This window comes from Anas platyrhynchos, chromosome 15 (genome assembly GCF_047663525.1).
Source record: "Anas platyrhynchos isolate ZD024472 breed Pekin duck chromosome 15, IASCAAS_PekinDuck_T2T, whole genome shotgun sequence".
NCBI classification, from domain to species: Eukaryota; Metazoa; Chordata; class Aves; order Anseriformes; family Anatidae; genus Anas; species Anas platyrhynchos.
The window spans coordinates 9118144-10077163 of NC_092601.1; the positions used below are offsets into that span (position 1 = coordinate 9118144).

The 959020-nt window shown below is 40.9% G+C and overlaps 20 protein-coding genes and 4 long non-coding RNA genes across 62 annotated transcripts; 8 read left to right on the forward strand and 16 right to left on the reverse strand.

The window, feature by feature from the left end:
* Positions 1–25994: 25994 nt before the first annotated feature.
* On the reverse strand, positions 25995–28260 carry MRPL28 (mitochondrial ribosomal protein L28). Its single transcript, XM_027468996.3, has 5 exons — positions 27914–28260; positions 27681–27833; positions 27376–27510; positions 26666–26752; positions 25995–26376 (listed from the first exon to the last, which is right to left on the reverse strand). The coding sequence occupies exons 1-5, from the start codon at positions 28202–28204 to the stop codon at positions 26299–26301; spliced, it is 744 nt and encodes a 247-aa protein (XP_027324797.1). The 5' UTR covers positions 28205–28260; the 3' UTR covers positions 25995–26298.
* An 81-nt stretch (positions 28261–28341) lies between these two features.
* Positions 28342–47881, reverse strand: PGAP6 (post-GPI attachment to proteins 6). Of its 2 annotated transcripts, none has more exons than XM_027468993.3 (13): positions 47666–47881; positions 43160–43337; positions 41289–41496; positions 41065–41198; positions 40399–40664; positions 38849–39174; positions 37961–38054; positions 37404–37527; positions 36482–36618; positions 34208–34386; positions 33554–33679; positions 32959–33075; positions 28342–32109 (listed from the first exon to the last, which is right to left on the reverse strand). In XM_027468993.3, the coding sequence occupies exons 1-13, from the start codon at positions 47775–47777 to the stop codon at positions 31813–31815; spliced, it is 2298 nt and encodes a 765-aa protein (XP_027324794.2). In that variant the 5' UTR covers positions 47778–47881; the 3' UTR covers positions 28342–31812. The 2 variants fall into 2 exon arrangements, with proteins under 2 accessions (XP_027324794.2, XP_012963140.4); XM_013107686.5 differs by having other exon boundaries at positions 33533–33679.
* Positions 47882–57198: 9317 nt separating this feature from the next.
* LOC101792412 (hemoglobin subunit alpha-A) lies at positions 57199–58046 on the reverse strand. The gene is made up of 3 exons (XM_027469127.3): positions 57884–58046; positions 57529–57733; positions 57199–57424 (listed from the first exon to the last, which is right to left on the reverse strand). Exons 1-3 carry the CDS (start codon positions 57976–57978, stop codon positions 57296–57298), a joined length of 429 nt encoding a protein of 142 aa, XP_027324928.1. The 5' UTR covers positions 57979–58046; the 3' UTR covers positions 57199–57295.
* Positions 58047–60048: 2002 nt separating this feature from the next.
* Positions 60049–61070, reverse strand: LOC101800520 (hemoglobin subunit alpha-D). Its single transcript, NM_001310790.1, is given in 3 exon segments — positions 60049–60223; positions 60583–60787; positions 60940–61070. Coding segments are annotated over 3 exon segments (426 nt in total). The 5' UTR covers positions 61032–61070; the 3' UTR covers positions 60049–60094.
* Positions 61071–63837: 2767 nt separating this feature from the next.
* LOC101800713 (hemoglobin subunit pi) lies at positions 63838–67673 on the reverse strand. The gene is made up of 3 exons (XM_005028505.6): positions 65825–67673; positions 64685–64889; positions 63838–64115 (listed from the first exon to the last, which is right to left on the reverse strand). The coding sequence occupies exons 1-3, from the start codon at positions 65917–65919 to the stop codon at positions 63987–63989; spliced, it is 429 nt and encodes a 142-aa protein (XP_005028562.1). The 5' UTR covers positions 65920–67673; the 3' UTR covers positions 63838–63986.
* A 2943-nt stretch (positions 67674–70616) lies between these two features.
* NPRL3 (NPR3 like, GATOR1 complex subunit) lies at positions 70617–119823 on the forward strand. Of its 3 annotated transcripts, XM_027468771.3 has the most exons (14): positions 70617–70815; positions 73308–73377; positions 78640–78678; positions 82358–82487; positions 86162–86236; positions 89349–89502; positions 90314–90395; positions 99032–99169; positions 99928–100084; positions 100541–100647; positions 101910–102039; positions 111287–111476; positions 112605–112797; positions 119053–119823. In XM_027468771.3, exons 1-14 carry the CDS (start codon positions 70698–70700, stop codon positions 119216–119218), a joined length of 1749 nt encoding a protein of 582 aa, XP_027324572.1. In that variant the 5' UTR covers positions 70617–70697; the 3' UTR covers positions 119219–119823. The 3 variants fall into 3 exon arrangements, with proteins under 3 accessions (XP_027324572.1, XP_027324573.1, XP_027324574.1); XM_027468772.3 differs by lacking the exon at positions 78640–78678 and having other exon boundaries at positions 70619–70815; XM_027468773.3 differs by lacking the exon at positions 78640–78678 and having other exon boundaries at positions 70675–70733.
* A 2432-nt stretch (positions 119824–122255) lies between these two features.
* Positions 122256–136297, reverse strand: MPG (N-methylpurine DNA glycosylase). 3 transcript variants are annotated; one of them, XM_027468775.3, is made up of 6 exons: positions 136141–136273; positions 133617–133725; positions 132975–133119; positions 132137–132362; positions 128784–128988; positions 122256–122778 (listed from the first exon to the last, which is right to left on the reverse strand). In XM_027468775.3, exons 4-6 carry the CDS (start codon positions 132356–132358, stop codon positions 122384–122386), a joined length of 822 nt encoding a protein of 273 aa, XP_027324576.1. In that variant the 5' UTR covers positions 132359–132362; positions 132975–133119; positions 133617–133725; positions 136141–136273; the 3' UTR covers positions 122256–122383. The 3 variants fall into 3 exon arrangements, with proteins under 3 accessions (XP_027324576.1, XP_027324575.1, XP_071880082.1); XM_027468774.3 differs by lacking the exon at positions 133617–133725 and having other exon boundaries at positions 136141–136297; XM_072023981.1 differs by lacking the exons at positions 133617–133725; positions 136141–136273 and adding an exon at positions 134248–135987.
* A 23162-nt stretch (positions 136298–159459) lies between these two features.
* Positions 159460–194087, forward strand: RHBDF1 (rhomboid 5 homolog 1). Of its 4 annotated transcripts, none has more exons than XM_027468769.3 (19): positions 159460–159755; positions 174084–174225; positions 176396–176526; positions 178207–178311; positions 181126–181339; positions 182769–182975; positions 183711–183833; positions 183997–184157; positions 186476–186727; positions 187328–187439; positions 188317–188391; positions 188665–188826; positions 188940–189040; positions 189800–189863; positions 190325–190419; positions 191391–191466; positions 191988–192088; positions 192356–192509; positions 193325–194087. In XM_027468769.3, exons 2-19 carry the CDS (start codon positions 174106–174108, stop codon positions 193742–193744), a joined length of 2673 nt encoding a protein of 890 aa, XP_027324570.1. In that variant the 5' UTR covers positions 159460–159755; positions 174084–174105; the 3' UTR covers positions 193745–194087. The 4 variants fall into 4 exon arrangements, with proteins under 4 accessions (XP_027324570.1, XP_071880079.1, XP_012963154.1 ...); XM_013107700.5 differs by lacking the exon at positions 159460–159755 and adding an exon at positions 169712–169950; XM_072023978.1 differs by lacking the exons at positions 159460–159755; positions 178207–178311 and adding an exon at positions 164076–164254.
* A 468-nt stretch (positions 194088–194555) lies between these two features.
* SNRNP25 (small nuclear ribonucleoprotein U11/U12 subunit 25) lies at positions 194556–197856 on the reverse strand. Of its 8 annotated transcripts, none has more exons than XR_005269532.2 (8): positions 197725–197856; positions 197533–197623; positions 197333–197438; positions 197177–197251; positions 196073–196135; positions 195768–195873; positions 195577–195657; positions 194556–194750 (listed from the first exon to the last, which is right to left on the reverse strand). XR_005269532.2 is itself a non-coding variant. In XM_027468776.3 (6 exons), exons 1-5 carry the CDS (start codon positions 197830–197832, stop codon positions 196081–196083), a joined length of 435 nt encoding a protein of 144 aa, XP_027324577.1. In that variant the 5' UTR covers positions 197833–197856; the 3' UTR covers positions 194556–194750; positions 196073–196080. The 8 variants fall into 8 exon arrangements, 2 of the variants coding, with proteins under 2 accessions (XP_027324577.1, XP_027324578.1); XR_003500625.3 differs by having other exon boundaries at positions 194556–194741; positions 195490–195657; XR_003500622.3 differs by lacking the exons at positions 195577–195657; positions 195768–195873 and adding an exon at positions 195490–195576 and having other exon boundaries at positions 194556–194741.
* A 16-nt stretch (positions 197857–197872) lies between these two features.
* On the forward strand, positions 197873–198520 carry POLR3K (RNA polymerase III subunit K). Its single transcript, XM_027468779.3, has 3 exons — positions 197873–197983; positions 198091–198178; positions 198261–198520. The coding sequence occupies exons 1-3, from the start codon at positions 197873–197875 to the stop codon at positions 198386–198388; spliced, it is 327 nt and encodes a 108-aa protein (XP_027324580.2). The 3' UTR covers positions 198389–198520.
* A 406-nt stretch (positions 198521–198926) lies between these two features.
* On the reverse strand, positions 198927–241228 carry GTF3C1 (general transcription factor IIIC subunit 1). Of its 3 annotated transcripts, none has more exons than XM_027468760.3 (37): positions 241008–241228; positions 240611–240820; positions 240264–240440; positions 239147–239290; positions 238508–238604; positions 237720–237843; positions 233788–233946; positions 232198–232313; positions 230293–230617; positions 229079–229290; positions 228328–228464; positions 226495–226648; positions 225419–225522; positions 223981–224165; positions 223332–223607; positions 222189–222334; positions 221670–221767; positions 220397–220493; positions 219476–219653; positions 218577–218712; positions 217134–217269; positions 216836–216917; positions 215447–215632; positions 213720–213877; positions 213445–213587; positions 212060–212141; positions 211216–211328; positions 210588–210650; positions 209360–209453; positions 208355–208527; positions 207432–207716; positions 206086–206339; positions 204511–204797; positions 203347–204007; positions 201186–201225; positions 199998–200190; positions 198927–199319 (listed from the first exon to the last, which is right to left on the reverse strand). In XM_027468760.3, exons 1-37 carry the CDS (start codon positions 241226–241228, stop codon positions 199098–199100), a joined length of 6468 nt encoding a protein of 2155 aa, XP_027324561.3. In that variant the 3' UTR covers positions 198927–199097. The 3 variants fall into 3 exon arrangements, with proteins under 3 accessions (XP_027324561.3, XP_021133755.4, XP_071880068.1); XM_021278080.4 differs by having other exon boundaries at positions 228328–228467; XM_072023967.1 differs by lacking the exons at positions 237720–237843; positions 238508–238604; positions 239147–239290; ... (1 more) ...; positions 240611–240820; positions 241008–241228 and adding an exon at positions 236612–236732 and having other exon boundaries at positions 228328–228467.
* Positions 225414–334397, forward strand: KATNIP (katanin interacting protein). Of its 14 annotated transcripts, none has more exons than XR_011803642.1 (36): positions 241300–241685; positions 242103–242179; positions 244703–244872; positions 249233–249315; positions 250228–250362; positions 253665–253926; positions 257921–258070; positions 260060–260223; positions 261854–261963; positions 262411–262525; positions 264409–264612; positions 268474–268611; positions 274077–274965; positions 281969–282700; positions 283974–284182; positions 288231–288306; positions 289932–290109; positions 292209–292374; positions 296877–297031; positions 297290–297354; positions 299145–299255; positions 301977–302116; positions 304603–304704; positions 305359–305516; positions 307918–308006; positions 309922–309973; positions 310814–310910; positions 311623–311814; positions 314316–314425; positions 316598–316779; positions 323368–323525; positions 323864–324003; positions 324543–324651; positions 331813–331940; positions 333766–333888; positions 334125–334397. XR_011803642.1 is itself a non-coding variant. In XM_072023969.1 (28 exons), the coding sequence occupies exons 2-27, from the start codon at positions 242118–242120 to the stop codon at positions 310902–310904; spliced, it is 4806 nt and encodes a 1601-aa protein (XP_071880070.1). In that variant the 5' UTR covers positions 241300–241685; positions 242103–242117; the 3' UTR covers positions 310905–310910; positions 311623–311880. The 14 variants fall into 14 exon arrangements, 10 of the variants coding, with proteins under 10 accessions (XP_071880074.1, XP_071880071.1, XP_071880070.1 ...); XR_011803643.1 differs by having other exon boundaries at positions 334135–334397; XR_011803644.1 differs by lacking the exon at positions 323864–324003.
* Positions 324334–388017, reverse strand: GSG1L (GSG1 like). 4 transcript variants are annotated; one of them, XM_005028479.6, is made up of 7 exons: positions 387561–388017; positions 367182–367229; positions 351053–351205; positions 347708–347819; positions 343201–343368; positions 326331–326936; positions 324336–325155 (listed from the first exon to the last, which is right to left on the reverse strand). In XM_005028479.6, exons 1-7 carry the CDS (start codon positions 387859–387861, stop codon positions 324729–324731), a joined length of 1815 nt encoding a protein of 604 aa, XP_005028536.2. In that variant the 5' UTR covers positions 387862–388017; the 3' UTR covers positions 324336–324728. The 4 variants fall into 4 exon arrangements, with proteins under 4 accessions (XP_012963146.2, XP_005028536.2, XP_005028537.2 ...); XM_027468770.3 differs by lacking the exon at positions 324336–325155 and adding an exon at positions 335141–335208 and having other exon boundaries at positions 326767–326936; XM_013107692.5 differs by lacking the exon at positions 367182–367229 and having other exon boundaries at positions 324334–325155.
* Positions 343856–349643, forward strand: LOC106019790 (uncharacterized). Of its 2 annotated transcripts, none has more exons than XR_011803646.1 (5): positions 343856–344071; positions 346163–346322; positions 347586–347826; positions 347908–348144; positions 349461–349643. It is a non-coding gene; the product is annotated as an uncharacterized lncRNA (long non-coding RNA). The 2 variants fall into 2 exon arrangements; XR_011803647.1 differs by having other exon boundaries at positions 347948–348144.
* LOC113845224 (uncharacterized) lies at positions 351104–458840 on the forward strand. The gene is made up of 17 exons (XR_011803645.1): positions 351104–351242; positions 353717–353831; positions 360389–360489; positions 367628–367798; positions 373921–374080; positions 387734–387862; positions 388014–388581; positions 402203–402303; positions 402710–406225; positions 421077–421239; positions 424135–424191; positions 424778–424849; positions 427908–428351; positions 440693–440806; positions 444998–445149; positions 446027–446104; positions 458556–458840. It is a non-coding gene; the product is annotated as an uncharacterized lncRNA (long non-coding RNA).
* IL20RB (interleukin 20 receptor subunit beta) lies at positions 403209–413994 on the reverse strand. Its single transcript, XM_072023980.1, has 7 exons — positions 413764–413994; positions 409656–409782; positions 408773–408963; positions 405841–405965; positions 404491–404641; positions 404026–404171; positions 403209–403347 (listed from the first exon to the last, which is right to left on the reverse strand). Exons 1-7 carry the CDS (start codon positions 413834–413836, stop codon positions 403222–403224), a joined length of 939 nt encoding a protein of 312 aa, XP_071880081.1. The 5' UTR covers positions 413837–413994; the 3' UTR covers positions 403209–403221.
* On the reverse strand, positions 416603–419858 carry LOC139998761 (DNA repair endonuclease XPF-like). The gene is given in 4 exon segments (XM_072023993.1): positions 416603–419388; positions 419391–419674; positions 419676–419742; positions 419840–419858. Coding segments are annotated over 4 exon segments (543 nt in total). The 3' UTR covers positions 416603–419215.
* LOC101797192 (DNA repair endonuclease XPF-like) lies at positions 419536–423908 on the reverse strand. Its single transcript, XM_038186906.2, has 6 exons — positions 423874–423908; positions 423405–423533; positions 422697–422827; positions 421032–421634; positions 420250–420342; positions 419536–419742 (listed from the first exon to the last, which is right to left on the reverse strand). Exons 2-4 carry the CDS (start codon positions 423502–423504, stop codon positions 421551–421553), a joined length of 315 nt encoding a protein of 104 aa, XP_038042834.2. The 5' UTR covers positions 423505–423533; positions 423874–423908; the 3' UTR covers positions 419536–419742; positions 420250–420342; positions 421032–421550.
* Positions 424187–428221, reverse strand: LOC113845222 (DNA repair endonuclease XPF-like). The gene is given in 4 exon segments (XM_038186905.2): positions 424187–424857; positions 427405–427585; positions 428055–428188; positions 428191–428221. Coding segments are annotated over 4 exon segments (360 nt in total). The 3' UTR covers positions 424187–424843.
* Positions 458841–468732: 9892 nt separating the features above from the next.
* Positions 468733–890197, forward strand: LOC101800169 (uncharacterized). Of its 3 annotated transcripts, XM_072023988.1 has the most exons (21): positions 468733–468947; positions 478562–478657; positions 550890–551096; positions 587063–587181; positions 616404–616522; positions 616909–617031; positions 618200–618304; positions 619569–622472; positions 622821–622891; positions 623804–623969; positions 627510–627629; positions 628793–628919; positions 632057–632211; positions 645506–645612; positions 815493–815649; positions 819336–819743; positions 823992–824042; positions 825916–825987; positions 834829–834913; positions 880919–881010; positions 886336–890197. In XM_072023988.1, the coding sequence occupies exons 15-19, from the start codon at positions 815639–815641 to the stop codon at positions 834854–834856; spliced, it is 570 nt and encodes a 189-aa protein (XP_071880089.1). In that variant the 5' UTR covers positions 468733–468947; positions 478562–478657; positions 550890–551096; positions 587063–587181; positions 616404–616522; positions 616909–617031; positions 618200–618304; positions 619569–622472; positions 622821–622891; positions 623804–623969; positions 627510–627629; positions 628793–628919; positions 632057–632211; positions 645506–645612; positions 815493–815638; the 3' UTR covers positions 834857–834913; positions 880919–881010; positions 886336–890197. The 3 variants fall into 3 exon arrangements, with proteins under 3 accessions (XP_071880089.1, XP_071880090.1, XP_071880091.1); XM_072023989.1 differs by lacking the exons at positions 468733–468947; positions 478562–478657; positions 550890–551096; ... (8 more) ...; positions 628793–628919; positions 632057–632211 and adding an exon at positions 642291–642754; XM_072023990.1 differs by lacking the exons at positions 468733–468947; positions 478562–478657; positions 550890–551096; ... (8 more) ...; positions 628793–628919; positions 632057–632211 and adding an exon at positions 642986–643305.
* On the reverse strand, positions 662845–678292 carry LOC139998758 (uncharacterized). The gene is made up of 4 exons (XR_011803655.1): positions 678191–678292; positions 667519–667815; positions 664308–664373; positions 662845–663345 (listed from the first exon to the last, which is right to left on the reverse strand). It is a non-coding gene; the product is annotated as an uncharacterized lncRNA (long non-coding RNA).
* SHISA9 (shisa family member 9) lies at positions 697954–879380 on the reverse strand. 2 transcript variants are annotated; one of them, XM_072023984.1, is made up of 5 exons: positions 879036–879380; positions 877634–878239; positions 870040–870167; positions 719056–719211; positions 697954–700672 (listed from the first exon to the last, which is right to left on the reverse strand). In XM_072023984.1, the coding sequence occupies exons 2-5, from the start codon at positions 878155–878157 to the stop codon at positions 700302–700304; spliced, it is 1179 nt and encodes a 392-aa protein (XP_071880085.1). In that variant the 5' UTR covers positions 878158–878239; positions 879036–879380; the 3' UTR covers positions 697954–700301. The 2 variants fall into 2 exon arrangements, with proteins under 2 accessions (XP_071880085.1, XP_005018603.6); XM_005018546.6 differs by lacking the exon at positions 879036–879380 and having other exon boundaries at positions 877634–878400.
* LOC139998759 (uncharacterized) lies at positions 880934–885383 on the reverse strand. The gene is made up of 3 exons (XR_011803656.1): positions 883856–885383; positions 881665–881790; positions 880934–881068 (listed from the first exon to the last, which is right to left on the reverse strand). It is a non-coding gene; the product is annotated as an uncharacterized lncRNA (long non-coding RNA).
* An 8636-nt stretch (positions 890198–898833) lies between the features above and the next one.
* On the forward strand, positions 898834–947954 carry CPPED1 (calcineurin like phosphoesterase domain containing 1). 2 transcript variants are annotated; one of them, XM_027469475.3, is made up of 4 exons: positions 898834–898994; positions 909322–909540; positions 928884–929306; positions 947346–947954. In XM_027469475.3, exons 1-4 carry the CDS (start codon positions 898931–898933, stop codon positions 947576–947578), a joined length of 939 nt encoding a protein of 312 aa, XP_027325276.1. In that variant the 5' UTR covers positions 898834–898930; the 3' UTR covers positions 947579–947954. The 2 variants fall into 2 exon arrangements, with proteins under 2 accessions (XP_027325276.1, XP_038042838.1); XM_038186910.2 differs by lacking the exon at positions 928884–929306.
* The last annotated feature ends 11066 nt before the right edge of the window (positions 947955–959020 follow it).

The following is a 959020-nucleotide window of genomic DNA, read 5'->3' on the forward strand; positions in this document are numbered from 1 at the left end:
ACAGGCCTCCTCTGCTCGCACAGGGACCGATTGGCACGCATTTATCTGAGCACCTCCTCAAAAAGACCGCACGGCTGTGGGGTGAGGGATGGAGCAGTGTGGATGCTCCATGAGCGGCTCTTGCCTTAACAAACAGCTCGAGCAGTTGTCCAAACTGCAGCTGTGTCCTTCTCTGTGTAGCCGAGCAATTCTGCAGCAAAGAGGAAAAAGGCAACTCGCCAAGAGGTGGCACTGCGCGGACTGAAATGGGTGAAACAACATGGAGCCTCTTGAGAAAGGCCTGAGGGGATCGTGCCTTACCCAGGGGTGGCTGGTGATAGGAAGCTTCTGGCCAGAAATGCCCCAGCATGTGGGATGTAATGGGGTCTGGGAGTGCTGGGTGACAGTGCAAAAAGAAGGGGGTTAGCATATGCAGAGACTGAACAAGAATAGTCCTGCAGGTAAATGCAAAGCCTGTTTCTTCCCTGGAAGGTGAGGATAGCCAGAGCCCTGGACCCAAGCATGGCAGATCCCTAGGTATGATCCCAGAAAATAAACAAGCAACACGAGCCACGAGGCAGTCCTCTCAAAATCAAAAATGACAAAAATTTTCTGGTAGGGATTGGTTTCTGATTTTTCACTCAATTAGCATTCTCCTATCACACATACCGGTGTGTTCAACATTTTTTTTTTTTTTGCGTTTGTGTTTTGTTGTGCACTCTCAGAAACTGACATGTTTTTCAGCTTCCTAAAACGCACAAAAGTTCACCCCCAGTGCAGCAGCACTCCCCTTCCCTGGCGGAGAGCCTGGCAGAATGGTGCAGGTCCTTGTGCTTTCATGTGGATGATGCTCAGAGCATGTAACAGTGCAACACTGATCTCAGGCATAATAATAGAAAAGCTGATGTGGGATTCAGCTGGTAAAGAATTAAAGGATGGGAATATAATTAATGCAATCAGCCTGGTTTCTGGAAAATAGCTCTTGTCAAACTCTGATGTCATCCTTTGAAGAGATTACAAGTTTGGCTGATAAAGGTTACGGCATAGAAATAATAGACCTGGACCCTGTTCAGGCATGTGACTTAATCCATATAGTATTCTGATTAAAAATTAGCACAATACAACATCAAGAGGGACACCTTAAAGGGACTGGGAGCTGGCAAACCGACAGCCATCAATGGGGAATCCTCGCAGAATGGGAGCACTCTCAGTGGGTGTCCGCAGGGTTTGATGTGAAGCCCAATGCTATTCAGCATTTTCATCAATGGTCTAGAAATAGATTAAAAAGCCCTGCTGAGAAAAATGCAGGGGCCAGGGAAACGGGGGGGGGCAGGAGACACGGACGAGGTCAAGACAGCTGTAGAAAGCTTCATAAGCTGAGTCTGGGCAAATAAAACGTGGCTGAATGTAGGCAGCTGCAGAACGGTGCCTCCGAGGGGCACAGGGTGCAGGGCACCGCTTCTCATGGAAACCTGTGCTCTGCAGAGGGCTGCCTCGGAAAAGAGCTGAGGAGGAAGGAAGAGCAATATAGGAGCAGCAGGGCCCTGGAAAGTCCTGGCTGGGACCGGTGTGGAAGCTACAGCAGGAGGAGACAGGCCAGCCTTGGCTGGAGGACAGGGGAATGGCAAGGAGGTGCATGGGTTTAGGTGTGTAGGGACAAGTGAGAGCAGATGTGTAGGGCACCTAGGTCATGCATCTGCATTTGAAAAGGATGCTGAAAAATTAGAAGGTGGAGAGTTATAACTGACCCCAGCTCTAGAGAAGTCACTTTGCAGGGGGATGCCCGAGATATGCAGCCTGTTCAGCTATTTCAAAGGAGCCCAAAAGATGCCTTGATTATAGCACTTAAAATTCATGGGTGAGAGACTATCAGGTATTAGAGAGCTTTCAGTCTCTCAGAGAAAGGCCCAGCAAGAATTCATGGCCTGAACAGAGTTCACATGAGAAACTGAAGCCAGATTTCTCCGTGAGAGTTGTCAGAAGGGACACCCAGAGGCAAGGGGGTGGGATGAGGAGTTTGGGTGCAATGAGGTGCGTGCAGCTGAACCACCGGAGCTGCCACGGAGCTGCTGCTACCCTTCCCTGTAGCTGCTGCTGCTTACGGCTCCTCAGGGCCCAGGGCAGCAGGAGGAGTGCCGGGAGGCTTCTCCTGCACCAGCTGGCTCCCAGCAGCGTTGCCTCCAGCTCAGGGGACTCAGGCTGAGGCGAGGAGCCAGCAGCCATCTCACCCCGTGGCTCCTGCAGCGAGACCATGCAGGGAAGGCGTGGAGGGCACAGTCCCAGGTACAGGTGGCTCCCTGACTCCTGCTGCAGCTCTCCGAGGCCCTGGCAGCAGCCACAGGGGAGGCAGGAGGTTTGATGTGCAGCTCAGAGAAGCAGGGCCTTGGAGGCTGTGGCCACATGGAAATTGGGCCAGCTTTTTGCTGGGTAAGAATGACTTTCCCACTCACTACCAAATGTTTTGCCACAGGGCTCCTTCCACAGGGGCAGGATTGCTGTGCAAACCGAGTCTCCATGGGCCTGGAAGCAGCAGCCAGTTCTGCCCTGCTCCAGCAGAGGCGCACAGTCCCAGATGCTGTCGGCAAGCACTGTGTTTTCCTCTGCATTGTGTGCATTCAATGCTGCACACTCAAATGCTCTCTCCTGCTGCACCTCAACTCTTGCTATGGCCTTTGCAGCTGCTGCTTGGAGAAGAAAGTCTGTGTCCTGCTTTCTACGTGCACTACAGTGTGCTGAGGAGACTTGATGGCACTCAACAGGCAGCAATTTCCCATCGCTGCAGGGCACCCTGTAAGCAGGGGCTGACTTGTTGGGGGGTGTGCAGACTGCCCAGCACAGCTGCAGTGGCTCAGCACCTCTGGTCACGATACTCTGCTCTGGTGCAATCACCGTTAAGTCCCAATTTAGCAGTTCCTTTCCCTAGGTGCTTCCCTCCCCAGTGATCTCAAGCTAGGTGGCTTGTGCTGGTGCAGTGCAGAGGTGGGCTCATCCTGGGGGGACACTGCTGAATGAATGGCTCTGCTACTTGTCAGAATGTGGCTTTTCTGAGAAATTCAGGGGAGAAATCTCTGCCCCCAGCTGTTCAGTGCTCCTTGTCCACATCAGGATCAGGCTCTCTGCATCTGCCCACAGAGCAGGTAAGATTTATCCAGGCAGCCACCTCTTCACAAGCTGCAGAGGTGAATACCCTCCAGGCCCACGCCAAGCTCCCCCTGCCTCTCTTTCATTTTCTGTTTCTGACAGGGTTCAGTGAAAATGGTGAGAGCCATGGGCTCCCTCTGGAGTCACCTTGCTGCTTTTCACACATCAGTTCACCCACACCAAGGAGCCCAGTCCCTACATTTTCCAGCTCCAGGGATGGCAGAGCATGAATCCACCACTCAGTCTCCTTCTCGGACTCCCTGATGCTCCTCCCCTACCCACCACCTCCCAAAACTCTGCCGCTAGGCTGAGCACTTCTCATACCTGGGTGCACCTCCCACAGGTGTACTCACTGCCACCATCAGATACTGACAGAAAGCTTGGGCACACGCTGCAGCCTGAGACCTTGCTGTAGTCTAAAGGGTTTGGGGCTGTATCCCAGCATCCTGACACCGTGCACACAAAGCTTGCATGGTGTGATTCACGGAGCCTCGCTGCAAAACATTTACTCCGATCTGTCAGAGCTGCAAAGTGACATTTTCTGGTAGCATCGTTATTTCCCCTCCAGGTTGGCTTTGGAGCCTCAAGGCTTCCTGTGTCACTTCTGCAAAGGTTGAGAGCATTCAATTCACCTCCAGGAGTTACAATATTCATCTCAAATTAATTCTGCTCTCCACAGTGACTCTAACACAGCGTTTCCCACTGTACAGGGGCAGCTGCACAAATCCTCCTGTCAGAAGCAGCACGGATCAGGCTGGATACAAGGACCAAATCCCGTGCCGTGTCTGTGGAGCCTGGTTTTAATCCTGCCTGCTGCCTGGCTCCCCCAAAGCATGGTGGTGCCGACATGGCACTGACGTTTGCCAGCTGATAGCGGGATAACATCCAGCACATGCGTCCAACAGCAGGGATGTGCCATGGGTGGTGCATGCATGAGAGCCCATTTTCCTCCGGCACGGGCATTTTTGGGATGAAGCGCACTAGATGGTGCTGTTCAACCTTTGGCTGTGATTTAAAAGGACCCTACAAGGTTGTAACTGGTGCCAAATTTAGGTTTTATAAAAACAAAACAAGACAAAAACAACCCCTTTTTAAAACCAGAAATACCCTGAAGCTGCTTGACAGCCATCTAAGCCCAGCAGCTCTCTCCGAACAGCCATCCCCCACGCTGTCTGCAGCCCTGTCTGGGTCTGCCTCCCACTGACAGGCGAGCTGTGCAAATCGCAGTGAGAAGCTGCCCAGAAACGTGCTGAAACTGGGAAACAGACTCAGCCATTGCTGCTGTGCAAAGAGCCAGCAACCTTTTGGGGATTTTCAGCCCCGTTTTTGTCTCTACTGATCTGAAGTAGGGACAGAAGTGCCAGGCTGTGTTGGTGACTGGTGCCTGCGGTGTGCAGTGGCTCGTGTTAGGATCTTCTGATGGACAAGGGCTGGGGGAAGGCTCTAGCAAAGAGTGTTATGGAGGGCTGAAAACCCTGTGAGCATAAATCAGGCCACTTGGTGGCTGGAAAGCTAGAGAGACAGGGACACAGAGATCTTACACTGATCCCCGGTGAAGGTAGAGAGCAGCTTGCCCTCAGAGGTGCCCTCTGCTAACCACGTTCCCTCATGCATGAAGTATGCTCATTTATGAGGCAGTCAGGGGTCGGCTACACAAATAGTGATGGGAAAGATCTCTGCCAACAAAACACATGGGATGGAAGAGGAGGCTCACAGCTCGCTCTTGGGGCGCTAGCAAAATGACCCACGCAGAGCAAGAGGAAGAAAATGAAGTAGCAGTCAAGGAAAAAGTATCAACATCATGGCACAGGGCCTGGGATGAAGCTGCCGTGCATTGTGGTGTGGCCAGCTCATCTCCGAGCTGAGGCCGGGCACCTCAAAGACCTCAGCTGGGAGAGAGGTGTCTGCAACCTGGTGGCACTGTCGTGGCAGTGAAGAGCAACAGGAGCAATTTTGCAGAGGGGAGTGAGGTATTTGAAGCAGGTGATGCTGCTTTGAACCCTCACAGCACCCCTTCTTGCAGGAGGCACAGGTCTAAAGAGATCTCCCTGACCCTGACAACATCAGTCCCCCCAAAGCACCCACCGTGCAGCAGGAGCTGCTTTCCAAGTCCCCACACACAGGTTTTCCTGGTTTGCAGCACAGGTCCCTCAGGGAGCCTAAGCAAACCACCGCATTTGGATTCACTGCCTTGGAAGAGACAAACGCACCCAAATTTCTCAGCTTGCCTTGAATTTGCCTCCAGCACTGGGCAGAAAGGATGAAGTAGCAAAAGGGTTGTTCCAGCTGAGTGCAGAGTCTGGCTCCCAGTTACAAAACTTGAGACACAGTAAAAAGTAAATCAAACCATTGATCAAATGCAATTCAAAGCTGTATGGAGCAGCCATGCCTTTCTCAGACAGGGCATCACTCCCAACACCAAACTACTTGTGAGCTCTGCCTCCTCGTGCTGTGCGGGCTGAGTGTTAGGGCCACCTCTGAGCAGTCCTTAGCTGATGGCCTCCCCTCCACCTGCCTGCCCAGTTGACTCCAAACAAATTTTGCCTTTTTGGTCAGATACTTTTTTTTTTTTTTTTTTTTAAATAAAGACCACGTGTGAGTCCGCAGTTCCAGGCACATGGGAAGGCTGGGGGACTTGTTCTCCCCAGTCCTTCTCCAGCAAACCGACCCCAGTGTCCCAGTTCCTTGTCACCCCCAGGCAGCCGACAGGCGAAGCGTGCCCTGCTGCCAGCTCTGCCCACCAGCACTCGCTTGGGGGCTGCTGACTTGCACAGCACTTCTATGAACACTGTTCTCTCTGCAATCTCCAGCTTTGGCTGAGTAGGTTGCACAGAGAAACGGGGATTCAAAGCTTTCATATGCAGACAGTCTATGTAATTTGTCTTATTTTCGCCTTGCCTGCCTTGGTTTTAGATCGGCATGCATGGAGTTGTTAGGGCAGCCCTGAGCTGGCAGGAATCTGGACTCAGTGCTCAGGGGATCCCACCATGCAAATTCCCTTCAGGTGCAGTCCCAGGTTAAATCACTCCCATTCCCACGTGGGTGATCGCTAGCAAGTCCTTGGGGTCCCCAGGGATCCCTGGGGCATCCCTCTCCCAGTCACAGGGATGGACCAGGTGGATGGGGCAAAGATTCTGCTGCATGCAGCAAAAACAGGAAAAAACTCCAGCTGTCTGTCCAGGGTGAGCTCCTTCCAGGAACTTAAAGGCAGGAGGGGCTGTGCCACCTCACACAGCCGCCTGAAATGTTTTTTGCAGCTTCTAGGGTTTGCCCACAGTGATGCAGATGCCCATATCATAGGGGGAAGCCCCTGCATGTTACCCAGAGCCCCATACCATCCTTGCACACTCGCCTGCTCTTCCTGGGGGACTTATTTTACCTTCTGCCTTGAGAGCCGTCTCAAGCTTGATATTTCTACTTATTGCCTCTAATTCTGCTTTGCCTCCCCATGCTGGATTAAGGAACCAGCAAACCTGGTGTTTCCCCCCAGAAAGATTACAAAGATTTCCCCCACAAGAAGATCACTTTGGAGGCTGCTTCAAATGAGCTGCCCAACCACTCCTGTCTCCAGACTCTGCCACAGCCTTCCTGCCAACCCCAGGCTCCTCTCTCTGGCTGTCGGTCTCCTCTAAAAATGCCAAGATGCGTTGGGGCTCAGGACTGTAGCTTTGGTCAAAACTTTCCCAGTTCTCCCATCTGACCAGCCAGGGAGAGTCACAGCACTTCACTGGCAGCTCTGGCCTGCTTGCTTCTGCACCTTTGTAGTAACAGCAATAGCTGCTAACAGTAACGACTAGTTCACTATTTATGACCAACAGCAATGACTATATTCATCCATTTAGTGCGCCCTGTCTGCCTCTTGTTCCTTTGCCCTTGGCTGCATTAAAACCCCGTTTGTTTGAACACCTCTTTTGGATCAGCTGCTTCAGGTAACTCCTGGGCTCCCTTCCCATCTTTCTGCCTAAAGATTTTCCTCTCCCAGTTTTTGCTTAGGTTTGGAAATCTCATCCATGTGAAGTGGATGTAGTATGTATTATCAAGCATTTGTGTAATGACCAGTAATACATACCCTCAGTCTCCACCAAAAGGAGGTTGAGGGAGCCATCAATAGATAACCTGTCAGCTATTGCTTGCGGTATTGATGCTGTGGGGTAGGTGCAATCACCTTCTTTTAGAAAATCATCTGTGATTGATGAATAAAACTGCATAAAACCTGCACCAAACGCTGTGGAACTGAAGCTACAAGTGAGATTTAGGGCTGAAATTCAAGTCCTTAAATGCTAAACCTGGAATTTCAGCTGGGAACAGGCCTGGCTTCTTCTGCGACTTGTTCAGTGCAGGAACTGGAGGTGGGCAGGGCCTCACCAGCTTGCAAGGATGCGGCAGGCATGCAGCTCTGCCCGGGGAAGGAGCTGTGCAGAGCCTGTGTGCCATCGTGCTGGGGAGGACTGCATGGCACAGGCAGTGCCGGGGCCCTGCACACTCTTGTGCCGTTCCCAGCACTGCACCTGGCCCTCGGTGCCGCTTTTTGGGAAGTTTTCCAATATGACAAAGAAAATAGAGCCTGCCTGCAAGACACCTGGCAGATAGGAATTCCTCCAGTTTCGATCCACCTGCTCTGCCTCCTCACCTCTGAACGTTTTGGTTGCAGCCGCATGCTCAAAGACATTGGAGATACCTGCATGGAGGGGCTGGCAGGAACAGGGGGAACCCAGCACCTCCAGATCTGCTGGGGACACTGCCACAGAACCCCCACAGGCACTGGGGCCCCCAGGGCACTGAACATTTTGGTGCCAGGACAAGAAGCCCCCTGCCTGCATGGGGTCCTGCCAGGCCAGCTTGAGCCCTGAGCACACCAAGGGGACCGGCTGGGCAATACAGTCAGGACAAAGAAGGAAATAACCACCAGGCCCTTCCCTGGATCTCGCAGCAGTGGGGCTGCTCCTGAGGGCCCGTGGTTTATGGGGTGTGGGTGAGCCCCTTCCCCAGGAGCCTGCCATGCTGCTGGGAAGCCCACCACAGGCACACTCAGCCAGTGTCCCCATTGTCCCCTGCTTTTCATCATCAGCTAGTAAAGGTGGGCAACCCTGGGTGACGGCCCGGCCCGACGCGCCTTCCTGCACCCACCTTTGGGGTCCCATGGCCTGTGCCCCCCACGCCTGCCTCTCTGCGCTCCGTGCTGCCAGGCTCGTTGCTCCTCGCGGCTGGCCGAGAGTGGGACGCCATCCACGCGTGTCCCTGCAGCACCACTCTGCAAAGAGAAGAGATGTCAGCTTGTCCCCAGCAAGCCCTGGGGGTGACACGTGGCGATGGTCAATGGGAGAGGACGTGCTCTGGTCTCTCTGTGAGCACAGCTGCCTGGATGTGGCCCCCGGACACACAGGGAGATGCCTCTGGGACCACCCTGTCCAGGAGATGCTGCAAGGCAGCCGGTGACACCCTCCGGTCCCTGCTGGCAGGAGGGTGCCACAATCCCATGGCCCAAAGGATGGGTTTCGTGTCTCGGCCCTCCAAGAGATGGAGGTGACTGGAGTGGGTTCTGCTCTTCCTCCCACCTCAAAATGGGAGCCAGGTGATTTGGGTACCCTGCTGCCCCCCAAAAAGTGTGTCCTACAAAGATGGTAGCCAAGGCATAGAGCCTATTTGCTCACAATTTTGAGGCCAAGGATACCGGGGAGCCAAATAAGCCTACCTTCCCCAAACCCTGCCCCAGGGCTGGCTGAGGAGGTTGGGCATCCCAGGAATCCCTGGGTATCCCATGGCATCTGTCCCAGCTCTGGAATGGATACTGGTACAGCAGTTATTGGTCCCACATCGCAGAGACCAGGCAAGAGGGAGCACTGGTGGTGGTGGGGCCGTTCCTGTCCCTGGTCCCCAGGCCCCACTGTGGCCCTGGGGCTCACCCACCTGCTCCAGGGCATCGCTTGCTTTCCCTCTGTGTCTGCTGCTCCCGGTCTGCGGCTGCTGTCTGCCTCCACAAGGGGTGGGATGAGGTGGGGGCACAGTGGTCACCATCCACAGGGGGGAAAGCAGGGACCATCTGGCAGCTGGGTTGTGGCACTCACATCGTTGATGGCTACGGTGAGAGATGAAGCCTGCTGCCAGGGCTGCCCCAGAGCAACCTGTGTTAAGCCAACATGTTTGATCCTGGCAGGAGAGGCATATCTCCTTCATCCAGCCGTTAATGATCCCAACCAGCTGGCCTACTTGGAGGTAAGGAAAGGCTGATGTCAAAAGCACTGCTGGAAATATTGGTTGCTCCACTGCTGCAGATCTGTTTTGCAATACTGGACAAGATCTTCTGGCTTAGATGTGGTCACTAACCTCACTGAAAAAGCAAGCTCAGCACTCTGTGATGCCTTGATGTCTGTCATACAGCCTTTACAGATGTTCAACCTGACTATTTTGATATGATCCCTATCAGCAGTCCATCCTGGAGAGCAAGTGCTGGTCCCCATACTCCTGGCTCACCCATCCTGGAGGGTCAGCTCTCCTGCTCTTCCCAGCAAGTTAGCAAAAAGTTTTTCAATAAGTAACATCTGCTGGCCGTGTTTTAACCCACATCTGGCCTGTAGTTGTTGACCAAGCTATTGCAAGTTGGTCGCATGCTGCAGGTTTCCCAGTTCTTGCCTGTCTCTGAGATGAGGCCTGCTGATAGTGCATCTGCTTTGATGAGGTTCTCCTCAGAGATGTAGAAGACAGTCAATGGACTTATCATGCAGTTTGGATTTATTGTGAGTCCAGCTAGTGGCCCGTGGGTTTATGGTCAGCTTTGATGGATTTGGGAGGCTTGTGAGGAAATCTGAGAAACACTTGTGCACCCAGAACAAGCTCTGGGAATCGTTTTGCCTGTGCACACTGTCAGTGTTCATGACACATGCAGTTCAAGTCTCAATGTGGCCTTGTCTTCTTCCAGGAGAGCTTCCAGCCCGTGAAATTACCATGACGGCTGAGATTGTAGATGGTTTGCTCAGGTCTAACACAGCCAGACCTGGGCTGAGGCAAGGGATCCTTGTGGTCACGTTGGGTGCTGCTGATGGAAACCCCATGGCATTTTCTCCAGAGGTGAGTGCTCAAAGTGGAGCCCAAGCCCTGCTCCCTCCCAGCAGGGCCAGTAGGCTCAGCCCGTTCTGTGGTTGCCCTCTGTTATCTTCTTCTCAGATGTTTAACGATGTTGGCAGTGGTGCAGTCCAGGAGCACCTGCTCACTCACATCCAAGTAAGTGCATCTTCTGGGAGCACCACATCAGCAGCCAGTTTGAGGCCCAGGGTGCACTGAGCTAAGTCATCTCTCACAAAGCACTCTTTGGTGGAAAGGAAACCCAGAGAGCATTGACCTGGGACCCCTGAGCAGAGGAACTGCGTGGTGGAAGAGAACGGCTCCTGCTGGAGGGGTGCCTGCCCAAAGCCACAGCTGACTGTGTTTTTCCATGCTGGGTGGCATGGGGCCACTGGTTCCCTGCAGAATTGCTGAAGTCCCTTAGAAATCCTTCAACTGGATGCCAAAATAAGTCAACTATTTTGCATGTTTCCATTTCTCTGCTCCTCAATCCATTGGCAATGACTATCCAGGGCCGAGCAGTGCCACTTGCGCCCCTGCTGATGCCATCAGCCCACCAGGCGATGGTGGCGAGGTCACCGTGGGGCATCAGGGTGCAAGGGCAGTGGCAAGATGCCAGCGAACTCGTCCTGTTCTTGAAAGAAGGCAGGAAAATTTAAACCTCTCATCCTCACCATGCATGAGGGGAGCACTCAGAAGTTTGTCACAAGCATGTTTTGGCTTCCTCAGCCCCCAAGCAGCACCCCAGGTGGTGTCTCCAGCACAGCAGCTTGGCAGGGGTTGATCTGTGCTGCCTCTTGCAGGTCTGACACTTCCCTGTGCTACTTGGCTCAGCTGTGCAGCCACAGCACATCACCTGCCTCAAGAGATGCCCTGGCAGGGGTAAAGCACCACAGTCCCTACATGACTGCTGATATGAATGCCTGTGGAGAGGTCCATCACCCCGCTCCTAGAGCACAATCTCCTAATCTAGCTTCCTGGAGCAAGCACTGGTGGGTGCACCAGAGCTCAGGTCCTGGTTCCCTTTCAAGCAGCTCCTGTCTGTCTGCAGCTCCATTTCCCCAGAGCCACATCTACACGGCCCCTTCCTGCATGCAGTGCTGAGTTTTCAGCTGAGCTCCCAGGTGGTTTATCTGCCCTCTAATGAGCTCTGCTCATTAGGCTGCCCTGCCCCAGAGGGTCAGCTGGGAAGATCCCAAACCTGGGCAGCATTAAGACCTCCCAGACCTGCAGCCTGGAAAGCCTTTGCCAAGGGGCTACCCTCTGTGGGAGCAGGATGAGTTTGGATTTGCATGGGATGTTGCTGCAGCTCTAGCTGGGTGGCAGGGCCTGATGGAGGAGGTGCCATTTGCTCTGGCCCCCAGGGAGGCCAGGCAGAGTTGTGCAGCAGGAGCAGGGAGCACAGTGAACCTGAGGACCTTCATTAGATGACACAGATGCTCCTGAGAGCCGCTGTGCCCTGGAGAAGTGTCAGCTCTGAGTGCTCGGGCAAGCCAGCAGCTGGGCTGGGGAGCCATTTGCAGCTAATTGCTGGTAACGGGCACCCCAGGGGCTGCCTGCTGACAGGCAGGATGTGCCACACCGAGGGGAGCAGGTTGGCTCTGGCCAGGGGGACAAGCTGGCTCTGGACAGTAGATCCCTAGTCCTGGGAGGGCACTTCTGTGAGCTCCTTGCTCTTACAGCCCCCAGTACCACAGCCCTGTAGACCCTCCTGGGGTCTCTCCTTTTCCTTAGCACATCCAGTGCTTGGAGCCCTCCGAGGATGGAGCTCTTCCATCTCTGGTCACCTTCCAAGGGCTGTATCGCTTTTGGGAAGGAATATTTCCCTGCAGGGTTCCTCTTTGGTGGTCAGAATGGGGTTCTAGCAGGTCCCAGCACATCAGGGCTGTGTGATCAGGAGCCCTTCCACCCTGCCCACCTTTTGTTAGGTACCGCTTAGCTCCACCTACTCACGCCAGGGGCTGGTGATTATGATAAAGTACTTGATCCCTCCTCCCACTCTGTTTCAGCTGATTTTAGGACTTCGCATCAGCATGGGGCCTCTGAGCTTCAAAATCCTCACTAGATGGTCTGTGGAGATTCCCTGCCACTGAGCTGGGACAGGTGCTACGTACCACCATCCCTGGGCTGCTCAGAAGTCCCTGGGACCAGTACCAGGAAAGGCTTTGAGCTGATGGACATGGGCTGAGGTCCTAACCAGATGAGCTGAGAGGCTGAACGCAGCCCAGCCGTGACACTGGGTTCATCTGCCTCTGTGCTGAGCTGCGGCTGACGAGCTGGGCTGCTTAACAAGTGTCACCTCTTCATTTACGGGAGCAGGCAAAGGTCTGCAGGCGGCTGCTTGATGGGTTGAGGCATGGTGTGTGGCCGGGTGTTTCTGGCATCGAGCAATAAAAGTGGAGGGTATCAGAGCCGTTGTGATGCAGAACAGGAAAAAAACACTCGGAGAATAGTTCACTGTATAGTTCACTGAGAGGAAACACAGAGAAGTGGGGGATTTCTGTCTTAGGAGGGGTCCAAGACTTGCTCCAAGGCACAGGCAAAACTGCCCTAGCACTGGATATCGGATATGAGGCTCCCCTGGCCTGCTTCTGCCAGCATTTCCGTGGCCCCTTTCCACTTGTGCTCACCATTTAGTGTCCTTTATCCTGCGTGAAATACCACGCTGCTCCACTCCTAAAATCCTCTCCCCTTCCCATGCCGTGGCAGGCAGGTGAACCACAGCGGTCTGAACGCTGCTGGGAAACTGCCACCCAACAAATCATGCCGGCTTCATTACAAAGCAGACCTGGAAAAGGGAACCTGGGGCTCAGGAGCTGCCGAGGGAACAGCAGCCTGAGTCCCAAGGCCTCCCTAGGATGTGAAGGCTGGGAGCAGGGAGAGACAGGCGTTAGTGGCCGTGAGCTTCCCACAGCCTGCTCTGTCCCTGGGGAGGAGAAAGCAGGAACCGCTTGGCAGAGGTGCTGGGCTGGGCAGGGGCCTCGTGGCTTTCTGTGTCCACTTTCCTGCAGGCGCCAGGCCTTGGACTGTTCACAACGCAGTGCTGCCTCCCAGCCTTTGGCTCCTGCCCCCATCAGGACACAGAGGCTACTCCGGTCCCTCCTGCTCTTCAGGGCCAGGGCTACATTCCAGTTTCCAGCCTATCTGCAGACATTTTACACTCTTTGTGCTTGAGCCAGCCATGTCCTTCAGCTGATCCAGCTCTTCTCCCATGGTGGGAGCAGACAGCAGTCTGATGCCCCACATCTTCACTTTTTTGACTAGACGGAGTGGTGGCAGTGACCAGCCTCAGGTGCTGCAGAAGACAGGAGAGCCCAGGGCAGGCAAACATGAGCGAATCGGGCCTCATATTGTATTTCAGCCTCATCCTTTGTAGTCACAATTGGCAGAAGCATGAGAAAACGTGATGGTGGATACGCAGTACCAAATCTTGCAGACTTTGGGCTCAGCATCTTCCTGTGGCAGTGTGCCAAGGATGACGATGTCTGTTCATGCACCTCACATCCTCGGAGGCTCTGCACAACCTCCGCAGTGCTGGGCATTTCTTTTCCCACATCGTTTATATCCATTCCATGCCCTTGCAGGAAGGTGATTCCTCCCACCCCAGAGCAATGACGTCTTCCAAGCAAAACCTGTACAAATCCTAGGGGCCCGGAATGGCTGTTTGGGGGGGGAGCCACCCTGTGCACAGCCACCTCCTCCTGGTGGCCGCTCTGCTCCTGGAGCCTTCCCCATGGGAGCAGTCACTCCAACACCAGGCCTGGGGCAAATTGACCTTTGCAGCCCTTCCTGCTGTCAGCACAAGGCAGTTTGCAGCCAAAAAAGGCTGGGTGGGAGCCTGAAAACCTGCCCGTGCCTCCTCCCGGCAGGCATGGTGCTCGCTCTCCCACACACCCCTGCCCCAGTCCCGAGTGCTGACGGCGCTGGGAGCTCTCAGCCCCACGTTCCCTGCCCGGTGCCCGGTGGATTTCCCAACGCCCAGGGTCTGAGGCCCTCCCATGTCCTCACGCTGCCTCAGACCCGGAGGGAGGCAAGGGGCACGGGTCCCAGCAGGGTCCCAGCTGCATCCCAGTGAGTCCGGGGGCTGTGGGGCCAGCCGGAGCTGGGAACATCCCTGCCCTCTTTGTGCATTGCCTGGTAAACTGCACAGTGCAAATATCAGTCGGGTTCTTTGAAATGAAAATAAAACTGATAGAAGTCGGGCAAATCCTCTGCTCCGGCCCCTGCTGCTGGCCCAAGAAGTGTCTCTTTCTGGGAGCTGCCGAGCCAGCTCCCAGAGTTATAAATACATTATGTATGCCGGTGTCCGTCGGCCAGAGCCTTTTGTTGATGCTGAATATGTCCTGGCCAACAAAAGTGGACTGGATTAGCCACAGTGGATTAAAAGATTTTCTTCTTAGAGTTTACCTAATAATATAACAATTGACATAGAAGGTCTCTTTGAAACCTACACGACTCTGTTATTTTACCATCTGTGAGTTTGCTTTCCATGAATATGATGGGGCGCCTGTTTGCTGGTGGTGGGAATACTGCCTAGAGCTGAATTTGTTACCAACAACAGAAATAAGCCCGTATTTGAAGGGAGGCAGCAGGAAGGGAAAGTAGTGCAACTTCTGTCCACCTCCCTTTGTTCTCGGCCCTTCTGCTCATGGCCAGCAAGGCTTTGAGATGCCGCAACTTCGGGAGGAAAAAGAGACCCAACCAAGTGGACTCAACCGCTAGGAAAGCCTTGCTCAGCCCGCTGACCAGTGCCGTGAGCTGATCTGCAATTCAAGGTGTCCTGAGAGGTCCTGCCTGGAATAAGCTCGTTTTTTAATAATGAATTTTGGAAGGGAGCTGCTTGAGTTTCCGAACTCTCTCTCTGTGTCCCCAGCTTGGTGCCGCGAGCCGGCGGAGTTCGCTCATCTCCGTTTCAGCCGTTCGGAGCCGGGGCGGCGTTCGGCTCTCCCCGCCGTCCCTGCCTGACATCACGTTTGCAGTATCCATTGCAAGATGGGTCACGCAGCGGCAGCAGCGACACTGGAAACATGGAGGGCAGCAGCAGCAGGGGAGGAACACTCCCCCCACCATCCTGCGGCTCTCCACCACTCGCCCCCTCCGCTAGCCACCACAGCAGCAACCGCACACCCCTGTGTCCCGGCCCTTGGGCTTTGATCTCATAAAGGGGCTCCATTTACAAGTCTTTAATAGCAGCCTTTGGAAATATCCGTCCTCAGAAGTCTCGAGTAATGAGATTTGGAGACTATGATCAATTTAGGCACCGCTCTTTCTCGCTTGCTTTTTTCTTTTTTTTTTTCCACCCCCCCTTTTTTTTTTTTTTTTTTTTGCAAACACACTTCTCAAGCCGCGCTGACTTTGTGTGCGATTGTCGCACCATCCAAGACCTGGGGGGGCCGTGTGGGCGGCAGGAATATGGGGCTTGCGTCTCCCAGCTGGGGGCCTTTGATGAAGCTGCTTTGCGAAATTTGATTTGAAAGGCCTACGATAACAATTTGGGGAGAATGGTGGAGCGTTTTTCCGCACGGATCTCTTTGTCTCTTGCCCGAAGGGGGTTTCATTGTGGGTTTTGGGGCTGGGGCGAGGGGGTCGGTGGTGGCCGCGGGTGGGGTGGGGTGGCGGAGGGGGCCGTGGCGAAGGAGAACAATGACCGGAGAGATGGGGAGAGTTGGGATTTCTCACCTGCCTGCCCCGCTGCGTCGCGCGCCGGCTGGGTTTTCGCAGTCCGCCATGACGGGAGCAGCCGCCCTGCTTGCTGTCCGGAGCACTTTCCAAGACTCTTGAACCTATTTCTCTTTCTTGGCAACTGTGTGGCTGGAAGATGGGAATCTTTACTTTATATTGCAGCTTTGGCTTCTCAGCCTGATTGGCTGCGGCCAGGACCAAATGATGGTCCTTCCAATCCTATTGTAACTATGGCAACCAGCCCCTTTAGGCACCACCGATTTACTTATAATTGCTGGGTAAATAGTCAAGACAGGCCGCTTTCATCCTGCATGGAAAGATTTATCTTCCTTTTCTCCTTTTATTTTTTATTTTTTTTTTTGGGGGGGTGTGGGGGGAGGAAGCCCTAAAGAGCAGCAACACTTAAGCAAAACTCTTTGAACGTTGTTGTAGAAAGCGGCTGCCGCCCCCCCGGGCAGCCTTTCCCTGCTGGCTGCTCCCACCACAGCTGTTTGGTTGCACAATGCCTCAATGCCAGGGCTTCCCGGCACCATCACCCAGCCCTGGCCACCAAGGAGCTGCTCTGGGGGGGACACATGGCACCCTAGGGCCACGAGGGGCCGGGAGGAGGGTTTGGCCACCACAGGGTCTTGCCATGAGGCTGCCAGCGACTGCTTTTGCCTTTCGTGTGGGTTTCACATCAGTTCCTCTGGAAAGAGAAGGTAGGGCCAAATGCTTTCCCGGCAGCTCCCGCCTCCTTCCCCATGGCTGCTGCCGCTGTATTAGCAATTCATGTCCACACCGTGCTGGGTTTCTGCCCAGACACCAGCCAACCCTCCGCACGGCTCCCAGCTGGGTGGGGAAGCTGCAGGGAGCCCTGGGGAGCAGGAACAAGGCTGGATTTGGGGCTGTGGGAGTGGTCGGGGTGCCGACACCATTCCCTGGCCCAGTGGCGGTGCTGCCAGCTCCGCAGGACCTGAGGTCGGCACTGGCCGAAGTGGAGCAGCTCCTACCTCTGCTCCTGGCCCGGCTCCGCCATCTCACTGCCAGGGTGCCTGCCTGGGCCCCGCTGTCTTCACACCGAGCACCATTCGGGCCTTGTGTAGGGCACAGAGGTCCTCATTACTCCTGGAGGGTGGTTAATGATGATGGACAGAGCAATTCATGAGGCAATTAGCTGCAGAGGAGCCTTATTGCCAGACCGGTGAATGCGGACCACATGGCCTGTAGGGCAGGGGAGCAGGATTTTATGCTTGTGGCTGGGCAAGTCCCACAGGTGATGTCCTAAGAGGTACCTGTGGGTGGGATGCAAGCAAGGGCATGGCTCTGGGCCCGTCCCTGTGGTCAGGGACAGATGCTTCAGCCAAAGAACAGTAAACCAGCACCTGGTTCAGCCTTAGCTGGGACACCTGCCTGGGACTTGCAACATCCTTCTGTCTGCATCAGTGATTGCTGGTGGCTGACCAGCAGCTCCAGGAAAACAGAATTAAAGGGTCTTAGGGAGGATCTAAGAGTGGGAGAGACCTTGTGAACAAGGGGACCTCCAGTGAGAGCCCACCCAGCCCCGCGGCACCCTCCATGGTGAGGAGCCATGCAGCGGGACTGCAGCTGGGGCAGCTGTGCAGAGATCATCATGTGTTGCACAGCAGGGATGGTAAAAAAATGAAGCATAACTGCCTGTGCTGTCCAAACTGCAACCAAAAGCATAACCAGAGCATGGCTGCTGTGTAAGGACAAGGAATCGTCCTGCTCAGCCTCCCGCACATTGCCGGGATTTCCCTGTTCCTGGCTGTGCACAGGCACAACACACTTAGAGCTGGCTTCTCTGCGTGTGGAGGTGAGATCCAGGCAGGAGGGAGCTCCCTGCATTTCCCTCTGAGCAGGCAGCCCCTGCCATGGGGTGGGCTCAGCTTGGGCACCAGGCAGGCCCCAGTGGGCAGAGCCGGTTCGTACCGTGCTGCCCCGCAGTCGGTCCCGCTCCCTCCCCAGAGCCCATGCCCATCGCATGTTGGGAACAGCCTGCCCATGATGGTGGTGAGCATAGACCTTGCATAGAGCTGCCCAAAAAGCAAGACTTTGTGGCTCCCAGCGTGTGCTAGAGAGCTTCATCTGGGTTCCTCTGGTGCACTGTGTGTTTATTAAATGAGGATCCAGGAGAGATTAAATTTAAACACATGAAACAGCAGGGGGGAAAAGGGAACTCAGAAAAGTATCTTGAGAGAAAGGAAAAAGAACCAAGCTCATCTGGCAATTCTCTCTTTGAAGGAGTCCATCAGGGATGTTGCAGGAGGAGGACTGGGGTTTTGCTGCCTGAAGTCCTCACTTCGGTGCTTGCAGCAGAAGGAGCCGGGGGGTTCCCAACTTCGTGGTGGGGAGTGCAGCAGAGACAGAAAACCCACCAAAATGTGCAGAGCCAGCTGAGAGGAGAGCAGCAAGGAGTCATGGTGCCAGGGCATCTCCCCTGCTTCTGCAGGGAGTGGAGGATGAAACAGGTGATCCTCAGGCAGCCCGATGTACCTGCTGCCTAGAACCACCTGGTGGACGTGACACCAGTTTTCCCTTTAACCTGTTGCAGGGAGATCCAGGAAACTGCAGGCCACCAAGTCGGACATCTGTACCTGCAGGTTAGCAGAAGTGCAACTGGAAATAGAATTTGCGGGCACCTGAGTAAATATTCCCTAAATACTATCCACCTGGGGAAAAAAGCAGATTACTCATAAAGGGAAGTCCTGTCTCTTAAGAGCAGCCAACTTCGAAGGTGCCAGCAGCAACATAGGAAAGGGTGGTACATATGGTACAGCTGTGCTGGGCTTGCAAAAGGCTGGTGACAGGGCTGTCACCACAGGCCTCCAGGGAATGGAGCAGCTTAGGGGTGGAGGGGCAGTGGCAAGTGGCAGGGCTCGGTGCAGGAGGGGAGCATTTCTTGTGGTGGGGAGATGGCTGGGGAGTGCACGGCACCTGGGGTGCGATTTGGGTCTTCTACAACTTTGTGGAAGCTGTACAGAGCCCTGGAGCTCGCTGTAAATGTAAGAGACTCAGGGCTGGGGCTGGGTCCAGCTGCAAGGAACCGCAGAGAGACCATTCGAGGCCCTAGGCAATAAGGTGGCTGATGAAATTCCTTCCTGAGTGGAGTGTTTCCATCCAGCTGTGAGCCACTGCTGGTGTTACAACAAGCAGCCCAGTGAAAATGTCTGCCTTGTGCTCAGGAGTGGTCAAAAAAGCAAACAGAAGGGAAGGCCAGAAGACCACAACAGATATGAGGGAAGGGTGTAAGTGTGGTTGAAGCCACCAAACATGATCTCATCTAGGGGTAGTCCACACCAGAGCATGGAGCAGGGCAGCTGCCCAGTGTGGGAAGGCAGGATTGCGGCTGTACCTGCAAACACAAATACACCAGACCCATCAGCAACCTCAGGACAGAGACACTGCTGTGTCTCCAGCTGCCCCAGGCAGCATCTCCTGGGCTCAGACAGAGGGGCCATGGCTGGCAGCCGAGGCTGGCACGCAGTGAGTGCCACTGGGACATCCCCAGCTCCCAGACCTGTCCCTGTGCCACCTCTTGCCCCCCAGCACTGTCATGCTGCCACCACAACTAGCTGAGTGGAGTGGGTTCAGGACGGCACGTGCAGAACAGACTGTGGCCCCAAGCCAAGGAGCTTGCTGGTGCCTGGGTATTGTGGGGTACCCAACAAGAGTGCAAGGAGTCCTCAGCAAAGTGGGCTCAAGCGGTAGTGCCAACCTGGAGATGGCCTTTCCTGGCCTCCTCCTCAGCCAAACTCAGAGAGCTTTTCCAGTTTTGCTACAGACACGCAGAACTGAGCAGGAGGTGCTTCCTAGGAGCACGGCAAAAAGGATGAACAATGCTAATGAGCAATGTGTACTACTTCTAAACAGTCCCCAGGCTGTTGGCAGCCCCCCTGAGAACAACTCCCTGGAGAAGCACCCCAAAAGAGGCCAACCAGGTCAAGAAGACCTGCTGCAGTGGCACAGGAGCAGGGCAAAAGTCAGCGAGGAGGGCAGGGCGGGGAGCGCTGCCCTGCAGAGCAGGCACCGCGTGCAGCCATGCCGCCGCTGCTCCCAGCAGCTCATCCCGGTGCCTGGCGAGCCAGGGAAACGGTCCTCCTCCTCCTGGGGAGCTCAGCTGGCTGCGGGGGAGATAAAAGGGAGGCATTGACGTCAGGGCTCTCGCCACCCACGTGCGGATAAACAGGCGGCTGTTGGTACAGCCGGGAAGGCTTGGCTTAAACAAACACGCCAGGCAGCTGCCCGCAGAACGTGGCTGGCCCTGGTTCAGCCAGCACTTAAGCAGGCGGCTCGGCCCCAGAAAAGCCAAGGGGAAGCAAGCAGCGAGCCAAGCGGCGCGCAGCCACCCCACAGACAGCGTTACAGCCCCCGCTGGACACCCACTCGCTGCGTGGCCTTGGGAAATGAGCTGGCCTCCTCTGGCTCTGGGCGGTTTTGGGAGCCCTGCAGGATCCCTTTGCCCAGCCCTTGCACCCACTGAAGGGAACCCTCCAGCTGTGCTTGATGCCGGGGCGCACGCGCCAGGGCCAGCAAGCGAGGCCGGCAGAGCTGCTGCTGCCCTCTGAGCATCCTCTGTCGGTTCCCATGGAAACTCCCCGGATCCCAGCCGCAGGAGCTGCTCGGGTTTTGTCTTCACTCACCCATCCGCCGGCCCTGCTCACTGCCCTCCTCCCATCACATGCCCAGGTCTGCCCCTGCGGGAGGGAACCCCAACCCCTCTGCCAGCCCCGTCCTTCTTCCCTCATACACCACTGCAGAGAGCTGCCCCTCCAAAAATGCAAGATACCTTCCCCGTAGGCCCTAATTCTCTGTTTGCTGCAGCAGATCACGTAGAAAACAATATCCTGTGGTGGGAGACAGGACCACATCTTTATAGCACCTCAGTAGGAAGCTCAGGAGCTGCTGGCAATGCCACACCAGGTCCCATCGTGGTGCTGAACTCAGGCAGCCAGAGGCAGCAGGGGTCTAGGCACAGCTGGGGGGGCCCAGGACTTACAGGGAGACCCCAGGCCATGTGCCAAGGGGGGTGCGTCCGGGCACCCGGGCTCAGGTGGCTGGTGCAAAGGTGCTGCTGTGCTAGCCAGCTTCCTTTGCTGCTCTTAAAACCAGGCAGACTTGAAAGGCAACCTTTGAAAATCTGTTTTAAAATTGCTTGTGCATCAAAATGTGACTAATTAAAGGCAGGAGGCAGAGGCTCCACCTGCCAGTCCTTCCTGCATTTATCTGCTCTCAGGGCTTGTATCCAGTGGCTCAGGCTGTGGCCCAGCAACGAGACCTGGCTTTGGAAGCTCCCATAGAGCCACAAAATGCTGACTTCTTTCAAGAGCTGAGACTGGGGAGCCTGGCTTTCCCCATGCACAACAGCAAGCCTGCCTCACCCCAGCAGGAAGGCCTCCCGGCTCCGCAGAGCTCTGCGTGGCCGCGCTCCACTGCTCCAGACAGCCGGCAAGCTCTTGTGCAGGAAAACACGAGGTAACCTCGCTCTTTCTGTAGCACAGCTCAGCAGAGGAAGGGGCAAGCAGGGCCAGAGCTGCAGGGAGAGCCTGTACCAGGAGCTGGATAAGGTCGTCAGTGTCCATCCTGGCGGGGATTGTGCCTGGGTCCATGGTTCTGGGTGCAGGCTGATGGCACGGCCAGCACTGCGGTCACTCCGTGAGGAGAATCAGGCCGCTGGTGGGAGGAATCTGAAGGGCTGCAAGCAGACATGAGGAAAATAAAGACACCTTGGGAAATCCAGCCAAGAAAAAGAGAAGTTCTTCACCATAAAAATAAAAGAAATGCATGTGGTAGCTTTGTTCTGTTCCTGGATAAAGAGGGATAAAAGACATTAATAAAGCCACAAAAAATAAAAATAAAAATAAAAATAAAAATAAAAATAAAAATAAAAATAAAAATAAAAATAAAAGAGATAATCAGTATGTCTTTTCCAAATCTTCAGGACAGAGTACTTAAATCGCAGGGGGCTGAAGAAGTGCACTTCCATTCACTAGCAACAGAGAAAAATCTACCAAGGAGGAAAACCTGTAAATCTGCTGTGGGGCAGGGCTGAGTGGTTGGTACAGGAAGGACACATGGCTCCGCTCCTCTGCTCCCTGCTAGGCCGGGGAGTCCCAGATGGGAAGGGCTGCCCAGGGCCCAGCACACATTTGGGAGGGAGGGCGCCATGACAAAGGTCCTCAAAGAAATCCAGCTGCCTTGGAAATCCAGCTCTGTACAGCAGAGCGCTGTCCTCACAGTGAGGAAGGAACCATCCAAACCATCCGGCGATGGCCGTGAAGCAGCGCGGTGCTGGGCGGCCCCGAGTCGTGGGGTGAGGGCGCAGCACCACGAAATGGACTCCCGTTTCCTGCCCTTGTCAGAGCGTTCTAGCTGGACCAAAACAGCACCATTTTAAGCGTTACCATGGCGACAGCCGCCCAGTAAATGGATGCAAGGACTGCAGGCAGAATGGCGCTCGCAGGGAAAAGAGCCCACGGTCAGTCCCCGGCAGGCACGGGCTGCACCTCACGTCCCCACAGCCCCTCTATGCGGGCCCACTGCGTGCAGGGGGAGATGTGGATGGAGGCACCCCACGTACACACCCTGCACCCCCCACCCAGCTCAGCCCACGGAGGTCAGAGAGGTCGTGGTGGGAAACAGGGAGCAGAAGAGCCTGTGGTAGGAACGTGGGGAGGAGTGGATGCTTTCAGCAGTTAATGCGCTCTGCATATGTAGATGCGACAGCTTTTTGTTTATTGCAGCCCCTTACTGTAAAAACTGAGCTTACCCACAGGATCTGAGTGCTCCCCTCTGCACCCAGGATCCTGAGTCTGCCTCTCCAGACACACATCTTGGCTGTGGAGCACGGCCCTGTCAGAGCCACCAGCTCTGCTGCGAGGTGACGAGCCACATTCCCTCCTGGGCTGGGGCTGCTGGCCAGGACAAGCAGCGAGTCAGAAACCATCAGGACGGGGAAAACAGCGACAGGGGGAGAGCTGCCAGGGCCTTCTGCCGGGCATGGGCTCCAGGCTGGCAGCCCAAAGGCATCCCCAGGGCTTGGGCTCTGCTCGCACAGATCCAGCCCGTCCACCAGCCACCGCCCAGGGCTCCAGCAAACCTGTGTGTGGCCGACGGCTCCATCCTGCCCAGCACGCCTGCAGCCACTCCTGGAGGCGGTGGCTCTGCCCAGGAGCTTCTTCCTTGCGTGGATGAGGGGAAGAGGGAGCGCAGCCTGTGACTGCAGGAATTTCAGGCAGTCTGGTGGCTGCTCATATGCCAGATAATGAGCCGGGCTATTTGACTTGCTCTCCTGCTGCCCAAACCGGGCTCCTCCTCCCCAAACAGTAGGTGCTGGGTGGTTTTCTTCAGTTTGTTACTGATCCCCCCTCTTCAAGCCGGTGATTGTTTTACAGGGAGCTTCACAAGGTGGATTAGCTCCTAGGAACTGAATCACAGAAAAAATTAGGTTGGAAGGACCTCTGGAGGTCTCCAGCCCAACCTCCTGCTCTGAGCCGGGCTGTCTGCAAAGCCAGAGCACGTTGCTCAGGGCCTTGTGCTGCTCTGAGAATCTCCAGTGATGGAGATGCTGCCAGCTCTCCAGACTGTCTCAGAGCTGCACCACTGCTCTACTCCTCTTGGGGAAGAATTTTTCCTTCTGCCCCACCGGAGTTTCCCTTGCTGCTGCCCATGGGGCCCTTTTCCTATGTCCTGCTGGCACCAGCCCAGCTCCAGGGTCCCTGCAACCCTTGTGGGCAGCGCAAGGTGTGATCTGATCCCTCCAGGCCATCTTGACCCCTACGTTCAGCTTTCTGGTGGGAAGTCAGTTCTGTTGATTTCTAAGCAAACACAACAGCAATATTTGAAAGGTATTTTCTGGAATTGCCTAGAGAGTTTCTAAATCTCTCCTTTTCTTGATAAATGCCATAGGATGGGGGATGACTTTTGGGCTGAATTCTCACGTTCGCTGATGCCAGGTTTATGATGATTCACAGCACCGCTAGAAGTCATACCCTCTGCAGTACCACCACGCGGCTTTAAGGCTCTCATTTTGGAGTAAATGAAAATGCAGGCTCACCTTTTCACCCATGTGAAAAGCAGGGGTATGGTGTTTTTGTTAATGCTCCCAAAATATTACTTGTTTGAGTTCAGATGGGTCTGCTGGGAATTTACAAGTGAAATACTGTTTAATTCATGAATTTAAGTGGCCAAGTTGGTTAAGGAACACGGCATTAACTTCCAGCAAGTTTTTGGACCTGTGGTCAGGCTCTGAGCTGTTCCTCCACCTCAAGGTGACCTGACTGGGAGTGTCGCTGCTCAGACTACCCCAAAAGATGGACATGGGCTCCCTGCCTTGCCTAGCAGAAGGGCGAGCCAGCCCTGCACGACTGGCTGTGTAAGCACTCACCTTGTTTTCTGTGAAACTGCAGCACCATCCCTGCTCCACAAGCAATGAGTTTCCAGCCTCCCTCACGTCAGGAGTGTTATCTCCAAAGCAAAGCTGATTTGCAGTAACCCTCTAACCCTCAGTCCTGGCTGAACACACGGGCATGGTGGCCCCAGCCTCCCCCACCAGGATCAGCTTTGCTGTTGCTGGTGCAGCTCTGCTGTTCCCTCCAGAAGTCAAACCAGAGTAAGCAGACATGGAATATGTTCCCATAATGGGCCCAGCCACAGGAGAAGGACACACAAGTTCTTTGGGAGAAGCTCCAGGTGACATCAAGCATGGGTATAGGGAAAGGAGCAAGGAGAGGGTTTCACAGCAAAGAAAGGAAGAGAGAATGGAAGGATCCGAATCAGAAGTCAGGGAGAGAAGGCAGGATTAGCCATGTCCTCTGCAGAGAAGCTCCTGAAGCTCCTACTGCGCTTTTGCAGAGCCTGTTAGCCCTGCCCTAATGGGACAGGAACTCTCCCCCACATTTGGCCAAAATCTCCCACCACCCCTGTGCTTCCTCATCGCCTACCAAGCCTTCCTAAAACTGCAAATCCCGCATAACGGGCAGACATGATAAGCACTGAGGAGCAAAGGTAGCTCAAGGACAGGCAATACCAGCACTGCAGCTGGGGAGGACATATGGCCAAAGCTCTCCCCTGAGGGGTATGGGCACCACAGAACTGAAAAATAATTTTACATAACTAAAATCCAGCCCCCAAAAAGGAGGGGCTGATCATCATCTCTCCAGCCACCCCAGACAGCCCCCTCACTGAGGAGCTGTGAGGCACTGAGGGCATCAACAGGGCACCAGGATCCAGGCATGGGCCAACTGCAGCACTGCAGGCACAGAACTGTCACGTTCCAGCACAGCTATGGAGGGGGAGCTGGGACAGAGCCACTGTCTGGAGCTTTGCTCAGAGCTGCATTAAAATGCATGAGCTGTGCTAGCCCTAATGATGAGCAGAGCTGTCAATGAAGAACTCGTCCCAGCTAATTATCTCTAATGAGGGCAGAGTGTCAGGGTCCCTGAGGAGCTGGGCAGCAGCTTCCCACTCGGCTCAGTTGCAGAAGAGCGAGAAGATAAGTAAATGTCATTGTGGTGGCCTAGCCAAGAAATCATTAATTAGGCAAATGTGACCTTCTGTGCAAGTTTCCTCTTAGGAACCTTGACTCCCCAGAGCTGGGACATGCAACCAGGCTGGCAACACCCATTTTTACCACCCAATTTGTCCCCTACTCCCATTTAGAGTCAGCACAGCCCCAGTGTGGCAGCCCCTGACCAGCTGCACAGCTGTGGCACACTCAGCTGCTGGCTCAGATACCCCTTGTGAGGGCTCCAACCCATTCCCAGTCTCCAAAAGCAGCAAAGAAGTCTTCACAAAACACTTCAGTCACATTCACCCAAACAATCTCCCTCACTCCCAGCCCTACGAAGGCTTTATGCCTACCCAGCAATGCCCTCTGCAGCACTCTCCTAATTTTCAAGACAGAATAAATATTGGGAATTTCTGCTCCCCTGTAGTTTTACATTTCAGTGGAAAATAAGCCAGACAAGCACTGCTCGTTTCTCTCATTGTGGTTTGGGGTCACGCTTTTGGGGCACCATCATCTCTTCTCCGCACAAGAGAGCTGTGGACTGATCTAAGAAAAACCACCACTACATCTCGTGGTCTCTGCAACACACAAAGACCAGTGAGGATCAGAGTAAAGTCCACCGATATTCCTTAAAATGCATATTTAATTTTAGCTCAGGATCACACGCAGTCAAGTACTGCATGGGCAGAACCACCACATCAGGTCAGTCTCACAAGAATGCTTTCAGAGGCCACAGGACAGAAATAATTTCCTCAGCCAACAGGCACAATTCCTCACTGACACTAGGCTGCTTGTTAGATGTTGGTAACTGCAACACGCTCCTGGGTGTGCTCATTGTGGGGCCTCTTCTACACAAGCGTGGCTCAGGCAGAAGGCTCACTGAACCCCACAGCTCCATCTGTAGCTGGGAGTTTGTGCTGAAGATTTCTTCATTGCTTCTGAAGTGCCTTTTCTTTCAGTTGGTTGACAAGTTCTTCAGCGTACACCTTGAAGAGTGGGACAGGGTCCTGAAAGAAAATGGAGGTTAAACTATTTAGACTGAACCTAGGCAGCAGCAAGCCTCACACTAAGCGACAGAAATGCCTAGACGGGGGAGGATCTGATATTACAAAGCACTTTAACCCAGCACTGTTTTGGGCACCCAAATTTAACGGGGCTCAAGTGGCTTCTCAGGGGTTTTGGAGCACTACTTCCATCGGTGATGAGTGCTCAGGATACTGAGATCAGCTGGATGCACAGCATGATGCAGCTAAGACACCTCTGTGCTCACAGGACAGCACTGCCTCAGAAACTCACCTTTTTTTCTAGGAGCCTCTGTTTTTCTATTGCTTCTTCTAAACTCAAGCCAACCCATTCAGCCTCCTCTTCTGGAATCACGAATTCCTGTGACAAAAGGAGAAACAGGTGCTGTAGTCTCTCCAGGTGAGGAACATGCAAGTCCCCTCTTCACCCCACTCCCACAAACACCTTTCCTCCAGCAGGAACACTACTGCAGACAAGCCTCAAGCACTGTCCCCTTGCTCATCTCATTTCTGGCAAAGCTCCCTTCACCTTTCTCCTTTTCCCTTTTTCAAAGCGTACAGCACTGTGTGTGCTGCTCTGCCTCTCCTTCCAACACTTCTGTGGCTGATCACAGGCCACGGATGGCAATTACCATCAGCTACATAAAATTAAACAATCACACTCAGGCAGTAAGGGCTCCTCACTGCAGCATCAATAAAAATTCTCCCTGCTGTTGGTAGTGTCAGCTCTTATAGTGCTTGTTGTAGATTCACTACAGAAACACAGATCTTTGTCTGCCTCACTGATGAACAGAGAAAGCAGCAGCCACAGAGAGATAGGAAAAACCTAGCAAATGATGCTTAGGTCTTCTATACCCATACCCTGGATACAGGAGAACGAACTGTAGCTTGTGCTGCAAGGGAGTGAACAAGACGTTATCAGTCGAGAGCACCAGTGAACACTGCTGCGGACCCCAGAGCAGAAGCAGCAGGTCGGGCACCCACCTTGTACTTATCATAAATGGCCTCTCTTCTGGCTGGGTCATCGGGATGCAGGTTGGGATCTCTCCGTGCAAGCCGCAGCAGCATCGTTCGCTTCAAATCCATCCCCAGCTTCGAGCCCAGATCTGCTTTGGGGGTCTGGCGAGAGAGAACTGACAACATGAACACACACCCACGGGCAAAGCCGAGAAGCCAGGAGCCCACCAGCATGCGGATAACCCCATCAGATCACCCAGACACTGCACGGGACACCCGTAACGGGGGACGACGCTCCCCGGGCGTCCCCTGACGCCGAGCCAGGCCCTTGCCTTGAGGATGTAGAAGTCGAAGCCGTAGGCCTGGTCGATGAGGTCGAGCGTGCGCATGGTGACGGTGACGGTGAGGGTGGCGTCCAGGATCTCGCTGTAGAGGCGCCGCTCGAACAGCTGCGGCTTCCACACCTTGGGCAGCCGCGTGGAGAGCTGCAAAAGGCCGGGGCCGGTCAGCGCCGGGGGCACCGGGCACAGAGGGGGGGGTACGGGGAGGGGGGAACCGGCCTCACCTTGTCGTTGCGGGCATAGCGGAAGCCTCGGATCCACCCCTCGCCGCCCCACAGCCCCCGGTGCGCGGCGGGCGGCAGGAAGGGCAGCACGGGCACGTCCTGCAGGCGCTGCCTCTCGCCGCTGCGCGGGTCGCGGCGGTAGCGAGCCCCCTGCGGCCGCCAGTGCACGGGGGCGGCGGGCGCCTCGTCCTCCTGCAGCGCCCGCAGGCAGTGCGCCGGCAGCCGCGAGCACAGCCCCTGGCGGAGCCGCAGCGCCGGCCACAGCCGCGGGGGGAAGCGGTGCAGCGGCATGGCCGCCCCCGGCACACACGGCACCGCCACGGGCCGCCCCCCGGAGGTCGGAGCCGAGCTGCAGATGGCGGCCGGGAAGGGACACGCAGCGGCCCGCTTCGCTGTCTCCTCCCCCACACACTGCACAAAGCCGCTGCTTAGCCGTTTATTAAACACCTCTCCCTTTATTCAGTTATAAAATCGGAAGCTTTAAAATCGGCCGTACAAAATAATCCCGGGTGTTAACAGCGAACACGTAACCGTTCCGTTCAGACGCAGGGGTTTCCTCGGATTTTAACCCGAAATAATTAACACAAATTAACAATAACCGTAACACAAATTAATAATTAACAACCGACAGGAAGCCCTTCCCCCAGGCCCACAGCACGGTTCTGCATCACGACCCAAAGCGACACAGGGGAGCGAGGGCAGAACTTCAGCGACCGGACAACGACGACGACGGAGGTCCAGGCGTTTCTTCACCTGAAGCTTCACAGCATTGAAAGCCATAAAGGAAAAGGCCTGATGAGGAATTATTGCTTTAACGAGTTGAGGCAGCACCCCGGCTAACACGGCAGCAAGGCACTGAGGCCGCAGTTGTGAAGGTGCGGCTGCTGCCCACCCACGTGCTCAGCCCACAACACGCTGAGAGGGCAAAAAGTGCCTAAAAGCAGTAAAATTGGGACTAAGGAGGGAGTGCTAAGTCCTCCACCCCCAGGGGATAAAACCAAGGGTGAGAGCCATGCTGCTGGCATCCCGGCCCCTGTCCGAAAGCTGTGAAACAAAATGCAGGGACAGGGCGAGCGGCTGAGACCTCACCACGGAGAGCTCATCCTTGTGCCCTGAGGGACAGCAGGGACGGGTCTGGGCCATCCAACAGCCCCGGGTGATGGGCAGGAACACACTGGAGAATGAGCCTGCGGCTGGGTGTGGGCCACTGCTGCCTGCTCACCTTTTTTGTATATGAGTGGCAGACGGTGAAGGAGATGGGCAAGATGTGGCCTTGAGACCCTGCAGGCTGGCACTGAAGAAAAACTTCACTTTCACAGCATGGCGGAGGCTGAAGGCCACCCTGAGCCCATCTGCGCTACCACCTTCCCCCCCGTGCCCTCACAGGGCCATCCCGAGTAGGGGACCCTGGTCCATGTCTAGGCAGCTTTGGGAGATCTCTAGGCCTGGCCCTGGGCACCGCTGAGCAGGGCCTGGCTCCATGCTCTGTGCACCCTGCCTTCAGGGATGTGCAGGCATCGGTGAGATCCCCCTGAGCCTCTTCTCCAGGCTGAGCAGTCCCAGCTCTCGCAGCCTCTCCTCACAGGAGAGGTGCTCCAGTCCCTTCATCATCCCTGTGGCCCTACATTTGATTTTCCCAGTATGTCCAGGTCTCTCTTGTACTGGTGGGCCCAGGACTGGACACAGCACTCCAGGTGTGGCCAGGTGCAGGCCCTTGACGTGCTGGCAGTACTTTCCCTGATGCAGCCAAGGGTACCATTAGTGTTCTTTGCAGCAAGGGCACATTGCTGACTCTTGTTCTACTTGGTGTCTACCAGCACTCTTAGTACCTTTTCTGCCAAGCTGCTTTCCAGCTGGGTGGCCTCTAGTATGTCATGCTGCCCGGGGTTATCCCTCCTCCAGTGCAAAGGCAGAGGTTGGATTAACAGGCAGATTAATTAGGCAGAGGCTAGGTTAGCTATGAAAAGAGGTTAAAGTACAGAGCTGAGGAGAATGCTGGACATTTTTCAAGGCAAAGAAATAACCCTGATTCCTATAAACTAGGAAGCATCATCCTTCATTAATAGCTCTTTCCTTCCAAAAGGAAGAGGTCTGACTGCAGACCAGCTCTGAGCAGCATGCACACTAGAAAGGAGCACCAAAATGCTTATGTCAGCTGTCACCTTAATGCCACATACATAGTGTTTGCCATCATTTTGATCCCAGAGGAGGAGGATGTGCACCAATTACTGGGATCACAATTTTGTGGAAATTAGCCAGCTTGCACATAGAATTGAACCAAAGGCTGTACCAAAAGCACATGGCTGGATGTGGAACATTAGCATCTCTAGCATAGGAAGGAGAGCTCTGTACTGGCCAAAGCTGTTCTTCCTTAGCCATCTGCCACAATTGGAATAAACAGGCAGGGAACCATGTATTTGAGCCCTTAACTACATAATAAGGATGGGCAAAGACTATTTCCTGGTTGCCAATTCTGTGTTTCTGTCCTTGCTTTCCGATGTCCAAGTGCCCTCCAGTAAGGCTAAAGCAAGACAGATGCTCCCAAGGAGACTACAACCATCTTGGGAGCCCAGGGAGATGCTCCTGGCTGGACTGGGACAGTCCCAACAGCCTCAGACCAGCTGTGGCTCCACAGCACATCCAGCCTCAGAGCCACAACCGGTTGAGCACAGGGTTTGCACAGCTCCGATGTGATGCTGTACGCAAAGCACAGGAAAGGTGCTGAGTAGGTTTGAAGCACACGTTAACAAACTTGCCGTAAGGCCATACTGTGCTCAGACTATTGCAAGACTGGGGCATGCCTTCAGGCTGGAGCTGCGCTAGGGCCCTGGATTCCAGCTCTGCCCAGGTTGATCCCAACCAAACACAGCCATAGAGTGAACTGTTGCTGCCCAAAGGTGCCGGAGGTGGGGGCAGTGTTACTAACTTAACTTGCAAGTGAAATGCCACAGCACATCACCAACCTTGATGGAGTCCTGAGAGATTCTGCCACTTATGTTGGCTGGGCAGAGCTGCTGAACCCACAAAAGGAAGTCAGACAGCGAATACCTGAACACAAAGAGAGGAAGGGGAACATTACAGCAGCCTAGTTCCTTCTGGATGAACCAAGAGGGACAAAGAAAAATTTAGACTAAACCCTGCACAGCTGTGAGTTTCACAGTTATCAGGTAGACGCTACTGATGCCTCTTGCACATGTTTTTTTCCACATTCCTGACAAGTCTGATCCTGAATCCAGGGCCCAAATTCAGGTCTCATTCATCATTTCCAGAAACCAGCCTACATAAGAGCAGCACCACCTGTTTCACAAAGAGAGGGCTCCAGACCCACATGGGAGACAGCAATCAAGGCCCCTGTGTGTGCTGAATTCAGCTACCTCCCTCCCCCCCTTCAGCACCAAGGGCACTCAAATGCATTTGCCTCCAGGTCAGGTGCAGAAGAAATCTGTTCTTCTCTTGACAAAGCAAATTTTGATTGCAAGATGACATGGGAAATCCCTGTCCCACAGCCCTCTGCTAAGAGAGTGAGTCCAGGGAAAAGCACAGCAGCCCGTGGCTCCAGTGCAGTGTGGGCTGAGCCCAGTCCTCATGGATCGGGTAGGAGGGGAATAAGAGTTGACAATTTCCTCCAAGGCCACGGAGGAGGTGGTGGGGAGACTATTCCTCAATTTAGAACCACAAAGAGCCTGCCCCATCCCAGCAGAAAAGTGTAGGGGATCTCAAACTTGCCTTCAAAAGACAAGCTCGCTGTCTTCATGTTTAAACCCAGTCCAGCTACTGCGCTGTCCCAGCCGGTGAATGAGCACATAACAAGATTGCCAACGTGCTACAGAGGGGCAGCCCTGGCCTGGCAAAGAGCAACCTTACCAGCCCTTCACCTCTGTGACCTGGCAACAAGCAGTTCAGGTGACAGCATAGAGCTCCTCACGGTCATTCTGGCAGATCTGATAGCGACAAGTGAGTTTCTGCGACCAAGCCCAGGGCTTCTTATGCTTGTCCCGAGGCGGAAGCAGGAAAGCTACACTGCCAGCCACCAGCACGTGCCAGATGCTGTGGGTGTAGTAATAGTTCTCATTGGTTTCCATGAATGCATATACTGAGATGGCGATGAAAGCCAAGGTGATCCCTGGTAGGAGGTAGAAAACCCAGCGCTTCCATGAGGAGGGGTAGCAGTGTCTGCGCTTTACTCCCTGGTAAACCTAGAGGTGTGAGAGCACAAAAGGGTTAAAGCAACTAGAAGCTTATGCAGAAGAAACACACAGCACTGCCTGACCCAGGAACATCTGTTAAACAGTCCTCACAGCTGCCTCTGTAAAACTTCTGCCTCCCCTTATCTTGGGCCCATCCCTTGTGTGCCAGACCCCCCATACCCAGCTATGGCATCAAAGCCCCGCATGCAGAGGGCAATGCTGATGCCACCGTTCCAGGGCACAGGCAACAGCCAGCCACTCTGGCAGGACTCTCCAGCTGCTGGTGTGCACTGAAATGAGGGGAGACCTCATTAATGTACACAAATATCTGAGGGAAGGTGTTGAGAGGATGGAGCCAGTCTCTTTTCAGTTGTGCCCAGTGACAGGACAAGAGGCAATGGGCACAAACTGAAGCACAGGAGGTTCTGGCTCAATATGAGGGGGCATTTCTTTACTGGGAGGGTGACAGAGCACAGGGACACATTGCCCAGAGAGGATGTACAGTCTCCTTCTCCAGAGATATTCATAACCCACCTGGGTGCCATCCTGCACAAGGTGCTCTAGGTGACCCTGCTCTGTGGGGGGGTTGGACTAGATGATCTTCAGAGGTCCCTTCCACCCCCACCCATTCTGTGAACTGGAGCTGCAGCAGCCAGACTATGCTGAGACCCATAAGCAGGGGATTTCTCAGTTATTGGAGGGACCAAAGGCACCTTGCCCTGTGCTCTGTCCACCAGGGTGCTTCAAGGAGATCAGCTCCCATGTGTCAGTGTTCTGGTAAGTGGGGCCTGCTCTGTCACCATCATTCTCTGGAAAGGAGCAGAGGGCAGCCGGTTCTGTCTGGCTGCCCTTACTTACCCATGCTGCAATCATGATGACGAGGGCAAAGAGGCAGGGACCCATCATGTTCCACACCCCTCTGCGGTCCAGCTGCAGGGACATGGCAATTAACAGGGTCCCCAAGACGAAAAGGACCTGGGAATGAGACACCACATCAGCAGCTCATCTGCTGCTAGAGCACAGATGGCTATGCCAAAGGCCTAAGGCAAGGAGAACTTCATCTCCTGCCTGTCCAGCCCTGCACACATGCATGACTTAGGAGCAGTACCTTTAGAAGGATAAACCAGAGGACCCACAAATACTTCCCCTCAGTCCTTTCAGGCACAGTCCCTACAAGCATGCAGGTTCATGATCCAAGATCCTAGGATAAAACCACCCTCTGGTTTAAAAATTAGGGTGGATGACAAACAGCCTTTGTTACCAAGGTGGGCTATCCAGAGAGCAAGGCTATCTTGCAGGCTGCAGAGGAGGATCTGCTGTATGCACTGTCTTATTAAAGTGCTGCCACAAGAGGGTGCAGCACGGCCACCTGTGTCTCGGCTGGCTCATGCCTGGCCCTGCAGTGCAGGAGCAATAAAGGTCTGACACTCACGTATTTCAGAATCTTCTTTACCCGAGACATGCACAGGATTGTCACCCAGATGGACACCACAGAGCCCAAGAAGTCACAGTACTGCAGGGTGTCGTAGTCCATGATGCACATCACAGCAACACCTGGCTGGTCACATGCGTGGTAGAACTAGAACCAGGAACAAAACCAAAGGCTAACATGAACTCAGCAGCACCACTCAGCTTTCTGGAAAGGAGAAGCAGGAGTAATCTCAGCCCATGGTAGCCAAGATCCCTCCTGACAGCATCTCCAGGAAGCTTCACCAAACCAGCACAGTGTTACAGAAAAAGACAGCACAGTCCAGAAAAAAGCTGGAGGGTGCAGACTGATAGCAGCTCTCCTAGCAGCAGCTGAGGTCTCTTGGGACAGTAACCTTCAGCAGAATGCTCCAACCCCATCTCAGCTCCCAGGGGTCCCACCCCCAAATACGAGCACCTGCAGCGTGGGTAGGAAAACTCAATGAAAATAACACTCCTGTCAAACTCTGAAGGGGCAGGACATGTCCATGGAAGTGCTTGTTTGATAATTCTAGAAGCTCCTTGTGGAGCTTGAGCATGGACAGCTCCACCAGTGATTTTAGCCCAAAGCATCGGGAAGGGGATCCTGCCTGCTGCAAACAGGGAGCTGGCAGGGGACCTGACAAAAGACGATCCCTACCGTGGAGAAGAACATGGTGTAGGTGTAGACAGAGGCCTCCACCAGGTAGTAGCGATAGACAGCAACTGCTATTGCTGGCAGGAACATGAGGTTACTCAGCGTGAGCAGGAGGGTGGCCAGGTTCTGCGCACCAACTGACTGGGCCTTGGTGTCATCCGTGCAGCTCCACCCGCTCCAACCTGCAGAGCAGAGAGGCCTGTGTGGATCTCATGTGGCCTGCCTGCAGCATCCAGCAGGAGCCTGGGACCCCTCAGAAGCAGCAGTAGCTCCCCAGGACTATCCCTGGGCCTCCTCTCCTTTGCTCTAGGAGGCAGCATGTTAGGAGGAGGAAGGACAAACCCACCCGCCCCCACTGGGAGCCCATCACAAGCCCAGCATCTCTGGCAGCTTACCCATTGACCTCCATTTCACCCAGGACTCACGCAGTGTTTATACTGAGCAGCTGGCTTTAATAGCTCTGCTGTTTGCAGTTGCTGGCTAATGAGCCCTGCTGCCATAGCCCTTCTTACTGATCTGCTCCATCAGCCACGCACGCTCCTGTTCTCAGGATGCTCGCTACTCACTGCACGCTCTGCTTTGGAAAGTGGTTGGCCCATGCTACTAAGTCTTGGGGAAACCCCAGCAGAGCCCAGCAGCTGTTCCAAGGACATTCCCCAGGTTATTCCCATGTGGCAGGGGCTGTTCTACACAGGTCTGTCTAGACTGGTACTTTTCTTCTCTATAGTAACTCAACACACATGCTACTTTCTGGTGATAAATCAAGCATTTGAGGCTCAAATGCTTAGGATGCTCTCTGCTGCAAGCTGGGTACAAGATACTGCAGGGGAAGAACCCTACAGATCCCAGGAACCAGGGAGGAAAGTGTTCCACAACATTAAGGAAGCCATCCTGTCCTGCCTCCTGCTCCCAGGGCAGACTGCAAAGCCAGATCAGGTTGCTGTGGGCCTTGTCCACCCGAGTTTTGAAAATTCCCCAAGACAGAGACATGGATATTGTGCAAAGGTGAACAACTCTGATGGGAGAAAAATTGTTTTCTTACCTTTAGCTGGAAGTTTCCTGGCTGCAAGCTGTGTTTATGGCCTAAAGAATTTCCCAGAGAACAATGCAAAGCTCTGGGCTTGATACTGGGGTCAATTCTTAGCCTGCTGTCCAAGGACTGAGCTGACAGTCTTCTATAAACTAAGCTTTATTTATTTATTTATTATTTTTATTCAGAGTTAGAATGCCCATGCCCTGCTTTTGGGGAGAAGAGGTCAGTCACAGGGCAGCCCGGGTACATGCAGGCTCCGCAGTCAGAGCGGAGTTAAGAGTTGCACCCATCCCATTACGGTGCCGCTAGAAACAAGCCCAGCAGCTCTGTCCCTTTCTCCCTGCTCTCACTGCAGAGCCCACAGGAGGCTGTTCTCTTCAGTTTATTTCTGGGTCATGAATATGCAGCTGGGGCATTTTGCTCCAAGTGATTCAGCAGAAAGCTGTCCTCAGCCTGATTCCTCATTTCCCCTGGGGTGCTGTGTGCTTCCCAGGACCTGGCACCCCTTGAGGAAATTAGGATGTTGCTCTCCATTGCAGTCCTAGCCTAGTAGCAGAACTGCAGCAGACAGCAAGGACATGCTGGATCAGGTCCAAAGCAGCAGTGAACCATATTTTGCCTTGTCCTTCTGCTAAAAACAGATGCAAGTATCCATCCAAGCACAGCACAGCTATCATCTTCCCTACACTAGTGACTCCTGCCCAGTCTTCTTATCTCATTATTATATTAGCATCTGACACCAATGTTCCTCCTCCAGTGGCACTTCCAAGTCTAAGGGTTGTCTTGCGTGCTTGCTCTTGAGATAGCATGAGACAAAGCATGGACAGCGACTGCCAGCCCAGCCTCATCACGTCCTGTATCAGGGCACTACATAATAAGCTGCCCTGCAAGGCACATGCTCTGATGCAGGTGCTTTCAGGCAGCCCTGCAGGTATTCAGATCTCACTGGGGATGCTCAGAAGCACCTCCCCAAGCCCTGGGGGACTCAAAGCTGGAAGTGACCTTTCAGCAGAAAGCTGTCCTCAGCCTGATTCACCATTTCCCCTGGGGTGCTCTGTGCTTCCCAGAACTCCTCAGGGGAATCAGGATGCTGCCCAAAGAGGGCACTGTGGGCAAGCGCTGTGACTCCAGGACATTCCTAACAGCTGTGGCAGACCCTCTTCCCTCTTGTCTAAACAGCAGCATGGAAAAACGTGGCCTCCCCTTGGGGAGGATGGCAAAGCCTCCTAGGAAAATGCACTCACCAGCTTTACAGCTGCAGCCTGCATAGAGGTAGCCGTGTCTTCTCAGTAGACTGCACTGTCCGTATGGCCCACAGTCATTGAAGCAGGGGGTGAGGTATGCTATGATGGTCACTTTGGCTTCTGCGGTGTTACATTCACTGCAATGAAAGCAGACTGTCTTGGTACCCTGGTCCTTCTGGGCAGCCGTGTGCCAAGGGAGCGCTCTGCTCCAGGGGTCTGAAAGAGCCTGGCCTCACAGTGCCCTACCCCCAGCCACTCTCACACACACAAATTCTCTGCTATTTTGGCACAGGGATCCCTCACACCACAGCCCACAGTGGATCTGCTTCATTGCTCCCAAGAGATAAGAGCAGAGTCGACTCCCTCTCCACTCTGCCAAAGCGACGTGCAGACAGGCCTCAGCTCTTCCCCAGACTCCCGTAAGAGGCTCAGATACCCATGACTAGTAGTCAGGCCCAGCAGTTGCCAGCACCACTTCCTAGAGCATGCTGAGCCCCTTACAGAGATGAATCACCTGGAAGGCGAACCGCTGGACTACGAGTAGAACTGAACACATTTCAAAGCCTCCTTGAAGAAGTAACAGCAGCATTTCCATTTATAGCACAGCTCTTTCCAATTTATCACCTCAAAATACATCTGGGTAAGCTCACCCAGGCAGGCTCCACCACCCACGTGCAGTCAGTGTGAGACACGCCAGCTCAGCACCAGACAAGCTGCTTGAGGTCCCACAAGAGAGCAAGACAGTACTGCCACCCACCTCCTCCCCCTCTGTAGCCATGGCTTCACTGCTACCACGTGAGATGAGCCCACGACAGAAGGCAAGACAGTGACAACAGGCGTTTGCTTTTGCTTATGTTAGTCAAAGGCAGCAAGGTAGAGTGCTCCAAACCAGCCTCAAAGCCATGCAACACAGCAGACTCACCCCTGGCCCTTTGTGCAGATGAGCTGCAAGGAAAGGAACCAGTCGTCTGTCTGGGGGTACAGGACAATCACCATCGCTTCTGCAGAGGACGTGCTCACACTCAGAGGGTAGCCCTGGAAAAAAGCTTAAAGACAAGAAGTTGCTGTGATACACCAGGACTTGGGGAGAAGGGCCTGCAGCAATTCCAAGCTGAGATCAGCTACACAAGGCAGCTGGGCCAGCCTGTTTGCTTATTTAGTCCTCCAGTGCAGAGTTCGGCTTCTCTGCACACCAGCAAAGCCTTGACCATCCCCAAACCTGCCAACAAGGCTGGAAGAGAGCTAGGTGCTAACCAGGCCTTCCTTTGATGGAGGCTAACTCCTAGTTCCAGACTAGCACCTGCACCCCAGGGCACGTACTGGAACTGAGTAATGAAGGCCTCAGGAGGGCTTGTGCCAAAATCAGCTTCCCAAAGACAATCTAGAAAGGACCCGAGTCAATTTGAGGTCATGAGGTCTAAAATCAAAGTCCCAAGGCAGCGTAGCTGAGCTGGCAGCAGGTGTCAGTGGCTCTCATACCTGTACTGCACTTCTGCGTGGTATTGAGGGACAGCACCGGCGAAGCAGCACTCAGACACGCTACCACAGTGGCATTGGCCTGGCTCAGAGATGTCTGTGCAAGAAAAAATAAGATATGCCATGTGAGAGCACCTCGATGCCTTCCCCCTGCACAATTTATCTCCCACACTGCCTGTGTCCTACGGGAGCAGCAGGTGATATTAACTGCTGCAGACCAAGGTCATCCACCAATTCACCAACTCTTTCTGGGCAGACCTGCATTCACCTCGCTCTGCACCATCACTGCATTGTGCCTTTGCTGAAAGGCACAGGAAGAGAGTCTCTCAGGGAGACTGCATGGGTGGAAATGCCGCCCAGCCAGGACATTTACACTAGGGCATCGCTTCAGTATGAGCACATGGTGACAGCAAACAGAGGCAGCAGGACATCAGCCCTTGGGAAGGCACTAACTAGCCCTTGTGACAAACATCACAGTCACACTTTCAGGTAAAATGATTCTTTGGTGCCACCAAAGTGATGGGAATCAGTGAATCAGACAGAAACATCCCTGGGTTTCCCTGAAGAGCCTCCTCTCTTGGTGGCAAGGCTCTAGGTTCCCACAGAAGAGATGGAAATGCAGTTATTTTCTGTTTCCTCTCCTTTTCAGTGCTGCCACCACATGCCAGCAAGCTGTGGCATTTCATTTGGAACTGACAAACAGGAAGAACATCATGGAAGTGGCTAGAACAGGTTCAGAGGGCTTTGTGAAGAGACAACAACAACAGAAGAAAGGAAAATAGTACTGCTGGTACCTACAACCCCTGGAATTTGTTGACAAACCCGCCCAGGAACAGGGGCAGAGACAAGCACTGCAAAGAGAAGACCATCACACCAATAAAGCTACTGCACCTTGTTAAGCAGGAGATTCACCACAAGGGAACCCCCGCTGTCCATGCCAGTTTTCAAGTTGAGGAGAAGCAGGGTTGGGGAGATGAAGTACACGGGCACAGCGGGACCATTCAGGAGCCTGTACCGCACAGACACCACATCCAGGTCCTCCCGAACAACGGGCTGATTCTGCAGACAGAAGCTCCTCTGCTCAGATGTGTTGCGTAAAGCCATTCCTGTAGACTGAGTGGGGCTCCCTGCTGTTCCTGTGCTACCTGGTCCAGAACCAGCTTGGCTCTGGTTTAGGCTGAAGTTAAGAAATGAACTGGTACTTCCCGGCCTACAGTCTGTAAAGGAAAAAAAAAAAGGAGAGGAGTCAGAAGAACCAGGATCAGCACCTCAACCAGGCAGGGCCCCAGGAACTTCAGACCTGCAAGCGACAGCACAAACTGTGGGGGTATTTCAGCTGCTTCAGACACTTCAGTATTTGTTATCATCTTTACAGGGGAAACTCTAACATCAGCATTCACAACGTGGGGCTCTGACAAAAGCCAGGCGAATGGTACAGTGGGTGGCAACACCCTGGAGCTGCAGAGAAGCAGCTGGCAAGCAGAGGAACAGAAGAAGGGATTACGCACAGCATCACAACAACGTGCCCAGCAGCCAGGGAGTATTCACTAACCAACAACTGAGCACAGCACTTAACTGTCCCATAACCACTGGCTGCATGAAAGGCTGTAGTAGTTTCCCAGACCTGGGCATACAAGGCTAGGCAAAAGAGATAAATTAACCCAATAACAGCTAAAGGCACAAACCATGAAATCATAGTAACTGGAGCCAAATGTGACATTTGAGACTTGCTGGAGCCTGTCTGTAGCTCCCAGAGACTCTAATGCCTCTGGTGCTGCTGTGTGTCCCCCCTCACACTTCAGATGCCAGTGCCAGGCCCTCGAGCATAACAGATGAGGCTCTGCTTTGAGGAAATGATAGCAGAAGCCCTAGCAGAATATTTTCAAAACTATGCCTAGTTGGTGAACTTGCAAGACTCCCAACAGCCAGGCAGGGATGACTGTCATGTTACAAGTGCCTATCACAGCCACAAGGACCCCGTGACCTCCTGAGGTGTGCAAAATTGAGACATCTCCTTACAACCCAAGATCTTGCCCCAAGGAAACCTCTGTGAGATGACTTCCTGTCTGTAGTCTGCTTATGGCCAATCGTCAGTGTATCAATACAGTCTAGTGCATCTACCCAAAACTATTCTCCTCACCAGAGTTTAAGCTGGTCACAGCCTTTGGAAAATGCCATTGCTTCAGAGATCCTGGCACAGGCATTTCCAGAATAGGAAGGTCCAGGGAGTACTCTTCTTGGATGAGTATTAGAGCCTACACTTTTGATACTAAAGCAACAACTAGATCTCAGCCCTCAAGGTTATGCCCAGGCAACCAGCACGCTGGGAAAACCTAAAACATAGGACATCACAGCCAGCCAACCAAAGGCCTGAGAGAGACATAGCAGACACAAAGTTCTTGCTGCTCCCTCCCATAGGGGTAGAGAAAATGGAAACCCACCTGTGAAAGAAGTCAGCATCTCCATGGACACACTGGCATTGGCAGTGCCAAGACTCTCCACCATGATCTGCAACCACTTTTCCCAGGGGAGTGAATCCAGGCCCAGGCTGCAGTTCACATTCCCTGTGCAGGTGATGATCTTCTGGAAGGACTGTGGCAGCGTGATTGAGCCCAGCACTACCCGCACAGAGCATGCCTTCTGCTCACTTGTCACGCAGCTTCGCAGCTCAAACCACATCCTGGCAGTGTACTTGGGAACAAAGACCCTGCAGGAGAAGCAACCAGCAACTTGCACAGCTTGTACTCTGAACACAGACCAGCCACAACCCACCACAGATTCCCACGGGCATTGTGGTAAGAACTAGATTGCCCTGATTTGTGTTGTGAAAATCTTTCCCAGGGGAAGGGTCTCTAAGAACTACCAGATTTCTGCCTTAGCCCTCTACGTCTGCCTGCAAAGAGTCAGAGAAGGGCCCTCTTGTGTGCTGCCCACAAACCTACCACCCTGATGCAGGGAGCTTGTTAAACAGACTCAGAGACCCCCAAACTCCAGGGCATAGTCCAGCCCAGCATGGAAACAACAGTGGCTTACCCTAAACAGCATCAGTGGGAAATCTGACCCCATACCTACGGCCCCAAGTGCTTCCAGCCGCTGCTCTCACTCACTTGACATGCAGAGGCTTAGCAGGTGAGATGATAGTTTGTGGCATGGCAGCACCAGGCTCCAGAACAGGCATATCAGCGAGTCTAAGCACAAACATATCTGCCTGAAACATATAGGTGCAGGGAGTGGAGAAGCCCTGCAGGAGGGGAGAACAGACTGGTCAGCTGTGGCAAGAGACACCGGACAGAGTATGCTGGCTGTCCGAGATGCTCACCAGAGCCCTTACCTTCACTTCAATTCTGCCAGCAGCCTCAGGGAGATGTGCAGCAATGAACCAGTCTCCTGCAGCAGGGCTTGTAACGTTCACAAAAGTGGTGTTTTGCACTGCACTGCTCAGAGTGATGCTTATGTTGTAGGAAGGATGGACAGTCGCATTTGCAGGAAATTGAGTGCCCAGTGGATTTATTACAGGAGGGGCTCCATAGCGAAAGTGCCTGCAAGAGAAACCAGAATGCAAGTAAATCGAGGGAGGTATATACACCTGCAAGGTAAACTGGGATACAAATTCGTCAGCGGCCACCCAGGTTGGCCTGAGATCAGAGAGGCTGCAGGCTGGAAAGAAGCCACATATTCAAGTGGAGCACAGAGCTATCATTTTCATCTGGTGAGGACTGGCTGGTATTACCTTATCTTGGATTTATTTAGAGATTAGTTTAACTTGACTGCTTATTAAGACAAGGATTTACATCGTTCCATCAAGCCTGAAAGAACATTTCCATAACACACGCTTAGGTTAAGCCCCAGTCACAAAACTACTACTTTTTTCCTTTTATAACCATCAGCAAATTCCCCCTATAGCCAGCTAGGCTAAATCGTCAATTAAGAGCTTTCTTTTTATAGAAGAGATCTGCATCTTTCCTATTTCCTCCATTAAGGAGGGCAGACAGTCTAAAAAGATACCAAGCAATGCCTATATGACTGACTTTAGAACACAAGCACCTCTGCTTTAAGATGAGTAGCTCAGAGTTTGAAATATGAGAAAAGCCGGGAGCTAAGTAAAGCATGGGATATTTAGACAGCCAGTTTGGCATTCAATTTGCTCCTTTTTGGGACTACTAGAGCACTACAACAGAACAATGAACAACAACAGGTCCAGCAAGCAAGCATGACAGGTTATTTGTCATTAATCTGTTTGAGCTTAGCTAAACTGACCTTCACAGTCATTTCTCAGGTTATTGTTTCACTGTTGTCTTGTCCCTCACACCCCGAAACTACTAGAAAGCTTTCTGGGATGCAGAAAACACACAGATCACCTGTTTCAGGCTGCTCAGGAGCAACAGAGCACTTATCTGTGCCCAGAACAGACTAGGTAATGTGCAAGCCAGTTGGTGCAGCAAACTTCAGTTGCTTTTGGAGCGGATGAAACTTCAACAAGCTGCAGCAACCCCCTGTGGAGTAGGTCCTAGCCATGTAAGGTCTCTGAGAGTCCAAAGCACCTCTCAGGGAACCACCTGCCCAGGAAGCTTAGTACCCTCATGAAATACAGCTCAAAGTCTCAACCTGTTTGATCTCAAATCCTCCGACAATTCAGGAACTGTTTTAAGCAAAATTTATTTTGATGTCACTGAAAGCTCCATCTTCATGTCTTCAAATCTTGTTTTGTCGTGTCAGCAGGATTAGGCATTCCTCTCTTATCTGTGCTCCATACACAGGCTGCATCCTTCAATATACTATTTCTAGTCTCTCCAGCTCCTTTGTACTGGGGAATTTGTCCACCTTCAAACGTTTTGCATCCTCTCAGGCCCTTTGCAGTTCTGCCACATCTATGCACAGCACCACGCACAGGATCAACAGACACAGAAAGGTCCAGGAACACCTTTGGTTATGAACAGCAACAACAGCCTCACTGTGAAGCTCTCTCCAGCATTTTTAGACATGTTTCTTAGACATAATATTTGATAGCACTTTGATCCACTGGTAACATGAAATGCTTCTACACATTTAAAAAACACAGATTTGGTGTTAGTGCAACACTAAGGAATTGTCTGCTGCAACAAATTCACAGCCTCCTACAGAGAAACAACTGCATGAGCAACAAGGACAAGGGAAAGACAAGAAATCCCACATGTGCAAGCAGTGGCACAGGGACATACATACACTGTGACCTCCATGCTGGTACACTCCGGTTCTTTCCCCCTGGACGCTTGCAGAAGCCAGCGAAGCAGCACAGTATCTTCTGGCACGTGGAAGTGGAAGACCTTGGCATTCCCATACCAGCTGTAGAAGGACAACTTCTGCGCACTCTGAGAGAAGTACTCGGAGACGTACAGGGAGTCTGAAAGGGAGAGAGCAAAGCAGCTGCTGGGGTGGCTGCTGGGAGCAGGTTGCAGAGCTACAGCCACCCACAGACGCACACAGGAGTTTTAAGGTAACTGGAGAGAAGCCCTTTGTGTCCTTAATCTCTCAGCCCAATTCCTCTAGATACTCAGTGATCCACTGCACTCCTCCTGAGGAGGAATGAGATGAGATTGAGCAGCCAGAACTGCACAGATCCCTACCACAAAACTGTCCCCTACAGCCAGACAGCACTGGAGGAACCTTAACCATGCTCCACAAAACATGCTCTGAAGATGACAGAACACCTGAGACACTGAGGAGGAGGAAAAGGTCAGGAGGAAAAGCTGGTGGCAAGGAAAGCATGGCAGAGCAGGCAGCAGCCCAGTCCCAGCACCTTAGGCAAACCACACACAGCAGGTGGACAGGGTAGGACGAGGCGGGTGCAGGTAGCACAGGGTGCTCTGTGCTCCACACAGGGAATTTGGCTGCAGTTTCTAGGCAAGAGCTGTCTTCATAGGTTTCTGTTGAGCACGTGGGCTGATGTTATCAGTCCTCACAGGCTCAGGACACATGCACTGTGCCACATGCTGTCCTCCTGCAACATGCAATGTGACAAAAACTTACATGCTGCAAACTGCACTTGGCTTTCAGAGATGTACCTTACAAACCCTAAAGATCTTCCTACCTGGAAGAAAGGCTGCCTGAATAGTGTTACCAGCCCTAGGGTAGGCTTGGTCATGCAACAGGACAACAGTTTTTTAGTGAACGCGTCAGAGGACTACCTAGGTCTTCAATCATCCCTCTGCCCAGCTATGCTTACAGATCACCCCTAGCCTGCAGATAATTTCACCTGCAAAACTGTATTGGTGTCACTGTTAGCAAGAAAACAACCAGATTACAACTCAGGGACAGAAGAAAAACATCACACAAGGGTTGGGAAAAGGGCAAAACTGTGGTGAGAGGGCAGAGCCAGAGCTATTCTGCCCACCAGAAAACAAGGTTCTTCACACTCGGCAAGAGGAGTAGAAGAACGTGCCCACACATCTCTACCAAGACCTCCCAGCTGCTCCTTTTCTATGCTAGAATTCTCTGGAGTGGGGAGAAGCTTGTAGCTTTCAGATTCACATCCACCGCTTTGATCAGAAAATAAAGCAGCAAGAATTGTTCAGCCCGTCTTCATCTAATGCTGCTCGGGGTCATGTGGAAACACACAGGACCCAACCGAGTTTAAGTAAGGTGCCAGAAAAAGAGGAAGAACACTCCCCAGGCAGGAGCAGAGCCTTGGGACATACTTTGTGCCAAGAGGAAACTAATCCTAGCAGGAAATACAATTCATGCCCCAAAGCAGGACGCAAGCTAGCCTGAACACAAGGCACTGCAAAGAGACAGGAACAGTAATGATGGGTTTAATTTCCTGGCAAATTACCAAGCTAAAGCCTCGAGGCAGATTGCAAACCCAACAGAAAGGAGGAAACAGGAAAGCAAGAAATACCAGCCACGCAGCTTTCACTGCTGTCAAAGCACAAGCCGATGGGAGAATTTACTCCACAAGGGAAAGGGCACGCTGGCAGAACACCACAGGTACCTTCCTGCCCCAGCCTCACGCCACGGGGTCCTGCAGGCAGAGCCCACACAGGGCTCCAGGCACAGAGGGAAAGGTGAGCCAGGATGGGACAGCACAAAGCCCACTTGCAGATGACAAGACAGGAATTGGCTGAGATCTGCTGTAAACCCAGCTGTATTTAAGGAACTACAGAAGAGAGAGGTCTTTAATCAGTGTGGCTTCTCTGCACCTAGTTGCTCTCTGCATGCACACAGCGCGTTCATTTCAGTGGTGCTTGGGATAAGGGGAGACACAGATAGGAGTGATAAGGCAGGGGTTGCCGTGGCCCTGCTCAAAGGAACAGGTGGAGTAGGACAACCTGAGCAGGGATACGCCGTCCTGCTGGTGCCTGACCTTGACAGAAGCTGTTCCACCCCTGCTGGTGGCCAGGCTCTGCATGGCCAACAAGCTGCAGCCAGCACCCACCAGCAGGTCCTCGCCCTCAAAAGGCCACAGCAGCTGAAGAATTATGTGCGAGGTTTTGGGGGAGGAGAGGGCTGGCAGGCTGTAAAACTAAGAAGTCAAGCAATCAGCAGTGCTTTTTATTAAGGAGCAGTCAATTACAATGAGCGAGGTCAAGCACAGCACCCAGGGAAGGTCTGCAGACCTGCTCCGCCTCAGCACAGCCTGTGACAGCTCCCAGGTTAGCACAAGAGCCAGGGCTGAGCCAGCGTGACAGCAGCATGCACAAAGTCCAACCACACGTGGTTTCTCTTGGAGACAATCTATCCATGCTCCTGCTCTCAGGCTTGCTATGCTGGGCACACAAGAGCTGCACCCAGGAAATGAGATGAATTGATTCCCACTTCACCCTCAGCCTTGGGTTGACAAGGAAATGCTACACGTGGATAAAACCAAATATTAGTAGACAGAAAGACAGGTCTCCACAAGACATGGCCTCCTAAAAGCAAGTTTCAAATGTATTAAGCAAAAAAACAAAAGCGGTTTTAAGAAAACAAACAAAACATAGCAGAACCACAGATGCAGAGAGGAGATGCGTTCTTTGAATTTCAAAATAAAGAACCACTTGCAACAGCTTGGATTTGCTCATCCAAAGATTATCTCATTCTACTTTTAGCCATAATATGTTGACCGTTGGTTTCAGAGCTTCCCACAAACAACGTGAGGTCCCAAGTTTCAAAGCAAGTGTCTCTGGAGTTTCAGAAGAGCCACTGCTTCCAAAGGCAGCTGGCTCAACCCTGTGCAGAGCTCAGGCCAAGGAGCAGCTCTAAAGGTTCATAAAGGGTCTATGAAAATGCCTGTGTAAAGCTACACCAACAGTGGCCAGTCAAGACAAGAAATGGCTATGTGGCAGGGTTTTTTTTTTTTGTTTTGCCATGTATAATGTAACAGAAACCCTATTTCTTTAGTCCATGTCAAAATCCCATATTTACATGTTCCAAAAGAAGGTCACCTCACTCCTCTGGGGCAGACCTCATCTTTACCAGCTCTCAGATCTAATCCTAACGTGGCATTTCTCCCAGCCGACAGGATGACGCCAAGAAAAACCTAACAACACGCCTCAAATACAGGGTAGCTTTCCTCTGGGCTGGAAACCCAGCTAGCAGGATGCCAGAAGAGGGTGGGCCGAGGGTAAAAGGACATCTCACCTTGGCCTCATAGGCTTCCCGGAGCAGCCCACATGCTTCACAGACTATGAGGAAGTACAACATGATAATCACCACCAGCAGCTGATAACCGCAGTCAGCACCAACTTGCCTCCACAGCACGCCGAAGCATCTGAACAACCTCCCAACATTTTCCCAACACTGCAATGCCTGGTGGCATCTCCAGAGGATGGGGTACGGCCCCCAGCCAGCACAGCCTCTGCCATACACATGATGGGAGCCCCGGGCACGCCACCACAAAGAGCTGCCCACTGCTCTGCTCACTGCCAAACCCTCTTCCAGCCCACCTGGGTGCCTGCTCCTGCCCATCTGCCTCGACACAGTGGAATTAAACTCACCTGAGAAGCAACACCACAGCTACCACCGCACACGGTGGCAAGTTTACCTGGGTTCAGGCCCTGATCTCCCCAGGAAAGAGATCGATCTCTTGCTGCTCCGCAGCACCTGGTACAGCCGGAACGAAGCACTGCTCTGCTAGAGCATAGAGGACAATTCATAGAGCTCCCGAGCAACAAATTACTCCACAGATCGCAGCGCTAAACAGCTCAAAGCAACCTCTGGTACCGAGCTGAGGGACTTCCCTCAGGTCTGTGCTGCGGACAGAAGCTTCTGCCCACTGCAAAACAACATTTGGCTGATTTTCCTCAGGACCCTCGACCTCCCGGCACCCTTCCCCTGTCCAGGGAAGGCAGCCCTGGGGCTTCCATGGGCCAGGTGCCATCTCCATCAGTCACGTCCCTGTCCCTGTCCCCATCCCTGTCCCCACACCGCACACCCCAAGCCTCCTCCTGGCCAAAGGGCCAACGCAGACACGAGGGCCACCTCGGTGAGCACCGGGGACACGGCAGCATTTCTCGCCTTGGTGCCTCCGGACAAACTTTGCTTTCTCCCCACAGACACGGTGACATCCGCGGGGCTGGGGACACCCCCGGTGGTCCCGGGGGGACAGAGCAGAGCAGAAGGACACACGACAACCGCAGGGTCCCCGGGGAGGGGAGGCCTCCCCCCTCTCCTCCTCCTCCTCCTTCCCACCCGGGGACACGGGAGCGGACAGCGCACGGCCGAGCAATCAATCCCCCAGCCACCCGGACTCACCGGAGCCGGTGCTGTTGCCGTGAGCGGCGGGGAGCCCCAGGAGCTGCAGGAGCCCCGGGAGCTGCAGGAGCACCGGGAGCAGCCGCAGCCCCGGGCCGGCTCCCTGCGCCATGGCCGCCCGCCTTATCCCGGCATCGCCGCCCGCCGCCGCCCGGGGCTCCGCAGCGCCATCGCCGCCGCCGCCGCCCGCTTCCGCCGCCGCCTCCCCGCCCCGCTCCGCCCCCGCCACAACCGGGGCCGCCGGGGGCCGGCCCGGCGCTGCGGGGCTCCGGGAGGGGCTCGGGGGGAGCCTTTGGGACCCCCGGCTCAATAGAGAGCTTCTGGGGAGCCCGGGATGCGCGTGGGGCTCGTGGGGGCCCCCCCAAGGCCTGGCAGGGTCCTGAGGCATCCCCGGGGTGGAAGCCGGGACCTGGGGACAGCACTCATCCTGGGGACGTCGCAGAGCCCTGTCAGCACCCCGAGACCTTGGGATAACCCCAGGGAGCCCTGAGACTTCACAAGGCCCTGAGGTCCCCCTGGCACCCCGATAGCCCGAGAGGTCCCTGAGAGCCCTGAGAGAGTGACCTGGGATGGGCTCAGAGCCCTGTGGCCGTGTGCCGCTCCCAAAATCCCAGAGGAGTCCCAGCACATCCAGGCTTGCCAGGGGCATGCCCCGTGGCCACCAGGAGGTCTCTGGGACAGTCCCTGTGTGGGCTGGGGTCTGGTTCATCCTCACACTGTGACCTCCCTTCTCGTGCCCCTGTGAGGGCAGCAGCTCTCCAGCCAGGCTCGGCACATGCTGTGGGGCAGTGCAGCCACCTGCCACAGGAACAGCAGCGCTGGGAAAACAAAGGGCTTAAGCTCGCCATCATCCTCGTCTGCGAGTGCCGGCGTGGCATGGCAAGCCCTGTGACGATGCTTGGCTTGGTGCAGCTGGTCTTTGGTTCCCCTTCCTCCTCCCTGTGCTGCATGGTGGTGGCCTTGCAGTGGGAAGCAGCACGCTTCCTTCTCTGCCACCCTGGGCAAGCTGCATCTGATCCATCACGGCTTGGTGCGGGAGACCCACTCCTCACCACGGCTGGTCCTCCCCAGCCAGGCGGCACCAGTGGGCTCTGCGCTGCCCCATCTGCTGGGGCTGAGCCCCTGGAGTAGCACGGGGCACTGCCAGATGCATCATGTCATGTTAATTCTTGCTTTAGCTGCTATGTACACAGGGAACAGGTTATTCGTCTCTTGTCAGTAACTTCCCATGTGTACCGTGGCTGAAATATTCCCCTTCCCCTACTGACCCACCCCAGCGCAGTCATACCTCAGAGGCTGAGTTCTCCGTGCCTGAGATCAGTGACCACAGCTTTTTTAGCACGGAAGTACTGCTGTTCTGTTGTCACAAGTGGGGTTGGCCTCGAAAGAGAGGATATAACCTCACACTCATTCTTCCCGAGAGAGAATGTCAAGAATTTCCAAGAAAATTCCTTGTTTAATGAACTAGCAGAAATTCCTTCTCTTCTTTGTGTACCATTAAAATTCCTGGAAATCCCATGTGTGGGCTACATCTGAAATTTGCTTGTGTGTGTGGTTAAGGGTTTATTTGAGGGTTCTCTGGAGTTCGTGATGATTTTTGCCACATTTTTCCCAGGCAGCAAATCCAGCTGTAGTGATACCTGTTTCTTTTGTGGTGCCAACAAAAATCTCAGTGTTTGGAAACCCCCAGGTGAGCTTCTGTCTTCACTGAAATCTAAGGGAGCACGGTCCTGTCAGGACCAGAGGTTCTGTCTAACTTCAGCATTTGACTCTGAATACAGTGCAGGTGCCTGTGCCAACAGGCCAGCCTGTGTCACGGCTAGGGCTAACAGCAGCTGCTTACTGCTCTTAGGTCCACGAGTGAGCCCCTCCTCAGGAAGTCACAGGAGGAACAACCTGCTCTTGATCATGTCTTTTCATGTCTTTCTTACAAGGTTTCAAACAGGCCTGGGGAGAAATTGTGACTATGTACTGAAACAACCTCATCTGAAGCTGTGATCTGGAAAAATAACTAATGGCGACTTGTCCAAATTCTGTGGAGCATGAATTTTGATAAATACACTTCTACTGTTAAAAAGAGGCACTCAGCTGCTCAACCATTGAAGAAGGTATAAAAGCTTCCTGAACAAGCAGCCACACATTTTGTTGCATTGCTTTCCATAAATCCATAGCTGGAATCTTCCTGGCCATACACAAAGGTCTCTAAATTGCACAGAGCTGGCATAGTCTGCTCCCATATCTATTTGTCTGATTTTGGTACAAGGAAAGTAAAAAAAAAAAAAAGAAAAAAAAAGGTAGATCAGGGTGGAAAACACTGTGTTCTAAATGGGTCCTGCACCTGGGACAGGGCAACCCTGGCTGTACGTACAGACTGGGCGATGAGACGCTGGACAGCAGCCCCGCAGAGAGGGATCTGGGGGCTGTGGTTGACACCAAGCTGAATATGAGCCAGCAGTGTGCCCTGGCAGCCAGGAGGGCCGACCGTGTCCTGGGGTGCATCAAGCATGGCATCGCCAGTCAGTTGAGGGAGGTGGTTGTCCTGCTCTGCTCTGTGCTGGTGCGGCCTCACCTCGAGCACTGTGTGTAGTTCTGGGCACCACAGTACAAAAAGGATGTGAAACTGTTGGAGAGCGTCTAGAGGAGGGCTACAAAGACGGTGAAAGGCCCAGAGGGGAAGACATAAGAGGAACAGCTGAGGTCACTTGGCCTGTTCAGCCTGGAAAAGAGGAGGCTGAGGGGAAACCTCATCGCAGTCTACAGCTTCCTCACAAAGGGGAACAGGAGGGGCAGGCGTTGATCTATTCTCTTTTGTGAGCAGTGATAGGACCCGAGGGAATTGTCTCAAGTTGCAATAGTGGAGGTTCAGGCTGGGTATCAGAAAGAGGTTCTTCGCTGAGAGGGTGGTTGCGCATTGAAACAGGCTCCCCAGGGCATAGTCACGGCACCGAGTCTGTTGGAGTCTAAGAAGTGTTTGGACTGTGCTCTTAGTCACATGGTCTGAGTTTTTGGGTAGACCTGTGTGGTGCCAGGATTTGGACTCGATGATCCTTATGGGTCCCTTCCAACCTGGGATATTCTATGATTCTATGATTTTAACCATCTCCGGTTAAAGCCTGGGATTGTGTCTACTTTGCAGCTGATTGCCTAACTGAATTCACTGTGGCAGGGGATGTGGAAAGGAAGAGTACTGCGTCCCATGAGCATGGATCAAAACTCTGCTTTGAGTTGTATGCTCTGACTTCAGATGGAATACTAGACATTTCTCTACCATTGCAGGAGACTGGTAAGAGGCTTTCTGTTGTAGTCCATGGAGTAACATAATCCAGCAATGCTTTGAGTGGCTCGGGTCCTTTCCCATCCATCAACTTCATCACAGGATTTCCTTTCTTGCCATGCCTCAGGAGCCCCATATGTGGCAGGCCAGGCACCAGTTGGGTCCTTGGCATGGATGTGCTCTTCTGTACAGTCCCTCCAGGCAGCCCAGCAAAGGGAAAGGTAAAAAGCAGAGAATCAGCAGCAAAATAAATGCATCTCTCTAATTCTTAGTCCCAGCTTTGCTACACGCAGCTTCCAATGATATTCCAGAATGGAAAAAATAAGAAGTCAATTGTTTCAGTGTAAGGTGACACAGATACAGAACTACGATCTAAACCAGGAGATATTGAACTTGGACTGACTATTAGAGCTCAGGAAAAATATCCTGGAGTCTTTTTTGATGGTTCAACAAAATTGTAGTCTTGGTGTGCAGAGCAGTCCAAGAAGCCAGCAAAATGTGGTGATGTCATCAGGAAGGGCTCTGAAGGCAATAGAGAGGACATCATTTGGCTGCTAAAAGCTTGGTGCACTCACATCTATGCAGTTGTGGCCTCTGGACACAGTGGACATATTGTCCTGAGGAGGGCAACTGAGATGGTCGTGGGCATGGGGCAGCTGCAACATGAGGAGGGCCAGGGAAGGCTGGGATTTTTCAACCTGGAGGAGGGGGCACAGAAACTTTGCAAGATCACAAGGTGAATGTGCACCTCGTGCTCATTGGGTTTTGTAACACTAGAACTAGGGACCATTGATGAGTCTAGTAAATTGGTTTAAAATGGATGAAAGGGACTTCATGTGAGGCAGGGAGGGAGAATAAACTTCTGGAACCTGCTGCCATGGGAGGTTGTAGAAACAAATGGGATCAGCAGGTTTATAAAGAGATTAGCAAATTCAAGAACAACAGGTCAATAAACAGGTGCCGAAGGCAACATGCAGGAATGTACGCTCTGAAATCATAACTACTGATGCTGCGGATGTTGAAAGAGCAAAACCAAAAAAGGTTAGGCTCATGTGATCACCGTAAATGCCATCTCCTGTTGCTGAAAACAACACTGGGTAAGATGAACCAGTGATCTGATCCAGCACAGCATTTCTTATATTCTCAGTTTCATAATTCCTAGGCACATTCAGATCTTCTCAGGTGGTTGGTGCATGGTAGGAAGACAGACAATTAGCAGGAAAAAAAATTTTGCATTTCCATTCCAAGTTGAAAATCTGATCAATGTCCAGTGGATAACATCCAGCAGACCCAACATGAAAATGCTGTAATTTCATTGAAAAAGGTTGCTAGAGGTACAGTCTAGTCACAATGGAAATCTGGCTAGATCTAATTGTCAGAAAAGACATGGTTAGCCACAAGAAGAAAGTGGGAAAACAGTGCAAAGGAGTTGTGCTAAGTTTCTGCTGTTTAGTTGATGAATGACTCCAATACTGCAGTGACAGCCCTGAGAAGGAATCTGTGGTCAACATCAAGTTACCACAGACCCGCTCCTTCTCCTCCCAGATATAAAATCCAAGACATGGAATCTGCCACGAATATCTCCAATGGCAAGGGATTCATCATGTTTGACCGTTTTTGGTCATGGGGAATTCACAGAATGACACCTCATAGGTCAACTTGGAGGGGGATCAGCAGACAGTTTTTCTAAGATGTTAAAATTTTTGTGATGTCAAAGAAGAGCAGCCAATGTTTAAAGTTCTGATAATGCTTGTTTTTGTCAGCCCCTTTCTCTCCAGAAGGACCAGCTGTGCAGTAGCTGGTGCTTCATATGGCTGCTCCACTGGGAGCAATCTCTGCTTTTAGGAAAGTAAGGAGGGAAAGTATTTTAAGTCCTTCATCAAAACCGACATTATAGAGAAGGTTGACTCTGTCTTTTTTGACTATTTTATTTTTCCCACTGAATCAACACCTTCCTTATGAGGCTTTAAAGAAGAAGACTCCAGCAAGCTCAGTAGCCTGATGTCTGAGATCTGACAAGGAAACCTCTCACGAAAGGGGTCTTGAGAGCTGGAAACACTTACAGAAAACAGAGATGCAAGGGCACAAATCGAACCTGTACCAGTGCAGAGGAAGGGCAGGAAGAAAACAGCCTGGCTAAACCAGTGCTCTCAGTTGCCAGAAGGAACCACTGACTGGATATGAGGCAAACTCATTAACAACACATATTAGGAAAGAGCTGCTAGCCTGTAGGGACATGATCAAAGGACCAAGACACAAAGGAAGATATAGCTCACAAGAGTCTTAAAGGCCAAAAATAAAACATCCCATGAGGAAGGTGTTGATTCAGCAGAGACAGGAAAAGTAGTCATAGAAGAAAGAAAATAGAGTCAGTCTTCACAAAAATGTCATTTTTGATGAAGGACTTACAACTGGCAAAAGAGCAGTTAGAGAAGGTGGGCAGATGCTGAAAAGAGTGCATATAATATGTTTCAATGATTCCAATGTTTTTAGACTGTTTGCCTGAAAAAAAAATTTAAAAATCCCTTTTACCTCAGTAGCTGATTGAAGCCATCCCACACCATCCAAATCTTTGAGTGATGGGGTTGCTGAAGTAAGACAATAGGTTCTATTATCATTAGCAGGGGAGTTTCCTCCTTATCAAAGGAGGAAACTAAGGAACTATAAATAGAAAACTTCAATTCACAAAACAAACACAAACAACAACAACAACAAAAACAAACAGTGGGATATTTAATCGAATAAAGTGATGAGTAATAACCATTGCTATTGCCAAGAATGAATCATTTCAGATGAGTCTGTTTTCCTTCTGTGACATATTCCAGTCCTTGGTTCAACATCATTATTCACTGTTCCCTCATCAATAACTTATGTGTTGTAATGGAGAATACACTTATTAAAATCTCGGATGTGCTTGAGCTGGAAGGGTTGTGAGCACCCCAAAGCACTGGGTTAAAATTCAAAATTATCTAATTTATCAGAGAGACCAATTCAGTATGGGAAGTCTGACATTTAGGAAAGAAAAGTTGTCCAAACACAAGGCAAACAAACTGCCTAAGCAGCAATTTTTTGGCAAAGGACCTACAGGTTACACTAATTGCAAGTTATGCTGTTGGCATATTGAATGACAATATGGGATATAAACACAGAAGAACCAGTTGTAAACACGTTTTCCCTTATCTCTCCAGAAAGAGGATCTCTCAGCTAAGATCAGCTATCCTAAGATCAGCTTTCAAAAAGAAAAGAATTCTGAATCCTCCCATTGCTCCTCTGCTAAATAGGAAAGTACGTTTTAAATGGGAAATTCTTGGTAAAATCCTCTAGGAAGCTTGCCTTCTTCCAGAAGTATGTGGTTCCTTGTCCCTTTCCACGAGGCACTCTCCAGGGCCATGAATTTTTATCAGATGCTAATAAGAGAAATATCCAAGCTACCTGGATAAAGCTGTTTGCAGTCTCTTGAGAGGCTGGCAAAACTGTCGCAATCAGGTAAGCCATAGCTGTCAAGTTCATTTCCTGGTGTTTCAGTAAAAATGAGCTCTCAGATGCCACTTGCCTTGGTGACAACTACATAACAAAACACTTTGTTGTTCCTACAGTCAAGTTAAAAAACGTCATGCCCAACACAGTTGCTCCCAACCGCTTGACCTCTGAGCAGCGGCAGCCCCCACTCAGCTGCCCCAGTGCCATGGCTGAGCACGGCACCCCAAGGTCTGGCACGTCCCTGAGGCCAGCAGGGCTCCGCTGTCCTGGCTGTGTCCCCCCATCTCCTCGGGCACCCCCGTCCTGTTCACTGGCTGGGCAGCATCAGGAGCAGAGAAGGCCTTGGTTCAGCAACAGCTGGAACACCGGGGTGTGACGCATGTTTTTACCAGCCTGCACCCAGAACAGCACCACATGAGCTACCATGAAGAAAATTAACTCTATCCCAACTAATCCAGCATCCTTACTAATCTTCTGATGCTATTAACTACCTTATCCTGATACACGTTCTTTGTGGAACATTCCGAACATGAGCCAGCAGTGTGCCCAGGTGGCCAGGAAGGCCAACAGCATCCTGGCTTGTGTCAGGAATAATGCAGCCAGTAGGGTCAGGGAGCAGATTGTCCCCCTGTGCTCTGCTTTGGTGAGGCCGCACCTCAAGTGCTGTGTTCAGCTTTGGGCCCCGCACTACAAGAAGGACATCGAGGCCCTGGAGTGTGTCCAGAGCAGGACTACGAAGCTGGTGAAGCACAAGTCCTGTGAGGAGTGGCTGAAGGAGCTGGGGGTGTTTATTCTGGAGAAGAGGAGGCCCTGGGGAGACCTCATTGCTCTCTGCAGCTACCTGAAAGGAAGGCATGGGGAGCTGGGGGTTGGCTCCTTCCTACAGGTAACTAGTGATAGGACCATAAGGAGCAGCCTCAAGTTGCACCAGGGGAGGTTCAGGCTGGAAATGAGGAGACATTTCTGCTCAGAAAGAGCAGTCAGGCACTGGGACGGGTTGCCCAGGGAGGTGGTGGAGTCACCGTCCCTGAGGGTGTTAAGGAAAGGTTGGACTTGGTGCTTGGGGACGTGGGTTAGTGGGTGATAGTGGTGGTACGGGGATGGTTGGACCAGATGATCTTGGAGATCTTTCTTTCCCAACTTTAATGATTCTGTGATTCTTTGTTTCTGGTGCAAAGCAGTATTTCAGGATAATTCCTAAGGAAGGCAGCCTTCTGGAAACCCCCTGAGAACATGGACAAACTTATGTAAGGACCTGCACGCTGTTGGACAGCCTGGCAACTGCTGGAGGCTCCAGCTCGGGCTGCAGCCAGGAGCAAGGCTGCACTGCCTGGCTGGCTCTGATAAAGGGACCACGGCTTGAGGCCCCCATCTTGTGGCAGTGGGGGTGAGTGACGGCGACAAAACATTTGGCTGTTTGGAGCACAGTGCTTCGGTGGCCAGGCAGAGATGGGGCACTGCCTGCTGGGACAGGTTGCCTCCTCTGAAACTCCTGCCCTGCTGTGTCCTACCTAAGGACACAAGGAAGTGAAAGCCTGGCAGAGGCAGCAGCCAAATCCTGACCCACACACGTACTATTCCCCTGCATTGCTCCTTACACTTCACTCTTCATGCACAGGGGCAAGTGTCTGTCCTTCCACCCAGACCTACCGGTGTGGCACATAGGCCAGGGAGCGAGGGGGCCCATGACACCTTCAAGCTGGCTCCGTGCCATGGCTTTGCTGTGCTGGCTGCCCCAGGTGTACTGGGTCTGGCTGCCCAGCACGGTAAAACCACCACACCAGGGCGTTCTTGAACCTTCATCCCTGCACCAAGCACCTCTGAGCCCTGGCAGGGACAGGACACAGTTACTCAGCACCTGGCAGGTTTTGGGTTGCTTTCCCTACCCCCCACCCCCCCAACTATCTGCTGCCCTGGTCCTTTACCACACCCGCAGGCTGGAAAAGAGCCCATGAGACTCTTATCAGCCACTTGCAGCCCCCCACCTGCCACGGCCACCCCACAGCCTCACTGCTGGCCACGATAAGGGCTGGAAGATACACAGAGCCCCCAGCACTGCTTCACAGCCTGCTCTCCTTTTCCTGCCCCTACATTATACTGCTGAGGCTCTGTCCCAAAGAGCAGGATCTGGGGCTGAGCCCTAGGAGTCCCTTATGCCTGCTGTCCCCCCTCAGTGTGCCCCCAGCACCCCTACTAAGCAGCACACTAGCAATGCATCGTTAGATAGGAAAAGAGAAGTCCTACAAGCATTGTACAGCCAGTTGTGGGGCTGCACGGAAAGCTGTCCCTGCGCAGGGGGCCCTCACCATGCCATCACACAGCTGGTGGCAGGTGCCCATCCTCCAGTCTCCTGCAAGCGCTTCCAGGATGAGGTGGTCTCTTCCCATGCAACTTTGTCCTCAGTGTGGTAAGGGGTGCACAGGACTCTCCACCCCAACTGGAAGGATCCCAGCGTGACTATGGTGCTCTGGTGGGAAGGTCAGGACGGGCCGGGGTTGCAGGGATCTCCCAAGGACCAGCTTCTGGCTGCTCTCTGGCCTTTCCTCTCCACCAGTGCCTAGAAATGCTCTGCTCATACCCACAGCTGGCAGAGCACTGTCTGCCTCTTGGGCACCACCACCCAACCACCTTCTCTCCAAGCAGGAGAAGAAAACAGAGCCCCTTTCCCCGTACGTGCCCACCTGGTTCAGGGGATCTCCAGTTCGGGTGCACAGAGCCCCAGATCCGCTCCCTCCCTCTCCCTCCCCATGGAGGAACAACCAGAGCAGGACACCAGGGCTGGAGCACAAATGCAACAGATTTTATTTCAGATCATTTGGCTGCTCGCAGTTGGAAGGCTGGCAACAGGGTGGGTCCAGCTCTAGCCACGGTGCCGTCTAACGGTACTTGGCAGTCAGCACAGCACCCACGGCGCACATGAACTTGTCCAGGGAAGCGTGGACCTCTGGGGTCAGGGCAGCAGGGTGGTGGATGGCAACCACCACCAGGAAGCAGTGGCCCAGGAACTGAAAGGCAAAAGGAGACGGTGAGCGAGTGGGGGAGGTAAAGGGGTGGCCAGATGGCCCAGGAGGGGTGCTGAAGAGGAGCTGGGGGGAGTCCCCAGACTCACTTTGAAGTTGACAGGGTCCACACGGAGCTTTTGGGCGTGGAGGTCACTGAGCTTGGAGAGAGCACCCGCGATGTCATCGATGTGGTTGACAGCCTCAACTAGGGCAGCCGCCACCTTCTTGCCATGGGCCTTGATCTGAGCAGAGCCGTGGGACAGGTCAAAGTGGGGGAAGTAGGTCTTGGTCTGGGGGTAGGCGATGAACATCCTGTGGAGCAGAGCGAGTCAGGGCCAGCAGGATCAACGGACAGGGGGGACAGATGGGGTGGGGTAGGACACGGACAGTCACGGTGGGGGAAAGCATGGGGTTAGAGAGGAGAGGATCGGGGACGGACAAAGGACGGGGACAGACACCTACCTCTCCAGGGTCTCGGCGCCATACTCTTCAGCATGGCCACCGATTTTGGAGAAGACACCCTTGACGTTGGTCTTGTCAGCCGCGGACAGCACCATGGTTGCAGCTCAGTGTTGGCAGCCCCCAGCACGGGTGCCCCCACTGGTGCCGCCGGCCTTATATCCCCGTGCCGGCCCGGGCGCCGCCCGCCCCCGCCCGCCCCGCCGCGGCTGGACCTCGGCCAGGCGGGGCCGCCGCCCTGCCCCGCCTGCGGCACCGGCACCACCGGGGGGGGGCGACCCCGGCATGAACTGGGGTCGGGGTTAGGGTTAGGGGGGGTCTGACCCCGGCACGAGGTGGGTTTAGGGTTAGGGTTTGGGGGGGCTGATCCCGGCATGAACTGGGTTAGGGTTAGGGTTAGGGTTGGGGTTAGGGGAGTCTGATGGGGTTAGGATTAGGGGGGTCTGACTCCAGCACAAGATGGGATTAAGGTTAGGGTTTGAGGGGGGAAGGTGACCCCGGCATGAGCTGGGATTGTGGTTGGGGTTGGGATTAAGGTTAGGTTTGGAGGGGACTGACCCCAGTACAATCTGGGGTTAGTGTTGGGGTTGGTGGGTTCCAACCCTGACAAGAGCTGGGTTGGGGTTACGGCTAGGGTCTGTGCTGGCACAGGTTAAGGTTAGGGTCTGTGGTGACACAACTGGAGGATTCCCTGTCTCCTGGGAACAGGGTACACACAGCAGGGACAAGGGGTCAGCACCAGGCACAGATGCAAGCACCAGCCTGCAGGAGCTGACAGCTGGGGAAGGAAGGAAGGCACGCAGGGCCACAGTGGCCCATGGTGAGCCCTGTGCACCCTGAATGATGAAGGTGAGGAGGGCAAGGAGGATGAGGAGGGCGAGGAAGATGAGGACGGCTGGCAAGGTGAGGGCAGCAGTGCTTCCAGTAGGTTCGAGAGCAGGCGGGTGGAGGACAGTTCACACCCCTGTTTCCTCCATGGCCAGCGGTTCTTATCATTTGTGTTTGGGGGAGATTAGCTTGACCTGGCACCATGTCAGAGCATGGGAGGAGGGGGGAGCAGAGCCCAGGGAAAGAGTAGCAGGGCAGAGTGTTTTCATCCTGTGCACACATCAGTGGGGCAAACCGCAAAAGCAGACGAGCCCTTCAAACTGAAGGCACAGGAATATTTGGGGGTAAAAGAACATGGAGACAGATTTAGATAATGCTTCAGAGCATGGAGGAAGAGCACTGTGTGTTCATGAGTGCACTCACAAAAGCAGGAGCCAGCATGGCACAAGGACTCCCCAGAGCTGTTTCTGTGCATGCAGGGTCCCAGTATGCCCAGTGGCCTGCACTCTGCCACTGCTTTCCTGATTGCACTTTCTCTCATCCCTCACAATCTCTTGTTACCTCCCTCTGGTGCCACAATGCAGAATAAACCCTGGGCTAGTTTAATATCTTATAACCTATCATCTCCTTCAGATCTAAAGCCAGTTATTTTGTTTTGTTTTATTTTGTTTTGCTTTGTTTTTGATTCAGGCTCCAAGAATGTGAAACCAGTGGCATTGGAGTACAGCTCTGCAGGGAGCAGCTCACACCTCCCCGGATGCCATGGGAGGAGCAGACACACAGGGCAGGGGCACTTCTCAGGCACTTGCTAGGTATTTGTGGCTCAGGGGCTTGAGACCAAGAGCAGTGTTTGTACTTCATGGTTCACAGTGGATTTTTTTTCACTCTGTGAACTTGTCTGATTGCCTGTGGAGCTCATGCAGGCACTTAGCTCCCACAGCATCCCAAATCAAATCCTAAACAGTCATGGTGACAGAGCCAGGAAGAGTTAATCCTTCCCCAGAAAAAATCCTTCAAGGAGATCCAGGAACCGTGGTTGGCCTCACATACCCTTACCCCCGACCCAAGGTTTGCAGGCATGGGCAGGTGGCAGGCTGAGCTCTGTCCCCGAGGTCCTGCTACCAGCTTCAGGATTGTGTTTAACTCGGCAGGTCCCAAGTTGGGATGGGAGAGTGAGCAGGGCCCTGGAGAGTAGCCATGGACCCCAGAGCCAGTGCCCCCTCCCCACCTCCACAGCCAGCCCCACCAGCAGGTCTCTCCATTCTGAAGGATGTGGGGAAGCAACCCAGCCCTCCCTGGGACCCCCGATGCCCAGTCCCAGCACACACAGACACAGAGCTGTGGTAATGGTGTCTTTATTGAAGGTGCAAGGGTGCAGGCAGTGGCTCATCTGTACTTTTCAGCCAGCACGGCAGCCACGGCGGACATGAACTTGTCAAAGGCAGCATGCATCTCGGGGCTGTAGTCTTTGCCCAGGTGTGCGGCCAGCACCACCTGGAAGCACTGCGCCAGCAGCTGCAAGGCAAACCAGGGCTTAGTACCCCTGCTCTGGACAGACAGCCCTGAGTCTCCCTCACTCCCCCCCCCTGAATCCCCCTGAGGCCCTGAGTCCCCCTGAGTCCCCCACCCTGGCCCTAGCCCCTGCCCAGCTCCCATTCCAGACACAATCCCAGCCTCTGGCCCACATCCCAGATGCAATCCCAGCCCCTGCTGTCTGGCTGCTGGCCCCCAGGACCCTGGTACCCAGGACCGCAGGACCCTGGCCCTCAGCCCCCAGGACTGCCAGACCCCAGGAACCTCAGACCCCTGGACCCCCAGACCCTGCACCCCAGACCCTCAGACCCCCAGACCCAAGGACCCTAGTCCCCGCTTGCCTTGAAATTGACGGGGTCAACACGCAGGTTGTAGGCGTGCAGGTTGCTGAGCTCAGACAGGGCCTGGCTGAGGTTGTCCAGGCTCTTCACGGCATTGCCCAGGGCAGCTGCCACTTTCTTGCCATGGCCACGGACCTGTTCAGAGCCGGGATGCAGGTCGAAGTGGGGGAAGTAGGTCTTGGTCTGGGGGTAGGCGAGGAACATCCTGCCGGAGCGAGGACAGTCAGTTTTGGTGCCCTGCTGCTTTGCCCATCTCAGCCCACACCCCGTGGCTCTCTGGGTCCCAGCCCGCACCCTCTGCAGGGCTCCTGCTCCCTGCTGCCCACCCCGTGAGTGCCCCCTGGGCCCAGCCCACACCTCTGCAGAGCTTCACTTCCGAATTCCTCCTGGTGGCCAGCCACCTTCTCCCACAACTGCGTGATGAGCTTCTTGTCCTCGGCGGTCAGCATGGCGGCAGCTGGTGTGGCAGGCTGGCAACTGACGGGTTTCTGTGGTGGAGACACCCGTGGGGCCGAGCTCTTATAGCACCCTGCGCTCCCGCCCTGGCCTTATCTTATCAGCGTGGAGGGGTGGAGGGGCTGAGGCCACGCAGTGCCGGGACCAGGGAGAGGCTGCAGCAGTTCCTTGGGGGGCCCCAGCTTCCCCCGAGGGGGCCCTGGGGGCCCGGCCCCAAGGGGGGCCCAGATGGGGCTCCACTGCTCTGCTCTGCCCTGCTCTGCCCTTCCAGCTGAGCTGGCCCCCACAGGTGGCATTGCCACAGCAGGCAGAAGGGATCCTAGGCAGCCCCTCACCAGGCCTGGGGCCGGGGAGAGCACCCAGCAGGGCTGTGCCTTGCAGTCAGCAGCAGCCATCAGCACATCCCATGGGTGCCACAGGCCAGCCACAGCCTTGGTCTTCCTTGCTGGTGCTCCTGTCCAGATATGCCATTCTCCCCTTGCCAAGGCCCTGCTTGGTTCTTTGTCACTTGTGTCAGGGCAGATCCCACACCTGCCCGTGGCCCTCCTGTCCTCCAGCCTCTGGCACATGCAGCCCACTCTGAGCAAAGATCGCTCGGGCCACCTCTGCTCCCCGTGCTGCCTTTGCTTTCTGCATGCTCCCAATGCCTCTGAGCTAGAGCCATGGACAACCTTTGGGGCAAGCCCTAGCAGGTCATGCCATGGACCTGCTGTGGGAAAGGCATCTCTCCATCAGTCCAGAAAAATCTGGGTGGGGGAAGAACCTCTTTCATTGGTACATTGTCTTTCCAAAGTCATGGAATCATAGAATCCTAGAATCATAAAGGTTGGAAAAGATCTCCAAGATCATCTGGTCCAACCATCACCCTACCACCACTATCACCCACTAAACCATGTCCCTAAGCACCACGTTCAAACTTTCCTTAAACACCCCCAGGGATGGTGACTTCACCTCCTCCCTGGGTGACCTGTTCCAAGGCCTGACTACACTTTCTGAGAAGAAATTCTCCAAAATTCTCCAACCTGAACCTCCCCTGGTACAACTTGAGGCCATTCCCTCTAGTCCTATCACTATAGGTCCATACCTTCATGATTTTCAGGCCTGCACTTGTTGCCTCATTCCCATCCCAGTATGTGCTCGTGCCTCTCCACAAATGCTAGGACACTCCATAGGGGCTATGGTGCTTGAGGACTGTCATATCTTTCATTTATCTCTGTATGAAGTCATTGATACAAGTTTGGGTTTAGGCATGTACCAGGTGCTGACCTACCAGATCCCCCTGACTTGAGCACGTTCAGGCTGGATATCAGGAAGAGGTTCTTCACTGAGAGGGTGGTCGCGAACTGGAACAGGCTCCCCAGGGCATAGTCATGGCACCGAGTCTGTTGGAGTTTAAGAAGCGTTTGGATTGTGCTCTTAGTCACATGGTCTGAGTTTTTGGGCAGACCTGTGTGGTGCCAGGATTTGGACTCAAAGATCCTTATGGGTCCCTTCCAAACTGGAATATTCTATGATTCTATGATACTACCTTCTAAGTTGTTGATTTAAACTTCTTAGCTACCCAAAAACCCACCAACATAGTGTGCTTAAAAATCTTACTAGTCACAGAAAATGCTGTGGTACACTTTAACAGGTTTAGAGCAGTTTGATGGTTTCAGACCTTCTGCATCTTCTCTCTCACAATTACCCAAATTCAGAGCCTAAATTTTGTAAATTAGATGAACAGTGCAGCTCACTGCACCAATTCAGGCTTGTTGATCAGAGTTTGCTTAAGACTTTGTACCCATCTTTTCATGTCAAAACTCCTCTGAGACACACATGGACAGTGAATGTAATTTGATAAATATCTCACTGAAAGAACAGGGATATAGCTCAGCAAAAGAAACAGGGGTCACCCAGTCCTTAGACACAGGTCCTTTCTAAGATGCACTATATGTTGTTTGTTCCACGTGTGGGGAGCTTATCTAGTCTTTGGCCTGTTCACAGCATGTGGCTTACTTAGGTAGAGAATACAACAACAAATGAAGGGACTTCTGATTTTCAAACCTCTCTAAACATTCCTGTATTTTCATGAAGAAGTGATGCATCACTGTAAGTCTTGGGAAGACTTTGGAAGAAGAAGTAAGGATGTAAACAAAACAGCTCACACATCTTTTAGCATCTGGGAGCTGGGAAGGAGTCAGTGGGAGTCAGGAGGGCCTTGGCCAGTGAGGCGTGAGTAGATATGTATGGAAGATTCATGCCTCCCCCCAGGGTGACTGTTGATACAGGCCAGCAATACAGGTGACCTGTATTCTTCCATCACCTTTTTCCAGACAAACACTCATAATTTCTGATCCCCCAGATGTCATCAACACTCCAGTGTTAAGTGTTCATTCCAGTGACCACTAGTTTTCCCAAATTTCAAATGCATGCAAAGTTCCCAGTATATAAACAGGAAACGTCAAGCTGAGGGGACGGTCCCTTTACCAAACAGATGTGACTAGCAGGTGTGATAGCCCAAGGTGTTCAAGAAACACCAAATACCTTGACCAGACCCTGTGAAGAAGAGCATGCAAATACAATGCTCAGCATCACCTTGTGCACATCCCACCATATGAAATGCAGCTATTGTTCAGAACAGGCTGTGCTGGATTTTGGAGAGGCCAAATGAAAAGCCTGGGTCCATTCAATATCCTAGAAGGGTAAAAGAATGCTTCCTAATCAGCTTTCCATATTATGTAGAGATTTCAGGACACCCCTACCTGAACACTACAGTGTAAGTGGAACATATGAAGATGAAAGCACAGAGACCATAGCTCACAGTTTAATTATTTATTGTGGTTTGCAGATGACCAAGCCCCTGCATAGGGGATTTGAGAGGACTGCATAGGAAGGAGTGAATACCCCAAAGCTTGGCAGCTGTGATGTGCCATGGATGTGCGTCCCTCATCCTCTGTGGAGGCCGTTTATCTGTACTTCTCAGTCAGAACAGAAGAAACACTGGACAGGAACTTGTCCCATGCAGCATGGACTTCTGGGGTGAAATCACTGGGATAGCGGGCAGCCACAGAGCACAGGATACAGTGGGAAAGCAGCTGTAAGGGAAAACAAGATAAATTCAATTGTAATCAGTAACAGATGCCAGTCTGAGGGTCTGCAATTGACCTTGGTTTGTCCCAGAATGTCTGGGATGACAAATACATGTCCCAAACAGGTGATGCTAGTGCCTGAAGAAGGAGTGTGTGAAGAAGCAGACTGGCCTCTTGTATTATATGGGCAAAAGGCACTGCTTGATATAAATCCCTTTTTCCTATTGTCTCTTTCTTCTTCACCAAAGGGAATTCAGATTTTATTAAGACTATTCAGGGAAGGTGATACCACCTGACATGTAGGGAAGATTGATAAATTACAACAAAGGCAGCAAGGACTCAGGTCTGTCTAACACAAACCACAGAAGCACCTTGAATAGTTCTTTGCTTGACCTGAACCAGATGTTTTATTAGAAGATCCAGTCTCAGGTTAAAAATCAGATTGGGAACCAGCAGCAACATGAGTTGACAAGGCTGTACCATACAGTCAGGGATCAAACAACCATTAGCAAAATGATCTGTGGTCTGTAGTTATGTGACTGTTTTCATTCTTTAAAATGTCTGTGTTCACTTACCTTGAAGTTCACTGGGTCCACCCTAAGGATGTAAGCATGCAGCTCACTGAGTTTGGCCAAAGCGCCTCTAATGTCATCAATGTTCTTCACAGCTTCCCCAATGGCATTCATGACCTTGGAACCATGACCACGAAGCTGAGTTGAGCCTTGGCTGAGATCAAAATGAGGGAAGTAGGTTTTCGTCTGGGGATAGCTGGAGAAAAGCCTGGAGGAGAACATGATAATGAAGTTTGGCAGTGGAAAAGGCATGCATGATCTGACAAAATCTCTGGGCAAGTACACTGAAAAACCCACCAGCTTCAGAAGTACACTTCTTGAGCAGTTAACAGAGCTTGGAAACTTGAAGCTGGCATCAGAAGGTCTTTCTGCTCTTAAACCTCTTTTGTAGTATGTACAGATTAAACAATGGGCTAATCTATACATACTAGAGAAGAATGAAATGTTATTTTTTTAAAAACATAATGTATTTTTTTTAATAAATATTAGCCCCAAATTGTCACTACATTTCCTGTATTACACTGTAAGCTAGTTTCCAGGACTTCTGAAAAAAATCTGAAAAAAAATATTAACCTTTTTGTGACAGCTTGCTTAATTTGAATGACTGGTTTGCTGGGCTGTACTTCCTGCAGGGTCCAGTTTTGTTATTTCCTAACAGTTTTTTATGTATCAACTGGAGCCATGAAACATGAGTACCCAGTGAATCTCATGGACAGCTATTCCCTTTATGCCCATCATATGACAACTTACATGATAAATGACTGAAAGTTCATTTCCTAATAGTAATAACTCTGTTTTAGGTCATCAAGTATGAATGACTTCGAATTTCTCTTCAGGGTTCCTACCTATCAGTTCTTCTGAATTTCTATAATCAAAGTAAACCCATAAAATTGTTTAGGAAAGTATCTTTGCTGTAAGATTTTGAAGCCATCTATTAGAATTTAGTAACACAGACGTAATTCCAGGGGAAAAAAAAAAAAAAAAAAAAAAAAGTCATATTAGACACCATGGAGATAATCAAGCAATTCTCATCAGTCTCAGTGTGACTGTATGAATCTTACCCATATGACATTTACACAAGAAGCATCCTAATAGCAAACTCAGAGGTGGCACCCTCTGGAGAGGGTGTTCAGGGTGACTTACCTCTCCAGTGATTCTGCCCCAATGGCATCAGCTTGGGTAGCCACCTTGGCCCAGATGGTGATCACGGCAGCCTTCTCAGCTTGAGTCAGCGTCATTGTGTGGGAGAGTGCGGGCTCAGGCTCCTTGCAGTGAACGCTCAGAGCAGGTTTGTACTAGTTGCCCTCACAGCCCTGGTTATAAAGAGGCAGAGGAGAGTGGACCTTGGGGTCTGTCCACGTTCATTGGTCACTCCAGAGGCCCACCCATAGAGGTGGGAGACTCTTATCTCCCCGTGAAACAAAGCCTTTTTCGGAAAGGGTCAGTGCACTGGCCTTCTGTTTTGCTGGTGTTATCAGCTTCTTGCTTCTTAACATAATGGCTATGTGGCCTGAAAAAAAATGTCTGGACACATATTGATACATGAACAGAGAGAGAGTGCTGGAAAATTCCAGTGATGGCAGATTAAGACACGTCTTTAAGCTGAGGAGCAGGTGGATTTCAAACATACTAAGAAGCTTGGAGAAAAATCTTTACGTTACCTTGCTTCACAGATGTCAACACCAGACCATGTCTTTCATGCATATCATACACTTCCAATTCAAGTGGCCATCACATGTCCTAATATTATGTTAAATACTTCCTGGGTAGGGCTGGGAACAGGCTGGGAGATGCACAGCATAGTTCAGAGTGGGAGTGAGACCCTGCTTTTGTGGAAAACTGTGCAGATTTTGCCACCTGTTTGAGCACTTCCAGGCATTTGCCAGCCTATTGCAAAGAATTAGGGACCCACTCCACTATTGATATTGCTTATTACGGCAACAGTAGTAATGATTCATATGGATACAGGGAGAGAGCTTATGAATTTGAGACCTCATGAAATGGAGAATATTTATTCTAGAAAGAGGCACGTAGAAAGAGAAAACCCAGTTGGATGCACATGCTTTCTTACTGTCCGTGGATCTCAAAGTGCTGAGACCAGAGGGCTTCCTAAGACAGTTAACATAGATGTTTCCCAGCAGTTTATTTCCTTAACCTACAATTCCCTCCTATAGAGATCTGAGTTACATCACTAAGTGCCTCATACCGCATCTCTCTGATTTCTAGCTGTATGGTTCCTACCGTTAATTATCCCTGGTGCTGTAAAATAGCCCTCAGCACCTCAGACAGTGCTGGTATAAACTGTGCTACATGCTGGACATGCACAGGAAAGCCTGGTCCCATGCTAGAAAGCTTATAGCTACAGGGCTTGGACACACTTGATGGGTGAAGGACCAAATGAGTAAAGGAAAGACCAGCACAGGTCTGTAATCACAGATATGTGGGCAAAATGTCAAAGAAATACCCTTCTGGAGATGGTCGCTTCTGATCCTCAGAGAGTAGTATCCTGCCAGCACATGAAGCAGAGGTAAATCTCTCTGCCACCCTGATAAACCACAAGAGCAATACATACCACTGTGCATTGGCAGCAATGCACAGCAAGCTGGCTGGTACAGGCAGAGGCATCAGTGCTCTCTGCCCAAATAGCCTTGCACACTTGTGCTGAGGAGTTGATATGTCAAAACCAGATTCCTTGCCAAGACATTTCACAACGCTACCAACAGCTACAGACGATGCTCCCCAAACATGGTTGTCCTGCTAAGATGAAAGCCCTTCTAAGGATCTAATGATACTTGGGTCATGTATGCGTTGGAGTATGTCCAGCCAACAGTTATCTGAATGAAAGTAGCAGTGCCAGTGCAATCATACCACCCAGCTCCCCTAAATGTCACACAGGCGCATGCACCAAATGTGGAGCTTCTCCTGAGAGCTACGGTGTGGCTGTCCTGTGCTGCTGGGCACTGGAACCTGACTGCCAGCATGTGTTGGGTTTGGGGTGTGATGTTCTTATAGTTTTTTTTTGTGTGTGTGTGTGCGGGGGGGGGGGGGGGGGAGGTTTGGCCTTCACATGAAGATAGGTCTCTTCTATAAAATGAAAATATTATATGCAGTTTATATAGTATAAACGGAGGGAGGTATCAAGGGAGGCTGTATTCATCACCTCTTACTATATGAATTAAAAAAGAAGAAGAAAAAAAAAACTTTGCAGATTTCCCACAGGAAAATTACTATGATAATAATGCTGCTGTTGTTTGTCTCCTCCCAAAAGTGTTGCCTCTTACATTGCCCACTGCATGGCAATGCTCCAAGTTCTGCTCTGTGAGAGTGCTTGCGAGAAGCCACTGTGACTCAGATATAGCCAGGCAGAGGCCAACAATACTCCTTCCTATTTTGTTGCCAACTGTTTAACCTGAATATCAGTCCTCCATGACTGGAGGATTAAGGCCTGTGTAGGTACAAGGATCAAAGCAATGCCTGCACTGGAGGCTTGTTGGTTTATATGTATAAATTTTCACAGAATTTGAATTCATTTTCCAAGAGTTGCTCTTGCATTATCATAAAAGCCAGAGCAGCCAACAGGTGACAGTGGTTTGCCAGAAGGACCTAACCACTTGCCTACAATCAGGGTTGTGCTGGGGACAGCTTCAGGAACTCTTTAGAAACATGTTTGGTGGGAGAAGTATGATTTACAGCCATATGTGGCAATGTGACAGGAAGAGCGATGGGCTCTGCCCTTGCATGGGCTTCTCAGCCAAGTTCTTCCATTCCACTGTTTCAGCTACCCACAGGACACAGAGGCGTGGAGGTCCTGGCCTACGCGATGCAATGAGCTGGACAACACAGCTGCTGTTATTCCTCCGGTCACAGGGTTCATAATGAAGCCATGTCCTCTGGCAATGTGCATCAGACATGCCGTCCTCTCTTTCTGCTGCTTCTCATAATTATGTTTCTTAAATCTGTAGCAGAATGTGCGCCCTGGTGCAGATGATGAATCTTTGTCATGAATCTGTGAAATGTCACCAAAGCCCTGGAAAAGAGCAGCGAGGCTGGGCTGGCACACACTGTCATCCTTCACAGCAGCTTGGCCTCAGGGCTGCCTGCCCTCCCACATCCTGCTCCCACAAGAACAAACAGAACAGGCAGCAAGCAGGAAAAGTGTTTTTTAATATTAACATAAGTCTTTTTTAATCCTTCTTGAAAAGCAGGCTGTCAGATTTTCTCATTATAAAAGCTGTAAGTCAGCAATAGACCTGTTTGCTCATTATAAATAAAGTGGGATTATAATTTCCATGAGCCCTGACTGTAAATCCAGTGACTAATTGAATTTGTGCACCTCTGTGAGATCATGGATAACTGTCCCCATGAGCCCATATTCTGCACAGGGCCTGCCTCCCTCTCAGGGGGAATTTCAGTGCATAACGAACGGTGGCACATATAGCTGCTCTGACAAATGTGGAGTGTATTAAGTTTTGGGAATCTTAAAAGTAGAATCTAAATCTTGCCTTTATTCTTTAATTTCCTTCTAGCACTCAAAGAGCATGCAATATTCTAAAGCTTTGCTTTAACTAAGCTCACCTACAAGAGCTGGAAATGACAAATATGTCTGTAATTTATAATATAAGAAAGTAAAATTATGCCTTGAAGCAGGGAAATTTTAACATAGCTGCCCAGCCCTGGTGCATGAGGAATGCTCTGCTGTGATAATGTGACTGCTCTTTAATCACTCTTAAACAACTCTCTCGCCTCAATGACACCTTCTCTTGCTTCAGTTGTTATCACCTGCCTTGCAGAGAATGACAGTGCTGATTAAGCCCTTTGCTGCATGTGCTCATCTCCCTTTCACTCTTTCAACCACCCATCTTTCTGCCTGATGTCCCAGGGAAGAATCTTGCAGAGAAAACTCCAGAGTTTTCCTCAGATTATTCAAATATCTAAATATTGCAATCCAATACAGAAGAATTTACATGCAAAACCCAGGACATCCTCTGTCATAATTGTTGATAGTTTTCTGATCTGATTAGAACACAAAATAAGACAAATGCACCAAAACAGCTGCTGGGCAAATAACGTTACAATTAGTAAACTAGAGGCATTAAATCTATAAATTTACAGGAATGAGAAGACAAATTGCATCAGCAGTGCACACTGTGCTGCAAAGTGCCCTGAAATCATACAAAGAGCATAGAAAATGTGTATTTCCATGAGCACAGAGGAGAGAGGACTGATTTCCAATGCGTGCCTCCTGTGGAGACCCTTCAGTGTGTGAGCTGTGAGCAGGGACAGGTTCTTCAGTTACAGGCACTTGCTGATGGCAGTGCCACTGACCACCAGCTTTTAGTGAAGTTCTAGAGCTGTAATAACAAAATGACTAAAAATGACTGAAAGAGATCATGGGGCATGAAAGTAGTGAACGGGTCTGCAGGCATATGGGAAGAGGTGGGAATAAACCTTCCCACAGATAGCCAGATGCAGTGTAGGGTTTTGCAAATAATGGCAATCACTGGGCCGAGATTCCCACAGCCGGTGTGAGGCTGCCAGGACAGGTGCCCCAGCCAGGAGCTGGTGTCAGGGTGGGCTGGGTGCTGTCACTGCCCTGCGGCACCACAGCCACCGGCTGGGGCCCAAAGCGCTGGGGGAAGAGCGCTGAGCTGGAACAAAGCCGTGGTGCCAGGCTGAACTAGGGGCACCGTCCCTAGGGATGTGAGAGACTGAAACGGAATGGATACAGCCAGAGCTGGCTGAAGGATTGAAACGGAACGGGTACACCGGGTGCTGGCTGCACTGAGGGCACTGCCTCAAGCGTGAGGTGCTGGGCTGTGCTGGGGGCACGGCTGTGACCGGTGGCGGTGCCGACTCGCGCCGTGCCGGGCTGCCGAGCTCCGCCGGCCCCGCACCGGGGCAGCTCCGCCCCAGCGAGGGCTCCAAGGGCCGGGGAAAGCAGCGGCGGCCTCGGAAGCGGAAACCAGCCGAGCCGTGCCGCCTTCCTGCGGGCCTGGCCGTGCCGAGCCGTGCCGGCATGGGCGAGAGCACCAGCCCCATCAGCGTCATCCTGGTGAGCTCGGGCAGCCGCGGCAACAAGCTGCTGTTCCGCTTCCCCTTCCAGCGCGGCGCCGAGCACCCCGCTGCCCAGGCCAGTAAGTGTGTGCAGCCGCTGGGGTCCGCCCCGAGCCGTGCCGAGCTGTCCGCCGGTGCTCCTGCACCTGAGCCCCTCGCCCAGCTCACAGCCCTCTGCGTGTCCTGGTGTGCCCCCCCCGCACGCCCCTGTGGTGTCACCGTGCCCTCATCCCCACAGTGGTTGGTGTGTGGCACCCCGGAGGCAGCCTCCCCCTTCTGAGGCTCATTTCGTGGTTGGTGTCCCCTTCACACACACACAGCTCCCCGTGCCTTGCCCTGCCTGGCACGGCGCGCACATCTTCGTGGCTCAGAGCAGGGCTACAAAGTTGGTGGAGGGCCTGGGACACAAGTCCTGTGAGGAGCCGCTGAGGGAGCTGGGGGTGTTTAGTCTGGAGATGAGGCACAGGGGACACCTTATTGCTCCCTGGAAAGAAGTTCTGTGATTCTATTCTGTTCTTTGTGGGGCAGCCATCTGTAGGCGTGCACACCTTGGCATGGGGTGCTCACACCTCAGTGGCCGGGCTGTCCCCAGGCTGCTGCCACAGGGCACGGTGCCGAGCAGGGGCTGCCTGCAGGTGCCCAGGCTGACATCTCTGAGGAAGGTGAATTTGAACCATGGTAGGGACTGGCATTACTCGTGAGGCAGTGTTGTGTTGGTGTTTTGTTGGTGTTGGATCAGCTGGAGCACTGGGGGTTTTTGGAACTGTGGAGGATGGAGGAGACAGAGGAAGGAAGTGGAAGGGGGAAAGATACTGATCTAGGAGAAGGAATTCAGAAGAGACAAAGTGAGCTTTAACCAATAATGGGTAGAAACTAAGGAGCTTCAGAGAATCATAGAATCATTAAGGTTGGAAAAGGCCTCCAAGGTCATCTGGTCCAACTGTTCCCCTGCCACCACTGTCACCCACTAACCCACGTCCCCAAGCACCACATCCAACCTTTCCTTGAACACCCCCAGGGACGGTGACACCACCACCTCCCTGGGCCACCCATCCCACTGTCTGACTGCTCTTCTGAGAAGAAATGTCTCCTCATTTCCAACCTGAACCTCCCCTGACACAACTTGAGGCCGTTTCCTCTTGTCCCTTCAGTCCATTGTGTTGAATAATCAGGTGGAGGAGGTTTCATTTATACAGGAAAACAGGACCTTTCGGGTCTCAGCTGGTTGCTGTGGAGGCAGTTTCACTTGTACCTCTTTCTCCATCGTTTCCAGCCCCAGCAGGTATCTGGGATGCACTCAGACCTGCCTTCAGCAGGAGTCAGCCTGGAGCCTGGAGTAGGATAACTGTGCGTGTGCCTCTAAATGAGAATCATTGTGGCCATTGGTACTTGCCAGCGGGAAGAGGTGGAGGCTCTGCAGGGTGACAGGCTCCCCAGGGCAGTGCTCATGGCACTGAGCCTGTTGGAGTTCGGGAAGCGTTTGGAAAATGCCCAGACACGTGGTTTGTTTTTTTGGTTGTCCTGTGAGAAGCCATGAGTTGGATTTGATCTTTGTGGGTCCCTTCCAACTTGGTATATTCTGTAAATTCTATAAATTCTGTGTAGTCTTCTCTTGTGTCTGCAATGGCTGATGTGAAGCCATGCTTGTGCTGGCCCTGTGCAGCCAGCATGGCTGGTTCTGGCCTGCACTTTGAGGTGCAGCTTTGAGAGGCCTTAGCATGGCTAATGCCTCAAGATCACAGCGTCATTACTTGCAGATCTAAGCCATTTCCAGGCAATGTAATTGCAGGTAAGTTTGAAATGATTTTTGATTTCAGTGTGAGTTTGGTGCCTAAGAACATTTGATGATTTGGGCCTCATTAAGAACATACCAAACTGAACATGAGGGTCACCTGGTAGGTGAGTATTTTGGTACACAACCTGAAGTTGTTCTACATGAATCTTTGCCAGCTGCCATATATCTTGGGAGATTTGACACCCCTTTTTAGGTTGTGAGTAATTTTTTACTAGGCAAAAGTAATTTTTGAATCCCTCTCTGTTTTTTATAAGAAAAATCAGAATATATGTATATACATATGTATATATATATTTGCTGTCAGTTTCCCTCCTGTTTCTCTCCTGCTTTTTGTTTGCAAATGCTTTTGATATCTGTCATTGCAGAGGGGGCTTCTGGAGCATTATCATTCTGCTGAAACCTGAGTAATAATAAGGGAAATTAATTGGCCAGATTTTTATTTTTCACTCTCTTGAATTGCAAACTGTTACCTGGTACTTAAGAGAAGAGTTATTTCTCTGTATGTTTTGCTTTCTTCTCTGTATTCCCTGAAAATTTAAGCTTCTCCTATTTTTTAATGTGTTTATGAGTAAAAATAGAAAAATAATAATAATAAAAAAAACCCTAACATACCAAGATCTGGTATTTCCACTTAAAAAGGAAAGGATTCTTACTTTTAATGTTACTTTTTTGGAGCTTGATTATAGATGATTTTTAAAAGGGCACGGACAAGTATTCTTTAATGCACACTTTAAGGAGGTTGTTCCTTGAAAAAAATGTCTTTATTCTTTGCTTTAGATAAACCAAGGAGTCGATATGCTGTGAATAGCTCTGGTGACACCTCAGAGGATCAAGATGGGGACTCCAGGTAGGGAGAAAACATTTCAATTTGTCTGAGCTTGAAACAGGAGGAGATGGCCTCTCTTTCTCTTGCCTGCTAGTTCAGCAGGCAAATTCTCTTACAGTGTATAGAAGACCTGCAAAGAGATGCTTCAATGCCAGGTTATGAGCAAATCAGTGCTTGGTAATGAGGAATGTCTCATGAGTGAATGCTAGTGAGTCTGTTGTTTTCTGGGCAGGGTATTGGTGAGATGTTTTGTGCTTGTTAGAAAGGCAGTGTTACTCTTTCAAAGCTAGGAGTATTAATCCTTTGGCAAAATTCCACTTTACCTGCATATGTCTAACTGGATATATTATATAGTTGCCTCAGATTCTTCCTTAGCTCATATAATTGTCATACAGAATTGCTCTACACTAATGAGTAACTAATATTGTTTCTCCAGACATAGCTGCTTGTGTATCCATGGAGTGAAATAGTAGCTCAAAAGGATACTGAGACTTAGAGATAGTTTTTCAATTAAAGGAAATCAGTGGGTCATTGCACTGAAAAAACGCACTGAAAATAATGTATGTTGTTCAGCATGCATATACGTAGAAATGGACCCTCTAATTAGTTTTTGGAGAAAATCTGTAATTAGCCGCATTGTTCTAAATTTATCTCTATCAGGTATGAGACAAATTTGGGCCATCGTTCAGTTCCAGATCTTTTTTGAGATGTGTCTTTTAATTTCAGATATTAACAATGGTATAGTTGGTGCTGTTCTCTAATACAAGAATGAAAAAAAAGTTGTCATCACTTGTCCTCAAAAAAAGAAATGAATATCCCAAACTTGCAAAGTTTAATCTTGTTCTTACATTTGACTCAGAATAGTTTCACTGAAATTAAAACCACCCATGACAGGAAACTTCATCAAGTTTGTATGTTTTTCCAGGACTGGGACCTTATGAAAACAGATGTAACACATCTTGTTTAGGGTCATTTGTATGTATTGCATCTTTTCGAAACCTTTAAATAGTTCTACCATGTCTCCATGGGACGCAGTGTGCTATGAGCCACAACTCCAGTGGGACCACACCATGTCTTTAAGTCTGATATTTGTTGAATGACATTTCAGACTGTCCTGTGGACAGCATGTCCTAACATGCATGTTAGGAGGGCTCTGTGCATGTTTGTTGGTTATCTCAGGGATTTTGTTGGTAGCTGTTCAAAAACCCTGTCTCCAGTATTTCCCTAGATAGATTTAAGGCAATATTGGAAGTGAGCCAGCTTCTTTTTGATACCTCTTCTTGTTGCCTCTTCCACTTTGGCAGGTTGGATAAAACATAATGCAGAGCTGTGCTCGCTGGATGTTGTCTGTGGTGCTGAATTAGAGTGATGCAATATTGGCTACTACTGTGGTAGAAGAAGAGCTTTTATCACTTCAAATTACAGTCAGATGAGAAAAGTGCTCTTAATTTAGTATTCTGAAACTGTTTATAAGTGGATTGAATGTGCTGGCATGTAACCTAAATTAAACAAAGAGTTAAATGATTTTATTATAGTGGAGTCCAGAAATTAGTGGTTGAAGGCTAATGCTCAAGTCTGTTGGGTCAAGTATTTGTTATTAAGCTTTTAGTGTTTAAAAGAATTTAGGGAACTGACTTCCCTAAGCTCAAAGTATCAGCCTATTGGCAGTCCATCAAGTGGGTCTGGACAGTTCTGAAGTGCTGAGTGAGAGAATATTAAGACAGAAATCCCACTCTGTAGTGATGGTCTTCAGAGAAAAATTTCTATTTGTACAGCCTTACATAGCAGTACATAGAAATCCATGCTGTACTGTCTGTAGCTGATGGTTGTCAAGTTTACTGGAGTTCATAGCCTTATAGTTACATCCATGTAGTTGAGGTGCCAGCCAACACAGGTCTATTAGCAGGAGGGCCCTTATTACTATCCCCTATGGATCTGCCAATCGCTGCTATTCAGGTAAAAGGGGAGTGGGGGAAGTGGAGCACCCGTATTGCTCTGCCAGATCTTGAGGCCCAGCACACTGCTTGTGCTGCTTCCACAGGTATACATCGACATTCAGAAATGCAGTGTTTTTCAAAATTGGGTTTCTTTCAGTTTGGTTTACGGAAAAGCCTTTCCTGAATACCAGTGTAATTAGTGTTGTAAATCCATTGAAAAAGCTGCCTTTCACACTAAGACAGAAGAGAAGCTTTCAGATTCATTTAATGCAGCCATACAACTGATGCAGCAGCTAAATATCCTTCTCTTCAGCGATAGCAACTAGTAAAAGAAATCACTAAAGCTCTCATATGTAGGTAGAAACCATATGCAAGTCTTGGGTACACAAGCCCATCTTCCAGCACAAAGCAAAAAGCGATTTTCAAAGCTGTGTACAACAGGTGGCTCAGAGTTTTGATCTTTATCCGTATTAGGAGTAACAAGAGTTGGTGCCTGTGGAGCATAAGAGATTATCAGGGGAGAGTGGTGGCTGAGAAGTGCAAAAGGTCTTGGACAGAGCGAGGTGCGTATGATTTATGACCTGTGTAGACTAGGGAAGGAAAGAGCTTAAATATCGTTTACTGTAAAACCAGTATTGTTGCTGAGCCCGTGGGATTATTCCTCAGCAGTGTTCTGATTCTTGCTCCTGAGCTCCAGTTTGGAATGCTTTTTATGTTTCTACTGAGGGCTGGAGAGACCAGGAGTGGAGTGACTGGATTTGTGAGAGCCATCCCTGTTTCTCGAGTGGCAGCTTTGTCCCTGTAGGTTTGTTCTTGGGTGGTGCAGTGGTGTAGCAATTCTCTTCCCGCAATGCTCGGTTTAGTAGTCCACGGAGTGAGAGGGTTTGTCAGCATGAAGTCCTGTCCGTGTTTTGGTGGTGTTTTCTTATTGGAGTTGTCCCAGATGAAAGTAATTTATGAAGTGGCTTTGTGTTATTTTTGGAAGGCTTCCTCAAGGAAGTGTTGGCAAAAAGATTCCTTTAAATCACCACATATCAGTAATCTCTCCAGATGTTTTTGGCAGCACAAACTGGGGCTTTGGAGAGGGCAGCCTGCTAGGTTGAGTGGTTTGATAACATTTTATGTTCGTTAACAAAGGTTATTTCAGATCTCTCTTGCTGCTACAATAGTTCTCATGAGGGTTGGATGCATCTTCTTTTATAGTGGATGACTGTCCATGATAGTAATTACTGATAATCTAGGATGAAATGTATCCTAGATAAGGTTCAGTATTACTTTTTTGCTAAGCTGTTGGAACCCAGATTGATTACTTTTGAGTGTACCTCTCATGGAGCAGTTAAGGTATATGTATTTCTTTATGGCTTCAGAAAATTAGATCAGTTCAGGTGCCTTAACTCTCCATTTCCATATTTGTATGCATAATTTGTTTTCTTGTGACCTTCAGACATGAGTTTCCTGGTCTTCATTATACTTTGTTTTTTTAAAGAAAAGTGCAGCCTATTCATGACAGTCCTGCCTCCGGGTTACTGGTGTGTATCAGCTGTGTTGATTTCTCTTCAGTGGAGCTGTGTGTTTGGATCTTTAGAATACAGATCTTTTCTTATCCTAAAGGCAAGTCAAGCATCAAAAGTGTTCAAGGTGTGTTGATGATGGCCAGGCAACAGAGAGGTATTGTTAAGATTCTGTCACTGTCAAAGCAAATCACCTGTCAAGTGTCTCTCTTTACTGGCTTCTTCTCAGTCTTACATCATCTGCTCTCATAAAAAACATGCTTCATTTTTTGAGTGCTATATCAATAATATATACCCTTCACAACTTATGGAGATGCCCACCATCCTGGAAAAAGGTAAGGCAGTAAAGACATGTAGCAACTCTTGAAGTCTGAAGATGATGCTTTGTTAAATTTCTTTGAAGTGCATTTTGTAGTTTTCTTTGGAGGGGAGATACTCAGCAAAAATTCTAATGAAGATGCACACAGAGGAACATATGTTACACCAGACTTTATATTTTTTAGTAGTGTAACCAACTAACTGAGGGAGATGTAGTAAGCTTGACAGCATTGATGTCATTAATTGGCTACATGCTTTTTGCTAAAAAACAAAACAAAAAAACAACCATCAAGTTACTGAAAAACAAGGACTCAAATGCCCCTTTCTATCAAACAGTAATTCTCCTGTGGTAATGTTTCTGTCTCCTCTGTCCCTCTTTCACTGGACCTCAGTATTCTCCCTTGTTATTTGTTCTGAAAGGCTTCCTTTCTGTAAGCCTGTGCTTTTCTGTTCACCCATCCATCCGTTTAAACATCCTTTCTGTAATATCACCCCTGTTGTATATTGTTTGTCCTTTGGGTTTGTTCTACCTTTTCAACATGACTTGTGGAAATCTGCAGTCTTTGGGATTAAATAATTGTTGGAGGTTTTCATTTTGTCTCATTTCTACAGTGGACAGTATGAAGCTTTTATCAGATTAATTTTTCATTACAGATTCATTTTTCCAAAGTCCTTTCTCCCTTGTTATTTGGAAAAAACAAAAACAAAACAAAACCCAACCACCAAGCAGTTGATAGAATTAAAATAGGTATTTATTTCCCTGATACAAAAGTGAGTGCAGCTGCTAATAGAGCCTTGCTCTGCACACCGTTCAGGTTCTTTGCCTTGAAAACTTTTTCTGCCTACTCTTCCTAAGTTACCTTCATGCTTGTGCTGTGATTCTGGACAGACCTATTGTTTAGATCCCTGTGGGAGAGCAGCAGCAGCTGTTTGTGCAAAGCCCTTTAAAAATAATGCTGGCTGTGTGTGGAACAGTGTTTGCCATCCTCTTTTTCTAAGTCTTGTGGGTATGGAAGCACTAACACCAGTGGTGAAGAGCTCTGAGTCAGCTGGGGCTGCGTGGGATGTTCCTTTGGCGAAACCTCTACTGACAGTCTAGAAAACAAAGTGACGTTTATAATCTGCTCTAAATCAGACTACAACATCTTCTGTGTTTTTGTTTGTTTGTTTTTGTTGGTTTGTTTCTTGTAAGGTAAGCGTCAATTTAAAAATGCAGTGTAAATGCAATTCCATAAATGCAGCACATTGTGGGAGGACGTTACAACAGACAGTGTTAGTGAGCGGACTAAAATGCCTTCAATTTCAGTCTGCAGTATGTCCCAGGAATTCACCTACCATTAATTTTGAGTCTTCTCAATACTTGTCATTCCTGTACAGAAGTTTAACTCTTAATAGATCATCGTAGTATTTAATGTTATCTTATCTCTTTTTTTTTTTTTTTTTTGGTGTGTACTTGCCTCGTTTATTTTCTTTTGTTATGTTTTTGTCTTGTGTTTATGGCCATGTTCCCATTTCAGAGACCAATGTCCTCTAACTGATGAGCAATTGGTTTCAGGGTAAGACCAAATGTTCTTAATAATCACCTCTGTCTAGAATGGCTTTCTTTTCTCACTATCCTTTTAATTGTGCTTTGTTCTTGGTTTCTACTTCACACCGAATGATGACATAATTATACGCTAAATCACAATGTCTGTAGGAAATGTATCGCTAAGGTTTTATGCTAGGATAATTACAAAGGTCCTACTAACATCGCTGTGCTTTCTGTAGGGTACCCAGAATGGGTGTCATACTGTCCCTCTGTGAATTGAGGAAAGTTGTGACCCTCCAAGAATAAAACAAAGTATAGCCTTAACATTGTAGTTATTCTGACAAGGAGCCCTAAAACAAATTGCTTTCTGACAAGCAATGAGTTAAAAGTACCGACCAGTAAGTAAGCTTTTCAATCTCACAGTAATTACAGAGAGCTCTTTAGAGACCAGGTTTTGAGCGGATGCTCCGGTTGCTTGCTCTTGTTGCCCCACAAAGCTAAGCTGGGTGACTGCATTATACCCCTTCTTGAATGTGTGGAGGGAAAAGTGCTTATCTCTGCCAGGAGCCCCAGAAGTATTAAGCCTCACCTCTAGTACCCATATAACAAAGATGATCACCCAGATAGTCATCTCCCTTTCTAAACCACTTCAAAGACAAATTCCTTAGAAATAACTTACTTTGACTTCCTGTGAACCTTAAAGTTATTTTCCATCCTTGGGAAAAAAATATGGTTTTGTTTGATATTCTTGATATCCCTCCTCTTCTGTATGCTAAAGCAAAAGCAATTGTATTTTCAGCTATGTCAGTTCCAGAGGAGGTGCTGGTGACAGCAGTCAGTCTGCACTAGTGTGTTTTGTATCATACTGCTGGATTGTCTGCTGCTGCCACAATGTCAAGCTCACCATAGGATATTTTGGGCAAATCAAAGCTTTTGTTTTTTTTTTTGTATTTAGTTTCCAGCTGCTGAATTCTTTAGTAAAGGGAAAGTTTGCTTCCCTCTGTAAATCACAGAGCTCGGACTAATCCCATGAAATAAAAAGGAACTGTTACTGCCCAATTGTGAAACCTAATCTGCTTCTAACAAACTCTTGGGCTCTGATAAGTCAGTGTTTTTAAGTCATCTTAGTATGCTACAGAGATTAGAAAACCAGTTTTAAAATATCTAAACTAAAATGTTGCTGTTTAAGATGAAATGATGAACTGAAATGAAGGGAATGACATATCAGTTGTCCCTCAGTTTCCCTCTTGTCCAGAGGCCTAAGAAATGTATAAAAAATGTGGAATGTTTTCGGGGGGATTTGGAACAAACAACCAAACCAATGCTTCTAGGCTGTCAGACCAGGAGATGAGTCTGGAGTCCAGGTCTCTCTGGAGAGCCTGTGGTGATACCAGGTGCCTGTACCCGTCAGGTAGACCCCCTGCAACACACCAGAGGGTTATATATCCTGAGCATGTCAGCTGGCTGCAGTTGCAGTGCTCTCTCAGAAAGAGAGGTCTCGGCTAGCAAGAAGGTGGGGAGATGTTACAAAATTAACCTTTTAATCTTCTGCTCCCCACAGAGCCAAATACGAGGTAATGCAGAGATGGGTGTCAGTGTTGTGAGCTATCCTGGGGCACTGCTGAACTGTTACATTCAGCACCACAGCTGTGTGTGAAAAGATCTTGTGGTGGAATTCCGTGTAAAAGTGAAATCTTAACAGAGGTGTAAGTCGTCATTAATGAAGTTTGGTTTTCCAGCTCTCAAGGCATCCTTTGCCAAGGCTGGGGGAGGGAAGAACTCATTTTTTACAAGCAAGCAGGCACTTCCTAGTTTACCCTGTTTCTACCTCTGCTTACCAGAGCATGTGCTCATTTTTGATTCATTGTTCTTAGAGTTTTCCTGGCTCTGTGACCAGGCTAGTATCTAACACAGCTGGGCATGGCAGAAACAGGAGGGAAAGCTCACTGCTATCGCGGTGACTTTTTCCTATTTTGGATGTGATCTTCAGGAGCTGTCACGTGAAGTCCAGCTGGAGGAAGCTTTACCTTTTCCTTATGAAATCCATGTGTTGTGCAGCCCAGTCCAGCACAGTGGCTGGGGAGCACGGGTTCAGTGGCCCCAGGAGTCTCTGGCTAGTCTGCCCATCTCTCTGCTAGCCCTCAGCTGTGTTCAGCATCCTGTGTGAGCAGAGCAGCCAGGGATTTGGAAGTTTGTACAGAGCTGCTCCTTCCATCAGCCAAACATAAGCAGGATGGTGAGGATGACCTTTTTGTACAAGCATCAGAGGCTTTGGCAGTTTGGAAAGCCCCTGTATCATCCTGCATCTTCAGTATACATAGGTCTAATAACAGAAATAGCCCCTGGGTCATATGCAGATAGATATAGATGAAAAACCTGGCTGTGTGTTTGTCTTAGTTTCTGTGGTACTCCATAACTCACTCAGAGTGAACCAGGAGCGTGGTACATTAAGTCCTTCCCTGGGCACTGAGGGCTCGCTTGTGGCCAAGAGATAAGGTGAGTGCAGAACACACCCATGTCTGCCCTTTTCTCTGAGTGATACTGTGTTATCCGGGAAACCTGCGTGGTGGAGGGGGATGGTCTGACAGGGACACACATCCATGAATGCAAATAAAGAAATTGGATTAAACATTGCCATTATTTAAAAAACAGTCTCATCGAAAGCTGGCTTGAAATCCATTTGGTTAAATGAGGGTCTTAGAGAAATCAGATCAGGAAAGAACATTGCTAATATCAAACCTTGTACTACTGCTGTCATGAAACAACAAGAAGTTCCCTCCAGCAGCTAACTGAGGTCCCCTTTGCTATGGATTTGAGCTTCACTGTCTCAGGGGACACCCTGAGGAACATGAGTATTTTTAAAGAGAAGGCCAATGTTGTAAGGTCATCAGAAGTGGTTGCAGAATTCTTCCCTTGTCACACTGGAATTCTTACCCAATTTGGAGCTGTGGCTGTATTTTACTTGGCAGACTCCTTGTAGGTACTTGCTGTCCTGTCTCGTGCTTGCAGTCTTCCCACCACAAATCCAGAGCAGTCCCCAGTACCAATAAAATGTGGTCAGCACTGAGGAGAGCCCATTGTCATGAATTTCTCTTGGTTTAGTTTATCAGATGAGACCAGGTGATGCCAAGCAATTTTCAGCAGGGTGCTGCTGGTCCTTTGACCGCAGGTTGAGAGCTGTTAAGTGAGTAACTTTGAGTCTCACTGACTAGATTTGGAAAAGGAGGGACAAATGTAGAATATATTTTTCTTTTAATTGACTCAAGCTCTGTCTTGCCTTCCCCTTTGCCGCAATGGGTGGCTTAAAGATCTTTGTTGTGCTTGAGTGACAGGCTGTCTTGATATGTAGTTGCTTAGTAAGTTCATTAATCTGCAGCTAAATCCAGGCAATGGCTAACTCAGGCTGTTTTTGTATTTAAACAAACTGCATCTAATATTACCAATTTATTTTGCTGTGCATGTACTGAAATAAGCATGACACCACAGTCTTTGTCTTGAACGCTTCCTGTTTTATAATTGTGATGATCTGACAGATGTAATTAAGGGATTCTTAATTTTCTATAATTGGGGGTATTCCAGGTACAGCAATTTATACACAATTTACAACTTAAAAAAATTTTCACAAGTTAAATACATCTGTATTTGGAGGAACATTCTGGGGGTATGCTTTTTGAAAATTGTAATAACTTTTGTTTCTGCTCTTCAAGGTTTTCAGATGTCATCCTGGCAACGATTTTGGCTACAAAGTCAGATATGTGTGGCAAAAAATTTGAACTGAAGATTGATAATGTTCGCTTTGTTGGCCACCCTACATTGCTTCAGCATGCCCTTGGGCAGGTATGGTAAGAGGTCTGCTTGGGGGGCATGCTTTCTTTTCAAACTCCATGGCTTAGTTAGGAAACTTAGAATTTAGAATGGATAGGTTTGCTTTTGATCCTATTTCTTCCTGATTTCTGATTCTTGTGGATGCTCAAAGCTGCCTTTCTGTATTTCCAGATAACTACAGTGAGTAGCAAACTAAGGGATCTCTGTCAGTGACTCACAGAAACCCCAGTCTGGTCACATTAGAAAAGGAGCTTGGGTAAACAGAAGTTTGCTAAGTGGTCCAGCTCAAAAGCTGTTTCTCACCATGTTAGTTGTTGCAACTTAGCTTTTCATCACCTCCAATTAGTATGGCAGTAAAAAACAAAACAAAAACCAAACAACCAAAAAAAAACAAACAAACCCAAACCCTAACAAATGTTAAAAAGAGGTCTAAAATTTTCTTATGGAGAAAGTTGGACTGCTGTTTGTATTCAGACCTTGGTTTATGGTCTGTGTTTTAGCTGATTGGAGTAAAAGCAGTTGTCACCCAGGTATGGAAAAGGCCCTGCTTAAATCTAAGAAAGAATTTGCATGGTTCTGCATGCAAAATATTCCCTTTCCCATTCCTTTTCCTGACAGACTGTAAAAATGAACCAGGCTTTGGTAATTTCTAAATCCAACACTAATCTGTATCACTGAACTGCTTTCATCTCCTTTTTTGTCAAATTTGCTAAGTCGTTCATTTTTCCAGGCAAAAATCTGCTTGCCAATTCTGTCATCCTTTCTATCTATAATTAGAGGTGCAAACAGATTGTTGGCAACTGCTGCTTGGTATTTAGAAGACCAGACTGCTTTAGGACTGCTTTTATCCAAGTAAGAAGCTGGCTTCAAGCATCAGAAGGTGCCAGTGTTCCACTTCTGAAACTCACATAAGAGTACAAGAAATGTGACTGAGCATCACCAAGACTCAGTTCTCAAATGTTTGAGCTGTTTTGGAAAACAGAATACAAGTTCCCCCAGGCTGTGCAAGTACTTCAGCAAATGCAGCCTGCTGTGTTCAGAACAGCTGTTGCCCACTACCCTAGAACACTAAAAGTTCCTGGTGCTGGTGGGAGTGAGGTCAGGCGCCAGGAAGCTTAAGCAGTGTTTTGCAAGGTGGTTCTTGTTTTGCCGTTCATGTTTCTAGCTCTGACACTTAGAGCAAATAGAACGGTGGCCACGAGACAAGAAGGTGTTGCCTTGTTTTGTTTTTATAGAGACTGTTACAGCCCACCTCAGTAATGTGTGGCAGTTGACTCTGAAATGATGGAGGAAAGGGCTAAGGAAGGGAGAGAATGAGGGGATGCTCCGGACCAGCTGCTCCTGACAAATGGGCAAGCTGGGGTGCTGCTAGCAGGGTCTGTCACCAGTCTCACAGAAGACAAGCAATGAACTGGGCCCAGGGTCTACCCGGGGAGCTCAGCCAGGAGCAAAAGGTGATGGAGCCACAGGTAGGGCTAGAGGACAAGGCTGCTGTGTACATAGTGCAGTCCATCCAGGAGACACACTACCTACAGTGTAAGTCTGAGGCCAATCCAGGAGACAGGGCTGGAGACCCCCAGAGTCAGGGACCAAAGGCCCCATACTGAGCTTAAATGGGGCTCCTGGGTCATGCACGGGCAGGTGTGGGGACCAAGTGGTGCCAGCCAAGGCCATTAAGAGTGTTTGGTGCCCTTAGGGCCCTGACAACAGAGGTCTGTTCTCCCACAGTACCAGCTTCATTTATTTTGCCAATCTTGTCCAAAAGGCATAACTTCGTAATTGTGGTGTAGTGAGTCTAAACTAAGTTGCAAAATTGTATTTGCATTTGTTTACCACACATTATACATTTTCTCTGCTTGTAGTCACTTTTATCCTAATTGCATGAAAAACCTCTTCATTTTCAATTTGTCTAAATAAAATTACATCTGTGTAAATAAACAACATTATAGAGTGCTGTAAATGCCTTTTTGTTACTTCTAGTAGAATCTTTTTCTTGGCTGTGTCTTATCACCCCAGGAGGCACCCAGAACTTTCTAGTTTTCAGAATCTTCTGGATGTGGCAGCCCTTTCTACTAGTTCGTTTGGGTCTAAATCTGGGACCCTTAGGCAGTTAGTAAGAAGCTAGATTATTTCATGCCTGTCCCATGGAGCAAAAGCAATGACTGAAGTAACCTGACAGTCTCTGGTTTGGATTTCTTTGGAGTTCATGCTGCAATAAGTTACTTCACAGGACAACTCAGCAAATTCTTCTTCAAATGAGATTGAAGAATTACAAGAGCACCAACATTTAATCGTGTGCCAGACTGTCTTTTATGTAATGATATTCCGAATTCTTAAATTCTTTCATCATTTTCTTTTCCGGCTTAGGTCTTTTTTTCCACTCAAGAGGGGATATGAAAACTAGCTGTATTCCAGCTGATGTTAGTGGTTGATTTTAAGGGAAGAATAGGATCAGTCCCTGCACTTAATGCTTTTAAGTCTTTATTGAAGTTCACAGGACATCTTGGAACCCGTATCTCCAAAAGAACAAATAAGCACAGTAAATTGTTTTTGCCATACCCCTTGTCACTGCCTTTTTGATAGAACTTCACTTAACAATTTAGAAAAATAAAGGTATGTGTTACTACTTCTAGTTTTTCTGATTTTTAAGTGAAAGCATTCAGGAGTTCACCAGTGAGCAGTTTGTTGCTGATGCTTAGTACTTGTCAGAAAGGCTGGAAGCAGCTTTGCTGTTGCTAGCTTCTTTGTGTTTGCCCTGCCTCTGATACTGCATTAACTTTATGCCCCTTCATTGTGTAGAGGCAGAATATTAGGCTAGATGATTGTTCAGGTGGTTTATCCTTCAGGTTGGACTGAGTGTTCAGCAGGGAGCTTCGGGGAAGGCAGGGGTGTCCTCTGGATTGTGTGCTCCATCTTGTGGTGATGCATAGTTGATTCAGAGATGTTAGTACTGGATTTGCAAATACAACTTGCTTGTCTTCGCTTCCTCTGTGCCTCCCCACAAGAAAGCCTGTACATGTGCTAAAGATTATGACACTAGGAAGCCTTCTGTTGCAGAAAGAACATTTTTTGGGGGGAGGGGGGGGAAGGGAAGGCGTGCGTGATGGAGAATGCATTTGAAGTCCTGCAGGAATGTAAACCAAACCTTTTATCTTAGTATTGTGCAAGTGCGTGAGATTGAATATGGGCACTTCTCAAGCACAGTTTTTCTGATAAAAACAACAGCTTGCAACATGATGCAGTCCAAATGGGGATTTTAGGAAAAAGGAGAATATGTGTGGCATGGGGTGAGAAATCTGTAGTGTTTTCTATGGTTAACAATACATAACAATTGTGCTAAGAAAAAATTATATCTAGGGCCCCTAATGGTGCTAGAATGCATTAGTAAAGACATCTACTAATGCCGCTGTCTTAACCAATACACATTTCTATGATCCTTACCAAAATGTTTTGGTTTATGTTTTACCGGCTTCTCAGAAAGTGTAAAATAACTGTAATACTTTAATAAGAAAATAATCATACAATTTTATTTTTTACAAGTCAAATTTTGATGGTAGAATTTGATTTGTCTGCTCTCATCTCTCAGCAAACTGTTATTTGACTGAGTTTTCTTTTTTTTTTTTCCTCCCTTGATTACTTGTTCCAGAGGACAGTAGCATATGGGATTTCTTTTAAATATTTTTTAGGTATCCAAAACTGATCCCTCGCCAAAGAGAGAGATGCCCACTATGATTCTCTTCAATGTGGTGTTTGCCCTAAGGGTAAGTAAGGACTGCCTTCTAGTCATCTGGTAATGGAATGTCCTTCAGATGTGTAACAGAATGCAGTAGGTTCATCTTGCCATAATCTCTTGTAAAACATTCAGTGCCCAATTTCACTGGGAGATTTTCATTTGAAACAACAAAACAAAGTAGAACATGACACTGAGAAGTTAGTAAGATTTCCAGCCCAGCATTACGTAGCCTCAAGCACAGTTGTTCTGTTCAGGATACATCTTAGAGCTTTTTTGTTCTGTTTTTTAAAAACCCAGACTATAAAGGCACGCAAGAAATCTCTTTGAAAAATAGATATGAACCCTGTTACAAATCTTGCATGCGTCTTGTCTGTTGTTAATGACGAGCTGCTGACCTGCTGTGATGTTTCTAATCATGCAATTGAAGCTTGTCCAAGTTAGCTATGTGGAAAAGCAGCCTGTGTCTTACTGTCCTGTATGCCAGATGCCATCCTCTGCTCTACTTCTGCCTGGGGTAGGTCCAAATCCATACAGCACATTGCTGAGCCCTTGTAGCTCCATGCAACTCTGTTCTGCGCCAGAGGCAGAGGCAGCAGCAAGCATGGACAGTGACGTGTTTGGACAGACTTACAAGTTAGGGCCCTGCCATGACTTTGGTTAACCCAAGCTCGTTCAGTGCAAAGCCATGAAGAAATCTGCTCTGTGCTCTCTAGAGCCATTACATTTTCCAGTAAGGTTTGCAAGCTTGGATCCAGACCTGGATGGGTGCCGGGTCTGTGTGTTAGCACAGTGCTGTAGTTTCTTGGAAGACATATCAGAACCAAAGGATAGAGTTTAGGCTCATGTTTAGAAAGGAATGGCATTTGTGTGATTTTTCCTCTCATCTCATAGCATTTTTCTGAGTGGGAACCATGTTCCTGGTATCATGGGCTTGCAGTTTCATCCAAGATTGGTCTGTGGATGAAGGTGCTCTCAATTTAATGTCTGAAGAGTTTTTTTGGCTGTCCTTCTGTATTTGGACAAAACCTATCATTTTTTCACTTTTTTTTTTTTTTTTTTGAACCCTGATGCTCTTTTTGAAATGATACTTCAGAACAGCACTATTTAGAGCCCTTAATCATGCTTCGTGATACAGAGCCATGTGCTTCTGCTCATTACCTGCAGGCCTCTTTACAATTAGTTGGATAGTGTTTGAAAGCTGCCTCTTTTTAGCCATGAGGCTGTTGTAAAAGAAGGAGCATGCCAGGGAGCAACTGGCTGTATGTAGCATTCTGAATGAGAAGCAGGAACATGTGAGGAATAAATACACTTTGATGTTAAACAAAAATCTGGAGCAAATATGTATGTTTTCCTTGGAGTTTCTTTTTAAGTCTACTCTGTTGATGAGATGTTGGTATCAGTGTTAAGGGATCCTGGTTTCGCTAATTTCATAGTATAAAACCCTAGAAATTTCATTATGTTCAAGCATTATTTGATTTCTGAGCTCTGGCTTTCTCTTCACAGCCCACAGGTTACGTCTGTGGAGCTATCATATTATTTTTGTGGCACATATGCATGTGAAGCAACATGCTGAAAATGAAGGATGGCATTGGAATAGCTGTCCTGCTGGAGATGGCTGATTTTTGCTTGACTAGGACTTTGGATAACATGTCATGATTTTAAAGCCTCCAGTTCCTTGACTGTGAAGTGACTTTTTTTTTCCCTTTTAGCACCGGTACTTTATACATGGCCATAGTCCAAGTGGCTTTTCTTCAGTGGAAATGCAAGGTTTCACAAGAGACAATTATCCCAATCTGAATCAAGCAAGATATCGTTCATTGAGTTCTGCTGGGAAGCCAGTGTTGCTGTGCTTTGGGACATTCTTAGGTTAGGAAGTGCCAAATTTGCAATACAGAAGTTGATTTTAAATTTCATGCATTAAGAGCTGTTAGCTTCAAAAGTTTTGATCTTTTAGTAACACATACATTCCTCTTGTCTGCATTTCTTTAGAATCTGTTTTCTAGTGGTTCTCCTAGGAAAACTCACTTTTTTGCATTTTGGCACTGTGAGGATACTGATGTACTATGTGCTTAATATAGCATTTAATTGTATTTGCCAAATGAGACACTCTTACTTCATAGAGAGCTGTCAAGTTTTTGGAAAGTGCTATGTGTAAAGCAAGTGAATTTTTTTTTCCTAGCAGAGTCTAGTGCACTGCAAAGTGTGGGTGGAGGTATTCTGTGATAAAGATGAGCCCATCTGCAGCGGGCAGACAGAGCAGGCAGTCCCAAACACTGTAATCAGCACTGATCCTGCTGTGTTTAAGCTCAGGGTTACCAACGTGTCGTGACTCAGCAAGAAGAGTGGAATTTGAAAATGTTGACTCATGGTTTGCTAGTTTACATGCCAAGTTATCACTTGCTAGAACTGTAAATTCCTTTAAAAGTCTTAACAAACATGAAGCAGCTGCTTACTGTGCACTTTCTGACTAGAGCTGCTGAGTCCCCCCTTATCAGCTGTACTTACGTGATAGATTTTTCTAGCACTTTCGCTCCGGGACTTGCACAAATGCAAGTGTTTGTAATAAGCCATATTTGTGAAATGCTTTGGAATGTATGTCCAGATTCATTTTGCTTTTGTATCAACGTGTTGATCATTTGTTGGTACTATTTACATACTGACAAGACAAATGCTAGTTGTATAGGACAAACTTCAGTACAACCAACATGGTGAGAGTGGGCTATGTTAAAGGCACTGCAGTCCTTATACTCCCAGTGAATTTAACCTGAACATTGTGATGCACTTCCTTTTCAGATAACTTGATATCTTCTTTTCTGGCTATGTGAAATTGAGTTCTTTGGTCTCTTTGCTAGCAAAAGGCCTAGTAAGAGCTGGAAAAAAAAAACAGATACGAGTATCATACTCCAGGTGCTGTGTTAATTTGATGTTCATGAACAAGTCTATAAGTCCTTCACTTTCCTCTTCCTTAACTTTCTCTGGGAGCTTTGTTACTGTCAGAGAAAACTCCATTCTTCAGCCAGTTGCCAGAGAGACCGGTATCTGCTGAAAATAATTGCTTTGATTACTTATCCATCACTCTAGTTCCAAAAATGTGACTGTGGCTGAATGACCAGACAGTTTCCCTTCTGTCTTGCCTGTAGGCCAATGCAGATCCATCAGTGATAAACTGCTTACACAACCTTTCCCGTCGAATCGCCATCGTCTTGCAGCATGAGGAGCGCCGCTGCCAGTACCTGACCAGGGAGGCCAAGCTGATCTTAGCTATTCAGGATGAAGTGTCTGCCATGTCAGAAAGTAAGTGTTGAGCTTAGCTTTGTGTACAACTGTATTTGTGCAGGAGCACTTTTTCAGAGAAGTTTTAATTGTGCCTTTTTCTTTTGTGGCTGGGATCAGTATGAACAAGTTTTGGTGCTCTTCAGCATTCTTACAGCTTTTGACTGCATTTTTCCTCATCCAAGAAAACTATCCCTGTGCAGAGATGTCAGCTTTAGAAGTGAAGTAATTTGGTTGCTTTCCTTGCTAGCTTGGTTCAGAACAATCATTGGAGAGGGTGTACTAAACCATCATGTTTGGATCTGCCTGTCAGGATGATATGGAAGAACTCATATGTAGCTACTTAACGTAGAGCAAGTTTCCTATGCTCTAACACTATGTTTAGTTACTAGACTTCTTGTGTGGAAATTTTACTTTTACATGTAGTTTTCATGGCCAACAGATTTTTATGCACAGCATTTTTGTAGACCATGCTTTATAGCAACTTATTAAAATAATATGCACCATCTAAGGTGAACTCTTGCTGACACATCATCTTGCTTCAAGTATTGAAAATAAAACCTAGTATGTATAAAAACAAAAACACTTAAAATGATCACGTCAAGTTCACAGGTAATGTGTTTAACTAAGCTGAGGATCAGAAGTTGGCATTAATTCATTGTTATTATCTTAATGGTTGACTTGGATTATCATAAAAGCTTTGAAATATAAATGTAGATTAAAAAGATATGGATTCTGTGCCTAAGGTACTGCCTTTGCCTAGAGGGGGAAAAGGAAATTCTCTCTGCTTTGAAATTATTTGTTTGCTTCCTTGTTTTGAAATTTTCCATAGCCACAGAAGGGCCACAGTCACCTTTTCATCATATCCTGCCCAAGTGCAAATTGGCCAGAGATCTCAAAGAGACTTATGACAGGTAAGCAGGATTTCCTTCATAGCTTATAGTATGTTGCTTGTCACTGAAACCTCTTGGCCCTGTTCCTTAGGAGGTTATCTATGTCTTTATGCTGCTGACTCATTGAGATTTGGGTTTAGACGAGGTGGAGGCTAGGTGTCAGGTAAAATGTTTGCAGAATTGCTATCCTAATCATCACCTTGGTCTCCCTTTGGATATATTATGTTTCTTAAAAGTCGGTGATCTGTTGCAGCTTCAATAATTATTTTCCTCTTTGGCACAAAGGCACATAAGGATAAACGAATTGTAAAACTGAAAAATCTGAATATAAAAATATGAATATTTTGTCTCTGTAGTAGTGCTATAAACCTGCAGGTAAGAGAAAAATGCTGCATATAGCACTGATGGCCACGTTAGATACTGCCTTGGCTTCATTTGGTTACACTGTGCATGTCTAGACAGTGAATTTGGATTAGGTGGTGAGACTTTCAGCAGAATGGAAAGTGTAACATGCTGTTTCTTGACTGGATTAAAGGTTCTGGTGAGGATTTCAAAGAAGCATTGAGCTAGTGTTGAATTTCAGCAGGAGTTGGGCACGCAGCTTCTCCAGCATACTGCTTCAACCGTATGTCGGTGCTGACTCGTCATGCAGAGCAGACACCTTCATTCAGGATATACACTTGGCAGGAGAAAGACAGAAGACAGAAAGGTTTGGTGGGGTGAAAGATGAGCCCCTTGATTAGTGTGTTTGTCTGGACTTAGGAAAACTACTGTTGAGTTCCTTCGTTGACTGTCAGGCACAGTGTATGATCTTAGACCAACTCTTTAGTTTCCCTAGGTCACAATTTCCCTTGTTCAAAGGGAACAATCACAAAGACCTGGAAGGCAAGGCACTGAAAACCTAAATAAATTAATGATTGCAGACAAGTTATAAAACTTCTAATAAGCTGTTTTTACTGCGTTCAAGAGGTGTGAATTTCAGCCTGTTCGGAACAAGTGTTGCATATTGTTCAATAAGATTCTCATGAATTGTATGCTAAATTTTAAAATAAGGCTTTTTTTTTTTATTCATAGCCTGTAATTCTCATATCAAATTTTTCACTTGCTTTTTACGTTTCTCTGTTCCTCTCAGGGTATGAATTCATGACAGGGCAGATACTGATCTTGTTTCCAAACATTTTAGTGACACAGTGACATCTTGTGGCATTTAACTGTGACTGGAGGAACATATAGCCCAAGCTCATGGAGTGGTACTAGTGTCCTTCCATGAAATAAGGAGTAGACTGGCCATGGAGAAACACACATTGGTGCTGGCTCCCAGATATAAAACAAAGCAGTCTCCCTCATTTCCCTCATTTAGGCATTGTGGGTGGGGTAGAGGACGTGCATGTCAAATTTTGACACTATTTTGCATGGCATTGTCACAAGCAAGTTAAGAATTAAACTGTTGATAAAAGGATAAATGACTTTGCATTTGATTGGAAAGCTCTCTTTGAAGAGTCATTAACAGTGTTAGCTGGATAGGTAATAAGGTGGTGTTCTGCATTTTCCATTAATACTTTATATGAGAAAATAGGAAATATGCTTATTACACCTGCAGGCAGATAAGGTGAGAGGTGCAGCAGCACCTTGCAGGGCAAGCATATAACTAAAATAATTTTTTGGTCAAGTAGAAGAAACTGTCCAGCACTGGAGGGATGGGGATCTGCTGGAGCAGGTCCAGAGGAGGCCATGAGGATGGTCAGGGGGCTGGAGCTCCTCTGCTGTGAAGAAAGGCTGAGGGAGCTGGGGGTGTTCAGCCTGGAGAAGAGTCTTTTAATACCTAAAGGGGGCTTGTAAGAAAGATGGAGAGACTTATAACAAGGTCATGTAGTGATAGGACAAGGGCTAATGATTTTAAACTAAAAGAGGGTGGACTTAGATTATGTATAAGGAAGAAATTATTTATTGTAAGGGTGGTGAGGCCCTGGCCCAGGCTGCCCAGAGGAGCTGTGGGTGCCCCATCCCTGGCAGTGGTCAGGGCTGGGCTGGGTGGGGATTTGGGCAGCCTGGCCTAGTAGGAGAAGTGCCTGCCCATGGGACTAGGTGATTTTTAAAGGTCACTTCCAACCCAAACCATTCTATGATTCTGCGATAAGTACATGCAGTGACAATGTACTGGTTTAAATATATGGGCATTTCTGGCATAGCCTTTGGCATAGGGAAGCATAGTTAGGTGGAGAGGGCACTTTGAATTGCAGATGGGATCCCGTCTCCCCATTTGAGATTTGCTCAAGCCAACATTTCCTAGTGCCTGCTTGTTTTGGAATTTCAGTCAAGTGCTTCTTGAATTATTGCAGTTGCTTCAGAATTGCTGTCTAGCCTTTGGTTTCCTGTAGATGGTGCTGAGGTATTTCAGGCAAGACCCAACATGTCCCTTAGTAAGCTGGTTTGTAGTAAACCATGAGTGTACAAATCTTTTTATAGCTCAATGTCCGTTGCATTTTGAATGAAATGTCCTTGTTTTATAAGGTAGTAATCAGTAGCCAGGTCATTTTGACTGTAGTGCTACTGCTGCTGTTGTAACTGAGTATTATTAAACTGACAGTTTGGAGGTAAGCAACATCTATTTCCTGGGACCTTTTTGGCTAATACCTAAAACCAGATGTTTCTCTTCCATTAGTTGAGAAAACAAGTTTGAAAATCTTTTTCACCTTCCCCTCAGAGGAAGGGGAACCTTTCCTGCTTTTACAATGGGGGCCTCCTGTAAGCCAGCCTTCAATTTAAGGAATTAAGACTACTTTCACCAATTGTTAGAGCAGATAATTTGTTAGCGTGATGATAGCTAAGTGCCCATCTGTTTTTAGCAAATTTTTATTAGCTTTATATTAGAAGAAAAGTGAAAATACGATTTTTTGAGGGGGAGGAGAGGATTGGTTTTTGTTTATTTGTTTTTAATACACAAAGAGCCTTTATACATTTTAGCCTAGTGGGATTTGAACTGACTGGTGGATCTAGCCTCTCATCACCTTAAGGGGAAGAGGAATAATTATATGAAAATTAATGAATTATTATATGTTATTTATATGACTGTACTATGACATATAAGCCAACTACAGTTAGTTGACCAAAGGACAGTGATGTCTTTTACAGGGAAGAGTAAAACTATTTGAAAGCTCCAAATAGTCACAACCTCTAGCAAAAATAATCTCAAAAGCTACAAGCTCACCCCTACAAAACTAGCAAGCATGTTATTAATGTATGGTGTAAACGGGATAAACATAAGATGTGTTGTGTGTATAGGAATTTATAACCAGTTTATAAAATGTGAGGTGGGATTGGCTGTGTTTTGCTGATAGTTGTGAAAAAGAAGGCTGGGATTCTGTAGGATCTGGCCAACTTTAAGATTCCCATTTTGGGGGGATTAAATCACAGTTGCTATTCAGGGCAAAGCATAAGAACAGAGCAAAAGAGCATTGATATTCCCTAAAATATTCCACAGCTTCCTGCAGCTTGCAGCTCTGGAGGTGCTTTCTGTATATTCAACAGCCTTAAGCTGATCTCATTTCCCGAAATTAGTTCACTCTCCTGCAAGCCAAAGTAAATATTTAACAACCACAGCATCCTCTGATAAGGAGCTCCATGGCTTAACTGGTTGCTCTGTTTCTTTCTGTTTCTTTTTGAACTTTGTTCCTCCTCCCAGTCTCATTAGATGTATTTTAGGTCTTACACTGGAGAGACAGCGAACAGCTTTTTACTGGTTACTCTTCCCTGATTCATTTTCAGATTACTACAAAATCCCCTGTCAGTATCCTAATCCCTTGCTATGTATCCCTCAGCATCACTCATCATGTAGCATCTAAGCAGAGATTTCCAACGAAAAGTGTTGAAATTAAGTTTTCATGAGAGAAATGGAACATCAATGAGGATTTAATGGAGGATTAGAATATGGAGAATGAAGCCATTTTTACCCAGTTTGTCTGTGGCAATCTGCATTCATACCTGTGCTGTTCAATGTGTTCATATTGATAACTGGCCTGGAAAAAGGGGCAATGTGTGAAGTGACAAAGTTTATAGATAATAGTGAAGGGAATAAAAACACAAATAGATGAGGAAGATTTGAAGAAAGGTTACTGGAGACCAACTCATCAGCAGATGATATTCACTATGGTTGCATGTAAAGTAGTGCACATGAGACAAAACAAACCTTGTATAATATATAACTGTTCTGAAAAGGGCGTTTGGAATTAGAGCAGATGGTTCAGTGAAAAACCTCGGCGTGCAGTAGCACTGAAAAAATCCCCATAAAACGTGAAGAGAAGTTGGGAAAGGAGCAAAGAAGAAAAGAGGTAATCCTGTACATTTCTTGTAAATCTACCACAGCTTTGAAATCTTTATGTAATTCTATGTTTCCTGTCAGGGGCTATGTAAATGCGTCCCCGAGCCAGAGGCTCACGGTACAGTGCTGGCCAACACAGTGTTCTCACCTTCTGTGGTCCTGTGTCTTCCTGGTGCTGGACTGGGGGTGGGATAGCGAGGTCTGTGCTCTAAGTTTTCCTTCGGATTTGACCTGTTCACTGCTGCTAGGTACAGATGATTCCGCTTTGGTTTCTAACTGTGTTTCAGCCTCTTTAGGATAGGATCAGCACAGTGGAGCTAGCACCACATCTTTTACATACGGACATCATGTTATAGAGTTACATGTGCTCAGTGAGCATGGATATCACCACTTACACAGGACTGTTTGCTCCACAATTTTAGTTGTTTGAGAAGAGCAAAGTCGAAGTGCAGCTAGGTGACTCTGTAATGCAACTTTGATAACTTACAACTTGTTTGCTTGGTTCTTTCTTCTGTTGCCAGTTTTTGGTGTTGTGCTTCTGTCCCTAAAGAAGGAAGCTTCTGGGTGTGCATGGTCCCCAGCCAAACAGCTGGCAGCCAGCTCATGGGGATTCATGAGGCTTACAGTAAAAAGCTTGCTAAATAGATGACTTTGTGGGAAACAAATAAAAATGAAAGCAAATGCGGATCCAAACTTCAATTTCACACAACAACAGCATGGCTGAGGCCTGAGGCCCCTCTGGGCCCATGTGCTCCCCCCGTACTCCCACAGGGCCACCCCGAGTAGGACAGCCCAGGCCCATGTCCAGGTGGCTTTGGGAGATCTCCAAGGAGGAGACTCCACAGCCTCTGTGGGCAACCTGTGCCAGGTCTCCGACACCCGCACAGCACAGAAGTGCCTCCTGGTGCTCAGAGGGAGCCTCCTGTGCTCCAGTTTGTGCCCACTGCCTCTGCGCCTGGCCCTTGGCACCGCTGAGCAGGGCCTGGCTCCATGCTCTGTGCACCCTGCCTTCAGGGATGTGCAGGCATCGGTGAGATCCCCCTGAGCCTCTTCTTCTCCAGGCTGAGCAGTCCCAGCTCTCGCAGCCTCTCCTCACAGGAGAGGTGCTGCAGTCCCTTCATCATCCCTGTGGCCCTACATTTGATTTTCCCAGTATGTCCAGGTCTCTCTTGTACTGGTGGGCCCAGGACTGGACACAGCACTCCAGGTGTGGCCTCACCAAATCTAGGTAAAGGGGAAGGATCTCCTCCTTTACCCTGCTGGCAGTACCTTCCCTGATGCAGCCAAGGGCGCCGTTAGTCTTCTTTGTAGCAAGGGCACATTGCTGACTCTTGTTCTTCTTGGTGTCTACCAGGACTCTTAGTACCTTTTCTGCCAAGCTGCTTTCCAGCTGGGTGCCCCCAGCATTTGCTGGTGCTTGGGGTTGTTACTCCCCAGGTGCAGGACTTTGCACTTCTCCTTGCTGACTGTCATGAGGTTCTTGACAGTGCATTGCTCCAGCGTGACAGGGTTCCTCTGGATATCTGCATGGCCCTCTGGTAAATCACACTCCTCACAGTTTTATGCCATCTGTGAATTCAACGAGGGTGCACTCCATCCCATTGTCCATTTCACTTTCTTGGACTTTACTGTATTTCATGAATCCTTGCATATATTTTGGTAAAACTAATTGATTTTGACTGGCTAAGTGCAGTCACATACATTGTTGCTGGTGGATGTATTTTGTTCCCAGCCAGATTATTAGAGACTTAAATTATTTTCCATCCACAAGGGGAGGAGTGAAAGAGAAATTGTTACATAAAGCTAGCTATAGTGAAGGTTTGAAATTGAATGCAAATGTGGAAAAATGAAATTAAAATTGAAATCAGAGCTCAAAATCTGTTTTTCTTGTTGTCTTTAATTTTAGGCTATTGTTGTATAATGGAATGTAGACAAAATTATGCTGTGGAGAATGTAATTATATAATTAAAGCTTTTGCCTTAATGCACTTGGACCAAAGAATGAAAGGAACCAAGCATATATTTTTCCTGAGTGTTAGAGTACACAGGGAGAATATCCCTGCAAATGTTTCATGTTTTCATGTTTCTTTGCTTCATTTTGGTAACGCATTTTGACAACCACACTAACTTTCACATAGTATCTTAACTCATTTGTGCAATTGATTTTTTTTGTCATGTTTTCTCTTGTGGGTGTTTGGGCCCCTACACAGTGTGGATAACTACTGCTTCAAGGTGCCCTTTACCTTGATGTATTTTAAGATAATTCAGCTTTCTCTGTCAGTTAGTGTATGTCTGGTGGGTTAAGCAGTGTTACCGGAGTTGCAGCAAGACAAACTGAGGTGTTTGCCATGCTTTGCATGTTCCTTCAGGGTTTGTAGCCTCTAAATGGGTGTGAGATGGTAGCACCGGAGAGTGGATTTAGCTTTTCAGGGAATTTTTTTTTAAAGGAAAACACGTATAGTGTTTGTTCCATTAACATTTTGGAAAATAAATACTTCTCAGTGTTCAGTGCAGGATTTGAGAACAAAACCATGGCCCCTGCTTTACAAAAGCTTTGTCTACAGTGAGATTTGACTTTATGAGTCTGATCATGCAAAAGGCAGGACAGGATCTTGTTTGTGCTCTCACCACTCTGTTGTGGTTTGGTGAATAGTTACACTGGCAGCCAAAGCTACCAATGCCTTTGTTTTAAAGCTGAATTTTCTGATCTCTCTAAACTCCTTATACAACCAGATGAACTTGAAAAAGAGCATGTTAGTTTGTGGCCTAAAATTAAGCGCTCAGAATAAATGTTTAAATCACCACATAAAGAATGTTCAAGACATGTATTCAATTTCTGTCTGCTCCTGGCTTGTTTTTAAATGTGTTTTGAGCAGAGGGGAAATTCTTGGGTTTTATCTACACAAAAGTCATATTACAAGTCTCAACACACTCAAATTTAAAATTTAGACTGGAATGTTTGCAAACTGAAGTTTGTAAAAAGAATCACAGAATCAGAATCACAGAATTGTCTAGGTTGGAAGAGACCTCCAGGATCACCTAGTCCAACCTCTGACCTAACACTAACAAGTCCTTCACTAAACCATATCCCTAAGCTCTACATCTAAACATTTCCCTGGGCAGTCCATTCCAATGCCTAACAACCCTTTCTGTAAAGAAGTTCTCCCTAATATCCAACCTAAACCTTCAAAATATTGTTTTGTTTAGAAAAAAATATTTTAGAACAAACTTCAAAAGCAGAGGGCATCTTAAGGGAGCTAGAGGTTTGTTTTTTTTGTCTGAAACCTGGCCTGTAAAGGTCTACCTGTGATTCTGTGATCTACAGTTACAGTTACCTGCGTGCGTACTCCTGATGGATTCCAGCCAGCTCATCTTTAGGAGTTGGTGCCATGGAGTGATTAACATTTTGAGGACTGGGTTTTGTTCTCGGGATGAAACATTCTGAGGACTGTTTTTTTTTTTCTTTTTCTGAGGATGAGGTTTGAATTCAGGCAATATTCATTTAGCCTCTGATGCACTTTGTTAATCTTGGAGGACAACAGCCTGTAGGCATCTTGAGAAGTTCAGCTCTCCAGTATAGACAAAGTTGGCTTTGGCTTAAGAATGATTAGGGAGTTTGGTTTTGTTTCTAACTCCCTATACATGGAAAGATGTTCTGGGCCTATAGGTGCCAAGAGCACCTATATCTGTGATATAGGTGCTCTTGTCTGCTTTGTGGAACTGAGATTTTGGCAGAAACTACTTTTTGTGGTTCAACATGCTTTTGAAATGCAGGAGTGAGGGCAAATAAGGCAAATACTTATCCCAAAGGGAAACTTTGCAATTCTGCTTTTCAGCTTGAGACACTTTTCTTGGATGCATATGTTTAAGTCTCAAGTCTCTGAACTGTTTATGGATTCTGAACAAACAGAGCTTTTTCCAGAAAGATGGAAAATGGTGGTGAAAACATTGTGCCTTATTTATCTTTGCCCTTTCCATCTCTGGTCTAGGGAATTTTCTAGTGTAGTGACCTTGCTGGAGACCTTCAAGAAACTGTTCTCTCTTGAGATACTGCTGCAATGTTAAGAGCAGAGGGAAGTGGCAGTCAGTGGGATATAGTCTTGCAAATTTCCCCAAAGCCTCATAATACATAATGCTCTGTAAGTACACATTAAGGAATCCCTTGCAGCCAGGAATCATCCATCTTGTCCTCATCCAGTCTGGCAGTAGACATGGTGCACTCACCCTTCTCACCCTTTTCTTGCCCTGCTCTGATTCCCGTGCAGAAATCAATCTGGTCCACTATTTTTACTTGGTATATACTATAAATGCTGTATGTATTTATTTTCTTCCCATTATAGTCTCTGTACAACAGGAGTGGTCCGATTACATATCAACAACTGGCTGGAAGTGAGTTTCTGCCTGCCTCATAAAATCCATTATGTTGCAACAAACTTTATTCCTCCAGAAGCAATTGAGAGAAGCCTGAAATCGATCAGGTAAGAGCAAGTCCTTCAGGCTGCGGTTTGTCCTTTCACCAGGCCCAAGTATTATGCTGCAAATGATTGTACTGGAACAGCTGGGGGGATGAAAGGACGCTGAGTGGTGGGTGGCTGGGGCGTGACCTGAGACAGGACTCCCTGAATCTTATGCTGAGGTACTGTGCTGCTGCTGTATACGTGGTGGTGCAAAGCCACAGCTTTCATGTTACCATAAGGTGGTTTGGTTAACATAATTGAGTTTGGTAGGCAGTGCTGCAGGAGAGGTCTGCACTATTTGCATTCAGAGAAATTGTGTGTTCATTTGAATCTGTTGACACAGGACTAATTTTTCTTAAAGAGGAAAGAGAGCCTGGGCTCTTTGATGTCTTATTTCTTGCTCTTTATGGTTACAGCTTTTTACCTGCAAAACTAACTCAGTCCTGCCTTCTTCCTCTCTTCTACTTCATTCTGTATTTCAGTGATGCAAATGTGCAGTTTTCAGTCGAATTCTTTAGGGTTAACTGTATGCCAGCACTGTGTCATTTCTTCTCTAGTCACTAGGGTATCCAGTTATCATATAACCCTTTATCCCCATTTTGTGGGGAACATCTTATCTTGTAACATAAAAATAAGCTTACTCTGAATCCACTTACAACAAAAGGATGATAATATTAGAGTGTCACTTTTACCAGATGAGGTATCATGGCCTGGGAATAACTAAACCTTTAGGAAAAGTTGCAGTTTACTGGGCAAATATATTCCTTCTTTTTCTGCAGGCCTTACCATGCCTTATTACTTCTAAATGATGAGAAGTCGTTGCTTAATGAGCTCCCATTGGACTGCTCTCCTGCCCTGGTGAGAGTAATTAAAACTACCTCTGCTGTGAAGAATTTGCAGCAACTGGCTCAAGATGCTGACTTGGCATTGCTGCAGGTACGGGGAACTGTAAGCTGAAATTCTTTTAATTCACAAGACATTTTCGTTCTTCATGCCAGTGGGTTTCGGTGGTATATGAGCATGTTAGTTTTTTTTCAGCGTGAGCAGAGTGCACAGAGAAAGCTTGAGCCTTAGAGTGTGGGGGAAAGATGGGCGAAATGAAGATCAGTGGTGCAGTGATGGTGCACATCAGTCCTGCATCCAAAGCTGAATCATGGGTTGCTGTGGAAATTCTTAACCTTGTCAAATGTTTTTTGATGTGCCACATGTTATTTAAACCCTGAACTTACTCTGAAGGCAGAGTTAAAAGATAGAATATTTTGCTTTCATTTCAGCTCAAACAAGACTTTTTGGTCATCTGATATGACTTTTCTGTCATTGTATGGAAGTCCTGCTGAGATTTTGAATTTTGCTTTTTTGCTGTCCTAACTTTTCCCTGTTTCCTTAATGCAGGTTTTTCAGCTTGCTGCACATCTTGTTTACTGGGGAAAAGCAATTATTATTTATCCGCTGTGTGAAAACAATGTCTACATGCTTTCTCCAAATGCCAGTGTCTGTCTGTAAGTAGAAGGAAGATCAATGATTGTATTAAGAAATTGGTGAGAAGTGCAGATTTTCTTTCCTTTCCTATCTGACTGGATACAGGGTAGATCTTTTGTTGTGTATGAATTTGTTGCAATTGTGCAGAACACTAATCATTACATGTGCTGGAAATTGCAAAGCCACATATGAGTTTGTCTGGGGTAGGGAGCGGTATCAAAGCAGTTCAATATGTTTCTGCAGTGACGTGGGACTTGGAAACAATATTTACATTGTGATGCTACTCTTAGTATGTCCCATACTTTAGTACATCACTGTGTCCATATCAGAAAAGGTTGTATGATCCTTAAGCAATGTGGAAAGACTTAGAAAACTTGATTAAGTTAAATCACTGAATATTTCACGGGACTGTCTGGGTATCTGGCACACAGCATCACCTGAAGAGAATCAAATTAGCAAGTCAGGGTAGTGTTGCCATCAATATTGTGTTGTTTCATATGATGGCATTTCCACTTACATGCCTTTCAGTAGACTGAAGGTAATGCAGATAGTCTGAGGGAAGGTAGTGGCAATCAAGGAAGATATGGAGGCAGCAGTGGATATTTTTGCTCTGCTGAAGATTGGCAACTTTTTCTGGGTTGTATTTTGAGATGTTTTTAGAATCCATGTTGGAACTCAGTTATAGGAAAATACTTCTAGGTCAAAACTAATGGGATGGAAGTATAAAAATAGTCCTGAAAGGGACCTTGAGGTCATGCACGAACAGCTGTGCCTGTGTCATACATGGCAGTGCTGTTCTTGAAGACAAACAGTTTTCTTAATATTTAACTTGACTCTCCTGTACTTCTAATCAGTCATATTGCTTTCCTTGTTCAGCACAGGCAGGGAGAGCAGTCACATCTGCAGCTGCATTTAGCTTGTTTGAAGATTGTGCTTACATACTGCCCATCCCCAGTCCTGTCATCTCGTGACTGACCAGTCCCTGTTCCTTTGATCAGAGACTGCACAGGTCTAGACTTTTTATCATTTTTATTTTTCTTCTCTGGATTCTTTCCACACCCTCAGTAATACAGTGAAGTTGAATGTAATGCCAAGATGAAAATACATATTCTACATGGTTACTTAAAGCAAGATGAAACATGCCGTTAAGTACCCTTACTGTGTTTTTAGATGATAGAGAATATTTCATTTGAAATTGACACTTAATGTAATGCTTAAGTGGATAAATATTACACTGACCGGCACTATAAAACTGACTTCTGCTTTTTTCTCTTTTCTGTAGTTATTCTCCATTAGCAGATGCATTTTCTTGTCAGTTTCGGGGCCACAATCTGCCATCGATGCTTTCCAAGTTCTCCCTCCCAGTGTCACTCTCAGAGTTCAAGAATCCACTTGCACCGCCTGTTCAGGAGGTGAGATGGGGGAGCATGCAAGAGCTGTTTGGACAGTGTATGGTTGCCCTGCTAAGGAGAAAAAGGACTGGTAATATTCCTGGAGTACCTGGTTAGGAACTTGCTACTGTAGGCTTAGAAGTTGCCACTTACTACATTTCCAAACGTGATTTGTTGTTTCATATCCATGTGCCAAAAAGCTGTGGGGATTTTCAAGATGAAGCTGTGTGGATGCTCTGTGGTAGCAAAGCACATTCCTAAAAGAAAAATCATAATGCTGCTTTTCCTTGAGTGATGTAGTATGGAAGAAGAGTGAAGGCCTGTCATAAACTGTAGGGATAATGCAAGTTTGTGGATTCCTCACAATCACATTTACTTTTATTATATCCCATCTGTTTTTAAAAGCAAACTGTCTATTCACTTAGCTTTTGGTACAAAACTGGAATTGTTTGAAGGCTATTGCAGGAAGTAGATTCAGCAGGTAGTCAACAGAAGCCCACGTGTTACAACATCAGCATTTTGATGTTCAGATTTGGAATAATAGCATATTGATTTTCAATTTGTGTGCTGTTATTTTGCTTGATCATGGTTTGCAGCATTTCTGGGAACTGGCAAAATGCAAGAAAGATCTCAGTAATGTAAGACCTCCAGGCTGATGCTATTACATTTCCAAATGAAATAACCTCTGAACAATCATTGTGGCAAAGTGAGCACAGGCAAATTTTTTAACTGGTATCTGGTAGTGCTGTTTGCTAGTCTTTGTACTTTGATGACTTTCTGTTTATATGAAATTAGTCACTGTTCAAATACCTAGAAGATTAACATCAATCGAGCACACAAACAATTGCGAGAGAAGAATTTGTCGTAATTACAGGTTGGCAGAGATAATGATCAGAGATAGAGGTAACTAATGTAGCTTCTAATCCCCATAGTATATACTGGTCAGCTGCCATCTTTAGAAACGGGGGAAGAGCAGTGACTACTGTTTTGTCAGTACTTTGCTGTAGTTGCAGACAAATCTATGTCCTGAAAATTGAAGCTGAATCAATAGAGTTAATTTTATTTTAGCTGCAGTAGCTTTAGGAGGCATTTTTACTCTCAGTACTTTTTAAAAAATTAATTACCTGCTTTAGGACTTTTCCTTCAATACTTCTGGCTGTTTTCAGACATCTTTCTTACTTTTGTTTAAAATATGTAAGTAAAATCTGCCACTCACTACTGCAGTTATGAGGAAAGCCTTGAAACAACCGTGTGAGTCAATGTTTGCCAGAGCTGTTGGAATGCTATAATAGCTCTTTTAGGCTGTGCATCTTCGCTCTGATGCTCTCATCTCTGTGATGGAGCTCTGAAGGTCAACAGCATGGGTGGTTTTCCTCATCCTTTTGGCATGTGTTCATGCACTGAGGATGAGGATGATGCTGTGAAAAGCTATGGAACTGCCTCCCGCAGTCTGAAAAGGGGAGGTGAGTTTCTGTGGTTGTGGAAGACTTGGGACTCCTTTGGCAAGACATGCATGAGGATGAGCAAGACAAACCATAAACCAGCGGGCTGCTGTGAGAGATGGCTAGCTTCTTTTGCGTAAAGATAAGCATGGCAGTTCTTGAAGAAGTTTGAAATGGAGAGATGTTTTTGTATTATTATGTTCCTGTAGAAAAGGTACATTCCTCTGCTTTAATGTAGCTTTATAGAATTCCTGTAGTATTGTTTTGTTAGGGACTAGCCTTCTAAGAGAGATGAATCCCTATCCTGGGGTGGCCAGGCTCCAATTGTAATTAACAGAAATTTAGTCGACAGAGCAAGTAATCTGATGAAACGTGGGTGTTCTTTCTTTCTGCTGTGCAGCAGTAAAAGATGCTGCACTCTGAACTGTAAATATTGTCTAATTGTGTTTGCTTTGCCTTTGAAAAAAAAATAACAAAGTTTGGACTTTTCATTGTAATTTTGTACATTGGAGTGGATGTTTTTTAATTTGTGGTGCTTTTTTTTTTAACTTTGAAGAAATTCACCCATGGTCATATCTTGTGCTTTTCGTCATGCTGACTGTACTGTCTCTGTATTTCTGAAGGTAGTCTGTACTGGAAGGTCAGTACTGTGGGAAGTCTAATTGCTAGTTACCTGTGAGAAGAGACCAACCCCCAGCTCCCCACACCTTCCTTTCAGGTAGTTGCAGAGAGCAATAAGGGCTCCCTTGGGCTCTTCTCCAGACTAAACACCCCCAGCTCCCTCAGCCACTCCTCACAGGACTTGTGTTCCAGGCCCTTCACCAGCTCTGTAGCCCTTCTCTGGACATGCTCCAGGGCCTCGATGTCCTTGTAGTGAGGGGCCCAAAACTGAACCCAGCACTCAAGGTGTGACCTCACCAGAGCAGCATACATGGGGATGATCACCTCCCTGGTCCTGCTCGCTGCACTGCTCCTGAGACAAGCCAGGATGTCATTGGCCTTCTTGGGCACCTGGGCTCATATTCAGGCGAGCATTGACCTGTCCAAGCCATGGGCTGCCAGCTTCTTCAGGAGAATTCTTTGGGAGACCATTTCAAAGGCCTAGCTGAAGTCTAGGTAGATGACATCAGCAGCCTTTCCCTCATCCACCAGGCGGGTCACCCGGTCATAGAAGGAGATGAGGTTGGTCAGGCAGGACTTGCCTTTCGTGAACACATGCTGACTGGGCCTGATCCCCTGTCTCCAGTGCTCCATTCCTCTGAGTAGATGAAAAAATGGGACACTGGCATTTCTGTACTTGGAGTACTGTGGTATTTTTTGGCTGGCAGACGGTACAAACAACCTGCAATACCCTCAGTAAGGACAAGACTGCCTTGAGAGCTTCAGTGCATGTCTACTTTCTGCTTTGATGTCTGTCTGTCGGGTAGGTAGGAGGTGGCCAGGCAATGGCATCTGTTGAGACTGCTTGTGCAGTACGTTGCAGTTGAATTCTTCAGTGGTTGAATATTCATCCTATGTCAGTGGTCTTGTGCTTATATTTGCCGAGTCTTTGGGTAGGGAATCTCCATGCTAGCTTCCCTTTTTCTCTGTTTAATCTGCCTTGCTTGGATAGCAGTGCTGCAGTAGCATGAGGATGAGCCTATGCCTACAGCTCAGCTGATATAATGGCATCTTGGTGCTGCCAAGAGGAGGCGGCCCTGGTTTTCCTTTCCATTCTCAAGTGTGTGTACACATGCCTTCCTCCTTTCCCCCTTTCCTTTGTGCTGGTGCTCTGGCTCCTGTCCAGCTTGACTCTATTCACTTAACTTGTTTCAGTCTGGCTGGTTTTCTGCCAGGTTAGCAGGTGGAATTCGCTCAGGGGATCAGCAAGTTCCAGGACTGGCACAGAGCAAGGGAGGCACTTTTGCAGCTGGGTATGTGAGTGAGGAAAACAGAAGCAACTTGTAGCTAGAACAGCATTGATATCACATATTGTTACTGGGAAGAACTTAGCTGCATGTGTATGTAGCTTGTGGGCAGTATTAGCTGCTTGGACCTGCAACTGTGTGTTGATCAAGAAGGTCTGAGGTTACATACAGAAGCTGAGGGTCTCAGTAAGCACATTAAAATTTCATCTCAAAGCCACGTCTGACACTCACCTTCCTGCTTAGTGTCGTTCTGTTTTCCCTTACCTGAGAACAATGTGATTTCTAAAGAATACAGCAAGCTTTTCTGCTGATAAGAGAATCTGCCCCTCTGATTTGCACAGGATTGTTTGTAGAGTTACCAGCTTTTTGCTCCCAATCTTGTTGATAAACTAAGATGCCTTTTATCATTGTGGTGGCGTTAGCTAAACGAAGTGAAGAGCTGTGAGCTTTGAGTCTAAGTCCATATTCAGTTTATCTAAGATTACAGTCTTAACTGAAGGTGTAATTCAAATTCCTTTTTTAAAAAAAGGATCTGAATATCACCTAAATCAGGTTGTACGTTTGTTGATAGATGCTCTTTCTCAAAAGTTGTAGGAGATAAGGAGACACAGCCTAAATTCATTGCATACAAAGCAACTGGTTCAGTCTTGACAAAGAATATAAGTGTCTGTGTGCAGAGAACACCCATTTAGGGCAGCCTGACTCTAGGGTGGCCTTACGGCCTTTTGGAAGAATATTCTTGCAGAATGTTGTAGAGCAGTAACACCAGTCCTCTGGTCATGTCCCTCTGTGCTGATGCAGGAGTATCAGGAGCAGATCAAAACTTCAGAGTGCAGTAATCACTGCTTAAGTGGCAGGGTGTCATCTGAGGAGCATTGCTCAGTTGAATTGTGAAGGGGGGTGTGCGTGCATGTGTGTGTGTGTGTGCACCTGTACAAGCACTAAGAAGAAGCGGCAGTTACAGCAGCTGGTTCTTTGAAGTGCTGTACACTCAGATCTGTGATGACCCATTGCCATTTTTCCAATCTCTCACTGGGATCTGGGATGAGTGGCAAGGTGTTCATTGGTGCGCACCCCTTCATGCCCTCATGTGAAAGCACTGAAACACTTGGAGCCCTAAAACCATTAGCTCAACATCTTCCATTGAGAGAGTGAGTGTACCAGGCATGTGCTTGACAATTGCAATTGCTGCATAGGAATGTTTTAATTCTGCTTCTCAGTGCAAGGTTTTCTTTGTACAATATCAGAGTTTCTTCATCCAGATACTCTGTGCTAAGTTTCTTGGCAAACCAAGGATAAGTCATAATACTTGTGGCTTCCCTCCTCCATGCCTTGTAGCCTCAGCTAGTTCATCTGTTTGAGACAAAGATTTAACATCTCTGTGCTGCCCTGAGGAACAAAGATATCTTTCCACCCATGAGGTAGAAGGGATGCACCTATGTGAATTAGACATCCCATTTTGCCCCTGCATCCCCTTCACTACAATAGTTAATTACCATAATACACAGTTATTATTGCAGTTAACTACTTCTTCCTTGATGGGGCTAGGATAACTGTGGAAAAAAAACAGAGAAGTATGAGAGCTGCCAGTGAACAGAACATGCATGATTAGTTTTTCACCTTTGCTTGAATAAAGTCAATCCATACTGCTGGGACAAATGAATAAAGTCAATCCATACTGCTGGGACAAAGGCACCAGCAGATGAGGCCTCTGCCTTACACATCCGGAAGACGTGCCATGCTTTGTGTAACGGCACAGTGGAAAATGAGTGTGTGTGTCAGAGGATGGGAGTGGGAGGAGAACTGCATGCTGAAAAGGCAGTTGTCTTCTGAGAAATGGACTGCAAATGGCACTGTTCTGCTGGGCATCTGGAAGGCATTAAGAGGCACAAAAGCTTTTGTTGGCAGAGGTATGGAAACAGTAGGGTTTTTCAGTGTAGCAGGTTAAAAAACATGGCTTTCTAGGCCTGAAGGGAGGGAATGGTTAAGCTCTCTTGGTAAAGTGAGAACTCAGAGCTGTCACATAATGATCAAAATGGCAATATTAAACAATAATGTTTTATCCTTCATTAATAGGGGTATTCTGAGTTTGTTTTATTCAAAACAGGAAAAAATGTAATAGGTTTGTTATTTGTAAAGCAGGATGGTTTGAGTGATAAAAGAGCTTAATGCATTTCAGCAAACATCCATTTCGTGCAGTGACTATGCAGGTGCTGTTTTACTGCCACAGAGTGATGCTTAGTTCTCCAGGCAGACCATGAAGAGCGTGTGTCAGATTAACTAGATAATCCAGACTGGAGAAGGGGGGTTTACATATTTCAGCAGGCAAAATGTGCTGGTTCTTAACTAAGAGGATATCCTTGAGTAGTGAGAAACACTGAGCTGGGATTTGGGTGCTTCTGTGGTGCTGTTTTCCCTTTCCTGAACATGTTGCTAGTCCCTGTTACCTTTGTGTTTTCTTTAGCTTTTTAGGCCTGGGAAAGAAACAACCTTAAAGAATCTGTGCAGGAAATGCATTTTATTTAACATACTACTGAACAGCTTTAGGAATGCTCCCTTTGATTCACAGAGGGAATGAATGCTAAATCCTGTTCCTCCAGGATCTGGATCTGAGCTTTCCTGAGTGTCTCAAACTGCCCAGATGGGTTGCTGTACAGTGCCCACCTTCTTTGATTTTGTCAGTAAACACAAAGCAATGTATTGTTACCAATGCCTTCCATGCTGTGGTGCATACTCTAATTTGCCCAGGGTCTGCTGTGCCACGACGGGGGTGAGGAAAGGGATGGCCACGGGCTGATCTGTGCCAGTGGGAACCATGCAGATGCTACAGCTGACAGAACCCCTCAGGCTGGGGAGAGGGGAACTATGAAAGAAATAGAGATGAAATTCAGAGTTGATTGTTGAATTAAACAATGAAGAATATTTCCTTTTATATTTCTATCATGGTATTGGTGTTTCAGCCAAAAAAAGGCTGGCTATGGCTTCCTACAGTCATTCTGTGACTGAGTGGAGTCAGTCCTGGGACTGAAGCTTACCCTTTCCTGGGAAGCTTCTCTCAGCCTTTTTTGCTTCAGGAAGAACCCAGCTAATCCAGCAGACTGAGACCAAGCATGGAGATAAGCTTGTGTCCCTGAGGGATGAAGAGCATTTCCAACAGACAGAGCAGCCCAGATGGTGTGGGGAAGCCCTCTCTCCTACAGACCTTTCTGGAAACTCCATCATAGCTCAGGACGAACAGATGGAGAAAGGATATAAATTTTGTGTTCATGTCTAGAAGTGCAGGCAGCAGAGTATTAGCAAAGCCTCTGCCTTATCTTATCTGTGAAAATGCTTGCTGCTTTTGGTAAGAAATAAGTTTAAACCTGGAAGAAGTATTTTTGTGTACATAAGACAAAGTGGAAAAGGTGTTGGGGGTGTATTAGCAACGATGGCACAATACACACAGCTTAGGGCGTAGTGCCTGCTGTACGTGCTTCACTGCCTGGTCTTTTTTTTAGGACTGGATTTTAAGAGACTAAATTCCCACTGAAGTCAGGCTTATTAGAGATATCTTCAATGATCAATTTCTTTTACCTAGAGGTGGTTGTTCAGGCTCACTTCAATACAGAAGAACAATTCTCTCTGGTTTTAAAGTTACTCACTATCTCCAAGTCTCCCAGTCATGGCACAAAGACATTAGGCAGTCATTGTTTCAGGGAAGTGTCTTATAGTTGTAAATCTTTACCAACACTTTTGCCTGGCTTATTGTTCCACTGAGCCAAGGCTGTTGTCTCAGGGGTGACTTTCTCTAGATATTTGCATAAGAGGATTGGAGTGAAGGTGTGTATGCAGAATGGGAGAGTTCCCAAGCACACAGGGCTGCAGCAAAAACAACTGGCTATTGTTGTAATTTACAAAATCACCAAAGTGGCCAGTGGAGGTTGGTCTAGGTCAGGCCCTACACAGCAGATTCTGCAGGTCTGGCAGAGCCTGTCTTTGTGCCTTGAGTTTTCTTGGATTTTTCTGAAGTTATTTTGGTCTATGAAATCTGCAGACCTCTTTAATTTGACATGAAACTAGGTAATTAGGTGCCACTGCATGCCAGCAGGTAGGAAATTTAAGTAAAACATAAAAGAGATCTTTCCATTCAGGCCTGCATCTGGAAGGAAGGTTTTTAGCAATGTAATCCCTGGAATAAGCCTCTTCTATTTACAGGCTGATCTGAGATGTTAGCAAAATAATATGCAAATGTACTTGCTATCTTCTGCTAACTTCCCCTTCTCTAGGTTTTCTTTTAAACATATAAAATTAATTACACCTTTTATGGAAAAGATGTGTAGAAGGCAATCCCAGATAAGATGTTTTAAAATTAAAATCCATTCAGCCTCAAAAAGTGGTAATCCCTGAAAAGACAGGGTGTGTGTTTATCTGCAAGCAGAAGATGTTTCTTTTGTGATTTGATAGCAGAGAAGGAACTGAAAATTAAATGAATTATGGAAAAAGGAAGATTATGTGGGCTGATGAACTTCATCTTGGGGGCTTGTATTTGAGATTTGGCCTGTTATCCTGATGATTAATACAGCAGAGCTAGCTTCCTTCTCAGTCTGAGCTCATTCTGTGTGTGTTTCTCTCACCAAAACAATGTTGGTTGCTATGAAATCCCCGAATAGCTTTTGTCAGTGAATCAGTGTTTTCAGAGCTGTTAGCTATGGGAAGGGTTGTCTATAGTGAAATGAAAAGGCTTTTTGTGTAGAAATTCAGACATGATGATGGGTTTTGAATGCTCCTCTAAAACTCCCAAAAGTAGGCCATGCCAGAAACCTACCAATGTTCCTCCCTCATTCTGCCTGCTGCTTTCAGCATCACCTTTGGGACATTGTGCTGCTTTGGCTGCTGCAACACAAAGGTGTTTTGCTTGTTTGTTTAAGTTGAGCGTCATCTCTTGGCAGATTTTAAACTCTTGCCTGTCTGTACTATAGAAAGCTAGGTGCCTTCACAAGCATGGCCTGTCCTCTTATTGTGGAGAGATGGTGAGTAAATGGGCGATATTAACCCTGCATATTGAGAGGGGACTCCCTGGCAGCCGTAGGCTGCTGTTGCTTGTCCAGTTTTCTGCTGCCGTTAGCATTATTTCTGCAGCAGGAAGGGATTCCTGGCGTGGCTCTGACACCTGGAGCCTCTCATGGTTCTGCATTTCTCACCTGACGACAAAATTCTCCTACCCGTGGGCACCTGTCTTGGTTGCTTCAGCTGTGTCCTGTCACCCTGCCCTCTCCCTGGCTTTCCAGGAGAAGATGAACTTTGGTCTGACCACTCTGGGATTAACCCTTTGGTGATTACTGGTTTTAGTGGGCGCTGTGTAGAAGCCAGCATGCTGATCCCGGGGCTCACACTGCTGGGCCTAGGCCGTCAGGGGCGCATCTGCCTCATTTGTTTCCCACACCCTGTGTCTCTCAGAAGGATGATCATTCTTTCTTTTAGCATCTACTATCATTTTTGTTAAAAGAGGACTGAACAGCTCTATGTGGGGTTGTATGGCTAAAGTATTAGGTGTGGCTATATTTGTATGACTAAATCTTCGTGTGGTGAGGGCATTCAGCTGCTCTGCTAGAACATAGCAGCTGCTGAAACTCTGGCAAGGGGGCAAGGTTGGTTTGTTTGGGTACACTGGCTGTGCTGGCCAGTGTTGCATAAAGACATGTTGGTCATTAGCAGTTTGATAACAGCCTAAACATACACAAATGCTTTGGGTATAATGAGCACACACGTGCCTGATCACCTTTTTGTGATGGAAAGTGTAGGCTGATGTTTCAGAGAAAATATAAAACTGTTCTCTGGCATGGAAAGCATTTCTGGTTGTGATTTCTTAGGCTTTGTGCGTTGTTTTTTTTTTCCTGTTTTATTTCACAGGTGTATAATGTCTCTCTTCTCACTCTGCAGACTCAGCTCATTCAAATGGTGATATGGATGCTCCAACACCGGCTTCTTATTCAGCTTCACACTTACGTCTGTCTGATGGTGCCACCAAATGAGGAGGATTTCCGGGCCCAGGATGAAGACATGCCCTTTACTGCCAGAGTTGGAGGCCGAAGTTTAAGCACCCCCAATGCTCTCAGCTTTGGCTCTCCGAGTATGAGCAAGCTTTTCTCTGTTCAGATTACAGCCAACTTCTAGACCTTCTGTTAGCGATGCCTTAGTATCAAGAAAACTTGTCTTTGCTGGAGTGCTTGCAAATTATGACTAGCCCCTCTTAAATTTAGAGCTGGGCATTAATGAAAGTCTTAAGGGCTTAAACCCTTGTTTTTATAAACAAGTAGTTCTTTGTAATTTGCCAAGTTCTCATTTGGTTATGTCAAATATTTTAATATTTATCAGAGGTACTTCAGTATATTTTTCCCAAGTAAATTTCTACTTCCTTGCTGTGCTAAAGAGTAACCATGAAGGACTTTTGGTTGCACTGCTGTTACTGCATGAGCTCTGGTTATCAGGAGAGGAAGAAAATTGTGAAAAATTGTTTTAAACAGCATTAATTTCTGTGGGCTGTAGAGCAGCATGCAGAAAATACCAAGCTGACTGTCAGTCTCACAAATGGTTGATTTCTCTTTCCTGGCATATTTAATTTCCTTAGTGCCATTCTTCAGAGTGATTCTAGGAAAGCATTTTCTCAAAGAGTAAATCAGATACAATGCAGAAATCCCTAAGTGTGCCTGCCTGTGCTGTCATGAGCAGCATTCTCAGAACGCTGAACAGCACTGCGGCTAGAAATCAGGATTGATACTCTGTGCAACCTTCAGCTTTACAGAACTCACGAATTAGGGCAGAAATCTTGGAACGTGAGTTTGATAAGTTTGTGCTCTGCTTATTTTGTCTCACTCACAAGAGGATATTGCTTCTTGGCTTTTCTGCTTGCTCCCACCTTCTGTGTTGTTAGGCTTTTAATGTTACCACTTCATGGTATTCCAGCAGAGCTGGCTGGGAATTTTCTTTTCAAGTGTTTTTATGGACTGTTTATGGTCTCCAGAAGTAGTTTCCCACATAAATTGATGACGCTGTTGAAATATTTGACTTTCCAACTGAGAAAATTCCTGTGCTGTCATATCACTAGTTGCAGATACATGTAGCATTTCCAGAACCACTTTCTACAGATCTGAGGGGATTGTTTGGAAAGACCGCACAGAAATGACCTGAATTGATAATCTTTATGTTGTTATGCTGAGGAATGTAAACATTCTGTCTCTTTTCTCTCATCCCCTGATAGCTAGTAGTGATGACATGACTCTGACAAGTCCTAGCATGGACAATTCCAGTGCTGAGTTGATACCTGGTGGGGACTCACCCCTAAATAAAAGGATGACAGAGAATCTCCTAGCAAGCTTGTTGGAACACGAGCGGGAAGCTATCCTCAATGTCCCTGCTGCCCAAAATCCAGAAGATCTTCGCATGTTTGCAAGGTAGGAAATGAGTGCAGAGTATAATTTTTTTTTTCTTATCCTTACTGTTTTATTGAAGGATAGGCATGGACTCGAAGCAAATACCATTAGCTTGGCATTTTGGAAGATAAATTGTTTTGGTTTTGTTTCCTTTATAACTATTTCATACAGTTTTTGACAAAAACTAATATATATGTCACAAGAACACCTGTTAACAAAATTCTTCATGTATGAAGGAGCATCAGGACATAAGACCCTGTTGTCCAACCATCACTGTTTACCTACCAGTTTTCCTGTGTCCACACATGGTAGATATAATAGCATAGCCTAAAAAAAAATATCTGGGTATGCAAAGCAAAGACTTATTCATACTGATACATTTTGTGTTAGTATTTTCCAGCCAGATAGTCTTTATTTTAAGATTTCTAAACTACATGTAAATATGAGACAAAGAAAAAAGCATCAGAGACAAAGTCAGCCTGAATACTTCTACAGAACAGCTTACAAAGGTTTCAAGGACAGTTTTGCTGAGATAAGCTGCTTATTTGAGTAGGTTAGTTAGCACTATGTTGTGTGATTAGTAGCACCCAGTTTTGTTACAAATTTCAACACAACAAAAATACACAAGGTGTGGTTCAGCATATGGTCAAAAGCAGAATGACTTCCTAACCAGCTATCTGTGAAAATGTTAAGGGGGAAATTTTTCCTTTCCTGAGCATTTCAAAACACAGTGGCATCACTGGAATGCAGCTTTCACTGTTTTTCATACTTGCAGAGCAGAAAACCACCTGGGGCAAGTTCTGTAACATTTTCCATACTTCACAAATTCGAGTGGTCATCCCTGAAAACATGGTTTTCACCCTAGGATGGATACAGTCGAGTAGCCTACAGAAACTGTATTGGCAAGAAGTTGCTTTTCTTATATGTGATGAAATTTGCAGCTTCGTTACCAGATAAGTGGTTATATAACCTGTGAGAAAGAAAAGTAAAAATCATAATTGGTAGTATCTTAAGAAAGAATTTGTGGGGGACACTTCGGGTGAGTTTAGTGGCAATGCAGATTCTTAATTATCCTGGAGAGAGGAAAGGCTCTCATTATTGCTTCTCTGTCACTTCTTTCATCTGGATAAAGCAACAATTTGAAAGCTTTTGAATTGCAGATGCCAAAAATGACTTCAGTTTCATCAGAAAATCAGCTGCCGTAATCAGGCAGCTGTCTTAATGATGTGTATTTTGCACTTTGTCCATGCACTAGGTTCTTTAGCAAAGCCATGCTGAGCATCTGCAAAATGTTAATTTCCATTCCACTGTAGATTGAATTGACAACCATAACTCACTCTTAAGTCAGCAGCAAGAAAGAGAGGAGGTAGAGTAAATAGATTGGTCCTGTGGGTAAGATGCTAGAGTGTAAAAATAGCAATGTTTATACAAGATGCTCTTGGTTACTTGTGATTTTATGAGACACCGCAACTTGGAGGTCGTGCATGTATTTTCTCTCATTTTGTCCTGTAAACCATTAGAGATGAGTGTCTGGGTGAGCATGTGGCTCTTAGTGAAAGTATAAATAATTGTGGAGAATCCACTGCAGTGAATGAGCTGATCCTCCTCATTACCCCAGCAGAGGTTACTGCGTCAGGTCTGCTTTTTGCTTCATCTGGAAGAATAACAGCCTAATGAGAGCTGTGCTACAGCAAATAGCTGTGCTGTATCAGCTGCCTACCAGAACAAATTCCTACTATAAATGCATAGTTAGTGCACTAAATATACTGTAACTGACCTTCTAAGTATAGTTTTGTGTGTGCACGAAGGGATGGTCTATTTTCAGTATAGCAGTAAAGTTCAGCCTGATATATTTTCATGTGTCTATGCCTCCGAACTCCTGTTATTCATTAAACAGATGCCAGAAAGAACTTGTGCCTGTCCATTACTATGCAAAGCCAGTATTTGCAAGGCAGAAACCTTAAGGGGGAAATAAGGGATATGGGAGCTTGGCTTTAGCATTGGCTGCATTAATCCTCATAGCATGGAATCGGAATTCAAATCCAAGTTGTTTCCATAGGTGTTGCTGGAGGAGGGATGGCATTGTCCTTCCAGAACTACACTTGAGAAGGAAAAAAGCTCTTTTTGTGCTAGATCTTCAGTAATGTATATAAAGTGTTCCTCAATGCACATCAAGCAGTGCTTTTAAAGATAGTTTGAGGCTTCTCTCCCAAGCCATGGGTGTAGAGTCACTTTTGGGATTTTTTCTTACTTTTAGATTGAGAAATATAGGTCCTTTACTCCATAGAGGAATATTCGTAGGTGTTATTAAGCTGTGGACAGTTCTGCTCCATCTTCAAGAAGTGTTGGAAAGGTTATCTCTTTGGCTAGATATAAGCTAATTTTATTTGAATGACTAACCTGAGATATCTTTTTTTTTTTGTCTGAAGCAGTTTAGGGAACTGCTATACCACCACAGTGCTGATAGCAGGGCAGCTCTGGTAATTTGAACGGGGAGGCAGGGAGGACAGTGATGAGCAATGGAAAGAAATAATCTTCCATCACTGCATCTGGACCTGGAAGCACACATCTGTCAACAGACACAGTTGTGCAGCTTCAGAGGGACCCAAATGCAGCATTATTGCCCTGAAAATTGCCATCTGATGTCCTGTTTGGGTCCCATAAATGTTCACTGCCTGACCACGTGAAGATAATGCCTGCTTTCACTGGAGCTGTAAATGAGGGTGCTTGCTGTAACCCTTCTGTGGGGCAGTGTTTAATGACATGCCATCGTACTGGGCACTTCCCTCCACCCTGCCTGTGCTAGTGGTTTATCCCTGTGTAACAGCAAAATGAGCTTTCTGTTCACTCCTCCTTTAATTGCTGCATTTTCCAGGTAGGAGTTGCCTGGGACAGATGAAGTGAGGCATTTCCCAGAGCTCTGGCTTGCAGGCATGCACATGGACACGGGTGCATGCACGCGTGAAGGAGCCCAGCGCAGTTACTGGGCTCAGGTCAGTCAGGACAGACGGGAACCAGGAGCAAAGCGTGGGGCTCACCAAGCCTGACCACTGACTTCTGTGGTGCACACGCCTGAGCTTGTTGTCCATGAATATGTCCTTATTATTTTGTTAGAGGCAAATGATACATTAGTGGGGGAGAGCAGCCATCAGACTGAAAGAAATTATTCCTTTCTATCTGGTGCTGCACCTGGAAAACTGTCTCATTCCCCTCTCTCTCCTTCCCCCAGGTCATGAAGAGCTTGGTGAAGGTGGAGAAGGGACCGTGCTGGCTGCGGGGCTGGGGTCTGGGGCAGGGGGCAGGTGGGGAGGCTCATTCAGATGGGGATTATTCAGGCCAGCAGAGTGGAGGCTGAGGGGGATCCAATGCCTGCCTGCAGCACTTTGGAGGGCAGCTACAGGTGATGGAGCCAAACTCTCCTCATTACTGGCAGACAGTTAAACGAGGGGCAGCAGCATCAAGCTTGGTAGATTCTACTTGGACATTAGGGAAAACTTCTCCAGGAGGGTGATGCTGCCCAGGACAGATTACCCAGGTATGTGGGAGGATCACTGCCCTTGGAGAGTTCCAGAGCTTGGGCAGAAAAATCTGCAGCGTTGGCAGTAGTCCAGCTGGGACAGGAGGCTGGACTAAGCCTTGGAGGTGACTTCCAGCCAGCGTTTTTGCGATATTCTTTAATATCCTCTCTAGCTTTTATTGGAATGGAAACTATTTCATCTTGACCAGTTACAAATCCAGGCTCTTTTTGAATATAGGACGGATGTATTTATTGGAAAACTCCTACTTAGGTTGCGTAGCTGTTGAAAACCAGGTTGCAGTCATTCACACAGAAGTCAGTTGTGCCGGGGGATGAGAGTTTGGACAGTCACCGTGAGCAGCTTTGTAGGAGGGAGGGAATATGGAGCTTTTAAAATCTTTCAAGTGATTTTTTGAGCAGTGACACAGGTCAGGGGAGGAGGAGCTTTGGCCAGGGACAGATAGCAACACAGTGCCCAGACAAGGCTAGACAGCATTTGATTCAGCTTGGAAAATCACAGCAAGTAAATCTGGGCCAAAATGAAATGGAGAATTCTAGAAAGCAGTCCTTCTGGGGGAAGAGTCTGGTAGAAGTGATAGGTAGTCATTTTTAAAAAGAAAGGATGCTAATCCCCCAGCTAGCTAAAATGTGAGCATGAAAAGAAAGAAAATCCAAGATCAGTGTTTTCAAAAATTACCATTAATACTTCAGGCAATGGTGTGTTTTTGAGGCACACAACCCCCCGCTTTGCCTGCTAATGGCCACTTCTCAGCGTGCTGGTTACCATCGACTGGGGGAAGGAAGCTGATCAGCCTAATTTAAATGCCCGGTGGGAGATACTGCAGGAGGCCAATGCACTCCACTGATAGGGGAAATGTAAATATGACTGGAGCCCGTTGTTTGTTTGCATTTCAGACTTAGCAATTATGTTCTGCATAACGGTGCCAACGTGAGAGCTGGCAGATGTACATCAAAGCAGAAGGGAGCGTGCAGCGTGTTGTGCTTGCCCTGCGTGCTCGTTTTGCTGGGGAACTGCACACCCCCAGGCTGCCTGCAGGGACGAGGCAGCCGTGGTTCCCTGAAATGAGCTTACCCGTGGCCGGGGAGCGTGAGGAGGGTGATAGGAGCAACAGGGCAAGATGGGGAGATGACAGGAGAGTGCAGGTGACCGATAGCTTAAAACCACGTGTGTGTGGTGTATAGGGAGGGTGTGCTGAAGGGAGGCTCGTTGCGTACAGACTCCTTTCCAGGTGCCCATGAAGGGTGGTGAGGTGACTGGAGTGCCTAGCCTGAAGAGCAGAAGACAACCAGGCAAGCTTCAGTCCTTCAGTGAAAGCAGGAGAGGCCCCATCCTGCCATCACCTGAATACAGGCAGGAATGCTCTAAGGGATATTTGGCATCTTTCAGGGGCTGTTCCTGCATGAGGACGGTATGAATGAACTGGAAAACAGATCTTGTCATCTCCACTCATTTTTACCGTCAGTTGGCATAAAGCAGCAGCCCAGTATGTTCCTAAACTGCAGATGGGTATGGAAACATGAGCAAAAGCTGATGAATTCCAGAGCAGAGCATGTGATGTATAACACATGGAGATGCACATCTTTATGTTTAACTGGAGAAATGACTCTGGCATATGTGTTTGGGCCTTGGCTAGTGGGAGTACTTTGAGTGACGTGCAGCATGGTTCCTTCATTTGGGAGGTTGTTAAGACAATTAAGAGGCTGTGCAGCAAACCTGAGCTCTATCTGAAGGGCTGGCTTGGTGGTTCTGCTCTGAGGGGTCTTGGGGGAGCAGCAGCTCCTCCGCCACCAGGGACTTGCTGCAGCGCAGAGCCTGCAGTTTGTCTTTGACCCTGCTGTGACTGCGCAGGGCCGAGGTGAGCTGGTGTCTGTGCAGCATGGTGGTGCCCAGCAAAGGGATATCTGTACTGACTAACGAGAACTGGCCGTGTAAGTAGTCACTGTGGCTTTAGCTTAGAGCCAGGGTTTAGGGGCTCTTTCAGGACTTTGTAATTCCCAGGCCTTCTTTGTGGTGATTCTGGCCAAAATTGCCATCTCCCTATTGCAACCACTCCACCCACCCCAAGCTAACCAAACCTCAAGAGTGCGTGACCTGTAGTTACCAAGCCACTTGGACTGCTCTGGGGGAAAATAGCCTCTTAAGTCTAAAAGCAAGTGTAGTTACCTAGACTGCTGCTGCAGAGCTGTGACAAGCACATTGTAGATCCAGCTAAGAGACTGCAGAAGTAAATCTGTCACTTCTTGCTTTCAGGGCTTGTTGGCACTTGTGCTTCTGTGTTTTCTGGAGTTAAAACTACTGACAGTCTCAGGAAATGCCCTAGGCCAGGAAACTTTTCGATACAAGGAGGGCCTCTGCAAAACCCCCAGGCTGCATTTCCTCATTACAGACTAGCTGCCGTGTGATGTAGGGATGGGGCAGCACGGGAGCAGGGCAGCCGTTAGAACAGCTGGGCACTGCTGAAGCAAAGTAAGTGTGATGGAAATTGCACACGTAAATGAGAATTTAGTGGGTGATGTCCCCTGTACTGCTCTCCCGGGGGACTTCTGTGCTAGGCATGTCTAAGATAGGCACAGATTTCACTCAACTCAATTTTCATGTAAATGAGGGACACAAGCCAGGCATCTTCTGATTTGCATTCCATTGGAGGGGAGACCTTGAGGGTGGCAGTATCGAGTCGAGTCTTGCTGCATCCACTTGCTTTTGGTCCACATGCCTCCCTTGTTCTCTTTCCCTGCAGGCTGCTGCACTATTTCCGAGGACGACACCATTTGGAGGAGATCATGTACAACGAGAACATGCGTCGCTCCCAGCTGCTGATGCTGTTTGACAAATTCCGCAGTGTCCTGGTAGTGACCAGCCACGAGGACCCGGTGATTTCAGTTTTCCAGTCAGTCTTAAAATGACTCTACTGGCAAAAACCTGCCACACGCTTGGTGTTCTAGGAGATGCTTAAAACATAAGAGATTAATTCAATTCCTTCTTGCCACGTGACACAGAGCAGGTTCTCTCCCTTCGTGCCTCCATTTCCCATCTTCATCCTGCGGTTACAGCTGAGGCTAGTCTATGTGAGGGGCTCTGGGGCCTGCTGCAGGACAGCGTGTGCTTGCTCAGCTTGGATTCCTGCCGTGCCACCTGCACAGCAGGGGAGCTGCTGTGTCACTGTTTTCCTACTCGTTTACCAGGGCTTGTAAGTATGGTCCAAGAAGATTTTTAACAGCAGTGTTACTGACAGTACATTTGGGTGGATGTTTTGCAGGAGAAATGCTTTTTCTGCTCTCCGGCAGTGTGACCGCTGGGTCATTTAGCCGTGGGCACCGTTCGTGGGCAGCCTCTCCCCACGGCAGACCGTGCTTGGCTTTGCTCAAGGGCAGAGCAGAGTTGGCCTGGCTTTTAGGGACATGTCCCTGGGTGCTGAGGAATTCTGTCTGATCATTGTTATCTGGCAGCAGTGGGGACATAACTAAGAATGCAAAGTATCACAAGTAAACAGTTTCATGAATGAAAATGACTTGCTTTGTTATGGCTTGCTGCTTCCTCTCCCCAGTATCCTTATTACTAAGTGTCTGTGGGGACCCTGTTGTCACAAGGCAGCCTGTTTGCAGATTTGCAGGTGTGTTTTTGACTGGGGCAGGAGGAGCTTGGTTACAGAGCAGGACTGAAATTGTCTGGCCATACTGCAGGTGCTTGGCTGTATTTGTTCCACAAAGCTGCAGGCTGCTGCTTGCCCCTCTGGGGCCTAGTTTGTGGCTCCGTTCCCCTCCCTGCAAGCACCGCTGCAGCTGCAGGGCAGCAGACAAGGGAGCTGGCCTGGGTTAAAGCCACCCAGCTGAAAACCAACACACAGGGCTGGACGTGGGTGTGCTTCCTTACCCAGTTCAGCAACACTTGAGCAGCTCACCACAGCTGCTCACCATGGAGGGGTCCAAGGTGGCAGCAAGGCAGGGACGTTCTGCCATCAGCTGCAGCAAAGTGCCTGTTTCACCTCTTCCCCTAAGGGCAACGCTGAGCTCCAGCTGCTGCATGGGTGAAGGCAGAGAAGGCCCTGGACCCCAGGCTAGGAGATGCTGAGCTCCTGGGCACCCATACAGCTCTGCTGTGCATCCAGGGAAGGGGGCAGGGGGAACTTTTGCTTCTGTGGTGGTGGCTTCCAGGGACATGTGGTGTGTACAGACCACCAGGCTCCTCTTGAAGACCTTCCTGTATACTGCACAGACCACACACACAAGCTTGAACTTTTCCCCAGAGCTGCAGGACTGTGAGAGCAGCTTCACTTGCCCACACGGCAGGGGTGAAAAATGCGTTGCCCAACATACCCACCACCAGCAGGGCGCAGCTGCACCGAGGGAGCCCAGGGCCCACAGCGTGCTGGATACCTGATGACAGCTACTTCATGCCAGTCCCTTTTGTGTGTTTCCCTCTGCGGCTGCAAGCAAGGATGTTACAGAAGGACAAAAGTGATGCCTGAGCTAGAATCAGCACGACGTTGCTGCAGGGCCCCTTGGGCCATCCAATCTCCAGCAAATGCATCTTGGGTCATTAATGAGCTGGACATAACTAAGCCCCTTTGGAGGAGCAGGGCAAGAGTCTTCTCATGTGATGGGGGGGTTTGGAAACTTGAACTTTTTCTTGCATGTGAATCCTGAAGGTGGAGAGGAATCCCCGTCATCTCCATTTGTGGTCACAGGGATGATGCTGACACAGACTGCTAGCTGAAGCCAAGTGCCACACGGCACTGATGGGATGTGGTCACCTGAGCCCAAGCCCGGGGACACAGGTGAGCAACGCACCTAAAGGGGAAGGGACCAGCCCACCAGCTGCTGGCCAGCACCCAGCTGTGCCCGGCTGGCAGGTGAAAAGACAAATCCTGCCCAAGGTCAGCAGGGCACATTGGCTCTAGTACCACCAGCCCGGCAGCAGCATTTGTGCAAGCTGTGGCTGAGTGCAGCGCAGCGCTCCCTTGCCCTCGTGGCACGGGAAGGCAGGGTGCAGCTCTCCGCGGGGGAAATTGCAGCAAAGCTGTGGCACAGAGGTTCCTAACACTGGCTGGTGGCCACTAAATTCTGAGACCCAGACAATTGTTTGGCCTGGCTGCATGGCTCGGTGCCGTATCTCCAAGGCAAACTGCCAGCAGGGCTGCAGTTCTGTGGGTTTTGCCCTGAATCCTAAGTGCAAACACACACACACCCCATACCTCATGGCAGGTTGCAGTGCTGCGAAGCAGAAGCCTCAGCATTGGTGCTTTCTCTGTGTTCAGGCTCACACACTCGTAAGTTTTGAACTGGTCTCAAAAGCAGCAGGAAAAATAAACAAAAAAAAGATGGACTTTATAGACTGGGGTTATAGATTGAACAGGGGCTCTTGTCCAAATCTCTGCTCAAAGAGAATGCGTCTGGTCGGGTCACGCAGGAGCTTGTCTAGAGGAGGTTTGAATGCCTCCCAGGACAGATTGCTCACAGCTTCTCTGGGCTCCTGTTCCAGTGTTTGACCACCCTCATGGCAAAAAAGTTTTCCATGTAGCTAATGAGAATTTCCTGTTTTCTAGCTTGTGCTCATTACCTCTCATCCTGCCCCTGTGTACCTCTGACAGAACTCTGGCTCTGCCCTCTCTACAGCCTCCCACTAGGTAGTTGTAGGCGACAGGAGGATTCTTCTTTTACCTCCGCTCCTCCAGGCTGATCACCCACAGCTCTCTCCTCCCTTCTGTCAGCCCTGCTGCCATCCAGTCTGTTGGCTATTCCCCAGAAGATGCCAAGTGGGAAGCTTCTTCTGGGCAGCAGCACAGCAGGCCAGCATCATGAGCCTTCACCAGTCAGCCACCTTACCAGAACCTGGAGCTGTTCACAATGCCTCCAGTGCCCTTCAGTGCTCAAAACCAACCTCTGTTTTGGCTGGGAGAGCCATGCCCATATGACTCCCCAAACAAAATTCCACCTTGCTGTCTTCATTGTGATACAGTACGTTTATTGTTAAAAACCTACAAGCTTTCCTTGCTGCTGCCACAGCGGAGCTTGAGGCTCTCATACAGAGCACCGATCAAATCCTGGTTGGTGGCACACCCACAAGACTCATCAGCTGCAAGGGGAGGGTCCCCTTACTGCCATCTCTCTCTCTATTTTCTTGTCTACAACACTTACAAATTTATTTCCTCGTAAATAAAACCTGAGAGGTTTGTGTGACCATTCTCCCCTGTTGCCAACACCAATCCTGGTTGTGGCTACCACGTCCTGCTCCCCTGGTAGTTCATGTCCAGGTACCATCCAGATGGCTGCATCTTGGGTCAGGTCCCTTTGGTCAAAAGCCTTATCAATCCCAAACGCTTGGCAGAGCTTGGAGGGCCCGTTACACAGCTGCCAGTCCTTCAGTGGCTTTGCAGGTCCTTTCCTGGCAGCACTGCGCAGCTCTCTCATCGCATCTAAACCCCGAAGAGGCTCCAAAGAACGAAGTAAGACGGCAGCACCTTCCCCTGTGCGGAACAAGAACCACATGTTAGTACAGGCTTGTTTGTTGACAGCATCTCTGTGCTCAGCCCCAAGGCCAGCGGAAGCTCCTCAGTTCTAAGCCTGAGGGTGCAGGGAATTGCCTGCAGCACCAGCCACAGGGCCTCTACTTCTCCCAGGCTGTCACAGCCCCAAATCAGCTGCTAACCCGTGGTCAGTGCATTCCCTTGCCTATCCTGAATATCTGGAGTCCCACAACTCTGTGTCCTTGATTCACCAGAGCTGATTTGCTCTTCCTTTACCCCACTTCTTGATGTTCCCAGGTCTCGCTGCTGCTCCAAGGCTTGCCAGAGGACAAGAGGTTTTTCTTCTGTCAGCACAATGTTCAGGAATAAATACACATATGGTTCAGTTTTGGCATAACTATCTGAAGCTGCTCCCAAACCCAGTGGATTTATAATAAACTCTGATTATAAGATCTCCAGCTAACAAAGGAGAGTAGGAATGAGTGTGGATGCTGCCAACAGAAAGAGACAGCTTGTGGAGTGAGGCTGGACAAAGCCTCCTGGCAGGCAGCAGCAGGCACTGGGAGCAGCCTGGGCTACCGCTGAGGGAGCTTGGGATGGAGGCGTTCCCAACGCCAGCGCCCCGTCTGAGGTGTGGGTGGGACAAACGTGGCTTTGGGGAACTGCAGAGGAGTGCGATCCGAATCCTTGTGCCAGGGAAGCTCTCACAGGATGGGGTAGGCAGGGGCTGCACGGCCCTGGGAGCATCCCTTCTGCAGCTATGGTCCATCTGCAACGAGGAGGGCAGAAAGCTGCCATTCTCTTCTCAAATGTGATTTGTCACCCTGTCGGGAGCCTTTGGAGCTCCCCCTCATTTTGGGGACGGTGAAGCAAAGCTACAGCTCTGAGCAGAGATACTCCCCTGCAAGGAGGCTATCCAGCCAAAGTGGGACATAAATACTTCCTTGATATTTTCCACTGGGGAGCAGGGAAGGTCTTCTCATGACCTTGAGTGGGCGAGCTGAGAGCCTGGCAATGCGATCTGTGTGCTGCCCCACACAGCACCCGTTGTGCTGGGGCCGCCCACGACATTCCTCCTCTCCAGCATCTGCGCTCTGGTGATGCTGCTCCACAAGAATCTCCTCTCCCTCTCCAGCCTCAAACATCTGGAGCCACGCTCAAGCCTGGCAAAGGCTCTTCCGTAGCCCACCAGATCCCTAGGGACCTGCAGTTTCCAAAAATAGAAGCCCTCTCACATTTTGTACAAGGCCCATAACAAACTACTCTCCTGGGTTCCCAATGAACCTATAAACTGAAGGCCTGATTCTTGCTTTTGCAAGGTGTGCCTCTTGCCTTGAACCTGCCCAGAACCCCCACCGCCCCCAGTGCAGCTCAGTGAAATAAACAGACTTAATTCCAACAGCTGTCTGCAATCTGTTTCCAAACACTCCCTTCTCTAAGGAAGGGGACTGATGCTAATCTAGCAGCCAAAAGCTGTTTCCCTCTATGACAGTGATTTAGAGCTCAAAGCTCATTTTAGATTTTTAAGAACATGCTCCATGTCCTAATTCCGCTTTTCATCCGTGCAAACAGAAACATCCTTCATGTTGGGATGCTGCCTCACTCACCAGGAACAACTGTGGGATTCCGAGGAGCTGCTAATTACACTACTTGCCTTCATCCATCACAAATGCAAGTGGAAACTGTGGTTACATGTGAATTAAAGCAAGTCCTTGGGAGCTCATGTGAAGAAAGACAAGCCCTCAGAGAAACTCCAGGTGCTCCAAAGCATCCGCACAGCAGTGGCAGGGTGTACCTGGCACTTGTCTCCGGCTGCTCTTTGTGCGTTTCCACTAGGAAGTTTTCCAGCTCTTTCTAGCTGTGTGCAACACAGACCCTGCTCTGCTCCAAGCCAGCAGCCCCTGAGCGTGAGAGCAACGCCACAAGAGCTTTGGGAACAGCCAGCAGGCAGGATATGAGTGCAGGGATGCCTTGATGAGCTACTGCTTTCTCTGCCCTCCCAGCCCGCAGGCTGGCGCTCAGGACCCTCTGAGTGTATTTGCGTATCAGAAGTTTTACTTTAACTACCAAATAGTACCTGAATCCTGGCTCACCTCCTGCCTGCTGGAGTGCTTGAGCCTTCCTTCTTCCCTTTCTGCAGCCTGCCACTGCGAGCTCGTGTGGTCACCTGGCTTCAGCAGCAGCCTGACACAGACACTGCCACCGCCACACCATCAGCGCAGCTCGGGTCCTCTGCTCCAGTCCAGAGACAGTGTATTTACCTCCCATGCCTCACAGAGTGACTCCATGTACTGAGCAGAGTTTAGAACTAAAAGCTGGGGTCTGGCAGCAATGCAGAGGCCAATTCTCTCCCTGGGCAGCTAGAAATCATGAAATGATAATGAAGTCCCACACCCGCGCTGTGCAGCTTGCTTCTCCCTCCCTGGATCAACTCCAGCTCTCATTCTTGGAAACAGCTCCTGGCTGCTGTAGAGACGTTTTCTCCTCTCTCCACCCATCTGACTCACTGCTCTCAAAGCACTTCCTTCAAAGTCCTGATCTAGGATCCAAAAGTTAGGGAGAAGTCCACCCTGTGTGACCCTGAGCCTGGGTAGAGAAATCACCAGGATCCTGATTTTACACGAGATTATTTCAGATCTGGCAGCAAAATGCTCACATTGGCAAATGCCTGAGGAAAAAAAAAAAAAAATCACAGCAAAGTCAAAGAGAAGCTTGACTGGCATTTATTATCTTCCTGAAGCAAGGGAAGCCCAGCATCCCTCTTAGCCCTTGGGAAGGCTCTTTGTGCTAAGATTATTCTGCTGTTGCCAAGATTCGCGGTAGGATTCATGCACGCTGAAGGACATCGCTTATATTTTTCTATAAACTTTTCTTCCTCTATCTTTTATGATTCCTCCAAAAACACAATGCAGTGACACACTCCATGGCTTCAGGCAGTACCAGTCTTGACAGTAATGGGAAAGGCCCCTTCCAGTATAGTCCCACGATTCAGCTTTCTCTTGGTGATGTACACAAAGATTTACCCTTCCTCTGTGACAGAAAATACGAGACCACCCTTCAGCTCGTTACGGTTTTATGAACACAAAACCACAACCAAGTGGACTCGGCTGAATACACAAACAGCCTCAACTTCTCGCCTCAATGTGGCGAGGCAACGTGCTACAGCTGAAATGCTTTTGCCATCTGTTGGCAGCATCACATTGGGCTGAGGACTTACTGTTGAGGACACTGCAGTGGTGGTGGGTCGTGCAGTAAAACTTGCTTTTGTAGCTGCTCTGCCACACATCTCTGGCAGCACAGCTCTACTGGTGACACGCCTCTTCCTATCCCTGAGCTTAAAGTCTCGCATAAACCAAATACAAAAACCAGAAGATGTTTATCCCAAGTGGTAGGAAAACAGACAATGCTACGAGGCTACATATGAAAAAAAAAGGGAGCTTTAAAGAGCGAGAGGCTCAAGAGCCAAATACCTCATTCCTGAGAAGGTACGCAGAGGGCAGCAAGGAAGAGAGGCATATAAAAGCTTGCACACATGTTACTGTCTTAGATCCTGAGCTGTTTAAGAAGCAAAAAGCTGCCTGCACAATTCAAGTCAGAGTTTAGCTGTTGTCTGCTGCAACAGTCTGACCTGTGCTGCTTGCCTGGTCCCAACAGCGCATGTTTCCGGGACAGCCCTGTGTAGCAGCTATGCCAAGAAGGTAGCAAAACACAGGCAACACAGGGAGCACGGCGCTTTGATCTTCCTCCAGGGCAAGTACAGCTGCTTTCATTAAGTTAACAGCTCCACATCAGTGCTCAGTTCAGGAAGCTGAGCCGCAGCAGGACAGCAGCCAGTGGCTATCTTGAAATGCGCCCCTTCCTCATCAGGACCCTGCTGTGGAAGCAGCACGAGGGCTTGCCAGCAATGCAGAACTGGTCAGTTTGACCTGAGCCAGCACAGTTACAGCAAGACAAGGTCTCAGCAGGGGCACAGAAACGCTGAGGAAAAGCAGTGGTTGAGACAACAGAAATTTGGATACAGAACAGGCGTTTCCAGCATGAGGGCCAGATCACGCTACTCCAGCTGGTAAACGTGGCCACCCGATCGGAAAGACCAAAGCAGGGCACTGCTGGGGCAGCAAACCTAAGGCTGCAAAGCAAAATCTGCTGGGCATTTCCTCCTGCACCCCAATCCTGCAGCGTACAGAAAACTCACGTAAAGGCCTTGGTCACCATCAAAAGCTTTCCTTCTGACCTCACAGTCAACTTGCCATAGCAAAACAGGCCTAAATGAATAATTGATTATGCAAAAGTCATCGTGCAGTACCTGCTGACATTCAAAGAGAGAAAAATAATTTCTAGAGCAAGGGGTCTGACAGCTGTGGTGCCCAAGAACAGACAGGGAACACAAATACTTCCAGGGTCTGTTCTTACACTTACATCATCTCAGACTCTGTGTCCCCACAACACCATATCAAGGTTGCAGAGCAGACAGAGGCTGAGTTCATTTCTTTTTAAAGCACAGGAAGATCCTGGCAAAGACAGGTAATAACTTACTAACAGATCTTTTTGTTTCCTACAAATTCTCTCTTTGCTTTAGTGCAGAGACTCACTGTCTTGGGCATTGCTTAGGGAACAAAACGTCTGGTCAGACACATGGGGGAATGTACTAATGCAACACAAATAACATAAGAAACTAAAAATAAAGCTAAGAGCTCAGCTAAATCTTCAGATTTCCAAACAGCCTAACTTTTAAAGGTGTGGCTTGGAGCTATTTAGGAAGAGGGATATAAATTCTTTGTTAGCCATAATCACAGAAAAAGCAGAGACCCCAATCTCCAAATTCCATCAAAACAGCGAGCTCATTGACTGTTTTGCTACAAAACTAAACATAGGTATATAAGGGAAAATTTCCAAAAGCAAAGATTTCAAAGAAATCTTTTAGAATTCAAAGGCTAAGCTTTTTTTTTTAAAAAAGTAAAAATTATTATTCCTAATATTTCATACACTAAGAATCCCATCCTGAACAACAACAACAACAACAAAACATTCTTCTTTCATTATCTGAACAGATTTGGCAGAGACATCATAATGAAATTCACGTGTTCATCCATCAGACTCCAGACTTCCATTTAGGAACTCAGGCTCTTCCCCCACAGTATTACCTGGCACTGTTTTTCTGCTTGGCTCCTGTCCAAAGGCCAAAACCTGAGGATTAATGGTCACTGTGACAGCACTTGCTTTCCAATTAGGAATATACAAGCCAGGTTTTTTTGTTTGTCTTTGTTTTTAAGATCTATCTTTGCAATGGTGAAAAAGAAAAAAGCTTTTGAGAGTTTTCAAACAAAGTAAGTGTTTACTCTAAGAAATACATGCTGCCATTTCAAGGTGTCTAATTAACCAATAGCTTTATTGCAAGGCAAACACTGTCATCTGTAAGTAAAGCAAAAAACAGGTCTACAAGCAACACCTGCTTGTTAAAAGGAGAATCATATGATTAGGGCTTTTATTATCTTGAGAATAACAGAAGATTAAAGATCCTGTAACAGCCTGTTTTTTTTTTTTCCTTTTTTTTCCTTAAGATACAGCAAAGCAGCTAAAATGATCCTATAGTGGCTACTTACTTATACCACCTTCAAGGAACAAAGTTCACCAACTCACATGAATAAGGCAGCAGCTCTGGTCATCAAAACTGAAAGCTCCATCCTGTCCAGATTCCCTTCTAGTCCTTGACCTTTATTTCTGCATCTGAACAGCCACAGAGCTTGCAGCTGGGACAAAGACTCCATCTGGCTGGTCACTGCATAGCCAGAGATGGGCCCTGCTTGTAACGTCTGAAGCTAACACACTGGCCACAGCTACAAACCATTTACAATGGCAAAACTAAGGTCCGAAGGAGAGATTATGACAAGTCATTGACTTCACAGAGTCCACAGGGAACTCACGAGTGGCTGCACCACAGCAAATGTAGATTGAAATATCAGACCCGTGCTGTAGGCATTAAATCTCTTTCAGCCTCAGCTTACCTTGGCTGGAAACATTCACGCAGAAGTAAATCCCGTAGATCTGATACACGTACAGGGTGCCTGGTTTCATGAACATCGCTGCGTTTCGTTGAGTTTGCTTCCCACCTTTCGAGTGGGAAGCTTCATCTTCCCCACCCAGATAGGCTTCTGTTTCAACAATCCTCCCCCAGAGCTCCCTGCCGTCAGGAAGTCGGCGAACTAAAATCTGAAACAGAGGTCAGAGGGCATTGGTTAGCAACCCCCTGTACAAATCAGCCACAGCACAAGGGTTGTGGAAGCAAGTCAGAAAAAAGGGCACGATGGTTCATGGCCATGAGTTCAGTCTGTAAGCTAGTAAGAACTCTTTCAGTTTCTACTGTCTGGGCCACATCCCAGTACAAGAAATTCCTGTCGTTCACTCAGCAAAATGCTTGGAGGGTCTAGATGTTACAGTATCATACAGAGCAAATTGATGACCATATCTACAACAAAGCAGCAATCTCCACAGCCCACAGAGCTTCTTTTGTGGTTATTTTCTGTATTCTCCACCTCAACCCAGCAGGAGAGCTAGAGCTTTAAGGCAAAAAAGCATCACTAATATCAACTCTGAAGCACCACAAATACGTTTTCCTTTGATCAGAAGAAATATGACAGCAGCATAATTAAATAACTACTGTGACTCGATAGTCTCTCCTAGAGGTGTTTCAAAAAAGTCCTATAGAGACAGAAGTACTACTGATACTTTGGTTATTTTCTACACCATGGAGAGGGCAATTGCAGAAGAGCTAGAAAGTGGCTTCAGGCAGACAACAAAGGATCTTTGTTACTGCAGTGTGTTCCTCACTGCTGCTACCTCCTTAAATAAAACACAGTAGATGGGGAAAAGCACAACCACAACAGTGAAAAGATTCTCTAGAAAATAAACACTAAACTCTGTACAGCTTTTTTTTTTATACCTGATTTCTAAGCTTTTTTTTTTTTTTTTTTTACTTAATGCGTGTTTATAAAATACTGCACTATGGTCTCATCGGTCTAATTACACCATGTTCTGTGCTTCCATACTTAAAAACCAGCAATTCAAGAATGACTTGCAAGAAACAAAGCATACCTCCTAATAAATCTTTTTCCTGGATTGTTAATGCAGTCATTGACCTGATCCAGTACAGATGCTCCAGAAGTCTGTCTTAAATGTTGCAACTCCTATATATCACATTTTCCCTACAGCAGTTCCCAAATCATTGAAAACAATATTTTATTGGTTTTGTGAACAACAGTGACTTCAGAAAAGCACCGGTGTCTGTGAACACCTCAAAAGCACATCCAGATGGCCAAATTTCTCTTTCAATATGATGAAATGCAATGGTAAAGTTACAATTTTAAGAGCAGGCAGGCATTTCCCTCAGTCTTCAGACAAACTATTTACAGGTATAACAGTTTAAAATAATAAGCAATACTAATAAAGCAGGCACCTCCAAAATCTGGTAGAGCAAAGACAATGGAAGTAAACAGTGAACTACCAATGCAGTTATAATTATAACAAAATGAAACCATAGATTACATCATGGGAAACTGGGAGTTATACTTTAAAGAAAATCTAAAATTAACACAGAATTTGCCTGGTTTGTAATTGTAGGCCTAAACAGGAAAAGTATGGAACTGGGACTAAAACGTCATCTGCGTGGGGCAACAGAATGCATGAGGATGTTGGAATCATCAAGACAACAAAAAATGCACTAGTACAAGAAAACTTCAGGTATCTTCATATAGACTAAGAAAATACCACAGTAGGATTGGCCACAGACCATATTTTTTAGATACCACCAAATGTCACTATATAAACTCTCAAAGTGATCCAGAACAAAATGCGAAGTGTCCTCCAAAGGCTCATCTCTGAAAAACAACTTTCACAAAGTTGTTCAATTTGTTGAGCTTTCAGCCATGAAGTATAAAGTTCAGTGTCCTTCCACAAGCTTTCAGGTCTAAAAATAATCTATTACAGTATTGCTTAGCAGCAAAAAGGGGAAACTACATAAAATGAGGAAGCTTGTTAGGAAGAACTTAAAAGAGGCAGCCAAAGGCCAAAGCAGGAAAGGCAAGCCTCTAGCAGGAAGTCTATAAAGAGCAAATACACATCATGACGTCAGAGAGAAAAGCTGAGAAAGAACAAAAAAAAAACAGCAGGGTTAAAAAACAGAGCAAAGGCGTCAATTACAAGCAAGACAGTATCCTTCAAAAGTAAAACCAAAGCTAGACACGGCAATACATGCCAAAAACAACAGTTAGTGGAACAAATTCCTGAAGTTATCTAAACCAATGAGAACCCAGAGAGTTCACCCTACAGATAATAAAGGTATTAAAAAAAAAGCCTCAGATAAGATTGTAGCAGTAAAACTAAAAATACATTTTGCAGTTGTGTTTAGGAGGTCCCAGACTGGAACTTTTTACAGGGAGAACACTGGAGGAACTCCCTCCCATAAAGAGAGCCAGAGGGTTTTCTGAAGGACTTGCTGAGCAGAAGAGACACACGTGATCTCCCGTACTCTGGTTTCCAAAGGCTTTCAGCAAGGTTCACCAATTCCTCAAAATTTCTGCAGTGGGATAAGGTAGAAGGTACTTTCATGAACAAGTAATTACTTGTAGGTAGGAATAACAGGTCAGAGTTTAACTGTGGGACTGTGGCATCCCAGAGGCCTCCATGCTAGGGCTTATCTTGCCTCACGTATTTGTGTTAGTAAGCTGGGAAAGGCGATTATTAGCAAGCTCCCCATCTCCACTGACAATACTGAGTTATGCAGAACAGCAAAAATAAAAGCAGATCGTGAAAGACACAACTTTCATAGTGTACTTCCAGGGGAGAATGGAATATTCCAGTACCCTATGACAGTGGATATTGGTCAAGAAAGGCCAAAGACCTGGCATGCTATTAGCATCTTAAGATACGGAATGGAGGTAGAGGAGAAAATGATGTTCACTGCACAGCATTACTTTCCAGTGGGCAAAGCAGGAGTGGGCAAAAACAAATAAAGGAATACCTGAAAAGAAAAAATTGGCCTCAAGCAACCTTTAAAACACAAACAATAAGGTGTGTTTCAGTAAATCAGAAAATAAGTGAGAAAAATGCCACAAAAATAAACTAATTCTGAAATGTGACAATAAATTAAACCTAAAAAAATTACCTTTATGTCTTCATTCAAAATAGATTTAGCTACTAGTCTTTAATTTCCTAAACTTTACATGAGAAAAAGTCAGGAGAACAGTATTCCTAAAATAGAAAAGCCCTAGGGTCAAATTGCAGAAAAAGAATTTCATCCTTTTACACTAAATTATTAGCTAGCACATGCTCCAGCACAGTAATCTCAGTCTTCATGTCTTACCTGTCCTAGAAAGGATTTGGCCAGACTAATACAGGGCTGGCTGAAAAAATCTGCTTCTAGCTGGAAAGACTTTTTTTTCTCTGTTGCAAAATATTTGCTGCTTTTTGGAGAAGAGTCCCCATCAGGAGTGGTGTTCAGGTTCTCCAAGGCATCAGAGGGAGGAATGCTGGAGCTCCTTTGGAGAGCACTTAATTCAGCCAACAGCTTTCTTTTTCTTGGCATAGTTCTAGAAAATAGATATAAACATAATTAGAGGATGTAAAGCTTATTTAAAAGTAACTCATGTCCACACAGACGGATTTTTACACATCTCTCCACAAAATGAATCTGAAAGGTTAGACAACTTAGGCAAACTACAGAAGCAGGTGACATATTTAGCCGGGTCTACATCAGGTTAAGCAAATACTGGGCTCTGCTGATACACAAATAGAAAATTGCAGTTTGAGTTTTCATCTTGTAAAGACTCCAGACAGAAAATAACTCTGTTCCACGTAGCAGTAAAAATATGTTTGCTTTTAGTTTAGGAAATTCAGAATTTGAAAATAAATACGAAGCAGTACTATGTTAGTTCTCCAAAAAAGGAGATGATCTGTTAAGCAGACAAAAAAGAATACAAAACAAACACCCTGAAATTTGTGCCAAGTTAGAAGGTTCAGAGAAGTGATGTATCAATCATTTCATACAGTAATGTAGCTGGACAACAATCTAAGTCTCCACAGGGCACAGAACAGTTGAGATGGGAGATGCCCTATTTACAGTCGTAGTGTCAGACTTGCTTATCATGCTGTAAAAATGTTTGTATTAAGACCCTCACAAAACAAGCTTTAAATTCACCTACCAAAGGGATGAAGAGCAGTCTGTTCCAGCCTACAGAATGTATTTGTGACAACTACAGAATACAAAATTGTTCTTCCAGATTTGTCACCAATTTACTGTGCAAGATTCAGAAGTTCGTTTCTTTTTCTGTGCTGCAGTCCTTACACCTGTCAAAGAGGAACAAAGTTATTAATTCACTCTGTGAAGCTCTTTGAAATCTATGCTGGCTAACAGCGTGACGTGGGAGCTGGGGGCGATGGATTAGCACTGTGACTCCAACTAGCTTTGGTGGGAGATATTTCACTGCAGGAACATCTGCAGAGCACAACACAGAAGTGAGCTGTCCTTTTGTTGTGTATGCTGCTCCTGGTGCTTATTGGACTCTCAGAACCTCCCAGGTAGCCTAAGAGATTTTGGTGCTGTAGGTCATAATACCAACAAAGCATCATTTACTCAGGAACAGCTTACAGTTTTCTGTTTCTTCTCAGGGTCTAGCAAAAGCCAGTCTCCCAGCTGGGACATTGTCGTTTTTGGAAATGCTCTTTATTTAGCCTTTTTTATACAAAAAGGCTAAAAAAAACAGTGGGGAAAAATGCACTGTTCCTGTACTCCAACAAGACCGGATACACAAAAAGCTGAAACCAAACTCTAAAAAAAATCTCACCCTCTCATTAAATTCGGAAAGTGTCAGCCTCAAAAAGGAAGTCTTATAAGAGACTGCAATGACATCAGGTTTTAAAAGATGCTTCACCAATGCTAAAATTCAACCACATCTAGACACAAGAGAAAAAAGCAAGAGTTCAACATCCTACATAAATGGAAATCGAAAGAGACCTACACACAGCTGAATCTGCAAGGGAAGCATGTACATAGTGAAACTGCTGCCACTCATTCTCTACTAGATCAGGAGCTTTTAAAAATGCCTGCAAAACCTTTTGCCATCAAAAATGATCTGTAGCTTGCTTGGATATGTTTCACAAAGACATCAGCAACAGTTTCCTTTACCTGCACTGAAACAAAAATGAATCACAAGTGCAGGTTCCCCGGTACTGTTACGTTCTACTTCAGAAGCAGAGACACATGCATATAAAGGTATGCAGCAAGAAAATCACAGTGCCATGACTTGCAAAAGGATGTTATGTTTGTTTCTTCCTGAACAACTAATTCTTTATTGCAATAATTCAGTGATGGTAGAGACTTGGCATAGAATGGCCAACTCCATGCCAAGCATTCTGCTCGGGACCATTGCTTTCACTTTGTATCAACTCTTTAAATTGTTATTAGAAGTCACCTACCTCCCTCAGACAAAATTGCTTGTTGGCCTTTGCAAATGTGAGTCCTGCCTAGAAAGGAGGATGTGGATAGGAAAAGGGGTTGTGTGAAGGAAGGGACAGAAGAGGAATACTTCTGAAGAGTCAATCAAAGGAATGCTTCATGCTGGAGACTACCCCCAGACTCTTCTGACGGCATTAACTGGAACTTCCAGATCACCAGCAATACATGAAGACGTGCTGAAAACACGGCCAGTTTGTGTGGAGCACTAACTCAGTTGGTGAGTTGTGCTTTTATGGAATACAACATCAGAAACAGGATCCGAGTTGCCTGGCACCTGTTGCCTCTCCAGTTAAGCAATTCTTAAAAACTGCAAGTGCTCTCACAGACATGCTACATGGGCAGCCCAAGGGCACCGGTAATTTCATTGCTACAGGCTGATCCTACACAGACCTCAGCATCTTCAGCTCTCATTAGAAACAGCAATAGGATTCCAAGGTTCCTTTCCTCAATTTTCAACCAAAGGAAAGACTTTTCTTACATTTAGTGATTGAGGGTTAATCTTTACAGTTAGAGAGAGAATATTTGTCTGTACTCTGCATTGCATTACCAGGCATTGTTAAATAATTCAAGTCAGAAAACAGAACACTTGATCAAAGCCTTAATGGATGATGATCTGTTGAGATACAATTGTAAATGCAGGTTAAGATACATAGCTGACGTGATGTCCACCACAATAATGAACATTTTCAAAACCCCCAAAGTCTTCAGGCTCTACGTAAACAATGAAGGATCTGAGGAGAGAGGTCAATTTCCCGCACAGCTTGGGATCATATGCTGTATGGGACAAAACCAGTCTGCTAGTGGCAATGAGACAAAAAACATCTGATGATGTAATACAGGAACAAAAGCTAAAGTTTCTCCTATAAAAAGACACTTCCAGTAATCGAGCAAATCCCCACTTATTGTAGAGGCCGTGAAAATATGAGTCAGACATAGACATGAACGAGTAAAGCATGAACACGGTCCCTTTCACGCCACAGTAGCCTTGATTCTAACACAGCATTCTTATTTAGAAAAGCCTCCATTTTCCAAAACAGATTAGCAGCACATTTCCTGTAGACTGGGTATTTCCCCTCCTTATAGGGCCTAATTCATACCACTTTTTTTTTTTTTTCTTTTTGGCACGCACACATCTGTAGAGCAGTTGGCCTTCCAGCGTTTAGCTGTGAAATCTTCCAAGATCTTCCAAGATCTCTGGAGCATCGCTGACTGATTTGATTATCTGTGCATTTTGTTACGTATAAAAAGGCCCCAGGAGGCTCTGCAGAAGAGAAGTGGCAGGACAGGAGATGGGGATCACTGCGCACCCATCTTCAGAAGGCAGCCGTCCATTTACGCTTTGTTCCATCAGCTATCACGCCTCTTTCGCCCCAGCTGCATTCACAGCACGGGGATGCTGTTTTCCCCTCAATTCATTATATGGCCTTTGCAACACCTTAGAGCCAAGAAGCGTAGAAAATAGCTTTTATAGCATCAGAAAGGGATGTTTCGACACGGTAGCCTGAAATAAACACCATTGGTAACCGTGAAGACAGCTCCAAGAGCTCCTTTTCCTAGGAGCTCGGTGGCCAGACACACCGGGAAGCATTCGTCCCCTGTGCTGCGGGACCCCTGAGGCGCAGGAGCCGTTCCCGCAGCAGCACCGGGGGCTGCCCGCACCCCGCTCCCCGCCCAGCCGCCGCGGCCGGGCCTCACGGGGCAGCCCCGTCCTCCCGACGCCTCCAGGCCGCGCACGCTGGCGCCGGGCCCTGGCTGAGGCGGAGGCGGCCCCAGGGGGCAGCCCCGGCCCCGGAGCCCGCCCGGGGTGGGCCCGGCGGCGGCCTCCAGCCCGCCCGGCCCCGCCGCACACGCACCTGGCCGGGGCCGCGCCGTGCCGCCCCCATGTCCCGCGGTGCCACCGGGCTGGGCCGGGCCGGGCTGAACCGGGCTGGGCTGGGCCGGGCCGCTGCCGGGCACCGCCTCCCGGTGAGGCCGCCGCCCGCCCGCCCGCCATAAGCGGCCGTGAGGGGCCGGGCTGCTGAGGGGGAGAAGGGCTGAGGGGACGGCGGTGGGCGCCGGAGCCCAGGCACCAGGCTCTGTTAAAAAGGCCTCTATTGTATTTATTTATTTATTGCCGTCTTCTCGGTGATGTTCTATTTATTTATTTATTTATTTATTTATTTATTTATTGCTGTCTTCTCAGTGATGGTCCACAATCAAGCTTGCTTGATCTTTTGTTGTCATTCTTTTATGGGCCGCAGGTGGCTTTGTAGCACATCTTTGAACTCTTCCTGGTTTTCAACATCGACTTTCTGACGTGTTGCTGCTTCATGTTAATAACACCCAGAAAAATGAAATAGAGGGGTGAATATATGTTCCAGAGAATGTGAATGGTCACAAGCTGACTTCATAGAAAGCTGCATTAATTACTCCCTCAGTTCTCTGAATGACAAGCGTCTGGCCTGCAGAAGAAGATTCTTGGCTTTGGCTTTTACCCAGATGGAGCGTATGGTCAAAATGGGGTCAAAATAAGATTTTCCTCACCGCTCTCTGGAGATACACAGGCCTATGGATTCATAAACAAGTGTTTGCATAAAAGGTACTAGGAAAGGTCCGATTGATCAAAATGTATTTATTTCCTGTTTATACAGTATAGATCTATGACTTTGTTTAATTAAAATGGACAAATGGACAAAAATAAGCTCACAATAGTTAGGAGAAATACTGTTGTCCAGCTGCATAAATGCATTTAGCTTCAGCAGAAAATCAGTCACTTATTAGCAAAGAAATCAGGATATATATGTATATACATATATACAATCATAATCAGCATGGATTGACTGAATGCCTCCAGAAGAGCTTAGCATCTTGGACTTCCTCACTTGCATGGTTAACATCCCAGCTTTAATATGGTGTCAATATAAGAAAGGAAGGCCAAGAATGTGTATAAAAAGGAAGATAACCAAGCATCAAACTGGCCTTTCATCAAATTCCAAAAACTAAATGTGAAACTAAGAAGGAATGAGAGATGTAGAAAGGATTTCCTGGTGTCAGACTAGTTCAGCTCTGCAGACTTTCCCCTATGGGAGTCTGTGGGACAGGCACTTTCACGAATGCTGACTTTGATGATGGATCTATTTCATGCCCAAAGGAAGTATTTCAAGCTTTTAACACCTGAAGAATGCAACTTGCTCCAAGCCACAGCATATGCCATGTTCTTCATTTGTCCAATAACTTCAGTGTAACAGAATTAAAACCTAAAATAGCCTCCTGTAAAAGCTGATCTATTTGGGAAGATTAAAGTTTCCCTGTCTACTGGGCAAAAGCACTTTTTTTTTTTTTTTTTTTTTTTTTTTTCCCCTTGAAAGGAACGACTTGGAAACTGCTGTTAGAAAATCTGGCCTTCTGAGACCTGGGATCTGCAGCATGTTGGATGCATACAGAGGGCTGGGCTTTTCTTGGAGCAAAAACTGTGTTTGCGAAGTGTTCTCCACAGCTTCCAGGATGTGATGACTGTTGACTTACCTTCCTTCTGCAGTGAGTACAGCAGATCAGCATGGAAGCAGAAAAAAGCACAAAGGACAGATTTCCAAGTTTTCCCTGTATAAGATACTAAATCAAGTTTTTGTGATACTTGCTGAAACTGGATTTCGTGTCCAGTTTGAAAGTGACATGGAGTCTGCTCCCTACCAGTGGCTGTTGACTGGCCACTTTGCATGGCCACACGACTCTCACCAGGACTTGCAAGACAGCTGCAAAGTTTCATGAGCCAACTACTGAAGAATTCCTGCAGATGAAAATGCTACAAACAGCACAGGGTTTTTATGACACCCACTCCTGGCCTCTCCTGACATCCAGTCTTGGCTGCTGCTTCCTGCTTAGTTTCAGTTGCCAGCGTCTTGTTCAGAGCTATTTCCAGGCAGTGTCTGTTAGAGGTATGTACACACAACCCTCAGATTAGTACCAGAACTAACCAGCTACTAGAAGGCAGCAGGGCTCATAGCTACTTTGGTATCTCCCACACCCAAGCTGAGCCGTGGATCAAATATCTAGTTCTGCGAACCAAGACCATTCAGCTTGTTATGTAAGCAGATGTGTATGTTGTATTCTAAATTTGGTGACATCCATGATGAATACCATTCCACCTACTTTGTACTCAGGGTGCAAAGAATCACAGCAAGTGCATTGCATGTAATGGGAAAACACAGTAAATTAACAGACCCTCCAGGGAGCCTTAGCTCTGGACCTGAGAGGGCAGGCAAGTCCTATTTAGTAACATATTAATGGACTCTACTGGGTCTCATTTTTGTTTTGGATGCAGGATATTTCATTCTCTGACGAGGCAGAAATGCTTTGCTTTATGGGATTGCTCAGTGCAGATAAATAAATAGAAAAAACAAGTGAGCAGGGCAGTCTGCTGGGCTGGTGGGCTCTGCTCGGTGTATTTGTAGTACTAAGAGCTTACGTGATATCCCCACTGACACAGATTTTGGCAGTTCCATAAGGACAGACATGCCTGGGGTCTCTCCCAGCTGCATGGGGCAGGAACAACAGTGGGAAGCTGGAGGCTGAAGCCAAAGGCCCAGCTAAACTGGTAGGATGTTGGGAGGCATGAGATGGAGCTGACACACGCTATTGGCCAGCACTGCCCCTCTGCTGGGAGTGCTCAGAATGTGCTGGATGCAGGGAAAATGCCAGTGTGAGACATTTCAGTGCTCTTTGCTTCCAGGCACTTGTTCTGTACCAGTGCATTAACTTGCAGGCCTGTGTTTAAACGAGCTCCTTGAACTGAGGAGGGGAAGTAAGAGAGTGGCGTGGTGGTGCTGAGCTACCTACTGGTGTGAAACCACCACGAGCATGTCCACACCCCCTAGGCAGAGCAACAGATCACCTTTGACATGGATAACCTAGAGCAGTCTGAGCAGAAGCGGGCACAAAGAGGTGCATCAGCAAAGCTAAGGTCAGGGTAACACTGAGGAATGACAGTTGTTCTGCAGCCTGTGCAATGTCAGCAAACTGCTAGTAGCTCAGGTACACTCTACCACTGTCTCTTAAGAGATGAAAAAGATCCAAATTCAAATGCAGCTGAGTTGTGCTGATCATTTGTACCCCTTGTAAATACAGAAACACTAAAGGGAGTCATTTCATTACGTACTGTTAACCACCAAAGGGAACTTTGCAAAGGTGATGCTTGTATTGTATGAGTGTACTGGGATAAAGACTGGTCACCTACTTGCTAGCTTTGCTGGGAAAAGAACAGAGCAGTTTCCAAATGAGATCAGAAGCTTATGTCCTGACTGGGACTCAGTCGCTCACTGTCCTAGGGGCTGGTCACAAAAATTGTCATGGAGAGGGGGAGCAAAGACTGAAAAGAAAAGAAAAGAAAGAGGCTTAGAAAGAAGCAAAAAGTGGCAATTTTTATCACAAAGAAAGATAATTACACCAACTGAGAGTATTTGTATAGGACATTGTGGATACAACAAAGTTGTAGGAATTCAATATTTGTTTGAATAAATACTTGGTAGGAAAGTCTGTCCAGGGCTGTTAAATGCAGACACCATCTCTAACTCGGGAAGTCTCTGAGCCACAAACCGCTGGGTCTGGTGGAGTATTTAGGAGAAGTATGACTGTACGTTTGACCTGGTTTTATACTGTCTGTAAGCTTTTGCAATTCGCGCTGTTGGAGGTACATATCTTCTGCTCGATGGATCTGTTATCTGACTCATCTGCCCTTAGAGATTCTGTAGGAGTCACAATTGTTTTGCTTATCCTGCCTAGCTGACCCCTTCTAATACGTCTAAATCCATCCAGGCAATGCACAGAAGGTGAAAGAAAATGTTTGAAGAGCAAAAATGCCCCAAATCTTCTTTAGTGAAACAGAACTGCCTATCCAGACCCTGTTGTTTGCCATCACAGACGTCTAGATTTAGGATACACATGGGCGTGGGCATATTTAGAGTCATTGACCACAGGCATGACATAGCACTGGTTGCTAAAACTGACCTGAAGTTGTTTGCCTTGCAGGAACTGGTAAGGAGGCTTGGATTGAATATCATTGACTAAGGTCACAAGAGTTAAGCTTGAAATAGCAGAATATGAGAACATTTGGGATGTAAACAGGTGACTGGAGGGACTATGTCAGAGGCTTTTTGCAAGGGATAATCATTGACCAGAACTGTTGGCATGTAGGCAATGATCTAAGAAAGGGTTTACTGCCTGTATAAGACTGCTGGCAACAAAAAGGTTAGTTCTGACTGAAGTGTAAGTTAATTATATTCCTGGTGTTTTTTAACTCTAGTTTTCATGTCCTGATAGACTAAAAAGATGATTATAAATGCTGCATGAGAGATGTTCATCTTAAGGCTCACAAGGCAGAACAAGAACTGGAGAACCCCTGCTCTTAGGGTCTGTGTTTCAAATTTAGTTGTTGTAACTAAAATTACTGATCCATTCCCTTTTAACATCCTTTCCCAGGGTAAGAAAAGCTATGCACTCCCCTTGTCTCCTTCCCTTTTGAATCTGCAGGCTGAGGTTCCTTAGATTTTATGAAACCCAGTTTCTATGTAGGGGATAAAGATTTGGAATCATGTTTTCACCCCTTAGAAAAAGAAAAAATGCTCTCAGCGATTCCCTACACTGTTTCAAGTGCTCTGGGTGGTCAGCACAGAGCTACTGGCCACCCTCCCAGTCCTGTGCTGCTTATGGGACATGGGAGGTAAATGATGTATAGAACCATATGTGGTGGGGAGGGGGAGATAGAGGAGCTGGCAGCATGGTGAGGTCCTCGGGAGGACGGGAGGAGATGGAGGTTTTTGTGGAAAGAAAGGGAAATTGGACACAGGAGCCTAGGAGCCTAACGTTTTGTTCCACTGCTCAAAGACCCACTTAAACATGAAGGATCTCCAGTTTCTGTCTGAGTCCCATTTTAAAAAAAGGGGGGTTCTTGAACCCTCAAATCTGTCTTCAGACAAATTCATTGGGTTTAATGTGGTTATTTCCTGCTGCAGGGTTTCCCAGAAGAATGCAGACTTTGGGGTGAGAATTCAAGTAGCTGGAAAGCAGCAGGATGCACCCTCTGCATATCAATTTTTCAGTTGGCATTGGACGTAGTGTTCCAGTTCCAAGTACTGCCACTGAAAACAAATGTCTTTTTTTTTTCTTTTTCTTTTTGAAGAGATGGGAACTTCGATATTCCCAGGGAAAAAAAAAAAAAAAAGAGAGAGAGAGAGAAAGAGAAAAAAAGAAAAGAAAAAAAGCAGTCTGGGGCCATAACTACAGTATAGGTAAAGTTTGCTTTTGAACGTAAATCACTAAAGCTTTCTGCAGCATACACCCACTTTTAACATCTGCTTCAGCCAAGACAGGCCTATGCTGCAGCTTTGCTGTGGCTTTTACTTTAGGAATGTAACAAGAAAAAAAAAACAACACCCTGACCAGTACAATTATATTGGGAAAATCCCAGTGTAGTTTGATTAATAATGGAAAAACAAAACCCTTTGCTAAGGGATTGTAGCCTGTTTGAGGTGGTAACTCCTCTGTACTAACAAGGAAAACTTTTGGGCAATATAAGCCAAGATCCCTGTGTAAGAGCTTTTAACGGGCATTGAAGGTAAATCGTATAGTTAAGGAATCAGCTTTGCTGAGCAATGGCTCCTGAACTTCTGCAAAGAGGGGACTGGGCTCCCCCTCTTCCTGGGCCTCCTGTACATTTTGGGGGTGATTACACTGAAATCAGTAAACCTCTAGAGCATGGCTAACCTAACGAAAGGCCTTGACACTCACAAAGCAGCAGGGTTAACTAGCACTGCTGAAGCTGTTTCTGCCCCATCTGCTTGCCCTTCTGCCGTCATGGGTGGCCGAAGATGACACACAAGTACTGAAATCAGGAGCATTATGTGTCCTCTTATAGGAATATGTGTATTCCCACGGTGTGCTGTAAGCTGTGCCATGTAGTCATGTCTGCTCTGGAGGCAGTAGCCTCCTGCCAGGTGAGAGCAGACAGCTAGACGTGACAACCCTTCAACAATCCCAAAACAGCGGGACACTGAATCCAGCCAGCAAGCTGAGGGACTTGACTTGATGCTGGCACTAAAGACAGTAGGCAAAGATTTTCTGATCCCCATGGCTTTAATACTCAAAACAGAATCCTCTGGTGACACAAATATTCGCCACAGACTTACGAGGTCTTTGAAAAGAAGCTGATATGGCCTAGCTCCAAGACTCCCTCTTTTCCATGTAGGAACCTCTTTTCCCTACCACGGATTGCTGCCTGTCAGAGGCTCATTTCACGTTTTAGTCTAGGAGTTGGTTAAGATAGCAACCACATCTGGTTGCAATGATCCGGAACTTTTTTTGCCCTTCTCTGGGCTGCCTTACCAAAGAGTTCGTGTACATCACAATGTTGCTTTAGTTGGGATATGCATTGCTTTTGGCTGATTGTTAAAATATGTTGTCACATGGCAAGAAAGACTTCTGACTGGAAAGTTAGGAATGCAGAGCCAATATAAATATTCACTGAAAAAATAGGAATTATTTTCAAAATAGCTAAGCTCCCAATTTATTTGTTCCTACTTCCTGAAAATTTATCACACTTGCTTGGCTCATGGCTTTTCCCCACTTATCTGTTTTCTGCCTGCTGACATATTTCTGAGAGTGCAGCACAAGCTGTGTCTTGCTCCATTTTGTGGGCTGTGGTATTTAAAACTTCAAATGAAAGTTGCAGTTGTGTCTTCAATGGGACTGTGGGTTAGCCAGTTCTAGTCTTAACAAATTTGTAGTGATATAGGATACCCAAAGATATTTGGAGTAAGTCAGAATTCCTCCTCATGCAAAGAAAGTGACCAGAATGGGGGTTTGGGGTTTCTTTTTTTGGTCTGAGCATCAGGAGAATTCCTCGTCATGTCGAATTGCACCTTATGCTGTTGCTGGGGGTTACAAAGATCCTGGGAGGACAGGAGACCACAGGCAGTGACAAGGGAAGCTCTGGGTCCCATCTGATAACTGATAATGGTGCAGTCCCAGAACAGTACTGAAAGAGGTGATGGGACCTTCATCTTTGGAGACTTGCAGAATTCAGCTGGACAAGGCTCTGATGAACTTGCAGCCAGCTCTGCTCAGAGCAGGAGGTCAGACCAGCTGACCTCCAGGTCCTTTCCAACCTCAGCCATTCTGTGACTGCATAAGACCCCCGCAGATGAAAACCCCATCTGCCATGCCCCTCAGTGCTCCTCTCTGCCTACAGCATTGTCTCTGAGCAGTGGCTCTCAAACAGTGGCCGTGAGTGGCCTTGGTGTAAGCAGAAGGCCAGAAACTTGCACTCTCATCACTTGCAGCAGGTTGCTCTGCAGCTAACCACTGATCAAAGATACAGCCTTTGGCACAGTAATTAAACATTTAAAAGGATAGCATCTGCCTAACAGCATCTGGTTTGGGTTGGACAAGTGAATAAGCTTTTTTCCCACCCTTGGAAGGTTTCAAGACTTCACTGGGCAAAACCGCAGGTGCCTTGATCTAATGTTGGTGACTGTACTGCTCTTGTAGAAGACTGGGCTGGACACCTCCAAGGTCACTTCTAATCAATACTTCTGTGCTTTACAAGTCTAAATCCAGACAGGATGAGGAAATTTAGATTCACAAAACAGACTTATGTATTGTAATATCTTCTTGAAGGCCTCTTGCCCCCTGTTAGGTCTTCCTTAAGCATCAGGTGTCAAGGAACCCATCCCTGGTTCTGTGCATAGTATTACACAAGTGTTCAAATAGTGGTATTGAGGGGATGTAGCACACCTGCATAGACCAGGTGAATATACTTTGGGGAAACGTGATTTGTGTCTCTCCTTTCAGAAAAAGGGGCACACATCCTTTGCTGACACAGCGTTCATAACTTGAGTTCACTGTTACTATAGAACTTTACCTGGGACGTAGAGGCCAAGGCCTTTCCCTCACTGAGCACAAGGAGCAAGAAAAGTAACCACCATGTCCCGTGTTCTACGCTGTGCTGCTGCTGTGCAAACCAAGAGGTCAAATCCCAGGCTCTGGACAGACATTACTCTGCCTGATTCTCCACTGACTGTAACCTGGCTCAGAGTTGTTCTGTTTTTGGAAACCCTCTGACAAGTTGACACATCTTGCTGGGATATAGCAAGGTTGCTTCTCTGTTTTTTCGCTAAGAAACCATTGAGAGGAGCTATATCGCCTATGGACTTGTACCTGAAAGTGCCTTAATTTTGTTCTGCTACTACATTTTAATTTCCATAGAGCATCTGATACGTGGCCTTTCGATGTATAGCATTTCTACAGCATTGCTTCTCCATATGTTGGGTTCAAACTGGAGAAAAAGAGAGACTGAGGACTAGTCAGCTGGAATGGTGGGTGTGATGACAAGTGTGTAGGAGAAGCAGAACAGCTTGCTGTGTGCGCTACAGTGACCTCCAGCCAAATAGCCAAGGTGTTATTTACACGTGCTGTTTACACATCTCACATAAGCATCACTAAATTCACCACAGTTCAATTACTGTTGGAATGGGTTTTTATTTTATTTTTATTTTTTCAACTAAGAGGGTTGGAAATTAAATGTTGTAGAATCCATTTTTGGTGTCAGGGCTGTCTCAGGAACAATTTCTGTGGGCTAGACGAACCCTCAAAACGCTTTTAATGAAGCAGTTAGCAGGACAGTTAGAAGCACTGCCAAACTGTTTTCTCAGTCTGACTAGTTAAAGTTTAAAATAAATAAATAAATAAAGCAACAACAAAAAAACCCTCTTCAAATCAAAGATAAACTAAGTGATCATGAGAAAGGAAATGCTTCTGTGAGTAACTCTTCTGTCCTGCCCTGTCACCCTGCAGCATGCTGTATGTCTGCCCTTTCCCAGGAGAAGGCCGTGCACATGGCTGGTCCTACTATTTTGGGATAATACATGTACCCGGGACTTGGTGCACTCAGGAACAAGAGAAGCTGAACTCCCATGTCTGCGCACTCCCATGGTTCAAGGGGGATCATCTCCCATGGCACGGCGAGGTGCTCCCAGGGGCTAGCTTCAGCTTCTGATTTTGGCACCTGGGTCTCTGCTGCCAGGAGGCACCGTACTCACAGCAGCTGGCCTCTAGAAATGGAAAGAATGCAAACTGCTTTGGGACTGCTGGAAGGAAGGTCAAGGTGGTTTCAGGGCTACTGACATTGGCGTGGTGGGTTACAGTAGCCAAAAACCTGGGGGATTAGAGAAACTGGCTGCTGAGCAGCATTGTGCACAGTTGCCCCTGGGGTGGAGCCCCCTGGATCCATGTTTCCAATGCTCGGGACAGATACTGGAGTGGCACTGCATTCGCAGACCACAGCAAGCTAAGCAAATCAATCAATCAATCAAACAAACAACAAAAAACCTCCAAATTTTGTCTTTAATCATCCCAGTGCTGTTGAAATTTCTTGATCCTCATTGTGGTATGTGTGGGAAAATTCCCTCATGTCAGAGACCCCTACGAGCCATGCACACAGCAGGCCAGGGATGGGGATGGGGCCACTCCAGGTGTGTTTCTTGGATTAGCTCACAGATGTTTTCTAAGAGGGTTATGGAAAACGTGTGCACCCCAGGCCAAACGGCTGTGCAGTCACCTCTCACAGCCCTGAGATCAAAGCCTGTCACGCTCCTTGAAAGAGAGTGTTACCCTACATAAACGAGGGTAACTTGTCTGGACAACAACAACAAAAAATAACACAAAGTTTTCTGCTGACGGCTGTGCTCTAGGTGAAGTAAATTTATTTTGGCCTGGACAATCTCACAGAATTTATCAGAATGATGCCACAGTGGCAGCTGAGATTGGAAGCTAAGTCTCCAGCTGGTGGCTTGGACTAGGTCTGGTTGTTGCCCTGCAGAAAGGCAGCTAAAGGATTGCTGAGCAAGACACACATGGATAAGGGCTGACAAAGCCAGGATGTCTGAGGGTGACATTTCTGTGCAGACCTGCAGGGACACCAGCCCCACAGGGAGCCGGGCCCTGAACCATCTCCTGCTGTGGGAGGCGCGGGCCAGAGAGGAGCCACCCCAGCAGCCTCTGCCTGCACCCTGCCTGGAAAGAAGCCTCCCTTCCCAGGCTGTGCTGGCAAACCCGAGTGCCCTGTGGGAGCAGAACGGGCACGTTCCTGCAGCCTTCTCCAGGACATCCATCTGCTGGCACAGGCTGGGCACGGGTCTTTAGCTGCTGTGGCTTCGTCACTCAGCTGACTGCAGTGGACGAGCATCTCTATACCACTGGACGGACCAGACCCCCGTGTGAAAAGGGGCTGGGTGGGGTGCAGCGTAAGGCCCCTGGGCACAGTGTGAAGGTTTTAAAACAAGCAGGAATTCTACAGCTGTAAAAAAAGCTCAAATTCCACAAATATTTGGAGTTAAATTTAACCCTGATCCTTCCAAATCTGTGCTCATGTAACTGAAAGTCTGCCAGGTTAAGCTGCTATACAAGAGGTGTGCTATTTTAGGAACAAGAAGGGATTTTTTTCTCCCAGAGCTTTTGCCAGACCTCAGCTTCAGAGTGTACATAGCTCAGGCAGCAGGGTCCTGCTACAGGGTCCTGCTACATAGTGCAGGAAAAATAAACTTGGATCAAGCCCACCAGTGTGCTATGGCTGCAGGCCCATGAGGAGTGGGCTCGCTGAGCTGCTCAGCATCACGGCACAGAGGGATGGTGGTCAGCGAGGACTCATCGCTGCTCCTCCCTGGTCCCAGAGCAAGTTGAGAAGGAGCCCAGGATTCCCGTGCTGCTCTGGGCACTGAGCCACTGGCCTCCTTCCCATTAGCCATAATCACTGGTTTGCTGGCTAATTTATGAGACACGCTGTAGGGATATTCATGAATATAGAAGCTGCTGGAAACGTAATTTGTTTCTAGGATTTGACCGTGTGTGTCTGAGCAACTTCATTCACCCATCATTCGCAGTGGCCTGTGACAGTGCTTCTGCTAAAGAGGCTGAGATAGTCACGAGTTTCTGTCAGGTGCTGCAGATTCTTTCCTGGATCGTCTGGTTTCCAGCTTGTGCCAAGAAGCAAGGCAGTTAGTCCCTCTGGTTTAGCATTATGGCTAGAAATGTTATTGTTAGCCATTAAATTCACTAAACCTATTTTCAAGGTTATTACAGTATTTAACTTGGCTGCTCCAGTGTGGTTTTAAAGCTGTATTTCAAACATATGATATGGGTTAAAAATAGCCAGTGTCTAATTAGAATAATCCCTGGAGAAAGTCAGATTCCTCACTTTCCCAACGAGCTGTCCTCCTCTCACCAGGGCAGACACATTTCAGCTCGGTGACCAGAGCCTTCCCTACCAACGTGTGCCAAACTGGACCTCCAGCATCTGGGCAGAAGCTTCCATCAGAGAGGCAGGAGCAAACTCCTTAGGAAAAAAAAAGTGAGAGAATTTCATGTCTTAGGACAAAGGAGCTTCTCCAAGTGTCCAGGCTTAAGTAACCCCTACCAACAGCTTCTACATTTGCATTTAGCTTTTCACTTCCTAAGTTCCTGTGTGGGTGTGTGAGAAAAATCCCATCTCATCAGTCGCTGGAATTTCTGGGAACTGGGCATACTCCAGCATTATGGTTTGGGTTTTAGGATGGCAGTGGTGCCAGAAATAGTGTTTTGCAAGTAGCAGCATGCAGCAATCTGGTGGGCCGTGAGATTCTGTAGGGCTATCATTAGCCCAGGAAGCATTCCTGGGGGTTACAGCGGGGCACAGGGCCTGGCAGTGGCCTGTAAGCTGCCCAGCATCCCCACTTGAAGCTGCAGAGGGAGATGAGTCAGGCCCCATCTCCGCTGCTCTGGCAGGTGGAGAGCAGCCCAGGCCCTCCCACACAGCAGCCAGGGGCTGTGCTCCTCCTCAGGACGCTGGGCTTGCTGCAGATGATGAGCCTGGAAGGGCTGCTGGCACCACTGGGCACCCCTCTGCTCCCCACTTGGCTCCCAAAGCCCTGCTGAATCCTGACAAGTTGTCCCAAGGGGCTCTGGAACATTTTGTTGGAGAGGATGGAGGGGCTGAGGAGTAACTTTTCCACTTGAAGCCTGCCAAGAGCCAGGCTTACCATGGCTTTGCCCAGACACACTGTGCAAGTGCTCTCCAGAGCTGGGTCTCGTTATATCCTTTCACTCATGACTGTGAAATGAGATAGACAAACAAAAATGTGAGGCGGATGCTACCAAGTCCTGGGGCTGATGACCCATCTCCTCCATGTCCTCCCCAAACCGGGAGGTTTCCTCAGCTGGCCAGGACCCCTCATCCCCCAGGTACATTGTGAAGCCCCTGGTGCTCAAAGCCACGTTGGGGCTAATGGTCTGTTTGGGACATATATTCCTCCCTCCTGCAAACGGATGGAAATATTTCTGTTTTCCAAAATTAGTTTCTAAATGTGTAGAAATTTCCTTTCAGTGGGAATTCTTGAAAATCTGGTCCTCATTGTGAAACTGAGCGGCAACTTTTTCCAGATCCCCATCTTTGGAGTTCCTCACCCAAAGCAGATTTCAAGTCCTTCTGCTTACAGGGCAGCTCCAAGCAGTACCCTGCTGAGGGACTGAGGCAGGGACTCAGAGGGATTCTCCAAAGGCTCACCCTCTGCTCTGTGGCTGCTTGGATTTTCTTTATAACAGTGCTGTAGCTGTTACAGCTGAAGAAAATAATGGTGATGGTTTGGATGATGCTTTTCACCTGCAGTGGGACTGGACTGCCTGGGTACCCAACTCACTGGGCTGTGTTCAGTCTCCTGGACATGTGCAACCCCACACGAATCCCTCCTGCTTAGCACGACACCCTCTGTTTGCAAAGGCCTAGAAGTCTAAGGGTCATGTACTCAAAATAAACTAGTACAATGACAGTATTTTACAGCAAGGCTTACTTAAGAATGACATATTTTGTTTTCCATGTCTTCTGGTACCATCTGGACCTCTGGGGAAATATCTGGAGTGGCCTGGCAAATTCCCAATCACACATCTGAAAAGAGTTGTTTTCAAAAGGCCAGCAACACAACTGTTTGTGAGGGCTGATTTCAGGCTCTGACTTCACTTTGAGCAGTGGCTTCACATCAGTTTGGTTACCAGGGTTATTATTAAAAAAAAAAAAAAAAAGACAAAACAAGCTCTGGAGAGAAAACACAACTGCCTTTCAATATTAAGATGGACTCGTTAACCCCAAACAACAAGGCAGATAATTTTATTTGAAGCTCCATTTACAGAAACTCTTCCTTGGAAATTCTTCCACGGAAGCATTTTCTCACTGCAAACAACCAGCTTCAGTGGGCACCAAGGAAGCATCAATGTCCAGGCCTATTTTGGGAGCCTGATTCCAATTGCTCTTTTGCTTAAAAGTAGGTCAGATTGTATTCCTTTTCCAGCAGGACAATTAAGAACAAGCTCAAATGCAAGATTTCCAGGAAACTGGAAATTGCTGCTTCTATTTCTAGAAGCCCTGCCAGAGACAAGCGCCTTTGTACTAGGGCTAACTCCTCTCCTAACTTTGCCGTATGACTGATGACTCAAATTATGAGGTTTTGTTTCCCACTTCTACCTGAGATTTCCTGTTCGGGCTCTTCCCAGATGCAATGAAAAAAGGTTACCACAGAGACACTTACGGACCTATAACTCTAGCTGCTAAATTTGTAATTGCCCGGCCCCAGGGCAGAACATCCTTTTAGCTGAATCAGTGGCTGTAAGAATATAAAACATGCCATGGAAAACTGGCCTCATTTCCAACAGCACTCACCTGCTGTGTACCAAAGGAGCTGGCTCTATTGGAGCCCCGCAGAGAGGGATCTGGGTTTGTGGCTGACACCAAGCTGAATATGACCAGCAGTGTGCCCTGGCAGCCAGGAGGGCCAACCGTGTCCTGGGGTGCACCAAGCACGGCATCACCAGTCGGTTGAGGGAGGTGGTTGTCCTGCTCTGCTCGGTGCTGGTGTGGCCTCAGCTTGAGCACTGTGTGTAGTTCTGGGCACCACAGTATAAAAAGGATGTGAAACTGTTGGAGAGTGTCCAGAGAAGGGCTACAAGGATGGTGAAGGGCCCAGAATGGAAGACATAGGAGGAGCGTCAGAGGTCACTTGGCCTGTTCAGCCTGGAAAAGAGTTCCCAGGGTGGAAGCTCTGTAAGGAAAGGTGCGAGCAGGGGCCACAGGGGGACAGAGAGCACCATCCACGTCCTGCAGAAATGCCCCTTGAGGGTCCTCCTTGTGTTTCATGGAACTGTTTCCCCAGACCCTGCTCTCCAGGCATAACTCTCAGCTAATTCTGCACAACTAGGGGCTGCCCTAGCATGTGTGTGATACAATCACAAGTTTTAAATCTAGAAGAGATGGTTTGGCTCACCAGTCTGACTTACCCTGTGAAGATCTCACGATCCCTCCAGCTTTTAGATCAAGGACTGACTTTTCTGTTCACTGCTCTGCTGCTGGCTCTCTGACCATGTGTAATTGCATACATATGCATATGCAGGACATACTGACAAAAGCTAAAAATTCATTGCAGACTCTTGTTTAATTCATGGCCAAACTCCCTGAGACCTTCCCATGGCCATCAGGAAGCTCAGCAATCCTCCACGTCACCTCTTTCTTATGGTGCCACAGTAACCATACAACCCAATTACGTGGGGAAATCGTTCATGTCTTTACCCTAAATGCAGGAAGGTGCCAAACACTTGGCTCCCTGTGCTTGACATTTAGAGGCCTCTAATTTATATATCTTGAGGGCGATAGGGCAATGCATACGGCCCACAGCCAAGGTCAGATGTGACCACTTTTCTTCATTTACTAATGACCACAGCTGAAAGAGCAAACACGTAGTGAGCAGGAGGGGTTCCCTGAGTGCCAGGGAACCACAGAGGAGTTCATTTACCATGGGCCTGCAACAAACAATCATCTGTGTGATCATTATACCAGCTTTTGTAGTCAGCATAGCAGCATGCTGCTGATTTAGTGATTTAGTGTCCCATTTGGGGACAGCCCGAGCCTCCAGTATGGTGTGTGCAACCATGAAAGAGTGTGGCCCCACTGGCATGAAATCTTGCTGTTCCATGCCATCCTCCTGGCGGCCGTGAGCTTGCTCAGTTACAAGATGTGAGGTGAAACGATGGTGGTGGTGTAGAAGAAATATCTGGCAGCAAAAGGATCCTTTTCCATAGGCTGTGGCATGCTCTTGGGAAGGTTGTTTATCGTGTGAGGTGAGTCACTTAACCAGGGACATCTGTGGACGTGAAGATGCTCTCGGTTCCCTCTTGTAGCCCGAGCAGCAAGTGTGGCTGCAGGGATTGCAGACACCACGCAGGCGTTTTCCAGCAAAAGGCCGTGTAGGAGGCTGAGAGGAGAAACCATGCTCATGCTGCTGGCAGTCATGCTAAAGCCACAGATGGTGAAGAAACCACATAACCCAAGGCTGCCCTTGGGAAAACATTCTTATTACCTGCCCCTGCAAACGGGAGCTGCCACTGACCCACTCACAGCAGATGTGGGTTTCCTGTGAGCTGCTCACCTCCCTTGTACGGACCTGGGGGTTTCTCCTCCTTGGTAAACCAACGATGTCCCCATCAGTCACCCCACCATCCCAACCCACTCATGGGAGCTCAGCTCATAGCTGAAAAGCACCTGGACTTACGGCCTGGTGTTTCCTACACTTCCCCGAAGTGTTATGGAGCTGAGAGTGTACCAGGAGGGAGACAGTGCAAAGGTGGCATTGTGTCAGGTGGAGGCTTTTCATTCCGAGTTATTCATTTTGAGGAGTTCATTTTGCCAGACCTCCCTGCTATAAATGAAGCTAAGAGCTAAGGGACAGCTTTGTCGCTGTTCCTCCAATGTCTTCCTGTAGTTTTTTAGACAAGACATTCAGTCTCTTGATCCCGGGGAGGATAATCACTTCCATGGCTGTTGGCAAGGGTAGGAGCTGGCTGCCCTCAATGCTCAGTAGCTTGAGGCTGAGTATTTGCTCCATTCCCTTGGAGACAGCAGGAATTATTTACTGCTGAAAAGATCCTCATTACAGCTGGAACGTGGCCCAGGGAGCAGCAACCTCAGGAAAGAGCAAATTTGGTGATGAAACCAAAAGCAGAGGTGAAGAGGCCGGCCTGGTGATGGGGCTTTTGCCCAAACCAAGCCCCAGCAGTGCTGGCTGGTAGGATCCCTGCCCTGCGGACTGCCAGCGGAGCGGGGTCTCCCCTGGCAGCGTGCACAGTGCATGGGCTCGTGCCCTGGCTCCAGCTCTGCCGCTCTGCAAACAGGAAGCTGGCGAGCAGCTGCTGAATAAGTCATTTTGGAGGGCCTGTACCAAACTGGCTTTCAACTCCTGAATGTGTAGGACGGAAAAAGCTGTGAATACGCCTTTGTGACCACGTTTGGCACCGGCCACACTCTGCAAGCAGGACAAGAATGTGGCCATTTAGAGGGGATTCAGCTGCCCTTTAAGAAATGAAATGATCCCTTCCCTTTCCTGCAAGGCTTTATTCAGGGGAGAATAGGAATGAGACAGTGAGCAGCTTCTTTCTCCTGCTGGCACCAAGGGCTGCCATCCCAATAGTGGACAGCAGAGCCCAGGAAAGGCCCCAGTGTCAGGACAATGCACAGCCCAGCAATGGGCCCATCCAGGAGGTCCCTCTTGCTGCAGCCCGTCTGCTCCTGAAGAGTCAGGCTGGGGCAGTGAAGCTCCAGATCTTCCTTTTCCCAGATGATCTAGCATGCCCTGTGGTGATTTTGTGGGGAGCCCAGTAAAACGCCTGTCCATCTCATCCCCAGGGCTCTGAGACAGTTTGGAAGCGAGCAGTTTGGAAGGTTTTTCCTTTTTCTGATACAGTTCTCTACCCAGTCTTTGAGATGTTTCTGTGTGTTACATTAAAAATGGGTTCTGTTGAAACATTTATGTTTTGGGGTGTGTTTTTTGAAAGACTGAGATATTTTGTGCAGTCCTTTCCTTTTTGGACAACTTTACATCCAGGGGCTTTGTAGCAACCTGGAATGAAGAAATGTTTTCTTTTTCCAAATCCTGCAGGAGGTTGGCCTAATTTTTTGGTTTTCTGCCTAATTGAAGCTTTGACCATATTTACTGGTGCAATTGTCATGTCCAGTTAAAGAGGGAAAGATGCCTCTGGGCCAGACAATCTGCTTTAGCTGGTCTCTGAGAAGACAGTTTGATTGCTCATATACGCCCAAAGTTTTCCAAATGGTGACTTGGGAATTTTCTGAATGACTTGATTTGGGACTTCACAAGTCCTGAAGCAGTAGAAAGCTCCATCTGATTTCAAAATGCTTCATGTGCTAGTATTTTTGGAAGGGAAAAACAAGCTGGCTTGTGCTAAACTACTGGGATCATTTGCTCCAAGTCAAGACTTTTTGTAATAAATGCTTATAATAAAATGTAATACATGCAAAGGTCTTGGGTGAGAGTCAAGACTTATGCTCAGCTCAGTTGCTTTCTTTTACAGTTTATGTATTTTTATTCTTTACTTGCCTTCTCCTGGTTTGGCATCTTAAAACAAACAGAAAATTGGTTATAAACTTAGATGGCAACTTCCTCTTTTTACCATGTCGTGTGAAAGGTCTGGAAAGACAGAGACAGCTCCACCACCTCCTTGTCATTTAAGGTTGGCAACACCTTCTTTAACTCCTCCACCAAAAAGTCTGCTGGAAAACGAGGCTCTATTTATAGCTCAGCGTGTTGTGTAGGCTCACCATTGATAGGGGTTAATTCCAAATAATGTTCTCTTCCTGTTTGCATAGCTCGTGTTTTGGTGTACATGAATCACGGTGTCCAGTTTGGATCCTTTGGATTTGTGGAGAAATGGCAGCTTTGGAGGCTGGTAACCCCCTCCTTCTCATTAGCTCCTGCTGCAACCAAATAATGAGGATTAGCACAGAAGGACCAAAGCAATAAAGCAGTGACAGACCAGGAAAGGGAGCTACCTTTTCAGTTGTACCTTTTCTCACTGGCTGGGAAGCACAGGGGCAATAGTTTAGACCAAAACCCATGAAATTAGATGGTTTGAAACAGTATTTATTTTAAATATTATTGGTCCTTAAATATAACTACAGCATTTCTTGATAAACATTGACATGGTTTATTTATTTGTTGATGGAGGGTGGATCCAAACTATGTTAATGAAACAGGGAGACCAGATTTTACTTTGAAATTCCAGCCTTTTATTTTGTCTCCAAGTTGGCTATGCCAAAACTATTTGTCAAGATTTCTTTAAAGATTTATTGGGTTTACACAGAGCCCTGTCATTTTAGGTGAGCAAGTTCTTTACGATACTGTTGTCAGTAAACAAATTAATTTATTCTCCAATTACTGAGTTCATATTTTTACAGGAAGATAGCATATCATCATTCTTTCTTCAAAAAAAAATGTAGTTTATTTCTGACAGACCGAACAAAATTCCTCATCTCATTTATGATTTCTTTCAGTTTATTTAGAAGTAACTGAATTGGAAATCTCTCTCTCTCTTTAAATTAATTTCCCTTTTTTTATTTTGGAAAGTTGTGAGATGTGGTGATTGCTGTGTTTGAGTCCCTTTTCATGATGCTCAGGAGCTGCTGCCCATGGGGGCCCTGTGCTGGAGCAGTTTGCTCCTGTTGGATGGACCCTGTGGTACAGGACCCTTATCTGGAGCAGTTCTTGAAGAGCTGCTGCCTGTGGGCAGCCCCCACAGGATCAGTTCGGGAAGGACGGCATCCCACGGGAGGGACCCACACAGGAGCAGGGGCAGAGAGTGGCCGTGAGGGAGCAGCAGGGACGAAGCTTTAGGGACTGACTGAAGCCCCCATTCCCCATTTCTCTGCACTGCTCGGTGGGAGGAGGTAGAAGAGGATGGGAGGAAAGTGGTCTTAGTTTGCTTTTAGTTCTCACTGCTCTAGTGTGTTATCAATAGGCAATTAATTATATTAATCTACAAATCTAAGTCTGTTTTGTCCGTGGTGGTAATTAGTGAGTGATCTCCCTGTCGTTATCTCAACCCATGAGTGTTTTTTCATCATATTTTCTCCTCAGATTTGCATTATTGCAAATCTGCAAGGAGTCCCTGACATTTGTTCCTGGATAGAAAGCTGTTAATGTGCACGGCAGGAGCTGTTCTCCAAAGCAATCCTTTGAATACCTTTTAGATGTATCTCCACCTTTTGGCCCTTGCCAGACTACTGATGTCAGTGCTCAAGCCAGTGATGATCCAGCTCTCAAAAAATACTCTCTGTAGGAACACTTTCTGCATTCAGATCGTGCCTTTTCCCCTTGCCTGCTTTCCACCGGACTGAGCTTCCTGCTCTTGTCCTTCAGAAACAGGACACCAATTGCTCTCCCCTCAACATTATATTGCCTTCATACATGAAAGTCACCATTTAAAATCTAGGGCACTCCAGAATTACAAATCACCAGCCAAAAGGTAATTTGTGCAATTTGAATTTGGACTCTTATGTTCCTGCACTCTGATAGCAAGGTTTGATCACAGGCTCAAGAATGCTCCATATTTGACTGCTTTATGAGAGCCCTTGTGTGCCCCTTGGAGATAAATCTCTCTAGTTTTGAAATTCTGAAGCAATATTATTTAGTCTCTTGCCAACAGTGGATTTGGAAATTGTAAGAGTCTTTCATGCTATATAATAGATATTTTGAGGGGTTCATCTTACTTCTCCCATGACGTTTTTATTCCTTTCATATGAAACATATATCTGTGTGTATCATATCTGTACATATAGATTTTAAAACTTTTTGTTGCAAAGCCAGTCCATTGCCAGGAGGCCAGGGAGCTCTGTTTTCCCTGTGAAGGCTGCAATCCGATGCTCTCAGCTGTGCTTGCTGTATACTAGGACACTTTTTTGGCCTAAACCATGAACAAAGCAGGTCAAAAACAAACCATCTGTCTAGATTACAAGCAACACAGATAAAAATAGATCTCTGTGCTCCTGGTGTGTCCCAGCTGTCCTCACATAACTGTTAGGCAATGCATGCTAGCTGAAAGAAGGTAAAGGAAAAGGGGCTGTGCTGGCTCAGAGCATTGTGCTGTGCCAAACAAAAGAGGGGCCGTGACTTTTGTGTTGGGACTAGACAATGTGGCACGTCCAACCAGCCCATGCACCCACCTGAAACTTATATTGGACAACATAAAAACTGTTTTACAGCTGCATCAAAAAGCTGGTAAAAATCAGCACCCAGGTTCTCGGCGTGACTGGAGTGAGCAGGTGGGACAGGCCAGGACTGCGGGACCAGTGCTGGGAGGCAGGGAAGGAAAGGACCACTTTGTTGGCACAGAATCGAAGGAAACTTGGCTTTTGTGTTTTGCATTCCTGAGGCAGGCTGCGCTAATGCCTCCTAGCTGGACAGCTAAGGCTCTTAAGACTGTCACTGCTGGCAGATTCGATGCCTGATTACACAGGATAAGTGTTCCAATGAGCACTGCATACAAACGTGCACAGGAGGGAGAAGCGTGGGGTGCTGATGAAGATGAGGCACTGAAGGAGCACTGAACTACCCACAGGCCATTCTGTGCTGCCCACACTTCTGGCTGGTGCAGACCCGCAAGCGTGCAGCTCGCCCAGCTCAGAGGGAGCAGTGAGAGTGAGCTGTGGCAGTAAAACTTCTGTACTTCACCGCGGTGGGCATCTATTGTACTGGGTCTTGACCGCATCTTGTGGTAGGATCACAGTTTCTCGTGGATTTCAAGCAGAAGGGAGGAAACTCCAGCTTCCAGCAGAGAAGAATGAGGCAATTTGATGTAATCGCGTGTTCCTGTTAAACGTAACAAGCACCAGAAGATAACTGGCCTTCAGCTGCTTCTCAGAGGCCATATTTTGAACAGAAGTGCTCCCTGCAATTCCCGCCCGTAACATTCCTCCCCTTTGGACACTGAGTGAGGCAAATATTCTTCAGTTTTCCCCCTTTGCTAGGTGAGACCTGGGCTGAGTATTTCCTTTTTCAGAAAAAAAGATCAGAGGCTCCTCTTTATTTTCAGAACTCATTTTCTTCCAAACAATGAAACCAAAGACCCAGATGGAGGTTTTTGTCCTCTGAGAAGTGTGTTTGCATCTGGGAAGCTCTTCTGGTCGAGGTGGCTATGACCAGCATTAGGCTCACATTGACCCTGAGTGATGACACCCGTGTGAGACAGCACTGGAGGCAAACACCTGGTATCCCAGTCTAAACAAAGAGGAACCCACCCTAGCAGTGGCTGGCTGGTCACCAGCTGGAGAGGGATGGAGAACAGGACTGCAGCTCGGGGCCAACCCCTGCTGAGAACAGATCCCAGGTTTGGAGGGGAATTTCCTAAGGCCTTCCTGGGGAGCAACATTCAGTGAGCAGAGATGAAAATACCTCCTTCTCCATCTGAGTCCTCTGCCTGGTGTCTCTCAAGGACTTCTCTCTCTTAGAGCAATGTGCTCTCCAGACCTTCAGGATGACTGGCTCGGGACCAGGACTGGTGGCTGGTGCTTGGCTCTACTCCCCCCTTTCACAGTCTACGTAAGTCCCATCATTTCCAAAAGGCAGCAGTACACCAGCTTGGGCTCAAGAGCATCTTGGTGGAGACTCTGCCCCGCACCGTGGCCAGTGAGCTACCTGGGGATTCCCATTTGGCAATGCTGCAGACGGAGACGGAGGTTGTTTGGCAGCTGGCACCTGACCGAGTCACTTTCTACATTTCTGTGGGATGAAATCTTTGAGAGCTTGCAAAAAAAAGAGGTCATGAGCCACATTGCTGGCCTTCTGACCCATATCTACTACCCCCCTCCAGCAGGGCTCCTATCATAGAATCATGGAATATCCCACAAGGACCCACAAGGATCGAGTCCAACCCTAGGATCCACACAGGACCACCCAAAAAACAAACCATGTGTCTGAGAGCGTTGTCCAAAACGCTTCTCAAACTCCAGCAGGCTCGGTGCCGTGACCGCTGCCCTGGGGAGCCTGTGCCAGTGCCTGCACATCCTATGGACATCTCATGTCACGATCACAGGCTGGACGTTGCTGTCAGAAGCTGGCATTAAGTCACCTTTTTCAATGTATTTTAGGCTGATACGACTCAGTGCACTGAAAGAAGAACACCCTGGTTGGCAGTGGGAGCAAGGAGAGCGTATTCTTGACCAAGAGGGTAGAGTTTACCCAAATAAGTACAGATGCCTGCAGTTTCCTAAGGGAATCCCACCCTGAAGGCCTTGAGGGATTCTCTGAGCATGTGGGATGGAGTGAGGAGCGCTGTCTGTGGGAGCAATAAATCACGTTTCAGTGTAAGAACTTTATTTTTCTTGCAAAACGCACATAACTGTTGGAAGGAGGCTGAGAACGAGCAGGGGTGGGTCAAAATCATGCTGGCTCCAGTGCATTCCTTCTGGGAGGTACTGAAGGGCCTGCAAGTTCATCCCTTCTCTCTCATGTTACTGGACTCTTCTTTTCCTTGTTTATGCGGTAGGAACATCTGAAAATAATTTGTGTCTGTTAAGCTTCATGGAGCTTTGTGGACGGAGCAGGGTTATGCGTGCCATTTGGTCTCCACCTTGCCGAGGACAAGCTGGGACCGACCTGGATGTGCTCACCAGCTGAGCCGCACGCAGCACCCGCAGCCACCCCACTCCTCTCCAACCCCATCACGTGCAGGTCGGCCTGGAAGGCGCAGCAAGATGGCAAGGAGCACGGCTCCGTCCCCTGGTTATTGCTAACATTTAAGGAGTACGCAGCTGCAGGTTTGGGTGCAGCTGAAGGTGGATGTGCACAATGCGGGCCCTACTGCATGGAGCATCCACTGGGGCTGTAGCGAACCTGAGCACGAGCAGGACATCAGTACAGGCTGACCGCAGGGCCAGAGGGAGAAAGTTTGGGCAGCGCTCCCAGGACAAAGGCGAGGAGTGCTGAGCCACGGGGATGGCCGTACGCCATCCAGACGGGGGAAACGCTGAGGCTGGGAGGAAAGCAGCAGCGGAGGGAAGGGCTGATGCCCTCCCCACGTGCCTGGAGGAGAAGCTGTGAGGAACTGGATGGGAAACACGGGAATACTGGGGGGGTTTGGGGCACACGACTCCCAGCTTCGAGGCTCCCCAAGCACCCCGGGGGTCGCGACCCAGCAGCTCGGCGCTGACGGGACCCCCACTCCCCAGGCAACCCGGGGCAGAGCAGGGCACGGCGGGCGAAGGGGGAGGCCTCCACCGGCGAAGGGGGCGGCCTGGGGCGGGGGCCCGGGGCCGGCCGCTTCCGCCCGGCGCGGCGCATTCCTGGGCCGTGACTCAGGCGGCGGCGGCGGCGGCGCTGCGGGATGAGCCCCGCGGCCCCGGGCGCTCGCAGCTCCCCGGCGGGGCGGTCGCCGCCGGAGCCGGCACGGAGCCCAGCGGCCATTTGCATGGCGCGGCTGTGAATGGCGTGCCCGGCCGGCCGGCCCCTGGCACGGGGGAGGAGTCTCCGAGCCCTGCCCGGGCCGAGCTCGGTGGCGGCGGCGGCGGTCCCTGAAGCCCGGAGTCCGGCGGCTCGGTGCTGAGCGCCCCGCCGCTGCGCTCGTCGCCGCCTGCCCGGTGAGTGCGGGTGCGGGTGCGGGTGGGCAGAGCAGAGCAGAGCAGAGCAGAGCGAAGGGTTTTGGTTTTTGTGGTTTTTTTTTGGGGGGGGGACGCCGCTGCCCCGGCGCGCACGTGAGGTGCGGGCTCCGTCCCGCAGCGCGGCCCCGCCGCGGCTCGGCAGCCCCCTGCTGGCGGCCCCGGGCTGCGAGGGGTGGGTGGGTGTCCCGGGGCCGCAGGTGGGTGACAGGTCCTAGCCCCCGGGTGCGGCGTGGGGCAGAGCCGGTGTCCCGCAGCGGGGAAGCCGGGAGCGGGTCCTGCCTCGGAGGGGTGGCGGTGGGACCCCCGCTGACCCCGGAGCTGGGGGCTGGAGGGATGGGGGCGAGTTCGTGGCCGGCTTGAAGCTGAACTCGGGGCCACGCTGGAGCCCCAGGCCCTTCCAGCTGCCCCTCGCCACACGTTGCCACCCGGTTGTCCGCTTATGCTGGCGGTTTGGCAGCCACCTTGTAGGGAATCATAATCCTTACAGGTAAAGGTGAGCTTTCCTCTGGATCCAGCCCTTGAGCTGACTTTTCACACTGTGCACTGCTGGCCTGAAGTGGGGGAACTGCAGCAGCCCAAGGCGATTCTGGCTCAAACTCGGATATTCCATAATTCTGTGAAAACTTCTGCAGGATTGCACCCTCAGTGCTGCATCCTGTTGGGCTGCTAAGAAAGTGACCGGTCCTTTCCCTCCTCATAGCACACACACACACACATAGCTGCTGCTGTTGGAGGGGTCCTTGTGTGTATTTTGACTTGTGCTTTTCTTTCACACAATGTGAGAGGTGAGTGAGTGGCGGCACAGATGACTTCTGCGTGGCCTTGGATTGTTCCTTGTGCAGCACTTGGTTGTGGCTGCGGTTCTCTTGCAGGTTGGCCTCGTGGTGCAGCGTGCGGCGTTGGTCAGGGATGCCTGGGTCTGGGAACAAGCAGGAAGCTGTTTCTTTTCTTCCTGTTTTTGTCCCTATGGCTGCTGGTTTCCTTTGGGAAGAAAGCTGTGCGTTTTGCAGTGAAGGAAAAAGGCTATACTTAACGGGAAGGGACAAGGCAGCAAACGCTGAAGGAAGGGAACTGAAGGCGCTTCTGGATGAAGCATGGGATGAAGAAGGCGCACAATGATTTAATGGCAGTGATGCTGATACAAAGACAAGTAGCTCCCCTTGTGCTATAAACAGGGTAAAAAGGGCCCACTTGGGACAAGCTGGGGAGCAGAGCCTTGGGAGAATTGGGTCTGCACTCCAGTGTGTGGAATTAGGTTGTTTTCCAGCTCTTCTATCTCAGCCATGCCGTGTTTGCAAGAGGTGATATGTAGTGCTAGATCCATTGAGATAGTTGGAAGAACCAAATGGGCTCTTAGGTGCCTCCTTCACATTTTAATGTTTTAATTGTTAAAAGGACTTTCAGAATGGCCTTGTATGCTTGAAACCCTGTCTGCTCTTTTTTTTTTTTTCTTTCCCCTCTCCAGCCTGTCAGCCTAGTGACAGCCATCGCCTCTCCCTCCTGCTGCTCCATCTGTAGGTCCTCATGGCTACGGCAGTGCTTCCGCTGTTAACCTAGGTCTCCGCTGTCCTTGAGCTGGGGCCTGGCCGTCCTCCCGAGGGGGATTTTGGGCTTGGAATGGAGCAGCAAGCTTGGCCACCAGCTCTGTGCTCCTTGGTCCTGAGTCCCCGGGGCGGCAGCAACTCTCCTGTGTGGTCGTGTGTCAGCAGCGCTGTGCCCGCTTCAGCGGGTTCCCATGAAAGGAGGTTAAGGCTGTGTGGTGTAAAAGCAACTCCCACAAAACTAGTTCTGCTCTGGGACTTCCCATGACAGGCCTTTTTTTTTTTTTTTTTAAGCAATACATTTGCAAGAGACCTGCCTACAGACTGGCTTTTCAGGTTCTGGGGAAAGCCGTGGGCTGGCCCAGGGCTGAGGAACGTCTTGCTCTGGCTCTGTGCAGGGTAGGCCCCAGCCTGGCCCTCACCGAGAGCTCCTGGCCTCGGCACCTGGCCATGGCAAGAGGGGCTGGTGCCTTGCCTTAGGATTTGGGGACGGCGGGTTTGGTTTAATGGGGGTCTTCAGCAGTCCTGCAGCAGAGTGGGGCTGCACGGCAGGAGTAGGAATTCCTTTTGGGATCATTGGTCTTGTTCCTCTGGAATCCAGCCCCGGAGAGTAGCCAGCAAGTCCCAGCATGTTGCCTTGAAAGAGGCAGGGTCTGCTGAGTGTAGCATGACAGGACAGTTTATTTTGGGCACAGGGCCCACATGCTCAGATATAATTAGTAAAGGTTTGATTCCATTCAGTGTATCAGATCTTTCTGCAGTGTGAACGCGCAGCCTGGTTAGTGCTGAAGGTCTGAGATGGGCAACGTGAACACGAGTCCCGAGTTGTTTTCCATTCAGTGCATCCAGGGAGGAGGTTGGCAGAACACCCACTGTGCAGCTGGGGATGTTGCCTGCCGAGTGGGATTGGCCGTGAGCTGAACATCTGACATTTCTCTATCTGCATCTCAAGAGCTGTTATCTGGCAGAGCAGTCTCTGATAATATCCTTCCCTTGTGGCTTCTGCCTTTCTTCCTTAGTTATCTCTGGAGGCTTTGGCATCCCATGGACACCATGCACCCTTCTCAGAGCTTCCAGCATTAAATGTGACCCAATGCAACGCTTCTGTTAATTCCTGTTCCTGCAGCCACCTGCCTGTCACCAGTGGATGACCCATTCCAGTAAATATTTAAAACCTGAGGATGGGTTCCTTCGTGTTTTTTTTTTGTTTGTTTGTTTTGTTTTTTTCTGAGCTCAGATGTGGATTAGTTTCCTTTCATTTCAGCTGAAGAGATGCTGTGCGGGGCCCTGTGTCTAACTCCGTCATCACTAGCTGGAATGAAGCAGACAGGAACTGTGCAGATCTGGCACTGTTATTGTAAGGTTGCCTCCCTGCTACTGGATATGTACTTGTTGTAGGTTTAGGAAACCCATGGAATGTACGCAGTGCCTGCCAGCACACAGAGCTGTGTTGCATCCTCTGCTGAGAGCGTGACAGCCTCTCTAGCTACAGACTGCACTGTGGGGCTGTAACCTGAGTTTAGTGGGAACCTTTGTGTCTGGGTGGTAGGTAAAATGTCCCCGTTCTCCTGGAAGGTAAAATGAAGATGGTTGCTTTTTTCACAGGAGGAGAAAATGTCCACTGTCAGGTGGGTTATCATCTCCCCAGCTCTGGCTATATATATTTTTTTTATTTGATTGTTTGTTTGTTGCCTTGTTCAGAGCTAGCAGATGAACCAGTTGAACTGAATGGAGATCGTGACCTGCTCGCTCTGTTCGTGTCCGGTAACTCCCCTCTGAGGTCAGCACCCACCATGCAAACAAATATTTAGGAAGGGATGATCCTCGTGTGAGCACACAAGGGGAGGGCAAGGCTTGACTGCCAAACCTCTCCTTCCAGGCAGGCTGCGCGGTGCCATTGGTAGGTCTGGGGCAGCTCTCAGAGAGAGAGGCTGGATTGTGGCATTGATGTGGAGCAGTGGTAGTCGTGTTCGTGCCGAGGCTGTGCATGGTTGTGTCTGTGGTAGCTGAGCTTCCAACCGCCTGCTCTGGTTTTGGTCCTACTCCTTTAACAGTTCTCCAGGACTAGCTGAAGCCCACTTGAGATCACAGTCTCGGATACTTGCTGTTTCAGTCAGTGCTGCTGTAGGAATGAGGAAGTGGGTTTTTTCTTTTTTTTTTTTTTAATGAGTGTTGGGATGATGCCACAAGGAGCAAATCAGTAGCCGAGTTTTCAAGCACATCATCCAAACTCTGGTCAAATCCTTCTGAATAACAAACAGTGGCTCTTTGCTGCCTGATGAAGGCGGAGAGTTTGTTTCATGTTAACCTTAACTGTTGAGTCTCCAAGCTGCATAGGGCAAGTTCATTGGTTGTATGCTCTGCTGCAGAGACAGTAAACGCCAGCTTGACGTGAGGCTTGTGCATGCTGAAATTTCCTTTGGGCTTGCTTTTCAATGATGTGGGTGCGCCATTTGTTTGGAGCACAATGGAAGATATCTTGTGCACGCTGTCAAATCGTTAGAACTATTGCAATACAAACCCGAGCAGCGGGTACGTTCCCAAAGGGACTGGAGCCTTCAGCAACGAGCAGACTGAGCTTGAGTAATCAGAGCATCTCTAAAACACAGTGATTGTTACCGGAAATTTAATTTCTTCTCAATGATCTAAGAAGTGTGTTGCAAAAGGCTTCCCAGGGGAGAAGACATACGAAGACATGTCTGATCTTGCCTTTTCTGGATAATATACCTTTGCTGCCTCCTCCCCTTCCTGTTTCCACTCTGCTGAGAGAGGGACAGCCGCTTGCTCTGCTGGTCAGTAGCAATCCCTGGTTTGAAGGCTTTTCTTTTAAAAGGAACAATCTGTATGAGATCATCCTGAAGCTGTGCAGGATGCTGCTTTTACAGTTCTGCAGGTCTGGCGCTTTGCTGGGCTTTGACTTCATGAAAGTTGTAACAGGTTGGTTTGTAAGATCTGGAGGACTCAGATGTCTGGGGTGCATGAATACAGCTTCCATGGTTCAGGTGTTACTGCCCTGTAGCAATCGGCAGATGGCAGGTACATTTCTCTGTCGCTTGAATTCAGAGATCACTACTTTAAAGTCAACCACAGGAGCCAGCTGTCTAGGATTTGCGTTGCCAAAAGGTGTGAGCGTGCCTGCCCTTTCTCCGTCTGCTGTGGGACTGTAAATTCAGAGGGAGCAGTGAGAGAGAACATACCATTTGCTTAGTTCATAAATTGGATTAAAAAATACTTTTCACTCCCCCCCCCAAAAAAAAAACAAAGTTAGAGTTTTGATTATTTGTATTATAAATGACTTCGCGCATTGGGCACACATGACTGTATACGTGAGCTCACACCTGCGGAGCAGGGCGAGCTCTGCCTGCAACTGCTTCCCCATGAGGCAAGGCAAGAGGAGGTGGTGGCCAGCTATCGAGCACCAGCCAGAGCAGAAACTGGAGCAGCGGAGGGGCAGGCTAGCTCGCCTGTGTCAAAGGCTACCCACAGGTTTGTCCCTGGCTAAATCAGCTAATGCTTAACAAGAGCAGGTCTGGCTGAACCAGCTCTGCTCTGCATCCTTAGCTGTTCAAACGTGTGTGTGTTTATATATATATATATGTATATATTTTGAATTATCTCCATTGGGCTTCACTGCTTTTGGCATTGCTGGTGCATGCAGGGTTACTCTGACTTGTATTTGGGGGAACAGGACCATGGTCACCTTGGAGAAAGCAGGTGTGTGAAGCTGTGTGAAGATGCTGTGAATTTCAAAGGGGCGTGCAAAGAAAGCTGGCCTGCATGGCTCAGATGCTGCTGCTTCCATCCCTTCTGAATATAGAATGTCTTCTGGTGGCTTTAGTGTTTGTTATTTCCTTTAAGATTTTTTTTTTTTAGATTGCTATTCAGTGTGCTTTTATGTAACTTTCCATAGGAAATGTTGTCATCTGTGGCAGTTTTGATCTCATTTGCCAGTGAGGCATTCTTCTTTAGCACAACAAATAGTGATACTTAGCTGCTTTTAATACTAAGGTGAATGCATGGGCAGCAGCTATTCCAGAAGTAACTGGAGCCAGCATTCTCTGCTGCTTGGAGAGTCAAACTAGTGCCTTTTTCTTAGCTTCCTGTGTCCTGAATTGCAGTACGTGTGACAAATATGCGAGCTGATAGGAAAAAACAGTTACAAATGCAGAATTTCAACAAAAAAAAACCCTCCTTTGTTAAAATACAGTGTTAGGATTTTGTTTTCTTCTGTGTTCTAATGTGGGATCGTGCCTGTGCTATCAAAACCTTTCCTGAATCTTACCTTACTGCATACTTGAGGTGATGGCCGTGTCCGTGCTACTCGTGGATCAGGCAGTATTTACAGTGCGCCCATTTTACTGGTAACGAAAACCAGTACAATCCCTTCTGGAGTCCTGCTGAATTTTTGCAGTGGGTTGAACGTGTACTAAAATAGTTGCTGTGATCACTCTTTCCTGCTTCTTTGTTAGCGAGGAGCTCCAGCGGCGTGGAAAAATGTAGACCCCGGCGACTGCCTTGATGCTGCTGGGGACCCCAGACCACAGAGTGCTGCTGTCTCGGCTCTGGCACTTTTGAAAAGGGTGCAAGAACTAGGCTTGTGCAGATGAGCCTTCTTCTGGATACACTTCCACTGTTGGCAGTCTGCTGTTTATAACTGGATTTGTTAATATTTGAGTTGTTAATGTGATTATAGTTGTTATCCAGTCTGGCTACATTCACTGCGGCACTGGACCAGCAGCAGTATCCCAGCTGCCAGTATCCTGCGTGAGCGTGCTGAGATGCATCAGCTGGCTGGTGGCTGCTGCTGGTTCGAGGGAAAAGCCAGCTCCTTCTGAGGATGACTCTCCCAGCTTCCCTAAGGAATGGAAGCATTGCTTGGTGCCGGCTTCTCATCCTCTGTGTTTGATGCACTGTCGCTGGAGCTACGAGCAGGTACCATCATCAGTCCGAGCCCTGACGCAGCCTACAAGTGGTGTGCTGCGACCAGAGCCCTGGGGTGCAGCAGCTGTAAATGTGGCTGTCGCACAGGGCACCAGGCTGGCGCTCTGCATGGTGCTGCAGGGTGTGTGCACAGGGAAACACAAACAGGATGAAGACACCAAAGTACTCCAGAAAGCTTCCTGCTGCTCCCCCCTTTTTGCTGATGATGTTTTATGCTCAGGCCGTTCCCCTTGCTGGTTTCTACGTAGGTTGTCGATAGCTCTGTAGATTTACTCTAGGAGCTGGAGCTGGATGCTCATTGCTTCTGGTCTGGGCCCTGTCTGGGCTCTGGGTGGTGCTGCGAACACCCTTCTGTCAGCTGGGAGCTCTAGGAGATGGAAAAGGCAGCGCCTCTGCCCAGTCTGCGGGGCTGGGTTCCCTTTGTTAGGGCTGCAGGCCTTAGGCTAGCAGGGGAAGCCGGCCCCTTGGAAACCTTTTTGCAGAACCTACCCGTGTGTGAGGCTTGGCTGTCAGCTCCCTGCAGCTTCACACTTCTGTGGAGTTGGTTTCCCATTCAACGGCTCCAGCAAAAATTCACTCTGCCTCTGATGAAGGAGCGGTACTTCATTCCTGCTGCACTCAACACCTGCACTCAGGGCAGGGTTCAGGAAATAATTTAAGCTTCAAGAGATGCAGAACGCACCACCGGCCTTGTGATAATTGTAAGCTGCCCACAGTGCTACAAATGTGAGGTTTTGGCCATGTTTTCATAATCGCGTGAAACTGTACTGCCTCGAGAAGCATTTCTGTCATCTGGCTCCAGCTGCTCTTGTTGTTCCTGCCTCTTCCTCTCTCCCCGTGCTGGCACAAGTGTTTGTGGAGCCATGTGGTGATTTTGGGCTGGGGAAGGAGCTGGGGCTGGAACAAACCGTTTACATTGCTGAGCTAACGCGGGTTGGATCTCAGTGCAGGTCACCCCACAGCTGCAGGGATGGTTGTGCCAGCACGAGAAGGGGGCAGCGTGGCAGCTGGGGGCACTGCTGCTTCTCCTGCCTTGCATCTCTTTCAAGTGGCTGTGACGTCTTTGCAGCTCGAATTGTAAGCGGTAACTTCTGTGTGCTGACTCCTGCTCTGCCTTTCGTCTTCTGGAACAAAAGGACCTGGAAGATTGGAGTCTGTTGCCCGTGAGTGTTTGCAGGTTGCAGTTGGGGTCATCTTTAAACCGGTTCTTGGAGGAGTTTAGCTGCAGATCCAGGGACAAACAGGAATCAGAAGTTTTTTGAGCTCTGTTTTTCTTCTTTCTTCAATATGAGTCCACCAGACCTGGATGCCCTGCATATCCCATGCAGGGCTGCTTTGAAAGCTGGTCAAGCTCCTGTTCCCACGGGAACTTGTTTTTAGGTGGTTTCCATCATGACCCACATTTTTTTTTTCCCTAAAAATTAGGGAAATCAGTTGCACAAAAGGACCTCTGATCTGCTTTCCTGATCATGTGATGGGATCACATAGGTTCAGACATCACTGTCAGGCATTTTTATTACCTGCACTTAAACCCCTCTGTCTCTGTGTGGAGCTGAACCTTCTCCAAGATCAGCGGGTGCCAGGTGAGGCTTTGCACTGTGTGCCTCTCACATGCCAGTTTCTTTCCTCAGGGCCTTGTGTGATGTCCAAAACTCCTGTTTATTTATTTGTTTTCCCTAATGTAGCTTCCTATTTCCTGCCATAGGTGTCTGCTTGACCTCTTCCAAGACAGGAAGTTTCCACTGGTATTTCTCAGCAAATTAAGTAAATAATTAAGTGGCTCACGATGAAGCCCCTCAATGCTGGCTTGGTTCCTTGGGTGGCCACAGAAGTCAAAAACCTTCCGTGTAGCTTCTGTGCTCACCCTGCCGTGGCTGGTTCTTGCCTCAGAGACCCTGCGGTAGTCCTCATGTTCTGCTTTTCTGTGATCTGCTTGCAGGTGGTTTTGGAGCCACCTGCTCAAGCACGTAGCTTCTGCTGTAGATCTTCTCCGAGCACTGGTTGAAAAGAGCTCTTTTGCTGTTGCCTCTGGATAACGCCCTGACCTGGCTGGGGTGGGACGGGTTGGCCTCTCCCTGCCTCTCTAGGTTTAACATCTGCGTGCATTGTCCTTTGCTCCTCATCCCGTGACTACAGCTGCTCCCTGGTCTCCAGTTGTTTCTCGGGTTGTATTAGGTTGTCCCCACAACATCTCAGGATGAACTTGAGTGTTTTCTGACCCCAAAGGCAGAGAGCTGCCGTTCTTCAGAGTTGTGAGGGTGCCAGTACGTAGGGATGGCATTACGCTCCCTGGAGGGAGGGAGATCCCGTGCCTTTTAATGCACTTCCCCAAGGTGAATGCAGCCCTTCAGCCATTCCGGCAGAGCCTGCACAAAGGCTTCTCATACCCCAGAACCATTTTTTCCATGCTTTGCTTGGACATAAAAAAAGCTCCCCAGCGCTGACCTGCGAGGCTGGGGTGGAGGAGAGATGTTTCACCCAGGCGGAGGACCCTGGTTTGCTGTTCCAGCTCAGCTGATATAAGGGTGAGCTATCACCGAACAGGCAGGTCCTACCCTTCCTGTCTCAGGTTGCACACAGCTTATCCAGCATTGTCTGAGCCTCTCGGGGCTGTCAGATCAACGAGAAGTCATTCGCTTCTGGGTAGGGCCAGCTCTGTGCTGCTGAAACACCTTGAGGCGGCTCGCTGCAGTGAGCCTGCTCTTTGGGCAGCTGGCAGGTGGGTTTGCTTGCCAGCAGAAGGGAGGCTGCTGGTCACCTCCTGCCACTTGCTGTGGCAGCACCAGCCTGTGCCGGCACCCACGTGGAGCTGGTGCATGGCCCTGCATGGCGGAGGGCAGCAGGCAGTGGGTGGGTGCCGTGTGGGCACAGCAGTCCTGCTGCCCGCCAGCTCCCTGTGGGGCAGGGCGAGCAGGACAGCGTGTTTTCCTGGCTTGCTGCCAGCCCATGCCCAGAGGTTCCCGGCTTGCCCTGATCCCAGCTTCTGCTGGGCTGTCGGCAGCTCTGCAAAGCCTCGTGGCATCTCCCTTGAGCTCAGCAAGCAAGGGCTGGGAAAGCAGGGGAGATTCCCATGCAGGAGTGCAGCCAGGGCAGTGCTGATGTCCTTGTTCCGTTTTGGAGGTGGTTCCTTAGGGCGGGATGTGGTGGATGGAGGTCGTGGCAGAAGCCTGAGTATTGCTGCACCCTTGGCAGCTTTCCCTGAGAGCGCAGGGACACAGGCCTGGTCCGCCTTCCCCGTCCCTGCCTGCCCTCAGCCCCTCCGTCTGGCTTGTGTTAAAGGTCTGGCTTGTGCCCAGTATTTGGGATATTACTTGTAACTCATTGGGTCTGATCCATGCTAGATGGTGCTGTTGGCAGTCATGAGGCTGAAACCCCGCTGCTCCTCTTCTCCTTGGATTTCCTGCCTTCTCCCGGCCAGCCGGGCCAGCAGAAATCCTCCTGCAGACAGAGACACAGACAGCAGCCTGCTGGCTGCCCTGGCTCCTGCTGGCTGCAGAACACATTTAGGATCCTGTTCTCTTTGCTGTGTTTCCACTCAGAAGCCCACCAGCATGCCTCGGCCAGGATTGTTGCCGGAAAAAAACCCCTTGCCGGGGGCTGTGCGCAGCAGGCACGGCAAATGCAGCTGTTGCAGTGACGGCGATTTGAAAACTGGAGGCAAGCAGCTGGAGGATCATTGTGGACTGAACACGGTGAGGAGACGGCGGCGGAATAGCTCCAGTGGCTGCTACCTCCTGGGGGTGTCTGTACGAACATGCACACGCTGGGCTGTCCAGGAGCACAGTGGTGGTGGGGGAAAAAGCACACAGGGCTTGTTTGTGTGGTAGGGTTGGATGAAGCGTTTTTTTTCCCTTTTTTTTTTTTGCATTTGGAATGCAAATTTTTGGGGAAAACAACAGCTTTATTACAAAAGGAAATGCTGGTAATGGTGGAAATTTCAGAAGAAAATCAACAAGCTTATAGGGGAGTGGCTTTGGTTGCGTGTTGAAATGGAAGGATGCTCTGCCTTGGAAACGATTGTGCAGACCTAAGAATGTGTTTGAGATGCCCCTCAGTTTTAGGAGCATACTCAGACTTTCCACACAAGGCTTCCCGTTCTCTGTTTGGGTCAGAGGAATTTGCTAAGCAGCTTTTCTTGATCATGTGCCAAGTTCAGAATTTAAGGTGCTCTCCCTCTTTCTTAGCCTGAGCCACAGCGCGGTGGATTTAGCTTTCATTCTGGTGCTGTGACCTTGCTTTGTCAAGGTGCTTCTGAAGGTAACTTTACTGGAGTATCTGCGCCATGAAGGGTTTTGTTTGTTTGCTTTTTAATTGAAATGGCCTTTATTAATCATCTCTATGCTGCCACCACAGTTGTAACATGCAGCTGGGCTTGCAAATGTCGTGTGCTCAACGTGTGTGCTGGGGCAGAGTTTGTGCTGCCCAGTTCCTTGGTCCTGTGATGCTGAGGGAGCAGAGCTGGCCGAGCAGTGCAGATGGTGGCACCAGGCCTGGGTGTGTGCTGGTGCTGCAGGGAGCACCCCAGGCAGGTATGGGATCCTTCTGCCTCTTCCTAGCCTCTTCAGACAACGCCCGTGCTTCTCTCCTGGACAGGGATCCCGCTGTGTATGGGGGAAGAGAAGATGCTAGGGAGAGCATGGAGGAGATCTGTACAGCCAGGATGGGCATGGAGAAGAGGGACAGGGAAAAGCTGCTCACTCATCCAAACCAGGAACTGTAAGGCACTGAGCGAACACAGGAAGCATCAGGTTTAAAGACAAACTGGAGGATGGCTCGGCACACAGCACGGCTTCTAGCTCCTTGCCACAGGCAGTTAGCAATACTGACAGACTGCACGGATTCAGAAGGGGGTTGGATAAATTCTGGAAGAAAAAATCATTGGATGGATATGGGGATGGATGCAAAGAACCATTAAATGCAAAGACAGCTCTGGCACAAGATGTTCCTGAGTTATTCATAGCACATGCAATGACTCTGTCCTGGGAGATACGACTGTCAAGTGATCCTCTACTGATTGCCAGGCATCCTCTGCTGGTAACGAGATACCGGATTTAGGCAGATGCTTGGCCTGACATTGCGTGGCTGTGCTGTGTACGTTCCTGTCCTGCTGCTGCCAGTGGCCTCTTGAAAACACTGATTAGGACAGTACTGAGAAACTGGGATTGTTCGAGGGTATGTGACCATGCAAATTCATGTGACCATGAATTATGTGTCAGTGCAGTCAACTTGGAGATGAAGCCTCTTGGCCAGAACGAGTACGTGGATGTGGTATCCTGAAACACTAACCCCTTAAAAATAATCAAGGGGGTAGCGTGAAACTCCGGAAGTGCTTTTAGTGCAGTGCTGAGCCCCAGGTTAGTAACTGCAGCACTTTGAGTGAAGGCCGAGTGTAATAATGGGTGTTACATGTGCTGCAAAGATGTCCAGCCATCCAGCAGTGCTGTGCATACAGCTGGATCCACGGTCAGTCTTGCCTTGAACCTCCTGGAGACCCTGTGTGGCCATACCCCCATCTCTTTCCTGCCGGTGTCAGAGGTATTTGGCTGCCCTGTGCTGTGGCCATGTAACCACAGTGCGCAGACACCTTGTGTGTATGTAAGATTAATTCTTGGCCAGTCCAAATGTGCACATGCAATTGGGAACTCTGAACAGCCACAGGCTTGACCACATACGTGTGCGTGCTCTGGCCTCTTCTTTGTGTGTGGCATGTGGAGATGCCAGTGCTTGTGGGTTGCAGTGGAGCTGGTGAAGGATGCTGGCACGTCCCTGCTGTGGCAATTTAGGAAGGGGGACTGAACACCAATTCCATCAGAACATTGTTCGCCGTATTTGACTTAAGGTGCCTGTTGTGTGCCGGTGCCGTGCCTGGGATGGGGTCGCAGTTGGAACAGGTGCGTTTAGGCACCCCTGCAGCTACGGATGGAGGACAGGAAGGAATTGGGACCTTTTATTGCATGGCACTGCATCTGTGCACATGGGGTGCTGGTGCATGTGCAGCGGGTATGTCTGTACAGGCTAGATTGTGAATTCCCAGACTTTTGGGGGCCTGTGGTATTTGCTGAAACCTAACCTTCATCCACCTACAGCTGAGTCCTTGCTTTCCATTGTTCCAGCTCAGCTGAGCATGGTGCTCCTGGCAGCCAGCCCAGCTTGTGTGACCGAGCTAGCAGCTGGTCTTCACCTCCTTTTAGACAAGATTCTCTTCTCCTAACCCGATCCAGGTCCCCCTCTGCTCCCTTCTGCTGACCTGCTCCCCCCTCTGCCATGTACCTTCTGCAATGGTAAGCCTCACTGTTTGTGTGGCTCCCTTTTCAGAGCACTTGTGGTGAGCTGTGGGAGCATGGTGAAAATGCTGGGAAAAGATGTCTGTTTCTGAGAACCAGAGCCTAATTTAGCTTGGAGGGGACCTTTGCAGGCTGTGTGGTTCATTTGCTGCACAGCACAAGGCTAATTCAGGCTGCTTGGGGCATCGTTTGGTTGAGTGCTGGATGTCTCCAAGGATGGAGGTCTCGCTGTCTCTCTGGTCCTGTCCCAGGACTTGGCCACTCAGAATTCCTGCCTTGCATCTTGGATTCATGGTGCATTCAGAACAAATTTTCTGTTTTAACACTGTAAAAGTGCTGAGCTCTAATCCAAAGAGAGCATTCTGCTCCCTTTCATAACGTGTGTGCCTGGACCGGTACTGTCCAGTTAACTGGACTCTGGTTCCCTCTGTTCTTTATGGGAGGGGAAGAGGCTGGCACTCTGATTTTTGTCTCCTGTGGGATCTGTGCTCTAGGATGACACAAGGAGGGATCCTCTTGGATCTGTTGTCCTGCTCGAGACATGTGCTTCCCACTGCTAGCTTGTGATTGCGTATGTGCTACGAAGGAATCGGGGCTTGCAGAATAGCTCTGATGGGCAAGCACTTGTGGAGATCTGTGATTGAATCCTCATCAATTTTCCTATTTTTTATTTTTTTTTAGCATGTGCAGCAAAGGAGGCACTCTCACAGCCTGAAGAAATCACATAGTCCTTGTCTCACTGCATGCAACCTATAAGGCCAGAGAAATTTGAGATACAGTATAGTGGACAAGATGACAATGAGTCACTCTTGTTACTTTAGTGTTTCTGTAACACAGTTGTTTTTACTTAAATACTATACCATTATTTTTTATGTATGAAAACCACTCTTAGTTCAGAATTAATGCCAGTTCTGTAATGTTCATGCTGTACTTGCCATGGGCACTATGTACTTGCATAGTGCATTCCGTGCCGTGATGTGTTTCTGGAAAATGATTACATGTAAAGGAGATTAGAAACAGTTACATATGGGCACATGCTAATTGCTAAATAGCAGGTAGTAAGGAAATTGTGGTGCTTGCTTTTGGGTGGGCAAGGGAGCCTGTGTGAGTCACAGGCTGGTTTTGGAGGGGGCGTCGGTGGCTTTTCGGGCTGCAGTTACTTAGCTGGTTGGAATGGATCCAGAGCTAATTAAGATTTAATTCCTGACTGTTTCTTGTGGAATCTGGATTCCACGGTAGTCCCAGGAAATTTTAATGGGAAGTGAGTCTAAAATTCGTGACTGATCTCCAGCACCTGGCTTGAGGTCCTGTGGGCCTCAGAAACGTGGTCTGAGTGTCTGGCCCTGGCTGACCAGGGCTGATGGCAGCTGGGACTTCTGAACCCTTGCCAGGCGCTTGGCAAGTGCGCTTGGCAAGTTGTGTGCTGTGGGGCTTGGGGCCTGTAAATCAGCCCGCAGGAGGGTAGTCTGCTTGGCCCCACACGCACTGTGTCAGGGATGTGTCTGGCCCCTTCCCAAATATGATTTCTTTCCCTCTCCTAGGCTTGAAGACAAACGTGGGACAATGTCGGAGGTGCGGCATGACAGCACAAGCAGCTTGCAGCGGAAGAAGCCACCATGGTTGAAACTGGACATCCCGGTGCCGGTGCCCATGGCGGTGCCAGAAGAGCCTCTGCCAGTGCAGGTACAGAGGCCAGGGCCAGGAGTGAAGATCTGTGGGGTTGTGGTGGGGTGTGCAGAGCCCTGCTGCAGTCCTGGCTGAGAGAAAGGCGGTGCTGTGTGATGACAGGTTGTTGGGTAAATTTATGACCAGTAGTAAGCTCCCCCTTGAAGGTGATAGGAATGGAGGGGATGAGAGTGTATTGCTGATGTGCTGAGATCAGTGGATGTGACTGTTCGGATGTGGGGATTGTGAAAAGTGTCCTGGCTTGGGGGGGTGGATATGGGATTGAGGTGGCCAAACAAACATTTCTTAAAGGAACCGGAGAAGTGAAGGGCTCCTAGAGAAATATGAGGGCCTGGAAGTGCTGGAGTTCTGCTGGAATGAGCAGGGAACAAATCTGATTTATGAATAGCCAAGATAATAGCAGGCTCTCGTCAGTAACAGCAGATTAAGAACAGTTACTGGCAACACAAAGCTGTTACCAGCATGAGCATAAGAAAATCACATAGGAAGAGAAGTAGAAATCATTGAAGAGTGGTGGAGTAGAGACAGGATGATAGGTTAGTTGGAACTCTACGAAGTAGGAGAGTAAAACATACATATTTCTGCTGGGAAGAGGAAGAATTACCAAGAATCTGCTTCAGAGTGGCAAAAGCTCTTACATACGGGTGAGACCAGGGTAGGATGGCGCTGGCTGCTCATGACCTTGCTGCAGAACAGAGACTGCCTGCTAAAAAGGCAGAGCCAGAGAGGTCTTGCACAGAGCCCAGATCCATGGGTGGAGTGTGGTGTCTGGGCTCAGATGGTAATACACAAGAACAGTTTAGCCAGCAGAGAAATTGAAGGTTCTGTAGCTTCTTTGGAGAGGAGTTGAGGGCGTGCTGATCTAAAGAGGGAATTTATGCTGTTACTGGAAGAGCAAGGACTGGCCTCTGCCATTCTCTGATCCAAGGACAAAAATGGACTTCAGCTATGTGTTGGATTCTGGTGGATGCATCTTGGTCCTGATCTCATGGAAGGAAGGAGATTGGGATTCAGTTTGCAAGGATTAGAAGTGAATACAGGGATTTAACTGTACAGGTTGAAGCTGTCAGAGTCATTTAAGGCTTTGATGGATATTTTCTTACCTGAAATCTCTAAATCCAGCTGGGCATCTTCTACAGAGGGTCTCTGCACTTACACTGAAAGCTGGTGTAGATGATGTTCTCTAAAAGTCCAGCATGTGCAGTACAGGCTGTTAGGATAAGACTGCATAACAGGCTCCTGCGGCTTATAACCTGAGTGTATGTGCATTTTTTTTTAACATAAAACATAACAAAAGTGGTAAGATTAGTGGAAATTATTAGTTCTCTGGCCAGAAGAAGTTGCAAGCACTCTTGAGACAGTGTCTGACCAGAGAAACAGTTGGTCGGAGCTTCACTGGCAATTGAAGCAGAGGGCTTGTCTGCTCAGCCTGCATTTTAGAAATGGTGTCTCTGCCAAGCTAATGAATATTTCATCTGGAGCAGCCTTGGGGAGGTTAGCTGAGAACAGTCTGGTGATTTGTGTCCTATTTGGTAGGTGACATTCAGCCAGGAGATGCTGAGAGCTTCCAGACCTGAGTGCATCCAGACAGTTAGGTTATGAACAAAGCTGATGTGGCTTTCCCAGCTCGCTTATCCCGTGCCCGGCAGCAACTACAGCACAGACTCACCCACAGCTTTCGTAGGCTTTTAGTGCAGATCCAGAGTTGCTTATGAAGCAAATCTCACTTGGCCCAGCTTACTGTGCTTTGCTTCACCTTGTGGAGTTGGTGGTCTAGGAACCTGTGATCTCAGTTCCTTCTGGCTAGAGAAAAGCCAGAGGGATGTGTTGCAGGATCTCACGTAACACACCCCATCTACAAATGGACATCAATCCATGGGACAGGCTAGAGCCAGTCTGAACTGAAACCTACTGCAACATGCAGATGTCAAGTCCTTGGTGCAGACTGCTCTGTTCTGCAGGTCCACTCCTGTTTCTTCACCTTAGCCAGTCATGAACTCAGTCTTTGTTAGCCTGATTTTGCTGCTCAACTGCATGCAACCAGCTTGTGACTTGGGCTGGGGGGAGAGGGAGGCTGTTGAGTTGCTGACTAAATGGTTCACATCTTGGCTGGCCTTGTAGATTATCTCTCTGAGAATGCTGACTCCCCTTCTGCTTTTCTTCACAGCCAACAAGACGTCAGGCCTTTCTGCGAAGTGTCAGCATGCCTGCTGACAACAGCCGCGTGCCCTCCTTGCCTAATGAAGTGAGGAGACCGGTGCTACAACGACAGACCTCAATCACCCAGACCATCAAGAGGTGAGATACCGAGTTCACGCAGCCTGCTTTAGTGGATTCTGCCGTCCGTTGCCATTCTTTATTCACGGGCCTCTGATTGTCCCATTGCCTGGCACTTATATGGCATGTTGTCAAAGCAGGATTAAGTTGTCTCCCTTGTTGTCTATCGTTAAGTTGTTAAGAAGTTAAACAGGACCGGACCCTTGGGATCCACCGCTGGTTGCTGGCCTCCAGCCAGACTTAGTGCCCGGCTCACCACCCTCTGGGCCTGCTCATTCGGCCATCTTTTACCCACACCTCAGTGTCTGCCCATACATCAACATGGCCTGAGAGCAGGCCTCTACGGCTGTTTGTGCCAGGACAATTAGGCAAGAGCACGTCAAGGATGAGAGGACACCCTGTGACAGTGCTGCAGAGGCCCTGACAAGAAGCTCTGTGCAGAGGGGCCAGGGCAGCCTCCTTCCCCAGAGGTGCCTCTGACACGTGCTGTGTGTGTGTAGAGCTGCGTAGGGCTGAGAGGTGTGGGAGACGGGAATCACTTCAGTGCTGGGGGAACAGATTTGCCTCCAGCACTACTACACTGTAAGACAAGGCACACGGAGCTACAGTGAGCAAGGAGGGAGTGCTGGGCAGGGGTGGTGAAGCTCCTGCCTAGCAGCAGGGCTATGGACAGGCATGTGCGGGTGGTGCACTGACAGACCTGTGCCATGTCTTCTCTTGCCTGCGCAGGCTGGAATGGCAATGCCAGGGCCCAGGTGGTGGCTGCATCCTGTGCTTGGTGGTCTGGGTAGTAATTCTGTAACCCTGAAAGTACCTGTGGTCCCACAGGGAGTGGCCTAGGAGTGCACAAATGGTTTTGGAAGGCCGGTGAGTCTCCTGCTCACAGTATGAGTGTAGGGGGTTGATGCCATTTAGCAGTGCAGAGTTGTCTCAGGCTGTTGTGCAGTGTGAGGGGTGGCCAAGTCTATCTTCCTCCTGGAGGAATCAGCTACACGTGATTTTTGTAGACTGATGTGGGTAGGGGGGCAGGTGCAGCAGTGGGAAGGACTTTCCAAGGGGCAGAACTGCAGGAAATGCACAAGACCTAGCAATAAAAGGATGAAGTAATGGACCAGAAACAAAGGCAGGGAAGTGCAAAGTACCAAGGAACGACCTAAAAACCAGTGAGGTATGTGATGAAGAATTGCAGACCACATATCCATAAAAGTGTCTCTGGGATTTTTTTTTTTTGTGAGTCCAGAGAGGGTGACTTCTGTGTTTGCTACTTAATGCAGCCCCAGTTATGCACAGAATGAGAAACTGTTCTGACAACAGCACTCTGTACCTTCCTGTTCACATCTTCTTGGAGGACACAGATACGGTGTGAGCCTAAATTCAAGAGTGTATGGTCCAGAATACAGCATGGTAGTAATTTAAGTGCAGGAATGGAGCATCTAATACTCCTTCCAGTCTCCTACAGCATCCAAGATATCCAAGCAAGGCAGTAGGTGTGGTACAGATAGACTTGTGCCCCAGGTAAGACCCTGCCAGGGTCAACGAGAACAACCCCAGAACATTTCCAGTGGCATCAGATACCTGTATCCAAGCAGAGCATATCTCATTCTGCTGACATCTGCATGGTTTCACACTCTGATGTCTGAAGCCAGACAGTGGCTTCACAGCCTGGTGGGCTCTTTCCCTTCAGCTCTCTTTTCTTTGCAGCAGGCAGGTACGGTTTCAAAGGAGTCAGACCCTGCCCGTTCATGGGCACCGGGTGGGCAGGAGTTCCCTGAGAAAGCGGCAGTCCCTGCCCCGATCGTTCTTCAGGTACTGGTAGAACCGAGTGTGCAACCTACCCCTGCATGTGTGTGCAAGGGCTGCTGTGAAGTGCACAGACTCTGGCTGTTGCTGAAACCACTTTGCCTTCCAAGGCCTGGCCAGGAGGCCTGCAAATGGGTGGCAGGGAGAAAGCTCACATGTGTGTCTAACAGAAAACGATGGTCACTCCTACTAAATGTGTAGGCAGCTGTCAATATATGGCATGGGACTAACAAACCGTCCACTCGCCAGCCTCACTCCTTCCTGCCTCTCCTAACAAGCTGTCAACCTCCCGGTGTTCACCATAACTGTAATATCTCCCCAGAGCAGCCACAGTGCAGCCTGTCTTTGCCAACGTTACTGCAACACGTTGAATATGCGTATATTGGCCCCAAAGCCTCTTGGGAGCAGAAGAGGAAAGAGATAAAGCTGCACCAAATGGATGCTGGTTACATCGGTCTGAATGTAGCTCAGAGCTGGTTGACATCGTGACTTTTTCTAATCCAAATGTGACTGTCTTCTTTTTGAGGTGGAGACCTTCATTTACTTAGCACCAAAGAGATGAGCCACTCCAGGAGTCCGGGGCACAGTGGCCATCGATCACCAACCCCAGACTGGAGCTCAGTAAACCGTGACTGTGCATGGCAGGGACTGGACCTGATGCCCAGGTGTCCCTTCTCATCCTACCTTCCTCACTGCTACCCTTGGCCAGGTGGCAGTCTGACACTGTGTTTGCCTTCGCAACTGCTTGTGGTTGGGCTCCGACTGTTGGAGCTGATTAGCTCAAAGCAACAAAAGAACACGAGCCAGCCCCTGATGTCAATTCATTGCTGGTTACAGTGCCCCAGGGTGTCTGTAGGAGGTGATGGGGCTCCCCAGCTGGACAGAGCATTCGTTGTTTTTCCAGGGTGCTCCAGATACCATAAACTCTGTTCTAAGGCTCTCATGGACTGTCTAGGCTATGATCAGTAGGACAGACCTCTGTGCTGGCACTGCACCAGCAGTGGTCCCTGGCAGTTCAGGAGCGGTACTTGCTGTGCAAAGGGGCTGTTATAGTGCTTGTCCTTCCGTGCTAACAGGAACAGAGTTTGAGAGCTCTGAGGCACTGCTCTTTCCACAGTGAGCTAGTAGGGGCACAAACAACTCTTTCCTTTCTCCCTTTGAGGAGTGGCCCCTTGTCACCCAAGGCCACCTTGGTGTCGAAATGTTGGTTATGGAGGTCTGAGATGTGTTGTAAGAACATTTTGTGGTGTGTTGTGCCTGTGCATCCGCACAGCCTGTGTGTTACCTCTGTGCTGTGGACTTGGTTCAGGTGTTTCAGGCCAGGCACTTACCCTGAGCCCTTCCACTTGGAACAGGGACAAAGATTGCTCTGACAAGCTGTGTGTCTGTGGGAGCAGAGCAGTGGTCTGAGCTGGGCATAGCCCCTTCTCTGAGGTCTGTCCCCTGTTGACTAGGTGGAGGCATTTGGAGAAATCTGGCTCAATGAGGTTGGGTAAGATCTAGCAATGGCCCACTCGACTTTGTGCCCACTGAGGGGCCTGTTCTGGGTCACTGGGAAGTTGGAGAAGGCTGCAGGCAATGTGTGGTCGTTTGCATCTGGAGGCTTTAGCTGGAGAGACTGTGTTTTGAATTTGTGTCTTTTTACGTAGTGTCAGGACACCTTCACCTGCTTGCTGATGGTATCTTTGTTCTGTAGGGTGGAATAAGGAAAACACAGTGCTAATTTCCTGCCTCCAGTGCACTGACTCAGTTCCCCTGCGTGATGTAATTCTAGATTTAACCTACCCTTTACTCCAATGTATGTTTTGATACTCCCTTTGTGATTTGTGAGGTCTTGCTTCTCAGCAGCTGGAAATCCTACACCTGAGCAGGGGGCCCGAGGCGAGGGTTTCGGGTTTGGCTTGGAAGGACTTTCAAGTTACAACACCTGGGCCAGACAGCTGTAGGCTGACACAGCTTGCCATCTTCTGAAGCAGGATTAACCACCGTGGGAAAGGCCTGGCAGGGCTGCGATGATCTCTGTGTGTTTAGGATACCAGCTTCTCCCGCAGTATTTGAAGTAGATTGTTGGTCTAATTCACACTTATCCCTCTCTACCTTCCTTGGGATTTTGCTTCTGATGCAGTGGGCTTCCATGACAGTAGCCCCTTGGCAGCATACCTACTTTGTGGCTGCAGCATTGTGCTCCTGTTTCTGCCACCAGCAGCATGGGGCTACATGCACCCGCCTTAGCGGCGAGCAGGACCACAGCAAGCGTTTGCTGTTAATGTTAATTTTGAGCAGGATGGAAATCCTGCAGCATGAGAAGGAGAATTTGGGAGTATTCTGGGGGTGTGGCGGGCAGCTGGGAGAGACCAGTGAATTCTGGTGGCCACTGGGACATGACACAGAGCCATGGAAAACTGTAGTCCCACAATGGGGGACCTAGAGCTGGCCTGAAGATGGTAAGTGTTTTCTGTGGATGGCTTTTAAAGAAAAATCCATTTTACCAACTTCTTATGTGAATTTCTGTTCCATCTCTTCTTCTTTCTTTCTAGGAAAACTCAGAACTAACTGTTCATTACACACATTGAATCTCTTGTTGTTTTTCTTTTGTCTCAAGAGAGAAAATAATGCTGTTGATGGTTGAACACTTCTGGCCAGCATATATCAGATTGCTAAAACTGGCTGAGGACAGGCTGTGGGATGCTCGTGGGGAAGAGTTCTGCCTACATTCTGATTGGGGTTGGCTGGAAGTGACCACCAGGGGTTTTGTCTTTTCAATTGCATTGTCCAAGCAAACATAATGCTCCTGTGTACTTGTATGCTGACATCTTTCAGAGGCACAGCTGACTGGTTTGGAGTAAGCAAAGACAGTGATGCTACACAGAAATGGCAGAGAAAGAGCCTTCGCCACTGCAGCCTGCGGTATGGGAAGCTGAAACCTCAGGTCATCCGGGAAATGGACTTGCCCAGTCAGGACAATATTTCTCTAACAAGCACAGAAACCCCCCCTCCACTCTATGTTGGGCCCTGCCAGCTGGGCATGCAAAAGGTGAGTAACCTGGGGTAGTCTCAAGGCCATCATGAGCTTCCTGCACAGTGTCTCTGCCACTTTTAACCCATCTGTTGGCACAGTTCTGCCTGAACATGTCTTCTCCAAAGAGCTACAGTCAGTGGCTCAATGTCCAGATGGAAACCAGTAATAAGTGGTGGCCATCAAGCATCTGTGCTGGAACCAGTACTATGTAGTATCTTCAGGAGCCAGTCAAACATGCTCATTTACCAGCATTTGAGAACTAACCCATAATATTCTAGCTCTTTCCTTTGCTCCATTCACTACCTTAATCAATATGGTATCAGGGCATCAGTGAGCACTGCTGCAACTTGGACAAGTGGGAAATTAATTTCTTCCCAAGCAAGTTAGTCTGTGACCTGAAGCCTGCCTGCATCACTGAAACAGAGGAGAATATTGTGCATCTTTCAATGCAGTCTCACCTTGCTGAGGGCTTTGGTCCCAGTAAACTCAGAAATACTGTTGTGCTCTATGTAGGCTACCTTAAATCAGAACGTGGTTTCAGTAGGTGAAACCCTATACAGCTTCCTGTTGAGTGTGCAACTGTGGATTGAAAAAGGGTCATAAAACATTAGGATAAAGCATAGAAGTCACATGGAAACCGCAGCTGTGGTGATGTAAGGATAGAGGTAAGTATTGTAGCTGAAGGCAATATTTTCAGTAGGTTGGTTCATGTGTTTGGAAGAAGTGGCAGCTTTGGTCTGAAGAATGCCAGAGAAGGGCTTGTAGCTCCTGGAAGCTTGCCTGCTCTTTTCCAGCTACTATGATAAATGGAATCAGATGTAAATGTACAGTAAAGTTTCACCAGGATACTGTTTAAGTCCAGTGCTGTCCACCATCAGAAAGGAAACAAGCTCTATAAAGGACATGGTTGCACTCAGGGATTTCTTAAAGTCCTGCTCATATATCATACTATCTGACTGCGGAGTTCCGTGGCACAGAAGATGAGTGAAAGCAAGAGCTTAGGAAGGGCTGAAGGAGATTTGGAGTCTTGTGTAGACGTCAGGAACATTCTGGGCAAAAACGATCAATACCACTACCACCAAACAAAAAACCCTGCTACCACCATCACCAAAAAAAAAAAAAAAAAGGAAAAAAAAAGAAAAACAAACCAAAAAACCACACACACACACACACAAAAAAAAAAAAAAAGAACAAAAACAAGTTGGGAGAGGTTTGAGGAGGATGTGGGTTTGGGACTGAGAATTAGGGCTTAGCTTGCAACAGGTTATGATTTATCTCCCTAATGTAGAATTGCTTGCTGTTTCTTCCAGCCTGGTTCTTGGCTGATCCCAGGAGTCAGGCCACTGTATGGTTTCAAGAGGTGAGACCATGGAGAGCTGGAGGGAGAAAGGTTTGGTAGACAACAGCTGGGGGTAGGTGACTAATGGGCTTCCTCTCTGGGCAGATCATAGACCCTTTGGCCCGGGGCCGAGCTTTCCGTATGGCTGATGACAACGATGGCTGCAGCATCCCCCACACGCCGATCACGCCAGGTGCCACGTCGCTCTGCTCCTTCACCAGCTCCCGCTCGGGCTTCAACCGTCTCCCACGACGGCGGAAACGGGAGTCTGTTGCCAAAATGAGCTTCCGAGCAGCTGCAGCTTTGGTGAAGGTACTGTCTGGGGGAGGGCAGGATCAGCCTGGCAGCAAGATGGGGCCCTGCGGTGCGAGAGGAGTGGGAGGGAAGGAGCTGTGTGTGCAGGCCATTGGTCCTGGAAAAAGTACGTTCTGTGAGTAGAGAGGATGTAGGAGGGCAGTGATGGAGGGGGAGACACCAGGACATGTCCTGTTTTGTTTCAGCCATCTGTCTGGCGGGCAGGAGTAAAAACCAGGATGCTGGCTGGGCTTTGGTATATGTCTTGCCCACCTTTTATCAGCCTTGGGGCTTTGATTCCCACAATCAGCAGCCTTAGAGGGTTCCAGCAGGTCCAGTTCAGCCTGCCTGGACCTCTGGGTGTCTGTCTGCACCTGCTCGTGGCACAGTAGAAGCACCTGAGCCTCTTGCAACGCAAGGCTCTTCGTCCTGCCACGTCTGCTTTTCTGGGCGTCCCTTAGGGGGGCCTGGTAGCCCTTTTGCTGTGGTTGGTACCACTGCTGTTTGGTCAGATGTTGTTGTAGAAGCCTGTGCTACCAGCCTGCATGGGATGTGGGCAGTGTGGCTTGAGAGGTGGGTTAGCACTTGGAGGTGTCACCTGGAAGGTGTTGCACACCAGCAGGTCTGCTGTGCTCCACAGGCAAGCGTGACGGGGTCAGTGCTTGGACTCCCCGCGTCCTGTCTGGGTGACACTGCATGTGCCTGGGGCTCAGGTTTCTGGCAGTGATCTGATGCCACTCTCGCTGGCTACAGGGGCGCTCTGTGAAGGACAGCACACTGAGGAGGGCTCAGCGGCGCAGCTTCACCCCAGCAAGTTTCCTGGAGGAGGACACGGTGGATTTCCCAGATGAGCTCGACACTTCTTTCTTTGCTCGGGTGAGAGGCAGGATGCTGATGTGGCTCTGGCTCCAGAGACAGCACGAGGCTGTAGCTCTGGCAGGGCTGTATGTTGCAGGGGGTGGTGCTGCTTTCTCCGGGGGCTGGTGTCTCAAATGTGATACTCACCCCCTTCTGATGGGACTTCTGTGTCTTTGCCCAGGAAGGAGTCCTTCATGAGGAGCTCTCTACGTATCCAGATGAGGTGTTTGAGTCGCCATCAGAAGCCGCAGTCAAAGATGTTGAGGTGAAACCTCTGGATCAGACAGATCTCACAGGAGGTGCCTTGGACAAAAATGAGCTTGAACGAAGCCACTTGCTACTGTGAGTATTTTCTTGGAAGCCGAAAATGCCTAATGTGGGGTGGTGGCCAACCCATTCAGAGTGGGACCTTCGGTGCTAGGCAGCTGGTGGGGCAAGACCATTGCTTCCTGCGCGAGGGAAGGCACGATCTGAGTGCTACAGGTGTTTGGAGCAGAGCTCAAAGAACAGAACAGTGGTGGGTTTTCTTTAAGCCCAGCTTGCTTCTCTTGATATTTTGGGTGAGAGACCACCTACCCCAGCTACCCATGAAAAGTGACTCTGAAGCCACCTGTCCAGTAACTTCCCACACTGGTGTGATGTGTTCTGGAGGCTGTGTCATGCCGTGGGCAAACAAAAGACGTCAAATCAGCTGAGGATGCTGGGGGCCCAGCCTTCAGCTATGGAGAATACAGCAAAGATGAGAAAGCTGTTGCTACAGACACCAGGAACTGTCGTCTAACTCCAAGGAGTGGTGTGAAGCATTGCTGAGTGTCAAGCTGGGCTGCATTCCTCACTTGAAACCAGAGAAAGGTGTGGCACTGATGCCGAGAGCCTTACAAATATGTGGGTGGTACTGTACTGTACGCCGAGATTTTTTCCACCTGAGTAACTGGTACTGAGTAATTGCTCTGTGTCGTTTCCGAGTCAGCTCTGGCTTAGCTGGCAGCTCACCCCAGCAGAGAGCTCTGCTGGGTGTGAACGTGTAGCAGACAGGGAGGTCCTTGTGGTTCTGCTGCTCGCAGCCCATCTTGCTCTGTTGGTGCTTTCCTTCAAGTGTTTCCAAGTACTTGACTCACTCTTAATGTAAGCAGAAGCAACGAATGGTGTGAGCTTATTGTCTTTCCTTTGGGATGGCCTCAGTCTTTTTGGCTCCATTCATATCTCCTCAAATAGTTGTATTTATTGAAGAAAATAACGCTTCTTCCACACTTCAGAAAACAGCATCAGAATTGCAGTGTGGTGTCCTTTTAGGCGATCAGGTGTTTATTCTGGCATAGGCTGATAGCCCAGCACTGGAAATACTGGGAAAAAGCATGTCAGTAATGCAGAAACTACTCTAACCTCATCCTAGTGCTTGTCCGTACTTCAAAGCTGTCCTGACCTCTCCAAGATGCTCTGGTGATCTTTCAGATAAAAAGATGGTCAATTGGTTTCTCTGGTCACTTTTGACAACCATTGTCTCTGTGCAGACAGGAACATTTAGGATACCAGGGAAATTATCTGTAGAGACTAGAGCATATGTAGGGGATGTGCTTATTGTGGCAGTGAGCAAGAGTGAAATGGTAGGTAGTGTGTGTGTGTGCCTGGTTCTCAGTGCTGCATACCTGAACTCCAGACTGCTCTTTAAGAGCCATGAAATACAAAAAGCATCTGAAGATTGTGCAGAGTTCCAGAGCAGGTGCTATTCATCAGTAGCTTGTGCAACCTTCATTCATTGCATACTTTATTTTGGTAAGAAAACATTCCTTTAGACAGGGATGCCTGGGATTTTTATTGTGTTGTTGAAGCCTGGTTTTGTTTTTCTCCCAAGAAATGCATGCATCAGTGCAAATAGAGGGAAGAATGGAGGACAGGTCTTGAGAGGTAACTGTCTTGGTCTTGGATTCCTGCTCTTCTCCTCTGTCTGGTTTAATGGGCATGGGATTTTTGACTTGCCAGTCTGATCACAGCAAAGTGCTTCAAGGGTGGGGATTTCCACTGCTGGGCTAAACTGCACTTCCATTTTGTAGCAGAGAGCAGAATGAGAGGAATGAAGCAGAAGAAGAAGTGTATGAGGGTTAAAGCAGGGTCTTTGGGCTGCTGGCCCTGGAGATGCTGAGGGTGTAGTTGTGGATACAGCACGTGGCTTCCATTCCTCTCTATCTGTTTGCAGAAAAGATACTTCTTAGTCAAAGATCAAGCTGAGATTGCAAGAGGTGGTCAAAATCATCACAGAATGCCCTTCTTGCTCCCTGATGCAGTATCAATACTAGGAGGTTGGAAACCTTGTCTCTCCAAAATGAAAAGCTCAGTAATGCCTGGCCAGAGCCTCCCTCATTTAACTGGTTGCTGAGACAGTTCTTTCAAGCTGTGAGAGCTCCTCACTGGTGGGGCTGAGTTTGGCACAGCTACCTTGTGCCACCTTCTGTGCATCATCCCGTGCTTTTGTCAGCTGGGGCGTTGTAACACTTGGAAATACAACTTCCACTGCAGAGCACCTTGCCTGCCATCAGCTGCTGTTCAGCCCGGCTGTGGTGGGACAGACACAAGGTGTGCTGCCACCAGAGACCAGAGAAGCGCTGGTCCCCATTACTGTGCCATAGAGAAGGAAACCATTGTTGTCCCACTTTTTATTCCAGCCCACTGGAGCGAGGCTGGAGGAAGCAAAAGGACGGGGGCCTGGCACAGCCCAAGGTCCGCTTGCGGCAGGAGGTGGTGAGTGTCAGCCCACAGAAGCGTGGCCAGCGCATCGCTGTCCCTGTCAGGAAGCTTTTTGCCAAGGAGAAGCGGCCGTATGGCCTGGGGATGGTGGGGAAGCTGACAAACCGGACGTATCGCAAGCGCATTGACAGCTACGTGAAACGGCAGATTGAGGACATGGATGATCACAGGTGAGAGTTGCAGTTGTAGAAGGGTTCCCAATACAGCTAGCAAGAGAGTGAGAGTGCCATTGCCTCTGGGTGACTCAGAACTGCCTGGGAGTGATGGGGTGAAACCTGTGGCTTGAGACCTCCCCCTAGTCTGTAGCCCTGAAGCACAGCACTAAACTGCAGCTGACAGCAGCATGTTGGCATCACCGTGCACTGGGAGTGTACCCTACTCCTCCTGTTGCTTTGGGCATCTGTGTCTCTTCCCCACCACTACTGTCCTGTTATGAGCAAGAAGGCTCAGGTATTCCTGCCTCTCATCATTTCCCTAAAGTCATTATTTCAGCACATGGCACATTTTGGCATGAGGCTTGTGTGTTCATGGATGGTTTTCTTGGCAAAGAGTGGCTTGCTCAGTGTTGTGGGGTAGTCAGAGTAAACAGGGGCTGGCTGCCAGCAAGATCGTTGCCCCCAGTCTTGTGCATCCCTAGATGATCTTGGTCCTGTTCCCCGGAGTCTGCCAAGGTACCTAGGAGAAATCAGCAGCTTTTCTCCTGTGCTCTGTGAGTAGATGTAACGTGCCTGGATTTCTGCCTCTGATATTGTCCCTTTACCTCCATCCAGGCCTTTCTTCACATACTGGGTCACCTTTGTGCATTCACTCATCACCATCCTTGCTGTGTGCATCTATGGTATTGCCCCTGTGGGGTTCTCACAACACGAAACTGTTGATTCAGTAAGTAACTCACCCTGACGTGCCTGGAGTGTGATTGTGTCTCAGCCTTCTGCTGCTGGTTCTGTGTCAGTCCTCAGCATAATGGCTACTTGCCTGAGGCTTGCCTCTGGGCCTGCATGCAGCATCTCTGTGAGCCCTCGTGCTGCCTGCTTTCCCTCCTGCAGCCACATTGCTCCTGACATTGAGCTCTTTCAGGTGGGCTTTTGACACAAAGCATGGTGGGCTCTTCCCAGGTTCTGGCTGTGTCTGTGCTGAGAGCCCTTTTGAGCAATGTACTCCCCTCCTGGTGGAGACCAGAAGGATGCTCATGGTAGGGAAGTATTTCAAACCTGAATTAGGTTTTTGCAACAGCTTCAGGATTTTGCTTCTGTCAGGAGCAAAACCGACCTGTCTGACTTTGCGAGCTTTGAAGCTGTTTGTAGACTTTCCACATGTTGTCAAAGGTCTCTCTCTGAGGTACACATCTCTGTAGCGCCATATCCTTGCTCTGTGCAGGGGATGTCCTGGATTTCTTCTCACCTACAAGTCTGACAGCTTTCAGAGCACTGTCACCAGCATCTGGACGTGCATTGCTGGCAGCTGCTGCTTGTGTTTCTGAGCTGTGTGAAGCTTTCTGCAAGACCTCGGCCATCCTTGGGAGAGCATGGATTTTCCTGAAAGTTGAAGTAGCCAGTAGCAGACGATTTCAGTTAAATCTTTAGAAAAAAGTGCCCAGACCTGCTATCCTGCAAAAGACCAGTTTGAGAGAGCTGTATACCCAGTCATCTGCTGTGGGGATTCCTGCTCTTCCTGGGAGCTGTTTTCACCAGTCCTTGCTGCTTGCCCTGCTGCCCCTGCAGGCAAGAGCTCATGGGGCTCTCACTTTCTCTCCTTGCAGGTCTTGCGGAACAGAGGAGTTTATGAAAATGTCAAATACGTTCAGCAGGAAAACTTCTGGATTGGCCCCAGCTCAGTGAGTGTCACCGGCTGGGACATTTGGTGGGCTGTCAGGGGGATACATGCTACACTGACCTTTCTGGGGCCATGGGCAAGGAAGTCCCTGGATTCTTGTTCTGGGCTCACTTCTTTGTGGCAAATATTGAGAAAAAGCCTGATGTGTGTTGAACATCATTATGCAGGTCTTGTCCCTGGCCCTGATGGGAGTTCCCCCCACCCCAGCCTGCTCTGTCCTGATCAGTCCTTACCTGCACCTCATTTGAGCTGAACTTTTCCATCTCTCTGCCAGGAGGCCCTGATCCACCTGGGGGCCAAGTTCTCACCATGCATGAGGCAGGACCAGCAAGTGCACAGCTTCATCAAGGCAAAGCGGGAGAAGGAGAAGCACTCTGCTTGCTGTGTGCGAAACGACAAGTCGGGCTGCGTGCAGACCTCAGAGGAGGAGTGCTCAGTGAGTGTGGTGGTCCCTTCCCTGCTGTTCCTGCAGGCTCAGGGCCATTTCTGCTGATGCTTTCTCCTGCCCTGGGCTTCACAGTGACACCTCTCCTCTCCCCTCTCCTGCAGTCCACCCTGGCTGTCTGGGTGAAGTGGCCCCACCACCCCAGCACACCGATGCTGGCAGGAAGCAAGAGGCAGTTTGGGTCAGTTTGTCATCAGGACCCCAGGTAGGTCATGTTGAGCCCAGCTGCCGACCTGGGCACACCAGGGCTGCTGTGACAGTAGAGGCAAAGGTCCCAGACTAGTGCTGTGATGGACAGGGCAGCAGCTAGTCTGGATACCATGAGATGTGTGAGCTGTGATGTCCTTGCCTGCCCTGATGGCTGCAAGGGAGGCTGAGGCAGCTCCCTCCTCTGGAGCCTCCCAGGGTATGCTCATATTTGTGTTCCCCCCATCCCCATTGTTGGCTGCCCGTCTACACCGTGGTTCGTTCTGAGCTGTGGGCTCTTTTCCTGTCCCTCTCCTCCTCACCTGCTCCCCCAGCTCCCTGCACAGGCTCCCACCCTGGGGGACAGCAGCGCCGTTCCCAGCACAACTCTCCCGCAAAGCCCTGGCGGCCACCAGGTGCTGCAGCATACACTTGCCCTTGGTCACCATGGGCTGGTGCAGGCCTGAGACCAACTCAGTGCCCATCTCTGGGGTTGTGTCCACCTGGAAAGGAGCCAGGCAACCTCCAGTTTGCTGCTGGGCAGTTTCCTGCTCTCTGACGGCTGCCTTTGTGCTGGAGCCATGACCTCTGCCTGCTGGAAGCGAGCTGTGGCTTTAATCAGCACAGCCTTGGCTGACCTGATATAGTGCGTTACCACCCCTGCCAGGGACAGAGGGGACCTGTGGGAGCGTAGCCTGGGGTGCAGGGACAGCGTGGTGGGGAATGCATACCGGGGAATGTCATTTCTGTGGGTGATCTTTGCTTCCTGTCGCTGCAGAGTGTGCGAGCAGCCAGCCTCAATGGAGCCGCACGAGTGGCCGGACGACATCACCAAATGGCCGGTGAGCATCGCTGGTGGCACAGGGCCTGTGCTGGTATCTGGCATTTCCACCCCACTGTTCAGAGCCACAGCACTGCTGTTGGAAGCAGTATCTGCTGCAGCCTCCTGCTCCTTGTCACAACCACCAGGTCAGGGCGGCAGTTGCTTTGTCAAGCCAAGGCTTGAAGCCCTCCAACTCCAAAGGTTTCCCCCGTACCAGCTAAAGTCCTGCCAGGGTAATAGGATGATGGAGACTGACTCGGTCTCAGAGCTGTCTTGGTTGCTTGGCAGGGAGGGGAGAAGGTGTTGATTTAGGCTCCAACAGCTCAGGCAGATGGGGTGTCAGGCACCATCTTGCTGTCAGAGGAAGGCCTCAGGAGGCTGTGTCTGTGGGACTGGCTTCTTCCCAAGTGGCTGTTTGACCTTCCCCAGGCAGCAAGGAAAATCACGACTGTCTAACTGAAGCCTGTTGTCATTTTCCAGATATGCACAAAAAACAGTGCTGGAAATTATACAAACCACCTTCACATGGACTGTGTGATTACAGGCCGGCCCTGCTGCATTGGGACCAAAGGAAGGTAACGAGTTTTGCCTGTATGGAGAGGGGCTGGGTAGCAGGGTGAGAAACAGAGGTCCCTTTTGGGGTTGTAGACGAAGCCATTTGTCCTCCTTGGGCTTCCTACATGCAGCCCAGAGCCCTGCTGGGAAGGGGAGCCCAACAGGGTCTTGAAGACAGAGCAGGACTCAGACAAGCGCAGGATAACAGCCAGCCTGATTCTTTGGTGTGGCAGGGTATCTCATTCAATTGATCCTGCAGTTTGGAGGGACTCAAAACCCTGGGAATTAAATATTTCTTTTGGGGAGTTCAGTGCTTTTCCTCAGGAATGGCCAGCGTGTTCCTAACAGGCTACATTGGCCCAGCGTGGTGCCTCTGAGCACTCAAGGAGCTGTCAGGAAATGACTAACTCTGGGATTTGCCAAGAAGGAAGATGTTCTTCCTCACGTTGCTTCTCAGCTTAAGTAGTTGCCTAGTGCTTGGACATGGCTTTCCCTGCTGGGAAGAAAAATCAGTGCTGCCCCAAGGGGTTTCTCTGTCCCAGAAGTCACAGCAGGACACTCCTGGCTTAGCCCCTGCCTTTCTGCGCTGTCGGTGACTGGGGCACAGGGCTTGTAAGCCCAAGAGACACAAATTCCACAACCTCCAGTGTTTCTTTCTCAGCTGTAAATAGCTCAGCTTTGGCACTTATTTTGGAACCCTTGTATGCAGGGCATTAAACTAGGGGGGGAGGAAGCAGGGGGTGACTCAGACTTGTGTTTGGGAGAGGCACAGGGTATGAAGTGGCAGGTATGAAGAGTGGCACCTGACTGGAATGGAGGTGCATTAGTGCACCTGTTGCAGCAATGCTACAGCATGTCGAGGGCTGCATCAGTTCTCATAGACAGATTTGGGATGAGATGAGGAGGAGTGGGTGTCCAGGGACGACACTGTGTCTTCCACACACGACTGTGACCGGTCATTTCTGATTTTGATTACCTGTCCTTCTTCCAGGTGTGAAATAACTTCCCGGGAGTATTGTGAATTTATGCGGGGCTATTTCCATGAGGAGGCAACGCTTTGCTCTCAGGTAAGTGCAGACTGGGGTTTCGTATGGCCACTCCTGTTCCCCTTAGCAGCTTGGCAAGATTTGGGAGTGACTGTGGCAGTATGGGTGGGAATCTTGTGTTCTGCCCTTAGGCTGAGTCCCACTCTGAGCGCAGGGGAAGTTGCTGATCCAGAATGTAGTGGCAGAGCTAGCTGCATCTGTCCTTTTTGGGAGACCAGTTTAGAACTTGGGGCTGGTAGCCACAAAAGCCCAGCACAGGACCACTGTAAAAGCAGCAGGTGAATGCAACCTTCCTGCTCCATGGGTGAGCAAATGGGGATGCATATTGTGCATGTGTCAAGGTGATAGATTAGGGCCTAATTCTGCAATAAATTATGAGTGGGATCATGTGAATTGGTGTCGGAGATGAGAGTTGGGACTTGATATAGCAGGGAAGGGAAAGGCAAACCCCTTTTTCAGAGCTAGCTGCAGTCTCTGACTTCGGTAACTGGCTGTGCCAGGTGGTGCTGGCACACCTCATGACCCCTCTTTTGCTGCCCTAGGTTCACTGCATGGATGATGTCTGTGGACTCCTCCCTTTCCTAAATCCAGAAGTCCCTGACCAGTTCTACCGCCTCTGGCTCTCGCTTTTCCTGCATGCTGGGTAAACACAGGTGCAAAACTTCCAGTGCCTGGGTGGGGGAACCATGGGATTGCCATGAGAGTTGTTCTAATGCTTTCTTCCTTGGGGGACAGTAGGGGGCTGAGTTTTTGTGCCTGCTGAGGTTTGCCAGGCTGTGTTTGTTGGGAGGGATATTACAAGGTGTGGGCCAGATCAGGTGCTTTCAACAAGACTCGGAAGAGAAGACAAATGAGCACATTGGGGAATTCAGTGGCTGCTGCTTCAGCTCCTGTACTCTGATTTTGGCAGGATCCTGCACTGCCTGGTTTCAGTCTGTTTTCAAATGACGATCCTGCGGGACCTAGAGAAGCTGGCAGGGTGGCATCGCATCTCTATCATCTACCTGCTCAGTGGCATCACGGGGAACCTTGCCAGTGCTATATTTCTACCCTACAGAGCAGAGGTGGGTCTCCTACAGGCTAGGGTCCTGGCAACTTGCCCTGAATACAAGTCTCTTCATACCTGTGCCTCTCCGGCAGAGAAACCAGAGCTGCACTTATCTCTGCAGCATGTGGATTGTGCAGATTTGTAGCTAGAAGTCAGCACCACACTGTCACCTAGCTGCCAAGCAGTAACACCCCCCAGAGTACCCTGGGCTTTCCAAGTGACTGACCCGTTCTGGCTGTGGGGAGATGGCTGCCTCTTGCAGTGAATTGGGGGTGTCGACCAGATGATGAGGCCTGTGGTAGGCTGGGAATTAAGATCTGTAGCTGGTGCCAGAGACCCTCCACATGCAAGTGGCAGGTAGGAGAGGGTGTGGGCTAAGACCACAGCTTGCCTTTCCCACAGATGGTCCAGGGCTGTCCCTGATCACATTCCACAGCCGGAGAACTCTGATGTGACCATCGGCTTCACGGGTTGGACCTGGAGGACCATCTTCCAGGTCCTTCTGTAAGGAAGAGTGCATGGTGGGTGAGGGAACCAAGGAGATGGCCTGTAAAGACCTCTCCACTCTGGTGACTCAAACCAGATTCACCCTCCTTAAAATGAAAATCTGTTCTGGCCATTGATGGCCTCACACCTACCTTGGTCCTCGTGTCAAACCAGGCCTTGAACCCCAGTGTCAGGATGAAGTCTCACGCTGCGGCATCTCTTTCCAAAGTAACACTGAACAAGGAGTTGGTTGAATGCTAAGTAACTGTAATGGCTGGAGCTGGCTGCAGAAGCCAGGCAAATGGCATGTACCTGATGTTACTTCTTAATGCTCTTCTTCTGCAGGTTGGCCCTGCAGGATCCCAGTTTGGGATTCTGGCCTGTCTCTTTGTGGAGCTCTTCCAGAGCTGGCAAATCCTGGCACGCCCATGGAGGGCCTTCTTCAAGCTGCTGGCTGTGGTGCTCTTTCTTTTTGCCTTTGGCCTCCTGCCTTGGATCGATAATTTTGCTCACATTTCAGGATTCATCAGTGGTTTCTTCCTCTCCTTTGCCTTCCTGCCCTACATTAGCTTTGGGAAGTTTGATTTATATAGGAAGCGATGCCAAATTATAGTTTTCCAGCTCATCTTCATTGCACTCTTCTCAGGACTTGTGATTCTATTCTACTTCTACCCCATCAAGTGTGAGTGGTGTGAGTTCCTTACTTGTATACCATTCACAGACAAATTCTGCGAGAAATACGACCTGGATGCACAGCTCCACTGAAAGGCAAAGACGGGCTTCTCGAGCAGGCACTGGAGATGGACTGTCTTTGCATTTGCTGTGCTAGTTCCATATGGACAAAGCTTCTAATCCAATGACACTTCTAACCCTGCCCGTGGTTAATTTAAACTGTCTCTTTAGCACTCGGCAGGCATGTTTTGCCTTATCTCAGAAGACTCTGAACAGAACGTTTGTGCCTTGTTCAATTGTATTGAACCTTTTCTGCTGCCATTATTTTTATTACACTAGTTTCAATACTACATTTTTAACCAGAATTATTTACTACTGCTGAGGTGGTGATTAAATGGAAAGGTAGCGTTTTAGCTACTGTTAATTGTTTTGCATAGTCTGTGGCTATGTTTGTTGCTTTATTTCACCAGTGTTGTTTCATACACCAGTAGGACGCATGCTTTTCTGGCACCCAAAATACAAGGACAGATTTGCTAATGGAAATCACAGAATCAGAAAGGTTGGAAAAGACCTTCACCATCATCTGGTCCAACCATCCCCTAATAATAGTGTCACCTACTTAACCATGTCCCTAAGCACCATGTCCAACCTTTCCTTAGACCCCCTCAGGGACAGTGACTCCACCATACCCTCTGGGGGCAACTCCTTCCAATGTCTGACTGTTCTTTCTGAGAAGAAAAGAAGAAAAGGCCTCATTTCCAACCTAAACTGCCCCTGGTGCAACTTGAGGCTGTTCCCCCTAGCTCTATTGCTAGTCATCTGCGAGAAGACTCCAACCCCCAGTTCCCTACTACCTTTCAGGTAGTTGTAGAAAGCATTAAGGAGAGAAATAAGGGCTTTAAACGCTTTAGAAAACTAGAGTCTCTTTAATCACAGTGCATACAACTCAGAGGAAAACATTTTGAACAGTGACTGCAAAAACATGTAGGAATTTATATTCAGCTGGAGTTTACTTCTCTGGGAAATGGTACAATATTTTCCTCTAGGAGAGTGCTGGATCTAGTGCCTGGTCGTGGTAGAGCTGGATTCTCTGCTCTCTCTGTTAAAGAAAGAACGTATTTGAAAGTGGTGGTAATAACTACATGATGGGCTCTCTTAAATGCACAGTACTAGAAGAATCAAGTGCTGTTATAGGTAACTGCTAGGTGTGCGCACCATGGGGTAGACAGATCTCTTCTGTCATGGCACACGCTTCACTACACTGGATGCCACAGATGCGGCAGCACTGAAGGACGGAAAAAGCTACTGTGGTCACAAAGTGACAGTTTCCAACCCAGCCAGCTGGAGCCACAAATCAAAGAAGTGTTTCAAAAAACTGCACTTACCACTGCTTTTTGGTGACTGTTTTTAGGTGATAAGGAGAGACAGACAATTTTAAACATGCTAGGTTTGGGAGTGTTGACCACCCCTTGTGTTTGTGTGCATCACTGCAGCACGGTACCACAACTCTGCTGTATACTTGGGCTACATACAGGTAAATATACATGCTTTCTGTAGTCTTAAGTGCATCAGTTGCACAAAAATACTACAGCCAAAAGTTGCCTAGTGCCTTCTGAGAAGAACTCAGCTCAACTCAAGGTTTCCATAAACTGAGAAAATTGAGAAACAAAAGCTACATAGCACATAAGCAGAGGTGCCTTTTGATAACTCCTAACTCACAGTAATTGAGGAAAATGGCTCAAAATACACCCAATGTGGAACAACAGCAACATTTACTTGTGTTTGTGTATATGCACCCATGGGACACTTCTGTTAACTGCAGGTGCTCTGAAGGATACAGGAGCATTAGGAGCAGGTGGAAGAAGAGTCACTTGGGTGTAATGAGACTCACAGGAGGATCAAATGAACTGGATGGTGGCAGTCACCTGTAACACAGAGACCTCTTCCTAGGCATTAGTTAACAACCTGCCACATCTGTGACAGTGATTTCCAGAGATTGATCAAGTCTAAAAAAAAAAAAAAAAAAAAAAGGCAAGGTCCCAGAAGCAGTCATGAGAGCAAACAAAGGACTACTGTATTTAAGGATTCTCAAGACACTGGGGGAGCAGAGACTAACATGTAATGTAGGGGTTAGAGATGCACCATTGCTAGCACTTAGGTATTGCTTCTGCTGGTCCTGATGTGGTTTGTTAACCAAAGTAGCTGAATCATCATTCTCTGCCCTAAAAGAAGCACAAGCAACACAATGAGAATGTGGAAATGGACCAGAGCCAGGGTGTGAGCCTAACGTAGCCATGGACATTTGGGAATGCTCTGCTGTACACTGGAGAGCAGCACCACAAGCTGCTGTAAGTGAATGCTAAGGCCCTGGGAAGACAAAGCTGAAGAACTGGTAGCTTGTAATGGATATTCAGGACTTACCTGACAGGTTACTTTCGAAGTTTCTTAATGAAGCTGACCTCATCCCGGTTTCTGATGCCATACCTGAACAGAGAGGTGTGCTGTTACATGCCAGTTCTCTGGAAACCACAAACTTTGAAATCCTATAGCCTCCTTTTCCCAGGGGAAGATGGACTCCTAATGTGCTCTACTGCAGGACAGTTGAAAATTCTCACCTGCATAGACTGAACAGGATCTGATCATCTGCCTTTTTTACTGCAACACCTCAACACAATGTCTGTCACCGATGGCTCAGTCTTTCAAGGACACCTTTGATTAGGTAGGGCTGTCTTTCTAGGGACTCTCATTCCTGCTGAGTTTGTAACACTTCAGACAAGCTTTTCTTGCTGGTGCGCATGAGGGCTGATATAACCAGCACTTGCTCTATGCAGCAGCTGAAGTACACAGAAGTACCTCCTGCCTCCTTGCCCTGAGAACAGGCACAGAGGCGTAGCAGTGGTTTGTCAGTGTTGTTACAAGGATTGTCTCTGATGTGTGGCTGAGCGGGCTTGCCATTCTTTCAACCCTTCCCCATGCCCTTCTACCTTAGCAGCTCTGCCACGCTCTGTGAGGGGGTCTGAGCACTGGCACAGGTTGCCCGGAGAGGTTGTGGAGCCTCTGCCCTTGGAGGTACTCAGAACCCAGCTGGATGCAGCACTGAGCCACCTGCTCTAGGTTACCATGCTTAAGCAGAGGGTTGGACTGGATGACCTCTAGAGGTCCCTCACCCCATTCTGTGCCTTCAGAAGCTCCATCTGATTTCCTTTAGTGTTTAGCTGTTCTGCAGAGTTTAGCGTGCCTGGGCCAGGGACAATGTTTGCCTGCCTTGCTGTCATCCAAATTGGACAAACACCCTCATCACAGAAAAATCATGGCTGAAGAATTACCCAAGGCTTTCCTGCCATGCAGTTGTCCTCTGCTGGGGCTGTGTCCCCCCTGCATGAAGCTCTGCTCCCACATTTTGGAGAACCTGGCCGAGCTGTGGCACAGAGGTGCACGCCAATCCCCCCCTGTGCTCACACCTCGAGTACAGCCCGACTATCTGGGCCCACCCAGCCCTACAGATGCCAGAAGCGCCTCACTCACTCTCTCAGCTTCTTTCTGTCATCCGCCAGTTTCTCTCCGGCGTAGGTGAGGTGGTACGTCCTCCATATGTACTTCCTGGGGAGAAAAAAACAAAAAAGGTTCAGCGGGAGCCCCGCGGGCGATCGGGGCAGGGCTGAGGCGCGGGGCGCCGCTCACCAGCTGAGGTGCTGGGCGCCGCCCTGCCGCGCCTGCCGCAGCTGGACGTGTCTCCGCAGCGCCTTCTTCAGCTCCAGCACGGTCGCGTTCTGCACCACCACCACGGCTGCGGAGGGGACAGCCCCGTCAGCGCCCCTTCGGCCCGCAGACACCCCCCAACACCCCCCACACACAGACACAGAGCCCGGCCCCTGACGCACGCATGGTCTCGCCGTCCGCCTTGCAGACCCGCACGGTCATGGCCTGCCCGTACTCCAGCGCCACCTGCGAGCCGATCTCCTCCGGCGTCACCTGCGGGGGGACGAGCGGGCGGCGGGGGGGCCTCAGGTCAACCGCGCCGCTCCCTCGTCCCGTCCCGTTTCCCCCTCAGCCCTCCCCAGCTCCGGCCCCACCTGCGGGGGGAGGTCGCAGAGCAGCGGGTCCTGCACCAGCCGCGCCAGCGCCGCCTGGAAGAGCTCCAGCACCTCGGCGTGCGCCAGCTCCTCCTCGGCCTCCGCCATCGCTGAGGCGGAAGGGGCGGCGCGAGGCGCGGGGCCCGCGATGTTGCTGTTCTGCCCGGCCTGCGGCAACGTGCTGGTGGCCGAGGAGGGGCCGCGCTGCCACCGCTTCGCCTGCACCACCTGCCCCTACGTGCGCAATGTGACGCGGAAGGTGCCGGGGGACGAGGGGGGACCGGGGGGATAAGGGGAAAGGTGAGGGGGGGGGGGGGGGGGCGGCCGCGGTCGGCCCGGACCCCGCTGACCAGCGGCGGCCCGCAGGTGACGAGCAGGAAATACCCGCAGCTGAAGGAGGTGGACGATGTCCTGGGCGGCGCCGCGGCCTGGGAGAACGTGGATTCCACCGCAGGTAGGGGCCGTGATGGGGGGAGCGGGGCTGGGCCTCGCCTCGCCTCGCCTCCCCTCACGGCCCCGCGCCCCCCGCCCCGCAGAGCCGTGCCCCAAGTGCGAGCACCCCCGCGCCTACTTCATGCAGATGCAGACGCGCTCGGCCGACGAGCCCATGACCACCTTCTACAAGTGCTGCAGCCCCCAGTGCGGCCACCGCTGGAGGGACTGAGCCCCCCCCGCCCCCCGGGGCCGGCCCGAGCTGAGGGGGCCCCGGCCTGGGCCTGCCCCGGGGCCCCCTGCTCGTGGTGCCGGGGCCGGGCTGGCGGCGGCCGCCCTCGCAATAAAGCTGGTGGTGAGTGGAGATCTCGGCGTCGTGTGGTGCTTTGAAAGCCACTGAGGGTGAGGCTGCCGTGGAGGACTAAAAGAGAAGAGGCTGAGCCAGTGCCACGATGAGAAATCGGTGTTTAAGAGGTAACTGTAGTTAGCTGAAGCTCTCTGAGAATACTCAGCAAAGGTTAGGCCAGGTTCAGCTGCTGTGGAACTGACCCCCACACACAAAGCAAAGGTAAAATGTTAGCCCTGGAGCCTTAAGGGGAGAAAAAAAGAAGAGAGGCCTTTTTCCCCCCATGGGCAAACCAGAGAAGTTCTGTTTGAAATCTTGCAAAAGCTAGGAAGGATGCGTGGAGCCCTTTGGACAGTTAGAGGCCTGGCTTGGCTTTTACAGGAATTTCTTTCAGAGCAAGAAAGAAACACAGTAGGATCAAGTATTGCCTTCAGCTTAAGGTTTATTCTCAGCTTAAATGTATTCAAAAGTAAAAATAATTTAAAAAAAATTGCTTTCTTAAAACATGATGGAGTGGAAATTATATAGCGTTTAATCTGCATTAACACCTGTTCTTAAGTTTAGATCTTTTGTATGTTTTACTATCTTTTATCTATTATACGTGGATAATCTGCACCCATTTATTCCAGTTAACTTCATAGGGGAACACTCTTCCCAGCCTGAGAGTACAGTCTATGGTAGGCTCAAAGTATGTTGTCGGGGTTTCACTCAGTTTGGGATTGTTTATTTGTTCTTCTATGACTGGCTTAGAGAAGAGAGACACCATGGATGGCTTTTTCAGGTGGAATCGTCTGATGCAACCAAGAGCTTCAAGACCCTGCAGAAAAGTTCACACATTTTAGCTTAAGCAGTTGCAAAAACAAACTGAACAACCCACCCACCCCCTCAAATCCTATTCTACATTTAGTGTTCCCAGAAACATTAGGCAATTTATACCGAGTGGTTTCACTTCCAGCCCACAGGAGGACACAGCAATGGCAAAGGGCATGGCAAAGATTACTGCACACCAAAGAAAGTTCAAATAGCTGGATATACCCTCATTTGTCATTTTGCTCATCAGCTACTGTATCTCTTGAGGGTAAAAGCCTTTCAGCATAGCAGTTGATGTCTGAATACTAAGAACACACTTTCAGTTACAGCTCTGAGTTGGAGCTGGTATAAATGTACCAGGATTCTGAGTCAGCACCTGTTAATGGGTAGGCATCTGCTCCCACAGCAACACCCAACAAGGCAGTCTGTGTGCTGTATGTGCTGAAAATACCTGCTGCATATTCAGGGATCTTACGCAGGGAAGCATTCGGATCTACTGGCACTTGGTATAATACTACAGATAGAATATATATCGCTCTGTATAGGATTTCAAAACCAGTTCTCACCAGATTTATTAATAATCAAGTTGTCACCCATTTTGCTGGGACTTCAAGTGAAGTAGGTGCTGACTCTTACTGCAGAAGCTTAACCTAACTGAGGTTCACACAGCTGATGGTTCACATACCTGCAGTATCTCCAAGACAGCAACAGGCTGCAGGACCCCCATATAATGCTGCAGCAGCAGGTCTTCTGTTATGCCTGGTTTTGTCATGATGTGATAGAGCACAGCTTCCATCATTCCCTTACATACAGGTTTATTTAGATTCCCATCCACAATCCTCCATGGTCTCCCGATGAAGCAGACATTCTCACAGGCCCTGAAAAAGAAAGTTCAAGTTCAGCTCTGCCAGCTGCTACTTTGAATGCGAACTGCTGGCTGCATCACGATGCCTCTTCAACCCCTCTATACTGGCAGCCAAGGCAAAATGCTTGCAGGTTTATCTTTGTCTCATGATTGTGTGCAATTGTAACCAACCCTGTCCTTAGTTCTTATTAGGTTTTCCCAAAAAGAATTATTCTAGCTAGATTTCCCATCATCATAACTTCTATGTAACAGTGACTGGCCCCAAAGTGAACACAGTGTTCAAGGTGTGGTCTCACCAGCACTGCTTGCAAGGGGACAGTCACTTCCCTGGCCCTGTTAGGTAACAGTCTGTGCTATTTCTAATAGAAGCCAGGATGCTGTTGGGCTCCTGGGCACACTGCTGGCTCACATTCGGCTAGCTGGAGGTCTAACAGCAGCCCCCAGGTCCTTTTCTGCTGGGCATCTTTCCAGCCACTCTTTCCCCCCGCCTGTACCCACTGCATGGGGTTGTTGTGACCCAAGTGCAGGACCCAGTACATCACTGATGATCAGCAAAGTTTTGTTTCACTTGTTTGTTTGCATTATTTCTATTATCCTCCAAAAGTTGCCAAAGACTTGCTTTGATCTGCAACATACAGCAATGGTACTCAGCCAGGAAACTGAATTGCTCATTTTTAGCATTTTGGATGCAAAGGCTGGACCCTGCGTTGTAATTCACACTTTCCATATTGCAGAGTTTCTCTATGCCTTTCCTGGCCACGTAGAAACTGAGAGTCACTGACACTGGACTTGTGAATTAAAATTGCTGTTGTTCCTCTGATATTGGGGGGGCACATGTATGAACACATCAACAACATTAACAAGAACAATGGAGGAAAACATGGGGCTCATCTTCAGTCCTCTCAACCCACCAGAACATAAAACTAAGGTCTCCAAAGCATTTGCTTTCAGAAGTTATTTTGGTAATGATAACTGTTCAGCTGTTCTGCAGACATCTCTGTTACTCACCTGTCCTTTGCTGCCTGGGATAAGTCTGTCATAGAACAGTCTGAAAAGAAAACAAACACGTAGTTTTTAAGTTAATTAGCCCAAACTTTATCTGGTAGAAGGAAAGTAAAAGGCAGCTAAGCTGCAAAAGGCAATGGCTTATGCTAGAAAATAACAGAATCAAACTAAGTGGTGTATTGTTCTTTGTTGCGTGGGGAGTACCACGATTCCACTCTGCCTTTATCTGCCTGCAGCACAGCCCTTGTTCCACACTTGTTCTCACAACCACATCTGTCTGCTCCAGCCACACTTCTTGTGGTTTTATTCCAAAATCATAGCAAGAAGTTTTATCACTAAAAGTCTTGTTACATGGCTGAACAACAGACAATTCTATGTGCTGAAAGAACCAAGTTTCACCCTATGCAGGGTCTCAGCTTGCAAGTGCTCACATGGGTTTGGGTTTGTTTAATTTTATGCTGCTGGTAGTCATACTGAAGTTGATCAGCTGTCTGAGTAACTGTACACTTAGGATTTGAGAATGCAAACTCAAGATTTCAGCGTGGTTTACCTACAAAATGAAGGTTGTCACTGCAACTTCCATGAGCCGTTATAGCATGGGTTTTAATTACACAATTACTTAGTGTACATACCTCTACCGCACCCAGAGGCTAACAGCTTTGGCATAAGCACATGTAAACCCTTCAGCTGTGCTTCATCAGTAAGGCTGGTAAGAACTCTGCACTTGGTAGCAGCTACAATTTTACTGTTCCTATGTTAAAAGCGGTAGAAGTTAAATTGAAAATATCATTTTAGCAGTTCTTAACATGAAACTATTGAAGTCTTACGCTACTTAGACAGCCCCGAGTCTATTTCTTGCAAGAAAGCTCCAATTAAACAATAGTCAACTCCCAGACCCTATGGATCAATCTGCACTGATTCATATGGCAGGCTGCAACTGTAAATGCAGGGTAAGGGCAGATTTTGGCAAAATGCCACAAAGACTGTTAGCTTGTGATTCAATCTGAAATGAGAGCTGGTAGAAACAAAAACAAAAGAACCTCTGCCATCAACCTACTCAATGTAAATCCTGGCAAGGACTACTAGCTATTAAAAAAGGAAAACTGGAAATAAAAAGGACAGGAAAATGGAGTCAGATTGGGTCACTAAAGAGGCTATTAATCTTCACTGGCATGTCCTGCATTCTGGTGAATGGTTTAATGACTACACAGCTTTCAGTCACAGGCATTTTAGTTAAAGGTACACCTTAGTGCTGTGTTTTCTAGATTTAAAAATGTCTCGTCTTTGGAGTGAAGCCAGAGATGAGAAACTTCAGATCTAAATATGTTGTTGGAGAACATTAAGACACTGGTTGTCCTGCACTGGTGTAGCCTCACCTTGACTATTGTGTGGAGTTCTGGGCACCACAGTACAAAAAGGATGTGAAACTGTTGGAGAGTGTCCAGAGGAGGGTGATGAAGATGGTGAAGGCACTAGAGGGGAAGATGTATGAGGAGCAGCTGAGGGCACTGGGCCTGTACAGCCTGAAAAAGAGGAGGCTGAGTGGAGACCTCATTGTGGTCTACAGCTTCCTCATGAGGGGGGGTAGAGGGGCAAGCACCGATCTATTCTCTTTATAATCACCAGTGATAGGACCCATGGGAATGGCATCAAGCTGAGGCAGGAGAGGTTTAGGCTAGACACCAGGAAGAGGTTCTTCACTGAGAGGGTGGTTGCACACTGGAACAGGCTCCCCAGGGAAGTGGTCACTGCACCAAGCCTGCTGGAGTTTGAGAAGCATTTGGAATGTGCTCTTAGTCACATGGTCTAAAATTTTGGGTGGACTTTTGGGTGCCAGGAGTTGGACTTGATGATCCTTACAGGTTCCTTCCAACTCGGGATATTCTATGATTCTAAGGAAATGGGTTTCTAAGGAAAGCACATTTCTGGACTAGGCATGAGCATTCCAGGCACAGGCACAGAAAGTAATCTGTCACGTATCTGAAACCTCCAATACCTTCCAGATCAACTAGCACAGTGCCACTTTGTGAGAAACGAAAACTTCTCTTAGTGGGTATGGCTTCATAAAGGATTAAGTGTTTGCTTATAAAATGGAGCTACCTGTTTGGGATCAGATGACAACAAGCTAGCCTCTATTTCGTGGATGTAGAGCACTCCTACATACCTTTAGAGACCTCCGGGTTCTCCTGTAAATGAGAAACATCATCACACTGCTCTTTGTCTGAGTGTTCAAGGCTAGGGGTAAGCTTGTTGTGGTCAGTGCTGAAATCATCATTTTCTACTTCCAGTTCTTTGTCTGCAGAACAAGGTTTGTCTTGATCTTTGTATGCATCCACATTCACAGTGTCTGGAGCACACAGTGGCTGTTCAGCTGTATGTTCTGATTGTCCCCCCAGAGAGTCTGATTCCCCATCCGTGATCAAAGGGTTCTTCATGGTAATAGGATCAGTAACATCTGCATCAAAGTTACTTGCATTTGCACTTTTCAAACCACTCTGTGAATCCTGGCAGAGTTGGTTACTGTCTTGAAGGACATCACTTTGAGTCTTGCATCTCTTTCTTGGGGGTTCTTCATCACAGAGATTTTCTGTGTCTGTTTCCAGCCGTTCCTCCTCTCGTGAACATTCCTCTCCCTTCTTTGGTCCTGACAGCAGGCAATCCTGTTGTACATCTGAGAGAGCAGTGTCTGCACCTTGCTGACCAGAATCATCTGGTTTATTTATCAGACATACTGAATGTAATAGCCATGGCTTGGCAAATATAATTGCAACCAGTCGTACAGTATAGCCTCCTACTTCTAAAACCTGCTGCATTTCAATGAGGTCCTATGAAAAAAAAAAAAAAAAGATCTCAGGACCTTACCATGGAAAAAAGGCATTATAACTAAGTATCATGGAATCGTCATATTTAAGTAGCAGCAAAGAGGGAGAGCTTAGTAGGTTATTCAATTTCCTGTCCTGTTGCACTTAAGTTTAAAAGATGTTCTGTACCTTAAACTTCTCTGAAATTGCAACCCAAGACATTTTTGTTCAGCTTAAATTAAGTTAAACTGTAACTGGGAAAGAGTACTTTGCTTCCAGAGGTGAATGTTGATACCTCTAAGTATCTGAAAATGTTAATTCCTATCTTTGATTAGATGCTGCTTTAGATTTTGGCTTTACTATGAGACAAGATTTCTATCATGCTATTGGTATGTTATCCCTTGCCTAATACAAATAGCTTTGTTCAATTTATATTGCTTCATACCATCTGTAAGATTGTTCTATTCAAGGGGAATTCTAGGAATGCAGACATTAATGTATGGAAAAACAGCTGGCTGTTAAACCACCTGAATGTACTGCTGCAAGTTCCTGGTGCGAGCAGGTTCCACCTCTTCATAGCTGCAGAAACGTTTGCCCAGGTCAGCTGTGCAAATCCCAAAGTGGGAAGTGGCTTCTATTGCATTACGGATCTCCAAAACAGCAGCTGTGTCTCCGGGAGTATAGCCATAGCATTCTGTACACTCACGAAGAAAGTGGTCAACATCATACTTTTCGTCTTGGACTTTTATCAGTCTAGTAAAAGTTTCAGGAAGGCAGGAGACTCCCACAGCTGTGTTATCAAGCACAGAAGAAACTGCAAAGCAAATAAAAAACAAGTGTATAAGCTGTGATGTATTGTTATTACACAGTGCACTATGGAAAGATAAATATTCTGAGACAGACAGATTAGAGGTGTTCTAGACAATTCCAATTAAAAACAGAGCTCAGCTTTCCATGTTCATTACTGCAGCTTCCTTTTTCCTTTCTGCCTTACATGTTTGTGTCTGAAAAGGCCTGTAGATGTACAGCAAGCTGGTTGGAAAGGGCCTATTCTCTTAGCAAAGAGAAGTATCACTGGAAGACAGTGTAGACTTTCTGGAATTCTCTTACACTGGGCCACCTAAACTTAATTAACTAGTTAATTAACTCAGTTAATTAGTTAATTAAGTTAACCTCATTAATTAGTTAGCCCAGCTCTCCAGCCTGTCCAGGTCTCTCTCACACTGAAAAATCTGTGGCAGCAAGCTATTAGCCAAACATGGCATAAACTGAGAGTTCCCAGTGTTTTAGTACAATCAGTATAACAAGCATCTCTGTTTGGGGACAGGTCTGTCACTGCACCAAAACTCACCCCCCACTGTGCTAAGTATTCAGAAGCTGAAGCAGCACAAAACCTTTTTTCAGTCTTGGATGGTTAGGTGGCAGTTTTGGCAGTCCTCTTATCTGCTCCCTGCCCTTTTATCTGCAGGTTTCCTTTACATCATGCACTGACAGACACTTACATGACAGCTGCACTTCATTGACAGCCAAGGAAAAATAAGAACTGTAATGAGCTGTTAGCTGAGCAGAGCTGCAGGGCATGTGTGGTAGCAGAGATACGAGAAATAATTTATATTTTACCTCTATCACAATAACAATAGGAATGGGCAGGGACAGCACTAGCCCTTCCCACTAAGAGCTAAACAGCTACAGGCTTTCCTGGATACATTTGCATTACAGCAGAAAGGAAGATCTTCAGGAATGAAAAGTGCCGATAAATTGCAAATATTCAAGCTCTAAATCTTATCAACAAGTTTAATTACTGTAGCTAAAAGGCCTGGGGGGAAAGACAAACTTCAGGAAAAATGGAGAAGAGAACAAACCTCCTATTTTGATAAACAATTTCATGCAACATGAAGTGCAGCCAAGGACTTGTCACCAACCACCAAAAGGTGCCTTTAGAAGTCAACTACTTGTTTGTATTCAGTCAGGAGAGAAAGCATTACAAGGCAAACTGCATGTCTAATGAAAAAAGAACATTCCTATTAGGAGGCTTTGTTCAACTCAGAAAACTCATAAGCTGAGGATTTATCTATCCTGCTCTAGCCCATCTGTGAACCAACCTGGAGAGCTGAGTCTTCCTGGAACTGGTGTACACCGCAGCTTAACCTTCACCTGGCAGGAATTGACCACGATATTGTCACTGGGACTCAGATTGCGCATACTGACGATTCCAGGGGCATAGTAGCCTCTCATCAGTAAGTAATTGGTATGAGATGCTTGACGAGCTTTTACTTCTATTCTCCGTTTGCCTCCAGAGCTGTCATCTAAGTCGTCATCCTCCTCTTCCTCATCCTCAAGTCCTTCTTTTCCCAAGCTACAGCAAACAGAGACTGTTTGTTTGTTGCCTTTCCCCCTCCCAAAATAAGAAATTGACTCATTACAAGGAGTACTGCAGGAACACATGCTATTCTGCATTCCAGTGGTTAGTCATGAACAGCTGTGGGTATGTCCATAACAGGCTTATTTGAAGTGCTGAGAACAAACAACCGTAAAAAAACAAAATCCAGTGAAGGTCCATAGTGAAGTATAGACTGTCTTTTTGTGAACATCTGAAATGAACCCCAAATATCTCAGCTTACAGTGCTGAACCTCTGAACTTCTGTTCTTGGCTGAACAGCAGCTTCATCATGAGAGAATACCTCTCAGAGCACAAAGGCTGAAACCATAAGTGTCTCAGACAGGACAGACACGAGGCATGTCTGTCTCATAGCGTAGGGTTTATTTTTAAAAGGAGAAAAGCATTACAGACCAAACACTTCAGTTATTTAAAAAAAAAAGAAAAAAAAGAAAAAACAAACAAGAAAACTGTAGACAACCTCAAAGTAGAGAAAGAATAGTTGTAACAGCAGCCATGATAGATTTCCCAGTAACAAATTTAGTCAAGTCAACACTGTTACTTTCCGGGACAAGAAAGAGCCATTCTGGATAAACGCAAAGCAAACAAGGCTCTGAACAACTGATCTAACCCTAAAGTTGTCTCTTGTTTTAAGCAGATTATGCTAGACAACCTAACCTAGGTTCCTTCTAATATTTTCTGAGATGGCTTAGACCTGAAGTGCCATCTCTTAAAACATACTAAAACCAAAAAAGAAAACATCATTTTGAAAAAAATCTACTGTGAGCATGTCAAAACTGGTTGGAAAACTGAACTCAGGTGCCTCTACTCACAACTAGGAGTGCCAAGAGAGTTTCAATTTCAATGGTATTCAATTGCTGCAGGTTTAAAAAATAAAAATTAAAGAACAGACAACACACAGAACAAATACTGTGGAGCCAGGTGTCACTGATAAAGAAATCCTAGTAAATCTTTCTTAGTCCTTGAAATGGGAAGGTACAGTGTTGAGGTAGCCAACTTCATTCAAGTTACCCCCAAACCTTATTTACTAATAAAAATAACAGTGCTTACCTTTTTATCACTTCATTTTCTACCATAGTGCTGTCCACCACAACTATCTGTTCTGGGATTCTCACATTCACAGATACAAGTCCCAGGGAGAATAGGGAAAGCATTGTCACACAGTGACCACCTGGTCCATCCATAGGAAATGTAATCATGTCTTCTGATGCTTTGCTTTCTTGATCTTTAAATGAGAAGTTATCTGGCTGGTCTGATTTTTCTGTGTCCCTGAGCTTCTCGAAGAACTGAAAGGACTCTGTACAGATTGTACTAGGAAACCGCCATGTAAAAACTCTGGACAAAAGAAAAAACAAACAAACAAACAAGAAAACCAATTGGCAAACCATAAATCTTCCGTATTCTGTTCTTACAGTGTATAGATTTCAAATCAATAGTACACAGAGCAGCCAAATAGTTAAAGTTCCATGCTAGAGCTGATGACCAAGTATCCTCTACATCTGCTTTCACAGTCCCTTTACTAGGTCCAGAAGAGCAGGCATTTGTACACCATGTAAAGGTCAGGTACTATATAGCAAATGTAAAGCAACGATCTCATCTCCTGCTTGAGTACTGACTGCATGTATAGCTAACTGCTCTTCCCTGCCCCCCGACATCCAGGGTACAATACAGCACAAAATAATTAGAGACGAAAAATCTTTTCATCACATCTAGAACTTTGGTGCTACCTCCCCTCTCCTCTGCACATGTCTTTCTGTAAAGGCTCTTCAGCAAACTTGTCTCTATTCCCTCTATGGTCCCAATTGCTAACTGAATGAAGGACTAACATACACAGATGGTATCTTCATCTTTTGAGCTTCAGCTGTTACGGCTGTTTGTTTTTTTAAACTCTAGATACTTCATGTGTATTCTCCATGCCAAGCATACCAGACTTGATTCTTCTTATTTGCTCATGCATATACAGTGACACCCACCTGTAATAACTCTGAGAGAGCTGATACGACATAGGTACAAAAGGCAAAGCCCGGCTTTTCTTTGGACCCAGCGTATGGTTTACTCGACGGCGATTGACCAAGCTTCTCTTCTGACACTCTAGGAAAGCCTTCACAAGAATGTCATCCCGGTACTCCCGGTACAAACGAAACGTCTGCAAAAAACACCAATGTAAAAGACAGTTTTAGCTCAGAATCCCCTGTTAGGCTCACCTACTTGAGGTTTATATTAACTAAATGAACATTGAGCTACAAGCCAGAATGTAAATGATATATATGAATTCACTTAACTACACTATTTGTTTCTTTTATTGGCTTCCAGGCTTTCCAAAGTAAATGCCAATTAAATTAACTAAATTCTGTAGGACATTTAAAAGTGAAAACGGGATCAGTCTCCTACTAGAATTTACTATGTAAAGCACATTCATTTGCACTGTATCTGGATAGATTCTTTCCATCATTTTACCAGGCAGACGTACTTCCACGAACTTGACTTTTTAGGCTCCATCTTGCCTGTTGATATTAAACTCCTTTGGAACTTCTAACTTTATTTTTGAAGTGTTTCACTGATAGATGATACATTTTTGTAATCTCCAACACTGAGGGAGAGGTTGAACAATGCCAGTGTCAACTGGATACTAGGACTGCCTTTGTGGCATCTCCTCCAGAGCATAATTTCAACTGCTCAAATAGGCACTAAATCATGATACAGTTTGACCCACTGGAATTGACATAGAGTTCATTTCCTATGATTTTCAGGGATTGCTGCAACCTTACATCTTGCAATCTCATCCTCAGCAGAAAAGCACCATATAGAAGAGCTGCCTGGAAAACATAATTTCTCAAAAGCAGAACAGAATAATCCCCACAGAATGGATACAAATCTGAGTTTTGGGGTTTCTTGTTTCCCATTTGAAAAGATGTGACAAGGTAAGGAAAAGCTCTTTAGGACTGTATGACCAGTAAGGATTGGTTTAGATTTTGTACCTGAAACGACTGGCAAGATTTCATCTGGTTATCCGAGAGTGCCAAAGTGCTCTGAATAAGATTCTGTAGCACTAAAAAATGAATATCGTAGACACTGAAAAAAAGAAAAAAGTGTTTATTTATGATGATGATTTTTGAGCAGGAGATACCAAACTACTGAATTAGCACAAAAATAGGCCAACTCAATCACTTGCTTCTTTGGATATAGATTTCTAAAGATGTGAGATCAGCTGAGGATCATTAACGTAAAGGAGCCTGTTACATTTCCTTGACCCTCCACCCTGAATTTTTGGATCAGTCCAGATAACCTGACATAAAACAAAGTTCTTTTTGATAACATCTCCTCCTCTTAAGGTACAGCACCCATATGGAAAACATCAATGTTATTATAATGGTAAGAGACCACCAGAATGACAGATTATTGTCTTAGCTGAGAATATTCATACGGGAAAGACTGTCTTATTTCAGATTCCAGAGAACTCCTTGCCAGGAAATAAAACTTCTGCTTCCACCTCTACCCATTCCATAAGACTCCTCATAAGACTCCTCTGGATGTTTATAGGCTAAAACAGAGAAGGTGCTTCCCAAGTACAAAAGTCTTCTGCCAAAAGCCACTTTCCAAAATATATCTGCATTTTCTGCCAACGTGAGACCTGGGCTCATCTGACAGTCTTGCCCTATCTTTTATCTGCACATGAGCCATAATAAAGTAGATTTTCATAGAGCAACCGAGGATTCCCAACACAGTCTTCAAGTCAAGCACTTCCTTAGTGTTCTGCAATTTCCAGACACCTCTTTTGCATTTCTTTACAAGTTGAGAGGTTAGATTTGTAGAACATTGCAAAGCATTTCAGGAATGATCTTACTACTTCCTAAATTCTGCTGAGGACAGTAAGTGGTAAAAATTTCTTTTGAGTGTCAAAGGAGATTTAAAAACTTGGAGATAAAAATAATCACAAAAATACTGAAAATTCAAGTTTTCCCAACAAAGAAATTTTGAGAAGGTCATTGCTGCTGTCATTTTATTTATCAAATCCACGATCCATGTCAGAGATACCTGCAGGCTTTTAAGCGTATTCTTATCCTTAGCTTTATATTGAAAAAAAAAAACAAACAAACACATGAAAAACATACTGAATTAGATGACTATATACACAACTTTCACAGATGTGAGGGCTGACATGACCTTGGAGTCCCAATGGAAAAAAATAGTGCTGATGTTACTCACCTACTGAGACTATCCTCTTTTGTGTTTTGGTTTGTATCTTCTCCAATTGCCAAAACTCGAAATCTAAATAAGTGAAGGGAAAACACCGTGACAAAAGTAACATGTTTTATGCTGAATCTGTGCCATACCGAGATCTTGATTTCGTATCAACTGTGAAATGCAGAGGTTGACCACAGCAATTGCTAATAACCTAAGTACTAAAACAGTGCAGGGGTGCTCTCTGCTCCAGCAGCCCTCAGCATAACTGTCAGATAAAACACATGCATGGGAGCCAGTACAGAATTGTACAGATTTGGTATTTTACTGAGTTCTCAGAATTTCAGTTGCCATCCACAGCATTTCAGTAACATACAGCTTTTCCCAAAGTAAAAAAAAATAAATAAAAGTTACAAAGGTGCTAAATTTGTTATCATAAAATTGTTGAGACCCAAATTTTCAAACTCATCTCCAAGTAATATTCATCAACAGAGAGCCTGGAGAATGCTACACAATGCTAAGCGCTCTTTGGTATCACAGTTTTAGACAGCAGCACTGAAATGATTTAGCTGAGTAACCAGCAACAAATTATGATACAAAATGAAGCCAGTTGATCTGGAAAATGGTAAAGGAAAGTCAAAATCACCATTACCTGGAAAAGAGTTCCTGCAAAGTATCAGGAATCTCAAGGTTGGGATTCCCCAGTGTCGAACTGAATTTCACTTTCAGTCTTTCCACAAACTGCTTAAACTCTGTTGCACAAACCTTTAAAAAACAAAGAGAAAGAAATTGAGGTTGGTAACATTTCTGAAGAGTCAGAAAAGACCATTTACTTTCAAAGTGTTGATGGAAGATTCTAGTAGAGAGAGCTTAATATTGAATTATCAAGTCAGAGAAATAGTCCAACAGATGACAGAATTCATTAAAAGCTCTGTAAAGACTGCTGATTTTCTCAAAAGTTGCAGGTTCTGTTTGTAATCAGGCTCACAGCTACAAGCAACCCACCATAAAGACAGTTAAAAAAAATTAGACACAACAGCATAAGATCTCTTGCTGGAGCTTTGTTTAGGCTTCTGCTTAAGTATTTTTTTCTCCTTATACCCTTCACAGTCTCTATCATGTTCTACCTCAAATCAGTTTGCACAATCACTTTTTGAAGGACACCTGTTAGACAAGGGGCTAAGAGGATTAAAAAAAAAAAAAAAGTCAGGGTGCATGAGTACACATGAAGGATTTTTACAAACACATTGAAAAAAAAAATTAATTTTGTTGTGCTGTTTACATGCCTTTGTAAGGCTGCCTGTGTCCATCTCATTCTCAAATAGCAATGATGCTACATTTTTACAACAATGCTATTTTTAACGTAGCAAAGAGCACAAGAGAGGTAAGAAATTCAGTCATAGTGCAAGTACTCAAGAAACGAAATCACAGCGCAAGCACTCAGTAACCCAAGCAATGCAGGCACTCTGTGACCTTTCAGATTATTTCACTCCTACCTGTGGATCTTCATAGTTATTTTCTCTATTCATGAAATCATCAATGAGGGCTTTATCTTGGTAAACCTCAGCAAGGCAAACTCTGCAACAGATACAATTGAAGACATCGTAACTGGTTGAAATTCTCTCACTCTAATGCTGCTCAGAGAAATTAAACTATACATGTCATTTACAAAATAGGAATAAAGGAAGAATTCTGCCTAAGTTACCACATACCTAGATTATCAGTGCAATCAAACCACCTCATCTTCATTTCACTACTTCACATGGGCTGTGATAGAAATGAGAACTGAATAATAAACCTAAATTTCCTTTAGGAAAAACTTCTATGCCACAGCCCATACACAGTGCAAGAATAGCACCCATGCAAGTAATTTTTTTTTTTTTGAATATTTTGTAAGGAATGCAAGAAAGTGGAGCAGAATAGGAAGCAGAGGTGTTCTGTGAGGGACAAAGGGCTGAAAAACTTAAGTGAGGCAGCTTGGTTCATCTGAAAGAAGATACCGAAGTATAAGAGCTACTTGTCACTGTTACTTTTAAATCCCTGTATCTTTACTTAAGAACTGACAATCAAATTGAGACATTAATAACCCAAACCAGATTCAACTTGTTCTTCTAAGCATGTTTGTCTCCTCTGTCTAGCTGAAGACGAGCAAACAGTAGAGCTAGTTACTTTCAGTACGTTAACCCTTTTTTCCTAGTTTGAAAAAAAACAATTATAAAGTTTTCTAAGGATCGAACAAGATATATTTAAGTGACAACTGATCTTTCCTTTTACAGAACTTTTGTCTTCACAAAGGTGTAATAATGGATCAAAAAAAAATTCCATTTCAATCAGAATCCTCTTATAACAGATACCAACAGGATACAGATTGGAAAGATGGAAGAAGTGGCTGTGCAGAGTGATACCTTTTTTGTGTAATTTCCCAGCTTCTGAGAATTTGCTTAAATAGCAAAAACATGTCAGAGAACCAAAAAATCATTTGACATCTCCCCTCAGTTCTCTTTTCCAGGCACACAAATCCTTTTACAGTATCTGTTTCCATCCCTAATTATACTTTGCACTTACCTCTAACTTCTCAAATGTACCATATCTTCTTTTGAAGTTATGGGGAAAAGAAGAATAAGTGGATACAATACCAGCTAACATCAGAAGTGTACAGTACTTTTAAGATGCAAGTGCACTACTGATTTACATACCAACATGTTTCTTGTGCTATTCTTTATGCCATTGATATGTCTTTCCCCCTGAAGAGACAGATTTGGTAGCACTAGGGTGCAGAAAATTGGAAATTTATATTCCCATGAAACAGGATAAACATGGGAGGAGCATATCCCTTAGTTTCAGAATTCAGCTTATACCTAGAACACAGAAACCTTCTTACTTGTAATTAAGGTAAGTCTGGGGATTTCTGACAATGTAACGAGCTCTTCGTCCAACAGAATGGGAAGTTTTATCAAGGGACTCCTCAAAACTGGCATGCATGATATCCCGAACTACTTGCCATGGAACAAAGGGTCCTTTTACCTAAGAAGAACAGAAACATTCAGAGTTAAACTTCATATTTTATGTACACAAATGATGGTTAGAACCAGGAAGAACTCCTAGGATCAATGAAATGTGTGTTTAATACACAGACCCATTAAATAGAGGCCATACCTTGGCATTTAGCACATGGCTAGCAATTCGGCACAGCATGAGCAAGCTGTCTTCTTGCACTGTCCAGGTGACACGCAGACGTGTCATTCTCTGCAGAGCACTCTGGTCAGCTTCGTCATGGTAGCGGAGCCTTTTGCTTTTTTCTACAGAAGTTTCCTCTAAAATCCAGAAAAAGACAATTATCTCAGCACTACATATTATGATGAATTCAAACTCTTATCACAAACATTATAAATGCTAATGTGCAACTTCAAGGAGCAAAAGCCCAAATTAGAGACTCAGTGGGCTAAATACGCTATCCTTGCTTTGGAAAACATGGCTTAAATCAATGAAGAAATGGGTTAAAAAATCCACAAACAGAATTTGACTGGATATAACTCAAGTTCTTTCCAGTATTATGTTTCCATAAGATGTAGTACAGCCAGGCTATTCACTATGACACACTGCAAGAGAAGTGCAATGTAACCAACAGTGAAGCATCAGATGTGTCATATGTATTTTAATCATTCTTTAATCTGTAGAAAAACCAAAAACACTAGAGACCAGGTGTATGCATGGTAAATGGTTAAAATGTATAACTTGAAGAAATGCTGTAACACCAAGCAGGTGCTTTAAACAGAAGAATGGTTATATATTTTCCTCAAATGTCATTGTTTTAATTTACATTGAATTTTTCTTGGGACTAAGGCCTGCATGAGAATAGGAAACAAAGCAGCTTGCCTTTGAAAGATATCCAAGGAGCAAGCCTGAAACATTACAACTATTTAAGAAGTTCAGACCAATGTTTGTTGTGAATAAAAGCACAATGCAGCAAAAATTTTCAAGAAGGAAAAGGTGCTCACTGTGGCTAGTATGAAAAGCAAGCAATTAGGCTTTTAGTTCCCATCAATAGCTTCTCAGCCAATTCAGAAGACAACAGATGTTTCTCTACTGTTGCTGTTTGATTTATTACCTTATCCTTGTGAAGATTAAAGTAAGAGATAAAGTCTGACAGGAAGAAATTTTTTTAACTATACTCTTAATGCTTTGTTTCTTTCCTTTTGTGCTGCTTTGTCAGCTCTGTTTCTGTCATTCAAAAGCAGAAGACTGACTGTATCAGGGGAACTTGTTGTTACATACTACCACAGACACAAAAAGCAGCAGTCTAGATATGCACAGACATGCAGTGAATTACAGAAAGTTTATCTGTCTGGATGTGAATCCATCAGGGGATGAGGAGGATTATGGAGCCAGGAACAACTTCCAAAGCCTAGTTTGTAAGAATGAAAGCACAAAAACAGAGAAGGAGCTAGGTGACAGCAGTTGAGGAAGTTAAATGCATTAATAATTTGCTCAGGAATGAGCAAACAAGCACTTTAGATAGAAAACTGACTACCTACAGATTCTTCACGGTCTGATGCTCTAAGCCTGCTATCAAAAAGGTAACTGGTGAATTGCAATGAGTTGATCTGGCCCAGACACAATTTGAATTTCTTTCGTTTATACAGTAGTACAACCATGATCAACACACAGGTAACAGCTGCAGCGTGCTCCTGTTTTCCACCAGAGCTACAATACAGTCCCAGAACATCTGAACCTTTTCACCAAAAGAGACAACCCAACAAGATGACTAGTAACAGTCCATTTCCCGCACTGTGCCAGTCACATCAGCTTCTCTAAAGCAAGCTACAGTAGGTAGATGCATTAAAAAGAATACTTCTTTTTCCTGATGTGTGCTAGTTACTTACCTTTCTTTTTCTTCTTTATTGCCTTCCCAGTATCCTTCTTAAGCCTCTTCCTCTTTTGGCTTTTTCCACCTCTCACTCGTTTGTTTCGATCCTGGGTTGCTTCTTTACTTATTTCAATACATTCCTCCTTCTGGACAAGAGACTTAGATCCCGCCTTTGCTTCTCCCAAAATATTAATTTTGTTACCTACGATGACATATATTTACAGAAGTGGATCTTTATAGCAATTTCATTCTACAATAATAAGATATAAAAAGCAAGTGCCAGTTTCAGTGTATTAAGAAAGAAGGTCTCTCCAACTTGCCTTTTGTTAGTCAGTGTGGCATTTCATGCCACTTCTCTGTAGCTTACACAGAATAAAATCCTACCTAAATTTGGAATTATCAAGTAATTATTAAGTCTAGAATACAGTACAAAAACACAAGGAAACTGAACTGAGGTTTTATATTCAACATGAAGCACTTCCTCTGCCTTAACTTAGATGCTAGGCTATGCAATTTTAGCAGCGCCTTAATGAAGATTCATTACAGTGAGCTTTTTGTAACTTAGGAATTTAAATCAAGCTAGACTTGGCAAAAATGGTTTAACAGTTTCAGCATTACAAGTGTTTAATGTCGCACATTCTTCTCAATTTAATAGTTATGTAAAAGGGAAGCTCCTTTTAATATATCAAATTGAGCTTATAAAGATGTTGAATGAATTATTTGTAACAAGGACTTTAACCTTAAAGTCGTCTAGATGCTACAAAACAGGCTAGGGATGAAGAACACCAGAAGTCTGAAGGTGCAATAAGACCGTTTGCAAACAGACACCTTTATGTAGCTGTATCTACATATAAAGTATACAGAACAACTTGACTGCAGAGCAACTACAGCCTAACATACAGTTAAAGTACAAGAGTATGAACACCCTTAACAACAACAACAACAAAATTGAAGCAGCAAGAAGTTTCCCACTTTTAGGAAAGATCAAAAGGCAAAAAGTTTGGATCCAATTAAACCAGTGGCAAACCACTGAAAGACGGAAAAAACATCAATCACAAATTGCTTTAGAAAATAAGGTTAGTATTCTATACTACATCGGTATAAACCAGACCTCTGATACTACTACAGCCTTATTAGAAAGATTCAGGACCTAACATCCTAGTCATAAGAGACACTGGGTCCTTCTGGACTTTTTGCAAACTACACATCAGAAATTAAAAAGGATAAAAAAATACTGTTCCAGATATCCAACAAATAGGAAAGGAAATTATTTACTTTTCAATTACAATGCCTCAGAAGCATTCTAGGTCAGATACAGGAATAACCCATGTAATCAATATGGGATTTAACAAAGACATTATCAGTCATAAAACAGTCACAGCCCCCACCAGCACCATCACCTTACCTCCAGTACTAAGTGGAAGAGGGTGTTTTGTTAAGAAGGTTTGGAGCCTCATTGTCAGTCCGTTTTCAGAAGCTGTGTTTTCCTAAAAGAACAGCATTTTCAAACAAGTGATACGCAAAAGGAGTGCATCACTTTTAACATTACAATAATGATATCCTTTGAGTAGTGTCTGAAATAAGCTTTCAGTATGAACAACAGAAAGATCCCTAGCTACAATGAAGAATTCATTTCTCTCGTTACTACTATGTATTTGAATGGCTGTAGAGCTTTTCTTAAATTATACTGTCAAGATACTAACCTTGCTAGTCTTATTGATGATGTAGCTTGTCCAGATCCAATTGCGTTTTAAATGGCCATAAAAGCTGGAATCCAGACCTGCAGCACCTAACCCATCCCCAGGGATTGTTCCATTGTCAACCACTTCTCGGCTGCCTCTAAGAGAAAGAGTAAAAAAATGTACATTTATTATTTTATAAAAGCAGCTGAGAAAGCAATTCCTAAGTTACATGTGTGCAACATGCAGAACTCTCCCCTTACTCTGCAGATGCAGAGTAACAACAAGGCTCTTCCATTAAGTTGTAGTGCCAGGTATTTAATGACCAAGCTTTCAGTTTTAAGATTATACCCAAAGCAACTAAGCAACTTCATTATTGTTAATTAAGTGGTCATGTTAAACACTGGTCTCATTATTATTCCTACAACAGAACTAGAGAAAACACTTGCTCAGATGAGAAACTTTCTCACGGCAACTGTGGGGAAAGTTTTCCATGGGAACTAAAGGCCACCATAAACCCAATATTTTTCACACTGACTGTCAAGCACTGATCTCTCCAGCTAACAAAACACATTAAAACCTTGTTTAAATACACATACAAACAGGAAAATGAATAAATAAATAACAAAAAACAAAACAGCAAAACAAACAAACAAAAAAAAAGCAATGCATGTGAAATTCTCTGCCTGGAAGGAAAAACAAAACCAGAAACTGGAATTTGGTTTCCTCAGATATATACTCCATTATTTATTTATTTTTAGATAACTTCATGTATCTATCAGTAATACTGAAAATACCTTTAAACACTGTTTAATAAAACAGAATAGAGTATTGACAACAAAACTAAACCACAGTGCACAGCAGTATTAAAAGTATAATTGCTATTCTGCAAGGCTGTCACAGTATCCTGTCAGTGATGTATCCTGGCAGAAGATGTATTTCAGGCTTCTGTATTTCACCAGTGTGAAATACCATACTGGGAATTGATCTGCAAGCAATATGTAAGAAATTGCAACACAGAAAGGACAGAATTCAGAATGTGATACTTGAGAGCTTCTGAAGCTCTGTGGTACTTGAGGTGCCATGCTATAAAGCACAGGAGAGTCCTTAATTTTTTCCCTTGCATTAACTGTACTTATGAAGCATTCCTTCCTTCCCAGTTTCACTTTCCCCAAGACTCTTTCACCACACATCTGTACTACTTTGGAAGGAAATCTGAACCTGTTTTTCCCATTCTGCTAGCATAAATACCCACTTGATAGGCACGGTGCTTGTAGAATTGATACATAACTATGCTTCTTCTGAATCAGAAAAGTTCTGAATTAAAAACAAAATCAAACCAAAACAAAAACCAACCATGAAATGCTCATCTTCACTGCATTTGCTGTTGAGTGACATTCTCAAAACCAGAACAGTTCTTTTTACCCACTCAATTCATTCCACAAAACAAGCAAGAAGCAGACATACGTGGTATATTCCAACATTGCACACTTCCGTTCCAGATTGTGTTTATCCACTGCTGATTCTTGTTCCATTTCTACATCTAGTGCAGTCTCCTCCCCTTGAAGATTACTTCTTTTTGAACGAGGATAGCGGACAACTCCTAGACATACAAATGATTTTGACCATCATGTTGAGAAGTTAGACTTCAACCCATTTCAATCTACCCTGCTATGGGAAACTACTGCTTTCACTGACTTACCAAACAGTACTAAATAGATTCTTTCACCTGACTAATTACAGAAATACAGAATAGTTTTGTCTGGCCTTTCAGTAGCAAACTTTTTTATCATTTATTTTTCTTAAATGTATACTTGTTGCAGCTGTATATCCTATTTAAAAATACAAAAGGACAAAACAAAAAAATAAACTCAAAAAAATTGGGTGCAAAAATCCTTTAAATTCCACTTCTCAGCTAACGGGGGCTATCTGTTGGAAAGTTTAGCAACATGTTTTTAAGGAAGAGAGATCTGTTTGAATTGATTGAGGACTATGACAAAAATATACTACTAACTATTCTCAAAGTATTCTCAAATAAGCTTTTTTCATAGCTGAATTGAAATCTACCAGGGCTATTACACATATTGATACTTCTAATGGGACAGAAAGGATTTTCCCTTTAATACAGTTCTGAAAATGTCAAATATATAGTTCTGTTTCTTAGATCTCAACTTCACAGAATTACAAGGACAAAACTCCAAGTCCTAGTTTTTTTTTTTTTTTCATGCATAAGGAGATCAGCCAACAGAACTAAAGGCAAGCAATTACATACATAGAGCCTGCCTCAAGCTTTAGGAAAGAGGGAGGAATTATGGCTTTAACAGAATGAACATTAAAGGTGATAAGAACGTACAATTATACCATACCCAATGGTGTATTAAGGCAGACACACTGCAAGTCAAACCAGAAGTTTTCCACATCCTGCATGGTATTCAGAACATATAAGCGCCTCTCAAATGGGCGGCTACTTTGTGCCAAGTTATAGTGGGGGTCACAGATAGTGGTATCTACAATCACAGCATTTCTCTTCATATACACAAACACCTGTCAAATACAGTATGTTTCAAGGCTGGTAGAAAGAAAGCATTGAAATCGCATAATTTACAAGACACAAAATCTAATCTGATTAGCAATGATTAGCATTTTCTCTGTCTTTGATGTTTTGAGCCAGTATATAAGCCAAATATTGCTCAGAGATGCCAACATCCACCATATTGCATTGTATTCCCAAACTTCCTTTGCCAGTGAAGCAAAAACTTAATTTTGAGGTTTAGAACAGCTTCTTTCCCCAACTTGTACACAGGACTATTCCAAGTTTCCACAGAGTGCCTACTTCCTACAAACTCTCATTCAAGATTAGGCCCCTCTTTAGGGGCCTAATTATCTATCTTTTACTTGTAAAGTATATGTGCTCCTTTGCATGTGCTCTCAATTTACAAAAAGTTGTGTAACAATGTCTCTATTTTATTATGATTAGTGACTTAATTCTGTCTGTTAGACATCCAAGGCCTAACACCTTAATAAATGAGTATATGGCATACCAATTTTTCACAAAGTCTGCAAACTCATAGGTCATTATTTGTGCAACTTCCAGAATTATACACTTGAGTACTCTCTTTCCAGAGAAAAATAACTTACAATATGACAGCTGGAACAGGAGGTTTGCATATGTCTGCAACATCAGTATTTAATTAAACTGCTTAAGGCAATTACAACCCCCCAAATTTGCATTTGTATCACTGGAACAAATAACACGAAGGACAATGATTAAGTTTTCAAAGAATTACCTGGTCTTTGTCTTGAAATTTCTCTGTTGGACCAAATTGTATCAGTCCCATATAACACAATCTTTGAAGGTTTTCCACGACTGAAAAGATGTACCTCCTGCAGTAATGTTAGAAACAATAAAATTAGCATTCATGAAAGCACTAACAGAAAACATGCCATTTTCATACAGCAACCTGAAGTTTCAGAAAACCAGCTGCTTTTTTGAAATACTGGGTTTTAGAATTTCTCAAGTGTCTGACTTGTTAGTCCACAGAAAATAACTAAAATCGCAAAGCTGTAAGTTTTCTTTCCTCAAACAAAAAACATAGTATTTTAGCTAATTATTAACAAAATTTTGTTAGCAAAGAACATAATTAGCTAAAAATACTTTATGTACAAAAGAGCTGAACAAGGTTAGAACACCAGCAGATCTGCAGACAATTTCTTATTATGAGAAGACACACATAACAAAACATGACTACTAAATATGTGCTGATAAACCTTCACATGTCCATACAACTATAAGAATCCTTGTCCAGTTCTTTAAAGTTGTAAGGTTCAGAACTACTTGCTCCAAGAAACTGTTTTCAGAGCTTGGCATAGCAAAAAGTGCATAATTTCCCATGATATTTATCCACTTCAGTGGCAAAACTCTGGAAGTTTCAGGAAGCTTTTGAGATCACACTTCTGAGACAGAGAGAGAGTTAGTGAAAAATTCAGCTTTGCTCACATTTAACTTCATTAAGATCTAAGTTTTTCTGTGCAATTACATGGGAATTTATACCACTTTTTTTTTTTTTTTCACTTTATACCTTCAGTCCAATCTCGATTTCTAAACCTTATAGATGAGGAATGGCAAACAATGGCAGACATGCCTGCGTGAGCACATACACAGAAACTGAATGTTATGTATGAGAGGCATGAGTTAGGTAATGTGTCACCTCCTGAAAGATTTATGAAGGACAGCATCATTTAGACTCTATTAAATTTTGAATTTAGCAGCAGTTGGGAGTGTGTTTTGAACAGAAGTAACATCCTGCTGATGAGTTATGAAGGACAGAGCCTCCCAGTTCTCAAACACTGCCCAACAGCATGCATGAATATCATTTATTAGTTTCTTATTACCTTCTATTTGGGAGAGAAAAATACAGTTTGGCACACTATCCTTACAAGATTGATGATCCTTGTCTTCAGTAACAAAGTTCTCTTCGACATAAACAGAAAATAACTGAGAAAACAGTCAGCCACTGTTGTTTCCTCCCTAGAGCCATTTACTTTGACTCATCTACTTACCTTTTGTAGAGAAGCTGCTGTCGCACTGACCTTGGAAGAAATCTGATCAGTGTGTGCCTTTGTAGTGGATCATTTAAAAATTCTTCCAGACCATCCACCTAGAATTATTTATAAGTTAATCAAAACGTGAAATATAACTATCCATTAAAGTACCGAGCTTTGGTATTATTACTGTCTACTAAAATATTTTTAAGCAAAAGTTATTGCTTTTGTAAAATGGTTAAACATTAATCGTGTTAATCAGGCAGGAGATTCACTGAGATTATAAAAAGCTTTTTTCAAAATATAAGCTTTAGAATTTGCAGGATTATAGGGCTATACATTTTTCTCAGCGTGGCTGTACATGCAACTAGCATTTCTGTACAAGAAACTATAATGAAATGAAGTTTCTACTCTCTAATGGCTAGTTTCATTAAAAAGACTAAGGTGGTATTTGTTACTGCTTATAAATCCAGTTGAATTATCAGACTTTAAATTAAACCAAATATGAAGTAATAATAATAAAAAGAAGCACTATACCTTGTAGCTCACTTGTACTATTTGAACAAAGAGTGAGAGAGGCAAACAGAGAAGAATGTCACTAACAAGAGCCCATCCAAATCCAAACTCTCTGTGAACTGGCAGAGGAGGGACATAGCGCATCCACGACATATCATCCACATACACTAGGAACAAAATAACTGGCTTAGGTTCAGATTAAGACAGGACAAACTCAACACTTACACTAGTCATTTTACTGTGAGTGTTCAAGCAGAACATATCTGGCAGTTCATTGTTTGGATGCCTGAAAATCTAACATGACCTAAAAATTACTTATCTCGCTGACTTTCAGTCTTTTTTGAAGCAGATTTTTCAATGTTGGTGAGGACTCTTGAAAAGCATATTTAAGCCTGTAACAATAAGTTTGTTCTTCTTTCTTTGCTTACACAGACATTTTAGAGGATGTCTGAAAACTACAAATATAACAAATTCCCATGTTCTGAAGTGTGAAGACGGTACTTAGACTACCCCCATAAGACCTTTATTTTTTTAACGAAGATAATCCGCTCAAAGACTTAACTATCCTTAAACTATATTTAAAAAATAAATAAATATGGATATCCAATCCATTTCTTTTTCTACATCCAGTAGCATGGAGAACAGTTGATCAATTAACTAGAACATTGTCTTCACTTTGGAAGATATGCATTCTGTCCCCCTTACTACAACAATTTTATATAAAAAATAGAAGGTGGCAACATTACGTAATTTAGTTTAAGCACTAGTTATGCAACTGTGGATTTGGTACAGACCTATCCCTAATAAGAATAAATCTAAACCATTTCTTCCAATTTACTCAAGACGATTTGGAATTCAAATCCTGCCCTCCAAATTACGATCAAACCTTCCACTTATCATCATCCCCAGTTTGAGCATATTTTGGTTAATTATCTAAATCATTAAGAAAAAATATTAATTATGATTGGACCCAGAATAAAGGTCCTATATGATATCCTTTTCAATTTGAGAACAAGCCATTAATAATCTATCAGTACTTTTTGCAAGCATTTGTGTTCCTACCTTTGTGTGTTTTCATTGAAATCATATTATCAAACAGCTATGGAAATATTACACTGAAGCACAGCAAAGCCTCTAGTAAAGCCAGGATGTGTCAATTCTTACCTGTTTGATTAGATAACTCCACTTCAGTGTCACGTGCAGAGTTTTCAGGATTTGTTTCAGCTTCAATAATGTGCACACTCCCATCTGTCTGGGCCTCGAAGATAGCAGCGTTCACATTTGGCCCTTGCTTGCTGCCTTTTTTCTCACCATCACTACCTCCTTTTCGGTCTGCTCCATTTAAAGGGTGTCCATAAATTAAATACCAAAGGAACATATGGACCATTCTTAAACGGGGCATTTTGGGAAGAAAGCCAAGAGAACGCCCAAGTCCTGGAACTGGGAGGAAAGATAAAGTATCAAACAGAAATAAAAAGTGGTTTAAAACAGGAAAAAAAGAAAAAAAAGCTACCTCTGCAAAGCTGATGTGAAAAAAAATGGAAGAAAAGGTGGGCCATTGGAAGTAAATATAAGTTACACATTTGTGAAGAAGTAGAGAATGGAAGTACCCCAGCTTGCAATTAAAAAAAAAAATAAATCTAAGAAAACATTGGATAGTAGTCCCTAGCTGAGATTGCTTCTAATGTAAGGCATTTCTAGAAAATAAGAAAAAAACAACCACTTATATCTTATGAGAACCCAACATCTGAAAGTGATCATTAATAATAAATGGAAATGTGAAAGATGACAGAAAAAAAAAAGTTGGATATACCTGTAACAGGGTGATAGTTTTTTAGCTCTGTTATGCCCATTTTTTCATCACTTTTTCCTGTTCGACTATTATTTTCAGCTTTACATGAACTTTCTTGTGTTTCTCCTGATTCAGGAACTGCATCTTGCCCCAGGTTTTCCTCTTCAGCATGGTCCTGCAATGTTGGTGTCTGCGGAATTTTAACCCTGTATTGAAACCATACAAGACTTTGGTAAAAACAGGTAAGGTTATGATTGCTTGTAAGTTGAACAGAGATGGCATCACTGGGGCTGGTAATTAAAAGAAACACAAGTCTCTTTGCAAAAGAAGGATGGCCTTGAACACTTGTTCCCATGAAATGATACTGAATATTTTGATGGAAAAAGGTACTTTTATGAGCTTTTTTTGAAAAGATAAGCTGGGTATTGAAATTTAATATGCGCAAACCTATTCTCTCTTGATATAGGATTTCTTTCTTATATTAATCTTTTCAGACACAAGGTGCAGGTGGAAGCTTGTGCTTTGCATTTGAGAATGCATGCACGGTTCCTAAAGAAGGGAACAGAACCCCATCTCTGGGAATTGATCATGTAGCCTCATTATGAGGCTACATGATCATGTTTTTTTTCTGCTTCACCTCCAAAGTCCTGAATCCTATGCTCTCTGTTGCCCAGTGGTCTTGCACGTAGGTGACCATCACAGACTACATTTACAGTTTAAAAAAAATCTTCATTTGCAGAAGTTTTTAAGGCAAAGGGTGAACCAGTCTTCTATAAAAGCTATATAAGGCATGTAAGTGTTCCAAAAGTTGAACTTCAAATCTTTAGCAAATTAAAAAGTTAATGCCAACAGTCTAAAGTCCCACTATGATGATTTGTTTATCTGCCCACACTTCACAGGCAGTAAAATGCTTAAATCCCGAAAGAAACAGTTGGAATTTCTTCCTCATTCATCTCAACAATTCCTGTATTTCTCTGTCTGCAGCTAAAGAGAACCCTACGTTTTCTCTACATATTGCTCCAAGATTACAGGGTTAACTTGGCCTCGAATCCACTACTAACCAAAAGATAGAAAATTAAGAAGCTTAGTGCTGCCATTCTCATTCATTTGGCATTCGCATTCTCTGCGAATTGGCAAAGCTCTTTAATTACTGCTGTTCTAAACTAGCTGGGTGTGATACCATGTGAAGACAGTGACTGAAATGCAAAACAAAATGAGCATGGAGAAGTCAAGACCTTGAAGCTAATACTTAAAGTTCAAGGGATCAGAGTTCAATTCCTCTTCTTTCTTGTCTTTGGCAGATATTAAGCACCTCACTTCATCTTTGAACTTTGATCTCTCTTGTTAGAGAGGAGGCTAATTTTTCTTTTGCTTAATTTGCATTTATTTCCTCTGCATACTTTTGCAGGTGCTAGATGTAATAAGCCAGATTCCCCACCAGATCATCATTGTAACTTGCCTGCTTGCTGTGCTTGAATTGGAGATTCGGAAACGCACCTGCTCGATGGCACTTTTTACAAGTGGATCATTAGGACTCACGGAAGGATGAACAACAAACTCTACCTGTTAAAAGCAGAAGAAAAGGAACAAGAGGTATTTATGGAGATATCAACTCTTAATCAGCCGCATAAATTATCAGAGATTTAGTTAGTAGCCACAATGGATGAACACTATAAAGTTTTATTAATTCACAGAATATTAACACCTTTGGACTGAAAGACCAATTAGCTTATACTAAGCAAGACACCAGGCTGTTTGGTCTCTATACCAATAAAAACTCAGTGTCGTTTGCACAAACCTTTTTTTTTTTTAAAAAAAAAATCTGAAATATGTGGAGAACACAAACTTGCAAATATTAAACTGAAAGGGATAAATGAAAAGCAGTACCTCATAAATCCAAACTAATAGATATTATTGCTAAAAGTACGCACACAATTCAGATTAGCAAGATTTCATGTGTAATCTACAGTAATTGTGCAGAAGGTGATTTTCAATGAACTGTTTTCTCTCCCTGCTTCTGATATTTCACACTAGTTACAATGACAAGTGTGAGCTTTACAACTACAGACTACAAACATTTAAACTACAGACATTTTACTTTCATAAAACTCAGTAACAGTGCATTTTTGTTAAAAATACAAGGTAGATCACATTCTATAAGTCTCGATTCAGAAGCTAACTTATCATTTCTCATACACTCTCTGCTTTCAAAACGAGATTGAATAGAACTGTGCCGTAGCCTGACAGTGCAAGGAGAGACAAACAACAAAACCTCTCGGGCGGGATATTCAGAGACTGACCTAGGGACTATTCCTTGGTTTCATGATTATCTGCAGTACAATAATTGAAAGTAACCAGAAACACGGTTTTCACAGTAGCTCAGTTTGGGATGTGTAACTTATAGGCAGCTTGACTGAGGGTTCTGCTACAAAAAGTAAAGTCCTCCCTATATTTCAGTACAAAGGCACAAAATACTTTGAGAAACCAGAAGGCTGTGAGAAAAGCCATTTCTGTTGCCAGGGTTTGAGCACGCACCTTTTTACTAATGCCATCTTGGATGACCGTAGTACGATAGAGTCTGAGGAGTCCTTCTCGTGAAAGCTTCTGGACCAGTCGGATGATAGACTTTTTGCAACATTTAGTGGAGACACCTTCTTGCTTCTCTTGATCCATGACCATTTTCTGAAGCCTACAAGATGAAAAAACCCCTGCATTTTAGCCCAGAAATGCTCCAAACTGCCTAAGCAGTTTGCTTGAGTTTGTTTGAATGAGGCAAATGGATTTTTCCCTACTTCCAGCAATTGCTGCTCATTTTTCCCTTTTGCTGTAGATAACTAGGAACTTAGCCTTAAATTTCAGCTGTATTTTCTCTGTTATTAAATGTACCATTTTCAGGTGAACACCACTGCTCTTATGTCAGCCTCTCTAAGGTGAAGAAAACCTACAGCTTTTCATGACAGATGCAGTTTGTATTTCCATTTGTGAGTTCAATTAAGATTGAGGCAGAAAGAGGTTACTTTGCAGTGTTCAGAGCTCAGAAACTACACATGCATTCACAATACAGATACACATATCCTGTTACTTGAAGCAAGCTCATTTCTTCCCTTGTAGTAGTCTGCAGGAGCACGTTCACACCCTACTCTCTTTATGCCCATTTTCATACACTTCTTCACAAATGCTCCAGGCCCTATTTCTGGATAGTGAATTTTGAAGAGAATAATGAAGGGTATTAAGGAAATGAGACAATAAAGTGAATGTACACATGGACTTCAACTTCCAAAAGAATACCACATAATGGCAACTAACAACTACAGTGACAACCATCAAATTTCCCTGGCAGACACCGGAGAGGGGCAGAACTTTCACTAGGAAGGGAGGAACCTATGAATAGCACTAAAGGGGACAGAGCATAGGGGATAGAAGTATCTTGTAAGTCTGCTCTTGGACAAGGCTAGATGAATCAGCAACGAGGCTGGTGCCACAAGATGAAGCTCTAGTTTCACAACACTCTGCAGTTGAACTAGGAGACAGAAAGTTTCAAAATTCTCAAACCAGAGGAGAATAAAGTCATTATTTCTTACTAAATTCCTAGAACATGCAGCCCTATGTATTTTTACAAGCCAGGATGTTACGTGCTGACATAGAAGATGGATGCTGTAATCCAATCTGCCACAACAGAATCTTGCCAATTTGGAAGCTGCGACTCAAGGAGAATGCCAGAATTGCCATTTCTCTTTGCAAGTGGATCTTAGAAGTCTGAAAGATTGCTGTATCATTCAGGGAAATATTTTTAGTCCCGACAGGAAAAATCATGAGAACACATAAAACCATTCCACATAAAACAGCTAAGAAAAGCAAACTTTCCAGATCCCACTAAAATCCTAGTGACAAATGATGGCTGAGTGACATGAAGAATCTCTACAATCAATGACAGAATAACACAGGAACAATTTTTGAAAACAAGTAGATACAAAACTTAGGCAGATGAAAGAATCCTCAAGCAGGGAAGTGTTGTACCTTACTATGTGGCTCCGGGCACTGGCATACTGAGAGGAGAAAATAGGTAGATCTCTTAGAGTTGATCTCTGGTCAGCTCTGATCAATATTAATAGAGATCTCTGAATATACTGTTTAAAATTCCACTTGTTTAATTATCTGAGAAGAGCTATAATTGCTTCTGAACACCTGACTAAGTTTTAAGATTCAGTATAACTTTAATCCCTCCCCCTTCCTTGCTGCATTCTCTCCATCATTACAGCACTACTATTAGGGATACAAAAAGCCAACAGCACACAGGGTTCCTGAAGCAGGGCCTGTGCTACCACAGCGCATCGGGCCCCCATAACACTGTTTTTCAGACAGACTCACGTGAACAAGCTTTCAATTAGCCGGAGGTTTCGGACAGCTTCCACAATGAGATTTCGGCGCTTTAGCAGTCTGTAAGTTTCATGAGATCGCTCCACTGCTGTAGCTTTGGAACGCTTTTCCTTCTTTTGGTCACATATCTTCTAGTGCAAAACATAGACAAAAAGATATTTAATATGAACTATTCAGGGTCTTCAGCCTAACAGTTGTTTTTCACACAGTTGCACTCTGCCCATTCCACATTCTGACCCTGGCTGACTTGAGAGTTTTGGCCTAGAGAGCTGGTAGTGGCATTACCATAGTGCTGAGCCCAAGCCAACATGTCCTGTCTCTCAGAAACACTTCATCTCACACTTGTTCTTGCAACAGTGAAGCTACACAATTTTCATGTCAAAGCCCATCAATTCTTCTGGTTTAGGGCAGACAAACCAGATAATACACACCACTTGTATGCACAGATGGACATTAGGTGATGACACATATTAAGTAAATATGGGGAAATTGTAAAACACTAGAGAACTAACCCAGAATGATATAGTGGGTCTACTTTCCTGTCTGCTGGAATAATTTTCACTTGCCTACAACATTGACAGAATATGAATGTGTCTTGAAATAAAATTAAGTTAAAAAACAAACAAAAAAACCCAATCCCATAAACAAATACAAAAGCTATAGCTGGAATCTTGTTGCAAATATACACAACTTAGCTCAGATAGCCATACCCAAAAGAAAATACTAAGTCCCATGGTCTTACCTTAGGGTCTTCAAGTCTGACCTCCTCAACCACAGCCACATCTCCATCTTCATCAATGGAATGAGCACAGGTAGAAAAACTGGACTCCTGCTTTAGAGTTTCCAAAGTAGAATTCTCCCCCAATGAGGTGTCTGCTTGTTCATCAGATTCTTCAACAATTTGAGGGGAAGGCAGCTTCTTCCCCACAGACTTCACAGCTGTTGGCTTTAAGCCTGGTTTAAGAACAAAGGGCCTTGTAATTGTTCTGCTCTCACAGTTTCTGCAAATGTACAGCTCTCTATAAAAGGCCTTCCCCCACTCTCACAGGTAACTGTATACTTTATAGCATTTTCACATATTCTTCTACCATGCTGGAAGCAGCGGTTTGATTGTGAGTGACTGAATTGTCAAAAAGTAAAGCTTTTAAAAAAGCTAACTCTGGAAATGTGGTTTTCAAAAATGTGCTCTCTGCATGCAGAAGCCTCTTCAGAGGCAGACTTACATTACCAAGAGGGGACAGATTAGCTTATTCAGAAACTGCTGTCTGAAGAAAGAAGGGTTTCTGTCAAAAAGACTTTCAAATTATGCCAGAAACCTGAGGGGAACTCTTCTGGCTCAGAGCAGAACTGAGAACTGATATAATATTACTCCCAAGACAATATACTTAAGGTATGGAGATTTGTTCCCTCTTCCCCTGGAGTGCACCAAAGAAGTGGTAGGAACATGCAAATAGCTAAACTAAACCATGATATCCTCCTTGAAATACATTCCCAAAAGGCTGTCAGCTTTTACATTGTGACATTCCAAATAACTCAAGAGAGAGATGAAGCAATTAGCTTCAGGAGACAAGACATTTTTGTTACAATATGCTTAGGTGAGTAAGGTTGTAGATCAAGTCATCCCAAGGCTACTGCTGCTTCAAAAGTAGTTTGTTACCATCTTAGCTAATATCAGACAAGAAGTCAGTATGAATTCATGTATAGTCATCTCACTTGAAGGTTTGTATCAAATACATTTGTCCATGTACTGATGCAAACTATAGAGCTCAATTCCATACATATCCAACTGAAAAACAAAACCAAAACAAAACAAAACAAAAAACCACACTACTAAATGAGGAAGATTTTTTATATTTGAATAAAAAATGTTAGTTTGCTTGTCTGTCAGCTCCCATTCTATTTCCTGCACCAAAGATGACAGTTACATTCTCTCCAAACCTTAAAATCATGATCTACCTTTAACTGGTGTTGACTGTTGGGTACCATCTTGGAGATTTGATTTCATCAGAGAACCTGAAGTGGCCTTTTGACCTTTTCCTCTCTTCTTGCCATATTTCACTTCTTCTTCATTGTCAGACTCTGAAACCAAAGCGTCATCTTCTCCAGGAAATGCATCTTCTACAGGGGTAGAATCTTCTGGCACTAGAGACAAAGTAACTGTAGCTAACTGCTCACTTCTAGCCTTCTCTCTCTCAAACTGACGATTTAAATCACTCTCATCTGCAAAACTATATGAAACATACTTTGTTGTCCTTTGCCGTCCTTCATCCTCCATAAAACCCTAAGAAAAGAATTGGAACATTACTTTATTACCTTACTTTTCCATTCTTGCAGTCTGGTCTCCAGCATCAACAGTGAGAAAATTTTCTTACTGCTCTCTGCTCATATATAAAGACATTATTATCTTTTTTTTTTCTAAATAACTAAATTGTTGGCTAACCTTAGCATACAGAAATCAAAAGAAATACTCTGCATGAAAAATAAGTAAGTCTGTATTACCTGCATATTAGAATGAAATGCCTATAATATAGTGGATGTATAAAAGTCTAAGGAAGAATAAACTACATGCATTTAGCACTGAAATCAAATATTTCAGAACTTTTTTCTGTGGTGTAGAGATTACTAAAGTGAATTAGACTTAAGTAGAACTGCTGCTACACTGAATAGTATAAAACATCTAGAAACTTAAAGACTTAGCTATCAATGAGGGAAGACAACTTCTTCACAGTTTATTTAGAAAAAATGCGTTTAGACATTCCTGTGGCCTATATAGTTCATTTGTTTTTAATTCTACTGAACTTTTTACCAAACAAGATCTTAGTAAACAATTCTCTATTGAAGTAAGATGGCAATTATCCTGCCCTTGTGGAAAGGGGTGGGCGGGTGCATATGAAAGAAGACAGTTAAATTTGTTTATCTCTAAGTCATAAGCCTATTGAAAAAATACTGAAATATTTGGAAATAAAGATATTAACCACCATAACCTCTACAAAAGAATGGTTTGTTTTTTTTGTTTTTTTTTTTGTTTTTTTTTTTCAGCATGTAATGCTGCTTTTAAAATGCAAGTAGGTTTGTTTTAAGTTACGGAACATCTCTGATATGATCATTCAGAAAAGGCTACAAGAGAAGACAATTTTGCAAAACATCAGTTGTCTTATAAAGATGAACTAAAAGGGCTATTTTGAGTTGAGAAACATTTATGTTCATCTCCATAAAATACCAGAACATGCAGATTCCCAAATGCCAGTAGGTCACCTGTGTTACCACCAATTACAATGAGTGTGCTTTAGTGGTTGAGGTGTGTTTCTCTGCCTTGGCTCTTTTTGGAGTGTAGACCTGCTTCATACTGCTCGGAACAGTGTTGATCTGGAATGCTGTGAATCTGCATCTGGTACCATCCCATTATCTAGTGTGGATCACCGGAATGTGCATTAAATACGGACAGCAAATCTGGGGCAAGGTGCATTTTTTCCCCAGTCTTGATTACATCCAGTCACAAACCAGTATAAAATACTTGTACATCTAGGTCAGCGAACTATTAAGTGTTAGGGCAGCTAACCAGAAAGCACTAAAGAAAAGATTCTAGAAGAGCAGTTATGATACATTCTAACAACTAGGCCTAGATATAAGACTATAGTAGGTTAAAATTTTAACTGAACACTTTTTGAACACTTCTCTTATATATCTTTTCCTCAACTGAAGTCATTTTTTTCAACTTTATCATAATTCTTTCACTGTCAACTCTCAAATCCCTACAGTTTCTATTGTTTGAGGTTAACAATATTATAACATATTACCACAGTAACCAGAATCGCATTTTCAGTTTCAGTAAGTATCAGTATTATTTTATTTTAACCTTACCTTGACAACTTTGTACCTTTCCAGGAGACGACAGAGCATCCTTGCTTCTAGCTTCCCCACATTCATAGCCATCCGAATTTCGGCCTGAGAAATACCTTTTGTTCCTCTACTTTCAACTGTTTCAGAAAGAAAAAACAAAAAATATCTCAGGAAAACAATCTGAATGAATTGTATGCACATATATCTGTATATATATGCTTGTATTGGTTCTAAATAACTGTTACAAAGTCAAACTTGTCTCAAAAGCTATGTGATTTTGAGCCATATGCCAGAACATAAACCTTAATATTCACCACTGACAATTAAATAAATTTTCAAAGACATACATAAGATAGCCAAATGCTGTCATAAAACAGGATTTGATGGAAAGCAGCAGCCCAGTAGAATTAGGTTTAACACTTATAGTTTTATATTAAAATGAAGTGAATCCTGCACCTGATGGCTTTCTACAGTCAGATATTCATTCTCCATTATGAAAGGCAAAGGAGTAGGAGAAGGAGAAAGAACATCATTTTCTTCATCACCTTTTCTTATCCCACAGCATTTCCCATGGTGTTTTATTTTGGTGATACTGAATAGTTGATAAGCTTACAGGAATGGCAGCAATGGATAGGAAGCCCAGTCAAAAGACAGCAATGACTGCTGTTATGAAGGAGGAAAAAAGGCCACTAGTCTTCCCTGAAACATGATTATGGAAAAATAGATTCTGTTGTTTAAATTATGAAAAAGGCCAAAATGAAAAGCACATCAGTTTAAATTTAAAAACAACAATGAAAACAACAACAAAAACACGTGAAATGCATTTAACTCTCCTTAAAGGCAAAATGGCTTGTAAAGTATTTAAAACGTATTAGCTCCTTCCAGCACATATATAAGCAAGACAAGAAAAGATGAACTAGTAGGGAAAACACATTAAGCTATAAGTTTTTAACATGTTAATATTTTCTTAATTTTAATAACTAACTGACATTTTGAATCAAGGGAGTCTTGTTAAATATTCAGCACTATGTTCTTGTCAGAGATGAAGCCTGACCTGCAAGACTCAAGAGTCGTTTTGCACAAGACAGTCTCAAGCCAAAACAGTGACAAGGAAGTCCCAGCTCTGATCAACCCCAGCGTGCTTTACCTCAAAGACTCTTGACTGTCCAAATGGTTGACACAACAGGTAAGAGAACAGTATTTTCTTATCCATAGAAAACTGAGATAAAGAGATTAAATGACTGCCCAGCCACCCACAGGAAGCTTACAGCTCCAGTCTAATCTGAACAAGAAGCCCATCTTTTCCTGGAAAATTAACACTTGGATGCATAGAATGCAATCAGAACTTAGAAAAAATAATAAAAAAATACCACAATACCTCTCTCTCATACATATAAAGAGTAAGAGGGCAATCTGAAAAATCTTTAGCATATTATATTCATGATACATTAATACCATTCACACATAGCACTGTAACTTAGCTAACTTAGCTTACTATGAAGTTAAGAATCCTTATGCATTCCAGAATTAAGCAAGTCAAAGAAACATTTTGTTAATCTTTGTAACAGATAAGCCATCCCCCACACACAAATATCTCAATACATCACCTACTTATCTCATAAGCCTGGGTGAGCATATCCCTTTCACAAACAATATCCACAGGCTGGACGACTTTTGTGATGATCTCTTCTTCATCATCATCATGATAATCTTCCATTTTCTTCCGAAATTCTTTTAGTAATTTAAGGCAACGAACCATGACATCAGTACCTATGAACATGAATGTTGTAACAACCTAAACAAAATGCAAGTTGCATGTGTGTGTGTACAGGTTTAAACTATGTTGTTTCCCCAGGCAGCATGGTAAAAGTAGTACAATGGGGAAGAAAAGACTTAAGACAATTGCTTATTTCTAGGAAAGATTTTCATTAGCTCTTCCCTATATATATATATGAATCTGTCAAAATAATGACTAGCAGAATTTTTGAGATGTTCCAAACATTCATGTCTATGTCAACATTAGGTCTGCTCAATGCAGTGACTTAAGAATGGAATGGACAACACTGCAATAATAGTAAAAATTCCAATAGTACAAATAAATCTGTGAAATGTGTTTCCTGATATGCTGATCCACAGAATTACAACTTCAGAAGACAAATCTGACTGTGAGATCACTCACTGGGTATAAGAAATCTCCTTACTTTTCCGTCCCTACAGACTCAGAACTTTTTTTTTTTTTTTTTACTTTCTACAAATGCAAATTACATGATTAACATTCATGTATACAAATACAGAAGGAAGCATACACCAACTACCTAGCATCCTAGAAAATGATCACACAGAACAGTCCTACCCCACCCAGTAGTCTCTTAGAACCTAACTAAAACGTAGTTATTTTCTACAGTTCCATTATGACTGAGAAGAACGGATTCTTCTCCATCCATGTCTGCAGATCCTATAGATGATGTCAGTCATATTAAGGAAGCTCTACGTGCAACTATTTGTGAGAAACTAAGCTTCTAGATTTCTTGTCCGAAGACATCTTCTAACCTACTCTGCACCTAGGGAATGGGTAAGTTTGTGAACACATATGGTGTATTATAACGAAATGCAATGAAAATTGAGACACAAAATCTAAGGTTGTATATGAGGACAGAACACACTGCTATCCAGAAGACACTTGGCATACAATTCAGTCCCACATCTTAACATGTTACTGTGTACTAGCTGTGCTGTAGTAACCCTCTACCTGCTTTAGCCTTCTGGGATTTCATAGAAGAGTGGGGACAAATGACTTTAGGACAGCTTTAACAGCTCTGCTCTTTGATATAATGATGATCCACTATTACCAAAGCCATTCAGCTACTGCTGAACCATTTAAGAGACCGGTGTTTAAGATAAACTAGAAATAGATTACTGTACAACACCAGCTTATCAAGTGCAGCAATTCAGTAGCTACTGCACAAGTAGCCAATTAACCCTGCAGCAGTGAGTGGGAACATCTACAGCCAATACTACTCCTCTGGCAGAGCCCTGCTGTCATAAATGCCAGGTGAAATCATTAAGGTTTCAGTTAATGAATTTTATCTTATGTTTATATATGATGACTTACTGAAGCCTAGCTGATATGAAGTTAATCCACTGTAGCTTACTCATGTGACTGAGCTCCAGGCCAGATGATCCCGTATTTCCTCATCTGAATTCTTTCCCTGTCAGATTCTGCTTTGGATAAAGTTCTGACATTCTGGTAGGGCTGTATGCACTGTTATCACAACCTCTGTGTTTTTACAGCCCATTAATTTTCACTTGAAGCCATATTTGAAAACAAACAAACAAAATCAAAATATTTTTTACTTTAGCTCTTGCTGCCCAGTAATGTGCTTCCCATAGCAGATGCTGTGGCTTTGTCCTGAACATGTCCTGCATATTTCTATCTGCTTTCCTTTGTAACTCTGGAGATTAAAGTATCTTGAACTCTTATGAAAATCAGCTATTATTAAATCATCCTAGTTTAATACCTTGTGTCTTTAAGGCATTTTTGTGGACTTTCAGCTTTTATGCCGATAACTTGAATGATAATTTCATCTTAAAGATCCACCAGCTGGCATTTTTCATAGCAAAATATTAAATAGTAAATGCAGCTGCTGCTGTCTCAATTTGTGACAACAGATAAATCACCTACTGCCTTGTGTGCTGCCACCACATTTATAAATAGATATGAACTCTTTTCTTCTAAGCAAATACTTTGGAAGTTAGATATTTTATTACCAATAACAAACTCTATTGTCCAATACTATTTAGTCTCTCCACTCTTGTTTGCAAATATCTTGAGCTTACTAGAACATCTCTGACACAATTCATTATGAGAAAAGCACAACAAACAAACATGGTGCAATACTGCCCAAAGACAGCATAAGAGGCAATCAATTTTTTTGACCATTACAATGCTAAAACATGTGACCAAAGGTATCACGCCATACAAAGTGTGTTGAGACACTTGCTGAAACCAGAAATATAATAACTACATACAACATAAACTTTTATAAAGTTCAATGGGAGTTTTTCCACATACATTTAATTACAGACGCCCATGTTGGAGCATCTTTGAGGATCTTCAATGTCATCTTGAAACTACACTTAAGTGAATTCTGGTGTATAAAACTCCCTGATATTCTTACGGGATGAAGGTGGACCTGCATATTCCACAACAAATGATCTTCTCAGACCAAAGCTGCTCTTACCAGAACTCCTTCAACCTTTTCCTTATTTATTCAGTGCAATGGAGGAGATTTCTCTTTGACCCTTGCTAAATGCTGTATCTACCTTTGGCCACTGCTCTTCTTCACCCATAATTGTTTCTCTACAAATTTATTTCCTTCCCCCAGACTTTAAAGATTTTAAGGAATTTATTATCTTATCAAGAGCCTTAACCCACCTCTATGTGACTGTCACTCACTTTTGTTCTCTCAAAGTTCTCACGTCTTTATTGGTTCTTTCACTTCTTCCTTCATGACCACTCCTTAATCAGAAGGACTATTTCATTTGTGATGTTTAGATCATATTAAAACTATTACGTTTCCCCCCCCACAAGCAGTTCAGTGCATCTCTGAAAAAAAAACCAACAAACCACAACACTGTTCATCTTTTAGAAGTATTTTCTTATCTACCCTGGCAAATTTGATTCTTAGGATTTTCTGTGAGTAAAGATTTGATCTTTACTTCCTTCAACAATTGCATTAATTCTAATGGTGATACTAGTCTTCCTCATGCTTTCTGTTATTGCTTCTTGTAATTATTGTCCCACTAAGTTTTATACAAGAGCAACTGCTCCTGTTTGTTCCCTTTCTTTGTGCAGTCCTACTCTTTTGTCTTTCCATTCATGTTTGGAACTTATCAACAGTTTTTGCAAACGTATTAACTTTGGATTCAAAGGAGACTATGCATTAAACCCTCCCTCAGTAAAATATTTTTTTCTGTATAGCAGTTGTAGGCTATCTTCTTTGTTTAAAGAATTCCAAGGTAGTGCTGCAGAAGCCTACTTTTAAAATTTGATATTGTACTCCCAAGCTACAGGATGACAATATGACACCTTCCAGAGAAACTTTGCATTCTGATGACTTCCAGCAAAAATCATAACTTCCAGCAGAAGTCATAACTAAAACGGCCTGTTTCTGTAGCATGGTAGTTAATCATGGCGTCATTTGCTTTATATATTTAACTGCCAATCTGAAAAGGCAGCAGACTGCTCATCATCCCTATACTCTGTATTGACTTCAACAGTTTGAACAGGAGTCATGATTCACTTGAACTGCTTATATTGAACCTGCCTTCACCCAAGATGTGTACGGTACCTATTTCTTACAAAGCTGGAACAAATGCTTAACTCAAACATCTGCAGTGTTCTAACTCTATTAACACACTTCTCTGAAAATATGTCTTTGTAATTATGTACTTAAGCAACTTTTAATTTAAGATTTGAATCTTATAAAAAGATTGGCATCAGTGTAATTACACAGAAAGAAAGCAAAAATAGTTCTATTTACCTTTCTTTGTCTTGTAGGGCCCTCCATTGGGTTGTATCTCTTGTAACGGGATGGATATTACCTTGGCTAGGCCAGCATTCATCATATATTGGTAAAGACGTTTGAAAGTTCTCTCACAAAGACCCTAACACAAAGAGAAACGGTAAAAGGCATTGTGAGCCAAAACTCTGTCTTTCAGGAAGTCCACAGAATTACCTATTCATCTTCAAAAAGAAAAAACATAAACATCATTGGAAGACCAAGGAGTTCTCTAATTCAATGACCTTTGCTATCACAAGTCTCTATCCTCTAGGTGATTAGCAAAGACATTCACACTGCCTGTTTTTAAAACACAGTATTTTGGGGTAGGATATCAAGGAAGAATCTTAAAAGCCCATCAGTGAAGACACAGGCAGAGCTTCAGGGGCTTCTGCAGTATGTTCCATCCCTCCAGCTCTAACCTCCAAATAAGCAGCAGCAACCTACAAGTATTACACAACAGAATCTATTGACTGTATGTGGAAAAAAAGTCTGGTGCTGTGACAAATTTTTTCTAAAGCTGTGGGCGGAATAGAACTCCTTGATTAAAGCAAGCAATGACATTAACTTGATCTAGAGTAATATGACAATGGTATTTTCTTCCCTTTTTTCTAATTCAATAAACTAGCAGGTTTTTAAGATCCTTCTTTTGATATCCTACCCCAAAATGTGGTAGCAACTTTAAAAATGGAAGTATGAAGAAGTGCCTTTGATACTAATCAATTATATTCTATGTAAGAAAGGATTTGAAAAAGAATAATGGATCTCACCAATTCTTCCCTCAAGTTTCCTAATGTTTCCATATGGTTTGAACGAGCACTTAGCATGCTTGAGAGCTTCTCCATCAGGATATCGTATTTACTCCTCCTAATCGAGAAAAGAGAATATTTGACATTTCAGCATGCATGTAACTTTGTAAGCACAAATTATACCTTTCTAAAATGTTAATTATTAGAGAAGGTACTCTGAAGTGTTCTTAGATTGTTTTAGAACTTAGAGCTTTCTTTTCCTTTTGTGAATAGCAGGTGAGAGAATTTGTCACTAAGAGACCCCAAGTGAGGGAACATAAGTAAGTCCATGCTGTTGCTTCATTGGAAATTCACAGGCATGAGTTCTGACTGTAAACAAAATGGGAAAAGAAAAATGTATTAAAAGTCTGTTTGAAGCAAGAACACTAAAAATTAACAGAATGATGTGAGCTACAGTGAGAAGAGAGAGGCTCATAGCAGGCAGGTGATAGGCACTAGAATACCCTCTTGTTCGCACTTCCAAGAGCAGTCCAGCATCTGGAAGATGAGTTAATAAGTAAATTGTGATTTTCTTTAAAGAGATTGAGACTACAAACTTTCAGAATTGTAAACGGCCACAGCCTACCCAGGAGATCTTTTGAACACTCCAGCGGCACATACCTATCAACATGAAAGCGAGTCAGAAGTAAAAGAATGGAGTGTTGCTGTGCTCCACTTGGTAGTCTTATCACATGAGACTGCATTGTTATGAGACCATTTCTGTCCAATACTCTTCGGTGATAATGAATTTTTCCAGCATCCACTCTGAAGAAAAGATAACAAGATATGTATAAGCATAGGAGCTTCTGCAAACAAATACTAAGTGTCCAGTATTCAAACAGCCTTCACCTAAATTACCCACAGTCTTGGTCATACATGATGCTACTTTACAAAGTGATGATCTCAAAATTAAGAAGTACCAAAATTTAGATACCCTGTGAAATTGATTGTACAAAGTATTTTATATCACTCTGAACAAGGCAAAAGCTTTACAGAGAATAAGCAGAAAACAAATGAGAGAAGCTATACAATATGAGACTGTTTGGGAGTTCAGTTTCAAGTGTTTCAGATCCCTGGAAGAGATGCAGCATTTTGCAAAATACCATAGAGATACAATTTTTATAACCTTCCTCTGAATTATGTGCTAAAAAACAAGCTTTAGGATTAAATGCATGAAAAATAATTTATTACTGGTATCACACGGAAGCATGATGAGACTTGGCAGTGATGTGATCGTGCTTCTAGATACCTAATGCAAGCAGGGAATGTTCTCTCAATAATGATTTTCCTAGAATGTTAACTGTCCATTACTACAGAGAACTTACAGTATGGTCTAGGTATTCTATCACTTCTTCCTTGAAACAGAGCACTCTGGTCACTGACTGATCATTTTAGCATTTTTCCTTAATCTCCCTCAAACATCAAGCTCTAGCAAATGCTTAACCTTTCCAGTTCTCTACAGTGTGTTCAGTCCTCTGAGAACTTTAAAGCCTGTGTACTGACCCAACAGACAATCTCTGGTCCCATGAGAAAATAGCAGGAAGTATAATGAGCTCTAGGAAGAGACCAGTACCTTCTGTAATAGAGACTCCATGAGACAAATGCTCTTGTTAGCAAGTATGAGACACTACCAATCAAGATATGAGTTTAATTGACACATAGGAATACAGAAACATGTAAGTAGTCAGTAGAAACTTACTCACTTCAATTTAATTGATATATCAAAATATAAACTTACTTAAAAGCTCCACTGTGCAGATCCCTCTGAAGCTCTCCTTGCCACCTAGCACGACCTAAACGCTCCAAAATGCAGTAGGAGAAGTCCGGGAGCTTTAGGTCAGGATCCCCCTCCCAGCCTATCAAAGCTCTGTAACGCTGGTCCTGGGAGGCAACGATGACCAGTTTCTCTCCCCATCTAAAAGAAAGGAAAAGAGCAAAAGTTCATTAGAGCCATAAAAAGAGAGCTGAATCACTTTTCCCCACAAACATCCCATTTCCATAGATTTGCACAAACTTGGTTACAGGAGTAGAGTTTTAAAATCAAGTTTAAACCCTTTTAGTGCCAGGTCGCAGGATCTCACTCACTTTTCAACAGCTTCTGTGTAAGTATAACAGGGCTGCAGATCCTTCCTCCTCACTTGATCAGTGATATCCACTCTCTCCTTAAAATACCGGCAGGAACCCTGTATGCCATCCTTATTATCCAAAACCATGTGGACAGGGTAAATGTCATCCAGCGGCACCGGATCCCTTTTGGTTTCGAGTATTCCCGTCTCCAGGTCTATTTCTTCATACCTGTCAAAAAGCAGCCGGCGTTTACCCAAGCCGGGGGGGAACCGAGGGCTCCTGCGGCAGCTCTGGGGGACGGTGCCCGGAGGGAAGGGGACAGCGGGGCGGGACGGGGGGGTGACAGCGGGGCTGGAGGAAGCCAGGGGGGGACAGAGGAGGCCAGGAGGGGTGGAGGAGGCCGGGGTCTCCTCACCGGTCGTGCAGGCGGAGCGGCGGCCGCGCCCTCGGCAGGAGGTAGAAGCTGACGGCGGGCTGGGCGCAGAGCGCGGCCCACAGCAGCTGCTGCGTGGCGGGCTCCAGCGGCAGCGGGAACGGGGGCGAGCGGGTCCCCAGGCGGTGCCACAGCGCGCTCAGGGTGACGCCGTCCAGGCCCTCCAGGGCCACCTCGTCCAGCAGCGCCCACAGCGCCTCCATGCTCCGCTCCGCGCCTCTTCCGGCACCCGGCGGCGCCACAGAAATGACGCCGCCGCCCTGCGCCGGTAACCGGGGAAACGGAGAAACAGGGAAACGGGGCAACAACAGGGCTGCGGCCTAGCGCGGCGCGCCTCGGCCCCGGCTCGCCCAGGCTGCCTCAGGCGCTGGCACCGCGGGGCTGAGGGGGCGCGGGGCGGCCGCGCCTGGCTCCCGGCTCCCTGCTCGGAGAGGGGACGGAGGGAGCCGGTGGCGTTTGGGGGGCAACTAGGGGCGAGCGCAGGGGGCCGGGGGCGAGCTGAGGGGCCGGGGGGACGCGGCGGGGATGTTGGGCACGGAGCTGGCTGGAGGTGACGAGCTTCAGCTTGTCGCCGTGTAGGAGGACGCCCTGCCGCAGCCTGTGGCAGCAATTCTGGGCCGCCCAGTGGGAAAAGTTTGCGTTTCCTGAAAGGCAGGCAAGGTAAAACCTTTGATTAAACGCTTTAAATGTATCCAGGCTCCCAAGTTTTAGATCTAATAGCCGGCACGAGTGGTGCCCCTTCAGGAAAACTCCCATCGCTGGGCCTCGGGTGTGGCCTTCGCAATTGTGCCTCAGCATCGCCCTGCTTGGCAGCTCTCAGATTAAACACTGGTTGTACCCTCTGCCTTCCCCTTTTAGTGTTCTGAGGCTCTTCAGTAGATTGTGAAGGGCTCTGAAAAAGTAATGAAAATTCTGTTCTTCAGGAAACTTACGTGTTACACTGACTGCATTGTGCGCTGTTGAATGAGGAGCTACTTTCAGTTTATAGCGTTCATGGTTACCGAGGGTGCAAAACCAGTAACAGTCTACAGTAAATTACTTCTCTTCTTAAGTGTGGCAATTCTATATTAATTTCAGCTTAACACTAAGGATATGGTGACTGACTTTGATGAAAAACATGATGAATATTTAGTATCCCTTCAGCAGAGAAACCGGTAAGAGACAAAATTGATATCACTATTGAGTATGTAATATCTGTTGTGTGCTATGTAATATTGTGTCTAAAATCAGTAGTGGTGAATATTAGTTTAAAAACTTGTTTGTGTTGTGAGGCCTGGTTTTCTGTGTCTTAAAGCATTCCAGTAGTTCTCTTCCCTTTGTTTTCCAAGTCCTTATTTTTGGAGGAGACTGTGGTGATATTTCTCCAGCATACCTTAAAATAAGATACAGCTTGGAGCTGACAGTCTTTGCCAGAGTAATGGCTTGCTGCAAGTGGACTTAATAAGTGCTTGGCACAAAGGAGAGACTCCTGTTGGCAGCCAGTAGCACTGAGTTGACCAAATTGAAGGTTGTGTGCTCTAAGAGCAGCCAGGGATTTATCTGGGGGTTACTGACCTAGGGCAACCCTAACACCTTCGGTTGGGGAACAGGACTTGAGCAAAGTAAAAACTTTGAGGCAGACCCTGTTACACAGGGAAAGCAGACTTGTGAAGCACTGCTCACCAGGGTGGGATTGGTTGCCCATTACTGAGTAAAATTTCAAAGCATGCAGAATGCTTGAAGCTGCAGTGCAAGTGGGATGTAGTTTTTGACCTGGATGAGCAGATCTCTGGGTGGTTTAGGGCTTGGGCTGCTTGTGAATGTTACCCTGCGGGACGGAGAAGTGCTTTTGGAGCAGCCGATGGAGAGGCGATGGCCTATAATGGCCTGAACCTGCCAATTTCACAAATGAAAACCTTCATGAAGGGACAAAATTTGGCATTTGTTAGAGATATAAGCAAATTGCTGAATTGTTTGTGTAGGCACAAAGCCTGATGTTTGTAGTAAGTCCTCAGATTGTTAGGATACTAGCTGCAATAATATAGCCTGCTGGACACAGGATAGTGTGTGTATTAGATACATGTTCAGACTCTGCTCATGTTAACCCCTCTGGCCTCATCTGCTGTGACAATGCAGGAAACCCGGTTCTTGCATATCTGGAACTCAGTTTTATTTTTAGCATTTGTAAACACATGTTGGAATGTGCAACTTTTAATGAGAATGGTGAATGGCCGAGAATTCTTAACGTGAGTTAGGAATACTTAGTCAGAAGGTTATGTTTTTTGGTTAGGATGTTGTGTTAGGCCAAGGGTTATGTCAGCCTTGTTTTTTTTTTTTTTTTTTTCCACAGAGAGAACCTGAAAAAAACAACAACAACAACACACACACACACACACACAAAAACAGTTCCAACAGCTGACTTTGAATAAATGTCTTTACAGGCAGGTGTCATCTCTGGCCATGGAGATGACTGGATTCTCAGTCAGTGACTGAGAATAGTGAAGACTGAGAATGAAAGTGATAGTTACATCTTATGATGAATGCATGTTTATTATAACAGAAGAGAATATGTTCTTGGCCCAGAGTGATGCTCTGCTGACAGTGTCTCTGACTTTATCCGAAAGGACAGGAGGGATCTTTTCCTGTAGAGACCCTAACTCCAGGGCTTGATTCCATCTCCTCTGACCTGATCGTAGCGAAATGTATGGTATCTTTCTCTACTGGAGTGGTATTAGTTAGAATCTTCAGAGCTATGAAATTTCAATCGCACATGCATTTTACAGATTCCTCTGAACTCCTATGTTATAAGCCAGTTTCATTGCAACTGTTGATTTACTCTGGCAGAAAACAAAACCAACAAAAAAAAATCCACCCTCCACAACAAATAGTACGGTTTGCACACAGCAGATTTAGAGAACTTAGTAAATTTTCAGTACTACTGACATACTCATTGCAGTGTCTACTTATTAATGCAGAATTATTTCACCAAATTGTTAATTCTTAAAATATAGTATCTTTTTGGTAGCAGGAAGTAGTTTAAAAATTCAAAACTTCTAATTAGCAGTGTCAGTCTATGCATAGTTATGAATATTTGTAACTCTTGTTATTTAAAAACTTGTGTGGATTTCTATCATAATATGCTTATAGACATTTAACTTACTATAAGTTCATCTTCTCTACACTTCTTAAAAAAATCAAAGCCAAACAAATGAACACTAGATTTTACTCTTTTGAAGTTTTAATGAGTTTAAAGTTCTAGCATCTCTAACTACACTATTGACTTGGGGCTTTCCCCCTCAAGTTTTGAAACAAAAATAGTACTTTCTTTTTTTCTTGAAAAGAGCTCAACCATTTTAAGATTTCCAGAATTCTAAACAAAACTTTCTCAAGTTCTCAAGAAGAAAATTTCAGTAGAAAAAATGCCAAATGGAAGAAAAAAATGATGTGGAATGATAAACAGCATAGAAAAATCTAAGAAGTGAAACACTTGTTTGAACTTTGTGTCACAGGGTGTCAGTACTCATACAAGCATTAAAGAACAGGAATCGGTGCTGGAAGCTGTATTCTGAAATTGTTACTTGAGCTACAAACTTTTCTTTTTAAATTATTTTTGTGACACTGTGCCTTTGTATTTATTGCCAATATGATCATCTGTATATGTACTGTATAGGGATGAGTTATTATCCTTTCTACTTCAGGCTACTGAGGCATTTAAAAAGAAAGGATCCTACACAAATCAAACTGGAACAGTTAGAGCAAGGATTTTCTCTGTATATAAATGGAGCTAATTCAGAGCTGAGAAATTACCACAAAAAATTTAACTCACATGGCTACCTCAAAAATGAGACACAGACCGCCAGGACAAATGGTAAGTTACCTCAGAGTTTTATGGAGGTTGCAGCCTCAGAAATTTTAAATATTTGCTCATCAGAGCTGTAATTCAGCCAATGCAGTGACCTGTCAGGCTGTGTGAGTGAGGCAGCAGTGTTCAAGAACAGTGGAATGAAATTCCGTACTGCTTTCATCAGAGTACTTATTAAGCCAGTTGAATGTTACAAGGAGTCTCTGCAACACCCTATCAATTGCTCGGTTGATCCCTAATTAATTCCCATGTTTAATTTCCCCATCTGTCCACTTTTCAAAGTTATAACTAAAACTAGAAGATTAGAAATATATATAAATTGCAGTGTAAAATAATTATATACCTTTGTCTGATACATAACACTCTTTGTAAGTTTTAAGATATGATAGGCTTCAGTATTGTCTGGTTTCCTGCAGACAAATGGCATTTGATTAGAGAGACTATAATCAAATTATAGACTTAAATTTTGTTAAGTTATCATAGTCCTCTTAATAAGACAGCTAATCTTTACTTAAATATTTGAAGTAAAGAAAATTTGCCGTTTTCTTCCTGTGGTTAGCTGGCTTTATTTGAAAAGTGAAATTTTATTTCTCGTTTAAATCAGTCTGTCATAGAGAGCAATGTAGTAGTAGGAATAATTTTGCATGCATGAAGTTATAAAGAGGGAGCTTAGTGGCTTTCTAATCCATTTAGCTTAATGAAAATAAATGATTTCCCTAAATCCCAATGTAAAGCATTTTACCAGTCTTAGTCTGTTATCCTCATACTTGTAACCTGTCTCATAGAGTGTATCTTCTTAATCTGTTGCTGTATGGATAGTGTCTGCTAAGCTTTTTTTTCCTAAAAAATTAAGACAAATATTTAAAAACAATGCTTAATATGAAAATTTATGATTTAAAGTTTATTAATCTCAACAGTACCCAAAGCTAATTTTTTTTTGTTCTAGCCATAACTCCAACCTCCATCTCTTTCTTTTTTTTTTTTTTTCCCTTCCTTCTACACTGGGTACATGTTACTTGTTTTTCAAATTTAAGTAAGTTCAGGCTTGTTCTATCAGTCTGTTCTATTGTTTCTTGCAAGTCATAAAGCATGGGGGTGGGGAATGAGATTGTTACCTGTCTTTTCCCTTAGTTTCGCTGTTTTCTGTAAGAAAGTAAGAGATTGCGTGTAAAGTTGCAAAAAGCTTCATGTTCTTGAATATTGGAAAAGAGGAAATTCTGTGCTTTTGTCATACTGGGGTGATATACTTTTAAGTAGCTGAAGGTGTGTAAACCAACATCTTTGACTTTTTGGTCAAAAAGCTGTGTAGAGCTGTTAGGCAGTAGCTGTAACAGAACTTTGTCAAGAGAAGTTTTCTCTTCAAGTTCTGCTGTGCAGTTGTTATCTCTAAGCCTAACCACGGTGTGTGTGTGTGTTTTGTTTCATTGTGGTTGCTTATTGCCCCTTGATTCAGTTCAGGTAGAACATTTAGCTTGTCTTTGGGATTTAAGGTACTTTTAAGGACTTAAGTGGCAGCCTGTGTTCCCTTCCTCAAATCCATCAACTTTGAGACAGTGGCATTATCTCTGTAGGAGAGAACTCAGTATTTTGCTGTTTCCTAGCTATCCAATATTCTTTTTTTAAACATATGCAGCTGCAGTGAAAAATACCAACTAAATCATCCTGTCATTTTTCTTCTACCATTTGATTTTACCAGTAGAGTCCAATGTGGGCGTTATTGGTGATCTATATAAAATTCTTGCCTGGAGGTAGTATCTTAGCAATTCTGTAGTCTGTTTCATTTTTAGGCATTTCTTCTCAATGACTGAACATTATTTTACTCTCAGAAATGATTTCTGGCTAAGATACAGTGCTGAATTTTCTTCCCTATCTATACCCAGTAAGAATTATTGCATCATTTATTACTTCTAGAACATCCATCTATCAGATTAGTCTTTTCTAAAAAATTAAGAATGTGTGATGCTTAATAGTACAGAAAGGACTCCACACTTCCTGAAAGCGTCGTCATAAATCTCTCTGGGCTATTTTCTTTGTCTGTGTTTCCTAGAAATAATTAATGATAATACTGATTGACACACTTATGCTTAGGCTTGATAAATGAATTAAAGTAGATGATGGGCTTATAATATGTACAGTCGGGAAGCTGGTCTCCACGTACACTGTCATTTATATGGGTGTGTAATCCAGACAGTTTTACAACCAAGTCCGTACTTTCAGTGAATGTTGATGTAGTCTAAGAGATTTCTTAAGGGCAGCGTGGGGTCTCCTTGTATTATGACTAATATTTTAGTGGTGTCCTACTCAGTCCTTGGCTACTATAATAGTAGGCACTGTCAGCTTGAGTCTCCAAAGATACTCCTACTAGGGAATGACAACAGTGGACCTATTTTGTGTGCTGAAACAGGTAATAGTTTGTATTCATATTCTATCCATCCCATGGGAAGAATGTTTTTGCCTCCATTGCAAACATCTCTTTAGTGTATGTGACTCAGTTGCATCATCTTCTACTTGGGTTTTGAACTACTGTACTTTAGTGGCTTGGATTTGGTCACAGGAATCCATCACAAAATACTCAATTCTGAGAACCAGCACTGGTGGCATGAGTTCTACCCTGTCCCCTTTTCTTATTTATGCTTGTACCATACATGATGACCTTCTGGGCACTTGCTTAGAAAATAAGGATTGCTTAAGAACTGAATGGTAAAAGTGTTTCCACTTTTGTCCAAAGCAGTGACCAAATCAGACCATGCTTCTAGCATTGTAATCTCAGGACAGATCACCCTTGGTGCCTGAGGAGCCCCAAAGCAGTCAGCCCCAATGCTGATGACTGCGAGGTATAGTTGGAGTTATCTAGGATTAGCCTAACAGTGTAACAGGAGCTATAGTTGGAAGGGATGTTTTACAAGACAAGATGTCAGGAATCTTATTTCCTCCCTGGAACAATCCATTCCCTTTCTTCTCTGCCCTGTTTCAGGCCTCTGGGAGTGAATAAGTACTTTGTGTAGAGGCAACAGAACAAGCCTTTGATCATCTTGCTCTGTAGTTTTATGATCACTCGAAATTGACCTAAGCCTGCATTGTTGTACTACCTCTTGCTGTTCCCTCCTACATGCTTGTGCTAGCGTTTGTACAATTGTGGACAACCAGAAAGTACAAGTGACTAAATTAAAAGTAATCTTTGTTTTCTATTCTTCCTCAGTTAAATCTTGCTGATAAATTTTCTGAACGGTTCACTGCACAGGTGCAATGTAGGGTTGTCCAACCCAAAAAAGAAAATGCAGCGTTGAGAGTTGGGAATGAAGAACCTAATCTAATTTTGAAGTAAATCCTGCTTTGAATGAAAGGTTGGACTAGGTGACCTCTAGAGGTCCCTTCCAATGTAAATCTTGTGATTCTATCACCTTGGTAGGAATGCTGCTTCTTTTATTGGTTGTGCCAGTTTCTGCTGGCTTAAGATGACCACTCAATTATGGCTTAAAGAAGACGGGTTTTGCATCAGCTATTTTTCTCCACTGAAAAGAAATGGAAGCTGTAAATCTGTCTTGGACATAGGAAATGAGATGCCTTTATTTAGGATTGTACTGAGAGTGTTGATGATGTCCTTGTTCTGTTGAGGATGCTGATGTGACCTGCAAGATGTGCATCTTTGTGTCTCAGTAAAAGCATCTTTTCAAAAATCCATTGCTGTGCTGTAAGTTGGGACTATTTCCAGTACAGGGACCTTTTGTTCTGCTTGACCATACAAAGAATTTTCACCAAAGTTTTGATACCAACTCTCCCTCACCTTAGAAATGAAGGAAGATGATTGTTTTTCCTTTGTGTCTGACTTGTCCATGAAGAATGCTTCTTTGCACAGTATGTTAAATGTCCAATACATTGTGTTTAATCTGCCAGTACCTCAGTACGTTGTCTTAGTTTGAGAATAAATGTACGTACAAAATCCCTTTGTAAACCCAGCACAACATCTGTTCTTCATCAGGGCCCTGTCTATCAAAGTCTGCCTTCAGCTTCACTTTACCATATACCCAGCTAAGAGCAGGAATGGTGTGCACACCTATGCTAGAACAAATTTCTGTACTTCATATCAGTGAATGTGGGGCTGTGCATGCTGTTGTGCTAACATAGTTTTAGGCAATTTATTCTCTTGAATATGTGTGAGGGTGATTTATCCCCAAAGAGATTCAAAACTCTTGCTACTAGTACATAACTAGCCAGTATTTGAAGTGGAATGCCTTTTCAGTTGTTAATGTTACTCTCATATCAAAGATATATTCTTCACTCTTCATCTGGGGGGAAAAATAATGTGAAATAAAGTATGTATCCTCAAATATTGTATTTCTGCTTCCCATCTTCTAATTCTTCTTAGCAGCCCAGCTAAAAGCGAGTGAGTTGCAAGAACGCAGCACACAGACTGCACCAAGCAAAATACAACGCAAAGGATGGCTTCAGGTAAGAAGCAGTTTGAAGTAATGCATCTTTGAACTAATTCTTACATCACAAATAATTTTGTGGGAAATTGATTGCAATTAGTGGAGGGTTGGCAGTTTATATGCTTTGAGATTCTCATAGAATCAGAAACTTGGTTTAGTCTGGATACTGGGTGACAACATGAAATGATACTCTGACCAGTTTTGTGTCTTCTTTGAAGCCTAAAGTGACAAATCTCATTGGTTTGGGTTCAGTGACATCCTTTACAAGACACTTTAGTATCTCACTTAAAGGATGACTACTCCTCACCTACTCAGCCTGTCCTTCTCAAAGAGCCTCTCTCCATGACAGTACTCCAGCTGTGGTGGGATATGGTTCATACATCTCTGACCCTGGTGACGCTGTAGCCTGTAACTGGACACACACCTGTAATTCTTTCTGTTTGTTCTCCATTAGCACAGTGACATTTCAGAGAGGCACTTATGTGTGCAAATTCACCAGAGCAGGCTTGAGGGCTTTCCCCAGGAGGTTATTCTGCCAGCACTTCTGTACGTGCCTGTGCTTTAAGCGATTCCACTTCAGCTGTTCTGTTGATTGCTATATCTCTACTCTTATCATTTTTTCACTTGTTGAGGTGAGAAAGTGAACCCCAATGGGAATTGGGTTTGGTTCCAAACAAATGATGTGTGCTGGGCATGACCATGATGTGTACTCCAGGGACTGCAGCAGGTATGGAGTTCAACTGGGGCACTGTACACATCAAACAATAATGCAAGGGCCCAAAGGTGAGCTGAGAGAGGACAGAAACCTTCCATGGAACAGAGGGGAAAAGGATTGCTCAATCTTAATATCATTATGTAAAAGATTATTACTCGTTTTGTACTGCTGATGGCACTAAAGATGTCTAATTTCTTTGCATGTTTCTTTTAACAGAAAACTGTGGAGATTAAAACAGAAAGGGGGACTAAACTCTGCATTAAACCTCCTCTGGAATACTCTGAGGATTTTGAACCTTATGAAAGCTTGAGCCTGGAGAGAAATAGTGATGATCCTCTCCATTACTCTCAGGTACAATTAGCAGTTGCCTTCTATAGTTTATGGAAGTGTCAATTGAAATGCGAGTGGGGCCAAGTATTAGTATTGACTAGAGCATGCAAACCCAGTATATAGTATTGACAGTAGGTACTGTAGGATATAATATTGGATAAGGATTCAGGGATGTACTACATATAATGTGGTATCTTAAGTTTGAAAGTCTGAATCCTCCTCTGTCCCTTCTGCAGGCTGGTAACGGCTGAAACTAGCTATAGCTGATTTCTGTCCCCAAGATGTTTGATCTCTGCTACCAGGCTACAACCAACAGATTGGCAGCCTGCAGATTTTGGGGAATCCATGTTAGAAGAAGCCTAATGTAATCCAGACTTGCTCTATCAAACTGAATTTAGTCTTAACACTGAACACTATTTAAAGAGCCTTAAACTAAGCTTACATTTATAGAATGTTCCTTTAGGGAACTAAATTACTTGATTTTTGAAACAATAGTAAGAAATGAAATAATGACCTGCTCTTAACCACGTGGCACTTTAGCTCACCTTAAGGATCTGCTTAGTGTTTACTCACCAGGAGCTGCAAGGATTATGTTGCAACTATCAGAGCAAAGCAACTGAATCTTCAGATAGGCTACCCTTATAAGGGTTGCCTTTCCAAATAAGATCATCCCTACTCCCATTTTCTACTCAGGAACATTTAATTAAAAGTTTACTTAATAAGTAGTGTGGGTATAATATGTAGACAGTGATTTCTATTTTAAGATTTTTCTTTTATGACACTCCGCACACTTGATGCTCATATCAGTCAAGGCCTAACCCTCTCTGGACCAGTTCAGACTGGCACCGTGAACTCATGAATACATCATTCACTCTGATCATATGGCAGCTCAGGTTCTGGGTGGTAGGCACTTGAAATGTAGCTGTTCGACCTTTTTGCAGTGTGTGAGGTCCATGCCTGCATCAGCTGGTGACAACTGCTAATTGACTGTAGATATGGAGTAAGCTGAGTAAGCCCCAGGCCAATCTCTTTGACTGTGTGACTAGTAAGGCCGTTCATTGGTGGCTTTTACCCACAGTCTGATCTAAAAAAGCAGTAAACAGCAATAAGCTCTGTATGCTTGTGTATGCTCAGTTCTGTCTCTGATTTTGTCTCTGATCTTGATGAAGCTCTAGAGGTAAAAGTCCATGTGACTATATTGTTATTTATAATGTTCCTTTGGGGAAACATAGTTAACTTGCAGATTTGCTAATTTCTCTCACAGTTTGCCTTGTTGTTGAATCTCGTGACTCATGATGTCTTTGGTCATGAGTCTCTTTATCTTTCATTATTAATTTTTATTTCTTTGTTTTGTGATTCCTGCTCAGCTGTTTGTGGATGACTGCATTGTAAATCGTGAAACATTTTTCACAAGTCAGGATTCTGTGAGTCTGAAGAAATGTTTTTTGAGGTTTGGCATATCCAGAAAACGCTTGGACTAGCTGCTAAATCAACAATGATCTTAATTAGCAAACAAGTAGATGGAATTTCACTGCCTTCTCCCTTCTCTGCTCCTTTGCCTTCCCCCGTCATGCCCTAGTCCAGCACATACCATCATTAAAAGATGAGAAGCTCTTTCCAAAACAGAAATTGCTAAGCTAATATATTCAGAAGAGGAGGTGACACAGTATTTAAGATGTTTAACAGTATTAATTTGAGTTTCAAAACTGCTGTAACAGAAGACTTGAGTCTAGCAGGTCACATTATGAAGGCTGATGAATATCTCACTACATGTCTTAAGGTTTTTCTCTGTTTTTTTTACACCTGTAGCTTCCAGTTCCACACATGTATACAATCTTAGCGTATGTACACTTCATGTCTTTAACAATGGAATGTTAGAAAACCAGACTACCTTTTTCTGCTTCTTTCTACCTTTCCTGTACTGCTTTTGAGCTTATGATGTATTTTTTGCTCTACAAAACACAAAATTGCTTACAGTAATGTATTTTTATAATCGTTAAAGTGTAAGTAGTAATCTTTTAATTTTAACCCAAAACTCCACTTACTGTTTGTATCCCAGGAGGAAATAATTCTGGTTTTCCTGAAGTTGTAGTGTGTTCTCTTGAATATCTTAAAACCTCATTAAATTTGCTTATAAGTTAAAAGAAAGCCCCCACAATTCCCTGTCAAACAGCTGGAAATATGCTTAATATCAAACTCTAGGTTGCTTATAGACCCTCTTTTTGAACCTAGGTTTGTCTGTTCTTTGTAATATGTTTCTGTCAATGCGGCTTTTCTAACAAATGTAATTTGTAACAGGAGAGCAGCTTGAAGCTTTCATTACAAGCTGAACATACATTATCATGGTTCATTTGTACCTCACATAGCTTCCAGTTTTCATTCTACTCATACTGTTTGCTTACCTATACTTCTATTGAAACAATAACAACAAAGGTAGGAAAAGTAGATTTAAGATAGGCAAGATCTTTGCCTTTTACATTCGTAAGAATAAAAGGCTCCCCAGCATTATTTATGCTGTTTGTGGCACATGCTGTGAGAAGATGGGCAGTTTTTCCACAGTAAATTATTTTTTGCATAAAATCCTCTTGCTGTGGGTCCAATTCAAAATCTCTTTGCAAATTGGAAGCTTAGTTCATCAGACTATGTCTTTTCTACTGCTTTTTCAAGTACAGATATGTACATGCATATTATCACATATTAAATTACTTAAGAGATCTTGCTGTTGCGGACTCACAGCATGGCTGAGGCTGGAGGTCCCCCTGGGCCCATCTGCGCACCCCCCACCCCTAGCCTGAGCAGGCGGCCCAGGCCCATGTGGCTTTGGGAGATCTCCAAGGAGTAAACTCCACAGCCTCTGTGGGCAACCTGTGCCAGGGCTCTGGGCTCCGACACCTGCACAGCACAAAGTGCCTCCTGGTGCTCAGAGGGAACCTCTTGTGCTCCAGTTTGTGCCTACTGCCTCCGGGTCTGACATGGTGTAAAGCTGGAAAAATGTGTGTCCTTGCCTTCTCCATTACTTACCTCCTGTTTTTAACTTACTCCTAAAAATTGGTTTTGCACAAAAATTCCTTAGCCTACAGAATTTCCCTGCAAGGACTCTGACAAGAAAGTACATTGGAGATGTAGGATGATTTTTCTTTACATGTCTTCACCAGGGAAATGAAGACATGACATAGGAATATGAATATCTTTAACTACATCATGGCTCTGAGTTCATGAGAAGATTTTTCTTTCTCCTAGGGGAGGAAGAGTCAGCCACATTGGTTTATGTTAAAATAAATGTTTGAGCTTTCCTGACAACTTGTTTGTCTGAATTGTATCAGAAACTGAAAAACAGCTTGCAAGTCAGTGTAGAAGAGAAAAAGATGGAAGAAGAAGACTCTGTTAGTGAGGATTATGACTCTGTTGAAGAAGTGATTTCAGAACCATCTTCTACTGAGGAAACATCCACAAGCTTAGAAGGCCTTCAGTTGCATAGCAGTAGATCATTGCAGAAAGAAGCTTCTGAAGATCAGGATGCTGGGAGATGCTCTGGCCTTGATTCTGGTGCTGTTACTGTGCTGGAGTACAAGCAGGATCAAAGTAGTAAGTCTCTGTGTGTTATACTACTACAGTATTGTAAGAATTCTTTGACAGCGTTGTTTTTAAGGGAATCACTACAGGTTTGTGCTGTAATTCAAAATACCAATGTCCACAATCACGTGCTGGAAAGGTGTCATACCAGTGTAGTGTCCTTGCTTTCTTTAAGCAAGTGTGCACCCCTACTTGCCTCTATTCCTTCCTGGGTAGCGTACAGAACCAGCCAGGTTTGTGTTATGTCTCTGGGTAGACTTTTGATAGAGGCTCTTCTCTTACTATATGTCCTTATTGAAATGTGTTTTTTTTTTTTTTTGTTTTTTTTTAAGTATAAATTAATAGATTATAAAGATACAAAGATTAAAACCTGTTTCTCATAGTCCCAGAGCCCACATTGAGTCTGTGTATAGTTAAATTCAGAGGTACAACATTCAATTTGTATGTATATATGGATAGACATCCTATAATAGTGGTGGGTAAATAAATATGACAATCATTGCCATAGGGTATTTAGAAGGTAAAATGTATTGATGGCTTCAGGAGCAGTTTTAACAAATTAATGGGTAGCAAATTCATTGTACTTTATGAGCTAGCTGCAAGCTTCAGCATGGTGAAGAATTGCACCATATATTCTATATTCCTCCCTGTTCTATATTCCTTGCTGCTGTCAGGGATGAGATCATAACATAGCTGGTTATTTGTTCTCATCTGGTAGGGATCTGTTATGCCCAAGGGAGCTGTACGCTGGGATTTGCTGTGCTGTTTGCTAGAGGAAAGACAACTGAGGCTGTAGGCGTACATGGCTTCTCAGTGTTGACAGCAGTACTTCCAGCTGTAGCTTCAGCCTTCTAGACCAGCTTTTCTTTCAAGGTTGCACTAATGAGTTTAAAGTCCTCAGGGATGCAGGTTTCAGGACCAACATGGGGAGGAAAAAATAACAACAACAACAACACAAAAAAAAAAACACAAAAAACCATAAAATTAGTTTCTGTATTATGTTACAGTGAAAGTAATATGCAGAAAAGCTTAACTGTTTTTGACAAATAAATACTTGCTTCTGAATACAGAAGGCATACAGTAGACACTCTCTCTGGTTCCTGGGCTATAGGTCCAGCTTTTACATAATGATATAAATCAGAGCGAATGACTGCATCACCCAGTCTGAACCTGTACAGTACGCGACCTTGCATTTCTGTGAATGAATTCCAGGTGTTCAGGAAAATTTGTTTGATATACTGTTAACACTTAAAAACAAACAAAATGGTAATGTTGTTGCAGACTAATACTCCAATGGCAGAGTATTTCTGTATTAGTAGTATCTGACAACTTCCTGTTTTGTTTCTTAATGTGCTTTTTGCAGGACTGTGTATGAATAAGTGTATACCAGGGAAGCTCAGTTCTTCTCAGCTGCCTTTTCCACTGATTCAGAATCATGGTTTTCCACTCAGAAATTTCTCTTATTGCTTCCTCAGTAGCTCACTTTGTTTCACATGATAGGTCTTTACTGTTTATTTTTATTAGCACAAATGTTTGCCATGGTTGAAAAAATAGCTCTTTAAAAATGCTATCTAAAACTTGTGCCGACATTTTAACTCCTCATTCTTCACCCATTTTATTTGTAAAGTCTCTTTGTTTCTGCTATCCAACATCCCTTCATCAGATTGGCTTTCTTTCTGAAATTCCTTGGGATTGTCTCAGAGAATCCACATCACATAAAGCTTCAAGGCTTTTCTGGAGGTGTTGTATCATGATGGGGTTAGGGGTACCAAAACTGCTTGTCTCTTCATCCATCCTGTTTGTAATATGCACTTATCAGGTGTGCATACATGTATTTGATGCAAGTGCATCATCTTAAGATGATTCTCATGTTCCAGGTAAGTTTAATATTTCTAAGGCACTGAACTATGATCTCCTCCACCCCCCAGAATACCTCATCTGCTTTTTTTTTTTCCTTTTTTTCTTCCTAATGGGAAGTTGCAGAAGTTTCATTGGTTCTGCTTTTACTTGAAGATCTATTTCACTGCTGTGATGACCCTGGGCTCCGTCTGTCCTCCAACCAAGCCCATGTGTTGTGCTTTACTGAGCACTAAGGTTGGAGAACATACCAGGTCTCCAGCTTAATTAGCATTCGAGTGGACTTGATTGAAAGGAATCAAGGCTTTTCTAAATGTAAAAGGTACAGTGGAGTGTAACAATTGTAAACTGGAATACAACAGAAATTTTTATGCAAGGAGTAACAAAGGAAGCAATAATTTTTCATTGTGAAAAGAGATGTTTGATTGTAGAAATGCAGAAGGGATTGGACTGAGCTCTATAAAATAGCATATGGTGCTAGGATATTAATCACTTTCACTTGTAATGCAAGGACTGAGAGCAGCAATGATGTTTTCAGGCAGCAGGTCTAAAGCAAATACAAATAAATTGTAGATCCCAGTGCCAAATGATGTGACGGCCAAATTTTAAGTGCATTCAAGAAAGATTTACACAACTTCATGGAAGATGATAGGGACACTGTTGTTTGTTAAAAATGTTTTACATGCATCTTCCTGTCCAAGAAGTCCTTAAAGGGCTGGTCAGTGTTTGTTGAGGAGAGTGTTACCCTGAGTGTGCTCAGAGTGTGCCCTCGTCTGGCCACTGTCAGGCAGGTTCTTGTGCTGCTCCTTTGATGTGACTTCCTTATGTTTTGCTTTCCCGTTACTTTATTGTTGAAGATTCTCATGCAGACTTATTCACTGTCAGAGCAGCTCTGCTGGCTCTGGCATGTGTGGGGAGATGTAAACAGAAATTTATTGTCCTTCTTTGATTTCTTCCATTTTCTGGGGCTCTATGTTTAATTTTTTTTTTTTTTTTCTTCAGGGATAACCAAGATATAGCCCTGGTAAACCCACTTGCATCACCAGGTCTAGACACCTGAACAACAATTGTCTCAGACTGAGATTTCTCAAGAGACTTTTGAAAGTATATTTTGGAACTGTTTTTGCAGTAATCAGAGCAGCCAAATTTTCCTAGTCTCAGCTTCCTCCATTTCACATTTTTGGGTGCTGGATGCCCGTTATCATAGCATGTGCTATTTAAGCTTGGTTGTAGATCTGTCAATTTGCCAGATGGATTTTTAGCTACTCCCCTCCCTACCCCCCAACCCCATCAGGTCTTATTTGGAGACCTCAGTGTCTAAGCCCAGAACCAGTCACTAGATCTCACAGACAATTAGCTTGTTAAAAGTAGAAAGTTCAGGCAGAAACCAGACTTAGTTTCCCAACCTATTTCAGGTACATTCATTGTTCCATTGTTCTTTTTTTTTTTTTTTTTTTCTTCATCCATAGTTAATTGGTCAACTAGAGAGGAAAAATCTTTGCATGAATTGAGTAAAGGAGTGTTCTTTTGCTCTTCTTAATATCATGGAAATGAGTAAAGTGTGTGGAAAGGCAGCAGCAGAAGACAGGAGAGGAACAAGGGGCGCAGTGACAGCGTGAACAAGATATGTGATTTTATTTTTTCTAGTGAGAAGTTTCAAAGCTGTGATGCAAGCAAAGGAATTGTTAATAATTCTCAAATGAAAGAGTAGATAACTGTTCTTATGAAATGCACTAGGTAACCCTCTCCCACTTTGGAACTTCTTAATAAGACAGTTTAAAGATATTTTTTGGTACAACTATATTAATGAATGACTTGGTTTCTTGTGCTTTTTTTTTTTTTTTTTTTTTTTTTTCAGTAATGCTGAAAAATACCTGCTGCAGTCAGGATATACTGGTCTAACATACTTCACAGTGAAATATTTTATTTTGTTTCACTAGGTCAGTGCAAGCCATGCATATGTATTAATACATCAATAGAATCGTGTCAGTAAAAGGAAGGAAGGATATGGGTTATCACTTTACCTATGCCAGCATAATTAAAGTGGCAAAACTTTAGTATTTAAGGTCCAATAAATTTTTCCTGTCTGACTGTTCCTAAATATCTCTGAAGTTGATTTTTTTTTTCCTGTTTCCTTATTATCTTGCAGAAATGAAGCCAGTACGAGTTCTCTCAGCAAAAAGAAAAGATAATGCTGAAATGTACATTCCTGTCAGACCAGTTGTGGTAAAAAATAAAATCAGTCGGCCACTCTCTGCTGAGTCCTTGCAGCTGGAAAGACATGAAAGAATTTGCTATAGTAAGAAATAAGAATATATAATGTCAATAAGGAGAGTTTTCATGCTTTTTTCCCCATTGGTTTGGGTGTAATTTCAGCGCACATCTGTCATAATGAAATTTTTCTTAGCTGTTGTCTTTTTGTGTTGTTTTTAGTACCTCGGGAATTTTAACTTTTGTAAAACTGTGAGAAAGTCTAGAGCTTGTACGCTTTGGTCTTCTGACGTATCTTTATTACCTTCCTTCTCTTTTTGCTTCCGCACCATAAGACTTTGTTTTCCTTTTGTTCCTTGTACTTGCTCTGTGTTTCTTATTTTCCTGATGGAGATCTATTCCTTATGGTATTAACAGAAGTGTGTCCTAAAATCAGGAATTTACCCCTTGTTGAAAGACTAACACAATGCATTTACAGCAGGAAATGAACATGGTTTTCCCACAGCAGAAAAAAACAGCTTTCTTGCTGCTTTGGGTAGACAAATGATAGATGGGTGCAAGGACAGCACTTAAGCACAGTAGAGCATAACAGTAAATGGTGCTAATATCATCTTCAGCAAATATTGCAGGAGTAGTGGAATGGAATCAAAATTTAGTAATGCGCATGTCTAAAACGGTACTGTGCTGTGATACTGGTGTCCTGTCCCATTCTTTGTGCCCACCTGTGTAACTGCATGTGGAAGGAGAGAGTCACTGCTTCTGTAAGGGTGTCTGGTTAGGGACCTTTTACAATATCATCTTTTCTCTTTTTTTCCTCATTTTCCTTCTAGTAAGCAGATGAGGGATACATAAACAACATACGGAGACACAAACCAGACTGGCAAATAAGGGAGGCAGAAAGAACCAAACCTAGTCAGTCACACTAACTGATAAGGGCATGTGGAATGGGGGAATGTTTAATTCAGTAAGGGATCTGATCGAGGATCTTGTCAAATGGGATCCTAAGGAAAAGGGGAAAGTCATAAACAAAATATACAGCTGCAAACCTGACAGATAAACATAACAGATTCTAAACAAGAAACAATCCTCATCAGTCACGCTAGTTGATGGACTGCAGGCAGAATAAAAAGGACTTGGTTCTACACCTGAAGATGGTGTAAGGTATTAATGTATCCAAATCTCACTTCTCTTTTTTTTTTTTTTCCTTAAAAAAAGCAAGTGTAAATAACAAACTTTATTTTCTTCTCCTCTAAACCCATAAATCTGTTTCCAGGCTGTGATATTTCTATTTTTCTGTCGTGTGTTTGGGAAGATGGGTGTGTGTTTGGGCATTTTTGACTACTTAGTTGGTAAGGTCATACTCGGTTTTGTGTCCTGGTTTCGGCTAGGATAGAGTTAATTTTCCTCTTAGTAGCTGGAATGGTGCTGTGTTTGGGATTTAGGATGAGAATAATGTTGATACCACACTGATATTTTAGTTATTGCAAAACAGTGCTTACACTAAGCCAAGGACATTTCAGCTTCTCACATTGTCCTGCCAGTGGGCAGGCTGGGGGTGCAGCAGGAGCTGGGTGGGGACAGACTCAGGACAGCTGACCCCAGCTGGCCAAAGGGGTATTCCATGCCATATAATGTCATGCTGAACAATTAATATGGGGGGGCTGGCCAGGGTGGGGGAAAACTGCTGTACAGGGATAGGCTGGGCATCGGTCAGCAGGTGGTGAGCAATTGCATTGTGCATCACTTGTTTTTGTACATGTTAGTAGTAGTAGTACTCTTATCATTATTATTTTCCTTTCTTTTCTGTCCCAATAAACTGTCTTTATCTCAAAGCTTTCACTTTTTTTTGATTCCCTCTCCTCATCCTGGGTGGGAGGGAGGGTGAGTGAACTGCTTTGTGGTGCTTTTTTTTTTTTTTTTAGAAGAGTCTTTGGATTCCTCCAAAACAGCTGAATTACCCAGGAAATACCCCAACTATTAACATAGCTCTGTTTCAGTAACTGAAGTGGATGTTTCAAATGTATGCTGTTGTAATGTTCCATATCTGTATGGCTGGACCCATTCCTTCTTTTGGCAGGACCATTAAGTCGACCAGAAAGACCACTTTCATCAGCTCGAAAGAATGTGTGTGAGAAGGATTCTGATCTCTCTGTTTCAGCTGTGGTTAAGGCTATGCAAATTGAAAATGAAGTCTTGCAGAGAGATTTGCAAAGACAGTCTGTTTCCACAAATCCTCAAAAGGTATGGCAAAATTGATGTTTGATCAAGTACAAAAAAAAAGACATTCTTTCCTTAAACATGAATTATAATCCTAAAATGCGTACATAATTATAAGGTTGTGTAAGGATGAATGGCGATGTCTCTCAACTCTAGTTGGATTTGTATTGTTATTCCATACGGGGTCTTTGTTTTGTTTTGTTTTTTAAATCTGCTTCCTTGGGATACCATCCCGTAATGCACTCTTAATTTTATGGATCACCACACAAGTGATAGACCAGTCACATGATATGTCTATACAGTCAAATACACAGCTACAGACCCATTTGAACAGTTCTCTTTCTGGAAGCTTCTTAAGCAACATAATACGTTACTTCCATGCCAATAAATCCTACCTTCCTACTGAACTCATTCATATGGGCACAGTTTCCTATTAATACATATGCAGATTATAAGGTATGCAATTTGTGTATATCTCTTACCAAAGGCAATTAAAAAATTCTTAAATAAACAAGGAAATAAGTGAAAATCTACTCCTTTCAGATTCAGATCTGACTATTATTCCTTGTTTAGACAAAGAATTGGGAAGTTTGTCCTGATTGTCCTAGCTGATCATTAGGTGTAATAATACCTCGATTCTCTTAACAAAAAGAAAGTAGATAAAGAAATTTGGGCATAAACTGAAATTTACAGAACTGCCTGTTTTGGACAGTGTTCATGGATTTAAAGTCTGCTTCTAGTTTGGTGTTTGGGACCCCCACATATACAGGAAGGAAAAGAGATGTGCGTATTGCCTTTTGGATTTACTCATTTGAATTCTGAGACAGCACTGCTTTAACCTAAAATGTTGTCCCTGAATTTGTGAGATAATGCTATGGTGAATCTGTATCCACTGTCATCTCTGAGTCAACAATAAGTTTCTGGGGAGTTTTGGTCAGGAGCCAAGGATAAAATGTTCTTTTATTTTAGGTGAATACTTTAAACATGGTGTTGTTGCAATCTAGGTCAATTCTTCAATCTTAGTTCTCCTGTTTTTGAGATACATTATGTGAGAACATTCATTGGAAAGAAATCACAAAACTATAAGTATCTGCGTGCTGGCGTTCTGACTAATACTGTTATTCTTAAAAAATAATGAAGTAATATTTAAAACAGATGTAACGTTACCTTGACACTTGAGAAGGAGTTTCAAAAGCCCCCTGTTCTGAAGCTGACCTAAATGATCTTCCAGAAGTAGTTTAATTCTACTACACAATTAAGGAATTGTAAAAACTTGGCCTTTGATATTTAGGTGTATAACAATGCATAATATTGAAGAAGTAATTCACTTCTAAGCATTTTAAAGTTCTCTTAGTCTTCGAAAATCATAGAGATAGAAATGACCTAAGAACAGAAGGACTGCCATTCCTCATCTGACTAGTTGTTCACCATGCTGTGTATTCTGTCTCTAACAGAAGCTACCAGCAAATGTTTAGGAAAAATAACAAAGGGATCAGCGTATACTTAAGCAGTGGTGTGCAGGTAGAGAAAGAACCTATAGCATTGTAAAAACTGATGGGCTTTTTCTCTGTTTTAACTACGTGTTTAGAGTTACGGATTAGCTAAGATTAGCTGAGAACAATGTGAATGAAATGTTTATTTTTTTCTTACATAGGAGTTTTCTGTTTCATCTGTTCTCTCTGCAATGGATGAACCTTCAGAAAAAAGTCAGGCAAGGGCTGCACTCACAGAAGCTGTTCAGAGAATTTGTCCTTTTGGAAGCAGGTATGTATACTTCCTTTAAAGCTAGCTTCCTTTTCTGATGGGATATTTTTCAGTACTGGGCACCACCACACCCAATAATCTGTAGATGCCCAAGATTTTGGGCAAGTATTGACAAAAAGATAGAGAAGGTTTTAGCCTTGGGCTAATGGCTGTGAATCAGAGAACTGAACTGCCAGCAGCCTGTATTAACCATGTACTTCTGTTTGTATTTCCTGTGTATTACTTTCTCAGACTGCTTCAGAGAACTGGAGCCCAGTCTTCTAACTAGACTGTGTGTATCTAAGGTGGGATGCTGCAACAGTTGTCATTCAGCATGGGTATATGTGAGATTGTTCTGTGGGCTGTGTGGGTTCATCCTATCATCTCTTCACCTTCACACAAATGAAACTATTTCTTAAAAATGCAAGAATTATAAGGAAATAACATATAAAAGAATGTGTGTTTCAGACAACAACAGAAACTTCTGAAAATCCTTCAGGAGACTGAGAGCCATTCTGCTTGTGACAATGAAATATTCCTTTCTGATGAAAAATCTGAAGCAGATTCCATTTTAAGAGAGAAGGTCTGTGTATATGTGCACCATAACTGATCCTTGCCAGTACTACTGAAATACAAGTGCATTGAATGATCTGCATTCCACCAATTCTGCCTTACATCAACTAATAAAGCTATGGAAAGGTAATAGTAGAGAATTTATCATCCTCTTAAATTGCAGTCCACTCCAAAGCCTTAGAAAGCAGCTCTCTGTCTCGTCTTATTAGTAGGTACCTCTTTGGATTACTTAATTCTTGTAGTCTGTAGGGTAGAAGGGAACATAAAGGACCTCTTTAGTTCACATTTACTACAACTGTTTATGTGTAGCACTTTCTGCTATGGAAGTGATAGTTGTTTTCTTCTCTGCTGTGGTAGGGCTTTTTGAAGACCCCACTGATGTTCTCATCTTACTTAGGGTGCCTTTTCTCCTCTTGAGAGTTGCGTTCTAGTGTTGGATACATCCTTGACTCCTCCTTGTGATGATTTTGCAACATAATTTGTGTTTCTCTGGTGAAAATTATGAAATATTCAGATCCCTAAAGAGGGTCCCAACTTCTTGGTATTTTTAAGAGGCTGTCAGGCTTCATTCCATAGAGCCATTGCAAGAAATCCATGTAACCAGATTATTTTGTTTATCTAAATCATTTAATTTCTTTCATTCCTAACAGTTACTTTCATTCCTAATAATCAATAAATCTGTTTCTTCAGTATATTTGTTGTAGTAGAAAAGCATTGCTTCCGTAATGATAATGTAAAACTACACAGCAATAAACCTAAACTATTTACCTTCTTAGTCAAGAGTGTCAAAGCAGCTGGTACTCTGAGAAATTTCTCAGTTTTTCCTGAGAACATGCTGATGTTTACCAGCTTACATGAGCTCTAACACATTTTGGATGACTTAGCCATAGTGATCTGATGCATCTCTTTCTAAAATATGTCAGCACATTTAATGGGTGCTATCTTGGGTGCAGGCCTGTTGTAGTGTGGTGGTCTCTGCTTATTCATGCTTTTAATAGACCTTATAATTTGTGTAGTAAAACAGATTACTGCTTGTTAGTCAGTAAGAATAAGGTCCTTTGTTAATCATCAAGGTGATCTAAAGCAAAGGATAGCAGAGGTTCTTCAACAGAAGTTGCTCTTTTAGAGATCTTATCTATATAAATTCCTTCTTTCACTTGTCTCCTGGTAGTCTGGTTCTATTGGACTGCATATTGGCAAGAGATATGGAAGTTGTTTAGCTGTCTCTATGCTTCATGCTCTCACATCGTGTGGGAGGCAAAACATCAAATATCAGTGAGCTTGTGCTGGCTTGTACAAACCTGCACATTGTGTGTTGTTTTTTTTTTTTTTTTTTTTTTAAAATTTAAGATGGAAACAGTTCTGCTAGTAGAATGTATCTTAGAAACCTGCAGTCTCTGCGATAGTGATATTTGTAACTCTTTCCAAATATGTGAATTGACAAAAATGTTTAATAAACAATATTTGAAAAATTCAAACGCCATAAAATATAATTCATGTTGCTCATGCCTCCTGTTTTTGACTCTTACCCTGAAGTTTTACAGTATAGTTTGTAATCGCAGCTCACGTGTTATTCTGTGAGCAGAAAACTGGTTTCTCTTTTCATCAGAATGACAAATGAAGAAGACAAAACAGAGAGCTGTTTTCTCCTTAGGTTTGGAGTGGATGAAATCTAAGAGGGTGATAAGTTCTGTTCTCTTATCCTGCTATAGGTTTATTAGTTGGTGTGGGACACAATTATTAGAGTCCAGAATAATTGATTAAATATCATCCAGATAGCTTTGTGTTTAAAGACATTTTGCTTCTGAATTGTCAGCATTGTAGTATTAACAGTCTTCATGTTGCTGCAGACTTTGTTGTTTTATCAAATTGTTCTATTTCATTTGGGTCCAGATGACAAGTGTGGAAGTACGAGATGCCATTTATGTGACTATGGAACTTCTTTCGAACTGGGGAAATCCAGTAAATGTTGGCTTGAGAGAAGTGGAATTCTTTGATTTATGCCATGAAAAGATATTTGTGTCTCCTCATGATGTGGACATTCGAAATGCTGACTACCCAGGAGATTTGTGCTGCTTGGTCAATCAGAACTTAAATGTAAGACAGCTTAGTCCTGAATGTAACAACTTCTTATTTTACTATTTCTGTAATATTCCATTGCTAAGGTTTTTTGTTTGATTGCATGATTTCATTTTGAACCTGACTTGCAGAACAGCTATCTGAAAATTAAAAACATAAAAATTGCAATTTATTATTAACAAATCCAGCTTTCCTGTACAAGATGTTGGTATTCAGATATAATGTTTTTGAACAGAATTTGATTAATTTGTTTGATTTCGTTAATTTAGCAATTGGAGGGAGACACATTTATCTGTGCCTCTTTATATATAAACACTGTGATATTATCTTGGGTGAAAGAACACATTCAGTTTTTAAACTATTGTAATATAATTATAGTATCCGTAGAACAAGATCACAAAACTTTAAAGACAAGAAATTTTGCATTTTTTACATTACATCTGCTGTTAAACCAAGTACTACTTGTGATCTGAAGGTATAGGAGCTTCACTGCTTTTTCTTCCAGTTATTAAATGTGAATTTCAGTAAACTTAAGACTGCAAACTTAAGACTGAAATGTACTTCTTTTCTCCTGTCCCCTTGTTATGCTTTTACCTAGGGAAGGACCGTGGAAGAATAAGGACGGTTAGGTAGGTGCTTTTGAACAAGAGATTAAGAAAAATGTATGGTGTGGTAAAGAAAACTACTTCATAGTTCTCCTGTTAGATAGTAAATGAGGTGCTTTTACGTACTGAAGACAATGCACTCTCAATAACTGAAATGAAATACAGTACAAAAAAGGCAGGGATCTCCTGGAAAGAGACCAGCGGAGGGCCACAAAGATGACACAGGTCCTGGACTGTCTCCCCTGTGAGGAAAGGCTGAGAGACCTGGCTGTGTTCAGCTTTGAGAAAAGACTGAGAGGGGATTTTATCAATGTCTATAAATCCCTTAAGTGTGGGAGACAGAGGGATTTGGCCAACTTCTTTTCAGTGGTTTGTGGGGACAGGACAAGGGGCAATGGCAACAAAATAGAGCACAGAAAGTTCCACACCAACATGTGAAAGAACTAATTCACGGTGAGGGTGATGGAGCACTGGGACTGGCTGCCCAGGGAGGTTTTGGGGTCTCCTTCTCTGGAGATATTAAAGGTCCATCTGGACACCTACCTGGGCAACCTGCTCTAGGGAAACTGCTTTAGCAAGGGGGTTGGACCCGATGATCTCTTGAGGTCCCTTCAACTCCTACAGTTCTGTGATTCTGTGAAATTCTGGTGCTACTGCAGAGATCAGAAAACTTCATAGCTCTTCATAGTGCCATATTTTCAGTTGTTCTTGGGATTCGCTGTATGTATTTTGACATACTGATGATATAAAGTGTTCAAAACTCACCGTGGGACTTCAGAGCTAGGATTCTAATAAAAATGAGTATGAGTGGTTGAATTTACTAAATGACTTAGTCTTTTAAAAGTACAAATTTTAGTGCATTTTGTGCTAGTGATACTCTTCGACTTGCAGGGTGAATGAAAATAGAAAGAGGGCAAATGTGTAATACTCTAAAAGTTAATTGAAACTCAGTATGGAATGTTACTTCCAGACAAATATTTCTACTTGTAACATCTTTCTTGCTGTCTCCTGGAAGTTGTAGTTTGTGTGTCATAAATGCCTTGTCTCGTTTATAGGCCATGCTCTGTGCTGGTTTCCAGTCAGTAGTAGTAGTTGTGATTCTCAGTCTTTCTGGATAGTTATATACTGTGTAGTAATGTAATTATTAATCCATCACACAGCATTTTTCATATATTCACATATCCCATTATTCTTAAGCCATGATGTTTTATTTTTAACTGATAACAGTGTAACATAGTCCTTTAAATTGTTAATTTCCTCAAGGCTCAAGCCTTCCTTTCCTTTGCATCGGGCATACCTTCAGTGCCCCCATAAAGCAATGTATCAGAGGCCAATCTCTCAGAAAATCTAAAGACAAAGGTTCCTGCTCTCACTTTTTGCTTTGATTCTGCTCAAATATAACGAGTACTCCTGGCATATCAGGTTCACCCTGACAGTTCAAAGAACTTTGGGGCTAGATTTCTTCAGCGTTAATGCCAAAGATGGTAACTCTAGACTCCAGAGCAGAGTACCTAATGTGTAATGTTATAAAGCATGAGTGTCCCCCACAGACTGAGTTTTGGCATGGATTCATTAATGTATCTTGAAGTTCTGATGTCAGTTCTTTGAAATGAGTATGCTCATTCTACTGACAAACAATACTATGTCCACAGTTGCGTCTCACTCAAGACAACATATCGGAGCCAGGCTGATTATTTCTCCTGTTGTTTGGAAGATCTGCAGCCTTTACAGAGCTTCTGGATAGAAGTACAAATGGGTCTCTCCAGAGTCTGTTTTGGCTCTGAGTCTGCTGTCTGCCTGTTAAAGTAACTCTGGCTCTATATCAGTACACCCAGAGAACCTACTGATTTCTAGGCCATCAGGTTCTCACTTAAGAGGTCTGAGGTCTGGAGAAGACCTTCATCACATGTTGTCAGCTGTTGGAGAATCATTATTCTTTTTTTGATCATGCTTGTTCACAATATGACTCAAATAATATGATGTAGCCTTGAAATTGATCCTGGAATTGGCTTTTCACTGGTTTGAGGGATATTGTTCAATGTCAATAGACTTTCTTTCCTTTTTAATGTAAAAAGGAATAAGCCCTTCTGGTGTTTGTATAGTTGTTATGCCCCAAATGCATTCAAAGTAACAATGATGTCCCAAAGCTTGTTGAGAGGTCTCTGGGGCAGAGATGACATAAACCATCAGAACTTTGAACAGGTAGATGACCACTCTGAGAACTGGTTCTGTTTGTTCAGCAGGCAGGCAGAGATCTGTCCTTAGCATCATCAGACATATTTAAATTACTCAAGAGGAAGGTTTTATTTACCATCTATAGGGAAAACTGAAAGGCTCAGTTCTTAGTGAAAGGATGTGGAAAAATATTGGCTTTGTGTACCTGCTGTGTGACTGTATGCACTATGGATTATTGAAACTAGGAAGGGAGGTAATTTACCGGCTCATCTCAGGTCACTGAAATGTTGTTTACATGTATGTTTACATGTTGCCCTTATTCTTCTCTGTTTTGGGGTAACATTTGATGTCCTGTATATTAACATTTAAAGTTTTGATTTTGAAACTCTTTATTCCTTGCTTCTTTCTGAACTGCCACACATCCTTTTTCTGTTTCTAAACATGTACAAATAGCACTCTTGAACAGTGCCCAGAATTAGGCATACTTTGGTATTTAAACTATCTTTATTGTCAGTTGTCTGTAAAATCGATGTTGGAGATTTCTATTTTATCTTAAAAAAAAAAAAAAAAAAAATCAAATATAGCTCTAAGAAATATATCTGCAAGTGAAATTAATTATCTGCAAATCCTGATTAAAATAAAGGGAGTGAAATAAATTCGATGTTTCCCCTCCTTAGATGGTAAACAGGAGCACAAGCACTTTAAGAAATTGTGAAATGATTATGCAGTGTCCATTGTGCTCAGTGATCCTCTCTAGTGCCAGCAAAGCTGATTAATTTGATTAAAATAAACTGGACTTGCTTTGACCCTGCAGTTCCAAAGCATGGCAGACTGCCTGTCATTCATGAGCATGCAGATGTCTCACTTGGGAAGGCAAGCAGATGACCTTTATCTAATAGTCAGGTTGAGAGCTGTCTTACAGGGAGGAGAGTTGGATTTACTGTTTGAAAATAAGGTTAAGGTTTTGCTCTTAACGTAACAGGTCTTATTAAACGGTTACTTTTCCAATTGATTTTTTTCCTGTGGGGTGGTGAGTTAATTAAATATCCTGCTTTGGAAGAAGGTGTACTGGTGACAGTCTGATTGTATATGTTTTTAGACGACAAAGGAATGCTTCCTTTGGATGTGCCCTTTCCATCCTCCCATCCAACTTTACTTTGTTATCCGCAACCCCACCCGGTCACGTGACTTTGGTATATCCAAGATCAAGATTTGGAATTACAACAGCACAATTAGTGTAAGTAGTCTTTTCTCAACTCCTCTATGCATGCTCTACTTTTCCTATAGAAACTCAGTTTAATTTTCTTTCCAAAAGTATGAAATAAAAATAGATAACGTTTTCTCTAGTGAAATGCAGAGCGAGGAGAGGCCCATGTTTACTGCAGATTTTTTCTTCTGTTGTTGATTGTAAGTTGTAGCAATGTAAACATGAACATTTTCATAGGCACAGTTAGCATTTGCTATGAAAGCTGTTACAAATCTCAAAAGACCTAGCAAAAGGCTTGCACATTCTGTCAGGTGATCTTTTACCGTGGTGAGAAATAAATATACAAAGGTAAGTGCATCTTAATATTCAGGGCTCTGGGTTGCTTTATTACAATATGTAAATAAATGTTGGATTTCTCATGTGTGTAGGTATAAACAAGGTGACTGGTGTTCAATTTTTGTTTTGTTACTTTAATTAAAAATATACTAACTGCATGTACGTAATATAATTTGTAATCTAGTGTTACAAGAGAGACATCTGATGACAGATGGTCTCTTGTTTGTGTGTTTGAATGTCACCATGGAAATTATTCTTGTTTGTACACTGAAGTGTTGAGGAAAAAAAAATCCCAGGTACTGGATGAAAGAGGATTTGCTGTTCTATTTTATAAATAAGAGACTTTATCCCTGTGATCTTCCTCTCATCCATGTTCTTATATAAGCACACGTGGTAACTTATATGTATGGAAGTGGCTGTGGAGTGAACAGCTTAAACAAGTTTGTTATCATGTGATTTATACGTATTTTCTGGAATCTTAATAGCTTTTTTCTATTAAAATGTAGGCTATAGAATGTTCCGTCATAGTTAGGGTGTGAAAGGGATTGCTGCTTTTGGAGGTAATACTATGGTTTGTTACCAAACCTATAGAATATATGGGAAATACACATAAACATATTTGTGTGTTGCAAGACTTTTTTTTAATAAACTGCTATGAGGCGAACTGTAAAATCCATTAGGATTGTAATTCCATGGATTTCAGATTTCAGTTGCAGTCCAGCAGTATACACGAGCTCATTATTCTTAATGTGAAGGAATAATCAAAGCAGTTCTACCTAACTATGTCATGAGGACATTTTGTCTGAGAAGGATCAGAAACAAAAATACAATTAGCTAACAATTTTCTTCCTGTTAACATAAATCCAGAGCTGTATTTATTTGTTTTAACTGTTCTAACCTTCTTTCCCTCAGAAAACACATAAGCGAGAGGCACCCATGTACTTCTTCAAATAGATAAAAGACTAATTCAGACCAGTACTTATGGATTTTTGAAAATATTTGAGTTTTAGCTTTTGATTCTGAAAGTAGGAAAAAACTGTCTGAAGGAAGCTCTAAAAACCAGGTCAGATTATTGTCATGTATTCATTGGTTTAGTGCATTACAAAGAAAGTCTCAGAGAATGCTTCACTTTGCCTTCTTTATTTACTTCAGATGAGGTCTGTGAAAAATGTGTTCATGTTGAATCTGTGAAAACAGATCAAGAGTAAGGATGCCCATTTTTTTTCTCAAGTTTGTCAAACACGTAAATACTTTCTCTGGCCTTGAATTTGAATTGTTACTTGATACTTTTAAAGCCCTTTTCATAGAATTCTATGTAGTGACTGTGGTATGGCTTCACAAATCTGTGAATGGAATTAATACTTAAATGCATGGATGTTTTAGATGCTTTCCAACTGGATAATCTTTCAAGTGATTATTCATCCTTGTGTATATTTAATGTCCATTCTCTTGAGTTGGAGATTTTTTTTCACCCAATTCGCTGGACTGGGGTGCATTGTCTGTACAGTTGCGGTTTTGCAGTTCCTGGCTAATCTGGAGTTTTGTTCCCACAGAGTTAGGTTAATAGAAATACTTTTTCCTTCTTGTTTTTGACTTATTGCTCCTCCTTTTTCACTTTTATTTGAGAAGTCAGGCAGAGGCAATGTTGTTTTCTGTACAGCTATAATTCTCAGAAAAGTGTCTCCAGTTCAAAGCTTTGTCCTTCCTGACAGATACCATTGAAATGTCCAGAAATATACTCTCTGTTGCTTTATTGGAAAGCACTATGCCAGCAGGTGCTCTGTTGGGGCTGAAGTTGAAAGCCAAGAAAGAATATTGAGGAACCATAAAACTGTTTTCACAAAATGGGGGGGACTCATTCCAATATGTTCTGTTCTTAAGCTGTTGCAGATTTTAATTTAAAAGCTGAATTTGACAAATTCTTTCCAAAATGCACATGTATATTTCTGTGGTTCCATGCAGGTTATATCTGTTCTCAAGTAAAAACACAGGACTAATGTTTGAATATTCAAAACTGTAATAAAAGCTAACATATTCTGTAGAAGTGTTAGAGTTATCCCAAATTCAACTGTGTATATCCAATATCTGTACCATTTAAAGGGGAAATTACTTGTCCAGACATACAAACATTTGGAAAATAACGTTACCGGAGCATCTTGATGGTCTTTCCCATCATAATTTCAGGCAAAGCCATGTAGTTAGTTTTTTATACATATAATTACAATGATTTGATCCCCAGTTAGATTAATCTAGCGGTGTCCCCTATGGCTCAAGGGGAAAAAAAGAAATCATTTTATGACCAAATGCATCATTACAGACATCCAGAGCTTTATGATACTTTAAGAGTAATGCAGGCAGCCATGACTTTATGACTAGTTAAACTGGGTTTACAGCTATTCTCTGAGAAGTTAACGAAGGCTCTCTCTCTCCTTTTTTTTTTTCTTTTTTGAATTCCTTCCTGACCCATCTTGCTTCCCCCTCCTCTTCCCCCACTGTAGTTTTCTTGTTTGCCTGCATCTTCAATTTTTCTCTCTGTAGGTGCATATTACAATATCCTAACTCCAGTTGCCTCTGCACAAACTCTCCTTGGTTGACTGCAAGTTGACTCACAAGATGCTCTGCCCTGTATCTTTGGTTGATGAAACAAGCAAACAGTCTGTTTTGTGACAGATTGAGAAAAATTTGCTGACAAAATAGTTGATCAGCCACTGTTGTCCCAAATTCCTGAAACTGTGTTATTCTCACCTTCTTTTCAGTATAGGTTCTCATTTTTTTTTCCTGTCTCCTTTAGACAGTTACCTCTCGCAAACTGCGGGGTTCCGTCATGTTTGAGAACATCTGTTCTATCAAATCTGTTGGATGTTGGTTATATCAGTGACTTAGAAGGTATTAGGGGTAGACAGACAGCTTGTATGTGGGTGAATGTGAAAACATAGAAACACCATAATAAACATGCTGTGTTAGCAACTGAGACTAGAAAAATCATAATAATTAAAAAAATAGTATTCCAAATTACAATCACTATACAGGTTGTCATTTCTGTATTTGATCTGAAGAGTTCAGTCTGCAATCCTGCTATGTCTCTATCACAAAAGTATATTACAAACTGTAAACCCTGCTGTATTGCATCAGATCAAAGGTCCATCTAGCCAGTAGCCTGTCTTCAGCAGTAGGCAAGAAAATATAGTAAGCATAACTTGAGTAAGATTAAAGGCAAAAGTACAGGATAATTCTTCCTGATACTGTCTCAGCTTAGAAGCAATTTTCATCTTGGAGACTTACTAGGGCAAATGTGATTTTTTTTTTTTTTGTTATTGTTGTCTTCAGTAACCTGCAATGGATTTCTCTGCCATTAATTCAGTTGGTCTTCCTTGATCCTCTGCAAACTTATAGTATCCACAGTATCGCTTGACAACGAGTTGCCAACTCAGCTACTATTTGTGTAATTAATTTTAGTTTATTTAGCCTGGACTCCACCAATATAATGTGAAGCTCTGTAGTCATCTGTCAGATGGGACAAGGGTCTATAAATCTTAATTCAAAATAGTTGTGCTGATTTTTTTCGTTTTTCATTATCTTTTCCTCTGTGTGGAAGGCTCCTAGCTTGTTGAATTAGTTTTTATCAGGGAGCTGTTCTTCCTGTGTGCATGTTGAATTTTATCTTATTATATTAAGAGAGTTTATATTTTGAAATCCAATAGGCAAATTATGTAAAACTTTGTATGTTAAAACCAGCATCAGTCCTGTTTTTAAAATGGATTGCAAACTGAACAGGATCAGTCTTTTGGATTCATGGGGAAATGTCCATCTTTCAACAGACAGTGATGTGCTGTGCTAGCATGCCTGTTGCAGTTCTGGTGCTGAATGGCTGTAGGGCCTGAGGGAACCTTTCCATGCTTCCACATGGATTTACAAAAAGACTTAGGCTGAATGAGAGTGGGTCTGTAAGCCCTGTATCCTGCTCAGAGCAGGGCTGACTATGAAGCCAAATCTGGTTGCTCTAGGCTTTGTCAAGCTGAGTTTTGAAAGTCTCCAAGATAGAGGTTATACCACCTCTCTGTGTAACGTGCAAAGATAAATCACTCTTTTGAGAAGAATCTGTTTTGTTATATTTAAGACTGAAACCCTTCTCGATACAGTCTGCATCTCTGGCTTCATGTCTTTCTCTGGTCATCCTCTGAGATAAGAAGCCTTGTGGGCAGGAGAAGCTATGATATGATCCCCATTCTACCTTCTTTCCTCTGTACTGGCCAAACTCACTCCCTCAGCCTCTGAAGCCGTGTGATCAAGTCCCAGCCGTGGTAGTGGGCCTTTGCTCAGCTCTCCCCAGTTTGCCAGCACTTCTCTTGGAGAGGGATAGGATGAAAGGGGATGACAATATTCTGTTTTTCAGATGGAGTATCACGAGTTAGGAGTTACCACTTCCTGCAGAGCTGGCAGTGCAGAGTGCAGTTGGCCTTTGTGGTCACAGAGGCACACTGCTGACTGTGCCTGACTTGCTGTTGATCCCACAGGTGCTTCTCTGCAGAGCTGCTTCCAGAGCTGCCTATGCTGTAAATTATTGCCGGCAATCCAAAGAACCTGTGTACCTGTCACTGTAATAAATTGCACTTAATTGCGTTGTTCCTAGTTGTGATAGTTCTCATTGAACGTGACTAGAGCAAGGGCATGTTACATTATTGGTGTATCTGTGACTGTGATAGTTCAGGACCCTGAATCCAACCAGACCCCTAACAGTTAATCAGTAACACCCCTTAATGTGACAGGCTGTTTGCTGTGTAACATACATGTCAAGTAAGCCATGAATCTTAAAGGTGCTGAAGCCAAATCTGCCTCTGGAATTTACATCCTGATAAAATATAAATATACTTAATTTAGGTGTCTTAGCTCAAGGTTTTCTAAATATATAAGCATTTATTTCCTAGGTTTCAGCCAAAAAGGTTCATAGTAATGTCTAGAAGATCTGTTGGTCCTTTTAAATAAAATCTTAAATATTCCACTGTAGTTTTCACTTATGTGATGTTTTCATTTAAAAAGTACTTAAAAGCATGTTGCTGATATGGGGTTTTCATTGTTTTCATCTGTTGTCAGAGTTCCAGAAGAGTGGTACCTAATGTTTGAACACCTTGATGGAAATCTCCATGCTTTTATTTTTCCAGGACCTTGATGTTGGAGCAAAGAAGGTGAAATTATATGTTGATGAGAACCTTGTATTTGATGGTGAATTAGAGAGAGCCTCTGGAGATCTCATCGCTGACCATAGCACTACAATTGACCTTACAGATTGCAAGCAAGATATTGCTACCTATCCTTCAAGTGAAAGGAAAGAAATAAATGCAGCTGCAGCCACAGACAAGAAACTCGACCTGCAATTCACATGCTTACAGTCAAACTGTACTTCAGTAAACAGGAAATCTCCACCAGAAGAAAATCACATTGAGGATAAGGTGAACTCAATTAGCTTTACTAAGGAAAATTTGACTGAGTTAGAGAATGATCTAAACGTGTTCCCATCTCACATTTGCATAAAAGATACCAAAGAAAATGCACCAGCACGAGAAGTTATTGAGCACATTCAATCTGATGATGAACTTTCTTTGAGTGAGCAAATGGAAAAGCTAACAGGAAGAAAATTGTCTGATTCTACAGGTGGACTTCCTTCTTGGTTACGGCCATCTTCCCAAGTAGCAGAGAATAATCAAGATGTTTCCAGTAAGCAGAAGCCTTCCTGGCTTGCTACAGAACATGATTTAGGCACGAGGTTTCAAACAAAGTCAGATGTAATCATGACAAACTTTTCAGATAGGACTAATGACGATGTCAAATGTCAGAGAAATGGGCTGGGAAGATCCAGAAGCAGAAATACAAATGGAGATGAAAGAGTAGAAGTGCTAGCCAGAAAGGATGATGGTGTTGGCTTAGACATTTCAGAGGAGTTTTCTAACAAACATTGCAGCAGCTTAGAGTACCCTACAAGTGGAAGGAGAAGTGTAAGAAAGCAGGGATTAAACACTGTAAACATTAAAGAAGATGATTCGGCACCCAAAGGTAAGATCTCACAATAATAACTTCAGTGCAAGGGCTGATATTTTCTTCATTTCACAGAAGCACAGAATCACTGGTTGGAAGGGATCTCTTGGCATTACATAGTCAGCCTCCCTGCTCAAGCAGAGTCAGCTAAACCAGCTTGTCCAGAACGGTGCCTGGCTGGGTGGTTTAGTATTGAACCATCCTCACTGCAAAAGCATTTTCTTGTGCTCAGATTGAGTTTCATAGATTACAACTTGTGCTCATTGCCTGCTATTCTTTCACTGGTCACCACTGAAAAGAATCTGGCTCTTTTGTCTTTATTCACTCCCATCAGGTATTTATACATATTGATAAGATCGCCTTGAGCCTTATTGGGAGGCAGCTGTTACCTGTTTGATTTGGCAGTGAGGCCTGACCTACCTGAAATTGTCTTGCCCATGGAGTCTGAGCACAGTGTTTTTTAAAGCTGCATTAGAAGATTGCCTTTCCTAGCAATCCTTATGAGTGTTTATTTATCTCAGGTAATGATATAAACCCAGTAAGTGCCTTAAAATAGACTAACAAGGTGCCTGTTTATCCTTACTTAAATGAGCGCGTGTTAGGCCAGACATCCTTGCAGAACCAATAGAATTAAGTGCCCACAGATATGGATTTTTTTGGGGTTTAATACTATTTAAAGACTAAAAAGGCAATTCTGAGAGAGGATTTGTATAATTGTAACTCCAGATCAAGCTTTGCAAAGAAAAACGTTTTTTTTTCCACTCAAAAGGCAGTTTATAATGTGGTTGTCACTTTATCCACACTGTAAAATTCGCTCTCCTCCTCCCCGCCCCCCCCCCCCCCCCCCCCCAGAAAAAAAAGAATATTATAAGCACTTAGTCTATACTTTCAAATCTAACTTTCAAAACTGCCTTTTCAATTTTTTCTTTTACTGTGTAAGCAGAAAACAGGTAGATTTTTTTTAAATGACTTTCAAAAGAAAGAGCTGTATTTTCCTGTTTGCAGTTTGGCTCAGTTTTGTATTTAAAGAAGGGGATTAAAAAAGGAAAAATGATCTGTTTGTTTATTTATGTTCTTGATCTCAGTGTTTTAACTAAGCTTATGTTCCTAAATTCTCAGATTTCTCTCTGTGACAAAAGTGTCATGTGGAAGTCTGAGTAAGTATATTATATGCAGGCCAATCCACAAGCCGTATAATGCACTCTATATTTGGTAGGCCTAAATCTCTCTTCTTTGTTGCAGTGCTATTCATCTAATTCTGGAATATATTTTATCTTATATAAATCCTCTAAATCAGATTTTGCATTAAGTTAAGAAGTTAAAACCTACTTGTAATGGAAGCACATAAAATATATCATTTAACAGAGGTTTCGTAACAATACAGAATAAGCGATTTCTCTATATTAAAAGCAAGAGATTTGACCAGATCACAATATGGCGTTTGAAGCTTCTTCCTGCATTGTGTTCTCTTTGAACCTTTGTTTTGATGCATGCATAAAATAAATAGAAAACCAATGCTGAGAAGCAAACCAGGGATCTTACAGCACCATTAACTTGGCTACATATAGTTTGTATTTTATGGTATGCATATGAATAGCCCTCTTGTGAGACTTGTGAGTTTTAAAACTTGTCAACATTACTGAAATTGTAAACAAATCCCACCTTAATGCTTTCTTTTCAGTTACAAGAATGGCCAGAATTTAGAGATGAGGGTTATCATGATTCTTGTAGGATGTCCTCTAACCTTGCTCAGAGCAGGTTGTTACCCGGAGCTTAAAACTGAAAAATTGACAATATAACTCCCAATACATGGTTGTCCCAGAGAAAAACACATTTTACAATTTTCATTCTCTCTATACTGTGCAAGGTGAAGTCATTTTCAAAGTGTAACTGAGTGAGCATTAACAATAGGGAAACAGTTTTACGTCTTTCCCTAACAGTGGAGAATTTAAATTTTTACAGAGCTGGGACAACTGCTGTTTCCAATAGAATTATGTGACAAAGGGGACTCTGCAGAAGCCCATATGCAGCGTCACAGCTCATCTTTGGTCTTTAAATGAAGAATAATGAGAACAACAGAAATTAGAAATAGCACATACATGCATACTTGGCTTGAGTTACTGTTGCTATTAAAGCATACAGTTTTATCTTTGGTAACTGCTTCAGTGTTCATAGCAAATGATGAAAGTATGCTGACAAAACTTGCATATAACGTATAATTTGGGGTATTAAAAGTTAAGAGGATTGAAGAACAGAAAGATGAACTTGAGGACTGGAGCGACAGCAGTAGAATGCAATTCAGTAGTACAAACTGCTTGCAAGGTCATTTGGGGACTAATAAGAGAAACTTAAGTTGCAAGCTGAGTAATCATCAGTTGCAAATGACTGAGGAAGAGGAGGATCTTGGCTGAGTAGTTGATCACACACTGACTATGAAATGCTAGTGCGATGCAGGCATGATTACAGCAATGCACTCTGAGGATGTATCAGCAGAGGCATTTCTGTTAGTTAGGGAAACGTTACTATCTCAGTGCAGGCACTTGTGAGACTTCAATTGGAAAACTGTGGTTCTGATCATCCATTTTCAGGAAAGCTGATTATGAAGTGGAACAGAAGAGAGCATTTAGAATGATTTGGGAAACGAAGCGTGTGATTGCAGCATGGAAATATGATTGCTATTTATAGCTGCTGGGAATAGAAATGAGATTAATACAACAGAGAAGAGAAGAGGAAAGATGTTTTTTTCCAAGCTAATGTCCCAAAATGTATTTTACTGAAGTTACTAGAGGAATTGCATGGTGTGCATTGCTGGCAGAAGCAGGACACAAGGCTTGGTGATTCAAGACATTCCTCTTAAACCCACAGGGGAGATGAATGCTGAATGTGTTGTTATTTCTGGGCTCTGGGATAGCATCCGTCATACAATCCTCTCAGGCATGCAGGAGGCTGGGAATGTGTCTGTAACACCTGCAAGTGTTCTTTAGCTACATGCAGAGTTGATGACAGAAGTACCACGATAGTTGCACAAGGCTCCAATAAAAATAATAAATTTTAGATGCTAAAAGGAATACCAGATCCTGTAAGTCTTCAGCCATTGACCTGTGCTTTCGAGTTATCCTCTGCTTTCTTTCCAGAGCTCCACTTCTCCTGCTGTCACTCTTTAATGTAGCTAAAAAACCTGTTAACCTCCCATTGAAAATCACTCCTATTGCACTCTTCTAGAAGTGCTTTGGAGTTGTAATCTCTGTATTGCTTAGAGTACTTACCATTTAAAAAAAAAAAAAAAGGGAGGGTGGGGAAGAAAACAAAAGGGAAAAAAATCAAAAACAGGGAAGGCCAACTGATATCAAATACTCTTCTGTACATGCCTATCTTGAAAATTTCAAGCTTTGGCATTTTCAAGTGTTAAATAAATATGCGGTATCTTATTCAGGTAAATTGTAAGAATCTGGGAAGTACTCTTTGGGATCACCCATCCCACGAGTATACACAGGGACAATGATTTGAACAAGGAAGTGATTTGTAAATAACTTATGTTCTCTGAAATACTACTCTGAAATTTGTTTCCTATTTGTATTTCCCATGCGGGATGGAGAAGAGCAGACAGGTTGGTCTCCAGGCTTTTATGCCTATGTATATGGAACACAACCCTCTTTCAGGTAGTTTCCCATCTGCTTTCAAGTTCTTATTTTTATCTCAGTTGTCCCTGGTGTAAAAGATTATTGGCTATAGATAGGCTAGGAACATTACTTATTTCCCAGTGATTCCAAAACCAAAATTAAAAATTAGTCTTAAGTAGTCTTTTGGGAAAACATTATTTTGCATTTTATTGCAATTGGCATTTATTCTTGATAACCATTTGTTTTAGTATCCACTCAAGGACATTGTACAGAACTAAAATCTAGCCCATGGGCCTGTAATTGTTTGGTACTACGTTTGCTTTTCTCCATTTATTTGAAGAAAATATAGAAGTGACAGCTTTTTTGAAAATCTTTGTTATCATCTGCTCTTAATCATGTTGAGCTGGAAATTAAGCCGCTCCCCAGCATGACCACAAGGAGAGCTTGCTTCACTCCCACACAGCTCCTCTTGCATGCTGCCCCCATTGTATTCCCATGCAATGCTTCATCGTTATCCCCCTCTGGCTGGCCAGGGAGAGGAGTGTTTGGGTCTCATCTGCATAGAAAGCAACATTCACCTCATCCTCTTTGTACACGGAATCTACTTCTTTTCTCATCACTGTTCTTTAAATGCATGTGACTGAAGACTCTTTCCCTCTTTGCTGTTTAATTATTTGTAGTTGCTTTGGGCACTGTAAGTTTAATGGTTTAATTTACACCCCCCTTAGACATGGCACCCTGTCAGTTCCTTTTGCCAGTCCTGGTGGGTTCTGCATTTACTTTGGATAACCTTGCAAAGACTTTTCATCCAGAGAAGCCTGTATCCTTCACTCCATTGCTTATTCTTTGTCAATATGTAAGGTCCAGGTATTATTTCTGTTTGCCCATTTGGAAAATGACCTGGGCCAATCTGTAGGATTACTGTTGTTCTTATGCCACCTGTGCTGCTCGAGGTGCAAGCTTTGCTAGCAGGGATACTCAATTCCCAGCCATGACTTCCCTTTTCCAGGGGTACTGGTTTAGGTCTCATTTGTCCTGACCCGTCAAGACTGACAGGTGGCAGAGTCAAAAATCCTCATTTTACTGGGAAAGAAAGGTTCAACATGGCTAAGTGCTGGGTCCTGCACTTTAGCCACAACAACCCCATGCAGCGCTACAGGCTTGGGGCAGAGTGGATGCAAAGCTGTGCAGAAGAAAAGGAGCTGGGGGTGTTGGTCAGTGCGCACCTGAACATGAGCCAGCAGAGTGCCTAGGTGGCCAAGAAGGCCAGCAGCATCAGGAATGGCTTGTATCAGGAACAGTGTAGTCAGCAGGAGCAGGGAGGTCCCCCTGTGCTCTGCTCTGGTGAGGCCCCACCAGTACCTCAAGTGCTGTGTTCAGCTTTCAGCCCCTCACTACAAGGACATCGAGGCCCTGGTTGCTGATACCATGCAGTGACTTGGGCAGTTAGGAATTGAGGAAACCTGCATGAAAGACAGATCCTATGCAAGAGGATGGTGGCAACAGAAGTTGTAGTTAAAGGTAGAATATAGAAGACAGTGGCAAAAGCAGAAAGGAAGAGGAGGATCTGTAGTTACGTAGATCTGATGCTAAATTTAAAAGAATTACCTTGCCAAATCCAAGCAGCAGTTTTAATTTTTTTCTCCCTTCAGGGCCCACTAAAGAGTATGCTTTAGGTTAGTATCTTTCCAGCCATCATTCTGATGGTTTCTCAGAAGTATTTTTAGCTTCATATGTCAAGGTTGTTACAGACTTCTTTTCTGTCTAAGTGGAGGAAAAATGTAAGTTTCTGGTAAACTGTTAAATCTTGTGTTGAAGATTTTCACTAAGAGCATAGCATTTCTTTGGTGCTGTATAAATATACAAGGGGTTATAAATGTGTAAGAAACCATCCACCTGCTCTGAACTATATTTACGATTTACAGAAAAACTATGCATTCAGAGGAGGTAGAAGGAAACCATGTGAAGTCCTTTTAATTACGTTTTGTTTTTGCTGTGCCAGTTACACTTGCTGCATAGTCTAGCCTCCCAGCCCTGACCATTTCACTAGTGATGGTGAAAGGCAGCAGCCAGTTTAGAGGCGTAGGCAGACAAGGTAGACACTGGGTAGAATGCAGAAATGAACAGTCAAGTGATCTCTTCAGGTTAATCCACATTATTCGATGCACTCACGTGCAATAACTTATCATTTTGGCAGTATGTTTTCAGCAGGAGTTAGCTTTTGGATTTGTTACCTTGTGATACAAAGCTTAAGAAATCCTTGAGTAAGAAGTCAGTTCTTTCCATTTAGGAAGTGCACATTAATTACAGCTTAAGTTTCTAATATTTTAAACTCAAAGTTTAGCATGTTTGAAATTTACAGGCAGTAATAACAGAACGGAGGTTAACCCACTACACAAAAAATGCTGGATTGATGCTTCATGAGTTTATCTTAAAATGCTATATTTGTAGAATTTTAATTTCCATCCACAGATAAGTATGCATCTGCAGTAGAGAAGCTATGTCATCTTCCAGTAGCTGTACAAATAATTCTGCTTCTGTTTTTATCATGCCTGCCCTACCCATTCCATTGGAATTTCTCACCAACTTATTTCAGCCTGTTTTGCTGAAATAGGAAGCACTTTTTTTTTTTTCCCCTGTAATGCTTTGGAAACTCAACTCTGTCCAACAGTATGAAAGGTCTTCCGCAGAAATGCAGAGGATGATACCTTGTGATGGCCACCCATTAAGTATCACTGAGTAAAGTCCTTGAATCAACTAGTAGGTCACTGCTTAATGCAAGTACAGCCTGTCCATTGCAGCCTGAGGTTCAATAGCTCTCAAAAAGTAAAAGTTAGGCACTTGGACACTGCCACCAGCAAAGATTGAATGGACTTTGTGCTTGCAGAAATACTATGAAGAGAAGCTGTCTAAAAGCCTCTGTCTTATTGATTAATTTTGCCTTCTGTCAGTCTGCACATTTTGTGTTTACTTGTATCATGTTGTCTATCTGCATTTTCCAAATCTAATATGAAATGTGGAGTGTGGTAATGGCAGGTAGGGTATAGTTAACACTGTGCACTTTCTGCATGTTTTTTTTTCCAAAGGGTTTTGGCCAAGATCTTAAATTAAAGAAATTCATCATTATGCAAATTTTGTGTGTTGAGTCAAGAATTTAAGTCTAAAACTTATATTTTGGTATGTTGGCATGCGCTCTGCTCTTCAATTGTTTTCATTATGTCTAAGTGGAAAGGGAAATTGTGACATAGCCTTTTAAACAGGGAAGCAATATGAAAGTGCTAATATACCAGAATTTCACTTGGGGAATGTGAATATAACCAGCATAATTCTAGAAAGTGTGCTGTAGTCATTTGCTTCTAGTCTTGTCAATACATTAAATTCATACATAATGTTATTTTCAGATGAAGACTTTTCTATCAAGGACATAGCCACCTCTAGAGCAAAGTGGCACAATGAACAAGAAAATACCCTGCAGGAGTCCTGGAACTCCTTGGTAAAGTTTAATTATTCCCATCGTGGCCGCATCTCTAACATGGATTTTCAAGGGGATATCTTTGATGAATTTCTCCATCAGCAGAAGATCAACCGGACTGGAGAATATCATCTAATGAAAAAAGAGGGAGTACAAACACTATCAAAAAGGCAAGAAGAAAATTCAGTGGAGGCACATGATGGAAGTGATTTTAAAATCCCTGTTTTACCTTATGGGCAGCACTTAGTAATAGACATTCGAACAACATGGGGAGACAGACATTATGTTGGTCTTAATGGAATTGAAGTTTTCAGTTCTAAAGGAGAGCCTGTTCAGATTGCAAAAATAACAGCTGAACCACCTGATATAAATATATTACCAGCTTATGGCAAAGATCCCAGAGTAATAACCAATCTAATTGATGGGGTAAATCTGACGCAGGATGATATGCATCTTTGGCTAGCACCATTTACTCCTGGAAAACCTCACTTTATCTTTATTGACTTTGTGAATCCCTGTCAAGTAGCTATGATTAGGATTTGGAATTATAATAAATCTCGCATACACTCTTTCAGAGGTGTGAAAGACATTATAATGATGTTAAATGAACAATGCATCTTTAAAGGAGAAATTGCAAAAGCTTCAGGAACCTTGTCTGGAGGTATGCTATCATTTCTTACTTTCTGTGTGGAAACAGCAACATAATATAAACAAATACATATGTCTTGTTTTTTATCACTTTCCACTTCAAGTCAAATTGGCACTTTGTTAATATTTAGTCCTTTTAATTTAAAAATATAATGCAAAACTAATGCATTCTTCAATGATACTGTGAATTTAAGTAACATATGGAGCTAATTTTTATTCTTAGCAAAGTCTTAACAACTAGACCTTATTTCAGTAACAGTCTTCAATATTTACAGGTTGCTGGTTTTTAGTCTTCACAGGTAGTCTTCACAGTTTGGAAAAGTTTTTTGGAGATTTTTTTTCATTTTCTTTTTATAACTACTTGAAATTTGACTGGGTTTTCTAGGTTTGTCTGCTGTGCAGTGTAAGGTAGAAATTATAGAATCATAGAATATCCCAAGTTGGAAGGGACCCATAAGGATCGTTGAGTCCAACTCCTGGCACCACACAGGTCTGCCCAAAAAATCAGACCATATGACAGAGAGCACAGTCCAAACACTTCTTAAACTCTGACAGGCTTGGTGCAGTGACTACATCCCTGAGGAGTCCCTGTGAAGAGCCTCTTCCTGATATCCAGCCTGAACCTCCCCTGTTGCAGCTTGACTCTGTTCCCTCGGGTCCTATCACTGGTGACTAAAGAGAATAGTGGAGGGACAGATCGGTGCCTGTCCCTCCACTCCCCCTTGTGAGGAAGCTGTAGACTGCGATGAGGTCTCCCCTCAGCCTCCTCTTTTCCAGGCTGAACAGACCAAGTGACCTCAGCCGCTCCTCTTATATCTTCCTCTCTGGGCCCTTCACTATTTTTGTAGCCCTCCTCTGGACACTCTCCAACAGTTTCACATCCTTTTTGTACTGTGGTGCCCAGAGCTGCACACAGTACTCGAGGTGAGGCTGCACCAGCGCAGAGTAGAGCAGGACAATCACTTCCCCAGACTGACTAGCAGTGCTGTGTTTGATGCGCCCCAGGATACTGTTGACCCTCCTGGCTGCCAGGGCACACTGCTGGCTCATATTCAGCCTGTTACCAACCAAAACCCCCAGAACCCTCTCTGCAGGGCTGCTGTCCAGTGTTGTGTTGCCCAGAAATTGAATATAGTTATTATATCAGTAGTCAGTACCTATTCCCAGTATATTATCTTTAAACACTACTGCAAACTTAAATGTAAAAGAAAGACCGAAGACAGTTTTTATCACTCTGTATATTCTTTTGTATGGTTTCTGTATTTAATTCTATATATTGCCTTCAGCTCCGGAGCACTTTGGGGATACTATATTGTTCACTACTGATGATGATATTCTTGAAGCTGTATTCTGCTATGATGAGATGTATGATGGAGAAACAGAAAATGACAGCTCCCTGAGATATGAAGAAGAACTAAAGAGGCCAGCAACTGCTGATGGGGATGGAGATGAAAGACCTTTCACACAAGCAGGATTAAGAACAGAGAATCAACAGGTAGGGGCCTCTTCATTCAGAATTCTATAGACACGTCTTTCTGAAACATGACATGAAAGTAGGAGGCACTGATTTCCCTTACGGCATAAATCTCCACAGAAAAACTAATACAGCTATCTGCCTGTTTTGAAGTGTAGTTGTTTGTGTTTTTTTGTGTTTTTTTTTTTTTTTTTTTCCACCAGCTCAATAACAATAATAATAATTTCATTTTTTTTTCAAGCACGGGAGATCCTCCAATTTTTGCTTTCTCTGGTTAGGAAGACTACAAGGAAGGATATACTAGATTGTGTGTGTGTGTATTCATTTTCTTATTTTGTATTACTTTACTTATTTGGGCAGAGATTAGAGGCGTTTCTTTTTGATTTAGTTACTCCCGAAGGTTTATGCCATTGACAATGACTTTGACCATACACTTAGTCTTGTAATGATTTACTCTGTTCCGTGTCACTCCAAACCAAAGATTTTTCCATGTTTTCCATACAGAGTGTACTCTTCTTTATTTCTTCCTCTACAAATAAAGTAACTGAGGTGGGAAGGATCTCCCATAATAGCATTTTTTACCTTTCCCCTCTCTCACTTTATTTTTAACTCTTTTCTATTCTGACTAGCATCTTCATGGGTCTATGTCCATTTTACAGCATAAAAATTTCCCCTACTATTCCATACAGTAGGTATTTTACTAATTAGAGGAAAACTGTGTTTTCAGGCACTGCAGTCTTGCCTCATATCAGTCCAGCCCAACAGTCCAGTGTCTGAGCAAAGATCCTGCAAGATTTTCTGCTTAAGATAGTATTATTCAGTCTCTGACCCGCTTTCCATCAGATCTTACACCTTCTTAGAATATTCATGAGCACCTGCTATTTCTCCAATGAGGACATCGTTGGCTAGGGGAAACTCTTGTATATTTAAAAGGAGATCCAAAACTGAATCAAACAAAATTCCAGCTGGTTCAACTGAAGTGCCCCCAGCAATATATGGTTCCTAATGAGCCTCGTGCTGTGTTGAGACCTGCCTGTTCTACCTTGACCTCTTCTCCTGGGGGCTTATAGGACATAAAATGTTATGACACTGGCAGCAACTCTAACCCTTTGAATCCTCCAGTGCCACCAGAGGCATAACTTAACATAACTTAACTTAACAAATAGGCCTTAACACTGCCACTGGTAATTCTGGTTCCATCTTTGCTTTCAGTATCTTAAACTGTTCTGATACCTTATGCAGTGTAGGATTTCTTGAACACAAATTGAAATTCGCCTGACTTTTATTGATCCACTTGTTCATTGTTAGCATTCACTCAGGACCTCTTCCATTGCAAAAGCTTAGGAGGCCTGGACTGCGTGGTCATTACTCAGAGCCTCTGCTTTTTATTTTGCTGTTCATCTGTGATGTTTTTCTTATTTCTTTTCTAACCCCGAAACATGCTGTATCAGCAATAGAATAACAAAAGCTATTGCGACTGAACCATTGATCTCCCTGTCATTCAGAATTTGCTAGTACCATGAAGATTTTCAAGCTGGATGCTTATGCTGTCAGAATGATACGAATCTACTAGATGATTTGTCTTCCCCAGCATAGAGTTGTCGTTCAGACCAATATTGGGTTTGAACAGTCTCTGCCTGTTGACCCTTTCTTGCTGTGACTGAGATAGTGTTTTACTGTGCTGATTACAGAATTTTTAAAAGCTCTTAATGGAACCATCCTATATGCTCGTCAAATATTATCTATGGTCATTTGTCTTCCATCTCTTTCTCCATGATTTCAGTTAACATGTCAACTTTTATAGCAGGTCAGACCTGTGACTAGTGCACTTGAGCCAACTCTGACAGTCACTAGTAGTGGATATCAAGGCAGAATGTAAGAACAGAGCAAAAATGCAGTGATTGTTTTTCTGGAGCACTCATCCAACCCTTAGGAGTTTGTGTCACAAGAACTTTTATTGACTTTTGTGTTTAGTGTCCCTCCATGAATTTTTATTGCGTTGATTTGTCCACCGGCTATTCTAAATATCTTACTTTCCAGAATGATGTCATACTTTAGTTTTTCCTCACATGGAAGATGCTGTAGAACACGGTCAGGTGTAGGTGCATTGTAATACTTACTGCTTTTTATTTATTTTCCAGCAACTCTTATGTGGGGTAATATTTTGTTCTAGCCATGAGGTATCACAATGTTCGTAGGCAGTGTTGAAATAGAACGTTAGACTAAGGCTGAAAAAAAAGATAGAGGCACCAGTGGAATGGAGGGATCTGAGTGGCCAAGAAGTGGGGAAGGAGGAGAAAAGAGGTGGTAAAAGGTGTCTTTAAAAATATTTTTAGGCACTATTCTGCATTCTATAAAGGCACTAGCTTTATTGAGTCTGTGGAGTTTTAATATTCAGCAGAGTTCCAAATTTTGATTCCCAGGCTGGTCTTTGAAAGTTGTTCTGTGGAAAAGGCATGAGACATCAAAGATGGAGTCACTGTTTTGTGAGAAAATACCCTCCAACAGCAGAGGTTTTTTTCATACTCTGTAGGTTCTGTGTGAGTGTATTATAGTGTGCAGTTCTGATTCAGCTTCACCTACGTAATTACCACAAGGACATCAGCTGCTACATGAAGTATGTTGCTGTCTGAGAACACATGTAGATGATCAGGGATGTCAGTGGTTGTACTATGGAAATTGACTATAATAGTAGGAGACAAGTGTTGATTTTTTTATTTTGTTTTATTTTATTTTTTAGCCATAATGTAAGCCCTGTTGGTGTATTCTGAATGACAGGAAGTCTACTTCTAATGATGAATGAAACTATGGAGAATGAGTCTAGACGCCTAATTTCCTATTTGGCTTTTTGACTACTAATGAGTTTTGAGATGATGTTTTTGTAGAACTACTTACAACAATGACAAGATTTCATTCAGATCTCCTATTACTTTGTAGCCCAATATTTCATATGTAAAGTCAGGATTGTTTCTCTTCTGCATAGCATTTTTACATTTATCTACAATTAAGTTAATGTTATTTTATCACCCTCACTCAGTGAAAGGAAGTCTATCTGCAAACCTTTGCAGTTGTCCTTTGTCTTTACTACCATAATTGCCTCAGTAGGATCAGCAAATTTTGTCATTTGTGGGTTTTTTTTGTTTGTTTTTCCTGGATTTTCACTTTCCTGAATTGTCAAAACCAACAGTTAATTCCTGTTTGCAGACCAGGTGTTTAATTAGTTAGGATTTCCTCCACGGCAGCTTAGCTTACTCAGAGATTTTGAGGAGGTGTTTTTGTGAAATGCTCTCTGGAAATGCACCTTGTTGCATTGCCTATTGACCAATTAAAATAATGTTACTAGATCATTGAGCCATTAGTTTGGATCCAGCTTCTGTTTAAAAAATAAAATAAATAGATATGGATTGATTTCTGGGGTTGAAAAAGATTTATTTTTTCATCCCTTGCTGTCAGCCATGATTGTACTTATGAAAAATATCTTCATTTCAAGGTAGGTGATCAATAGAATAAAGACCATAAATTTTTAATCCATGAGGAAAAAGCATATTCCTTGGCAGCCTCGATAATTTGTGTTGTTAACTATTAATTAGTATTGTCAAGGAACAAACACCTGCTTTTGGTAAGGTTGCTCATTTCTTCTGCCCTCTGATTCTAGGGAAAAAACGCAATGGCACTTTGAGGTCTTACATTGCATCCAAACATTTTATCTCTGTGACACACATGCTACGTGTTGCAAATGCAGTATGTCATCATTTGCTAATGGCAGCCTGCATGAAAGTAAGAGTGACTTATCAATTCCAACCTCTCCAAGAAAAGTCATCCCACGCTAGGAAATCTCATAAATGCACTAACAACATCAACAAACATATTGTCTTGACTTAGTAAGGATGCATGTGGTCTTTCATGTTTAGGGGCATGTTTTCCATTGTTTGCAGAACAGCCTGAGTGGTGAGGCAAAGGGAGACTGAAACACAAAAAGCTGTACATAAAACAAACAAATATGTTATGAACTGTCTTAAAAGTGTATATTTAAATGCATGTTTATTGCACCTGTTGGCTTACTTTTTAGGTACAAAAGCAAGTAATTCTGCCAGACTCTTCCTCTGAATGTATACCCAAGGAGCCAGGAATATTTACTGGAAAGTGTAAGTTCTTTCTTTTACTGCTTGCATACGCCACTCCACACCTACCCCCTCACTCTCCTGACATGTTATCAAGGAGAATCTGAATTGTCAGAGTCACACGGTGACAGATGTCTGGTCTGGAATAAAGAAGAGTAATTGAATATTTAAGACAGAAGCTTTCTTTTACTGTGGATTTTAGAACATTATATTGTGACAGCTGGCATTTAATCTCAAAAATAACACTAGCCATTTGCGTAGTCCTTGAATGGGATTTGTGATAGCTGTGTCCATTACCAAGTAATTCTATTCCAATCCCGCATATTTATTTAGACTGACTGAATTTCTCAGATCAGATTCACAATAGAAAGCCTACAGTTAAAACTAGACCAGAATGTTACATCCCTACTGAAAGTACCTGATCTGTTTATCCTGCACAAAAGCAAATCTTTCTGGCCTTTAAATTATTTTCTAGTGAACCTCTGAATGGCCCAGAAGTATAATTTCCTGGTCCTTTGACCAGCAGAGGAGAAATTGGGTTCTTGTGCCTGGCATAATGCCTTTAGCAAACTGTGATATGCTCTCTGAAAATAACCACAATACTGTTATTCAGCTATGTATCTATTGTCTATATGTATAATCTAGATCTATAAACTTTGTATATGAACATCTATGATCGGCTCATATCTGTGAACTTTAGATGCCTTTCTCTTGTTCCATTTCTCAAAGTCAATGAAAAAGATAGTGAGGTTATAATTCAGAGATTAGTAGATGGAGTCTCTCATTTGGACAAGATCTTGTTAAGAAGTTGATTGGAGTAGCTTGTCTCTACCCAAGAAAGAGGTTGGATAATACATGGTAGGATTCATGGCTTGGATTCAAGCTGTTGGCAAGTGGACAGGCATCAATGTGGCATTGATGGTGTCGCAGTAATATCTGCCACACTGTCCTAAATAAAGAAAACTGTGAGGTTATGTGACTAGCTGATGGTAATTGAGCCTGATCCTTGAATGAAATGTGCTCAGATGCAGACTATCAGCAGTCATTTATGCCAGGCTGTGAGCAGGTGAATTTAGAATGCATTAGTGGGTTACAATGTGGAGAGTGAGTGGATCCCCTAGTGCCACTAGTGGCAGTGGCAAACCCAGCCCAGAGCAAATTGCTGGGTTGCTGGCTAGCTGGAGAGAGACCAGAGAAAGAAGCCTTCCTCCTCCTGACAGCCTACATAAACACTGCAGTGCTCTTACCTGTATTATCTTGAATTACTCTGTATTAACCCACGGTATGAATCACAGAATCATTAAGGTTGGAAAAGACATTCAAGATCATCTGATCCAATAGTGTTTTAAGTGTGGGGGTGTTCTTTTCTTTTATGAGGATCAGGGCTTGTAAGTAGCAATTTTGCATTGGTGCTCTGTTTTGGAAAACGTTTGTACTTTCAAGTCTTTGTGCAGTCCAGCTTTCCTGTTATCTTTGCTTTTAAGAAATCTATCAGATCTTTCATGTTTATGTTTTTGGTGTCTTTGACTGCTCTGTACTAGTGAAAGTGTCTTCCAGTTCACACTGATTATTCAGTTTTGGAGTCTTTGTGCCTTACTTCATACTAGTAATTATGTATGTGTGTATATTGTATGTATATTTTTATATAGGCCTGCAACTGAATTTTACCATGAACTGGGGAGATTCTCATTACCTTGGGCTGACTGGACTTGAAGTGATAGGAAAGAATGGTCAAGCATTAAAAATAAGTACAGAACAGATTTCTGCTTCACCCCAAGACTTGAATGATCTTCCAGAGTATACAGGAGATTCCAGAACATTAGAAAAGTAAGTAGTGAAAGAGGTGGAGTCTGCTCAATATTCTTATCAATCAACAGTTTTAGAGTTTATCAATTTTAAATGCACTTTACATCAAATTGGATAAAATGACAGAATTATATGAACTTTTGTTAGGTTAACACATGTAAATACCAACACGATTTTCATACCCTCATTACTGATTCTTGGATTTCATGAGCTTCCCAGGAACGGTTTGTTGCAGAAAAATTAATGAGGTGTTTCCAAAAGACAATATTTGAGTTGGGAAAAGGTAATGTGCCTGATTGGTATCACTGCTAAGGACATTCCAGGCAGAAATATGTGCCTTCTATTAGCATTTGTCTATGCATATGCAGTAATATTTTTGCAGGATTACTGAATAATTACAAGGAAAAACGTCAAGTTAGTGAAGAGTGACGTTGTATTAGGGAATTGCAGGAGTAGATACTAATCTTTAATACTGCAGCTTTTGTTTAACTCCAATGAAGTTTTATTCATTGGCAAATAAACTTTCTCAAATTATGAAATGTACAAAAATCTTTTCCATAGGTTTAAAGATCTAAGAAATCTTCCTGTGAGATCCCTTATGATGAAGAGGTTCTGGAGGTACTATCCAGACTCCTCTATGATGGACCCAGATACAAAGAGTTAATTTAGCTTTTCCTTAGGTATCTTATCACCTCTGGATGCATTTTTTTACAGCCTGGTCATCTGTTGATCCTAGAGTTTCTGGCAGGCTTTCTGCCTCTGATGTATTTGAGGAATTTTATTTATGGTACCTTTTGCGTGCTAGCCTTCATAACCTTTCTTAGCCTGTGAATATACATTTACCCTTCCAGAGTTTATGATCCTGTTGATTTAGTTTGTTTGATCATGACTTTTGTTGAAAGATGGCTTGTAATACTTTCTTTATCTGCCACTAAGCCAGGCTGGCTTCCATTTTTTCAAGTCCTCCCCCTTTCTAATGTCTTGCTTAGTGAGACAGATTTGTTCTATGCTTCCAGTATGATATCCCTTAATATTCTGTCTGCTGTGTATAAGGATTTCATTTTTTCTTTCTTTTCTTTTTTCTTTTTTTTGTCAGACTCCATTTTTACTTAAGAGGCTTCTTTAGCACAAGAAATAGGGGCTTTATTTTTTCCTTTTGATATTTCTGCAAAGTATGTTGAGTTTGAGTAGGCTTCAGTGCTCTTCAACTACAAAATTTCAAGTCCTGTGTACTATTTAGGACCAAGCCAAGTTTTACACCTTTTTCATCGGTTCAGTTTCTCTGTGAAAAGAGTCCTTACACATACCTGTTTCTGTGAGGAACTGCCAAGTCTGGTACCCACTTATTTATTACACTTTTAAGTAGAGTAGGTACTTAGGGCAGTGTACAAAAGTAATTACACTGGGTCAATTAATTCATGTTCTCCTTTGCACTCTTTGTATGCCATAGTTTGTGGTGGAAGTTGGAATTCCAAGATGAGGAAATAATGTAATGAAATTTACCTAGTCAGCCTAACACCTGTGCTATTATGAGACAACACTATCACTTTGGTAGAATTATTTATTTATTTATTAAAAACGAAGTAGGAATATGCTTAACTGTGAGCATGATGAAAGATGTGAACAGACTGCTGCTTCTCTGAGCTATATCCATCAGCCATTCAGCTCAGATTCAGTATAGTTGCATTATATAGTTGCACACAGTAACACACTGCAGACTGCCAGGTATGCTAAGCTAGGCACAGTTCTGTGTTAGTAAGTTATATAACGTCTGGGCCTTAGGGCTTTGCCTTCAGTCATTTCGGTACAGAGATACCAAATTAGCTTTTCTCTACCTGTTCACACAGGGAAAAATAAGGATTTGTCTGTTATTCCTCAACAGACTCAACTAAACGAAATGTTTTTATTTTTTCTTCTGCCTCCCTATCACCCCGGCCTTCAATTCAATGATTATGTATTACTTTTTTTTTATTATTATGCTTCTTTAATTTAATAGACATAGGCATAATAAAGCCCTGGAATCTGTAAGTGGAAATCAGAAAAAGACCTAGTAAAGCACTTGTTTTCATGAGTAAAGCAGGCTTTTCCTTTCTGCAGCTAATGGATTTTTCTCTTTGTAGGTTAATAGATGGGACTAATATCACAGCTGAGGATGACCATATGTGGCTCATTCCCTTCTCTTTTGGAGAAAATCATCTGCTCACAATCCATTTTTATAAAATTGAAAATATTGCAGGGCTTCGCTTTTGGAACTATAATAAATCTCCAGAGGATACCTATAGAGGGGTAAGTAAAAGAAAAGGAGCACTGCCAGCAAAAATATACAGCAGTGCGTTGGAAAATTGGTACTGTGATGAATGAATATAGCTGCCTTAATGGAATGCCATAAATCTTTCTAGATTGTCTGAGTCTGAGTTTTGTGGCAGGTATAATGCATTTCTGTCTCCACAAACAGCAAATACTGGAGAAAAAAAAGAGAGAGACAGTTTAAAGAAAACTTCACAGATGATTTTTCTAAGAGACGCATAGTAGCACATATTATTTTCAAGATACATGATCTTGAAGTGATATCCTCTCACTAGCCAGTATTTAGGCCTACCATATGATTCTTCATTTCCTGCAATAAAAGGGTTGGTAGAACAGTGAGCACTTCAACAGAAATCCTGTTTGGATAAGTTAAAGAAAGCAGTATCTGCATATAAACTTTTTGTTGTCTCTGGCAGTGGTGTCATTTAAAGTGTTTTCATGCTCTCTGCTGTTTTTAAGTCTGTCATTTTAAAAGTTATCATTTAGTACATCAATTATAAAAGCTGTATAGCTATTTAGTTAACTAGTAATGTTTAGTAAAATGTTAAATAGAGAATTTGGTGTGCCTTTTTAAAACAAGGAATATAATGAAACTTCATTATACTTGCATCACGAAACCCAAGGCTCTGTCTCTGTGGCCATGCCATGCAGTTTTCAAATTTGCTTTCAGTTTTTAAGTGTATACTACCATAGAGTTTATGGTTCATTAAACCTATGTAGTTACCAGGCAGTTGAATGGAAAACAGCTGGGGATAGCAGAGTTGTACTTGGCTGTCATACGTGGATTGTTTTAAGCCCAATTAATCAACGCTACTTTTTTCAATAAGCGAGTCTCTAGAACTCTTAACATTTGTTTGGGAAAGCTGCCATTTTCAAGCAGTTTGGCTAATGTAGTTTAGCTAAAATTGTATAACATACCTCCTCACTTCTTTTTCTGAATTACTTGCTTTAGTTTTGTTTTTATCCTGAACTCTTGGAGCTGACTATCAAATAACATCTGTTGGAGTTGGTGTTATATCTAGCTCTCATTCTGAGTTTGGCTGTAACTCATTTCCCTGCTTTTTCTCATATGATGTTGCAATGAAAGTGAAGAATTTGTTGCTGTTCACTGCACAGTTTGTGAATCCGTGTCTCCAGATCTTCCCATTCACATTTAACTGGTGTGTTCTTGACTTCCAAATTCAGTCACATAAGGAGAAAAATGTTGGTGTGTATAAAAGTAGAGAGAAGATGACAAAACAAAAACAAAAAAAAATCAGCAGAGCTCTGGAAAAATTTTTAGAATTGAAGTTGGAGGCATGGGTCCTTCATAAGATTGGACAAGATAGTAGCAAATATTGGAGAACTACTTTTCTACATAAATTTACCTTCCAGGAATTTCTTTCATATGGACAATCACATAAGGAGGAGGTGTTCCCTCTCTGTAACTGAGCCCTGGCATCTTTTAACATAAGCATGAGGTGTTGTAGAGTGCCAAAGACTGTCCAAAGACTCACAGGGTCCAGAGTGTGACATCTTTCATTCTAGCCACAACTGATACAGAAATTTTAACATTTGATAAGTTATTTTTTTCAATTCATTGCATTATCCCAAAATGACACATGGTAGGGTTCAGGAGCATGCTGAGCTTACCACGTAAACATACACCTGTGTAACATATAGTTCTTTTAGTAAAATCCATGACTTAACTGGTATGATTGAGCATAAAGAAAGGACTCTGCCCCATGGGAATGGTACAGCACTGGGACAGTATGCAGTGATAGGGTGAGACCTTGTTGGTGGAGGCTTTCAAAACTCTAACAAAAGGCAGAATAACCCAATTTAGTTTTGCTGGCCGCTCTGCTCTGAGCAAGAGTTGTGACTGGAGACAACACAGAACTCTATCTGAATTAAAATTTTTCTGTGATTCTTTATATGTATTGCAATCTGAAGAACTGTCTGTAAATGGTGTTGTGGAATGTTTTTCTCTACTATTATGAGCCCAAGTTTCTCCAAGGCAGAGCAGGGAAGAAAAGTTTGAACATGAATTTTCCAATCAAATCTACTTTCTGTGTGTGTCTCAGTTATTAAAGGAGGAAAAACAAACAAACAAACAAAAACCAACAACAAAAAACAGATCCCTAAGATCTAATGGGGAATTTGTTTTTTGGAGACCAAACCAAGACAGGAAGGAAGGAAGGTGTTGTGTGTGTTTGTTTGTCTGTTTGTTTTTACAGTTTATTTGCTAGATTGACAAAAGAGGTGGATCCAATAAAGCATGCTTGTGAGTGGCACACCTGTAAGTCCCATAGCAGTTACCGGGTACAATTTAAATGAGGCGTTTTTACCTCCAGTTCTGCAAAAGGATGAATGAGACAAGTTATTTGGAAAACTGAAGGTGCAGGATATCTGCTGGGCCCTGCAGCAAAGAGGCTTTGAACTGCAAACCTAGGGCAAAGTGACATTTGTTTTCTGAAGTATTGCTGTTCTTCTAGGAAACAGGATGTGAAATATAATGATTTTCTAGGCAGCTGTAGACTGGTGGATTCTATTCACAGCTTTAGTATGAGAGGGTAATGGCAGTGAACTGTCAAAATGAAGGCTTGCATGCTATTTCCAGCTCTATGAAAAATTACCTTGTGAAAGCTTTGTTATGCGATTTGTAAAATGCTGTGTGTGATGGTTGAGAGCCTTCTCAGATGATGAAAATTACTTAGAAATGAGGGCTCTAAAGGGCACATAAATATAAGCAGCTGTGGTGTAATAGGTAAGATTTCATCTCTGAGTCTCTAGACTTCCCATTCAATATATGTTTCTTAAACTAAAGTGTATTTCAGTGGATTTTTTGCTTCTTCCTAGCCTGGCATCCTGATTCATCTGGAAAGTAGCATGCAGTATCATGTCATATACAAAAAGTGTATCTCCTTTTTTTGCTCCCAAGCTTATTAAAGATGAAGCCAGAAATAGTTATTTCCCCCCTACTTGGTACTTGTACAAACTTTCCCTCTTAATTTATCTTTGTGCTCTTTGAAAGTGAAATGAGTACCTCATTTAGTCCAGTACAGTATGTTAAGTTTTCAAATCAATAAATATTTATATATAAAAAAATATCTTAAGCTTTACTTTTGGGTTATTACATGTACAACTTAATGAAATCACAATTGAATAAAAACAGTTTAGAAATGGCAAAGATATGAAAATCATTATGAATATCAGGAAACTGATAGTATATGGGCTTTGCAGAAAATCCTTAATGTTAAGCTCTTCTCAGAAAGCTAAAATTCCCATTTTAAGTGTCTATAAATACTACATATGTATTTTAATATAAGTCCTAATAACAGGTGATGAAAATTAAATATTTCCATACAAAATTAAATTAGCCTCAAATTATCATATAGACATCAGTCAGTGTAAAATCTAGATATAGACTAAATTGTCTTTTGCTAACTAAATGAATCCATTTTCATTCAGTCCATTAATCAGCAAGCTGTAATCATAGTGACAGTTATAAGGCCATCTTGTTATGTTTTTCCAGGTATTATTCCTTCCTTAAGCAGTAATTAGTGACAGACTAAGTGCAATGAATGCTGCTTGAGATTAACATTAGGTTACATTTAACATACTGCAAGGCAAGATGCAGTGATAATTGTTGCTGCATGACCGAATTGTTATGTGACTGGGATGGTGCATACAGCACCAGATGGTGCTGTTGGGGGAGGGTGAAGGGGCCAGGACTCCCTCATCTTCTGATTAAGTATGCCTGAATTATTTAGTTTAATCTTCAGAGATTGTATCAGGCACGCATACATCTGTGATGTGGACATGGCTTAATCTGTTTTGCCTGATACAGGTACTTCTTCATTCATATGTTGTTGGGTTACATACAGCATGGCTTGGTACATCAGTTTGCATGATCCTGGAGAAGTCCAAATCCCACCTGTCACACAGATAAATAGAACTGGTGAAATACAGCTTTTCTGTAAACAGAATCAAGACATGAATGTGTGTCTGCTCCCAAGAGATCACCAGGTTACATGATTTCTTAAAGGCTAGCTTCAGCCAGGGTTGAGCAGTCAGGCCTGCGCTAGCATTGCATTCAGCTGCACAACAAATAACTAACCATCTCCCTAGATGACACGTGCTGTCTTGAAAGCTGAGTCTGCCCAGTCTGATGGGTGTACTGCTGCAGCTCACAAAGCTTCAGTTTGCTGAGCTCTAGGGGGGGTGCAGTAATTGAGGAGCTCTTCCAATCTTTTTCTTCTTCCCTCATCCCCAACCTCTGTCATTCCCATCAATCTCAACAGTTCAGTCAGTGTCACCTGTGATGCTTTGGATTGCACGCTATAGGTTGCAACTGGTGTCTTCTGGTTTAGGCCAAAGGATGTGATACTACATAGGAATGGAATAAATACATCAAAATTACTGAAACTATTATTTCAGACTCAGAAGTGAGTGCTAGTGCATTGGATTTAAGTTATGTTTTTTATGTTTTTTTAAACAAGGCTAAGGTAGTCCATGTAACACTGGATGGTCACAGCATCTCCCCACCAGAGGGCTTTCTTATCCGCAAGGGACCAGGCAACTGCCACTTTGACTTCGCCCAAGAAATTCTCTTCCTTGACTATCTGCAGCCCCAGCTTAATAGGGTACAAAAGAGGTAAAGTAGGATATTTTTATCTGCACCACGTAGTTTCTCTTAACTGTTCAATATTTATATGTATTTTTATTTTGAAGCAAATCTGTAGCATCTAGATGAAAATATAATGTTCTCTGATCTCAGTAAAATACATTATATTACATAATCTGGGGGGCAGAGGGGTGTGTGTTTTGACTTAATTTCTTGGGTTTGTTCTGTTCTTTTCCAAATAACCCAAGAATGTATATACAAACTATTTTGCCTTGGTCATTTTGGCAGGACTGGTTCAAAGAGAATGGAACAAGCTAGTATGGACTATGAAGCACCATTAATGCCATGTGGTTGTATCCTTCTCTGTCATTTTCTCATTTGGTATATAACTCCGAAGTGTTCTGTATAACGTTGTAATGAATCCTGACAGTTTTGAATCCAACAGTTTCTGGTGCTTTAAGAAATGACTGAGATACCAAGAATATGATGAAAAAGGTATGAATTAAGAGTAAATAAATGAAACAGAATATAAGAATGTGTCACCTGTAGTAAAATGCTCCAGTAGCTTTTTTTCCTGCCTTTTGGAATCCACCCAAGCTAGAGCTAGAGGTTCATAAGCACAGTATCCTGCCAGCCTGTCAACACTAGAAGTAGTCTGTATTTTTTGCATATCTTTGAATGTTCTCATTGCTGTTTCTTGGAATTTGTCTTATTTTACATCTTTGTTAAGGCTGTGTTGATCAGAACTGTGTAATATTTTTGCCATTTTTGTTAAGTTTAAAAAGCCAGAAACATTGAGCTTTCTTAAATAAGTACAGACTTTTGTGATACTACTTCCTGTCATGCCATCCATCTACTTGACAGGCCTTTTAAATCCATTAGGCTATTCTAACCATGTTTAGAGACACTGAGGTCTCAGCAAGACTAAGTTCCTGACGGTTTCATGAAAATCAGTGGCTGGGTAGAGGAAAGAGAAAAATAGGTGCTCCACTAGAGAAATGGACAGCACATACCTATTACATTTTCTGCCATTCAATGAAGGGGCATATTTGCTGGCCAGTTACCACTCATGCAATTCAAAACCAAGCAAAGGTGTATTCAGAAAATGTAGAAAGGCAATCAAGCCTCTAGATAAGAGCTATGGTGTTAATAAGTTGCAATATGTAATAAGGAAGGTCACACACTTAAAAATAATGATAAAATAAAAATAACAATAATAAAAAATCATTAGTTCTTCATCTACAAGAATAACATACATGAGCATATGTGAATGTAAGTAGACAGACTTTTATGTAGTTGTTCCAACTGCAGATTTTCATTTTTGTGTATTACCAGTATTAGAAATGACAGACTTTTTCTCTGAAAATAATATAGTTTATTCACAGGGGTTTAAGACAAAGTCTGGAGTGAACAATACATTTTTTCACCCATATTATAACTAGATATAATGGAACTTGTTGCTATAAGATGTCACTTCAAAGAGGAAGGATCATGAATGATTGGACTTCTATAGACATTAAGAAGAGTAAGGATTGTTGTAATGTGTATTGAGAGTATTAAAAAAAAACCTCTTCCCTCTTTATGGACTAAAAAGAAATTCTTGATGCCTGTATACTCTACAATATCTGTCTAATAATGTTTCTTATGAAAGCATTAGGTATTGGCCACAGCAGGAAACAAGGATGAATTGTGATTTTTTTCCTAAAAGCTTTTCTTCATTTCAAACAGAAATTTTTGGATTTGAATAGGAAATGCGAATTCTGTGGTGTCAAAGAGACCTGACTAATCTGTCAGACTGTATCTCCAGTTGTAAAGAGAATTGGCAAGCAGCTGCCATCCAAACTTGGTGCCAAAAAGCATGGTAAAACTTGCATCTGTTCAACTCCTTTACACTGAGATAAGGTGACAGCATCCAAAGTATTCAGGTTTCCAGAGCTGTGAATCTGTGATACAAATATGTAGCCTACTTTGGTATTTGGCTAAACAGTCCTTGTAGTATCAGAAGCATCTCATACACTGCAGGTGAGAATGTCTAACATTGGAGATGTGTGTTGCACAGTCATGTTTGAAAGTGCAAGATAGATGTTCCATTAGGAAAAAGTATCAGCATCAAAATTTTCCTTAATAGCTCTTTGCTTTTCAGTTGTTTTTCAGTTTCAGCTTCTGACAACTTGGGGTGATCCATACTACATCGGTTTGAATGGACTGGAGCTGTTCAATGAACATGGAGACCAAATCTTACTGACTGAAAACAGTATCCTTTCAATTTGATTCAGTGTTCCATGGGTAACCAATAGATGGAATGAAGGACACATCTGAAAGATTCATAGCAATCAGGGCCACTGAAGAGTTGCACTTCAGCACTCTATATCAACTAAATTTGGCCTCACCTCTGTAGCTGGTAAGCTTATGGAGCAGGTAGACCTAGAAACCATGTTACGGTATATGGAAGAAAGGGAGGTGATTGGAGACAGCTGGCATGGCTTTACAAAGGGCAAATCATGCCTGACTAACTTGGTGGCCTTCTACAACAGAGTGACACCATTGGTGGACAAGGGGAGAGCAATTGATGTTATCTACCTGGACTTGTACAAAGCCTTTGATACGGTCCTACACAACATCCTTGTCTCTAAATTGTAGAGCTATGGATTTGATGGATGGACTGTTTGGTGGATACAGAATTGACTGGATGGCCACATCCAAAGAGTAGTGGTCAACATGTCATTGTCCAGGTGGAGTGGTGTCCCTAAGCATTCCGTACTGGGACTGGGACTGTTTAATGTCTTCAGCATGGATAGTGGGATTGAGTGCACCCTTGTCAAGTTTGTGGATGACATGAAGTTGAGTGTTGCAGCTGACCACTAGAGGGACCCTGACAGGCTTGAGAGGTGGGCCTGTACAAACCTTGTGAAGTTCAACAAGGCCAAGTGCAAGGTCCTGCACCTGGGTCAAGGCAATCCCAAACATCAGTACAGACTGGGTGATGAATGGGTAGAAAGCTGCCCTGCAGAGAAAGGTGTGGGGGTACTGGTAGATGAAAAAACTTGATATGAGCTGGCAACGTGCACTTGCAACCCAGAAAGCCACCCATATCCTGGGCCACATCAAAAGTACGGTGGCCAGCAGGGCAAGGGAGAGGATTCTACCCATCCACTGTCCTTTCATGAGACCCCACCTGGAGCCCTACATTCAGCTCTGGGGCCCCAGCACAAGATACAGGGAGCTGATAGAGCAGGTTCTGCAGAGGCCACAAGGATGATCGGAGGGCTGGAGCTCCTCTCCTGTAAAGATAAAGAGACTGAGAGAGATGGGGTTGTTCAGCCTGGAGAAGAGAATGCTCCAGGGAGACCTTACAGCAGCCTTCCAATACTTAGATGAGGCGTATAAGGAAGATGAGGAGAGACCAGGGTGTGTAGTGATAGGACAGGAAGTAATAGTTTTGAACTAAAAGGGGTAAGATTTAGAATAGATATTGGGGGAAAAAATCCTTTACCGTGAGGGTGGCTAGATAGTGGCTGGTCCAGAGAAGCTCTATCCCTGGCAGTGCCCAAGGGCAGGCTGGATGGGATTTGTGCAGCCTGGACTTGGGAGGAGGTGTTCCTGCCTATGGCAGTGTGGTTGTATCTAGATGATCATTAAAGGTCCCTTCCAACCCAAACCATTCTCTGGTTCTATGAATCTTAAAGTGCTGGAAGTGTATACCTCCATATAGAACTGATGTTGTTCAATCACATTGTAAAAGCAGTGTTTCTTAACCAACTAAAACTGATAAAAATGTGGATGCTGTGTGTATTGTATGTCTCAACAGATCCTCATTTTCTTATAAATAGAGATTACACTGAAAAAAAGTCAAGGTTCTTTTCTGAGCAACATTTTTATTTATGTATTGTATGGTGCATGATGAACTTGAAATCTCCAAATCTGTGATGGAGAAGAAACATTTGAAATTGAAGTGTTAATAGTTTGTTTTTAAGATCGGCGGATTTTTGACTTAAATTGTATGCCTTTACAGTATGTCCTTATTGTATGTTTTTACAATGCCATGTAAAGATAGCACAGCTAGTTTGGAATAATCACCTGTTTCTGCTTGTACAGCAGTGTTTCTTGGGTATCTTAGGATCCCAGAAAAAGCACATCTGTCTCAGTACAGTACATGTGATAATTCAGCTACCAAGTCTGAAGCAAGCTTTTCTTAAATAGCTGAGTCATTTCTGTGCTATTTCTTAAATTCCTTATAAATATTGAGAGACTCCAACCTTCTAGAAAGCAAAGCAAGGGGAAACTATTGTCCATCAAACTAGCTTGCTAGGGTCCTATAATTCTGAAGACAATGCCGTCCATCCACATTTCTTTGCATGTCTTTAGCATACATATGTTTTTAACTGAAACATTCCCTTACAGAGGAAGTCTAGTTATACAGAAAGCCTATAGAAGGTTTAATCTTTCCCTCTGAAAGAAATGAAAGAAGGTCTTATTAGACAGTTAATGATTTTTATTAGAAGTATTATGGAACTTCAGGAAAATGCAGTCAGACTGACTATCTCCTACAAGGATACTTTTCTTAAGGTATCTTTCATATGCGTTTCTACATGTTTGTGCTAAAAAAAAGTGTAGCTTTGTCACAAAATAAATAAAACAACACTTGGGAAGTGACTAATTCTGATAAGGGAACTTTATTGATGAAGTCATGAAGATGTACTTTAAAAGAAATGAAATGCAGCTAATTAATTTCTTCCTATTTTAAATATAATTTCGAATGCCAGAATCTGTAAGAGTTTTACTGCTTTTAAAAATGTGTTCTCAAGTTCCTCAGCTAGCTAAGTAAAATACTTGGAGTATTTTATAATTTTTACTGCTCTATTCTATCTATAGAATACTTGCTCACGGAGTCTGGAAGAGCAAGCATGAACTTTTAAAATATGTTATTTCTGAAATGTCCTTTACAGTTATTTAAACTTAAAGCTTTTTCTTCCAGATATTGCTGCTTTTCCAGATAGTGTCAATGTTTTGGACGATGTATCTGGAGATATCCGAACTCCAGACAAACTCATTGACAGAGTAAATAACACAACTGATGGCAGACATATGTGGCTTGCACCCGTTCTTCCTGGTTTGGTACATTTTCCCTTTTCATTCCATTCTAGTGATGTGCATACATGTGGCCAGAAGCATAAAAGAAAGGGAAAACATGCATAATCTTTAGGTAAATTTGATATTAGTAAGCTAGGCTACCTTTCAGAAGACGTTCTCTTTATTCCAATTTCTCTTCACTGAAAAGGTAGCAGCGGTATATATCTCCCAGCTTTGTAACCTGCTTGTTATTTCCATGATGCAACAGGAAAATAATTTCCAGAGGTAGCATGGATGTTTTATCAGCTACTCTGATAATGTTACTGGTAAAACAGCTTAATATATGTGTTTTGTGCAGTGAACACCTTTCAAATGGGAATGTACTAAAATTGTAAACCATTTTTTGCAAAAGACAATAAATTTTGTTACAGTAATTAGAATTTCTTTAAACCTCATTAACTGTCTTGAATTCAAATTCATAAATTAGACATGACAGGCATAGTATTTCATGTCCTAAAACTCCAAGCAATTGAGCCCTTTTAGAAGCAGCATGTTTAAAATATGGGGTACCAAATATCTAAACAGGAAAAGCTGATAAACTTAGATGAGTTCTTACTTTGTTTTGGGAGAGAACATTTTTGCATGGGGCTGTTTTTGGACATTGTTAAGATGTATTTCTTAGAGGATAGATTTCAAAAGTAATAAAATGTAAACCTAAAGTGTGATGTGCTATAGCTTACTGTGTTGGAAAAATCCTTACTGCATATATTACAGTTATTTATTTAGACTACTATAAGCAAAGAATTAAGTCAGTTTTGAAAATAATTTGTATATTATTTGGTGATGTAATGCAGTGAGTATAGTTAAGATAAAACTTTAATTATACTTGGGAATACTGACTGCTTGTGTTTCTTAGGAAAATGGAAGTTCTGTGTAATGCCTGAGGTTCCTAGGGTCTAGATCCCACATCTTGAACCTGGTAATTAACTCGGGATGCACAGATACCCATTGTAGCATCGTGAATGGTTGATTTGACAACCATCTGAGTTTGCATGTCTGACATGTGTTAATGTTATAAAAACATTATTTTAGAGATTATTTCATTTTGGCAAAAGGAAAATAATGCCTGAGGTTCTAGCACAGATCCATACAATGTTTTTTGTGTCATCACGTCTGGCACCAAAGTAGTAGATAAGATATTATCCATTTTACCCTTTTTAACACTAATATGTGATTTGCAGGAGGGACAAGTAAGCAAAGTAATGGCCCTTTCTGTACTTAAGCTGTAGCAAGTGATACCTTCTGAAGATCCATATAGTTCTTTCCTCTCTGCCATCTTCCATGGTTTGGTTGCAAAGCCAGCAAGTACAAATGGATTAAGCAAGCAGCCTATTAATGATCATTGTCTACAGTTCGGATGCTGAACCAAGTCTTCTGTATCCTCATTGTTAGCTTGCTATGAAACATTCCAGTTGTCTCGAAAGCTGAATTAACTTTTTACTATATTGGAAAATTTGAAAGCTTTAGGAAAAAAAGTATACAATGGGACTTTCTTTTCCTTTCTAAATTTGTCTTTCTTTCTACCTCTAAAATTTTAGAAACTTATTACTAATATAAGTTTGGTTTGAATTCTTTGTTACCCTTTTACTGATATTTTATTTGTTTGTTTGAATGCATTTTCCATCAAATTTTTCATTTTCTATCACACTAACAATTGTATTTGGACATTTTAGCCCAAATTTTCTCCCAGAAAAGCATACATAAGAGCAGCTTTATTGACCACATCTACTTCTCTTTCTTCAGTACAAAAAATACATAGTGATTTAATACAAATAACAGTATCTTCTACAAAACATTGAAGGATTAAGACTACAGAGGATGCTAGAGGGGGAACATAGGATACATTGGCCTAAAGTTGATATAGTAACTCATAAAAGGAATAGCATAGAATTAGCTGTAATAGGCAAGATTTGTTTCCCGTGACTTAATCTGTGTTCTTAACATCTTGACATTGATGTCACTTGAAGATAAAATGAACGATATCTCAAGCAATAATTATTTGGCAAGCATTAGGAGAGTTGTCTGTGTACCTGTTTTTGCAACTTGTGTGGGGTACACAACTTCTGTTAGAGTTTTGTTGGGATATATGAGAAATTTTAGTGTTGCTAGTAGGAAGATGGATTCCGCTCGTAGTCAGCTTGTCTCATGCTGAAGCCCATGTCTGTGTTTTTGTTGATGTAATACTCATTAAAAGTGTCTTTCTAGCCCTCTCCCAAATGATTAGCAGTCCTGAATGACAAGCTCAGATGGAGATGTCATCTTCTGAGTTAATGTACATTTGAGAGGGCAGCTCTGGAGAAGAGGCAACATCTGTGAATTATCAACAGAGATGATAGCTGAACTTAAGTCCTTATCAGTTTTCTGCCCTCTAGCTATATCTCTTTAAATGCAGACCAATTTTGATGAAACTTGTATGAAACTTTTCTTTGGGGGATTTGTGCTCTAAAATGTAAATGAATTCTCTTTTGCAGGTGAATAGGGTGTATGTTATTTTTGATGTACCTACTACTGTTTCAATGATCAAGTTATGGAATTATGCCAAAACACCTCAGAGAGGTGTGAAGGAATTTGGTGTAAGTAATTTTGTATGCCTTGTTACTCTTTTGGTGAATCACCTTGCCATGATTTCTGCACTTTTTTCAGTTTACTTCAGTGTGATTCTATATAATCTGAAAGAAAGGGATTTATATCATTTATCACTGTATTTAGTATTAAAATGATTAACCTCTGCAAGTCATGTGTCCTGTTTATCAGGTGTTTTTAATAATTAGATAGTTAGATAATTGTTTTAAGATAGAATAATGCTTTTCTTTCTCTAGTAACTATAGAACAGGTCTGTAATACTGGTTAATACTGGTCTGTAATAACCACAGACACAGGTTTTGGACAGCTGAAGTGAGTTAAGATTCATTAATTCCTAGGTTTAAGAGTGATTTGCTCCAGTTAATAGAAGTGCAATTACATAGAGCATGAAATACATTTTGAGTACCTTTTTGAAAGCTTCATTAGAAATATAAGTAAGAAGACACAAACTGGAGTGGGGGGGGGACCCACCAGCAAATGGAACAGAATGGAAATTTAGGCAGACAAAAACTAAAGTAATGACTGGACTTCTGAAACAAATAGTGCAAAATGTTTTTTAGTTATTTCATTGAGAGGACTACTGAAAGTGATTCCTAGGATTTTTTTTAATCTTTTTTTTTTTTTTTTTTTTTTAATATCTTTAGCTTCTGGTGGATGACTTGCTTGTGTACAACGGGATTCTGGATATGGTGAACCATGTTGTGTCAGGCATCCTACCAACCTGTGACCCAGTGGTCCCATACCATACCATTCTCTTTACAGACGATGAAAAGATTTGCCATCAGAAGAGAAGTGTTATTAGGTATGTGGGTGGATCTTGAATGGAAGAGTGTTGTTTTCAAAAACTGTTTTTGTGACTAATGTTAGGAGTACACAAATATGTATAAAAGTTCCCTATAAAGCATACTCAACCCCATTTAATGGTTAAAAAATAATCTTTTTCTTTTAAATAAAAGGACCAAAACACTAGCTTTAGCTTTATTTCTAAGCATTTTTTAGCACTTATTTAGATTATTGATTCATATTTAAATGTATTTTCATGGCAGTCTATAATAATAAAGACAAAGCAAAAGAACTAGGTCTCCTTAGAGAAGAAATAATAAATCCCAATGATACTATGTTGGGGGGGGAGGGCGATAACGATCAAATGTAAAAAGTAAAGAAAAAGTCCTCTGATTTTTTCACAAATAATAATTCCAAAACCAGAAATCTATTATTTTATGAATGTTCTAGTGAACTATTAAATGAGAATGAATTGGGTTCTGAGGACTAACACTTTGAAACCACCAAGCTGGCAATCTCACAGCAAATGTGATGAAAAATACACTAATGTTCTGAAGATCAGGACTAACAGGGCCTAAAAAACAGTCCCTAGCAAGGAAAATGAAGACTGAAAGAAAAGCGTATATTCAATGAGATTGAAAAGGTGAAAAATTTAAAGCTTATACAAATAAACACTTGCTTATACATTGGACCGTTAAAAAGCAGAATGTCTTGCACGTACATAACTTGAAAAAAGACAACAGTTCGCATTTAGAAGTGACATATTCATTCAGAAGAATACTAAAATATTTAAAAATAAGTGGAAGGAATGTAAGCTATCTTGACTCACTGTAGAAGTTCACATTTGCTTACAGGGATTTCCTTTGCTTCTCTAAAGCACAGGAAAATGCACAGGTGGTGTGGGCCACAAGCAATGCCAGATGTTAAAGTAGATTATTGTGTTTTGGAAGTATTATGTTAGACTTGTGTTTTTGGACAAGTGGCTGTGTTGTCATGGTAAAATTTGGTGGTAAACAGTTTTTCAAGTGAAAAAGTTACTGAAATGAAAAATGTCTTGAGGAATTATGAGTTTTGAAGAATTTTTCAGTGGGATACAGGAAGAAGGAGAAATGAACTTTTAGTTTCTTCAGTTTAACATCTTCATTTTAACATCTTTGAGTATTATTTTATTGAAAGCAGGGAAGTTCCACGTATAGTTGTAGATCTTCTTCACATAACTTCCTTTACACATGCTTAAAAGACATATATATGTTGATTAAGTTTTAAGAGGGAAATCCTTTTATGGTCAATTCATGATCTGTTTTCCAGTCAAAAATATGCAGAGTCTTTTCTCATAGAATTCCTGTGCAGGAATGTTCTTGGTCTTCCTTCTTAGCTTGTTTTGCAGTCTTCTATTCCTTCTTTTTCCTTATGCTACCCCACTAAAATATAGGGTACTCTGGCAATAAAACATAGATATCTACTATATCTATCTATATATTTTTTAAAATGTGTATATTCTCGAGCTTTTATATGTTGGTACTTCTGACTTTGGTCTATTCTCTTTCACATGTCAATGGTAACATTTTATGAACCCTGAACTGAAGTCTCATGTTATCATCAGCGATGTAAATTCTGATTTGCTCCAGTATTGTTTCTCCTGTTGCACTCTGTTGGTTTGAGAGGTATTACATTTTTTCTGCAAGAATAGAAGCCTATTGCGTGTAGTATTTGTAAAGAAAAAAAAAAAATCAAAGGCATGGATTTTCCTCTGTGTGAAAGGGAGATGTTAGTGTTGTTTTCTTTACATATTTTTTTCTGTAATTTAATTAAACTTTGAATTTGTTTCTTTCACACACACAAAAAAATCTTAAAATTCTATGTCAGCCTGTAAACAAAACTTATCACAATAAATTAATATTGCAGGATTTTTTCAAGTAATACTATATAAACATAACAAAATAATGTTAAGTTCCATATAGGGATTTTATACCCTCTTTGTACAGCACTTATGTAAAATCTCTCTTTTGTTGTTATGGTTCAAGCTGTGCAGGCAGGCAAGAAAATTGTAGCATGAATTTGATGTTTATATTTGAATGTGTGCCTATTGCTACATAGTTACTAGCCACTAGTTAAAATTGGCAAAAACAAAAACAAAAAAACAACAAACCAAAACGAACAGACAAAACCAAAACAAAACCAAAAACAAACAAACAAACGAAAAAAAAACACTTCAGATAGATGCAGACAGAATGCCTCGTCTTTCTACATAGTCTCATGATGTGTTTGTGCTTCAGTGTTTTTTGTTTGTTTCAGTTTTTGTATTATTTCTTTTAAGCCTCCTGAACCTAAGTAACTCATTTGGTAACATTTTCCATGCCAATCATAGCCTTACAAAACGTTGATTATTTCGGTTATTTTACTGACTTTAATCTTTTCAGCAATCATATGGGAGATCAGGATGTACGAATGATGAATGAAAATCAGATTATCACAAACAGCAAAATGAAGCAAGTTGTGGCTGATCCAGGTTAGTTCTGTCTTTACAATTTTCTGCTTATTTTCTAGAAAGACAGTATGGATAATAAACATTGTTAAAGACCTAAGCTGGGAAAAATGGGAGGACTTACACCTCTTATTTATTTAGCTCTACCTTTTCTTAGGAAAAAGCAAACATGAATGTCATACTCTGATGGATTTTTATTCTGTATCTAACTCTGAAAGTGGATGAAATAAATCAATGGCCTATGTGGCATGTAGTTGTAGCTTATACCAACACATGAACAGAAGTCCTCAGGAAAGAAACTGACTTAAGGTAAACTGAAAAGTAGTGTTACAGTACAGGTCCAAAGATAGCTTTTGGAGTAATAGGCTTGTTGCATCCCCACTGGCCTTTTAAGCAGCTTCAGAGATGATGCATATGTGTCCTAGAACTACTTGCTTGTTGTTCCTCAAGCAAATCCAAAATCACAATAAATGGAACAGGGATGAAAAAGAGTTGACCTTATTCCTCCCACTGTCTGTCTTGTTGGTCTTTTGTCTTACAAAGTGATAACTAAAGAGCCTATTTTTTTTGTTTTGTTTTGCTTTTTTTCCTTCCCCAAGGAGGAATAGTAGGTTGTGTTTATAGTCTGAAGAGTCCCTGTTGTAAATTATACAGGATAGCACCCTGAATATATTACAAATTCTCAACCAAGCTGGTATTTTCATGATTGTTTTTCTCCCCCAACCAAGACAGTTTCTCCAGTTAGTTTCTCTAAAAAGTGTTTCATTATTATTTGATGGCTTTTAGTAACAATTCTGTAAAGGAATTTGAAAATATTAATTTCAAAATATTAATACATTAGCACTAGCTGTGTCAGAAGTATCTTGCACATATCTGTGTCTGTAGTAATGACATCCTGGGTTGCAGTGCAGACATAGCTATACTTTACTAGCTATAGGGTATCATTGTCATTGCTGTCACATCTGTTGTCCAGATATTAAGGAGGGAGAAGGCCTTTTTTTGCCACCTAAAGATGGACCAGTCCTCATCTCTTATTGTGAGGTTATCTGTTGAGGATTGCCTATTGACTTCTGTCCACTGTCACCTCTATAGTACTTACTGGTATCAGACACGGGGGCTAATAATACTAACTCATCAATTAGTGATAGAATAATTTGGGTTGGAGGGGACCTCAGGGAGGGCTCTTGTCCAACCTCCTAATTAGAATGGGGCCAACATTGAGTTCAGACCAGGTTCCCCAGGAAAGTGATTACATAAGACTTTTTTTTTGGGGGGTGGGGGGGAAGATTTTCCTGATGTCTCTGGAGTCAGACTATCCTCTTTGTTGAAAGATGGAAGTAATTTTGCCAGCATTGCTTTCAGATGTTGCTTTTCTACCTCACCTTATTGCACCACCCCTTATGTTCCTTTATTTCTTCTATATCCATCCTATTCCCTCAACATAATCCCAAACCTGTGATAATCCCATCTAGTCTCTGAAGCCAGATCACTCATGTAAAATTGTAAATCAGAACGTTGGTGAGGGGATGATGCACAAGAAAGAGCTAGCGTTAGTGCTCTGTGCTCTGAAATGGAACCACAGTTAGTGCTGTTCTGCCACTACTTCCCATAGGACCTGATTTGACTTCTGCCTTCTTTTCGGAGTCCCTGTGCTGTCACTTCTGGGACCAAAATTTGTGTGTGTATCTATAAATGCTCTTCAGCCTCCATTGAGAAACAGAGTAACAAATTAAATTACTTCCTCACCCCGATTCAGATGGATACTGTTCCATAGTCTGTCACTCTGAGATCTTCTTTTCTACAAGGCCTCACTCACTGTCCATGTAAGATGTATTACTGAAAAGAGTAGCGTAACTTTTATTCTGGGGTGGATATAGAAATGGGACTTCATTATTAATACAGGAGCATTGTTTAAACAGCATTTAATTTCCCTTAACAGCTTTGCGTCCCAAAACCTGCATATGTGAAAAAGGACTGCAGAGGAGGAAGAGGTAACATGGGATGGTGGCTGGAAAGTCCTGAATACATCCAGCCCTAGATACGTGTCATCTAGCTCTCCAAGATACACATCATCTAAACGGAAGTTGTTCTGTGTTTTCTGAACTGCTTCATATCTTATGAGAGGAAGCTTTATTGGCTAAAGGAGAATTTTCTTCAGTAATGAAATTTAAAGCATGAATTTAGTTTTCTGGTTCTTTTATTGTTGTTATCTACGCTGTCTGAATTTTCTTCCCGCTCTTAATTGAAAATCCATAGAAGAAGAAACATAGAAATGAGTGAGAACCTCACTGCTAACTGACAACTGTTTCTGCAAAGTACCAAGAACTTGGGTGAAATGTGATGGTCATAATGAGGTCTTTTAGAGCATTTCTTAAGCTTTAACTTTGAAATCCTAGGTGGTTGGTTGCGAAGCTTCCCACTAGAAGGAAGTGTGTGCTTTGTTACTGATGAAGAAGCTTGTAAATAGTTCTTTGGGAAATGCACATATAAGACATATTCATTACCTCTCTGTGTCTAGGCTGCCAACTCTGTTTTCATGTATTGTCTCTCTAGTTGCTGACACTGTTTATGATATCCGAAGAGGTTCCACTGGGCGCACAGACGTGTGATGATTGTTTTTAGAAAATGGAGGTTTAATAAGGAAGTTTCAGCTGTGTCATGCCTAGTTTTTTTTGTTTGTTTGTTTTTTTCTCCGGTGAAATAACCATTTCTTTTATTATTTAACCAGCATAAAAAAGCAAAAAAAAAATATTTTTTTTCTGAAGGACTATCCATTAATATGCTACATATTCTCCTGCTACAGAACAATGCTCTAATGCTCTTTTCTCCAGTTTTGCCTGCATTTGGTTATGTGAACAAGGAGGCTGTACCCCTGGATTGCACCAACCAGACCAGCTGCCAGCAGTGTATCAACCCTTTTGAGAAATGGTAAATGCATTTTAACTAACAGATGGTAAGGAGTGAACTGCATTTTTAAAATACAGAATACTCTAACCAAATTGTCATGCTGCAGGATTTCTAGCTATGCAAATGTGCTTTTCACTGAAAATTTGTCAGTGGTGACAACCTGTAAATCTATTATAAGATCTCGTAGAACATTCTACCTTTCTCATTTAGAACTCGTTTGTTGTTTCCAGATAGAACTGAAAGCTCTGAAATGCTTTTATACATCACAGATACACTATTGCAGCTCCTGATAAAGAATCAAAATGTGCTGCTTCCCTTTCTGTTTTAAGTCAGGAGAGCAGTAGTCTGTATATTTGCTTATAAAATACTTAGCTGTTGTTGGCTAAGCTGTAAAGACTGAAGATAGCAATGCAGTTCCTGGATTTTTGTGTATTGATTAAGCAACAAAATGTCTCTTGTATTAAATTCAAAGAACTTCTAAATGTAAAACAGATGTCTATTTCTTTATAATACCAATAGAATTTGTTATGGAATTTAATTATTGGTATTGTTATTAGTGTGACAAGTGTTCCTGCTTAAAAAATAAAAGATATGAATAAAATACATTTTCACAAAGCTTGATTAAGAGCTTTGTTTTCTGTAAATTAAAGTGCTTCTTGTCCACAAAAGCATTTGTATTAATTACTAAACTTGTGGGACATCTTCTAACACTAGTGCTTCCTTTCTTTGCCAGGATACCTAGAACAGGAAGTGCAGCTCATCACAGTAGGGTGAAATTGGGATAATGCATGTGGCAAGACTTCTCTTGGGAGCATTAGCAGAGCTTGAATGAATCAGAATAAGCATTGTTGTATTCCCAAATGATAAACTGTTTTTCTGAGTTTTATCCAGTCATCACTAAAGTTAAGCCAACGAAAAAACTGAAGTACGTGAGTATATTGTAGTTTGATTAAAGGCTGTTTCCAAACTGCATTGACAAAAGAATCCTTCTGTTGTTCTTCAAGCTGTCGCCCACAGTGCACTTACCAGTGTTGCTCTGCCAAGAACCAAGTTCTGATTTTTTCTCCAAATCAGATAGCTGTTAAATGAAACTCCAAAACAAATTGAGGAGGAGCCGAAAGAAGCATTATTGATACAGTTAAGAACAGATTAAAAAAAAAAAAAAAGTGCTTGGAAGAGGAGAGGCTATTGCAATATTATTTTTTTTATAAGACTTAAGGCATGATCAGAGATCTGTCATACAAGTGGTCTACAGATGAGATGAGACCTGTCATAGCCTGTTCTTCTAAGAAAATTGCACTGAATAGGCAGAGAATTGGGTCTGAGAGGGAGAGGATTTTCTGTGCTGACCCCTCTTCTCTGTGTCTGATTACAGAGCATCTCAAATCCTATGGGACAGGCAGTGGTTTTCCAACCCTAATGATGTGACCTGTCTCCAGGATTTTTAATTGTTTGCAAAATACTTGGCCAATCTCAAATGGGTCCTGAACAATGCTGTGATCTCCAAATGAGAAGTATTTTAAGGCTGCTCTCTTCCACTTGCTGCCTCTGCTACATCACCATCAAGCCTTGTATTCAATAGAGAATAATGGGATAGTTTTTGGAAACTGAATGAACAGGTGGCCTTGTCGGGACATGTTCATGGGCCAGTCCTCATGATCTGTAACTGCAAGAATGGGTAAAAGTAGAAGCATGTACTTTGAGAGAGGTGGCTGATCACTTCCTTCCTCTTGTGCAGCACATCATCCAGGCATCCACAGGGTCACAATTCCTCCTTCCCTGCTTCTCTGCCACCGCTTCCTCTCCATCCAGCTGGTAACTGCAGCCTGCTTTCATACCTTTTGCCTCTGGAGATTCATATACGGTGCAGCAGGCCTGGCACACAGATTGTCAGCCTCTCCTAGCAGCAACTTCTGCCCATTCAAGAGATTCCCCAGAACTGCCACACTGTGTCTTTTTGAAATATTTCCAAAAATGTGTTAAGTTATGGAAAATCCTCCTCTGCATTGTCTCTGGCTGAGAGGATTTTCCAGCCTACTGTCTACTCTGGCATGGCATATGTCACCAAGGCAAGGCATAATGACGCCCTTGATACTGGTCAGTCACATACAGAAAGTATCATAATGTTTAGAAAATACTTCATTAATCTCTGTAGTGTAGGAGATGTCAATATGTGCCTTTCTAATTGGAGCCAAGATGTGATGACCCTTTATGTAACCAAAGATAATCGTGTCCTAGTCAGTCCTATGTACTCAAATTATTGGGCTCATTTCCATAGTGAATCAGAGGAAGAATTAAGTTCATTTTTTTTCACTTTTTAAAAGCAACTAGTCACAAGTACGTTCATGTCAGAGAAGCATTTAGGAGAGGAAAAAGAAGATGACCAAACATGCAATCAAGAAAATCCCCACAGAGTGCTTTGGTCAATGTCAAGTAATGTCAGAATTTCAGCACAAATAATTCTCAAGCAGCAATAACACATCATTTGACATTGTCAAAAGCATGACAAAGGAAAAAGGAGGATTAATGTGAACTCTGGCTGAATACGTTAATATCAATTATTAAATTTAAGCCCAGTTCAATTTTTGGACTATTCAAAAACTTTTGAGGCATATTTGTTCACCTTTACCCATAGCAACTTACTTCAAAGGGGTTAAGTCAAAATAACAAATGAGTTTGTCCCACAAGGGCAGAGGAAAAAGAAATAATCTGTAAGGAAATGCATGTTGTGCTGCATAATTTTTGATCTTTAAAAAGATAGTTTTATTAGTCTTCACAGTGGAATCTGAAAACCAGGATGCCCAGGAAGGCCTACAACTTCAGTTCTACAATTTCTTCCTTTTTGTGGTTTAATACAGTAGAATTTAAATTCTGCCTGTGAGAAGCACCCACCTGTGGGCAAGGGAGCAAGCTGGGGTGTGGACAGTATAAGAGACAGCATATAAGACATGGAAGCTCTTCTGCAGACTCAGGAGTCATCCTCATTTTGGAGGATGAAACCAGAAGAGCTTTAAGAGATGCTGCATACAGCAGCTAAGTTAAACCGAGCTCTTCTGGTAGCTTAGGCTGTCAGAACCTGGACATAAAATTACACCACAACATTAGTGGTGATATTTTCTGTGAGGTTTCCTGGTCCTGCTGAGCTTTTGCTGGGTCCAAGTGATATGCTGTTCCCTGTAGCAATGTTTAATCCTGTCAGTTCCAGGATGCACGCCAGACTTGCAACATCTACCAGAGCCTGACAGTGCTGGCAAGTGACTGGGTGTTGTGAGGTTGGGCAGAGTTCTGGTGCTCCTGGCAACACAAGGCATTTTGTCTACTCTGGACTGGCCAGAGATAGGGCTCACTGCCAGTGATGATATGAGAATGGGAGCCATGGGTCAGAGAGGTCAAATGCTGAGTTTTTAAATCCCCTTACATTTCCAGGAAAAGCTCACTGCACAGCCGAAGTCAGGTAAAAGCAAATACAAAGTGCTGTATTGACATCCCAGTTCTGACTTAGGAAGCAGATGGACTCCGTTTTACCCATGATTCAGGTAAGGGCTTTTTCTCTGCAAGATAGAAGCATTTCAGGGAATTCAGAAGCATTTGTGCTCCTGCTCTGGAGTATAGACTGAGAAAGAAGAAAAACGGTTATGAAAACTCCATAAAGATTTTTATGCTGTGTGGAAGATTTGTGGTTTTGTAACAGCCTGTATTTTATCTTGCTTTCAGCTTCTTGTTGTCTGATCTCCTCCAAGTAGCAGGAATGGGTGGTGAGAGGAGCATCTGCTCCATTTACGTTGTTGATTTCTCTACTCCTGCAGTTCAGTTCTGGGAATATGGAGAAGCTTAAGCTCTTGCGATAACATTTGTAACTTTAGAGGCTTTGTGGGACAGTTGTACTCCATCAGTGTAAGGAGACCAGCAATGGAGTAGTCTTGACACTCTCTCAGTGTCTCCTTGGTTGGTTCAGCACCCAAGTGGTCTCCTCACTTCTTTGTGGCACACTGTTAGCCAGACAGCTGCAAGCACTGTCCAAAACACCTCTGCTGTTCAGGGCCAACAGCTGCTCACCAGTCAGTGGATGTCTGGAATACCTGGAGAGGCTGACAGCATCATGAGCTGCTTGCTCAAGAGGTCAACCCTGACCTCTTGCTATCTGCTTTGCCAGTCCTTGCTGTTGGGTGCAGCTCTTGACTGGCCCAGGGAATGCAGCAAGTGGCTTGAATCCAAACCAGCACTGGTGTGAACAGATGCTGTACGTGGATACTGTAGGCTGGTCTTAATGGTCTGGGGCTGCTGATACAGGAGGCTGAGTTCTAACAGGAGCAGATCTCCTGTTAAGATGCAGTGAAGCTGCTGAAACTCTTCCAATATTTTTCAAAAAATGTGGACTCCAGACCTTAATATGCTGCTTGGTAATGGCTTCGCCAGTGCTATAGGTACTGCACGTATGTACACTACAGGATTTGATGCACCTTTCCTTATGCACTTTCAGTTTATTTTGTTGTGTATTTTTAGCTACATCATTATGCTTAGAAAGCCACTCCTCATTTCCAAAATAGTCCTGAAAGTCCTGCTTAAACATTCTTTTTCAGGTGTAACCAACATGTTTTGCTCTTCAGTTGTATGTGCTTAGATGTATTTAAGCATTCATTTCATTTCATCTGGTTTCCTGTATGTAGGCCACTTGCTGTGACCTGTGCTGTCACTGTTCACTAGCCCCTCAGCTGTGATCGAAGCACAGTGGATCTCCATCATATTGGAGATTTGCACTGATGTGTCTCCTGCAAAGAGAATAGAGGGAAGCAGGGGGCATGTAAGATATTGGAAGAATGTTTACTTCCTTTTGAATGCTGAAGTCCCAATATTCAGCGCAAAAGGAGGACGGCTCCTGGCTCAGTGTTCTCTTTGCCCACTTCTGTGACTGTTTGCTTGTTTGGTAAGAAATGACTTACAGCCCATGTGAGACACAAACATCCCTTTATCACACAGCTTGTATCACCCTAATGGAATTCTGTCAGCTGAGGATAAAATGTGGACTAAAAAAGCAATTATAGAGTGAATCTCCTAGCTGTAGGAAGAGCTGAGAGATGGGGACAGAGTGCCCATCTGGAGTAATTTCCTGTCTGACTGGCCTCTAAATCTTTCTGGGAAGAGATCAATTTTCCACCCTTGTCTAACAGCATCAGCTCCACTCACCCTGGCTCAGGACCCTATTCAGTGCTGCAGTGGTGAGATACAGGCGTAAAAGGCAACACTTGCAAACTGTGACTTCTTTCTTACTGATCTAGAAATTACTGGAAAAGAGGGAAAAAAAAGGCTACAGACCTTTTGTGTGATGGCACTCTGGTGATCCCTTGCTTAGGTCCTAGATGAAGGAGAGGACTGACCGTTCCAATGATCTGCAGGGTAGGAGCTTCCCACTCCAGACTATTGCTTCCATCAGTGCTCCTTCCTCCACCTACAGCTCATTGGTTTGGCTCAGCTCAGGCATATAGGCTGAACTGATCTCCAAATTGTAGAGAATATTTGCATGGAAAGCAAGTGCAATAGGCATAAGGATAGGACAATACAGAATAAGCTCCTCTGGCTGGGAAGATTTCTCAGGGAAATGACTTTGCCCAAGAGGAGCATTGTATCTGGGAGAAGAGATGGTAAAGACAGTGAACTAATAGCGGTTGAGCCCTTTTATCTTTTACACTGATTTCTTTTCCACCTGATAGCACCACAAGGTAGCAGCCAGTACAGACTTTTCTGTCTGTTAACAAGCTGAGGAAAGAACTTTCATCTTGAGCAAGAAGTGTGTTCAGCGAGGATGAGGACTGAGGCAGCACTAGCACAGCAGGTTTACAGAGCACACAGAGTGGTTGGCAGGAAAATGAGTCAGCCAGCACACTGAACTGAGGTGAGACATTGGTGATTTTCATCCCTGCTTGCTTATGAGTGTGGCTTAGCAAGTGTAAAGCACTGGTGCTGTTACTCTGTTACTGCTTGTTATTCATGGCTCTATGCTCCTATTCATTGAGTTTTCCAGGCCTCTTTCTGCAAGTAAGCATTTAATTAAAAAAAAAAAAAAAAAAGAAAAAAAAGAAAAAAAAAAAGAGGCAATTAGTTTCCCTTTCTTGAAATCCTTAACACTAGATGATTATATTCTGCCATGATGGACCTTTGGATTGTCTCAGACATAAATTTTAAGATGTAGATTGCCAGCAGCTCATGGGAAGGAGGGGTTATATGGCCATCTGCAAATAACTGGCCTGGGGATGGGGCAGAGGGATTGGTTCCTCATTAGCTCTTTCAACACAGAGTAGGAATCAGGTCTGAAACATGAAAGAGTTGGCTCTTTATGTTGCAGGTGGTTGGGGATGCCTTTGCCAAAAGATGCTGACTGTTACTAGAAGCTAACTCAGCTTCATGGGGAGACTTAGCAAAAATCTAGAATCACTAAATGCATAAAAGCTTCTGGCTTAGGTAGTCCTTGAGCCTGAATGAAGGCAGGAAGAGCCTTAGTAGGAAATTTCTTATATGTTTCTTAATTGTTGTGTTTTCTTCTAAACATCTGGCTTAGAGGCATGATACTGGGTAAGGTGGAGTCTGTCTGACCCAGTGTAACATTCTTGCCATTAGGGCATTGAGTTCCCCTGCATGTGTATCTGGTGTTTCAGACAGAAAGCACTCAACAAAGGTGCACCTAGCCATGTAGAGCATGCTTAGGGTGACAGAGGGGAGTTTCATGGTAAGATTTTTTAGTTGTAAGGGAAGGGGTTGGAGGAATGAAGTAGTTTCTAATGCTCCTTTGCTTTAGGGACATTTCTGCTTGGTGGGAGGAAGGCGCATCACCTGCTAGTACCTGAGCATCCTTAACTTAGTGTGCTGTTAGAAAAGTCAGTCCTGTGATGCTGCTCCAGGTTTGACCAGTGTTCAGGGATGAGGACACACCACAAAGCATCCCTGTCTGAAAGTGCACAATCAGCTGTAGCGCGTTCTTGCCAATGCTGTAGTGATTTGCATGCTTCTTCTTTGAATCTTCTGTTCTTGATTTGTTGAATTTAAAACTGAACATGATCTTTTGTGGACACTACTGCCGTGTAATAAATGGTGTAACTGTTCTCTTAGCTGTGTTTCCCCATTTATGCACTGAAGGCTAAACTGAGACAGTGATTAACAGGGGTCTCATGTTCAGCCATCTGCCCACTGTTGCACCATTAAAACTTTCACAGAGCCACTCCAGTTTCAAGATGTAGTCCCTTGCTTCTATCCCACATCTTCAACTGTTACAAATCTTTTCCTATATGTAGTCATACTGACATTCTCTGCTTGTTGGTGCAAAGCTCTCTGTCCAAACAGTGTGAATCTTGGGATTCACAAATAAACATACGTTATGAAATTTGCCAGGTATTCAGTTTTAATCCATTTAATACGGGCTGTGTTGAATGCAAGTCCTTTTATCTGCTTGCATAGTAACATAGAATATTTTTAATCCAAAATATTTCAGAGATATTTTTAAGAATTTAAGGAATTTGTACAAAAAATAATGCAAAATATATGAAATACTTCAACATGTGCACTCCTGAAAATCTACACATGGTCTTGGAATTGGCACAAAACCAAAGCTTTTGGAAAAGCGAAGCAAAGCTGAAGTCAGATATAATAGAATCACAAAATCAGGTAATTCAGGAGGGACCTCAGGAAGCACCCAGTCCAATCCACTGCTCAAACCAGGGACAGTGAGGAGACCAGACGAACTTGCACTGGTCTGCATTCAGTTTGGACTGGAAAACCTGTAGGGATGGAGACTGCACAACCTCTCTGGGCAGCCTGCTTTAACACTTTACTGTGATTTTTTTACTGTGATTTTTTTTTTCTCTTGACACATGATAATCCATACTTTCTCCTGCTGATTAAAAGCCTAGGTAGGCATGGATAAGATGTCTGGTATTGCAGAAAGGTCATCTCTTCTGTCATCATCTAACTCTGTAATGATAAATTGGTCTCCCAACTATAATTTTAGATTTGCAGATTAGCAGAAGTCTTATGAACTACCTCCCTCCAGTTTGCTGGAGTCACTGCTAAAAATAAAGTAAGTAGCAAAGCTCCCTGAAGTGGTGTAAGCCTAAACAGTGGAAAAAACTAATCTACGATGAATACCAGTTCTGGCTTATTTCCAAAATAATGTTTTGGGATGGCTTGCTGTATACTGGAAATTATTTGGTAGGGATTAGTTGGCAAATAGATGAATCAAATTGACATTTCCATTACCAACAGGAGATCTATCTGTGGTCAGAATTCATGGAGAAGGATGCAGGATGGTAGTAAGACTATTCATTATATTTAATATTGTCAGAAAAATGAAATAGCTCCTATTATTCATCTCTCTGGGATGGTAATGTATCTGAATATTAATACAAAATGGGAATCTGATCAAAATCCACTGACCCAGCAAGACATTGATGTGTATTTTAATCACTCTCTTTGGGACATTGAGAAAATGTACTCTTCACAATAAATCTAAGATTTACTAAGGAACTTTACTAAGATCTGCAATTTCTCAGTGTAGTTCTTTGGTGAATCAGTGCATCTCCTGTCCTTGTATCTAAAGTCCTTCAGGATCTCGCAGTGTAGCATTAAGGCCCTAGGAGGATCTGCATCTTGGTAATCTGTTCAGGGTGAAAGATAAAGGTGGCTTTCTTTTTTTTTTCTTTTTTTTTTTTCCTTTCTACTTTTTCTTCTCCTCATGTGCCATGCTCAGATTAAGCCTAACAAGAGTAATTCAAGTGGATGCAGGGTGTAGTTCCAGCCTTTTCCACTTGTTGACAGGTCAGAGTGGAGGCAGAAGCTGGCATTGGTGACTTGCTAGCAGAGCAGGCTATGTGAAGCATGTAATATCTGCTTGGGTCTTCCTTTTGTAGAAATTTGAGGTTTATACTACAGAGACAAAACAGCTTTTCTAATTGAGCTGGAAATTCAACTGCAACACGCAGCCATTCTCTCCAGCGTCCTGACTGGAGTCCACTTGCTTTCCACATTGTCTATTTCTCATCTGTAGCCTTTCTACTAGCTGGGTGCACGTCTGCCTGTCAGACTGCAAAGGGAGAAAAGCCAACTCATAGTGAAAAACCACATACAGAAATGTGATTATAAGAAATGGAAAAGTCTCCAGAGGCAGTTTCACCTTGGGAAACAATGATTGTAGGTTTAATATGAACATTACCAAAGTCAGTTGGACTGGAGTGTCCAAAAGGAATTAGGTATATAAATATGTAAAGGCATATAAATGAGTAGAGTACACATCAGGAGAAGCAGCCTTCCATGTAGGAAGAATGGAGGAGGGATTAATGATAATTAATGGTGCTGCCCAAGAACTGTGACTCATATTTCAATGAAAGTGATGCTGAAAATGAATATAAAAACTTGACATTTCCTAAAACTATTTCTGCTATATAGTAAGTCACAGACCAGAAGGGCTGCTGGACTTATTTTGCAGAAAGCATTCACATTATGCAGGGGTATTATTATTAAAAGAATGAAGGGGTAAGCATGAGGTTATAAAGTGTATGATTTAATGACTGAATTTGACTGTAATTATGCATTAGAAATATTCATGAGAAGCCTGAAAAATGAATTGGCAATGCATGATATAACCATAGTAAAGGGCCCTGCAAAACAGTACCACAGAAACTTTGCCATTTATCTTTTTTACTCACTGAAGCAGATGTAAATTAAAGTTCTACAGCCTGATTAGCCTTAGGAAAGCTCCTATCTTGATGATCTCCCAGTATAGTTCTTCTGGGAGAACAGAACTCCTCAGGTTTTCATGTAGTGGATCTGGCCTGCAAGTGATTCCAACACAGGTTGTTTTTATAGCTATTTTTGTTTGTTTGTTTATTAGTGATGTTTATTGTATTGCAACAGTTTAGATTTTGCAGCACAACTTCTATTATTTGGTTTCTTTTACTAGAATTCTGTCTGATCAGAGGAGTTGGACCAGTTGACCTCTAGGGGTCAACAGGAGGCCAAAATTATTCTGTAATTCTGTGAGCAGCGTGGATCAGAACCCTCTGTTTAGCATAACTCACCTGCTGTAGGATCTGTTCTGCCAGCTGAACCCTACTGAGCCATAGTATGGTGAATTTTAATAGCTTGCTTAATTATCTCAATCAATCAGTGCAAGCTACAGATCGCCTGAGGCTGTGAAAAGTATTCATGTCCTCACTCTTCTGACTGGGCATCAGCTCCCAGAGATGGAGTGGGGGAAGACAGACTTGGTCTACCCTGTGTGACAGCTTAGGTCCACAGGTTACATGCAGGCTTGAATACATAGCAGTCGGTGCACGTTACTTGAATAGGTGCAATACTAATGAATCTGGATCTGGGAGTGACTGGAGAGTAGCAAATGTAATTCCTGTAGTTAGGAAAGAAAAATTATTTGGTCCAGTATTGGCTCTTTAGACTTGAAAGTATGTATTAAAGGAAAAAAATAGCTTAAAGAAAAAGGATGGAATGCAACACGGATTTATGGACTGATTTTTTTCTGTATGTCTGGTTGCCTTCTCTGTCTGTCTGTACAGGTGAAGGTGATAATGTTTCAGAGAGAAGGCTTTTTTAGGCCTAGGAGTAATGTAGACACAGTGCAAATCAGTATGAATTGTCCAAGAACAACGGATGAATCTTTAACTGTCAGAGTAATGGGACTGTGTAATTTCTTTTCTGACCGAGTACTAGGCAGCAAAACCTAAAGTCTTTAGACAGAACATGCTTGTAACCAGACACATTTCTGGCAAGAGCAGCATGCTAAAAGTGAAAGCCAAAAGCTACTTTCAGGCCCATGTATTTAAGATATTGCTATTTTATTTTCCTTATGCTGACTCAATTTTGTTACCCTCCAAAGATAAGGGCTCTTTCTGCAGGTGTAGGCATTCAGCCCTCACCCTTCTGTTCTGTTAGCAGTGGCTGGCTAGAGAGAAAATGAACTGGGCACTGAAAATCTCTTCTAAAGTGCGGGGAGAGTGCTGCAGTTCTCTCCCCAGCAACCCTGGATAAGCAAATCTAGCAAGTGTGTCTCTCTCCAGTCAAACTTAGGTAAGCATGCCTAGCAAGGAAAGCTAATGTTTATGCAAGAACAAGAAGAGGTGGTAAGGCACAGGAGTACAAACACCAGGAAACACTCAGGAAAATGAGCTCCCTGTAGAAAAAGCAGGGGAGGTGGCTCAAGTACCGGTGTCCCCTCTGAGGGGATCCAATTAACCCAAACTTCCACTGGAATAGCTGAAAGCTATCAAGGTAAAAGACCTAATGCATGTCTCTAAAATGGGCAGAAGTGATAGGATACTATGAGAAACTGTATCGAAACCTTTACTGAAATCCGAAAAGATTACATCAACAGGCTTCCCTTGATCGACTAGATGGGTGATTTTATCATAAAAGGAAATGGACATAAAAGGAATGGGGGTACAGTGGGCAACAAGTTGTGCTGGGTCTGTACATCAGATTGCAAGTAAAATAAATTGCTAATAAGCAGAGAACAGTATAGATACACCATGCTGGCAGACAGGTACTGTCATACAAAGGTCAGAGCAACCCCAGAGCCCTTACCTAGAAGAGCCAAGAAAGTGCAGAGCATGTCCTCAACATGTCCCATCCGAAGACATCCGGAGCTGGGTGACACTAAGAATGATCTTTTCTTTTTAAACAAAACAAAACAAAAAGCTTAGCAAACTTCTAAGCATGTAGGATGTGGCTCCTAAACAAGTATGTCATTTTTATTTTAAGGAATTCATGGTTTTGGCTGGGATAGAGTTAATTTTCTTCATGGTATGTTGCTGTGTTTCAGATGCAGGTTGGTGAAAACTTGGGCCACATCCCGGTGTTCCAGCTGTTGCTGAGCAGGGCCTGTACAGAGCCAAGGCCTTCTCTGCTCCTGATGCTGCCCAGCCAGTGAGCAGGCCAGGGGTGCTCAAGGAGGTGGGGAGAAACAGCCAGGCCAGACCTCAGGGCACCATGCTCAGCCATGGCACTGGGGGAACGAAAGAGAAGGGGGCCAGCTCAGGGTGACAGAATTTGTCCTCCCAGGACACCATCAGCATGACAAGCCCCACTATCCTGGAAGGGGCTGCATACCCACTTGCCACTAGGCAGGAGTGACTGCATTCCTCACTTTGCTTTGCTTGCACAGACAGCTTTTGCCTTACCACATCAGCTGTCTTTATCCCAAGCCATGAGTTCTCACACTTTTACCTTTCTGATTCTCTTCCCCATCCCACCTGGGGAGAGAGGGTGAGTGGAGTTTTTGAGGTTCTGAATGGGAGGATTTGAAGAGCAAAGGCTGGTGTGACAGGAGAGGTGCATCTCGGTGAATGAATGTCATTCCATTCTGTGTGCATTAGGAGGAAAACTTTAATTTCACAGACACGCAAACACACAGGACTGTTTCCCATGTATCATCAGCCAGGTGTGTGCATGCTCTTAACCCTCTGGTCATTTCCCTGTGTCACAGAGCCTGAGCATGGCTGCGGGGCCAAACATGGAAAGCTTGCCAGAAGAGCAGGCAGGCTGCTAGCAGCAGCTGCATGGATCTGCTCTATCAAGAGGCTGTGGAATTGCTTAGTTGAGAGATGGGACTCTAAAGCATCCTGTGAAGCCGCAGCTTGGAAGGTAGGCAAGAATGCAAAAATATTAAAAGTAAGGGGAAAGAGCAAAGCTTTTTGTCCCTTATTTGTTATAACAGGGACTCCTGGAATATGTGTTCTCTCTCCCAGTCAAGGCTGTGTTAATCAGATCTGAGACAGCTTTTCCAGCACACAAATTGCTGTTCGTATACCGTGATGAATATTAGTGCTATTATACCGCACATTTGGAATTATGGAAGCAGGAGAACTTGACTGCAATCAAGCAGCACTTGTCCCTAAATGTCATTGCTCACCAAAAGTACACGAGCTCACGCAGATGTGTACTATCATACATAAAACACAAGGTCTTGGTCTGTGTCACAGGTGCAACACTGTTATGTGGCGAGATGGCATGGTAAACAGCACAGAGTGGCTAAGACAGGCACCAGAGAAGCGTCTTTGCCATGTAAAGACAAAGCATAGTTCAAATACTTGAACTATTCTGTCAGCTCAGTTATCACAAGGTGAGAAAGTCAGAGGTCAGACTCCTACCTTTACCTGTTTCACTGGTGGATTGTTAACTCCATGATGCCTGAAGTGACCTGGGGACTTCAGCACACTTTTATGTCCTGGCTCTTAGATATCTCCAGTGGACATCTCTTTGGGTGCACTGTAGCTGACGACTGGATTTTTTCCCATATAACCCAGAATGTGGATGGGCAGAAGAGGGTGGTTTGCTGCACGCCCAGGTTCTGCCCCACTGTGTATTCAAGCTATAATTGTTGATTGATGTGTAAAGTATTTAGACAAAAAAAAAAAAAAAAAAAAAAAGACAGGCACAAATTTCTAACAAGTAATGTAATTTAATGAATGATATACTCTAGAAAATAGAAACTACCCAGATGCTGGTTGACAGGTCTGTTTGGGGTGGGGGAAGGCCCTTGCTTGAACACACAATGCCTTGTTTCAATTCTTTTGGCAGTATTCATAGTAGCTGGAAACAATGAAACATCCACATATTGAAAGAGACACTAAGGGGAAAATTTTGTCTTAATTGTGGTAGGTATGCAGAACGTCTTCTCACCCTGTCTCATCAGGTGACATGAAGGGCTCAGAGCTCACCAAGATGTTTACAGATGATTCATACCTAGAAGGGATAGACTCAACCAACTGTAAGTACCGTAGTTCAGTGCTTAAAAATCATCAGAGACGTCTGTCTCACTTTGCAGAAGATTTTATGAACTCGGTGTTATTGCACTTCTTTCTGTGTGCTTTTCTGTATATGTTGTGTCTCTTCCCTCAAGGTCTGGCTGCTAATTCCAGGGAATATGCTTTTCAGAATGTCACAATACACTGTGTACAACTCTGGGTCTATTTTGGGCTTGGGCAGAGATCTTGTGTTGCTTGCCTGTTCAGTGACTGAGTGCTGTAGCAAGTACACATCGCTGAAAAGTGCAGTTAGGATTTTGTGTGCAGCCTTGTAAGGATCATCTTCAGACTGCACCATTGCCTTGAGCTCCGTCAGGGTGTAGCCATTGTAACGCTTGCTGTCTTCTGCCAGGGGCTGCACTGTCTCACCAATGTGTCTCACTTTCCACTTCAAGCATTTCAATTCTTCTTTTACATCTTCTAGTTCTTTCTCCATGGCTTGGAATTCCTCTGTGGTTACAAATCTCCTGCCAAGAAAAGAAGCGGCAGACACAGTGTGGAATTCAGTGTCTCAGTGGGGTAAAATCAGGCCAACTTGCATGGGGTCAGGCTACAGAAACTGGGGTTTGGAAGGGAGATACCTGAAATGTCACTGAATACACCCTCCAGCTCTTATTTGTCAGACTTCACAGTAACAGCCTATTTTTTTCTGCTGCTGTGAGTGGGAAGTTTTTTCAGAGCCTGATCATGCTATTGCTCCCTATAGCTACCTGAAAGGAGGTTGCAGGAGGTGGGTGTCAGTCTCTTTTCTCAGGTGACAAGTGATAGGAAATGGCCTCAAGGTGCACCAGGGGAGGTTTTGACTGGGTGTCAGGAAGAATCTCTTCATAGAAAGGGTGGTTGTGGTTAGGCTTCAGAATGGTCTGCCCAGGGAAGTGGTGGAGTCCCCTCCTCTGGAGGTAATTAGGAAGACTGGGGATGTGGAGCTTAGGGACATGGTGGTGGTTTAGTGGTAGGTTTCTAGTGCTAGGTGGGTGGTTGGACTTGGTGATCTTGAGGGTCTTTTCCAACCTAAATGATTCCATGAATCTGTTGTCGAGGCTTTTTCCAAAGTCCAGATGGACTGAGTCTTTATGCCAGTACTGGCACTTAGTTTAAACTCTCTTGCCTCCCAAGGGCTTAGTACTTCTATACTAATCCAAATGTGATGGTGATTGAATGTGGGGCACTTGTGCCACTTGAAATGGGAACATAATTCAGTAAGATTCACCTTGAAGACCAAAACTAAATGGTAACTGTATTAGCCCACTAGAGGATAAAGGAGGAATGATGGTGGGGGTTGAGCTATATCATGGCGGTTTTGCTTCCCAGGTGGCTGACTAGTAATGGGAGAGAGATGGATTCTCATTTGAAAGGAAATGAGACACATTTATACTGTTTTGTTCAAGGAGCTGAGGTTGACAACCTGGCCCAGGCATGGTCCATACTCAGGTCTGGTTAGCTAAAAAAAAAGTGAAGGAAAATATAATGGTTTTGCAGGGTTGTGTGAGGGCACAGGGTAATTACAGGAAAACAAATGTCGGAAACATTTAAATTGTAAAAGATTTAAATTGTTTGATAAGAGGTTGTTAATGATTGTGTTTCATCTGTACTAAGTTGAGTCATTTGAGGACTTAAACATTTGTGTGATCTGGTTACATACCTTTCATGATCAGGATCTTCCAGATCTGATTCAAACCCCTTTCCTGTAGTTTTTAATCCAGTTTTAGAAGAGCCAGGAGATTGGGAACTATCTTCAGGAGTCATTGTTGCTGAAGGCCTTGTGCTTTTCCTGGTTGGGGTCAGTGTGTAATCTGATGCTGAAGCTTCTAAGCTGTGTGCTGTGTGAGGACAAAAGGTATAGAAGGAAGTAGCATTGATCCCTGGACTGACTGGAGAGGAGTCAGAGTATTGCTGAGGCTTGGCTGAGCTGGGTGTTAGACTGAGCCTGGGGCTGGATGGGCAAGATGCTGCAATAGTCCTTGCACCAAGTGGGCTGGAACACGAAATTGCTAAATTTTTATTTCTTTGCTCAAATGTCTTGGGGCTTGGTGATTCTCCTGGGGCCAATCTAGTGATGGAGACGATGTCCAGCTGGGTTTGATCCTGAACCATGGAGATCTGTCTGGTTGGTTCTGATGAAAGTGAAGAGCTGCTTGATATGTTGCTGGAAGAGCTTGACGTAGCAAATGGGGGTGTTTTCTGAGCATTATGGTCACTCCTGTTCTTCTGAACGCTAGTGACATTTAGAGCTGGGTGTTGTGAAGCCCTGAGGAAAGACAAACACACAGTTTTTCCTCTGGACTGGCCTAATTGCTTATAGAGCAATTTTAGTTCTATTCTGGGACAATTTTAGGTGTATATCCCATAGCTGCATTTGCCTATGGCCTGATTTGGTTCTCATGTCTGTATAAAATCCTCTGCTTCTGATGACCAAGAGCAAAGTATTTGAGAATAAGGCACACAAATTCATGACCAGTTTCTCCCTGGTGCCAGCTAAGCTATCATCAGCGTAATCACTGGCATGTCAGTGTTCTCTTTCTCAAAGTCATAGTGCTCTGTGAGAAATAAGGATTTGGTATTGGGCAAGGACAGGGAAATACAGCAAAGGGAGAAAGTTTCTGGCGTATTGATTGTGACAAATTCCTGTAAGAATGCAAGAGGATAAAACCTGACTTGCAGGTTGTCTCAGCACCTGCTTTTGATCATCCCTGCAAAGCATGAAGACCAGCCCTCACCTTGGACCCATATGCTTTGGTTTCCTGGTAGCCCTGCATGGTTGCCCAGTGAATCATGGGATGAATAAACAGGCAAGGTAAAAATAGAAGAACTGCACAGAATGATATCATTGTTCCTGTAGTGACATTATAGGACATTTCCTTTATACAGCTCAGAGTGCTATGGACTTTTCCTTCCACCCTAAGTCGTAAACTGTGCAAAAGGCTGACCAGCTTTTAGGTGACTGTGAATGCCAATTGCATGGCATTCCAGACTGCCTCACCTGAATACTGTTTTCTGTACTTCTCTCCTGGCTGCTGCTGGGAAGGAGAAATCCCAATGCTTTTTGCTATATAGCTAAATCTGACTTAGTTTGGCAAGACTGATGGCAAGAGAGGAAGATGTACCAGTGTAAACTGTAATTGTTCTCATGGATAGTGACTACAGCTAGAAATGCTTTGACCTTGATAGGGAACATGATCACATTCACTGGGCATCTCACAACTCATAATTTCTGAGAAACAAAAGGCATGACAGACTTCTGTAGTAATACCAGCTGCCAGCTGAGTCTTCCTGTGCATTTGGTATGTTCATGTTCCTTTTGTGGTAGAAGATAGCAGAAAATCCTGGTCTGGATATGTTATATATGAGATCTAGTGTTGTTCTGTTAGTAACAGAATTAACTGCATGTTCACTTCACCTTTCTCACTGTCAGATGCAATTAAACCCCATTTTTAAGGCCCTAAAGGGCAAGCCTCACACCTATTGGCTTCAGTAGGGCTGCTGAAACAATTTAGACCTTTGCTAGATCACAGAATAATTATCAAGTTTAAATCAAATTTAGAGTTTTTATAATTCGAAGAGCAGACAGTAGCAGAGCTACTGAATATAAACAGAGCCAAAAGGCAGTGTAATATGAGTTAGCAGGAGAGTAAACAAGGCCAAAGTTGGGGGAACACCCTTCCTCACAAGTCCTTGCTTTCAAAAACTGACTGAACAGGGGATGTGAAGACATTTCCAATGGCATAATTAAAGATGCTACAGAGCTGGATCTAAGATGCAAAACAGACTCCCTACCTACAAGGTCACAGCCCTCATCCAGTGCAGCAGAGTTGAGGAGAGAGGGGTTTGAACTCCTGCTGCACTTCATTACCAATTCAGATGTCAAAGGAGAACATGACATGTTCAAAGCCAAGGCACTAGGGATGAGGCGGTCTTTGCTTGTGGCACGCCTGGAAAGCTCTAACTGAATCACAGAGTTAGGAAAGGCAAAGCCTTGGTGTTGCTGGAGGAAAGGTAAATTCTGGATGCTTCTGCATGTTCCTTGCTCCCCATCCCATCTCTTGACAAAAGGCTTCTCTTTGCTCATAAAATAAATGTTTTGGGATTTTCTAATGCAGCATTTTTTTCTTGGGTTAAGTCCTGCCCGCACACTACGTGTAGCTTAAATGGGCTGGAACCCTTATCAGAGATATCTCAGCCAATGGCCTAGGACTGTGACCATCCTGGGATCTTGCCATTACTTAGGCATCATCAACAATGCTGTTTTTCCTTTTTACAAAAAAATTGCATCTTTAGTAAAATGGAGAAATTGTCATCTTTTCCTGTTCTTGGAAGTGTTATGCCATCATAAATAGAAACTTCAAGCAGCTTCACAATGCTGTCTTCTCTAAACCAAATTTGAACAGTTTCCAGCTTCAGAAGTGAATCCCAACATTTAGTCCTCTTTACTACTTTTAATAAGTGTCTTTTTTTTTTTTTCCTGAGGCATCCCAGCCTATCACTACGTATTCCTTACTAATATGTGAACACATTTTACAAGCTCTCTCTGATAAGCATAATTTGTAAAATTGGCCACCTTTTACCAGTTTCTAAAGTTAGGGTTTATTTGCTATTTAAATTAAAGCATTATTAGTAGAAAGACTTCCCTGAACTAATTCTCTTAAGGGCAGTGTTACAGAGAATATTTTAATTTTGGCCTTCAGTATTCCGGTGTTCTGACAGAATGTATGGCTCAGTCCTTAAACAGCTATCCAGGGATCTGAAAAGCTTTAGAAAAGCTTTTATACAAAAGCTCAAAAAATAAGGCTCTATCAGGTGCTTTTGCAGAAGACTGGATTTTTCTATACTAGTCTACTGTTCGTTTTTCTGAAGGGGTTTAGAAAGACACTTCTTACGATCTTATAACTCTGCAGTTAATACTTTCATGCTTTATTCAACTCAGAACATATCTGCAGCTGAAATGCAGTATGATGCCTGGCAACTCTCAATGATATAGGTTCAAAGGATAATTCCAACCATTTTGCAGAATAAGCTCCAAGACAGATTTTTTGAATTTGTCGACTCATGGTTTTGATTCAGGTCACTGAAGATGCGTTCCTTTCTTCACTACAAAACCCCATGTTCAGAAAATACTTTTTGCTGTGGAGAAGTGGAGGAAACTTGTTCTGACGATAGCAAAACTCATTTTAAGAGAACTGAAATGAAGATACATTCTTCAATTTTATATATATATATATATATATATATATATATATATATATATATATATATATATATATTTGTCCTGAAATATCTTGTACTGTAAAACTAATTGAACATTAAATGAACAATAATCCTTGCTTACATTCTAGAAGAAATATAACATGCACAGTACATGTAGCTAAAATGCTATTTGGGTGCATATGCAATCTGCAATACTTCTCACATCTTTAGCAGTGTTGGACAGGGCTGGTTTTTGTTTTATTTTGTTTTGTTCTTCATAGTTCCTGGATTAGCTGTAGAAAATGGTACATTTACGGGAAGACAATACTTAAAAGAGTGTGACAAAAATCAGTTTCATAACTCATTGAAATTTCTATATGAAACTTCCCAATTCACTAGTGCACTGGAAGAAAAAGCAAGTATTATAAACTATCACTTTCTTTTACTTTTGTATCCTTCAATTTTCACTCTTCCCAGTGCTTAACATGGGACTGAATTTACATTTATCATTATGTTTCTCACAGGAACAGAGAGACTAGGTTGCTTAAGGAGAAATCTGGAGTTTGTTAAAGCAAAATGTCAAGTCTGGATTTTAGCAGAGGTAAATGAGGACAGAACTGAGACTTATAACTTTGGAGTTTTCTTGTGGGCAAGGGTTTAGACAGGACTAAAGACAGGACTGAAATTCCATTGCTTTCAGTATAGCAAGACTGGTTCTTAGGTCTGTAACCATAGTGCTTTATCAGAGGGGATTTTTTTTTTCACTTGTTTTTATGCAGTGAATCACTGTGAACTGAATAAATTACAGGAACAATCTCAGGACTTGGAGTTGAAATCAATGCTGACATGAAACAGGAAGGTGATTGCAGCTGTCATGTGCCTCCACAAGGAGAATCCTTGACTCAGCTTTGAGCCACATTTCAAATGCATCAAGCCCTTGTTGTCTGCCTTTTTCCAGCCCTGTGCTGCTCAGCATATAAAGCATGTTCCCTGTTGTTAGAGTGACCTTGTCTACCGTCTGTGCCTTGCCCTCTCCAGCTGAGCTTGTGCAATATACTTTCTGTAGCACTGAATTCGAAGATAGATGAAAGTTTCTTGCAAACCCAGCACTACCTTGCTTCTGTGGCTCCTGGAACCAAGAAAAAGCAGTAGATTTTCATTTTTATGAATCATTCTCATCATATTTTAAATCTAGATTGCTTCTGATGATCTTGTTTGAATAGAAAAAGATGACAATATGCTTTAAATTGAAGCACTGAGAGGCTGTTTGCATAAATCTTACTGTAGACAACCAGGGGTAGGAGGATGGTGGAAGAACTGTGGGATGGACCCTGGGGAAATGACTGCAGGTGATGATATGAGAACAAAATGGATTTTTTTCAAGGCCTCCTCTCATTCAGGCGACCCTCTAAAACGCCCACACTGAAAAAACAATGACTATCTTATTTTAATGATGAATGCATTTTGAATGGTCTTTCATTTTTCTGCAAGAAAAGGTGGTGTCCTGGACTCTGGGTTAATCTGCCTCAAATAGCAGCCAAGGCTTTTTGACACGGGCAACAAGCAAAAAAATGGAGAATATGCTATTTCCTGCTATTGGCCCTTCTGAGCTACCTGTCACCTCTTTAGCTTTGCCACCATATCCATTCCTCCTTGTTCGTTGTGTCTCCTGCCTCTTTCTTACCCCTTGTTCTACATCTGTTCTCTGTACCTCTCCCATCTGCCCTGTGGACCCCAAGCACATTGATCAAAGCAGCAGGCTCATATTAATGCCTAGTGATGGGAGAGGATTGGAGGAGGAGAGAGTGGAAGTGGTATGAACATACAGATGTCTGAAATCAGGTATAAGTAATAACAGTAAGCATTTCTTACTCACAAATAACTGCAAAACAATAACAACAAAGATATCCTGATGTGAAACTTCTTCTATCATTTTTGTATAGCAACTGCCCAACCAGTGCATCGAGATCTCCGAGCCCTGCACATCTGATAGAAAAAGTTGAGACCTGCAAGGTCAAAAAAAGACAACAAAAAGGCTACTGAGAGTGTTTAGACATTTGCAGTGGAAATGGTAAGTTTGGTACAAAAAAAATAGGGCTGGAGTTATTAGGTGTATAAGTGCCAGTGCCATACATTTGCAGAGGAATCCAGCTCTGGGAGAGCAGAGGATGTCAATTTATAGCTAGAACTCCATGATGTTGTTCTTAGCCCAGCTCAGGCAAGTTTCCCTGTTAAAGGAAAATTATGGTTTAGTGATGGACATTACATGGTTTAATGTATAATTATCAAGACTGGCTGTTGCATTACTGTGATCAAGACTCCCAGAATCAAGCTTCTGATAGATTTATAATTAAAGGCCATTTTTCAAAATGGATGCTTAGTCTCCTAGCAGAGGAACCTGAGATCTTTGAGACCTGTCCTGTCCTGAGGCCGTGTTACCTGCAATCTCACATTTCTCCTGATCTGTTCTCAAACCTTTACTATCCTCTCCTCTAAAGTCACCTGTAGAGTGGGTGTTTGTCTTCTATGATTGCTCAGCCTTGTCCTTTTAATCTTTTATGTAAATGTTTTAGCATTTTGCTCTACAGTGGCACTCAGTGAAAACCCTCTCTCTATACAAGATCCAGATATTCAGTTTTGTCATTGTGTAAGGACAGGAAAAAGGATGGTATCTGAATATGAGTGAATATTCTTGATATACTGTCTGGTTCAAATTAGAACAACCTTGGAGCATTTCTAAGTGAGATCAGCTGGCAAGTCCTCCAGGGAACGAAATGCCAGTTGAAGTGGGCCGCAGGAAATAGGTTCTGGTTATACCTCCATGTGTCCTACTGGTACGGGACAACCTCTGCGTGAAGACTTCAAATATGAGTCATATAAATATAGATGGACTGGCCAGATCTGAAAAGCTGTTAAAGGTTTAGCTTGTGGTCTGTGAAGCTCTGGCATGGTGTCTTGTATTTGTCTATAAGGCTTTTCCTTAAATAAATGGTCTTCAGTCTTTTGAAAAGTCACCACAGTTTGTTACCGAGTGTGTGGATGATCAGTCAGTACCCTGCTTTCTCACCCGGATCAACTAGTGGGGGTGAAAATCTAATATCATTACAAGGTCTCAGATTTATTTGTGATATTTTCACTCTCAGCTTCAGTTTGACCTAGATACGTTAGCTGTCTTGCTGGTTGTGAGTCTTGTTACAGAGCTAAGTAATAATCAGCTACTGGTAGTCACATTTTCCAATTAATTCAATTCCTAAGTTGATTTATCAAGAGATTTATGAACTGGTCCAGGGAAATAGCTCTGTATAGTGAGTCTTTCACTCTGGGAAGTTCCAGGATTAAGATAAATCTTACTTCTGCCATTGGATTTAACATAAATATGGATGGACTCCTGTGTAGGTTTTGTGATGAATTTTGGCCATTTTATCATGAAAAGAAGGGGTGACAGTTCTGTAGCTATTGTATATCATAAGATAAACCCGCTGCCAGTCAAATGAAGAAATGAGAGAAGTTTATGCTAAAGTATCACTCAGAAAAAGGGAACCAGAATGTTCTGGGAAAACACTTGAGGACAAGATAGCAGGAGGAACTAAAATGAACTTATATTGACTTGGAAATTGTGTTGGATTCACATCTGCTCCTGGAATGGCAAGGTGTGGTGATGTGCAGAAATTCTCTTTTTCAGATGTATTTCACATCTACTGACTTTTCTCTCCCATCCAGAACTTGCCCAGTTCTGTGTCTCTTTTAACTGAAACACTGTAATGGTCTTTACAAATAAAAACACAGCATTGTCTTGAAGACTGGTTAGCTGAAATGATGCCCTTTGTATAATGCTCGTATTGCTACTATTGCTTATTAGCTTAATGGTATATGTAGTTTTTCCTGTTTGCTTCCAGAAGCAATTGCCTGTATTTGAAGACACGGAGATGAACACATTGAATGAAGCACACCAGATGATTTGGATACCTGACTTCTCATTTGCAGTTTGCTTTTACAGATCTGTCATCACAGCTGTTGAGGTAAGCTTCGTGTCTTTCAAAGGGAAGTACTGGGCAGGGCTGAGAAAAGGACCAACAGAGCCTTGGTTCTATTCTTTGGAACACTTCATGATGTCAAGAATTATTATTTGTTCTTTGAAACAAAAACCTTTGGACAGTCATCATAATAAAATAAGCACATTTGAGCACTAGCCATTAGCTTGATAGGGAGGGAATTTTCTCGGGAAATATGACCCAGAACAATTTCATACTAATAGATTTCTTCAGGCCTGCGAAAACGAAGGATGTGGATCTGCCTGGGGAAAGTTCTACAACTGCCATGACATTTTCAAGGAGCAAGAGTTACCAACTGAGCTGATGACAGAACAAGTCTGTGAGCTGTACTACCACTAGCACGTCTCTGTGGAGACCACCTGGAGAGATGTTCCAGCTGGTCTGATGAGGAAGTAGAACCATTAATCATTAGGCTTGTGGACACCAAGCTTCCATGAGTATGTGGCTGAGATGTGCATCTCAACAAGACAGAAACAGCAAAATGCTACTTTTATTAGCACAGACTTAATCCTAGAGCTCTGTCAAGCGAGTCACTTTCCCCATCCTCCCTCCTCCTGAATGAAGAATCATTTGCTTTCTTTGCAAGGAAATTGATGGAGACACAATGCCTCTTTCCTGAAGTGAGTAAAAAAAAAAAAAAAAAAAAAAAAAGTATAGTATTAAGAGCAGGACAGGAGCCATCCTCCAATATTGCTCCATACATTGAACCATTGTTTCCTATAGCTTAAAGCAAGATTTTTTTTTCTTTTTCAAATGATGAATAAAAGCATAACAAATTTCTGAGTAAAGATTAATAGAAGTGCAAACAAAAGGCATTAATTATATAAATGTTATTGTCTATCAAAGCTGCTTTCAATCATTTTTATATTCAATAGCATGCATCATCATAAAGTGGTGATAAATATAGATGAAAAATGGTAGTGATAATGAAAGTTATACAGGTGTAAATTATAGCATATCTTTAAACTACTATGAAATCACAGCTTTTTGAGATAGCATAAAATTATAGGATATATGTGCAGCCTAAATTGAATCCTGGAGAATTTTGTACTCTTCATATGCTAGTTGATTACTGTTTGGGCAACATTGTCTGGGAAACTTACAAACCTCTGTTTACAGTGCTTCCTACTCCAAACCGTATTCTTAACTCCAAGAAACCAGTTGTGGGGACAGTACAAGCCATTGTGTGCCAGACATATTCAGAGCCATAATCACTTACTATTTGGGGAGCAGCTATGGAGGCACTGTAACCTCAGGTCCCCAGCCTCAGCCCTCTCCTCCTCAGTCCTGGAAAAGAGAATATAGAAGTAGCACCTTTAACAGAAACCAAGGCTGCTCCCAAATGTACAGAAATGGAAGGATCAAAAAAAAATAAGAGAACATCATACCTGGGCTCCTCCATCTATAGCCAGCCAGGCCCATTATGGTCATTGTAACAGTCTCAGGAAGGACTCAGTTCCATTGGTCTTGTCCCTCTCAGGGGAAAACTTATGTAAAGAGGCCATGGGGAATAGAAATGAGGGGCTCAGGGCTGCATCTCTCCCATTCTTTCACTTCTTAGGATGCATTTAAGCATCAGGGACTAACAGCATTGTATAGTACGTGTGTGCTGGGAGTAGCTATGTTGATAGTGTTACACCATTTAAATGCCAGTTTGTAATTTTCCAGAAGGAATAGCTCTGCAGATAGACCCTCCTGTGTTGCAGAATAGTGTGCAGGATAAAGTACAGAATAAATTCAAGGCAGAATGTTACACTCATCCTTGTGTGCTAATCAAAGGTGAATAGTCAGATGTGAAATTCTTATTGTTGCCCATGACAAGATATTGACCCTGTAAAACGGAAGTACTGCAGGTCAGTAGCTTAAAACCTGTTCAAATACCAAGGTGACCAAAGAAGAAATCAAAGCAAGAGTCTGACATATCTTTTGACAATATGATCTGCACAACATTTTTATGTGAGTACAATGAAGTTAGAGAAAGAAAGGTCTGATTAAGGTACATTAAATAAATGCACAAAAACTAAAAAATTGTGCTTAAAAATAATGACTTAAAAGTAAATTTGGATTCTCAACGGGTCAGGAACAGTCCTCATTTATTACTTCTGCAATAATAGTTTTAGTCCTGACATCTGTTTCAAACTTCTCCCAGCATTTGAAAACTACATTTTCTAGCCCTCCGAGACAGTCTGTCTGCATTGGTATCCATGTCAGTTTATACTCACTTCTAGTTAGAATTTCACCAGTAACATCTGCCTGATGTTTCATCAGTTTGCAGATCAGACTAAGGGCTCAGTCAGCAAGAAAAATGCTGTGAAAATAGCTCAGTACCACAGTGGGTTTTGATGGACAGTTGAAAGTTGGCAAAAACTGGATGGATGAATTGACTGTGGAAGGTTGAACTTCCCAGATTTGCTTGATAAATTTTTATGCTGGCTTGACAATTGCTGTGAAGTGAGATTTGCTTCACAGGGAGTAAAAGGATGGGTATCAGACTGGTGGCAGGGCCATGCTGATCTCTTTAACCTCTCTCTGAGAGGTTCCCTCTCCCACCGGTGCCAGGGTGGGCTGACCTCCTTACCCCATCTGCAGTGGCAACAGGTCCAATGGGATGCAACACTTCTGGCCTCACATGGCCTGACCATGCCTGGATGAGTTTTCAAAAGCTGCTGATCTTCCTCCTCTTGCCAACAGTAAAAGAGGTCACTGGCTAGTTCAAGTTTACTCATATCATTTCAATAGCTTTTTATTCCTTGATTAGGTACTGACTAGTCCCTCTCCATGAAAAGCTTCCCTGAATTTGATTTCTGCCCTTTCAGCCCCCCTATCTGAACCCTAAGCTTCAGTTCTCCATACTCTTATCCAAAGCTTCCATATTCCCTCACCCTAGATCCTCCTCTCTGCAGCTCTGAAGGTCCTTCCCATGTGCAGCACAGCTGACGTAGTTCTTGTGGTGTGGAGACCGGTGTTCACAAGCAGCAGTAATGCAGACAGGGTAAGGCTCACATGCTATGAGGAGGGGATGGAGTGAGCTGGTGGGGAGGAATGGGCTGGGGACTATGTAGCTCATCCCCTGCACAGGTTGTGAACACAGTGCACGCTTCTTGAAACAGGAGCCATCAAGGGAACATCATCTAATACGTTGCTAGTTAATCTTCAGTTGGGGTCTTAGGGAGTCCTCAAGAAAAGCTGGTGCAGATGCATATGGTTAAAATTAAATGAAATACAGTGAGGTTATGTTTGGAAAAGTACTTTCAGGAGGAGTGTTCTGTTGTCTTTTTATATTTTTTTTTATTCATAAAACAGAATCACAGAATCACAGAATTTCTAGGTTGGAAGAGACCTCAAGATCATCGAGTCCAACCTCTAACCTAACACTAACAGTCCCCACTAAACCATATCCCTAAGTTCTACATCTAAACGTCTTTTGAAGACTTCCGGGGATGGTGACTCCACCACCTCCCTGGGCAGCCCGTTCCAGTGCCTAACAACCCTTTCAGTAAAGAAATTCTTCCTAACATCTAACCTAAAACTCCCCTGGCATAACTTTAGCCCATTCCCCCTCGTCCTGTCACCAGGCACATGGGAGAACAGGCCAACCCCCACCTCACTACAGCCTCCTTTAATGTACTTATACAGAGCAATAAGGTCACCCCTGAGCCTCCTCTTCTCTAGGCTGAACAAGCCCAGCTCCTTCAGCCGCTCCTCATAGGACTTGTTCTCCAGGCCCCTCACCAGCTTCGTCGCCCTTCTTTGGACCCGCTCAAGCACCTCGATGTCCTTCTTGTAGCGAGGGGCCCAAAACTGAACACAGTACTCGAGGTGCGGCCTCACCAGAGCCGAGTACAGGGGGACGATCACCTCCCTAGCCCTGCCGGTCACAGTGTTTCTGATACAAGCCAGGATGCCGTTGGCCTTCTTGGCCACCTGAGCACACTGCTGGCTCATATTCAGCCGACTGTCCACCATCACTCCCAGGTCCTTCTCTGCCTGGCAGCTCTCCAACCATTCCTCTCCCAGCCTGTAGTTCTGCTTGGGGTTATTGCGCCCCAGGTGCAGGACCTGGCACTTGGCCTTGTTGAACTTCATACAGTTGACCTCAGCCCATCGGTGCAGCCTATCCAGATCCTCCTGCAGAGCCTTCCTACCCTCGAGCAGATCGACACACGCACCTAGCTTGGTGTCATCTGCAAACTTACTGAGGGTGCACTCAGTGCCGTCATCCAGATCATTGATGAAGATGTTAAAGAGGACCGGCCCCAGCACCGAGCCCTGGGGGACGCCACTAGTGACTGGCCTCCAACTGGACTTGGCTCCATTTACCACAACTCTTTGGGCCCGGCTATCCAGCCAGTTTCTAACCCAACGAAGCGTGCGCCAGTCCAAGCCAAGAGCAGCCAGTTTCTTGAGGAGAATGCTGTGGGAGACGGTGTCAAAAGCCTTGCTGAAGTCAAGGTAGACCACATCCACAGCCTTTCCCTCATCCACCCAGCGCGTCACTTTGTCGTAGAAGGAGATCAGGTTCGTCAAGCAGGACCTGCCTTCCATAAACCCATGCTGGCTGGGCCTGATCGACTGCTTGCCCTTCAAGTGCCGCATGATGACTCCCAAGAGGATCTGCTCCATGAGCTTCCCTGGTACTGAGGTCAAACTGACCGGCCTGTAGTTCCCCGGGTCTGCCCTCCGGCCCTTCTTGTAGATGGGCATCACATTTGCTAGTCGCCAGTCAGCTGGGACCTCCCCCAATAGCCAGGACTGCTGATAAATGATGGATAGGGGCTTGGCCAGCTCCTCTGCCAGTTCTCTCAGTACCCTTGGGTGGATCCCATCCGGCCCCATCGATTTGTGGACATCCAAGTGCCGTAGCAGGTCACCAACCAGTTCTTCGTGGATGGTGAGGGCCACATCCTGCTCCCCGTCCCCTTCCACCAGTTCTGGGTACTGGGTATCCAGAGAGCAACCGGTTTTGCCGCTAAAGACTGAGGCAAAGAAGGCATTAAGCACCTCCGCCTTTTCCTCATCTCTTGTAACTAAGTTTCCCCCCGCATCCAGTAAAGGATGGAGATTCTCCCTAGTCCTCCTTTTTGTGTTGATGTATTTATAACAAATGTCTTCTCTGGGAACAAGGGCTTATAGATATATATTCCAACAAAAAAATTACTTCAGACAAAATGGGGCCAACTCTTCTTCTTCCCTGTCTCCCAGATGATGAACTGCAGCTGTGGAGACTGCTGTTGAAGCTTTAACTTCCTCCAAAATATATATATTCCTCTTAGAAAACTGCCCGTTGAACTAAGTCTTTTCAACACAGAGGCTGTTTGCATGTATACAGTGGATGCTGAATGCGTACTGAGGTAGAGAAACATGCAAAGAAGAGGGTAGTAATATATACAAAGCAAGTGGAAGGAAGAGAGGCTGGATGGTTTTATTTAAATGTTTTGAAAAGGAACATGGAGGTGTAGGAGTAGGAGGGAAGGTGAAGTATCCCTGGATATATGCACAGGAAGGAAGGGGAGTGTAAGTTATTTTCTATTTGTGCAAAAGAACATCAGATTAGAGGAAGTCATGTGCTTGCTGAAACTGTTGGCACTTCCTTGGTGATGCAAGGAATCTGGAAATATGGTGCTACTAATCAGTGTTTCCAGCACCCCTGCATTCACAGAGCATACCCAGGTGATGCTGACCACGAGCATGTTAACTTAAAAAAAGAAAAGCCTGCAATGCCACATGGCTTTAGATCTCTAGAATGATCCCATGGTAATCCTGCCTTAGGACTTGTTATTACACACTCATATATGACAATTAAAATAATACAAAATAAAAATAAGAAGATCGTAAACATGAAGTACATTAGTTGACAGTGAATATACAATCAAGCATCAACAACATAGTAAGAATGCTTTAATTATCAGTCCAGAAATGTAAGACATTGGTAGCCTAAATGTGTTTGCTGGGAGGTCTGTGTAGTGTCATGCTGCAGGATGAACAGGGATGTGGCAGAGATGTGCTCTGCATGAGAGGCCTGAGAGGTGCTAGGTCTGTGATAGTCACTCTGAGGGGTACATGTGCGGTTTGGGGGTACATGCCTCTATCCCATGGATGGGAAGAGGATAAGTGCCATGCAAATGTGTATTTTTGGCTACCTTTATGAACAGGAATAGTTTCATTTTAGGGGCCCGTTGTGGGACCTCTCATTGTCTGCTGCGGCAGCACATGGTCTGGGGATGCCACATGCTAGGGCTGTGTTTACCAGGTGTGTGTGAAAGAAAGTGGAGGATATGGCCAACTAGTGAACTGTTCACAAACTCAAAAAGAGCAAGGAAGCTGGAAGGACAGAATAAAATATACAGCCTTGTCATAGAGCAAGTGGTAGAGACAAGAATATTAAACACAGGTCACCTCTCACCAGTATGAAGGCTGTTCCATACATATGTTGCCCAGTATGGCACTTGTTTTGAGACATATATATATAATGAGAATTAAAAAAGACAAGGATTTATGCTGGCCAAAGTGTCTTTTTGTCTTGGGCATACATGTGCTAAATACCCTGTTAGTTGCATGGCTAAGGTGAAGCCCTCCTCCCAAGAGACATGAACAAGCCTTTGGGGCTGGATTCAGCTCGTCATGCTTGGTGGGCCAAGCTAAGTCATTGACCTGTTTATCTAGTGTGTTGGTGTGAAGGTCTCTGAGATTACAGCTCCAACATGAATTTGATTGGCAAGTGTTATGTGATATTGTTTTACTTGTACCTAAAAATGGCAAGTCTGTGTAGTATGGAGCATGCAAGAATCAAAATCAAGCCACACAACACAGATGTGGGATAAAGAGGGTTACAGTCCCCTATGCAGTTTTTTTTTTTTTCCTATTTACTGTTCCAGAAAGGGCAGCAGTGGTATCTTATAAAGTTTCCTTAGCATTTCCCAATATGAAGCAACATATTCTGTTGCTTACAGTTCTGCTGGTCTCACATCTGCCATTCTCAGTTCAATAATTCAGCTATTTCCCCCTCACTTTGTGTTTCTCCTGAGACACACAGGGACCACTTCCCCTTCACTGTCTGTACTTTTTTTTACACACAAAATATTTTTAAAAACTCGCTGTTGTCTTTAAAAGCAAAATTAGGAAAGTCATGGTTGGTTGAATCATTTCTTTGATCCTTCCAGATTGTATGAAATGTAGAGAGAAAATCTGGAATTTGGCAGAGAAGCAATTGTAACAGCAGAGCCTATTAGTTAAGGTTGGCTAACCAAAGGAAAGTTATAAGCAGTAAGGTCTCTAGTTTTTCTGCTCAGGAGGACTCCTCAATTTGCTACCGAAATGTCTGATCATGCTAAATTTCCTGTCTCCTCAAAGCTCCCCAGCCACTCTTCCACCACTGAGAAACTGCTACATCAGTCAGAAGAATGAGAATGAATCCTCCCTATGTTTTCTGCAGCCAAAATCTCTTTACATTGCTTCTAACAATCGGCTTTTGGTGAGGATTCTCTGCACTTATTAGCTCCTTGTTGCATGAAGGCACACCTAAAGAGCCGATCAGACATTCCCTGTTGTCTGAGGTCAATGTTTTTGTGTTCTTTACATTCTGCAATGTTAAGCAAAGCTTCACGTGAAAGAAGGAGGGCAGCAAGTGCAGAAGTACAGCCTCATGGGCTAACAAAGAGTACAGAGCCATAACTAGTAGAACTCAGAATAAATTAGCATACTTTCTGACAAGGCATGCCTGTATCCTAGTCATTAACCCATACTGCCCTTCAGAAGGACCTTGCAAAGTCCAAGGCCTTTTCTGTGCTTTTTATTGAATAATTATTCCATATGCAATAAACTAATTTATATTATATGATGTCAGCACCTTCCAGAGTGGCTGATCTGCATCCCATCTCTGCTGCCAGCAAGCGTAATTGCTCCAGTAGCTCATGTGGGCTGTCTCCTCAGGCACATTGTAAACCCCACTGGTGACAAGCACAAGGTGTGTGTTCTAGAGAAAGGAGAATAACTGGTATAACTGATACATTGCAGATGGTTATGATGAGTGAGTAGCAAGGTGGAGACTGCTGATAAGTGTTTAAGTTTATGGGCAATGATTTTTGAGTGTAAGTGCAGGGGAAGGGAATGGGAAGGCAGGATTAGTGTGTCACAGACCAAATATAGAACTACACAGGAGGCCGAAGAATATGTGGGAGGTGAGCAACATATGTGAGGGGGAAGACCAGTGTATATACGATAACTGTGTGTTGACAATGTTTGTACCTCTGCCCCTGTACCCCTATCCATACAGAGGAGGAGGTAGTACTATAGGGGGTGCTGGGCATGCAGCAAGAATATGTAGGGTCTGAGTGGCAGAAGAGAGTGATAGCTTTTCTCTGGAGGTCAGGAAATATTTTGTAAGAAATGGAAAATGCCTGTTAGAGGTTTTCCTAGTGATCCTGTTCTTGTCATACTGGTAAGCATGCTGCCAGGCCAAGGAAGGAGCAGAATATGGACCTTGTATCTCGTGATGAGGGCCAACTGGCCACCGAGCAGTTGGCTGTGCAGAGCCACAGCCACAGGCCTGTGCCTTGCGTGGTGGGCCCTGCCTGGTGATGGTCACACAGCGTAGGGCCAGCAGTGGGATGGGTGGGCCATGGCACCTGCAGGCTGTGTTCGTAGACAGTGTAAAAGAGTGTTACTGGGCCTTCAGAGCTCAAATGGAATTTGAAGTGAACCTAAGACCCCTGGAGCAGCATGTGTGGCAGTGTGGGTGTTTTTGCAAAGGAGCATGGCACCGCAATATGATATGTGCACTATTTTTGTGTGGAGGAGCTCAGGAGGAGCCCAGGATGGGTTGTAGCATGTGAATATGGAAGATGGCAACTCAGATGTAGCCTGGTGGTGGCTGGAAAATGTCTCAGCAACTACTAGATCTTTAGGGAGGTGCCTGTGACATGCTCTGAGAAAGGATGGCTGTAACAGTTATACCCCCACAACTTTACCTTTTCTCAGGGAGGGAAAATCTGATTGCATTTGTAACATAGCTTCTTACGTATTCCTATGAATCAAATGCACTCTGTAAGGACTTATCAGTCTTGTGTTTTAATGAGCACATACGAAAAGGCAGGCACTGGGACATCACAAAATTTAAGTAAAAACAGATCAATCAGGATCTTTTGCGTCTCTCTTTAACACACATCTCTGTGTATCTCAGAGACTTTGCCCACATGTGCTGAAATGGGCGAGAGCCTAGGTTTTCTGAGACTTGCAGAGTCCATGAAAACCTCCACTGACCGAGAGACTGTCTGCACTGACCTTTCTCTGAAGTACTTGATGGCTTCCTGGTCTAGGAAGTTCTGTTCTTCTCGAAAGCCCTGCTCAAAGATTTTGCGCTTGTGTCTGAACTCAATGACAGTCTTAGTGTAAGAGTTCAAGGTAGTAACGGAGGCCGCCATGCAGCAGGTGAAAGAACCCCATGCCAGACTGTGGAGAGAGAAACCAGCAAACAGAGCTGGGTTAAGACAGCAGCTCATGTCATATTTCTGAAGCCAAGAGACACACATACACAGGATGTGACTAGGCAGGTAAGTCAGCAGTGACAAACCCGTCCTCCTCATCTTACCTCCAATGACTTGTGGCACATGCTCAGGCATGCAGGCAGATGCTGTGCTGGGCACAGCTTTAATCCCATGGACAAGTGCTAACGTTAGCACTTGGGGCACTGACAGAAGAGTCTGACATGTCTAGCTTTCCTTTTGAAATGTTTGAGAGCCTAGTAGACAAGTGCTAAAATGTATAGAGCAGAAATGAACACCTGGAAGGAGTTGTGCAGAGAATTGTAATACCCCAGGGAGCATGTCTTTTGGGCCCCTGGAAGGTCTCCAGCATCCATGGGAGACTGGCTCCAGAGCTACTTAGTGAATAGTTTCTATTTCATTTTGCCTTCCTCAGACTACTGTATTTCCATTTTTCCTGGTTCATGGACATTTCTAGCATGCCTGGCTTATATCCAGTCTCTGAAAGCCTGACCAGATTAGAAGACAGCACTTCCATTCTGTGGAGACATCCAACCTGAGGGCAGTGCTCCAAGCAAGCAAGTGGTGCTAGCCAACCTCAGTCAGCCAGTGGCAGGACATCTACAAGTGACAACCAGGAGCATGGGGAGACGGGGAGAAGGAAGATGGAGGTAAAAAAGTGACTGTCCCAGTGCCAGGCTGGAACAGCAGTGTTAACCTGGGTCTCCTGGCAAGCAGAATCCAGCTGGGAGCTGTTCCGCTCACTGCTCATGGGTTAGGTTTCCCTCCTGTGTGCCTTCTGCCTCCAGCCTTTGCCTGATCTTATGTTCAGATGTAGCTGGGGGGACTCCCAGGCCCAAGGAATTCAGGTTTTTTTTCAACACGAAATTGGAGCACAAACAAGGCACTGTTTTCCCCCCTATTGTTTGAAGGACTTATCCTTGTTCAGGCTCCCCTCCCATCACATTCAGCCCATCAGCTCCAGCTATTTCATATTGGCTTAATCACCTGTCAGCTATACACTTTACCTGCTCCTTTCTTTCATCCTTTCTATAGCCAATTTTAATGTTGATATAAATTATGCAGAACAGAAAAAATACAACCACAGTAGCATTATCTCATAAATAAGCATTATAAACTGAGCTCTCAGCATGAACTGTTTTCCCCTGAACTGTTTCCCAAACTGCAAATGTTCTGCAGACAGGGAAACAGTCCTTCATTTCAAATTAGACAGCACATATTCATGAACTGAAAAACCTGGGAAAAAATGGTTCAAGTAAACAGAAATGGCTTATTTCAATGATTTCAAAATTCAGTGCATAACAACAGTCCTTTTATAGACTCCCATGGTAATGAAGTGTGTGGAAGCAGCCCTTTCCTAATCAGTTGTGAACCTGTTTGCCAGATGCAATCAAATGAGAAGGAAGTTTAGTGAACCCCTGGGGGGATGAAGTTCCCTTAGGCTTCCCATGGTTGGGTGAAGACGTGGAAAGGAAACTTGTGCTATGTGTAAGTGTCCAGGCACAGGGAAGCCTGGCATGTGACTTCATGCACAGAGTGCATGGAAAAGCTCCAACAGCCCCAAACATTTCCAGCTGGTCTCCAGATCTATATCAAAGAAGAAGCCAGCTGAAACCACATGCTTCACTGTGCCCACTTAGTGCCTGGGGAATAACACACAGAGAACATTTTCTCTTGAATGCTTTTGATCATTTCTAATCATTAACTCAGAAATGCTGAAAGGTTCAGAGAAGGAAATGCAGAAAGACTCTCGGTGCGACCTCAGGTCTGGCATTTGGCAAATCATAATAATGAGGCAATTATGATTGATATGGTTTAGTTTTTATGGACCCTGGTTAAATGTCATTCTTTTTTTTTAAGTGTAAAGAGCACTGAGTTACATCATACCCTCATGAAGATGTCTTTAAAAATAATGCCCCTCCATGCCAGCTGTGCTGAGGTGTGGTAGGACTGTATTTGCACTGCCTCTGGTAACTCAGCTCAGGTCTGTGGCTCAAACAGCTCAGACTTGTGCATTCGTTTTCTTTCTGGAGTGGCCAAGCCTGAACTCCCCATTGATCCTTGGAAACGCTGAAATTCTCTGCCTAGAGAATCCATCATCCCATTCCTGATGTGCGCCAGAGCATGGACCAACCTCCAGGCTTTGCCAGAGGCCTAGAAAGGGGGTCAGATAGCATTGACTGAGGGGTGCATTTTGAACCCTGGGACTTCTGAGCAGATCACAAGCAGCTATTGCTTATTTTGAGGAGAGGTATAATTATCATTCCTATCCAATACAGAGGAATTGTAGTCACAGAAAACCATTTTTCCCATTGTCACATTTGAAATGAATGACAGTCTCTAGCTCTATTCATGACCTTTGGCTCTTGGGGAGGCTGTTCCCTGGCACCCTTCAGCAGTGTTGCAATTCTCTGTGCTCTGGTAGGTGGTCTAAAGGGATGCTGCTATGATACTTTTTACAAGAGGCTGTAAATGATTCACTACTATTCAAGGGTATTTAAATCTCATGCTTCTGGCCCATCAACTGGAGCCAGGCAGAGCAGAAGGAAATTCCTACACATGCATTTTCTAAACCCACCGGGTTGTGTGGGCACTTGTTTTTAACACTTCTACAAGTGGGTGTTCAAGGCTGGGCAGTGCCAGAGGTAGCTGTGATGCACTGGTCTGCACAGCTGTAATGGTTTGGGTGTTGCTGAAGCCTTGCTTTGGCTGTGTTTGAGTTTCAAACCTTCCTTTGCCAGGTCTGCGCCCTGTCACTGGCACAGTATGAGGAATCCTCTGTCCTGTCTCAGGCTGTTGATCCACACTGCAGGCTGAAAATGCTGCTGCTGTTCACATCTCCCTCAGGGAAGCTGTGACTGAGTTCATGTTTGTGCCTTGTCCAGCATCCTGCATTGACAAGTATGTTGCCTTGTAAGGTGTACTGGGAGGGAGAGACTTCCAGTACTTGTACTTCTACAAACAGCATGAGGTGCTGGCACCTCAGGATGGGACTCTGGGCTCTTAGCACTTATACAACGTGCTTGGGTCTGGGATGGGCTCATGTGCCAAATGGGCCTCCAAGCCTGTTCAGAGACAGGCATCTCTTGTCTTGCAGAAGATGAAGGGTGAATAATCTAATGACTGATTTACCATGCAAGACATTTAACACCATTATGAATTTTGAGTTTTGCAGTAAATTATAAAATAGATTACTAAAGACAAATAGATAGCAAGCATTACTATTTAATTATATTAATATACAATTATTATTATGTAAGTTATAAATATTTCTATAAATAAGTATATAAATATATTTAAAAGCTCGTCCTTGTATGCAAGAATAAATATTTATTAGTAATCCACGCAATAAGGTGTATTTTAAAAATAATGTTATTTATATATTGCATTATGTTACTAGAATGTTAATAACTCTTCCCATGAAACACAGGATAGGGAAGAGAAAAGGAGAGACTAACAACTCCCTGCAGTGTTGTGCATAAAAAGTACTTGTATTCATTTTCTGGTGTTTGCCAAGATTGCTGTCTTTGCTTTGAGATGGAATTAAAATAATACAATACATTCATAAATGAAAAAAAAGAAGTGTTTTCCAGAGCCATACAAAGAGGCTGATGCTTCTAGAGGAATAAGAATGTTGTTTGCAATGCTTTTATTTCTATTCTCCTCATTCTGATATTCTTGTCAAGCTTATAAACTTGCAAACAATATAACACAGCTGATGAATCTTGACCAAATTATTTTTATTCTATTTTCAAAGATAACTGGGCAAGTTAAAAAAGAAAAATTAAAATTCGCTAGAATGTCTTTTCTGTTCTCCCAAGCCTTCTCACCGTGATTCACAGGGGAGGATCATAGTGCCAGGAGCACTACGAATTTCTCTGCAGTTGTGTTAAAAATTACAAAGTAAGGTTCATCTGAGACATTAATTAAAAACAAAACCAAAAATAACAACAAAAAATCCTAAAGCTCCCTGAAATGCCATGGCAATTATGTACCTAAATTGAACTTTAATGAGAGTGCTCAATTTGTGTTGGTAATTGTGGTATCTGTCTATTTACAAATGCTATGTACCTGCTGATACGCACAGCTGCTGCTGTACAATTATTGATAACTGTCCTCTAACACTTCAGTGATTGTGTGGCTATGTTGTTTTTTTGCTCCTAGCATTTTGGCAGCTGGAAATTCACATGCATGTTACTGGAAGTTTGAGATGCTTCTTACAATCTCCCAACAGACTGATGGAACAACTCAAAAATTAAAAGATATTAACTAGCAGTGACGCTTACCAGAAGGACCATCCATAATCCCATGAATGAGGTCTCCAGTCCTCTGGCCCAAGGCTGACTGTCACTTGGAAAACTTGAGTGTACATCATGTGTGCCACCATCCCCAAGAGACCTGAGAAGTAAGGATTGTACCATGAAACTTTGTGCTATTTAAGAAAATCTTTTAATAACACTAGGCAGCTCTGAAAGCTCCACTAAAGTCTTTATGTTTTTTTTAATGCCTCCTATTCTAACATGGAGGTGTTTGCAGAGGAAAGGTGTGACTGAGAGCTCATTATTTTACATCATACTGAATTCTCAATTAAGAGAAGAGTTAAAGAAAGAAAACCGTTGAAGAAAATTTTGCACAATTAGCATTGCCTCTAACCATGCTGCTGCGAAACAAGGGTATACCACCCACAAGATATGTCACTTAGCCCACCTCACACAGGCCTCAGGTAAGAGAATAAGGAGAGACATTTCAGTAGGCAAAGCTAGGCTGAAAATGTCACTCCAAATAGAATGTTATTTTAGCTGAATGATTGTTAAGATTTAAAAATCTGTACTCTCAGAAAACAGTTGGATGTTACACAAAGAATTTAAGTTAATAGCTTGATATTGATATTCCTGGTAATGGGTGGTGAGATTCTGTCACAGGAATACTTTTAATGGTACAATGTTGATAATGCTTGCTTTATGACGCCTCTGTATTTTTTTCTGAGATAAGTACAATTGAATGAATATTAGGCCATGTGTTAGCAGCAGTTAGATGACATGGTAACCTGAGTTGGCTCTGCCACTTTGCTGACCATCACAGTTCTTCAGCTTAAGCAGAAAAAAATGCCTGTGTTTTTACACTTAGACATCCCTCTGAAGAAAAGCAAAACTCTGGTTTCAAGAAGTGGGAGCAAGTGGCAGCTCTGATTCTTGGGGAATTTTCTAGATACAATAGGCAGGGATATGTCTGCTTTAGTAACTACACGGTGCAGCTGAGCTCACAAAAAGCATGGGTCTAGGCAGTTAGCTAAAGGTAGAGCAGGGTCATCCATTTCCCAAACAGACCTTGGGCCTACAGATGTTAAACCCCACTCTGTGCTGCAACAACAGTTGAAGGCACTTCAAAATACCAGTGTTCTGCCACAACAGGGCACATTACACTTTGTCCTGAACTGAAGTCACCATTTACCCATGTCTCTGACCATCCTTTTTTTTTTTTCTTTCTTTTTTTTTTTTTTTTTTGGCTCTTCTCAACTTGACTCCTGTTTTCTTCCAGAATCTAAAGAACTTCATTAATCTCACTACACGTGTGGGTGATTCAGGGCTGTTTGGGGGGAGGGAAGATGGGGGAATGCCGTGTTTGTGCTGAAGGTATATTAAGCAGGACATTGTTGTAGGTACGTTAAGCAAGACAAATGTCATATTTAATGCAAACAACTGCAGGGGCTGAAAGAAGATATTTTATTACAAGAAGCCACAGAAAATTGCTCAGCTGCTCCGTGTCAGTGTGACACAGTGGAAAGTCAGGAGGTGGAAGGAGCAGCTCACATCAGCAGAACTGAGATTTCAGCAGGGTGGGTGGCCTGGTGGGAGCTCAGCAAGCTGGCATGCACCTGGCTTGTTTCTGGCTGTATTTCATTTCCAGAATTTGTTGGGAGCTGGTTATACTTCTTAAGTCAGAGAATTTTTCTCCAGCTGATGGTTATGCATTGATGTTAAAATTTGTGTCTTGCTGGTCATATACCTTCTGTCAGTAACTTTCCGACCTTGATAAAAGTATTACAGACTACCCCAAGGCTTGTCATAGTCACTTGGAGCCATCAGGAGGTTTGACAAGGCCAGAACTAACTTCAGCAAGGCTGTTCTGTTCTGTTCCATCGTACAAAGATTTAATGGGGGTTTCAATAATGTTCAGACCTCCACTGTATGGGAGACTGGGATGCCAGTCCAGTGACACAGGTGAGTGGGAGGTCTTAGACAGAGACTGCTGAAATTCAGGCACCAAAGTGAAACTGAGTCATTTATTGCTTTTTCTGCCTAACTGGGGTGGGGATGTTGGTGGACACTTGTCTCTTCTGTCAATGGCATTATGTAATATATAAGATATAGATAATAGTTTTTTTATTAAGGGAAGCCAAAATCATATAAATGGGATCTTGGTTTTTCATTGATTAATTATCATAGACTCGTACAACGACAGTCACCTCCTTTGACCTGCTGGCCACTCCTCTGCTGATGCAGATGAATGTTGTATTTTTATTTTTGCTTTTTCCTCCTTTTCTATCCTTTTCCTCCCAAAATTTTAAAATTTATATTTGGAACATAATGGCATTCTACTTATAAATAAAAATAGAAAGACATGTAGGAAAGAAAGCTTTGTAATTCTCACAAAACTTTAAAAGTTCAATTAATGGCAAAGTGAAAAAGAAACTCCTGTAAATATTGTTTCTGATAATTCCACATTGTTTGAAAACTGAACCTTTTTTTTTTTTTTTTTTTTTTTTTTTTTAATCCAAATGCCATCCAAATCTGAAAATTATGCTTTGGTGGTTTTTACCAGATTTTATTTTATCTTTTTTGGTCCCTTCAGGTCTACTTCTGAGCTAAGTTTTATATCATTAACTGTAATTCACAATTTGAGGCAATCTCTGAAGTCTGAGGCTCCTTCACAGAAATGTGCACTGCATGTTATAATGTCTTTCAGCTTGAAATACAGCAGAATAAAATCCTCTTGTGTTGCAGAAGTTCTTTTTGCCAACGAAGTCCATCCAGGAGTGATCACAAAAGCCATCTGTGGATGGTTGCTTCTATAAATCCTGGGAAGTGGAGTTTTTAGACAGCGCAGAGTGAATTGGTCCTCAATTACATGGCTAGATTTGATAACTCTTTTTAGAGAAGTGAATTCCTCAAGTTCATATGCTAAAAGGCTCCAGGTACAGACAGCATGAAAATAGCCTGAACAGTTGCTCTGGAAGTTGCACATGTCCCCACATTATTCTTGGGTTTGCTCCTAAGTGTGATTACTACAACCCTTTCTTGGGGAAAAATAATTTTCAACACTATATATTTTTCATTTCCCATTACCTGAGGGTATAGTAATGGCTGTGTGGGCTGTGGGAGATGCTAATAACTGCATTGCCATTGTGAAATTAGGACTATGTTTTTTTACTTCTCTTTGGCAAGAGACAACATTATAATGCTGTCCTTGCTCCCAGCTTGCAGTGGAAATGTGATAGCTAACCAAGGATAAAAGAGTCTTGTAGCTCCCAGTTTTTATTCTTTCAAAGTTTTAGAATTTTTATTTGTCCATGTTCCCAGGGAAAAAAAAAAAAAAAAGGAAAAAGAAAAAGAAAAAAGGAACATTCATACCTGAAAGCACAGTGAAGACAGCAGCAAAGGCATTTAACTTGAGCCCATCTATTACACTGCTTGAATGAAAGAGCTCGAGGCACATAAGGCTGAATCCAACGATTAACAGCATGATGTACAACACTTCAGATACTACTGACAGCCACAGGACACCTGTAAAGTACAAGAGGAGCAACCAGTCACTTATTTGGTAAATAGTTTCATGAGGTTAAAGTTGATAAAAATTAATTACAAAATCAAGAATATTTATCAGTAATTGGGTATTCCAGTAGATTAAATTTAGTAAACAACTACACAAGCTTTGAGAAGTAGAACAGGTGGTGAATAAAAATCTGAAGTACAGAAGGGTGGTGAAGATGCTAGAGAAAGACAAAGCTGTTGCTTAGGATCCCAGCTTGGCCAGAGAACCTCTTTGGGTATACCTAAAACATCTTGTCTCCTGTGACCCAAAATACAGGACAGAGTCCATTTTTCCCCCACTATGTCATGCTTCAGATGGGCATGCATTGTGGTGATAGCACATATTCTCCTAGAGTATATTGAGTTAGTGGGAGATGAACAGTCTTGGATACCTCCTTTTTGCAAGACTGTTCAAAGAAAATGTTTCCAGTCTGGACTTTAAAATATGTATTAGAGCATAGTCTTGGGCCCCATTCTTGGAAGCTCTCTTTCACAGAAGTGAATGTCCTGCTGAATGAATGCTCTGACTTGGGGTGTTTGGATCCACTGCATAGATCTCTGCTGCTCCAGCTAATACGAGAAATGCCAGAATGTGAGCAGCATGGAGCCAGGTCTTTATATTACACCCAGTTGAGCAGCTGCAGATAAAAAATAAAAATAAAATTGTGCTGCCTTCTGTGTTTTCAAACCCCAGATGGGTTTGAAAGGGAGAAGGGAAGAGTTGATGTGCCCTGTATGAACCTCAACGTTTGTAGCTCTTTGGGTCTGTGCACAGGTAAGTGGTTCATTTTGGTAGTGGCTGTGTGAGACTGATTCATTCATGGTGGATATTACATCTGGATCTTTCAGCACAAAGCCTCTAGCAGGAGTCCTTGAAAGTCAGCAAGCCATGGGGTAAATTTGAGTGGATGGTAACAGATGATAATAGTAAGTCTCTGCCAGATTTCTAATAGCTGTTTCTGCATGAGAATCTGCTAGAATTCCTCAGTACATTTGTTAACCTGATAGCTAGAGAACTCACCTGGAAACAATGAGCAGGGATGGAAAATCACAGCCTAAGCTGTTGAAACATGGAGAATTAAGCATCTGAAGACAATGACTTATGTTAGAAAATGCTATTTGTAACCATAGAGACTACTACAGAATTCACTTATATTAATATGTTCTCTCCTCCTTGGAAGAACATGTGTGGTAATGCATGTAGTTGAGCTTAGCAAATCGGATACACAGTCTCACTTCTATCAAATATTTGAGTGTCCTGTCAATGACAAGGATGATACCAACTCACATTTTGTCTGGGAAGTTACCATTATAATTGCATCTAATTAATATGTGCTTTTAGCTGTTGCCGCCATATACGACCTTTTGAGTTCTTAAACAATGGTACAGGGATAGCCATAAATAAACCTTTTAATTTTTCACAGTGACTTTTTGTGTAATATTGCATCCATCAGCAGTAAATACCTGTTTTTCTCACACCTGTTAGTCAGTTTGCTATCAGGGCAACTGGTAACACTTTTCTGAAAAGAAACAGGAATGAGAGACAGCAAGGGTCTACAGGAGGATTAAAGAGGGATTTTACCTCATTTTGTCAAAACCAGAAGTTTCTGTGACAAGAAAATGATGAAATGCCTTGAGTCACAAAGAATCAGATTATGTAAACCTGACCTATAACCTGAGGCAACATAAAGCCCTAACTAGTTCTAATTCATATATGTCTCAATCCAGCCTTGAAAGAGTAATACACAACAAATCTGCCTGGATGGTTATTTATTCCCTGTATCAGCTCTCACAGATACTCATTACTGGTATCTGCAGACCAGGGTAGTGCTGTGTTAGTGACTGCAGTTCAAGGCTGTGGTGTGGCTTTCCTGGCAAGAAATCCATCCCCTTGTATCAACCCCTTTCCTTGCAAGATTTCTTTCTTGTCCATTTATGCCATGCACCTGATCCCTACTCTCACCCCCCTTAGTCTCATGTCTCTGCAACGATCATTTGCTCTGATCACCTCCAGCATCTTTCCAGGGCATTAAAGGCAAAATAGGCTTGGGTTGTGCAGAATGGTGCTGGGCATAATATTGCAGTGTACAGCATCTCCCAGTACCCCTGTAATATTAGTGCTCACTAACACTGGTAAACTGGGCATTTCTAAGAAAAGTGCATCAGCCTCCTCACACATACTATAACAGTCTCTGGCTTGCTTCCAAATTAAATGCAGATTTGAGATTTGGTGCTGTGGGAATAATAGAAGAGGCCTTAATACTAGGTTCTGATGCTTAGCATTGTTTGATGCAGGCTTATAAAGTAATTACGATTTATTTTCTGAGCAGATAAAAATGTTATTTTCACCTGTGAGCCAGACCTAGATTTATTTGGTAAATAAAACGTGCCACCCATTGTCTGTTTTGTTCAGAATTGTAAACAACCAGCCATACTAACTTAACTTCCAAAATTCTGGTGATTCTTTTTGCTGTTTCTCTCCAGCCTGATTGCTAGTGCTTCCTCCCCATCTTCCAGTGCAGAGGCTTCAAAAAGCTTCAAAACCCATTTTATACAAAGGATGAACTGCAGTTGTCATTCACTCACCTTACAGTGGCTTGTAAGTATTTCAGACTGACTGAAGAAACCAAGAGCTTGGAGGTTTTCTAAGATTTGAGAATGCCTGCCAGAAGCATAGGCATATTTGCATACCACCACCAAAATTCCAATAGCACACTATTCAATAAGCAAGCTAATGCAGTTTACCAGGAGTAGCAGAGAAAAGTAAGCTTCAATGTAAATGTCTTCAAAAAGCCCTCAGAGCCAGTTGCTTCAAGAAGTTGGGAAAGTCAGTGTGGTCTCACTGACCATATTAGAATTTCTTTATTTTGGTTTGTGAGGTTTAGTGGATGTACATCACCTGTATATAAGCTTTACTTATTGCCCAACTAGGCAATAAGGGTGTTTGAAGGTGGGTGCAGTTGACACAAGTGTAGTGTGCTTGAGAAATGCCAAGAAACTGAAGAGGTGCACAGTATGTTTGTGTGGGAGAGGCCAGGTTAACATGTCCACAAGAGCAGTGAGTAAAAGAGCTCAGCAGTGCAGTTTCTGCTGTGTTGTAACTGCTTCATCTCCTCCCATACGCTTTGCTGGGGAAGGAGAAAGTCAGAGGAGGAAGGTACGCCTGACTGCATGGCTGCTGTCACAGGAAATGATTTGGCTTCTCCAAGCAAAGGAGTCTGAGGAACAAGTGCTGCTGAGAGAAATAGGATCCCTCTGGTCAAACAGGGCAAGAGGAGGGGAAGAGCATCTTCGGCTACAGGCTTGCCAAGCTGGTGAAGAGGTCTTTAAGCTAAAGTTGCTGGAGGAGGGGAATGTCAATCTTACCAGTTTAATGTCAATGTCAGCAATGGATGCCCAGATCCAGGAAAGGGATTAGAGGTCAGCGGGAAAGCACCCCGGAAGAGTAGCACAAAGGAATTCCAGCCACTTCATCCAATAATAGTTTCATTAGGGGCCCGACCTAAGTGCTGCTACATGAATGCATACAGCAGGAGAAATAAACATGGGGAACTGGAAATGTTAGTTAAGTCTCAATGAGAGATGAGTTTTGCTGTCCTGTGAAACTGTTTTCCAATGAGACACATAGACTGGGTAAGTTTCCTGTGGAAAGCGTAGCCAATTATTTCTTCTTCTTTGGGTCCTGATCCTACCTATAAAGGAACTTGATGTCTGACCTTCATGTCTTATTTCATGGTGTACACTGAACATCTACTTTGTGCTTTTTAAAAATCTATTTAATATAGGGGAAGGTAAGTCACACGTAGAATGTTTATACAGGTCTGAATACATTCTGCCCTGCCTGCTTTGATTTTGAATTTAATCTGAAATAATAACATCCTGCAAATGTAAGATGTATCTGGATTTTACATCTTCATGTACAAGATGAATAGAAGCAGAACAGTTGATTTGGGTTATTAATTCAGGAGAGAGTGACTCTTTGATCTGTGCTGATGCTGATGTCCCACTGCTCTTCTCTCAACTGGAGGTTCATCAGGCAGTCACTTGACATGACTTACCTCCACTTACAACCTCAAATGCCTCCTTCAAGCAAAGTAGATAGCACCCTCTCTTGAAGAAACCTCAGTTGTTCAAGGTGACAGGGAAGAAGCTCTTCTGAGTATTTTTCTCTTCTTTTCCTGTCTTCTCTGCTGTCACCTTTTGTGTCTGTCTTAGTACCTATCAGCCTCTGTCCTCTGCTCCAGTGGTTTGTCTGACTTAACTCAGCCTTTGCGAAAATATTTCCTTCAGAAAAGTTAGTGCTTGATTCATTAGGAGTCTCCTACCTCAATGGCCTGTATCTGAGGGTCTGTATTCTTTCTCTCATGTTTTGGTCTTCATCCTTCTTCATCAGTCTGATGGTTATGTGTGCAAAGAATGCTGCTGTGAGCTCATGTACAGAGCTCACCTAAGATGTGTGTGCTATGCCAAGGACATCCCTTGTTAATGCAGAAAGATTTTAGGTTCTGACTGCCTCTTCTTCATAATGTGCAGCATTAGTCAGGCAGTGTGTCATCCCTTCTCACCTTGCAGGAAATAATAGTGCAACATTGCAGCAGCAATGTGAGACCTCTGAGGAAAGGAAGGTCTTCTACTTTAAAAAGAAATAAATAGATAAATAAATAAAATGATTTCACTTACACCCTTGTACACACATATTCTCATAAGCACAAGTGTGTTCCAGGATTCTCTGAAATGATACAGAGAATAAGGGATGCTGTCTCTCAAGTCCTCCTCATGTCTTCTGTGTTTTCTGTAGGTTAGCAACAATGTGCTGTTTGCATGTGCCTTTTTGTCCCAACTAGGAGCTGACAATCATCTGTTTTGCTGTTATATCATGTCTCTGTTACATACACAATTTATTTGCTTTCCTATGTCTTCCAGCCTAGTGGCCTGGGAAGCTGCAGATGGATGAACAGTAGGATTTTGATGACCTACTAATCTCAGTACGATCAACACCTGCTATTCTGATACACCTTATCTTGCCATTTCTTCCTCAGGTGCTTCCACACTAACCAGACCATCACCTCCTTGACAGGGTTGCTGACAATGATAGAGTTCCATTAGTGTACTGTGGGCCACTTTGGTTCTTTTGCTCCTGCTTCATAATTTTTACGTGGGGTATGCTGCACGTGGGATTGTTCTGAAGCTCACTATCAGACTGTAGAGCTATTCCTGGAGGCAAGAGGGAATAGCTATCTTCAGGACAACCTTCTTGAGAAACTAAAGCACTGTAAGAACATGACCTGGGATGAGCTGCTCAACTGGAACTTTAGAGGGCAGAGCTGGAAAAAGCTGCTGTTGTCTTTGTAGGTTATCCTGTGGTATGCATCTGGCTTTTTTTTTTTTTTTTTTTTTTTTAAGTAAGAAAAACTAGGGGCCGTTCACAGTAGCCTGAGCAAAAATACATATTGAAGCATCAAGTACTATTTTTTAAAATCCACCGCAATTTCCTATCAAAAGTAAGCAACAGTTGCTGACTCCAACTTTTATATCAGAAAGTTCTGGTTACATTTACCTCAAGAATGTGAAGAAATTACTGACATGCACTTCTGTGCTTTTTCCCCCACAGCATGCAAAGATGATTCTTCATTGTTTTGTGTTATGTTAGTAAAGCCATTCTCAGGCTTGATAGCAATTGGGACTGAAATACCAAGAATTTGATACCATCTGAATTATATTGTGTGTGGGCTGATAAAGAAGACTTTCCCAGTGTTCATGGAACCACAAAGTTCCATAATTTCATCTACTGTTGTGCTCTTGAGAATAATACAGCTGACAAACCAGTTCTAGAGAATATAAATACACATCTACACTTCTTATCACCCACATTCACATACAAGCAGGGAGTTTTATGCCATATGCTTATGATTATATATTTATTCGTAAATCAGAAAAGTAGATTTCTGTTGCCAGCTCATTATGACAACAGTTTCTCATGCCAGATTGTGAAGTCCTGTCTCCAGATGAAATAATAATATTTAAATCCCCTCCTGGCCTGCTTCTTCATTCTGGCCAGGTCATGAAAGTGACTATCAAAAATCCAATATTAGTGCTCGTTCTCAAGGCAATACAGAGGAGGTGGCTGAGAGAGAAATTGCTGTTAAGAGTTCAAAGCAGTTTTAATCCATAAACATGAGCTGTTTGCTTGTAAAAAATCTCTTCTGGGAAGATCATACTGCTATTCCTGAAGGAGTTTGCTGAGTCATGTTAACTATGTTATATGCAGTACAGGCAGGAACTGTGTGCATGAAAATGTTAGTCTTGCATTTTGACTAGTGGCTTGGAAATGTGTTACCTGCCAAGCTATGTGACACTGCCTCCTGATCACCCTGGCATTCCTTGAGCAATGCCCAAGGACCGATAGTCCAGAGTCATTCCTGTGGGCCCTTTCCAACAGAAAATCATCTTCCTAATTGTGGTAAACAATATCTCAATGGGATTTTATCCTCCTTGGAAACACCTACTACTTCAGCCTGTGCTCCCTGCTGAAGATGAGATGTAGTTACTGCTTACCAGCCATTCTAATAACAGAACTGCCCTTCTTTTTGTTGTATTCAAGGGTCTGACTAGAACAGCCTCATTTGAACTGTCACACTGTGCCATGCTGTCCCTGGGCGAGTTATAAGACTGGACCATGGTACAGAGAGCCAAAGAGATCTTGAAAAGGTTTACACTTGCCAGGTTCCTCATAATTCAGTGTTAAACATCTGCTCTGATAGTCAGGAGTCCAGCTGAGCTACGATGAGACATAGTCACTCCTCCATCAACTCAGCCTTGATCTGTCTGAGAAAATCTGATATGACCTGGTGGAGGCTTTGAGTTTTTTCCTTCTTCACACTTCATACAACAAACAACTATGTGCTAGAAACAGTGGAACAGAGTGATGTGTTCTTTGAGATTATCAGACCTGACTGAGATGGCACCCTGGTTCATGGCACCCACCGTGGTCTGCCACAACAGGGGAAATCTAGTTATCTCTTTAATATTCAATTCCAGAACTAATAGCATAATGCTACTGGTACAGTGACAGCTGTTTCAGTGTTCATGTAATAGGTGTTGCTTTTATGGTGAGTGTTCCGTCGACTTAATGGGTTTGGGTTTCTTACACTAGTGATTTTTAAGATAGGCTGTTTATATATGTAGAGAGTTAATTTCTCTGCATTTTTGATCCTGTTTGCTTCATTTCTCCCACTCTGTACTAGCTTCCCCCTATGTTTCTAGACCCTGTCTTTGTTCTGTTTTTCCAGACATGCCCATTATGTTAGAACCAACACCCAGATCTCAAATTAATCTCTCCTCCCCACATTCACTGTGAGAGAGAAGAGAGGAAAAAATATACAAACAGGTACATTTTGTGAAATGCTATGCATCTAATTTGTGAAAGGAATTAAAATAAGCGTAAAATGGTCACATAAATCTCATGCTTTCTCTTCAGTTGCGTTTTGATGGTTTTAGTCATTGGCTCACGTCTGCTGCTCCAAGAGTGGAATTATAAACCAGAAATGTTGGAATGATCAATAAAAAATGGTGGAAGGAATAAACATTGAGCATGCTGTTGTGGCTGGCACAGGGACTCAGCTCTGAGCAGTCAGTCCATCTGTTGGTTAATGCAGTCTCATAATATCAGACCATCTGTCTGCTCCTCTTGTGCGGCAGTGTAAAAGATGTGGGATGAGAGAAACAGACCACAAAACTAAGAGAGTTCCCTCCAAAACAAAGAAAGCTTCATAATCCTGAAAGACATTGGGCATACCTAAAACTATCTGGTATTGTAAAACTAAGGCAGTCAAAAAATACAAAGGAGCAGCACACAGACAAGACTATAGTTTGCAGAACAGGAAAGACCATATGACAAATAAAATCAGCAGAAACTGCTTCAGGAGATAGAAGAAGTGCCAGCTGTTTTGGTTTTGTTTAGCTATAGTTCTTTGCTGGTTTCTTTAATTTCAAAGGTGAGTTTGAGCTGTGAGCTAAATAAACTAATTTTCTTTAGTGTGATGGCATGACTTTGGGCTTGATTCTAAATTTAATCCTGCATAGGACATTGAACAACCTGTGGAATATCTTTTTGCATACATTCTCTGTATCCTAGTGTGAATACAGTAGAGTAATATAATGGGAAAGCTCATGACAAACACCCTAAATCAGGATTATCCCATGTGCATTAATTAATATTTTTGGGTTAAATATTTCCTTTGAAGAACTAGAGTTAGCACTGCTAATGTACTTGCTCAGCACTGGGCTGAGAAATGAGTTATACTCAGAACTTGTGGCTACCATTCCCCACAGCAGAGAAACAATGTTCTCCGTGCCTTTTGAATTACCAGCATGAAAAGCAAGCTTATTTCTTCGTAATGCAAATTTACCTAAATTCTGATCCTAAGCATGGTTTCTTCTTTGTATATTTAATTGGCTCTTAAAAACAACTTACAATTCACAACAGATGTGTCAGAAAACATAAATAAAAGGTTAGCAAGATCTTTTTTTCTACATAACTTTCCTTATACAAGTGCACAGGTACTTGATTGTGTGGGTATATGTGTGTATATATATATATATATATAAAACATATATAAAACCCTATTAAAATTATATTAAAATTAATGTAAGCAGGATATGAAATATTTAAGAAGACAATAGGGACTGTTTTGGGAAGTGTGCAATTCTTACAGGAGAACCAGTTACATTTCTTTTCACTAGATGTAGGTCTCTAGGTGGTCGAAGCAGTTATAGAAAAGCTATCCTCTTTTCTTCTTCTTCATTTACACAGTACACATGCACACAAAGAAAAAGAAAAAAAAAGAAAAAAGAAAAAAAAAATTTTTAATTGGCTGGTTTGAGTTTCATTTTTGTGTTTTCCATCCTGAAATCTGTTCTGTGTTTTCCTTCTCATACAAAAAAGTGTTTCCTATTTTTGACTGTCATTCTCCTCTCTTCTTAAATTTTATCATATCTTTTTTGAGGTGGCACTGGAAAGGGAGGGATAAGGAGTGCACTCAGAGTGCCGTGGGTGGGTACATCATGAATACATGTGGTGGCATGGTGATATTTTTTTGTTATGTTCTTTATTTTCTACAATGATCCTAATATTTCTTTTCATCTTAATCTCTGCAGAGCACTAAATTGATGTTTTCACAGAACTGTCTGTCACCACTCCAAGAACTCTATCCTGAGGGGTAAAAGCTAATTCAGAAGCCATCACTATATTTGTAAAGGTAGGATTATTCTTTGTGTTCACCACTTTGCATTTATCAACATCAAATATTATCTGCCATTTCCCCTCTCACTCACTGCAATTGCATTTTTTTTCTACTCATTTTCCTTTAGTGCCATGAATGGCCCATTATCAGCAATAAGCTGTTCAACCATTTTCTCAAGCACTTTTGGAAGAGCACCGGCCCCTGTACAGTTCCCCATGGAGAGATTTTAACTGAACCTTTCATTTCTTTTAATTAGTGCTTGTTTCTCTTACATTTCCTAATTCACAAGGGTTTTTTTTGTTGTTGCTGTTTGTTTTTTGACTTATTCACTCTGCAAAGATGCTGAATCTGTGTATGTTAGTCACAGATACAAAGTATCTCCTAGAACCATTGTGAATCAACATTCCCACACCCCTCAGGAATAAGTAAAGAGTTAAAAGTTTCTTGACTAATTTTTCCATGTCCGTTACATTTCTTCAAATTTTAGGCATCACATCATATCTAGTGTGACATTTTCTCAGTCTACGTATGGAGTTTTAAAATTGTCTCCTACTATTTTCTTTCTTGTCCTTATACCATCCCTAATACAAAGTTTGATCCTGCTACTGTTGGCCACCCCAATGGGTGATCACTAGCATAGTTCTGTACCTTTTCTCTGAGAATGGAATGGAATCCAATTATAGAGATTGTGTTGCTTGTTACTGACATTACCTTGTCATTCTAATTCAACTTTAGTGCACAATACCTGCTTTGGGTTTGAGTGTAATCATTGCCGTTACATTATTGTCCCACTAGTTATCTTTCTCCCATCAAATTTCTGATACACTAATTATGTCAGTATCCATTAAAATCAGGCATCTAGTTTTCTTTCTTGTTACCCGCTATTGTAGTGCTGGTTTAAAAACATGTATGGATTTAGCTCAGATTTCTCTTCTTCTTTGTTTAGGTGAGACTTTATTTGTTTATTTGTTTGCCATCCTACTTTTGCTAACTACTTTTTAGTCAATACAGAACTTTTATTTTTTCATCTCTACAGAATGCATTATCATGATCTGTATAGAGGACATACAGAAGGCACCTTCTATCTATGTACCTTGACAGTGCACTCTATAATTTAAAAAGTCTTCTGTAACAATTCTGAGTGTTAAATACTCACTAGCAATGAACATTTTCTGTCTGTCAGATTTCACCTTGCCTCAATTTTCATGGTGTCTGAAAAGTATTGTTTATTTTATGCATGTGAATTACCCTGTGAATAAGTAGAAAGCAATGCTGTATGGGCAGTTGCTCATGACCTCTTACTTTGTTATTTTTTGGGTGGTATTACTCCATAGATATGACAATTGAAGCAGGTGAGGAATTACGGAGTACTAGCTGAGATTGTACCATACCTGTAGAGATCTTGTCCTGTGAATCCTATGCGAATCCTGTCCTGTGTTGGTGCAACCATCTCTAAACTTTGAGCCAACAACAACCTTTTAGCCTGTTCCTGAAGCAGCTTCCCAGTGAGTCTGTACTCCTCAGGCCAGACACCACATTTCATCACACAGTGCAGGCACTCCAGGTGTTTGGAATACACATGAGTCATGGTCACACTGAGCACCATCCCGAAAACCCTCAGAGGCACCATATTCCCTGCAAGCCCTCCCTCTTCCCCAGCAAAGTTATTTCAGCACAGATGCCGTCTCCAAGTAACTTCCTCTGTATATATCCCAGTCCTCACTTGGATAGGGAGTCTAGCCAGTTATGACTCTTCGTTCTCCTGATCTCACAGCTGACATTTATACATTTAGGGAAGAATGAGGGAATTCAAATCTCCACACAGTTCTGTGCAAGGGGAGGAACAGGCCTTTACATGTGGTGTCATTTGTCAGATCATTTGGTGGGACATATTGCTACCTTTTGCTTTATACTGTGGAGCTGCTGTTCCCAGGCATAGTATTTGGCCTTGCTTTCTTCCTTTTTATTGTATCTTCCATGCCCTCTTGGAATTTCTCTCAGGCACAGATTTGAAGTGATGGGAGCTAGAAGGTGCACCCAAAAGGGCTGATTAGAGAAGGAAAATTGTGATGGAATGTGTAGCAGCCACAGTGTTCTGGATGGGCACTACATCAGGGAGCTTGACAGAAAGCTGTGTTAGCAAGCTTTGTTTTGAACAGCCCAAAGGGAGAAGAAAGGTTGGAAGGTATATTTAAAAATGGACCAAGGAGCTAAAAACTGCATGCATTTTCCATTCTAACACATAAATGTCCTTCACTAAACAGGTTACTTTTCTTCTTTGGACATAAAAATACTCAGCAGGAGCAAAACTTTGATCACATTTTGTGGAGCAATTCAGGAGCAATTCAGAACTTAAAGATCAGGTAGCAGTTTCCTTCCAACTCCTTTTGGAAATACGTGCTCCCTTGCTACTCACATCTGTAATGAAAATTAGAAAATAGCACAGAGCATGGGACCCAACAATAACTGTTCAGTGATTGCCCGTTAAGAATCCTGGCCAAAGTAACCATCCTTGGTTACCACCCTACCATCCTTTATCATTACTGAATGGAAACTGTCATAAAAAATATTTGTGAACACAGAAAATGTTTTTTCTATTTATTACCTACCATCACCAAGCTGATTTTATTAAGCAGATTTGGCATTAACAAACAGCAATAGGTAATAAATTCAATGTTAGCCTTAGAAGGTTCTGACAGATTGTTGGCAGCTGACTTAAGTGTAGGGGAGAGCTCTCCTAGCGTGGGTTGCAAATGATTATTTATACCATTCCGTGGGTCTGTTTGCCCCAAATTTTGCTGCTCAGATTTGCCTCTTTTTAGTAGATGGCACTGGTGCAATATATGCAAAGGCTATAATAGCTGTTCAGAAATATGGTATCCAGCTACACTAGAGATAGATTAAGTTTCCTCTGCTAAGAAGGTTTTAAATATTATGAAGCGGTTTTATACTGACTTGCTGTTAATTGGTGATGGACTCTAGAAGAGACTGGTTACAAAACCAGGCTAAGTTTTTTCATAGACTTCTTTCCAGCATGCCTTAAAAGTGGAAGATGATGTGCTTGGAAGTATTTTGACAGGCTTCAACAACCTGCATTTAGCATAAAAGTTGGTTAGATAGAGGTCTTATTTGGATCAGGGAAAACCAACTGAAAAGAAAACTTTGGGAAGCTAAGTGCCCAGTTGCAGTAATAGCGCATGCATGAATAGAGACATTTTAGACAATTAAAACCTTGAACATCCACTTTTAAGTGGTAAGTTATACCAAGAATGTGTTTACAGGAATAAGCTGAAGTCTTATTGTAAAGATAAGTTTAGTCTAAAAAATTCCAGTTACGCAATGGTCTGTGGAAACCAAAATATGTGAGTATAACTTACCTCAGAAAAAGGCCCTCAGTTTTTACGTATTTGCTGTACGTTATCAATATCTCATTTACTTGGAAGAGGAATCAAGTATCTGTCCCAGCATCGGGTGTTAGTGAATAGCTAACAAGCTTCTGACCAGTCTGCATGCCCTATCAACGTCACAAGAATGTGGAGGTGTTCACTGGTTTCTCATTGCTCCAAAAGTGGGGGAAATCTGTCTCCTGCCCCTTGCCAGCTGCTGAGCACACAGTTTGCCAGCTACATAGTGCTACCACCTTTTCTAAATAGGATTCACTTTGGAGTGGAGAAGTCAGCCCTCTGGAATCATCTGGTCTCAATATATTCATTGATTTATTTGAGAAATACAGGTTCAAGTGTTGATTTCTTTGATCTCTTTTAAAAGGGTATTACAGCATAGGAGATGCTTAGTAACATCAATGCTGAGTGAGAGGATGAAGAAATTAAAGAATTAGGAAGTTGTTTCTAATTAGAAAAGAACAGAGTAAGTCAGGAAGTTAAAGAATACTGCAGCGATGTTTCTGCTGGAGAGCAGGAAGGCCCTGCAGAGGGACCCGGACAGGTTAGATGAATGGTGGATGTGGCCAATGGGATGATGCTCAACATGGTTAAGTGCTGGGTCCTGCACTTTTGTCACAAAAAAAACATACAACGCTACAGGCTTGGGGGAGAGTGGCTAGAAAGCTGTGCAGAGGAAAAGGAACTGGGGGTGTTGGTCAGTGCTCAGCTGAACATAAATGTAAGCCAGCAGTGTGCCCAGGTGGCCAAGGCCAATGGCATCCTGGCTTGTATCAGGAATAGTGTAGCCAGCAGGACCAGGGAGGTGATCATCCCCCTGTACTCTGCTCTGGTGAGGCTGTATCTCAAGTGCTGTGTTCAGTTTTGGGCCCTTCAGTACAAGAAGGACATCGAGGCCCTGCAGCCATATACAGAGAAGGGCTACGAAGCTGCTGAAGGCCCTGGAACACAAATCCTGTCAGGAGCAGCTAAGGGAACTGGGACTGTTTAGTCTGGAGAAGAGGAGGCTCAGGGGACACCTTATTGCTCTCTCCAACTACCTGGAAGGTGTTGGCCTCTTCTCACACATAACTAGAGATAGGACAAGACAGAATGCGCCAGGGGAGGTTTAGGTTGGAAATTAGGAGAAATTTCTTCTCAGAAAGAGTGGTTAGGCATTGGAAACGGGTTGTCCAGGAAGGTTCAGGAGTCACGGTCCCTGGGGGTGTTTAAGGAAAAGTTGGATGTGGTGCTTAGGGACATGGTTTAGTGGGTGGCATTGGTGGTAGGGGGATGGTTGGACCAGATGATCTTGGAGGTCTTTTCTAGCCTTAATGATTCAATGATTCTATGATTCTATGATAAGTTGGGCATCATTGACACAATTTTCATGTTATGAAAGGATCTCTGGACAGTACAAGACTGATGGTGAAGAATTCAGATTGACTATGTTTCAGAGTCGATTTGGTCTACAATTGCAGAATTTATCCTGTTTCTGCTTGTAAGTCAGGTAGTCAGTATTTTGTATCTCCAGCTGAGCATTCCCCTCTTTCTGTGAATATGCCATACAACTGCATGGATAGACTTCAAAAATAGAAATAATTTTCTTCACTAGAACTATACCAAATGAACTTAACTTCTTCAAAAAGGAAAAATAGAATAGTCTAGAAATATACACTGACACCATGCAGCAACTCTAAAAGCGCTACTGAAAAAAAAATGCTGACAGTGTTTAGCAACACCAAAAAATACTTACAGTACTAAGTGCTGTTTTGGAAAGTGTGTGGGTGACGCAACCCAGCATTATGAACCATAATGAACTTGCACAGAAAAATGGATAAAGCACAAAACCATCCCACTGCCTTTATAACAGACACATCGTGCATGTTTTGAGTCTGTCTCCTGACAGTGTCATGCAATGTACACTAGGTCTTGTTGCCTTTTCCGTTCCTCTTATGTCTTTATAAATGCTCATTCTGTCTCCTTTTACATTTCTCTCCTTCAGGATGAAGACTCTTAGTTTCCTTCTTGTACAGAACCTTCTAGAACTCTGAGTATTCTTGCTGCCATTCTGTGAACTGGACTAAAAAGGACAAAATACTACACTATATTTTATATAGAGAGCAATTCTTGAATGTGTACAGTAATCAGGTGATGGGATATTCTCTGCTCTGTTCTCAGCCCTTTCTTAATGATTCCTAAAAGACAGTTGCTTTCTGACCAATACTTAACATTGAGCTAGTGGTTTCATGTGACTTGTTATGCCCAAGGTCCCATTGCTGTGTGTAAGATTTAGCTCACAGTCCATTAATGGTAGTAAACCCAGAATTGGGTTTCCATTATCTGTATAATATATTCAAGTATACTTACAAGAAACTTCACAGAGACTGTTACTATTTCTCTCACTGAAATACCCCGCTATTAATAGTAATTACCCTTCTCTTTCAAGTTGTCCAGCTGATCAGTAATTTAGACTAAGAATAATTTTTCTTTACGCCGCTTTCTGCCTCTGTCAAACCTGATGAACATACCATATACACAAAAGGTTTTCTGATCGTCTCAAGTGATCTAACAAGTTGTGTCATTTCTTCATACAGACATGAGTTTTCACCTGCCCCTTGGATTCTCCAGAATCTCATTATCAGTGTGAAGGACAGTACAGGGCTTGTGCACCTGTTCAATTATGGGCAGAGTGCTCTGTCTTGACTGGGTGCTCAGCTGCCCAATTTGTTGGTTAATTGAACTCTACTCATTTGTTATTATTATTATTTTGCTGATAAACACTTTTAGGAAATATGGCTTAAATTGCTGTAGAGAATTTTCACCTCTATTATGAGGTAAAGAAAAGCTTTGCAGCCTGTCCTTTCTGTACAGTTGCCTTTTTTTTTTTCTTTTTTTGAGGGTAGGTCAAATAAACAAGCAGATACATGATCTCCTCTCGCAAAGTGCCATTTGGTATCTGAAAATAAATGTGACTGCAGTTTTCTGACTATAAATGTCTTCATGGCCTAAGGAAACTATGTATTGTGACCTTCATTGGTACAAGAAGTAGGTAGATGTCTTTATTACAATATAAATCTTCATTTGTTTGAAAAAAAAGAAAAAAAAAAACAAGCAGCTAAATGAAGAAAAAATGCGTCAGAGAAACGACAGGTCTGCATAAACTAAGTAAATATCTGTCTTAAACCCTTGACTGCATCTAATCTGGATGACATGTAAGTTCCTGTGTACTTAGGAAGTAATGTTTCCCCTGGCACTGAAGTATGACAAGAAACAGTACTGATGCAATTTGTAAAATGGGAAGAAGCCTTGACCATATTGTCTTACCTTTTTCAGAAGCCGGAGCAAGGTCAATAAAACTTCGACATTTTTCACCTTTAAAAGAAAAGGATTATTTTAGGAGACATAATTTGATTGTTTCTGCTCTGCTTCCTCTTTCTGACTGCTGTTTCTGCCATCACTCCCACCTGAGACTCTACAGGACCACTACATTGTCTCACACACAGAGCAGACATTCACTGGGCCTCCATCCTGGACAAAACACATTATCCTCACAAGGCCATATTCACAGTTCCTTGGTCAGGAGTACAAAATAAAATTAGCAAAGAAAAAATTCCTCTCACATGATTAGGTCCTTGTTGGGTCTGTGATGCTCTTTGCTAAGGGCTAAAACAGTTCTGAACTCTAGATGGAGAGGCACTGTGGTGGGGTAGCACTGGGAGGACAAAGGCCTAATTCACCAATATGTTTGCTCCCTTTCTTTTCATCTTCAGTGCAATGTCTGTACCTCACCAGAGGATGGCCAAAACTCCTGGAGACAGGAAGCACTGCCACGCGCACAGATGTCTCAGTTCTCAGCGTCCCTCTCGAGCTACTCTGACAGATTTGCTCACAGCATGTTTATATGCCAGTGTGACGAAAATACTTCTGACTGCAGAATTCTGGTAAGTGCTGGCAAGCTGCCCCCACAACCCTAAAGTACAGTTGTAATACTGATAGGAAATACATAGAAAAAGGGAAAAAGTAAACACCTGCTATGAAAACAATACACAGAAGAAAATAAATCCAATCCAAACCAAACCAAACCAAAAAAAAACAAAGCATTTCCCTTTCTTGCCACTCCTTGAAAGTACTTATCATGTACAAGGGAACTAAAAAACTCATGCAAAACAGGGAAAAGGAGTAGCGCAGTGAGGACTTGCCAGGTCTGCCCTAGAATATTGGCTGCCTTACCTCAATATACTGCCAAAGTGCGCGAGGAGACCAACGTGTGCTACAGAAGCATGTGTCCACCTTCCCCAGCACGTCCTGCTTGGCAAGCCCCTGGCAGCGAATGGCAGCCCTGTCTAGGAGCAAACTGGTCAGGATGCTCATTCCAGTGATCCCACCAAAGCTCATTCAGCAGCACACTACTACACTTGTTCATGCAACATGTATGGTAATTACAGAATTTGGATTTGCCTAAATTGCAGGAAATTTGCCTGAAGAGTAAGAAAAAGTAGCTGAAGGACTTGAAGATAGGAGAGAGAATGCTAATTACTCTAAATTTTTCCTCCATCTTGTCAGAGACAGGCATAGACATGCAATAACTGCACCAGCGATCAGGGCCCTTTTGTGCTTGCAACTGTCCTTAATAACATTAATAGTGGTGGTGTACTGTGCAGCCACCCTGTCAATCCCACAGTGCACAAGGAATAAAAGGCATAAAACAAGAGGATATTGGGGACAGAATGAGTGCACAGCAAGATGACTGAGCACAAGGGTAACAGCTTATGTAACAACTCAGGTAGGCTGCTGTTGATTAGATCTTGGTAGGCACTTTAGCAGAGAAAAATAAAGAAAGGATAAGAGGACAGAAGAATAATGAGAAGTAGCAGGTAAGTGACATGTTAGGGGTTGCAAACTCAGAAAGTGATTTTCCCATCTTTTTCTTGTAATTCTGATGGCTACAGAGCAGGGACAATTACCCTAAAGAAATAAATCTGCAGGAAGTGCAGGAATTAGGGACATTGAGTAATGAGAACAGCCAAAAATCAACTTCCTGCCTATGCCATAGGGGTGAGTGAAAAGAATGGTAAGTTTTTCTCAGTGACTAGAAAAAGAGATCTCTGACAGTTTAGAGCTACCTCGTTCTTCCTTCTGTTCACTGCATGGCCACAAGGAGATGACAGGGAGCTGCAGATTGGGTGGGAGAAGGGTTCAGAGTATGGATGGGTGTCTGAGTCATCAGTACAGAGAGGAAAGAAGGAGCTTTGTTTCTTAAGCTGGGATAAGGATGCAGTTGATCCTCAAAAGACTCAGTGCAAGGAAAATTGAGAGAAGGGGAAGGAAGACTAGGGTAGATCCAAAGGTGAGAATGGATAAACCTCCTCGGAAAGCAAAATTTAAAAAATGAAATCATGACAAACCAGTTCAGTGGTGTCATGAGAATAAGGTTACTAAAGATTTCAGTAAGTTATTTGAAACAGAAGAATGAACCTTTCTCACTTTGTCCTTTCATTAATTACCTAAACCTCAGAGTTCTTCCAACCTGCATAGTTAAAAAACAGAAAATGGGAAACACGAGCTCCTTTTTCTTGTCACTCATCCCAAGTGTCTGATTGTTATCCACTCTGCTACATTTTGTAGAAGACAAACATTGATATTTATGGGAATTACTTAGTTTCCCTTCAACAGGTTTTATCTAAGAAAGGAAAATGTGATGAAAACCATCATTTGCAAAGAACAGCAGCTCTCAAGGCTAGACTAAAACATCTTTGTAATGCAGAGGTCCCAAATTGTCATGTCCTAGGTAGCATGAGGGAATTTTCAGTACCTTAAATGGAGGTTTGACTCTCCATTATCCAGTGCAGAACATTTCCTGCAACACCCAAATGTCTCAGGCCAGCAGCTGCATCAGAGCTCCCCAGCTTGGGTGAAGCTACTTCTGTTTCAAGAAGCTATTCTCAGACTTAAACGCTGATCGCTCCTGATAATACTCAACTCCAGTATCTCACAACAACAACAAAATGCAATGGACCACTTTAAAACAGGGAGCATAATGGTCCATGCAAAAGTGTACCTGGTTGGCAGCACCACCTGCAAGTAGCAATAACAGGCAGCTGGCACCAACACTCCTCTGGGTAATAATGATGGGGTGGCAGCAGAGCCAACGAAGTCTTACTGAAGGTCAATTAGCCCAGATGTATTCCAGCGTACATTGAGTTACATCTAGCATGCATCTATTCTTCTGAGTACATTGCTATCCTTGCCTTAGATAGGATGACTCTTAATAGTCCAAATGTAATCTAAGTCCTTGGCTCAGGAAACCTTAACTGTGTGTCTTGAAAACTTCATGTTCCAGGTGACTTGGTGTCTTCTTGTTGGACCAGTTTGCCTATGCCAGCCGTGTCTTGAGTTAAAAAAAAAAAAAAAATCTAAATTTTCTGACAGGTTTTAATGTGTTGGTAGTTTCTTAGGAAAAAAATTAAATGTGACAGTCTTTGGAAAAAAAAATGAAGATGCAAGAAACTTTAGGGAGTGAATTCTATAGATGATGGAAGATGAGGCATGTTTTTGGCTAGTACAGCGTATCTTCTGAGACACCAGCGGCAAGTATTTTAGAGATTGCAAAAGACTTTTGCTGTCCACTAGCCTTCACCAGAATGAAGAACTCCTCTATATCATAATAAATGACTCTTGACTGTGGATTACAGAGAAATTTTCCTTGGAAGGACTTGGCTTAACAGGAGGTCTTGGACTACATTCTCTGGAGTCTCGAGGAGACTTTCCTGATTTGTTTCTATAAAAGATTTGCAAATTATTTTTATGAACCTATCTTAAGTTTAGAGTAGAAGGAAATCTAAATAGACAAATCATTGAATTGTTACCATCTATGGTTTTCATAGTGCCTGCAGAATGGAAAACATTTATTTTTTTAATGCAGAAGGAGCCTGGGGCAGCTTGCAAGCCAGAGGACAAAAGAGAGAAGGAGGTGAAAGGTATTCAGCTATATGTGAAGCTTTCAGGAAGGAATTTAGTTTAATCCTCTGTAGTGCATGTGAAAGATAGACAGAGAGAAACTGGAAAGTGAATAACAAGTTGTTTTTCTGCCCTCAGAATTTTGCTATAAGCATCCTGGTTGTTGAGAAAATGGTCAAGGTAAACATGGAAAGGGACTAATCTGCAGAGGAGCAGTGGGTAAATCACGCATTGAGGATGAAATTTTTCATGGAATCAATGAAGCAAAAGGTAGACACAGATGTGGAATTGAAAGGGAGCTGACAACAAACAAAACTGAGAAGCTTCTGCTAATTGGTATGAGCTGAGAGGGACATGCAGTGGAGTTTGTGGGTGGGGAGGATGTCGCAGCAACATGTGCACGAGCTACAGAAGAATATGAAAACTTACAATTACAGCAATCCTGGATAGTTCCAACCAAGACACAGCTGAAAGTTAGGGATGGCTGACTGGCTGACATCTGTACATGTTTTAGAGAGGACGGTGGCGTTACTTGAACACGACCTGAGCATACAAGGCAAGAGAGACTCCAAAGGCAAAGACAGTGTATTAATTATATTCCTGGTGGGGATGTCATTGGGACAGAGGTAACTTCTGTGGTTTGAGAGTGAAAAATGAGGAATGAGGTCTTGTCTAATCTAACTCTTGCCGAAATCCTATGTAATGGCTCAAGGATAGAGAAAGTTCTTCAAAATTTTAGTTCATTTGGACAACTTTTCTGTACTTCACTTCAAAGAATGTTAATGGATTTGATTGCAACAAACCTGAGGGACCAACTTGAGGGCCCTTAAGGAGGCATTCAGTTGGCTTTCTTGTACAAGGCATAACATTCAAATTCTGGCTGTACTTTCTCAGTGCCCCAAACACTGTACTCCTTATGCAAGGAAGAATGTGAATGAGCAGAGAATGGTTGACTTTATTTTATAAGCCAACCCATGGAAGCATGTTCTCAGGGAACAAGCTAAGCAGAACAAAAGTCATTCTGGTCCCGCTTGTAGAGAATACTGGATTCATGCTGTCAGATGATTATTTTGGAAAGGTTATCATTAAAGACTTTGAGAATCAGCTTGGAACACCAGCTGGGCACTTGATGCTACAGCAGAAAGCAAAGAAGTCATTTTCCACAAGAACCTGACATTTAGTACTAGTTCACTGGAGAGACAGACATCATCTTTCTGGGGGGGACCAAACAAAGGCATTTGTCTAACTCTGACTACTTTGCTCCAGATGTCTAAGCCTCACTCACCCCAGTTTTCCAGAAGGCATGAATCAGGCCCTAATTTAGATATGACACCGTGACTATGACAGACAAAACATGAAGCACAAAGCAAGCTAAAAAACTGCATAGTATTTTCAGACCTTTTAAAACCCATTGTTAAAAAAGCAGACAAATTCATTGCCATGACCACCACACAGCCCCACGTCACTCCCTCTGCCTTGTGGCTGTTCTATCCGTTTATCATTGTAAATTACAGTTTCTCTGTGTAGGACTCTACCTCAGTTTCTGCAGGAACTCTTGAGAAGCATATTGCTTCTGAGAAGGTAATGTATCTTAAAGATGGATATTTTGACCTTTCTTTTTCTTCTTCAGGCAATCACAGAAATTATAAAATAAATCCTCTGCTTAGATGCATCCATCCAATGAATGTTTTTCTTTCAATATATTACAAGTTGCCCCATACCCTGTCTGCCCTGCCTCATGGAATCAAAGCAGGGCATGCCTGCTGGAGGTAATGGAGAAGAATCCATTCTGCCATTTAAGACTTCAATTGATGCAAAGACAGCTAAAGTTTTTATTGCTTTTCGACACTTTTAGTTGCACAGACAAATGACTAATTTAGGAAATGTGAGCCATTAAAAAAGAATAAGAAGTGAAATGCTGAAGTGATGTTGAAGTTAGTGTGCAATTTTTTTTTTTTCTGAGTAGCAACTATACAAATAAACCACTATAAAATGTTAATTCTTCTGATGTCTTTGTCAGCGGGACTGACATATAAGAAATTATTCAAATGATAACTGTGATGAAATAGTTATCTGTTATTATAATGCTAATACTGCTACTTTTATTTACTTTTTGCTGCTGTAAACCTGTGCTAAATATGCTAAAATGTGCTGTGTACATAATCTGTAGTCTTTGTCTATGTGTAAATTACTATAAAATAAAAGGTTCACGTGACCCTGAAAGAAACATTTCAATATCACCAGGGCAGAGGGAAGGACTCTGTCAATCCAGGTGTTAAGAGAACAGTCAAGAAAAGGAAACACAGCTTATCAAAGTGAAATCTCTATTTCCCAGGAGACTGGGCTGTCCACACCTGAGCAGAAGGAATGTCAGAAGAGTAAGTTTTGGAACAGACAGACTAAAAGATACTTGGTGGATCACAGAAATCCTAACAGCCCAGTAGCACCGTGTTGACAGGACCCTGCAGGTCTCTCGTCCAGCTTTGTGTTCAGAGTAGGAGTGTTGTGAACACCTGATCAGGTTGCCTGTGACTTTGCCCAGCCAAATGTTGAAATAGCTCAGCAATGAAGATACCTCATCTCTAGTGGCTCCAAGGATGGAGGTTCTCCTAGGCTGTGGTCCCAGGGCTGCACCATCCTTCTAGAGAAGTGCTCCTTAATGTCCAACCTGAACTTCTCTAGCTGCTCTGGCATCTTTGTAGCAATACTTCCTATACTTGTAGGGACATGAATAAGCCCAGCTCCCTCAATTTCTTTTCACACCTAGTGAGCTTTAGGCCCCTGACCAAGAAGTCCAGACAAGTAGGTGGACTATAAAAGATACTGTGCTGTAAGTAGGAATCATTTTCATCCAGAGACTACATCATAGGACACAATGTCTGTCAGAAATGTATTGACATCAAAGCAAAGTAATATAAGGAGAATGACCTTTAAATTTGAACATGATATAAGCAGATTAAGCAGGATTTTTCATGCTATACATATGGACCTGCATTTTTTTGTTGTTGTTTTTGTTTGTTTGTTTGTTTATTTCTTTTCAGATGTAAGCTATTATTTTAATCTCAATTTTATCTGAACCTGACTTTACTGAGTCATGTCTCCCCAGCTGCAGTGAATCTGAAGCCCTATTACTGGAAACCTTTAACAGCTACCCAACTCTCCAGCAACTTTGCCCAAGACAGCCAAAGGGGAATGGCATTTCCTACTACAGAAAGAAAACAGAACACTCTGAGAGCTGGAGACACATGACGCCTTTTAGATACATGGTAAGATAATGGCAAAGCCTTTTTGGTATCTCTGGGTACTGAGGAAGCTAGTGGTACAATTGTGTTTTCCTCTAAATGTAGTCTGCAGGACAAGGAGAGCAAGGTTGCCTCATGCTCAACTGCTGTCTTCCAGATTGTGCTGGGCTTAGTGCTAAAACTTGTGCTGAGAACTACACAAACAGCTCCCGATGAAGAACACTTCCTTTTGTTCCACCTGTCACTGGAGCACAGGAACCCCTCCTCCATTTTCACTGGTGTTGTTCTCAGAGCTCATTTGTACTTGAGTGTGCAGACATGCATCTCACTGAGAACTGAAGTTATCAGTAGTGCTTTCACTGTTCCTCTTAGGATTTATTCTAAGTTATTTTTGGATATCTTGTATAACTGATCTCTTAAGCCCTCTTTAGCTTAATTTTAGACTTGGCAGAGTTTATCCTGCTGTGCTGCCCTTTTCCAGATGCATCTTCACATAACCAGGCTCTGGGAGAGTCTTTAGAGAATACAGAAAAGGGAGCATTTAGGGATGCAACAAGAACAGTGTCTAAGATTCCTCCTCTTGATAGACCTGCCTTCACCCAGTTGTCTCAGTGACTCTGACAGAGGAGAGAGCCAAGGAGTGATCTCTCCTGTACATAACTAACTTATGTAGAAAGAAGAGGTGTGACCTGGCTTGAACACTGTCTGCCGTGCCATGTATATGAAGCTCTCTGGAGCTCAACAGCATCAGGGAGCTGTTGGAAGCTGAGGAGAGAGGACTGAACAGCTGAACTGAAGCACACCTGTGGTACCAGCTTCTTCCATGGCTTCCCAAGGGTGAGGTAGAAATATCACCTATGATGTCATCTGTGCAAGCCCTGGCAAATGCATTCCTTCCTAAGCATGCTGGCTCTGCACAAGTTCAGTTGCATCACTGCTGGGCTTCCTGAGAATGGGGCATAGGTCATAGTGGCCTACAGGTACCAGCAACTGGAAATACTGACTTTTGTCTGTGTTTTTCCCTAGTTGATTAATGTAACTTAATCCTGCATACATGCATGTGTGTGCATTTGTAATTTACTAGGGATTTTCAAACTGAACTAGACAGAGAGGAGGAGGAGACATATCTGGAAAGACCCACACTCCCAGCTGGTGGCTGGGTTAACAGCCCTGAGTTCTTGGTACAGATCATAGCCCTACAGCCCATGATAATATTTGAGGGACCGTGAGTGTGATGTGCTTGTGCATCTACAGAGGAAAGGAGTGGGTACTGCTTCACTAGTGATCTTGGAACCTGCTCAGTCAGGGAGGAGGAAGAGGTGAGAGCTATCTGATGGGAGTGCTGTTGATGTTCCTGTGGGTGCTGTAAAGGCACATCTCTGTGTGGCCAGCCATGTAAGAGTCACACACGTCTCTCTGTATGCACATGTCCACCTGCATCTTGAGTACCTACACAGCCTGAACTACAAAGGAAAGGAGCAGCAAACAGGCAAGAAAGGAGAAATTCCCTGGGTCTGGAAGTCCCCCGGGTTCAGTTTCCATTACCAGGAACACACATAACGTTTCCTCAGACAGGCTCGCTGAAACTCATCCCATTTCATGGCTCTACAGCTGTGCAAGCACCTGCAGCACAAAAGTCAAATGTTTTCCAGCTCTTCTGTGGTTTTGTCTGAAGAAAGCTTGGCTTTGGGTTTCTGTGCATTCCTAGGAAGCAGTGTATGGGAAGAAGTATATCTCTCAGAGTGAGTGTCAGGCCATGGGAATGATGATCCCACTATCTCACTTGCAGTGTCACTGAGGCCCATGCTTCTTACATAGTACTTCTTCTCCTGCACATAACATGGTCAGAAGCCCAGGGCTTCCCACCCCCCCAAGCTTATGGCACATGCTTGTCATTAAAATGGTCTCATGTCTGAAAAATCAAATCATTTCAGGAAAAAAGAAGTATGAGGCATTTTTTGGCAGTGTTGCATTTTGGAGAGGGTAAATGAACTGGTAAAGAGTGAGAATGCTGCAGGGATGGGAAATAGGCACTGCAGGACGCTGCCAAGAAGTGATGAAGGGGTCACCTGCCTGTCCTGGCACCTCAAATAAGTCACTAAAAGCACCACTAAACCCTCCTGTGCAGACACAGGGTCATACAGTGGCACTGGCAGGCCAGTCTCCCAGGCAGCTCCCTGTCCACAGTACTTGGACCTAGCAGAGCTGCTCCCTTACCTTCTCCACTGAAGACTCTTCAGTGTGTCACACACACTTCAGATTGCTGAGCTGCTTTGGACTGTATTGGAAGCAAATGCTGCCTCCTCATACCTTCCTCGGGCATCTGCACATCCCTAGCCTGAACAATAATTTGAAAGCAAAAGCTAAGAAAGAGAAGTGGCTATTGCAAATCCCCAGAATTCAAACCTGCCAGAAAATTAAGACAGAGCCCCATGGAGCTGTCAGGACTGCACAGGATATCAGTTTCAGGGCCATGAGCTACTTTTCCCTTTATGCTATGCACATCTTGTCATTGACAATGAAACTGCATTGCAACAGGTCAGATGCACCTAGCTGCAACTTCCTAAGTGGGTGCAGGCTGACATCCTTTTATGGGGAAGTGGTAGTCACTAGAGAGTAATTGCAGAGCTATATAGGACAGCTGGAAAGGCAGGTTGAGGTGCACATAGATTGGGTCTAAACTATAGCACACAGATGTACTTCCAAGACCAATGTTAATGCTAACTTTGAGTCTTCCTGAGACCAAGGTGAATTCTACTGTTTCTTCCACCCGTTGCCTAAAATGTATGGCTTGTTCACTCCTTTCCCGCTCTGTAGCTGGAGAATTCAGATTTCTCACCCTCACCTGGAACAGTTTCTCTGTCTTCAGGACACCACACTGCATCACAATGGCTGGATTTGTACAGACAAAGCTGGTGGTTTGGGCTGGAAATCAGGAGGAGGGCAGAAAACACATGGAAGCATAGGCTTTAAGACAATATTCTAAGTTCATAACAACTGTTGCAATAGCAAGGTCCAGAAGTTGATGTCCTGTATCATATTTATTGATCCTATGTTCCTGAATTCTTTCCTGTCTGAGCCAGTGATAAATGCCTCATTAATATCCAGGGCAGAAAAATAAAAACTAACTCTGAAAAATCCTAGCTGGTATGTCTTCCAACTGCACTGCTTTAAAATATCCTAGGTAAGCAATGTAACTTAGAAGAAATGTGGTAGTTCTGACTGAAAAGAGGATCTCTATTATAACTCTGCTTTTCATCTTGGAAAAAAAGAAAAGAAAAAGCTGTCTGTATTCACTTACTCTGCGTAAAATTTCATGAGTTCAAAAGTACAGTTCCGTTAAATGATTAAATTTAATTTAAACAGCATTCCCTTTTAGAAATATTGGCTCCCAGCCTATGAATGACAAGGTCCCCTTTTTTTCCCCAATAGGCCCTTACAATTCTTTATCTCTCCAACTATATCTGGAATCATGTGATTCTAATGAGATTCCACATCATCTACTGAGAGCAAAATCATTGTATTTGTCTAAAACATGATAAAACCCTCCAGGGGCCCCAACCTAGAAGAGGATGAGGATTGAAACACAACTTCATTGAAATCAAATACTACATTAGAGAAAATACAGGTTATTGAGCTCATTCAAACTAAGCTGTATCAGGTTAATTAACAAGTGAAATGTTCCAGTTTTGATTAAACTGATACCAGACAAAGCACATAATTGATTTATTTTTTTTTCCTAATGAAGAATCAAGTCTTAATCTGCAAAATCAACGTTTTACAGTTGACTCTGTTGATCTTGCTGGAACAGTATCTTCTTCTGGGAAATAAATCAATTGTCACAGTTACAGTTAAATATGTATTGAACTACGAAAATAATTGTTTTCTGTCACTCTGAAGGCTGTCATTCATAGCTGCTGCCCATCAACATTTCTCTCGCTTCCAACTTCCAAGTTCTTGTTTCTCTCCAATTCTTTTAGCAAACTTGAACTCTTAGAAGTTTCTATCTTTTACAGTGGAAGACTACTTCTTTAAGCTTTCCACTTTTTCATTTTGGTCATGCATTTTTCCTCAATTCACATAGTCACAAAGAAATGTTAATAATCTTATTAGAGAGGCAAAATCCTCATTCCAGAGTTTCCCTTTTGCTTCCCTGGAGCAGTAGGTAACTGTGGTGCAGGCAGAGCAGGGAATGAACCAGTGTGGCTTTGCTAAGTCAGACTATGTGCCATGGCAACTGTGTTTTCTGCACTGGAACTCTAAGTAGTGTGAAAATCTTTCACAGTATCTGAAAGCAAACATATCCACAGGCTACTCTCAAATCATGTCTAACTGAAACACATCCAAGTCACAAGACACATCTGATAACCTTAGTGAGACCTGATGGATTGGGTGGCCCTTCATATACATACATATAGATGTGTGTACCTTTGGGGAGCTGGAAAACAGTTTAGATTTCTAAGTGACTGGGAGAACCAAGAAACCAATGGTGCTGAGAGGCTTTCAATGATTCTGATGTCAAATTAGACCTGACTTTATACTAGAAAATATTAAATCAGGCAGAGTACTGACTTACGTTAAGCATTTCAAACCTCACAATGGTAAAAAGAGAGTTTTTGCTGTTCATCCCACAGGTTGCAATCTGTCACACTGTGCTTATTCTGTGTTCAGCTTTGTGGTCAGAAACTCTGCACCTTGCTTTGAGTCTCAATAGCTGTAAGAAACTCATCTCTTTCAAGGTGTCATTCCAGTTAATGCAGAAGTGGAGATGGGTCTCCTACTCACTGGCTCTGCTAGGGCCTCAGGCCAAAGAACTACCGTTTGTACAGTTCCCATCTGCTGTTATTTGTGACACAGTACTCTAAAAACAAGAGTGACCTTACTAATGTAAATCTGCCAAAACATACTAGATATCAGAGGGTCTGTTGTCTGTAGGATTATAAGGTGTCCCCAGGAAACTGAAAGACCAAAAATTATGCTTTTGGCAGAACGTATCAGTAATATATCCTTCACTGTATATATGCATGACATGTCTTCTACAATTTCTCATGTGAGTGTATTAGCAGTTCCCTTCAGGCTTGTGATTAGCAAAGATCAAAGGAGTATCTCCCACTCTTTCCAATTAGTGGTGGTTCAGTGTGAAGTCTCTTTTAACCATACCAGAACTTCTCTCCAGATAACGCCCAACCAGAGTATTTGTATTGGATCCATGCCCTAGCTGCAGAAATACGTAAGCGGGGCTGGCAGAGATGAAAGTCTTTAAGAGCAAAGAAGGAAACTCCATTTCACGGATAGGATTACTCCAAAAAAATGAAAACATCAAAAGCTAATGTGTGCTAAAAATGGAAGAAAAGACAAAATCAGAACAGAGTATTACTATCATGGCATGGCATGTTGCTTTGAACATGAGTCTTATGGTTGTAGCTTGAAACACATGCAAATGACTGTAGGTAAGAGGCAAAGTGATTGCTGGAGGAGAAGGGACCTTGAATGGCAGAACCCATACTGACATATGTCTCTCCAAATCTAGTGAGTCTGAACATGGTGGAGTGACCTTGATTCCCAATCATTCTCCCACCTTGTAAGCGTGGTTTATGCCCTTCCCTCCAGCCATGCCCTGTAATGTAGCCAATGCAAGGTGGAACACCTGAAAGTGTATTTTGTTTGTGACTATTCTACAGGCCATGTCATTCCATAGTAATAACATCTGCTTCTCATTATTTATTGTCTTCTGTAGTCTTTAAATCATTGGCAAGCTAGATCAGCAAAGATTTATATAACCATTTAGATTACCAACAAGAATACTGAATAACATTACACCAAAACTTGATTAACAGAGGATCCTTATAGAAGTGTCCCTATTCCCTGGTAAGTCCCTATTGTGAGATGTCAGTAAGCCTAATTTTACCTATTTTTAGCTCTGTTAATTCCACATAAGGAGAACTTTAAAATCAGGATTTAGTCTGGTGTAATTTGAAAACCATGAGGATTCCATGATGATTGATATTCCATTCCTTTTTATTTCTGTAGTCCTGAATGCATCTGTTCATATTTTGCAGTAACTAGCACTAAATTAAGTGTCTGTTATTTAGATGGTCATATTTGACCATCCTTTGACCGTTCCTTTGAAATACAGTACCCACGTGTTGGTCTTCCAGTTCTTTTAAGTTTATTCCATTTATGGGGAACCAGGAGAGCCCCTCAGATACCTCCTTCCAGACTGGTTAAATGGTTGAGTATTGACACATCTGAAGAGGAAGCAACATAGTTTTGCTCATAAAACACAGAATAACATACCAGAGAAGGAATGATGCATTGTCCTTACTTTACTCTGTTACCAGTCTCAGCATGAAGGGATTTTATTTCCACATTAATTGTATGATAGATGTTCATACAGCTAGTCTGTCTAGCAGGACTGGGAGGACTTCATATCCAAAATTCCCAGTACACCAATGACACAAAACATCCCCATCATCCTATAAAAATCTGAAGGTCTGTTGCAAAGCAATGACCACAACAGAAACCACAGCTATTATGTACTACAGGAAGAGAAACAAGAGGAAGACAAGCAGATGTGAGGACTCTTTTCATATAGCTTAAATTCCTATGGCCAGAACGATCTTATTCTATAAGCAAAAACCCAGGATTTGTTAAGAGGGACTCACTAGTGCTTTTCTGAAACAGATCCTTCTCCCTCTGTTATAAAGGAAGGCAAAAATCCAGTACCATCCCTGTTACCTAACCTGGAGGAGATTTCTCTTCTGATCCCAAATTAGATCATCAGTTTATGTTCAGTGCATGAACAGCCATAACAATTAGATTCTGAGAAGCTGAAATGTGAACAGCAGCAAAGCATCCTCTTTGCATAGTCTCCAGCTGTAGCCAATTTCTGATGCTTCTGAGGAGGCATAAAACCCTCCAGAAAACATGGCAAGCCAGCAACTATTTTTTTCTTGACTCCCATCAGTGACCAGTGGAAACCCCAAAATATGGATGCAATATAATTTAATATAATATAAACATGGTGTGCCAAAAGGCAGTCAAACCAAGATGCCTTCTTTCAGACCTCCTTAAGATACCAACAAATCAGTTAAGCAGTACTCATGCCAACCTTCCTCATGACAGAAATAGTCCTCTTTTGTCATGCAGGTCTTTCTGTGAATTTAAAAGGTATGGATTTCTGCCCATTGGTTTCCTTTGCTCACACTGCCCCCTGTGGAGGTGAATTCCAGAGACTCACTTTTTGGGAACCACTTGCTGGATTTTCATTTTGTTTCTCAATGACTAATTACTTAACTCATATTCTTTTCTTGATAATTAAATATGTGCATGCGCGTATGTGTGTGTGTATACATCTGTGGTATCATCCTATCCCCTCTTGATCTTTAATTTGTTATACTAAAGAGGACCATTCTTTCTTTTCTTCTCTTGAAGGATATTCTCTTTTCCTTAACTACATTAGAAATCCCACTGTGCATCTATTTCACACTCTCCCTTTTTCTTACCCTACCTACGGTGTTAACAAAATGCACACTGGTGCTGATTCTTCCATAAGATAACACTTTTCCTTCATATTGCAGCACTTTGCAGCTTGCAGTCACCTCATTGTCAAATGCTGCCCCACAGCTTGTTTCTTATCTTTTGCCTACCACTGATAAGTACCCCCAACCTCACAGAATTTTACTCCTTAGAGGTTGGTGCTTTTAAATTTCTTTTCATTTTAATTAGTTCAATACTATTCTTACTACCCTGCTGACATAGAGCAGGATACTGATAGAATATTATTCTCACTCCCTCTAGCTCACACTTTTAGTTAGGGAGATAAATCTCTCTGTAATGCCAATATTTCCAGACTTTGTGTCACAGTATATGTAAGGAATACATTTAAAGTAGGATTGTTCTCTTCAAATTAAGATTCCTGTAAGTACTGAGATGCCCTGAGAAACACTCATTACTCTCTACTGACTGTAACAATGCTGTTGATCAGTTTAGGTACAGACATCTGAATTTGCTAATGTCCACTCATTTGCTGTGGGATCCACGTTGCCTTTTTTTTTTTTTTAAGAGATTATATGACATGAATTGTGTTCCTACTTCTTTTCCCTAGATATCGATAATCACTGCAATAACAGAATCTTCCCAAGACCAAATTTGAGGACCACTAGATATATCTCATCTCCACTGTGATCACTTCTCTTTTTATATTACTTGACACAACCTCCTTGTAAGACTGCTCATTAATGATTTTACAGCCTCTCTATTTATCCCCATCAAAATAAATATTACATGATAAAATCTTCACCACAGTTTCAAGCAACATTTCTACCTGCTCTACTATCTTTGTATCATCATTATGTAGCAGATATTTAGGGAAGAGCAAAAGAGCAGGTTTAGAGTGATTCCACCCATGTACTCCCATTCTGGTGTCAGTACCGCATCACTAGTCTGGGGGCTTCCTGGTTGGAAGCTGCTCTCAAATAATCTTGTTAGTAACACATTCCATGGCTGGCAGCTCTTCAGGAAGGAATATTTGTCTGTTATACCTTCAAGATCACAAATAGTGGAAACAGATTTAACTCTGTCCTTCCCTGTTGATCCCCATCGTAGCTCTCTTCTTTGTGGCTTCTTTCCAGTCTGAAGATGCTTTGGATATTTGGCATTTTCCACTGGAAGTATATGTATGTCTATATCTATCACCACACTGTTACGATTCTCTCTGCTGTCTGTAGTTCTGTAAAGAATTTTCAGTGGGACATCCTATCAAACAGTTTATGTAAATCCATGCAGACTGGGTGTAATGCATCACTCTTGTCTAAGAAGGTATTAATCTTGTTAAAAGTTCTACCTTTGATAAAAGCCCACCTTTGATAAAAGCACAGCTTTGATAAAGCCAGTTTGTTGCCTACTGAGTACTTCCTCAAAACCTGTCCTAATGTGGTTGGGTCAAGTGGCCTGTATAATTTTTTCCAGTCTTCTTTGAATACAAAAATACGCAGATTTAATAAGGATTCTTGCTACTAAAGCTGCATTTTCATGTGCCAATTATTTCAACAGTCTCAGATGAAAATTATCCAGGCCCTCCATCACTTGAAATTGTATCTTCAATATAGAGTGCTACCTCCTTTATTTCTTTTACCTACTCTTTCCTTCCTAAACAATTTGTAACCTGCAATTTTTACATTCCAGTCATGTGAATAAAACCACCAGGTTTCAGTAATGACAATTATATTACATTTCTCGTAATCCAATAATAATTCCCAATTCCTCTTGCTTTTTAATTATAAATTCACAAGGTGTTTCCCTCTCCCTGGACAGCTGCCTACAGTGAGTCACGTATGCTTATTATCACATCATGGGGGAGAGAAGGATGAAACAGTACTGCTATGGATCTGTGAAAATGTATGGCGAGTTCTTGTCTTTTCATGTTAGAGATTTATTCAAAACTGCAGGATACACCTCTCTAGCTCTCTGGGTCTTGCAAATGTGCACTTATTGTCCTCATTTGTGGCCCAATCCACGCTTACATATTGTGTTCCACTATACCATTTAATCCTTAAAGAGTGCTAATGAATATGTGGTAGTACAGAGAATGCAAAATGTTACAGACACCTTGTGCTCAAAATTTAATTCCAAGAATAAGACCAAGCCTATGTATACTCATGGAGGGAGCATGACAAGCAACATGGAAAGGATCATTTTTATTTGATGGGACAGTACTCTTAAAGGGCACCTAGACAGCTGTAATTATGCTGCTTTTCACCCTGAAATGTGGATGTTATTACTGAGATTGCCTGCTTATTAGCCACTTAAACAAGATCTGAGTTATGTTTTATTTCTGTTAAAATCAAATACATTCTCTAATGAGCAAAAATGTTATTGCTTCCCAGTTCTCAATAAGATAAGGTATGCCACCTTGGCTACTTCATGTGTTAATTATTTTATGTTATTTACATTCTTTAGTCAGAAAATCTACCAGTTAGTTTACCATTGAATCTTTCCTATCCCTGCTGCTACTAGCACATCACTAGCCTGTGAAGTGTCCAGTACTGACACAAGCACAGACCCAAACAGCAGGTGTGAAATAAGATATGCACTCGAGGTCATACTAATAAAAAAATAAAATAGGGAGCTCAGCTCTGAGTCACCAGGCCGTAGTAAGGAATTCATAACCTGGAAGGAGGTACCAAGCACTCTGTGGATCGTCTAAGTGCAGAATGGGACTCGTTACAAGCATGAGCTATACAGCTGATAGGGTATGCTTTAGCTTGATCTCCTTCTGGAAATTAGACGTATCGCTCTTATGGAAGGTACATCCACCTGCCTGGGATCCAAAGCATTGAACCCACTCTGAAAGGGAGAACCTCCATCCTCTTTTAACTAGACTGGGATTCAGCATACTTTTCAGTCAGAAATTGTGCTAAATAGTTATAGGACGTACACGCAAATGGAATATATATGTCTGAGTCCCTTTTTTTTTCCCAGAATTCACAATTTCATTTTTCATTTGCAAAATGTTTTTCAGAAACTTCAGCAGTCCTAAGCATGCTGGATAAAAAGCAAACTTTAGGTTCACAAAATATTTCAGAAATAATCACAACATTCCATCTCTGTGAGAGATGTTAGTGAAACCAACAAACCTGCACCATGATGAAAGCATGCTTTGCTAGCCTCTGTACAGACAGCGTATGGCATGGTTTTGCACCTCTACACCTGTAATCTTAATGGACTTCTCAGATAAGCAGTGGGAAGGAAAGACACTCAAAATTTTTTTTTGTTTTGTTTTTTCTTTTGATAACATCACAACAACACAGAGCATTATTGGAATTGCAGGTGGGATTCATGTTGCTTTGTTTCAGACATCTGCAGCAAGGAATCAGGGATATGTGAAGAACTATAGGAATGGCACTGACCATTGTCTGTGCCCATGTGTACTGCTGACAGAGCTGAGAAGCTGAAAGGACAGAGCTGGTTGCTGAAAGACTGAGTCTAGATGAAGGTTGTTGTTGACATCAGGTGGGGCTAAAAGAAGAGTGTTCAGCAAACAGTATGTTCATGGGAATGTCATGTGTGAATCCTTCAGAGCCGTGCTTTGTGTATGGAACGTGTGGTATTGATACCCAGAGTGAAGGGTCTCCAAGACACAGAATAACAGTGGTAGCAGTGTGGTAAATTTACAAGACCTGTTAGGAACAGCACGTGGCTAAATACAATGTGTTGGTGATGGTACATTCAGTGTGTGGATTGAGTGAGAATTGGATGTATTACTGCGAACTGAACAAAGGGTGTTCTGAAGATGCTGACATTTTACGGAGTCAGTAACTTATAGCAATGGAGGACTAAGGAGCATCTAATGACAGTACTGAGGCTAACTTTCTTATGCAGTCATTTTCAGTATGCTATTGGTAAAACTTTAAGAAAAGTGTTATTGAAAGTATGAAGTCCATTTAAGCTAGTGATTTTGACTGATGTAATACACTGCTGTCTGTGTGCTAAGTGGTATTTTCTTGACATTCTCTTGGCATCCTTACGCATTTAATAACAACACAGTGACCATATGACTTGTGATACAAGTGTGGTCTGTAAGCATGTTGTGGGCAGCATGACCAGCCTATGGAACTGATTACACATAGGTGTATAGAACAGAGGAATTGTATGTATAAGCAATGACCACAGTGCTGTTGGACTGGGGCTGGCTGGTGGCCTTACTGCCCTGGAGCTTAGAAGAAATGACTGCCAATCAGGCTGCAAAAGGCCATGACAATGTACTAGAGTACATAGTCAGGTACTAGAAACCTGAAAGTTTGGACTAAGACTGGTTGGTTTATGTTGACATTCTGGGGATCAAATTTAAATCTGTGTCCATTATACTGTTCCTGTCCTTACCAGAAAGCAAACAAACAAACCAACAAAACTCCACTATTATAAATCCTGAACAAAGCGATTGTCTGTCTAAGCCAATATATCCCTATATCTGATTGGGTTCTGAAGTTTAGTCATTCTTGGTCTTCTAATTGAAATGTTCTTTTTCAGCAAGTTAGTGTTTTAAATAAGATGAAACATACATGTGGCTGGCTGTAGTGGTGTGCTAGAGCAGAGAAACAACCTTCTTTCTCCCGGTTTCACCACAACTTTCTAAAGCTGGCTTTCAGCTACCTCCTAAAATCACTCACTACAGCACAGCTTTGTGTACTCAGTACAGAATAGAGCACTGTATTTCTCTTCACACAAAGATAATTCAGTTTTCTGAATGGGCTAGAGTCACAGAATTACAAGTTATCCTCACCATAAAGCTTGGCTTGGAAAGCTTGTAACATCTGCCAGAAACAGGCATGTTTGATAGTGCCAATCCCAGCTAAGACGCTCAAAATGTTGGAGGGTTGTAAGCTGCTCACTTAAGTCTGCTATGGCCTGAGAATATTTCCAAAAGTAATCTTTTTTCTAACGTCCAGAGTGTTACTTTGAAATGGACTGTGAGATGCTCACAAAGTTTGTCCCACTTCATAGTACACACTTATACAGGGTTTTACCAGATCCCATAAACTTCCCAGTATCAGGGAGGTTTGTGTCTCTTAGGAGACACATAGGATGATTAGCTGTTCTTCTCTCCAAATAGTGGTGAACGACCAACCTCCCAATCTACTCCTTAGACAATGGCAGCAAAGCTCTTCCAAACCAGAGCTTGGATGCTAGCTCTACCAGACAGCTCTGGGAGTAGGGTCTGCCTTCCACCCATCCTCCAGTGGTTCATTTGTTGGTGAATTCCAGGGTACAGAAACAGATTTCTTTCTAATGATTTTACTGAATAGCTGAAGAGATGTCTCCTCTTGTGGTTCTGAGTAAGTGAACGGTTGAGCAGGGAACAGGAATAAGCTTTCTTGTGCTCAGTTCTGTCCTTTAACTACCTTTACTCTACTTCTATATATATATATATATATATATATATATATATATATATATATATAATATATATAACATAAAATTCAGCCACCAGGAAGGATTTGTGAGTACTCATTTACTTATGGATGCTAGAAAAGAGGAAGTCTGGGCAACAGCCTGATAAAAACAGTAAGCTTTGTGCTTTCACTGTCATTCAGACCACTGGCCTTTGGGTTATTTAGGGGACAACTGCAATTAGATGGGGGAAATGTCAGAATCTCCATAACAACTAAGAGCCGCTGCCTTTTGTGCGCTCCATGGAGCCGCTCTCAGAAGAGAAACACTGGCCAGTCTCTGGCTGCAGTGCCCAATGAGGGGGAACACATATTGCTTATCAGAGGTTCAGCCGGCTTTAGAGCACAGACCCCACATCAGCCAGCAGGTAAACAAGCAAATCTTTTCTCACTGGAAACAGGTTGTGTTTTAACAACAAAAACAAAAAAATGTTAAATTTCTGCCTCTGTCTGCATGGCAAATCTGCATTAAGATACAGCATAGAACAGCTTGTCTACTACGCCGAGCCAAACACAAAGCAACACAAGCTGGAAGGAAGTTGTTTTACACTTACCAGAAGCATTGATATTTTCCTCACAGGAGTACCAGATCCCAGTGTGGAAATACCTGAAAAGGAAGCGGTCATCTCCTGTCTCCCAGCTGTAGTGAACCACATTCTGGTTTGTCTCATTGGCAGTCTCATTCCCACTGTAGTTGAGGCAGTTTGTCTTCTTCTCCTTCCCACAGCTCGGCTTGGGGACCCTCTGCGTGCCCTCACACCAGTGGGTTGTGATAAAAGCTGTTGTGGAGAAGAGGAGAGCCATCAGATTCAGACTCACTGCTAGCAGGGCTCTGCATCTTCGATTTGTCTTCATGGTAAATCCGCCCTCCCTCCCCCTCCTGCTGAGAGAAGTCAAAGGTTTTTGTTTTATTTGGGGGGCGGGGTGGTGTTTCAAAGCCTCTCACGATTTAGAATCCAGTTTTCCAGGCACCAAAACTCTCAGCTTCCTCCAATCTGTTGTTATAGCTGTGAAGGAAACGCTGCAGCCAGACTCCCATTCTTCTCTTCACTTGAAATCCTGCCTTTGTACGTTAAAGGAGCAGCTGCAGGCGCGGGAGTGCGGCCGTCCTCTGGTAGTCGGTGTTCTTCAGCACGCTGACAGGATCAGAGAGGGTCTGCCTCACGAAGAGCACCAAGAGCAAGTCAACATCTGCTCGGGGACCACACATGATCCCCAGGGGCTCTGCAGCTTCCTCTGCTGGGAGACACCTGCAGGCTGCAGGACTCGCTGTACTCTGCTTGTAGTATGATGAGGCAGGAAAAAACTCGTCAGAAGCCAGTCAGCAGGGACGGCTGTGGAGCTGCCGCGCTCCTCGGCAGAGCTCGGGGACAACTGCATCATGCTGACAGCCGAGCTAGATGAGGGGGAGCATCACGTCTTAATTCCAAAAAGGATCATCATCTGTAGCTGAGAAATGCATTGTCTACATACCATAGGGTAGGGATTTGACCAGAGGAGGAGGGATGGAGCAGCACTTCAGCTTTTCTTCTCTGGGCTAATGAGCAGCAAACTGAAGGGTTGATTCTGCTGTGAGTATCCTTGTATAATTCTCTGTCTTCAGGGGTTTGCAGTGCAAGTCAGCAAAGCCTCAGAGTTCAGGTTTGAATGTCTGCAGCGAGCAGAACTTGTGTCCTTCACAATAGCGGGTGGAGCCCCTTTCACAGGCTATTATCTCCACACAGAGCACTCACAGTTGTTTGCAGTGGGTCCGCAGGACATTTCTGGTTTGTGCAGGCAGCAAGAACTAATTTGAGCAAACACAGGCCTTACTTGCCAGGTGGTGGGGAGCACTGTGTCATATCCCCTTTCCAAAGAGAAGTATGTTGTCCTGTCCTGTTGGCTGCCTGACTCTCAGAGCAGACGACCTCATTTCCCATTTGCTCAGAGCTACCGGGTGAATGCTGGGTGCTGTGAGGAGACCAGGGCACCCAGTGATGGTGGTGGTGCCATCTGTACACAGGCCTGTTGTGGACACAAGGTACAGCCCTTGTATCCAAGAGCTGAGGTTGGCCACATTTGTCCCATAATGGCTCTGCAGCCCTTGCTGATGAGTGTAATTTTATGCAGGGAGGAAACTGCATATACCAGCTAGGCCTTGGACTGAGTGACACTTCCTGCCAGCCTTGTTTGGACACCCTGTAAGGCCCGTGGAGCTGTTTGTAGACTCTCAGAGCAGTTGTAGCAGATGGACTAAAGCAAGCCCTGGAAGTACCTGTGCTGCCACACAGGCTTACACTAAGAGAGGTGCCAAACTCTCATTGCACCATGTATGTCTCAGTTAGCACACTGACTGAACATTCAAAGCTTGTCCTGTGCCTTAACACCCTCAGAATGGAATATGGTGGTAGCTGCTCCAGCTCCTTGAAGAAAGACAGGAAGGACCAGGTTAAGTTTCTCCTTTCACACTTTTTCTTTTAAAAGTAAGCTAGGAAGTTCTTAGAAAATGCAGCTTCATGAGAATACTTGCAAGGTTAATAGAATGGCTTGGCAGAGCAGGGGTGGGCCTTCATTTTGCCCTCTCTTGCCTGTACACGATGTCATCTACTACTACCTCAACACCAGATTTTTTCCAGTGGCCTGTGCTAGAGGAGTGCTCCTGTATGCAGGCCTCCTTCTGCAGTAGGAATTGCACCATACAACTCCATGTTCCAGTCCTTTCATCATTTCATCTTGCAGCCAGGTGATCAACATTACTTAGCTGGTTTTAATGGCATGCAAGAAATACAGATGATAGCTATTTAGATGACCACAGGATTATTATTTCAATTCCTTTTATATTGAAGGACATTTCATTTAGAAATGCATATAGATGTTTCCGTGTTCAAAGGCTCATCTACCTGCTGAGAGAAATAAACAGTGCACTTTAAACTTTGACAGCATGTCTTCACAAGATAGCTAGTGCTATTCAGGATTATCTTTCAAGTGGTCGCCAGCACCTAACTCATCACACTTTTCCAAATGTGAATACAGGTTATTTTTACAGGTCTTTTCTCACCAATCCCCTCTGTTTACTGCTCTATAACTTGTGTTTTCTGGTCCTGGCATCAACTTCTGGATACTCTTTGGTGCCCATCCCCCAGGGAGATGAGCATCCAATTTTTTGGCTGTGATTATTTTGTTTTAAATACTTTTGAGATTTTGTTTTTACTCCTAATCCTAACAGAGATTTCTATTTCAGTTCTTTGTTACTTTCTTTATTGTTGTTCTTTGGGAAGACAGGTCTGTCAAGAACAAATATAGTGTCAGTATAGAAAAAAAAGCAAAATAAAGCAGAGATCCCTTTCCCTTTCCCACTTTCCCTTTCCCTTTCCCTTCCATTTGTGATATAGAGCTTTTAAAATCTTAAGCATTTAAAGATATTTAGCACAAAGTAAAGTTAAAGTCAAAGAATCTTTTAACATGTTTTTTTTCTCTTTACTAACAAAAGTCAGAAGTCAGCTTTTTTTTTTTTTTTTTTTTTTAATTAGACCAGACTGTATGTATGTGTTGGGATTACTTTTTTCTTTTTCTTTTTTTTTTTTTTTTTTTAAAGAGGAAACTAGTCTGCTATACTGATGCTATAAAGCTCCAAAGATTTCTCTTTATATAATCTCTGTTTATCAGATTTGGTGTGTATAAAAATGGAAAGGGTAATGGAAATGTTACAGAAAGCAGTTCAGATGCCTGGATTAACTTGTATTTGTGTGGTATTATCTTTCATAGTAAAGCAGAAGGGTTTGAACATTATAGAGAAGTAGTTTTCGTATTGTAGCTATAAGAACTTTAAAAATATTTTTGCAGCAATAGCTCTTCTCTGATTTTGTGAGAAAAAATACCTTCCTGAGTTACAGCTATCCCACTTTTCCTTTACTATTTCTTATGAAATCAGTGCAAATTGTTATTATTCAGTATTTACTTGAGCATAAAAAGAATTTCCCAGAGGACTTAAAATAATGATAGTATTTGCAAAGGAACTCTTTCAATCAGGCTCTGTTTTTCACTAGTAGGAAACAGAAGCAGCATTCAGTAAAATGAGAGGACTTGGGTTCCCTAGTGATGATGGGGGGTTTGTTGTGCATAGTTTGTTTACTTTATACCAGTAGTGTCAACTGCATGGGATAATATGCTGTTTTTAAATCAACAGTTTTTTTTTTTTAAATGTAGTTTGTCTTCATATTGTCATTTCTTACAGGTCTGTCCTTCTGGGCATTCTCTTTTATTTGTAATGTTTTTTTAAGCATCCACTGGACTGGGCTTCCCAGTTCTTCTTTCCACCTTGGAATGGACCCCTCCTAGTAGTTCATCTTTTCTCCTCTGGTTCAGAATCTCCTTTTCTAGTCTATATTTTCTTTCTTTAGCCTATTTATCAGCATAACTCATCCTTTCCTCGTTCTCTTACTGTGGCTGAAATGAATTGTTGGTCCTCTCCAGTATTCTACCCTTGTCCACACTTTGTCCAGCAAAATGGCATTTTTTTCTTCACCGTAGTCGATCAACAGAATTGACTTATATAATATATAATAATATATTTATATATATGTATATTATATATATATATATATAAATTAAATATATTTATATAAATATAAATTTGGAGAAGAATGTTGGGATGAAAGTACTCTACATTCTTCCCCCAGATCACTACTATGTATGCCATCAACTATGCATATTTTTCCTTATTCTTCCATTTCATATCTAGGCTACCTTTTGCTCCTTTTACCTCGTTTTTGTCTTTTTGTTCAGTACCCACCTGACCCAAAATAGTCTGTGTTCAGCAATGATGTGCTTAGCTCTCAAAACCTATAGGCTGAGCTATATAATTCCGTCGATCTAAGAGATGATGCTAAGAGAAAATACTGCCTTTTTTTTTTTTTTTTTTTAACACAAATTTAGCAGTCAGTAAATGGAAAGTCCCACATCCCACAATGGTATACGTGCAGGTGGGCTGAATATTGATACCATGTGAAATCTTGTTCTTCAGTTTGACTTCTTACTTTACTAAGGATGCATCTCATGTACATGGGGGTATTGAGTTGAGCACAACAAGGTTTCTAAAGAAAATTTTCCAGTTCCTAAGCTGAGCAGGTAAAAAAATCATTTCTGATAGCATGTAGCAAAGACCTTAGCAGTCCTGACAGAAAGGTCTCATAAAAAACATACATCAGAATCAACAGTTTGTTGTACTGTTTTCCAGTTACAATTTCCTTGATCCAGTGTCACTGGTCTGACAACACATTCCTAAGTGTCACTTTCAGAGTGGCTTGGTTTGATATTTTAAAAAGCTTTCAGTGTTGCTCATTCTTTCTTAAACACCAGGTCTGTGCCACTCAAAGACTAGATCTATAGGCACTCTTTTTTCTGAAAAAAATGTGGTCTCATGTGAGAAGAGGACCATCATCATATGGGATATTTTGACAGTTTTCTCTCCAGAGATATCTTAGAGGTCAGAGATTAGACAATACTTCCCATCCTCTTTCTTTGGTGGATGATGTGTTCACTCAGAAGGTGTGATTGTATGGTGCTATGGACTGCAAAATGTTATTTTTGTTTAGGAACTCTTGCCAAGTATGAGGCCTAACTCAGGAGCAATCTCTTTCCTTCATGCCTCTCCATCCTTCACTGGCCAAACAATTCTCATCTTGATTATACTATAGTGACCCATAATGCCACCGTAACCCAGATTCTGTGTCCAGGTAATTTTTACTTCAGATGACTCATTAGATTAGTGGTTTTTATAAAGATGCTTCTCCTGTGGGAAGCTTATTGTCTTTCCACCTGAAAAGAGTACATATGATGTCTCCCATATCCGTGCTGTTCGCTGCATTTGACTGCTCAATTGACTGCTCAAAGGTGGTATCACATCCTGCTTGCCCTTTCATATGTACCTCTGCTTGTGACTCAGGTTTTGAATAGGTTGGTTATGCACAAAGAAAGCACACATAAAGACGCAGCAATGCATATTAGGCTGTATTTGGTGAAAACAGGACACATTTATCAGCATCTGTCCACAGATCAGGGTATCTAGGTGCCATGTAGGAGCATGCTGGAGAGTAAGAGGGCTGTGGCTTCTGTATTCCCTGTATAAAGGGGTCTGCTTTCGGATTACTGAACAGTTTGGCAGAAAACAGGCTGTGAAAACCCAGGTTGTGGTTTTGTGGATGGTACAAGTGGAATTTCAACACAGCAGTGCCAGTGCAGCTGTAGTGATTCTCTCTTACAAGTGCTTTTGTTATAGCACTGAGTAGAGTTGAAAGCTGATCCCAAAAGTTGCCTCCCAGAAAGGGATTGGATGTGGTTGCACTTGGCAGTCCAAGCTGCTGACCAGGGTTGACTCCTCCAGAACAAATCAGTGCAAAGATGCACACCTGCATCACACCAAGTAGTTTTATATCCCTCCCTTTCTTGTGATGTTGTTAAAAATTAATGTTGTTAAATTTTGTTAAATTGCTTTGCTCTATACAGTTATTTTGATATCGTATTTGATGGGTAAATAGGAAACTTTTCCCCATTCACAGAAGGAATATTTCTAATATAAAGGATGCTTGCTACCTAGATAAAACTTTCATTCTTGCTACAAGGAACCTTGGTATCCATTTCTGACCCTGAATTAGAAATTTTTCAGTCAGTAAATTACAATTGTGAATTTCCTCACAAGCAAGATGCTGACTGTTGGGTTGGTTTAAGGTGAAAGTTTAATGAATATTTGTTACTTTTTCCAATACTAACTTTGCTCAGACGTTTAAATTCTTACAAGAAGTTACAGATTCACTTAAGTGGAACTCTAGAAGCAGAATTTATGTTCTTTATTGCTAAAATTAAAGAAGCATTTTTGCACATCAAAGTCTTACTGGCAGATTGTAAGTTTTTCAATATTCATAGATTCCTTGGCCTGGCAAAATGGTTGCCCCAAAACAAAAGTACCTACAATAAATGTAGCAGTGCTGAGAAAAGTTAAACATGCTCTTTTATAGCCAAGACATCTGGCTTATACATTCATAGAAAGTTTACATCTCACTATGCCTTTGGAGGTGCCTAAAACACTAATTATAGATTAATTCATTTGCATCTCTTCCATTTTTCTGGCAACATTACTAGGGTTACAGTCACCCTACAATAGTTCTGCAAAGTCCTTTGAAATCATATAGACCTTATGAGCATTGCATCCCAGCCCTTGTAGCTGAACAACCAAATCTGAGCTGGGTTTAATGAAAATTTGACTTCCTCCTCAAAACAAATAGCTTGGCTCAGGCTCTGAAAATAACATTTTAACTCCTGACAGGTATCATCTTGCCCTTCCATTTTCTCATTTGAATATATTTTTCCTTTTATTATCAATATGGACAGAATTTAAATGACTGTAGTTTTCAGTTTCTGTCAGGCAGAGGAGTAAACCAGGTACATTTGGTGATGTTTGTGTGAAGAAGTTGCTTATTCATTCATATGTCCACGTATTTTATTGTCATAAATAGGATTCATCCATATGCCCATGCATTGTAAGAGGTAGAATATGATTTGGCAGTGTGATTTTTAGCTCAGAAAGGGGTGGCCAGGCAAATTTGCTTGAAAAAGTTCTGTATCCTGGTTTTCATGTTTCTTTATATTCTCTCTGCAGAAATTGTGCTCTATTGGGAAAATAGACTTTACCAGAGAGGAATAGGAAAGGCTACTTATATTGGCTATACAGGGATGGCTTTTTGCTGGGGCCAGTATATCTGTCAGAGACAACGTCAACAAACCAGAACCAGTTCTTTGTATTATTTTGGTGCTTTCATTTTTTATTTTTACTGAAGAGAAAATAAATTTGAGCATCACAAATGCACTTTCCAATAAGGATAAGGTCACTAGTAAGGGGAAAAAAAAAAAAAAAGACTGTCAAGCATTCAATTTCATTCAGCTTTGAGTAACCCAGGTCAAAAAGCTTGTCAGCAGGAGGGGCTGGCTATATAAGTTTTCATAAAGAAGCACTGTAGCACCCCTATTTTAATGCTGGTAATGTTAAAGACTGTAATTTAAAACAAGATTGTTGTTGGGACGTACATAATATTCTAAGGGAAAACATTTAAAAATATGGTTTATCTTCTGAGGGATCAGAGACAGCCATTTCTCCATGCCTACAGAGCTGTGGTAGTTGTGTGTGCCCTCAGACCATGGTAAGTGCAAGAGAATGCAGCTTCAATAGAATCCAAGCTGACCTGACTCATGCCCTGTCTGTGGTAGTCTGTAAGCTCAGTACTGACCAGCTGCTATGGTTTGGCTCATGTGTGGGCAGGGGTTCACGTGTCTATGGCAGTCACGTATCTTGCAGATTTTAAAATATAAGTAGGTTTTCTAGAGTCAGTCAAGAGAAATTCACTCTTCCAGGCCAAATGTAAGCACCTGAAATTTATAATGTATGCTGGTCTGCCATTTGTCACTGTGCACTGTAAAGACGGGAATGTACTATCATATATACATCTTCTTGACTACTTCACTGTACTACTGTGCTTCTGCTGAGGAGGGAAATGGGTCTGAGAACGTGCGGTTTTAACAAAGCCATGGAGATGTAAAAGTCAACTCCATTCTACCAGCTCTCCTGGTGGAACAAAATGGATGGCAAAAATGTTTTTGATGAAAATCAGGCACTTATTTTGATTTTAAAATGATTTAGGCATATCCTTTATATGACAGAGGACAAAGTCACTGCTGGCTCATGATTCAGATAGAAAATGAAGGAGAATTCCAAGCCAATGGATCAACAGCCCTGGGGCTGCTGGCTCAGAGACAAATGGAAGTGGGGTAGTCTTCCTGAACATTAATGCAAAGTTTGGCAGCCACAGGAAGGCAGGACAGTCAGGCTAGCTCTAGAAACTGAAGCTGAATTTTGCAAAATACTGCTTGCAGTTTATATTGAGGTAGAAGCTATAGAACATGGCAAATTTATTCATACAGCAAGAAGATTTAAAACATTTCAAATCTCAATCTTTGCAGAAGTCTTTCCCTCTGGGAAGATGGGAGAAGGTATAGCAACACAGGATAAAAACAAGAGATTGATAGCAGATGCAAAACAGAGTGGAAAAGATATGTCTTCATGGCAAAGATAGGTTCTTAACTGTTTCAAGTGGAAGAGAACAGGTCAATAGAGGGACAACAGGCTGGTGACCAGAAGGCTTGTGCCTGGCAGGCGACAATATATCACAGTGCAGTGGAAGAAAAATGAACAACTGTGCAGTAGTGGCTATGAAAATGCCAAATTGCACAAATAATGTGAGAAGCTGAGAAGGCTTGCATGAGACTATCCCAGCAAGACACGCAGTGATGGTGAGAGGCATCTGCTAAACCGGTTTAGTTTGGTGCTACATTTAAAGTACCAAATTTAGCTGTATGATAACAATATCAAAATTAACAATGAAGTTGCACCAGATGGCAGAAGAGGGAGTCAGGGCCAGGACTTGGCAAAGAGGGGGAAAAATATTAGCCATCAGTCTGTCTGGATAGTGGCAGGAGGGATGAGATGTATGAGCAACCTGAAGGACAAACAGGATGCTATTTAACAGAATGAAAGCACAGCAGATAAGGGCTATACATATAAAAAGTGGGAGGTAGGTTTGAACACCACAATATGTAGTAATAAAACCTATAGAACTTAAATAGAACCTATAGAATTTAAATGGAATGAACTTGCAGGAGAGAAAAAGCTCAGCAGTAGCTTAAGGACTGTCTGCTTAGGTTGGGAGCCTGAGGTAGTATTTGCAGGCTCACAGTTGATCATGAGTAAGTTCTTTCCAACCCTTTCCTTGACTGAGTTTTAGATGAGGAAAAGTCCTTTTAGTTCTGTTTCCTGAAACGTCTCAAGCAGGCTACAGGTCACCTCTTCACTCGGCCTCTAATGGTGTGTGCATCTTTGAAGAGATCCCCATTTCCTCCACGATGTGCTCTACTTGGAGGCTCCATGCTGTTCAGGTTTCACATAGGTCTATTATTCTGCATATGTTAATATTAACTCCATTAAACTAAATGGACTGCATAATTTAATATAGATACAGAGCACTCAATTAAAATAGTTCTGCCAAATGTGAATTGTTGAATATTTTTAATTGGAGGGGATCTCTGGAAGTCATTTAAACCAACCCCACACTTCCAACCTATATCAAAACTACTGGGCCTTGACAAGTTCAGTGTTATGCCCAAAATAATACAAGAGAGCTTCTGTCACAATTTAAGGGGCCATTTGTTTTCACTAGTCAGGATGGTGCACAGGTTGCTGAGTGAGGTTGTGTAGTCTCTATTTTTGAAGATTTCCAAGCCCAGAATTGGAGCAACTTGGTCTGACACAAGAGCTGGCCCTGCCATGAGCAGGAGATTGGACTAGAGCCCTCCTGAGGTCTCTCACAGCTTAAATTATCCTGGGATTGTATGAAGAGCAATGCACCACAGCTAGTGCTCAAATCTCCCATCCACATGCAGGAACTCCAGGCTGAATAATATCCGGATTGTGTAATTTGCTAATTTTCTTCCTAATGAACAAATACTCCAAGCACACCCACTTGTGAAAGGTAATCTTACGCTTTCAGATATAAGGACTTTGCTTGGGAGCTTAAATAAAATCCTTCACAGTAAACAAAGTTGTTACAAGTTCAGTTCATTCTTTTGCCATTGCTCTATCTTCCCTGAGATCTGCTTTGAAACATCCTCATCTGTTGGCCCTGTAGACTCCCTGGCAAACATCCCATTTCTAATGTAATTGGAAAAGGATTTATTATCAGTTTAGATGTTTTTAGGAAGTTGTATCTCAAATTCTTTTTGTCCTGATTTATTGTGTATTTACTTTTAATCAGACAGAAATTGTGACCCCTCCTTTTTTTTTTTTCTCATTTAACTTCAGGTTTTTGAAGGGTGCCCTGTTGCTTGTACTATCTTCCCTCACCTTGTTATTTCAGCATACCAAGTTTTCTCTGTTCTTAATTAACGTCCTTCTTGACAGTAGAATGCATTTTCTTTAAGCCCCTGGGTCTTTAAAAAGGCCTTAAAGGGTCTTTAAAAAGGCCTTAAGCCACTTGCTAAGATTTTCTGTTTGTATGCCCCTTACCTCTTCTCTTTAATAAGCTGCCTAATTTTCCCATACTACAATTGCTAGAAATTAGCACAACAATATTTGATGTTTTGTCCTTATTGCTAACACAGATGTTGATACTAAGTGTACTGTGATCATCTCTTGGATATGAACATCTCCTGAACTCATCAATCATAACGTTAAGAATGTTTTCTGGTGCAATGTTCAAGAAAGCCAAGTTGTTTCTCTTCTTATTGAGTCTTGGGCTAGCTACTTTAAGAAATCATCAATGAGGGTGTCAAGTGACTAGACTCAGCACACTGACCTGAGAAATTTGCCCAGTCCCCGTGAGGCAACTGCAGCATCCTATAAAAGCTGGTTTGGGCCTCAGCATCTCTCCTTATTCAGCAGGGACATTGTCAATCCCTTTGGAATAGTTTATAGCCACCCTTGCAGCACACGAGCTGTGTGGGCCATCCTGCAGCATGTCCTGCAGTGCCCTTGCTCATCGCGGTTGACTGTTATCATAGAATCATAGAATATTCAGAGTTGGAAGTGATGCTCACTATGACCGAGATGGCTGCTAATTGCCACATCCCCCACAAGACCGTCTCTGTTCTCCAGCAACAGATCTAGGAGGGCACCTTTCTTAGTTGGCTCCCTGAGCACCTGCACCAAGAAGTTATCATACAGGTGCTTTAGGAACGTCCTGGACTTGCTCGTGTCAGCCGTGTGGTAATCCCAGTTGACATCTGGCAACGTCTGGCAACGTGAAGTCCCCCATAAGGACAAGGGGAGTTGATCTCGAGGCATCTCTTAGTTCTGCAAAGAATAATTCATTGGCATTGTCATCCTGGCCTGGTGGTCTGTAATAGACTCCCACAACAACGTCCCCTTTATTTGTTCATCCCTTAAGCCTTACCCAGAGGCTCTCAACTTTGCCATCGCCAACTTGAAGTTCCACACAGTCCAGCCCCTGCTTCACGTACATCGCCACTCTCCACCTCAGTCCTCCCCCCCTTACTACCCTGCCTGTCCCTCCTGAAGAGCCTGTAACCATCTGTTGCAGCACACCAGCCACAGGAGTCATCCCACCAGGTTTTGCTTATGCTGATGATGTCGTAGCTGTGGGACTGGGCCAAGACTTCTAGCTCATCCATTTTATTGCATGCGTTTGTGTAGAAGCACTTCAAATGCACCTCACTGCACGCAGCACCTTGTGGAGCAGACCAAAGGACTTCACTAGCACACAGCCCCTCTGATTCTAGCACGCCATCCCTTATCACCGGTGGGCCTGGTTTCATCCCTTTCTCCCTGGGAAAAAGGGGGGTTTTATCCCTTTCTGGGGTCTGGCCCCAGTCATTGTGTCTGGCCCCGCTCTGCTGTTCTCCTGCAGGGTCCCAGGTGGGGTCAGGGACTTTAACTCCTCAGAAGCAGCTATTTCTGTGTCAAGAGCTAAATTATAGCCCATACAATAAATGAAACCAAAGTAGGGCTCCATGTGTGGTATTTATGTGGGCAATTTCACTTAACCTTGCCATCTTCTAAGTCCTTTTATACTTTGATTTAGTAATTTATTTATTTTTAATAGTTCAGTTTATAGAGAAGACCATAATAGATCTGAACTGAGTAATTTTATGTTTCTGCAGTTTGTTATTCTGATAGCAACAGAATTTCTTCTACATGAGCTCTTTAAAGAGTAAACATCTTTATCTGCAGTGCTTTAGATATTTATTATCTTTGTAGCACTTAGGATACATAACACATTCACAGAAAATTGAGAACAATTTGTAGTCAAAGTAGTGCTTTTGGATAGTTTTTGATTTTTTAAGAAAAAAAATATAACTTTTAAAGAGAAAAAATCATACTTTAGTTATACAGAAAATACTTGAAATGGTAATTTATCAAGTTATAGATCTCAATTCAATTGGAGAGTGAAATGCTGGACAGCATATTAACATCAGCAGCCCTTAAAAACTGCCAACAGTAATATACTTCCAAGGAAATATACTTCACAGGAAAAATTAAGTTATATTCCAGCCAGTTAGTGTTATGGAACAGATAATCAAGTTTCTTGCTTTCTTGTCAGTTGAATTATAACATGTAACCCCTTTTTTAAAAGTTCATGTATTCAACAGTCTCTATGCTGGTCTGCATTCAACAGACTAAATATTTTTTCTTTGAAAACAGGTCTTATCAACATTCCTTATGTTCTGCTTTTTCAAAGTCCGCAGGAAAACATTGTGTTTAGGAATTGCATCCCACCGGTTATAAGCAGCATAGAAAAAACAAAAACAAACACACAAACAAACAAAAAACAGACTAAAAAGGTGATGCAGGTTTGTACTTTATTTTCATGCAACATCTTTTGATGAAAGTAACAAAGAAGTGAATTTAGAAAGAAATGGAGCCACTTACCACCACACCAAGGGAAAGAAACAGAGCAAAGTTCATTAGAACACATTGCTCTTTCCTGCAATTAGTTTTCTGATCCTGCCTTTGCAATGCATGGTCGTGGGAGCAAGATCAGTTATCAAAGGCAGCCGTTGCCATGACTGCTACGGCACGATTAACTCTTTCAATGCACGGGAATGAACTAAAAGGATTGACTGATGGCAGCTCCCTTCAGCAATGTCACCATGTTGCTGGGTGTACGGATGGCAAAATAATTGCTCTTGTTCTATTCCTTAATTTTCAGGCTTGGCAAAATGCAGCACATACTTCAAAGTTGGAAACTTTCCAGGTACTTTCAATCAGCATCTCAAATTTTGTTTCAAGTCTCCACAGACACAAACAGGAATATCCTGATGTAAATGTTGTCTTGCTAAGATAGCAGCAGCACTTAAACATTTCCTTTCTGTCTCCCTGTTGTAATAGTATTCCGTGTCTCTTTTGTTTAATATTGTCTAGGCATTTTGGTGCAACTGTTTAACCACTTTATTGGCAGTGAGGAAGGTCATAAAATCTGTTATTGCAAGTGGGAAAGAAACATATGCACTATGTTTAATATGCTGAAAATATCTATTACAATAATGTTTAAAAGCCATTCACATTCAAATTAACAAGCCTTTTCTTTCCCTGCTTTCCTGTTTCCTTAAATAATTGCCAATACTGCAGTAATGCAACAAAGTCAGGGGGAAAAGCGATAGGAGAGGTGCAAAGGCTGCTCATGGATTGGACAAGCAACAGATCTGTTTCCTATATGGAAACACCCTTTTGGGGCACACTAGAAACCAAGACACTGAACTCATCCCAGCCAGTGGGGAATAAAATAAGGACAGATGGAAAGCACAGGAGCTCACTAACCCAGCTTTATCACCGAGACTTCGGTAAGGGGGAGCTATTTCAAAAATCTGAGCACTGGGCAAAGCCATCTGGATATGTGTTTGGCAGAGAGCCAGTAGGCATGCTCGGGAGAGCACTTCGGTACTGACTCTCCTGCTCACCTGGCCATTGCGCCCTGCCACCCGCTGCCAGCTCAGTCAGTCACTGCTTGCCTTCCCCTGCAGCCTCCCAGCTCAGCCTGGCAGCAGAACTGGCTGGGGCTTCCAGCACTCATCGGGTTAGGCCATGCATGCCACCTCCTCCTCTTTGCTCCCCAATCCTCTTGCCTGGGACTCGTTGTATGAAGTATTTACAACTAGGCTTTTCCCCATCCATTAGCCACAACCTGACTATCAACCATGAGCCAGCGCACAGAACTTCATACCCTACAATCTGCTACTAATTCAGCCCTACCAACCTGATCATTATTAACAATAATCACTAGGTCCTAATATTGCTAGGAATTAAACAAGTAACCCCGCTGCAGCACAAAAGTGGGGATCCGGCCATGAAGCAGGTGCGGAGGCAGGGAGGCTGCGGAGGCAAAACTGCCTGGACTGGAGCAGTGGGAGCTGGGGCCATCACTTTCACTGTTTTCGCGGTGCTTTGTTGCTACCTGGTGGTCTGATGCAGCCTTGCAAGGATGCAATGCCTTCCCCTGCCCTGCTACCTACCACAGGTCTGCTACCCAGGTGTTAAATGACTTGTCTTGGCAGTGAGAGCCATAACTGCAGTATATGTAAAACAGCTAGAGCTGTTATCTGTATTTAGGAGGAATTTTTCTTCATCTTTTGAGATTTCTTTCCTTAACATGATGACGAGATATCCGGAAGAAAACGGTGTCATCAGGCCTGAAATAGCCACAGACATGGTAATGCTGGGCTGCTTGATAAATCCTTCCTGATATTCTCCTGCTAGCCAAGGTAAGCACTCCAGTTGCCCCCACCCTGGCCTTCGTGGCCACAGAGACAGGTTTGCCCTGTGTGACATAGTCAGCATCTTGCTTCAGCTGTGGGGATGAACCACGAGACTGGCAACAGGCCAGCCCCGGCCTGAACAGCCCTGGCCACATGATTTGCACATCTTTTTGTCCTTCTTTCTGTTTCTTTTCCCATTTCTTGAGCCTACCTTTCGCTACCTTTGCTCCCTGCTAGGCACTCACAAAACCCTGCCATCCCTCATGGTGCTGTAAGTTTTATTCTCACCATATATTGCTATCTGTCACATACAGCAAATTCTCATGTCACAACCACTCATTTTCAACATTATTTCCAATAATCATAACCTCAGCTCAGGGTCTGATACCATTTTTTCCCCTGTTTGTTCCAGCTGTTTGGCCATCTAAGAAGCTCTTGCTGCTTATTTCATCACAGGGTAATTTCTTTGAAAAATACTGAGGCAAAAATGCTGACACCGAAGTGGTTTGGGCTTAAGGGATTAAGGGGCTTAAGGGACCCCTAGGACCCCTACACTTACTGCTCTGGTGAACTGGTGCCTGAAGAGTGGGCTCTACCTTGGGGCCATCCATGTGGCTGAGAAAGGTGAAGGGAAGATGAGTTAACTTTTGTCTGGTCATAGGTATGGATATAAAGGGAAAGTACAGAAACTGGCAGTTGTCACCTGTGGCCTTTACTGGCTTTTCTGTAGGTGGATGAAGGTGTAATGAAGAGGATGAGAGCAGGCCGCATGTTTATACACAACGCTTTTTTCACAGCAGTTTTTATACACAAAGATAACATTGCTACTTGTTGGTACTCTGAGGACTCCTGCTGAAGCATGATCTGCCAGGTCTGTTTAGAAGATGTTTCCACAGGATCAGGGATTTTTTTTTGGGGTGTGTGCTAAAGTGTTTCTTGAATCCAAAGTCGGAGAACCTCTTCTGAAGGCATCACACACACCATCAGATCACATTGCTCAGCTTCTTCATTCCCACACAGTATCAGCTGGGCGGGGGGCTCTGCTGCTTTCTGTAAAACGAATATACTCATTCAAACACCCTCAGACTGATGAGCTAGTCTGTCTATCACCTCTCCACACAAACCCCCTCTCATCCTGCCTGCCACAACTGTGCAGAGACCCAGTGGTCAGATCACAACCACAAAAGCTCCTGCCTGCATTCTCACTGGACCTGTACAGTACATTTAAGCTACTGATTTTGATATACTCCTCCTGGGTGAGCAAGACAAGAGGCTGCTCTTGATAACTGTTTTATCCTCACCAAGGAGTTAAGAAGCTCAATGTTGGTGCCAGAGGACATGGAGCTGTATTGCCAGTGACACAGCTGTTTTGTTCAGGGAGCAGCTGGTCAGGCAGGGTCAGGCCATGCTTCCCAAGCTGCTTCCTGCAAGCACCAGGAGCATTGTCCCTACTCAGGGCTCTAGGCCAAAGGCAGTGACAGCCATGCAACCACCTCATGTGGGCTGCTTCACCCCTACAGCCCAGCTGACTGCTTATATGGACTTTCTGCTGTCCTGTTTCTGAAGTTATGATAAATGGTGCACTTCTCTTTCCCCTGGACATCGGCTCTGCCATCACACTGGAACAAACAAGTCTTCATATGCATATGTCTGCTTTTTTTTTGCCTGCCCCATGCTGCTGTGAATATACATCACCATAAAAACAATAAAGCAAAACAAAAAAGTTACCAGTGTGTCTGGCAGGACAGCAATGGGGCAGCAGGAATACTGAAAGATTTTACTTGTTTTCCAGGCAAGGAAAAGCAGGGTCAAAGCTGCCAGGGCAAAGCCAGCAGAGGATATCATGGCAGTAACGAGCCACAAGGATCTGCCACCTAGAAAAAACAGAAGCAGCAAAATTTCTCAGACTGTGAGGACAAACCACTCAATGCAATCATACTCTGCCCTCTGCAGCTGCCCTTCTCACCCCCTCTGGTGAAATTTTTTGTCAGCCCACTCCACATAAGGATACCCATGCCACTGTAGGAGCCTGCACTCCCAAGTCTTCCTTTTTCACTTCCCCCAAGGAAAAAATGGGTAGTAAATTTATAAAGAAGACAGGAGATAATGGCTGTAAACAAAAATAAGAGATGCTGGGATATCTTCCTGGGGCATGACTACACAAAGGGAAGAGGCAGGAAGGCTGGCTGTTACCTTGTGCCCTCACGCACTGTGTCTGGCTGAAGCTACTGCTTCTGTTGATCGTCTCGACGTATGTCTGAGCTTTTACACAATAATCATGTCCTGCCTCCATGGTGTCCAGGTGAACTGTGGAGCTGACATCTTTCACCATCTTCCAGTGCATCTGCCATAGGCCCAGGAAAGAGAATATCAGAATGTAGGGCAAGGACCTAAATAAGAGCAGGGTTCCTAATATAATGCTAGCCCAGACTTTACTGGGAGAAAAGGAAGGAAAATAACAGGAGCAGGAGGTGTCACAGAGGATTGTGTGAATAAGAGGAGATAGAAAAACAGCAGACTAAAAAGCACAGCTGAGTGCAGAATGAGACCACACATGCCTGGAAGACTAGGAGGGAATGCAAAGAGAGAGTCATGAGCCAAAGACTGGTGTTCAGCCAGAACACTAGACCATGACTTACTCCTCAGGCTTGATGACTGATCTGGGACCAGGGTTTTTGTTGGGATGCCAATATCATGCCTGTTCTAGCATGATATGAGAAGGCTGCCAGAGATATGCTGTGATAGGGGTGCAAGAGCTGCACCATGATTGGAGCACAGAGAGGGGATGGACTGGGCTAGTGAGGAGTGAGTGCATTTGGTGTGCACAACTGTAACACGTTCCAGTACAGTTTAAACAGCAGATGAACCTGACCTGAATTTCTTGTAACCTGATTTTCTTGTAGCAAATACAACTCTATGAACTGCTAGCAAGATGAAGTTGCTATTCCCAGCCTGCCCAGTCATGGGAGAACAGGTGAAAATTAGTTGCTCCTAAATCTTGCTGTGTTGTAGAGGCAAAGCCTGTGATCACAGAAGGCTTGATAAGCCTCCACCACCACATACACATTATATCTACAAGCCAGTAGGGCTCTTCTAGCAGGGCAAAGTCTGTCTCTTCATCAAAATATCTTTCTCCACAGAAACATGACCTTGACAGCCGTTAGTTTGAAAAGATCAGATATGTCCAATGTGACAATTATTAAAACATTAGAAGATTAAAAGATCTGGACATGCATTAACCAGTAAACCTCATGTTTGTGACAGTTCAGTTTGTAGAATCTATTATGAAGTTTGGAATTAATATTTAGGTGATTAATATTATATATAGAAGAAAAGTAGTGTTTCATTTGTAAAAGGAAAGTAGACACAAGCCTACAGGATGCTTTCTAATGTTAATATGGCACACATGGCCTCTGGGCAGGTCCTTCAGCTTCACAGCAGCACCTTGGACTTGAAAAACAGACCCTGGGAAATGTTTGTATGCTTCCACTCTAAATCACACAGGCTTTCCGTTTGTGCCCAAAATCCAAGGATAAAACTCACCCTACTCTCCTGGCCTTTCTTCCAATAGAGGACACAGAACTGAAAGGCAGGCCCCATGTCTTTCAGCTCCACTAGTAAATGATACCCATCTGCTATGACCTTCATTGGAGGTGGGGTCAGGGAAGCTGCCAACAGAGAGAGAGCACTGTTATCACACCTGAGGTAAATCTTCAAATAAGTCTTTCTTTTCCCAGCTAGGAGAGGAGGATAGGGTCCCCACCATGACTGTCCTTCAGCTCCACCATGAGCATGGTAATATTAATCTGGTTGCCTCAACGGGGCAGAAACATCTCTCTACGCTACTCCGCATTTGTCTAGATACTGCAGGAGATTTGGAGCAGGAGGAAGACAGTGACTGTCATTGTGAAGAGGAGTTTGGCAATAGGTGAGTTGTACAGACTTGAAAGGTTTTAAATTTTATCTGGTGGAGGAGGTGTCTGGCCTGAGGGTCCCATGTGATTAACAGCAGCAGAACCAGCTGGGCAACCAGAAACTGAGACACTAGATCGGGCCTGTTCTTCTGCTTTTGGGCATTATCTTTGCTCTACTATACAGAACAGGAACTGTGAAACTGCTGCTCCTTCATGGGAATTTTGGCAGTTATTCAAAGGTGAAAGGGAAAGTAACATAGGCCTCGGGTTAATTCAGTCAGCTCACATGAATCCAGATTTTGTTTCAGTATCTACATGTTTTTAGAAATACTTGGCTGGGCTGACTACCTGCTGCGACGTGTTTTTATAACTAGTATGCAAGTATATCTGTTGGTGATTTGCTTAATGCTTACTCTGATATTTGAAGTTTGGTTTGGTCTGGGATTCTGCTGTGAGGAATATTAACTAGTGAAACAATCAGAATAAGTCAAGCATGGATGATACTACACACTGCACCTTTGTGATTCAAGGCAGTACAGAGATCATATTTGCACCACTTACCTATGTGATTCTTTACAACTCTGTTATAGCTGAAATTGGTTTCAACCTCTTTGCTTTCAAGAAAGGAAAGAGAACATACAAAACATACAGAAGAGATGTTCTTAATAGAGTTTGTTCTTACACACAGTGAATTGCAAGTAATGCTGAAGAGTAAGAACATGTGAAATTAAAGTATGCTCATGATGACTGTGGTGCAAATGGGAGGCCTGGAAAACTGCTTTGTGTTTTTAAATCAAAAGCTGATAAGCTGCTTAGCATGATCATGTCTCAAGCAAAAAAAAAAAAAAGTGAAAACACCGTTTGAAGGTTAAAAATAACATTTACTTAATGTATTATCAAATGAACACTGCAAGACACAAATACTAACCGAACAGGAGCATTTAATACTTATCTCTTGTGCTGGCACAATGGATGCCAACCAACTGAACTTTGACAAATGAAGAACTAAAATCAACTAAACTGCTTGTTTTAAGGAAGGTCTGTTAAAACTGTTTTCCATGTACTGCCATTCTTTATGTATATCTACACCCAAGGCTTTGAGGCTAGAGCTTTTTTAGTCCAGAAGTACTGTGGTTTGTGCTGGTGCCCTGTCTGTCCATAAATCACAACTTGCAGGCTGTGCTTTGAATTCCTTAGTGCCTACTAGTCCCAATGCCAGTTTTACTAAGAGACACCAAAGTAAAGGCAGCAAAAACGTATAGGCACAACAACTTTATAATGCCTTTTCTGTCTCCTTTGTTCACATATTCACATTACAGCCCATTGCAAGCTGTATCTTCGTAGATTTCACAGCTTAGCAAGAGAACTGTACTGGGGTCTCTAAGATGCTGGACCAAACTGTCAAACACTTCATTGTACTGGGAAGCCTCTGTGATGTCTTAGTAGAGGAAAAGGGTATAAAGGTAGTTCCAGGTGGCCACTCCGGAGAACTCACAAATAGGCCTTGACACAATGTGCACAAACCATGAGGCATTTTTACCATTTACCACAAAGATGAAAGGACAAGCAGGTCCCCTCAAAAGACTCATTTAAACATAAAGTGTACTTGTTATGTAAAGTGGCCACTGAATGTGTAATACCGCTGAGGATAGCTATCACGCTTCTGGATGTGGCCAGACAAGTCCACAGCAGTGTGGTGGGTTCTTCCCTTCTGTGGCTCCCCCTGAGCTCAGAAACAGCTCTGGCCACTGATAACGGCTTTGATTGAAAACAAGTCTGAACATTACCTACAGACTGTACCTGCCTGAGATCCTACCTAGGACCTATGTCTCAAAGTTGTCTAAGTCCTAGGCCTAATAGACTCTGGGTAGCCTGCTCTCAAAGTGAGGGGAGGACCAAAACCATAGGAAAGAAAAAACATTGTGCCACATCTTCCTCAGTGATGATTAAAGGTGGGGTTTGGGTGTAGACTTGGGATCAGACTACAACAGTGTTTATGAAGGTGCCAGCTGAAGGAAACAGGTTGAGGACCTAAGATGCTGGGGAGCTGGAGGGAGGAGTTGCTTGGATGCTGATAAATGGATGTGCAGCATACCAACCTCCTTGTGGAGACCAGGATGAGAACTGCCCAAAGCCACTGTTTAAGTCCTAAAAGATGCTGATGGCTCCAGCACTTTGGGGAATGAAAAATTCTAGTCTTCTATATGAGGGTCCTCCACTGTCTGCAGCAAGTCCTTCCACAATGCTGTAGCTGGCAGGAGCTGATCAGGTAGAGCTGCTTACAGAAAGGTGAGGTGCTCCAGTCAGTGGCAGAACTATGGGGCTAAGCTGAAACCCTCAACTGTTTGAAAAAAGTGCTGTCTAATAATTTGCTGTGGAAAACTGTAAGGTCCCTGAATGGTGGGGTCTGTTGCATTGCAATCTATACTGTAGGAACGCTACATTATCATCCTTCATGACCACTTGTCAGATAAACCACTCTACCAGTCAGGGCATGGCTGAAGGACAGAACTCAGGAATGAACATAACTGATGTAGTTTAACTCAAATAGCAGGACTTACTTGTGATGCGATTGAAGAAACCCTTCAGGGTGCCCCATTGTGATCTTCGAGCACCAGTGTCTGCCCTTACACGCAGGTTATAGGCCACAGTGGCTGAGATATCCTCTGTGATGTTACACACTGTAGCTGTGATGAGTGAACACTCACAGATGGGGATCCAGCTCTCATTAGCATACTCACGTTCATACTCCCTGGGGAAAAGAAAGGGAAGGGAAAGGAAGGGGAGCTGGTCTCTTTTCAGTTGTGCCCAGCAATAGGGTGAGAGGCAACGGGCACAAACTGAAGCACAGGAGGTTCCAGCTCAATATGAGGGTGCACTTCTTTACTGGGAGGGTGAAAGAGCACTACAACAGGTTTCCCAGAGAGGATGTGCAGTCTCCTTCTCCACAGATATTCATAACCCGCCTGGGTGCCATCCTGCGCAAGGTGCTCTAGGTGACCCTGCTCTGCGAGGGGGTCAGACTAGATGATCTTCAGAGGTCCCTTCCAACCCCACCCATTCTGTGATTCTGTAATATGTTTAAAAGACTAACACTGAATGCATCTCTTCTAAACGAACTGTCACTTAACTTCCTAATTTTTGAATTCTTTGGTCAGAGGTACTTTTCGTATGTAGGGTTAATGAATACCATGGATTACTCAGGTATCTATTAACAATCATCTCAAGCATAGCCTGTAAGCAGCCTCAGCATTAGAACATAAATTAGTTTTTTTCCACTCATAATCAACAGTGCTGGAGTATCAAGCTTCACAGAACTTCTCTTACACTTATGAATTGAACAGTGTGCAAGACATCTGAACTGTGCAGGACTGTAAGTCTGAGTAAATAGTGCTGAAAGAGCAAAGAAGAAAAAACAACATCAAAACAGAAGCCAGAAGTTACCCCTGAAATTCAACAGAGTATCTCACAGTTTCACCCTGGATGGTCACAGGACTCCATGTTAAGAAGTGTCTCATGTTGGTAGAAAGAATAGAGATATTCTGAGGTGAGGGCAGCAGAGCATCTTCACCTAAAATTCCAAGAAAATAAATAAATAAAGATTAAAAAGGTACATGAATGTAGGGGGGGGGGGGGAAGGAAGAATTGTGCAAAACTGTGTTTGCATCAGAAATTCTGTTTCACCACTGCCACTTCAGTGTTTGAAAGTATTTTACAAAGAAATGAGAACCAAAGAGCAGGTGACAGAGCAGTTAGGCTGGTACTGCTTACAGTAAGGCAAAGCATGCCTTTTCATTAATTCAGAGGTTTTAATTATATCAATAAAACAGTGAGAAAAGGTCAAGCTTTTAGAAAGCTGTCCTATTTGATTTAGTGAAGACTGCTTCAATGGACAATTCCCATCAGGGTTATAAATGTACAGTTTCTTTCAAGGCTTGACTGGTCTGGACACTTGTAGAAGATTTTGGCTCTGGTACAGAGCCTTTTTTCACGTTGCAGGATTTTAATAGTGTAAGTGCTTGTAGGCTGTAATCAAATTATCTCATTAATTTCTTGGATAAACTTATTCAATGAACTAATGAAGTTATAATGTTTCTCTCAAAGATCAGCAAAGCAGAAGTTTGGGATGGTGCCTACATTAAAGTTTATGGATTTAATCCTATGACATCTTAATGTAAAATTCTTAGCAGTGTTTGGACCAGAGTACCGAGGGCAGTATTCCCCACAGGCACATCCTGCACTACACTAGGGGAACTGTCTTACCTCTGTTCTGCCACTTTCCAGTCCCAAGAAAATTATGTTCTCTCTGCTCAGTGGGGAATGGTTCCCAGGGAACCACTGAAAGGGAAGAATGGATGGAGTGGTTTTAACCAATCCAGTGTAGCAGTGATTTCAACACTCTTCTAGAAACAAGGTAATTACTCTGGCACAATATATCTATGTTATGTAAAGATTGTTTCCTTTATAAGTCTTTTTTATCTATTTATTTAATTAGATCTGTTTCTCTTAGTGAGGTCTGTCTTATATTAATCTTTCACTGTCATTAAAAGAGGGTGCCTTCTTCTAAGCTGAGATTATAAAGTTAACCGGTTAATGTCAATTCTATTCAGGATCAAAACCAGGTTGACGAGTCCATGAGCAACATTTTCATGGTGATTATTACTCTACAGCACTGGAACAACAACTCTTCTTTCTGCCATTAGAATATTCCTCATATTCATATCTTTATAAAAGCATTAATAATATGGGGAGAAGATGCCAAATCAATTGTGATTCTTTGGCAAAGGTTATTTGAATCTGTTTACATAATGCTCGGCCATTCTTTAAACTAAATGCCAGAGATCTCTGGGATCTTCTTGCCACTTAGATAATGGAAGACTCAGTCTGCTACATCAGTATTTCTACCACTTCTGGCTGGGGGTCCCTGCTACTGTCAAGACACTCGTTGTCTCAATCACCGATTTAGTTTCTTGGTCCATTCTCTATACTTCTTGACGTTTTGGTTGTATACTACTATTTTTCCTTGTACTCTTGTTTCCATGTGAATTTCTGGAGTTGGCATACTGAAGTGTGTGAATTACCTAACAGACTTTAATTACATGATTGGGTACCAGTTTGTCCACATGACTCACATACACAATGATGTTCCAGGTCTGAACAGAGGTAGCTTGCACTGGGTTGCTTGCTAATTTTTAAACCCTTGACTTTAAGACTTTTTGGGATATATAGTTTGTTGTATTCAGTAGTACAGAATCTTATCTTACTATATTTTCTACATACCATTTTTAAAAGAAGAGGATATTTCTGAATTGGGATATTTACCTTTTAATAGCTGCCAAACTATTTTTTTTTTTTATCTGGTTGAGATCAATCTTCATTTCATGGCTACACTTACCTTACTACACTGCATTCCTAGTTTGCTGACAAAATCTGTGACAGTTTTATGTACAGTGAAGCCTGTTCCCTCACTTCATCTGAACCACAAAAGTTCATATACAGACACTAAGGTTTCTTTTTTCCTTTCATTAGGAAAAGCTCTGGGCCAAGTAACAGTTTGTGTTTCTATAAAAACTTCACTGTTTTGTTTCTCTTTGGTATTAATAGTTTTAGGGATGGGCCCAAAGGCTTCTGCTGGGAAGAACTCTTCTCCAAGAAAGGAAAGATATATGAAAATCTAATACTCATTTGTGTTTTCTACAGAATACACTTCCTGATTTTTAGAGGGCCACATACTTGTGAACTTTTCTGTGGAAACCCATAGAACATAGCAGTTGTTTACTCAGTGCCATTGAGATTTTGTGCTACAGTGTCAGAAAACTAAGCTTCTAGCACCATAGGTAAGACAATAGTTGTGGGGAATAGTGTTACGGACATACAATTCAAACGAATGGTGCACTTGCTGGGACATCTGCCTTCAGATGGAGAATTGTATCCCTAGGGTAAGATTTCATAAGCAACACAAAAAAGATATGTGCAGACATAACTATACATACCTTTTGTGTGTGTGCATATAGTTGTTACATGTAAAAATGATAAAATTTCATGCTTGTAAGGTTAAGGAATTAAATAACAAATACACTACAGTGAACCTTAGCATTCCTGTTTAGTATACGATTGTATATACAGACATGTTTGTAACTGCACTACCATGCCCTACTGCAACTACAGTGGATGTCCCTCAGGAACTGAATCAAAAAGGTGTAATACTGAAACATGAGATCTTTTCATTTTGTACACAAATTAAAAGGGGGGTCTTGAGCAATAAATGCAATGATGCACTTCCCTCCTTTCTGCCTGAGACCCAGAGCACCCTGAATACAAAGCCTAAACCAAAGGGCTGGATGGGAACTATGCTGTTTTCTAACCTGGTGTCAGCTCTGGGCAGCCACAGGAGTGCTTTTAGATTTTCAATCACAAATGTTCTTTGCTGAGAAAGGCCACTAGGAGGTATAAGTCTTCATGTGAAGGCCAACGGAATGGGGGACACTCAGTGGAAAGTTCTCCCACCTTTCTCTCCCACTGCCTGTCACAACATGGAAGGCAAAACTGGATGAGTATCAGTTTGGAGAAGGCTGGTGGACTCTGCAGACACAAACAGCATGGCTTCTAGGCAGAAACATCACACAGCCTTAGTAATAAAAAACATAGTAAAAATAAAAATGGATTCTCTGAGAATAATAGATGGTTCTGCCATCTATTCAAAAAAAAAAAAAAAATATATATATATATATATCTGCCACAATTGCCCCTATTCCACAGAATAAACTTTCAGAGAACATGAAAGTTAGAGCTGAGGCAATGTTTTTCCATATCAAACAACTAAGTTATAAATAAGATTCAAAGTGTTTTGCTGTCCAAGCAAGCTGTACAATTACTTCTTCTGAGGCTGAGAACAAAATGTGTCAAAACACAACTTGAATTCAGAGGCTGAGATGCCACCCTTAGAAGACAACCCTGAGCATAACCTGAGTACACTTGCAAGCCATGTCTCCAGAGGACTGACCACTGCAAAAGCATGGCAGTGTACTCAGGAGAACCTGCAGCAACACAGCTTCTGGATGTATTTGGAGACCAGCTTTCGCTTGGAGAATCAGATTGCAAAAAGTACAGCCTCCTTCTAGGGCACACAAGCCCTTCAGTGAAGATCTTTGAGCCTGTAATTAACACTTTATAAACCTCTCCTGCACCCACTCCACCAGTAGGGCACACCCCTGTACCCGAGGACACCAGCATTGAAAGGTGACTTGAAAGTTCAGCTTCTCACAGAACAGCAGAAGAGTGGAGGCAAATACAGCATTGGGATGTTATTTCCTTCAAACTGAAATTTCCTCTTAGATTTCAGAAATTACTTGTAGAACATAGAATTTATCGGTTGTCTTTTTTACTTACTTATTCTAGTATTAATTTTAGACAAAGAATTAAAATTCAGGATCACGTGACAATGTGTTATTTAGCTTAAGTTTTATAGAGGCAGGTTTAATGAAAAGACAAAAGAGTTTTTGTTTCTCACCCCTTGGATTTTGGCTTTGACTGAAGTTATTTTAGTTATTACCTGTGAGATTAGGTGCAATCAGAGCGCAGAGGAAGAAGCAGGCGAGATTTGGGAATGTTTTGCTCCTGCTCATCACCTTTTCCTGTGTTCATCCCCTGCTGCGCAGCTCAAAACATTCCCTTCCAAGGCAGGGAGCCCTGTCTGAGCCGGCTGTGCTGCGAGCGAAGCAGAGACTCTGGGAACCGTCTCAGCTACAGCTTCTGTGCTGCCTGAGCCAACACTGAAGATGTGTGTACACTGTTGGTGTGGGTGAAGTTACAGGGAGTGGCAGGGGAATTCGATGCCAGCATTTCTTTGCAGGTCTGTACAAATGCTTACCTAGGTGGCATGATGCCGTTTCATTTAGCAATTACATATGTTAAACAAAACAAGGAGGAAATGGGATTAATTGGATATCTTCATGTAGTTTATACGTGTATAGCTGTAAATGTCTGTTTTTCTGCTCAGCCCCCAAAGTGGGTAAATCCTGATGCTTCCTAGCACCACAACAGCTCCCCAGTAAATAGTAAGGCATGCCTGTAGCCTCACACCTTGCACAAACAACTGGTGAAGGACTGCGCACCTCTGGGCTGGCAGAAAGGAGGTTTGTTGTCTAATTTATCTTTGAATATTTTTAAAGCTGCTATGCTGGGATGTGCTGAAGAGGATGTTTTGTTTTCAGATCTGATTTGGTGTGGGCACGTGAATCTCAAGGTTTTCCTGTCTTCCAAGACCCATTGTTCTCTATCTTGCCGGGAGCAAAGGCAGGCTCCTTTGCAGAGCTGCATAGAAACCTAAACAGCCTGCTGGCTCCAAGACTGCTGCAGCAGCTACCTTTGTTCTTGCAAGTCTGGTTTCTTCAGAGACCAAGGGAAAGACAATGTTCAAATGGAAGATTTTTATGTTCTGCAAAAGACCATGTAAATTAAATAAAACCCTGACTGTAGAGATGATTGGGGGGAGGGAAACTCTATCAAAAGTTCTTAGCTCTGGTGAAAGTGAGTATTAGAAAACTTTCCCATAAAACCCCTTCCTCCCTCCTACTGTTTGCATTCCAAAAGTTTTTTTTTTTTCCTTTAAAAAATGATCTCCTTTTTGATACCTTGTTACTACAGGTGTTGGTCAAAACATGTTTAGTCCACATTTTCTTAGAAAATAAATCATCTTTATTTATTTAGTAAAGAATGAAATTAGTATTCCTTTAATCACAGGTTTTCCTATTCTCTTGCATGGAGGAAAAGCACAATTCATTAACGCATGCATCCAATGTAAATTAGTAAACTTCCTCATCTTTCATGTGTTCTGACATCTTTGAAAACGATTGCTTTGTTTCATCTTAGTGCATCATAAATCTCTTCACTGCAAGAGCACAAGACCCATTTTTCTCTGTGTCCTCACAATGGTTGGCTGTACCCGCCAGGCCCCCAGACTGTGGCAGCCTGGCAGAGCTGCTCACTGTCCTGAAACTCAGTGGGTGCCTCTGGCTGAAATCAGATGCCAAAATCCATCGGTGCTTCTGTTTGTATGAAGAAAAAACAATGCAGCCCACTTCTTCTGATTTATTTCTAGCACAGTTGTAATTTAACATGTTTTTAATTTTGGTATGATCTTTTATTTGACTTGGACTGACAGATGGGCTGCATTGTTTTTTCTTTTTCTTTTCTTTTTTTTTTCCTGTCTTTTTTAGTATTACTGTTCTTCATTTGAGTAACAGCATGAAAGTATTCAGCCTGTTAAAATTTAAGTATTTGCAGCAGGTTGTAGAGGTCTTTGAGATGTCCAACCATAAGGCTATTTGTTAGTTTCCTGTGAAGCAAAGCCACATGTAATATGCACAGTCATAGTCTTAATTTATGAAGGTAGCAATCTGGTGAATGCTCTATAAAGGCATTTCTTTAAAGACAACAACAAAAAAGTTCTTTAATCAAGTTCATCTAAAAGTGTCTGTTTGAGTAAAAAGTTGGATAAAGCATTATTCCTGTTCTATAAACAGGAATTGAAATGAATGAACTAACTTAGCTACCATTATGTGGGTATCTTTGACAGAGTAACTAACTTCAGACTAAGTCCCAGAGAAGCACCTCCTCCACCATAAGATCTTTCTCATCATCTCATTTATTTGAACTTTTTCAGGCATCTTTCCAAGAAATAGGATTGTTTTAGCTCTTTGAATAGAAATAATCAACTTATGTCATTAATTTTGTGGTTTGACGTACATGTGAATGCGTTAGTACTTTGTAACTTTTGAGTGTGCCATAAATTTATGATGGCTGCTTTAATTACAACAAACCCAATCTGCAAAAAAACTATATTCTTTTTTATTTTTTTTCTGCAGTAAAAAGATTGTGGACCATAGATTTTTTAATTTCCTACATTTGATTGTCTATTAGCAGTTACTGCCTTTGATATATGATACTCTGTGAATGAAGTGTCATTTGTGTCTACAGTTATGTGCAATAGTATCACATTTTCTTTAAAAACTCTTACTAAAATTGCAAGTAATTGCATTTTTTGTTCGTGATGCTTTCCTGGTTAATATTTAGTAATTGCTTTTTCTTATTGGTAAATAGTTTACCAACCATAGTGCTGAAAGTTTATAGAAAGGCAATTTGACTGAAGTTTTGCTTATCCTTTGAACTGGAAATATACTCACTGGTTTTCTAAAAGGATTCATATTTATTTTCAAGTATGATTTGGTGAAACTCCTATACCTCTGTTTCCATCCATAGACTGACATATAATAGATACAGTACAGTAGCAGTATTTTTTATTTAGATCTGAAGTGATTTTCCATCATTCATATAAGATTTTAATGATGGGATTCTTAAATTAATAGATAAATAAACTTGGTCCTAAAATATACTGAGCCAAAAATTCAGAGATAAAAATACAAATAATTCTGGTATATCTGCTCCATTTTTTTAGCTTACATATATCACCTCTATTAATAAAACATCACTGCATTTTTTATTTATTTTTAAACTAGCTCAACTGTAAGAAGCTTATTTCAGGAAACTTTTTCTAGTTTACAGAGTTTCATGTCTAAACAGTAGCAAGCTGTTAGAAGAACAATTCATTGGCTTATGAGCAATCCATATCCTCATGGATGATGTCCGCATAGCAAATAGGGAAAAGGCACTTTAGGGTCAACTTTGAGATTTAATTTCCAGCAGCGGTGCAAAGAGTTTGAAGTTTATATTTTATGCAAACATATTCAGCATGATCATTAATCATGCAGGAATTAATTTTATGGTGTTTTGTGAGATCCACCTTTCTGATCACCAGAAAAGGTCTTTTATGAGAATATTACAGATGATTGAGGCTCTTCTTAAGTCTAGTCTTCTTATTGGCTTTATATTTACATAGAAGAGAAACATTTTAAGGATTATTTTGTTGTATCAGTAATAGCTTTACTGACTGGCATACAGAGGGTTTTGTTTGTTAGCTGTTGGAGGTTATTTGGTGATCACTGGAAGGAGGGAAAGTAAGAAGTGAACTCTTCTCAAATATTTCTGAGCTTTAGCACTGGTGTGAAAACTTTCTGACTCAGTGAATTAGCACTGTATGCTAGTCAAGTACATTTGGTTTGTAAAAATGACGTGCTTTTTGTTCTCTGAAGTATGATAGAACAGGCTGCTGTTGACTAATGCAGATATCTCGTCTTTTTTAAGTCACAGGGAGCTCGTATCTTAAAAGTTGCCACAGTCCAAAAAGAATGCTGCTTGCATCTTGTTTACATCATAAACCGACAAGAGAATAGTTTAAAGTATTTTCATATTCGTTTCTTTTTAGTGCATATATTTTCATATTGTTTTATGTAGCATACACAATATATGTCTTTATCCATATGTAGATATATATCAAGATCCATATGTGGCCTGCATGTAGGTTACTAAGAAAATTTCTGTTGAGGCAAAAATGACTAGGAAACACAAGCTAAATCAGATGCATATTAAGGTAAATGTTATCGTTCCATTCAGTCCTTTGTTTCATGTAGACTGAAAACCTGAGTGAGTTTTCTAACATCTGGGGCAGATTGTCAATCAAGTAGAAATCTATAGAAATAGAAATCTAACACAGGAAGTAGTAGAATCAGTTGTTTGGAGCAGTAGAAATTTCCCAAAGTGAAAGATGTAAATCAAAGATGAAAAAAATAAAACTAAAAAATAAAATAGATTTGACTTAAAAGACGTTTAGATGTAGAGCTTAGTGATGTGGTTTAGTGGAGGACTTGTTAGTGTTAGGTCAGAGGTTGGACTCGATGATCTTGAGGTCTCTTCCAACCTAGAAATTCTGTGATTCTGTGACTTGATATACTGAGTGGAGTTCAGGGTTCATGCTGTTTCAGATTCTAATACAGTGCTGACAAGTGAGACTGTTGAGAAGAGTGGAAGAAGTAGAAGTCAGCATTTGCTGGTGTGAACATAAACTATCATTTCTAAGGATTTGTTTGCAAGGTAATTTTACCATTAAAACATATACTACATTTTTGTTTGTTTTTTACTGTTTCATTCTGAAAAAGTGACCAGTATGCCTTGGACAGATTACTTTCTACCACAAGCAGGTTTTATTAGACATACAGGTTTGGGAAGAAATGCGGCATTACTTGGTGTTATCAGAAATGTAAAAATTTCTACTGAGATAGCTAGTGAAAAATATTTAATTACACAAGGCTCTTCAGGAGAAGATTAAAAATAAATTCCACATGGTGTTCATCATGAAATGACCACATAGAAAAATTAGAAACTGAATCAAACTGTTTGGTACCCATGTACAAACCTTCTAAAGAGAAATAATACCAATCACTTACAAAGAGAACTTAAAACTTTTATCAGTTCATAGGCAGCTCCACTGCTGTATTGATTCACACAGACTGATGAAGTTTGTGCTTTTATCTATGCACTATGTGGATGAGTTAACTCATTTACAGAGCAGAGAAGTAGGTGTGAATGAATTTTTAGTCTCTTACTGAGAGAGAGATGCTGTCTACAAAGAGATTCATTAAGTCTTACAGTAACTGTTACAGTACCATGCCTTTCTAGCCCAGCATGTTCTTGTGCTGAAGGTTTATTTTGTTCTTCTTACTGCTGTACCTGCTCTTTGTGTAGATTGGTGATGGCTACTGTAGATGGCAGCAGAAGCTAAATAAAATACAGAAATTTTAATAATTAATAAACCCCCTCTCTGCTGCTGTCTTAAGTATGTTCTTTTCTCTTGGCGTCTGCCAGCTGTTCTTGAGGATTCAAGCAATTCTAGGCAACAGAAGCCAAGTTAAATAAATTATATATGGAATTAAGGTTTTACTTACAGACTGTAAGGTAAGCTAAGTTACCCAAGCCCTGCTTGTCTAGTTAAACTTCTGTATCAGTAAGGGTTTGCTTTTGCAGTCAAGATGTTAGGTTGGTTGGCCTGGCCTTTTGTTTATAACCAGGTTTACCTGACACTGCTAGGGTTACATCATCTTTCTGTGTTGTCATATGCAGACTAATCTGCAAAGAGTTATATGTGTCAGACTCAGAGTTTCAGAATCTGCTGTTATAGCCACTGCTGTTTCTGCCTCAGGTTGTGGATGGTTTTGTTTTAACTCTTCAGACAGTTCAGCAGTAGCGTGGGGAGGACACCACAGGATACGTAACTTTGGGAAACAGCATTAAGAAGAGTTAGTTTAGAAGTAACATCACTACTAGAAATCTCCTGATGTAGAGAACCTTGTGGAATCAAGGAGAAAGGCTTGTTAGGATCAAATTCAATCAGAAGAATTGGTAGCTTATAGTAATGAGACATCAAAATGCATTGTGTGTACAGTCTTCCACTGTTTAATGAACCAATAAGATCACTGATACTCTTCCGCTCTATACAGACATCAGGAGTTAAGATATAATCTCCAACTTCCAAAGTAACAGGCTCAATGTCAATACCATGACGATGATAGAAGCTCACTAAGAAATTCCTGCATGTCCACTATTGTAGTTTGTTGAGTACTCTTCTGTTCCTGTCCACCTGAAGAGCAAAATAGAGAGTTAACCAAATTAACACATGACCTCCAACTCTATCTATCCTGTGTGATGCCAACACTTCCATAATGGATGAACTTCACCTTTCACATTATACCTCATATTTAGCAGTACAATAAATCAAGACTTTATTTAATTTTAAACTTCAAAGACATTATATACACTATAGTTTATGGAGTATGCTCTGCAGTTTAATAGAACTATCATGTTACCTTCTATACGCTGTGTAGTGACAACGAGATATATTAAACTGTAGAGGAAAATTACTTAAACTCATGAAGAAAGTGTCTAAAATGTTTCCTGCAAAGTCAGATAATGAAGCTACTGCTTTTTATTTCCAGCTGTTTCCCACAGAAATACGGCATTTCATTGTAGAAGATATATTTTAACTTCTATAGATCTATCCTTCACACAGTTAAGAACTTCACCATTTGAAATGTGATCACTTAAGGGAATTATGTAAGAAATTAATAACAAAGGTTAATTTTGTTACCGAATGAGTTTTTCAAAGGCTTCCTTCTCTTTTCTCAGAGCTGTCAGGTATTGCTGTTCTTCTGTTGAGATTCCATATATGAGGAAATACACCCTGTAGGTTTAGAAGGAAAAAAAAACATAACACAAAACTATTTAGTAAATTAAAAAAATACCAAAAAACGGTATTTAAGATTAGTAGCAGTAACTGCCTGAAAAGTGATATTTGCCTTAAAAAGGTAAGCTGAAAACATAATCTTTTTTCTGCAAAGATACTCCAGAATCAGCAACAAAAAAAAAAATCTTATATCTTTATATATAGACATAGGATATATATATATATATATATATATATATATATAATGTCAGACACAAAGCAAATATAATGGAGAAGTTACTTTCTTATTATTTTAAAAAAATTCCCAGAAGACTATGTATAACAAACTATATACAATCTGCAATTGTCTTGATTTAGGGAAAAAAAAATACAAAAACATATAAGACTTCAAATCATATATTTGCATGGGGATATCTTATCTTCATGAAACTGCCTTTTATAGAATGGACATTTTATTACATGTGTGTTTCTGTTATTAAGGGACTAAATACCTAGTGGGAAGTAAAAATTATCTTGCAATTACATTCGACATAGTTGTGTTTAAAATTAAAAAGAAGGCTAAACAGGAATTAAAAGGTAGCTTAAGAAAATCACTAGATGTATTTTGTGCCTTGATTGCCAGAAGTGCACAATAGATTTTCTTTTAAGATTAATATTAGACCAAGAACAGTCTTGATTATCATCACCAAGTTCACTTGTCTCAGAGGCTTTCCATGTCTGCTTCCTTGTAGATTTCCAGCTGCTGAACAAAAGATAGCTCTGCATCATACAACACAATGTATCTTGGTTCTACTTCATGCCATACCCTGGTCAGAGCATAGGGATCATTGCAACCCTGCAACAGATGAATAATTGTGAATGAGTTTTTGAAAATATCATAGTAAGAATCTGAAGGTAAGTCCATAGGTGAAATCTTCAGGAATGGTCTCATCAATACTGCCTTCTTGGCTGCTGTTTAACTCTGTTATCTTCCACATCCAACTCCTCTTTGTTTTCCTCCTCAGTTTTCCCTATCATTTAGATTATAGTCCAGTCTTGCTGCTTCTTCTATTTGTTTTGTTTTGAAGAAGTTCCAAGTTTGGCTTTTTTGGCTTGAGGCCCTGTGTCTGGTCTGGCATTTCCTTTGGACTTGACAGTTTTTCTGTCCTTAATCCACACTTCTCCAGCTTTCTCATCCTTTCCAAAAGTTTTATTATATAGTCTCGTTAAAAAGGCTTCTTCTCCATCAGTAAAATACTCCCTGAGCTGTGCACAAGCTCAGTCATCACTGGCACAAGTAAGCACTTCTCCTGCAGTCAAGAAACAATATAATGTTTATAATCTGTTATGATGTACTTCTTTTAATCCAGTTACAAGACATCTTGAGCAAATTGTTTTTAATGATCCTAGAAGTGTGCCTGCCAAATGCCTTTTACACTTGGTGGTCACAGTTGTTCTGGACCTCCAGGGAGTCTAAATTGCATCATATTTTGTATCAAACCAAGATTAGAGAAGGTTAACAAAAGTTCAGCATTCCTTATTCTTATACCATCTAAAACAGTAAGGTTTTTCTTTTGACCATTCAAAATGAATGGTTTGTGGGCCTTGAATAACAGCTCTCTGCAAGCTGATTCAGATAAACTCCTACAACACTAGGTTAGAGAGCCAGTTCTTATCCATAGTCAGAACACTGTGGGTGGGAGAAAAGAGCACTTTTTTACCCTTACTATTTCCTAAAATAAAACTCGGTGAAATTTAAGGGGATGAAAAGTCCTAAAATAGGAGAGGCAGCAACGCAGTTAGTTAGAAACACACTCACCTTCTACTCTCTACCCAAGAAGCTGCACCTCCAGGAAAGGCGATTTTTAGATGCCCAAGAAAATGTATGAGATGGAATGGGCAAAAGATGAAACCTCTGTTTTTTTGAACCTGAACCAAGCAGTACCTTAACTAATATAGTTCTAGCCCCCTGCAGCTCCATGCCCCTCCGCACTCTAAGCAAGAGGACTATGGTTGTCTTAACAGCTCAGGGAAGACTGCATAACAGACCGATACAGCCTGTAAAGCTATGAAGCAGTTCTATTTCTGCATTACTTTAATTGCTGTAGAAGGCTGGAACATGTACAAGTTGCCTCATTATTTAGAACAAAGACCACAGCAGATGAGATCTTTTGATTTACACTGGGATAAACTGAATAGATAATTGTCTTATAACTATCTATCCTACCGGCGAGAACACATGAAACGCTTTGTCTTAAGTCCATAAATTATTGTTTAAAACCAGCTCTTCAGTATAATCACAGTAAAGAATTAGAGCTACTTCTCTCAAAAGTCAAATAGAAGAGAAAATCAGATGTACTGTGAAAACTTACGTTATTTAGTATTTTCTCACCCGGACCACCGAAGTCTTCACTGTTCTTATTCTCGTTTTCAATCTCATTCCATACTTCTATCAAAGCTTCCCATTTTGGGTTACTTTCTAGAACCAATTCCTTTTTCAGTTCTGAAACAAAGTAAGATTAAACATAGCGGCTTTTACAGCCAAAATACCCTTCAGAACTTTAAATTAGTGGTTCAATGTCAATAGTGTGATGGTTGTAGGCAAGTACAATTCAACAGCCTAAATACACAACTTGTTTTGCTGATGGAGTAGGAGAGCACTCTTACAGAATCATTTAAAATGGGGAAAAACACTCTAATGAAGCAAAAAGTATTGACTTGTTCTTCCATTCTGAAACTCTTGAATAAAATACATATATATATTTAAAGTAATGGCAGCTTCTTATCCCTTCATATAAAATGCAAAAGATCAAGCTGAAATCTATGCAATTCAGGAACAATCCATAAAAGTTCTCCTAATGATCAGCTGAGTAAGCTGAGAAGAATGCCTTACTTGTGACTGTTTTATGTTGTTTATTATATGCTTTTTGAACAAAGATTATGTCTCAATATATCCCAGCTACCAGATTGAGGTCTGCAGATGTATAAGATCCTGTAACAAACCACAGCACAAGTAATAACATACAGAATATTTGAAATCACATTACACTCTCAAACTTAAAATTAGGAGAGATCAGTACCATTTTCCTTCTTTACATACATGTTTCCAGAGACTTTGCCTTTCTCATTCAGTTTCTCATCTGCAACGTGATAAACTCTCACAGGAGCATTTACAAACATCAATGTACTGGAGTCAAGAAACAGCCAACCTAAAGAGAAAAAGAAAATGTTAATTGTTCGATATTTGAAGTGTTCAGACTTCAGACATTTCCAATAATAGCCTCAAATCTCTCATCTAGATTACCTGTGCTACCTGCTTACTATGTAATTACTAGCTTAATAAGAGACAAATGTGATGCAAATCTCACACTGTTAAGTAACAGCAGTTAAGTGGGAAGATGAAAGCATTATCTGTCAATAAAAACCTACGTCCGTATGGCTAGTTATATAAAACCTAATTAGATACCTTCATATGTTTAGGAATGTTAATTAAAAATATCATAATTCCTCTGTTTCATGCATTAACTTGTATGGTTATTCAGTGTTTACCTGAATTCTCAGCAAAAGCTTTTTCACTTGCTTTCAGTGACTGCAGAAGATTGAGGAAAGTGACACAATCATACTGACTTAAATACTGTTGTAGTACGCAGCATTTTCAAATCCTGGACCAAAGATTTTGTCTTAGCTCCAAGCTGATGCCAGAGAGGATCTAAGTAGTGATGTATTGTCTAGAAATATAAAGTGGAAAATTCAGGATGTTAGATTTCTACTATATCAATCAAGATATAAATGCCCTTTTTTTACTTACAGGAGATGCCACTTGCCACTTTTTATCCCGATAAAAAATAGCGAAGTGAAGACATGATGGTGAGACATTTATTTTGATGAGTAACCATTTTTTGCAAAGTTACAATATAGATGCCGTTATATAAATTCATAAATTCAATGATTAGCAGCTATATGTAATTTAATGCTTTCAGTACATATTTTCCTTTCTATATTAAGAAAAAAAAAGGTATTATAAATATCAGTTAAAAAATAGGAAAAATCTGATTTTACAGGTACTGGCCTGTGCCTCTAGTGTTTAGCATTCTTTCTTTAGCTAAAGTTGAAAACATTAAAATGTCATTTAATTTTCAAATTAAGATGAGTATGATGCAGATACACAATGTAGAAAGCCAGAGGAATAAAAGCCTAAAATTTTTTTAAAGCACAGAAGGCTTCACATCAACAGTAAATATCAGTTAATAAGTGTTTTGCTATGACGGCTGAAATATGGCGATACTGTAATTATCAAGGAGTTCATATAAACTAAAGTTATAAACGACGATTTAAATGTAAAGTAAGCTAAATGCAAGATGAATCCACTTCTACAGATGCAAAGACTGCAGTCTTATGAATGGTCTCATAAAGCCATCTGATGATTTCATGATTATGACTGTTCTCATTCTAGGCATGTGAGCCTGTAGCTCTGGTGACTGATCCATGGAGAAATACTGCACTGGATTTCACATCAGCATTACAGGTAACAAACTGCAAAGGAAAAACAACAACAAAAATCTCATAAGGAAGAAACTGTAATAGGCTCACAAATCCCTTGAAGTCACGTGGATCTGCTGTCAGATAATTTAACATCTCCAGCTTTCGGTAAGCAGTAGAGTAGGTCATTGTTCCAACACAGCCACAATAAGCTAATCTGACCACATGGTTACAAAGGTGCCAGCTGATTTTACAAACAGAATGAGGCACAGAGAACAGTCTGAAGAACTCTGCAACTCAATGAGCATTTTCCTTACTTTGTGCTGCACCCCAAGTCTTTTCATGGTTCAGAAGGCAAGCAGCAAAATTCAGAGAGCTTTGTGTTGTTCACTTCTACATCTTTGTAATACCAAAAGGTAGAGTTTGTAACGCAGAGTGTTGAGTACACAAGATGTAAATTCTAGACTGGACAGGAAAAAAAAAAAAGGCAGACCTCCTGCCCAAGACAAGAGCACTGAATGGCTTATCTGCTGAATTGCCCACACAGTTAGTACGTTTCCAATATAAATGCGTGTTACCAAAGCTTTAAATGAAGCACCAGGTCTGTAAAAACTGCTGTCACACTGACCTCCAGTGGCATTACAATGAGTATAACAACTGTGTCATTTCAGGTCAGTAATTAAAAATAAATAAATAAATAATATCTTTAGTGCATTTACTCCTTTCACCCACACAAAACCCAAAGATTTGTTTTATTTTGTTTTGCATTTTTCCTCAGGATAGGGGGGAAAGGCAAACAGGAAGGAGACAAAGGGAAGAACAGAAATTAAAAGGAGGTGCCCAGAAACTGTTTACTTATTTTGTTTTTGAAGTTGGAAAAAACAGAATTGACAAGTCTAGTGTCCTTTTGCCTTAGCATGAAGCTGTTCAATATGTTTTACAGATTTGACGTTTTAAAGGTTGACTAAAAGGAAGGAAATACAGCGTATGAAGCAAAAGCATACATTCTTCTACATATTTAGTATTCTGTTGCATTTAAACATTATAAAGATGTTAATATTTATATACCAGTAAAATATTCCTATACTCTCATGCATCTGTTTTACTAGCTCTCCAGGCTGTAAGAGGGTTTCCAGCTTAGACAAGAACATAAAAATAACTGAGGTCAGGAGAAGAGGGGGACCAGAACATTAGAGAACAAGACAGTTGGAACATCTTTCATGTGTAACTTCTATACAACAACAAATGAAGTCACGAGCTATGTCCAAAAATCTTTGCGAAGTTTTAACAACATTATCTCATAATATTGCTATTTAGATAGCATCCGAGATGTTACAAGATGTGAACTGCCATTAAAAAGGGTGAGCAAGGGTGCATCGTCTGACAGGCAGAAGGCGATAGTTCGGGTGCAGGGAGCCTAAGGGGAATGGAGTGTAGAGAGGGGTCAGTTTTGCATGTTTTTGCACAGCATTTCTTTTTGCTATTATTGGAGATAAAGCAACAGTCCATCTAGCCAGTGTTCTGACAGAGCGTGGCATTCCTTACATTCATAATCAATGGGACAGAAATTGTGAAGAAACAAGTCAGTGTTCTCAGGACTTCTACCAGAATATCCCCAAGGTGAGCTTGATGACTTGTCTACTTTATTTTAAACAGTGATGGAAAAATCTACTTTTTTGAAAGATGCTGCCTTGCCAAATTTTATACTTTAATTCCTTGACACTAGATAGGGGATCGTGTCTTAGAATTGAGTTCATAATGCATTCCTGTATTCATGAGTCCATACAACTTGTTAGATCAGGAGTTCAGTTAGCTGCAGTTCAGGCACAGTACATACAAGAATCTCATCAAAGGGTTCTCTGTTATCTTTTTCTCTCTAACTTTATTTTACATCTTCAGAGCTTTCCCCCAAACATTTTCTTCCTCTGAAAGAGTCTTCCTCTATGTACCACATACTATTCTATAAGTTTTTCAGGTCTTTTCCTTTCAGACTCTTTTCAAATTATCAGCCCTTTCAAAAATAGGTTAGGGATATGGTTTAGTGGGGACTGTTAGTGTTAGGTCAGAGGTTGGACTCGATGATCTTGAGGTCTCTTCCAACCTAGAAATTCTGTGATTCTGTGTGATTAATGCAAAAACCAGCAAGTGTGCACGGTTGATAAATACACAATCTAAAATCAGCTTCAATCACAGGCCATTTACCGAGAGTACTCTGAATAGTATTTTCTCAAGAACAATCAGTTATTTTCCTTGGAAAGTAATGCAGCCACTCTGAATTTCCGTGTTTCTTACGTCATGGCATGGTTTAACTGCTGATTGTTTTCCAGTTTATTATTGATATCAGAAAGCCATACAGGAACATTATCCACTACCTAAAAAGAATGTGGATTTTTTCAAATTGTGTGATTAAATAAAGCAAACAAGTTTAGAGCAAAGATGACCATTTAAAAAAAAAAGTTAAGAACTACATATTTGTTCCTTTTACCTCAGTTTTTCTTTTTTTGAATAATTCTTCAACCTTAATATCAGTCATTTGAACTCTTTCAACAGAATTAAGCTTTATGTATTTTCAGTCACAGCTTGACTTCATTAAGGTCTTACCAGTAATGAGGTTCGCAGGAATTGTGTCAGTAAGGAAACCTACCACGAGGATTCGACTTTTTGCAGAGATAACTCCTCCTTGCATGTAAAATTCATAGTGAGTGTTACTTGCAACCTCGTTGGTAACGCGCTGAGGAAGACGAACAACTCCATCTGACCTCAGTTGATCAATAAAATACTCCTAAAAAAAATACAGTAAAAACACAACAGACTTCATTCTAACAACCAATGAAATGTATACAGAAAGAATTGCAATTAGGCCTATTTCATTAGCTTTGCAGAGCTGTCCACAACCACATACAAACATGACAGTGTAAGATACTAGATAAGGAAGTCAGAATCCTTCATTAAATTTCAAACCCTTTCAGGTAACTTAGAAGTATTTTCAATAGCAGTTAGACAATATTTAAGAAAGTACAAGCCACTGCCACTCGATAGATCTTAGCTACGCTGAAAATTTTATCTTGCGTTTTTCACAGTATTTTAACGGCTCTTTTTTTCAGGGAGCAGGCAATACTAACTTACGGCCCGAGAAGTGACAAGGGCCCCTCGCTGCCCGCCAACCGACCCTGGAAGAGCCCCAGCCGCCAAACCCCATCTCGAAGGCGGCAGCAGCCGGCGGGCAGCCGCCTCCTTCCTCCTCCCCTCACGTTCTCGGCGGAGCTCACGTTCAGCACCAAGCTAGCGGGCTCGCTGTAGGGGCGGAGGAAGCGCAGCAGCAGGGGGTCGATGCCGAGTCCCCGGGCGCACACCACCAGCCCGTCCCGGTGGAAGAAGTCCTTCAAACCCGCCTCCTGTGGTCCAGCAGCGCCGCCATCGCCGCCGGCCCCAGCCCGCCACAGCAGCGCCTGCGCCCGGCCTCGCCGCGGCTGAGGGAGCGGCGCCCTCAGGCGGCTGGAGGCGGTGTCTCATCTTCTAGTTGAGGGTCTTCTGAGGGCAGGGGTCAGGTACGGAGGTCATTTTTTTTATTCCAAATGCTTCATTTTTAGTCACTGACTAACGGCATTTCTTAACAAAAGAAGCTGGCTGAACCGAGCTTGCTCTCCGCCATGAGGCAGCAGCACCTCAGCTTGGCAGTGTCCCGCAGAGAGGAGCCCCAGGCCTGCTACCCAAAATGGCTGTCAGGGCATAAATATAAAATAAAGCTATAAATCTGGACGTTTTCTGGGCCGGCCACAGGGCAGATGGGTGCTGCTTTGGTTGGGCCACATGGTAGCAAATTTAGCTGTTGAATGTGGTCATTTAATATATGACGCTTTCAAATTATTTTAGAAGTCATCTGCATTTTAACAGGCAAACATTCAGAAAAAATGTTTAAAAATGGACATAAATTAATAAAATATTGGGACTATTCTTGATTTTTTTTTTTTTTTCCACACACATGTACCATTTCAGGTTTGTTGATACCTGAACAATTTTTTCTTTATAAATTGGGTCGCATTGTGAACTCTTTACCGTAATTTGGTTCACATTTTTATCTGGCTGGTACTCAGCTCTCTGATGTTCACATTTAAACTTATTTTAGACTGTAAAAAAGTTATAAAAATAGTATTTTTACTTGTGCAATATTTCATTTTTGTGGTTTCCATGCCTTCAGTCAGGAGGTCCACTTGGTAATCCTCATGGGCTCCTCATGGGCCCCTTCCACTCAGAATGTTCTATGATTCTACTGACCAAAACATTTACACAAAAACATGATGATTATTATTAAAATTTATTACTATTTTTGGATATTGTATGAAAAGCTGTAGTCCAATAAGGCTGCTACTTCGAAGAATTACAATACTCTGTAGAGATGTCCATAGAATTTAGGAGCCAACCATTTCCTTAACCTAATGTTTCTTATCTGAAATAGAAATAGTGATTTTTAAGCAGTCCAAATAAAATGGAATTATTCAGGCAATTTAGTAGCCCTTTCCCTCCCCCCCCCCCCCACTATGTGTATATATATACATATATATATATATATATATACACACACACACACATATATATATATATACGTATGTATGTATTTACTTTGGCTAAATATAGTACTAATGTAAACTCGTTGTGAAATGTACTTCTGCTTATGTATTCATTAACCAGTAGAGGGCTGTCATTTGTAAGGGTTATATCGAGAGAGCAGAACTTAGACTTAAAAAGTATTGTGGTCCTTCGTCCTTTCCTCTCTTCCTCCCTCCCTTTGTGAAACAGAGTAATATTTAAAAAAGTCTCCATAAAAATACCAGAAATGAGTTGTACAGGATAAATAAAAATTAGGAGTGATGTATAACTTTTAAGTTAGCAATAACAGGATAGGAGAGCATATATATTTCTCTTATATTATAGTGTATTTTTGTCTTCCACAATGATGGCTTAATTTTAATTTTAAACTAAACATATATATGCAGTAAACATTATGAATAACTGTAGGAGGTCCATGACATATAAAATGGTTTGTATTTTGTTTATACAAATAAAAACAAACTATAGGTTACTTTTAAGCTTATAAATGGTTGGTAAAGCCTGTTACCAGCCTCATAAGAATGAAATGTACTTGCACATTTTAACAATGCATCAAATGACCTATTTACTTCATAATATTAATGCTATATGAGAGGCAGATTAATTGTATGGTAGAGCAATAGAACAAATCATTGGACGTAGGCTTATTACTTGTTTCAGTTATTAATATAATCAAAAATATTAATATGAATCTTCTTTGTATGATATGCTTTTGACAACCAATTGTTTTAAAAATTTTAATTTTGACAAGTTATTATTAATCATTGCTAGAGAAGAAAACGATGCAAGAAGCCATGACTAAGCCATTGATCTATTCATCTGTGTAATGGCAACAGCCTTGTCTGAAAACTACTGACAGTTCTTGTGCATTATGTTAACAAACCTTTGTTACTTGTAATGTAAAAAGTTGAGAACTCCCTATGAGAAGAAAACCAGAATTTAGATAACTTCTGCAAAGCTTACTTTATGTTCTTTTTAAAGCATTGACATTTTGTCTTCCATCCTGTTGTCATATTTAAGAAAAGTTCAGTATTTTCAGCCATGAAAACATGGTGAAATTTCCCATTTTGTGGATTTTTCAGTGTATATTTGGCGTGGTCTGTAGTTTAGATTTCAGCCTTATCGACCCCTTTATCTTCTGAGGTATATCTTTAACTGGTTAAGGGGGTGTTTTAAGCCTCAGTTGTGCTATCCAACTAACAGGACTATAGCCGGTTTATTTGAAATGGCCTGAAAATTCTTGCATTTCACAATTTCCCAGAACCAACTTAATCATAAGTAAAATCTACTATATTTATTTATCTAAAATCCTACATACAGTTTGATGCATTATCTCTGCTTAGGTTTATCAACTATCCCCTAAGCTCACTAACTGATGAATTTTAAGAGATTAACAGCCCTAGTCCTGGTGTTTGTTACCTTGCATCATTACCTCATGGAGTATATCTTTGTTCTTCTTCATGTTTTAGTAAAAACAATGATCTGCTGGAGCTTATAATGATAAAGATAAGACTGTGAAGCAAAATTCTCTAAATCAATGCATGGTTTTATTATCCAGGTTACCAAAGAAATATATTTAGTTCTTTAAAAATATGAACAAATTTATTTTCTGAGGAAAAGCATAAAAATAAAGGTACTGATGTTTATCTGTACATATAAAATTACATTCAAAATTGAAAAAAAAAATCAGTATTTTGGAGATTTATTATAAGCCATTTTATAGCCACATCTCTTCATGTTCTTACAACATTTACTTCTAAGGTGGGCACTTTCTATAATTTGTGATGGACTGAAATAGAATTTTCTCCATCAGTCTACATGCAGAACATTCTTTACAGATAAAAAAAAAAAAAAAAAGAACAAAACAAAACAAAAACTTTACCCCATAAAAGAAAAAAAAAAAAAAATATATATATATATATATATATTAAATGAAGCTATTGCAAAAACTAAATGTGACATGCTGCTTTTGCTGGCTTAAAAATGACCAGCAGTTAAAGAATTGATCTGTGTGTGGTCTGATGGTTAGGGAACATTAGTAAGGAAAGTTAGGTTGGTTAGGGAACATTAGTAAGGAAAGTTAGGTTGTAATCCCAGATTGGATTTGCACTGACCAAGACCCTGGAATTACCAACTCCTTTCCCTTAATTCCCCTCTTAAGTATAATTGCCATTATACACAGCAACTGTGTTCACTTTACTGTGTCTTAAGTAAACTCAGAATTAAACTTAAGCAGTTGTTAATGATTTCCAGTGTTTTTTTTTTTTTTTTTAATCCATGATTGCAAAGCTAAATTAAAAGCTTTAAAGATATATGCAGTTTATAATAAGCACTCTGAACTGTCTTAATTTTGATTTTTTTCTCCACATGTGCATCTTAGATAAATAGTGACCATGTAGAATATTCCACTTAAATAGTTTCCGTATATAAAAGTCGTGAAATATGTTGCAGTTTCCTTATTGTAGCAATATATATCAGTGACAGATAGATCTAGTGTATTAATGTGTTATATGCATGTCTGTCATATGTTTCTAAGGGAGGTGATCGTATTCACTTAGAAGTGTTTAGCTGTTCATCTCATAGAAGTACTTTCACTGATTAACTACTTTGGTACTAGCAAAAGAAACAGTTGGTGATTCAATGGGGAGCATTTCATTGTGGCTGGATGTAGATGGTATCACAGGTGCAGAATTGTTTGCACAGCTGTGGCCAGTGTAGATTTGTGGTACAGCAGTGGCAATACGAATCTGTTTTTGCCATTTTAGTTGAAGATTTTATGTTTCCTGAGAAAAAATGTTGGAAAAACATTATGTGAGTGCTACAGGAAGTTGTTATTTGTGAAAAGAAATGATCTTGTAATGTTTTTACTTAAAAAATGTTTGTCTGAATTGCAGTTATGTATCACAAATAGTTGGAACGTGCAGTTCAATGAGTATTCACCCTTCTGATTCCAACGGAATAGCTATAAAATGCAGGGATTAGAACGTAAAAATTGCTCTCACTCACAAACCAAATATTTTATTAGATTGCTATTTTGCTAAAGAGCTGTCAAAATACCTTACAGAGGAACAAAGCTAAGGTCCTGCTGACGTGGAGCCCTGACAGGCATGTGTTTAGGCACCAGGAAGCAGCTCCTGAGCCACACAGTGCCTCAGCCCATCGTACCCCATGGGGAAAGGAGTCGCGTGCGTTCCTTCCTAAGCACAGCCGCTTTGTGGGTAGAGCAGGTTGAGTAACTGCTTTAAAAGCTGCATTCCCCAAACCTTGCTATGTAACTAAAGATACCTTTGCATAGACCAGCACTATTGCTGTGGTAGCATCCTGCAGGCAAAGCACAAGAAAAGACAAAATTATAACTGCACCTAAGTTTTTCTGTTAAAATACCATTACCTTAGAAGTTAATATGAAGTTATCAGTTTTATACAGACCTTTTTCCTGAGGCCTATTATCAGATTTACTGTTTCTCCCATACAGAAGTAGTTGAGCAAGGAAACATACTAACATGGCAATAAGAAACCTTTTCATATTAATTTGAATATTGTAAGTGTGGAAATAATATTGTTTTACATTTCTAATTAGAATGCTTGTATCCTGTTGCTGAAATGGGATATTGCTGCTGATGTAGGATCCCATCTGAAATAATTTCCTTAACCCTTGAGTAGCTGCATACAACTGCAGGCTCTTCCCTGAAGAAACATTATGATTCTCTCCATGGGGCAGATTCACACCTCTGTAACTTCTTGTCTTTTAAAGAGAACCTAAAGTTAACGTGATGAAAACTTTCCTGATATATGGAATTTTCAATTTCTCTGAGCATTTGGTTGTAGAAGACACATGGCAAAGGCAGCAACTGCAGCTTTTATAGTGTTGTACAAACATAGGCAGCTCTAGCCTGAAGCCTTCCCATATGATTTCATTTTGGGGAGATTTGTTAGGGGTTGTTCTAGGACAAAGGGAAAGCATATTTTTTTCCTCTTGGAACTATGAACTAAACTCTGTATTAATTGTATTAAGCCTTTTTAAATTATAGACTGGTCTAAATAGATAACGGAGCATGCTTTTTCACCTCCTTTTTAAAAGCCATATCAAGCACCAAAACTGAGAAGTCAGAATCACCAACAGCCTTTACTGATGTCTCAAAATCAAACAGAGTGAATTTCACCATTGCAGAGAGGGCTTCTTACCATTTCACTGCTGAGCTGCTGCTCATATAGACTTTTTGCAAACATTTCTGTCTGATTTGGGGCCCTTATCGCTGTCAGAGTCTAGCAGAAGATGTGTTTCAATGAGGCAGTGATGGTTGTATTGCGGAGCTGTTTGTGTTCAGAGCGCAGCCAGCTGCAGAGCTCTGGTGGTGAAGCTGTCAGTTCTTTTATGGATCTCTCTTGCCCACGGTGCAAGACATACCAGCATTAGGATTAGAAGATAGGAGTTTGGAGTATGTTGTTGTATAGGTTAAAACTATAGGAGAGGTTTCATTTTAAAACAGATGAACTCTGGTAGTTGTGGCTGTTCTATTGCTATCTGCGAGATAAAAACTGAATTTACTATCCGAGGGTGCATATCTCTTTTCAGGGTTCTTTAGTACAGCAGAAGCACTAAGTCACCTTCATTTGGATTACTGTTTTCTAGGAAGAGAGATTTAGACTTCTGAACAGAGAAAAAGGCTCATCCCTGCATCAACTGTGCCACGTAAAACAGGTCTTGTAAATAAATTGAATGGCCATCTGCCCAGCTGACCTATGCCAGTGAAATAAGGAGGGTGGGTAACAGCTTAAGGAAAGAAAAACTAAACGTCCAATTCAAAACATGGGGTATAGATGCTTAACAGTACAGCATCACTGTTTTCTTAGAATGTTTTTATTTGGGGCAGTTGAAAGTGAGAAACAATGCTACCTCCTGTCAGTGTTATATTGAAAAGGTAGGAGTTCAGGGACTGCATTACTGTCTCTTCCCTTTATTTCAGTGATTGTTGGCTCTTATATCCTAGTCTGGATGAATTGTATTTCCGAGAAACACATCAAGTAAAGGAACCTTCTCATTAGTAAAAAGTACCTGGAACATCTCCTGAGCATTTATGAGCTTGAATGAATTTCCTGGGATTCATCATGCAGTACAAAAGTCAAAACTGGGAGCTACATCTTTACTTGCATTTCAGATCAATAAGTCTTTTTCACTCTTTGCTTTCAGTTACTCTATGCAAAAAGTTAGGTATGTACCAAATTATTATACCTCTCAGAATTCTTAGTAAGATCGTATTATGAATGTGTGATCTGTTCTATTTTTAATGACAGTTTGAATTCAATTTTGAATTCAAGTAGAGAGGAAACTGTTGGCTTACGTTCTTGGGAGCCTGTAGGAAACCTTTAATTATGAAGCAGCAGTAATCAGTTCATAGTTAAGACTGAAGCTGGGTGCTTCGTTTAGACCTGAATAGGCAATTGTCTCTCCTGAGCTCCAAGAGTTCTCTGAATCACTTTTAAACTTCATGTTAGTCAGATAAAATATTTTACAAATACAATGCTCAAAATCTCATCTGACTTTTGAACATTTTGCAACTTCTTTGAAAGTGTAGGACCTGCCCCCATCATTTCATTCTTTTGCTAAGAAAACAAGTACATTGCTTTAGAGCTACAATCTTTGTATGCTAATGAGGAATTATGCAATAACAAACTTTGTGGTATGTGAGATTCAAACCATGCTTCAGGAAAGTGAACAGATTTCTAAATACTTAAGTCCACGTAAGTAAAGATACTGTTAAAGAGGTATGGATTAATTGATTCTTGATAAAACTGCAGTTTAAACCAGCAACATAAACATAACATAAAAGACAGAACTAGAGTTACACAGGGCTTTGTTAAAGAAGTCTGCAGAGATCTCAGAGATCTGAGGCAGCCTCCTGAGAAAGAAAAAAAAAAAAACGAAAATTTTCAGATCCAGACAAAATAGCAGATAAAGTAGGAAGCTACCCCTAATACTGGTACAAGATCAGCCTAACAACTGCATTTTTTTTCTTTGATGTATTTGATGGAGGTACACACGCATTTCTTGCTTTTTTCTTTCTTTTTTTTTTCTTCCCCTCCCCCCCCCCCAAAAAAAAAAAAAAAAGGCTTCAGTGTAGAAAGCAGTAGAAAGAGTTCTTGAATCCTGGGTTTGAACAGAAAGATATGTGCTTCTAGAAATCTCATGATATTTTGATTCATTCTTTCAGATTTTCCATGTCTGCCTTTCACTTTCCAACTTTCAGGCTTTTTGGGGGTGCCAGGGGTATTCCCCTCTGGCATCCCACAACTGCATGCTGTAATCCCAGTCTGTCTTTCCTATGCATTTCCTATGATTGCTTTGCTCTTACCTTTTTATTTTTTCTTCTTCTTTTACTTTTCCATTTTGTAGGAGCCTTGCTTAAATGTATTTATTTGTTTGGACAGTAAAGGTATATTTATTAATCTAATTGGCTCTGTGGTAGACCCAAAAGTTTACTTTTCTTTTTTATTCTATTATTCTATCAAGAATAAACACTACATGTTTCTTTTCTTTTGGACATTTTGAGCAATACTGATATTTGTTCAGATTAGTCAACAAAATTTGATGATGATATCCCAGGGAAGGGTTTTAGAAAAGCAAAATCAATATCCTTGCTATACTGGTGTTACAATTTTTGTACTTTAGAAACAAATACATTTTTTTTCCAAAGTAATTTTAAGAAGCAACCATTATTTTGGTTTATACAGAAGTGTGATTAATTGTAACTTGCTTTATGTTTTGGTCAGTTTTTATTCTGAAAGCCCAGGATGTGGTTTGACAGTATGAGAAATCTGGCTTTACGTTGGACAATCGCTATCCAAAATGCTGTGATGATGTGACACGATCATCTGTAATGTTCTGCCACTTCACATTCATGAAAAAAATTGGTGGATTAATACTAAACCAAGTGACATTATGTGAGAATAATTATTGTTTGTCTTCTGATTACCAGAATAACACTAGCATCAAATTTGCATTGTGCTTTGCTTGACAAACTGTGCTTGTTTGCTCACCTCTTGCTGGATGTGTGACTGACAGCGGTGTGGAAATCAGGCATTTCCTAGGTGTTCTTTGGTTGCTAGCACTTAGAACACTCCAACTAAATAAAGGTAGGAAAGGCAAAACTAAAGTGTGCTGAAAAAGTGAATGTGACATGGCATCAGATACAAGTTAACTGAAGATGTAACTTTGTTCCTCCTGGAGTGACCTTCTATCCCAACCTGAAAAAACATCTGGTAGGCAAATTAATTTATACTGCCATGGATCTAAACTAGAGCTGTGGGCCTTAAATAAGTAAGGATGTACGTCATTAAAAAAATCATAATTGCACAAATATGGGTGTGCAGAATTTACTACTAAAGTCCCTTCTTTAAAAGCATAAGTTTGTGCATCAACAAGAATGCGAACAGCATATTACTGTAAACCTTCAATAAATCCCACTGTTTGTGGGATTGTTCAGCTTTATAAGACTGTAATAAGACACACCTTAATAAAGAAAAGTGAGTAGTTAGTGTTTGAAATGCAGCAGACTTCTGCAATAACACTTGGGAAGATATTCTTTCTTTACATAAATTTTAGGTACATAATTTCTCTACCTAAAAAGAATAAATGCTAGTTCATCAGAAATAACATCTTTTCACCATTGTTCAGAGTAATATTTATATGCATATTGCATTTGCTAGTTTTATTCAATGAATCAATATCAAAAGAGTTGCAGTGACGCTCAGAAATAGGGGCTGAGGCAGACCGTAACTGTTGTGGGATCACCTCCAGTTTGTCAGCAGGCAGGATACTGCAAGAAAGCAAGACGAAATGATCAAAACATTGTGGGCTACTCATTAATACCTTCATGTGGTACAAATACAGTAGAATAAGCTGAGAAATTTCGTATAAAATAAATGAAATCAAGGCCATCACTGATGATCTCTGACACCTTGTCCTTGCTACCTAACCCTGTTATCAGCCTGCTGGAAGCTTGAACATGAACAGCAGGGCTTGAATAGAGTTACACCAGGTTTTTCAGTTCTACTGGGAAAGGTGGGTTACAATTATGATTTGACTAAGGAAGAAGAAGCATCCTTTTTGGCAGTACTGGTAGGGGCAGTTTGGCGAGCCCAGGCAGAAAGGGATACTGCATGGCTCACCCACCTTAACATCCACCCTAAAAAGCTGGGAAGATGGGAGAAGGCGAAGGCTTTTCCTACACGGTGCTTTGATTTTCTCTTACATTTTGAACTTTGAAGTCTTAGGCAGTATTATATTTTCTTTTCCTGTCATTGTATCATGATGTGCCTCTGATACTTAAAGGTTGAATTCCTGGAGATGGTTTCCATAGCAATTACAACTTTGAATATTCATGGCACTGCTTGCTCATTGTCTCAGTTTTTCCAAGGACTGTTGTTTACCAGATAGATGGTGGATGTTAAAACTTTATTAAGGAGCTCCAAGGGGAATTTGCTGGGATTATTATTTTTTTTTAAACAAGAGTGGCTGTTTTAATCATGGCTTTGCTATGTTTGCCCAAAACATAGTGAATAATTTGGCAATTTTAAAAACACTATTGTTGCCTCCCCCACCTGTGTACCCCAGTGCAGCATGTAGGTGTGCTGCAGCCATTTCAGTTCAAAAGGTGTTGTCTGCATGCAAATCTATCACAAATGAGGTCGAGGGTGGTTGAGATGTGTGGACATGCTTCATTTTGCTGTTCTACAGAACAAGCCCAATGGAGTGAGAAGTGCCGTAGCTTGCAGGTGGCAGCTGTAAAGCTCGGCTCTGTATTTGTGCACTGACTTACAGCACAGGATCAAGGGCAGTATGATCTTTGAACTCTACTGCATTATAAAATAGTGTATAGTAATATAGAAATTAAAAAGCAAGTACTGATGAGTAGATTTGATCCAATTCTCTGCTGCATTTTGCCTTTGAATGATCTACTGACGGGATTTCTGGGTTGTGACAAAAAATTCTCCTTTATGTCTGTTGTATATGTATACATGATATATAAGCATCATCTTCTACATGATACTGTAGTGATACAGTAACAGTGAATTGTGGGCAGTGAATTTTACTAAGAAGAAAAGCACACGTAAGTTGGCAGTTCAATTAATTCAGCACTGTGGTTCACTGGGAAGTTAGGGAAACAAGAACAGAAGAGCATGTATCATGCATGGAAGCTATTCGAATTCTTCATCACAAATAAATGTCTCTCTTGACATTTTTCACACTTCGTCAAATTTAGTTCAGTGGATCAGTTGTTGTATTGCTTCCTGCCTCCTGGCAGATCTGCTGCTGCAGAATCTTGCCCCATTCGTTTATTAAGAAATGAACTCAAAAGAACACTTTTTCAAACATTTCTGGGACAGGTATACTAAACTTTCTGTGGATTTTCTTAAAGTTTTCTTCCTGGAAGTTTGAGAAGCTAATATTGTCTTAGATCTCTGTAGAATCCCTGCTGCAGGTTGTCAGCACTTTTGGATGTGAGCACCTGCTTTCAGCAGACGTTTTAGACAAGAACTAAGAGATGAATTCTAGATTCTGCTACCAGATACGCATAGTGGCAGCTTCTTCTTTATAGCGTAGCAGCCACATTAGCTTAAAGAAAGATGTTGGAACCCTCCGGTTGTACGTAGATTTCTGTGTATTTTCTTACTGGGAAGTGATAAACAATGAGAGGGAGTTTATCTGTTGGAATGTGTGCAGTTAAAGGACTGAAAAATTACATTTGGAAACTTTTCTTCATATCGGTCTCTGAAGAGAAGGCTTATATCAGTGTTTAGAGAACTGGATCTGGGACATTGCTGCAATATTGTGTTGCCACCTACTCCTATCCTTTCTCTTAGAGAATACTGAAAATTGTATCTTTAAAATTGCTTTGTAGATTTTATTTTTATTTGTTTAGGTATAGCAGTTTGCTTTTTTTTTTTTTTTTCCTTTTTTTTTTTTAACAGTAGTTGACTAGGATTTATTTGATGTAAATAAAAAACATCTATGATAACACATATATTGTCACAGAGACTTTTATTTTGATACATAATACAAGGAAATGCATATTGTTGTAAATTTTAATAGTGACCCTGGGGCATATGAAGCCAAGAACATATATAAATATTGTAAAAGCATGGTTTACTGTAAAGAAGCTTCGCATACAATCTTTTTTTTTTCTTGCATCATTTTTTGAAGTGATAGTTCTTGCAATCCTCTTTCTATAGCATCATGAACTCAAGGTTGTTTATGACACTAAAACACCTTGAAGTTTTTACACACTTATTCTCTTCATAGTTAAGCAAATATATTTTTAATTATTTTTAATGTTGCTGAACAATAGTATAATGGCTGAAATGTGGATTATATTGAAGGTTACCTAGGCTAATGTTAAGAGAACCCAACTTCCTTCAGTCTTTCCCACAAAGAGTTCCAGAATGTAGAAGAAGAAGTCTGGTCTTGATGATTCTGACTTCTAAAAAGTCTTTTCCTTTTTTTTCAGTATTTAATAGGGTGCATAAATACTCTTTGTTCAACAGGACAGTTTCGTTTTAAATCAAGCAAACATTTTACTTCTGGATTTAGGAGTTGTGTTCATGTGTTACTAATTTCCTAATGAAAGGAAAGCTTCTCAGAATGGGTAATTACAAAACTGCCAGAGAAAGGCCCAGTCTCAAGCTATGATTTTTTATCCTTGTCCGTCTGTTGCTTGCTAAGTCAAATCAGACCAACCAGTTCAGTCTTTAATATATGTAGAGGCTTTGGTGTTTGTTGTTTTACTTTTGTTTCTTTAGCTTTATTTTAGTTTAATTTAATTGAAAGTCTTACTTCTTTTTTTTGGATAAAGTTTGGAGATGTAGCCACCCCAGGAAGAGGGGGGAGAAGAGTAAGATCTGTAAGAAAGAAAAGATACAGCTAAAATTCACAGGGAATGCTAACACTTTGGATGTGGCAATGTACATTGGGCAGAGCCTGTGATTTAAAATGTTTTGAAAGAGGTTTGGAAAATATTCTTGATCTAACTTTTTAGCCTTTGAAGCGTTACTTTGTGACCCCATTTGCAAATGTTCATAATCCTATAAAAGAGATATATAATGAGGTTCTTAAAAACCCTTGAACATTGATTAAAGTACTTTAGGATCCAAAAAATCATATTCATATTCATGCATAATAAAACAAGAGCCTTTATATTAAAACTGGTAACCTGCCATGGCTTCTGGGCATTTTGCTTTTTAATTCTCTCAGTCTTAAATCTGATGTTTGATTCCTTTTGCAGCCAAATCTCCCAGCTAGATTACCAGGGAGTTCAGGATTACACTTTCAATGCCAAATGCACATGTATTGGAAAAGAAATAGATAAATGGATGACTAGGAAACACAGCAGATTCAGGTATGTTTTTTCTATATTTTGTCCCTTTCTTTCTTTCTTTCTTTTTTTTTTTTTTTTTTTTTAACTAGAATGACCTGCCTTATTGTTAACATTTAGTCATATCTTTTTCAGTCTAAAATAGGAAATAGTAAATTGTTTCTGATGTCATGTTTTGATAACATTTGAATTTTAATGGTATGCAGTAAAATAATTAAAAAAACAAAATACATAGGGTTACAACTGATTAAATGTGCCAGACTGAAACCGCAGTCGGTGCATAATTACCTTCTAAACACCATACACAACACAGAGTATAATTAAAAAGTATTATTTGTAGCAGCTGTAATATTTATCACCTCTTTTGTTGTTTGATTTGTCTGGTAATACTGCTTTAATACTTTCTTAATATTTATCCAAATTAACATAATATTTAATCACCTGCTTTGGGGGAATTAAATAATTGTAGCCCTATTGAACAATTCCTTTCTCTTTCTAGGGGACTTTTCTCTTGGCACTTTCTTGCAAAGCCTAAGAGTGCTTCCAACTATAAACTCCACCATATAGCTTGTTTTAGGGTGGAAGTGTGTATTATCCCTATCTATGGATTTATATTTCAACCTGGCTAATCTAGGTAGTAAGTGCAAGCTACAAAGTCCTGTAAAAGTTCTTTAGAGGCAGATATAAAGCAGCTTGATAGTATTGGTCCGATTGCTCTTGAATAGATGTCCACATCACAGAAGAGCCTATCGTGACTGGCACTAATTGGCAGCCTTGTTGGCAGATTCTGGAATACGGTCCAAGGACTGATTGGATAGAGAGGATGAACTAATGCATCCACCCATGTTCAGGGGTAGCTGGTTCTTGTCAGCATTGACAGATTGGGGTGGGGTATGAACCTTGGCAAATCCTTTCCTTTTTTTTTTTTCCTTCATCCTTTCCGTAGTTTTTGATTTCTAGAGTTTCAGAGTGCTACTTCTCAGGGAAACAAAAACTACTTCAAAATTGAATAAAGAGAAATCAAGTTGATACTATTCCTGAAATTTCACACAATAAAAGTGTTAGTGGAAGAGATAAGGCATTTTTTTCTCAGTCATATCTAGAGAGTTGCTATTTTGACTTCTACCACAAGAGAGGACTGCCCAAATGTTTCTCAGCAGGGAAGGCGAATTTAGTGGTGATGAATCGTCTTACAAGGGGTGTGGAATATACTTTGCAGGGGAAGAACCATTTGGAAGAACCAAAGCCATTCTGCTTTTCTTTTTCTCATGTCTTGGCATGTTCTCTAAAAACAGAGACTGCCTGATTTTTAGAAGATTTTTGGCTATTGCATTTCTTTGCCTGTATGTGTAGATTCAGACAGCCTCAGGCTATTGTAGTCCAAAACCATATTTTAATAAGCAGCTGGTTTTGGTTATTGTATTTGTATTTGAAGCAGTGTTTTTGTGTGTGCATTTGTGTGTGTGTTATACATCTTTTGCTTTGTTGTGGGGGTAACAAAATGTGAATGAAAAATAGTCACTTTTGTTCAAATGGAGCATGTTACAATCTTATGAATCTGCTCATGGATGTTCATCTTGCAGATCTGGCACATCGGTAGAAGCTCCTGTACACAATTCCTTACTTTTACTCTTAGGAATTCTGGCTCTCACACTGAACATTAATTTAAAACTAATTAAAAAAGATGAAAATACTTGTGATCATTTATCCTTTTAATTAAATTAGAAGACTTGAGGGAATGTTTGTGGTCATTCCTGACCACTCACGCATTTCAATTGTAAATTAATGGGAAAAATGTTCCCAGAGTCATTTGCAACTAGTCCCGTGAGTCATGTTACTCACTGCTTTTTCAGAAAACTTCAGTGAATAGGGGCTGGGTTAATCTGATAGACAAATATTACATTAGACTGCAATTTTTATGGAAAATACATTCCTCTCCAAACACCAAATATTGCTTCGAACATCAAAACATGTAGCAGTCTTTACACTGATTTATGTGCTAAAGACCAAGGCACTTCTTCATCATGAATCTTGGTGTGTAGACCTCTGTTCACAAAGACGTTAGTAAACTTTCCCTATGTATATTATAAAGCCAGAAGTAAAAAAAAAAAAAAAAAAAAAAAAAAGAAAGAATTTTTTCCTGATAGCATGGCACAGAAGTTGACAGAAGTGGCACAGTAGACTTTATAGTTGAATGATTTAAGATTTTTCATTTCCAATTTGGTCAACCTCTATTTAGCAAGTTAGTAGTAAATTTGTAGTTCATCTTGATATTGACTGGCTGATATTAAGTAGAGAGTTTCACAACATTTGGATTATGCCTGTTAAAATTGCTTTTTTGCTGTTACTTGAAAATGTGATGGTTGTGAGCTGGTCACTGCACATACTGTATGGTGAACAAATTTAAAAGAAAAACTTGGTGAATAGTTGTCCTGAATGTGGACTCTGCAGAAAATAGTGAATATATGGGGCAGAGTAAGTGTTTGTTTGAATGTGGGAATTTTTGTTTGATGCTTACTTTTCTCTAATTTCCCATAAAACACTCCCTCAATGACAGAAGAGTAGATTGGTAAATATTATAACACATCAGGCAAAAGAATCACCACTGTAAAGAGAGGGATAACTATGAACTTGTGTTTGCTGAAGACTTAAAGCTCTCTCTCCCTGCAATGCCAATCTTATCACAGGAGGGTGGAGGAAGTAGGAAGATACAGGCTACACTTGGGAACACAACAGTAATAGAATCAGCATCTGTGGAGTGCACATGATAACGTGCTTATTTCTGATGTGCAGTCCTTTCCCAAGTTCTCAGAGGGACAATGAGACTGCAACAAAGGAATAAGGATCACTGCCAAAGTTGTCTCCAGAATCTTTAATCATGTCCAGGAAGGCATTTTTCTTGATCTTGTGAAAAGTTACCTTGTTCATTTGAGGTTAAAGTTGTTATGAGTTGGTTCACTTTAATAATATTAGATTATAAAAACATTACACATTTACATGGAGTGAGACAAACTCTGCTGTCCTGTGCTTTCTTGCCATCTAAACTGAGTTGCTAATGCTCCCTGCTAAGGAGTACAACTAGACTGAAAATCAAATATTTTTAGTGGTAATTTAAGTTTGCAGAAGACACTTCTGTAAGGAGTTTGACATTTTATGGGACAAAGAAAGAGGACAGAAAGAAAAAGTAGCCAATTCTTCACCTGTTTGTGCAGAATGTGCACCTGACACTTGATTCTGTTGGTAACACTTGGTACAAATGTGAGTTGTTAAAGTATGAACCTGTTTAGGAGAATCTTACTAACAAATAAAAACAAACAAAATAATGTAAATAAAAATATTAGACAGATTGCTCCTGCTCTTGATTATGATGTTTAATTTACACGTTAAAGAAAAATATCCGTATTAGGCAAAAACTTGTAGGAAAAAACATCTAAAGCTAAAGCAATAACAAAGGTACAAGTCATATGTAGGATGTGAACACAGGGAACCGTATCTTCCACAAGATGGAGCTGTGTGATTTCTGCTTTTGGGAGCAAGTCAGTCTATTAGTAAACGATTCTTTGATTACTGTACAAGGACAGAAGAATCACAGTTATCTATCATTGCTTTCTTACTCTGATGCTAATAAACTTCTGCAATTTAACTCAAGATGGTCATTTGGGAGCTAAAAATACAGAATTTAACATGAAGGCCTCTGAATCTCAAAGAAAAACTATGTTTAGAAAAAGAAATCCATTACCTTTCTCTTTGAAGATCACAGTGATTTGCCTAGTGTGTGGTGTCCTATCAGCTCTCCTTTATTTACTCACTTTGATGATGACTGCAGTGCAGGTTTCTTTGGAATGATTTCTTATCCTTTATGCTCTGTAACATCTGGATGAGGGAGGGGTATGATTGCTTAAATGATAATTCAAACAAGTATTCTCAGTAGCAGTGATGGACCTCCAGTTCTGGAGTGTTCATTAGATCTGAGCAGATGTAAGTATGGTAATTCATCAGCAGAATGGAATACTGACTTTGAAAGCAGGAACTGGAAAAGATTAAGGAGTCTTAATAGAAAAATAATAGAACTTGAGTGCTTGGTGCAATCAATGCCTTTGCATAAGAAAGTAATACGATGTTTTCCTAAATAAGCAAGGAAAGCAACAGAAGTAAGGAGAAGGGATTGTTTTATCTGTTTTGTTTTGTTTTTCTTCTTTACATGGCATTGGTCAGCCTGCCTGTGGAGAATAGAAAGAAATGGTGAATTGAAAACTTTCAGAGCCAGGGTTTGACATCAGTAGAACAGAACAGAAGCAAAGATCAGGGAACACTAGGATTCTCTCAGCTCAATGTGGACCAAAGATCTTGCAGACAATGGCCTGAAGGTAAGAGCACTTCCACAGCATACCAAGAATCTCTTCTTTAAAAGTTCAGTTATTGAGGTGTTAATAACCTGGGCTATGCCAACTGTGTAATTACTGATCCAGCAGGTGTAGACCCAGCTAAAAAGGGCATGATTAGACCAGGCCTCCTGGGTCAAGTGGTGGTTGTGCTGAGAGATTGAAGAGCACTCAGGGATACTGGCCCACTTGAATTAACACTGGCACTGCTGTTTTGTTTGCAACATTGTTAAATCACAGCAAATCTGACATTTGTTGAGTTTTCCTGGTTTTTATTGTTTTGGATTATAGTGGATTAATGATTACAGACTCTTTACAAACTTTATAAAATGATCCTATTACAGCTGATAAAGGTAAGCCTGGTTTCCAATATGTGCACTCAAGCTGCAGCTCCCTTTTTCATTCACCTTTCATTGCTAAAATCTAGCTTCTCCACTGATTCCCAAATGCATGTCCAAACTACTCATCTGATACCTTGCTTGTGGCTGGGTGAGAGGCAGAAGACCTGTGACTGCTTCTGAATTACATGTAAGCAGATTGTGTGGCTGATACATACACAGTGATCAGCTTGCTGGTATGTCAAGCATAATAGATAATTGCTGAGCTTACACAGCAATATTTTCCTCACTGGGAAGACTCATGTCAGTCTTTGTCTCCTACTCAGCTGTCAGTTCTCATGGAAACTTGTTGGAACTTGATATCTTTGAGACCAGGTCCTTTTGTCAGATTTGATCAAAATTAGCCAATTCATTCAAAAGTTAGGAGGGAGGAGATGAGAAATGACAGGTTGGTGGTACATCTGTGTAATTTATTTCCTTACAAAACTGGCACGGAAATCAAAGTATTCTAATTTTCAAAACAGGCAATCAGAATTCAGTAGCATGCATACAACTGAAGCTTCTAGAAATTCGGATAATTTATGAGCACAATGTACTATGTGGTAAGTCACCATGTTGAGTGTCATCGTTTTGGGTTTATGTACATATCTTTGAGTTTATGGATATGTAAGTCCTGTCACCTTATCACATTCAGTACAGAGAATCTACCAGAGGATAAAAAGTAGATTGTCTAACAGTCTCCCTTTCAGGCTGTTTATCTAACACAGGCCAATTTGGGAAAAAAAAAACAAAAACAAAACCAAAAACAACACAAACACAATTCCAGTGATCATAATGCCAATAACAACAGTGGAGTGTTGATTGTCCACTTACTCTTTTGCGGTGAAAAATATTTTAGCCAAAGAGGAAAGCTGAAGGAAATAGTTGATAGTAGATGAGAACTATGTTGCCACATCTTCTTAAACTCTAATAAGCTTTTTGTTGTAGTGAACTGATCCGCTTCATACTTTTAAAATATAATTAAAGAAAGATGCTGCTTTTATAAACATTAGGTGGACAAAGGAGATCACATAGTTACTGAATTGGCAGCCCATGGATTATAATTTTCTTGCAGAGTTTCTCTTCTTTGATTATGTGTTTCTGAAGGCAGGGAAGGTAAATGACTATTAAAGAAGTTAAAATATTGCCGGCACTATGTACATGTAAGTAATAGTGAAACAATGTATCCCAAATCCATGCATTTTTTATTTTATGTGAGATAAAATGAACCACACAGGTGTTCTGTTTCCTCTACTTTACTTTTTTACACATTTGCCATAAGACTTTTGAGCTGTGCCAGTCTTCAGTTTGTAAGAATATTCTTACATTTGAAAAAGGCAAGAGAAATGATGCTGTGGTACAAAAAAGAGATTTTGACTCTGCACAATATTCCAGCTAGATAGATTTTTTTACCTTCACACTATCTGTTGAGAAAGATAAGATTATGTATATTCTGTTACTAAATCATATTTATGAAAGAATGGGAACTCTATAATATGATTCTCCCCCTCCCTCTACAGGTAGGAAATGTAAGAATCTGCTTGGTTGAGACATACTTAAAAGATTTTCAGAAATGAATAATCCACATCCATAATGTCACTTGAATTGCATCCCATGAGGGAAAGCATGAAAAGAAAAAGGCAGGCATTACTAGTCAAGCTTTACTTTTGCACCACCAATAAACAACATTTTAAGTGAAACACAAAAGCAGTTAAGTGTGTGAAATTCATAATATGAAAAGGAGGCACGTAATAACAGGGAGAGTTTCTGAAGTAACTTAAAGAGCCAAATGAAGGTGCTTTCTTTGCAGGTAAGTATAGTGCAGCCTACACACTTCAATCAAGCCAGCAGTAGGCTTTAATAAGTGATAATAAAGTGTGAAAGGTGGTTTTCTGAGAAGCATGGAAAGATGCATGTACTTATTGCATGTAATTATGTATCCAGTAAACAGACACCAAAATAGCTGTTCCATGTTGCCTTGCACTGTGGCACCCAAACAGCAGAGTAAGTAAGTATCCATGGCCTTAACTGAAGCTGAGTTTGCAGTTTTGATCTGATGAGTTTAAAGTTCATACGGTGGGAAAGGTCAAAAATGATAATCAGGCTTGAAAAACATACATGTAACTGCTTTACAGGTATCCTGCCAATTAGCAGGCTGTATAATTAAAAGACGATGAAATACTTGTGTAATTTTAACACTGTGAAACAGTGTGTATTGGAACATAACAGTTTATTTAACTAGAATGATATAGCTATCTTGTTCACTTGTAGATACAATTTGAAGTCCATTTTATCTTGGCACTCAGATACGGAATGTCTATACTTGTGGGGTTTGTTATCTGGAAAATGGAGTACTTTCTGATAAAATTAATAATTAAGAAAATACCAACTGCTTTTTCCCATAATGAAATCATTTTGCAACTTGTTTCAGCAGCAACAGAATTTCAATCTGCTGTTAGCCATCCAGCAAGCTCACTATATGTACTTATATGGGATTAAATTTCAATTTCCCTGGCCTATTTCAACTTGTTCACATATTGATTATTCTTGAAAAACATTGGAATAAAAACAAGTAAAGAACTCTTCTTGTGAATGCAGTTAAAGTGCAATTTTTCTATATAAAGACAAGCCAAGATGAAAAGTACACCCAATCAATTTAAGACAAGCCTGATAAGTATTGGAGCAAATTTGTGCATATAGCCTCCACTTAAAATAAAAAGGTAACTGAGTAATTCCCGCTGTGCTCTTTGTAGGCTGCCCATGGATGCCTATGGTCATTGGGTAACACACTCTGTATGAAGAAAGGTGCCTCAAACACTTCTATTCCAAAAGTAGCGTTACTTTAGAATAAATACTGTGACACAAAGAAAGTGGTGATTTTTAAAGTCACCTCTAGCAGAACTTTTAGAAAGCTTTTGTCTGAAGTATGCATCTACTTATTTTATTCAATGCCTTTTTTGATTTGGAGAACACACTTGATTGACAACATTCTGCCCAGTGGGTATTGAGGTCTAATAACTACTTGTATGACTTGTAATGAGAACTTCTGGGCTGGTTTAAATACTAAAGGGAGAATGAAGAATAGAGAAAGAATAAAACAGCACAATTTTCATTGATAAATGTATGTTGAAGCCCTTGATTTTTCTGTTGTCCTTCAGCAGGAGGAATTTTGCTAAGAAATACTTTTTTCCTTATACTGACCCCACAGGAATGGACTTTCCAGGCTAATGGATGAGAAGACTTTTTAGGATCTCTCCTTTCTCTCCCTCTCTCTCTCTCTTATTAAATTTAATTTTGTTGTTGTTGTTGTTGTTATGTTATTATTATTATTATTAATTATTATTATTATTTTATGTTTACCAATGTGAACTCAGAGTTCCTCTTCTGCTGCTGAGGTTTAGAAGTTAGCCTTGTCGCCTTGTCCCCCTGGCATACTCTTTTGTTTTCTAGAATTTACTCTCCTTATACACTTAATAGGAACTGTTTAGAAGCCATGTAGTGTACAAAATCCATCTTCTTCCCCAAAACATAGCTGTAAAATACATATTACCATACAATGGATACTCGATCAACTCAGTAGTTGAGCCGTGATGTGCCCCAAATGATGTGCAAATACAATGAAGGTGTAATGAGATGTCAGCTGGAAATGGAGCGTCCTGGCTGAGCACCAGGGCCCTGTCTCTGGGAATCAGTGTGGCATTCTGTTAATATTGCAGGCTCATGAATGTTTTAGCTTGAGTAAATGCAAAAATCCTTCAAACTCTGTCTTTTATGTATCCGGCTGGCTAGAAGAATCTGCTGCAGGGTTAGTTAGCTTTCTACTATGATTCATAGATGTGCTTTCTCTCAAGTGTATTCTCTTATACAGGAAATGTTGCTGTGTTCTCCTTTCTTTGAAATGAAATGTTCTTGCCTGTTGTTTCGAGTGCTGGAACTTATATTTTAAAAAGTATAATTAATTGTCATCAAAAGAATATATGCCTTTTTTTGAGGGGTGATTCCTGCCTAACAGTACCTGTTTGCCTGTTCACTCAGCATGAATTAATTGGATCTTTATCTTCTCTCCTTCCTTTCTGTATTTTGCCTTCCTTTCTGTGGAAAGGCAAAAGCTCAGCCTCAGAAATCCATCTGAAAACTCTCCCTTCATGTAGAAAAATGAGAGTGCTATGGTGTAGAATGGGAGGGCCAGTATAAGGGAAATCTAAGATAAAAAGTACTTTACTCAGATACATTTTTACCGAATAACAGAACAGGTGTAGAAAAGTAAAGAAAAAAAAAAAAAAGAAAAAAGGACATTTGCAGGCTGTATCTTGTATATTTTCATAAACTCTTTTGTGACCTATTAGTTTTTTTTTTTTTTTTTTTTTTTTTAATAGTGACAATAGCGCAAGAAACATATGATGATGTTTTGGACAAGAAACATTATTTCAATCCAGATTATTACTATTTCTGGATCCAAATTACTTCAAACCCATCGTGTTGATTAAATAATTGCTTACATTACTAGGTAGCAGACTAGCTGCCACCCGTATGAAGTTTAGGCTTAGCTCATGGGCAAAAGGGAACGAAATTACCAGTTTAAGGAGATTCTCCTTGCCTTCGGGCCATAGCAATGCAGGGATACCAGCTTTTCAGGAAAGAAGAACAAGAAGGTGATAGCAGAGCTAGGAGAGGGTTTATTAGGAAAAAGTAGAATCCTGAGCTCTCTGAACATGCTGAAACTGCTTTTATGAGACGGGGGAAAATAAGACAGTTAATGAAATAGTAATTTGGGAGATCTGAGTATACTCCATTGAAGAATGATGGCACCCTGATAAGTGGATGGTCTTCCTGTGTTTATGAAGTTTAGTGTAGATGAAAAAATACATTAAAGAGGTGCCTTTTTACTCAAGTTAGAGAATCCCCTGGGATGTAAAAATACCTGTGTAGTGTACCAGTGGTATTGAAGTGATGCTGCGCAGTCACAAGATCAACATTTCATTGTTTCCATGTTTCTTGATAAGAATATTAGTTGAATAACAGAGCTCTTTTTTTTCTTTTTTTCTTTTTTTTTTTAGAAAATGTTTCCAAGCCATTCTCAATTTTTACATATGAAATCATAAATGTCTTAAATACAGACCTGAGGGAAAATTTTAGGAAACTAATATAACCTCTGAGTTTGAGTTTAGTACGCAGAAGGAAGAAAGTACAGGTGAACAAGTATATGGCAGATGGTCAGCAGAAATATGTACAAAGACAAAATAAACATTAACACTATGCTGGTCGGTATTCAAATACATGAGCAGAACGACTGCCTCCTCACCTGCTAAGTAATCTTGTATGGCAAGTAAGGAATAACACAAACACCGGAGATGTGAGCAGTAGAACCGAAGAGTTTAACAACTAGTGTGCAGCACATTAAAAAAATAAAAATCTTAGAGGGATAACATTAAAATTAATGATGCCATGGACTGTAAAGAAAAATTTATGGGTATTATAGATAAAAGAGAAGCCTTTGGGGGAAGGACATAAAAGACATTACACTAAATAATGTTGGAAGCAATTGTAGCATAATTAAATAACATTTGGGTATTTCCAATGTATAGTTTAAAGGAGAAATGATACAGACATAGAAGGAGAAAAATACAGACAGCCCGGATATCCCTGGTAAGATTAGTTGTCTCATTCCTTCCCTGAATAGAGATAATCCTTTGACCATAAAATATTGGGATTAAGTGAAAATATTAAGCAAAACCAAGTTGGTAAGTTTGTGGGTTTGGCATTCCCACATACATTTCTTTTTGCCGTAGTCAAGTTTACTTTCCAGTTCATTTGCTGTTTTGACTGCTGTAACTGTACAGCTCTTTATACAAAATTTTTTGGGCAGCTGCTCTGAACAATCTAACTCAGGTGTAATATCCACTTACTTGGAGTAATAATGACTTTTGAGCCAATAATAAGAAAAAACTAGTCTAGGAGAACTCCCCTTTCTTGTACATTATTGAGAGATTTCTGTTACACTCACGTTCTGGATATATCACAGATATCAGCTATAGATGGGGGACCTCCCTTTTTCCTGCAGGCATATACACACCTTCCTGTTCTGCATTAGATTAATCTTTCAAGGACACCAACAAACTTCTCTTTATGAAATTTGCAGAATAAATGCACTGTATGTTTCACTACTAAATGTAAAATATTTCACTGGAGACTTCCACAGCTTCTTGAGACTGGAAGCTTCATGGTTCTACTTAGTACAGCAAAAGTTTGCTAGATTACAGATATTATGTGCCTTCAGATAGGGGTTATTGCTTGAGTCACAAATGAGATGAATGTAGTTTTGTGTTTTTCATTAAATTTCACCCTTTTTTTTGTTTTGTTTTTGTTTACAGCATAAGACTTGCTTTTTCAGTTTAACATTTCTTTTGTATATGTGCAAACAATTGTAAGGCCTGTATTTCTGAAAATAGTAGGTCTCTTTAAAAAACCTTTATTTAAGCTGCTGGTGATATGAGAAAATATAATTATAGCAGCAGTTTCTAATTCTGCTACACATAAAATAAAAGTTTGATCTGTGATAAACTCTAGAAAAAGCATGTAGTGCTATAAATGAAACAGTTTTAAGAACTAGGTATAAAAAAAGTTGTGTTTAGAATGAAAAAGAGGGTTTCATAGTATGTTCTGTTATTCTGGTATAACTTGAAGAGATAAAAATGACTTAAAAGTTCTGTGTTGTTTGTCTGCAGTTTGTGTTGTCTCCTTTTCTAATCCTTTCAAAGGAAGAAAATGAAGAAGACAAGTAAAGGAATCCAAAAGGCATGCATCTACAATTCCTGTTTGTGTGCTTGCATGTATGATACATATACATGTTTTAAATTTCTCCATGTTCTTGTCCTTCCATATAGAAATGATGAATATGCACTTAAGTATTGTTCTCCTTCTCCGTTAAATGGTGATGACATGCTGGTGATGACATGCTGGTGTTCTTCCTGATATTTTTCTCAGGCAGATACAATAGTCAGTGATGTATTTCAGCTGTAATCTAACAAGCTTAATTAAAGTTGCTGACTTCTTTAATTTGATAATGTAACACAGTTTTTATAGGAGTCCTTTGTTGTTTCAATGCGTGAACCAAAAACCAAACAGTTTGCACTAAGGAACGGGCTTTATGCTGTGTGAATATGGTGTGGCTCTCCTTGTATGGCTTAACACTGGCGTTGTCAGTGGTCTTGGTGTATAAACGTGTAACTGATGCACTTAAAGAAAACTTGAAATAAGATGAGTGGAATGATTTCCATATTTTTCACTACCTAGTTTTCTAAAAAAGATCTTTTGTCAATGTATCTACACATGTAAACCAGCTGAAATGTTACATGTGCACATATATAGACACTAATGAGAACAGGTATGTGCAAAAGAAATATGTATGTATGTGTTTTAAGATTACTTCCACTTCTGTAGAAGCAGAAATTTTCTGCAAAGGGTGATTAGCTTCTAGCTTGTAGGATCTGTTGTCTTTTTTTCCTCCTTTTTCCTTTTTTAAAGTCTTTATGTCAGTTTTACAAGCTTAGATACCAACCTTTTCTGAGCTTTATTGGCAAGTGGTGAACAATGGTCTCCGGTGTATAAGGAAGTTCTGCAGTGAGTAAATTTAAATTTAAATTCCAGCACATTTTCCGTGACAAACTGTAATGTCTGCACATCAGCCACTTTTGTTAATAACTTTGTGATGCCCTTAGAAAGAAGAGAGATCACAGTATATTACAGAAATATATTTTTTTTTCATTTTGTTTTCAGTATTTCATAAGCCTGAACCCAAAACAAGTTCAGAGATTATGATGCCTACATCTTCCATCTACAGCTTACTACAAACTGGTATGGAGTTATGCATCTACACTCAGACTTGGCCAGATACAAGTCTGCTGCAGCCAAAAAGCAGGCCTGGGTAACTGGCCTGTCCTGCTCTTCTGGGAGCTTTTGGGGCTGCTGTGGTCCCTTTTAGCTGCTGGCTTGCCTCTGGGTGGAGCGTCTTGCTCTTGCTGCTCCCTTGCACTGCAGTCACAACAGCTTCTGATTTGAACAGCACTTGGACTGATGGAGTCGGTGCCTGGCAGACTGCATCTGGAGATACATAAGCATGCCATTTCTATGCAGGTTTTTTCTTGGATCTGAACATATGCAGGGATTTGTGAGTGTTAAATACTTTTACGATGGAAACTGCGGGAAAAGCAGATAATAAGTAGCTTAGAGTGTATAAACAATTAGGTCTATGTAAATTAAAAAAGTTGTTCTGAGTACCAGTACAGCAGTGGGTTTCCCTGGTCAATTTAAGAAAAATCTGTCCTGTCATCCAACCTGACTCAAACATCTTTTGTAATCAGGTTGTGTGTGTGGACCTGCATGTCAACATCTGCCTCTCACAGGCAACCTTTCTTTTCTTGAATATATACCTCTTCTTGTCCACCCCTAGTCCACTGGACTAAATGAGCTTAAAAAGAACGAACAACCCTAAGAAGTTAATAGAAACTGCAAAAGCATGACATACCAGGTAGGAGATGGAATAGGAGCTGAGGAATGTTACAAGCCAGTTTGCAGCATCCAGAGATTCTGAAATGGATAAGCAGGAATGTCCTTTGGTAAAATGTACATAACAATATTCATGTGAAAAAGAAGGCAATGAACTCATTCCATATCCTCTGGGAACAGGACTAGAAATCTCTCAGGAAGAGTTTAGGTAGTGTTATCTTGTAGGTGTGGCTGGTGCCATGCAGGACTGGGGGACGGACTCTTTGTAGTGGTATAGTTAAAAAAAAAAAAAAAAAAAAAAAAGAACTATATAAACATTAAATCTGAGAGAGTATGTAATAAGTAGAAATGAAGTAAAAGAATAATAATATGAATCTCCATGTTTTTATTGCATGAAAGGATTTTCTTGTTATTAGTGCTGCATAAGCTTTTTTCTTATTTTTTTTTTTTTCTGAAATGAGTACAATGAATTTATGTGGACAGACTGTTTCAGAGATTGAGTGGCTTGTGTGTGTGAACCAAGCACAAGTATCTATAATAATGAAAAAAAAATCACACAAAGAAACTATTTAAAGACTGGTTAAAAAGAAGGTGCTTTTGCAGCTGAATGCATTTTCTGATGTCTTCAACTGATGTAAGGAGGAAGGTGCCATCCATATTTATGCTTCATTAAATAAGCATAAGTAGACCTGAAAAATAAAGGAAAACTGCAACTTTCTTCCTTGTCAGCGTGAAGGAACTTGTCAGTGAGAGATGCACTATTTAAACTTTGCCAGCCCAAAATATGGAACAGAAACAAAACAGAAAAGCTTTTATAAAACATATAAAAATAAAGTCTATTTCCCAAATTCCAAAAGAAAGAAATTGCAATTATTCAAAGTCAACAAACACCAAAAGCTTTTCTATGTGGTTCAAAATTCTGACATGAAGAATAAAATCAACAGCTACTAGACTGATTTGATATCTTCAGTATTTTAGAAAATGGAATAATTAATTGTTTTTTCTTTTCTGAAAGTGGGAAGCTTTTATTTTTTTTTTTATAATGACGGTTCTGGAAGTTCTGCTTTTGTCGGCTTTGCAAATATTGTTGCTAAAAATGTTTGCAACTGCCCCTGAACATGATTATGATATATCATAAATATATATATATATATATATATAAAAATATAAATATATATGATATATATATATATCATAAATATATATATATATTTATGATTCATATTTATGATATCATAAATATATATATATTTATGATTCCATCATGCATATTTTGTTGTGATTTTATCATCAATTCCATAACTGTGGTGAAACTTCATGGTTTCCTTGATCTCCTAAGGTTTTAGGTGGTAGAGGCATTTTATATTTGTGTTGAAAAATAGCATTTTCTTGGTAGATATGGACAAACTTCAATGATGGTCAATATTAATATTAAAATATCACAGAAGAGGTTTAGCTTTAGTATTCATGAATGATTTTTTTCAAACTTCGGCAGCATTATACCTTTCTCTATAGTGCTAGAGTTCTGCTGCACATTAACAGGGTTTGACCAGAGTTCTATAAAACAATTTTTCTGCAGAGGCAGTGGTATGTATGCTTAGTGAATATCAATAGAATTGTAATACATAGGAGCAACTGATGATGCTAACCCCTTAGCTCTTTCAACACAGGCTTTGTATTTTGTTCCTGCTGTCAGTATTGTAAGTCTCCTAAATTTCCTTTAGTGTAATTTTTCTACAAAAGTTCTATTGGCAGAGTTTATCTTTTAATTTTTCAGCTGAATGAATGTCAAGCTATCTTCTTTCATATCCGTGTGCCCTCTGGTTTGGAAAGTCCATCTCTCAAGCACCTAGATTGGTTATAGGTTCTCTGTTAACAGAAGTTTGCAGTTAGCTGTTTCTCAGCTTACCCTTTCCTTACTATGATTTAGAACTTCTCACTCAGGTCTCTGCAGATTATCAAAATGGCAACTAATGGAAGAGGCAAACCTAATAAGCAGGATTTTCAACCCTTGAGTGTTATAATACCTTGTTGTATTGTGGGGTAGTAGCTGCTTTAAGATATGTAACATTCAGAACAAAAGATGAATTTGCTCAAGAACTGAAATATATATGAACGTTTTTGAACTTTGGGGTCAACTGTGGTGTGGTTTGGTGTGGAAATTCCTTTTGTATTCAGTATTCTGGTGATGGTTACTTGGAAATTCAGAAAATGCTTATAGTTACAGGTTTTAAAATAGAATTGTGGGTTACTGCAACATGCTGATGTTGTTCAGCCTATTTAAGAAGAGAGAAAGGCAGGACAATATATCAGGAAGGAGTCTCCTCTGGTTTAATCAAATAAGCTATTGTCATATAATCCATTATTGGTTGTTGCAGTTCAGGTATCACCACTTCCTTTTGTCTTAGCCTGGAGCTGCATTGAATTAAACCGCTACTAAACATACCTCAATTCCAGTTATATAAAATGGCTTCAACCATTCTTTCTTATATGTGTTGCTATATTAAGTGTCTCAAAGCTTCCTACCTATAGGGTTGCATTAACTATTGAGAGAAAATTAATGTAAGTACATGCAGAAAATAGCTCTGTAAGTAATGTTGAAAAGCATTCTTTAAAAATTACTGTATAGGCTTTTTTTTTTTTCTCTGTTTGGACATATTCTTTCTGTTGCACTTGTTAGAAGTCCCTCTTGTAGACTGTCACCACCATCATGTTATCCTGCTGTTGGGAAAAACTATAACAAGAGGTAACATCACCTGTTGTTTTCTTTGCTGGTTATATATACTTTTAGTTGATACAGTCTAAGGCGTGTATTTGTGTGTGCTTGCATATCAGTTACTCTACTTTTTACATAATTCACCTAAGGTGTCTTACTCATTGCAAAGTAATCCGTTACCCCAATGGTTCTTAGCTTCTTCTAGTATCTACATTCTGTATGTATCCTTGACAACTGATTTTAGGACAAGCTAACTTTTTTAAAAAACTGCCTATTAATTTTCTTTTTTTTTTTTTTTTAAGAACAGTATGAATGCCTTTTGAACATTCGAATGGAAATACATTAATAGCTCCAGTGCTATGACATATATACAGGAAGAGAAGGTTTAAAGTAATGCATCTATTAAGAGCTGTTGGAAATAGCTCTTATCTGGAGCAGTCTGATCAGCATCCACCAGAGCTTTTGAGCATGGTTGGTCTACAGACAGTTAAACATCCCTTCTCTGATTTTCCCAACTTCCTTGCAGTTCATTCAAAAGCACTGAGATTTCTTCTCCTGCGATGTGCTGTTAAACCTCTCCTTTGTCAGTTTTGCTCCTTTGTCCAATTTGGTGACTGTGCTCTTCTACTCCCTCTGCAGAGAATTTGGAGGAATTTGAAATGATTTCAGTTTTAGCCAACTAATTGTCCTGATATGTTCCTGATTAAACCAGTCTGAGCTAGATAATGAAAACATCTGCTTCATTTGTTGTCAGGTTCTAGCTCCTTATACAAGCTTGTTTAAAGTACATTTATCCACACAACCAAAATTGGTTTCAACTTAGCAGTAAAGGCAGCCATTGTCAGTTTTACTGTTTTGCAACAGATTTGCTACATATTGTGAACCTTCAGCACATTTCAGCACATAATTTTAACCAGAAGTTGTAGAATACATGTAACAAGAATATAGGCTTGAAATAAAAAACAGTTTTGAGATGAGTTTGGTTGGCGTTTTACACTAATTGAAATTCCTTTGTATGTTATTCAGAGCAGATAACCTAACTTTCCCAGATATTCATGTCAATTTAATTTCAAAATTTCCAACAAACTTTTTGTGTTGTTCTTATTACCCTCAAAGACAGATATTAAGCTTTTTGTTTAAAAAAGAAAAAAGGAAATACTCCAGGGAAACACCTTCTCTCTGCAGTTTCCCATGCAGAAATGATGATGATCTGAAAGACAGAAGTTTGGGTTATTATGATGCCTGAGTTGTAAATAGCCCTGTGTATTAAGTATTGTGTATTTAGCTCTAAATTGCTCAGATGCTCAGATGTCATTATTTCTTCAGTCATAATAATGCCTCTTTATTCTCTTCGGAGAAAAAAAAAAACAACAAAACACACAACAACATTTTCATAACAAAAAAAAAGGAAAGAGGCAGTTATTGCAAATATGCATTACCCATGTCATGTGTGATTAAGTGTTTTGCAACAACTTAACAGTGTATAGTGGGAAATTAGGTTTCAGTAGTAAACTGGCTAAGCAATGAGAAACAATACATCAGAAGCTTAAGATCAACTCCTTTGTTCCACTGCTAATATTGTTTGAAAGGAGTAAATTCTTGTACTGTATTCTGTGATAAAGGAGAACACTTTATGCCATGGTAAAGATTATTTTTTTAAGAAATAAGAAATGGTTTGTATACTACTTTTTTTATTTTTTTCCCTCTCATTAGCAGGACCAGTTCCAGGAATCTAAACCAACAGTATTTTTAACATAATTGAATGTGACCTCTTTCCTCTCTTCCTTTGACAGCGCCCCATATCTTGCTGTATACTGAGCTACTCCAGAAAATCACAGCAGTGAAAAGCACGGACGCGGTACACCATACTGGGAGAAAAGTTCAGTTGCCAGCTTGTAGTAGGAGGGATGCATATTCAAAAAGGCAGACTGTAGCTAGTTGCTATTCTTTATAACTTTCTTTAACTTTGCCTTTTATTGTAGTATGCTTTCCTCAATACAGTTTCACAGAAAACTCAATTCTGTCATCTGGTGTGATCTAACATTGCACGCGTTTTTACCTTTCTACTAATGTGCTGTGGGTACATCAATGGTATCCAACCTTGTCCTCAATTGGCCACCTAAGGTCTGTTCCCCGTTACCATGTGAGTGTATATGCTTATCTAATGGAGCCACTGTGCTCACTTGCCCTCATCTGATGCAAAGTATGTACATCACTATGTAACCCAGTAACTGCAAAAAGACACTACACTATGTGGCATAGTTCAAGCACCCACTTCATGGAAAACAGGTACTTGGGATAAAGATACCCCAGAAAAGTTTATGGCAAGAAACAAAAGTTCATAAAAGTCCATATGAGTTGTCCTGATGAGTTCTTCCTGGGCAGGAGACTGGCAAATCTTATATGTTTTACAGAAAGACCCTTATAATATCTACTACCATATTACACATACCATTTATTGGAGAGTTTATCTATTTATTTATTTATTTCTTATTTTTAAACAAAGTTCGCTATCCCTTTTATGTGATGATTTTACATTTACATGCCACAATACTTGTTTTACTGCTACAGTTAATGTCCAACTGAAAAATAAGGACTCTAACCAGTTTGGGAGGTCCACTGTCATTATGGAAACTTGTGATGACTCCAATTTTGGTAGACAAAACAGTCTGTGAAAGGAAATGGAGTAGCGACTTACCTGAGGTCTCACTGTATTTCAGTGGAATCCAGGCATTCTGATTCCCAGTGCAGTGGGTCTTTTGATGGACTGCTGCATGACCTCAAAATTGTGTTCAAATAGTCTACTGAAAAACTGCAGTTTAAGGATTTTTGTGAAATACTCCTCTGCAGAAGTCTCTGGTGTTTTTGAAATGAGGCAAAACTTTTCATTAAAGTTCAAGAATCTGAATGTTTGTATCTGGGAAGCGTTTACATCTTTGAATATTGTTCTGCTTAACTAAGAAATGTTGAGTTACATTATCAATCGTACTATAGGCTTTTTTTTTTTTTTGTTACCAATTTTAGGACACAATTTTATCTGATGTTCTGACATTTAATTTCCATAAGTCTAGGCTGAAATTAGGAGGAGTTGCAGGTAGGCAAAAGAACAGATTTTTATTTGATAGATGTATGACAGTGAGACCAGGAAAATAAGCAGGTGGCCAGACAAATCAAGAAGGTCTTGACTGACAGTAACATGGAACTCAGTTCAATTCTTCTTACTTATTATTAAAATATTTGATATTTATGAAATATTTAATAGCATTTTGAACCCTTGCCCAGAAACCTAGGGGATTTTCCTTTTTCTTGCAGCTCAGAAATAAGCACTTTTTGCCGTAACAAGCAAGAGAAAGGAACTACAGTAAAATACCAGTTTAGAAATATAGAAAAGGCCAAAAAAGCCAGGTTTCCTGGTAAATGTCCTTGCAAGCCATGCTCCCTGGTAGTTATTCTCACTTGCTTTTACTGGATTCCCCTAGTGCGGTTAATCGCTCCATCTGTTAGACAGCTAGCAGATTTTCCTTTGCTCTTTTGTGACTCTGATCTGGTTGGCTGTAGTTCACAGCAGCCTCTACGCTTCTCCAGTACATTCAGGACAAGATAAATGACAACTGAATACTTGGCTGAAGATTGGAGCCTTTCCTTTAACTGTCTTTGAAGAAATCGTTGAGCTTGTTTTGCTTATTGCTTCTCTTGTTAAATTTGCAGGATCTACATTTAGTCAGAACAACATCTTCCTGGTAACACTTTATTGCTGGAAAAATGGATTCAGTTTGGTTCCCCTTGCTAGAATGATCCTGCATTGTGTCTCCATCTGCTTTGCTTTTTAGCTGCTATTTTAAGGAGAGGTTCTGAAATACCATGAGTATCAATTAGGCCTGCTCTGACCCAGTCCTTTGTCCTACTCTAGTCAACGCCGAGTGCTTTCATGGCTTTTCAGATTTGCATGGAGTGCTCCTACCCTTCGGAGCTCCTCCCTGGTTTTCAGCAGTGAGTGTTATTAACCGAATGGTTTGCGGTAGGCAATGGTGGCATGTGGAGAACACTTCAGAGCTCACTGTCTGCAAAAAAAGGACTTTCTCTGCTCCAGAGAATTCATGGCACCTTAATACGGGAACTCTGCTTCTGATCTGAGATATGCATTTTGATGAATCAGTCTTTTATGTTGTGTCCCAAATTATATATAGTGCAAAGGGAATCAGTAGGCATTTGCAAAATGGCACAAGATGGTATTGTAAATCGTGATCATTAGACCATGTAGATTTTTAAAAAATGTTTGAAGCAGTTAAGTGTTTTTTTTTTGTTTTTTTTTTTTTTGGTTCAACATTCCAAGCCTGTACAGAAATGAATTAAACCACTGAGGATTTGGATTTTAGTTTGGATCCTTACCACAGTTTTTGCTTTTAAACTGTAATGGTAAAAACCCCCCTTCCCCAACAAAAAACCCTCTCTCAAGGCTGTGGCTATTAAAGGTTTGCCATATGAAAATTTGTCTAACTACCATGCTGTAGCAGAGGAAAATTTATTTGCCTTAATTTATGCACCTGGTTATCTCTTAGAGTATGCAGAGGATTCACTGAAGTTGGTGAGCAGCTGTGAGAGGAGCAGGGAGAATGGTCGGGCTAGGCTGGAACGTGCTGTTAGGGGTAAGGGAGCAGAGGCAGAGCCAGCAGTGACAGCGAGATGGGAGCGTAATTGGAGAGAGGCTTGAAACAGCAGTGCTTCATGGCTGCCATAGAGCACGGTGAGTGGGCTTGCAGGCCAGGGCTGAGCAGGTAAATTTCCTGTGCTTGTTACAGAGCAGTGCTTCTCCTCTCCTTGCCTTGAGCCTGAGGGATTTTCATGACCAAATTTGAATCAAACTTCTTTATCTGTTGGCCTCATGCTGAAGTCCTTTTCTTTAATCATATTCAAACAAGTTCTCCTTCGAATTATTAATGTCTTTATGCGCATTGGAAATGATGCTGTCAGGAGGGAAAAAAAAAACTTACATGAAAAATCTTTCCAGGTAACTTTCATGTGTATCCCCTTCTGACTGCTCTTCTGAAACTGCTCTTATTCCAAAGGTTTTTTTTTTTTTCTTTTTTCCTGTTCAGTTGGTAGAAGCTGTATTTCTACCTCTTTCCTCTGTAGTGTTTTTGGTAGACTTCAAATTCTTATCCTTGAATTCTGGCACAACCCACAAGGAGAAGGTTGTGCAGTTCAGATGGGAAGGCCATTTGAGATATTGTTTTCACTGGGAAAACTGGGAGGGATTTTGCAGCTTGCAAGGAAAGAATACTTTCAGCCAGTCAACAGCCTGTGGCACCTCCATCAGTAGAACACGGCAGCCCTTGCTTATAGGCTCTTAGTGGGAGCAGCAGTAAGAGAGAAGCATCCTCACAATAAGTAGTGGATTTTTGACATATGGGAAATAATGACGTTGCTGACAACAGTTAGGAAATGGAGCAATTCCTGTGGTCCTAACTGCTTGAGGACAGGCTCATAACAAAAGTAGTTGGTACTTTGGTATAAAATAAAATCTGAGTTTTTAAATTGTTAACTATGGTTTTTAAGGGTCTAGAATTCAAACCAGTAACCCCAAATTGAACGCACACAGAGAGATGAAATAAAGAGGTGTCAGGCTGGGGAAGTTCATTTAAATTTACACTTGAGCAGGGAAATGCTGATGCTCTTTACTTGAACATGCATAAGCCACTTGAATAACTGCATTATAATCGCCTAATGGAGTGCACTGTAGATTTTATTTATTGCTCAGTAAAAAAAAAAAAAAAAAAGACAAATCCAAATCGTTAAATACTTGATGTCTCATCTCATTGTTTCATTGGGAGCTCTTATGTATCACTGAGCAGCAAGAACATACCATGGTTGCTTACATTAGGGGGCTATTGTAAAGCTTAAGAGTGTCACCAGCCAGGATAAATTATTTTGATTCTACACATTCCCAACTATTATGTTTTTTAATCAAGAGAGGGAAAAAGAGAAAATTGAGTCCTTACAATGTGTTGCATCAAAACCTGCATTAAAGTTCCAATTACATGTTCATAAAAAAGGCATAACAGAAAATTAGATTTTTGAAATAACATGATCTTGCCATTTTCCCTTTCCTCCCCGTCTTCCCCCAAGTCTGGTAGAAGAGCTGATATATTTCTGTTGGTTTCTTCTGATTTTGCATGGTTTTTTCTTTTTACCCATGACGTAGTTTTCAGAATTGATATCACTTCTCTTTTTCAGCTGCACATCTGGTGACTGCAGGACTTAATTAGAACATTTCTAATAATCATCTCTGTCATTTCTTCTTACAATATATAAAAAATGGGACATGGATGCCAAAGAGTCCTTTTGTCATTTCCTGTTTGATCATTCAATAGCACTGAAGCAGAACATTGCAGAAGAGAAATATTGAATCAGAGAGCATCATAAGGAGCTACAGTTTTTCTTTAGTTTGAGATCAGCGCTAAAGACTTATGCTCATTTCAGTTTGACTTTTTAATCTTCTGCAATTTAGTCTCAAGAGTTTCTTTGCTGTGGATATTCAAAAATGAAAAGAATTCACATCCCATGCCCTGCAATGTGAGATCACAAGGATAAGATTCCTTTTAGTTTTCTTCCTTCCCTACTGTTTAAATATTTCCTTCTGTAAAATGAAGTTCTGACACATCGATTATGTGCAGATTTTTAAGTGTTGTATGAGGTTTTTTGTAAATTGTTGGACGGTTCTGTCTGCTTTCATGCCATGTAGAAATATTTCACTATCTATTGTCTATACAACTGCAGCTGAGAAAGTATTTGAAATGCAATGATCACAGGCAGTTATGGCATAGACAATGGGGCTTCAGAATCAAATTCTGTTGCGTGGGTATTTGCAGTTACCCCACCCGTGAGGACAGAACCATTGCAAAGTTGCTCTGCTTCAGGAGCTAACAAAGCAGTGGAAGTGACGGTTTAGTGTGCAACCAGGATGAGATGAGACTTGCATTTTGTTGCTGTTTTCATTTGCTACTGTTGATACTAAAAGAATGTTAAATGGGGGACTCTGTACTTTACCAAAGACTCCTAGCATGTACCCATAATGAGACTTTTCTGACATACTCTGTAAGTGTGTCTCTCCTTGACATTTCTCTTTAGCCCTCATGGCAGTTTCCCCCACTTTCTGTGATTCTGTACGTTCTCCCTTTTGCTGAACCCTCAAAGCTCTTTCCAAGACTGTAAGCAACATTGGCATAAGTGAGAGCAAAGTAATTAAACTCATTGCAAGAGTAAACATTAGTAGAATGCCCTAAGTTGTGCTGTCTGCAGCTCTCATCAAATTATGCCTCTTTCCAAATGTCATTACAACTAGATGGGGTTTCTGCATGCTCTAAAGGTCAACTCACTGGCTGCTTTGGACGAAGACTAAGTAATAACAGATTAAGTTTTCTTCTTTCTCAGATTTCTTCCTTTCCTTTTTCTTTTTTGTTAATACGTTTGTTATCTCAGGTGCAGAACATTTCATTTCTTCTCCGGTGACTCATTGCTCAATGAATACAATAGTGGACTACAAAATAACCAGAAGACAAAAACATTAAAACTCCTTACTGTGCACTTGATGTGTATACTTGATGACTCTTTCAGTGTTATTTACTAAAAAACAAACCAACAATTTATACTATAGCTTCTCAGTCTGCCTTTTGTAGCAAAATATTAAATGGCAGAGAACAGCAGATAGTTTTTTTGTGTGAAGTAAGGAGTGTTACTTATTGATTTCAGTAGCTGCCAATATGTCCTGGAGCTCTTTATAGCACTGTTAACTGGCATTTTCTCCTATGTGTATGTTTCAGTCGTATTAAAAAATAAACAACTTTTCCTATTAAATGTAGTATTTAACATTAAAATCACAATTCACACAAATGTGGACTGTTTTTTTTTTTATTATTATTTTTTTCAGAAGTCCTGAGTTCTGTTGTTGAGGGAAATGTTATGTGCTCATCAGACTGCATTTGTTTCTCTCTGTGCTTATAATCTACAAAAATCACTGTCTATTGCTATTGCTCAGATAGAGAATTAAAAGAAAATGAGAATTAGTTTTCCCAGTTACTGAAAGATTCCTAAAGAACATGAAATAGAATATTCTGAGTTAAAAATTTATTGTATTACAAGTAGTAAATCCATATTTATATTCCTGGGACTTGTTTTCTTGAACATAGTGGTGTTTCCAAGGTGATAGAAATGAAGAGAGCTACTGATACTGTGTAACTTGTGGACTAATACAAGAAAATCTTTGAAGACAAATATTACACATTAACTAAAGCGTTATAAGGGCACAATTTTTTGTGATTTGGTGCACATGTTGGACTTCAATTTCTGCTGTTAGTTTGTTGTGTTATAACGTGAAGGCAACTTAATATTTAAAAGCATTTGACATACATTCAGAAAAAGTGGATAGTGAGAAATATTTAAGTCTGTTTCCCTCGGTGGAAAGCCTTGTCTTCTGCTTAGACACAGAAATACAAGACGTAGTGCTAGCCAGCATCATCCTGTATAATTAATCTTCCTGGCATCAGGAAGTTTAATCCATAATATTGGGCTCTTGCAGGGCTTCTTGTAGTCTATTTGTAGGCTGTATTGAAGTCTTTGTTTGGGAGATGCTGGGAAATATAAATCTGTATTATAATCAATTTGGAACAGCAGTTCTCTGCTGCTTGCCTTCGCGAGGTACATTCTGACAATAATACAGATGCACTTCTAAAATAACGTAGGTGGCTGTTTACAAGTCTGCAAGCAACCTTCACTCCCTGCAACTGTTTTCAGGGAACAGAGTCAGTGACAGATGCCCTAGAAATAACTAAGCAGAGAGAGTGTGTGTTGCTATGGAAGCTATTTTACTGCTTTATGCACACTGTGTCATCCAATTTAGAAGAACTTTGGAGCCAGTCAAATTGCTTACTTTTCCTTTTTTTTTTTTTTTTTTTTTCTTTCCCCTTTTTTCTCCTCCTCCCCCTTCCTCTTTTTTTTTTTTTTTTTTTTTTTCAAATAAAATTTGCCTTTGGGGGCAAATCCTGCAAATCAGAACATAGCCTAGGTAAGCTGAGAACCCTAGGAGCAAAAAAGAAGTAATGTAAGCCTTGGTGTAGCTACTCAGATGTTTTGCAGCTGTGTGACTTTCCGAGGCTGTGTTAGTGTTTGCTGTGCGCCTGTATTCTGGGGGGAAAACTGCAGTTTTCTGGTAGTCAGGTTTCTAGTTCTGGTACAGACTTAAGGCGAAGCCTTGTACTACCAAGGGTAATTTCTGTGTGTTGCCTTCCCAGGTATAAATAAATGGTTTATTTCTCCCACTCTTTGTCTAATTTTTCTAGGCTGTAAGTGCTGCTAAGCAAAACTTTTATAAAAGTCTTTGTACGACTAGTGTGCTGGGACTCTGTTCTCAAAGCTGCTGGAATACAAACAGCAAAGGCTGAGCCGGAGCCATTGCTCCTCCCTAGATCCTCTCCCCTGCCCCAAGGCTAGTGCGAGACAGGGAAGAGTTCCTCCTTTAGACAAGATGTGGTTTTCTGTATTCTACTCTTATTTTTGATGCAGTAAAACTGCTGGGTTCCAGCGTACTCTGGGGCAGAGAAAAGAAAGAATTGATTGCTGCATTGGAGCTAAGGGAGAGAAAACAACATCACTGGGTTGTTAAACACCTATGGGTTTTTGAAGAGTTGTGTAATCTTTACCACTCACTCCTTTTCTCTCCATTTTTCTTTGTGCTGGTGCAGCGCTGAATGCAATAAATTTACACGACAGGCTTTACATTTTGTGGTGCTAAGTACCTGCTGGCTTTCCTGAGCAGGGAATATTTGTAACTTCCCAGCAGGCACCAGTTTCTACTGGAACTTTCAAACAGCTGACGCAGTTTTAAGTATTGGGGAGGATATTTACAGTATCTAAATAATTACTTGTGCCATATATGACATCTTGTTGTGATGTATGTTGAGGAGACCTTATAATTAGTTCCCTAGGGAACTGAATGAAAATGTGACTCCCTTCTGCCCTTTCAAATAAAATGTGGCCTTGCTAATTAATCAATTTTAAGAATTCCAGGTACAGTCACATAAAAGTCACCATTAATATGGGTGCAAAGGTTGATAACTTTTGCTAAGAACACAAATGAAGGGGAGAAGAGCAATGATTAATCATTCCCCTACTCAAAAGTAATTTTTATTTAAACCCGTCCTCCTTTTATATGTAACTGCAAGCTTGTTAATGGCTTAAAACTTATTGCTGCGTGTTAAGTAGTTTGGGCAGATCACATATGTTGCTCCAAATGAGCACTTAATAACACTGAGCTGGTGACTTTTCAATGTAGCTAGCAAAGTACTAATTCTTCCAGTGTGAAGTGATGTCGTGTGAGACTGTGGTACGTAAAAATGAGATGTATTTTCCTCAGAGCAGAACTCCAAAGAGTGTGGCCCAGTGTTCCCTCTCTGCCATTATTCCAAATGCAGCTGCTGTGAGGAGACAACACGTGTACCTCACATCTTCAAAATGCGTGAAATACCATTTCAACATCCTCTTGCTCACACTTAAACTACTTGGGTGAGTTGTTTGTTTTGCAGGGTAAGGAGAGGAGAGGGGAGGGGAATAATTGTAACTGCAACTTCAGTTCTTCACTGGGCCAGAGCAGATTTAGTACTCCATGGCAATAACTTTGCACATTGGATACTAAGGCTTTAGCTCAGTAATAAATATCCTCTGTAATTCAGGATGGTGCTTTGGTATGTAAGTGGAGCACTAGTGGCAGAACAAACATGCCGGTCAGTGTTGTCTATATTCCTCACACCTTTTCTATGGGAGGCTAATGTTTAATATTCAAGATAGCAAAAAGGATACCAAATTGATGTCCTGTGTCAGCAAAATGTTTTGCCGCGTCCATAGCTGAGTAATACGAGCTACAAGACATAAATAATGTCAATATTAAAAACTTAAAGCTAGAGCAAAAAATGAAAAATATGGGCGATACAACCTATATACGTAGTGTGTGTGTATATATGTGTGTATCTTCCTCCATTATGAATGGATGTCCTAGATGCACCATGTCAGCCCAGATGGAAGTCAGGAAATCCTGACATCTTCATTTGTATAGCTGAAATCAGTTTCATCATCTCTAGAGCATGTAGCTTCATGGCTCTTGCAGCATCCTATAAGTCACTCTGGCATTCTGAGTGCTGTAAAAGCATTTCAAAGTTTGTCAGTGTCCAGAAGCTCAAGGTAATTAATAATTAATTACTGTTGTTGTTTAACCCAACAGGCAGCCAAGCACCACACAGCTGCTCACTCGTTCCCCTGCCCCCAGTGGGAAAGGGGAGAGAATCAGGGGAGAAAAAAAAGAAAAAAGAAAAAAGTAAAACTCATGAGTTCAGACAAAGGCTGTTTAATAGGACAGAAAATAAAGGGAAAATATTAATAGAAAAAGAATACACAGAACCAGTAATGCACAATGCAATTGCTCACCACCAGCCAAGCAATGCCCAGCCCATCTGCGAGCAGCAGCAGCCCCCTGGCCAACTCCCCCTGTTACTGCTGAGCATGAGGCCACATGGTGTGGGACATCCCTTGGCCAGTTTGGGTCACCCGTCCCAGCTGGGTCCCCTGCCAGCTCCTGGTGCACCCCCAGCCTCCTCACTGGCAGGCAGCACGAGAAGCAGAGAAATCCTTGGCTCTGTGTAAGCACTGCTCAGCAACAGCTAAACCATCACTGTGCTCTCAGCATTGGTCTCACCCTAAATCCACAGCACAGCACCTCACCAGCTGCTAGGGGGAAACTTAACTCTAGGCCAGCTGAAACCAGACATATGTGGATGTACTGGTCAGTGCTTTGGCTATGACCTGGTGCTGCCGACTTCAGGTGGATTTTGTTACACATTTACTTTCCATTGGTAGGTGTCGGGCCCTAGGTGCAGCCCCCTCCCCTATCCTAAGGGTTTGGCTGCCTGTACTCCAAGCCAGCTTTCATGGGTTGCAGCTGTGTAACATTGGTTCAGAGTGCTGTGAGAAGAGAACGCTGAAGCCTTTGGGGACCTCCCCCTTTTCCTTGGGAGCTGCTTTTAAGCTCCATCTTGGTGTACTTGCTTGAGTTTTGTTGCCTGTGTTGGCCCACTTATCTTGCTGGTCCTGATCTTGACTCTATTTTGAAACTTGCATGCAGACCTGTGGCATTGCTACAGGTATGGGTGGCAGTCACTGGAGCGTGCTTCACCTTGGCTGCTGTTTCTGACCAGCTCTGCTCTTTTTGCTCAGGTACTGTGGGGTTGTGCCCTGTGGCAGTGAGGAGCTGCCTGTGCCTACCTTGTCACGCTCAGCTCCGGGCTGTCTGCCTGTCCTGCTGCTCCCTGACGCTGTCTTTAAACAGTCTGCAGTTGTGGCAGCCATGGGGGCAGTTCTGTGATGCAGATTAACAAGTATTTATTTAATTTTTATTTGTGATCTTAAAAATGATTTGGAGATGAGCCATTTTATATTTCCCAGGAATGAATTTTATAATATTTATTTCATATCCCTCAGCTTTTGGAACACTTCTGTGTTTATAATCTTAATAATTGGAAAAATCCAATAAGCCATGTAAAGGCCCCCTTTTTTTCTTCCTCTCTTTGTTATATAAAAATGGTTTGCTCTTCAACATAGAAACTCTCTCTTATGGTGAGATTTTGAAAACAAAATGGCATCTATTTGGAGACGTGGATGACTTAAAAAAAAAAAATAAGACTGTGGAGTAAGTCACTGGGGAACACTATCCAGTGTGGCCTTGTACGTGCAAACTAGCATTACAACATACCTGTATGTGTAGGTTCTGCTAGTTTCCCACTACTTTGTTGTATATACAGCATGTACATCAAACATCAGTTTTGATTTTGTTTTGTTTTGTTTTTTCCCTACGGTTTGGTAATGAGAACTTAGGGCACATAAATTGTTACTGTATTTCTAAATACTACCAGTGCAATGAGTTCCAAAGGCTGGTGGCTCTAAGTAGGGTTCCTGTAAGAGGAACAAGGACTCAGATTCCAATGTGTACCAGTAGTGTCTGGATGTTGTGTCATAGCCCAGTGGGACGACAATTTGAAAACTCATCTGCATATTACAAACGACATCCTTCTGATTATAGGATTTGCTGTTGCAGTGGAGTATGGTGCAGAAGAAATTCTTGTTTAATGTGGGATTGAATCACTATAGTTACTGAAGATTAAAAGAAAATCTCAAATTAGAATCATTTGTCATTTTATTCTCTCCAGTAAGAAGTGTTTATTTTTCCTATGCAAATTTAATTTGGTAGCGCTTGTCAGTTAAATGGAGGAAAAAACTTTCTGACAGCCAAGTGAGAATTGTTGTGCATTCTAGTACTTTACTTGAATAGGTGATTTTTAATATATATAGATTTTAATTTTAAGCTGTAAATAATGAAGAGTGTGTACACACACCTTTTTAAATGTGCAAGACTACAGTACAACAAGCTGTTTCTGAGAAGCTGAGCCAAGCTTGACTGAGCAGACTCTCGCTGGACTAAACTTAATTCAGCATAGGGAGCAGATGCTGTATAACAAAAGGATCTGAAATGGGAAGGAGACCTACCAGGCAGGCAAACAAGGATGAGGAGAGACAGTGTGAGACATTTCATTCGAACAAACCCTTGCACGCATGTCCTAACTGTAAAGGTTGAATGCCTTTTGAGGTGGAAGGGGTTTACGGATTCTGACATGCCATCCTGAAGCAAAAATAATGCGCTTCTCTCGATAGCACTGTCTGCTTCGTCTGAGTCTTTTTCCACTTCATAAAGAGCATTAATCTCCTATGTGGTGTGGCATGGCTCCAGTTGTTTGCTTGGGAGCACGGGCACTGTCTGCCTCTGTAAAATCACTTCCACATGAAGCATTACTCAGGTAGGGATTGCTGCTCAGTAGTCCCTCTATAACATTTATTCTTATTTCTCAAATGTGCTCTTACAGCAAGGAAATAAAGAGGTAGAGAAGAAAAATGTTGAAAGGCCAGTGCTTTACCTAATTATACAAGGAAACCTTTCAGGGAGGAATTTTTCCCAAGGAGAAAGGGATGTACAAAGCCTTTACCAAAACCATTCTAAGGGCTGTAACCACAGAAGTCTGTGCTCCAATAGTCCTGATACTGACGTTTAGGAGTGCCTGGATCTGCTCTAGCCCTGCTGACTACTTTCAGCTCTGTCTTGTCTGTTTAAAAACTAGTGGTTTTCAGGGCCATGGACTCTTGACTTCTGAGTAGCATCAGGTTTTGGAAATCATTATGCAAACTGATCCTGAAGCAACATTTAGTAGAGACAATGGCTTTGGTGATCTGGACTTGAAGTTCTTTAAAAAGGCCTGCCTTTATTAAAATAGAACCCCCGTGTTTCCAATCTGTTGTTCATTCATCTATTCGTGTTGACTTACTGACCCATGGATTTTGTTTTGTTTTACTCCTCTTGGCACACACAAGGCATGCAGCTCCAGAAGAGCTAACTAAAGGTAGTGGGCTGGGTTTTTTGTTCGTTAACTACCAAAGTATTGGTATTCTGTGCCAGTATCTTTCATCCTGTGTTTCAGTGCAGTGATATACCAGCTTTCTATCTCTGAACTGCTTGGAATGTTTGAACTGCACAGGCGTCCATAAGGACCTCAATGAGCCTCCAACCTTTGTTGGTGATAGGGCCTGTGACAGAGAAGCCAACTTGGCTGTTAAATCAACTATGAGAGTGTAGGGCTGTGATACTAAAGAAAACAGAAAATCCAGCCAAATCTGAGATCATTAATAGAGAGTTTGAATGATGCTTTGAATCCTGCTTCAGACAAAATGTTGATGAGAGGCTTGTATGGGATCTGATTCAATAGTACTGTTTGAACATTGGTCAAATACCCGAAGATTTGACAAATTATTTAAATAATAAATACTGCTCTTCTGACCATCTCCTGAAGTTCCACGTGTAACGTTTCCATGAAATACAGAAAAAACAACCTTCAGATAACTTGGTGATGTATTATTAGGTGTTTCATTGTCTGGTCTTTGACTGAGGTTCTTCGCCCTTATATTAAATTTAGTTTGCTTTATGTATTAGAGGAGGAGTTTGTGTGATGAGACAGCAGTCTTAACCCAGAATAAATGTTTTAGTGCTTGCTCTGTACTTGGGATTGTTGACCAGCCTTTTAGTGGTGTGTGGTTTTGCCTACATGGTTGCAGCAGGGAGCTTGCCACTGGGAGGCAGGCCACTGCTTTAGGCCATCCCAGATCCCCTGGGATGCTGCAGTTAGCGTTAGTGCCTCTCCATACTTCCCACTATTTTGGCAGCTCTTTCCTGACTTTGTGCTTTTGCTTGCTGCCTCACAACAATTTTTAATAAGCTTCTAATTAGTGTAGATCTCTAAGTATAATTAGAACAATTGAGAAATAAATGCATACCACAAGAGTTGTTTTTTATTTAAAAAGAATAAAAATGTATTAGGTAATTCATAGGCAATTTAGTCTTTTGTGTAACCACAGGTATGTTTTGGACCTGTTTATAGCACTAGTCTTGGATATCCAGTAAAAAATCATTACATATGCCATATAAAAATTCATACTCTGGGAAGGTCACTTGCATAGGGGTTTTTTTCTTTCCTCCTAAATTGAAATAAAGGTACATCAGCAATGTATGTTTCTCTACATGTTTTAAATTTAGAATATACATGGTGCTGGTAAAATTAGCAGCAGAAAGTTATGGATCCCAAACTAACCATCTTTTTTTCTTTCCTTCCATTAAGCCAAGTTGAATTTCTTCTTCAGAGTCTCTAAAGATAAATGCAGTCTTCAATGCCAGGTTTCAGCCCTTGAAAAACTTTTTATTTAGTAATAAATCCACTGGAAAAGAGGTTTACAAGAAAAGTGCTGACACAACCTTAACCATCATAGCACAATTAGTTTAGCTGCAGGTTTGTTGTAATCCCAGAACAATAAGAGAAAATTGTCATGTCAAACAAATTCCATCTGTCCTTTGTATCATTCGGTCCCTGGATTATAACTCTTTACATATGATTATGTCCTCTTCAATCAAGCTTTTTAATATCAAAATTGCATCCAGCTTTTTAATTACTTCAGTAAAGAAATACTGAGTAGAGAAGAAGTTAGCCAAAGACAAAGGACAGAATAAATGCATCTTAAAGGCAATAGAAGTACTGTGCTCAGGGTTGTGTAGTTTTTTTTTTTCTAACTTTTCTGTTATGAGAAAACAGTTCTGAGTTTAAGACAAACATGTTGACAACCCTAAGTCCTCTTGTATCCTTGTTACAAAAACATGAACTATTAAGTGGGCAACAATAACTTACTTGTCTTCCTGACCCACACTAAGAACAGACAGAAGAATGCCCGTAACTGTGGTATGATTCTGTAAGCTATTTGTCACCACCATAACAAAATGCCAGAAGGGAATACTAAAATCTTTGCACTGGAAAAGTGGGAGGCAGAGAACCAAAAACCCACTAAGTGCATATATGATTCCTTCGCTTCTTCACTCTCAGATGTTACCTTTTAATATATCTTGAGACAGTGAGAGCTGTATTTCTTAAAGGCTTGCAGAGGCAGTGTTTTCTCAACAGAGCCACATACCAAGATTGAACTTAATTGAAAGGGATATTTCTTACACGGGCTTAGTAGTGGCAGCAGAAAAAAAATCTTTGACGAGGAAAAGGAAGAATTTTCTGTGTGTGTGTATGTGTATATATTTGCTGTAGAAAATTGAATCCTGTTCCAAGAAGAGAAGTGGAAACAGCATTTCTGCCTCCTATCTCTGCAAAATTTCTTGGACAAAATCCAGGATTAAAAATCTAGGAAATAGTTCTCTTCCCAGGAGAGAAGAGGTAAAGAAATGAATTGGTGCTTTGCTTAGTTAAAGTTTTTATGAAGAAGTCAGGTGTTACTCAAAACACTGGAAGCAAGCTAAATAGCTTACTGAGGACAAATGAGCACTGAGAAGTTTGTGTTTTCATTGTCACTCCCAGTGGTGAAACCCTCCTAGCTGTGGTGTGTGCATGGCAGTGACGATCACAGCTTTGCAGTGGTGAGTCTCTTTCTTTTGGTTTAGACCAGGACTGTTTCTGTCCCTGCTGGGACAAAGGATTTGTGACAGGTTGTCACTTAAAAGATGGAAACTTGAATTCTAGCAGTGACCTTAGTTCTTGTGTAAGGTTAGTGCCCAGGAGCACTTTCTAGAATATCTGACATAAGGAGTGTTTTTTTTCCTCCCTAAAATTTTGGAGTTTTATGCCATTGTCAACCTGAGGGAACTAGAAACAGATGCACGCTTCAAATACTCAGACTGTCTCTTGTCTGCCTAGTTAATGGTCTGTTCACCACCCTACGTGTAAAGGAATTTAAGCCAAGTGATAGGTATTAGCAGGAATCTTCACACTGATGTCAATGGCAGTAGGCTTTTATAAAGGTACTCGCTGGAGCAACATTTTTCTAGGGATTTCAGGCATTCCTCTTTATCAAAGGCATGCTCTAGCAGTGGCTAGTTCAATGGATGCTGGGATCTCCTGTAAAGGCGCAGGGTGTATCCTGGCTCTGCCCTAGGAGTGTTCATGTTTCTTATGCTCCCATACAAATGCTTCCTTACACAGAGCACATACTGCTGGATTTGTCTTCCTATCTTTGCAGCCCTCAGGTGGTGGTGGTATGCTTTAAGAGTTTATTCTCTATCTGAGCTTTCCATATGGGGTCAGTTGCCTTGCCACCTGCCCATAGTTCCTGATGATACACAGTGGTTGTACAGCACACTGTTCCTCACAGGATGTCCTATTGTTTTCACTCTAATGTGTTTCAGTTTTGCTCTGTCCCATCTTCAGTTTCAAGTTAAGTTGGGAAAAAAAGTCAGTAAGGATGTAGCCATTGAACAACTTCATCACAAGGCATCTGAGAATCTCTTTGGCTCCTTTGTTGCAGGCTAATGGTCTTAATATTCTGTGAGCGAGCTCTCTCCTTCCTGCGAGAGCACAGATAAATGGCTCCAGCAGTACCAGATGAGGCGGCGGCACTTACAGCTGTTTCCAAAAAGCGCTTTTTGTGCTCAGAGAATGGGGACGGATACTTTGCCGAATGTGCATGCGTGGAGAGCGCTAGTTAAAACTTTCCCCAGTGAGTTTTTGTTTGAGTGTTTGGCAGGAACAAAAGAGCAGTTTCCACAACTGAATCTGTGCTTGTTGAGAATGAACTATGTTTATATGGGGGCGAGAATCCAAGCTCAAATAATGTTTTTTCCTCGATTATGATGCATTTCTCTTGTGAGGTTCCTTCACTTACATTTTCTGTAAACTGCCCCCATTCTTGCAGCCCATATGGAGGGAAAAACTGAGTCATAAACTGGAGTATTTTGGTGAAAGATGAAAAGCTCAGGCTGTTTTAGTGTAATAGGCAGAATGTGTGTCTTACAAACACCTCAAGCGTGCTACTGCCCCCCTCCCCAGCATGTCATTGCTGTTATTTAGATTGGTTTACAAGTGGACAATTCTGACTGTATCCTCTTTATGTAAATTGCTGCTCATGTGAAATGAGGCAGAGAATCAACTTGCTGTGCATCTCTGCCTGAATCAGAGAGTTTGTGTGTGACTTCTGCAGAGGTACGCACTAGGCACCAGTGCCACAGCTTCGCAGCAAATCCCCGGTTTCAGCAGCCACCAGCTATAAACACAAGCTCTCAGGGCTTGCATACGGAATTGATGAGTTTATGAAATGAAGTGTTTGCTGACACCATTATGTGGTCACTCTTCTCACTTTTTCTCATAAAATTAACAGGGAGATGGATGGGCAGCTGTCCCCAAGTGTTCCTGCAGAAGGACACCGAGAGGAGGGGGTCACTGGTAAATCCACCAGCGGCACCTGCTGAAAACAGCATCTTTAATCTTTCTGTTGCAACTGAGGAAGTTTTACTCCACAAATGGAAAAGTGGCAGTGGCTTATTTGATGCCAAATGTAGGGGGCAGTTCTGGTGCATGTTTCAGGCTATGGGATGTCTGTGCAGTCAGTACAGGGGCACTTGTAACTGCAGAGGAGCTGGGAGCTGTCACGGCCTTACTGAATGGGAATTGCCTCACACTTTCTTGCTGTTGAACTGTACTGTCTGTGCTTTTCTTTCTTCCTTCCGACCCAGTGCTGTAGAGACAGAAAGTCATGTTACCCCCTGTGCAAAGAGCTTGGTCTTCATACAGTGTGTCACCACTACCAGGTCTGCTGTGCGACAGGTCCTCCTCAACTAATCTGTAGCCCACAAAGTAGTGCAGCAGCAAACAAATTGTTCAAAAGCATCATTTGTATCGGCTGCCTCTCCTCACCTGGGGGCACGATTCATCAGTCACTTGCCAGGAGCCTCTGTCAGGCTTGGCCTGTCCACCATCACTTATTTATATTGCTGGTAAATTGTTTGCAGGCAGGCTGAGTGTGCTGGAACTCTGAAAGCCCAGAAGTTAAGCCCAGCCTGCTGCTGCGGCAGGTAGCTTGTCTGCAACAGAGAAGTGAAGACCTTTATTATGCAGCTGAGCAGTGAATGATTGCTGAGGGCTTTGGGTATGAGTCCTTCGAGATCAATTGTTCTGTTTTGCTGAGTAAAGCAGCAGGGTTGAGCTCAGGGTTTAGGGATGGTTGTTTGGAAGGAAAAAAAATAAAAGGCTAAGGTATTTGGGCAGGCAATTATCTTTAGCTTCAGTGGCTGTTAGGTGGCTAAATTCCCTGGTGGGGCTTGAAAACCTCAATGCTTCCCTACACTCTTAAAATATCGACTTTTACCAAACGCAGAGATTTATGAGCTTCTTCAGATTGAGGACTGTTGCTGTTTCTCAGTTTAGTTTGTCTGAAATACCATGGGAAAGCCTCAAACTGCTGTATTGTTATTATTTATTTATATATTCTTGTGTTAAGTGCAGATATCAGACTTCTTCAGTGACTGATAAATACTATTGAGGAATTAGGTGAAAAATCACAGGCTTGTATATTTGATAAGAAACACAGTAACCATGCTGAGTTTATGCAGGCTCCACAGAAAGGCTAAGAGCTGAGGAGTGTCTGAAAGAGGCTGAGAAAACACCCAAGTGAAGAAAAATATGCAGCAGAATGGCAGTGCATAAAAATTTGGTTACAGGAATAAGCACTTAAGTGGGGGGCAGAGGGGAACAAAAAAACCAAAACAAAACAGTTCTTGTAGATGGCTGTCTGTCAGCAGCTTCTGGATCTTCCATAGGGTGCTCAGATGGCTCTTCTTGTGCTCCCTCCAAAGATATCCTAAGACAGCTTGGGATACCTGACACAGCTTGAGCTGCACAGGAAAGTAAATCAGGCATTTTAAAAGGCATTCACCTGCTGCGTGCAACACATCTTAAAGCTCTAAATCTTGAATTACTTGAATTTGAGGTGGCAATGAAGTTCCAAATCCTGTATCTATTCCTAATGCAACTTCTGACAGTAAGGGAGTGGGTGAGAGCCTACAGCCATTTGCTGTCATTAATATGGGGGACAGGCTGCTTGGAGTGCACCCCCTGAGGACAATGTTCCACCATTATGTGTACACAGATATGACCACAGTTCCAGTCTGGCTTTGGACTGCACATACAGTTTTATTACTCGCATTCTTCTTTGCTCACTTCTTGATGTTGAAGTGTTTAAAATTATTCCCAACCAGTGAGTCTGCCTTGCTTTTTTTTTTTTTTTGTGAACTATTTTAGGCCATTTAATTTCAACGGATGCTGAGAATAGCCTTCACTTTTTTTTTTTTTTTTTTTTTTTTTTTTTTTTTTTTTTTTTAAGAATTAGACTGGAATGTTTATATTGGTTGGCACAAGATCACAATCAGAAATACAGAGAGCAAATGAAGGTGTAGAGTTTGTTACTGAAAAAGAAACTACATATGTGATTGTGATAACTTTCTGATTGATATTTGGCATACCATGGCCCAAGACTCTTGTCTCAAATGAGAAAGTCAGTGTGAAGTCTTAATATTTAAATTAGTGATTTCTTAATCAGTGACATACTTCAGAGTGTTTTCAATATAAGGCAGATATTGAGCAGTCAACTCCTTGTGTATGCGAAATTTTTGTATACAGCATAAAATAACAGATCTTGATTAGCTAGTAGTAAAAACCACTCCATATGTGAGCTGGATAATAACATTTTCTCCTTATAGTGCACTATCATCTTTTCTGGAATTTCTCCAGCGTGTGCTGAATGTTGGCTTCATCTGCAGAGCAGTTCTGGTGTGCTTGTACTAGATTCATGTTTCATTTATTTCAAAAATAAATACTGTTCCAGGTGCGCAGCAGCTCAGCTTTGACATCTGATGGAGACGTAAGAGTCCAAACCAAGGACTAGCTGCTGGAACAGCTTTGAATGTCCCCATCACAAATATGATTCAGTCCAAGGGATGAGATTAAACTGAGTTTGAAGTAATCTAAATCTAAACACATAAATCTAAATAGATACATGGAATTCTTGACTAGCTGCTTTGTCTTCCTAGTTAGGTACTGTTGTATCAAATGATTTGCTAAAGCATACATAGCTTATCAGTGTGCTTCCCCACAGTTAAACTACTTCCAGAAGGCAAATAATGACAATTTCTTTAACAAGATCTGAAACTACAAGGCACAAGAGCAACAGTATCATTTTGAGAACTTTTTAGATGTGGTATTGCTAACTTTCTTTTTCTTAATCCTCTTAGGTTTTGTACATTGATGCGTATGTTTTGTTGATGAAATGTTATTTAAAACTAAGACTTTATACACTTGCCTCTGTCAGTGAGCAGTATCTTTTTTTTTTTTTTTTTTAGCCAAAATCCTTTCTCATTGCTGTGAATCCTAGTGCTACAGAAAGAGGTCACTCACTGAACTTCACTGCCTTCTCTGTGAGTGAGCACTGCACCCAAGTGAGTCATCTGTAACTCAGATTTTTCTTGTCAATGTGTGTTTGGCAGTGTAACTTTTTCAATATTTTAGTATTTTAGAAATGTTATTAACATTTAGATGTTAATCATTTTTATTAACATCACTTTGTGATGTTAATGAATAGACTTGTAGACCTCATAATGGACAGAATACATAACCTAGCAGGTGTTTTCTTTCCTCTTCTGTGTGTGGATGACTGTTCCGGCACATGGATACTTGACAATATATGATACAGGATGTGGACGATAAATTGCCTGGAGAATTGGGAATAGGAGCAAGCAGAGTGAGTTCCACACAGTGACACTGATTTTAAACTACCTGTGATTCATAGAACATGCACATGGACATTGATAATGCAGCAACTTGTCTTCTAATTTGACTAGATCTGGCTGAAGGTTTTCCTGTATGCATGACCTGCTACCAGTGTGAGCCATCCTTGTTCTGCCATACTATTGTTTTGCTGTAGATTCTGTTCTTTTGGGCAACTTCAATGGGCAAGGTTTTTCTTACATTTTGACTAGTACAGTAAGTAGCAATGTTGACAAAATTTATAAAATTTTATTATGACTGGAGAAGATGCATCTTTCAAAAAATAACTGGATTTTTCTGGCAGCCGTAGGAAGAGGGATAAAGGAAGTGCACATGAATGTTTTCTGAGCCTTTTGGAAGGCAGTAGGGTGGGAGGACATTTTAGCACACAGCACACTTGCTGTCCAGGTAAATCAGTCTGTTTCACTTTCTTATGTGAAGCTGTTTCTGTTGTGATGTAGGGTCCCCTACCTAGCCCTGCTAGCTCATTTGAAAGTGTTACGAAGGGTGGTGTGTATGTGAATGAAATAACCTAGATGAAAACGTGGTTTTGGATGGCTGACATACTGCTTGATCTTTGAAACCGTCACTACTTCATCAGTATGCTATAAGAGACACAAGGTGAGCTTGAATTCAGAATGTGTCTTTTTTAAATTACTCTTTTGCTTTTATATTCAGTCATGCTGCCTTGTTGGGCAGTAGGGAGAGAAAACTATGATTGTGTCTGCAGAGAAAATCTTCTGAGTAATTGCACTAGATGTGTGGTACTGGGCATGATGCATTTGCATCCCAACTTGTGTATTTGACTGCCCCCATAAGGGGACACTTCTGAGCTGACGGTTCCTTTTCACTTTCAATTCCTTTCCCTTCCACAACATCACAACTCTGCGTGATGATCTTCTATTAAAGAAAGAGAGATTGAGTAACTACAAACCATTTTAATGTAATAAGACTGAACTCAGCAGCAGCACTGCAGAACATGTATTCAGTGCAGATGAAATCAAATTATTTGCAAGTGTTTGTACTCACTGGCTCGACTGTGGTGGAAAGGAAGGAGAATGTTGCTTGCAAACACTACAACTTGCTGCCTCTGAGGATTGTCAGAATGGCAGCTGTGGTTTGCCTGCTAGACTCTTGTTAAAAATAAAGTGAAATCAGAAAATGTGTGTACTTGTATTTTATGACTTTCCGTTTCCTTGTCCCATCTCCCCCTCCATCTGCATCTTTGTGATATTACGTGGGGTGTCAGAAATTCTGGTCTCATGGTTCAGGCTTCCTGGAGAGACAGAGCCAAAGTACTGGATTCTCGTTCTGAGAATTTTGCATGTGCATACAATACCCCTGGGAATTTGAGACTAGCCTAAACAGTCATGTGAACCTAACTTGAGATTGTTTGTTATTAGCAATGTATTTTCTTAGGAGTTTTGACTGGGTGCTTGGACTCTATTCCTTGGTTTGATCACTTAAGAGTAGCTTACCTGCTTATATATGTATGTATTTATAAAGCAGATCTTATTTTGTGAGGCCATCAAAAATATGGTTTTGTTGGAATGGGAATGTAGCCAGCAATTGACATAATAGTTCACTTCATAAATCATTGCTGAAAGTTTAATCCGAGTTCCTACTATGGGAATTCATCTATTCCCACTTGTCTGTAGCCTGGCCTGAATGCAGATTATTGCAGTTGCAGTTTTGTTTAGGATTAACATTTGTTGGTGCAAAGAGAAATGTGGGGTCCAGAGCAGTGAATGAGAAAACTGGCAATGTGCTTCCCCCAAGTGATAATCTGTGACCCCCAACAGGACTGTCAGAAACCAGCATGTGTGTACCCCACAGTGCAGTGCACTGCATCCATTGTATCCAGTGCCTTTAGGGAGATTACCACAAACCAGTTTCACAGAGACAGTGTTAACTGGGATGTGCAGTCACTACAGAATAGAATCCTACTACTAGTGGGAAAAAATTTTCCTTAAAAAACAAAAACCCTCAAAGCCCTGCTTGATCTTCCCAAGTGTCCTGTACCCAGAGGCAGAGTCCCACTGAATGCTTTTTGAGTGGTAGGTGTTTGACACAAACTACAAATAAGATTTTCTTTGCTGTTGGAAAATGCATTTACTGCTGAGCTGCTATGTTGTTTTCAGTTATAATTGTAGGCTAAAACATGCCTCATCAGATCGCAGATATAAATCTCACAGCAGGATTACTAATACCAACATACAAAGATGTAAAAACAACAAAGAAACACCATGTTCTCTTCCCTTTGAATATACCTCACTCTCTGCAGTCAAGTTAATTTGAAATGTGACTCCACTGAACAAAATACACTGCAAACTCAGGAACATTTGTTTAGCGTCAGTGATACTCATATATATTAGCAAGAATCTTTTTCTTTATACCTCTGGCTGACAGCAGGTCTGCCTTTGACATCTGCTTTTGGTAGCTTGGGTTGTGCCCAACTTATGGAGAATCCTAGATCTCCCTCTGTTACTTTACATCTCCTCTCTGCCCCTCTGTCTCTCCATAAAATGAACAACTTTTTCTGGTGTTCTGAACAGAGCAGCAGTAGAAGAGGCTTCTGAAACAGAAGTGTCTTCCTGCTCTCAGCTCGGTAGCTTGTTTCCTGGAGCCCAGACTGAGTGAGAGTCATGCTCAGTACTAGGCTGATCCTTATAGCTGACTTTTGGTGGAGGCATCCTGAGGGATTTCTGCAAACTTGTGTTAAGTGGATGAAGTAATACTTTGATTTTACTTTAAAATGATGAATACACTAGATGACTGTGGATAACTTACTAAATGCAGCAGGTATGACTATGAGGGCTTCCTGCCAAACTCTAGCGTGGCATGTCAAAGCACGTGAAAAGAGGATTGTCTTAACAAAGGAAAACAAACGTAGATTTTCCCCTTTTTAATGTTTCTTGGAAAGAAGGCATGGTGGGTGAAATAGAGAGGAGGAGACTGAAGAAGATGAAAAGGAAACCTTGGGTTTGTCAAAGCTGTAACTGAGAAGGGTCATATGGTTGTGTTTCTCATTTAAAATACTAAGAATAAAATTGGTCTATATGGCATGCCATGTGCCCTGCAAAACTGCTGCAGTGTTTTGGTTATAATGTACCATATCACCTCTTGCTATTGATGTTTGCTTTAAAATCTTCACTGTATGCTCGTGTTTTCTGGCTGGAGCCTACTCTTTTCTATGTGGAAAAAATCAGTTTGCTTTGCCACTGTTTTCTTCTTGTCTTTGAAGACCTGCTTGTTCTGCTTGCAAGACTGTAGGCAAAATCAGAAGAGCTCTGAGTTTCTGTGCAAAAGTGGTGGGCTGGTGACCTGACAGTTCCTATGCAAAAACTTGGGCTGGTGACCTGACAGCCTCTGAGCTGTACTGCTTTGATATTTGGCTACAACTTAGTGAAATAGAAGTTAAATAATGCAAGTTGAAAACATGTCATAAGTGGTACACAGATTGAAAAGATGCTCTGCATCTTAAAGCAGAGGTCACAAACCTGTTCTGTGTTGTCTGTCTAATGAAAGTCTAATGAAAGAGTCACTGGCAGAAGTAGTAATAGCTGCTACTTCTGCTCTGAGCCTTCAGCTGGTTTAGAGCCCAGTGTCTATTTTTTTTTCCCACAACATGGAAAACATCAGGCATGGATCTGACTCCAACTTCCCTTTGGAAGTTTCTGGTTTTGCTGTCCTGTTCTTTCATCTTAGTTTTCTGTGCAGTTCACATTTCCCAGGCATGACAAGAGTAAAAATATTTGTATTTTACCGGTCCTATTAATAATGGGGGGCCACTCCTCAGCTGGTAACTACCTGGCTCCAGTTGCATTCTGACTTCCATAGTCTTCAGCTGCTGGATGTGTAGCTGAGTCTTTAAAGGTCTGCAAGTGTAAATTAAGAAAATGCCAATATCTTGTTTGCTGTACTCCTTGTGTATACTGATGAATAATCTTTTAAATTTTGGTAAAGCATTTAGGTGATGCCCTTTGTGGACAATGACAAAAAAGACCCTAAAAGTTACAATTTTGCTGTTTCTGTAAATACCTCTATATCCCTTTCCATATAGATTTTGGGATGTGAAGAAGGAAGAGAGAATTAATGCCTATTCTACTTACATCCTTATACAAAATAGATGATGTTGAGTTTCCCTTCTTTGTTCCTTCATCTCTGTGCTGCTGACTGCTGAGAGTGGAAATCTTTATTCTAAAATATTACTGTAAGCATTAATACCAAACAGGAAGAAAAAAGCTCTAGTTCATTTAAATAAAACGACTCTGTATGTAAACCTTAGTTTATATACTAGTACACTTTAACTCACTCAAGTAAAGGATCCTGAAACAGTTTGAGAGAGAGGTTAATCTGTGCCTGAAGAAAGGTCTTGTATGACTTATTTATATGTGATTTTCAGAGACTTGTTAGGAGCCTGGGGTATTACAATAATGCTAAAATTAATTATAACTATTGGCATCCAAACTCGGTAGAATCTGAATTCTGCATGGATGTATGATGCGCAGCTTGAAGGAACTCAATCATGTGAGTGTTCATTTCATATGTGAAGAAGCATCCTTCAGTGCTTTTCTTTGTATGCTTCCTAAAAGATAATTTGTAATACGTCAGTGATGGTGAACTGCTATATAATGTGGCAACATTAAATAGAAGTGCTGAGGGAACTGGAAATTTGAACTGGAATAGGTATTCAAATAGAAAGACAAACAAATGTAGCAGTATTAAAAGACAACTAACTTACCTGAGACCAGCTGCCTTTGGATAAGATCAGCTCTAGGGTAAGTGTCCTTGACTGGAGTCTGTTCAGGGAAGAAGTTTTTTAGGGAGATCTTTTAAGGATTTTATCAACATATTGTGACGCAAATAATGCTGTTCATAGTGTTACTTTATAGGACTTCATTTGGAAAGAATTTCCTTGCCATCTCTCTTATTTGATGTCGTTCTCCAAGTTGGTAGTGAATTTGAAACTAATGTAGTACAAGGAGGTATGTTACCTTGAGCTACATTGCTGTAAGATTTTAAGTTAAGCAAGCCAGAACAATCCAGTTCAATAGAGTGGAAGTAGCTAAATTGCACTAGAAGTCATCGATTTGGTGAAATTTTTTCTTTAATGTTGTCAAAGTTATGGCCTAGCAGAGTACAAATGTGTGGGGAAATGCTTGCTGAAATTGCTGTTTTCCAGGTAAAAAAATGTGTGTGGGGGGGGAACCATCCACATAATGTCTAGGTTTTTCTGCCCTAATGCAACTATTAGGGCAAGTGTCTTGACCAAACCTCCAATAATTCCTTGACTATTTACATTGTTCTTAAAAAGAAGAAAAATTTGAAAATTGCTGCTTTTTTTTCCCTTCCCCCAGGCTTGCTCCTGAAGTAAAATTGTGTTATGTTGTATTGCTGTGCTTCATTAAACAGCTGCTCTGTTTTACCCTAGAGAGCTGTTTGTCTGTGCTGTGTGAAATGATCTCTGGTTAGTAGCAGTCTTTATAGAACAATTTAAAAAAGGTTAGTAAATGTTATCTCTACTTCACATCTTAGTTAGATGAACTGTAGAGTGTTTTTTGACCAATAGCAGCACTTACGGGGTGATTGCTTTTTTCTTCATTTTCCCTTCTCTGCTTTCTGCATGTGGAGGAGATAATTCATTTGATTACTTAAACAAACAAAAAACCACCACCACAACAAAAACTCTAGAAAAAGCATGAAGAGCTCACCTCTAACTGCAAATTACATAAGTTACATATGCCAAATATGCAGTTCAGAATTTGTCCAGGAAGATTTATTTCATGTATGTAATATTTTTACTATTTTCTGCTATTCTGCAAATCTAGCATTCCTAAACTAATTTGTAGTGTTTACTAGAAGTTTTATAAAAATTACGTGGAGATTCCTTTCATATTTTGGAGTCACCTGTGCCTAATTTTCTATGTACCCTGGTTTAAAAAATGCTAGTATTATATTGTTAAACAGATTATAAGTAAAGGCAAAAATTGAAGATAGTGGTAAGATTAATTAGGAAGTAAAAGCAGTGACTCTGTGCATGCACCTTCTCCTTTTGTTGCTTATGAAGCAGGTGGCGAAGTTACCAGTCATTTCTCATTCCAGAAAAATAGTTACTTATTAATTAATATAATCACCCTGCACAAATTCCTGAGTGCTTTTAGCAACAGCTATGTCCAATAGTCTGAAATTACAGGCTGATGAAGAAAAAAATAATCTAACTTCAAATTACTTACTTTAAAATAACTGAATGCATTTTATGTAGATTTTAAGATCGTTAATGTTTTAAGAGTTTATTCAGATTTCTGTTGATTTTTGTCTCTTTTGCCCTAGAAAGGATGCACTGACTTTCTGAAGATAATATTCTAGAATAGCATAATTTTCCCAATTATTAAACAATTCTACACCTACTGACTATTTTTTGTTCTTTTCACAATTGATAACAGAATGTTATGACTTTAAGAAAAAAATACAGTGGTTCATCAGAAATTCATGTGAAGGTCACCCAGAGTTCTCTCTTGCATTTGATTAACCACATGGAACCACAAAATAACTTGGGGACCTCAGCATTTAAAATAAAATTGTTTGGACAAGAAAAATGTGTTTTGGAGCTAACTTGATGGGCTGCTTCAGTTCTCAGTTATTTTCCTAGTTCTCATTCTATTTAACAAACCCTTAGTTCTAATCGAAGGATTTTAACATATAGCTATTTAAAACAAAGCTTGCATTTTAATTGCACAAAGGAACTCAAAGAAACAGGTGGGAAGGCAGGTATTTCCCTGCTATAAATTTTTCTGGTGGTTGGTGATTCACTTGTACTTCTCTCCGTGGCAGTAGTGGATGTTATATATAATTCCACGTTGTTAGAGGGCCACCTGCCTCTCTGAGCTGGTCTCACTCTTATGTCATGTACAAATGTATTCACCTTTTGCAGCAGCATTTCAATTCACTTGCTGTAAGCTTTATAATTTAAAATAAAAATGTTGAGTTTAGCATGTGTGTAACGTTATATGTGACTCTAAGTGCCACTTTTTCAAGTCAGTGATCTAAATTCAGATCAGATTTTGCTGTATAATTTCATAGCTCCTAATTTCATTAGATTTAATAGGAAAAATCTAAGGTAATATGAAGATATCAATTATAAACAACAGTAGTTGTATCATGTATATGGTACTTGGAAATGTATTTTCTATATCAAAAATGTAATTGTGGCTTCAATTACAGTTGGATGGGATGCTATTAAAGTTGACTCCCAGCCACAGCTATGGAGTGGCTTCTGCCAGCACCAACTGAAGGATTGGGGCTTTTAGGCTTGTCCAGACCCTTCCCACTTAAACTGCAGAGTTGTGACTGTTAACGGGCAGCATGAGCCAGCAGGAGCCCCTCAGCAGATCTGCCACAGATGGGGGAAGATATATTCAAAAACCAAAACCAGAAAGCAGCCTCTTAAAGGTCACCTGAACACTGACACATTTCTTCTTTAGAGTAGTGAAATTTGAATTCAGATCTGCCACGGTAGACCTGTGGGTCTGGGTGAGGTGTGGGAAGGCGTCCTGCAGACACCTGTAGGAGGTGAGGCTCCCTCCTTCCCACTGGCTCTGCGCTTGATCAGTTCATTAATTCATTACTTAATGGATTGCTCTGGGAACTACTGGGGAACTAACTGGCTCCTCCCTTTATGAACACGCTTTGGTGATCACGTAAGGAACAAAATGCAGGATTACTGGCTTACCTTCAAAGCTTGCTGACTTGGCTTAGCCCTTCATGCTGAGCTCATCATTGCTGTGTTTACCGTTTTCACGGAGCTTCTGAACTTAGTAAATACCATGTGGATGCACACAACTGCTTAAAGGCAAATCTGTCTGCTTTATATAAAGTACACAGCAGAGCAGAGGGGCCAGAATAGATGTGATATACACTGCTTGCTGTTTGCTTGTGCCCATGGGTTTTGTACAGTGCCCTTCTGCATTGAACACTGCTTGTTTGGGTTCTTACCTGCTGATGCATTCATTCTTTCTTTCCTGGTATATGCATAGTTGAACTGTAGTCCACAAATGGATGACTTAAAAAAAAATATGATCCACTTGATACAGATTTTCTTAGGCTGCACTAACGTAATCTTTTTGGTTTCCCTTTGTCACCTCTTTTCTAACATTAAGCTCTAGCAATTGGAGGGCTGCAATGTGTTATGGATTGTGAAGCACATGGCACTTTAGCTCCTCATCTCTGTATTTAGTATTAGGTCCAGGAACACGTGAAGTTGAATATAGGCGCTACAATGTAAGGGTATAGAAAACATTAGAGAGTGCCCAAAGGATGGCAGCAAAGCTGTTAAAGGGCCTGGAGGGTGTGTGAGGAGGGGCTGAGGTCTCTGGGTTTGTTCAGCCCAGAGCAGAGCAGGCTGAGGGGAGGCCTCATGGCAGCCTGCAGCTCCCTCACGAGGGGACAGCAACAGAACCAGGAGGGAACGGCATGGAGCTGGGACAGGGGAGGATCAGGCTGCGCGTTAGGGAAAGGTTCTGCACCCAGAGGGTGGTTGGGCACTTGGACGGGCTGCCCAGGACAGTGGGCATGGCACTGAGCCTCCCAGAGGTCAAGGAGTGTTTGGACACCACTTTCAGACAGGTGGTCTGATTTTTGGGGTGGTCCTGTGTGGAGGCAGAGGTTGTGCTCAATGATCTTTGTGGGTTTCGACCAACTTGAGATATGCTGTGGTTCCTGTGCTCACTGTACAATGAGCAACAGAAGAATGGAAATGTCCCTGCCCCGGTGGCACTGAGCAGTGAGACGTACTCTTGCAGAATTATTGTTCTTCGCTGTTGCTACCAGCTAGTGGTAAATGTTCTCTTTATCCCCAAGCCTGAGCACAGGGAATGCAGTTTTGTAGTTCGCCTCTCTGTGGAAGACTGGAAAATGAGTCTGTGTTATGCCCAGGACCCCATGTGAGCCTTATTGTGTATTCAGAGGCTAAGTCTGGCATCACTATGCATTTGGAAAGTAGTCGTCAATCATAGCTTAAGGTCTTGCCTTGCTTCTCCTCAGAAAATCATTACATCAAAATATGCTGTATATGGTTAAGATCTAAAAGTTATTCTGAACCCATCATTATTATCTTCTGAATTAGATTTTTTTTTTTTCCTACCCCCCTTTTTTAATATCATTTTAGTTTTCCTCTCAAGTGGAAGCATTATGTTGTAGTACGCAGGCTTGAAGTCTGGTTCTAGACTCGACTTGTCTGTGCACAATCCAGTGATGTCTTTATGGATCCAGGTCTCTCACTGAATGTTAGGACTGTGTGTGATTTAAAAAAAAAAAAAAAAAAATCTTGTCTTTCAAACTTACAGAAAAAGTGTGAAAGTAAGAAGGGGAACTGAAGAGCAAACAGATGAAATGAAACACATTGTTGGTGTTCTTATATGTTAGGAATTACTTGGTTATTTTCCCCCTAACTTTTTATGATGTGTACTTCAGACTTCTAATTGCCATTCATGCATTTGGTGACTTGCTTTTACTGTGGCAATTAGTCATGCTTGCATGATTAGTCTGTGTCGTCTGAGGTTGTTCTGATTCCTGACATGTGACAAATGCATACGTGGTCTCGCGTAATTTGGGGAATTATTGTTCTGTTTTTAAGACCCTTAAGATAGAAAGTTATTTGAAATCTGGGTTTGGTTTGGGTAAGGCTTAAACTCACTGTAGATGAAAGCAATCTGAGGCATTACTAGATCAGCTTATTAATGATTTAATATTCCTAAAGAAAAGCAGGATTGCACATAAAATAGATAAATCATATTGCTCTGGGATCACTTTTCTGATGCATAAGATTCAAGGATAGATGAGTAAGTTGTTCTTAAATATTTGATAGCGTTACTGGAAATCATTAAAAATCATTAACCAAGACAGTAAAATAATACAATCAAACAATTCTGGGTTATAATTTACAATTAATTTCTTCTTTCATTGCTTTATTGTCTCTCTTTTCTGGCTTTATTGTCTCTTTTTCACAGCATTATTGTCTTAGTCAGCTGGAAGGCTGGTTACTTACTGTCACTGATTCATTCCCCATGTCCTCCCCCTTCCTCAGTGACACCCAGCCTGGCTGCTGCTGTACTCCCTGGCCCATGCTTCCCTGTTAGAGTTAGGTCACAGGCTTTGCACATTGCTCAGGTTTGCTTGGAAACCAGCGAGATAATGTGAGACCAATCTTTGTTGTCAGCTGAATAACAGCACCTTTTGTGATGAGCAGCAAAAGGAGTGTTAAACTGATTTATGACTCAGAAAACATGCCTTCTCATCAGAGAGATGATACTGTTTCTTTATTTCCAAAGGGGTTCTGAGGCCTAAATCACTGATGTTGGTGAAGTGCTTTTTGATTCTCCTTTGACAGAATTATACTGTTCTATTTGGTAAGAGCAAAGTTTTGAGAAATTACTTCTGACAAGTGCCCTCCTACCAAGGACTAAGCCAAGCCTAATGCAGAGCAATACTTCTTAAATTGTTAAAATGCTGTTCATTGTTACACTTAGTAAATCACAATTCTGTTTTATGCTCCTTTCTCCAGGATCACTGGCACAATTTGAAGCAGTAGCTACTTTAATGGGATGTAATGAGCAATTAATGAGCAAAATAATATCTGTGGTTTTCATGGTAACAGTCTGTCATTGTGCTTTTGTTCATGTTCTCATCATCTTCTTCAGAATCTGACCTATAACCAGTTTTCTTTTCATACTTATCTATAGAATTATTACTTTAGGCAAGGCCTCATCCTCCCTTTCAGCACAGAGAAAATCAGTAGCATCAGGAATGCTTTTCCTCATGTAACTAGTTGCCCTCACTCTCCACCTTTGTTGATAGCTATGATATCCCTAACCAACTTCTTGCTGTCTCTTTTTCTTCAAAGCACTGGTGTTTATAAAATAAATGTCACTTTACAAGCTTCAGCATTTCCATAATTCTGCAATAGTTTTTGCAAATGCAGAGATCTGAACATTTTTTCAAGTCCTGATTTACATCTAATGTACTCCACTGGGCACCACGTCCCAGTGCAGTTTTGAGAATCCCTTTCCTAGAGGGATTCTGGTGGTGACAGCCTGTTCTGGCTCTGCCAGGACACAATCTGTGGGGGGGAGGCGATGTGTCCAGTGCAACTCCTTGTCTTTGTGTAGCAGCTCCTGTCTCCATGGTGGGTTGGGCAAAAGAAAAGGCATTTACCTGTTTTTGTGGAGTAAGAGTGAATAGGGTCTTTTCCAAGCAGAAAACTCAGAAGAAAAACAGAAACTGGGAAGAAATCTGTTTCAGATGCAACTTTCTTTCAATAATTCAAGATTCTCAGAGCTATTTATTCTCATTCCCCAACTGGTGTTTGTCTTGAGAACTCAGGGGAATCAGCCGACTCCACTTCTGCCTTAAGGTGTATTAAGGATGGTATTCAAGAGCAGTAACTACACTGGAAGCCAGGAAGTAATAAAGCACAACTTGTTCCAGAATATATATATATATTTTAATTTACATTTCTACAACATCAGGAGTTGATTTTTAATAGGGAGAAAACTATATTCTTCTATGAACTTTAATACTCCTGAGAATTCTAGTTTACTTTAGTAAAAGAAGTAAAAGTTAGATAGTATGTAATCAAAATGAACTATTCCTGTACTCCAGGACAAAATATAATGTGGTATCTTTTTAATTTCATAGATTACCTGGGGAGAAAATAATACTGTGAAACTTAAGTATGCATTTTCTATGGTGATGACCGATGCTACAGTGCTCAGGCATTAGTGTCACATTGTCCACCAGGACAGTATTTTGCTAGCCCTTGCAGGATTAGCATTGTAATTTGCCTGTAACAACCTAGAAAAAAATCTTTAAAGAACAAACCTAGGCAGATGAACTTTTTTTCCCCCTCCGAGATGTAGCATAGATGTGATGAAAACCAATGCCAAAGCCTTCGCAGCATAACATGGCTGTCCTTTTCTAGTGAAACTTCATGAGATTACTTAAGTGTAAAGGTAAGCAGATGTATAATTTTTTGATCAGGTGAATGGAGAGGTGAAGGTTCAGTCAAACATGGAGCCAGCTGTGTAGTGGCAGCTGTGTGTAAAAGGTCAGGCTGTGGTTTGGAAAGCATGAGAAGCTTTGGGGCTGTGCTTTGGAAGGCAGGGACTTGCAACTAGGAGGAAAACTGCATGTCATTTATCCAGGAGAAAGCTTGCTGCAGTTTGCCTAGGTTGATGTTTTTACTGTTCTCATTGTAACTGTACAGCTTTAGTTACTGTTGTTTAAGTGAGTGAGTGTGTGTCGGGAGAGCTGGAAACTTGTGAGCCTAAGAAACAAATGTTCTCTGGGAAAGGACTCGGTCAAGCCTGTGTTTGCTTGTTTGTTATGTTAGGAGAACACCGAGAGAGGTGAGGATGGAGCAGCAGGCTTTGCAGGTTTACCAAACTGATTTTACATTGGAGGATCCAGATTAAGGGTTGCTATGGCAGAAAGTGTGAGCAATTGGGACTAATGATATATCTGCATCTTAGCGTCCCAATACACACAAATTCTGAGTTTTAAAAATTTTGCTTGTGTAGCTCTCTTACAAACACACCAAGGTTCATTTGGGAGCACCCTGAAAAACTCTGGTGTTCTTCTGTGCAGAAGCAGGTGTAGCATAATGTGTGCTGATCTGTTTTCACTAAAATCCTCCTTATGTCCTGATAAAATTTTCCCACTGTGATCTATGGAGCTGAATTGCTGATTTGATAAACTGTGATGAAAAAGTAATTTGTCTCCCTGAAATAAAGGTTAGCTGTCTGCCAGATTTCACTGTTCGAAACAACTGTTCTTTGCCTAGAGAAAAATGAGTTAGGGGAAAATATAAACCTAGGAAAAACGTCTTCTCCTGACCGTAATTATAAGGCTTAGCTGGTTTTGCTAGATGCAAGTTGCTTCTTTTTAAAGTGAGGTGAAGTTTGTATGCGTAGATTCAAATCAAGAGTGGTCTTCTCTTTGTAACCATGCCGAAGAGAAGAAAGAGTGTGGAGTTAATGTTGCCTCCTAAAGCACACCCAGATTCAGAGCACTTCCATGTTGTCTCGCTGCTGCTTTGCACATGGAAGTTGGAAAGTGTGTTGTGAAATCCCTCTCTGCTCTGAGCAGTCTGCTCTGTCTGCCAGACACCAGACGGCTCATGCAGGCACCCCAGCTCTGTTTCCTGAAGCCATCCAGCAACATCAGCATGTTCCCGTGCTCAGGTCAGTCACCCTGTCGCTGAGTGACTTGCCTAGGGTCACACAAGAAAGCCAACTGTAGTCCTCAAGTTGCAATCTATTGACTTAGTTTCAAGCAATACATTTAGAAAATACTGCAATACCTGAAGCTAAGAGCACTGAGGAATTATTCTGAGCTTGATGTACTACCTGGTTGTTTCCACACAGATGAAATGTTCTTATCATTTAGTTAGGGGAACAGTTTGTAGGCATTGTTTATTTTTCTGATAAATACAAGAAAATAACTATTTACAGTAAAGATTCCCTTGCAAAGGGAATAAGCAGAGTTGTGCTGACAGGGAGGAAGTTATAGCATCTTGCACGTTTGTATACAGAATATAAATTTGGCTACCTGCTTTAATATGTATTTCTTGATACATATTTTTTTTAACTTCAGTCACAATTTGAATACTCTATAGCTGTCATTCTACAGTAATAGCATCTATATATTAGGCATAAGGGTGTGTTTCATTTAGAAACATAATTTCTAGAGTAATTTGATCTCTTTTGTTTTTAAGCAGGATTAAGTGCTGATATTTAAAAACCTGTTTCAGCACTGATCACATGAGTATGGTGTAAAGGTCATACCGGTCAACATAGGCAACTTTAGATTCATTAAAAATTTGAAGGTGGAATAACAGCCACTGGTATTTGTCAAGCAATTGATTGGTTTCTCAGTGATAAACATGAAGGAAAATCTTTATGCCACAAGCAGTTTTGTCAAGTAGCTTGGAGAGGCTGCATTTGATAGATAGAGCCTTCAGGGAAGAACCAAAAAGGAATCAATTGCTGTCCTGAATATAAGTTAGCATGAGTTCATCATTAAGCAGCTCTACTCATCATTAATTCTCTGCAGTCCATCTACCATAGTTTTATGTTCATATACTACCTAATTCTCATGCTAATCACCTACAAAAAATTGAGCTGATTACTTAACATCCAGAATATCTGTCCAATAGCAATAGCTTGAAGTTTTTGTTCCAGAAGCATACAATCACTTGCATTTGTTGGTTAGAACGAAACAGATTTGGGACTGGGAAGGGAAAGGAATAGTTTACAACTAGACAAGGCAGTAATTTTTCTTCTTGTGTACTTGTAGGCTGCTGCTCTTACCTTCTGTCATACCTGCCCTCAGGTTAACAGTAAGCATTTCACAGCTAATTGAAGGTGGGCAAGGCTGTGTTTTGTGTGTTCAAACAAGGACTGCATCATTTGCTGCATTTTCCTGTGATTAATTTCCTTTTTTTCTTTTAATTTTTTGAATAACCTTAGGAGTTACATCCACTTTTCTGACCCTCTTCTGTTCAGATGCTTGTTCAGTAAAACTTTGGGGATTATAAAGAGAAAAGTGACTTCATTATTCGGATTAAGGGATGATACTTGGTGATCAACATTGAAAATCAAAGGCAAATAAAGAATGAGAACAGGTTGCCATTAAAGGTTATGCAAATCTCTAGTAGTCTTAATTATGTGCAAGATGAGTAATAACTGTGAGATCGGGGTCCTTAAATCCTCTCTTTGTTTTGAGCTTGGATTTGAGACTTTATCTAATCTTCATATTTCACATTATCATCTGTGCATTAGCAACCACTGACTTTAAGAATAAAATCTTTCTATTGATAATAACATGCCAAACATCAAAATGTTAAATAGCTTTCTTTATTCATCAGTGACTCTAATGCAACTATCACAATTGATGAATTTGATTTACTTGGAATTACTGACAGCAATGAGGGGGGGATGCTTTTCAGCTTTTGTACTAAATGTTCTGTGTCAGTTTAGAAAGCAGGGGGACAATGTGCATAGCTTGCTTGTGGTGGTGGCAGAACTGGTGCCTGTACAGCACTCCTGCATGGCAGGAGGCAGGCACTGGGGTGCAGTGGCTCACTCTGCAGCTCCAGACCTTGCAAATTTGGCTTTTAAATTCTAATGCAACTGCCCCGTTCTTTGTACGTGATGCTAGAAATGCCTGATATTCTCACTGTAGAGCAGCCAGGGTAAGCATCCATAATATATTGTTTTATTCTGTGCTAGCTGCAGAGAAATGGCAGAAGGAGTGTTAATTTCCTAAACAAAAGGTTAGCTCAAGTTCAGGTAGTCTTGTCACACTGAAATCTAAAACATTCCAGAGTAAATTAAGTTTAGAGTTCTGTGAACTCTCAACTGGATATAATTGACTTAAAATAAACTTCAAGTACAACTTTAGCAGTTGAGAACAAGGTCCCAGGATAGCTTTGTGTGAAGAGAAATATTGGAAGGGAAATGTAGGATGTGTCATGGAAGGGGTAGGTGGGGCAGGGATGGAGCTGTGGAGCTTTGTGGAGCAGAGGAGGTTGGTGGCTGCTGGGAGCCTCACTTGCTTTTTGCAGCAGGTTTGTGATTTACAGTAAATTCAGCCAGCTGGAGCCTTCTGGTCTGTGCAGCTTTCCTACATGGGAACGAGGAAACTCAATAAGCAGATTTGAATTGCAATTTACCTGACTTGGCTCCAGGACTATCACAGTAATGATTCCAGACCTGGAGAGGCAGAAGCTGGAGGGAATGTGTCAGTGGGGAGAACATGAAGAAAAACTTGTATTAAAGCTGCAGATCTACAGTAATAATTAGAACCTCCAACTTTCTATGCTCTGCATTATGCTGCTAACAGCAATGGAAAGAATCAATAATTATGTATTTGGGGGGAGGTAAAAAACAAAACAAAACAAAACCAAAACAAAACCAAACAAACAAAAAACAAACCACAAGAGCAGACAATCTCCCACTGATGTTTTAATGAGGAATCCACTTAAGAAGAGTTCATTTTAAATTGTCTGTCTTGGTGTGCATAGTCTGTATTAATAAAAATTCACCATATGTGGAAGCTTAAAATTTCTGTTTAGAAATTATTTCAGGAAGCAGTTACTGGGGAGGAAAAAAGGAGGTATGGCATCCTTATCTGACCTCTGGTGTTGCAGTGTAACCAGCGAGTCATTTTGGTTCTGGCTATAACGTGGCTGGGCAGTCTCTGGAAATCTAGTCTAATGTCTTTAAATTTGTGTGTGCTAAATGTCTATGGAAATTCAGTGAAATGTTAGCCCTGCTTCTGGATTTTCTTAATTTTTTTTTTTCCAGGCACTTCCTATCTTTTGCTTTTTTTGGTTGTCACAGGTTTCTGTAACTGTGTGCACAACTTGAGCTGTAGGTCAAACATCACCAAACTCAAGTAGAACAAGTCTCAAAATTACCCTATCTGTTTGACAACGCTGTTAAAGGGATAGATCATAAAACACCCCTTATAAAGGCCAAAAAAGAATCAGTAAATGGTTTGAGAATGAAGATGATGCTTCAGTTGCAGTTACATGTTTTGTACACTGAGCACAAACTTTGGAGAGACTTATCTTATAGTCAGTGTCCAGACCATTTGAGAAAAGTACATTTAAGTAAGGCCCACAGTTGGCCTCTGTAGCTTAACTTATTTTATTTTTTCTTTTAAATAAAGAATTGAAAACACCTTCTGGCCTCAAGTGAGAAGTGACCTACATTGCCACTCTTAGCTAAGTGGTCACTGAAGAAAAATCTCTGGAAGGTGGGCTGGTCATTCAGCACCTGGAAAAACTTTGTGAAGAACTTAGATGCTTTATATAGGTCCCAAATGCACAGGGATGCTGACAAAACTACCAAGGCTCATATTATGTGCTGCAAATCCAGGCCAAGTTGACCAAAAATGCCCTGTGTTGGGAGCTGAAATAAAAAGAACATCAAAACAGGTAAATGTTTGTTTATCTAGACTGTAGCCATAATACAGTCTTTGTAGACTAATACCAAATGCTTACCAAGAGGTTCCCCAATTCCCTGTATGTTTATGGGAATAATTTGTTGAGCGTTGACATTGGGAATAGCAGCTCTAAATGAGCCATGGCATCTGCTCTTGCATGATTAACACTGCAGCATTTACAGGTTTGTGGGTTTGCCTCTGCTAAAGTAGTATAAGGAAGCAGGACTGGAGCCTAGCCCATGGACAACCCATATAATCTGATGTCAGAGGGTCCAGGGCTGTAAAGGCCACAGATCTTGGCCTGTTTGCCGATGTATATTTAACAGCTAAATAAGATGGAAATGGGATGGCAGTTTGGGCCTGAGTAAAAAGAGATGACCACGAGCTGGGGGCCCTCCATGGAGGGGAGGGCTTGGCAGTGAAGGTCCTGAGGCTCAGTCCTTCCTGCTGCCCAGACAATCTTGTATTTTGCAAATGCTTTGCTCCTATATTTGTCTTATTGACTGCTTCAGAACTCTTGGACTCTTCCAGCCTGCTCAGGAGCCTTGGGCACACTGTCTCCCAGTCTGCCAACAGCCCATCCCAAACAACAGAGGTCACCAGTTTAGGGTCCCCCACCAGATTCTCTTTTCCAGGTTCCCTGGTCTCCTTCTCTTCCAGTTCTCCCTAGCACTAGGACTCTCAGTTCAACTCCTTCATTTTTTCCCTGAAGGTTTTTAGTTTTCTCACACCCCTTCTGTTCCTATAAATCCACAGTTTGTATTCTCTAGTTTTCAGTCTAATTAATGGTTTTGCATTTGATACATTTTGCTTTTGCGTTCTTGCTGGTTTCTGGCACCACTACCCTCCTGCATTCTGTATTGAAGCAAGGTGTAAGCTTCTGTGCCTTCTGGTAGATTTTTTTTTCCTATTTTTTTTTGTTTTGTTTTGCTTGTTGAAAGAAGATCATAGGTATGAGAATGGTTATGGGAACCTGTGGGTGATGAGAGCAGAAATGTAAGATGCTTATAGCAATGAAGCTGAATAACGGCATATGTTGGTCAAAGTTTCTTTTTAAAAGCACAAGTGGAGAGACAAGGTTCTGGTGCTGTTTGTGTGGAACATCTTTTTGCTTTTGAAATATCCAGGGGAGCTCAGCTGGGGTTGGTTGTACTGCTGGTCAAGTGTTTCAGCAAGCAAGAAGAGCAGCAGCTCTTGACACTTCTCCTTCCTGTAGGGCCAGAAGTTTAGTGCACATGGATGGGAAATTCAAGGTTTATAATAATTTGCAAGCTGCAGTGACACCTACCTATCCATTTCCCTCCCTCCCTCTAATTTATGCAGAGATATAAATTCTGCTTCTGCAATATCCCTTGCTCTGGGCTTGTGTGCTTACTTTTGTACTTCTAGCAATGATGTCATCAAAATACTCTTTAATTACATCTGATTATCCAAAATAGTGTAGAAAATGGAACAAATGCTTTAGTGTAAATGATTACAAACACAAATGTAGTGTAAATAGAAGTGTAAAATTTTATTTAATGACAGCATGGTAACTGCTTTGATCAAGATTTGGAAGTACTTTTTGAAATAAATGTTTTGTTTCTCAGCAGAAGCTGACAGTATCCAATCCAGAAAGCTGTAATTGGACTTCAGACATGAAATGCCAATTTCCTTTGCTCTCCTCTCCCCTCAATATAGCACAAGATTATATGTTTTTCTAAGCCTGCCAAGCTGAAATCTCAAGGAATAGATTTACATGGAGCATTAACTGCAATATGTGGCTAGGAAGTTGTGCAATAAAAGAAAGATATGCTGAAACTCCTGCAAATTACAAACCTAATCCACTTCCTGGCTGGCAACAGAGAGCTCCATTGTAAAGGATACCCTAATCTGAGCAAAGAAAAGATGAGCCTGGATATATTGCATGTAATTAATGAGGAGAAAAACCCTGAAGGCTCATCTGAAAGAAGGCAAAATTGCAGAGAGCAGTGTGTATAAAGAAGGGTTTTATATGAAGACTGGGACAATTAATTAGCTTTTTATAATAAGAAATAGGGCTGTTCAATCATGTAGGAAGGTTTCGCAGTGGCAGTTGGCCACAGATGTAAGAAAGGAACTGGACTGTTAATACTGAGTCCAAGTGTTTTATTACTGATATGGAAATGATCATTATGTTTAAGCATTAAAATTATGGATTAGTTGTGTTGTGAAGTGAGTCCAGGTAAGAGTGGATGACATAGATGAAGGTACAGGGGAACACTGAGATGCGTGTCTTGAAGATATCTTAAGTTACCAAAATCTGATTGGGTTGTTTTCAGTCTCAAAACCCCAGTGCACATACCTCAGCATCTTAAAGGAGAAGTTTGGGTTTGCCTGCGTTTCCTTTTGGGAAGCACTGCCAAACTACATCGGACAACGAGAAAGGAGATAGTTGCATTGGTACTTAGGGGCACAAATGGATGTAATTATAAGTCTTATATTAATGAGCAGGATGGGATAAAGCATTAGTAGTAGATTCCGCATGTATATGCGGAGATTAGTACAACTTTCATGTGTTAGGTTTTGTGGCAGGATGTTTGTGAAGAGACGCATATTTAGACATAATTTTATTTAGTTGCAGTGGTCTGTTGTGATGTGCGGATTACTAACCTTTGCTAAGAAGTCACACAGATATGAAGAGAAGTACCAATGAATGTCCCTTCAGCAAAGTTTCACTACATCCTCTTCAAGTGTTGCTGGAGAGTCCGCTTACATTGGTGTGAAATACTTGCATCAAGAGGAGCTTTGGGTTTTGTGGCATAGAGATGGAGAGACTGGTGTCTTTATTTGACTGGTGCACTTTAAATTTGTCAAGAATTCTTCAGATTCTTGAAATAGCAAGACGTTAGCAGGGTATCTATCCATCAATCTGTATGGCGTATTTTCCCAGAATGATGTTTCTCATTGAACTTGATTACTTGAGCACAGTGGATATTGCCACAGTTGGACAGTTTACATAAGCAGTTGCCAGCCAGACCAGTGGTATTTCGTGTTTTGCTTTGAAACAATGTCATTAGTCTAATCTTGGGGTCAGAGGCCATTTGAAAGCGTATTTAGGCTGAGATCCTCAAAGATTTAAGTGTTGATTTTTTTTTTTTACAGGCAACTTTCAAATTAGATTTACGTTTGACATGTTATTGTTTCTTTAAAGCTTTAAACTTAAACTTATTCTTATATTAAAGGAAAATAAATTCAGGAAAATATGACTTAAATGTGTGCTACATAAAGATGTCAAAAGTGCTATAATTATATTTTATCAAGTGTAACTTAACGTTTTAATAGGTAGTGTCTAGGACTGATCTGACAAGGCATTTTTAAAGTTTTGAAATGAATGCTCAAAATAAGAAAACATGCCACTTAAATTTAATGAATCACTTCTGTAAGGCAGGGGCTTGCTAGGGATGCCGTAGAGGTGTTCCAGTTGGAAAGGGCTATGTTGTGGCCTGAAGGGCTTTCGGGTAGGAGGTGTTTGTTCTTTTGTTTTTTGAAATTTAAAAACAAAAAACAGTACAGTACCTTCTTTTTACCTACTGTTAGGGTAGGAAAAGGCCAATGTTTTGCTAAAAGTCTCTAGCATAATTTTAGACTGAATCACTGAAAATTCTCCGAAATATAATTAATTGCATTACATTAAAGTTATAGAACCAGTCCTTCAAGTGTATAATCAACAGCCGTAAGTTGACAAGTTTATCAATCACTTTACAAGACAAATCCTGATTAAATAAGAAAGGGACTAAATCTTTATATTACAACATAAATCATGTGTACTGCTCACTAAGAGATGGGATTAATTTAATTTTCGACAGCTGTGCCACTGACAGCTATTGTTTATAAAGCAACATAGAATTACTTGCATTAAATCAAGAACTTGGCTGGAAGCATAACTTGTGTATCAGCTTGCCTGAACCAGGAGACCAAGAGCAGACATTTGTCTCTGACTTCATTTAGTGTAGCTTCTCCTTTTGCTGTGCGGTGTGACTGCTACTTCCATGTTGGAGGAGATGCAGAGGAGCTTGGGGGTGGCGTGGGACAGAGCCTATCTGTGGTCAGAGCTGGAGACTGGGAGATGTTCCAGTGTTCCACCCTGCATGTGGCCATGTCATTAGATGTTTCCCTGACTCATTTTATACCATTATGCATGGCATGTATATGTGTGTACATTTATATGGTTACATAATGTATGATGTATCTACACTAGGTATGAAGTTATTCTAAAATATGGCTCTAGTAAACTTTAATACAATAATTCAGTACCTTTGAAATAAGAGTCTATAATGACTGTAACTTCTTACTTATGCTTCCTCCTCTTTTTCTTAGTTGTTATAATTGCTTTTATTTCTAATTTGGTTACTGAATCCTCACAGTGTATCTAATACTGGTGTACAGGACTGGAACTTAATGACTTCATTTATATGGGATTAAATGTAGAGACTTTGAAGTCCCTGACATGCAACTGGTAAATCCTCATATACTTAGTAGCGCATTTGCAAAAGATATTCAGATGATGCTTAGCATCTGTCTGAATCTACAAAACCAAGATGGATACATAAAGCTGAGAGCCAAAGTCTCTGCTTGAGTACACACGCATGATGGTTCCACCAAAGCCAATAATGGTTAAGCAAAGAGAAGCTGCACACATTTAATAGAGGGAAGGACTCCAAATGCTGGAATCTGGCTTGTTTTTAATGAGGCGGAGGCCCAGAATTTTGTGTTGTTCACTGCCAACAGGGAGCATGAGGCATGTAATTTTTTCAATGCTAAACCTTTCTTTTAATTATATTCCTTTTCGGTTGTAGCTGTAATTTACTGAATATGCTTTGAAAACATACATTCATTCCTTTTAGTAAAGGATAGAAAAAAGTTTATTTCCTGCTGTTTGTGCGTTACTTTTGGTTCTTTAATTAATCGTCTGGACTAACAGTACAATATAGTTCTTGGTTCAGATGTCTCCTGCAGCTAAAGCAATGCATTTCCTTAAGGTATTAAGCAGCTATGAAGGCTAGGGAATGAATAGTCTTTGGAAGTCTCCCAAACATTTCTTGTGTAATGATATTTGTCGTGGTGAAAGCTACAGTTGCAGGTTCCAGGCAGGAAAATTAATCTCTGTTCCAGCACACAGAAACAATTCCTAAATAAATCTATTGATGTTCCTCTTTTGCAGCAATTTGCTTATAAATATTTGTTCCTTCTGCAGGGAGTGAGAGTGACATGTTCTGCACCAGTGAGTAGTAGTGAGCTAATGAAATTCACTTACTTTCTAAGTCTTTCAAGTGTTGTTTTCTGGTACAAAGATGGTACTGACAGGCCCATGCAATCACGAGACTGAATCTCTCAACATTCTGCAGGTGATAGGCTTGGGCTGAGTAGAAGGCTGCTGTTCTCGTTGGGATTTGTCTTTCCTTTCCCAAAGTTTAGAGCATATTCAAGTGGGCAGAGTCACAGCCCCTCTGTCACTACAGGAGGGAACATCACATCGTGAGTGCGGTGAAACAATTTCATGACAAAAGCAAGTTTTGTGATGAATTAAGTTTGATGCATCCAGGCAGTATTCATATAAGTTGATTTCAGTGATGACAAAATTGTTAAAGCATTCATAGAAAAGTGAAAATTTGCAAGCAACTGTCAATATTCTGGAATTTGTTCACTGATGTTGACTTGGAAAAAATAAAGATAGAAAAAAAATCTGAGCAAGATAAGCCACGCTTAGGGAATATCTATAACAGGAAACTTAATTTTCTAGTCCATGGTTGTTCGCTTCACGTTTCACCAAGGACATTAATGGGATTTTTGGCTGATTGTAAGCATTGCATGTGTTACTGTGTCACCACAGTCAAGGCTAGACCTTGCTGTAAGATTTATTTAGTACATCTGTACAATAGAAGGGTCCCTGTGCCGACAAGATTATCATCAAGTAAATGTGATACACTGGTAAACTAAACAGTGATAAAATACCAAAATACTATTAATAAAACTTTATACAGATAAGCAAGCAGATCGAATCAAAACCAGTCCTTTCATGTTCATTGAATGTTTCCAAACACATTTTGTATGTTTTGAGCTGTGCAATGAAGGAACTGCATGCTGAGTTGTATTTACAGGTAGGGCCTATTCTAAACTTCCAGCACTGCTGTTGAAACATAGTCTGTTTTGATTCTTACATGAGAAAATAAAAATTTCAGTCTGAGAAATGCCAAGTCTCAGAATTCAAATTTAAACTAATAGGGCTTTTTTTTTTTTTTTCCCTTTTTAAAGCATGTGTTCCTTAGCAATGACATGTGCTCCACTCTGTAATGTCATTGGTGCCCCGTCCATTATGGATACTGCTTTCCCAGAACTGATAAAAGGTTATGCTTCTGCGGTCTCCGAAACGCTTGGTAGAATATTCAAATGTCTTTTGATTGCCAAATTGTGAAATTCACTCTAAATCCTGATGATGATTCATTACACTGTTGCTCAGAGGTGACAGTGACTATTTAATGCATACTGAGTGAAAATTGGGTGTGAGAAACGGCACTGGCAACAGTAGTTGTTGCAGTCATTAGTGCTGATCTGATTGTGGACTTTTTTATTCAACATGAGCTTCGTATGCTTTTGCAAAGCCACCTTAGAAATGTGAACTGTTATAAAGAGAAATGCACAACCTGAGTAGCATCCATACAAAAACTTAATGTTGTTACTGACACTTTACTGACAACTTTCTCCTGCCTTAGAGTTAATAGAAGTTAGCACAGAACTTAAATTACTGAAATTCACTATAGCATATTTTTTCCCTGAGATGTCAGCAGAACACCTGATAATTGTACAAGGAGCTGTTTTGCACTGAGAACTGCCGTCACATTTTTTGGTTACTTCGAAGTCAGGCTCAGTAGTTGGTGTAATACTCTGTGATCAGGTTCTTTTAGGTATTCCACGTGAGGAGGTTTTGATTTACTTACTCGCTCCTATTTGCCATTATGTGGGATTCTGCTGTAGCAGAATGATACAGCAGCAAACTGCAATGACAACACAACAGAACACATGGGCTGGACCCCACCCTAGCCCCTTGCTCTCCCCAAAGTTCATTTTGCTGGTTGTTCAGTTTTTATGTTGGGCTGAGCAATGTATGCCCTTCTGCCATGCTGCTCTGGCTGGCTCAGCGAGATAATACTCTATTGATTATCGTAAGGAAGGTCATTTATATGTAAAGCATAACATACATGTTTTATTTGTTCAATTCTTGCATTACTTAGAGTAGAGAGAGAGTTCACAGAGCTTAGGGAACTGTTTTCAAGAGATGTAGGTCGTGGCCTGGACCACAAATTGTTATTGATATATTTTTTTTTTTTTTCAGAAGACTCTTCTGGAACCATTTGAGTATAGCGTATTTTTTTTAGAGGGAATATTTCGTATTGACTTTAGAATTGCTTCCAGGTGTTTATGCATGCAAATCATTTCTGTAACAAGTTGCAGTCTTAAAGCTACATTCATGCTGCTCATCCAGTTTTGATGTTTTTCATTTGACAGTGGCAGCATGTATCTAAGACTTCAAGCTGCCTTCAGTGAACAGATACCTTAAAAGAGCTGTCAGTGTAATGAGAAATGCTACTGGTGAATACAGTCTCAGGGTTTTAATTTTGATGTTCTTGAAGGAGTTTTCCAATCTAGGTGATTCTATGATCATTTTTCTTTGTTCATGCAATTACTTTTCAAGCAATGTCTTTGACAAAATGACAGACATGAAACCCTAGCCCACTGATGACCAGTAGAACTTAATTTGTACTTCTGTTTGAAAAGAAATATTTTCATTGCACATTACTTTGTGTAAACACACACATTTTATTTGTGTATGTATATTGTCACTTCTAGGTGTCACTTTTCAGAAAAAAAAAAGATGCCTTAAAAATACCTGATATCAACGTTGTAGAAAAATAAAAAGCATTAAAGCAGTCTGACCATGTTGCCTCTGATATGGATCAAAGATAGTTGTATCTTTTTGAGGGTAGATACTGAAGTAAAGGAAAACTTGCAAGATCTTTAATCGGGTTCTTTGTGTATCTTGAGAAAGATGACAAAGTAGCATGATTTTGGGAGTAGCAACTCTGGGGCTGTCAGGAAGATGTCAGAATTAATCTTTAAAAATAGATCTGTTACTACATTTAGATATACAAAAAAAAAATCTGAGTGTAATTAAGTTGTGTGTCAAAACTAGTCAGATTTTTTATAGTACTTCTTTAAGTCTTGACACAGCTATTTTTATTTCATCTGACAAATTAAATCTTTTATTGCTACTTCCTTTATGTTACTGAATCTCTGCTAATCTCTGAAGTGTATGTGAGAATATTTTATCTATTCATTGTGTATTCTTTTCCTGGCCAGAAAAAAGCCCTTTCCTTAGCTGAACATTACCAGCATCACAAGCATCTACGAACTTTTTCATTTTTCTGTAGAGTTCATTTCAGAAAGTCAAAAAACTTCAAATGTGTTATATTCTCAAATAGAACTGAAGAATTTGGATTGTCCTTGAAAAGGAAGTTATGAAAAATTCTGAGAAGACAAAATGCATGCTAAATCCTCAAACAGATCACTCCGATAAAGTTGACATTTTTATTTGCCTTTATTGTTCATATTTTCATGAATATACACTTACTCTAAAATAATTTGGGGAATCAGTAATGTGATAACTATCAATTATCTATCAACAGAAAACTGATAATTTAACTAACTACATTATTATTGCACTTGCTGGAGTGAAAAACTTCCACTGGCCTGTCTGTGCGGCCGGTGTCTTCTCCTACTGTCCTTCCTTCTCTGCCTGTACTGGAAACAGACTCAGCATTTGTACAGATGTACTCTACGCCTGTTATTTATTTGCTTGCTTTAAGATACAAAAATACACACACACACACACACATTATATAAATAAAATATGAGCCACGGTATGGATATTTTCTCAGATTATAGAAACTAGAAGGCTTTTCCAGGATCAGTATCAGTATTTTCTCCTAGTCAAAAAAAAAAGCTTCAGATTTCTTATCCTTATGATTTTTGGTGGTAGCTGGGAAAATATGATGAAAAGAGTAAAGACAACCTGCTTAAAAATGCAGTATAAAGATGCTTCATCAGGATCCTGTGAAACAGTCAAAAGTCCAGCATTCACACTGGGGCAATGAAACTTTTCAGTTACACCAGAGGGAGGTTGTGACATCTCTTCTGGTGCCAAGCCGAATCCTCTGATCTGTTTATTTTAGAAAAATATAGCAGAAAAGGGGGAAAAATCTTCCCACAGGAAGAAATATGAGGGATGATGACACAAATGTGTTTTGGTGTGGCTTAGCATGTGGTTGAATCATCTTGTACTTGGAGTGGATAGCTGGTGCCTCTTAGTTTGTGCTAGTTTGATTTAGTATTGCTTAATTGTGAATCTCAGCTTTTTGGGTAGAGATATGGGGTGGCTTTCAGACACTTCAGGCTTGTACATCACTTTGCTTATGGAGCACTTAACAAGTGGGATTTGCTTCCTCCTTCTCTGTCCTGGTGTCTCCCAGTTACCTAGATCAAAACTCTGCAACAAGTCCTGACAGTATTGATGGAAGCCCATCAGACAAGCTTAGTAACTGTTAATTACTGATTATTAATGTCACAATTTTAGGTGAATACAGGAGGTACTGCCTTTTTTTTGGTCAGTAATGGTATTGGATCATCAGTAATGATGATGAAAGTTGAAATCCATGGTAGAATAAAACCAAAGCATTTTATGGATGAGAGACTTTGTAGTTCTGACGTCAGCTTTCATAGACGTACGTGTGCTTGACAGCTACCAGACAGAGCAAAGCACCCAGATGTGGCATAGACTTACTATAAAAAAAAAAAAAGGAATTTTGGTTCTTAAGCTATGCGGGCATCCTACAAATTATATTCAGTCTCTAAACAATCTTTCAGCAGCTCAATGCAAATGAGAGCTGTGTTATTTCAGCTAGGCTCTATTCTACCTTTGACAGTCAGATTGCATATATACATTTAGCTTATTATCTCTGAACTAGTTTTGGTTACATTGCAGCTAAAATGTTTCTTATTAGTGGTGAAAGAGGTTCTAGGAGAATAGTAAAGAATGAAAATGTGTTTGTAGCTACGTTGTCCTTAATTGAAATAAAAACTGTCCTTGATTGAAATAAAAATAAACGTTTTAGATGAACTGCCTACTCTATTAATTTTTTTCCCTATTGATAGAGGAAAATACTAAGTCTAGATGATGAATTTTCCATCTTTTAGGCCCAGATCTGAAAGCTGCTGGAACGTAGTTGCTGCAAGTGCTTGAGGTTGAGTGCCCAAAGTTATAAAGCTATTTTTAGAAGACTTTTCAGAAGAGTTTTCTGAATTACTATTTATAAGCTGCACCAGTTTAAGAACTTCACAGAAGTACATGATAAACGTATAGAATGTGGCATAACTGCAGTCAGTGTGAGATCCATAAATAAGTTGATTTTATCCACTCACTAATTCTTTCATAGATTTCCTTTAATCACGCTCTGGGTACAGCTCGAGTGCAACATGACAATCATTTTGTCATGTTTATCTCTATATGCTGCTGCCTATCAGACAGAAAGGACTTTTTCCTTAATAAAATCTTCAGCATGGAGTTTAGCACTTGATCTAAAGTGAGAAGTCATTTTTGGTGTAACTCATCATTTTGAGACTACTCAAAACTATAAGGAGCTTATGTATGCCAAGAAACATGCTCAAACCCAAAGTTACTGCAAACATTTCTGGAGGCAGGTTTCATGGTGTAAATGTTGTATGTTGACCTTTACAATGCAATGAATATCTTCCAAACGCAATGCTTCCAGCTTTTCCTTAGGAAAATTTTTGGAAACTGAAAGAAAATCGATGATGGTGAGAAGAAAAATGCTTTTTTCCTAAACTTAATGCTGGCTAGTTTACTCATTTGCTTTGTTCATGCTTCAGTCTGTGTCTGGTCAAGTTATAGGTTTGTATCCGAATGGCAGAACTACTGCAAAAAACATGTAATGAATTGTTGACTTCTAAGCATTTAGGTAGTGCTTCTCCCTTTATTTAGGAGAATTTCTCACTTCTTAGAGTTCATGCGCTGAATAGTGTCAGAGGATGCTTGTCAAACTGAATCATTTCTGGGCCTGCACAAAGGTTTCAGGATATTTGCCTGTCAGTAGAGAAAAAGTTTGGGTCTAGTGGCTGCCTTGATAGAAAGGGAATCCATACATTTTAATCTGGATTAGAATCCAATTTTGTCCTGAAGTAGAATGTCCGTTTTCCTCATTCAGAGTTGAAATCAGAAATATGAGAGATCACAGCAAATCTAGGACTAGTAAAGACTATGAAATTAAATGAAGAGTTTCCATAAATATATAAGAAATTAATAATAAAGCAGTAAGGGAAATAACCTCAGTGAAGGGAAAGCAGGAATTGGTCTCGGTAAGGAAAAAAAGGGTGGGGAAGAAGGGGAGAACCAGCCCAACCCAAATGTATCCAAATGAGCCATGTCCTCTGTCAGACAGGACACTTCAAGCAGATATTGAAATAGTTTGTCCTGGGTTTGTTCAGAGCCCTGGTGTGAAGGATATATTTGTTAGCAGCAGTAGACTTAAAATAGTAGAGTTGAAAGTGAGTTCTTACACAAACTCTGAAGTAAATGATTGCAATTCCAATTCATCTTGAAGACACTGGAAGCATGATCCCCTATTAAAAAGGCAGAATTTCATAAAGACAGGCACAGTATAATGTGTGAAGGAAGCAAAAATCCTCAGCACAAACAGATTAGGGCATTTGTTGTCTTCACAGCACGCTGCGGCATTGGTCCCGAAACGCAGTGGATCAGGAGCAGGCTGTGTGCCAGTTTGTCGGGACTGTGGCTGCTTACTTCAGAAAGCTGCAGCTCGCTTGGGGATTTGTGAGAATGTCTCCTATGTGAGAAATGGAGGTCATTAATCAGTGCTATTTGGTGCTAACGAGGCAGAAATAATATTCAGCTCTGGATGTCATGCTGATGTCCGACATGATGGTCTCAAAGATGCTGACAAATCTCAAAGGGGAGCAAAAAGAATGGAAGCATTTTGGAAATCGTGGCCTGCAAAGAAAGATTCAGTGAAGGTTTCTTTAGTCTAGAGGAGAGGGGAAGGCAAGACAACATGACTCTCCATTGCTTGATGCCTTGGTCAGGAGGCAGAATAAAGGGGGCTGCTGTTGTTGCTGCCACTGCTGAAATGAAGAAATAAATCCCAGGAGTGCTGCAACGTAGCTGCTGGGTTGGGGGTTATGCCAGAATGCTTGTGTCTAATGTGAGTGGTGAATTTTACCCAGTTTTACATTGTCTGCAGCCATCACAATGTTAACCCAAAGCTACAAGTACCAAAGGTTACCTGTTGGAGTGTGAGGAGCCAGCATGAAACCCCCTGGGTCTGAGCCAGAGAAAATGGCAATTTCTCTCCATGAGAGCAGCGCCCACCAACAGGTATTTACAATGGGCAGGCAGTGCTGTGTCACTCCATTGCCTGTGCAGATATTCTTGTCCTACAGAAAGTAATCTGAGTTAGTTTATCCCCAGTGGGTTAGAAATACATCTTCAAAAACTTAATACTATTTAGAAAAATGAAACCAATTAAAAAAAAAAAAAGAAACCACAACCAAACAAAACCACCAACAAAACTAGCAAACTTCTCTATGGGACTGCATGTGATTAATTTATAGAGTCAAGGTTACTCTAGATTCAGGTGAGTATGTTACCTTGTATGTCTTTAGGAAAGTTTAATGATCATGAGTAAGAAAGCACTATAGCAGGCTATCTACAGAGTTTGTAGAATATCCTTTGTTAAGAAGAGGCTTGATAAATAGCTGTCTAAGATTATGTCAATATTCTGTAATCCTTAATGCAACACTTGTGTTTCATACTCCAACTGTTCCAGACCTATATTTCACTGATGCTATGAAAAATATACAAAGTACTACCTTTTTTTTCAGACTAAAGTTTTTTATTCTTCCATCAACTTTTATTTCACTTTTTTTTTTTTATCTTGTATGATTAGTTTTCTGATCACATCTATTTGTCTCAACAAAAGAAATGCAACGAATATTTAAAAGAGAGAAGTACTAAGCAGTAGAGAGGTAACAGGAAGATTGGAGACAGGAAGGAGAAATAATAGTCTAATTACAATAGCGTGTGTGCAGAATCCAAAGGGAATGCTCTTGTTGCAGTAGAGCGAAATGCTGCAGAAAGAAGTAGGTGTAATAAAGAGGAAATCCATGAATAAAGCAGGATAACAGAGCAGGTAAGGGGAAATTCAGGAAGCTTGTGGGAGTTGAAAGAAGAATGAAAACAGCCAAGGGAGCTGGGAGACAGAGGCTGACAAACGAGGACAGGAGCTAAAGGGGACTGGATTGGAACAGACTTTTTGGAGTGGGGGGGGAAAACAGTGGCATAACTGAAAAGCTACTTCAGAGGAGGTAGTAGAAATGGAAAAGGCAAAACAGCACTGTCTAGGGAGAGCTCAGTAAGAGGACTGGTGCTGGAGAGAATAGCTGAAGATGCTGATGAGGAACTGTGTAATCAGAGCCAGCAAAGAATTAACGTTTGAGACCAGCAGACAGGGTAATGAGCAGAGGAGCTCTGCAGAAGGCTTTTGCAGACCCTCCAGCCAGCTCCTATTTTAGAGCTACTCTTGCCACCAGCCCTGCAGAGTCCTTTATCAGGTTCTGGTTATTTATCCCTAAGTGTTAATACAGCTTCTGCAGCTTTACCTGAAAATCCTGGTTTGATCTGTTCACGAGATGTCAGTCTTCACAAATTTAATAAACATTACCCATTGCAAACACCTAGGAGAGAGCTTGTTTACCCTTCCTTTCCTGGAACAAGAAATTCCGAACTGTTAGCTGTGATTTCATCTATTTTACTGTGGTCATGTGGGACTTGGCTTCCTAGAAATTTTATGTTCATCTGGTTTACGTTTATCTAAATGGGTTAATAACATTTTAATACCACTTACAGTTTCAACTTGAATAGATTTTTTTCATTGTTTTCCTGCTGTTTAAGTAGTTAATTGGGTTCAGTGAGTGTTCCCTGCACTGACTTTCTTTGCAGTAGGAGAGCCGTGAACATATTAGCGAAAAATGAGGCAGGCTTTGATGTGTCAGTGGGTTTGGGAATCACATTACAGGAAGTGAATTACAGTCTTGACTGACGAAATCATTCCTATGAGTAAACGCATGCTAATATTGCTAGAAGGAAGTGAGCACTGGACTACTTTTATTGTGCCACTTCAAATTGCTCCACTGGTTTCACAAGGATTCATTAACCCAGTTGCTTACTAAGGCACCAGATACCCCTGTATGTTTGCCTGGTGTCTGTGGCATCAATCTGCAACACATCATGCCTCTACATCACGCCTGTCTCACAAACTCATTGCTTTTCACTGTTTGTAGGACTGTTGCGATAGTGCGAAATACAAACCCGAACACGTGTGGCTCGTGCTTGTGTTATGGTGTGAACTGTGCCTCTCTCAAGAATGTGAAAGTGAGCTGGCAGTCTGTCTCAGATGCAAGCTGAGAGCAATGGCTTTTCTCTACCGCCCAGAAATAGGCTCTCAGAAAACTCACAGAAATCACGGGGGGGGGGGGGGAGAAACTTGATAAAGGAAGCATACACCAAGATTGAAGGCCAAACAGATAGGAGGAATGAGAATACACATCTGCTATATGATGCAAGTGTAAGAAAAGTAAGCCTAGGCTAGCTAGAATTAGTTTGGGCATGATTGCCAGAGGACAGCAGAGTTAACATTGGGATTAGAAGATAGCTGGAACTGCGAAGGATGGATTGAGTAATGTAACAAATACAATACATCACCAGAAAACTGGTTAAGTGCAAGTTTGTCTCGATATGAGTTTTCTGCTACTGAATATTCATCAAGCTGATAAGTGTTAGGCTTCCTTGGCAAACATTTTTCTATTCTATTGCATATTTCAGCAGAGGCTTTGGAACTTCCACCTTAATCTTATGGGGCTCAGCTTGCAAACACTTCTTGTTTCTTCTGCTTTTGAGATCAGCTCTGAATGACTCTTTCCAGGGATGCTGCATGACTGCCCACAGTTTTTCTATATCTAATAATCCATCCAGCCAATGTATCATACACTTCCTATCTACATCATGGATTTTCCCAACCCTTGTCGTTTTAAATGAATATTTATTTGTGTGTGGTAATTCTGAATCATTGGGGAACCTTCATGAGGGAAAGGCATATTGTAAGGGAAGAATGCAAGCAACTGTTAGTAGATGATCAAAGCCATGAATGTGCCTTTATGTATTCATCTGTAAGTAATGTAATTTTCTGGAGTAATACACAAATTTTGCCCCAAGAAATTCTCTTTCCTATGAAAAGGAATGCTATCTGAGCAACATAAACAAAGTCAGCTGGAGAATTTAATAATCTGAGCTGAATTTCTTCAGTTTTCACTTTTTAATAATTCTTTTATTACTTCTTAACAAAAAGAAGAGAGAGGGTAACAATAGTTCTTCCAATTACTTTGGTCAGGAATTGAAATTCAGCATTCACAAGAAAGGAAAAGTATGCTGAAAAACCGTAGGTGAGATCGTACCAGTTACAGATGTTGAAGGTTCATGATTTGCTACTGTATAAATTCCTTACATTGCTTATATTCCTTGTATTGCTTTAAAATGTAAATAATAACTGGTTTGAGGATTTAAAATGGTTTTTGGATTATTGGCTTATGCTCTGAGGCACTTGTTTTTGCTCGTGGTAGTGGTTCTCAGAGTTATGAGAAAAACAAGACAATAAGTAAAAATATAATTGTAGGGTAATAGACGAACCAGGGAAAAAATGAGACAAAGGAAGGATTACAATCATATCCGTCGTCTTTCAAGGTTCGTCGTGTCAGCAGAAAATCCAAAGTCTGCCAGTTGAATGTTTCCATTCTGCTCTTCTCAGAAAAGGAGAGTTCTAGCAGGTTCTGTGTAAACACCTTGAAAATCTCTCATGAGCCGTAGCTTGTAACTAAGGTGCACTGTTTTGCTGGAGTAGGACTTGGACTCCATTTGAACACACAATAGCATTGCCTTAGCTACATGAAAATCAGCAGTCCTGCAGATACCAGTTCTTCCACTGCTACAGATTATAATTCATATCTTGTGTCTGATATGAGTGAAGAGCGATAAGGAAAAGGTTGATGGAGAGGACAGTGGATACTCTTCTAGCCTCTGCCCCAAATCACCTCAAATACCATGTCCTGCACGTAGTGGGAGAGTGAAGTGATAACACCATGCACTCACTGTGGACTCTTTTGATGCAAATCCATGGTAGAGAAATGCAAATATTCTTGCACTGTCTTGTAGACTCTATTTCTTTGTGTCCTGTCCTAAATTCAGCAGCTATTTCAGGGAGTGCCCAAATGCCCTACTAAGCTATGCAGGCTTTACAACATTTTGATTAAGGTAAGAATGGGATAGTATTTCCCTTTTCCCCAGATTTTCCTCATATTATTATTTAATCTCCTTGTTTGTGTTTTGTTGCAGGGGGACACAGCAATTTTGATATTTAAAGTATTACTGTAGGTTGCATTTCGTATTGTACAAGGTCCAACAGATATAGGCAGCTGTCATGATACTCAGATCACTTACACTCCGTTCACGTTTCAAGGTTATCTCAGTAACTACAGCAGGCAAACACTTGTACCGAAATCTGCTAAGACAGATGGGTTCCCAGGATCAACTGAAAGGGCTGTTACCAGCCTTACTGCACACCACAATGAAAACCTTGAAAATAAAAAGGAAACAGGAAAGGGTGCCTGACAACCAAGCAATGTGTCCTGCTTCCACCCTGACTTTCTTCTGTAGTAGTATCCAATATTTAGTTTACATATTATGCACTCTGAACAGGCAAGTTTGTTCTTGTTTGTATAACAAACATAAAGTAAAATAGTTTTATCAGACATGAGAGAGTATATAGGAAATAAGGCACTGGACATCAGCCCGTATTACATCACTGCTCATAGACTTATTTTCTACTACCTTCTGTTGTATTAGGGACTGCTGAATTTCTGGGGCAGTAGAAATCCATGACTTTTCATATAAGCCTTGCATTCATTTAATTATCTTTTTTTTTTTTTTTTTTTAAATCAGACCCATGACTCTGGATCTCAGTGGTCAAATGGGTAATTGCATGTATGCTTAGGCACTCCTGGATTTATTATTTGGCTGTGCAATGGAAAGAATTAGGGAATGCATGCTCAGAATCTTTGATATCAAATTTAATAGCTTTGATATACTATTGCTATAAAATTAGATTAGGAATCAAGTTTTCAGTGTTTCTATTTCTAAAGTTAGAGGTAGAAATTGTAAGATAAATCTCTCAATCTCTGTAAGAAGTCTTAATGAGATGAAATATACCCTGAGAGAGACCTGTTTGTATCCTCTCTCTGGGCATGGAAGCTGTATGAAAACATAGCAGAGTGTTTCTCTTTTATCAAACACTTCAGCAGCATAGTTAAAACAGCTCGGTCTGCCATAGCTTCTGTTCTGCTAGCAGTCCTGTGTGCCAACTGGCCGATGTAACCATCTGTGTGGTGTGTTGTTTTTTTTTTTTTTTTTTTTAAAAAGCATTTACCATTTTGAACTAGGATATAAATGATCCAAGTCCTTGTAAATGTTTGGTGCATATGTATTAGGGTACCTTACGCATTATTCAGACAAGATATTTTATAAAATTCTAGTAAAATATTTCATTTAAGAAATACTTCATTTAAGTTTTTGTCAAAGAAAACAATTCCTGGTTAGAAATCGTAAAACACTTGCATGTTTGTATACAACAATTTATTTGTCTTTCAGTGTATTATCTCTGTAGAGTGAATGAGAAACGAGCTTTTTATTGAATTTACTGGAACCATCTTGAAAAGCAGAAGCCAAAGATTCTGTCACGTTCTTGAGCAGTTTGGGTATTCTGCCACGAGTACTGAAGGTCGTTTTTACATCTTGCCACGGCTCTGATGTTATTTCCAGTTTGGCTGTAAAATCATGGAAATGTTGTGAAATAGAGCTTGTTGTTGTTGGGGATGCATCTCGAATCATCCAATGACTTGAAATACTCTAAAAGGTATTTGTTCCTAAAAAAAAAAAAAAAAAATATTTTCCTAAAAGTAATTAGTAATAGTGATTATTCTGGAGAGAGAATCCCAAGTTCTTTAACATTGCTGGGGAAAAATTCAAAAACTAGGAAAAAAATAAAGCGGGAAGTGCAGGCACTTACCCAGCAGGTGGGATATTTATCCTGCACCACTGAGCTGAAGTGTGAGGCCAGGGTTATTTACAACTGCAGAATCCCATTGCAAGCATAGTGCTTTACACGGAATGTAAGGGAACTTTTTAGGGCTGGTGATCAAGTGGAAAAACCATGTTCCTGCTTAGATCAGCAAAATTTAAACCTGCTGTTGCTCTCGCTAAAATGCTTTTCTTTTAATATCAAACGTTGATTTGACCCAAAATGTTCAGATTCTCAGCAGGGAAACACGCAACCAGAGTTACAAGATTCTTTCAATCAAAATGAGCATTTATGGGGCTTCTGGGTGAGCCGCCAGAGAGGGGTTCCCAAAGCTGCCCTTCCCACACCCTGGCATGGAGCGACATCCAGCTGGCAGAGGAAGCTGGTGGGCCATTAAATAATTGTCTTGTTTCTTCCATTTAAAAAATAAATCAGAGAACAAACTTCAAAATCAATTAAATAAATGTAGTGAATACATAGTCTTCTAACTATGCCTTTATTTAGACAGCATAATATATTGCAGAGAAAATGCTACTTTGGAGGGAGGCTGATGTTGCAAAATGGAGGTTCCAGAATGAAGGGCTGCTCTGTCGAAACATCGCTGTTCTGAAAGCTGGACCAGGAGTAACTGGGGTAGAGTCTAGCCCTGTGAACACTTTGCTATGAATAGGATACTGTAGCTGATGCTGGTGAGTGAGGTTACATCCCTTTTCCCTTTTTGAAAAATCCAGGAGGGGCATTTAGTTCAACTGCAGTCCCACCACACGATTTTAATTAGTATATATTTTGCCCCCCGTCAGGAAGGAAGGGAGGAGTGATTTAGGTGTGTGTATCTGTGCTGCTGGCACTTCAGGCAGATGCTTGTCCCTGTGAAGTGCAGGTGTAAGTCTGTTCTGATCTGTGAATAGTGTAAAGTGATGTTCTTGCCAGCTAGTTTGCAGACGAATGATTTGTTGTAAACATTTCAGGGTCTGTAGCAGTAATTTGTTAGTGAAATAAAAATACTGTTAAACCAACCCTGATCTAGCTCCGTTGTTCACCTGTGCAAGTCTGCATTGATTTAGAGGTACCAATAGCAGCAGCATCCTGATTTCCATCACTGAGCAGAAGCTTGGGCTGCAAGTGAGGAACCGGCTTCGCAGCTCTAATTTGATTAGTGGCTGACCTAAAGGTTCATTCAGGCTTGCTTTCCATCAGGAGAATAGATTGCTCAACATGTGTGCTATTGTATAATAATTTAGGCACTTAGCCTCAACAGGTAAATGGGCTGCATGGAAGACTAGAAGAATACATATTTCTGAACCTAGGCAACTTTATAAAATGAGAGAGGAAAAGGTATCATTTCTTTGCACCCAAGTGATTTGAAGGGGAAAAAAAGTTGTAGTCATAAAGCTGTACTTAATAGTATTCAGTGGGAAATCAATCCTCCGTAGTGCTCTAAGTATTCAGTTTAGATTCTGTGTTCAGATAGCACAGGCTGGAAAATTAAACACTCACATCAAGTAATTGAACAAGGGCAAAATCTGACTTATGGTTATTAGTAGCATAACTGTGCTTTCTAATTTCCTTAGGTTGTAGGACACACAAATTTGGGTAGGAATCTGCTCAAATCTGTCTTACTTTCCTGATGCTCTTTGCATAAAGCAGAGCTCAGTACCAGCACATCTGCTGTTGGGGTAACTGTGCCACAGCTGCTCAGGTAGGGCTTTTCCAAGCAGTCCTGGGGGCAAAGTGGGCTGCATGCAACTGCTTCAGCTTCAGGACCTGCTCATCCTCACACTGATCACATGAAGGGATAATATGCTTTCCATCCCCCATGCTGCTACCCAAGCGAATGAAATCCTTCCTGCTGTCAATTTCTGTGGGGGAGAAAAATTAGGTTTTATGTTTAAATAGCTTTCTCTTGGTCCATACTCAGCTCATGAGTTCTCTGTTGCATTCTGCCCTGTTGGGATCCTCCTATCATATTTATGAGCTTTCTTTACTGCTGTGAGGATGGAAATGGTATTTTGAAATAAAAGGCAGATATATATGCAGGTATGCTGTATTTTGATGGGAATAAAACGCCGGATGTTATAAGGTGATAGCATTCTTTCCTCTTCCCATTACTACCAGACACATTCTGGGGGCTGCCTGAATGATGGAGATGCAGCATGTAAAAATCTCTCCAGAGGAGAGAAGCTGAAAATGCAGGATATGTGGCATTTGTTTTATTGGACAGAAGTAAGTACAACGTGCTTTTAGTCAGGGATCTGTAGTTTTGGGCTGGCTTGGGAGTTCCTGTCATTTGTGGAGCTGCCAGCAGAAAGGGGCTGGAGAGGGTGGTTTGAGAAAGCTGGGCTTTGTCGTTGTGCTGAGGGTACTGACGGGCCAGATCCTGACCAGTTTGCAGTGTATTGGAGGTACAGATATGGCCAAGTAATGAATAAAACTCTCAAATCTTCAGTTCAGGGTTGATACCTGTGATTCATGTGTTAGTTAAGGACTGAGGTACAAAAAACAAACCTTCCTCCCCTAAGCTTCACGTGAATCTATGGTTTGAATCTAGAGTGAGAGTCACTTATTGCACTAATAGTTTTTAATTTGTCTAACCACTACTGTTGAAACACTTTCTATTTGACAAAAAAAAATCAAACTGGCACAATGGTGTAATTATTGATGCATCCAAACTAATTATCTGTGTGGAGTTTTGATCCAAGGACACTACTGCAGTGCTTGTTGCCAAAATGTTTGTTAAAATCAGTATTGATGAAATTCTGCTCAAGTGTTCACAGTTTGAGCGCTGTGCTTCCCCTCGCACACGATGCGATGCAGTGTGCGTGCCTAACAAACCCCCAGCTGCTGGTGGTCCTGCACACTCTTTTTTAAAGGTTTAGCTGAGGTTTGCAAAGGAACCTCATCACAGGAAAACTTTTGTTTAAGGGGTGGCACAGTGCTGGGTTTCTTTTGCAGCTTTTTGAGTGAGGAAGTTTGTTTTCTTAGGAGTGGATTTAAAAAAAAACAAACAACTCATTCTGTAACTCCTTGGTGCTTTGAACTTGCCATACTGTGCTGAGTGCAGCACTGCAAAGCACGGAAAAGAGGAGACCAAAATCAAGAGAGCAGCCGCTGGGCAATAAGGTGTGCTGAAATCATCTTCAGGCCTAAGCAAAGGCAATTGATATTCCATGCACAAAACAGATTTTGAGGTGGACAATGTTAAGTTGGAAAAAGAAGTTCCTATTTCAGAATAAAAATAGCTGTATGGTAAAGGGAGCTGTATGGAAGAGCGGTTTGTCAAATTTCCAGGAGCAGCTCTTTCAACTGAGGAGCTTCTCAGAGAAATACAGGCCACAAATCCAACACCGAACATTTTACTCTTCAGTTCACATTGCCATAACTTAGACTTTCACCTTTGATTTCTTTCTCTGCATTAGAAGAAAATACATATTCAGAGCGCTGCAGCCCTGTGTGTGGGCAGGTGGGGTCAGCCTGGGGCATGGCGCTGCCTCCTGCTTGAGGTGCCTCTGCAGCTGATTTTTGTGCCTCTCCAATTCCCATCAGCCTTAGCACAGTAGGGCTGTTAATGAAACTTGAGGGGTTGTGCTGTCTTTCATATAGGGAAGGAGAGGTCTGAATTTAAACAAGACTTAGCTGTGAAAGCAGGCAGCTCTATGCTACCGTTGTATTTAACAATATTGCTTTTCCAAGTAACAGACAAGTAATCTAGAAAGGCAGTGCTGCGTCCCCCAGAAAGCGTTCCAAAGAAGAAGTCAGGCAGCATGACCTGCACAAGCCTGTCAGGTCTCAATGGATGCCTCACCCCTGTTCTCTTACTCTCCTGATTCCTCTTACCCTTCTGTCCCTAGCTGATACCTGACCATGCTTTCCAATCCACAGTGCATGAATCGCGCTTCTCTTTGCAGCAAGGTTGGCCAGTCAGTCTCAAACAAGGGTTAATCAAGTTTACAGCCAGGAGTTGCATGACCTCGGTGTGGATGAAGGGGCTCCTGGCAGGGTCCGATGGCGAGCCTTGCCTGCGATGCACCATTTGCTGCGATGGAAACGATTAACAGTGCTCATGACCTGTCTCAGGCAAGGGTTGCTTGTGTTGGTGTTATGCTGTATGCACAAAAGAAGTTGTTTTTCTTTTTTTTTTTTTTTCTTTTCTCCACTCATCCTTCTACCACCAGTAAAACATTTATTTAGCTGTAGTGTAGTAGCTCTTCCATTTTAGGGTGATGCATTAATAGTAAGTGTATGAATGTATGTTGTGTACTGAGAACTGGGGAGTAGTGTTTGAATTAATGTGCAATTGCTGTGTGGTGGTTAATGGAATTTACATATTAAACATCAAAAAGTGGTTTTTGCCAGTAGTGAGTGGAATTAATCTTACTAAATCACTTTAGGCGTGCACTTTCAGAGCAGTGACCTTGCTTCATTGCTGTGCTGATGCTATTAACAAGAAGATCTGAGTCTGGGAAGTTGGTAAAATACATAAAGCATTATTGCTTTCCCCTTTGGACTTTATTATTAGTAGGAAATTTATAACGAGCAAATCTTACATTGTTTTCTGGGTAGTCCTGGGGGTTGTGCTTGGAGCACCTGCTACAGGAGCGCTGTGTGCTTTGCTGCCTCGTGTTGTACCAGGGAACTCCAGTTGGGGTGCCCTGCCAACGTCGCATTGGACCAAACTCATGTCGCATCATGCTTCCCAAAACGCTCACATACAGCAAGGCATGAAATGACTGCGATACATTTGGGAGCGCAAAGATGCGATCACTGTCGTGGCTGGCTCAAGTGTTGCTATCTTTTTCTGAAGCCAATACTGATGGTATAGAAGGAAATCAGCAGTGTTGAGCTGCCAGGGATATTCCATGCTTTCTGCCTGGCTGTGCTTATTACTGGGCACAGATCCAGGTCTCAGGGGCTACTTGCTAGTGAGTTGGTGTGTTTCAGTCAGAAGTGGCTGTGTTTGCCTGTTCTGAATGCCACTCAATTCCCCCCCAAGGCCCATCAAGTGTTATGAGCCTCATTCGAACACTGATAATTAACTGCCTGAAACTTGAAATACCCTTGAATTCTAAAACAGATTTTATAACATTTGTAAACAACAGTTAGCAGGAAAAAAGGTAAAATTGTATGTGTCATTCTGTTTTCTACCATACACAATTTGCAGTTCAAAGTGAATATATTTAAATGAACTCCCCTGCAGCTACTGTTTACAGTAGCCTTCAAAGAATGATGAAAGCTTTTAAATAATGTAGAATATTACATGACTTATTTTTCAAAACACATGCACTGAATGTTTTGGAGTGAAATGTCTGTGTTTCAGATTAGACGGATTGCAGACAGCTGCTGCATTTACTGAATGTTACAGATGGGAGAGAAAATAAATGTAGGGAGAAGATGTAGAAAATGAAGGATTCTTAAGAGTGCCGTATGCCCGAACAGCAGCAACTTAAATGCGAACCAGAACATCTCAGGCATCATCTTGCTAGACAAGAGAATTTCTCTCATTAAAAAAGAAGAAAAAAGGCAAAACAAAATATGGGGTCTCTGGTTTCTTATATGCACATTTTCTCCCAATTTCTCTGGGAGAAGGATGTGCTGCTTCTCACATTGATTCCTCACTTCGCTTCTAGTTGTACTGGGTGTTACCTAGTGGCAGCATTTAGCGTCTGCACTGTTTTTATCAGGGAAGCCTTTAAGTGTGAACATAACAAAGGTATGAGAGAGATTAGGTAGGCCAGATAGACCTTTCTGTCCTCAAATCTGTTATGGTTTAACCCGGCTGGCAGCTAAGTACCACACAGACATTCACTCACCCACCCACCTCTCTCTCTGGGACTTGGGAGAGCATTAGAAAGAAATGAAAACCTGTGGGATGAGATAAAGACAGTTCATTAGGACAGAAAAGAAAGGAAAATACCAATACTACTACTACTACCAGGAGGAAAATTAACTCTATCCTAGCTGAAACCGGGGCAATGTCTAACATTTTTAGCCAGCAATTTTCTCTCGATACTTTTATATTGCATCTCTTGATATATATTGATATATAAATGTCTTTTGATACATTTATATTGCTGGTTATGTACATATATCTGGGCTAGCTGCAGGGAGAAATAGTGAGAACACTGACCCAACTTCATGCTGGAGGCTGACCAGTCAGGTCTCTGCCCACCTCTATTGAGATGTTTTGCATTTTCACTAAGCTTTAGGCTATCAAAATTATAGTGCCTACACTATTAAAGACAGACTAAAGTTGATTTAAAGTTTGTCTATGTATTCCACAGGTGTTCCAGCCTTGTGAAAATATGATAGAAGATGCAAACAGAAAAATACCATCACACATACTTATGGAATAAGTAGGAAAAAATATTTCAGCTTAGCTATTGAATGAGTTATGCCTTGAGCACAAAGCTATACACTTTGCTTCGTTTGAAGTTCTCATTTCCTTTTAATGCACCCAAGGAGCTTTATGTTTTCTACCATACTTTCGTCTGCACTTTTATATGGAGGCAGCGTATCACTGCTTAATTATGTAAGACATAAAGTCATTTACCAGGTTTCCACTTGCTTTGCTCCTGATGCTTTGTTAAGGAGAGAATGTATTTGAATGGAACGCTCAGGCCTCTCCTCTCTGAGTAGCTGTTCCTCTTAAGTTTCTTTTCTTAATAACCGTTCTTTTTTGCTGGTTGCTGTAATATGCATCTATTACTTAGCAAGGGCTAGATGTAATTCTAAGCATCTTAAATAGAAACAAAATCAAATTCCTTTGTGGTTTTGTAAACCACTTGGAGGACAAAGTGCTTATGTAGTTTTGTTGTGTGTGTCCTGGAAGAAGCAGGGCTTCTAAGAGGCAGTGTTCTCTGAAAACTTGTGCAGGAACAAGAATTTCAGTGGATAATTTTTTTTCCTTCTTTTTGTCCGGAGATCTCCGAGGCTTAATATTTAGGGGCTTTTTTTCCTTAGAAATGAGCACATGTTGGATGTCTTACTCCTATTACCACATCTTATGTTGTGTCTTTGTCCTCTCTCTTTTTTTTAAAAAGGGTACTTGCAAATGAACCACTTTTATACATAATACCATGCGCCAACACAGAGCTGGCAGATGGTAACACACACCAGTTAACGGCTTGGCTGGCAGGTGAAGAACCCAGACTGAGATCAGGTAGGTGCAAAGAGCAAATTATTCTGTCGCCATTACAAATGGCTCCACTAGCTTAGGAGGAGTCTTATTAGACAAGGCAGTTTGCGAAAGCTTGCATCACAACAGGGTATGCACTTAGTATAGAATCATAGAATCATAGAATATCCTGAGTTGGAAGGGACCCTTAAGGATCATCAAGTCCAACTCTTGACACCGCACAGGTCTACCCAAGTTCAGACCATGTGACTAAGTGCACAGTCCAATCTCTTCTTAAATTCAGTCAGGCTTGGTGCAGTGACCACTTCCCTGGGGAGCCTGTTCCAGTGTGCAACCACTCTCTCTGTGAAGAACCCCTTTCTGATGTCCAGCCTAAACTTCCCCTGCCTCAGCTTAACTCCGTTCCCGCGGGTCCTGTCGCTGGTGTTAATGGAGAAAAGGTCTCCTGCCTCTTGACACCCCCTTACGAGGAAGTTGTAGACTGCGATGAGGTCTCCCCTCAGCCTCCTCTTCTCCAGGCTGAACAGGCCCAGTGCCCTCAGCCGTTCCTCGTACGTCTTCCCCTCCAGGCCTTTCACCATCTTCGTAGCCCTCCTCTGGACACTCTCCAACAGTTTCATGTCCTTTTTATACTGTGGTGCCCAGAACTGCACACAGTACTCGAGGTGAGGCCGCACCAGCGCAGAGTAGAGCGGGACAATCACCTCCCTCGACCTGCTAGCGATGCCGTGCTTGATGCACCCCAGGACACGGTTGGCCCTCCTGGCTGCCAGGGCACACTGCTGGCTCATATTCAACTTGCTGTCTACCACGACCCCCAGATCCCTCTCTTCTAGGCTGCTCTCCAGCGTCTCATCGCCCAGTCTGTACGTGCAGCCAGGGTTTCCCCGTCCCAGGTGCAGGACCCGGCACTTGCTCTTATTGAACTTCATGCGGTTGGCGATCGCCCAGCTCTCCAACCTATCCAGATCCCTCTGCAAGGCCTTTCCACCCTCATTCGAGTCCACAACTCCTCCAAGTTTGGTGTCATCAGCAAACTTGCTCAAAATGCCTTCTATTCCTACATCCAGATCGTTTATAAAAATATTGAAAAGTACCGGCCCTAAAATGGAGCCTTGAGGGACCCCACTGGTGACCGCCCGCCAGCCTGACGCAGCCCCATTTACCATAACCCTTTGGGCCCTGCCCGTTAGCCAATTGCTCACCCATCGTATGATGTTTTTATTTAGCTGTATACTTGTAGAATTGTAGACACGGCACTTAGATTGTAGGATTAATCAATCCTTACATCTATTTTCCAGCATAAATTTAAATGCTTTTTAATAAAAAGCAGGTGTTCAAAACCAGTTAGTAGCTATTATTCTCTGAAATCAGAATTGAAACTGGGCTGATAATACTTTCCTCTTTGAAAAGTGAAATTAAATACAAGTTATTCCATCACTGTATGCATCCATTTGTGATGCCTTTATAAATGTGGTGTTTTGCAGAAGTAGAGTAGAATAAACTAATATTTGTATCATGATGAGAGTTAATGAGAAGAAAAGAAACATAGTTTCTTTTCATAGCTTTCATAGGAAGCAATCTTCCCAAAATCTCATTTCCCTAAAGAGGGAAGTGAGGGGGGTGTGATGGAGGAAAGTCTTCTGGTGAATATGCAGGAAGGCCTCCATACATCATAACACCTTCAGCATAAGCTGCTTCTGTGCCGTTCTTGTAAAAACCATGTTGGAGTTTGGAAATGTTCTTAGCAGCAGGGTAAAATAGCCTGTATGGAATGCTGTTCTGCAGTGTTCTGGTACTTTCCTTATTTCCTGATGTCCATAGTAGTGCAGAAGAGAGGAAAATATTCAAAAATAAAATGAAAAAGTCTTGGTTTTTAATACAACTGATAGGTCAAATGAAGGTGAGGGAATTTCTTTGAACTATGATTTATTTTTGTTCTGTTCCTGGAAGACTGATATTTAAAACTAAGACCTTATGCCCAGATCAGTGTAGATTTATTATGCCTAACTGTTTTTCCTGAGCATATTTATAAATCTTTAGCACCCATGTCAGTTAATGTGAGCTATCTGTATAGCTGTAGTTCAACAGTCATGGTTCTCCATCAGCTTGGGTTTCCCTGCAGAATATCCCTCCAGCCTCTCAGGATGCCCTGCAGCTCAGGCTGCCCTGGGGGCACGCTCACTGCCACATCGCTGCCAGCATCTTTCCCAGCACAAACTGCAGTTAGGGCTTTGACCTGCTGTTTGGATGCATGCTGAGTCTCAAGTTAGTTCTTTGACAATGGGTATGCTCATGTACTCAGGGTATTAGAATATAACGTTGCCATACATCACCTTCCATGGACTTTTCTTTCTCTCTTGTGCCTTTCTAGACTGAGGATAGCAGTATTGCACTGCATATAGAGATGTTCTGCAGAAACAAACACTAAAGATGTTAAAACACATGGAAACAATATTAATGAGATCCTTCAATATTCCACCTTGGGCTATAGATTTTATGTTATCATAAGACAAGGAGATGTGCCATCATCTTTTGTCTCAGAAGTATTAAAACAGTTTTCACAAAACTCATATAGAGAAAAGGCATTCATTTGTTGGCTTCTCCTCTACAGTCACCTTTAAAAATAAGCATAGTGCTTCTTAGGCAAGATTCCAAAAGTAGCGGTTCTTATTATGGTATTTTTATTAATATATATTATCATACATGCTCTTTATATTCAAATTTTGTTAATCTATACAAATACATTGAAGATTGTCCATGCTGCTGTGTTTATTTTTTTGTATTTTCTATTAATTGAGGACGTCATATGAAAGGACTGTGCTCTAGTCTGAAGCTGCATGTCCCTGTTCACTTTTTGGGGAGAAAAAAAAACAACAAATATTGAAAGACCTTTATTCTGTTATATGGTATGTAGTGGTCACAATCTGAGAATTGTAATCCATCAGCTTCACCTATTCTATTGGCATATGTAAGTAGTGAGGAAAACAGATCGTTGAGTTGAAAAATTGAATCATAAGAAATAGATTTTTTTTTTTATGTGAGCAGAGAAGTAATACCCATTAAAAAGGAACCATTTCTGTTTAATCTCAATAAAATATTTTTCATCCAAAGGATAAGTTGCAGCCAAGAAAACATGAATATAAGAAGTCTATTTAATGTTGTAATACTTATTGATTTGTGTAGTTCAAGTATGATAAAGCTTTAAGCTGAACAATTACGCTATATTTCATGTGGTTCTGAGTCTAATGGAGTTATTTTATAGATAACTATATCAACAGTACAAAAGCCTTTTATTTATTAGCATAATTATTCCAGTCCTCTACTTTGAGTATTCTTTACATGTGTGTCTTAGTTACACAAAGCTTTATGGTTATAAAGTGTATTTCTCTGGCAGTGCTGTGGAACCTGCTCTAGGAAAGGCTGACAGCTAGAATGCATTTTGTCCTGTAAGAAGATTTGTTTTTTGAGCTGGATGATAAAGGAGCAGAACAAGGAAATATGCTCTGGACTGAAAGATGTAGCAGTAGAAAATTAATGCTACTAAAATAATCAGAAGGGAATATCATAATATTTTCATCTCTGACAGCACAGGTTTGTAGAAGAGCTTCCTTTATTGGCTTCTGAATAATTTTGCATTTGGTAAAAAATGATAATGGCTATAGCCATATACATATAGGCTGTGTGCTTCCTCCTGTTGAAATCAGCATCCATGCTACAGGCAAGAAACTTCTGGTAGTTATTCTCAGAAGAACTTACTAAGAGTACAGATTTTCATCTGGGAATGGGAAAAACTTGTTTTGTGTTCTTCAGTACAAGCCCATGATAATTTCTTTTTAAGCCCCTTTTTACAGAAGTAAGAGAAAGTTTTTGGTAGTTCATCTGCAGGCAACTTCTTGACTGAATCAGGCTATCCTAATTCTTTCATATTTTAGTGAGTACCTCTTCTATGCTACCTGTATGAAAATAATTATTATCAGGAAAAAAAAGAAAAAACAAACACCACCACACAACAAAACCAAAAAAAAAAAAAACACACCATGATTAAAATAGGAAATATGTATGAGTTTATATGAGGTTTTGTTTTGCAAAAAGATGAAGAAACTCATGAAAAATACATGACAAAGGAAAAAACAACAAAACCTGTCCTAAATACTTATGTAGTGTCTGTGCTGTCTTCTCTGATATCAATTACACTACCTGAGGGATGACTATAAGATGTTTCCACCTTGTCAGATAGTCTTCCTTTATTCATTTTTCTCTGTAAAATAAAAATAGAAATGAACTCTTTTGAACATAAATGGGTATTATTAATAAACAGACCCACGTCATTGAAATAACGTTTGATTTATCTATAAATACAAGGCAAAACATAAACTATATCATAAAAATGGTACAAGACTGAGAATAACAGTGTGGTTTTATAGCAAGAGAATTGCCATAAAAGCATATTATTAAGTGAAATCATTAAGCCTAAAGATCTGTCTTTGCTGAGCAGCTGATTTGGGCTTCTTGCCAGGTTTCCAACCCCTTGTACATATATGCATACATTTGCATGTGTGCACACCCACACGCTTTCCTTTACTGAAAGGTTCCTAAATTAAACCCAGGCAAAGTGGACCCTAGAGGAGATGCTCTTAATGTATTTAACACCTCATTCTCATCTTTTCCCACTATCCTTCTGTCCAGGATGAGACTGTTTCAGACTTTTTCTTAAAAAAAAATAAAAAATAATAATAATCTTGAACTGGAGAACAGAATTGATTGTGGGACTTGCAGAGCAGGAGACCAGCTAGGAGCTACATGGAGAAGGGAGGGAGCAGAGTAGAGCAGAAGCACTTCAAGAAGTGTCAGGGAATGCAGAAAGCGGGAGAGCCTGCAAGAAGCCTCACCGCTGCTGCTTACTGTGCCTTCTGGGCTTGAGGCTAACACAAAGAAAAGAGAGAAAAGAGACCTTTTGGTGATCATGAGTTATGTCTGCTGCCCCTCTCCATATAATCAATCAGTCTGAAGTCTTGTCTTTAGCGTTTAGTCCTGTTCTGAAACATCTCCTTATCTTATATGTTGTTTTTTTTATTTCAGATAAAGGAGGAAAAAAAAAAAAAGAGGCATTATCTCTGTACTTGTCTGCAGTTCTCTGCAAGATAAATTCTTCTGGGTGTGATATGGTGGTCCAGAAAACAATTGAGAAATTCTCAGTGTACAAACCTCTGGCACGTGCCTACAGTGTCTTGCGGAAGCAGTGGGAAGACATCACAATGCGTTTAACTCTGCTGTTGGAGTAATCACTGCTTCGTTAGGCTAAACCAGATCCCAGAGTGGTCAGGAAAGAATAGTTTGGTACTCTGCTGATGTTTTATGGGCTGAATGAGGCATGCTGTCAAGAAGTGTTTCATGCCTCATCTACCAGTGAGTGTACTACAAAGTACTTTTAAAGGATTGAGTCTCACATTTGTCCAACAGAATGACCTTAACAATTGATTTCATTATCTAGGGAAGTTATTACAGCCACTTGCTCTGGATTAACTGCAACTCTGTGTTCTTAATTCGAAGTAGTGTCTTAGCCTTGTGGTTGCTGTGGCCAACCAAGTAAGAAACAGGAAAACAGCAGAAAACACCAGTGGGAAATTTAGGAACTCATTTGTTCATTAGCATTGTAAAGCTCCATTGAAATGCATAGCAATGACTTTAAAGATTTATTAATTTGACTTCATATAAGCATCCAGTTCTCAGGGTAAACCAACACATTGAATTAAAGTCAGCTGAAGTCAGTGGACTGGGCTGTGAAAGCGCTATTTTAAAACATTTTATCGAATCAGAAAGGAAAAACAGACTATAAAAATCCAGACACCTATGTATTTTTCTACTGAAAGCATCTGCGAGAGATTTATATTAAAATATATATTTTTAGCATCTCTAACTCTTTTACACAGCATATGATCCTTAGAAACTCAAAGTCAGTTTTGATCTTCATCCATATAATGAAGCTTGAGTACTATGTTATTTCTTGTTCATTGGAACCAGGTCATTTCAGAATTCTCTTTCCCCAGAAGTGCTCGGTTACCTCTGATGAGAGTTCTCTCTCTTCTGGAGCTTCTGTTACCCTGTCACACCTGACATACACTTAACAAGGTGAGCAGACAGTGCTGTAATTTGCTATCATATATGGGATGTCTTCCTGTGAATTACTGAACAGCTGGACATATCATGGAGTTTCTTGAAATCTGATCTTGTTATAATCTTGGACTTCATCCCTGGTTAATTGCTCTGTTAGTGGTATGTTGTGGGGATATTCAGAAGTTCTCACCGTGGTCCTATAACTGATCCCAAAGAAAGTTCTTGAATGCTGATCAGGATCCACTGTATGGTTTTATGAAATACTGCATGAGAGCTTTGAGACTAACAAATCCTGGTCAGAGGTAAACTCTTTAGATCCAGGAAAATTTAGGTGGAGGTACATTATGTATTAAGGCTTCAAAAAAACAAACTGAAAAATTATAATTAGAAATTCTGAAACACAAAGAAACTCCTAGTTTAGTCTTAGATGCCCTACTGTCAATATTTTGATCATCATCAAAGGAAGAGGAAGGGAATCTAGCAAGCAGTTGAGGTTATGCCATTAGGAAAGGACTGGCTGTTGCTGATCTAAGCTTTGCTGCAATAAATCTATCACAGATCACATAAGAGTGATGCGAGGTTTTTTTAATCACTAATATCTGAGGAATAATTAAGTTGAATAAGAAAGGAAAGAGGGAAGCAATTGCCTACCATGACTTTTCAGCATACATTGCTCTTTCTTAATTCTTGAAGTTTGAGCTAAAGGGGTAACTTTTTTCCCCCCGAGAGTTTCTTGCCATTATACCACTATGTCACAATTTCTCTTTTTAGTGAAAAGCATAAAAAAAAAAAGAAAAGAAAAATCATCTTGATGCTTACATCAGAACTTTCCTTAACAGATTTTATTTATAACCTCAGTGTGCTTGTGGAAACGAGCTCTTTGGTCTTTCAAGTGCAAAGATAAATCCATATTTGTATTTCTTTTGCAGAGGCCCTCCACTGGAGATCTGTCCTGTGGAGAATACTTATAATGGAAGAAAGATTTCTGTGTCTTTCTTATCCATAGCTTAAGGAAAGTTAGTCTTATGTATAAGAAAATATAAGCCAAATATATTCATTGTATGCCTCAATCACCTGTTAAAACTATTATTTGAGCAGAGTTTTTCACCCTGAGAAAGTCAGTGTTGAAATGGGATTCAGCTGATTTTTGAAAAATGTTTGAAGGTGTCCAGAATTTTTGAGACTTTGATTATGTATCAGAGGAAAGGGGAAATATTTAATTAGGAAAGTGCTTTCAGACTTCAGTCAGAATGGTCAAGTATCATCCTTTAAATATTTTTACAGCTCATGTGTAGTTGAATGAGACTGATGCATTAATCAGTGCTTTTTTTTTTTTTTTTTTTTTTTTTTTTGTCTAGTGTGGTTCTGCATTCTTGCTACAAACTTCTGTTAAGGAACTCTCTTACAAGACTTTTAAAGTCTTGAAGTATAAAGATTAGCAACGATAGTCCTAGCTCTACAGTGCTTGTTCTTTTCTTGGTATGTTTTTTCTGTTATTTAATAAATTTCTACTTTTGACCTTCATTAATCTTACAGGGAAATTCTTCAGCTTGAAGCATTGTTGGGAAGTCTAAAACCAGCACTAAGGTACTTGCATTTACCTAATAAATCTGTGAAATACTGAAAAAGCAAACACTATACACATCTTCTATAACCTTTTACTGTCAGTGCCAGCCAAACCTTCTTGAGTTTCATGTTAATTGCTTCTTGCTTTTTACAGCAATTAATAAGCTGCCATATCAAGGGGAGAAAGTGGGAGGGAAAACGGCCACTTTTCTGTGACACCAACAAAGGGGCAGCATTCTTAGTTCTGCATCAAACGTGATATATTTTAAATAGTGCTAATTAAATTATGAGCAGGTTGAAATAGGAGCACAGCTCCTCAGTGTTACCAGGGTCATCCCTGTGTGTACCAGGTAGATAAGTACATTTCAATAATGGATGAACAAAGCTCATTTCCTTAGGATGAAAAGGAAACATTGGCTTTTGTTTCAGAGCATTAGGGCAATGTAAGATGGATATGATGATTAAATACCTATATGGAAACGTATTTTCATTATTTCAATTTTCCAGAATCTCTCTTATCAATAATGCCTTCTTCTGTAGTTTTGTTATAAATACAAACCCAGATTTGTAAAAAAATCTGAACGTCAGGAATGTTATCTTGCATATCCTCAAAGGAGATGTATATTTTTGAGGTGTATTGTTCCATCCTCTTTATTAGAACCTAAGTTTTCAAAATATTTACAACTTAGTAAAGTTACAGTCTGTGGCAGATTGGGGAAGGGGAGAAAATTTTCATGGTTCTGCATCAAAATTCCTGTTCAGTCACTGGGCATTTAAAGATGTTCAGATGTTGCTTATTTAGCAAATTGTCTCTTCCATTTTAGAACTAAAGCTAGGGTTTAGAACATCTCTCCTATTGTGAGTGATGAATCTTTCTGAACTACAATCCTGAAAATAGCAAAGCAACTCTTAAGTTCATTACTAATTGTGATAAAAGGTTTTCCAAACAGGAATACAGATTTTCCTTTCTTCATGGAGAGTTTAAAAATATAAGTTAGTTCACGGTGTCATACATTTTGAAACAATAAAATTTTACATGAATAGGTAATATACTTTAAAAAAAGTTTAATTACATTATCTGAGCTAGCATTGCTAGGAAATTATACAGGGACGCACCTTGCTGGTCCTGTTCATCGGACTCAGAAAAATGCAATATTTTGGACTGTTTACTAAGCTTCCTAAACAGATTTGGATAGTGGTTTACATTAGAGAATGCCTGAAACCACTACTCATTTATGGATTTGTCTGTAGGCACTGCCTGCTTACAGCTGCATTGTATCTCTTCCTATTTCTTCACTGGAGAGGTACTAGAAAATGTATACGATGATTCTGTTTAATTGCTATTTAACATAAGAACACTTTAAAATGCTGGTGGAAAAACTGAAGATTTCAGGGAACTAATTCTAACGCTTCATTTAATGCAAAAGAAAGAAATACTGGAAAAGTACTACAGAAAGATCAGAAAAAAAGAGCAAATTCTATAGCCTTTACCTAGTTAAGTAGTCATGAGAGAAGTGTATGGGCAGCTAAATGCTGCAGTCAGGCTGCCCAGGTCGATTATGGAAGTCCTGCAGGTTCTCAGAGCAGGAATGAGCAACCAGACTGAACTTTGCAGTTAGCTTGGCTGTGATCAAGGGGTCAGGTTAGGCGATTTCCAGAGGTTTTTCAGCACAAATGGCACTGTGATTCTGTGAGAGTAAATGCTAATACTGCTGAAAAGCTTCCATGCAGTTTGATTTTGGGTTCCCTGGTACCAGTACTGTCACACAAAGCTATTAGTTGTCAATCACCAGTATGCAGAATTATTGTGTGAAATGAGGAGTGGAGTGCTCGCAGCATTGACCTGCATGTACGATAATCAGGTTGGTTATAAACCAGCGTATCAGTACTATGAAGATCGGTTGCAGTGAAGTGTCAATGCAATTACCTGGTTGTGACCCACTTGAGCACCCTGCAAGAAGTACATTAAATACTCCTCATTAACTAGAATGCATATCATGATCCAATTCACTTTTTTCTTAGAGAGTTAGGCTTGTAATTGGCTTGTTTCAGGAACTGCAGCAGCCATTTAATATAGGTAGAGGTTCATTAGTACTTTGCTAATTGGCATCAGTAAGTTTAAGGATCAAGAAAAAGAGACTGGAAAGTAATGTATCTGAACTAGTTTTCTGACCTCGTTCCTCTTTACTAGAAAACATTAGACTCTGAAAACGTTGGCACCAAACTAAATAGTATATAACCACTAGCTGTTAATTGCCAATGGAGGAATGAGAAAGGTAGCAAACTTTGAATATCTTCAATTTTACTCTTTAAAGTCAAATTCTCTTACTAGGAAATGCAACCTGATGAGTCTCTGTGCTGCTATCAAGTAAAAAGAAATGATCAAAGGTTTTAAACAAGGTTTCTTAGGGATTTTCTGGGCCATCAGCAACCACAGCTGGCTAATATCTCTTCCTGTCTAGCCTTGAAGGCTGTCTGAATTCATGAAGACATCCATTAAAATAAAACAAACAAACAAACAAAAAAGTTGAATAATTAAGGTAGTTACTTTCTCTAGTGATGCTTGCATTTACAATTTTTTAAGTTTCTTAACTGAATCAGGAAAATAAACAAACAAACAAAAACAACACTAAAAAACAGTATGCTTTCAATGTGTTATCTTAGGAGTTCCATGAAAATCTGGCTGGCCTGTCTGGCTGGGGAGGACATGCAGTTCCTCCCACAGCAACAGCTCCTGTCTCCCTTCTTGGAAGGGGTGGTCCTCGACCATCCCATGGGCTGTAAACTGCAGTGCAGTCATTCCTCTCTCTCGGCAGCACAGTGTTGGCTCTCATCTTTTCAAGTGGATTGTTCTCTCTACTCTACCATACAAAGAAGATGTGTTTTTGTTATATAGAATAACATGGGCTCATCAAGGCCATGCCCTGCTTAAAGCAAAGCAGGGGTAACTTTGAAACTAGAAGGCCTTGACCACGTGAAGAAACTGAAAGTTTTCAAATGGTGGAGATTTCATGGCTTCTTTGGGCTTGATGGAGGCTCGTGGTGAAAAATAAGTTCTTCTATAGAGATGGAGGGTTAATGTAAGCTGCCTTGGCCAAAAAAACCCCTCATCCTTCTAGCTGAAATGCCAGGGAAAGAGCTGCTGGAAATGAGCTGTGATGGTCTGCAGTGGTCCCAAACAGGTAGGGCAGTGGTCTACAGCGCACAGTTGTTGGAATTGACTTTGGACGTCTTTGGATAATGAAGATAAAAAAGGACTGAGATGAATTCACTGAGAGTGATGCTGAAGTTTAACTATCTGTTGACCCAGTGCATTCTGAATGGCAACTTGGAATTCACTGGAAAAATATTCCTCAAGGAGGGAAGCAAAACATAGATGGCTTTGGTTAAAGGGTTATGGCAGGTTGGACAAAATTGAATTCATCCTCATTCAGTATAAAATTACTCTAGTTTTTCTGAAACTGTCAGTGCAAAGCAGAAAATATTCACCCACAAATTTTTAACTGGTGCTTCCAGGCCATGTGATTTTACAAGATAAACGTTCCTGTGAAAAATAACAGAAGAGAAAAAATACAGACTTGAACATCAGTATCGGTTGATTTTGGTTGGATTCTGTCTCTGCAAGTAGATGTTTACTGTGATGTTGCCTGTTAGAGGCAGTGACTCATTTCACTCTTGCTGCTGCCGTATGAACAGCTCTCTAGACAGAAATAGCTTTTTCTTTTGATGGCTGGCTGAAAGATAACTCTCAGTTGATGCAAATCAGTGCAACAGTATTGTGATATGCACCATCTTTGAAGAAGCGGTAAGGTAAAGGACAGCCAATTACGCTGAATAATTGATATGTTAAATGGAAAGCAAATGGAGGATAATGAGAAAGAAGGAAGATCGTTGCCAACTGTTGCCTCTTTTGTTCCTCCTCCTGCCTCTCCATGATTTCTATTTTCCCAAACATCTGGTATCCTGTTTGATGACAGTTTGCTTTGCTCTTACCCCAGTCTCACACAGGATCTGATATTTGAACATGTAAGGAAAAAGATACCACTGTATAAAATTAAATAGAATCTAAAGTAGTTTGAATATGTGTTTTTAAAAACATAAGCAACTGAATCGTGCATCAGAGCAAGTTGTCCTTAAAGCATGTTTATTCTTGTGATCCCATTCTGATGGATAATGTTGGAGGTATTTACTGTGACCTGGAATAATGAGCATGTTTTCTTAACAAATAAAACAAGACAAAAGGTAGTAAGCACAAAATAAATGTGGTTTATTATTTAGACTTTTTTTTTCAGAAGCTTCTGCAGTTGCATATTCATGTCCTCTCGTGAAAATATGCAAATGAGATGACAATACTTGATTAGGGTTGTCAAGTTTCTATTCTCATGTTTTACTTTTTTTAAAAAAGAAAAATCTTTTAGAGCCTTCTTTTTCTTCTCTGAAGCTTTTTGTCTTGATAACAGTGAATTAAGAAAGAATATTTCTCCGCAGTTTAAGCAGATGGCAACTTTCTGATTTTGGTGGTTTCTTGGTTCATGTGTACATTTTTACTACTGCCAAACTGGCTCCATGAATCTGAGTATCTTAACGCTTCTGGGTATCTACCCATATCTGTTCTCTGAATTGCAAAGAGAATTTGCAGTTGTAAGAAGGTATATTATGTTTGGCTCTTGGAAACAAAACAACGTAAGAGATAAAAGCATACTTATTTGATTAGAGATGTATACATCTAAAACGCCAAAAAGTATATATACAAACATTAAATGATTCCGAGTAGTGTATATGAATATGGTTTTGTCAGATTTTGCTTTCTGTTTTCTCGGGAAAATGCTTTGATAGAAAATCTCCTAGCAGGACTGGCTGAAGTAGAGTTGGAGCCAAGTGACAGAGAAATTTCCTAACACCTTTCATTTGTAAGGGCCTCTAGCAACAAATTCTGTTTCATCATGTAAGATAACTGCATAAAGTGTATAAATTAGTTGGTAGGCAGAGAAACAGGAATGAGGCAGGTTTAAATAACACGATTGATATGCTTGGTTGTGTTGCTACCAAGCACTTGGACGTGAAGGTCTGTATGTCTGCATGCTTTAGCAGAGGTTCCTTAGAAATTAAGGTGCTGCACAAGGTTATGCCATAATAAAAATATCTTAGCAAGTTTAAGTCAAAGAAAAAAATATTTTCTCTAGTATTTCATGTAATATTAAGCATTGGTGTGAAGAAAAACAGCACTTTCTCGTGTAAAAGGAGCTGAGCTACTTTTCTTCTGCCTTCAGCAGCCAGGACTGTTCTGCTGTAGCTGTTAACCTTATGCTGTCCAATGCCCTCAACAACAGTGGAAAAACATCCAGTCACTCTCTGTCTCAGAACTGTAGCCTGCAGTTCTTAGGATAACATTAACAGCTTTTTTTTAACAGTCTTTCTAACAGTGTTGGACATTTAAGACTATTCCTGTAAACTCAGCAATGGCTTGCTCTCTTCTGGCTAATTATTCCTGTTAACTTCCTGGTAGTTATCTCCTCCCTGGCATACCAGTGCACACGGGAACCTCTTGAACTTTCTTTATTCTGGATCTTTGGGATGAATGGAGTATTAATGGTTCTTAGTCAGGGCCACAGGGAGAAGGTTTATCAAGCAGCACTGTGCACCATCTGTGCTTATATGTAGAAATGCATTAAGGTTTAAAATGTCAACAATAAATTAAGCCAGGTGCTCCAACATAAAAGGTTTACTGCTGTTCTCTGGTGAGAGATCTAATTAGGATGTCTTAGTTGGTAAAACAGTAGTTCCTCATGTACAGTGTGCTTTCAGCTTCCTTTCATAGTAATTTCTTCCTTTTTCCACAGTTTGTCATGGAAAGCTAATTTCCCTCTATTTGTCTTAGAAGTACAACAGATACCCATCTTAATATTTGTGCTGCCTTGTCCCTGTGGTATGAGATTTCCATGACTCTGATGTTAAGCTTGCTGCAGTAATAATATCTCTTGTGACAGATAAATCAGCTTCACGTGCACAATTCCCAAGCAACCCACCTCCTCTGAGGCTGGGTTTCCCCATATCCCTGGGGAGTAGGTGTTCCCAAAGCCCCAGGTATGAGTCAGTTTCTCTCTTTCTAGGTCATGCTAATGAGAAGGAAACTTGGCCATCATTTGAAGACAGTCTGTTTTATAGCAATGTGTGGTGTCACAAAAGATAAATGGATCATCTGAAACTGTGGAATACTTTAAATACTAATTTCAAAGGGATATGGATTCATGTATCGGTGAGGTGTTAGAAACTGGTGTTAGAAAGAAAGGCCATGAGGAAGATCTAGCTAAAGAGATGGAACTAGAGCTTCTGGATGTGACTTTATATTCACTAAGAGGAATGTAAAAGAAGTTACTGACTAGCAAATATGAAAGGTATAATAAGGGCAGAAAAAGGCAGTTAATTTTGATTTAATTCTGTGTCTTGGTGTGACATCATCCCAGTGGTATTCTTGGTTGAGGGCAAGAAACTAAAGTTGAGAAGTTTGAGGGCATCCTTTAATTGCCTTAGGGATTTCAACAAAATGCCAAGTAATGATGAAGGAATGAGACTGCTCTGTGATTCTGACTGTAAAGTCAGGAGCCGAAAGAGAATATGGTTGGGATTGCTGACCTGATAGCCAGATTGATTAGAAGGTATATATTCTTGTTGATTCTAGGAGTCATACTTGGCTAATGGTTTGACGTCATAAGTGCATGCCTGTAGTATGGAGGAATGCAACACAAAATGCATACCTACTCAAAGCTATGTGATGTTGATGAAGTTTTAGTTCCAGGCAACAGAAAGTTAAGGAAAGTGGCCTTTTAATATCATTCAACTAACCTGATGAGTTAGTTCAAAATGTTGGGGTAAAGGAGTGTGAGATGTCTGCAGCTGTTGTTAATGTAAGGTAACAGCTGGGTGCTTACACATGGAGACAGCAGTAGTCTCATGCTGTGATTAATTGATGTGCTGTTTGGAAACTGTACATTGCAGGATGGAGCTGAAGATGAGGTGTCCATCTGAACACTGGACTTCCTAGTTGTGAGGTCAGGCAAGCCTTGTGTCTTGCTCAGTGTGCTGAAGACTTCTTTAGATCAGTACTCTGTAATAGGAAACAATTATGAGATCCATCCAGTCTTGCTGATTCAGTCCATGCTGGACAGTTTACAAACAGAAAGCAAGACAAGAAATCCTTATAGCTCTACCTTTTTTTTTCTAATCTAGTCACAAGGCAAGTTTCTGAGCTGCTCTGTCACACTGTCCTTTAAAATCAGGCATGGAAGAGAGAAAGCACTGGGGAAAATCAGTGGATTGAGTCAAAGGCAGTGAAAACTGAGCTGGGAAGAAGCCAGAGAATTTTCAGCAATATTCCTTAGTGAAAAATTTTTCTATAGAAAATAGCAAAAGTAAAAAGGGGCCTCCAGATGGGTGGCTGACAGCAAAATATATTTTATTGTGTTAGTGTAATTTAATATAACTTAATGTGATTTTTATATTGCTGGCTGTAATGCAGAGCTAGCGAAGTATTTGTTTTAAAAGCATTGGGGAAAAAAAAAAAAGAAAAAAAAAGGCAAAAAAAAAAAAGCACTAACAATTAATGCCATCAAATACGTTAGAGCCATAGTGAAACAATGAGTAAATGGTGATTGGTAAGGATTGCTGTGTTTATTTATAGAATTAAATGTGAAGTCTTTCCACTGGGATTTCCCTGATCTCCTTTTACTGGTTGCCCAAATATAAATCCAGTGAGAATAATTGTGCTTAGAGAAATTCTGGAATCAGACAACTGTGCTTTAGAAAAGCCTGGGACCAAAACCTGCTGCATTCTTCACTCTAAGAGGATCCAGGCATTTTATAGGTTGAATTAAACACCGTGACATTCTTGGTATGTGAATAATACTTTTTTTTTTTTTTTTTTTTTTTAATGAAAAATGGATCTAAATGAGAGTGTTTACATGTTATTATCCATAAATGGAGTGTTAATCTGAATGTATTCAGATTCAGTGTGATGTTTGGAGGAGCTGAGGTGAAACTGAATGAACCTTTCACTCCAGACCTAGACAGAAATGTGAAGCAATTGCTTTCTAATAGATTACTTTTTCTCGTAGAAACATATAAGCACTAGCTGTTAAACATATGATATTGCCTGCCATTCACAGAAGGATCTGAAAGTAGGACAATCTAGTGGCACTATTTTTTGGGACAAATACTTCCTGAGTGACCATCTGCATATAATCATCCATGCAAATTTTCTGAGTCATGTGGCCTTTGAACATAGCTCTTCGCAAATACTTGCTAAAATATACCACATAAGATATTCTTTTATCTAGAGCCTATGGTGAATGTAGTTGTGACAAAGTGACATTGTTGACTGCAGAACAAATATAAATGTGTTTAGTTGGAGTGTTGGTCTGATAGTCTTAAATTTCACTGAGTCACTCATGAAAGTTTTCTTAGCTGAGTCTTTGCAATGAAAAAACAGTCAACCGAGCCTGTCTTGTTCCCTTTATAGTAAGCAAATATACATTTTTTGCGGGTTACAAGATGAATTTGTTAGAAAGAAGACTGAAATGAAAATGGTCCAAAGGATCGTTTTTAATTAAAAAATCATCCAAGAAGTAATTTCTGTTGCTGTAGAATTCAGCAGAGAATGAGGAAAAAAATGTATTTTGATTTGTCTGGTGGGGTTGTTATATAAGGGCATGGTTCCTTGTAAGATTTTGTCAAAGACATGCTAAAATCAATAAAAAGTCTCTCTGAATGTGACTGGTGCCCTAGGTAACTGTTGCCACCTTGTCACATCATGACATGCAGAACAACAAATTACCACTGCTAACCAGCAGTTAGAAAGAGAGCAACCTCTGCAGATCACGAGAAGTAGAACATTTCTTTGCTGAGATTTAGCAGGGTCACAACTGGTCCACTGAAGATCAGATAATCTCTAACTAAGCATGGAATTGTGCAACAAAACCCAAACCTGTCGTGCATGAACTGTACGTGAAGCTCCTTACGGCATTTAGGAGAAAATCAGCTCTTTTATCCATTCTGGCAGCTGTCACACCAACATGCATTCGGTGTGGGTTGCTTTTTCATTTTGAAATTGTTAATATTTTATATTTGAGAGGTTTCTTGACACTAGCATAAGAGGAAGAAAGTCTCTTTAATTTTTCTGTAAAATATAAATTATGCTTAGCCAAGATGTACTTTCTGAGGAGCCTTCTGATTTCTTATGTGTGTCTGAAATGTGCTGGATGATTAATAGAAAGCTGTAGTCCTGGAATTTCTGAGTCGGACTGGTACACAAAGTGTTTCACTCTGATATGGTTTTAAGTTTTCCACTGATCACCAATTTAGTTTACTCTATGGAAATACAGTCACTTCTATGAGCAGAAGAGATTGTATAAAACAAAGAAGCAACAATAATATTACAGTAAAATGTTTTCTTCATTTAAAAGAACCCAAACTCCTGCCAAGGCTTTGCCATTTCAAATAAAATGTGCTTATATTCTTGTCCTGTTTTCCCATCCATCATTTGTCTGGAATACCTAGATGGAATAACAGTTGTACGTAGGTTTATGTACATAAGTAGAAATGTGTCCCTGCATCACTCCAAATGTTTCTTATCACTTAGCTCATCATAAAAATGTAATTCCTGTGCCTATAAAAGAGGTGCATGATGTAGCTGTGCTTCAGGCGTAGGGTCTAAAAATGATAACATCATGAAGGTGAAATTTATGTAATAAAATTTAGCAAGTACTGGATTCTGCACCTGGGGTGTGGCAGACATATGTACAGGGGATGAGATGCTGGGGAGCAGCCCCATAGAAAGGGATCTGGGGGTTCTGGTCAGTGGCAAGTTGAATCTGAGCCAACAGCATGCCCTGGCAGCCAAAAGGGCCAACTGTGTCCTGGGGTGCTTCAGGCATGGCACTGCTAGCATGTTAAGGGAAGCTTTCTCCTGATGTATGAGCGGCTGAGGTCCTTTTGTTTGCTCCGCCCTGAGCAGAGCAGGCCGAGGGGAGGCCTCATGGCGGCCTGCAGCTCCTTCACGAGGGGAGCGGAGGGGCAGGCGCTGAGCTCTGCTCTCTGGGGACAGCGACAGGACCTGAGGAAACGGCATGGAGCTGGGACAGGGGAGGGTCAGGCTGGGGGTTAGGGAAAGGTTCCGCACCCAGGGGGTGGTCAGGCCCTGGCACAGCTCCCCAGGGCTGTGGGCATGGCACCGAGCCTGTCAGAGGTCAAGGAACGTTTGGACACTGCCCTCAGACATCGGGTCTGATTTTGGGGTGGTCCTGTGTGGAGCCAGGGGTTGTACTCGATGACCCTTGTGGGTCCCTTCCAACTCGGGATATTCTGTGATTTTGTGAGTCAAATCAAACAGATCTCGGCATGTGTCTGATACTGAAGTGTCCCTAGGCGTTCGGTTGAGGCGTGCTGTGAGAGTGGTGTGTATCACAAGAAGGGCGATTCTGCTTTTTCACTTAGCAGCTTTTTCAGACTGTGCTTATAAAGAGATGTGAGATGATAACATCCCACCCCCTATGTGGGGTCAATCATTAGGATTGTTTTAGGTAGTGTCATGCCAAGGGTAGCAGATTTGAGCTACTGTCAAAAGTCTAATCTTTCAGTTTAGAAACTAGTCTTTATGAAATAGAAAAAGTCCATTTGAAAGGCAGATGTCACATTCTGTATGGGCATTGTTTCACATTAAACATCTACAGCCACCTACATTCTTCTGCCAAATATATAGATGAAAAAAAATGATTAGGTGCTTTTCTGGGCACAGGTCTAGCAGGAGAGTTTCATGCTACCTCTGTAAGTTCTGCTGCAACGTGACCTCAGAAAGAGAAATCTTAGAATATATTGTTAAATTGTTAGTAAATGTTCACTATGTAAAAACGTTTGCTATGTAAATTCCAGTTAATTTGACATTCCCTCCTTGGTAGTTGACTGACAATAAATCTTAGTGCTTTTGATTGCTTCTGACATGGGCATTAGATGATCGATGTAGAGATTTTTTTGAATCCCTTGGTCAAAATATTCCCATTATGACTATCAGAGACAACTTTTGTCATTCTAAACTAAAGAAAGGTAAGATTTGTTATGGGAATGCCTAATTCTTCTCTCACTTTGGTTTTTCAGTTTTTAACCTCCAATTACGTAAAGAAACACTGCATTCTGGTGAAACAATATTTCACCAGGAATTTAATGTGGAAAGATAGGGCTACAAAATTGCTATCTAAATGTCAGAGATAGATACCAACTGGAGGTGGTCAACTGCTGATTTTTACTTTTATTTTTTCCAGAGTTTTCAGCAGTACTTAAATCTACTCAAGTTTACCTGGTTTCTTTTCCATACTTGCACAGAACTATTAATATTAAGTATAGTTAACATCAATGGGAATTTAGATACCAAGCAGAAAATACATCCCACTGGACTCTGTATCCAAATTTTTAACCAGTATCTAATGGATTTTATTTCTATTTATTTTTTATGATACTTTTTTATTATTAATAGTGTTCTCAAAATAAGCTAATGAGCTGTAAAAGATTTGCATAGTTATGAAGCCTATTAATTTATTCATGGCGATGGCACACAGAATGAAGAATTGGCATTAATTCTGCTAGAAGTTAGCTGAGAATGCATTCTGCTCCTCGCTGTGTCTGTTGTAGGGCTTTATTCCCCATCAGTTTCAATGAAACAAAAGGAGGAAAATTCCACTTGACAAAAGTTTCCTTTGTTAATTGTAATGTTTTAAAATTGTTAAACTGTAATATTTTTGTAAAGTAATTATCAAATACTTTTGGCATTGAAATAATCTGGCATTTGAGATTTGATTTTAAAATTGTTGAGATATAAGCAGGATTTCCTATTTCTTGTAATAGCTGCCAGCAGGTATGTTCTGGATACAGGTGAGTAGGGCAGATTTTTTTTTCCTATATTGATGTTAATCAAACACTTATTTTTCCTCTTCAGAATAGACATGTAAGTCTATAGCTCTGCATATATGAAGGCAAATGAATCACTCGTTATGCAATCTGCAATATGTTACCTGACGCTCTGTTACCTTTCAAGTTCTTGCAGCAGTGAGAATGAATCCTACAGAGGGCACTGTGACATACTGGGCGCACTTAGGGTGTTTCAGTGGCCCCGAATAAAGGTGTGGATTTGCTGGGAGTGAGCTGAAAATAATATATTGCTCCCCTCCAACACACACACATTTTCATTCTAAGCATTGCATAGAGTTAAATCCTCACCTCCTCCCCTGGAAGCAGTGGAAGATGAAGGTAAACAGCTTAAAGCAATCAATGCTCTTAGCAAGTGCAGCCCTCACTGCTGAGTACAGGTCCATTGACCACAGTTTGGACAACTTTGATCATGATTTAAAATTCGAAACTGTCATTTTCTGAAGAAAAGATATTAGGCTGTGGATTGTCTGAAAACTTGCGCTCTTATAAATGTATGGAATATTTATTGTCCTGGGGTTTGATACCAGAAACATGTAAGCAGTGCTGGGAGCTTATCGTTCAGCTCATGTTTTGGGTGGAAACCCTTTACCCGTTGATTAAATTCACTTACTTGGTCATCTTAGCAGAGGAGTGTTCAGTGACTTGAATGAATCAGAGTTTTGCCCTGAATTTTACATTGTGTGAATGCTTTTTTGTTTATTTGTTTGTGTTTTTTGTTTGTTTGTTTGTTTTTTACAAATAATAAAGCAATAAATAGAAAAAGGATAAGAACTGATGATAATGGAAGCATTGTATTTCAGATTTACATGCAGTGCTGGGATTTACTCAGCAATAGATGATTGGGCAAATTGAAACATATGTTAGGTCTACTACAAAAATACCTTGATAAAAAGGGTTGAGGCGTAGGCAACTTGGTTCTCATTGAGACCTAGAAATGTGCAGGAGAAAGCAATAAAACTTTGTAACTTCCATTCATTATTAGAGGAAATGAAGCTGTGCATTTCAGATCTAAATCTGAAATGGATTCAGACCTGGAATTATGGTTTAGGTTGCAAAAGAAATAAAACAGGGCAGCAATGACAACCATATTTTGTTTATTTTTGTGGTTGCTCTTGATAATAAGTTCTAAAATGTTACTAGAAGCGTTTCTTAGTTTACTATACAGTAGGTAATGCCAGATAGTAATTAATATTCCGTAATGTTTGGAACAGAAATCTGGATTTAATTTTTAACATGACACTGGAAACTGGCCGCTGGAAATTCCTAATTTTCATTCTAATCTATCCCCACATACTTGGGCATTCATTCCTAAATTCACAAGCAGCATAAGCTACAGCTTTGCTTGAAAGTCAGATGAAATCATCCCTTCTCAATTTTTTGACATGAATATCTACCTGAAAAGGATTCCTTCAGTTACAAAGGAAAATGTTTTGACCTCTTTCTCCTTCCCCTTCGATTGCCAGCATCTGTGGGTACCCAGCTATGTGCTATAGAGGTTTTCATAACTAAAATAGCTATTGAAACAGAAATAGGCTACGAAGACTAAAGCAGAGCTGGGAATGTTTGTGCTTTTTTCTTCTCCCTATAACAGACATTGTGAATCCTTCTCAATTCCGTAGCTTATAGTCTGAGGCTGTTAGAGGACCTTGAAATGGCCAGATTTAAGTGGTTGTTTTGTTTAATAATACGGTGCTGCACCAGTTCATTTCTCATCTCTCATAAAAATATGAAGGTGATTAAAATTATATTAAATTGCAAGGCCTTCTGGGCTGTCACAACTGATTGCCTGTCCTCGTGCTGTTAGTGCAGGACGTAGACTTCATTTTGAATGCTTTCACTGGAGATAAACATGTTCCTGATAACTGGCAATTTACACTTTGGCTAGCAGAAACACTAATATCTCTTTAACAATAAGCTGCAAATACTGGTATGTTTCTGTATTATTTTTATTGCAGCAGAGAGGGGAAAAAGACTCTTAAACGGAAGTGTTATTGCATTATTAATTGTCTCTGGAACCTTACTTTTAATTCAAAGTATGGATGCTATCATTTGATGTAGACACAGATAATTTCCTTACGGTCCATGTTTTCATTCAGAAAGACTTTATACGATAGATATCACAAATCAGAGAACAGTGGGGTACAAGAGATGTGACATGCATGTTAGTTTACACAGTTCATATTATGAAAGAACAAAGCACTTACAGTGAAAGATCTTTTTTTTCCCTTCTGAAATGATCCAGTGTCAGTTATCCAATAGCTGAGAGCTCACAACCACCAGTGAAACAGAAGTCTCAAACTTTTGCAAATATTCTGTTTAGAATAAATGCAGTATCATTCTTTGCCTCTGATATTAGAACTACTGGGTTATCCTGACTGCACTCATGATAATGATGTCTCTTCTTATTGAGAAGAATTCAACCACATGCATCCTGTGATCCTGATACTTGGTTATCCAACTAGAGTAAACAGGAAGGAACTTTGTATTAGAGGCAGAAGCTCTGTGCTGAAATGAAGAGAGTTTAAATTTGGAAAGGCTTAGATAGTTTTTGTCATTAAAAGGAGCATTTCACTGTCACTATTTATGGAGAGGGTCATCTTCTTTGAGTTCTTTTTATGCTGTAAAAGGTTACTGGATCCAAATGGACTACGGAGGAGACCACAGAGTATCACATAATGCTACACAGGGTAGAACATGTCCCGTGTGCTAGGAAGGAAAAGTACGGTGTGAGAGAATTTGGACCACATCTGGAATTTCAATAGGTACCAGTATGAGACTGAAAGAGTAAGTTGCAGGATATTTACCCTTTTTAGGAAATCCGCCTTTCTGCCTTTGGATTGATTTTTTATTTCTCTTCTCTTTGGGTAACTAGTGGATTTACTCATCCCTTCCATTTCAGTTGCTCTTCTGTTCCTGAAGTCTTTTTGAAGACCAAGTTAACGAAAGAATTCAAAACAAGTCTTCAAATTAGATCATAGAATCACAGAATCATTTGGGTTGGAAAAGACCCTTAAGATCATCGAGACCAACTGTGCTTGTAGGCAAGCAGCAGTTATGTAGTCCATCATGATGCTGATTTTTGTTTGTAGATTAACTCTCAAACCAACTGTCAAACCAGCCATCTGCTTGGTCTAAACTTTCTTCCTGTTCCATCCAGGGGGAAGCAATTTAGCAGCACAAAAGCCTTATATAAAGAAAATTAGAACAGTTTTCAGAAAAGCTGAAGCTGCTGTGTTTTTAGTTAAAATCCCCTTGTGTTTCCACATATAATAATTTGAGGTTTAGGAAAACAAGCATTTGAAATTTGAAACTCCTGAAAGCATAAAAACGACCCAAGTATGGTTAGATATTCTCAGGGATTCTCAATAAATGGTAGATACTATTTTTTCATTCTGTTATGAATTTGAGGAATAAGCAAATGAACTATCAAAAGAAAGTTGTTGGTTTATTTAATGATTGGTTGAGCCTAACTGCTAAGGGTAGCAATATGCATAAATTGCTTTGTACTATTAGTACTTGCTTAATCATATTAATTAGTCACATTGGTGCTTTAATGCCCTTTGTTTATTGTGATAAGAAGACTAGCATATAATGGACATACACAGGGCCTTTTATATAGTTGTGATCCAAACAGGAGAGTTCAGAACACTCACATGTCTAATATTGTCTTTCAGCTTTAGTATATGACATCTTTTGACTTGCAAAAACAGTGCTATGGATGTTGTTGAAGTAGAAAATATTTTCATGAGGTTTTCTCTTCAGATACCAGTTTAATCTTCTAAAGCTATTTAGAGTACGTATCCTGTGATAACTCAGTTTCCTGTATTAATTATATATTGTTACTTCCCAAGCTGAAATGGGCATGCTGAAAATACTAATTCTCCGATTCACTATGGAGAGGAAGACAGTGCTGAGAAGCATGGACGTGGAAGAGTTCTAAGTGAACAACAAAGATGTGTGGGAGAGGCAGAGCAAATGTAGTCCTAGTACTTCACCTTGCCCTTTCAAAAATGAGTTGTTTAAGACTATATTTTAAAATAATTCTAAATTCGAGAAAGATGTCAGTTTGACAATGCGTAAATAAGAGAGCTCTTTTTTTTTTTGGCACAGTATTTGTTTTGTGCCTAACCTCTGTCAATCATCTTTAACACTACAAGGAAGTATCCAATAGGCCAAGAATCTGCTGACACAAAGATGAAGACTACTATTGCAGGGCTATTGAGTTCAAGTTAATTTCACGGGAGCCCTCAAATTTCATTGACATGCATCACAGATACAGTCGAGCTGCACTGATGTTTTAGTGGTGAAAAGGCTCGGTGCAACGTGCTGATTCACCTGTTCTCTCCCCACTTAGTGCTGATTTTTTCTTCTTACTGAAAATGGTCATAATAGGCCATTGAATTTTGGTGGTTATTTGAAACTTTATAATCATCTTAATAACAAAAGAACTAAAATTATTCGTTAGTTTTTTTATTTCCTGCTTCTCCTTCCTTCCTAGATGAAGGTGGTATTCTCGCTTTGTTTTCTTGGTGCAGTTTTTCAACGCTAGTTTTCTGTGTTGCCCATTGTCTGTTGAATTTAGTTCTTCCCTTTATTGTCCTACATTTGGAGTGCAGGCTTCAGTGAGGCAGGAATCACAGGAATCATAAGTTTTTTTCTGTATATTTGTACACAGTAACCCAGCTGTGGGTCATACTCTTGTTTTTTTGTATGTATTGTCTCAGCAAAATGACTGAAAGGCAGAAAATGGAGGTGTCTCAACAAAAAAAAAAAAAAAAAAAAGTGATTTTCAGTAGTGCCTAACTTCTATTCAGAAGCTTAACTCCTGCTGGGTGCCTCATTCTGTACAAAAAATATCTGTTATGCAGGGTTGTTTTCAGACGTTACCCTAAATTGTGTTTGGTCCTATATTGCACGCAGAATGAAGATCCAATGTCTGTTAAAAGGCTCCTGGAAATGTCATTGTGAAGAGAAATTGTGTATTCCCTTTGTGTCATCTCTGAGCTTGTTTCTTCTCATTATTGCTGTTCTAAAAATATTCATAAGGACCACACAGACAAGGGGGTAAATAGATACAATTAAGTGGATCAAATCTTAACTGTGATCAGGTGCATATCGCAGTATTTGGATAATATGCTCTGCTGAAGGAAATTAATTTTATTGATATTTACCCATGGTCTCAGCGTAGAAGCTTTTGCCATCACTTCAGGTGCCTGTTGTGAACTGGTGGTAGATCAAAACCAGAAAATATTTTGAAGAAAATAGATTTGATAAAAGCCCAGAACAAACATTTGGTAAAATGAAACAATTTGCTAGTTGAGCTCTGAGACATAAAAGCTGAATGTATGAGTTTGGCTGGCCTGGTGGCAGCAGTCTGCAGCCAGCTCCAAGCCTCAGAACTTGAGCACAAAAGTGTACTGGGGAAGTTCGTGCTCTAATGGTGTGGGAGGGTGAGCATTTCCTATGGATTTTTCATCTTTTAGAGGGAGAAAAAAAAGAGATTTGGGTGAGACTCAGCTATCCTTAGGTGTAGGTATGTATATGTAAGCCAGGCATCTCAATTCCCCTCATAATTAATGGACAGACTTTCTTTCATCTCATCTGAAGGCTGATATCTAAACCAACTTGAACAATGAACACTGCGTTTCTCTTCATGGGCTTCAAAAGGAATCAAGATGACGAGCTTTCCTGAAGGTATCCAGGCACAGGGCAAAACTCATGCCAAGCATCTAAAACCAAAAAAGACTCAACAAGTTGAAATTAACTTTTCAAGTTTAGTGACATAAGATGAGAGAATGTAGGTCTGTTACTAAACAAAATTCATCGTGGCACTAAATGCAATTATCTTGTGGGTGGAGAGACGAAGGGAAAGGTATTGAAGTCCATGCAAACAGAAAGCAGGGGTACCTTCAGGTTCCTTTCCTGCATCTGTTTCTATTTGTACTGTGTTCACAAAGTAAAACATTAAGTAAACTGACCAAAATGTTCTGTCTTTCACTGCCAGATATTCTGTTTACGCCTAAGGAGATAATAGCAAGTTTAAAATGCCTTGGAAGGAAGCAAGAAAGCAAAATACATAGGATATTTGCTGATTTACCATGAGTTCATGTTTTTAAAACACCTCCCCAGTAAAGCCTTGTTTCAGATGATGAAGTTACAGCTTAGGGCAATGTTTGCTTTGAAATCATCTGTGCAATAACTTATTCCAGCAGTTATTGGAAAAAAGCAGAAAGTCCCCATAATTTTAGCATAAGCTAGCAGAATAGGATATCTTCATTATAGAGAGTTTGGGTTATTTAAATTTATGCCTCCTCTGAATGAAACACAGTGCTATTAAATAACCGTAGATTAAGTCAATGGGCAAAACTCCCACTGACTCGAGGTTCACTGCATTTGTATCATTCCAGACGAGCAAGGAGGAGAGACGCACAGTGCATTCCCATCCAGAATTGCTTCACCTTATGACTTGGATAATGAGATATTGATTTTCACAGGGCAGGATGTAGTAGAGGAAAAATGAGAGACTCCGTTGCAATTATGAAAGTCATTTACAATTGAAAGTGAGGAAGGTTTTCTTTCTGTGCAGCAAACAGTATTCTTTAGCTAAGCCTTTTCCACAGTTGCCAGGATTTGATACAAAGGGATATAAAACTGAAAAATAAGAATGTCCATAAAAATATATATGCCTTTATTTTCCTAAGTCGGAAATATTTGTGATAAAGTGCTACTTAAAAGATGTCTTCAATCTGTTTTGCAGGAATGATGGATGAAGTCTGTTAAATACTTAATGTCTCAAAGTTACAGCCCTAAGTCACCAGGACTTTGCACAAAAACCTAGCAAGGCTCTCTGGTTTCAGCTGCTCTTAGCAATCTTTTCAGCTGACCTACAACTGCTGAAACAGCAGAAAACATAACCTTGAAGGTACTCTTTTCTTTTTACAAGCACAACATTACTCATTCCAGAACTCAGTTGTCTACTCTCAGTAAAATCAAGCTCTCCATCCCCAAACAGAGCTCTCCGGTTCAGCCTTTCTCGTGCTGGAAGGCAGTGGGAGTGCAGGGCCCTGCAAGGCTGGTGGGGCTGAAGCACTGAGGGATGCTACTGTGCTGGGTCTGGCCAGGGGCAAGTAAAGTCCTTCATAGCTACCTGTATGGTGCTATGCTCTGGATTTGTGACTGAAACAGTGTTGGTAACACGCTGGTTTTAGCTATTGCCAAACACTGTTTCTCATCCTACCCATGCAGAGTAAATGAGGAGGTGGCAAGAGGTGCGGAGGGAACACACGCAGGACAGCTGATCTGAATTGGCCAAAAGGATAGTCAGTGCTGTGTAACTCGGCAGTAAGTGTGGAGGGTTTGGTCTTTCCAAGGTAGTCATTGCTTAGAGACTGGTCTGGCATCAGTCTGCTGGTGGGAGGTGGTGATTGCCTTTCTTCTTTTTTTTTTTCTTTTTTTTTTTTTTTTTTTCCCTTCACTTATTCATCTGGCTTTATGTCAACCCACAAGTTTTCTTGCTTTAACACTTTTGATTCTCTCCCCAGGCCCACTGCAGGAGGGGTGAGCAAATGACTGTGTGGCTGCTTTGCTGCTGGCGAGGCTCAACCCATTGCACCTAGCAGCTTTTTTCACAGGGCCCCTTGGAGGTATCACTTCTCCCCTTTGAAACAGTGGTGGCTTTTTTTTTCCCCCCTTACAGAAGTAAGAGACTAGTCTCCTATTTTCTCGTTTCTTCCTTTTGCATACGCCACTGCTTTTCCATCCCAGTAGCCCCCACCCCTTGCTCCACATCATGCTGTTTTCTGGGGTTGTGCTTGCCCAGCTTGCTGTAGGTGCTCTGGCAGGGGGAGTGCAATGCTTTGTGCACTCAGGCAGGCAGTCGTCGCTGCAAGTAGTCCTTAAAAGATTGATCACATTCTGCTTGTTGAGAACTTGCATCAATTTCTGTGTGTGATTTTTATACCTTAATAAATTTACTTTTAAATTTGAGTTTTTCTACCAGGAGTCTGATTAGCAGCCTAATCTCTAGTCTTCCTCTCCATCCCTGTTTGGAGAAACTACATTATAAGGTCTTTGATACCTACCTAAATTGTTTGCTCAGGAAAAGTGTTTGTATGACTAACAGAGGTGATGTGCTTTCTGTCTAGGAAAAAAAATTGAATGGCTCCTTCAGGATTTCCTTTACAGCTTTTCCCTGAAGATATTTTGTGTCTTTTTACTGTCCCTCTAGGAATACTTGTTGAAGGGTAGGAGTGCTCACTGAGGTCACTAACATGTTCTTAACAGCTGAATGACTACATAAAGAAGAGGGATGTTAGAGAAAATTATGTTTAGTTATGGGCTGCTTTACTGGAAGTGGGTGATGGAATTTTTGGAGAGGTAAAAAGTAAAGCACCTACTTGTCAGTGCCTTGCAACATCCTCTCCTCTTGTTTTACCCCCACTTTATACTGTGCTTGTCTGTTTGAATGCATACAAGTTGCATTGCAACTTTCAGTATCTCCAGACCAATAAAATGAATTTAAAATGTGACCATGAAAACATTGTACTGAAGGAAAGTAATGCAATGAAGATGGAAAAATGCCATAATAAATAATATATTTTAATAAATGACTGTACACTGTAGAATTTCAATTACAGAAACACATACTTTACACAAGTAATTGCTAAAGAAATTACTGGAGAAGCACATCCATTCATTGAATTACAGGACATAAATTCTTCCTCTGATTGCATCTTCCGTTGTGAGGAGAGCAATCACAGCAAACGCCAAGCTCTAATAACACAATCTTTTTTGGATTAGAGCTTACTGCTAGATGGGGAATGTGGAAGGACTAATAAAAGGTTGTTGCTTCATGTGCACAAAGGGAGTGAGTGACACTAGCTAAAAGAAAAGCAGCAACCTTTACAAACTAGTTTAAGAGTAATGCGAATTTTAGGATACGTACAGGCATGGCTTTGCAGTTGGAATTGGTTCCCATGAAATAAAAAGTTTATTTCTTGTGATGTGGAACGAACTGTTATCCCTGCTCGTGTACACTCAGAGTAGGTGTTTGCTGTTCAGTCCGATGTGCAGGATGCCTGTGGGGTTACCTGGTGTGCTGACTCCCAAGTGCAAGCCTATTCTGGCAAAAAGTAGCCAAAATGAGGCACGTTGCTGTACTGTTAACTGCAGGTGAAATGACAGTTCCAGCCCATGAAACGTCCCTGATTTGGAGGGAATGAGAACTGTTGGCCTTTACAGCCACATTAGCTGGGTGCCAAAGTGATGTTTGTGTAGACCTGACCACAGGAACACTCTGAATTTAATGAACCCTAAGAATAGAAGAGATGATTCTTGTTTTCACTATGCTGGTCATCAAAGCACAGCAACAGGCCACCCCTCCAAATACTGCTGAGATTGAGCAGTACACGTGCATATGAGTATCAAGAAGTGTGTAGACATGTGCCTTTTTCTCACAGATGTGATGCTACCAGACTTTCCTGTTTGGAGGCAAGAATCATTATTTACTCCTTTGACAGGAATTCAAAATTTCACATGCTGCCAATGACTTTTGTTTGTGAATTTGAGCAAATGAGTTATTTCTGTTTCTGTGTAATCTCTGAGTCAAATTAGAAATGCTTGACTCATAGGACAACAGCAACAATTATTCAAAAGGACATCAATTTAGTAAGTTCAAAACAAAACAGAGACGTGAAGCTGGGTAGTAGCAGATGTAGGCTAAATATTTCTCAGTTCCTAGCCTTCTTGCTATGGTTTTTCTTCTAGCTTCTGTCTTTTCTGTTTAGACCATGATATATATATATATTTTTTTTTCAGATAAGGGATTTCAAGACTCTCTGTCCTGTAGAGTGCTTGTATATTGAAGCCCTGCTTGTCTGATTGTGGTTTGCTAGAGAAAAGAGCTGTAAAACAACCAAAAAAGCCCAACAACCCACAACCCAGCAACTATTACAGTGAAAATTACCAGACCAGACTACATGGGAAAAATATGCAGTATAAGCTAAGTAATATTACACGGACAAGGTAAGCAAAAGAAAGCTAGAAAAGCACTCTCATTCACTTAGCATACCCTTTTCTTGAGGTGACGTGTATACCTGCATCCTGTTTCAGTTCAGATCTGAGACAAGTCTATTGATTTTTATGTGTTTGTTTACATCTTAGGTGATAAAGCCTGTTTGATGAACTTTTTTTAAAAAATTGATTCTGTCTTCACAAGTCTGTTCTAAAAAGTATTTTGTTTGTACCCCAATAAATGGCCTTTCCTTCTATTGTGCTATTAGACAGCTGTGTCTGCACCGATATTTCTGTTGACTGAGTTTAGAAGTATTGATATATTTCTAACTGCTATCAAAACAAGGCATCTTGTTGATTTGTTTTCTCTAGGTTTCCTATTAAGGTCATATTTCCCTCCTCCCCCTGCCCTGTTAACACTTTGTGCTTCTTTAGCATATTCCTCTTGTATTGTCAGTACAAGAATATTCTTCTAGAAACTGGTTATATTTTCATCCTAAGGACACCAGGGTGTCAGCTTAGCATACATTCATGTTACAGTATTACTCTAGATGTTTGCTTTTTTATTTAGTAGAAGATCTGAGTTCTTTGAATTTTAGCTACAAAAATAATTGATAAAGGTCTTCAATGGCCTCTGCACTTCAAAAAAAAAAAAAAAAAAAAAAAAAAGACATATCTATGGGAATACAGTTTATTCCTATTCCTTCCCGTTATTGCTATAGTTTTTTGACTGACCTTTACTGGAGGAAATGAGAGGTTTTTTTTTTTTTTTTTTTTTTTTTTTTTGCTTAATTTCCCTTTTATTTACTCTTGGTAATGGTGTAAACATTCATCAGCTTCTATTCCTGAAATAATACATATGGTATGAGTAAAAATATCTATAAGATATTTAGTATATTATTTCAGAATAAGTGTTAAAGGAACAAAGCCTGTTCTGTTATGGTCTGACTGGCTTTTTCTAAAGTAATTTCAGAACTCATGAAATGTTTGAACATGAACATTGCACAAATATTTGTGCTTCTTAAATCACAGTTACATAGGTATTTGTTTTGTTATTATTTTTCCATAATAATATCATAAGGTGCTAATTTAAAAATCCACTAACAGATAACACAAGATGTTTAAACATCTTAAAAAGCCAGAGAAACTGGGAGCAAGTTTGTAGATCTTGCATATAATTCTGTTTTAGACCACAATTTTAAGGAAGGGCACTGATCTGCCATTCCAAACCACTGTTAGTTATATGTTCTGCACAAATAGTCTCAGAGACATGCTTAGAGAGGGAATAGAGACCGATAAATTGGCAAACACTGACAGCTTGGCATCACTTGCACAAATTTGCAAAACAATTGCTAATATTGTGAGTTCTACATGGAGAAGTTAGTGCACCACCGTAAGTTCTGTTATAATCTGCATCAGCTATTTTGCACTAACTCCATGTGGGCACACTTGGATTTGCATAGATACATAACATGAAGTAAAGCAGGTGTGTATTTGCATCATATCCTTTTAAAGTGACTCTCCTAGCAATATTTAATGAGAATACTCGACAGTTGTTGCCTGATTGCCTGTTGTGGATTCAGCCCAAAGAGGCTACCAGATCCAGCTGCTTGAAACTGCTGCTTTTCGAACTGACCACATCCACCAGTAGTTTACTCTGGGAATTATCATCAGACTATTCAGAGCAAAGTCCCCACCATTAGCTTAGACAGTTTAAATTGGTAGGTGGTGACCACGCTTGTTGTGTGTGCAATGGCAGCAACCACTCCACCCACAGGAGGGGAGCTGCTGGGAGCTGTGCCCAGTGACCTTTTCTGTCAGCGCAGCAAGACCAGGCTGTTCATGGTCTTAATTACTTATAAGAGACAACTCTATTTCTAAAACAATAAATTAACCCCCCAGTTTATTAGACACAAACTTCCACACAAATCTGAATCCTCAGTCTGTTAGCATGGTTAGGTTGAAATTTTTAAGGAAAACAGTTTTCAGTGCAGATGGTTTTTATTAAATTCCATATCCATTAAGACTGTCAACATTTGGTTTAGAAAATATTGAGAAATTGTATCAAAATACACTGTTTCTACACTTTCTGAGAAGAACATTTTGATTTTTGTATTGAACTGAATGTAGAAAAACAAACCCAAGTCTCCAGTTCTTATATAAGAAGATTTAAAATGTCAGGACCTGAATGGTATGTTTCAAGGGAACACAGAATGCCTCTATCATGTTCTCTACATGTCATCTTTCTGTGCTATGTACGTGAGGGAACTTCTCATTAATGACATCCAGCCCTACAGAGAAGGACTTGAGGGTACAGGTGGAGAAAGACTTGAATGTGACCCAGAAATGTGCGCTGGCAGCCCCAAAAGCCACCCATACCCTGGGCTGCACCAACAGCAGCATGGCCAGCAGGGCGAGGGAGGGAATTCTCCTCCTCTGCTTTCACAAGACCTACTAAAGACCTGGAGCCCTACCAAATACTAATATACAAATGCATTGTTGATGAGCATACTTTACTTTTACCACCAGTGAATCAAGACATTCAGGAAGGAAATTCTCCCATACTTGCTTTGACCGGAAACTTTTTTTTTTTTTTTTTTTTTATTATCAGTATCTGCGTCTATCAAATCCATCATCTACCTTGTGTCCAGAAAGACTCATGTTGCCTGTTTTGGACAAATGGGAATGATCTTGAAAAGTATTTGGATATGTTCTGCAGTTGTTATGCTCATTCAATTTGATATTAATGGGATAGGAGGTACCAGTGGTGTTAATGGTACCAGGAGGTACCCGTGGTACTTACTTATTTATTCCTGATTTAAATACTAACTGGCTGACAGTAGATCCTGCAAAGGGTGTTCATGCTTGTTTTTCCTTCTCCAATCCTTTCTAGCATCGTCTAGAATATGGACTAATTCTCTGTAATCAATTACACCAGTTACACTGTCATGCAGACATAGCTTTAGTTACCGTTTCGTAACCAAGGGTTGAAATGGACAATTTCAAGTCCGGTTTTCCTTGTTTTGAAGGGTTTAAACATAGAGGAAAATAAGAGAGAACTGCATCTATTTTATTTGCAGAAAGGAAAACACTCTTCTTGGCAGAGTTTCCAACTTCCAGAAGTATGCATCAATTAGAGAACTGAGGGTGATTCTTGCCATGCATGCTGGTAGGTTGCACAGTTTAGTTTCTGTTAAGCTATCTTGGGCCATAGAGGTGGTAGCAAGCATGTTGAAGCCTGTATTAATAGAACAAGCCAACAAACTGTTGATGACGCCTTTCAGTTCTAAGAAAAAAATTGAAGATAAAAAGAAAATCTCAAAGAAAACTGTTTTTCTAAATGGCACATTATAGCAGAAAACTGAAATGTAATATTAATAATTGAAAACCAAGCACGTGTTTGCTGGCATACTCTCTCATTTAAAGCTTTAAATTTTGGGAACAGTGTTTCCTTTTATGATTTTGGCCCTTCCACATTTGATTGCTCCAACTTCAAATTGGCACCAGCTACTAAAATTGATCTAGCTTTATGGAGCAAAACTAATTCCAAACCTTAATCTCTACGGCAGAGGTTGAACCATTTTGAATAAATATGTGCTTTGGTTTACTCCATCAAAGTGAAGCATTGTCATTGAGAAGGTCTGGCTTTCTCCAAATGCCTCCAAGCGGCCTGCCAGGCTGCTTGAAAAGCTATACCAAGGAGTTAATGCCTTCCCAGTCCTTCTGTTTCGTGACAGTAGCCTGACCCCTAAATGCTCTGGCTCCATCTGCAGTGTACAGCTGGGAGCTGGCAGAGGCTGGCTAAGTGGGGAGGAGGAGAACTGGAACAGTTGAAGCATATAAAATTCCTTTTGAAATACCAGTTCTTGGGCATCCAGTTCAGCCGGTTTCATGTATCAGGCATCCTTTTAAAGTTTTTTATTTTTTTATTGTTTTGCTTTGCTTTTAAAAGTAAACGGAAGGCTTGTAAACCGTTTCAGATTTTTTTTCCTGTATCTGTAAAAGTCCAATTTCAGAATGCCAAAGGCTGCAGAGTGCTGAAGGACATGGGAGTCAAACAGACAGGTAAATAACAATGGGACCTAGAAGAAAAAAAACCTCTCTCTTTAGTTGCATATCTCTACTGCCCCTTGAATTTCATTCCAGTGGTATCTGAGAGTTTGCTGTGCTGAATTTGCAGCATACCAGTGTCTTAGGACAACTGTTATACTTGGTTAGGGTTGCTAGCTTATGGATTCTTCCTTGTAGCTCTGAGAGTTGTGCCAGTGTGACTCAACCACAACAGCAATACCTTACAAAATTAAAGTCATTTAAGTTAGTAGGAATATGCACATAACTTTATCTGTAAAAGACTGCTAGAAAGGGAGGTGTCCTGCAGTTCAATTCCTCTTTTGGGGAGAGTACAGAGTACAGTGAGTGGGAAAAAGTAAAGGAAATTCATAGAAAAATATTATACTTTGAGAGCATTTTGTAAGAGGGAAGAATCCAGGGAAATGAGCCTGGAGAGGAAGAGGCTGTGTGTTTACAGGCCTGTAAACTTTGGATGATGCTTCTGGTTTAATATTAAATAAGCTTTTGCTTTCTATTCAGTCTGCATACTCTGAAAAGCCCTCCGTGTTTATTAATATCTACTCGGTAGTTCAGGAATTTATATCTTTCTGACTGCTTCATGCTCTGCTTATGTCCTACAAGATACTGAACATCTGTAAGTTACTGATGGCATCACATTTTTACTAACATGAAAAGGAATTGAGAACTAAAGACCTAGTTCCTCCGTCACTAACCAAGTGCTGCTTGACATGTCAGTGGGATTTTTATTTTTGCCAATCCAACTGATCGTTAAACACAGTTTCTCTCATTTTGAAATCCAGATGATCTGATTTCGTTAATATTTTTTAAAAAGTGATTCAATCTTGTTAGAGTGAAGCACACAATGATATATTTCTGTTTTTTCTCTAAATAATCGAGAGTAATAGAAGAAACAGGAAAAAAAAGAATAAAACCATGTAATTGGAAGCTTGCAATTGTTCTTTGTTAATTGAAGAAATAAGGTACTTACTACCTTGAAGTACTACATGGGATCAAAATGCACATAATGTTAATGGATACATTTTTAAAAGGATTTTAAATGTGTGTTTTTTTTTTTTTCCTGTTAATTTTCAAGGTAAAAAGTGTTCTTTGGTTACAGCTGTTTTTCCCCCTAATATCAACACTCCCATTGTGTTATGGGACAGAAACATTGGTGTACATGTAGCATTATTAAACTCTGAGTCCAGCAGAACAAAGCCAGCTAGTCACAATATAATATCCTTATTTGTAGGTTTTCCTATTTGTGTGTGTGTATATATATATATATATATATATATATATATATTTCCCATTGTGGAAAGTCACAAGGTCTGTAAAGATTTGCTTGAAAATCCAATTGGTTGTTGTGGGGGAAGAAAAATAAGGGTTAAAATAAAATCAGAGCTCACTGAAGATGAAGTTTTTGATCATCAGGCACAGCAAAAGCTTTTTGCCATGGGCTCGAATGCCTTTGTGGGAGCAGCAAGTGGGCTCTAATGAAGTCCGTGGTTTGACAATTCATAAAGAACCTCATTGCTGACTTTTTTCTTTTACTTGATTTCTAAAATGGAAGATAACGATGGCTGATTTCAAGTCTCCTGATGCTGATGGGGAGATAATGAATCAAATTGGGTCTATTATGAAATAAGTCCCTTAAAGAAAATTATATTCAAACCCCTAAGTGGTTATAATTACTGAGGAATGGTGTAAAAGGCTATTCAAATAACATCCCAGCTGTAGGCATTATGAACTATCTAACCAAATCTGAGGTTGGTTATTCTCAATTTTCTCACGTTTTCTCCTTATGCCTAGATCTGCAGTTTTCCTTTAGGGTAAAGGTGTGCTAAACAACTCATGCTAATTTAAGACATTTTTGAAGTAAAACATCTCAGATTTTCAATATATGCAATTACATATATAACCTCAGATGAAGGGGCTCAAAGGTAGAAAATTGAGAGGTAGAAGAAGAAAGTTAGAGCAATATCCATTATCAAAGAAATCAGACCCTGACAAAACCTTTGTTAGATGTGTGGCCCCGATGACATCAGAGAACCTACTGCTGCTTCAGGGTGGGAATGGCCTTAAAGGATGGGCTGTACTGAGGTGGTGGAAGTTGAAATGAGACCTGTGTGTGACAGCCTAGCACTGCAGGACAAGGTATGACAAAAACAGGTTGAACATCACATGTGGATGTTTTCTACCTCTCTGTTTCAGTTAAATACCTGAGCAAGGTGAGAGCTATTGTAAACAGATGCGAAACTGCTGCTGATATATCTAATCTGTAAAAATTTGGAGTCCTTCATATATATTACAAGGATTAAACCCGTTATTGATTTCTTTACATGCAAAACTCCTGTGGAAGACCATAAGAATTGCTAGTTGAATTCCCAGCGAACCCAGGGAGCTTCTGCTGGGATAGTGCTCAAGTTGGACTGTAATCATGCCAAGGGCCGTGAGGAAGCAGATGTCAAGTGGTGCCAGGGTGTGATATATCACAACCATCAAACTGTATTTTCTGAGTTTCAGGTGATCTTGCAGTGACCTGTAGATACTGAGCTGTGTTACAGTTTTGTTCAGGTAATTTATTACAGGAGATAACATTTGTTGATCAAAGCAAATGATCTAGTTGAAGTTAAAGGAACTAACATTTAAAAATAAATAAGTGCAATTAGACCCATGTTCTGCATGCAAGGCTTTCCCCAAGGAAGATGATTATTTCTAATGTGGAATGCCTGCTTCTCATGAACTTAAAATTTCAGTTGAAATGCATCAAAAATTTATTGAATGAGATTATGGTGAGAAGCTGCAATGTAGAGCCCACTGGCCAGAGGAAAAAGGAAAGAGAACAGTATTAAACAGAAAAAATGAGTAGTCTTAAAAGGACTGTGTGATATAAAGGGAAAGGAAAATGAACAACCTTAACGTAAGAATGGGAAGTAATCTGTATTTATTCCCAGAACTGAATTTATTCTTAAGTAAATTGTATGGAATGGTTTGTCAAACAAATTATTTGGTAACAACACCCATTATGAAAGCACCATAACTCTTTTCAGAAGCAATAGCTTTTATCATTATCATTTATCCAGGAAATTGAAATAAATATCTTTGTATATTAGCACATTATGCAGATGACTTTGGAAAAGGATCAAAGCTATTTACTATTTCATGCCCAAAATGAAGTTGTTCTGTCGCCTCAAAAAAGAAATTTAATTAATCTGTGATGGCTGAGAAGCAGGCAATAAGTACTGTGTTACTTTCAGAGCTCAGAACAAATCACCTAAAGTTGTGAGGCTGAATGAATAAAGATGGATATTTTACCTTTGAGTGTGAACTATAGCACATGGCTGTGGTAGATTTATGCCCTTAACGTACAGTAGGCATACATGTATACATAAATTCAGAAGGTTCAGGACATCCCTGTGGAAAGGGATCTGGGGGTTCTGGTCACCAGCAATGTGCCTATGAACCTGCAGCGTGTCTGGCAGCCAGGAGGGCCAGCTGTACCCCGGGGTGCCTCGGGCCCAGCACTGCCAGCTGCTGAGGGGAAGGGATTGTCCCGCTCTGCTCTGCCTGGTGAGGCCTCACCCTGAGCACTGTGTGCGGGGTTGGGCACACGATATGGGAAGGACATAAAAGTATCGGAGAGTGCCCAAAGGAGGGCAACACAGCTGTTGAAGGGCCTGGAGGAGAAGGTGTCTGAGGAGGGGCTGAGGTCCCTGGGTGTGCTCAGCCCAGAGCAGAACAGGCTCAGGGGAGGCCTGATGGCGGCCTGCAGCTCTCTCATGAGGGTAAGAAATGATGCTTATCCATCAAATGTCTTGGGCCTGATTTTTATATACTTCTTTAAAAAAGGCCTATTAAATAGGGTGTCCTAGCTGTCATCTTTATAAATAAGAAAAATGTGCACTTTTGTAAAATCTAGTTTATGCTTTTTTCTTTTCTTTCCTTTTTTTTTTGGGGGGGTGGGGTGGGAGGGTGGGGGGAGGGGGGCAATAGACTGTCTTTAAATGATGTACAACTGCACTTTTTTTTGGTAGACTGAATTACCATGCACTCTCACATCTGTTGTTCAAACGAGCAATTCAGTACTCTACATTCTATGTTAAAAATGTTTACCACTGCTGTAAAATATATACATATATTTTTTATGGTAGGATATGGGATTCTTCAGAGTGATTTCAAAGACTAGAAGTCAAACTAAAATACTCCTGTGATTCCATCCCAGGTATTCATTAATTTTACCAAGCTAATTTTGAGATGAAAAGTGAGATGAAAGACCAAGTGCAGAAGATGAGATAATTTAAGTATGAACAGAATGAGACCATGATTTTGGAATCACCCAGTCAGGTAGATAAAGTACCTCTTTCTGTGATGTGCTTATGGCTTATGAACAAAACTAAGCAATCACTAAAATGCCATTATTCAGTGGGACTACTATCTGTGTAGTGACAGACAGATGATGTAGAATTGGAATAATTCATGGTTGCTACACTTCTTAGAATGATGAAAGTCACTTTGCCGGATAGAAGCAGGTACAGAATAAAATTTGGAGTTGTAGAGGCAGAAGACAATATGACCCTGCACTTTATTACAGAAGATGGTTGAATCGAGCTGCTGGTAGCTGTGATAGTTGAGGGGCTGGGGAATAGTTATCAGTTATCAGTTTGATATTTGTTTGTTAGAGCTTTTGTCACAAAATTTGACCAAACTGAAAAAGCTGCTGCTATTCTCTTTTGTAAACCTTAGCAATGCCATGAAGGTGTGTTCAGATGTGGTTTCTGTATCATACAATGGCTGAAGAAGAGGCATAGCTGTCTCAAAACTTCATAAAGAGGAAAAGTGTATTTCTAAAAGGAGCTGCAACACTTGGGCAGTTTATTATTTAAGATGCACCAATATTATAACATCAAAGAGTCTGCAGAGTTTATAATTCATATCACTTTCTAAGTCAGACCTGTGTGTTAGTATGAACAAGTTAACATTTGCTACTTGTTCGCTGTAATTAATGGGGTATAATTACTGTGATCACCTTGTTTCATTTAGCCTATGCTGTGTTGGCTATTAAGACAACTCACTGGACCTTTGGACAACAGAGAAGTATACATTTTTTGTTGTACTAGCTTACATTGTTGGAAACAGCAGTTTAAATATACTGGCAAAGTAATTCTGATAAAAACCTGTAGAGGAGGTCCTCTACTGATATGGATATTAACAACAGCACCTCTAAGATAGATTAGCCCTTTGTTTCCCACATTTGGAGACCCAGTGTCATCTGCATTAACAGCTGATGAAACTGCTACAGGCATTCATCAATTAAAGTGATTTGTCATTTTAAAGTACCCAGCTGGCCTGTAGCCTTTTCTCTGCCACCATCCAGCATGATCCAGCACGCTGTGTTAAACAAGTGGTGACAGAAGGATGAGGCAGGTTCCTGCTGGTATCAAGAAGTAAAGAATCTTTGCAGCTCTTCAATGAATTGCTTTCCATAGCAAACATGGGATTTCTTTTAGGACCTGATTTTTGTAACCCTTGTGACAAAAGGAATACACTTCCCTGAACTTTAGTAATATGACAGGTTTATGTGGAGCAGACCTAGTTGGTAAGGGTGAAGGTAAAATACTTTCATAGAGGGTATTCTCATAGCCTGTACTGAATATATGAAATAGCCAATGCATGCACCTGCCTGGAATGCTACACTAATAAATGAGGGTCCTCTCACTGCCAGGTCAGGGAGGAAAACAAAGAAGCAAGCAAGCCCACATCTATTAGAAGAAGGCCTTGTTTCAGGGGCTTTTTGCTAAAGTGAAGGTGTGATATAATGAAATAAAGTAGCCAAAACTGGGTACCGCTTTACTGCTTCCATAGTAAAAGTAAACGGAAAGCTAATGTGAAAACTTCAAACTATAGATCTGTTACCTTGAGGGAGCCTATCCCTGCCCACTGCATTTATTTATTTTTTTGTTAGATTTGTGCATGTAGTTATTTTGTGTAGAATTGTGGAAAAGAGATGTCTGTTTCCCTTATTTATCATAAGAACACAACTTGTAAGTAGGAAACTTGCTTGCAGGAGTTTTTCCTTGATCTTTTCCATATTGTCTCAAAAATAAATTATGAACTTAGTAAAAGGAGAGAGACATTCCCTTACAAAACTAGAATTAGCTATTATCTTAATCTACAATGAAATAAAAAAGCTACTTAGAGCCAAAAACTTTAACTGGGAGGAAAACAATGAGGTGCATCTCTTTGAATTATGTACTTGGCAGATTGTGGCAAGACTGGGCAAGGTTTAGAGCCAAACACTCTGGAGCATACTTTTGTTGGCCTTTTGTCAAGAATCTGGTTCTCTCTGCTTATTGTCATAGCAGAAATTTATCTGTATGTTATTAGAAATCAAGAAAGGTTCTGCAGCTGGAATGCCATGTTAAAATAGTAGGGGAAAGCTAGATATCTGTTGACAGGAATCCTTACTAAAATTGCCAAAAGCAGGCACTAAAGGTTCCGCACATCTTCATGGTTAGGACTGGATTGGTGTGTTTTTCTACAAACATCAGTGCTTAAATTTGAACTGACATTCTGGAAAAGAAATGATTCATGCCGTATTTGTTACTAGTCATCTATATTATGTAAATATGATTTGGAGGGTTGAAGATGCATCTTTTTGAAATAGAAGCAAATATAATAACTTGGTATTATTCATTTTTACAGCTCAGCTAAAGCTCAAGATCTACTATAAATTTTATCTTCTGTCTCCTGTTTATTACCCTCAATTTTTAGAAGAGTCCTATGCAGGAAAGAAGGTTTCCTGCTGTGACCTTCAACTGGGGAATTTACATTATTCTTCAAATTCCTATTTAGGATTTTTCCTATCAACTTACTCAAAATATTTTTGCACAGATATTCTCTTTATTCTTTAGTATATTTTTTGGCCATTAAAGATAACTGCTAATGACACCGTATCAGTCAGAAAACATATTGGGAGATTTGCCTGAACAAAGAATTCAGAACTGGATCCAGTATAGTCTTTTTTTGAGCAACATAATACAGCATACTCAGATAAGCTGATAGAAAAACTAATTTGACCAAATAATAAAAAGTACCCCCAGTCTTGATTCACTGCTATAGGATTGGAGCTTTTCTGAGATTTTGTGAGATAATAGCATCATTTCTACAGAGAAGCACTGTCCTTCTGGTACTCTTTGTGCTATTTCTCTGTATTCTAATCCTAAGGCAGTGTCCTTGAAAATAGACTTTCCTGGCATTAGGGCTTGCTGATTCTTCCCACTATCCATCTAATGTACATTTTTCTGTTTTGGCATTCAAGATGTTACATACATTTCTCTCTAAATGATTATCTATTGGCCTGAGCTTAAGACTGAAAATCTACTTTTTCATGATGTAAACATTTCAAAAATAAGGGCACCCATCAGTTTCAGGTTTCCTCTCTCTTTTTCTGTTGTGCTTGTATATATGCCAGCTTCATAAGCCTTATTTCCGTGGCAAACTATTACTGTCACATAGAGTTAAAATATGCAATTAATGAGGCTGGACAATACATTTTATTCACACAAAGTATTGCCTGGCAAAGTCATCACCGGCTCCTCGGTGTCTGCTCCGTGCTGGCAGTGTGACACTGTTGTCTTTAGCACCAGCTGGTAGGTCTGCTGTCATCCATAGTCACCAAGCATATACTGTGCAGTGATTTCCATGCGCCGATTAGCTTATGCTACAGGATGTGTTAGAGCTTGGGTCCTCTTGGTAGTGTTGTGCTCTACTGGTTACTTTTGCAATCCCAAAATAGTTATTAAAAGACAAGCAATTCAAAGGGCAGAACCTTGTTCACACCTTATATCTACACCTGCCAATAGCTTTTTTATTACAGCACAGTGAAAACTGGACAGCAAGTAGTCTATGAATTTATCAGCTATTGCAGGCACTCACTACAGGCAGCCGCATGTCTTTATTAGAGCAGTTCCATAGCTCTATGAACATTTCAGGATGTCTTGCCTTAGCGATCTGCCTGTGGTATGACTGACAGCGTTATACAAGGCCAATGAGCCATTTGGGGGGGGACATTCTGACATGGCTTATAGAAAATGTAATGAGAACCATTGTTTTCCTGTAGCAAATAAAATTCACAGAACCAAAAGTAATGAAGCTCAAAGACAACATTGTGAATTCCTTATACTAGAAAAATTGTAATGCTTGCTTCAAAGTGGTTGAAAACCTAGCACCAGCCATGGGTTAGCTAAGGTTTTCTCTCTGTTCTTGCCACTTCTTCACAAGAAGAAAGCAGATTCATCATCTAGGGAAGATAATAACTATGCTGTCTCAAGAAAGATTATACCTTCTTTGTCAGGGTAAATTTATTAAGCACCAGAATATGTAACAGGCACAAAACCATACCAACCACTAAGGAACAGACACCCTTCCAGCTCTCTGCAATTGAGCAAAGGGAGGACATGAATTATGGTTTATTCTTTCTTTTTTTTTTTTTTTCTGATCTCCTGGTACTTACAAAAGCAAAGGTTTTCTGCACTGAGTAAACACCCCAGAGTCTGCAGTTACTTGATCACTGCAACCAAATGTTAGACGTTTACATTCTTTTTTCTTTGTTTTTAAAGCCTTTTTTTTAGAACAAAGTACTGCTGAATTCATACCCCCCTCTGGTGGGGCTACAAGTTGCCTAAGTATCCTGAAGCCTGCTGAAGGCAGTGAGAAGATCCCTTTTGACTTCTTGGCTTTTGAATGGGACTTTGACCACACATATTTTTAATGATATTTACAGTTAGGAAGAAGCACCATGCACTAGGTCAGCTAAGATAACTGTTAATACAAACACTGATTTTGCTTGCTGATACTTTTAGAGAGTTTTCAGTTAATTATTATTTATTATTTAATACTTCAGCCTATAACACGAACAGGGAGAAGTTAGAAAAATGGAAGGAGGAGAGGGAATGAACAGTAACAGAGCCTGCAAGCAGGCAAGGGTAGTGATCTGTAGTACGTGTACACATTTGGCACAGGGCTGTGCCCAAGCTTCTCTTGGAGCAACTGTATGAACGCTGCAACAGAGCTGTTTTGCTCGCTGCTTGGGACGACAGGCAGAGCCTGCCTGCAGTATGCCTGCCCCCTGTGCAGGCATACCATGAATTGGTTTCAAAGCAATTAAAAAAAATAAATTTTCTTTTTCCACTGAAGAACCCAAGAGTAAGAGAAGGAAGCACTTATATTCTGTCTGTTCTGTTGATCTCCCAGGAACCCATCATTGGTCCCTTCTTTTCTCTTCTCTGTACTTCTTTCTGCTTCTACAGGGTGACTCTATAAAATTAGATAGTAACAGCCTAGGACAAAAATAGATTTTTGTGGGTTTAGAGCCACATAAAAGAATCCTGTACAACTACTAGTAGTAAGTTTTACAATACTAAAAGATCTCGTATTATTATTTTTGTAAGCCAATTGATATTTAAAACATATGGCCTATGCTTGGTTACATTCCTATTGCATCCTATGGGACTTTTCCATCAGAAATTCCATCAAACCCAAGAGCTTTTGATGTGCTATGGGTAAGCTGTCACTAGATCCAAAGACACTGCAGGTGATCTGAATTGAAAGCCTGAATCATGATCAGCTCTGTGCTTCATGGGATTTTCAGGCAGGTGTGGGTCCTGTTGCAGTGCTGGCAGTATACTTATTAGCAGTAGCAATGATGTCTAAGGCTCGCATACAAATTAACATGGGTGCTAGGATTTCCAGGTAGACAGGGACAGTTGGCTCCACACACAGATTTCACATACAAATGCAAGCCAGAAAGTCATGAGCATTTGTAGTTCATCGTACTTCATGGCACATCCCTGCCAACTATGCAGTAGTTCAATATTTGAAAAATGATTGAATCTCTAGGAATGATTTATAATCATTTTTTTCTGCTTTTATTTGAAATAGCATATATTTTTCTCTGCTTGAGTTAAATGAATAGAGAATCTACCTGTGGCTTAATCAGCAAAGTAAGAAAAGGTGAAAAGGATGATCTAATATCATCTGGTGAAACCCTTTGGGGAAAAAAAGAAAAAGAAAAACAAACAAAAAAACAAACAAACACAAAAACAAAACAAAACAAAAAAGGAAATTAAATAGTTTCAGCCTTCTTTTGGAAAGGTGATGTTACTATTCCATCATTCTGATCTTCAATACCTGTACCCAATATTAGGCTATAAAGGAAAGGCCAATGTGTTTCACTAGATGAAGTACAAGGGGGAAAACAATCATTATCTTATCTTACTTTTTCATTCATAAGGGATATCAACATCAGGTAGGATGTCGATACCAACTTTTGTTTCATCAAGATTATCATCTCCAGAATGTTGTTAGTCTCCTGACTTGTAAACACAAAACCTTGTGTTTGTTTTCAATCGATAACTGACTTGCACACAGTAATGCCCTAAGCTCCAGCTAATGTAATTCCAGGTAAACAGTTGGAACCACAAACAAAACATCATCCTTTTAACATCTAAGTGAATTATGCCCCTTTTTAATCACCTAATTTAAAATTAAGTGAAAAAAAATTAATCACCTAATTTAAAATTAATTTAAATATGATTCATAGAAATAATAATGCTCAACAGATGGATTGTTACTGCTGGTAAATGGTTGGATACATAACATTCCTTCAACTTGATACGAGGTTTATAATTAGCCATTAGATGTTTGTCAAAGAATTGACAACACATGCGATACAGTTCCAGTAATAATGACAAAGTACATTATTCCGTGTTACAAGAAAAGTGGAGGGGTTTGAACCTTCTGAGAGGGCAAATATATAAACTCATAGACACAATGGAACTTTAGATTTCATGGGATTTTGTATGCAATTTAAGATCCCTTTTTGCAGGTTTGGCACCATCAGATTAAACTTTACGTATATTTGGGGGACGAATACCATTGCATTCACTGGAAATAGATGAAAGAGATGACGCTCATGTTTTTCATTTCCTGAAAAAAGACAGAAAGGGGAGATGGAAAAATAACTTAAAATCAAGAAAAACAAAAAATCTGCAACTTTACAAATGTGATAGTTTCAAGATAATCTTCTAGGTAAAGGATTCAAGAGAATGTATGAATTTTTAAGTATTTGCTCAGTTGGAGAACTGAGGAATGTTCTCCACTTTGTGTCGTACCTGAGAACTTCTAAAAGCTGCCAGTTGGTCAATATTTTATAGATACTTTATACAGCTGGGCCAAGGATCATTTGAGAAGCTTTCGTAGAAAGAGCGGGCTATGGATTTAAAAGTAAAACTGTCTGTAATATTTATAAGGATCACTGTAAAAAACACTGAGGATCTTTACACTGAATCTAGTGGTTTTCAACCTTCTTCCTATATTGTTTCAGCCCACTTTGGAGGTATGTTCAATGTAATGGAATTTACTGTGGTGTTTTTTTGTTGTTTTGTTTTGTTTTTCCAGTTCTCTGACAGTTTTGCTATACCAGGAATTTACAAAGAAGGAGCACTGACTTTTTTTTTTAATTTAACAGTTCTTAAGCTTATACAAACTTCAAGAGGACTTAAAAAAGAGTTTAAAAAAAAAAAAAAGAGCAATAATATCTCTTCCTCTAAAGAAATAGCTGTTTTGGTGAAAGGTTGGTACTGAAAATGGCCAACTTTTGTTAAAGCAGTTTTGAACAATAAATCTTGGCTAACTGTAGATGCTTCTACAGGAACTTGTCATTCACATTCTTGAAATTCACAATATCACACCATTTTCCTTAGAGAAAACTAAAAAAAAAATAAATAAAAATTAGCTCCTTGGGAAGGGATGATGCAAAATGTTAGTCATTTCCGTTAGGAGCTTATCCTCTCTACCAGTTTTGCCCTTTCATTTTAGCATCCTCATTTTGTATTTTTTTTTCAAACCAGATGAAATGTGAAAAGCAGATCTGCCAGATCAGACCATAGTTATACAAAAAGAAACAGCACAGGGCTGCAGACTTCCAAGTCGTGTTGTTGGCAATTTGAATCTTTCTTTCTTTCTGCCTGTGAATTCTGCTTTATTGGAATTCAGGGTGCTGCCTTTTCTTTTCTTTCTTTCTTTCTTTCTTTCTTTCTTTCTTTCTTTTTTTTTTTCCAATACTTTATTTCTTTGCTCAAAATTGCCTGAGAAATTGTTGGTTAAGATCTATGTTAGACTAAGAATTGATCATTGCTTCTGCACTTAGTATCTACAATTTTAATTCGCTAGTGAAAAAAATCATTTCTGGACTCGAGACTAGAATAAGAACATATGTACTGTGTAAATCCACTTTCTATTTTGTTGATTTCAGTATGGTCATTGATAGTAAGGAAAAAATTCACCCTATTAGTATTGTGCAATGAATTTCCCAAGTCAAACTGTATATTTTCTAATCTAAAGAGATTTCAGCATTGCTTCCAGGTGTAGAAAATAACTGCACCTGGAAATTCTCCAGGTGCACGTGCTGTTTTTTCTATTGCATATACACCCTTGAAGTATAGTTATTGTCACTTATTTGTTTCATCTGGATTGCAAAGCCCCAGAGGAGAATTTTAAACTTCAGTTCAAACAAAGGCTTGCAAACATTTATCAGTATCATTTACTGTTTTTAGATTAATATGAATTAAAAATACCATTGCTTGAGTAAAGTTCCATCCAGAATAAATAGGTATTAAATATATTAATATTGCTTTTTTAAGCAATAGCTTTTTATTCAATTTCTAAGTTGAATAAATGGTAACTCTGTAAGATGGTGTACTTGATAATAAAATTAAATAAATAATATTTATAAATAAATATATAATATCCAGTAGTTGATCACTATAAAACATTGGGAGCGAATCTGTTTTGTGGTCTAAATGCCACACAAAGAACAATGTTTTCAGAAATGCTCTTAGTCCTAAGTTGAGTAGCAGTTCATCCTCGCTTGCCAGGGGACGTCTTGTTCATTAGCTGGATACAGAAATGATAACTCAGGCTGAGAAGCAGGTCACACATCCCCAGAACACTGTGGCAGGTCCTGCCAGGTGCTCTTACTTCTGGCTCTAGCAATGTTATAGGGCAATGGGTACATCCCCAGTTCCAGAGGCATTGACTGTGTTATGAAATGCACCTCCTCATCCCTGGTTATATCAGCAAGGTGTATATTTGGAGCACACAGTGACGCCATCTAAATCTGTGTACTCAATTTTCTTCCAAGGAAAACCAGGAACCATGAGGAGATGTTGTGTTGCAAGATCTTAAAACAATTTGTAGCTGAGATATGAAGGAGGTGCAGGGCTGGAAGCCAGGACTGCAAAAATTTGGAGACAGACTCCATTAGGTGCCTGGTGAGGCTTGGACACCACTTTGCTTCATCCTTTCTGGCAAGAACGGATTTCTGTACATTGGCATTCTCTCTTCCCTGTTCTCCTTTTTGGTACTAGACAAGTATGCTCACTGTATGATGTGGACCAGTATCACATAAATAAAACTTTATGTGCATTCTAATCATAGGAGATACCTTCACGATGCCCAGACATTTGACACTGATAGTGTTTTTCATTGCAGAAGTTGATTTTAATGACAGCAGCTTATAGCATAATGTAGCAAATCATGAAGATGATCTGTTGCAGATTATAAACAGGTTCCTAGCCCTTCACTCGAAAAGACATGGCTAGAAGTTCTCTGATGCGAAAAGATAAAATGTTGAAAGCTTTGCAGTACGCTTTGGCAGTGTTATTGCAGGAGACATGTTTTAAACCCAATAGTTTTATGGGTATCTGAAACTACAAATGCCATTTTCTTATTACAGTTCAGAAGGCAGGGTAGACTATATTTAGTAGTGTTATTGAAAAAAGATATATACCTGCCTTACAGCAGTTAAACATTCCAATCTTTCTGTCGATGGATCTTTCTATTGCTTTTATTTTTGTGTTTTTGCAGTTAAAACTGGAAGGGTATGTGTTGGACTGTGTTGCTGAGAGCAGAATTAACCCTTGCCCAATAGGAAATACCAAGTCTGTGAATTATGTGATATTCATTTAAATTCTGGAGGTTGATAGAACTTGTGATAGTCGTGTGCAATTTGCCTATCCTTTTACATGATTCAGTTTTATTCTAAAGGTCTGGTCTGAATACTGGTATAGCCTAAAGGGAAGGTAAGGGATCAAGCCTGACAACTACATGTTGTTGCCCTATTTAGTTCTTCCTGCTTTAGCTCCTTTCCAGTTTCTCAAGTGCTACATGATAGCAAGTCAGTAATTTGCAGGAACAAATTCTATTCTATCCATGTCCCTTAAATCTTCATTATCGTTGTATCTTAGCATCTTCTGGTAGCACATTAAACATTGCCATTTGTCATATATGCTTACATCTCTTAATCTCTCCGGAGGGAGAATTGTATGCAGAGTTGCATTTGGGATAATAAAGATAGTCAGCTCTCCGTAATTCCCCTGGGACAAGAAGAATTTGCTTTCCCATCAAATGTTACAGGTCATATACTTTGTACTTTGATCAAAACTTCAGCTGAAAGAGCTGAGGAAGAGATTTCTCTCGCTTTAAAGGAAAACACTCACTTTTGTGAGTGCAGTTGCTTTGCAGTATAGGAGACTCTCCTGTTCAAAACCATGTGGCCTTTGTGCTCTTGCTCTAATGCCATAAATTCTTTTGATTGCTTTGATTTATTGTCTGTCTTCTGTTACTTTGTGTCCTATTCAGGACCTAATATGCATTTTCTGACATAGAGCAGAGTTTAAAGGACATAGGAGAGTGAGACAAGTGGTGCTGTAAATCCTTCTGCTGAAGTTTTCCAATGAGGAATCTATTATTGCTCTTAAACTCATCAATAGAAAAAAAAAAAAGATGATATTTTCTTGTATATAGCCAAATTTCTCACTGTGCCTTGAGATTACGTGAGTGGTAGAAGGAAAATAAACCCCAAAAGCTGAAACAAACTGATGCATTCATCTAAGAACAATGTAGGGTAGGTTGATAAAGATTAACTTCAACCATAATTCTCAGTCAAATTCAAGCAGTTAGGACTTGTTTTTTTGAAATAGGTTGTGCTTAGTGCTATCAAAAATAGCAGCAATTGAGAATGGATTCACAGCTTTCTGCATGCAGCAGCTGTGTACTGCCAGCAAAACTTGAGGAAGACTGATCATGTTTCAAGGGCCACTGCTGAGATCATAGAATCACAGAATAGTTTGGGTTGGAAGGGACCTTAAAGCCCAGCCAGTTCCAACCCTTGCCATGGGCAGGGACACATCCCACTACTTCAGGGTGCACAAAGCCCCATCCAGCCTGGCCTTGAATGCCTCCAGGGAGGGGGCATCCACAATCTCTCTGGACAACCTGTGCCAGTGCCTCACCACCCTCTGAGTAAAGAATTTCTTTCTACTATTTAATCTAACTCTTTTGTCTTTTATTTTAAAACCATTCTACCTTGCTGACTGAACAAAAAAGTTGCTCTCTGTCTTTCTTTTAAGCCCCCTTTAGGTATTGAAAAGCTGCATTCAGGTCTCCCTGGAGCCTTCTCTTCTTCAGTCTGAAACAGATCTCAAGGTGAGCTTATTCTAAAATAATGCCCGAATTCCTGTCCAGTCTTTTTCACATAAATCTTTCTGGAGTAGTTTATTTTGAAGAACTTGAAGGAAAGAGTCTGGCCGGGCCTGTTAAAACCTATAAGAAATTAGAATATGTTTAGCAAAATGCCTACCAGTAAGAGTGTTTTCTAAAGACTGATATGTTTTCAGCAGTCTCTACAACATTTGTAAATCTTGATATTTATCTTGGTAAATCAATATTTACATTTGAAATTGCTAGTTTTTAATATCAGTATTCCCATAAACCAGTGAACCACAGCTGAGGAGGTTCAGTTTATCACTGCATCAACTCAAGAAATGTTTCAAGACAGTTCAACAAAATTAAGTACTTAAATTTGATTTAAAACATATTAGAAATATATTTTAGTTGTATAGAAAAGTTGAATAATTTGCAGTTTACAAAAAATCCAAAAATGTTTTGAAGAAAATTTCTGGAAGGGAAACACCTGATTACATTCAGTATAGTCTCCTGTGGTAGGGAGAATAAGTGTTTAACTTGCAGGTCTCACTTAGAAACACCATTTTTTCTTTTCAATTTAAATGATAGATTAATACTTAGTGAGATCTAGTTGCTTAAAAATTCAGGTTTCTGAAAATGAATTTCTGTTTATGGAAAAAAAAAAATATTCTCATAACAGAAAAACCAAATCCTTCTACATTCATAGCTCAAAGGTAAGAATGAATATGGCTACAGTCATAAGTCACTACAATTTTGCCCTTAATTAAAAAAAAAAAAAAAAAGGAAAAGAAACAATGCCACAGAGTAATGATGCAATGAATGCTTTGGGCTTATTTATGCATTTTAGGTTTGCAAACTGTTTGCTTTACATGCTGCTGCATTTGAGCACCTATATGTTAATGAATATGTTATAGTTAAGGGACAGGTCACTCTGCTGTTTGTTTGTTGTTATAATGCTTTGCTATTTTAATGTCAAATTCTAAAATCAGAATATGTTTCAATTAGCTTCATCATTGGATATCAGAATCTCCAGATACTCCTGGAAGCAAAACAGAATGTACTGAGTTTCCAAAGAAGTATAGTTTCTTTGAAATACAGCAAGGAAGAGCAAAAAAGGCAACAGAACACTACTTAAATACGTAGGTCCAATTAGTTAAATAATTTCTAGCCTTCTTAGCACTCCAGGCCTGCAGTATATGGGGAAAAAGTAACTGCTGGACAGTTGTTAGAATAGCATGTGGTTTGTGCAGTTCCTCTGTTATTTAAAATTTGATTTCATTGTTAATTTGTAAAATGTGGGAAACTAGGCTGATTTAGGGGCATTCTGACAGGAGTTATACAGCATCTGTAGTAACTGTGATCTTGGATCAATTGTATTTACTCAGTCAAAATAGGATGGCTTCCTAAAGATAAATAAATTGTTCTAAATAGTTAAAAGCCTACTCGGGTTAATTAAATGAATTCCACAGATGATGTTGCATGAAGTAACATGAATTATACAGCTGGTTTATGGGGGAGGCAGGAACAGACAAAAAGGAACATAGCATTCAACCTCATTATATATTTGCGTCATTCTTTGTAAATTCCTAAAAATCATTTAAGTTCGTTAAGGAAAAAAAAAAAAAAAAGAAGTGGATTTCAGGGGCAGTTTTATTTGCAAGCAGCACTCACTTTTTATTGTCGTGTGTTTATCAGATTTGTTCTCTGCAGCCATATAAGCAACCAGCCCCCATTTAATAATGACAAGAAATAGCTACAGCTTTCTAGAATTCACTGCAGCTTTGCACACTGTATTAGAGTGTTTTCTGAACTACCAGCACTACTGTGCTGTGCCCATCAAGGATTCAAAGGGAAGTCATGCAGGAAAGGAGGGGGAAACATGTCCAGTGTGTTGAGAAATGATGCCAAGTACTTAAACAATGCCAGGCAAGCAATATCATTGCATGGCTGGAATAAAAATCGTGTATTTCTTGAGTCTCTCTCTCCCATTCTTGGGTAGTTGGATATGGTAAAACGTACACAAGCACTCTGAATACTAGGAATGAAAAGCAAAACACCTATATTCATAACCAGGATCTTCTGCTCTTGAAATCATGATTTATAGTGCTACTAAGAAGTTCCCATCATATTACACAGCCTAAAAGAGCTAGTGAAGGAGATTAGTTTGTTCGCTCATGGTAAGAATAAGCCATGAGCAAAATATCGTTTCTGTAAAAGTATTCTAGGATGTTTCTTCCTGAATTTGATCATTTTCTTTTCAGAGATGTGATGTCTTAATAGCATTAATTCTTTTGTATTTTAGTACGTTATAATGTGGTAGGGCGAAAGAGAAAAAAATGATATATACTACTGGGATTTGTGTCCTTTATGGAAAGCTCTAATTTCTGAAATGCAGACTGAATTCAATTGAAGAACACATTTTGCTAACAATAGCAGTATCTAGATTCTCTGGAGTGGGATAGGTGACACATTTCTTCACAAAACAATCACTGAATCTGTGAGAATCTTTCTTTTTTAAAATGTGCTTTCGGTTAGTAATGAATATATTGTAGAAAATACAATAGAGCAGGAAATCACTAGTTAAAATCTGCTTATATTAAATTGAAATATTAAAAGCGTAGATTTCATAGATTATAAAAGATGAAGCTCTGAAAAATTTAAGAGCGTAGGAAAGAAAGCCAGGCATTGCTAGCTCTTGACTCTGCTCTCAATAAGGTATAAGCCTTTAGAATTTGTTTTATTGAACAAAATAATAAATAAATAAAAATGTTAATAGAAAGTGGAATATGAGATACTGTTTTTTTTTTTTTTTTTTTTTTTTTTTTTACTGCTGATAAGTCCTTCATTATTATTTTTGAAAAGATAACTGAGAAAGAATTTAATCAATCTGGATTTCAGAAACATAATGCCAAATAGTAAATTAACTCAGGTGCAGAACTAATGTGCACATCTGTGCACATCTATATGCAAAAATTTTAAGGTCAGTACTGATGGTTTGCAGTGAAAGAAGAAAGTACCAAGCTAATGCATTTAGAATTCCCAAGAAACTTTTCTTGTGATCTTGGCATAGCAAGTACAGATGTGCTAATTAATTTGCCTGTAACTCAGATTTGAAGCTGACATCAATTTGGAGAATAGAATATTAAGAAAAAAATGGATGATATTGAGTGTTATAGTGATAGAAATAGGATGAAAGTGGAAGAATACAGCATGCAAGATGAGGAAAATCTGCTAAAGTTGGAGACTCAGCAATTATAATCAAGAGTCAAAAACCCACCACTGTGCAAAGTTTTCTTGGTGATCAGAAGGGAACTATTAGCTGCTGTGTGATATAAAAGTTAAAATTGCACATGCAATTGGAGAAGTCCTTGCATAGGTGTTTACAACAGAAGCTAAAGGCTTTTAAAAAGTCACTAGTGGACCAAATCCAGGACACTTTAAACCATTCTGGTAATCAGTTGCAAAACAAACAAACAAACAAACAAACAACAAAAACAAAAACAAAAAAAAAAACAACACCCCATCACCTACTAGGATAATTGTGAATGAAAAGCCAATTTTATAAGAAACTACACAATTATGGCTTGTGGTTGTGGTGCATTTCTCTCTCTAAATAGATCAATAAATTAAATATCAGTGAAAAAAGGTGGATTTGTCCTAACACAAATCCAAATTGCAATAAAATGGTTATGAATAAGTTTTATGTAGAAATTATCATCTAATTCTAGCTGTAGTGTTGCTTTGGAATAGACAGACAGGAAAATGGGAAACAAAATTTAATGAATGCTAAGGTTGCTCACATTTGTTTACGCAGGAGAGTACATCGCACTGTTGGTGGCAATAAAAGGGGAACAGGGCTATATAAAGAAGGAGGTCTTTTCCAGTCCTATCTCCAGAGAAAGACTAAAAATCTTATAGAGTAAGCAGATCAATATCCATTTCTTTTTTTGTTCTTGAGAATTGACTTTTGCACTCATTTTAACTTCAGAACTCTGGAGTTCAACCTTAGATCTCCCTGCCTTTGGTTTTATATTAGGGGAATAAGTGCAGTGAGACACAGAAAGATGATGAATGTAGTCTTCTAAGTGACTGGTGTCCCTGAATTCAGTGTGGGTTCTTGCTTTCCCTCTCATTGGAGTTAGCAGTCTGAAAAATGGTGCAGGAAGGAAATGAACATGTTTGCATGTGAGTGTTGTGTACGAGAAGCCTCTCATTACATTTGTCAATGGTAGCATTTAGGAAAATAATGTGACCTCAGCTAGAAAGTAGTATGTTTGCTGAAACTGATAATTGGATTTAGCCACCCCTTCATAAAATGCCTTCATGAAAACATGAGAGACCAAGAACTTTATTCATTAACATGGCACATGTTTTTTCAAGTTGAGACGATATGTTGCATTGGCAATCAATTCTTCCCTGTCTTCTCTGTCCAATGTGATAATTTACTAATTTGACTTACTGTTGAAAGGAAAAAGTGAATCTACAACTTGTACTGAGAAGCAAACCATATATTCTTTAAGGAGGTTGAAAGTGAAATGCTGAATGGATTTGTTTGGTTGAACCTAAATCTCAATCCAAATCTGAACTGTGCACTTTAATTTTAATTTTAATTTTTTAATTCATATTTTCTTGCTTGTCATTTAAAATATGTGTGAGGAGGTATAGAATATGAATGAAAGAAAAGCAAAATCTACAGAATGAAATGAAGGCACTTTTTCTTTCATTTCACATTCATCCCCAATAGTAAGTACATAGAGGCAAACACTGACACTTGTATTGTTGGTATAAGTTGTGCTCATCTTGCATTTAATTAAATGCAGGACAGCTACTGAGTTTTAAATTGGATTATCACTAAAATGCAGTTTTTTGTTGTTTTTTTTTTGTCTTTTCTTAATGATCTTGCTGGGTATTTGCTTATTGTTGCTATTGGCAAATTGAAGGATACCTTGTTGTGAAAAAAGGAAGAAAGGAGGAATAAAAAAAAAAAAGGAAAAAGCATTTGCCATCAGTTCTAGCATAATTGAATAGTGAAGAATACATCTTTACCATGTATAAAATTTATGGGATCATATGATTTTGCGTGGTACAAGTAAGTGCATAAAAAACAACAAATGTTTCAGAAATTGTAATTCAAAGGGATTTTCTGCTTGTTTCAAGTACATGCATTTGCATCTTTGCAAATAGAAGTACCCTACGGATGAGGTTGTGAATTTTATGTGGATGATAGTAATACATATGTCCTAATGTAGCAAGAATTTTATTCATGATACTACTTAAAAGTTTGAAATGATTTCTCTTATATCTGAAAGATTTCTCATATCATCCCCATGTTAATACACCAGGGAGATAAACATGATGTAAGGAACTCCCATATGCATGCAGCTGACAACGTTCATTCAGATATTGAGCTTGGATTTCTATTCTGTCATGAATTACAGACACTATGCAGAATAGACTTTGCTGAATCCTGTATTATTCATTAAAAATATCTCTGTATGCATATAAATTTACCTTTATATGTGGATATTATTATTATTGTATTTCCTTAGTATGTGGATATTATATACCACAACTATGTAGGTAACCTGAAGGACTTAGTGCTACTTTGTGCTCATCTTTTACTTCTAACAGGAAAAAAAAGCAATTTCAGTGCAAAAACATTCCTGTATTCTGGGCATGACCTGAGCTTGCATCATCTTAGTTGATGCAGAGAGCTCTGCTTGGCCCTCTCATGGCTTTTCTGCAGTCAGTGGAAAGAGGAGCAGCTCTGCTCCAGGCAGCTCTGTATGAGGTGCCTTGTTACTGTGGTGTCAGAGTAGGCTTTGAAAGGCAGCCCGTGGCACTGCGGCACAACTGGAAGGAGACGATTACTGTAGCTGACAGAATGGAGGAAAATGACTTTTGCATCAGCTTCTTGCATTGCTGTGCACTGCCAGTGACTAAGGCTGTTCTACAGCCTGTCAAGTGTGTTTAACCACAGCTAAATAGCAAGTGCCCTGGATGTGAAATATGTGCTGTTATAAGTCATACTGAACACCGCGAATTTTAATTGTATGGCTGCTCCTCAAAGTCCATGTGAATACAGGCTAATGGGCAGTGTGGCTCTCAGTGAGGAGCTGTCATGCAGAAAGTTGCAAGAAAGCAGGTCTGAGAAAGTGGAAAAGAGAGTGTTTGTGTGGATAAGATCCTGTAGTGCTACTACTGGACAACTCTGAATTTGGCAAGCTGAAATATGAACCCAAATATGCTGTGATGGAACTAGCAGACACTCAGTACTTCTGTAGTTCTTTAGAATACCAGCCATGAGCGACAAGCATCAGTCAATATTTGCACGCTTTTCTGATATTCTGGGCCTGGGCCTGGCCCAGAGGCAGTGGGCACAAACTGGAGCACAGGAGGCTCCCACTGAGCACCTGGAAGCACTTATGTGCTGTGCGGGTGCTGGAGCCCTGGCACAGGTTGCCCACAGAGATCTTCAAAAGTTGCCTGAACATGGGCCTGGGCAAGCAACTCTGGGCAGCCTTGCTAGAGGCTGAACCAGACGGCCTTGTGAGGTCCCTTCCAACCTCAGCCATCCTGAGATTCTGTAGTTCTTTACCACAGAAAACACATTTATGCCTGGTTTAGACAAGCTAAACTACTTGGTGCTAAAGGCATGACAATGCAAATTATAGCAAGCTGCTTTATTAAATCCAGTGACAATAATAGCTGGGTGTGTTGGTGACTGATTTACTTATAAAGCAGTGAATTTTTCTGAATTGTTGCATCCCTGCTGCGTAGCCTCCCTGCTCAGCTGTACAGAAACATATATTGTTTGTTCCAGTGAAAGCAAGCCTTTGTCTCTGGTGGAAAAAGCTAGGGAATCATTCTGCAAGTTAGCGTGCCAGGTAAAGAAAATACAGGATTCTAAGTGCTAACCAGCAGAGAGAAGGAAATAATAACAAAACAACAAAAACACACTTCATGGCTCTGACATCAAAGTGGAGAAATAGGAAGTGTGAGGAAGAACACAGTACAAATTTTATAGCATGTGAATAACTGAAGCCTGCTAGACACAGTGATGGAAGTGGATCAAAATTACTAACAGTTCTTAACCATCTGTTGAGGGGTGGGAGTTGGGTCTCTGCTAGGCCTCCTTCCCATCTCATATTCCTCCAGCCTATTTGCAACTGCCTGAGACAATTGCTGCTCATGAGCTGTCTGTGATTGTTAAATCACAAGTCTACATATATGTTTCAAGTAACTTTTCTCTTTACGTACTGGTGGTCTTCTCTAAATAGCTGTTTAACTGGTACCCATTATATTAGCATTAGATCTATGCAGCTACTTCTGCCATTGTAGATGTCCAAGAAGTATCAGAGCCTAAAATTCCAGATGGAAAAACTCCTCTTTCTGAACAAATGCACATGAGATTTGTATATTTTTAGAATTGATTAAATTATTATGAATGCAATTTTGTTCTTGCTATGATTGTTCAGGGGCCTGAAGTTCGTCAGTGGGATTGTAACATCTGTCCTGAGAGTGGCAAGATTTCTTATGGGGGTCTGCCTCTGTTGTTAACTAGGGAAATTGTGTCCCATCAACCCCACTATCATTAACAGGACTGAAGGATCCAGACTGCTACGAAGCACAGGGCTGTGAAGGGAACATATTGTTCACAAATACTGGAGCTTAGTCTTCTGCCAGTAGGGGGTGAATGACGGAAAAGAGCCCAATCTGGGATCTCCAGAGAGCGGGGCTACTGTCTGAAGCTTTCATGAGGAATTATTTTATTCTTTATGTGTTTACACAAACCTTTTCTGCTTTAAGTAGAAACCAAATTCTAATTTTGAAAGTAGTGTTACTACTATGTTATTGCAGTTAAAATGGTGTTTCTTTCAGTATTTAATGAGGATTGATTGATGGAAACAGGGAATGGCAGAAATATGAACCTTATATGAATATAAAGTGCTCTGATAGACTCATAGTTGGTTAGCTGTGCAAATGGGAAGAAGGAATGTTTATCAAACATCCAGTTCTTAAGCTTTGTGCAAAATTTATAGTGAATTACATGTATTTTTTTTTTTATTTTTTATTTTTCCCAGCACCGGAAAAGATGCTACTATATAAATATAATCCAGGGCAGTTTTGGAGTATAGTTTAATTTTTTTACTTCCTTTTTCTACCATGAAATTCCTCAGTGGTTGTTAGATCATTACTGCTGTAAACACTGGCCTTTATGACTGGACAGTACAAATAGAGAAAAAGGAAAAGGCTTGGAAATATGACATTGAAATGCAAAGTGTATGAATGCTGAAGATGCCCCAGAACTTATACAGCAAAAAGGCTTCTGTAGGTACAAAAATGTACCACTAAATTTAATAGAATTACATGTGAAATTCAGCTGGATTGTGAGTATTGACTGCTGTAAATGATTACTAGTACTGTTTATCATGCTAGCACTAGAGCTGTGTGCTACCATCACCACTGCAATGAGAAATGAATGGGGCATAAAATACCCAATTCAATACCCTGCTCTATATACCATGCAATGGTTCGATAAAACATTATATATAAAAAAAAAAAAAAAGTTAATGAGACAAAATCATAATATATTCTTATAAAGCCAAACATTCAGCAAGCTATTCTTAAATTTACAGCAAGCTGTTTAGGAAAAAAAAAAAAGTTCCATATTCCCCCCCCCCCCCCATATGAAATTAGAAAGCAATACTGAGGGAATTTAGTGAGAGAAGTTAACTAAGAGCCAGGATATAATATAAAGCATTAATTTATCTTTGATCAAAGTATCTGAGCCACTTTAATTAGCCCAAGTGTTCTAGCTTTTGAAAATGGAATTGCTTTTCTAGCTGCAATGTGATATTTCCTCTAATACTCTGGTGCCTAATCAGCAGAGCAAAACAGAAAGGTGAACTGTTCACTGAGAAATTAAAGTAAAATTCATATGAACAGCACAATTCTGCTATTACCATGACACTGCCTAATCTTAGCAGATCACATTTTCAACCTAAAACTCTTTTTGTGGACCAGCTAAAGTAGCAGCATGTACAAGGCATAAATAGTTGCGTTCATTTTAAAGAAGCTTTGAGAAAAATAATTATATATTTTGAAAATAGTGCTGATTGTCTCTCTTCTGCACCAAAACTCACTGTGGGACAAGTTGGGGCCAAGAAAGCAGCTCTTGGACTGTGAAACAGGAAGCCCCCAAAGGTTGCCACCTTTGTAGTTAATAGGAGTAGTTGTGAGAACTCCGTATCTGACCTCTTGTGTTTTCTTGGGAATTGTAGGAGAGTCTTTCCAGTGGAAGCCAAAGGCTGTGTGTGGCTCATGCTTGACTGACAGCAGTGAATTAGTTGGACATCTAGCTCTGGATGAACCTGAAGGCATACACATCTCAGCCTTAGGAAAGTAGCTAGTGCTTGACTTCAGAAAGCTAATACTCTGAAGGTTAGCACATTAGCCTAGAGAAATGTCTTCTTCTGATTTAAGCTCTTCTGAGGGTCTAAAGTAATGCAGCTCCATTTAACATGAAAAATGCTGCAGTGTTGAGAGCTGAACAGCTCATGGCAACACACGACAAGAGAAGCCTCCCCCACCCCACACTTGTCACCCTTTCATTTAGCATAATACTCAGAAAGTCAAACAGAGACTTCCAACATAGAATAACTAAATAAACTATATGCAAGGAGCTAAGCAGGTGTTTGAAAGCATGCAAACCTCCCAGCACTGGGACGGACAGCCCTTAGAATACTTCTGCAAGTCATGTAACAGAAAGCCTTCACTCCCCAAGGCAGGGGAGGCACTTTTGGAAACTTTAGCTGTGCACCTGAAAAAAAAACAACAACAGCATCTTTCCTGGACAAGAATATATCTGAATGTTGTTATAAAGGTACTATTTACTTATCCATAGAATTTAGATTTAGAGAAAGGTTAATAGCATTCTGAATAGTTACATTACAGTGAGGGCTGGTGGTGCATCTAGTATTAATGCAACGGCTGTTGCCTGTTGAGCCCCTGGACATTAGAGTGTAAGGGACATTGTATTTTTAAGTTTTTTTATGATTCTGATAATTTAGATCAAACTGTTTGTTTATTTACTCAGGATGTTGCAAAGGTTAGGAAACCAGGTTTAAGGAGAACACTTCCACATTTTGATAAACTTCTGAAATGTTTCATCATTTTCTTATTACAGTGATGTGTTTTGTGCTGCTGATACCTTCTCCCCACTCAGAACAGCTGGGTTTTCAGTTTGAGGAAGGTCCTCACAGTCCATCTGCTATCTGGCAGTCAGCATCACATCACTGCAGTCATTTGATTTTCTTTCACCTGAAGGCTCTGCAGCTGTTGTGTGCTTCTTGACAAAATAATTGTATTTGAGTTTTTGACCAAATGTCTTTGCTGTTTGTCTCCAGGACAGGACAATGGCCTGGCCTGGGAACAGGACAAGGCATCAGCAAGCATATGAACAGGATTATTTTGCCTGGCAGGGCTGAAAGTGTTATGTCAGATAGTTCTATTGAGCAACAGTTTCTGTACTTTCCAATAGTAAATCCAGTCCTGGTGTCTCATTTAAGTTTTTCCTTTGTTGTTTATTCCAGTGGCATGGAACCTAATTTTCATTATGTAAAAGTTCATGCCCAATAAATTTAAAGCGCTTTTAAAAATAGCAAAAAAAGGCGAAACTCTCTTTGACTAATAACCCTGTGATGAAAAGGACTGCAGCAGTATGAATACAAAGACCTTATAAAGTTAGCTAGTGGACTTGAAAGCACCTGAAATCTATCTTTTCCTCTGTGATCTGGACACTTAATGGAGTAAGGCAAGTTGGGATTTCTTGGCTATGACTGCAGGCAGCTTCTGTGGAAACACAATCTTCAATCCAGTTTGTAGTTGATGAGCATCCTGTTTGCTGGCATTGTCAACAGAGAACAAAGGACTTAATTAGAGTGTGTTTTAAGTGAAAATCCCATAGTTATTCTTTGCAGATAAGAGACAAAGAACAGTGTTAGGAATAGGCCATCATCACTGCCCACGCTGAGAACAAACAAAATATTCCACTTGGGTTTCTAGTAGTGCAGCTTTCACCTGATTGAAATTCATTACAACATTTTCTTGAAAATATTTTATATGTAATCATTAAAAAAACATCTTGCATTGTTGTCATGACATACATAAATGTTCTTTTCTTCCTGAGATTGCAGCCAGCATAGGTTCATGAAGGGAAAGTCCTGCCTAACTAACTTAATTTCTTTTTATGACAAGATTACCCACCTAGATGACCAAGGGAAGGCAGTAGATGTGATTTTAAAAAATTATTTTATTTTAGCAAAGCTTTCAATACTGTCTCTCACAGTATCCTTCTGGACAAAATGTTCAGTATACAAGTACAAAGTACCATGACCCACAATTGGATGTGGGTCAGGCTCAATGGTGTGTAAGAGGAGCTAAGTCAGGCTGGTGGCCAGTCACTAGTGGGGCTCCATTTTAGGGCCAGTTCTATTTATTTATTTATTTTTTTTTTATAAATGACCTGGATGCTGGAGTTGAAAGCATACTAAGTCTGCAGACAACACTAAAGTAGGAGGAGCTGTTGAGTCCCTTAATTGCAGAGAGTCCTTTCAGACAGATCTTGACAAATTAGAGGGCTGGGCAGTCACCAACTGTATGAAATTTAACAAAAGTGAGTTCCTGGAATGGGGCAGATACTTGTATGTATGTGGGATGTGAGGATGGAGAGCAGCTCCACAGAATTGGATCGGCGGTTCTGGTCACCAGCAATGTGCCTATGAACCTGCAGCGTGTCTGGCAGCCAGGAGGGCCAGCTGTACCCCGGGGTGCCTCGGGCCCAGCACTGCCAGCTGCTGAGGGGAAGGGATTGTCCCGCTCTGCTCTGCCTGGTGAGGCCTCACCCTGAGCACTGTGTGCGGGGTTGGGCACACGATATGGGAAGGACATAAAAGTATCGGAGAGTGCCCAAAGGAGGGCAACACAGCTGTTGAAGGGCCTGGAGGAGAAGGTGTCTGAGGAGGGGCTGAGGTCCCTGGGTTTGTTCAGCCCAGAGCAGAACAGGCTCAGGGGAGGCCTCATGGCGGCCTGCAGCTCCCTCACGAGGAGAGCAGAGGGTCAGGCGCTGAGCTCTGCTCTCTGGGGACAGTGACAGGACCTGAGGGAATGGCATGGAGCTGGGACAGGGGAGGGTCAGGCTGGGTGATAGGAAAAAGTTCTTCAATGAGAGGTTATCAGGCACTGGCACAGCTCTTCAGGACAGTGGTTGTGGCACCAAGCCAGCCAGAGATCAAGGAATGTTTGAACAGTGCTGTCAGACACCTAGGCTTATTTTGGGGTGGTCCTGTGTGGAGCCAGGGGTTGTGCTTGATGATCCTTGTGGGTTCCTTCCAACTTGGGATATTCAGTGAAAACAGTAAAAGGACTAAGTTGGAGTCTCAGATGTTGTAGTTCCTGAAGCTTTCCTGATGTATCATTGAGGATAACCTAAGACATGACTCTGTCAATAACAATTTCTAAATGCATCCATTAACTCCTTATCTGGAGTTTTTAAAATACTTTGTCATTGACTTGACAGAACAACTGGGACATTGTCACTATACTGAATTACAAATTACTGGCACAGCTCTTTTGTCATTAACTAGTCAAACTTCAATACCTTTCAGTATTGTAGTCTCAGCACAGAACTGGGCATATCACAGTGTGCTGTGATATGCCCATTCCTGATTCCTTCCATTCCTGATTCCCCTCTGTCCTTTGTCAAGAAGGCAAGAGACAAGCAAACAAGACTCTGAAATACTCTTACTTATTTGCTATTGTATATTAGCCTCTTGAAGTCTCAATCATTTTATCTCACCTGTGCATCCAGGAACATCTCCCTCCTTTGGGTAATCAGAAGATTAGATTAATTATGCTAATCAGCTACTCCAGGCTGACACAATTAGACAGAACATGCAGTATCTCTGGAAATCTGTACAGGATCTTTCTTGCTTGATGACTTTAATTTCATGATCCAGTGCAATAATTATGGAAAAAGAGAGTGCCCTCCATTTGTGTTTCATCTCTACAGTTCCACATTTGAGGTAATTTTCATAAGAACTCCCCCCAGATTCTGAGTGCAGAAGCATCTTTCATCAGGCTGCCTTAGCATTTGCTGATCTGCAGGACTTTTTGTTTTCTCTTATCTCCCAACTTGGAAGATGCATTTATACACAGATACTGAACATTTAACCAAAGTACATTTCTGTTAGACTCAACACAGAAGGGTGCCAAGAAGCTCTCCTGCAGATCTGGCTATTGGAGTGATGGATCTGTGTGTGACAGTGTAGATAGAACTTGATAGAGCTTATAGAGGGAATTAAATCCTAACTTGCTGCACTATGAGAATGCAAAGAAATATTTCTGTGGCTGTTTTTAAACAGGTATATATATTTGTATTTAATGTAATGGTGTCTCTTAGCACCTTCAAAACAAAAAAGAAAAAAGATTTATCCATTTCATTTCACATTGGGTAAAGTTAAAAATCAGATTAGGTAGCGTGGTTTACAAGTTAGGTTTGAAATGCCAGGATGAGCACACGTAGAGAGTGGCGTTGTTTTCATTCACATTGTAGAAAAAATATATAGAAAATTATTAAAGAGACAAGTTAATCCATCTATTGTTTAACATCACTGTGGTAAAGATTATAAAGATTTTATGTTAAACAGGAATAGAGGGCCAAGAAGTCTTGAAATGATATTAGCTTGGTTGAGTTAATGGAGTTGGCTGCTGACTTAAGTTGGTTTTCACCAGGACTTACAAAGTTTGTTGGCTGTCCAATTCTGTGGACTCACTAAAGTTGGGGTACCTGACTTAATTTTGGACTTTGATTTCCAAACTGGGATTTAGATGGATTTTAAGAAGTAGATCCATTACATTCTCTGTTTCCAACTTTCCACTGAAGCACCAACCCCCTGCCAGATCTAGAAGCACAGACCTGTGAAGAAGAGTCAGACTCAGCTGTCCCTGCAGTTCAGTCATTTTCTGACAGCCTCAAGCTGCTCCCAATGTGTGCATTTATGGATCTGTGGTTATGAACTCTTCTTGTGTGCAGCTTTAGTCTCTGTTTCTAGAGACACCTTGGGAGCAGCTGCCCAAAATTTTGGTATAACATTGTCCAACTTGGAGATACCAGATTAATCCTCTATTTGAATTGAGCCATTACCTGTTTCTATATCTTTAAACTGAAAATGCCATTCCTAAACTGAATTACAAGGTTGCACAGAGAATTATTAGCACTCGTAATGTTCTCCAGCATGGCAGAATCCTGAACACAAATGCTATTCTGCTGCTGTGTGCTGAACAGTGGCTCTTCAAGAGACGTGACAAATACACACTCATCTTGATAGATTTTTGATGTTTTGAGTGAAAATATTACAAATTAGCTGAGCTGCATTGAATTGTTGAAGTGGATGTAATTTTTTTGTGAAGATAGATAACCAAGTAGCTATATCGCTTTCCTGTAGTGAGCGTTGCTTGTTATCCTACCCTGTGCCTGAAACAGTTTGGTTATCTGTTACCTGTATCTTTTCCCTATCCAGGCAACTGTATAGCTTCTTAATATTGGAATTGTGAAAGTAGAATTTCTGCTTCATTGTGTTTAAAAAAACAAAAAACAAAAAAACTCAGTGAATTTAGAATTATTTTATTCATTTTTAATAATGATTGTATTAAATGAGGATTTTTCTAATGTTGTTGTTAGTTTTAATAAGCAGAATTGTTTCCATAGGGATATAAATTACCATAGGAATATTATCTCTTTAATTATTAACATAATTAAGAATATTTTAATGTATTTTATTGATATAAATTAAAAACTTAAAATATCTAGAAGAAATAGTGTACCAAATATTATTTAACCAATCTTTTGATTATAAAGTAATTAGTAATGCCTGATATTAGATATTCTTCTGCAAAAATTATAATACTTTTCTGTCAAAATTTCTGTGCAGTCATATGAGAAACCGTATTTTTAAGAAATTGTTCCTTTTATCGAGGAAACTTTGATAAGTGTAGTTCCAAGTTATGTTTTTCTCTTGACCATGAGTATAAGTACCATTGATACTACCACAAGCATTCTGTGTAGAAGATGTGCAGACCTGTGACATCTACATTATTAATAAGAAATCTAGAAGATTAGAATAAATCAGAAAAGAATCTTTTGCCAAGCATTTGAATGAGTGGAGCTAGTATATTATAGACATAAGAAGCTTAACTATTTCCAAGTTATTTCCAAGTGCCATGGGGAAGAAAGAAGAGTTTTGAGAAGTTTGAGGGAATATCATGACTAGAGGTGTTTGTGAAGAGATTTTGGTAAGTGTGAAGACAACTTAAGAGAAAACAAAAGACACTTATTTGGAAATTTGAAAACATAGTCAGTGAGATTTGGAGGTGAGCATCATGGCTGCTTGATCTGTCACTACAGAATGAAACTGATAAGAGGCTGTGAATGACCTTTAACAGTGCAGGAAATAAAAAAAGAAATCTAAAGGAAAGATGGAGAAAGAATGTTGTTTGTTTGTTAGTTTTCCTGGAGTCCGTCATTTTAGTTTCTTTTCTTACTGTTGTATTTATTACAGGTCAGCACTGAGGCTGCAGGTGCTTAGTCTCTCTTCTTTATTTTCTCTTTGATAGTATTTTGTTTTTTTCACTTTCTATCACTTGTCTTAAAAGCCATAGTTTCAGAAGAGGATAGTGACTTCTCTGAAAGCTATACATTTTAAGTTATGCCTTTCTTAGTCTGAGCTCATCCCTGTAAATAGTGCTCACATTTTTTCTGCCTGGGAAAATCACAATTTCCTCTGCAGACATAAAAATCTCTGCATTCACTTTTGGAGTGACTGATGATTACCTTGCTATCTAAACCTGTAAAAAAAGTCTAATTCAGAATTATTTTCTCCTCTAAGTTAATACCTCTGCATCCTCCAGTCTACTGAAAACATCAGTTGGACTACAGGAAACAGGTGAAACACAGAATCAGCAGGCTGTCCCAGGGTACTCAGCCTTGCTTTCTCTTCCACCAGTGTCTCTCTAGAGATATTCTGGCCTCATGAGGACCTGAGCCTTACGTGGCCCTGTATCATACTTTCAGCCTGCTGTGGTTTGGTCTGTAGTGAAGAAGAAATCTGAACACTAAATCCTTTCTTCTATGACATTCTGCAGCCATTTGATGATAGTATCTGCCATCATCTTCTTTGTTAGGAAGCTCTGAAATTGATGTTCAACTTTTTGTATATTCACCTGTCATCTGTCTCCTTGTATCCGAAGGATGATAAAGGATTAGCTCACTTTTTTTTTTTTTTTTTTTTTTTTTCTCCCAGATTAGCTGAGGCAGATATGGGATTGCATTGTCAGACTAATCTTCCAAGAATACAGTTTTACTTGCTCCAACTAGAAATGCCATTCCTGAGCCATTATGGATCTTCTCGTCCTGGTACTGGTAAGTGACCTGTTTTTGCAGCAGTGATCTGAATGGCTATAAGCAGGCTAGAGAATGAGCTATTGCAATATTTGAGACATGAGATAATGAGATTCTTGACAAGAATCTGGCATGTGGATATTTAAAGTGATTAAAGTTTAATGTAGTGGTATTACGACTTGAAATAGGGAAAAGAGGTAGTAAGGAAAACCAATCAAATTTCTCTATATAGTGCCACTGATCTAGCTTTGAAATTCCTTAAAAGGATTACACTCTAGTTTAATTAAATCCTTTGCTCTCCCAACATTGCTTAACAATTTTTAGTATCTCTCTAGATTTCTAACATTACAGAGCAGAGTTATGAGTCAGATTACTTTGTGTGTTGAGTTTTAAACATGAGCCATGAATCCCTGAAATCCTTTGTTGTTTAAGCAGAATACATTTAACTCTCTCCATTTAGGGTTTAGTCATCCTTTTCATAAGTCTTTTGATGAATAAGGTCATTAAAATTAACACAATATTAAAATAGCTGGTCTCAGTAATTATAATGTTTAACCATGGTTTCTCCTGAGATTAAACTCTGTTCATTTTATCTTCCAATCCAAGAACTTTAACAAAGCTTATTTATAGCAGCCTGAAGACTTGTAGTTGGGTATAGCTTAAGGCTACCACAATATTCTTGTGTAAAACCTCTGTAAATGAGACATCAGTTACATCATATGTTTCTGTGGTAAATTTTAGTGTTCTCTTTTTCAGTCTTCATCTCACATTTAAATATGTTTCTTGGTTTTTTAGTAATCATTTAAAAAATATTTCAGTCCTTCCTAATGCTAATAGGTATTTTGTTTGATACTCTCATTAAGTTTTCCATTAACAAATTTTACCTGTCACATATTCCCACCTACCCATTAACTGAGTCACTGTATGTTGACATGTATTGTGTGATGGGTTTTATGTAAGAAGAACCAAAAGTTTTGTGCATAATAAAATAGGGATTGAGATTAAATTTGTGGGGAAAAAAAAAGTTTTCTCTAAAAACGTGTCACCAGGTTTCCACACTAGTTGAATGTGATGACGCCAACATGGTGTAACGAGACATCCATAGCTAAAACTTCATCCTCTTAACAGAACTGAATATGTTTAATTTTTTGTATATAAATTGACCTCTTTTGTAAGCTGTAGTTGTAAATATTTGCTGAACACTGACTGCAAGTAGTAGCTCTAGGGAAAAAGTATATGAACTGGCTGAAGATGGGAATTACTTAACTGTAGTTGAATTAAAGCCAGTAATTCACAAATCCCTTAAAGTCAGAGTTTCCGTCTTTCTGCAACTGAACACTAGCTAATTGGAAAGCACAGCAATGCAAAATGCTTGGCACAGCCTCTTGTGCACTTGCTTGTATCCATGTATATCGTTCATCGTCTGGATGAATAACAGGGTGAACTTAATGGAAAACACTTCTTTGCAAACCTGCATTAACCATTCCTATTCAATGAGTACCCTAAAAGTGTTTGGGTACCTTGGGTTTTCATAACACTTACAACACTGTAAGAATCCAAGTTTTAAGGACAAAAAAACCCAACACCTTACTTGGGAGATTTATTGAAAATGTTTTGTTTGAAATAATAAAAAATAAAATGGAAATCACACTGTTAACAACATGTTTACCATAACTGGCTTGAGGATAGTTAGCTGATCTTTATGATGGGTGCTCAGTTTTTTAACTTCTTCTGTAGTCACCTACCTTGAAGAATTTATAGGCGATTTTCACTGCTCCTATTATTGTAAGTGGTGGTTGGAGCCATTTAAAGGAGCTGATACTTGAAATCTGCCCTTTATTTAGCCTCAGATGATAAGTCTTGCCATTCCTTTTGGCTCCTGTTTACTTGTCCCTTATATTCTGAAACTAGGATATCACATAGTTCTGTGGAAAATCATAATCCCTTCCACTTGTCTTTATTATGCTTTATGATTAGAATTTCTGTTGAATGCCCTTGTTAGCATATTTCTGGCTCCAGGCTGTTTTTTCTTGTGACTGCTTTCTGAAGAAACTTTTATAAATCATATTGTAAGATCTCCTCAAAGTGCAGTTTCCTTATTGGATACATCACTGTTCTTTCTCTGTGAGCATCATAAAAAGATGAAACATTATACACAGAGACTGAAAATTGTGAGAAATGCCAAACTATTTTTATGTAAATCCTCCTGGAATCCCTTTGTGCTTCCTTTTAAAGTATTTTCTGGTGTAGAACAGGTCATCCCAATCTTCTTCATATTCTATTTATAAAGTATTTTTTGAAAAAAGGCTGAATCAATTTTTGGAGGAACCTTTTTGGAGTCTTTCTAACTTTCTGCTTTTTTTCTGTAATATCTTTTGTAAACCTTCTCTCAGTTTAGACTAGTAAACTCTTCTGGGCAGTGCAAACTGCAGCATGCTGTGAGCTAATTACCTTACATTAGCCATTTCAGAAATTACTGGCAGCTAATCTTCATAAAGCTAATCAGTCAGAAAAGAAGGCACCTAGCAAATAAATACCAGGCATCTTTATGCTTGAAACAATCAGAAATGACCCTAATCTGATTTAAAAAATTGGAGTGCTTACAAAAAGGGAACAGTGTGTGGCTGCCATCACTAATTCGATAAAGCTCTTGTGTTTTTTTAATTGACCCATCTTCTTGATGCACTTTGTTTTTTCCTTTCTGATCCCTCCAAGCTTGAATTTTCAAAAGCAATTATACATCTAAAAAGGTAATGTCAGCTTACCCCCTTCATCACTTAGTGCTAGCTTTTAAGTCTGCTGTTCCAAATACATTATAAATTTCAAAAAGTTAATTTAAATATTTGTCTTCTTTCATTTCACTCATGCTTGAGGTTTGGAGAGAGTGAGAATATTTTCTCTTTCATATAGGATCTCTCCTCCTCCCACTCCCTTAAAAATGTCCTGAATCTGCTATGCTGCTGGAGTGGTTTTAAAAATGATACCACTTCAAACAACACTTCCCTGGTTTTGCTGGATACGGCTTATGGCGCTTAAGAAAGTAAATATCCTGAATTCAAAATAACTCAGCACCTTTCTCCCTCATGGTACCTGGCCGTGTTAATTAACATCCTGCAGGACACAGCTGTGCATGTTGTTCAAAGGTCAATTCCACAGAAATAGGTGTGTGTTTAATACAGATTACCTAAATCCTGGTATTCAGCAGAATAGGCTAATACTGCCTTAAGAGATAAAACAGAAGTTAGCGTTCTGTCCTGTACAGGTGTGTCTACTGCATTTAGGTATAGAACAAGCTATGCAGTTTCCCTTACAACAATGGTCAATGTATTTTACAGCATGCTTTGAGATCTTAAATGGAAGAAAAGTGGTGGTTCCACAGCTGATTTCCAAATAGGAAGGTTGCTGGGGGTTCAAAGTGGCAAACTTTCAGCTGTAGGTGAAATCAATTATGTAGAAATTTATAAATGGTAGCTTCAGAAATCTGTGTCCCTTTTGGAGCCCTGAAAGCACCCTAAACCACTTGGCAGTTACGACAATTAAAAAGCAAGGAAAAAAAATGAAATATAGGTAAACAGTCTAAAGATATGAAACTTAAAAAAAAAAAAAAAAAAAAAAAAAAAAGTAGATTTAGATTACATATTAGCAGGAAATTCTTTGCTACGAGGATGGTGAGGTACTGGACCAGGCAGCCCAGAGAAGCTGTGGATGCCCCATCCCTGGAGGTGTTCAGGGTCAAGCAGGATGGGGCTTTGGGCAGCCTGCTGTAGTGTGGGGTGTCCCTGCCCGTGGCAGGGGCGTTGGAATTGGATGCTCTTTAAAGGCCCCTTCCAATCCAAACTGTTCTTTGATTCTATGGTTACCAAATAATAATCAAACCAAGAAAAGTACATTCATATTTCAGAGAGAAATATTCCAGATATGAATAATGCGCAGTGACAAGATTGATGTAAGGTGTCAAATGATTGCTGGACTCCTAGCTTTCATTAAAGCAGTAGAATAAAAGAGCTTCCAGCTCATCTCCTTGATGGTACAAGAATGTCGCATGTAAAATGATCACTAACGAAGCTTTTCAGTGAAAGAGACTTGTGTATGCTAATTAGTTAGATTAATCATTTGTATGCTGGCATATTATAATAAGCAGTGCATATTAAAACTGGAAGAAATTTCTGTTGCCCATTTCATTTTATTTTATTTTTTGCTAGATTCTCTCATGATCTACTACATCTCTATCTTCCTGGGCAGCAAATGCCAGCGCATTAAAACTCTGGTTGTAGTCCAGCATGATAGCCTTGTGTTTGATGAATTAAACTTTCAAAATTCTGTGTTTTTTAGCAAATGATGTCTGTGACTTGATCTGCTGGGTGTTGGTCTTTGTGGTAGCTTGTTACATAAATTTAAGCACTGGGAGTTTTAAGGTATCTGGATTTAACAGTTATAATCTACTCTGTGGACAAAGGCCCCTTCCAAAGGCTGTCCCAGTTTCTGCTCTTACACAGCAAGTAAATGCATCCTGTTCTGAGAGCCCTGAACAAAATAGCCAGGAGTGAAAAGTGGAAAATATGTGAAACTGGAGGAATATGAAACAACACACTCTCTTCCAGCATGTATGCTATGAGTCTAAACACACATATTGTTGTGTCAAATTGAAACTTGTTCTTCCTGACAGTAACAGATTAAAGAAAATTAATGTCACTGTCTCCCAGATCCTTGCAACCGTCATTGCTTCCTTGGGATATAACTTCATGGGAGTGAATATAAAGATGGGATGAATTTTAGGAATAGCTTTTGAGCGCTGTAACACTGTAGCTGTAAAAGCTAGGAGGTTTTAGAGACAGTAATTAAATGTGATTAGCTGAACATGAACACAATTATCCAAATATCTGAAAATGTTAATGAAAATCTATTACAGTAATAAGTATTCCTCAAGAAAATCCACCATTATATCTCTAGTGATATCCTGAATTTTTATTTAGAATCTATATTTTACTTCTAAAGTTCTTGTGCAGATTTTGCAATCCAAAGTTCATGCACAAAACATGCGAAAGAAAAATGAATCATCTTTTTAAAGAGCAGCCAAAAGCAGTCCTAAATGACCTCATATTTCAAAAGTAATCTGTAAATATTCATCGTAAGTAACTCAGTTTACAGAACGATTGTATCCTTCTGTCTGTCTTTGAATGGTATTTCTGACTGCCTCATTTTTTACAGCTGCAAATGGTCATAGATATGGAACCTTAAATGAGAAATCACTCTCTTGGAATTGTCAGAGAATGTATGGAGGTGTCCCTTTTATTTCTTTGTGGTTTTTGACCTTGAATTGCATTTATCAGGTCACGACTGAAATTCATTGAATTTCATTGAAACAGAATTCTCATTTTCATTGAAAATTAGAGCTTTCCTAAAAATTACATTTATTTATTGAAAGGTGAAAATAGACACCACCACACTTTTCAGTATGCTACAAACCACAATGAACATGAAAGATCATGACAAATGCAAGAGGCAGATCCCAATATCCTGTGAAAGAAGGTAAATTAAGTTCTTGAAACTACAGCCGTTCATAACCGAGCAGTTGAACAACCATACAGTTGTTCATAACGCTTAAAATAATTTACTACTGTGCTCCATAGCTGTAATTACACTTGCTAGCATGTGCCACAAAACTCTGGCAAGAATTAGAAGAGAAAATAAGTTCAAATGGCTAGTGACAGTTAACTCTTGCATTTCAGTTCTCATCTGTAGATTCTTAAGTGTTTTACAAAGGAAGAAATGAAGGTGCTCTTTAGATCGTTGAATTTGTGCAGAGTTCAAATAGAGATAGAGACATGGCTATGTTGCATGGATACCCTCATCACCTTGTCAGTGGGTATCCTAGGTGGGATATCTGGATCCTGCATGGAGACTAGTTCCTCTTTGACTTAACGGCAATCAGCCTGTGCTGTGATCAAAGCAGGAAACCAAGAATCAGGGGTGTGTGTTCTGCTGTGGCCTGGCTTTGCATAAACACAGAGAAATTCAACAAGGACAAGAGCAAAGTCCCACAGCTGGGTCAGACAAACACCCTGCAGAGGTACCAGCTGGAGAGTGGCTGTGGTGCAGCTCTACTGGAAAGGACCTGGGGAATCATGGAGAGCAGGCTGCCGAGCGTGAGCCAGCAGTGTGCCTTGGCAGTGATAGGAGCTAACACAGCTCAACAGGAACGTAGCCACAGGGCTGAGGGAAGTGATTGTTCTCCTTCAACAGCAGAATGATACATCCTGGTTTGGGCCCTCAGAACAAAGAAGGTATTGATAAAGGAGTTCACTAAGAGGATATGCCGAAGGGATCTGGGCTTGTTTAACTTGACACAGAAAAGGCTTTGGGGGACCTAGAAGTAGCCTTCTAGTTACCAGTAGAGGTTACTGAAAAGACAGCCAGGCTCATTATTGACATGCTCAGAGAGAGAATGAGAGACAATGGTCATAAATTGTAACAGGAAAATTACAACTGAATATAAAAACAAACAAACAAAAAACATCTACCTGAGCACAGGTAGATGTTGAAACAGAAATATTTTCAGTCTCCATCCATAGAGATTTTCAAGGCTTAGCTGGAAAAAGCCTTGAACAATCTGGTCTGAATTTCAAGTTGTCCCATCTTGTAGCAAGAAGTTGACCTAGATGACCTCCTGAGGTCCCTTTCAACTTCAGTGATTTTACGATTCAATGTGAAGTAACTGTACTTAGTGGAAAAACAGCCTAAGTCACTGAGCTGACGGGAGCTGCTGTAATCTGGGGAAGAATTGCTGTATGCTTGCATTCAGCTGGTCTGGCATTTGGTTGAAGATAGTCTCTGTCCCACAGAAACCCAGATGGGTCTGAAACATCCTAGTGCCTTCCAGGTGGGGATTTGCAGCAGAACTTCAGAGTAACAAACCTGTGTGAGTATCCTTTAATCCAGTCTTCAAGTTTGGAGTGAATATCAATACAGACAAAGAAAGGTTCTGTTCCAGGAACAATGTTTTTGCTAAATGCTGAAGCCAGAAAATGTCAAGTACCTTTTCCCTATCCTGAATTGGACAGGCAATGAATATACTTTCTTCTTTTTCCACTTTAATATCCATGCCTTGTTTTATCTACTGGACTCTATACATTTGATTTAATTTTAGTTGGGAAAATTAGACATATAGTAAAAATTCACTAAAACTAGCCGTAGCTTGTATTCAGTTTGTTCTTATAGAAGGAATCCAGTGGCAGCCTCTGGCTGCATTCTGATTTGTTTCTTGTTTTTCCCTCAGTCTTTATTATCATGCCTTACACGTTTCAAATGCACCCAAGTGATTCGGAACCTACATGCTATATTTTCAAAGAACTGTAGTGTCCCTGCAGTGTTGGAAATGTTCTATGGAAGGTCTAGTTATTTCCAGAGAAACCCAGGATAGCTATTTGTGGTGCACGCTTCAGGTTGCTAATACTGCAGGCCTTAGAGAATCCTTTCCCAAAGAAAACTTTTTTTTTCTACCCTCAGTGCCTTAATTTGGCTACAGTACCTGGCTCATGATACTAATAAATGCATTTTCTCAAGAGGATGAATAGCACTGCAAAATTCCTTCTGAAATAGTGTGTTTTCTGTTTTTAATAGCCAATCTCTCTATCTTTTTTTTTTTTTTTAATTTTTCCCTGAATCTCTGCAGTTCTGGAAGCAGAATAACGTAGTACCTCCAAATGAAAAGATTTTGAGGCAGCTGCATAGTTGTCTCCTACAGTAAGTTTTCTGTATGCATTGGAACAGCTTTCAAACAGTTCCCCAAAGCTTTCCCAAAGCAGGCAGGTCAGCGTTTTGAGATTTTGGTTAAGCTGACTCTTATATTATTGGTGTATTGCTATAAATTTGCTCTCGTCTAATTTGAGTACACTGTAATTGCTACTTTGCACTGCAAGTAGATTTTCAGTGTCAGAATAAGCAGATAAAATTTACAGGGATGAGTCTTCATCCTTTCATTAAAGCTTCTACTGTGTTTTCTAAGGCCTCATTTATGATTTAGCTTATATATGTCAAATTGTTGTTGTTGCTGTTTGTTAGGCCAAAACGTCTGGGTGTGTATTGAGTTATAGAAAACTGCATCCCAAACATCTCAAAGTTTCATTTAGGCAATAATAATGGGGAAAAAACGGAAAGGAAGTGCTGTAATAGAAGAATGTGAATCATTTTATAACAACAGATCTATATTCTGGGGAAACCATTTTTTCACTGTATAAATAATTATTGTCTAATCTTTTGTGTGAGGGTAGTAGTGACTATGCAGAAGGAGATCCAGCAGGTGAGTAAGGCTTATGCTATAGTTTTTGAAGCTTGCAAGGGAAGCAAGTACCAGTGCCTGGGAGGGCAGCAGAAGTATACAGCAAGATTTAGTCACCTGCTTGCCTGGTGCACAGACACTCAGCCTCCTTATACAATACAGTAATAAAGTGTACATGTAAAGACTTTATGAGTAGGGGTGATCTGGAGCCTGGTACAAGTCACAGCTGATGTGACACTAGGCAGAGTAAGTGCAAAATCATTCCTAGTTTATTAGCTAGCATGATAGGTGGTGGTGGTTCCTGGCAGTAGGATTGAACAGGGAATAAGTTATGGATAATGCTTTCTGGGAAAAACGAAGAACATCTATGTGGTTTAAAGAAAAGAAGAAAAGTCTATGACCAGAGAGACAAAGATGCAGAAATAGCTGTGCTTACTGTGTTTAGCCTGGACTGTGTCAGTATAGCTAGGTACTTGATTCGTTTTTTTTTGTTGTTGTTGGTGGTGGTTTTTTATTTATCATTTATAAATGAGTAAGTGTAGGTAAGAAGCACTGAAACTGCTGAATTTGGGATAATTTAAGTTATTTAGCTTTATCTTCGCCATATTACTGTTACATCTCCTCAAAAAAGTTTTCACTTGAAAACTTACTTTCTTTTCCCTTCCAAAAACCTCCTACAAATGTGGACTAGATACTACTACTAATATTCATATTTTTTCTGGCTGCAATAGCTGCTGTAAGCAATTGGGCTACACTGGGGCTTGGTATAACTCTTGAAATGAATGACATTAAATTACCATACAGCCATAAAAGACAAAATAAACCAATCAGTATTCTGCTATAATTTTTAAATTTGGGATGTAGTCCTGTTGCACAAATCGAACTGAAATGGCTGAATGAGGCCTTGTGCTTAACTTAATTTTCTTGAGAAAAATAAAAATGTCACTTTTCTTAAAAATAAGAACAACAAAAAAAAGAAGAGTGCCACTATTAAATGAAATTATTTCTGCATGCTTATATTTTTTGTATGGCCTTTTCTATTAAGATATTTTGGAAAGTAATAATATTAATAATAAAAAGTTGGAGGATAAAAAGGTATTGTTTTTTTTTTTTTTAAACTTGAACATGTGACAGTAATAAATGTTAGACTACTTTAGAGAGTTTTATTTTGTGGATTGCATTTGTTTTTGCTGAATAGTGTTTGTCACACTGGTATTTACTGCTTTGATATTTAATTAAAGAAAACTAATTCTGTGATAAAAGAAAAAAATAGAAATCAGGATGTTATTCTTATCAGGTAGGTCTCTTATTAACACTTAAGCATACTGTTCCATTTTCATCCATTTTCTGTTGTCTAAATTCAATGTGCATGGTTCCTCAATTTGCTATCAGGGAAATGAAGGCCTTACAAATACATAGCTTAAGATTTCAAATAGAATCCATAAATTGTACCAATAAATTGCCCAAGTAATAGCAGCAACTAGTTCTTGTGCATTTATTTAAAGATGAGAATGTTATTCCAATCCCTGTATAGATTCATGGAATGGTACTCTGCCCGTGGGCAAACAGTTTTGGTATGCACAAGAGTTGCATATATTTTTGTGGGGTAGAAAAAAAACTTGTCTTTGCCTTTACTTAGAATAATATGCTGTGGTCTCAGAGGCTGTTCTGGCAACAGTTAGGTTTTTCTGACAGTTGCTCAGTAGTCATGAGGGTATGGCTTCAAGGGAAAAGCATTCATTTCCAATTGGCATATTACTAATTAATGCTTTTAGCCTATTAAAAACAAACAAACAATAAAAAAACAAAAAACAAAACAATAACAACAAAAGCACACAACAACAACACATAAAACAAGACAAAACAAACAAAAAAGACTCCTCACCCTCGAACCCTCTTTTACTTCACTGCTTCTTGTTGATAAAATCCAATCAGCCCAGAGGGAATTTATAATTCTGGCAATTGCACCACATGATTACTACCTACAGGAGCAATCACTTACAGTACATCACCTGCGGACTGATGAATCATTTATTATCAAGATTTAATTGCTTGTAATACATCCTTGTGGCAAGATACACACACATGTACCTAATTTATACATATGTAGAAATATATGCCACTTATGTTAGGGATGGAAAAGGCTCAGTTCATGTTATGTTTCACAAAATTAAAAATGCACAGGTTCTATTAAAAATACTTAAATCTAGATTCACCAAATGTGTTCACCCATTTCTGGATCTAGTTAAGACAAGAATTAAAGAAGGTTAAGCAAATGTGTATGTGCGGGATATAATTTATTTATTTGCATATTGAAGAGAGTTGTCTGGTAATAGCAGGAGTTTAAGATGAAGGTTTTGGGGTTCTTGTTTAACCTTACAATTTTGTATTGCTATTTATTGTATAAGTGGTGGAGGGTTATTGCTGTTTAAAAGGGAGCTGGTGTCATGGATTTAAGAGGCACATGAGAGGACCACCAGCAAGAGATGCCTTCTTGCATGTTCTGCATATAGGGGAAGCAAAAGGGCCCTGGGGCTCAATTAAATGCTGGTTAGCCCTGGGATGTGCTTTATCTGAAGACATTTGCCATTCTCTCCTTCATATTACTTGATTACTTCTTCAAAACAGTGCCAGATCTATTTAGCAAAACATATTCAGGATCACAGTTGTTAATGTTGAAGCTGGGAGCCAGCTGCAAGGTATGCCAAAGCATTACTTGCTAGAGGACTGAGGCAAGAGAGATAAGTGAAGTTGAAATACTTCTCTCCAGATCCTGAAGCCACGTGAAAAATGAAATAAATGCTGGCACCATGCAGACAATCTGAAGGTTTATTTAAATTACTTCACCTGGAGCAGTCTCTACTGCATCAGCTGAGGAAAGCCCAAGTGTTGCTTTCCTTTTGAGTACTGCTTCTCTCAACAAAATGTAAGAAGGAAAGGGGAGTAGGCTTAAGTAGAAGTTTAAATACAAAAAGGTTGCATGAAGCCATCATTAAGAGAATCACAATTATAAGTGAACTTAATTCCCTTGTTATTGATTAATCTGCTAATATAACTCTGTGTGGGGAAGTGCTATTTAAAGCACTTTATTTAAGCTCAAATTATTTTAAATTCTTAAATTATTACATTATTTATTTAAGTTTATTTTCCAGGAATTTAAGCCTGGAAGCCTGTACAGCTTGCTCACCAGCAGCATCTGCGGACTTGATCTGGCCAGGTGCTCAGCCAATGGCTTGATCTGTCCTTCCTTCCTATAATCTTCTGCATGGCATCCTTTCCTGGGCTGGGGCCACAGAATTTGTGTCTCTGCAGTCTACTTGCAGTGGAGTTACTGTTGTGCTTTTGGATATCTGGAAGCCTGGGTACTATCTGAAATTGAAATGCAGGTTCCATGGTTAAAGGGATTAATGAGGCAGCCCAAATGAGAACATTTCCAAAAAGTGATTTTTGCAACTCTTCTGGATTCCATTAGAAATTTCTAACATTATTCCTTTGATATTGAGTTAATCTTCTCTATAATGAGAATATTGGAAAATGTGCTACAGGCAGGAGTATCTAAGTATTTTTGATTAGAGATAATATATGTGGGATCAAATCCTGCTTGCCTCATTCATACAGCTAGTCCCATTGAATCTAAACAGGAATGCCAGAGTGAATAAAGGAAGCAGGATTGGTCCTGTATGTGCTATTTCTATATTTCATTTTCCTCTTGATTTCTGTTTCATTTGTAATTAACAGAGTGTACTGATTAAATCATTAACTGTATAGTTCATCTTTCATTAGTGGATTGTAGATTGAGATCCTAATGTACTGTAACCCATTGCTAGGATAGCTATAAAAGTTTTGATTTATGAAAGCAAATATTTTCCGTTCTTATATCATTTGTGATCAAGAAATGATACAAACAAATTTGTCTAACATAATCACATCCTCATGTCTGCCAGTCCTAGAAAACTCATCATAAGGCTATTTGGGATAAAGGGAAGAGCAGAATTTTTAATTCTATATTAAACTCTGAGCTTCTTTGAGATGTCAAGTGTAGAGACTGGAGATTTACTGCAACAAAATAGGAAGTAGCCTTGCTTTCCTATAGCTCCTGTCAAGATGGTGACAGTGCAGAGTCAGCCTCACTGGAAATGGCTATATGGATTTTTTGTTGTTCTTCTACCCTAGTTGTTGAAATCTGAAGTTTTAAATGTTTTATCCATTAGGTCCACCTAATTTCTTAATTGTCCCAGCAACTTTACCTTATAGTAATCAAATGAAAAGCAGCTAACTTACCTTTTGAAGTGTTGTAAAGCTGGCAGAAAGCAATGTTGCTTTTGCAAATTTTATTTACCTAGCAATGTCTTATGGCAGTATTTTGGGTATATTATAAAACTCTCATAATCTTCACAGGTTGGTATAGAATGGCTATTTGGGTATCTTGGAAAGACACCTGCTCTCTCCCTCTTAGAGGCACATGTCCCTGGAACAGATGCTACAGTAGCATCTCCCAACCATTCAGCAATTTATAGGGCTCATCAGTGGTGCGGTATTAAGTCTTTAGTTATCCAGTAGAAGTCAATGTCACACTTAACACACAAGCCATTAATTGCAATAATGAAGGTTTAAAAATATCTCCAGCAAAACACAGAAAATTTTGAATGCTACCATAGGAAAAATCATCTCACAAAAATACCTCTGGGCATTCAAATATAGTTTTCATTTACAAATATAGCTCATGATTCTGCTCCTATCATTACAAACTAGGACTAAACCTGGAAAGAAGACGTGCATGTGGCACAATAGGTGATTTTAAGACTCCTGATGTTCCAGTTACTTGTCTGCAGCCAAGTTCTATGTGATGGCTTATTGCCAATAATGTGAAATATTAGCCACAAGATGTCCTCACAAGAAAAAGGTTTGTTACCAACTCTTTAAATATAGGCAATTCCTTTTTGAACCCAAGCAAAGTCAGATCTTCTTTTTAGGCATCCAGCGGTTTTGGACAACTAAAATTAGTCTTGTGGAAGTACTTCAGATTTCCTAAAATATTTGAAATGTCATGTGGCTGCTTTAACTGACCTGTTCCATGAATAATGCTCTGAAGCTATTTGAGTTTTAGGATTATTTGACCAATAATGAGTAAAGGTTAGCTGGCAAACTATATGAACACCATAAAAGCAGATAGTTTTATTTTTGTTTGGAAAATAGTTATTGAAACAAAGTGGAAAATTTCCTCTTTCACAGCAAAATGGACTTGCTCAATCACTGTTACATCCAGCTGTAGCTTTCCTGTTGCCCAGCAATATTAAGACATGGTAAGAAAATTGGTTATCCCTGCATTGAAACGGTCTGCTGTAGAATATTACAATGTGAAGTTGCTTCAGAAACCAAATGTGAGAGTAACATTTGGGAGTTTCACAGCAAGAGCAGTCCTGAGAGCTGTCAGCAATAACCTGCCCAGGGTTTGGCTCTCACAAACTCAGCAAAAATCAAAAGCAATTATTTACACTAGCATAGAGGTTCTGAGAGTGCCCATTACCCCAGGGACCTGAACCTGTGATTTGACCCTATTTCTATCCAAAACCTGCAGGAGAATGACAGACCACAAGTCATGCCTACGTCTAGCATATGGGCTGAAGGTCCAATTCCCTCTTCTCTTATTTGGAGGAGATGTAGAGAAATTCATATACATCTTCTTTAAACATGGCTGCATTAGAGACTGGTAGAGAAAAACAGAAGCAGATAGGGTATCCAAAAGCACTAAGGCTGGGATTTTTTATTCTCTTTCTCCCTCCCTCCCCCCCCCCCCCTTTTTTTTTTTTTTTCATCTCTCACCACACTCCTTTCCATCGGGTTTTGATCACAGATTCTCATTTGGCTGCAGTTTCTTTTCTATCTTTGATCAATGTTTGTCTTTAATCTCTGCGTCTGTCTCTTCTATTCTTTTCTCTCCAGTCCATGACTATTACATTTTTCCATTTGTATTCTGTGCTATTATTTGCCTTCCAGTAAGCCTTTCTTCTTGTTTCATTGTGCTCTATCTCAGTCCAAAATGTTGTACCCAGTGTGAACAATAAATGGATTGATTTCAAATGAGTTGACAACCGTGCCTGCCAATCCATATCATATGAAGTAGCCCACCAAGTGAGTACAATAAGGGTCTCCTTTCAAAATGAATTCACACAAACTCTTGGAAAATCCATATGGAAGACTGGGGGCTGTGGTTTAGAACAGGTTTGCATAGCTAAGTTTCAAGAAGATATTTTTGAAGCAGTAAAGAGAAATCAATGTCTGCCTTTTCCTTCTACTTTATCTTTGGATAGAACAGATTAGAAAGTGTGTAATTGATTAGTTAATGAGTGAGAGTGGGCCCTGAAGATTGGGTACAAAGTCATGAGAAAAGGTTGGAGATTGAAAAAATGTAACAATAACGCAAAATCTGAAAAATACACTCATCTGCCATAGAAAATTTTAAAACCTTAAAAATGAAAACAAGCTTGCTAGCAGAGGGGCACAGTTGCTAGACTGTTCCTCAGAGATGATGTTACTGTATTACTGCTGTATGACTTATACATGGGAGTTGAAAGGAAATATAAATAACCAGGAAGAGAAGACTAATAATTGAAAAAGCCTGACAGAAACTCCTTTGTGTCATGTTCCAAATCTAGAGTTTGTCACAAGCTCGCTCCTAATAATTTTTACTGTTGAGCTAAAAGTGTTATCCAAAGGATCATGTCTGAATTTAAATTAGTTTTTCAGTTATTATTTTTTGAGTGGCTCAATCAAATATGTATAAAACTAAGCGGAAAGGCCTTGTTGTTTTTAAACACAAGTGCTCTTTCCACAGCATGCCAGAACCTGACATTTCTTTGAAGCTTTTCTAAATTTCAAAGGAGGTAATATATTTAAAACATTGGAAAGTTTTTACATCTCTGTTTAATTATTTTTGATGTGATACTTCTCAGGACACGTTAAATGAAAGCATTTTCCACCTGATCTTAATTGAGAAAGACTCTTATCTCCTTCTGTAATTTCTGATTAACAAGACTTCTGCCTGGACTAAATTACATATTCTGACAAACTGGAACAGGCTTATTTTCTTGTCTTTCAACACATTTTTCTAAAGCTCTGCAATGCCCCATCCCCACGTAAACACTTTATTTACAGCTGCCCACAGCTGTATTATAGTGACTGGTATATAATTACTTATATTTCTATAGATCATAACTACCTTAGATATTTAAAGAGGATATATATATAAGCATAATTACTGCAAGAGGAGAACATTACCATGGTGATTCCACTAGACTTATAGGAAAGATCCTTGGGAATGTACCAAGTCCTGGAGAATGTACCTCAGCCAGGGTGAATCAACGTGACTCAAGCAAATCCATTTATGATCCCAGCAATGGCTTGGCAAAGATGGGCTTCGTTTTACTTCACTCAGAGGAGGGCAAAAAACAATTGTAACGCTCAGCTAGGATTTGAAGGGAACTCATCCATTACAAACGATGAGGGGATTGCCAGTGAAGAGCTATGTGACAGGAAAGGAAAAAGCATTGCTTTGTCATTGAATCATTTAGGTTGGAAAAGACATGCAGTAACATGGAGTCCAACCAGCAATGTAACCTACCAAGTCCCAATATTTTCATTTGGAGACTGATAACATTTTCTGCAAAACTGAAGGCAAACTACTATATACATGATTCATTTTAGTCTATCTCTATGTGCAGGCATACAGCCTATTTTACATCCAGTGTGTTAATAACAGTGCTGGGAAATAGACCCCCAAAATTATAGCTAAATAAAGTAGGGATTTAAAAGAGCATGGCAGTTAAAGCTGAAACATAACAAAGATACCTGAGAATAACAGACTTTCTAATAGTACCTGGAATCTAACTAACAAATTCAGTTGTTTGTCATTCCAGTGCAGTATCTGCAGCATCACAGAGCCTTCAAGTGTTGTGTGGATGGTGGTGGTACATTTTCAGAGGGAGTTGTGACATCCAGTTGTCTTTGTTGACCACTGATGATAATTAAGGGGAAACAAAAACCTGGAAAATGAGTTCTGTTTGCTTTATGGGTTCATTGCTGTCTTTTATACCTTTGAATAGTAAGATGTAACTGAGTTTGTAGTTCTTGCTGCTTTTCTGGGTGCTGCAGAAATTCATGAAGGAAATTACAAATTTTGTGCCTCTTACTGACTACTGGTAGATTCATGTTCATCATAGTATTATCTAATGCTTGTTTGTCATCTTGCAAAGTAGAAGTATGCATGTTTCACAGTGTCTCTCACCTGGTCTTTGTTTACTGGTAGCTGGCAGGAATCCTTGGCAGATAAAATAAGAAAAACATGAAGCAACACCTTATTTGTATTTGGATTGAAAGGAAAGGCATGAATCCTGAGATTCCTGAAATCAGCTAAGCAGACTAAAGGTCTCTAAAGGTTTAGTGTGGCTCTCAGTCTAAATAACAAAGCATCTTGGTGTCCTTCAGTCCCCGTTCTGACTTACCACAAAATATATTCTTATTTTCATAAGCAAGCAGACTATAAATTAAATCTAAATTACAGCATCAGCAAGTACCTTCACAGTTGTGTACAGTCCTGATACTTATTTATTTATTTATTTATTTAGGTTTTGCTGCATGGACTATTCAAAGTTTGACTTGGAAAGACTTGAGAAAGCTGTCCTGATCAATGCAAAGATATGTCAGTTACAGGTGAATAAATTACAGGATCTTCTCTAGCCAGACTTGTAGTAAGGGTTGCAAGCTCATGTGGTTGAGGTTCACTAATTTTTGCCACTAAGACTGTCCGATTTGGTAATACTAAACAATGTTTTATATTCTGCAGACATAAAAAGCTGCAGGGTTGATTTAGAATAATAGTGTATTCACAAATAGTACTCAAATTGCTCTGAAACATCACAGTTAGCTGCATCTTCATTCTGGTATCTCACTGCTTTATACTTCTGAGGCCTTTCCCTAGCAGACTATAAAATCATTCCAAATGTGAGATGATAAATTAATAGAACAAAACAAATTGGAGTCAGTAGGAGTGCACTTAGCACTAACAAGACCCGTCTGAGTTTCACATTTTCTCTTGCAATTATTAAAAATAAGACTAGTGTCAGAACTCATCTTTTCTTTAATTGCTGTTGCACAAAGCTCTGGATGTTTTTTTTAAGGGCTGATGCAAAGGAGCAATCTATTCAATTGTTTATAAATATAATTTCTTCTGAATCAAGGGAGAAAATGTGAGATATAACCAGAGACAAATTTCAGATTACTTATGGCAGAAGGAATGAATATTTGGTTATTTACATTGAATCACCACATACAACGATGGCTTTAGGGTAAATAATGTTAAATATTTGCAGTAAGTGAAAAGTCAAACAAGACACATTAAGAGGTGAATAGTTTGATGTGATATTTGAGGAGGCTGTGTCTCCTATGCTCTGGCTGAAAATATTATTATTTTTTTTTTTTTTTCCTTGATGTGGAAGGAAAACTGCTGAAACATCCATATTTTGCTATACTTATTTCTTCTGTTCCAGTGAGCCCTGGCAACTTAGAGATTAAGGAAGGAAGATTCTGTTCTTCTAGAGAATGAAAGACCATTAAGCTTTCTTTTTCATCTGTTGCCTATAATGAAACCTTCAGTTAGCAAGCAGCAAAGATGTTGCTTTGCTGATTTTATTCGCTTTGATTTGATTTCTTATGATTAAGCAGGTTTTACAAAGCTGTTTTATTTAAATAGCACTATTTTTGTCCTTTTTATCATAGTTCATTGTAGTTCCTTTGCTTTAGTCAATTCTAATAGCATACCTGTGAGAAATGGGTAAGTCAACATGATAGGAAGGTGACTCAATTGAAAGTACAAGAATGTCTAGCATTCAGAACAAGACTTATTTTATGTTCCAGTGTTGTCTTCTCCACACGCAAAGATGCCTTCCTATGGTCGAACGCCATGGTAACATTCTGCAGAATTTTAGATTCATCCACAGAGAGCTGACAGTTATGACACGACCCTGATTTCATCACTGTATCTGTCACAGCAACTTCTCCATACTTGGTTGGTCTTATGTGCCTTTTCAGACACCATTAGTAGGTTTGGAGGAACCAGAGGTAAAGTTTTGAAAAACCTGTAAGCTTTAAAAAGCTCAGATAAGAATCTTGTGGATTTAAAACCGTGTCTATGTTCTGTTACAAGCCTTTTAAAATCATTGGCTTCATGTGCACTGGAACCATTGAGCTGGTTGGAAAGGGATTTCATAGTATTAAAGAAAAAAACACTATTAAGGAGTGGGAATTTGAAGCAATTCAGCTTGTGAGTGATGCATTTTCTTTCCCTTAACTAGTTACCCTTTGTCGTAACAGATTAAACATTGACATGTTTTACAGGGAGGAGGCAAGGCACAGTGTAGTGGAATTTAAAAAAGCTGATCGGCTCCACACTGAAGTGCTGAAGTGGTGCCATTTACTAGAAAATGTTTTCAATGACTTTTCTGTTTCCTTTTGAAAGAGGGAGGTGATGAAGGAGCCTACTTCTGTCCAAGGGACATTTTACATTCAGTAATTTGGCCAAATTATAAGCAATTTTCTGCTGAATGAAGGATTTCTACTGTTTGTTAGGAATAGAAAAGATAAATGATTACAGGACTCATTATCTTTAAGAATAAGAATAAATTACTTGGTCCTAAATATATAGTTAGAGATATTAATGGCACTTGAGATTTAGTTGTGCAACTATATTTGTAAAAATTTTATTAATGGTATTATCTTTCTCTACTGGTGAGTACTGAAATCAAAACACAGCTTGCTATTCCTGTTCCTTTGCCGTTGCGTGTGCCTTCTACATATATTATAACATAAGAAGCATAGCTAAGATTTTAGCAACCTATCTAGTTTAAACTAATTCAGATGTGTTAACAGCATCGTATGGACATATTTCTAATGATCAGAAAAGTAAGAATGAGAGTATGGCTAGAATCAACTACATGTCTTCTATGGCACCCTTTTTGCAAAGACTGATGAAGTGGCAGCTGCTGGCCAAGTATCAGATGGTCTTCACACATGAGAATATGTTAAGAGCATGGGAAGTTGTGGCTGGAGCTCTGTTTTTGTACCGTCCTATACAACAGGCACGCAGATGTATCTTGGTCAAGCAGGTTGTAGTGCTATAAACTTCTAAGATGTCTACATTTGCCAAATGATTCAATTCTGTTTGCTAAGTGATTCTATTTGGTTTGTATTGAATTATTTTGCAGTAATTCAGAGTGTCTTTTCATTCCTTGAGAACTTGATGATGAGGTAAGGTTTAATTTAGGGGCTTCTTTCACTTCCTCAAAGTGGAATGAAATTAGACCTTCGCAGTATCTAAGCATCATCTGTAAATTAAGCAAAACAACAGAGTACCCATGCTCTTTATGTTTAGTTTCTTTCCTTGGATAATAGGTTATATAAAACTACAGTTATCTTGACTAAAGTATCCCAAAAGCATTTGTGAAGAGGAGGAAAGAATAATATACTAGCATGAGTGTGTTGATATTTTCAAAATACCAGCAGATATTTGTCTTGGTTATTAGGCTGAAAGTGTGAAGATTTTAGAAGTCAAAAGCACTCCTCCCCTCCCCCCTCCAGTTCAGAACATGAATATAAAAAAACGATTTATGATTCTGTAAAACCTTGTAAATTGTGAATTTTATATCTAGTAGGTGCACTAAGCTTAGTTTCAGAGGCAAGTGATTACAGGTTTATATTCTATGATGAGTGAATGCTTGTTAGTTGTGGTCTATTTTAGAAAACCAGAAAATAATACATTCAAGATTCTAACCTTTTACTACATGTCTCTTCTGAATTTTAAAAAGTGTTATATATGGATGCTGGTTTCAGAAGTATGAGAAATACTGATTTGATTTTACCAATTAGTTTCAAAAGTGCTCAGAAAACAGGTTCTGCATTGCTGCATTATATTTAAACAATATCTTCATATCAGGTGGCTCTGGAAATGTTTATTTAATATTCAGATTTGGTTTTAGCTTTACTTAAATTATGAGTTGGCAGTCTCCAAATTGAGCTTTCCTCCTACTTTGCTTTAAGAATTGTCCAACAAACCACATTTCTTAATGATTTTATAGCTAAGAGTTCCTGGGTTTTGATTCTGACTCTGACAATGATTTGCTGTTATTGATCAGATGAGCTGTTTTACGGACCCCGTTTCTGCAGGGTAATGAGGTAGACAGTGTTTTCATACCCTAAGAATTTATGATAATTATTAGCTAGTTCTTATGCAGGAGTTTAAAATGGGGAGGAGTGTCGAGTACAAAATCTGTATTGAGTAGCTTAATTACTGTATAAAATCCATCATCATTAAGGATACTTTGTGCTGAATTTTATGCGTTCATTGAACGCATCTGAAGTTCAGAGGTCTTGGGTACAATTGTCTTACTATTTTAAGTCATATTGCTATGGCCTACAGATCTTAGGGGTTGTTTTAAAGTCAGAACACAGATAAACCTAGTTAGAAAGGAAAACTTAATCTTAGACTGGAGAGCAATCCCATCATGGTAAATGCTTGATCACATCTTCATGTAAAAGTAAGTATTCAAATCACTGTAATTAAATGAGAGCTGAATATAATTTCTATCAAGATGATGCCTAAGTAGTTCTCATTTACAGTGGCAGCAGACATTGCTTGCTGTACAAGAGACTGGCAATTTTGGCTTGTAGCATCTCCTCCAGCTAGCAGATATCGGTCCTACTGGAAAAGGCAAAGAAGTTACTGTAGACTTATGATCTGATCAGGGCTGGCTCTATTCAAGAAGATGTTTAAGCACGTTTTACATGTTTGTCTTCATATGATGTTTGATTGCATTTATATATCATAGAAAAATGTTATATCTGTTTTGTGTGTTTACAGCTATAGTGTATACATGTAATAGAGTTTCTGGAGGGATCAGAGAAAGACTGACTTGTCCTGCCTGGCTCGGGGGAACTGGCCAGCAGTGGGAAATGGACCTTCCTGCAGAGCAGCTGCATGTTCTCAGCTCAAAAAGCTCCCTGCAGTACCCTGGAGCAGAAAGTACAGGAGAGAACTAGAAAGAGTGTGGAAGATTAGGAATACCCCTTAGAAAAGCTGAGTGCAGGTCATAGGCAAGCCTTACGCAGCAGATTGGTGACGACAGATAGCGTTTTCCTTGTGTATTAATTGAGAAGGACTGATAAGAGTTCATTGGAAATCGAGAGGCCATGGAGATGTGCTGGACTAAAAAGGAAAGGTTTCAGCTAGCGAGGATGTAATTGGAGCAGAGTAGATTTGATAACAAATCCTTTTATTGTAATCTGTTTTGCTCACTAACTCAAAAATTTTCTACTCAAGAATTCTAGCTTACTTTCAAATAAAATTAAATACTGTAGTTTACAATATAGTGTGTTTATTTTAAAGCACAAGCAGATTCATCTCATAGCTTTGGCTAACTTGGGATCCAATGAAAAGTGCCTTCTGGACTGAGGTCTATTTGTGGAAGGATTTGAGTAATGGTTTTCCATGATATGAATCAAAGTAACTCTAAAGTCTGAGCAGCCCAAAGTGGATATGAAAAGCCCTAGGGTGAAGGCTGTAGATCAGCTTTGTGATTTTTGTTAACTTCTGTGCTAATAAATTGAAAACTGAAAACAGATGTGACAGAGCAAGAGTGGAGACTTTCCTTTTCACAGGAAGTTTTAAAGAGTTCATGATTAAAGACTAACTTCTAGGCTCTTGTCAATAGTTCCAAAATTAAATTTGTCATAGCACTTTATATAATACTCATGATAAGCTATTTATTGTGTGGAAAATGTCAGTTTATTCCTTACGTTCTTCTTTTGATCTAATATTTCCTGACAGGCTGAAGTCTCAGTATTTAGTTGTGTGTACCAAGTGGGCCGTGGGAAGCACCGGCAGGATTTTGCTCTGGGCAGCAGTAGGAGGTGTGCAGAGGCAGGGTAAGGTGCGGCACCTGTGTAACTGGCTGAAGGTTAGCATGGTCCCCAACATTAAGCAGCTCTTTCTAACTTTGGCATGGCATCACAGCTGAATGGTTGCTGCCAACTGATGTATTGGTTGTTTAGCACAGCTCTAGCTTTGTGTGAGGCCAAGAGCAGAAGAGATTAAATGAGGTGGTGGGGAGAGAGGCTCAAAATAAAGGAATAGCTTCAGGGCAAGAGGAGCTGGCTTTCCCTTAGAGAGGATGTGGTTGTTTGTGCCATTTGTTCAAGTAAAACTAGCATCTGCACGAAAAATAGGGCAGGGCTGAACAACAGCCCCAGAGCAGCTAAGAATGGGGTCATTGCCTTTGTGCAGCAGAGTGGGATCTGCTGTTTTGGAAAAGGTGTGTTCTGCCTTACCTGACTGGGCATTTAGAAAGGATGAAGACAAGGGGATGTGGACACTGACACGCGACACCTGAGCTCCATTTCTGGTTTCAGCAATCACTTCACCATTAATTCAAAGAGGATCAATGTTGGTAAGAAGGACTGAGAACTCATTATGCCTCAGCATAACCGGTGGGCTTGTGATCGGAAGAAACCCCCTTACAAAAGTAGATTAAGTCCCCACAGGTAGTAGAAACATCTGAGCTCAGCTCACCTGCACAGCTGTTGGAGATAAGATTGCTCCTCTCACAAGGCTGAAAATACCTCTCTCCAACATGCTTTTCAAGCTAAAGCTACTCAGCTTAGTATTGATTCAAAAATAATGTTAGGACAAATGAAAATTTTACAGTGAACTTACTGTTATGCATCACATTCTGCACAGGATTTTGTTTGGTGTGAGAGAACACAGGCAGGTAGGAGACTGTTATGGAATGGATCTTCGTTCTGTGAAGAACTCCACCGAGATCCTTATAAACTTCTCAAATACCATGTAGGTACCAGGTGGTAACACATATTGCTTAATAAATAAATAAATAAATAAATCATTTTTAGAAGTAGTCCCAAATGGAACAAGAAAATATTGTGCAAGACTTTTTTTTTTTTTTCTTTTTTTTTTTAATAAACTCAATTAAGAGATTTCTAAATGCCCAAGTGATAAAATCGTCATCATATTTGAAATACACAAAAGTTACCTTTGGGCATAAACCATCTCTTAGCATATCGTTATGAATAGTTGTGTTAATAATGCTCTCTAAACCTAAACTACTGGCAGGAAGGTAATGTATCATCATCCTATTTATTATCCAGTTGCCAGAGTGTGGATAGGGGTAAAATGTTTAAATAAATTCTGAAATAAATTATTGTAGATAGAACAATCTTTGCCTGAATTCATGTTCAGCACATGTATACATATCCCTGTTGCATTTCTATCAGTATCACAAATATCAGTATCAGAATCAAACTTATTTTCTGCTCCTTTACTTAAAATTAAATTCTTATTCTCTAAGGAATTTGAAGCAATTAATTAAAATTATTTTTGTTTAAAGAGTAAGCATAAGTTAAAACTGAAGAGCCGTGTATCTCTTACACAGAGCTGAATTTTATTTAACGGAATTACATCTTAAGGCTCAACAGCTGCCCCCAAACCACAGGTTATTGATTTGTCAGAAAGAGTAACCCCCTCATTAACTCTGCTCTGCTGGGATCTTCAGTGCAGGCAGCTGACCCCTCCTCTGCTGTAATTCCATGTTAAAACCAGACAAAAAGGTGTCATGGAAGGATAATATCCTCATAAATATTTTATTTCCCAAGCTTCTCTCTATTTCTCCAGTTACTGCTGTGCTAAATGGAGTGCTGGAGCCTGAGAAGACACAACTCCCTTCTGCTGGCATGGCGGCTTCACCAGGAGTTGAGGCCACCCAGCGCGTTTGTGGCCATGACCCAGGTCCCACGGCTGGCAGCCGGGGTCTGGATCGGGCCCACTGAGGGCAGCCAGGGTCAGGCAGTGTGGTGGTGCAGGCAGGTGTCAGGGATGTCTGCCTGTGGGCCTTGAGCTGTGGGTCCCTGCCAGGCATGGGCGTGATGTGGTGTGAGCTAAAGCCCAGGTGAGGACACACTCAGGGCCTTGGCACAACCTGATGTAGTCCCAGATGTCTGCTCGGCTTTCTTGCAGGCTTCTCAAATCCAATGAAGGTAGTAGACGGCCTTCTCGTGATCTGAATGAGCATTGGTTTAGGCTAACAAGGTAACCTTGATTACTTAGATTTAGCTAAATTCCTCTCACCTCCAGCTGTAAGAGCAGTGGTAGGAAAATAATATAAAAGTTGTCAGTCGTATAGATCTGATTAGTGTTTGCTGATCCCTGCAAAGTCAAAAGGTGAGTCCTACTGGAATGTGATCAGAGCAAAATGCGGGTTTGCCTACTTCTGACTTGCTTACTTGTATACAGTATTTATGAAGCCTCCTATGTGATTTCATTTTAAATTATTTTATTCATGAATAAGCAAATAACTCCTCACAGCAAAGAAAGTATTCCAGGTTCTGTTAGGAGCATTCTTGACTTCTAAAAATCCATGGTTCAGACACGTTGTGCTGCGTTTCCAATGCATTCTCAGGCTACATGTATGCCTAACATTCTTGTTGATTCCTAGGTAGTTGTACAAGGTCACACAGATTGAGACTGTTCAGTGCAAGGAGACTTCCAGACATTCAGAAGAACTTAAGTCTGTGCTGCTTTTGCTTAGCAGAGAGTGTGCTAACGTATCAGCCTGCTGCTCCTTTCCTTGCTAAATTATTTCATCTGCTTATTTACTTTCTGGGAGTGAACAGTAATATTCACTCAAGGAGCTTTTCCTGTCCTGAGGACATGACAGTGCACTGGGTGATAGTGCTATCTCAGCAGGATTTTCACTCTAAGAAGCTTTTGTGCTCACACATTCAGCAGCTGAACTGGCACACCTCTGCGTTTCCAAGCTGTGAGAATATTTTTAAAAAGTTAAATTACGTTTGGTATATTTTCTCCAAGAAAAGTAATTCTGCCCATTGTAATGACTCAGACTTAAGGTTGCTGATGTGTTGAATCCTTTAGTTTACAGTATGCAATATGTCAACAAAACAGAAATAAAGCCAAAACATAACAAGCAGAAGGTAGCTCCGGAACCCTCATCCAGTTTCCACTGGTTTCTCAGGGAGCTGGATTATTTATGGGCTTTCTAGTTGTGATCTCCGCATTGCTTCTCACCTGCCCCTTTACTACAAAAAGGAATCTCGTGGATTCCCATCTCTTCTTGCCATGATCTTAAGACATGCTGACTGAAAGCAGATGTACTACAGCAAGGATGTCAAGGAGCAATCAAGCTCAGTAAACCAGAGCTTGACTGTTCTCCTGTAGATTGGTTTAAATTGCTATTTGCATACACATTAAACTCTGAGATAGCTCCTTCAGATAGATCTTTTGGGATCACTGCAAAATGGTGACTTTAGAAAGCATCTCTTTCTACCTTCATAGTGCCTAGTATAAAGGAATTGTTGAAGAACTACTACCACACATAGTGGAGATAAGTTTTATTATTGTACAGGAAAGTCACAGACATAAATTGGACAATGATGAGAGTACATTCTTGCTACCGTGTTTGTTTTGTTTTATAAGCAGGTAAGGGAATACTGTCTTATATATGGTGTTGTTGAAACACTATGTTTATGTCTAAACTAGAAATATATAATAATTTAGATTGACAGGGACTTCTGAAGGTTATCTGCTTAAAGCAGGGCTTACTTCAAAGCTTGATCAGGTTGCTTTGGGGTCTAGTTCTGACAAGCTTTAAATACCTTCAAGGTATGTGCCAATGGTTGACAGCCCCTCACTGTGAAAAATATTTTTCAATATATCTGGTTGTAGTTGTCATTGCTGTGTCTTGTCACTATTGATCTTAGTCCCTTTGCTAGTCTCTGAGAAGACCCTGATTCTGCCTTCCCTGTCTCCAGGTACATTATGTGCTCCAGCTTCCTAGCATGTCAGTCTTTATTTTATTTTATTTTTTGTACTGGGGGACACAAAACTGGAGGCAGTACTCCAGCTGAGGTCTCACAAGTGCTTAATAAAAGGGAATTCTCAGTTCCCTTGACCTGCTGCCTGTGCTGCTGCTAAATGTGCAGTGAGCTGTCCTTGCCCCAAGGGTGCACTGCGGATTCATGTTCATCTGCTGCTCGCTCCCTCTTCCTTTGTAAGGAAGAATAACCTAAGAGTGACCAGACTCATTATGCTTATAATGGGTCTGTCCATTGTCAGGATGGCTGTCATTTCTGCAGAACTCATTCCCAGAGAGAGAAATCTGACTATATATTATATACAGAAGAGAAGAGAAAGGTTGAAATAAAATAGTGCCTTTCATCCAATGTACACAATGCTTCTGAATTTGCACACTCAAATAATGTATAAACAGAAGTGACCACTTATTGTGATTAGGGAAGTGTTTAAAAAATTGAAACTGCTTGTGTGAGCTATCCATCATCCTTATTTCCACTATGCTATAAAGCTATTTTATGATATCTAGTAATTAAAACAAACAAACAAACAAAAACCTTTATACTTTTCCCATCATGCAGGTACTTTTACAACAGGTGATTAACAGCTAACTAGGATGCTGTTAAGTTGCCTACAGCTGACTTTCTTTACTACAAGTTTTCATTAAAGGCGGGTGGTGGTTAAACTCCCAGGAAGGTGTTTGTTTTCAGGCCCCACTACCTTTTTTCCTACTCTGTGGGTTATATCTTACCAGATGTGATATTTTAAGATAGAAGAACGTTTAACTAGCAATATTCCTGTAGTTAAACAAAAGTGAAGTTATAGCCAGGCATATTCTGTACTCCCACAGAGTCTATATTTTTCATTAGGTTTATTCATAATTTTACCACTGACAGAGAAATAACTTTAAACATTCCTCATTGTAGGAGATAAATGGTCTAATTCTGGCTTCCTAAGCAGACAGGCTTTGTTTATTGAGTTCTAACTGCATTATGTAACTCGTCTTATCACACATTTAGGAACTCAAAGGCAGGTTTCTAGCCTGCAGGTTTCTGGTAACATCCTATTTTCTCTTGTGTTTTTTCAGCCCACAATTTCCCACTTTGTGATGCTATTAACTCTCTGTCAATAAGTTTAGCCGGTATCTTCGGATAGCAACAAAACCTAACTTTTGTGATGGATCATGTTTTCAGTGTATGAAACCTCCATGTTGTATAACCAATTGATTATTAAAATCTTATTTCCCCAGGGTTGGTATGCTAAAAACTTATCCAGTGACAACAGAGGGCAATTAATATTTGGGGCTTTCCTTGCAAAATTTTAAATAAGTGTATCAAAGCCAAGAGCCACGGAAATTCAAGTTCTGTATTTTCAGAGAAGATTTGAAGGTTTATATGAGCTCTTACAGCAAAGCGCACTTTTATGACTTGAATTTGAGGCAAAAAGTTTTGAATTCTTTGAATTTTGCTCTAATCAATTGTACACATACATCTCTGCTGAGAAAGTCTTTAATTTCATTTTCTGAGACCTGGCAGAAATGTCTTTTTTATTTTATTACCACAATCTCTTTATATGGGGGAATTTCTGCTGTAACCTGTAGGTAGATGACATGTCCCGTAACCTTCTGTGTCTTCCCACTGCCTGAAGTGGATGTTTTTGGTCTGCTTCTGCAGCTCAGGCTTCATTTTAAAACCCCTGCAATACCTGCTAAATATCTTTATGCAACTAAAATCAGGTTTTTAACTTTAAGTCAATCAAATCAGTTAAAAGAAAAAGCAAGTGGTGCTTTTTCATTTTATTGCTAGTGTAATAAAAAAGAGAAAAGGCTAAAGCAGGGTTGCCAAAGCCACGAAGCTTGCTTCATTCTTTGTGCAGACTGAGAGAGACTTGTCGAAGATGTTTTGACTGATGGAGAATGCAGTCCTCATCACCAGGCTGCCAGGCCTCTTCTGGAACTCCTGAAATTCAAGGGCCTATGGAAAATACTGAATTTTCCCTTGATTTAGTAAAGTGTTGGAAAGTAAATAAAATGTGGTTTGCTATATAAATTGTAGGGTTTGACCAGGGTCTGATTTGTTTGACAGCAAGGTGTTTTGTGTATCCCTGGCCACCACTGTGTTTCAAGGAGGATGTTAAAATGGACAGGAGCATCAGGAAGGGATGTTTAATGTCACAATTGATAAAGCTAAGTATTCATATAAAAACGTGGTTACAGTCATTGGTAGTTGTGTCAATTACTCATTGGAAATGTGGCCCTATTACACTTTTGATAGACTAAAACTGGGTTTTGTGTTATTTCTGTTATGTGCAAGTTTTTTGTCATGTAATTTGGATTCACAAATTTAAGCATATGGGCTTTCTGATTTATTTATGTTGATGATGGTGTGTGATTGGTTAACTTCTTTATCTTACTTTTTTTTATTCTTTCACTTCATGCCTGGAATTCTGACAAAAATTTAAATAGTGAATAATGAATTAAGCAAGATGTTTGGCTGTACCAAATGTTGCAGCATCTTTTGGGACTCAGAAATATTATACACACATACTGAAATCAGACTTTGGTTAGAAACTTGTGTGGGTAGCAGAACACACCTATCTGAAATGCAAAGGCCAAAGACTGAAATAGAGGTGAAACATTTTCCAGAATAAAAGAGAGATGTATCTATACCACTGCCTGACTACTGCAAAAGTTAATAAACTTCTTGGGTTTATTTCATGTTTTATAACTTACAGGTTTTTGTCCTAGAAAAGATAATGGAACCTCTTGATTCAATAATAATACCTTATTTGTAATACACGTGTTAAAGCAGGCTAGGTTGCCTCTTGCAAACATAACGAATGCAGTGCTTTCAGCATAACAAAGGGTGTAAAAATAATTTATAATGTAAGTAATAGATATGAAACATAAGAAAATATAATAAAACCACAAACTAGGAATCCGTCTTGCTACAATCTGCTTAAGCTGATGGGAATTTTTCAATTAAGCTCACTGTGAAGAGGTTTGGATCATGGATAAATTGCTCTCTGCTCTCATTCTAGCACCACATCTGGATTCCTTCCACTTTTGGATTGGATGAGGTCTCTGACTTGGGAATTCAGCAGCAGCCACTTTATTTTTCTTCTAAACTTTATTGAATATGCTGTCAATTTGTTTGCAGGTAGGTTATATATTACATGCTGAGTTTAGAGTACACCCCTGTTTGCAGTGGGATCTATCCATACCAAAGTGTAGATGTGTTATACTATGCTCTACCTCCATCTAGAACTTAGCTACAGTAGAGTTATGTGGTGTTTTCATTTGTCACCTTTCATCCTGATTATGTGTGTGTGGTTGCGGGTGCATGTGGTGGAATTCACCTGTATAGTATCCACTTATGATTAATTGCTGCTTTGAATTGTGGCATCCAGATGTGGGATTAAGATATTACTACTGTTCCTAGCAGATGAAATAAATGTTCTTTCTATGGTAGTGCACTGCGGGTGATAGCAAGTTCTTCCTGGTACAGAAGGCTCACAAAATATTCTGTGCATGTATATGATATAGGAGATTGCAGAACTGTGGAGAAACCTTGCTGCGGGTTGTTTTGAGAGCAGCCCCCTCCAGTTCATATCAGAAATGCAGCACTCCTACATGGTGTCCTCTCCCTACAGCAGCAGAAGGAAGCAGGTGGGTAAGGACCTTGCACTATGGACCAAAATTGGGCGTCAGGAGCTGTGTATCCAACTTAATCACTTTTTGTCACTGCAGCTCTCCAACAGGAAATAGGGAGTAGTATTTTGCTAAATGGGAGGAACCGTGAGAGAGAGAAATCCATGAATGGCTGAGAAGCTGCCTGATGCTGTGGTAAGGACGACCAGGTGCTTAGTGATGTCAGATGCTAACATGCAGCTGAACAGACAGCAGATCTGATCTATCATTAGGTCATTTATTTATTGAAATAGGAGAAATTTCAATCTGTGATATTACCTCTGCAGTTTATCCAGAGCTGTCTGCATTGCTTTGTGAGGTAGTTTGTGTGTGTGGAACACCCCCAAGGAAGATCCGTAGCTTCCTTCGCGTTCTAGCTAGTACTGAGCACACTCTGGCACATCATTAATGGCCTTCCTTCTCTACATCCTAGCAATTAAAATCTCTTTAGTTATATGAGGCCTCTTGAGAAATCTTATCTAAAAATTTAGCAATGAACATTAAAAATGTGTTACCTAGGCAGCTGAAAGATTTTTTATTTTTTGATCAATCTAAGTGAGCAGTTAGAGATCTGTCACAAATTGTAAATAATCTTTTGTTGTCATATGTGATACTTCTAATATTTCAGATTACTAACAAATTATCACTAATTAAGCAGTGAACAGAGCATCTGGATGCTTATTTGTGTGCCTGGACATGCCAAAAGATGGGGCTGATGTGTATTTCTTGTGTTGGCTTTCATTTCTATTTTGTCTCTAATATGACAATTAACATATCTAAAAAGCGCTGGTCCCAGGAGTGAGGGCACCTCCGACTTAGAGTTTTTGCTCTGTGATAGTGATTATGAAAATTCTTCTACTGCTGTGTTTCTTTTTTCATCTTTTACTGGACCTTTCCTTTTCAGGTGTGGGTAAAGTATCATGAAGTATATGTGTGTTGTTTTTTTTTCAAGGTCCAGCATTATCTTCTTACTTGTAGGCATCCATGGTAACCCACGATAATGCCATTTAGAAATGCTACTGATTCCTGTGTACAATAAATATGACATGTAGAAGAGCTGATCTGAATAATTTGAAGGGTCTTGTGTGTAGCTACATTGATATTTATAATTGTAACTAAAAGAGCTTCCTCGTTGTGTGTTTTATAGGAGCAAATGTTATTAAGATTAGTGGGAAACAGCCAGACCACAAGGCTTATAAGCCACTTTACTTCATCCACAAGATAATACATGAAAAACACCATCACCTCTAAGGTAAATGCTATTACTCAGTGTCCTTAACTGTATTAAGAACATAAAGAGTGTGTTCATTAAAACTTAATTGCTTTTTATTGCAAGACTCGTCCTGAGACAGATTTGTAGTATGCTCCTGCAAGTAACGGGGATTACTCAACACCAAGCCTTCTGTCTGATTCTTGGGTTAGACTGTTAGACCTGAAAGAAGTTTTAGCCATAGAGATGATAGGGCTAAAGAGACTTTGTATGTTAGGTTTAGAAATTCCTTGTTTATTCTTTCATACTTGCAATATATATTTTTAGCATTCACACTTTGTGTTCTGCAAGTTACACAGCAGTGTCTTTTGTGTAATGTTCAAGGGCAGCAGTTTAGTGTACACACTCTCCCAGCACCTAATTCCTGATGTGTAATTTTGGAGATTATAAGAAAGGGAATATACCAATTATAGCAGGTGCGATTGACCAGAGTGTAGACTGGCAAACACACAGTACATAACAAAGATTAAAAAATTCTTTAAAAGGCACTGCCAAAGTGACACTGCGTTGGCAGCATTACTACACAACCTAAGAGCTTTATTTCATGGTAAGAAGTTTTTGTCCTGTCTTTCTGGCCTTGTGATAAACTCAGAGAAACCTAAGGAACAAACATTCCTGGAGCTATAAAAGCATCTGTATCATCTCTGACCTAAGAGTCCACCAGCTTTCTGGAGATGTTGATATAAATGCATGGACCAAGCCACTTGTCAAGCTTATGAAATCATAAGTCAACCTCAGTAATACGTTTCCTCAGTACTATCCTTATATATGTTCTGAAAACTCATTATTAATATTGTGGGTCAGCAAAAAGAGCTTCTGCTCTTGTACATGATGAATTCTACAAGGAAGGAGGAAAGATGTGATGGACAAGTAGGTCAAAAGTGCTCAGTGGTAGTTATTAGAACAAATTGTTGTTTGTGGGATGGGAATGTACACATAGGAAAAAATGTGTAAGAGCAGCATATACCACTAGTAGCTTGAGACGAAGATGTTAAAAATAAAGTGGCAATTTGAAAGGGCACGTCTGCTTTCTGCTGAAGCTACAACCAAAGTTCTGTCAGAAAGCCATTAAGGGCTGCGTCTGAACCTGGCACAGTGATTCTGCACTATAGAGTGTAGCTGTCTAACAGCATATTTGTCTAGGAGCCTACATATATACTTGTCACTGGCTGCAGCAGTATTGCTGAGAGAGTATCTTGTTTTCCTGTAGCAATGTGCTGTTAATATTCTCTTACATGTTTACTAGATATACTCCTGTAATGGTCCCCTTCCCCATAAGGACCAGAGCCTGCTGAAGTTCAGAGTAGACCCCTTCCAGTGAAGGACCTGGCCCCTGCCTCTTACATTCTTCACATTACCCAGGACTGGGTCTGACTTCATGCCCCATGGCAAGCTTGCGTCCTTTGTGCCAACTTGTTTACTGGTAATGACCATACCTGAGATCATAAAAAAGGTTTCCTGACATTCGTATGGAAGGTATTAGTTTGATAGCACAAACACTTGCAGTCGTTTATATTTTATTTCTAGAATTTTATGGTTCATCTTTTCAGCTGTTTTTTTCTTCCTTGCAGATTTCAAATTAAGAGAGACCCCAATTAAGACTACAGGTTTTGAGATTGTTTTTTCTTTACTTTTTTTTTTTTTCTTTTTAGAGGCCTAACCCAGTCCTATATATGCAGTAAAAAACTTGATCTCTTTCCAAGGAGCAGGTCTCTATATTAAAAAAAGTAAAAGTTTGCGCTTGCTTAGCTCCTTTGATACTAACTTTGCAGTACTTTAGAGGTACCAGTTAATTAAGTTCTGTGGAATTGCTGTTACAGCATAGACAAGGATGGGTAAAATGATAAATAGAGGGGAAGCATGATTTCCCTAAATTCATAATAGGATGAAGTCAGTGCTGCGATGTTTTGTTTAGCCCCTTTATAGAGGTTTATGCAATGTAAAATTCTCTTGTTCAGTGCTCCATTTTTCTAGCACGTATAAGACTGCATTGCTATGCCCATTATAAAGGTGATCATTGCCTTTGTGAGAGACCTAGTAATAACCACAATATTTTCATTACTTACCTTTAATCGGTCCCTTTGACTTTCTAAGTTTAGCTTCATATTTGCCCTATTCTTCCAGTGCTATAAATATCCTTACTGACAAACTGCTCTGTTCTTCTAAAGCACATCTAGATCTGTTTTTTGGCATTATCAATGTGACCCATATCTCATATCCTCCTTACAAAATTTCAGCGCTATAGTTGCTTATAAGGAATGATTAAAGCTAAAGCTCATCATCGTTTGTCTGTGGTGCAAAAGTTCCATACGAAAATATGGAGGGTATTGCATGCGTACAGATGAAATCATACATTTACAAATTTTCAATGTGTAAGATGACTTAAAAAAATTTGCTGACTTCTGAGTCCTTAGAATAATGCATCATTTCTCAGTATCATGAATTTAGCTGAAGGAAAATACAATGAAGGTAAGGATACACTGACTTTTTTCCTCAGAGTTCTTCTTTAAGGTATTAATTTAAAATGATACCTCAGCAATGTGAAAAACAAAACATTTGTACCAAACAGAAAACTGACAAAAAAAAAAGTTTACTTCTATTTTATGAAACAGGCTTCAGTAGAACAGTAATTTTCAGATTAATGTCTGTGATCTTGATCTATTCTTGACCTATTAATAAAATGCAAAAATACTCCCACATTGTTTGGGTGTGCTAAAAATACTGTGTCATTTTCACTAAAAATTAAAATCATATACATGTTTTAGGTCAGTGAATTAAGGTTAATCTGTGCTTTGCATTGGGTGTATATCTATATATTTTTTAAGGTGTCAGAAGGGAAAGGTTCATATTCACTGAGTGATCAGATATGAACCACAATTACCATCTCCATTCTCATTGCTAGGTTTACAATTCATGTTCAATTTAAACTACAGTTTGCTTTAAAACATTTTAAAAATCTTATTTTGTTATATCCTTTAAGATGTCACTTAAAAAAACTGCCTGCCTGATTTTCCGCGTTAGACATTGTATGCATCATTTTAATCTCCAAAATGGGAATGGATTTGAAGATAATATTGTCAGCAGTTATAGGCTTGTGCTAGGACAAGAACATACCCTGGAACTTCCCAGTCAGAGTTCAATTTTGGATTCAATTTCCATTTTAGAAACTAGAATTAATCCATTCTACTATCTTAAAATTCAGGCTGATCAGAAGAAGAAAAAAAAAAAAGTGAATAATCAGAAAACAAAAGTAGCCATTTGTAGCAGTTCCTGAAACTAGCTTACCTACCAAGTTAATCCTGATCTTTGAGATGTATTTGTTCCCAACGTATTTCTAATCCTTTAGAAAAGGAAAATCAGGAAAATGTGGAGGTAGTTTCAAAGTCTGCTTGCTTAGAAGCTCTATAACAAGCAGGACTGACACTGAACTAATTTAGGTGGTCTTGAAGGTTTTAGTAAAACTGAATGCGATGAACAGTGTTTGGCTGAGCGTGTTACACATTTTACTTTTCAAATTCCAGGCAGGCTTTCTGAAGCCAAATCCTTCAGAAACCAGTAATATCACTGCAGCTAATGAATGAGGAGAATAAGTGAACTGTGCAGGCAGCAGATTTAACTGCTACCGGCACATACGTAATAGAAGTTTGTTTATATAGTAAGTAAAACATCAGCATAATACAGTTTTAAACAACAGTGAAATAATTGACCTTTTAAAAAAAAATGTATCTGGTTTGTTTGGATATGTAAAACAAAGTTTTGCTCCAGTGGAATTGGATGCAAAATTGCTAAAAAAATATATTTGAATAAATATCCTTATATTAGATGTATGCAATTTGGTTAATCTAACCACATGTCTCATTAATAAAAGCTGGAATTTTCAGTCTGATTATTGTCAAATATCTGGTAATTCCAGGGTCAATCTTGTCTATAAACCAGAATGGAAAAGTAATCTTGGGATATTTCAAGTTGCATATTTGATTTATACTGGATCTAAAACTGAACGAGTTTATATTTTTTAATTAAATGAAAGTAATTTCAGTCCTTTCAGACCACCATGACTGAATTTTAAGCTTGCTTTGGGACAGAATTATTTTCCTTTTTCTCTTCATAGCAGCGTTCACTTCAGAGATACTTTTCTTCAGCCTAAAAGGTACAGTCATGATAAAAATTTCTGTGATCTTTTTGAAGATTATTCATAACGCATGTGTTCCAGAACTCTTAAGCATTTAAATAACTAAATAATTAATAACAGTCTTTTACCCCCTACAGGACATGCCAAAAAATCCCAAGTACTATTTTGCATTAATCTTTCCTGATTAAACAAGGGCAGATAGTCTTGTGATTAATTCATATTGAACAAATCAGCTGACTGTATATTTAAAAGCAGAGATCACAGAGATACGTAGGAATACAACTACTTTTTACTTCCTAAATACGGCTTCCTGTTATTTGCTAAGCTATATGCTCTTTTTCTTTTTTATTTCTTTGTAACTTTTAGCAGCACTCTGGCCACATCAGTGACAAAACAGACATCAGGCAACTAGCAGGTATCCATTAGAGTCACATCTGGTAGGTTTGACTGACATTCAGTAGAGCTGATTAACCACAGAATAACATGCCAGAAATGTAACAAGAGAAGTCACTTCTGCCTGATACCAATCAATCACTCACTCTCTGCAAGTATAAATGCACATTCACAGTGGAATGAGTTTGACCCACACTGTTATCAGAATAATAGTGAGAAACTACTACCAGACTTTTAGATGGGAAAAATAAAGTACAAGCCAAATGCCAGAAAGAGAATTCACAGATGGGAATACATGTTGTTAAATGGCACCATGGCATATGACCGCAACAATCAGTCAGTTCTCCATATTGTAGAAGATGTGTTCAATATGATGATTGCCAGTACTTGAAATACGGAGCTGAAGTATGGAAAAGAATATAGTAAAATCCCAATGCAGTATTTTGACAGCACAGTGCTTTAAAGATCACTTTTTCCATCAACGCAAGAGATAAAATAATCTGATGCTTAATGCAAAAAGCAAGGGTCTTGGAAAGAAAGCACTGGTTTTTGGCCCAGATAAAGTAAGGCGGTTAAGCTTGTTGTAGAGTTTTCTACTAACATTTTTGCTGACTAAGAAAATATTTGAGTTCCATTACATGAAACATGCTTATGTGTTCTGAATCAGTGTCTTTATCCTCATGATTTCAGTATTTCAGCTCTCAAACTATATGAATGTAATGCAGGTCTGATTCCACCTTGCTACCCAGACACACATGAGGGAATAGAGATGCAACTTGAGGCAGCACTCAGTCTGGTTGTAGTTTCTTTGTCTTCAGCATATTGACGGGTCCTAGACACTGTGGTGTGATATTGGGATAATCTGAATATGTCATATGGAGTTGCAAGTACATGGGCAGTTTCACAGCCGTCTTACAAGATGTAACAGTAAATCTAAAGTCATCTTCTGTCTCTAGGTGATGTAGTCTCTTCCATACCAACTCCAGTGCAGGCCACGGCAGGACAGAGTCCAGATTCTGAGAACCATCTGAACAGCATTTTTAAGTGAGAACCTGCAAAGAAAATCACACCCTTGAGCAGCTTCTGGATTCCTTAGAATCATCATCTCTGCTATCCTCAACTGTGTGTTGTTTTTTGTTTGTTTGTTTGTTTTTTAGACTTCTGTATACTAGAAAGATTTCCTGGTTTTTAGTTTTAGTGACAGTTATGTACCCCAGCTGCATTTTAACACCATACAGTAGTTTTGTATATAACTTTATATTGTACAGTTACTCTTACTAACTTTTCTATTGTAGGCTGTTAAATCTATTGCAGAAAAAAAAGTATGCCACAGCCATCACGTCTGGCTATATATTTGTTATTCCAGTGTAAATTGGGACCAACTCAAAGCAAGGACCTAAATTCCTATTATTTCAATAGGAATAATAATTGAGAACAGAACAGGTTTTATATTCAAAAGAATCTACAAAAGAAAATATCCATTACATATAATTATTTCCAGAAACAAAAAATTGATTTAGTATGTAAGTTTAGAGCTTGCATAGTATTTCACAAGAAATGACTGTGCAATAATCTTTTTTTAAAGAAGATAGCTTGCTGAAAGTAAGCCATATGCATAATGCCCCCTAATAAGAGATGAATCTGATTGAAAATAACTGTGCAGATAATCTCATTCCATTTTTAAAAGCACTAAGCTCTGTGTGATTGGCACAATTGCATTAATAATTTATAGCCATTGGGAATTGTTGGTTTCTGCCTTTTTTGGGATTCTGAATCACAAATGATTGCTCATTTTAACAATATTGAAAAAGATTGGAGGAGTAAAGCTGAAGGGAGGAAATGTGCTGACAGAATGTGCAGTAATTGTGTTGGCCAGCCTGGCTGCTGGAGCTGGCTATCAAGTGTGTTTTTTCTACTCAACTAGTGAGAATACTTACACGAAGGAAACATCATCTCTGAAAACAGTTCCCAGTGACTGCTATTGTTTGAGAATGCTGAAAACTCCCAGTTTCATTTATCATATAGATGTGGTATAAAATGAATTCCAAAATGTGAAACTAGGCTTTGTTTGGTTTGTTGCAATGTCAAAAAGCTTTAACGCTTAAGCTGTCACTGCTGTTCCTGACACAGCAAAGTAGGACAATCAAAAATAATGCATGAAAGGAGGCTCTCTGTGCTTGACTTCCTTGTTCTAAGCATGCCATGGGATATATTTGTTTATTGAAATTGTTTCTTTAGGGATCAAGTGCTTTGGAGAAGAATCAAAATTTTAATGTACGAGCAATTACTTTTCTTACTCTAAGACATATGCTTAATGTACTTTTGCAATTTTTAAGGTCTGTATAGTTCCTGTATTATATACCTCTTAGGTATTTTTTCTGAGGCTAAAATACAAAACATATATTGGAAAATTCATCTTTCCATGCATACACACACAAAACAAAGATACACAGACTTTGAGAGCAACAGTTGGTAGCTTCCAAGCTATATAAACAAATTCAATCAGTGTTCATAAACCTTTACAAACACATAGCATTGTCAGCACAAGAATCAATTTGAATTGCTCAGAGCTGTCACACATCTCCATTTGTTCAACAAAACTGTATGAGTAGTATTGAGTGTGCCTATTCCAAGCTACAGTTTTTGAAAGGCTTACTCTGAGTCCATTCGCTAACAATGATATTGTCTTAGTAAGAAGTTGTGTTTAATATATTTGGTTGTAATTTTCAAGGAAAGAAACCACACCATTTTCTTCCAAGTTCTGACACAGTGGGAATGCTGTCAGGAAAGATCTACGTTAACCATATCACCAGAAATAAGATTTAGATAGTAGAGTCCCTCACAAACCACCATATATGATTTTCATCTTGCTTGTATCCACTTTTTTATGTCAGTTTTCCAGCTTTCAATTGATGTGGACTAACTGATTTTTGGGACAGTTTTTCCCAGCAATACAAAACCATGGGTATAGTAGCCTCAACTCTATTTTCAATGAATATAACATTAACATTGAAAGGTACACATTAAAGCTGTCTTATCCTCCAGTTCCCTCAGGCCTGCTGCAGTTCCTCCCAGTGCCATCGGCTTTTCATAGTTGCCACTTACACATTTCCCAGAGGGTCTGAGAGTGCCCAGGGGTGCCCAGGCTGGAGTGGCTTGAGAGGCAAGTCCATCATTGGTAGCATCTGGCTTCTGGTCACAGGGTTAACCCTCATTGTGAATCTTCTCAGCTCAACAGAATTGAGAACAACCCTTTTCATTGGATTTTTGATTTGATGCCTTTTAGGACATGCTAGGGGACACTTGACATTTTTGCAGCAAAAATGAAGCCCACATGACTTCAAAGCTCCAGCAAATCAAGAGGGTGGTACAATTTACATGACTTCGGGGTTGCAAAACCCTGATGGGATCCTTTCAGCCAGACTCGCTCCAGCTAGCTGTAAGCACTGCTGAAGATAAATGCTACAATTTTCAAAGGAGCTTAAGGGAATAGGTGCCTGATCTCCTTGGATTCCTTAGAAAATCCCATCTGAAAGCTTTTATAGCATTAAAATATGTTCTCCTTTTTTTTTTTTTTTTTTTCCAGAAAAAGAGAAGGCTTTGTTTACTGAAAATAAACTTCAAAAGGTCGTAGTGTTTTACATTTTTATCTTGTTCTTAACAGTCATGCATTGTGCAGCTCTTTATTAAGTATAACTATTGACTTTAAGGAGCATTTGTGGAGGCACAGGGTGAATAGATTGAGCAGATAATCCTATTATATTCAATCAGATTGCAGGAGTTACTGTAATTTTGTCCTCCATGAGGGAAGGTGTAAGTCTTTTGTATACATGCATGTATATCTTAGTGTAAAGCAACATGCAGTAATTAGATAAAGTCAACAATAATAAAAAAAAAAAATGGAGCTTTTTACTAATCATTTCTTGAGCTATCTCCAAGGCTTTTGGTGTTTTGGCAATCACTTGTGAGGAAATTGAAAAGATTTGAATCTTTAAAACTTTGAAAAACACAGACCTATGTACTATCAAAAGTAAATAAAACAATAAATAAATACAAAACTTACAATTCTAAGGAAATTATTATGCAGATCTATCATTCTTGCCACAGGGTAACTAATTATAATGTGATAAAGCTTAATTCATACTAGATCTTTTATACTTACTCTGTGCTTCCTGGGATCAAGGAATTCTTGCAGCAATGAATATTTCTGGCCTTGACTTATTTTTTTTCAAGGATGCCTTGTTTTTAGTCTGCTGTATAGACTCAGTTCACTATTGTATGCTTATTTGTACGTTTTACTAGTACGTTTTATATTTTTTATATAAGAGCCAAAAATTACTGCAGCAAGCCCCAGAAGTGTCTGAGGAAAATGAGAGAGCGTGCTTAAATTACTGATGTTGAATGTTACCTCGTTTTCAGATTAGTTCTGTTGAATAAATCTCAACAGGAAGGGAAAAGATACTAAGCGTTCTGAAGTCAGGATCTTATCTGTAATGATAAATTATAGACTAGTAACCATTTGCTTTTTTTTTTTTTTTCATGACTAACACATCAGGAAAAAAAACTAAAGTGTGAAAAATAAGAAATATCGTATGTCTATGAAAATTCTATCATAACTTTCAAATTCATCAACTATTCTCCCATTTTCTTCCCTATATCCAGTGATTTAATTTGGATCCAGCAGAGCATGATGGATTTTGCTACTGGCACCTTGGATGCAGTGTAAATTATTTAGAGACAAATCTTGAATTCTCCTGTAGATTAAGATGAGACACAGTTTAGGTAAATGACAAAAATCTGTCAAAATGTAATCTGAAAACAACATTTATAAATTGAAGTATATTTTGTAGTGTTTTAATTTGTTTCAGGTTAGTTTCCTTTTATTTGCCCATGGTACATATTTCAGATTTCACCAAATTATTTAGTGTAGCTAGCGATGTACGTTTTATTAATCAGAAGTGAAAACCTGAAAGACAAGAACAATCAAAGAACAGAAAAACATACTTGTTTCAAGTGATAGACCAGAGGAATGATGATTCATAACAGGAACTCTAAGTGTTGATTTTCCAAATCAGATGGCAACAATTGATTATGTTACTGTGCTTTTGAAACAAAAAGATGTAATGAGCATAAGCAAGTGTCTAATTCTTCTTGATGTTGGCTCAGAATAATTTCTCTACTTTAAACTGAAAAAGAGATCATATATCGCACACAGAGTTGTCAAGCCTTTACTGTAGGTGTTTTTGTTATTACTATTACTTTATAGGGAGGCAGTTACAGTGAGTATAAAACCGTTTTTTACATTTCACTGATTACATTTTCAGTAACAGGTCATGACCAAATTAATGACTTCTTTAGCGAGTGTTCATTAAAAATGGTCTTCGTTACTCTCTCTACGGCTTTCCAAGTTTGTGTAAATAATGATTACAGCTCACAACCTGATACTCTGCACACATTGAGTAACACCTTCCCACAGTGATGCAGTGGGATTGCTTATGTTATATAGTGGGAGTTAGAATATACACTATGGGCTCCATATGAGCCTGAAATGCTTCAATGATGTGAAAAATCAGCAAAAAGTACTTACAGTCTTTAAAGTAATTATTCTATCAACGCATCCTCATACTTCTAGAAAATGAATACTTTAGATTACTTGTGACTGTAATGTTGTGTCCAGACCTGTATGTTGAAGGTGTGCTGGCGCTATACCCCACGCTTTTCTTTTCTGCCCACATTTTTTGAACTTACTTTTTGCTTTCTAAATTTATTGCTGTCATGAGATTATGGTTTGTTTGAAGAATTATTATATATATATATATATATATATTTTTTTTTTTTTTTTTTTTTTTTTTTTTTTGGGGGGGGGGGGGGAAGGTAATATTCTGCTTCTTAACTTCAATGAATGTCTCATATTTCATGACATGGAATATCCTTGCTTTTCACAGTGTTAGAAGAGGCATTAGATCAGACATTTGAGGAGCTTCAAGGGCTTCAAACAGGCTTCTTGAGTTCAAGCAAATCCCCAGTCTGGAGCTCCAGGCATCTGCAGCGGTCCTGCTGCATATTAGCAAGGTATTACTGCAAGTTCATCAAAACTTTTTTTAAAAAAGTGTGTTACAAAATGGTATCTAGATGAGATTATTTAGCATTACAAGTCCTTATGCAGCTTTTAGGAGAATCACTTATTTGCTAAATAGAGTGCAACAGCTCCTTGGGAGCCATTCCAGTCTATCAGGTAAATCTGTAATTAGTATCCAGTTGATCTGAAGCATGGTGCTGTCATTATACTGATACAGACATACACATTAGAAAACATTACTGCCTGGGCACAGTAGGCAATTCAGAGACACTAATAACTCAGGCATTTTATTTTTTTTTTTTAAAGCCTAGTGATTTTTGTTTCAGAGATTTTTGTTTTGATTAAAAAAAAACCCTCATAATTGCTACATCATTTTTAATTTTTAGTTAAGCATAAAACAGATGAGAAATAATTTTTGCTGTGATTTCTACATTTTGAAAATAGTCTGATAGATTTTTTTTTTAAAAGAACCAAGAGGCTGGGCTGTTTGTTTGTTTTTTAAGGAAATAGGTTGTGTGGTTACATTAAAATGCTAGCAGCAGAAAAAAGGAAGACCGACAGTTGCTTTTGTGAAAAAAAGTCTGGATTTAGTGTAGCTGAGTGGAATTCCACTTGATTTTGTTTGAATTTCATAATTTAGTTCTTGATATGGGAGAGGCTCATGCCCTTTTACAGTAAATGGAGGTCCCATATTTTGGCGTAAAGGTTTAAAACATGTGGCAATGACTAAAACAGAAGGAAATAAAATATTGTGTCAACTTGTATTAACTATACTTCCATCATATGCAATAAAATTTAGTAATTAAAATAGAGGTGGATTTGACTGTAAAAATGAAATTCAGGCACAAGAATGCTATGGCATTTCTATAGAAAAGAACAGATGCATGAATTTTGGGGAACCTCCCCAGCCCATTACCGATTTATTATATTTGCAAGTCATTCAATCTTCTTTGGAATAGTTTCATTATTAACTAAGCATCTCTTTTTCTTTTTCATACATTGATTAGAAGTTTGGGATATGAAAAGCAAAGCTCAGAGAACCAATATGTGTTGTCTGATGCTTAGAAAATGGATACTGTCTACAGACTCAAATACAGGAAAATGGGTCTCTTTTGTCAACTTTTCCATGGCCTTGATAAAACACACTGCAAGCATAAGACAGATTTCTTAACGGGCCAACATCAATAATAAACTATTCTCATTTGTGTGTCATGTTTGAAAGGAACAATGTGAACAGAGTTGAATACTACGTTGAGCATTTCAATCTGATACATTTTCAAACACAAGTAGAAAAGCTGTGAACCATTACATACATACAAGGTTGATTGATTTTGGTTTATAGTCACCGTTAATGGGAAAATTTGTCTTAAAACTAAGCCAAATCCGGTATGCTAGTATACCCAGTATAAGTAAAGTCAAAAATGTGAGTTCTTATTGAACAAGACATCAAGACCTGTCTTGTGACTAATGCAACAGACTAGAACTGAGAAAAAAAAAAAAAAAAAAAAAAAAAAAAAAAAAAAAAAAAAAAAAAGATAAATGCTCATTTTTCATTTTATCTTCAGGATAGAGAATAATAGGGGCAAGAGAATAACTCTAAATGCCAGTTATGAAATATTTTGAAACAAATTGAAACAAATTTGGGTAAGCCAAGCTTTGGTCCTTTCAGTAAAAAAAGAAAATTCAGACTGAAGCAATAGAGGATGTCTTCTACATTTACCCTCTGGCTTTTTCACCAGTCCTTTATATGGCTGGGGGAAAATTGTATAACCTCATTTTGTTGTTTACTAGCTAATCCTTTGGATTAATTCTTCACCCACATCTTTTCCAGGTGGGTGTTTGTTCAGAAACTTTAATTTCCATCATAGACTTAACTTTGGCCTAAAGGAAACTTGGACAGTTTACTAAACTCTGTTCTGCACAAATATCCAGTGTAATGACAGTGAGCAAATGATGGAGGAGACCAGAAACTGGTGATCAGAATATTCAAAACATTCACAGAGAATAAAAATTACATTTGATGTTGTAAATACGTTGCCTGGTAACACTGGAATTAAGACCTTATCCAATAGTTTAGTAGCACGTTTAAGATAGGAACTTCTTATTATTTGAATGTCACAGACTCTATTGACAGGCTGTCTGTTGAACAGTGCCTGTTTTAATTTTAGAATACTGCAAATGATAAAAATAACATTCCAAATCTAGTAAGGACTTAAAATTCATATCAGTGATATTAACAATTTAGTAAACAAGCCTAGGCTACAGTACCATCCTTTAAGAAGCACAGACTGATGATCTAATTCACAAAAGTGTTTTGCCACTATAAAAAATAAAAAGTATGACAATCAACAAGTGTAGTAAAAGCCAAAAAAATATTTTGTATATATATATAATTTGATGTAGATAACGATGCTTTTACTCAGTTTAAGGAAGGACATATCCTGAATTAATCTGGGACTGTTTGTTGTGATGCATACAAAAAGTATGTATTGGAAAATGGTTAGTTTAGTGAGAGGCTGATTTGTAATTATTGCTCCAACTGCACTAAGATTTCCAAGCGTTCTGTTGTTTCTCATAACCTGCCTCCTTCTGCCTGCCTCCAGATAGAATGATGGAATCATAGAATGGCTTAGGTTAGAAGGGACCTTAAAGGCCATCCAGTTTCAATCCCCCTGCCATGTGGAGGGATACCACTCATTAGATCAGGGTGCCCAGGGCCCCATCCAACCTGGCCTTAAACACTTCCAGGGATAGGGAATCCACAATCCCTCTGGACAGCCTGTTCCAGTGCCTCACCAACCTCTGTGTGAAGAATTTTTTTCCTAACATATATTTAAATTTCATCTTGTTTAGTTTTAAACCATTCCCCCTTGTTCTATCAAAAGGTCAGGTCATCCACCTCATATTCTTACACCAGAAAGCAAACTGAAGATGAGTTTGCATGTTCATGTGGTGATACTTTTTCTAGAATTTAAGGTAATTTTATTGATTTAATTGTGTTGATATTATCTAAGTGATGTATTTTTTGCTATCTTCTAAAAAACGTCCAAGACTTTTTTTCACAGGCACAATAACAGAAGCATATATCAGCATATCATTAAGCTGTTAACTAAAATAGTATATTTTATAGCTTAGCTCAGGTCATCCGAGTAACATGAGAGTGTATAAGGGCCAGGAAAGTAGAAAAGCTCTACAGAATGCCCAGGGAAATGGAATAGTGCAACATGAACTCACTGAAGCTGAATTACAGTTGATTCAAGAAAGCTCCAGATGTCAGAAAAACATGTAAGTATCACCCTTCATATATATATTCATTTCTCAAAGATGTCTCATATGTTGTAGTTTAATTTTTTTGCATTTGCCATCACTCATTTTGTTGACTTCATTGTTCATTGTGTGAAAAAAGTTTTGTACTTTTATTTTTTCTCATGAAGTAGAGATTTTTAAGATAACTGTCACTGTACTGCTTCAGCAATAAGTAAAGCCTCGAGTCAGGATAAAAAGGAAGTATTACCACATGATTTCAGCTGTCTATTATATTAAAAGGATATATGTGTTTTTCCGTTTCACTTTTAACACTTGCATATTTGAGGACTAGGCAAGAGATCTAAGTGTAATATAACGAATCTGTTAATCAGAAAGCAAATTTGCTCATATTAAAATTTCTCCAAGATACAGAGCAATTTTGAAATACTGTGATTTTCTTTTAGCTAATTTTTCACATCACTGTTTTTGCTTTTCTTTTCCTTCTGCCTAGCTATTGTTCAGGGGGGAGTTGGTCAATTTTCTGTTGAAGGAGAAACTAATGACATCAAGTCAGTGAATTTTCTCAGTTTAAACTGTTTCAGTTTTTACAGGGCACAAGCAGAAGTACTTATAAATAGCCTGCAGTCAATCTTGTTTTTAAATATACCATCCCAGACATCAGCACTACGTTTCTAGAAGGCACTGTGCTGTAAGAGCCCACTGGAGTTAGAGAGCATACTGTTAACTTACCTATTGCAAGGGCATCAAAATTGTCAATACATCTTTCTTCATAGCTAGGCTACAGCTTTATCAGATGATAGCAAACACCTTTTCTCAGTGCTGTACATTCACCTAGATGAAGAATAATGGTCCAGATCAGATGTACAAATCAGCTACAATATGTGGTATGAACTTTACACTTGCTTTATTTCACCCTTAGGACAGATGATACTCGCCTGTTAGTGTTCCACAAGATAACGTATTATTTGAGTTGAAGGGTTATGTTTTGATTATATAAATGGTTGATGCCGTGATTGCACTGTGAAAGCCCCAGCAGCTGGGTAAAATATGCCCCGGAGTAAGCGGGTCACCTTGCCCTTATACCTGTGTCTTTTGGAAAAGCATATATGTTCTGTCAGGAGAACTTTTGTAGCCTGCAATTCTGGAAGTTGCTTTTCCTCCTCCATCAGAATTACTGTTTTCTGAAGTGAAGACTATGGTGGTTTGGACTCTCTCTTGGGGAAGGCTAGAGGAGTGTCTGGATAAGACCAAAATGATGGTAGTCTTCAGCAAAGACTGGCCATATGGGAGTAACAGAGGTGCAATCACAGAGCTAGATGATGTGAGTCAGGCAGTGATGGATATCATTAGGGTAATCAGCAAGGACTTTCAGGCTCATGGGAATTGCTTGTGAATGTATGCTGGAGAACAGAACATTGAACAATTAGTGTTTGAGGCTGAAGGCACTACAAAACTCCAGATTAACTGATCAGGCTATGTTCATGTAATTGTTTTGTGTGTTGTTTTCTAAAGGTACAGATGATTCCAAGCTACAAAGACTCCTGAGACTTTGCAAGCGAGAAAAGCTATTTAGTAAGCTAATGAGAGGTTAGATTTTCATTTCCCAGAGCTAGATATGGGAGTATAGTTCTGATCAGGTCTTATTTATTTTGGAAAAGATCCTTTGAGGCAGTTTGAACCTTGTTGTTATCATTTGCGTGTGATTTTTATTGAATAATTATTCTTTCATAAAATCTTTATTTTTTCTGCTTAATTAGTACAGAAATTCTGTTCAAGTTTGTATTATGTGGATCTAATTCAAGATTATAGGTTGTGGTAGAATTATAACAGGGATATACTTGTGCCACTATGACCAATGTTTCTGTCTCTCTTTCTAGTTCTCATGCTAGGAACCCTGAATCTATAATTAAATGTTATTTATCTAGCCCTTTCCTTTGAGAGCTGTTTCAGAGAACAAATATGTGAACAGACTGGTAAAAGGAATTTTCAATCTTTACTTTCAATTGATCAGACTTGAAATTGTTGCAACTTTTCATTTAGTCTTTTTCTCATTTCTTTACAATCAATCTGTACTCAAAGAACAGTTTATAAACTGAATACAAAGTAGCGACGTCCTATCAGCTCTGAACCAGAATTGTATTTGGTGAGCCTCACAAACACTTTCATGTGCAACATCGAAGCTTTATAGAATGCCTTCTTTGAAAATAGATCAGATACCTTGCTGATAGATTCCTTTAAAATAAGTCAGACAAATGGAGAGGATAGATAGCTAACATACCCATCTTAGAGAGAGAGATATTTTCTTTTATTAACTACATTTTGCCTAAAAATATATAGTTCTTCAAATGTATTACATTTGTTAGATTTAGACTGATTACTTTTAGAAGTTAAAGCAGGATGCATGGGATATATATGCATCCTAGAAGGGAAAACATGATTATTTGATTTTTGAGATAGTTGTGGAATACTACTGTTACTGTTACTCTAAACCAATAGAAACTCCTCTTGTTTGAGGCCTTTCCCCAAAAGACCAACTAGCTGCAGAATTGGCAAGAATTCCTTGTGGCCTGCAGATACTTAGAAAAAATGTAGAAGTTAAATACCTGGCTTCCTCTAAATACATCCAAATAATAAGAAACTAAGAACAACATGTAACTTTCACTCTCCTCTGGATTACTGTACAATATTGTACAGTATATACAATATGTCCCTATATTACAATATAGGGACTTACTAGAGCCTGTTTGGCTGAGAACCATGAAGATAGCAAAGAAGCTGGAGCACTGTGGAGCAGGAGAGATGGAGACCTACATTTCTCCAGTCTTAGAAGTCCAGTGCTGGGAGGATCTAATTGCTGACTTCAGTTACCTAATGGGAGGGTATAGAGTAGGCAGAGCCAATCTTCTCAGAGATGTCTAGCAAAGGGATTAGGGCCAAAAGACACAAGATGCAAAAGACAAAAGGAAGGACAATTCCAACTGGATATACTAAAAAAGATTTTTCATGGTGAGGACAGTTGAACACTGGCACAGGTTGATCCAAGATATTGTGAAATGTCCATCTATTGAGATAATCAAACCAGATCCTGAACAATTTGATCCAACTCTAAAGTTGACCTTGCTGTGAGCAGGGGTTGGACAGGATAAAGTCCAGAGATTCCTTCCAGTCTAAATTATTTTATTGGTTTCATTTGTGGGTTTCTTAGTACATAGATAGGGGATGTAAGACAGAGCTTTGGAGGCTACCCAAGTGAAAAGGACAAAATATACTAAGAGAAAACAGAATGCCAAAACAAAAGAAAGAAATCTGTGTACCCTTCGGAAAAAAAATCACACACAGTAATTCTGTCTTGAGTTGTGAGTTATTGTTTTCAGATAATAAATGTTCTTTAATAGCTTCATACAAAGCAGGACAGCTGAAAGTATATTAATTTTGCCTCGATATGAGATACCAACTGTTCTGAAAGTTGTAATGTTTCTTAAATATTACAGCATGAAAAAAAAAACAAGCTAACAAACAAAAACCCCTTGTGTTTCTCAAAACAAATTAACATTTTCAAATGCCTTACAGTAGTGATTCCTATAGAGGCATGGATAATGACAAGATGTTGGCAAAAATTTTGTCTCTAGCTGTTTTTGTAACTGCATAAGCTGTTTCATGAAGAAATCCTGCGGATTCATGAAAACATTTAAAACAGGGAGGGTATTGTACAGCTACACAGGTTGCTAGGGCTATTTGTGACAAGAAGAGGATGCAAGAACTCCCCAAAGACACAGGAGATCTCAGGCACCATGAGGAGCGGGGAGTGCAGAATATAACAGCAGGTATCAGAGAATGGTCTATAGGCTGGAGGGAAAAGCACTTCTAGACATTGGAATTTTTATGGATTTGTTTCATGGCTTCCTCATGTACCAGTGTATTGGGACACGAACATTGAAATTATGTAGTTTCAGGTTTTTTAATGCTATTATTTTTGAGTAAGCTGTTCACAAACAGTTGTAGAAATTGAAAGATTTATAACCATATGTCATCTAGCTAGATGTAATGCACCAACATGATGTTGAACCTCCTTTGCCCACCTTATTCCTGCTATCTCAGGTTACACGCCCAGAAATTAATGTAATCCAGATAACAGAAGCCTAATTACTCAGTATATCCCTACTTTTAGCATACTATTTACATGGTAAGTGCATATCCTGAATATGTATGTTTTGCAATATTCTGCCCATAAAATTGTTCCTGCTTATAACAATAGAAGGCTCCAAAACTTTTTCAGGAAAACAAAAACAAAAACATTTTCATCTGCCTTGTATTCACTTGTTGGAGACTTATGTAAATACTGCGAATGATGTGCATTTGGAAGGCTTTGTTGTCCGAGTTTTTACTGAAGTTCTGTAACGTGAAACTGCCAGGTTACATAGCTTTATGTGATAAATATAATTTAAATGTAAGGATGAAAATGTTATGTTGTTTTTGTTTTATATCTGGTGAGTATGCATTCCAAGTATAAATATCGAAAGGAGGACTTCCAACTAGTCTTATATTAAAGGTAGCAAATAAAAAAGCTACTCAAACCAGTAGAATGATTTATTAATTCTAACAGAGTTAAAAATGAAATAGTCTGTAGTAATGACTTGTATTGGAATTTGGAATTAAATATTGAAACTTACTTTTTTTAATGGTGAATTATAAAAAGTAAGATGTAAATAGGTGATCTGAATTTTCTGTCTTTGTTTCTCAATGCACAGAAAGAAGGTGAAATAGTTTTTTCAAGGAATGTTATAAGCAAACGCACCATAGGAGGAAAAAAAGAATCAGATAAAAAATGTATCAAATTTTCTTCTCTAGAGTAAAACTCTTTGAAGTATCCTTCAAATACTTGTCCAATTTTATTGCTCCCCCTGTTGCTGCCTATGGCTTCTTCAATATATTCATATTTTTATGCAGATTTTGTTTCACTGCTAATCTATGAAAGCTGGGGGGGGACAGAGGTGATAGGAATAATGGTGTAAGTTGCACATCACATACTGCAGCTCTTTCATCTTGCATCTTCTTTCATCTTTCCTCAGTTTCAAACCTCTTGTCATGTAGGTTACATCATCCCACACTAATAGGCTACACTTACCAAAGCTATAGGAATGTATGAATTATGTTAACTTATACCTACCTGTCAAAATACTTTTCTACTGTGGCCCTCCTTTCTCTCCATCTGCTAGAAAAGATTTATTTATTTTTTTTTTAATATCCTGTGAGAAAAGGCTACTGACAGAATGTACAGTACAATCTCATTACCTACTTCTTGGATCCCTGATCATTTTCTGAGTTGTTGAGACTTTTTTGTACATTGCTTAAATCTGAGCAGTTTACCTATTTTTGGAACTCAAACCCACTTTTGTTAAGCCACGTGTATGTATTGACCAGGGTCTTTCTCCTGTTTGCTGTGTTTCTGATCTCTGTCTGTTGTGTAGCAACTGTAGGAGCAAGGGATAGAAGAAAGTTTAAACTGTAGCTTTCTTAAATGACTTCATGCCCTAATGTTTATATTATCTTGGTTTTGCCCTTACTCTGTAAAGACTACAAGACATTTTAGGGAATTCTTTGTGTTTTCCTCTTTTAGTTCTTAAGAGGATGGAAATGGAAGACAAAATTACAACAATGTAAGACGCTTAAATACATGTGAGTAATGGCACAAGCACTTAACACTTATTAAATCAGATTTTTCTTTGAAGCATCAAAAACTACTAAATTTTCATGGGAAGCTTGTGTGCTTCACCATTTTATTGGCAGCCCTTGACTTCCATTCCTAAGACCATGCCAAAACCACATACCAATGTAGAATAATGCTTCGTTAAAATGATACTATATAAAAACAATGCTGTGGTTTAACCCACTAATATTTGCTATTGTTTGGATGTCAAAACAATGAATAATTTCTACAAGGCATAGAAATTTCTACTTGTATGGCAGCCTTAACTTCTCACAAGCCTTCATGAAACTAAGGGTTTGGGAGTGTATTTTGAATACATGGTCAAAAAGTGTGCCTTCTGACCAATGAATTTTGGTCCAGTAACTTATAAAGCTATACTGAACCTACCCTTTGTGCATCTTGTAGAAATCCACACTTGGGTTATATTCCTAAATACGAGGCAAGGCCAGCAGTTCTTAATGGTGTACACAGCTGTGACAGAATGCCATGTCAAACATCACTAGGATTTTCTAGGTCAGACTGTTTTGTTGTGTAATAACATCTTGTAGTATAATAGTGCCAAGTTTGCATAAAACTTCTTCCACAGTCCTTCCACAGAAGCATTATGAGAACTTTCTATTATATGAGCACACATCAATTCCAATATTAGCTTGAATTCAGCAGCAATGAAATGTTCTAAACTTAATAGATGCAAACGTGTAGGATCTCATAGCATTTTGTTCAGAGCGTATGTGCTGGATGAACAGTAGAATTTATTTTGATTACATTGTTAATACTTTGTAACATGTAAATTTTTGTGTGGATTTTCAAAAATTTTATTTTCCAAATTTTTGTTTAAATTTAAATATATCATTAAATATATAAAGATCACTACTTCTAACTGTTTGGTAATAGTGGCTTGCTGGTGCAGTTGCATTTCCATTTATGTAAATTAGTGGCACTGACAGGTAATGACAATGAAGAAAAACTGAAGATGTCAAATTCCAGCACCCTTGTGGCCAGTATTTTTCAGTTCCTTGGTACAATACTATGCAGCACAAGTAAATTTTTCAAAATCTGTTCCATTTTATAATGCTATTGTTACTGTTGAGTAGTCTACACAGTGTCATGAAGTTCAGATGAAAGCAAATATCATAAATGAATATGCATTATATTCCCAAACATTGTTTTCATCTGTACAAGAGTCAGAAGGGGTTGACAATACCTTACTCTGGGAGTTTTACTTTCATTCAATGGACATTTGTAGATTGTTTTATTGGAATCAAGACCTTGGAGAAATTGCCATGCACAGTCGCGGCTTGAAGTTAGAAATCTGTTGTTAATTGTTGTAATAATACATTTGCACATGAAAAAATAAAATACACAATTAAAGCTCTTACAGTTCTTAAAAGAAAAGCTTAATCAGTACTTACCATGACTAGCATTTATATTCTTTTTAGAAGCTGGGCTGAATACTTATTTGAACTATAAAATTCTAGGTTACTGTATAGAAGAAATAGGTTCCCCCTGTGAAGTTTCCTCCTCTCCTCTAGCTATGCTAGATAAGATCAATACATACACCACTGAGAAGTGAGGGAGTGCATCTCCAGTGGCAGTTTCTCTGATCTCAGTGCAGGTTCTTGTATTATGAGTAATAAACAGAAGACAAGTTGGCTCCTTAAACACCTGTGTAAGACTGCAGCAAAGGCATCATTCATCTGTAAGAGATTAATGAGAGGCCTTCATTTGCCAGCCCTCCTACGAGCACCTTATGTTTGCTGACATCTGATATTTCCAGTAGTAGCTGGAGTTAACACATTTCCAAGGCAGTGCCACATTGGAGCCTTTATCACCTCATCAGCAAGCTCCGCTTGTGTTGGCTCTACACAAGGGACAGGTCATAGGCCACTCCTTGGTGGTCAGTGCTAGCCCAGTCCCCACATGGTGCAAATAAGCTGCCAGCTTGCGCTGATTTTTTTATTTTTGTTTTTTCTGTGCATGCGACCAGAATGCCTGAAGGTAATTCCTGTTGTTCAGTCAGTCTGTTAGACAGGTGCATTATTTTCCAATCTGTGACTTCACAGGTCTGCAAAACGCATTGGACATGTATGTCATTGCATAAAAATTATTTTATTTAGTACAGACATAAAACATGAGAATATTGCCTAGAGAATAAATGTCCTGCTAAGGGAAAGAAAAAGAGAAAACCTTTCATCTTGTAAAACTTACCAAAATCTTGTTTGTAGCAAACGGAGAAACAAATACTTCTTCCACACAGGCAAGGCTGTTCCTTGTTCTTTATATTATCTAAAACTGAAATAAATAATAATAATAATAAAAAAGTCATCAGAGAAACCTATTATCAAAATCATTGCTATAAGATAGGTTAAGGTGGTACTTAGAACAGATGATACATAGCACATTGCATGGTGTGATACATAAGATCCTTTTTAGATATCGATAATAGATTAGAGTGGCAAGTTGAATCTTACCAATTAAAGTTTTATATACTTGTTGTTCAGGTTTTGTTATTCCAACAACTTTGATATTTGTTAGTCTGTGCTAAGGCAAAGAAACACTTTATGAATTCATGAGGGGCTTTGTTGAATTTTTTTCAGATAAAGTATATTGTTTTTCATCCGGACTAGAATTCTGATATAAAGTCTGTATCATAATAGCTTTGCCTAATAGGTGTGTATCTGTTAATTACTTTAATTTGGGTCTATACATCAGAATGAATGCTTTGTCAGTGATTAAGATTTTATACCCATACATTTATACTCCCAAACACTCCCCACCATGCCATCCCATTTGTCCTTAAGTACCTTTTAACTAACACTTCTGGATGAGCTTATAGATTATGACCTTAAACCCCGTCCTCCTAAATATATCTGCATATTCAGGGGACTGGAGCACCTCTCCTATAAAGACAGGCTGAGAGACTTGGGGCTGTTACGCCTGGAAAAGGATCTGGGGAGACCTTATAGCTGCCTTCCAGTACCTAAAGGGGGATACAGGAAAGATGGGGAAAGACTTTCAGAGTGTGTAGCAATAGGACAAGGGTAAATGCCTTTAGGCTAAATGAGGGTAGATTTAGATGAGACATTAGGAAGAAATTTTACTGAGGGTGGTGAGGCACTAGAACGGGCTACCCAGAGAAGCTGTGGGTGCCCCTTCCTTGGCAGCATTCAAGGCCTAGTTGGATGGGGCTTTTGGCAACCTGGTATAGTGGAAGGTATCCCTGCCCATGGCAGCAGGTTGGACAAGATGATCTTTAAAGTTCCTTCCAGCTCACACCAATCTATGATTCTATGAAATATTCAGAAAGTTAGCATTGCATCTAAGGGGCCTAAATTCACCTTCTCTGTTCATTACAGCGGGAAATTCTTTATTTAAAACAGCAAACTTCCTGTTAAGTGTATGTAAGTGGCTGAATTACTAGCAGGTCAGGTAGAACAAAAAAAAATCCTCACAAATATTTTCTCCCTGACAAGTCTTATTTCATACACACTTTACTTTTGGACTCCCTCCTAAAGGAAATGTATGGTACTGAAACTTTCTTTTGTTTCATGCTTGGTATTACTGTGGGATAGAAACAACTGGCCCAAAGCTAGTTTTAAGGAAGCATAAGCATATGCTGTTGTTCATTTTCAAATATATCTTCTTTTCTTTGGAGTTGTAATGATTCACATTGTGCTTTCCCCACCACCATGAAACAGCTTGGTAATGCCAGTCCCTTAACTCCTTCAATGCCAATGTTTATAAGGCCGAACAGGCAAAAATTCCCTTTTAGTCTCTTCTTCTAAAGGATTTCCTCCTTCCTTTCCCTTCATGTTAAGATAGAGGAAAACATCAGAGGATTAGACAAGATATTTTCTTCAGCAGAAAATGTTAAATTTGTGTTAAATTTCTTAGCTAGTTCTAATAGCCCTGCAATTGAGTAGAAAAGAAACCATCAGCAAAATAAAGTTTCTGAAAAGTAGTAAAGAACTAACCCAATTTCTGTTGCAACTCAGTGACATCTCTGGGAAATCTGCAAATGGGACATGAGCTTCCTACAAGTTAGTTTGCCATATGTATCAGCACAAAGTACCAGATATTTTTATTAAAATACTTAGAGGTACTTGCTCTAAAGCATTATCTGCTGCATTATCATCTGGCTTAGATTCTGGCCTGGTAGAGAACAAAGCCAAAATGAAGGAATACAGAAGTTTGTGCTGTGCCTGAAGTTCAGCCTTGTAACTCCAGGTGGGAGCAGATAGAGCCTCTCAGGAGCACACAAACTACTGATTCCCATGAAAGGTGAGGTTTTCAGGAGCTTATCCTGAATGTTTCTGTAAACGTCATCATTAGGCAGCTCTTTAGTCATTGTATTAATGGTTGAGGGTCTTATTGTGAAGCCTGGGACCTCTTATGCTTTTCTGTGCATCTCACTATGATTTTCAAAGCAATATATTCAAAAACTGTGTTACTACACCCACATCCCTCTCCCTCCTCCCCCCATCAAGCTTTTTGTGAAAACGACAAGGCCTCAATCTAATTTGAGTCTTCCAAAGAAAATGCTAGAAGTCCCAGCTGAAGGGGATGAGACACAGAGGGCTGCAGGTGGGGGAGGCCGGACCTGGGCCCTGTCAGGGGGCTCCGGGGGCAGCTGTGGGCAGTTCAGGTGAAGAAGCTCTGCAGGAGGCTGGGCTTGAGGGCACAGAAATAGTCAGCCCAGAGAAGCTGGAGCCTGTTTTTCAGCAGCCATGGAAAAGATGTAAAAGAAGGTGCCTGTACCCTGCTGCCTAACTTGCTGTGGTTTTGGAGGGGTTGGTCTACTGCTGAGCTATGGGAGCTGCAATGCACACGTATTGAGCAGTGGGAGCTTTATCTGTAAGTGATTCTAGAAGCATTTGAAAGGGCTGAGGATTTAATAGAGAGCCACAGTGAGACTAAAATTAATAGGGAGCTATAACAGAATGATAATGTGATTGTTTTTTTTTTTTTTTTTTTTTTTTCTGGGCCTGAGGGGAGGGAAAAAAACATTCCTCAGGAAAATGGGTGGAGTTTGAATACAGTAGGGTCTTGTGAGCTAAGATGGCGGCTTAGGCCGTGTGAGGAGGGGGTACTAGGGCAAACGGAGGTTAGTTTTGTGTTCAAAAGTACATAACTTAGAACGTAGACCTAGGATTTTAGGGCATTTAACACTATTTTACAAAGGAGAACTACTACTCCTGGTCATGGGTTGGATGTTAGATTGCATGTGAAGCTGAATTTTATACCATTCTTCATAAGGCTCCAGTAGCTTATTCTGAGTAGCCTTCTGCTCTTTTCTCTAGGAAAGCAGAAGCTTTTTTTTTTTTTTTTTTCTTCTCTCCCTGAAGGACTGTATTATTTGTGTGTTGTAATTTGACTTACTGAAAGCAAGGGTGGAAAACTCCATGGTAAGTAGAGGAAAACCTGAAGTTAATAGGAATGAAGTGGAATAAGATGGCCTTGTGTGCTGCGGCCTGTGTGGAGACGGACATGCTTCATTTCAGAGTGTTACTGCAACAGCCAAAAGGTTTTTATGCATGGTTAAACTTCCAGATCTCATGGTGTGGATAAAGTATGAGACGCTAAGATGTTTGTAACAACATGAGTGGAAATAAGGCTCCAGTTATGAGGACTGTGCTAAATCTCACAGTTAAGTGGTGCAGTATTACAGCTAGAGGAAAAAATGCTGTATTAGACCAGCTCCTTAATGGAATAAGGATCGTAGCCCAGATAAAATATGTGAGTGTGTTTCAATCATGCTCAGATTGAGAACTATGTTACTCAGTGGACAGTCATAGTGCTAGATCATGGTCACACATATTTGAAGTCGCATAAGTAAAAAAAATTGTTTTCTTTCAGTTTCTTGTTTGTTTGTTTTTTTTGTTTGTTTGTTTTTCCTCCCGCACTTGGGCTGTAGAGGAAAGTAATGGGAGCAGCTGGAGCTCTTGCTCACGAGCTGCTGAAAGCACCTTCCCTGATCCTCCAGGCAGCCTCCTTTCTTGGAAGCACTAGCTCCTGAGACAACAGCAAAGTGAAGTTGCTATCTTAAATAAACTAAATGGATCAGGTGCATTTGCCATTTCCATCAGCTATTTCAACCTCTATCTCACTGCTTGTATAGATGTCAGACAACTGTTCACAATACAACTGTTTGCAATCTGTGAGGTGGATATTCAGGTATGTCTAGGGAAGGTACAGGGACTAATCTTGTGTGTAACAATGATGATAGGTGCTCAGTTTAACTATGGACGGAATGTGAGACTTTACCAGGACTGAAGGAAAAAAGCTTTTTAAAAAAAAAAAAAAAGAAGTTTTTATACATGCTGACTTGTATGGTAACCAGAAATTTGCTGGTTCATGTGTGTTAAGAGCAGCCAAAGATGCTGTTATGTGTCTTAAACTCCCCCTGGAGATGGGATGATATTCAGTGTACTTGTTCTGCCTAACTTAGCATAGTCAGTAGACAGGGAAAAAAGAGGCTACCCTGGAGGTCATGAGCATGGCGTGTGTGCTCTGGGCTTCAAGAAAAAGCCTGTTTGTCCCAGTTGACTACTCCTGCAGTTTCCTTCATATCAGCTACCTTTATGTGCTGAAGTTAATTTCTACCTTGATGACAAAAAGGCTAATGTAATCCATGTATAAATGCTATGAAATGCTAAGCAGGCATGAAAAGACAGTTCAGCCTCTGCAGTTGGCACAGCTATAATTGCTATTGGAATATTATGTAGTGTTTGTGGTTCTAGAGGGAGGCCAAAAGCTGCAGGGTTCAGAGGAGCTTATTTTTCCCCACCCTTAATGTAAAGTATAGAAAACATTTCCCAAGGTCAAGAAGCCTACTTTATTAGCGTATCAAACCAAAGCTCTGAAGAAGAATATGATTGGTTTATAAATACATGCATCCCATTCTGTAATTTGATAGAGGATTAATCAGTCAATCCAGCAGACAAAATACAACAAAAATTAATCTTGTAGTGGAAGAAGAACCAACTTGCCCAAAGTTAAGAATACATACTTAATCATTTACGTAAATTAATTGCTCTTGGAGCAACTTACCTTGGATGATAATTATGTAATTGAAATATCTTTTAATCTACTTGGGATGTTTTTCAGGAGTGTATTCTGTATTTCAAGTAATGATATTATACATAGGTAAGGAATTTACATAAGGAGATCTCATTGCCTCTGATATGAGGGACATTAGGCTAAAGGATTATAAAGGTTTTTCTGGCCTATTTAAAAAAAAGCAACAAATTTCTTCTAATAGGGCTACAAAAATGACTGTGTATTACACAAAGTAGGAAAATTCTCCCTTCTTAAAGGTGAAGCAAAGCTCCTAATGCTTTGCTTGATTGATTAGCCAGCACCAAAGGACTGCCTGAATGAGGGAGGAGAGGAAGTATATTTTTGAACTAACAAATCTCTACTTTTAAATCCCTTAGTTCAGAAATTTATCTATAATTAGAAAAAAGACATCCATATGGTGACTTTTCTAGTCCCAGATGGGTAGCTGTCATTTTGCACATGATCTTTGCTTCTCTTTTGAAGTAGAAATGAGTAATCTTGGAAATATTAATCTGACTTCAACTATATTTATCCTTCTATCAACAGTGATGACACACTTCGATTTCTTTCTTGGCGTTTGCAGTATGTGCTGTGGTGCAGAGGATTCCAGTTGCCATAATATTCAGTGGAAAGAATAATTATCACAGGGAACTGTAAGTAAGTTATTATGGACTATTTGTATTTTTAATTAGCAAAACCAAAATTTTCAAGAGTGGCGACACAAAAATATGCCAAATTTGAATCTCTGCTAAAGGGGTGGTAGAAAGTGTTTCGTAAGTGCTCAAGCTTGGCTCCCCTCTCTGGCAATGTATTACCTGGCACAGGAACAGCTGTACACCTGCTCCTGCCTGGCAGGCTGCCACTGGGAATAGTTACGTTGGAGCAAACAAAAAGTAAAAATGATTCACCATGCCAGGAAAGATGTTTTGGTATTGGACTTTTTTTTGATCTTAACTACTAGAGTATTAAGCTTTAGCACAGTTCTTTCTGCCCTTGTCAATATAGTTTTTGTGATGACATAACTACAGGTGTCTTATGTGGTTAGGCTTCTTTTTTTTGCTGTTGTTATATGTGGTGATGGGAGTTATTGTGTGTATACAGGGCAGGTATTCTCTAGTGGGCATTATGACTCTGTGTAACTTTCCCTCTCTCCTTTGTGAAAAATAATTTTGGTTGCTTCTGCTTAAATATCCACATAGGCTAGCAATCTCTAAATGGTACAAAAACTTGACATTCCTCTTTGTAAACATTCTTCTTAAAATGCAATCTTATTTTGGAGGGGGAAAAAAAATGTTACACTACAGTTGTTACCACAGGCAGTGTCAGAGGCAAGAGGCCAGATCCAATCAAATGAAGTAAATGGAATTACCCTGAATTTACTCCTGTATAAGTGGGAGCTTGTTTCAAGCCCCAAGCTACATGAAAATGATTGCTGTTCTTTTCGCTAGCATTGCCCATATGAAAACTGACATAAATACAACCTAGAGTGAACTTATTTAGCAAGTCATAGGGTACACTTTTTCACCATGATTGAACGGCCTTAAGAATGCAAGTTTCAGATTCATGAAGGAGCAGAGGTGCCTGAATTCTATTAAGATCAATACGAATTAAATGCCTAAGTGATGTAGGCCTATGTCTTGGAAAACCCTCAAGCATTTTTTTTTTATCAACGCAGTGATCTTTCATCACTCTCCTTGTGATTAAATTTGACTTTTTTTCTTTAACAACTATGAAACACCTGAGGAGAATAAATTTTCTAAGTTTACTTCTTTAGGTTGGCTTATGGTAAGAAATCAAGGTTTTAGCATTGCTGGCTTCATAGTAGGGGAATTTTAGCATAACTGTAAAGTTTGCAAGCAAATGAAGAGGTAATATTGAATATTGACTTTGCCATGACAAAGGCTGGGGAGGACTGCAATCCACAGTGAGGAGAGACCCTTCGTGGACACTCGCATGGAGTTGGAGAATACAGTTGCATATGTGGCTGTATTATGACTTCAGAAGGAACTTAATACTTCATATCTTGGTGTCAAGTCCCCTCCCCACACACACACCCGCAGCTGTAGCAGATACCAAAAGAAGAGGTTCTAGTCCTCTATCGATCTAATTCTTAAAACTTTTTCTGGGATTTAAACTGACAAAATCGGTTTACTCTTTTACTTTAGTTGTTCTTTTAACAACATTGCTGTACAAAAAGATAGAAGGTTCAGAGAATGTCCTTGGAAATAAGCACACGTGGGTTAGAGCAGTAAGAAAACAGTAGGAAGGCACCACTGCTGTGATTTACTGGCTTGTTCTAAAGGAAGATGGAAAATGTGTGCATTCCATGATTAAGTAGCTTGCTTATTTTGCTGCGTGTCTCTTTAAAGCTGTGAATATTAGTTATCAAAAACAAGCTGCACGTTTTACAGATATGAGATTTAATAATCACCTAGCACTTACTCTGGTAATTCTAAGCTTGAATTTTACCTTTAAATGCTTGACTAAGTATGTAAGTTTAATAAAAACCTGTATATATGCTTCGGGTATGCATTGAAGATTTAAATATTGTGGCAGAAACAAGCTCTGATGGCTATAGGAATATTTGCTGTGTACCTCTCATCCTAATGGTACCCTGATACTTCATCAGTAAACCAAGCCACTGTAACTAAGGTGGCAACAGCACTGTTCAAATCTTGAGTTCTCAGAAGACTATGGGAAACATTGTAAATTCAACTGAACTAGAAAATTGTGATTAATTGGAGGGAACGATAATTACTCAAATGATGGGTGCACAATAAAAATATTGGATTTAGGCAGGCTCTAAAAAGATATGCAAGTGGGGCAGATTTCTGCCCTTGTACAGGGGGACATTTTTAACTTAAAACAGGCAAAGTGAATCTCGGCAAGTTAAGACTTGGTAACTGCAAAAGTTTCATGTTTGACTTGAATTTGAGAGTTGTGGGTTCTTTCAACTGACTCCTCTTCACTCAGAGCCTAAGAAATGCCAACGTAGAAAAGTTTCCTAGGTTACAGCTCTCTTTCCATTTGCAGTTTCTGCTGGAGACTTGCTACCACACTAAATTGGCAGGCATCTTGCAAAAAGATACACAAGGTAACAAAGAACACCAAATCACACATGGTATGCTGTAAAACAATATTTTCCTCCTTGTAGAACAAACATACAGACCATGTCCAAATCTTTCTGTTGGTCAAAATGGTTCAAAACAAGGACATTCTGCTGCTGTACTTCAAAGTTCTCCTCGTAACTGATCAATGCTCAATAAGGGTATTAAACCACCCATCACCCCATGTTCTTTTCATTAAATATAACTGCTTAGCATCTTGATCTAAGGCTCCTAACACACAGTTTCCAGATCAGAAGTCTAGCAGAAAAAACTATTTAAAAAACAAAACAAAAAACAACACACAAACAAAATCTGCATACACACATGGATTGTGTTTTATATTGTTGGTTTTATTCATGTTGAAATATTTAGTCCTTAAAAATTACTTATTGTCACCTAATTATATTTATCTTGACTTCTCTTGGAATGTAAATACAATTGAAGAAGCAAAAGGCAGGAGTTGTAAGAGTGGGAATGATTGTCAGTCTACAGAGTTTTGGGACAACCACAGCTGAATTTTGCTGTTACCCACAATAAAATATGACGTATTGCTAACTGGTAAAACCTGGTCTTCTGCCATGTGTAATGTGTTTGGTGCAATTTTGCCAGATGTAATAAAAAAAAAAAAATTACTGTGATTAATTTTAAGCAAAGGATCAAACAGACCAATGGAAATAGTTAGGAATCTCTTATGAACGGAAGAGTTTGTGCAAAAACAAGTGGTAGGCTCTCAGTGAATGAAGCTCTATTCCAGTGCGTTTGTTTTTTTTATTAGTCTAGGAAAGAGTTGTAAACAGTTTGCAATATAATCACCATAGTAAAGGGAACTGTCCTATCAATATGTGTGCAGGTATGGCACTTTCTAGAGAGGTTTAGGGATCTGATCCCTATTCTGTTCCTGTTCTGACCTAGTTCACTTAATTGCGTGCTGTTTGTCAGTTCCGTGAAAATTTTAGAACTGTATGATCAGAGAGGAGACTGAACCTTCTATTCTTTTTTGCTACTGTTAATGGGAGTATGCATGGATAATCTAATGTATAGCAACAACTAGAATGCCTTCTCCAACCTTTGAATTCTTATCCTTCCTTGACACTAGCTTTAACATGTGATCATATGTTATGCTATGTAAATACCAAATCTTTAGTACATATAAAGTCTCTACTTCTCATATACACGTATAGAAAAGAGGGATGAAATCTGTGCAAAGAAGAGTTGTTTAGAATGGAACAGAAGGGAGCTATGGGAAGCATTGCCCTGTGGTACTGCACAGGCTGCTGCTTCACAAGGCTTTGAGCAAATTAGAAACTATGTGATTGAGAATAACTTCAGAAATTTGAGAGAAAAGGTGCAATTAATGTCAGTTAGTAACAAAGTAATTATTCAAAGACTAAAGTTCAATTATTTTATTGTGCCTAATATGTTTCTAACGCATTTGTCGCCCATCTGCGTTCTGAGGCTATGTCGTTACTGAATTTATTATTGGCCCAGTGTCCATCCACGTGTTTCTCTGTGCTTCAGAATCACTTAAACACAATGAAGGCAAATGCTGAGAGACAAGTTTTAATAGTATTGAAGTAACATTTCCTTCTGGGCCTTGGCCATACTGTTTTAGCTAGATTCATGTCCCTTTAGGTGGGTTCTGGAGCCCTTATTTGACCAAACATATAGGTGGGAGACTGGTTATATGTAAATCTGTTTGAGACTTGCCTGCTCTTTAGGAAGGATGCAAGTTAAAATGCTCAAATACCTCTGAAAAATCCTTTGAATTTTGTGTATCCTTAGGTAGCTGTGAGAGACTTCTTTCTTACAATGTGTCTGGTTGTTCTTCTGTTATGTTACATCCCCTCTTCACGTTTAGGTGAGGTGGAACCATGAGAGACTACCAGTGAGGGATTAAACAATAGAAGTGATGCTGCTTCTGGGCACCAGGAGGACTGTAATAATGTTGATGTCCCATGTTGTTGGAGTCTCTCCATATGGGAATTTTTCTATCCAAACTGCGTTGTAATTCTATTTCCACTGTCCATTTCTCAGTTACTTGAAAACTATCTTCATTCCTAAGGGAAACATCTTATTTGAGCACTTCAAAGTTATGCACAGAATTTACTGCTCTATGAAAATGATGAGTTATTTGCTCCTCTCAAAAAAAGGGAGTCCTGGGACTGCAGGTGATTAGAATGTTGCAGGGCTGCTTTATCAGCTATGTTATAGCCTGAGTTACTGCCTTCAGCTGTTCTTTATCTGGTGTTTACAAATACTTCTTTGCATCAGTGTCTTCTGCTGCCTTTTTATCTTCCTTTTATCACTATGTCAGTAAAAGCCGATTTTGTCACTCTCCTCTGGTTACCTATTTTCTGCCTCTGTTGACTGGCTAGTTGTTACACTATTTCTGTGTTATTGGAAAGCAGCTTTCTTTTTATTCTCTTCCAGCTCCTGAAAGCTGTGATTGCAAAATCACACCAAGCAATTCTATTGGGTTTTATTTATCTCCCTCTGCTACTATTTGCATTTTACTGAAAGTCATTTCTGATTTTTTTCCTTTTTTTTTTTTTTTTTGTAAACGCAATTAGCTCCTGTGAATAGGAAACTGTTTTTCTTGATTGCTTTTTAGTGAAGTACCTTTTTTTTTTTTTTCCTCCCTTGAGACAAAATTGTAAACAGGACTGTTTTGGAAGGTATTTTTCCTTGCCTTTGGATTTTGAGAGAGGAGACTAACATCTGTTAACAAGTAATGTTTAACTGAAGACTTGAAACAATTGTCCAGATCCTAGGTACTATAAACTGTTAGCCTTTGAAATCTGTAAATCTCTGCACTGATTGAAAATCTTCCCTATTTAAAAAAATATAAAAAAAAAATTTAAAAGCGATGTGCCAGATTCAATCATTGACTTATCCTGACAGGAGTTTCTGAATGTCTTTCTGCTCAGTTAATTAGCTCATTCTCTGATAAGAATTATTTGGAAGGTACCTCATGGGCATAGTGTGATGAAACAGTATTGAACGGTGAAGGAGTGTATTCAGTGATCCTATCATATCTAGATGTTAATCTGACACTGATTGTCTATATGTTCCTTTTCAGAGAAAACCCCAAAGATACTCCATCATCTAAATTACATTTCCCAATCTTGCCTAATTTGTAAGTCTTTAATTCGCTATTCTCTCTATCCATTAGTAACTTAGGACTCTTGTGTCAGGTGTGTCCTTTGAAGGAATGTACACATCTGGCACGGACTCATTCTGCACTTAGAAAGCAGAAGGGAAGTTCTTTGCATTTCCATGTTGAGTATCCTCTGGGATACTTTTCTATTGATTTTTGTAAATTATGTTACGGTAATATAACCTGTTCAATCTATTTACTCTTCTGTTATCACTAGGACGTTGTACTTCCTGACTGGAAGGTTCTGACAAAAAGAAGCCCATAGGAGGCAGTGGCATTGGAAACAATGAATAATAACCCCAAATGAATTCTCAAGTAAATGAATTTTAATTTCTTTTAAACTGAGTTCAGAGGATGATTTATTATTTATCTTTAAAGCCTCTAACTAGAAGAATCTGCATGTTTAACTTGTTATTTTGCAGGGACTTTATTTGTTTTAAATTTGAAAACAGCTTGTGAATTTTTATGCAGTCTGGTTTTTATAACCATCCAAAGGTAACTTGTGATGATTCAACTGTTAATAATATCTGTAGATTGGAGCTGCTAAGGTGTTTTTTGTGTTTTGTGTGTTTGTTTTGTACTGAATATTCAATATCTCAGCACAGGAAATGGCCAAATCTCATGTTTCAAGCTAGCTGGCTGATACATGTTTTTAAAGTCAGTCTTCACTGAAAGCTTGAGCAAGCTTTCCTGTCCTCTCATGTCAGGAGACTAAATGTATTAAATATCTCTTAAAGTTGTGCACTTATATTAAGATATGATAAACTTGTTTATTTAAGAAACTTAAAATATTTTCTGAGTGAAGTGTTTCGCTTCAGTGATTCAGAGTCTTGAAGAATTTAAAAATGTTTTCAGGTGTTCAGACTATTAAGGTATTCAAAGCAACTGTTATTAGTACATAGTTTCTGGCATGTGTTAGGGGCAAGTATGCTTAAAACACTTTTTTCCACTTTATTTTGTGTATAGGAATTAATTGAGGTGAATTATTCTGAATATGTTTATCTACCTTAATCCTAGTGATCAGGCATAGCTGCAGTATTAAAAAAAAAAAAGTTAAGAACATTGCAAGGACCTCTTCGAAAATATATGGAAATGACAAACTGCATTAGGATTGCGTGTGTGTTCTTTAAAGCTTCACTGAAATTCTAATCCTTGTCACTTCGAGTCTAAACAATGAAAGTAGTAGTATGGGTCTTGTTTGTAAATGTTATTTATTTCTGTAGCATTTGCCATTGTTATTCTATCCAAAGTATTTGTTATGGGTTTCTTTAAAGAAGTTTAGAAGACATCATTGGACGCAGCTATATAACTGACCATAGTGCGCTATTTTAAAGTAGCTGAGGTGACTACATTAACTAAGAATACCACAGTCTTAGTCTCCTCATTTGCAAGCAGTGATGCTTCATTGCTGTGCCCTTGGAAATGTCATCAAATTAAAATTCATAAGTAGCCTAATGTTTGTCACTGTATGAATTTACATCAACTCTAACTTGGTTAAATTTGTTACTGAAGAAAAATTAGTGAATTATTCTGTGTTTACTAGTCTCAGGCATCCTGAGGTACAGCACAGTGCTACACAGAACACTTCGTGCTGACTCCCTGCCATATCTCCTTCTGGTGGGGCAGAACAAATACCTGCAGAGGTGGGCTTAATTTAGCATGTGCTAGGGCATCAATATTTTTGCAGCAAAGGTAGAGATTTTCCTATTTGTCAGCCTTGACTCTTTTTGTCATCACAAGTCCCATGAAATGATAGAGTTTGCCAATGAACCGATATCAAAACAATTTTGATTCTGTCCTCCAGAGTGTCTGCGAACTCTTTTAGATTATTGATATTAATTATTAACAGTTTTATAAATTCATCATGACTAGAAATATCCAGGCCCTTAACATTAGATTAACTGTCTGTTAAGGACAGACTTGTGCAAAAACTTCTTTGAAATGACATCATAGTCTGACAGCAAAATATTGGTAACAATTCTGAATGTTTTGTATCCTTGGCTTTGCAGCTGAAGCGCGGTAGGTTTGCAGGTCTCATATGTTAAATCCTGGTGGGTAAGCCAAAAGGCCGGTGTTTCACAGATGAATATGTGGTACTCCTGGAGTTTCATGACTGACTAGCATAAAAATCTGAAGAGCTGCTCTTTGGATTTGTATTCAAATAGTGCAATATACAGCACTATAGTTAGAAACTACATGTGCAGTTCTTGCTTGTACTTCATCTCTTCAGCATGATTGTCAGATTGTGCATGACAACTGACAAACCACTTAAAGGTAACATCTGTGACTCAGTGAGCCTAAGTAATTATGCCCAGCCTCTAGCATGTGTCTGTATGCTTTGAGATAAACCCTTTTGAAATGGCATCTCAGAATATCAGTAGGAGAAAAGGCACAAACTCTTGCGTTGTTGTTTTTGTTTTTTTTTCCTATTGCCTTCATCTTCCACTTACAATGAGCAGATTTTGATATTTACTACTGGTACCTAGTAAATATAATTTGTGTTACATTTTCCTGCAGTTCTTCCAAAATGAACAGTTTGGAAATAACCATAGTGATGCAGCTACAGGTAAGTCAGCTGCACAATTAGGCCATATGATTGGCGTGTGGTCTGAACAGATTCCGTCCTGTGTTGCTGTACCGTTACTCGCTCTATTTTCACCTGTGTCTGTGCAGATATATTGCAACTTTCTGTGTACCAAATGTCCAAGGATTATTTTCCAACAGAGGAAACTGTGGGAGAATGTTCCTTCTAAATACAGAAAGACATTTAGCAACAACTGCAACTTAAATGACAGCAAGCAAGCACCAGAAGAATAAATATGTGCATCGTATATAATTTGGGCAAAAACACTTGCAATGACATGGGGAAACTTGTGGTGTAGTCATAGCTGTAGTGCAACAGGTCTTAATGGAATATTCAGCAATAACTTGGATTTAAAGAAGGTACGAAAGGAACCTCTAGAGTATTTCTTTGCTGCTAATTCTGGAAGAGTCTTCTATTTCATTATTCTCTCTTTTTTTGTCTCCTTTCTTTTTGCTATGACTTTCTTGCTGTATCTTCCCCTGTATATTTCTCTTCTCTTCCTGTATTTTATATTCAAGCTGAGATATGTTTCAGATGCTTCAAATCACTCCTCCACTACTTCCTGTGTACATCCCAACCCCACTGCAGCAGAAGATTCACCTGTTCATCCCACATAGGTGGAAATTGCCATACTAATACCTCATGAAGGCTTTGTCAGTATGTCACTTATGCACCCTTAGGCCAGTGCTATTTATGTTGCTTTCTTCACTTGGGGCATAACTATGTCTCACAGTAAGTTAATCTCAGCCTTCTGAGTGCTGGAATCTAATTACCCTGCTTTATTCAAGCAGCTGCTACAAAGAGTTGAAAAGCAGAAGTCCCTTTGGTGCCCATTATGAGCAGGTTTTGCTGCGTTTGTTTTGCAGAAGCATTCATATTTTCCAAAAATGAGAGCACTGACTATCTGCAAAGAAGCTCATGCACAAACTTGCTGTTACATGTCGAAAAATAACACAAAGTTTCATATGACTGTGTGACAGTTTATATGAATAAGCCAGCTCTTGTTTTACTCAGACTGAAGGGATCACTACTGGTGGGCTTTGGCCTGAAGCGCTCCCCAGACTGCCCTGAACAGTCGAGCAGTACCCTGTTAGTCCCAGCGGGGTTTTTTTGGTTGTATGTGTACTTCATCCTCTCTTCCTCACTTTAACAGTGATTCACTTACCAATATGGAATTCTCTTTTACTGTGGTCATGTGGATTTATCAGCCACTGCAGTTAATTTACTGGGAGGCTACAATTTGGTCACATATCTCACTGTTAAGTGTTTGGTTAAGGAAGAAAATAAATCTGTAGCATGGTTGAAATCAGTGGGCTAACTTTTTACAGTTTTTACAGTTATGATTAGAGCAGTTCAATCCAGTGTTTTAAGTACTCTAATGTAGAGAAATACTTAAATATTTGAAAGGGGAAAAAAAAGATCACAGGAACACAAACACTTAAGTCTGTCTGATCAGTGCTTAAGAATAGTATTACACAGCTGGAGAAGGAGCTCTCCTTGCTGTGTATGAATAGCCCTTCTTAGATAATGCTGCCAGGTATAAAAGTTTTGGAAGTCAGGAGTGTGTATTCTGTTAATATTCTTGTCTCTTCTATTTTGATGAAATGTTCAGCTGCTGGTCACTGGCATCGCTCTCAGTGACAAAATCATTATTTTTTTTCTAACTCCTAAAAGGACTGCTTAAAAAGTGCTTTGCACAGTCCCAGGTGGGAAATGAGGAATCGGAATGGGGATGGAGATCAGTTGTTCTAAATAACTGCTGCTTACACAGATATACAGGGGTTTGTGCGGTTCATTTATATCGACTTGCTCTACGTGAGTGATCAGAAACTGTACTGCACCATGTTAGGAAAATCTACTGCTGTGGACTGTGAATCAGAATTCCTAGCATCGGCTTTTTCCCAAAATTAAATGGATCTATAATAAATCAATTTTCTTGGGAATAAAAATGTCAAACATTGGCATTTCTAATTAAAAAGGTGTGTCAGTTTCTTAAAATTTAATGTCTCATGTCTCTACTGGTCTGCTACAGCAGTAATACTGTTCACTTTACACCTCATAAATAATTTTCACTTGAAGACTTCTATATGGAAGACACTTTAGATCATCTGAATGAATTAATACATAAGAATTTCATGCATTGCAAGGAAATGGGTGAAATTAATACGAAGTGCTAAAAGTCATCAACAGGAACTATGTAACTTTGGATGTAACTCTTCATGTTGCTGTGAATTAATAACCTTCACTACTACTATTAATACTTTATGTAATCAGGTCAACAGAGAAAAAACAATATTGTATTCTATGAACTCCCTATGTGAAAGCCATTCCCTAATTCCTTTTAGGATACAGAGAAGTAATTCGTAATAGCTGTAAGGTGACTTTGCTGAGATCTTGTATGTGCATGCAAGCTCCATGTTTTTTTGGTATGTTTTTTTTTTTTTTTTTTTGTGGTGGTTTTTGGTTTTCCGTGTTTTTGTTGTTGTTTTGCCAGAAGTCTTATGCTATGATGTTTTAGTGCATTTCTGAAGGTAAAAAGATGAAGAAATTGTTTAAAAACAAAAACCCAAACAAAGCTTTTTTTCGTTTTCAGTGCATTTTATAAAAATTCTGTAAATAGTTCTGTGATACAAGGAGGGCTTACGGTTAATCACTATTGTTATTGGCCCTTGAGAAAGCCCCTTCCCCCCCCCCCCCCCCCCCCCCCCAAAAAAAAAGAAAAAGACACAAAATAGTATCAAGTATATTGCACTTTTTTTTTTTTTTTTACCTGCATGTGCGCTATTTCCTTTGTGCACATGTTTAGCTAGTTCTGTTCCAGGTAGTTTTGTTTTAATTGGGTTTTGTGGTCTATAACCTTTGTAACCCAGCAAATTATCTTGTTGCTTAAGGCTGTCTATTACAATGTACACACCAGCTAATTTTATGCAATTTTCCTTATTCTAAAGACCCAAGCTTGAGGTACCAGGCATTCTTCTGTTTACTTGACATATGTGATGTGGGTACATTTTTATTGCCCACATTCCACCTCTTCATTAGTCTCATTCTCTGTTTTCATCTCAATTAAAATGTCAGGATCTGCCACTTCTTTGCCAACTTCATGATGGCCTACACTGGCAAACACCCGGAGCTGTGCTATAGTCACTTCTGCAGGTGGAGAGGGCAGTGTCTCTTGAGGTTTGATTTTTGAACACTGTGTATTGAAGCTGCCTTTTCTAGCTGTCTTGATCTCTGAATCTGATTGTTTGGGGTGGAAGCAGAAACTTAAGACTGAAAGGGACCTGTTTTTACTATTTTATTTTTACTATTTTTATTATGAAGTTCAAACAGTAACTTGCTGTTTCAGTAGCTCTTTCATATCATATGCAATTATTTTGTCTGGTTTTATCTTCTGGTCCACTTAAAAAGTAAGGAATTTTGTTTTGGGACATAACCTGAAGTGACCAACTGAAACTATGGTTCACATGAATCTGTATATTCCCCCCGAACTTGTGACTTGCTGTGCGCAGGACAGAGAGGTCAGCATATCTAAATGAGAAACTTTCACTGCATGGCATGTGGTATTTGCCACTTCTGCTTTCCAACAAGTTGGTTTTTTAATTGAATATTTATATTTTAACTTCAACAGTGAACGGAGGGAGACAAACTGTCGCACCTTTCTGTCCCCGGCCTCTTATATAGCCATATGCAAAAGCACAGAGGACACACAACAGCCCAAATACCTTCATAGTATTTTTTACTCACTTCGTACTGCACTGAAATTATTCTAGATGCACAGTAGTAGTAATTGGAGAACAGCAACCTGAAATATATTGCAGCTGCACAGGAAATCTCATACTTTTAGAATGCAACATTTTTTATGAGGAAAACCCATTGCCCTTGAGGGGTTACAGTCCAAGGAAGGCAGCAAAATTTCCTGTTATTTGCTGAACCTTGATGTTAATGAAATGGGTGCTCTTAGAAAATAAGATAGTGTTCAGGTTTGCAGTTAGCCAGCTCTCAGCCAAAATAAAATTTTATCCTGGTCTCCAATGGCAGGCTTTGCAGCAGAGATCGGCTGTGGAGCCCTGCTATCAACACTGCACGCTGAGATCCTTCTTTCATGCAAATTATGACTTTTTCTGTGAGCAGGTGATAAGCTTTTTCAAATGGCTTGATAACCTAAGAAATAAAAGCTTCCAAATTCGCATAAGGGAGTGGCATCCATTGTATGCCTCTTAGTGACCTTAATTTCCATGTGATTAAATTTTGATCTTTTAATGACTTTTGCTATGATGGGTGACAGAGAAATGAGGGACAAGCAGGAGAAACTGACACATTACTGCTTGCAAATGAGCTCATTTGAAAATACATAAAATAGATTTCAATGTTCAACTGAACTTACTTGCTCTTCAAATTAAATTAGCTTGTATGCTCCTTGCTTTTTATTTTGTCATAGGGATGGTTGGATTTCTGATTAGGAGACATTGTCAAATGAAACTTAACTGAAGTACATAATAAATAATTGAAATCCTAGAAAACTTGAGCCACCTCATGTTTCCTATACTGTGTATTTCATACAAAATACTTAGAACCATTAGTGAATTTAGTTGTATAGTAATAAAATGTTTGATTAGTAATGCTTATTGCTTCCAGCAATATCAAAGACTGTCTCAGGTGGAGCAATAGGAAAAGTGAGCCACTAATTCAACCTAATGCTTCAGATTCCGAATGCCCTTGAGTGAGTAGGCAGAGAATTATTTCAATGGATTCAAGTAGTATTAATTTTAATGAAGTTATGTCTCTGAAAATAACAATAGGATCAGATCCACTTACCACAAACAAAGGTGGGGATGTGGGGCTTGGAGGGGAATGTGACTTGTTTTAGAAGGGCAGCTAGTAATAAAAGGATGACATTATCTAGGATATTGATTCTTGTAAAAATGTCACGATGGTGATATAGTAAATGATAGACTTTGATTATTGCACCCTATTATGAGTTGTGCAGACTGTTTGAATCTGACCCCACTTGTTTACAAAAGTATTAATGGCGTTGATTTTTTTTCTGTAAAACAAATGCGTTCGAATTAGTCATGTTTTTTCAATGGAGGAAGACTCCATTAATGTCATGTAAGATTATAGTTACCTGTCAGCTTAAGACCCGGTTTTGAACAGAACCACTGTAAACTTCACAGCTATTTTCACACGAAAAGGAAGGCGTCTCATAGTAGGCTTCAAATCATGATTCTCCAGCAGCAAGGGAATACTCTACCTGAAATTGCTTCAGACTAGACCATAGGAAGGAGTGAGAGATATTAGAAGCCTCTGGAAAACCTAGCTTAGTTAAAATCAGTGGCAGCTGGACTTGTAACTTGAGCGTTGCTGAGTACAGTATTTTATAAAGTACTAGTGTTGACAGAGGTGTCCAGATCTGGAAATTTCCTTTGTCCGTTATTCCTCAGGTGTGTTTTCCCATAAAATTAAAATTTTGATGACAACTGAAACACTTATCTGAAAAATGGAAACTTTATATGCATATATGGCAATGCCTGCAAAAGCAAAAAAAAAAAAAAACAAAAAAAACAAAAAAAAACACAAACAATCCTTCAACATATCCGTCTACATCTAAACTCGGACTAGACATGTTTGTTTTTTGCATTACTCTGAGTATAGCTTTTAATATAGGACTTCTCTCTTTACATCTTTCCTAGGGACTAAATCCCCTTACCTAGGGACGCTCGATTAAGAATTCCTTCTGCCTTACCAGCAACTGTGGTGGTTAATTTAATAACCACTTTGTTGTAAAAGCTACAAGTAAAAGAATAGACGTGCAGCATTGAGGTGATTTTGATACAGAAAACACCAAGATAATTTTCTGTTGTGCTGGTGTTCTGTGCATGCAGTTTCCTTTGATGTTAAGTATGCACAAGAAGGAACTTAAAATAATAATGCGTTTTCTTTTCCATGAGTAAACACTTGTAACTGTGGCCCTTGTATCTGGCAGTTTTAACTGTGCCAAGTTGCGAGGTTCCCTTTGCACAGGAAAGCCAGCAGCCCTCTCGAGTCGCTAGACAATCCCTGGTGTCTTAGCTGACTGTGGCAGAATTGATGGGGGTGGAGGGGAGCAGACAGGGTGGTGGTGTTTTACCCGAAGTTTGGAACTAATGTTAATAGAACGGTCACCATGTTAGAATAGTTCCTATCTGAAGGAAGTTGCTTCTGATTTGTAATTACATGCTGCCATCACTTGTGGTTATTTGTAGAATTGCAGAGGGGTGTAGGTTGCAAAGGGCCTCTGGAGGTCATTTCAACTCCCTGTTTAAAGCAGGACCTCTCAGATTCAGTCTGTAAACAATTCATATGCCTCTGCATAACGAGGGCATGGTTTGATGCACAGCCTTGATACTTATTCAAACCTAAATAAACCACTTGGTGTTGATGAGAACTTGTGGATTCTTACATTGTCTCTCATATTCTAAAATTGTGTGGAATAAACTTCAAGCATTATGGAGTTTTGTATGTTGCTAGAGTTGCCTGTGCCTGCAAGTTTTTTGTTGTTGTTGTTGTTTTTTATGAAATACATAATTTCAGCCTGGATGTGAAGGCATCTATAGCAATATATACTTGCATTAATGCCTGAAGTTTATCCTGCACAGACCAGACCTATGAGCTTGTAACATTACCTGCATCATCTCAGCGCTGTGAATCAGCTTTCATATACTGAAAACACTTCTAGGCAGACCAGAGAGTCCTGCTTGTTAGACTCTACTGGGAGGTGATACTGAAGAGGTTACTGTGAATGTAGATATGTTTGTGTACTTATTCCAACAGAAATCAAAGCTTAGCTTTTGTGTTTCCCATCTGTATTTGAGTCAGCTAGTCAGGAACCCTTAATCTGGCAAGCATGATGTCTTTTACATATTTTCTTCTCTCTGTGAGAAGCTGTGAGCCAAAATCAAATACAACTTCAATGAAATTTGCATCTACTTTAGCAGGCACTGCAGTTCAAAGAAAAATGGTCTGTAACAGACCTTTGAAACATCTTTTGGTAGTTTTGTGCTATAACATAGTGACTGCTTTGTATGTAAAATGGTCCTTGGCTGTATGGATTTGAAAGCACCAAGAAATTGTAATGCTAACAGCAGCCACAGGTGATTTCATCTGGACACTAATATCTTTCAAGAGCATCATAATGTGGATTTTCTTTCCTGATGCACTAAAACTGGCATAAACAGCACAGTGGAGTGCCATGCAGTTGTGGTTAAACATGGGTGAGCCGCATGGGGTGGCGTTTATGCTGCTCCCAGGCATATTGGATAGGTAATGGATTGTGTGAAGTGAGAAAGAGGTGTTACGATCAAGTCACAAGTCTGAGAAAGTTGTTTAAGACTTTGCTTGTTTTTACTGTTTTAAATAATTTAACTTGCACAAGTATTAAGAAAAGTGCTCTGCAGTAATTAAAGCAAGTGGCAGGGTGCACAGCAGGGGTGGGAGAAATCAAACGTAACCAGACTTGGTCAATACAGACACCGAGAGGTAACGACTGGTCATCCCAGCTTTTCTTCTCCATACTGTGTAAACTGCCAAGTGTGGGATGGTGCCACACACTGCTCTTGGCAGCAACTTTACTTGGGAAGTTTGTTTTCACTTTGGATCGTTTCAGAGCTGTGGGTGACAAACCGCAGTGTGGGGAACAGGTGCAGCTGGTATGAGCAGACGATGTCAGAGGGACATGGCCATTTCTTAATGGTTTTGCTGCTTAAGATAATGTAATGTGTAATTACATCCTGCAAGGGTGTCTGTGTGGGGACTGAATTATTTTTAGCAACTTAAGCAATGCTAAATCTCTGTATAGGCAATGTTATTCAAAATTAAATTGATCTTAATTTAGTTTGATCTAAATTACGGTGAAGGTGAATTAAGACAGATGAAATAAAAGCCATTTAAATTCTGAATGAAACCATCTGCATAGTTTTATGCAATTTAACCAATGTCCTTCAAATCTGTAGACTTAGTTAAAGGACTTAGCTTTTCTAAGATCCTCAAATGCGGTGATGGCAATTTGAGTCTGAAAACTCCTGTGAGGTGAAATATTTGGGAAAGTACAGAGGCAGTATCCTTTCTAAAACCCCACCAGGTTAATTTAGATAGTTCACGTTTTATCGTTACAGACAAAGGTCAAATTGAACAAAGTGTAAACGAACTTTCTCTGAAATGACTAAAAGCATTCTTACTCAGCTGGAGAGAATGACCAGTAGAAGGTTGTGTTTTCCTAAATGCAGAGTTCGCTAACAAACTTCATCACCGCTTAAAGGCACCATAGAATTCTGTTCTGAAAGTCCAATAATTTTTGGCAACTTTTCAGACCAAAGCTAAAAGATGAAGTTAATGGAAAAAAACAAAAACAAAACACACACACAAAAAACCAAAAAAATACTTTTTGGTTCCTTCACTGGAACTGAATTTACACTTGTTTAAGACAAAATAAAAAATAAACATAAAAAATGAATAAATAAAAAGTGAATTAGAGTTCATGGCATTTCTTTAGAATATAGTTTTCAGAGGTATGAGGATTATTATGATAAAATATTTATTGTTGGTTTATAATGTATAGATTTCTCTTTGATATAGGGCTTTGTTTTCATCAAATAGGCTTTCAATTTTTATATCACATAGTAAATTTTTAATTGCTTTGAGCAATGCGTACAAGACCCCACTGCTGCCTCTTACCTGTTTTGTATGATAGTCAGAGACTAAATGTCTCCCTATTATCATCCCTGTAGTCATTTTTTCTTTTTTATTCTTTCACCCTTCTCTCCACCAAATGTGTTCTGGCATTATAGGGCATTTATTTAACAAGGTGAAGGGGAAAAATGGAATTAGGTCTATGATGCAAGCTTCCAGAGGGACTCTAGGAATTTGTCTATGCGCTAAACTGATCTCTCTGCTCATGTCCCTCTTGCTGGAGGGAACTTTGGTAAGGTCTAGGCAATGTAACTACAACGTCTATCTTCATTAGAAAACACCAAGAGAAAAAGAAATAAGTGAGAAACATGACAAATTATTGTAAAGATAACTTTAATGCTTTTACAAGTGTTATTTTAAGGTACTCGAAAAACAAGTTATTACTGAATTCTTCAGGTATGACGTCTTGTTCCATGTTGGGGCTAATGCGGGTATTAAGAGTTAGCACTGAAATTCTTTGTATGGAACTGAATTCTCACTTAGAATGAGCTGTAAATTGCCAGTATGTCAGTGAGCATCTGTCCATTCTTACAAAGCTGTTCTTCACTCTGACTTGATGTCAGACGTGCATGAACAGGAAGTTACATGTAACATGTAACTCGGTTGTCTGCCAGCTGATCCTTAATCCTTTTGAAGGAAGAAGAAGGAAAGGAAAGGAAAAAGCAATTACTTGTGCTTTTTCACATGGGGTCGTGTGCAGTGTCATCAGAGCTGCTAAGAGCCGAAGTCTTCTGGAAGATGTTGGTCTGGCTTGTATTTGCGTATCATTTTGGACTGCTCTGTCCATCTGTGTATGGCAGTAAATATACTGGCACTGAAATGAAATTAAACCAAACATTTATTTTTTAAGGTATGGGTATAATTGTAAAGAATTAAGAAACTTTTTGCAATTAAGATTTTCAGTTGATCATTTTGCTGTAAGAAGTACTGGTGTCTGGTAAGAAAATTATGTTCAGTGTCAATAAATGAAGACAGTGTGAATGGTACTTGATGCTGCACTTTTCATGTAAAAACCTTGGGACATTTTATATACTCAGTGTCCTAGTGATGTTCCTGAGAATAAAGGAATGTACAAGGGCATTGGTCTTGAGCAAGGATTTGTTCAAGCCAGTGGTTAATAAGTCTTCAAAAACTCAGTTCTAACAATGATCCCAGTAACTTTTATTTTGCAAAAACATTTGTATTTTTCCTAAGTGAGAAAGTCCTTATGAGAACATATTTTCTAAAACTTTGTGAATTGTTTGTAATAACTAACTGTTAGTATAAGCATTACAAGGAAATATCTTACAGCTTTTTACCTCTGCAGAAAGATTAGATTTCTCTTTCACAGGTGTATATACTAGAGTTCAGTAGATACAGTCAGTTTACAAGTACAGAACGGAGAATTCTTCAACGGTGATGTGATTTTGATTAGAGCTACTTCATGAATTAAACAGCAAAGCCACTCTGATCTGTATTATCTCTTCCTGTTGTTGGCTTGTTTCACCCTTCTTATGTTGGAAATAAATTCAAAGCTGTCTTGAGAGCTCCATATCAAAGCTCATCTAAACATCACCAGAGCCTTAATGGGTCCCGTACTGTACTGCTGTATGTCTATTTTATAAAAGTCACTAGATCTCATCTTATGTTAAGAGACGTCCTTACATTACTTCCTAAGTGTTCAGATTTTTGCTTACAGTTTTCTTACCTTAGCAAACCATTTATAGTGATGGAGTTAAACTACTGTTTTATGTAGCTTTTCCATCTGCCTCATCCCTTCCATGAACACATACTCACCTTTCATTACACCATTGTTGCTAAAACTCATTTCAGTAAGTGGAAGGACATAGAAGAGAAATTAAGCTAGAAAGAAGAAAGATAGAGGTTTGACTACACAGTGGAAATCATAGAAAAAGAATGATTAATTCCTAGCTTTTTACATACTTCTGATTCCCATTAGTTTAGTTAAGATTTCCCACTGCATACGTTACCTCGAAGTGCTGACGTTCATATGATGGCTATGGTATTCCTACTGGTGATATTTTCTTTTGACATATGCAGCATTCACAAGCACACAGTGACTAAGATGTCCCAAGCACATGATAGTTGTGTTTTAGGGAAACAAACACCAAACTCAAAAGAGGAGGTTGCAATTACAGTTCTTACACACCAGACAGCTCTCCCTCTAACCAGGCAGTGGGTGATTTAAGAGATACGAGTTAAAATTTTGATTTCACTCCTTTCCTTGATACTTTCTTTTTTTTTTAATATTCTATTTTCTTTTTACTGTTTTCTCTATCAGCGAGTTTAGCTTTTTATCCATCAAATATCATTAAATATAGTTGACTTGACCAATCTGAAATCATTTTAAAATGTTTATGACTCCTTTAGTCATTATATCAAAATATTTAAACTTACTCCTAGGTTTTCTCTTAGGAACCATTTTCTTCCTATGGTAGTGAAGCCCAGGACTCGTCTCACTCACTTCTCTTTATATCATTTTGAACAACTGAGAGAAGAGGAAACTGTCCCTAGGTGATAGACTTCTGCCAGCCTTGACTACCGCTTGGGTCTGCAATGTGTTTCTATGCATATTTCCTGTGTTTTCACCTAAAATTTCGTAAGTGTTTTGTTGATGGAGTAAACTTTAGTGTTGAATGTATAGCTATGATACCAGGTTACATATGTGATCTCTAAGGCAGTACCTTTTAAACAAAAATGCTTCTCACAGCAGTCCAATCTGCACTGAATTATTTGCAAGTTTCCTGAGAACTGTTCAAGGATCATTGTTTGCTGTATCAGCCTGACTGATCCCTGCCCTTCTATTCTTCCCCACCAAGACTTTATAAAATAATTCACTAGAGATGAACTTGGATGCTCACCAGGGAGAGGTGGTATTTTTCATCCTTTTAAATGATTAGTGAAGAGGGTCTAATAATTATTTTTGCACAGCAGCCCTAACATGAGACAACAAATTCCTATTTCTGCAACATGGCAATCAAAATATGTGCTTGGCTGACCAGCTGTGGATCACTAAAGTCAATTGGATGTTGATGAAGAAATCCACCTAAAATATGTTAGTCATTTTATTCTCAGATCTTTAAGTGAAAATGCCAGAGCATTGAGGAAGTCATGCTCATTAAATATTCAGTATCTGTGAAATGATATCCTGAATACCTGAACATTTTCCTGGATCAGAGCTTAGAATGCCTGTCTGCATGGTTTTATATGAATCATGAAAGTCTCTGCTGACATCTATAGTTAAACAATTGTTTCGAAGCTGTACTCTACCCATGCTACAATTTTCCCACTGATTTATGCTGCTTTTCAGGTATGGGGGGAGAATTAGTGGATGATTTCTAAAGCTGTGTAATGAAAAAATGTTTCTTGACTCACAGTTACATGTCTAATTCTCTCTTAATTTTTTCTGATCTAGAACTTTCAAAATACATCTTATAGTTCATCTACAGCATCACAATTTCATTTTCACTTTTGAATATCTCATTTTAAACAATTTCCTCATGACTAACTTGCTGATAGCTTCCCTCAGTGTTAATGTATGTTTGCATGTAGGATGCGTGAGACACATTTGCTAAGTCTATGATTTGAAATGAGTTTGTGAACCAGGTTCCCTATTGCATCCAAGATCTTCACTGCTGAAAAAGATTTTAGAAATTAATTTCCATTTTGTTGTGCAGAAGTAGAGAGAAAGCAACATCTGGACTGCAATTCCACCCGCATCTCAGAAGGCTCATCAAATTACTGATACTGAGGAAATTCAGCATCATTCCTTAACTCCTGTGCACTGGTTTTAGAAGGTAGTGATCATAGTGTCGTGCAGTTCTGATTTACTTCAGTGACAAAGACCTGAGTGTTTTGGATCCTCTGCCTAGAGGCAACCTGGAAAAGAAAGGGTGACTATACTTGTAATCATGTGGCCTTTTTCTTCCTGTTAATCTGGATTATTTTAATATGGCGAACATGAACCAATGCAATATGGATTTAAATTTGTTTTTTGTCCAGGGGAAGCACTGCTTAGAATTCCTTATGTTGTAAGGAACTTTCTGGATTTTGGGTACAGTTAGATGCTAAATGACTATGGGCAAAAAACATAAATAATTTACTAAGATTCCTGGAGATAATTTGTTAAATAATTACTAGTACAGCTTTTATCTTACAGCCAACATACACTTTTTTTTTTTTAATTCATACTATTTGCATTTTCATTAGATGTTTAGAGATTAGAAGAACTATGGTGTTTGCAGAACTATTTGAATTATCAAAGAGATTTGGATATTAATAGCTAAGATTGTGTAAATTATGTGTGGATTATAGAAGTTTACACAAAATAAATGAGCGAGTGCTTTACTGTCTATACCAGTGGGACCAGGACTTGGTATGTGACAGATAAGGGACAAATATTTTAACTAGAAATATATATCTTGTATTACCTGCAAACTGAATTGTCATGAAGAGTGGGGGAGGCAGAAAAGCTAGAGTATAAAGAATATGTGAAAGCATTTAGAAATTGTTTGTCTAGTAGAATTAGGAATGTAGTTGTATGTAAGAGTATAAACAACTCATAGGGTATTTAATGACACATTAATGTGACTGATAGGAGGAACAAAGGAGGTGTTCTGTTTGTGTATTTTACATGCTACTGGACTGTCAAGCCAGCTTGAAGTAAAAGAGAGGAAAAGGTGTTGGACTTAATTACTATGAGCGAGATCTAGGAGAAGTATTAGGAGAAAATTAGTCAAATAAATTTTTTAACCATTTTATATAGTAATAAATAAGAAAAAATAATGCAGTGTGATAAAGTACATGGTGAAGGACCTTTCCTCTGGAATTAATGGATTCTGTCCATCTCTGGGATGTCACTGGCTGGTGCATTTTTCCATTACCTGTCATGCTGTTGAAAGAAAACTGTTGTTTGTTCATTCTTTTACAAGTTATTGAAGCATAAAGATCAAGCAGTTTTGTGAATGGATACTTGAAAGAGGATTACCTGATGCCTGTTGGCCTTCATTAGTCTGATGCACTTAATGCAGTGTTCTTCACTCCTCAGCCACTGGAAGATCTTGTCAAACATCTGTTTCTTATACAGAGCTTTGCATTTGGTCGGTGTGATCTGCAACATGTTGCATCCAAAGCTCTTAGAAAGAAGCTTGAAGGCAGAGATAATAGACCTATCTTCTTCTCTGATGTTCCCAGTTGATCCTGTTCTGGGGATGTCATGAGCTTGGATGTCATGACTTCTTTTCTGCAGTCAAGTTGAACTCGAGAAGAGTATTCCCCAGGATTTCTGAAAAGATATGCGTAAATACTCCATGCCATTCTTGGTCTAAGGATTTACTGTTCTCTGTATTACAATTCTGCCTTTTCCATATCCTCAGCATTCCCAAATGTACTGATACTTATCACAAAATGCATCTCTAATCTGTACTGATTACAGATTAGGCTCTTATACATCCTTTAATGAGACCATTCAAGAAGTTGTAGGATTGGGCTCACAACATGTAAAATTAAAAAAAAAATTTCTCTGTGAATTATTATTAATACATTCTAGTGTCACATCAGAAGTATTTAGTAATTATAAGCATTAAGAAGAAAGCACCTTTTCAGATTAAAGGAGTTTCCACACCTGAAGGTATATGTGCAGATTAGAAGATGTAAAGGAAAGCATGTAATTTAGCAATGTCAGCATATTTGAAATAATTTGGGTATTTTTTCATAGGTATGCTTCTATTGAAAAAAATTCTATTCCATGTTACAAAAAACGTAATTGACTACTAAATCCCCTGAAGGAACTGAGCTAAAGTATACCATAATAGCAGTGACTGGGAACTTGCAGGCATTTTTAGTATTGATTTGAAATGACTTGTCAGAAAAGCAGTGGAGTTTGAAGCTCCCAAGAAGTGAGAATGTGGTTGAAAAGTGGCAATCGCCTATCCCAGATAATATTCAGAGCTGGTGTGAGAAACTTCATAAATAGTAATTTTAATACCCATGACCTCTCTGTCCCCTTGCCACCAAAGAGCTGTTTGTTGCTTATGTTATGGTCTTGACAGTTACAGTTCAGTTCTTGACTTCCCCTAGCAAGCAAAAAACGTTCTACATTGATGCTGAGACACCTCAATGTGAAAGTGGGATTCTGCCCATGGGATATTCAGTACAGAGTTGAGAGTTTTGGTCCTTTTTTGCATTCAGCACTCAGGCAGTAAGCACAACATATTACTGCCCTGTAGAAAGGCCATCAGGATGACTTTTGAGGAAAAGGAAATGCCAGTGCCCCCAGACTGGGTAACACTGGGAGTAACATTTCCTTTTACTGGAAATTATCATCATTCACCTCTTCCGGAATGCAAAAGTGTTCCTTTTGTACCACAAAATGAAGGTGCAATAGATCATTGAGTATTTTCAGTAACATCTTCCTCCACCAGTAGGACATTCTGCAGAGAGAGCTTCAAGAAGAGCTGGGGGTTGCCTATGAGATCCTATAAAGTAAGTTTATTTTTCACAACAGCATCCATCCATCTGTCCTTATTATTCTCAGTGCTTTAGTCTCCAAACAACTTTATATTCCAATTCTCAAGTAAAATCCTGTGTTTATAAAGTTCCCTATTCTCCTGCACAATAGGGGTGTTTATTTAAATGTGATTTTCACTGATTTTGTTGCTTATAAAAACTATATATCGTGGATTATTTACCGTATGTTGTTACCACAGATTGATCCTAGATATTTGTTCAGAGGCAATAACATGCAAAGCAATTTTTAATACCCATAAAGCAGTACTGCAGTAATAAGTAAATGTAATATTATGGTAGATTATTCCCATGAGTTATGTTTTCCTGCCTATCCAAAGTCAGATGAAAATGTTTTTTTTTTTTTTTTAAAAAAAAAGTCTCACAGGCTAAAGCAGCTCAGATACTTAGTATGAAAACATCTTAAACCAAAACAAATTACTCCACATTAGCAATCTTATGAGACGTGATTTATCTTGAAAGAATGTAAACAAGTGGGATAGAAATCATCTTTTTATTGGCTTTTAGGTTTTGTGTTTCCATTATTTAGCAACTTTGTGTTTTGTGGACTGAATGGGAATTAAAAGTACATTTTGCTTAATAAGAACAATTGAACTTTACAAACAAAAAGAAAGATTTGGTCTAGTTTCTTGTTAAATGTTTAATCTAGTTGTAATAAGCTTTCAACATTCGCTATCCATTACAGCAAATAATTATCTGCGAACAGTTTACAGAGTTACAGAAGGAAGAGGGCATTAGATCCATTTGCAGCTCCTTTCCAGGGAGCTTTCAGGTTATGGGCTTCACATTTTTTGCTGTAAAAACAGGCTTTGGCATGGGATCTCTCTGCTTACTAAAGTGGGCTCTACTAAATCCATCAAAATTCATCAATCCCAAGACTTTGGATAAAGGAACAGGTGATGTTTGTAGAAAAGTAAGGAACGTTCCCCATCTCTGTATGAGCAGATCTGAACTGGCTGGGAAAAAGCTGGGATTTTTCTGTTAGGATTATCTGGCAAGGGGAGAGAACCACAAAGAAAGCAGCAGAGTCACATTATCTCCCAGGGTTAATCCTGCCATAGTGCAGTTTACTAATCACTCCATACTTAGAATTTTGTTTAGAAATAGAAAGTAGGTCAGAACTTCTTCAAAAATGTCCTTTTTTGTTCCCAGTTCGCTTCAATTAAGTGCTTTTCTGTAGTACCCAACCAACAACCATTCTCAGAAGGGCTGTCGCTCTGCTAGAAGAAAATTCTGCCTTTCTCCTTTTTTTCTGCCACTCTCAGGCCTGCTATTACCCTGCCATGCCATACTTAAAATCTTCCATTTTCTGCTGGGTGAATAAAGCACATTCTCCAACTTCCATCAGAACATGTGCATGAATGCTGGCATATCTAATGTTTGACACATTTGTTATAAACAAAGTAGCAGATGTTACCTTACCCACGTATATTAGTTCATTAGAGAGCATATTTATTTCATTTTAATTTTTATGTTAACTCTTATGTGCACTTTTGCAGCTAACAGAAAAGCCAATATAGCCTTAAAGCTAATGTTTCACCTTCCATGTTATTTTGCATGCTGAATTACATGTTTTTTCTTGCTTTCAAGAAAGCAGCACTGCTTTTTCCTTAACTCAAGGCAGGATGTGCCTGAATGTAAGCAAATCCAATTTAAGAAGGATACAACATATATTAATGAAACAGTTTTGTGTGTTGTTTTTTTTTTTTTGTTTTTTGTTTTTTTTTTTTTAACATATATAACAAAGTTAAGAAAGAGGAGCCAGATGGCAGGTTTGAGCGGGAAGCTGGCCTGGATCACCGCCTGAGGCCCCTTCCAGCCTCAGTTACCCTCTGAGCGATTTGAGGTGGCTCCCAAATCCTAGTGCCGCCAGTAGACAATGAGTTAATGATTCACTTCTGGATCAAAGTTGGATTCAAGTCATCCATTAAATGAGTTCATTGGTCTTAGCCTGAAGGCACAGCTTTGATCCTGCAGGCTTCTGTAGTGAGGTACTCATCTGTAGATGTTCACCAAATGTGACTCGGCACCCCTCTGCACCTACGGCAAGCTAGGCATTAAACTCTGAGCTGACACGCTCATTCCGCTTACAGCATCTCTCTGACTTTAAGCCAGTTCTCGAGGAATTAACTGTTAGCATGTTTTTAAGACACCTGCCCCAAAGCAGTCTTAGGCCTACAATTACTCAGTTTCTCGGCCTCTAAATCCAACGATGTCCACATGCTGGTGGAAGAAGTTCTGCTGATGCGATCAGTGTTTAAATTGGCTCCTTTTGGAGAGCAGAGCATGTAATATAAAAGAAACCTGGTTGTAGTTGATTTAAATTATGAGGTCTAGTTGTTTTGTATCTTTAACACATCTTTATGAGTCTGATGTACTATTTTATTGCTAGAAAAATCTACTAGGAACAAATTAGAAAATTATAACAATTAGTGTCTCCGGGAGTTACTTCTTCAGTGGGTTAAAAAGGAAACAAACACTGTGTGTGTACAGCAAAGTAGTCATTTTTCTCTCTAAAGTCGATAGTTTTTCCAAACATAACATAGATAATCCTTTGTGATCATGGCAAATGAACAGCGGTCTGGCTGCCATGGTTGAAATCTTAGCTTGTTACATACCCTTAATGTGGATTGTGCATGTGTGTGTAAGCATACACCTTTGGTGTTTTTATATTTGCTAATATTTTTTAAAAGAGATTATGAAATTGAGGTTGTTAACATAGGTGTGACTATGTCTTTCTATACTGGCAGTATGCCTTTTTAGTTAGAGTTAAATGGAATTAACTGGAGTTAACTAGATAATGCTCTGAATCTGTTTTCTCTGTCAAAAGACTGACATATTACAAAAAGGGAAATTTGGTACTGCAGAGAGGTCAATTACTATGGGAATTACTGACTACATGTCTGTGTTTTAGTTGATCTTGATTAAAAGCAATTGGCAAAGAAACAAAACTGAAGTAAACAGAGGATTGCAAAGTGGAGAAGAGGTATATAAAAAAAACCACCCTTCTGATACCTCTTGCACCTGTAAATACACTAAATACAACAGACGCTCTTGCAACTCATTGTATAGATAATGACTTCAGAGGCAAGATGACGTTGTATAGGTGGGAAATATGGGGCTAGAACTTTGTGAAATGAAAAGCAAAGTTACCATGCAAGTGAGTGTATACATCACTTCTGAAAATAAAAAGGTTTTATTATTTCAGGACTGTAGCTGATGATTTTTCCTCAGGAGGTGCATCTTCTCCATTAGTGTCAGGGACAAAATGTTAACACTGCTATTTTTTTATTTCATTTCTGATTGATTTAGACAGCTCTTGACCGATCTATTCTGTAACATGAAAATATTTTAATATCCTGTAAACTGAAATGAAAATTCAACCTTTCTGTGTGAAGAAATGGGAGAATATCTGTACTTCAGCGTTCAAACTGAAAACTGTTTTCTCTAATAGAAATGGAAATTGTTGAGATGCTTTAATTAGAAAGGGAAAAATGGGTAGTATGAGGCTACAGTTTTAATCTGTAGCCAGAGGAGTAAGAAAACCATCACAGCTAATCTATTTGGCAGTATTTGCAACAAAGAATTCTATTTCCTTTCCCTTTTTTTGTAATGTGTGGAAGGAAAAACCTTCTTCTATGTACTTGCCAATAATGAAAGGTACCTAACAGGTTTTAGAAACTATCAACAGCTTTTTTGTATGATAACTATAACTGCTTATTACCAATCTTTTCCCATGAACAGACTGTATATTTTTTTTTCTCATTTAGTAATTTTGAAAACAGGCCCACAGTTTTACATACCATTCTGCATTAGAGTGTATGGTTCATCATATTAATATTCCCCCTTAATTCTTTTAAATACAGTTTTACATTTTAATAAATATTCTAATTTTCATAGAATTAGACATGCTAATCTGCCCTTTAATAATATGTTTACATTTTACTTCTCTAGGGTTGGGAGTAAATTAAAACACATTTTAACTTATCTTTCTGCATCCTCTAAAGTTTACATTGCAGATTGATATATTTAGAATATATGCATATATCTGTACATATGTAGATACATATCATAACATGCATACTGAAGATTAGTGAAACCTCAGTTTAGTTTTACAGATCCTCAGGCGCTATTTCCTTCAGAGTTAATTATTGCTGCAGGTAATAAAAAACATTAAATGAATGTTTTAGGAACACTTGGTACTGTAGCCACTACGGGAGTGTATTCCCTTGCAGAAGGGAATGGAGTATGGGATAGCTTCATGTGCCAGTGCCACAGTAACCTGCTCAATTTTTGCTGATATTGCAGGAGCATCTTTCTTCCGCTCCTTAGCTCTGTTCTTGTATACATTTCTGTCCCAGGGAGAAGTGTACTAAGTTAATGAAGGGTGATATTAATATTTGCATGCAGGCAAACCTTCTGTCTTCCAGCCATCTGAACCCCCCCAAGCATTAATCACTTTAATATGAGTTATGAATCCAAAAGAGAAGACACATGGACTTGTATTAAATACGCTTCTTAAAGAAACAGACTGCAGGAGCTTCACAGGAGGTCAGACCTGTTGTCTGTGTCACTACCCATTGTGGCCATAGTCACTGCAAAGTGCTAGAAACCTGCTGTGAGCCATTGGATAGTCAGCTCTCGGGAGAACAGTGCTTTCTGTTCTGAGACTAATTTTGGTGTATATGGAATTATGGGGGCTTGCACCCCTTTATTTTCTATTTAGTTAATATGCCTTGTTAGAAACAGAGCCCAGCTCAACTACATGATTGTTTCAGTTAATGCGGTCTCCCAGAGGGGCTTTGTGCTGGTATATTCTAACATTGTTTTCCATGAATTACTTTAAAAATACAGAAATATAAGGGATTAAAACCTAATCCAGCAAGGAGCTTAAGCAAGTACTATCTTAGTGTATGTATAGTCACAGTAGTTCAATCATTGTGCTCATAGGTCTAATATTTTGCTGTACCGAAACTAAAACGCATAAATCCCTCTTGTGATAAGGTTCATGTTTAGGATGCAGAAACCTTCTGATCAATGTTGCTGCAGCAGTTCATGGTGTCACATCACCATCCTTCGCGCCATAGGTTAACATGCCCACAAGAGTTGACAGGGCAGGATGTGTGCGCGCATCTCACCTCTCTCAGCTGACAGGTTGGCATCTTCTCTTAAACTGCTGTTGAGAGTGACCTCTATGGAAAGGCTGAGGTTGACAGCTTGGGGCAGTAATGTCTTAAGCTGCAAAATTCCTGAGGATATGTCAATCCTCAGAGAGCTACCAGGGTGTTGAGGCTTAACCCAGCAGGCAGCTAAGTACCACACAGCCACTCCCTCTCCCCCACCAGCCCCAGTGGGATGGGGGAGAGAATTAGGAAAGTAAAACTGGTGGGCTGTGATAAAGACAGTTTAATAGGACAGAAAAGAAAAGGAAAATAATATGAGAATACACAAAACAAGTGATGCACAATGTAATTGCTCACCACCAGCCAGCCCCTCCACGAGCAGCAGCAGCCCCCTGGCCAACTTCCCCTGTTACTGCTGAGCATGAGGCCACACGGTGTGGGACATCCCTTGGCCAGTTTGGGTCACCCGTCCCAGCTGGGTCCCCTGCCAGCTGCAGGTGCACCCCCAGCCTCCTCACTGGCAGGCAGCACGAGAAGCAGAGAAATCCTTGGCTCTGTGTAAGCACTGCTCAGCAACAGCTAAAAACTATCAAGGTGTTCTCGGCATTGGTCTCATCCTAAATCCAAAGCACAGCACCTCACCAGCTGCTAGGGGGAAAATTAACTCTAGCCCAGCCAAAGCCAGAACACAGGGAAACATGTAAGTGAAAAAAGAGGTGCAGATTAGAGGACTGTTGTGCACGGAAAACCTTTTCATATCTTTCAGAGCTTGCTTTCAGACACCCATCACAACAACAGGCATTTGCAATTTGAATGTGCCTTATACCCATTGCTTAGGCAATAAAATTTTAACAAAATCCATTAATCTTATTTTGAAACAAACTGTACTGCAACCTGTAAGAACCTGCAGATATACATTACTGATAAAGGCACTGTCCATCAATTTTTCCAATTTGTATGCGCAGTCTGCAATTTCCTAGCAATTTTAGGAGTTATTAAAGGCATGAAGTCTTAATCACAACATTGTGGTCATAGACATATCACCTCATACACAGTTGCACCTCTCTTTTTGGCAGAAGCAGGCTTTGTTTTGCAAGGGATTACATTAATATCTCAGGCTACCTCACTTCACTTTTAAAATTATTACCTAAATCTAGCTTCCAGTTCTTTACTTATATTGTTATGTCTTTGATCACATCTATATCTGGGGGAAAAAAATGGAATAGGAAAGATAGGGATTTAATTAGCAGTGACAGCCAGAGGGTATAACTGTCAGCACCAGAATGAATGGCCGCTTTGCAGTTGTAGCAGCAGAACAAGCAAAATTGTATCACCTTATTTATCTACCTGTTATTACACTCAGGGAATTCCCAGGTGTGTTCATCACATACTTAGCAAGTGATTGATTAGTGTGCAGTAAAACTACTAAATCTTTTCACAAATATTTTCAGTTTCTCTATCTGCAGCTCTTCCATTTTGCCACATACTGTTTCCTCTAACTCAGACTCTAGAGGGATCTGTACGACACTCCTGTGCAGATGAGTTCTGCTGTTAATGCACAAGTTTCCTGTACCTGATGTGTCCTTCCTCCATTCTGCATAAACTGACAAATTGTTTTCAGTGAGTTAAAAATGAGCCACGTTGTTATTTTCTTTTCAACAGAGATGTACATTTCTAATTTCCTGTTGGAGAAGTTGTTTATTAAAAAATCCATCCGTTCATTATTTGTGCTTATGAAGGTGGAGCAACTTCATATGCAGAACATAATTAGCACTTGGAATTGTTTTGATCTAGTTTTCTCTAGGTAAACTCTTCACTAATAGAATATTTGTACTGATGAGAAAACTTCTCTTTTAAACTCTCTGCATCAAAGCCAAACTACGTGAATTTCTTGATTCAGATAGGTTTTCAGTGCAATACAAATTGAAGTCTCTTTCTCTAACACCTCTCTTTATGCTAATTTTGCCTTGGGTTATTTGTTGGGGGGTGGGTAGCATGAAGTGCAAATAGTTAAAAATTAAGTTAAATAACTGGTGCATAGAACTTCTTCAGTCTGAGGTCTGCATGGAAAAGTAACGCTCTAGAAAAGAAAAAAAAAATCCTCTCCTGGCTGCACATTAAGATATGGAGAAGGGAATGGAAAATACCTTGTCATTAGAACTGCTGTAAGCACCTGAAGAAAGGTTTCTTATGGAAATTGATTATCTGCCTGTGGTGTTTTGAGGCAATTAAATTAGTCATTCTGCAGTAGCTTTTTTCATTAGGTCTTGGTGGTCAGCTTGAATGAGATCCATGAGAAAGATGAGCATGCAGAACATGTTTTAAAGTGACTTGTACCCTTGTAAACCCCCGTTTTTAAAAGTGGAGTGCGATACATGTGCTGGCCTTCCAGGAGCGGCAGACCAGGAGATGCTGTAGTATTGGTGCCTCCTGTACTCATCTGGCTGTTAGGAGTAGACAGAAGAAGCCAGCAGTTTACCAGGAGCTGAACAGGGTACTTCAGTTCTGCCAGTACATCACCAGCTGGCACGTTGTGCCTTATTCTACCTCTTCAAAAAGTAAGGAAATGAGAACACTTTCCAGCTGCTAGGTTAGCTTCAGTTTCACTAAGACTTCAGATTAGGATGTAGTCCACATAGTAGTCATGAGAGGCTGTCCTGCTACCACAACAGAGGTAGCATGTTTCTTTGAAGACTGGATGCATATTTAGTGCATTACCCGTAATACATCTGAGGTAATAATGCTTTGAAAACCCAATTGCATTCTCAGCTGCTGTGTTATAATGGTATATTTACTTTTCCTCTAATGTTAAATATCCTTCTCATTTATATGCATGTGTAAATTAAGAACAGCAGAGGTAATGAGTGTAATGCAAAGGTTTTTGAGAAATTGTACTGATCAGTCAGGTTCTGAACATGCAAAATCTGAAGGATTTTCTATTTTACAGGACAAATATTTCACTACTGAAGTACTCCATCCCCTGTGCTCTTTGTTCCATGTCATTCCTAAAGAATGGAGCAATCTCTGTGTTGCACTTGCTCTGCTGAAACTTGATAGGAAGCCCTATCCTTTGAAGAATGTTACATTCATATAATTAAAGTACACAGAAAGAGAAACACAAACTCCTGCTCCAAGCTAATATTTTTGGCTCTGCAGGACACACCTGAACATGAATGACCGGGTATCTTTTTCATTTAACCTTCACTTTAATTTAATTTCACTTAAGGAGCTGACAGCATTAGGGTACTGTATTGATTAATCAGCTAGAAAACACTTCTACAGATGATAGTAAGGTGACAGATTTATATCTAGAGAACAGGTATTGATGTGCTTAATTTGTTTGCAAATTGAACTGATAAGGTACAGATTATTTAGACCAACTTGAACGTTAATTCTTATTTAGTAGTCATTCTTGCTCAGACTATTAGGAAAGATGCTAAAATCGATAATGTGGTAATTTTTTGTTTGTATAGGTAAAATAAGTAGTTTCCACACAAAGTACATGTGTACTTAATATATATATGTACACATACACTGTGTATACTTTCTAGATTTAAGATTTAACTTGGATTTGTATTTACTGACAATAAATGAGACAATTACCAGATCTCTTACTAATCTAGTTTATTCCTCTCTTTCTGTACCACTTCTTACTCAGAGAATCCAGCATCTCCAGTGCTAAGTACGTACCCCTGTCTGGCTATGTAACTTGCAAAACCATGGATTAAGAATTAAACAGAATACCACCTGATCTAGCTTCAATTAATGATTTGTCTTCCTACTCCCCATAATGCAGTCTCCCATAACATGAAAATTAGTGAATGCAATTGAAAGAAAAAAAGACTTCCAAATGAAAAGAGAGTAAGAATTATAATCCTTAACTTATCCATTATCACTCTCTCCTTCTGTTTAAGCCTCTTTGCTGCAATAATCAAAACTGCAGTTGCTTAGTCACTGATAATCCTACATCATATATTCATTCCATTATTTTCCTGCAGGCCTTAGAAGTACCTTTTGACCATGATACAACTTGTCCGGTGATTGACAAGTGTTCTGATAGCTTGTTTCACAGCTTTCTTGCATCTTAGGGGCTGAATTGCTGGAGGCACAGGCTGTGGAGAGAGAAAATCAAGCCTTATCAGTGCTTCCCAAATTCTCGTTCAGGTTTTTCCTCTTGAGCTTCTGCCTGCCTTTACTGATTTAATTAATGCTTCTATGTCCCTAGGTTACATACCTGCTGACTTTAAATCTGTTGTCATTTATCCATTATTAAAGTAACATTCTATGCCCGATGACTTGGCTGACAGCTATAGAATGACTGCCAAACTCCCGTTCCCATCAGAGATCCTTGGAAACAAGTACGTTATAGATTTTTTTGTAATGAAAAGAGGTAAAATTTATCTTAATAGTTTTCAAGTCTGACATCCTGAAGCTCTTCAGATGCCAATTAACTTGCATTGTATTGACTTGGATATTGTTATTTCTTCTTTCACTGATGTCAGTGCTGCTTTAGAAAATAGATTCTTCTAAGAGCCACTTGACTATGCCTTTAAGGGTGAAGTTAAGGGAGGTAACCAGTGTTACTGTAATATCTCTAGCTTCAAGCTTGTTTCCCTTGCTCTGGCCACTATGCTCTGAAATTCATGCTCCTATCTGCTCTCAAATAGCATCCTGTTCAGGGGATGACTGTACGTAAAAGGGGACTTAGTGCAACAGCATCAAATCAGAGGAAATCATGGCCATCTCTCTGAGCTTCCTGCCATTGAGGGAGATCTGTTGTACAGCCTCATCTGTGAGAGAGAAAGGATTATGTCACTTTCCTAGTAAAAATTCTTTAGTTCTTTTGTATTGTGTTAAAACAATGATGTACAGTAGCTCTCATTAGCCTCTCTGTAACTCATCAATTTTAATGACTATTTCCTCTGTGCAGTTGTCCACTATATTTTGACTAAATGTTTCTTGGGTGTTTTTTTTTTTTTCCCCTAATTGTAGGCTAGATTTTCTAAATGCACCTGTGCATAATAGATTTAAAACTATTGATAAGAGACCTTTACTTCTCTGAATTAACGTTTACTGAGGCTGTCAAGGCAGTCCATAGGACCTTAGATGCCTGTGGGTTATGACTGGGATCTACAGGAACTGGTAGTTTTGATTTAGGGGTCAGTATGTCCCTGGGTGTTTCTGTATAGATTTCTTCAGTATTTCAGTACCAGCATTTCTGTACTTTTTTATCTTCCTGTGACCTTGGACTTTAATTAAATTAACTTTTAAAATGCACAGGTTTTCATTTACTAAGCACCAAATATAAAAGGATAACAAATGAAATAAATGGATATAAAATTCCAAATAGAATAGTTAATCCTGTGTTCACAATTCCATCCCAGCCTACATCCAGATGATCTTTCAAAATGCTCAGAGGGCATCAGATTAAACTAGCAGGAGGTAGATGGAAAACAAACAAAAATGTCTTATTCTTTGTGCCATACAAATAGTTATGGAATGCTTTTCTGTGGGTTGTTGAGGAACCTGAAAGTTGTAAGTGTAAGATTTGTAAGGGAAACATGTAAGATCTGACTAGGAATCATAGTGACAGAAAAAGAATACATTGAGAATTATTAAATAGAAAGCTGCCATCTCTACCTCTGGAGATTCTGATCTTCAAACTGCTGGAAGCCAAGGGAGTACAGGGTAAGTATGCTTCACCTGTTCTGGCACTATTTCCAAAACCACTCCTACTTCTGAGCTTCTCTGTTCACTGTGAGAGATACAATTCAGTGTCATGCTATACTGTTCTTATTTTATTATTAAGGTATTTTTCCCCCTTGGCCATGTCTTTGTGGGACTGTTTCAGGATTATCTCCTTGGTTAAACTTTTGCTATCTTGAATGCTTTAATAATAGATAGCATTCATGCAAACATTTCTACTCTATAGAAATAGAGTAGAAACAGGTGTCTCTGTTGAAATTGTTATGCCTGATTTGATTTAATCTTTTTAACAACGTTTGTCCAGGATATAACATTTGAATTAATACAATTAGAAGGAACCTCAGCGTTTGAAGACTAAGTTTGGGATTCCCAATCTGCAATAAAATCTTGTGTTTTAAACACGACGAGTTTTGAAAGCATTGAAATTCCCAAATTATGAATTTACTCAGTAAGATTGGCTTTGGTTAATTTTTTTTTTTTTCTTTTGACCATCTTAGGTAGTTTTAACCTCCTATTATAGTAATACTTGTAAGTAGCTTTTATATTTTTGGAATATGACACTTTGCTATGATCAAAATTATAGCATGTCGAGTCTGAGTTATGCTGAATAATTCCTGCAAGTATTGATATAAAAGTGTATTTGGCTTCCTTTTTTCTAGACCACTATATTTGAACAAGTTGTGTAACAGCATCTCAAACTTCTAAATAAGTGTGCATTGTCATTACAGAAGGCCATGTCTACGTATTAGTAATATGAAATGTCACTTCAGTTGACAGCTAACATTGTACAGTGAATGTTTGTGCTCAATTTCATACAAATAAACAGGGAAACAAGTACGACTGGAATTAAAAAAGTAGAAAAATAAAATTCCGAAGTATAGCCTAAAACATATTCTACTGTAAATGAAAACTATTTTAGAATCCTTAGATTCTTTCCAATAGTTTGCTTTTATTTCAAAAAGGTTGAATGAGGACTAGGTGTGTATGGGCTGTTTCACTCTTTTATGAAATGCTTACCTTGGTTAGCTACTAATTGTGCACATAGAGATAGTTACAGGTATTAGCACTGTTTTGTCAGACGTGCATTTATCAAGAAAAAAGCTACAGCCAGATGTCACCTAGATGTCAAAACAAGAACATCAAAAAGAAATGCCATTTAAGAATCGCTTTTTCAGTTCACATTTTTGGAAATTTTCAGATTAATTGATCTCAGAAAAAGAAATGAACATTTAAATTTTCCAGTTGAAAGTAATTTTAAATCTTTACATTTAGAAAAATAAAAATACCTTTACAATTGTAAATACTTGCAGCAGAAATGTTTCAAAAGGATTAAAAAACTCTGAATCAGAAGTGATTATATTATAAAAAGCAAATGTTCAAGATTTTAAATTTGGATTCAGCCCTTTCTCTGGAGGAGGAGGTGGGAGAGTAGTGGGAAAACTGTGCCCAGCCCAACTAATCTTTGTAGAAGAGTAGCTGAGGTGTGGATTGACAAGGTAGGTTATATATTTGTGTACATGTATACATGGTCTGTGTCTGCCACTGTAATCTCCAGTATGGTTTACCTGGGGTGGGATAAAATTTCTTTCCTGCTCCTTCAGCTTAGTTTTAGCAGGCATCTTTTATTGTTAGCGTAGTCTTTATGTTCGTATTTCAGGAAGGCATCCTTGACTTGTGTAGAGGAATCCAGACTCCAGTTGCTTGCTCCGTACAGAAATGCTCCTTGTGGAAGAAGACAGACAGTCTTTTTCCTGTTTGTTTTCATTGCTGGTAGCTTACTGCATCTCTCCTGGGATGCTCTTTTGTTTTGCCACACCATCTCTCTCCTGGCTATCAGAGAGGAGGTTGCTTTCTCCATTCAAGCCACCTCTGGGCAGATTTTCTGTGGCTGGGGCTTCATGATAGTTTCTTTGTTGGTTTCTGCCTGTCTTGAGAGTGTAGTGGATCAGGTCCTCCTATGATAAGGGAATGCAGTTCAGGTGTATCATTTCTGCTTGCGTTTTAAAAGCTAATTTTTGAGAAGGTTTAGGCATTATCCCACTGCTCTGGTTTCAGAATGAGGGAATTACACGTTGAACATTGCTACTCACTTGGGTTTGCTCCAAAACACAGCAACTGACAATGGCAGATTAAATTCCTTTTTATTCCTTGTTACAAGTTTCAGTAATCAACACACTGAAGATGTGACAGGCCTTGTTGCTTCCTTTTAGCACAAGTGACCCAGGTTTTAGCTTTCCCTTATCAGAAAGGGGTATGGATGTGTGAGGATTCTGCAATCGTCTATCTTCCTAAAAAATCACCAGTTCTTCTGATACAGTTTGAAGCAATTTCAAGACTGTATTTAAAAGAGGCTTAGGGTTACATTGGCAGTAATGCTATGTGTCAAGGCTGAGGTGCATTGGCAGAACATAATTGGAAATCTTGCATAGTTTCTGCCTCGTACCTGTTTTACTTATTTATATTTCTGCCCTGTACATTCTAGCTATTGTTTTAAATCTGTTGGTTTAACAGTCATTGACATTGTAAAAGGAGGTGTATCTGACTTAATATTTGTTTAAGTTTTCTGGTTTCTCTCTTCAGCTACTTTTTTTATCTTAGTCGTATGTCTCTTCATTTGTATTCAGGGGAGCCTCATTCAAATCCAGTGAGCAATTACGTTGTGGTGTAACCATGAATAATATTGCTGTTTACACATGCTTAAGACAGTCCATTTCTTGACAGGGGATGATGTTATGTAGATTGATACCATCTATATTTTTAAAAAATTCTGTCTGACTTGCTATCCATCTTTCTAGACATTTATGAAATATCTGTCTTTGTAGAAACCTTCCATTAAAACTGGAGATGATGTTGTATCCAATGATGTATATTCTGCTAGTGCTTACAAAGCTGTGGAGTGCATGCAAGCTGCACAAAGTCACTTACAGAAAGATAAAGTACGGTGAGAGAAAATCGTGAAGACTTCAGCAAGGGATAACGTGTGGAGGTTAAAACATTTCATTAAAAGCAGCCTTTTATCCTTTAAAACAGAACGAATAGTGAAATCAAGAGGAATCTCATGTATAAAAGCTCACAGGCAGGTTAGATGGCTATGAGTCATTCTTAGGGGACTGTTAGAACAGGCTGCTTGCTTGTATTTTTATTACTTATGGAAGATGAACAAAAAAACATATATTTGAAGCTTTATCTGAACATAATTTCATGAATTACTGTTCCTTACACTTTTTTTTTTTTTTTTTTAAGCAATATACCCCTTAGCTTGCAGCAGTTTTGCAGAGAATGAAGAGACTGATCATTTTGAATGTATTTATGTACGGTGCAGTTCCTTCTTGTGATGAATGCTATAGTAATAATTTCCCCAAGGTAAAAAGGTCTCCTTAAGGCCTTCTAAGTGATCCCAGGACATGACCTTAATTTGCATGGGCCTTTCAAACCTTACTATATAGTGCTCCTTGTTACCAGTGACCAGTTTTATTCAGAAAACTAGGATTGCATACAGCTATAAAAATGTACAGAGCTTGAAAAAAGGCTCTTTACTGTACTCCCCTTTTCTTTTTTGTAGCTGGATTCTTGGTCTCCCCCCCCCCCCTTTTTTTTTTTTTTTGCCTTTTTTCTTTTCAGAATGTTAATTGAATGGCATCTTTATTCAGAGAGAGAGAGAAAAAGAATCTAGTAATATTGATATCCACAATTCTCTTACCACTGTTGTTTCATTTGCTTTGAAGAGAGTGCCCACTAAAGGGAAATTATAAATGTAGAAATGGAAATAACTAAATAGGAAAGAAATTTGCTACTATACATTACTTCCATATTTTATGTAAATAATAAGTTAATGATACATCAGATAGTATGGTAAACTACAGAGTAAAAGATCTTAGGTAATTGTTATTTTTGTTGAGGTTAGATCAGTTGCTCCAACACAAGCACTGTGTTACAAAAGTCTATATTGGGCAAATCAATTTTACCAGAAACTGAGCTCAGCATGCAGACAGCAGATTGCTGTACTGGGTTAAGTAATCCCACATATGCAGAAGGTATCCTTTTGATTTAAATAACTCCATATATTTCAAAAAAGTAGTTTCTCAGCTGAAGCTCAGTGCTGTAAGATGCATAAGAACACATTTAGCTTTAAGTCGAGAGCCTCTGCCATTAACTCTCAGATAACTGTCAGATATAAGGTGTGTGCTTAAATACCTTGCTGAGTAAACATTGTCAGGTGTGAGCTAATTCTTGTGGCGGTCAGTAGGAAAGTATCTATAAGGATTAGGCTTGGGCATGATGCTGCCTCTTCTTGAAATAAATACCTCTAAACTGATTTTGCTGGCATCAACAGTCCAGCATTTTGCTAATTTTGTTTACAACTTTCAATGGTTTTTAAATTTTTAATCCAATTTATACTTTCATCTGTTTCTCTTCAAAAGTCAAGCTCATGCATATAAACTCTAAATTAGGATTGCCAGTGTTATTCAGCAAATATCGCCAATTTCACTGTGAAATAGCTGAATAATTGTTTTACATTTACATTTGTAAATATTAAGTGACCAATTCTGTAATGTAATGAGTACAAGGAACTATCTCTAAGTTGCAGAGTAACTTGTAGGTATTTTAAACATTTTATGTATAATTGTATTCATCCAGCTCTGGAATGTGGGTAGAGTATGATCATCTGTGGATCATAATAAATATACAAAATAAAAAGAAATATGCATACATTTCTTTGGCATATATAGGAGTTTCTCTCACGGTCTGTCCTGGAGATGGGTTCTCACCAGTACAAATGAGAAGTCCTATTTAATGATGCTCTTTCAACACCCGTTATGACACACTTGCTAGTAGAGCCTGATACCATTTTACTAAACCAAAGACAATGATTCTCCTACAAACAGCAACTGTAAAGCAAAACAACATCAAAGAATCACAGCAGATAGAAAGTTAATGGCCGAAGCTCATGTGAAGTTCTAGACTAAGTAATGATTACTTTTCTTCAGATACATGTTTTCAGTCACATCTGTAGTTTCTATTATTTAAGCCAAAGTGTTTTGCATTTAAAAGATAAAGTGCCTGGGAGGGAACAGTTCATCCTAGAGGATTTGGTATCTTTTGTTGTAACTTTTTAGAAAAGGCTTTGAGGGATCAAACAAAAATAATCACAGCTACTGCTAATTTGAGTTTCTTAATGTAGTCCTCATTTCTTAATGGAGAACTGACCAAAAAGAATTAACAGGTTTGGGGTTTTTCTCTATTGCAAATGTGGCATACTTGAAATTATTTTTTTTTAATTAAATGTAAGTAGTTTTTCTACTTTATCAATAAAAAAGTACACAGACATGCAATGTAAGTGTGACTGTGGGCTATACTTTTTACATGCACATCTGCACTGTTGATATAAATTCAACTTACATTTATTTTTTTACGGCTTTTCTCTGTAGTGGGTAATAGCAGTAGCCTGGATTGATGGTGTTTCTCAAAAGAGTAAGGAGGTCTCCCCTGCCAGTCTCCCACTGGCTTTTACAAACTCTTATGCTGCAGCCAAGGCAGCGGCCAGCAGCTCAGCACCAGCTGCAAAAGCAGCCCAGGAAAGCAGGTAAATGCATGCAGGATTAATTCTCATTGCAGACTGCGTGATTGCATGTGGACATCTAACAAAACCCAAGGTAGTTGTTTTAAACACATTACAGGCAGGTGATGTAACAGTGTTTTTTTGCAGTAGTTATTAAGATTGTGCATTGTGATCGAGGACACAATTAGGAGGTTAGAACAGGGAAGGAACTCTAGGCCACATGTTTCTTCATCCCGCCCATTATAGAGAGGTGGCAACATATCCTCTAACGTAATTTAGTTTTTAAATTACAGTGTGGCAGTGCATAAGGTTTCCTTATTTGTTCTCTGGATCCCCTGTAATTCCTCTTAGAGGAGTCTTTGACGCTCTAGATGAGTCCATCCTCATGCTCTGAAAGGAATGGGGCTTACCCTTTAAGACTTTTGGTTATGTTTGAAATTTATCTTTTGTTTGTAGCACTTGGTTTTATGTAATTTCTACATGCCAGAGCAGTAGGGTTTTGTGTTTTGGACATTGTTACAGTTTGGCTAATTTATTCTCAAGTACTCCTCTTTCCATAATTTCTTTTTTGTCTGGGAAATCCCCCTGATTTAACTAATGAATCTAGTACTGATTTCTGAACAGCTGCTAATAATAAGAAAATTGTCTTGATGGTTATTCTCGAGTCTGGAGAATGAGCATGCAGGCAAGTTATTGGGTCTTTTTTTTACTTTCCAGGATGTTTGGCTTGTTTGGAGAGCTCTTATGTCAAATCCCTTTTATCTGTAATTACAAAGCATTATGATTTCATCTTGGTGCCAAGGGACAGCGAATGACTGCAGGGAATATGAAAGCCCATTTGCTTATCGTAAGGCCAACTTTTGGTCATAGTGACATCATTGTCTAAATCCTCAGTGAATTTGTCTGCCTGTAGCTTTAACCCTGTGCATGCTTCCAGGGCTGACCAGAGTTTGTATATGAACTCTGCTGGGAGCAATGGGAAATATATTCTCTTCCCTTCTCTCTTAAAATAGGACAGGCTAGACTGCTTGTCCCAGGGAACTTTATAGGCAAATCATAGACAAATATTTTTATCCCCCCTTTGAAATAATATCACAAATAATCAACTAATACCACAAAAAGGATTAATTCATCCTAAGTGATGTAGAAAGTCCGTTATGGATGTGGGAATGAAACGATGCTTTTGAAAACCTAGTCTTGCATCCTCATTCAAAAGCTTTCTACCTCCTTCAGTGCTCTTCTACCCTTTCAGATGCTTTCTGGGAAGCCAGCAGTATTATTTATTCATTCTGTAGCTGGGAGCTGACTGTCTCTGAGACCACGTAATCTGTAAAGGGTCATGGCATTGGAGCTGGGGATTTTGGATTTTTAGAGACTGACTGTCAGGTAGGGACATGAAACAAAGGAACTACTGTCAAATGTTTATATCAGTAATATGTAACAACACAGTTAAAACAGTCTGTGCCTCAGTAGTCTCTCTTTGCAGACATTGTAGTGTGTCAGAATACACGCACTTGTAGATACTGAATCAGTCTGTCATGGGGACATTATGCAACAGTGTGCAATGGCAGTGTAACAACTCTAAATTTGGGGGAAACCTGTGATACCCATATATTACTAATTACAGCTTTCATTTGCTGCTTACTGACAACAGAAACATGAGAGAGGACTCATTCCTAGGGGAACAGACTTTGTCTCACCTTTGCTGTGGGCATTGAAGGAAAGATAATACAAGAGTCGTAATGGACTTTCAAAGATCATCTAGTCCATCTTTCTTCTTCAAGAAGGGTTCAATGATATCTAAATCATTCTTGACAGAATCAGTTCAATGTTTCTTTAAAATCATTCAGCACTGGAAACTCCACAGCCTCTGTATATAATCCATTTCACTGCTTGTCATTCCATGCCATTCAGAAGTTTTTTCTTCTAATACTTAACTAAATCATCCTTATGCCAACTAGATTTTTTCCTGTCTCCAGTGGGGCATATTATTTTCCTCTTTTCAGCATCTCTTTACACAGATGTAATCATATCTCTCTGTAGCTGTCATTTCCCTAGAATAAACAGAAGAAATACTCTCTAAACTAACAACGTTTTATTTTATCTCAGTTTTTGCTGTGTTTATCTTCATAATTTCTAATCTTCTGACCATTACTTTTTCTCATTTCTGGAGTTCATTTATAAATATATGGATGCGACTTCAGCTAAAGCATTGCCCACAGGAGTCAGAAGAATTACATTGTTTACCTTCTCTGTGACATGCTAACCCCAAAATCTTTTTACAGAAAAGCTTCTTAGCTCAGCATATCCTACCTTGTCTGTTTTTCATGTCCTCGTACTAGTAGCACTTTGCCAGTGCTGTTACTGATCTGCAGTGGTGTGAAATAGTTTGGTTCATCGAGACCATTTGAATTCCAGTCATGGTGTATAAGCACTTCCAGTCCCGAATTGTTCTGTTCTGCAAGTGTACGCCGTTGCCTGTCCTCTAAGTCATGAGTGAAAATACTCATTGGTACTGAACCTCTAGAAAATCTTACTCAGTGCATTTGCCTTTCCTGATCCCTGTTACTTGAGTTGGAGTATATTGGTGTTGGTGCCCACTTTGCAGTAGTTCCATCTAGACAAGTTGAGATGGGAGAAGTGCTTTGGGAAGGACTACAGAGATACCGGAGAGTTAAACACAGGATCTCCCTGTTACGTGATGAAGTCTGCTTCTGTTCCTACTCAGTCTTTCCTGCTCTTTTCCCCTTACTTCTGAGCTGAGGTTTGATTTTTTTTTTTTTATTTTTTTTTCCTTTCCTAGCATTATTTATGTACCCTGTGAAATGAGCTGTAAACAATATAGCAATTAGCTCCCTCTCTGTACTTCTGAGAGCAGTTTTCTTGCCCATGTTTTCACCCCCCTAGCTTCATACGTGCACTGTTCTCACAAGCGCTGTGGTCCAAGCAGCAGAACTACTGTATTGCTATTAGAGCCCCTGCCTTCTGCTAGGATACTGCTGAAGTCCATTGAGAGAAATGATCAAAACCCAATACTGTAAGGAGTGGCAGGCAGGAGGAGGTCAGCCTTTTAAAACATTGCAGTGCCAGGGGAGGAGAGGCCTAGCTGAACAACACTAGTGTCCAGGGTGCAATTGTTGACATTGCTGTAGTGTAAAATGAAGTAAGTCCTTAAATCTCATTCAGCGTTAGTTCCTTCCTGTTAGGTAATTCTGTTTCCAATGTAAGATCTTTGGAGAAGGGGTCTGTGTTTCTAAAGGATACATGCAAGCAACTTCATGATGCCGTCTAAATGGTGTGATTTATTGTTAGTTACTGACTATATGATGTCTTTAAAAAAAATAAAACCCTTTGCATTTGTTAAATAGCAATGGACCAACGTCAACACTGACGTCTGTGTATGCCACTGGTTACTTGCAGTACTGGTGCTATAAGCAAAGAAGCTAAAGACTCAAATGGTTTCACAGTAAGTTATGGCTACACCGCTCTTTGCATTTGACACACTCCTGTCAGATGAAGTCATACCATGAGAAGTTCATATACTTGAATGCTTATCTATGGCATTTTGCTGTTTCCTAAATCTGACATAAACCTTGAGGCTCTCCACCCCATTTATGCAACACAGGAGCTTGACTGAAATTTGTTAGTGGGTTGAAATGTCCAGTGGTGGAGCTTACACAACTTGAAGTAGTCTGTCCACCACTGAATCTTATCTCTAGGAAGATTTTCTGAAGATTTAAGGTTCATCATATATACTGTACTTGGAAAATCTTGTTTTGACTCCACTATACATGAAGAGTTTTACCCTCTTTTCAGTGGCTCTTTGTTATAAATTATATAGTCTGTACATAATATCTCTCTTCAGTTGTCTTTTCTGTAGTATAAAAAATACTTTTTCATGGTTCTCCTGTGTTTTCTGCACCTCTGCTTATTCATACTGACTATTTAAGTGATAACTGATTACAGTAATCTTAAATGTTTTTTCCCTTTCTGGTACTTTCCAGCTGACCTGTATATTTCTGGAAGTTTGATGGCTAAAGCTTGGCACAGTATTCAGCTGAGGCTTTCTTACAGCTGAGCAGAGTGGGAAGATTACTCGATGTGATTTTTCTATTTGTCCTGTCTGATTTTCTTGACTCATATTCAGTTTGTATCATGCAGTAATTCCCCGACCCCTGTTTTGCAGATCTGCTGCCTGAGTTGTTCTTCCCAAACTTGTACGTCTGTGCTCTTAATTCCTGCTTGGAATATGTGATAAGTATGCATATATAGTGGTATGCAGTAATCCTTGGTGCTGCATCCTGTTTATTTTACTCCACTGCTCTTAATTGGTAAACACTTATTGATTCTTATTTTGCCTTTCCATTTTAATTTGGTGGGAGTAATACTTTTCCTTACTGAGTTAGACAATGAAATACAAATATAGTTTGATAGTTAGAAGTAAACTTCAGAAGAAAGCTTCTTGATTCCTCTTTCTGGTTCATTTTAGAGGATTGCTGGTAACAATGTTGTTCCATTATGGCCATACTTTCCAGCAGGCTAATTTAACCCCCATTTCCCAAATTTCTTATGAAAATGTGAGATAAGACAGAATCAGAAGTCTTGGTAAAGTGCATGATATCTACTGCTACTTGCCATCTTCTTGGTTGGACATGTTGCCATTAGGAATGAACAGCTGACTTTTGAGATGTCATTGATTGAACACAGGACAGAAATCTGCACCTCTGATTGGGATGCTCCAGGAGATATTTTCTCTGCTCACCGACAGAGAGCCAAAAGTGCTTTTCCTGCTAGCACCTCCATCAGTCTGAAGTTTTGGATGGGAAACCTATAAAACAGCTTTCTGGCATATCTCCTTCTCTTGCTGAGAGCAGGAGATGAAAACAGATGAGAGCAGAGGGCTCCTTACTCTACCACATCTTCAAGCTTTATATGCAGGAGTATGCACAGGGGGTATTAGGATTCTGTGTGTATGCAAAATAGTCTCCCAAGGGAAACAGGCATGTCATACAGCTTGAGAGATTGTACAGCTTGAAAATAGTAGAAAACATGATATGGAATAGTATGCTTGGAGATAAGATGCTTTTTATTCCCATCTGTGCTTCAGGGGTTGAATTGGCAGCAAATTCAAAAACCTTTACTAGGCAACAGAAAAGATCAAAGATATAGTATATGCATGGCAAGGCCTGGGATACAGCTTTGGCAGGAGGTAGTGTACATCCCAACTGGATAATAAAAGCAGGTCTGGGGATTAATGTAGAGTGTGAACTTTCCAAATGTTTTTTTCTAATGCTATGTCAGTTTTTGAAGAACCTTTATGGACAATGTTTTTTGACCTCTAGTTAAAATCCCTTTGAATAGAATTATTGAAGAGAAGCCCCTACACTCTTATTATTTTTCTGGCATTCATTATTGTGCAACATATGGATGTGTCCCTCTGCGGAGGTTGTGTTGTCTGTCTCAGCTGCTATTCCACATTGATAAAAATACTGGTTCTCTTCTCACTCATATGTATTAACAGCTTGAGTGTAAGTGAACATATATGCCACAGGTTCTGGAGACTTATGATCTCCAAGAGGGAAAAAAAAATCTCTGTTTATTATGGTATATCTCATGTGGTTCCCTTTTGCAGCTGACAAAGGGGAAATTAGCAGATGGTGTAAAACCTCTGTAGTTATTAACAGGCAGCACTATCAATTCTATATAGCTTTTCTTGCTGCAGTCGTAGCCACCTCTTAATTTTTGTAACCTTTCTCTTGATCTAGTAGGCATTTTTGATAATCTGTCTTTTCTGTATTTTTCTGTTTGTTGATGGGAATGTGGCCATCCTGATATTTACAAAGCCTACCAGCCAAATGGAAACAACCAATCAAAACCAAAGCCAATGCAGAGAAGAGAGGGAAAAATTACATAACCTCTTTATAAAGTTAATACCCTTTGCCTAAGGTTCTGACAAGGTGGGTGTCATTGTCTTTTCTCAGGTGACCGGTGATAGGATGTGGGGCAACAACCTCAAGTTGCACCAGGGGAGGTTTAGGTAGGATACTGTAAAGAATTTCTTTATGGAGAGGGTGGTTGGGCATTGGAAAGGCTGCCCTGGGAGGTGGTGGGGAGGTGGTGGAGCCCCCATCCCCAGAGGTATTTAAGAGACCTGGTGCTAAGGGACATGGTTTAGCAGTGGACATGTGTTAGGTGATGGTTGGACCTGATGATCTTAAGGGCTTTTTTTTCCAACCTAAAATGTTCTGTTTCTGTATTAATGCAAGCTGGCTGCAGTTAATGTCGGTAATACACCCTTTGGCTAATGTTCTGTAATATTGACAGCATACGTGGAAGGTGTAGTGCACCTTACTATCTGCTCTGTGTCTCTTTTTTGCTGCTTCTTTTCACATATATATATGTATGTATGTGTAAGAGGTGCAACAAATATTCCTCCCATTTTCAGATAAGATAATAGAAAAGAGTATTCAAGGTTAACGATTACTGTAGTGTTTTACAAAGAATAGCCGTACAGTTTTGTCTCTTGTATTTTTCTGAAACTGTGACCCATCCTAAAAGATCATCATTGAAAGTGAACAGATATAATAGAACTTGCTGAAAAGCCGTTAATAGAAAGTCAGCTTCATCTTTCCCTGGAGCTGATTAAACGTTTCACTTCAGTCTCTGTAGTACTTTTGTATGAGAAAGTATTGTTACACAATGCTTGTGGCTGTAATACAGATACGGGGAATGGGACTTGGGCTCTTAAAGACTTGACAATATCCCTTTACTTAAGAGTAGCATCTCCTCTCTTCCACCTCTTCACTCTCACTCCACACAGACATGATCTTCTTGAAAATTTTCCTATTATGAAAAAAAATCTTTAAAATGACAGAATAGATTTTGTAGTGTATATAGGGATTTTAAACACAGTAATTTTTCTGTTACCAACCTGTCAAGGAAGTGCAACCCCCAAAATAACAGAACTGTGCTTATGAGTAAAGCTAGGTGTCGTAAAAGGGGTTTCCTGATGAATATTTAATCTAACACTGTTGTCTGTGGACAATGCAATCTCAACTAATAATAATAAAATAAATTTTACGCAGTAAACTAACAGCATGTGGGATACTTGCATTTAGTGTGGCATTCTAATTTTGTGTAGAAGCTTGAAAAGTATTGTAACAGGTAAGCAGACAAATATTAATTAAAAGTCAAAGAAGCTTTTAAGGCAGGAGTTTCTAAGGAGCCATGTAGCAAATGGAAATTAATTTTGAACTGAGCCTCAAGCTTCAATATATATTGCGATGCTATTTGTAGAAAGTGTTAAGTTTTGTACCTGCGCTTTGATTATTTTATGCAGACCTTATTTTCCTAATGGCCACAGTGGCTGTCATTCACATGGGGTTTTGGACGCTCACGTTGGAGCCAAGCAGCATCCTGAGGATGGAGTCTCCCCTGCTCATTATGTGCTGTGTCAAAGTTACAAGACAACCAGGCAGATGAGATCCTGGCAGGATAATTGCATTTTGCTACCAGGCAATATTGCAGCTATTATTCTGTTGAAATGCAGTCTCAGCAGTGACTGAGTCCAGGAGATGTGCACGCTCCTGTCATGTACCTGTCGCATCCCCTTTCATATACCATTTAGTTGGCTGATTAAAAAAAAATCACTTATAATGGAGCTTAAAAAGTTTTGCATGTTGAAGAGGTGAGTGAATTTATGTTTCTGTGGGTTTTGGATTTAACATCTGCACACTGGCAAGCCTGCTACTAATTCAGCAGTGCAGGGTCAGGGCCTTTGCTGTCAGAGCCATGCCGTACAGTGTTGTACCTCCTGCTCTGTTTAACAGGGCGCCTCTGTTATGAGTACTCTTAGCGTTACACCTTTTAGACGCATTTCTTAGAACAGAAAGAAACAACCTTACAAATCACTGTTAGTAGAAACCAGAACAGTTTGCTCTACATAGGCAGGCTTGTACAGAGCCTTGCACATAATAGCATACACAAGCTGTCTCTGCCTTAATGGATCCTGTCAAGTTGCTCGCTATCACTCTTAGTATTATCATTCCCCAAGCAGTAATGGTAAAATACATTACAGCATTGAAGGACACTTTTCATCCCTGAAGTTTAGACTATGTCTTCTTTAGAATGTCACATCCTTTAGTATTTCATTTTCAAAAGCATGGAAGTAAATCAGATATATAGATCCTATCTTCAAAGTGATTTAAGGCCCCTGAAACGTATCCAGGCAGTTGGGTGGATTTGCCAAAGCAGTGTTAATCTTTGATGGTTGCAAACACAAATGCTTTAGGGAGGCAGGCTCCAAAATTCACAAAACTGATTTGGAAAAGGTTGTAATATGTGTGTGTGTGCAGGCACATACAGGTGTACATGGAGAGGGATTTTATTTTTTTCTGAGACTACTACGTAGTTACGGAAGTTGGGAGCCTAAGAGAGGTGCAAAGTGTGGTGGGATGTTGAAGAAGACTGTAGGAGTTCTCCAGAGAGCATCAGTTTTGAAAATACTGCACTGTTCTTCTGACGTGAGCTGTGGGAAGTAGCCACTGAAATCACTTTATAAGACACATCATCAGTGACCCCAGCCATGTGGGCCAGTTTGGTGAGAGCTCTGAGAGGGCCGAGTGGACAGCTTTGGAGGGAACTGTTTCATTTTGGGGACATAGTGGATGTGTTTGAAGCCTTCTTATTATTTTCCTGAGTTGCATTTAATTTTGTAACCACCACCAACAAGCATAGTACATTCCCGTGAAATACATGTGGCATATGGTAAAGGCAGTACTAATGCAACAGCAGTCCAGTCTGTGTCTTTCAATTGCACGATTGTTTTCATTCACAGTGTGTGAGGGAGTCAACAGGAAGTCTCTGCGCTCAGCAGTCAGTGCTATCCCCTGCAGAGCGCCTAGAAAAAATCCCTACTGAAGTATAACAGTGCCTTGAAAATTTGAGATTCTTGACAGAAGAGTTAGTCATCCTTCAGCTTTCTCCTCACCCCTGTAAGGAACTGTTAAGGACAAAGCAAAACCCAGTTTCTCTTCACCTGCAGTGGAGAAAAAGAGCACAATTACAGTATTTTATGATTTTGTTGCTTAACGAAATAGTAAGTAACAGGTAAAATGCTCTTTCCCTTGGGGACCAATTACTTTGGGGAATTATATGCATTCATATTGGCAAAGGTCTCTCAAATAATAACTGCTGTGATCAAAATGTTGGTGTGAGCCCAAATACTGGAGAGTGAAAATGAGGCCAACAACTGCATGCTGTAAAGATAAGAATGTGCTGCTGCTTGAGCGGCATTAGTGACTTCACTGACACACCTGCTGCTTGGTAAGACTCATTTCCTTGACAAAATAATCCTGCCAATGACCACTCAAAAGCCTGGTGATTATTCCCATTTTTCAGTGCTGGTTAGTAGCTGAACCTCAGGCTGAGCAGCTGCACTGCCTGACATATTCTCTTGACTGGAAATCATCACTGCTGATAGCCTGTTGTGCTTCCAGCCTTATTTATTGCTAGGGATGCACACAACACTCGATGGGCAAGTTCAGATAGTGAACTCTGCCAGCGAAACATCAGCCCCTATTAACAGGCAGTGATGCCTTGTAATTTAAATGCAGGAGAAGCTGCTAAGCAAAGCAAGGTAGTGTTGACTTAACAGACAAGGTACAGCTCTGTGTGTAACAGCAGAAAGCTGAAGCCCTGAATAGACCAAAAAAAAAAATCCTCTACCTTTAGTAAGGAAAAAAAAAAATGTAAAATTTTAACAGTTTTGGGATGCAAAAATATCCTCAAGTTATCTGCAGAGAAAGATAGACACAAAGACCCTCTTCATGCACCAGTGAAGGTCCAGATCTCCGTAACATTGCCTCATGCACCTGGGTACAGGTAGAGGCTCACTCTTTTCACGTATGTTAAGGAGAGCAGCAGTGACAGATTAGGATTCTAGAGCTGTCTCAGCCTCAAGTAAGCAGGCATTCATTGCTTCTGCTTCCCAGAAAGGGAGCCTAACCTCTGAGGGTGGAAGATGAAGTGAAAATGAAGGGGGAATGTTGCTCTTGAAGTAATACTGTTATCTTGACAGAAGAGTGGGGTCCTAGAATGGAGAACACCTATCCAGGGAGCCCTGGACTGTTCAGGCATTTTTTATTTGGCAGATAATGATGTAGAAAGAAGCCTGAGAACTAGGGATTGATGTCCTTCCAACGTCAAGAAGTGTAACTTGTTGACACTGGTGATAAATATGTCCATCTCATATGTTGGTAACCTGGTAGAGCCGGCACAGCTGAGTGAGGTGTGTCGAATTCTTCTTGGTGCACGTTCTGCAGAAGCATTTACTATGTCCAGTCAGCTGCATTGGTCTGCCTGCAGCTTTTGCAGATACGCAGAATACAAACAAAATCCTAATTTGGCCTCAACTTTCATTAGTGCAGCTGGATGGGGAGGAAAGTCCTGGTTTAATGCTAATGTTCCAGATCAGGTTGGTGGGGAGGAGGACACAGCTTACTTGCAGACTGAGCAAATTCAAGTCTGGGAATTTCTAAAGCACAAAGTGTGAATTCCAAGAATTGTTTTTTACAGCCGCTTTTCAAATTAGAGCTGTATGTTGGTGTTTACATTGAAAGTTTTCCCCTGGGGTTTTAGCTGTAATAGCATTTGCTGGCTCTTTTCTTTTTTTCCCATCTGTAGGCTGAGATTAATGTGCTATTATGTCACATTTTTCAAATGAATTGATTTAGTGTTTTAGCATAAAACATGGAAGTTTATCTTCCCTCATTAGTCACACTCATCTGCCATTACCCTCCTAAACATGGTCCTAGACAATGTATAGCAGGAGAGCCAGCTGGGCTGATTGTGCAGTTTGCTAGAGCAGCGTGCGAGTGCTGCAAGAGCCGCGCTTGGAGAGTAATAATCCAGGGTCCAGTGGTAAACTGATACTGCCCAGCCTCTTTCCTCATTTGAGTTATCCACACCTCGACATTAAGCCTGCTCCTAACTGACAAAAGTTATCTGAAGCCATATATAAACGATAGACTTAGTCATATGGCTTTCCCACCAAAAACTGTTATACGGTCGGTATAACAATTAATAGGTGCAGGCTGCCCAAGGAAACTTACAACATGAATTGCATCAGCTTTAAATTTGCAACGGTAAGAACATGTCCTGGAAAATAGGTGAGAAGATGGTAGAGCAAATAAGATTTAATTATTAAATTAAATCAAATGCCCACAAATGAACATGGAGAAAAGAAAAGGATGTAACACAAGTCAGTGGAGGGGAGCTAGGAGCAACCTTTCAGAGGGCAGATCCAGAGAAGATGCTTTTTTTTTTTTGTCCAGGGAGAGACTACTAATGGTTTAGTGGGAAGGGCACTTGAAAGAATATGGTGCATAGGAGAGAAACAGTGCAGCTGGGTGAGTATGACAAACAGAGCAAAGAAGTAGACAGTTACATCTGAGAAGGAGCATGTTTGAAAATTCCAGAGGTCATGAGGAGGGAAACTGAAAGGTGAATGCAATCAGTCAGTGTAGCAGAAGTTAAGGTGTGCATCCCACAACTCGCAGATGGGATGAGGCTGAGGTATGTGGTGATTTTGTGCCTTCCCGATTCTGAGTTATTTAGGGGTCTGGAAAGAGGTTGATGGATGTGAGATAACTCATGGGGACCTGTGTAAGGACTAGCGTCTGCTTTATGTCTTTTCTGGTATTTTGATGTTAGGTTGTAAAGGCAGGAACTGGGCTTCTTTATTTTTGGCATTTGTTTGACACTTTGATAAGTGTTATGGCTTCTTAGGAATGATAAATGAATTATTTAAAGAATTTGCAGTAAACCATGCACCGAGCTGATTCTGAAGCTAGCTAGGTATCCTGATTCCTTGTTTCTTCAGAAATTCGCCCAATATCACTGCAGCAAAGCAAAGAGAAGAAGCTACCAAAACACTCCCCTCTTCAGAGGGTTCTGTTCACGGTCAGGTTTACGAGCCATTAGCAGTAATGAGAACCTATAAAGGACATTTCTGTTCCAGCTGGCTTGGTGAACAGATGTTGTGTACAGGTTTTTCTGTAGTGAAAGTATAAAAAACCTGAAGCAATGTATACCAGTGTTTCATCTGTGCTTGCTGGGTAGCTCCAGTCCCAGGAAGCAGTTGAAGCTTACTGCAAAACTCCTGTGCAGTCATGAGGAACAAGATCTGGACCTATGCATTCTTACCTTATTTTTCTGTCCTCAAAACCGTAATTTAACTGATCAAGTGACACAAGCTGTGTCACATGGAACTTTGCAAGGCATGCATACCTGGTATGTATTGTTACGTTGTATGTAACATACATTGCACGTATGTAATATGTATGACGTGTCTGCTTTTCAAAGAACCGCCTGTTCACAAGACTACCAGCAGAATCAAGCCATCATACGTGCTGAGATGAACACTGCTGGCTTCAGTGAAAGGTTCCAGAAGCTCAGTTAATTCTCAAAGCTTGACTCAACAATAAAAACTTAGGAATGAGCCAGCAAGTTGGATTCACATAGAATCAGTTTTTATTGCCAGGTAAGAAATTCATATTAATATAGTGAATACATATGTTTACAAATAAACATTCTTAAAAAACAAACAAACATTTTTTATTGTAGGAAGTATTATTGGTATCATAAACTCTGTAGTTAACAAGTATTAACACAGTTTTACTTACAGAACATACAGTTACTAAAATATTTCCACATAAAATATGCTCAAGTTACACGAAACCTGTGTGAATTAGAGTGCAGCTGTAATGTGTATCTAAAGCATATGGATTAACAGCAACATTCCATAAAAGGTCAAATTAAGTCAGCCAGTTGTGAAGGCAATAAAAATTAAAGGAATAAAAGTAAGATAATGGAGAGTCTGGGTTGTGTGCAAAGTATTTCTCCCGTGGGCTTTGTCCACGTCTGATAGTCTTAAAACATATGATCATACAATTTAGCAGCACACTTATGGAGGGGTGCCGGTGCTCTCAGGATGCAAATCAATCTCGAGATAGCTTAAAAAAAATGGTCTTTCCACTTAACCATATTTGAAATTCTTAGCCCTTGCATCCTTCAGACTAAGAAGAAACACTGCCAGTCAGTTGAGTACAGTAAGAAATGCCACTTCCAATTCTTGTTACAACATAACAGCTCTCACTCCTCCCTGCATACTCTTCCAAAACTAATCTCAAGAAGAACTGACAGCTGGTGAGAATTCAGCTGTAGTAAGATAGCTAGTTAGGATTCAGCCAAATGACTTGTTCTGGGGGAAGGGCAGGAATTTAAGTGTAAGACTGAGTGCGTTGCCTGCCTTCGGGCTGGTGCAGCACTGCCTGCCCATCCCAATTGTGTTTACCTCACTGTGGATGTGCAGAGACGTTACAGGCCCGAGACCACAAGGCTGCTACCAGGGCCCAATTCAAGAGTGGTTTTACTCACAAACAAGGCATCCAGCTCATCAGAGCCGCAGCCAAAACCACGAGTCCAGTTGTTTGTTTAGTTTAAACCCAGACCTCTTTGACGTCTGAGGCTAGTCCAGTAGACTCTTCCATCAAATAGTCTGCCAAGAGGGAATGCCACCATACAAAGCCAAACAATAGAGACAATATACCATATAACATTTAATTGAACTACAAAGAAGAACTACTGTGGCTAAAAGCAAATACAAAATGAGAGACTAGAGGGAAAAAGGTTAAGTTGGGAAAATTGAGGGGCTAACTCAGTAGTCTTGACTGTGCAACCACCGCATGAAGATGTAGTCCAGTTCCCCTTCAGGACAAACAGAGGAGGCCGAGCAGGACAGAACCCTTGTCATCCTTACCAAAACATGAGGAAATAGCGTAAAGGAACAGAGGGGCCACTTTGAGAAACAAGACTGTCATTGAACAATAGTAATACAGTAAAGGCACCACCCACGCTTATTTTCAGTCTGAAGCAGTTGAAGATAGGCAAAACATTTAGGTGAAGTAAAAGTCCTGACAGTCTGCAAAGTGAGAATTGTCACCATCTGCCTGAAAACAGGAGGACTGAGAGGAAATTTTTGATGCCCTTATTCCTCCAGCAGCTTTCTGTGTCACATAATCTCTCTCTTCTTGTTTTGGAGGTTCCCAAAAATTTCAAATCAAACAAAGTAAACTGAAATAAAATCTTCTGATTTTTTTTATCATCCCTCAAAACTCTCTACCAGCCAGAAGTGTCCCACATGCTCTTAATCATAACAGTCTTCTTGAATTCCAGGTGAAAGGAGTTTTTGTCCCTTATTGTATATATATTTTTTGCGCTTTCTATAGGATGGTATACAATAATAGATGTTAGGGGTTGTACCAAGATGCTTGCTCTTGGCTTTTCACAGGTCTAGTGATTGTTAATAGGTTTTATACAAAATTCCTCACTGAAATAATAATATATTACAGTGTATTGTTCTCTCTTTCTTCCTCTGTCTCAAGGCAGGAGCATAGAGTAAATGTTTTAAGCAGACATAAAGTTTCTCTAGATTGTGCTACTTCTCATCATGGATTTTAGTTTCAAGTAAAAAAATTTAGTCACAAGGGTTTGTGTTCCATTGTGAAATACAAATGGAGTTTGTAATTCAACCTTCAGTGTGTATTGCTGAATGGTATTAACCCACTCTTCAGTCTGCAGTTAGCTGGCTACCAAGTGTGTCCAGGTGGAAGTTCGTTCCTTCCTTCTTTCCTTCCTTCCTTCTTTCCACTCCCATATTTTTGTTTTTTTTTTTTTCATTTTTTTATATTTAAATTTATTTTTTGCCTTTCAGTTGAGTGTGTGTTGTGTGTGTATGTGTGTGTGGTTTTTAAAGGATTTCTTTAAAATAAAAAAAAAAAAAAGGGAAAGAAAAACTCAAACAGTTACTTCTGTCTTGCTGTTGGTTATGAAGTATGGCTGTGGGCCCAAATAATGCTGGCTCCGGGTTGTCAGTGGGTCGCTTAACGTGGGGTCACCCATGCCGTGCTTTCCCTTGTTCATGTACGCTTGCCGTCTAAGAGACTGGTCGTTGGGATCCCAGGTCTTGTAGTGGGAATTGTAGCCTAATGGGTGCGTGTGGATCTTTGCCATTTTGGACTTCTGCCCGTTCTGTTTGGTTAGGCCACTGTCGATTGTGTATGCTCTGTCGTCTTCTATGCGCACTGGGTGGAGCGGCAGGCTCCCCTTGGCAGCCAGCTCTGCAAGGTGGCGGCGTTTGGTATAGAAGTCATCGTTGACTTTGTCTGCTGTTCGGATTAAAAACGGGGAAGGAACAAAAAGTTAGTTGGACACAAGAAACTGTTGTGCAGTTTGTAATAGGTCATGCACAAATCATCTGTGGAGCCAATACGATTACAGGTATGTCAGCAGAAGAAATCCATACCACCCCCTCCACCTGATTTTCTCTCTGTAGTATGTCAGTGGATGGCATTATGCTAGGCATTATATGGATGTATATGCAGGCAAAAACGTTCTGTCCTTTAGCAAAAGACTGTCCTTGGCCAAATAACTCGGTTTACGCTGATATTTATTACTATGGGGACATGTCCTGTGGATCTTACTTCACTTGCACTGCTTTAGCGTGAAAGGTACTTTTAGAAGGTCTTCTATAATTCATTTTGGATAACCAAGGAATAAAGGCAGTTCTGCCATTCTGCTGATCATACTACTGCTCCTCTCACATAGCATAGGAAGTTTAGGAACAGTTCAGAATTGTATAGGCTTTCTCTGAAATGCAGAGACATCTTGGGATGCCCTGTTGCATCAGAAGACATCTTTTAAGTGCAAGGGGTGGTTGGATATTTAACTGAGCCAGTTGTAAGGTCCAGCTGTGTGAGGAGGACCACCTTATGCTGAGTAATGCCTCAGGGCAGAATAAAGAATGGGATCACTTCTGAACGGTTGGAAGTTCGCTTCTGCTTTATGGGGCTGCAAATACTTTGGGCTGCTGAAGGTTAGGTATTTACACTATGATTTTACAGACAATGAAAATCTTAAATTCCCGGTCCTGACATCATTTTCCAGGGCCAGTGCTGCTACGATATACAGCAACAGCCCAGCCAACAAATACAGCATTGCAGTTCTCAAATTAGGATTTTGCCCTCTGCGATTTTCTGGACAAGAGTATGCTTTTGCTCAACTTTGATTGTTGTCATGGCTGGCATTTATTTGGCCTTGCTTAAAAAGATGAACCTTACTCAGGAAGCTGAAGGCATTCTGCAGCAGCCCAGGAATTCATTTAAATTTTGAGACTGAGCATCAGGGGCTTAGGGGAAGCTTAACCGAATTTCATTTTGTACGAGCTTACTTATACATAAAGAGGGTTTATTTACCCCCTTCAAAAATCCAGATGTGGATTTCAGATAGGGCCAAGTATACAAATTAACTAACACAGTGGTACATCAGTCATCTGTGGTGTGCCTTGAGTATGTGACAGTGTCAGTTGGGATTTGGCTTTTGCTGCACCCCAGCTATTTTCTGTGAAGCTACAAAAGATAAGGCTTCTCTGCTGAAGTTTTGTACATCTTTCTGTATAGCTCAGCACCACTTGCCTTCAGGACAAGTAGGATTTTAATTCCCTGCACCGTTTTGTTTATTGTCCCTCTTTTTCTCTCTTTCTAGTATTGCTAGGAGGCTTTTGTGGCACTCTAAATTGTCTCCTTCTCTCTAGTTCTGGACTGGATCCTTATGCAAGGTAGTGAAATTTCCATGAGCGCCACATTAATCTTCAAGATCAGGCTTCAGTTCTGTATCCCCCTTGTTTTGGCACCTCAAGGGGAAGGAATATTACGAACAGCAGTTGCAGTTTATCATCTGGTGACATTTTTTGTGTAATGACTGTATGACTGGGCTTTGATCTTAAATCTTTAATTTTGTCATTAAAGAGGTGTTTCCTCTTAGATGAACTGAAATTGCTTGTCTGCGCTGTATAATTAGGTTTTACATGCTTTACCCATCTCCATCTGTCTCTTTTTTAATTGGTGAGTGAATGCTTTTCTATAGGATACAGGTGTCTTCAGTTTTAAACAAATCACAGAAGATAGATAATGGCCCAGTGTAATTTCAGTACAGGATGGGAAATTGCAAAGAACCTTTGCTAATTCTGACTGTAGATTGTTTGTTTTCATTTGATAAAAGTCATTGAATACTACACACACGCACACAAAAGTTTTATATACAAACTGAATAAAACTAGGAAGGAAATGCAATCTGTATTGCTAATTTCTCATGAATGTTTCTGCTACCAAAAAAAATAGTTGCAAAAAATACATTGTGAGTATACACGAGTATTTATTTGTGTAAATTTTTACATCAAAGACACTGCAAGTTAGCAGGTTAGAGGTGCAAGCTTCTATATCCTTGTCAATATATGAAAAGTCACACTAGCTTATGTAATTTAAATTCAGTCCAGTTAATTATGTCCAACTCTTAATATAGATACATTTGTCTGCCTGTTTCATGTTTAAATTGGTTTAATTTGCATAGAAAAATTAAAAATTAATCTAATATAAGTGGAGAGTAAAATTTTACATTTGTACTTTTAATTTGATCTTAGTTAAGCTGCAGCAATTTGTCTGGCATAACCAAGGTCTTTGATGATAAATTGCAAGGTAAATAACATTTTCTGTTTAGAGAAATAACAATTATGATGCAGTTAGATAATGATCTAAAACACTGCAGATAGTTGCATTGCCCGTTTTTTGTAGAATCATAGAATCATAGAATATCCTGAGTTGGAAGGGACCCTTAAGGATCATCAAGTCCAACTCTTGACACTGCACAGGTCTACCCAAAAGTTCAGACCATGTGACTAAGTGCACAGTCCAATCTCTTCTTAAATTCAGACGGGCTCGGTGCAGTGACCACTTCCCTGGGGAGCCTGTTCCAGTGTGCAACCACCCTCTCTGTGAAGAACCCCCTCCTGATGTCAAGCCTAAATTTCCCCTGCCTCAGCTTAACCCCGTTCCCGTGGGTCCTGTCGCTGGTGTTAATGGAGAAAAGGTCTCCTGCCTCTCGACACCCCCTTACGAGGAAGTTGTAGACTGCGATGAGGTCTCCCCTCAGCCTCCTCTTCTCCAGGCTGAACAGGCCCAGTGCCCTCAGCCGTTCCTCGTACGTCTTCCCCTCCAGGCCTTTCACCATCTTCGTAGCCCTCCTCTGGACACTCTCCAACAGTTTCATGTCCTTTTTATACTGTGGTGCCCAGAACTGCACCCAGTACTCGAGGTGAGGCCGCACCAGCGCAGAGTAGAGCGGGACAATCACCTCCCTTGACCTACTAGCGATGCCGTGCTTGATGCACCCCAGGACACGGTTGGCCCTCCTGGCTGCCAGGGCACACTGCTGGCTCATATTCAACTTGCTGTCTACCACGACCCCCAGATCCCTCTCTTCTAGGCTGCTCTCCAGCGTCTCATCACCCAGTCTGTACGTGCAGCCAGGGTTTCCCCGTCCCAGGTGCAGGACCTGGCACTTGCTCTTATTGTACCATTTTTATCTATTGCAAGGTTAAGTGCGAAAGTCCCCAACAAGCTCAAGCTACTTCCTTAATTTCTGTAAAAACCAAGCAAGGAAGAGAACAGCCTCACAAGGACTGTGCCTGCCAGTCAGCTGTGAGTTCACTTTTGCTCTTGTTTATGCCACCTTCTGTGTAAGATTTTCAACTCTGTTTCTTATGGAAGGCCATACAGAAAGTGAAATGGTTAATTCTGTGAATGTGCTTGTATTAAAGTTATTCTAACTAATTTAGCCCATAGGTGCTTTATAGGGCTCTCGTCTGGAAACTGAGATTGAGGGGGAACAAACTAGGCTTTGGTCTGTAAATCCTTGCCGGGGAAATAAAGTAGAAAGCTGGCAAACATAGGACATATGGCTGAGAGCATGCATTTATGGCAGTGATAGTATGGTGGAGCTGCTGTTTATGCCTGTCCTGGTCAAATAATGCTTTCCAGGCTTTTGCCTGAAAATTTCTTTTGTTTGTCTGGGAGTTAAATGCTAGTAGTGAAAGCCAACCCTTCTATCTCATGTTTTAACTTCTTTAAAATTGGCTTCTTTCACCATGCTTTTCACACTTACAGGTAGGCACATGTAGCAAAATTCGGTGTGTTGGGGGGAAATACCAGTGTAGAAAATACTGTTTTGGCAAATAGGTGGCACAAAAGGAGCACTGCTAACACCAAATCGTTAATTGTTCAAAAGGACTTTGGCAAGACTTGGAGTCCTCATTTTTGCACAATGACTAGATTATAGGTTTTACAATACCGTTGTAAGTAACCTGATGCTAGTATGTATAGACACATTCTTATAATTTCTAATTTTCAAAGCAGGGAAAATTCAGAAGTGTGACATTGAGCATCGTTTTGTAACAAATATTTTATCAAGAAAAACATTTATACTATCCTGACACCAACTACTTTAAAAATCAACTGTGAATCTCAGGAAGTTCTTTTTTTTTCTCTCTTTTTTTTTTTTTTTCCTCTTAACCATCTCCTATAAATATTTTGTGGATTTCAAACATGCAAAGAGATGTTTTGGAGTTACAGGATGGATTTGTTACATGACCTTGAGTACATGACTCAACATTCCTCTGCCTTGGTTTCACCAGCTGTAAAATGAGTTGTTAACACATTGGAGGAGGTAGTTCAGTGCTATGCAGATTAATTGCTATTTGCAGAGTATACTGAGTTTTCAGACGAAAGGTGCTATAGGAATGCGTCTTGCATTGAGTGCTGTATGTAAATCAGTAAAATAGGATTTAAAGATATCACTGTCACGTTTGCAAAAGCAGTAAAGAATTAGAATTGCAAAACTGCCAAATGAACAATGGTAAAATAAGGGCTTTAATTCTGAATGTTATCCTTTGTGTTCCCTCCCTCCAGTCTTAGCAGCTAATTATACAAATGATCTCAATTTCAATATATTTTTTAAGGTTTTTACTTCCTCAAGGTAATGCACCCACAAATTTAGTTACTGTTGTAGCTGTTCATCCAAAAAAAAATGTTGAAATATGAAGGTTTTCCAACCCAAAATGTGATTTAAAGCATATACTTGGGAGGGGGGAGAACTTGGACTTTTGTTTCTGCTGTGCCTGAAATGGATAACTAATAAAATATAGAAACAGCATAAAGATCAGAAGCAGGACTCCTCCCTCCCAGTTGAGTGCCCTAACTGTTAAACTGAAGAGATGCTTTCTCTTCCTTTGTCTTTCTAGACTAAGAAATCTTGAATTTTCTTCTGCTGCATGGCACAAGTTCATTGGGAAGTGAATCTGGGTGGGGACTGTCCTAGCAGAAGCTGGGCTGATCCTTGCTGGATAGGAAATGGAGTCTGAAATCTCTCAGCTGTAACAGTCATACAGCCAGGAGACCAACATCTACACGGTGGATCCCACCGCGCCTCACTCTGATCTGAATGCAGCGATGTCTTAAAGGAAGTCACTACAGCTGTGTGTTTTATCATCTTATCATCTTGACTGTGCCAGTAGCAGAGTTCATTGTATCTGGTTGGGACCCTTCAGATGCAGACCTCTGCCTTATTCCTAGCTTTCCGTTTTGGTTTTGAAAGGAGATGGCTACCAAGCTGCTTGGGATGGGGAAGTCTTGGAAAGGCCTGGAAAAATTACACACGTGCATTATCAGTGTGTGGTGCTTTCTCTTTCTTGTAAAATACTGCACTTGCAAGCATTTCTCTGTGGACAGTAAAGCAAAATAAGGAGATCTTAGGTAATTCTGAAGCAGTTTCTTGCCTTTTTTTTTTTCTTTTTTTTTTTTTTTTTAATTCTTTTCCTCATTGACAATACTATCATCTTTGTTGGTCCTTATGGCTCTAAATCCTTAGACTTTTTACGTCGAGGTGTAGAATCCTGAAAGATAGTCAAGTCCTATGGCTGTTCTGAAAGCAGGCACCTAGGAGTGGGGAGAAAGCTCTGGAGTAAGAGAGGAGAATCTGCAAAGGAATGAGGCTTGGGAGAAGCTCTAAAGAAAAAAAGAAGGAAAAAAAAGCTTCAATGACCTCAGTGAAAGCTTGGAGTCGGCCAGAAAATACAAACGTAGGGAACTCTATTTTCTCAGTACGGGTTTCACAGAATTGTTTATCTGACCGTATTTTAAGAACTACTTTATGAAACACCGAGCTTTACTCCTGCCACAAAGAGGCTGTATTTCAAATCTAGGGCTAGAGGTAAATCAAGCAAGAAGATGAGAAGAGCTAAAGGACAGGACAGCAATGAAATGACTACAGTTTCATAGCAGTTAACAGCTAAAATACATTACCTGCCTATTTGTAGATGGTTTCTGTGGAACAGTACAGCTCTCTGTATGTAATACTTATTACTCATAATAAGGCTTTGCTTCTACAGCCATGGCTTTGCTTAGTCTTCGGTGTAGTGACCCGGAGCTATTGGAACCTTACATTTCTCTCTCTAAGCAGTGAAACTGAAAGCTGAAGGAGAGACGAAAGGGTAGTGAATCCTGAAAGACAACATGAGAATTTTGCCCAGGGAAACACTAGCGTGCTGCCTTTGGTGGTGCTGTTGTTGATACTGTCTGAATGTGTGATTGCTTCTTCGTTTGCTTTTCTAAGCTGGCATCTCAAACAATATGTTCAAAGGCTTCCAAGCTATGAGCCAACTCTATGTGAGAGTTTTAGCAGAAGTTCATGTCAAAAGGACTATCATTTCTGTGCTAGCATCGGTGTGTTTCTTGGGTGAGGGAAGAGACGAACATGAATCGAGTTCAAATGAGCTGTCCCTGGATATGAGTTTGATCCAGTATATTCACTGAAAAACGTGTTCCATCAAGTGATACAACTAACGGCCTGCCCTTTTGAATGAGGGGGTTCAGCCGACATAATACAGCATCGAGGGATTTGCTTTGCCAGACCTGAAGTCTATTGGAAAGCGTAAGGCAGCTAGATGTTGCAGGTAGACATAATCATGTTCGTACCGTGCCAGTGGTGGGTAGGATGATCTGATCGATCTGTGTGTTTTAGCGTGGCCAAGAGGAAGGAGCGGGGCTACATAATGCTTGGTCCCAAGCTGCTCTCTTCTCGTGGGCACTGAGTGGCTGTGTTCAAAGTGGAGCAGTTGGAAACCTCACTGAATTCTAAGAAAGGGCAAAGGCCTTTAAATTTAAATGATTTAAAATCATTTTTGCATCTCTCCCTCTCCATTCTTGTATGGAGCTCTGAGAACACAGAATTCAGCCTGTAGACAGCAATGCATTGATTTCTGTCCTAAATATTTGCCTTTCTTCCCCCCCCCCCCCCCAAAAAAAAAATCTAATACCAGTTTGGCCTTATTTAAGAAGTCTTGAAAGGGAAGATAGTATTTTTTATCTGTGGTTTCTGTCTCATAATTTTTAGTCCCTGCCACTAGTAGGGGTAAGGAAAAATACATAATGCTTGGAGCAACCATTAAATTAGTTCTAATTTTGGTAGAATCTACTTTTTATGGCTCTGTATTATTCTTCTCTTAGCCCTCCTTGCCACTTTATCTATTTACTTTTTACTCACAGAGATCTGGAGAGAGGCCAAGCATGAAAAGGCATCTTATATCAACCTTTTCTTCTGCAGATATTGTTTGAAAGGAGCTTGTCCACCTCCAGACACAGGGCTGCATTTTGTTTTCCCAGTGAAATAAAATTCTACTTTCATGATATGAGACATGATGAAACATAAATATGTAGGCCCAAACATTTCTTCTCTTCTATCAATTACTTTTATGACAGTTTCTGAAAGGCTGAAGAGGCCAGAATATTTCTGGGTTTTGAAATGCATTAGGAATGGTTTAGAATAGGAATGTAATTAGACTTGGTAAGTAGAGCCTCCAGTCTCAGCAATGTTCTCTTTATCCACTATAGGCAGCGAAGGCTGCTGCTTGGCTGGGGATGCTGAGACAGAATTCGATTAACTCCTCAGGCACCTGGCATCCTGTGTGGTACCTCGTGCTCAGGGTTACCGCTCCCTGAAACATAAAATAGCCACATCTGCGTGAGCACAAGCCCCTCTCTTCTGACAGCGTGCCAAAAAGCACAGCACTGCACAGTTTGTTTTTTTTTTTTTTTTTTCTTTTTCTTTTTACAAGTATTTATTTGCTCTGTAAGATTAAGCAGGTTTCTCTCTGGACACGTAAACCGGCTCTGCCAGCTGGACTTTGTATATTTGACTGCATCAATTTACATAGTATTAAATTGCAGTATTTATAATTCAATTTTACAAAGTGCTGCAATGATATCATGCTTTGTTTTTGATCAAAGTATTCCAGGCACTTGCACACACATTGTATCTACTGTAGAAACCTATGAAATGCAGAATACTTGGGTCTAACCAGTGAAAGAAAAACAGAGCATTCCTCATTTACCAGAATCAATAGATCCCGTCAACCTGGAAACAAATGGTGGCTGCATCATGTTAAATTTATGCTAAAATTGTAAATGTTTTCAGGAGACCAGAAATCTGTTGCACGCAGATAGACAAAGATCACACTACACATATCCTCGAGCAATTTAGCATTTGAAATTCAAGCATCAAGATGTTAAGTTGCTGGTTCAGTATCATGCAGTGAATGATAAACTTGAGAAGGAAGTAAGATTGCCAGTTCTATGCTTGAACCAATGGATGAAACTGTAAAAGAAGTCTAAGAGAATTATGTATTTAAATCTCTGAGCTTTCTTTGAAAATGCAAGCCAGTGGCTGTCCTGTAACTGTAAATCTGTTTTTTCATTATTTTTTTTCCTAGAGGCCCCTAAGCTCATGTCCTTTCATGGCATCTACAATGACAAATAAATATGAAAAGTTCTACTGTGAAATATTTGTTTCATTTTATCTCAGGCATATTTGTCAGTCTGAGTTTTACTGGAAACCTTATATATGGTAAGAAAACTTGCCTTTTGAAATAGGAACTATCTAAGGAGTCATGCTGTCATGGTTAACTTCTGAATAAAGCATGACTGCAGCATAACCTGATTAGAGGAGAGGAGGGTTTGGGTTGCTTTCTAAAAATGCTGTCCAAAGCCAAAGATGTTAACACTTAGGAGATTTGTTTAAAAGGCTTCTGCCACTTCTTCCTTCAATCATCTTGCTTGCTTTTTTACTGGGTAAGTTTTAATGCTTCACAAGCAAATCAGTTAGGACAAATGTGATGGTGTCAAACGTTTGCAGCAATGCCTTTATACGGCAACAATAATACAAAATTGTTTGTAACCCTTTTGGTCGGTGAGAATCTGCAGTTTGTTTAAGGGCAAGGCATCCTAACTATTCCGGGAGCACTGCTTTATTGTCTGTTTGCAGAAAAGCTGTGCAGTCATGCAATAACAGGCTGTGCTATTGCAGTCAGAGTCACTCAGGCAGTTCACACCCAGCCTTGCTCCCGGGAGCAGACCACAAAGCATGTGGGCATTCCTGGAGACTATAGGCTGAGTATTATGGGGGTCACATTAGAAAAAAAAAATGCAGTGCTGTGTGCTGTGATTCAGTGTCTAAGAATGCATGCTTGTTTTTCCTGAAGGTGTCATTTTATCATCATTTAGCATATTATTATTTAGCTGCTATATTCCTGACCACATTTATTTGTAATAGCTGTTCTTAGCATGCATCTTTTTTTTTTTTTCCCACATCATTGTTGGCATTCTTCCGTGTACTAAATTTCATTTTTGTTCTTTTAATGTACTGTTGGTTATAACTCTTTAACGTGTCTGAATCAGCTACAGATATTCCTAGTTAAAATGTTGTAGAAAGCTGCATGAAGACCCAGAAGACCCAGTTCAGGTCTCTGAACACTCAGTTAATATGTGGGTTTGGTGCTGAAGTAAATCTGCATTTTTCTGTCTTTCAGTTGACATCATACCAGATCTACACCACTGTTTGTGCATGCAAGGTGAGGCCTGCAGGCTTTCAGAATTGTACTAGTTAAATGAAAAAAAAAAAAGTCCCAGTGATGTAATAACTTCTTCAGGAGTTATTTTATCTTGCTCTGTTTTTTAACTGCTATAATTTTAAAGAGTTTTAAACTATCATTCAGTATTGAGGTCAATTAAAAAAAAAAAAAAAGAAACTGTAGCGTAAGTTGTTTCTAATAGAAAAAGTTATCTTTTTTATTCTTTCTGCCTGAAGGAATTCTTTTCAAGAGTGGGTTATTAAGCAATAGCAGAAAACTAGGGAGTAATTCCATATCCTACAGTCAGTTCTGGTTTTCCTCCTCCCTTTCTTCTCTCCCTCCCATTAGACTATGTTTATTCCGAAAGTCTTATGCATAATTGTCTGTGGTTCCCAAAACCTTTTGTCAAAGCAGAGATGTCTGTCAAACTGAAAAGAAATAGGGTTCACTGGCAATTTCCAAAATTGCACTTTCAGGAGGAGATCAGTTTCATAAACTTCTCACACAGATCGGGCAAACCCAAAGGCAAAGTGCAACTAAAGCCTGGTCTGAGCAGAACCCTTGAGTCGCCTTCAGATAAGCAAAAACATTTGTGACTGACAGCCAGTCAAGAAAGAAGCAGTAATGAAACTCTCTTTGCTGAATATTTAATAGTGTGCATACACACAAGGCTCCTGCCATAGCAGAGTGTTCAGCTCCCACCTGGACCTTCTTTGCCAGGAACTGCAATCATAATTTCACTTGTGTAAATGAGACCCAGCAGTGCTGAGCTGCAGATCTGCCTTCCCCACTGTGGGAGGTCCCTTGCAACGGAAGGTGAACTTTCCCCAGGAGCATCTTACATCGTCTAAATAGCTCTGCAAGCTTTCCCACTACCAAAATTACCAATTGCATTTAATGTTGCACGTGATATTTATTGATGCTGTAGTAGCATAGCTAATGTATCAGAGACATTATTTTTGTTTTCAGCTTTTCTTTTCCTCCTCATCCTTCTTCAAATAAGGTGGCAAGGGAAGGACTTGTGGAAAAATGAACTGTGCACATTACAAATCTTGTTATTGCTCTTCCTCCTCTTATGCCTCCAGCCCTTTGTTATTATAGTGTGAACGTGTAGGAGTAAAGCAATGATCTCTGTGGCTTTTATCTGTGTGATTTCTTTCTTAAACACATTTACTGCCTTTAGAACATCCTATGCAGAACGAAAATAGCAGGCAGATAACTGCTGCTATTTATATTATATTTTTTAATAAGGGTTTCATTCCTATCAGCTATCTTACTAGTTTTCATTGGTATTCATGGGTAATGCTGAAGAACTTCCCACTACTGCTGTTGACATATATCCCTGTACAAAGCAGAAGAGTGTTCAGGCTTCTCTGGTTTGAGTTCTTGAATTTGGTTGCAACAAAAAACAATAAGTTGTTATGTACTTCAACTTAGTTTGCTACTGAGTAATCCTCATAACTACATGTACTTAAAATTACCAAGCAAAACCTGTATGAATGTTCACATCACAAACATGAAGGTAGCAATCAAAATTTTATGAAGATTATAGCCAGATTTATATTTGAATATTGTCAGCATGAAAGACTATTCAGTGAATAACAGTGGTCCTTGAAAGCCTCTAGGTAGACAAACTTTTAATTTAATTCAAGAAAATTCTCTTTGAGATTTATTTTCCCCAGAATTCATTCAAAGTTGACTCTTTAAAATCATTTAGATTTAGCTTACATTTGCTGAGCTTAGAACACTGTCTGCATACTGCAAGTACTTAAAAATAATGATGAACTTGGGACAGGTGTTCATAATCTGTTGATTTAAAATACATGTATATGTATGGGTAGATTTGGATCACCTGTAAAATTAGAAGATTTGATCATGTGGCACCTCTGAGAACCAATCACTTGATATATCCCAATTTGAGCAACTGTTCCAAATTCTTATTGCAGAAGTATTGTCTTAAATGACATGGGTTTTGCATAGCTAATAGTAAGGGACAAAAGAGTGGATTATGTTGAGAGCAACCAGAACAATCAGTGTGTAGACTCCACAACTGGAAGTGCAAAAGTCACTCTTCAAATTAAATCTGGACTTGAGCTGGGATCCCACAATATTGCTGTTTATCTGCAAGTGTTCACAATTGGTTTTGTGTTTTATGTGATCAACCTCTATTCTTAAATAATCAGTGTGAATACATTTGTGTTGCAGAATGACAAGAATGTTTATGTGCAGATATATGTTTATACTGCAAAGTAAAACAGTTACTGGGAAGAATGTTTAAGAAGAGTTGCACTTGAAATTGCTTAACATGGATAGACTTTGTCTTTGCTGTTTATTGGCTCTTTTATTTAGTGGTGTAGCTTAAGTGTAAGGCTTCACTTCACTTATGCCCTCATATCACTTAATGTGTAAAAAATCTTGTGCATAATTTATTAACATTTAATGGAAACAGATCTGAATAAGCCATGCTTGATTTAGGTTTTACTAGTTTCCTGCCTGTGGCCATTGCTGATCTCAATAAATGGAAATAAAAGCTGGTTCTTCTTAGGTTGTTGCCTCAGAAGACTGCAGTCTTCAAGGAAAACAATCAGGGAAATACTGAACAGGGAAATGTTTTGACCAAGAATCCCCGAGTAAGTTTTAATGTTTGTTTGTTTTTGTTGTTGTTGTTATTTGTTTTTTAACCTATGACAGTGTGTGCATGGGTATTTGAAGCCAATTTGGTAAATAAGAGAAAATAATTGATTTAGGAGAAGCAAGAAAAGATCTTGAAAGCCTGCACACACTGGGTAGGGTGTGAAATTTGTGGGAGTGTCAACAGAAGCCACAGGTGGAACAAGTGACCCTGGCACTTCATCTAGCTGGGAGATGGGAAGGGAGAGGGAACAGTGCTAGTGAGGCTTACTACAGGCGGCTGCTTTGCTGTCCTCCTCTCCCTGAAGGAGAAGCAAGGATTAAAAGCAGGAAAGACTTCCTTAAGAAATTAACACCAAAAAGCTTCACGTTTTCTCACTGTATTGGTTAAGTAAATAATAATAGTGAATAGATATAAAACTTTTATGTCATACTTCCTTGAGACAGATCCATAGCTCCAGCACGGAATCAGGCAGATTGCTTAGTGTAGCATTCTGTGTGACGCTGAACCTACCTCTGAATACACAAAATCATTAACTGAATCCCTCTGCACATGACAAATGCTGCATTAATCTGTACTTCCCTGTCTGTTTTCGTGGTGTTAAATCCAGAGAGCTGCTCCTGTATCTCAGATTTTTTAAGCCATTTTTGTGCATTAGTACTAGTGGAAGATGTCTACTTTCTCAAATGAAAATGCGATTGCTTTTTAAGCATTCCAAAGAAACATGAGTATCTACTTCTCAGTGATTGGTATAGGAAAGTAAAGTAACACGAGGGTATTGTGTCCAAGTACTCTGTAACTCTGCTTTTTCTAAAAGTCACCTGTATCAGCTCCTGTCAATGTATGCGCAAGCCTTTTTCCCTCTTCTGTGTTTTCATTTTACCAATTACAGTATTTCTTTCCAGCCCTCCCTGTCTTTGTACAGAAGTCCCTGAAGAAGAGCACAGGGCTATAGGGAACAGCATAGAATCTCTTCCTCTGGTGAGATAGGTATCAGCTTGTTGGGGGCAGCAGGGAAGTCACTTCCAGTCTCAAAAGACATCTTGTATCAGCACAGACTTAAAATCATTGTGTTAGAAATTGAAGGTCAAAAGCTTAAGAGAAGGCATCACCAAATTTCACACTGGGCAGGATGGTTCAAAGATAACACCTTACAGTTATCCTGATGGTGATCTCCTTTGGATCCTTGTGTGTGTGTAGATGTCAAGAACAAACAAACTGGCCAGCTCTCACCTTCTTCACCTTTTTAAGGGAGTTGTTGGTTTGTGCATTGGCACATTTGTAGCCACACTATTATTTACATGGTAATAGTGACCTAAACAGAAGATGCTTGTCTGTGTGCTATCCTTACAGAATCTCACCTCAGAGTTTTTCAGCTGCAAGCAGAGCCAGAGCACTGTCTGATGCTTTCCTTTCCAATCACAGAAATGTGAAGCTTCAAAAAATGCTGGGAGTTGTAGGCTTTGAGATGTGACAGTGAGTCTGCTCTTAATTACATTCTCCTTCTAGTTTCACTATATCCAATTAATTACATCTGATTTCATCCTATTCTACCACTCCCAGTATCACTGAAGGCCTTCTCAGTCTCTATTTCAGGGAAGAATTCTGTCCGTTGTGCTTTCTGCAGCACAAATATGAGCTGGCTTGGTTATTTCTTGTCAAGTTGTGCCCAGGCACAACTCAAATGTTTGTGTATGCATGTGTGGGTAAGAGAGGGGAAGAAGAAAGTTCATGAAAGAAATATAAAGTCATGTTAAATTACAGAAATGCTTATTTTCTTATTTTTCATGTGCAACTCTCCAGCAGCCAAATGGTCTCTTCTCCCTGTCATGTGGGTCTTAAAAGAGTTGGATTTTTTTGTTTGTTTGTTGTTAAATTTTTGATGGAAGTTATAAGAAATAATATTGGTCACTCTGCACTACCTGAAACTCAGGAAAGAAAATTAACTGTTTCTGAGCCTGGCTCACAGACTAATGTGAGTGAGTGAATAATGTAACTAATACCACAGGATATTGAGGCCAATTAGAGCTCTAGAAAGCTCTTATTAAGCTATAGGATGGATTCCAGTTCTTACAGCTTAGCAGAGCAGAATTTGAAGTTGGACTGTTCATGCTTCCTGAATGAATGTACAAATGAAATCTATCAAAAAATGTGATGAGCTACCTTGGTATGTCCTGGGACTTGAATTTCACAAAGTGTTCAGATACAAGATCTCCATCCACTTGTAGCAGCGTTGGGCATGTCAGGATTGCTTAAGTGAGCAATAACCATTTAAGCATAGAGTAAAAACATGGTTGATGAACTGGAAATAACAATAATTTATGCAGAAAAACCACTTTCGGCACTTTTAACATAAATAATCAAATACTGCGAAAGCACCAAAGGAAACCAAGATGATGTCATCTCAGGTGACCAAAAAACTGAAATATCCAAACACTGAGTGTTTTATTGCCACACGGCATTCAGTGACCACTTTTGGTAGAATGGTATTAAGTAGGAGCTTGTATCTGAGCTGTTCCTCACATACAGTTTCCTAACATTCCTTTCTGGGAGAAATTTAGCCCTGTTAAAATAAATAAATAAACAAAAATCTCTGGCTGAAAAATGGACAAATAATGGATTTACAGAGTGCAACAATCAATCAGTCAGATAAGCTAGAAAAGCAAGGAGGTAGGTCTCCGCTTTATTCTTTCAGGAAATGCACGTTGCTCTGTCTCATTTCCAAAGGTCCCTCCACCTTCTCCTGACTATTCCCTGCTGGTGTATGTGTCCAGGTAAAAGGGGAGTACAGTTCTGCTGCAGTGAGGAAAACAACAAATAAATCTCAACTCACCATTACCTTGTTGTGCTTGAAGCACTCATCTGAGAGTATAAAATGGGCACAGAATGTCCTCACGTTACTCAGAGATGTAAATGCCACCAGACAGTAGGAGAAAAAGGTGAATTTGGTCAGTGGCTGCTGGTCAGTACCTAAGGAGTTCTGGAAGCTGCAACAGCTAAAGAAATTCCTAAAAGGAAATGAGGAAAATATCCTCTTCTCTTAAGAATGTGAGGGTTTGGCTACGCAGTTTGAACTGGGTCACATAAAAATATTTTAGTTTTTGAATAAAATACATCCACGTTGGCTTTTTCAACTCTCTTCTCCCCCGTTGTGCTGAATCAGCCACTCTGTACTGCACGCAGTGCGTTGTATGCATGCACGAACAGCCCCACTTCAAGTTGCACTCTGCTAAGCTATGTGTATGACATTTGGGGTCTGGGATGTAGATTTAAATCGTTTCCTAGGGATCAGCTTGGCCTCACAAGCAAGGTGTTGATAATTCTCCATCAGGAACACAATGCAAGTTAATGCAATGGCGTTGTTGTCACTTGTTTTCAGAAACATTTAATACTGATTTTAATGCAGATCCCAAGCAGGATCCAGAACCAAGGTTGCTGTGACTGGTTACTTCTCCAGGAACTGAATTTTCACAGCAGCCAGTCACTGAGAGATGAGTGGCTCACTTCTAAAATTAGACAGCCAAATTTTTAGGACATCTATAGTTCAGAAGAAAGCAGCTGTGTGGAAATTAATTTAATACCGCCTCTGGTAAAGCATCACTTTTTCAGTTATCTAAACTTCTTACCACTTATGGCCACATTATGATGGGTGGTATTAATACATTACAACTCCAGTCACTAGAAGCCAATAGGAATGCTGCCTCCTCCACCCACCCCCATTAAAAAAGGCAGTTAAGAACACTAGACTATATCCAAACAATGGAATTGGGTAGAGTGAGAGGCATTAAATGAAGATGGTTTGCATCAAATGCATGGAGAGATACAGAACGCATCCCTTATTCAATTTCTGTTGTGGCAAATGAATCCACCCTCAAGCCACTATCTCTGTATAGAAAGGGAGATGGGCTATAAAGAGTCATTATTCTGCTATGTGGTTCAGTAAATCTGACTGAATGTTACTGTATGACAAATGTCATGGCCCTGTGACGTGAATACCTGGCTGGGGTGAACTCAGTCTGTGTCTATTTATTGAAAAGTTGTTGTCAGGTTAAATTTATATCGTTGAGCCTGATGTGGGCCAGTTACTGTTTTCTCTCAGAGCTCTCATAAAGCCGATTTCAACTCTGCAAGGTACGCCAGCTTGATGTCTGCACAGTCAGAACCCAAGCGTGGAAAAAGTGCGTTGTGATCTTGGGATGTACGTAAAAGGTGAATCTGAGAGGGGTCCTGGCCTTGAGAGTATGGAAGTGGTGAAAAACTGAGTGTGTTAACTGGTTCCATGTGGCCAGACAAAAGCTGTAAATGCATGTTTAAAATCTCCAGTGTTTTCTGTTGAAAAGTATGGATAACATTGCAGTGATTTTTTCCATTTCCTGTGAAAATTTACCTGAATCTAGAACTTGGCTAATGTGTTCTGAGACAGGTAGATCTGCAGGAAGGAAAATGAGATAGGGGATAGGAATGGTATGTGAAAAGCATGGGGAGATGGTGAAATCCTCCTGGAAGAAAATGTCCCTGAAAGTTATATTTAATTTAGATAAAGATTCTGAAAGGCATACGTGACTTCTGGAGCCGCAGTGCACAATCTTTTGAGCTTGATTTAACAGTATGGTTATATTCTAGCTGCTTTGAAAATTTGTATTCAGACACCCAAGAATTATCTAAGTTCTAATTTAATAATTTTAAAAAACAAGTACATTCACTGACTCTTGGGCAGATAAGAGCAGTTTCTTTTGAGTGTTTAAGCTCTCACTTTATTATGCTTAAGCGCCTTCTAGCTTTGGTGATTGGCTTGACCTAAACTGACACCTAAAAAAGAAAGCTGGTATTAGTGCCTAATTTGTGATAATCACTACATCATTGCAAAGTATCACCTTTTGAAGAAGAAATATAAAGCTACCTTGCCTGTATTCAAAATTAAGCAGAACGATAGGTCTTTTGTAAAAAAAATATTAAAAATGCTACTTGTCAGAAAACAAAAAGGCAAGCTAAAGCAACACTAAACTACTCGAGTTGGGACTTTGATGTGCATTTTGTTAGAGGTCTGGTGCCCTGAAGTTTGGAGAATGGGATGTCAGTTTGTGATTAAAAATCTGAAATTGTGAAGTCAGAATCCTCTCAGCTGTTCTGTTTTTCTGAGCCAAATAGCTCTGTCTGGAAATAGACAGTGTGATGCTGCTCTAAATTCATGGGGAAATGATTTTAACGTACGTATGCGTAGGCTGAGCAAGGGTTAGTGAACAGCTGTTTGTGAATAGACCACCCTCCAGAAGTTATTCATTTAGTGTTGTCCAGCAGAGGCCTAAAATGTAAGGTAAGAAAGGCTTTCTGGTGTCCCACGATGTGCAGCAGGTATTTGCAGCTCCTGAAAAGCACTAGGAACTTCTGATTCCAGTGTGAAAGTTACACTGCTATGTTTAGCCACCATTGTCCTCTTTCTTTTTCCACAACTGTTTCTTTGAGGATGTTCCCCCATTTTCTTAAAATAATTGTGTGTGACATTAATCAATAGCAGCTACCACCAGGATCTTTATTAGGAGCTTTGTGATGCACCAGTTGTTGGAAATTGTAAGGCCTCGGAATATTCCTTTGATGACCTACTAGTGCACATCCTGCTGTAAATGTGAGAGTGGTTACTTCTGAAGTGAGCAAGTATCTTCCCTTCTCAGAAGTATTTGGCAGGTGTCTTAAATATATGCTTTGAATTAGCAATATACCTGATGATTTTCTCTCTCTTTGTGCAGACAGGGACAGAAAGCACATACTGAAGTGTGTATGTAGGCATATTCAGGGCATAAAGAACTAGGGCTGATCACAGTGCATACAACACAGGTGAAACTTGATGGAAAATGATGTACAGTAGGTACGGTGTGGTTTTGTAGGTATATGTAGACATGAGTGTATGTTCACCAATTCTTAGATGTTATTTTCTTATCACTAACGGTAGTTCCCATAAATTTTTTATACATTTCCATCTAACATAATATGAAAATAGACAAATTCTGTAATGAAGCAATCTAGAAGAGCAAGAGTTTGTTTTAACTTTGAAGCAGAACATCAGCTGACAACAGCAAATGCAACGTGCTGATCTGAAGGAGAAGTCATGCATCGTGTTGCTTACTTACCGACTGCCTTCAGAGAGGCGTACTTGTTAAGCTCTTTGCCTGGGGGCTGTTGCTCGTATGGGTTTGTGATCTGTCCCAGGCTGGGATACGAATGTTGATGTGCCATCTGAGGAAGGAGGGGAGATGTTGGCAAGACGTTATTCATCTGTGGTGGATCTGTATTAAAGAAAATCGACAATATTATAAAAAAAAAAAAAAAAAAGATAAATGAGTTTTAGGATTCTAACATCATTATCCTGTACAGATTAGACAAGGTATGTCATGAGATCTAATGTAGCAAGGCACTATTTACTATGAAGTGTGAGCTAGAATACAGCAAACCTGTAGTTCAAACAGTTACAGCGTGATTAAAGGCTGATGAATGATTGTAGCAGCATGCGCTAACTTTTGTGGAAAGAAGATTTTTGCACTAAAAAGTAGGCTTCCAAAACAATTGACCGCTAACACAAGACTGAATTTGTTGCAGTGTCAAGATAGAAACCAAAGCATAAAGTTTATCCAAGGTAGCTTGAATACAGGGCGATAGCATCACTCTGTGCAGTTAAATAGCCAAGCTCCAGCAGGCTGCTGTGTATACACGGTTATACTGCTTTTAGTACAAGAACGAGCTTGGTTATTTGCACAGTGTTATGTCGTGTGTTGTAGACATGCCCCACAGTGCACAACGTGCAGTTTTGGCTCATGACTACCATTAGGTAATTTCTTCCAAGCTCATGCTTTGCCCTTATGTTTTCTCCTTTTCCCTGGCAGTAGGTAACATAGTTTTATACCTGGATAACTTTTTCTCTAGCAGACATACCTAAAAACAGAAGCTAATTACTAGTAACGTACAGTTTTATACCAGCACTCACCCCATATTCATTCTGTGGTAGATTTGTTCCTTTATAGTAGAGAATGCAGCTTGGATACTTTTTCTTTCTAAGATACACCATCGTTTATTAGTTTTGGTAGTGTTTGATTCCAGCCTCTAAAAAGTTTGATCAGAATTGTATGCTGCACTTAATTTGCAAACCTACATTTCAACAGATTTCAACGTGTTTGGCATATCTGTTTTTGATGAGTCTTTCTCCAGTGTGGGTATTTTGAGCTATTTGGAGCCAACTGTTGATCTAAGAACCTTCTCAAGGCTTCTGAAATCACAGAGCACTACAGAGTTCTTCTGCAGTGAACCTGTGGTGCTGAACTGGTAGCAGTAACTCCCACAGCATCAAGCACAGGCTTTATGATCGTGTAGAAAGAAAGCTGGACTGTTAGGGGAAAGAAGGCTTATAATGACGGAGCGAGTGGACCACCCCCCAAGTGCCCACAGGATCTGGCAGGCGCCAGATAGCACTGCAGTTTGCCAGGGCTTTAAGGGAATTGAGCCACTTGGCTGTCTACAGCTCACTAATGAAGCTGAGTGCATGAGCAGGAGTTCTGAAGCCAGTTAACAGATTGACTGCTGGGAGAGGAAAGGAAAGCTAGGGTGTTTTTCAACTTCCTTTTTCTTCACCATTTCTGCTGCCTGGTACAGTCTCTGCTGGTCAGGCTGAGGCTGTACCTGCCTCTGCAGAGCAATGTGATCATCCTGCCACATGCCATGGGAGAAGAACGGTAGAAGTGCTAGGATCTAGCAGCAGCCTGTGTCTCCTTGCTGTTGCTAGTTGTTAACTGGGAACAAACTGGTATTGGGTACCAAGTAGAGCTGAAAGAGGAATGATTTTCACATAATAGAAGAGTTATTTTTGCAAATATGTTGTCATATTGAGAGAAACATTTTGTTATGATTTCAAAATTGCGGATATGTGTGTGCATATATATGAAATAAGTTGGCTTTTAAAAGAGAGGTTCAATTTTTTAAAGATATTTGTTATTTTGGATTGAAAAACAAACTTTTCTGTTCCAGAATTCCCCCAAAATGTATTGGAATACTTTCTGGATCTATTTTGATAGGTTCACTTTGAAAGGGTAAGGTTTTTTTAAGTCATATCTTTCACAGAAACAGTCTTTTGATGACTTGCCATTTTCTAATGAATAAAAGCTCCCCGGTAGTTTCTCTTCAGCTATAGCACTGGTGTGTCCAATGTGACTAAGGGGAGTGACTCTTTTACTGAGAGCAAGAATTTACAAAGTCCTATTCCTTTTCCATCCTATCTCTAGAGAACAGCTGAGGAAAGCCTCTAGCTCCAGTGGCTCGCACCAAGCTGACCACTCTTTGCAAACCACCTGCAGCTTCCAAGTGTCTCTCTTTTACGGCTGTTTCTACAATTACGCTTTTGAGGAAGAATGCTAGCATGGCTGTATTTCAGTAACAGGGCAACTCAAAAGATGCCAGCATGTTGGGACCTTTAATGTAAGGAAGGTGTCAGCCTTTTACCACTACATTCCCTCATTTTGTTCTGAGCAAGTCTAAATCAGCACTTTGCAGATACCACTACCATGAAGTTCCCTTGTGGCAGTACTTACTATTCAGTCTGTCAAAACATCTTCATTTCACTGTGATAAAAGTATCGTGAGCTCCAGTATTTCTGTGCTCACTGCCAAAGTGACTTGCAGCTGTGGAGGACTTGCAAAAGCAGTGTAAATAAGGTGTAGTTAACCAGTTTTCTATCTTCTTACTTAGACCTATCCATTTTATTCAGTCACCTCTTTTAAAGTAATGAAGAAATTTACCCCCGAAATGTACTTGGGAAACTGACTTAGGTGTACTTGTTTTCCTTCCAGCTGTTCTGAGGCAGACTAAGTTGTTACTGGGATTAATTTCGCTGTTTTGGTGCTTTTGAGTTTTTATGAGAATGTAAGGAAATATATTTTCCATTTCCAGATCATCTTTGACTTCTGTTTTGTCTTCTTAAAGGCCCTCTTCTAAATTATGAATTTCAGGCAAATTAATGATAGTCATGTTTTCACTGCTACACTGACTGCACAGAGCCACTCATTCACACCCAGATGCTTACACAAGACTAAGTCATCACGTAGAAAATACAGTTCAAATTACTCATTCAGTTGGCCATTTGCAAAGTAAATTAAGCAAAAGGCCAAACTGTAGCACAGTGAAGAAAGGTTCCTATTTATAAAGAGACTCCCAATGGACTAGAGTCCCAGGGCCTAAAGGAAAATCTCAATTTGGTATATTTACCTCTTTAAATCTGAAAATCTGGTTTTTAGCCTTCACTGGTCATAACTGGGGAACGTCCAATTTCTTTACAAGCTCGCTAAACTGTTTGTGATGTGTTTCCTTATCTGTGTGTTTCTAGAAATGTTAGCAAATGGAGCATTTATGTTTTCTCCACACATAATTAATGTAGTAATGATGGGTGAATTCACTTGTCTCTGGAAGCTACCCAGGAAATGTTTCTAATTGAAGTAACAACGGTGTAATGCAAATTGTGGAGCAGGTATATGTCCCCTGCACCAGGGACTGTCAGTCTGGCCCCCCGAGGGAGCCCAGGTTTAACCATGACCCCAACTAGCACGTTTCAAACAGGATTTACCTTGTCTACACTTGAGCTACTCATAACTAAAGAATATATTGTCCCCAACAGTGGTATACTCATAAATACCACTTCAGTCTCAGCAATACTGGATAGGGATTCTTTCAGGGAATACATAAATTTGTCTAAATTTTCTTGAAGATCTTAAGGAATCTCTCGGAAGTTAGAGATTTTTCAATTTTAGATGTTGACTCTTTTCTGAAATTGGCTAAAAGTGTTAAGTTTTCTGGAGCAAATAATAACCCACTGGATTATTCAAATTATTTTGTGATACTTCTCAATCCAAAGGATTAGTCTCAACTGGAAGAAAGTTTAACCAGAAAAATTCCACCCAGTTTTATAACTGACATCTAGTGCCAAGCTAAATCCTTTATATTTATAAACTAGGTATCCCATGATGGGTATTTGCAATAGCTGGCTTTGCTGATTAGGGACATCTTTAACCTGAAAGCTGGGGCCATGCTGATAGATTGCTTTTGGCATCCTGACACTGGTACCTGGTCCAGGAGGGTATTCCATACACCCAGCTGCACTGTGCTACTGCCAGCTTACGTATTTATTTTTAAAAGACAGACAACACAAATGTCACAGTCAAAAAACACTTGTCGCAGCTTCTGGTGTGAATAATCAGACCTGATTAGTGGTGGTAATGTTATAAAATAGCAGCGATATTAAAAACCTATCTTATATTCTGCTGAAGCAAGGAAATACGATGCCAGGCTGCTCCCTAACCTCCCAAGGCTTTGAGGAGCCATTCTGGGCATGGTATTAGTGGTTTGCTCTATGTCTGCCTACGACCACCCCAAGAGAAGGATTTAGAAGAAGCATGCTCAAGTTCACTGTTCAAAAGCTAGACAACTGCTAGGCAGAAAATGAAACAGACAGGAAACAAGAAAAAAAAATCTTCAGATGCTGAAGTGCTTTTGACTGTTATTTCAGTAAGAGGTCTAGGTACGGGAAAAGCTTCTGGGAGGCAAATGAAGCAGAAAATAAGCATTGGGGGGAAGCTGCACCAAAACCAGTTTTAGCTAGAGAAAATGGGTTGTACATCTTAGCTACCAACAAGGAGCCTTTGGAGATGGTGAAGGATCTGCTTCCAGCCACAGTGCTGGTGGCTGATGAGAACTTTCATTATTATATTACCTGTTATCTTGACTTATATCTCAGCCCGTGCAATTGAAACTTGTCACAGCTAACAGCTTACTGCATTTTTCAAGTGAAAATGCTTTTTTGGAATGTTTGCACCCCCCTCTAATTGTCAGTTTTGGAGTGGCTGTAGTGCACATCATGGTGACAACAATAATATAATCAGTTGTGGTTACAGCTGCACTGTATCCAATTTAGATGGTGTCATGTCTAATTTATGCACTTGATTTGGAAATTAGGGAATGGGCAGCTCAGCAATTATTAAATTATTAAATCTGAATAGGAACCCAGTGTTGACCTGACATGCCATGGTCACAGGTATGAATGTAGGAGAAAAAGGCCAAAGTCCCCCGAGGTTGGTTTATTTGTTATTTTCTCTTTCCTGTTTATAGCAGATGTTACGCTGTTCACCTGGTTTTATTATTCTTGTCAAGAAGCTGCCAGAGTTAATGGAATTATTCAGGGTTAGACAAAGGGGTGCTCTTAATAACAAGTACATTTGTTGTTTGAGAGCCAAGGGCCGACCACAAGCCTCCCAGAAGCTCAGCCACTGGTCTCCTGCTCTTCTGCCATGAGGGAGTGAAGCCTCCTCTGCAGAGTGGCCTGGAGATTTGTTCCTTTCTGTAGCGATGAAGTCAGTGATTCGGTGCTTAGAAACATGGAAAATGAAAAAACTCCATAGGCACAGAGTGGGATCTATTAGTAAATGAGCAGTTACAAACATAAGGAAAAGAACAAATGAGACAGACGATGCAGCAACAAAACAGGAGAGGAAGGGGGAAGGGCAGGAAAGCAGAATGAGATTTGGCTATAAAAGCCACCTGCAGACACACATACAAAAGAAATGAGAACAAGACAGACAAAAGAAGACTGGGAAGTCAAGGGGGAAAAAAGGGAAAATTCAAGAGCAAAACATAATAATAGCTGAGCATTTGCAGATACTCAAGAGGAAAAGATATGCCCTGAACTAACTAAAATTGAAAACAGCAGCTCTGAAAACAGGATAGACCCAAGCAATTAGGGAATACCAGCACAAACCTGCTCCCCTCTCCTCCATAACTGCACTGCACCAACATGCATATTTGTCTCTTTGGTCTTGAGTGTACTGCACTTAATTCTAATGCCAGCTCATCCAGCACCATAAATCCATGCTCACGGTCCTGCAAACCTCACCAACAAAACCTGCAGAATCCCAGATATCAGATCTGTGAGATTTTAAAATCTTGACCATGAGTGTGCACTGGTTCCTGTCAGGCCAACTCCTTTCTGGGACTGTTGTTTTGTTCATGGGTCTGAGCCTCTGTAGCTCATCCCAATGTAGGTAGAACGGATCCTCTGTTTTTTTGTGTGTATTATGTGAATTTTCTTCACATAAATATACCTTGCATGTTTTTTCTCTTTGTAGTTCATGCATTATCCTTGCCTTTATTTAGATTCTTTGCCTCTTCCTTCAGATTTACATTAAATATGTTTTTAAACAATGTTCTTACCTGCATCCAGAGCATCAATGCATACACTAAAGGGTATCTTCTGCAACAGCTGATACCTCGAAGTCTGGCTGCATACCATTAGTTAATGCACAGTTCGTGCATATATAGACATGTACATAATATATGGGATCTATTTGGTTCAGTAGCCGTTCCGTCCAGTACATGCCTTACAGGAGGGTGCAAGAGCCCTGGTGGTATTTATAAGTGAAATCATGTACGAAAGGTGTGAGTCAATCCTTTCCAAAAGCAGCAATGCAAGCTATGCCCAAATACAGCATTGCAGGTTATCGTCTTTCCATTAACTCTTATAAATCTTCATGATTGTAGAATTACAGAACAGCTCGGGTTGGAAGGGACCTTAAAGCCCACTAGCTATCTGTGTAAAAAGTTGGTGTCCATCTTTTTTATGTTCTTGTTCTCCACATAGACATGTTTTTTCAGCTCTTGGCAAATTAGCAGCAATCCACAGCAACGTTTTTCACAGTCAAGAAGTCCTGAGCTGAAAAGTATTCCTATTATCAAATTTTAATTTCTCAGCCTTGCAATTTAACTGATTTTATTTTAGCAAGAACAGATGCTCCCAAATCAGTTTCTGTACCATTCATTATTTTATATGCTTTTTTTTTCCAATTTTCAAATATTTGTCTCTTTTCTAAAGTAAATAATTTTGCTTCTTTCAGTCTTTCTTCATCTGACAGTCTTCGCAAGTTTTTCTCATTACAGCTGCCATTTCTCAACTACTTGCCACCTCGCAGCAGCTTTTAAGGTGAGATTCTACCCTCAGTTTTTCAGATGGAGTTGTGTTATTCTGTATATAATGGTATCAGCAGGTCACCCCTATAAGTCTCTCCCCCTTATGGTATGCAGACTTTTCTTTTTCTTATCGGTGATGCACAAGCCATGTGAGTAGTCATATTTTCCCTAAATGTGATAGCTCTGAGACAATAAATACTTCTCATGGCAATTTATGTTAACCAGTTATCTGTTCTGTCTCTGCACCGTATCGCAAAAACATTCTTGTAACAGAGACAACTTCCCCGTCTAATCACCATCACAAAAAGGATCTGAGATGAGTGGGATGGCATTTCATCCAGCAAAAAAAATGTTTCTGTTTAATGGAAGTGACAGTCTACACTGTAAATGCCTGTCATCAAACATACTGTCTTGTGCCTTCCTCTGTCCTATCTAACAATTGTAGGAGTAGTCCCGTGCTACCTGCTATGCTCTAGCTTCTGCCTGGTGCCACCGAGTGTCTCTCAGCTTCCTGATGCGTAGTGATGGATGCTTCCTCTTCATTTCCTACATGATTAGCCTCTTGGTCTGTTACTGGGTCCCGTGGTAGAGGTTGCCTGCTATTTCACATATGAGTACCTTCAATAGACTTCTGAGGAGAAGCTTTTTTTTCTCCTCCAAAATTGAAAAATGCTGGACTGAACAACATCTTCAGTTACTGTCAGATTCAACAAGGTATTAAACTCCTTATGAGAATCGTTTTGCAGTCTGTGCAGACAGCGAGTAGCATAGGCAAGTGAAGGGTATCCCCTGCTGCAAGCGTTCGTGAGTCAGCAGGGTTGATAGTGCTGGCTGACCGCAAAAAAGACCCATTGGGGCACGTTGGAAATTGGCAGGAAGATGGGATGGCGTGATCTCTCTTAGCACTTTATTGATCTCCTTTAAGACGCTGTTGGACAAGGTCTTTGTGGGCATGGTCTTTATGTTAAAGCATTATTCTAGGAGGGATTCATGAGCTGGTGTTGAGAGACAATGTCACTCGTTTGGACATGGGAAAGAAGGTCAAGGAGCCAGGTCACAGGATCCACAGTGCTCTGCCTTTGGTCTATATCTTAGGAGGAACTGACTTTCCCCTGGCAGGAGAGGTGAGCTGCAGAGCTGTATCGGTGAGCCCTGCAGGCAGAGTGCTGCTGGTGCTTGACAATGCCCATGCCTGGTTTGTCAGTGGCAAAATTCCCATTTCCTTCCAGTGCAGTCAAATTCAGTACTGCTGTCAGATGGAGGCAATGCTATCAGCACACACTTGGAAACAGATGGACTCTGATTTCTCAATTCTTTTATCTGAAGTGCAAATGAGGACAGGGTTGATTTTACAATACAAATCCCCCTCCCTTTTATTTTCTATCTGCATCCTTCAGGGATTTACCAGTTACTGTCAGAGATGGTACTTCTTTGAATAATGATTTCTGGGTAGTTGAAACATAAACAAAAGAAATTTCGCAGTGATGTGGCTGAAGAGGCGGGGGGCTCCCCTGCCATCTGAGTTGAGCAAAGGAAGAGCACACAACGTCTTCGTAAAAGGGCCTTTTTTCTACTGAATGTGCTGCTGCCACTTAATGTTAAAATCTGTGGGAATTATATCTATATGAATGTTATGTCTGTGACAGGTTACAAATGGGAAAAGAGACAACTGCATCTCTGTGTATCGGTTAAATTCAAGAGCTGACCATAAAGCATCCCACTGCCTGTTCAGTGAAGCCTCTGACGCTGTGAGGGGCTGTATTCTCTGTGGTCACAGTGATCTGGGAGATGGGGACTTTGTCATGTTTCAGGTTTGGGCTCTTTGTTTCTGGTTGGACTCCAAGTGTGTGGGAGCAGAGTTCTGTGAAATCAGTTGGCAATTTTACTGCCATCCGAGGAGGGTGGGAGTGGGACATCGCTGGCCTTGTGACTAAACTGGCTGGAAGCCTTTCTCCTCTTTTTCCTTTCCCTTGTGCTTGGTGTTATACCATCTCACTCACATCGTTATAATATTTTCTGGGCTCTCGTATTGCAAAAGCACTACAGTCTGAGGTTGGTTTCCCACATAGGCTTTTATTATGTGACACCCTATCTTCTTTTATGAAGGTTATTTTTGTGTCCTCTGAAGGTTTGCTTTTCCTTCATAATTACTCACAACCTGACAGACTTATAATCCTCTGATAGGATTTGTGACATTGTAATCTTCTCTAGAGCAACCCATTGTGCCTTCACAAACAGGGGATTATAACCTTTAAGAAGGCAATAAGCAGATGAACTCCTCAGATATCAAGACCCTGCTTTCATATCAATTTCCAGTGCTTGAGTTGTGGGAGGGCAGGGAGCAGTGCTGTGTTCTCACTCCCACCCACGTTTCTGGTTTTCTTCATCTTCTTTTGCCTCAAGTAGCAGAGTTGAGAAATTAATTAAACCCACCAGTTACACACACACTGAGCACTGCAAATATCCTTAGCTATGCAAATTAAGAAAAGATAAATTCAGCAAATTTGACTTACATGACAGATTTTTTTTGCCTAGAAGAATGTTCTTTACACTTTCCCATAAGGTATCAGTTGTTTTACAAATGAAACAGTTCTGCACCTTCTCATAGAAATAAATGCTGCTAAGATGTACCAACCAACTCAGATCCTGTATTTTGCTGTTTTATCTCTTCCTGTGAAATCACTTTTCTTCCAACAATAAATATACTTTTACTTAAGAATGGGGACGTGCCTGTCATCATAGTATTTGGTATGTCTTCTAAATGTTTGCCTTCTTTGCTTGTTGTTTTCTCTTACCATAATGACTGTTGGCCACCAATAAGTGCCAGTTTTTATGCAGCTAAATATATCAAAAATTCCCTTACTTGAGACATTCCACTAGCTTGTCCTGATATATGAACAGTTTAGAAGGGAAAGATTGGACAATATAAAAACTATAAAAACAAAGATGTAACTGACTTTATGTATTTGTTATTTGCTCTTATGCTTAAGCAGTAGCATAGTGGTCCTACAGCTTGTGGGTAGCAAATTGCCTGTGGGATTTTCATACTCTTCTTGAGCAAAAGCAATTGAAGAGTTACAGTTTAAGGCAGAGTTGAAGTTAATATTTGAGGAAGCTGCTCAGCGTTGTTGCCCTTCAGTCAGCAAAAGACTGGGGACAATTTCAGTAGCTAATCAGCTGGCTAATGTGGGGTTTAAGAAACACTTTACTGAAATATGCATCTCACCTGAGGTTTATCCCAGTGGCCTATGCTGTCCTGATATGCCAGACCCAGCAATGGAGAAGAGTGTGCTTTTTCCCTTCTGGAATAATGTAGTTTATTTTTCTAGTGTCTTTCCAGAAATGAAAATACATCAGTGTGCTACAGTGAAGCTGCAAAATCCAGTTATATGTCTCTTCCCTGATCCATGTGTGCAAGTCTTATTAATGTTTGTGCCATTTTTATTTTGTTAGTCTGTGTTAAGCAAACAAAAGCTTGGAGAGAGAATTTTGAAGGCCGGTGAAGAATTGCAGTCCTGTCCTTAGAAAAATAGCTGTAATTTGTTACCTTTTAGAATGGCGGGGAACACAATTTACTTATTACTGAGTGGGATACATATGATCATGTTGCATACAATTATAGAAAATACAAATGACTGGCTCTTCAGAAAATTCTCTCTTTTATCCCGTATTCCTCTCAGGGAGGATTAAGTATACTCTGTAGATATTACCCATGTATTTAAAAGCCTCCAATGAGGGGCTCCACAACCTACCTGCACAGTCTGGTCCAATTCTCATGCTATTCTGGTTGCATCCTCACCATGAGCAAACTTGTCCTATTATCTGTTTTACATCTCCTTTGAGGCAGTCCATTACTTCTGTTATTCTCCAAGGACATGGAGAGAGATGATTACCATCTCTTCTGCCACTGTTTTTTATGTATTTTAAGGTTGTTACTGTGGTCTTCCTTCAGTCTTCTCGGGACTACATAATAGAAATTCTTTCTGTCTTCTCTCACAGAATGATGAGATGTCTCAGAAGTCCAACCTTTTGGAACAATCATTTTACTCATATCTTGTAGGATCTCTACTTATTAATGCGTCCCAGCATACCTTTTCTTTTCTGGCTTCAGCATGATATTGTTGATCCATTTCTGCTTCTGATCCCCTAAAGCCCAGAAATTCTTTTATGTCAGACTGCTCCTTACCTTGCCGTTCCTATTCTGCATTCATTCCGATGATTATTCTTATGTATAGAATGTTGCATCTCACTTTGGTGAAATGCACCTTATTTTTTCACACCATTTTTTCCAGCTTTTTAAGATTGTTTGAATTCTAATTCAGTTCTTCAAAGCACCTGAACCTCCTTCCAGCTTGGTGTTGTCCACGAATGTAATGAGTATATGCTCTGTTCTGTCTTCCTCCTCATTAATGACAATATTGCACAGTGTTAGAGACAGAACAAATCACTGCAGAACTCTGCTCAGTATGTCCTTCCGTTATGAAAAATATGAACCACTGGGGACTATTCTCTGCATGCAGTTTTCTAGGCAATTTTGCATCTACCTTCTATAAACAGCTTCTGAAGTCTTATTAAAAATCAGGATTTATTACATCTACAGCTTTCCCCCTATCCAAAGGTCTTGTTATGTTGTCATGGAAGGAAATTGCTTAGGCTTAGCTCCATTTGTTTTTGACAAATCTTTATTAGTTGTTATTCATGATTGTGTTTTGACCAGGTGTTATAAAAAGTTTGATGAACTGTTGATTTCTACTCCTCCTTGCCTTCATTTCCCCTGTCCTTTAACTCATGAATTAAATTTAAGTGATCTATAGTTCTGTTCTTTCTCCCTTTTTAGGGCTTGACAGTGCTTTTTTTTTTTTTTTGTCATTTTTACAGAACTTCATCCACTGGGTGAGTTCTTAAAGATAATGGCACTTAGAGGACTTGAGCCCTTTCCATGAGTATGCAGGATGAATCCCTTCTGTGCCATCAAGTAGTAGCACAGTTATAATTTTTCTAAGTGCCCTTGAAACCTGCCCTTCCTCTTGTCAGGTGTGACCTCTCCCTTTTCTGATGCTAATTTTGGTTAGTTTCTTTAAACTATTGCCTTTTTAGTGAATGCTGAGGCTCTGTCCTCTAAAAGGGACAGTTTGAGTCTTTGAATTTTTAGGTATTAGTTCTGGTAAAAAACAAAAATGAAACACTTTGGAGTCCAATACATGGTTCCTTTTAATCAACATGAAGCATTATAAAGCAAGCATTTATTTGAGCCACAGCAATTTGGACTGGCCCTTTTCTGTAGAATAATAGTTAAACGTTCAGCTGCTTAGTTATAGCGTTCTGTGTTGCTATTTCAATAACTGCTAGATTCAAATTATTTCCTGTTTAGATAATGTTGTTTTATCCAAATATATGCACAAGAGTTTCAGGAGAAACATTAGGTGAATGAGAAAATCAGACAAGTAGCTTCTTTTGAAAAATCAAATCTTATCTTTGGGGGGAAAAATGACATATTTCTTCCTTCTCTCATTTCTAGCCCATTTCATTTGCTTTAGGCCTGTGAGGTGAAACTTTAAATATAACGCAAGCAAAGTAGACTAAGTATTTTACAAGGGTAGATGGAAGGCTAGTAAGTGTCCAACTCATTTTCTTCTAAGTAAATCACTTCTAACCATGCTGCCTAGGAAATCTGTTATTGTTGTACCTAGCAGTTAGATGGTCTTGAAGGTTGCATCCTGTTAACAGAGCTCCAAATTCTCACCAGAAAGAAAACATCCTTAAAAACCCCTATGGTGGTGGATGTTTAGGTTCTAACTTGCTGTGTACTTGTCACAAACCAGCTACTTCTGTTTGTAACTTCCTCATTACTGACCAGTATGTCTTAGTGTAGCTATTGACATTTCAGCCAGAAGTGAAATAACCCCAATAACTGCTTAGGCACTAGCGGCACCAAGATGGGGAAATAAGTTTTATAAAATACTTCATTTTGCACTTAAAATTATGAATTTCAGATCCTGTCAAGAGAAACAGGGAAGGAATAACTGTCCATGTTTTTAGTGGACACCTAAAGTATTCTAAATTACTTCCTTGGTCCTCCCACTCTTTGTTCCTGTCTTCTGATGACGAACATTCAGACCTATTGAAGGAAGTGCGAAGTAGGTATAAGAGTGGAACAAAGTGAGGAAAGAGAAAATCTTTCCATAATTAGGACATGGGTAATCCTGTATCAACAGGAACATGATTTTCCCTTTCACCATTTCAGTAACGCTCCTTTTCTATTCTGAACCTTTCAACTTAAAAGGCAACTGTGATAGCTACTGCCTCAACCCCCACGTTATTTTAAGAACCTCCTCTTGTGTAATTTCTGTGATCGATAATGTCCACTGACGTGCAGCATAAAGCTGACCTACTTCTATTTCTGCATTTTAACAGCCTTTTGTGGAGTGGTAACTCCACTGTTACAGGGCCAATGATGAACATATGTTTCAATAAATGAGAAAATCTAGTGCTCTTGAGAAGTAAATTTCCATGGCTTTTAAAAGACTTCTGCCACCTGAATGCAGATTGAGATTATCCATCACATTACAGCCCTTTTCCCAAATGCAAATATTTTCTTCCAAACTGTCTACTGAAAGCAGCCATCAAGATAACTGCAGTAGGCTAGGCACAGGGCACTCTGCCCCTCTGAGGAGAAAACATAGTGGGCTACTTTATCACAGGCAAGTTACTTCATAAAAAATACTTTGAGTTATGTAGCTGACATGAAGGGAAAGCTGGGAAAAACCTCCACCTGGCCGGTGATGGAAATCAGAATGGATAAGTCACGTAAGGCTGAGCACATAAGCTAGTGTGAACCCTTGTGCTGTGAGCCATAGACGTACTAAACATCTCCTTTGTGTGGGTACGTACGTTAACGCTGTTGTTCTCACTGTTGTTATCACTACAGCTGGGACCATTTTGTCGGATCAGTGTCCCGAGGGCGTGTGCTCATGTCTCATGCACTGTCCTCTTTCATCCTGCCATGCCAGAGGAAAATGTGAGTCCTGCAGCTCCTCCTGCCGCAGTCATGCTGCTGCCAGCTTTCTCTCAGAGCCTGTCCTTCTTTATTGGTTATTTCTGACCTGCATTACCTTTGGCTAAACATCTTTTTGTTTTTCTTTTCCCTATAATCTGTGCAGGGAATGGCCATTTGGCTGTGGGGCACCTTCAGCCATGTCTTCTCTTCAAGTCTCTAGCTGTCTGTGCTGCCTGCCCTGGAAAACATCCTCACTGCAGATGTCTGTACAATCTCAGAGAGGCAGGAATCAGATATGGCTGTGAAAAATTATCCAGCCTAACTCTTTGGTCTCTACCGTATGTCTGGAGAGCCAAGATAGCTGACTCTGGAGCCAGCCTCATCCCCTGCTCTGTCTCGGTGCCCAGACTTGTCTCTGGTGCGGAGCGAGGGCTCTGCCAGGCCCCGCAGGCAGGCAGAGGAGCCTGGCTCCAGAACAAACCTGTTGGGGCAGGCCCCAGGCTCATGAGCAGCCAGCTCAGCTGGAGGTAGCCCTGCAGTCTCTTCCGAAATGTGGCAGTAGCCAAAAAGGCAGGACTAGAGAGGGAAGGGTGGCAGCAATCCCCTGCTGCCATACCCAGGGGTATTGCTCAGCATGCCTATGTACAGGTTACAAGCCCCAGCTCACCCCAACCCAGCACTCTCCATCACTGCAGGCATACAAAAAAGTCCTGGCTGCTAACGCTGCCCATGCTGGAAGATGGCTGGGGAAGTCTTCGGGGTGTCTCATTCTGTGCCAGACCTTTTACCTTGTTCCTTCTCATGACTGCATTTAAGGAGATGGTTACAGCAGGAGGAAGGTATGCTGCTGTTTCTGTGTGCCACACAGGTGGCTGCCCCTCCTTTGAAAAGGAAAGCAAGTAATATACCAGCACTTTTTTGGTTCCGAGGAAGAATGGTAATGCTGAGCTACCCTGGAGCTAAAGGAATTGGAATACATCCATTGCTGTAGCTGGTCCAGATTGGTCACACCAGACACACTTACAAACCACTTTGTTTTCTCCTCTGTGCTCATGTCCAGGTTTCTGGTTTGAGAAAGCAGAGTTCTAGGCACATGCCACTCTTCTATGGCACAGTAAGAAAAAGTGAAGATGATTATTCCCATCTAATTGCTGCTAAATCAATTTAAAATAAAAGGTGTCCAGCTCTTACGATTATTATGTAAATGGACACAGTGTGAATCAACAGCAAAGAAACTGGCCTCAGTAAACTCCTTGTTGAACAGTTTCTTTGTTTTTCTTCAGAATTAAAACAAAAAAAAAAAGTAATTAAGTCTCTCAGCTCCTAGACAATTCCTTTCGTGGCCCCTATTTGCTTACTGTTCTGTTCATTACTCTCTTACTCATTAAAGAGGCTGCATAATTTGTAAGTTGAGGCAAAAGTATGAACATGGAGATGTGAGATTTTGAAAACTAACTTATTTAGGGTATGGTTTTGTTCTGTGCTGAGGCTAGCCTTTACTTTGTTCCCAGTGAAACTAGGAATTTTCAAGAATAGCAGAACCAGACAAATTTAGAACATTTCTGAAGCTCTGTATAACGGATTTTATGAACACCTACTTTAATGGAGTTAGGCCAATGTTTAGAAGCTGAATAGCAGTAATTCAGCATGTCTTCTATAGTGATACCTCATCTGTGGTTAATTTACAAATGCAGAGCTGATGAATTAGGTTCATGGTACCTTTTATATCCCCAAACACAGCGCACATGTCACTGTGTTTATTTGCACTCCTCGTTGCCAGTGTGCCCTAACCTCAGGCAGAAGCGCTGTACCTCACTGAAATATCTCATCCCATTCATCTCTTTTGACCTTCCTGATGAGATGAGCTTCTTATTAGTTTCTCTTTCAGAGCTTTTTATAATGTGGTCACTGGAAAGTGACTGAGAGCAACAACCCTTTTCACAAAAGCCACTGAATAAAAATGAGTTGTTAAATTAATTCTCAGTCCTTTGCAGCCAAAGGTGGGTTATGTTTGTGCTGATGCCTTGGAGTGGGGTCACTGTTATCCCACGACAGTTTCCTGAGCTCTGGTTCTGTCTTTCATTAAATCACAGGAACATTATTTTGAATCTGGTATGTAATTGCTCTCTCTGGCATCTGTATTCATGCAGTATTATCTCTCATAAAGAGGCAAGGTACTAATGACTGACATTTCTGGCTTACGGATTTTACTTTGTTTATTTAGTTACAACCCAAATAAGAGGTTCTTATCTTACAGTCCTTTACCTTTCTGTAGGAAAGCTGGATGAGTTTACTGAATGTAAGAAACTTCTCAAAACTGGACCCTTTCCCTCTTGCTAAGTTGACAGGCAAACAGGATTGCTGGGTTTCACCACCTTGTCACAGTGCCACTAGATCAAATGTAAGTTCCTTTAAGAACTGTGATTAGTGATACAAAGTGATGAAGAGGGGACTGGGACAGTTTATTTAGCAATGATGCTAATTAACAGTGCTGTTGAGCTTAAGTGCCTTTTGGCATGGGAACAACATCCAGAACAGATTTTGAATGCCTGCCCAATGCTACCTGCCTAAAGTAAAACATGTCAGAAGGCAGGCTCAGCGGGGGACATAATTTATGTCCCTTTACAATATGATCTTTCTTGTAATTTCTGTCTCCTTATTAGCTGGACTGTCTTTCATGGTGCAGTTCTCCTTAAAATAAGGTACAGGCCCAAAAGAGGAAGGAAAATTGATGCCTCTGTTCTCAGACGTTTGTAGTTATAGCCTATTACTCTACATACATTATTTTTAATGAATTGTGGAATGCCTCTTTAGCTTTCTCAGAATGTCTTCCAAGAACAAGGCTTTATGGACTCGTGCCAGGCACACACACGTATGATTTGTATGCTGGCCTTTTCTTTTCTCATTGGTAACAAAACTGTTACGGCAAGAGCCTTCCTACACTTTCTTCAAGTGTGTCTTCCTCTAAAACTTGGAGAAGGCAAAGTCTTAACCTTCTCTGCCTTAGTGTCAAATCCAGCCAGGTACTGAAGGGCTCAATTTTCTATGGGCTTTCATTTATAAGAGCTTAAATGAAGAGCCCCTGGAAGAACTGTGTGAAATCCCAGGTACAGCACAATCGATCGGAGCTGTGCGCGGCATCGGGTGCTCATCCCCAGGACTCTCACTTGCCTGGAAGGCTTCGCTCCTGAGCAAGAAGCTCCCTGCATGGCTGGCTGAGGCAATGAGCTCTTGGAGTGTTACACAGTTATTACAAAAACTTTCCCATACAATCTTATTATTATCTATTTATTCCTGACGTGGTAAGAATTTGCCCAGCAGAAAAAGGCCCAGTGCCTGCCCAAGGGGAGCCTGCTGGAAGCTCTGATGTTTGTCCACCTGTGAACTTGCTCTGTGACCAGAGGCTATGTCCGTGTGTTAATTCTGTCAAAACTATTGCATCTCACGGGGTGTTGCTGTAAATAATCTCTGTTTATAGCAATGGATCATTACTCAAACTTCCCACAGAAACTCAATATGCTCTGAGTGTGTTTCCCTTTGTCTTTATTATGTTTTACCTCCAACTTTAATCAATACTACTTCAGGAAAATTCCATTACATATTCACAGCCAGAAATACTGTGGCTAACAGTTCCTTTCTAGTATAATTAAAGATAAATCAAATAGCAATAATTTAACCCTCCCTTCTGTGTCTTAATTACGGATTTTGGATCATGTTCTCATCTTCTATGTAGTATTTCAGTGACCTATTAAACAACTGTTATGTTTCACCCAAGGGTGATTCTTGCTGATAGCTGCGGTGATGATGTCTTTGTTCAACTGGTAGAGTAACCTGCCTCTCTCCCCTTCTGAAGGGAAGACAAAGATACTTTTAGTTAAACTATGGTGGTGGATTCACAGTCCAGGACCTCAGTCCCTAACTACACCAAGGTGGTTTTGTGTACTCTTGGTGAAGTCATCAAAACTGAGAATATAAACAGTGCATCTAATCCCCACCATTATACTGTTTGGCAACCTAATACTCATATCCTTCTGCTACTGATTTCTACATTTGTAGATGGCGAATCGTTACAATACAACAGCTTCTTTTTTTTTCATTTTGAGTAATTGGTCTGTACAGACTTCATGGCAGCTAGTATTTGCTAATTGCACTGGCCTGGCAGAATGAAGTCACCTTTGGTTAGAAAACTAGGTATTATCATGAGGGAACTTAGCATCCACAAAGCTGCTCTAATGATTTGTTATAGTTTCTAGTGCTTAGGTAGATTCATGCCAGGAAAAAAAAAAAAAAAAACTTGCCTTTTGTTAAGTACCATTTGTTCTTAAATTTAGCAAAAGCAACTGAATATAAAAGAAAGAATGTACATTCACAGACACAGGATAAGACATCAGAACAGCTTTTCTCCTGTGTTGGGATTGCTAAATGCTCATTAATCCTGAATCTTGCATAAAAAATCTCAGGAGAAAAAAAGAAGTTGATACCCTTATACACTGTATGCAGTTCCTTGAATGTTATGGATATTAATGCTGTAATAGCCTCACAGAACTTGGAAACTAGAAGTCCCGATTCTCTCTGTATTTTTAATTAAATATTCATAATGGAATAAACTTGGGTGTTTGCAAACCACAGCAAAATTCTGTGATTTGTCTGCTATCAGGATAAGATAGTGAGAGCTGTACAACTCTGAGACTTCTCTCCCATGAATAAATGCCATAAGAATGCCTCCTCTGTATGTCAACAGTTATTGTATTTATTGAAATAAATGGTAATATCTTTCACTCTTCAGATTGGAGACAGACCTCGAAGGCAGATAAATGTGTGCTTAACTGCCAATTATGAATCTCTTTGGCCTTAGCAGGACTAAAAAACATAATAGGACTTTTCTACCTCTTCTCTTTGAAATTCAGTAAGAAGAGAATAAGGATTTTTTGTTGCAGTTTTTTATTTTTTCCCCTCATGGGTGGATGAGCACCCTGTGCTTAGCTATTCCTTTTCACAAAATAATAGAGGCACAAAGGGCATTTCTGTGATTTATTATACATGCATCTGTCCACTCGAGTAAAGATTGGTGAAAGAAACTGACCTTTATTATGAGAAAGGGGCTATAAGTGGAGGACAGTTTTTACGTAGACATTCTGTTTTGTGGATGTGTGTGAATATGTATTTGTTTTCGAATATTGACTATTGTCACTTTCCTGGCTAGGTTTCCTTAGAGAATGGTGCTTGTTCCTATTCATCCTTACACCTACTACTTAGGTTTAAAACAAAGGCACGAGGGATTTTGTTTATGTAAAGACAGTGCCACTTATGCCAGAAGTTGGGAAAAAGATGATGAAGTAAATGCACACTTGTTTTTTTTTGGGGGTTGTTTTGTTTTGTTTTTTTGCAAGTAGACTATACGTGCAATAGTTTGGGGTTTTAAAAGATGAGGTTTTTATATGGAGCACAGGTGAAACCAAGTGCTATGGTTTTGTAACAAGGGAGTTATTCTACTAGTAGTGAAGTTGCTGAACATTTTGTTCCTTTTACACCAGTCTGCTTGTGCTCAGTCACTGATGTCATCTGGGGTGTAACAGGTAACACCATTGGTGGGGTGGGGGGAAAGCAGGATTTCTGCATTTTAATCTGAACCTGTACAATCCTGGCTCCTGGCAGGAGTACTGCTGAGTCAGAGCACCTGCACACAAGTTTCTGAGCAGGGCCAGCTGCTGCTGGAAGAGCCTGGCACCACTGCTTCTACAGGCAGGCCAGCCTGGCCCCAGGTGGATCAGGTACCACATGCAACCGTGTTGTGCATGCAGACCCATTCCTCTTGTGAAGCACTAGCCCTGCTGCAGGCAGGGAGGGATGCAGCTTTCACCCATAATATTTTGTTTTCCATTTGAGACTTTGATAAAAAGCGGTTGAGTGCAACGTATTAAACATCTAAAGCTATCCATGCAACAGTGCTTTACAGGCACCTAAGTGTTCTCCTGGATGAAGGCCACGTATCCTTAGTCAAACCTCTGATGGTGGATACTTTTCCATATCATCAGTGGGGTTTTAGGCAAAATACTGGGATTCAGCAGTACTGCTCACAGGTATCTCTGCTTTCGGGATTCAGTGCTTTGTAGTTCAGCTTTCAACCACATGAACTAATTATGCAGGGAAATAGCCCAGATTTGCATGAGCCGCTGGAAAAATGAAATATGTTGTAAGATTTTTGTATCTCCTCCTCTGCATAGCTTAGTTCACATCTATCTTCAGGTAGGGTTTGATTAAGCAGTATCAGAGCCAGTACCAGCAGTATGCGATGATACAGCTGTAGGTAGCTGAAAGTGCTAGGACAAGTTAACCCTCTGAGTCGTTACATTGCTTCTGTATGTTGTTGTTGTGATCGTTTCCAAAAACAGATTTGAGAGAGATGTGCTAAACCTCTAAAGTTTCGGCAATTACCGTACATTAGTGGCAGTTAGATGTGAACCAGACAGCCACCCACTCGTACATTTGGAGCTGTGTAACACTAAACACGGTTAAATTTATTGATATGTTGTAGCCAGTCGCTGTGTACATGCTTGGTTCATCAAAAATCTCTCTTTTGGCCATGTAACAGTTTTACATGAGCACAGAACTATCAGCAGAAGGTAGGGTTGAAGGCTGTGGATGCCGAGGTCAGTTCTTCCTTTGCCTGCTGTGGTTACTTATCCTTAACGGTAACATGAGGAGAAAAATACTTTATAAAAGTGCTTTGGAATGAACTGGATGCTTTGTGTTTAGGACCAAAACCTGATATATTTACTCTAGAGAAAGAGTAAACTTTTCTAAGGACAACTCATGGGAGTTTTGGCCACATAAAACCAGCTTTGCCCCTTGGTTCATCCATAAAGTAGGCATATTCAAGCTGCCTGTCCCAGCAGTTTGCATACTGTGCTGGAATATGAGGCTGAGGTATAGGCTTATGTATAGGCAATTAAGTTTCAGTTTTGATGGAATGCAACTATAAATACCATATAATTGTTATAGAATTAAAAATATCTATGGAAAGAAATAAAAATATATACCCTGGAAAGAGTAAGGTAAAATAACTGATTGCTTGGGGAGGTCAGCCACCCTCTCAGGAGCAAGCCAGCTGAATCTTAGATTCAGAATATGGTCTTTTTATTTTACACACACAAATTATACATACATATATATAGAGAGAGAGATGTTTTCCTAAATTCTGAATTTACTTTCATTTTCAAAACAACACCTGAAACTAAAGGAGTCCTGTGCAAAGAGCCGAAGCCCAGGGCTCAACCTTGAAGGGTGTCCAATGGATTGTTTTGATTTCCAGAAAAAGTGCAATTAAAACAGCCTATTGAGTATCTACTAAATATAAGTAGCATGACCCTCATTTAAGTAACATACTGAGTCTTAATTCCAGCTATGTAAAATTATATCAAATTCAGTTGTGAATTCATGTTTTCCTGTAGTAGTAACAGTGAGGGGAAAAATAAGCAGAAATGAATGTCTGTGGACAATTCAAGTCTAATTGCTGGTGGCATTAATGACACTTATTATTCATGATTTTTTCCAAGTCTTAAATAGCATAAATCATTAGTAATTTTTTCTTTCTCCAGAAAGGATAAAATGAGGACTAAAAATGTAAATATTTCAAATTCATGTAAATATGATGTTTTCTTCTTGTTCTGGGTCTTCAGAAAGAGACCATTTGACAAGAATCTTCAGGAAAGCCATTGTTTATCTCTTGATTGTTGGTAGTGTGAAATCCATTGGGCTCTAATCCTGAACACAGTAAAGACCATGGCATCAGGCCCAGGTCCCAAGAATGTGCTGCTCTCAAAAGAGTGCATTTTCAAAGGAATCTGGTGGAGACAGACATCCAGCTCTCGTGGAATTTGCGATTTGGAGCCTCAGCTAAAGCTGGGCACAAATACTTTGACTGAAGAACGCTGATTTGTGAAGATCAAAGCATTACCCAGGGGCAGTTTGGTTTTAACCAAAGGCTAATGAAAAATGAACAGGTTTTGAAAGTTGTATCAGTCTCTGTCAGCTATCTGCCAGGCCCTCAGCTGCCTGCCCAGCACGCTGATGGGGCTCCGGGAGCTGGGAGCTGGCTGCCCGCCTCGGCCTCGTCTGCGGCACAGCTGCCGGGCAGGCGGCTCCAGCTCCCGGCTGCTGTGCAGCTCCCCTGGTGTGTTGACGAGGCACCAGGGCTTTGGCTTCCAAGCCTGCAGCTCCTCGGCTGTCGGCTGCCCGGCAGCTGCGCCCCCGCCAGTGAGCTGCAGGACTGCCAGAGCTTGGCGTTGGACTGGCCGTCTGCAGAGAATGCCCAAATGTGGAGTTTTCCAAGAAGTAAACCAAATTCTGAAATTTCATAACCCTCCCAAGTGCAAAACATAATCTGCTCTCTTTTTGTTGTTACTTTCAGTTGTAACTGTTTGGGTTTTTTCCATGGTAGTTAACAACAACAAGGAAATGCATATTGAGACATTACTGAGCAGTAATATCTATCCAGAATTTCTCTGTCTTGGAGCTACTGTCTCCTAAACAACCCCAAAGCACAAAACATAAAGGTATTCTCCTGGTAAATGCATAAGAAGGAAAAAAAAAAAAAAAGAAAAAAGAAAAAAGAAAATTGTGTAAGCAAAGTAGCACAATCTTTTGATGGTCTGGTTGCACTAGAAAAGCATCCTTCAGCAGCCAGTTTTAATAGGAAATAATTCAACATTCTGCTGACCTTTACAACTTTAGCCTTTATGTAGGAATGAATTGTTTGAAAAATGTTTCTAATTTAGTTGTCACAAACAGACATCAGATTTGCGGCTGATCTGTTTCATGAGCAGAGCCTTCTTTTTTCTTTTTCTTTTTTTTTAAAGCATCAAGCTTGATCTTGTACCCCATCTCCCATAGTTCTCAGGTGCCGGATCAATTCTGCTTCCTCACAAACAAAAGGCTGTTTGAAAAAAAGCTATGCACATGGCTAAGATAATGAGGATAATAAAAAGGTAATCTTGGCAATTATTGCTGCTTACACATTCAAAACCAGACACGGTTTCCATCCCAGGAGCCATGCTGTGCCAAGCTTCTGAGGAAGGAGGAAGGATGCAGACTTAATGCTTATATGCACACACACACACACACATATATATACATATATACTTAAATATATGCACACAAACATACATCTATATACACGAGGGAGAAGGGTGCTTTTTATCTATGTGTTTATAAAAGGAGCAACAGCATAGACCACTTGCTGTACAGACAAGGATAGGAGACATAATAAAAACATTTATTACCTATGGAGCTCACTAACAAGAGCAGTCCAGACTCCAGCTGCAGCTGGTCACTACATAATGCCACTCGCTCACTGTTTTAGACTCCTTTCCTATTAAATTTGTCTCCCTATGCATAGCAGTGAGCAGGATGGAGCACCTTGCTTTGTGGCAGGGGAGGACACATGAGTGGTGGCAGCTGGTGGCTGGTGCTGAGACCTCAGAGCTGCCAGGCCTGCTGCAAGCACAGGGTGAAAAAGGCAAATAGGGCAGAAGATACTTGCTGCACATCAATCTTTACTTCTTGAAAATGTGTGAGAGGACATCTCAGGGCCCCCATTGTTATTAACAACAAATAGTAACTAATCAGAAAAAAAAAATGCCTGGAGAATATTGTAAACTAGAAACTGTCTTTCTAAATCTGTTTTCCTCAGTTTACTTATTATCAGTTCTTTTCCAAACAATAGATATATAGCTGAGAGAAATGCTCTTCCCTTATGAAAAGAGTTTCTATATTTTGATAAAGACATAATTGAGTCATTAAACTTCATTATTTTTTTAGAGCTAATGTACCACTCCTCTTTTGTGGACAGAGCGCAATGGTGTTACAGGGCTTATTTGCAGCTCAGCTTAGGCACTGTGCAGGAAGCTGTTAGGAAACGTGCTATTAAGCTTGTAGACAAGTAATTGTAAGACAGAGCAGTATCGCTGAATCACTGAGGCTTCGCTCTGTAGATAGCAGAGTCAGAGGTCAGCTCCGTGCTGCAGTTCCTTACTGCAGAAATGCACCAAAGACTGCGCCACAGGCAAGGTTCTCCGTTGTGAATGGAGTGAGCACGTGGCCCCTATGGCAGATGAGTTTTATTCATACACTATATAAATGTTCTTAGTATCTTTTGACTGGCATCAGTCAAACTGGAGTGGCTTTTCCATCGCAGTCCTATGGGATTGATTTTCAGCTCCTCCATGGGCTCTTGTGCAGCTGGCAGAGCTCAGAGCACAGCCGGGCTGCAAGCAGGTGGGCTGCATTTCACTGAACGCAGCTCCCTGGAGCTGGAAGAGGTGCAGGGGATTGCCAGGTCCATCCGAGCCCTTCACTATGTGAGTCTAGAGCTGCTCAAACCCTTATGTCCCACCACAAGCCCACCAGTGGCAGAGGTGCCTGTTGGAGGCTGCCAAGGGGAGGAAGTGCCTGCGGCACAGGCAGCGCACGGGCAGGGTGATTCAGTCTGCGAGAGAGAGTTGTTTCTGTCATGCAAAGGCTGGGTGTCTGAGTGGGAAGGAAGCCAGCTGGGCTTTTTCGTCAACTAACATACACAAGAACAGGAGTTGAGAGTTATTTTGATGGGGTCAGAATAACAGTAACAAGTATTATGCCTGTTGCAGTGGTGTGAATCTACATTTTGCCCAATTTCCTTCCTCTGCTTCTATTTAGAAGGAATAAAAAGAGGAGAATGGCAGAAAAAGCCGTGCAGTGCAGTTCGGGATAATGAGGCATCGGTGCAAAGGAGCCCCAGTCGGTCTTTTGCAAGTCCCAGAGGAAAGACTGCCCAGTCCCTTTCGGGTTCATGGCACACACACGGAGCAGCTCCACGGCTGCAGCAGGCAGGGAGGAAAGTACAATTTCTCCACCTCTGCCGGGGGCTTTGGGAACACCTGTAAGGAGCAAAAAGTTCACGTGTTTGGCTGGGAACGCCTTTGTGGTCCTTACAAATAGCTGATATGGGGCAGGGGAGAATTGAGTTTATTTCTCCTAGGTGCTTTATAGTTAAAGAAGTGTCATATAAGATCAGATGAAAAATGCTGTTTTCCTTCAGTATTTTCTCATTTAGCCTCTTTCTCCCATTAGCTGCAGATTTTGCACCCCAGATTGCCAACATTCAGCTCTTCATGAAATGACCTTTCTAAGGAAAAGAATGTAAAAAGGTTTATGAGCATAAACTAAACTGTCTCTAATTAATGCCTTAGAGAAATATTTTTATTTAGTGGTTTCTTAATGTGTTCTAGTGAAATATGTTAATGTCCCCACTAATTTATCTTGACTGATGAAAAGGAAGGAAACATTCTGCCACCTCTAGTAATCATCCCACCTGAAATGGCATTATTTTACATATTTACATAATATGCAGATAGTCTGCATATCCACTCGTTGTACCAGTGTTTACAACCAATTAATCCTGAACCCGTTTATCATCATCATGCTTTTATTCCAGGGATTCATCTTCATGTCTGCACCCCCTGCACACCCCCCCCCACCCCCCCCCCAAAAAAAAGAAAAGAAAAAAAAGGTAAATTTAAGTTTTACTATACTGATGATATTGTGCTACTTCTATTTTGCACACCCCTGATTTACAGGCAGTTGTAGATTTAAATAAATAGCTGCTTCCATTCAAACAAAACGAGAGAACAATTCTGTCTCTTTTTAAGGTGTCCCTTTTCAATACAAGTTGAAATAATGTTGCCTGCTGTCCAAGGCCTCTACTAAATTCAAATATAAGAGTTTGATTGATTTGTTAGTAGCTCTGCATAGAAAGCAAGAAGATGAATTACCCTTGGAAAAACAACCAGAGCTGCCTGCTCCCAGCAGCAGAGGAGTCACCAGGGCAGCAGAGAATCTTCTTCCAAATGTTTTAATAAAGGGAGCAGGAGAAAAAGATCAGTAGCTGATTAATCATGTTGCTTGTGTTTTCAGGGACATGGGCTAATAGAGAAGCAAATGTTAGGAAAATATGTTTCAAGGGAAGGCCAACAGAAAAATCAGAGGAATGCACCGCACCCACTGATAATATCGTGTATAGAGCTTGAAGGAAATAGGAAGGAAAGAAGAGCAGATGAAAGATCAAATCAAAACCATACACATAATAATTTTTAAAGGTCATAGCAATACAAGAGGAATAAAATGAAAAAAATAAAAAATAGCTCCCTGACACTGTGTTTTCTTGTGAACCGCTATTGTAGGTGTTGGAGGGTTGCTTGTAAATGACAAAATGGCCGGTAATCTGTGTCCTCAAATCACCATGCGTAAACTGAATGAATACTGAGAATCTGCCCTGACAACAGACTTTCATCTTTGATGGTGGAATTTCCTAAGTCATTACTTGTCAGTTAATTACTAGAGGCACTTCCTTCTGCACCCCTTCAGGCTGGTCTCCTCTGTTACACAAAGATGAACTGTGAGTTTTGAAGGCAGCGAGATATCATGCAGGCAGAAATGGCAGCCAGCCAGGGGGAAAGGACTGTTGAGTACATTACCTATATTGAGAGTTACCGCTCTGACACTACCCAGCATCCCTAGATGAGACCATTCTGTTTCAGTGCAGTAGCTGCAAAACACTAATTGTGTGTCTGACAGAACAGTCATAGTTTCATTTGAGAGATTTAATGAGCTTCATGGTCTTGCTGAAGAATGGGAGAGATTTTTTGTTGTCAGGATGATTTATTAGTAATTGTATCTATTAACATTTTTAAAATGTTCAATAATTCCTTCAATACACCTTGTAAATTAATCTTAATAAATATGCAGTAGGAATCAGCTTACCCCAGTAATTGACATTTAATAGCATACAATAGCTACAATTTACTAAGATAACTTCTCAGAGAGTTTAACTCGTAATTAGCCCAAGGGAAAATGCTACCCCTACAGACAGTTATTTGTTTATAAAAAGCGTAATGTGAGAAAACACGCATGAATTTGTTTTTGCAGATTTCTGTGGGGTAAGTTACATGTGTGAGAACAGTTAGCAAACGGAAAACAGGAGCATAAATACATTTTCACTTTAGTCTACTGCATTTATCACCTCCAAATTCACAACAAGTACGACTTTAAAATCTTTTTTTTTTTTTTTTTCCTTTCATGCATTTTAAAAAATGTATCATTACTTAATTTTACTGTGTGGGCAGACTTGGAGTCATATGTATTAGAGGAGACGATATTCCCAGCAGTTTTGTTTTGCTGCAAGAGTTACAGTGCCCTAGACCAGTGGTTAGTGGGGACACGTGAGACTGACTTGTGATGATGACAGTACCAAAGTCTCAAAGGAAGCTTTGATTTGAGAGAGAGAGAATCCTTTAGATACCTTGGTCTCGTCCCCAAAATATCTTGAAATCTGCTGATATTTGGTCTTCACTTCTCAAAATATCTTTTGATCATCCTGTAAAACTGATCCAGGGTAACCTCCAATAAAAACTGGAGGAGATCTCCGGGGGAGAGGCTAAGTTCAGAAATATGAATTGCTTGGGTTCAGAAATATGTATTGCAGAAAGTGAAGATAGTGAGTTGCCATTAATGCTTATCTGCAGAAGTTTCAGGCTAAGCACTCTTATTTCAACTTACTTAACTTGTTTAAACCATCTATTGCAAAGCCGTTGTTCCCAGTGACATTTTAGTTCTCACTAAAGAAACAGACTCATCGTGTAATTACATCACTGCTATTAATTATGAGACTTTTTCCTGTGATTGCTGCCTTTTTTGGGCATGCTGCTTTAACAACAGTGACACATCAAAACAGAAGACACTTTGAATGAGGTGCACAGCAGCCACATTCACCTTTCAGATGTTCCTGTCTTCTTCTTCTATATTCCCAAGCCAAAATGTTTCAAGAATTTTATGTATAAAACTATATTTACTATGCAAACCCACTTAATAAGCAAAGTAATAATTACCGTCAGATTGCTTAATAATGTGACTTTATTATTGTTTGATTTTATTTCTAGTTCCTTTGGTTCCCTGTTATGGGACCATACATCTCTCACGTTAGTACTCAGGTTTTGCAGGGCTGCATTTCCATTGTAGTGATCTTACTTTTAATCTTCCTCTCTTCTTTGTCTCTGTCTTTCTCTCTCTGTGTCCCCTGCTCCTCCTCTCCCCTTCCGTTCCCTTTTTTCCTTTGATTATTTTTCTGGCCATACTTTGCCAGCTGTGCACAGCCATTCAATTTCTGAACTGTCTGTTCCATTTAAAAATAAATAAATGGCAGCACATTCACTTTTGCCTCTTCTCAGCCTCATGTCAGTGATATTCTCTTCTTGTTGCAATTATGCAGGAGTCTAAAAAAGTTTTCAGCCTCACACCATTATAATCATTCCCTGCCCACACCAGTTGCTACTTTGATATAGCTCCATGTGATTTAGTTTTTCTCCCAGAAAGCATGAAGTACTGATTCCTTCTACCAGCCCATTTCAAGGTTTAGGGAATTGTCTAGCCCTTAGAGAACACAAGGATACATTCAAACAGTATGAGGTGCATTTTCAAAGGGGTTCTTTGAAAGGGAGTCATACATCTCATTAACAAATAATTGAGATTCATGGGCACAAATCATTGGCTGCTTTGAAAATGTACCTCTACAAAGCCTATAATTTGCTGAAGTTAAAAGAGGGCAAACTATGTTAGAGTGCATCAATTGTCAGTGAAAGCATATGTGTGGATGTGGATGTTCTGAGTCAGCTTTAATCCCAGGTAAATACTCTGTCTCCTCTAGTACTGATGCTTGTCCAGGCCTCTTGGAGATGTAAATGGTGTGGATTCCTTCTCTTACAGGAAGGAAGGTATATTTAGGTAAAAGAAAAGTGCATTTTGTACATCCTATATTCAGCTGCACCTAAAGCCCTGCAAAAAGGCTTTGTCCACTTTTATTGTACTGCATGTCCCACTGCAGCTAATTAATGAAAGGTTGAGGCTTGGAGGAGAAAGAGCTCTTGCTACTGCATACATTCAAAAACAAGGAAACAAATAAAAATCCTGAGAAATGGTACAGGGAAAGAAATATTACAAAGGCTCATTGATTAGTGCTTCCCCTCAAAAGGGAGCTTTTCTGTGTCTGAGCTCTTACTGTCATAGGGGTTCTTCTGAAGCTAACAGGGCCAAATGCTCACATCTCCAATACCAGGAACAGTTCTGTTGACTACTATGGTTACTTCATATTAACCAGGATGCTAGAGAACAAGATTTGGTTTGCTGCATTTATAATTGATGAAATGAAGTTTCCATTTTGCACCCACGACTGCTGACCATTGAGGCACAGACTCCTTCACGAATTGCCTGGTGTTCACGCTGAGTGAGGTCTCCCCTCCTGGGCAGCAGCCCAAGGAATTTTAAATTCTGTTCTCACATTTATTCTGGACCACGCTTCTCTCATTTCAGTACAGCTAGGTATCAATTCCCATGTAACAGCTTGAACAGGTTCTTTGGCAATTCTTGTGGCTGTTGTATCACCCGAGAGAAATCACTTATGCATATTGCTTTAGAGTGTTATCTTGAGCTGAGATGATTTTCTAAGCTGGTGTTGTTGTAAAGGAAAAAGCAGCATCTTTGATTCTGATACTATATACAGAAATATTGCAAAATGAGCAAAAAGATATGATTATTATTTTTTTTTGATGGGCTGAGTGACTGTGGATGAGGTGGTCTGTGAGTCTTTGCACAAGGAAAGTCTCTTAAGCTCTTATCATTACACTTGCCTGTATACATCACTTGTTCCTAGCCAAGCTGAAAATGCATTCTTGGGAATTCTGCTGTTGTGTTGCAGCTTTCCTTCATCTAAATCAGAGGTAATCTTGGTTATGTAGATTGATATGTCAATGTGTGACCACACTTTCCCTGCAGATTGATAAATATTGTGTAAAACCTACCCTCTTTCTAGAATTTGGCTTTATTAATAATTGATCTCAGAATAATCCATCTAAGGAGAAGCTTTATGTGGAGTGCTCAGTCCTTGTAATCTCAAAGGTAAGAGAGCTGTGTGCAGCGTCCTGTGCCTTGGGAAAAAAAGTGGAGTTCTTTAGGAAGTTTAGGTTGTCTTAGGGAGACAACCCTGTTTTCTGATATCACTTGTAGTTTTGAAATACTGGTACTTAAACATAACATACTGAAAAGAGTGGGTTATGTTTATAAATATGTATGCATATTTAAATCATTAATCTGTATTTTCTGGAAAAAGAAAGGTTATTCATGTATACCTTTTCCCTAGTGGAGGTGCATAGCCCTTAAACTCCTATAACGGCTGATAGATAAAGGTATGCATGGTGCAGCAAGCTGAGAAAAACATCATAAAGAAGAATTACAGCTGCTGTGAAGGGACATGGTGAACTGAGATTAACTTCACATCAGCATATAAATTGACGAACAGCAAAAAAACATTTCATGGAGCTTGGCATGTATATAAGTAAGTAGGACAGCAATCTCAAAGTGTGAATAAATACAAAACAATTGTATGTGAAAGATACATTTCAGAAATACCTGCTCTTTTATGTCAGTGTTCGATATTTTTTGGCAACACTAAGTATTGAATTTCATATAATCTCTTTATTAGTGATTTCTTAGAATTTCTTAAAGCAGGTATCTCAACAGAGACAGACAGCCATTCTGTTTGAATAACTGAGCATCTGTCTCCATTAGTATAACTCTCTCTGGTTTCCTTATCCTTTTGTTTGATACATTATCCTTTAGGGGTAGGATGGACTATGAGAAGACAGAGAATTTATAAAAGAGTCCTGAAAAAGAAACTATCGTTTTAGGTTCAAATTCAGTTCCTTTTTTTTTTTTTCTTTTTTTTTTTTTCTTTTTTCCCCTGGTAAAGTATTTATTAAGACTCAGCATTAGACATTATGCTGCCCTTTTCTCAAAACAGAACAACAAGCCAGAATAAAGTATAAGTTTTTATGTGCTTATTCACAGATCACAGAGGGGTAGGATGTGGCAACATGCTTCAGCCAAGCAGATGTAAAGTGTACAACACTTTGATTCTGTTTTAGAGCAGGAAGTTTATAAACCTGCAAGGGTATCCCTCCTCTTTGTTCTTTCATTGAGTTCTTTGGCATTTGCTTACTTTGTGATGGAAAATAACAGACCTCTGTTTATATAATTTATCTTTACCACATATCAAAACGAAGGTCCTGTGTTAAAAATGCATGAATTGTGTCACCTTTTTGTGATACTCTGTGCACGTGTTCTTAAGGCAGGTACACCTGCACTCCTCCAGAAAACCCCTTTCCTTCTGAACCACCTAACTACTATTGAAGTGAAACTTAATTACTTAAATCTGGCTGCTGCTTCATGTCCTTGGGTGAAAGGATGTGAAAATGCTTGCTGCTTAAAAGCAAGGAGTGCCCGAGCTGTCTGACCTTAGCACTCTGAATATTTTCTACTGTCAGAAGAGAAAAGCCCACTTCTTAAGTATCAGATGAGTTCTGCAAACCTTCTGCCTTCCCACTCATTTATGGATGATTTCTATAGAGGGATGGGTGAAGCTGCGAAGGTGAAAATACATGAGACACAGAGTGCTGCCTTCAGAAGTGTTAATGGGCTAATGGGCAGGTTACGGCCCTGGTCTTCCCAGCAGTGAGCGATCCACTGGCACCACTTGCCCTGCTTGGCAGCCACCACGGTGACAGTTGTGATCTCCTCCACAAGTGCATCTACTTCATCTGCATGTGCTTCATCTGCTTATTGTAAGTGGCACACTGAAGTCAGATATCTGCTATTCTAAAAAAGCAAAGCCATTTTAATTTTTAAAGCACTGCTAAATAACTTATAAGTGCTTTTTAAGGAAGTACTTGACCAGATCAGGAAACTAGCTATCGCTTCCTATTCCGTGGCTACCTAGAAGTTAACACATTAGTACAGGCTGCAAGGAGGGGAGAGCTCTGATGCTCTTTGGAAATCTGTTATGGAGAAATATATACTGTATATCAGAGAGATGTATCTCAGTATCAAGGTAGCTAGTGTTGTGTCTTGAGTGCTAGCTCCCAGAGGTACACAAGTGGAGTGAAGAACAGAGTTTAGCAGTTTTCATGTTATTTTAAGAAAAATGACCTTGTCTCATAGGTAAGAAGAAATGTTATCAGTTTCACTGAGATGAATACGTAGAAACTGGGAACACTATAAAAAATAGGTACTTAGGCAGTGCCAATAGTCAGAGGTTGATGCACGGTTTTGAGAAGGCAATGATTCTGGGAGAGAGGGATTTATCTGCATGTGTTTGCACTCCTGGTCTCTCCTTCAACTGCAGCACCGCTGTGTCACCACTCCCTCCAAGTGTCCTGGAAATCCTCCAGCTCTGAGCCCTAAGGATAAATATCCCACCCTTAATCAAGCACTACTGTTTTGTTGTGTGACTGGATATTACTTTTCTTTTCAATTTCTAGCAAAACTTAGTTTTTTGGTTATGTTTAGGTTACAGTTTGATATATAACAGCTCTACAAATCCTGTGTGGCTGGACTTTTATGAAGAAAAAATAATTAATGTAGCAGCCTACAGTATGACAGCCTGTTTCTAGTTTTAAAGCCATTTTCCATCTTTATTGGACAGGAGGAATAGTACTGTGAGAGCTGAAGCTTTTTTTACTGGATGTTTTATGCTTACATTCTTGAATTAATGGCTGTGGTTTGTTATGCCTGCCTGTCTTTATATCAGCTGAATAAGGAGAGTACAGAAATGTCATGTATGTTAATATCGTGTTTAAGGGTATTTCTTGTGTTCTGTTGTCATTCTTGTCATAATGTCTGATACTGAATTCTTAACTAAGTCAAGTCCCAGGCTTCACTCAAAGCAAATGCTTTGTAGAACAGATACACAGTGGCCACTGCTCTGTGACATATGGATGATAGAAACTCATGTGAAAGGTACAGTCTGCCTTCTGCTCTATGGAAAGGAAATTCTTCTCGTGGAACTGTGTTTAACCAGGATGTGTCACATCAACCCTTAAATGTTAATAATTTTAATTAAACGCTAAAATTTTAAACATTTAAAACTTAAACTGAAACCAGGACACATGCAAAAAAAACAAAAACAAAAACAAAAACAAAACAATCTCAAATGCAAAGTTCAGTTCAGTTGGTAAATTGTGCTGATCCTTGTCCTGATGATGTACTTAAATCCCCTTATGTAAAAGACGGTGCACAGCAATGATAATATACGTGAAAAATATTTGAAAACCTTCCACTGTTAGATCCAGATGCAGAGATGTGGAAATGTCTCATAGCTTTCTTGCATTTGTCTGTAGCCTTTTTCCAGCTAACACAGACTCAGCACACCTTCTGCTCCCGCAGAGCCTGCCTCTGAAACATCTACTGCACATTAGTTACCCTGTTAACCACGTGCATTCCCTAAGGATTTGGTAATAAAGGAGTCCTTCTGAATCGTGGTATTTCTAATGTGTAAAATATGCTTCAAGTAAGACATTAATATTTTCTTTCTTTTCTCATTTTAAAAGAAAATCCAGAACAGCAAGGTGCCACGTTTCAGAACATATTGATATTTTAGTGGGGTTTTGATAGTACTGCAGTTGAAGAGCAAAAAACTCAGCTGTAGTGCTTGTTTCATTGTAAGTTCCTCAGAAAAGGAAAAAAAAAAAAAAAAAAAAAAAAAGGAAAACTGAATTTATAATTAAGGCAAAACTGTGACTAAACTTAGTGCTTTTAAGAATTAATTCCTCTTTTTAAAAAAGTCAAAAATGACCTCAGAAAAAAATTTCGGTCTGATACTTATAGTCATAGAGGATAGAGTAGTTTCACTTGTCTGAAGATGTGATGCAGACCTGAATTCAAGGCTGTGATACTGAAAGCAAACATTTAATCCTGCAGATGTTTTTATCAGAGTAACTCCTATGCATATTACTTTACCACAATAAGGGTTTCTTCTCGTGAATGTGTACCAAAAGATGTCATTGTAGTGCTCCCACTTTCTGTGCTGTTCTGACCTGAGCAAGGCAAAGGAGCAAACTCTTTCCTCGAGGTTGGAAAGGAGCAGCAGCTACCTCCCCAGCCAGTCTGTCTGTCTGTGTCCCAGAGACGATGTGCAAAGTGGAGCAGCTTGCCTGCTGTCCCCCCTGGAAAGGACAAGTACAAAAGATCTACTTGGACTCACTAGGACAGGGAAGTAGTGAGGCTGAATGCTCATCTCTGAAAGGAAGGAAAAACCAACTCCTTCAGTAAACTGTATTTACTGTATTAAGAAATATTAACCAGTTTTGAAAAAAATAATCCACCAAACACTACCATCCAATAAAAATACTCCTTCCCTGTCACAAGTAATTATAGAATTAGAAATGTTGGCAATGTTGCTACCAGAATTAGGCTATGGGAATTTCGCTTACTAGGGTAAGAGTCTCCCTGGCCATGGGATGTCAGGGCAAGCAGAGCAATGCTCGTGACCCCGTGTCCCGTGACACACTGCTTGTCGCCAGGGGACAACCCTGTTGGGGTTCTGGGGTTCCATCCCCAGGCACATCACGCTGCATTATTCCCAGGCATTGATTGTATTTGTTAGTATAGCTGTCATGTGAGAAATAGTGCACTGGCACTCTCCAAATTTGAGTCAAGTATTCTCTATATTTAGTTGGTTAAATATAGCAGTAAGGTCAACTGGGAAATCTTAAGTTCTGCTGTGGAGAGCAAGAGCTATTAGGAAGCCACACAGCTGTGGCATGCAAAATGGCGATACGCTCACCCACTGGACCTTTGTCTCATTTGCTCAGCTACCCAAATTTACAATGATAAAGGACCTGCAAAATTTTGTCTGTTTATATGATGGTAATTTTGAAAATGTTCCTCACTTGACAAATCTTCTCTTAATCTGTAGGATGCTGGAGAGCTTGGCCAGTGGCTGTATGAGCATCTTCTGCTCCTATGCCTCAGTCCCAGAAATACCACATGCTGTGAAAGATTGAGAAAGAGGACTCAGGATATTGTTCTCTTTGATGACAGCGGCAATCAGGGTGTTTGTGCAATATGTGTATATGACAAATAAGAGCCACAGGGAAGTTTAAGTTGCAGTATCAGAGGGACTCCATCTGCTTTACAAATTTCCTAACATTGATAGAATATGCACAAACTGCTCCCAAATGCTATTAGTTGCTAAGTATCATTGTTATAAGTGATAGTAGAAGACTTATGATCAACGTGAATTATATGTCCCTTTTATTTTTGTAGAACCTAGAAATTAATGGGAAATTTCCTCAAACTTGGTTTGGATGCCAATTCGAGGATGACATTTGCCTAGTGGCAAATAGTAGCTATAGCCACTTAAATGTGCAACTCCTCCACTGGTAGGACTCTATTAATTTCCAAATGACTGTGTTTCACATTCTTATTTTTTGAAAGATATGTCATCTAATCAGTGTGCTTCCTGAGAGAAATCAATGCATCTTAGCAACCAGAAGCTTCAGAGCTGGTAATAATGCTAATACTGGTCCTCAGTCTTACTCAGAAAACTTTGCTCAGCCTACACAGAACTTCTGAAACAAAGTGTTCCAGTTTCACATCAATTCCTGGGAAAGCAAGTGCCTGCTTATACCCCTTCTGAGAACCAGCCTAGGCTTTGGAAGGGTTTGGTGGGAAAAAAGTCTGTTCCGAGCAAATACAGAGTTAATTGATATATGACAATTTTCTTATGCATGTCTTTAACTATATTCATATCTAGGCTCTTTGCACTTGTTTATTCACCCAGAGCTGTGTGTTAAGATTAACGTGCTGTCACAGCTAATGCACAAGGAGTGTAATTACCTGTTTCCCTGGTTGATTTTTCAAATGCTTTGATTTTGGCATTTGGAGGTTCTCACCTGTTCATCTTTTCACTTCTATTATAATTCATCTCAGTAAAAAGAAAACGGATCAAGTAAAACTCTGCTCATAGCTTTGGTGTATATTCTTGCAACTTTTTTTTTTGCCACTAAAGCTCACTTCTGATGTTCCCACTCTTCTCCAGTCTTTTATTTGCTCTGTCATGATGCAGTTTGACACTCCCACAGCTGCAGACATGCAGCTCTTTGTGGGTCTGCACAGTAAAATGGGTCATGAAATTATCAGGTTTAAAAATAAATTTTTGTTGTAGTTTTTGTTTAGAATAAATGAAAGAGCAACAAGAGTGAAGTGATGAGGACAATGGCAGGACAACTTTGCTTCTGAGGTGGAAATTATTTATGGAATTCCATCCAAATCAGCTCTAATTTATCTGTTGTGCTTCATAATACAGTCGATACTATACTAACTAATACAGCCTGGTACAGTAATGGAAGACACAAGCTCCTGCATATTGATGGTAAAGAGTCGTTTCTTTCCAGATAGATCCCAGCCAGGAGCTCCTCATTTGGTGCATACTCAAATGCTAAAGATTGACAGGTTAGGTGAGGGGCAGCCCTCTATCAGGTTTCGTCTCTGTGCAAATGAGTTACCTTTTAGCATAAGAAACCGAACCTGTGCCTTTATCAGAGTGACAGACCACTGCAGTGTACAGCAGGTAGGAAATAAATGAGGCTGTAGATGATGTACTAACTAAGGACCTGGTTTTGGCCTCAGGAAAACATCCAGTCAGAAGGCATCCACAAGGCTTGCACCTTCCAGCACTGCTTTCTGCCTTTAGCTTCTGTTATTTTGTCATTTCTTTTATCATTTCCCAGCACATGCAAATGCTGCATGTGTTCCCACAGGTGTTTTATGTACTGCATAGTGTCAGAAGCTCACATACAAAATACCTGCAGGACTGAGTTAGTGCTGTCTTTGGTTTAATTTGTTTTGTTGATTTTTTTTCATTTTTAAAAATAAATAGCATTTTGCTTTCCTTTGTGGGATCATTCTTTTTTTTTTTTTCTTTTTTTTTTTTTTCCCCTTTATATGTTATGTTTGTTTGTTTGTTTTGCGCAGAATCCTGGTATTAAGGAAGGTAACAGGAAATCAGCCTAACCCTAGTGAATTTTTTTCATACCCATATAATTGTGAACATTGAATTTTGTTTAGCTTCTGTGCTTTGCAGTGCTCTCTCTGGCAATCCTATCAAGCCTCGATTCAACAGCCAGTGATTTTTGATTTGCTTCTTGGGAGAGTTTTTGGAGCTGTTGGTGCAGGTTATTGATGGGACTGAGTTTTATTGCTCAAGAAACACTGACGTTGCCTTTGGTAACTATTCTTTTGTCTTCTTGGTGGTGAATCATATGACAGAGGTACCCTTGGAAGACAAAATGCTGTCACAGGTGGACTTGCACTTACACTCAGCAAACGCTGATAAAATGTCTGGGTGAGTGACTGAATTGTGTTTTAAGGTGTTACGCACCAAAAAAAAAGGTTTCGAAAAGATTTCTGAATCCAGAGAGACTCATCAATACCCCTATTACATCACAGCTTCTAAAGTAAAGTGCCAAATTTACTGCTGCTCAGCAATCCAGATTTACTGTTCCTTTTCTCCATCAGCACGAATGGAGGATCAGTCCCTCCCATTAAGCAGCCAAATGAAAAGGCTGTTAAACTGCATGGAAGTGATATTTATTTTTCTTCGTGTTCTGTGCATCTAGAGTGCATTGTGTCAAAGTGAGGAATGACTGTAAGTAGGGTAGCAATAATGGCAGTAATGAAGATGGTCTCTGAGTTGGATGGTCAGTAAATGCGGTGGAATTGTGACACTAACAAAGAGAAATGTTCCTATCTACATGTATTGCTTTATCTTTCTCTTCAGATCAATAAGCTGTCTCTAGTTGCTTTATTCTGCTTTGGACTGTACAATTGAATTGTGTCCTGTGCTTCCCTCTGTCTTTTGATGCATTATGCAGAAGTCCTCCATTTTGCTACAGGAAATCCAGACTTGTTTAATACCCAGGTGATTTGCATTGCCAGCACCCAGTCTTGGTGCCTTGCAAATCCATTTTTTTTCATTCCTATCTATTTTTCAGAAGCTGGGGGGCTCGTTTTCTACCAGAGCCTTGTGCAGCCTCTAAACCATCGTTCCTTAGAAAAAGGGAAAGGGATTGAGGCTCTCTACGAAGAATGTATTCTTCACCATGCTTCTATTTTTTTTTCTTTCTCCAGCCCTCTTTTTAGGCCCTGTAATCAGCCATCTGTAATAACGAAAAGTTAGTCTCTTTGCTGAAGGCTGCTGCACATCATTTGCCTGTTCCCCAAATAGTTTCTGATGCCTGATTCATTCTGATTAATTTCACTGCAACAGATCTTGTGTCTATAAAGCAGATACAAGAAGTCACTGGTTTACTTGTAATGATACCACCAAAGCAGTTAACTTCTAAGTGCATGTAAAGGAAAAAGAAAAAAGGAAAATTTACTGAATTGCTGAAAATAGTTTATAGTTGGTTGTACGTGGAAAGGCAATAGCTGGGGCCGTGTGCGACACCCTGGGAGTTTCACCCACCAGAAGTGAGATAGTAACAGCTACCACTGAGTTCTCGCGAGCTTTTTTCAGTGTGGTCCTTCCTCCTTACACTGGGGCTGGCATTACCTTGCTGCTGCTTGTGCCTTGCCTTTCCCTATGCAGCCTACAGTGCCTCTGCAAACAGTGGAGAAGGAGTTGCTTCGCTCTTAGCTTGGGCTCAATTCCCCCTCCCAAGGGAGCCAAAGAAAGGCCCCCCTCGATGTTGGTGGGAGCTCTTCAGCCCTTTTTACTACTGCTGCCAGAAAAGACATCCTTAGCCTTCACTGTTCCAGTGCTGCCTTTGCTGTGGTACATACTGTGGTGGGTTCTGTTGAGCAGAGTGTGCTAAGTACACATTCTGGGGATCGTTTTTCATTGTTCTAAATCTTGTGAAGTCTTCATGGCAGTACAAAATGGATGTCAGATGCTGATCTAGCTGCATTTTGTACCCAGGGCTTGTTGTTTTATTGTGTGGTAGGGTAATTTATCAACTTCTAGTTAAAGTACTTTCTTCCCAAGAGACAGATACTTAAAATCAGCTGCTTAGAACATCAACTTCTTTCACTCATATGAAAGATCAAAATGTGTAACTACTCGAGATATTTTGTTTTGTAAAATAGTTAGAGTATGCTATAGTGACTAATTTCCTATCAAATTTCATGTTTACATTTAATGGTCACAAACAGGGTTTGTTTGCTTTAGTATAATTGGGATTCCCCACTAAATTACAATCTTTTCTGTCTTTGCTTAACTCTTTCAATACTGCTCTTAGAATTATATTTCCTGTTTTCTTTCAGCCAGAGATGGACAGCTCTCATTTACACAATGGCAAACAGGGAACTCAGGTGGGGCCAGATTCTGTCCCAGAGAATTAAATAAACTCTGACTGTGTGAGTACCGTTGAATCCTGTGAAATGGAACTTCTGTGTAGCTAGTTGGGAATTAGTAGATGAGCAAAAAATCTTTTTTTTTTATTCCCTCTGATTTTTCTTAAAGCTTTTGAAGCATTTACTTGGCTCACACAACACTGGCCTCAGGAAAAATGGCTGCGTAGGAAAGATATTAAAAATATCAAAGCAGTTAGAGCAATACAAAATACTACCAGAAAAGGTTAAAATGTCCTGTGAGGAATCGCCTTCTTCTAATGGAAAACTTGGAGCACATCAAGTTGGTGCTCCTACGCCTATTGTGCCATACCAGGGGGAGTTTCATGAGCCTGACCAGAAAACACTGACATACATTCCTGTTTAAATATACTTTTCTGTACCTATCTTCCTATTGTTCTAAGTAATATATTCCATACAAGATGAATTAAGCAACCTACTTCTCAACCCTGACATTTTTCTTCTTATGGATCAAAAATAAGTATAGACTGGTATTCCACAGAAGTACACACTGAATCATTCCCATTAATTAAGGATCACTTTTACATCCACTTCAAATTTTTAATAATAGTCTTGAGAGTATCTGTTTTGTTAAGCTGAAATATATGAGCAGCTGTGTTACTCCTGCAGCTTTTGGCAAGTTGCAGGAAAGCAGCACCTATGAGCAGCACCGGGGTTCTGTGAGAACAGATGTAATTGCCCATCCACACAGTTCTTTTACATACCTGGGGCCTGATTGCACATTAATATTCACATTAGTATTTGTTTTATTGTTACACTGTGATTTGCAGCAAGCAAATGCTTCTGTCAAGTTGGTGAGGGTAGCAGAGCTGGGTCTCCCATGGCTTTTTTTCACTGAAGTGCCAGAAGTTGGTGGTATGAGCCAAACACAGTCAAGCACGTGCCTAAATACCTTGCTAAGATAGCTAAGAGATTGTGCTGTGCTGTAGTGGCTAAGATCCTCTTCTGTGCTGAATGCAGTGGTGGCAGCACTAAGAATGGCAGTACTTCCAGGGCAGTGTGCTTTCCCCAGTCCCTTTCTGTAGGATTGCAGGCATGCTGCTGGCAGTCACAGCAGAACTCGTTTCAGCAGTTGCAGCCCCCTTCATGCCGGGATGCCACAGAGCCTTCAAGAGCAGGTCTTCTTGGGACATTTTTCCATCTGCAGCTCACTCTGTGCTGTGATGCAGCTACTGGCTGCTAGCCCACTTCTCACCTGGGATCCTGATCTCCCAAGTGACCAGCAGGTAAGGCTGCTGCAGCAGTTGTAGCTCCAAAGTGCACCTTACCCTACCAGCTGGGCTCGTGTAAGTCCCAGTAGCTGATAAACCCGAGGTGACATGGCACACGGGGACTGAGCACACTGCACAACAGACTTTGGGATGCTGATCATCTTTGAGGCCCACCTACAGATCTTCGGTAAAGCTTTCTCACTGTATCTGAAGTTTTATATAATACACCAAAACGTAATCACTGAAACGTGCTCAGTTACTATGGTGACGGGCGCTGGTACAGATCTCTGAGACAGATGAATTGGAGAACAAAAGAGTGCAGGAAGCCAAGAGCCCCAAGTTCACTGTGCAGATCTAATTTGTCTGTGTAATGTTTAAAGAATAGGACGAGGAACACTGCAGAAAAAAAGTGAGGCAGATATAACAAAGGATCTCAGCTGGTACTTGCGTACCTAAGGAAGCAATGTTCCTTTCCATGTTCATTTATTTCTTTCATCTTAAAGATAATTGTGCAGGCTTAAGGAAACAATGGAGAAGTTGGCAGCTAGCTGAACAGTCACTGGAAAGGGGTCTGAGTTTGAGGTCAGTACTGTCAAATGTTAGTGGGAATATTGGAGGGATCACTGGAAATTCATGGAGGACACCAGATGGTATAAGAGAGGCGTGGGATAGCATCAAGGAAAAAAGACGGAGCCATACATGAGGAGAGGCTAAGCAGCCTCATAGCAAGTCTATTGAATATTTGATCTTCTTCTCTTGGCTCACTGCTCTTTTTGCCAGTATTTGACTGAACAAGTATCACAAATGTTTAAAAAAAAAAAAAAAAAAGCGTGGGGGGAATTGGGGAAGGGGGATGATAGGGTCTGTCCAGCTTGCAAGGAAGTGAAAAACACTCTACGTTGCTGAGAAAATGAAAGGTTCTTTAAGCAGAAAAAAAAATAAATCTATGTACATTTTCCATATAAATGCAATTACTGCCAGCAGTCATTCTAACTTTCTGTGGTTTGAGCAGTGTTTCAAAATATTTGTTTCAAAATATTTGTTTCACTTTCCTTGCCTGAAATCACTTTGCATTTCCTATAGCACTACTGCTGTGACAGTGACCGTGCCGTTTGGGAAGCATTATGTGCTTGACTAACTTCCACTATTTAGGTTCAACAAAATGTGTTTCCCCAAGCTCTGTACAGCAAGATTTACAGCTACTGTAACAAAGGAAGGGGAGGATGGGCTCGAGCTCATTGACCATGGCCCTGCAGCTTGACATTCTGCTGCAGTTACTGACAAGACTCTAGGAGGCAAATTGCAGCTTTATTGTGTCGATAAGCACAAGAGGCATAGTAAATGGTGGCTTAGAGAAATCAATTTCCCTGTCAAAGGTCAGTAGAGTTTGTAAGTGCATCTGTTTAGAGAATAGCCTAATCTGTCCCATTGATGATGGTTATAACTCATTCACAGCTAGAAGTTGACTATGTCCATTTTATGTGGAAGAAAGAAAGGAAAAAATATTAGGTTTTGGAATAAGACATCGAGCTAGGAATAGAAAAGCTTGTGTATTTTGTTGCTAACTCTGCTGCTGAGATTTTATGCAGTATGCATTTGCAATAGGGCTTGTGAGAATCTCGAGATACAATTGGAAGGAAAAGAAAAAAAAATGCATCATTGTCCAGTCGTTCAGATGTAGAGCAGACAAAGATATTGCTGGTATTAGTTCTCCTGTAATGGGCAGGGAGAAGGAGAAGAGTTTCTTTACTCATTTTGTACTCGTGTTCCTCTGTATGCTCCACTTAAATACGTTGGACTCAGTGTGGTAACAACAGGAACAAATGACTGAGACAGGAAGAAGAAAAGCCAGGAGTAATGCGTCCTGGATTTTCACTACTGTTCTGATAGCAGCTTGGTCCCAGCTCTGAGTCTGAGCTCAAGAACTCATTTTTCTCTTCAACTGGTGTTCAGCTGTCCTGGAAAGGAGCTCTATCAGTGTATCATACTGAATTTCCTTAAGGATTAGAATGGAGTACACACTTATTAGATTAAACGCAATTTATCTAAGTGCTTTTTTTATTATTGTGCTCCAGCATGTTACAAAATGTGAGGGTCAAGAGATCAGCAAGTGTTACTTGCTGCAGTTTCAGAGTTTGCTACTTTATTAGAGACTGCTAGCCCCTAAACGTTTCTGTAATACGCCAAAGATGGGACCAGGAGATTAATGAAGTTTTAAAATCCCTTCCTAAGCATTTTGTAAACTCTATTATGATGTGACTCGGTAATTACTGGAAACCTTAGAGAGACAACTGTTCAGATGGAAGAGTTTTTAATAAACCCATTAACTTTGCAAGTGAAGTGAGGCCCTCTCAGGAGTTTCACTGATCCTTGCCTTTTTTCTAATGGTCTCATGGCCCTCAGGAATGTTTTGTTTTAAAAAGATGCTGAGTCTGAATATGATGCTGATAGAGAAACCAAGATGTCTGCAAGTTCACCTAAGCAGATAGTTAAATTTAACAAGTGTTTCTAGATTACTGATGATCACTATTTACTAACCAATGGATGAATGCATTGACTGGTGAGAGAATGTCGCTGCAGGAATGTTTGCTGAATTCAGAAATAACAATCAAGTCTACCAGACTTCCAGCATTTATAGATAATCTTCCAGGATTAAATGCCTTTAAAATTCAGTATGTGTATCTTTCCAGGAGTGATGGAGCACCATAGTCACATAAAACTCATTACAGGCTGCATTGTTAATTGTGGAAAGTTGTAACAATCCCATTTCTGTCTTCTGCATTGTGATACATCTTTCTGTTAGTTTTTACTGTCCGAAAAAATATTTTCAGGAAATGACTTAAAGTAATTGAAATTCTTTTTTAATATGAATGAAGCTTTGAAATTTAAAATACTTTTTCTTTTTTCTTTTTTTTTTGAAACTGAGTAATGATCATTGTAGGTATTGCACAAAAGGGACTAAGACTTTAAAAATGCATATGCTTCCCTTGAGATATACTTGTGAAAATGTTACTCATGTGGTAATTAGATAAATTTGAAATATGCTTTTACTTTTCTTATCTATGTATACCATCTTTGTGACTTTTGTATTCCATTCTCAGGTTATTGATTAGTTACTCAGATGTTACTACATGGTTGAAGGCAGAGGAAAGGTGTTTTTTTATTGTTTGGTTTTTGTCTCTGAGTTTAGACTCATTGCTCAGTTTTTTAACAGGTGGAGCTTTATTCAGGAATGTGTAGTTTGTGAGACATCATATTGTCTGAACTATTTGGTTTTAGTCATTCTTTGTAAACTGTTTATTAAACTGAATATAAACAATAAGTTACACAGAATAAATATATAGAAAAAAATAATTATTTTTAGATTTTTGTAAGCTCTTCTGAAGGCTTCATTTTACTGAAGTAACGTTCTCTTTGTAAATTGATGTATTCAGAGCACAGTACTGATACTAATGTCTTTTAAAGCAGCATATAAAATAGCAGCTCAAATAGAGTATGTGCATTACTGTGAAAGGCAAATGTCAAAGGCATTCACAAGCTACTGTCTTTGTGACGTGATTCTGAAGCAATTGCAAAGTGTGCAGGGCACACAGATCTGAGTTGTGGTGGAATCAGCTGAGATAACTCAAGTCCCAGGCTGACATTGGCACACCAGCCCTTTCAGTGCAATAAAGAAGAAGTTAATAGCTACAAAATCACCCTCCTTTTTTATCTTCTGTAAGACAGAGGTTGTGTGCTGTAAGGTTGTGATGCTTGCTGTAACCAGGGAATTGGGAGTTTATGCTTTTTACACCATTTACACAGATGACAAGGTTCTTCCATATTTGTGCCTGGATTTAATATAGCACCCTGTCTGTGTTCAACACTGGGTCCTGTTCACACTGTGAAAATGCAGAAGATAAACATGCCCCAGAAGAGCTGCAGTTCAACACGGTACAAGTCACAGTCCTCCTCAGTGGGTTGTGTGTGGTGGTCCTGCCTCCAGCCACAGGCGGCCATTTTAGACGCCATTTTTGTCTGTGAGGATTTCCGGCCTGTGAGGCATCAGAGCTGAGAGGCAGTTGTAGCTCTGACCTTCCAGTCTTCCTGTGAGGGACTCCGATTCAGAAATTAGGCCTTGTGCCTTTATTCCCTCTCTTGTGGAGTCTCCTGGTTCTGTCGCTGACAGACACAAACTATTGTGGCTATTTCACCAATTCGCCTGTTCAGTCGGTGCCACTAGGCCTGGCTACATGAGTCTTCCATGCAAATCTGTGACAGGGCCTGCAGCACACATACTGTGAGAAGAGCCTGAGGGAATGAGTTTGTACACCCTTTAGAAGAAAAGACAAAGGGGATCTTCATCTCCCTGACAGGAGGGTGGAGAGGAGTTGGAACCAGTCCGTTTTCAGAAGACAACAATGATAAAGCAAGAGGTAATGGGCACAAGGTGGAACATGAGCTATTCTGTTTAGGAAAAAAAAAAAAAAACTTTCACCATAAGGGGTTTACTCTAACAGGATGTCCAGGGAGGATCTGGAATCTCCATCCTTGGAGATCACTCACAACATGACCAGACAAGAACCTGAGTGGACAGACTTAAATTGACCCTGCTTTGAGCAGGTGGTTGGAACTCTGGAGGTTATTCCAGCCTGAATTTCTCTGTGACTCTGCCTACTGATCTGAGTAAGAATGGGTCCACGCACATGCTTCCATGTTTGCTTTACCAAATCTGAACCCAAAGCACAAAACAATATGCTTTCATGATCTATCAATCAAAATGGTTTAGCTGTTGCAGTACTGTTTTGACAATAAATTCCAGTCACTTTTTTTAACTAACTTTCCCAGGTAAATCGCTGCATGACTCTTAAGCTTTTAGAGCTCCAAGTTGTCACTGTTATTCAAACAAGAATGCTTTGCTAGAGCTCACTTGGGAAATTAAATAAATGTAACTGTGACATGTGTATTGGTCCAGTAAATCTATTGTAATACCTTCAGAGACTCTCAGAGGGCAATTCTATCAAGTAGTATCCTCATGTGTGATGCTTCTACTGAAAGTTCTTGGGTGAATCAGTTATACAACCCTCAGGACTTGCGTTTAGTGGACTTCACAGTTTTACTATGGCTGTTACATTTCCATGGCTGTTTGCTATGCTTTTTGCAATGTTTCCATGAAGTTTTAATGAATGTTTTCATTTCATGCAGTTTAGTGCTGTCTTGTTCATGATACAGTTCAACAAAAACATTTCTGTTCCAGTTAAAAGTCCTAAAGAACCAATAGAAAAATGTTCTGTATGATAGTTGAACTGCAACATTTATCCATTATAGGAACAGTGTACAATGAAAACACTGTCCCAAGTGTTACACATTAAGTATAGTATCAAGTAATTTTATAAAAGTGGGATTCACTTTTTGTTTCCTCAGTGAATGTTATTAAGGAGCATTCCTATTTGTCTCATACCATTGCTCTGAACTAAATTGGGCACCATTTTATTTTTGCCCCCTTTTTCTTATTCAGAAACACTTTTGAGTGCTTTTCCTAGTATTTAATTTTAAAGATAACTGACACAACCTTTTAAATACTCTAACTTTTAACTTGGAATTCTGTAGATATTTATCCAAGTCACATAAGATAGTATAAAGTGCATAATACTGTAGTGTGTTGGATGGGTTAGCCACATTAGTCATATGAAGCGATGTCCACTCAGTGACTTCCTCCATGTTACCTAATTTGATATAAAATCTAGAAATTTGATAATAAAAATCTTTTGTCTATAAAATTAAGTTTAAAAATAAAACACAGCTTGAGAAATGCAAAGGAAAATCTGTACAAATACCACTATTATTCAAGAATATGAGTCCTGACAACACTTCTTTTTTTCTTCAAAAGAAACAGCAGTAAGTAACTGAGATCCGTCAAATGCTTTTGCATGGTTCATTAACTGTATTGCCTCCACATTTTCACATTTTTTAAACATTTTAAGTGCAGTCAGTCATTCAGATTTTGACAAATACAGCTTTGCTTCTCATTTTAAAATGTGTCACTTACCAAGGAAAAACAGAATTGTGAGATTTCTGATCAGATTGGGTTTTTCACAGAGATTTTACAAATAATTTATTTGTCCTTTGTTTGGACAAACACTTGAATAATCCCAGTTTCCAGGAAAAAATCAATCCTTTCAATGTTTCACCATTGCATGGCAAAAAGCTTCTTTTTGGGGGGTAGGAGACATTCAAGATGGCAACGCCAACTAGTCTTCAAAGAGCATATATGTGTGTGTCTTGTTGGTTGGCAAGCTTCTTTTTTTAAAAAAACAAAAAACAAAAAACAAAGAACTAACTCAGTACCTTTTAGTTAAACTTCAGTTGTCCCTAAGCAATTCAGAACAAGCTCTGGCTATGCCTTCCATTTATGAGTTTCAATAGCATAGCCAAATTAGGTCACCTTCTGTATATTACTGGACACTATTAAAATTCTTTATATGGTACAGTAGTATTTTAAAATAAATCTTGTGCCAAAACTGGCTCTAGATTAGCAAGCTATAATATTAAATGGCGTGTTAAGTCTATAAAATAAATGTTATATATATATATACTATAGTGTATATATATATTATATAGTATAGTATAAATGCTATATAAAATATATAGTAAGTGATGAAAATAAAATATCAGCAACAAAAATGTATCACTAATTTCCTAGAGTAGACTATGCCTGCTCTTGATGTTTCCTGGATTTTCCATTTAAAATTAATTGGCCATTTCAAGCAACACTTTTATTTACCTTTTTTAATTGTCTAGTTAGATGTTTTGGAGTCTTGTGTGGAGAGGCTGAGCGAGTTGGGCCTGCTCAGCCTGGAGAAGAAGAGGCTCAGGGGGGTCTCACCAATGGCTACAAATCCCTGAAGGCAGGGTGTGCAGATATCAGAGCCAGACCACAACAGAGGTTATGGAGTCTCCTCCTTGGAGATCTGCAAAAGCTACTTGGACACAGGCCTGGACAAGAGGCTCAAGGTGGCCATGCTTGAGCAGATGTTGGACCAGATGGCCTTCAGAGGGCCCTTCCAAGCTCAGCCATCCTGTGATTCTGACCTCTTGCAGCTCCAGGAAGAGTGAAGGAGCTGATCAGACCTTGTGGTTTGTTAAGTGCAGGTTTATACATCTTGATTATCTGTTTGTTGAACAGGAACCACTGTGCTACGGTTACTGTAATGTTTTGGTTTGTGCTTCTCAACCCCTTCAGTACATCGACATTTGGAGGCCTCTGCTCTATCCTGAAAATCTCTGGCAGAACAGAGCACTGGGAAATCTGGAAAACAATTCTGAAATCTTGATGAAATGCACTTTCACAGGAATCTTTGAGTGTTCCCAGCTGTTTTCCTCCGACTGCCAATACCCTCTTACAGAACAGCAGAATACATTATTAAAGACAAAAGCTTTAGCTGTTTATTTTATCTACTTCTGTGATAGGAATTCCAGAGACATCCCGTAGAAGTAAGGAGAAGATGGGGAATAATGTATTGCAAATAGAAATCATGGGTTCATGGGTATGTCTTGTGATTTGTGCGTTTGGGAACTAGATTATACCTGCTGTGTGCACACGACTTAAACCTCTTCATGCTCAGTGTAACAGTCAGCTGGAAAACACGTGAATGTAATCTGAATGGTACCCCAGTTTTCTCAAACATGGCCATGCTTTTTGTTCTCAGCAGAACTGCTACCTTTGTTTTAACTGTTTCCTCTCCTTTCTCTTATCTCTCATGCTCTTCCACAGTCAGGGCTTGCTAAAAATGAAATAAGGAAAAAAAAAAAAAAAGATGGCCAATGATGCTTTTGCTGACATTTAATGTTTTTGTTGCTTTGGTGGTATTTTGTTGTTGTTTTGTTTAGTTTTGTGAGTTTTTTTTGTTTTGTTTTTTTTGATTTTGTATGTGTGTATGTGTTTGTGAAATACAGATCAGAGTCTAATCTTCATCCTAGTGTTTAGAAGCACCACAGATCAGTTCATCTGGCATATCAAAATCTGAACCTGAGAAATAGTATAAGCTGGAAAATAGTCAATACTTCGAAAGGTATCAATGTCAATATAAATATTTTTTCCATACAAGGAAAAATCTCTACTTCTTCACCTGGTTCCTAACATTTTCTAATGCATGCTAAAACGTCTTTTGCGGGTAGGGTTTTTGTCCTGTTATCAGCCTACATTTTCCTCAATGAGTGCTTAGTATCTGGCTAGTTTATTCAAAAGCATAGATAGAAGCTGAGCGGTTGGAAAATCTGGATCTCATTTTTCAGAAAAACATCTCAAGAGTTTTTATTTTTTCAGCCAGAAGAAGTTAATGTCAAGCATTATCTGGATAAACGATCTCCCAATGTTAATGTTTCACTGCCTGGAATGTCTTTGGACAGCTGTAATATTTGTAGCAGTTCTTCTAAATCATCACTTCTGTCAATTTGAAAATGCCAGGGTATAAAGTTTACAACCTTTTTCTTTTACAGTGCCACCCATTGTAAATGCTGCTGTACTAAGAAGTCAGTCAGTATGGCATTATAATATATGATAGCTCCTGTGACAACAGAAGTGGAATAATATAGCTGGTTTAAGTCATTTTGGCTTGAAATTTCTACAGATTGTTGTGATGCAATTTGAATTCAACTTTTACAAAAAATGTTAAATGTTCTCCAGTCTTTTTTGATATACCAACGGATTTCAAAACAGAATTCTGAAAAGTGCAATGCTTTGTGCCCTATAGATACACCAGAACCAAACCAATAGTAAATTATGTTGTGACAGATTCACCAACATAGGTGAATTTTTCCTGGGTTTTGAAACACGTACCCATATTGCAATAAGATGTACTGTAGAACTTCAGAATACCTCAAAGACTATCTTCATGTCTTTATATGCCTAAAAGACTCTGATGAGTATTTGATGAAATTGGTTTGATGTGTAACATTATATAATTACCAGCCTCTGACTGCACAAGACTCTACTTTCTGTGCAATCAGCCGTGGCATACAGACTTCCAAAATGGTTGGTAGTAAATGGAAAGCTCTAATTGAAATTAATGGAAGTTTTTTGCCTTTCAGTAGGATTTTGCATAATAGTAATAATAACACAGCATATTGTTTGCATTTTAAACTTGCTGCCTAAAAAAAATCCAGTATGGGTGATGCAGGGTCTGGAAATACTCAAAATGCTTTTAAACAGCATGGAAACAGGATACAGAGTATTCATTCTGATTATCTCTACTTCTCAACGCACCTAAAAGCACAGGCCCCCATTCCACAGACCTGTCATTAATATGAAACTAAAAAGCTCTGTCAACATAGAAATTCTCCGTACTGTCAGTTCCCTTAAGTAATCCAATTTCTACAGACAAAGCATCTGCTGTGCTTTTACTAAGTGCAGTATTTGCTGATAGGAAGGGAGGAAGATATTGGTGTGGGGATCATAGTTGTGAACCTTTGTAGGAATTGGAGATCCATTTGCAAATAACTAGTAAATGTAAATGTAAAGCAACAGCTCGTTGTGTTCAAGAGCCTTTGGATCTACTCAGTGAGAATTTGTGTTGCAGTTACTACATGGAAATGTATAATAAGAGCTTGGTCTGAAAACATAATGGAGATACTAATTCATCTCGTGGGATAATCTTCTTTCAGTGGTTTTGAGTAGATAGCACTCTACATACTAGTTTCAATTTTCTACTCATTCCCATAGAAATGAACAGAGCTGCTGAACCATTGATTTCAAAACCACTTCATGTAGCAGGAAGAATATGTAATAATAGTAAAAAGACATTTTGTAGTAAGAAAAATGGGTTGTTTGTGTTACACATGACTCAGCAGAGCCCAGATTTTGTAACTAGTCACATAAAGTGCTTGTATGGCAGTTGCTCCTGCTCCTGGTAAAGTCTTGGCCTCAGGCATCTTGCCATATGTTTGGGGTGGGAATGGTCCAATGGGAAACCTACAGCTTGCTTCAGATGCTGAAACAGAGCAGGAGTTGCAGCCCTGTGGTACAGATTAATTACTATCTTAAAATCACTAATTAACTTTAGTGTTATTAAAAATTAATTTTATAACACGTCATCTAAAATAATCCCAGGATCCTAACTGCGGGGGTTAGCCAACGTCAAGAAAGAATAATAAGTGGCCCGCTCAGAAGTAAAATGGAGGTACTAAAATGTTTTCTCTCTACTTTCTGGGGCAGGGAGGCAGCAGGCTGTGCAGGACAGGCATCCCCCAGTGGGACTTGTCTTTGGCTAAAACGTACAGGCTGGCAACCTCCTCATAGCCAGCTTTCTAGAAAAGATGTCTTCCAACAACTGACTGGACTAGAACTAAGAGGACAACAAATAGCTCTCCTAGTATTTTAACCTGCTGAATGCAGGTACTGCCTGGTCCTGTTCATGCTTTTGTGTTGGGAATTAGTTTATTTGACCTCTTGTGCCCTTGGCTTTTATGCTGTAGCCACAGCATCCCTGATGTAAGTAGAAAGTCATCAGGGGACAAATTTCTAAAAGAATCTAAGTGCCTAAAGAGGTAGAAAATCACACTAGAATTTTCCCTTCATATTTAGGTGCCCAAGTACCTTTAAAAATCTGAAGTCTCAAGTCTAAAGCTTCAATTTCTGAACTAGTATCAGAACCCTGGCTCTTGTCCTGAGGAAACTCATCTAAACGAGCTTGGGAGAGAGGGGAACAACAGCACTTATATTCAGGCCTTAGTAGAACAAATAAGACCAAAAGTTATACAAATAAAACCAAAAGTTTTACAAAAGTGTGTCCTAACAGTTACAAATCTAAAAAAGAAAAAGACCTTCAAGTGTATGCTTTTTAAACTATTCATACTTCGGATTGGTCTTGTGGAGTTCTCCGGGTTTTTGAGACCTAATTTTTGAAACCTTGCCTTTGCAGCATTATGTTGTGAAATAAATACACCGACTGACTCATTTACCCTCCTGCTGAAGTATGTACAGACAATGGGAAGATTTAGCACAAAGTAGCAGCTTCATGTCGGAACATCTCCATTTTTGGCAGCCTGTATCTCAATCTATTATTCAAACGTGGGGGAAGGAGTTGAATGTAGAGTGTTGGTTTGTGTTTTTTTTTTGTTTGTTTAATTATTAGCTTAGAACCAAAAATAGTGCAAGTCCTGATTTACTTTAATACTAACGGTCCTATTCATAGAATACAAGCCACAAACATGAGAGAATTGCATAACTTAGGGACATAATAACTGTAATTACTGGAACAGCAAAGGTCACTGGGTCTATCATCATTGTTTCTTAATTTTGCTTTTACTTTTATCCCTTTGTGTGTATAGTCCTATTTTATCCAGTACTTTAAACATCTTCTTTTGCTATAAGCATGATTTAATTCCTTGTCCCAGAATTAAGCAGCACACCAACTCTTCCTGAATGTCTCCATTTTTGTTCTAAATACTATGACTTTTCAGTCCAGCTGTCTCCTGTTCCACATTTTTATTTGGATTTTAAATCAGTGGGGAATTGACCCACTGAAAGTAGTGTTGTTCTTGCCATTGCCTTCCCTTAAAAAGAGGCTTCAGCTGTCTATGAAGTTCTTCCCACTGTGCAAAAGCATTTACTCTGCTTACTCTTCACAGTATACATTTGGCTAATAAATTGTTGTATTTTCACTCAACCCTTGCCTGTTCAAGGAAAAATACATGTTACCTCTCTATTTTAAATCTAATTTCTGGTGGGTTCATGGCTTTTCACCTCATCTGGGAGGTTGGCAGCTGCTTTCACTTAAGTCCACATCTCTTATACAGTACCCTGTTACAGTAGGGAGCAGAGTCTGCAGAGCAGAGTCTGCCACTGATACACTGAGACAAGATTGTTAAGGTTAGACATGCTCTCACAAAAGACCATTAACAAAGCAGCTTAGAGCCTCCTCTCCTGTACAAGATCATATTTTGAAATATTTGTATACTTAGCTCTAAAGGAATGCTACCAAATCAATACAAAACTATCCAGGGAGCTATTTGATTCTCATCATTGTTTATCTTAGTGCTGCACTGTATTCAGTGGAGTTTCTGGACTTGCTAGTGTGATTGTTTCCCTCCATCAGATAGGGCCCTGAGACAGAGTACATTAAATAACTTCTACTGAGCCGTATCAGGGATCTGCACCTATGCCATGAATCAAACATGAGTCTTCTAAACCCCATATCAACAACCTTGGCATAAGTCATACCTCTCAGGAGAAGTCAAGTTGCTTGGCATTCATGATTCCTCAGAATGTGCAGGGGACTAGTCTTGGGAATTTTCTACTTCTGTTTTAAAAAATCCTGTCTTCCCAACATGTATTATCATAGAATGTCACAGAAACAATATGACCAACTGGCAGAGTAACATTAGTCTAGGATAAAATGTTAGAATAGGGATTTCTCTCATACCAGGAACCCCCTTAGTGCTAAGTGGACTTACAAGAACAGGGCTACAAGAAAGGTCAGGTTATTTTTACTTATGCTCCAACTTGAATTATATCTTTGGTAATAATGCTATATCCTTTTACTTACAATTCTGTTTGGGTATTGAACTCACCACACAATTCCCTTTCTGTTATTTACCAACACTTTGAATGTAAGTCTTGCCTTTAGGGATTTTTTGAAATATTATCAAAAAGAGCTTTGTGAAAGGTGCAAGATTTCATCCCTCCTGCAGGATTTTCTATGAAGGACTCACATCTTTTTGACATGCTCTTGTGTCTGCCCTGCCTGATACATTATCATTTCTGGATCCTACACTCGAGGAGCTACCTGGGGCTCTAGTAGCAATAGACCTGCCTTATACTAGTGTTTTGCTCCCTGCTGAGAAAGCTGAATTAGCCCAGCTGGAAAAACATGCCCATGTGGCCACCTTTTGCCCTCTCTAGTGAAGATTTAGCTCTCCTGCTTATCCAGCGCTGGAAAGATAGCTCACTGTCTCAGACCGTATTTAGTTGGAATTAGGGTGAGTTTGCCAACATCCAAGTCAGGCAAGAACAGGGAATCAATAGTGGATTTAAACAAGGAGCAACATGGAAACACTGGAAGTAAAGTCAGTCTTTTACTGGGCTTATAGCTTAGTGGTGATCTTAAATCCCAAAGCCTCAGTCAGTGTAGAGTTTAAAAGTACTTGTTTTAACTTACAAAACCCCTCAGACTTAATAAATTAGAACTAATCTTTTTTTCCACATTCAGCCCTTACCTGAGAACAAGTGCTCAGAGTAAAGCCACCTTGTGAATAAATGTCTATTAATATTTTCTGCCTAAATAGATTATAAAAATTAAGAACATTTGTGGACATTAAAAATAAGTCAAAAATCATTCAAAAAACACGTGTGTATTTTAATGTCAAGATGGCCTACTTTCTTGAAGGTCTCCAGAGTGAAATTGGGAAAGGTATGGAAAGGATTAGAAGGAACAAGGAAGGCAAAAACCCCTGCACAATGGTCAGTGAAGCTTAATGGGCCATTAAGGAAAAGAGATGAAGTAGCACATACACCTAAGATACTGTTCTAGATGGAAGAATAATGTGATATTTTGAGTGAAAGGAAATAATGGTTTTGAATGGAGAATGGTGCATGTTACAAGTTAGCTTGTTAATAATTAAGTTCTTAGTAGTTGGTGCCTGCACATTCTGTGACTACCTTTACCTAAAATATTTTCACCAGGAAAGTGAAGTATGCTGAGGACTGTAAACTTGATAGTGAAATAACTGTGTTTTAATTGCAATCATAAAAAATCTGTCTTTATTCCAAATTCAAAGGGTAAAGAGGATTGCTAACTCAATTGAACCACAATGTTTCCTTCAAAATACAGCCTGAAATCTGTATAGATAGCCATATTTTTGCAAAATAACCATGATCTAAATGTTTAGTTTAGACTGTTTCTTGAATATCCAATTTAAGCTCTTTTTTTTTTTTTTTTTCCCTAAGTTCAAAATTGTGAGATTCTTTCAAGGAGATATGCTGCGTCTCTGTAAGCAGTAACTTGTACTGGTGCAGTATAATAAATTGTCTAGTCTCCTTGCAAATCACTTTTCTGCCCTTGTGGGGTGTGAGAAGTAGGAAACATTGCATCTGAGTTGTTGCACGAGCCCAAAAGAGAAAGATAATATGAAAAAGCAAAAATACCTGTTGTAAAGGAGGTATTTGATTTCTGTCACAGAAGTGGGTTCTCTTTGAAAGGGACTCCATTGCTAATTAATTCACATGCACCTGAACTGCGTGATTTCAGTTTAAAAAGCTAATCCACTTGCATGAGTTCAGAGATATTTTTTAAAAAACAGAACATTTGAAATGCCTATGAAAATGCAAAGAAATTTATAGGGGTTAAAACTTGATCTGATGTATTGTTTCTCCAAGAGCACATCTAGAAAGGATTTGTGAGAATGAGTGTGTATATACATAGGTATGTAAATATATTTTAATGTATATGACAATGACTGAGCTGATTTACATTAAGCAAGATGCTAATGAAGATTTCTTATTAGTTAGCCTTACAAATTCTTAAAATAGATGTAAAAAATCCTTGCAAAAAAAAGCATCCAAAATATGGATGTTAAAGGAGTTATGCACAGAATTCCAGTGGTGCTCTGGTATGATCAGGGGGTTCCTTATAGGGATATTTGAAGGCACTTCTCCCAGAACACTGCCTCCAAGAAGGAGACTTAGTGTGCAGGATTCATGGACCAACATCAGAGACCAGCATTTAGCTAGGAGAATGAAATACAGCCGAACAGGTTTATCCATATATGAAACAATTTCCTTCCAAATGTTGATCCTTGACAATACAACACCTTTTTTCACATTTTTTCAAGATTCTAGAAAACCGAATGAAATAGAAGAATTGCTTTCAGTAAACATATAGGCATTTTTAAATTGAGCTTTACATTTCTTGTATCAAGTGACACAAAACTTCTATTTCTTAATTTGGAAATGCATGGAAATATCACAGTGGTAGCCACACAGCTGCTTTTTTTTTTTTTTTTTTTTTTTCCCAGAAAGCTGCATTTTTGAGAAAATGCAATAAAGTCTCTCAGAACTCTTGCATACTGCAGTGCTTAGATATATTTATTTTCTGCTCTATTATTTATTACTTTTCTCTTTCCTTATACTTTTATGCCAACTTTCCTTATTTGTATTCAAGGTAAGTAGGGATGGTAGCAAAGAGTAGTTGTTTGCAGACAAATGCTTTTGCAAGACAATTAGACTAACTCCCGACCTTCATTTAGGAGGGATCACTGTAGAGATAATACTGTGAGGGAAAACCCCAAAAGATTTAACTTCTAGATCCCCTGCTACCCAAGAGCTGCTTCCCCCCCCCCCAAGAGCAAGTGCAAGCCTTGGGCTGAGAATGCAGGGAGCTGTAAGAGCTGCTAGTCATGGATATATTCCCTGCTCATCAGCAGTTCTAAGTCTTAGAAGCGCTACAGTACAGTTAGGAAAAGGCTGCATTACAAAAATAAAAACGTTCTTTACATCCAATCATAGACTGCAGTTTTAATGCATATGAATGTTGAAACTTGTGCCATGGTAGATGGACCTGTGTTTAGCTTTAGCTCTGCTATTACTTGTTCTTTGACCTTGAACCATTTTGTAGAGCTATAATATTCTGTCCAACCCTTTTAATCAGAAACAAACAAGACATTGAGACATCATTTGAACCAAACTTTTTTTTTTTTCTTTAAAAAACTCACAGAATCACAGAACAGTTGAGACTGGGAGGGACACTGGAAATCTGGTCTGACATCCCTGCTCAAAGCAGGATCAAGTAGACCAGGTTACTTAGGACTGTGCCCACTTTGGTTTTGATTGTCTCCAAGGATGGAGGCTCCATTAATTCTATGGGCAGCCTGTTGCAGTATTCAATCACCTTTACAGTTAAAAAAGTGTTGCTTTTGTTTTGTTATATCTAAATGGAATTTCTTGTATTTCAAATTTTGCCCATTGCTTCTCATCCTATCGCAGGGTGCCACAGAGAAGAGTCTGACTTTGTCTTCTTCCATTATTTTTTTTTCATTAGGTTTTTGTACACATTGTTTAAGCCTTCTTGTCTCCAAGCTAAGCAATCCTGGCGCTCTCAAGCTCTTGTATAACAGATGTTCTAACCTCTTAATCAACTTCATGACACTTAACCGCACTTACTCCAGTATGTCCAGGTCTCCTGTACTGGCAGACACAGAGTTGGACACAGCACGCCAGGTGTGGCCTCAGCAGTGCTGAGTAGAGATCACCTGTTTTGACCTGTTTTCTTTTTAACTCAAAGAAATGCAGCTTAAGGTTAAACTTTTAAAAATATTAATTGGAAGTTGAGTTGAAACAGTTGTGATGTTTTGCCACGTTTCAGCTTAAAAAGCTGAGAATTCCTGATGAGCTGAGTTCTTTCCCTTCTCTGTCAGACAAGGTATCCATGAAGCTTGAAGTCTTGAAGGTTTTCTTAAAATTTTCTGGGCATTTTATTACCCTTGTATGAATACTCCTTAGAAAACTAAACAAAAAAATATTCTCAATGTGAGCAATAATCTGATTTTTTCTGGTTAGCAGCTCCACATATGCAGGGAGCCTCCAAATATCCCCTTACTACAGTGCTGTTCTCACAAAGCGTTGAAAGAGGATGCAGTAATAGGTCAGGACAGAGAGAATATCAGAAAATCCCAAATAGATTTTTCATGTAGCTTATTGGAATCAAATATATCCTGGGGCAATGAGAAAGAAAGGAGTTTTCAGTCTGAAATGGAACTTCTAAGGTTTTTTCATCCTTTTCATAAAGCATCTGAAAGTCTAAGGAAAAGTAAGGGAAAGGAGGCAGAAGTGGGAAAATACCTTGAGGGACTGATGTTCATGTCTCAAATAACACTTTCATATTTTGCAGCTCTCAAGCTTTTGGGTTTGTTTTATTTTTTTGTTCTCAGAATAACAGATTTGTTTCCCATAATACAGAGTGTTCTGTGCGTGCAGCAGTCTCTGTTCTGGCTGTGGTCTGATGAGTGCTGACTTAAAAGAGAAAAATCCTTCCTCACTGTCCGCTGGTGGATGTTCATACAGGCTGAGGTGCTGTTGGCCTTCTCAAGTAAGGATGTGCTATGGGTGCACACTCAGCCTCCTGCACTCCCCCAGCCCTTCCAGCAGAGCTTTAGAGGCTTGTCTAAAGGTGCAAGACCTTGCTTGTGTCTTTGCTGAATTTCCTGAGCCTCTTTCGGGCCCCATCCTCCAGCTGGTCTAAGTCTGTCCAAATCGCAGCTGTGCCCTCAAGCACACTGACTTCGCCTTATGTTAGTCTGTACTCCTCAAACAGTTTCCGTAACCTAAAGAGAAAACTTTTCAGAAATGTCTGGCAGCTGCACTTGTGGCATTTTAAATCATCTTTAATTTTGTTTTGGCCAAAGAGGTGTCCCAGTTTCATTGTGATTCTGTACTTCAGTGTTGTGTGGATTTCTTGTTTATCTTCTCTCTTTTTTCTCACTCAGTACCATATTTTTCATGAATATTTTGGTATTTAGTTCTGTGCTGTTTATGATGTCTTACGTGCAACTTTGTTCATTTGTGATTATTAATAGTGGTTAAATTGACAGCCTGTACCCAGAAGCATTTACGTGCCATTTTCTATTTTCTTCATGCAAACCTTTAACTGGCACGTGCAAATCAAGATGCTAGACACAAATGCCTATTTTCATGAAGAAAATTGATGCGTGTTTGGTTGTATGAGTGACTAAATATAGGGCAAAGACCGAAGATGCATAATTTTGGACAATTAACTTCAAAAAATACCACCTGGTTTATTTTTAACATCTTCTGATTTTTTACAAACTAATTGCTCTTGCTCTGATTCATATATCTGCAGAGCTTTCTGTATGTTTGTAGCTCCGCTCAGACTTCACAAACGGAGCAGTCAGCAGTCAGCAATTAGTCAAAGTCTGAGAAGCTTGCTCATATTAGTATTTCTGCTACAACCGGCACTTTGGGCTGCACACAAGGCTATGACTAAATGTCTTTCTTGGAAATGCTTCTTAGAAGTGTAAGGCGTAAAGCGCTCTTCTGGTTCAGAATGAGCTTGGAAGTCTGTTGGTGAAAAAGCAAGAACAATGGAGTAATATGATAAATATCAAGCTGGTTTAGGCATAACAGGGATGTACAGATTGTGACCAACAAGTACAGGATGTCTACCTTTATACATTTAGGCCCTGGACCAGGCTGCCTGGAAAAGCTGTGTGAATGCCCCATCCCTTGAACGTTCAAGGCCAGGCTGGATGGGGCTTCAGGCAGCCTGGGCTGTGGGAGGTGTCCCTGCCAATGGCAGGGGAGAGCAACTGGGTGGGCTTTAAGGGCCCTTCCAACGCAAACCATTCTCTGATTCTGTGATTCTATGTTTTTAATACCAACTTCGCTTTCATAATTATCACTCAGTGAGACATTTTTGTGTTATAATAGGCTACAGGCAATGTTAAAAGATTATTGAGGTAGCAAAACCAAGCATGCAGAAATGAAGCAATGCCTTTTATCTAGTTAGTATGGATGCATTGCAAGATAGTATTTAATCACGCAGTCCCATGTTGCATTTTGTGTTTTCCTAGCACTGCAAATTCATTCAGCTTTTCAGGGGAAGGCTGAATAAAATAGATCAACTAGTTAAGTAGCAGAGAGTCCACCAGTGGAGGAAGGAAACAGTTAAGCCGCTCTGTGCTGCCTCTCAGTAAGCCTGAGGACCCAGGAGTTTGGGCTGTCTGACACCTTTTTTCATGTTCCTGCAGGATCTCATAAAGTAGGGTCCTTTACATCCCTCACGTGTTACACATACGTGAGAAATGTGGCAGACTGTTAAAGGACAGAAAGTAAAGCCACAACGGAGAGGCCTGAGAGCTCGTTTCGGAAGGATGAGTCCTGGGACATGGCTGGGCCTTCACCTGAGGGGAAGGGGCTGCGCAGTGACAGGCCCTGGGCCCATGCTGAGAGACCTCGCAGAGCTCGCAGGTGGTAGTGGTGCTGGTGGCTGGGGCTTGTGCTGAGCAATGCAGATGGGGCTGGTAGGTCTGACATAAGCCGGTGTCCCTCCTAAAATACAAACTGTCTGGTTGATGAAATACCAGACCTTCTTAATGAGACAGCCTTAGCCTAGACAAGCAGTGTGTGTTTCCTTCGCCTTTTTCTTAAATTGGATGAATGTTTCTTCAGTGGAATTATCACGTGGAAAAAGAGTCAATATGACTCTAATATGAACTAGAGAACTAACTTGATTTATATTGGTCTGAATAGTTAAAATTTCAAAAAGTAATAAGCAATTGAAACTGAAGTCAAACAGAAAAGAATTAGATGCACAGAAACCATTCAATGCGTAATAAATTTTTTAAGTTTCCCTTTTCTCCTTTAAGGACTATTTTTTTTCTGTCCTGTCTCAAGGAAATGGCATAGTTTAGACTTGGAAATTGTTAAAAATATTCTTATGAACTTTTTAGTCTTGTAGACCAGTAATACTCTCTTGCCTCTTAACATTCAGTTAGTGCCTTTGGGATGAAAGGTGACCTTAAGCACATAGGGTAGTGCAAGAGGTGGAAAAGATGTGCCCTGGGATACCAAGTGGAAACCTCACTCTCATAATCTTCATATATGCTCCTGTCTAAGATGTATCAAAGATAATCAGTGGATTAATGCTTACAAATGTATGAATTATTTGGTTAGAGTATCAAGTTTTATTTTATTCTAATCACTAAAATCTTTTTGTGCTGGTTTCAGATATAAAGCAGTATTAGTAAGAATCATCACTTGTGTATGATAAATTTTTAAATCTTTGTTTATGATAAATGGTGTTTTTTTCTTTTCTCACATCTGACAATATAATACAATAATGCTGAGCATGACTCATACATTGCAATGATTCAGCAAGCTTAGAAAATCAAAAAGTAGATATAGCTGACTGGAAAATTGGAGAGACTGAGCAGTCAGAGCTGTATAATTTGGCTGTATAAAAAGTAATGCAATTTCAGTGAAACTGTTACGTATTGTGTACATATACACAAAAGTACATATAGGTTGACCCCAAGAAATATACCAGGGTCTGGTATTGCAGTTATTAAAGTCAATAACAAAAGTGCTAGTAATTTAAATCCAAGTAGGACTTGACTCTAACTTTCTGTAATATTCCGAATACTGATATGAACAGAAATGTCTGATACTTCTTAAGAATCAAGACATCTGCAAGCAAAAGGTTTTAAAAAGCAGCAAGATAAATAGGCTGAATAGGCTAGTTTTTCCACAGAAAATCTAGTTTGGTTTATCAGATGACATCAGAAATGGCTACTTTTAGGCAGTCAACTGATCATCAGCCAAACCATGTGTTTTCATCTTCATAACAGATCCTGTCAAGATACTTTCATAGTTTGGCACCAGGATTCAGTCGGATTTGGAGAGTAGATGCTCCCAAACACAGGGAACCACTTAAGGAGTAATAAAATAACAAGGCATGGCCTTATTAAAAGGGGCCAGCCAAGGAGAGAAATATAAAAATCCCTGAGGCTGAGGGTGGGAATGACAGGAGGAGGGGGAGGCAATAAAAAAGAACTAAATGGAGAAAGACAGATTGAAATTAGATGGCAATTACTGAAAACACATCATCCATGTCCTTCAAATAGTGTTCTCTGTGATCCAAGTGCCTGGAAAGATCTAAATACCCAGTTGTTGCCACTGGGCAAATTCAAATGCTGAGCATTTCCACTTCGGGCTCCTCCAAAAAGTTTGGAACACCCCAGGTAAGATCTTCAACGGATGGAAATCATCTTTGCTCCGTTAGTGTATGATGTGTCAAGTCACTGGGGCTAAAGCAGTTTACACCAGCTGAAATTCTGGCCTATCAGAATGATCTTCACTTTGGGGTCTTTTTATTGTGTGAGCATTTAGTAGCTTCTGCTCTTGTCTGGGCTCAAATACCACAAAAAATACACCATTTGTTTTATTGTTGACTTTCAGCAGTGCCAATTCTATTTTAGCTGTAGCCTAAAGTATTATGACAGTCAACAGACCAAAAAGAAAAACCTGTTATGTAGATGCTGGCTACCCACTAGAAGATATTCTTATATATGCAGGAAATTGAACTGAGAGATCAGAATCTGTTTTATAAGGGTATTTTCCCTATTTCCATGCTTGATCAAAGGATTCTTCTTGTCTGTGCTGTTATTTTCCTCTTTTTAGAACTGATTCATGATACTTTTGTCTTTATTTACCATGGGATCCCACCTGGGAAAACCTTAAAAAGTTGCAATATGTATCACCTAATCTTCATGCCGTATCCTTGTCTCACTTAGTGCTGATGTTCTTAATACAGCTGATAATAACATCAGCTTTATAACTCACCTGTTACATTTTCAAATAGAGATCTTCCCGCTTAGCACGAGCTTCCTAACAGCACTCGCAGAGCTATGTTGTTGACTGCCTTCACATCCTTTCTGAAAGCCTTTATTTTCCATATGCTGACAGAAAATTTTGAGTGATTATGCAGCTGGTCTGCTTTGACCTCTCCTTTTCTTTCACCAAATATTGTCTTACTGTTATACTGGGCTCCGTGAATCCATCTGGTGCCTCTTTCATATGCCTAGATGGTGAGCCGTGTGTGACAGCTCCAGTCCACGACTGTGTAGGTGCTACGGCAATACGAGGTACAGAGCAACAACAAAAGCATTCTTGTTAAGAGGAGCGCTTCCATCAGAAAGCCTCTCCTTTCGTTACCCTGTCGTACTTAAGGGGGAAGAATTAGGAGCTGGAAACAGCAGCCCAAAGCAGCCTAAGCCCGTAGCTTCGGTGCATTGCTCAAGCAGACAGAACCACCAGGTTGGGAAAGTTTTGCAGATCAAAATAACAATATTCACCAGCTACTCGTGTATTCATAGATACCAGCGAGTTAGAGACAGACACCGTCAATGTAAATTATGTTCTGTTTTAAAGGCTTCTTGTAGGAAGATTGTTCCGCCTCTTCCCCCTTAGTACATTAGCATGACTGAATAAGCAAGGAGAGAAAGGACTGTCATGCTACCTGCCCTCTGCAAGGGTTGTACTGTTTACTGCAGGCTGATTTATTAGTGCTTGAGCTTGAAACTGTTCAACATTTAACCTTGCCTCTCGCAGGCAAGGTGAAGTCCCTCACGTACCGAGAGCTTACAATGCTTTTGCCAACCGTGCGAGTGCAGATGGTGCATCTTTGTGCTCAGACTTCCTCCCAGTAGCTGTCCCCATGGTTACTTTCAGAGAAGTTAACTCCTGTTTTCTTGGTATCCATACCCTGGGAGTAGACTGCTCCCATCTCAGATGCTGTCAGCACTCCTTCACTAGGACCATTAATTGAAGCCCGATGTATAGGGGTCTTTAAGGTTAATTCTGTCTACTTACAAAACAGAAAAGGCGTGTTTAATCAAATGCAAAAAAAATAACACACCTCCAAGTACATCTCCTGCTTAAACAGGAAGTTAACCAAAGTGAAGTCCTTGCAGGCTTTCTGAGCGATCAGAGCACAACCGTAGGTGCAGCTCGTAGCTCACTGTCTGTGGCGAGGGCAGAGGCTGCCCTGGTCCAAACAGGCACAGGTGAGGGAACACAGGGCACTGCAGAGCTGCTGCTCTGACCCAGGGGCACAGCACGTACAGGAGCAGCTGGTAAGAGCACCAGTTGTTGTTATCTGATGGCCAGGCACATCTTGAGAGGGAAGCAATGTGTCCACCCTGTGTATTCCTAGTGGAGCAGCATGTTGGTCTGTAGCCCTTAGGTAACTTCAGAGGCTCTCTCAGGAGTTACCCGAAGTCTTTGTTAACAGGATAGGCCTGATTTTCTTCTTTGGCTATGCAAAAATTGCAGCATTTTCTAATTGACAAAAAAACACTTAATGAAGTTCAGTACTTTGTGCTAAACACTCTAATTTCTTTTTTGCATATTCAGCCACTTCAAAGGTCTTTTCTAAACTTCAAAGACTACCTTTTGAAGTCTCTTAAATTGTGAGCCAGCTAAAAGGATTTACCTCCTCCATACCTCCTCCATTCAAGGGGTATTTAAGTAAATGCTTCCACTGGAACAATTTGTTTTTATTTTATTTTGTGAGTGTTCCCCCAAAAAAAGTCTTGCTGTACTGAAAACTACTGTACTGGTACTTGATAAAGAGTCATGATAACATATTTCAGTAAGACGGCTATTAACATATGACTTTTAGATACCTACTAAACTACTGCATGGAAAAGGAAGAGGGAATCAGTCCCTTTTTGATACTGAGAATATGATTTCCTTAATTCCAGTTAAATTTATAATAGCACAAACAGATGGGTCAGCAAAGCCCATCAGCATTTTTCTGTGTGGTAATTAAAACTGTAAGGTTCTGTCAACATCCTTTCGGAGGTAGGCTGTAATCCCCAGGCCACAGAGACACTGTGGAGATGCTTTTTCTCTTTCCACTGCACTCCTCCACCAACCAGGAGAAGAAAGCAGCAATAATTTCTCAGCTGAAATGATCTTCCTCCTTCCAGCCATATGGACTGGCTATTTTGGATAGGACAAAAAGGGCTCCTGTATCTGGGACTGAACTTCCAAGTTAATTCATCTCAGAACCACATTTATAGCTCAGGAAGTCCTGAGGCAGGTGTTCTCAAGCATTTCAGGATAGTTTGTTTGTACCAGTTTATTTCTAGTCTTTGCTACTGTGTGAAATCATGAAAAGGTTGAAAATGTAAGTATGGCATCTGTTAGTTTACATTTTCTGAAAATGTAGTGTTCTCTGTATAAAGCTCAGTATTCTGTGAATTTCATACTTCTTTGTGGTATCCTGATTGCAGACTCAATTGGAAATTTTTTCTCGAAAAAGATTTTTGGTGGAAAAAATGATTTTTTCAACAAAATCAAAAGATCTCCAAAAGTGAGTAACCTTTAACAAGTAAAATGTGAAATGCTAAATGTCCAGCAAATCATCAAAATAATAATTTGAAGAGGGAGAATTCATAGTTTTATTTCATTAGTTCACATTCTGGAGGAATTATTCAGTGCTACATCTTCTGTATTTAAAGACATGTCAATAGAAGTGGCGTATTAATGTGCACCCAATCATATAATGCAACAGTTAAATATCAAGTTACGTTTCTTAAATAACTAAGATAAGCAGATACTCAGTACTGACTGATAAAGCATCTTATGCTTTTTGCTGACTTGTCTTCAGCATTGTTCCAGTGAAATCATCAGAACTGTTGTATCAGTGCCAAACAAGCTAAAAATAAATGTCGAAATACTGATTTACCACTTAAATGGAAATCCCATGTCTGGCTCAGATCTTGATCATCTCCCCACATGTCTATATGTTCACAACACTTTTTCATCATCTAAACAATTTGTAAGATGAAGATACTGTTTGTCTCTCTTCAAGAATTGAGTGGGTTTGCCTTGCTGTTTTGGTTTCCTATTCCCCTCATGTTTTGGCTAGACTCTGGAAGAGACCTTTAGGTTAACCTATCTGATTGTCGTTTAAGTTAGTAAATATCTGAGACCTCATGTTTGTATGTTTACTTTTCTGCTAGGAATAGGTTTAGCAATATGGCTATAAGATGTCTTTGACCACCAGATCACAGCTTTGCCCTCACAAAGGATTTGTGTTTCAGAGAGGCCAGAAGTAGTTTCTTGCTAAACTAGTACCAAAGCTCAGTTGCTGCCTGACCAAGGTAGCCATGTTCCCTCAAAATGCAACTTCTGAAGCTGCCTTCATAGATCAGAAATACCATTTTAGGCATCCAAAATAAAAATGAGACACCTTCCAAATATGCTGAGTGCAGCTCCCATTTTATTTCCCTGGGATTCATAAAATGTAATTAGGCCACTTACAGTGTAGGATCCAAAAATGTGAACACATTTTTATTTATCTAGGTTAGGATATATTGGCCCATTCTTTGCTTCATATCCAAGGCTGCTCTCCTTTCTAAATGTATTACAAGGAAACAGGTTTCTTCCAGTCCAATTTAAATATGTTGTTTCATAAATATTATCAGTGTTCAATCTTAGCTGTAAATAATGACTCTCATTTTGAGGTAGACCAGAGTTTAATTGGTAAAACTGCTTAATTGTCTTACTTACACACTGTGTTCTCTGCTGAGTTATTTAGAGTGCTTTCTATACAAAATGCATTATTCAAAACGCAATCTGTGCTCTTGACTTGCAGACTTCCCATACGTTACAGAAGCTCGTCTGTTCATTGTTTTCTTTCTTTTTCTTCCCTATTCCAGCACCTACATCTCATAATATTTATTTTCTTCAAAAAAATCTTCTCTTCAAAACTTCTTCACCCTTACAGAAAGCTAATCTAAAGCACATATCGGGGAGAAGGACAGAGACGGCATGAATACTTTAAGATGATAAAACTCCCTCTGCTGTCCTTTCCAAGTCATTGAACAATAATGGCATCAACAACAGTTTTGCTCATCTTTCTGCCTTCCTGGTCGCTTTCAGCAGTTGAAAACACCCTCTTTAAGTAAAAGAGCAGAACTCACTGGTATGCTGTGGTATTTTCTTTACATGGCAGATTGCTAGGAAAGTACTATGTTACAATAAAACAAAGTTATAAAAATCCCATTGGAAGGAAAGAAAAGGCAGGTGGTATCATTCCCTAGGAGTGTGCCAATACATTGCATCAAGCTGTTCTTGACATCTGTGATTGCTGTCTGCTCGTTAGGAGGACGGGCATTGTGACTGCATATTGTAAGTGGGAAGAATGAAGATTCCTGGCCTTTCTGCGGTACCTGCTCTCACTCAAAGTGCAGTTGAGATACTATGACAAGGTAATAATTTTAAGAGAAGTTCATTAATTAATTAAGGCCCCAATTAATCAGCAAGCAAGGTGAAGTTTCGTCAGCAGGTGCTAAGAACCCTGTGAAATCCCTGTGACTGTTAGCTTCCCAGATGAATGCCTCGTTCAGGCAGTGCCTGCATTGCACCACTCCTCTCCTCTCCTGTTGCATAACAGTCCACCGGCGTCCCGCTGTGATGTGCTTCGGCTGGTGGAGATTTCTCTTTGTCACCTCACCTTGCTGAAAACCCCGTTCCTCGCTCCCCAGAGGTACAGTTACCGCTCTTGAGAAGTGCTGCTGCTTGGGACGGGTCTTAGCTACACGTTGCCTTGTGCACAGCACTCCGTCCCCGCATTACGGTTCTGAGAGCTTCTCATTTTTCAGTCTTTCAATAACAAGTGGTAACAGACTGTCTTTAATCATTGATGTGTATAGTAGGTAGCCTCAGGAATTATCTTCACAGATCTCTATTTTAGCACTCCCCACATGCTGGCTTGCTCCTGTGATCAGGGACCAGGGATGCTTTTGAAATATTTCTTCTAAAAATTGTCTTTCCTAAAGTCCTGGTTAGGAATTTGGAAGGGAAGCTTTCCATGTTACCGGAGATTGGGAAAGAGGAAGAACATTCCTTGAATTCGCTTAAAGCTAAGAAAAGGTTTAGCTTTAGTCTGAGCTTTGGGAGAGACTTGCATTACCTGCATGTTCCCAGCCAATTGGCTCTCCCAACCATGTTTCTTTCCGTCAAACCTTAAAGCTGTCATTCGTATTTTTACAGGTGCTTAAGATGTTATGCGGTTAAACGGCGCACAATAATTCACCTTCAGTTGCAGTCATTTTCTCTCCCATAACAAAGCTGTCATAAATCATTCCTAACAAAGTAAATAAATCTCCCTGTCCCCACCATGCACCATTATTTAATTTCAATCCTTCCCTAAAATAAAGATGAATGCATTTAGTAACTGCAAATAACTAGAGCTGCCATACTTTAAAATATTGTCTCCTTGTATAGAATTCAAACTAGAGAAATGCATTTACTATTAAGAATGTGAACGTTAATCATGTGGCAGAAGTGGCACACATGCAAGCTGGCTGTGGAGCAGGGCTGGATTTGACACCTCCAGGGACTACCAACAGTGGCCTACAAAAGGAGGAGTGAAATACGATGACACTTTGCACAGAAATATGAAAGCACTCCTGATATATCCCCCACTGCTGGCAGCCATTCTGTGCCCTTGAGAATCTTTCATAACAAAAGTGTTTAATTATTTGCATTAGTTTGGCAGTTAATTTTTGTGCTGTGAACACTTCTGCAGTTTCATTTTCATGTGCTTATTTCCACTGGGGTCAATAAGGCTCAGCAGTTAGCTTTGTGTGGATTTGAGTCCTCTCGGTGTCTCAACTGTGTGGCAGATAGGACTTCTATTTGTGTTTATGTTCTTGTCCATGTGCAACTAAATGGTTATTCTAAGAAGACATTGATTTCTTTTTTAGAAGTGCTTGTGATATTTCATCTAGGGATTTTCTGGGGATAAAGGGTTTAGTGTTTTTAGGTTTTTCCCTGTTGTTTGTTGTTACACTTTTCATTAATATTTATTAACCTTTTAAGATTAACTTCTAAGAATATAAAAAAAAATGGTCTAGGATAGAAAATATGGCATATTTGATTTCCATTCTATTAAGCATGAAACCTTGTGTGGTGGACAATCATAGTTAAAAAATCGTGTTATTTGAGAATACAAAAGATCTTCTTGATTAAAAAATAAATCCTATGGGGTCTGTGTTCAGGATAAAAGCCCTTATTTTCTTTGATGGTTTCTTCAAATTAGTAGATTTTTCATAAAGTTTAAAAATGATGTTATGGTAGAAGATTGCAGCTGAAGTGAAATAGGAGATCCCAGGACAAGAGTATGGTTCTCTGATAGTCCTTAGCATGTAATACAGTGGATGGTGGAGATCAGAGTAATAGTATTATTGTACACACTTTGAGATGTAAATGACTACCAGAAGTGATGGTAGCAGTGAATCAGCCCTTCTGTATTTAACAGCTATTTTAGTAGACTAAACAATGTTTACATTGTCTTTCTCTGAATGAAGCAAGCTTTTTGAAAGTGAATGAAATGATCTTAAAATACAGCCCATCAAGACCTACAAAAGATGTGCTTCTTGAAGGAAGTGGTATATTTACACATTTGCATTTAAAATTTGGGCCAAAAATCACTGTCAAGTGTCTGTATCTTGCCAGCAGTGAACACAATAACTGTTAAAACCTGCATTCAGGACACCTTCAGCAGCAAAGTTTGTGTGCAGGGGTTTTTGAAGTGCAATGAAAGGGCTCCCCATTATCGATTTCTAAGCCCTCACTGGTGCAAATGCTTGCAGAGAGAAATAAGTGTACGCACACGAGTAACATTTCTCATCCAGGGCAGCTGTTGCTATCATATAGTGTCTGTCTTCAGACATCAGGTAAAAACTTTTTGGTTTCTTTATATGTTTGTTTGTTTGTTTGTTTTCCACATAGTTGCCTAAAACAGCATTTCCCTTTACAGTAAAACACATAGTGTATAATGTTTTTCTAATGTGATAGGTAATTAAGCACAGAACTAACCACAGAAGGTAAAAATAACCGCCTTTGTTTTAATCAAAACTGATGTTTCTTTAGTTTCCCTTTCCCAGTCTAATTGTAAGGACCCCATGCAATGTGTGAATTGCAGCTCCAGAAAAGAAAAAAAGAAGAAAAAAAAAAATCTTTAGAATTTGACTGAGGCTTCTTTATGAATTAATACAGGTACAAAGAAGACTGACATAAACATTTTTTTCTGTTAAAACAAAGAAACAAAAAACTAAAAGGAGAAGGGAACATTTTTATTATCCTATTTCAAGTCCTTTAATATTTACAATGAATTAAATAGAATTGCAGGGCTTGCAGGAACCAGAGTCAACCATACCTAAGGTATTATGTTACCTATAGTGATCCTCACTATAAATTAATTCCAAGTATCTACAAGTATTGTAGTTATCCTTCTGTGAAGCTGAAAATGCAGGGAGCCTCTTTGTCACAGACTAATTGGATAGAAAAGGCTTTCCATTGAATGTTTCCAGCATACAATTGCTATTATATGTATTTTTGTTTGTATGATGCAGCTGTATGTGGCACATGCTGTTATCATCTAGCGTACAGATAACACTATGGAAAGACCTGGAAAAGTGACAAGAAAAGCTTTCCTTGTATTTAGTTAAGCTTGCCAAAAACTGGCATGTTGAGAGTTTTCTTCTTTTTCTTTTCCTGATGAAAAGAAAATCCATGTCACTGCAGTTGTTGTAAATGACAGAAATAGCCGAAGGTAAATAAATAAACGGAGCAATTTTATTCTTTCTCCTGAGTTCTCACAAAATAGCATGGCTCCCTTGCAGTTAACACAAAACCACCCCAAGAACTCCATCACTCAGTAACTTAATACCCTTCTATAGCAGGTGAGGTAGTCTTGTGCCTTCTCTTGAACTCATTTTTTACAGGTTTAATCATTTCCAGTGAATAATCAAGAGAGACCATGTGTATAAAGACTGTCCACCCCTATCTGGTGACATTAGGGGAAGCAAGTTTTTGCCTGTTTGCTATGTCAAATGCTTGAGAGCAGCACACATCCTTCTATCCATTTAAGCACTTAACAGAATGTTCACGTATTGATTTTAGAGCGTCTTTTAAACCACTCAAATGAATTACATATGAGCATCGCAGCATTTGTGAGCTGTCCAAATGGGCATTGATCATCCATAATGACCTTGCTTCCACAAGGATCATTCTCTTTATTCCTTTCCTTCTATTTTCTCTTTGGTTCGCCTTGCCAATGTATAGCATACCACATTAAGATTCAGTCCCCTATCACCAGATGTGCCTTAAACATTTTTGTTGTAATGAAAGAAGGAAAATGATATTCCACACACTTGCCCTGAATTCTGCATTAACATCATAATAGCATTATTCCTTACTGAAATCAGTGTAAATGAGAATGCAGGCAGGTCGAGGGGGTTTCTTTATAAAGGGGTTTTCTCTATGAGTATATAAACAGCACGGTGAACCTCACTAAGCACGGAATCAGTCTACAGAGTACTCAACCCACACAAAAAACTTACAGGATACTTCATCTTCTGAGGTTAACGAAGCTCAGTGCTTCATCGTCACATCTTAAAGCATCCTGCACATAGTCTGCATTGTGAAACATGGTTCCTTTAAAACTACACAATAACTCCAAGAGGTTTCTTGGTGTGTCCCAGCATCGATGGGTTTTGCCTGCTGCCTGGGGGGGCCTGGCCATGGGGTGGACAGGGGTGGCCTTTCTGCCTCCTGCAAGGTCCTCTCCTGCTCTCTCTCTTCTTGTGGTTGAGCCACTCAATACCAACACAAATAATACTAGCAAGGAAACAGCATGGATTTGCCTTATAAAAGGTGTCAGAAGGCCACTAAGTGACCAAGTCAACAGAATTTAAGCAGTGGCCAGAGTACAAAGTGAAATGTTTAGTGCGGTCCTCCTTGGGCAGTCAGGCTGGTGATTTGTGGCTGTCCTCCCAGGGAGCATGTGGTTCAGCAGCAGGGCTCAGCTATTCTCAAGCACAGACAGGAATCACAAGCTGCATTTTTTCAGCATCTCAGTTTTTACTGTCTGAGGGCTTTGTTTTTGTTTTATTAGTCAAATCCATGTTTAGTTGCAGAGGCAAAATGATGACTTAGGGCAATGCAGTTGGCAACACAGAGCTTCACCTACAAAATTACAGGTCTTTGTTAAAAAATCAGTACTTCCCCAACCAAAACTCCGTCAGTGATCACTGATCACAGCTGTACTTCCAGCCCTTCCTGCTCTTATTCAAAGGCTAAGAAATGCACAGAAAGATTTAGAAAGATCTTTTGTTCTACAGGTTTACTGGGGGGTGTAAGTTACAAAGAAGTCTAGACAGGGACACAGAGCCAAATTAAACCCAATTGATTTCCTATAGTATTGGTACATTTATTTCAATATGCCTTTCTGTGATATTGTCATCAGATACAAGTTCTCTTGAAGTAAATTCATTTTCCTTTGGTCAATTCAAGCTTCTTTACGTCTGAGTTACAGTAGCCACATGAACTGAAGACTGTGTTAGAGGTAGTTTAAATTTGTATCTCCATTCCAATAATTCTGTCTTTGCTTTCCTTCTTATCTTTCCCTGTGTAGACATGGCATCACAGCTGATAGAACAGAACCCAAAGGGGCTGACCTTGACAACGTGATGTAAAGTCTTTCTGTGTTGTCTAGTGCCTGGTACTGCCTGTTCCTTTCACCTCGGTTGAATCACAATGATGTACTTTGTAACAGGAGCTGATATGGATCATTTATAACTGGGACTGTTTTTATACACATTAGACCAGAGACAGCATGATAGGTACATTTGTTAAAACTCAGAAAACAGGTGGCTTTTTTATTTTTTTTTTTCTTTTAATTCACGCTTTTATGGAGCTGTATTTCTTTCAATGAACGGCTGGCTGGCTAGATAGACATCTTGGCCTTAGTGACCCAGGAACTGTCTTTCTTCCTGTGTTCCTGTCATATAGTTAGCTTCTCAAAATTATATCATCTTTATGTTTTAAGCATGTTTGTCAAGTGTCTTCAGGTTGCTACATTTGCAAGAGAATGGGTCATAAAACTAGTAACTAATTCAAATTATGACAGCAGCACCAGAAAAGCCAAACCATACTAAACAGAGCTTTTCGCTGACCTCGTTCGAGGTTAGAGAAGGCTCTTACTCTGCCCCAGAAGTGCAGCGAAGGAGCTCCCTCCCAGTGCAGCTGGAGTGCCAAGGCAGGTGGCAGCCCAGGGAATTGGGCTTTTCATCTCACAGCCTGTACATGTGAGTATGCGAGGACTATGCATAGCAATGAAACAAAAGCCTTCACATTCTACCTTGCTATGCCTGTGTACTTCACGATACTTCCTTCTACATCCAACACTTGCAGGCTTGAATGCACCTGTGCTTTGCTTTCCTCTAAGCTGATAATGTCCAATTGTAATAGAAATAGTTGTTCAACCATTTAAGTCAGAGTTAAGTAACCGGAGAGCACACAGTGGAGAAGACAAGGGAATATGAGAGCTAGCAAGCAAGACATGCTGATTGGCTTGGTATCCTTGTTCTCGGCTTTATTTTGGTTTATAAAACATTGTGTTTCACAAAATACATTATGTACTCTCTTCTTCTGTGATGTCTTTCATGCAAGGGATCTCAGAGCACTTTACACACATTATTAATTAGGCCCCCAAACAACCCAGGAGGTAATTAAGTATTTATTATTGTACAGATGCATGAGCTGAAGGAGTCTGAGACACAAGGCCTCGTTTACATTAAAGCCCCCTTGGACTGCTCTATCAGCATAAAATAGCCTTAAAATAATTGTAAATTAGAGTCTTAGGAATATTAGTGCTTTTTTTTATTATCCATCTGAACAGCGTAAAGAATGCGATTGTTCACAGGCCGGTTTATGTATCTGATCCTGCACGTGAACTGGCAGAGCACAATCTGTTCTCTTCTGTCCTCACGTAAAGACATCTGCACAGAGCCTGTTGTAGAGGCAATGTGTGTTGCTCTCAGCACCATTTACATTGACAGTTTTGAACTGCAACATTTATAAATTGCACATTTAATCACTCTTGTGATTTCCCCATGCATCTTCCTAATTACACAGCGCACATCTTCAGGAGGAGGCAGGAGGAGTGGCCCTATCCCAGCCTGTGTGGTCTGAACTGCACAAGGTGGCTAAAGTGCATTCGATTGACTTTGCATTGCAGTGAAGTGGAAACCAAGTGTCTGTTGTCTCAGAATATGGGTGATAATTTCCATCTAAAAAATGGTATTTTCTTCTGTTGTTATTATCTGCTCTTGCCCTTAGTTTTAATTGCTGAGGTTCCTCCTAAGGACCTTCTAGGTACCTCTGTTCTTCTTTAGTTTATCCCTAAGTTCATCTGCAAACATTGATTGCCCTTGTTCAAACCTTCTAATATACTGTATCTGTTTCTTTCTCTCTCTCTTTCTTGCTGTTTCCTTGGCAAATTTGGAGGAAGAGAGAAAATGATACTGCTTTTTGATACACAATGTAAGAAATACTGTGCTAGGTGATTCCATCACAGTCTACCTGTGCTTTTAACTAGGACACTTTGCTGTAGGGACAGCAGGACTTTGCCTTTGCTTCTCACCAGCAGAGCTCAGCTGAAGCCCTACCTTCCTGGGTCTTCATTACCTACCCCTTCCCAAGGGAGCTGCACGGGACTGCTTTCTCAGCATAAAGGAGATAAGTCAAAGGGAAGTTAAAAATACTAGCCTTCCAACTAAGAAATCTTCATAGTACAAAAAGGGGAATGGTTGCTGGGCTGGCCTGGCTGATGGCTCACCTTGCACTCCTGTAGACAGTGATCTAGCAAGTCTCCAGAAAGGGCTTTTCCTGAACAGAGAATTAGGTCCCATGAATGAAGAACCGTTGATACACGTGGGCTACACGTTTCAAAGGAAGAACCAAATGTGAAACCTAGTGCAACATTTCCATCACTTGAATTTACTAGAGGCATGTCCCTCAGAGTGGAGCTCAGTTTCAAAATCATCTTTGGAGGTACCCATACTGACACATACCAGTAAATATTAGCTCCCATCCTAAAAGTGTCTATATATTAGTGTGGCACTGGGGGAAGGTATAAAAACTCTGCCTCTTGTCATGGCTTATTGGCTTGCAATGACAGTCTGATACATCTCCTTCTGCTTCCAGGGTCGGTGTCGTCACCACTGATCCAGGCTCTTTGCTCAGTGGCACAGACATCCCTGGAGGTTTCTTCCTGTACAGAGAACTCTCCGTGTCAGATGCTGTTTAGGAATGCAGGCAATTTCTCTTTGCTTTTCTGTTTGCACTGATGATGTTAGGGTAGTTTTTTTTGTTTTGTTTTGTTTAGTTTTTAAAAGTTAATCAAGGTACCTTCCACAACTGCTGTGGTAGCAGAAAGAAAAATAACGGCAGTGATTATTGCCAGTTGATTTTGTCCCTCAGCAAAAAGGCTACAAATTTAGGACACATGTAGTTTGAATGTGGAGGACATTCTGGACAAATTTCAAGGTTGATTTGAATTTTAGGCATAAACCACCTGACAGCTTTCATTTTATATTGTGCAATTTTAGCCATTAGTAAGTATAGCATCAGTACCAAACACAGGAACAGCTGATGCACAAACTGGTAGATGCTACTTAATTTGTCCTGACAAGAAGTTGCTGCTGTTCAGTTTAGTTTAGGAGTGAAATAACCTTGTATTGATCCAAGTGTATACATAAGAGAGTTTCAGCTTCTAAGTAGGAATGTTTCACATTTTCTCCCCTATGACTAAGATTTTAGACATTTACATCTCCCAAATACTCTGTGGCATTTAAAGGAAACCATCTCTCTCATCACTGGACCATGGCAGGAACAGGAAAATAAGATTGGAAAGGACTTTCTGGATTGTCACGTCCACTTGGGTTCTTTCTCAGGCAACTATGGTATAAATGCCTCACATGTGCTTTAAGGCTGGTTGTTTTCCTTGCTCTGATAGAGATGTTGGTTCAGGAGCTCACTCCTTTCATGATTAGAAATCTATTATTTGCAACCTCTGTACATTTCTAGCCAGTCTACACCAGTTCGTACTTTGTACCGACTTCATTTATTAGCCATACAGCACTACCGGCTACGTTGTGTTTCCCTCCAAAAGCAATTTTTCCCTTTTTATGGCAAAAGTGATCTTGGCTCCTGCCCATCTGTCATTTTGCTTGGGTTACCACACCAGCTCTTTTTAATCTTATTCTGCAAAACAGTTTTTTTTTTTCTCCTTGATCTCTCTCATAGTCCTTCTCTACACTTTCTTCATTTTGAATTAGTCTGAAAAAACTTGAAAGTATTCCATTAGTTTTAAAAAGTATTTTATAGTCTTTTTCTTTGCCTTGTCAAGAGGAAGAGAGACAAACTTTTATAGTCTGCAAAAGAAACAGCTGCCCAGTACTCTCCTGTGACATAAATGATGCCTAGGTTAAGGCACAGGTTTGAGCACCTGCACATGATTGCTCCATTTCCTAGCAATCAGCTTGCTGCCGAATATAGAGATCCTTCCAGCTCATTTTCTCCAAGACTCGTCTGTTCCTGAGCTGACCGGTTCCTGAAATACCCTGAAGACTGTGCAATGCCAGGTGTGTGTGATGTGCTCCTCGGCATGGCACGAGGGCATGAGGACTGCTCCTGGGAAACGGCCCTTGCAGGAGGGGACAAAACCTGGCCTGACCAGCATCTGCATTACCTGTTTGGTGGATTTTAGAGAAAAATACTGTAGCCACTGTGCCAGGGTGTCCTCTCCCAGAAAACTTTGGTAAGTCACCTGGGAGTGAATTGGCAGCAGTGTGGTGTGGGCAGTCAGGAAGTCTGGGACCTGGCACTGTAGAGGTGGCTGTGCTTGCACATGCTCCCTGGCATGTGCTGTCCCAGCTCAGATGATGCCTGGATCACCTGAACACCCTGTAATCTGTGATTCAGGGAAACCTGACCAACTTAATAATTTGAGAGTTATCTGATGCCATTATGGTTTCTAGATCTTGAGCAAACTATCTAACACATAATCTGTTGGGAACCATTTATTCATTCGCCTGCTGCTAGCTAAGGTTTTCGCATTGGCTGTTTCCTTTAAGGAATAAAAGGAGACATTTACTTCTGAAAAGCCAACAGGACCATGATAACTTACTTTAAATTTAGGCAAAAGCACTTTCTTTCTTTGCAAATGAGTATTTTAAATCTATGCACACCAGAATTATTTAACTGTTGCTTTCAATTAGAAATAATAAGATTGAAGAAGCAACCTCAATTAAATTACACAGGTATGGAAAGAAATTCTTTTAAACTAAGCAAGAATGGGAAGTCTAAATGTTGCATTAGAAGTTTAAAGTGTACAGCAAAAATCCCCAGTATACATTTTAATTTGCATTTAATATCTGAGCTCCTGTGAGTGAAATCCCAGTTGCTTATGAAAGGATGAGGTTTAACAACTGTCTGGTGGCCATAGTCTTAAGGCAGAAGGTCAAAGAAGTCCGTTAGTGAGAGAATAATTAAGGGTCTGCTTCTCAGCTTCGCTAATTTGATGCAGTTCCTCTGAGGTTAATGGAGCTTGGCTGATTTACATGAGCTGATAACTTACCTTCAGTACCATGATTTTAAGTGAGTAAAATAATTCTTTTCCCCTTTAAAAGCAGAACTGCAATTATTTGTTAAGTAGTGTCTCATATCCATTTAGGAAATACTCCACAATGAGGGAACAAATGCACAAAGGAACTTAATGATATTAATCGCCTATAGGGCACCAAGCAAGAGCGAATGACAGAGATAAAGGTGAAGGTCTGCTCAACTTTTAAGGTATCTGTAGGGTGCACTTTCTGTGCACTTGCTTATGACAAGTTGAGTAACATAGCGCAGGATGCACAGGACTGCTGCTAATCCTCTGTGTGTACCTTACCCAGATCGATTGTCATTGTGCTATTGCAATATACAATATTCACATATAAACTAAATGGAGATCGTGTCTTTGTACAGTATCTCCAATATTAATGGGAGAAACAATGTCTTGTGGAAGATCAGCAGTTCCTAAAACAGGGGTGTTTAAAGATGCTGTGCTATGTTATTCCAAATGTCATGATACTTAACATCTCGTTTGCTGAATAATACTTGAGTTGTTAATAATGCAGGGGATTACCATAAATCCACCAACAGGTAGCTGCTGAATGAATTGAGAAGTGGGATAACTCAAATATAAGCATGCATTAGGAAAGGATTTAAAGGAACAAACTGTCTCAGTGTTTTCTACTGCTCTTTGATAGGTGGTAGTTTTTTGTTCAGTAAGAAGCATTCACAGATGCTCTTTCTTAGCAAGGGTAGCGAAATCTAGACTAATAAGTAAAGGTCTTCAATGAGAATGGATGGTTTTGTAATCAAAACATCAGACAAATTTCTCTGCTGTCTTTGCTATACGCTTAATAAATGTGAACAGACTATTTATTCACTTAATTCTCCTGTATCCAAATTGCCCAACAGTAAGTTGAAAATATTTGGTTGAGAATGCTTTCTTTTGAAGAAGGAAATTCTTACAGCCTTGTTTAATTTGCATGTATTTAACACGCTCAAACATGACAAAAGTAACTGCTGTAGATGGGCATGACAAATAGCAGTCTGGTTGTCAGGGTAATTAGCTGGTGTCAGGTTAGAGGGTTAGAGAGCAACCTCCGCTGTTCGGAGTACAATGTGGAGCAGCCAGAGCTGCTGCCTGAATTCTGACAGGGGACTGTTCACCCGTAGCAGTGGGAGCGTTGCGTCCATCACAGGTTGCCTTTGCCTTTCCTGCATAATGCGAACACATCACCCAGTGGAAAGTGCTCTCGTAGTCATTGTTTTCCCTAATGGGTGATGACCAGGACAAGACTGAGACCTGTTCTTGTATGTGCTGGAGAAAGCATGAGGTCTCCTGTGTCATCTTCCCCATGTTTGCCTGAATCCACGTTTTCCGTAGTTTGTATATAAAATAAAAATAAGGCAATTTAGAGTACAATCAAGGATAGCTGAATAGCCAAGGAAAGCTGGGAACTTTTTAAACAGACTTGTTTCCACATTTTATTCATTTTAGACCTACCAAAATAACATGTCTACATAACAAAGAAGTGAATGCTATTTTGGCCAATGCATCCTCAGTAGAAACATTGTGTTATATTTAAAGCAGCTTTTTGCTTTTAAAGTTTGGATCAAGAAAAAGCAGTAACAGCCATATCATAGTCTGAATTTACAGCACGGGAAGACAGAAAACCATCTCATAACTGAATTTGATAGGAGAATCCTAGAGATGATTCATAGAGAGCTCCATAATTCTGTTTTTCAGGAAACACCAATAGTTCAGACTGACTTGGATGGAGTCATCCTTTGGATTATACAAGGGGTGCAAGAGATGCTTTTCTCTAACTGAAAACATGTAATTTATGAAACTGCAATATTTTCATGCAGAGTCTTGCAGTGGAAAAAAGCACAAATGTGTAGTATTGTTTTGGGAAATTACAGGCTGGGAATGGGACAATCTGGTCTGACTGAAACATGGGAGGTTTTCTGCAAGCATTGTTCCAAGTGTGGGTGCTTGAGGACTGAGAAGTTTCACAACTGGCAAAGCATGTGCTTAATAAGTTTCTTCAGATATTTTTTTTTATTTATTAGCTCTATCTCTGTTTATTTACAAGGTACTTTTCCCATAGCCAGACTAAAGTGGGACTGCAGTCTGTGGGCTACAGTCCTGCTCACTTCAGTCGGTGAGGCACAGACTTCCCATGTGCAGATGGCACGGTGTAGCAGAGCAAATCCTGATTGCCAATGTCCCTACATCCCACATGCCTTGACAAATTCTTCTGATATATATTTTTAGGATTTCCAAAGCCTTAACAGGAACTGAGTTCTACTCAATGAACTTCCAACTAACAACACGTGGATATCATGCACGTCTGAAGGAGAAGATTTGGTGTTTTCTCCCCCTCTCTGGGAGACCAGAGACCTTCCAGAGACCACTGGCCCAATGCAGAGGTTGGAAAATCATTAAGAAATTTGGTCAGTATTGTGTGTATTGCACAGTCTGAAATTACAGGTATTACAGATATTGGCTATTCATAACCTCTAAAGCTTTTCAACTCTGTCTCTATAAGAAGGTCAAACAAGCCTATAAAATCCATGAATAGAAGAAAAATATTATTGCGAAAAGTGTTATAACCTACCATTAAAATTAATTGGGACATTCTTAGTTACCTAGGTCCATTTTGAAAGAAATCAGTGATTAAGTGTCAGGATCCTGTATTTCTGGTGGTGGCAAGAAGAAAAATACCTGAGCAACGGTTAAAAAATTGCTCTTTTAGAAGATAATGCTCTGACTTTCTACTATGACAGCTTAATAGCCTCTAACTGATGCGATAGAAAGCACTCGCACAGCCTTACAGCAGACACACACGCAGACACCATCCTGCCTAGCGCAGAGAGCAGTATCTTCCTAGAAAAAAAAATAAAGAAAAAAAAAAAGAAGAAAAAGATTATCAAAATTCAGCCCTTAAATACAAGCACTATTGTTACTGCTTCAAATTCTTATTAGTTCCTTGAGCATGGCAGGCTCTGCCCGATGCAGTGCTCTCCAAGCACTCTGGTGATGGAGTGGGGTCTGTGTGGCTGCAGACCAGCAGTGACACCACCTTTTCTTAACTTACTTACAGATCCTCTAGACAATTTTAATTTTCTAAGTAATGATCTCTTACTCTGAGCTTCAGTGAGTGGGAAGGGATTTGGTGGAATAAACTGTTGGGCCCTATTAATTATGTTTTATTGTACTCTGTATTCAAGAAATACAGTGTTCTGGACTGCTTTGATCACTCAGGCTTATGGTAATGGTTCCTCCCACTTTTAGACCCCTTGTGGAGTTTTCATCTCACATGTGTAGTGTTTTCAACAGAAACACCTTCTACACCAAGTTTCAGAAGTGTTGGTACAGTTTTTATTTCTGAGAGCTCCAACTTGCCTTTCCCTCAGCAGACATCTATCATTACCAGGTGTTTTAAATTCCAGCATATTGTTCAGATTCAGAGTCTTTTTTTTTTCAGTTTACTAACAGCACTAGGGGCAGCTCTAGCAGGGACTGCTATCAGGTCAACTAAGGTATTTTTAGTGTTATGTGAACTAAATCCAACTTGTGCCCTCTGTTAGCCTGGTTAGATATAGTGGTTCCAGCTGGGTAACTTAGAGGCAAGTGTCCTGTCAAATGTTTAACTGGAAAAGCTCCAGCATGCTTGAACTCCCTCTTTGGCTACATATTCCTTTAAGATATCATGAGCTTTTAGAGTTTTTTTATCAACGAATCTCTGTGCACTGTCTTAATTATAGACTATTTCTCTTCTTTTTTTGGTTCATTTGAATGCAAATCCTGTTCCTCACTGCGGAACAATGGAAATGTCCACAGCCCTCACTTCCTCAGATCAGGGTTCAGATTTCAGGAATCAAAAGAAAAGAGCTGTGCCAAGCCTGGAGAAAATTAGAGTGCTTGAAATGCTTTTGAATTGTAATACTTCACATGCAATATAAAGTTAATAGTATTGGGCCATAATTAGGACACGTGTGTATGCTGTGCCCTACCATATAAAATAATGTCCGCTATTAATTTGATAACTGTTTTTATTTATTGAAAAAAGCATCTGTCCTGTATGCTGAAATAATCTCCAAATACTTTGAAAGAAACCAGCTATATTCATAACATAACTATCTTACTTAGCCCTCAAAAGGAGCACTTCTGATAAAGACACAGTGCTGGCAACAGATCTGCTCCAGGTGGAAGTAGGTCAGTAAGAAATTGCTAAGTCAATAGTTGAAATAATTGAATAGTTGAAACCAAAGGATAATAATTGAAAGATTCAATCTTCTGAATCTGTGTACTGTAAGAGTATCTATGTGACTCTGAAACAACAAAGGCTATTACAATGGAGATCCTCCTTCCTGAAAGATGTAAGATCTGAAAGTGTGTCTTCCAAAAAAGAGACAGAGATTTGGAAGGGATTTCCTTAATGAATGTCAGTATAAACAGATAGCTGACTTTCCTACCACTACACGTACCTTAGGCACCTTGAGATTTTTAGTGGTTTTTAACAGAGAGGTAATGCTTATTAGTTTTGACTGGATAGGCCTATTTTCTACCTTTTTTTTTTTTTTTTTTTTAAACTTGTGTATCCTTTGAATTCCTAGGTTGGTTGGTAATTCATGTGACAGGCAAAAAGTTTAAAAGAATACTAACATAATTTGTTTCTCTTGTTTCAGTTCTCACAATTGAGAAAGGTACATACAGTCAAGCATTTTTCTTATTATGTCTCTGTATTATGCAGCATGTTTCAGCTAAACTGGGTTCCAGAGGGAGAAATAGTAATGAGCCCAAGTGGAAAGTAGTCCTTAGATTTTATGATAAACACCTAGCCTGATGCTGCATTGCTCTCAGGATTAATGGGTGCTCTGTGTTCCCGCAGTCAGTGGAAGCCTCCTTGAGAACATGGTGGCTCCAGCCCAGACCCTACAAGGGCAGAAAACCTCGCCCAAAGGTTCAGACTCTGTAACAAAGACAATAAGAATAAGTGTCCTCTCTGGCATGCTTGTTTACTGAGAGTGTAGCAATGAATTGTTCTTCCAGGAGTGTGTTGACAATTAGGAATAAGGACAACATAAAAATGGCAAATTAGGGAACTTGTTGATTTCTGAGTGCTGTTGACTCATGATCAGGTGCTGCATTTCTTATGCACTTTGGTGTATCAACCTTTTTGCTAATTGGGACCAGAGAGGCAGGTTCAAAAAATGTAACTGGTTTATATGGCCTGGAGGGATGCCTGTATGTTTTAATCATGTTGGGCTAGATCTGTATTTTGATCACTAACCATTAACAAATGATTACAACAGATGAACTAGTGCAATAAGTGTCTTGGATATTGATACTATAAGACAGATAACAGTGTTTAAAACACAAATCTTTAAAGCTAAAATAAAATATGTTACCAAGATTATATTCAGTATTTGTTTTCCATAACAAATGGAACAAAAAAAATCTTTTCCATAAAAGTAATTCCTTCCTCAAACTTAAAAATATCAAGTTATAATAGTGGGAAAATAACATGTGCTGCTAGCATATTGTGATGATATTCAATTAAAGCTTTTTTCTCCATTTTCCAGGCTATAGTAAAAAGAAATTTGTTCTATTTTTGTCAGCACTGCAGACAGAACAGTCAAAGTGAATTAGTTTTCACTGATTTTCACAGTCATCTGTAAACAAGATTTATTAAAATAATTAAATGAGGATTTTCTAATTTGTACGGCATTTAACTCAGATTTTGGAAGTGTTAAAAGTATTAATATACTTAGAATTGATTTGCCTTTAAATTATGAAAGACTTGCAGATAGTGCTGTTTCCTAATGGAATCGTAATCAATTCGAAACCATCGGGTTCGTGATTATTTTTGGAGAGTGTACATTTGGGGGAAGAACTGCGACACTGCTGTTGGGAGGAAAACAACCTGAAAATGTCCACACATGAGACGATGCCATGCATGGGCTGGCAGCAGGACAGGGCCTGAGCCTCACCACAGGCAAATCCTCCCATGCTGTCTTCACTAGGATTGCAGCCAAGGAATCTGACCGTTGATGTTTCTTACTGTAAATTCTTCTTCCTTCCATTCACCACACACATTTTCCTCCCACAGTACCCAGCCTGTACTCTCCTGACCCCTCTAAAGGTTTATCTCCCAGTCTTTGAGTCTTTGCCTTGCCGGGTGATCACAGTAGAGCTGCTCTCAAGCTTCCAGCAATCCGACTGCTGCCCACATTCCCCCTGTACAGCCCGCTGCTGACCTTGAGGGAGCTCCAGCAGCTGCTTTCTTCCTTTGTGGCAACCCTCAGGTACTGTGCCTACCAACTGCAGCCAGCTCCTTGTAACAGGGTTGTGTAACCCAGTGTGTGAGCGCTGGATGTGTGGCCAATTGTAAGAGATTTTTGCTTCTTTTAGAAATAGTTTCTTTTGAAAAGAACACTTTTTTTTCCCCCTTTCCTTTTCCATTCCTAAAAAGTGTTGCTTTCCTGTATTTATTTTCGTTAAATACACTCTAATCATTCAAAGGGGAGGTAAGAAGTTGCTGATGCTAGTAGTCTTCTGCTCTGTCGTCTGTGTGGAAGAATGAGCTACAAGGGTTGTGGAAGCCACAGGCAGTGGTTGTTAATAGAAGAACAAAGAACTTCTTCGCTTCTCCTGTCCCAGCTGAAGATTTCAGTGTTAGAGTGCAAAAGTTACAAGGGATGCTGTTCAGAAGTGCTGGGGCTGCCACTTCTGGGCTCATGGCATTGGGAAATTTGGGGATGTGTTCAGTCAAATGTCTGCTGGCATCAGAACCTCCAAACACTTTTTCTGTTAAGTCCCTCGTTCTTATGCACTTGTTGCTGTTGTTTCAAAACGTGTCATGGCAATCGTATCATTTCACCAGGACACTTTGTCTTCCCATTCAAACACTGCGGAGCATTGAGCTCTGCCTATTTGTGAGGCGCTGGGGCAGAGCTCTCTGTTGGGTGTCTCCTTTCCAACAGGCAAGGAACAGCACGACGCTCACCCCCGTTTCAGTTTGGGAGGCTGCAGAGGTGAAAAGCCAGCATGCTCTATTGCTACCCAATCTGTTTGCTGGAGGGGGCTGCTGGTCATGCAGGTGATACAAAGCAGGGCTCAGTTTTCCCCCCATGTCACAGCAGCCTGCTGCATCTTACAGGCTGCAGACCTCCACTGCATTCTGAAGTCTTGCCCCAATGTGCTCTCGCAGTAGCCCTGCTTGGCTCCATCCACTTCTGCTTGCCTTGTGCAAGAGCCTGTCCATTGCCAGAGCTGGTCTTTGGGCAGTGGGAGGTTGGTTTAGTTTGGATTTCTTGGGGTTTGGTTGTGTTTTGTGTTTTTTTTTTTTCCTTTTAGTATGTAATTCGTCAACTGAATTTCAGTTGACTAAAACATCAACTGAAATAACTATTGACAGAGACTGTGGGTCCTCTGAAGAAAATCTATTGCTTTTAGAGTAACATAATTGGCATAAAAATGTTATCTGAAGTAATGTAGTAACAGATTAAGGTGGCTGTTGCTAATTGTTCTCTGTACGTGTTCAACTCTGAAAGCATCTTAGTAATTTTGATTTCTATTTTCTCTTCCAATAATACTTGTGTCGAGTTATCTTCCTTTCTACCACTCTCAGACCATCTCGCCCTTTTCTCTTTCCTTGACTCCACTTCATGTTGTTTCAAATTTAAGGTTGTCAGTAACTAAAGAATTTAAAATTAAAACGTCTGCAGCATTTATACTGGATTTAAGCAAATTGACAACATAATTCTAGAAAGTCAAATGACTTTCGTCTTTGCATTCCTCTAATGGGCATGCAAGTAGGGAATAATATTGGCAAATTTCTATTTCTAGTAATAGCTAAAGTAATAGCTGAGATTGTTCCATCAGCAATGATTGTACTCATCATGAAGTCTCCATTGCTGAAGAACAGAGGAAGCTGCACAGTTTTTAAAAAAAGAATTTTTAAATATATAGAGAAGTGCTGAAAGGCACTCAGAGCCACATGGAGCAATTGCTTCCCTGCTGAAAAAAATATTGGCTACTTTGCTACTCATTATTTTACAGATTGCTTTATAACCATGGTTAAGAGAATGGGACCTGTTGCATAATGTATATATTTTTTAATGCTGTAATTGTTTCATGTTGATTTTCATTTTACTGTCTACACAGCCTCATTAGAAATGGAATATTTCTAATGAGTATTTTCACGAACCACATCTGAGCAGTAGCTTTGCCTAAAGACCCATGTGGGGTCATCCTAACTGATGTACCTTAGCTGCTTCTCCTGTAGTGTCCTGGTAATCTTGGTGCATGCATGTATCAAAAATGCTACGTATTTTAAAATCTGTATATTTTCCATTATTAAACACAGCAAAGTAAAATTCAGCATAGTATTTTACACTATTTTAAGAGTACATAGGAGTTAGTTCCCTTCTTGTGATCAGAGGGCTTAGAGTTGTTCAACATGGTATTCGATATAATGATGACATTTATTTTATTTCCTTGATAAGCATTCAAATCTTTATGAGCACGTCTGATGGATTTGACTGTCCGAATGAGTGACACCAGCATGTAGTGCCGTTGTCCCTCTCAGTCCCTTCCGTCCTGCCAGCTGGGGTCGGTGCCTCGAGGGTGGCCCAGCTTGAGCTCAGGCCCACATGAGCCTTCTGAAGGCTCACCCCATTAATTTTTGACTTACAACCACATTATTGGAAAATATTTTGTTTATGGGTTTGATTGTATATTTAAAAAAAAAGAAGGCAACTTAAAGAGGTAGGAAAAAAAAACAACAACTAGTTAAATTGCATTTGTGCTAATTCTGGACCTACAGAAAAGCCCACTCAAGTAACACCATTGACTTCAATCACATGCCAGGTTTAGCAACCAGTAAGCTGATGAACTTGGGCTCTGGGCAGGCTCCTGGAGCTGTGTACTGCACACAGATACCACATCAGTGAATGGGTGCAGTAGGGTGGGGATTTGATGCTAAGATTGCATTCCTCATTATCCAGGAAAGTCAGTTTGTACCAAAGTTCAGATCATCATCAGGCAATATATTGTGATGCACATAGAAGAGCTCTTTGTTTCCTCTTGTATTCACATCTGCCTGCTTATTAGCCCTAAAACTGGATTTTGTTTCCATAGACAATACTTCTTTGCATTATTAACTACAAATATTCCTAATCATTCTCAAAAATATATCACAACATATTTGCAGTGGTTCCATGAGGCTTTTTTTTTTCCCCATTGTTTCACAGTAGCAAGGCCATCTAAACTTTATGAGGAGGGTTAAAAAAAATGAGACATGCATGCAACATGTAGGTGAAAATTTGGCATGGTTTCAAAGCCATCATGTTAGACACGTAGTGTATTGTTCCAAAAAACAGTCTAGTTCCAAATCTAAGCTTCAAGGACTCCATCTCTCTCTTTTGTCTGGAGCATGAGCCCATACCTACAGCCTATTTAAAGTTGTTTGGTGGTTATAAATCGTAAACAAACCCAGTAGCTTTCCTTTGATACGACTTTGAATGTGTTTCTTTATTTTTAAAATAATCACGATGCATATGTAGCGGTGACATTAATTACCACATTGGATATATAAAATGCCAGTTTATTTGCACAAAATTTCCTCCTTAATGATTGCTAGATGTGCAAATTAGGCCAGCATTTACTTTTGCATACACTGGAAAAGGTGTGCCTTTGCTACAGAATAGATAACGAGTAAACCCATCAGGAAAATGCCCAAAGCGCACATCATTTCTGCTGTAAAACAAATAGCTGCTCCCCTGCTACAAGTGCCCCTTCTGCAGTAATGTTTTAACACATTAAAACTTTAATATATTAATCCTGCAGTAAAAAAGTCATTTTTGAGTGAACACAAGGTCTGTGAAGCCAAGTCATTTTGCTCTGTAACGACATATACATAACTGTTTTTAGAGCATACTAAAATTATAAGAGTGCAAGTCTCTGCCCAATTTCCATTCCTGTTTCCATTATCTGCAAAACAGGAACATATCTGAAGTTAAGGGAATATTTTGTATAAAGTACCAATCATTTTTATTACTAGGCATGGTATTTGTTTTATTTTCCTGTATCTGCTATACTCAAGGAGAACGCAGCTTGGCATTCTGAGCGTATTTTAAATATTAAATTGGCTAAGAAATACTCAACTGGGGATCTCAAACAGGTCAAGAAAAGGACCCAGTTGTGTGGAGAGTTATATAATTTAGAAGATATGGATTGCAGCCCACTATTCCTCAGATTTCCTGTATTGCTTGGTTTTAGTCCTACCAGAAATACGTACTTCATGGTATTTTGGCTGCCATCTCTGATACTAAAATGGAAAAATGAATTGTGGGGGTGGGAGAAAAAAATGAAAAATCCAGATCAGCTATAAGAATTTTACGACTACAACCAAATTTTGGGTTGAGCCCACTTCATGTTGGGGGCTACCATGCAGGTCAGCCCTTCGGTTAGAGAAATGCACTCCTTCCTAATCAGAAGTGGTTTTCTCGTGCCAGAAATTACACTACTTCTTCAGAAACTGAGCATGTGTGGGTTCGGCTCCTGGCAAGGACAATTTTTAGCATTCAGATAGTGTGGTGCCCTAGAAATAACTACGATAGACAGACAGAAAGAATGAGTGAGGTTAGCACACTAGTCACAGTTACAATACTGAGTCATGTGTATATATTTATTTCACTGTTGATTGCCAAAGGCAATGCAAGAGTTTGAGACTGGGTCACGTTGCACAAAGGACATCTGCAGTATTGCTCTGAGAACGATACGGTCTTGTCAGAGCCAAAATACCAGATATAAAAAGGACAAAGCTCCAACTTTAGAAACACAGATACAATGGTAGTGCTGAGCTTTCTAATGATAGGAAATTAATTTGACTCTTATTTTATATTGGATTACATTAAACTCAATTTGTTTATAAACTGTCTAGTGTTGATTTCCCTAACAGAGATGAAACGATCTGTCCTTCAGTTAGCAGCTCCTCAAACAGGGACAGTCTTTTCTGTGTCTTTTGGAAACCATCTAGTGAACAGTTTGTATTCAAAGAGGAAATGATAAAATTAGGATGAAGATTCCAGAAATTCCACTGGGGAAGGTGTTTGCAAGGATTAAAAAATCAATAAATACTTTAATGCCTCTCCAACAGCGTGCAGCTATGCCAGTACTCAGGCTGGGCTTAGTGGAGCTTGCTGGAAGGCTGGCAAAATGCGGATTTGATAATGACTTCCAGTGATTTCATGGAATATTTTTTAGCTCTCAGGAAGAGTTAAATTATCTACCCAGCGTACTCTGGGGCATCTGTAAAGGAGGCTGGAGACATAAATATTGATTACTGTCAGCCAATGCAAATTCTTATTGGAATCAGTCTATTTGAGTAAGAAGGAGAAATTGTATAATAACAATTTTTTTCACCAGAAGAGGCAGCTGAGACACCCGCTATTAGTGCAGCATTCATTATCTGTTTCTTTTGGAGCAGTTATTTCTTTCCTTGCTCTGCTCAGAAGCATTTCCAATCTGTTGTTATTACTTATCCTAATACCAGAAGAAGTATTGTCAGAGCAATTAGGAGTCCCGAGCCATTTCGAAGGCTCATTGCAGTTAGTTTTGTAATGTCTTCCGCAAGAGTTTGCCATCCAGCTACAGTTTAGTATCCACTAAAAGTTAGTGAAAGGAAAGGAACTGCTCACAGAGAAGAGAAACCTCAGGGCAAGGCGAAAATCTTGTGACTCTCTGCGCAGCTGTTTGGCAAGATGAAGTTTCTTGAAGCTACCAAATATTTAGTGCACTGAGCAGAACTGCCTGGTGTACTTCTGGGAGGTAATCTGAGAGAGAGCCCTGCTGCCTTGCAGATTAATTCCTGCATGACAAGTGGCAGACGATGTGCCACAGCCTTTTTGTTTCAAAGGGTTGCTACGATGCAGCCTACGCGCTCGTACTACTGCTTTTCAATATGCTTTTCAAGATGGTTTTTGCTCACTTTCCCAGTTCGGGTAGCAGCATCCCGTTGTACTCCTTATTTCAATTGACATGACAGAAACGGGAAGGGCTCACGATGCAGAAATCTGCACGGGTCCTGAGCCCTCACAGCCCTGTCAGTCAGTTTGCCTCCTCATGCCTCCTGTCTCCCCGCAGCCCCAACTCCTCTGCTCCTGCAAAATGACTCCACAGGCACATGGCTGGCTCTGGGAGAGCCCGTTTCCATTGCAGCTCAACTTCTTGCACCCTCCTGCAGCCGGGCACTGGAGGACCAGGAGCATTGCCTGCCCTCAGCGGCACCAGCAGCCGGAGCGGGAGCCAGTGCAGCGCCGCCGTCCCCAAGGCAACCACACATGGCGTAGCCCTGGCAACGCGCTGCAACGCGCTGGATGGATGGAGCCCCAGCCAAAAAACCCGTGCAGTTTTTCCACTTGCAAAAACACTTGAAAATTGCTAAAACATGGCGTAAAAAAAAAAAAAAAAAAAAAAAAAAAAAAAAAAAAGCAAGAAAAGGCAGCGCTGAAAAGCATCACTGTTTCTGTACAAGATGGATAGCCGCAGACATAATGGTTTTGTCTTTGCTATGTGAGGGAAACAGCTTTGTGATGATCTTTTCCTTTACTTGTACGACTTATAAAAATAGGGCACGTGTGTGGTGCATATGTGTACAACTTAGGAGCGCAAAAATAGCGTGTGCGTCACAGCGGGAGTAGATAGCATACCCTGAATTCTTGCGTGGAATATGCTGTGTCTTCTGTTTTCGATTTAGTACAAGCAGTTGAAAAAAGTTAGCATGAGGTAGAGTGGTTTATTTCTTTATTTATAGTCTGTTTCTCTTTTGTGTCTGTTCCTACCTATGTTTGAGTGCGTGTATGTACACACTTATTTCCACTGCCTGCTTTAAGGGGTTATTTGCTTTTAAACAACAGGAGAGTGACCCTAAAACACTTTTTGTATTTTGCAGTGCAGAACACATTTATATTTCATTTTGCTCTTGTGATTTCTACTAGACTATTCCTGGTCATCATGTTCTTGTATAGGTGCTGTTGTATCAGACAGGGGAAATGGAGACCTTCCCGTGGGGCAGGGCAGGGTTTCACAGCCCTGGCCGAGGGCAGGGCCTGGGGCAGACACAGCTCCTTCCTGGGGGTTGGCCCCGCGCTCGGTTTGACAAAGGCGTGCTGTCAAGGACGTGTTAGGGGGATTATGTAGGAACTTGGAAACGGAAGACTAAAATTACAGCCTGTTTAAATCCTAACCCGTAATTCAATTTGACTGTACCTCAGTGGTTTCAGCAGTCAGAGCTCGGAGGGCGTAATTTGAAGGTGGTTTGTAAATGAGAGTAAAAGGCTGCTTGGCACCGCCATGCCGCGCAGAGCTGCAGGCTGCCTGCAAGCGCTGGCGAGCGGTGTGTGCTCTGTCAATGGAACCGTGCACCCATCGAGCTCGGCACTGGCACAGCACCACGTGTGCTCCAATGGTGGTGGGACCGAGCCTCCCTCAGGCTGCTCAGCCTGCCCAGCTCTGATGCTGTACGGAGAGGTCCTTTTCATCAGTGACTTAAAACGCTGAGAAAAATGAGTGCAACCATTCATGGGACTCATGGTCATAAAATACGTCAGCTCACACCTTTGACTGTTCCAATTCTAACTCTGAAGTGGCCTTGGTTTAATACTTCAAATGCAGCTTAGAGTAGCTAGGAATGAACTATTATAGATGTTTCCTAAGGAAATACAAACTTCTGAATGTTTGAAGACTTCCTGCCCTACTGAGCATGGTTTTCCTCTGCATGACCATCGCTGTCACTTTGTCTTTTCCTCTTTCCTTTTTTTTTTTTTAATTTGTTTATTTATTTTTGCTTCTCCTTGTTAGTCAGCATTTGTGTGTTCAGGTGGCATTTTAGAAGTATTTCCCTGTTGCTTTCAAAACACAGGATCCAGTTTTCCATCATTATAGCTATACCACTGTGTAGCTAAATGCATCTATTCAGTCCAAACATAGGCTGTGAATAATCAGAAAGGGTTAAAGGGTGTTTGGACTTGAAAATATTACTCAACAAGTCCCATACACAGCTATAAGTCATGATGTTTCCTTAATTTTTTTATTTTATTTTTTTTGTGGTGGATCAAAATGGATTGGGGTGAATTGGGGTCTTTGGGGAAGGGCTATTGCTATTCTTTCTATTGTGTTCTCTCTGCATGTCACCAGATAGTACTCGTGACCTTAGTCAAGGTTTGACATGAAACTCCTCTGTTTCTCAAAGTTCACAGTGCTAACTTTGATACTAAATGTTCAAAATACTTTAATATGATCATGCACAAGCTTTTTAACAAATAATTGTTATTATACACGTCTGCTATAGATGAAACTTCTTTCCCATGCTACATGCGAGTGATTGCCACTCTGCTATTGTCATTAAAAAGAGAGATGATAAAAGCTCTGTCTGAAGCTGTAGATGTTCTGTCAAAATTTCAAAATATATTTGGGGTTTCTTAATGGTATATGCATATATTCGGAAAAGGAATAGGATTTGTGTCTCTTTTGGGGGTACATGTGGCTTTCTCAGCTATGTCAGACAAAGATTGTTGCTAAATGCTCAGTCTGTAGCATGATTACTATTTGGTAGTAGCAGCTGAACTCATCTTTTAGGACTTGATCCTATGCCTTGAGCTCTTATGACTTGGTCCACAGATGTTTCCTCATTGATTCCATCAGAAGAAAGATCAAAGAGTATAGTGCATGGTTGTAGAAATATTTTGTAATTGTCCTGGTTACAAATGCTAAATACTAAGCAGAAGCCTCAGCTTTATCAAAACAAAAGGACTTGTGTGAGGGTACCAGTGAATGGTCCCAGCAGAGCTCTGTCCCCTTGCAGACGTAGCTGTGGGAGTAGCTGTTGTATGGGTGGCTACACTCACATTTGATGACTTCACTCTATCTGTACCAAGTCACCATATACAAGTAAAACAATCCCTACTCCTAAAATCAGAGTTTTGTTCTTATCAGCTGTTAACTTGGAGCACATTTTTGGAGCACAGTGGGCTGCAGTAACAGTGGAATCCCTGTTGCTTTCGGGCCAGTGCCACATTTGATCACAGGCATTCAGGAATATTTACACCCGCTTGTAATCCTGTGGAGAGTATTTAACCTTACTATTAAACACCACTTATTAACATTAATTAGTGTTTAGGTTTTACCTTCACAGGAAGGTAAATCCCATACAGTCATTAACTGAGTACCTGCTTTTCAACTAAATGATTCAGAAGTACTGAAAATGTTTGTAACCAGTGATTTTTTTTTTTAATCAAACTATTTCAGAACTCCGAAATACAGCATACAGACCAGGCAACTGTAGGAATGTTATCAGAAAAGAGATAGGGTTTTAGCTTGGTATTGAAAGTCAGTTTAGTACCCTTTTCACTTTTTTAAAGCAGTAGTGAAGCATTTACTTTTGCACATGCTGGTTTCAAAAGTCTACATAACCTCCTGAAACCTGAGTAAATTCCAGAAATACATGTACAATATGATACGTCATAAAGTAGATACCAATATATTGCGACTATATATATACATGTCTGTGTGGCTGTGTTTATGAACACCACCTGGTGTTCATTTGATACGGAAGGCCACCCTACATCATCCGCATAAATTCTGTATAAATCCCCACGGGTCTGCTAGAGCTTAGTAGCCCCTGCAAGGAGTGTCTACAGTTCTACAGTTGCACTGGCTGATGTGGATGTGTAACAGAGTCCGTAACCTCAAGACAAGCACTTATTTCAGGGAATTAATTCACTGTGGTTGTTGCACACTACCAATCACCTAACAAGAAAGCAATTTGCACAGCCTTCTCCAGACTGTAACTGCATCCAGCCCTGAAATTCTATTTTGGCCTTTGGTTCCTCTTTCCCATCTGGATTCAGAATGGTACAGAGCTTTACTTTAGCTAGTGATAAGCTCAGGGTGGTTTATATTTCCTTTTGGGGCTGGTGAGGAAGCCTTACTGAATCCACTTAAAACATTAGATGTTAATTAAAGTTTAGCCTCTCTAGTGGAAGCTCTTCAGCTCCATCCCAGACAAACCAGCAGTATGGACATCCTACAGGTGTGCCAGAGGTTTACATACCTAAAAGTTCTTGGAGAAATTCCCCACCCCAGCCCATGCTGTCTGCTCAGGATGAGCGACAGAATTTGTCAGACTTGCAGGCTCTGCGCCCAGCGAGCCTCCAAGCTCAGACTCAAGGCAAATCAGAGCTTGCTGGGTATTTGCTTGCTTGCGTGTGCCAGGAGGACAGGAAAACCACCAGCAGTGCCTGGGCACGCAGCCTGCAGGGAAGCTTCCAGATGTCAGGAAGAAAGTCAGATGGGCAGGAGGCAGAGCACGGTAACACCTCAGCAGCTCCAGACCTGCTGTTTTCAGAGCAGCACAGACTTAGCTAACATGCGGCACTGGCCTCCAGGCTGTAGCCATCCTGAGAGAAGGTTCTAGGGCTCTGTGCTTCCAAAATTCATGAAAAACTCTGCTTTTTGCAGAGGCAAAGAGCTCACAAAGCAAAACTGCTGAATTTCACACTGCTCTACCCCAAAATGTCCTCAAGCACATAGTATAGCAATGGCTAACTTGGACTGCCAGAGCTCTGTGATATTTTCATTTGTAATCCTTAATTCAGCGTACTACAAAGCTGGGCTTCAGGTAATGATGACACTTCAGGTGGACTGGGTATTGATTTTGGTAAACTACTTTCCCCCCTCCTGGTAGTAAAAGTATAGGTTTCCAGATAATATAGTGGCTGCCAAAACATTTGTCACCTGTACACTAAATAAGAATTGTAAACATCTGGGAAAGGTAATACACTATGTACCTTTCCGTGGTGATTTTTCACGTCTTTGTAATTCAGACATAAACGAAGATGACTGTGGTACATAACTGTAACAAGTGCCTTTAAGTACATTATAAAGTGTCACCATGGCAACATCCTTCTGCTCATCGTATTTATAGTGAGAAAAAGAAAACAAGCAAAAATAATATTAACCCTGAAACCTTTCTGAAATCTAGAGGTTGAATGAGTATCCAAAGTCAGGGTTCTTCTTTTTAGCAATGTGTAAAGAGCCTTGAACACGTTACCAGCGAAATAGTAACCAAAGGTAGGAGCAGAATGTTTTCTTCTGATTTCACTTTATATAAAAATACCAAATACCTAGTTTTTGTTTGAGTCACTGTGACCAGATACAACTTACTTGCAATAGAAGAAAGTTGGAAAAAAAAGCACGTTTGCTCAGCTCTTGGGGGACCAAATCATGCCGGGCATGACAAAGGAGCAGTCGCAGAAGGCCGGAGGAGCAGCACTTGAGAAGCTCCCCCTCAGACATCCTCCTCTCCCCTGGACTCTGGCATCATGTGAACCTGACTCTGAACTGACTGGCGTCCTTCTTGTCAGGGCTCGAAGGAGTGGCAGTGTTTTCTCTGTTTTCCTGCTGCCGCATTTCTGCAAGGTCTTTTGAAAGCCTGGAATGCCCGGGTCAACTGGAAGGAATCACGTAGAAGCGTGACAGGGTGCCCTGCTGGAGAACTGCACATTAAGTGCTCCTCTTAGCATCACCTCCTGGGCTACAGCTGAAGAATCTTCCAGATAGCATGCTGCAAAATAATTCTGGATCCCAGCAGTTATATCCGTTCTTGCATTCTCTCTGTGCATCTCCCCATGGTCTCCACAGCCCCGTGTTAAAGGAACACGTTCTTCAAGCAGTGTGAAAGAGGAGTGCAGGCTCAGCAAAAGGCTCAGCTAAAGCTCAAGGCAACCAGAGTGTCTCAGGCCACCAAAAAGGAAAATGGGCAGATTCTTAGGTAGCTCATACAAATTCCTTGCAACTGTGGATGTCTGTGGGTGGTCTGAATATCTAAACAAATCGTACCACTTCGTTACTGAGGTATCGGTACCGGGTCTGGAATTTAACCACCTACTTCAGAAATTATTGGACTTCTTTCTCTCTAGTTCATTCCCATTCATCTAACTATTTTAGAACAAGTTCTTTGTTTATATTCAATATAAATAGGGAAGGAAGCTAAGGGGAAATAAAAAGATTCTGAATTAAACCCAAAAAATCCAACTATTTTTAATCCTTCATGAATTTTTCATTACTACTTCCCACAAAACACCTCCTGCCTTCTCCAAATGTTCTAAAAAGTGCTGCCATTTTTGGTAGATAAAAGCAGGATAAAATAATTGTATTAAGCAAAATTCCTTCCTTTTTTCTCAAACAACTGCTATATAGTGATTTTTCACCTGATGTCTTCTGCAGTACGAATAACTTCTTTAACTGTCAAGAGAGTGAAAGCTGTTAGCTGTGCTTACAGACCCATAAGGGAGCTTGAGCACAGGGACAAACTTAAGAGGCCCTTTTGCTCATTTAAACAGAGAATTACAGAACAGAAGTTCATTCTATTCTATATGTTCTTGTTTTTAAAGGAAAAACTGTAATTCTGGTACCAAAACAAGGAGGAGATGCTCTGTCCTTATGCTGTGTCCATCAGTATTTTAGCCTGTAACCTGAGTGAGTTGGAGCAGGGAAGGGTTTGGAGGAGAGGCCGACAGACCTGCTGGGAGAGATGGTGCTCTGCATCTCTCAGGCTGGAAGAAAAAACAGTCTGAAATCTAGCAGAGGTGGAATTTGCTAAACGTTGCATTTAGAGCTGATCAAAAAACTTGTCCAAGTTTGGCTCCCTTTCTTCTACAGATATTTTCTCATACTAAATCAGGTTGGATGACAAGCAGGGATGACACCACACAGGTCACCTGGGCGTGAGGACCAGCTCTATCTGCATTTAGACCTTTCTCCTGCTTCAGGATTGAATGCACAAAGTGCTTTTCCCCTCATTTAGGTCCTGGCAAAAGAAAGAGGCAGGCAATGCAGTGAGCAGGAGACAGAAGCCACAGTAGTTTATTTTGGAAATACTGAGCAATACTTACCAAATTTGTTCGTATAGGGGCAGCGTGTATTGACCTTGATCAGGGATCCAAACTGACTGTGTCAGGTGTTGGACAGAGATGGCCTTACCAAGGAACAGTGAGTGAAAAATGACACCCTCCTTTAATGCTCGCTCTGCTATTTGTGCAGGGCCCTGGTACATCTGAAATGAAGCCCTTGCTGAGGGTGGCTTGCCCTTGACTACTAAAAGCTGAAACCTTGAGCTGCCTAATACTGTGACACAGGGAACAGTAAGGGAGAAAATGTTTTTGTTCTGAGTGTGTTCTAAGCTATAGAGAAAGTGCATATTTTGCCACTCCGGTGCCCAGAGTGATCAGCAAAGCCTAATTGTTTGCTTAAGCAGCCTTTGGAGCAGCGAGAGCTAACAGAGCTATAAATTGGCAGGGCTGGCCAATGCAGTTGAACAGCAAAAAGACTTTCAAAGAGAGGGCTTTGCTCCCAAGTGCTTATTGTCAGCTCTTTGAGTTAAACAGATTTTAACAACCCAAACAAAAACTCCACAGGGGAGCTTTTTACAAACAGAAAACAAAGGAGCTGGGCTCCAGCTACATCAAAGCTTCCAGGCCTCCCTAACCTCTGGTGGCAGCTTGTTTCATCCAAGGCCCCTAACTCAATGCTAATGTCAGTTTTCCCGCCCACCAGTGAACCATTTGGGGGAGTTCCCTGATCTAGCTTTTAGCTGACTTCAGAGAAGAAACGGGCTTGCTTTACACAAAGCTACAACCATCCATCTGCCTTATGGAACCGTGGTTGCCCCCACAAAAGGTGTATGAACGCTGTGCTGCTGTGAAGCTGCAAAGCCTCAGGTGCGACGGAACGTGGTCACGTTGAACCCACCCTGTTCAGATTTCCTTTGCTGTGCCAGCTGCCTTCTCTTGTGCAGGCTGGGAGGATCACAGGCAAGTTTGGGTTGGTATCCCTGTAGCACACAACCCGAAGATAAGATGCTGTGGTACATTTTTGTCTTTTTTTCACTTCCATGTTTATCCCTCAGCCCAGTGTAAGTATGTGTTAGTAATAAGAGATTGCAAGTTATAAAAAGTTCATGGTAGTGAAATTCCAAGCACATTTAAGAGAGAAGCATGTTAATTTTAGTTTTGCTTTTTTTTAACATTTTTTTTCAGAATATGACGACATTTAACACTGCAGTTAAAGGGGGGATGTTCTTGAAGCCCTGGATAATTAATGACAGAGCAGGATGCAGCCCCAGTGGAACAAGTGGCTGGACCAGCTCCTGGCTGCTTCCCTGTGATGTGACACAGCGGGGTACATGCCGCTCTGGTAAGTCCGTACCTGATGGAAAGAATGCACTGGGTGGTAAAAAGTAGGAAAGGAAGATTTGGAAAGAGAGCAGAAATGAAATATGTTGTTGTACATGTTGTAGGTACAGTTGAGATTTCAGTTGTATGAAACCCATTGGCAGAGGCAAAATGCTTTTGCAAGGGGAGGGAGGTTGCATAGAAGACATACGAATGGTTAGATGTCTCTCCCACAGACAGCACTGGGACCTAACTGTGTCCACAGAACATGTAGTTTTTATCAAGAAAAAAAGTAATCACGAATATTAAAAAGAAAAATGCTTAAAGCCCCCACAAAACAAAAGTTTTTCCTCTGGGTCACTCTAAAAGAAAGTCTTTCTCTCTCCAAGAAACAGTCATATTTTTCATGTTTCCGTAAAGTCACTGTTCTCTAGTCCTCTTGTAGGGGCTTTTCAGACAATATTTTACTACCTTTAATAAACTAGAAAGCTTTGAAGACCTTATCCCTTTCTTTGGTCTTCTCTGTACCTCCAGGTTTCCTAAGCCAAGTAGGTGATTGCGTAATCCTGAACAGTAGTACAGGCTTAAAAATATCTTTTCACCTAGGATCATCCTGCTTTTCATTGTGTCTGTGTAGGCTGAACAATTCTGCCTTTGCCATTGTATGTAAAAGATTTATTTCTGTCATCAACCGGAACATGCCATATATACAGACTCCTCTTGAGACCTCCATGGCTGGTTACATTTTTAGCAATATCTCACAGACTGCAAAATACTGACATGTCAACCAGATGCTTATTGTATTAAAAGAAAATATTTTTGATCCTGTCACATTAAAAGTTGAAAGTGCAGGCTCCAGATGTTTCTGAGTACCTCATTTTCCTTCCTTTTGTGCCATCATAAGGAATCCGGTCCAATTAAATATTTGTTTCTCAGGAGGAGGTGGATGGTAGTGAGCGCAAGTGCAAACGTTCATTTTTTCCACTAGATCAAGTCCTCTTTAATTGTGTGAAAATTGACAGTTCTCACAATTGTGAGAAATCGTTTTCAGTGGATAAATGTCGTGAAAGAAAAGCGTAAACTTCCTGTGATAGTGATTGCAGGGCAGCACAGAAAGGATGTAGTTACTCATGCAGCCTCGTACAGAGAGCTTCTTACAGCCTCACACAGCCTCTCACACAAGTCTGTCCCCAGGGCTGCTGTCAGAGAGCCAAGTGGCAGTGTCTGGGGGGACCAGGCTAGGCTAGACCAGCCATCCCAGCCTCACCACGCCGATGCACTCAGCAGAAATAGGACCAGCTTTTTGGAAGCTCATTGCTACAGTTTTGTTCTCAGTGTAACTAGGCAGTAATCACAAATTGTAAGGGGAATTTTAAAGATTACATAATTCCTCTTACTCCTACTAGTCCTGTAGTTTATGTGTTTGAGTACTCTTTTTTTTTTTTTTTTTTTTTTTTTTTTTTCTTTTTTGCTCTTTTTTTGCAGTAAAGAATGAGTTGCTGTGACTCTGAAGGGAAGAGCTTAGGTCCGGTTCTGAGATTCAGTGTATATTGTTTGTGCTCCCACCAATTTTGCTCCCAGTTTATTCTGTGCTGCAATAGCAGAAGAGGAAAAAGATGCAGGCATGTTAGATTTAAGATATCTGTAAAGCTTCGTGTGCCACACCTGTGGGAAACATGCCTTCTGCTAGTTAGGACAGGGTTTCAAGTGCCAATGAAGTGGTTTTCAGCTGGACACAGGGAAATAGCAGTACCACCAGGGGAAGTATTTGACAGGCTTTCTCTAGACTGCTGTTCTGGCCAGCCTTATTGAAATGTTGAGTTCAAAACGCAGGAAATGCAGAGAGGGCATTCCCAAGAGAACAGGCACAAAAAGTCCATTTTGTGTTAGGCAGTTTAACAGTTTAGCTCATTTAGCTCAACAAAAGAAGGCTGAGAGGAGATGTGATTGCTCTTGGAAAATGTATCTGCACAGTAAATAGCAGAGAGGAAGAGAGACAGAACAGAAAAATGGCTGTTTGTAAACTGGCTACAGCTAAAGTAGAAGCAGGTTTCTAACTTGCAGAGAGGTTAGGTTGTGGAACAACCTAGGAGAGCATCAGAGATGAAAGGGTTTCAGTGGATTTCTGAAGTACAAAATTCCAGGCAGCGTGCAGTCACCAACTCAACCTCTTTGTTTCAGTCTCACCTTGCTGTAAAAGCATGTCAACTCCATGGTTACAACGGGGTTTTGACCACAGCAAAATTTTCATTGAGTGGCTTGTACACTTGGATTTGAAATGTATTCATTCTAAAATTGAGGCAATTAGAAAGAAGTTTCTCACTTTGCTCTCTGAATGGTGGGTGTTGGATTAGAAGTGAATGTCCTGTCTTTTAGACTGAAGAGAACTTGATGTGGTCAGAACTTGAAAATTGGCACTAAAGAATCTGATTTTTTGAAAGATATCAGTGGAACATGTTCATGTTTTAAATTTCTAGCTTAGACTTTAAACCTGTGAAGAGGGATGTAAGAAAATATCTGGGAAAGCTGCAGTGGTTACAGTACCATAATTCTATAGGAAATATTTTCTACTATTATTAACAAAGCTTATTTTTACTTGTATTATGGACATCTTTCACTACTTGTCTTTTCTCAGTCTTCAAGATACGCACGCAGTGTAAGCTCTGAATGAAATGTGTGATTAGAGACCCTTTAAGATATGTATTTCACTTCAGAAATAGAACGGTCAAACACTGATAATTAGGTATATAGCCCCTTCAGTATTGTGTCTGAGAAATGTGCTATTTCTAATGTGTCTATTTCTAGTGCTACCAGAGAGAGAAACTCTTGTAGTTTCACTCATCAAAAAACTTCTGAGTGTTAATAACAAAGGCATAGTAGTAAAAATATCCCCAACTAAAGGCAGATCTAAATGCCATGACAAACACTGAAACCTTTTGATGTCACTGCGTATTTGCTGTGGTAAAGTATCAAATATACTGTTACAACTACATGTAGAAACACTTCAAAATTACCAAAATCACGAGTTTAAAATTTGTAAATGCCAACATTTAAAATTGTCCATGTAGCAGCACTTGTATTTTTCAGTTGTACCCATGTTCCTAATCTCTAGGCAGCGTCCTTTTCTGCAGGAGCCTTGCCTCTTACCGTGCCAAGGGCGGACAGCTCTCCCAAAAGCTGCCCAGCACCTCCCAATACACTTCTTATGCAGTGTGTGGTACTGGCCTTATTTGTTTCTCACTGTTCAAACCATCTCAGAAGAGAAATAGTTCCCTCACAGACTTTTCTGTCTCATTTATCACTACTGTCTCTAAGGGCTTCACAATGACTAATTAATTTAACTTCACAAACTCTTGCGAGATAAGGGATGGCATTTAATTGAGGCACAGAGAGATGAAGGTCAAAAGTATCTCCTCACTTGGAGGTGCAGTTCTGAGGTGTTCTGAGCATGGTGTTTAGAACAATAAAGCTTTTTGTGTTCAAATTACAAATCATTATTCGTCTCAGTTGCAATAAATAGTGCTCAGCATTTCTGTCAATCAGGATGTAAGCTCAGGACAGACACCTATAAAATAAGAAATGAGGAGTTATGAAAAATTTGCTTTAAGTGCCTCAGTTAATGACAGGAGGACAGGAAACCTTTGACAGATGCAGAGCTATAATGTGAAGCAGCATTTAACATTCAGGACATGTTTTCTTTTCCTGCAGCTCCTGTCTCATTGTCAAAGATCACCTCCTCCAATGGTCCGCCTTGATGAGCAGGAAATCAAGGAAAGGCAGCAGGAAGCCTGCATGGATGAACAAGTTGCTCCTGACTAAGCTCAGCAATAAAGGGAATGCATACAAGACACAGGAGCAGAGACAGGTGACCCAGGAGGAAAACAGAGGCACTGGCCAAGCTTGCAGGCATAGGCCTTGGAATGCCAAAGCCCACCAAGAATTGAATCTGAGCAGGTTTATGAAGGGCAATGAGAAATGCTTCCACACGTACCTCAGCAGGAAAAGGAGGACCAGGGAAAATGTGAGCAGACTGCTGAATATGGCCAGGATCCCAGTGGCAAAGGATACAGGAAAAACCTGCTGTACTCAATGCCCTCTTTGCGTCAGTCCTTACAGGTAAGATCAGCCTTCGGGAATCCCATATTCCTGAGACACATTTCCTGGGAAAGTATGAAGCAGGGAAGAGGAACCCTTGGTGGAAGAGTATCAGGTTAGGGAGCATTTAAACAAACTGGACATACAGAAGCCCATGCGACCTGACAGGCTGTGCCCACAAGTGCCAAGGGAGCTGGCTGGTATCATCGCAAAGCCACTGTCCTTTATCATTGAAAGGCTGGGGCGATCAGTTTCCTGAAGATTGGAAGAAAGCAAACATCATTTGTCTCTTTGATAAAGAAGATCAAGGGAACTACAGGCCTCATCGCAATCCATGAGAAGGTAATGAAGAAAGTTGCCCTGGAAACCACTTCCAAGGTTTGGTCTGTTCCTCCAGAAATTTTCTTCCCTAGTTTCTGCTTCCTTACCCAGTTCTGTTCTGTCTCCATCAGTTCACTTTTCAAGACCTGTTTTCATCCATCTCTGTCATTCCCCTATCTGCAGACCTTACTAGCCAATGTAATTTCTTGTCCATCCTCCTCCTTTAAGCTGTCTTTCCCCTTGCAAGTAGCTGTCTTCCAAATCAGTTTCCTTCCCTTTGGTTCTCACTTTTCCCCATCCCTGTTGCCTGTTCCTGTGCCCTTGTGCTACCTATTTGCTGAGACAGACTAAATGTTTCTAAATTGCTGAACTGCTCCTTCTGAAACTTTCTTTAGCTAAAAAATAGTAGCCTGAAGCAGACAGCACAGAAAATGCAACTCTCATGGTTGAAGTTGCTCAGTGCTTTAAGAAACTGAAAATACAATCTTACAAAGCAAAATGTTAAGCAACCTTAATAAGAGACAGACCTACTAACATGCAATAGCATTATCTTTTTTTAAGTGCCCAGGATTCCTAAATACTGTCCCAAACAGGATCACAGCTGATGTCCATTATAGCACAAAACAGCTTGCATACTAACCATCTATAAAAACATCTGATAAAAAGGTGGTTTTTTTTTTCAGAAAACCTTGAAAATGCATAATGAATATTTCAAGTATTTGAAGACTTAAACTATATTTATCATTACTCTTCTGCAATTTTAATAACCAAACTATTGAAAACCAAAATATGCAAACAAGTACTGCCCAAAAGTTATTAACATAGAGTGACACTTAACCTGCAGAAACAAGCACAGCCCCCACTGATTCAGTGCATAGTTTCTGGAGGCCACTATTTGGAGCTCATGTCTGCAGCTGTGGAGTTGCATTATCAGTCTGTTGGTGTGAAGAAAATTATCTACCAACCTAAAGAATATAAATTACTCTATTGACATTTTTAAAGAATGTTTGTGAAATCAATAAACGAGTTCAAGAAAAATTGTAAAACCACAATAATTTTGTGAAAAGAAGAAAGTAAATTTATAGTTTAAATTATTTCCATGGTACTCTTCACATATATACACATATATAAGTAATAAATCCTGTGTTGGTAGCAAAAGATGATTTTTAGGATGTTGTTCAATAGCTGACAAGGATGAAGTCAACTGAAATGTATTTTTAACCAGAGGATAAATCCTGTTTGAAGGCTTTATGAAAGAACCTTATAAATTTAGACCAAAAGCATGAATTTATTTTATTCTCTGGACCTCAGTTTGGCTTTTAATCACAGGAAAGATGGTGTAAATCTGGAATACCTTCTTTGAAACCAGCTAGGGTTTTCAGAATGTATCCAAGAGCAGAATTTAACCCAGGGCCCCAAAGCAAGCTTTACTGAGCAGGAGACATTTGGTCTGGCTGCAGGGGGGAAAGGCTGTGGCAGCTGGCCAGCTTTTCTCCCCAAGAAGTGATGTCAGGCTCATCAGCAGATCCCTTTGGGCATCCAACATCATGGGAAATAGCCAGAGTGTCTTCTGAATGGCAACTGTTAGGGACAGCCAGCTGGTACCTCCTTCCGAAGGCTCATGGGAGATGGCTACCACCTAAAAGTGCCTTTCTGGTGGTTGGCCTCTTGTTTCAGGACTGCTGTGATTTGCTCTCAGTCCTCAGTGTTTTCATGACATAATTTAATTTATGACCACAAGAAGTGCAACAAGAAAGGGAAAAGATGAAAAATATTATGCTAAATGCAACCCGCCATATACTTGAAAATGTAAACATCAAACTATTCCCTAGATATGTAATTACAGGCAGCTTCAAAGAGCGAAAGGCACATTTTCAGCAAATACATCGTATTTTGTGTGTGCTGCCTTTACTTGAAGGACAGTCTGCTTTCCACAGGAGCACAACAAACTGTTTTTAAAGGGATCATCAACCAGAGTTTGTGGCTGATCACTTGGCGCTCCCATGAGACATACAGAGTCATGACATGGAAAGGAAAATAAAAACACAAAAGCAAATGTTGCACATCTCCAGCATGTTCCTCTTTCCTTCCCAAGCCCCCAAGGGATGATATGCCAAGCCATGCTCTGGGGTGGTGGGACCCAGAATGAGCCATCCTCTGACACGTTCCCACTTCCCAGCTCTGTGAAATGAGCGCTGGAAAAAACATCAGGAGGAATCCTTCTGCTCCTGCTCCAGGCTGTCAGTGCCATACAGGGAGCTAGAATGGCTGTGCTGGATGGCTGATTTAATAGCACCAACTGGTAATAAATACCCTTAACAGCCTCCCACCCCGCTGCTGTCATCACCCCTGGGAGCTGCACTGGGCTGCTGTAAATGTCTCCTCCTTTGGCCTCTGCACTGAATCGGGTCACGAAGTCCTGGCTCTGGAGAGATACACATGTAAGCCCTGGCCCTGTGAGCTTCCTGGTCTCTCTCCATGATCCTGGTCTACGCTGCCAGAACCAGCAGATACTCATTCCTTCACTAGCATGTTCCTCGTCGCATGGTGCAGATTTAACTGAGGTGCCCACTGCTGAGCACCACAAGGGGTGTGGGACGGGCCTTCTGCATGCAAGCTCCAGTACCAGCAGCAGGAAGTTCTCTTGCAAACCCTGCGTTACCTACCTCCATCTAATGGCCTTAATCCTCTCCCTTTGGAAGGGAAAGGCAGTCTGTGCAGTGGACTTCTGTCATCAGGTTGTAAAACAGGGTGTCTGTTGCTAAAACCTCAAGTTTATTGGCACTGCCAGTCTGATCTAAAGGCTTCTGCACTCAGTGGCTTTCCAGGCAGTGGCTTTTAGAGGAGATCCTGGTAATCAAAATTTACAGTTCCACTTCACGCAGGACTTCTAAGAGGACAGAACCTTTTAGGCATCTTGAGGATAAACTGAAATAAGCAGTATTTTTCTACTGATCAGATGGCATCAGTACATTTTTTAAAATGCCTTCCTGTGCAAGAGAGAGAACCCATGTAAGTAAGCGCTTCACAGAACTCTATACCTGCTAGTCCCTAGCACTTAAATAGAAAACCCTGAAGTGTGACCAGACCCAACCCAAATCATCTTAGACATGTGGAAAGGTGGTCACCTCAGTGAGGAGGAGTAAAGGGTAATGTGTGTGTCCCGGTAAGGAATGGGTGAAAAGGAGAAAGCCCAGGCACCCAGACCAGGGAAGGCCTTTGTGCTCAGGTCAGGCTGATCCCTCCATAGCTGAGGGTTAGAGGGTGTCAAGAGCAACCAAAGAAGACATTTTTAACTTCCTGAAATATTTCCAATTTGTGGTAGTAGCAGCCCCTGGTTTTTTTTTCAGAGTTCTGGTAGAGGCAAAGCAAGCAAGAAAGCAACGTCTGTTTTACAGTCCCCAACACTTTGCTGCCTTGGGCAACTGCCTCCATTGGCTGTTCCATGTGAGAGCCACCTAAAAGCAAGCACTGATGAAAAAGTTCCCTGAATTCAGGCAATTTTATATTTGTTTTATCTTCTAAAACATTTTTCACCTCAAATAAAAAAGCCCAAGAAGATCAATACTGCCTAAGACCTGAAACATCCGACTTGCGTGTTCTCTCTAACAGCTTTCCCATTCTGAAACTTGTTAGCCTGTTTGTGGAGAATAGCAGCTACTTGTTAGCTTTTTTGTTCCCCTTGTTCCTTCTTCTGCTGGTATTCTTTGTACTAACTAAAAAGATACCTTGGTCAAAAGATTTGGTGGAGATTCTTTGTGGAAGGAAAGAAAAATGTTATAGTTCGAATTTATGAATTAAGAGATTTCTTACTTAAGTTTTTCAAACTTTTTTCTTAAATAAATGGAAGGGAAAAAAAGTTTTAAAATGCCAGGAAGAATAATAAAAAATAAAAAAAAATTCTGGTAGCAAAAAGATGAGCTGAGACAATTCTCTTTTGCATTCTAGAATACATCTTTGGACAGCCCAGAGAATCAGACGGAGCCTGAGGATGCCTCTGTGAGTAATTTAAACTCATGTTAAAATCTCTCTTGTCTGTGGCAGACCATTTTACCTCTGGCAAGTAGTTCCTGGTGTCCTAATTCCTAAATATGCATGTTTTGCATTTATTATCTCCAGCCCTCTGTGATGATGTTTGTTTCAGAATAAGCGTGGGGATTTATGTGGCTGCATTTGACTTGTCGGATGCTTGAAAGCCGAGGGAGTAACTTAAAGGAGAGAAACTATTTTCTTGTACTGTGAACAGGAAAAAAAATCAAACCATTCCTTAAATGTTAGGAAGATCCTCAGTCATTTCACTTTAACAGGCTTTCGTTTAGCAAATGTAGCTTGACAAGAATCAAATCCTCAGCATAATGTAGCACTTCTCTCTTTTGAATATTTGTTTCCATTAAGTGACTGACTGAGAGAAACTATCTTTATATTTTCTTCCATTTCTTGTGAGCAACAGTAGAGCAGCATCAACATTTTACATTTCTGATAATGGAATCAGACTATTTTTTATTATGACCCCAAGACATTAGTTGTACAAATGACCTAAGGGCAAGTGTTACTAGCAGCTGGAATTAATAACTACAAATAAACTGCAGGGCTGAAAGGCAGAAAATTGTAGAGGTGGTGAACAATTATCCTAATGGTATATAAGAGAATTCACTGTTAGCCATATTAAAAATTCATCTTGCTGAAACATAATTTTTAAAAAATCACCATAAATTAATGTAATGTATATATAATAGTTGGCTAAAGTGCTGTTTTACAAACATATTGTCACTAAGAAAAACATAAGGTAAAGAAATACAACAGTGTAAGAACACAAAATACTTAAGGCAACACAAAAGCATACGGAGTTCTTCATACAACATGCTTGACATACAACTTCACATACTTGTGATTTCTACATAATATTTGCTACTTAGCAATTTTTTATTGACTGGGGGATCAGCTGATTATTTCCCAGCAGCTGGAAGGCTAACACTCATCAACTGATTGGTGAGCTGGAAAACAGAGCTTTATTCTTTCCCAATACTGTGCCGGTTTCAATAGCCAGAGTCCCTTCTATGAGAAGTCAGTGAAGAAATATTTCAAAGCAATTGTTTTGCTTGACAGGTTTTTCTGTCTTTCTGAATGCTCAAGAGTGAAGGCTTAGCTCCTCTCCAGGGCTAGATTCAAAGCCCCCTGCAGTCACTGCAGTGGCTCCCATTGCCTGTAACAGGCCACAGATGAGGGCCCACAAGTGTAGTGTTGAGCTGGGGATGCCAACCCCATTGCTACAAGGACAGCTGAGGGGACACTACTTGTACAGACACTTCTTTGCATCCACTTAGAAAGGGTACAACGTGTGCTTCCTCAGTGCCTAGACAGCTTTCCTATCTGCTTTATCTTGCAGAATAATGGAGGTAGAACGATGTTCTGACATGGTGCTGAAGAGCTGCAGAGCTCTGCCAGGGCTGCAGGTGCTCCTGGTTCCTACCCAGAGCACCACGCTAGGAAAGGTGGGAGGTGTTACCCCACCCCAGCCCTTCCTATGCCCTGCTGATAAAACAAATACATTTATTTACCAAAGTGTAGATTAACACCAACCTGTAGATCGATAGTTTGATGATAAGAAAACTGTGATTTATATTATTAAAATGAGTTGATTTTATTCACTTTTCTTGTGCTCCTGCTTTACATTCTTCCGCTGTATTTGCATTATAGCACTCCCTAGTACTTAAAAAAGCCATAGGGGATAAGACATATACATCTCTTATTATGGTAAAAAGGCAAAGAAGCATAGTAGCAAAACTTTTTGCATATCTATTAATTCCCAGGATCTTTGAAATTTCAGTAAAATGAGAGTGAGCCTAATGGAATTTTTATTTAATATCTACAGATTTCATTGCTGTCCCATGGAAGGAGGATTGGCTGAGTCTACTTTAAGATCATGGCCCCACCTGTGTGCTGGGTGAGTAACGGTGGAAGGGTGGTGGTGGTTAGCCCTTCCTGGGGAATCTGGGTGGATGGCTGGAAGGGTTTCCTCAGCCCCTAGTAGTTTTTGAGTGCAGAGTCAGAAGCAGCTATCAAAATACATCTCTGTCAGGGTATGTTCTTGTGGTTGTTCCTGTCTTCATGCTGTAGAGCTGCAGTACCTATGCTGGGGCACAGTTTTTGGCTCCAAGTGGCTTCTGAAGTTTGTGCTTACATTTAGCTCTTCTGAAAATTAAGGGGAGTTATTTATTTATCTTGAAGACGCTGTAAATGTGCTATTAATATACAGAAAATCACAGTTTGGTGAGGGACCATTATCAGTACTTGTTCAAGACCAGTCAGGTCTCCTAGGAAAGATGCAGCCAAGTGGATATATGTTCCAAAGGGGGAGTGGAGGGGAGGGGAGGGGAGGAAAGGAGAAAGGGGGAGTTTTCAAACCAATTAAATACAGTAAATTAGGCCTAGTATGGAGTACACTATTGCAAGAATTAAGTGTGCTTACAGTTTCTTTAAAGTCTAGGTCTAAGTTATTGTTATTATGATGTTACTTAAACCCTCTTAATATTTAAAATGTATGTGTTCTAAGCAAGCATTTCAGAGCTCCATATGTTGCTTGCTGCTCCATGGAAACATTCTGGATTTGCTGTATGGACAATTTCTGTTTGCAATTATAATAGTGTGGGAGAAATACAGATCAGTGGAGTACAGAGGAGTATTATGGATTAAAACTGCATTAAAAATTCAAAACCTCAAAGGGCAATATCTATTGCTTAATAAAACAAAGCAGTAAAACAGTGATTAAAGTAATGATTGATCTTGTTTAACTTTAAAAATCTAATTCCTAAAGATTTTATTTGGGGGTGGGGGGAAGGCAATAAGGACACAGCCAATGGAATTACGTTCTGTGGCACCTGTGGTATTGATTTCTAGTCAGTCAAAATGGTGAAAGACTAGTCAAAGAATCTGTTGCAGTCTTCTCGAATTTCTGCATAGTAGTTAATCTGCCAGCTCCAGTGTTTGCTCTGAAGTTATGTTTCTTAATGTATGGTCTTTAATTGTCAAGCTGTACTAATGCTCTGTTTTCTAATACTCATCTTCATTTTTTTTCTTAAATTGCAAGACATTTAATAAGCAGATGTCTCCCTCTCACCTATCATAGGCTTTATCTCACTAAAGTTATAAATTAACTCTCAAGTTAAATGTAAGGAGGTGTAATAGGGAATTTTCCAGACTTTTTTTTTTTTTTTTAACAAAGAAGTTACTGAAGTAAAAGAAATACTTGAGAAAAGATCCTTTGCGTTTTTATTTATGTAAATGGTGAAGATGCTTATGTTTGGAATTAAATCCTTTAAGGATACTGTGCTGGATAAATGTGCTTCTCCAAAGAAATGTAATGAGGCATCTTTTGAGTGTTAGTCAGCTGTGGACAGCATTACTTTCACTAGTTCTGATTAATGTGCCATTGCATCCCGGTAAGATTAACGAACTGTGAAGGATACGTGGACGCTGTCTCTTCATTTCAAAGTAAGAGTGTGAAGAATTTAAATACACGTAGCATTTAGATGGCCTGTTTTGTCAGGATCTGACTGACTGTGTCTGCCCCTATAAAGCCTGGCTGGTTTTGGTTGGTTGGTTTATAGGTGGTTTTGGAGCTTCCAGCTTTTAGACACTAGCTATGTTTGCAAAGAGCAGCCACTAGCTAGTATTTCAACAAGCAATGAGAAATTGTGCTGGATGAGCTGACTACATCTGCATCAGCTACTAGATAATGGTATAAAGTTTTATAGATGCCTTTAAATCTGATTTCTCTGAGTTGCTATAAAACATGAGTAAATCAGAAAAGGAAAAAAAAAAAAGTTAAAAAAAAAAATGAAAATAGAACAGAAAAAGCTGTAGCTGCATCAAGGTCTCTTATGTTACAAAGAAAAACTTAATGGTTGTCAACAAATAGTGGGTTTGATAAATTTCCAAGTTTATTTTCAATTCGTAAACTTCGGCTTATTTTTTGTTGTTGTTGGGATGGAGTTTGCCCTTGAAGTCGTCTTTAGTGCTATCTCCAGTAATTACTGTCAAACCTTTGTCAACCACAGAGAATTAAATTCAGTGGCTAGGAAACAATTCTAACAATTGTTTCTAATGCTTCAGGTGACAGAATGTTATATCCCTCCTGATTTTGAAGTAGTGCATGCAAATACTAATACACTATTAATTAAAATAAACTAATAAGAATTCATTGTAGAATCCCTAATTAACATTTTTCTTTAAAAAACAAAACTCTTCTGTTGTTTTCATTTTCACTGTAATACCTTAATCTCTCTAATTAGACCTACCTTACGTGATGAAGTATTTAAGCTATAAGAGACTGAAGTGTGACTATGAGCCTTGAGATTGAAATTAAAGGTGCTTGTTTTTACAATCCATGATATAAAATTGACCGATAAGCAAAACACTGCTTATTTCTGTAATCTTCATTGTTCTACTTGCATTGAAGACTAACAATCAGTGGTATTCAACAATCAGTATTCAGGCAAGTGGTAGCGTTTGGGAAGGGGGAAGCACGTTCATACTTGGTGCTAGGTATTACTTTTCATTGCAGTTTTAGTAGGATTGCATCCTCTGTGACTTAATCATTCAACCTAAGTTGGAGGCTGTGGTTTGCACATTGGTGTAAGTCTGTTATTGCAGTATGGGAAAACAATTCCAAACGTTTCCTTAAGAGCTGCATCCATGAGCCTGCAGATCCGTTTAATCCAGCACTTTCCCGAAGGTACAGAATAAACATCTGGACAAATCTAATCTCTGCTAGCTCTGGCAGATTCACTCTACTGGAGTGATGCGGTTGATTGAGTAGAGTAAAAAGCAGAAGGGGAAAGCCAGCTGTAACAAGGAGGAAAGGTTTTTTTGCATTTGCCAGTGCTTAAAGCTCTAGCAGTCAATTCAATATAGCTAAAATTGTTTTGTATTTATCACTGTCTTTAGAACTTTGAGCTGCATATCATGATCATCAACCAGAAATTACCACAGGTCATGGTGCACAATAATAATGGCAAAGAGAGTAACTTAACACCTTCAGATTAAAAAATAAATAAAATCGTAAATCCCTTTCCCTAACAAAAAACAACATGTAACCATGGAGTCAGTGACACACAGATTTTGAAAATCAGAGGAAAAACCTGTAAGTTCTTCTGAATTATCCTGCATTTAGCTTTGTTTTTGAGGATATTTTGACAGACTTAAATAATAATAATAATTATTTAACTTTTGTGGAAATCCGGATGTTAATGAGATCTGTTGTCAAATTAGAAATATGCCAGCTTTGCACAGTTTTAGGCGTGTTTGTCAAAACAGGTCTAAAACTATCTTTTTTCCCTCAGCCTGGTGGAACCCCTGGGTCTGTTTCTTGCTGTCACCTTCAACATATTTAGCAAAACAACATCTATGTCCCTTGGGTCACATGTGTGAGTGGTACAACTGGTGGTTCAGAGGTAGATAGAGCCCGGTAAGCTTGACACCAGCTTGCTACATGCAAATTTTCTCTAAGTTGTTCTATATATAGCAAATATAGCATAAATAGCTCCAAAAAGCCATCATATAAAGTCCAGCTCTTAAAAATAAAATATAATTAAAAAAAAAAAACTGTCCAGGTTTTTAGGTAAAGCGGGAAGTCCAATCGAGTGGCAATGCTCACACCACTGGGTACAGCTTTGGAGTAGTGAGAGAAATCCCAAATGGTTCTGCCTTTAAAAAAAAATAAATAAATAAATAAAAGGCAGCTTTCTCTTCTACGTCTGTCCCACATTATGTTCTATGTTATTGTCTGTGAATCACCAAACATCCTTTGTGACGTTTATATGGTATAGTTATAAATAACTCCAGCACTCGCATGTTAAACAGAAGGTGATTTACGAAGTGCTGCTCGATCTGACAGCTGCTACTACAACATAGCCAGAATAGATTACTTGCAAGTTTATTTCAATTATAGATATGCCTACAGTGAAATACTATATTTACCTGTTTTGTACAGGGACTGAATAATAGTGGCAAACAAAAGCATGAGCTAAAATAGAGTGCTGGCCTTCATATAAGTCACTTGCTTTCAAGTATCAGGTTTCCACCTGGCTGTTTTGAACAGGTTTGTGACCAAGCAAATCCTCTTACAGAATTGGTTAGGCGCCTATTTGAAATGCGCAGAATATCCGCAAAGGCCCACTTAAAATATGATGGACTGAGGTCCAGCCTTCACAGGAAGAAATTTGCCCATCAGTCTGGGGCCAGTGATGGTAGTCGAGTACTAATACCAGCAGGTTTCTTCTTTGTGGGAAAAACTGCACCCACTAACAAGAAATGACTCTACTTTCTTCCTTCAGATGCTTCTTTTGTGATGCCACGAGTCACATCTATGGAAACAAACAATGAAATAAATCCAATTTGTGTAATTCAGTACTTTAGAACCTGCCTTATGGAAATAAGGAACTGTCCACAGATCCTGTCTTCTGGATTAAACAGATCAATTGGAAGACCAGGGCTCTCCGGTGGGCTTCCTCCAGTCAAGAAGACAACTGCTGAAAATAGTAATTTGGAGAACTCTCAGGCAAACCCTACAAAGACCCTTACATCACCCTAATAATTCAAATTCTGCCAGAATAGAAATGTTACATGGTAGTGATTCGAACTCTGATCTTGTATAGTGACAGTTATGAGACTAATCTTGAATGGTCTTTGATTTTGGATCTCTAGAAGATTCTTACTTACAGTAAATACAGGAATCTTTGTGGCAGGGAGGAGGGAGGTATATTGTTCTTTTATGAATACATAATTGTAATAATCTAGCAGAGTAATAGGTATTCCAAAAATAATAGTGAAAGACAACTTCAATATGCTCACTGTAATACCTTGCACTCTGGGTTTCCTAAAATAGGTCACTGACAGAGAATCTCTGGTTCAATTCTAAATGGTAAACATTAATAGAAGGTGCTTCACTCTTCTGAGGTAACGTGACCTTCTAACCAAAAATTATGCATAGTAGTTTTGCATGTCAAATCTTCAAAAGGAAGGTAGAAAGTATGAAGCACGTATGGTTTTAAGGCAAAAGTTTGCTTTTCATGTGTGTGTGTGTGTGTGTGTTTTTGAGTGTGTTTTTGTGTGTGTTTTTCTCATTCCTAAGTGGTGCCAGACTTCAATGCTGCTGTTAATCAGCTGTGCAGTGAACCCTGGGCCTTGCATGAAAAGCCTGCAAATGCAAGTCTTTGGGCAGATTGAGGAGCTATAAGGAAGAGAAGTCTCCAACCTTCAACGGAAATAATTACCTTGTGTTAATGCAGTTTCTGATAATGTATTATCATTATGTGGTTTATTTTATTATTATTTTTTAGATCAAATTATATTTAAAACATTCCACATACAGATTCTCTCTGTAGATCTCCATATATTGAAAGCATATGTTATTTCAAACTTGGGAAGACCTAGTGTTTTTACTAAGAGTGGAAGGAGGGCACTATTTTCAGTGTCCCTGAAGTTTGGGTGAATTTTGTCATGAAATAAGACTTTCACGTTTATAGCACAGCAAGATTATATATTCTGTATTCAAACTTGAAGCTATAGTAATTTCATTGCAATAGCTTGAGCTTCTGTATTAACATTTCTATAGAGAGACTTTCAGTTTCATCAGTCTCTAAACATCACAGCATCCCAACAGGGACATCTTATCTGATGCCCTCTGCTGCTTTGTAGGACTGGACAGTATAAATGACCCTCCGACCAAATGTAGATACAGATGGAATCAATTAATTACTGCTTGCCTGCTCTGAGAACGATCATCAATGCAATATAGCTGAGCAATACTAATCTCTAGTAACCATCTGGAACCATTAAGACAAACTATCTCTCCTTGCCCAGGGGAGGCAAAAGTTTTGGAAGCCCTTGAGGGCTGTGGCCTTTCTCAGTTGCATACAATCACAACAAGCTGACAACAAAAGAGCCAGAACCAGGTTTCCAGCAGAGCTTGTGTTACTTATCTGTGTTGTGATGAGCAGAATGGGATTTTGTGGTAGAGCGTAACTGCTTGACTTAGGTGAAAACAAACAATGCTTTGAAGGTAATAGCAACTCCAGGATTTGCAGAAGAAATAAAAATAATAATAAAAATAATTAAAAAAAAAAAAAAAGGTTAAAAACCTAGGTGTAATCCTCGATGGACTTAGGAGGATCAAAGGTGCATTGAAGATCACCAGATGGGTGCAAAAGCTGCTTGTTTTGTTTTTTGTTTTTTTATAATTCCAGCTTTGACTTGTAAAAGATATCATTTAGTATCTCACTTTCTAATTAAACCCCTGGGTTTCTTAGGACCTGAACTGGATTTCATATGGCAGAGATGGTAGTTACAAGCCCATCCAACTCCTGGCATCCAAGTCCCCCCAAATGAGGGGATTGCATGTCAATGCAAATTACTTGGAATTAAAGTCCTACTGAGTGATTTTGAGGGTTCTGTGCTCCTAGATTACAGCCCAGTTTTTGTTTTTCTCTCATATGCTTCCACCACAGTAACTCACCTTCTTTTCCTTCACACCTCCATGGCAGGAGAGCTTGAAATAAAGTGGCAATGTGAGAATTTAGTACCCCAGATACTTGTCTTAACATCCTGGCTTTTCTTTTTGCATGCCCTGTTACTGACACGGAAATTCCCAGGCTTGGACCGGGAACTGTACTGTGTACTCAGTATACCTAGACTGCAAAAAAGAATTATTTTTTTTTCCAGAGGAAGGCTTTCTTAATCAGTTTCAAAACACTTGTAAAAATATGAGGGAAGGTCCCATAAATTACTTCAATTCTACCTCAAAAGCATGTGACAGCGCATTAGGATAACATTGTAGCAGGAGTTTAAAGCTCCAGTACTCCTCTGGATTTACATGTCTGTACCAAACAGGTCAGGCCCTCAGAAAGAGATAACAGATTTGAAGATTGCTTGAAGACCCCTTTTAAAACTGAGAAAGAACAAGCTAAAGAAGGGTGTCACAGAGCTGGCTGAATGATTTTGAGATTGTGAAAGGATGGATAGGTAAGTTGTGCTGAGATAATGAACAGCCAAACCACAGTGGCTTCTCAATGCCTTTTCTGCAGACTGGCAGCTCTGTGCCATAATTTTCCACGTTCGGAACTTCTTGGGAGCAGCTGTTGCCCACAAGTATTGCTTTCTACAGCTGTCTCGTTATATAGCAGCTCTAAGCAGAATTATCTAAATCTATCCACTTTCTGCGTAGCTGATTGCCTTACAGTCTGTACTTAGCAAGCTGAGTACTGACCTGGCAGGTACGTTTGGGCTTTGGACTCCTTTGTAAAGCAAGGACGGGCTCTTGCTACACCATGCTCTATTTTTTGCATACCCTTTACATAAGTGAGTAAGCGTGGTCTCATCAACAGCAAGGCAGCTTGACAGGCAAAATGCTGCTCTGTTCTAGTCACAAAACATCCTCCTTTTATTTCTGTCCTATGCTCCTCAGTGACAGTCAAACAGCTGGTTTTGTTCTTACAGTCAAGCATTGCTTACCAGTCAGGAGGAAAGGAGATAGAAGGATCTTCCACAAAATGAAGGGCGAATAGCAACATGCTGTCTATAATGGTGTCAATGGGACAAATTTATTTTTTCTTTAAACAAAAAGGCTGGTAGGTTTATCTGGTTAAATCGCTGCGTATTTGCAAAAAAAAAAAAATGGTTACTTTGGAAAGCCCAGGTTTTCGTGCACTCACTAGTTAACCATCAAAACGGCACCAGATTCTCTCCATGTGGGAGATGAATCTTGAACTTCTAGTTATGGGACAGTATTTGCCAAATGGTTATTGCACAGAGACACGTGGGGATGTACCTCGCCATGCCACAGCCTGGAAACTGGAGAACAAGCAGGAGGTCACCTGCCTGCAGCTCTGTGCACTAAAAGCTGAGGAAGTTCCCCCTGTAGAAGTGATGTTCTGTGGTGTGGTAACAATCAGTTACCGGTGCAATCCCACTGTGAAAATGTCATGTATAATACTCCCAAGATGAGGGCTAACCAGCCCTCATTGCTCTCTGGGTAATCAAAAGAATGGAGTTCAGACTGCTCTCATGCACTCTTGCATATGTAAATCCCTTTCAAGTTGACATAAGTTGCATGTTCATGTAAACTTGAGCACAGGGATATGTAGGCTTCTTAAAAATGCTTCTGGAAGGTTTTCTCCTGGGAGTCACAAGAAATTGCAGTGAATTTCCACTCCTAGTCTTGAAACAAATACCTGCAAGCCTTTTGTGTCTTGTTTTCATGAGAGTTGTAATTATTCATTTTTAAAACTCTAGCTGTTTGCAGTCAGGTAGATAAGAGTACTTTCCTTTCAGTAGAAACACTGCCTCTGCTATCTAACTGATAATCAGATCAGATCCAGAGCCTGAAGATGCATCTCCAATGAGTTTGGACTTTCTCTGGAAACTGTAGTTAAAAGCATTCTCGTATCTTTTAAATCCACTTAAACCTTCTCCTCATGTAAAGCCAAATCTTATCTATAATATTGATCAAGTTTAAAACAAGTAGCATTTCCTTAAAAGGACGTGTGTATTTTTTTTTCTTTAAAAACTTTATTCACATTCCTATAAGTTCTTGCAAAGTCTAGCAACCTTGTAGTATTGAATGCTGCAGTGTGAAATCATCCTTATCTCCTTATTTGCTTGCAGGATCAGTGTCTTATTTTTGGTACTAGATGATTTTACCTGGAAAACTTAATGCAGAAAACCTCAAAACTGTATTGTTGCCTTGACAGTGACCCTCGACTTAAAAGGAATGTTTTGTTTGTTACAGCTCCTCATTTCCTTGGCTGCTTCCCTGACACCAGTCTATACGTGCAGAAACAGGAATTGTCTGTCTCAGAAGAGAAGGGGCAGAGGTAGGATCTGTTTTATTTCGTAGATGGAAAATGGCTAAGTCCTTCTTAGCCAAATATTTCTTGTTTAGCTCTACGTTGAACAAAGTGCTTTGAACGCATAGTTAACATGAAGTGTTTGAGTAAGGCTGTTGGAACCAAAGTAACTATGAAAAAAATGCTGCAAATGTACATCTCCTTTACAAAATCTGTCTAAAGAATTATTCTATTCTAATATTTCACTGTTTTGAAATTGAATTTGAATATAGTTTGAACATCTGATTCAGAGAATCATAACTTCATATGCACATTTCAGTGTTTGAAATATACAGCCCTGAAGAAGGGGAAAGACCCCTCCACATTTGTCTATGAGAATTATAAACTGTGACAAAGGTGTAACAAAAGCCAGTGAACCTTTATAAACCCCATGTAGCTGATTTACCTCCTTTCCCTGGAAGGAGATGCATCTAGCTTTATGAGACACCATTCTAGCTGCTTAATATGCGGGCTAATGCTGTTGGTGAGCATGGTTATTGTTGATATATATTATATCAATAAAATATGTGAAAAAGAGCAAGACCCGTTCACAAAGGGATTGGAAACTACAGGAAGTCATACAAGGTCAGGTAGAATCTCCCACCTCATGCTTAGCTTTTATTTGTTTCATTTTACATATGGTATCTTTAATAAATAAAAAAAGTAAAAGAGGCTCAATTTTATTTTAACATGTTAGAAGTAGAAAAAGTGTGTGTGGCAGGAATTTTCTGTAGCAGACAATGGTGCCTGGAGTGCATGGCTTCTTGGCTAGAGCTGGTTCATGTCTGGCCAGTTCACGTTGCCTGCAGTGAAAGGTTTCAACTCCATCTAAACCCACCTTTAGAAATTACCTGTGCACATACCTTATGCTAGCCGTTAGCACAAGCCAGGGGCAAAAGCTCTCTCAATGTCTGCTTTTCTTTTTAACACAGAATTTGAGCTTACTAGGACTTCTGTCCAAGTGAGGTAAGGCTGGTCTGACAGATTAAAAACAAGCACTGACTGCCACCTCTGTTTGTGTTGTCTTTAAATTTATCTCTTCTACATTTAGAAGTTCAGAGAAAATGTTGCAGAGGCTATCAGGCAGGAAAGAGAGAACTTATTTAATTTCAGGGCCTGACTGGTTTCCAGGCTGCTTCTTGCTCCCTTACCCTACACTGTGTGACTCTCCTCAGGCTCTCCTCGTGCTGAGGCGTGACATCTATTAACTGGGGTGAAGTGATGCAAGTGTTTACATGCAAGTGATGACTTTCACCCCGGTCAAATCTTGTGAAACGCTGAGCACTAAAACCAGTAGGAAGAGAGGATGGCTGGCACTTTCAGGCATGGTCTCTATAGATTTTCCTAAGAAACTCTCTTGTGCTTTACATGTTAGCTCAGTGATATATTTCATTCTTAATTGAGAGAAACTGTTTGTTATTCAGAAAAAAAAAATGTAAAATTGCTTCTATTGGTAGATAGGTAACGGCAACTATGGGTTTTCTGATGTTTTTGGAGTTTCTTGTTTTAGTTGTTTTGTTTTTTAAAGACTGATCTTGGCCAAAGGCTGGTAGACAGAAAATATATTGGCATCTTTTCTTTCAGCAGATTGGACTCAGAATTTGGAACTAACCTTGGTATTAGATGTTTCCAGGTAGTTGATAAATGAGCATCAAAATCCATTTTCTTAGCAATCAAGAACAGTAGAGGCAATTATTGTCTTTTAAAGACATAACAATAATGGGCTCATAATTACAGAGTCAAGGTCATCAGAAACTGAAAAGAAACAGTATAGTGCCTCTGCTGTTAGAACTGTTACTTCAAGTTTATAATGTCCTATATATTTCTTTAAGAACCTTTTGCATCTCTTTGAAAAAAAGATCTTTAAGGCTGATAAGACCTTGACCTGCTTGCAAATCTAATGCAGTATTGGATTATCTCTTTTGTCTCCTTTTTGCTGATTGGAAAGTATTATTTGTCCCTGAATGCCAAGGACGGTTCTGCAAAATTGGCTGAACAAATGAACCAGTAACCCCAACCTGTATGTTTATCCTCAAGAAAACAATATAGAAAAAATAGCTGTGTGTGTATACAGAGACAGAGAAAAGACTTATTTTCCCTGATATCGTCTCTGACATTTTTGAATAACTTATACTCAAAAAGCAAAAGTAAAAATGTTGCCTTGAAAATAAAATAAAAGCTATTTAAATGCCAAATCCTAGTCAAAAGATCTTAGTGCTCTGCAGACTGGATGGCTGACCTTCAGAGAAGCCACACTGCAGTAAATAGGCAGGAGGAGAGAAGGGACTGGAGCAGGTTGGAGGAGGCGTGCTTGATGCTGTGGTCATGTCTCTGCAATTTCTTGTGATTGCCAGCCCCAGAGGGCAGTGGAAGCCACGCAATACTCCAGTGTTGGTAATCTAGTAGCACCAGCTGCTCCAGAATGGGAGAAGGGGGACGTGCTGTCTCCGAGTCTGATTCATTTGGCCCAATGTGCATGCATGCCTTGAAATGCTGTAAACCAGAAAGCCATAAAACTTGCACACAAAATTCTCAAAAGATGAAGCTTAACTTATAGGAAATTTAGGCTATTGTACTTATACTCCATTGGCTGAAATCTGCTTGAAACTCCTTTTTTGGGAGTTTTGGGAATCTTTCAGAAACTCAAGCTATAATATTAAGTAAGATAGGGTCTCTGTCTCAGCTGCAGCGTTAGCACAGATGTCCAGCCTACGCACTGGTTTGTACGGTCTCTGATACAGCAGCACTGCCCCATGGGTCTGGACATGGCTTCGGGAAAACACGGGCAATAAAATGTTCCTGGCAAGTGGTTTGGATGGGGCCACCCATCGTGGTACATGACAACTGTTAGCTCTGTGGCCGTACTGTTTGACATCAAGCCAGCTTGCTGGTGTAGTCATAAGCTCATGGGTCTTGTCAGTGCTGAGAAGTCTGGCTTGCCTGTGTTGTCCTGTCTCACTTGCTCTACCGTTTCAAGACACGTCTCAGTTACTGGTTCATGTTTTTTAGAACTGGTAAATGTTTTTTAGAAACTTGAACCTAAACTTTTGTCATCTCTGGGAGAAGTTCTGCAATATGCTGAGACAAGTCACTCTATACTGCCAGCTGCTCCAGGGTTTGCACAGGGAGGAGAGCACAAAGAGCAGCACGACATATTTGGGGCATAACTTGGTCTCAGAGTCCTGGAGACCAAGGGCTGTAACTTGTATATAGTGCCCTGGAGCACCATAAGTGAAAAGAGTTTCAATGTTGAGTCAGAAAAATGGGCTGCAAGTCTAAAGGCTAAAGCATGGAGAGCATCTTCTGGGTGCACCAAGAAGTTCCATGTTTAAGTCCTCTGTTGCAGAGCAAGGCACAGGGCTCAGCTTTATGGATACAGCTCTAGGTGTTGAGAAGAGAAGAGAAAACCCCAGAACCTGCCACTTCAGGTTATTTAGGAGAGAAGTAAAACAAAATAAGTTCTGTATCTGTAATTGTTTATTATGGTAGTGTAGGAAATCTGTTTTTTCAAATGGCAGAAGTATAGCTGCTCAGTATTGTGTAAGAAGCATTATATGCTTTTACAAGTCTGTCCCATATCGATTATTCTTGATTTCATTTGTCAATTAAATTATCTTTATTTCTATTCAGTATTTGAAAAAGTGAGCTAAAAATAGATTGTTATATTCAGTTAAAATCAGCAAAGTGCTACATTCTGAAGATTCTTGGTTTTATTTTGGAGAAGCGGGATTTTGGATGTTTTAATTGTCAATTTAAAGAACTACCCTAAAACTACATAAAGCTATTTTAATTTCTTGATTTAAGTACATGGAGAAATAAACTTTCATTGCATATTGATTCTTTGGTCTGAAAGCAACAGATTAATATTTCATATTATTTAGTTTATATATACTGTAATTAAGGCTGATACACTGTAATCAGTCTGCTTCAAATCATCTTCTAGAGTGTCTCGTAAATTAGACTGAATCCTGTTTACTTTTCCTTTTAGTACTGATATGAAAAAATAATTTTCATTAAAAAAAAAAAACAAACACATGCAAAACAATATATCTGAATCCACCAGCCATGACACACATTTAATATAAGACAGAAAAGCTATGGGTAGGCACATTATTGTCTTTTTTTAATCTATCATGCTGTTGCTTCCTCTCGAAGATATGCACAAAGTAAATGCAGGGCCCTATTGTTAGACAAAGTTCAGTCCCAGCAGATCCAGCTTGTGATCCAGCTCAGATGAGCTTTGTTTGCAAAGCTGCAGTTTTCCCTCCACCACCACATAACATAATGCTGTACCCATCAGATGTAGAATGAGATTCTAGCAGACCTTATAATGCTGGATAGCAGCATATATAGAAGAAGTTTTAGTCCCTAAATGTAGATGGTAGAAGAGTTTTGCGAGCACTTGACTGGAAAAGTGCTATATCCAATATACTGAGGATGCTGATTGATGTCAGATTCTGACTGGTGGCTGAGAGCTGAGGCTCCCACAAGTTGTGTATTCATCATTCCTTACAAATGAGCAAAAAGTTATAGAATGAGCAAAGCCCTGAGGGCTTGTCCAAAGACAAGCAGGGTTTTAGCCAATGAAGTCACTGACAATCGCCTAGCTATGGCTCATTGGAGATAACCATATAGTGAAGGCTGCTTGTGACTTTTGAAATATTTAACTTGAAATAGTGTAATCAGATGGGACACTGACTGAAAACTGTAGAGAGCTCACTGCATGTATGTTATGAATACAACAATTAAATACCTGTGAGTTTTACAGCATGTCAAATATAGGCACCCTGCATTGGAAACACGCCTCCTCCGATTTTTCCTTCATAGGAAATTTCTGTCACAAAACATTTTATTCAGCACTTAAACCATTGTTCAGGGTTATTTTCACCGTAAGACAATCTGTTGAACTTGAATATATTTGTCATCTTTAATCTTCCTAGAACATTGTACGGGACATTCACATTTCCCGTTTTGTTATTAAAACCACCATTCAAAATAGCAAGCTTGTATTTATGAAGAATTCTGTTCATCCAACTACCAGACATCTATACACTCCAGAAAACGGATTTTTGTATGTTTTCATACGTTATGAAATGGGATGGCTGACATAGCACCAAAACAGCACTTCACCTCCCATACTATCTCTTCTCCCAAATTCCTTTTACAGCACATTTTCCACCCAATCTACCTTCACTCTCTTGCATGTCCCCCCCTTCTAAGTTTGAAGAACCCTTTGCCCTAACATGGCCAGATCACAAATAACTGCAACTAGACTCATCTCTGTTGCCAAGTGTTCAGTTTATGTTGTTTGCTCCTCATTCCTGATGAAAAAATGTTGTCTGTGGAGCAGAAGCTATGCTTGTCACAGTTGTTTTGTGTGTTGTTGTTTTTTTTTTTTTTTCTGTTCTGCTTTAATTGCAGTTTAAACTCAGTTAGGTCACCAGAATTCTGGTGAAAATTTAATGCTATAAGGAAGCAGGCTTGATGGTTTTCATCAGACTAGTTAGATTACGTTTTTATCCTGAACTAGTATGTGTGACTTTCTTTAAAAACAAGGATTATGCTGGCTGCAGATTTGAAGAGCACGTGAAGGATCACTGAAGTAGGCATGCATGCAGCACTGCAACAAACTAAGTAAACCATACTTTGTGTCTCTGACTTGCAAATACAGATATTCATTTGAAAAATAACTTCCAGGCACTGTTGTAGACTGATAGCACTTCAGAAAAAATCACAGATATTGCAAGTAGAAAAAGTATAAATAAATCATTAAACTACGGCATTAGTTTTGGTTACGGGGCTTTGCATTTATTTAAAATAGCTGACAAGATGCAGTTATGCAAAGCTTTCTAGTGGAATGTGTAGCATAATTCTGGAAGAGTCTTGCTGTGAAGACTGCCTGACTTTTTGTTAGGAATGTAAAGTTCACTTGTACCACTGGACACATCTGAATCATCATTCTTAAAATGCTAGACTTGGTGTTCCCTCCACTTTAACTCAATCTATGTATTAATATCCATCTGGAGATTTACAACTCCTGTACCACAAAGTTTCCCTGGAGATGCTGAAAAATATTATCTAAGCAGAAAGAGTAATATATTGTATCATCCGAGATTTCCAGATATCTGGCAGTCAAGTAGGAGCAGTGATGTCTCACAGCAATTCTAACGCATGCTAAAATGAATACAGGGGCATGCACAGAGCAGTAAATTGCCCTGTGAGTTGAGCATATCTTAAAGGCCTCAGACTTGCTATGCAGTGTGTCTTACCCCTGCTTTCCTCCTGAGATTTCCATGACAGCTACCTGCATGCCTAAAGTGTTCATTACAGGGAGCTGGGGTATGGGTGTCCCTCATTTGATAGTGACATCAATGTGACTTCAATGGGTTAAGACTTCACTATAAAACTACAAATTTCAAAACCGAAAAATACTGAGAGGGCTAGTCAAACTATATAAGTGAAGTGCGTGAAAAATAAGTAAACTTTTTTTTTCCCCAGTTTTCAAGTTGAAAATGTAAGGCACTACTTTGTCAAGAAATTCCTTTGTTTAGCTTTGGCTTTGTCATTTGTGATGGTACCAGCCATCCTCACCCTGTTTCATGTGGCTAACAACACCAGCTGGGTATAAACCAAAGCCTCCCTGCAAGCACTGAGCTCTGGAGAAGTTCACGTTGAGCTTCAACGCAACACAGGAGATAAAGCTAATTTTCGTGGGGAACAATTTTTGGTCTGGGTTCACAGTGAAACTACCTATGTTATGAAAAAAGATACAGAGGTAAAAAGACAGCAGAGACTCCAAATTTCTGGAAGTCCAAATATCAGTACTAGTCTGGTATCTGTCAGGGACTTAAACTTAGATTACGTTGAAAGACTTGACAGAAATACTGTCAAGGAATTGGACATCAGCAAATATTCAGGACAGAAATAAGATCTGTCCCATAGCATGCAAGATACCATAATCTCTCAGAAATGTACTAGCGCATTTGACAAATGAAGTTTCAGATTTCCAGCTGTTTAAAATTATTTTCAATAAAATGTCATCTTTTTACACTTGCCTTCCATTCCAGAATTATGTGATGGCATTGAATATTCAATATATTTAAATCAGAAAATAGGATGATTGTGGCTATGAAAAAAAAAAAAGGTCGACTGGCATATAATTAATCGTTTATTTTAGTCTACTTGACATTGTAAATGCAAACTCCTGCTAATAGACTTTAGACAAACAGATTTTGATTTATAAAAAAAGAAAAAAAGAGTTAAAGATTTTTTCTAATACTTTTATTACTGTATACTTTTTGAACTTTGTTTGATTTTTATAACTTGCACCATTTTCCTCATGGAATAGCTTCCATGACTAGAAAATAATGCACAGTAGTTCACATATGTTTGTTTATGTGAGTATTTAAACAAGTTTGTTTATTGTTTAAATACTTAAATATAAAATACTTTAAATTGTTTGGTTTTTAAATACTCACAAGTTTGTTTAAATACTTCATTTCTCCCTGGTTTTGCCTTCTGCAGTTATCACAGCAAATAAGGTTAAAGTCAGGAATGCCGTTGAAGAATATTAGTACTTTTTTGCATCTTCTATTTTAATGTATATTTATAGTAGAAATTGTAATAATTTGGTTGAAGAACAGAGGCAAGTTACATGGCATAGGTACAAGAACAACACAGGCTTCGTGTTTCTGAGTCCAACTACACAAATCATTCTTAACATTATTTGTTAATTATTGTCTGCTGATCACAACTGAAACAAAATGAGGCAAGGCCAGCAGTACCAAAGGAGTATCTCTGTGTAAAGCTGAATTCCCAGAGCAAACGGGCAGTTCTGATTCTCAGGTGGAACATGGCTTTACACTATTTTCTACCTTGCAGAGAATTTCTTTGCACAATATGTAACTCCTAGGTCACACTGAACATTTGGCTATGGAAACCAGAAGCACAGTTTAGCAATGCTGCTTTGTAGGCTTTGCAGGATTGGTAGCAGCTGGCCCAAATTAGAGAAACCCACATCATGCTCTGCTTTAGATTGCAGAAACCAATACAAAGCTCCCTTGTCTGGAATGGAAGAAGTCCAAAAAGCTGCCAGGCACCTTTACCCTGCTGCTAATCAGACAGTGAGGAAGTGGGCCATATTCCTGCGCAGAACCATCACCAGTAGTGCCATGCCTGGTTTGTGTTCACAGGACATTTCACTTCAGATTAAGCAGTCTAGATTGTAATGTTTGACTTCAAAGGATTTTGTGGAGTATAAACATTAATACATTCATTAATAGAAATCATAATATAATGCAAACACAATTAGTTTAAAGTCAATTTATATTTAATGACATAGCAGTTATCAAAGCTCAATTACTCTAATTAGAATTTTATTCAGTAAGGCAAAGAAAGTGTTTGCTCAGCATTTTACTGGATGAGTCCCAAAGACAAATGGTGATTTAGGTTGTGGGTTTTTTTAACCAAGTTTCTTATTTGTACATTCCCAGAAAAGAAATGAGATGTCATTTATCTGCCTTTAGTAAAGTATCTCAATAATCTTTACATAATAGTAGCAAAATACCTGCATCATAGCAGTTTGTGAAATCAACTAATTCATGGGCATCTTATATACTTGGTAATGCACTTCTTACATCCCTCGTCAGTCAGTGAGATGTTTCTTGCTACAACCTGCTTTAGAGTTTATTCCTGCATTTGAAAGTACTGACTTGTAGCATAAAAGTACATAAAACTTACTAAGCATTTTCATGGTAGTTTATTCTGTGTTAAATTTGTTTTCACTGAACGCAGGTAGGGCTGCAGTAACTATTTATTGTAATAAAATCCACGATCAGCTTCTCCATGGTCCTTGGTGAGGTTATGGAGCAAATTCCCTATAAAGCCATTTCTAAACACATGAAAGGCAAGAAGGTGATTGGGAGCAGCCAGTGGGGATTTAGAATGGGCAAATCATGCCTGACCAACCTCATTGCTCTCTCAGATGAGGAAACTGCACTGTAGAAGAGAGGGGGGCAATGGATGTTGGATAACTTGATTTTTAGAACAGACTTTGTCCCAGACTGCCACAGTCTCCTGGTGGCCAGTATCTAATAGGGTCCTCAGGGACTAGCAGTGGGACCAATACTATTTAACGTCTCCAGTAATGATCGGAGGGATGGGTTGAAGTACATTCTCTGCAAGTGTGTGCACAAAACCAAGTTGGGGAGAGTGCTCAATATGCTGGAGGGCAGGGCTACTCTTCAGAGGGTCCTGGACAGGCTGAAGAAATGGGCTGAGCAGGACTCCATGGAGTTAAACAAGACCAAGTGGGAGATCTTGTGTATGTGAAAGGATCCCATGGCACAGTGGAAGCTGTAAGGATGTTGCTCTGCAGAACAGTGTCAAATATTGTGGCGGGGCCCCCAGAAAAGTTACAGAACTGCTGAGGTGTTCAAGACTTGGTTAGACGTGGCCCTGAGCAACCTCATCTATTCAGACCTTGTCTGAGCACAAGGTTGGACTGGACATCCTCTGAAGTTTCCCTACCCCCTAAACTATGATTCTATAACTATATGTTGTTTCCTGTATAGTTCACTGTGTATGAGTGAAGACTTTGAAGAACATAGCATTTATTTAAGTTAATTTAGGTAATTATTATGCAGAGTACTATTCGATGGCTACTGCAATGTCGTCATATTATTTTCTGTGAGTTATAAAATTCTTCCTACTCTGAAAAAAACTGTTTCATTAACTTCTGCTCCAAACTAGTGACACAAATATTTAATAACTTCTCTAATTTCTCGCTGGAATACTGATCAATGTGTTTCTGTGCCCTTTCTAGGAGATTAGAGGACACAGCATAACATTAAATGTCTGTACAATTATTTGAAAGATGTGAGAAAAGGCCACAGTCTTAAAAACAGGCCCATCTTATTAAAGACAGGCTATAGCAATATAGAGATGCTACTTTAAAAAATAAATAATGAAATCCTGAAATGGACATGGACATGGACATGGGAAGGGTTGGTACTACGGCTGTTCATGTGTTACTATGCACTGTAATACAGAAGTAAAGGTCGTCTTGAACAGGTAACCTGTAGCAAATTATCCACTGCCTGTCTCTCCTGTCTGGTAATACTGGATCCCCATTTGCAATGGCTTTTAGAACTCCCTGATGAATATTCTAGATGGATACTAAGCAACCATTCTCATGCAATGATCATGTAGTTCCATTCCACATGATACATAAACATGACCTGTTTATACAGGTGCATCTCATGTCCAGCCTAGGACAGTTTTTTGTTTTGGTTTGTTGTTTGTTTGGTTGCTTTTTTTGTTTGTTTTCTCCACCTGAAAGGATAATAGATTTAGAGTTAATTACAACTGGCAGCTAAAGTCGTCCTCTAGGATAGTTCTGACAGCCAGGGGTTATAGAGTCATGCGGGATGTTCAGGCCACACACCTGCTTTCTTGGAAATGCCGTCTCCAGCTGCAGGAGCACAGCCACACAGATCACTGGGACAGGATGTGAAACTGTGCCCACAGAATCCACGTATTCCAGGAAAAATAATAAAGTGTTTAAATTACTATGCCATGAGAAAGGGAACCGACATACAGGATTACAAACTAATCATTACTAGAAATCAGGAAATCAGTTATAAAAATTTTAGGAATTAAAGTGCAGCTTGCTAACTTTTCCCCTCAATCATTAAGTCATTTGTTTATTTTACACTGCACCTTCTGTACAAAATTGTTAAATACCAATGAAAGGCCTCAGTCTGCTCAGCTAACTGGTGTGCCTGGATGCTATGTGTTTTACCAGTAGTATAGACATTTTCTGCAACACAGGCTGTGGAAATGAGAGAATTTGAAAGCTCTCTTAAAATGGATTGTCTTTAGTTACAAGAACTTCAGGAACACCTCAAAAGATAGAGGCCTGTATTCACAGGCCATGCTCATGGCGCTAGAAGACTTCCAGCTTGTCAGAAAGTGACTGGAGAAGTACAGTGGTAGTGCCTAGCTAGCTGCAGTGCCTTTTTTTTTTTTTTTTTTTTCCCCAACAGTCTGTTGTACTGAGCGTGGTGACCCTTGCACAGCACGCTCCAGAAAGCATTCTTTCTGCAGCCCTACATTGAGTCAATTTTCTCATGGATAAGACAGAGCCTTTAAGAGCATTCCTATGCCCAGCTGGTCCTGACATCGAAATTATAATGTAATTTTGAAGTACCCTTCCCTTACTCTACCCTACAGTTTGAAAATTCTCTTATAAAGTGGCACATTGTGGTCATGGGTAGGTAACTTCTCTAAGTCTAGTTAAATTCATCTTTAAATCCAAAGTGGGATTTGTGTGTATATGTGTATATATATACACATCATTGTAGTACAATATTTAGTGACTATTTTATACAGCTAATACAAATACTATCAACTAACTATATATAAAAATAGTATACAATATTTAAGAACTTTTCAAGGCAAGGGTATTTGATTCTTTCATACCAATGAATAAAATGTGAGAGATAATGCTATCCGACTATATTTCAAGGTCATTGAGTGTATTCCTGTTTCCCTCTTCTGTCACTGTTGGTGGCAAAAGATCTTAATTGCAGGCAGCTTTCCAGAGAGAAAATGCAGCAGGTTTATAATTTTGTTTTTGTCAAGGTGCTGCATCTTGTAGCCTGACTATGAGCAGAACAAAGGAAGCCTTCAGCTCTCCGGATCTTGAATTAGTCTAGATCCTGGCATAAGTCATGAATGTCTTATTGGGCTTTTTCTAATCCATCAGATGATTGTATTTCATGTTCTACTGTAAATCTGCTGAATTAATTAAAATCTATATCCTTCCAAAATTTGCTATTAGAAAAGCTGTATGGAAAGAAGGTCCTCTCTCACCAGTTGGTTCCATGGTGATAATGCTATGAATTGTAGTATAAACATAAGTTCAAAAGTTCCTAATATTTATAAAAATGCCATTAGAAACGCTTGTCTGACAGGGAAAAAAAAAAAAAGAAAAGGAGCCTATTGTTTTTATTTAGAAAACATTATTATGGAAGAGCTGAATATCCGCTTTGCACAGTGTGGTCATTGAGACTGCTGAGTTCATTCCGGGGTTGCCTGATTGCCTGCAGATGCTGAAAGAAAAACAAAACAAAACAAAAAAAAACTAAAAGAGTGTTTGCATCTTCCAAAAGGAAGCAAGGCAAAAAAGTTTGGCCATGGGCTCCACGGCAAAGTGAACTTTTACTCATTTTCAAGGTGCTCTGTGAAGGCTGTTGGCGGTGCAGCATTGGCACCCTGCAGACCACATCCCTCATCGTCACCACCAGGGCTTGCATTACCGTTACTGGTATTCTGCTGGCCATAAATGAAAGGTCGTTGGCCAGGAAAGAAACACAACTTTGTTTCATTCTTTTATGCTTTTTGGATTGAAACCTCATTTCTATTGAATGCTATTTGGATGAGTGTTAATGGTTTTCAGTTAGAAACCACAAGGTTGTCTCTGGCTGCGTACTCCCTCCTCTCTTGTACCTGCCTCACAGAGCTCCCGGGGACTTGAGAAAACCATGTCAGAGAAGACAATTTCCAGTATAGGCATAAATTATTGAGAGATTTCTAAGTTGGTAGCGGAAAATTGAGAAAAATATCAACACAAACCTCCCATTTCTCATTTGTCCCTCATGTTATTGAGGAACTGAACTATTTTATTCAAGGCATAGAATTAAACCAGTTATTTAAAATGCCTGCGAGGACAAGCAAATACGTTGTTTCATTTGTCTAGAACCATCAGTCAAGTACTCTCTGTAAAATAGTGGCCACATTACTAAAACAATGAAGAGATTAAAATTTACTACGTTTTAGGCTGACAAAACAGAAAAGAGGAACATAAAATGAACTGATTAAATTAAAACCTTTGATTAGCTTTTCTAGGACAAATTACTCTCCTAGTCTATTATGTCTGTACACACATATGAAGAACATGGGATTAATGTACAATTACTTTATCACTATGCAAGTTCTGTTGGTACATTGAAATATGTGAATGGATTTGCTTTGTGTAATTCAGAGCTATTGGGAAATCAGCAAGAAAGAAACTCAGAGGTCCTTAAAGGAATTAAGAGTCCTTAAGAAAATAGCCATTAATTTAGGGGTGCCCGCTTCCTGGCTCAAATCTGATTAGCAGGCTTATTTCTCTCGTATTTCAAACTCGGAAGGACATTAAATTGTTGAAAACAAACCTTGTGTCTACAGGAGAAGAAATATGAGCTGCCTGCAGCTACAAGTGGAGGGATGCCAGCAAAAGAGCTTGCTCATAGCCCCGAGCTGTAGCCAGCTTCCCTGGTGTTCTTCCAGGCCTATTTTATAAGGCCCCTCTGAGGACTAGATGAGGAGAACTGGTCTGACTTTAACTACATTTACAGGTGTTTTGTTATGTTGTTTTTGTTTTTCCCCGTTTTTTTAAAGCCCCAGCAGCCCTTCAGTCTGACTCAGAAGACAGTCGTCAAGCAGCAATGCAGTTGTAATGGTGGGAAGGAGGGCAGTGATGCTCTTCAGTAAAGAGGCAGGAAAAGGAAAAGGGTTAGGGGCTGAGATGAGCACATTGAGCCAACAATACTGCTGGAAATATCTGGTTGACACCACGGTCACACAGAACAGAAAGATGCATCTCACCTGAACCACAGGCTCTCTGCAATGTACCTGAGGCATGCGGGTCACCAAGTACCTCACTGCGGGTTAAGGTAGTCATAGGGTGGGAGAAGAGAGCATGGGGTATGGTGAATGCACCACCTGGGGCTCGGCGCTGAGACAGCTGTAATTGGGTAGGAAAACCTTTTGTTTTGTCTGTCCAAAAAGCAACAAAAGTGCAGGATTCACTAGAGGATGGTTTTGAGGGACTTGCTAGCCATGTTTGGCACCACTCGCCGCATTCCTGTGCAGGACAATGGGAACAAGGTGATTGCAATGCCTTGTGATACAGAGTAAGGACAGGATGAGCCAGCAGCAGAAGTAGGGCCTGGCAGGTGGAGGCAGTACCCACACCGGGACAGGAGACACCTGGGCTGCTGTTCACCCCTGAGCCATCACAACGTGACACCCTCTTCTTCTTATGTAAGAAAATAATTTGCACAGCTAATGATTCTGTCTATCACCCTGTTAATAAAAGAGCAATAACAAAACCTGTGGGTGTACTATAAATGGAAGGCATGCTGCCCCCTCATCGTCCTCAACAAAGTCTCCACAAAAAGCTAAGTTCTTAGCTCTGCAGGAGGAGCTGATGGAGAAGCACTCACAGTGTGAGCAGGATGGCTTTCTTATGCCCAACGCAAACATGGTTTTACTCCGAAGGTTTTGTTTTCTACTCCCAGCTTAGTTGATTTCCTAATTTGACCTACTTCATACTGAATAGCTTTTTAGTGTGGGCACCACTGGCACCTACTGAACGGGGGACTTGCACACCCCCGTATGAATCAGCAGCAGTTCCCATAGGAACAGTTGGCCAAGTTGTGTGTTTATTTATTGAAGGCTATGGGACAGAAATGTAAAAGTTTTGGTTGGAAACATTCAGCCTGTGGATTATGTTTACCGTTGTCATATATTGTACGGAATTGGACATGCTGAAATATTTCCAGTTACATTAGCTCATAAAGTTAACTTACAAAAATATTGTGCTGAAATGCTTCTAATCAGTGGAGGTTTTCTTAAGCTCAAGTATTATCTGCTGTGAACTAGGGGATCTGTAAGCTAATTTTATTGCTGTATGTCTACTGTTCATTTGACTACTGATTTTGTTGATATGGACTTACTATAGATAGTGAAAAGGCTCTTAATTACTTGAGAAATACTTGAGCCTCTTCACTGTTATTATAGCGATGTTTCATACTGAAAACACTGCCATGACCATTGTAGGTAGAAACCTTAAATTGATGGTAATGTCACTGATACAGTAAACCACAGCCATAAATTTGTTCAGAAGAACATGGTATGTGATCTTTAACTGCTTATTTTATGTTCCCGTTTATGTAATTATCTTGCCATTTTAAGTTGGTGTCAGAAATTACTGTTTTGGAAATATTTTTAAATCCACTGATCATTCATGAAATGCAATTATTCACTTATTTTAACACAAACAATTCATAATATATTAAATTTTTAGTATATGTTAGAATAATAGGGCTTTTGTTGTATCCATGTTTGCAAAATCAGGACTGGTATAAGTGTAAATGGTTTGAGACTTGAGATGTACACAGTATAATTGTCAGAAACAGACAGAATAGTTGTTGCTGTGCACGTTTCTGACTTGTTTCATTCCCTAATGAAGCTGTGTGTAAAGGTGTTGGAATTGTGGCCAGTAGTCTCTAGTTTGTATTGAAAACTAGGACAGAAATTTCAGATACATTAAGAAATAGAAAATAACTAATACTGTTTCTCTAAAGTTCACCTTCAGAACACAGAGCTGAAAAGATCATGTACCATATGCTACCTTGAACAGTGCTTATGCTGTACATTTCCAAACAGTACATGATGTACAATGAAACTACTGTGCAGGCACTTAGCAGACACAGGATTAAACCTGGTTCATGTTATGAAGTGAAGTAATAACAATTAGCACATTTCCTAGGTGGGAGCAACCCAGACAAGGAGGTCATTGCTCAAGGGACTGGGTAAAGGAAAAATAAAACTGTGGCTACGTGATGAAAAGGTAATGAAAGTTACTTTACGCTGTGTAGCTGGTGTATTATTTTGGACGGTTGCCCAAAATTGACATTGGCTGTAATCCATTTTTTAAAGCTTGAAGCACCACTGTAAGATTACAAAGTTGATATTGAAGTCAACAGGAGAGAAAACAAAAAGGCAAGAGGAACTGTAATTAAAAAGAAAAAAAAAATACGTCTATCAATATGATCTCAGAAATTCCACATACAGGTTTTTTCCTCTGAATTCACTGCACGTTCATGCTCTGAAATAGTCAAAAATATGCTCTGAAATAGTCAAAAAAGCTGTTCACCAGATATTTGAGAAGTATGTGGCCTATGCACAGTGTTTTTACGTAATATGTCACACTGAGCATATATTGTTCAGGAAAATAAAATATGAGTCTGAGAACCAAAAATGTGTTTTTAGTTTTGCCTAATGTTAAGGATTTGGGTCATTTTGTGTTTTAGTTTTTCATTGTAGCTGTGTGGAACAGAAGAGGGAAGGATTAACATTGTCCTCTGAGGGGGCTCTTTGATTATTTTTGCATAGAAATGACTAAAGCAATAACTTGGGAAAAAAAAAAAAAAAGCCAAAAGCAGTCCTATTTGTTCATTCCTTTCTAATAATTTAATTTATTTCTGTAATAGTCCATTACACTTTGTTTGTCTTCTATCAATCTCTGTTTATCTAGATAAATAAGTAACTGATATAGTCCCCCATATATAAATGTCAGATAACATACAGTTTAAGTAACTTTCTCTCTCAAAAACAGTCACGTGGATTTTAGCTTCGAAAATAATCGAGATTATCTGAGTGAGCTTTTCTCACGTGTATACTAACAGTGTCAAGCAACAGCGAGCCTTTACAGGTTTAGTGATTTTGTAGTTTGGCCTTCTGCTAGATGACTAACCTTTCACAATTAAGACATGGTTTTCAGTGATGTGGATAGTTCATATGTTTAGCACTGGTATTTTCAGTATATGGTCTTCATTTCATGAAGATTCTCTCCTGCAAAATGATAGTTTTGTCTTCTGTATAAGCTGTTGCAGAAGACTGCTCAACAACGCAGGCATGAAGTTTTGTTTCTCTCTTAAAGTAATGCTAGGACTGGTTACCAGTGCTATGTACCAAAGCCATCATTTAACATAACAAAAAAAAATGAATGCTCCTGAAATATAAAGAGGCTCTAAACAAAGGTCATCTTTCTATCTGCACATGTATTAGAATGCACAAGAAGGATGTCAAGACTACTGACAGGTCTCTGTCTGTTCATACTGGTATCAGCAGAGACACTAGACAGCAAGGCAACCTTCTCTCCTGTCCAGTCTGCACCGTAACTCTGCAGGTGCTAAAGGACATTTTCAGGCGCAATAGCAATTACTTTGTAAAATGAACTGTGCCCAAGGAAGTGGTTAAAAATATCTACAAGTGGAAGAGGGAGCCTATTGCAGAAGAAGGGGACTGACCAGAGACAGACCTTTAGAAGTCACCACCTCTTGTCCGAAAGCCCTCCACAATACCGCATGAGGTAGCAATGTGGGCATAAAGTAGATATTGTATTAGTTCCCTTTATTTAGGAAGCTGAAAATTATCTGACTCGAGACAGCTGCCTTGACTGCTTGGACTTCAACAGATTCCCTGATCAGGCAGAAAGCTGCAAAGCAGATGAGATTCAGTAACACTGTGGTGCAAGGAGATGTCAGTTGCCTATAAGTGAAGTGCACAGATATTTTTTTACAGCACTGTCTTTAGATTGATCAAAAGCTGTTAATACACATCTTTTCCTTGACTTCAATGAACTTTGGATTGGGCCCTTTGAGAACGGATATAAGATAAAAATATTGCAGTGCCAAGACTGTGTAAAGTCAGTAGAGAAATGTGATCAAATTTATCATTATAATACTCAGCAGTTTGTAAACTCATTAACATTTGCAGAGAACATGCTGTTTTACCTGTGACCTATAAATTTTGGAAAGCTCAGGAGAATTGCCACTCTGAAAAACATTGATAGGAAAGATACTTGGGGGGAAATAGGATGAAACCAAGTGGCATTGTTTAATTGTAGTTGGTATTGTTATAAAAGGTTCATGGGATGCAAATGACAAGTTATTATGCATCTAAATGGTTACAGAGATTGTGCAAAGAGGACTTTATGAAATTATCCAGAAAAGTGGGAGTTGGTTAGGTTAGCAAGATAGTGCCCACATACTAAAACACATTTCCTACAGTTTACAGCAATGGGAGGATGAATGATGCTCACGTCCCCCATTCCAGCTATGGTAAACATGCTTTTCAACTTGAAAGTACTGAGAGCAAAAAATTTAATTCCTGGGTTAGATGAGTAAAAGCAGCAGCACAAAGGAATATAGACACTAGAAAGAACATTGGAGGGCAGAAAAAAAAAGATGTAACAGACATGAACAGATTTAGGCACCAACCAGAGAACTGGGAATCCTTAGTTGTGGTGCAACGTGTTGGAGAGTCAGCACCACTGTCTCATGAGAAAGAACACAAATAGTGCTTGTAGTCTTTTTATATGAAAAGAGCCTTTCCATTAAGAATTTTTTATTTGTATGGTTTAGATGATAATATCGAGTGTTTGTTTTTGTTGTCACTGTTGTTGTTTTTTTAATATCAGAAAAATTTAAGATTCCTGGTAGCTTGTTCTAGCTTTACTGATCATAAATCAGTAGCACAGTATATGTAGTATTTAGAGCTTGTTGTTAGGGACTGGCCGTAACTAAAGTAAGATCTGAAAAGAATCTTTTGTGTTTCCACCATTTACATCCTATTTTCTTCAGTCACAACGTGCTTTACAGCAGCCTGAACGTGATGCCAGCCATCCTAGTTCCTGGTGAGTTCCAGTGCTATCTGGGGCTGCTGTTATCAGGACAACTTCAGTGATGCTCTGCTCCTCTTGTCCAAGGGCTGTAATCTCTGGTGCACAGTTCAGTTCCTAAAAAGGGTGGTGCAGCCTTAGCTACGTCAGGGAACTTCTGGCTGTCTACACCATATCCCTGGCCCTTCTCACCCCAAGCCAAGCAGCTGGGCAGGAATGGACCTCACAGTGTTTTCTGTGGTGCGTTACAAAAAAGCAGTCCAAATCCCGGCCAAGATCAAGCTAAAATGTAAGGAACAAGTAAGGCTGAGAGCTTTCTGCCTCGTATTGGCAATTGTATACAGTGCTGTGGGATCTACTTGAGGCTGTGCTTTGGTGCAGAGGTTTTTTGAAGTGTATTATGTGTGCAGGCAAAAAAAAAAATACCAGACACAGCAAGTTAATGCTAATAACAATTGTGCCATACCAAGCTACCACATATTCAGTGTGTGTTTGCACTATGCCATATATATGCAACATTTGCTACCAGTATTTAGCAATCATTTCAACATCATTTCTTTAAAAAAATAAATAAGTAACTAGAGCTGTGAGCCTTCCTGCATGTATATGCTCTTTATTACTAGTCTATCATTTAGAAATCAGGGTAACTACCAAAAACTCTAAAACATTATTTTGCTTTCAAAGAACTTAATTTGTTTGTATCAGTTTGGTCAATGCTGTTAGGGTAAGATCAAAATTCCAGAATATCAGAGTAGATCTCAGAATACTTTGGGAAAAAGCATAGGAGTTGGTCAGTCATGTACAGATCCTCAGGAAATTAACTGATGTGCTGAATCACATTGCCATATATGTGATGGGAATTTATTAGTGTGCATATCTTTATCTATAGAGTAAAAAAATAAAATAGCTGTGAAAATATAGTCCTGTCTCTCCTAATTCAGCCTTTGGTCTCGCTGCTGAACTTGCAAATGTGCAGCTGGAGGAGGGGAGAATCAGGAATTTCTGCTGTAGACTTTTGTCCGGTAGGAAATAGATGGAACTGCCAACTTATTACACATGGGCCATTGAACACCAAGCAAACACTACTCTTTCCCTCCTGCACATTCGCAGAGTCTGTGGGTTTCCTCAGATAGTTACTTATCGTATTAGCTTAAGGGAATAGCTCTAATTGCATTCACATGAAAGCAAAATCTTCAGTATATGTTGTTTCCATTAGTATTCTTCTCCTCTTTCCTAATATCACTTAGGGTTTAACAGAACTCTCAGGATTATAAGCATATTTTACACTTCTGTTTTGTATTAATATATGATACCAAAGCAAGTAAAGAAAAGCATTTATCAAAAGTTGGTAAAATACTGTATAATACAACCCTTAGTACAGAAGGCTATCAGCAGTTTGGCTTCACAGCTCACATGCTGTTTATAAGAACTGCTGCATAAAATTGTAGGACACATATTACAGAGGGGGTGTCATTATAGCTCACAGATCTATAAAACTCATTTCTTCTTTATAAACTGTGAATCCACAAGCCTGTGCAGCTTCCCTACATGCTGCATGTCATAGCTTAGAGGTGTTCGGAGATGGAAGTCTGCCAATATGAGCATGTTGCAGGTGGATCACATTTTTGCCTGTTCACTTTTTCCTTTTCTTCTCCCACACTGAGTGACCTTTGATATCACTGAGGTTACTTTAGCCCTGAGCATGTTGTAACACCGGGGAGGGAGGAGAGGAAAGAGAGGCTCAGCACCACACCGCTCAGCCCAGTTACCCTCAGCCTGTCCCAGAATTCGTTCCCCCAAGTAACAATTCCGCCTGAAATGCAATCAATAAGGCTAACATCCTACTGTTTAAAAGACCTTTATTTTTGTTCCTTAAGACCAAATGTGTTCATAAATTAAATATTTGCTAATAAACACTCTCATCTCTGTTTTTAGCAAGTCTGTCTGCTTAAGAGAGCAGGTTACTGACACCATTAAGAACACTGGCAGGCTTGTTTCTTTCCAGAATATTTAATACTCAAAGGATTAGAAATCTAGTGATGGATAGTTTAGGCTGCAAGCTTACAAACTGGCTGGTGTTAAACTTGCTAGGCTGTATTTAAAGAGGGGATCTGGATGTGAAAAGCTCCATGTTCTATTTAATCACCATCCAGTCCCTTCAGGCTTTTTTGTTTCCATAAATGATTTCTTCAGTGCCTATGTCCATTTCAGTAGAAGGAATGTTTTCTTACACTCAGCTTTTACATGACTTCTGAACCATCATTGCTAACTGTGCTAATTTCTTTAGTGAATTGTATACAATTTAATACACTAGTCTGAATTGTTGTTTTACTCATTTAGTCTTGCATGATAGATGCTAGAAAACTTGTACTTCTTCCATTCTTCCCCAGAAATGAGCTGCTAATTAGTGCCAATTCTTAACTTCTTTGAAGTGTTTGTTTTAATAACCTGGAGTTGCAAGGGAAGTGGGAAGTGTTCCCCAGTCAGCTGCTCCGTGCCTGGCAGATTGCCAAGGTGGTTGTGACCTCCAGAAATCCTTAAGGTTTTGATCAGCATTTCCTTATCCCCAATACTCTGTTGTTTCTGTTTTAAATTACATCTCAGTGTACCCAAGGTAGGTAATAATGTTACCGTAAGTGCTATAACAGATTGTTACAAGCATCCTTGGATTATGAGATGGGAATATCTTGATTATGTAAACAATGATAGTGTTTATTGTATTATATTTCTGAAATTATTATAGCATTATGTTGATACAAATTATACTGTCACATCTCAAGTGTATTTATTTAAAATATAGTGGATGCGATTCAAAGACTGTCAAAGACAGTGGAAGACAATACCTGACTTTGGCTGCTTTTGTATCAGGATCAGTACACTATTGTAAATTTTACACTATTTCGTGCTAATTCCTAGGATAAGAAGATATAAATTTCTTGACCTTTTTGTGCCTGTATTGCTAATCACTTCCATAATGATAAAATGCTGTAAATAATGGGCAGAAAGATCCTGCTGCTGCTGAAACACGTTTGTTATAGAATATGTAATAAGTTAGTTCAGGGAATCTTGTGATAGTAACTGTGCATGATATAAGAAAATGCATCTCCTGAAAGGCACCTTTTGTTGGTAGTTCATACAATGGTGCATAAATATAAATGAACAGCTTCTTTCCCCACTAATGCTTAGAAGGGATAGGAAAATGAGGATTGTTTAAGTGGCTGAAAAAAATGCATTATGTTCTTCTCCATTTATCCTTTTGATCCCATGCCAGTGAAGCACTGAGAGTATTATGTACTACATGTCACAAAGTGCATGACACATATATTAGTGTAGGTAGCTAGGGGTGCTATGGCATTTTATAATACTCTGTACGTACAGGGCCTAAATTCAGAAATTTAATGGGGACAGAGGAGGAACATTGTATTTGATCACAGAACACATAAGAGACGCCATGTCTTGAAGTGATAGGAAGGCTAAAGGATGTAGGAAAACACAATTATTTGTTTTTAAAAAACGTGTTACTCTCAGCCAAGAAGCAAAACTTCAAGCTTTTAAAAACCTGTAACACTTTTTTCAGCTATTGTGTTTGTTGAAACTGAGACAAATGTATACTGTCCCCGATATCACCTTTATGGATCCTTTTGCTGCACGGACTTTTAAACAGCAAGTTGCTTTCCCATGCATTTGTAAATGTTTTTCATTGATTTTTTTTTCTTTTAATTACTGATGACCTTTAAACAAATCTGTTTTTTTCTTTAAGTTACAGAGCATGACATAAATTTACATATTAGTGATCACTTCCAGAAACTAACGTCAAGTATTCAGTATTTCATTTCATTTCTTCTGGCAGAATTTTTCTAGAATGCTTGCCTTGTCAGTAACTGTGGCATATCTTCATTACTACTGTCAGGCACAGAAAAGCAGAATCACAAACATGAAGGCAATAAAAGCTTTGCTGGGAGAGAAAAAGATCAAGTGAGAGAGAGAGAAATTGAGCTGAACAATGGTATCATCCCTGAGATACTCTCAGGGTGGGGAGGAAGACACTTTGCTTGGACTGCTTTTGAGTCACAGCTGGGTAAAGCATTAAATTATTATTACCATTGTGGTAAAATGAATTTGATTTTCAGGCTCCTTTTTGCTTACTCTCTTTCTGATATTACTTATGTGTGGCTTAAAAAGAAAAATACAATAGGGTTGTCATCCAGACATTTATAAGTGAGTTAAACTGACACAGTGCCAAATGGCCAGTCCAGGTATGTTTCCCCATGGGGGTAATGGCTGTTCTGCTGGCACAGCTCTCTGCTCTGAAGGTTCGGTGAGCTATGTAGGTGTTATACACTGCCTAGTTCTGCAATTTTGAATCCTTTTTCAAAAAAGAATCTCTGGAGCATTTTAAATTGAACCCACTCTCTCTCCGTGCTTTCTGACATCTTCCTTGTGAAAGGCATCCCTTCATTGTCATCTTTGATGAAGTTTTTGCCTGTATATTCCTTTGACAGCTCCTCTCATCCCATGAGTTCAATACATACTCTCTGAGCACGTTATCTTTTCATCTAGCATTTCTCTATGTTAAGGTTATGCTGATCCTCATTCGTGAATTGGATTCTGCCAGGCTTGCTGATACTGTGTACTGTAGTTTGCCAGACCTAGTTTGCTCTGACTGGTAGTGATAGCAGTGGATACAACTTCAGACAGCTGTGGCAGCAGCAATCTTTACTACCCAATTGCAGGTGTCTAGCCATAAATATGATAATGTTGTACTGCTGGACCAGAGCCAGCTCTGCACTCACTCCTGCAGCACCTCTCTCCAATATGAAGCACAAAGATGATTTGATGCTCAGATAGGCCCTCAGCTCACATGCAGTCACACCATAACAAGCCCAGGGTGGCTTCAGAGGGACACAGCACCACTGTAAGACTTCACCATCTTTTATATGGGTAGGGTGTCAGGAACTGTTTCAACGCATGAGGAAGTGTGTGCCCGTTGTAATCCTGTGTACTATGTAGAAATGCACTCCATATCTTAACTAGAGCAAAGCTGGTTAGAATGACAGAGTTAGGAGCTGTCAAATCCAGAAGACAGAGCAAGCAGTCTGGATACCACCTGCAATTTTCTCACACAGACCATATCTAGTGAAATCTGTGGCTGCAAGTTACTATGACACTATTTTAAAGGGAGTCATCAGATGAAGAGTACTCAGTATCATGACATAGTGGCTGCCAGAATTCAGTCATGCCTATGATGTTGGAGTATGGCATGCGTATGTTCTAATTTTAATTTGCTTGGGTGATAATCAAGATAAAATTCCCCCTCTTCTGTTAATTCCTCCAAAGTTGAGAAGTCCTGTCAGCAACTGTATGAAAGGAGTATTCTTAAAGTTGCTAGCTCATGCTCACCAACTTCCAAGGTGCTCTGGTCTTGAACTCCATATATTCTACAGGTCTGTGGGGAAAGTAAATCCAATTCTAAATCCATACATACACACAGAGCAACGTGCACTTAGGACTTCTCTGTCTGTAATCTGCTAGTTAGCCTCAGATTGCTTAACACCAGTGACTTTCCATCCTTGAAGCTGTGCAGTATCTTTTTTCCCAAGAGTGTTGCAAGCCATAAAGGAGGATTAATGCTGCTTTTGAGCTGCATTAACTATTGTGTGGATTTTCCACTTGGAAGGTTCTAGCATAGTCTTAGCACCATGTAAAGTAGAAATAAGAATAATTGGCAATTAATAAATCATCTGCCAATTTCTGAGATTGCATTTTGCTCTGTGATAGATCTGATCTTCTGATATATCCCTGCTCCCTTCAGACTTTCTTATACAAATAGTTTAGAGCCTGCAGACCAGGAATCATCCTGACTACTGGGAGACAACTTTGATCAGTGGGGAAGGGGGTGTGCCATGGGTTCTTTTATCCTTCTTTTTTATTTTCCTGGCATGCCCAACCTTTGATAACTAGATCTCCCCATTTGACGATTACGGACTCTCAGAGCAACATCTCAATACTTACTTGATTTATGGAGCCAAATTTCATGCTAACAATGCCCAGTAGCCTTTTATTGCACTTGGTAAATAACTCTAGATTTATTGTTCTTAAAAGAGAACATAGCTAATGTAATTTTTTGTCTAGCTCTCTGTTATTCCCCATAGTAACTTTTAAGCCATTTGCCCCTTGATTGCACGGAGGCAAAAGGCCAAAAAAGTACCAACTCCATAGTGTCTTGGTTTGTTCTGTTTGCTGATCAATCAGTACATGTATACCAGAATAGGTAACTCTGTAAAAGCCAGAACATACTACTTTTGTCCAGGCAAAATCAAGAAACACAAGGGGAACCTGAAGCATTGCTTATGGGTTACTGAGATAAAAAGGCAACGGAGTGCAGAGGCACAATCCTTGCTGTTCCTGGTGAACCACACAAGAGGTGTTAAAGAGGAAGGGCGAACACCGGTGTTATTTCAGTTCCAGGTTCAGCAGAACTAGGACTAAGACATAAGACTAAGTTACAGAGACCATGTTTTCGTTGACCTCTTATCTTTTTTTCTAAAAATGTTAGAGTGATTCTGGTGATTGCAAAATCTAAAAATATTTTTCTGTGCATGGAATAGATAGGTGATTGCCACTTTCCAGCACAACTCTAATTCCATGTCTGTGATTCTGGGGTTAATCTCCATCTATGACTCTGTAGTTGTAGAAATGGAGATAAAGTGTCACATAGGAAAGAATGTGTAGCTTCCAAATAAATATTTCTAGCCTGATTTTCGTAAGTAAATGTTAATGGCTGTAAAATGCTAGACTATGACAGTGCAAGATCATCATATCATAAAGTGTGTCACTTGTATGCACTTGGAAAGAATCCTGATGACTTTTTTGCTATTGTAAATTGCTTACCCTGACAGGAAATAGGCCTAATCTATTTGCACACTGTTATTTATACCTCCCTACAAGAGGTGTAGAATCACAGCTGGAAAAAGAATTAGTGTTAGGTAACTCTTAGATAGGTGCATTAAATTATTAATATAACGAACAAGTTAGTGAAAGAGCTTTCTTGTATTTTATATATGACCTCTATAACATAACTGTTTAAATGTGGACATCTGCAAAGAAGCATAAATAATTTTACTCTTAATATTCTTCAAGATTCAGAAGTTTCTGGTAATTGTTACTGGTTTTGCTAGAAGCACATTTTTATCCAGGCTCAGCCTCTGGATTCTCTGTCATCCCAGTCAGACCTTGGCATATATAGGAATAGTATGTTGAGCTCCAAAGGTAAAATTTTAGTTTACTGGCTTTGATGTGCAGACTTGCAGACAAAAGATGAACCTTGGACAGATGCTAGAGAGCAAGGAGATATCTCTTCTAAGTGAATTTTGCTCAGTATAGCTCTTGAAGAGGTCTTTCTTTCAGTCAAACTTCTATGAAAAAGCCTGCTGCAAATGTCTTACACCACCGAGTATTCGCCAATTTTTTTTCCTGATTTTCTATGGATCTTTTCTGTGGAAAAGATCTTAGTTGGGGCCAATTAATTTATTTCCAAGAGAAATTACTCTTTTTCACAGACCTCTTTTCTTATAAGTGCTTTGAAATAGCAAGGAGAATAAGCAAGAATGAAAGAAAAATAGTGTTAAAGTAATGGAAAAGAAGTAATCATGAACATGCATTTTTCCATCTCCAACATTGAATTCTCTAAGCTGTATAAAGTTTCTTTTACAAAGCTGTAAGCTAAACTTCCTGCATCTCTCTTTACATTTCTGCTGTATTCAAGATGAATTACAAAACACTAATTCCCGTCAATAAGATAGGTGTGATGTCCAAGAAGTTGTAGTGCCCCTGGGTGAAATCCTTGAGCCATTAAAGAAGGTGAATGCGTTGCTATGACTTTTGTCTGATCATAATTTCATCTAATTGGCTTAAGCTATGCATTATTGTAAGCACTATCAAAATCCTACAGTTGTTGCAAGGCTCCCAGCCTGTGCCTCCCCCATCTCTGAACTGCATGCTCTAATTTATGGCTGAAAGTCGCTTCTCTTGAGTGCCCTGTCAGTAAGATGAAATGCTCCTAGACATTTGCTATACTTTTGTGTGTTGTGGTACTCTTTCATATGCTGTCCAGAATGGCCAAACGCATGCTTTCTAAAACAGCAGAAATTAGCACCATCAAATAGTACTTGTCACTCAGAAGGCTCAGCTTGTTATAGGCAGCAGAAGAGGCAGTCATAGAAGCACAAAGCTCTGCATGCATGGAGAATATGCTAAGAGAAAACAATAAAGCAGTTCAAAAGTGATAAGGATTGATCAGGTTACTGCTGAAAGAGCAACTGGCTACATGGGAAAGGCTTTTTGTTGTTGTTGTTTTTGTTTTTCTGGCTAATGCTGTAGAGTGTAAAAGCCAAAATAACGTAGTAAGAGCAAACTCTTCAGGGTATAAACACATAGGTGTTTGAGACACTTGGTTTATTATGCATGCTTCCAGATAAACAAATAGTTGCTAGCCCCACTAAAGTTGTCAACATTTTGTCACACACGTGCTGTCTCTTTTGTGTATGCTCATGTGTGTATAAATAACTACATATCAAACATGCATTTCCTTTTCTGATAAGGAGTAGATGGTGAAACCCAATTGGATTATTCTGGACTGTTATAAATTCACTGCAGACTCAGAAGTATAGTTACAGCTTTAAACTGGGTGCATGGACATATCAGTTAAAAACAAAAGTATGCTAGTGAAAGACTCTTAAAAGCTATTTATATATGATAACTTAAAAATTAAATTTATAAGTATGCCTAAGAAAACATTAAAGTCGATTTCATAATAATCTGTGAATGATTATTAATGCAGTTTTGTGTGATGGTTCTAGAGAATTTTTCAACTATTGTTCCTGTTATAAGAATAACAAAGTAATTTTGTAAATATTAAACACTCAAGTCCCTTCTTGACTTTATCTTATGATAATAAAACTGAAGTCAGAGCTGATGTGTATATTTCAAAGAAAATTATGATATAAAGCAGAGAACAAAGTTTCTGAAACCCATTTATGATTGAAACTGTAGTTCAAAATTTGAAAACGTCATCTCACTGAATTGCATGTCACAATCACCTGGTAATACTGGAAAGTATTTTATGTATTCAGCCAAACTCTTCTACTTTATTTTTTAACCAATATACAGGTTCTCATTGGCAAAGTTGGTATGACTGCATTCAAAAACAAAGAGGGAAGTAATTTTATGGAATGTTAAATTTCTGAGAATGGTATTTTAAAATCCAATGTATAGCATCAAAGTTTCAAATAAATAGTCATTAAAAGTGTGTATGTTTAGCTGTGGATAAATCAGTTTACAATAGTTTGTGCTTACACCTGAATACATAGACAGAAACCAACATAGTACTGAATTTATGTTTTTATCATTTGTGTTATAAATCTATGATTTTTTAGACAAAATATGAGGGTGGAAGTTAGTGAATTTAGAAAGATGATTAAGCTGTAAATCAACAGTTAAAAACGATACTGTTTTGGCATGGAAAAGGCGAGTGCGGTTTGTCTTTCCAATGGCATTGGCAAACCAACCATGAAAGCAAAAGGTGAAAAGGTGCTTTTTGTTTGCCTTTTTGCCTTTTTTTTTTTTTTTTTTTGGTTTGGTTTGGTTTGCTTTTTTTCCCCAAACACAGTTCCTATTACTTTAGCATTGTTTCCCATACCAATTTTTGACAGCAAGAATCCCAGCAACATGAAAGATTGCAATAAGCATGAGGCATCAATGATGGATCTTGCTGACACTTCTGGTAAACAGTGGGAATATTTTGCACTGGAAGTTCTTGAACACTGAGAATCCTATTATTCAGTGTAGCTCTCCAAAGACAAAATACAATTTTAGATACTGAATTGATATAATGGGAATAATGCCTCACTAATAAAATTTAACAAGTAAAACTCAGATTGCAAAGTGTCAAAGCAGTAGACGATGCTTATTCTTCTAAGGATTAACTTTGTTTTCAGGAGAGTGTTTGATGACAGTGTGTATCAATACTTAATAACAAACACCTGTGGAACTAAACCCTTATTAAATAATTATGATGATGATACAGAAGTAAAAGTGGACTCCCAAGGGAAATACATAACTGTTTTCTAAGGTCAAACCATATTTAAATATTGAACTTTTCATCTGCTAGATGGTAAATACATGCCTGTACTATTGGGCAGCATTTCAAAGTACTTTAATCTGTACCCTGATGACAGCAAAATGAGTCTCATCCCTTACATGTGCTTTTCAAGTTTAAAGTTGTGTGACTCAAAGCTACCTATGTAATAATCTGTCACTGCAATGCTCTCTTCTGTTATGACAATGTTTTTTGTTTTGTTAATTAATCATTCAGCCTTTTAAAATGCATTATAAAATATAAAAGTATATTGCAAATAATTTTTATTCCATAGCTAATTATTGCCACTAAAGGATAATGTCAGTGATTAACTGTATTTCTCCCAAATATGTTTTACATTGATGAATATTTTTATGAAGATATGTCAAATGTATCTGAATTAAAAGCTCTCTAGAAGTAAATTATAGGATGCAAGACAGTAATCTAATATAATTATTCTTATTGCACAATAAATGAAGACAGAGCAAAATCTTCATTGTTGAGTCCAATTGGGAAAGGTTATATTGAACAGAGCTTATGAAGATTTACCCAATATCATTCAAAACATATCCACTGGCTAAAATTGCAGAAAGGGTACATGACATTCTCACTGGGTTTCCAATAACATTGTATCCGCCAAGAAATACTTTAGAATAAAGAGGAAACCCAGTGAATGTATGCAGTGACTTCAAGTTCACAGTTGTATTTGATTATAGGCACGGGATACAATCCCTGAGTCCTTGTTAGTGGTGCAAGCTATTGTCTTTTCTATTTGCTTTAGTTTATTATTTTGCTTGCTAGATTAAGCTGAAAGGTTGATTCCAAAGGCAAGCAATTAGTAAGAACTTTGTTAGAGTTCTGACATATTACACTAGGTGAAGATAGGTGTAGGTGTTAATAAAAGGCTACTGTGTGTAGTATATATTAACATTTTCAAAATTATCCTTTCTTTTTTTTTTTTTTTAAACGAATTAAGGGAAAGTACTGCAGTCAATGCTTAATGAGATATTTCATTTGTTTTACTGTTTTATCTTTCCTAAATAAACTCACAAGCTCTCATTATCAGGTTGTAATTAAATTCCTTGAAAATCCTTATTGGTGTTTCAAGAAGGTTCATAGCATCTTCTCATAAATCAGCATCATGAATCTGAATTAGAATCTGAATGTAAATTACTAACATTTTTATATTAATGATTGTGAGACTGAACACACATTCAGAACTGATTAAACATCACTGTCTGACACTGAATGACTGAATTGCAAGAGAACAGCATCTTTAGACTTGAAGTTTGTATGGGAAATTGTGTGTCCAGCATGGAAGGTTTGGAGCTGTAATACTCTTCTCCTATAGCTAAGAAAAAATCCATCACCAATTTGTTAATTCTTTGAAGTTCTACTAGATACCGTAATTTCAGTTGAAATCCGTATCTAGAATTTAATTTAAAGTGGTTTGAAAAGTGGTCTCAAGAAACTATGTTAAAAAAATACAATATTTCTTTTGACATGGCTGGTGATGGTGATGTGGGCTTTTTCTTTGGTAATTAGTTTCAAGACTTATGTAATTTAAAAGTAGAATCTTTCTTCCTTGTTGTATATAACAACCAAAATGTACTCAGTAGCCGTCTCTCAGTTTACTTTAAGCCTATCAGCTTTTAGGTTAGGAACTATCTAAAGTATCTGACTTTTTGTAATAGTGTTAAGGTGCTTCCTGGGTAGGCCATGGGTCAGTAAAATGAGGTTTTGCATTCTGGCCATGAAAACTAAGGTTTGAAATGGAAACAAATTCCCTGCGCTTACTGACTACAGTCCCTTCTCTCTGTCACAGCATTGCAGTTTCTTGTGAACTAAGGACATCCTCCAATTAAGCGGGCCCTTTTATTCTCCTTCATTCTTCACTGTCTCAGTGCACTCCATCAGCAGTACTTCTTCACTTCTTCTGTCACTGTGCATCTTTTTCTTGGTTGGAAACTTATTGGTGTTCTCCATCTCCCCGCTCATAAAACATGGCTGGAGCCATGTTAAAAAAGCATTTTACTGTAATCAAGCAACTTTGATACCAGTGAGGCCAAAGATAGTAATTTGTTCAGTCCTTTGCATTGTGCATCCCTCCATCAGAACGGTGTTTTTAGTAGAGCTTCAAGGCCCCTACCAACACAAGTATGTTATTAGAGTAATACCTCACGTTCTCTGTGACTACTTCTTTGTTATTACACAAGTAAGTAAATTAGTGTTTTATATCAGTAGGAATTGGGCTTATATAATGCAATGCAAACACATACACTTGTTTATATCAGATGATGTTATATTTGTAAGTTAAACATAAAAATAATTAGTTTGCCAAAGAGCTCTGCATTCAACAACAAAAAAGCATATTCATGAGGGATGAAAAAGACTGCAGAAAAACTCTTGCACATTCCAACTGTATTTTCACAGTGTCAAACCAGTGACAGTTTCTCTCACTGGAAAACAGGGACTGAGCTTCTACTTACAGCCATGGGGGAAGTACAGGAATACACAATGCAGAGTGTTTATTCTAATACGTGAGAACTTCAAAAAATACCCTCCTCTTTTCACATTTACTGTCTCAACACAAAGAAATAACACAAGTTAACTTATCATAAGGCACCCATTACAGAAACGCCTTAGCTTTGTTTTCAGCATTAGCATTTGTAGTCAGTAAGTATCCAGGACAACTGACAATCAAATGTAGCAGCAAACACATTATTCCCTTGCATATGTTTAAGAAGAGAAAAAGTCATTTTAGTCACATGTGCTGCAAATCCTTGGCCAGTATTAAAACCAGCTATTTTGATACAGCAACACTTTCTCCTTTCAGTGGTGTGTTTGCAATTCCCTTCTTTTTTGTTATGTTAAATTAAAAATGAAGAAATAACTTATACATGTCAAGCTAAGTAAAAGCTAACATTTTTCACCTTAAAACCATCATAATCTAGAATTGTCTACCCTTTAAAGTCAGCTGTATGTTTGAACTCTGCATAAATGCTTTAAATATATGAGCGCAAGGCCAGTTATCATTGAGGAGATACTAACCAAGCTTTTAATGATCATTAGGAAAAATGACTGTGGATAGCACTAACATAAGTATTTGTTTCACTGTGCCATAATAGATTATGAATTAGAAATAATAGTAGTAATCACCTTCCAGAAATGAGGATGTAGCTAGAAAGCCTCCTAGCTCCTGCTGCACTATTAGTATAATCCCAACAAGTTAAATAAATTGCTGACTGCTAACACAATAAGTAGAAAAAGAAATCCTGAATGCTGCTGCTTTCTTAAGGTTCATGAAAGTTAAATAGAGATGAACAGAACTGATCTCAAATTCTGCAGAAATGTTTGCTCTTGGTTTTGTTTTTAACATACATGTCTGTTTTATTTTATTTAACATGCCATGCTGGAAAACTTGAATGCTGTGATTCTTGGTAGATAACTGCTGCTTGTTTACAAAGCACTATTCCATTCTAATGTGCATGAATGAGGTGAAATAATGAAAAAGTAATCCTAAGGAAAGCACATTACAGAAAGAAAATTATGGCAACCAACTACCACTAAGGACAAAGTAGCTTTCACTAATGAGCATCTAGGTTGTCTGGATTCACATGGGCACAGAAAAAAAAAAAAAAAAAAAGTTTTTCTAGAATCTCCAGTATGGCTTTTCTTTTCTGAGTATGAGAGAAGAAGGGACAAGAAAGTTGGTAAACTGCACTTCTTAGACTGCAGGACACTGAAAAGAAATTACTACTTTTGGCCTTCCATTGCACAGCTGATTTTGGCAAATAGCTGTGCTTACTGCAGGCAGCTTAGAAAATCGTTGTTTTCTGGTAACAAGCAGTCCAGGGATAAAGACATTCATTTTCAGTGTCAGATGTCATGCAAAGTTTGTCCCATGCAAAGTTTGCCAGCCCACTTTTCAGAGCTGGCAGCATCAGCAAGATGTTTTTTCAAGAGGGCAGAAACAGGAACTGAACCTTCAAATCAGAACATTTTTAATAAAGTTTGGCCTTCAAAAGTTTGTCTTCAGTATCTTGAAAGACACAATATGGAAATGGTATATAATGCCTAAGAAATTACTCCTGCCCTCTTCTTATCTATGGACCAATGTGAAAAGTACATCACATTTTTAAGTTTCATTTCAAGATGGCTAGTAGATAGAAAGTGGTAACTTAGAAAAGAGAATTTAAAAATATATATATCAAAGTGTCGATTCTATAATTTTGTTACCACTTCATTTTCTCTGTCTAAGTAAAGATTTGGAATAGAATTCAGTCTGGTTTATTTCCTTGTAAATATACTCCCAAAAGCCTGTCACTTTTTCAGCACTACTAGTAGGTAATGCTGCTCTGACAATGGTTCAGCAATATCCCCACTTTTGCAGTGTTTCAGAACTCCAGTATAAAATTTCAAATCACTAAGATACTGGGCATAGAGTATTTGTCTTAATAATGTTTCTTTCTAAAGCTTTTTCCCTGCACCATAAATGCACATGCACTCAACACGCTTTAATCATTTGTGATGTATTGGCTAATTTTACAAGGTCATTTAGTCATGTTTTAGATGAATTTATGAGGGAATATAGTGGCAACAAATACAAAATAATGAGTAAATGTATAGAATATTGGTTAATCTGAATTCAAATCCAAGAAACTTAATAGGTTTAAAGACCTGCTGTGGTATATTGTATATTGAAGTATACAAAGATTTAAGTAGAACGGTGTGAAATTACAAAATTCTAGACACAATCAATGCAGTAAGGATCTATTTACTTTCTGGCTCTCTTCGTTAACTGGGATTCTTAATAAACATTTCATGTGTGAGAGAAACAAAGGATTGTACCCTGAGTTCATTAGCATTTTGCATTTTCCTCCTTGAAAACATGGTCACAGGGAGGATCAGAAGAGATCAGGCAAGAGCTAATACACAGAGCAAAGAGAGATAGTGCATATCCTCCTTAAACCACAGGAGCTTAAAGGGGTTAGAGCACCTTTGACTGAGAGAGAGAAGCATAAGTTCCCCTCAAGAAGTGGCATGTTTTTACACAATTAAGAGTTGTTCTGCTGCAGTATGTAGGTACCTCCCCCTCTGCACTGTACAACTGCACACACACAGGTGGAAGTACTTTGCTGGCAAGCAGTGCAGACAGATTAGATGTCAGAGCTCACTATATGTGGTATCTTTATTAGAGGTCACAGTTTTAATTCTCTATTATCCTGTAAACACGCATAAGAAATCACAGTCAGCCTCTACCACAAAACAAGTATCAAGAGTGCATGCAGCACGTGAATCATCTTTTTCTCTCATTGTCCTTACCCTGTTCCCCCAAAAGAAGGGAGCAACAAAATCTCACAATAACTGCACAATGCAATCTGAATAAAACTAATCCTTTGCCCAGCTATAAGCAAATTTTCTGCTTTCTGTGGTTACAGAAAGATAAGGAAAAGACCTGTGCATCTAGTTTAAATGTTTCAAACCACAAATACCACTTCAGGAAAAGTATATTTGCAGTAACATGCTCAACTACCTTGATCTACAGCACAGAATAAAGCCATCCACTGCCTAATAATCCATACCTTCCTGAATGACACAAACTTACGAATATATTGAACTTAAAATTGTAAATATATAATCTAAAATTTCTATGTATATATGCATATATATGATATAGATGAATACAAAATACATAAACACGTGCAAATTAAAATTACACTGAAACTGTTCATGAAAGGAAAATTTATCTGAGCATGAGAAAGATCTGCTCTGTGGTCTAATACAAGACTGAGAAATAAGGTGCCTAGGATTTCAGAACCCCTTGAAATGTCACCATAGTTCCTCTGAAACTCCAACATGTACTTTTTCCTTGCCTTCAATAGCAAACACATAATATCAGGCGCAGAATAAAAATAGTATTTAAAACAAAATAATAGCCTTCTCTCATATTTCCATTACAGAAAAGAATGAGAAAGTGAAAAACACATACAACTTTATGCTCTCCAGGAAAGTATTTAACTATTTTACTAGCAGAGATGATATAACAGCCTAATGAGACTACTTTCCTATTGGGTGTTACAGCTGTATGAAACGTCTCGTTAAATCTTGCTGTAAGCTTAGCCATTTCTATTTTGATATAACAAAACAGAATAAGGGATGGATTGATGAGCTGAAGAAAAACACCAGTTAGGAGACAAAAGTACAAAGCAAATATTAGTCAACCAAGACACCTAACTAAAATAAGCACAATAACTCTTTTTCTAATCAAAATGGCTTGCCATTAGTGTTGCACTATTTGCACCAGGAAAACCAAGATATTTCTAATTCTCTGATAAAGAATCTTCCTAATTTGCAAGAATCCTTGTGCCATCTATCCTCATTTAACATCCACCAATATTCATTCCATAGTACTCATTTTAGTGACAGCATTCCAAACATTAATATAGTTCTAATGCAACTTACGTAAGTTATTTGGAGGAGGTCTTGTATCCATGTTTTCATAATGTTGCACGTGTACTACAATGTTTAGATCTCTTTCCATATGATCTGTTGTACAAGGACCTTGAGGTCGCATAACGTCCGCAAGAGCCCTGAAAAACAAACAAACGAAATCAGATAAAGCTGTTGCAAAATCTGTAAGGTATTTGCAATGCTTTACAGTTTATTTAGTTTGAGATAAGGCCCATCATAATGTCTCAGGACAAATCAGGACTCAAATTCATTGTGAGACTTTGCACCTAAGGCTATTTAGCCTGCCTTAGTGTGCTAGCAGTAATAGACACGTTAAGTTCTTCAGCTGTCTTGGCTCTGTAGGAATGTAATTTTAGCTTGTTGAGACTTGCAGAGTTCTGCCATTGCCTGTGCTTGGTGACTGCCACTGCAGCTCTGCCACTGCACTCAGCTGGCAGCTGAGCAGCGCAGCACCGGCCCCTGCAGTTATCCTCACACCTAGATTCCCAGCAGGGTCTGCTGAGGTTAGCTCCCATGCATGCAACTAACAGCACAGAGCACCCACCACACAGAGGTCTTGGCCATTTTTCTTGAAAATTATTATCAAAGATGAAAGGTCACCTGACTGTAGCAATCCAGTAGGTATAACACCTGCCATAATCAGGGATTTAAGCTGTTCCCATACAGAAAGGGAGCTAAAAATTGTCCTTTCTTACTTCTGTGACAGCCACCTGATCATTACTACAACTTCCTCGTAAGGGGGTGTCGAGAGGCAGGAGACCTTTTCTCCATTAACACCAGCGGCAGGACCCGCGGGAATGGAGTTAAGCTGAGGCAGGGGAAGTTTAGGCTGGACATCAGGAAGGGGTTCTTCACAGAGAGAGTAGTTGCACACTGGAACAGGCTCCCCAGGGAAGTGGTCACTGCACCGAGCCTGACTGAATTTAAGAAGAGATTGGACTGTGCACTTAGTCACATGGTCTGAACTTGGGTAGACCTGTGCGGTGTCAAGAGTTGGACTTGATGATCCTTAAGGGTCCCTTCCAACTCAGGATATTCTATGATTCTATGATTCTATGATTAAGACGGACCACAGCTTGCATGGATGAAACCTAATGGAAGGACAGAGAGCAAGCAAAAGGGGTCTTAAAAGTTAGGCCAGGCCCAACCAGATAGTGGTTCGGGGGTGTTCTGCAGCGTTGCAGGCAAAAGCTGTTGCAGGCAGAAGCTGTATCTGACGTATCTGAGATGGGTTCATCCTGTGCTTGTGTATTTTTTCCAGACTAGTTTCACTGCCAAGCAACCTGCCTGGTAGAACTGTGTTCTCAGGCACATAAGTAAGCATGCACACCTGTATCAGCTACCTTTTAAGCTCTGAAGCTCTCAGCATGACATTACCTACCCCTCTCTGTGATGCTGGGGCCGTGGATTTCTACCACTGACTCCACTAGGAGCAGGATGAGCCCCTAGGTACATGCCGTGTAACTACCTGCTGAAGCTCACTGGTACAAAATAACTGGCCCGCCTGCAGAAGCTGTTCCCTTGGGCAAAGGACAGACACGGTGGGTGGAACGAGGGTCTTCAGGGTTCTGTGTAAGGCCTCTCTGTTCACGTTAATGCAGCACTGACCGTTATTTGCCTCTAATTTTTAGATCACTTGAGCTAGTTTTTAAAGAAATGGCTGCATCTTCTGGGCACTGTGCCCTGTTTAGTTTAGTTTAATTTTCTGCAAAAAAAATATACAATGTCCCAGATAGTGCATCAAGGAAGACTAGCTTATAAACTAATAAATAAATAAAAATAACCACATTCACTTGTGAAAGCCACAAGTACAATCTAGCTCTTCCACTGCACTTCTGTGATATGTTGATTTCTTGATCAAGAAGTACTGTACTTTTAAATATTAAATAGTAGCTTCATTTAAACTACAGAGAGGAATTCTGAGCTGGAGCTTGCTCTCAGATTGCAGGAACATTGCTTTGGTACACATCTGAATGATACTGATGTTTCCTTGTGTTTATAGCTAGCATTGTGTTATTAAAATATTAGTTACAGTTGTGATCAACATGTTACAGAGTACTCTGTTGATGCTATAAAAGGTCAGGAGATAGCAACCAAATGATTAATGGTATCAGAGCAATGTTCCCATTTGAAGCAATGCTTATACAGCAGAAATAGCAGAGCTGGCCTAGATAGCAGAAAAATAAAAATTCACTAGGAGAGATCTCACAAAGGTATGTAGAAAATGGTGCAAAAGGAAAGCATTATATTGCAAAACATAGTTTTGAATATGTGGGCACCAAAAGTATCAATATCTAGTCAATTTATGCAATATTTCTTTATACAAAGGAAATTATTGACATCAATATTCTTATGCCAGAGAAATTTCAGCTGGAGAAATGTCTGGGACGGGAAGAAGGGCAAATTAAAGTTCCTAACTTGGATGTGCGAGTTAAAGCTGTGTGATCTCATAATACATAGATTAGTATTTCCCAACTTTGTGAGAGAGGGTTTTCAGAAATGCTTTCCTCATTGCCCTTAATCTGATTGTAAATATTGTTCACTGTAGACTTTAAATAACACCACATGTGATAGCAGATTAACTGCTGCCGGTCTGTGAAAATGCCAACTAAGTTTCCTACCATTTTAAGGTGGCTTTTTTTGTAGAGTTTTTAAGGAATGAGCTCTCCAACTGCATTAAGAAAAAATGAACTTCTCATAATGAAGTTGTATTTTTAATAGCGTGGCACCCATGTTTGTACTGTGTTAGCCAAAGTTATGATCTTCTCAGGGCAGAGTAGGTAACATAACAAAGAGCTTGTCCGTATCTTCCACTGGTGTAAGGGAGAGTTAAAAATGTGTGGTAGCTTTTATTACTGAAGCACAAAGAAAATGCTGTACCTGTATTTTGTTCTTTTAGGGTTTTGTCCATATAATGTAATTGATAAAGGGAGTTATGCACCCTAGAACATGATAACATGCTTGAACAGATGTGCGCTTCAAAAAATTCTGCATAGGCCACCAAACTGTTTTAATACCTCCATGCATTTGTCTCACCTGAATCATACAAAGTAGGTCCCACTGAAAAATTATATATATGCGGAGGATCTTTATCCACACCTTTGCTGTATTTGATGATTTTTCAAGGAAATGCAAACTACAAGATAACCTTCTAATCAGGTAGCTGTATCAGGATGTTCTGTATATTGCTAGTGACTGTAGCATTACAGAAGTGGAGAAATGTTACCTATGTATGAGTTCGTGCCCCAGAACTATCCAAGCATCACAAAACTTCAGGATTTCTCTTGCCACAGGATTTTTCTCTTTGGATATATAATATAACTTACAGATGTTATAAAAACATGTGGAGCCATACATTTCCCTTATGGTTATAAGCCTGAAGAAGCTGAAACACAGGTTATTTCATGAAAGGTCAGTTGTCATATTTTGCCTCCAGAACTGGGTCAAAACCCGTGAGGGAAATAATTTCACACATAGGATTCAGTATTTTGGCAAGTCAGACTATTTTTGGCCCCAGGTACATGCCTATTGAATGATCAACAAAAGACTTGACTTGTGAGCTCAGCACATTGTGAAGGATAAAAGAAGAGCTCAGATGGTTCATAATATTCGGTAAGCTGCTAACAGGCTGTCAGAAGCACTGACAAAAAAAAGATCTATAGAGTACGGGTATGATTGTAAATATTGTTCTTTCGGTTCCTGGTTTGTTTGCACATTCTCCACAAGGATTAGGGAAGAAGACAAAGGTGTAGCTTTATTTACAGAAAAATCTCCTCCATGGAACAAAAGTAAAGCATTTTCCTTTTCTACAAATTTTCGAGACCGCATTCTCCACTTTAACTAGGGAGCCTAAAAGTCTCATTGCTGTAGTCTTAAGCAGCAAGCACATGCTGCCCTCATATGCCTAGCGGAGCTTCTAGGTCTGCTTCAGGAGGCAGATCCCTTCTCTGTTTCCTTTCAGACACAATGCTGCCACATGCATTCCCTTTGCCAAGTCTGGTACCATACACCATCTTACTCCCTTGCTCTCTTAGAAGGCAGGAGGGTAAAGGAGTTACGCTGCTTGGACCCTACTCTTACTGCTTAGCTCTTGGACACTGTACCCGAGGGAACATTTATCTCCTTTATCTCCTTTTAATCTCAAGTAACAAAGGGAGAATGATATAAACAATGTATTATCATGTGATGTCTAAAGGCAAATATGCCATGTGGAGTTGATACTGTCCTTCCCTCTCCATTTTCATCTTCCATATTTACAGTTCCATACCAACAGCAAGGTGATTAACTGAAAGCACTGATCTAACAAGAAAGAAAATGTCAGCAGTTCCATACTTGAAGTCTTTTTGTTTAAAACAAAAGGAGGTAACAAATTCCCTAAAAAAGAATAAATTTTGACCTTTTTTTCTAAATAGGTTTTCCCACTAGAGATTTTTTACTATGCATTGTTTTCACTGCATAAGTACATTTTCCCAATGCTTTTTCATTGTTGAATATTTCAGGAAAAATCAGGGAAATGAATAGAGCATTCTTGGTTTGTTTTGGTATAGCAGTAAACACAATGTATTGAAAGACTGTAGAAACTACACTCACCGAGTCTGTGAAGTTTCCTCTATTTGCATATTGTACCACTTTAACACACACGTGTCTTACTTCAGCAGCAGATTACTGACTATAAGATGAAATAATATAAGGAATTAATGTCTGTGGCACACTCTTACTTCCTATTTACAGATCATCATTCTTATTCCCATGTGTCAGGTAGCTGTTCATATATTTTAATATAAATAAAAAATGGAAATACATTATTTATACCAATTGTATTTGGTTCACTTTTAAAAAACTCAGCCCTCGTAAAAAAAGATCAGTTTATATTATGCATTGCTTTTTTGATAAGCAATGCCAGCCCTTCCGTAGGTGAATCTTTTCCTAGGATGGAGAGGATTGCAGTGTTTTATGTATCTTTTGGCTAGGGGAGGGAAAGGAGACAATCTTAGCTAAGGAAACTGAAAACAAATCAGCCTCCGTGTGTTTCTTGCTGCCAGCCAAAATGGAGTAACACTTAGTCCTTCTAGTTTGGCCTACCTAACACTCTCAATGCATTATACTTCTGCTTGTTAATAAGGTTCAGTACATAAAAGACGTAAGGGGTCTTTCTGGTTTTGTTTTTTGTTTGATACTATAGTTATGTGTGATAAAAAATGGTGAATATGAATACAGGCTAGATATTACTTTAATTGCTAGTACTATTAACTGCTTAAACAGATAAATTATTTGTTTCTTAAGCACTGCAGCCTCATTTGCACAGCATTAGTAGTGTAAAATGAACTAGGATGGAATATTTTAGTTAAAAACACATCCGAGGACAAAGGGGTTACTTCAATTATTCACTCAGTGAACAGATTTTTAGATTGCCCAAGAGATTTACAAATTAATTCCTTTTACAATTAACAATAAACCCACCCCATGCAGCTGTAATAGGAGTATGAGAACTTTTTTTTTTTTTTTTGGGGGGGGGAAGCAGTAGCGCTGCTTTTTCAGAACATGACTAGCTATTATGTGTACTGAGTGGGTGACTGTTTTTCCATGTGATCATGACTTTCCAAGTTGCTATAATCCTGACTTGAACATTTTCATGGTGAGGAAAGATCTCAGACAGTGTTAAGTAATCAGGGTAAGACATGACCTTTCTAATAACCACTTCAGAAACCTAATCTTTATGCACACATCACTGAAGGATTTCAGAATGATTTTCCAATCCCCTAAAATTCTCTTTCCAAAAACTAAGACAGAATATCCTTTCAGGATACTTCACACCTGTACTTTAAATAGCAAATATACAGAGCTTCTTTAGCGAATATTTCTGTTAGTAGAAAATGCGATCTATTTAAGCTAGGAAGGGGAAGGCTACACCTTCACTTTGTCCTGGTTTTTGTAACTGTTACAAGCCCTGTCTTTTTGCCTGCATGAAGACACTACAGAAATAGACTGAAGCAAAGGAGAGCTTTTTCCAAACAAGCTTCAGCTCCTTAGTTTAAGAGTAAGATTTTAAGAAGAAATTGGGATCCATGTATTCTTCTTTTTCTCAATTTTGTAGTTCAGAATATTCAAAATGTCTAAAGGATTAGTATACCTTGCTCAACAAAAACTGTCTTTGCAGATTTACCACTGACACACAGTGTTGAGTTGACTAAAATTTGTGTGATGTGCTTTGTTCTCAGTAGTATCCATATCAGCCAGTTTAAAAATAGCAAATAATTGCTAGTGAACTGGTGATGCATTTGCAGGAGTATTTTTGGTGGCTTTTTCCTGTTCATTTCAGGATAAGCTGTTAAACAAAAATCCATATAGGAACTTCAGTAAAAAAAAAATACGGCTCCAGGTGTTGAGTTGATCTCTTGGGCTGTATTTCAGAGGAAGATTCTTCATCTAAGCTTTAAAGATTGTGAACCACACCATTAGCAGGGCAAGAGGAAGCTTTCTGCCACACTGCATGTCCAGTAGAAGGCATCCTTTTAATTGCATTTCATCACTGAAGTTGCCCAAGATGTTGGAATCGATTTAGACTCTTTAATGGAGCTATTTGCCTTTTTCAATGCCTTTACCCCATCTGCTTTACTTTCATGTGCTTGGGATTAGCATAAAAAATCAGACAGACTGCAAACTTGACAAATGTGTTATGCCTTGGTTTTGAATTGCTATGACAATCTTGGTTTGAAATATGTTGTTAAAGCCACTGGGCTCTGTCCCGAGCTGCCCACCTGCCTCTCCACCACTAGGCAGCCAGGATCTGGAGTAGACAGCACACAGCATGCCTAACTCTAGGTGGGGGAGGTTCTCTTTGATGTAACTCAGCCATTACACTGTGGATATAGAGTATAACACACACGTATATGGATGCAAGATTTTCATATTCCATTTTTTTTTTTACCTCTCAACAGTAACTGGAAAATATTAAGAAATTCTACAGTAGCTTTTCCATTTTGTTATCCCTTTTCCCTTCTACCCTGGCTCATTTTTACAGCTCAGATATTTTACAAATAGCTCACACACTTGCAAGGTTTGGGGGAGTAAGGAAGGTCCTGCCAAAATCATTTTGCAGCTGGAGAGGGAGGGTGAGATGACATTTGTTTACATGCTTCAGTTGAGAAGTAAAAACATTTTCCAAGCTTTGAAACAGTTGGAAGGGGGAACCTATCAGGCTTTCTGTAATTCAGTATTGCTGGTTGCAGGATTTTGTTTTCCTATTCATGCACAGTGTATCTGGGAACACTTGCTGGATCTTACTTGGGAGAGGGTCAGACGCTGCAGATAAAAATGGACTGCTGTCTGTGCAGACTCCCCAGTTATTTCTAGTCTTCCTTAGTATACATGCACTTTGATAACCCGGGCTTGGGGAACCACAGGAGCCCTGTTCTGCGAAGTTGGTCTCTCTGTCGGTCGCCTTGCAGGAGAATGCAGCCTGCCTGGCCAGAGGTGTTTGTTTAGCAGGAACACACGGGCTCCTCTCTTCTTTTTGTGTGTGTGTTAGAGGAGGAGGGCAGGGGGGGCACACGACACAACCCTGCTACCTGGCACTCAGCCTTACCTGGACATGTGCTCCCGCTGGGGTCTGTGCGCCTTCTCCAGCCCTAGTTTGGTGAAGATCCCCACCAGCACCATGACTGCCACAACCCCGCAGATGATGTAGACAATGAGGTTGGTTTTATCCCTGGTGGGGTCGTGCAGAGGGTCGTCAATGCGGGAAGGAGGCTTCCCAGTGTTCATCCACAGCGGCGTCTCATAGTTTGTGCAGGTGCTTTGATCCAGCCTCGTCTTCTTGAACTTGCAGCAAAACCTGAAGCCACAAGTGCCGCAGCAGAAGATGAACTCCCCCGAGCTGCAGTTAAAGGGGGGGTCCCACTGCCCCATCACGTCAAAGTAACCCCTGCAGAAGTCCGGGGTGGGAGGTGGCTCGGAGGGGTCCAGCTGCTCCCCGAGGCTGGAGTGGTTCCCCCCTGAGAGCACCACGAAGCTCCCCAGCTGCTGGCCGGCTTTCTCCTGAGCCCGACACACCAGCGTGAGCAGGTCCGCCACCAAGTAGCCGAAGAGCAGCCGAAGAAAACCTTCCATTCTGCCTCCCAGCCCCGGCTCAGCGCTGCCTCCTCCGCCGCCGCCGCCGCTCGAGCTGCTGGATGCTGCGCTGCGCCAGGAGCTGAACATAAATACGAACATACAGGGGCTGGCTCCGTCAGGGGCCGGCCGGCCGCTCGCACTCAGCCCTTCAGCACCGCGGACAGCCCCGGGCGGGCCGGGCCGGGCCGGGCCGGGCCCCGGGCGGTGCCGCAGCCCCGCAGCCCCGGGCGGCACTTGTGGAGCGGGGCGAGCCGGGGGGGGCCGGGCGGCGGGAGGCGGAGTGCGGCGGGGGCGAGGGGCGTGGAGGGGAGCGGGCGAGCTCCGAGCCTTCCCCGCGCCGCCTGGTGCCGCCGGGGGCTGCCACCTTCCGCTGCCCCCCTGCGGGGCCCGGAGCGCTGCTCCCGCACAACTCCCTCAGCCCGCCGCCCAGCACCGCCCGGGAGGAGGAGGAGGAGGAGGTGGATGAGGATGGGGATGGGGCGGCTGCCCGGTGGCATCCAGCCCGGGGAGAGCCGCTTGGGCGGACGAGGCAGAGCCGCCGAGCGCAGCCCGTCCTCCGAGGCGCCCCCTTCCCTTGCACCCCTCTGCGGAGCCGCCCCCCACCAGCTGCGCCCCGCTGAGCGGCTTCCCCATGGCCATGGCCCCAGCTCGCCCCCCTCAGCCCCAGCCCTTACATAAGGGACTTCCCGCCCAGGCGGGCGCTCCCCACAGGTGTGCCGCCAAAAAGCCCCGGGGCGCCTCCTGAGGGGGGCCAGGGCGGCCGCGTCCCCGACCCTCCTCAGCCCGCGGGCTGCCCGCCGAGGCGGGCGCCTGAGGGGGGCGAGGAGAGCGGGCAGCCGGCGGAGCGCTCCTTCTCCCCGCCGAGCCCCACTCACCTGCGAGGCGAAGGCAGGTGCCGGCAGAGCGGCGTCCATGGGGCTGTGCCTCCGCTAAGCCATGGGCGCTGCCCCCGGCCCGCCGCACCGCGCACAGGTGCCGCCTTACTCGCACCGCACGCCTCAGAGTGGGGCTGCCTTCGTGCCTGCTGAACATGAGCTGCCCCGGCGCATCGTTTGTTTAAAAATCTTGTTCTAATGTCAGTCAGGCTGGCTCCAGAGGACGCGGTGAGGCTGCGGGTTGTTTGTGAGGCACAGAATTAAAATAACTTCCCCCCCAAACAGAGAACTGACTCTGGAAGAGACTTTTTGGTGATTCACTCCCCAGCTCTGTCGTTTAACTCTCGCATCTCCACCTTTTGGGTTGGCAGCAACCTGCACAAGTAGTGATAATATTATCCTGAATACTATGCTGCCACCAAATGTAGGAAATAAGCCCGTTATGGCGTGACTTAGCAGTGTGGGCTGGTGCTTCAAGCAGCTTCCCTTTTCCTCTCAGGGGACACGGTTGCGGTGGCCTCGCTGTGGCCTTGAGGGCTCTTTTGTGTGTGGAGGGGGGGCTGCTGCCCTGGCGTGCCACGGGGGTACCAGCCCTGTCCCCCTGCTGCACTCGAGGGGTTTGTGTCACTGTGGCACTCCAGGAACTTTGGTCAACTTCACGTGGAGTTGTTGAGCGGTAAATAACCAGAAAGGTGAGGCAGAGGACAAAGCAGACGTCTGGAATCGGAGAGGGCTGTAGTTAGCTAATTGTGATCCTTTGCCTTCTCTTAAAAATAGACTCTAAGTACAGTGATTATTCCACCACACAGTTTGACAGTAAGCCTTGCATCCTTGTCCAGGAGGCAGGTTAGAAAGCCCCTTTATTTCTCAGCAGAGAAAAACAATCAGTCTCAGCCAAAACCAGCCTTTTTGGGTTTTAATATTTAATTCTTAAAACCTCCACCTCATCAACATCCCCTTTCAAGTCTCCTCTGAAATCATATCATTCCTCCCTTGTGTATACTTCTCTCTGCTATTATTTATTATTTAACACTTTGTGATGCAGTTTGTGCTGAAAATACTGCACAAAAATGAATCTGTTCCATACGTATTATCGCATCTAGAGACATTCAAGGTCCAGTCCTGTCAGGCGCTTAAGATTATGCAAGTTTCCCTGTTGATCTCACTGCTAAAAAGCTGCTTAAATATTTTGCATGATTAGTGCTGTACATGTGTGGAAATAATAACATCATAAAATTATTTATTTTGTGGGCTATTAATCCTGACTGCCTGTGGTACAAGTTTCTTGTTTAAGTTCCTGGGGTTTTCCTTAAGAATTCCCCAAGAACAACAAGACCAAGGGGTTTAGACTATAATCAAACATCTGCTTGATTCAGTTCCATGAGATCAGGATCTGGTGCTAAGTGACATGTGCTAGCTCAGAATTAAGGGGGAAGAAAGGAGGGTTAGTCAAAGCTCCCTGAAAAGCAATGTTTTCTATGTCACCAGCAGATCCACAGAACCCAGAACCCATAAATCATGTTGCCCTAATTAATCATAAATTACTCTAGTTATGCTCTCTGTGCCTGTTAATTATGGTAGCAGTAAAGTTATTTTCACTGTATCATGTCTTAGAATTATAATCATGAGCTAGAGTTGTTCTCGATTAGAGCATGAGCCTCTTTTTGGCCTTCTGCAATGTGTTTTAATGGCTTCGTAACATGTAGATGTGAAAGTATCTACATGATCAAAGTATAAAACCATTAAGTACAATAAAGGAAACAACAGAATTAGTTGAGAGAAATGGGTGTTTCACAGAGTACTGGGGCATGTGTTGGGTCATTATGTGATTTTATAAAGCTTTTCTTGATGAAGTCAGTCAGTAAACTTTTAATTTATTTCAGTCATCTTTATGAAGTTGAGAAATGCAGAAGATTTCACAATTTAGCACCACGGTCTTCCACTTCCAAGAATTCTCTTTTGACATTGCATTGGGGTAAGTAATAATTGCTTACTTTTCTACAGTTTTATCCCATAACTAATGTATTTTGCATCTGAAACAATGGAAAAGATGAATGAACATTTCAACTAGAACTCATAGAATGGTCTTTGCTCTAGCTCATACCCACTCAGTTAAGAGAAATACTTAATTTTAGGCACAAACCTTATACTAAGTCCATTAATGCTATTATACTTTTCTCTGTTTTCTTTCACTTGTTTTTACCAAGACTTTCACCTGTGGATCAATGCCAATGCTCTTAGTTCAATTTTAAGCTAGAAAATAGTCTGTTTGGGGGAAATCCTGTAGCAATGTATAGCCACATCTCAGGGGAAGTTACATGAACATACACTCACTTGTACTCTTTATATGTGTGTGTGTATTATAGGTGTTCAGTTTTGTGCTTAGCTATATAAACTATTATAACTGATCGTTATGGGCTTTTTATGCAAATAAGAGATTTTGAAAAAGTAAAATCAAGACATAAAGATAATGTGTTGATCTGAATAGAGGTGGAGATAAATCTGAAGAATATAGAACAATCAGAATACAGACCAATTGCATTGATCATGTTCCCAATTCTACATCTCTTTTTTTGTTAATAACAACAGTGTTGATGCAAACGCTGAGTATTTCCCAGGGACAGATTACCTGCTAGGGATAATGGTCCTTTGCTGAGCACTGAGCCACTGGAGCCTTCTAGCCAATCATTAATTCCTGAGAAATGCCATACAGCTCAATCATTATTATTAACAGACATTCCAGAACCATGAAAATCTGTCAAAAAAGCAGCAAGACAGGCCTGATCTCAGACAGTATTGATGCAAAGGGTATTTTGTGATAAGAAATGTCATTTGGAAACTGGAATGAAGCAGTCACTGTCTGTTTCCTTGATACCTATTTCATACCGTAATGGGATATTTGAATGTATAGATATGAAATGTATTGCAGCTGGAAAACAAAAGAGATGATTCTACTATATGAGGCCAAGTGGAAGCATGTTTGCAATCACTAGTCTTTAAAAGTACATTTAAATGTTAGAACATGTCCGCTGTGGGGTGATAGGGTAGCTTGAGACATACAAGATACCTTAGCAGACATATCTTGAAGAAGGATCAACATGTGTTCAGCAAGGAGGCTGCAAGAGATGTGAGGTTTGTAGATACTGAAAACAGTCCAGTGATTTACAAATATTGTAAACAATCCTGAGTGACACAACACACAAGTTTGTTTTAAACACTCCTACATTCTTGAATCATCTTGATTCACATTCATCATACAGCCCCATCTGCTGCTATTAAGTTTTGTCATTCTTACTGTTAGGAGAGGAGTATGCTTTGCCATTGGTGTTAGGCTCACTGGATGGTTAAAACACAATCGGTGCTAAACCTTTCCTTTAGTTACACAGCTAACACTTCATAAGCCTTTGGGTTTTTTTACCCAGTAACTACAATCATTAGTAACATATTAGTGCAGCACTGTGTGAAAACCCAGCCTGCAGTGTGTTGACACTAAATATGCTGCTGTAATTATCAAACACACAACTAACCTTTTGCTTTTCATTAATACAGATGCACCTACAAACTAGGACAGAATGAGGGTTTTTTTTCTTATAATTTCATGAATTCATAGCACCTTTGACTAGAATATCTTATAAAAATTACACGTCATATCACGTCATATCAAGCACTTTTTAGCAATTGTCATCAACTCTGACAAAATACAGCTTGCACATAGCAAAGGGATCACCATCAAGAGATCTTACCGAGCCAGGAGGTGCTTCATGAATGAAAAATCACAAGACTTGTTTTCATGGCTCACTGAGGAGGAAAATAGTTTATTGCAATTCTACAATGTAGAAATTACCTTTATCACCTAATATTTTCCTCTGACATCTTATTGTAAAACCAAAACAGTAGTAACTGCATGGGGTAGGGTGGGGAGAGGCAGTAACAGCATTCATGCTTGGAGTGGATTTAATGAAACACTGACTGTTCTTGTAGCTTCAGTTAAATGCAGAGGAAATAGTTTAATTCAAAATAAATAAATAAATAAATAAATTTAGAAGGTAAATGGAGTACTTTTAAATGTAGAAGAGGAAACGTGTACTGCAAGGGTCTTCAGTATACAGCAGGGGAAAAGTGCCAGAATGTCACAAGAGGCTTTCAGCAGTATAGCTGAAAAATGAGTTGTGCCCTCAGGTTTGCCTGTTGCACAGGTATTCCTCTAATTCTGAACAAGGAAAACTGCCAGTCAGTTTCTCTCTTTGGCAAGATTGATGTTGCTTTTGAATTGTAACAGTATTGCAAGTACCTGTGAACAAGGTATGTTTCTGCTCGTTAAAAATTAGACTGCCACAGAATTTAGATTTGGAATGATTGGCCAGGTGTCTGAGGATTACAGCAACTGACAAAGCAAGCTCTGCAGATCATTCCAGACTCATGCCAGCAAAATCTTTATGTCTTGTTACCAAAAAAGAAAAAAAGGCTACAGAGGATCAAAAAAATTGGAACTGCTTTTGTATCCTTCCAACTGAAAACCCAACTACCTTTGTTCCCATGAGTTCAACTTTTCAAGGCAGAGAGGAAGCCTTTCTAAACAGACCTAAAATAGCATTAAAATTTTTCAAGGTTAAAGGCAGTATAATAGGCTGTATACTGTGTCTGAGCATAGAGAAGCTGTGCTTAGGCATAGAAGAGGACACAGCAGAGAAAATTTTCTAATCCTCTGCTGTCTGACTCTGGCATATATTAGAACAGCTAGGGAGCTGATCTAACCAATACCTCTTGTAAAAACTCCTCAGTAACTTTATATAACAGGGACTGGGAGGTGGACGTCTTACTTTAGAATGGTCTTTCTCCAGGCCTGGAACTTTCACAGATGGAAGTCAGAACAGGAAGAAGTCCAATTTGTGAGTCAGTCATAGCCTGTCAGTTCTAGCACTATTAACTCTCAGGAGCTAAAAGTGAGCTGTAAAGCGCAGAAGTGAAGAACGTGCTCTTTAGATAAATGTAAAGTTTCTGTATTACATAATTGAAATAAGATTTTAGCCACTGCATATTTTCATGTCTTCCAAAATGTGCTAAGTCAGGCAACCAGAATCAAAAGTTCTTACTGAACATTACTTTCTAGTGTGCTTCCCTGATAATAAGCTTTAATGATAACTCCCCATATCACTGTCACAACATGCCCATCCAAGTATTTTTTATCTTACATGTAGTAATAATACATAGATGTAGGAACTCTCACATTTGTGGAGAAGGAAAAGGAAATTTCTCTGACAGTTTCATTTTTAAAGGATGTTAACTGCTAAAAGATGCTCAAGATTTTCAAGTAACAAGACAGATGAAATAAGGGGTACAGAGAAAGTAATAACCATCTGAGTTCTGTGATACTTTTTTGATTATATCACACTGCAGTTTTCATGTGGCTATCAGATTCACTTATGTGATTACCATGCCTGGCTGAGAATGTCAAACGTGGTTGCCAAAGATTAAATAGCTACAGTCCAACTCAGTAGCTATGAAATTTAACAACCGTCTTTCCATTGATTTAAAATGGAAACTGCACTGGGTGATTTTGTTCAGAGATGCTGAATAATCACAGCTTACACTGAAATCACCAGATGTCTGAGTGGTCAGTACTAAAAATCGGGTCACACATTTGAAAGCCTAATAATGAATTCAGTGACTAATTCAGGCACATATGTTGGAAAACTGCTGACATGCACAAGTACACATACAGGTTCCAGACCATGCTTTTAGGCAGATGGTAACAAATGTCCCTTCTTGACTCCACTTGACAGACAATGTAAAGAGAAATACTAAGGCTGGCTCCAAAGGGATTTGTTACTCTGTCCTCTAGGGTGTTAGCCAGTGAGAAGAAATGATCTATGAACCAGGTGTACTGACATACAGGTCAAAAAAAAAAATGAGGATCTCAAGGCAGGAAGCTAAATGCAGTTTCATGTGTTTTCTTTCTAGAGAGCACTGTGATAATGTTAATAGGGTTCATCATCGATAATTCTCAGCACAGTACAAGTCTGTTATACATACCTGGAGTATCTATCTAGAGCATCTGTCTAGGTATTGTATTATACCTGTTGTGAAGGAAAAGACATCAACCTTGCTTTTTGCATCATGTTAATAGTCCACTGAAAAGTAAATGCTTAAATTAAATAATGTATGCTGTAGAGAAACAGTTTTGATAATCGTTCATTTTTTCATCATGTGGTTTTGTTGAGTATATTTGCTTAAAGTTGTTTTGTATTTATTTTTTTTAATTATTTTGAAAGTACAGTGATCCCACAGCTACTAGATAATGGGTCAAATAAAAGGATTTTAACTGTTATGTGAAATGCACATTAGGGAGTCTTGAAGTGGTGCAAGAAGGTGCTGAGAGCAGATATTAGTGGTGTCTTTTCATTCTCATGTTTACTTAAATCAGCAGATTATCTCTAACCTGCTAAATATAATATAATTTTAATAACATATTCAGGATATCTGCTCCCCAACACATAAATAGGAGATTACAGTAAGGTTAAACATGTTTTTAGTACAAAATGCTGGCACCTGAGAGTACAGATTTCAGAATGGTTTGTTTATTCTGCATATTTGTATAGTCAAGTGACATTGGACTAAAACGTAAAGAAGATGCAATAGGAATACATATGTATAATACAGAAATTATATATATATTTATAAATATATATATAGGGCCAGTTGTAACTTAATACTTGATAAAAGGGCAACTCAAAATTTTCTTGTGTGTTTGTGGGAATTAGTCTGTCATTCACTCCTACACACCTGATAGAAAGTTGGCCTCTTTAAAGAGAATATTGTAATTTATATATACCTTGAAGTCTTAAATATGATTTTCTAGTTTAACAAATTCTCCCTGTGAATATTGTGATTGTTCTTCTTTAAAAAGAAAAAATAAAATAAAAAGGAAATCACATGTCATTTCTATGCAAAGTAGGACAGTTGAAGTGAGCCTTGATAATATGACGAAGAAACAGATAATTTAGATGGTTGAATAATCGGATTGCTTTCCTACATGAACAATGCAAGCATTTCAATACGTAAAATGACCATAAGTGAAAAAGAGCAGATATCTCATAATACTCAATTATCTCACTTGTTTCTCTCATAATGTTTGGCTCCAGTTAAAAAAAAAAAAAAAAAAAATACTTGCACAGCAAGATCAGAAATAGATCTTCAGTGCAAAGACTGAACCTGGGTCCAGTTTTCAATCTTTTCATCTCATCACAGAGGACATTGGTAGTATTAGGTCTACTGGTTGTCATTAATTTCTTATTGACAGCTGTATACAGAGGACAAAATCTCAACCTTTTAATTTTAAGAGGAATATTGCCATTAACAGGAGAGGAGATCCCACAGTGAGGATCAAAACGTGGTAAGTTTATTCTCATTGAGATGTTCTTTATAGGACATAAAATTCCTTTGGTTACAATGGGGTCACTTTGTAAGGTTGGTGTTATTCATAGCAAAAGCAAAAAAAAAGACTCAAAATCTAACATTAAAGGATACAAAATAAAAGCGGATAGAAAATGTTAGACAAAAAATAACAAAGATTAGGGCCATATTCTCAGGCCTATTACATAGAGAGAATATAGAAATATGTAAGGAAAGATTATTTTACATACAATACACCTTTAAACGCCAATGCAGATAGCTCTATACTGCTCAAAAAGCATTCAAACAGCTCTGGTTTCTATGTCCATCAGCACATTGAAGCCCAAGGGAGCAGGGTCTGCTGGCAGAGTGATAAGGACAGCTCTCTAGTGCATATGCTGAGGGAAGCTGCCTGCACTACTAGGGAAGCCAGTAAAAATCAGCAGCGTACTCAACAATCCTTGTTTCTACCTCCTTGCCTACATCTATCCTAAGCAACTTTTTTGTGCCCTGACAATGTAAGAGGATGAAGGCTGCTTCTCTCTGACTTTGTGACCTTTTACTACAGTTGCATTTCACTGGGACAAGAGAAGTCATCTCTATGCTGTGAAGAGATAACATTTTCTTGGCAGCTGGCATACAGCTGTGGAGTTCATTCCCTGGTGACACTGAAATGGTTACAAATCTTAGCTCCTTCAGAATAAAATGTAAAATCTGTTATTTTCACCTACCTGTTCCACAACAATGAGAAAAACAAAGCCATCCCTCCTCGGACATGAACAGAAAGATAGAGATCCTTACCGTGATTACTCTTGGAGCTTGTAAAGGTGTTCTGGTACCATGGTGATGAACACAGTATAACTGCCAAGATAGATGATAGATCCAGCTGGCACTTCTCCCTCCTCCCCCACACATCATGGTGCTCACCACAACAAGTTTATGATTTTGTCCTAAAAATCTGTTGAGTCTTGTTGGTCTTTATGAATTTATTGCAGAAACCGCAAAATGCTCTCTTCTGTTTCGATTTAGTCTTGACTCTATGAGAGAGGTGCGCAATTTGGGCAGAAATGACACCCAAGTGATATTTTATTCTCTTGATTTTTCAATGGAGCAAGTAACTCACCTAAAGTTTTTGCGGATTAATAAATAGAGTTCTCCTTCTCGGCAAAAAAAAAAATAAAAAATCTGTCTGCTCAGTTGTCGTAGTCAAGTTTTACCCAGAATGATATGATTATGTTTGTTCAGGTGAGATCTGTTGTTCAGAAACTCAGTGAGAAAGTCCTGTCTCTACCACATTGCACTCTTTCTGTTTACATAGGATTTATACAAGGATGACAGTTTGTTGCTTGGTTGGTTGGTTTTTAATCCAGAAAATAAATAACTTCTAGACTAGTGTACGATCATAGCAATATTGAAAATGTATTTTCTTCAGGAATGGAAAAGTGTGAAAACTAGTAGCAACGGCATTCGTTCGCAAAACCTTTCTCAGGTTATGCTGCTGTGGGAAAAGCAGATGTCAGTATCCAAGGTTTATAAATCTATTATTCAACGTGCTAGTAGTTGATTAAAACATTTTTCATTGAGAAATTAATTTTGAATGGATTTTAGCAACTGAAATACTTTATCTGGATGTTTCCAAAACACCTACATGTTTCCAAAATAATTATACCTTAGAAACTGCGTGAAGTAAATACTGGGAGAATATTAGCAAATGGAATTCTAATGGATCTAAATGGGACTAGGGCTCCTTTCAGCCAGGGTGAATTTGGCTCTTTATTTGCTTGAGTTGCAGAAATCTGATTAACCAAAGTTCATCCAGAAGTAAATTAGCACTAAAGCATTAAAATCAGAGCTTTGAGACTACTAGCACAGCCTTATGCTAGCTTTTTTCAACCAAAGAGTCCAATTAAGCCAACTTGGCAGAAGTCTTAAAAGCAAGTGTTTTCTGCTGGTTGTTAGTAAAAAATTGATCACTTTTTATATTAAGACAAAGGTTGCCTGTTTGCCCAATGAGGAGCAGAAGAGGAAAAACAGAGCACAACACCAAAGTACAGTTTTCTTCTGGCTTTGGAAGCCAAGAGGAAAGACTGGAAATTCTAGTACTAGTCTGTTAATGATATCATTATTTCTGGCTGACAGCAAGGTAACAGATGCTTCTTCAGGTCAGTGCTTCCCAGCCTGTTCCTAGACAGACTTCCCATCCTTATTTATGATAGATGGACTTCAAGTATTGTGGCATATCAAGTGCACAAACAGATCACATACAACGGTCAATGACTTAAATTTCACAGTGGGAGGATCCCTCCTACAGTGTAGCAACAGTGGCTTACAGAACCTGTGCCGGAAACGAAATTTAGCCCCATAAAAAGTCAGTTCAATCCCAAATAAATTCTCAAAAGAAGGCTTAGGGCAGTCAGAATTTATACACAGATTTTATGCTGATTTTCTGCACCGATTCCTCCTTCTTCTTCCTAGATGAATGGAAATATGCTTAACTTGTGCAGGTACCTTGTTTAGATGGCTATCCATTTTGTATTTAATAATATTTGAACTTTGACTGCAGCTTGCCTGAAAATAAATAAATAAGTAAATCAACCTGACTTCCTGTTAAATTTGACCAGCTCTTGAGCAAATTAGTCACGGAGAAGCAGAGTAGTTGTTTTCCCAGCAACTTGTTTCCACAAGGAATGTGATGATCTCCATCTAGGTAAGCTTAGATGTATAATTTTTTGACTAAAGTTCCAGCGCTGGCACATTCTAAACAATTCAGAATTATTTAATACTTTTCACAGAAATAGTCAAACAAGGTGGTAACAGATTAGACAAGGTAGAATTGCTTGAGAACTTGTGAAGGTAAAAAGGTACTGTCATTTTGGAATCAAGACAGACACCTGGTCCTCTATGTAGGATGTATAGAGAGAGTTAGATGCCTCAGAATAATGAACCTTGAAGTCTGAATACTAAGTGGAAAACATGACAACCAATAATTAAGCACTGATCACAGAGGTCTATCTCACCCAGTGCCCATCTATGGAAGTTAAATATCTAGCAGAAGATAGCAAGCAGGTGCCTCTTTCTATTCAATTCCAGAATCTGGACTCTGAATTCCACATTCATCTTGTCAGCATAAGAACTCTGGTCCCTGTTTTCTTTCTGTTGTATTTTTTTTGTTTACTTTACAAAAAACATTAATAAGAGATGAAGAAGCTACTTCAAATTAATATGAGGAATGACAGAAAAAGAAAGAAGAGGTTCTTTGGAGAGCAGAATATCCTCTTTCTTCCAGTTGTCATGGAAAGCCTAAATGTGAATCATTTGGACTTAACTTTGCTCTTCAAAATTCAAGTGGTAGGACAAGTATGAGTACTACACCAACACTAGATATACTCCACTAGCTCTCCAATCAGTGATTACTTGTTCATATTCAAGGCCTTTCTTCAAGGTTTTCACAGGAGTGCAATGTAATTCCTATGGCATCTGCAACTCAAAAGGTCACTGCATTCATTGAAAACATTTTGAGTTATGGAACTCATCATGAAATGGGAGTAAGGAGACGCGCCTTCAGAGTCTAAGCCTAAACACCAAAGATCAAAGCCTGAAAAGATATCTTCCATTCATGAGAATACATTAGCATAAAAACATTTAGAGGGAAGAGACACGTGCATAACCGCTTATCTTACTGTGAATTTGCATGTGCTACAGATTTAATTAAAAGACAAAAGGTCAACTGTATTTAGATATTAAAGTTAATTGGTCACTACCAATCTGCAATCTTGCCATCTTTGTCAGAGCCTTAGCTAGATTTTTAAAATGCAAACACCACCACTCTTCTAGGAATTATATGCTCATATTTTACTCATCTGATTTTTTTTTTTTTTTCATTCAGAAGCCCTTAATACGTAGGAAGGTATTGTGATTTTGATTTCTATATGCAACTCCAAATGACAACATGTACACTGTGTATGCCATAGCCTCAGTCATTAGGAAAGTTTTGAGCTTCTACTTACTTTATTTTCTTTATTTCCTCCTAGGCACTTATTACATTATTCCTATCATGCTGAGCTCTAATGTTTAGAAATATTATAGAATTAAAAAGAAAACAAACAAACAACAACAACAAAAAAAAAACAGTCAATTAATTATTTCATTTGAATAATTAAACATTTAAAATATTCCCTCCATACCTTATGTTCAGTTATAGATATATTATTAATAGTAGCTTGTGCTGTGCACTCCAAGAGAATGTTAGGCACATAATTCCTAGAACCTGGGGAGGATAACATTTCCTGACACCATGAATTTACCTACCCAATGAAAAAGTTATCGTGTTCTAACTCAAATATGTTTCACAGTGTAATAATTGCACTGTATGAATGTTGTGCTTTTTATGCAAAATTCAGCATAGTTAATTATTCAACAAAATTGGTATGGTTGATGAATCCATCCCACTGTGTTTAAAAAATGTTAATTGTCCTTCACTATTTTTAGGATGCTCTTGTTTTATCATTCATTCCCGTAGCTTACTCTGTAAAGACCATCCCATAAATGTATGACCATAGGTTGGTAGCCAGACTGACTGTTGTCAGTTGGGTATCAGCAATGGTTAAACATGGTTTGTCACATCTCTGCTTGTTGAGTATGTTCCTGTAGACAAATGGCCTTCAGTCTCTACTTCTTTCAACTGGTGTTCTGTAATTTTCCTGCTCCCGGACCCAGTCTTGAACAACAACATCCAATGATTCCACCATGCTTGTTTACCAGCCTGACTAGGCTTCATATTAGAGGCTCTTTTCTTCAGGAGATTGTGTCCAAAGGCACACAGAAAACAGTCTTTTTGAATGAGTATAAAAGGTGTCTGAATTATAGAACGGTTTGGGTTGGAAAGGACCCTAAAGATCATATAGTTCCAAGCCCCATCTTTAATTTTTAAGTTTCTGTTTTATCAGTATATACATCAAGATTAACTTCGACTTCTTGGTTGCTTTTCTGGACAATCACAGAATATTGATTTAACTCAGAATATGCCTACAGTAATCACAAAGCCTAAATGACAGACACATCTGTAAATGACAGATAACTTCAAATCTGTCTCTTGATCACTTCTGACTAGTTGTAGACAGGCTATAAGAATTTAATAGAAGTTGTATTTTAATAGAAAGATACTGCCTTATTGAGAGAGTTTTCTGGTACCCCCAAGCTCTGTAATTTAATTATTATCCATTAATATAATTGCCATGATGCCTAAGTGATAATACACTGACTTAGCCCCAAAATTTTGATGGCGATGAGTCTTAGTTTATCTGATATTAGAGCTAGAGTGTCTGAAGCACAAAATGGTGGAGCAATTCTTTTGCAAGGTCATGGGGTAAACTTGACAGGAATGTATTTGCTAAGCATTGAATGTCGCATTCTTCTTGTTCAGCCTACCGTTCTATGGAACGCATATCTTCTGTGCATTCTCTACTAAACACCTGCAAAAAGCAAAATGACCTCTAAAGGTTCCATATCATCTGGAAAAGAGGCACTTAAGTTAATTTCATCCTTCTGCCTGCTGTATAGGTGAAGTATCTTTGTTATGATCATCCTTCAGAAATGTATCAATAAGACCAAGGAATATTTCCACCAATAAAAGTTCCCCATTATTTAAAAAAAAATTGAAGTTCAAAGAGCAGGAAAGCCCCTTTTCTATCAGCAATAAGCTCTGCTTTTTTGTACATATACATTGGACTACGTTGTATTTGTAAAAGGGATCTGAAAAGAGTTGGAGAGTTAAATATTTAAAAGAACATCACAATGGGAATACAGAATGTTTGCTGTCATTGGCTTAGTTGTTATAAATAAGTACAGCTGGAAGAAATCTGAAAAAATCATCACAAGTACAGCGAAGGAGGAGAGTAGCTGAAGTGACAGGTTAGTGCAAACCTGGTGGATTACTTTTGCCTGGTAGGGGATGCAATCTTATCATCATTTATTATTAATTTTGCAAGTAAAAGTTTTGTGGTGCGTGTTATGTCTTCACTCATAGATCAGCCTCTCCATGCCTCCACCTGTGTTCAGATTTATCTTTATCTCTTTTTACCTAAGGCCCATAAAACACCTACAGATCTTTAGACCAGGAACCTGAGAGAAATGCAAAATGTAATTTATTGCTGAGATAATACTATTGAAAAATGGATCCTTCTGCTTATTTAATACTATCCTTAATGAAAAATGAAAGGTCCTTGAAATTCTGAGAAGCAAAAGTGCTAGACGCAGCTGAGAGTCCACACTGAAACATAAAAAAATCAAGTACTATTTAATTTTGAAATCATATTTTCTACAAATTAAACTAAGAGGTTTGTAATAGCAATAATTACCTATTCAGCATCCTTCATCAGTCTCTGAACTCATTTTCTTCAGTCATTACTTGAGAGAAAAAAAACCTTAAATGGGTCATTTATGCTTAAATTAATCTGTGGTTTTCCCCACATACCTTCTTTGTTCATCTCCAGCTTTAATTATGGAAAAACATTTTGTTTGATAGAAATCTATGGCAAAATAGGTGCCTACTTCTTAGTCATCCTAAATTCAGTGACTGCTAAATTAGTGACATCAATTGTAAGATCTATTTGACTTGAAAAAACCTGGCACACAACATGAATGAGCAGGAACATGCAGAAGAGCTCTTCAAAGCTTTTAGCGTACAGGAGTCATTCTGCAAGGCAGCAAAGATTCTCTCAGCTGCTGATGCAATCTATTTGTAAGGCTGTATGTTGAGGGGAGGATCTGTGAAGACCAGTCTACAAGAAGGTTTATTTGCTTGTTTGATGTTTAACTTACAGTTGCCACTTGTGCAAAGGAGGACACCTCTGAGGTGCCAAACCTCACTCTGCATTTGGAGAAGCTACAGTTTCACAAAGTAGCATGACAGTGGTTCCACTTTCACAGGTGTTTGTTGTTAGTTTTTTTTGTAATCATTAAGACTTTTTTTTTTTTCTCAAGGTATTCTGATGTTGTTTCTTTATGTCCAGTTTGTTATATACAGTCAGAATGGTGATGCACATGTGCTTCTCAAAAATATACATGATTTAACAAGTGATCTGGAAAGAACCTATGTGCCAAAACTTAGGAGACAAATAAAAATAATAATAATAATAAAATCCCTATTTATGAAAGAGGATGAATTATGTTTATACAGGAAAGGAAGAAAAAGGAACATTTTTTTCTCAGAAACCCAAATTGTTTGCATGTCACCTGTAACATAAAAATGATTTTTTCCTGTTTGAAAAATAATTTTCTGGTTGGAGCAAGGAAACAAAAGGATTGTCCTTGTACTTTTGCAATGCATTTTGAGTTAACCAGTGTAACAGTAAAACAAGAACATCCTTGTTGTAAGCCTAACTGAAAAAACATCTAAATGCTCTGATTGTTTATTGAATTTTAATACTTGAAGGATTGCTGCTTCTTTGCTTTTTTGCCAGAAATAGCAACTGTGGTTAATGATCATCTGGATTTTTATTTTTTTCTAATAAAATGTCATTTATCAGCAAAGAAGGAGAAAGGAATCTGAGAGTCATGCATACAGATGCATAAACTAAATACTGCTTCTTTTGCCAGATTGCTGCTTTTGCTTGTACATTAATGGAAAATCTGTTTGTTTAAAAATAAGGGAAGTCCAACAAGTCCAAATTTTAGATCTAGATGTGAATTACAAGCTCTTATATCTACATTTTATTCTCAGACCAAGTCCAGTAGTACATACCTGAAGCCTGTAGTGCTCAGAAACATATATTGAATTGTATCTTCACATGTATTTATATACATAATTTCCCCCTATTTGTGATGGGACAGGTCTTGGTGATCACCAGGAATTATACACTATATACAATTCAACATGTACAGAGAACATTTAAACGTTTAAACATCAGGAAGTGCTTAGGTAGTTCAGGATGAGGTGGCTGCCAACTATGACCTTTCCACATATTTATAGAGAAGGGTACTTCCCTTACAGCCTTGATTTTGTTACTGAGCTCTAGGCTTCCTGTGCATTTTTTCTGAAACTGCATTTTTAGCAGTTTCAGTGCAAGCTCATGACCCAAAGTTCTATGGCTCTTCAGGAGCAAAAATCTAATGTGTCACAGGTATACACTAGTGCAAAGAATTGCTCTAGTCTGGTCCTCATGTTCACTAGAATGACTGGTCATGACTGGTGACTGCTCATGGCTGCTGAATTTGCTGGCACCACAGGTCTCAATTGCTTAGTGAAAGCTGAAGGTATTTAGTGTATGTGAAAACGAAATCTCAGGATAGGGAAATCCAGAATCAGAGACACCCTGAATAAAGTAGAACTCATGAATATTTGGCAGCACATAAAATGAATGAGACACTTATTACAATCTTACAAAAACTACCTGGATCTAGATAGAACCTGTATCTGTGTCAGAAATGGGAATTCAGTGTGCAAAACAAATTGAGTTAAATAGTGTGTTTAACTCATTACATCAACTTTTATATCTCTCATAGTTACAGTGACTCAAGGAATATATTACAGGTTTCTTGAACAAATGGAGCCTGCCCACACTAAATGAGTCAGATAAAAATCAATTACATTTTGGATTCTTAACTCTGGAAATAATCAATGTCATCATTGTTCCCTCCCTAGAAGCAAAATATTGGTCCTGGACAACCAATCTTTTTAAGTTGGTTTGTGCAAAACATTTTAAGTATTTTTTAATCTAATTTTTTGGACCCTTTGAAAATGGATAAATATTTGGTATTGAGGCCAAATATTAAGAGGGCCTTTTAAAATACCAATAAGCACTGTTTAATGACTCATTTATGTTCATATAGAATGTTAAAAGGGCAGACCTTACGTTTTACCGTATTTTGTAATTTTTCAGGCTCCAACTGGTAAATTTATTTGTATTTCTGTAGTCTGGAGTCTTCTACTCTCAGCAATGTAATGGGAGGTAAAGACAGAATAGGCTAGTATAAGCTACTACTCAAAGCTTTCAGAGTTTAGAAATTTGTATCCATTAGTTGTTTGGGGGAGAAAAATAGGAGGGGTGTCATATGCCAAACGTACTAGATTATAACATCTACTAGGAATGCTGTACTACTGTTACAGCATTTATGTGAGCTGGAAGGAGAAAGAAATAGAAAACAGACTTGATACATTACATTATATGCTTTATTTCTTCAGCCTATGTAAGTCCATATTGTCTCTAAACTCATGCAATGATGTGATACTCTTTATACCATCAGTTTTTATTAATTCCCCTTGCTTTCTCTAACTTATCCCTCAAGGACTGATATATATTAGCAAGCACCGAAAACAGATGTTGATAATTCTTTGTGTGTTGTTTACACCTCCAATTTTCATTGGATTCCCTGTATTCCAGATGGCACGTAGTGATTCTATTAAATGTATAAGATTAAAATGGTTTACTTTCAAATCTGCATATCTGTTTATGCTTTGTAATTTTAATTTCAACATCTAGACCAATCCCATTCTGTCCTTTTGACCTTTTGGATTCTTCCGTTTTTGCAATTTGTTATCTTCTTGTCATTTGCCAAGAATAGAGAAAAGATTCCCTGCTTCAACCATTCCTCATATGATTTGTCATCAGTGATAGTAAATTTCAGAATTAATTACTTGTTTTATTGGTACATTATTTAGGTCTCTCAAAGTACATATAATCATACTTAATTAGTTGTAGTAGGAAATGAAGTAGACTGCAACTGGTTTTGTTTGTTTTTGTTTTGTTTCGTTTTGTTTTTTTTGTGTATTTTTTTGTGTGGGGGGTGGGTTTTGTTGTTGTTTGTTTTTGTTTGGTTTAGTTTGGTTTGGTTGGGTTGGGTTGTTTTTTGTGTTTGTTTGTTTCAGAACTTCCAAGTTAAGAACTATTCGGATTGGCAGTATGATGTAATACGTACTAGAGTAATTAGGAGATTTGGACTCCTCAGACCTGCCCTATTATAATCAGTTGTTACAAAGCTAAACCTCATATAAACATTTCCTTTTCACTGCTTCCATTTATCATTTTTGATCTATCTTATATTCAATATACTGTATGCTTTTACAGAATGGTATATTTTCCTGTGTATGTTCACAGTAACTTTTTAAAATTATTAAAACTGTACTCAATTTATACTCTATAAAAAAGACCAGATACACGGTACTTTAAATTATTTATTCAGTGCCATTATATTCAGAGCACTTCATATAACAAATAAAGTCTTCTGACAAAATTCTGCTGCTTTATCTAGGTCTCATCTGGAGTAAGTCCATAAAAAACTATAATTAAAAAAACATAGATATGTAGTAACTTTAAATGACTTAGTCATAGTAAAATGAATATAGCACTTGGTCTATGATCCTGGCTTCAAAAATGTGCTCTCCAAATTTGGCACAGTGAAGGAGGCAGGAGAGAGCAGAAATTCCCCACCTGCACATATATTCGCCATCCTCAGGTCTCACGTTTATATGCAAATGTTCCTTTATTTCCGCAGATGAAAACAGTTCTGCACTCAGGCTGAAAAATCATAAGAAAATGTGTTTAAATTTCAAAATGGAAATTTCTCATGGCATCCTCATTACAGTAGACAATACTCATGCAGATGTAATACCAGTGGATTCCATTTGAAGAGGAGGCAGTGTAGACACCCTGCATACTTACCATACTCATCACCTAGAAAGAGCTAAGCATCCTGAAGCTCATCCATGACCCATCCTGCAAAGAGATTGAATACAGTACTGACAACAGAATTGTAGAAGAGAGCCCCCCTACACAGACATAAAGAAAAAAAAAATAAAGCTGTGAAATTACAGAGATTTAGATAAACCTAGATCTTGGAGTCCATGTGGCTGTAACCATCCACTTCTTCACCAGGTCTGATTCACTCTTTCGGGTGTGCATACCTTGATTTAAGAAAAATGGATATCTTTCACATCCAGGTTAAGAAAAAGGTAGCTCTGTGTGCTGATCAAAAGCCTGTCCTTGTGCTGCAAAACTACGGTAGGCTGTCTTGCCAAAATAGTTATGTTCTCTCTACACTTTTTTTTGGCATGATCTTGATGGTATTTCACTTGCAAAATTCATCCTGAGTTTAGCTGAAGTCATGCAGTTTGGAGGATTGTATTCTGCTGTGTGACTGTATGGTCCTATTAAGCAGATAAGTTGAAAATTGGAAAGAAATAGAAAAGGTCAAAAATCTCTTTGGATCATTCAACCAATTGCTCTTATTAGCCGGAGCTGTTCCAGCATTATACTGCGATCACCTACAACTATGATGGTGTTAGGATATTTACATAGGCTACACCTGAGAGTGACAAATGCACTTTAGTATTTACTTGCTTAATGTACCAAATGCTGCCTCATGAAGAGGGGAATTGACATAAATGACTTAATAAAAAGACTTCCTCTGGAGCTTTGCATTTAACGATCATCAAGTAGTTTACAAGCAGGAATGAAACAGGCATCAAAACGGTCTTCATTCAGAGATAATAATATCCCCATTTTACAGATGGAAAAATAATCCAGCCATAGGAATGTGTTTTAGGCAATGATAGCAGCCTTAACCAGTGCTTCACTGCAGGTTTTAGGATGGATGAAGAGGCACTCAGAGCCCTGCATGTCGTGGGGTGAAGAAGAATGGTGCTGTGGCTGTACTGTCATGGAAATCACCACTGTGAGGACTCATCTACAGTGCTGGGTTGAAAAGGGACTCCAGTCTGGAAAACATTAAGAGAACTTTGCCTCACAAGGATTACCCTTGTACTCTTATGGCCTGACCATACAGCGGAAACTACGTGGGCCATGGTAACTCGTGCGATGGGGAGCAGGCACTGTGCCTCTGCTGTTTTTGTGTAACCATTGGTGGTGATGTTGGTCTCTTCTCCGGTGAGAAGTGATAGGACAGTGCCCTCATTGAGGCCAGTGATAGGCAATGGCCTCAAGTTGTGCTGGGGAGGTTTAGATTGGCTGTCTGAAAGAATTTCTTGACAGAGAGGGTGGTTGGGTATTGGAACGGGTGCCCAGGGAGGCCCCGTCTCCGTCCCCAGAGGTGTGTGGACATGGCACTGAGGGACATGGGGTAGGAGCAGACTTGTAGTGTTCAGTGGTGGTTGGACCTGACGATCTTAAGGCTCTTTACCAACCTAAACGATTCATTGTGCAACTTTGCGAGTAAAATTGAAGCAAAGGCAGTGCAAGCTGGAAAACATCCCTTCACGGTGCAGAGGAAGACTGCCAGCTCTTTCAGATGACGTTGGCTCTCCTCACTTTACACCTCAGGAAACACTTGAAGAAAATCCTGCAGCGTGTTACCGACTTTCGCTCCTCCGGGTGCGTCCATGCGGGCTCCGTGCTGCTTCACCTTAGCTCCCCCCTCCCAGGGCCGCCCCCCGCAGCCGCCCCCCTCAGGCGGGCCGGCCTCCCCCGCGCCCAGGCGCCTCCCCGGCGGAGGCGGTGCCGCCCCCTCGGCGGCCCGGGGCCCGGCGGCTGGCGGCGGCTGCTCACGGCATGGCGGCCACGGGGGACGCGTTCCGGAGGGCCCAGGGCAGGGCCCTGTCCGCCTTCCGCCACGGTACGCCGAACCTCGGCGCGGGCCGGCGGGCTCCGGCGGGCGGGAGGTAGGGAAGGGCGGGACGGGCACGGGCAGCCCGCACCGGGCCGGGGTCCCCGCGGTTGTAGCAGGGAGCGGGGCCGGGCCGGGGCCTTCCCTGGGCCTGGGCCTTTCCCCCCGCCGGAGCCTAGCTCTGGGGCCGGCAAGGTGCGGCTGTGAAACGAGTGTTAATTTTAAAACGCGCCTCAGCGCCGCTCAGGCTGAGCTCCGCAACTTGTGCGGCTGTTGCTTGGTGCCGGCGCCGTGCTGCCGGGGGCCTGCAGCCGTGTGGGTGACTCGGCTCGTGCCACCTGCCCGGGCAGGGGCCCTGCAGGTGGCCTGCGGAGCCCAGCAGGGCCCTGGCTGCCTTAGGGTGCCGCAGCCCCTCGCAAGGCGGAGGGCAGCAGCGGCTCCTTCCCTGTTGCTTCCACCTGAGACCCCCTCACCTGGGCAGCGACCACACTCACCTTCTCCCAAGTGAAGGAAGTTTGATGCTTAGGCTGCTTCTGGGCTACACCAGCACCGAGCGTCCTCTGGTAAAAGTCTCCAAGGATGGAGAGCCTGCACTTTTCCTAGGTCTTTCAGGCACCTGGCGAGCTTTAGCAGTCACTTTCTGTTGCCACACACAGAAGGTATTCTCTTGCCGTGTACCTGTTTATAAATTACAAGTTGCATTGGTTTGGCGATGTGGGCAGGGCTGTTCAGTCCCAGCGATTCGGCCGTATTTTCTTGGGTATCATTTGGAAATATTTGGCTTTGCTTGTTGCCAAATAAAGAAAAATCACCAACTCTGAGCATGTGAAGTATATGTATACAGTCATTCTGGCAACCTATTAATTGCAGATGGTCTGGTTGATTTGGCACAGAATGCCAAGCATTTGCTGAGGGGACAGATGGCAGACAAGCCATCTAGTTACATCAACTGTATAGGGAAATTGTAATAAGAGGAGTGTTCAAGGCAGTGTAAAAATTTCTTGGAAAAGTTGTATCAAGTGTTTCTTGAAGATTGCCCTAAACATGGACAAAAATGTGATTTGGTTACCAATTTTCCAGGTTTGTTTCATTCTTCCAAAGTGTCCTTGTTTGGTGTTCCCAAATAAGTATTAATTAAGGCTTTTCTCAATGACTGCTGCCTTTTAATGTTGTTCAGGATGTGTAGCCCAGCTACCATCTCTAAGTACAATGTTTCTATATTAATGTTTTACTTAGCTCTCTTCCAAGAGTATAAAGTTCAATGCAGTGTTTTAATGACTGAATGATTGGGAAAAAGAAAAAAAAAATGGACTCAAGGGCTAACAAAACTGAGGCAAAGTTTCTTGCAGTTTAAAATGTAAATCAATTGTCTTTGTTTTTTTTCCTCTGGCTTTAGAGTTCGGTCATACTATAGACTTAATTCCTTTTGTCAAGCAGGTAGCTACACAAAATATTTACCAGTACTGTTATGGTTTGGCACAATTAATTCCCTTTTTTATTACTAGCCTTTCTGTAAAATCATGCTTCCATACCTTACCCCTAATAGTCATTGTTCAGTCTGCTTTCACATGATGTGGAAATGTGCTGATCTGCTCTTGCTATGTGAGTTATGTGAACCAGATACTCAAAGTGGGGTGTCTAAAATATCCATGTAACTGATGGAGCGTAGTAGCAAACACAATAAATTCCCGACTTTATTGGACAGAGACCTCTGTTTTGGCTTTTTTTAATACGTTATCTTGTCTTTCTTACCCATGCTTCAGATGTCCACTACTTTTGTTAGTGTTTTAGTGACTACACACAGGACTGTATGTTTAGGTAAGTTCTGTCATCTTCCCCACCACCTCTCCCAAAAACTAATGCTATAGCATGCCAAGCAAAGAATTTCTGGGAAAGTATATAGAGCACTTTTTTCAAGTAACTATACAAGCAACAGTACCATCAGCTGTTGTCAGGTTGATTTATTTTTTCCTCAAGTGGAGGGAATAGTCCTCTGTATTTCTTGCAGGGTGTCTGGTATGTGTGAGAGTAGGGAGACTGCGTGGTGCAGGAGGGAGCATCCTTAGTGCCCTGGGTGCTTTCAGTGGCTAAATTCTCAGATAGATCATGCAGAGATGAGCTAGGATAAGATCTGGTGAGAAAAATGAAGTCACCACAAATATAAAACTAAAAAAATAAGTAATATCAAATTATTCCAAAAAAAAAAAAAAAAAAGAATAATCCTAAATCCACAGCCTAACTATGTGTTTGAGAGTCATCTCTGGACCTGACTTCTCCTAGTTCTGTCTGATGACAGAGTTGTGTATTCATGTGCTCAGTCCTGCAAGTGATGGATTCTACCTCTGTCATGTTGCTGTCACTCAACTTTCACAGACTAAGTTTATTCAGCTGCTCATATTTTTTATTTTGTCCTGTTCTTTATTCCTTTCCTAACTATGCTGTTTAGCCGTTATTAACTGCTGAGCTAACACCTTTGTGGTATTTGCTAGAGCTTTGATTGTTTCTATGAAGTTTGTGTTTGGTTGGTTTTCCTGTGTGCTCTACAGTGCACTTCTCTGCACTGAAGTTCATCAGCTTTCTTCAACAGTGACTCTGAGTAATGAAGTCTTTCCTCAGTTCTTCACAACCAGGCCTTGCTTGCATTTTGCCAAGTAGCTTGGTGCTAGGAAACCTCACTTCCTCGCTATTCAGTTGCTCCTACAGATGGTTTTGAATATATTGAACAGTAGAGGTGCCAGTAGAGATTCACTTGGGAGTTATGCATCTTGACCACTTCCTTTTTTCTGACCCATTTTTTATGTCTGAGAACATTCACTGATGGCAGCTGGGCTCCTGTAAGTGCCTTGGGTAAGGAGCTGTGTCAGACACCTGTAGGAGATTCAGGTAGACACTATCAGGTGAATTTCCCTTATCCACCTAAAAGCTGACTTTCTGAAGAATCAGTAAGTGTAGTAAACGTTTGTGTTACAGTTTCTATTAGCTTTGCTGATCAGTAGGCACCAGACTGCTCGGTGCTCTGTTAAGTGTAGAAGTGATACTGGCCATCTTCCTGCTGCTTTCTTAAAACTGCTTTTGTACAGAGAAGTAACACTGCATGGGTTGGATGGTTCTGTTTTTTTTTTTTATTATTATTTATTTTTATTTTATTTTCCTACAGTTACTTTCAAATTCTGTGGGTGCCACCTAATCCAAGTGGTTTGTTGGTATTCATGTCTATTTGTTGAATCATTTGATGATATTTGAGCCAGGTGTGATGCCCTGTCTGTGAGGAAGGGTTCTGACCTCAGATCTTCACAGGTTCTTCCACAGTGAACAAGGATATGAAAATTTACATTGTCTTTCTGTTCCACATTTATCTTTGGGTGCATCTTGCATGTCTGGAGCATCTGTTAGTCATAGTGAATGTCTGCAGGTTACCTGCTGGTATTGCCTCTAAAAAGGGCTTTATTAGATTTTGGATTTATGCTCTTTCTAGCTGTTCTTCATTCTTTTAAATTGATTCTTGGGCTACCAGAGTATAAACCTGGAAACCTATAAAAGTTAACCTTTCAGTATATAAAATCTTTCCTGATTTCCTTATTTCGGATGCTTCGGCTTTAAGAGTGCTTTCTTGTTCTTAGCACCCTCCTTATGGCTGTTATGTTGTTCAGTCAGGCTGGATTCTTTCAGGCTTTTCTCAAGTCCTTCTCAGTGAGTGCTGTGCATATGGTCTGAGCCTCTGGGATAGTGTCTTTGAATAGTTTCCATGCTGTCCTCAAGGATTTTTGCTCTTTTTAAAAGCTTCATAATTACATATAATTCCCCTTCCTTTGAAATTAAATACAACTGCAGTTGATTTCTTATTTTTTCTTTCTTTCACATGAATGTTGGATCTTTGCACATTATGATTACCATTCTAGAACTCAACAGCAATATTTTTGATCAGGGTTTTACACTGATCAGAACAACTCAAGAACTGCTTCCCAGCTAGCATATTCCATTCCCAGTACTGCCTCCAAGTTTCATAGAATTAGGCAATTTTTTTCACGTGGGCTTTGAGCAACTTTCAGTGACTTCACCTTGTCATTATGCAAGCCACCCCCCTTCACACCTACAGTCATGGGCTGTAGAAGTTTCTCTATTTTCTGCAATGGGTTTACATGCTAAATTTGGGAGTGGGCATAAAGGCATGACTAGCGTTTAGCATTTCATAGCCCTCCATACAAATAAACTGTATTGGAGGGGTTATTTCCTACCTTGATATTTTATCTTAGTTTATTTTATCTTAGTTTTTAGACAGTTTATCTTTAAAAAATAGTAGCATTGATTAAATTATTTGAGAAACTATTCTGTCAGTATTTCTTACTGACAGCTCTGTAGTTTAAGCTTACGGTATATCATTTCTACAGCAATTACTCCTTTAGGGAGTTTTGTTTTCTCCCCTAAAATGTATTTTGATAGCCATTTTGAAGATTTTTCTTTTTGTTGATACATAAAATCAAGTCTCCCTTAATAGGTTACATTGGTCATTCAGCAGAACCCCCTGTCATGTCTTTGGTAGTCTCTAAGGTACACCTGGAAAACACAGCTGAAAGGAATGAATGCTTCATTAGATTAAAATATTCGGTGTTTGAACATACAGAAAGTAATGCCAGTATCGTTTGAAACCATAATTACTGATAATGTTTTAATAGCAAACAAAGAATTATTAAAGATTTAGTACATGTACTTTATTGGTTTTTAAGCTGCTTCAGGGGTAAAAACAGCTGTTTCCAGGAATTAAAACAAATTGACTTAAAGGTAAACTGAAATTTTTGCCTTGTGTATTGTTTGTGATGCACAAATACTGCATTAATTAAAAAAAAAAAATGCTTCTTTAGAAAACCAATGTTATGCTTCTTGTCCAATCTTATGTCCCTGATTTTTTTGTACGTATTTTATAGGCAGAAAGCTAAAAGCAGGGAAGCGTGTACATTCTGCTGCTATTTCATATTTAAAAGCAGACAGAAAAGGGACTTGAGACATCTTTATCTTTCAAAAAAAATGCTTTAGAAGTTATTAAATGTTTTTGTTTTGCTTTTTGTCTTTGGTTAGCAATCTGAGTCTAAACATGGAAAAAATCCACATTTCAGTTGTTACAGTGATCTTTCAGAGAAGAGAAGTCCCCTGGCAAACCCAGCATCAAAATATGGGTACTTCTCATACTTACTTTTGCCCATGTTGTACTGAGCAAGTGTGTCCACGTCCTTTCTCCTGATATCTCAGCATCCACTGAGAGACTGCAGCCAGGAGTAGCTTCTCGTAACTGCTTTGTTTCAGTGAAATGCTGTAGAGTGTAGAGATAAAACCAAAGCAACCTCCAATCCAGAGCTTGTTCTGTTGATGGTCCCACCAGTGAAATGCTGGAAGTGCCACCAATGCTACAGGGCTGTTGCAGGCCTGCATGCAGTGCTCTAGTGGTCTCCTCAGCCTTCGTAGTCTGAGGAGAAATTAGAATAAAAAACGAAGAAATAAAGGCACGTGACAATAATTGCTGTTGTTCCCTAGAAATGGTGAGGTTTGACTTAAATCCCACCTAGGTCACTGAAATCTTCTTGTGTGTGATCACTGCACCACCCAGGTTTTCTCCTGCGTATGCTGCCAACTGCTCTGGCCCTTCACAGAATTAATCCTTAGATATAATTAGAAGCTGGCACCATTTTTCAGCCCGTGCTACTTAAAATACATTGCATTGATCTTCTCTCTGTACTTTGGCGTGCATGGGAGCAGAGTAAGAGTGGGAAGTTACCAAAACTGAGGCATAGCAACATGTTCGGAAGTTGGACTTCTCCTGTGGCGATCGGCTGTACGGCTCTTAAGGAGGCCTGCGAACAAAACAGATTTGGAATAGGAGCCTTGTGGGCGCTGTTGGAGCAGCTCTGCAGACCTTATTTGCCCTTCAGAAATGGAAGCCCTACATACATCACTTGTCTGAGAAATCTGCTGACTTCTGTCTGGCATTTGTGTTTTTTGATTGCTGTGGTAATTTCAAAAAGTCATAAATGACCTCTGTGCCAGTAGTGATAAAGAACCAGTTTTCAGGTGTTCTCAGCTCTGTTCAGTTTCGTGATGCAAGGGAAAAGGCAAAAAAAAAAAATATTTACTAATTGAGTCTGTCTTTTAATGCTTTACTTTTGTCTAATGCAACTATGTAGCTTATTTAAAGGCTTGAAAAATGGACTCCCTGTGGATTTGAAAATTGAACCTCCTAGCCAGAAGGATGCCTTTGATGTCATTCACATAAAAGCCATTGCTTGCTGCATTTGAAGGGAAGATAGCAACTGCACATGCTCTTTAATTGGAACCTTACGGAGAAACATCAAGGACCTGGATCATGACTGGATGATCACTGCAAAAACAGCTGTTTGTTACTAACCTTCTGCCAGACTTCCGCATTCCCCTGGCATACCAACAGGGTGGTTTGTCTGAGCACTCTTGTGATCCACTGCATAGCCCAACAAACAGGTCCAAGTGGCCTTCTGGGGTGCCTCTCTTACCACTTGAGCAGCTGAGGGTCATTTGCATGGCTTATGTACACCTGCTCTGCTGGAGGTGCAAACGAGCCTGGTGAGGGAGAAGCAGGGCATGAAGATTTGCTAGTAACAGTCTGAACACAGATTGAAGTCTATCAATAAATTATGTAATTGGAGGGCAGAAGACTACTGGATCCAGCCATGGTAGTGGAAGATGCTTTTGTATTCTGTTCCTAAATGCCATGTATTCTGTTCCTCTTACCATGTTGGTCTGTTGTAAGAGCACTTGTGCAGGAGTGCTACTGGGGTTTTAAGCCAAATCAGCCAAGTTGCACCAGTAGCAACAACTTAGTTTAACCGGACTGATGTTTTGCCTTGCACTGATGCAGAGAAACCTGTGTGAACTGCTGTGCAAGCTGCAGTGAGGGCAGTTAAGAGTTATTTCCTGGAGGAGATAGTTCCAGCTGGGGCTTAAGGCTTGGTGCACATGCAAATCTACACCAGTGCTGTTGTACCAGTACAACTCTAAAAGCAGAATATTTCAATCGTAGTACTTGATAGTAACTGGAACATAGTGCTTTATAGTAACTGAAACATGTTCCTGATAAACAAAAACCTAAAGTGGGTGTCCCTGTATTCTTTTGTTTGCACACATTCTTCAGAGTTTTTTATGTGGGGATGAAAGTCAGTAACTACTAAACTAAATTGATAGTGCCACATGATAACTGATAAGCTAATGCAACCTGGTTTAAATACTGCTAGGATTTTTTTAAAGTTAGGTTTCTAGCAATCAAATAGCAAGAAGGTAAAGTTTATTCAACCTCACTGATATTTTGTAACTATTTATTAAATTGTCAAATACCAAAAAAAGAACTTTCAACTAAATTCAACTAAGACCAGTTAATTAAACTAACATTTTAAGTAGATGTTATTTGTGTAGACTAGATTCCTGTATCTTTCCTGTTGTCCCAGCTTCATTTTCTAAATTTGATTCCTTTTTGTCTTTTTTTCTTTCCCACAGGCAACTGTGGCGTATATTACCTCTGCATCAATTTCAGTTTTTCTCTTTTCACCCCCTATCTCTTTCCTTTTCTCCCCACTCTTCTTCACCTCCACCTCTGCATCTTCTGCTTCTCCTTTCTTCTGCCACTTCTTGGTTCTGTCTGTGTGCTGAACTTCTCTTTACAAATTCATCTTATCAGTCTCTCTCTCCCTCTGCCTCACATGACCGTCACCCACCCACTCAAACCAGAGCATCTGTGCACAGGCTTGGAAACATTCAGGTACCTAAAACCTAGAGAGCTATTGTATTGGCACAGATGTAAGGCAGGGGAAAAGAATGCCGTGAAATGAGAATAGCCCCTGCTCTGGCCTTGCAGCCAGTTTAGCTCCAGCTCTGCAGCCTCCCCAGCAGCACGCTGTCCGCTTGCCAGGCTTCCCTCTGCCCAGGCAGTGTACGTGAACCTCCTCGGTACGTGGGACCAGGTCCAAACCTGCTGCCTTGCATGATGCAGCTGTACAGCCGCCCTCGCCACCGCTCTCCACCGCACAGCTTGAGCAGGGGAAGCATGGTGCGTCCACCAGTGAAACCCAGTCCTTTACTGATTAGATTAGCTTTTCTAAGCGGTGTCCTGTGAAGATAGATAGATGTCTCTTTGTTGGCTTAGGTAGCTATTGTAGAACTGGCTTCAGGTTAATCAGTGCAAAATAAGTCGATTTTGCTCAGCATCCATGATCAGTGCTGGCTCCCAAGTTACTGGAAAAGGGACAGGTGTTAAGGATCCCACCACATTGCTCAAAGACTAAAGCTTTTTTCCTGAGCATCAGTTTAGTGAGTGTGAGGTTGTAGCACTCCTCCATAACAAGCTCCCATTTCAGACTTTCTCTTTTCAGCCTTCCTTTGTATAGGTCATAAAGAATTTCTGATGCAAGCCTCCATAACTCATTTCTTTATAACTTTCTACTTAGAAAAACTATGAGGTGATTTCTCTGCCCAAACAATGCCTTTGATACAGCACGTAAGCTGATTTTTATGGCAGTCGTATTTTTCATTTTCCATGCAAGACACACAATAAAAACCTAAATTACTTCGTGTCATTCAGCTGGTTCCATAAGGCTTCTATTGAAAACTCGTGGATAGATGGATCATTTCACTTCTCTGAATAAGTTATGTAATTGGAAGAGTTCATTTCATTTCAGAATTAAAAGCTAATAAATGGCTCAGAGTTCTATCTATAAAATATGATTATTATTTAGAACAAGGCAATGCTAGCATGAATTAACAAACAATGTTAATGGATAAGTAATTTTGTTTAGAAATTAAATGTTACGTTAACCAAAATGTAGAAGTTTGCATTTGGCAAAATGATCTGATGCCATAGCAACAGATGACAATTACAAGCAGCTTTGGGGACTTGCCCACATTCCTTTTTAGCCACCCCAGTCTTTCTATATCCATGGTGCAGATGAATTATAATCCCTGCTTTCCAACCTTCCTTGAAAAAAACATACCCCTCTTCTTAGAAAGTAAGAAGGTCCAGTACTAGGCCGCTTGAAAGAAAACAAGAAGTGAATCCATGTGGTAGACATGCTACTTGCTTATATGCTGCTAGTGAGGGATAAATCTAGAACTGCTTCAAACTATACATTAGATCAGGCAAACACAATTTGGGAACGTACTTATCTATTGTATTTTAATTTGAAATAATATGCTGTATCATTTTTTACATTCAACTATAGATTGATATAGTCACAGACTTTCTGATGGTTGAAATGCTGAAAAAAAAAAAAAAAAAAAAAACAATAAAACTAAGTGTTTTAAACAAAATAGGAGTTAGACGTGTTCATAACAAGCATAAAAGTGAGAAAGCCAGACCCAGCTGCCCAAACTGAAATTTTTGGGTCACGAATGTCTTTAGACAGATAGAGAAACCCCAATGTACTTGTGTTTGTGCTTTAATTCAGAATTGAGATATAAGTCTAGGGACACGATACCAATTTTTGTTTTAAATCAGAATCAAGCTATAGCTTTAGTTTCTCACTGTGACATTTCTTTTTCATAACGTGCTTACAGGCAGTTTTATGTATCATAGTTCTTTTGTGCTAGTCGGTATTGGAGTATCAAAGAAACAAGTATACAAGAAAATTGTAGCAGTACAAATTCAGTAGTATAATCCATCTGCACTCACTCTACCAATGGAAATTTGTTGTTTTGTTTTGAGTTCCCACCTTTTTATCATGGTTCTTGGAAGCTATTGTGGCAGCTTCAAATTAGGTTTTCCATTGCTGCTGCTAATTCTGATGTTGCTGGGATTTGTGTTTGCTGACCTTGGTTCTGTTTGGTGGCATTAGCCCTAACTCCAGAGAATGTATTGCAAATAGTATTTAACTCAATAATAATTTAAGGACAAGTTTAATGGAGCCATAAAATGTGGAATGTGTTGTGTATGTTTTAACTTGTTAATTAAAGGAGCAATAAAAGAATCTACTGAAATGTAATGTTACACACTTGTGCTCTGTTGTACTCTTGCAATTTCCAGCACTATTTGCAAAATTTTTCACATACTTTTCCTCTAATCAGTCTGCAATTACCATGTGGTATAATTAGATTAATGTACTTTCATTTATTGCAGCTATGACTTACAGGAAAATTTTGCAATTCTGCCTTTATATTTGTCCTATATGAATGCCTTTATATTTGTCCTATATGAATGACTACAGAGTTCTATACTTTCATGAAAGTGGACTCAAATAAGTGAAGAGCAAGCAATTTAATGAGGCATAGAACTTTTCATTCTCTTTATAAGTTTCTCTAGTACTTCACTTTTTTTTCCCTGTATTTTTAGATGATGAGTATGAATGGAAGGGACCTTTCTACTTCATCCAAGGAGCAGATCCTCAGTTTGGACTGATAAAATCTTGGGCAGTTGGAGACACTAACAACGGAGATGATGAATGGAAAGAAGAAATCAAGTTAACAGAGCAAGCAGTGCAGGCTGTTAACAAACTAAACCCTAAACCCAAGTTCTTTGTGCTGTGCGGAGACCTTATCCATGGAATGCCAGGTAAGGCAATTAAAAGTATAACAACTCCATTTTCTTTATGTTTCAGATTGGCAACAAGGCTAATTCCCTTGACTCCACAATATTCTTTCATAGGATTTGGTATGCTACTGTTTTGGTGTTTGGAAAAAATAGAATGCTTTTAGATGATTCTTGAGATGTATCGAGCATTTAAGTTCTTAAAATGCTAGAAGTCAGTTGTAGCAATTCAAGTTGTAGCATTCTGTCCTGTTGCTGTAGAAAGCAGTGATCAGTGTCTGTGTGTGTATGACCATAGGAAGAACAAGAGAGTGTCTAGAAAGGTGTGTTATAAAATTAGGCAGTCATAACTTTAAAACGGACTCATAAAATTGTCCATTTTAAGATAAATACTCTTACTGGAAGTGAATAAAAAAAGTCATCTTACCAGTTGGCAAGTGGTCTCAAAAGCAGATCTAAACAAAGAGTCTTTGATTTCTTAGCCCTGATAACAAACAGAGCTGCAGACAGCCTTAGCAGTGCAGCTGACAGCACAACAATCCAACAGGAGAGCTTGCAAATTAAGTACTGCACACTTTCCTCTACCTGAGGTGGTGCTTCTTGGCCCTTGTATGCCTACCAAGGTTTGAGTGCATTAGATAACTTTCACTAATTCATTCAGTGTCTCGCAAAGTGGATTTTAAAACCTTAGCTTCTTGACAAGACAAATTGAATGACATTATTATTTATAAGCTACAAACTGTCTTTTGACCGGAATACAATTTTAGTGATAGAGCAAAAAAGTATAAAAAGGAGATTTAAGCTTGCTAGGTTCTATTGCATAAAACCTCAGCAGCTTGATCATAATATGAAGTCAGCTGTTACACTGTTTTATTGATTTATCTTTTTCCATTAATTTTGGGAGCATACAGGTTTAGCCCAGAATTATAAGCTAATCTCTTCCTAAGAAGCATCTAACCTTCCCATAGCAGAGGTTTAATAAGTATTTTGATTAGGACACAATTTATGGAAGAGTTCCACTTGTGTTGCTTTCAGTATCGCTTGGAAGGGGAAGAAAGAAATTCAGAATAAACAATAGATGTTCCTGTCACAATCAGAATTGATGCATCCTGTCAAGAAGGGTATTTCACACACAGATTTAAAGAATCAAGAAACCTAGTCTAATTCCAGTTTACCTTGATATTTCTAAACGTCTCATAAAACAATGCAGAGTTCTGTCTGATACCTTTGTCTACCTTTATCTATTTTGATTTTATCAACATTATTGTAAGGCCTATTCTGTTAATAGAGAGTGAGTGCTAATTATAGACAGCCAGCAGTCTTCTGATTTCTGCTAGGTGCTGGATGGCTGGATAAAACAAATGAGTGTTGTGTGCTGCAAGTTTGTTTTCTCTTAGAAATGGATCTTTTGTTATCCCTTCTACCAGTGTGTGTCTTGGACTTCTATAATATTTTAAATAGAAACCTGTCGGAGTGCAGCAAAACATCATCCATTCATTTTACTAGCAAACATGTAAAAGAAATCAAATACGTTGTACGGCTGAGATCACTTGTGTTGTATGATGTATGTGCCATGCATTGTATAAATATTTGAAGCTGCCTAGTGCAATTTCCAAGAAATTGCAAGAAAGAGCAGTTTTTAACTTGCTTGAGCTCCTATAATTTATTTAATTCACCTAATAAGTTCTTGTTGATTTAAATTATATTCTTTAATACTTAATAAGCCTGTGTTACCACGTCATTAAGGAAATAGTAGGAAATATACTGCTAAAAGGAATTTTAGTCCTCAGCTGAAACAATTTACTGTCTCATTTCATTGCTTCTTTTGTATTAATACAAATGACTTTCTGTGTAGTGAGTTGGTAAACATATAAATACGACTTTACAGCCAGCCATTTGTCTTTCTGTCCAAACTGATGAGAGCCTGAGATAGAAGCGAATCATTCTTCTCTGCAGAGATACCTGGGGATTAGCACACTGTGATCAGTTGCCCCAAAGGGCAGAGAGATGTGTGATACAGCAGGGGGGATAGAAACGCTGAGTCAGAAAAAAATATTTCATAGAAGGTAAATCAGAATCTGTGTCTTTTAAAGGAATTTGAAACAAACTGTATGGATGTCTATTTCGGAAGTGAAATAATAGGCTTTTCAAAGGATTTTGTCCTACCTTTTTCTCTCAGTCTCTGGAATAGAAACTCATTCAAATCACAAAAAAAAAAAGGTTAAATAAAAACTCTAAGAAAATAGATTTTAAAGAGAGACAACCCACAATTTTAACAGTGTTTTATCAAGATACATATTAACAGTTTCTTTGGTGGGGCTTGTTAATAGCTGCTACTGTATGAGACATTGCAAGACACCAGCATTAAGAAGCCAAGTTGTTGGCTTTATAAGAACTTATTTGCTGCATATTCTTTATCAAATGGAAATCCCCTGATGTTAAAAATGAAACCTTTTCAGGTTCCTTGCGGTGATAGTTTCTGGAAAACTTGGAAATACTGCAGTCACTTTTTCTGTTTTTCTGCCACATTTCATGTTAAGCTCTGGGGGGTCAAGGTGACTCACAAAGGAATGAGCTCCTAAATTTCTTCTCTTCGATGGCACATGTTTGAAACTCTAGTATATTTCTGCACCAGTTCTAGCTCAGTTTTAAAACAAAAACAATGATATAGAACCATTATATTCCATTACCAAATGGCACAAGTCTCTTTCCACTAATTCTCATACAAATGCTGTGTTTGAGATTTCATACCTTACAAATATATCATCTCTTTTAACAATTCTAACTTAAAACCACAAACAAATAAAAAAGTAAGTCAGCAACTGATTAAACTTCAAGAAAATTTCAGAAAGAGTTCAATTTTAAAATTATAATAAGAATATTGATTTTTTTCAACACTTTCAGCATTTGTTATTAAAAAAATCAAAATGTTAAGTCTTTCTGCAGCAGTACATTAATGAGTAAGAGAAAACAGGGAATCTAAGATTTGTTATAACCAATAGCTTTTCAGGTATACCATGAATGCATAATTGTTTGCATGCAAGACCAGAATGGAAGACCAATACTTGCATTTCTTTTCCTTGAGGAATTTAAACATTCTGACTGCATGTTTGTAGTGGTATGGTACTGCAGCCATTTCATGCTTCTCCACAGAGCAGTCTCTCAAAAAATAATTGCTGTGCTAATTCCCTTATCATGTTAGTTCAATAGAAGGAAGGATTACAAAATCTTTTTTTCAGTAGGAGAAATTAAAAATTATATAAGGCAAGACTTTGATTTAATTTTAACAGTTGTGAATTTGGCTTATCTTATTTAATATCTCAAATTACCTTGTAAATCACTTGTGTATATCAGCTATATTAAAACTATATTAAAATCAGGGTTAATGAAAGTGTATCATAGTTACTGTTGCAGCATGGTTACAATCAGCTGAGGTTCAGCTTATTTTATGATCCACTGGCTGATGTCTATCAGGTTCTTTGGATAACATTACTTTATAATCAGTGCCTGACAATAAAAAAAAAAAAAAGGACAAGAAAAAACACAAACATTCCTCTCTTAATGTGTTTTATCATGAAGAGCTCAATTTAAGGCTTGTCATGACTGTTTTAAAGCACACACTCTAGCTATTTAGCTGAAGCAAGGTTGAAGCCTTTTGCAGAGGAACTCCAAGAAATCTCAGAATTCCAGCAGCTCGAAGTGATGAGCAGAATCCTGATCAGCTGGGAAGCAATCAGGCACCACACTTGGAATCCATTACAGATGTCATTAGAGCAATGAAGTAATCAGCACCAGTATCTTGGTATTTAGCTGCTGATTAAAAGTAGTTTGTACTCTGAATATTATTTTCAAAAGTTTTTCTTGATTACATAATCAAGAATAGGATATCTATTCCTGGTAACGCTAATATTGTGGTACATAATCAAGAATTTTAAGCAATACCTTATAGTGCAACTTTGTTACTAAAAACGGTTTCTGTAAACTTGATACTTACACCTAGACACATCATGATAATGAAAGACTTGCTTCTAAAAACATTTGTGTGCCTTAAATTAATATACCATAACTTACTACAGCAAAAATAGTAATCTGCAAAATATTATTGATTGGGTAATGTGTTTATTTCACTGCTTTTCTGTAGCACTCTGGCAACATGTCTTATGACAGCTTCCCATGTCCTTCCATCAGCCAATACCCTTTGAGCCTCACATTGCAGCAGTGTTCTCCACCCACCTAGACTGCAACATCCTAACTCCACAGCCTTTGGAAAAAAAAAGTGCCTTGCAGTGACATCAGCCAACTCTCCGCATTCTGGGATGCTTCCCATCAAGTCCAACAGATTTGCTTGGGTTGAAGTTTTTCAAGAGATACACGATTGAATCCTCTTGCAGTACAGATAGTTCCTTTGCTTCTTTAAGTCTAGGCCCAATGGCTTGGGAGAACATTTTAGTGAGGACTGAGAAAAAAAGGGCATTGAGCAGCTATCACAAATAACTGCCTCACTCAGCAGTGGTTCTACATTTTCTTTGTTATTTTATTGCTAAAGTAGCAGCAGAAACTCTGGTTGCCCACCATGTCCCTTGCTAGTTTCAACTCTTGTGGAGCTTTCGTTTTCCCAACATGAGCCCTGCATGCCCAGGCAGTATGTCTGTGTTCTTCCTTTCAAGGTTATCTTTGCTTCAGTCTCCTTTTTATGTCCTTTTTACATCAACGCTCAAAGAGTTCCCCATTTAGCCAAGTCATTCTCCTGACAATCTACTTTTTTTTTTTTTCTCCTCAGTATAAGGATGGGCAATTCTTGTTAGGAGGAGGTTTCTTTGAAGACCTGTCAACTCTCTCAAACTCTTGCCTTTCAGAGCTACCTCCCACAGGATCCCATCTACCAATTCCCCAAATAACACAAAGTCTTCTCTCCTGAAGCTCCAGATCTGCTGTCTGCCTGCTTTACTCCCCTTAGGATTATGAACTCCACTCTGATGGCTGCTGCAACCAAGGCTGCCAGGGATTAACACACTCCCTAGCACCTCCTGTGTTTGTGGGCAGCTGGGCCGGAAGAGCGGGCCCTGGTTGGCCCACGGCTTTGCATCTGTGTTAAGAGGTTGTCCAGGCTCCCTCCTGGATTGCTGTCAGCAGGTATCAGGGAGGTTCGTCTCCCTTGAGAGTCAGGGTCTGTGATCTGGAGATTTCATCAAGTTGCTTATAGAAGACTTAATCTGTTTATTCACCCCTATTGTCTCTAGCAAAATCCCACTCTTACGGGCTGACCTCTCCTCTGATCCTGAACCACAGGCTCAACAAACACAGTGTCTGGTCATGAATACCCCCCTCCTTACATGGAGGGCAACCCTCTCCCACCTTATTTCTTGCCCTTCTTCCCTGTTTCATTTAATATGCAGCATTGCGCTTTCTTTAGCATCCCATACCTTTAGTCTGGAGCAGTGCTCAGGAACCAGCTTCTGCATTTTAACATCTTTCGTTACAGCAGCAGAAAATTCAGCTGTTTGCAAGGTCACCCCACTGCAGCCATGAGAAACGCTCACTTGTGAAGCCGAGAATGACAGCTCTTTTTATGTGGCTGAATTCCCTTGGAGGAATTTATTTAAACTGCGTTTTTGTAATGATACTACTGCTATTAGTGGCATGATAGACATCAGTTCTATGCAGAAAAGACTTTTATGTGATGTAGCTTTAGACCAGGTGTTTAATTATTTTTCATTAATTGCTCTGCTTACAAGGGTGAAAGAACAAGTAAGACAGCAAGTCTCCTGCGAACTTTACTTAGCTCTGAGTGTAGTAAAACATATCTGTTTAGAGACTAAAGGAAATGAGACTTGTCGAATAATGTGTACAATCAAAAAAAAGATAAAACTTAAGCTTGATCTGTTAGCAGTGTTACAATGGATCAGTGAGCAAGAGATGTTTATGCTTGCAGTTTTAGATTAATTTGTATGTATATATTAATTAGAAGAAATCAAAATTACTGGAATTGAGTATTATGACACTCAAAGTACATTGTGAATACCTGTACTAATTCCTTCAAGTGAAGGTGTAATCTCTAATAGACATTTTTCCTGCCCAGGTCTCTACGTGGTTAACAATCCACCACAAGCCTTTTCAGTCAAGTAAGCCCAAGCAGTAAGATGTTTCATTTTTTTTCCTCTACCTTTGTTTTATATTAGTAAATTATTTTTAATTAAAGACTTTCGAACTGTTCTTTCTGACACGTTTCTGAAACAAATCTGGTTCTGGTGGAGCAACCTTCAGCTTTTGCTAAGGTGAGTGGACACAGCATTTGGCAGGAACAGCCATGCATGTTGTGTTGTGCTTCAGAATTCCTTCATTTTGCTGAGAGGTGGGAAGGAGGAAGACTTGCATCTGCTATTACAAAGGTCTTTTCTCTGAAGAATACATCTATTCAATTTTTTATATCCCTCTGCAAAAAAAAAAAAAAATCAATCTAGACAGCTGTGTAAATGATGGCAGGAGACTAAGCCATTGTATTTGAAATAGACTGAATTCCAATACAAGAATTCTGTTGTCTCTGTTCTTCTGACATGCCTAGTAAATTAATTATGATGGCACTTCTTCCTTTTTAATTAATCTGCCTATATTTCCATTTCTCTCACTAGTTTCAGAAGCAATTGTCCATCTTTCTTTCTAGTTTGATCACGTCAAGATAAGCAGTTTTGCCTGTGTATGCTTTCTTACTCATTCCCAGTGTCTGGTGTTGTGAGGCTCTTTTGCACAGATTTTTATTCATTATAAAGCAGACAAAATATTTAGCGGTGTTACTTGTTTCAGATGCTTTTAGTCATCTTTTTTTTTTTAATTTACCTATCTTAGCTCTCTTGAATTACCTGTATTGCATCCCCACAACGCACCCCCACCCTACGCAGGGCAGGGTGTGGGGAGGAAGGGAAGGTACAAGGAGCTGGTTTTCTGTTTGCTGAGGTTAGAGCTGCCTCATGCCATTTTGCACATCAACAGTGGCTCTGAAATTGGTACACCTGGTTCCTGGGGAGATGTTGCACAGGAAGGAAAGCACTTCATTTAATCCTTATATCTACCTGGGAGCTTTTTTCATTACAGTGGCTCTTCCTCCTTCCCTAGAGTTTAGGGAATACGTGTGGTCTTTCAAAGATACCCGGTATTACTGCACGTGGTGGCAGTACTGTAGTGAAGGTGTCAGTGAGGAAGGACAGGAGCTTTGTAGGTTATATAATTGCAATACAAATTTTATAGCCAGACTAAAGATAAAGTCTCATGAATTTCTTTTATTCTACTATTAAATATATTTCCTTAACGTCAGACAGATTTACCATATGCATTTAATTGTTGTCTGCCTAATAGAGTAAACATTGTCCTTGTTGTGCCTATATATATATTTGCATGTATTCTTCCATTTACATATACGTGGATATGCATTTCAAATCCTTAACAAAGCAGGTATTACAAATGTGATAAGCTGGAGTAAAAATGGCACAAACTGATACTTTTTTCAGATGCAAACTAGTTACCCCTTAATGAACAGAAGGGGGTTGGGGAGAATTAAACAGAAGCTTTCACATTTGAACAAAGCTGCTCTGGTCTGCATGGTGCAGGAAGAGGAAACACAGGGTTGTTACCAAACATGACATGGCACGGAAAGGTACGCGAGGAGATGTCTCGTATCAACAGTTTGACTGCTACTCAGCAAAGCAACTGTATAATACTTAAAAATGTCTACACAGCTAAAACTGGGTAGACCCAGTTTCTGAACTTTTGTACGAGTTAGGTTTTTGTGTAATCCACCAATGCCAACCAAAGCCTGAATTGCCAGATAATTCTCTGTGATAGGATTAGAGCACAGAGTTGGTCAGCATTTGGTACCGTAAAGCATGATGAAGTGTAGGCTTTTATATAAGTTTCTTTTGTAAATGGAACAAGTTAAATCATCTGATTAATTGTTTTAATCAGCTGTACAGAGCTGCAGTCATTCAATAATATTTTCTCATTGCTCCTTGGTTTCTTTGCTGTCTGTGTCTCCTCTCTTTAGAGCCGCAGTTAGATTTGTAAGGTCTTCCAGGATTGTGTCTGCTACATACTTTCGTTTTTCTTCTTCTTTTTCTGCGTGGTCTGATGTTTATTTGGGGCTGCAAGCACCAAAAAAAAAATAAAAAAAAATAAAAAAGTGCTAGAGGAACTTCCAGGGAGAAAACAGAAGCACACCTATGGAACTCGATGGGGTAGGGCTGCTAAATGAGATCAGCTAAATGAGATCAAATTTTAGGGTATGAATGTCTAAATTCTACTTGAGGCAGCTACATTTTTTTCCATATCTTGCTGTAAAATTTAAATGGGCTAAAAAGAATAGCAGTGTAGCAACAACTGCTGTTTAACCCACCAGCAATTCATGGACTGAGGCAACACAGAAGGTTAGTCTTAAATTTGTAATAGAACTTCAGGCACTGTCAGAAGGAAGGAACAACTGGTCTTGATGGAGGAAGAGATTTGTGATGTGCACTGATCATCTGCAGAGGGATGGGACCTTTAGGAACAGCTTTCTGTAGCCAGGTACAGGCGGATGATGGCCAGGATCGATGTGAAACCCATATTCCTTTGGGAATGCCATTTCATATTTCCCTGTTACCTCCCTTTTTTTTTTTTTTTTAAGGAGGATATTAATTACCCTAGGCAATTACAGACTGGCTGCATACAGGTGGGTGTAGTTGCCATTGCTACACACAGGCCACCAGCCTTGTGCTAGTGTGCTTTATGCTGGCTTCATGAGACCACAATCCTGGCCTACCAGGCTCGTTACCAGCTCGTTGGGGGAACTGGCTGTGTACTGGTGTACCTGGCTCCCCACTCTCTGCCTGCTGCTTCCAGGGTCCCAAACACTTCTAGGACCATCTCAACAGCTAACTAGTGCCCTCCCACTGCATACAGTGCTGTGAGCATGTGTGCGTGTTTATTCCCCTCAAATTCTGCACGTTTTTGCTCCTCTGTCACTCTAACTCCCCAATAAAGCCTTAGTGCTTAGCAACTCAATTTGGCTAATTACAATTTTGGGCAGCGCTATGTGCTTTATGTGAAAAGCAAGTAAAACTGCCAGCTACATGTGTCCTTAAAATTATGTACTCCATTCTGTAATCCTGTCTTCCATACAAACAGTGTTTTTTTCCATATAATAATAGAGGCAATGATATGCACTAAGTTTTCCAAGAGCAGGTGCCAAATGTTAGGATTCTGAGTTCAAATTTAGGCAGCAATTAAGGGACATGATTTTCAAATCAGCATTTCTCCATTTGACTTCTGCTTGACAATTTGATGATCAGGACACAAGACGAGCTGGGCGTACTGGCTTTTATACAATCAGTACCTCTTATAAGCTCTGACACGTACGCTGGAGAGAGTGAAGTTATTTACGTTCAGAATAGACAGCTTCAGAGCTGAGGAGCATCAGAGCTGATGGCTCTGTTGTCCAGACAGCGGTATGGCTTCATTTCTGGTTATAATCACTGTAACGTTTTAAGGCATTCCCCCCTCCTGAGAGAATTGCTAACTTGAGCCTCTTTCCAGGGCCCAGATGTGATGTGAGACTGCTGCAGTTCAGCATATTCCTATCTTCTGTTTCTGTTAGAGTCCCTGAATGCATCTTCCTCCAAAACTCTAGTTTTTATAGATAATAAATTTTAAAGCATAGGCTGCAAACCTTCACCTTAGAGGGTAATTCTAAGAAAACTCTTCAACTTGTTCATTTTTCTAAACCAAGAGGAAAGTACATACCATAAATGGTCCTGGTCAAAGCATTTTCTTTAAAACTAAGATAAAGGCATCTCACTATTGTAAATGCTCCAATTTCTCTTACTTCAGAAGCAGCCTTGGGCTTGACCAGGAAAGATTAGTGAATTTTTGGCTTTGGTAAGAGCTGAAGCTTAGTGCCTTACAGGCAGTTCTGCCTGATTTTGGTTTGGAGCCAGTGAAAAGGGATCTTTGAGGTAATACTGAGTTTCATAACTTTTGTTATATTTAATAAAATCTGCAGTCATTTGCATGTGAATGTTCATCCTCCTCTTCAGCAAACATTTCGCATGCATTTAATGTACAAACTCGTAAATTTTTCTGTTGATTTCCTGACGTCCCTTCCAGGAGGCAGAGTGCTGCACTCATCCTTTGTTGTATCAGATACAAACCATCTTGGTCACATTTCAATAACTGAGTTGTTGGAGATTTGGAGCTCTTTGCTGCTGGTGGCTTTTGTACACAAGATGTGATATGAATGCAAGGCTGAAATCTGTATGCAAATGCACAAACTGCCATTTATATGTTTGTGAACTGAATAAATTACAGGGAAAGTCAGGTCCCATACAAGTTCTTAGTGTTATGTAGAGCGAATTAGCAAGGCATCGTACAAAGGAAGAAATGCCTGATAATGCTTAATATCTTTCTCAAAAAGTGATTTTTCTGTAGTAAATCTGTCTGTGAACTGCTTTTGTTACTGCTTTTAAACTACCATTAAATAACCCATTTTGCTAAAACAAAGGAACAATAACTTAAAAAAAAAAAAAAAAATCACCAGATAACTTTAAGCTGCTCTGCCTGCCCTCGAGGGAAGCATGTATATAAGGAGATGTTTTATAAAAGCTTAATTTTAATTAAAAATAAAGTAATTCTTAAAATTCTTCCCCATGTAGAAGGCGAGAGCACTAATGCTGATGTTCGATTTGTTCATATAACAAACACAGAGCTAATTAAAAGAAAAAAAAATGTCTACAGAAATAATACTTAAAATATGGCTCCAGCTTTAAAAATGACTGCAGGCATTTCACCTTTACTATATTTCTATATTTGTCCTTTTTTTCCTCCCTTTTCGGAACTGGCTGCTTGGTTTACTAACAAAAGCAAGTTTGTGTGTGGTTTGTTTTTTTTTATTTTTTTTTCAAAACTCCCATCAGCCTGGCACAGCTGGGGAGGAGGCAGCTGTGTTCAGCTCTGCCACATGCGGCTTCAGCAAAATTGTCAGCTAAATCCCAATTCCTGAATCTTTGTCAGTGGAGATTTGTAATAGAGCGCAAAGTAGAAAAGGCACAGATTGACTTTTCAAGTGTGAGGTAGAAGCAGTGGAGTTGAAATGTTTATACTGAAGTAGTTATAGGTTAAAATTTTATTTGTTGAATATTCAGTAATTATTTTAAAAATACGTCATTGTTCGCTATAGTGTGTTGTTTTTTTTCTGCACTGTCATCTGAAATGACAAGCAGTGTTTTTAAGTGTGATCTAATTTTCTGACAGTAGGGTAGCATACACTAAGTTAACTCATTGCATTCATTTCTCTCGCTGTTGCAATTTACCAACGACTTTGATATGCTGGGGGTGATGGAGCCCAACCAAAAGGATTCTTGGCTGTTTTCTTCTCCAAACCTGTATCCAAACATCAGTTAGTAACATAACCCAGTTTCTTAACTGGGTGGGTAGTACAGTATTTGTCAAACATCTAATAGTACCAATTCCAAGAAATGTCACTATGGTTGCATAAATAAACATTTTATAGTAATTATCTGTTTCTAGTAAAACCTAATGGAGCATTCAAAGCCTCCAAGCTGCTTAGTGTGAAATTTAATTTGCTGTAATCAGCCCAAGAGCAGGGAAGCATGAGATATTCTCTGTGCATGGAGAATATCTGCTCGACAATATGATTTACTCTCATACTGCAAACATATCATAGTCAGAAGAAAGTGTTTAACTTGAGCAAGTATATACTTATTTGTATTTTGGACCATAGTCTGTGGTCTGCTCTGCAGCTGATCTGAGGAATCCTGTTAACCGTAACTCTCTGAATGAAAATCTTTGAAACATGATTATGTGCACAATTGTCTTAAATCATACGCTCTTCCATTGTACTAGATGATATATAACATATTATATAAGTGTATGGAAGCATAGTTAGATTTTTCTCCATGTTATGGTAAAACTTAATCTCTCAAACTCCAACTGTAATTCCTTTTCCTTCTTTTTTTCTCAGCCCAGAAAGTTTTCATTTAGCTTAGGAACCTTTGAAAATGCATACATGGAGTGGACATCCACAAGGAGTTATTTATTTGGCCTATTGTATGGTAAATATATCGCTGTTTGAATCTTTGTTGCCTCTTTTTTGTTTTTCCTTGGAATTGCATGTGTTATACATAAGGAGTGGGTTGCACAGAATTGGTGCTTTGGGTTGTGCAGGTATTGTCAGATCAGATGACCACAACTTATGCTTATGCTTTCTAGCATAAGCATGAGTGCTTTTTCAAAAGCACTTTTCCAGGGTTTTCCACCCCTCTGAATTGGAAAGGATTTTCGTCTTCTTCCTTGGAAGTCAGTGGCAGAAGATCTCGCCCACATCATTTTGACTTGATTAATCAAGCTGAACAAAGCTGTCTTGTCCAAACTGCCAACTCATACATAGTCAATGAAAAGTAACATGGTTTTAATGGGTAGGCATTGGGATAAAGCATCCACTTCCCGTTTGAGGCTCTTCTGCCTGTGGCACGTTGCCTGCTTCTGCTGTAACCCCATAGTGAACATGGGTGCGGTGCAAAGACAAAAATGGGAAAGGATTATTTAGGTTAGGAGAGCATATTCTAAAGAAGAAATGACTTGTTTAAGCCATTGATTCTGGCTGATATTGACTGCCTTTTTGTTACGCACTTGCTCTGGTAGCAAAGATGTATTTGTAAGGCTAGACAAATGCCTCAAACATCAGGAAAAGCACATCTATTTTTAAGTAATTGTACCCACTTACTGGAAGCATTTCTCAGTTTAACAGTGTGGACAACTTCATTGGACTTAAGGGACTAGTATTTCAAAGAGTTATTTAGTCATGTTGGTAACTACTGAATATGAAGCTGTAAATATTGTGAAAGTCTCAAAAAATTGTAATATTTCACAAGTTATCATTTGAAGAAAAGTGTGAAAGATTAGAATCTTGCTCTGTCTCTTAAAAGTGAACACTTACTGAAGACAATAATTTTCTACCTTTTGTACTTGTTTTTAGTAAGTTTGCTCTTACAACTTCTGTAACACTGCAGCTTTTTTTCCCTGCTTGTCAGGATTTCATCAGTAGCGTAAACCCAAAGGCAGTGGTGGCCTGTGCCTGATGGGACAGCTCTGAACAGCTAAGACATGAGGAAGGATAGAAGAGCAGATTTGGACTTAAATGAAGCATAATACTTATTTTCACAGCAGAAGGCAGAACAGTAAACTCCATGAATTAGGTTGTTAAGTGGACACCTGCATGGCTGGAACTCAGAAAAATGTCAGCGTTTGCAGCCGTTACATTTAATGTTGTTCACTTAAACCCAAGGAGAAGTTGAGCCCCTAATAGGCTGCCTCATTCACTTTTGGGGGGTTGTCATTGCTTTAATATAATAATTGTTAATTATTAGCTAAAAACAGAGTTAAATTTTCTTCCTGTTTCGATGCCCAAAGATATAAAATATATTTAATTTGTGTTTTCATGCAGGGAAATTCTTTAGCGTGATCCCTTTTTGTGGCTCAGAACAGACTATTACTTGTTTCTAATGTACTGAAAAAATCAGTTGCTTACAGCTGTAGACAAATGGGTATTTCAGTTCCTGCTTTTCAGTGGGAACTAATGAGATGAGGTATTTTATAAGTTAGATTGAGCAGGCAGTTTGTCCAGGAGTGAGTGTGTAGTCATATTTACATGATCTTTAAGTGTGTATTAAATGGTTTTTGCATGCCATAATAATGTTTTTAGGCTATTTGAAATTAGAAACATACATGTCTAAAGAAGAGAGAGGAGGCATTCTGGCTATTACAGCATGGGCTAAGCCAGAAAAACCTATTTCAGAACATGACCATGCTGGGTTTATTAAAATCGATCAGCTTATTCATGCATGTAATAATTGGCAATGGTACAGGGTATTGCATGACTTCATTATGGCAGATGCTAGAGGGGGGAGGAAAAAAAAAAAAAAGACAATTTAAATTTAAAACAAAAAATAATGAAGAGTACAGACTGAGTAATAGGAACAGCCGCTAAGACTGAATTGGATGGCTCGCTAGCTCTTTTCTTTCTATACCAGTGTCCTGTGTATTGTAGGAAAAAGCCTGTAAGATATAGTGTCATTTTGGGATACCAGTGGTTTGGGGCCTAGATAACAAGCACAGCAATGGGGCTGTCACTGGGGTCAGCAGAAAGCTTCTGTGAGGGATGCTGTAGGAGCTTAGCTGTAGCCCTGCTAAACTGGAGCTGACAGCCAGGTGTCCAAAATGGCTATGGAGATGAAAAGCAATCCCATTTTGAACAGGAGGAGACTGCTCTCACAAAGTGAAATAGAGGCAGTGGTTAAATATGTCTCTGTGAAGGTACTTACAAAAGGAGCATGCTGTGAGTATAGCCTTGGACTCCCCTTTTGTCTTCCCTAGAAAGTTAGGGAATAGTACTAGGGAAAGTCCTCTAAATGTCACGTAAAAGGAGTCGAGCAACTGCAGACAGTCATGAAAACCACAAAAGGACAAGCACTGCAAGAAGAGGAGAGCCCAAAATAATTAGACTGTGATTAGGTCATTGTGGTGTAAGGATGATACAAAGATGAACTGTAAGGACCAGGAGAAAACACAAATCTATCGTTTGTTTATAGCAGTCGTGTGATTGTTCCCATCAAGAATTATCTACCTTCTGGTGTCAGAGTAGTTCTCCTGATTTCATTGTAAACTACAAAAGGAATGAGTCCAATGCTTTTGGTAATTCAGTTTTCATTGGTGATGTTTTGACATTTTGTATTTTGCTTTTATCAGATATAGTTACTATTTCTATTTGATGTTTTGTGTAGTGTTTTAACCTGCAATTTAGTTCTTACCTGCTCTGTGATATTCCGTCTCTTGGGTCAGATGTTAACCAGATTGCAGTTGTCACGTCAGTTCTTTTCAAAAGTGTTGCTTGCATAAAAGCTCATAGTTAAACAATTTTCTTTTTAAATTTCTTCTTTTGCTACCTGAAAATTTGCATTTTCATTTTAAAAGGATGTGTTTGCAACTCCTCAAAGGTTTAGGACACTTGCATGATACAATGAAAGACTGAGACTGAATAATTCCAAAATCCAGAAAACAATTATGCTACATTTTTACATTTTTTTATGTAATTTAGAGAGTAATTTTCCCCTTCTGAACAGGTAAAATAGAAAAAAAACAGAGGCCTCTCTGGTGGCTGATAATAAGTAGGCAACAGGAGAAATATAAATGTACTTAATGACAAAACCTACAAGATATGCTGCTACTTCACATGTTTTCATCCCACACCTTCTTGCCCTCCCGTAGGTTCTTTTTCCTCACTGGAGCCTTTTCTGATTCACCCGTTTCAGTAGTAGATTCAATCGATGCACCACTTTTTGGGGGGAAGATTCTCTGCCAGGTTGGTGAACTTGATAGGTTCGCAAAGGAATTCAGCAAATATGAGAATGGTGCAAGGCTGGTGGGTGAGGGCTCCTAGGCAGGAGCCAGGATTTTCATGTTTCATAGTCAAGAGGTTGATCAGTTGACTGAATCTTCAGTAACTTCGCCCTAAAAGTGCCTGCACTGGTCCTCAGCTAAGCAAAGGCCTTGCAGAGACTCAGAGATGACTTAACTCAGTGCAGGCGATGTAAATATGTACGAAGTCACAGTTCCTGTTTGCCAGACTTCTAAAGCCAGTTGTTAGGTTAAACTTACTACTAGACATTTGGTTGTATTCACCCACGTTGTTTTTCCTGTAGCAAACCATGACACAGTAATGTCTGTGCCAAGATTTGCAAAAGAAGTAGACAAATAGGACTGTTCTTGCTCCTGAGGAAAACCAGCCCCTAAAGGAGCTTTAGAAGCAACAGAAACATCAGCATTGCTTGTCGAGCTGCAGCACTTGTGCCCTGCGGTACAGGGCTGGTCTGTGCCAAGCAGATCACTGGAAGTGACTTCTCAGTAGGTCGTCGGAAAGAGAAATGAGGTGTCATCATGTCAGGTTGAGTAACTGACCTCTCTCTGGTGGTGGTCTCTGTGAATGTATGACCAATACCTTTGATTGTTCAGCAAAAAATGTCTAATTACCTCACTGGAATTTCCATCTCTTGAAAAATTGCACGAAATTGGAGGCACAGGCTGATGCACCCACAGTTTCCATGCACCTGTGTCCTCTGGCAGAGGTGGGATAGTACTTGGGGGTCTTTTCCTCCTACCTCATATCAGTAGATAAACAAGTGTTAGGTATTTGGAATACCTTGCAGGGTGGGAAAGTGATGTTGCTTGTGGAGGTTGCTGTCTGTAAATGCTTGTCTCAGATACAGAACTGCAGACAGCACATAGTGCAGCACTGTGGTCTGGGGACAAACTGTTTCAAATTGTTTTTGTAGCTAAAGCATCCAAAAAAATTTTTTTTAAACCCAACACTTTGCTGTAGAGGCACGGTCTGGAATACCAAAGTAAACTGCAGCATGGATTATCAGCAAGAGGATTATTTCTTTGGCAGAATAATCTGAATTCTGCTTGTGCTGACTAAAGCCAGCTTCAACAAAAATGCTTTAAAAGTACATTCTTTCTTGAAATCTACTCTTCCAGTGAGTGAAGGGAGGTTGCCTTTACTCCTTAAAGCAATGCAAGATGGAATGTTGCAAGTGTAGGCAAACAGCGACGTAACCTACAGCAGGAAGATGCAGCACAGCAGAGCCTTTGACACTGCACCTTCATGCTCCTGTTCACATCGCTCAGCCTTCAGAAATGATAAGCTGGGAAGCTGTGGAGAATTATAGGCAACTGCACCAGCTCTCGCTTTTGTGTTTTTCCTAAAAAACAAACTGTCCTTTATGGGCTATTAATTTAAGTTGTTTATCTTAGGGCAAGACTGTATTTACAGAGCCTAACATAAGACAGAATATTGTAGCTTGGGATTTAAAAATGTCACCGCACATGATGCCAGGATAAAGAGAACAGAAATGAATTTCGGTTCCATCCACCCTGACACTTCCCAAATTACTTTTTTACACTGCCTCTTGACATTATATTTTCTTCCTATTTGCCTCCAACCAATCCTCTCTCTAAGCTAAAGAAATATATACTGGCACATCAAAATGTTCTTCATAATCATTGGAATGATTAATTAGTATAGCTAGCCCTGTCCCAAAGACTACAGAGACATTGCTCCTCCTTTTTTCTACCTTTGTCTCTGTAGGTTTCTCTTCTTTTGAAGTTGTTTTAACCTTCTACCAAGAAAAGGTCAAGCCAGAATGTAATTGTCCTGAAATAATCTTTACTTAGTATGGTTTCCTAGACTCTTTGGGCAGAGACCTTGTTTTCCATTTTGAGCAATCTGTTTTCTGCAATAAAACACTGAATATGTCTCCCTGTTGCTATAGAAATAATATTGCATTAAATGAGGGAACCAGTGCCCTGCTGTCGACAAATCTAATCTAAGTGTTAGTCTCTGGAGCTTGAATTTCACCACTGGGAAGACATATACATAATTCTACAAATTATTTCTGTAACTTATGCATAAATGTCTTTATACTCTGAAACTGTTAGCTAAATTTCCCAAAGTGATAGCTTGTAGATTAGCATGGTGTAGTGTGTTTACTTATCTCTTAATAGAGCCTTCCCCCTTGCCTTTTTCCCACCTCCCTCCCCCATGGAATACATTTTTGTATTTATAGCTTGAAATTTCCAGCTCTTCACTTGGGAAGGCAGGGAGGGGCAGGGCAAGCAGCTTTCTCACTGGGCTTCCTGCCCTATGGGCAACAAAGTATGTCAGATTTATTTTTTGGTTTGTTTTACATCCAGCTCCTCCAAGTACAAGGAGATGTTATTTGCCTTGTTTGTTTCTAGGAGTAATAAGGATTTTCCAGAACTGGAAGGATGGCCCATACTGACCATGCTCCTGGTACAAGCCCTACAAACCTACCCACCGTCCTCTACTTTCTAGATCCTTCCTAGTGCCATATGGCCAGTATTTCTAAGTTACTCAGAGATCTTGCTACAATAATGTTCTGCAGTTAAAGATGAGTGCTGTGGATTGCCTTCCTTTGAATTGACACACCAATTATCAGATCTCACACCTGTCTTTACATTTAGATATATGAATATGTTGCTTTTTAGTACTTTTCTCAAACCATAAGATTCTAGTAACAGCAATAAGGTGTACGGTATATCTATAGGGTAGAGAAAAGGAATTGAAATACTTTATTAGTTACCAAGGGTCAGTGTTCGGAAACATTAATTGCAAGGATTTTCAAGAAATGTGGATTAAAAAAATCTTCCGTCTCCTACTTACGTGACCAGAGTCCCTGTAATACATTTCTATACATATACATATGTGTAGTTACAAAAATAGAATGCAGTCTAAAAATACATGATGATCGATTTGCATGGACTTGTACCCAAACCTATATTGTAATTCTGATTTCAGAGTTCTTGTGAAAACCCTGCTAAAATTTCTTGGTTAACAAATTCAGTTATTATTTGTGAAACAGGCCCATATTAGACTGTATTGCAGGGCAAAATGCACTTTATAAATGTGCAATTTAATTCACAAAAAGTAGACATATCAGTGACCTCTGTGATTTAAGATTACTCTTTGGAAAATTGAAAAATCTATTATCATTAGAATAACTTTTTTTCAAAAAAAAAAAAAAAAAAAGCTTTTTAAATTTGTTTAGTGATTTTAAATTAATTAAGCCTACCTAGAGAAGGACAAATTTCAGAAAACCAGAAAAGTAACTGTCTGGGTATGCATGTTAATGTAAAAATGAGATGAGGGAAAAACTTGCAAAGTACACAATTACCTTTCTTTGAAATTAATGCTATGCTTATTATTAAAGTGGACTCATCATATAAACATGTCACCACAAGACACTAATTACATTTTTGCTGTTAAAGTAGTTCTTGTAATGAAAAAAAAAAGACTTAATTCCTTTGCAGTAACATAAAATATAAACCAGATTTAAAACCTTTTTTTTTTTATCCTTGATAAAAGCTGACTTGTGCCATCCAATATGGCTGCATTTCTTCACCAGATTGTCAGTGTGTAGATGATAAGAATCAGACCCCAAAGCTTTTGGTGCAAAACACTGACTATTAGACTACTGTTGCACTGTCTGTTGGTTCCTATCCAGAACCTCACTTAATGAAAATTTCAGAAAAGGCTGAGTACTCGATAAGCAGGAGGGAAGGGATTTTCTGGACGTACTATATTAAAGAGAAGGTATACATGTAGTCTATGTTCCTGCATATTACCATGATCACAAATCTAATGTCAAATATTTCTTACTATATGTAGTATTTCCATTATCTAAAACAAACAATGAAATTAGGAAAAGCTATCATAAACGATAAAACTTTTTTGTTTGTTTGTTCTATAGGATCTCAGTGGAGAAAGGACCAAGAGCGAGATTTAAAGAACGTTCTGAAGAACACTGACCAGAATATCCCATTGGTATTTGTTAGTGGAAATCATGATATTGGCAATGCTCCAACAAGAGAAACAATTGATAATTATTGCAAGAGCTGGGGAGATGACTACTTCAGCTTTTGGGTTGGAGGTGTTTTCTTTCTTGTGCTAAATTCTCAGTTGTACTTTGATTCTTCCAAATGCCCAGAGTTGAAGCAAGCCCAGGATGTGTGGCTTAATGAGCAGCTGGCTGTTGCTGAAAAACATAAATGCAAGCATATAATAGTGTTTCAACACATCCCTCTGTTTCTGAGAGAACCCGATGAAGACCATGATTATTTCAACTTGGAAAAATCGGTTCGTCAAGAGATAATGGAAAAGTTTCATAAAGCAGGTATTTTCTTGAATTTTCCTCTCTCTGATTTTTTTTTCCAGTTGTTAATCATTGCACTGCCAGAAAAAAATAAATTTAACTTGCGTGGTACTGTTTTCAGGGAATTTTAGATTTAGATTATAAGCCTCATTGTTACTCTTAGGACAGAATTATCAACTGAATCTAATCACCTCTCAAATGCAGCAAAAGAAATTTAAAACTTTGAGTGAAAAGTAAAGAACTGAAAGTGAAAAACTCTTTAAGACAAATAACAAGGATTCCATTTTGCAAGTGCCGGTATATACAAGACAACCTGAAATTTTTCTACTGAAGGAACAGAAGATCAGGTATTGCCATAGGAGTAAAATACAGAAATTATTTTGCATAAAACAGAGAAACAGAATTCAGAATTACCTTGGAGGTTGTTTTCTCCCACACTGAGCCAATTTTAAACCAAGAGTGTAATGTGCTCCAGATTTATTCAGTGTTAAAGAGTCTTGCTCTGCTAAGATCCATCCTTTGTTTATCCAAACTAATAGGGGCCATTTCTGGGATGAAAGGCAGGTGGAACATGCTTTGAACGAGAATATTGTACCAAATCCCTTAGCTTTGTTTGATGAAATTTGAATGCCGTGGAGACAGATACAGTATGCAGCTATTCCTCTGTGCTGTTCCCATTGTTTCCTGTTAATTGCTTTCATGTTCCTGGAGTGTGCTAGTCCCTCAAAATTTCCTGCTAGCCTGCCATCGCTGCATCAGAGTGTCATTTTCTCTGTATCTATAAAAGAATACGTTATTTGGATTACTGAACAATGGAAATTGCTTATGATATCGTTCATAATTTACCATATAATTGTTAAGCCAAGACTCATCCAAAACCAGCCTAATTTCCAAGCTCTGAATCTCCTCCTGTTTCCAATCAGTAGGGCCAAAATTTACAATTATCTGAGGGCTCTCCAGGGGACTGACATATTTGCAGATTCAAGTTTTACAAGATTTTTTTCCCCCTAAGGAGACGTGCTGAGCATACCTCATAATATCTTAATACAAAATGTAAAGATACTGGTTTTGGACGCAAGGAGGATTTTGGTTAAGACTTCTGGTTTTATTGCAACAGAAAGGAGATTTTGTTTTCTTTATTTAAAGAAAAACAGCAGAATTATATGGTTACACGTGGAATGAAACTGATAAAAAGAAAGAAGAAAGAGGTAAGAAGTTAACATAAGTTGCAATATGTGTGTGTATAAGCAGGCACGTATGTTAGTTCCATCTTGAACCATGAATCTGTACCTTCTACCTTTTTTCCCTGCTTCACTTCACACAGGTTTTTTTAGGGTTTTGTGTTGTTGTTTTTTAAAGTGCTCAGGGCAATGGCTCTTAAGGTGTTACTCCCAAATCTTGCATAATGTTAATAAAAATGGTAAATAGAAGGAACCCATATAGTAAGAAAATAAATAATCACTCCATGATAGTTGCTCATTTAATTCATGTATTTTCATTGAAAGTTTGAAAAAAGAAAACATACAGGTTTGCATACAACATTTTTGCTTTGACAAGATTTGCCTGACAGGTAGGAGCCCAAAATTTAATATAAAATATTTGTGCATTTTTCTTTCTCCAACTTTTCCTATGAAAAAGAAAAATGTACCTACCTGATTATGGTCTTTTTGTCTGTTCATTTTTGTGCTAGTGATAATACAGTGGGAAATATTTCTGTTGGAAACCTGGGCAGCTAAATGCTTATGTATTGTTGGTAAAAACGCATCCTAGTCCATTAGAGAGTGTGTTAGCAGAAGGACGCTACCATGCAGGTGTATGTAACGGAGCATTAGAGTGGAAACCAGAGCAGTTCTGTTCTAGAGTTTTCTGACATCCAGATGGCTTGCTAACATTTTGCAACACTCAGCACTGGGAATATAATTAATCAGAAGAAGAGAAGAGAAATTATGCAAAATATTATCATTGTAACATTTACTATTGTTATCATGCTTCTTATGGGGATATTTCAGACTATTTCTCCTAATGAGTATCCAGGGGGTTAATCAAAAGTCAAAACTTTTTTCAGACAACTCACGCAGGCTTCAAGGGAGAGGGAAGAGTGAATGGGAAGCCAAGAATACGAGACAACTCCCGCAAAAAAAAAAATAATCTGAACTTCTTTGCGCGAACATCCCATGTGTTCCTTCCCTCCATCATTTCCCACTGTGCCCCTTGCTCCCACTCAAAAATCCTCCCCAAATGGCCTGTTGTTTGATTCCTTCATGAATATGTTAATACATTGATCTTTTCCTTGCTGTTTTAGACAACATTGAGGCAATAAGTAACATTTGCAATCCAATAATTAAACGTTCTAATTAAATGAATACAGAGAGCAGCAGCTCAGTGTTACTTGGAGTGCTGGGAAAAATGAGCTGCGTCAAAAGTTGGCTCAGAGTTTCCTTAGTAACGGGTGCATTTGGCTTCCATTTTATTATTCCTTTGAAGAACGGTCTTTGTAAGACCACAGAATGTTATCAGTAGATTACAAAGAGGCAGTCAGCATGGCAAGACAAAAAATTGGTTCCTCCCAGTTCACTTCATATATTAATGGAGAATTAAAACACAGCATATTGACAATGAAACCCCAACTTACTTTGCATTTGTTGGGGTTTCTTTTGTTTTATGACTTGCTGTTTAAGAAGGTTAACCGCTTATAACACATAATTGAGAAGTATGGTACAGCTTTTTATTCTGGAAAAGGCAAGGCTGCCTTCATAATGAGTCTCCCACTATTCTCCTAACCCTGGCCTGACACCAGCCCATCCTTCCTTTTGTTTTCTCATTCTCTATCTCTCCCTTTGCATCCTGGCATGATGCTGTTTTGCAGTGTTTCCAACCACTCTGAAGCATTATTGTGTAATTGCAAAAAAAAAAAAAAAAATCAGTATAATCAATGTAATGTGCATGTTCTAGGGTTTGTTGGTTTTGGAAATGCAAGGTTAGTAGATGGGCATTGTATTTCTGGTGTTGATAACCCAGGATCAGACCTGGAACTATCCCAGTTCTCTTGCTTATACTTTTCATGTTCATAGTGTCGAACATGGAGCCATAATGCATCTGGTTAGAGAGAGGAAAGGAAGAAAAATCTAAGGATTTCAGTCCTTTCATAGACCAAGAAAGTCATATGGATTTTTATAGGAAATAAAGTGATACTTAAAGGATGGATGGGAGTATTGCACTGGTTCTTCAGAGTGAAGTATGCAACTTCAGAAAATGATTATTTTAAATCCTGAGCCCAAATCTTATGTAGTTACTCCCTTCTGACCACTTACATATTACAGAATGCTTTTGGTTTAAGTATCCGCTCATTACAAGCAGAGATAAAAGACTAGCTGTAGAGGCTACATCTGGTACGAAGTACTGAATTACATTTCTCACATTAAAAGTGTCCTTAACAGTTGGGCTAATTAAAGATAAAATCATGTCCTTATGATAAATATTTATAAATTGAAAATCTGGTACTTGTAAATATGTATTACTACTATGCAAAGTTAAACCATACTTGTAAGCTGCACGTCTAAGAAATCTTCTGAGTCCAATTTTTCTTCAAATGCATTATAACAACCATTGTCCATGAAAAAGCAATTTCAGTGATAGTGAAAGTCAACTCAGTTGAGAACATAGTTTATCCTTTAAGTGAGAATATGTCTCTGAAAGCATGTTTGTGTAATGTTTAGCCCCAGTTGGTAAGGTTCATCTCCTGTCTGTGCAGAAGCTAAGTACAGGAAAAAAAGCCAGTGTGTGAGTACTGGGGATGAGCTGAGCTAACATCCTTGGTGGTGAGGTTTGCTCTGCTGCATGAATTACATATTCAGCTTTTAAGAATTTTATAGCAATGATATAAATAGGTTTGCTTGTAGCTTTGAATGGAAAAAATAAGGAATCCAGGTGGTAGTCCAGCCCAAAATCTGGCCTGTATGACATGTTTCTTTGATAAACATTAGAAACTAGTTTTTAAATAAGCAGTTTATCCAATAGAAGGCATACTTTGTCTTACAGATCTCATTCAATTATAATTTTATTAGGCTTTACAGACTTTTTCTGTGACCAGAAAAAGATGAGCTATGGACAATCTTTTAAAGACTTTTTATCCTGAGAACCATCAACAACACACTGAAATTTCTTAGGAAACTTAACACAATAAGGACCATACTGAAGTGAAATATTTAAGCAGATGTCTGAATAGCTTTAAGACCTTTGTCAGATAAAACCTAAATTACTAGCTGGTTTCTTCACCAACAAAGTTGATAAAAGAATTTGTGGTTCAGAGTGCTGTGAAGAATACAGGTGGTGTATCTAGGTGAGAGACTTACGAATCTGAGAGAGAATTGCAAGATAATAAATAGATGTAAAATAATAGAAGGAAAATCCCTGCAGCATCTGGCTTTTTTAATTGAAGAGTTCTAAATTCAAGATGACTTCAAAGCAGTTTTTCAGATGTGGTAGAAAGCACTTAAATTCATACATACAGCATACATACAGAAGAAAGTAACGACCTAACTTTATTAAATGTCTTTTTGTCATTTTATTTGTGACTGGAGATACTGTAACTTCTAACACCTTCACTCATTAAGAGAGTGTAATACCTACCTGCTCCTCTTAGAATGTTTTGACAGAAGAGTGGTATTAAAGGGAGAAGCAGCTCTCTGAACATCTACGGCTGAGATATATTTGAGTACAAAATTAAAGCATGGAGTGCTGAAAGCTGTTGTTTCTAAAATTTACCAGACAACATATGTTATGTTTCATTATTTTCTTTGTTGTGTAATCAAAGTTGACAAGGGAGTAATATTTTCTTCTTCCTGCCATTGAGACCTTGATTTTGGCAAAGCCCATACACCAAGTGAGTAATCTCAGTGCTTGCTTATGTGTTGCTTTGTCAGTATTTAAGATAATTTAGATTTAAATACTCTCAGCTTCAGTGTTTAGCTCAAACTCTTTCAACCTTGAAATTATATGCTCATGGTACAGGTAACCAGTTTCAATATCTTTTGTGTATATGTGTAAGAATGGTGTTTTTTAAGACTGCTCCCCAAGTAAAAGAATATTATCTAGCACATAGATACACAGAGACATAATTTTTTTTCTGAAATTCAGCAGTGAGATGCTGCAAAATACAATTATTTAGCGTAATCCATAATGAGAGATTAGGTAACATTTGTTCTTCCATAAATTTTTGACATCTGTTTTCTCCATTGGGCTGTAGTTTGGTTACCTTCTTTTCACTCCTTAGAGCACACAGCAAGCCAGGATCATCTGGGCTTTGTATCAGATCTTTGAGAAAGCTTCATTTTCAAATGGAAAATGTAGCAAAACCAAGAAATAAATTCCACCGAAAGGTCACAAGAGGCATTCACAGAGATAAACCTGAAGCACAGAGTGACCTTCTACAGAGAGCACCTCTAATGGCTTATTTAGAGCTGCAGTCTCGTTAGGTGATCTGAAGTCACCCCCTGGCTGTGCCTGCTGCCTCTCCTCTGGTTATATAGGAAAAACAAGTGTGACTAAGGTCCTTCTCTATATAGCTGCATTCAGTGGTGTCCTATAAAAAACTACTTCTGTCATAGATAGAGTTTGCAGACTAATAGCTTGTCTCCCACTTACATAGACCCACAGATTTCACCAGGTGCATCAAGCTCTGGATTTTTTTATTCTATAAAGTGCATTTAAGTAAGTTTTCCTGCATGTTTCTAGGGTCATGTTTGCTAACAACAGGCAACAGTGTGGTATTTTTTTTATTAAGATGCTCGTGTTGCTGAGTTGTAATTCTAATTACACAATACCTCTGATGAAGAAGGTAGGATAGCTTATAAGGTCTGCACAGAATAATTCTACAATGGTTATTTAAGGTTGATTCAAATGGTGATGGTTGATTTAAGGTATTCCCTGACACCTACCAGTGGGAATACTTCCTTTTACTGGAGTTCCACTGTAGGGAACTGACGGTGTTTTTTGGACAGCAGGGTCTGAGAACTGCCTGAGCACTGAACAGTCCTGTGAGCACTGCTGTGACTGATGCTTTCACATCTTTGTTTGCTTCTGTAACACCTGTTTGGCAGATGGGGTGATGTGAACACTTCTCAAATTGCAATGAGATAAAAATCAATTTAATTCCACAAGAGAGATTTTGTTTACAAAGACTACTAAATATTATCATTCACTTTGTAGCACTGAAGTCTTGAAAAAATGATATACACCACCTGCCCAGGGAGAGGAAAAAGGTACAGCAAAAAGTGCCTATGGTTAATGTGTGCTCTTGTAGGGAAGCTGAAAGAACATCATTTTGGAGTGCAAAATTGTTCTGAGAACAGGTATTACTGTTGAACCGACCACACTGTTCAGCACTGTAAAAAGCTGCTGTATGCTGCAAGTGAAAGGAAGGAAAAAAAGCCAGTTTGTGCCTGATGCTCTAGGGAAGGTGCTCAGGATCAATTTATCCTTGTGACTTAAATCATTGTATTTGCCCAGAAACATTGCCTTTTTAAAAAAGATAGATATCTACACATGGATGTGCGTGGGAACATATACACAACCTGAGTCTCTTACAGTAGCATCTATCTGTGCCTGGATAATAGTTGATTTTGTTCTCCTGCCCATGACAACTCTGAAAGGGTACCGAGGAGTGTTGATAACATTCAGGTTTTTCACTGAGTGCAGTTGTTTCTTTACAGAACTGCTTCTCCATCTGTTTGCTTCCATTTTGGTTCTAGTGCTGTTCCTGTCTAGCCCCTGCAGTTTCAGGGACAAATATGTACAGGTTCAGTTTTTCCCAGTACATACCCTTTCTTCAGTTTTTGAGCCAAGAGGTTTGGCCTGGGAAGCTTACGATTTTTCAACAAGCATAATTCTATTTTAAACTTAGTTTCAATCATTAAACTTAATAGCTAATGTAACAGCAGAGTAACTAGACCAGAATGATTGTTCCTGTTGCCCACTCCTCTGCTGCTCTTTCGCAAACCCTATAGCACAGGACAACAAAGTGCATAATGATACTTCTTCCAAGTATTCTTCCAATCTCCAACAATTTTTCTTTTAGGGACTTACTTAATCATATTAGTTTTATCAATACGGTGCTATTTAGGGGTTCTTCTGTGGATTTGTTGAGTTGACTTTTCAAAACTCTCGGCTTTCACAGTGGAAAGGAGTTTCCCATTTCACAGCTGGTGCTCTGCGAAGAAATGCCTCCTCTTGTTTGCTTTGAACTTTACCTGCAGTCTGTTCTGGGAGCCATAAATCCATAAATGAAATGCAGTGACCATTGGTTCGTGTCTGGAGTTATTTTAAAAAATTGTTCATTAATCAGCACTTAAAGGGTGGTAATCTGGACCACACGATAAATTTTGTTGCCCAGTCAGAACTACTTTTTTTCCTGAAATCTTTACAGAGTGCAAGGGAGGAGAAGAAAGGTCTGTACTGTACTCATTACATATTTATTATGTCATTCATATTCCACTAATTTAGCCTTCTCATTCTCTTACAGTCTCATTTGCTTTTGCTGAGAAAAGCATTTATTTAATTGAAGGCTCAGTCTAAATAAAGCATGCTACTGATTGCCTATGCTGATTATTCCAGGCATTCTCTTCCTAATTTGGAAAATCTGCTTGCTTTTCTTTGGTTTATTTTTATATTGGTAATTTTCTTCCTATATTTTTACACTGTCCATAGTGCTGGGTTGAGCAGTTTGATTTCCAACTGAGAGTAGGCCAGTTGCATTTTGGGCACAGAAAACCTGCTTCAAAATGGTCTTTGTATGTTAGGAACTAGAGTTGGAAAACAACTTCTTCTGAATTCAGGATTTTTTGGAAGCAAGCCATGGAAGTATGTGTAATTATAGAAATTAGATTCAGACACCTCTGGAATTCAAACTAGTTCAAGTCTGAACTCCAGCCCAGTATCCAGGTTGTGTGAGAAAATTTGTTTTCTAGGTGCACGTATCTTCATGAAATTATATTTAGTATTTCAAGATAAATGTGCAATACGAGCATCATTTTCCATCCTGCTTTAGCTGATTTGGACCTCTGCAATCAATGCATCTAGATTTCCTGTGAGACTGGGACTTGATTTGTATTTCTGGAATTAACTTGAACTAACGAACATCCAATTTTCAAGAAGTTAGGAAAACAGATGTACTTACAAAATCATAGTGTTGCATTGAGATTTTTTCCCTCTTTGCTACCCAAGCTTTCATACGTCATGCTAGTCTATGCTATCACATCAAATCTCATCAACAGTGTTACATGCAATGTTCTGCTATACTTCATTTATTCCTATAAGCCGTTGAACTCTACCACTGTAAGAGCTCAGGCTACCAGCAGCCAGAGACTTTTGGCAACATTTGTGACTTGGTACAGGAAATCTTGCCAGTAAAAATAGGTGATTTTTATTGAAATACTGCTCCATGAGAAGACAATTGAAGCTTGTGACAATACTTCCAACAGTGCAAGCTTTCAGAGAGGTCCTCCAAAGAGACACTGAATTTTACTTGTTTAATTTTTAAATTGGGATGTTTGAAAGCACGTGTGTCCTGTCCATGCTGACTGTCATCTCTGCTGGGCTCTGGTGCCACGTTATCCCCAATGGCCCCGCACCAACAAGTACCTGGCTGCCTAAGGGTGATTTCTCCTGCAGGGAGAGGGACATGGCCACCCTCTCACTCACACGTGAAACCTTGGGTTTCAAACACGATTGTCACGTAGTCCTGTAGTGCTCTTTCCCCTTACTTCTGCCTTTATGGGGAAGGAGAGAAGACCAACCACTGTATGTCTAAGAAAATATGATAAAAGAATGCTGAGAAAAAAAAATACATTGAAGTTCGTTGGCATAATGTTAAGGAATGTATCTGCTGTCTGTTTAATAAAGCAAAAATAGGTCATGGTGAGCGTTTCACTTTTCAAGTAGAGGCATTTTATGATTTAAGTATTCCTTGAACTGAAAGATTGGTAAAAGGAGAGATTGAAAAAGATGAAGTTGTCTGTTGGGCCTCTAGGAAGAGGTGGGGCATGGTCCCCTTTCCTCCTTGCCCCACGTGGAGTTGAAAATAAGCCCAGTCTTCTGTGTCACTGCATTATTCTACACTGCAGAATACAAGAGCAGTGCAGTAACAAGGAAGGGAGGGAAGTCTGGGGGCTGCAACCTAACAATAAGTCGTGACCGGGACGTAATCACTCTCATAGGAATTACACGTGACACACAGCTAAATGCCTTTGTTCTCTTACAGTGCTGTTATGTCAAAATCTTGCTGACCCCTTTTCCCTGGTGCTGCAGAACTGTTGTTTGGAAGGGTTTCTCAGAGTGCTAAAGTATAACTTGTGGAAAGAAGATGCTGTACTTTTAAAATTCTTTAAAATAACCTGAGCTTCTCGGGCTAACCAACTGCCTTCTGTGTGATATCCAGGGTGCAGTTTCTTTTCATTTAATGAACTGTTTTCTCATCTGATTCTTGTCAGAAGTAAAATCGACAGCATGCTAAAGATGTTGGCATAGCTAAAGTTTTCTTTGAAGTTTTCCAAAATTTTTTACTATCACTAGGTGGAGCAGTTAGGACACCACTCCTTTCAGAACAATATTCTGCTCAGGTCATATGGGGACTCAAATGATGGTCATCAAGAATAACCTCTTCCAAATCAGAGCTGCTGCACTGTGTGAAGACCTGACAGCTGTATGCATCAAGTCATCCCTGGGCCTGGTTGGCCAGGTCATCCCTTTCTGTACCAATATTTTCCGTGAAGCAACCGAAGCAAATTTCAGATACTCATTTGGATGTTTCCCCAGCATGCCAATCAGTCAGCTTAACAGTATCCATTACACCATCCCTTTAGGAAAAGCCCTTTGTAATGCAACCTGCTGTTCTAGCTCACAAAGCTTGAAGAGAGAACTACAAGAAAAAGAGAAAATGGGAAATGCCAATAATAGTTGTCAGTCTTACCAGAGCTTTGAACAAAGATCAACAAGAGCTTGCTGAAGCTCTTGTAATGACTGCTTACTTGGTGTGTTGGCTTTAGAAAGCAGACACTGGAAATAATGGGGGAAGAAAAAAATCTTCAGAGGAACTTTTGGAATTTTCTGTTGAGAAATGTGTGCAGTAGAAACCACAGAGTATAAAACTAAGTACAAAGTGACTTGTCCTTTAAAGCACAAGTCTGCATACAAATGACCATACAGATAGCATCAAAAGCAGCATGCCCAGTTACATAAGCTATTAATTACTTTCCCTGGCATTCACCTCTTGCCTTAGTTTATCCACTATGTAGCTTTACAACCTGAGGGAATGGGTGAAGTGACACAATGCAGGGTGTAAATACAGTAGCGTAAAAATAAAGTATTTATTAACTTGTGTCATGTCCAAGACAATGAGGATTTATCAACACATGTAAGACTTCCCTCTAGTCAGATGACTCTGAACAATCCTTAAGATGCTTGTTTGTTATGTCATATAAATTATTTTATGCAAAATCGGCTGCGTTGGACTCGCAGAATTGTGCCATAATAGGTATTTCATTCTTCGGTACAAATGCATTATTCTACGGGGAAGAAAGGTTATGATCAGTTCTTTGGAAACAGCAAATCTTTTTGTCTTTCAGATTCGGCTTTGTCAGATCAGAACTGAAAAGGACTTTTTGTGCTTGATCAGAAAATGAGAGTAAATTGCATGCTAGGAGGAGGATATCTTTGCTTCACAAAAATCATAATCAATTCCTGTACTTCAAACCTTTTTTTTCTTTTAACAAAGACATTAATTTTTTTCAGATCGATGACTCTGAAAACTCATGTTTGGTTTGCAGGACTGAAGCTCATTGTTTTTAGATGCTTTTGTGATCCAAGGCATGGTTTTAAAACAGATGAAGCACAACATGATGGCCTGCACTGAGTTTTCCATCTGGAGTAGCTGGCTTCCAGTCGTGTACTGATCAAAAATGAACGTGTCAGCTCAGGCCTTTTTTTCCGTGGTAGAGATGTTACCACTGTAGTGTCGTGCAGTGTAGTATCTGACTGTGATGATCACAGAGTTAAGTGTGTGGTTTGTTTGTTGTTGTTTTGTTGTGTTTGTTTTTTTCTTTTTTCTTTCTTTTAGTAGTAACTATCTGCACAGTTTTTGACTTTATTCTGAACTTAATCTGTTTTGTTTTTTTTTTTTTCTTTTAATGAATAATCCATTAGGAGTGAATAATGTCTTGCTGTAGGGATCCTGTTCTTTTGGCTAATGGATCTTGTAAAACCTTCAGTCACATTTAAATTCAAATCACTGTATATTTCCTAAAAATGAAATAATGAATGCTTGTGAGGGTGCCATCCTTTGGAATTCAGTTACACAGTGGCTTTTGAGTATTTCATATTGCTTTTATATCAAAGCTTTTCTCATCTGCTTATTTCAGAAGTCAAGGATGAAAAACAAAATTACTGTTCTACCTACCTCTTGTTTTTGTTTTGTTTTCTTTTTAGTGGGAGGGGACTGCACCCATTTGTGCATAGCTGGATCTACTGAACTGCATTAACTGACCTGCACACGCCTTAAAGCAGGTTATTACAGGGAGGCCTGCCAGGACAAACACTGCTCTTTTCTCACAGGGATTAGAAAATGGGTTTTGTGTGTGAGGGGACTCGCGAGCAACTTGACCGTATTACTTCAGAAAAACATCTGAAATTAATAAATTAAATTTGAGTGCATACATCTTAAGATTCTTTTTATGTTTAAGATCAAAAGCAAGAGCAAAGTAAATTGCCTGCTTGTCATCTTAGTCTTATTGCATTGACTGGTTCAGATTTCCTTCTTATGCTAACAAAAGTGAAGGGAAGACAGTTGGGTGAACAAAAAAGTACTACTGAAGTAATAAACAACATCAGTTAGACTTCTATTAATACACAATAGTGACCTGTTTGTTTCTTTGTTCAAGATGTAACAGATTGTAATACCACAATAACAAAAATTAATACTAGCGCTGGAAATAAAGAATACCTGAAGTCTGGGCACAACTTTCACTGGGAGGTATCAAAGGCAGATGCTGAATTCTAGCAAAGGCTGATCCTTGAGCAGCTCGTTCCACAAGGACATTTCAGCACTGAACACCCATCCAGCAAAATTAGGCCCTGAATGACAGACGTATGCTAAAATGGGGAATTTGAATGAACTGTATCCATAAACACCCAGCTTGTTTAGACAGTCTGCCTCACAGAGCCAACAGGAGGTAAAAGGTTTTAAATTGCATCCTCTGTTGTGAGGTATCATATTTGCACTGTTTATCAATCACTCTTATTTCAGTTCTGTACCAAAATACCTTCTTGTGTGTAGGCAGGTAGCAGATGTTAAACATAAGTGGGGTGAAGTTGCAATATTTGCCTTAGAAGAAAAAAACCTGCATGATTCATGGGCCAATCTTCTTACCTGGTGTCTGCCTGCTGTTTTTGGCTAAAAGGTCGAGGATGGGTGCCTCAAAAATCTTCCCATGAGTTCTCAGATAATGGGAGATTATGGTTGTCCTTAGTAAGGTTGCTTTACTGCTTTTGTATCCTTATCCTTCTAATCGCACTGAAACCATGTGTTTGGGGTTTGGTTTATGTATGTGCTGACACAGTCTTGATTTCTGTTCCTCTTCAGTTCCAAAGGTTAAATTCTCTGAAAGGTGGGAAGCTGAACATGATCCTTCCAGTTAAAAGAGAGCACTTATTTCCCTTACAAAAGCACTTACGCTTCACTTACAGAGTGTCACATGGGGCTTACATCTCACTACGGTTTTATGATTGTTATTTTGTCCTAACTTATTCACAGACTAAAGCAGTTTTGCTTACCTGCAGAAAAAGTGGAAAACATTGAAACAAATTCCTGTTTCCATAGTAGCACTGTCACTTACTAGAAGCGAGTAAGGATATTTTACGGATCTAGCTGCTGCAGTAAGAAAGCAGGCCAAACACTTGGTTCCTAAATGTTCAGTCCTCAAAGGCTGAGCCACAGCTTAACGCTGCAGGTAAAGGCCAAGATCCAGCCAGGTCCATGCTTATTGTGTGCCTGAGGGAGGAGGCCAGAGCATTGCTGGAGATCTTCGGTTATTTGTGGAGTGCTGTAAGGACAGGAAGGTGCTATACACATGGACCCATTACAGCCAGCTCTCAGATGAAAGCAGGCTGGTTTTGCTAAGCCTAGTGTGTCCTCTGTCCACCCCACAAGTGCCTTGTTCAGAGGATGCAGCAATGCAGGAAGCAGCCCCATCTACTTCAGCATCCACTCCTCCCAGGTCAGGGCTTGCTCTTTTAAGGGCATTGCCACAAAGGAAGACGGGTCCCACTTTAGCAAGAAGGACGTCATACTTAAAGTCCCATGAGGCTGAGTTTTGCTGTTTATTGGCAAGCAATGGAAGGAGATCCCCAGCCATGCCCTAAGCAGCTCTAAGTGGCCACGTGCTGCCTGTCACTGCAGGAAGGAATGGTGGGGCTGGAAAGTGGGGAACAAGTGTAGCCTTGTGGCTGGGCTATGTGTGTGTTATGAGAAATAAATGCTGTGTTCTGTGCCTGAATTGCTCAAGTATGTTACGTTAGGCAGCCACTGTAATAAGCTACAACATGGAGGAGTTGAGAAATGACTCCTCACTCTCAAACTGACTATCGCATCGGTTTTAAAACATCTTCATATGATGATTCTAAAGATCCAAATAATACAGAAAGCGCAGAATCTGCAAAGAGCCCGTTATGTCACGCCATCACCTTTTGAGGTATTCTAATGGGATTTCTCCCAAGGGAAAAAAAAAAAAAAAAAAAAAGACAAAACTGTTTTGCAAGGTTCCTGCCGCTGAGTCAGAGCAAGCTCCCCAAGTTACAAGTGTAACTCTCACACCAGCTAGGTGAGTATGTCACATGGAGCGAAAAGAATCAGTACCAATGAACTAAACTAGGAGAACAGACAAGTTCCAGCTGGCAACAACCTTCATATACCACTGTTCAGTGTAAAAATTACTTCATTCTGTTTTCCATCTTGAGTCATTTGCTATCTGGGTAAGGTTTGGATTTTGAAATATGAAAGCCCATGTAGCTTTTACCAGGCACACAGAAGAATAATTTATATTTTGCTTTCCAAGCTGCTTAATTTTTAACTATAGGTTGAGCCTACTTTATATATTTTACATCAGTCATCAAATCGACTATCTCCTATGAAAGAAAAGGACAGATAAAACCAAGTTTGTTAAGAGAGGTCACCTACTTCCCTCTTCATTTAATCATGGTGAATTAGGTCTAAATTACTGCAGGAGAAAGGGTGCGGGGTGTTCTGGCTGGGGAGATGAGGATCTTCTATAGTTGTGTTCCTAGGCACAGCTCTTTGCCTTTGCATTGCATTTAGTCTTTGCCAGAATATCTGCTGTCTGAAGGCAAAAATCAGTTGTTGCTAGCATTTTTTGTTATGCCACGGTTATAGTAACACAAATGACCCATTTGCTGGCCTACCGCTTGAATAGCACTGAGTGTGTCTTACCTTTTGTGGGAAGCATGGAATGGCAGATTGCTGGAATATATGAAACAATAACAAATGAATCTTGGTGTCCATCCCTGCACATCACTGTAGGTTCTGCTCAGTGTTTTATAATTACAAAAATAATGCTTTCACCTGTACAGTACATGGGATCATTAAATGCCCCTTATGTCTTGCTAGAGATACAAAGAATGCAACAGCATAAGCTTAAACAATTCATTTCTCTGCCTTTGCAGCAGAGATTTCAATTTTTTTCAACTTCTTTGACATCCTTCAGCTTTTTTATATAGTGAAAGTTTTACCATTTGTAACACAGTTTAAACACAAAGATATCTCATTATTATCTTCGGGTAATAGTTTCCTTCTTAGACACAGTGATCTTTTGGTGCTTGACATGCAGGTATAAGGGCATTTGATTACATCTTCAAAACTCACAAGCGTTTTTAAACAACGATCTCAGATGTACCCTTCTTTCTGGCTTTTCTGTGTAAGGCTGGCAGGTGGAGCAGTGCTAGCTGCCATCAGGCAGCTCTCTGCCAAAATTGAGTCTGGATTAATCTTTGGTCACATTTACTGTCCAACTATTGAAAACAAGCAATGCATAACCAGATTTAGAAGGAAGTCTCATGGACTATGGCATGTATTTTCTAGAAAGCCACATGGAACAAGTAACAGATCTTACTTGGAGAGGTAGTCTTGTCAACCTCAGCATGGACTTACTGGATGAAATAACTAAATTATTCACTGTATTACTCTGGCTCTCTGAAAAGCTGGAATTTCCCATGTCATGCTCAGAAACTGCAGGAGGTGGTGCAACGCAGGTGATGACAAGGTCCTCTGCAGCAAGACCAGCTACACACAGCCTCTTTTCCTTTTTTCCTTGCTTTAGTCTTTGATACTTTGGTATTTAGTCTTTGAAAGATTAAATTTCATAAAATAATCGGTTATCCTGATAAGGTGCTTGCTGTTTAATCAGAGTTGTCAGGGAATACTTACATGTGTTTCTTGAGTCACTCAGTATTAACAATATATTTCCAGGTGCTTTATGAAAAACCATGGAAGTGTCATTACGATTAAGGATTACACAACCTCTTGTGTTTCAATAGGGAAATTACATCTAAATCATCCAGGCACTTTTGAAATTTTTTTCAGTTGTCATTAGTAGTATCATAAATCAATAGATCTAAATGCTTCCTGCAACAGTTTTAAATATTAATTTATATGTTTCATACTTGATGACAAACAACAAAATTCCTAGTATTTTCAGCTATCCAGTCTAGTAATTTTTCTCTTTCAGACTAGTATAAAATAGCATTAAACACAGCTTCAGGAAGTTGTGCATTCTGAAATCCAAGGATCTTAGACTGAGCATACCAAAAGATAATCCCAAAACCTGTTTGTAAAATTTGCTATTTATACTTAGCTCACATTTTCATTTCACATGTAAATGACATGATTGCAGAGAAAAAAAAATGTGATTGTAAAGAAAAAAAAAAATCATATTGCCCCATCTGTCACAGGTATCAATACTAGGATTTTCAGATATCATATCTAAATTAGCATGCAACTTAGTCGCCTTTTGCATCATCCTGGAAAATAGAATAATATAAATATTCTTAAAAGAATTTCAGAAATCTTTTCAGAAGCCTGTTAGCAGCTGATGCAGTGCTTACTTACAGACCTTTGTTCCTATCAAAATAAAATATGTACCATCTTACATTAGCAAGAAAGCTGAACAATGATTTTTTTGCTTAAAAATGTGGTGTATGATGCTCAGCTGTGTATCCAGCAGTAGCTAAATGCTAAAGGATGCTGGCTTAACCTGGAAGGGAAATGTTTGTCTGTGGTATCACTGTCTTTCTTGTGAAGAACCTAGAATCTCAGCTTTGTTATTAATGGTTTTACAAACTTTGATGTGAAAGATAAGTAATTAGCACTAAAATATGTGTTTTTTTTCCAACTTTTGTGACTCATGAGCCTAATCAAGGTTTCATTATTGCATAGCAATAAAGTGATTTGATTAAAATTTATAAATCTTGAAATGGAGAGGGAAAAATAATCTATCTGGTATCAGGACTTTAACCTGAAAAGACAATCAGAAAGGCCATTCAGAGCAGTGAACACAGATTCTACCAGATTTTGTTTTTCCAAGACAGAAGAAAGAAAAGTTCCATTTTGGAGATGAGGATGACAGTTCCATCTAATTTGAAATTGTTTCAAAAATTCTGCAAAAATTCCATGGCTACTGAGAAGCATGGCAGAAAAGCAGAGCTGACATATGGGTGGGTCACCTTTGGAAGATGGTCAAAATCAGATAGCATACATGTATGTAAACCTAATTATTTTTTTGTTGAATTACTGTGTTCTGAGAGAACACAATGGTGTGGTGGTTGGACTTTTTAAAATCAGTTAGAATGATTCAGCCAAGGATTTCAAAGTACACTATAAGGCCTTAAAAATAAAGTATGCTTGTTCCTTGTACCTGCTGCTGCTTGTCATTTAGCTTTTCTTTACCCCTGACCAATCTTGGATGATATTTGCATGCTACCTACCCAGAAACGTTCAGTGCAGCATATTGTTGTCTCCTTCCTCAGATCAAAAGTATCTCTTTCTTTCAAGCTCCTAACAGAATGATTTTTATCCCAGTACAATGTAAAATATAAATAGCTTATAAAAACAAATAAATAAATAAAGCTTTAAATCATCAAAGATACAGAGGAAATTACAATAAACCTGCTTTGTTTGTACCCTGTACTAGGTAAATGTTAATTCATGTCATTGCCATTCCTGACTCTTGCAGATCATCAACCTTATCTTTTTTGGGTGCTCTCATCTTTCTTCTCTGTGTTATTATAACTCACAACCTCTTCTGCATATTAGGTTTCTTTCATGTGTCTGGATTTATTCCATCTGCTATAAACCCTAAATATTGTCTAGAATAGATTACAAATTATCTTTTTATCCACTTTTCTTGTTTGTCTTGACTTTTTTTAAGGTCACCAGCCTTAGGTAAATAGGTTTAAATTATCCTTAGTGATTTTTTTGCATGTTAATTGTCAAATATAGCTACACAGTCCTTAGCTTTCAGCTCATGTTTCAGTAGCATCATTTTTTAGGCAGTTATTAATTACTGATTTTTTTTTTCTACTTTTAATCTGCTTCCTCTAGAGTGTTCCTTCTTTCTAGCCAAAGGATTAGCAAGATGACAAACACCTTGCAGCAAGTGTAACTAACTCCAGTAACCCTAACAAAGCCAGTGGAGCATAACATCATTCCTTTTAATAATTATTTATTCTTTATTACAATTACAGTTATTTATTGCTGTTTACTAATTATTTGTTTTAAATGCAAGTTCAGGTAAATGGTTTCCTATTAATTTTATGCTTTATGAACTATTAAGGACTGAAGAACACCTGTAGTTACCATAGAATTTTCTCTACAACCCCACTAGCAGTGTAAACCTCAGCAGTATCTTTTAGGATGAACATATATATGAACTGTAAATGCTAACTAAATATATGTTCTTTTGTTCTTTTTTTCTTTTTTTTTCTTTTTTTTTTTTTTAACAGGCATTAAGGCTGTATTTTCTGGACATTACCATAGGAATGCTGGAGGGTCCTACAGAGGCCTGGAAATGGTGGTTACATCAGCAATAGGATGTCAGCTGGGAGAAGATACACATGGGCTTCGAGTAGTTGTTGTGACAGATGAAAAGATTGTTCATAGATACTACAGTTTAGATGAATTGAGCAGCCAAGGCATGGAGAAGGAGCTGCTGGATATGCTTGCTAAGCAAATTTAGGCTGTCAAATCCCTTTTAACTCAAATGGTTGATGCAAGTTTTGTCTGTATTTATTAGAATAATAGAAAGAGTGTCTACAAGGTGAAGTCACAGGTGTACCATGCCCATGAACTGTTCTCAGTTTATTTCTGTGTTGACATATTTCTCTTTTTGAAAATGAGGCCTCTGAGGAATATGGAATAACAGAACTAATATGCTAATGTATCATTGAAAAGATTTCTCAGTTCTGAGCATTTTTACTTACCTCTTGGATAAGACTTTCTTAATAAATAGAAAATATAACCAAGAGTTAGAGTAGTACTTCAACTCAAGTCTATTTTCATTTGATGTTTGAAAAGACACTTTAAAATCAATAAATTTAGTCACTTCAGTTACACTCTGGACAATACAAATGTGACATGTTTTTTACTCTGTAGAAATAAATCTCGAAAACTCAGTGAAATCAACAGACACCCACTGACTTTTAGCAACCTTTGAATCAGATACTTTTACCCAGAGGTCATGTTTTCTCCCATTTCCCCTTCTTTCAATTTCTTAGCTCTTCAGAGCCAGCAGCAATGGGAGAGCAAGCACATTCTGTTCAGTGGAGTCACAGCTTTGGGTTTCCCTTATATCCTGGTTTTATATAATGAAAAATCTATAAATGAGGCTAGTATAAATGCCACTGAGAGAAACGTAGCATGGAACAATTATTTTCCTTTTGAAATTTAATCACCATTAAATTAGTATATATTACTGCAATGGTTCAAAGGTTGGAATAGCTGCAGAGAGAATATTCTGTATGGAATAGCATCACTTCGTTGATTCCTAGACAAGTGGAGAACTTCCATTTCTAAATGCAATTTAAACGTGCCTTATCAAAATATTATAGCCATTGAATCTTGAAAACCCTGTGAAGTATGTTTTCTTCACTGAACTAAGTCTTAAAAAATAAATCATGTAGTAAGAAGAAAATTGTATTCTATATGTGCTGCAATCTAACTAATATTTATAGCAAGTATGTCTGATTTCTTTTAAATTAAAAATAAGTCTTCATCTAATTGGGAGCTGAGGAGAAATGGAAACAGGTCCCTGCTCGACATCGCAGGCGATGCCCTCCTCTTCCGACCCCACCTTCCCAGGTGCCCTTACAAAACAGGTTTGAGGCCCTGGAGAATGAGAGATCAACAGAGACTGAGGAAGAGGTAGAAAGTGTCCCCAGGAGGACTCCTAGGGTGAGGAGGTCAACTCCACACATCAGGACTGCCTCCACCAAGAACGAAAGAAGGGTGATTGTTGTGGGTGACTCTGTCCTTAGGGGAACAGAGGGCCCTATTTGTCGGCCTGACCCTACCCGTAGGGAGGTCTGCTGCCTCCCTGGGGCCAGGGTCAGGGACATTGCCAAGAAGGTCAAGCACCTGGTACGGCCCACTGACTACTACCCGCTATTGGTCTTTCAGGCTGGTAGCGATGAAGTAGCAAAGAGGAGTCCAAAGGCGATCAAAAGAGACTTTAGGGATTTGGGGCGACAACTTAGAGGTTCAGGCGCGCAGGTTGTGTTTGCCTCTGTCCTTCCGATAGGGGGGATGGAAGCTGAAAGGTGCGCTGTTCGCATAAACTCGTGGCTTCGTGACTGGTGTGACCGGCACAACTTTGGGTTCTTTGATCACGGGAAGGTCTATGCTACACCGGGCCTGATGGCACCGGATGGGATGGGCCTCTCTCGGAGAGGGGTAAGGATCTTGGGTCAGGAGTTGGCAGGGCTGATAGATAGGGCTTTAAACTAGAGTCGAAGGGGGAAGGGGCTAAAACCAGGCACGCCGGTGAAGACCTAAGGGATGGTACGCTAGAATCAGAGGGGCTGTGTGCCAGTGAGGTCCTTCGGTTCGATCCACGAGGTGCTGAGTGTAAGGAGACGCACCTGAAATGCTTCTACACAAACGCACGCAGTATGAGGAATAAAATGGATGAGCTAGAAGTCCTGGCCCAGTCCCGCAACTACGACATCATCGGCATAAGCGAAACCTGGTGGGATGAGTCCTGTGACTGGGGTGTTGCGATAGACGGTTACAGGCTCTTCAGGAGGGACAGGCAGGGTAGGCGAGGTGGTGGGGTGGCGATGTATGTGAAGCAGGAGCTGGACTGTGTGGAACTTCAGGTCGGCGATGGCAAAGTTGAGAGCCTCTGGGTAAGGATCAAGGGACGAACGAATAAAGGGGATGTCGTTGTGGGAGTCTATTACAGACCGCCTGGCCAGGACGATAGCGCCGATAACTTATTCTTTACAGAACTAAGAGAGGCCTCAAGATTAACTCCCCTTGTCCTTATGGGGGACTTCAACTTGCCAGACGTTAACTGGGAGTGCCACACGGCTGACACGAGCAAGTCCAGGAGGTTCATGAAGCACCTAGATGATAACTTTTTGGTGCAGGTGCTAACGGAGCCAACTAGGAAAGGTGCCCTCCTAGACCTGTTGCTAGAAAACAGAGAGGGTCTGGTGGGAGATGTGGTGATTGGTGGCCGCCTCGGTCATAGCGACCATGAAGTGGTTGAGTTCAAAATTTACGGTGACAGAAGGAAAAGTGCCACCAAAACCTCATCCCTAGATATGGGGAAGGCGGACTTCAGGCTGCTCGGGGAACTAGTCAGCAAGGTCCCCTGGGAAGCTGCTCTTGAAGGCCTTGATGTCCACCAGTGCTGGTCACTCTTTAAGCGATGCCTCCTAGAAGCACAAGATCAGGCGATTCCTAAATATCGCAAGTCAGGCAGGCGGGGCAGGAGGCCGGCGTGGCTGACCAGGAACATTCTAATGGAGATTAGGCGGAAACAGAGAGTGTTTCGCTACTGGAAGGAGGGCCGGGTGACATGGAAAGAATACAGGGATGCTGCTCGTGTCTGTAGGAAGAAAATTCGTGTGGCTAAAGCACACCTAGAGTTGAAGCTGGCTGTGTCTGTGAGAGAAAATAAAAAGGGTTTTTTTAGATATGTGAATGGAAAAAGGAGAACTAAAGAATACATAGGGCCGCTCCTTGACAGGGAAGGTCTTCTCACAGACGATGACATAGGCAAAGCAGAGACGCTTAACGCCTTCTTTGCCTCTGTCTTCAATGCCGATGATGGGCTTCGGGACCCAGGGTGCCCCGAGCTGGAGGACCGGGACGGTGGGGATGACAAACTCCCGACCGACCCTGAACGTGTGCGGGATCTGCTACTCCACCTGGATCCCTACAAGTCCATGGGTCCGGATGGGATTCATCCCCGGGTGCTGAAGGAGCTGGCGGACGTCATCGCGGAACCTCTCTCAATTATTTTTCAACGATCCTGGGAGTCTGGAGAGGTCCCGGTAGACTGGAAGCTGGCAAATGTTGTGCCGATTTTCAAGAAGGGTCAGAAAGAAGACCCTAGCAATTACAGGCCTGTCAGTCTCACGTCAGTGCCTGGTAAAATCATGGAGAAGATGGTTCTCGAACGTATTGAGGCGCACCTGGGGGACAAAGCAGTCATTGGTCCCAGCCAGCATGGGTTTGTGAAGGGTAGGTCCTGCCTAACTAACCTGATTTCCTTTTATGATAAGATCACCCGTATGGTGGACCAAGGGAAAGCAGCTGATGTGATTTTTTTGGACTTCAGCAAGGCTTTTGACACGGTTTCCCATAGGATCCTACTGGACAAAATGTCCAGCATACAGCTAAATAAAAACATCATACGATGGGTGAGCAATTGGCTAACGGGCAGGGCCCAAAGGGTTATGGTAAATGGGGCTGCGTCAGGCTGGCGGGCGGTCACCAGTGGGGTCCCTCAAGGCTCCATTTTAGGGCCGGTACTTTTCAATATTTTTATAAACGATCTGGATGTAGGAATAGAAGGCATTTTGAGCAAGTTTGCTGATGACACCAAACTTGGAGGAGTTGTGGACTCAAATGAGGGTGGAAAGGCCTTGCAGAGGGATCTGGATAGGTTGGAGAGCTGGGCGATCACCAACCGCATGAAGTTCAATAAGAGCAAGTGCCGGGTCCTGCACCTGGGACGGGGAAACCCTGGCTGCACGTACAGACTGGGCGATGAGACGCTGGAGAGCAGCCTAGAAGAGAGGGATCTGGGGGTCGTGGTAGACAGCAAGTTGAATATGAGCCAGCAGTGTGCCCTGGCAGCCAGGAGGGCCAACCGTGTCCTGGGGTGCATCAAGCACGGCATCGCTAGTAGGTCGAGGGAGGTGATTGTCCCGCTCTACTCTGCGCTGGTGCGGCCTCACCTCGAGTACTGTGTGCAGTTCTGGGCACCACAGTATAAAAAGGACATGAAACTGTTGGAGAGTGTCCAGAGGAGGGCTACGAAGATGGTGAAAGGCCTGGAGGGGAAGACGTACGAGGAACGGCTGAGGGCACTGGGCCTGTTCAGCCTGGAGAAGAGGAGGCTGAGGGGAGACCTCATCGCAGTCTACAACTTCCTCGTAAGGGGGTGTCGAGAGGCAGGAGACCTTTTCTCCATTAACACCAGCGACAGGACCCGCGGGAATGGGGTTAAGCTGAGGCAGGGGAAGTTTAGGCTGGACATCAGGAAGGGGTTCTTCACAGAGAGAGTGGTTGCACACTGGAACAGGCTCCCCAGGGAAGTGGTCACTGCACCGAGCCTGACTGAATTTAAGAAGAGATTGGACTGTGCACTTAGTCACATGGTCTGAACTTGGGTAGACCTGTGCGGTGTCAAGAGTTGGACTTGATGATCCTTAAGGGTCCCTTCCAACTCAGGATATTCTATGATTCTATGATAATTAACATTATACCTCAATTTTTAAATGTTTAGTTGAACACATCATACACTCTATGCCACAGGTGACCTAGAAATACAGATATAGCACAGCTTTACCACCTGAAAATGGAAGGACACAAGCAATACTGGCTAAAAATGCAATGCACTCGATACATTTTACATGTACTTGCATACATCATTTCCTAGAACATACAGGTACTTAAATACAGTGCAGGAGGTGAAATACTGTGCTGAAGTGTCAGTTTCGTTATATTTTTGTCACAAGTTTACTTGGGAGGCTCATTAAAGCTTCATCTGTGGGGCTCATGAGATTGTAAAAACCCACCCTTGTGGTGTTTGGCTAGTTGTACCAGTGAAACAAATCTACCTACAGATTGACCGGACCAAATGTGGGCTACTGTCCCACGATAATAACATGAGCATAGGTAATGTTCAGTTCAAAAAGAAATAAAATGATCTTGCTTTTATTGTTTGGCTGCTTTTGTTTAGCTGAATGTTTTCACAGGCTCATTTTCAAGGGAACAGCTGGGAAATGAGAATGAAAATCTCAGGGTAGATTGCTTTGAAATAGGTAGGTACCCAAGCACCCTAATGGCAGTTTCGCTAGGAGTTAAACACCCATTGGTTTAGATACTTATTCTAAAAATCTGGGTACTTACATATCTTTGAAACCACTGACTAAAATTTGGTCTTACATAGGTGGGAGCTATTTAGTAATCACAGCTCATTAAAGGCTTCAAGAATGAGCTGATGCTGGTTTATGTTTGGCAGAGGGAAGAATAGTCTTGCTATGACTTAACTCTTTTAAGTATGCCAGGTTACATCTTAAGGCTGAAGTTCAGCAGAGCAACCTGAGACAATCGGAGTATGGAATATGCTCACTGCTCTGGCACAATATTGTAAAGCTGAATGGAAGAAGTGTTTAAGCAGTTTTTTCATATGCCTGTTTATTAAAGGATATAATTTTAATTGAATATATGAAGCCTGGGAGATAGAAGCATAACTTCAGGAGAAAGTCTTCCAACAGATATGAAAATATTAATTTGTTTGTAGTGGTATTACAGAGCTCTAGAATTTTATTTTCAGAATTACAGTGTACTAATGTGCAATGCAAATGTTTGTATAAGCATAATTTTAACTCATAGTTGTAAATTTTTTTTCACTATCATTTCACTGTAAGAAATACTGTGCATGCTGTCATGAAAATATTACTCAAGTACAAATGTGAAGTTCAATTAAAAAATGTTTATATCTCAAATATTTTATTTAGTTATTTCTAAGAATGCATTCTTATATTCATGTGAAAGAATATTACCAGCTTTGCCTTTAGTTTGTAATTTTGTAAAATAGTAAAGTTAGGCTGCTGATTTTTTTATTAAATGCATTCTCTTTGCATATAGGCTTTTGGGAGCTAACACACGTTGTGTAACTGCACCTTCCACTGCATTCCGCTACTACCACTTAACCTTTAACCTAATATATATGGATTGTAATATTTGTGGAAGGCAAGAAGATAGATTATTGCCTTTATCCTCACAATTCAGTGGGCATGTTGTAGAATTGTGACTCTTCATGCTTAGATTCACCCCGAGCGGGCTGAAATCAGGCATCTGTGTTCCCAGTTGTCAGTGAGCTGATAATGCCAGCGTTGTTCCACCTCTACTGCTGCAACCACGTAGATTTGCAGAAAGCCTTCTAGACTGAAATTCCACCTTGTCTGGCCCTTCAGAGCTCCCTCTAGAAACCTGCTACTGCAAGCCAACTCTTGTACAGGTTTGCTTGAAAACAACAGTGCAGGTATGATCTATCTCAGCCTCATCCACCTTTGACAATCTTCTATTAATCAAAAATGGGAATTTTTCTAATAAATTCTAGAAAAATAATATCATCGCTGCTCTCCCTTGCTGGTGCAGCCACCAGGCTCCAGTTTCTCGTACACCTGAGGGACGTTTTCAAGTTACTTGGCTCAGAAGGTCGTAGACACACAAGCAAACAGGAACCAACTGTGGGCTAGCGGAGGCCAGCTGGGGACCCCAGCCACCCTCCTGCCTTCCCCTGCCTGTATGTGGCTCAGGAGTTTTCACAAGGTGGGGCTGCTAGATCTGGCTTGCTGTGTCACATGGGAGGGAAAGGGGGAAAAACTTTAAATGTAAAACTAGCTGCTATGAGTTTTGTTTTTATACAAGGTTTTTATCAGTATTTTACTGTATAATTAAGAGAAGAGGAGTGACAGGGCTATGGCTGTGGCCTACATTTTCATCGTACATGATGTGGGGACAGGTAAACATTAAGTAATTTAGTTTTTTTTACTTTCTCCTGCATTTTAGCTGGTAAAGTAGAATTCAGGTATTTTCTTAGACTTTGTGACCAATGTGATTAATGTCACAGGAAGAAGAAAAACAGTCTCAAAGTTTTAGATTTGAAACATAGAAGACATTCACTTTTGTTCTTGCCTCACAGGTTTTCAAAAGGGAGAAAATTAAAGTGTCAGAGAGGAGCAAGTTGTGTGCATAACCATCACTTCGTAGCCTGGGTGACAGTCTGGTGAACACACCGCTCACTGGAGTGATGGAATGGCCTCAGCAGTATTTTGACCTTTTCTAGTCCATTCCTCAGTTCAGTGAATTAAGAATTCCTTGCACTAACCGAAAATAGGATGGGGTGCCGAGCATCTCATTAGTCGTTCATTTTGCCACTGCCTTAGTTTCTCAAGCACAATCCCACCTGCTGCACATAAACATCTAAGCGTCCTAAAACCTAAGGTATGTGTAAAATAAATAAAATTTCCCTTGCAGGACACATTGTTTTGAAGCATTTATTTGAATAACAGCTCAGAACTTCAACTCAGTTTTTAGTTCCTACGAAATGGATGTCAGCATGGATAACTAAGATGAAAACACATCCTCATATATATTGTGAGAAGGATTTTTAACCATGGTGTGTTGTTGAACATTACTGTGTGAAGCAAACAGTTAAAAAAAAAATAAGAATACTTTTTTACCAGCATAAATGACAAATTATGTTGGATTGCTTTTCTTAGCATGGTCAGCTAACTTGGAATTAATTCTGATGCCTTAACTAATTAGAAATGGCAGAGGTCCTTGTGGTCAGAGTGTCTCATCTTGTTTATGGAGAGAAAAATAATTCATATTGTGTTAAATTATAAAACAATCCACCCATGGAGACACTAATTATCATTTAAGAAAACATCTTTTGATGTTGAGGATGTTATTTTTGTATCTCCAGCAGGGCTGCTAATTGTAACTCTCTGTCGACATATGACTGCCTTTAAAGTACAGTGTCACTAAAAGTTCAAACTGCTGGTGAACGAAGGAGCGAGAGAGTCCTCTTTCATTGCTGTGCACGCAGGGGGTTGGGCAGAGAAAAAAGTCAGGTAACCGCAATTCATCCTAGTTTCTTGGAGACAGCTAAAAGGCTGAGATAACCACTGATGGCTCATTAAACGTTGAAAATTCATAACAGAACACCAGAGCAACCCAAGAAAATAACCAAACACTATATAATGAAATACAAACTGTGAACAGGAGGCAAGTTACAAAAAATGTGTCTTTGAGATCAGTCTTTGTTTGTCAGTTTCAATGTCTGCAACAAACTTAAGAACATGTTTCTTCCAGATCTTTCAAGGTCATTAAGCCTTGACTCTACTCTATTTGCATACTGCTTGCCATTAGTTCATTTGTTTCCAGTATCTAATCTTGCAAGTTGCAATAGAGGCAATATTTTGATGGGATTATAGCATTCAACTTCTGGAGACTGCAGACAGAAAATAAATGCTTGATGTCTCATTAAAAATTAATGATGTTTTGTGTCGGGAGGGGCAGTGACAGAAGTGAAGCTTCCTCTACCATCTCTGCTTGCAGTCTGAACATCCTATGTTCACAGTGTCTCTGCCTCAATGACTGCTCCATTACCTCCTCATAGAAACTTGTTTTCTAGTCTGTTTTTCCAAACATTGTCCCAAGTAGCTGTTGTTATTCTGCTCTGAGAACAAATAATGAGATGTATCTAACAGAAGCAAACATACAAAGCATTTAGAAGTAAGCATTCACACTTCTTCCACCTATGTATGTCATTGTACAAGCCATTCAAGGCTAACACATTGTTTCAGCAAATGTTAATGCTGTGAATAAGCTTCTTTTCTTAATGCTCTCATTAAGCCTTCTTTGCAACTACCATTTGAGCACAGTAATACTCTCTAAAGCAAGGGAGACATTTACACATTAGTTATCAGAAATCTTTCCTGCCAAATAAACCTTGACATAATCTGTTTCTGATAAACATTCTTACTATGTAGCAATACCAGTTTAGAGTAGAAAATTATAAAGAGGAAATTTCTACTTCAATACTATTTTATAGTTACTAGGACCCTCCATCTCTTCCATACATGTATGAGACGTCCCACCATTGGCAGGTATGGGGATGCAAAGCCATGGAAGTGTGGGGTTTAGGCTGCCAGCATGCCAGGCTCAGTTGCCATGAACCACTGCCAAAATCGCATCCTGCAGAAGAGCAGATTCCTTAGGCAAAGATAAGACATTATTTAAAACAAAACAAACAAACAAAAAAAAAAGGTACAAGAAAACAAGTCCAAGGCCCAGGATGTCAATCTGTTGCTACAGTTTTCTTCACCCAGAAGGCCACAGGAGTGGCAGCTTCCACATCCTCCATGCTCACGCTTCTTCCAATGGGACATTGAAAGGACAGCAGGTGCTGTCAGCTTCATGCAACTGGCAGCAATTACAACAAGCAGAGCTTGAACAACGAAAGACTTGCAGACATTTTTAGAGCAATGTCTCATTAGTAGTTTGCGCCCATTCTAATCCTATCCTCCTTAACGTAAAGTTTTATTTATTTTTACTGAGTCACCTAAAGATTAGGAAATTCAAAGCTGAAAAATGAAGCCACGGTGCTCTTGGATGCATTTTCATTGGAAGATGCTCTGTAAAAAACTTGGAAAAATAAAACATATGATAGAAAAAAAGCATTAGACCAGAATACTAAATAAGCCTCCTGTCTAAATGAAATCTAGCTCCAATGCAGCAGATTCAGAAGGAAAGAAAAAATGCAGAACTAAGACAGACAAACCAGAAGATTTTCAAGCAACAAGAAAAACATGCCAGCAGTTCTTTTAAGAAGAAAGCAAAAAAAGATGAAAAAACCTCAGCCATTACTTTTTTTTAATTGACATTTTCATTTGTTTCTCTAGAAGTAATTTCCTTCATTAGCACTTTGTCAAATGCAAGTAGTTTAGTACATTTCTACTAATAACCAGCTTTTTTTTCCTCTAGGAGACCCATTAAAGCCTCATCCTATTTAAAATTATAGTGTTGTTATGTCACTTTTGGGTAACCAGCAATTGAAACATTCATCTTCTAAGTATATGCCTATCTTTCCTGAACGTTGTTTAGAAAGATACAGTGTTGTTAAAAAATACAATGAGGCCTTTTAAATTAATTAGTAATGGGATTATCTGTGTATATTCAAATCTTTCTCTCCCATTTCCATATTTAAAAGGCACAGAAATGTAGCAAGGTATCTCACACTGCTCTAATGAACCAAGATCACTGGTCCTGCATGTGACAACTTCCCTGCCCAGAAACTTTTTGAATAATGTGTCAATAGCACACCAGGGAGGAAACCAATGACTTGTATTTGGATATTCATGAGAAAAAGATAGTATTACCACACAAGAACATGGTTCTTCTAGCATGCTACAAGCACCAAAGCCAAAAAGGGGGATGACACGGCACAGGGCATAAAGACCATCTTCTATCTTTTCCACAAAGCCTGAGCTTAACTCAGTCTTACTATTCTATTAATTTCAAGTCGTGGGCTGGCGTAACATAAGATAGATCACCCCCACTTTTCTTTAGACATGTAAAAACTGGTGTCCCAGTCTTGTCAACCAGATTCCTTCTTATAAATGGAGATCTGTAACTCCAGAAGGTGACTGATTCTAGCCTGCAAACTAGCTGTGCAAACTAGGTGGACTGCATTGCCCCTGAGGGCGCTTCATGTGACAACAGTGATAATGTAGATGAGTCACATACACAAGATTCCTACCCTTCATTTAAGACTCAGATAACCCTAGAGGAGACAATGATTACCCCTATCCACAACTAGCTCCTACTCCGCAAAGCTGGAAGGCTCATGTGTGGCCTACAAGCCATTGGGTGTTGGAACAGCTTGCTCCTCAGTTTTTTGATTCACAGAATCACAGAATCTCTAGGTTGGAAGAGACCTCAAGATCATCAAAAGATCACCAAAACCCTTTTTTGCAAGAAGGCTGCCTACCTTGTAGGTAGGGCACAGCTGTGCTCTGGGTGTACGAGATAACATTTAATAATCCAAACCTAACCAAACAGCTGGTTGCATGCAGATTTTATAGTTTATGGTTTATGAAAGTTTGTGGGGCTTTTTTTAATCTGTTTTTTTTTTTATTTTTTTTTTTTTATTATTTTTATTTTTTATTTTACTTATGCAACTGTGAACATCCATTGGAGTTCAAACCTTTGATATTTTATGTGGCCACAATATTTAGTTTAATTTCTTCCCAATACTATCCATAGGTTGCAGTATCATTCTCACTACCTGCTACCTTTCAGGGAACATCTATTTTTGGTAATGCAACAACTAAATTCATTTTTAAAAAAGAAATAACATACTAGAAAT

Coding starts and splice junctions, on each gene's coding strand:
- NPRL3 (XM_027468771.3), top strand. CDS start 70,698: ATGGGCGAGAGCACCAGCCCCATCAGCGTCATCCTGGTGAGCTCGGGC. Junction 82,488..86,161: donor TTCAGCATGCCCTTGGGCAG/GTATGGTAAGAG, acceptor AATATTTTTTAG/GTATCCAAAACTGATCCCTC. Junction 99,170..99,927: donor AGAAGCCTGAAATCGATCAG/GTAAGAGCAAGT, acceptor CTTTTTCTGCAG/GCCTTACCATGCCTTATTAC.
- GTF3C1 (XM_021278080.4), bottom strand. CDS start 241,228: ATGGAGGCGCTGTGGGCGCTGCTGGACGAGGTGGCCCTGGAGGGCCTG. Junction 240,441..240,610: donor TACACAGAAGCTGTTGAAAA/GTGAGTGAGATC, acceptor CCTTTCTTTTAG/ATGGGGAGAGAAACTGGTCA. Junction 223,608..223,980: donor AAACTATCACCCTGTTACAG/GTATATCCAACT, acceptor CTTTCCTCCCAG/TTCCAGGACTTGGGCGTTCT.
- CPPED1 (XM_027469475.3), top strand. CDS start 898,931: ATGGCGGCCACGGGGGACGCGTTCCGGAGGGCCCAGGGCAGGGCCCTG. Junction 909,541..928,883: donor CCTTATCCATGGAATGCCAG/GTAAGGCAATTA, acceptor TTTGTTCTATAG/GATCTCAGTGGAGAAAGGAC. Junction 929,307..947,345: donor GGAAAAGTTTCATAAAGCAG/GTATTTTCTTGA, acceptor TTTTTTTAACAG/GCATTAAGGCTGTATTTTCT.
- POLR3K (XM_027468779.3), top strand. CDS start 197,873: ATGTTGCTGTTCTGCCCGGCCTGCGGCAACGTGCTGGTGGCCGAGGAG. Junction 197,984..198,090: donor TGCGCAATGTGACGCGGAAG/GTGCCGGGGGAC, acceptor GGCGGCCCGCAG/GTGACGAGCAGGAAATACCC. Junction 198,179..198,260: donor GAACGTGGATTCCACCGCAG/GTAGGGGCCGTG, acceptor CCCGCCCCGCAG/AGCCGTGCCCCAAGTGCGAG.
- SNRNP25 (XM_027468776.3), bottom strand. CDS start 197,832: ATGGCGGAGGCCGAGGAGGAGCTGGCGCACGCCGAGGTGCTGGAGCTC. Junction 197,439..197,532: donor GGCGGACGGCGAGACCATGC/GTGCGTCAGGGG, acceptor TCCCCTCCGCAG/CCGTGGTGGTGGTGCAGAAC. Junction 196,136..197,176: donor GACAGAAAGAAGCTGAGAGA/GTGAGTGAGGCG, acceptor CTCTCTGTTCAG/GTATGGCATCAGAAACCGGG.
- LOC101800169 (XM_072023988.1), top strand. Junction 819,744..823,991: donor CTTTGCGTCAGTCCTTACAG/GTAAGATCAGCC, acceptor TTTGCATTCTAG/AATACATCTTTGGACAGCCC. Junction 824,043..825,915: donor CGGAGCCTGAGGATGCCTCT/GTGAGTAATTTA, acceptor TAATATCTACAG/ATTTCATTGCTGTCCCATGG.
- LOC101792412 (XM_027469127.3), bottom strand. CDS start 57,978: ATGGTGCTGTCCGCGGCTGACAAGACCAACGTCAAGGGTGTCTTCTCC. Junction 57,734..57,883: donor GGCGCCGAGACCCTGGAGAG/GTAGGTGTCTGT, acceptor TCTGCTCCACAG/GATGTTCATCGCCTACCCCC. Junction 57,425..57,528: donor TGGACCCTGTCAACTTCAAA/GTGAGTCTGGGG, acceptor TTTGCCTTTCAG/TTCCTGGGCCACTGCTTCCT.
- LOC101797192 (XM_038186906.2), bottom strand. CDS start 423,504: ATGTTTGTAAATGCTCCTGTGAGAGTTTATCACGTTGCAGATGAGAAA. Junction 422,828..423,404: donor GTATGTAAAGAAGGAAAATG/GTACTGATCTCT, acceptor ACTTTGTTTCAG/AACTGAAAAAGGAATTGGTT. Junction 421,635..422,696: donor GTGAGAAAATACTAAATAAC/GTAAGTTTTCAC, acceptor TCTTGACTGCAG/GAGAAGTGCTTACTTGTGCC.
- KATNIP (XM_072023970.1), top strand. CDS start 242,118: ATGGTGACTGACTTTGATGAAAAACATGATGAATATTTAGTATCCCTT. Junction 244,873..249,232: donor ACAGACCGCCAGGACAAATG/GTAAGTTACCTC, acceptor AATTCTTCTTAG/CAGCCCAGCTAAAAGCGAGT. Junction 250,363..253,664: donor ATCCTCTCCATTACTCTCAG/GTACAATTAGCA, acceptor GAATTGTATCAG/AAACTGAAAAACAGCTTGCA.
- RHBDF1 (XM_027468769.3), top strand. CDS start 174,106: ATGTCGGAGGTGCGGCATGACAGCACAAGCAGCTTGCAGCGGAAGAAG. Junction 174,226..176,395: donor AAGAGCCTCTGCCAGTGCAG/GTACAGAGGCCA, acceptor TTTTCTTCACAG/CCAACAAGACGTCAGGCCTT. Junction 192,089..192,355: donor TCGCTTTTCCTGCATGCTGG/GTAAACACAGGT, acceptor TGATTTTGGCAG/GATCCTGCACTGCCTGGTTT.
- GSG1L (XM_005028479.6), bottom strand. CDS start 387,861: ATGAAGACAAATCGAAGATGCAGAGCCCTGCTAGCAGTGAGTCTGAAT. Junction 343,369..347,707: donor GATTATGGATGGTCCTTCTG/GTAAGCGTCACT, acceptor CTCTCTCCACAG/TCTGGCATGGGGTTCTTTCA. Junction 326,937..343,200: donor ATCAAGTACTTCAGAGAAAG/GTCAGTGCAGAC, acceptor GTCTTTCCTCAG/GGCTTCACAACACCCAGCTC.
- PGAP6 (XM_013107686.5), bottom strand. CDS start 47,777: ATGGCGCAGGGAGCCGGCCCGGGGCTGCGGCTGCTCCCGGTGCTCCTG. Junction 41,199..41,288: donor CTGGCAGAATTGAAGTGAAG/GTAAGGGCTCTG, acceptor CCCCTCCTGCAG/GGCTTCTCCACTCCCTGCAC. Junction 40,665..41,064: donor GCTAAGCCTCTGCATGTCAA/GTGAGTGAGAGC, acceptor CTTCTCCTGCAG/GGTCTTTGTTCCCAAGTACA.
- SHISA9 (XM_005018546.6), bottom strand. CDS start 878,259: ATGTTCGTATTTATGTTCAGCTCCTGGCGCAGCGCAGCATCCAGCAGC. Junction 719,212..870,039: donor ACCTCCTCCAAATAACTTAC/GTAAGTTGCATT, acceptor TCTTTAATACAG/ATCCACCACAGATGAATAAC. Junction 700,673..719,055: donor CGCCTCTCTGAAGGCAGTCG/GTAAGTAAGCAA, acceptor TAATCCGAACAG/CAGACAAAGTCAACGATGAC.
- MPG (XM_027468774.3), bottom strand. CDS start 132,358: ATGCCAAGAAAAAGAAAGCTGTTGGCTGAATTAAGTGCTCTCCAAAGG. Junction 128,989..132,136: donor CCAAATCCTTTCTAGGACAG/GTAAGACATGAA, acceptor CCTCTGTTTCAG/ATTTTAGTTCGCCGACTTCC. Junction 122,779..128,783: donor CGTGAATGTTTCCAGCCAAG/GTAAGCTGAGGC, acceptor TGTTCCGCACAG/GGGAAGGTGCTGCCGTCTTA.
- LOC101800713 (XM_005028505.6), bottom strand. CDS start 65,919: ATGACGCTGACTCAAGCTGAGAAGGCTGCCGTGATCACCATCTGGGCC. Junction 64,890..65,824: donor GGGGCAGAATCACTGGAGAG/GTAAGTCACCCT, acceptor GTTCTCCTCCAG/GCTTTTCTCCAGCTATCCCC. Junction 64,116..64,684: donor TGGACCCAGTGAACTTCAAG/GTAAGTGAACAC, acceptor TTTCCCTTACAG/CTGCTTTCCCACTGTATCCT.
- IL20RB (XM_072023980.1), bottom strand. CDS start 413,836: ATGAGCAGGAGCAAAACATTCCCAAATCTCGCCTGCTTCTTCCTCTGC. Junction 409,783..413,763: donor GATTGCACCTAATCTCACAG/GTAATAACTAAA, acceptor TTGGAATTTTAG/GTGAAGATGCTCTGCTGCCC. Junction 403,348..404,025: donor CTGTCCTGCCAGACACACTG/GTAACTTTTTTG, acceptor TTCGTTTTACAG/AAAGCAGCAGAGCCCCCCGC.
- MRPL28 (XM_027468996.3), bottom strand. CDS start 28,204: ATGCCGCTGCACCGCTTCCCCCCGCGGCTGTGGCCGGCGCTGCGGCTC. Junction 26,753..27,375: donor CCATTTATGATAAGTACAAG/GTGGGTGCCCGA, acceptor CTTTTGTCACAG/GAATTCGTGATTCCAGAAGA. Junction 26,377..26,665: donor AGAGGCTCCTAGAAAAAAAG/GTGAGTTTCTGA, acceptor ATTTTCTTTCAG/GACCCTGTCCCACTCTTCAA.